The sequence below is a fragment of the Cervus canadensis genome, chromosome 31, assembly GCF_019320065.1.
Source record: "Cervus canadensis isolate Bull #8, Minnesota chromosome 31, ASM1932006v1, whole genome shotgun sequence".
In the NCBI taxonomy this organism is placed as follows: Eukaryota; Metazoa; Chordata; class Mammalia; order Artiodactyla; family Cervidae; genus Cervus; species Cervus canadensis.
This window is the reverse complement of record NC_057416.1, coordinates 35,971,847-37,125,279: the sequence shown is the minus strand read 5'-3', so window position 1 is coordinate 37,125,279 and position 1,153,433 is coordinate 35,971,847. Positions and strand designations below refer to the sequence as shown.

General features: G+C 44.7%; 5 protein-coding genes, 2 long non-coding RNA genes and 2 other non-coding genes across 54 annotated transcripts in view; 6 read left to right on the top strand and 3 right to left on the bottom strand.

Annotated features, from left to right (window-relative positions):
- The first annotated feature begins 55,638 nt into the window (after positions 1-55,638).
- Positions 55,639-152,361, top strand: LRRC3B (leucine rich repeat containing 3B). Of its 8 annotated transcripts, none has more exons than XM_043454618.1 (2): positions 55,639-55,654; positions 151,093-152,361. In XM_043454618.1, the coding sequence occupies exon 2, from the start codon at positions 151,257-151,259 to the stop codon at positions 152,034-152,036; it is 780 nt and encodes a 259-aa protein (XP_043310553.1). In that variant the 5' UTR covers positions 55,639-55,654; positions 151,093-151,256; the 3' UTR covers positions 152,037-152,361. The 8 variants fall into 8 exon arrangements, with proteins under 8 accessions (XP_043310553.1, XP_043310546.1, XP_043310547.1 ...); XM_043454611.1 differs by lacking the exon at positions 55,639-55,654 and adding an exon at positions 56,528-57,066; XM_043454612.1 differs by lacking the exon at positions 55,639-55,654 and adding an exon at positions 57,506-57,744.
- A 74,500-nt stretch (positions 152,362-226,861) lies between these two features.
- On the bottom strand, positions 226,862-226,933 carry TRNAF-GAA. Its single transcript has one exon. It is a non-coding gene; the product is annotated as a tRNA-Phe (tRNA).
- A 169,899-nt stretch (positions 226,934-396,832) lies between these two features.
- On the top strand, positions 396,833-404,733 carry LOC122432509 (arylamine N-acetyltransferase 1). 2 transcript variants are annotated; one of them, XM_043454488.1, is made up of 4 exons: positions 396,833-396,895; positions 398,124-398,207; positions 401,394-401,474; positions 403,760-404,733. In XM_043454488.1, exon 4 carries the CDS (start codon positions 403,765-403,767, stop codon positions 404,635-404,637), a length of 873 nt encoding a protein of 290 aa, XP_043310423.1. In that variant the 5' UTR covers positions 396,833-396,895; positions 398,124-398,207; positions 401,394-401,474; positions 403,760-403,764; the 3' UTR covers positions 404,638-404,733. The 2 variants fall into 2 exon arrangements, with proteins under 2 accessions (XP_043310423.1, XP_043310422.1); XM_043454487.1 differs by having other exon boundaries at positions 396,834-396,895; positions 397,961-398,207.
- Positions 404,734-454,781: 50,048 nt separating this feature from the next.
- Positions 454,782-1,028,661, bottom strand: PSD3 (pleckstrin and Sec7 domain containing 3). 16 transcript variants are annotated; one of them, XM_043454541.1, is made up of 18 exons: positions 1,028,475-1,028,661; positions 973,849-973,894; positions 926,646-927,495; positions 797,061-797,169; positions 759,997-761,011; positions 756,086-756,481; positions 686,748-686,942; positions 686,550-686,630; positions 684,758-684,870; positions 682,198-682,256; positions 665,281-665,370; positions 576,569-576,612; positions 552,889-553,082; positions 524,891-524,961; positions 499,129-499,286; positions 496,507-496,651; positions 483,748-483,891; positions 454,782-462,662 (listed from the first exon to the last, which is right to left on the bottom strand). In XM_043454541.1, the coding sequence occupies exons 1-18, from the start codon at positions 1,028,620-1,028,622 to the stop codon at positions 462,447-462,449; spliced, it is 4,074 nt and encodes a 1,357-aa protein (XP_043310476.1). In that variant the 5' UTR covers positions 1,028,623-1,028,661; the 3' UTR covers positions 454,782-462,446. The 16 variants fall into 16 exon arrangements, with proteins under 16 accessions (XP_043310476.1, XP_043310480.1, XP_043310483.1 ...); XM_043454545.1 differs by lacking the exon at positions 1,028,475-1,028,661 and adding an exon at positions 1,028,107-1,028,194; XM_043454548.1 differs by lacking the exon at positions 1,028,475-1,028,661 and adding an exon at positions 1,020,589-1,020,686.
- On the top strand, positions 729,967-733,668 carry LOC122432546. Its single transcript, XR_006266867.1, has 3 exons — positions 729,967-730,098; positions 731,614-731,666; positions 733,532-733,668. It is a non-coding gene; the product is annotated as an uncharacterized LOC122432546 (long non-coding RNA).
- Positions 776,050-783,231, top strand: LOC122432545. Its single transcript, XR_006266866.1, has 3 exons — positions 776,050-776,178; positions 777,149-777,304; positions 783,112-783,231. It is a non-coding gene; the product is annotated as an uncharacterized LOC122432545 (long non-coding RNA).
- Positions 849,616-849,686, top strand: TRNAG-GCC. Its single transcript has one exon. It is a non-coding gene; the product is annotated as a tRNA-Gly (tRNA).
- Positions 1,028,662-1,074,915: 46,254 nt separating the features above from the next.
- SH2D4A (SH2 domain containing 4A) lies at positions 1,074,916-1,137,374 on the top strand. Of its 3 annotated transcripts, none has more exons than XM_043454596.1 (10): positions 1,074,916-1,075,250; positions 1,080,875-1,081,248; positions 1,092,511-1,092,670; positions 1,093,950-1,094,106; positions 1,110,954-1,111,034; positions 1,117,357-1,117,468; positions 1,119,000-1,119,201; positions 1,121,868-1,121,998; positions 1,135,446-1,135,666; positions 1,136,545-1,137,374. In XM_043454596.1, the coding sequence occupies exons 2-10, from the start codon at positions 1,081,068-1,081,070 to the stop codon at positions 1,136,635-1,136,637; spliced, it is 1,338 nt and encodes a 445-aa protein (XP_043310531.1). In that variant the 5' UTR covers positions 1,074,916-1,075,250; positions 1,080,875-1,081,067; the 3' UTR covers positions 1,136,638-1,137,374. The 3 variants fall into 3 exon arrangements, with proteins under 3 accessions (XP_043310531.1, XP_043310533.1, XP_043310532.1); XM_043454597.1 differs by lacking the exon at positions 1,074,916-1,075,250 and adding an exon at positions 1,075,406-1,075,550; XM_043454598.1 differs by lacking the exon at positions 1,110,954-1,111,034.
- Positions 1,137,375-1,147,999: 10,625 nt separating this feature from the next.
- CSGALNACT1 (chondroitin sulfate N-acetylgalactosaminyltransferase 1) overlaps positions 1,148,000-1,153,433 on the bottom strand; it is a 329,577-nt gene continuing 324,143 nt past the window's right edge. For 20 of the 21 annotated variants that reach the window (XM_043454678.1, XM_043454691.1, XM_043454684.1 and 17 more), the window contains 2 exons: positions 1,151,777-1,151,858; positions 1,148,000-1,149,655 (listed from right to left, as the gene is read on the bottom strand). In XM_043454678.1, coding sequence (XP_043310613.1) covers positions 1,149,250-1,149,655; positions 1,151,777-1,151,858 — 488 coding nt within the window. In that variant the 3' untranslated portion in view covers positions 1,148,000-1,149,249. The other variant, XM_043454694.1, reaches the window with a different exon arrangement.

The following is a 1,153,433-nucleotide window of genomic DNA, read 5'->3' as shown; positions in this document are numbered from 1 at the left end:
TTTTCTAAATCTAGCTAGAACATCTGGAAGTTCACAGTTCACATACTGTTGAAGTCTGGTTTGGAGAATTTTGAGCATTACTTTACTAGCGTGTGAGATGAGTGCAATTGTGCAGTAGTTTGAGCATTCTTTGGCATTGCCTCTCTTTAGGATTGGAATGAAAACTGACCTTTTCCAGTCCTGTGTCCATTGCTGAGTTTTCCAAATTTGCTGGCACATTGCATGTAGTACTTTCACAGCATCAGCTTTTAGGATTTGAAATAGCTCTGCTGGAATTCCATCACCTCCACTAGCTTTGTTCGTAATGATGTTTCCTAAGGCCCACTTGACTTTGCATTCCAGGATGTCTGGCTCTAGGTGAGTGATCACACCATCATGACAATCTGGGTCATGAAGATCTGTTTTGTACAGTTCTTTTGTGTATTCTTGCCACCTCTTCTTAATACCTTCTGCTTCTGTAAGGTCCATACCATTTCTGTCCTTTATTGTGCCCATCTTTGCATGAAATTTTCCCTTGATATCTCTAATTTTCTTGAATAGATCCCTAGTCTTTCCCATTTTATTGTTTTCCTCTATTTCTTTGCCTTGATAACTGAGGAAGGCTTTCTTATTTCTCCTTGCTATTCTTTGGAACTCTGCATTCAAATGGCATTAGATTTGAATGCTCTCAGAGTTAGATTTTGGAAAAGTTGAACTCAGGCAAACTAGGTTTCTGTAGTCACAAAAAATTAAAAATTCAACTCAAACAAGTTTAAATAATAAAAACTGTCTATTGGTTCAGATAACTAGATATCCTTGCAGTAGGGAAAGTTTCAATGATCAGTGATGATGTGAAGAACACAGTCTTGTCACGTCTCTCTGTTCTCTGTTATGTTTCATTTTCAAGCTCTTTTCCCTCATGGTGGAAAAGTGGCCGCAGTAGTCCTAGCCTTCACATCCACACATAGTCATCCATAAGAGAAGAGGCAGAATTTTATGAGCATTACTTTGAAAAAGGAAGAATTCTTTTTTTCCAACTTTTCTCCCAGAAAACATCCCCTTGTATCTTTTTTGGCCTAAATTGGGTGATATGCCAAACAATTAAGAGATCCCTGTGGCCCAGGGAATGAACTGATCTGTGTTACCTGAACCAGTCACTACAACAAAGAAATGGGGCTAACTGATTGGGTTGGTCCCACCAGTGTCCACACTCGACTGAGGATGGATCACCTTATCTACAAAACAGACACCTGCATGTCAGCTAGTGCCTTGTTAGAAAGTGGGCATCAGGGCATAGACAAATGGGTGCCCACCATACTCACCTGGGAGTCTAAGAGCTGTGGGAGGATCTTGTCTTAGGAAAGGATAAAAACATTCAGGACTTAACCCCAGAAGAGTACATGGATTCTCAAAGTTCTACCACCTTAAAGTTACCCAGGACCAGTCACCAAAGCTCGGTTTTTCTTCATTCCAAACTTTAAATTCCTCAGACAGCAAATCTGATTGACACAACTTGATCAGATGTCCAATCACCACAGTTCAAAGGGCAGAATTAGCCAGTAAAGGCATTGCTACTACAGTTTCACTCCTCCACACTGACGCCATCCCTAAAAAAAAAGGCAGCTGCTTGGCTGCTGGAGAGGCAACTCCAGTGCCCTTAGGGCCAGAACATTAAGTAGGTTCTGACTGGACTCATCTTCGTCCTCAGGCCTGTGTTCACACTGTTAGAAGCCCTGAGCCCTGGTTACCAAGCCTCCCCAATCACCACGTATAGTTCAAATGAAAACAATTCTAACATGGAAGGAGGGTTGATAAAATTGTGCTATCTGCCATGATCACAGTTTCAATGCTTTTTCTCTTAAAATCTTTTTTAAAAAGTATTGTTACTACCTTAAGCCCCCCTGGGTGTTCTTGAGTGATTTAACATGGATCAATCTCATAAAGTTGAGTGTGGAAATCAGGATCAAAACCAATGAACACAGTGAATAAACAGGGCAGCTGCAGAAGGCAGAGGCTTGGAAAGCAAGAGCGCAGTCTCCAGACTTCCCTGCTAATCCAGCAGTCAATCTGCCTTGCAATGCAGGGGACCCAGGTTCAATCCTTGGTCACGGAGCTAAGATTCCACATGTTGAGCAACTAAGCCTGTGCTTTGCGACTACTGAGCCTGAGCCACAACTAGACAGTCTGTGCGCTGCAAGAAAGATCCCTTGTGTCACAACTAAGACCCAGAACAAATACTTTTTTTAAAAAAAAAAAGAATGCAGTTTCTATGTGGGTATCACTGAAGCTTTCTATAGCCAATGCCCACCCCCAAATCTTGTCAGAGGTCACTATTCCCATGCACCCACAGGCTTCTACTGCCAGTATCAGCAACTCTGGACCTGAAAGCTTTCTTTGGCCAGAGAAATTTACTCAGCCTGAACCATGTCATGTGTAGTTAATTCCCTGGGAGCAATCCTCAGCCACCTAGGAAAGTAATGAGAATAAGTACTGTCCAGGGGGGAAAGCTCCAAGGCAATCCCATTAGGTCTTTGAGAGCCTTCCAAGGGGATTGAAGCTCAGTTGACCACTGAGGCCTCCTCCCTTCTTTGACTTACTCCTCTTCTTCCCTTCTGGTGCTCCTAAGGGTCAACTCCAAAATGAACTAATTGCAGTCAGAACGTTATCTCAGGCTGCCGTGGAAATCCAGCCAAAGACAGACCAAGGGAAGGGCACGGTCTGGCCCCTGCAAAGCCTCCCAGGGTACCATTTTCCAAATGAATTAATAAACACAGACTGGGATTCAACCATAGAGACAGAGAAACTAGACATCTTCAGTTCATTGGCAGGATCAGTGTATAGTGTTAAACATCTTTTACCTACGTACATGTGACTATATTGAATCTGTATACAATACCAAAAATTCAGTGAAAAACTATGGTGCTCCCAGTGAAAGTGAGATTTGTGTCTTGTTGCAGATTTTTACTCCTAGAGAATAACTTTCTTTCCAAGTATTGAGTGAACCCCCCAGACACACACATATGGCCCACATACAATTTTTTAAACTTTTAAAAATATCTCACTTTTCTAAAAATAACTTACGATAACTCACAATAAATAACATAAAATGCCACAAGAGAATGTAAATCAGGAAAAGTGAGGGGAAAGGTAGGTAAATTCTAAGAGAGTACCCCAAAATGAAGCTGGGAATAATGTTAAAATCAATACGGCAGGCCATTTTAACTCTCAGCTTTTTTAATACCGAAAAGGGATGAAAGCGACACATATAAAGCCACCAGTGGGAAGTCCAGTATCCACAGTTTCTGGATCCTGACTGGGCTCTGTCTTGGACACAGGCCTTTTGCTGGTCCACATGGGACCACTTAGGAGCCTCCATCAGCGGAAACGGAGCACAGTTCAAAGGGCTTACAAGCCTTCCTGCGCCTTGGGGTCAAGGCAGCAACGAGGAAAGGCGGAGTTCTCTCTCCTCCCGTCCTCTCCTGCCAGCAAGAAACAGTCACAGAAGCGCCAGGAGAACAAGCAGACCCAGTGCTCTGCAGACAGCTGCCGGAGCTCTCCGCTCTCTGAAAAGAAGCCAGCTGAAAACATGAATGGCTTTGCTGCCGTTCAAACTAACGCAGGCGCTTCCCCCTCCTCCCTTCTCCACTCCTTTCCCCATTTATTTTCCTGGTGACAATTTTCAGAGTTTTTCTCTTTGATTTTCTTATAATGAAATTCATGAAGGGGAGGACAGAGAGGTTTTCGAGGAGAATTATAAGCCTGACAGACGATGGCTATTTAGGCTATTTTAATTAAGTCCTAAATGCTTCAAGAGAACACAGGACATCAACCACCACCACAAAGAAACAAGGGAAGGGTGTCAGCTTTACTGCCAGCAAAACAGATAAAATGGCGTAACGCCATCCTGCCCAACACAAATCTTCCGTCCTTTATTCCTCAGACTGTGCTCATCTTGGATCCGTCCTGTTCTGTTGTTGTTGTCATGTGGTCCAAGGCAGAGCTGTCTAAGAAGCAGCCTCTGATTCTGTTCTCGTCCCTGGGATCTGAGGTCTTTGCAGGCTGATAAGCGTCTCTGGCTTTCCTTTGTTGGAACAGATAACTGCCTTTCTGAGATGCAGAGAAATCTGACTTTGCAGGCCACACTGAAAGCTTCCTGGGCCCATCTGATTACCCCCACAGGGCCTGCCGACAGAGGACTGCTCTTTGACATCAAATTTAACCATCGTTTCATGGAAGAAGCTCTTATTAAAACTATGTTCCCGGGGGGGAGGAGCCAAGATGGCGGAGGAGTAGGACCGGGAAACCACTTTCTCTCCTACAAATTCATCAAAAGAATAACCGAATGCAGAGCAAACTTCACAAAACAACTTCTGATCGCTAGCTGAGGTCATCAGGCGCCCAGAAAAGCAGACCATTGTCTTCGAAAGGAGGTAGGACAAAATATAAAAGATAAAAAGTGAGACAAAAGAGCTAAGGACGGAGACCCGACCCGGGAAGGGAGTCTTAGGCGGCCTTGCTTGGGCTAGGGTCCGGGCCTGAGTGCCCTGAGGACAATCGGGGGGAGCTTCTGTGAGGTGCCAACTTGAACTGTGGGAGACCAAAGGAGAGAGAGAAAATTGACCGGCCGGAACACACTGCCGGCCGTTCGCAGAACAAAGGGACGGGGAAAGTCCCGAAAAGAGCTCGCAGGCTGCGGACCGGCCCAGCCCCGCCGGAGGCAGGAGGCAGGGGGGAGGGGAAGGTCGCGGCGAGACACAGGGCGCAGGCACCCGACCGGCGCGGGGCGGGGACTGGGGCTGGGGACGCGGAGGGCGGAAGGCGCGCGCACCCGCCTGGCGCCAGCGGAAACTGAGACTGGGTCCGCGGAAGGGAGGGGGTGCGCCACACCTGGGGATAGCGCGCCCACCAAGCCCCTGGCTGCCTGGACCGCTCTGACGGGGAAGGCACAGAGAGCAGGCGCAGCTTTTCCTTCCGCGCTTTTGTGTAACACCCGAGGGCTGGAACCTCGCGCAGCGCGGGGCGCGCTCCATATAGAACAGCCGGGAGCCTGAGCAGCGCAGACGGAGAAAGCAGCGTCAGCCCCTTCCGGCAGCGCCAGTCCGCCCCCGCAGCGTCAGCCCCGCCCCCGCAGGGCCAGCCCCTCCCCGCAGCGTCAGCCCCGCCCCCGCAGGGCCAGCCCCTCCCCGCAGCGTCAGCCCCGCCCCGCAGCGCCAGCCCCGCCCCGCAGCGTCAGCCCCTCCCAGCAGCGCAACGGAACTAGCTACCTGAATAAGAGTCCGCCTCCGGCCGCCTGTGTCAGGGCAGAAATGAGCCTCTGAAGAGACCGGCAAACAGAAGCCAAATAAACAAAGGGAACCGCTTCAGAAGGGACTGGTGCAACAGATTAAAATCCCTGAAGAAAACACCGACTTCACCGGAAGGGCCCTGTAGATATCGAGAAGTGCAAGCTGGAACGAGGAGCTATCTGAACCTGAGCCGAACCCACACTGACCGCAACAGCTCCAGAGAAATTCCTAGACATATTTTTACTTTTTTTTTTATTTTTCTGTTTTTTCTAAGTAAGGAAAAAAAAAAAAATTTTTTTCTTTTTATATTTTTCTTTTTTATTTTTTCTCTTTTATTTTCCTTTAAAATTCCCTATTACTCCCCCATTACTCCTTAACTTTCATTTTCATAGATTTTTACGATTTTTTTAATTAGGGGAAAAAAAAATTTTTTTTTTTTTCTTTTTCTTTTTTTTCTTCTCCTTTTTCTTCTTTTTTTTTTCTTTCCTTTTTCTCTTCTATTTTCTATTTTTCTTTTTCTCTTATTTCTTTTAAAGTCCTCTAGTACTCCTCTACTACTCTTCATTTTCATCTTCACTACACTATAACCTTACAAAAAAAAAAAAAAAGAGAAGCCCTATCTTAAAACCGAAGATTATTCCCTCCCAATCTTGACTCTCTGTTTTCTACCTCAGAACACCTCTATTTCCTCTTTTCCCCTTCTCTTCCCCATCCAATTCTGTGAATCCTTGTAGGTGCCTGAGATACGAGAACACTCTGGGAACAGACAGCTGCGTAGATCTGTCTCTCTCCTCTTGAGTCCCCCTTTTTCTCCTCCTACTCATCTCTATCTCCCTCCTCCCTTTTCTCCTGTTCATGTAACTCTGTGAACCTCTCTGGGTGTCCCTAATGGGGGAGAATCTTTTCGCCATTAACCTAGAAGTTTAATTATCAGAGCTGTATAGTTGGAGAAGTCCTGAGACTACAGGAAGAATAAAACTGAAATCCAGAGGCAGGAAACTTAAGCCAAAAACCTGAGAACACCAGAAAACTCCTGACTACATGGAACTTTAAGTGATAAGTGACCGTCCAAAAGCCTCCATACCTACACTGAAACCAACCACCACCCAAGAGCCAATAAGTTTTAGAGCAAGACATACCACGCAAATTCTCCAGCAACACAGGAACATAGCCCCGAATGTCAACATACAGGCTACCCAAGGTCACACCTAACACATAGACCCAACTCAAAACTCATTACTGGGCACTCCATTGCTCTCCAAAGAGAAGAAATCAAGTTCCACGCACCAGTACACTGACGCAAGCTTCCCTAACCAGGAAACCTTGACAAGCCAAACGTCCAACCCCACCCACTGGGTAAATCCTCCACAATAAAAAGGAACCACAGACCTCCAGAATACAGAAAGTCCACTCCAGACACAGCAATCTAAACAAGATGAAAAGGCAAAGAAATACCCAACAGGTAAAGGAACAAGAAAAATGCCCACCAAGTCAAACAAAAGAGGAGGAGATAGGGAATCTACCTGAAAAAGAATTTAGAATAATGATAATAAAAATGACCCAAAATCTTGAAAACAAAATGGAGTTACAGATAAATAGCCTGGAAACAAAGATTGAAAAGATTCAAGAACTGTTTAATAAAGACCTAGAAGGAATAAAAAAGAGTCAATTAAAAATGAATAATGCATGAATGAGATCAACAAAACACTTTGGAGGGAAAAACCAAGAAGTAGAATAACGGAGGCAGAAGATAGGATAAAGTGAGATAGAAGATAAAAATGGTGAAATAAATGAAGCAAGAGAGGAAAAAAGGAATCAAAAGAAAATGAACAACCTCAGGGACCTCTGGGACAATGTGGAAAAACGCCCAAACATTCGAATCAATAGGAGTTTCCAGAAGAAGAAGAACAAAAAGAAAGGCACAGAGAAAATACTCGAGGAAGATATAGCTGAAAAACTTCCTAAAAGGGGAAGAAATAGCCACCAAGTCAAGAAACCCAGAGAGTCCCAAACAGGATAAACCAAGGCGAAACACCCCAAGACACATATTAATCAAATTAACAAAGATCAAACACAAAGAACAAATATTAAAAGCAGCAAGGGAGAAACAACAAATAACACACAAAGGGATTCCCATAAGGATAACAGCTGACCTATCAATAGAAACCCTCCAGGCCAGAAGGGAATGGCAAGACGTCCTGAAAGTAATGAAAGAGAATAACCTACAACCTAGATTACTGTATCCAGCAAGGATCTCATTCAGATATGAAGGAGAACTCAAAAGCTTTGCAGATAAGCAAAAGCTGAGAGAATTCAGCACCACCAAACCAGCTCTTCAACAAATGCTAAAGGATCTTCTCTAGACAGGAAATGCAGAAAGGTTGTATAAACGTGAACCCAAAACAACAAAGTAAATGGCAACGGGACCACACCTATCAATAATTACCTTAAATGTAAATGGGTTGAATGCCCCAACCAAAAGACAAAGATTGGCTGAATGGATACAAAAACAAGACCCCTATATATGCTGTCTACAAGAGACCCACCTCAAAACAAGAGACACATACAGACTAAAAGTGAAGGGCTGGAAAAAAATATTTCATGCAAATGGAGACCAAAAGAAAGCAGGAGTCGCAATACTCATATCAGATAAAATAGACTTTCAAATAAAAGCTGTGAAAAGAGACAAAGAAGGACACTACATAATGATCAAAGGATCAATCCAAGAAGAAGATATAACAATTATAAATATATATGCACCCAACATAGGAGCACCGCAATATGTACGGCAAACCATTAGCAAGACTCATTAAGAAACAAAGAGAGAAGAACCAAATTAACAAAATTAGAAATGAAAATGGAGAGATCACAACAGACAACACTGAAATACAAAGGATCATAAGAGACTACTACCAGCAGCTCTATGCCAATAAAATGGACAACTTGGAAGAAATGGACAAATTCTTAGAAAAGTATAACTTTCCAAAACTGAACCAGGAAGAAATAGAAGATCTTAACAGACCCATCACAGGCAAGGAAATCGAAACTGTAATCAAAAATCTTCCAGCAAACAAAAGCCCAGGACCAGATGGCTTCACAGCTGAATTCTACCAAAAATTTAGAGAAGAGCTAACACCTACCTTACTCAAAGTCTCCCAGAAAATTGCAGAAGAAGGTAAACTTCCAAACTCATTCTATGAGGCCACCATCACCCTAATTCCAAAACCAGACAAAGATGCCACAAAAAAAGAAAACTACAGGCCAATATCACTGATGAACATAGATGCAAAAATCCTTAACAAAATTCTAGCAAACAGAATCCAACAACATATTAAAAAAATCATACACCATGACCAAGTGGGCTTTATCCCAGGAATGCAAGGATTCTTCAATATCCGCAAATCAATCAATGTAATACACCACATTAACAAATTGAAAGATAAAAACCATATGATTATCTCAATAGATGCAGAGAAAGCCTTTGACAAAATTCAACACTCATTTATGATTAAAACTCTCCAAAAAGCAGGAATAGAAGGAACATACCTCAACATTATAAAAGCCATATATGACAAACCCACAGCAAGCATCACCCTCAATGGTGAAAAATTGAAAGCATTCCCCCTGAAATCAGGAACAAGACAAGGGTGCCCACTGTCACCACTACTGTTCAACATAGTGTTGGAAGTTTTGGCCACAGCAATCAGAGCAGAAAAAGAAGTAAAAGGAATCCAGATAGGAAAAGAAGAAGTGAAACTCTCACTGTTTGCAGATGACATGATCCTCTACATAGAAAACCCTAAAGACTCTACCAGAAAATTACTAGAGCTAATCAATGAATATAGTAAAGTTGCAGGATATAAAATTAACACACAGAAATCCCTTGCATTCCTATATACTAACAATGAAAAAAACAGAAAGAGAAATTAAGGAAACAATACCATTCACCATTGCAACAAAAAGAATAAAATACTTAGGAGTATATCTACCTAAAGAAACAAAAGACCTATACATAGAAAACTATAAAACACTGATGAAAGAAATCAAAGAGGACACAAACAGATGGAGAAACATACCGTGTTCATGGATTGGAAGAATCAATATTGTCAAAATGGCTATTCTACCCAAAGCAATCTATAGATTCAATGCAATCCCTATCAAGCTACCAACGGTATTTTTCACAGAACTAGACCAAATAATTTCACAATTTGTATGGAAATACAAAAAACCTCGAATAGCCAAAGTAATCTTGAGAAAGAAGAATGGAACTGGAGGAATCAACCTGCCTGACTTCAGACTCTACTACAAAGCCACAGTCATCAAGACAGTATGGTACTGGCACAAAGACAGAAATATAGATCAATGGAACAGAATAGAAAGCCCAGAGATAAATCCACGAACCTATGGACACCTTATCTTTGACAAAGGAGGCAAGGATATACAATGGAAAAAAGACAACCTCTTTAACAAGTGGTGCTGGGAAAACTGGTCAACCACTTGTAAAAGAATGAAACTAGAACACTTTCTAACACCATACACAAAAATAAACTCAAAATGGATTAAAGATCTAAATGTAAGACCAGAAACTATAAAACTCCTAGAGGAGAACATAGGCAAAACACTCTCCGACATAATCACAGCAAGATCCTCTATGACCCACCTCCCAGAATATTGGAAATAAAGCAAAACTAAACAAATGGGACCTAATGAAACTTAAAAGCTTTTGCACTACAAGGAAACTATAAGTAAGGTGAAAAGACAGCCGTCAGAATTGGGAGAAAATAATAGCAAATGAAGAAACAGACAAAGGATTAATCTCAAAAATATACAAGCAACTCTGAAGCTCAATTCCAGAAAAATAAATGACCCAATCAAAAAATGGGCCAAAGAACTAAACAGACATTTCTCCAAAGAAGACATACAGATGGCTAACAAACACATGAAAAGATGCTCAACATCACTCATTATCAGAGAAATGCAAATCAAAACCACAATGAGGTATCATTACACGCCAGTCAGGATGGCTGCTATCCAAAAGTCTACAAGCAATAAATGCTGGAGAGGGTGTGGAGAAAAGGGAACCCTCTTACACTGTTGGTGGGAATGCAAACTAGTACAGCCACTATGGAAAACAGTGTGGAGATTCCTTAAAAACTGGAAATAGAACTGCCATATGACCCAGCAATCCCACTTTTGGGCATACACACTGAGGAAACCAGATCTGAAAGAGACACGTGCACCCCAATGTTCATTGCAGCACTGTTTATAATAGCCAGGACATGGAAGCAACCTAGATGCCCATCAGCAGATGAATGGATAAGGAAGCTGTGGTACATATACACCATGGAATATTACTCAGCTGTCAAAAAGAATTCATTTGAATCAGTCCTAATGAGATGGATGAAACTGGAGCCCATTATACAGAGTGAAGTAAGCCAGAAAGATAAAGAACATTACAGCATACTAACACATATATATGGAATTTAGAAAGATGGTAATGATAACCCTATATGCAAAACAGAAAAAGAGACACAGAAATACAGAACAGACTTTTGAACTCTGTGGGAGAATGTGAGGGTGGGATGTTTCAAAAGAACAGCATGTATACTATCTATGGTGAAACAGATCACCAGCCCAGGTGGGATGCATGAGACAAGTGCTCGGGCCTGGTGCACTGGGAAGACCCAGAGGAGTCGGGTGAAGGGGGAGGTGGGAGGGGGGATCGGGATGGGGAATAAGTGTAAATCTATGGCTGATTCATATCAATGTATGACAAAACCCACTGAAATGTTGTGAAGTAATTAGCCTCCAACTAATAAAAAAATTAAAAAAAAAAAAAAAAACTATGTTCCCTCTCTGAAACTAAAAAGTAAAAGACGGAAGTGGATTTTATTCTCAGTGACTTGCCACCTCTCTACAATTATGGTTCGGTCAGCACCTACCACAGAAGACTAGTGTGAAAATTAAAAGAGAAAAAACAAAAAAAAAAAAGTAAAGTGCTCTGTGTAGTGTCTGAAACACAGTTAAGTACCAGTAATGGTTAATAACATTTTCTTGGTTTTTATTTATCTATTTTTAGGCCACTCCACGCAGCATGAAAGTGAAAGTTAGTCGTTTGGTGGATCCCACTCTTTGTGACCCCATGGACTGTAGCCCACCAGGCTCCTCTGTCCATGGATTCTCCAGGCAACAGTACTAGAGTAGGTAGCCATTCCCTTCCCAGGGGATCTTGCTGACCCAGGGATGGAACTTGAGTCGCTTGCATTGCAGGCAGATTCTTTAGGGTCTGAGCCACCAGGGAAGCCATGCAGCATGTGGGAGCTTAACTCCCCAACCAGGGATCAAAACCTTTCCCCTGTGCTTTGAAAGCACAGAGTCTTAACCACTGGACTACCATGAAAGTCCCTAACGTTTTCTTGGTTTTTAAATGATCATATGGGCTTCCCTTGTTGCTCAGCTGGTAAAGAATCTGCCTGCAATGCAGGAAAACAAGGGTTCGGACCCTGGATCGGGAAGATGCCCTGGAGAAGAGAATGGCAACCCACTCCACTATTCTTGCCTGGAGAATCCCATGGACTGAGGGACCTGGCAGGCCCCAGTCCATGGGGTCTCAAGAGTCTGACACGACTCGGCGACGAAGCCACCACCAAAGGATCGTATGTTGAGCGCATATTCTGTGTCATGAACTCTAACAGGCACTTTCTTTTGGGACAATTATCTTTTACGCTCACAAGAGCCCTGAAAACTGGGCTTTATGAAATTTGTTTTTTTTTTTTTTTTTCTGTTTATCGTGTTGTAGGAAAAGAGCAAATTAGCCAAGACGGCGGGGTCAGGCTCCCTTGCCCCGCGCTTTGCGAACAATGATGCCGCAGCAGCTGAGCGCGCATATAGCACTGCGCATGCGCCTCACGAGGTACTCGCGTGGCCCGGGCTGCTTCTGCTCAGTTGGTATGTATGGGCGTCGCCCGGAAAAGCCCTGAAGGCTGTGTGCCCTTATGTTGTGTTATGTTATGTCTGCTGCTACGGCTCCTGTGCCAGCCAGCAGAGAATAAACGCGTCTGCAGCTCTTAGCTTCTTAGCTCCTGCCTTGCCCACCATGGGTTCAGGGAACACTGCGCGCCGTGAGATACAGCAAGACAAGGGGTTTTGTGAACAGGGTCAGTGATACAAGTGCAATGCATGCTCTTTGCAGAACACTTTAAAAAAGAAGTGATAGAAGTGACGTATTGTCTCATCACTTAGAATTAATCACAACCTTTTAAGTATTTGTCCTGGTGATTGCCCTTGTGCATAAAATATATGGTACTTTACAAAATTGGACTCCTATTGCAGATAAATGTGGCTTCCTATGTTCACTTAACTCTCTAGCATGAGCCTTTTCCCAGGACCTTTCATATTTTTGAATAACATTGGTTATTGTATATGCCATCTGAAAGATGCATAATAATTTATGATACTTAATATTCTGCCAGGTAGCTATTGCTGTCCCACTTTGCACCTGGGAAAATTGATGACAGGACAGCTGAGCCATGTGCAGACCCAGGCTAATTATTATTTTGTACAATTTCCTGTTGAATGCCATCACACGTAGATGCTCTGCTAACCATTTCTGGATTGCTCCATATTTTACAGCCTAAAATAAAAAGGAGCTATGGAGAAAAACCAGTCCATCCTAAAGGAGATCAGTCCTGGGTGTTCATTGGAAGGACTGATGCTGAAGCTGAAACTCCAATACTTTGGCCACCTCATGTGAAGAGTTGACTCATTGGAAAAGACCCTGATGCTGGGAGGGATTGAGGGCAGCAGGAGACGGGGACGACAGAGGTTGAGATGGCTGGATGGCATCACCGACTAGGTGGACATGAGTTTGAGTAAACTCCGGGAGTTGGTGATGGACAGGGAGGCCTGGTGTGCTGCGATTTATGGGGTCGCAAAGAGTTGGACGCGACTGAGCAACTGAACTGAACTGATGGAGAAAAAATATTAATTGGTCAATTAAAATTAAATAAGATGCTTAAAATCCTTAGAACTACTAAGTTTCAAAGTCTTTCCTGTGAATTGAATGAATTAGTAATACAGTTTGAATAACAATGCATTTAACCTTCTCTGCTAAAAAAGATGAATAAAATATGAAAAATGAAAGGTCACAGTTTTCAAAGGTGTCTCTCCTTGTTATGTATACATTTTCCTTTCTGTCTGACAAAACGTCTGGTTAGAGCTAATTGGTCAACAAGATGGCATTTCATTCTGAATGGAAGATTTTGAACTGATCGCAAGAAGCGGAGTTGCTCTGGGTGAAAGCCTGAGATTTCAATCTCAATAAAACTGTGCAGGAAGCAGCTCACTGTTATCACTCCCTCTGTTGAGGTTGCCCAAGAGCCTGAGGCCCTTGGCTCCTCTTTTCTTGGGTTCTCTGTCTTAGAGAATCCATCACCCCCATCACTATGCTCTTCTTTAGATGTTTTCTTAATCTAAATCTCAAGCTGTCTTTCATTCAGACTCCAGTCTCTTCAACTATCAACTGGGAGTTTTTATTTAGATAGCCTAGAATGGCTTCAATCTCAAGGCTTTAGAAGCAAACGTTGGTGTATCTTTCCAACATCACTGTTTATGTCTATACCCTCCTTTGTCTGGAAATGGTGCACCTTCTCTGACTCATTCTTCTTCATTGTTCTCCATCCTCAAAGACTGATTTTCATTCTTTTTCCCATCCAATCTAGAGATTGTCATACTGAGTGAAGTAAGGCAGACAGAGAAAGACAAATATCATATGATATTGCTTATATATGAAATCTTTTTTAAAAAATGGTACAGATTAATTTATTTACAAAGCAGAAGCAGACTAACAGATCTCTAAATCAAACTTATGGCCACCAAACGGGGATGTGGGGAAAAGTGATAAATTGGGAGGTTGGGATTGACGTATAACACTACTATGTATAAAATTGTTAATTAACAAGGACCTGTTGTATAGCACAGGTAATTCTGCTCAGTACTCTGTAATGACCTATATGGAAAAAAAAAAATCTAGAAAAGAGTGGACATGTGTATATGTGTAGATGATTCACTTTGCCATACACCTGAAACTTAACACAACATTTTGGATCAACTATAATAAATTTTTTTTAAATTAAATTAAAGAAATTTTCCCGTCCAAAATGGGACCTCATTGCCACAAAGTCCTGTAATGATATCTGTTTCAATTATCTCTGCAGCCCTCTCAGCCCTCTCAGCTGGCCTCTTGCTCCGGATACCAACAAGGCATCCCTCTGAACGAACTCCAACAGTGCCTCCCTCTACCAAGTGTAATTTCCTTTGTTGGATTCTCAAAACATTTCTTACTATGTCTCCATTTTGGTCCAACCCTATTCTTTGTTTTTATTCTGCTCTGTGTATTTTCTCTCTTTGTTCAGTGTCCAAAGACCCAGGGGTTTCCTTGGTAGCTCAGACAGTAAAGAAACTGCCTACAATGCAGGAGACGCAGGTTTGATCCCTGGGTTGGGAAAATCCCCTGGAGAAGGGCATGGCAACCCACTCCAGTATTCTTGCCTGGAGAATCCCCATGGACAGAGGAGCCTGGCGGGCCACGGTCTACAGAGTTGCAAAGAGTCGGACACGACTGAGCAATTAAGTACTATCCCCATGGTGCTATCTTGAAATAATGGTTTCCAACCCTGAATGCTCATCAAATTTCTCTAGGGAGCTGTTCTAAAGAAATGTACATGCCTGAGCCCTACTGTGAGCTAAACTCATTAACTGCTATTGCGTGGGCACAGACCTTAGTATCATGGAAAGCACCCCTCCACTTCCCATGACCTTGATAAACAGCCAAGGGGTGGGAACCATGGACTTGGAAACAAAACTCACTTCCAGCACTGACACCCAGCTTCTAAGTGGTCAAATTCAAGCATCACTTGACTCAACTATAAGAGATTTAACTTGTAAAACGAGGCCTCTTGCAGTATTTACATTGCTTTCCTCTTTGTGCATACAACATGAATTTTCCCTTTCTTCTATAGTCAGGAGAAGAGAGCTTGTCTAAGCAAGGATGAGGTTTAGGTTGAGTGAGGAGAGGGGGTTGGAGGCAAGGTTGTCCCCACCAGCCACTCCTTGGAAAGAACAGCAAGCTTCCTGCTCTTCTTCAAGGTCTCCAGCCACAGTCAGATCAGGCCAGATGGGGTGTGAGCAGAGGCTCGGGAGCTAGCCCCTTGGATCCTGCACCAACCCAGGGCAGCCTGGCTTTTGTGCCCACTGGCTGACACACCCTAGACCTGGGCAGCAGTGTATTTTTGCCTGGGGTGTGGGCTACAAGCGACCCTCTCAGCCTATGAGTTCTGAGGCAATGCATCAGATATCATGCTCATAAGAACCAACACAAGAACTCACTGACTATAATTTGTATAAAGTGAAACGTATTCTATGGCCTAGGATATCGGTATGATAGACCTGCTTTTCGGCATCTGCAGTATATACTCCTTTCTCTCAAAACTGAGGATTTAGCATTTAAACTTAATGAGTCAATGAACGATTGTGGAATTTCTACTGCGCTTCACACTATACCAGGCACTTTAGTGGACAGAACATCCGAACTAAACCCCCTGCCTTCAGAGAACACTTGTTTTGTGCACCTGTGTAAGTCCATGAAAAGATTGTGAGTTGAAAGAGCAGTGCTCTCTGGATCTTTGAGAGTGTGTTAGTCACTCAGTCATGTCCGACTCTTTGCGACCCAATGGACCATAGCCCGCCAGGCTCCACCGTCCATGGAATTGTCCTGGCAAGAATACTGGAGTGAGTTGCCATTTCCTCCTCCAGGGGATCTTCCTGACCCAGGGATTGAACCTGGGTCTCCTGCATGGCAGGTGGATTCTTTACCGTCTGAGCCACCTGGGAAGCCCTGCCATGGGGTACATGTGTGTGTAAGCTCCTTTTTGTCTTAGGAGTCTATGATTTGACTGAAAAAAACAAGTTACATGCCAAAGAAGGTAATTCTGAGACAGAAAAACATAACTTGGTGGGGAAAAAAGTGTTCTTTAGCCAGTATCATTAAATAGTATTCTTCCATAGAGTGGACCATAACACAGCTATATGGTTAAGCTACTCTCCTTCAAAAAGTTAAAGGAAGCAGGTCTACTGGTTGACCTACTGGGTTCTGAATAGCTACAGTTTTCAACACCTAATGGCCTTCCATTTCAGAGCTAAGAAGTATGTTAGACCTAATTAGAAACGCTCTGTGCAATCTTTTTAAGTAGGAAAGTTTCAAAATTGAATCAACAAGTAGGAAGTGTTCAAGCAGGAAATTTGTCAACAAGGACAAACTCAAAAGGAAATTGACATATTTTAAACCGAGAGAAAGAGAAACCACTGTTTTCTCAAAATAGTGAACTCCATAAGCCCCCTCTCATTCCTGGAAGGTTTGTCACTGTCTCCTGTTCCCTTTCTTTTTCCTATTCAGATAATATGTTTGGATTTCCATATAAAATGTCAAATTACATCACTAGTCCACTTCTGACAAAGTTACACGAAAATATTTTGCTCTTTCACAGAGCTTGTATTCATTTTTGCCACTATCTGCAGTGTGTGTTCAATGTAAACCATCACCAAATGAGAAGTTTTCTTTCTGATATGGCTGTGATCCTTCTCTGAAATAGGAGAAGGTTTTATCTCAGAACTTAGTTGGCCCTATGGTTGGTCTTGAAAATGCACTGCCTGTGACCCTCTTGGGAGTATCTTATATAGACCACCTCTTAGCCAATCAATGGAACTTGATGCCTTGGTTTCTGTTGATTTAGAGTAGCCTTGCAGAAAGGAGGGCTTCCCAGGTGAGGCTCCTGGTAAAGAACCCTCCTGCCAATGCAGGAAACATAAGAGACACAGGTTTGATCCCTGGGTCTGGAAGATCCCCTGGAGGAGGGCATGGCAACCCACCCCAGTATTCTTTCCTGGAGAATCCCATGGACAGAGGCGCCTGGCGGGCTACAGTTCTTGGGGTCGACCACGACTGAAGCGACTGAGCACACACACACACAGAAAAGAAAAAGATGTATTTTCTGTTTCAAAATAAAGTCCTGTGGATCTGAAACTCTGCATAATATATTCATTTCTTTGGATTAATTTTTTTGCTTCTGCGAGACAGCTAAACCTATTCAAAGCCATTTACACCATGGTGTGAGCTAGTTCATTAGCCACTTTCTGCTGTGGCTGCCAGCTGTGATTTTCATTTGGATCAGAGAGAGTAAGATGGATAGCGTCACTTCTAGGACAGCAAATTGCTGTGAAGACCACCAACCCCTTGGGACGAGGGCAGGGATCCCTCTGTAGCAATTAAAGACTTGTGTCTGAAGCAGCAATGAAGTAGTACACCCTGAGGTCAGGGAAAATGCTCCTCCAGCAGCACTAAGAAACGACCTGAGGCTTTCCCCGATGGCTCCGTGGTAAAGAATCCGAATGCCAGCACAAGGGACATGAGTTTGATCCCTAGTCCAGGAAGATCCCACATGCCGTGGGAGCCACTAAGCCTGTGGATCACAACTTCCGAGCCTGTGCTCCAGAGCCTGGGGGCTGTAAGTACTGAAGCCCGTGCACCCTAGAGCCCATGCTCTGCAACAATGAGAAGCCCGTGAGCCATGACTAGAGAGTAGCCCCCGCTGGCCTCAGCTAGAGACAGCCCGTGCACCGCAGTGAAGCCCCAGCACAGCCAAAAATAAATAAATAATTTTAGAAAGAAAGAAATGATTTGAGATGGAAAGGCGTGCCCTTAGCTTCTCTGTCTACACCCTTTAGCTACCAGCTGGAAAAAGAGAATTGGCGGGCTCCTAAAAGCCCTGCCTGGATTCCTGGGATTCTCTGGATGAGTTGTAAAGGTCCTTTCCTCCCGGGTCGGTTTCCCTCTGGCTGTTCAGTAGCCGTGAAGTGGGGAGAGAGCAGTCCAGTGATGGTGTGGGACCCTCCCGGGCAGGGTGAGGGTGAGGGGTTTCGATCGTGGACTCTTCCCCGGGCTTGTGCGGGCATCATGAAGGTTAGAGAAACCTCAGCATCAGGGGAGGAGCCCAAGAGAGGAGGCCTAGACATGCTCAGAGGAGAGAAGTGGAAACACCCCCTGGAGATATCTGTCTCTGTGGTGCCATTGTTTTTCCTCTTACTCAAGTTGAACCTTTCTTTTTTAATGCTTTGTTTTTTGCCCCTGATGTATGGTATGCAGAATCTTAGTTCCCCAACCAAGGATCAAATCCACACCACCTGCACTGGAATGCGAGTCTAACCATAGGACCACCAGGGAAATCCCCAAGATGAACCTTTGGAAGGCATTTTAGATTCTTTTTTGCAGTCAGTCTCGAATATGATCTGTGTTCCCTGAATATTTCATCAATGATGTCTCTCCTCCATGTCTCCACAGCAGGTCACAGTCAGACCTGCGTCACCCATCACCTGGGCTGTATCACCCATCACCTGGGCAGTGTCACCCATCACCTGGGCTGTGTGACCCGTCACCTGGGCTGTGTCACCCATCACCTGGGCAGTGTCACCTGTCACCTGGGCTGTGTCACCCATCACCTGGGCTGTGTGACCCGTCACCTGGGCTCTGTCACCCGTCACCTGGGCAGTGTCACCTGTCACCTGGGCTGTGTCACCCATCACCTGGGCAGTGTCACCTGTCACCTGGGCTGTGTCACCCATCACCTGGGCAGTGTCACCTGTCACCTGGGCTGTGTCACCCATCACCTGGGCAGTGTCACCTGTCACCTGGGCTGTGTCACCCATCACCTGGGCAGTGTCACCTGTCACCTGGGCTGTGTGACCCGTCACCTGGGCTGTGTGACCCGTCACCTGGGCAGTGTCACCTGTCACCTGGGCTGTGTCACCCATCACCTGGGCTGTGTCACCCGTCACCTGGGCAGCATCACCTGGGCAGTGTCACCCGTCACCTGGGCAGTGTCACCCGTCACCTGGGCTGTGTGACCCGTCACCTGGGCTCTGTCACCCATCACCTGGGCTGTGTCACCCGTCACCTGGGCTGTGGCAGTTTTCTTCTACCTGGTCTCCTGGCCAACAGTCCCAGTCCCCATCAATTTGCCCCTCACAATATAGCCAGAAAGATGTCCTCCAAGGGTAACTTTTCTTCCCCCAAACCTTTAAAAGCTCTTCCTCCCGCTCCTGAAGGGCTCCCCTAATGGGGGCACCCTTACCACTGGCAGCTCTGAGGACCCCTTTGGAGACCTGTGGTGACGGCCTCACTCGCAAGATTCCGCACCACCAGGCCTGTTCCCTTTCCACCTTCACCTCCATCCTCCTAGGTGAGAAGTTTGCCGTATGCGCTCAAAGGCTTTCACACTCTTCAGAAACCTACTGGTTTCCCTTAATAGCCCAGAGACAGTAGGCTCAGAGCCTTTGCAGACAAACGTGTATTGCCATTACGGTTCATTTCTCCCTTTCCTTCACCATCGCATTTTCTTGGTTCCTGGGCTGGATTATGTCCTCCATGTTATGAGAAAAACTGTACAAAATCTGATGGTGAGTCTGTGTCCAGGGAATCTGGAAAAGCAAGCTCTCTATTTCTTTCTGTCTCCTGTCAAAAATGGGTGAGTGATACAAATGAACTTATTTAAAAGACAGAAACAGACTCACAGATTAAAAAAAAAAATTATAGTTACCAAAGGGGAAACGTGGTTGGGAGAGGAATAAGTTAGGAGTCTGAGATGAACAGATACACACCTACTATATATAAGACAGATAATCAACAAGGACCTACTGTATAACACAGGGAATCCAACTCAACATTCTGTAATAAACTATATGGGGAAAAAATCTGAAAAAGAGTGGATATACATTCATGTATAACTGAATTGCTCTGGTGTACACCTGAAACTAACACAACATTATACACCAACTATATTACAAAAAAAACAAAGTAATATAGCTGGAAAGAGATTGAAAGTATTTGAGGGTCAAAAATATGCTGAGTAAAAAAAGAGTCAGGTGGGAAAGAATATACGTTACATGACTCCATCTATTGGTATGTTGCATGTGTGTTAGTCGCTCAGTCGTGTCCAAATCTTTCTGACCCCATGGGCTGTATCCCACCAGGCTCCTCTGTCCATGGGGATTCTCCAGGCAAGAACACTGGAGTGGGTTGCCATGCCCTCCTCCAGGGGATCTTCCTGACTCAAGGATCGAACTTGCAGCTCCGGCACTGCAGGTGGACTCTGAACCATCTGAGTCAGGAAAAGGCAACTCCAGCAACGGAAAGCAGGTCACCCTGGGTTGAGCGCGGGAACAGCACTGACCACAAATGGGTGCTTTTGGAGCTGGGGCAGGCATGGAATTTTCTAAAACTGAACTGTAGCGCCGGTGACAAGACTCCATAAGTGTAATGAACTGCAAAAGAAACATTGAATTATGCATGTAAATGAGTGAGTTTTATGATATGTAAATTATAACTCATCAAGTATCTCAGTAAAAAAACAAAAAAAAGTGTGTGTCCTAAGAAGAGTTAGCTGCCGTCACCGTATCACATGTTACCTGAGGCACTCTGAATGAGGTTAAAAGAGAGAATTTTAGATAGCATGCCTCCTTCCCTGTTTCCTGGAACCACGGGGGCTGTCGGGTCCCTTTCAGGTGCTGACATCAAACGCTGGCGGGTGATGAAGTCCCACAGGCTTCCCCATGGCTCAGCGGTAAAGAATCCCCCTGCAATGCAGGAGACAAGGTGGGAGCATCGGGTTTGATCCCTGGGTGGGGAAGATCCCCGGAAAAAGAAAATGGCAACCCACTCCAGCATTCTTGTCTGGAAAATCCCATGGATAGAGGAGCCTGGTGGGCTGGTAGCCCGCCAGGCTCCTCTATCCATGGGGTCGCAAAGAGTCAGACACGACTTAGCCCAATAAGCAACAATGAAGTTCCACATCCGTGGCTTCCCAAGAGCCCACAGCTGGCCCATGTCCTCATGTTCCACAGGGGCTGATCTCTGAGGCCAATAGCATCTTAACGGAAAAGGTGCCTGTCATGTCTGAGATTCATTCAGACATGCCCTAGAGCTTTCGTCTTGGCCAACTTCTCCCTCAGACGGTTCACTCAGAGGAGCCAGGTGTCAGCGGCCCCGCGGGCAGACCCACGTGTTGAGGCAGTGAAACTCCCACCGGTACCGAGTGAGTGGGCTGGGATCTTCTAATCCAGGGCAGGAGGGGGTGACCGCAGCCCCAGGACACCTCCTGACTGCAACGTCTAGGGAGACCCTGTCCACCAGAACCACCCAGCTGAATCTCCCTGGCTCCTAGCCCTGAGAAAGTGAATGAGATCATCAAGGTTTGGTATCTTAAGCTGCTGAGTTTGGGGGTAATGTTCATGCAGAAATAGTTAACTAGTACAGCTTTGCAGCTAGATTGGGGAGTCGAAAACCCGCACACGGGGGCTGGCGTGGCTCCTCGCTGGCTGTGTGACCTCTGTGGACTTCTTACCTCTCAGAGCCCCAGGTTTCTCCTTTAAAATACCAACTTTATCTCCTAATTGTGACCTGATAGAGATATGGTTAAGTGGGGAAAAAGGTAAGCGGCACACTCAATACTGGGATTGCCTACTGTCAGCGACAGTTCAGGGCTCATTAATTCATAACTAACGTAAAGAAGCACCGGATATTAATTTAAATGTATTTTTTTTAATTTTAAAAATTTAAAGACACGTCCTTAATCTACCTTTGGCATGAAAATAGTCTCTAGATTGGAGAAAACAGATCGACTAGCAAGAATCCAATGAGCAGTACAGATGAGAAGGACAGAAGGCCGGTAAAAATAGTGATTGTGTGGTGACCCAGAAGGGGCCCCCAGGGCCTGATTCATTTATGCAGGAACTATAAATCCCCACGGAGAGATTTTTAGCTTTCCAGCAGGACCTGGAAGGTTTCTTCTGCTTGATGGCCCCTGTCCCGGCGGGAGGTCCAGCTCAGGGAGATGTGAACAACGCCTTTTCCTTAAGGTTGTGGTGTCGGAAATTAAGGAGATTGCTCCTATTTTCCTCTCAAGCAGGCTGTGAGCACCTCTCCCAGGCGACCAGGTACACAGGTGTTAAAAGGCGGGTCCCTGCCTCCAGTTCACCTTCTTGCCCTCTGCTGCTGTGACCTGGTGACATTCAGATGCACCAGGGACACCCGCTCGTGTCCTTGTCTCTTGCTCTCCTCTCGGAGCCCCCGGACGGGCAGTTGCTCCGGGTCCTCGCTCTCTCTCGGCTTCCCTTCTGTTTGGTGGAGTCGGCTCCCCGGTCCTGAGGCAGGAGAGAGATGGGCGCCAGTGTAGACAGTTACAACCAGCCTCCTGATTATACTCTGAAGTAGAAATAACAACAGGAACAGGAGTAAATCACTGGGCTTTGTCTCCTGTGGACACTTTAAGGTAACAGTAAGGGCTGGGACGGGCTTCCCTGGTGGCATAGAACTCACTTGCCAATGCAGGAGACATGAGACATAGGTTGGATCCCTGGGTGGGGAAGATCCCCTGAAGGAGGGCATGGCAACCCACTCCAGTATCCTTGCCTGGAGAACCCCAGGGACAGAGGAACCCGGCGGGCTACGGTCTGTGGGGTCACACCCGAGGAGTCAGGCACGACGTAGTAACTAAACAACATCAACAACAATGGCAAGGACTCTGAGGGGCTAAGCTCTGTGTGGGTGAGAACTTAGAGGTCACGCATTTCCCATCCTTGGGGTCCAGGAGACCTCCACTACACCTGCACAGAAAGGCTCCTTGGGGGTCTGAAAGGGAGCAGATGCCAGATTATAAGTTTTGCCATTATTAACTTCCCAAAGGCCCTTGGACCGAAATCCATCTTGCTAAAGGATACATGTGCACATAGAGGAGGGCCCTGAGTCAAAGAAAAAGTCAGATGGTTGGTCAGAGGGAAACAGAGACGACCCCGTATAAACGACTTAAACTTCCCCAAGGCACACCTGTCCGAGCTCACCCGTGCATCCGTCCACATTCTTTTTCTGATAAACACCTTACTTTCCTGTCTACTTGCTGCCTCCTTGACAATTTTTTTTTTCCCAAGGCAGACAAGAACTGGGGCTGAGACTCTAGACTCTGGCCCTCGTGGTCTAGCGGTTAGGATTTGGTTAGTTCTCCCTGCTGTGACCAGGCTTGATCCCTGGTCAAGGAACTAAGATTGTGCTTCAAGCTGCTGCTCACTGAAGTGAAGTAAAAGCTACTCAGTCGTGTGCAGACCCCATGGACTGTAGCCCGCCAGGCTCCTCTGTCCGTGGGATTCTCCAGGCAAGAATACTGGAGTGGGTCGCCATGCCCTCCTCCAGGGCATCTTCCTGACCCGGGTCTCCGGGACTGCAGGCGGATTCTTTACTGTCTGAGCCTCCAGGGACGCTGCTCACCGGTGCTGGCCCCAAACCCCTCCTTCGTCCCACGTGGCCCCTGCGTGGTGAGCTGTGCCCTCCTCTCTAAGATCCGAGGGTGTAATAAACGTCTCTCTCTTTCTTACAGCTCTTGAGTTATTTTGTGTCTGCACCTAACTGATTAGGAAAAGAACCCATTTTAAGTAACACAGTGATTACTTACAACACAAATGGTTTATCCTCAAGAAGAATTTTCATCAGAGATGAGGATATGATTCCCCAGGGTACAGAGAGAAACTCTGAAGCCTTCTGGCAGGAGGTTTCTGGAGAGACCTGCGTGGGGTGAGAAGCCTGGTCCCGTTCTCATCCTGTGAGTCTCTTATCTCATCTCTGAACCCCAAGGACATACCCCAGGGCAGCTGAGGCCCTTCCAACCTCCTCTTCTTGCTTCAAAAGAAAGCTGAGCGGAGCAATGTGTGCCCAACACTTAGAGGAAAACTCAGGCTGAAGGCTTCACTTGGGACTTCTGCTCAAGACTCTGCCTCTTTTTTTTTAAGTTACACTTTTTTATTTTGTACCAGAGTATAACCGATTAACAATGTTGTGATCATTTCAGGTGAGCAGCAAAGGGACTCAGCCTTACATATACATGCACCCCTTCTCCCCCAGACTCCCCTCCCATCCAGGCTGCCACGAAACATTGGCAAGGCTCTGCTTCCTGATGTCCACGTGCAAAATGCAGCCCAGCAGAGCTCCTGCAGACGAAGGCTCTGCATCCAAGTGACCCTCAGGGGTCCCAGATGCCGTCTGGACCAGCTTCACCATTTGGGGTCTCTACTGACACCCTGAGTCTCCCGTGCTGCTGGGGACACGCTGCCCATCACGCTATGACGCCGTGGGGGGCTACAGAGCTGGCCACAGTTCCAAAGCACTGGGGGCGCTGCCCGCTTTCTCGTGGTCAGCAGGAGCTTGCTGGAAAGCACACGGCTTCCCTGTGCAGACAGTACTAGGGAGGGTCACCAGCTCCACGAGCCCCTCTCCTCTATGTGGTGATCTCAGCCCTAACAGAAGTTCAAGAGTCTTCGAGGGTGGGCAGTCTTTCAGAAGGGGTCTCTCGGGCTGCCAGTTTCATGCCAGGTTTTTCGGTAATTTTCTCAAGTTTCTCAAACTGGGGTTCCAGATACGCAAATGGCTTATGTAAGGGAGATCATTTTCCTCCCTTCTCTTAGGATCCCTGGCTGGGTCTGAAAACTAAACTCACAAAGACAGATTAGGAGAAAGGCATACACATTTGCTTGAATGTCTGCATGTACATGGGAGCCTTCACAGGCAAGGCAGACCTGGAGGAATAACCAGAGCAGGAAGACAAAGAAGCAATAAATTTGTAAAGAACTGCAAGAAGATTCAGGCTGGAACTAGTAAGTGAAGAGGGAACTAGGAGGAAAAGGGTGAGGTTTACGCGGTTTGTTTATACAGACCCCTGTCTCAAAATGCCTGCCTCCTTTCCGGTTCGGGGGCACCTTCCACAGGGCAGATTTATCTCCTGCTTTCCGAGAAGAAGGGCAAGGGGTGGAGTCAGCGTGATATTTTGGCTTCTGCTATTAAAAAAAAAAATCCTTCAGCTGAAGATACTAATATGCTGGAGATATAATATTTGGGGGAGTGGGTCCTGAACCCCAGGCTTCCCAAGTGGCTCAGCAGTAAAAAAATCCACCTGCAATGCAGGAGACCCGAGTTCGATCCCTGGGTTGGGAAGATCCCCTGGAGAAGGACATGGAAACCCACTCCAGTAGTCTTGCCTGGAGAATTCCACAGACAGAGGAGCCTGGCGGGCTACAGTCCATGGGGTTACATGGAGTTGGACACGACTGAAGTGACTTAGCATGCACACACATCCTGAACTGAAGTGAAGTGAAGTCGCTCAGTCGTGTCCGACTCTTTGCGACCCCATGGACTGTAGCCCGCCAGGCTCCTCCGTCCATGGGATTTTCCAGGCAAGGGTACTGGAGTGGGTTGCCATTTCCTTCTCCAACACACATCCTAGACCCCCATAAATTACAATAGCAGTTTCAGAATCAGGGCCAGCTGAGGCCACTTTTTTTTTTCTGCTGATCCAGACTCTGTTTGTTGCCAAGGTGAGCCTGGTTTGTCACCAGTTAGCATTTACCAAAGTGTGTTTCTTGAAACCCCAGACTGCCTGACCACTTTGAGTTATTCCTTCAAGGTCTGAACTCTCATCTCCTAATTTTTACCCAAATGACACCTTCTCAGGGAGGTCTGTACTAGCCACTCTATCTAAAAATGGAACTGGCCCTCCAATACTTCTCTTCCCTTCTTTTCTTTTCCCCTCAGGACTTATCACCTCTAACAAATTAAATTTTTGCTTTTTGTCCATACCAGGACAAAATGTGTGGTAAAAAAATTATTTTATTTACTCCCTGTCATCAGAGCCTAAAACATTGTTTGGCACTTCATATGTACTCCCTGAATATTCGTTACATTAATATTGGTAGAACCTGGGTCTCCTGCAGTGTAGGCAGATTCTTTTGCTCTCTGGGCCACTAGGGAAGCCAGAATTACGAGAAGATATAAACAACATGCTTTGCTTCAGGAGAAGATATAAACAACATGCTTTGCTTCAGGAGAAGATATAAACAACATGCTTTGCAATGTTGCAATTCCCTAGCATCTTAGTATTTGCAACATCTTCTGTAGGTCTTGCCCCATCAGGACCCCACCTTAGGCTGGCATAGCCAGCACTGTTGTAACACAACCCCATTTGGGTCTGCTCACACACATGCAGGGAAGTCAGCCTACTAACATGGGGTGTGAAGAAGGAAAGTGCGGTGTTTACCACAGGAGTCAAGGAAGGAGTATGGGCGGCTTCTCGAGATCCCCTCTCCCGCCCCATGGGTTTCAGGCAAGGTTTTTTACAGGCTGGAGGAGGGAGGAAAGTCACAGGGTATGTGATCAATTCTCTGATTGGTTGATGGTGAGCTTGTAGGGCAGTGTCACAGGGGGCTAAATTATCATCAGCTTCAGGCGCCAGTGGGTCTTCGGGCTATGTGCTCACAGTCCTCATGCAGTCAGCTTCTTCCATCTGGTGTGGGTTTTCGTGTCTGTGAAACAATGCAGGAGTGTGCATCAGACACTGTTATCCATGTCCTTCAGGGAGGAACTAACGATTCTGTGGCTGCTATATGTCTGATCTATAGTTTAAATTGTCATCAATTCCCCTGGCCCAAGTGTTATTTTTTATTACCACTTGATCACTCATTAATTCTTGAGCCAGGCTTTTGTGACTCAGCAGAGGCCTGGGTTACTGCAGCTTTTCTGCAAACAAGAGGCAGGCAGAGGATATGAGGGTCTCTCCTGGGAAGGCTCCATAGGGTCTGCCTCCATTTCACTATTATGACCCTCATTTTGTGAAAAGTCAGGCTCAGAGTGGTGAAGTGGTTTGCCGAAATTCCCACAGCTGAGAAGTGCCGTAACACCCCATGCCAGTGTATTGTGAGTCTCAAGGGCTTCTTAAAGATGTGGTCAGTGATTTCGGGGAGATACAGAGAAGGATGCTGAAGTCCTTTGATGTTTTTCAAAGAAGGCTTTGATGTTTTCTTTAAGCCCAAACCTTACTCTGTCTCCCTGCTTTCTGAAGAACAATAAATTCATCAAACAGCATTTTTGCTGGTAGGATCAAGGATCAGAAACTTTAAAAGCAAAATCGTTCCTTTTTTTCTTGTTAAGGAATTTCACATTTTGAAAAACATCCAGGTGGGAGCACAGACAGGGTTGGGCTACACGGTGGCGTACAGATTTCTCCTGTTCTACCCTATAGCAGCAGGGGATTGCACGGTGGAGTGATGTTGACCACCTCTGAATGGGGCTCCAGGTGACACGGCCAGCCTTGACCCTTCAGAGAACCAGGCTGAATGCATTCAGAGACCTCCAGGGGAATTTTGTTAATTATAGCAGGCAACGTGCAATAGCTACAGACAGACGTGGGTTCTGATCTCCGCCTTGTCGCTTACCATCTGTGTGACCTTTGGCAAGTTAATTAACTTCTCGGAACCTTGATTCCTTGTGTGAAAATTAGCACTGATTCTTGTGCCCAGGCTGTTTGCCTAGAATTCTGGTTCCTCTGTAACCAGGTGGGTGACCAAGCATAAGACAGCTTCTGTCTTGCTTTTCTCCTCTCCGATGTGATAGAGATAATAACACTCAGATCGTAGTGGTACCCTGAGAATAATGTGAGCTCACACACATAAAACCCTAGGAAGAGTAAGTGAGCATTATCATCTCTCAATTACTGGACTCAGCTGTTCCCTGCTGGCATCCAACGAAATGCACACGTGGTCCTGTGCCGGCCTCCCCCAGGAGCAGATCCTGTGGCAAGAATTTGGATGTGGGCTGTGTGTGGTCTCAGGAGGCACTGGCAGGGGTCCAGAGGCTCCAGGATGGGGAAGACAAGGCAGTGCCCAGGTCTGCCCCGAGGTCAGGCAACCGCTGTACACACAGGAGACGAGGATCTGGGGAACCTTTGGGAAACTGGGCCAGATGAGCCTGAACGCGGTGTCTCTGAGGGGTGAAGGGTTCACTTGTCCACTGGCTGCCACCCATGCGGTTGGGAATTGCTTCAGGAACATTCGGTCTGAGCAGGGCTGGAGCCGCCTCACCGCAGGGGTGAGCGCTGCCATGCAGGCAGACAGGGCAAGCGCCAGGCAGAGAACCTGCCTCCTAGAAGACGCCAATAAATGTCTGAAACGCCCCTTCTGCCTCTTAAAAAAGTTTCCGCTGGGACCTCCCTGCTGGTCCATTGATTAAGAATCTGTCTTCCAATGCAGGGGATGTGGGTTCGATCCCTGATATGGGAACTAAGATCCCACATGCCGGTGGGGGCAACGAGAGACCCCAAGTGCCCTGGAGCCTGTGCTCCAGGCAAGAGAAGTCTGAGTTCCACAAAGGAGATGCAGCAAACCCAAAACTTAAAAAAAAAAAAGTTTCCGTGGCTAGATTCGATCCTTCAGCTCTGCAGAGCGAAAGAGATGGAGCTCAGGTGGTTTACTGGAGAGGTGATGGCAGGAAGCAAGGTTGGGGGTGGGGGTGGGGAGAGGAGAGCTGCCCGCAAAGGCTGCGTCATCATCTACGGGGGGCCTGGGCTGACTCCTGGGGCTCAGCCCCCCGGAGAATCTGGAGTACACAGCGCAGAACCATCTCAGCCAGGGCGGCAACGCTGGGTGGGTGTGCCTACAAAGCCCCTGTGTCCCGGGATGACAACCACATTCTGTCTCCAGCAGGAGGAGGGAATGCGGCCCAGGCCTCTCTCCCCCGTCACATTTCAGGGCCTGGTTACTCATGGTCTAAGCACTGGTTTACCCCGGTTAGTAACTAGCTGTTGCTGTGTTGTTCTGTTGCTTCGCCATGTTCATGGACTGCAGCACGCCAGGCTCCTCTGTCCTCCACCGTCTCTCAGAGTTTGCTCAAGTTCACGTCCACTGAGTCCAGTTCCTTTAGGACCAGAGGTTAGTGACTTTCGCCAGCTTCCAGCCACATAGCTTCTGTTGAATCGGGAAGCAGTTGTGAGCAAGTTCTGGGCAAGGACAGTGCCCTTGGGCCCTGACCACCCCGTCCTTGGCCTCCGCATCCTTGTTAAGGCCACTGTGGCCTGGATCCGTCCCTCCGTGGTCTGGAGACAGGATAGCCTGGCCCTGCCTGACCTACGTGACCCAGAGCATCCTCCAGGTTCCCGGGATAAACAGCCTGTCTTGAGTTGGTCTCTTCCACATGCTGTTTGCAAGTTACATCCGTGTGGCAAGCACATCCCAGAGATGGGAATTTCAGTGGCTGATGCCAAACGCATTTTCAGAAATGCTTTGGCATTGAGTCAGGCTGGGAGTGATTTCAGTGAACGAAGCATGGTGCTGACGTTTCTGGTGGCTCAGCTGCTCCAGGCTGGGTTTCCTTTGCTTCACGATGGTGTAAAGATGGGAGGATGCAGGACTGATGAGAGCCAGCTCCGCCAGCTCCAGCTCGGGCTGCTCCCAGGCTGGAGGCTCACTCGGATGCAGGCAGGTAGCCCGCTAGGTCAATTTAACACCATTACCCCCGGGGTAATGGAAAACATGGAACACCTCAAACCACAAGAGACATACTAGGAGCCACAGGACATGGATTGTGTCTAGAGTTCTTCAAGGAGCTGGAAGTCTACCTGAGATGATAAACATCAACAGACAGATACTCAGCAATTCTCCTTAACATGCAATTGTGCCAGAAAAGACGTAAGTAATAAAAATGACCTCAGGATGCAGAGGAGAAAGAGGAGAGAGTCCATCACCTGATCTGACCAAGGTTCATCACCCACCTTATCATGGTGGGGCCCGAGCTGAGCCTTGAAATTTAGGCCCGTGGGACTTAGGTAGGTCGAGAAGAAGCTGCGAAGGAAGATAAAACACATCTACTCAGAAAGCCCCCACTGTCACAGGGCAAAGCCTGGACTTCTCAGTCAGGCATGCAGGGCCTCTCCTATGCGTCTGGCCAGCCGGTCCTGATCTACAGTCGTGCATCTGTTCAACCAGAACCTCTCAGCACTAAGTGTCCCCCCAGCATCCCCAGGGGGTTGGGTCCAGGACCTCCACAGGGTCTAAAATCCTTGGATGTTCAAGTCCCTTATAGTAAACTACACACACCCTCCCGGGCACTTTAAATCATCTCTGTACTACTTATAGCTGCCAACAATACGGTGCAAACCTCTGTAAATAGTTTCCTGCGTGTGGCAAATTCAAGTTATTCTTTTTTGGAACTTCCTGGAATTTTTTTTCTGAATGTTTTTGACGTGTGCTTGGTTGAATCCACGGATGCAGAACTGGTGGATTTGAAGGGATGACTGTACTCTGCATGGGTGGTATCTTGGGGCACTGCAGATACAACAGGCGGGGTGGGGGGGAATCTTGTACCTGGATGGCATAGCAAGTGAGGATCCGTGGACAGGTTAGCCAAGGTGACGTTTGAGACTGTGGTTAGGGGTGGTGTCTTTTGAATAGGTGTGTTGGGAAGAGTGTCTCTGAAAAAGAGTCATTGTGTTGAGTCTTTTTTATATACAACGTCACGTATGTGTTTACTGGTTGACATGTGGTTGTGCTGGGTCTTCCCTGCGGTGTGGGCTTTTCTCTGGGTGCAGCAAGCTGGGGTTGCTCTTTGCTGCCACATGCGGGCTTCTGAGTGTGGTGCCTCTCTTGGTGTGGAGCCCAGGCCCGAGGCCCTCAGGCTTCAGTAGCTGGGGCTCCCGGGCCCTAGAGCACAGGCCCAGGGGTTGTGGTACACGGGCTTAGTTGCCCCTCAGCATGTGGGATCTTCCTGAATCAGGAATCGAACCCATGTCTCCTGCACTGACAGGTAGATTCTTTACCATTGAGCCACCTGGGAAGCCCTGTATTGAGTCCTGAATGGTGAGGAGGGAACCGTCCAAAGAAAGAGGGAAGAAACTGAGCCGGAAGAACAGGAAAGGGAAAGCCCAGTGTGTCGGTTGCTCAGTCCGCTCTGATTCTTTGTGACCCCAGAGACCGTAGCCCACCAGGCTCCTCTGTCCATGGAATCTTCCAGGCAAGAATACTGGAGTGGATTGCCATTCCCTTCTCGAGGGGATCTTCCTGAACCAGGGACTGAACCCAGGTCTCCTGCATTGTAGGCAGGTTCTTTTCTTCTGAGCCACCAGAGAAGTTCAATGTTGTCTACAGCCAGAAATAAAGCCCAGAGGAGGGGACAACCTTCTCCTGTTCCAGGGACGTGGTCATAGGGCTGGGACAGGAGATGTGGTTAGGGCAGGTGTGTTACAGTGAAGGCAAGATGGAGGGAAGTTGTGCAGGCCAGGGAAAGGGGTTTAAGTTTATTATAAGAGCAATGAGGGAAGAGAGAGCATGATTTCTACTTTGACCAACACACAGAAAAGCATGTGAGCTGGGTGCTAAGGGCAAAAGCAGAAGCAGGAAGGGTCCCCAAGAAGCCTTTGCAGTGTTCCATGGGAGCGACGTGTCCTGGGCTGGATGGTGGATGTGGAGACAAATGAATGGATATGAACTTTCTTTTAAAGTACAGTGGACAGGACCCTAGACTGCTCAACCCTCACCAACCCATCAATAATCCAGGTCTCACCCCAACTCCTCACTCCCCTACACATGTTTCACCGCAACAGACAAAGCTCTCTTCCTTCAGCCACATCCAACCCCCACATGGCTCTAAAATAGACCTTTTCATCATTACTGCCTCTCAAGGCATCTCCCATTCTGCAGGGACCAGTCAAATCTGATCTTCTCTCCAAAGACCTCCCAAATCCTCTGTTAGACTTTTCCTTTTAAATACTCCTTTTGCACTTTATTCATAGCCATCCTGACAATCACTTTAAAGTGAAGGTATTAATGTAATATTTTGTTAGCTTCGGATGTACCACTCAGGTTTCACTGAGATCTCCCTTGATACTGCTTTGGGTGGGTGCCGTAGGCCCTCAAAGAGTGTTACATTGCATTGAATTAAGGTGAGTGACATGAAGAGTCCAAGTCCAGTGCTTCAGTGTGGGGAAACTCCCCAGCAATGACGATGTCCTGATGAGGGCCGTAATGATGATGATGAAGATGCTATTGACAACTGTAATGATGACCTTGATCCGAACAACCATTCGCTGAGCACCTGCAATATGGACACTTGGCGAAGTGGACATCTGGCGAAGCACTTTAGACGTTTTCTTCTCATCACAATCCTATGACATAAGATGTATTCTCATTCCTGTTTTCTAGGTGAGGAAGCTGAGGGCTAGACAGTTTAGGTAAGTTACCCAAGTTCATACAGACAGGGGAGACAGTGCCTTCAATCTCAGAAATTCCTGCTCTAAGGAAGATCCCCATGACACAGAAGGTGAGACGTAGGGAGATGGGAACCAAGGCAGGAAAGGTGGGAGACTCTGGTGAGAGTCCTGGCAGGAGGTGGTGAGCAGGCACGTGAGCTGTCCCCACAGTGAAGAGAGGGTGACTCCGAGGCCCAGCAACTGATGATTAATTCGCTACAGCATGTGAGAGGAAGGAGCTGGAGATCCTCTCAAGGCTGTTGTTGAGGCAGTTGAGTAGCTGTTGGTGGCAACAACAGACTCTATGGAGGACGCAAGACTTTGCAAAGAAAAATAGTTGGACATTCTATGCTGTGATGTGTTGACACTGCGACATCTGTGAGGCGTCAGTTCTGCTCTGACACTTATTTTGAAACTTGAGTTGTTTCCAGTGTTATCAATACATTAAGGAACAGTTTGAGCATAGCAGGAATTTTGTGTTTGTGCATGTGTGATTTCATCCACAAGAAGTGTTAAGTAGATGCTGAAAATGGCGCCTGGCTGGACCAAGTCATGCAGGAATATCAGAATTCACACACACACATACACACACGCTTCACACATGTACCAGCCGCCTCAGGTCACATGTATTCTGAGCCACACCCATCACATCTAGTGCTGCACATTTCTTCTTCTTTTTTTTTTTTTCTGTTAAGCCTTTGACTATATATACGGAGGCTACTCTCCAACACTTTGAATTTTCACCAATGCAGTGACAATTATTATTAATAATCATACAATTTGGTGTAACTGCAAGTTCAGAAGTATTTCCCAACTTATCAGTGACAAAATGACCTGATATTTATTCATTAAAAATTCACTAGTAAATCTATTTATTGGTTTTCAAATCTTTTGAAAATGGGTATATATGAAATTATTTAATTAATTAGAATATAATTAAATGTAATAAACACATTCGGGACACGATTTTATCCCACCATATTATACAGCGAAGTGTTAGATATAAATAGAAGCAAGTACTAGGGCTAATGTTTTGTATCTACAATTTGTACCTAGTTAACTGGAAATTGCAACATAATACTCTGCTTCATGCCCTATTAATGCAGTAGATATCTGACTGTGATAGAGTCAGTTTCTCTGAATGTTCATGGGAAAATCACATCCAGCAAATCTGTCATTTATGTATGGGTGAGACCACGATGAGTGATAATGTTCTGTGTGCTATATTAGTCGCTCAGTCATGTCCAACTCTTTACGACCCCATGGACTGTAACCCACCAGGCTCCTCTGTCCATGGAATTCTTCAGGCAAGAGTACTGGATTGGGTAGCCATTCCCTCCTCCCGGGGGTGGTGGGGTGGGGGTTGTGTGCTACACCTTTCTGAACGACCTCACAAAAACCCTCTTTCTACCACTTTACAGTAACTCACAAAGTATTATGATTCCCAAGCACATTTCTTCAGGCAAACTCCAGGTTTCGTTCAAGGTAAAGTGCTGCTATTTATTGTAGTCCTGTGAACTTCTTAACCATTTAAAATGTGTAAATCGAGAAAAAAAAAAATGTGTAAATCACTTCCCAAGTGGCTCAGTGGTAAAGAATCTGCCTGCCAACACAACGTGGGAGATGTGGGTGTGAGCCCTGGCGTGAGAAGATCCTCTGGAGAAGGAAATGGCACCCCACTCTAGTATTCTCATCTGGGAAATCCCATGAACAGAGGAGCCTGGTGGGCTACAGTCCGTGGTCACAAAGAGATGTGACTGAGCATGCATAAGCTCTTAACTCAAGGAAGAACTGCGCCTTCGGGACTGGACTTCACAGGCAGGCCAACAAAAGGCTGTCAACTCTTTGTGGCTGTTTCTCTTAGGGTATTTCTCTTCCCAAGCCACCAACTGTCTTCTTAGAAACTGACCTGACTCTCCTACTTTCCAATACCATAGACTGCTTCAGTGAAAATTCCAGCCCCATCATTTTCTGCTATTTTGGGGAAATTAGTTAACCACTCTCTGCTTCCGAATCTATACATTGAATCTATACATTGAGGATAGATGGTCAATAATCTGTATAAAGTTCTTAGAACAGTGTCTGATGCAAGTTTTAAGTGTTCAGAAAATGTTATTTTAAAAGCCTATTTAACTTTCCAACATACTTTCCCCAGAGGATATTTAGTAAAAAGCCTTTTGAAAGGGGAGAAGAGTGACATCTTTTCCAATTAGAAGCCACTAGTTTTTTCTCTATCATTCTTAGATCTTTGACGTTAAATTGTGCTTCCCATCCTAATTGGCATTAAATGGTCCTTCGATCACTCCTTTACCCATAAGAATGCTTTTGGAAATACTTTAGTCCAGAAGGAAAACCAGAGTGGTCACCCATATGGGTGGACGTGCCAGGTTCTCTACTTAAATCATTGCAACTGTTCTGTAAGAGGTGTGCTATCATCACTTCACACATGATTAAGCCAAGGTTTAGAATCACTTGTTAACTTGCTCAAGACGCAGAGGTAGCCACTGGTCCTACCAGGACTCCAAAGGACATCTGGGTTTTTTCATCCTTATTGATGGTTCTCATCCAGGAGCAGTTTTGCCGTCTAGGGGACATTTGGCCACGTGAGGGGATGGAGCTGGGGCAAGGGTGCCACTAACCTCTAACAGGCAGAGGGAAGGGATGCTGGGAAACATCCTACAATGCCCAGAACATTATCTGTCCTCCAGTTATCCATCCTCCAGTTATCTGTCCCAAATGTAAATGGTGCTAAGGTTGAGAATCCTGGGCAAGATCGTGTTGCTTTAGAAATATTTTTGTTTTGTTTAAAGAAAATAAGTGAAAAGAACAGACACCACCAAAGGGGTGAACAGACCACCTAAGCCTCCCCTCCAACCCAACCCTTGGACATACACTTACCCTCTCACCATGTGAGGAACCAGCTCCCCACCTCAGGGCAGCAAGCAAGGAAACCTCTCTCTTGTTCTCACTCCCACTGTGTGTAGCAGGGGCCCCAGTAAAGCTTTGCCTGAATTTCTTACCTGGCCTCTGATCAATTTCTAGTGATTGGGCAATGGCAAGGGCCCTCGTTGGTAGCAATAATATTTCTAAAGAACTTTCTGAGATGGTTTCAATTGATTATTATTCAAAGTTGCTGATGAAATGGGACTCTTTTTTAAAAAAATCTTTAAGTTAGATGATTTAACATCTATCTTTATAACCTCTTCCACTGCTGAGACTTGTTAATATGGCTTTTCTGGAAGATGTGTGGAGCATTTCAAGGAGAGAAGGAGATGTTATTCAACATTGCAAATACCACGTGGACACTGCCCTACATCAGCAGAATAACCTGAGAAGAAACTCAAGGGACCCGACATGATTCTTAGGGCCACTGTGAATAGCGCTGTGGTCAGCAGGGATGCTTAGAGGAATGGCTCTGGGGAATTCTTTTAAAAGCTCTGATTCATGTCCCTCTGGGACTCAGGCAGACAAGAAGCAAACGCTGCTCGTGCCTCGTCCCAGTCCGCTCACAGGACGGCACATCCAGCTTCTGTGATCAGTGGCTGCTGGGGGGTCACGTCTGACCCCACGGAGGTCATGTTCCATCTTGCTGAGCAGAGACCCAAGATAGACTGGTTACCGACCAGGGTCCTTGGTCTTCCCCAATCACTAGAAGCTAGAGGCCAGCCAAGAGATGCAGACAAGGCGTTGCTGGGGTCTCTGCTGCAGCAAGACGGGGGAGCACAAGTAACAGGGGCCCTTGCTCACTCCCTGAGGGGGAGGGCTGGGAGTGTCCTATATGAGGCGTGGGTAAGGGTGGGTGACCGGTGGGTGAGGGTGGCTTAGGTGGCCTGCCCACCCCTTCGGTGGTATTGAGTGCAGGGGGCGTGTGCAGTACTCTGCCTTTGCTCCTGGCTCTTCACAACTGGCAGTTGTGGTTTTCTTTTTGTATCTTGTTTTTCATAATCTGGCCCAACTGCAGCAAGCTGGCAGTTACTTTTAGTCCCTTAGGGTTTCTTAGTATTTTGTTGCTGGAGGCGATGTCTGTGCAGTTGCAGGCCCTGCAGCAATGGGTCCCAGGTCCCAGCCTGGCTCTGACTGACAGAGGGCCATGAGAGGATGGTGCCCTTGCCTGAAGGAAGACCACCCTGGGGGCGCACTCCAGAGATCCCCCCCTGAAATCTGCGGAGGCCGGACTCCAGCTCCGATTCCTGCCCCTGTATCCTGAGTGCAGGCCCCAATACTCCACGTTCACAAAAGGACCTGCTGGGGCTCTGGGGCAATAGTACCTGGCCCCAAATCACGTGGGGTCAGCAAATCCAAGGGATGAGGGGTGCGCCAGGGCGTCCTACTCCGCAATACACTCTCCCCTCTCCGCTAAGGCCCTGAGGCTCCTCCGCCCCGGGCCGGAAGCAGGTGTGGGGGCCGGAAGTTGGTGTAAGCGGCCATTTGTAGCTCAGGCAGTGTGGCGGGAGAGGATGCCAGGCTCTACCTGGACAGCAAAGGCCTGTTGGAAGGCTGTCTCTCCAAACTCATACTTTTTCCTGAGAGAGCAGTTTGTCTCTTTGGCCTGAAACCAGGCCCAAGGCAATCAGAACTTTGCCAGACACCCAGGTCCTATCCAAGTTAATGGGGAGGATTTTTTTCTTACTTTTCCTATTCGGTTTACTCATTTAGGATTATCCACACAAAATGGTCCATGAGACTGCATCCCTTAACAATACTAGTAGTCATATCTTACCCAAATAGATCTAACTGAATGCTATTCTTTTCTTCCATGATCCCTGAAGTTCTAGAGAAATAGAATAGAGAAATTGAGAATCAGCTTTGAGTTATTAATACTACTCTGTTCACAAAGACAGGTTATGGTCACCAAATAATTAAAATAGCAATTAGGACTATTTTGTAATAATAATTCTGCAAACAGTCCTTGGTGGATGAAGTTTTTTTTTTTTTCTTTAAGCTATGTCGTGTTTTTAGCATACACAGCCATTCAAGTGCAAAGGAAATTTATGCTTTTTTCCTCTTTATTCTTACCAACATCCACTGGATCATCGAGAAAACAAGAGAGTTCCAGAAAAAACATCTATTTCTGCTTTATTGACCATGCCATAGCCTTTGACTGTGTGGATCACAACAAACTGTGGAAAATTCTGAAAGAGATGGGAATACCAGACCATCTGACCTGCCTCTTGAGAAACCTGTGTGCAGGTCAGGAAGCAACAGTTAGAATTGGACATGGAACAACAGACTGGTTCCAAATAGGAAAAGGAGTACGTCAAGGCTGTATATTGACACGCTGCTTATTTAACTTATATGTAGAGTACATCATGAGAAATGCTGGGCTGCATGAAGCACAAGCTGGAATCAAGATTGTTGGGAGAAATATCAATAACCTCAGATATGCAGATGACATCACCCTTATGGCAGAAAGTGAAGAAGAACTAAAGAACATCTTGAGGAAAGTGAAAGAAGAGAGTGAAAAAGTTGGCTTAAACCTCAACATTCAGAAAACTAAGATCATGGCATCCAGTCCCATCACTTCATGGCAAATATATGGGGAAACAGTGGAAACAGTGGCTGACTTTATTTTTCTGGGCTCCAAAATCACTGCAGATGGTGATTGCAGCAATGAAATTAAAAGATGCTTACCCCTTGGAAGGAACGTTATGACGAACCTAGATAGCATATTAAAAAGCAGAGATATTACTTTGTCAATAAAGATCTGTCTAGTCAAGGCTATGGTTTTTCCAGTAGTCATGTATGGATATGAGAGTTGGTCTATAAAGAAATCTGAGCACTGAAGAATTGATGTTTTTGAACTGTGGTGCTGGAGAAAACTCTTGAGAGTCTCTTGGACTGCAGGAGATCCAACCAGTCCGTCCTAAGAGAGGTCAGTCCTGGGTGTTCATTGGAAGGACTGATTTTGAAACTGAAACTCTAATACTTTGGCCATCTGATGCGAAGAGCTGACTCATTTGAAAAGTCCCTGATGCTGGGAAAGATTGAGGGCGGGAGGAGAAGGGGACGACAGAGGATGAGATGGTTGGATGGCATCACCGACTCAATGGACACGAGTTTGGGTAGGCTCCAGGAGTTGGTAATGGACAGGGAGGCCTGGCGTGCTGCGGTTCAGGGGGTCGCAAAGAGTCAGACAGGACCGAGCGATAGAACTGAACTGATCCTTACCACACTCACATTTCTGGATGGATTTTTTTTTCTAAGTGAACACATGCCACACATGTATTTATCTATTTCTCACCGGTCGGTGGGCCAGGCACTGTTCTAAGTACTGAAGATACAGAGGTGAGTAAAGCAGACAAAATCCTGCCCTCTGGGAGCCCAGTTTCTAGTGGGGAGACAGGAGACACTATAAACTGATAAATATGTATTTTACTGTGGTATAGATGTCGATAAAGGAAAAGGAGAAATATTTAGCAAAACAACATCTCACCTGAACAAAGGGGATGGTAATTTAGATAAGACTGTGACACTGTTTCTCATCAGATGACAAATTAGCTGAAACCTGGATGAAGGGAGAGAGGGAGGCTTATCGGTTTTGGGGGAAGAGCTGTGAGGTCAGGAATGATTGGTGCCAAACCCTTGAGATGCCAATAAGATCGGCAGATTCAAGGAGGATCAGTGGTGCTGACTGCAGCACAGGCGGCCGGATGGAGAGTGGGCTTGATAGGGAGGCCACTGTGTTTCACCAGAGATGATTAAGAGTATGGGCAAGTCTGTTCTTTTTAAAAATTATTTCTATTTTATTATTTTTATCGAAGTATAGTTGATTTACAATGTTGTCTTATCACTGCTGCACTGCAAAGTGATTCAGTTATACATCCCCATATATTCTTTTTTATATTCTTTTCCACTATAGTTTATCATAGGATATGGCACATAGTTCTCCGTGTGGACCTTGTTTATCCATCCTATATCCATCCTTTATCTAACATCTGCTGACCCCAACCTCCCACTCCAATCAAGTCAATTCTTCATAATCCCTCCTATTAGAGAACATTCGACTTCCTCTGTCCCCACTACTAAAGGCTAGCAGTGCCTCACTTGTCATGACTATCACAAATATGCCCACTCATTTCCAAAGGCACACTGGGATGTGGGATTAGTCCCTGTGGAGACTGAGCTTTCCAGCAAGCAAGTGACATGATCAGTCTCACATGATTAAGGTCACTGTGCATAGGAAAGATATTGAACAGCTGGAGAGTTGAAGAAGAGAAACCTTTAGGTGGTTATTGCAATGGTCTGGGTGGAAGACAATGATGGCCAGGCTAGGAGGTATCAGTGGAGCTGGTGAGAAGCAGCCCGTTTGGGAGCAGAATTTGAAAGGGAAGCTAGGAGGATATGATGATGTTGGGAGTGAAATGAGTGAGAGAGAAAAGCCATGGAAAGCATCAGGGTGGGCTGTTGCTATGACCATTCTTGTTTTGCTCATCATGTTAAAATTAATGCAGATGGCTATTTTATTCTCTTCTGAATGCTGTGTGTGTGTGTGTGTGTGTGTGTGTGTGTGTGTGTGCAAGCCTTTGCACTTGAATATCACGTCTATCCCTGGGTTCCTAATCTCAACCCTACCAGGTTGGAGAGCTGTTCTGTGAATTGTAGGCTGTTTGACAACATCCCCGGCCTTTACACACTAAATGCAAGAAGGCAGTGTGTGCATGGAGTACCTTCCTCCTAGCTTGACAATCAAAAATGTCTTCAGACACTGTGCAATTTTTCTTAGCAAAACGGCCACCAGTAGAGAATCACTGCTCTAAGCAAATTCTCACTGAGGCTGTGACCCTGGTTATACCTCTAATGGGGTGACCTTGGGCAAGTCACCCCACCTTTTAGGGCTCTGTATGTTCATCATAAGTGTGAGTTAGACATTAGCCCAGGTTGGAAACCATATACTATAGTGAACCAACTCTGTCTTTCTGAAAAATAAACTTTCACTGAATTTCAGATGCACAGTGTCTCAAAAATATCTTAGTAAAAACATAACATTAGTTTTTCTTCTGGGAGTGAACAAAATGCCCCCACCAATTATAGCACTGATTTTCTCAATGTAGGCCAAAATTTGAGCAGGCAAAATTTGCTAATAGGCATTTCCAGAGTCTGAAAAATCATCTGCAATTTCCTTGTTTGCAAAGGACAATTGAGGACTTGTAACCTCAGCTGTCCATATGTGGTTTCTTGTGATTCTTACTGGGTAATTTGGTCCAACAAAGTTAAGCTTTCAGCTGACAATATTGAATTATGGCAGGTGCTGCTGGGGGTTCTTTTGCTACATCATGTCTATTTCTTTGCCCAATTAGAGCTCTAGGTAATGATTATATATTTTCCCTTATCCACCCTGAAATTTGTGGCTGAGAGGTGTTCATCATCAAAAGGATGGTACTCATTCGAATAAATTGAGACTGAGATGGGCTTGTGTCTCCCTCCAAGCAGTAAGGAGATGGAACCTCAGGCTGGCTCTCTTCCTCCGAGGTCTGGGCCTTGCTCAGCCCACCTGCAGGCTCTGCTCTTTCTCCAGATGTTGAGGAAGCAGGTCAGCACACAGGTTCATTGCAGGTTCTGAAGGTGTATTTGCAAAACCGTGGTTCCAACAAGAAGTCAAATCACCTTATTATATATTTGTGTATGTGTTGTAAGAAGGAGGGCGGTTAGTTCGTATGTGTATGTGTGTGTGTGTGTGTTCTCTATTTGGATGACCTATATGCAGGGTTTCTGCTTTATGAAATCTATGGATGCTTTTTATTAGATGAAAAAGAGAAATCAATTTTCTATATTTAATCCCTGCATTTGAGCTTCTCCCAGCTTGGCCACTGCCAGAAACTTTTAAGGAAAGCAAAGTCAGCTGAATGTGCCTGCCCTTTTTGGCTTTTCCTGAATTCTACATGGCCAGGGATTTCCTTCCTGGCTGTAGTTGGTGGTCAAGGCTTGATGCTAAATGGTGGATTGATTTTTGGCATTGATTACTTTTGATTAAGCAGCATATGTACAGAGTGGTCCCAAGAGGACTGAATCTGGTGACTTTGACAGGGGTAACCTTGAGATGACTTTCATTATTCCAACAACTAAACTCTGCAGAGATGGCAGTGATGCAGTCCAACATGAGGAAGACCCAATATTTGAGCATCTGGAACCCTGAAGAGTTCTGTCAATCAGAGCTTTTCTACCTGGAAAAGTGGTTGCCTAAGAAAACCAAGTACATTATGGCCCAAGGCAGGTCATCAGCATACCTGAGAAGCCACTCAGTCTACTTGTTGGAGGTTCTAAAATTTTTTATTGGCTAGAGGAATTTCAAAGAAATGATTACTTCCTTTATTCTTTCCTTCAACAAATACTTGAACATTCACGGAGCTTAACACTAGGCAAAGACGAAGGTCAGTAGGACACAGGGCCTTCTGTGGAGGAGTTCATGAAGTTGTATGGATCAGACCGTCATGGATAGTTCTAAGTGGATTACATACACGTGACAAAATGAAATGCATGCTGTGAGAGAGGGATGAGCACATACGTAGAATAACAGGAAATAAAAGTGCGATGGATTATGATTATGAAAGGAGCTGTATTTAGTATCTTAATTTAGATTCTTCAACCGCATGTAACAGAACACAGTTTGCAATTAAAAGTGACTTAAACTGGTGCTGGGCATCTTGTTAACATGCAGATTCTGATTCAGCATTTCTGGGGTATTGCCCAAGATTCTGCTGTTTTAACACATTCTGGATTTTGTGGATATGGTTGGTCCACTGGCCACCCTTTGAGCCGAAAGAACTTTCAAAACAAGATTTTCTATTATCTCATATAACAAAAGTTTGAAGGTAATTAGGTGATGACAGGGCTGATTCAAAAGCTCAAACAACATCAGGGTGGAGCCAGGCACTTTCCAACCTATTCTCAGCCTTCTGGCTTTGTCTTCAGGCTTCTCCCTCAAGGTCTCAAAGTGGCTGCTGGGATTCCAGGCATCACACACAGGCATGAAAAAGTACATGAGAAGTAGAAGACAAATGTATCCCTCTTTTTATTCTTTTCATACAAAGAAAGGCTTTTACTCAAACAATTCTTGGCAACAAGCATCCACTTAGTTTCCATTGACTGAAATAATGTCTGATGTCATCCTTCACTGCAAAGCCTTCTGGGAAAGCAAGTATTCAGCCTCTACAGTGAGATGTAGGCTCTGTTAGAAGAATGGTGGAAAGGAGAATGATCATTTTGTTGGACAGCCAACCACATTCGTCAGTGGGGTTAGTTCTTTAGGCCAAGGGAATCTTGCAGGGCTAGGAACTCCCTGCTGAGTTGGCACAGGGCAGGGAAATCGGAAACCATCTTGTCAAGGGTCACTCAGGTGATGTCAGAGCCATCTTCCTCTCCAGCTGCACACCTCACCCCCTTCCATGGTCTGGATTCAGAGCCTAACATTTCTCACCCAGAGGATTCAACAGGGTCTTAAATGATCTCACTACCCCATCCCTCCATTTACTCCTCTCATCCGCTCTGCATAGAGAGTCAGAGACTTCTAGCCTGCAAATGTGACTGTGATATACCCTGTTCAAAAATTTTTAAAGGTTCCTCATATCATTCATGATAGATATTAATATCAAAATGTTAACTCCATAGTATCATACAGTCTTCAAATCTCATTATAATTTCCTCTCTACCACTTATCCTGTCTCCCTTCCCAACACTCCCCATTAAAAATCCATGTCTTCAGGGAGTTCCCTGCTGTCCTAATGGTTAGGATTCTGGGCTTTTACTGCCATGGCCTGGGCTCAATCCCTGGTCAGGGAACTGAGATCCCACAAGCTGTACAGGGTGGCCAAAAAAAAAAAAAGTCAACATCTTCGATGTTAAAGAGAATACTAATTTTGCTAGAACCAACTCTGGGTATAAAATCATCTACTTAAGAATTTCTTTCAATATCTCTCCAGATCATGAAAAGTGATTACTGGGATTCCTCTGATTTGGAACATCGGCATTTTTCTGATCTACTCTGTATGCTAGATGCTTAATTATCAAGGTCATCTTCAAATGTGCCAGGAGGCTTTAAGGTCAGGACTCCAGGGCCTTTTCACTCCCCGAGGGAGTCAAAGTCATTTGGAGTGCATGGAGTATGCATGTGTGCTCAGGTGTGTCTTTGGACTGTATCCTGCCAGGTTCCTCTGACCATGGGATTCTCCAGCAAGAATACTGGAGTGGGTTGCCATTTCCTCCTCCAGGGAGGATGTTTCCAACTCAGGCATCGAACCCACGTCTCCTGCATTGCAGGCAGATCCTTACCTGCTGAGCCATCCTGAAAGCCTTGGAGCCAACATTCTTCTTTAACACTCCCCTTAATATGTTCTCCGTTTCATGAGTAAGTGCTGCCCAAGACTGGAGGACTTTCCTGCTTACTGACTTCTCACTAGGCATAGTTTTTCATTATTGATGTCTCTGCCCATCCTCTGATCACTGTTTTTATTCTGTCAGGTGTGGGTCATAGACTGCTTTCTCCCCTTCCTGTCCCTCACTGCCCTCCCCACTGCACCAAACCCAGTATGGAGCCGGTTACCTCTTTGGTGCCTAGCAAAAGCTCTTTTTGTTTTCTTTTTCTTTTTTTCCCCCCCAAGCTCAAAATTTAATTTAAAAACATTCAATGGGGAATACATGTAACTCCATGGCTGATTCATGTCAATGTATGACAAAACCCACTGCAATGTTGTGAACTAATTAGCCTCCAACTAATAAAAATAAATGAAAAAAAATAAAAAAATAAAAACATACAATGGGAATTACTCTGTTTTCCTGTACATATACATTTTACTGAATTGTGTGTGTGTGTGTGTGTATGTGTGTGATTTTATCCTGTTAAAATAATAAACAACCACACACCATGGTCACACTTTATCAACAGTGAAATAACGTACTTACTAGACAGAACAAGGGAGATCAGTCCTGGGTGTTCACTGGAAGGACTGATGTTGAAGCTGAAACTCCAATATTTTGGCCACCTGATGCAAAGAGCTGTCTCATTGGAAAAGACCCTGATGCTGGGAAAGATTAGAGGCAGGAGAAGAAGGAGACGACAGAGGATGAGATGGTTGGATGGCATCACTGACTCAATGGACATGACTTTGGGTGAACTCCAGGAGTTGGTGATGGACAGGGAGGCCTGGCATGCTGCAGTCCATGGGGTCGCAAAGAGTTGGACACGACTGAGCGACTGAACTGAACTGAGACAGAACAAAGTTTACATAAAATAGTACTGTAATTCAATAGTCATAAAACTTTTCTTTAGTAAGCTAATTTCCTAATAAAAGAAGCAGAGAGCTTTAATTTACCTTTTTTACTAATCCCTGCCTTATTTGCATGGACACCTCTTATCTGTTTGATGCCAGGGACTTAAACATCTGACACACGGCTCCAGCCTTGAGATGATCATGTGCGTGCTCTCCATGACCATGCTGGTTTGATGATGGCCACCTTGAAAGAGTTTCCATGGAATACTGACAATGGTGGGGGGGGTGGGGGAGAGAGGCGGAAATAGCCCTTAGGTCTTCCAGTGAGTTAGGAAAGACAATCTGGGAAGGGTGTTGGTGACAGAAAACCTACAAGCAAGGAGAACCTGGCTATAGAGGTGGCGATGCTGGGCAGGACCTCATTGAGGGGCACCAGCGGGTGGGGAATTTGACAGAACTATGCGCAGCTAAGTGTGACCGAACCAGAAGAAGGGGGTGAGACTAATGACATAGGCAGCAGAAATGATAATGAACTTGGAGGCTGCACAGGGAAGTCAAGATTTTTATCCTGAACCACGGAAGAATTCTGAGCACGTATGTCACATTTGCAGGTTCGAGGGTCATTCCAGCTGCCGTACCAAGAAGAGAGGAATCTGGGAATGAGCCTTTCAGCAGGAAGGTCAGGGTTCAGGCGAGAAATGACCATGTTCCGAAATCAAGCCAGCAGTGGAGGGGGCCTGATAGTGTGGTGGGGGCCATCGGAGAGCCATAGAGAGGTACACTTGGTTCAATCAGGTGATTCATATGCAAGAGAAGAATATGCCTTTCAGGTTCTTTCATTTTGAAAAGATCTCCCTCGCTGGAATTGCTGCCCGGCCTCTCGGGTACAAAGGTGTGTGCCAGGCATACCCCGCAGCCCGCAGCTGTAACTCAGGCTTGATTGCTGGTCAAACTCCCTAGCAAATGCCTCTCCTCATTTGACTCTTAAGGAATTGAATACCATCGCTCACAGAAGCAGAACATTGGCCACGTGTGAATATTGCACTTTTCCTCCTGGGTATGATCTCTATTTTTATTGAACAACTGTCAGTAGACCATGCAGCATTGCCAACAACACACTGAAAATAGAATGAAGGCAATTACCTCAGCAAAGATTAACGCAGAAAGTAAAATTGCACTTATGTAACGCTCATCTTCCAGGCACGGAGACCGGCCCGCCTCTGGTTTCTCCGTGTCTGTCTCAGCATCGTAACCGAACGGCACCACCCCTGACGACACTGGGAGGACCAAGTGTCTCCGCCATTCCCTCTTCCCGTGCCCGCTAAGCCTTTTCTCAGAGCGGACAGCAGAATACCGGGCTGCTCCTGGGGATGTTCCCCTCAAGACGCCGCCGGCAGAGGAGAGAGACCATCAGCTAACACCATTTCAGCACTCCTGCTGCGTGGCAATTACTCGTCAGTGAACTTCAGGAAAATACTTGTGTTTTGGAGGTCAGGTCGGAGAGGAACTTTGCAGATGACTTAGGCCAATCCTCTCAAGGTTCAGAGGAAAACACTGAAGCCTCGGGGATTAAGTGACTTGACGGTGACTTCCTGTGTTGCTTAAGTTTAGAAGAGAGGCCTGAAACCCGAGCTGCGCTCCAACAAGGGCATTTCCCCTACGCCCTTGGCTTCTTGCAAAGAAACAGCAGGGACAGTTGGAAAAGCTTCCTTGTCAAATCCCCAACACCCCCCAGTGGGTGGAGGAGACTTGAATACAAAAGAAGAAAATCAACCCCATAATTAGATACAGCACTGACTCCAGACCAACTAGCGGAAATATTGTGTTGGCTTCCACAAAAACTGCAGAAGGAAGAAAACAAAGCCTGCATAAGCATCTTGAGACCCACGTGTAGGTCTGACGGAATGATACCATTTTCCTCAAACCCAAATATGACAAAAATAGCTCTTACGGGATTCAAGAGAAACAAGAACAACTAATTTCTAAGGATGGCTACTTGTCAATGTCACCCTGCTTCCCCCCGCCCCCTAAATCTCTGACATTGCAGACTGAGCTGGCTCCTGGCATCTATTGAATTGTAGTCATATTATAAAAACATTAACCTCAACTTCCCTGGTGGTCCAGCAGCTAAGACTCTGTGCTCTCAATGCAGGGGGCCTGGGTTTGATCTTGGGTTAGGAAACTAGATCTCAAATAATGCAACTAAAAATCCTATGCACTGCAACTCAGACTTGGCACAGACAAATAAATAAATAAATTGCTAAAGAAATATTAACCTCACCGTTGGAACTCTGACCACATCCTGTCAGGCCAAACCTTATATCAGAAAATTAACAAGGGGCCATGGAGGATAATGGAAATCTTGGGAAGAAATGGGGTACCTGAGACACAATGGTGATTCTATCCTATGCACCCAGGTCTCTATTATTTCTCTGAGAGAGAGGCTATTTGCCAAATACATCGATGTCATATACACTGTCTCAATGAACTCCTACAGCCACCGGATGAGATGACTGTTAGAATATTGTTGCTCCTTATAAGTAGAAAAGGCTTCCCTGGTGGTCAGCTGGTAAAGAATCCGCCTGCAATGCGGGAGACCTGGGTTCGATCCCTGGGTGGGGAAGATGCCCTGGAGAAGGGAAAGGCTACCCACTCCAGTATTCTGGCCTGGAGAATTCCATGGACTGTGTAGTCCACGGGGTTGCAAAGAGGACATGACTGCGCAACTTTCACTTCACTTCACTTCATAAGTAGAAAAACTGAGTCAGAAAGGTTTTGAACCTTCTCAGGTTTGGACCTTCTCAAAGTTTGTGTGTATGTGTGCTCAATTGCCCAGTTGTGTCCAATTCTCTGTGACCTGATGGACTGTTGCCCACCAGGCTCCTCTGCTCATGGGATTCTCCAGCTAGGAATACTGGAATAGGTTGCCATTTCCTCCTCCACGGGATCTTCCCAACCCAGGGATCAAACCCATGTCTCCTGTGTTGGCATGCAAATTATTTACCACTGAGCCAACTGGGAAGCCCTCTTCTCAAACTTAGACCCACTTAAAAAAATATTTTGTAATAGTTTCACCTTTATACAAGAGTTGCCAGTTTAGTACAGAGTATTCTCATAGACCTTTTACCAGCTTCCCCTAATCTTAGCATTTAGCATCACCAGGTAGTCCTAACTTTGACAGGTTTCTTGAGATGTGATTCACATACCATATAATTCACCTCCTCAAAGTGTACTTTCAATGGTATATGAGCACATATGGGCGACCAGAGCTTCCCTGGTGGCCAAGACAGTGAAGAATCCACCTGCAATGCAGGAGACCTGGGTTCGATCACTGTGTTGGGAAGACCCCCCGAAGGAGGGCATGGCAATCCACTCCTGTATTGTTGCTTGGAGAATACCCGTGGACAGAGGAGCCTATGGGCTATATAGTCCATGGGGTCACAAAGAGTAGGACATGCCTGAGCGACTAAGCATAGCACACACATGGGCAACCAACACTCTAGTTAACTAGGACATTTTCAGGACCTCAAATAGAAACCCCATACTCTTTACCCACCACTTCCTCTTCCCCTCCTCCATCCTAAAGAATCTGCCTGCAATGCAGGAGACCTGGGTTCGATCCCTGGGTTGGGAAGATCCCCTAGAGAAGGGAAAAGCTACCCACTCCAGTATTCTGGCCTGGAGAATTCCATGAACCGTATAGTCCGTGGGGTCACAAAGAGCTGGACACGACTGAGTGACTTTCACTTTTCCCTATCCTAACCTTAAGAAACCATCTATTTTATGTCTCCATAGCTCTCCTGGACATTGCATATGAATGTGATCGTATAATATGCCATCTTCTGTGACTGGATCCTTTCACTTACCGTAAGTTTTTCAAGGTCCCTGCCTGTTGTAGCATGTATTACTGCTTCATCTCTTTTAATGGCCAAATAATATTTCATTGCATGGATATAATATATTTGCTGTATTTTTCACTTGATGTATATTTGGGTTGCTTCCACCTTTTGGCTTTTATGAATCAGGTGGACCTGTTCTAGACAGAATCCAAATGTCCACTATATTGTTAGCAAAACTGATTGGAGCACATGGTTTTAGATTTGTAAGGACCTAGAGGGTGTCCTCATCCATCACTCTTGAATTAAACTGACTGATCCATCCAGTTGTTAATTAAAGACCTTCCCTTGGGGGCAAGACCTCAAACATGGCAGGAGGCAAGACAAATACGCACAGCCTATGGACTTGCCATCACCAAAAGAGAGGAGGTAAAGGGTAATGATCAGTTTCTTCCTTTAAATTCATCAGTCAGGTCATTTGCCCCTCTCCTTTAGGGACTTATTGTCCCAGAATTAGTCTTGAGGTAGAGATGAGAGCTCAGTTTCTCTGGAAAGTTTTATTAGAGGTCTGGGAAAGCGAAACAAGGAAGCCAGTAAAAGCTTTCCTTTTGAGCGAGCTAGTGCTGTCAGTAATTGGGCACAGTGATGTTGAGGGCCTCTGGGGGATGGTGTGGGACAGGCCTTAGCGTCACATCAGCAGAGGAGCCATGTAGACTGTCTACCCATCACCCAGCAGGAGTCACTGGGGGAGGGGCAGTCGGGCCCCAGCACTCCCAGGCTGCCCCCCACGGACCAGGCACAGAGCAGCAGGTGCTTGCAGTTGGGAGATGTGGGGTTGAGGATGTGGATGCCACCGGAAGTGGTGGAGGGCCAACGATGACCAGGGTCTGCGAATCTTCTGACATCCCCTCATGGAAAAGCAGGGGGAGGAAGGGGAGGGCTTCCATCCTGATGATGAGCCTTTCCACGGAGACATTGATTAGTGGCTATGGGAGGCAGGATCTCAGACCTGCGTTAACTGGTCTGTAGAATGAGGACTCATTCTGTGGTCACTACCCCCTTGATGATTAGGGCTGAAATCATATATGAAGCAATATTTCAGTCCAATATTCATACCCTCTTTCAGTCTACCGCAGATGTTTCTGCCTATAGATAAATAGGTTGATACATGATTATGGGATGGTAGAGACAGCATACGTTTCAGAGATCGATGCTCCTGGGTTCAGATCTTGACCCCAACACATATCATCTGTGTGTAAACTGAGCAAACAATTTAATCTCTGGGCATGAGAGACCTCAGTATGATGTTGCCCCCCACCCCCACGCCAAAGCCGGGTAACAAATTATATCAGACATCTGATTACACTTAGCCCCATGGCTGGTTTATAAAGTTAAGTTCAACATGTGGTCATTTTTCTCATTTCTTCCTGGGAGCCAGGAAGAAATACAACAGAGAAATACATTGTCACTCAACAAATATTTATTAAATCCCTACGTATGTGCAGAATTCTATTTTCATCACTGCGAAAAATGGCAAAGAATCCAAACCTCTGCCCTCATGAAGCCACCATTCTAATAAATCACAGACACTCGGATCCCATTTCTACATGTCAGGTCCTATCTTTATTACCTACAAAAATAGGGTTTCAATTTATGTTACTCACCGGGCTTTTAACGTCTCAAAACAGAAGCTTCATATCAAAGTATCCCCAACTGTTCGCTCTCCAACTTTAATCAAGTGTGTTTTGGGAAGCATTTCTCAGATCTCTCTTTGATGTTGCATTGTTTGGAATCCTTTTTGGTCCCAAGTGACAGAAACCAAATTTGAGCTCGTTGAAGCCAAGAGGCACATTTATTGAAGACAGGATGAATAAAAAGCTGTGGCTGGACCTCCGAACAGCTGGAACCAGGAACTCAATTGCTCTTCCTCTCAAACCTGTCCCTGGGTGGCAGCTTTATGTCACGCGGAAGTGTGACTGTCTCCACGTGGCAGACAGCATTCCCGCCCATGGCTTCTAGATTCACTAACCCAATCCTCGCAGTTTTCCTGTCCAACATTCTGATAATTCCAGCTTGGAACAGGGATTCCCTACTGGGTCACTGAGCTTTGTAGTCACATGACATTTCCCATGGTAATTGCATGGCGGGGGGACTAAGAGGGCATGTCACTCACACGTGGAATCTCATTGTAAAGTGTGATACAAATGAACTGATTTACAAAACAGAAGCAAGTTTACAGATATTGAAAACTTACGGTTACCTAAGAGAAAAGGGGAACGATGGGGGCGGGAAGGATAAATCAGGAGCTTGGGATAATCAAACACACACTCTACATAAGATATTGAATGGATAAATAAGGGTCTACTGTATAGCACAGTGAACTCTGCCCAACCTTCTGAGATAATATATATATATATATGAGAAAAGATTCTGAAAAAGAATGGATGCATATATAACTGAATCACTTCATTGCACACCTGATACCCAACACTAGTTGGGTCTGTTGTATTGATCGTAAATCACTAGTTGTAGTAAATCATCTACACTCCAAGACAACTTTTTTAAAAAGAGGGCACTCCTAGAACTCCATAGGTGCCCACACTACCTGTCAAGACATAGAATCCCCAGCAGGCTGGTTCTGACATCACAGTCACCTCCCTGGCAGGAAGTATGTATAAACAGCAACTCTGAAAGCTGGAGAAATGAACCAACAACAAAGCTAGAAGAAGCCACAACTTATTCAGTCCACACAAGACGTCCATCAATAGAAGTGAACCAACAGTCCATTACCACCTGTAAATTTATCTAGTATGTTCAAAACAAACCCATTAAAAAGGGATTACTCACTATTTATGTGTCAGGGACGTAATAATAACATCTTTATTGCAGATATTAGTGTTCTTGAGTGCTTCCAAAGTGTTGTGGAACTTGAAAACATTTTTCAGTTTCAGAGAATTAATTAGCCCCTCTGTGGAGCAACTCACGAGCAGTACTGCCATGCTGGAGATAGACTAATTGAATCAGAAAGGGGAGCGACACTGAATTATTCATCTCTGCAATAAGTGTACATCAAGCATCTACACCATGTGTGGCTCTGGGCTGAGGGCTGTGAGCATGTAAATGGATTGAAATAAAGTCCTTACTCTCAATGAACTTGCAGCCTAGTTGCTGGGTGGGGGCGAGTTGGGGGGAGGGTAGTGAATTCGTCAACAGCTGGCTCTAATCAAAACAAAGGGCCCAGATAAGAAGGATAAACACTGAGATGCTAGAGGAGGCTATGAAATAGTATGTAAGATAGGTCTGGGAAGAAAGTTAAATTGCAGAGGCTTATGAAAACCATGATCAGGAATTTGGTCTTTTACTATATGGAGCCATTATTAATGATTCTGTATATATAATTACATATATATTTGTTGTTTTTCAGTCACCAAGTCATGTCTGACTCTTTGCAACCCCATGGACTGCAGCACTTCAGACTTCCCTGTCCTTCACCTTCTCCCAGAGTTTGCTCAAACTCATGTTCATTGAGTTGGTGATGCCATCCAAGCATCTCATCCTCTGTTGTCCCCTTCTCCTCCCGCCTTCAATCTTTCCCAGCATCAGGGTCTTTTCCAATGAGTCAGCTCTTTGCATCAGGTGGCCAAATTATCAGAGCTTCAGCTGTAGCCTCAGTCCTTCTGATAAATATTCAGGATTGATTTCCTTTAGGATTGACTGGCTTGATCTCCTTGCTATCTAAGGGACTCTCAAGAGTGTGTGTGTGTGTGTGTGTGTGTATATATACATACATATATATATATAATTACTTTGAATTCATTTAAATGGATAATCTTAAAATTATTGTTATTTTTTTTGGTGTGAAACAATAAACTCATTTCTCCCACCCATCAACCCCTACCTTTGGCAAGCACCAATCTCTTCTCTGTATCTATGAGTCTTGTTTGGTTTTGTGGATTCCACAAACATTGAACTCATACAGTGTTTGTCCTTAACTTATTTCACTTAGCATAATACTCTCAAGATACTCCATGTTGTCACAAATGGCAGGATTTTTTCTTTTTCATGGCTGAGTACTATTCCATCACACATATATACTCTACGTTTACTTTATTCTTCTATCTGTTGATTAACACAGGTTGTTTCCATATCCTGGCTATTGCAAATAATGTTGCAATGAACATGGGGGTATAAATATCTTTCCAAGAGAGTGATTTTTGTTTCCTTCAAATAAAACACCCAGAAGTGGGTCATATGGGAGTTCCCTTTTGAATTTTTTTGAGAAACCTCCATACTTTTTTCCATAGTGGCTGCACCAGTTTACATTCCTAGCTTGTCCTCCAATTCTTAATGAAAAATCGCCATACATGGAAGGAAATTCGATCCACTTGCCTGAATTATTCAAATGATTATCTTTTTCAATAGTTTGCCTGGTGAGTTTCGGATCAAAATGTGTAATATTGTGTGAAGACAGGATTGTTTGTAGAATGGGCAATATTTAGTTTAGATTTCCCACATTCACAGAAGATCTGATTTCTATTGACGTTCCTTTTTTTGTGAATCAGACTGCCATGAGATGAGGAAATCTGTGAGAAGCTGTGGAGAGGTACACACGGAGAGGTGAACGTGGAAGGAGAGTGAGGACCCCGCCCTCAGCTCCTGGTGACGGCTGAGAGCCTGTGGCTTTCCAGGCAGGGGGTGAGCCATCCCGGAGGCAGAGAAAGTGTCTGTTCTGAGTGCAGAGGCCCTGAGTTCACACAGTGCAGGCTAGGACTCAGCCTTCCTCCCTCAGCCTTGTCCAGGTTTCAGATTCAGCACGAGGAAGGATTGTTATTTTAAGCCAAGAAGTTCTAGGGTGGTTCATTATCAACAGCAGTTAACCGGCACACCTTCCACAAAGAATTCGTGACAGTAACATCTTTTCGCCTTCATTCCTTTCATTCCTTAGACACCAGAGTTTTAGACACCTCAACTCTTCAGATTTCAGAAATTCAACTCAAGGGCTCAGAGAAATGCATTTCTCTTTCTTGTTGAGAGTTTCAAAGGGAGACAATTCAAAATTCAAAGAATTTCCTTTACATGCAAAATTACTGAAATATATTCCTTTTAAAACAATTGACCCCTATTTTTTAAAAAAAAGTTGCACGAAGAACACCAGTAAATATTGTTGGCCTTCACATTTCTGTAACATTTGTAATATACTCAGACAAGTTTTACAAAAGCTTTACCTCCAACCCATAGGGACCACCACTGTACATGTGAAGGTCCCAGACACTCATGGCCCTTCAGTGTCAGGCTTTCTTCCCCAATTCACTAATCAAAAGTTACAAATATAACTTCTCTCTCCTCTTCCTTTTTTGTGTTGGCTCTTAAGACAAGGCGGGAACAGCAACCAGTCAGCTCTTCGTATTAAAAACGCAGCATATTTTGCTGAGCTGGACTTGACTCCTCGTTGCTACAAAACAAATCCAAGTTTATATGGAAGGTGACAAACTCCATGCCCTGTCATTCATCCTTTTTATAGCCTGGGTGACACCAACAGTCGGCAAGTCTTGTTGATTATGTGAATCGACTAGAGCAGAAAGCATCCTAGTCTAGAGATTTCCTGCATCGACAGTTAGAAATTGTTTGTTTTAATTAAGAGAAACTAATTCCACTGCTTTTGGTTACTACATAAATTTTTAAAAAGAAACCCATAATCCCAGTATTAAGAGGGATAAACAATGCGTATTGTTTAAACTGCATGTTTAACCACCAGTCTAAATGCATATATATATGCAACAAAACATGTATTAAACTCATCTTTAACAGTTAATAATGGCCAAAAGGAAAACATATTGAGATTTTACTATGCCTTAGGCATTGCACTGTTTTTCATAAATACTATTTAATTTAAAGCACAAACACACTATGAGGTAAATAACATCAATCCAATCATACAACCAAGGTATTAGAGAGGATTAGCACAGCTAGCAAGTAAAAATGTCTGACTCCAAACCGAGATCTGTCTGTTTCATATTTTAATTTTCACTATTTTCTCATCTTCTGCCATCTGATTTTTTCAACTAAAATGGTACTATAACCATCATTCCTGACCATATTCATCTATCCACTTACAACAACAGTTTAATGTCTGACTGATAATTGAAATAGTTTTTCAAACTACTTCACCATTTCTTTCTTGTGAGATACGAGTTTGGTTTTGATTTTCTACTAGTAAAAGCATCACAGCAATAAACATCCTTGCAGATAAATCTTGTTGTACATCCTCAATTATTTCCTGAGGATGAATTTCTAGAGATAGAGTCATCAGGACAATGACATGCAAATACTTTATGTTTTCAATAGTAATGCCAAATTTCCCTTCAGAAAAAAAAAAAAAAAACTATACCAAATTACACACCTGCCATCCATATTTACCTGTGACTTTATCTAAACAACAAAACAAAATAAATAAACAAAACTTCAAACTACAACTTTCCAATCACAGTATCATCTTAGAAAATATCTTAGGAGTCATTTTTTTTCCCCCCAATCTCCTACACATTTATGGACCCTTTTCATAGTGCAGCCCTGATCTGGGGTATCTGTCCTATAGTTGATAGAAAGTGAGGACAGAAGATAAAGGATTATTTAATAGATCCCTAAGCCACAAGGCACAAACTCTGTCGGCAATGAAATACTGCTCAAACAGTTTGAAAATGCATCCAGAATAAGACAGCCACACTGGAAAGGAGGGAATCTTGGCAGGCTTCCAACAGACCTGACCCGGGTCATGAAATGATAAAAATGGTCTGGTCCTTCTCACCTGGAATGGGTTTGCTTCAGGAGTTAGCGATGGCTATGTACTTTTCACCCTACGCAGTTGCGCAACAGTTTGGTTTTCTTTGCCTTTGGGAATTCTGCAGACAGAGGTGGGGTGGTCAGTGAGAGATTGTTTAGAAACAAGAATGAAGTACACAGTTTTATGTTTCTAGCTCACAGAGGTGTGAGTGTAACTGTCTGTGTCTTCTGTTCCACCCAAACTCTTACAGATTTCTTCACTGAGTCCTTGTGATTCTAGAGACACTGGGATTTGGCTGCTTGAAGGAGAAATCGACCTTCCACTGGTTAAGCTTTCCTTGAGAACCCTACCGCTTAGATACAACACATTGCTGGATGTTGCAGTGGAGAAAAAAAATTAACAATACTCACAGGTGAGTGAAGCAATAGAAATCTATAAACAAATCTATAAATATGTAAATCCTGCAAGTGACTGGCAAATACAACTGTGACAGCAAAGAGAAGGGAAGATTAATTCTGCCTGGGGTGAGAGAGAGGATGGGCTATAAAAGAAGGTGATATCTGTAGACCCTGGGGAGGCCAGGTCCTCTGGCCCAATTTTTAATTTTTTCCTTTTGGTATAGATCTGATAAATTTACATCATGAAACAATACCATTATGAAAACCAGTAATTTGCTTTAATCTTACACACACTTTCTTAACGGACTTAAAGACTCCATTTCGGCTGCACATACATGCACAGTCCTCCCCGGGAGAGGACGGAAAAAATTAATTTTCTAACACCTTCTGCTTTGGGAAACTGATTGGACTGGCTGGGGGAGCGGGGGGAAGAGGGCTCTGAGCCCAAAACTTTGGGCTTCAGGAGCTGCAGGGGGCTTTTCCAGGGTCTGATCTTGGAGTCTTGGGGCGGGGGCGAGGGTGGTATCCCACTTAGTCATCCTCGGGCAAAATAGCCGAGCGCGATACTGGGCACCCAGTGGACCATCGTCTGTCGAAAGGATTTCAAGCATCCTCCTTTCTTCACATTTAGAGGTTCATCCACCCATATCCCCACGTTGTGCTGCTCCGGCCAGCTAAATTCGGTTCTGATCTCGAGAGTTAGAAAAAACAGGAGAAAGGGTCGGGCCGTAGCATGCTGCGAGTGGAGCTATGCCAGGAGGTGTGAGCGAGGGGGGCGAGGGCGGCGCGCCGAGCGAGCGCTCGCGCCCCAGCTCCGCGGCTCCTGCGGCGATCGCTCAGCCCCCGCCCCCGCGCTCCCTCGCGGACCCCCGCCCGGGAGGCGGGAGGGCAGCGCCCGCGCCGCCGAGGCTGGGCTCGGGCTGTCGCGCTCGTCCCCTGCCGCTCTTGCCGTCCCCAGCCGCCGCCTCCTCCTCCTCCTCCCTCCTCCCCGGCCCGGCTTTGGAGGCGATTCTCCTCTAGCGACCAAGCCGATCGCTTCTGGGCGGGCGGCGCTTTGTCTGCTCCCTCCAGCGAGGCTCCGGGCCCGGCGCCGGGTCTGCAGCGGCCGCCGCTGCAGCGGGAGCCCGGCGGCGCCTCCTCGCGCCCCCGGGGGCCGCGCCCTCTCCCCGCCGAGGCGCCTGGGGACGGCGGCCCAGCCACTCACCGCCCGCGTCCCGCGCACCAACGCCGCCGCCGCCGCCGCCACCGCGGGAGAACCGGCCCACCCGGCCGGCCCGGTCCGAGGCAGGCAGCCCGGCGGGCAGTCGGGCGGGGACGGCGGCTGCTGCGGGTCTGGCAGCGCGCACGCCGCCCCGCAGACGCACCCAACGCCTCCTCCGTGCGCTGGGAGGATGGAGCAGCCGCCCCGGCCGCGGACTGGCGCAAGGTAAGGTGCAGCCGCCTGTTGCTTTTCGCCCAGCGCCGCGTCGGCCCCTCTGCCCGGGTACCTAGGCCGTCCCTCCCCGGAACCCGTAGAGAAGAACCATCACCCCATTTCTGAGCCTTGTCCAACCCCCAGGCTCCCTGGCGCAGATCCTCGGAGGGACCCCCTCCTGGCGAGTGGCGGGAGAGGTGGTGCTGGGTGGGGGGCGGGGAGGGGGTTGTCGACCCTCTTTGCTCGCGTGCCGCTGGCTGCAGCGCCACAGTCTGCAAACTTTTGTGCCCCCTCACTGCGCGGCGCTCAGCCGGTGCGTGCAAGTTGCACGTCTAGTTCTCGCTTGCGCCCTTCCCCCCATCCTCCCCCCCCCGCCCCCCTCCCCGCCTCGCCGGAGGCATCTGTCTATTTCTCTGTGTTCTTGCCAGTCGACTTTTCGCTCCCTGCGGAGGGGCGAGGGTCTGGGACCCAGCGGTGCTCATCCTGCCTGTAGGGGTTGAGTAGGAGCCAAGAGGGTGAAACAGAATTGGTGGGACGCGGGGGGGAGGCTGCCCCCCTCCCCCCCGCCCCGGGGCTCCGTCCGGCGCGGCGGGAGTCGGTCGGTTCTCCCGTGTGCCACCCCCAACTCGGTCATGAAACCCTCGGAGTGGTTTGCGGCTGTGCGCCGTGGGAAGGCAAGTGCAGATCCGGGTGGGTGAAGTAAGTGGTTTGGGGTGGGCAAAGGTGGCCGGCGGGGTGTTGGGGGGTGGGGGTGGGAGGAAGCTGAAGGTGGAGACGGATAGGGTTGAGGGGAGACCCAAAAGCTCGGTTCAAGTGGACGAGAGGCCGGCTCCCCAAGCCGTCTTCTGGGAATCCGAGTGTGGAGGGCACCGACCGGGTGTGTAAATACGGCTGGGGGAGGAGGCGGGTACGCGGGGAAGCGCCGTGGGACCGACCCCAGCAGCCGAATGCCGGGCCCGGGGGTGGGGGGCGTGGGAAGGCCGGCTTCTGATGCCTGGACTGGGGCTATCTCCGTCTCCGGATGGAACAGACCGTGTCCGTTGGCGTCTTGGGCGGTGGCTGAGTGGTCTGGGGGCGCTTTCCCAGCTCCAGGAGGACCCCGCGTCCCCTTCCCCTGCGCCCGCGGCTGTACCTTTCCCCTTCCGCAGCCCGGCCGGCCGGCCCACGCCCACCCTCCCAGCCCGGCGCCTAGGAGTTCGGGGTGTTTCCGCAGCCGCGGGGTGGGAAGGGGATTCCGGGATTCGGGGGGAGGCTGTGTGCTGCTTGGGGAGTGTCCCCGGCGCCTGGGCGTGGAGACCCGGGTCCCAGGCGGTGGGAGGACGGCGCAGGGGCCGCGGCTGCAGCGCCAGCCCCCTCCCCCGCCTCCCGCGCCTCCCGCCCTGGGCGGAGCGAGCGACCCGGGGAGCCCCGAGCCCCCCGGCGGCTCCGGAGCGCTGATCCGGGAGGGGATGCGGCGAAAGGCGGGGCGCGGGGCGCGGGGGTGCGGGCCTCGGGGGAGGGGAGGCCTGGCTCCCAGATCCGGGGCCCCGGGCAGAGGGGACTCGGTCCACCTCTCAGCCCCCAGGTAGACCCTCTGGGCTGTTCCAGGCGTCTTGGCGGATGCAGGAAGGCCAGCCCCTTTCCTCCTTGGCACCCCAGCAGTCTGGTGGGGAAGGCCATTGGGAGGGGGGGTCCCTAGAGTGCTGTGGAGAAGAAAAGGGAGCCCCCCTTGCCCCGCGGAGGCCGGCGGGGAACTCGCTAGGCTCTCAAAGGCCTGGCAGCTCCGGGTTTAACCCTTCCTCTCTCTGAGGAGGTGCACGCCCCTCTCAAAGTGGCGCCTTCGGCTGAGACTCCGTTCCCGGGTCGCTTCCTCCCGGCTTCAGAGAAGAGGGGTTTGAACGTTGCCTGGGTCTGGAGCGCCCTAAACCCTCGGGTGGTCCCTGCACAACTCTTCCACGTGCAGGCGCGGAGGGGGACCCCCCCGTTTCGTCCCTGCGGTTCCCCGGCAGACATCTCCGGATCCGAGCTGGGAGAAAGCAGAACTCCGCGTAGACCCCTCTGTTGGACCCCAGGCTTGGGCCAGACCCTTCTGGAAGAGACTTCGACTGGTCCGGACTCAGGGAGGGGTCCTGAGTTGGGTCATTCACCTCCATCCAGGGTCCCCCTGCGGCCGCGCGCGCCCTGCCTCCCGAAGGCAAGCTCCAGAGCCCCAAGCGGCTGTCGGGGGTGCCCTGGGACGAGGCTGGGGTGCAGCTTCTGAGCGCCAAGGCCACACCCCACAGGCCAGCTTTGGTCTATTCCGAATTCCCTGGCTCTTGAGGTAGGATCCTCGAATTAAGTCCCTCGCTCAAGCTCACCATTGAGATTTTGACGCCCAGGACCTGCTTCTCTCTTATGGCCTGCTTGTGTTCTGCTCACTTGCTTTGCTTGCAGAAAGAGACGGAACGTGTCCTTTGGCAACTCTTTGAAAATCATTTGTTTGGTTCCGCTGGTCTTGCCGCGGGCAGGCTTTTTCTAGTTGCGGGAGAGTGGGGCTACCCTCCCTAGGAGAGTGGGGCTACCCTCCCTAGGTGCCCGGGCTCTAGAGCCCTCAGGCTTCAGTAGCTGTGACATCGGGCTCAGTTGTTCCCTGGCATGTGGAATCCTCCCGGACCAGGGAGAGAACCGGTGTCCCCTACGTTGGCAGCCAGATTGTCAACCCCTGGACCACCAAGAAAGTCCCCTTGGCAGCTGCTGAAGGAGGACTTAACATCCGCACCAAGGTGCTTGTGCAGGTTGCTGGGGAGATCTTCTGAGGGGCCAGGTAGCAGGGACGATCGTCCCCACTGGCCTTTACCCTGTGCCAGTCTCTGATGGTTTCCTGGGCACAACCCTCCTCACAACCCAGGAGGAGAGTTATTCTGAAAACTAAGCCGTGGAGGAAGTAATCAGTTTGCTTGTTGTTGCCCAGCCTGTAAGTGGCGGGGCGGGTTAGTCTTGGGTGGAGGACAGCTCGTCTGTCCCTGCTTTGAAGCCCACTTGCTCCCACAGACCCTCTGACCACAGGAGGTGGGGGAGGCCCTAGTCTTCTGCTCCAACCCGGGGCCGTGTTGGCAGCGCCATGCTGGCCTGTGAGGCTTCTGGGGCTGTGACACTGATCGGTCCCTTGGGGCGCACCTCGGGAGGGTGGGATCCTGGCTCTGGAAGCAGATTTAGGCAATTGGCTGCCGGCACTGGACTTCTTTTCTGATTCTTTTGGAGAGTGTGCATGGTAAGTCATTTCAGTCATGTGTGACTCTGTGCGACCCCATGGACTGTTATAGCCCGTCAGGCTCCTCTGCCCATGGGGTTCTCCAGGCAAGCATACTGGAGTGGGTGGCCATGCCCTCCTCCAGGGATCTTCTAGACCCAGGAATCGAACCCGTGTCTCTTAGGGTCTTTACCACTAGCGCCACCTGGGATGCCCCTTTGTAAAAGTGATGAGATATGTAAGGAGGATATGAGTGTGATCAGGGTCCGCTCCAGAGATACAAATTATAGACACTGGATTCTGCAAGAGTCTATTTATCGTGACTGAATCCCAGAATATCAGAGCGAGGGACTTCTCAGATCTGTCCCTCCCAGCCCAGAGGCGGGAAGGAGATTCCCTGATGAAGGTCATTTTTGTGTGTTCCTAGCACCACTAGTACTAGAACCACTGTCTTCTGACCCTTGGTTGAAGTAGCCCATGTTGATGCACACAGGCATTGCGTTCACTGCAGTGGTTTTTCAGCTTCTTAATATTAATCTGTGAAAAATGGATTAGGGAAAAACTTTATTAAAAAAGGAGAGCTCTTTGCTAATTTGGCATAAATGCCTCCATCTGCATAACCAGAAAAAAGCCACAATCGTAGAATGGTTAAACCACCACAAATATATGTGTTTTGCCAAAAACTGCAGTAGACCATTTGTAAGTCTTCTGATAAAAGACTAACTGTGCAGCCTTTTCCATAATTCTAAAGAAAATTAAAGGCATGCTCAGCCATTTTAGCCTCATCCTTCTGTCCAGTGGAATGGCTCTGTCTTCCCCCACCTGCAGGTGTTTGTGAAAATAAGAGAAAATGTGGGACCTCAGAGGGAAAAATCCTTTTGTGTCCAATGAAGTGATTTGGTGTTATTTCTCCTGGATTTCTGACCATTGGTTTCTGATTTCTGATCCTAAACTTTAGGCTGCTGTCAACTTGAGGCAAAACCACATCTTTCTGCTGGACATACTTGGGACTCAGAAACAGACATACTTGAGGCTCAGAAACGGGGAAATTATTCTTTGCCGCGTCTCACTCACTGAGCCCCTTTAACAAAGGGGACTTTCCCTAGTAGTTTGGGCATTCCGTATGCCCCTGGGCGTTCCTGTAGGACAGAATTCCTATTCCTAAGAACATCCCCTGTCTTCTCCCCTGCAGCTACAGTATCAAGATGCTCTTCCCCTGGAGCTGAATCAACAAAAAGTAAACAGAGAGGAAATTGGGAAAGCCTGTTTCTCAGTCACACTGAGGCGGGGGAGGTAAGAGTTGCAGGCAGATGGTGGAGATTTGGTGCCTTTTATGTCCCCAGGAACAAGCTTTTCACCCCTGTTGCTGTGACAAGCCAGGATGGAGGCCTTTAGGCAGCAAGGACACCTGTGTGGGGGTGAGGCAGCGGTGGGGGGAGATGGAAGGAGGCTTGGGTGACAGAGGGCTTTGGTGTGCCCTGCGGGATGCTGGCCTTCCCGCCTCCCCTCCTGCCCACCTCCTCAGGGCTGACTGATCTTGGTTATCTCAAGGGAAGCATTCGCTTTCTAGAGAGTTCATTAGAAACGCATGTTGTTTTTACTATAAGGAGGGAAAAGTATGTACCGATGCCCCAGTCCGCAGGGAGAGCCCTGAACCTCAAATCATCCTAGAAGGGTGATCGTCTGAAGGAGGGCTTGCTGCTTTAGCTGGATTCCCACAGTGTTGGAGCAGAAACCACGTGGCATTGAAATCAGGCATGACAGTCTCTCAGAGAAGGGGTCCCTCTCTTAGGAACCACAGGAGGAAGACTCTGTTCGCCCCTGGGCCGACATCCTGGTTTCCAGTTCCGAGCTTTATCAGAGGTGCCAGGGGCGTTCCTTGTCTCCGTGTCCCGTGAGTGTGGCCCACATCCCTTGTGCCAACTCGCGCACTCACTGCCTGCGGCCCACACAGCGCTCCTACGGGGACAATTCTTTGGGGGTATATTTATCTTAAACCATATAAGCACAAATTTGTTGACAGAATAACAATTATTATCGAGCAACATGTGCTGGGAAAAGGTTATGAAACACATAAAACCTTTTTATTCAGAACACAGTGAATAACTAGTTTTATACAATACATAGTAAGAATTAAAATTCTCAGTTTTGGTGAGATAGCTAAAAATAAGAGAATCAAGAACCAGAGCATCTGAATTTGACCTGTTTTTATTAACAAGAGAATCCGAATAATAAGGATATGTGGGATTTGAAGGTGATGACAGGGGGAAGATAAGGAAAAGAAAATATAGCCAGGTAGAACCTGAGAAGCTATTTCTTCATTGGCTTTATTTTAAATAAAAACATAATACCTTAATCTAGATTTGAATAATCCACAGGATTTGTCTTCAGATTGTGGGTATAATGAGCTTTATTCTACAAGTGGTTGGGAACCATAATGGCAGCTCTTAGATCTGACATACTGGTATATACCTATCTGTGCTTTGTAAAAACTTGGTGAATTAATACATCACAACATGACGTATGAAATAGCCATTTGAGGCAAGAATGAAGTCTGCAACCTTCTCAAGACCTGACAAGTTTGGACCATATTTTCCCAAAGTGAGTAAGTTAAGAGTAAGGACTGTATAATATTTAAAATTTTTTTTAAAAATCTGAATTAAGTATTGAAAAGGGCTTCCCAGGTGGTGCCAGTGTTAAAGAACCCGCCTGCCAATGCAGGAGACTTAAGAGATGCAGGTTCAATCCCTGGGTTGGGAAGATCCCCTGGAGGAGGGCATGGCAGCCCACTCCAGTATTCTTGCCTGGAGAATCCCATGGACAGAAGAGCCTGGTGGGCTACAGTCCATGGGGTCGCACAGACTTGGACACAACTGAAGTGACTTAGCATGCATGCACGCATGTACTGAAAAAGAACCACTCAGATAAAGACTTTTTTCTTTTGGAGGATAAATTAACAGATATTATAAAATTTATGGTTTCAATTTCTCCTACACTCTCTGAGCTGCTTTTTATGTTAATACTTGTCCAGGGACAGGTTTTGAAAAAAGGATTTGAGACAGTGTTTGAAAAAGGATTTGTGCCTTTTAGTGGAAGTAAAATGGGAACAAATATAAAAAATAAAAAAATATAATATTGTGAGTCACTCTTAAGCATGGAGTAACACAAATTTAGATTGGTTCCTTCTTTCTTTCTTTCTTTTTTCCTGCTTCTTTCCCTCTTCTTCTTTTCTTTAGACCATTGATAGACTTTTCAGTCTGCATATAAGTAATCAGTCCCTTGCTGGGGGAGATGGCTGTTTCAGGACACAAATTTTCCCCTGGTGGGAGGAGGGAGAAGGCACAGGCTGCTTTGTCCACAGCTAAAGCACAGAGGTCCTTAAGTCCCACTGACTTCTCCTCGAGGCTGCCCTCGATTCTGATCTAGACAAGCAGTGCTTGTGGAGGCCTGCATACAGAGGGCTCACCTGGCAGCAGTGACTAAGCAGGATCCTTTCCTTGGCTACTGGGAAGTGATGCTCGGCGAGGAATCCTGGCCCCAGCTAGCTGACCTTCCCTAGACATCTGGTCATGAGGGATTATCAAGCAGGAATGCTTGCCATCCTTTCTACAGATTACATTTAAGCTTGGGTTGTCAGAATTATAGCATCTCCTGCCGTGGAGTGTTTCGGAGTCATTTATTTGGGTGGGCAGTCTGTTTTTTAGTTGCTTCTCAAAAACACTTCCTATCAACATAGTGAATATCCTGCTCCAATGAAAGATAGTATGCAGACCCTTGGTGCGCGAAGCCCTTGCTACAAAACCTATGAAAAAAGGATGGATGAGAGCCCGCCGGGTCAGGAGGCCCAGGAGAGAGGTCCCGGAGAAGCAGTGGAGGCAGGAGTAGGAGAAAAAGGGGGTGGGAGGAGGCAAGCATCAGGGGAAATGGACCACCCAAAGGAAGAGGGCCCAGCGATCAGCAGAGGAAGACGAACAGACACTTGGTTTAAGCCAAACCCGAAGGATAAAGAAAGGCATAAAAATAAGATGAAGAAAGCTAATGGGAATGATAGAGGCCTGGAGAAGAGGTGCACGCACTGTCAGTGCCCCTGCATAATTCCTCAAGGTCGGGATCAACTCAGGGGCAGGCTGAGACCTCACCCAGAGGGCAGGATTTCTTTCCCACGTCCTCTGTCCTTGGCGAAGGTGGTTTCTGCAACACCAGGCCAAAGCCTCTTAATCTTATTTATGCCATGGTACCTTTTGGTGGTCTGACAAGTTTAGGGACCCTAGAACGATGTGTTTCAATGTACTCCTTGCAGCACGTAAGATTATAACACAAATCTTATTGAGACCATTTCACATGCTACATAAACCACTGTGACCTACTAGCGTCAGTGTAACAAGATCGGATGTAGACCAATAATTGGATGAGTGTGATGCCGCCTTGGGTAACTGCAGGCCTGAACCACGAAAGGAAAGCATCCCATTTGTGTGTTTGGGTGACAGCGTCACTGGTACGCGTACTCCGTCTGAAGTTCGTGGCCTGTGTTTATAATAGAATGAGACGCTAAATTGTAGCTCATTGTCGGGAAGCACATCCGTGACTATTGTCACATTCAAGTTCATGGATTCCTGGAATTCTGTTGATAGACGCCTTGGAGAGGACTGTGGCTAGGGTGACCACAGATGATCGGGGTACTTTTGAGAAGGAAAGGGGGCCTAGTTGTTGCTGTACAAAGTGGGTGTGAATTGGGATGGGCCTGGACAAATGGTAACATAAGGTCCCTCCTCTGCGATCCACCCTGGTGGCTCAGATGGTAAAGCGCGTGCCTGCAATGTGGGAGACCCGGGTTCAATCCCTGGGTCGGGAAGATCCCCTGGAGAAGGAAATGGTAACCCACTCCAGTGTTCTTGCCTGGAAAATCACATGAACGGAGGAGCCTGGAGGACTACAGTCCATGGGGTCACAAAGAACCAGACACGGCTGAGCGACTTCACTTTCTTTCTTTTCTCTTTCAGCTGCTATCACCTCCCCAGGGGTCTCTCTCCCCAGATCAGTTTTCACTTCTCTGGCCCAAGGGATTGTCATTATCTGCCCTGTTCCCAGGGGTCATGGTGGTGGCCACTGAAGGGCGTTGGGAAGTGGAGAACGAGTCTAGCTGAAAGAAGCCACATGGCAGGTCACAGCCACGCTGGAGGAAGCCTCTGTAAGGACTGGACAATGGGCTTCCTTGGAATAGCTGCAGCCTCTGGGTCCTGGCTGGGTGGACGCTGGCCCGCATTCCAGTTCCTGATTGCTGCCTTGGCCAGATGTCCTGACGCCTCGGCCAATTTCACCTGAAGCGAGGCTGAATTATTAGACTACGGTGCATTTCAGCTGGAAGTTTCACCTTCTGCAGCAATCTTTTTTTTTTTTTTTCCCAAAGCAGAGCTGCCACAATGGCTTTGCAAGTTTCACTTCCTGTCCCTGCCCATCCTACTTACCAGGAAATGGCCTCAGTGCAGGCAGATGGAGGGAGGCCCCATGGGAAGAGGCCAGGACCTGGAGAGTTCTTAGACTGGATCATAAGACCTCGAGTGAGGGAGGTGGACCGAGGTCACAGCGTGTTCCCTGAGCAGATGGCTCGTGTTGTCCTGTGCTGGGGGAAATGACAGCAGGATCCTGCTTCTGGAGATTGCCTTGTGTCTGTCTGTTCCAGCTGGTGAAGTGGAACCAGCTTGGTAGAAAAAATAAAGACTCTTCTAAGAAAGCCTTTGGCTCTGCAGGGGGTACACAGCATCTCAGAAATATAGTCTTTATGTGCATGTAGAGTATTTGACCGGGAGCCGGGCAGCCTGGTTCTCAGTCCAGCTTTGGACCTTACCAGCTCGGGGTCTTTGGGCTGGCTAAGACGATTGCCTTCTGCTCTCCTTCCTCGGTGAGAGGGTATTTGGAAGCCAGCTGGTTTCCAAAGCCCCTTCCAGCGCTGTGGTCTGCGGCGGCGTTGTTTCGTTTATACTCCTGAGACGGGGCTTCCTCTGTAAGATGGTTCCGGCTCACTGCTTTGCACCGCCTTCCTTAGGCAGCACAGATCCAACGTCGACAGGTGGAGACCCCCCACCACCCCGAGGGGCTGCGACTCGAGTGAGGGGATGGAGGAGAGGATGCCGGCAGGCACAGAGATGGAGTCGGGAAGGAGTGGGACGGTTGATAACCTTCCCCGAAACAAGAGTCATCGCTCAGGAGAGACAGAGGAGGAGCTCCTGAAGTGTGGACTGAGTGCGCATCTGTGTCTAACCCTTTATAACCATGGAGTCGTGTCCCTCCCTGCTGAAAACGGCTCAGGTACTCCTGGTCACCTCTGGAAGTAGATCTTTATGATGCTTCAGTAGGTCTTTCCTCACCTGCCTGTGTCTTCAGCTGGCATTTTCCTTGGTGCATCTGCGTCCCGAGGCATTCAAGCTGGCGTGCTCGTACTAGTTAGTATGGACAAGTCTTCACACCTCTCAAACTCTGCACTGGGTGGGGTCATACGGTAGCTTGACATCAGCTGTGGTGGGCCATCTACACCCCAGAAACTGACTGACGTTCTAAAGCAGAGCAGTCTTCCCGGAGAGTCTGCTATTAAAAATGACTAGTCCACACCAGAGCCCCTGCCCGCCCCCCACCCAAGATTGCAGTTCCTGCCACAAAACCGCCTCCATCTGCTGTTACCAGCTCCCGACAGCTCATCTGTCTCTCTTTCCGTCTCACTTGCTTTCCCTTCTTCTCTCCCTCCCTTTCTTCTGTCTAAGTGTCCATCCAATCCACCTTCTCATCCAGAGGTCGCCAGACCCCATTCCCATGCCTCTTCTGCCACTTAATGGTTGGATCAGGGAATCTGGGAGGCTGTCTTAGCTTTTAACATTTAACACGCCTCAATTTTCTCTACATCAAATGGGTATGATAACCGGTCGTTGTGAGGCTGACGTGAGTTAGTATGCATAAAGCACTTTGAATAGTCTCTGATGCATGGTAAGTCTTTGATTTTAGGATTGAGCACCACATTGGGGATTGCTTACTCTGTACCCAGGACTGAATAGCACATGTATGGTCCAATAAAGCAAGCACAAGAGAATGTCGAAGAGACTTAAACAAAGCCTGGTTAGCTCTTCCAGGCATGTCAGAATGGACTTTATGGAGCCAGGGGCATTTGAAGCGAATCCAAAAAAGACTGGTGATAAAAGCCCGTGTAACTGGCAAGACAGGTGGCAGCCTCTCAGGAGAAGGAGGGTCCCATGACCAGAGGCATTGAAGAGAAGAAGAGCACGGAGTGTGAAGGCTTTGTGCGGCTGAGTGTGAGCCGGTGGAGGGAGTGGGGCTTTGATCACATCTGGGTTATGGGCGAAGGGCCCCGCGGTCTCCTCTTCACCCTGCCTTCCTGTTGCCCGCAGCAGCACAGGTCTAAGCTTTGGATTTTCAAAAAAAAAAAAAATAGACATCTGGATTCACATGTAAAAGCTCCTGATGTTTAATGGTAGAACTAATTCAATTTAAAAAATAAGCAAAATAAACAAAGCAAAGCATATCCAGAGGTTGTATCCAATCTCCTGTAAGAGACGGGGACTCCAGACCCCCAAACTGTGTCCCCATAAGGTTGCAGTTGAACACTGGACCCAGTTTTGAATGTGGTTCTGACACTCTCATCCCTGGTGGCTCAGATGGTAAAGAGACTGCCATCAATGCAGGAGACCCGGGTTCGATCCTTGGGTCGGGAACATCCCCTGGAGAAGGGAATGGCGATTCACTCCAGTTTTCATGTCTGGAAAGTTCCAGGGACAGAGGACCCTGGAGGGCTACAGTCCATGGGGTCGCAAGGAGTCTGACACGACTGAGTGGCTAACACGCTGTGTGGCTACAGGTGAGATTCCCTCAAGGTCTCGGAGCTTTAGTTTTCTGCCACGTGGCTCTGCTGCTTCTTGTCCTACTGGCCTTGCAGTGAGGAACCTTTTGGACTATGGAGATAAAAGCCCTTGCAAAGTACCAGACACGGGTTAGAATTGTGCCCAGGGCCCAGTGTGCTATGGGCAGAGCCCTGCGCTCAGAGCAGCCCAAGCCTGGTCTCATCTCATTCATCCAGAGCTTCCTGGGTATCCTCACCTGCCTTTTTAATTTTAACGATCGATGGGGGAAGAGAAATGTAGGAGTGTTTTTTCTCCTTCATTCTGTTAAAAACATTGCAAGGAGCTTGACATGCCATTTTGAAAGGCTGGATGTCACAGATCCAGCTGAGAGCTATTCATTGCTTTTGCTTGGATTCGAGATTGTGGGGAAGAGGGGGCAAGCTGCCTCCACGCCGTGTGTGGTGACTGTTCCTTAGAGGTACAGTCAGCCCTGCGAGGTGTTAGTTGGGGTCATGTCAGGATCTGCACTTAGATTTGTGCAGTTTCCCCTCTTTCGAGTCCTTTCCATTCCAGGTTGGCTTTGATCACATAGGCTTTTATGGAAATGATCATACCTTAAGAGGAGAGTAGAATTATTTCTAGCTGAGGGAGCTTGGTGGATGCTGGCTTCAGTACAGTAGAGAGGTGGACAGGCCCCCAGCCTACTTCATCACGCCTGGCGAAACGTTCTCTGTCATTGCAGCTTTGTGACAACTGGCTTCCCTGGTGGTCCCAGATGGTAAAGAATCTGCCTGCAATGCAGAAGCCCCAGGTTTGATCCCTGGGTCAGGAAGATCCCCTGGAGAAGGGAATGGCAGCCCACTCCAGTATTCTTGCCTGGAGAATTCCATGGACAGAGGAGCCTGGAGGGCTACAGTCCATGGGGTTGCAAAGAGTCGGACACGACTGAGCGACTAACACTTTCTTTTCAGGCTGATTATAATGCCTTGAATCCTGTTGTTACTCTGATTTTGTGTTATCTGTGTTCATTTTTTGGTATTTCCTAATTGAACGTGATCAGGAGACACTTCATAGTTGCAGGTGGGCCTTGAAGTCAGAACAGCTGTCTTTGAAAATCGCATCAGAGCTAGATTCTGGCCCCACTGCAGAACACTGCCACCTCTGCTCCAGGAGCTGACCTGAGCCTTGGTCTGCCTCAGTCTGCTCCAAGATCTAAGCCACCTGGGCCCTCAGGGCTGAGGTGTCTGGTGCTACTGTGGCTGTCACCCCCGTCAGTGAGAGGTTTCCTCACCAACCTCTGCGGGAGCCAAACTGCAGAGAAGCCAAGGGCTTACTCTTCTGAGGTGGATGTGAAACACTTGCATGCTAAGTCGCTTCAGTGTGTCTGACTCTTTGTGACCCCATGGACTGTAGCCCTGCCAGGCTCCTCTGTCCATGGGATTTTCCAGGCAGGAATATTGGAGTGGGTTGCCATTTCTTCCTCCAGGGGATCTTCCCCACCCAGGGGTCGAACCCTCATCACTTACATCTCCTGCATGGGCAAGCAGGTTCTTTACCACTAGCGCCACCTGGGAAGCCCTATGAAACACTTCAGTTCAGTTTGGTCGCTCAGTAGTGTCCGACTCTTTGCGACCCCATGAATCCCAGCACGCCAGGCCTCCCGGTCCATCACCAACTCCCGGAGTTTACTCAAACTCATGTCCATCGAGTTGGTGATGCCATCCAGCCATCTCATCCTCTGTCATCCCCTTCTCCTCCTGACCCCAATCCCTCCCAGCATCAGGGTCTTTTCCAATGAGTCAGCTCTTCCCATGAGGTGGCCAAAGTATTGGAGTTTCAGCTTCAGCATCAGTCCTTCCAATGAACACCTAGGACCGATCTCCTTTAGGATGGACTGGTTGGATCTCCTTGCAGTCCAAGGGACTCTCAAGAGTCTTCTCCAACACCACAGTTCAAAAGCATCAATTTTTTGGTGCTCAGCTTTCTTCACAGTCCAACTCTCACATCCATACATGACCACTGGAAAAACCACAGCCTTGACTAGATTGTTGGCAAAGTAATGTCTCTGCTTTTTAATATGCTATCTAGGTTGGTTATAACTTTCCTTCCAAGGAGTAAGTGTCTTTTAATTTCATGGCTTCAGTCACCATCTGCAGTGATTTTGGAGCCCAAAAAAATAAAGTCTGACACTGTTTCCGCTGTTTCCCCATCTATTTCCCATGAGGTGATGGGACCAGATGCCATGATCTTAGTTTTCTGAATGTTGAGCTTTAAGCCAACTTTTTCACTCTCCTCTTTCACTTTCATCAAGAGGCTTTTTAGTTCCTCTTCACTTTCTGCCATAAGGGTGGTGTCATCTGCATATCTGAGGTTATTGATATTTCTCCCGGCAATCTTAATTCCAGCTTGTGCTTCTCAGCCCAGCATTTCTCATGATGTACTCTGCATATAAGTTAAATAAGCAGGGTGACAGTATACAGCCTTGATGTACTCCTTTTCCTATTTGGAACCAGTCTGTTGTTCCATGTCCAGTTCTAACTGTTGCTTCCTGACCTGCATACAGGTTTCTTAAGAGGCAGGTCAGGTGGTTTGGTATTCCCATCTCTTTCAGAATTTTCCACAGTTTATTTTGATCCACACAGTCAAGGGCTTTGGCATAGTCAATAAAGCAGAAATAGATGTTTTTCTGGAACTCTCTTGCTTTTTCGATGATCCAGTGGATGTTGGCAATTTGATCTCTGGTTCCTCTGCCTTTTCTAAAACCAGCTTGAATATCTGGAAGTTCACAGTTCATGTATTGCTGAAGCCTGGCTTGGAGAATTTTAAGCATTACTTTACTAGCATGTGAGATGAGTACAATTGTACGGTAGTTTGAGCATTCTTTGGGATTGCCTTTCTTAGGGATTGGAATGAAAACTAACCTTTTCCAGTCCTGTGGCCACTGCTGAGTTTTCCAAATTTGCTGGCATACAGTTAGGTCTATAGAAATTACCATTACGGGTCAAATAGCATATTTACTGTGAAGGAGGTGTTGGAGCCGCAACCCCTAATGTGATGTTGTTTGGAGATGGGACCTCCAGGCGGTGATTAAGGTTGTGAGAGGTCAGGAGGATGGGGCCAGACAGTGAGAGTTTCCTTCCTCTCTTTCCACGGACACACACCCAGGAAGGGCCACGCGAGGATACAGGAAGAGCAGGGTCTTCTGTGACCCAAGGAGAGGGCCCTCACCAGACACTGCCCATGCTGCACCTGATCTTGGACTTCTAGTCGCTAAAACTGGGAGAAACAAAATTCCTGCTGCACCCAGGCTATGGTATTCTGTTATGGCAGCCTGAGATGACTAATACAGGCGCTTACTGTAGATTAACCTGGTACCTAGCCACCTTGTGTAACATCTCTGGGAAAAGATGTGCCTTTTTCGTAGCATGATATCTGATGCTCACTGCCAGCTGGGCGCTTAGTAGGCACTCAGTAACTTCTTGTCAAATGAAAGAATGAACACTAATGAATGAAGTGGGAAACGTTCAGCTGATAAACGAACATTTGGAAAACAGTTCATTTGAGTATTGGAAATTTCCTGCAATTATGGTTTTGGAGATGAAGGAAAAATAACTCTTGTAGAGAAGAAGCTGTGAGTAGTCTGAGTTTTTTCCTCAATCACCCCACATAAGGTCTCCTGGACTGATTCTCCATAAGAAAATGCTGAGTTAAGCTGCTGACCTACCAAAATATCATTACCTTTAGTTTAGTCAAGTAACAAAGAAAAATCATTTCTTTATAGGAGAATCTTAGGACCTCAAAATTGGAAAGGACTTCCAAGGTCCTTTTTCACTTTAACTACCCAGTGGGCAGGTTGTCATAGAAGGATGTGAATTTTTTCTGACAACATGGTGGCTCTCGGGGTCTTTCTTGTTCCTCCAAGAGATTCCCTCAGACGCTAAGAGGACTTTGCTCCATGGCTTTTTGCCATTTGAGAATGGAGATGCTATTTCCTCAAGATGCTCTTCATCTTTATTCATATCTGGGTGCAGATGAGTTCACAATATGTGGGTGTGGGATTTGAAGAGTCTGACATGCTTAGGTAACAGTTGGCGTGTCAGGTGTGTAATGAAGAATATGTATTGACAATGTTACATAGTGGGCTGAATCTTGTTTTTGGTGCTTTTTTTTTTAAAAAAAAAAAAAAAAGGAATAAAATTTCTAAAAGCAACAACATTGTTTTTAAGCCAGGGGTGTTTCTAAATGTTGGGACAACAGCACTGAGAAATGTGGGCTTCCAACATGCATCACTGTCTTCTGCCCAGCCTGGTTTTACCGTGGAAGCCCCACTTAACTTTCTTTTTAATTGGAAGGTGCTGTACTGTTTCTAAATATACATTCATGTTGTACTCAACCACTGAAGGGAAGTAGCTTCAGAAATAACAGGTAAAATTTTAATTCACTTTTCATATTGAGGGTGGAAGAGCCAGCTGGTTTCTAAGAAAAATTAATGGCATTTTACTGAATTACTAGGAAGTTACTGTTTGCTCCGCAGGCTCCAAAATCTCTCGGTCCTCAACAGCTTCCAGGGCTTCTCGGGTGAAGCTGCACCAGCACTTCTGTAAACAGCCGCGTTCCTTTCTCTCCCTTTGCTGTGTGCTTGCAAAAATAGAGGCAGAAATACAGAGAGACTTCCTGCGACTCATTTGCGGGCGGAGAAGGCAGTGTGCGGGTGACCCTGATTGGCGCTAGGTAACACTGTGGATTCTACTAGCAGCAGGTGCCCTCAGTTAAAAGCACATGGGTATTCGGAGTCCTGTAAGGCTTGGGTAAGGGGTTTTTAACTTTTTATCGGGCTGTGTGTTATTTTGGCAGTCTAGTGAAATCTATGTATCACTTACTATTTTTTTTTACATTTTATTTTGTTTAAATAAAATTGATTAATAACTATTCATGTTAAAATGAATATTTTTATTTGTTTAAATAAAATGTAAAAAAAAAGTTAAAATGTAGAAGGTATGTAGAATTACAAGGAACAAAAAAAATACAGAAACCCTGATTTTCACAGCACGTGCAACCTTATACATGGCCTGTTTCACTGCCCAATCTGTCACCATATTTTAAAAGTTACTTTAAATAACACACTTTAATAGTTAGCTTAACCATCAGATGTGTTTGAATTTGGCTGGTAAAGACTTGTGGCTGACTCACCTATCATATTTCGAAAAACAATGCTAACTTATAAAGAGTGACAAATTCTCATTTTTGCAAAACTCTAACAAATAATTTAAATAGCTGATATCTTCCCATGTATCCATGAAGGACAAGCAAGTGTAGACAGGTGAGACCATAAAGCATGTTCCGTGTCTGGATCGCCAGGTGGAGAATGCGCCTTGCCCACAATGACCAGATTAGAAATTGACCAAGAGTTGCCTCTGTGTAATGAGGTGCCATGCATGTGTGCGTGCTGAGTTACTTCAGTTGCGTCCGACTCTTTGTAGCCCTGTAGAGTGTTGCCCGCCAGGCTCCTCTGTCCATGACATTCTCCAGGCGAGAAAACTGGAGTGTGTTATCATGCTCTTCTCCAGGGCATCTTTCCGACCCAGGGATCTAACCCACATCTCTTAAGTCTCCTTCACTGGCAAGTGGGTTCTTTACCACTAGCGCCACCTGGGAAGCCCATGAGGTGCTATAGTCAGGAAGAATTAACTACCATAATGTTATGATGTACGTAAATGATATTTCAGGATTTCTGAAATAATTGTGTTGTTATGAGAAAAAAATTGTGATTTTTTATTGCTGATATCATAGGTCCTGATAATAGTAATGTAGTTTGTTGCTTGCCTTGAAATTTGAAGTGAAGTGAAGTGAAAGTCACTCAGTTGTGTCCGACTTTTCGTGACCCGTGGACTGTACAGTCCATGGAATTCTCCAGGCCAGAATACTGGAGTGGGTTGCCTTTCCCTTCCCTAGGGATCTTCCCAACCCAGGGGTAGAACCCAGGTCTCCCACATTGCAGGTAGATTATTTACCAGGTGAGCTATTAGGGAAGCCCTGAAATCTGAAGGACATGCTAAATTTCAGCTGGAAATCATTGGAGAAAAAAAAAGAAATCAGAAAAGACCTCCCATGATTGTGGATCCCTTTTATCCTAGCCACGGCTGTAATATTGAGGAGCAGTGGATGGACCCTGAGTGAAATACCCCTGTCTCAAGGTGTGAGTAAACACCTGATAACAAACAAAGGAGTTTTCGGATGGATGAGACCTGTTAGAAGGAATTTTTAAAAGAATGTCATTTTCTGTTTGGCAGTTTATTTAGCAAACATGCCAGAATTTAACCTAAGGAGCGGTTGGCTTCGTAACTGGAGAGAGATGCCATTGATGTTATTTAAAACAGTGTTGGGTCTTCTTTGAGAGCTAGTAGTATAAGATTTTGAATATTCTTATCAATGCTAGTTCTTGAATGGTTTGGGCTGGTTTGAAATAAGCCAAAGTCATTTGAAAGGAATGCTGCTGGAGGTAGAGGGTGCTCAAGGCGTGTAGACACCAGACCGGGAGTTGAAAATCCCAAGGCTTCTTTTCAGAAGGGACTTGTCAGCTACCTTGAAGGCTACTCCATCACGGGTAGAGGTGGGGTAGGGGTGACATCCAGAAAAGATTGAGCTTCCAAAATGGGAGCATCTTTGGATGTCAGTCTGTGGTCCTCTGGAATGACAGCTTCATACATGCATTTCTCTCTATAGAGTAACGTTCCAAGATGGTTTAAAAATATTCAGTGACAACATTCGGGGTCACGGTTTACACAATCTTGACTGCACTGAAGTGTCCAGTAGGAACATAATGCTAGCTACTTACTTAATTTCAGCTTTTCAGTAGCTACACTCCACATGTAAAAAGAGAAAGATGGAATTAGTTTTAACAATATATTTTACTTAACCCAATATCTCCAAATTATCATTTAAGCATAAAACCAATTTAAAATTTATTAAATGTTTTTCACCCCGAGTCTTTGAAATTTCATGTGTATTTTATACCCCGCAGCCCATTGCATTTTGGACACTGAATTTTCATCAGAATTATTTGACCTATATTTACATTTCATAAAATGTACTGTTGAAAATCAGATTTGCATATCCAAGTTCTTTCAAATATACCTAAACATCTTCCAGTAACTGAATGAGTATTAGTTTTTGAGTTTTAGATAAATCACAATTAAAATTCAGCCTTTAGCTTCTCGGTCTTGCCATTTCAAGTGCTGGAAGCTGGTTACTATACTAGATGGTGTAGGTCCAGATTATATGGGGCACCGTTGGAGAGGGGTCCCTAGACACAGAGCCCACGGGGAAATCTCAGTGGGAAAATTACAGAGAGAGGCTTGTCCTTCCAATTCTTTGTTCTTTCCGTGAATCCGTTCTATTCGTCTTTTTCTTAATCCAGTATTTTTCCAAAAGCTCCTGATCTTTTTTCCAGGATCTCTCTAGTAACTAAGGGAGACTACTGGTCACCTACATCCAGGGCAACTGGTACCTGTACCCTCTGCTTCCTGGGAGGAAGGTTCAGGGGTGGGGTGGGGGCCAGGAAGCTCACACCTCTGCCCCAGGGTCTCAAGACTGAGTCTAGTTCCTGACTCTACTCCCCGATGCCCATGTCTGTCGAGGTACCTCTGATTCTGATTCTGAGAAATTGGGTGGAGCCCAGGAAACTGCATTTTTATCAAGTCTTCCTCACTCTCCCTACCTTGGCCCACCAAGTGATTCAGAATAGCTTCGTCTAAGAACTGCCGACCTCAGCATCCTCCCCCGCACTGTATTCTTTTTGCTGGTGGTTCATAGGTGTATTCTGAGGACCCTCTTCCTCAGGAGCCCTTGTGTCTCCTTAAACTGAAGAGTTATAGGCCCTGCTCCAAACCAGCTAAATCAGAATATCTGAAAGTGTGGCACTAGGAATCTGCATTTTGAACAAGCTCCCTAAGTCATCTTTATGCCTACGAAAGCTTACAGACCCTCCTGCTTAGAAATATGGAATTCTTCAATTCCAGCTTTTCTCATTCAGCCTTCCCTCTCATGTCTGACCTTTAGAAACACATATGCCATTTTTATTCCACCTCCCCTGTGTTAGGGTTATTTCATGAATATGCATTTGTTCCAAGGGCTGAGGAAAGAAAAATACAGACCGTGAGATCCTGTCTGACTGTAGAGAGCTTGCAGACACGGAGGGGAGAGACAGATCTATGGAAAACTGAGGTCTCAGAGAATTGCAGGTTGAGCGCTACCTAAATGAGCTGGACGCTAGGAGGACACCAGGGAGAAAAGAGTCATGCATATGCACCTGGGCTGATGAGGATGGCTTCCAAAGGGCTTCAGAGACCCGTTACCAACCAGGGTTCTTGGCCTCCTCAATCAGTAAAAACTGATCAGCGGCCAGACAGGAAATTCAGACAAGGCTTTATGGGGCCCCTGCTGCATAGAGGGGAGTGGAAACACGTAACAGGTTTGTTTGCTCACTCCCTGACGAGGGTGAGCTGGTTCCTTATACAGGGTGAGAGCAGGGGTGGGCCCAAGGGTCGGGCTGGAGGGGTGACTTAGGTGGTTTGACCATCCTTCTGGTGGTGTTGAGTGCAGGGGGCAATGCGCAGTACTCTGCTTTCACTCCTGTCCCCAGCTCTTCACAAGTGGCGCTTGGGTTCTTAGTCTCTGTGTATCTTGTTGTCCATAATTTGCCCCAGCTGCTCATGCAGGCGGTTGTTTCAGTCCCTGATGGTTCCTTTGTATTTTGTTGCTGGAGGAGACGTTTGTCCAGGTGCAAGCACTGCAGCAAAGGGTCCCAGGTCCCAGGTCCCAGCCTGGCTCAGACTCAGAGTTAACTGAGGAAGGTTACCGCTGGGGGGTTTCCATCAGACAGAGCAGGGGGGCACCCTGAAGACTTGGTATGAATTAGAAAGTGGGAAGGGGAGCAGGACCATCACAAATGACGCAGCTTTGGATTCATTGAAGGAATCAGACCTCATGGGATCCTGGGAGACGCTCAGGATGCAGATGTCCACAAGGGCACAGGAAGGGAGCAGAGAAAAACCGCTGCGCAGGGCCCAGGGAGGAAGCCGGCGAGAGCTCCAGAAAATACAGTATCTCCTGGTGATGGGCCCGAGGTTGCTCTAGGTCAGCAGGGCTCGGAGAGGGAACCGTGAGGTGAGGGAAGCAAGGGCCACTGAAGCCTGGGAGAATGAACTGGAGCCCCTGCCCATGGGAGAAGCTGGAGGAGCTGAACACACACACTCAGAACCATGGGCCACCTCCACACTCAGCACCGGGGGAGCCACCGCCTGGGAGCGGCCACGGGGCCGTCCAGTCTGATGCCGCCAGAAAAAAATTAGGGTTAGGATTAGGGTTAGGCTCCACTTCTGCTGCCAGAGTTCACACGGATTTCTGCTGTGGCCAGTCTTCACTTGCATCCCCCAGGCTAAGGAACTCTCGAAAACACGGGCAAATGAAGCAAAGTCAACCCAACACAAAACCACTGCAGCTGGCTTGGGACACCTGTGTGGGGGTGGCTCCATGGAGGAAGGGAGTGGGCAGTGGGTGGGATGACCAGCCTCAGTCAGTTCAGTCACTCAGCTGTGTCTGCCTCTTTGCGGCCCCATGAACCACAGCACGCCAGGCCTCCCTGTCCATCACCAACTCCCGGAGTCCACCAAACCCATGTCCATCGAGTCGGTGATGCCATCCAACTATCTCATTTGCTGTCGTCCCCTTCTCTTCCAGCCTTCAATCTTTCCCAGCATCAGAGTCTTTTCCACTGAGTCACTTCTTTGCATCAGGTGGCCAAAGTATTGGAGTTTCAGCTTCAGCATCAGTCCTTCCAATGAACACCCAGCACTGATCTCCTTTAGGATGGACTGGCTGGATCTCCTTGCAGTCCAAGGGACTCTCAAGAGTCTTCTCCAACACCACAGTTCAAAAGCATCAATTCTTTGGTGCTCAGCTTTCTTTAGAGTTCAACTGTCACATCCATACATGACTACTGGAAAAACCATAGCTTTGACTAGACGGGCCTTTGTTGGCAAAGTAATCTCTCTGCTTTTTAAGATACTGTCTAGGTTGGTCATAGCTTTTCTTCCAAGGAGCAAGTGTCTATTAATTTCAGGCCTTAGTCACCATCTGCAGTGATTTCAGAGCCCAGGAAAATAAAGTCTGTCACTGTTTCCATTGTTTCCCCATCTATTTGCCATGAAGTGATGGGACTGAAACTATGATCTTACTTTTCAAGGCCCTGCTAAATTCATAAGGACTTTACCTCTGGGTAGCAATGGCTTATATGTTGCAGGAATAGCATGATAAACAAATGTTCTTTAAGAAAACAGCTCAAGTAGTGGTTGGCAAACTTCCTGGCATCAGAAACCTTTTGGACTCTCAACCCTGAAGGAGGATCTCAAAGAGGTTTTGTTTACATGGATTATGTTGTCCGTATTTACTGAATACTGTAAATTAGTAATTAAAACCGAGAAATTTTAGAAGTGGTTTCTAATGCATTAAAACTGACAACAATAAGCACATGATATATTAGCGTAAAAACAATTTTTTATTAGAAAGAATTTATTTTGCAAAACAAAAATTCAGCGAGGAGAGTGGTGTCATTGTAGGTTTCTGCACACCATGTGAATATCTGATTCCCGCACCTGCTCCTGGCTCACTGCTGTGAGAGCCCGTGGCAGAGAGCCTTGGGAAAAGCCCACAATCCACTTGTGACAGATGAAGAGGAGAAAAGATGGATCATGTCTGTAGTGTCCCGTCTGTGGCATTATGGAAACAGTCTCCATCGTATCTACAGCCAGGTGATGTCTGCAGTAGCATGGAGAATCTCATCCCCTTTCACCCCTGGGAAGGGTCCTGGGGGCCCCACGGGCCATCAGCCACTGGTGAGCGGCAGTGTGACCAGATCCTACGAGGGAGACCTTGTAACAGTGTGTAGGGAAGTGAGGGCCTGCCTCAAGGGGTATCAGCGGGGGTGAGAAGAGGGGAGGTGGGGAGAGAGGCTAAGGAGACAGATGCCACAGAATGAAACAGCTGACGTGGGGATGAAGGAGGGGAGAGGCCCTGAGGGTGTCCTGGATCAGTGGAGATCCACCAGCCGCTGGTAGCCAGCCCTGAGCCAGCCAGGCCTCTAGTTCACAGGGTCATAGATGAGGGGAGAGAGAAAGAGGCAGACCCAGCCCTGTTGTCTGCAGGTCTAAAGCTGCCTTCTGTAGTTTGATCGGGGCTTCCCTGGGGCTCAGTGGTAAAGAATCCTCCTACCTATGCAGCAGATGTGGTTTTGAGCCCTGGCTCGGGAAGATCCCCCTGAGAGGAAATGGCAACCCACTCCAGTATTCTTGCCTGGAGAATCCCATGGACAGAGGAGCCTGGCGGGCTACGGTCCATGGGGTCACAAGAGTCGGACATGACTTAACGAGTTAACAACAAATATTAATAGTATACTTATACACTGGCAGGAATATTAGATGGGCAGAGATCCTGAAAGTGTTCCAGGTTGGTTGTGTGTTTCAGGGAAACAGGGTTACAGGGAGAGATGGTTGTTTGGTGAGTAGTAAACACAGTGGGGAGGAGGGGAGGTTTGGAGAATGTCCTTCTCTCTGGGACACATTTGTGGTGAAAGAGTGTTCAGAAGGCATGCAGGAAGCAGGGACGTGGTTCTACATAATGTGAGTATGCATGTGTGCATGTGTATATGTGTGTTGTATACATGCATATAGATATGGTTTTATGTGTGTATGTGGTGTGTGTAGGTAGTTTTACATGTAAAGAGCCATGTAGGCTTAGCATGGGGAACTCCAGACGGGTGGGATGGACTGACCCGGGCATCTGAGGTTGTGGGTGAAGGTTCTGATTCACCAGCAACCCTCAGTGTGGCCCTGGACAGCCCACCAAGCACGTCTGGGTCTCCGTCTGCTTGTCTGGGAACGGTAGAGGGTGAAACGGCAAAAGTCTTGTGATCCAGTCCAGGTATTTTACAGGCCACGAAGAGTCATCTCCTGGAGGACACAGCAGCTCCATCAGTGTCAGCGTTTGCGAGAGCAGCGTTGTCCCAGCCCCGGTTTCAGCCTTGCCTACCGAGGGGCTGGGAAATGAATGGAGAGGCAATCCACCCGGTGTCCAGGGACGGCAGCTGTGTCTCAGCAGTGGCAGGTCTTGTTGTGTTTGAATGGGACCCCCGGCTTGGCCTGGCAACCTTGGCGTCTTATTTCCTTGGTACTTGAAAGAGCTTTTTGTGCTGTGTCCACACATGCCCACGAGTGCACACAGAGCTGTCTGACCCCACTCTGGTCAGTATTTCCCCAATGGTCAGCATTTCTACAATGGAAGTTGTAGATGTGTGTTAGACGTGCACATTTTTTTTAAATTTTTGGTATTTATGTATACTTCGATAGTATAGAAAAATAGAGTAAGAATGGCAAAACTATTTATATCGGTATCATTTCTTAGGATAAGAAAGAGTTTAAATAAATAGACTGGATTTTTTAAGAGATGGAATAAATGCTAGTACAGGTAAAACTGGATGTATTAGTAGCAAAATTCTTGATGATACGATGAGAGTGACTAATATGTGGGGAGCACTAAATTGTCTTAATGAGCCTTTTAACAAATTCAGACAAGGAGACAGTCTTATCAGGGGATCCTTGACTCTGATACTTATGTTGGAAGTGTTATTCATCATAGGTTTGGTATTTCAGCCTAAAAATTCCTTTTGGGACCTCATTTTTTTTTTTGGCCATCCTACAGATCCTGTGGGATCTTAGTTTCCTGACCGAGGATTGAACCCAGGCACTCGGAGTAAGAGCTTGGAGTCCTCACCACTGAACAGGCAGGGAATTCCTCTGGGGACCTGAGTTTTTATATCTACTTTATACTGGTCATGTTAGGTACTTAAAACATTAGACTTTAACCTGGATTTAACTAGAAGAGAAAAATCAGGCAACTTAAAATGAAGGGAAGTTTTATAAAACAACTGGCCCTGTAGTGTACAAAAATGTCTTGTCATAAAACACCAGCTCCCCCCAAAAAACACACCCCCCCCCAAAAAAAAAGCATGGCTGGGTAGCCATTCTAGAGTAGGGAGACTAAAGAGGTATGACAACTAAATATAACGTGTGATTCTTGGTTGGACCCTGAATCAAAAATGAGACGTTATAAAGAACGTTAGGACACTTGGGGAAATTTGAAAACCAATTGTTTACTAGACAATAATAGAGTTATCAATTTTAAATTTCCTGAGTGCGATAATCATCATATAGGGGACTATTCTTGGTCTTGGGAGATTCATGCTAAAGTATTGAGGGATGAAGTACATTAATAATTAACTCCCAAACAGCTCAAGCCAAAATATACATACATTCACGTATACTCACTTGCACACATAATGCCCATATACACACACACACACAGATACATACACGTAAAAAACACATGCAGCACACATAGATGTAGATCTGCACACATACATGCCCAGATATACACACGGACACAGAAACACAAACACACACATATGCACATACATGCACATAGACATATACACACATATGCCTGTATGCACACAGATACATATGCACATAGACATTGGCATGTACACATACTTGTCCATATGTAGACACACATGCATACCTTCACACATACACACTCACGTACAAGGAGAGGGAAAGCAAACGTGACAGAAAATTGTCAGTTCATCCAGAATGCCCAGGGTAGCAATTCTTGTCCTCCTTGGTAGATTTAGACTTAAATATTTTTCGAAATACAAAGTTGGAGACACTGTTAGACTTTGTGAAGTAGGGAAATCTCGGCGATAAGCTACGTCTTTCACAAAGCAGATCATACAGTAAGTGTTGATAATTTGGATAACATTTTCTCAGTCTTATTAATGTTACCAAACCAGACGTGCATGCACTCCCCCCGACACAGGAAAGTTGGTCTACTGCAATGATAGTGCAGGTGAAGGAAAGTGCAGCCTTTATTGCAGGGCACTCACAAGGAGATTGGGCAGCTCACACTCAGAAGCCCTGAATTCCCTGATGACTCTCAGGGAAGGGGTTTTAAAGGCAGTGTGAGAGAGGTGTTGCAGGGTGGGCCGCCAGCTCAAGCATGGTTCTCAGACTAGATGGCTTTAAGGTGAAGTTTCAAGCATCATCAACCTTCTGGTTTCAACCGAGTCTAGGGTCAGTGTTCTTGTGGTCAGCAGTTCTCATCTGGAGGGAATCTGCTTCCTGTAAAAACAACTTAAGGACCCGTGTCAGACCTTTTTCTGTATCTTACAGGGAACTGGGAGTGGTGAATTTTCCATCTGCCGTGTGGCAGATTTATAGTCCAAACTGTAGCCAGTTCCCTAGCCCAACAAGTATTCTTGGTTTCTACCTGTTTGCACTTCCCAATCATTAACTCTTGAGTCAGCTTTTTACTTGAAAAGACAGGGACACGGGGTCCTATACACAGTTTCAGTGAGGAGTGGACTTACATTGTGCAGAAAACTGCAGCTGCTCCACGGCTAAGATTCCTTCCTCCAAGTAACCATTAGTCATAGTCGGTCTCTGGTCAGCAGAGCCAAGGATGGTTCATGATGACAGCCCAGATTCTAGTTTGCACATGCTTTGCTATGACAGCTGATCAAACAGTGCTGTTAATACAGAATAGCCTCTGGTATAATAAGAATTTTGTGAATTCAAAAGTCCTTCAGTAAACATTCACTGAGGGCCTGCATGCTCTGGGCATCGTTCCTAGGGGCTCATGGAAGACTGTGGAATCCTGCTCCTCGTGGAGGTTGTGCTCTTGGTGGGGAAACAGAAGTATCTAGATAAGGAATGAGAGGAACTGAGTAATTTTTAAAAATTGCTAAGTCTGGGGGAGAAAAAGAAAATCACAAGGACACATGACAGAGAGTGAGGAGGCTCGTGAGACAGGACACTGGTGCCCTGAAGGCTTCTCTGAGGAGGTGACCCATCGCTAAGATCACTGGGAAGAATATTCCATTTTACACGTCTCCGTGGTGGATTCCTTGATTCCTCATTCTCCCAGCCTTCGAGTTTGCCCCTGATGTCAAGGTCAAGGATCTTCTGAAACCTGCATGTCTGCTGGGCTGCATGGGGTCTGCCTCCTGGTTCATCCGCGCCCAGTGACTGCAGGGTGGGACCAACACCGGGTGTGCCCGGGTCCTCGTTCTTGTGTGGATGAAGGCAGATGTTCTCTGTGCACCTTTCATCTTTATGATGGACTTTTAAGAAAGTTAAATCTAAAAACCACAGAAAGCCCATCATTTGCTCACACTGACACTTGGTGATCAAAGTGAGTTATTGTCCCCGAATAATGCTGCAGGAAGCCTTCCAACCAGCAATGTTCAGTAACACCACACTGGCACCCCTCTGAATTACTATCTGCTTTTGCTAATTCACTGTGACAGGTTTCTAAAGCAATTTGAGTTCATGTAAAAGCAGTGACAGGGAGATTATTCAAACTTGCGTAAAGGAGGGTGGGGGACAGAATTGATATCATATTCTCCTTGTAGCACCGAGCAGGAGCTATTCGGTTTCATTTCATGGAGGCATTAAATCTGTTTTCCTTTTTTTTTTTTCAGTCATCTTTTCATTTCATCTGATAATTATATTCTATCTGCAGTGCTTGAATTTATCCCAGAGCATAGAACCAGTCAGCTGATTCTCCAGCCCAGAGGCCGCCAAGGACAGGAAGTGAAGACGATATTCCTTAGTGTTAGAGAAATGCCGATGTTTAAAATCCAGGCCCAAATGATGTCCTCCGTGTGAAATCACTCCGGGGATAGGCCAGCAGGTAGAAACATGGATATTCAAAATATCCATGTTCCTGTATGTGCCCTGTTTCCACCTGGGTGAGCTGAAACTGGCCTTCCAGATGGCCGAGTGTGGGCTGGGCAGGATGGCATGGTCTGGAGCCCTGGGCCGGGGCACAGCCTCCCCACTCACAACCGTGAACTTGGCTCAAGGCCTGGCTCAGAGTGAACGCCCAACAGACACAGGCGCTGGTCTCCTCCCCTCCCCCGTCTGGCTTCCTTACGCATGGCGGCTCACGCTCCAGCTCACCTCTCACCATCCTCCTGCTCAGCCCGGTTAGTCTGCTGGCTTTAGTCCTGTTTGCAGAAGACGCCGCCGGGCGGTCCCTGCTTCAAAGCTGCCGAGCCTGCACTTGCTGCGGCCCCATGTCCCTCCCTCGGGTCCCCGCTGGCTCCTCCTCATGATCGGCTCTGAGCTCAAGCATCACCACTCCGAGCAGCTCCCATCCCTGGTCGCTGCAACGTGGTACCCTGATGGGCTTTCTTCACGTCTTCTCTCCCTCTCCTGAGTCATCTTGACGCTTCCTTTGCTGGTTTTGATGCCCTGAACCTGGTGGGAACAGCAGCCTTGACTCCCTTGATTGCCCAGTGCCTGGTTGTGTACAGGTGGCTCGCTAAATATTAATTGCACAGAAGTTATGGGGGACTCCGCTAGAGATGGAAGAGCCTTGCAGAACCGGTCTGCAGATCAGATGGTATGAGGTTTCCTTCCTTGAAATTTTTATTTATGGATTTATTTTTGGCTGTACTGTGTCTTTGTTGCTCTGGGGGTTTTTCCCCAGTTGCAGCAAGCGGGGGGCTACTCTCTAGTTCTCCATGCGGTGGCGTCTCTTGTTGCAGAGAACAGGCTCTAGAGCGTGGGCTTCAGTACTTGGGGTTCCTGGGCTCTAGAGCTGCAGCCTCAGTGGTTGTGGCGCACAGGGGCTTAGTTGCTCCGTGGCACGTGGGATCTTCCCGGACCAGGGATCAAACCCGTGTCTCCTGCATTGGCAGGCAGATTCTTAACCACTGAGCCACTGAGGAAGCCCGGGTAAGGGGTTTCTGAGAGGGCTTTAGAAGCTGTAAAACTCCATGCAAATAACGTGTCGGTCAGTCTTCCCTCCCATGGGAGCACCCCGTCCCCGGTGGGGAGCACTCCTTCCCCAGTGGGAAGCGCCCAAACCAAGGCACCCTCTTCGTGTTCTCGCAGCACTTTCTGTAAAGATCCCGGCAGTTCTGACACCAGCCTTAACCCCCGATACATCTCATTAGCACTCGTTTCCAATGAAACTCGGAGGAATTTGAAGCAAGAAGAAAAAATCCTCTGGCTTGGAAATTGGTCGTCAGCAGGCCTGTTCCCAGGTGTAGCCGGAGCGCAGGGGACCACGCAGAGCCTGCGCCATTTCGATCGTGGCCAGCACAGCTTCCACGCCACAGTTCGCTTCAAGAAACGAGTGTCCTGCCCCTGGTCTGGGAGGTGGAGACAGACACAGAGGGGTCAGCTCGGAGGCGAGTGCAGCCCTGGTCCCCTGCGCTCCTTCAGGACGGGCGTGTGGTGGTCCTCAAGGGCGGTGCTGACCAGGAATCTCTGGGCACGAACCCCTCGGTTCAGTGTAAGCATTTTTTCTTTTTTTCCCCATCTACCTACCTTTGTGGAAAATTTTCAGCCTTTATTACTGATAACCTTTTCAGGCTTCCATCAAGATGTAGTATGCTGACTTTGAAAGAGCTGGATTTAGACTGCGGAGGGAGAAGAGGGGCTTTCAAGAATCACAATCTCTGGTTCATGGCTAGAAAGGTGTGTGTGTGGTTTTGTGTTTTTTTTTTTCTTGGAAGTGTAACGATCATCCCGAGAGAGGCTGCTTAGCCAGATTTCAGACGGCCAGAGCCCTGCCTTGCGGCCCCCTTGCTGTGGACACAGCATGCAAGGGTCCTGTGCCCTTTCCCCTCCCCATGCTGTTTTCCCAGGAAATGAACAAGGGCTCAGGTTTCTGGGGAAATAAATATCCAGTTTAGGAAAATGAAAATAAATCTTGAATTTGGGGGGGGAAAAATGACTTAACCTGTGGCTCTCAGAATCAATGGTCTCCCTCTGTATTGAAATGTAAAGATTTCGGCAAACTGAGTCAGAAAAGGAAATTGCACGTTGCATCTGTTTCTCTCCCCTCTCCAGAAAACCGGGTCCTGCCCTCTTCCTAGGACGTGTTTCTTTGTCAAACTCAAAAGAGAATCTCTCATGTAAAGGCACCCGCCTACCAAAAAAGAAGTATATAGCACAAGGATTTTGAAGCTTGATGCAAAAATATTTTCATTATATTCTTTTTAATTTTTAATTTGAATGACTTGAAGAATGAACAGTTGCAACACCCAGTTTTTTTTTTAAGCAAAAATTTCCCTATATCTCTATAAAGCTATATCTGACCTATAACACTGTGTAAGTTTAAGGTGTACAATGTAATGATTCAATATATGTACATATTGTAAAATGATTATCTCAGTAAGATTAGTTAACCCATTCACACACAGTTAAAAAAATTTTTTGAGAACTTTTAAGATCTACTCTCTTAATGACTTTTAAATAGACAATACAGTATTAACTATCGTCACCAGCTGCACATTACCTCCCCAAGATATTTTCCTCTTACAACTGGATGGTCATACCCTTTGAATACATTCACCGATTTTCCCCAGACAATGAGTAAACTTGAAGAATGCACCGTATCTGTTTTTATAAAGTTCTTATGATTGAACATTGCTTCAACTACAGCATCCTGATTCTAAGCTGTCCTACTAAATAACTGAGCATAGGAGAATTGATTACATTTATTATCAGTATCCTACTAAGTGGAGACTTAGATATTACAGCTTACAGATTTTCTCTTATGAACATTATACCATTAGACAGACTGTTGGTGTGCATAAGAAGCCAAGAGAATCCAGGGGTATTGCAAGTCATGGCCGTGGAAACACCAAATTTCTAACATGGACTCTGACTTAAAATCAGCAAAGTATCTGTAATAAATATACTGACTCTACAGCCTCTCTTAAGGGCTTTGCTGGTGGCTCAGTGGTAAAGAATCTGCCTGCAATAGTGGAGACCAGGGTTCAATACTTGGACCAGGAAGATTCCCTGGAGAAGGGATAGGCTACCCACTTCAGTATTCTTGCCTGGGAAATCCTGTCAGGCTATAGTCTGTGGAGTCACAAAAGAGTCAGACACGACTTAGCTACTAAACAACAACAAAATTCTCTTAAACTTTCATTCCTCCCTTAAGTCAACTCATAAAGAAGAATAGGGCACTTTTCTCTTCTGGAAAATTTTAAGGGTTCTTGAAGGGAGCTTTAAAGAGGAGAGGTGATTCATTCCCCAGCATTTCCACCAAAAGAAAAGAAAGAAATAAATAAATAAAAGAGGAGAGGTGAATTAATTAGCATGGGAGAAATCACAAATTAATCACAGCTCTGAAATACCACTCATTCAGACCAAGGATTAAAGCATACCTCTTTTTTCAATTGAAGTTACTTATGTTTTCAGGGAACCTTCCCAGGCGGTGCAGTGGTAAAGAATCTGCCTGCCAGAGCAGGTGATGCAAGAGACGTGGGTTCGATCCCTGGGCTGGGAAGATCCCCTGGAGGAGGAAATGGCCACCCGCTCTAGTATTCCTGCCTGGAAAATCCCATGGGCAGAGGAGCCTGGCAGGCTACAGTCCATGGGGTCACAAGGAGTCGGACAGGACCGAGGGACTGAGCGCACACACGTTTTTCAAGGAAAGAAATAGAAATAGAAGGTAGATGCTAAGTTCCTAAGCGGCCCAGGGTTTCCTATGACATCATCTAAGCCAAGACCAGTTGTCTTGGGTGGGGCCAGCCAGCAGACAGAATGTTCTTGAACACCATGCGAGTGATTCTTCTGGGGGTTTTCTTCTTTTGGAGGATGGGAAGCTTTTAGTGGCTTTTGTAGAAAAACTGAACATTTGAGCTCTAACATTCAAAGGGAATCCTTTGTTCCTCTGGCCTCTCTGTGCCGCTTCTTCGGGAACATTTATGTCAGAACATTTCATCTTCAGTTCAGAATCTGACATCCACAAACTGAAGAGAAATTTCCTAGATGACACTTGTGGGACTGTTTTCCCCCACACCCTTGTCTTCATATTCTCCAAATTAAAAATAAATGCAAACCCTATGAGTTTTAATTTTGTAGTGTTTGATCCCTGGTCTAATATCACATGTGTGTGCATGTGTACTAACTCACTACAGTCGTGTCCGACTCTTTGTGACCCTATGGACTCTAGCCCACCAGGTTCCTCTATCCACGGGATTCTCCAGGCAAGAATACTGGAGTGGGTAGCCATGCCCTTCTCCAGGGAATTTTCTGGATCCAGGATGGAACCCTTGTCTCAAGCATCTCCTGCCTTGGCAGGCGGGTTCCTCCACCACTAACGCCACCTGGGAAGCCCCTAAAGTCATACATTTCCGTTCAGTTTGGAGGAGAATCGCTTCAGTTCGGGCCTTGATCGCTTTTCACCTTATGCATCCAAATTTGCACCTACTTCAGCCTCTTCCTCCAGCTCAGTTCTTACTTTATATTTCCACCAGATTCATGTCTCAAAAACACCACTTTGAGTTGGTTACTAACTTGCTTAAAACGGTTGGCGTCCCTTGGTTGTCCTACTCAGGGGTCAGGAAGATCCCCTGGAGGAGGGCATGGCAACCCACTCCAGTATTCTTGGGCTTTCCTGGTGGCTTAGCTGGTAAAGAATCCACCTGCAATGCAGGAGACTTGGGTTTGATCCCTGGGTTGGGAAGATCCCCTGGAGAAGGGAATGGCAACCCGCTGCAGTATTCTTGCCTGGAGACTCCCATGGACAGAGGAGACTGGCAGGCTACAGTCCCCGGGGTTTCAAAGAGTCAGACACGACTGAGCGACTAAGCATCGCACAGCACAGTTGTCTATAAAGTCAACGGCCCCACGCTGCTCCCCTGGATGTATTTCAGGGTACATCTCGGCATTCATGCTGGACCATCGTCCACACTGCTTGACTCTGACACACTCCACATTTTCTCTCTCCTCTTCCTCTTTTCTTAGGCAAAGCCATTGCATCCTTTTCAGAGCTCGATCAAGTATGAATGCAGTTTTCCTTCACCACCGCTCATTAAAGTGATCTCTCTTTTTTGGTAAACTTCTGTCTCTTGAATTTGTTTGCTCTGTGTTTCTTTTGCCTTTATAAGCTGTGTCCAAGACCATATGTCCTAAGGCCCCAGACCAAGTCTCCTAACTTGTGTGGCCCCGTTCACCGCCTGGCTTGCCAACTTACACATGATAGTATTCTTATTGTGAGATACCTGTCACCTGCTCTCAGAGATGAGCTGATGTGTTTCTAATCAACAGGAAGGCTGGGTGGCTCCCGTTTCCAAGGATCAGATGAGCTTTTCCGCTGATGAGCTTTTCCTCAGCAAATGCGTCTGACCACCTGACTTTCAGGATACGGGTGGTGATTCCAGGTTCTGAAAGAGTCATGAAGGAAAGTGTGAAACGTATTTGGGAGAAGGGATCCGCTAGATCTGGAAATGAGGGAGAGGAACCCATCTCAGCCCATCGGTGGCATGTCTGCAGGGTGGGGGGTGCAGGCAGTGGGAGTAGTGGGCAGGCAGAGAGTTTAAAACTGTTGTGGATGGGCTTAAAACTGTTGTGGACTGGTTCTGTTTCTCATCATCACCAACACCAGCATTTCTAAATAATGTTAGTGATAAAATACTCTTTCCTCCACAAAATATGCATTGCTGTGACTACCATTCAACTTTAATAATACATGTGAGCTCCAGATTAGCAGATTATTCTTTTAAAAACTTATTTATTTGGGGCTGTGCTGGGACTTTGTTGCTGCCTGCAGACTACTCTCTAGTTGCGGTGTCTGGGCTTCTCACTGTGGTGGGTTCTCTCGTCGTGGAGCACGGGCTCTGGAGCACACTGGCTTCAGTGATCGCAGCTCCTGGGCACGAAGGTGCGGGCCCCATGGTTGTAATGCACGGGCTGAGGTGCTCCCCTGCATGTGAAATCGTCCCAGGATTGGGATCAAACCTGTGTCTCCTGCATTGGCAGGTGGATTCTTCACCACTGGATCACCAGGGAAGTCCCAGCACATTCTTCTTATTATGTAATAAAGGCTGTATTCTACATGGAAGTTGATTCCAAGGGAGAAGTCCCAGTTATGCAGACGGCTCACATGATCTCAACCATCCAGTCAACAAGGACACGGTTGTTCCAGGACCCTTCTCCTGCTTCATGCACAGATCAGGTCTCCGGCACCTCTGATAGTCTTGCGTATATTTATTAAACTTTTTGGCCACATCACGGCATGCAGGGATCTGAGTTCTCTGACCAGGGACTGAACCCACACCCCCTGTAGTGGAAGCATGGAGTCAATCACTGGACCACCAGGGAAGTCCCTATTCTCGCACTGAATCTGTAGCTTTGGAATAAACCACAAGAACACAGTGATTGTAAAAAGGAATAGACTTTGAGTTGCGTGAATTCTGTCGTTCCCTGAGACCATTTGTGGCTTTTATTTGTGTTGAACATTTGGCTCCTTCATGTGCGTGATTTCACCTGGTGAGGGCACATTTCATCATGATCACTGAAAATCACTTTTTCAGATAGAGGAGGGGTATGTTGAAAATGAATTACTTTGCGAGTCATATAGACTAAGAATTTCTGTGCATCAGTTGGGTCCGTCCTACTGAAGAACGGTTTCCCAGGAGGTGTTCAGAGAAGACTCCACACAGATGTCAGAGGGTTTTGTTCTGTGAGATGTGAGATCTCACATCACCTGTGAGATGTGATCACTCTGTACCCTCTCATACCCCGCTCTAGAATCCTTACCCCGTGCGTTTTCTCCATATACTCATCACCTGCTGATACATTATACGTGAGCATGTGTGTGTGTGTTCCCTTACTAGTTAGTATTTGTCATTTCTTCTAGTCTTGAGTTCCATGGGATCAATAAATTTGTTTTATTGAAACTGTATCCCAGGCACCTATCAGACAGTCCAGCCTATGGTTTTTTTTTCCAGCCTATGGTTGATGCTCAGTATGTATTTTGTTGAGTGCATGAATAAGTGAATGGATGAAAGAAGTGTCAGAACAAATTCCACAGAGACCTTTTATTCATTTTCTTCTCTCTGAAGCCCCTCTGAAATGGGGAGAATGAACAGGCTTTCAAATGAGTTACAAAAGTACCTTTTGCCAATCTTAAAGAATATAGTTTTCTTTTTTTCTATAAGTGAAAGTGAAAGTTGCTCAGTCCTGTCCGACTCTTTGTGATCCCATGGACTGTGTCCATGGAATTCTCCAGGCCAGAATACTGGAGTGGGTAGCCTTTTCCTTCTCCAGGGGATCTTCCCCACCCAGGGATCGAACCCAGGTCTCCCGCATTGCAGGCAGATTATTTACCAGCTGAACCACGGGGGAACTCAAGAATATTGGTGTAGGTAGCCTATCCCTTCTCCAGCAAATCTTCCCAACCCTGGAATCGAACTGGGGTCTCCCGCATTGCAGGCGGATTCTTTATCAACTGAGCTATCAGGCAAGCCCTTTCTATAAATACTTCAAACAAACGTTAAAATTAATTTTTTATAGTTGCTTTACAATGTTGTGTTAAGAACGTGGTTGTCCTGAAGTAGATGGAAAATTACTCCAACTTGCCCTCCCCATCCATGGAACCTGTAAACCTAACTCAGAAGGTGCTGGTCTAAAAGAAAAAAAGACCACATACTGATAATTTACTGTAGTTAGGCCCTTCTGTCCTCGATGGGTTCTCAGGAAGCCATCGTATAGATGAGAACAGGATGCCACCAGTGTGATCACCTCGACTGGCCGGGTCCCTGGGCGGGAAGAGCGGCGGCCTGCAGGGCGGAGCCGGCCCTTGGCGTCCCCAGCGGCTCTCTCGGTCCCGTCTGCCTGCCCAGCATATGTTGCCGCCACGTGGTAGGTGTCACCGGCCAGCCGGCAGGTGGGGCGGAGGAGGGAAGCTGAAGGAAGAGCATGGTGGAGCCCGGCAGACTAACACAAGGCCTCAGAGAGGTTGAGAGCCAGGTCAGCTCCAGGTCCGCAAGAAAATGAGCACCGCCTCGGGGAAGGACGCGCCGGAAGCCTTCAGTCCAGAGACTGCGTTGTGCTCCGGAAGGACCCCCGTTTCAAACCCCGGCGCACTAAGCCCTCCTCCGCCAAGGCGCTCATTACTGTCTGCCTCACTCTTTGAATTACTCACTCTATGAGCCCACTTTTTAAAAGGCAATCTGCAGATATTTTAGAGATAAGTCACTTTTTTCTTGGGCTCCTAAATCACTGCAGAAGGTGAAATGAAAAGATGCTTCTCCTTGGACGGAAAGCTATGACAAACCTAGACAGCATATTAAAAGCAGAGACATCACTTTGCCAACAAAGGTCCATCCACATAGTCAAAGCTATGGTTTTCCCTGTAGTCTTGTACGGATGTGAGAGTTGGCCCATACAGAAGGTTGAGCGCCGAAGAACAGATGCTTTTGAATTGTGTTGGAGAAGACTCTTGAGAGTCCCTTGGACTGCAAGGAGATCCAATCAGTCCATTGTAAAGGAGATCAGTCCTGAATATTCATTGGAAGGACGGTTGCTGAAGCTGAAGCTCCAATACTTTGGCCACCTGATGCGAAGAACTGACTCATTGGAAAAGACCCTGATGCTGGAAAGGATTGAAGACAAAAGGAGAAAGGGACGACAGAGGAGGAGATGGTTGGATGGCATCACTGACTCAATGGACATGAGTTTGAGCAAACTCCAGGGGATAGTGGAGGACAGAGGAGCTGGGCATGCTGCAGTCCATGGGGTCACAAAGAGTCAGACATGACTTCGTGACTAAACAACACTTTTTTAAAATGTCATGTTTTTTTATTCAAAAGTTTAAAATTCAATTAACAAAAGAATAACAACACTAGCGAAAGTAAAACAAAGCATCTCCCTAAATTTCATGGCCCTACAAAATATTTTCAATTTTTTCTTTGTTCTCTCCTTTCCAGTCCTGGTGCTTATGCGTGCCCATTTTTATTACAGTGTACACCTGTATCTTTAATGTGCTTCCAGATGGAGTTGTTTCCACTACCACCAGTGTGGGCAAGACATTGCCAGGGCCAAGGAGGAGGTGAGGGGGTGACAGCATCCCCAGTAGGTTCACATTTAGGGAGGAGTCACCCCAAAACCAAAGGTTGAGCTCATGAGATAAAAGAATGGAGGAGACAGCAGAGAAGATCCCGAGAAAGAGAGAACAAAAAATGCCTAAAACACTAGATAAAAAGCATAGACCATAGTGGGGGACAGAGAATAATGAGGGGTAGAGAAAACATTAGTGGGGATTAATGAAAGGAAAATGAGGTGCGTCTCCCTAACATTTAGCTCGCCTGCAAGCCTCTGTCTGGACAGCCTCTCCAGGAAATCTGGAATGCTTGTCATTTTTCTACAGGCAGAGTAACAAGATGGCAAAAGAACTGATGGAAAATATCCTCAGAGATGGGCTTGGATACACATGTAAGTTCAGATGTGGTGGACACTGCTCTGCCATTAATAATGTTTTAGGAGAAGCTGACATTTCTCATTGACATGTCATTTCTCACTGATTTCGGAACCTGAGAGGCTGAGAGGGATGGTGAATAACACAAAACATTTCAGAAGAACTCAGAGAGTAGAGAGATCACAGTGTCTTTTAAACAACAGTAAGATAACCTGGAGATAGACAGAAGAGCCTGGTAGGCTACAGTCCAAGGGGTCGCAAAGAGTCAGACATGACTTATCAACTGAACAACAAGATACCCTAAAACCTAGCAGAGATTCTGAGAGCCCTTGTTTGTGGTGAGTATTCTAGGCTCTTAAATCATACCTCCAATTACAGCTCATGGCCAAGTGTTAAATTTTGCTTTGAATTATAATAACATGCTCAGATGGTAAAGAATCTGCCTGCAATATGGGAGACCTGGGTTCCATCCCTGAGTCGGAAAGATCCTCTGGAGAAGGAAATGGCAACCCACTCCAGTATTCTTGCCTGGAGAACTCCATGGATAGAGGAGGCTGGTGGGCTGCAGTTCATGGGGCTGCAGAGAGTCGGCCATGAGTAAGGAACTAATGCTTTCACTTTTTTCTTTCATAATAACATGCATGCTCAGTTGCTTAGTTGTGTTTGCAACCCCATGGACTGTAGCCCACCAGGCTCCTTGTGTGTTTCTCTAGGCAAGAATACTGGAGTAGGTTGCCATTTCCTCCTCCAGGGGATCTTCCTGACTCAGATCGAATCCATGTCTCCTGCATTGCAGGTGGATCTTTACACTTGAGCCATCCCGGAAGTAATGGCAGGCATTTATTTATTTATTTTTTTCATTTATTTTTATTAGTTGGAGGCTAATTACTTTATAATATTGTAGTGGTTTTTGCCATACATTGACATGAATCAGCCATGGATTGACATGTGTTCCCCATCCTGAACCCCCCTCCCACCTCCCTCTCCATCCCATCCCTCTGGGTCTTCCCAATGCACCAGCCCTGAGCATTTGTCTCGTGCATCCAACCCAGACTGGCAATCTGTTTCACCCTTGATAATATACATGTTTCGATGCTGTTCTTTCAGATCATCCCACCCTCGCCTTCTCCCATAGAGTCCAAAAGTCTGTTCTATACATCTGTGTCTCTTTTTCTGTCTTGCATATAGGGTTATCGTTACCATCTTTCTAAATTCCATATATATGCGTTAGTATACTGTATTGGTCTTTATCTTTCTGGCTTACTTCACTCTGTATAATGGGCTCCAGTTTCATCCATCTCATCAGAACTGTTTCAAATGTATTGTTTTTAATGGCTGAGTAATATTCCATGGTGTATATGAACCACAGCTTCCTTATCCATTCATCTGCTGATGGGCATCTAGGTTGCTTCCATGTCCTGGCTATTATAAACAGTGCTGCGATGAACATTGGGGTGCACGTGTCTCTTTCAGATCTGGTTTCCTCAGTGTGTATGCCCAGAAGTGGGATTGCTGGGTCATATGGCAGTTCTATTTCCAGTTTTTTAAGAAATCTCCACACTGTTCTCCATAGCGGCTGTACTAGTTTGCATTCCCACCAACAGTGTAAGAGGGTTCCCTTTTCTCCACACCCTCTCCAGCATTTATTGCTTGTAGACTTTTGGATAGCAGCCATCCTGACTGGCGTGTAATGGTACCTCATTGAAGTTTTGATTTGCATTTCTCTAATAATGAGTGATGTTGAGCATCTTTTCATGTGTTTGTTAGCCATCTGTATGTCTTCTTTGGAGAAATGTCTGTTTAGATCTTTGGCCCATTTTTTGATTGGGTCATTTACTTTTCTGGAATTGAGCTGCAGGAGTTGCTTGTATATTTTTGAGATTAATCCTTTGTCTGTTTCTTCATTTGCTATTATTTTCTCCCAATCTGAGGGCTGTCTTTTCACCTTACTTATAGTTTCCTTTGTAGTGCAAAAGCTTTTAAGTTTCATTAGGTCCCATTTGTTTATTTTTTCTTTTATTTCCAATATTCTGGGAGGTGGGTCATAGAGGATCTTGCTGTGATTTATGTCGGAGAGTGTTTTGCCTATGTTCTCCTCTAGGAGTTTTATAGTTTCTGGTCTTACCTTTAGATCTTTAATCCATTTTGAGCTTATTTTTGTGTATGGTGTTAGAAAGTGTTCTAGTTTCATTCTTTTACAAGTGGTAGACCAGTTTTTCCAGCACCACTTGTTAAAGAGGTTGTCTTTTTTCCATTGTATATTCTTGCCTCCTTTATCGAAGATAAGGTGTCCATAGGTACATGGGTATATCTCTGGGCTTTCTATTTTGTTCCATTGATCTATATTTCTGTCTTTGTGCCAGTACCATACTGTCTTGATGACTGTGGCTTTGTAGTAGAGCCTGAAGTCAGGCAGGTTGATTCCTCCAGTTCCATTCTTCTTTGTCAAGATTACTTTGGCTATTCGAGGTTTTTTGTATTTCCATACAAATTGTGAAATTATTTGTTCTAGTTCTGTGAAGAATACCGTTGGTAGCTTGATAGGGATTGCATTGAATCTATAGATTGCTTTGGGTAATGGCAGGCATTTAAACTCACTCTGAACTGTGTCTTCTGGAACACAGTGCCATAGAGTAGCCAGGCACAGCAATGCTGAAAGACACCAGACTGAGAACAATGGCTCCTCTAATTGATAGAATTTAGTTTATAGAGTTGAATTATATCATGTGGATATTGGAGGAAAAGTTTTTAGTGTCCCTACTGGGTGGCACCGGATGGCTATTTCTTTCCACGTTTAATTAGCAACCTAAAATGGCCTGCGTGATGTTTTTCCTAGATGTGGAAGCAGTCCAGTGCCTGGCTGAATCATTGTCATGCCTTCCTGTTCCTGGTGGTCTATTTCTAATAACCTGTGCAACTTTGTAATAGCGTCATGACTAAAAAGTCAACAGAGATTTGGGTGTCTTAGTCAGCCTAGGCCCAGATGGATTCAGACACTGAAATGGATTCTTGAGGCTTTCTAGGCCATTCGATCTATGCCAAGGTAAGCAAACATAGAGACTGATCTTTTGGTAGCAGGGGCATGGAGGAGATCCCAAGTGTCTACAGCAGAGGTTCTCAGACTTTGCTGCAGCCTGGAGTCTGCCACATAGCTTCTACGATCCTCTGAGGCCTGGGTTGTCCTCTGCACACAGCAAACCAGAATTTCTAAGGCTGGGGCTAAGGCATTGGTCTTCCCAGGTGGCAAAGTGGTAAAGAATCCCCACGCCAATGCAGAAGACTCAAGAGACACAAGTTCAAACCCTGGGTCTGGAATATCCTCTGGGGTAGGACATGTAACCCTCTCCAGTGTTCTTGCCTGGAAAATCCCATAGACAAAGGAGCATGGCAGACTATAGTCCATGGGGTCACAAGAAGAGTCAGACACAACTGAGCATGCATGCATGTAATGCAAGGTGTCAGCAATTTGAAAAATCTCCCAGGTGGTTCTGATACATGGCTATAAAATAAGGTAAGTATAATCATGCTCATGAGACGTGCAGATTGCTCTCAGAGTCCTTCACAGAAAAGAAAAATAGCAGACTTCTTTGGCAGGGAGTAAGGAGGGTGCTAGGTGGACAGAACTACCTAGACAAAAGACAAAAATAAGAAAGTGGGTAGTGGCCCAGTGCAGAGTTCTTTTTGGCTAGAACGTACGTGGCAGCATAAAGGAAGAGCGGAAGAGAAAGCCAGCGAGTGTTAGAACGTGCTAGAAAGAAGGGGCTAGGTTGCCAGGCTTAGTGGAAAACTGGTATCAATTTTCATAAATAGAAGTTTAACCTTAGGAACCAGTGCCATAAAAATAACACAAAGTTGTTTCTTCTTAGATACCCTCCCCTGCCAGTGATTTTTCTTTAACACCTTTAACTCTTTGCACAAGAGAAGATTTTCAAGGGCTGTTACAGACAGAGTAACGCTGAGCGCCGAGCGGAGTGGAGTGGTGGAGATGGAGGGGAGGGACTGGGGTGGACAGCTCAGGGACAGACACCAGCAGCCTTTGGCCCGTGGCCCTTGTGGCCTCTGCGTAGGGTGATGGGCATTTCGTCAGTGTTGTCCCCGAGGATGCAGTCAGAGTCTGCCGTGTGCCAGCTTGGATGCGAAAATACCTGCACGGGGTTGGCTGAGAAACATAGTTAAAATCACACCAGCGTATCTTTGAAAGTGCTTTTAGATCTGATCCTCCCTTATATTCTGCCTACAGAAAAGGCAGCTCCTGGTGGTTTGATAATCCTAGGAAGAAGGTGTTTGTTCTCACTGTGAATGAACTGAACTGGCAGCATATAATTTCACTAAACATACCTGGATTTAGATAATGTCATTTTAAAAAATGCAGTATTGAATAACAGGAGAATTTGAAATGTCATGGAGTTTCAAAATAATGTACCGCATGGCTATAGTTTTATAGGGGTGCATTTTATTTTGGTGATCGTTGAATGAGGTTTGAAGCAATGGAAAAATTGTGGCCTCCCTATGTGTGTGTGTTTCCCTGGTAGCTCAGTTGATAAAGAATCCGCCTGCAATGCAGGAGACCCCAGTTCAATTCTTGAGTTGGGAACATCTGCTGGAGAAGGGATAGGCTACCCACCCCAGCATTCTTGGGCTTCCCTTGTGGCTCAGTTAGTAAAGAATCCGCCTGCAATATGGGAGACCTGGGTTCGCTCCCTGGGTTGGGAAGATTCCCTGGAGAAGGGAAAGGCTACCCACTCCAGTATTCTGGCCTGGAGAATTCCATGGACTGTATAGTCCTTGGGGTCACAAAGAGTTGGACATGACTGAGCGACTTTCACTTTCACTTTGTGTGGGTGTGTGTTGTTCACAAAGCACTAGGATAAATGGGAACTTTCCAAAGTAAAGCTCTGAAATTACTAGGCAAAGAAAGTAATGAAAGAAGTAAGCCTGAAGTTATAGAACAAATATTATGACCCTATCTTTAAAAGTCTGTGGCCAACGGATAAAGAAATGTAATTTTCTCTAACACTCTGATGTTCTCTTAAGGACAATGAGAGGCGTAATAATGTCTGTATTTGGGTTACATGCTGCTTTGATTATGTAGACTATTAGTGAAATCCAATCCACAGCCTCCTACGAGATCGCATGACTAAGGCATTTTGCTGATGAGTAGATCTTACTTTACAGGTTGACCTAGGATTATTAGTGAAGCCAGAAGTACTGCAGACAGATATGCTTCTGCTCTAGTCACTAACTCATCGGCCCATTTATGTCAACAGCACTTAAACCTTTATCTTTTTAATTGTCTTAACTGTCTTTCCTAGCAGTGTCCTCTTTAGAATAACAGATGGAGAGCTTCGGTCTCTACTTCTCCATTATTAAGCACCCATATCACCCCCAACTACAACATAGTTTGTGTTGTGGTGATGGAAAGCTCAGCAGTGTATCACCTGAAGATGAAAAATGCCTACTGGTGACCAAATATCCTTCACGCCCTGGTGTGTGCCAAGCATGTCACCTAAGTCGTGATATAGCTTAAAATTGACCATAACATTATTGCTGTTTATTATCACCATGATCATGCATGTATTATGCAGAGTACATCATGAGAAATGCACAAGTGGGAACCAAGATTGCCAGGAGAAATATCAGTAACATCATTTATGCAGATGATACAACCCTTATGGCAGAAAGCGAAGAAGAACTAAAGAGCCTCTTGATGAAAGTGAAAGAGGAGAGTGAAAAAGTTGGCTTAAAGCTCAACATTCAGAAAACTAAGAGCATGGCATCCAGTCCCATCACTTCATTGCAAATAGATGGGGAAACAGTGACAGTCTTTATTTTGGGGGGCTCCAAAATCACTGCAGATGGTGACTGCAGCCATGAAATTAAAAGACGCTTGCTCCTTGGAAGAAAAGTTATGACCAACCTAGACAGCATATTAAAAAGCAGAGACATTACTTTGCCAACAAAGGTCCATCAAGTCAAGGCTATTGTTTTTCCAGTAGTCATGTTTGGATGTGAGAGTAGGACTCTCTTCGACTGAGTGCTGAAGAATTGATGCTTTTGAACTGTGGTGTTGGAGAAGACTCTTGAGAGTCCCTTGGACTGCAAGAAGATCCAACCAGTCCATCCTAAAGGAAGTCAGTCCTGAATATTCATTGGAAGGACTGATGTTGAAGCTGAAGCTCCAATACTTTGACCACCTGATGCGAAGAACTGACTCATTTGAAAAGACCCTGATGCTGAGAAAGACTGAAGGTGGGAGGAGAAGGGGACGACAGAGGATGAGATGGTTGGATGGCATCACTGACTCAATGGACATGAGTTTGAGTAAACTCTGGGAGTTGGTGATGGCCAGGGAGGCCTGGAGTGCTGCAGTCCATGGGGTCGCAAAGAGTCGGACACGACTGAGCGACTGAACTGAACTGAACTGATTACCATTTTACACATGAGGAAACCAAGACTCAGAGGTGCTCAGGGACCAGCCAGAGTTTGCATAGCTCATAAATGATAGAGCGGGACTTCGGACTGAGGTGTGTTCACACAGCCTGGTCTCATCTGCTCCTCTGCACTGCCTCCAATGGCTCCGCCTGCTGGCCTGGTTCCCCTACTGCCCTGGGAACCACTGCGGAGATGGATTTGATGGTCTGTGCGAAGTAGAGCCAGAGACAGGGTGCTGCCCCAGGCGAGCTGGCGTGCGGGACAGCTTGTGTATCACAGCCAAGAAAACCCACCAAATGACCCGCCCAAATGTGACATGACTCAGTACAATGAAAGTTTATTTCTTAACCATGTGATTGTCCAACCTGAGGGCGGTTGATGTCAGTGGTGATGAGGTGGGAAGCAGACTTTGCTCCACACAGTCATTCAGGGACCCAGGCTGACTGTGGCTCTGTTATTGTGTTATTGTGCCATCAGTACGTGGTTTCCAAGTATGTCATTGTCATCTCCATTCCAGCCCAGCCAGGAGCAGAGCAGGCTTAGAGGTGTGTGCCTAGGAGACTTTGTGGTCCAAGTCTTAGAAGAGGCATGCATGTCTTGCATTCCTGTTTCATTGGCTAGAAATCATAGCATGACTATGGCTAATTGCAAGGAGCGCTGTGAAAGGTAGTCAAACTGGGTGTCCAAGAAGAAGAGGGGATAGATGTTAGAGAGTATTCATACAGGAAAACAGAGGAAAGGTCCCTAGGCTTAAAATCCAAAGACTGAGGTTTTGGTCTGATGACCCATTGTAGGGCCACTTGACAAGTTTCTTGTCTGAAAATCAGAATCACCATCACCTACTGATTTCTGCTCTGTGTGTGTATGTGCATGTGTACTCAGTTGTGTCTGACTTTTTGTGACCCCATGGACTGTAGCCCACCAGGATCCTCTGCCCACGGAATTTTCCAGGCAAGAATACTGGAGTAAGCTTCAATTTCCTACCCCAGGGAATCTTCCCAACCCAGGGATCGAACCATGTCTCTTGTGTCTCCTGCATGGGTACATGGATTCTTTACCACCATGCCATCTGGGAAGCCCTTTCTACTCCACAGGATAATTTAAGATCAAAATTAGAATTAAATAAGGTATCTGGGCATGCAATTTAGGGTTAGCTTGGGAGAGTAGGAAGAATTCTAGATTAAGACATGGAGTTCAAATTCTTTGCTCTAGTTCTTTCTGGCTGTGCAAACATGTCTCCCTCATCCAGACTTTCTGAGCTGGGAAGCTTTTCTATTAATTTAGAAGGAAAATCACTTGCCTTGTCTTCTTTATAGGGATCCAGAACATGTACAAATCAGTAACCTATGTGAAAATATCTGAAAGCCACTAATGTCAAATTTCCATTTGGGGTGTCCCTGGGAACTATTTTACCTGGAGACTTCTTTCTTTTAAAAACAATAATTAATTTCTGTGTATTGTTATTATCCTTTGGTTCTGCTGGGTCTTTGTTGCCGTGAGGGGTTTTCTCCAGCTGTGGCTCCCAGGCTCGAGCTTGGGCTCAGTAGTTGTGGTTCATAGGCTTAGTTGCTCCTTGGCATGTGGGATTTTCCTGGACCTGAGATGAAACCTATGTCGCCTGCATTGACGGGCAGGTTCTTTACCACTGAGCCACCAGGGGAGTCTTAGAGACTTCTTTCTGAGCCCAAACTCCCTGCTTTGTCCCTTCATCCTGGCTAAATGAAGTAGAGTATTTATGCACAAAAGAATTTTTTTTTTCAAAAAATTGTAATAGATGTCTCAGTACACATCATGAGTGACTATAAACTCCTGAGGAAACAGCCTGAGTCATCTCCATGTTTGAAATTCATACTCACTGAATTGCATTCAAGTTTCTTTCTGTTTTCTTTTTTTTTTTTTAATGTATAAACAAGTCAAATGGAGATAGTGGGGTTTTTTTCTTTTTAGAGTATAGTTGATTTGTAATGTTGTGTTAGTTTCGGGTATACGGCGAAATGATTCCATTATATATACATGCATATCTGTTCTCTTTCAAATTCTTTTCCCATTTAGGTTATTACAGAATATTGAGTAGAATTCCCTGTGCTATACAGTAGGTCCTCATTGGTTGTCATTTTATATATATCAGTGAGAATAACAAAATACTGAGTTGGCAAAAAAAGTTCACTTGGGTTTTTTTCCATCTTATGGGATATGAATGAACTTTTTGGCAAGCCCAATCTTAAAAATGATACAAATGAACTTATTTACAAAACAGACTCACAGACTTAGAAAACAAATTATGCTTACCAAAGGGGAGAGTTGGGGGGAGAACAGTGGATAGACGGGGAGTTTGGGATTGATACACTGACGTTTCAAAGAGACTGTCTGGCTAAAGGCAAGGAAACGACGTGGCTGGCACAGCAATGGTTAGTGACTCCGGTCCACAGCGTGGAGCTCTCCTCACTGTTTGTTCTGGCTTTGACCTGAGGGTTTATCCTAACTGATCACATTCCCACTTGCTGATTTGCAAAGTCGCTTCACTGAATTGTTGGTGTTAGTCACTCAAACAGACTCACCGTTTCTTTCTTCATTCAGTTCCACAATTAGAGTGCTTCATTAGGCTGTCTTCCTTTCTCTCTTATTTTTCCTGTTGTCTCCCAAAACTTCTTAATTCCAGCCAAGATGCTGATTCCCTTCCAGATTGTCTTTGAGGCCGAGTTGTGCAGAAGGGGGATCGTCTGTCTGACCTGGCTCTTCATTCATTTCTGGGCTCAGGCTATGAACTGACGGGCTTGCTCTGCTAATCGCGGTGTGGGATGAGTCACTCTTCCATTTTTATGGCTCCTTGCAGGTGAGGTTGCATCTGCTTTTTCGAACTTTAATAAGTAATAAGAGACGGTAGAGAAAATCTGGGAGGAACTGGCTTGGCTTTCCTTCTAGAATGGTTGCCAGAGTGTAGCACCAACTATCCAATTCAGGCTAATCTCGACTTTTTCCACCCGCTGAACAGCTCGCAGCATGTCCTTCTTTAAACAGCTCCTCCAAGGAAAGAGACACTGTAAGTGAAGCCCTTGCAGGGCGGCCCCTCTGCTTCTCAAACCTTCACCTGCGCATGGACCCCCTGGGATCTTCTTGCCACGAAGATTCTGACACGTTCGATCGGAAGTGAGACCCAGGATTTGGCATCCCAACAAGCTCCCCAGGGACACTGCTGGTCCAGTGACCATACTTGAGGAGGGGGAGGAGTTGTTGAGGTGGGCCTGTTCTTACCGAGGTCTCCTTCTTCACACTCATTTTCAGATGATGGGTTTTCTGGAATAAGGAGAAATACCCAGGATGCACTTGTCAAAATAGATAAGAAATTGTAACCAGGAGGCAAGTGGGATCCTTGATGTCTTTTCAGTTGTGAATTTGCGTAAGTTGAACAGCTCCGATTCTATTTGCATTTACATTGACAATGAGCAGGAGGGTGGCAGATCCCATTCCGTTTGAGGGATGGCATGGCTGTCACTACCACCAATTAATTACCCTTGCTCTAGTAATTAAGAGCAAGGGTGTGTCAGGATCACAGGAAATGAGGATCTGGGCTGTAATCAGAGGCTAACTTGCTAATGATTTTGTACAGAACATTGGGGCTTGGGGATATCCAAATATAAATATTGGGAACATGACTTGATAAATATATTTGTATGTTTTAAAGGGGAGGTAGAATCAGTTAGCTGTGCTTATGTTAATAACAGACTCATGTATGGTGCCTACTGGGTGCCGAGCACTTTACAAGTATCAACTCATTTTATTCTGACAACAACCTTAGGAAGTAGGTACTATTATTGTCTCTACTTTTATGGATAAATTGAGTTACAGGAAGGTGACATTCTCCAAAGCAGCAGTGTTCGGGTTTTGAATCTGGGTGAGCTGGCTATTGGACTTCCCTGGTGGCTTAGCTGTAAAGAATCCATCGGCCAATTCAGGAGACACGGGTTGATCCCTGGGTGGGGAAGATCCCCTGGAGGAGGGCATGGCAACCCACTCCAGTATTCTTGCCTGGAGAATCCCATGGACAGAGGAGCCTGATGGGCTACAGTCTGTGGGGTCACAAAGAGTCGGACAGGACTTAGCGATTGAGCACATGCATGAGGATGGCTATTTCTGGGCTTTTCCTGGACTCATGTACAGCAAGGACACACAAATTCAAGGTCAGATTCTGCCATTTGCACTTGCCCTTGATTAGATCTTCTGGCCTCTCTGTCTTCATGATGCCCTGGGAACCTCTCAAAATTGTTGGGAAATTGAAATAAGATAATGCACGTGAAACTTAATAAATTATATGCCACTGTACAGACAGATTCAAAAATTAGATGGATGCATTTGATTACTATTGTTGTATTTTGAATAGTATTGTGTAAATAGCCAAATTCTGTTTCTTTTGTCTCTATGTTCATATTTCTGCTGCTTCCTCAGGAAGAACTCGTTTTGCCTGAAATCCTGAAATGAAAAACAAGAACATCTTTTTGGATTTGTTTTCTTAGGTTTTCTGAAAATAGGATATTTTGTAGAGGCTAAACACCAGTAGATGGCCAATCCGCTGATTTCATCCGTTCCTATTTTGTGATATCGTGCCCTGGAGGTTCTTCTCGGCAGAGTTAGCCCATCTGAATTGAAATGATTTTCCAATGCCTCTTGCATTTTGCTATTCATTTGGTAAAGTGTCTTATGATGAAATCAATTTCATCTTAGAACTCTGTGCTCGGATGTAAACCATGATGTTTCTTATTACCTTGCCTCATCGTGGCATAGTTATCCTTCTTTGAAAGCCCTCACTTTTCTTAGAGTTTTAATATTGCATCTGCACACGTTTTTCCCCCTCTGAATTTTAGCAGGAGTTAATGTAAGATTTTTCCCCCCATCATTACATTATTACATTCCTCTTCAGCCAGAGAATTCAGGAGACTCGAGATCATGGAATTATGATAAAGGAGGATTATAGGGGTTCAGCTTGAGTTGCTGGGGCCAGGATATCTATGTCTCTGGTTCCTGGTTGCAGGTGATGGAAGTGCCTCCTAATTATTTAATTATGAAAATTATGATTAGAGATTAATTTCATTTTCTTTTCGTCAGAAATCCAAGGAAGTAAAGCAAGGAAATGTTATTTATTTAAAATTTTTATTTTATGCTGGAGTAGAGTTGATTTACAGCGTTGTGTTGGTTTTGGGTGTACAGTAACGTGGTCCAGTTGTGCATATACATACAGTCATTCCTCTTCAAATTCTTTTCCTATGTAGTTTATTACAGAATACCAAGCAGAGTTCCCCGTGCTATATAGTAAATCCTACTTGGTTATCTATCTTAAATACAGTAGTGTGAATATGTCAGTCCCAAACTCCCAGTTTACCCCTCCCCCAGAAAGCAAGTCAGTTTTAAACCAGAACTTAATTCTTTTTCATTTAGTTTAGCCAGATCAGAATCCGTTTCCTTTTCAGCAATAGATCATGGTAAGTCTTTCAGAGTAAATGTTAGAGCTGGATACAGTTATTAGCTCTTACCTAAGTCAAGTGGCAAACTCAAACCAGACCAGAGATGCAGTGAATTTTACATGTGCAAACAGGTGACATTGTAAAGCTGATTTAATCAAAGGCAAACCGCAGAAAATGGCATCACCGTTTTCTTTTAACTGCGGCTTCTAAGAGAGGGTTCATTTAGGTTTCTGGAGTGGCTGGGATACTCCCGTAGTTGCTACGTCTGTGTCTTCCAGAACATTGCTTGCCTTCTCTGGTATTGTTCTAGAGCAAATGTGGATAAGAAAAGGATGGTCAGTGAGGACCACTTAATTCCAAGATATCTGGGTGTGTATTTCTGGTGTCAAAATGGGCAGACAGTACAGAGTAGCGGTCTCAGAGTCAGAGCTGAGGTCGGAGAATCTGCAGCTCCATTTCTTAGCTGTGTGACCCTGAGTGAGTTACTTAGTCTTGCCTCAGCACTTCTTTCTTCATCTGTCCAACTGGGATGATACCAGAGCCGACCTCAGGCCTCTGTGCTGTGTGGCTTATCATTTCTTAAAAATACATATAGTTCTTAAGAAGCGTTAATCTCGGAAAAAATCTAAAGAGTGAATGATATATGAACATGTATAACTGATTTTGAGCAAACTCCTGGAGATGGTAAAGGACAGGGAAGCCTGGCGTGCTGCAGTTCTTGGGACTGCAAAGAGTCCAACACGACTGAATGACTTAACAACAAATATATAACTGAAGCACTTTGTTGTACACCTGAAACCAATGCAATGTTGTAAATCAACTAAAATCAAATTTTAAGAAGTGCTTCTTACCCCAGGGAGCCTGTTCTCCCACATAAAAAAGTTAATTTTGATATAATTTTATCCTTGACCTACCATTAATCCAAGTGAAATCCCAACAGCTCCAATAAATCTTTGTAGACCTTTGAACAATTTCAAAGACACCCTGAATGGATGATTAAGTATCTTACGGTGGTTCCAGTTCCAGTTCAGTCACTCAGTCGTGTCCGACCCACTGCGACCCCATGAATTGCAGCATGCCAGGCCTCCCTGTCCATCGCCAACTCCCGGAGTCCACCCAACCCATGTCCGTCGAGTCGGTGATGCCATCCAGCCATCTCATCCTCTACCATCCCCTTCTCTTCCTGCCCCCAATCCTTCCCAGCATTAGGGTCTTTTCCAATGGTGGTGGTGGTCATTTAGTCACTAAGTCACGTTCAACTCTTGTGACCCCATAGACTGTAGCCCGCCAGGCTCCTCTGTCCGTAGGATTTTCCAGGCAAGAATATGGAGTGGGTTGCCATTTCCTTCTCCAGGGGATCTTCTTGACCCAGGAATTGAGCCTGGGTCTCCTGCACTGCAGGCAGGCTCTTTACTGACTGAGCTACTAGGGAAGCCCAAGTGGCTTATGAGTGTCTTTCAAATTATCCCATAGAAATGCTGACCCCAGAGCTTTGTGCATCTTTTAACTGAAATCCCCTGACTACTACAACACACACAGACACAGACACACACACACACAGACACACAGACACAGACACACACAGATACACACACACACACACACACACACACACACACACACACATGCATGCATTGGCCTTTGGTGTGGGAAGGTCTTGTGCAAAGAACATGTAAAGATGTAAAGTGTCATAGCTTTGAATATGCAGCCAAAAGGGTAATTCCTCTCTGAAGACCACACTTACTAACTACAGAATAAGAGGAAGTACCTACACTTCATCCAAAGCAGACTCCTGCTTTCAATTCGTTATTGCATGGTTATTTAAAGTAAACTGAGAAAATACTCATAGATAAGAGGAGGAAGAAATGATACTCAAAATCTCAATCCTCACCACCAAATACTGTTATTATAATATTTTGGTGATTTTTATGACTTTAGGTAGTTTTTGTTGTTAGTTGTGATCATGCTATACAGGTAATTTTATCTCCTCCCTTTTACATATGTACATATGTATATATATTTTTATGGCTATGTGATATCACACTGAAAGGATGTGCTGTTGATTGTCTGCTCACATTTGTAGAGTAAACATTGATGCTTTCCCCATTCCTGGCTGTCACATACACTGCTGCCTTGAACCTCTGCTTGTACTGATGCTGTGGCATTTATGGCAGTGACCTGCCCCCTCCCCCCAGCCCTGCATGCGCCAAACCTGTGAAAGTTGTCAGAGTTGGAACTCATGAAACTGAATCTGGGCCTTTGCACCCCAGTTCAGTTCAGTTCAGTCACTTAGTCATGTCTGACTCTTTGCGACCCCATGGACTGCAGCACGCCAGGCTTCCCTGTCCATCATCAACTCCTGGAACTTACTCAAACTCATGTCCATAGAGTCAATGATGCCATCCAACCATCTTATTCTCTGTCACCCCCTTCTCTTCCTGCCTTCAATCTTTCCCAGCATCAGCATCTTTTCTAATGAGTCAGTTCTTTGCATCAGGTGGCGAAAGTATTGGAGCTTCAGCTTCAGCCTCAGTCCTTCCAATGAATATTCAGGACTAATTTCCTTTAAGATGGACTGATTGGATCTCTTTGCCATCCAAGGGACTCTCAAGAGTCTTCTCCAACACCACAGTTTGAAAGCATCAATTCTTCTGCGCTCAGTTTTCTTTATAGTCCAACTCTCACATCCATAGATGACTACTGGAAAAACCATAGCTTAGAGTAGACAGACCTTCGTCAGCAAAGTAATGTCTCTGCACCCCAACACCGAATTAAATCTGAGACAGAGTTTTGGATGGAGTATAGCTTTGCCAGGCAAAGAAGGCCACAGCAGGTTCATGCCCTCAAACCTGTGTCCCCAATATGGGAGGATTTGATATGTTTTATAGTAATAGTTCAAAGAGGGTGTGATAAGCTTGTGTACATTCTTCTGATTGGTTGATGGTGAGTTATTCGGGAGTCAGCATCATCAACCTTCTTGTTCCAACCAGTTTGGAGTCTACATGCTTGTGGGCAGCAAACAGTTAAGTTCTCCTACCTGGTAGGGATTTCAGTATCTGCAACACAGCTCAAAGATATAGTTATGTCAAAGATATAGTTGCTCTCTGACATTTTGCTGGTTCTGAAAGGCTGGAAGGTCAGGAAAGTGCAGAAAGTTTGAGAATGTAGAGGGGATCCTCATCCTGCTGATAGCTGTGATCCTGGCTGGGGTTACAAGTCACATCTCTGGGACCCCTCAGGAACTTCTACTAATTATCTGAGGATCTGGAGTCTCCTTTGAGAAATGCTATTGTCCTTAGTGTATCTCCTGAGCATTCTCTTATCTGTCCCAGAAAACCAGTCACATTCACCTCACCGTGAAAGAAAGAAACATCTCAGGTCATTTCATGAAATCCTTCCTTTATCCATCTCTTGAATTAGATAATTAAGTTCTTTCTTCTAGCTATTAAAGCTAGCCTGTTCTAACTTTTTTGAAACATCATTATTGCCAGTTTAATTCATTACTCTTGGACTCTCTACCATGCCCTACTCGTGCTCAATACTCTGGGATTTGTGGAGTTTAACACGAGAAAAATAGTCTTATTTTCTAGGACTGATAGCCATCTGATAGGTATGGCACCAGCCATTCAAATATGTAAACCCATTAGTACTGATTAATAACTTCTGCCCCTGAGTCCCTTTGAAGGGCCCCCATTGACCCTTTAGCCTCTCCCTGGCAGTCCAGCCCCTCCTCTAAAGTTTCTCTACCATCCAGTTCTTCAACTCTATGGTAGCTATGACATTGTCCAAGCTGATTGGCTTCTGTTTGTGTCTAAAGATAAACAGGCATGTGTGTGTTTGTTAACACCACACTTTGCTTTATTCTAATTGGAATCAGAGTCTATAATTGCAAAGTTCTTGGAGAGAATGTACCTACTTTGGTAGTCATGCCACTGCTTGATTCCTACCACAGCCCGATGCTCTTAATGGGGCTGTTAGTGGAAGCCTGAGGTTGATGCTAGGATGATGAAGCCAGTTGGCGTCTCCATTACTTTCAGGAGAGCCTGAAATTGGTTGTTTCTGTTGCCATTTCCCTCATTTTGGATCCTGAGTAGTTGAAGTCAGATAGAGCAGAAAGGAGGAAAGGTGTGCACCCTTGTTACTCAAGGAGCCTTTCTAAGAATGAAGAGATGGAACACTTGGGCAGATGGGGAACTGAGTTCTCACACTGGCTCTGCCGGTCTGTCCCTTTTGCTCCCAGTACCTGAGGTATACGAGGAAGGGGCTGGATTGGATTGGACCGCAGCCCCCCCAGACACAGCGACATCAGTGAATGACCTCTTCCAAGCCATTTCCCCAAGTTTCTCCCTTTCGGCAGGCAGCTTCTGGCTTGATCAGGTTCTGTCTCTGACAAAGGGGCACGTTTAATGGTTAGTCTTTATGAACCACAAGGTCGGGTTAGGGCTGGGGCTGTGCTTTGCTTCTGTCCAAATAGTAATCTATGGGTCTCATTTTGCAGTTTGCTTGTTGACAGATCACACTGATTATGTTTTTGCTCCCTGAACACTACTGTTCCATTTTACCATTTCTTCTCCAAGTAAACGTCTGCATGTCTCTCCGTCTACTTTTATCAAGACTTTGAATTTTATTAATTACTTAAATACTGGAGCCTTTCATAAACTTCCCATTTAAAGTAATCATGCCTAAATTGTGTTGAACTGAAAGGACTTGCGTATTAATTGTGCCTGGTGTTCTTGTTGATTAGGCAATTCTGTACCAGCGCCAATCAGCTGCCTTGTGTCTTTCAGCACTGATGAAGTTTTAAATTGATGCGTTAATTTAAAATGTTAGTCATATTTAACTTTCCCAAGGTTTGGAACAGGCTTCCCTGGTGGCTCAGACAGTAAAGGATCTGCCTACAGTACAGGAGACCCGGGTTCAGTCATTGGGTCAGGAAGATCTCCTGGAGAAGGGAAGGGCAACCCACTCCAGTATCCTTGCCTGGAGAATCCCATGGAGAGAGGAGCCTGGTGGGCTACAGTCCCTGGGGTCACAAAGAGTTGGACACAACTGCATTACTAACACACACACACAAGATTAGGCGCAACTCTCAGCATGATTCTTTTCATCCGGACTCTGAAGTGCCAAGATGGACATGACTATGGCTCTATGTTAATTGCATCACTCAAGCCAGAAACCTGGATTTGTCTTCACCACACCTTCCCTCTCACTCACAACTGCATCTATTCAGTGGAAGTCTTACCAATTTCACCTGCTATATCCTTCCTGGGTTCCACATTATCCTCAAGTTCGGGCCTTTATTATATCTTGCCTAGACTGTCGCTGTAGTCATTGACTCGGTCCCCTTGCTGATAGAATTGCCTACGTAATTCAGCCAGGTGAATCCTCATGCCGAAAATCCATCATCCCGTGCCCATAACCCACAGAATGAAGGCCGCACTACTTAGCGAGACCTAGAAGTCTTTCTGTGCTTTAGAACATCTCCATTTTTTCAAGTTCATCACCTACCCCTCTTCAGTCTGAATTTAATACCAGAGGGATGCCAAGTTATGCGGCGTTTTCTGTGTTCCTCACCTCCATGTTTTGGTCCCTGACTTTGGCTGGAATATTTTGTTCGCATTCCATATCCTGACACACTAAACCCCAACTACACTTCAGCGTTAGCTTGGCCAATTGCCTAGTGTGGGAATTTTAGGGGAAATGTTTTCCCAGCACTGTTGAGAATTTCAGCTTTGTTGTATCGACAAGACCCATTCACAGGTCTGCTCCCCACCATGATTCTGCTAGCCCCCCGTGCCCTGAGGTCACAGGGAGTCCTGACCTTGTTATCAACAGATGCTAGTTAGTATCTAGATTCTAGAAACTAGAATCTAAATAATGTGACGCCAGGCTGCTGGGTTATCACCAGTGAAGCTGAAGTTTTCACAGAAGGAGATAGTTTTGGCTTGGTTCTCTAGAAGCAGACTCTAAGCTGAGGATTCGGTGAGATTGATTGATTAGGAAGCGGTCCTAGGATAAACTGTGGGGGTGGGAAGGTGAGGTGGGAGGTGAAAGGAAGGAGGCTAAGTGTGTTTTCAGAGGAGTCCCGCAGAGGGTAAGTGTGGCTGATTTCTATAGGGGTTTCTGGAAACAGTGAGGTTCCCACCTGCAGTGAGGCAGGGGGAGGTGTTGAAACACTCACTGGGTCGGCATTGGCTCAGGGCTGCCTCTTCCCAAAGTACAAACTCCAAGTCACTCAGCTGTCTACATGGAGAGGTGAGTAGGTCAGCATTGAGCATGTGTCAGAACAGCCTAGGGGGCCTATTCAAATACAGATGCAGAACCTGCTCCTAGAGTTTCTGATTCAGCAGGTCAGGGTGGGACCCAAGTCTGCATTTCTAACAAATTCCCGCGAGATGCTGCTGCTGCTGTCCTAACCCTAACCCTAACTGTGGCTCATGAAGACTAACCGTGCTAAAGACTAACCAACGGAGGCTGCTGGTCTGTGGCTCACACCTTGAGGAGCACTGATTTAAGCAAAAGCGTTTACTGATTTAAACAAAAGCCCAGGGGTCATCCTACGATAAAGGCATGGCCCTTACTAGTGTCCAAGAAAACCTGAGCCCCGCTGCTGAACCCATTTCTAATCCAAGGCAGGTTGCAGTTTGCAGGACTGACTTAGCTGAGTATCCAACTTCAAACCAAGCTTCTCTTTGCTGTGATTGAAAATCATACTAAGCTATTTCTTCTTAACATCTTTGGCTGGCATCTTCTCTTCCTCATTCAGCTCTGCTCAAAGTATTTCCTGGAAGCACCATTGCTATGTCTTATTGACGTGCTTCTCTTCCCAGCTGACCCTTTGTGCATTCTGTTATTATTATCGACCAAAATTTCAAAAAGTTGTTATTAGTCAAGAGTAGAAGTCAGTCCCAATAGTTTAGAAAAGAGAGCTGAGGCAATAAATCATAAAAATATGTACAGTGAAAGAGATAAATAACCAGATAGCAAAATGGCTAGATGAGCAAGAAAGAACCTAGATGGAAAAAAAATGTTGATTTGCCAGACATTCTTTGGAAATAGGGAGAATTTTTTGGCAGCTGTGGGAATTATAGTCTAAACCTTAAGATATGTTTTTATTTTGCTAAGAGTTTCCTTCCTTGGTTGATTGAAGGAGTTCACACAACTCCCAGAAGCACGTAATGTTCACAAGAGGAGCTTGTGTACTAGAAAACCTGTCTAACCGGGTGCTTTGAAATACATATGAAAGAGCTGAAAGTTTAGTGTCATAATGAAACCTGGCATCAGGCTGGAAGGCTTGCGAAGTTAATAAATCATTCAAAAATCATGAAACGGTCCTTTCACTGTACATGGTGTTCAGTGATTTAAATCAAGTTTGCAGAGACCTGCTGAGGACCTCCTCTGTGTAAAAACCATTCTGTTGTCCCTGGAATGCGGCCAAAACCTCATGGTCCAGAAGCAGGGAGACCCAAGAGGAGTCGGACGGAGCCCCATGGAGTAAAGGGGAGCTCTGTCCTGAGGGAACATCCTGTGGGATGCACTTCTTATGACGTGGTTCCTGAATCTAGTCATAGGTATGGACGTTTGAAAGTCTACAGAGAGAAGCCTTCAAGAAGCGTGTGAGGAAAAGCTGACGACACATACCTCAGTCATGGTGGAGAAGGAAAGGGCAGGAAATCATACAGCCATCTTCATTCACAAAAGTTTATGACAAGAGGGTAAGTTACTCAGCCGAGACAGAAGTACATGTCAAAGAATACCTTTTGATCCCACCTATAGGAGGTCACTTGGAGAAGGAAATGGCGACCCACTCCAGCATGCTTGCCTGGAGAATCCCATGAACTGAGGAGCCTGGCGAGCCTAGTCTATGGGGTCACAAAGAGTTGGACACGACTGAAGTGACTTAGCATGTAGCACTCACATGAGATACCTGGAATAGTCAAATTCATCGGGTCAGAAAGTACTTTGGTAGATGCTGGGGCCAAGGGTTGGGGGTTGGGGAGTGGAGTGGGGAGTTAGCATTTAATGGGGACCAAGTTTCCGTTGAGAAAGATGACAAATTCGGGAGATGGGAGAGTGAGAGATACAAAACCATGTGAGTGTCCTTAGTGCCCCGAACTGTAGAGCTCAGGATGATGAAAAGAGTATGTTTTATATGATGTGACTTTTACCACAATAAAAAACATCAAAACAATTTAAAAAGAAGTGCACGTCAAAGAACATATCTGAAAAGTTCAGCTCAGTAATGAAATAAGTTGTTCATCTTGCATCAGTCAGATTCACTTACTTTACAACTCACCCAATATTCTCCCACTGAGGGAAACAAATGAAGTTCCTTCCGTGGGATTGGGGGGAGGGGGCGGTGAGGACCGACAGGCTTTGTCTCAGGGAGGTTGTTGGGTGATTGTCCCCTGGGCTGGGAGGAAGTTAAGTGGTTCTGAGTCTTACCACGAGCCAGGAGTGGAGCTAAGGAAAATGTTCAAGTCAGTATGCATGTGTGCGTAATTTCATGTACTGCTGGACAGATAATGGACTATTAGTCCCATTTGGTCACGCGTGTGTGCATGTATGTGTGTTCAATCGTGTCTGACTCTTTGTGACCCCATAGACTGTAGCCCAGCGGGCTCCTCTGTCTATGCGATTTCTCAGGCAAGGATCCTGGAGTGGGTTGCCATTTCCTTCTCCAGGGGATCTTCCCGACCCAGGGATCGAACCCCGGTCTCCTGCAGTCGTAGGTGGATTCTTTAAAACTGAGCCCCCTGGGAAGCCCCATTTAGTCATAGTAAACCGTATACTTCAATGGCACATGAGAAAGATAACTATTTCCATTTTGGAAATAACACCTCAAACTAACTTATTTTAACACAAAAAGTTTGGTTTGAGGGAGCGCAAGACTATCTTGGGAGCATATGCTCTTTTACTAAAACAGACCCAGTTTAAAAAAAAAAAAAAAGGACTTATAACAAAAGTGATGGTGGGATTTTAAGGGTTTACTTGAGAGGAAGCACATGAACACTCACTGGATTCCTTCTGCAAGCTTTTACACCGATTATTTCAATTGATCCTTCTGACTACTTAGCAATACATAAAGAAATATTTTAATCTAAAAATTTTAATTTTTTTTCGACATACACAAAGCTGTAGAGGTAGAACAGAGAGTTTCTGTTTAGCATCACCCAGTTTCCCTTCTTACTCACATCTGATGTCAGTTTCTCTGTCACAATTAGAAATATTGGTGCATCGCTGTCAACCACATTCCAGACTTTATTTGGGGGCTGCCTGTTTTCCACTCCTGTGCTTTTCTTTTTCAGAGTCTAATCTGGGATCCAGCTTACCTTTCACCATCCTGCCTCCTCCTCTCTGATCTGGGGCAATATCTCAGTTCTTCCTTCCTTTTCGTGACCTTGACAGTTTTGAGGATTACGATGAGCTATATCATCAGGTGAAAATTATACAGAGTGAAGTAAGTCAGAAAGAGAAAAGTATCATATATTAGCGCATATATGTGGACTCTAGAAAAATAATACAGATGAACCTATTTGCAGAGCAGGAATAAAGACACAGACATAGAGAATAGACTTGTGGACATGGAGTGGGGGGAACTGGAAGGGAGATGAACTGAGAGAGTGGTGCTGACATGTATCCACTGCCGTGTGTAAAACAGCGAGTGGGAACTTGCCGTATGGCCCAGGAGCTCAGCTCAGGGTTCTGTGATGGCCTAGAGGGGTGGCAGGGGCAGTGGGGGGCTAAAGAGAGAGGGGATATATGTACATTTATGGATGATTCACCTGTTGTGCAGCAGAAGCCAACACAGCATTGTAGAGCAATTCAGTTCAGTTCAGTTCAGTTCAGTCGCTCAGTCGTGTCCGACTCTTTGTGATCCCCTGTATCGCAGCACGCCAGGCCTCCCTGTCCATCACCAACTCCAAGAGTTTACTCAAACTCATGTCCATTGAGTCAGTGATGCCATCCAGCCATCTCATCCTCTGTCGTCCCCTTCTCCTCCTGCCCCCAATCCTCCCTCCCAGCATCAGGGTCTTTTCCAATGAGTCAGCTCTTCACATCAGGTGGCCAAAGTATTGGAGTTTCAGCTTTAGCATCAGTCCTTCCAATGAACACCCAGGACTGATCTCCTTTAGGATGGACTGGTTGGATCTCCTTGCAATCCAAGGGACTCTCAAGAGTCTTCTCCAACACCACAGTTCAAAAGCATCAATTTTTTGGTGCTCAGCTTTCTTCACAGTCCAACTCTCACATCCATACATGACCACTGGAAAAACCATAGCCTTGACCAGACGGACCTTTGTTGGCAAAGTAATGTCTCTGCTTTTTAATATGCTATCTAGGTTGGTCATAACTTTCCTTCCAAGGAGTAAGCGTCTTAATTTCATGGCTGCAATCACCATCTGCATTGATTTTGGAGCCCCCCAAAATAAAATATGACACTGTTTCCACTGTCTCCCCATCTATTTCTCATGAGGTGATGGGACCGGATGCCATGATCTTAGTTTTCTGAATGTTGAACTTTAAGCCAACTTTTTCACTCTCCTCTTTCACTTTCATCAAGAGGCTTTTTAGTTCCTCTTCACTTTCTGCATATCTGAGGGTGGTGTCATCTGCATATTTGAGGTTATTGATATTTCTCCCAGCAATCTTGATTCCAGCTTGTGCTTCTCCCAGCCCGTGTTTCTCATGATGTACTCTGCATATAAGTTAAATAAGCAGGAGGACAATATACAGCCTTGACGTACTCCTTTTCATATTTGGAACCAGTCTGTTGTTCCATGTCCAGTTCTAACTGTTGCTTCCTGACCTGCATATAGGTTTCTCAAGAGGTATTTTTTAAATACGACTGTAACATTTTCATCAAAGATAGGAATTTCAGCTGAAAAGAGGTATCATTGTGGTGGAGAGAAAATGACAAGGTAGTTGTTCTTGCCCGAAACTGTTTTTGTGGAATATGTTGTCATGGGAGAATGAATATTTAGTTTTCTGTAATTTCCGATGACACTTTGTGGGAATGGGCCTCCAGGACGGACTGGGAGCAAATATTAGGGACATTTTCCAAGAATCTGAAGTCTTTTTTTTTTTTTAACAAAAATGTATTGCAGTATAGTTGACTTACAATCTCCTATTAGTTTCAGGTGTACGGCAAAGTGAATCAGTTATACGCGAAGTGAAAGTTGCTCAGTTGTCTCCGACTCTTTGCGACCCCATGGACTACACAGTCCATGGAATTCTGCTGGCCAGAATACTGGAGTGGGTACCCTTTCCCTTCTCCAGGGGATCTTCCCAACCCAGGGATGGAACCCAGGTCTCCCGAATTGCAAGCGGATTCTTTCCCATCTGAGCCACCAGTTATACATATGCATGTATTAGTCTCTATGCCTTTTTAGATCCTTTTCCCTTATACGTCATGAGAGAGTACTCACTAGAGTTCCCTGTGCCGCCCAGAAGGTCCTTATTGTCATCTGTTTGGCACACAGTCGTGTGTACACGTCAATCCCAATCTCCCGGTTTTCCTTCCCCCACTCTTCCCTTGGTTAACCCTAACTTTGTTTTCTACATCCGTGTCTCTATTTCTGTTTTAAGTTTGCAGACAAGTGCTGGGGCCTTCCTGATGAAGTGGCATGGAGACCTTTTGTTAGGTTTCTTTTTGTTTGTTTGTTTGTTTTTACTACAACAGGGATGAATACTTTTTGCTGAGAATTTGGAAAATACAGAAAAGCAAATAAACCTCCCTAAGCTGTTCTAGTCGGCAGTGAATACTGTTCATTTCAGTGTGTGATACTCTGGTTCTTTATCAATGCATATAGGCTGCAAACTTTTGCAGGATAACAGGCTGAAATGCCTTCCAGTGTCTATTTTTAGACCATGGAGTCTTTAGCAGAAGAGAAGGGGTTCAGTAGTTCCCATCTGGCGGCTGAAGAATCCCAGGGAGCCATGGATTACTTACAAGGGTCTTCAAATCTACATGTTTATCAAACGTTGTCTGTAGACTGAACAACTTACTATGTCACACACACACACATTTCACCTTTGGGTAAACATACAAATATGCTCTTCATTGAGATTAATACATGCAAATGCATTCAAAAGCCCTACTGAATTTAGAGTAGCTTGCTGCCATTAGTTACTTTTTTCAGTCAATGAATATTAAATAAGTTCAGCTCTTTAATGGAAGGTCCACAGATGTGCTGATGTTCAGAGGGCTCTCGCGCTTGTGAAGGTGAAAACAAAAATGTGATGAGGAGATGAGTGACTGACAGAAGGCTTGCTGTTTCTACCACATCACTCTTCAGCCCAAGTCGGTCACACGTGTCTGGAACATCTCTTTTGCTTTTAGTTTTACAATTTATCTCCTTTCATAAAAAGTGAGCAACTCACATCGAGTGGTCCTTCTTCCAACTCTGGATTAACCTTTAACTGACTTAGCTAAATCCAGAAAATGAAAGACTTGATTATCAAAACAAAAATATCATGTCAACATGCTAGTATTTGTAAAGTATGGAGATGGTGAATTTTACCTTTTTACCCCGTGGCAACCCCAAGAGTCCTATAGCTGAACCCCAACCTTTTCTACTTGCTTGAAACTTTTTCTTTAAAATTTAGTCTCTTTGTAAAATCTGTCCTATTGGAAGAGAACAAAGCAGTGACTTGGAAAATATTTAAAATATTCACCATTCTAAAGAAAAAACTATTTCACACTTCATTACTTTTCTTGCCCCAGAGTTGAATCTTACTTAAAGTCATATGGTTGCTGATGAAAGATGATTTCTTGGCTTTTCCATAAGCAGGATGAGTTCAAAGATACCCCTTCCCAGCCAATTATCTTAGCTTGTTTTAGTTTGCTTTGGTTCAGTCTGTTACTTTGGGGTGGAAACTGGCTCCCAGGTGAAAGATCAAACCCTTCTCTTCCATGCCAGGAAATTCCAACTTTAAGCCCGTTCTTTGAGCGTAATAAAATTCCCTTTCCCCCCTACACACCCTGATTGGCTTTCTCTTTGTAAGTGACTTGACTTACTCTTCCCATCCCTCCCTGTGCCTGATGGAGTTTGCTAACAGTTTAGTGCCTTATTCTGATCATTTCTCTCCATCCCACTTACTTTTATCCTGTGTGCTGTTCACTACTTTCATCCCAGGAGCCGTGAGGGTGGTTTAGCAAAGGATGGACACTTCCTATTAGGATGCTCAACTCTGAGGAGAAGACATCCCATCTCTTTCCCTTTCAGGGATGAAACACAGGGAAGCAGTCTCCTAGAATGTGGAGACGCAGGCGTGTGTTTCCCAAAATAGCTAACAGGGCTTAGTTTTGATGCCCATCCCCTTCTTCCTATTTGCCAGAAGGAGATGGTGGGCCATAGGAGGCAATGTTCTCTGAGTGATTATTCTGAAAGTGTGAATTCTTCTTCACTCTGACACTAGATCCTTGGGCCAATTGTTTTTTGTTTCTCAACTTTTTAACCTATGAAATGGAGTTGAGGCTATTTCCAGGTCGTTAGGGTCATGGAGTATCACATATGCTATGAAAATATCAGGAATTATTACTGCATCAAAGACTTTATGAACAAGTTGAAGGCAGAAGCCATTTATTTCTTTTATTTTTTGAGTGGTTTTTGAATTTTTTATTTTATGTTGGACAGTAGTTGATTGACAATGCTGTGTTAGCTTCAGGCATGCCACAGAATGGTTCAGTTATACGTAAACATGTATAACTGAATTTTCAAATTCTTCTGAAAATTATAATTCTCAAGTTCTTTTCCCACTGAGGTTATTATAGAATATTGAGCAGAGTTCTCTGTTATACAGTAGGTCCTTGTGGGTCATCTACAGTAGTGTCCACATGTCAATCCCAAACTTCCAATTTATCCCCCCTGTTTCCCCTTCAGTAACCATAAGTTTATTTTCTAAGGCTGTGAGTCTGTTGCTGTTTGGTAAATAAGGTCATTCATATTTCTTTCTTTTTTTTAGATTCACATATAAGCATGTCATATGCTTATATCATGTGATACAAGCATCATACCATATGATATTTGTCTTTCTCTGACAGTTCACTTGGTATGATCATCTCCACGTACATCCATGTTCCTGCACATGGTATTATTTCATTCCTTTTTACGGGTGAGTAATACTCCATGGTATACCTGAACCACATCTTCTTTGCCCAATTCATCATGGACATTTAGGCTGCTTCCGTGTCTTGGCTTTTGTAAACAGTGCTGCAGCGAACATTGGGGTGATGTAGCCTTTTGAACCATAGTTTTCTCCAGATATACCCGCCGGGAATGGGATTGCTGAATCATATGGTACCCTGTTCTTAGTTTTTTCTTTTATGTTCTTAGTTTCTTTACTGTAGAAGGAGGTCATGAGTCCAGGTATGGATTCCCCATCCTACTAGCTAACTCTGCTTCCTTGGGCAAGTTATTTGACCTCTGTGTCTCAGTTTCTCCAGGCATAAAATAGAGATTATCCTAGTAACTGTTTCATCAGGGGAGTGGTAAGCAACATCTCCACGAAGAGTTCAGTGTTGGGAGCGCAGCAGGCCGCACGTGGGATGCAGTGAGGCGACGGTGCTGCGTGGGAGGCGGGCCAGCGAAACTCACTGCGCAACAGTTCTGCTCACCCAGGCTCACAGCACTTGGGGGTCCACTTCTAGCCTCAGCATCTGTCAAGGTTTCCATGTGAAATAGACCTTACCGACCACTCCTGAGCTGTCCAGACAAAGGTCTGTTGTAGTGCTGAGCCATCTTTTTGTACAAATGTCAAGTCAAAAGAAAAAAAAACAATCAGTGTTCATAGGTTGCCTTCATTTCTTCCTAGAAATCATAACTTTAAAAAAAAACAACAGACCATGAAGTGTCTAAAACCGAGCTGATACCTTCTTTTATTTCTCTTAGGCCAAGGCTTTCATTTCAAGCAGTACCTGCAGTGCTGTGTCTTTAGATGTACCCTGTGTGAGATGAAAGACCACCTAAGTGGAAGGGGGTATTGCTGGAATTTGTAGATGGGGAGAAAAACTTGGTCCTGGAGTTGAGCCACAATGCAATGAAAATGCCCTTCTGTTAAGGTTTTCTCAGCTTCCGGGGGCAGTTTTGAGGGGCAGGCTTAGGAAACGGGGCTGCCCCATGAGGTGGAGTGGATGCACCAACCTACTCGTGAGTATTTGCCGGGCAGGATGTAACTCAGCAGTGAAGAACCCGGGGGTCCCAGCCCCCTGGTGATGGGGCAGACACCGGAAGCAGTGCCTCTCTCTCCTTCCTGGCTTGTGTCTCTCTGGCTGCTCTTCCTTCTGTGGGGTCACAGGCCTGTGAGGTCCCGGTCACCTTTTCATTGAGAATGTCCCCGTCCCTGCTTCAGTCCTGGGACAACATCCTTCTCAACCTTCCCAGTGAAGAGTCACCCAGCCTGACACCGGTCCAGTCAACCTAGACCAAGTCCTACCCATGGTTCCTCCCGACTACTCATTAGAGAGAATACGCCTCAGTACAATCCAAGATGGATTCAGAGTAGTTCATATTGGCTTCAGTGTTGATGTCCCATGACTTGCCTTGAGATCCTTGGAAACGCCCTGGGACTTCCCAGCAGAAAGAACAAGAATCCTCCTCTCATCATTCTCTAGACTGGATGTGTGTTTTCTGTGTGCGTGGGATGCCTTCCTTAAGGACTGCTTACCCACCTGATTTCAGACGTGAAGTCTGGACGAGATCTGCCGGCTGTAAGTGCACTTTCTAAATGCAGCCGCTTGACTTGGGGAGTGACACTTACCCTTCTCCACTTTGCTGTTTTGAATTCCTCGTTTGTGGGTTGTACACTGCATTAAGAGCTAGACAGGCTGCAGGAGACCCCGTCTCATCTCCTGGCCTAGTGTAGATGGTGTGTGTGTGTGTGTGTGTGCACGCACGCGTGATCCGTCACTTCAGTCATATCCAAAGCTTTGTGACCCTGTGGGCGTAGCCCACCAGGCTCCTCTGTCCATAACAAGTAATAATAAATAACAAACCAAAAGATCTGCTGATGAGAAGGTTTTTGAACTAAGTTTACTCTGTGATTAGAGAGAAAGGCATTTAAGCCACTTGAATTTTTTAGAGCGAGCATACTCTGCATTTTACAGGAGAAGGTATGTTGAGTTAGACTTTGGATTGATGGAGCAACACCACCAGAAATGTGGCTGTGAGCTTTACCATCTCCCAAGGTTAACAGAGATTTCTCTGAGTCAGTGCGGAAACTGTCTCCAATTCAGCAGGTTAATTACTCATATTTGGTCAATATATTTTGTCATGCTGTCACGGGCCAAGAGCAAACAAACTAACAGATGAATGAAAACTCTTAAGATGAAATTAAACGGACGAAAATAAAATGTAAGCTCTTGACTAACGTAGCCAGATGAACAGAAGAAAAGTAAAATATGGGATTATGCAAATTACAGCACTTGGCTTCTATTTCTGTTTTCTCATAAGAAAGAGTGAAGGATGCGCTTTAAAATTTCCAAATGAATCATATATTTTAAAACAAGCTTTCTCAGAGAATAAAAGCGCTCTATCAGGTACCTCAGAAATTATTGCTGTGAAGATCCAGGTTCATGGCGGAAGCAAACCCATGTTCTCTCTTACCCATAACACCTCCCACAGAGTCTGACATTCAGGTGATGTCTGTAAATAAATATTTTTAGATAAGTAAGTGGATTTATAAATACATACCTGACATCACAACCCGCAAGTCCCACGAGTACTTCAAACTGAGAACATATAAAAATGAGCTCAAATCCGCCCCTTTCTTATCTGCTCCTCCCATATTTCCTCTCTCACTGAAGAGTCACCAGGTTTGACCTGAGTGTCAGCCTGGACTAAGGCCTCTCCATTGGCCCTTCTGACTGTTTCTCCAATAGCATGTGCTTAACTATAATATCGAATGTATTCAAAGTCGTTTATATCAACTGTTTTGTTGATGTTCCATGACTTGACTAGAAATAGCTGGAAATACCCTCAGGTACCTACCATAAATAAGCAGAAAGGACAGGAATCCTTTTCTTTAATGATGTTTCATGGGTATTTTCCGTGCACTGTGGGAGAAAATCTTCTCTCCAGGGTTCTTCCCTGACTTTTATTGCAGATAAGTAGATGTCCATATAGGTTGGTAGGTACCGTTTGGGTAATTTTTTTTTTTTTAATAAATGGAGACTTGCAGATATAGTGTGGAAAAAAAGCCAGTGATGCTCACTGTCAGGTCTGCAGTGTGACGCTCTGGTCCAGAACTTGGAGCTGAGCTACCCACCACCTCCCTGGCACTCCAGAGAGAGACAGCTTAGGGGCATGAAAGCAATTAATCCTCCACTTTTCTGTTTTCCCAGAATATTCCAAGCCAGGAGAAGAAGTGAGTGTTGCTTCCATATTTGCCAAACAGAAATAAAACTGGAGGTTTGATAACAATGTGGATAAAAGTGAGGTTAATTGGAATGACTATGTTTTTCTTACATTGTTGAATAAATATGTATATGTGTGTGTGTATATATATATGTACACAATCAGATGTAGGAAGATTGACAAACTTGTGTCAATGAATAAAAATGTACAAAGCTTGCAGAAAAGTTATTTTAATTTTTCTGCATGTAAATTCAAAAATATAAAAGAGTGATGTAAAATGCTTTCACGGTTGTTTCCTAGAGAAGACTTAACTCTTAATCACAAGTGTTTCCCATCCTATTTGTATGGTGGACACGTCACTTCTATTAGGATAAAACAGTGGTAGCTGGCAGAACCAGATGTGACAACCCTGTGTTAGTCCTCCTCCTGTTTCATTTTGAAATTGTGCACGGCCGTGAACACGGGGCTGGAAGCCTGGTTTTGGAGGGTGGGGTTCTAGACTGAATGGTAGGCACCGCCCTCGATAGACATGGTTGCCGTTCAGAATCACAGAATAAAGTCGGAGCCCGGTGAGGTGTCAGAGGTGGACTAGGAATGCCACCAGCCTGGGAGTCAGAGAACACGGCTGCTCACCCTCCTTCCATCACTGATTAGTCATAGAGATGAGTCGTCAGCCTCCTCGCCTGCAACATGGAGACATGGACCACATCCCCTTTACTCACAGGGATGCTGAACAATCCAAAAAGATAATGTGAGGGAAGCGCTTTGAAAGCCGCATGGGACTGCACAAAAATAAAGTATTAATCATACAAGGAGGCCATGTTTTCCTCTGGGGAAGTGGGAACGTGTGTGGGTTGTTATCGAAAATATTTACCCACCCGTGCCATGCGCTGCAGAGACTGCGTTCCCCTTGTCGTCCACACGGGGCGAAGCTGAGGGAGGCTCTGCCAGGCTGGTGGCTGTCTTGGAGGTCAGGGCAGGTTCCTCCACCTCCTCTGGAGGGACTGGCGGTCTTGTGTGTGCAGAGGGGTAGCTTGCGTGAGTCAAAGTACATTGGCCAGTTGGTTGAGGGACCCTGGGAGAACGCTTGGGCCAACGCCATGGATCCTTGAAGGCTATTCAGGGTGTTACCAAGACCATAATTCCATAACTTCAAAGAAACACACCATACACTTGAAGCATATTCTCGTTGTTAGCCAACATTGACTGCCAGCATGATGAGCAGCCAATTAGCATTTTAAAATTGGTTTAGGTACATATGAAAGCTCCAGAGTGGCCTTCCTGATGAAACTCAGATCATCCGGCGAAGCAGTGGGGTTGCTGGCTAGTGCTGGCAGCTGAGGAATCAGACTTTGCCCCCGGGATCCTGGAGACCCTCGTGGTAATGACAAGGGTGATGCTGGTTCCTGACTGTTCCTCTGGAAGAAGGGTTGGGAAAGCACCACAGTTGGAGGACGTAAAATTATAGATTCCTAAAGCCAGAGATCAAAATGACTTTGGAGGTCATCTAATACCCAGATTACATTCTGCTGAAGCTCGGCATGAAAACCTTTGAGAGTTACGAGGAAAGAAGAGCTTTCTGGGAGGAAGGGTATTTAATTTCTTAAATTCTAACTATGAGGGAAAAAATGTATATTTTTCTGATCTCCCATTGGAAACTAAGTAAAAACTAGAATTCCTCTTCCATAAATATTTGGGTGGACTTTCTGTTGAAAACATGTCTTATGTTTTCATAAGACTTATAATTTATATAAGTTATATAAGTTATATAAGTTATATAACTTATAACAAGTCCAGATAGATTCAATGAGAAAGGATTGGAATGAGTATGGGCTAGCATAAGAGTCTTTGCCTTGAGCAGCCAGAACATGGACAACCAGAACCTTTCATTGACATATTCATTCAGTTATTCATTCAGCCCTCAAAGATTTGAACAGGAAGACACGAAGTCCTCAAGGATGGACATTCTGTGATAGATATTGTAGGCATTTGTAGGAGAGCTGACAGCAGGTGGTGGCCTTCTTGCAATCACAACAGCCAGAGTGATTTTTCTAATGTATAAATCAGATCATCTTGCTTCTCTGCTTACAATCCTCCAGGGGCTTGTCATGCTTAAATAAACTCAAGCCCCTACCATGTTCTTTGAGGACCTCCCTAAACATTTCTCCACCATTCCTCCCTGCCCATGTGTCTTCAGCCACACTGGGCTTCTCACTGTTCCTCAAAGAAGTGTCTCAAGGTTTTGACACATGCCTTTCCTTCTGCCTGGAACACTGTTCCCCCCACTAGCTTTATAAATCATTTTTCTGCTCAAAAGATACCTCCTTGGGTAGGCTTCTACCAACTAAGCATCATCACACCCCAGGACACTTCTTTTATTCTGCTTTATTATTTTATGGAAGAAAGGTCAAATATGCTTAAATAGCCCATTCATTTTTCATGGAAAGGCATTTTATTTTAAATATAGCAATGTATACAGGTCAGTCCCAAACTCCTAATCTCTCCCTTGCTCCACTCTTCACCACTGGTAACCATGAGTTTGTTCTCTAAGTCTGTGCGTCTGTTTCTGTTTTGTAAATAAGTTCATTTGAATCATTTTTAAAGATTCTGCATATAAGTGATATCATACGATGTTTATCTTTCTCTGTCTGATTTACTTCATTTAGAATAAGCATCATCTCCAGGTCTATCCATGTTGCTGTAAATGGCATTATTTCATTCTTTTCAATGGCTGAATAGTATTCCATTGTATACATGTACCACATCTTCTTTATCCGTTCCTCGGTCTGTTCCTCTGCTGATGGGCGTTTATGTTGCTTCCATGTCTTGGTGATTGTAAACAGCGCTGCAGTAGACACTGGGGTCCTTGTATCCTTTCAGACTATGTTTTTCTCTGAATATACACCCAAGAGTGGGATTGCTGGATCACGTGGTAGTTCTATTTTTAGCTTTTCTTGAAACCTCCATACTCTTCCCCACAGTGGCTGCACCAATTTAGATTCCCACCAACAGTGTAGGAGGGTTCCCTTTTCTCCACACCCTCCACAGCATTTACTGTTGGTAGATATTTTTTATGATGGCCATTCTGACTGATGTGAAGTGATACCTCATCATAGTTTTTATTTTAAGTGGCCCATTTCTTTTTAATTGAGAGAGGAATGCACAGAGCTTTAGTGTTAACTGAAATTTGTGGGAGAACCTCAGGACATTTCCATAAGAACGTGAATCTCGTGGTTCTTGCCCATGTCAAGATTTTTTTCTTCTTATACATATCCAAAGGTATCAATAAATTGTGATTATTGTCCCAGAGTTTCAAGAGCTTTCTCAGTAAATATATTCTCAGAGGGAGAAAAAATGGCATGCACACATGCTCTTTTTATTAAAGTTTCTGTGTTTAGGAATCTTACTAAATTGCATTTTGACATATTCGTCTCCTTAATCTATTTAGGGATTGACTATTTCTTTATTTTACAAATGAAGTTCTGATGGTATTTCTTCTGGATGAGGTCTAATGCCACTGGCAGAGACTGTAAATTTCCCAATGAGCTTGAGAACTAGGACTTGACATTTTATCCATTTGCTGGAAGGCTATCCCAGAAATGTCACACATAGGGTACTTCTGTAGTTTCCTGAAGCCTCTCTGTCACCCCAGCTCACAAATGTGCAGTTTCTACTCCTCAAGCCAGAGTTGATCAAGCAATTGATGTTTTACACCTTCAAAAAGAATCCTACCAAAAGCCCGTGGGCAATATGCAAACATTGTTTGGGCTTTGCGTCTGCCAGAGGAAACTATAGCTGGCTTCTCCCTCTTGGTCTCCAAGACTTTTCATTTCATTGTGATCAAAAGAATCAAAGGATCTTCCAGCCCACAGAGAGAACCTGTTTTGGCATCTCTTAAAACATAGATTTCCAAATATTTCAGACAGTATCCTAATCCAGAAAGAGAACTTTATCTTTCCTATTTCATTATTAATCATAGAGTTTTCTTTTGGAAACTAAAACCCAAAGGTAACATTAGACAGAGAAGAGAAAACCTGTTGTTCTGTTCTCTCCAAAATGTGTTTTTGTCACTCACATGCTGCACCAGATAATTTAAATACTGTGGTCTGGATCAGTTCAGTTCAGTCATTCAGTCGTGTCTGACTCTGCTACCCCATGGACAGCAGCACGCCAGGCCTCTCTGTCCATCGTCAACTCCTGGAGCTTGCTCAAACTCATGTCCATCGAGTCGGTGATGCCAGCCATTCATCTCATCCTCTGTTGTCCCCTTCCCCTCCTGTTTAAAAAAAATAGCTTTTAAGGGAGTGAGAAAGAAGTAGGCAACGATTGGAGAGTGAGATATTAATATAAAGTTTCTCTTCTCATTGCCGTTTACTTGTTCTTTTGTGTTTATGGAAGTTCTTTTCCACAGGTAACCTGAGATGACAGCAAATTGTGTAAACGAACTTAATTATAAGTGTTGATTTTATGGTTAAAAAAACATGTAATATTGAATATGTAGTTGTAACAGGGAAAGCGCTTTGAAAACAAAGGCTGAATTAAACGTATTTATGGGAACATACAGGGCTTCCCAGGTGGTGCTAGTGGTAAAGAACCCACCTGCCAATGCGGGAGATGCAAGAGACTCTGGTTTGAATCCTGCGTTGGGAAGATCCCCTGGAGGAGGGCACGGCAACCCACTGCAGTATTCTTGCTGGAGAATCCCACGGACAGAGGAGCCTGGCGGGCTACAGTCCATGGGGTCGCAAGGAGTCTGCCACGACTGAAGCGACTCTGCATGCACACACACACAACAGGAACATACAGGTGGCACGTGAAACCTCCCTTCCCCACAGTCTCATAGGCAAGAATAAAGCTAAGCCCCATTAGTTCCACCAGCAAGAGATGGTATTCCGTAATGCTGATGGACTCGAGATTTTGCACTGGCAGACTTAGGTCAGTCTGTGCCACGGACTGAAGCAAGGTTTCCTGAGCTCTCGTACTTTCATCTGTGAAAGGGAAGACCGTGGTTCGCACCTCTCTGGGCAGCTCTGAGGGTGGGATAGGATGATGCGATATGTACAGAGCATCTGGTCCAAGGGAAGGGCTACGTAACTCTCAGCCACCACAATTATAGTCATCCTTCTCATCACTAGATTATCATGAATGTCAATCACTGCCTGGTGCAAGGGTAACAACCAGATGGCTGACGAACCTGCTATAAACAAAAGTATTTCTGAAGTGGGCCAAGGCTCTTGAATTGAAAATGTAAACAAAATGATTCATTTAATAACCCGGTCGATGCAAGGTGTTTACCAGACTGAGCAGTGTTTAACCAGACCCATTTGACACCATAGCCAAGTTACGCCATTAACCCGCAATGAGACTGCAGTAACCAAGTCTCACTCGGGACTTGGCAAGAGCTGGGTTTAGAGTTTTTGGCTTTTTTGCCCTGCTGGGTCTTCACTGCTGCGCATGGGCGTTTTCGTCGTTGCAGACAGCGGGAGCTACGCCTGGCTGCATTGCCCAGGCTTCCCATTGCGGGGGCTCCTCTTGTCTAGGGCAGAGGCTTCAGTAGTTGCAACACACGGGCTCCCACGTGGGATCTTAGTTCTCCGACCGGGGACTGAACCCGTGTCCCCTGCATGGGCAGGCGGATCCCTAGCCCCTGGACCACCAGGGAAGCCCATTGGCAAGAGTTTTGTAGTCACTCCTTCTTCTTTACCCAACACGTATATTTCATGCTCATTTTGTTTCTCACGTGCTGCCTAGAATTTAGACCCCTCTGGACGTTAACTGTGTCTGGTCATCGCCCCCCTTTCCCCCGCAGACCCTCTTTCTCCTTTGCTCTCCCCTCCCCAGGAGCACACGCGTGTCACCTGCAGGAGAGGACGTCTTTGGTTGCTCTCTCATCATCCGCTTGACTGCGTGACTACATTTCGTTTTGCTTCTGTTCCTGGTGGGAAGAGCTATTTACTTTCCCCCAGGAAGCCCTGTCGTTGAGATGGGAAAATACTCTTCTTGGCCGAGCGCCTCCAGAAAGACCGTCCCCAGCCTGGAGAAAAACCAGACGCTCCCTTTGGTGGGGTGTTGTTTGCTCCCTGGGCCCCTGCAACACCCCGCCTTGGGGTGCTCATACCAGGAGCGTCACTGTCCCCCGTGGGTGGGTCTGCTCCTTTCCACTGCAGTTGCACGTGGTGTCCACCCACAGAACATCAGCGTCAAAAGATTATTATTTTTCCTCCTTCTACGTCAATTATTTCCTATTTCACTTTGCCTTTGTGCTCACCCCAAACGATGCAAGATCTCAGGTTACCTAATTGGCACGCTGCGTTTCTCTACACGAGCATTCTGCCGCATGCATTAAAAATGGCAGACTAAAACAATTCCGGTTGCATTTTATATATATATACACACACACACAGATATATATATGTGTGTGTGTATATATATACACCATACCAGTTAAACCTGGACAGGCAATTCTGAGATCTTTTATATTCTAGTCATGCTGAGTTCCAAGGTGTGCTGAGGAGTCAGCTGCCCCTTTGGAGAACGGGGGGAGGTTCAGAAAGGTCAAGATCTGGGAGAGGGAAACTCATGAGGTTATGAGGTTTCCCTCGACCCATACATGAAGGGGACAGCAGGTCAGGTCGCACCTATAATAGGGGCATGGCAAACACTGGCTTTCCACATCAGGGGGCCAAAGTTTTGGAGCTTCAGGATCAGGCCTTCCAATGAATATTCAGGACTGATTTCCTTTAGAACTGACTGGTTAGATCTCCTCACAGTCCAAGGGACTCGCTGGAAAGATTCCTGGTTGCTTCTACCACCCTGTCCAGCCCAGTGGTCATCAGTTCTTCTGGGCCAAGAGAGAAGTCACTCAGGATTCCTTTGGTGCTTCTGCTGCTGTTTAGCCTCTAAGTCGTGTCCGACTCTTTTGTAGCCCCATGGACTGTAGCCCAGGCTACAGTCTGTCTGTGGGACAGACCAGGCTCCTCTGTCCATGGGATTCTCCAGGCAAGAATACTGGAATGGGTTGCCACTTCCTTCTCCAGGGGATCTTCCCGAACCCAGGGATTGAACCCACATCTCCTGTCTGACAGGCAGTTTCTTTCCCACTTTCCTGCTTATTTTACAGAGCTGGGATGCTCTGTAAAATGCTTTTCCTGAAATACCTGCAAACAGAATTCCTGAGGAATAAACCTGTTCTTACCTTCAGGACAGCTTGCCAGACACGTCTCGGCGCGGGCTTTTTGGGGTCTCAGTCGTGGTGAAGTCTGATGGAGGCTGGTCCTCCGACCACACGGCTCCAACCTCTCAGTGTTTCCTCAGGCTCCTTCTAGCTGGCGCATCTCATCCCACTTCTGCTGGTGAATCAGCCAGGTTAGACAGTTTGCCTCACTTATTCAGTAGGATCATGGATGAACAATTCCTTTGGAAGCCTCCCTCTTCCCACCCTTTAAAAAATAAAGTTTTGATACATGTATACCTGTGGCTGATTCATGTTGAGGTTTAACAGAAAACAACAGATTTCTGTAAAGCAATTATCCTTCAATTAAAAAATAGAAAAGTTCCAGCCCTCTCTGTGAAGCTTTGCATTTTGTGATAGTGGCCAAGGAGCCAAAGGTGAAAGCAGATTGCATGGAACTGGTCAGTCGAGCTGGTTGCCATGGCATCAAGTCAGAGAGTCAACCTACACGGCATTTAAAGGACCAGCCAAGGTCAGAAATTGGGCCTTGCTGGTGGAAAATCTTGATGCTGTCTTGGCCTTGAGCTTGACATGAGCTGTGTCTCTGTTTACACTTCTGTGTCTCTTTTCTGACAATTTCCAGTCCTTTGCTCCATCTTTCTTACTGACCTTCTGTAAACATATTTAATAGTCCAGAGTGAACTTGATAGTCCTGTGGAATTCAGAACCCAGATTTTGCCCAGTCGGCATCAATCCATTCCACCCACACACACTGGAATATTTGCAGTGCTCCAGCGTTCCCTCTGGCCTTCTTGACTTTGCTGGGGTTCGTGTGTGTGTGTGTGTGTGTGTGTGTGTGTGTGTGTGTGGTGTTCGCTTCCTAAAACGATCTCGCTCCTCAATTGCTGCTTGTCAGAGGGCTTCCCATCTCACTACTGTGTGTCCATGGACAAATCATGAAACCTCTCTGAACCTTAGTTTCTTTATCTGTGAATGGTGAAGATGGGCTTGGTAATGCTGCAGTAATAAGTGATCCCTAGATCTCAGTGGCTTCAAAGTACAAAAGTTGGGGAGTTGCCTGGCAGTCCAGTTAGTTAGGACTCCAAGCTTTCACTGCCGAGAGTGTGGGCTCAACCCCCGGTTAATTCTCATTCCTGCTGTGCGTCCAGTGTGTTAGTGACGCGATCTGCATTTTCTGACTTACTTACAGACCCAGGAAGACGGAGGAGGAGATTAAAAGGGTCCTTAAAACTGACCTAAGTTCTGCTCAGAATTCATCAGCCAAAGTGATCACGTGGCTACAGCTAACTTTAAAGTGGATGGGTGGGGGGGGGGAAGTACAGCCCTCCCCCTTCGCCAAGGAGCACTGAAGATTTTCTGAGGCACCGTAATGACAACCACACCTCCGTCGAGGCACCTGCTAAACCCGAGGCTCTCAGACAGACGTAGGTGGTGTCACTGTACTTCCTCTTTGCAGGGCCGGCTGCAGGGTGGTGGCGAGGGAGACAGAGCTCGCGCACACACGCGTGCACACACCCCCCCAGATATTAAGAGAGAGGGAAGGAGGGAGAGAAAGACGTGACCTGCAGGGTTTCTGCACCAGTTCAAATCCTCCCTTAGCTAGTTACTGACTCTGTGACCTTCGGCAGATTAATGAACATCTCTGGGTCTCGATTTCTTCACCTGGAAAATGGCGATGCAATTGGCAGTTGTAAATTCCTCCAGAGGTATTTATGCATTTTAAACGTGAGTGATGATAAGATTATCAGATGTAGTAAATGATGCCACAGATGTATTTGCTTACTGCATGAATTAGACAACTGGCTCTTTTCTTCTAATATTAAGATGTGGTAGACTTTATAAATATATTTGTGTGTGTGTATTGTTTGTGTGTTTATGAAAGTCACTCAATCATGTCTGACTCTATGTGACCCCACGGACTATACAGTCCATGGAATTCTCCAGGCCAGAATACTGAAGTGGGTAGCCTTTCCCTTCTCCAGGGGATCTTCCCAACCCAGGGATCAAACCCAAGTCTTCCGCAGTGCAGTTGGATTCTTTACCAGATGAGTCACAAGGGAAGCCCATGTGTGTGTGTGTGTGTGTGTGTGTATTGGTGAATGTTTGTGTGTATTCTTGTTTTTTAAAATAGCTACATACTATCTATTTTTTGCCGTATGGTAATTGCAGTTCAAGTGCTTAATGCCTCCTATGGTAGAATTCAAGGAGACCTTGGTTTCATGAGTCTCCATTCATCGAGCTGTTTCCCGCTTTATTGCCCTCAGACCTGGGGTCTAAAGGCTCTGTCTGATGCCATTTGGTGGCAAGGATAATTTAGTCCAGTCTCTGTGTTATGACACCTTTTTCTGGTGGCAAACATTCTCTTCAGATTGTGTTGCCAAAAGCTCCCCCAAGTAGAAAGCATCCGCTTCTTAGATTTAGCCCCAGATGGTCACTTGCCCACTAGTGGACTCAGCTGTGGTATAGGAGTCATCCGAACCCCACCCCTTACCTCCCCAACGGAGCCCCACTCTGGACCCCTTCGCTGCCCGCCTCCTGCAAGCTTGGGCCTGATCTGGATGCCATAATGTTTGCTAAGTGATGCGCTTCTGGCTTCTTGGTGTTCCCTATTCCTTAGGGTCCCTTCCGCTGCTTCTCTTAATGTTCAGTTTGAAGCCCAGTCTCGTTATCTTATTCCCGCTCAGCTCACACACAGCCTTTTTGTCTCTTGCATCTCCCACCTCCTCAGCTTACGTTTCTTCTTGGATGAGTTTCATAGCTTCTCTTGTATATACCAATATCATAACCAAGAGTGAATCTTTAGCTCAGAAAAAAAAAAAAAATGATCAACTGTACACCCCAGGCAGGATGATCCCTTGTCAAGCTTTCAGGGGAGAAGACCGGGACTGGGACTCTGCAAACAAGAGGTTTATTCAGAAGTAGTACACTTGGGATCGGCATTGGTGGATGGGACGGGATGGACTGGAGAGAGGAAGAAGTTACGCTGTGATGCAGAGCCTTGAGATGGCCTCAGCCCACCCCGCGGCAGCTCAGAGCTGTCCCAGAATGGTCCAGTGTGGCCAGGACTTTCTCCCCTTCCCTAGTCAGTCATTGGGTGTAGCTTCTTCCTGGGAGGCAAAGTGATTCTGCTTTGGAGAAAGTCCCTGAAAGGGGTTCTCCCCGCCAGCATCCCCGTAGCTGGAACAAGCCCTGCCTATTACGTAAGCTCTGCCTTGCAGGGCCTTGTGGGTGGCACATTGCAGAGTCCGCTCCAGAGCAGGACAAGACACTGGGAACCAGTCCCTTCCCCTCACACGAGCTCGGAGAGACGAGGACACGCCCGCCACTCCAGCTCCCCGCCCTCTCCTGCAGCCCACCTGTGTCAGTGATGTTGGGTCAGAGATGCTCCTGTGTTTGTTCCCCTTTCCTTCTTCTTTCAGGTTTTCATACCGTCCCTCCTTGTGTCTGTTTTTGCCGTCCTCGGCATACTCTTTGCAGAATACTTTCTTTTTGTTGCTATGACAATCAGGGCATCTTCTGCATGATAATTGCTGTCAGTATGGTCTTTGCATCCCTTTCCCTCTGCTTCTGAGGGAATAAGATGAGTCCAAACATGAGCTTGTTTAATAAAACTCAGGCTACTCTGTGTGACATCCTTTCCCTTTCCTTTGAAGAAGTTGCTGCCGGAGTGAGCTTCCCCCCCGCCTCCCTGCTTCTGTCCCACAGCTCATTTGCATCCAGCCCCCTCAATATTGCCTGGCAGCAAGGGGCACAGGAATAACTCAGAGACTCGGAACCCACAGAAGAGCAGCCGCCGCCTCCCCACTGTACGCTCGCGAGCTGAACTGCGAACAAGTGGCAGGATTGATTCATTTGAATTTCATCTCCCTTCATTTCCTCCACCTTCCTTCTGGTCCTGGTGATAATGAGCGGTGAAAATGACCCGGGACCCAGGAGGCGGATGAAAGAGAGAGAGAGAGAACCCAGGGGTTGGAAGAATCCAGAGTCTGACTCATCAGACATTAGCCCGAGGCTCCTCCACCTCCTGAAGCAGCTGCAGCAGCGTTGCCTGTGGCCAAGGGGCAGAGCCTCCAAACAAGGAGACATCCCCACGGTGGCCTCAAGGAACACTGTCTGTGAGCGCTTCCTTTGTTGACATTATAAACATGCCTTTCTGAAGCTTCCACCTTGGTCATCTCAGAAAAAGGCTCAGGAACCTCACGTGCGCCTGGGAAGACTTAACATGGAAGTTTTATGATAAATTAAGAGAAAAGAGACCTTTATGAACATGTCCACAGCCAGACACCCAGGCGACTACCCTTCTCAGGTCAGCAGATAACAGATGAGCTCCCCTGTGGAGGATAACAGACATACATTTAATGTGTTTTATTTTTTTTTATTGAAGCATAGTAGACTTACAACGTGTTAACTTCTGCTGTACAGTAAAGTGATTCAGTTATTCTTTTCCATTATGGTGTATCCTAGGATATTGCATATAGTTCTCGGTGCTATATAGTAGGACCTTGTTGTTTATCCATTCTCTATATGTAACAGCTAACATGTGCTAACCCCAACCTCCCACTCCATGCCTCCTCCAACTCCCTTCCCCCTCGGCGACCACCAGACTGTTCTCTGTGTCCATGATTCTGTTTCTGTTCCACAGATAGTTTCCTTTGTGTCCTACTTTAGAGTCTACATATAAGTGATATGATATGATTGTCTTTCTCTATCTGACTTATTTCACTTAATATGATCATCTCTAGGTTCATCCATGTTGCTGCAAATGGCATTATTTCATTCTTTTTGATGGCTGATTAGTATTCCACTGTATATACATACCACATATTCTGGTATCCATTCTTCTACCGATGGACATTTGGGTCATTTCCACAGACATATCTTGTAAATAAAGGGCCAGAGAGGGAGGGGTGCTTGCTGTTTTTTTGTTCAGGTGGAAAGTCCCGCCTCGTCAGGGCATATTTGCCGGCACCAGAAGAGAATAATGACCTTTTCCAAACCATCCCCATCATCCCTGCTTAGAGCAGACTTTCAACCACTCTCTCCTAGTTCTGCCTACAGAAAGGCAAGCACGGTCCCAATCATAGATAATTGTTAATCAGTTGGAACAGACCAACCTGGATGCCCAAAGAGATGAGAGTCTACTACCTGGATAATAGAAGAGCCAGCTCTTCATGTGGTCAAGGCCTCGGCTTCCCTGTCACGAGATGAGTGCCATCTGTTTCCTCCACTGAAGAGCCCTCGGTATTGGAGTCCTGCCAGGACAGCCTCACCTCCAGAGAGCTCCCTGCAGGGAGCACCAGGGAGGCCTTATAGACTCATAGACGCTCCCTCTCCCTGAGGGTCGATGATGAGCTGAGACAGAGGACAGGCAGAGAGGGAAATGCTGCACAAGTAAAGTGAAAAGTCCACTTGGTGCAGGTTCAGTCTATCTCTGCCACTTGTAGTGTTGCTGTTGAGTCGCTAAGTCGTGTCTGACTCTTTTGGGACCTCTTGGACTGTAGCCCACCAGGCTCCTCTGCCCATGGGATTTTCGAGGCAAGAACACTGGAGTAGGTTGCCATTTCCTTCTCCAAGGGATCTTCCTGACCCAGGGGTCAAAAACCCAAATCTCCTGCATTGGCAGGTGGATTCTTTACCACCCAGCCACCAGAGAGGCCCCTCTCTGCTTCTAAAAGTGAAGTGAAGTTGCTCAGTTGTGTCTGACTCTTTTCAACCCCATGGACTGTAGCCTGCCAGGCTCCTTCCTCCATGGAATTTTCCAGGCAAGGAAACTGGCGTGGGTTCCCCATAAATATTTTACCTTCATGTTTTGACTGTGTGTTTCTGCATCTCATAGGCCAGGCCAATGTCACTGGCTTGATGACACAGTGTCTGAGAGACTGGGACCCATCTCGGCGTGTTAAACACGGTGAGCCCACCTGGCCATGCCCGGGCATCATCCTACTGATCCTGCTAGATGTTGGTTTTCTTGAACTGAATGCTGCCTTCTTCATTTTCTCAATGTGAAAGGCTCCCTGCGTTGATCTGGGTCCTGACTGCGTGAGAGGCAGGTCACCATTAGTGATGCTCTCTCTTCTTGGTTTCTCGGCTACCATCTAGATGAAAGAGAGGGGGCACGCCTGCACCCTGTCAGGCTCTTTGGCTCTTGAGAAACGTCTGCTTTGTTTTCAGCCATTCAGCCCTGCATTGAGCAAGAAGGTCCTGAGCACCTTCTGGGTCCCTGACCCCGAGTCAGCCCTGGGGCTGCTCACGACCACCCTGTCCACCCCTCCTACCTGTTACTTTAGGAACTGCTGAGGTGGAAAGAAGTGCATGGGATGTGGGTCGTGGCGGGGCAGCAGGGAGAATGATGTCCTCATACTTAAATCAAGTGTCCCTACATCAGGGAGCCGGGAGCCCAGCCCAGACCCATGTTTCTCCCTTTCTCACATCCTGAGATGACGCAAAATACCAAGGTGGTGTAAAAATAACGCACTTTCTCCTGACCAGTGGTTACTGGAGCTGACTGTGTATAAGACTTGCTTTAATACACAGGCAACTTGGTCACAGGCGAAAGGGGCGGCTCTAGAAGATGAAATGGTTAGACAGCGTCATCGACTCAATGGGCATGAGTTTGAGCAAACTCTGGGAGATGGTGAAGGACAGAGGGGTCTGGTGTGCTGCAGTTCATGGGGTCACAGTCACACAGGACTGAGCGACTGAACAATAATTTGTTCACAGCTTCTGAAACTGTCCAGTGGGCAATCAAGCTTGTGACTACTTCTTAATATTCTGATGATTTATGTTTTAAAAACTGAGCAAGCCTTCAGAGGAGACAGAAATGGGAATTTGTTATCTTTTTCTGGGAGTGGCTCTCTCCTCTGCCTGACTTTCTTATCTTCACCTGGACCGATTCTTACTGTTTTTTACTTATCTTACCTGGCTGGTTTCTTCCCCAAGAGAGAGTACATGCTGGAATGGAGAATACACATTCAGTTTTATTTCAATTGGCATCTTATGGCTGAGCGAGGCGTTGAGGAAGTCTTACTGCATCCTGCAGACAATTAAGTGAGTTTGGAAAGTTTTATTTGGTTGGTTGTTGACAAAAGCTAAGTCCCTGGATACCTGTTAATTTTTCCGGGTGATTCCCAGAGGAAAGTCAAGCCAGCACAGGGCCCCACAGTTCCCTATGGACTTCCAGTGAACTACGTAGTATGGAAACCTCAGTTCTGATTTCCTTTTTTTGTTTTGTTGAGTTTCCTTACGTAAAAGGAAGTTTTGGGGGAAGAAGCCTATGTTTCACTGAGAAGATAAAGAACTCGGGTGGAGAACAGGAAGAGGTGAGAACAACTCTAGACTAGACCCAAGCCATTAATCTAAAAGCACAGCCTCCTTCACCCAAGGGCATAATTTCATGAACAGGAGACTGCCTGTCTGAGGATCCTTCGGCTTGAAATAAATTGTCATCAGTAGTATCCAAGCAAGCTTTCTGTGTGGCTTTATAATTCTGCAGATATTGCTTGTCTTTCCATCTTATCTTCTTCTCTAAGGAAGACTTAAGTATGGTTTTTTTAAAAATGTATATTAGCATATTTGTTTATTAGCATACTTAATTAGTACATATTAGCATGCTAGCATATTTATTTAATTTTTTAAAATGGGAGTGTAGTATCACTTACAATGTTGTGTCAATTTCCGGGGCACAGCAAAGTGATTCAGCTATTCACATACATGTATCCATTCTTTTTCAGACACCTTTCCCATATAGCTTATTACAGAGTATTGAGCAGTGTTCCCTGTGCTATACAGTGGAGGACACAGCGTTTTGAAAAACATGTATCACAGGATAAACTCAGTGAGGAAAAGTTTGATCTTACATGATCCCCCATGTAATTTCACCGAGAAGATGAAATTTGACAGTGTACGTTAGGGTCCTTAGTGGAATGAAGAATCAGTCTGAAATTGAAGGCAAATCACATAAGGGTTCAGGATAATTCACCCACTGCTTGTTTCCTGCTAGCAGGTTGGAGGGGTAGCAGTTCCACTTGGTTTGACACACAGGCATTCTGGAAAGGAAAAATCATGAGATTCTAGAAGGAAGGATAATTTGGATGCAAATGAAATCAGGGTCCAGATGTCAGCCTCAGGTTATCAGCCTGGATTACTCGGCAACACTTTGTGTGAAGTCACAGGTCCGGGCAGGCATGCTGGTGGGTGAGTGGCCGAAATGAAATTGGAGAAAAGCTTCCCTCAGGGTTCTACCTTTAGGTCTCTGCAATGGAGAGCAGGTTTCATTTGATGGACACCTTTTGCAGACAAAACCACAGGTGAGGACCTCAGAGTAACTGCATGCTGGCCATAGCACCTGAATTAATAAAATACTGTTTATTTCAGTTCTGTTTCATCACAGTTGCTAAGACGTGACCTTTAAATTCTTCCCTGAGATTGGGATTGACATATATACATTACTGTGTATAAAATAGCTAATGAGAACCTATTGCATAGCACCGGGGGGAAAAAGGAGGCACGCTCTGTTTGTAGGACATATATTAAGTTAACTTAAACATGCATTCCAATATACATTAGGTACAGACAGGTACTGTTTGTTTCCACTTATACGAGGTACCTAGAATAGTCAAATTCAGAGTCAGAATGTCCGTTGGTAGATTCCAGGGACTGGGTGGGGAGTTGCTGTTTAATGAGGACAGAGTTTCAGTTTAGAAAGGTGAAAAATTCAGGAGATGGATGATGGGGAGAATTGCACAACAATGTGAATGTACCTAGTGCCACTGAACTGTACGGTTAAATATAGTTAAAATCGTGTGTTTTATATTGTGTGACTTTTACCACAATAAAAATATTAAAAAAATAAAAATGATAGATTGAAAGATTATGTAATAACGTGGGAAACTATTGGTAAAGTGAAAAATTCAGCCAATGATATGCATATAGTATGAGTTTCATATCTGTATGTGACACTCTTAATATATGTTTTTTAAGTTCTTCAAAACTTATTTGGAAATAATTTCAAATGTTTAAAAAGTTGCAAAAATAAAGGTAGTACAAGGAACACTCAGAAAAACATTCTTCACTGAATCTCTAGAAACTTGGTTTTCCCTGTAGTTGTCTCTTTGATATTTGTCTGTTTGGATGATGGCTTCCGAAGCCCTGTCTCCAAGAGTATGCGTCAAACAGAAATTGCTCAACAAACAGAAATAACTAACATTTACTGGCTTAGTGCCACATACTGTTTCAAGTGCTGCACCTAAATGATCTCTTTTAATCCTCACTACAAATGGAAGAGGGTTTCCCAGGTGGCTCGGTGGTAAAAAAAATCTGCCTGCCAATGCGGGAGATCCGGGTTCGACCCCTGGGTTGGGAAGATCCTCTGGAGAAGGGCCTGGTAACCCACTGCAGTATTCTTGCCTGGAGAATCCCATGGACAGAGGATCCTGGTGGACTATAGGCCATGGGGTCACAGAGTCGGATGTGACTGAAGACTTAGCACACACCCACAAATAGAAGAAGTATAGCTTCTGCTGTGATCTTTGTTTATACAGGAGGAGACTGAGGCAAGCCAAGGTCATGGATGGAGCTGGGACTCAGTGTCAGACACAGTCTGACCCCCGAGCACCTGCTCCTGGCTGCACAGACGGAGCTCTGACCCCACTCTGGACACTGAGCCATAGGCACCAGGGATATGGAAGCAAACAGTATTTAAAATGTATTATCCAGATTTGATCTTGGTCTTGAATGAATGTCTTTCATCTACATATTGGCTTTCCTGATCTACTTGGGGGATGCCATAGCAGTTTGGAACATTATTGACACTCATGGTCAGTAGATAGAGTTAAATGGTTTGGTTTCTACTGATAATGTAACTGCTAATGCCCTTCAGCATTGAGCCATTACAACCTTCTTGAATGAGGTTTCTATCAGACTTTAAGAAGCATTTTTTCTAATAGCTGTTGGTGTGAATCTATTAAGTATCAATCAGGCCTTGTGGTTATTAACATAAATATATTAACTTTTTAAACTGTTAAATGGTTATGTGTATCAGCTAGCTTTTTTGAAGTAATAGTGTCCCCAAACCTGGTGGCATTGTGTACAAGTTCATGAGTAACTGGGTGGTCCTCTGCTAAGGTGGGCTCACTCATGAGTCTGTGGTCACCCGCGGCTCCGATAGTTGGCTCTGATGCTCTGGTTTGGGTTTTCCACATGTCAGGAGTGTGGCTGGGTCTAGGCTGGGACAGTAGGCCTTCCCTTCATAGGATCACTCACTACCCAGCGTGCTGGCCATGGTGGCTGGGGAGATTCCAAGAGCAAAGGCAAGAGCACGTGCCGACTCTTGAAAAGGCTGAGGTTTAGAATAGGCAAAATATAACTTCTGCTTCATCTGCAATCAAAGCAAATCCTAAGGCCACTTCTTTTCTTATCCCCAGGAGCTCAGATTTATTCATTTTAAATAATAAAAATACAACTTTCCAAGAATTGGATGCAATTATAAGAAATTACTCTGAAAATTCAGTTTCCCTAATTTAAAAAGTTCCAATTTAATTACAGCTTCCAGTAGAAATATGCATAAAGTTGTCACTTTGTGTCAGTAAGTTGCATGAGAAAGAGGATATAAATTTTGAGAAGGCAAATGAAATGTACCATTTATAACAACTTTTCTTAAAACCATAGTCTAAATATTCTAGTTCTCATATTCACATTTCTTAAAATCCAATCCTGTTGAGATATGGGTTAATAAGAGTTGTAACTGTATATGTTTAATAACTATTTGCCACTCCATTATCCTTGCCTGGAGAATCCCATGGACAGAGGAGGCTGGCAGGCTACAGCCAATAGGGTCACAAAGAGTCGGACACGACTAAAGTGACTTAGCACACATGCAAGTGATTGAATGTCAAAGTTAGAAGTTTCTGTTCAGTTCAGTTCAGTTCAGTTCAATCGCTAAGTCGTGTCCGACTCTTTGCAACCCCATGAATCGCAGCACGCCAGGCCTCCCTGTCCATCACCAATTCCCAGAGTTTACTCAAACTCATTGAGTAATGATGCCATTGAGTCGGTGATGCCATCCAGCCATCTCATCTTCTGTCATCCCCTTCTCCTCCTGCCCCCAATCCCTCCCAGCATCAGGGTCTTTTCCAGTGAGTCAACTCTTCGCATGATGTGGCCAAAGTATTGGAGTTTCAGCTTCAGCATCAGTCCTTCCAATGAACACCCAGGACTGATCTCCTTTAGGATGGACTGGTTGGATCTCCTTGCAGTCCAAGGGACTCTCAAGGGTCTTCTCCAACACCATAGTTCAAAAGCATCAATTTTTCGGTGCTCAGCTTTCTTCATAGCCCAACTCTCACATCCATACATGACCACTGGAAAAACCATAGCCTTGATGAGATGGACCTTTGTTGGCAAAGGAATGTCTCTGCTTTTTAATATGCTATCTAGGTTGGTCATAACTTTCCTTCCAAGGAGCAAGCGTCTTTAGAAGCTTAGATAGGGCTAACTCCAAAGCCTTCTCTTGGAGTTACCACTCTCTAAGGTTTTCAAGGGTCTTCCCAGCTGACACTAGTGGTAAATAACCTGCCTGCTGACGCAGGAGACGCAGGTTCCATCCTTGCGTTGGGAAGCTCTCCTGGAGAAGGCAATGTCTACCCACTGCAGTATGCTTACCTGGGGAATCTCATGGACAGAGGAGCCTGACAGGCTACAGTCCATGGGGTCACACAGAGTCGGACACAGCTGAGCACACATGCGCAAGGTCTTCAAAGCCCTTAAGGATCATGTTATTAATGATTCTTTCAGAAATAAAAGTGGTGCCTGAGGCAGGATGAGGAAATCGGAGAGCCTAAAATTGAAACATAGTAATATCCCATTTGTTGCAATTTATTTATGGGCATGTAAGTTTTAATTGAGATATTTCCTTCATTAAACAAACTGATCCTTTGTGATAACTATAGATTAGTCATTTTTTCATCTCTACCTGCAATGAATGTTATTAATAGTTGGTGGTGATTATTTCTGTATGGTAATATTATTTGGCCTGAGAAGGATCAAGTGGCAAATTGAATTCTCATTTGCAAAGCATGTCACCTCGTTTTCCTTCAGAATATTTGGATGAAGTAAGAGGAGAAATAGTAGAGATAATATTAAATGTTCTTTAGTTAGATCTGAATTTACCAAGTATCATATTCCGTGGGTGGTTATTCTATAAAAATTACAGGGCACCAGAGGCCTTTGGCAGGGGGGCCAAGTATGTTTGGATAATTGTGAGTTAATAGGTTCCTTTGCTGTCATTTCTCAGAACCTTAAATAGGCTGATGACCATTATAACTCTCAAAGAGGGCGTTTCTCAGACTTCTGTGACTGCAACTTGCAGACGGTATTCCACAGAACGCTTGGGAAATCTGAACTTGACTATGATGCCTTTGAAGGTGTGTTCAGGGTCAGTAACATTTTGTCAGGCATCTGCTATGCTGCTGCTGCTGCTAAGTCACTTCAGTTGTGTCTGACTCTGTGCGACCCCATAGACGCAGCCCACCAGGCTCCCCCGTCCCTGGGATTCTCCAGGCAAGAGCACTGGAGTGGGGTGCCATTTCCTTCTCCAGTGCATGAGAGTGAAAAGTGAAAGTGAGGTCGCTCAGTCGTGTCTGACTCAGTGACCCCATGGACCACAGCCTACCAGGCTCCTCCGTCCATGGGATTTTCCAGGCAAGAGTACTGGAGTGGGGTGCCATTGCCTTCTCCGGCATCTGCTATGAGAGTGGCACAATTACACCCATACATGAAGCCTGTGAAATAGGTGTTATTCTTATATATGGCTGAGAAACCTTAGCCTCCAAACAGTTGCTTCGTTTTCCCAAGATCCCCCAGCTGGTACCCAAACTGAGAGTTGACCCTGGTTTTATCTAACCTCAAGCTTATGGTGTGCTGTACCCTCATCTAAGAAAGTTTAAGCGACTTTTTAGGGTGACTCAACAGGTCAGGAGACACCATGTCTTGCATACTTTTGTACTTTCTGTAACTCCTAACAGAAAATAGCTTGTCAATCAGTACCTACAGACCAACCCCTTTTTTCTTACCTAGTTAATCCTACGATTGTGCTCATGGCAAAAATTGTGATAGTAGAGATTATAAGATAAAAGGTCCAAATTCTCCATACCATCTGCTCTGGAACCATGCTTTAAAGATAAGACTATTATCCATTTTTTATATGCTCTTCCATAACGTTTTAATTACACAAATGTGTGTGTGTGTCTCTGTGTGTGTGTGTCTGTGTAGATTGTTCTCTTTTGTTTTACATAGAGGGGATCATATATATACATTTTCACTTAATATTTATTTGACATCTTTTATTAAATGTAATTATATACAATGGTATATTAGTTTCAATTATACAACATTGATTCAATATTTGTATATATTGCAAAAAAATTGCTACAATAAGTCTAGTTAACTTCCATCATCACTTATAGTTACATTTAGTTGATTTGCTGTGTTATATTAGTTTCAGGTGTACACTGTAATGATTCTGTACTTTTATAGATTATATTCCATTTAAAGTTATAAAACATTGGCTGCCTTCCCTGTGCTGTGCATTTCATCCTTACATCTTGTTTTTTTAATACTTAGTAGTTTGTTACCTCTTAATCCTCTTTCCCTATTTTCCTCTTTTCCCATGCCTCTTCCCTCTGTTAACCACTAGTTTATCTTCTGTATCTGTGACACTGTTTCTGTTTTATTGTACACATTTGCTTGTTTCTACATATTTTGGATTCCACACATAGGTGAAAATATACAGTATTTGTCTTTCTCTGACTTACTTCACTAAGCATAATATCTTCCAGGTCCATCTATGTTGCTGGAAAAGGCAAGATTTCTTTTTTTCTTATGGCTGATAGTGTTTCATTGTCTACACATATGCCACATTTTCTTTATCCATTCTTTATTCAAGTGTTAATGGACATTTAGGTTGTTTGCATATCTTGGCTATTGTAAATAAGGTGGCAAACACTGAGGTACTGTGTCTATTGAAATTAGTGTTTTCATTTCCTTGAGTTTAGATCTGAATCCTGTACTTTCCCCACCAAGTCATTGACTATGATAAGTTTTTTTTTTTTTTTTTAGTGGTTACAGTCATCCATCCCAGTCAGGAATGCAACTGAATTCGGCATGGATAATGCTTTCTAAAAGCAGTTTTCAAGTTGCCTCTGGACCTTGGCATGTCTTTGGGAGCCTACATTTGTGTAGATTGTGTGTTAAGAGTTTGCAAAGCTCTCGCTGTTGTCAATGCCTTAGGCACTTAGTGGGAAATAATGATAACAGAGAAGCAGAAAGAATATGAGATGGATGGATCCCCACTCAGCCTTCCTATAACCTTGCAGCATGATGAATAATGAATACAGATGTCAGGGAAGACATAACCTTATCTTTATTTAGCACCCAGAGAGAGAGATGCTGGGTTCAAAAAACAAAGTGTTGTTTATTTGTTAGTGCTGCCTGGAAACAAACAAACAATCTAAAAGTTTCCAGATAAGCTTTGTTCCGGGACCTTACTGAGGACGATAGCCCGAGAGAGACAGCCTCTCAGTAGCTCCAAGGAAGTGCTCTGGAGAGGAAATGGAGGGGCCAGAATATACAGTAAGTCCCTTGCAAATGAACAAGTTCCTTTCCAAGAGCGTGTTCCTAAGTCCAGTTTGTTCATGAGTCCATCAAAGTTAGCCTACGTACCCGACTAACACAATCAACTATATAATACTATTCTGTAATGGGCTTATAATACTTTTTGCACAAATAATACATAAAAAAATTAAAAAAATAAGCATTTCTAATCTTACAGGACAGCACCTTGTAAAGTACACTAGTACCAGCTACATCACCACTGCTTTTTCACTTGCTTCGTAACATTCTGGACTTGAAATAAAGATACTACACTAATGTATTATATACAGTAAAGTACACAAAAGCCCAACCACTTACAGAGGGTCCACACATATAACAATGTACACCAGACATGTGTTTGGACGTTAGACTGAGCGACAACTTAGTTGACAGAAAATTTGAGCAAATAAAGAAATCAGTATGTAATTTCCTAACCACTGGACCACCAGAGAAGTCCCCTATTATGCCAGAATTTTAGACAAAGAATTTAAATGCACAGAAAGGTTTGACCAAGGTTACAAATACGTGATAGTCTGTATTTAAACTTAGATAATTAAGTTACACCAAAGCAGAGCTATATTTTTGTCTAAGTTGGGGCGCTTCAGGGAGTTAAAGAAAAGGGAAAGTAAACTGGTCATGTCTAGGTTATACAGTCCCCTGTTTTTTTGTTTGTTTGTTTTTTGGGTTTTTTTAGGTCTTTATTTTATATTGGGGTTTAGCCGATTAACAATATTGTGGTAGTTCCAGGTGAGCAGCAAAGAGACTCAGCCATCCACATACCTGCATCCATTCTCCCCCAAACTCCCCTCCCATCCAGGCTGCCATACTGGGGTATAGCCAATTAACAATACTATGATAGCTGCAGATGAACAGTGGAGGGACTCAGCCATCCACATACCTGCATCCACTCTCCCCCAAACTCCCCTCCCATCCAGGCTGCCGTATTGGGGTATAGCCAATTAACAATACTATGATAGCTGCAGATGAACAGTGGAGGGACTCAGCCATCCACACACCTGCATCCACTCTCCCCCAAGCTCCCCCCTCATCCAGGCTGCCACATGACACTGAGCAGAGTTCCCTGTCTATACAGCAGGTCCTTGTTGGTTCTCCGCCTTAAATATAGCAGCGTGTATTTTCCATCCCAAACTCCCTAATTACCCCTTTCCCCCATCCTTTTCCCCAGCAACCATAAGTTCCTTCTCTGTCTGTGAGTCTGTTTCTGTTTGGTAAATAAGTTCACTTGTATCATTTCTTTTCAGATTCCACACATAAGGGATGTCTCCTTCTCTGACTTAACTCCACCCAGTATGTCAATCTTTAAGTCCATCCATATTGCTGCAAGTGGCATTATCTCATTCTTTTCAATGGCTAGTTAATATACCGTTATAGGGGCTTCCCTGGTAGCTCAGTCAGTAGAGAATCCACCTGCAATGCAGGAGCCCCAGGTTCAATCCCTAGGTCAGGAAGACCCCTTGGAGACAGAAATGGCGAACCATTCCACTATCCTTGCCTGGAAAATCCCATGGACAGAGGAGCCTGGTGGGGTGCAGTCCACGGGGTCAAAGAGCTGGACACGACTGAACAGCTAACACTAAAAACACTAATATTCCATTTTATGTATGTGCCACATCCTTATCTATGCCTCTGTCGATGGACACTTAGGTTGCTTCCATGCAAGACAGAGTGTTTAATCAGCCACTGAAAGAACTGCCTTCTCACTTACTAGGCTGCTGATTCCTTTTTTCCTTTTCTTTCTGGAAGCAGTATTTGAGGATTGCCACCCGATTCCAGCATTAATCACTGCAGCTCAGAAACTTGTGTGACAGGGGACTTCCCTGACTGTCCAGTGGTTAAGACTGCACTCCCACTGCAGGGGGCACAGATTCGAGCCCTGGTCGGGGGAGTTCTGCAAGCCCAGAGGTGCGGCCAGAGGGGAGGAAAGGAGACTTGTGTGACAGGGACATGGGAGCAAGGCTCGGGTCTAGGGGTAAAACGGTCCTCTTTGGGGGCGCAGCTCAGACCTGACAGCACACCCAGAAATCCTGTAGCTTCCTCGTGGCCCCAGACATATTGGAAGGGAGTGAGGGGGTGAGGATAGGGCAGAAGTAATGAGTTGAGAAATGCGAAGGGAAATTTAGGAGGTAGAAGCGATGCTGTTTCATCTGGGCTGTCCCCTTGCTGGGTCGTCTTCCTTCTCGAGAAAGCAGGTGGGCTGCCGCTGTGCCCTGTCACCCCACCAAGGTGACCCCAGGGCTCCTTTATGTTCCACTCGCTCATTCTGAAGTTAGCAAGGAGGCATTTCCCCTCCTCTCCCCCTCACAGAAGGATGGCTTGTTAGCTACTCTGAGTTTGTGGTTAGACCTCTCTGGGTCAGAACAGGAGGGCATTTAGGCGCCTCCTTAGCTCTGCCCTCTGGCGGAGAAGCCCCGGTGTCTGCAGAATGCCCGGTTTTTACTCTGAGAGACACAGCTCCCCACGGCTTCCCTTCCCGGGAATCGCTGTTTAGCTAACCAGTACTTGCAGGCGATGCCAAGCTGATAATCCCTTTGGAAAACAGTCAATCAGCACGACAGAGCGGAGAGACAGTTCTTCTGTCCTCCCTGCTGGAGGTAACCTTGATGCGGTGTCTTTGGACGTCTCTACATTCTGCGTCTGTTGTCACTTCAAAGTCCTGGGTGAGGGTGACGGCTCTAGAGGCTGTTGCAGCAACACAATTTAGCCAACCCCAGAAGATTCCATCCCCTTTTTGTGAATCACAGAGAGAAAATGAAATAGTTTTGAGTCCAACCTCTTTGAATGCAAGGAATATGCAGGATTTAGACTTCCAACAGGCATTCCATCCTGTGTGTAGGTGGACCATTTAGGGCATGAAGGATTTCATCTCAAGACAAACCACACTCTGATATTGAGATTTGTCCTAACCATCTCTTGTCTGTGACTGTGACCATTGGACTGACCATTCTAGAGAAATAATGACTAAGTTTAGAGATGTGTGCTGAGAAAAAGTTCTATTCTTCAAGGAGGAATCTACGCTTGTGATTTTGCCACTAACAGAGGCTACTGTTTTGACATGTAAAACCAACAGACATTTGACTAGCCGATGTTTATGTGTCAAAATAATGAAAATAATTACCGTAGGGAAGAAAAAGCACAGCTAGATTGCTGAATATTTCAGATTCATTCATACAATGATAGATATTTATGTAGCACTATGCTAGGAGTTGGAAATGCTCCTGGAATAATAGTAATAATAACTATAGCTAATAAGTGTTGAGCACTTGCTCCCTACTATGCATTGTGCTAAATGCTTGGCGTGGATTATCTAATACAATTCTCATGTCAACATTGTCATCAGATGCTTTTATAATCTCTGTGAGAAGGGGAGTGAGATTTGGAGAGGTTGATAACTTGCCCACGAGCACAGTGCTCATAAGGATGAAAGCTGAAATATGAACTCAGTACACTGTTTACTTCTTAATTGCTTGTTATTATGTCTACATGAGGCGAAAACAAGTCCCAGCCCTCACAGGGCTTAGAGTCGAAATTGTTGTTGTTTAGTTACTGAAGTCGTGTCTGGCTCTTTTGCAGTCACATGGACTGTAACCCAGGCAAGAATATTGGAGCGGGTTGCCATTTCCTTCTCCAGGAGATCTTCCCGAGCCGGGGATCAAAACCGAGTCTCCTGCCTTGGCAGGCGGGTTCTTTACCGCCACCTGGGAAGCCCATGGTCTGAATTAGAGAACACTTTTTTCCAGATGGACTCGGTCTCTGGAGAGATGTGAGTGTCCTCCAGAGGAGGCTTTGCACCGTTTCACAGGATTTAGGCAGGTGGAGGTGGCACGGATTCAATTGGTGGAAGTTGCTTGAGGACAGGAAACTCTCATTTCCGTGTTCACGCTCATTTCTCCAGCTCCTCTCCTCCGTCCAGCAGCCTGTGCCTTGTCCTCTGCCACTGCCTCCTTCTCTGATGTTGCCTCCAGTACCTTCCTTCTATGTCTTTTCTCCCCCATCTAAGCAATTGCTACAGTCCCCAAATGCCCCGCGATGAAGGTTTGCAGGAAGGAAAACATGGGAGGGAGGTGGACCCACACTGCAGATGAAACAAGCTGTTGACGGATGGCTTAGTCAGCCTCGGGGTTCAGCTCCAGCCTCTCTGGCATTTGAGGGACTCGAGATTCCAAAAGCACATTCATTTCATTCTGCTGTTGCTAATCTGATTTTTTTTTTCCATGATGAACAACCCAGTTCGTTATGTTTTCAGCTCACATTAATCTTCTTTTCTGTGAGTTTGGTAACATTTGGAGTCATTTTCCTCTCTATTTATCCATCTGGGATCTTTAGAAAAGACAAGTTTGCAGAATCTTTTGTTGCTCACGGCTGTAAGAGGGATGAACCTTCTCCTGGTTCCTTAGATCCTGAGAGAGAATCCTCTGAAGTCAGGCACGGGTTCCCTCCACAGGGCAGGGAGCCCCCTCCCTGGGGCTCATGGAGTCCTCTGCGTGGGACTGAGCCGCCGCGTAACAGCATCAGATGCCGCAGCAGTCCCTGGATTTTGTTTGTCCCCATGGAGCAGATGGAATCGGGAAAGAGCTGTAGGGGTAGTGAGAGGAACTGTGAGACTCACCAGTCAGAACAAAGGCTTTGGCTTGACCGCCGTCTGTACCACTTATGAGCTCTGTGACTGTGGGTAAGGTACAGAGTCTGCCTGAGGGCCACTTCCCCCGTCTGCGAGAGTGCCTGTCCTCTTTACACGGGAGAGCGGTTTCAAGTGTAAACTTATTCACATCTCTATGTTGGCGTAAGTTCATAACCTTGCTCATATCACTAAAGCTTTGCAATTTCTTAGGCCTTTTTCCAACCACAGCTCAATAGGAAATATATGTATGTATGTATATATATATATGTGAAAGGTGAAAGGCACTCAGTCATGTCCGACTCTTTGCAACCCCATGGACTATACAGTCTACAGAATTCTCTAGGCCAGAATACTGGAGAGGGTAGCCTTTCCCTTCTCCAGGGGATATGTACATGTATTATATACATATATATATATATATATATATAATTCTTCCCCAGTAGCTCAGCAGTGAAGAATCTGCCTGCCAGTGCAGGAGACCTGGGTTCAATCCCTGGGTCAGAGAGATCCCCTCTAGAAGGAAATGGCAACCCACTCCAGTATTCTTCCCGGAAAAATCCCATGGACAGAGCAGCCTGGTGGGCTACAGTCCATGGGGTCGCAAAGAGTTGGACATGACTGAGGGACAAAGCAAATAAATATGATTTTATATATATAAATGCTCATATATATATCCACACACACACACAAGAAAAGAATAGGGTATTGAGGAAGACTTAGAGGCTAGTATTTCTTTTTGGGGGGGACGTTACATTTTTGTTTTATTTTAGAACATTTCCCTAGAATAGATTACTTGAAAGAAAATTACAATATCAAAAGATATATATATATATACACACACACATATATATGTAAAATTTAATGTTCTCAATAGATATTGCCAAATTTCTTTCCAAAACATATTCTCAAAATATGTGTTAATGAGGATGCTGTATTATTCTGTTCTTATGAGCATACAGATGGTATTTTTAAAAATTATATTGATAGAAGAAAAATATTCATAGCTCATTTTACAGTTGCATTTTTTTGGCTGCTAATTATGTCAGTCCCCACCCCCCACCCCCAGCTTTACTGACATAATTTTATACAGCACTGTATAAGTTTAAGGTGCACAGCTTAATGATTTGACTTACATATAAGAGGCTAGTATTTCTTAAAACTCTTTTTATACTAAAAAAAAAAAAAGACTTGGAGCTGTGTGTCATATTCAAAGATCTATTGGAGACGGGCTACATTGTTTAGAAAACAAAGAGAATCCTTTGGAAATTCAGGTAAGGACATCCTTCCAGGTGGGGTGTAGTCCCCGGAGGTCCTGAGGGAGGCAGCTCCTTTGGCGATTCCAGGCTTAAGGTCCCTGGAAACACTGTGCTGGGAAGGTTGGGATGTACCCATTCATCCCATTCATAATTCAAGTAAGGGGTTTCTTTAGGGAAAATACGCCAAATTGGACAGCCATTCAAAAGCCACGAAAGCGGTTGTTATCTACCATCATCAACTATACAGTATCAGGGTGATTTCTCGTTGCCGCCCACGGGAAGAGCTCGGTCACATTGATGCCTCTTGCAGGAGGAGGGAGAGGGGTGACTCCGTCTGGTTGCTGTCGACTTTAGGAAGGGTGCAGGATGGGGCGAAGGCCAGTGGACAGGAGAGGAATCTGGACCGTCTGCTCAGCTTCCGCACCAGGAACCAAGGCGACGTCACTTGGAAATGTCGTTTGTTGACCTTCCGCTCCCCCAGCACCTGGGATTTGAGCAGAGACTCCGATTACGCAGATAACTCCCAGGGGTGCTGATGGAAATTACCTGCGTAACAAGCTCTCCTGCCCACATAAAATACCAGATGCCTGTTTCATTGCGATGCACCCCCCCACCCCACCCCCCGCGTTTGCAAAAGAGCTCATTGCATCTGCTTTCTTCCCTTTAGGTGCCCACGCAAGGACCGGCATGATGAAGAGATGCGTGTGTGAGTAGCAACCCTTTGGACCACGCCGGACGGAGACCAACAGTGTGGGCAGGGCCGGGACCGTGAGCACACGTGCGTGTCGGAGTAGATGAGGCTTGGGCTTGTGATTATGCTGACATTCCAGCATGAATCTGGTGGACCTGTGGTTAACGCGCTCCCTCTCCATGTGTCTCCTCCTCCAAAGTTTTGTTCTTATGATACTGTGCTTCCATTCCGCCAGTATGTGTCCCAAGGGCTGTCTCTGTTCTTCCTCTGGGGGTCTAAATGTCACCTGTAGCAATGCGAATCTCAAGGAAATACCTAGAGATCTTCCGCCTGAAACGGTCCTCTTGTACCTGGACTCCAATCAGATCACATCCATCCCCAATGAGATTTTTAAGGACCTCCATCAGCTAAGAGTCCTCAACCTGTCCAAAAATGGCATCGAGTTTATCGACGAGCACGCCTTCAAGGGAGTCGCGGAAACTCTGCAGACTCTGGACTTGTCTGACAACCGGATCCAGAGCGTGCACAAAAACGCCTTCAATAACCTGAAGGCCAGGGCCAGGATTGCCAACAACCCCTGGCACTGTGACTGTACGCTCCAGCAGGTCCTGCGCAGTATGGTCTCCAACCACGAGACGGCCCACAGCGTGATCTGCAAGACCTCCGTGCTGGACGAGCACGCGGGGAGGCCGTTCCTCAACGCTGCCAATGACGCCGACCTTTGTAACCTCCCCAAAAAAACGACTGATTACGCCATGCTGGTCACCATGTTCGGCTGGTTCACCATGGTGATCTCCTACGTGGTGTACTACGTGAGGCAGAATCAGGAGGACGCGCGGAGACACCTCGAATACTTGAAGTCCCTGCCGAGCAGGCAGAAGAAAGCCGACGAACCCGACGACGTCAGCACCGTGGTGTAGTGTCCGAGCTGCCTGGCATCGGACGGGAAACCCGTTTGGGATTGCAGTAGAATAAGCTGGTTTACTTCTCTCATCCATTGTAAACATTTGAAACTTTGTATCTCCGTCTCCTTTGAATTATGCCACTGTCGAACTTTGAACAAACATGACAACCTAACAACTCATTTTCGTTTTAGGCAATCCACCCCTGAATTGTACCCCTGGCGGTATATTCCTGAGTCGGCTACTTCTCTGAACCTCAGTTAGATCCATCTCACTATTTAATAATGAAATTTATTTTTTTAATTTGAAACCAAATAAAAGCCTAACTTTGAATCATGAAAAAGAGAGTGACTTATTGGCCCAGAAAACTCTACGGTCATTCCATTGCTTTAAAGAGAAAAACAGACAACCCATGTGAACCTAAAGAGCTATCCCAAGGAGAGATGTGTTATTAAGTTCTACTGTACACTGGGGAGCCATAGCTGAGTTATCAGCCAAGTAAAGTGTCTGTCAGACTTCAAAAGAGGCAGGCTTAGCAAACCCGGGTGATAGTACATAGCATGACATCCTGCAGAGCCTTACGTTCTGATGCTTCTAAATGTTTGGTACCTAAAAGTCAGTGTGTTTAGCTAAACACACCCATGTCTACTCTCTGCTAGACACATGGGAAAGAAAAAGCCCACACATATTCTGTCCTCAAGAGTACCTTGTGGTGAACAGAGGTCTCTGACCAGCATAGAAATGCCTGTGCCAAAAATGAAGGTCCCAGTAATCATGTAAACATCAACTTGCAAGCCTGGTGCCAAGCATTTGCCTCCCGTTACTATGGTTCTAGGGCTTCCCTGGTGGCTTAGAGGTGAAGAATCCACCTGTAATACAGGAGACCCAGGAGATGAGGGTTTGATCCCTGGGTGGGGAAGATCCACCGGAGGAGGGCATGGCAACCCACTTCAGTACTCTTGCCTGGAGAATCCCATGGACAGAGGAGCCCGGCAGGTTACAGTCCATGGGGTTGCAAAGAGTTGGACACGGCTGAGCAGAGGAGCATGCATGTACACTACACCTCTAAACCCTCACTCCTAGAGGAGAAAGTGACAGCCACCCCATCTGCAGAGGAGGAAGCTGTGTGTGAGACAGCCCCAGTGTCCTGCCAAGGAGAAAGTATCAGAGCTTGAGCCAAGCCTCCCTGTCCCCAGAGACTGGGGTCTTCTCATTATGTTCTGACTGGGTTGGTTGATAGAGGTACAACTTAGTGTTAAGAAAAAAATGCACCTGTGTTAAGCATCCAGTTCCACACATTTGACAGACACACACACACACCTCTGCATCAAGACGTTGTGTCCCTGATACTGTTCAGAGATAGGAGAAACCTCGTCTGGTTCTTAGAGGAGGGAATTGTGTATCTACGGTTTCAGCTGCAGTTAAACGTCAGAGACCTGGGTGAGATCTCGGATGGTGTGGCAGGTGAGGAAGCAGAGGGAAGACTGGGATAAGTGTGTAGGGGGGTGGGCTGGATGAAAGGGTCTGTGTAGGGGGAAGCGAGAGACCTACTGAGGTCACATCATGAGGACTGGACCCAGACTCTGGAATAAAAGCAACTAATAGTGTTTATGGGACCCTTCCTGCACACCAGCCACTTCCTCTGGGTTGTCCTGGTTAATCCTCCCATAGCCCTGGGATGTAGTCTTTTGTCAATGAGGAATCAGAGATGCGGGAGTTTAACTAATTAATTCAGGATCCCAGAGCCTGTCATCATTGCAGATGTTGACACCCGGTCACCTGTGGACCTCAAAGCCGTCCTGCTGTATGCTTTGCAGTCGTTGACTTGACTACTTCAAGTTGCTGGCTCCCAAGGCCTAGAGGTTTGCAGACTCCCAAGCAATGGTTTAATTAAGAAAGAACAGCAAAAATAGCCCTTTGTGGGTTTAAGTAGGAAGGAGGGATCCTTTGCTGTTTTGACTCACATGGCCTTCTCCAACTCATATGAGAGTATTTGGGGGCCTTCAAGAATCACATCTCTGCGCATGGAAAGCCCTATGGGTCCTGTCCTGTCCATATAGCTCCTGAGATGTGAAATTCAGGGTATGGGACCTAGAAGGCCTGCCTCCCAGAGAGAAGGAAGCCAGATTGTCTGCCTGTCTGTGCTAACTGGATTCGAATGACTTTCAGCAGCACTGGGGCTTTGCTGAAGACTTAACACCCCCTGGAGGACAACCTTATAATATATCTCTGTAAGTATTACCACGGAAAGATGCCTAACTGAATACACTACCTTCCCCTGAAGAATAAGATCATTGCTAAGATCACCTTTTAAAATACCCAATTAATTCATTGTATTTATTTGTGTGTGTGTCACATTCATTTTAGAGAAGTTTTCACAAGTCACGTAATCCATTTCAGGTTGCTTTTTCCAGATAATCTTTTGTTCCTGTCATTGTTCCTATTGGTGATGTTCAGTTGCTAAGTCGTGTCCGACTCTTTGCAACCCCATAGACTGCAGCATGCCAGGCTCCTCTGTCCTCCATTGTCTCTCAGGATTTGCTCAAATTCATGTCCATTGAGCCAGTGATGCCATCTAACCATCTCATTCTCTGTTGCCCCTTCTTTTGCCTTCAATCTTTCCAGCACCAGAGTCTTTTCCAATGAGTTGGCTCTTCACCTCAGGTGGCCAAAGTATTGGAGCTTCAGCATCAGTCCTTCCGATGAATATTCAGGGTTGATTTCCTTTCGGATGGGCTGGTTTGATCTCCTTGAAGTCCAAGGGACTCTCAAGAGTCTCCTCCAGCACCACAGTTTGAAAGCATCAATTATAAAAGAATATAAAGAACTGCCATAAGTGGTGTAAAGAATTGATAAAATTTAATCATTAGCTTCTTACAAATAGGAGCCTGTTTTCCTGCTGAGCAATTACATTAATCTAGTGAAAGCACCTCACCAGGCAAAATGTCTGCAGAGTCTTGACATGCAGTCCTGGTCTCGTCCAGATGTGGCCAAGTTTGATCTCCACATTTTAGTATGTAATTCTCCTTGTACATGGAATTAAGAGAGCATCCTAGGTGAATCCCATTCGCTGCCTGTACATTTCCAGTGAACATTGTAAGTGCAAGTGCTTAAAAAAAAAAAAAAATCACCTTTTAAAATTGTCATGGGTTGGAGGATATAAGCCATTGGAGGAGAAAATTAATTCTTTTTTTTTCAAACAATAACAGGCTCCTGGCTCCTTTGGGGCCAGAATGGAAAAGAAATACCCTTCCCATCAGCTTATAGGGATGTTTGACCCACTGGCCCGACAGGGCGTGATGCCAGGGAGTGGAAAGAGCTGCCTGAAGCTCACAGCTGGCTGTTCAGAAAAAGGCCCCAGTGCACACTCAGGGTTGAGCCCAGCAAGCTCCATAATTTCTGAACCCTCACACACGTCTACATGTATGGAGAGCAACCCATTTTAGGGCTGGACGGTTTGGGAAATGAGCTGTTATCTGAGGCACATCCCACCTTCCCTTCTGAATGTTCTATCTAAACAACTTCTTTGCTCAGTCACTCTTCTAACCTCCACCTTTATTGATTTGATTTTTTAATTCTTATTTCATACTGGGATGTGGCTGATTGACTGAGTTGTGTTAGTTTCTGGTGTACCGCGGAGTGACTCAGTTATACATATATAAGCATCCGTCATTTTTCAAAGTCTGTACCCATAGGGGTCATTCGAGAATCCTGAGTAGAGTTCCCTGTGCTATCCAGTAGGTTCTCATTAGTTATGTTTTATACTTAGTAGTGTTATATAGGTCAACCCCAGTCTCCTAATTTGTCCGTCCTTAACCACAACCTTTTCAATGAGAAAAACACCTGAGAACTTGAGTCGTTTGCAAAGCGCTTATCTCTGAAGCAAGGCAAATCATAAAACATGCCAATGCGACTGGAACATTTTTAAGAAAGGGATAGAAAGTTATGTAACGGAAGGTTTAACTTTCAGGCGCACGTTGGCAAATTGTAAGGCTCTGATATACAAAGTGTGCTATGTACACTTTGTTCTTTTCGGTGTCCTTCCCTGACTGCCCACAGTAACTCTTGCTCTGACATCCTCCAGCGGAAGGCCGTCCGGGGTAGGTTTTCTTATTGACTCACACTGAGTCCTCTCATCTGTCTGGCACAGTTGGCAAGTGGAAAATTCTGCTTAATTAAATGTTCAGGCTACTAGAGATACGTGAACTCAGAGAATGTCAGGAATGGAAATGCCCGAGAGCGGAGCTCGCTTATTGAGTCTCAGGTGTTGAAATCCTTGCAGGCTTGGGGACTCGCACTCACATCTCCATGTAACCATGTGTCCCTAATAGAACATCAGTAAACTTCTGATAAACTGGCCCCCGTCTTCAAAGAAACAGAGCAACATAAACATCACCCCCCGTGAAAGCATCCGTGGCTCTAGGCAAGTTTCTCTGAGGACTCGGAAGGCACTTATGGTTCCTGCACTGCCGCAGAGTGGTAATCAAGAATACCCGTGATTCGAAAAATTCGAATCAACACGTGACGAGGGGACCCATTTCCCCTTCGCAAATGGGCTCTGGATAGCGTGCTCTGTGCTGTGTGTGACCTGGCTTCCCGGTGGAGAGACGGAGACAGTGATGTCAATGCACCTTCCTGGGTCGGGAAAGGTGATCGGTACTTGTTTCTTCGAGGGGCAGCATAAACACAGGGTGGTCAAGGACCACCCTGCAGGCAAGAGGTGGGTGGACACCTCTACAGGATGTTCTGCTCTGGCCACCCACTCCAGTATTCTCTCCTGGAGAGTTCCATGGACAGAGGAGCCTGGTTGGCTCCAGTCCACAGGATTGCAAAGAGTCAGACACAACTGAGCAGCTAACACACACACACACACACACACACACACACACAAAGAGTCAGACACGACTGAGCAGCTAACACACACACACACACACACACACACACACACACACACTGGTCTGTTTTCAGAGCTCTTGTCAGCTTGGCATCCCAAAGTGGCATCAATGATGGATCAAGCCGGCTGGGTCAGACCCAAAGTGACCTAGAGGCAAACTCATTCACTGCATATTTGCAAAGGCCTTCCCTGACCCTTTGCAGAATTCAAGCAAATGAGTCAGAGTCTAGGGAAACGGGAGACTTGAGTTCTATATCTCACATTGGCCCAAATTCATTTTGTGGATGGTCCCAAAGGCACCAAATGAATTAGTGGGTCACAGAGGCCCAGCAGGGGCCACTCCTCAAGGTCCAAGACCTTCTCCTTCCAACCCAGGGAAACTATGATCTTGAGGACAGAAGACCTGAAGGAGTCCTCATGGGGCCACTTAGAGCCCTGTGTTTCATAGGTTTCATGGCTGAGCGACAATGAAAGGAAACCTATTGTCTTCATGACTCTGACGTCTTCAGCTTGAAAAGGACCAGAAGCTAGTGTGAATCACTTAAGAAGTGTGTGTGTGTATCTACGTGCACACTGGGGTAACATGGAGAGCTGGGTCCCAAAAGCACCAGGAGACAAGATCATGGGAATAATGAAAACAAAATCGTCAGTCATTTGGTCTAGAGAGAGCGCGGGTTTGGGTTTTCCAGGGAAATGATTAGATGTATTTTCAAGACTGTCCCCAAGTTCACTGAAAAACATTTACACTTGTCACTAATGGCAACTGAGTCGATCAAGTTTGTGAACTGTGCTCTTTCTTTGGCTGACGGATCTGCACTTTGCTCACTATTTTCAAAAAAGAATCGGCTCATTTGCTATATTTGCCTGTGGCCATATGAGTGTTCAACTGATGAGAAGTTTCCAGATATGACTTTGAAAACTAAGCCTGAAATGAATACATCGTGGGTTTCTCTGGGGTTGAGACCAAAAATCTATTTCTTTTTATATTTTATTTATTGTTTTTCTCTCAGAGGAGTGTTTGCAAAATGAAAGGCAATCTAAAGTCTGGTTGTTGGTCTAAAGAAGAACAAGCCAGCTATTGAGCTAATGATATCGCTTGTTGAATAGATGCTAAAATAAAGTGGCTCATGCCTCATCGATCAGTCATGTCCAACTCTTTTCAACCCCATGGACTGTAACCCTCCAGGCTCCTCTGTCCATGGGATTTTTTCCAGGCAAGAATACTGCAGTGGGTTGCCATTTCCTCCTCCATGGAAAATGGCTCATAGATAACCAACAAGGACTTACTGCATAGCACAGGAAACTCTACTCAGAGGTCTGTGATGACCTATTTGGGAAAGAATCTGAAAATTAATGGTGGATGCACATGTATAACTGATTCACTTTGATGTATCTGAAACTAACACAGCACTGTGAACCAACCATGTTGTTGTTTAGTCCCTAAGTCATGCCTGACTCTTTTGTGACCCCATGGACTCTAGCCCACCAGGCTCCTTTGTCCATGGGATCTCCCAGGCAAGAATACTGGAGTGGGTTGCCATTTCCTTCTCCAGGGGATCTTCCCAACCCAGGGATCGAATCTTCATGCCCTGCAAGTCTCCAGCATTGCAGGTGGATCCCTCAACACTGAACCACCAGGGAAGCCCAACTATACTAAACCAACTATAACCAAGTATATATAAATCAACTATGCCCATATAAAATTAAAAAAATAAAGCAGCTCATAGGGAGGAGAATGGTGCTAATTTATACAAATCCAGCTTCCTTAGGGTTGTCCCCATTTCTTCTGGAGGAGAGATACAGGGAAGACATTAGTCTGCTCTCAGAGTTTTTCATCCTCACTGACAGTCGTCCTGATTCTCTGACTCTCTGGGGAGCAAGCCGCAGTGACAAGAAGAGAATGACATGTGAAGGAAATCTCGGGAAAGTGCTGTCTGGAAGCGAAGCTTTGAGGGGGACAAACAGGACTGACGGAAACTGACATTGACAAAGACTTTCATCATATTAAAACATAGGCTGAGGAATCCCTGTGTACAAGTCACAGATAAAGAAACTTACATAAAATAGAAGACCCTCCCAGCAAACAATTTCACCTTTCCCCCACTACAGTTATCATGTACTTGGCATAGGAAGCGGTTCTATTGGCATCTTACTTCTCACAGCAGCCCTGCCGAGAAGATATCATTGTTCCTCTGATACCAAGGAGGAGACTGAGGATCAGAGTGACCCAGGCTCCCTCAGCTGATGTACCATAGAGAGCCCAGGTCTCTCCACCTGCAAAGCCACATGTTTATTTATCCTGTACCCTTTCATTCTGTGAAGTTGCACATTAAGGCTCATGAGAATAAATGGAGTAGAATAGGGCAAGATATTTTTTCTTAGGCACAAGGGAGAAATGAAGTTCAAAAGGAAAGAAGCAAGCATTTTCATTCAGCCAGCGAGCAGAGCCTGTGCCCGGGCACCGTGTCAAGTCAACCCCACTGCACACCCATCTCTCTGTGCCCAGTCCTGACGTCCCGTGAACACAGAAAATAAACCCTGCTCCTGTCAAGACACATGTGTGTGTAGCTCTCAGTCCTGGGAATGATGATGATGCTTGGTTCCCCAGGTCCTGCTCGGGGGATGCTGAGGGTGGTGCTCAAGACGCTGCCTTGTAGAGTCATGTCTCCGTGAGTCCTGCCATCACCATCTACGCTGGGCAGGTTCCCCTGGCAGCTCCTGCAGACACTCACCAGAGGGTTTTCTGTGGCTTCCACAGCACACTTGGCACTTACACCGAAGGTTGGGGTGCCAGGGAGCTGCCACCTGCGAGTCACCTGTAAGCAAGGGCTCCCGGGGACTTGGTGGGGAAACACCAGGCCCCTCACTCACTGGCAAGTGGGACCCACCCTGGGTCCTCAGAGTCTGTGCTTAGCAAGACTTTGCTGCCACAAAGAGGGAACCACTCCCCCCTCCTGCAGAGTGAGTGTCATACAAGCCCAATGTAAAGTTCTTTGGCCTCCTATGCCAGGAAATTAGGAGAAAAAAATCCATGCTTCCAATTTAGTGACTGTATATGATCTTATAATGCATCTAGCGGCAGTTTAATTTTCTTTACTTTTGACCTGCTGTTACATGTAGGTTGTTGATTACTCTGGTTTTCATTTATTCTATTTGCATGATTCTAAGAACCTCCTTAAGACCCCTCCTACCCTTGCTGTAATTAAACAGGGAAGGCTTTTATGTTTATGTGCTGCTTGTCACGTTTCCCTAAAATGAAATGTATAGATTGTTGTAGATTCATTCCTCTTTTTAAAATTGAAGCACAGTTGACTTACAATGTTGTATCAATCACCACTGTACTACAAAGTGATTCAGATACATACATATATATATATATATATATACACACACACACACACACATTCTTTTTAAAAATATTATTTTCCATTATGGCTTATCATGGGATACTGAATATATTTCCCTGTTCTCTACAGTAAGACCTTGTTGTTTACCCATTCTCTATATAATAGCTTGCATCCGCTAACCCCAAGTTCCCATTCCATTCATCCCCCACCTTTGCAAGGAGAAGGGCAATGATCTGTTTCAAGAGAACATTTGGCTTTTGGGAGTTTTTGAAAAGAAGTCCGTGTTCATTTCTGCTCAAAGTTGACAGACCATATTTTCATTGTTAGGATATTCTAGGGCAAGCAATATTTTAGTACTTACTGCGTTTTCCCTCTGCTCTTTCCAGTTGATATGTTTTCGGCTGAGTGGTGTCCCCTTCTAGTGTTATATGTTTAAGTCCTAGCCCCCAGTACAGTCACTGTGGCATCTCAGATTGAAACTGCATTTTGGGTTTTTGGTTTTTCCTTTTGGTTCTTTTGGCTGTGCTCCTTGGCTTGCAGGATCTTCGTTCTCCGCTCAGGGACTGAACTGGGGCCCTGCCAGTGAGAGTCTGTGGAGTCCTACCCACTGGACCGCCAGGGGGTTCCCTGAATGCAAGTGCGTTTGGAGATGGACCCTTAAACAGAGAAATAAGTTGAAACGAGGTCTTTGGGGGGGCCCTCGTCCAGTCTGAGGCTTGTCCTTATAAGAAGAGATCAGGGCACCGTGAGCCAGGACGCTCCTGCAGAGAAAGGCCATGTGAAGGCGCAGAGAAAGGCGCCGTCTGCAGCCAAGGAGACAAACCTCAAAGAAACCGACCCGCCGACACCTTCCTCCTGGACATGCAGAACTGTGAGAAAACACGTTTCTGTTAAGTCACCCAGCCCGCGGTATGTTGTTATGGCAGCTCTAACAAACTGATACATCATGTTAACCCTTACTTTCCAGGGTTAACAGTTTTGGAAGGTTTTCTTGAGAATCAGTTATGAGAAATTTCAGGAAATGCAGTCCATCAGTGAATGCTGTTGCATATCTGGATCTTGCTGTTTTCCTCCTAGTTCGCAGGGAGAATTTTGTTTTTGAAATAAATCTATCTCTGTCCTCTTGAAACGCCTCAGGGCTGGATAGTAAGTATAACAGCTCTAAGAAATGAGGACTTCTGTGTAAAATTACAGGAGCAAGAGACAGAGTGACTATGTGATCAGGTTGTGCTGGCTTCCTTTCCAGAAAGCAAAGGCAATTTTTAAAGGGGAAAATGGCCATAGGTAATAAAACAGTCTAATTGGAAAAATGATCTGTGTGTCCCATATCTAACCACATCCGAATTCCTACTACACCTCCTGTCCCAGCTTCAGTAGAGTGTTTCCCCAGAGCTAAAAATCCCAACTATTTAAATATTTGTCCTTAAGAGCAGTAGCTCAACAGTGGAAAGTTCTTTGGATAAACAACAAGGTCCTACTATATACATAGCACAGGGAACTGTGTTCAATATCCTATGATAAACCATAATGAAAAAGAACAGTAAAAAGAATGTATATACGTGCATCATTTTGCCTATTTATATTCCGTTTATGGGGTTCTCATGGCAAGTATACTGGAGTGGTTTGCCATTCGCTCCTCCAGTGGATCACGTTTTGTTGAAAGTCTCCACTATGACCCGTCCATCTTGGGTGGCTCTGCCTGGCATGGCTCACAGCTTCATTGAGTTATTCAAGCCACTTCACCACGACAAGGCAGTGATCACGAAGGGGTAGCCTGGCGTGCTGCAGTCCATGGGGTCACAAAGAGTCGGACATGACGTGGTGACTGAACAACAACAAATACATGTGTGTAAATAACTGAATCACTTTCCTGTCTAGCAGTAATTAACACAACATTGTAAGTCAACTGTACTTCAATGTTAAAAATTGATCAACATTTTAAAAAATCATAAAAAATTGAAAGTTTTTTTGATCAGTTCCTTTCCAACAATTTTCAGTTTCCAACAATCGGCTCAGATTACAACTTCAACAATCACTTCTTCCAGCAGTATACACAATGACCCCCACCTTTCACAGAGCAATACAGACACTGTTACCCCAATTGATTTACGTTTGGTCGATGGTGCACACAGCTGGCTCTAGTTAGCTCAAACTCTTTTCTTCAGGCAAGACACTCAAAAGCCAGAGACCGTGGGAAGCCCATTAGAAAACAGTTAATTGTGCCACAAACGCAGGTACTGTGGAGGCATCAAGTGCAGAGACGCCCAATTAACCGCGTGTTTTCATTTGCCTTGTGGCGTGGCAAAAAGCACACAGGATTTATTTTGCTCACAAAGTAAAAATAACTTGTGTTTAAACATCTGAGAGACAGGATCATGCAGAAAATGAGAGTACTTTAAAGAACATGAAGAAAAAAGTATAAAGTAGTCCAAGTTCCACCACTTAGAACTTCTGTTGATATTTTCCTCTTTCTTCTGGACTTTTGGTCTCTCTCTTCCCCTCAACAATGCCAAGATGCTAACATGGCCCTTCCTGACCAACTCTGTCCAGATTTTCAGAACGATCTCTTGCTTCTATCCCCCAAACCCACTAGGCTTCTGCTTCTCTCATCCTGAGGTTCCTGAAACTCCCGCTGCCTCTCATGAGTTCTTTGGAGAGTCCCAAGCCCAGATGAACACGTGATCAGCTTTGTGTTTCTCAAAGGTAACTGGCAGAAGCATCAGAATGAATTATCAGGAGTGGGAATGACGGGGGATGTGGAACTCGGGTGTTTATTGCACTAAAGTCAGGTAGAAAAGGCTGGGCAGAGATGTGGCCGTGGAGATGGAGCTTCAGTGACTTGCAGAGACTTTTCAGGAGATGCGATCAGATACGCGGTCTGTACTATCGCATCCTCGCCATCATCATGGTCACCACTGTTGTCATAGCTGTTACTGTTGTGAATGTGCTCCAAGATAAGTCAAATAAGAGATTACACCAGAAATCAAATCAAAATTTGACTATACATGAAAAGAATGGGATCGATGAAGAGGCTCGTAAAACCAGCCTAATTATTCTAGCCAGGCTACATGACTTCACTGTCAAGTTCAACCTGATGTAGCCAAAAATAAGTTTGATTTCCACTGCATCGCAGATTATATGGTCTTGCATTTTCCCTTCTGGTTGTCATAAAAGGATGAAGTTCATTTCATCTGAAGACCTCTTTTAATGAAGGTTTTAAATCGAAAACTGTAGCTGCTTGTCACCGTGCAGGCTGGTTTATTAAATTCCTTGTGTGACACTTGACCTGAGAGCTGAAATCAGCTGGAATTTGTCCTTTTAGCTCCTCCCACGTCTCCACACACATGGGGACCTGCTTCTTGGGAGACCTGAGCAACCTCTATATTTTCATTCAGGAGATTAGGGTTGAGACGCCTGGGTCTTAAGCTCACAAAAGGAGGTGTTCCCTTACCACTCGAATGCCATCTCATGGAGTCTAAAAGCCCAATCCAAAATATTCTATTATAAAAGTAATAATAGTTGCCAAAAATTAAGTGCAATATTTTTAAGATTCAATATTATAAAATGCCCTCTGGGGCCCTTTTGTGTTGCAGAAATTTAACATCTACCATAAGATGATGAACATAATCACTGTCAGCTGATAACATTTATTAAGCAGTGACTATGTGCTAGGTATCATGCTGGCCTTCCTCAGTTACTCTTCAGGAGTACCTTCAGAAGGAGATCCTATTACAGTTCGCAGTTTACAGATGAGGGAACTGCAGCTTGAAGAGGTCACACCTTCTCCAAGGTACAGCAAGGATTTCAGGTCCCTGAGCTGACTCCAGCAGCAGCCTCAGGACGATGCTCCGTGTCAGGAGAACACGTCTCCACATTTCTCATCATCATGATAACTCACACTTGGGTTAATTCATTTACACCTGAATGTGTCATGATTGTCCTCTTTCTCTACCTAAGGGTCTATACCCCAAAACCCCTAGTGGATCACCAGGTCTCCCAAGTTAGGTAGGAAAAATGGGGGTCTCAACCCCAGTCTTCTGATACACAGGGGGCTGTGTTGGTTCCTCTTCTGTCAATCTATATCATTCCAAGCCAACCTGTCATGGGGACGCCTTAGCTGGACATTTTGTGAATTCAGGGACATTGGATTTTGTCCAAGTTAAAAATTTGCATGTCCTAACTGAGCTGCTATGATTTAATAACTCTTGCTCATCATAAGGAACAGACTACACAATTTAATAACTACAGGAATATTTGATTTTCACCATGTTACAGTATGGCTTCCCTGGTGGGTCAGATGGTAAAGAATCTGTCTGCAAGGCAGGAGACCCGTGTTCGATCCCTGGGTTGGGAAGATCTCCTGGAGAAGGGAATGGCAACTCACTCCAGTATTCTTGCCTGAAGAATCCCACAGACGGAGGAGCCTGGTGGGCTACAGTCTATGGGGTTGCAAGAGTCGGACGTGACTGAGTGACTAACACTCACTCACATGTCACAGTGTACTGCTATTCCTGAGAAAGTACCAACCATTTTGAGTTGACAACTATAGTTAAGGAAAGAGGTCTTAAGACAATAAATTAATCATGTAATAAGGATATTACCTTATGGGTGCATGCTGAATCCCAATTTATTAATGTTCCCATTGCTCTTCTCCATGACAAGTTGGGTGCTGTTAACCATAACACATACTCTTTTCTTTGGGAAAGTATGTGGTAAACTTAGTTTCTGACTTTTTGTGAACAAGAGAGAGATCATCAAAACATAACTTTGTGATTCATCTAGAGAAAAATCAAAAGTAAGAAAAATAAGCAGTTTGGGAGATGAAGTACTCCCTGTGTGATTTTAGTCTTCCTTTTTCTAGAGTTTTATTCTTTTTAAAAAATTTTTATTGGAGTATAGTTGATTTACAGTGTTGTGTTAGTATTGGGTGTACAGCCAGTGAATCAGTTATACATATACATAGACCCACTGTTCTGTTTTTTAAATTCTTTTCCCATATAGGCCACTGCAGAGCCTTGAGTAGTGTTCCCTGTGTTCCATAGCATGTTCTTAATAGTTATCTATTTTGTCTGTCAGTTCAGTTCAGTCACTCAGATGTGTCTGATTCTTTGCAGCCCCATGGACTGCAGCACACCAGGCTTGCCTGTCCATCACCAACTCCTGGAGCTTGCTCAAACTCATGTCTATCAAGTCGGTGATGCCACCCAGCCATCTCATCCTCTGTCGTCCCCTTCTCCTCCTGCCTTCAATCTTTCCCAGCATCAGGGTCTTTTCCAATGAGTCAGCTCTTCCCATCAGGTGGCCAAAGCATTGAAGCTTCAGCTTCAGCATCAGTCCTTCCAATGAATATTCAGGATTGATTTCTTCAGTATTGACTGGTTTGATCTCCTTGCAGTCCAAGGGACTCTTAAGAGTCTTTTCCAACACCACAGTTCAAAAGCATCAGTGTTTCGATGCTCAGCTTTCTTTATGGTCCAACTCTCACATCTGTACATGACTACTGGAAAGACCATAGCTTTAACTACACGGACTTTTGTCGGAAAAGTAATGTCTCTGCTTTTTAAAGTGCTATCTAGGTTTGTCATAGCTTTTCTTCCAAGGAGCAACCATCTTTTTAATTTCATGGCTGCAGTCACCATCTGCGGTGATTGTATATAGTAGTGTGTATATGTCCATCCTAATCTCCCAATTTATTCCTCTCCCTACCTTATCCCCCGGTAACTATAAGTTTGCTTTCTACATTCATGAGTCTACTTCTGTTTTGTAAATAAGTCATCTCAATCATTTCTTAGATTTCACATGGAAGAGATATCATGTGGTATTTGTGTTTCTCTGTCTGACTTCCCTCAGTATGACAATCTCTAGGTCTATCCATGTTGCTGCAAATAGTGTTATTTTGTTCTTTTTCTTATGGCTTAGTGACATTCCATTGTATATATTTACCACATCTACGGTTTTAGCCTTGCCTAAACCAAATGCCATTTTGAAATGATCTTTCATATATATGTTATTGGGTGCTAAGTTGCTTCAGTCACGTCTGACTCTTTGCGATCCTATGGACTGTAGCCCTCCAGGCTCCTCTGTCCGTGGGATTCTCCAGGCAGGAATACTGGAGCGGGTTGTCCAGCCCTCCTCTAGAGGATCTTCCCAACCCAGGGATCGAACCTGTGTCTCTTATGTCTCCTGCATTGGCAGGTAGGTTCTTTACCAATAGCACCACTTGGGAAGTCCCATGAAGGCACAATTTGAAAAAGTCAATCAGGGGAAAATAAATACTCCTGTGGTACATTGGACCAGGCTACCATCACGTCTTACCCAGGGCCATATGACCAGCACCACATCTTTCTGGAAAGAAGTAACAATGTGCCGATTTAGAGTCTAAGCCTTAAAAGGCATCGGGCGTTTGCACTCACTCTGCTGAGCTCCTGCTATTCATCATGAGAACACAGACCTCAGGTAGCCACTGGTCCAGGGGAGATGCGAGACCCTGAAGCAGACATCCTCAGCTCCCTGAAACAGATCAGCCACTAGCTGGAGGCAGAGTCTGCTGACTGTCAGAACTGGGAGCAAGAGAAGTAAATGTTTCTTCCTTGTCTTCCTCTGTCCAGGCTGCTATAACAGAGCACCATGCATAGGTTGCCTTAAACAACAGTTTGTTGTTTCCACCGTTCTGGAGTCTGGAAAGTCCAGGATCAAGGTGCTGGCGGAGTCAGTGTTTGGTGGGAGCACATGTCTTGGTCCGTAGATGACCATCCTCTCGTGGTCAGAGAGCAGAGGGCAGCAGGGTCTTTCAGGATTCCCACAACAGCACTATGCCCATTCATGAGGGCTGGGCCCTTGTGACCTCATCTGATCTTAATTATGTCCCAAAGAACCTTCCTCCTAATGCCATCACATTGGGGGTTAGGGTTTCTACATATGGATTTTAAGGGTACACAGTTCAGTCTGTAACACTCCTCTAAGGCACTGAGATTGTTAGGTTGTTTGCTGTGTGGTATTATGGCACAACAGCTGACTACTGCAATCCATGAGAAATAATACTAAAAGTGTACCAATGGGGATGAGCAAAAAGGTGCCCTCAAGGACTCTGCCCATTGCCATCAGTGAGTGGTTCCCCAAGATTAATGGGGAGAACTAGATCAGGGCTAATGCATTCCCAGCCTGAAGGGCACACTTTATTTCAAGGGGAAATAATTTATGTGTGTGTTGTGCGTAGAGACAAGACACACCTCTACTTGGTAAAATTCTGTGGGCAAACCTTTCATCAATACCAAAATGCCAGTCTCCTGTGTTCAACCTGATTCTCACGGAAAGGCAAATGACTGTAGGTGCAGATAAGATGACGGGAAATGTTTAGCTCGTTTCCAAAACGCTCCATAGATGAGGTTGGTTAGAACCATGCCAAGCCATATGTTTGCATTTTAGTCTGAAGCCTCTTCCTAAGATTGGCCTGAAAACTTCTTAAAACTCAAAGGACACAGAACCCAGGGGAATGGAAGGAAGGTTTTTACAAGATAATTAGCACCTTGTACTGTGACTGTTCTGCACTGAACTTTGCATATTTCTGGGAAGAGGTGAATTTGTCAGAGGAAAACATATTCCATAGTTCATGGGAAAAATAGTTGTCTGTAGTATTGATGTAATGGCACTTTCTCATATGATCATGGTTTAAAGGATTATATTGGTTAGATGTGTAAGTGCTCATATTATTAGCACACATTAAATGATTTTATACATAGTTTCCAGGGGTGGGTTAAGAGTAGCTTGTGAAGCAACTGGAAGCAAATGTTGGCACAGAGACTCTCCAGGGAAGACTTGGTGATAAGGGTCTCTCATAAAGAGAGTGAGGGAGAGAGACTGTGTAACAGTTATTGTTATAGATTCACTGCATGGAAAAATATTTTCCAGAATTATGAATTAACAGCCTAGAATTCTTTTTTTCATGCTTATGAACTATATAATGAAGGACTACAATGCATTTTGCATAGCTTTCATTTCTTTAAAATTGCTACTTTCTAAAATTCTCTTGGGCTCACATTTTGTTGGGGAACCCAACTACTAATCGTAGAGTTTCACCCAGGAAATATCAATAGTTGGACATTTCTGAATTTTTCCGTATTGCTTTTTTCTTCTTGTTATATTTATACTTGATTTTGAAGGATTGCTTATGTTTGTGTCACTACAAGCAATCAGTACCCAGTCATTGTGAAACACATGATGATACTGTACAGCAAAGCCTGAGTTTTTATGAACTGGAAACCCCTAGAGTTAAGTGTCTCCCTCCTAATCCATTCATCTATACCATGGCCTTTTCTCTTCACACTCAGCAGATTCATAAGCTTATTTGCCCTTAGTGATTTCACTTTCTTACAGTATGAAATGATGAAGGCTGATAAAAAGAGAGATTACATTTTAAAAAATAATAAAGAGCAGGAAAGCAAAGCTAAAAGAAACAGCAGCTGTAATATATTTCTCTGTGAGAGTCTCAGGGCTCCTTAAATGTTTTCCTGTTTCAGCTCTTCAAATCCAGCCGAAGCTAAAATGAAGAGGTATGGTAGATGCTGTTACACACACACACAGATCCCAAAGACTCCAGTAGAGAAGGGAATGGCAACCCACTCCAGTATTCTTGCCTGGAGAATCCCAGGGACAGAGGAGCCTGGTGGGCTACAGTCCATGGAGTCGCAAAGAGTCAGACACAGAGAGTGAAATTGAACAACTTTCGCTCACTCACACTCTCTTCGGGACCAAGGTATGCACTGTACCCAAAGGCTTCCCATCAGTGGGGCCGTAGTTCCCAATGTAGGTGGCAGAAGTATCAGCAATCTCCCCTTCACCTTCTCATTCACATCATGGTGTCAAAGTGCATTGTTTGTTAGTTGGAAACATGGCCTGGAATTATTTGCAGAGAATCCCTCAAAGCTGTTCACTGCAGAGATCACAGCTGTGGTGTGATATCCGCCTTTGAATCTTGGATTTTTCCATTGTTCCTAAGAAGTCACCCGAGATGACTGCGAACTTCAGTTCTTTACTGTGAAGTAACAAATAATAATGACTGCAGGGGTGGTTATGAATGTTAAATAAGATACTATGTGTCAACTGCGTGCTATAATACTTAGATATAAGACCTAAGTCCAAGTACGGTTCCGTGCTATGTGCCACTTTGATGGCTCATGAAATCGGGAAGGGCATGAGTGGCTTGCCTACTTTTCCCCTCTCTACCCCTCTGCTCCCAAGAACAAGTTCCCTGGACCAAACAAGCCTCCTTATCACGGGAACCAGTCACAGCCCCTGCTTACCCCCAAATAGCAGGCTCCAGTTTCCTGCCAGTCCACAGAATTATTCCAACAAGCCCATCACTTTCTCCTGTGGGAAGCGGGGGTACCGCACCTTCTTGGTGTTACCAGCCAGGATTTTTGGCCTTCCCCGATCAATAGAAATTGATCAGAGGCCAGACAAGAAATTCAGGCAAGGCTTTATTGGGGCTCCTACTGCCCCAGAGGGGAGCAAGAGCAAGGAACAGTTTCCCTTGCTCATCTGCTCCCCATGGTGGGGGCGAGCTGGTTCCTTACGTAAAGTGAGGGCATGGGGGGCCCGGGGGTTGGGCTGGAGGGGTGCCCACCCCTTCGGTGGTGCTAAACGCCGGGGGCATGCACAGTGCCCTGCTGTTGCTCCTGACCGCCTAGTCTTGCTCCTGGCTCCTCAGAAGTGGTGACTGGGTTTTTGGTCTTTGTGTATCTTGTTGTCCAGAATTTGCCCCAACTGCACATGCACACAGTTATTTTTGTCCCTTATAGATTCTTTGTATTTTGTCGCTGGAGGAGACATTTGTCCAGGTGCAAGCTCTGCAGCAGAGGGTCCCAGGTCCCAGCCTGTCTCACTGGTACTACGACGCCTGCCCCCACTGCCCGCTCACTCTGCTCTTCAGCACAACCCCCCTGCAACTCTGCAGGAGCCTCCTCCCCGGGACTGTGAGTACACGTGACTAGTAGCAATGTCCATCCACCTGATCCGCCGGGTGTCGGGTGTCTTCTGCTTGGCCATCCATTCAAGGTAGGAATGTCCCTGCACAGTGTGGTAGGGAGGAGACAGCAAAAACAAATAGCTGGCACATTGCAAATAATAAGTGGTAGATGATGTCATAATTTTCAAGAAAAAGAAACCCCTAACTGCTCTCAGCCTCTTAGAAAGCCCTTCAATAAACTTGTCTCTCCCTAAGGCATGGAGACGCTTGTCTTCCATCTTCTGTTACTCAGAGCTGACATGTGAATACTGGGACCAGGGGCGGGGAGTGAGGACACAGCTGGGCAGGAGCCAAGGGGCCTGTGCAATTGATTCCTCCCTCCCCGTGACCCAGAGTGTGAAGGGAGTAGGAGGGGAAGTCGGATTCCACAGCCACTGCAACTATCTCAGTATTCCCAGGGTGTCCTGTCCCACGGAGACCTGATGCGGCCGCCCCAGGCACACGCCACGCTCTGTCTGCATCCCAGGCGTTTCCTGGTGCGTGAGCGTGGACTTACACCCCCAGCGAAGCTTGGTTGTGAAGAGTTCTTGCAGGACAGAAGCAGAGACGGCGCGTCCTCTGTCACTGACCACTGCTGCTCCCTAAGGGGTGCTTCTTCCTGGAGTTTCAGTCACGCTACTAAGTGAGGTACAGTGACCCTGCCATCTCCTGTTGCCTTCACTGTGCTTGGAGGAATGCCTCATTTTCAGAGGACTCTCCACAGACACGTGTTGAATGAGTTATTGATTGAAAGATCGATCATTCAACTCAAAAGTCAGCTGAACTTACCACGCGCCTAACACACTGTAAGCGTGTAAGAATCTTGAGACAAGATCCCTAAACTTCAGGAGACTGCAGTCTGTTTTGAAGAGACGGTAACTGGGAAGGAAGAGTTGGTGATGGCTCCTTAAAGAGGGTGGAGGACTTGACTGAGTCTGAAAGGAGAAGAGGAGGAACGTGAGGAGTCAGCCGGAGTGGGCAGGGTGAACCCATGCCCGTGAGGCCATTGGAGGCTGACCTCCATGCTTCTTGCCTCCTATTTCCAGAAGAAGGGAGCAAAAGTGAGGCTGAATGGGCCTACACTGTGGGGCAGGAAATGCTGGTGCACCTTTAAAACAAATCGTCACTCTCAGAACATGCAAATTAAATCAAAGGATTTCTTGTGAAAAGGAGACAGCAATTTTGCCCCATTTTGCTTTCTTTTGAACGGCAATATTATCAGTTTTGATTATTCTCATCTGTGAAATTCACTGTAGCCGGTGTACTACTAAAGTATTACTCACACGATGTAAATGAATTCCAACCTCAGGATAAACCCATGGAAAGTGTCAGTTTTCCTTTGATTTTTTTTTTTCCATTGTGTACAGAATAAAATGGGAGCTACAGTGTAACCGAGACTTGAAAAAGCAGTGTTGTTGTGACAAATATCTGAAACAAATATATGTGACATGAAATATGACCACTAAAGGGAAATAATGGTACCTTTCAAATCCCCCTGCCCAAATCCCATTATAGAAATAGGAAGCCAGGAGCTATGCTTTTAAGAAAAGATGTGAAGCCAATTTCTTTCTCTCCTTCTCTAGAAGGTGTGGTTCTACGTCAAAATATTAGAATTAGAAATTGAAATAGAGTCTTAAAAGCCTGGATTAATGGACAAAATTATATTACCAGCCTGATAAAATCTAGTACTCTTCAAAAGAAAATAGTTATATTTAGTGATATTATCCCAAATCCATTGTAAATAGGAAAGATATAGGCCATTTACTGATGTTTTTAGAATGTTTTTTGGCTGATGTAAATAGCTTCTGAGTATCAACATGCACATATATACACACACAGAGTTCCTCAGTTACTATTTTGGAACAGAGATTTCATTTTTAAGCCAAACGGACCATGTTTTCTGTTCACATCTGATGCATTTATGACTTGATATCTCACAATTTCCAAATAATCTAATTCCCTCCTTTAGTTAGAAACTCTAGATGATTAACATTTTGAGGTGTTGACTGAGCATTTTCCAGGGCTTAGGCATTTGTGATTTGGGTTTAGAGAGTTTCATTGTCATGGTAATGTGGGATGCTTTTCAATAGAACTCAGGGAAAGCGGTGAATGGTTTCTTAGTCATTATAAGGCTAAGTTATTAGTTCATAAGAAAGAAAGTCAAATTAATATGAGGAACAGGGTTTTCTTTTTCAAGTTATTCAGATTTGAGAGTCCAGGAAGGACATTAAACTTTGCGGTAGTGTGATGTGTTTGAAATTAGATATTCCTAGAAGAGGAGGATGTGTGAAGATGGATTCAGGTAAATGACTTGGGATCTGACTGGGCCTCTTTCCTTGCAGCCAGCCACGTGACTAAAGATGCACACTGGTTCTGGAAAACCAGACACGCTGCCTTAGCCCGGACCCTGGGACCACCGGCTGGGCCTTGTGTCCATGAGGAGGTAGCCAAGGCCAACCGGCTTCCCTGTGCTCCTTCCAGGGCATGGACTGTGGCCGGTGGCAGGGATCCCCTCCTTTAGCTACTCACAGACTTGGTGACTCAACCACAGAGCCAGGGCTGATAACTAGAGCACCCAGGCCCCGTGCTGCTCCAGAGTGGACAGTAGTTGGTGCTGGCCTGGCTGGGAAAGAAGAATCAAGTTTTCTCATGTTTCTAAAAGAATAGCACCTTTGAACAGATTCTACACTTTAACAGCCTTTGTGTTATTTTCACACCTCACTCATTCTGTACAAGAAAAACTCAGGCTGAATTTCCTGTTCCACTTTGTGCCGATGCGCTCAGCCGTGGCCCACTCTTTGTGACCCCATGGACTGCAGCCCACCAGGCTCCTCCATCCATGGGATTCTCCAGGCAAGAATACTGGAGTGGGTTGTCATTTCCTTCTCCAGGGGATCTTCCTGACCCAGGGATTGAACCTGAGTCTCCTGTGTCTCCTGCATTGCAGGCAGATTCTTTACCCCTGTGCCACCTAGGAAGCCAAAAGTGAAAGTGAAAGTAACTCAGTCGTGTCCGACTCTTTGTGATCCCGCAGACCATACAGTCCATGGAATTCTCCAGTCCAGAATACTGGCGTGGGTAGCCTTTCCCTTCTCCAGGGCATCTTCCCAACCCAGGGATCGAACCCGGGTCTCCTGCTTTGCAGGCGGATTCTTTACGACTGTGCCACCTGGGAAGCCAAGGAGAGATGTAGATCGCCCTCCCTTGGGCTGTCCACCAACTCCTGCCACGGTGTCGTCCACAGATGGAGAGGGGCTGGCTGGCAGAGTCAGAGCAGAGCAGGCAGCTCCGGTGTCTACAGGAAATTCAGTTTTACTTGCCACACCAAGAGTGAATCAGGACTCCGTTGAGGTAATGAGAGTGGATCAAATGGCATCTATAGCCAGGCAGGCACTCAGGCCCCCTCAGGCAGTGTGTGGGCTCTCTCATCCAACTTCCTCCCAAAGAACTGGGGCTGGTCGGGGTCGCACCTTGGGTGTCCCCCAGAAGGGTATTCAGGACATTCAGTTCTCATTATTGTTACGTGCACATCTCTGGTGATGCTGTAAAGAATCTGCAAAAAGTCCTTGAAAGCTATTCTGGAAACAGTACTGTTTTCACTAGAATTAAGAACGAACCCCTCACCCAACTCATCAAGCCTTTAAAAAGTTTTCTTTTTCTTTTTTTAAAGTATGTGTATATATACATATGTGTAGCTTTTTCCTAAATCAGAGGATAAGTGCTTTGCAATATTGTGTTGGTTTCTGTAATACGACAGCGTGAATCAGCCATAAGTATGTACATGTCCCCTCCCTCTTGAGCTTCCCTCCCTTCTAACCCACCCCCATCCCACCTCTCTAGGTATCAGAGAGCGTTGAGCTGAGCTCCCTACACCATGCAACAGCTTCGCATTAGCTATCATTTTACACATGGAAGTGTACATATGTCAATGCTACTGTTTCACACAGAGGAATTGAGAGTAGCACTCTTTTAAAATTCTTACTGGAGCCCAGTTTTGAGTCCCACTCATTGAATCCTTCTCTTTAAATCAGTAGTCAACAAACTTTATTTGAACATTCTAGGACTGGGGCTTAAATATTAGGTTTAACAAAAAAAAACACAATCAGGATGAAATAAGAAGCCCTTCCTTGGCTCAGCGAGTTGATCTGGATAATCCAATTGCAAATCCTTCTGTTAGGAACAGATTTGCAAAACCTCAATCAACACAAAGGGGACCTTTCATAAAAGCTTTTCTCTGTCACAATGTTTCGCCACCTTATTCTCAAAAAAAGGATACCTTCTGTGAAGATGCCTAACACACTACATGATTTAAAGTATTTTTTAACCTATTTAAAACATTGTCTCATTAAAAAATAAGGTCAAGGAATACTAGGTGTCATGTTAATAACAGGTACTTATAATACAATTTGAAAAATTTTGCCTTATCCCTGTAATTACCAATTCACCCCATTACTTCCCTTCTTTATGCTCATCATTATCTTTTAATTTTTTAGTTCTTATTCTTTGCCCTCTGTTTCATCAGCCTGTCCTTTCTTCACGCCTTTTGCTTCCCAGAGCAGAGCCACCCTAGCATATATTCTGTATGAAATTTCTAGAGGAATAGATTTTTCATGAATTTTCAAAAAAACAGATTCTTTTTCCACAGTCATACCTCGTTTGCAACAGGATGTGCGTTGGGGTTATAGAACACCTCTAGACTTCTCAGCCTCTTTGGAACTGGAGATGAAGAGGGAGAAAAGTTCTCTATTTTTATCTGTGAAACTTGCCCTTGACAGCTCTGCTCGTGGATGACTTTTTTTTATCCCTTTAAAAGTTTAAGGAGGACAAAAACTGATCCATCTCTTTTCTAAAGAAAAAAAAATCTCCAGCCATTGTGATAATCTTGTAGAAATAATGATCTCTCCAGGACAAACTGATTTTATTTGAAAGGTTTCTGGAATGATAGAGCATTTTCGGGAAGAATGAGCAGATGTCCGTAGGATGGAGATTGTTATAACTTGATGAGTGTTCATCTACCCGGAAAGATAAGTGATCAGCTCTGGAAAGATCCATCATGTTGGAACTTGGCATTTGTCCTCAGTTTAGCCAAGGGCTGTGGCTCAATTCAGGGTCAAGATATAGCCAATACTAGTGCATTCCTGATAATTCTACAATCTGTACTTTTATTCTTATTTCTCCAGTGCTGAACTTAGAGCCTGGCTCAATCTAGACTCTGAATAAATATTTGTTTTTTTTTTTTTTAAGTGACAAATACGTTTTTGAGGGAAGGCTTATGGGGACTCTTTTCACTGTGAAGGAATAAAGGGAAAACCATTCATATAAATCCAAACTCAAGTGGTTCCCCACGGCAGTGACACCAGCAATGCCGGTCTTGGGTCCATCTCACAAGCAACTCTGTGAAGACACCCAGAGCCTTGTAAAGTGGGAGCCCCAGGACCCTGTAAACCCTGTCACCAGCACAGATTTCCACGGTCACCTTCAGGGACTGAGCAGTCACTTTTTGATGGCTCTTTCTTTTTTTTAATTGGAATGTAATTGCTTTACAATGTTGTGTTGGTTTCTGCTGTAAAACAAAGGGAATTCACTATGTGCATACACACACCCCCTCCCTCTGAGTCTCCCTCCCTCCCTCCATCCCACCCTTCTAAGGCAACACAGGGCTCCAGGCTAGGCTCCCCGTGACGCAGCTCCTTCCCGCTAGCTGTCTGCTTTACACAGGTCACTGCTACCCTCAGCCCATCTCACTCTCCCTGCCCGTGTCCACATGTCTGTTCTCTACCTCTGCTCCTCTATTTCTGCCCTGCAAATAAGTCCATCGGTACTCTTTTTGCTAGGTTCTATATATGTGTGTGTTTTCCTTTAATTTTCTTTATTCTTGGCTGGGCTGGTCTTCATTTCTGGAGGCGTTTCCTTAGTTGCAGCGGGCGGCTCCTCTTCGCGGTGCGCGGGCTTCTCACTGCCGGCGCATCCCGAGCTGCGGGGCGCGGATCTGGGAAGCGTGGGCTTCAGTGGGGCGCGGATCTGGGAAGCGTGGGCTTCAGCGGCTGCGGGCATGGACCAATGCCCCGTTAGCTGCTCTGTGGCAGGCGGGATCTTCCGGGACCAGGGAGTAGACCTGTGTCCCCTGTACTAAGCCACCAGGGAAGCCCTATATGTGTTTTAAAGTAGAAAGTTACTTAAAATTTGAATTGTATAAAGCACCTGAAGGGTTTTAAATACCAAGGAAAAAAACCTTTTTTTTTTTTTTTTGCATCCAGAAGTGGGGATAAAATGCCAGTACTGAAGGGGTTAAAGCTCTCAAACCATATTGAGATAAAAATACACAATGACCCAAGTTAGACAAAAATATTAATTAGGATACATGTTGAGACTGACTTCTCTATATTGAGCATACTTATCATTCATGTCACGGTGTTTTTGGAAGTGGGGAGAAAAAAGACAGTAGAAAAAAAAAACAAATATATGTGACCAGACCAAGATGGTACAAGAGAAGGGTGCTGAGCTCCCTCTGCCCACAAACTCATCAAAAATACTATGCACGTGGGACAGTCCTCATTGAAAACAGTTTAGAGACTGGCAGAAAGTCTCCTGTACCACTAAGACCATCAAGAAAGATCCACGTGGGCTCGGAGGGGAGGGAAGAACCTGATCCGGCCAGAACGTACACAGAAGAGGTGATCCTCCCTGGAGGGTGATGGGTTTCAATGGAGTATAATTTATAAAAATATTGAACCATCACTATGTTGGACACTTGAAACTAATGTAATATTTAAAGCTTCTCTACCTCAATACAAATAAACAAACAAAATTCCTGAAAGAAAACTGACCTCACTTTTAAAAGATCTCTTAAGTAATACATTGAATATTTAATTACAAATCCATGTGGTAGATAAAGGTGGAAGGATGAAGTGGTAATTTTTTGGCTTTATGTCATTTATTCATTCTTTTATTCATTTGTAACATCTGTCATTTCCTAAATGATTTTAAGGAAGCTTGAAAACATCTGAACAGTACCAAAGGTAATGTTTTATAATATATATAATATATAATAATATACGTAATGATATATTATATATAATAATATGTTATCTAATGTTTACTAATTTACTCTTGGGGTGAATGACTGGGCAGAAATAACTGAGAGAGGTTACTAACAGTCACCAAATGGGGGTCTTTCCTGAAAAGAGGTAGGAGAAACAGGGTAAATGCTGTACATCAAATAAAATGAATGTGCCTCCTTTACTGAAGAGGAAATTTCTTTGACTTTCTTTCGTCCTCTCCATGGGTTCTCTTGTCTCCTAGGAAGGGCAGCTCGTTGGAAACAAGATGGTAGATGGCGTGAGTGGAGGTGGCACGGCCATCAGAAGAGGAGGTCACGAGAGGGTGAGTGTGGAATGGGTCCTCCTCCTCCTGTGATCCTGCAAAGCTCTAACAAATGTAAGCCGGCTTTCTTGAGGAGTTGTCAGGATGGGCAGAAGGTTGAGTTCAGCAACAAAGCTAGAAGTAAACAGGGTCTAAATTGAACATCAAAAATGCAGGGTCGGCATGGAGGGTGTTTGACTGGAAGTCTTCAGAGATCTCAGGAGAGTCACATTTTTCAAAATCTCTGATGAAGTAAGGGCCCAGATGACGGTTTCCATCTGGCTGCAGAGCAACAGCAAGCCACCCTCTGCTTGCCTTCCCTCCCTTTCATCACGGCCCCATTCATTCTATCATTCTCACATCTTTGGGCTGCTGATAGGTCTTCTGAAAGATTACTATGGGATCCTTTCCCTCTGGACTTCGTTCAGGGTCTTCCTACACTGGATTCACTGAAGCGAAAACCTACTTAAGACCCAATGTATACATCAGAATTCTTCTATTGCTTTAAAAAGTCATTGATTCTTCTCTTGCAAGAGAGGAAAATTTTAACTGTGTTACGTTGTGTTAACTGGATGCTTGTGTCTCATGGCTGTTTCTCAGTTTTGCCCAGAAGGTCTCAGGTTGGGACTTCACTAAGTTCTATTTTTAATTCACTCTCTTTGAAGGAGATGCACCGCTGGATGGGGTGACCCATGGGGCCAGAGCCCTGGGGGAGCTGGAAGGAACTGACATTCTACGGGCACAGAAATCTCCCTTCAAACCTGCTCCCAGAACTTCCTTGGGAGTTACGTGGTGGTCCAGTGGTTAGGCCTCTGCACTTCCTCTGCAGGGGGCATGGGTTCCACCCCTGGACAGGGAGCTGTATGCTGTGAGGTGTGGCAGAACACACACACAGGTATAACATGGGTATTTTTAAAAGTTGCCAGGTGTTGAAGCTACTATGCATCATAGACTATAATTGTTACTAACTTTTGGGAAAATCATAATAAATCATTTTTAAAAGTTTAACAAAATGCACAGTGGCCAGATAAAAGCCAGTCTGCTTAAAGCCTTGTAGTGAAGTGGCTCAGTCGTGTCCTACTCTTTGCAACCCTATGGACTGTAGCCAGTCAGGCTCCTCCATCCATGGGATATTCCAGGCAAGAACACTGGAGTGGGTTGCCATTCCTTCTCCAGGGGATCTTCCCAACCCAGGGGTCGAACCCGGGTCTCCTGCAGGCAGACTCTCTACCGTCTGAGCCACCCGGGAAGCCCTTATTGTGTGAATACTGCTGTGCATTTTAGACATTCAGTTTAGATTCTGCTTACTTCTAACTTTGTTGCTGAACTCTATACCCTCTGCCCATCCTGACCGCTTCTCAAGAAATCCCGCTTATGCATATCAGAGTTTCATAGAATCAAGGAGAAAAAGAGAGCCCATTTCACTCTCCCCCAACTCATGACCTTCTCTTCTGAGAATAAATAAAATTAAAAAGAGCTACTCTTTCACCAAAAACACAGCATCTCTTTTCTAAGGAGCATGCTTCTCTAGTACAGAGCAGTGTATTGATAGTCATGACAGGCGGCACCACCAAACTGGCCGTATTCGTCCGGGTCACCTCCAGCCCAGGCCAGCACACTGCCCCCAAACAGTCCTCGGAGGCAGAGGGACGGGACGAGTTTCCGGTGGCTCTGTGTGTGGTGAGAGTCCCTTCCTGACTCACTCACGTGCTATTCCATATGCTGGCCGTAGTCCTTGTTTGTTTTGATAGAACACAGAAAGCCAATAAAGGAAACAGACCCTGGCAGTGAGGAGCCAAGGTCTGGCTTTGTTGAGGACACATCGCCCCTCATTGTAGTTCTAGCTTCAGCCCATCAGGCCTTTGGGAAAAATGTGAAGGATACAGGACAAGGAAGCCCGGGAACCGGACGCCGCAGGTCCTACTCGCTAGCTGGGTGGCCTCAGACAGACCATTGGCTTGTCTGCCAAGTGGCCCCTCCATGAAACAAAGACTCGGGCAAAGTCATTCTGGGGCCTCCTCCCTTAGCAGAGGCCATGGAGACTTTGTTCACAAGCCCCATCTTCTTTCTGCGGTTTATAAAACAGAGTCAGAGGTATTAGCTTGGCTTTACAAGCCATCCTTATACTCAAGCTCCTTCCTCCACGCACACCCAACGCACTATCCATTCTAAAGAAGCTGAGAACTGTGGTTGTCCCTGGATATATGCCTGTGGGTGGGACTGCTGGACCGTGTGGTGGCTGAGTTTTTAAATGAACCCCCATACTGTTCTTGCTAGTGGCTGCACCCATTTACATTCCCACCAACAGTACAGCCTCCACACCCTCTCCAGCATTTATTGTTTGTATGTTTTGTGATGATATACTCCAAAACAGGTTTTTTTTTTTTTTTTAAGAAAGGGGAGAGATGAGTGTGGTCATCTTTTGTGATGACCATCACAGGTTCACAAATCCTGTGACATCTGTTGACCCCAACCCCAAGTCCCTCTTGGGAGGTGAGCCTTTCCCCCCGCCTTCACTGGGTGCCCAAGCTAGCCCAGAGCTTGGCACTTTCTAAGTGCTCAATAAATACTTGTAAAATGAGAGAATTCAATATGTTGCTTTTCCCAAGGTCGTTTATCAAGTGGAGATGCACAAAGGCTAAAATTGCTGTAAAATTTCCAAATACCAGTAACTAGCAGGCAGTTTTCGGTAAAATAGGGATGTCTACTGATAGGATGTCTACTGATACCCTTGAAGGCTCATATCCTGGGTGCCTGTATACCCTATGTATAAAGATTCTTCCTTTATTCTCAGTTCTTTTTGATTTTCATGCATTTCTGGGTCTACTTCTCTCTGTCTCTCTTTTTCCCAAGCCCTGTACCATCCCTGAAGACTTCTCAATCTCCAGGCCTGTATGTCTTTCCTCTCCTAAAGTCATACATTGCTACCATCCAGGATTTATTTATTAATATTTAAACACTTCATAGGGAAAAGCACAGACATCAGGAGACTCAGATTCCTATCCTAAGCCAGTACTATCTAGCTCTGAAATTATGAACAAGTGTCTTTACTTCCCTGAATTAACGACGGGGTTAGATGAACCTGGCCCCCAAAGAAGTTTCAACTTTTGTGCTTCATGATTGATAAGATCCATCTGGAGCAGGGTTCTGTACAGATTTTTAATATGGTCCTTGGGATTAGTGGGAAAGACTTTAGTTTGCAACTTTCGCTGTGGCCAGAGGAGGAATCGCATCTGAGCACTAGACCCAGGGCTAAACTTCAGGAGTATCTGGGCAAGGGTCATCTTTCTTGTGAGCACTAACATTTTCTTTGCCTTGTTTTTCTCTGAAAGGACTCTTCTCTGATAAGGGCTCTTCTCTGACAAGGGCTCTCCGGCAGGCGTTTGCTCTGTATCCCACACTTAGGAGCTACTCTATTAAGATATTTTGAATGAATAAAAGTGTCACTGATCTGCACAGTTAACCATAGATAAAACAGTATGTTCTGTACTATATGACTTTTAAACATTTAAAAAAGACTTAAATTTTGAAAATTTCTGAAGACAGTCATTTAAATGAAATCAATGTACATTGAAAGAAATACACAAATTTATTTTTCCACAGTGATTTTTTTCAAGGGTTTATTTTCACTTCAGTCTCCAAGACTTACATGTGGGTTTCTCTAAAAAGAACTCTGTATATCCAATGTGACGATGAAAAGCTCTTAAATGCTACCAGAAAGTTATAGCCACATGCTTGATGAATCCTGTATGATTAAGTGACTGAGACTGGATGTTTTTGCATGCAGCATTTATTTTTAATTTTTTAAATAACAGCTTTATTGAGACATAATCACATACCATAAAGTTTATCCTTTTAAAGGGTAGAATGCAGCAGCTTTTAATATACTCACAGAATTGCATATTTATCATCACTGTCTAATTCCAGAGCATTTATACCACCCCCCAAATAAGCTCCATATCCACGTGCAGTTAGCCTGCATTGTGTGTCTCCCTAAGCTCAGCAACTCCTTAACTGCATTCTGTCTCTGTGGGTTTGCCTGCTTTGGACGTTTCACGGTAATAGCATCACACACCACATGACCTTTTGTGTCTGGCTGCTTTCACATGTTTTTAGGTCTCACCCATTTGTACCGTGCGTCAGCGCTCTCACTGCTTTTTACGACTGAATGGCATTCCATCCTGTGGATGGACGTTTGTTTGTCCATCAGTTGATGGGCGTTTCAGTTGTTTCCACTTTTTGGCTATTTTGAACAATAGCCAAATTGCTGCTGTGAACATCTTTAGGTTTTGTGTAGTGGAGGGTGGGGGCGGGAATTGGGTCAGATGGTTAATTTTTAACTTAGTGAGTGACTCCCCAAAACTGAGATATTGGGGGACTATTAGCCATATTTTAATGATGCTGCTCCCAGATGATAAGTTCTGGCTTATCCCTCCACTCTTACAACCAAGCAGCTTAGTGACGCAGTTGATCGGTAGCAGGACCCTGAGGGGAGCCCTGGGCCTGAGCTGTGAGCAGAATGATGTAGAGTGATGGGGAAGCCTCACCATCACTGGTCCCCACTCACCTTGAGATAATGATGTCAGTGGGGCAGGAAATTTCAGCGAAGGCAGGAGTCATCTAGGAGTCCTCTTCGAGGGACTGGGTCCTGAGTCTGACATACATCATGTTCCCACTCCCCCTCTCCACCCCGTCCATCTCCACCGTCCCCAGAATTTATCACCTGCACGATGCGGTTCTGAACCTGTGTCCTTACCCGTAATAACACCTCCCCCAGGGAACTGTTAGGAAGAAATGTGGGATAACAAATGAAAGTGTGTGGGACAGGGTCCAGCCCACAGAACAAACAGTATTTCAGGTTCTAACCCTTCTCTTCAATATAATGCAAATATGAGTGGTCCGAAGAGTGGTGCGCTTGTAATTAGAAGATAGGGGTTTGAGTTTTAGGTTAGCTTTTTGTTAGTTTTATGAAGTTGGACAACTCAGTGTGAGCTGAAGTTCCTCTGCCTTTAAAATGAAGATAATCATGCCTCCTGCCTTGCAACTACTTGACTTCCAAGACTTTTAAGACTGTATGAAGAAGTGCTTTGTGAAGGTATGAGTGTTCAATGAATATGGATTAATACAATTTTTGGCCTCCATTCCTCCTGGCAGCTTTCATGCTTGATTCATGCCCTCATTGGCCACAAGAAATAACAGGGAAAAAAGATCACACCCAGCCTCCAAGTGTGCACTGCCAGGGGCTGCCATAATCAATCACCATATGACACGTGCATCTGTTAAGTCACTTTAGTCGGGTCCGACTCTGTGTGACCCCATGGACTGCAGCCCGCCAGGCTCCTCTGTCCACAGGATTCTCCAGGCCAGAATACTGGAGTGGGTGGCCATGCCCTCCTGCAAGGGATATTCCTGACCCAGGGATCAAACCCACGTCTTTTACATCTCCTGCATTGGCAGGCAGATTCTTTGCCACTTGTGCCACCTGGGACACACCTATGACACCCATCCTATGACACATAGATTCTGTAACATTTGGGGTCAAAACGCCTCTTCTCCTGATTTCTGAAACTCAGGCCTGAGATAAGCATAATACTGCACTGAACTGAACGTAGAATCATCCAGCCTGGAGCAGCAGTAAGTCTCTAAGTCTTCACCGTCTAGGATCACTGAGCCTGGGTACCCAGGGTCCATGTAATTGTTAATACTGACCTTCTCTCTTAGCAAAAGTACGCAGTGCTGCATGCTGCATGCATGCCCCTACATTTCTATGTAGGGGGAAAAACTCCAAAGAAGAAAGTCTAATGCGTATGGTAGATACTATAGTTGCTTGACTCAACAGATTCTCGCTTGCCTTCCAGAGCCATAGATACTGTCACACTAAAAATTATACTTTGAAATTATTGAGGAATTCCCTGGTGGTCCAGTGGTTAGGTCTCTGCACTTTCACTGGGCTCCTGCATTTGCTCCCCAGTCAGGGAACTAAGATCCTGCACATCTCGTGGTGCTGCCAAAAACAGAACTCTTACAAAGGTAGAAATCTTCAAGGAAACAGAATTGCATGCATAGACACTGTCCTGCATATCTCGGGGGGAAGGGAAAACACTGAAGCAGAGCCCAACATTGAGAAGATCCAGTTTTTGGCAATCACGGGTACGGTTATTCTGGACCACAGGGAATGTTCTAAGGTCTAGGCATATGGCATGTACAAAAGGGTAGCTCTGCCCTGGCATCTGGTAGGCAGTGTCAGCAGTGATGTTTCTAGTGGAGAGCTTCATTCCATCTGGCTGCATTGTTCTTCGCTGAGCAGCATCTAGGACTGAATCCCCATGAACTTCTTGTACCAAATCACATCTTTGTCTGATTAATAGCTATAGTGGATTCTGTTGTCAGTGACTAACAACCTCAACCAAGACTACTCCATCATAACACCCTAATGAGAATGAAAGAGAACCATGGAATTCAGATTTGAAAAAACATATTTGGAAAAGGTGAAAAAGAGGTTTTATTTTTTTAAATCAGTTTTATGTAATATCTCTAATATTATGAAGTTGAGTGAGAACTAGAGTTCTTTTTTCTGTGATTGTAATCAATTTTGTGCTATGTATGTGACGTTTTTACAGTCATAAAGTCTGTTGTTGTTTTTGATAAAGTCCATTTTTGTTTAATACTTCCAAACTTTTCTTCTAAATGTGCTTTCTTCAAGTTAAAAACAGCAGTTTCATGCCGAAAGTTAATAAAAATATTTGAGTTAATGTTTGTAAAGTTTCCTAATTTGCAAATACAAATATTTTAAAATTATGATTTATGAAATTAGCACAGTATTAACCATATTTTACCTTTCTGGGGACCTTCTGCTGAGGACTTTTAGCTTTTCAGGCTAGGATCTTAAGGCTCTAGATATAAATCATTGTTTGAGTCTTAGAAGAAATTTTAGAGGCAGAGACATCTTATTTTAGATAAGAGAGTCAGGCAAAGGTTATTCTAGCAACTGGCTACTGCCTTATTCTTGCACACACAAAAAAAAGGAAGAAGGAAAGAAGGAATTAAAGAAAGAAAGTTTCATATTACCTTCTACTTTTAGGAGCTGGGCATTTGTCCCATTTCTTCTAAATTGGAACCCTATTTTATTTTTGTTTGAATTCTCCAGACTGTAGCTCTTTAAATCTTAATCATTTTGCTGGGGAGCTGTATTCTGTAGAATACTCTATTGAAGAAAGTCAAAGACGGTCTCCCTTCCTACCCAGTGTAAACTGTGTCCTCTTTTTATAGTTAATTAATTCATTCATTTTCCATGTATTCACCACAAACTGTTTCCCTTTTGTGATTGAAAGAATAAGCCCCCTAAAGACGCCCAAGATGTCTATATCCTAATTCCTAGAACCTGTGAATATGTGAGCTTGCATAGAAAAAGAGGGGAAATCTCCAGATGGAATTAAGTCATTGAGAGGGGAAGATTATCTTACATTATCTGCGCCGGCAAATGTAATCACAAATGTCCATATGTGATAAAAGCAGTAGGTTCAGAGTAAGAGAAGGTGATGCCAGGAGCTGAGATCAGAGGGAGCAACAGAGGTTGGAGATGCTCTCCCGCCGACTTTGAAAATGAAGGAAGCGCAGCCTGCAAGTCAACCTCCCACCACAGCCTTTACCGAGTCTCCCTTCTCCCTCGGAATTTTAAACGTGAGGAAGTTTCTACACGGAAAAATAAAAGTCCATGCAGGTGTGAGCAGCTCCCTAGCCTTCTGCCTTCCCCTCTGGGCCCCCCACAGCAGTGTCAGAGGGCACATGGCTTCCTTGGGATTGCCCCGGAGGAGAAGCCAAATTTTGCTTTTGAGTGACTACACTGGGTGATTAACTCAGCTCTTGCCTTTGACCCAAAGGGAACTGGATGCAATTTTGTGATGCTCAGGGTAGAACTGCAGAGAAGGGGGCGCATTTTCTTCCCCAGAACAGTTCCCCGCCGGGAAGCCTTCAGCAGAGATCCCTGTAGCTACCACTTGTCTCTGACGGCTCTCGGGTCTCGCTGTGTCTGCCAGGTCTTCAGCCCCACTGGGCAGGCAGGACCAGGCTGCCTAGGAGTGATTTATATTCGGGCTCACTGTATACAGTAGCTCCTGGTACGTAAAGGTAGTGGTATTTCCCACTTCCCCCTCTATAACTACCGTCTATACTGACTATACTGTATGGTCAGTGCAGTGAGAAAAGCAAGAAAAAATGTCCAGTTTAAAAGCTGATACAGAGAAGGGGGCCAAGGCAGAAGAGCAAAAGGAGAAAGCCTGTCCTGTTTAGAAAAGCTCTGTGAAAAGGGGAGCAAAAGTTTTCCAAGTGATTTACCAAAAGGGTTCCCTCTGTGGGAAAGAAGGGTTGTTTTGAGACTCAATAAATTTATTTTTTCTGGAAGTGTTCCAAACATTAACCAAAGGATTAAGCTGAAAAATAGAAACCCAGAAAAAAAAATTATATTATTATTATTCTTACCATTATATCTGAGGTTCTTTAATACATTTTTAATGCTTTTAACTATATACGTTTCTATTGCCTTCTCATATGACAAAGATCTTGTAATTTATCTCTAGAGAAATTAGAAAGTTATTTCGAAATTTCCTCTGGCATAAATACATGAAATTTGCTTTTCAACTATTGAAAAAAATGTTCTATCCAAGCCTCTAATGCTACTGATAGACAGGATACCCTTACTCAGACAATCAAGCATACTCACTCTGATTCTGGCCATAAATATGAGCTTTTCTTTAAAATTATTCAATCTCAGTCAGAACAATGAGCTACATTTCAATAGAAAGTTGTAACTTCCCGATTGGTACATGGATCCTTCCTGAGTTATAGGATGGATTTATATGGCTAACACCAGGGTATGGTTAAGTTTAAAGACCCCGCTATGTTGGGAAAAATTAAATTGCACTATCCCAGGTAGAGTTAGTGGTAAAGAATTGGCCTACCAATGCAGGAGATGCAAGAGACACAGGTTCGATCCCTAGGTCAGGAAGATCCCTTGGAGGAGGAAATGGCAACTCACTCCAGTATTCTTGCCTGGAGAATCCCATGGAAAGAGGAGCCTGGCAGTCTACAGTACATGGGGTTGCAAAGAGTCAGACATGACTGAGAACAGCATCCAGAAAAAATAATGAGTCTAATAACACTAGAAAATTGGCCTGGGTGCCTTATGAAAAACGCCAATATCTCATTTCCCTTAAAGATAGAGATTGGTATGGAACAAATTGGGTCAGGCAACCAGAAATATACAGGGTCACACCTAATGAAACTCAATATCTCTGAATCACCTATCTACAGCCGTGGCTTCCACCAGGATGGATAGGAATGTGTACTTTAGGATTCCCTGTTCTCAAGGCCACTTGAGTGCTAATTTAGATGTGACTAGCAAATTTGCCATTAACACAAGCCTGATGGACTCAGAGATCTGTGTTCCACTGGTATGACCACTTAGCAGCTATTTTTGTGACTTCAATAGAATTAGAAGATGTAATTGCCGACATTGAAGCCTTAACTGAAACAAACCCTTAAATGATAGTAACCAAGCTATTTGCCTACTGAATTCTGAAGTCTCTTTGATGAAGTTGCCTTACAAAGTCACATGGCTCTCCATAACCTTACAGCATCTCAAGGAGGCACTCGAATTTGAATTAAAATTCAAACTGAATGCTGCATTTTCACACCAGAAGAATCCTCTAATAGTACACATTTAATGACACATGAAAAATTAGATTTCTGCCTTAAGCATTTCACTTTCTAGTCTTGGTGATCATTTTGGGAGTTGAGTTGGTTCCGAAGCTCATGGCTTAAATCCCTCTGAAAGCTTTACTAATGTTACTAGCTGTATTACTTACATACTATTTCATGAGATAGCTCTCTCTTACATTACCTGATGGGTAACCAGGCCTCCGATAAAGTGAGCAATTGTTAAACGTCTTGAGGCAGTTGATCATATATACATATATATGAAGTGAAGTGAAAGTCGCTCATTTGTGTCCAACTCTTTGCAACCCCATGGACTGACTATACAGTCCATGGAATTCTCCAGGCCAGAATACTGGAGTGGGTAGCCTTTCCCTTCTCCAGGGGATCTTCCCAACCCAGGGATCCACCCCAGGTCTCCCACATTGCAGGCAGATTCTTCATCAGCTGAGCCACAAGGGAAGCCCATATATATATATATAGATCATATGAAACTCTAATACTTTGGCCACTTGATGGGAAGAACTGACTCTTTAGAAAAGACCCTGATGCTGGGCAAGGCTGAAGGCAGGAGGAGAAGGGGACAATAGAGGATGGTTGGACGGCATCACCGATTCGATGGACATGAGTTTGAGCAAACTCTGGGAGATAGCGAAGGACAGGGAAGCTTGGCATGCTGCAACCCATGGGGTTGCCAAGAGTCAGACACAACTGAGCGACTGAACTGAACTGAACTGATATATACATCTACATATATATATATATATGTAGATAATTGTATAGTACAACTCTACATATGGGAAAAAGCAGCAGGGGGAACATTTCCTGGATCATAATGGACTAGTAAAACAGGCAATCCAGAGAACTTTAGATTATCAACAAAGCCTACTAAAAAAATTAGTGCATTGAGTGGCCTATCAACAGAATCCTTGTCTGATGAGCCTTTTTTTTTTTTCCCTCAGCTGACATACATCCTAATCCATCAGGAGAACAATTAGAATAATTTGATCTGGAGCACAGAAAAGAGCCCTGGCCACGTGAATGATGAGGAAAGGAGTGACTTATCCTCACTTACTTCGTCTTCTCTAAGACTTGATTTAGTTCATTTGATTCTAAGTCTTCACCTTCCAGCTATTTCCATGGCACCCTTTGTACCCATCTGTGTATTGTCAGATTTGACTCCCTACTTCCTAAACTGAATTTAAAATCTCATGTCACCTAGCCATTTCACTGAAATGTGTGAATATTTACTGCCAGCAATTAATTGCCCAAGACATTAAAATAACCATCAAAATGCCAAGCTTGGCAGACACAGCCTATTGTCTGCAAATGACATTTTCACCAGTTACTTTAAAGGGCTGAGTAGCTATCATCCCCTGGGCAAGAACTGGCATATTGTTTTGCAAAATATCAACTTCTCTCAAAATAGAAACACATTCTGCTGACTATTAGTGCTTCTCTTTGAAAAAGTAATTACAGTACTTTACTCTTAGATGGTTCTTCATACCTTACAAACCATTCTATTATCGCATCTTTTTTTTTTTTTTAAAGCAATCACTGTTTATTAACTGATCAGATGGCAAAAATAATCACGGTAGATACCTCAGTTCATCCTTCAGATAAGCCTGTTGATCTGCTCTTCCCTGTTTCCAGCGTCTCCACCTTCTACAAAGTGGGTGGTCTTTTCTCCATTCCACTTCACGGAGAAGACAATTTAAGGGACCACAGGAAGCTGTTTGCTTCTTTGAACTGCTTCCCAGCAACATAGATCTCATGAGTCAGATCCTCCATGCAGATAATGCCATATTTCCCATGAGACTGAACAGTCAACCTGTTAACTGTCAGGACAATTGACTTCTTTTAGTTTTGCCATAACCACGCTTGTAGATCAATTCATTTTCAGACTTCAGATTTGGGTACCCTTGATGGCAGAAAAGACTCTTGAGAGTCCCTTGGACTGCAAGGAGATCCAACCAGTCTGTCCTAAAGGAGATCAGTCCTGGGTGTTCACTGGAAGGACTGATGCTGAAGCTGAAACTCCAGTACTTTGGCCACCTCATGCGAAGAGTTGACTCATTGGAAAAGACCCTGATGCTGGGAGGGATTGGGGGCAGGAGGAGAAGGGGACAACAGAAGATGAGATGGCTGGATGGCATCACCGACTCGATGGACATGAGTTTGCGTACACTCTGGGAGTTGGTGATGGACAGGGAGGCCTGGCGTGCTGCGATTCATGGGGTCGCAAAAAGTCGGACACAACTGAGCGACTGAACTGAACTGAACTGAATGGCAGAAAGCGAAGAAGAACTAAAGAGCCTCTTGATGAAGGTGAAAGAGAGTGAAAAAGCTGGTTTAAAGCTCAACATTAAAAAAACTAAGATCATGGCATCCAGTCCCATCACTTCGTGGCAAATAGATGGGGAAAAAATGGAAATAGTGACAGACTTAATTTTCTTGGGTTCCAAAATCACTGCAGGTGGTGACTGCAGCCGTGAAATTAAAAGACGCTTGCTCCTTGGAAGAAAAGCTATGACAAACCTAGACAGCATATTAAAAAGGAGAGATACTACTTTTCTGACAAAGGTCTGTATAGTGAAAGCTATGGTTTTTCCAGTAGTCATGTACAGATGTGACAGTTTGACTATCATGAGGCCTGAGCATCAAAGAATTGATGCCTTCAAACTGTAGTGTCGGAGAAGACTCTTGAGAGTCCCTTTGACAGCAAGGAGATCAAACCAGTCAATCCTAAAGGAAATCAACCCTGACTACTCATTGGAAGGACTGATTCTGAAGCTGAAGCTCCAATACTTTGGCTACCTGATGTGAAGTGCCGACTCATTAGAAAAGCCCCTGATGCTGGGAAAGATTGAAGGCAGAAGGAGAAAGGGACTACAGAGGATGAGATGGTTGGATGACATCATCGACTCAATGGACATGAGTTTGAGCAAACTCTGGGAGATAGCGAAAGACAGGGAAACTTGGCATGCTGCAACCCATGGGTTTGCCAAGAGTCAGACACGACTGAGTGACTGAATAACAACAGACAATGTATGGTTCCACAATTCTCAGTGTGTTAACTGAAGCCTTGTTGAGCTTCACAGCTTCAGCTTCACGAAGGTGCCTTGTTGGCAATTCACAAAGATGGCATTGAAGATCTGATGGAGGCAAAGAAGTTGAAACACATTTCAAACCTTTGGGCTCACACAGCTGATACCTATGATCCTGATGACAAATGCCAATTTGGGTTCTGCAGTTCTGCAGGTAGATAGAAGTTGCTGACTTCTCGTGTCATCCTAGTCATTTGAATTTCAGTTCTGTACATCTATCTGCCTGTATTCCTTGTGAAAGTGCTCAGCTTTTTCATAGATAAGCTTTATCTTTGCCTTATCTTTGAAGCATCTTTTGGGCAAACTTATTTTTCAGGTGCTGGACCTGAAGCTCTCTGAAATTCTTTTGCTTTTTCTTAATGGTTTCTGGCATAGCAGCAAACCTTCTTTTTCTTCTCTTCTGCATCCTCCATGGTTCCAGTTGGGAAGGAGGTACACTTCTCAAAATTAATGCTTATTCCCATTTTATGCAAAAGGAAATCATGATAGTCAAATATTTAAATCCCTCCCCCTTGTATGTTGCTCATCGCTATTGATGTTGGGGTTGGTCATGTGACTTGCTTTGGCCAATGGAATTCTCAGTGTTCATGATGTAACCAAAGGCATGGACCTGGCTTGTGATGTTGCACATGTCTTCTTCTGCCTATTCCAATGTGAAGAGCTTCCCCTAGATGGCCTAGTGCCTTCATTATAGACCCCAGAATCGACCATGTAAAGAAATTCTGAGTTAAACCCACAATGAGGAGGCGATCCTGGCTCACCCACCACTTGAAACAGAGCCTCTCCAAATCAGCCAACCTGCGGTGGACCTACAAACTATGAACACAGGAATAAATGCCCATTGTTGTAACTGAGTTTTGTTATAAGGCTTTATTGTAGATACAGAACCTGAAGCTTACAGAGGTAAAAAAAATTTCCCAGCATGACGCAACTGATAAGTGCTTACAGTGAGATTCACACCCTGATCTGTTACACTCTCCGTAGATTGCTTTCCCTCCTGTGTAACTCAGTGGGGTGTGAGCAAGAGAAAACACTGTTTATGCACTTATTCTCTTCACTGCCCTTTACAGGCACCCGTCCGTAGCTCAACCAGTTGAATGGCTTTGCGGAGGCATTGCAAAGAAGTATATTTCTCTCTTATGGTTCTACATGTTAGAGCAGATTCTAAACGAGACAGGGCGTCATTTCCCTCTGGTCTTGTTAATGTCTTTCGAGTTAATGGAAGACTTGAAATAGAAACCTCAGAGGTCTAGAGATTAAGCAAGGGGTCTATCATTGTGATCAAGAGCACTGACTTTGGAATCAGACAGACTTAGGCTTCAATACATATTCAACACTGTGTGTGTGTGTGCGTGTGTGTGTGTGTTAGCTGTTCAGTCATGTCCAACTCTCTGCAACCCCATGGACTATAACTGCCAGGCTCCTCTTTCCATGGAATTCTCCAGGCAAGAGTACTGGAGTGGGTTGCCATTCCCTTAGGCACTATATATGTGTGTCTAAATATAGATGTGTATATATATACATATTGGATACATTAATTTTCCTAAGCTTTAGTTTCCTCACATGAGTGCAGTAATATGAACCTTACAGAATTATCCTGAAGATAAATGGGATGATATAAAAATAGGGTCCTTATTAAGAATATGGATTCTGTAATTAAGCTAATTAGTCTGTGTGAAACTTCATTTAATGTGAACTTAGGTAAACTCATAAATTCTCTGTTCACTAGATTCCTTTCACATAGAATGGGGACATGATTGCATTTATAGGATTATTTCACAGATTAAATATGATAATAAAGGATCTGACATACATATGTACTCAATACATATTAGTATTATTTTTCTTCCTTAAAAGTACAGAGTAAAGAGTAGCTTCACAAAAAATTCATTATGATTATTCTATACTCTGATGCTATAGGGGATTGGAAAATCCTTATAGAATCTAAACCTCTTTGCAGGGAGACTTTTTGAGTATAAATCTAGTGCTAAACATGAAAATAAAACTTCCAAAGGACAATTTGATAAAAGCGTAGACTTTTAAAACAAGAACCTTGTTCAAAATGTTATGTGAGCATTCTTATTTTGTAGAATGTTATAGCGCAACCAAAGACCACATAGACCTAGTCCTCACAATTGGCGGGGAAGGGGGGGAAGGGTGGTGTGTGTGTGTGTGTGTGTGTGTGTGTGTGTGTGTGTGTGTGCAGGAGACACAAGGCTTTCAAAAACCAGGCAAGGCACCATAAATGCATATGGAATAAGAAAACAGTGAGTTGTGGGCACAGGTGAAAACATAAAAACTAAGCCCTGCTTTAAGAAATCTGGTTTCCCAATTCTGAACACATTATGTCGATAGAACAAGGCACATCTACAAGCTACAGTCCGCGGTGGGTCACCAGCTGATGCCTCTCTTCGGGAGGCAGGGGAGGGCATTTGTTTCACAGTCCTTATTAGCAGTGGGGGTTAGGGAGCATTTCGGTGTCTGTTGATGCATTGAGGGTGTCAAATGACCTGGAGCATCTCTTTGCATGGACTGGTTTCTACTCAGAAGAGGCCGTTCTAAAGGCGATGTGTGTACCAGTACCAGGGGGCAGACCCTGGAAAGGAGAGGGGAGCTTGCTGTCCATCGGGCCTGGGCAGGAGCATTAGGCAGAGGCGGGCGGGTTGACGTGTGAATGGCACCCCTAGGACTGTGTATTAACTCACACGTGTGTGCATTGGCCTTGCAGCAACAGGGACCACGGATCTATGTCAGAGCCTTGCGTAGGGCTGACTGTTTTCTGAGAAGCTCTGCGATCCAAGCAGCACTATATGAGGCGCTGTCTAACAGCCTGTAATCAGTTCAGTTCAGTTCAGTCTCTCAGTCGTGTTTGACTCTTTGCGACCCCATGGACGGCAGCACATCAGGCCTCCCTGTCCATCACCAACTCCTGGAGTTTACCCAAACTCATGTCCATTGAGTCGGTGATGCCATCCAACCATCTCATCCTCTGTCATCCCCTTCTCCTCCCGCCTTCAATCTTTCCCAGCCTCCGGGTCTCTTCCAGTGAGTCAGTATACCAAAGAACAAACACGTCTTCCCCTCCTGCCGTAGAACAGACAGGCTGATTGCTTTGTTGTTGTTCTGTTTTTAGTTTATTTTTTATTTTATATTGGAGTATAGTTGATTTGCTCTCCTCATGACCCAGTGGTAAAGAATTCATGGGCAATGCAGGAGACTCGGGTTCAATCCCTGGGTTGGGAAGATCCCCTGGAGGAGGAAATGGCAACCCTCTCCAGTATTCTTGCCTGGGAAATCCAAGGAGAGAGGAGCCTGGTGGGCTATAGTCTATAGGGTCACAAAGAGTTGGACACGACTTAGAGACTAAACTAGCACTGCCATAGTTGGTTTACAGTATTGTATTAGTTTCGGGTGTGCAGCAAAGTGAACCAGTTATACATACACATACATCCATTCTTTATCAGATTCTTTTCCAATATAGTTATTACAGAAAATTGAGTAGCATTCCCTGGGCTACACAGTAGGTCCTTGTTTTTTATTTTGTCATTTTGTGTACAACAGTATGTATATGTTAATCCCAAAGTCCTAATTTATCCTCTGCCCCACCTTTTTCCCTTTGGCAACCAAACTTAGTTTTCGAAATCTGTTTCTGTCTTGTGAATAAGATTATTCGTATCATCATTTTAGATTCCACATATAAGTGATATCATTTGCCGTCTGATGAGGGGGGTGATTCTAACCAGAGGCAGCGTCACCCCTCGGGGGAGCATAGCAGATGAGAAAAGAAGTGTCATTTTGTAAAACTACATTCCAAAATGATTTGGCTGGTTATTTTTCACTGATTCAAGTGACTTCGATGGGAAGTGCAATATTATTTTTACCCACGCATTAGAGAAAGCTTGAGATCTATCATGTCCTGTCAGCCAAGTCTTGCCAAGCACTCCTGAGCCTGGTATACATGGCAGATGCCCGAGAATGCCCTGGGGGCTGCAGGCTTCTTCCAGAGATTGCGGCCTCCCCAGACCTCCCGGAGGGCTGAGAACTCTGCACTCCTCAGGGCCTGAGAGAAAGCGGCAAGAGCTCAAGGAATTCGAGTTTGAATGTCCCGGCTACTTTCCTCTCTGCAGCCACAGGCTGGAAAGTTCTGAGAGTACAGGGAGATGAGGCCCAGGTTTTGAATAAATGCCGATGAATGTGGTACAGTTTTACTATAAGCTGCATGCGTGCTAAGTCGCTTTGGTCGTGTCTGACTCTTTGAGACCTCATGGACTGGAGCTCGCCAGGCTCCTCGGTCCATGGGATTCTCCAGGCAAGATTACTGGAGAGGGTTGCGTGCACTCCTCCGCGGGATCTGCCCCACCCAGGGATCAAACCCACATCTCCCGTGTCTCCTGCACTGGCAAGCGAGTTCTTTACCACTGAGCCACCTGGGAAGCCCACTTTTTACTGCTTATCCCTGTGGATTATCAGTAATCTCCTCAGCCTTCTGGTTCCTGATCTGTGTGCACAGCATTTCTGAAACAGCCCATTAAATCTGGCATTGAATATGCTTCACCAAGGCTCACGGTCCATGGAGAGCTGAGTCATCACCGGCCCAGTGAAGTGGTGCTTGGGGCAATGGGATCATCCACTCCCCCTTCATCTACATCTTCTTCATTTACATCTGCATCTGAGATGATTGTAAGTAGGAAGAAAACTCTTGCCCTGACTTCTCAAGTAAGAAACAGATTCATGTATGTACATATTTATCTTTGCAAGGAGCATTTTACCCTTCACACCTCAGAGGGACAGAAACGTGCTGCATCTTTTTAACTGAAGCGAGGACTCCGTTTCCTTTTAACTGTGGGTCGATGTTTTGCCTCATGCTTTTTAGATTCTTTTTAAAAATACAATTTTATTAAGGTAAATTGACATCTGGGCTTCCCTAGTGGCTCAGACAGTAAAGAATCTGCTCCACATATTTAGTGCATACAGTTTGATGTTAATGTATATTGATATTATTGTACACAGTTTGGACATAAACATACACCCAGTTGTGGGAGCATGACCGCAATCAAGGTAATAGGCGTAACCATTCCCTCCAAAGTTTCCTGTGTCGCTTTGTTTTTTTGCTTTGCGTGTGTAGGGGGAGGTAAGAAAACTTGACACAAGGTGTACCCTCTTCCATTTTCAAGTGCACAATATAGTATTAGCTACAGGCGCTATCTGTATAGCAGATCTCTAGAACTTATTCGTCTTTGTAACTAAAGCTTCATCCCCAGTGAAACAAGGACTTCTCCATATGTTGGCCTTTGCAGACGATCCCATTTGGCACAGAATAATGACTTAGTGAGTCTGTTATGATGCTAAGGGCCTGTTTGTTGAGAAAGAAATTCCGCAGGGCGCATTTTGTATTCCCCATGCATCCTTGATTCCCAGATAAAGATGGAAAACATATGTAGAATTATCATCTGAGTCTAATATTTAAAAGTACATTACCAAGAGCTGACTGTATGCGAAAAAAAAAAAAAGTTTGCCTTTAAAAGTTTCCCAGAAGGGAAAGACTGTGCAAGGGAAACAGAGTGGGAGAAAATGACTGATTTCGTTGCAGTACATCATTGAAAGAACAGAGAGCAAGGTGGGTGGGTGTAAACCATGGCTCTGGTGCCTTTCAGTTCTGATCCACCGGTCAGTACAATGCAGAGGCTCGTGTTTCAGGAGCAAGGGCCCTGAGTGATGGTTTCAGTGTCCCAGAGAGTAGATTAATGAGAAATATCCCACCTCATGGTAGACGTGTGTCTAAGCACAGGAGTCTTTTTTTTTTTTTTAAAAAGAAGGAATTATTTTTTAAAAATTATTTATTTGTTTTGCATTCCTCCACTCAGAAGCAGAAAATCCTGGAGTGGAGCCCTTAGCTACAGTTGGCTTGAATGCCAATTTCCATTGTTTTAAAATGAACCTTTCAATGAATACTAATGTTCTCGAAAGAGAGCTGCCAGAGGTCAGAAAAACTATGTTGGTGACTTCAGGATGATAAAATGAAGGAAGCACTAAAATAAAAGTGTATGAACCTAATTTCTAACCCCAGTTCTGCTTTGCACCAACTCTGTGACTAGACAACTCACTTTCCCTCTCTCTCGGCATTGGCTTTCTCCCCTAGAAAGAAACTAAAGACTTCTAAGTCATCCAATACGACAGGCCATAAGGTGGTGCTAGTGGAAAAGAACCCACCTGCCAAAGGAGACATAAAGGAAGTGGGTTCGATCCCTGGGTTGGGAAGATACCCTGGAGGAGGGCGTGGTAACCCACTCCAGTATTCTTTCCTGGAGAATCCCATGGACAGAGGAGCCTGGTGACCTATAGTCCATGGGGTTGCCAAGAGTCGGTCGGACACAGCTGAAGCAATTTAACACAACACAACACACAAAGTGTGTGTAGATCAAATTAAAATTCCCTTTCTCAGTAACACTGCTGCTGCTGCTGCTGCTAAGTCACTTCAGTCGTGTCCAACTCTGTGCGACCCCATGGACTGCAGCCTACCAGGCTCCTCCGTCCATGGGATTTTCCAGGCAAGAACACTGGAGTGGGGTGCCATTGCCTACTCCGCTCAGTAACACTAGTTGACTTTAAAGTGGCACATGTGGTTAGTGGCTACAGTATTGATAGCACAGATTGTAAAGCATTTTCATCCTTACAGAAAGTTCTTTCGAATAGTTCTAGTAGTGATGATGTGTCTATTCTATTCTGGCTCAGAACTTTGGAATCCATTCCCACATGCCATCTGTGGAAATCAGGACGATAAAGCATGGACTCCTGGCCCTGGAACAGTAGCCGTTGTCTGCTAAACATGATAATCAGGGTGGCATTTGTCACAGGGTTGGAAAGTATTGGCTGGGATCACTGTTCACCCACCAAGCAGATGCAACATGAAACACAATGGAAAACCCACCAAAGGGGAATGGAAGACAGAGGGGCTGGCAGATAGCACACCAGGGTTCCCATCCCCAAACCTCCTTCGTGATCAAACCTCCAAAAGAGACAGAAATATTAGACCCAGCCCTCAGAGAACAAGGGTTTTTCTTGTATGCGTGTGTGTGCGTGCTAAGTCACTTCAGTTGTGTCCAGCTCTTTGCGACCCCATGGACTGTAGCCCACCAGGCTCCTCTGTCCATGGGAGTCTCCAGGCAAGAATACTAGAGTGGGTCGCCATGCCCTCCTCCAGGGGATCTTCCCAACCCAGGGATCGATCCAGCCTCTCTTATATCTCTTGGGTTGGCAGCAGGTTTTTTGCCACTAACGCCACCTGGGAAGCCCCTTTTCCTTGTCTACCTACCCTTAACCAGCTGATGCTGGATAATTCACCATTTAGAACCTGGTTAATGCTATCAGAACTAATGTCCAAAGGAGCCTGGGTGCCCAGAAGCTAGTATCATAGACTCAACTTTGCAGCAAACTAGGAAGAAAATGCAGCCTTGTACTATCCCTGTGGGCTCAGAACCTGGCTCTCAGAGAACCAAGTCACGTCATTTCTGACCACTCAGCTCCTGTCCTCTGGCCACTCGGCTCCTATCCCCCCCCTTGGCCCCAGCTGACTTTTGGTCGCTCCAGGGGTTTGCTGGGGTTTTACTTTTTCGAGTCAGGAGAGCTCTGAGCATAGGAAAGGGGCACTGTTAGAAGGATGTGGGGATTCAGGCCAAATGCAAATAATCCGTGCACATTTTTCATCCCAATGGAGTGCAGCTGAAGCCACGGCCGACTCTCATTTAATCACGGCCTCGGGGTCTGGAGAGTGGGGCCAATGGAAAATCCACTGCATTGCCCTTTTAGCCCAAAGTTTACATTCTCAACTCAACTCATTTCAGCCCTTGCTCTAATAAAACAAGAATGATCACAAACATTCGTCTAGCACAAGCTATGCCATTGGAATGCTTCCAAAGGCTCTAAATAGATTTGCTCATTTAATCATCACAGTCAACTCAAGAGGTGGGTATTATGAGATGTTTCCATCTGACTGTGTAACGAAGATACAGAGTTGAGATCCTGTAGTTCCAGAATGTCTAGTTTAATCATGATACTATATAGCTTTTCTAAATAAAATAGATTTCAGCTGAAAATCACCTTGTAAACAGCAGAACTTTTATAGTTCTGAGGTAGTTTCAAGGTTGACATATTAGAAAAGGAGACAGAGCAGATTGACCGGACAGGTGCAGGGGAGAGGCTCGTTGACCCCGTTTAAACCAAATCAGTGACCACACCAGTCATAAAAATTAAAACTCAAAGACATTCTAAGAACAGAGGTTCTTAGCTAATACAGTGCTAATGGATTAGACTTTCACCTTCGTCACCTCACTGGGAAAGTGCAACAAACGGCGAAGTAGTCAGAAGGAAAGACATTACAAGGTCGATACAGTCATAAAGAGAGACATAAAAAAGAAAGAAGTTGAAAGTACAAATTTGAAATGTAAGGGAGGAGCCTACTTGGGACTAGGCTCAGATTGATGGTGTTTGTCATGTTTTCAGAGCATTTACTCTACCAAGTAGGGCAGCAAAGGGCAAGGTACTTTCCTGCAATCCAGGTGGGTGCTACCCCATGGTTAGAGAATTTCCTGCGATTGTAGTCAAGTGTTCGGCTGTTTCCAGACACACGGATCTGAGAACAGTCTAAGAGGTTAATGCACAGTCATATACCGAATCCAATTTGTCAATAGAATAACCCTCTCCTCTGAAGCAATAATATGAAACAGTTTAATGCTTTCCCTAAGACATTGAGGATCATGAGTAGCAACTTTAGAAAATTAGCTTATCTCAGTGCTGTCTACCTCTTTCATACTCACTTTGTGTTGATCTTTGGTGGTAAACATTTTTAAATTCCTTTCAGAGACAGAGGCCTGCTTTAAAGAAGCTTTTTTCATTGTGCCCAGTCCTCCCATCTCCAACATCCTCGTTTCAGCACACACGCGCTCACACACACACACACACACACACACTTCAGTCTGAATCTCAGCCTCAAGTTCTATAAGCACTTAGCATTTCAATTTCCTGGCTCTGTTATTTCTATTTTTCTTTTTCTTTTATTTATTGTTGGGGTATAATTGCATTATTATACTGTGTTAGTTTCTGCTGTATGATTCAACACAGTGAATCGGCCAAGTGCAAATAATGTAAGTACATATATTTTCCCTCCCTCTTGGACCTCTGCTGCCGTCCCACCCCTCTACGTCATCAAAAGCGCTGGGCTGGGCTCCCTGTCTATACAGCAGCTTCCTACTAGCTGTTTTACGCACGGTAAAGCATACACGTCAACACGGCTCTCGGTTAGTCCCACCCTTCCCTCCCCACTGTGCCCACAGGGCCGTTCTCTACATCCGTGTCTCTGTTCCTGCCCTGCAAAAAGGTTCATCTGTGCCATTATTTCTCTTCATTTCCTTTTGCTCCTCCACTCCCCTTCCCTAAATAAGATGAACTCTTGCTCTGGAGGCAAAGTCTGTACATTTTAGATTCAGCCATTACTAAGTTTGTAATTGGTTTGGGCCACTTACTAACTGTGCCCATGTGGAAAATGGAGATTTTTTTTTATACCCCCCGAGCCTTATTTTCCTCATCTGTAAAGTACAACCGATGCTTTCGACTTCACAGGGTTGTTGGGTACAGACCAAATGTCTGGGGCTTAATAGATGTTTAAAGGATCAGTCCCTTTCACCAATTTCTTTCTTTCTTAGCTCTAGAGGGTGGACAATGGTAGATATTCATGAGATAACTGAATGTTTGTATGAATGAAGGAGGATGGATTTTCAGTGTATAGCAATGGTTCTGAGCTTGACACAGTAAAGACATCTCCTGAGTACACTAGGTAACTAGATTTGATCCCTTACTTTCCTAATTTCTTTCCTCTGTCTTTTTACTGAATGCACATATGATTTCCTTTTGTTCATGACAGTATAATGGCATGCCTGGCTCTATAGACATGTGGACTGACTATGAGCTGTGTGGATCTAATAGCTAGGAAGATGATGAAAATAATTCAGAATAAAACCAAGCAGTTGAATCCAATCAAGGTTAAGATAGCATGGACTGCAAATTTCCTTGAATAGACAAAAGAATAAGATATCAATTGGACTCCCACTCGAGATGGTAGGCACTCTGCCTTGTTAAACTTTTAAAGTCTCTGTCACAGAGATCATAAAAAGTCTGCAAATAAATTTTAATCCTAGACAGTATCTCTAGTTACTTAGTAACCTTCACTACTTCACTAGTTACTTCATTAGTAGCCTTCACTAGTTGATACGGTAACTCTTGTTATCAAATAGGAATCTCTTAGCGTTGAGAAAATTTGGAAATAAATGTAGACATGCTTAAGAGAATTATGGTTTAGCATTTTGTATTAACTATGTGCTTGATATTTAAGGATCTGCAATATTTAAAATAAGTTTAGAGTAACAGATCAGCTTTATGATTCTAGTGTGAAATGTGTGATAGCAATAGATTTGAATGTGTGATCTGAGTTTGAAATCTCACTGTGTATATATACCATGTGAGGCTTGTGTTGTACTGGTCACTCAGTCGTGTCCGACTCTTTGTGACCCCATAGACTGTGTGTAGCCCGCCAGGCTCCTCTGTCCATGGGATTCTCCAAGCAGGAATATTGGAGTGGGTAGCCATTTCCTTCTCCAAGGGATCTTCTTGACTCAGGGATTGAACCTGCGTCTCCTTCATTGCAGGTAGATTCCTTACTGTCTGAGCCGCCAAGTTTAAAATTTCTGTTTTTACAAGTTTAATTTCTAGATTTGAAAGTGATTTAGGTGCTTGAGAAGGCTTTTCACATGGTATTTAACGTTCTTTAAAAAGAAATTTAATGTGCTAAATTTATAAATGGAGTTTAAAAGATTCAAAAGAGTTAAAAATTTCAAGTTTTAAATAGGACAGAATATGAGTTGAAGTCCTTTTAAAACTGAGTGTTATATTTTGCTAAATTTGCAAATAAAAAGATTTGCAAGTAGAACTTAAAACAAGAAAAAACTAGAGTATTTAATTAATTTTAATAAATCATACATTATTATTAAATGATATTTGGATTATCTTTTCTGTTAATGTCTTCCTGCTCATGCATGCATGCTTAGTCACTCAGTTGTATCCTACTTTTTGTGACCCTTGGACTGTAACCCACTGGGCTCCTCTGTCCATGAGATTTTCCAGGGAAGAATGTCTTCCTAGGAAATCCCAAGTCTTACCCTAACAGTTTACTAAGCCTAGTTTTTTCATTCTTTTTTTTTTTTTTTTGGTGACTGTCCCAGCAATGAATTGGGAGTTGAATGTCAGTCACCAGAGGGGTCATGTTATGGGGTTCTAAACCAGTCTGAAGTTAACCAGGAAAATGACTTTAGGTAGGTAGGTTTCCACATACAATGTTGTCTATAATGGGCAAAGAGTAAATATAGTCTCCTTTCTCAGAAATGCCCACCATCTTAGGGGAAAACTGAAGTTAGCCAGTTGGAAAAGTAGAGTCTGAGGTTGGGTACTTTCAAGCAGAAAGCAGAGCATAATGGAAGGTGTCCTTCCAGCGTGATGAGGAGTGATTGATCCTAACAGCTAGAGGTCAAGCCATTTCATACGCATTACAAAAAAGAAAAGTGGAGTGAAGACAGGTACTGCAGAAAAATGGCAAGCATTTAACCTGCAAGAAAATATTTCAGAAGGTATTTTGCTGCTTTATGCATGTAAGTTGTGTCTGTCTATAGTGAGTAAAAATGAACATCTGTAATAATTTACAAATACCAGAATATTCTGACATCAAAGTTAATTTCAAATAAAGCATAGCCTTGTATTATATTACATATAATAGAAGTCTTATTCTGAATGTATAGAGTGGGGTATACAGTTTTCTTCATGGGCACTTAGCCCTTGACTAATAAACGTTCCACAAAAATAAAGAATGTCAGCTTGAATTCTGTGCCGAGTGTGGCCTATTGGGGGCCCACGTGTCTAGCCCTCTTATTTATCCCAGGGTTAAATCCAGGAAGTTATGCTATAGGAAAATGCATGCGTGCTAAGCCGCTTCAGCCCTGTCCTACTCTTTGAGACTCTAGGACTGTAGCCCGCCAGGCCCCTCTGTCCATGGGATTCTCCAAGCAAGAATTCTTGGGTGGGTTGCCATGTCCCCCTCCAGGGGATCTTCCCAACCCAGGGGTTGAACCCTGGTCTCCTGCGTCCCCTGCACTGGCAGGAGGGTTCTTTACCACTAGAGCCTGCTACAGGAAAATACCCGACAGAAAAGTCTGACACTATGTGCATGTACTAGAGACTCTGTTTCCCCAAACAAAATGAAGGCTCTGCTTAGTCTGGCGTCACTGTGATGCCAGAAACACCCTGCTGTAACACCCTTCTTTTCTAGGTAATCTCTCTTTGGTGTTTGAGCTAGTGTTTAATAATCTAATTTGCTACTAAAGATTACACGGCTTTCCGTTTTCTTCCAACAGACTTTTGTTTTAAATAAAGGGAAGGCTCAGAATTTTTCAAGGTGTTTTAGCATTTCCATTTTCTGAAACTTTAAAATATATTTTGATTTGGGTAGAATACAATCATTTGAAAACAGAATTTTTTTTTTCATTTTTATTTTTATAAATTTTGAAAGTATGAAAACACATTTACAGAAGACTTGGAAAATACAAAATAAGGTTAAAATAGTTGTCCTTTATATTACAATTATTTTTTAAGTAGATAAATTAAAATTTTTAGTTGGAGTTTCAATATCAACTCTCAAAAATTAATAGAATAAATATACAGAGAAGTAGAAGGACATAGTAGGCCTGAAAAGCGCTATGAACCAATTCAACACAGTTAAGATTTATACAATTTTCACACAACATTAGGGTACAAATTCTATTCAAATTCCCTTAGACTGTAAACTAGAAGACACTGGAACATATTCAGGGACATGAAACAATGTGGGAAAATTTCACAGTCTAAAGGTTTTGAAATCATACAGAGTCTGTTCTCTTATCACTGTGGAATTAGGCTAAAAATCAATATCAAAAGATATTTGAAAATAACCCATATATTTTCAAGTGCAATGTGACATTTACAAACAGAGATCTTCAACTTAGCCATTGAAAGCCTCCATAATGTTAGACTGAAAAAAATGCAGAGGTTGATTGCAGATAAGAAAGCATTTAAATGAGAAATTAATATTAAAGATACTTTAAACAAAATCCCATGTGTTTGGAAATTGAATGTCCATTTTTGAATGATGGGTGTATCTAATGGCTCAGACACTAAAGAGTCTGCCTGCAATGGGGGATACTGGGGTTCAGTCCCTGGGTTGGGAAGACACCCTGGAGAAGGAAATGACAACCCACTCCAGAATTCTTGCCTGGAGAATCCCACGGATGGAGGAGCCTGGCGGGCTACACAGTCACGGGGTTGCAAAGAGTTGGACACAACTGGGAGACTAACACAAGAAGTCATAACAGGAAAATTAGAAAGTATTTGTAATAGAATAAAAATGAAAAGAGAATTCACCAGAATTTGTCACATGCAGCTGAAGCTGCTTAATGCAGCTAAAAAACAATGTGGAGTCTTGAATAAGGTATGAAAACAGATAATGGGCACTAGCATAAAATGTTGTGAAATTTGAACAAAGTCTGTACTTTAGTTAATAATATAGCACACTTTAACAGCCTTCTTGTCCAACCCAGTTAAGACAGTGCATCTGAAGAACAAATAATTTACATTTACTGAATTCCTTGTTGGCAGGTGCCAAACAAGCTTGAGTCATAGCTCTTGTTCAGTTCAGTCACTCAGCCATGTCTGACTCTTTTTGACCCCATGGATTGCAGCACACCAGGCTTCCCTGTCCATCACAAAGTCACAGCCCTTGAGAGATGCAGTTTTGTCATCTCTCTACTTTTGGAAACTGGACTAAGTCATGCCTGGGAAGAGTTTCTTGAAATACACCAATTTACTGACCTAAAGGGTTCACCTGTTTTAAAGGTCCAACTCTTGATACAAAGACGTGAGCACTGTAACAGAAGCCTTCACAAAGTGCTTGGAAATAAAGCAGGGGAAATGACGACTTCTCCTAGAGATGGGGAGACCGTTGGTGGCTCAGATGGTAAAGAATCTGCCTGCAGAGTAGGAGGTGAGTGTTTGGTCTGTTGGTCTGGAAGATCCCCTGGAGAAGGGACTGGCAACCCAATCCAGTATTCTTGCCTGCAGAATCCCACTGACAGAGGAGCCTGGTGGGCTTCAGTCCATGGGGTCTCAAAGAGTTGGACACAACTGAGGAAATAACACACACACAGAGATGGGAGGTGTGGGTTAGCTATAAATCTAGGGACTTCAACTACAGTTGGATCAAATTTTAAGAAACTTCTATAGCACCAGGAATTTTCTTATTTTTGATAGGTGAAAGTGTTAGTTGCTCAGTCATATCCAGCTCTTTGTGACCCCATGGACTGTAGCCTCTGTCCATGGAATCCTCCAGCAAGAATACTGGGGTGGGTTGCCATTCCCTTTTTCAGGGGATCTTCCCAACTTGGGGATCGAACCCAGGTCTCCGGCATTGCAGGCAGTTTCTTTACTGTCTGAGTCACCAACAATCTCAGCTTGTTGTTTTTTGATAGGTAAGAAGTGGGTTTCTTTAGATACACATTCCATAGACAGAATGCAGACTGCCTCCAAAGGCAAGCACAGCCCTGGGAGAAACACACTCAATGGACAGTGTGGGCAAAAGTTATTAAGAAATTTCAGGGGAGATTCCTACTTGAATGGTATGGTTTCATTTATAAATTCAGGGGAAAGAAGTTGAAATGTGTTAGGATGGAAAATGTGAAATAGAAAGGCAAGAATCAGAGAGTAGAGTAGGCACTCTGATAGTACTGGGTCATGGCAGATTACATCCACCAAGTGACATAGCTCTAAAAAATCAGCTAAGACTAAGGTACACCATACATTTATGCCAGGTGTGTGTGTGTGTGTGTGTGTGTGTGTGTGTGTGTGTGTGGTGCGTCTGTCTGAAAGTCAACTGTTTATTCTGACATTCTGATTGCTGGAAGTGGTGTCAGGAAATGACGCAGGAGATTCCTTCTTCGAGGATAAGAGATCATCTCTGGCAAATCATTGCCACGATTTTATGAGACACTATCACATTCTTTAAAAAAAAAAAAGAAACAATAATCATTTAGCCATATTTCTCCTCAGACTACAGTTTTCTGGTCATACATACTGAATAATAGCTTCAGTTAATATTTGCTTGACTAATTATCATAAATCCTCTTACCTAGTCCATGTCTCAACACCAAGGAAGCTTTCAGGAAATGTCAATGCTGTTGAATTTTTGCTGAGAAAATTAAACCAGACAGAGATGTTTCCTCTTAGTAACTAGAAGAAAAACCCTATTGTTTCTTCAGACCTGAGATATTACTGATTTAAGCTGATGAAGTATCACATTTGTTAGTTTGTTAAGTTTATAAAAAACATATGTATCAAATAAATGAACCATGCAAATTCCACATTCTATATTTCAAAGCTCTGTTCATTATCCTGCTTCCCCGGTGGTTCAGCACTAAAGAATCCTCCTGCCAATGCAGGAGATGAGGGTTCAATCCCTGGGTTGGGAAGATCCCCTGTGGAAGGAAATGGCAACCCACTCCAGTGTTCTTGCTTGAGAAATCCTATGGACAGAGGAGGCTGGAATACAGTTCATGAGGTTGCAAAAGAATTGGACATGACTTAGCAAGGGAACAACAACAACAAATTCACTATCTGATTGTAAAGTGTTGTAAGACACATATAAAATATGTTTAAGGCCCTTCTGAGGACTATAAAAATGACAGTGACCATCTAATACTCAAATCCAAGATACTAGGCCTAGTCCAGTTTCCGGAACTTGCAGAGAATTTAATGAAAATTTCCTGAATGATGAATTGTTGCTACAATCTATTCGCTGAGAGGAAAAATAAATAGATCAACCAATTTGTGTCAACTAGCTAAAATGACAAATTAGCATCATTTTATTTTACCTCTGGCCAGGCAGGAAAAGGACTGCCTATAGGACTCAAGAACCTACACTCCTTTCTGAATGGCTGGCTGGTGAATCAAGAGTCCTTATGACCTAATAATGGAGAGAAAGAGGATGAAGAACATGTTCTCAGCCACTGAGTTTCCTATTAGTTCATGTTGAAACAGGAAAGCATTCAGAGTTTATTTTTCTTAAGAGCAGTTAAGCTTTGTAAGAAAGCAGGCCACACACACACACAAAAAAGGCACTTAATATTCTACTATGTGTGTAGAATGGTGATCTTGCAAGGAAGAGAAAAGATTACAATGCCTGCTGTCAGAGCATCTTGCTTTTGTATCCTGTACCCCAAATCCTTATAGAAAGAGGTGAAAGAAGGCTCATGACCCCAGCCTTCTCATCCATCCCTTCTCATCTTTGTTTGGCCATCCTGGGCTGTGTACATATCAGCTAGACACAGACTGCCCCAAAATGTAATCTCCAGCCCAAATGACTTGACTGAACTCTGCTTTTGGGTCCCCAGGTGCTTACAGACAAGGTCCACCCAAGGACTGTGTAGATGTCTCAGATTTAGCGCATGTAAAACTGTCTCTTCTTTTTAGCCAGCCTACCCTCCTCCATAGTGAATAGCATGACCATCCACACAGTCACCAAGCCCAGAAACTCAGACCTCACAGTGAACGCCTCGCTCCCTCCCCCTCACACCTGAGATCTACTCATGATCTGTACTCGGATGATCCATGTATCAGTGAGACCTGTTCATCGCACATGTGCAATATATCCTAAATCCACATAGTCTTCTCCCTCCCCTGTGCTACTACTAATTGTAAAGTTGCCTTTCAATTTAAAAATTTGATTCAATTAAATTAATTTTAATTAAAAGCTTTCTTTTAAATTAGAATTTGGGGGATGCAAATAAAATTCTTATAAGGCCTCTTTACAAAGAAAAACAAAAAGACATAGCAGTATACATAATAAAGTCCCTTACATTTCCCCACCTCACTCTCATCTCCAGAAGTAACAATTATTAACATATTAATTAGTGTCTTCCCAGATCTTTTGGTATGCATTTAAGGAAACATGCACTTATGCCCATAATCATAGATATTCAAAGATAAATGGAATTATAGTGTCTTGATTTATGATATTGTGTTAACCATGAAAGTGAAAGTCGCTCAGTTGAGTCCAACTCTTTGTGACCCCATGAACTATACAGTCCATGGAATTCTCCAGGCCAGAATACTGGAGTGGGTAGCCTTTCCCTTCTCCAGGGGATCTTCCCAACACAAGGATCAAACCAAGGTCTCCCACATTGCAGGTGGAGTTTTTACCAGCTGAGCCACAAGCAAAGCCCAAGAATACTGGAGTGGGTAGCCTATCTCTTCTCCAGTGGATCTTCCCAACCCAGGAATTGAACCAGGGTCTCCTGCACTGCGGCTGGATTCTTTACCAATGGAGCTATCAGGGAAGCCCAGATCTTGGGGACTATTTTGTATTAGTACATATAATAATATCTAACATCTGGTAATTATTATCTGCTAAAAATGATTCTAAGTGTTTGATATGTACTATCTCACCTAATGATCACATTTATGTGTGATTAGTGTTATAGATAATGTCCCTATGTCACACATCAGAAAACAGATATAGAAGTCAACTAACTACAGATAAAATAGACAAAACAATTTAGCTAGATTGTAGAAAATAAATTTAAATTTTTGTACACCAGCAACAAGCTGAACGCACCAATATTAAAATATACACTAGCATAAGAAATCAAGTAACTAAGAATAAATAGACCATGTTGCAGACTAAAAGTTATTAGCTGTAAGTGTGTGAACTTCAAAATTACCTAAATAAACAGTGAGATGGTGTTCATGGAAGATTCTCCACAAATTGGTCTTAAAAGCAATATAATTAAAACCCCACAGACGTATGTGTGTATAAATTGACAAGCTGATTCTAAAGTTCACATGCAAATGGAAAGGGACAAGAATACCCAAAACATTACTGAAGAAGGCCAATGAGGGAAAACAATCAGGGCCAAGCACCAAATTTACTTTAATGGAATGGGAATTAAGATGGTACAGACAGGGACTTCCCAGGTGGTCCAGTGGCCAAGACTCTGTGCTCCCAATGCAGGTGGCCTTGGTTCAAATCCTAGTCGGGGAACTTGATCCCACGTGCAACATGGGGGGCATGGGTCTTAGTCGTCACATGTGGGATCAAGGTCCCTGACTAGGGTTTGAACCAAGGCCTGTGTGTGTGTGTGTGTGTGTGTGTGTGTGTGTATTTGAGGAAGGGAATGGCAAACCACTTCGGCATTCTTGCCTTGAGAACCCCATGAACAGTATAAAAAGGCAAAAAGATATGACACTGAAAGATGAGCTCCCCAGGTCAGTAGGTGCCCAATATGCTACTGGAGAAGAGAGGATAAATAACTCCAGAAAGAATGAAGAGACAGAGCCAAAGCAAAAACAACACCCAGCTGTGTATGTGACTGGTGATGGAAGTAAAGACTGATGCTATAAAGAGCAATATTGCATAGAAACCTGGCATGTTAGGTCCATGAATCAAGGTAAATTGGAAGTGGTCAAACAGGAGATGGTAAGACTGAACATCAATATTTTAGGAATCAGTGAACTAAAATGGACTGGAATGGACAAATTTAACTCAGATGACCATTATATCTACTACTGTGGGCAAGAATCCTTTAGAAGAAATGAAGTACCCTCATCATCAACAAGAGTCCGAAATGCAGTACTTGGGAGCAATTTCACAAATGACAGAATGATTTCTGTTCATTTCCAAGGCAAACCATCCAATATCATAGTAATCCAAGTCTATGCTCCAACCAGTAATGCTGAAGAAGCTGAAACTGAATGGTTTTATGAAGACCTACAAGACATTCTAGAACTAACACTCAAAAAGATGTCCTTTCATTATAGGGGACTGGAATGCAAAAGTAAGAAGAAGACATACCAGAGTAACAGACAAATTTGGCCTTGGAGTACAGAATGAAGCAGGGCAAAGGCTAACAGAGTTTTGCCAAGAGAATGCACTGGTCATAGCAAACACCCTCTTTCAACAACATAAGCGATGATTCTACACATGAACATCACCAGATGTTCAATACCGAAATCAGATTGATTATATTCTTTGTAGCCAAGGATGGAGAAGCTCTATATAGTTAGCAAAAACAAGACTGGGAGCTGACTGTGGCTCAGATCATGAGCTCCTTATTGCAAAATTCAGACTTAAATTGAAGAAAGTAGGGAAAACCACTAGATCACCCAGGTGTGTCCTAAATCAAATCCCTTATGCTTATATAGTGGAAGTGACAAATACATTAAAGGGATTAGATCTGATAGAGTGCTTGAAGAACTATGGACAGAGGTTCATGACTTTGTACAGAAGACAGAGAGCAAGACTATTCCCAAGAAAAAGAAATGCAAAAAAGCAAAATGGCTGTCTGAGGAGCCCTTACAAATAGCTGAGAGAAGAAGAGAAGCTGAAGGCAAAGGAGAAAAGGAAATCTATATTCATCTGAATGCAGAGTTCCAAAGAATAGCAAGGAGAGATAAGAAAGCCTTCCTCAGTGATCAATGCAAAGAAATAGAGGAAAACAATAGAATGGGAAAGACTAGAGATCTCTTCAAGAAAATTAGAGATATCAAGGGAACTTTTCATGCAAAGATGGGCACAATAAAAGACAAATGGTATGGACCTAACATAAGCAAAAGATAATAAGAAGAGGTGGCAAGACTACACGGAAGAACTATACACAACAGATCTTCATGACCCAGATAATCACGATGGTGTGATCACTCACCTAGAGCCAGACATACTGGAACATGAAGTTAAGTAGGCCTTAGGAAGCATCACTATGAACAAAGCTAGTGGAGGTGACGGAGATCCAGCTGAGCTATTTCAAATCCTAAAAGATGATGCTGTGAAAGTGCTGCACTCAATATGCCAGCAAATTCGGAAAACTCAACAGTGGCCACAGGACTGGAAAAGGCCAGCTTTCATTCCAATCCCAAAGAAAGGCAATGCCAAAGAATGTTCTAACTACTGCACAATTACACTCACCTCACATGCTAGCAAAGTAATGCTCAAAATTCTCCAAGCCAGGCTTGAACAATATGTGAACCATGAACTTCCAGATGTTCAAGATGGATTTAGAAAAAGCAGAGGAACAAGAGATCAAACTGCCAACATCTGTTGGATCATTGAAAAAGCAAGAAATTTCCAGAAAAACATCTGCTTTATTGACTACGCCAAATCCTTTGACTCTATGGATTACAACAGACTATGGAAAATTTTTAAAGAGATGGAAATAACAGGCCACCTGACCTGCCTCCTGAGAAACCTGTATGCCGGTCAAGAAGCAAGAGTTAGGCCTGGACATGAAACAACAGACTGGTTCCAAATAGGAAAAGGAGTACGTCAAGGCTGTATACTGTCACCCTGCTTATTTAACTTATATGCAGAGTACATCATGAGAAATGCTGGGCTGGAAGAAGCACAAGCTGGAATCAAGATTTCTGGGAGGAATATCAGTAACCTCAGATATGCAGATGACACCACCCTTATGGCAGAAAGTGAAGAACTAAAGAGCTGCTTGATGAAAGTGAAAGAGAAGAGTGAAAAAGTTGGCTTAAAACTCAACATTCAGAAAACTAAGACCATGGCATCTGGTCCCATCACTTCATGGAAAATCGATGGGGAAACAGTGGCAGACTTTATTTTTTTGGGCTCCAAAATCGCTGCAGATGGTGATTGCAGCCATGAAATTAAAAGATGCTTGCTCCTCGGAAGAAAAGCTATGACCAGCCTAGACATCATGTTGGAAAGCAGAGACATTACTTTGCCAACAAAGGTCCATCTGGTCAAAGCTATGGTTTTCCCAGTAGTCATGTATGGATGTGAGAGTTGGACTATAAAGAAAGTTGAGTGCCAAAGAATTGATGCTTTTGAGCTGTGGTGTTGGAGAAGACTCTTGAGAGTCCCTTGGACTGCAAGGAGATCCGACCAGTCCATCCTAAAGAAAATTAGTCCTGAATATTCATTAGAAGGACTGATGCTGAATTTGAAACTCCAATCCTTTGGCCACCTGATGTGAAAAATTGACTCATTTGAAAAGACCCTGATTCTGGGAAAGATTGAAAGCAGGAGGAGAAGGGGACAACAGAGGAGGGGATGGTTAGATGGCATCACCGACTCAATGGACACGAGTTTAAGTAAGCTCTGGGAGTTGGTGATGGACAGGGAGGCCTGGCGTGCTGCAGTCCATGGGGTCACAAAGAGTCGGGTGTGACTGAGCACCTGAACTGAATATATATTTTTAAGATGCTGCACACAGTAAAACATATGTCACAGAAAATGAGTTCAGTAACAGACCCGTCCTTATACAGATACTTGATTTATGAAAGGGCACCATTGCAAAGAAAGTGGGGAATGATTGTCTTTTCAATAAATGGTGCCAGAACAATTGAATACCCCATAAGAAAATGAAAATGAAATCTTGACAATATCTTATCACACACACACAATTCTGCATGAATTACATAGATAAGAAAAGTAGAACATCAATTTTCTAAAAGAAAACATGCAAGGATGTCTTTGAAACCCTGTGTAAGGTAAAGACATTTTAAGCAAATCACAAGCATAGCAAAAACCATAAAGGAAAAAATGCAATGATAAATTGGCCTAAATTAAAACAAAGAAGAAATTCTATTCCTCCAAAGTGAAAGGCAAGACCTCAAGTGGACAAAGTTATTTGTCCTGTATATATGGAATGAAAGATTTGCATCTAGAATATACATTTTTTAGAACTGAATATGAAGAAAAGCACGTGAACTAAAGGAAACATATTATAAAAGACATCCAAATGACCCAAACATACATAAATGTAAAGGGCTCAATATCATTATTCATAAATAAATGAAAACACAATGAAGAACTATTATATACCACCAGAATGGCTATAATGAGAAAAACTAAGAATATCAAATGTTGGCAAGAACATATCACGACTATGCTGATGAGAGTTTAAATGGTACCCCACTTTAGAAAAACATTTAAACACGCTCATACATTGTGATCCAGAAATTCCATTCCAAAAGGCCTGTATAAGAACAGCCAGGAGCAGTTTATAGAAAATAGAAACTGTGGGTTCGTTAAAGTCTGGTGGAACTTGCTCCTCAAATTATCTGAACCCTAATTCCTATTTAGGGGTATTCAACTCCTTTTCAATTTTACTTAAATAGACAAAACTGGAAGCCACTCATGTATCCCTCAAAAATAGCATGAATACATACATTTGTGGAGTATTCACACAATAGCAAAATGACCTACACCTGTCTGCTGACTGTTACAGGTCTTTAACAATAAGTGCACACTGATGTGTGAATGTGAAGTCAAAAAATGAGAAGTACTAGGAATTATTGGAAGAACTCTAAACTGAAGCTGCCACTCAGATTAATCAGGTTTTCCATGCCTAGGTCATAATAGATATTTAGACCACACTCATACGGTCAATTCTTACCTCATTAGTTGGCACAATGTAGGCTTTAAGTGTGTGTGTGTTAAATTGAAATTCTGGCTTGGAAACTAGGATAAGAGAACATTTCATCCTTTCTTACAGTGACCAGTGGATTTTGGAAAATGTCTAAGATGATGGAATAAACAGATGACCTATCAGTTTACAATCCCTTAGAGTTGTTGGTTTCCTGCTGCAAGCATGCCACAGACTTCCAATAGGCTGGTGGAGTAACTCTAGATCCAGGCAATATGCTCTCATCATCATGTCAAGCTCCAAGAAGGAGAAACGTATCTGGGTGAGGGGATGCTAAATAGAGAGGCTTATAATTAAAGATCAAGGGTTCTTTCAAAGAGTAGATGTAGAAAGGAAATTCAGCTTGCAGCCTCTCTCTCTACCAGAAATATCCTTAGGGTGCCTTCTGCCCTCTGTTCTAGTCAGCGTGAATATTCATGGGTCCATTCACTTCTCTAGCTAATTTCAAACATTGTAGGATGTAATTAACCATTAAATCAGGCACAGAAGTATGATATAAAGTGTATTTGTAGTTCATTCTTGGGTTTTTCCAGAGACAATGTCATGGGAAATGATTCTCTAAATTTGGGCTCTTTTTATACTTTCAAGAACTCAGCATTTTTAGCTGTATAACCCAGGGATCCCCACCCGGCACTCTGTGATGACCTACGGGGGTGGAACGGGTGGGTGGAGGGAAGCTCAAAATGGAGGATAAGTGTGTGTGTGTGTGTGTGTGTGTGTGTGTGTGTGTATGTATATAGGCTTCCCAGGTGATGCTAGTCGTAAAGAAACTGTATAACTGATTCTTTTTGATATGTGGTAGAGATCACCACAACATGGTAAAGCAATTATTCTCCAATTAAAAAAAAATAACATAGCCTTTTTATCATGTGACCTTCAGGGCACACAGGTGTCTTCCTTTGTTTTAGCCTCCACTTTGGATGTTAATAGTAAATGATTCTCTGCTTTTCCCCAAAAGATTTATGGGCTAACCTATCTGCGAAGTTGAAACCAACAATTTGATGTCTGTTCTCCCCTCAAAGATGTTGAGTTATCTGTAGAAGGCTTCACTTGATACCCAATGCGTTCATGTGTAGTCTATTTCTACAAGAAGAATCATCTCCACTTTGCCCTTACTGCTACCTAGAAGTGGAGTAAAAATTGGGAGTTTGGGGTTGACAGGTACATACAGCTATGTATAAAACAGACAAACAACAAGGACCTACCGTATAGTACAGGGAACTCTGCTCACTATTCTGTAATTACCCAAATGGGAAAAGAACTTGAAAAAGAGTTGATATATGTATATGTATAATTGAATCACTTTGCTGTACATCTGAAATGAACACGATATTATAAACCAACTATAGTCCAATATAAAATAAAAATTTAGAGAAAAACAAAAATGAAGTACAAAACAAAACAAAAATACTAAAGAGGCAGCTGTTGATAGAAAAGAAAGTTGCTTTTAACCAGAAAGTTGGCAATCTGGGGAGAAGGCAGACTTGTGTCCCCCTAAAACTGACTCTGAAGGCTTCACTCAGTCATGAAGTTTTTTAAAGAGAAAAGTGGAAGTCCTCTCAGTTAATCGTGGAGGAGGGAGTCAGACTCCTAGCCACCTCCACTGTATGCAGGCTTGTCAGCTCTTCATGATCTTTCTTTAGAGGCGACCTTGTTTATACAGTTTGCTTGCGAGATTACTGAAGAGGAAGCTGGGGAAGAGATCTGGTCATCCACTAATTACTAATTCTTAATTTCTACTTCTTTGATCTAAGAAAAGAACCAACTTGTTGGGCAAGGTATCATGTGAGCAAAATATTTGACAGATGTGCTTGGGCCAGAGACAAGTAGGGCATGTGGCTGCCTGGATAAAAGTTAGTTACAGTGTAGCTGAGCTAAGATGACAAGAAAAAAGAGTTTTCTGCTGAACGCAGTTTCCTGCAAAGAGCTCCCTACAGCCAGTTCCCCATCAGATATCATTCCATTTCTATTGGACAGGGGTGAAGGTCCATCTCCAGTAACTGCTTCATGCTGAGAAAGGGTATTGAGATCTTAGAATAAAAAAAAATACCGTCATAAGTTTGATGCATCTCTTTGCTGACAGTTTTAGTTGCCCATTTGCATATACAGGCAGTACAAGTCACAATTATTTTGATGCCCACAAAGTCATAGATTATTGTGAGCAATAGGGTTAATCTCCTTCTTTTAAGGCCAGTTCTTGGAATTGGTGAAGCCTCAGATTCATGCTGCTCGAGATTGAGCATCTGATATCATGACTACAGTCTGGTCATCATGCACTTAGCTTTTTCCCTCTGGTGGCAGTAATAGAATCTATAAAATGATTCAGGGATGTGCATCAGATTCTGAATCTGTGACTCTATTGTCCTGATCATAAACTGCTTAAGCCTGCTCTTCTGTGACTCGGGGAGGCCTGAGAGGTTTTAGCTTTCCTGCAGCAAGGGCAAAGAGAAGTCTTTGTACTTGGAGATGGGCGGCTGCAGAATCCTGCTTGGTTCCAAACAGAGACAGAAATGTGTAAGAGATTATTAAAGGCGTGGTTAGACAATAAGATGATGACATTTCGTTCGAAGATATGGAACAGCTTCAGTGAAAAATCATAGCAGATCAAGGACCAATAAGTAGCTTGTGACATGCAGTGACAATAATTTTCAGTAAGTGCAAGACTGGCTTAACCTAATGTCTACGTTCTGGTAAATGGATCATGATTGAAAGTAGAATATTTTTCAACTGATTTGTCAATCACTGGAATATATCAGCAAGTTGATAAATGTTAGCTAAGCATAAAAGACTCTTGAGAGTCCCTTGGACTGCAAGGAGATCCCACCAGTCCATCCTAAAGGAGATCAGTCCTGGGTGTTCATTGGAAGGACTGATGCTGAAGCTTAAACTCCAATACTTTGGCCACCTCATGTGAGGAGTTGACTCATTGGAAAAGACCCTGATGCTGGGAGTGACTGGGAGCAGGAGGAGAAGGGGACAACAGAGGATGAGATGGCTGGATGGCATCACCGACTCGATGGGCATGAGTTTGAGTAAACGCCAGGAGTTTGTGATGGACAGGGAGACCTGCATGCTGCGATTCATGGGGTTGCAAAGAGTCAGACATGACTGAGCAACTGAACTGAACTGAACTGAACTGAACTGAAGCATAAAAGAAAATAGATAGATAGCAGTAGACAGCAGATCATTGTTAGCAAATCCCACTGTGAATGTCTAAACTGATATCAACATACAGTTTTTTTTAAAAAAACTATATTTTAAAACTGTTGGAAACGTCTACTTCCAAAGAGAGTAAGGAAAATCACATGTAAACATTGCTCTCTTCTGACAAAACACAAGCTAGATAAGCTATAAAATCAGTTTTTAAAAATACGTCAACTAACACAACATTGTAAAGCAACTATCAGTTCAGTTCAGTCACTCAGTCGTGTCCGACTCTTTGCGACCCCATGAATCGCAGCATGCCAGGCTTCCCTGTCCATCATCAACTCCCGAGTTTACTCAAACTCATGTCCATTGAGTCGGTGATGCCATCTAACCATCTCCTCTGTTGTCCCCTTCTCCTCCTGCCTACAGTCTTTCCCAGCATCAGGGTCTTTTCAAATGAGTCAGTTCTTCGCATCAGGTGGCCAAAGGATTGGAGTTTCAAATTCAGCATCAGTCCTTCGAATGAACACCCAGGACTCATCTCCATTAGGATGGACTGGTTGGATCTCCTTTCAGTCCACGGGACTCTCAAGAGTCTTCTCCAACACCACAGTTCAAAGCATCAATTCTTCGGCGCTCAGCTTTCCTGATAGGCCAACTCTCACATCCATACATTACTACTGGAAAAACCATAGCTTTGACCAGATGGACCTTTGTCAGCAAAGTAATGTCTCTGTTTTTAATACGCTGTCTAGGTTAGTCATAACTTTTCTTCCAGGAAGCAAGTGTCTTTTAATTTCATGGCTGCAATCACCATCTGCAGTGAATTTGGAGCCCAGAAAAATAAAGTCTGCCACTGTTTCCCCATCTATTTTCCATGAAGTGATGGGACCAGATGCCATGGTCTTAGTTTTCTGAATGTTGAGTTTTAAACCAGCTTTTTCACTCTTCTCTTTCATCAGGAGGCTTTTTAGTTCTTCTTTTCTTTCTGCCATAAAGGTGGTGTCATCTGCATATCTGAGGTTATTGATATTTCTCCCGGCAATCTTGATTCCAGCTTGTGCTTCCTCCAGCCCAGCGTTTCTCATGATGTAATCTGCATATAAGTTAAATAAGCAGGGTGACAGTATACAGCCTTGACATACTCCTTTCCCTATTTGGAACTATACCCTAATAAAAATTAATTTAAAAGATATATCAGAGACCTGATGATGCAAAGAAAACTAAATCAAGAATTTCCAGAACGTGACAATTCTTTACAGCAGTAGATCACTTTCAGGACTTGCAAAGCAGTGAAAGAAGCAAGAATCTACCTTAACGATAAAAAGAAACAAAAAAATTTAGTGAACTCTTTAAGTCATCTGTCAAATGTTATGATAAACTGGAATCCTGAGCAGCCTCAGCTACAGTGCAGTCTGAACTCACCTCCTAAATATTCCTTTCCAACCTTTGATAAGTGCAGGGGTAGTAGGCTGAAGTCTGGGTCCAAGTTGGAGAGCTAGAAAATACCCCTCCCTCTCCCAGAAAACTTCGGGACTTCACCAAATGCATTGTGACTGCATACATTCTGAGGCTGGAGGTGGAGCAGCAGAATACATTTTTCTAAGAGCAGAAAGGCAGTGGTGAGAATGGGGAATGAAGAAAATTCTTTAGCAACCCAGGGAGCAGATGACAAAGAACTAAACTGTAATCCAAAGTAATATGATGGCAGCAGGGCTGTAAAGCTTATAAAGGTTCCTAAAATCTCGAAGATGCTCAGATCCTAAGCCCTGCTAAAGAGAAACTGTGTCTATTCTATTCTGAAAATATGCTGAGGCAGAGACGAGCTGAATCTAACAAAAATGACATGAATCTCAGCCTTTTCCTCAATTGCAGAACAGGTTATCCAAACTCCCCAAACAGCAGCCCTACAGAAGAGCCCTTTTTGGAGAAACATATTTATTGCTCTACACACACAAGATTCAGCATTAAAACACATTATGAGAAACGTAAAGAATCAGGAAAATGTGACCGTGGAAAAGCAAAGATATTCTCAATGGAAATAGCCTCAGAAATGGGCCAGATGTTGGAATGACCAGAATTCTGTAAAAGAATGTATTAAAACATAAACTCTAAAAAGTAAACAACATGGGATGAGAACAGACAATGGAAAATTTGAGCAGACATGTGGAAACTACAACATTAACCAAATGGAAATGTTAGTAATGAAAATACAATATCAAAAAGGAAGAATCCATTTAATGAAATGAACAGAAGATTAGACATTGCAGAAAAAAAAAGAGTCATACACCTGAATGTAGGTCAATAGTTTATTCAAACTGGAAAACGCAAAGAGGAAAAAAAAAAAAAAAACAGAGAAAACATAACAGATCAATATCTGTGGGAAAATATCAGGTAATGTATATACAAACAATTGGAGACGCAAGAGAGCAGAGAGAAAATGAATAGCAAAAGAAATATTTGAAGGGATAACAACTGAGGATTTCTCAAACATTATCAAAGAAATTGACTCAGAGATCCAAGAAATAATCTCAAGTAAACCTCAATCAAGAAAAATTAAAAGTAAATTATGCTGAACTGTATCATAGTCAAACCACAGAAAGTCAAAGATAAAGAGAATATTATAAAAATAACCAGAGAAAAATGTCAGGCATTCACAAGGGCACAACAGTAAGAGTGATGTTCTACTTCCAATGAGAAGCAGAATGGTCCAGAAAGAACATCACCTGAGGTGCTCACAGGAAAAAATGTTAACCCCCAAATTCTACGTTCAGTGAAAACACTAGTGCTAAAGAAGGAAGATGAAATAAAGACATTTAAAAATACATATGTTATTATTATTTAGTTGCTGAGTCGTGTCCGACTCTTTGTGACCCCATGGAGCTGCCAGGGATTTCCCAGGCAAGAAGACTGGAGTGGGTTGCCACTTGCTGCTCCAGGGGATCTTCTGGACCCAGGGACTGAACCCACGTCTCCCGCACTGCAAGCAGACCCTGTACTCCTGGGCCACCAGGAAAGCCCCCAAAACACATATACACTGCTATATATGAAATAGACAACTAAAAAGGACCTACTGTGTAGCACAGGGAACTCTAAGCAATGCTCTATAATGGCCTACCTGGAGAAAGAATCTAAAAATGGGTGGATATGTGAAACTGATTCACTTTGTGCATCTGAAACTAACGCAACATTGTAAGTCAAAGTGAAAGTGAAAGTTGCTCAGTCTCATCACACGCTTTACGACCCTCATGGACTATACAGTCCATGGAATTCTCCAGGCCAGAATACTGGAGTGGGCAGCCTTTCCCTTCTCCGGGGGATCTTCCCAACCCAGGGATTGAAACCAGATCTCCTGCGTTGCAGGCAGATTCTTTACCAACTGAGCTATCAGGAAAGCCCATTATAAGTCAACTTGACTCCAGTGAAAATTAAAACAAAACAAAACAAAACAAAGTCCTACTGTAGAGTGCAGAGAACAATATCCGGTATTCTATGATAAACCGTAATGGAAAAGAATATTTTTAAAAGAACATATATAATTGAATCACTTTACTGTACATCAGAAATTATCACAACATTGTAAATCAACTACATTTCAATAATAAAAAGAATAGGGAATTTGTCAACAATGAATGGACACTACAAGAAATATTCAATTGATTTCTTCAGGCTGAAGGGAAATGAAAACAGATGGACAGGCTTTTTTGTTTGTTTGTTTATTTTAGAGATACTCTTCCATAGAATATGAAGTTAGATGAAAGAAATTTTTTAAAAGCATGATTCTTCAGCTTAAAAAGTACCTAGAATGTGCTGGAAAAAAGTTGCCTTTTTTTGGGGGGGGGCGGTAATAATTCCCCACTGCAAAACAGACATGTAAACTCAGCAAACGGAAAAGCTTATGTAACAGCCTTTCAGTTAGGAAGATGTGAATAATTCCAAACATTTGTAACACTTCCAAGAATTTCATGAAATAATGCTTTAACATCCTGACTCAAAAGATAGTAGCAAAAGACACCAAACACCAACTAAGCCAAATGATAAATTTCATTTTGAGAAATATGGAAAATCACATGGCCATAATGAAAAATAATGACTTAATCAGACACTGTCTTGAAAAGATTCAGAGAAAGAATTCTACGGGAAAAATGTTTTGGGAGAAAAAATTAATCTGAAGACACATGCAGGCTGCTCCTTACTCCTAAAATAGATCTCAATTTCAAGAAGAAAATAGCCTATTTTTCTAGTGTTGTATCTAAGATATTCAGGGCACACAATAGAAGGCTGAAAATATGAGAAAAGAATGTGTCTGGTAACCTTTTATACTTTCCCCAGGAAATGTTTTTTTTTTTCTGCTGGCAGAAAACAAAAATAAAAGCCATTTGTATACCAAGGATGCAATCAACGACAAGAAATAAATGTGTGCATATGTGCTGAAAACGGTATCACTCTCAACTAAAAATTAGGTATGTCTTCAGTTCAGTTCAGTTCAGTTGCTCAGTTGTGAAAAATTAGGTATGTCTTACATATGTGTGGGCTTCCCTCATAGTTCAGTTGGTAAAGAATCTGCCTGCAATGCAGGAGACCCTGGTTTGATTTCTGGGTCAGGAAGATTCGCTAGAGAAGGGATAGGCTACCCACTCCAGTATCCTCAGGCTTCCCTTGTAGCTCAGCTAGTAAAGCACCTGCCTGCAATATGGGAGACCTGGGTTTGGTTCCCAGGTTGGGAAGATCCCCTGGAGAAGGGATAGGGCTACCCACTCCAGTGTTCTGGCCTGGAGAATTCCAGGGACTATACAGTCCATGGACATGACTAAGCCACTATCAGTTTCACTTTCACATACCTAAGTATGTGTGGACCATAAGAAGTTGGTCTTTTTTTCCGGGTAGGTTGTTTGTCTCAGAGCCTCAAAAGCAGCAAAGATTTCTAACTAATTCTCCTTCTGTGTATTTAAGGGCCCAATATATATTCCTTCCTCCTCGAGTTTTATTTGCCTCTATTGATAGTCATTTCCAAGGTTTTCTTTTGAAAATGAATTCAATGTTAGGAGCAGCAGCATATTTGATCTTAAAGATTGTTTTTCTGGAAATAATGATGGGATCCAGTTAAGAGAAGAGAACGTTTAACGTTGGGTTCTTTAAAATATACTATCAAATATCCTTGCATAAAGCCTCATGGAAAATAATTGAAATCAGTCTCTTTCATGACACTTGAGTAGATTCATTAAGATTCATTAGGATTCCTACGCAAAGAGCATCTATTTGTCTAAAAAACCAAACAAGACAAAGAAGTCAGCTGTATGTTGTTAAGCTCTTTAGCCAGATGTAGTGTCCGAGTGTGTCATCATCCATGCAGCAGATTTAAGGAAATCAGTAATTCATTGTGGGTCGTAGCTGATACTGGTGCCCCATGCAAATTCCCTGGCACTTTCCACTCAGTGCACACCTGTTAGACTTCCAGCTGCATTCCCGCTTTACTGAAGCCTTTCCTCTTGGATCTTGGAGCTCACTTCACTGTCTTCATGACAAGACGGAAGTGCCAAGGGGTACGTGCTCCCTTGGACCAGCTTCCATCATGCTAGGTTGAAGCTGTTGTGTGACTATCCCAGCTCGCTCCCACCTTAGGAGGGATCACTCTCTGGCGTGGTCCACGTTGGTTCCTATGGTTTGCTTGAAAGATACTAAACCCTTTACTGGCTGCCTCCTCCTCTGTCTCATTGCCTCACTCCTCTCCTAGCCATCTCTGAAATCACCACCTACATAGGCTTTCTGTTCTCTAGTCCTGTGTCTCAGGATTTCTTCCAGGGGACCCAAACAAAGACATTCTGGAGCCATTGCTCATCTACTCTGCAATTGTTCAGAGGTTCAATTTTCTCTAGTGGAATGAATCAGCACTTCTCGACTTCAGTTATAAAACTGACACTTTCAGTGGCTGAGTCAAAAAAGCCTTAACCAATGAGGTTCTATTACAAAATCATATTATCAATAACAGAGCAGGTTTTACATAATTTTGCTATCAAAGGTGGGGGTCCAGCTGCTCGACACTCAAAAGCCAGTAAAGAGGCAAGATTGGTGGAAAGGAAAGCCTTCTTTTTCTTGGTGGCCTGCAACTGGGATGGGAGGCATGTGGACTCCTGTTCAGTGGTCAGCTCCCCCCACTGACAATCAGTGGGCAAGAGCTTTTATAGGTGGAGGAAGTGCCCACATGTAGAGACAGCACAGTCACCTCTCACAGTCATCCTGAAGTTAGTCATGCAGTGGTCTAATCAGTATCATCCTGATTGTTTTAGGAATCGTTAGTCATTTCTCTGAGGCCGGTTGTCATGATTGTGGCAGCTCACGTCATCATGCAGTTAACTTCTTCCATCTTTGGGAGTTCCAGTCTCTGTAAGACAGCTCACAGGATATGGCTCAGGATATCATCCATAGTCCTGAGAAAGAACTAAAGGTCCTTGACTTTGCTTAATGATTAAAACTATTATTATTTGGTCTCTTTTGATAGTTTTCCTTTGCTTCTGCATTTTCTCACTTGTTGGTTAAACTGATTGTTTGGCTAAAGTTTTTCCACAAACAAAAGGTAGGCTGAGGACATGGGAGACCAGGACTCGGTTTCAATTTCAGCCTGCCATATGAGACAACCCTTTCGCTATGGCATTCCAAAGGTCACTATCTACAAGGCTTTCCTGGGTGACCCATTATTTCCTAGACAAGAATTCTCTCATCTCCTCTTCAGGGAATTATAAGACTTGATGCTGGCATTCTGAGGACAAGACAGAAATGTTGTTGAGAGTTTCTACTTGAGGCAGTCTCCCTGCTTTTATTTTGGTTTGCAACCTTTAACTTTACCCAGGTTGTACATCTCAGAGCCTCAAGACTCTGTTTCCTTTTTCCTTGGCAATAAATATCCACTTTTTCTCCCAGGTGGGGAGAGATAGTTGCAGAAGGTGAGAATAGTAAACACCTCATGCATCGATTTAACTGAAATCCTTTTTTTCAGCCCCAGGCTTTCACCCACATTCTGCTGGTTCTCCAATTCCTGGGACTTTCCAGGGAGGAGAAGGGGAGACTGGTTTCTCCTTAGTATCTGTCTTATGTGGTCTCAGGTTTCTCTGCTGCCTTAGTTATTGCTCCTCTAACTGAGACCATGTTTCCCCTTCTGCTGTTCTGCTCCCAGTTCTCTCTGTCCTTGTAGCCTTATTCCTTTTAAGTAATTTTAATGAGATTTCAGTATGAAAAGAGGAAACATTGAGATTAAAACCACAAGGTTCCACAGAAGCTATAAATTGGGTTTTTTGTTGCAAAGAAATGTCAACAAAGGTTATCATTGCCATCATGAGTCCCACAATCCTTCCAGTTTTGCAAAGTGCATGATCCGAGCATGTGCTGTGAGTCCTGTTCAGCTTCTCTACATAGAAGTTTCTTTTTTATAATGGGGAAGAATCAGGACCTGCAGGAAAGTATCCAATTTCTCTGCTGCAGCATTGTGTTCAAGACATAAAAGCCCTTCACATATCTGTGGACGCTGTGCTGTTTTTGAGCCAGTAGCATAAAGTTTCATTTAATCTGCATGAATCGAGCATATTTGGTGCCAAATGGCTTTTTTTTTTTTCATTAAAGGAGAAATAAAAACATTAAGAGCCTGACTGTCTACTCACACAGTGGCCTCTGTGACAGTCACAGGGTCAGTCTATGGTGGTAGATCAATGCTGTGGCTGTTTGCTGTTTAGTCACTCAGTCGTGTCCGTCTGTTTGCGATCACGTGGACTGTAGCCTCCAGGCTCCTCTGCCCATGGCATTTCCCAGGCAAGATTACTGGAGTGGGTTGCCATTTACTACAGCAGCAGATCTTCCCAACCCAGGGATTGAATCCACGTCTCTTGCATCTCTCCTGCACTGGGAGGCAGAAACTTTTATCTAACAGTAGGTAATGTGTTATAAAAATAAAAACCTATTGAATGTGGCTCAGTCTTGATGTGCTTATTTTCTTTTTGATTTCTAATTTCTTTCAGGTTTTAAACTACTTGTAGAGTACGATGGAGGTGATAAAATACGGTAGGCATTGTACATATAAAGGCTCCAAATGGTACATTCTTCATGTTTCATCAACAACACAGTTAAAATATGCAAGAAAAATATTAGGATTGGCTTCCTCTAGCTTCTCTGTCATATTGCTCCTGCTAGAACTGCAAAATTATAGGAGCAAAAGGAGGGTGCTGTGTCATACATTTTATATTTAGAGAGTCTTACAATAAGAACAAATGTCAATTACTTTCTGCAATATTTAGTTAAAGAGTAAAATGAAGCATTTAATACCCGTGAAAAGATAGATTAAGAAATAGGTATATAGGGGTCCCATCACTTCATGGCAAATAGATGGGGAGACAGTGGAAACAGTGGCAGACATTATTTTCTTGGGCTCCAAAGCCTCTGTAGATGGTGATTGCAGCCATGAAATTAAAAGACACTTGCTCCTTGGACGAAAAGCTATAAACAAACCTAGAGAGCATATTAAAAAGCAGAGGCATTACTTTGCCAACAAAGGTCAAAGTAATATATAGTCAAAGCTATGATTTTTCCAGTAGTCATGTATGGGTGGGAGAGCTGGACAATAAAAAAGGCTGAGTGCCAAATTAATGCCTTTGAACCGTGGTGCTGGAGAAGACTCTTGAGAGTCTGTTGGACAGCAAGGAGATCAAACCAGTTACCTCAAAAGGAAATCAGCCCTGAATATTCATTGGAAGGACTGATGCTGAAGCTGAAGCTCCAATACTTTGGCCACCTGATGTGAAGAACTGACTCATTGGAAAAGACCCTGATGCTAGCAAAGATTGAAGGTGGGAGGAGAAGGGGACGACAGAGGATGAGATGGCTGGATGGCACCACTGACTCAATGGACATCAGTTTGAGCAAATTCTGGGAAATGTTGAAGGACAGGGAAGCCTGGTATGCTGCAGTCCATGGGGTCACAAAGAGTCGGACATGACTGACGGACTGAACGACATATAGGGGAGTGAGGGAGAGAGAGAGAGAATGCCTTTTGCACTTTATAAATAAATGCTATTAATAAATCTGGAATTTAATCAGAGAATTTGTTTAGGGAAAATGTGAGCAAGAGCAGGCTCCTGTTGTGCCAAATTTGCCTAATCATTTAAAAATAAATGTTCAGTTCGGCCTAGGATTTAGTAATACGTTTTATTTTTTTTTCATTTATTTTTATTAGTTGGAGGCTAATTATTTTACAATATTGTAGTGGTTTTTGTCATACATTGACATGAATCAGCCATGGATTTACATGTATTCCCCATCCCGATCCCCCCTCCCACCTCCCTCTCCACCCATCAAGTAATATGTTTTAAAAATATTGAAGTAGAGTTTATATACAACATTCTAATCAACTCCAAGTGTACAGTACAGGGATTTATAATTTTTAAAAGCTATATTCCCTTTATAGTTATTATAAAATATAGGCTTAGGATTCAGTAACTTTAAATGATAGAGTTTTATTAAGAAGTTTAGTGTAAGTGATAAGGGTCTTTGAACTCTTTCATGAGCTTTTCTTTAAACAGTGAGAGTTAACAACTATGGATAAGTGTCACCTCGTGCTTAAACAAGGCAAATGGTCACACGCCGAGGGAAGGCCATGACCATCACCGTCACCTGCTAGGAGCTGAGTTCACTCTGATAAGGCCATGTGGCAATATCAAGGGTCATATGCAGCAGATGTGGGTACGCTATGTAGACTTAAGTCTTTCCCTACGACAGACTTTGAAGTTTAGTCCTTAGGTACAATAATTTCATACCACAAACACCAAACAACAGCTAAAACCTATGGCAGGGAAGAAATTTAGCCATTTAAACTTAGCAAATGTAGCAGATTCATGAGCTTAAATACATAAATAAGCAATTATTTTAAGCCACTATATTTTGGGCTGATTAGTCATAAGGCAATAGATACTATAGCAGATACTAATGATCAGTCCATAACAATCAATTAGTTTAATATGCAGTGGTGTGAGATAAGAACTTGGGATCAGAAACTTATCTTTGAGAATTATTGAAAATATGTCAGAAGATAACCATAGACTTACATCTCCATAAGTCATCCTTACTCACAACATTGATAACGCCATTGAAATTCCATCTTCAAATCTAACTCTACTGAATTTTCTCGGCAGCTACAATCCTCACACCCGCATTCAAACACACGATCATGTGAACATGACTCTAGGGCCTCAGTGCTGTTCAGCTATGATTCTAAATCTATTTTTCATAAGTCTAGGAATAAACATTTAATAAATTATAAAATCAATGAACATCACTCCATGGACTAATAACCAACTCATTTCATACAGGTCACAGAACAATTGGCCCATTGTAACGATCCTGCATTCTGGATGCTCTGTGCTAAATTTCCTCTCATGAAAGTCAGGAAGAAACTCCAGCTATTTTATCTCAACTTCTTCTCCACCCTGAAGAATGCTAGTTGGCTTAATGAACACAATTAAGACATCGTTTCTTCTCTAAATGTCTATTGCAGCTTTCATTTGTGACCAGTTTTGTCTTTTTCTTATGAGTGAGTGAAGTCGCTCAGTCTTGTCTGACTCTTTGCGACCCCGTAGACTGTAGCCCACCAGGCTCTTCCATCCATGGGATTCTCCAGGCGAGAATACTGGAGTGGGTTGCCATTTCCCTCTCCAGGGGATCTTCCCAACCCAGGGATCGAACCCGGGTCTCCTGCACTTCAGGCAGATGCTTTAACCTCTGAGCCACCAGGGAAGCCCAAATGCTTGCAATAGATACTAACTCAGAAAATTAGAAGTCAAAATTTTTAGGGTCAGTAGGATTTTTTCCAAGATGAGGTAAGATTTTAAGAAATTTTAAAAAATCTGTAGGGTCAGTGCAATTACTTTCAAGATGGAGTCTCTGCAGCCCAAGGTGTCTGAAGGCATGCAACTACTCACCAGTGAACCCAGGTCTTACAGAATGCACCAGAAGTGGAAGGATCTTTTCGCTGATTTATCTGCATAATAGAAGAGCAGTCAGTGGGAAAGTGGCACAGTTGCTTTTTTATCCACTAGTACTTCTGTCTACACCTTATGTAAGTAACGGCTGTAAGTTACAGTGTTATCTGCATAGATGAAATATGAGTTGCAGATACTATCTGTGAAGTCTGGCTGTCTCCTCCAGGCAGAAGATGGTAGGGGAATTTAAAGCTCCCTGTCCCCAGTTCTTATACTAAAAAACCCACAAAAACTGTAAGAAACTCCTGTGACAGAAACCTACAATGACCTTCAGAGACTGCAAAAGTAACCAACCTGTCCTTTAACTTCAAACTTGTGCAAACTTCTTTTACATATAAAAATTCAAGATATTTCAGTTAAAGACCAGACTATATGATATTCATATGTAACCTGCTTTCTTGAAATGCAATTAACATCATATTAGTTTCAAGTGTATAGCATAATAACATTTATTTACTATTACATATACTGTGAGATGATCACAACACTAAATCTAATTAACATCTATGGTCATATAAATCTTTTCTTGTGATGAGAAGTGTTAAGGTTTACCCTTTAAACAATTTTAAAATGTGCAATACAGTATTATTGATTATAGTCTGTACATTCCATTCTCAAGACTTATAACTGGAATTTTGTACCCATTGAGCCCCTTAACACATTTTGCTGACCTGCCTACCCTCTGCCTATGACAGTCACTAACCTGTTCTACCTATGAGTTTGGATTTTTGTTTGTTTGCTTTGTTTTAGAGTCCACGCATAAGTGAGATCAAACAGTACTGTCTTACTCTGTTTGACATTTCACTTAGCACAATCCCCTCAAGGTCCATCCATGTTGCCCTGCAAAATGTATATAAACATCCACCATCATATTAGGCTTTCCCAGGTGGCTCCACAGTAAAGAATCCGCCTGCCAATGCAGGAGATGTGGGTTCGATTTCTGGGTTGGGAAGATTCCCCTGGAGATGGAAGTGTCTATGTGAAGCTATAGGACAGCTCAGTCTAGGTTGTGGAGGCGAAGGGCCTGTGGCCAGAACAAGACTTTTGAGAAAAGTCAAAGTGGCTGGAGGGTGGTGACTGAAGGAGAGGTGGGAGGTGATGAGGTCAGAGAGAGGCAGGAGCCCCATCTGTCCAGGATAAGAAGTTCAGATCTTATCCCTAGTGTAGAAGGATCCATCCGAAGACTTTCCACAGGGAAGGATATCTCAACTGATCTTCAGCTTTTTAGAGTGCTGTGACCTCATTCGTGGAGAAAGACTGCTCTGGTACCCCTAAATTTGGTCTACGTTTCACAACATGCAAAAGAGCAAAAAAAACCTAATCAAATACACAAGGCAAAATATAACTGCAATTATTTGAACATGATTTTGACCAAAAAACTGGGGAAAGAAAGTCACAGAAAAGGACAGCTGCAACCCAGTACCGTTGAAGAATCTAGGAACTTTGAAGAAACTCATTAAAACTCATGGTAAAAACTATATGGTCAAAATCAATTTTGTGAAACTCACAGAAATGAATCTTAATGTGAACATAAATGTGTTCTGTTCTAAATCTAGCTCATTTTCACATTCTTTTCTCTTGACTTTGATCATTTATTCTACATTTATGTGAACTGTCCTTGAGAGAGCAGAGATGCTCTATAAGCCGTTTGCCTCATTCTCTGAGGACCAAAGCTCTAAGCTTCTGGAGAGCCCTTATAGTATGTTACGTACCATCTCACTTACTTAACTACAAAATTATGAGATAGATGTTAGTTTTTTTTCTTTCTATTTTCCAAATAAGAAAGTTGAGACTCAAAATGTTTGGCAAACTGTCCCAGGTCACACAGCCTATAAATATCAGAGTTGAGATTTCAATCCAGGAGAGTAAGGATTCAAAAACCAAAACCTTTTTCTTGGGGTATTCCAAAAAAGACTTTTTCATGCTATAAGAGAAGCTCAGATAGAGTTTTGTCTTGCCTTTAGCAAACCTTGTCATATGCATTAATTATTAGTAATTATTAACCACCTTCCCATCACTAATAGAAATATTCTTACACATTTTTAAAACCTTGAGTGATGAGTAATTAGACACCGATGGTGACCCAAGAAATTGGGACTAGTGTAGCATTGTAATAGCTTTAAAATTATCTTTTATTTTTAAAAAAAAACCTTTTTAAAAGGTTGGGTGTCATGTAATAGCCTCCCCACCACTATTTATTGAAGCAAATTGGGTTTTTTTTTTTTTTTTTTTTGGTAGTAATTTAATGCTCCTCTGAACTGACTCCTATGGTTTCAGAAGCTGGCCTCTCAACAGTCATGCACATTGATACAGACTCTCATGATGAGAAATTCATTTTCTGCTTGAGTTTATAAGTGAAATTACACTCTGACACCATTCTTTTCTGTTGTCACTAAAAGGTACTAATGAAACATGTCACCGGAAATTTATTTGCAAGATTGCCTTCTATTATATCCTTTGGTCTGAAAATACCTTTTTAGATTCTTGTAGCAAGAGAATGGGGAGAAAAGAAAACTGCACATTAGTCCTGGAAATTAGACATATTGTCTGGTCTCCAGATTGAAGGGAAGTCAACATTTTCAGAGAGGTCTTAATGTCATACAAGAGAGCTATTCTCAAATGAAAACTATATCAGTGTTTATATTCTGCCACTGGATCCCATGCCTCAGGTTGTCTTTAAAGAGGATGTCCTACTTATCAAAAAGCCAGAAATCACTGGAAAGCCTATTCCATCCTTCAGAAACGGGAGCTATCTAGACAATGAAACTTGTTGTTCAGAGTTTAGATGTTTAGCATCTAAGCAAGATTTTTAGCATCAAGATGAAGCTTTTTGGAGTGTTTCCCTGTTGCCTGACTCCTTGTTCTCACCACTCAGAGAATAAAAACACTGATACTTAAAGAGCAGCTTGTTCAAATGTTCTAATCCAAAGACAACTCATCCAATACTCTTACAACATCCTGTCCATCTCCTGGCTATTTCACCATGATTTATTCATTACACTTACCTAACCAAGGTCAGCCAGTTTTCATCCACTCTGCACTCAAGGGTCATCTACACATGTCCCTAAGTTATTCTCCAGGGTTTTCTTCTACACCCAACGTAAGCAACTTACACCCGCCTTCCTGTAGAGCTATGTTTACACAATAGAGTTTGGTGTCCTGGGTGACATTGGTTGGCCGCTGAGAATATCCTTCTTGACTTCTGCTATATCCCCAGCAGAAGCACTTAGCACATAGTAGAAAAGCAAAGAATATTTGTTGAGTAGATAAATGAACAAGTAAATCTAGAGAAGTTGTTTGGCTTCCAAAGTTATGCAAACCATGTTACTCTTATAGAATCAAAATTATGAACAGAACCAGACTTAATTTCCATAAAATTTTCTAGGTACTCTCGGGCTTTGAATTAATCTGCTTTTCACTATCCTTGTATGCTTGATTTCGCTATCTGATGGTTGCAGTTTTTGCCACAAATTGTTTACTGCTTTTTTTTAAAACTATCCAAACCTGAATGTGGGCTAATATTTGATTTTTTGTTGATAAAATGCATTTTGATCTTTAATTTTTACCAGTGGCAGCTGATATAGACCAACAGGACTATGATAGTTCATTAAAAATCATTTCTTTTTCTGGAATCTTGGAGGGGTCATTGTTTGCCCAGTAGCTCTAACATTGTTTACCCAGTAGCTCTAATATTTATAAATATAATATATAATATAATGTATTAAAATATATGTTATATTATATGTTATATATTATTATATATGTATATACATTTATAATTATATTATATTCATAATTATAATTATAACCACATATTATATATAATATTTATACATTATATATAATATAACATATATTTATATAATATTTATACATTATATATAATATAACATATATTTATATATTAATTATAATTACACTATAATATATTATATTAATTATATAGTATATATTATAAATTATATATTAATTATGTATATAATTTTCATGTTCTTTTCTATTACAGTTTATCAGAGGATGTTGAATATAGCTCCCTGTTGAAAATACACTAGGATCTTGCCATTTATCCATCTTATGTATGATAGTTTATATCTGCTAATTCTAGACTCCCAGTTCTTTCCGTCTTTACCTCCCTGCCCCTTGGCAATCACATGTCTCTTTTCTATGTGTATGAGTCTGTCTGTGTGTCATAGATTAGTTCATTTGTATTGCACTTTAGATCCCACATATAAGTTATATTGTCTTTCTCTGTCCAACTCTCATCACTGAGCATGATTATGTCTAGGTCCATCCATGCTGCTGTGAACGGCATTATTTCATTCTGTTTGATGGCTGAGTAAGATCCCATTTTATTACATGTATGTGCCACATCCTCTTTATCTGAAGATGGTTATTAAAAACCCCAGGCTCTGGGCTATGTCTGACTGGTGTCTATCAGCATACTTAATGCTCATGACAGTCCAGTGAGATCCAGAGCAAGTCACATTTTGTGCAAATTGGGATCATGCAAAATTTAATTATGCAAATCTGAAATGATTTAATAAAAATTATCAACACATTCTCACTTTATTTACAAAATTTCAAGCATAGCAAATGTCTCCTAATTTGAAAAAGTATGAAGAATTTCCACATTTAAATGATAAACCACAGGAATTTGAAATAATATTTATGCTCTGGTCACATGAGGATGTGCCACGTTTGCTGGAAAAGAATAATTATTAGAATGAAAGTTAATGCTTATTGAACACTACCTAAGTGCTTCATAGGTATCATCTTTATTTTTCATGCAAAAAATTTTATATGGCATAACCACATTTAGCCCCACTCTGCAGATGAGGAAAAGGTAAGTAGCAGTGGAATTTAAATTCGAGGAGCCTGGATTCAGGCTTAATTAATGCCTACCTCATTTTCCAGGATTAGCCTTGAAGTATTGTGCATTTTGTAGTATATAACATTTACGAAACCTCCTCTTAGGTGAAACGCACCTGCATTTTACGTAGTATATTCTCATCTTTAAAGCTTCAAACTGGTAATGTAACACCTCCAAGGCCTCAAAGCCAATAGAAGCCAAACTCCTCTGTCAGAAACATTAGCTATTATGTCTAGATAAAGTCAGACACATCTGGCAGGCCAGTCTGAGACGCAAAGTCCTTCTGTCTCATGCCTTCATAGACTCCTAGATTTTTGCTTAATGTTAGGTAAATTAAGCCCACACAACCTCTTATATTCAATTTTTAAGCCTCTTTTCTTTCCCCAAGGCCATTCAGATATTAACATTGTCCTAAGAAAAATGCACATTCCCCAGATTCCTGACTATTCTGCCATACCCTCCAATTAAATTCCAGACAAAAGAACCCTCTGGGCATTTCTCTAAGTCCCACACTCCTAACAATGTCTGTTCTGCAACTATAACACCATCTTGTCAAATAGCAACTAGAATCAATACGTGTTCTACCAAGCAAGTGTCAGGGGAAGTGGAGGGGGTTAACCACTAATAACCCCACCATACATCCTTATCAAATTCAGATAGGCTTTTGCAGTGCATGTATTCTCTCCAGGTTGGAATCAGAATCAACAAAATCCAGGTTGTAAGTGTGGAAGTTGAAAATTGAGGACATGTCCTTTTACTATTCTCCAAATATAGTGCCACAGTTGTTAAAGCAAAGCTTTTGTTTGAGAAGGAGTCCACAAAGATGTGTTATGCCTGATAACAAGGGGCAACTTTTGCATAGGAAGTGCTGAAGTTTTCTGCCATTGGTACTAGTGAAAGATTTAACCTTAACTCAGGTGTGTGTGTGTGTGTGTCCATGTATGCATATGTGCAAAAGAACATGAAAAAGGAACAGTTTTCTCAACCAAGATAGCCACAGCCTACAGATTGTAAATCCTCTTTGTCACAAGATAAATCCCTTCCCATAAAACAGGAAGACACATAAAATAGGAGAGTCCTTAGCAACTCACAGCGCTGGGTCCTATCTCCTGAGTGGGTGTGTGTGGGCAACAAACATTGATTTGAAAAAGCGTTTGCTTCCAGGCCATCTGATGTAGCTACTGGAATCAATTAAAACAAAGCAAAGCAAAACAAAAAAATCCTTCAAAATAAGTACAGAGCTGAGTTTCTTCTTTCTTATCATCAGCATCAGTACTCAGCATTTAAAACTTTCTGTTATCCATACCTACCTTGTAACAGTCAATTTTTTAATACAGTGAGCTCAAGAGCTCCACTTACAGAGGTTGGAGTTGGAACCCAGAGAGGTTAAGTAGCTTGTCCAAGGTCACACGGTGATGGGTCTAAACCCAGAGAGGTTAAGTAGCTTGTCCAAGGTCACACGGTGATGGGTCTAAACCCAGAGAGGTTAAGTAGCTTGTCCAAGGCCACATGGTGATGGCTCTAAGGGGAGACCCTGGGGCTCACTGGTTGCTCTGTCACCTCTACGGCGTTTCTTCCTTGACTGAACATCTAACACACCAAGGGAGTTCCTGACGTTTCCTAATCTCTGCTTCCAAGAAATCATTGTCTCTCTAGGTGGGCACTTTTCAGAAGAGGGGCCCGAGGTCCCTTGCTCAGAGAAGCCCTTGAAGAATAAAGAAATGAAGACTGTTATAGCCACGCTTTCCGGGAAACAGACTCACTCAGGACAATGCAGATAGTGGAGTGCAGTTTATTACGCCGGCGGGCCCAAGGCAGAGTCTCCTCTTAGCCAAGGACCCCGTTCCGCATTTGTGAAAATCTTTTATACCCCATGCGTACGTGTCGAAACCCACCACCTGCCCCATGTGTACGTGTCTAAACCCACCACCTACCCCATGTGTACGTGTCTAAACAGTCAATAGTCAATAAGCCCGCAGTTACATTCCAACCAGTTAATAATCGATAAGCCTGTGATTACATCTTGACAGATACGAAAAAAAGTTTATGACCTGTCCGGAGACAGGTGTGATTACGGTATGCTTCCTCTTAGGCAATGAGTAGCCTGGATGTGATCTTCAAGATTCCTCTGTCTGGAGGGGGTCTTATCCTTCCATTGTCGTCCTCACAGGCACTAAGCAGAGAGTTCAGACTCCACTGGAGAGGCAGTCGAGCACAGCCAGCACGGACAGGCCTGAGATGGAGTTCAGGCCCTATGAATTCCTTCTTCAAGACAAGTGGGGTCAGCCAGCAGGGGTGAAGGGGGCCGAGCAGCCAGACCCCCCTGCACCCTCAGTCTGCTTGAGTCTGCAGGGAACAGAGGTCTTTGAAGAAATGCCGAGGAAACGAGGTACTTGTTAAAGGTCAAGGCTGAATCGTTTCAGTTTAGTGTAAAGAACAGTCGTTGCAGTTACATGAGGACAAAAGGAGGGTGGAGAGTGAAGCTAGGAAATGCCGAGGCGCTGGAGCACCTCTGAAGACAGGAGAGCAAGACCTCGACTAGGACCTCCGGGCAGAGAGATCAGGGATCCACAGCTGGAACTAGCGGGAAACCCCGCCACAGAAACGCTCTGGTTTTCTCGCAAGGGACCCTCTCACTGGCCTGGTTTAGGTAATGTGTGGAAGCAAGGTCTGGCTTCCTGCTTAAATACGTATCTGTGTGTGCATGCTCAGTCGTGTGTGACTCTTTGTGACCCTGTGGACTGCAGCCCACCAACCTCCTCTGTCCAAGGGATTCTCTAGGCAAGAATACTGGAGTGGGTCGCCATGTCCTCCTCCAGGGGCTCTTCTGAACCCAGGGATCAAAGCTGCGTCTCCTGTGTCTCCTGCATTGCAGGCAGGTTCTGTACCGCTGAGCCACTTGGGAACTCCTGTCATGCTTACGGTTCCAAGAAAAAAATAGATGGTAGGTAGTTAAAAGAAACAGATAGCCACCTCAGCATGTTTTAAAAATATCCGAGTTTCCACACACATCTTCAAATAAGATATGTATTACATTTTAAAAGACTGGGTGCCCTGTAGGCTCAGCAGTAAAGAATCTGCCTGCCATGCAGGAGACGTGGGTTTGATTCCTGAGTTGGGAAGATCCCCTGGAGGAGGAAATGGCAACCCACTCCAGTATTCTTGCCTGAGAAATCCCATGGACAGAGGAACCTGGCGGGCTACAGTCCATGGGGTCACAAAGATTTGGACATCACTGAGCACGCACTCATTAACTACATTTTAAAATGTATTTTCAAAGTATTTTCAAAGTTTTTATTTTGTTTGATTCTGACAAAGAAACTCACAGTCAAAGAACAAGTAGATATTGCTATTCTCATTTTTAAGGTGAGAAGAGGAAAGTTCAGAGATGCTAAGAGATGGACATAAAACCATGTGCTAGAAGGTGGTGTTGTCTGCAGTTAAAGTCAAACTCTTGGTGTTCTGTATTAGGTGTACCCTGCCCCCCAGCTCCATGATGTCATATTGATGATGGTTGATCATATCAGAGGAACAAAAATGGAATAAGATCACACTCAGATCAACTAGCAAAAGCCTCTAGGGGAATAACCCAGGTATCTGTATTTTTTCAAATGCTTCAGGTAATTTAAAAATGCAAAAGGAGTGGAAAACCACTGTTGTAAAAAAATATCATTTGAATGTCAGAGGACCAGAGGCAAAATAAAGTTCTTGAGACTTGAAATGTTAAAGGTGTGCCTACACTTTTGCAGTGCTTTCCATTTAAATGCTGTCCTATTCCAATATGAACTTGGATTTATAACTGCCAACTCTGCAAAAGACAATGATTTGAGAGGAAGTTGAGGTTGTCTGGGCCATGCAAATTACCAAGGGATCCAGCAGAGTGGTAGCAGTGGGTTCAGCATCAGCCCACGGTGAGACTGCTCTGTAGGAGGGCACACTCTCTTTGCTTCTTTAAGCAGAAATTAGAACATTATTCCTTTTCCACTGAAAAAAGAGCATTTCACTCTTTGCCAGAAGATGCTTTCATTGGTGACACTGGTTTTGTATGTATGGGAGAAGTAGAGACTCTAAATAGAAAAAGATGGAACCACAATCCTCTCTTCTTGGAACGATTTGCTTTCTATACTCTCTCCCTCTTTTACGAAGGATTTTGGAGACAGACTGCCAAAGGCAGACATGCCTATCCACTTCCTGCTCTCCATTGGCCAAAAATAAAATGAAACAAACAAACAAAAAAAACCCCAAGAATACTCAAACAAAGGGACACAGAACTTCTAGTACCAAACAGGATTTTGAGTGTTGCCATAGTCAAGCTCATTTCGGATTTGATGCAGATTTGGGACTGAGGCAATAAAGAGTGAGTTTTCCTCTTTTTGCATGTATTCCCTAGTTGTGGTAGCACCTTGGTATCTTCCGAGCTCGTCAAAGTCAGGATGCTAGCTGTGTATTTACCCACCACGCAGTTTGTATGGGCTTCCCAGGTGGTGCAGCGGTAAAGAATCCACCTGCCAATGCAGGAGACTCAGGAGACGCAGGTTCGATCCGTGGGTCAGGAAGATCCCCTGGAGAAGGAACTGGCAACCCTCTCCAGTATTCTTGCCTGAAAAGTTCCATAGACAGAGGAGCCTGGTGAGCCACAGTCCATGGGGTGGCAGAGTCAAACACGACTGACCACACAAATGGGGCAATTTATATATGTTGCTAGAGACCTGGCCCATTTACTACCAAAGCAAAATGGTTCCGTACAATTGATGCCCAGTGACTGTTAGGGGTTATTTTGAGAGGAAAGAAAAATCAGCTGGGTGTGTATCATGGCAGAAAATAGAATTATCGTATATGGTAACTACAAGGTACCACAGTGCTAGCTGATTTGAAATCAAATCTCATTTAATCCTGTAACTATAATCCTGTCTCATTGATGTCTCAGTAACTGATGAACTAAATGTCATCATCTGCAAGTTAATTATCACTCTCGTTTATCAGATTGGATGAAAATTCAAAAGTGTATGACTTGTATGAAGTTATAATTTAATATCTTCATGAACTTAGCCAGCAGTGTCTGTTTTATGTGAAAAATTCAGTCAAGATTTACTTTGCCCATATGCTCTTTCTCAACAGTTCTTCCAATGGGTTCCTCAAGGTATAGAGGAAACAGCTAATTAATACAGTAAACGCTTATTCCTGTAATTTGTTATCATGGTGTTACATACACCAGCAATGCCTGAGACACACAGACAATAAATATGCAATTGTTATTAACAATTGCATAGATAGAATATATATATGGATAGAATATATATAGAATACATAGAATATATATCTATATATATAGATAGAATGGATAGAATATGTATCTATAAACTGTTGTCTGGATTTGTCTGATAAATCACAAAGAATTCTCCCACATATAAAATAGTTTTATGATTCCTGGGTTGTATATGCATTCTTCACCTGAAAAACATAGACTATTTCTCTGGTATATGAAAGCTGAGATACTTCAAAATTTGTCAATAACTTTGAAAGAAGTGAATAAATACTCTTGAGTTAGACTTTTTAGATAATGAGATAACAGGATTTTTTTTTTCTTCACAGGTATTTTATTTTTAGTTTTCTTTTCGTCAATGTTTTAAATTTTTTCCTTATGGTTTTTTTCATCTTAAAATGCATTTATCTTTGGGGCTGTCTCAAGAGAGGAATAATCAGGTTGATGGACCTTGAATGGATAGACAGTGAGAGATCATTCTCCATGGGGGAGACATTTTGGGACCTACCTTCTTTCCTTGAATTCCTTCTTGTTTTTATATAAATTGTAGTTGTTGGCCACAATGCAGGATGAGGTAGATACACACTGAGATGCTCAATGACACTGAATTCAATTCAGGGTAAAAACAAGATGCTATAGACGACCCTGAAATACAAGGCAGACAGCCTGAAGAATATGAAAATATTTCAGTATGTACTGGTCAATCTTTCATGTTACATTTTTCTCTTTGCCAATTAATAATGTCCAATTATACTTGTTTTTGTATTCCACAAGTTTACACGACTCTTTCATATGTGATTACCAGACCAGATCCTTAAGGCATCTAGCGATACTTGGAATATATTAATTATTCCCATTTTATAAACAAAGTTCTTCAAATGTGTCTGACTCTTTGCAACCCATGGACTCTTCTGTCCCAAGGATTCTCAAGGCAGGAATACCAGTGTGGGTTGCCATTTCCTTCTCCAGGGGATAAACAAAGGTACTAAGAGTCAAACATGTGAATGATCCGCCAAAGACTACCAGGGTCAGTAAGATCTGAAGCCGGGGCTCAACGCTAGGTCCTTCTAGTCTGATGATCTGTTCAGGAGAGCAAAAGCCAAGCATGGTTCTCATGCCAGAGATCTTGGCTCCTGTCTCCAGAGGCAGCAAACTCGAGTGTTGACAACAAGAAGCACACAAAGGCAATGCTCATTCATTAAACATGTGCATACAATGCAAGATCCACGTCTAAGGGAACTGACTCAAAGTAAATGGGAAAATGTGGCATGTACTCTTAAGATACTCATCAACAAAACAGAGTAATTCTAATGGAAAATCTCTCCTCATGCCCAGTAACTTCAGCAAGCCCCAAAGAGACAGTCACCAATCACTTTTAAGGCTCCTGATTCCTACAGTGAGTGGTCAGGCCTTCCAGGACTCAGCTATTCAGATAGAGAACACCCATTAATCCTAAAAAGCATTCCTAAAAGACAGCCACACTCATATTTCAACTGGCATTTATGTCTAAGTCTTAGCTATTACATTATAACTAATTTCCATTAACCTGTTTTTTCTTTCACATTTATTTTATTTTTAATTTTTCTTCTATATGGGAGCATAGCTGGAGATGGGGGTGGCAGAGGATGAGATGGTCAGATAGCATCACCAATTCAATGGACATGAATTTGAGCAAACTTCAGGAGATAGTGAAGGATGAGGAAGCCTGGCAAGCTGCAGTCCATGGGATCACAAAGAGTCGGACACAACTTAGCGACTGAACAACAACAAAATAGTTGATTAACAATGTTGTGTTCATTTCAGGGGTACAGCAAAGTGATTCAGCTCAACACACACATGTAACTATTTTTTTCAAATTCTTTTCCCATTTAGGTTACTACGGAGTATTGCACAGCGTTCCCTGTTGCATACAGGAGGTCCTTGTTGGTTATCTACTTTAAATATAGCAGGGGTGTATGTGTCAATCGCGGACTCCCAATTTCAGGACAACAGAGGGATTTTCTGGTCACCAAAGGGAGAAAAGCATATTGCAAAGTGATGCACCCGAAATGAATGGCCCTGAAAAGCAGATCAGAGTGCCCTAGGAAAGCCTGGGGAGATGAGCATCGGAGGGAAGCATTGGTTATGCCCATCCAAGCTCTTTTATGAGGATGACAGTCTTGAGAAAGGCTAAGGCAGCGGGGATATGCAAAGAACAGAGCACACAAAAATAATTTTAATATTGGTTTAAGCAAAACAAAAACAAGAAGATACATTTTTAGTCTAAATGGAAAGGAAATTAATGTTTACCAAGCGCTACTCTGTTAAACACTTTATATAAACCTCCCTGAATACCATTTGCCTTGGTTCACCACAAATAGTGAGAACTCTTTTGCATTAATAATTACTTATAGTTTTCAGTAGTTAAACTCTAGTTTATTTATTTATTGAACTGAATTTAATGTATTCATTATGTTATGGGGAAAAGGTAAACGCAGAGTTGCCTTGAAAATTGATCAGAAAGAAGAAACTAAAATCTGTACACAAAAGCTATTCATTCACTGCAGCATATTCCTGTAGTCTTAGGTATTTGTGACAAACAATGACTGTTTTTCTATCATAAGTAATGAGAATTGTTTTTCATATATTCCTTTAAGCATTAAGGTGCTACTTACATTCTTAAAAGTTAGTCACACTCATATTTGAAATGGCATTTATAGCTGTTGCAGATAGATCTTAAAGATATTAGTGTAGCCCATCAGATTTCTATCTCCCCTTTTCCACTGAATAAAGAGAAGAAACTCTCCACAGGCTCACAGATGATCCCAAGCTTTTTCTCTTCCGGTCTCTGCTGCAAAGCCAGGAGGAGACTATTAATTCAACAAACACAGTTACCTCCTTCATACTTCGTGGTTGGGATTCTGAGGGATTCTGACACTGTAGAAAAATTTCCCCTGTGGGATTTCCCAGAGATAAAAAGAGCTAGCCTGAAAGATGAGGGTCATCTTAGATTTCATTTTGGCTATCCAGAGATGGTCTATAGCAGTCAGAGTCCAATAAGGAAAAGAGAAATGACTAAATATTTTAAGCAGAGACATTTAATTCATATTTGGTGGCATAAGAAAGAGAACAGCTGTGAGAAAATAAGAGATGATGAGAAAATTGGAGGTCAGGAAAATCAGGATGCCATAAGCACCATTAGGATAGCGTTGGGATGGGTGGGGGGTGGTGGTGGTAACACCAGAACCCAAGGACTGGGTCACTCAAGGCAACTGGGCCTATAGTGGGCTTGTCCAGCCTGAGCTGGAGCCATGGAGAAAGTAAAGCCTCAGGCAGAGAAGGTGGAAAATGTCTCTGTCTTCTTCCTCTCCCCACACTGTGGTCTCTGGGAAACTCAGGAAGAGACCAGCAAAAGGACTGTGTCATCATCATAGAGGTCACATCTTACCCAGCAGCAGGGAGATGCATGAAAGGCACCCTGAAGTGCAATGCCAGCTCACAAGCCCAGGCCACCCCCTTCTGTAGGATGAGAAGCAGCTATACAGGCATGAAGTGAAAATGCCCATGAGGATTGTTTCTGAGCTCATGTTTGACACCTGCAGTGTCCCCCTTTCGATGCGGACTCCAGAAATATCTGAGTGAGGTAGGGAAGAGGGAGAGGTGGAGAAAAGGGAGGGCCCGAGGGCCCCCCAATACTCAGAGAGCAGAAGTCAGTGAAACGTCAATCATTCCCATAAGAAAGAAGACCTAGCATTACCTCTAGACTTCCAATACCTGGGAAATTTCACATTATTCGTGCAGATAACTAAAACACACACATCAAAATGTCAGCAGTAAGCATCAAGTCTATATTTTCTGAAATTTATGCAATGAGTGTAATTTACTTTTATTACTTCTAAGGTTTCTAAAAATAAGGTAGCATAACCCATTTTATTTAGAATACTTGCTGCTTTCTGCTTTCCTGGCTGGACCTTGACTCACAAAAACCCTTTCTGGGTGGCTAGCATCTGATTATCCATCTTGAGGCAATTCAGCAAGGACCCATCTCCCAGGGTGCTGCTTGCTGTGAGCAGATTTAATTGGCCTGACTTGTCAAAACCAAGCATTCCGCTGTGATTCTTGATCTCTGAAAACCTCTGACCGAGGCAGCTTTAATGCTCCTGTTAGCATGACTGAACTTTGGGCAACTTTCTTCCTGATTAGAGGCCCCTGTCTCCCTTATTTTAGACAATTTGCTTTAGAAAACTAGTATTTGCAATTTTTTTCTCTGTCTCCTTTGAAAAATATATTTAAATCTCCTTAGAAGCCCCTCAGGCTTCCCTTGTAGCTCAGCTAATGAAGACTCCGCCTGCAATGAAGGAGACCCTGGTTCATTTCCTGGGTCAGGAAGATCCCCTGGAGAAGGGAACAGCTACCCACTCCAGCACTCTTGCCTGGAGAATCCCATGGGCAGAGGAGCCTGGTGGGCTACAGTCCAGGGGGTCACAAAGAGTTGCACAAGACCAAATGACTGAGCATGCACACAAGGAGACAGCTCCCCACCTTCCAGTCTCTGGGGGAGGATAGGAGCCCGACTTCCGCAGCTGACTCACTCCATGTTGTAAAACCACCTCCTGTCATGAAGATAGGAGAAAGTTCACTTCTCCTTTGGGTAAAGTCAGTTAGCAAACACAGACGGCTATGGTGTCCCCATCCAAGTTCTTATACCCTCCAGAGAAAACCCTGAACTCATGTTCAACACCAGCGACACCCCTCTCTCCAGCTGGATAGTCCCTCTCCCCTATTGCAACAGTCTTGCATAAAGTTGTCCTTTCCTGTTTAACTTTTTCCAATGCAGTCCTTAGTTTGACACTTCCTTCCTCCCTCCTGGGCTCATCCTATATTTATGAATCATTAATATTTTTTAACAAAGATAAATATGATTCTTGATTTACTCTTTCATCTCCTTGGGAAGCTGAGGAAGATGAATTAGGCTCCTGCTCAAAAAGGGCTTGCCTAAAGCAAGTTGTGATCTGTAAAACAAGCTTCTTTTATTTCCAAAAGGCTTCTAATTGAGAAAACAGTGTTAGATTTCATTCTCGTCTCTCTCCTCTTTTTTCTCTCTTCTTTCTCTCCCAACACACTATGCCCCCCGCCCCCCACACACACACTTCCTTCTATCTTATTTGAAAGAAGTACTTACTCTTCTCATTAATTTAGGAAAGAAACTCCGAGCCAGGTGTGTGGGACAACAACCAGACCTTCCTGCATGAAGGACTATCACCCAGCAGCTGGAGGGCAGTTGGTGGAAGCCCTTCAGTTGCCATTTCCTTCAGCAGTTGCCTCACTCATTTGCAGAGAGTGCCCATGCCTAAGATCCCTTGCCCATCAGAAAGTACCCTCACTCAGGGATGGGCAGACCCAGCCCTCTTGGCTCAACTCAGGACAAATCTTCAGCATCCCCTTCCAGCTCCAAGAGTGCCCATGGAATCTTCCAAAACTGCCGTAGGGCAGGCATTACACTTCAGCTTCTCCCTCTGCCTCATGTTGCTTTCTTCTCCCTCTTCCCTGGGTGTTAATCTCAAGAATACTTCACAATAAATATGCTAACCACCAAACCATCACAGAATCTGATTCCCAGCAAATGCAACCTGCAATAGGATTGCTATGAGAACCAAGTCAAATGTACATGAAATTCCTGCAGAATCTCTGAAACGGAACCAACAGAAAGGTATAAATAATGATGACCACTGATTGAGTACTGTGGTAGGCACTTTAATAAGCCTTTTATAATTCTCACCAAAACTGCAAGATAGATATTTTCTCCTTATTTTCAAGTGAGAAAACTGATCTAACAGAGGTCCACATTTTGGCTCAGGTCACCCAGCTAAGTGTCCATAACCAGGACTGGCCCTGGGGTCTTTGGGGCTACACTTCATTCTCCTGCCTCATCACCTATGACAACCTCATCTTGATTGAGAGAGCTTCTTGACTGCATGTCATCTATGAACTTGTGAGCCATGACTTTAAGAGACAAGAGTATTAAGATGGGACATAAAAGTTGCCTCCAACTGGGGGTGGGGGAGCCGTGCATTTGATAACATCCAATGGAAAGTTCAGCTTCTGCCTCCTAGCTGTGCCAGGAAGTGCTTCCTGCTAAGAACAGAGAAAGGTTATCAAGTCTATTAACCTCAGTGACTAAATGGGGACCCAGATGCTCTCCTTGAAAATAAAATCCTCCCCAACAGATGGTCAGGTTTAACAAGTCAGTATTGAGACTGAAGCTTCCAAGCAGCTCATCTGTACAAAAGCAGAACCAAAGAGAACCAAAAAACTGCAGCCAGCCCAGTTGGGGCTTAGATATGGATACCGGGAGTGGCCTGCAACTAAAAGGGGCACCTTTCACCAATGCCAGGGTCTGTGAGGTAGACCAGATGGCTTTATTACCTGACCAAAGGAGCCCTGACTTGGTGACCAGAGACTGTCTCATGTGAGACAATCCTGCAGGAAGACATAATTCACTGTTTTTTTAAAATTTTTCATTGCAGCTTAGTTGCTTTACTGTGCTGTGACAGTTTATAACGCACAGCCAAGTCAATCAGCTGCATGTACACGCATATCCCCTCTCTTTTGGATTTCCTTCCCAATTAGGTCATCACGGAAAATGGAGTAGAGTTCTCTGTGCTGTACAGTAGGTTCTCCTCGGTTATCTATTTTTATAGAGTATCAACGGGTCGGTGGTAAAGCAGGAGACACAGGAGACGCAGATTTGATCCCTGGGTTGGAAGGATCCCCTGGAGGAGGAAATGGCAACCCACTCCAGCATTCTTGCCTGGACAATCCCATGGACAGAGGAGCCTGGTGGGCTACAGTCCATGGCATCGCAAAGAATCGAATATGACTGAGTGAGTGAGAATAGCATCTTGGTTTGCAGGAAATACTTTCAGTTCTCTTTCGTACCTGCCAGAGGAATGCATCAACTATTCATAGGTCTTCATAGATCTGTCAAAACTCATCTTGCCCAGGCTTAGAGACTGACTCCCTTACGGATGGTCTTGGTCAGTCAGAGGCGAAAGCCATCACAGCATCGATGCAGCTAGGAGCGGCAACAGGGAAAGGCCACAGTCCCAGTCTCAGACGGTCCTGGACTAGAGCCCCGTGGCCTCTGAACCGCCTCCCAGAGGTCAGTAGTCTCTGAACCTCCTCCCATGTTTTAACATGGGTTGAAATATCCGCAGATGTTGAATAATGATGGCTATGTCAGAAGTTAAATTCACAAAGTATATGTCACACTTATCAGTTCTGAATGTTGGGTGGTTTTAAACTTTCAGCCTCAAGAACATGATACTCAAAGTCAAGGGTAGGAAGAATGGCCATAGGTCCCTTTACCCATCTGACAAAGGGTGGGGGGTGGAGGGGTCAGCATCACTTGGTAGTCTCAGAAACTCTCTCCATAATGAGGAACAATTTTCAGCCTGAAATAGAAAGATGGAGGTATGGATTTGAGCGATATAAACTTGGTTGGAATCCCAGCTCCCTTATTTGCCAGTTTTATGGCTTTGGGTTAAGTCACTTAATCTTTCTGACATCACAGTCTTTATCAGTAAAGTGGGGTCCCTTCATATTTGCTTTGCAGAAAAAAATAATAATGGATTTCATGCCATACATTACACACCAGGCAATTCACTGCACAGAGCATTCCTCACTCAGTGGCAGCTTTGAGCACTGCAGTGCTTGATTTATAGCACAAGCGTGCATGCATGCCCAGTCACTTCAGTCATGTCCAACTCTTTGTAATCCTATGGATTGTAGCTCCCCCCAGGCTCCTCTGTCCATGGGATTCTCCAGGCAAGAATACTGGAGTGGGTTGCCATGCCCTCCTCCAGGGGATCATCCCAACCCAGCAATTGAACCTGAGTCTCTAGGGTCTTCCTGCATTGGCCAGTGGATTCTTTACCCACTGAGCTACCTGGGAATAATACTATTAATACTATCTTCCAAGCTAAGCACTTTACTCATATTATGTTTTTCTTTCAAGAGCTCTAAAAAGAAATTCTGTTAATAGATGAGAAAACTCAGGCTTACAGGATATAGTAGCTTAGCAAATGTTGCAGAAATGAGAATGAATATATTCAGGCAGATTTTTCTGCTGAGTACTTAAAACAGTGCTTGTCAAACACTAACGTGCACATGAATTGAATCACCTGAAGACTGCATTCAATGCTCATTCTGGCTCAGTAGGCCTGGGTGGGATGAAAGGTCTACCTGTCCAGGTAGGACCAGGTGGTGCTAATGTGCCTGGGCTGCGGCAGCAGGAGTGTAAAAAGCGGTCCTGGTGTTGCTGAAGCTCAGCCTCTGTACTCGGGTGCCAGGTTAAATCTTGGAGACAGAGTTTGGGGTGAAGTAAAAAAGAATAGCTTTATTGCTTTGCCAGGCAAAGGAGGACACAGTCGGCTAATGCCCTCAAGATTGTATGTCTCACGCTGGAGCTGGTAGGGAGCAATCATAAGCAGGTTCAAGAAGCAGGGCATGGTCAAATCATGGATGTTCTTCTGATTGGTTGGTGGGGAGGTGACTGGGAGTCAGCATCTTCAACCTTCTGGTTCCAACCCATCTGGCGGGGAGGAGGTCTATGCGCTTGTGAGCAGCATACAGTTAAAGTCTCCTCCTGGTGGGGGTTTTGGTATCTGCAAAACAACTCAAAGGAGAAAGCTCAGAGTATCATCTATAGTCCTTGAGGAAGGGTTACAGGTCCTTGACTTTGTTTAATGGCTCAAGTATTATTATTTTATCTTGTTTGACTGTTTTCCTTTCTTTCTGCATTTTCTCACTTCTCTGATTAAACCTAATCTTTGACTAAAGTATTTCTACATCCAAAAGGCAGGTGGAGGACAGGAGTGGGGAGGTCTATTCTGGGAAGGTCTTATAGGGTCGTGCTCAGTACAGTGGTGACTGTCGAGAAGTAGGGATTCCCAGGTGACTCAGCAGTAAAAATCCGCCTGCCAGTGCAAGAGGCAAAGGAGACTTGGGTTCAATCCTCGGGTCCAGAAGATCCCCTGGAGAAGGAAATGGCAATCCACTCCAGTATTCTTGCCTGGGAAATCCCATGGACAGAGAAACCTGGCAAACTATAGTTCATGGGGTTGCAAAAGTATCAGACACGACTTAGCAGCTGAGCATACATACATAAGTAAGAAATAATTGTTTTTCGCTGCCCCGCAATTGGCCTTAGAGGGAATGAAGTTGACTTGAGCAAATAAACAGTCTCATAGCTGCTCAAATTAACTAGCCAGTTCACTGCCACGTTTTTAACAATGCCAAAAAAATGCCAACATTTGGAACTTCAGTGAAATAATGAGGATTCATACTCCCAACTGGTAAAAATAAGTAAAGGCTGCAAGTTTTTATGACCTTGCATGCAAGCGTGCTCAGCCAGTCAGTCTTTTCCAACTCTTTACAACCCCATGGACTGTAGCCCACCAGGCTCCTCTGTCCATGGAATTCTCCAGGCAAGAACACTGGAGTGGGTTGCCATTTCCCTCTCCAGGGGATCTTCCTGACCCGGGGATTGAACCTGTGTCTTCTGTGGCTCCTGCATTGGTTGGTGGATTCCTTACCACTGAGCTACCTGCAAAGCCACTTTCATGAACTTACATGCTTGTAACTTCTCAATATAACTCCCAGAGACTGAGCTGACTGATCAATTTACTTTCAACTAGTTGAAAGTACACATACCTCCCTCAGAAGCTACAGTGATCCTCACTTCTTTTTACAAGTTCGATTTTGTATTATTGAAATCTCAAAGATTCTTAACTTCCTCAGCAGAGACCCTGTGGCCCCAGAGAGTACAAAAGTGTTCCCCTGAGTCCCAGAAAGCCCTAGAAAACCCCCCAAGCAACTTGAAATTCTGCCAGCTATTTCAGACAGTAATAAAACTTGGTGCTGCAGAGCAGCAATGGAAACGCAGATATAGAGAACAGATTTATGGACGAGGGCAAGGGAAAGGAGGGAGAGGGGAGACGGATGGAGAGATAGCTGTAAGCATATACACTAACATATATAAACAGACAGCCAGTGGACATTTGCTCTATGACTCAGGGAACTCAAAGCGGGGCTCTGTGACAACCTAGAGGGGTGGGAAAGGGCCGGAAGTGGGATGGAGATTTAAGAGGGAGGGGACATATGTACACCTACGGTTAATTCACGTTGATGTATGACGGTGGCTCAGATGGTAAAGAATCTACCCTCAGTACAGGAGAGCGGGGTTCAATTCCTGGGTCGGGAAGTTACCCTGGAGAAGGAAATGGCAACCCACTCCAGCATTCTTGCCTGGTGAATCCCATGGACAGAACAGCCTGGCGGGCTACAGTCCATGGGGTCACAGAGAATCGGACACGACTGAGCAACTTCCACGTGACAAAAATCAAACCAATATTTTAAAACTATCATCAAAAAAAAAAAAAAAAAAAGAGTGATGAAAACCAGGAAAAGGTTTTTAAAACATTAGCTTTGATAGGGATGTCCTTCTGCACTGAAACATAAAAAACCATTTATGGTTTTCCCCACCATATGGTTCTTTCCCAGCATTTCCCACCCCACCCCCAGATGCATTTCTGTGGTTTCAGTTTTAATAACGTTATTAGGGCAAGTTCATGGGCCTGCGACACAGTTGAGGTCACACTACCCAGCCAAACAAACCAAAGCTTGGAGTTTGGAGCAGAGAAAGGATTATTGCAGGGCCATACAAGAAGAATGGCTTCTGACCCCCTCCCCCTCAAATCCTGAAATCTCAAAGGTGTTCTGCAAAGAATTTTTAACACATTATTAACCAGGGGGTTTTGGCAGAAACTAATGCCACAGCCGGTGATTTGTTATGAAGTGAATGTTGTTGCTTGACAGCAATAAACCTTCCTCTGCTCCAAACTCCAAGTTTTGGTTTGTTTGGCTAGGTAGTTTGGCCTCAACTATGTATCAGGCACTTGAACTTGCAGTAACAACATTATCAAAACTGAAACTACAGAAATGCATCTCCGGGTAGGGAGCGCTCCAAAGAGCTTGGGTAACAAAGGATGAATTAACACATCTCTGGTCAATAATGTGTTAGAAAGGCCAAGTGAGGGAAGGAGACTGCAGGGTGTGCGATCAGCTCGTGTACAGATCCCTGATCGGCTGATGGTGAGGGAACAGGGCCCTGTCACAGGGGTTAACATCATCAGTCCTGAGGCTCCAGGGGGCCACATGCTCCTGGTCATCATGCAGTTAACATTTTCCACCTGGTGGGGGCTTTAGCATCTGTAAAACAACTCAGGAAGTGTGCATGAGATGCTGTTCTCCAGGTTCTTTGGAGAGGAGCTGCAGCAGAGGATAAGGGGGAGGAGTCTGTCCTGCTTGGTTACAATTAGATGCCCCTGTGACTTTCATGGCTCTGAATTCAGAAATGTCTTAGGTTGAGAGGGGACAGAGGCAGGCAAAGCATCGGTTTTGCTGATACAGATCTAACGGGCCAGGCTTGGCTCTGGACTGTTAGCAGCTCCTCACCTCTGGATTTCAGCTGAGGCTGAAACAGTGAGGAGCTGAGCAGACTGGTACTGCCTCCTGATTTCCAGATCCCAGCGGAGGCACCTGACGTACCACAGCAGGCACCTCCTGCGGACTCAGCTCTTTGCTGTTGGCCAGGAATCAATCCTGGGGACCTGGCTTCTCAGACTGACAATGACTTTGTTGACACTAGATTCTCTGTGTTAAATCCCCCCTTTTAAGATGCCAGAATAGCTTCTGTTATCTTCAACTAAGCAATGATCCAAGTGAGGGTCCAGAGAAGGAGCCATAAATAAGCGACTAGGATCTCATGTTGCATACTAAACACTTAGGAGTAGTTCTCACTTTTAAGCAATAATTCAGACTGCATTTTTTTTAATAGAATGTATTCTTGGCCTATCTTTAGTTTGTTCTTTGTAATAGACACATCATAGAACTATTTCTGTACTAAGAATATGAAGAACTATGAAACTAGGCAAACAAAGCTACAGAAATGTGTTTCAGGGGGCTCCAAGAAGCTCCAGTTCTTTACATCTTAGCACAGAAAGAATTCAGTATGGAATTGGCAGAGGAAGTATGGAATTTGGAAGAGGCAAAGTGATGGATAAGAAGGGATTTATTAAAAATAGGACTCTTGTGAGGTTTATGAGCAGGCAGGCAGGAAGGTGATACTCTGAGAACTTGGTGGGCTGCAGTTTTATATTCAAAGGAAAAGTAGGGAGGGAAGGAAGACTACCTTCTTCCTCATGCTTGAATGGATGTCACGCTTCCATCATCAGCTCGTCCTCCATGTCAGGCAGGAAAGTTGTCTTGCCCCTGTATAGTCAAACTGGGATTGTCATGGTTCCACAAAAATGAGCAAAAAGGCGGTATATGCACTAAAGTATGGTAAATCATCTCAGGTTTCAGCTTAATGTCACCCTTTTCCTTATACTTTTGTTTTTCATGTTCACAGAGGAATGTGTCCTAGGAATCGTGAACTTGCTGAGCTCATTGGGCAGGTTGTGGGTTTCATCCCACCTTTGTTTTATTGTTTGAGGACTTGTCCCGTGGTTCTTCTGTTGCATGACCTTGTTGCTAAGCGAGTCTGCTTGGCTTTGTAGTTAAGCAAACCTGCTTTCTTGAGTGATCATTAACTTACAGGGTCTCCCATACTTCTTCCTTTGCTTATGATCCCTTCTGGGATTAGCTATTTAATCACCTACTTTTCCCCTTTACTCTGCCCCTATCACTAACATGGTGCTAACTGGCACCTAACAATTGGCCACCGCTTGGGGCACGTGTGAGGCCTTATGTAGACTGTGGGAAAGTCACAATAGAACCTTGAGATGAGATGCTGTGATGCCTGAGGGTAGGGGTAGCCAAGGAGGAAGAGGGCAAGTCAGCTAGGAAGTTGTGTCCCGTGAAGAATAACATCCTTGTAGCACTGGTGTGTTTCCATGTGCGTGGTAGGTCACTCCCGTCTCACAGGTAAGGGTGGCATTGCATTGCATGAGACAATGAAGCAGAATTCATAAACTGATGTCCTACAGGCTAGACCAGCCTCTCGGAATCATTTAGTTTGGCCAAAATTGTGTTTTAAGAAACTTGAACCCACGCTGGAAAATGAGAGTACATTTTAGAATATGGATCTCTAGTTTTGCTTGACAATAGGAAAGTCCGACAACGCTGTGGGACTCCAGGGCACAAAAGCTTTTCTGTGTCCCTCATTTCTTTATTACAGGAAATAGGCTTCACTCAGTCTCCATAAGTTCCAAAGGGCAGGTTCGAGCCACTGTTAATCAGGGACGAAAGGGGTGCAGAGACAAGGCAGGCACAGCCAAGAAACAGTAGTGCTGCCCTGTTTGCCCTCAAAGGAGGCACATAACAATATCCGTGAGCTGTTTCGCAGGTACTGAAACCCCCATTAGGTAAGAGAAGTTAATCGTCTGCTGCCCACAAGTACTAGGCCCCAGACCAGTTGGAAGCAGATCTTTGATGATGCTGACTCCTAATTACTTCCCCACCAACCCAACAGAAAAATGTCCATGAGCTGTCCACACCCTCCTCTTTGAACCATTATTGTAAAACTCCTCACTTCCCCCTCCGGGTTGGGACACAGTTTTGAGGGCATTAGTCAACTGTGGCCACCTTTTCTTGGCAAAGCAACAAAGATATTCTTTTATACTTCACCCAAAACTCTGTCTCTGAGATTTAATTTGGTGTCAGGGTACAGAGGCCAGATTCGAGTAGAATACCTTCCCATGTGGCAGTGAGCAACTGGAGCTGAATCCAAGGAGTTCCCTCTCTTGACCCCTTAGTCACCCCAGCCACAAAAATCACACTGAATCGTGCTCATCTCTGTGTTCGCCTATCTTTCCACTGGACTGTGAGGTGAGGCTGGTTTGTTTTTTTTTTAACACCTGTGTTCCTCCCACCCTGATTTACACATCATCTACCAATTAAAACATTAATATGTTTTTATGGAGTGAATGAATAAGTATAGGGAGTCATGTTATCTACTTTTACTTATGTTAAATAACATTTATTGAATTCCTGCTCTACCCCAGGCACTAGGAGCTTTTCAGACACCAGTCAATCAGGCAGTGAACCCACTATAGCCATGGTCCAGAGTAGTCAGGGAAACTAGAGGAAGCTAAGGTGATATGATGAGTCTCCTTCATAAATGATATGAGATTTCAGTGCCGGGGAAACAGACACTTAAATGAAGATTTATGAGCAGAAAGTTCATTTGTGTTGGGGGAGGTGTCCTCTGCATCGGTGCCCATAGGAAAGAGAAGTTGAACTTCAGTGTACTTAAAACAAAGGCCTCAGTGGATTCTGGAGATATGATGGATCTATAGAGTCCAGATTTCAGCTGGTTTTTAAAAGAAGGGTAAGATTTCAATAGATAAGATTCTAGAAAGAATATAACCCTGGTTCAAGACACGTCTGAAGAATGAAGATCAGACCATTTTCTGTAACAGCCCGAAGGAGATGAAGCTAGAAAGGAAAATAAGGGGTACCTGCTAGAATAAATAAAGACCTGAATCAAAGCTTCAGATCTGATTCCATACACACTGGGTGCCATTTATGTAGATATAATCAAAGACAGAGTGGAAAGATTTAACGAAGCATAATTTGTAGAAAACATTATGGCTGGAAAAACTGTAACTTGTAAAAGCAGGCAGCTTTCAAGACATGTACACATGTCAAAATTCATCAAGTTTTACACTTGAAGCGAGTGTGATGTTGTATTTCAATTAGACATCATCAGGAAACCTGAGCAGAAAGGAGGTGGGCCTTCATAAATGCCTAATTTACATTCTCAAAGGCAGCAACATTGCAGGGACAGAAATGAGCTAACGTTTATTAAATCTTACTAAGGGAAAAGCAGAGTGCTAGAGATTTTTATCCAAGCTACCTCAATTAGTCAGACAGCAGCCCAGCGTGCAAGAGAGACGATATCATCTCCATTTACAGAAACTGAAGCTCAAAGATCAGCTCTGATGCTGAAATTCAGCCTCTGTGCACTGGTGCCGGATTAAATCTCAGAGATAGAGTTTGGGGTGAGTTAGAAAGAAACAGCTTTATTACTTTGCCAGGCAAAGGGGACCACACCCAGTTAATGCCTGCAAGATTGTGTGTCCCACCCTGGGAGGGATAGCGAGGACTCTTCCAGTGTTAAGGAGCAGGGCGTGGTCAACTCGTGGACATTCTTCTGATTGGTTGATAGTGAGGGAGCCAGCATCGCCAACCTACTGGCTCTAACCCGTCTAGTGTCTACGTGCGGTGGGCAGCATATAGTTAACTTCTCCATCTGATCGGGGTTTCAGTATCTGCAAAACAGCTCAAAAGACATGGCTCAGAATATTACTTACAGTCCTCGAGGAAGAGCTAAAAATCCTTGAATCTGTTTAATGACTAAATTATTATTATTTTGTCTTGTTTGAATGTGTTTTTTCTGCATTTTCTAACTTCCCTGATTAAATTTATTCTTTGACTAAGGTTTTTGTTTTTTGTTTTTACAGACAAAAGGCAGGCAGAGGACGTGGGTTCGGTTATATTCTTGAAAGGCCTTGTGGGCTCCTACTGGTTACAGCTCCAAAGGTCACAGAGTTAGTAAGCAATAGAGTTAAGATTTGAACTCAGCTCTATTTCTTCTCAAAGCCCGCGTATTCTAAGTGGTGTCACTCATGGTGGCTACTAATGTAGAATCAAGAATTCATTCTCCTCTCTGGTGTCAAGTACCCAGGTAAGTGGGTGGGAGCATATACCTGATCTGATTAAAGATTTTGATCACTGTCCCTCAGGAGTACTGGCCTATAATTTTCTCTTCTTGTGGTGAAGTTCTTGTCTGGCTCTGGTATCAGGGTTGTGCTGGCCTTGTAAAAATGAGTTTGGAAGTGTTTGCTCTTGTTCAATTTTTGGAAGAGTTTGAGAAGAATTGGCATTAATTCCTTAAATATTTGAAAACATTAACTGATGAAACCACCTGGCCCTGATCTTTTGATTCAGGGAAATTTTTGATGACTCCTTCAATCTCTATACTCCCTGTTGGTCTGCTCAGATTTTTCTATTTCTTCATGTTCAACCTTTTTTAATTGAATGGATAAAATTTTGTTTTTATGATTCAGTCTTGGTAGGCGCTAGGAGGATGGATGAATGGGGAGATATTGGTCAAAGGGTACAAAGTTTCAGTTATGTAGGATGAGTTCTGGAGATCTAATATACAGAATAATATTATGGTTCACAATATTTTATTATATATTTGAAACTTCCTAGGAAAGTAGATCTTAAATGTTCTCACCACAAAAACCAATACTGTAACTATTGATGAGGTGTCAGATATATTATTTGATTGTGGCAATCATTTCATAGAATATATATCACATTGTATACCTTAAACATATATAATTTATTATTTATTTATTTATTTTAATTTTATATATATATAAATTATTTATTATTTCAAAATATTATTTTGAATAAATTTGTCACATTTTAAAACATTCTTAAACTGGCTGGAAATGCAGTGAAAAAGAGAAGACAGAGAAGAGAGAAAAAGGGAGGGAGGGAGGAAGCAAGGGACAAAGTAAAAAGCATACAGGCAGATGAAGATTACATTTGTACAATATACACTTTCTGTTAAATAACCGTCTTAGCCACCCTAAACCACCTATCCTGAACACCACCAACTTCACCTATGAAAGCTCATCCATTATGCCAGTTAGTAAGCCAGTCATATCACCAATAAACCCATATTGTTAGGTAACAATGCCTCTTGTGTTGATCAGAAATAAAGACAGAGAAGTCCTGAGTGTGAACTTTTTGAGAACCTTCTGCTCACCCGGTCTTGAGCAGAATTCCTCTTTCAGGACCTGACAGCCGTGATGATGTAACTAAAGCACATACATGACATTTGGCTCAACCTGAAGTATTTTAAAACAATCGAAATGTTCAGTAAAATTTTTGGTTTAACTTACAAGGTGTTAAATAAAAAGCGTAAAACACAGTAAACAACTCTAAGTATCAATGTATCATCTTTGAGTTACGGAAAATTTAGGCACAAAGTTGTTTTAATCATACTACCATGATGATCCAAAACCTAGATTCCGTTCGCTGTCATTTCTGAATTTTAGAAAACGTTTTCATTTATTCTACTTCATTTGCCCTCAGATGGCTTATTGTTGTTCATTTGCCCATGAACTTTTTGAGTGTTTGGGGGAATTTTCGTTGATTTTCAATTTGGCATTATCCTCCTAGACTTTTTCTCTACTAAGCTTCAACTTCACTGGAACCCTTGTGGCTTCCCTGGTGGTCAGCTGGTAAAGAATCCGCCTGCAGTGCAGGAGACCTGGGTTCGATCCCTGGGTTGGGAAGATCCCCTGGAGAAGGGAAAGGCTACCCACTCCAGTATTCTGGCCTGGAGAATTCCATGGACTGGATAGTCCATGGGGTCTCACAGAGTCAGACACAACTGAGAGACTTTCACTTTCATTGATGAGAAATGTGTAGTAGTGTTGAAAATACCTCTCAATCTGGCTATTCTCTTGCTATCATTAATCAAATTTATGTGCTTCAAAAATCATTGTTTATTCCTCAGTTATCTCTTTTAAATCAGTATGAATTTTTTCCTGTAGTAGAGAAGAATGTCACTGCTGCCTTAGTCACTGTATTAAGTGACTCTATTCCCCCACTGAAAATGGAGAAATGAACATTTTGCTCTAGTCTAGAATGTCACATCAGGTGTGTGGTTTAGTCAAACAGTAGGGCAAAGACTGCAAATATCCTCTTAGTAATTTTAGTACATGTAATGGTAGAATCTTCTTCACTGTCCCCCACATTTAATGCTCTCCTGTACTTAAGTGTCGAGGAAGTGTGTCAGAAAAGATTAAGATAATTAATATCAAAGAATATCACATCTAATCCATGAGCTATAGAACTTTTTTTGAGGGAAGGATACAAACTACAAAATTGTAGAGACAAGAAGTGGTGGGTTTCTTGTTATGACTCTCACTCTAAAAACCATGCCTGTCACATGATTCTTAAACACAGGGGAAATGAAAATGTAACAACTTTTCAAACTTCCACTTTATGGTTCACGGTGACTCTATTTCAGGGGCCCAAGGTGACCAAAAGATTGCAAAGACTTTGCATGCTTTCCTCTAAGTTAGCATCTTTTCAAAGAAAGAAGACATATTGGTTTCCATTGTCATCATCAGAAATGAGATACTGAGAGTGAAGATGAGTGGTGTGAGAGCTGATAAAAGGGTTGAATGATGGTCTAATTCTGAAAGTGCTAAATAATTTATTGAGGTATGTCCTTATTAGAAGCCAGTGTCAAAAATAGATTCCAGAAATGGGATGAGAATATTGTTGGAATTGAATTAATTTCCCAAAGAGAAAAGAACCCTATTTTGTCAATGTACAGTAATTCTATCTTCTCATAAAAATTTTACCTCAGTAAAAGCATGTGTATCATTGCTAATGTTCAACTTTTGCCCAAGAGCTAAATGGATATTTTCCATTTTATGCAGTATTTCCTCTGCAGGATGCCCTGGGCAGCTTGTCAATGTGCTGAAAATTTCCCTTCCTCTACATTTTACCACCGTATAAATTATGTATTTTATGGCTAATGTTCACTATTTGAGAACTACAGAAGTATTTCCCCAATTATGCAATTGTTCCATTTTAGAAGATTACTTGTAACTCAAATTTTACAAGATCAAAAATATATATACTTTATGCATTCAAGGTACATAATGAGATTAAGGTGCAAAGTGGATGCTAAAAGTTAAGGGAATGGGGGTAAATTCTTCAGAGACCTTGCGAAGCAGAAAATCTCATGGAGGAGACTGTGATGGCCTGATCACCCCAGGGTTCCTTTAACAAGGAGGTTTTCTTTTTTCTTTTTCAAGAACATGAAAGAAGCCATGGGATTTGTATGCTAGCTATCCTATGTAGGTTAGGGCTTCCCCGATGGTGCTAGTGGTAAAGAACCCATCTGTCAATGTAGGAGCCATGGGTTTGATCCCTGGGTCAGGAAGATCACCTGGAGTAGGAAATGGCAACTCACTCCAGTATCCTTGCCTGGAAAATTCCATGGACAAAGGAGCCTGGCAGGCTACAGTCCCCGGGGTCAAAAGAGTCAGACATGACTGAGCACACACACGCACTCCTTAAATTACTCTTGACTTCTCTCCTAACAAGCAGTGTACCATCTCCACAGCCATATGTTACAAAAATCATCAAGGATTGGAACTGGAATGCCTGCTTGTGTTACCTGGTTCTCAACCTGCCATCTCACTTTAAGGCCTTAATTCAAGTACCTGACAACTTTGATATTCTATAGTACAAAACACAGTATTGTCTGTCTCCAAAGAATAACAAGCCTTATGGAATAAACTGTGCAAGACTTAATTCCTCCTTGTCAAGCAATTCACGACTGATAGAGCACCCGTTTAGCTTCCAGAGTGATACACAATAGCTCAACACACACACAAACATACGTATAGTTCAACACACACACTTTGCAATGTGACATATGAGCCCATTTTCAGTTTTAGATTTGTGCCTGATAGAATTTTATACGCAAAGTCCCCTACGTATGAGCCTTCAAGTTGCAAACTTTCAAAGATGTGAACCCTCCAGGACAACTTCATTGACCTCTTCTCTGTGCAATGCGAGGAGCTTACTAATGAAGCCCTGAGGGAATTGGAGGCCCAGAGAAAGAGCTAAGAGAGACAGAGGAAGCAGACGGAACTGAAGAACAGGAGAGATCACAATGCAGGAGATGGCCAGGGGGTTTTCTTTATTTGAGGAGGCACTGTTAGTTTTTGAGACGCAGGACCTGAACCTAGAATGGTACACGAAGGTTGCAGCAGCTGTCCAGAATGCAATCCAACGCTATCGTGTCATCTATGACGAGGGAAAAAGAGCTACTACCCAGATGTCATGGGATCGTTTATTCAAGGGAGAAGATAGAATTGAAACCAGCAGGGAACCAGAAACTGTGCCGTCGGCATCAGGCATGAGTGACGTTGCAGCAGGCCCTCCATCTACTATTGCTGACGACCCTTCAGCGGTACCATCACCCTCCTCCCCTCCCTCCTCCACATAGAGTAATTCTTCTTGCCTGTTCACTCGATGCCAGCCCCTGGATGCCAACTGTTGTACTGTACTACTGTACTTTTCAAGGTACTGCACATAATATTAAAAATACTTTCTTTCATTTTGTTCATGTTTGCTTTTTATGTATTATTTGTGTGAAAAGTACTTTAAACTTATCAGAGTACAGTACTATACAGCCAATTGTATTGGGTACCTAGGCTAACTTTGTTGGGCTTACAAACAAATTGGACTTATGAACACAGTCTTGGAATGGAAACTCATTCGTATGTAGTGGACTTACCATTATTTGGTGAATTTTTAAATCCATCTGTGGAAAACATGAAAAGGAGAACCTATTTTGAAAACTCTGTTGAGCGTTAGAAATGTTGAATTTTATCATGTGATTATATTATCATAATATTTAGAAACCAGCAAATATTTATCTAGAAAATAGCTGTTGAATGATAGACCAACTAAAATTAGATTTATTCAAACGATTTTTACTTGCCAAGTTAATCAAGAAAGATATAGTCAATGAATTAAACATATGTTCTTGTCTCAATTAGGCATTCTACTTTCTTTTCAAAAGAAAAATATCCATGTCTTTCTAACTGTATTCCTATTACTGAAAATATAGCAATAACTGATAGCAAAAACCTTTCACTGTACTTCTAGATCTCTACATTGAGGATATACATCTATCAAAATTTGGTACCACTGACCACACATATGTGGATTAATGATCAAAACCAGAATTGTTCACCTGCCATGTGTGTGAATCAGCATGTCCCTGTTCATATCCGGGCATGTAATTTTTCTGAGGCAACACTGGTACATATGCATCTCCACTCTCCTAAACAGGTTTAGAAATGAGACTGAGAAAAGTGAACTCAGGATGAACACCTAGACCAACTTTAGTTCCAGATTTAATACCGAGGCTGACTCCTAGTGCCAGTATTTATTGCACGTTGGGCAACTAGGTGTACTGACTACACGGAGAACCTCCTCCTCTGTGGTGGAAATAGCTCTTGTTTATTTCATTTTTCAGATGAAGAAACAAAAGTAAAGAGACCACCTTCCCATAATCAGTGGGAGTGGAAGCTCATTTCGAATCCATATTTGTTAGACAAAACTAAGCAATCTGTCAGTTGTCATTTTCCACTACATACTACTGTAAATATCACTATTTTCATTTTAACACGTTTCCTGAAATTCTTGCTTCTTCTTGCAGCGCACTCTCCTTATATCAAGGATTTGTAGTTTAAAATAGTTCTGCCTTAAAAAAAGAAACGCCCACAATGTTTCATTATATCCTGTAAATGTTTGCTGGATTATACTCACTGTGCTCATTTCCTGGTCTTTCATTCAAGATTTTCTTTTTGTCACTTGGCCACCTTACTATCCGCTCTTTGTCAGTCGCTGACTGTCATAATTCTGGTCGTCCTCCTCATTGGCTTGACCACAGTCCACCTTTAAATCATTACTGAAGCTCATTCCACTTATGGCTTATCAAAAATACTGTTGCTATTACTTTTTGCCCTGACCAGAACTATGCTGGGTTTGATTCCTAAGAGATCTCTAACATTGTTTTAAGAAAACTTCTGCCTGAATGTTGTTATAATCTCTTCCCTCTTTCAGGGAGAAAATTCACTCACTAACCAGGTAATTAAACGTTTGGGAAAGGATGAATCAGGAGCTTGGGATGAACACACACTACTGTATACAAGATGGATAACCAACAAGGGCCTACTGTATCGCACAGGGAACTCTACTCAATATTCTGGGATAATCTACATGAGAAAAGAATCTGAAAAAGAATGAATATATGTGTATGTATAACTGAGTCCCTTTGCTGTACCCCTGAAATGAACACAACATTGTACACCAAGTATACTCCAATAAAATCAAAATTAAGAAAAAGTTTAGTCATGACCTGCTTGCAAATCCTATTTCTGGGGACACTCTCCGATGTCATGGGTCCTTTGGCCTCCCCATCCCTGGATGTTTTTTCGGAATGGCCAACTGCCATATGTTCAGTCTTAGAATTAGCTAGTGTCTTTAACTAGTAATGACTAAACAACACAGAAGGCTGCAAATAAGAAAAGAATTTATTTGGGGGCTTAGGAATTGCAATTTGGGAGGCACAATAGTTTCTATAAAATCCAGAGTGTTACAGGCAAGTGAAGGAGTTAGGGGCTTATAAGGGCAAAAGCCAAAAGGTTAATAAAGTTGTCTGGCAAGAGTTATTATTGGCTCTACTGCAAGAAAGGCAATATTTGTCCTTAAGGGATAAGTTCTCACAAGTTATTGAGGGCAAGTGTCCAATAAGTAGCTAGGCTGTCATGAGCTATTTGAGAGGAAGGGTCTGATGAGTGTCCTGAGTTTCTGGAACTTGGCAGAGGTTCTGGATGTCTGTGTAAAGACAGTAAGTGTCAAAGTTCAGATTCCATCCAGGCTATGCCCAAGTCATGCTTCCTCAATGTCTTCCTGGCTCCATTTTAGAGAGCTCTCTTGGCAATACTGACTTTATTCTGATCTTAAACTAGAGACAAACCTAAAAGACCACTAGTAGCCTCCTTTTACCTAGAAGGTAGAATCTGGAAAGAGCTGACAACTTTCCTTATTCTCAGGCCACCTGGAGGTAAACAGATATGAATGTCCTTCACAGATGTCCCTTCCAACATTCCCTTTTCCCAGGACACAGCCACTTGATTTTCCAGTAATTTCCATCCCCTCTCAGTGCAGAAATGATCTTTCTCTGCAAACACACTCCCTTTTTCATTTTCGTCCTTTTGCTAAATGTGTTCCCACACTCCTAGACTCACATGGAAGTCTTTAATTCACCCCCTCCATGGCTGGTGCTTAACTGAGTAACAGTTCCTCAAGGACAATAAGCATTTCTTGAGCACCTACTGTATACTCAGAACCTCCTATCACACAAGGCTTCCTTTTAGAAGATTGAGGTCACTTTTATCCACTCAGGAGACATCATTCAGTCCCTTTCATGACCCCTTGCATTCTTCAAACATATATTTGTTTCCTCGGGGGCATCCTGTTGTACATGTGCATGAACACACACACACACACACACACAGAGGAGTGGACACAAATAGGTATCATCAGTGAGAAATCCTGCAAGTGGGGACATCAGCATCCCCTGACAGTCCTCAAGTGAGCCCAGGTGAGCCCGGGGGTGCAGAGTGGAAAGAACCTTTCCTGTGACATCAATCCTGGGTCAAGAGCAAGAGTGGCCACACACAAGCTGCTCGTGACGGGGGCGCTGAGACATGGGGTCCCGGGCGGCTGACCACGTGGAGGCTCAGGCTCAGCCGCCTGGTCTCTGACCCTCATCCCTCTGTCCCTTTATAATCCTCCCTCTCCTCACATTATTACTGAGCCCAAAAGCTACAAATTAAACTGGCGGCTCAGATGTTAAATCTAGCCAGCAGATGGCCAGAAGGGCGTAATCATAGGTTTTGGGTTAGTTGCTAAAAAGAGGAGGATTAAATACGAAACTGAAATTGCAGATTCCCTCCCAGCCCTGGGGTGCATGGGACCTTGAAACCTCAATGTCAGACCAGGCTGCTGCTTAAAGATTATTTTATGTACCTTCCTTCTGGATATTGGGAATCCTTAAACAAACACCAATCCCGGCAATCCTCTTGTTGGCAGAGCCTCCCTCCAGCTGCCAACTCCCCACAAAACATTTATCACACACGATCCCCCACTTCCCTCACGTCACATAGATCCAGCTGGCCCTTTTGTGTGAACAGGACAAAGAGAATGGGAGGCAGGCACCCAGCTTTTACAGAAAGCAGGAGCCAGAGGGAGCCAGGTCCACTCGCTCCAAACTGCTTCATTAAATTATTCATTTGACAACTTCTGCCAAGACCTTGTTGCTGCTTAATTACTTGCTTTCTTCTTTCTCTTTTCAACTTGCTTTTAATTGAAAATCCAAGCCAGCCCTGTCACAGCCTGGGAAGTTGGATCACTTGGAGGCATCTTCTGATTCTGTCTCATTAGGTGTTCAGCCACTGAAAAATGCATGATGGTCGGAGAAAAGGATGTAGGAGCAAACAAATGCAAAAAAGCAGATTTACCAAGAACCTCTAATGAGGAAAACAATGCTTTGAAACACAACCCAGTTTTCTGTTTAACAAGCAAAGCGTTAAACTGCAGTCACACAAATGAACCAGGAGTCTAAGAGTGACTTCTAGTAGATGATGGTTGGAGTCACGGATAGAGAAAACAAACAGCAGAGATGCACACAGCCAGTACCCCATTGTGGTCTTAAAGGGATTTTAGACCAAATGAGGGATCTAAAATCCAGACCTGAGAACAGGAAAATAGAGCCCATCTGAGCCATCAAACAGACATAAGAACTCAGTGCTTCGTCGTGGAAAGAAGACTGCAATTTACCTGAGCTTGTGAATTTCAGGCTGGGTTCTCAAGATGCTCAGAGCTGGTGGGAGGGCCAGAAAAGGCCAGACACATATACTTTAGATACACAATAGATCCTGCTTTCCATACCAACTGACAGAAAAGATTCTCTTCAAAATGTTTCATTTAAATCAACAGCATCTTATTATTAATAAATGTTAAATACTAGTACTTAAAAATTATATTTTACTACTGTTTATATATAAAATATTTTTTCTAAAGGTAACCAGGATAAAAATATTACTGAACTATTCTACATTCTTTATTTTGTACTAAGTCTTCAAAATCTGGTATATAATTAATAATTTCAGCACTTTGGACTAGCCACATGGAGTTAGTGGCTACCATATGTGAAAATACAGGCCTAGAGCAGGTACTTTTTCTTTCAGATTTGCTCTCTATCACAGCAGAGCACCTCAATTTTATCTTCTGACTCTCTTCCTGGATGTTTTATTTCTGCTGTCACTTAGAACTTATCAGAATGTTTTATTTTCTCTTATCATTTTAAGTGAAGAAAATAGCTATCTGTAAGAGACTATCCAGTTCTTAATAAATCCAATATTTTCTCACATCTGTGTGCCCTAGTAGATTTTATTGTACTGTTTTGCTTTCAGTTCAGTTCAGTTCAGTCGCTCAGTCGTATCCGACTCGTTGCGACCCCATGAACCGCAGCATGCTAGGCCTCCCTGTCCATCACCAACTCCCGGAGTTTACTCAAACTCATGTCCATTGAGTCGGTGATACCATCCAGCATCTCATCCTCTGTTGTCCCCTTCTCCTCCTGCCCCCAACCCCTCCCAGCATCAGGGTCTTTTCCAATGAGTCAACTCTTCGCATGAAGTGGCCAAAGTACTGGAGTTTCAGCTTCAGCATCAGTCCTTCCAGTGAACACCCAGGACTGATCTCCTTCAGGATGGACTGGTTGGATCTCCTTGCAGTCCAAGGGACTCTCGAGAGTCTTCTCCAGCACCACAGTTCAAAAGCATCAATTTTTCAGCACTCAACTTTCTTCACAGTCCAACTCTCACATCCATACATGACCACTGGAAAAACCATAGCCTTGACCAGATGGACCTTTGTTGGCAAAGTAATGTCTTTTTAATATGCTGTCTAGGTTGGTCATAACTTTCCTTCCAAGGAGTAAGCGTCTTTTAATTTCATGGCTGCAATCACCATCCGCAGTGATTTTAGAGCCCCCAAAAATAAAGTCTGACACTGTTTCCACTGTCTCCCCATCTATTTGCCGTGAAGTGATGGGACCGGATGCCATAGTCTTAGTTTTCTGAATGTTGTCCCTTCTATTCCAGGTCTCTTTCCTCTGCAGTCACTTTCTGCCTTTGCTTACTTTGGCCTTCCTAGGCCTGGTCATTTCTGTATGTGTGCATGCGTGCTCAGTTTTGTCCGACTCTGCAACCCCATAGACTGTAGCCCTTCTGCTCCGCCCATGGGACTGTAGCTGCTTTGTCTATGGGATTCTCTAGGCAAGAATATGGGAGTGGGCTGCCATTTCCTCCTCCAAGGGATCTTCCCGACCCAGGGATCAAACTCAAATCTCCTGGGTCTCCTGCATTGGCAGGCAGATTCATTACCACTGAGACACTTGGGAAGCCCCGATCTCTGTATAATCCTATGTAAAAGTCAAGAACTCTGTTGATGAACCGAGGGAGGGGATGTGCTTTCTTCTCTTTGGCACAAGTAGGCATGGGGCTGGCTGTGAGGCTAAGGAACAAGGGAGAATTTAAAGGTGAACCTAGTTTCCCACGGGATTTTTAGTTTGTCTAGAGATGAGTCCTGTGGGTTTTGGCCAGGGCAAAATGCTATATTGCTGAACTCTGTGATGGAGAATATGTGTCTGGGAAGCTTCCCTAAGTTAAGATTTTCTAGTAACTCCTCTTCCCCATCATCATTTGTTCTTGACCGATGAGCAAAATGAGACTCAAGAAGCATCTTGCTCAAATCTGTGGCGTGTAATAGGACTGGGATCATTCCCCTTCCCCTATTTGATGCTGTACCATCAGCCTCTCTGAAATGAGCACCTGCCTTGACTCAGTAACAAGCGTATGAGCTCCTCTATTCCCATAGAGGAGAAGCTGTCTTTCCGACCAAGGAATTGTACCTCTCCGTGATCCCACTTTAGTTTAAAAGGAACACAGGAAAGAATGCTCATCCTAGGTCACACAGAGTTCATTTACTTAGAAATCTTTCCCTGAGTTGTCTAATCAATCTTATGAATCATCCATATTACAACATTTCAAATTCTGAAACATAAAGTATCTTGCTTAGAGTAACCAGGTAGTGAACACTGGAGCTAGCATTTAAATCCCAGTCTTTCTAATCATAGACAGATGCTGCTCACTATCAATCAAGAAGATACCAATTCAAAAGCCTGAAAACCACCCTCAGTATCTGATGGGTCTAAAGAAGTCCAGATATGACACCAAAGTCAATCAGTTCATTAATTTTTTTTTAATTTCAAGCTTTGTATTTGACAGAATAATGCCTAATCACAAGCATTGAAATCCAAGCAGTTAAATGATTCATATTTGTAAGTAGGTTACTGTTCTTGGAAGTTATCTAGCAAAACAGAAAGAAATTCAGCAACTGTCATCTATTTTCCAGGGAACTGACAATGGGGGTTGAAGTAAGATTTTCTGTTTACTTTCTGCATTCATTGTCCTATTAATAAGCACAATTTATCTGTCCCACAGTGCTTCACTCTGAGGCATGTAGATCAGTCCATCAGTCATTACCATTGATCTCCCATCCAACTTGGAAAGATCATCACCAGTAGATGATGATATTGTTTCTAATATAGTCTTATTTGGGGCACATCTCTGATAAAATATTCTCCTCTGGGAATTACCTGAGTAGGTGGTTACCCAAATCTTCTTACTTGTCCCCTGTTTCCAAATAAATTCAATGAGAAAAAAAAAAATGAACAAACAAAACCTTTGCGTCTTTCCCAGACTTTAGACATGGAGTTATTTCAGAATGTGTCAATGACACTTTTCTCAAGTCCTCCATACAGTCTTCATGATTAATATTTTTGTGGCAGAATCAGGTCTCTAAGTGATTTTTAAATCCCAGAAGATAAGAGACTCCTGAAATCAAATCATAGTTCCTGGGTTTTAGTAGACCAGAATACTTTTTCCAAAGAATAGCATCAAACATGATAAAGTGATATCCCTCAGTGTATCCCAGTGATGATACCCAGAGAAGAGCAAAGACTGACTCAAATCTGTTGCAGCGCAAATGCAATTTGATCTAATTGAGAGATTACAAGTTTCTGTAAGCAGGGAGTTCAGAAATTGGTATGGGCTCCACATTTCTGTAGCAGAACACAGGAGTGATTGAACTAATAGGTGTTTGGGGGTTTCTGGAGGATCCTGTTGTCATTTTCTTTCATAAAAAAGTTCTAGGAAAACACATAAGTATTGCTAGTAAGTTTTCTGAGGGGAAAAGCCATCAAAGACATAGTGTATTAGAACAGACAACATAATCACAAGAAGCTGTTCACATAAACCCCCTGCCACTTTCTGCAAGGACTTTTTCTACAGACATATACACTTGGTCGATTAAAGAGTAAGACCCAGCTAATAATAAGAGTAGTGATAATTGAAAGCATCCTGTACAAAACTATTGGGTTTGAGTAGACATTCTTCGAACTCTGTAGTAGCAATGCTGGCTTGTGTGTGGGTAACAAATCACTGGGCCACCCGTTCTCATATCTTGATTACTAGGTGTGTTGGAAGAAAAACACAGACTAGATTTGATGAAACAAGTTATCAGCTACCATATTTTTCATTTTGGATTCACTGCTATTCCAGAATACAAACTCAGATTGTCTTTATCAGCGTGAAACATTGAGCACAAAAATCTATTTAGAGGAATTAAGTTTTATCACATAACAGGTTTTGATTCTGGAAAATCAGTCACAGAGGAGGATAAAACTCACTTATAAATTCTCATTTGGGCATAATGATTTAGGAAAGAGTGCTGAATGGACACCTGGTCTTAGCAATATCTAAAGTATGTTCCCCGTCAACATAGAAGAGGATACTTTGATTGTAAGATGTGGGTTTTATGTGTGTGAATATGAATGATGTTATCAATAACTGAAATTGCTTCTTCAATGAAATTTCTCAGTATATTGCAAGACCAAATCAAACCAGATTTTCAGAAAAGCAAAGCCTTACTTAGTGATTTTGGCCACTAGAATGTTACAGGTTTGTTTATTTTGTTCGCTTGTAGGAGGAGAGTTTTCTTCCCTTTTCAAGAATAACTTATTGCATTTATTCCTGAATCAAAATCTTGCTAGACTGAATATAATAGCTTCTACTTTATAAAAAAAAAACCCCAATATTGGTACCATGCAATGACTGAACTGCCAGTTCCAGGAAATCCTTGAACCTGGTAGTTAAGGCTATTAGCTAGCTCAACAGCTAACACATCTGAATGGATGACTTGTTCATTGAGACATTTCAAGACCTCCATCCCACTGTTACCACCAATCTAAAACAACTGCATCATAAACTCTGCTCAGCCCCAAACAGCTACGACCTGCAAGACCCATGTTAAAGTCACCCTCTCAGACCCTAAACCCTGGTCCCCCAGGACTCTCTCAAGTCATGTTCTCCTAAGATGCAATCCATGTCCTCGAAAAATACAAAAACTCCAGAATTCTTCAACATGTCCTATTTTATTGTCATGAGTTTTCGTTCTATTAACAGCTTAACCTTCATGAGATATTGTATTACTGCTATAAATAAATAGCCAATATTTACTTTTATTCACCCATATATTTAACCTTATCAGGAGTCATTCATCCCTGAAATTTTGATCTGTACCACCTGCAATAATTTTTCTTTTTGAAAATTTCCTTTATTTTGCCTTAATTTGAAAAAAAAAAAAATGCTTCTTGCCATACAGTTTAAGGCTAGCAGCTATGTTCTTTTATCAATTTGAAAACATTGTTTCATTGCTTTATTTTATCTCTGTAGAGAAGTCAGCAGAAATCAAAAGTCAGACTTACTTTTGCTATTTTGGAGAAAGTCTGTCCTTTCCCTCCAGCTATCATCTCTATTTTTATTTTTAAAATTTATTTATTTTAATTGGAGGCTAATTACTTTACAATATTGTGGTGGTTTTTGCCATACCTTGACATGAGTCAGACACGGGTGTACACGTGTCCGCCATCCTGAACCCCCTCCCACCTCCCTCCCCATCCCATCCCTCAGGGTCATCCCAGTGCACCAGCCCTGAGTGCCCTGTCTCATCCATCGAACCTAGACTGGTGATCCATTTCACATATGGTAATATACATGTTTCAATGCTATTCTCTCAAATCATCCCACCCTTGCCTTCTCCCACAGCTATTTTTTAAATACTTCCTCTTTGTCTTTGATTCCCAGCAGTTTTATTATGATGTCCTTAGTTGTGGTTTACTTTCCATTTCTTTTGCTTGGAGTTTGCTGTTCCTCTTGAATATGAGGCTCAATTTTTTTTTTTTTTTTGCCTTGGGAACATTTTGACCATTATCTCTTCGGTTATGGCTTCTGACCTACCTCTCTCCACTACTGTTTCCAACTACATGCCCATGAGTCTCAGGTACAGCTCTCTATACTTTCTGTCACTTCGTTTCTCTGTGAAGAGAGGCAGACACGGGCCGCTGGGGTTCAGCTGAAGAACACTGCCATGGAGAAGCCCGCGGGACATCAGCAGAGCACAGACAGACGTGCTCCACGTCCTCAGACAGTAATTCCCCCCTTCCTTGGCTTTGGGTGTTTGCAGACTTTCCAGAGTCTTGTCTGAACTGGAAAAGGAACTCTCTAGCTAAAGGGCAACTCAAGGACAACTCCATGGTAATAAGCACCTCTTCAGGGGACTCCACACACATGTTCCCTAATGACGTCCATGGAGTTGGTTCAGTGCCAAGGCTTTGTGCCCAGGGGAAAGATGAAATGAAGAGGCAGACCCCCAAATAGTAGCTATTACACAGGGGGTCCTTGGTCTTCCCAGGCAGTGCTAGTGGTAAAGAACCCACCTTCCAATGCAGGAGACATAAGAGAAGTCAGTTCAGTCCTTGGGTTGGAAAGATCCCCTGGAGGAAGACATGGCAACCCACTCCAGTTTTCTTGCCCAGAGAATCCCATGGACAGAGGAGCCTGACAGGTTATGGTCCATGGGATCACAGAGAGTCAGAAACAACGGAAGTGACTTAGCAGGCATGCACATGGGGTCCTTACCATGAGTCAAGCATTGGGTTCATTGCTGGATATGCGTTATTACCCTTTAACAATACCACAATTTAGGCACTTCTATTTCCATCTCAAAACAAGGAAACTAAGACTTAGACAGGTTTAGTGAGTGGCAGAACTGGGACTTGAATCCCGTTAGATACACTTCAGAGAAAACACGCTTCACCCCCCGTGTTTGGTTGGGCTGTGTTGGAAGCAATGAGTTTAGACCTCTCATTTCAGTGTTGTTCACCTCCTATGTCACTGGTCAGAATTACATGCTGCCCTCCAGGGGCTGCCGGTGCTGGGAAGACAGAAGCCTGAAAACTTGGCTCAGTAGAGAGCCCTAGAGCAGAAAGAGGTGAATGAACACCAGGCTTCCTTCCAACAGGAGAGAGACACCCGCCTCCCCAAGAAGGGGGCCTTTCTGCTCCACCCGGCCCCTCCTGTGAACCCTGGCTCCTGCAGCTTCACCATCGTGAGAACCGCAGGAGCTTGGAACACCCCTCTGTAGGCATGGGGATGGGGGGAGCGGGGAGGAGGGGTCCGGGGGAGGGGACCACTTAAGGTCTCATTCCTCTCCCTTCACTTTCCCCCTTGGCACACCCCTTTAGTGTGTGCACGCGTGCTCAACTGACCAGTCATGTCCAGCTATTTGCAACCCCTTGGACTGCAGTCCAGCAGGCTCCTCCGTCCATGGACATCTCCAGGCAAGAATACTGGAGTGGGTTGCCATGTCCTCCTCCAGGGAATCTTCCCCACCGAGAAATCGCACCTGTGTCTCTTATGTCTCCTGCATTGGCAGGCAGGTTCTTTACCACCAGGGCCCCTGGGACGCTTTCCTGAAGCACTCTGTAGCTCGGCCTGTGTGCCCAGCCTGTGAGCATCGCCCGGACCGCAACTCCTTCCAGCAGCCCAGGAGGCACGTGGGCTTTCAGACAAGGCACATGGGCTGTCTCTGACAGTGAAGCTTGAGTTTTTGAAGTTTTTCTAAGATGCCTCACACAATCCCCACTCAGTAAGGCCGTGAATACAGCTCCTGGGACCTCTCCCACTGGCCAGAGAAGGGCTCTCTGACTTTTAGAGAAGGGAAGTGAGATCCGCTATCCCAGGTAAAAATATAAACTTTATAAAGCCCTTCTGAGGATGCAAGTAGATGAGAGAATGGAGTCCTGGGGCTGAAAATGTTGAGGTTAATTGCTTTGATTTCAGGTAGACACGTTTAGGTCATTTCATCTGCATGCCTCCCTGGGAGGGAGCACGTGCTTAGATTATTAATGAATTCTGGGTTACACTGGAGCAGCATCTAATTCCCTTCAGCATTTGCAGGGGGATGACAGTAGCAAAGAGGAACCTGGGGAGATGTGTGCTCCATGTGGAGTCCTAAATGTTCTTTGTTGTGAGCCTAGGATTTAAAGAGAAAGTGGGGGCACTCCTTGTTCCCCAGAAGAGCCTGCCTCCTTGAAGGATCAGTGTGAAGACTCTTGCGTTCTGTGGAGGCAGGAAGGGCAGTCTGATCCAGACCACGGCTCACAGCAGTGACTCCCCCACAACAACCGAAATACTGGCTGCAAATCCATACCCCCTTGAGGGTTCAGCGCCACCTGACAGTAAAACGGAAAAGGGTCCCCTTTCCGCTTCCTGACCTTTATTTCCAAATAGAAGTATGTAAGACTCTTTTGTTGCCTCGCATGGTACCGGCTGTATAATTAATGTCCCAATAATGGATGTATGGATGTCCAGATGGATTCGTGAATAAATGGAAATATGAGTAAATGGATGAAAAACTAACCTCTCTTCATCAAGTCATACATAAGGCACAGTCAGATACCTGGTCCTAGAGTCTAGCCTCTGAGCAGCTCAGAAAGGCTTCTGGAATATTTTAGTTGACTTGAACAAACTCAGAATGGCAATGCTTGTCATGCTTCAAGCAGCAGCTTGAAACTTGATTAAACAGCCTGAGCTACCAAGGCAAATGTCAGTCCACATAGGAGGAAGGTCTTAGATGTTTGCTTATGACTTTCCAAATGTGAAGCAATTGATTGTGGTCGCTCTGCCATTTTCCCTAACTCATGTGCCCATCTATATCCCTTTGAACAAGTCCAGGGACTCCTACTGGTAAGGAGTTCGCATGCTGATCAGTTTAGATAACCATCAAATTCATAAGTAATTCTATTTAGAGACTGACTGTCCAAGTTCATGCCCATCTTCCACAAACCCATTAAACCATGGCCATATAGGCTCAGGTTACAGGCTGCCATTCGTACCCTTCTATGCCTTGGAAACTAAAAGGTTCATTGATCCAGATCCCATAGAGGGTAAGATTTTCTCCATGTAATCAGTCGTACTAGGAACAGAAAAAAATATTCTATTGATCCCGGCTTTTATTTCATAGTATGTTTGAGCCAGAAGAGAAATTAGAGATGACCCAATCATTTAGATTGGTGCTGGTTCTGAGAGTTTAAATATGGAAACTTAATATGTTCTGCTTTCTTCATTTTCTTTGAAGGATGGAGTGGTCAGTTTTCCCCACACCTCCAACGAAGTTTTGGAAATTAAGCCTGCCCTACCATATGAGCGACTTCACTTCACTTTCACCATATGAAAACAAAGCAACAATTTGTTCTGTTTTCATGGTTACATAAGTTACTAAATTAAGTTGTTGCTCAGTCACTCAGTCTTGTCCAACTCTGCAACCCATGGACTGCAGCACACCAGGCTTCCCTGTCCTTCACTATCTCTCAAACTCATGAGCATTGAGTCAGTGACGCCACCCAACCATTTCATCCTCTGTCACCCCCTTCTCCTCCTGCCCTCAATCTCTCCCAGCATCTGGGTCTTTTCCGATGAATCAGATCTTCACATCAGGTGGCCAAAGTATTAGAGTTTCAACTTCAGCTTCCATCCTTCCAATGAAGAGTCAGGATCGATTTCCTTTAGGATGGACTGGTTTGATTACCTTGCTGTCCAAGGGTATCAAGTTAACTAGTCAAGCTTTATTGAGAGAAGGGAGAAGATCCTATGTTTCCATAGCAGGACAGGCCAACCACATAGTAAGAGCTGGGTGAGTGAAACTTCCCAAGTTCCCTGCAGGAGTTGGGTGTCTGGGAGAAACATGAGAGCTGATCTGACACCACCAACTGCCAAGTCTTCACCTGGGGGTGAACATCTCACCACCCAGGGTGGGTGTCTTTACCAACTGTGCCTCCCATGGGTGCCCAGTGAGAACAGAACTTCGTCAGTGTGCATCATCACCCCGAGGACTGCCCACCAAGAGTGACATTTGATCATGAGATACAGTCCACCTCTAATTACTCCCTGGGCATAGTCCCTGCAGCGCAGCAGGAACCTGGGGACTCAGAAGGAGAGGCTAGAACCCTATCACTGGAAGGGGCTGAAGTCAAGATCTCAAGGACACTTGAGCTGTGTGACAAAGGTCACTTCAATAGTGTTTTCCTTTTTCTTTTTTTCCCCCAATACTGTTTTATTTTACCTATGAAAAACAAGGATTCAGAGAGGATCTTAGGATTTGCTTGAGTCACAGAATATGGTCAACACCAAGACAGACTTGGGATCCAAGCTGCCTAAGTCCATGGACTTCAAGGTTTCTTTTGTTGAACAAAAGTAATATGCACATAATGGCCATAACTGGTAGAATTCATCCTAAAACATTTTTTTAATAAACAGGAAAGGAACCTAGAGAGCTCAGGGTAGGAACTCCCAAAGTCCCAGTGACTTATTGCTGGAAAGACTCTGGGAACATTTGACTCTGCCCCACAGGAAGCCCTGAGTGAATTCTCGCTAATTTTTTGGATCACTTGGTCTCTTATCTTACACCCTGCCCACAGATTAAATAAGCTTCGCCTAACAGTGACCTCTCTGAGCTGACACCTGCTATTTGTAAATTTTAAATTAGGGCCTGCATTTTTACTGCTCAAGTTAAAATGCTCCAACAGGAAGAAACTTCTCCTCTGAGTCACTTTCAAATATTTTTTCAATTTTTTAATTGGAGGATAATTGCTTTACAATGTTGTGTTGGTTTCTGCCATACCACATCAGGAATCAGTTGTAACTATACATATGTCCTCTTGAGCCATCCCACCCCTCTAGATTGTCACAAAGCCACTTGTGTTTTGTAATGTCTGTTCCTTTCCTGCCCCTTTTCTGGTTGTCTGAACTCTTGTCTCTGATTTCTTCTCCAAGTTGCCTCATTCCTGGGCTTTACAGAGACACGTTCCTTTTTGCATCCTTTGTCATTGATTTTCCACTTGGAGTTTGGCAGCTCTCTCCTTTACTGATTACCAATAATTATATTCAATAATTATATTCATTAAAGAGTTTCTTGTTGCAAAAAAAAAAAAAAAGGCAGAGAAAAGCCTTGCAGAGTCAGAGGTCAAACTAGCTCCTTTTTCTGGCTCTGGCGGGTAATGCAACCCAACTCCACTGGGAGAGAAGCTTCTGTCATAGGGACCTCGCCCCACATATCTCTTCATCTGGCTGTTCTTCTGTATCTTTTATCTTATCTTTAATAATCTGTAAGCATTTCCCGGAGTTCGTGAACTGCTGCAGCAAATTAATCGAACCTGAAGATCATAGGAACCTCTGACTTGTAGCCAAACTGGATAGAGGTTGATGAAGTTACCAGTTTAAGAAGAACCATTATATCCTCTTAATCTCCTCCCACCAACTTCCACCGCCACTGGAATCCCAAAAAACAGCTAGAGAGGGAAACGGGGAAGCACAGGGCCAAGAAGTAGAGACAGTACGAACACACCTCACTTCCTCATCACAGACTGGCCGCCAGAAGCCAGCCAACGCCAGGCCGGGAAGGGGGAGCCCCCATCACAACCAGTTCAGGGTTCTGAGTAGTATCTTTGCACACCCTAATTACTCAAACAAACAAACTGTATTTTTACTAGCCTAATAGTGAACAGAAAAGCCACAAACCTGCCAGAGTTTTCACTTGGAAAATAGCATGATCTCCCTTGAATAAATTTAAAAGAGATGGTGGAAAATGAAAATAAATTTATGTTTTGATTTGTGAACTTGAGCTTCAGAAGTTCTGCATATTCCAAACAACAAGGTCCTACTGTAGAGCACAGACCATATTCAATATTCTATGGTAAGCCATCATGGAAAATAGTATTTTTAAAAAGAATAAACATATGTTCATCAAAGCTGTATATTGTCACCCTGCTTATTTAACTTATATGCAGAGTACATCATGAGAAACACTGGGCTGGAAGAAGGACAAGCTGGAATCAAGATTGCTGGGAGAAATATCAACAATCTCGGATATGCAGATGACACCACCTTTATGGCAGAAAGTGAAGAAGAACTAAAGAGCCTCTTGATGAAAGTGAAAGAGGAGAGTGAAAAAGCTGGCTTAAAACTCAACATTCAAAAAACTAAGATCATGGCATTTGGTCCCTTCACTTCATGGCAAATAGATGGGGAAACAATGGAAACAGTGAAAGACTATTTTCTTGGGCTCCAAAATCACTGCAGATGGTGACTGGCCATGAAATTAAAAGATGCTTGCTCCTTGGAAGAAAAGCTATGACAAACCTAGACAGCATATTAAAAAGCAGAGACATCACTTTGCCAACAAAGGTCTGCCTAGTCAAAGCTATGGTTTTCTAGTAGTCATGTACAGATGTGAGACTTGGACCACAGAGAAGGCTGAACATCAGAGTTGATGCTTTCAAACTGTGGTGTTGGAGGAAACTCTTGAGAGTCCCTTGGACGGCAAGGAGATCAATCCAGTCAATCCTAAAGGAAATCAGTCCTGAATATTCATTGGAAGGACTGATGCTAAAGCTGAAACTCCAATACTTTGGCCACCTGATTCAAAGAATCGACTCATTGGAAAAGACCCTAATGCTGGGAAAGATTGAAGGCAGGAGGAGAAAGGGACAACAGAGGATGAGATGGTTGGATGGCATCACTGACTCAATAGACATGAGTTTGAGTAAACTCTGGGAGACAGTGAAGGACAGGGAAGCCTGGCATGCTGCAATCCATGGGGTGGCAAAGAGTCAGACACGACTCAGCAACTGACCAACAACAGCAACTATATATACATATATATATGTATATGTGTGTATATATATATATATATATAACTGAATCACTTCTCTGTACAACAGTGATTACCACAACGTTGTAAATCAACTACACTTCAATTAAACAATAATAATAAAAAGAAGTTCTCTGTATACCATAAACCAGTTCCATTACTCTCAGAACCACTAGAGTAATATAATTCAGAGTCAGGGTAGATTGTAGAAAAATTGGTTTTCCAGAAAATAGAAATCCAAAGGTGGAAATATCATCCAGTCCCACTTGGCCTGATTATAATTTCTCTTTCTGGATGAAGAGCTAGTCTTTATAGTACTGAGCATGTTTCAGAAGCCCAATATTTCCGAACATCCTCTTCAATGAGGATGTTTAAAATTTTATTGTAGGACAATGGCTCTCAAACTGTGATCTTTAGACTGACTGTTGTCAGCGTCACCTGGGAACTGGTTAGAAACACAAATTCTTACGCCCCATTCCAGGATCACTGAATCAGATGCATGGAGTGAGCCTGGCAGTCCTCATTTAACAAGCCTTCCAGGTGGTGTTGACACAGTGTGAGAACCACAGGTGAAGGATATTTCAGAATATTGACACAAGTCCTCATATCAAAAGGCAGCAAATGAACAAAATCACAGCTTTGAAAAAGAAGATTCAGGCAGTGGGCAGGACAGGATCTGAACTAGGAGAAGCTTGGACCAAATACAGACAGGGGGCATCTAGACACAGTCGACTAGCAGGAAATGATACCAGCCTCTTTTGGCATGTATTTTACATGCCCATAAGATGCCAGGTGAAAAGAAAACCAAGTACAAAAATGTGTTTATTCACACAGGTCACATAAATATCATGACCATGACTACTATGCATGTGCAGTTGATTTTAAAAATTACTTAGATTCTTCACAGGACACCTGAGAATCCAGGGAAAGAGTTTTCTACATACGAGCTATTGTTGTTGTTGTTTGGTTGTTAAGTTCTGTCTGACTCTTTGCAACCCCATGGACGGTAGCCCACCAGGCTCCTCTGTCCATGGGATTTCCCAGGCAAGAATAATGGGGTGGGTTGCCATTTCCTTCTCCAGGGGGTCTTCCCGAACCAGGGATCCAACCTGTGTTTTGTGTGTTGGCAGGCAGATGCTATACCACTGAGCCATTTCGGAAGCCATACAGTTGCACTATTTATTATATGAGCTGGAAGCCTGTGGTTTGTTACATGAAAAAGTAGCTAAATGTTAATGTTTCTCTCTCCCATGCACTGCACACAACACACACCTCTGTTTATTAAAACTTGTACAAGAAGCGGGGGAGGGAAGGACTGGGCTTAGCATATACAAACTGTTATACAGAGAATGGATAAACAACAAGGTCCTATGTATAGTGCAGAGAACTATACTCAATATCCTGTGATGAACCATGATGGAAAAGAATATGAAAAAGAATATGTATGTGTATAACTGAATCACTTTGCTGCACAGCAGAACTTAACACAACATTGTACATCAACTGTATTTCAGTAAAATAATTTTCTTTTAATCCTGCATCACTGTATAAGCAAGTGCAAAGCTACAGTGAGGATCCAGCTGAAGGGGATGACACAGGTCAAGTGTCCCAGATTTCTGAAAGAACAGGCCTGCCCAATAGACCTCATCTATTCACCTTGCATTTAGCTCAGTTGGTAAAGGATCCCCCTGCAATGCAGGAGACTCCAGTTCGATTCCTGGGTCGGGAAGATCCACTGGAAAAGGGATAGGCTACCCACTCCAGTATTCTTGGGCTTCCCCTATGGCTCAGCTGGTAGAGAATCCGCCTGCAATGCAGGAGACCTGGGTTCAATCCCTGGGTTGGGAAAATGCCCTGGAGAAGGGAACGGCTACCCACTCCAGTATTCTGGCCTGGAAAATTCCACGTACTATATAGTCCATTGGGGTTGCAAAGAGTCGGACACGACTGAGTGACTTTCACTTAACTACTTGTACCAGCATCATTACAACACTAATATATTGAATAGTTAATGTGTCATATACCTTCTTACAAATCAGCCATATCATACTTAAAGGGATTTTTCTCATTTAAACCTCAAGGTAATTTATCATGGAAATACCATTATTATTCCCATTTCAAAGAGGAAACTGACTTTAATAAACACCCCAAGTTGCCTATCTGGAAAGTGGTAGAAGCAAGTTTTCAACCTAGGCAGTGTATGTATTATCTGATCTCTTAAGCGTGACACTGTATTTTTCCCTACAAAACTGGTAATGTTTTATATTTTAGTCTATAATAACAAATAATCTCTGCTTGTTGCACACAGATTGCCGGTTTTCTGCCTAACATGTATCTGACATTTTAGGCAGATAAGCCTTGGATCTGCCATCTATTATTTGTGAGAATGAGGGCACGGTACCTAATGTGACTCAGCCAAAGTTTTCTCTTCTAGTTTATAAGGCTGCTATGAAAATGATATGAAGTGTCTGCAGCACTTGGAACATAGAAGGTTAATAAAACTCCAAGAAATACTATGCAGAACAAGGGCCCCACCACCAGCGCTATCCGGTCTTTACTCCACCAGCAGAGCTGAAAGTACACGTCAGGGAGGGTCCTGCTGCAGATTTCCAACTTGGAAACGGATCGCCCTAATGGTGTCTCCTCCTGTGAAAAATGCAACTTTGTGTACATTAATACAATCAAAAGATAAAGTCTGTCCACATGTAGCCAATCAAATGAAGGTGCACGCCAGGGCCAGAGTCACCAGCTACCAGGGACCACTTCAGGAAGTCACTTAGGCCAAACAACAGGGACCTATTTACATTGTCTTGCTTCATCCTCATGAAGTTAAGGTAGCATCGTCCTCATCACATTCTGGAGGAGAAAATTAAACCACGGACAACAGCTTATCCATGTCATACATCAGAAGAGCTGGGATTCCAACCCAGGCCAGTCTGAGTTTAAAAGTCCAAACTATTACCTCTAAATGATGCTGACTCCCCAGTGTAATGACACATGTGGATTGTGTATCATTTGAAAACCAGACAACCTCTGTTCTTCACCATGAGTGTGACTGATTAGGTAAATGACTAATATCACCTTGAGTTTCCTCTGTAGGATGTGCTGGCATGAGAATTGAACGTCCTGACTGGTCAGTGGACCTCTCGTATGTCTGGGACTAGATTAAGGCTTTCCAGTCCTCACACACTTGCCTGACACCAGCTTGACTGTTGCTATTTCCAAGTGACACTTGCAAGGGATCACCGCTATTACCTACCACAGGCAGAAGGCAGTCATAGAAACAGACATGATGAAAACTAAACAGTCATGTTACACGCTATCTATCTCATGTGTCCTGTCTTTATGTGGAAACAAATTAAAAACATGAGAAAAGTGGTGAACACTTTACCATCAACCTGAAACTTTTTATTGTACTTAATCAGAACAATATTATAGTATTGAAAAGGGAACACCATTCAGTAGGTGATCTAGTATCATTCAATGCCTTGTCCAGCTGCCAACTCAAATCATCTCACATGTTCATATGTCACCAGAGTGCATTTGTTGAGGCCCCGGTGGTAAGCCTGGCATGCTGTGGTCATGGGGTTGTGAAGAGTCAGATACAACTTGGCAATTGAACAACAATAACCATGGTAAGTACCACACTTTGGGGGATAGTGAAACTAACAGATTGTCAGGGCTCCTTCTGATTCTTTGATTTTATGGAAAATATTCCTACTTATGCCTTGGCAATCCACCTATTAAGATACCTAAAGCAATGTACATTTAAGCAGTGCTCAGCAATGTGTGTGCGTGTGTGATAAATATTATTGTTTTGTTGTTGTTTAGTCGCTAGGTTACATCTGACTCTTTTTCAACCCCATGGACTATAGCCCACCAGGCTTCTCTGTTCATGGGATTTCCCAAGCAAGAATACTGGAGTGGGGTTCCATTTCCTCCTGCAAAAGGATCTTCCTAACCCAGGGATCAAACCTGCATCTGCTGCATTGGCAGGCGGAGGCTTTACCACTGAGCCTCCAAGGAAGCCCATGATAAATACTGATAATGGGTAAGTAATACAATCCTCACCCACTCAAAGGCTCACTAACAGCCAGAGAACATAAGAAAACATGGCATATGATTCACCTGCAATGTTAACAGTTCCCTGAAGCTGAGAATGTACCCCATGACTAGGATCAAACTCTGGGGGAAAAGATCTGCCTATCAACACAACACAGCTCAAAGCAGTGCGAGGAGATTGTGCTGACTCTTCTCCACCAAGTAGGGAGCACCATCGAGTCACATCTGGAGTTCATCTGTAATGAAGAATTGCCTTCCAAACGTTCCTTTCTGCCTCTCCAAAATATTTCATTTGTGTATAAGAGAAAAGATGGACAATTCCTAGGAAGAGGAAGAAGCAGAAAGAGAAAGCATCTACCTGTGTGGTCCCTGCTGGCTTCCCCCAAACTGTAAACATTAAAACAGTGAACAATGTATTAGGGAAATAATAATTGAATACAAATAAGACTACCTGATAAGAGATGGTTCTCTGTTGACTGGCCTCACTGTAGTCAGGCAGATGCTCCTAGACATGCAAATACTGGTGGTTTTCAAACAAAAATGTTTCTTCCATTTATAACTACCCTCCCGGGAAATTTCTTTAGAAAATTCATTAGATACAGCTATCACCTCCATAAATTTTGCTGTCCCTTTCACAGACTTGAAAGTTGACAGAGAGCAAGTAGAAATGATTCAGTAAGCCAAGTGACGGACGTTATGCTTCATTTTAAGCTATATCCAAAAGACACCATGCCAAGTAACCAGAAGATGCTAACAGAACAGTCAGGGAGAAAAACCTTGCAAGGAAGTCCCTCACATCTACTGTGATTATATTTGTATCATCCAAGCAGTGATGGATTTTTAATGAAGAAGGAATGGATTGGTTAAATATTACTATGTTACAAACCACCCCAGAACTCACTGGCTTAAAAGAACTATTGTTTATTATTTCTCTTGAATCTTAAATTGGCTAGGGGCTGACTGATCTAAGCTGGGTTTGACTGGGAGTCACTGTTCCAGAGACTGGATCCAGCTGGCTGGTCTGGGCATGTCCTTATGTCAATAGCAGAAATTATCTTAATGGTCTTTCTTCTTTTTGTTAAGAAGCATATTTTATTTAAGTGTTTTTTTTATGTAGACCATTTATAAAGTCTTTATGGAATTTGTTACAGCATTACTTCTGTTTAACCTTTTGGTTTTTGGCCACAAGGCATGTGAGATGGCTATTAGCTCCCCGACCAGGGATTGAACCCACACCTCCTGCATTAGAAGGCAAAGTCTCAACCACTGGACTGTCAGGGAAGTTCCCTTAATGGTCTTTCTACATGGTCTGTCTGAGCATTCATGCTTAAGTGTAGCCAGGCTTCTTACACGGCAATTGAAGGCTCCAACGCAAGTGTCCAGGGAGAGCTCGACAATACCGATAATATTAACACCTCCTGTAATCTGGCTTTTGAAGTCACCCACTATTCCTTTTTACTATGTCCTATTTGTTAATGAAGTTACACAGTCCCTCCGGTTTTAAGAGGAAAGATAGACTACTGCCTTTCAATGGGGGTCTGGCAAGGTTCTAAAAGAGCATGCGAGAGAAGAAACATTTTTGTGCTTATTTTTGGAAAGTACAGTTTGCTAGAAAGGAATAACGTCATGCGTGTCTCTTCACTTTGTCGGCTGCTCTCTCCTCTCCCTTTCCTGTCCTGGAGTTTGCTGCCTTCTTCCCTTGTGCTGTTAGAGCTCCAAGTCTTTCTCCCTCCGCTATGCAGAAGAGCTCAAGTCTCTCCCAGATCCTGTGTCCTTTGCTAGTCAGAACAAAGGCACCTGATTCCCCAGGAACCTTAACTTCTACCTTCTTTAGAAAGGAATTTTGTCTCCTGCCTTAGATTTAGAAGTAAATGATACTTGGGCCCATTCTCTGCAGACTACAGAGAACAGTGTGGGAAAAAAAATCAAGAGAATGTCAGAAGGTAGGATGTTCTTTATGATCACCACATCCTTTGACAAAGAATTCTCCTTGAAAAGACCAAAGAGAAGGGAGTCTCACATATTTCAAGAAATAGGACACATTCTTAATAATAATTCAAGGGAGAAACACATGTGGACAAGACTCCTGAGGCTTAGACACCGTTGTTTGATGGACTTTGTGAAGATGGAGGCATTCTATTGCGTCAGCATGGAGTAACTGATTAGTCAATGAGATAAAAATGTCAGATACACAAAAGGCCTCAGAAAGAGAAACAAAACTTCCTGTAACTGCTAGAGCAATATCAAAACCCTCCTGGGAGAGTCCTGCTTCATACTTTCATTTCATCTCGGGTGTGTATTTTGCAAGTGGAAGAAAATCATTATGATAATTTCTCTGAAGATGCTTACTGCATAAAAATTGTTCTGATGCAAAGAAAATTTCATTTTCCTTGAGAAAACATGCTTGAGATGTACCAGTCTAGATTACATTCTATAGCATGTAAGCACATATTTGATTAATAATGACAAATAATTAAGGTTTTTTTTTTCTTATGTAAAAAGAAGTCCAGTGGTTACCAGAACAGTCAAGCGAATAATTTTATGATTTCATCAAGGATTCAATTTTCTTCTATATTTTCCAACTCTAGCAAGTTTACTGTGTGGCTTTTATCCATGTGGTTGCAAGATAGCTGCTGCTGCTTCAGGCATCACATCCACATCCAGGTCAGAAAAAAATGGAAGGCATCAAAAGCCTTCTCCTTGAGAGGATTTGTCTTTGTATGACAAAAAGAAAACTCTTCTAAAGGACTTCTGTCTACATTATATTAAGCTTTTACACATGGTTATAACAAATCAAAGTGATATTTTTAGCTTTCCAGTAAAGCTAGGCAAAATATAAGATGGAAGTTATAAACGACATTTGGTTACAAAAGGACAGTGTCTGCCATAGTAGTGAACCAGGAGTCAAGCAACCCGTGGTGGTGTCTATCTAATCCTTTAACCTAACAAAGTATCTAATCATGGAAAAGCCTTTTAACCTCCATGACCCCAGTTTTCCCATTAAAAAATGAAGTGATGATTTTAAATAGAAGATCTCTGATACTCTATGACTATCTATAACCAGGATAGCTTAAAGGCAGGATTGTTGGGGCAGACACTGTCCACTGACCCAACAACTATTTCCTTCTTGTCCTCCTTATTGGCAGAGGTCAGGTTCCACTGAAAAACCTGGTGAGGTTTCTAAACTTATTTCCCAGCTAGAGCATGATCCTGTGACCAAACCTTGGTCAAGGACACCCAAGGAGAAGTGTATGCCATGACATTTGGGAAAGATTTTCCACCAGACTATATGATGAATGTGTAAGGATTAGTCTTCTGGCTCCCTCTTCCATCTCTCCCCATCCAATTACTTGTCTTTGGACTCAGCTGCATGAACTCTAGCAGCCATTCTGTAGCAATGAGGAAGCAAACACACTGAAAATGATGGAGTGGAAGGATGATAAAGAATCTTAGTCACTGATGAAATCAGTTGTGGGTCCACCATTTTCTGACTTTATGTTATGGGAAACAATGAGGACCCATTTTATTTATGTTATTTTTGTTTGATGCTCCTACTTGCAGCCTAAAACATCCTATATAAAACAGTGACCTAAAAACTTTACTCCACAATTGCAGATTCTGAGCTAGCACACAGCTGTCTTACACTTCATGTGCACATGAATCCCCAGAGTAGCTTGTTAAAATGTGGATTATTATTATTATTATTTATTTATTTTTTTTGGCTACAATGGGTCTCACTTGCAGCACTTGGCATCTTAGTTGTGGCATGTGGAATCTAGTTCCCTGACCAGTGATTGAACATGGGCCCCCTGCATTGGGAGCATGGAGCCTTAACTACTGGACCACCAGGGACGTCCCAATGCAGATTCCTGATTCAGCGGGCCTGGGATGGGGATTAAAATTCTGCATTTCTATCAGAATTTCTAGCAGATGGTATTGGGGCTTCTGCTCTGCAGATGATCCATATTCCACTTTGAATGGCACGATGCTAAACCATCTGTGACTATTATATTATACAGCACTGAGCAAGTCACGGCGCTTCCCTGGCCTCAGTTTTCTCACAGTATCCTACATCTATGGTTCTAAGTGCTATCAGAAGAAAATATAGTAATTTACTCCACAAATGGAGATACACATGAAAAGTGACATGAAGAAGCATAAACGCTGAGATTTATTTTAATCCCTGTGCTGAATGCTCACTCATCTCACTCTCTCATACAAACTGCATCCAGGACGAGGGGCCCAGGCCGTTCCCACGACTGTTTGCCTGACCCCCACCCCGTCTCCCCGTGGGAAGTACCATGGGGACGGAATGTTAATCTGAGCGATATTTGCAGTTGCTCTTTGGGACCTCAGTAGGGATAATGTGTGTGCTCATCAGAAATTCAGTAAAGATTTGCAAAGATTTGGAGCAGTCCGTCCTCTTCTCCACCCCTCTTTCAATGAGAATGAAGAACGACTGTGGTTATTTTGATAACAGAGAAAGCCATCTGCCTGCAGAGGTGAAGGCCTCTCGGTTTCCTCTGTCCCAGGTGCTCCTGGGAGCTCACAGACATCTCGGCCGAGATGCTCCAACACTGAAATCTGCTGGCTTTCCGATCTGAGTGCTCTCTCCCTCCTGCCATTGCTGCACTTCGGTTATGCAACTGGTGGAAAACAACCCACTCGCCCCAGGACATTTCAAACCAAATTCTTGGACGTCTGTCTACTGTATCCTGAAGTGTGGCAGCGGCCAGGAAGGGATGGGACCGAGAGCTCTGTGACACCATGAGTGGAAAGATGGGAGATAGTCTTTATTTTTTCTTTTGCATATTTTAATGAACCTTATTTTTTAGAACTGGTTTATTTATGTATATATTTTTAGTTCTCATTGTACTATTTTTTTCAGCTTTTTTGTGACATAATTGGCCAGTAAAATTGTAACATATTTGAAGCATACATCATAATTCTGTTTTATATGTGTGTAATATATATAAGCCTCTTGATGAAAGTGAAAGAGGAGAGTGAAAAAGTTGGCTTAAAGCTCAACATTCAGAAAACTAAGATCATGGCATCTGGTCCCATCACCTCATGGGAAATAGATGGGGAGACAGTAGAAACAGTGTCAGACTTCATTTTTTTGGGCTCCAAAATCACTGCAGATGGTGACTGCAGCCATGAAATTAAAAGATGCTTACTCCTTGGAAGGAAAGTTATGACCAACCTATATAGTATATTAAAAAGCAGAGACATTACTTTGCCAACAAAGTTCCATCTGGTTAAGACTATGGTTTTTCCAGTGGTCATGTATGGATGTGAGAGTTGGACTATAAAGAAAGCTGAGCGCTGAAGAATTGATGCTTTTGAACTGTGGTGCTGGAGAAGACTCTCGAGAGTCCCTTGGACTACAAGGAGATCCAACCAGTCCATCCTGAAGGAGATCAGTCCTGGGTGTTCATTGGAAGGTCTGATGTTGAAGCTGAAACTCCAGTACTTTGGCCACCTCATGGGAAGAGTTGACTCATTAGAAAAGACCCTGATGCTGGGAGGGATTGGGGGCAGGAGGAGAAGGGGATGACAGAGGATGAGATGGCTGGATGGCATCACCAACTTGATGGGCATGAGTTTGAGTAAACTTGGGGAGCTGGTGATGGACAGGGAGGCCTGGTGTGCTGCGATTCATGGGGTCGCAAAGAGTCGGACACGACTGAGTGACTGAATTGAACTGAACTGAATATATATAAGCATATATAATATGAATTATTTAATGGGAAAATATTTATTCTCTTAAACATTTTAATTATACAACATAGCATATCAACTCTACTAGCCATGTTACACATTAGATCCTCAGACTTTATTCATCATACAGCTGAAAAAAAAATAGCAGTTGGTCTGGAAGAACTGGTCTAGATTTTCAGAAAAATTAAGACAGCACAGTGTTTTCATTTAGCTGACATTGGTGTCCCCTATTATCAGCGTCTTATAATAGTATGACACATTTATTGCAAATAATGAACCAATAGTGATACATTATTAACTGAAGCTCATAGTTATTTAAATTCCCTTTTTTTTTTTTTTTTTTGGTTTTTCTTTTTTTGTTGTTTTTCTGTTTTCTCATTCTTACATAGTGGTCATTTTCTCTTCCAGGATTCCACAGGACATTGATGTTATGTTCCTTTAGGCACCTCTTGGCTGTGGTTATTTCTGACTGTTTAGATGATCCTGAGAGTTTTAAGGAGAAGCGGTCTAATGTTTTATAGGATGCCCCACTGTCTAAATTTGTCTAATGTTTTTATCTTGATGATACTGGGCTTATGGGTTATTAGAAAGAAGGCCAGAGAAATGAAGTGCCATTTTCACCCCATTCTATCAATCGTACATACTGTAATGTGATTTGCAACCACTGATGTTGGCCTTGACCGCCTGGCTGAGACAGGGTTCTTTAGGTTTTTTAACTGTAAAGTTACTTTTATTTACTCTTCCCATGTTCTACATTCTGAAACAAATTCACTATGGGAAACCTATATCTAAAGGGTGAGGGTTTATGCTCCAGTTCTGGGGCGATATAGATCTGCATAAAATATTGGGAATCCTTCTGTGTGGGAGGTTTGTCAATTCCCCCCCATCATTAATCTGTTCAATAACTTATTTATGCCAATGCAGAATTGTGTATATTTATTTTGGGATTCCCTGGTGGCTCAGTGGTTAAGAATCTGCTTGCAATGCAGGAGACATGGGTTCAATCCCTGGGTCGGGAAGATCCTCTGGAGAAGGAAATGGCAACCACTCCAGTGTTCTTGCTTGGAGAATTCCATGGACAGAGGAGCCTGGCAGGCTACAGTCCATGGAGTCACGAGAGTCAGACACAAGTTAGCGACTAAACCACCAACCACATATTTATTTTACACTTTGAGTGAAAATCTGATATTGATTGATTGAGTGAGTGCGTGCTCAAATTTTCATGGCCATTGGGAACTGTTTTAGTTGACTCCTATTTCCCTGTAGCAAACTCCCATCACTCTTTATGTGTAGGGAGTGTGTCCTTTTTTCCTTCTTTTCTTTCTTTTTTTCTTGGATTGCTTTCTAACTTTCTGGTGCTACAAGAAGATAAGACTCATCCTGTATATTTCCTCTTCCAGTTATAGAATCAGTCATCTTTCCAAATAACAGTTGTTTTTTTTTTTTTTTTCCTAAAAACTGAAGAATGGTATTAGAAACCAAGATCTGGGGTCTAGGTGTGTGCATTGCTATTGGAGTGTCATTTCTTTTAGGCCCTCTCAGCTAGTAGAGAAAAATAGGATGTGTTTATACTAATTAGTCTATATACAGAAAACTATGAACATTCCTATGTATAAACACTGTCTATACAACACTAATTGGAGTTCACACTGATGTCTCCAGTTCTAATTCACTGCTTTTTGTGGCTCATGCTAGCTTCCTCTCCTAGCTTATCTGGAACCTCCCACTCCAACAGTGAGAAAACTCGGCTCTCATCATCTGCCATCCATTTAATGAATTCTTGCATCCCAGTACGCGTGGCAGTACCAGAATTAACCTGTACCCCCACAGGAGACAACTTTAACAACAAGGGTACAGGTCTTCATGTGCAGTTCCTTTTGCCTTTAGTTTTATGAACTCAACTCATTTCCAAAGATGCTTAAGTCAGCACTGTGAATGGAAGTTAGACATCCACAGGCCCCCAGTGTTGCATGAGACGGGGATTCTGGGCAGGACCAAAGGCCATGAGAGGCAAGCTTCATACCTGCTTTGAGGCAGCTCTTAGCCAAAAGAGAGAAACTTGATCTTGGGGTTCAAAGTCACAGGACCCCAAAGATCTTTCCAAAGCAGTGACTACTGGCTTCACAGAGATATGAAGAGGGTGACAGATAGAAGTTAGACTAGGTTCAGATGAAAAAAATGAAAAAAGAATCACCTTATATTATTGATATTAGACAGAATGATGGAAGAGGCTCATAATTGAAATAGCTTCAGAAAAGCAAAAAAAGAAAAAAAAGTAACATAGAATGTCCAAGAATGTCTACAGAATCATATAGCGACAAATGCAAATCTGGCCACTTCTGCTCACTAACTAGATGACTTTGGACATGTTAATTGCACTTCCCTATCCTAACTCTCAATCCTTGTAAAATCAGAATAACGATACTCATCTGGCAAGTTTGTTATGAGGGTGAAAAGAGAAAAAAAAATCTAGGTAAAACAACACAGCACGTTAATGATAGAAAAAATCAACAATCACCAAAATTTATTAAGTATTTATTATTTGCTAAACATTAAACTAAATGTGTTGCCTGTAGTTCTTATTGTTAGTATATAATTGACCTATAAGTAATATCAGAAGGTTACAGATTTTCCTTCTTACAAAGTCCTCAAATCTGAATAGTTTTCTTCTACTTTGGAGACTTTGTGTGAAGCAACCTAAAAGCAAGAGAATAGGAAATGATTCTCCCCCAAGTCTTTGGTGGTGGCAGAATCCATGATACAGTGAGAAGTCCAGGGCAATGCTGGATACAAAATAGGATGCAAAGAATGCTAGTGGCATTTGTATAATAGCCCAATCTTCGAAAATATAGTCTTCAATATCTAGCGCCTTTTGTTAGGCCAGAGAACTGTTTTATGAACTCCTTTCTTCTCAGACTCAGGAATCTGCTGATTGCATCTCTTTAGAATAAGGGCTACATTTCTCAGTAACTGGTAACAATTTCTCTCAATGAAGAGGAAAGCAAATTTTCACTTAACGAAAAAAAACCCTGCACAAATTGCAGGAGTGGTAATTACTCTTGCCCTTAGGCTCCTGGGGACTCCTGCTGTCTTACTGTGGTGATTACCATGATTACATGCTATTTAATTGTGTATTTAGATCTCTACAGAAACTGCAGACATGTTTCAGCTTTGCTAGAGGAGTTTTCAATAAGTATTCCTTATGAGAATAAGAACTACTCTTCCTTATTCTAGGTTAAACATCGTAACTCACATTCACCTTAGATATATGATCATATCCTTGGGATTTTTCATGCGGAATATTGGACACACTCCCAGTCATCACTGTCACCATCTGTCACCATCACAAAACCTTGTGGGATCAGTTGGTCTAGGGCCTGACCTTTAGGACTAGGCTAGTCCAGTGAGGAAACAGAGGCCAGGCTAAATCCTTCTTCCTTACTGGGCGGAAAGAATTTGAAGTTAATGCCAGTTTCCCAGTAGGTCCATGTTATCTTTGTCTAATACAGCACAGTAAGACTTTCCTGGCCAGCTAAAGTGACAGATAATTCCTGACTAGTCTGGGAGCCAGGGGAGTCTGTGCCTAGGGCTTTGGCGACCTTCTGTCCCTTCAAAATGAAGATGGAAATCGCTGAGACCTGGTGAGGACAGAGGAATAGGGTGAGTTCCTGGTTCTGTAAGGGTCTTTCCATTCTCTGAATGGAACTTTACTCCCCAAACTAAAAAATTCTTAGGGCTGAATGACAAGTGTCTATTGAGTGAATGGCAAGGGAAGATGAAGAACTCATTTAAGAACATCATGACCAAACCTAGGAAAAGGCCTTATCCACTAGTCACCTACATCAGGGCCAATCAGCCCATAAGTTGCCCTTTTAGATTATTGGTATCTTGCCAGAAGAACTCAACCACTCAGGTACATAACAGAGAGAGCTTGACCTGGTTTTGGTCAAATCTACCAACAATTTCAGGACTTTCGCCTTAAAAGCCTCTCGTTACAAATTAGACAACCTCCACAATGTACCATATATTTGTTCAATGCTTATCTTCCCTGGTGGCTCAGACGGTAAAGCGTCTGCCTACAATGCAGGAGACCTACGTTCAATCCCTGGGTCGGGAAGATCCCCTGGAGAAGGCAATGGCAACCCTCCAGTACTCTTGCCTGGAAAATCCCATGAACAGAGGAGCCTGGTAGCCTGCAGTCTATGGGGTCGCGAAGAGTCGGACACAACTGAGCAACCTCACTTTCTTTCAGGATGACCTGACAATAGCTCGGAGACCTGGATCTAACCCTGGCTCTGTCATTAACAATGCATCTGCTTCAAGAAGATGTGATCTTCCTGGAGTTCAAGTCCCTCATCTATGAAATAAAGTAATTAGACTAGATCAGTATTTTTCAACATTGGGCATATTTGAATCACTTGGGAGGATTTTTTAAAAAAAATATGATGGTCATGCATTATCCTGGACTAATTAAATCAGACTCTCTGGGGCTAACACTATGCATTTCAAGTTCCTTGGGTGATTCTGACTTCAGCCAGGGCTGAAACTGGTAAGGCCGTATTATTCCTGAGTTTACACTGTGTAAATATTTTGTCACTTTGAGCTTTCCATCACGTTGGAACTTTCCAACATCTCTGAACTTTCTCTTCTGTGGAGGGAAGAATTCTAAGATGATTCTCAATGATTTATGCCCTTTGATCAACTCCCTTTGTGTGCAGGTGGAAACTGTGCCTTGTGTCTGGCCAAGGTGATGAGATAATTATCTCTGTGATTAGGTCACATTACAGACAGCAGATGGAACAGTGAGCGTCTCCCTCAGGCATTGAAGGAAACTGTCATGTTGTGAGAAGGTCTCTGATACAGGCTGAATGTTTGCCTCCCCCCAGCCCCCCAGTCATAAACCGACATCCAGCCCCCAGCGTGATGGAACATGGAGACGGGGCCTTTGCTAAAATGTCAATACTGTCATGCACACATGTATGTATGTAATCTATAAACTGTAGCAATATTTTCCTGAACCTAGCTCCTAATATAAAGGAAATATGGGCAAAAATAAATAAATGGGACATAATCAAACTTTAAAAGCATTTGCACAGCAAAGAAAGTGAAAAGACAACCTACTGAATGGAAGACAATATTTGCAAATGATATTGTTAAAATGTCAATACTACCAAGAGCCATCTATAGATCTAATGAAATCCCTATCAAGATTCCACTGGCAATTTTTATATAAGTAGAAAACCACTCCTAAAATTTATATGAAACCACAAAAACCCCAAAGAGTCAAATAAATTCTGAGAAAGAAGAACAAAGCAGGAGGCATCACACTTCCTAATTTCAAGCTAAATCAGTATGGTACTGGCATAAAAATAGATAAACAGACCAGTGGAACAGAATTGAGAGTTCAGAAATAAACCCAATCACAACATGGTCAACTTAAATTTGATGACAGCCGAGAATACTCAGAAAAGACTATCTCTTCAATAAATGGTGCTGGGATAATTGGATATCTACAAATAAAACAATAAAACTGTCCCCGAGCCTGGCAGGCTATAGTCCACAGTGTCACAAAAGAGTCGGACATGACTTAGTGATTAAACAACAATAACAAAAATATCTTATTCCACACACAAAAATAGCAAAATGAAGGAAAAATAATATTAATACCTGTAACCATGGAACTTTCAGAAAGAAAACATAGCAATAAAACTCCTTGACATAGGCGGTGGTGATGGTTTTTTGAATATGACACCTAAAGCACAAGCAACAAAATAAAAAATAAACGAGTGAGACTACACCAAACTATAAACTTCTTCACAGCACAAGAAGCCATCAGCAAAGTAAGAAGACAACCTAAGGAATGGAAAAAAACTGCAAACCATATATCTGATAAGCGGGTTAATGTCTAAGATATATATAGAACTCATACTACTCAATAGAAAATAAAACCAAGTAACCTAATAAAAATGGACAAAGGACCTGTATAGACATTACTACAAAGATAATGCAAAAGGCCAACAGGTACTTGAAAATACACTCAACATCAATAGTTATTAGGAAAACGAAAATTGACATCACAATGAGATGCCACTTCATGCCTTTTAAAATGGCCAACGTCCAAAAGCCAAGAGTTGGTGTGAATGTGAAGGAAAGGGAACCCTTGAAAATTGTTGTAGGCACTGTAAATTGATGCAATAATTATGGAAAATAATATGGAGGATCCTCAGAGAATTAAAAATACAGCTAGCATATTATCTAGTAGTTTCACTTCTGGGAACACATCCAAAGGAAACAAGAACACTAACTCAGAAAGATATCTGTACCTTCACGGTCATAGTGGCATTATTTACAATAATGGCCAAGCCACAGGGTCCTTTGATGGATGAATGGATAAAGAAGTAGTGTGTGTGTGTGTGTGTGTGTAATGGAATATTATTCAGCAGTAAAAAACTGAGCAAATCCTACCATTTGTGACACCATGGATGAATTGACTTTGAAGGCATTACGCTAAGTGAAATAAGTCACACAGAGAAAGACAAATACCATATAATATCATTTATATACAGAATATAAAAACAAACAAACTGAACTCAGAGAAAAAGAGATCAGACTTCCAGTTACCAGAGGTAGAGTGTGATGGAAGGGAGAAATTGGAAGAAGATAATCAAAAGATACAGATTTCTAGTTAAAAGGTAAGTAAGTACTAAGGTGTAATGTGGGGCTTCTCTGATGGTTCAAATGATCAAAAAAATCTGCTTACAATCCAAAAGATCCAGATTCGATCCCTGGGTGAGGAAGATCCCTTGGAGAGAGGGAATGGCAACCCACTCCAGTATTCTTGCCTGGAGAATCCCATGGGCAGAGGAGCCTGGTGGGCAACAGTCCATGAGGTCGCAAGGTCAGACATGACTGAGTGACTGAGCGACACCACAGTACAATGACTCAAAAATGGCAGCAGTGGTCGTTGTTGCTCTTGTTATGAGCTCTTGGCTGGAGTGCATTAGGGACAATTTATTTTCAGCACCTATCATGACCCTTCCGAGATGATTCAGAAAGCCTGAGAGGTTTACGGAGCACATTTTCAAATGTGAAGTTGAGAGGAGAGTGCAGTAGTGGAACCACGTCTGCAGAGGTAGGAATGTCCTCCTCTCCTTGTCCCCGATCATCATCGCTTCAACAGCAAGAGGGTCGATGCCAAGAGGATGGACACTTGAGGGATGAACACTACATTCATAATTTCTTATCTGGGTTAAAGAACAAAAACATGACTTTTGTCCATTCAACTTGTCCCTAATATATTCTGTCCTTTTCACTATTAAAGCTAGTCTTTCTCGGACTCTGTTCTGAATAACTTCCAGAGACTAGATGTCATTCTTTTGAAGTCATAGGATAGGAGGCTGCTTGCCAGCCTTAGAAGTCTTTAAAAAATTATTGTGTTTGAGCTGCTTCATCCAGGGGGAGCACAGCCAAAATGCATCCTCTTGGCTCAAGCAGAGCTGTAAAAAAAATTAAGTTCCAAAGTTTGCTTTTCAGAGTCTCACACTCGATGTGGAAAGTTAAAAAGCTTGACCCCAGAAAGACTTTCTCTTTGGCTGACAAGAACTTTCAAGAAAGTTGCCCAACAACCCTCAGAACTGCCATTTATTTGGCAAAGAGGGTACTGCTTTTCGAAAGAGAATGAGGCTGTGCGTGCTCAGTCATGTCCAACTGTGGACTTGTATCCTGCCAGTCTCCTCTGTCCAGGGAATTTCCCAGGCAAGAATATTGGAGCAGGTTGCCATTTCCTCCTCCAGGGGATCTTCCCAACCCAGGGATCGAGCCCATGTCTCTTCTGTCTCATTCATTGGCAGGCAGATTCTTTACCACTGTGCCACCTGAGATGCCCTAGAGAAGTCACTAAAATAAAAGGCAACTTCCCTTCCATGAAAAAAAAAATTGAAGAAATGAAAGAAGTATTTAGAGGACAAGTAAAGGAAATAGTAAATTATACTGAAAAATGAAAGTAAGAACTTAACAAATTCATTACCAGAAATTTGGCTTGAATTAAAACAAAGAAGCTCAGAAAAATTCTTGGATAGGAGACCCATAGGAATCATCAACCTCAGAGGTCTTTTAAATGTTCACAAAATCTGAAATACATGTTAGGGACATCAAACGCACCCTCCCACAAAAGGTCCTTTGGTGACACTGTCAGAAAAGCAATCAACACAGATTGATCCCCGTACTGCATTCATAGTTTCTTGGACACACAAAAGAATAAGAGAGGGAAAAAAAGACAGATTCTTGATGTTTTATGTAAAGGATAATTGCTTTCAATATCATGGTGTTTATCTGAGGGGTTATCTGAATGAAATTTGCCTTTGTTCAGGCTCTGTGATCACTGCAAGCTTTATGATTAAAATCAGAAGCAAGCGAAGCGTGAGAATCATATTGTGATGTACAGTTGGTACTTGCTCAGAAAAAGTAGGACATGACTGCTGGCCTTCAGGGATCTTCTCTGGTTCACTCTGCAGATGAAAAGCTGAAAACAGAGCTGTCTAGAAGACTTAAGGCGCAGACTTATAGTTACCAAAGGGAACGTGGGGGGAGGAATAAATTAGGAGCTTGGGATTAACATATACACACTAGTCTATATCGGACTTCCCTGATAGCTCAGTTGGTAAAGAATCCACCTGCAATGCAGGAGACCCTGGTTCGATCCCTGGGTCGGGAAGATCCACTGGAGAAGGGCTAGGCTACCCACTCCAGTATTTTTGGGCTTCCCTTGTGGCTCAGCTGGTTAAGAATCTGCCTGCAAAGCGGGAGACCTGAGTTCGATCCCTGGATTGGGAAGATCTCCTGGAGAAGGGAAAGGCTACCCAGTCCAGTATTCTGACCTGGAGAATTCAGGCCACGGGGTTGCAAAGAGTCGGACATGACTGAGCAACTTGGACTCACACTCTACTCTACACTGAAACTAACACCACCTTGTAAATCAGCTATACGCCAATATAAAATAAAAGCTAAATTTTAAAAGGCCAGAGGGAAAAAAAAAGGAGGTGGAGATTAAAAGGAGGAAAGAAAGAAGAAAACAATTAGGAAATTATGCTCAGGATAGCCTCCTGTCAACTCCTGCTGTGGAGAGATCTTGGAAAATGCATCTTCCCTAGTAGCTCAGTTCAGAATCTGCCTGCAATGCAGAAGACCTGGGTTCGGTCCCTGAGTTGGGAAGATCCCCTGGAGGAGGACATGGCAACCAACTCCAGTGCTCTTGCCTGGAGAATCCCAGGGACAGAGGAGCCTGGCAGGCTACAGTTCCTGGGATCACAAAGAGTTGGATTTGACTGCAACTAACTTTCACTTTCACTTTCACTTTCATAGACACTACAAGTCCACTTAGAATGACCTCTCCACATTGGAACCAAACGACTGAACCATGCGACTCCACGGGTAGCAGGTTATGGAAAGGATGTCCCAACTGCTCTGAATGGTCTCATGGAAACTCTCCTTCAGCAGTTTCCCAGGTCTGGCACTTCTCCAGGTAATTAGGAAATCATTTATTGGACCCTGATCATGTCTTGCATCAAAACTGAGTTTAAAAGAACAGCATCATTGTCTTTATGGATGACAGAGGACTTGAGAGTGGAAACTGGGGCTTATTTGCATTGAATTCCCATCATGTAACCAAATGTCTTTGACAAATGTAGTTTATCCTCCTCTTTCAACCACATGAGATGAAAGTAGTCCATAATTTCCTCCACAGTTCACAAAACTGGCAGCTAATTAGATGTTTTGTGGATCCATGATGATACGCAGGACTTTTAAAATATTTACAAATATTTTATGAATTATCAAGTTGCAGAGTAAGAAGCAACATGACCAACTCACATATGAAAATTACTGAACCTCATTTATAATCAGAGAAATAAAAATGAAGACATTAGGAAAGCATCCTTTCCATTTAATTGGTAAAATTGGTGAAGACCATGGACAAAAGTCATATGCATATACTGCTGATGACAGTGAAGAATGGTTCATATCTTCTGTGGGGGGGAAGAGGATTGGCAAAATTATCAAATGCTTTAAAAATTCACATGCCCCTTAAATCCAAAATTCCACTGCTTTGAATGTACTCTAACAAAATAATGGGTGTGCATAAGCAGTCAACTTCAAGAATGTTAAGCACAATAACTTTTGTGACAATGAAAAAGCAGAACCTACAATTTTTAAATTATGTCAGGTGAGATATTGTCTCTCTGTATCATGGAATGCCATTTTGCCGCTGAAAATGACATTGAAGATTTTCTTTCTTGTTTCAAAGACATACTTGTAGCATATTTTGGTTTAAAAGATAGTTGCAAAAATTATCACTTTATTTTCAATAAAAGCAAAGTGTTAAAAGGTGAAAAGGTGGATAGGTTCTGATGACATTAATTGGGTCAGGAAACTCAACAATGGCTGGCTGCCAAACTTCCTTGTCACTTGCAATTTTCCCAAAGAAGAAAAATGCAAGGAACAAATCCAAATAGTACACAAAGCAGCAGCTTATTAGCTGAGTCAGCCCATGAGTTTTCTTGGGTGAATGGAGGACCTGTGTGGGGTTTTTGTCTCCCCAGCACAGCCAAAAGAAGACACTGTCCTTAGGCAGACACACAGAGACAGGAAGGAAAGTCAGGTTTAAGTTACGGATCTCCCTGCATAGAATGAGGAGAGACAATGACAGGACTACCTGGGCACCACCTTTTCATCAGTCACCCGCTCATTAGTAAACACAGCCAGTGAATGCCATGGAATCCCATAAATAACAGTGGCTTCCTTCCTTCCCTCTGGTCCTGGGGGGAGGGGAGTAAGCTTGCAGGTGGACTGAAGCATCGGGACCCACAAGGTTCAGGCCACACTATACTGTTGCAATAATCTGCTGCTGCAAAACATACCACTCCAAAACCCAGCTGTTTACAATAGCGCTATTTCTCCTGATTCTGTGGGTTGGTTAGGCTCCGACACGCTGCTCCACCCTGTGTGGTATAGCTGAGCTGACTCCTGCAGCCGCATTCAGCTGGGTGCCTGGCTGGGGCTAGAACCTCTCAGCCGGCATCTTACACTCCGGCGTCTCACTCCTCATTCGGCTGTGGTTCAGTCGCCAAGTCACGTCTGACTCTTTGCAACCCCTTGAACGGCGGCACACCAGGCTTCCCTGTCCTTCACTATCTCCTGGAATTTGCTGAAACTCATGTCCATTGAGTCGATGATACCATCCAACCATCTCATCCTCTGTCATCTTCTTCTCCTTCCGCCTTCAATCTTTCCCAGCATCACGGTCTTTTCCAATGAGTCAGTTCTTCCCATCAGGTGGCCAGAGTACTGGAGCTTCAGCTTCAGCATCAGTCCTTCCAATGAATATTCAGGACTGATTTCTTTTAGGATGGACTGGTTGGATCTCCTTGCAGTCCAAGGGACTCTCAAGAGTCTTCTCCAACACCACAGTTCAAAGCATCAATTCTTTGGTGCTCAGTCTTTTTTAGGGTCCAACTCTCATGTCCATACATGACTCCTAGAAAAACTATAGCTTTGACTAGATGGGTCTTTGTCAGCAAAGTAATGGAGAGCAAGTGTCTGGGGAAGGAGGCAGCTCTCGCTCCTTATGAGGAAGCCCCAAGCCGCTCGGGGATAGGTGTACACCCTCTGTGAAGGGGACCACCGTTACTTACTATAGCTACTCTAGCTTGTTCCACAGGGTGATCTTTAACATCTCACATGAGTGCCTCTGACCCCCAGCACAGAGTCAAAATATGCCCTCTAAACAGAAAATAGACATCAAGTGGTATATTCTGATGAATGAATGTTAAGTATAAGAAACTCAGAATTTCTCTTTTATGTATAAACTATGAATCTTTTATGACTTCGGGGAGTGGGGTTCCAGGGAGCACACCAGGATATTATAGATAAAACATCACACTTTCCTCTTTGAAAGGCTCTGTGACTCTGATGATAAGGCAGATTTTGCTAAACTGCCCCCTCCCACCTCAGTTTCCTTCCTCTGGGCTGAAATCATGCATGAGAAATTCCAAAGAGGATCATATTTTTCCTAAAGGTTACAGGCTTAAATTATAAACTCAAGTCAATAAGTTAGATGTCCAAAAATTCTAAAAATAGGGTTGGATAATAAGAGTGCTTTCTCAACCAAAACCACAAACGGCCCTCTGTTGCGCTCAGAAAAAGCAGCAGAAACTAATCTTTCTCCCCAAGTGGAAAACTGGGGAATAGAAATCTCCCAGATGCCTTGCATTGTGTGCACTGACAATGTATTTCCATCAATCTCATCTATTGTTGTCTGAAGTCTTATTTTCAGGCCATTACATTCAAATACTGAATCGGACCATATCCGCCAAGATCCTCTGGGAAGAGGAAACGCTTCTTACTAGAGGCAGGCTTGTTCTCTGGTTTTTACCATCAGTGATAACATGTTTCCTCTGAAGGATGTTCACAGAATCTTAAGTAAGCAATTTTGTGTCTTGGGGGTGGATCTCAGTTCCCCAAGCAGAGATCTAACCTGCACCCTCTACAGTGGAAGCTCGAAGTCTTAACTCCTGGACTCCTAGGGAAGTCCCTTAAGTAAGAAATTTGATAGAGGTTCTTGGAAACATGGATGAATCCGGAAGTCTCTACTAGGTGAGTTGTGAGATGAACAGAGAATGACCTTGCCAGAATGGCTCCAGCTTCACTAAATGGAGGGATAGGCCATTAAAAAAAAAAGAGAGAGAGAGAGAGAGACAAAATGTTCCAGCTCTGCTATGGTCCAAGTGAGATGGAATGTGAATTCAAACGACTGCCCACCTAGCTTCCCAAATCCCACCTGCCTTCAACAACTAACCTATGTGACCAGCCAGAAAGAAAATAATTGAAGCCAGAAAGAAAAAAAAAAAAATTGAGGGAGGAGTAGATACAGCAAGCTAGGAAGACAGCCAAAACGGTAATCCAAAAGTACAACAATCTTTCTAAATCATTGTTCAACCACTGATTAAATATAATTTTATTCTTTTCAACATAGGTAGTAAGTTTTACAGTGTTTCCCAGGTGGCTCAGTGGTAAAGAATCTGCCTGCCAATGCGGGAGACACAGGTTTGACCCCTGAGTCAAGGAGGAAATGGCAACCCACTCCAGTATTCTTGCCTGGAGAATCCCAGGGACAGAGGAGCCTGGCTGGCTACAGTCCAGGGGGTCACATAAGAATCAGACAAGACTTAGTGACTAAACAACAACAATAAGTTTTATACATACTTAGAATTTTTTCAGAGTCACAAAGACACAGAAAACAAATAAGTAGACCTTTTTACACATGATGTTTCTTTTTTAAAAAATAGTTTCGTTTATTTATTTTTGGCTGCGCTGGGTCCTCACTGCTGCATGGGCTTTTCTCTAGTTGTCATGAGCAGGGGCTACTCTTCATTGGTGAGTGGGCTTCCCACTGCGGTGGCCTCTCTTGTTGCGGAGCACAGGCTTTAGGGTTCATGGGCTTCAGCAGTTGAGGCTCCCGAGCTCTAGAGCACAGGTTCAATAACTGGGGTGCACGGGCTTAGTTGCTCCGCAGCATGTGGGGTCTTCCCAGACCAGGGATCGAATCCGTGTCCCCTGCATTGGCAGGTGGATTCTTTACCACTGAGCCACCAGGGAAGCTCCACAAGATGTTTCTTGTGAATGGACAGTTCTGCTGTCTTCATTTTCCTCACGGAAGACTTGCTTTGAGGCATACATTTAGCAAACTAGCTTTCTGTTTCCACACTTCCAATCCCAGCTCTTTGTCAGTTTCTCCCCTCTCTCTCCCTCTCCTGTTCTTTTTCTTTCTTCCCCTCCTGCCTTCCATCCTCATCTCCAGTCCAGGAAAGCATTTGGCAGGTCTATTCCCCCCCTTCTCCCAGGGGTTCACTGTGGGCGTCTGGTCGTGTGATCTCTGGTCCCTATTCCAGGAGACTCTGTAGAATAGCAACCGTCCTCTGAAGACACCCGTGGCTCTTCCTGTTCCTGGGGAGTTGAAGGAGATAGCAGCATATGCTGACGCCTCATCCCACCAGGAAGCTGGCCTTGGGAGGGGAGTACGCAGCAGGGCCCCTCCAGTGCTCGCCTGCACGTGACCCCACGTGGCGGGGGTCGAGGAAGGAAGCACAGTCAGAGTCCTGGGGGGTCCTCCCTTGGGTGCTGCCTGGCTTCCTGCCGCTGGAAGCCGGGCAGCACCCGGCAGCTGCCAGTGGATGGGCTGAAGAAACAGTACAGATTCTACTCCCAAACCAGAAGCTTCAAGCTAGTTCTAGTTACTTCACTTGGACTCTATCAGGCAAAGAAGAAAAAGAAGTTAGTTGCTCAGTCATGTCCAACTCTGTGCAACCTTATGGACTGTAGCCCGCCAGGTTTCTCGTCCATTGGATTCTCCAGACAAGAATACTGGAGCAGGTTGACAGTCCTTTCTCCAATATTAGGTGAAACCCCATGAAATTGCCAATATTTGACTGCCTTAAGTTAAAAGAAATGGTCAAACCCAATCTCCTGTGTGTCAACCTAATATGTCCTGCATTTTGTCTCCAAATGACAGTGAAATTGTGCCAGTAAATGAAAACCTCCATTCATCATGTTGACTGCATCACTCCCATGCTCAAAAATATCCAGTGGAATCCCCTTTAATGTCACCATCAAGTTCACCTCCATCACAGTGGCAAGCAAAGACCTCTTCAAAGGTCCAGCCTACCGATCAATAGTACCCATTCCCGCTTCCCCGTACCCACTCAAATCTGCCTTTGCAAACTTTCCAGACCTTTCTCTTCCTCCATCTCTTGAAGTTCAGTGTATGTCGTTAGTGTTTGCAAAGCTTCCAACCTGTCTCCATTTCTTTTACACAGTCAATGTAACCTGTCTTCCAAAAAGCAAAAGATAACTATAATCAAAGATTATAAGTTAAAGTGATGAAGAAATTTACCTTCTTTTCTAGAACCTGAATATTTATTTGAAATTGACCTCACAAATTCAAAAGACAGTTCTGAGTTCCTGTTCAAATAGTCATAACTTACTTGATCTTTAACCCACAGAAGGAGGGATATGACAGGATAAGCCTCAGTCCACGGGACTCTTCCATAGGGTTGAGGAATCTGACAATGGTCCCTCTCCCAGGGCAGTACCACCTGGAATCCCTTTGAGGAAAAACTGTTTTCCCAGCAGCTTAGGTGGGGACGCTCATGTTGGGGCTTCCTCTAGTTCCTCAGGCAGTTGGTTTCACAGAAAATCGGCCTTTCAGGCACCATACTCTTCCACAGTAGTGATGGATGGCCTGAATCCTGAGAAGCCAGAGGCCAAAGCACCCTCTTGCTAATGAACGCTCACCCTAGGAGGTCACCGGGGCTGGTTAGGGACTGCAAATGTGTGCTTCCCGGAGATTCCACAGACCGTATTTCCTGGGTCGTACTCTGACTCTGACAACGAGCATGCGGTTCGTCTTCTGGGACACCGCTAACGAGAGCCATGTTCTATCACCACGTTTACCCCCTCCTCCTGACACCTATGTCTTCTCCTACTTTTCTCTAGGAAGCACTCCCCCCACCCCCCGATTGTCTCTAACTTTCAGATAGGTTGAATCAGGGTGGATGAAAGCATAGTTTAGTTTGGGTTCCCAGAGCCACTGTTCATGCCCCCCAAGACATGGATTCTGTGAAAAGTAGTTTTTATGGAAGACAATTCCAACAAATACATATAGCGGAGTGGGAAAGGGAGATAAGTAAGGACAGGAGACAGTACAAGGTTCAGGGTCGGGCAAGTCGTCTCTGAGTGCGAGGAGAGTTTAAATAGCTGAGGATCTCTGGGAGCCAGTATAGGACACTTGCTTCAGAATTTCCTCAGGGAAACAGCGTGTGTGTGAGTGTGTATACTTACCCGCCCCCACACCCAGTCATGGGGGAGAGCTGCTGAGGAGTAGGGGTGTGGTGAATTCCACAAATGTTTGGTCATCTGACAGGTGTGCAAACTGAGTTTGTATTACAGAGAGCTGTCAGGCTAAATACATGCTGGAAATTTGTTTTCCCCAAGGTGGGGAAAAGTGTTGACAGTGTCTACTCCGAAACTAAAACTCAATTAAAGCAGAAAAGAAGCAAAGGCATCGGGAAAGACAAAGTGAGAAAGATGCTAATCAGAAAAGAAATTCTGTAGCTGGTAGGCTGTTAGGAGGGGCCAGGTCTTCACGCCAAAATGAGGCTCTCAGGGAGAGCTCACGCCCACCGATTTCCTCTGGTCCCTCGGCCACCTGAGTCCTTGTCCCCACAGTGTCCTTGTCCACACAGTGTCCTTGCCCCCACAGAGAGCCAAAGCTGCCTCCACCTCCCCAGGAGACCCCCTAGATCAGCAGACAGGTCTGACTCAGGCTCCAGTGGAGTCACTGCTGTTGCTGGGTCCCAGCGCACATGGAACTTTGTGTGCCTGCCAAGAATGGAACTTGTTCCCCCCAGTCCTGTGGTGCTCCTGCACTTAAGCCCTGCTGGCCCTCAAAGCCAGATGCTCTGGGGGGCTCCTTCTCCCAACCCCAGACCCCCAGGCTGGGGAACCTGACATGGGGCTCAGGACTCTCACTCCTATGAGTGAAACCATGTATGGGCGAAAAAAATCTGGAAAAAAAAAAAAGAAGAAACCATGTATGGGCGGAAAAAATCTGGATAATTGAATCACTATGCTATACACCCATGGCAACCCACTCCAGTACTCTTGCCCAGAGAATCCCCATGGACAAAGGAGCCTGGCAGGCTACAATCTATGGGGTCACAAAGAGTCGGACAAGGCTGAGCAACTAAGCGCATACGTATATATAATGCACACCTAAAAGTAATACAACCTTGTAAATCAACTACACACCAGTGAAATTTAAAAAGAAAAAACAGCTCTGTTATAGAATCTCAGAAGGGTACTTAATCCATTCTTAATTTCCAGCAAAAGCCATCCATAAATTACACCGACATGTTAATTGTGGAAAACGAGGCTCCATCCTCCAAGTTCCCCAGATGAATAATTGAGGCTTCCTCCCGACCGTTGCACAGCTTTGGTTCCCGTCCCTTTCCGGCTCCTGCCTCTTTTCTTCAGTCGGACGCGTCCCCTTCCTGCCCAGCGTGCTCAGGCCAGGCTCACTGTGACTGCCGGCCGCACAGCCTGGCTGCGAGCCCCTCCGCCTCCTGCGAACTTCCCACCTTTGAGCCCTGACTTGCACCTCCTCTGTTCAGCGAGCTCTCAGCTTCGCTGGCGGCTCCCTCTCGATAGACCTGTCCTTGCCAGTCCCCTTGGTGGGCAGAACAATGGCCCCAGAGAAGCCCGTCCTGATTCCTGAAATCTGTGACTCTCACTGGAAAGAAGGGACTTTGCGAGTGTGATTAAGTTAACAGTTTTCAGATGGGAAGATTACTTCCAATGATCCAAGTAGGCCCAACCTCATTCAAAGGGGCCTTAATAGATGAAAGAAGAGTCACAGCCAAAGAGACACCCCGAGAGTGTGACCCTGTTTGGAAACAAGGTCATGGACCCCACGTTTCGTACAACTGGTGTCCTTATAAGAAGAGGAGGGATGCACAGAGAGAATGCCATTTGGTAATGGAGGCAGAGACTGGAATGGTGCATCTAAAAACTAAAGCATGACAAGGATTGTACAAACACTGGAAGCTAAGAGAAAGGGATGAAACAGACTGTCTCCCAGAACTTTCAGGGGAAGTATGGCCTTCCCGGGGCTTCCCAGGTGATGCTACCGGAAAAGGACTCACCTGCCAATACAGGAGACGTGAGAGACAAGGGTTCGATCCCTGGGTCGGGAAGATCCCCTGGAGGAGGAAATGGCAACCCACTGCAGTATTCTTGCCTGGAAAATCCCATGGGCAGAGGAGCCTGGCGGGCTACAGTTCATGGGGTCGCAACAGAGTCAGACACGACTGAGCTCTGAACACATACTATGGCCTTACCAACACCTTAATTTGGGTTCTTAGCCTGCAGAATTATTAGACACTAACTTTTCTACTGTTTTAAGCCACTCAGCTTGTATTACGTTGCTAACAGAAGCCCTAGAAACCAAGCCACTGTTATAGGATTGGTGCGAAGGTTAAATTTAATAGTACATGAAAATTCTTAGGCATATGGGAAGTTTTAAATGAATGTTAGCTATTATTATTGCTTCATAAGTATTAGACTTTTCAGTAATAAGTATTGGACTTATCATTAATTTTTTATATTTCCCTTGGACATTTTAATATTTTTATGGAGGTATAGTTGATTTACGGTATTGTGTTAGTTTCAGGCATACAGCAAAGTGATTCACTTACACATTTACATATATCTTCAGGTTTTCTATTACTGGGTATGTCATTAATTTTTAAAATACCAGTAGAGGGACTATAGGCATTATTCTTTAAGTACCTCATGTGTAGAGATGACTTCTCATACCTCCTCACTAAAAACAAACCTTTTAAAAATTCAGTTTTAAGTTCTAATATGATAGACATCGCTATATCTCACATAAACAAAAGCTCTCGAGGGTCCTTGATAATTTTGTAAAGTATAAAGGCATCTTGAGGCCAAAATGCTTGAGAAATTCTGGAATAAAAGCTTTAAAGTAGAGGTCTTCTTTATTTTTTATGCTGAGGTGTCAGGTCTTCCCTCGATAAATAGTTTTCAAGCATAGTTGATGGAGTCAACCTTCTGTGGGGTTGAACTTGGACAGTGAGATTGCAGAAAATCATTTTATGCTTCTTTAATACTGGCTGGGGTAAGAGGATACATATACTTAAGTGTGGGCTTCCCAGGTGGCGCAAGTGGTGAAAAATAAGAACCCACCTGGCAATGCAGGAGACAAAAGGGACGCAGGTTCGATCCCTGGGTCGAAAGATCCCCTGCAGGAGGGCCTGGCCACCCACTCCAGCTTTCTTGCCCGGAGAATCACATGGACAGAGGAGCCTGGTGGGCTACAGTCCATGGGGTCACAAAGCGTCGGACACAACTGAAGCGACTTAGCAGACATGCACGCACATGTAAGTGTGTGCCTGTGGATTTCTGTGTATATTTGCATACAGGAATTCCACCATTTAGTGAACACCTCCCAGTTGAAACTTACGGAATGAGCAAGAAGAAAAAAAGAAGAATCCAATTAGGATACAAATGGGAGACAAGTCTAGTTGCAGGAAATAAACACAAGTTACGAGAAATGATATTGTCTACAAAACCACGATTCCCACATATAAGTAAATAGAGAGATTTACTTTGAGATTCTCTCATTTCTCTCCCTCTTTTTTGTTATTTTTGGAAGCCATCAAAATTACTCTTAACACTGTGTACAATCCCGGAATCCAGTCCAAACTATCCAGACAAATATGTCACGGCTTAGACCGAGGCAGGCTTTCCTTTTCCACCTAAAAGGCTCAGAGAAGAAGCCAGAAAATCTAGATACGGCATCTGAATCCAGTATTTCTCAGCAAGAGAGTCATCTCCATAGTTTTAAAAGGGACTGAAGTGCTCATCTCTCACATCCACCCTGAGTCTTCAGGAACCCCAAATGGAGCTCAGTCAGCCATACCCAGCCTGCTTAGGAGGAAACTTCCAAATGCTGACCCAGATTTGCTCAGTCTATCTGCATCGCTGCAAGAGTCAGTAGACCCTTGTCACTGACCTAGGGCAACCGGGAGCACATAAGCTTGAGACTGGGGATCTGGGTGCCTAGAAATTTGCTGATGTTGAAGTTGGGCAAGGATTATACCAGGATGGGTGAACAGACTTGTTTGACATCCCCTGTTAAGTTCCTCCAGTGGTGATCGAGCCTACCTTCCCCTTCCATATAATTGATTTATAGCAGGAAATGACAACTTTCTCCAGTATTCTCGCCTGGAAAATTCCATGGACAGAGGAGTCTGGTGGGCTCCTGGGTTTGCAAAGAATTGGACGTACCTGAAGCCACTTAGCACACACACACATGGTCTGTCTACATCAAGTCCAGAGCACCAGTTATAAACCTGAAATGTATCAGCAATCCCTCAATCATATCACAGTAACTCCCTTCAGCTACCACAAGTGCTCACAGGATGTGACCTGAAAGACTGTGTGCTTCTATTCCAACACAGGTAGAAACATGGAGGCCCAACTTTCCAGCTGAATCCCTGATGAAACTGCCCACCACAGCCGTGGAAGTCCTGGTGAATTCCCCAGGCCTTGCATGTCAGTGAGACAACAAGGGAACCTCACAGGCCTCAGCCTCCTCCTCTGTAAGATGAAGGGGTTGGGTCAGATGGCCTCTGCAATCACTGATTCTTTGATTTTCAGAGTCCTAGTCAAGTCCTAGACTCAGCTCCAACAGAAATCTTTCACTTTTATTTATTCCTGTCTCCAAGACTAAAATCTGTGAATCTAATTGGCAATCACCAAAAAAACTTGATAAAAAGAAGAAACACTTAATCTCATGAAATGAGAGGTATGGCTTACAACATAAATGAGGCAACCACACCATCTGAGCTCACCAGCGTTTTATAGCCTGAAAGTCTCTTTCAGGTGGTGACATCATAAACATGTCCCCTCTGAGTAAGGGACATTATGGAGGGTTGCCTTCTCCTGCTCACTAAGAGTGTTTTGTCCACCTGTAATGTTAATGGAGTTGGCATCACTGCAGGAAGGCGGCATGGTCCTCCTGAGTCTCTCCATTCATACTCCAATAACAGTTAGGAACTAATAAGTGATAATCCAGGAAATTTTAGAACTGCCACAGAAAAGGAATACAATGATCTTCTTGACCATAAATTGTTTTTGTAAGGCTGCTTGATTGTGGTGTTGTCTGTTAGGCCAGGTTGAATCTGGCAAGTATTGGTCAGGAATATTTATTCAATTTAAGTGAAAGTAGATCTAGATTATGGAAAAGGAGTGAGGATAGCAGCCAGTCAAAATAAGCCAAGGTTTCCGCTAAAGGGAGAAAAGATCCCTAGGTCCTGAGATTACACAAGGTCTTTCCAAGAACATGTCTGATACTGGATGATCACAAACGTCCACAATCATCTTTATTTACAAAGACTAGAGTCAGGACACATCCTTGAATTATGCACACACTAATTTATCAAAGAAGTTGTAAACCATAGGCATCTCCAGATACCGCAGGATACCGCAAACATCTGATGTCTCAAACCAGCCTGCCAACTGTACCCTGTTGCCTTGGCAACAGTATGCAAGCAGGCATGGAAAAATCCTGTTGCCTCAGCAACAGGATCTCAAAAAAAGAGGGTGGAGGCTTTAAGCTGTGACTTTGGCAAAGGCTGTAGGTTCAAGCCAATAGGTGAGATTTTAGTCCAATTACAGTGAGAAACAGAGCATTTATGCTGTAACAATCATTTATCTATTAATTGACAAATATTTGTGGACTGGCCTCTAGGTGTAATACACCATACCCTGAGGAATGCAAAGATGGACTATAGTCTGGTTTGTGCCAACACACAGGAATAAATATTAATTGACGAATCAAGGGATGTTCTTAAGAAGATCATAATACAGTGACCAAAACTTACTAGGTCCTGAGTGTATGTGATAAAGAGAGTGAAGCCCCTGTGTATATTATCAAATTCCTCTATATAGGACAATTTATTTCCAAGTTGAAATAAAATTCTATGACATTGAGTTAGAACCATCAACATATATATATCAACTGAGTAAGAGTGTAAAACCTATACAGAAACTGGTAAAGGCTAAGCCCATTTATAATTTTTTCCCAGCAAGTGGTAATGCAGGCAGAGGATTCTAGATCACTTAGATCACTGAAGATGACTAAAATTGGAAATTTCAAAGGAAGTAATAATTATTGAATTTTAATTGCTTTTTTCTTAACATATTAACTCAGATTTTGGCTAACTCTGTCAATATGCACAAAACATCAAACATTAACAATAAGAATATATATATCATATGATTATTTCAAAGTAGATATTTTGTGGGTTTGACTATGAGAAGTGAATTCAACTTTCGCTCTTCTTACGATTTTTGTACATATCAAAATAAAAGACGGTCTCCACAAACACTTCAATCCGTCTTAATACACACATGGAATTCAAATCTCTCAAACTGTGAAGGTAAGAGGTACAATTTCTCTAGGAAACAGTTTGTTGGTTTCTTCAAATTTAGTTAGACACCTACTGTGTGATCCAGACATTTCACTTCTAGGCATTTACCCCAAAGAGGAAAAAAAGTATGTGTCCATACAGACATGCATGTTCATCACAGCTTTATTTGCAGTAGCCAAAATACTGGAACTCAAATGTTCATTAACAGATGAATGGGTTAACAATCTGTGGTATATCCATACAGTGGAAAGCTCCTTAACAATATAAAGGAATGAACTATGATACACTAACATAGACAGATCTTGAAATAATTACACAGACAGAAAGAAGTCAGGGAAATGAGAATATGTATTGAATACTCTGTTAGTCCCGTTTATATTAAATTCTAAAATGCAAACTAATCTACAGCACAGCAAGCAGATCATCGATCGTCTGGGGTGAGGGGTGAGGAGCACCAGGACACTTTTAGATAGATATGTTCACTACCTTAATTGTGATTTCACAGAAATACAGAGATTCAGAAACACAAATTTCACACTTTGAAAGAATTCAATTTACTTTCTATGGATTATACCTCATTGACTCTATTAAAATAACTTCTTACACTCTTAAGAAAAATTACTCAAATAGAACATCATATGATCTGTGTACATTCATTGAAAGAAATATATAAAAAAGACCCCATGAGGTTAACTTCCATCTGCCTTTTGTTACTTACTAGATGGAACTTAAACATAAGTCAGATTTAGCTGTCTATTGAAGAGAACACACAGGTGAATGAACATTTTATTATTCTTTGTCTAGTCCTCTACTGGCTGCTCAAAGTCTTACTGGTTTTGTGACTTGAAATTGTTCATTCCTGCTTCTTGGGTCCACTCTGGTCTGTTAACTTAGAATCTGAAATGGGAAATGCTTTGGATACCCTTTGGCAGAGCAAAATGTATGCTGCTCAGAAATTTGTCCAATGCTCTTCTAAGGGGCTTCCAATGCCAGCCTCCTTTCTGTTCATCCCCAGCCCTGTTACAAGCCTAGGAGCACCTTCTGAGGCTCAAAACTTTCCTGCCAGACTCACTCTACCTTTTTCATACGCTCCTCCTTTTCCTGTCCCAAACCACAGGTCCTTCTTCCTTAAATCATCCTCAACTGAGATTATTAGAAATTCACCTAAAAATAAACATTGAACTCGAGAAAAAGCAACTAGCTTAAGATTACAGAGGTAGCTCATAGGTGTCAGAGGCAGGATGTGTTGACAGGTCTATCTACTACCAATGTACATCCTGTACTTTGAAAAACACAACTCCTCTATTTAAACAAATTTCCATCTCCCCTTGGTGATTCAATAGAAATTTCAGAAATATAATTGTAAAATAAATCCTTGTGGGTTATTTCAGCTCATCATAATGTTTCTAGAATGTGATGCATTACTATATTTAAGGAATACAACTGGCTTTCTACCTTAAGACATCTGGAATTTTTAAAAAATTTAAATCTGAAGGAAAATAAGCATGAAACTTAACAATTTCTCCTCCTGTGACCTTTTTTAAAAATTCTTCTAATTAGAGAGTTGAAGCTATTATGATGTTTGCAAAAGTTGCCTCCAGCAAATCCACAAACTTATTAAATGGAGTTAGTGGGGGAAATGTGCGTACTTGAACGATGGAGTTTGGCTGCTGTCATCATTTTTACTTCCCGACTACTTAAGATTTTTCTAGGAATAAGAGAAGGAGTTAACGAGCATCTGCATCCACTGAGAGGATGGACACATTCTGGGTATCAATATAGCAGCAAGGAGAAGGCAATGTAAATCAGATAAGAAAATTATCACTGATGTGGAAATCATCACCATTACAGGATGTCACAGAGCTGTCACAGCGCTGGCACGGTTATGTTTAGCGCAGTTTTACTCATTATAATGCCATTTTTTTTTAATGTGTGCAGCAGATCATAATACATTTTCAGTTAATAGTAATTCTAATGGTAACAGACTGACACTGCCCGAATTAACTGAGGCAGTAGGGGAAGAATGGAAAGAGCCTACTTTACTAAGACTAGTGCAATGTTTTAAATCGCCTAGAATGTTAGTTTTATCAGAAGAGAGAGAAAGAAGACCAAGAAGTAAATTAAAAGTATAATAGTTATACCTTGTGGAAGCTTTACTTTGGAACCACACACAATGCACTATTTCTTTTGTGTTCTGAGATATTCGTATTCTATTTCAGGTACACCTTTACTGAGTTTCTTCCATTTGCTTAGTTAATAACCATGACCTTAAATACGTACATTTAGGGATCTCTAGTGTGGGATGGAAGTTCACCTCACAGAGTGGATCTCTTCTCAGTGGCAAACCACATTCCATGCTTTTCATGAATGATAACACAAAGAAAATTCAAAACAGGAGACAGATCCCTGTCTGCATAGTATTGTACATAAACCCAATCCCTAAATTTCAAGGTACTAAAAATACCAGCCATGTGATCAGATGCTTAAAGGGACCACGTTGGGAAACTGGTTTTGCCACCACCGACCAGTGGGCAGATGAAGCAAGCCTGGGGCAGGGTTCTTCACTGTAGTGGATGGAAATCTGCTAGCTCCAATTTCTGAATCATTTCATTGCCTAATTTTATTTATGAAACCCTAAAGCACGCTTCTTCTTCTGTGCCCTACTTACCAAGCAGAGAAGCAATATGTTCACATTAAACCAGAAAAATTGATGTCTGGAGCCCTGAAAATGGCTAAATCCATAAATATTTATAATAAAGGAAAATGTCCTCTTCAAATTCAGCTATTAAGAATTACTTTATTTTGAACTTAAAAATAATTATACAAATCTAGTTATTTTGCTTTAGTATAATTAAATGTATATGATTATGATCTTGCTATTATGATAGCACTTTCTTAGTTAGAACTTCTTAAAAGCACAAGAACATACTAATGAACTGCCACCGAATTAAATAAATTAGGGAATGCATTAATTATTACAATTAGATCTAAAATTTGAGTATCAAATTTACAGTACTTGATAATGTTTCAGGGTCATCTCATAATTAATGTAGTGTCCACAGTGGGTTCTCTATTATTACTAATTCAAAGGCAGGTTTTCAAGAAGTAATGATACTAACAAAGATGAGAACGGTGTCATAATCTGAAAGTATCATATTAAAAATACAGAAGATATGGTCTGTTACTAGTTACTGATCACCATTTTGTTTGAAGTCTGCACATAAAAAAAGGGGAAATAACTGAATGTGTGTGTTAATGTTTCTAAGAGCATTTCAAGAGGCCAGAATCAGGTAATTCCTCTCAACGTACAGAGGAAACAATATGCAGAGAATCATCAAGTGCTCAAGTTTTAAGATATTCTAATTCGGACTGCTCAAACACAAGAAATGCCACTGGAAACCAGCAGTGCTTACTTAAGGCATTAACTAGCCTGCAATTAGACATGAACATTGAAAAGGAACTCCACACTTACTGTTTCATTTTAAACACAGAATTGCATGAGATCTAGATCTTGTTACACTGCACACGTAGTACATGATGTATAAACATGTGTCAGTGGAGAAAGAATTAAAAATTATGGAAAAATTTAAAAATTACTATCATCTTTTGCCTGGTCCAGTGCAATCTTCTCTTAACCATTGTCACTACTTCCACTCTTGGCTTTCTGCCATCTAAACAGCAGCTGCTGCTGCTGCTGCTAAGTCACTTCAGTCGTGTCCAACACTGTGCGACCCCATAGACGGCAGCCCACCAGGTTACTCCGTCCCTGGGATTCTCCAGGCAAGAACACTGGAGTGGGTTGCCATTTCCTTCTCTAATGCATGAAAGTGAAAAGTGAAAGTGAAGTTGCTGAGTTGTGTCCCACTCTTAGCGACCCCATGGACTGCAGCCTACCAAGCTCCTCCGTCCCTGGGATTCTCCAGGCAAGAGTCCTGGAGTGGGGTGCCATTTCCTTCTCCAATGGATGAAAGTGAAAAGCGAAAGTGAAGTTGCTGAGTTGTGTCCCACTCTTAGCGACCCCATGGGCTGCAGCCCACCAGGCTCCTCCGTCCCTGGGATTCTCCAGGCGAGAGGACTGGAGTGGGGTGCCACTCCAGTAGGTGCACCTTTTAAAATGTCATGTCACCCCCTTTCTCTAAGCTCATATCCCTTGTCTACACCGTGACCCCTCAGGATCTGCCATCAATGTTGAGCATCTGGATATTTGCATGACTGCCCCTTTGATATATTCAGGTTTCTGCTCAAATGTCACATAGTTAGAGACTTTTCCATTCCATTTTGACTTTTTTTTGTAAAATAGCCTGTCTCTCCATGTCTACCAATTGCTTTCTAGTTCTGTTCAGTCACTAAGTTGTGTCTGACTCTTTGTGACCCCATGAACTGCAGCTTGCCAGGCTTCCCTATCCTTCACTATCTCCCAGAGTTGGCTCAGGCTCATATCCATTGAGTCAGTAATGCCATCCAATCATCTCATGTTCTGTTACCTTATCTTTTAAAATATTTTTGTCCATAACACTTTAAATACATGTTATGTTTCTGTTATGTGTCTCACCTCACTATGAAGGTAGGGGGTCTTCTAACTATTTTGTTCGTTGTTATAGCATGAAACTAGAATAGTCCCCAGAAGAGAATAGGTGCTCAATAAATTATGCTGAATAAAGGAAATAAGAGACTGGCTTTTTAAAGTGTTGCAAAATAGTGTCCGTGTTAAAACAAAAGATAGAAATCAAAATCATAGCATGATTTTTTTTAAAGAAGTTGTCAAGTTGATTCTAAGATTAATAAGGAGCAACAATAGACCTCAAAGAGCTAAATCAAACCTGACAAAGAAAAACAACATTGGAGAACTTACAGATTCTAATTTCAAAGCGTATTACAAAGCTATGATAATCCAGACAGTGTGGAATTGGCCTAAAAACAGTCATGCAGATCAATGGAACAGAATAGAGTTTAGAAATATATCCACATACACAGTCAACAAAGATGACTAGTAAAATCAATGTAAAAAGATTAGACATTTTAAGAAATGATGCTGGAAAACCTTGATACCCACATGAATACTCTCTTTATTATTCTATGTACAGAATTAAACCAAAATGGGTCATAAACATAAAAACAATAGCCAAAAAGAACTTATTTATGGAAAAGAGCCTATTTTTGCAACTATTGATATAGGCAACAATTTCTTTAACATGGTGCAAAAAGCAGTAATGACAACAAAAATAAATAAATTGGACTTTAACAAAATTCAAAATCTCTGCTCATAAAAATAAATGTCATTAGTAAAATAAATAACCAAGTCATAGACTGGGAAAAATATTTTCAATACATATGTTTGACAACAAATTCATATCTGGGACATTTAAAGTACTCCTCAGTTCAGTTCAGTCTCTCAGTCGTGTCCCACTCTTTGCAAGCCCATGGTCTGCAGCACGCCAGGCCTTCCCGTCCATCACCAACTCCCAGAGTTTACTCAAACTCATGTCCATTGAGTCGGTGATGCCATCCAACCATCTCATCCTCTGTCATCCCCTTCTCCTCCCGCCTTCAATCTTTCCCAGCATCAGGGTCTTTTCCAATGAGTTGGTTCTTCGGTACTCCTACATATCAACAAAAACAGACAAATAATTAATTAAAAATAATGGGGGAAATAGTTGAACAGAGACTTCTTTCACACACAAATAGATACATAAATGGCCAATAAACACAAATAGAGGTGTTCCACATCTATGGTTATCAGGAAAATATAAACATAACTCACAAAGAAATACCCTTTTACACCCACTACAAAGTCTAAAATAAAAAAGACTGGCAATTCCAAATGTTGACCAGAATGTGAAACAATTGGAACTCTCATATACTGTTCTTGAAGGTTTTAAACAGTATATTTTTAGAGAACTGTTTCGTAGTTTCTTTTAAATTTACAATACCTTATGACCCTGAAATTCTATTCCTAGGCATTTATCTAAGAAAAATGAAAATATAGCCATAAGGAACTTATGGAAGAAAATTCAAAGCAATCTTACTGATTATAAAACCCCCAATCTGGAAACAACATACTGTTCATCAACGGGAAAATAAACAATTTGAGATACAGTCATGTGAGTAATACTACCTAGCAGTATAAACAAATTACTGATATTTACAACAATGCCATAAAGGAATCTCAGACATGTTATGTGATGTAGAAGCCAGATGCTGAAGAGTACAGGCTGTTGGATTTACACGAAGTCAAACAATATATGAAATTAATCTATAGTGACAGAAATATTAGCAGTCTGTCAGTGGCTGACTTTATTTTTCTGGGCTGCAAAATCACTGCAGATGGTGATTGCAGCCATGAAATTAAAAGATGCTAACTCCTTGGAAGGAAAGTTGTGACCAACCTAGACAGCATAGTAAAAAGCAGAGACATTACTTTGTCAACAAAGGTCTGTCTAGTCAAGGCTATGGTTTTTCCAGTGGTCATGTATGGATATGAGAGTTGGACAGTGAAGAAAGCTGAGAGCCGAAGAATTGATGCTTTTGAACTGTGGTGTTGGAGAAGACTCTCGAGAGTCCCTTGAACTGCAAGGAGACCCAACCAGTCCATCCTAAAGGAGATCAGTCCTGGGTGTTCATTGGAAGGACTGATGCTAAAGCTGAAACTCCAATACTTTGGCCACCTCATGCAAAGAGGTGACATTTGAAAAAAGACCTTGATGCTGCGAAAGATTGAGGGCAGGAGGAGAAGGGGACGACAGAGGATGAGATGGTTGGATGGCATCACCTACTCAATGAACACGGGTTTGGGTGGAGTCTGGGACTTGGTGATGGACCGGGAGGCCTGGCGTGCTGCGGTTCATGAGGTCGCAAAGTGTCGGACACGACTGAGCAACTGAACTGAACTGAAGGACTGTGGATTTTATGGGAAGGGGCAGGAGGGAATTTTCTGAGATCATGCAAATGTTCTGAATCCTGTTTTGGGTAGAAGTTATAAATGTACCAAAAGTTATTGAACTAAAATTTAAATCTGTGGATTTTGTGTGCTGTGCTTAGTCACTCAGCCGTTCCAACTCCTCAACCCCAAGGACTGCAGCCCACCAGGCTCCTCTGTCCATGGGATTCTCCAGGCAAGAACACCAGAGTGGGTTGCCTTTCCCTTCTCCAGGGAATCTTCCCAACCCAGGGATCGAATCCAGGTCTCCTGCATTGCAGCTGAATTCTTTACCATCTGAGCCGCCAGGGAAGCCACTGTGTACATTTTACTGTACTTAAATTATATCTCAAAAAAAGGGAGTGTAGCATGGATGTGAGAATTGTATGTATAGCTGTGTGGGAGCCTATAAAGCATGGTTTTATTTTTCTACAACAGAACAAGTACAGAACATTTCTAAAACAGATCATGATTTTTCTTGATACTTCTTTGCATCATTGCTTGTTGCATTTTCACAGCCTTGGGGAAAATTCAGCCAACAATTAACCAGACAATAAAAACAAAGCTGTTCACAAAAATATTGTCCTTTTAAAATATATCATTCTCTACATGGCTTACTTTAATCTCTTAGGAGAGAATTGTGGATACAAGCCTTTAGTAGGATTCTCAGCAATTTTAAATGACATATAGCATAATAATCAATCTGATTTCGGTGTTGACCATCTGGTGATGTCCATGTGTAGAGTCTTCTCTTGTGTTGTTGGAAGAGGGTGTTTGTTATGACCAGTGCATTCTCTTGGCAAAACTCTATTAGCCTTTGCCCTGCTCATTCCGTACTCCAAGGCCAAATTTGCCTGTTACTCCAGGTGTTTCTTGACTTCCTACTTTTGCATTCCAGTCCCCTATAAAGAAAAGGACATCCTTTTTTGGTGTTAGTTCTAAAAGGTCTTGTAGGTCTTCATAGAACTGTTGAACTTCAACTTCTTCAGCATTACTGGTTGGAGCATAGACTTGGATTACCGTGATACTGAATGGTTTGCCTTGGAAACAAACAGAGATTATTCTGTCGTTTTTGAGATTGCATCCAAGTACTGCATTTCGGACTCTTTTGTTGGCCATGATGGCTACTCCATTTCTTCTAAGGGATTCCTGCCCACAGTAGTAGATATAATGGTCATCTGAGTTAAATTCACCCATTCCAGTCCATTTCAGTTCACTGATTCCTAGAATCTCGACATTCACTCTTGCCATCTCCTGTTTGACCACTTCCAATTTGCCTTGATTTATGGACCTAACATTCCAGACTTCTATGCAATATTGCTCTTTACAGCATCGGACCTTGGTTCTATCACCAGTCACATCCACAACTGGGTATTGTTTTTGCTCTGGCTCCATCCCTTCATTCTTTCTGGAGTTATTTCTCCACTGATTTCCAGTAGCATATTGGGCACCTACCGACCTGGGGAATTCATCTCTCAGTGTCCTATCTTTTTGCCTTTTCATACTGTTCATGGGGTTCTCAAGGCAAGAATACTGAAGTGGTTTGCCATTCCCTTCTCCAGTGGACCACATTCTGTCAGACCTCTCCCCCAAGACCCATCCATCTTGGGTGGCCCCACACGGCATGGCTTAGTTCCATTGAGTTAGACAAGGCTGTGGTCCTGTGATCAGATTAGCTAGTTTTCTGTGATTATGGTTTCAGTCTGTCTGCCCTCTGATGCCCTCTCGCAACACCTACTGTCTTACTTGGGTTTCTCTTACCTTGGACGAGGGGTGTCTCCTCATGGCCGCCTCTTCTGACCTTAAACTTAGAGTAGCTTCTCTTGGCCCTCCTGCAACCACACAGCAGCTGCTCCCTGGGACAGGGGGTTGCTCCTCTCAGCCGCTGCCCCGACCTCGGACATGGGGTATCTCGTCTCAGCAATACATGAACCATGAACTTCCAGGTGTTCAAGCTGGCTTTAGAAAAGGCAGAGGAACCAGGGATCAAACTGCCAACATTTGCTGGATCATCGAAAAAGCAAGAGAGTTCCAGGAAAACATTTATTTCTGCTTTATTGACTACACCTAAGCCTTTGACTGTGTGGATCACAACAAGCTGTGGAAAATTCTGAAAGAGATGGGAATACCAGACCACCTGACCTGCCTCTTGAGAAATCTGTATGCAGGTCAGGAAGCAACAGTTAGAACTGGACATGGAACAACAGACTGGTTCCAAATAGGAAAAGGAGTACATGAAGGCTGTATATCGTCACCCTGCTTATTTAACTTATGTGCAGAGTACATCATGAGAAACACTGGGCTGGAAGAAGCACAAGCTGGAATCAAGATTGCCGGGAGAAATATCAATAACCTCAGATATGCAGAGGACACCACCCTTATGGCAGAAAGTGAAGATGAACTAAAAAGCCTCTTGATGAAAGTGAAAGAGGAGAGTGAAGAAGTTGGCTTAAAGCTCAACATTCAGAAAACTAAGAACATGGTATCTGGTCCCATCACTTCATGGGAAATAGATGGGGAAACAGTGGAAACAGTACCAGACTTTATTTTGGGCTCCAAAATCACTGCAGATGGTGATTGCAGACATGAAATTAAGAGACACTTACTCCTTGGAAGGAAAGTTATGACCAACCTAGATAGCATATTAAAAAGCAGACACATTACTTTGCCAAAAAACGTCCATCTAGTCAAGGCTATGGTTTTTCCAGTGGTCATGTATGGATGTGAGAATTGGACTGTGAAGAAAGCCGAGCGCTGAGGAATTGATGCTTTGAGCTGTGGTGTTGGAGAAGACTCTCGAGAGTCCCTTGGATTGCAAGGAGATCCAACCAGTCCATCCTAAAGGAGATCAGTCCTGGGTGTTCATTGGAAGGACTGATGCTGAAGCTGAAACTTCAATACTTGGGCCACCTGATGCAAAGAGTTGACTCATTGGAAAAGAACCTGATGCTGGGAGGGATTGGGGGCAGGAGGAGAAGGGGATGACAGAGGATGAGATGGTTGGATGGCATCACCAATTTGATGGACATGAGTTTGAGTAATCTCCAGGAGTTGGTGATGGACCAGAGGGCCTGGAGTGCTGCAATTCATGGGGTCACAAAGAGTTGGACACGACTGAATGACTGAACTGAACTGATAGCATAATAAAAATAAAGCAATGCAGATAAAACATTTTTAAAAAATTTGCACTAAGAGGGACTTCCCTGGTGGTCCAGTAGCTAAGACGCCATGCTCCCAGGGCAGGGGGCCTGGGTTTGATCCCTGGTCAGGGGACTAGATCCCACAGGCAGCAACTGAGAGTTCACATGCCACAACTAAAGATCCTGCATGCTGCAAAGAAGGCTTGGCACCGCCAAATAAAAACTATGTATTTTTAAAAAATTGCTCTAAGAAAATGAGAATCGGGTGTTTACATATATGCTCAATTCTTAATTGGCCATCTTTAGGATATTTGACAATTTAAGGAAAAAATATCAACTGCTTGTGAATAAAGTTTTCTAAGAACATATATAAATTGGATTATAACACTACAGTCAGAATTTCAAAATGTTTTAAAAGTTATGAAATTATTATGAAGGGCTTGCAAATTTAGAAAATAATCTTTGATGATAAGTATTCTATTAGTTGCCTTGGCCCCCAAATCTGATGGAATTTACGATGATCATTATTTTTATTATTTTCAAATAGTGTGACAATATCAGATTATCATAAAAATCTTTTTTTTTTAACTCAATGAAACCTTAGAGTAAATATCTAGGACTCACTATATGAACATTCAATTTATCCAGATAGGATGCAATTTTTTAAAAGATGATATTGGTAGGCACATAAAGAGGAAAGATGATTCTAAATAACTGAGAGGAATGGATTCAATCATTTGAAAGTTCCTGAAAGCAGAATTGAGGCTTCTCTTAGATGGAAAGAAATTATATCCATGGACAGCCATTTCAGCCTGTCCCCAAAGTTCTAGCCTTCCCTAGGGATTTTGGACTTGCCAAGCTAGCCCCAACTATCATATAAGCCAGTTCCTTGCAATGAATTTCTTAATATGCATCTCCTACTGATTTGCTTTACAAATTTCATGTAGGATTGTCCTACACGATGTAGGTGTAATAGGTGTAATATTAGCATCCATGGCTGCTGCTCCTTAAGTATCAGTACCATTCAAAGTCCTTGTGATAAGCAAAATGACACCTGTCAATATGTACACCCACTTCCTATCAACCCCTCTTGGATAGTACAGAAGGGCTACCCTGAATCCTTGCTACGGATGAGGAAGAGACTCCAAGCAAAGTAGACTTTGTAATGACCTAAGATGAGACGTGAGAATGAGAACTGAAAGGATAAGATGGATTTTCAGACATTTCAAAGACAGAATTGGTACAAAGCTTGCTAGTGAGATGGATGGAGGATTTGCGGGAGGGTGAATTGAAGAAGATGTCAATGTTCTAGTTAAGGCGGTGGGGTATAGACCTTGACTAGGTTAAGAGAAGCCACCCACTGCGGGAGCTGCTGAGGATGGGGCACCGACAAGCAGGTAAACATCCAAAATTCAGGTCCGGCCCACAGGGGAGGTTGAGATCAGACAGGTAGCTTTGGAAGTCTTCAGAATGTGAGGACGGAAGTTATTGGTAAAACACATCCCAATGTATTTTCTTTTCTTAGAAAATGTTGTATACTTCTCTTCCCAGAGCCTTTATCTTATGAGACCATGCCAAGAGGCTGAGGTTTATAAACTAAAGAGTAAAGAACACCCAGGGAGAGAGAAGGACTTGACAGGGGAATTTCTGGCAGAGGGGACAGGGAACTAGGGAGTCTTCATGAAACGCAAAGAAGACACCAGATGGGAGGGAGATGAGAAGGCAGGTACAAGGCGTCTTGCTTTTCCTCCATACACCTGCCACTGCAGGGCTGAGCCCCAGTTGGTAGAAACACTCAGAGGATTTGAAGAGGGCAATCCAGGTGCATCCAGAGAAGGCTGGAAGCTTCAGAGAAGCTCTGTGATCGCCAGGCCACTGTGTACTCTGTGGTCAGTAGGAGTGCTGAACACAAAGCCTATGAGGGTAGACTGCTTTCTGCTTTCTTCTCTGTGGCTCAGCACACAGACTCATGCCCAACATCTAGAGGGTGTTCACTCAGTAATTATTAAGTGGGTAACTGAATGGCACAAGGAACAGAAGGGTTGGAAAATAGAAAAAAGGTACCTGGGCTAGAAGTGCCCCTGACGGCCAGTTGGTTCCCCACGGGCTGTGGGTGGATGGATGGGAATCCAAACCTCCCCTGTGCCTTGGGGGGTACATAGAAGACGGCTGTGGTGCCAGCCAGCAAGCTCACCAGGCCACTGTTGCGTGGGGGGCCACAGAGAAGACAGCTCAACCCACGAATGCCAAGGTAGGCGCTCCACAGCTGCAGAGATGGGTTCACCCCACCTAAGGTCAATAGAAGCCAACAGAGGGAGGACGTGCAGAACCCCTGGCCCTCTTCCAGCCGTGGGGGCATGCTGTCAGGGAAGTTAAATAAAAGCAGTCTTGTTCAGGCTCCAGAGGCAAAAAAGCAGAGCAGGCCTCTGACCTGGCCAGACACTGCCCTGACCACACACCAGTAAGCCAGGAGCTCTGGGAGTTGGTGATGGACAGGGAGGCCTGGCGTGCTGCAGTCCGTGGGGTCGCAAAGAGTCAGACACGACTGAGTGACTGAACGGAACTGACTGAAGCCAGGAGCGCTATAGATAAGGTAGTGGGTGGATCTTAGAATTGTTGAGCCCCAAGAGGGGGTCTGGCCCAGGGCTTAACAACATTCCAAGACACATGAGACAAAACAAACAGCATTGTAAAAAAGATCTAACAAAATCAGAGCTGCAATTTGCTGGCAAACTGATTATACAACCTGGGATTATAAGCGGGGAACTCCCGAAAGTGCAATTTCCAAACTGTACCCGTGGAGCAGATGACTGCCCATGACCTTTTCCCAGTCGGGACTCCAGCCAGACTGTTTGAGTCTGGATGCTGTCAGCCCAATTAAGTGATGTATGTGTCCACCTGATGTGAAGAGCTGACTCATTAGAAAAGGTCCTGATGCTGGGAAAGATCGAAGGCAGGAGGAGAAGGGTCAACAGAGGACGAGATGGTTGGATGGCATCACCGACTCAAAGGACATGAGTTTGAGCAAGCTCTGGGAGATGGTGAAGGACAGGGAAGCCTGGTGTGCTGCAGTCCATGGGGTCACAAAGAGTTGGACACAAGTTGAGCGACTGAACAATAAATGTGGGTTACTCTCCTCTACTATTTCTCTCTTTTCTTTTAATGATTGCATATTGAAGGTAAGCTAGATAATTCTCTATTAAATATTGAAATTATTTATTTGTATATAACGAGTGGTTTCTTTTGTTAACAAATCCTTAGAACCTGAAGCAAAAGCTAAAACTGTTGGCAAGAGCTTCCTTCCTCTTGCACCAGCTGCCATCTAGGGAGGAAGAGAAGAGGGACATTCTTGAAATGGGAAAGAGACTTTTAGGCCAAAAGAGACTAGTAGTATTAGTCACTCAGTCGTGTCCGACTCTTTGCGACCCCATGGACTGTAGCCCGCAGGCTCTTCTGTCCATGGGATCTTCCAGGCAAGAATACCAGGGTGGATTGCCATGCCCTCCTCCAGGGGATCTTCCCAATGCAGGGATTGAACCCTTCCTGTATTACAGGCAGATTCTTTGCTATCTGAGCCACTAGGGAAGCCCAGAGAGACTAATACAAGTGATTACATGATGATGACTCCATTCATCATTTTCTGCCATCAGCAGGAAGGTGAGTTCAAAACAAAATGATATATGATCAGAAAAATAAAAGTTCCCATTTTTTGCACAACTGATTTTTACCTAAATTCATACAAAATGAAAAACCACTGGACTGAATGAAGCTCATCAAGGGAAGAATAGGAAGAGAGACAAACATCTAAATTTAAGAAGCCAAGGCTGAAAGAAAAAATAAGAACATATTCAGAAAGGTGAGATGGAAACCAGGATAGAGGAGTATAGTGGGAACCATACCAAAAAATAAAAATAAAAGCTCAGGAAGGTGCATGAAGGACGAATTAGCTTTCAGTTCGACAATGTGGGGGCTTCCCCGATAGCTCGGTTGGTAGAGAATCCACCTGCAATGCAAGAGACCTCGGTTCAATTCCTGAGTCAGGAAGATCCCCTGGAGAAGGGATAGGCTACCCACTCCAGTATTCTGGCCTGGAGAATTCCAAGGACTATGTAGTCAATGGGGTTGCAAAGAGTGGGACATGACAGAGCGACTTTCACTTTCACTTGATAACATAGTTAGTTTGTCAGTATTTTGGAGAAATTCAAGGTTTTAGTCCATAGTGCCCAGGATTTAATCCAAACACCTTAATTTAGACATTCACAAATGTCTGCCATCTAGTACCAGCCTGCTATTACATTATATATATATGTACATATATATATATGTAATGCACTGTAAGTAAAAATATGCATTGTGAATCAGGAGACCCTACTTTCAGCCCTAGGTCTGTCACTAACTAGTATTAGCTCGGTGACCTTGAGAAAATCTCTCAGCATCATTGGAAGAGAAGTGGTTAATCCTACAAATCTCACACAGGGAAACATGCTTCTCTCAGAATCACTCTCCAGTATCCTTGGAACATTCAAGTCTGCTGCATTTGTACACATAGAAATATGCTGGGTGTTTTTTTTAACACCCATCCTTGCATTTGCTGGTGAAGGTCTAAGTAACACACTTACTTTTTTTTAACTTTTTATTTCGTATTGGAGTATAGCAGACTAATGATGTTGTGATAGTTTCCTGTGGACAGCAGAAGGATTCAGCCACATATATACATGTATCCGTTCCCCGCCAAACTCCCCTCCCATTCAGGCTTCCACATGACATTGACCAGAGTTCCATGTAGCACACTCTTTAGAAATGTCTGTAACCAATTACACTGCCTGGGATGTAAGACAATACCCAAAAGAAAAGTATGTTTAACACGCTGTGTACAATGCCAAAACACCAGTCATGATTTTGATTCTACAATGTCACAGGACCATCTCTATTACAATAACCTTTTATCATTAGACATTTAAGTAAAAAGTGTACCTCACTTTTCTCTGCTCTATTCTTTTCAGTTTTGACTCTGTGTTCTCCTTATTATTTCTCATTTTGAATTATAAAAATTAGAAAGCTTAACATTCTTCAAAATAAAAGTCATTTCACTTGTGTAGAGGGTAAATCACAGTATACAGGTGTGAAGTTTATTAATGAAAATTTCTCTGTCCTGTTGAGATATAAATAAATTTTATTTTTTTACTAGTCTGTTATGTAAATTGCTATTATTAAGAGTAAAATAACATGTAAAAATAAATAGCATACATTCTATGAGACAGGAGCCTTTAAAATTTCTTATGAATTTCTCGCTTACCCACTAAAGGATCTCCTTATCAGTGCTGGGAATTTATAAAGTTCCACTGAATCCACTAACTTCCCTTTCTTTTGTCTAGTATTTATCATTGGATTATGTAATTGTACTATTGATATGAACTGCTCTGGGAGAACATTTCACTCTATATGAAATGAAACAATCATAATACCATAACATCGCTGAAGAAAAAAGAAACGTCAAATCTGATACCTGTAACTTTTCTGCCATCAACGGTGTAGATAAAAGTTTTAAAATAATAATTGGTACCTAGTTGAAACAATGCCGATTAACTACATGCTGTCTTCTCGTACAATGTAATCATACTTTCTTCTCAATTCTTTAATAAATCTGCACTTTTCCTTTTAGAAAACATTTGATTAATCTCGAAATGAAAACGTATCAGTATACCTAATATAGTGCAAGAGAAGAAGGTATTTTACCACTCCTTTGAACAGGGGTACAAATTTTTCTCTGAGGCAAAGTTGTCCTCTAGGGTCCCTGTAAGACAGAACACTCCATGAGGCATTCATGCAGGCCAGTGGCTGGTGCTCAAGAAATCTTTTTAAACCACACACACAGATGTAGTACTAATGGTCCAGTTAGCACTAGTTATAACAAGTTGCATCCACAAACTATTCTGGGGTTTCCCTGGTGGTCGGTGGTGGAGAATCCACCTGCCAACGCAGGGAACACAGGTTCGATCCCTGCTCCAGAAAGAATTCACATGCCGCACGGCAACTAAGCCTGAGCGCAACTCCGGAAGCCCACGTGTCCTAGCGCCTGTGCTCTGCAACAAGAGAAGCCCCCGCAGGGAGAAGCCTGCGTGCCGCAGCTAGAGAGGAGCCCCGGCCGGCTGCAACTCGAGAAAGCCCACACACAACAAGGAAGACCCAGCGCTGCCAAACCAACGTGTGCGTGTGTTAGCTGCTCAGTCCTGTCCGACTCTTTGCGACCCTCTGGACGGCAGCCCACCAGGCTCCTCCGTCCATGGAATTCTCCAGGCAAGACTACTGCAGTGGGTTGCCATTCCCATCTCCAAGGGACCTTCCTGACCCAGGGATGTCTCCCGCATTGCAGGCAGATTCTTTACCATCTGAGCCACCAGGGGAGCCCTAGCACAGCCAAATAAATAAATATTTTTAAAAAGTTATTTTTCTAACATGCATTGATCATTTTATACATTGATGTTATCTTACAGTTTATGTCATTTTAAAATTTTCACAGTATATTTAAACACATTAACTTACTAAATTCTAGTGCCCTTTGCAATAGACAATATTTTCCCCTCAGTTTAAAGATGAATACAAAGCCTCTAGAACTTCAAAAAATCCTGTCATGACTGTAGATCTAGTCCTGGGGGCTAGATTTCTGCAGTTAAAATGTCCCTGAAAATACATATTGGAATATTGATGGATGAGATGGTATGGATGAAACAAATCTTGCAATTGTTTCAAAATAATCTAGGGATGGCAATGATAAACAAATGGTCCAGAGTAGCAATTTTTGGAGCTGGAGGGTGGGTACACAAAGCATTTCTCTTTACTTCTGTAAATGTATGAAACTTTTCACAACACAAGAGTATTTTAAAAAGCTGAGACCAATAAATAAATACAGAAGTCCTTCTCAAGGTGTTTTGCTAAAGATAAGAGGGTTTCTGCTGTTCGATTTTAGATTAACTCTACCCATTCCCACATCAGCTACATGAATCTTATATAAATCTCCTTTTTTATATCCAACTGAAAATTTGCTAAGTAGGTCTGCAGTGCAGAGTTGAATAGAAGGCCCCAAATACTTAAGATATAGAAATATCTAAGTCTCCTGCTTTTGGGGTTTACTAGAAATTCTATACTCTGAATGCAACATGACATCCAGAGAATGATGTGCCTCTCATTGTTGCCCAGTTTTTACAAAGTCTGGGAGTAAAATAAAAAGCAATGTTCCCTTGGACTCCCCTTGTCTAATACTTAACTGAGCTCTGCAAGAGCTAAAACTCCAAGTTATCTGCTCCTAACACAAACCTGGGTCTTAGATAATCATCATGGACTGTTCAGTGAAATTACAGCTGGGATCAGCATTTAAGACAATGAAGATAAAAGAGTTTGCCCCCCAAACAAAACTATATGAAGCTTCAATTTCTGGATTCTGAGTATGCCAAGACAAACCCACAGAACAGTAGTGCTTTCCATATTAAAAAAAAAATGGAGTTTTCTATTCAATACATTAGAATGGCTCTTCTTTGAGATCAAATTCTTATATAATTTTCACAGCTGAGGCAGAACAAGTCCTTAGGATCTTGAAAAGGAATCTAATGACCAGGTAACCCTGATCAAGAATGGCACTAACCCTATTGCCTTGGGCCCCACCCTCAGGAGGGAAGAAAAGAATGTATGCAGACTGAAAGGCCCTTTATAAGATCCTTGCTCTGGGAAAGCCCAGGGCTGACTAAAGAAGGAGTCATGGGTCATGATCCACCAAGGACACAGAGGAAGGAAGATTAGCAACAAGAGCCAGCACCACTGCTTGCACACATGGGAAGGTGCAGCTTTGACATTCCTTTCTCCAGCAGATCTTCCTGACCCAGGAATCGAACCAAGGTCTCCTGCATTGCAGGCAGATTCTTTAGCAACTGAGCTATCAGGGAAGCCCCTTCCTTTCCTAAATTTACCTAAAAATAACATTAAGTATCAAAATAATAAAGAGGTTACTGGCAATAAAAACATATATTCTGATTGGAAACATCGTAACATTACTGCTGCCACAGATAGTAATGAAAGCAATTACACTAACAAAAACATTTTAAGGCAAATATTATTTCCTTCTCTTCTAAATTAGCATACAGTATTTTCATCTGTATTTTGATACTCAGACTGCTGAAGAAATTAAATATAAGCATTCACAAGCTATTTATGCAAAGATCATATTACAAACAAAGAATTTCTAAGAGATCTTTTTGATACCTCTGGTTTTGTTATACACAACAAATTACGGGTTAGATCTTTGGAGCATCACTTACATTGACTTAATTTTAATTATAAGATATCAAAATGGATGCAAATATGCAGCTATAAAATAGCAAAATATTACATGTAGCAAAGAATATTTTTTTTCTAACTTAGGGTGTGTTTTCCTTAAGACAAACATGAACAACTTCAGACTGCCTATCAGAATACATCTTGAAGAGACTGAAATGTTCCCACTTACATGAGATGGCATAACTGGCTGGCGCTGACATGTGACTGCGTCCCTGTTGGCTTCCATATAATACCTCCGTATGCGCACCTCTGTTCCCGTTCCAGCTTCTTCTCCAAAGACGGCTGTGATATGAATGAACTACATACACTTCATCATGACATCCAACACCATGGAGCTGACTTCTACAATATCTGAGCAGGCTTCTGCTTCAGGAGTGAAGCACCTAAGAGGAGATAAGTTCATTACAACCCTCTGGTCAAAGCCCAGACCATTCCACAGGGTGCAAGGGCCAAGGTTAAATTCTGCTGTGTGTCCACCAAGGTGTCTGCACCCAAAAGAATCTGAGGAAAGATGGACATCAAGCCTAGTTTCGAGTGCAGGACTTCTCAAAAGGCATTTGGGAAGTTTGGGAAGGAGAGGGAGCAGCACTTTTCTCTTTGTAGTTAGGCTGGTGGGCAAGGGTTACAGGCTGCTCCCAGTCTCAGGATGGGTGCGAGGGTCTGCGTCTCCCTGGACAGCAAAACAGAGAGGGATCTCATTAACACAGGTCCTGATGGTCACGCCTGATGCACCAAAAGGAAGGAAGGATTCTCGGGGAGCAGGGAGTGTAACTTACTGGCCTTTTCCAGCTGTATGGGAGAAAGGTCAACACAACTTGATCAGTGAGTCTTATAAAACATGAAGTCATAAAAATAAAACTCAATCCAGTTACTAGAGGTTTAAGATGTGTATAGTAATTTTTTAAAGTAGCTAATTTGACACATTCAGTTCAGTTCAGTCACTCAGTCGTGCCCGACTCTTTGTGACCCCATGGACTGCAGCACGCCAGGCCTCACTGTCCATCACCAACTCCTGGGGTTTACTTAAACTCATGTCCATTGAGTCGGTGATGCCATCCAACCATCTCATCCTCTGTCGTCCCCTTCTCCTCCTGCCTTCAATCTTTCCCAGCATCAGGGTCTTTTCAAATGAGTCAGCTCATCGCATCAAGTGGCCAGAGTATTGGAGTTTCAGCTTCAGCATCAGTCCTTCCAATGAACACCCGGGACTGTTCTCCTTTAGGATGGACTGGTTGGATCTCCTTGCAGTCCAAGGGACTCTCAAGAGTCTTCTCCAATATCACAGTTCAAAAGCATCAGTTCTTTGCACTCAGCTTTCTTTATAGTCCAACTCTCACATCCATACATGACTACTGGAAAAACCATAGCCTTGACTAGACAGACCACATTACATGCTATCTAATAACATTCTCTGTGATTTTGGAGGCAGACAATACCAGTCAGTCTACTAAGGGAGTATTGTTCCTGTCACAGCTAAACCCTAGTAGAAGCCTATGCCAAATGCCTGTAGAACCAATTATCAAGACCACTGGTTATCATGCTTTAAATACTTTGGGCACTTGCTGTAATATTTTGTCTATTTTTTTTAATTCAAATTCTCTAACTTCTAACTGAAGTCATGTGTACTTCTTAATAAAATTTAACACATTTGGACTTTGAGAAAAAGATCTAATTTTCACATCTTTCATTTCACAACCCATAGTTAATACAACTTTCACCTGTACTGATGTCTCTAGGCAAGATTTAAGAATTATTACACACAATTACTCTTCATAACAGAAGTCAAAATAGGACTCTAACTTGTTAATTTCCTAATTGTTCTTTTTCAAGTTTACTAACCATAAGTAAAATGTACACATCATAATCAGATTTTCAGTCATTATTTTAACATTTCATGCTTTATCTATATGCTGTTTCCTTTTAAGTTCTAAAGCAGTAGGCTTATATGTGGTTATGACACGCACTTCTACTTTTGCTGAATTCATATTTAACAAAGTTCAGTCTATGCATTTATTACATACAAAGTAAGGCAAGAGGTAATGGAAACAGAGTCAGCTACAACATTTGTGGGGTGTCCCATGCAAAATAAAAATGTGGAGCCCCAGCAGGATATGGTGAAGATAGTCTCCCCTTCCCACAGTCCAGCATCCCAACTTGCAGTAAATGAGGGACCTCCCCCCGCCCACCACCAAGAGATTGCAACCTCCTTGCCTGCAGGACATGGGCAAGAAGCCACCACTGAATTGTTCACCATATGGGCCAGGGTGCTGCCAGCTTGTTCGGGGATGGCCGCTTTGCCCAGTCCCAAGATGTCACAGCCCAGGACGCACGCTCCACCTTGACTTTCTCTGCTCCAGCACTGCTAATCTACAGGTGGAGGAGGGTAAGGCGAAACACAGGCCTCCCCTGCTGACCCACCCCATCACCACACCAGGTGGAGGGCGGCTGCGGTAATCAGACAGGGATGGGGAGATGGAGCTGGAGGCCAGAAGAGGCCCCGGGGGCTGGGAGCCATCTGCTGAGCATCTAAGCCAGGGAGAGAAGACCCTGGAGGGACCACACATGGGCTAGGGTCCAACTCCCCTAGGTACATACTCCCTGACCCATCACACTCCACTTCCAAACCATAGACTCCAGGGTTAAATTACCAAGAATTTCATGAGCTCAAAGGCAAAACCCTAAAACCTCAAGCACAGGGCCATTCTGAGAACAGAGTCCCTGCGCTTTGTTCATAGCATGCGAATCCGTCTTGGGTGACAATGACCTATCTGTGTTAAAGTTTCTTCCTTTGGATCATAGTCACAAAAGAAGCTGAGTGTTGAATTGCATCATCTAATTAAACCAGGTTCTTTACCTTCACTTCATTAGCAAAAGGGATAAAGCTGATAAAAAAAACATGCTTGTCTAATCAAGTATTGGTCATGACTACCACGTAAGCATCCAATCAGACCACCGCAGGACCAGTTTCGAGATGACTCCCAGAGCTGACTGTGCCGTTTCTGCATGTAGCCCCTTCCTCCATCTATAAGAGCTCCCCCCACCCCCCGATTGTCAGTGGGGGGAGTTGGCCTTTGGACAGGAGCTCCCCTCCTCTGGTTGCTGGCCTCTGAAATAAAGCAAACATCCCTTTCCACCAACCTTGCCTCTTTATCGGCTTCAAAACAAGAGGCAGCCGGACTTCCCCTTTCCATTGCAGATTTTTGTGCCCAACGTGAGGTTGCTGTGCTCTCACAGTATTGCCTCCTGGGTTTCCCCTCTTCCAGCAAAGCCACGACCATGATGCTGGGCTGGCTGGGATGACTGTGAGGAGCCCGCCGCAGGTGGCTCGCTGGCCCTGAGAGCTGGGGTTTAGGGGAATGTTCCTAGCAGCTGCCAAAGCCACTTGTTTCAGGGATCTCCCTCTGTTTCTTCCCTGCTCGGCACTGGCTGCCAACCATGCTTTTCCTTGGTGGAATAGAAACATACATCTGGACAAGCCGATGAAGCTCCAAGACCAAGTAAGTCCTCCGGCGCGCACGCAGCAAACTTCTCTCGTGAGCAGGGAATGATGTTTGGGCATTTTGCCAATTGGTTGAGATGTGTGTCTGCCACTGAGGACCGTTGGTGAGGGCTGAGTGTCATTGGGGCATGTTGCTAGTTGGTTCTGATGGGCATCCGACGTTGCGGACCCGTTGTGTTGGGAAGTGGTTGTTTGGGACTCCTTATTACTCATCCTCTCGGCAGGTTCTCTGTCTTCCAGTATGTGGGTGCATATTTCATTCGTGTGATTGGTATCTTTGTTGTTTTTTGTAAAATGGGAAATTCAGATTCAATTCATTAGAAAAATTGTGATTAAAGAAAAAGAAAGATTTTTTTTAAACAATGGATGGTGACAGTATTCTTTAGACTCCAGAGAAAATGGGTTAAAATGAAACTCTTTTAAAGCACCCCCCCCAACTGATTCTTTCACATGTGCAGCTGAAGAAATACTTGATAAAATACTGTTTTCAGAATTCTGACCCTGAGAGAACAAAAATATACCTAAGAGAAAGCTTGAAGTTAACTCTTCTCATGTCCTTGAAATATAAACACAGAACACTTTGCCTGAGACTTCAGCTTTGGGTTAATTAGTAGGACTTTACAAGATGTTTGAGTTCACTAAACATGCATCTTGTACCACATTAAAGAGAAACTGTGCTATGAGAAAAATGTATGTTTTTAGAGGTTATGGAGAGTGTTCTTAAGTTGGCCAGTTAAAAAATGCTGGTGTAACAATGCAATTACTTGTTTCTTGGTTTTGTTAAGATCTTTTAAAGGTAGGAAATTGTAATATATAATTAGAGCTACTAGAATAATAAAGGAAACATTTCAGTTTGTAAAGCAAGTAGGATACATATTGTTGGCGAGAGAAGGTATAAAGACTGGAGATATTTTTGCTGAGGAAGAAAAGGAGAAGAATTTTGTCCTACAGCTGTTTGTTTATGTGGGGGCGGGGAAATAAGGGCCAAATTAATATGGATCAAGAAAGTGATAAAAGAAAAGTGATAAAAGGTTTATCAAAAAGGAACTTTGAGGAAAGAATTGTATATGTTGTCAGCACTGATTAAGATTAGATTGAATTTAATTAAATAAATGAATTTTGTTATTAATAATTAGCTGGTACAAGACTGGAATTTGGTTTCTCTCTGAAGAGAACAGTTTTCCTGGAAAATTAAACAGCTCTTTAAAAAAAAAAAAGTCTTTCACTTATTTCTTTGGATGCTCCAGGTCTTAGTTGCAGTATGTAGGATTTTCAGTTTGTGACGTGTGGGATTTTTAGCCGTGAGCTCTAAGTTTCAGTATCTGGGATCTAATTCCCTGACCAGTGGTGGATCCCTGGGCCCCCTGCATTGGGAATGCAGAATCTTAGCCACTAGATCACCAGGAAAGTCCCTGCACTGCTTCTGATAACAGGTTGTAAGTTTCTTCTCTAGCTAACTTAGAGCATTCCAGAAGGCCCCTGAGGCATCTCAGAAGAAATATTAAAGTAACTAAGATTACCTGGTACAGTGAATCACAAGGAAAACTTTGTTAAATGATAATACTAAACATTGTTAGGTTATACTATATGGGTACATGTCCTTAATAGAAATGTTCTAAAAGTTATTAAACACAGGTTTTTGATAAATTTCAGATCATACTACTAAACCAAGCAAAAAAATTTTAAACATTCCAGTGGAAACTTATTACCTAGATTTTTATTCATATTTTTAATGCAAATATTCAGGATGAAAAAATTGTCTAGTGAAGTTGTCACAGAGTATAACTACTCATAGTACATATCCACTGGCTTTAATATTTTTGTGATAGTTGGGTATAAGTGATAAAATGCATAGCCTATAAAATATTTCCACATCAGCATACTTCTGTACTTCTTTGTTATGTCTGATTAGTTTTTCCTTCCATGTGGATAACTGCTGCTGCTGCTAACTAGGTTAATATATAAACAAAAACCTCTATTCAAGGGACATGAATGGACTCAGAGCAGGCAACTGAGCCACTCTGGCATGATTAGAAAAATGTATTGATTATCAACGTCTCCTGTTGAAAGATTTGCCAATATAATGGGAAAGTGATGGAAGAAATTTTCACATATTGAGGTGTGTGAAAGTCATTCTGGCTTATACACAGTTTAATTTGAACTTTAGGCTAACCAAGAAAGCCTATTTGTGGCCTCTTAAACATATATTGTAAACTGCTTTATCCATGAAGGGAAAAAATACATTTGAGAATAGTACAAAGATGCATTTTGATTATTATCCTCATTGCAATATGACCACTGATTTTCAAATGTCCAGGTACTATGATAAAGTAATCAAAGAGAGAAGTAATGTTTTCATAATACAAAATATTGATGCTAAGCCTGGAACCTGAGATTGTTCTCAACTCTCTATTCATTCCCCAAATTAGGCAGGACTGTGCCCCCACTTCAGCAGGAAGTAGCCAGGGTGATCATCACCCCCATTCCCTCAAAGAGTTGGGGAAAATTGGAACAGAAATGGAAATAAAACCAAGCTCCTCTGCCAAGTTTGATTAACTTCTCTAATAAAAACCTTATTCCCTTTCTCGTTCTGTACCTGTCCCTCCTCAAGATTGAGGAGCATCAAAGAAAAGTAGGATTGAAACTGTGTAGGACCCTGTGGCCCTCCCCTCCCCCCAATGTCCTCACCCCAACTTTTGCTTGTGGAAAAACTTCAGCCAAACAGAAAGTTTAATAGAGAAGTGAGAAAATGTAGAAACAAAGGAAAACAGTCAAATAAAACCAAATAATGATAGTTTAGGCATTGAGCAAAGTCAAAGACTTTTAGTTCCTCCTCAAAAGCTATAAGTAATATTCTGAGCCATATCCTGTGAGTTGTCTTATAGATATTAATATCCCCACCAAGTGGAAGAAGTTAATTACATGATGACCAGACTATAACCATGACATGAGCTGCCACAATTCTGAGAACTGGCCTCAGAGAAATGGGAACAAACTGGCCCTGGAACTGCAGAGTAACTGTCCTGAAAGCAATCAAGATGACGCTGATCAGACCTCCACATGACTAACTTCAAGATGATTCTTAGAGCTGACTGTGCTGTTTCTACATGGAACCCCCTCCATCCATCTATAAAAGCCCTTGTCCACTGATTGTCAGTGGGAGGAGTCAGCCTTTGGACAGGAGTCCACCCTCCACCTGTCCACAGGAGCTAGTCTCCTAAATAAAGCAAACTTTCCTTTCCACCAACCTTGCCTGTTTATTGGCTTCTGAGTGGCAGGTAGCCAGACCCCCACTTCCAGTAATAATAGTATCTACCACATTAAGCTTGTTTGGTGATTAAATGAAGCCATGACTGTAAAGTGCTGGCATGTTGTAAAAGTTTAATAAATTAAAAAGAAAATTCACAATTGTGTTTCTCTTCCACACCCTCCATCATGTCAAATAACACCAAGCGTTGTGGCTTCTACCTCCTAAATATTTCTTGAATCTATATCCTTCCCCTCTAATGCCTTGGCTATTGGTCTATTTCATAAGCACTTGCTTAGACCATTGAAATAGTGTCCTAGATAACAGGCGTGTCTTTTGTTTATCTCTCATCCATTCTGTAAACTGCTACCAGCAAAATATTCCAAAGCTGACAACATCACTTCTATGCTCAGAATTCCTCAATAGCCCCTCATGGCCCAAAAGTCAGTGTTAGCTGTTCAGTCATGTCTGACCTTTGCCACACCAGGGACTGTACCCTGCAAGGCTCCTCTGTCCACAGTTTATCCCCGGGCAAGAATGCTGGAGTGGATTGCCATTCCCATCTCCAGGGGATCTTCATGACCCAGGGATCAAACCCAGGTCTCTCGAATTGCAGGCAGATTCTTTACCACCTGAGTCAGCAGGGAAGCCCCATGGCCCAAGAAGACAAAATTAAAGCTCTCAGCACGCCACACAACTCTTCCAGAACTAGCCCTTACCTCCCTCCATAGCCTCACCTTCCCTCCTATTCCCCACCAGCAACACACCAAATGCTCCTACTTGTTCTTTCCCCAACAGTCCATGGCTCTCCTTGCCCCCATTTCTTGGTCATTTTATTCCCTCTGCTTGATTTGGCTTGGGCTGATTTTATCTACCTTTCCCAAACAATATCCCTTATTTGCTTACCACCCTTTTCCAAGTCTCCACTAAGAAGACTTCTTGAGCCTTGGATATACTTACTCTCTCCCTTTTATATATTCTCATCACACTGTCTACGTTCAAGTACTTAAAATTACTATAATCTCTGTAGTGCAATGATCTCTTTCATCATTAGAAACTGGAAACTTCTTGAGGAACCTGGGTCTCCTTCACCATAATCCCCCCAGCATGTAAAATGGAATCTAAGTCCTGTCGGGCACTCAGTGAATGAATGAATGAATGAATGAAAGCCTAACACCTAAGAATTAATTGTTCATTAGTTCACTTCAATCGCTCAGCCATGTCCGACTCTTTGTGACCCCATGGACTGCAGCACACCAGACCTCCCTGTCCATCGCAAACTCCCAGAGCTTGCTCAAACTCATGTCCATCGAGTAGATGATGGCATCCAACCATCTCATTCTCTGTCATCCCCTTCTCCTCCCACCTTCAATCTTTCCCAGCATCAGGGCCTTTTCTAAGGAGTGAGTTCTTCATGTCAGTTGGCCAAAGTATTGGAGTTTCAGCTTCAGCATCAGACCTTCCAATGAATATTCAGGACTGATTTCCTTTAGGATGGACTGGTTGGATCTCCTTGCAGTCCAAGGGACTCTTAAGAGTCTTCTCCAACACCACAGTTCAAAAGCATCAATTTTTTGACTCTCAACTTTCTTTATGGTTCAGCTCTCACAGCCATACATGACTACTGAAAAAACCATAGCCTTGACTAGATGGAACTTTGTCGGCAAAGTAATGTCTCTGCTTTTTAACAAGCTGTCAAAGTTGGTCATAGCTTTTCTTCCAAGGAGCAAGCATCTTTTAATTTCATGGCTGTAGTCACCATCTGCAGTGATTTTGGAGCCAATATAGTCTCTCACTGTTTCTATTGTTTCCCCATCTATTTGCCATGAAGATATGGGACTGGATTCCATGATTTTAGTTTTTTGAATGTTGAGTTTTAAGCCAGCTTTTTCATTCTACTCTTTCACTTTAATCAAAAGGCTCCTCGATTCCTCTTCGTTTTCTGCCGTAAGTGTGGTGTCATCTACATATCTGAGGTTATCAATATTTCTCCCTGCAATCTAGATTCCAGCTTGTGCTTCATCCAGACAGGCATTTCGCATGATGTACTCTGCATATAAGTTAAATAAGCAAGGTGGCAAAATACAGATTTGATGTACTTCTTTCCCAATTTGGAACCAGTCTGGTTTTTTTTTTTTTTATGTCTGGTTTTAGTTGTTGCTTCCTGACCTGCATACAGATTTCTCAGGGGTGCAAATCAGGTGGTCTGGTATTTCCATCTCTTGAAGAATTTTCCAGTTTGTTGTAATCCACACAGTCAAAGGTTTTGGCATAGTCAATAAAGCAGAAGTAGATGTTTTTCTGGAACTCTCTTGCTTTTTTGATGATCCATCGGGTGTTGCCAATTTGATCTCTGGTTCCTTTGCCTTTTTTAAATCCAGCTTGAACATCTGGATGTTCTCAGTTCACGTACTGTTGAAGCCTGGCTTGGAGAATTTTGAGTACTACTCTGCTAGCGTGAGAAATGAGTGCAATTGTGCAGTAGTTTGAGCATTCTTTGGCATTGCCTTTCTTTGGGATTGGAATGAAAACTGACCTTTTCCAGTCCTGTGGCCACTACTGAGTTTTCCAAACTTGCTGGCATATTGAGTGCAGCACTTTCACAGCATCATCTTTTAGGACTTGAAATAGTTCAACTGGAGTTCTATCACCTCCTTTAGCTTTGTTCCTAGTGATGCTTCCTAAGGCCCACTTGACCTCGGACTCCAGGATGTCTGGTTCTAGGTGAGTGATCACACCATCGTGGTTATCTGGGTCATGAAGATCTGTTTTGTACAGTTCTTCCATGTATTCTTGCCACCTTTTCTTAATATCTTCTCTTTCTGTTAGATCCATACTGTTTCCACCCTTTATTGTGCCCATCTTTGCATGAAATGTTCCCTTGGTATCTCTAATTTTCTTGAAGAGATCTCTAGTCTTTCCCATTCTATTGTTTCCCTCTATTTCTTTGCACTGATCACTGAGGAAGGCTTTCTTAGCTCTCCTTGCTATTCTTTGGAACTCTGCATTCAGATAGGTGTAGCTTTCCTTTTCCCCTTTGCCTTTAGCTTCTCTTCTTTCCTTAGCTATTTGTAAGGCCTCCTCAGACAACCAGTTTGCCTGTTTGCATTTCTTTTTCTTGGGGATGGTCTTGATCACTGCCTCCTGTACAATGTCACGAACCTCCATCCATAGTTCTTCAGGCATCCTGTCTATCAGATCTAACCCCTTGAATCTATTTGTCACTTCCACTATATAATTGTAAGGGATTTGATTTAGGTCATCCCTGAATGGTCTAGTGGTTTTCTGTACTTTCTTCAGTTTAAGTCTTGGCAAGACTTCAGTTTAAGTTTGGCAAGAAGGAGTTCATGATCTGAGCCACAGTCAGCTCCTGATCTTGTTTTTGCTGACTATACAGACCTTCTGCATCTTCAGCTGCAAAGAATATAATCAATCTGATTTCGGTGTTGACCATCTGGTGGCATCCATTTGTAGAGTCTTCCCTTGTGTTGCTGAAAGAGGGTGTTTCTATGACCAGTGTGTTCTCTTGTCAAAACTCTTATTAGCCTTTGCCCCGCTTCATTTTCTACTTCATTTTGAAAGAATTAGAGCAACACAATGTTCAACTGCATAAGAAACAAAGAGTCAAAGGTAGGGTGAAAAATGTAAAGCTCTCCTTGTCCTTGGAGCTCGCTGAAAGCATTAACTTTGCTAGTCATTACGACTGCCTCGGAAGCAAAGTGCCCGACAGCTTATGCAGCTAGGCACAGAGACAAAAAATTAGGCAACAGGAATATTTTGTGCATGAAGGGAACTGTTCTTTCTTTTTAAAAAGTCAACAGACAAGACTCTCTTAACAGTGTACTGGAAGGTAAAAATAGTGATGCTGGTGTGAGGCTGAGCAACAAAATCTATATTTTTTCTGCCCCAAACTCTTCAGGGTTACTAAGTTATTCTCCCAATTTAAAAGCCAGCTAGGAAAGAAAAGTTCCAATGACAATGCACTTGTACACCACACGAAAGGAAAAAGGAAAAATGATGCATATTAGAAAATCAAACTGTGTGAGCTCTACTTGACAAGGATATGAAAAATAAATGAAAAGATAGTAAGGCAGAAGGAGAAAGAAGATATGGAAGACTGAATATAATACTTAGTTTAAAATTAATAATAAAAAAAATTAAATTAAATTAAATTAATAATAAGTCTAGTGAACCTCTCTATCATTGGTTGCCTTATATTTCAAAGGCTACAACATGACCAGTTGATTGGCTCTGATCCTGATTTGCTGAGTCATATCTGATTCTTAAGACCACTTTTGCCTTCAGGTGTTCCTTGCCCCAATTTCCTGAAGAAGATGGGAAACAAAGAAAACAGGAAATTAAATTTGCTCTCTAATTCTTTTGGAACTTTAATTTGTAAAGTCTAAAAATTCAAAGCAAATTAAATGTGTAATTGTATGCAACTCATGAATGATTTTTTTTTTTTGTCAAATGTTCTAAAAATAAAACTTTATTTATGATATGGACCCAGACAATGAGTCTTGAATAATTTAAAATGAAAACTACATCTTGGTAGACTGCACACTACAATCTTCATTTTTAGTCATTTATAAAATTAAATTGCCAGTTCTTACTTCTCATGACATCTTAGTATTTTGCGTTAAAAATGTACTCAAAAATATCTTCTGGAGTCCCCTAATAGAGATCACTCATTCTTTTAAGCACTCAGGTGATAGGAGATTGATCACCCATCCAGTAGCCAGCTCTGCTGTGTATACCTCTAATGCAGACACACACTTCCTAGTGGTGAATTGACCTTGCCCCCACCTCCAGAACTTCCACTCCACAATCTTGGTTCCATTTGCTGAAGTTCCACATAATACATTCAATTGCTTTGTATTTTTAATGCCATTAAACGTTCCCAGTTGACGGAAGTTATTTTTAACCCTCTGATGATTGTACTCCAAAACCTGGCTCAGCTTCCCACTCACAACGGAAACAACTCTACTTCTCTCCATCGACACCACCGGTCCAGTCAAACCCGTATTCATCTCTCAGTGGGCAGTCGGACCTGCTCTTCCCTCCCACTCTCATTCCCTCCAGTCTTTCCCAGACATCAGCCAGCATGATTTTTGCTAAAGGAGAAATATTCACTATGTCTCCACTTGTTAATAACCCTCAGTACTCTCCTCAGTACTGGAGATAAGTTCAAAACTATAATCTTTCATTGCTTCTTTTACCATCTTTCATCAAATCTACCATAATTTTTAATATACTTAATCCCATAAATAATAATATTATTACTAACAATCCCTAATTTATCGAGGGCTTACTACACACTGGGTACCATGCTAAGAGCATCAGAAGCATTATCTTAGTTAGACTTCAAAGCAAGCCCATTACTATCACTACCCATACATCACAGATGAGGAAAGCAGGCCTTGGGAAAGTTAAGGTAAGGGGAAGAGTGGAGATTAGAATCAACTCAGTTCTAGAACCAATTGATGTTCTAACCTTGTCGTGATGATGCTGATATCTGACATTTTCACTAACCTCCTAGCCTCAGAGTTGTAGAGACCAGTTGCCAAGGGAACTGTCAGAAGCAAATTGTGTTCCTGTTTGCCCAACACCACAAAATCAGAATAATGGCTCATATTTTTTCTCTGAACTACTGTCCCTTGTTCTTCATGGCTCTCAAATACCCCACCACCCTAAAACAAGAGAAAGTAAGTGAGTAAATCTGGCACCCTTATCTTGACATCTATTGAGCCTTCTTGAATTTTTAAGGCACTTTCCAGAAAAGAAATAGCAGAGAATAGGAACATATCATGGGCTTCCCTGGTGACTCAGATGGTAAAGAATCTGCCTGAAATACAGGAGATCTGGGTTGGAAAATCCCTGGGTTGGAAAGATCTCCTGGAGGAGGGCATGGCAACCCACTCCGATATTCTTGCCTGGACAATCCCCATGGACAGAGGAACCCAGCGGGCTACAATCCGTGGGGTCGCAAAGAGTCACACATGACTGAGCGACTAAGTAAAGGAACATATCATGGAGAAGAGCCGTTTAATTACATTTATCTGGATTCATTAGCAACAGGGAGGATCCAGCAAACAGAATCTAGAATGACAGGGAAGATGTAGAATGACTTCTGCTCAAAGATGGTGTGCAAATGCGCAAAGCCTTCCACATTTTAGAGGCAGTAACAGGACAGGCAGGAGGTGAGGGCTAGACTCTGGTTAACTGCAGGATCCTGTGGTGGCTCTATTTTCAGGTTTTTAAGGAACCTCTACACTGTTCTCTGTAGTAACTGTACCAATTTACATTCCTACCAACAGTGTAGGAGTTTCCTGTTCACCACACCACCTTCAGCACTTATTATTCATAGACTTTTTGATAATGGCCATTCTGACCAGTGTGAGGTGACACCTCATTGTAGTTTTAATTTGTATTTCTCTAATGATTAGTGATGTTTAGCATTTTTCATGTTGCCTTTTAGCCATCTGCATGTCCTTCTTTGGGGGAAATGTCTATTTAGATCTTCTGCCCATTTTTTGATGGGGCTGATTTTAATATTGAGCTGTATAAGCTGTTTGTATTTTTAGGAAATTAATCCCTTGTCAGTCACATCATCTGAAAATATTTTCTCCCATTCTATATGTTGTCTTTTAGCTTTATTTATGCGTTCCCATGCTTTGCAAAAGTTTTTAAGTTTAATTAGATTCTATTCATTTATTTTTGTTTTTATTTCCCCTTAGTCTAGAAGATGAATCCAAAAAGCTATTAAAGAACATTTTCTAATACCATACACAAAAATAAACTCAAAATGGATTAAAGAGCTAAATGTAAGACTGGATACTATAAAACTCCTAGAGGAAAACATAGGCAGAACACTCTTTGATATACTCTAGTTAATAAAATTGTTTCCCTTAGGGGTAAAGACTAACAGCTTTGATACTGCTACGTATATATACCAGAATTGAACAATTAAGTAAATGGATGGCAGAAGGCAAAAGCCAGGTTTCTCTCCATTAAAATAGAAAATTACAGATACTCAAGAAAAGGAGTAGTACTCAAGAAAACTCTTATATTACCCTATAAGAGGGTAATAAAAATTAGGGTTGGAGACAACAGTATAAACTCATGTTTAGCTTAATATTGATATAGGTGGTTATAGAAATATTTATGAATATGTGTATACGCACAGGTTAGTATGCACATATGTCTCCTTGTTCTGTCAGATGAAAAGGCTGAGAAATGGTGACATCCTGGTAGCAATGAGCACACTTAGCAATAGAGTTTGGTTTTTGGTTTTGTTTTTTAATTTTTTATTGGAGGATAATTGCTTTACAATAGTGTGTTGGTTTCTGCCATCCATCAACATGAATCAGCCACAGGTATACACATGTCCCTCCCTCTGAGGCCTCCCTCCCACCGCTCGAGTTTGTCACAGAGCACTGGGTTGAGCTCCCTGTGTCACGCAGCAAATCCCCACTGGCCGTCTGTTTCACAAATGGGGGTGTATGTGCTTCCATGTTACCCTCTCAACTCGTCCCACCCTCTCCCTCCCCCACTGTGTCCACAAATCTGCTCTCTATGCCCGTGTCTCCATCGCTGCCCTGCAAATAGGAGAACGGTATGGAGATTCCTTCAAACACTAGGAATAGAACTACTATACAACCCAGCAATCCCACTACTAGCCCCGAGAAAACCATAATTGAAAGAGACATCTGTACCCCACTGTCGTTTGCAGCACTTTTTACGATAGGAAGGACAGGGAAGCAACCTAGATGTCCATCGACAGATGAATGGATGCAGAAACTGTGGTACATATACACAATGGAATTTACTCAGCTATAAACAAAGAACACATTTGAGTCAGTCCTGATGAAGTGGAGTTTGGCCTTTAATACCACTGTCCAATAAAAAGAAACAGGACCTTGGGAGAAACCACCGATTCTAGGGCTGGGGCTTGAAACACTCTAAATGAGCCTGCAGCGCCTTGTAGTTCCAGAAAGTTAGTATTCAAAACAAAGCTTGTAGTGAGAACTGTGTGTCAGAAGGATACAGAAGACAACTTAAAGGGCTTCCGGTGGCCAAATGTAGACCAGTTTGAGCAACAAAATGAAACAGTGTATTAGTCAGTTTGTGCTGCTATAACAAAACAATACAAATTTGCATGGCTTGAGCATAAATAAACAGTAATTTGCTTCTTACAATTCTGGAAGCTTGGAAGTCCAAGATCAAGGCTTGGCTGATTCTGTTCCCCGGTGAGAGCCCTCTTCCTGGCCTGCAGATGGTCGCTCTGCCCTCGTGGGGCAGCGGGGGGAGGAGACGGCGAGAGGCCGAGAGGCTGAGCAAGCTCTCGGTGTCTCTGCTTATGAGACCACCCACCCCATCATGAGGGCCCCACCTTTGTGACCTCACCTAAACCTGATTCATTCCCAAAGGCTTATCTCCAAATACCATTCCATTGTCATTTAGGGCTTTAACATATGAATGGGGGGGACACAATTTGGTCCATAGAAAGTATTGTTAGTTTACAACTCAGAGTATAAAATAAATATGTATTAGTCAATGCTAATATAAATAATGGCTTCCCTGAATAGCTCAGTTGGTAAAGAATCCATCTGCAATGCAATATAAATAAATGACTGAATAAGTAAGTAAATTGGGAATGAATAGACAAATATATTGAAAAATGCAAAAAAAATGTAGCTGTCCCACCTTAAGGAGATACGCTGTAACTTCCCGTAAGTTTGGGGTACATGTAGGTGCTTTGTTTCAAAGAGAAGCTTATAGAAAGAAAGGGAGGAAAGAGTAAATTTATAGAGGAGAAAAATGACAAACACTGTCTCCAGGCAGGTCATCAAGATTAACATCAGCAGGGATAAGCCATACTGATAGTTGTACCTGTGATACGTTGTAATGAGAATAGCACTTTACATCTGTGATCTTCCTCCCCAAAACACATTCCGGTCTTATCATTAGAAAAATACCAAGCAAATCCCAATTGAGGAAAGTATAAAATACCTAACCAGTGAGCCTCAAAACTGTCAAGTTACTAAAAATAAGGGCAATCTGAGAAATGGTCACAGCCAAGAGGAGCCTAAGGAGACAAGTCTACTGAGTGTAATACGGTCTCCTCAGTGGTATCCTGGAACGTAAAAACGGGTGCACAGAAAAGGGGACCCTCGTATCCTGCTGGTAGGAGGGGAAATTGTTGCAGCCACGATGGAGAACAGTATGGGACATCCTCAAAACACTCAAAACAGACGCACCACATGATCTAGCAATCCCACTCCTAGATGTATATCCAGAAATCATAAAAACTCTAAATTAAAAAGATACATGCACCCCAATATTCATAGCTATTTACAATAGCCAAGACAGGGATGCAACCCAAATGTCCATCATTGATGACTGGCTTAAGAAGATGGGGTGCATATTTTCAATGGAATATTAACCATTAAAAAAAAAAAGAATGAAATATTACCATTTGCAGCAACAAGGATGGACCTAAGGAATATTATACTTAGTGAAGTAAGTCAGATGGAGAAAGATTATATGATATCACTTACATGGGGAATCTGAAAAAAAAAAGTTAATCTATATGCAAATAGAAATAAACTCACAGACAGAAAACAAATGTATGGTTTCCATAGGAGAAAGGAGGCAAGGATAAATTACAAGCATGGGATCAACAGATACACACAACTATACTCAAAATAGAAAGCAACAAAGATTTACTTATGACACAGGAACCATCTTCAATATCTTTTAATAACCTATAATGAAAAGCGGTCTGAAAAAAATATACGTAGCTGAATCTCTATGCTGCAAACCTGAAACTAACAGAATATTGTAAATCAACCTGACTCAAATTAAAAATAGATAAGACTAACCAAGATATAAGCTTGCCAACACCTCAGAAAATCCCCTGCATGACCAATTATATCCTCTTCTCATCAATCTCTACCCCAGGAATGATCCTTTATCAGCATAGATGAAATCATACAGTATGGAGAAGGAGGCGGGGAGGGAAAGGAGGATGACAACTAACACCAGTCCTTCACAAACTGTTTTAAGAAACAGAATAAGACTTTTATCTTATTGCCTGAGATCAGATGTATGCAAGCATGCTATGTCACTTCAGTCTTGTCTGATTCTTTGTGACCCTATGGGCTGTAGCCCACCAGGCTCCTCTGTCCATGGGATTCTCCAGGCAAGAATACTAGAGTCGGTTGCCATTTCCTTCTCCAGGGGATCTTCCCAACTCAGGGATCGAACCTGCCTCTCCTGAGACTCCTGCATTGCAGGCAGATCCTTTACCACTGAGCCACTGGGGAAGCGCCTGAGATAAGATACCATGATATCAAAGCCAGACAAAGACATAATAAAAAAACTGCAGACCAATATTCTTTATGAAGGTAACCATAAAAATTCTCGACAAAATACTAGCAAACTGAACTAAGCCACATCTAAAAGGATTATACGCAGTGACAAGGTGGGATTTATCTCAGGGACACAAGATTGGTTCAAACCATAAAGCAATAACTATAATATACCAGATGAAGAGGATGAAAGAAATCATTTGAATAGATGGAGAAAAACATTTGACAAAACCCAACTGTCTTTTGTGATGAAGTTCAGTTCGTTCATTCACTCAGTTGTGTCTGACTCTTTGCAACCCCATGGACTGCAGCATACCAGGCTTCCCTGTCCATCACTAACTCCCAGCGCTTGCTCAAACTCATGTCCATCAAGTCAGTGATGCCATCCAACCATCTCATCCTCTGTTGTCCCTTTCTCCTCCTGCCTTCAATCTTTCCCAGCATCAGGGTCTTTTCTAAGGAGTCAGTTCTTCACATCAGGTGGCCAAAGTATTGGAGTTTCAGCTTCAGCTTCAGTCCTTCTGATGTATATTCAGGACTGATTTCCTTAAGATTGACTGGTTGAATCTCCTTGCAGTCCAAGGGACTCTCAAGAGTCTTCTCCAACACCACAGTTGGAGAAGCATCAATTCTTCAGCACTCAGCTTTCTTTATGGTCCAACTCTCACATCCATAGATGACTACTGGAAAAACCATAGTTTTGACTAGACGGACGTTTGTTGGTAAGGTAATGTCCCTGCTTTTTAGTATGGTGTCTAGATTTGACATAGATTTTCTTCCAAGGAGCAAGCATCTTTTAATTTCGTGGCCAGTCACCATCTGCAGTGATTTTGGAGTCCAAGAAAATAAAGTCTGTCACTATTTCCATTGTTTCCCCATCTATTTGCCATGAAGTGATGGGACCAGATGCCATGATCTTAGTTTTATGAATGCTGAGTTTTAAACCAATTTTTTCACTCTCTTCTTTCACTTTCATCAAGAGGCTCTTTAGAGCACTCAGCAAACAAGGACTAAGGGAACTTCCTCAACCTGATAAAACATCTCTGCACAATCCTAAAGCAGCCTCATACTTAGCAAGACTGAAAATACCCCCATATGGGTAAGTAACACAAGTCTAAATAAACAGATTGAATTTTCCCTGGTGCAGGACAGGGAAAAGACTTTCCAATACCCTCCTCCATCTTTCTTAGTGCATTTACCTTAGAAGACTTGCAATTATGAATATGTTCTAAACCCTTTTAAGATTATGTAAATCTTTTTAAAACCTAAATAAGCACCTCAACATATTTGCAACCTAGAAATCTCTTCTTAAAGACTCAGGAGACATCTCTTTGAATGTGATCATCAAAGAATACAGTACACCTACCTACCTCGCAGTTTTCACAGCAGTATAAGAGCCAAACTTTGGCTGGCACCTGGTTCCAAGTTATAAACCTACTCCCTGTCATAAAGATATGAGAAATTTGTGAGGTCTCTTTAGAATAAAGGTAATTAGCCAACACAAGTGACTACCCTAATTACCGAGTGAATATAGGATGAACTATTTGTGATGAATGGTGGTTATTTCCTCTTACTAGTTATTTATCTTGAAAGCATGTGTGTAATTGGCTGCATCTGCTGAGCTGTAAGAAATCATAAAACTTTCTTTCTGTCTTTGCAATCACTTTCGTGGATTATCTGTGGTGAAGACCACATTCTGATTTAATGTTTATTCTGTAATAAAATTGTTTTCTTTCTCTTCTGCTTTTTTGAGAGTTTGTCTAGGTTTGCAGCATATTTTGTTTTTAATCCAAATTTTCCTAACAGCCCCCGAGAAAAGGAACAGGACAAGGATATCTGACCTCACTATTTCTATTCAACACTGTAGTGAAGTTTCTAGGGCAGTTAGGAAAGAGTAATAACAGGCATTTGTATTGGGGAAGAAAGAAAGCAAAAGCTATTTCTATTCACAGATGAATTTAAAAGTTCTAAGAAACCCACAAAAAAATTTACCAATAATATTCAAGTTCAACAAGGTTGAGAGGCATAAGATCAATATACAAAAATCAATTATATTTTATATACTAGCAACAAACAATCCAAGATTAAATTAAGAAAACCATTTTATTTAAAATAGCATCAAAAATAATAAAACCTAGAAATAAATGTAGCAAAAGAAGTACACAACTTTACACTGAAAACCAGAAAACAGTGTTGAAAGAAAGAGGACCTAAATAAAGAAAACGTCATCTTGTGTTTAAGTATTGAAAGAAGTAATACTGTTAAGAGAGCTGGGTTAGTTTTTCCTCTTGTTGCTGTAACAAATTATCACAAACAGTAGCTTAAAACACAAATTCATTATCTTACAGTTCTGGATGGTTCAAAAATGTTTCTTTGTAGGCTAAAATCTAAACTTTAGTAGGGCACATTCTTTCCTGAGACTCTAGAGGAGAACCCATTTCTTTGATTTTCCTTTTCCAGCTTGTACAAACTGTACACATCCCTTGATTTATGGTCCTTTCTGTCTTTAAAGCCAACAGTGGCCATCTGAGTCTTTATCACAGTATATCACTCTGACACTGCACTGATTCCCTTTCATATTTGAAAACATTTATTGTATGTTGGGATTAGCAGTCTCAAATCCGTATGCTACCTTAAGTTCAGTTCAGTTGCTCAGTCGTGTCCGACTCTGCAACCCCATGAACCGCAGCACGCCAGACCTCCCTGTCCATCACCAACTCCAAGAGTCCACCCAAACCCATGTCGACTGAGTTGGTGATGCCATCCAACCATCTCATCCTCTGACGTCCCCTTCTGCCCTCAATCTCTCCCAGCATCAGGGTCTTTTCCAATGAGTCAACTCTTCACATGAGGTGGCCAAAGTATTGGAGTTTCAGCTTCAACATCAGTCCTTCCAATGAACACCCAGGACTGATCTCCTTCAGGATGGACTGGTTGGATCTCCTTGCAGTCCAAGGGACTCTCAAGAGTCTTCTCCAACACCACAGTTCAAAAGCATCAATTCTTCAGTGCTCAGCTTTCTTTACAGTCCAACTCTCACATCCATACATGACCACTGGAAAAACCATAGCCTTGACGAGATGGACCTTTGTTGACAAAGTAATGTCTCTGCTTTTTAATATGCTGTCTAAGTTGGTCATAACATTCCTTCCAAGGAGTAAGTGTCTTTTAATTTCATGTCTGCAATCACCGTCTGCAGTGATTTTGGAGCCCAGAAAAATGAAGTCAGCCACTGTTTCCACTGTTTCCCCATCTACTTGCCATGAAGTGATGGGATCGGATGCCATGATCTTAATTTTCTGAATGTTGAGCTTTAAGCCAACGTTTTCACTCTCCTCTTTCACTTTAATCAAGAGGCTCTTTAGTTCTTCTTCACTTTCTGCCATAATGGTGGTGTCATCTGCATGTCTGAGGTTATTGATATTTCTCGCGGCAATCTTGATTCCAGCTTGTGCGTCCTCCAGCCCAGCATTTCTCATGATGTACTCTGCATGTAAGTTATGCTACCTTAATTTTCCTTTATCTTATAATATATTCACAAGTTCCAGAGCTTGTTTTAGAATAGTCTTTTCAATAAATAGTGCCCTGACAACTGGACACCCACGTGCAAAAGATTGAATTTAACCTCTACTTTACATCACATACAAAAATTAACTCTAAGTGGATCCTGGACCAAAACATAAGAATTAAAACTACAAAACATAGGTATGTCTTTGTGACTTTGGATTTGGCAATTATTTCTTAAATATGACACTTAAGCACAGCATCCAAATTGAGCTTAAAAACTTTTGCACTTCAAAGACCCCTATCAAGAAAGTGAGAAAAGAATCCACAGTGTGGGAGAAAATGTTTGAAAAACATGTATCTGATAAGGGTCTGGTATCAGAATAAGCGGGCTTCCCAGGTGGCCCCGTGGTAAAGAATCTGCCTACCAATTCAGGAGATGCAGGAGACATGGGTTTGATCCCTGGGTCAGGAAGACCCCCTGGAGGAGGAAATGGCAACCCGCTCTAGTATTCTTGCCTGGAAAACCCCATGGACAGAGGAGCCTGGTGGGCTACAGTCCATGGAGGAGTTCACAAAGAGTTGGACACGATTTAGTGATTGAGCATGCACACAGGCATGCAGACTATGTAAGAATTCTTGCAATTCAATAACAATAACACAAATAATCCGGTTGTAAATGGGCAAAGAAAAAGTTGTTCAACATCATTAGTCACAAGGAAATGCCAATCAAGACCACAGTAAGATATAATGTTGCATCCACTGGGATGGTTAGTGTCGAAAAGACAGATAATAACAAGTGTTGGTAAACATGGGGAGAGGTTGGGCTTTTCAAATATTGCTGCTGAGAAGGAAAAACGGTGCAGCCACTTTAGAAGACAGCTCCTAAAATGTTAAACATAGAGTTACCATACTGAGAGGTAAAGCTCCTCAAGGCCAAAATCCTCTGTGTGGTTTTCCGGGTCCAGCCACAGCCTTTGCCTGGCAGACCTCCTAGGAAGAGGCTGCCCTCCCACACCAGCCTTGGTGCCCTGCCATTGCGTTACAGTTCCTAGAGAGAGCTGCGGTAAAGAGCTCGGCTTGCCTGCCAACCCCAATCAGCCACGCTCACATGCCTAGCTTCATTCCCGCCCTTGCCAGGAGCCCCAGCGGAGACCATCTTGAGAGAAGCCTTGACTGAGGAGGGATGTTCTACTGCTGGTGACTCTGCGCAGTCTTAGTGAATAGCTACACATTGTAAAAGTATAAAAACATAGAGCGGCATGATATACACCAACCTCCCAATAGTGGTTACCTCCGGGAAGGAAGGAAAAATAGAATGGGGAGGGGCCTTCAATTCAACACTCAAGATAGTTCTTTAAAAAAAATTTAAGTAACTATCACAAAGCTATTATTGTATCAAAGCCAGTGAGCATAAACAGATGTTTGTTAACTTTTGAAACATTTCACAATAATAATGAATTTAAGATATGGAAATACTGGTTAGTGCTAGATGGTAGAATTAAATGTGATTATAACTTTTTTCTTCCAACCATCATAATCTTATTTATAATGATGAAGAATACATGTGTTTTTCAAAAGTCTGTCATGACCAATGAATCTACTTAAACAAAGGGCTTTAAAAAAAAGTTAAACCACTATTAAAAATCTCATTTCAGTGTTAAATCTTCACAGGTGTTTTTAATGGCTCAGCTGGTTTTTAAATGCAAGCCAATATTTAAAGGTAAAATTTACATATATCCAAATTTTCAGTGCTAGTCAGGAACTGAAATGAAATCATTAAAGCTATAATAGTTATTCCTGTAGTTAAGGTCCTTTTGAAAACATGGCCTTAAATAAACCAAGATTGTCTGAATGAGTTCATTCAAGCTATTACCATAAATTACCCTGCGTAGAGCTATAGGTAATAATAGACTTGCTTTTAGAGCTGAAACATCTAATTCAATAGTTTTCAAAGATGTTTCAGAACTCTCTTCATATTAAATAATGTGTAAAAACCCACTGTATAGAGGAGATCCAAACGAAGGCATTTGTTTAAAGTAGGAGGCTTGAGTTCCGAGTTCTTTACCCCAACAGACGAAGCTCTCTCTCACCTCTGACTTCTCCTCTGAACACTCACCTGCTCACCCTCCCGATTTCTAGCCATGCCTCTCCCGCTCACATCCTTCCACGGCACAGTTCTCTGGACTCGCAGTTGCTGTAGTTCTGTCTGTCCTGGCTTGTCACCTCCCCTCCCCTCCAAAGTGTTGCCTCAGCCCCTGCTGTTCCCCCCAAACTACTCTTGATATGCCTATCTGCAAATCCAAGGGATATTCATCCGTCCTTTCCAGGGAGCCACGAAATCATCCTACGAAAATGAAAATTCTCATTAAGTCTTTCTGCTGCACAGGGTGCTGCTGACCTAAAAAAAAAAAAAAAGGCATTGTGTTTCTTCTCAAAAAAGTTCTCATGTCTTGTCTGACACCGTTTTCTCTTTTTTTCTTCTTTTACCTCCTCTTTGCTGACTCCCTTCAAGTCTCCCCCAGGGTTTCCTCTCTCTCTGTCTGCCCCTTAAATGCCGTGGCCGCTCAGGTTCTGGTTCAGCGCTTGTCTATTTCACAGCCAGCCCCACCTAGCTACTTATGACTCTATGTTCCCCCACCAGCCAGAAACTCCTAAACTTATCTGGATTGCTTACTGGGCATGACAGCATTACTGCTTCGTGCTAAGTCGCTTCAGTCAGGTCTGGCTCTTTGCGACCCTATGGAGTGTGGCCTGCCAGGTTATGACTGTCTATGGGATGCTCCAGACAAGAAAACAAGAGTGGGTTGCCATGCCCTCCTCCAGGGGATCTTCCCCATCCAGGGACTGAACCTGTGTCTCTTAGGTCTCCTGCACGGGCGGGCGGGTTCTTTACCACTAGCGCCACCTGGGAAGGTGACAGTGAAAGGGAAGTCACTCAGTCATATCTGACTCTTTGTGACCCCCATCGACTGTAGCCCACCAGGCTTCTCTATCCATGGGGTTTTCCAGGCAAGAATACTGGAGCGGGTTGCCATTTCCTTCTCCAGGCAACTCAAATTCAACATACTCAAAACTAGATTATTCCCTTCCCCTTCTTTGCCAATCCTTCCCTGTGTCTTCCCTAATTACATAGCGTCTGCTGTCAGTTGAATTGTGTCCCCCAAAAGATATGTTGAAATTCTAACTCCTGGGGTTACCAAGGATGGACAAGCATAGAAGCAAACATCATGGTACCATATTTTGAGGGGGGAAATAAAAAGCTTTATTGACAGGTTGACAGCAAGGAGACAGCAGGCGAAGATCTAAAGTATACCAGATTTGGGGTTTGGCCAAACCTTTATGAGTCAGCAGTTGGAATGCAAAAGAGCTGATGCAGCAGGTTTCTACTGGAGAGCTTTGGAGCTTGGCCATTAATGGTAAAATACAGTCAAGGGAGCTTTGCCAGATCTTCCTGGACAAGGGACCCTTCACTTCTGAACATGCATCAGTAGTTGGAAATCTTAGATTACCTGGCAAACAAGTATCTGTAATGCCAAGATAATAAGGGTTTGGGACTTCCCTGGTAGTCCGCTGGTTACAAGTCTGCCTCCCAATGCAGGGGACGCCGGTTTGATCCTTGGTCCAGGAGGATTCCACGTGCCTCGGGGACACTGGGGCTGTGCACCACAACTGCTGAGCCCACACGCCTAGAGCCCGTGCTCCGCAACGGAAGAGGCCCCCACAGTGAGATGCCCACGTGCACCAGCTGGGGAGTGCCCCCCTTGCTGCAACCAGAGAAAGCCCAGGAGCAGGACATAGCGCAGCCATAAATAGATATGTTTTCAGAAAACAGGGATTTTATTCTTAGAAGGAAAAGATATATAAAAGATGAAAATACTTGAAGCAAACAAATTATTCTATCAGGTACATCCATCCATTGCACCACAAATTAATCTTATCCTCAAACACAGAATTCTAAAATTATGGGTTATTCCCTCTCCTATAATTCTCCTATATTCCCTCTCCTATGTTACAACATATATAGTTTCAGTTCAGTTCAGTTCAGTCGTTCAGTCGTGTCCAACTCTTTGAGACCCAACTGACTGCAGCACGCCAGGCCTCCCTGTCCATCACCAACTCCCAGAGTTTACTCAAACTCATGTCCATCAAGTCGGTGATGCCATCCAACCATCTCATCCTCTGTCGTCCCTTTCTCCTCCTGCCTTCAATCTTTTCCAGCATCAGAATCTTTTCCAATGAATTGGCTCTTCACATCAGGTGGCCAAAGTATTGGAGTTTCAGCTTCAGCATCAGTCCTTCCAATGAACAGCCAGGACTGATCTCCTTTAGGATGGACTGGTTGGATCTCCTTGCAGTCCAAGGGACTCTGAAGAGTCTTCTCCAACACCACAGGTCAAAAGCATCAATTCTTCTGTGCATCAGCTTTCTTTACGGTCCAACTCTCACATCCAAATATAGTTTATACGTGAACAATGCAGGAATTGGGAGCCCGACCCTCTACAAAGTTGAAAATCCTCACATAACTTATAATTGGTCCTCCATATACTTGATTCCTCCACATACACAATTCTACATCTGCAGATTCAACCAACTTTGGACTGTGTAGTAATATAATACTTTCTGTTGAAAAAAAATCCACCCTTTCATGGACCCTTTCATTTCAAACCCATGTAGTTCAGGGTCAGCTGTATATAAAATAAGTCACCATGGATTTAAAATTTTTCCTGCTGAGTTTATATCCCACCTCTCCCTTTTTAAAAGACTGTTTTTAGATCACTTTTAGTTTATCACAAATTAGAAGGAAGTCATCGGGATTTCCCACACAGCCAGGCCCCCAGGCTTCCTTTCTCTTTTGTTCTCATTAACAGCAGGCTTAAATCAGCCCTCTCCTGGGTCATCACAAAAGCCTAACTCCTTTTAGTATTTCATTTGTTCGTTCACTGAGCAATTGTCTACTAAGCACCTCCTATGCGCCAAGTCCTTTCATAATGTTATTACAAACGAGCAGAGAAAAGTGGGTCAGTAGCTGGAAGAGAGAGAGAAGAATATGAGTTTGTTTGTTTAAAAAAGAAAACATGACGGTGTGCGTGTGGGTTAGCAGGAATGAGTCAGTGTGGGTGGAGAAATTAGCAACGCAGAATTGAGAGGGGGGCCTGGAGGAAACGGAGACCCAGGAGGAGGGCTGGTCCCCGCAGGCCTGGGGAGTGCGGAGCACCTGGGGGGAGCGCTGAGCACGCACGGGGAGCACTGAGCACCCAGGGGGAGCACTGAGCACCCAAGGGGAGCACGGAGCACCCAAGGGGAGCACGGAGCACCCCGGAGCACCATGCAGGCGCCTGGGATGGCATGGCCCAAAGCTCAAGGAAGTTCTCCTCTGATAGCTCCCAGTTTCTCAGTGAAGCAGGGAGCAGAGTCACTAGCGCAAAGGATAAAACTGAAACTCCTCCCTCTTGCTGTGAGTCCAAACCTTCCTCAGTCAAACATCTCCACCCCTCAAGCCTCCGCAACACGTTTCCCATTTCACTAACCTCTTGAAGCCCCTTCAAGCACTCCTGTTCTTCACCAGGATTGTTCTTCCTTACCCCGTCAACATGGCAGAGAGTGGGTGGTGATAAACACTGGATTCCATTAAAACACAGATTATTTGCCATTGATTCATTAATACAAAACTTGAAAATACATATCACTAGGTAGGTGATACCCATAACTAAGAAAACATAATTTTATTCATATGACAAGAGGACAGAGGATAATTAAAATCTTTTGTTAATTGTATCTGAACAGTTTAGGGGTAGTTCAGTTCAGTTCAGTTCAGTCGCTCAGTCGTGTCCGACTCTTTGAGACCCCATGAATCGCAGCACGCCAGGCCTCCCTGTCCATCACCAACTCCCGGAGTTTACTCAAACTCATGTCCATCAAATTGGTGATGCCATCCAGCCATCTCATCCTCTGTCGTCCCCTTCTCCTCCTGCCCCCAATCTCTCCCAGCATCAGGGTCTTTTCCAATGAGTCAACTCTTCCCATGAGATGGCCAAAGTATTGGAGTTTCAGCTTCAACATCAGTCCTTCCAATGAACAGCCAGGACTGATCTCCTTTAGGATGGACTGGTTGGATCTCCTTGCAGTCCAAGGGACTCTCAAGGGCCTTCTCTAACACCATAGTTCAAAAGCGTCAATTTTTCAGCACTCAGCTTTCCTCACAGTCCAACTCTCACATCCATACATGACCACTGGAAAAACCATAGCCTTGACCAGATGGACCTTTGTTGGCAAAGCAATGTCTCTGCTTTTTAATATACTATATAGGTTGGTCATAACTTTCCTTCCAAGGAGTAAGCGTCTTCTAATTTCATGTCTGCAATCACCACCTGCAGTGATTTTGGAGCCCCCCAAAATAAAGTCTGACACTGTTTCCACTGTTTCCCCATCTATTTCCCATGAAGTGATGGGACCCTATGCCATGATCTTAGTTTTCTGAATGTTGAGCTTTAAGCCAACGTTTTCACTCTCCTCTTTCACTTTCATCAAGAGGCTTTTTAGTTCATCTTCACTTAATGCCATAAGGGTGGTGTCATCTGCATACTGAGGTTATTGATGTTTCTCCCGGCAATCTTGATTCCAGCTTGTGCTTCTTCCAGCCCAGCATTTCTCATGATGTACTCTGCATGTAAGTTAAATAAGCAGGGTGACAATATACAGCCTTGACGTACTCCTTTTCCTGTCTGGAACCAACCTGTTGGTCCATGTCCAGTTGTAACCGTTGCTTCCTGACCTGCATACAGGTTTCTCAAGAGGCAGGTCAGGTGGTCTGGTATGCCCATCTCTTTTAGAATTTTCCACAGTTTATTGTTATCCACACAGTCAAAGGCTTTGGCATAGTCTATAAAGCAGAAATAAATGTTTTTCTGGAACTCTCTTGCTTTTTCTATGATCTGACGGATGTTGCCAATTTGATCTCTGGTTCCTCTGCCTTTTCTAAAACCAGCTTGAACATCTGGAAGTTCACGATTCACATATTGCTGAAGCCTGGCTTGAAGAATTTTGAGCATTACTTTACTATCGTGTGAGATGAGTGCAATTGTGTGGTAGTTTGAGCATTCTTTGGCATTGCCTTTCTTAGGGATTGGAATGAAAACTGACCTTTTCCAGTCCTGTGGCCACTGCTGAGTTTTCCAAATTTGCTGGCATATTGAGTGCAGCACTTTCACAACATCATCTTTCAGGATTTGAAAAAACTCAGATGGAATTCCATCACCTTCACTAGCTTTGTTGGTAGTGATGCTTTCTAAGGCCCACCTGACTTCACATTCCAGGATGTCTGGCTCTGGGTGAGTGATCACACCATCATGATTATCTGGGTCATGAAGATCTTTTTTATACAGTTCTTCTGTGTATTCTTGCCACCTCTTCTCAATATCTTCTGCTTCTGTTAGGTCCATATCAGTTTCTGTCCTTATATCAAACCCATCTTTGCATGAAATGTTCCCTTGGTATTTCTAATATTCTTGAAGAGATCTCTAGTCTTTTCCCATTCTATTGTTTTCCTCTATTTCTTTGCACTGATCACTGAGGAAGGCTTTCTTATCTCTCCTTGCTATTCTTTGGAACTCTGCATTCAAATGGGAATATCTTTCCTTTTCTCCTTTGCTTTTCACTTCTCTTCTTTTCACAGTTATTTGTAAGGCCTTCTCAGACAACCATTTTGCCTTTTTGCATTTCTTTTCCATGGGGATGGTCTTGATCCTTGTCTCCTGTACAATGTCACGAACCTCCATAGTTCCATCATGGTCAATAGTTCCATAGTTCATCAGGTTCTCGGTCTATCAGATCTAGTCCCTTAAATCTATTTCCCACTTCCACTGTATAGTAATAAGGGATTTGATTTAGGTCATCCCTGAATGGTCTAGTGGTTTTCCCTACTTTCTTCAGTTTAAGTCTGAATTTGGCAATAAGGAGTTCATGATCTGAGCCACAGTCAGCTCCCGGTCTTGATTTTGCTGACTGTATAAAGCTTCTCCATATTTGGCTGCAAAGAATATAACCAATCTGATTTCAGTGTCGACCATCTGGTGATGTCCATGTGTAGAGTCTTCTCTTGTGTTGTTGGAAGAAGGTGTTTGCTATGACCAGTGCGTTCTCTTGGCAAAACTCTATTAGCCTTTGCCCTGCTTCATTCTGTACTCCAAGGCCAAATTTGCCTGTTACTCCAGGTGTTTCTTGACTTCCTACTTTTGCATTCCAGTCCCCTATAATGAGAAGGACATCTTTTTTGGGTGTTAGTTCTAAAAGGTCTTGTAGGTCTTCATAGAACCATTCAACTTCAGCTTCTTCAGCGTTCCTGGTTGGGGCATAGGCTTGGATTACCGTGATACTGAGTGGTTTGCCTTGGAAATGAACAGAGATCATTCTGTCGTTTTTGAGATTGCACCCAAGTTTTGCATTTCGGACTCTTTTGTTGACCATGATGGCTACTCCATTTCTTCTAAGGGATTCCTGCCCACAGTAGTAGATATAATGGTCATCTGAGTTAAATTCACCCATTCCAGGCCATTTAGTTCGCTGATTCCTAGGGGTAGAGACCTTGTTAATTGGAGAGGTGTCACAGGGATGGCTACTTTGCCAGTAGCTAAGAATTTGGTCAAAACTACTTAGACAAAAAGCATTCAAGTTAAGACTGACCTAGTTTAAACTCTGACTGATACATATAAATATATAGGATACATTTAAATGATACATACAAAAATATAGAAACTTTGAGCTAGCTGTTTTTAATTCAATAGTCAAGAAAAAACTCTGGTAAAAATAAAAATTTCTTTAAGAAAATATGAAACTGATCACCAATTAATATTCACAACCTTTGGATTTTCCACATATTGCTAATTATTTTGCTGAAAAAAATACTTTTGCCTTTTTAGTTATAATTTATTTCTAGCCAATCACACATATCTTATGTTATATGAATTATGGAGAAGCTAGAAATAATTTGAATATCTTTAAAATGAAGACTGGCTGAATAATTCTGATGTGTACAAAAATTTTAATACAGCTTAATTATAGCTTAATACAGATATTAAAACAAAAGACACAAGAAAGCACTTATTAACATCTATGTGTGTGGGTGTATGCATAGAAAAGGATTTGAAATTAGGGACACCAAGTTGTTTCCATGAGTTTTCTCCATGCTCTGGGTTAGTAGGATTGTGAGTCCTCTTAACTGAAACTTTTTCTTATTTTTGGCAATGAGAGTTATAAAAGTTAATAAACATAAACCTCAATTAAATAGAGTCAGGACTTTATTAAAAGCTCTCAAGTGATAGTAATGTGTTGCTTATTTTGCAAAAAAAAAAAAAAAGCCATTGAGCTAGCCAATTGCATCCTTTTATTAAGAATCACAAACATATCAATTTTCCCAATTTTATAAGAAACTGCACTGATACCTCATTTTGACAATCAATTGTGTTTATTATTGTAATAAGGAAATCAAACATGTCAGTCCTAAAGGAAATCAACCCTTAATATTCATTGAAAGGACTAATGCTAAAGCTGAAGCTCCAATACTCTGGTTACCTGATGTGAAGAGCTGACTCACTGGAAAAGATTCTGATGCTGGGAAAGATTGAGGGCAGGAAGAGAAGGGGATGATAGAGGATGAGATGGCTGGATGGCATCACTGACTCAATGGACATGAGTTTGAGCAAGCTCCAGGAGATGGTGAAGTGTCAGGAAGCCTTTAACAGGAGGCTTCCTGTGTGCTGTTTTGGATCTGTCAGGAATCCTCTGGTCCTTATTAATTCTTAATATTCAGGGGCTGAGGAATCCAGGCATTTCCTTCGTTAGTTTCTCAATATGGTGATAAGTACCCTCTTCCTTTTTATGAACCATACAGTAAAAAGTGATTGTTTACAACTCTTTCTCTTTGATACGGATCACATTATGTTTTGTAAGTCTGGAATTTTAATCTTTATCTTTGCTGAGAATAACTACCTTGTAAGACAGTATGTATGCCCACACCATGTTGACTAAAACACCTTTGCTCCATCAGAGCTTTGGTCCCCGTGTCTTTCTTTCTTTCTCTCTCTCTCTCTCTCTTTATCATTGACTCTGGATCACCAGGTTCCAGTCCATCAAAGGACCAACAGTGAAGGACAGGGAAGTCTTGCATGCTGCAGTCCATGGGGTTGCAAAGAGTCAGACATCACGACTGAATAGCAATTGTTATTTATTCTCATTATAGACTCGAGTCCCTGTAGATTAGGCTACCCAAGATGAGACCTCAAATAGGAATTTAATTTATCTGGCCTCAGTTATCTTTAGTAATAAAATGAATGTGTAGACTAAATAAATAATAAAAATTTTAAAATAGAGTCAGAAGACCAGAAGGGGGCGCACTCACACCCTTCATCAATAGTGGAACCCAACAAGAAGAAGAAAGATTCCTCTTCTGGCCTGGCCAGGTCTCAGCCCAGGAAAAGCCGTGGACTCTTTGTCTACCATAGCCCTCTTCACTTCCTGTCCCCACCCCACGCTGCTATAAAACTGTTCTCCTTCCCTTGCTGTGCCGGGACTTATATGTGGCTCAACATTGTTGCACACCCTGAATTACAATTCTCTGCTGATGCTAAATAAACCTATCTTTGCTGGGAAAACATATGGTAGTCTGTTTCAGGTCAATGACATGTACCGCTTCTATAAGAAAGAAACAATGAAAGAAATTTTAATTGCAAGTTTTGAAATTTTCTGTGATATAGGGGTTTTGTTGAGGCTTTCCAGTTTGTTTTGTTTATCTATCATCCTTTAGTTTTAATTTAACATTTTGCCCATGAAGCCTCATGGGAAAAACAGAACATTTGAAAATAGAAATATTTTCAGATAATTCTGCTTTTAATAGGATCATAATTTATATACCACCAGTAATTTATCTTTTCACTTAATAACATACTGCTGATATGTTTCTAGATCCACAAACACAGGAATATATGACCCCTTACCATTATTTATCTAATCAGCCACAGTAGTTGAAAATGAATTAAATAAAATGTTAAGTACACAGAGGAACAAAAGGAAAATTTTAATATAAGTAAAAAAAGATTGTGTCCAAAAATAATGTAAAAATTTCTGCAAATTACCAATAAATTTTAGAAATCAATGATAAAAATGTTATTTATAGTAATTTCCTTATTTTGATTACATTATCACCACAACCAATTTATTTTTAACCACATTTCTTTCCAAATTGCCTGAAGCTCAACTGCTGTAGGGAAAGTCGAGGATCTGCAGTGACAGGGCACAAATTAAATGGTCTTTTTCAGGTTTCTCTAATCCTGCTGCTTTATAGTCTCTATTAAGAGGCCTATAATGGGAACCAATTAACTGTAAATACAGTGAGGAGTCTGGGCAATTAAACAAATGGATTACATTTACCCAGTGATTACACTCTAGCCTTCATGATTATCAGGCACTGCCCACTTTGAGTCACAAATACAAATTAAATTTAGATCCAACAGCCTTGAAATTTCTCATTGTACATCAACTTCCATTTGCTTATCTCTAACAATGCATTAAAAAATAGCTGGCATATAGATTGACGTCACTCATTTTGTATCTGTATTCAAACTGAGTATCATCAGCTTTTAAAATTCAAGTACATAACTAAATAATTATGTTGATTTACAAAGAAGGATAATATAATCTCTCAATTACAATACATCAGTATACAACTGTCTTTCTCTAAAAATAAAGTCACATAAAAATGCGAATTCTGGTTCCTTAATAAAACACTGAATTTTTTTTTAAAGAAGTCAGGCAACTTCCAAGTAAACCATGGATATTCTTTATATGAGCAGAGGCTGTCACAGAGGGAAGGTTCTTATCTGCCAGTGATTTACAGTTATTACTCTCACATCTATTTTTAAATGACCATTATATCATCAGGCTCATATTGCCATCTTATTTGCAAAGTCAGTGCCCACAGCGGCAGCCCAGAGCTATAGGAGGCAGAAAATTTCTCTGGATGAGACTTTGAAAAAAAAAAAGTTCTCAACTCCATCTATCTGTGAGGGAGTTCTAAAAAGAATTGTCAGGGACTTCTTTAATGACTTCCAATTATCAACATGGAAGACTATGTCCAGATGGACTTGGCATAGTTTAGATTTGTTTAGAGAACTGAAGAGGATGAGACAAACAGCTTTTGCTTGGTTCACACAGAGGCTGTGAGGTCATGTTGTAAGAACGTCTGAAATGCACCAGCTCAGAGCTTTTTAGCTGGTCAGTCCAAGCAGGTAGATATCCTGCCCACATCCCCTACCCTCACAGCTTCAGAGCACACTGGCCTGATGGCCAGTCAGTAGCAGTATTGTCTGAGGATTTTCTCTCTCTGGACCTTCTCTGTCTACAGCTTGACAAACCTGAAGATGTTAGTTGGTCAAGTGGTGTCCAACTGTTTGCAACCCTTTGGACTGTAGCCCACCAGGCTCCTCTGTCCATGGGATTCTCAGGCAAGAATACTGGAGTGGGTAGCCACTCCCTTCTCCAGGGCGTCTTCCCCATCCAAGGATCAAACCCTGGTTTCTTGCATTGCAGATGGATTCTTTAGCATTTGAGCCACCAAGGAAGCCCTCGGCAGGCCTGAGATGCTGGTGAATTCATGCAGCCTTAAAATGGCCCTTGCCCAGTGAGGGGAGTGAGTTGTTGTACAACCACCCTCTCTCCTTTTAGGTGGGTCCCTGAGTTATGCATTTAAACTGGCTCCAGCAGGTTTGAGCTCACAGTCGTAGCTTGCCCCAGGAAATTCCTTATTGACTGCCTTCCCTTCCCTGTCTCGGGTCCCACTCCCCTATCATTGTTTTCTAGGAGCCCACCCACTTGCACTTGAATCTTTGAATGTGCCGTGTGGGGGCAACCTGAACTAAGAGACAAGTGAGAGGAGCCCAGCAAGGTCAGCCAAATAAAGAAACTTATCAAGAGGCTTCTGCCAGTACAGGAAGAGGAAAGCTGCAGCTGGGTCTTGAGGGGAGGAGGATGGAATCTAGGGCAGCACGTGGTCTCACTCCCTCTCTTCTTCTCCCCGAATGCTGGCCTCCTTATCTCAGGCTGACCTCCTCCATGGCTACAAACATGGCCCCCAAACAGCCCTGGGGGCCTTATAACCTCCGGCTTCATTTTTTCACTAACTCCTGCTAAATGCATTCTCGGGAAAGTATTCTAATTAGATCTGCTTGAATGAAGGAAATACCCCTAACATTTCTGGCAACAAGGGCAGAAATGCTAGAGCCGGCCAGCCTGGGGACAAGTGTGAACCTGGGCAAAGCAGATATGGCCCAAGAGGCAAGGTCTCTGAAGCATGGGACTCACTTGGTATGGAGCAGGAGAAGAGCTTTTCTCCTAAAGAATGAGGCTGTTGCTCCCAACATAATAGCAGTTAATCTTTATTGAATCCCTGTTATACTCCAGTGCTATTGCTATCTACTTCTATCTTTTATCTTTCCATGTATCTCTATTATCTATCTCTCCATCTATCTTTTTAATCCTCATAACAACCCTATGAGGTAGGAACTATCATTATCACCCCCAAGTCCCCTGTTTCAAGTAGGAACAGGGAGGCTTATAAATATTAAGTTATTCAAATCCAGACAGGAAGATAGAATCCGGATTACACCAAGGCTGTCCAGTTCTACAGTCTGTACTATGTTATATTGGTTCCTAAGATAGAGGGACAGCCATGCAGGCAAACCCGTTGTGATCTCATTGCTCGTTTCATTGCTGCTGTTCATGGCACTATTTACTAAGCTTATGTAAGAAATACAAAGGATTATCAAGACAACTATGAACAATTTCACACCAATAAAATGGACAAGCTAGAAGATATATTAATAGATAAGTTCCTAGAAACACACCATGTCCCAGAACTGAAACAGGGAAAAATAGGATAATAATAGGCCAGTTACTAGTCATAAAATTGAATCAGTAACAATAATAGTAATAGTGCTTCATAACAAACAAAAGTCCAGGAATGGATGGCTTCATAGATGAATTCTACAAAACATTTAAAGAGGAGATAAAAACCTATACTTCTCAAATTATTCCAAAACAATGATGAGAAAGAAGTGTTTCTGAACTCATTCTACAAGGCCAACATCATACTGATACTAAAACCAGACAAAGATATCACACACAAAAAAGAAAATTACAGGCCAATGTAAGGGATGAGTGTAAGTGAAAAGGTCATCAAAAAATTAGCAGACTAAATTCAACAATATATTAAAAGGATCATAAATCATAAATAAGTGGGATTTATCTCAGGGACGTAAGGATGGTTCAATATCCCTAAATCAATCAGCACGATACACACATTAACAAATTCAGGAATAAAAATCATATGATCATCTCAAAATATGCAAAACGAGTTATTGACAAAGTTTAACATCTATTTGTAATAAAAACTCTCAAAAAATGGGTATAGAGGAAACATACCAAAACATAATAAATGCCATATGTGGCAAACCTACATCCAACCTCATCCTCAGTGATGAGAAGCTGAAAGCATTTCCTCTAAATTTAGTTAATAGACCTGGATGCCCACTCTCATCACTTTCATACAACATGGTATTGGAAGTCATAGCTACTGTAATGAGATAAGAAAAAGAAATAAAAGGCATCCAAGTTGGAAAAGAAGAAGCAAAATTGTTACTCATTTCAGATGTGAAAGTTGCTCAGTGGTGTCCGACTCTTTGCGATCCCATGGACTATATAGTCCATGGAATTCTCCAGGCCAGAATACTGGAGTGGGTAGCCTATCCCTTCTCCAGCGGATCTTCCCAACCCAGGAACCAAACTGGGTTCTCCTGCATTGCAGGCTCTTTACCAACTGAGCTATCAGGGAAGATGCAATCAAAAATTAATAGAACTAAAAAAATGAATTCAGCAACATCACAAGATACAAATTAATATATGAAATTGGTTTTATTTATACAGTAATAATAAACTATCAGAGAAATAAATTAAGAACATAATCCATTTACATATGCATTAAAAAGAATAAAATACCTAGGAATAAATCTCACTAAAAAAGTGAAAGATTTGTACTTTGAAAATTGTAAGACATTGATGAAAGAAAATGAAGACAGCACAAACAAATGAAAAGATATACCATGCTCATGAATTGAAAGAATCAATTAACATACTATCCAAGTATGTTATTATTAATAATCATACCAAAGGCAATCTACAGATTCAATGCAATTCCTATACACACTATAAGCATTTTTCACAAAACTAGAACAAATACTTCTAAAACTTGTTTGGAACCACAGAAGATCCCAAATAGTCAAAGCATCTTAAGAAACAAGAATATGGAAGCATCATGTCCCTTGATTTCAAACTATTCTACAAAACTACAGTTATCAAAGCAGTCTGCTACTTGCACAAAAACAAACAGTAGGTCAAAGGAACAGACTAGAGATCCTACAAGTAAGCCTCTGGTTACATGGACAATTAATCTATGACAAATGAGGCAAGAATACACAATGGAAACAAGACAGCCTCTTCAATAAATAGTGTTGGGAAAATTTGACAATGACATGCAAAAAATCGACCTGACTGCTTTCACACATCATATATAGATATCAACTCCAAATGGATTCAAGATTTAAATGCAAGACCTGAAAGCATAAAACTTATAGATGAAAACTTAAGCAGGACACTCTGAGTCTGGTCTTAGAAATATATTTTTACATGTCTCCTCAGGCAAAAGGGCTGGCCAGGTGGTACTAGTGGTAAAGAATGCACCAAAAAGTGCAGGAGACATAAGAGATGCAGGTTCGATCCCTCGGTCAGGAAGATCCCCTGGAGGAGAGCATGGCAACCCACAGCAGTATTCTTGCCTAGAGAGTCCCATGGACGGAGAAGCCTGGCCAGCTACAGTCCATAGCATCACAAGGAGCTGGACACAACAGAACTGACTCAGCACAGCACATCAGGCAACGGAAATAAAAGCAAAAATAAACAAGCAAGGCTACATCAAACTAAAAAGATTTTACAAAGCAAAGGAAACTATCGACAAAACATAAATTCCATGGACTAAATAGGAAAATATATTTGCAAACAATATATCTCATAACCTGGAGGAAGGCATGGCAACCCATTCCACTATTCTTACTTGGAGAATCCCCATGGACAGAGGAACCTGGCGGGCTACAGCCCATGGGGTCACAAAGACTCAGACACAACTGAGCGACTAAGCAAACAATATCTCATAAAGAGTTAATATCCAAAACATACAAATAACTCAGGCAACTCAACATCAAAAAACAAGCAACCCCATTAAAATATGAGCTGAAGACCTGAATAGACGTTTTTCCAAAGAAGACATACAGATGGCCAACAGGCACATGAAAATACGTTCAACATCAACAGTCATCAGGGAAATGTAAATTGAAACCATAAAAGACATTATTTCATACCTTCCAGGATAAGAAGCATTAACGAGAATCTGGAGAAAAGGGAAACCATGTGCGTTTTTGGCAGGATTGTGAATTGGTGCATCTACTACAGAAATAGTATGGCGGTCCCTCAAAAAAATTAAAAATTAAACTGCCATGCAATCCAGCAGCTTTAATTCTGGTTATTTCCTTATGAAGGTGGGCAGACTGATCAGACAATCAGATGTGTAGTGCCATACATTGTTGAATTAGTCTCTGTAAAAATAGACACTCACACCTACTCACCATGCTGCTTCAAAGAACACACTTTGGGAAAATTCACAGAATGAAAAAATATATATATTGGGTCCAGAACACATCAGATTCTACTCCCTACTTTAAAAAGTTCTCAGAGGACTAAACCATATCCCAATATGCCCATATGAAAACACACACTGAAATAATCTCTGCTCTATTATCCATCATTTTCAGTGTTTTTATATGGCCACATATACCCAAAAGCTTTTATAACCCAAACATTGGGAAGTTTTTATTTCCAAACTTTTCCTGAGCTTATGAAAATTTGGTACCTTCAATTCTGTCTCTCAGTCCACTGGCTCACCAGGCAAACCTGTCGATCAATTAGCCCGGGGTCAGGAACCTACCCTGCTCTGACTTTCTCTCCACTATTGTCCTCATCTTTTCCTTGAAGCAAGAGCTATTCAAATTTCAGAGTGACCCACTCACAGTGTGAGAACATTACACAAAAGTTTTAGAAGTTGGATTTGACTGAATTCGCTTCAGCATTTCCTCCTTTTTTATGACCCAATGGTAATATAAGGAAACTTGCTCTTTTTAGTAACAGGAAAGCAATATGAGAGAAATTCCAAAAATGCTGTGGCTGCCCTTGCAACAACAGATGCTCTGAGGGTATGCAAAATAAGTGACTCAATATTCTGTATTATTCTGAGAGCACTCACAGTTCTGTGTCAGCTCGAACTCAAGTAGACACTGAATTTGGTTAATAGGAAGTAAACCACAGAACAGGTTCAAAGCAAGGTAGGTCAAGAGACCCACAAAAAGCACAGCTGAAGTCATCATATACATATTTACCAGAATATTTTTTACAGGCCTGTAGATAATATCCATATAAAGACTCTGCGTTCCCTATCAGAAGAGCAGAACTAATTCCTTTCTCCTGTGAGGACACAGATTTCTGAGCAGCAGTGGAGCCAATCAACAACAATTCAAATTCTCTAATCCTCTAGAAACCATTAAAATGCCACGGATTCTGGCGATACAAGAAAGGGCTAATTTCTCAAACGTTGGAGGTATTCAAGGAAGTAACATCTTTCATTTAAACACCTTTGTGTTACGCTGTCTGCTGACATGACAGTGGGACCTGCATGCATCTTTCTCCATTTATGGACCTGATTTCCACATTTACCCTCAATTCCTCTTGCACTAAAGCGCCCGCTTCAGGCAATCTTGGCTATTACTGTTGTTGTTCAGTTGCTAATTCGTGTCCAACTGTTGAGACCCCACAGACTCCCACCATGCCCCTCTGTCCATGGGATTCTCCAGGCAAGAACACTAGAGAGGATTGCCATTTCCTTCTCCAGGAGATCTTCCTGACCCAGGGATCGAACCCATGTCTCCTGCACTGGCAGGAGCATTCATTATCACTGTGCCACCTGGGAAGCCCCTTGGCTATCAACATTAAGACCTTAAACTTCATTCATTCATTTACTCATTCATTCTTCTATTTATTTATTGAATAAATATTTGTTAAGTGTGATAAAGAACCTGCTAGCAAGGCAGGAGACCCAGGTTTGATCCCTGGGTAGGAAGACCCCCTGGAGAAGGGAAGGTAACCGACTCCAGTATTCTTGCCTGGAGAATTCAATGGGCAGAGGAGCCTGGCGGGCTAAAGTCCATGGACTTGCAAAGAGTTGGACACGACTGAGCGACTTTCACTTCACTTCTTCAGAGGGACCATCAAATTAGACCTGTCTTATAGTGCCAGAATCCTTGGCATTTTGTTTCTATAGGGTTTAGAGAATTTGAATTGCTGTTGTTTGGCTCAACTGCTGCTGAAAAATCTATGTCCTCACAGGAGAGTGTCAAGGAAGTTGATTTTCCTTACTTCAAGGAGGGGATGGTAATAAACCAATGTCTTCTGTGCTGTGAGCAAGGCAAGCCCAGTGTACGAAGGGAGCACAGACTCAGAACCCACTGGACGGGGATGTCGAAGATGCCATCTGAAGGACTGGTATTAGAGAGGAGCAGCAGGGCCTTCTGGACAGAAAGCAACAGGTTGGAAGCCACAGAGGAATACAACCACAGCCTGGTCTGTTCAGGAAACAGCCATCTGTTCCACAAATCCAGAGCAAAGGTAAGATCAGGAAGAAAGGGCCTTCAGTGCCCTATGGACTCTAAACCCTCTCTTAAACATCAAGGGGAGCTATCACGGCGTGAAGAGCTTTAACCAGGAATGGATAAAATGAGATTTCTAAATCAGTATGTCTATAATCCCACACCTTAAATTTCCTCTCCCAATTCTCTGCCAAAAATATCACAATCTCACAAACTCAGACTCTTTCCTTCTCAACTGTTCTCACACTTCATTAACTGGCCAGCAAGTCTTCTTAATTCTGGGTCCCCAAAAAAGAAACTGCTGAATCTAGTCCTCCTGCCTTATCCTCTTGTCCTGATGCCATAGGTAAAACCTACACTGTGTCTTTATGGACAATGGTAAGAGCTGCTAGTGGCAAATACCACACGCTAACTCTCCAAGAGCCGCTGGCCACCCTCACCTCCCTTTCTCATCTCCAGCTGCAGAGGCTGGGAGGTCACCTGCAGAGCCTCCATCCATCTGGGGTGGTCACATGACTTGGCTTTGGCCAGCAGAATGTAAGAAGTCTCACAGGAACCTCTGTAAAAGATTTTTTTTTCCATGATAAAAGGAATAGCTGGTCAAAGCACAGAACCTTTTCTTCTTTCTAACTGCCTCCCTGCTTCCTGTCTCTTAATTTGGTAATGATACCTGGAGATCTGGCCAACATGCAGAGAAAAATGTAGAGAAATGATTTAAAAAAAAACACCTCGATTGTGGCTGACCTCCTTGAGCTGCTGAGCCAGTCCTGGCACCAGCCACCCTCCGTCCTCTCGTTATGAGATATCTACGTGTTCTCAAGGATGAAATCATTGGTATTCTGGCTTTTTGCACATCCAAACACATCCTAACTGATACATCTCCTGAGTTGGAGGTCTGTCTCCGGTCGTTCCCCACCTGCCATACAACGATCTCTCCTTCCCAAACCTGACCACATAATTTCCAGTCTGAAATCCTGAAGCTACGTCTTGGAACAGAGGCCAGGGTCCCACCTCTCACCCGCCAAGCCTCTGCGGAGGATCTTGAGGGTCCCTAGGCACCCTGTGCCGCTCCGGGGCTCGAATCCTCTGCGTCCGCTGTACCGATGCCTGAAACGCTGTGACCCATCCTGCCCAGCTCCACACCAGAAGGCCCCCGCAGGCAGAGGTAGTCACATCTATCCCTCTGTGTAATAGTCGCAGGAGACATCTAACTGCTCACTCACGTTCTCTCTGAAGAAGGAACACAGCCTCACCCTGGGAAACTCAGCCTGCTTTGACCACTGAGCCCTGAGCAGAAGTAGCATGTGACGTTCTGGGGACAGAGCTTTAAGAGCCAAGGGATGCTTTTCCAGACCCTCTCCTCCCTGCCTCTGATGTGGAAGCAGGTACGCGGGGCTTCAGCCAGCCTAGTCTCTGAACAAAGCTCCCTCAAACTGACCTACAGTGTGTTGTGAACAAGATTATACTGTTCATAACTGCTGTTTTAAGCCATCGTGGACAGACTTTTTCTGTAAAGGGGCAGATGATAAATACTTAAGCTTTGGGGGCCACATATGGTCACTGTCACATATTCGTTGTTTTAACACCTTTAAAAATATAAAGCCCTTCTTAACTCATAGGACATAAGAAGACAGGCCACAGCTGGATCTGACCCACAGGCTGTAGTTTGTCACTGTTTTAAGCTGCTGAGACTTCCAAGTTACTTGTTACTACAGCATGACATGGCCCATCCTGTCCAATGTAACAGTATTTTGCATAGACAATACTCTATCTAGCCTTTATCACCCTGGGATACAACTGTAAGCTCCTTGAAGACAGTGATCATGTCTGGCACACTTGTCTTGTTCACCGTAAGATGTGCGGCAGCTCAGAAAATAATTTCTTAGTGAAGAATTGAATGTCTTTCCCATAAGACTCAGAGAACAGAGACCGCATTTTTCATTTTACATGCACCTCCGTATGCCTGGCATACGAGAGCATCTGACGAGCATTTGAGCCTTTGATAAATGTTCCATCGACTTGAGTATGCCCCTGTTGTGATGACCAGGAGCAGCAGCCATGTGTCATTGGAGTAACATCTAGAAATATGCACGACCTGTTTGGTGGCAGGATAAACGCGTGACCTCTGGAGTCGTGCACTGAAGCGTATGTGTGGAGTCTATTATCTGCAGTTGAATTAGCTTTGTTTTTTCCTGTTTCTTTTTTATCTGGGAGCAGGGGAGAAAGGAAGCACGCAAGTTTTACATTAACACGTGTATTTGAGAAGATCAGGAATGTAAATCGGTGGGTTCAGAGGCAAGCCCACTGTCAGCAGAGTCCCTCCTTCAGAGCGACTCCCCTGTGGTGGGGCGCAGGGTGGCTCTGACTGGGCGGGTGGGAGCGCTGGGGAGAACCCTCTGCTCTGCCCAGCGTGCCAGTGATCTCAGCGCCACAGTCAGGATCCATTCCTTTTTATGGACTCCCAGGCTGCAGGGAAATTCAGGGCAAGCTTCACAGCACAAGTCATTAAAAGAAACCGTCTTCTAAAGGAAAATATATTTGGACATTAAGTTAGATACCCTATCTGTAAATCCACACATCCACAAAGATGTTATGACCTTCTACTCTGCTGCCTGAGGTCAAACTCCAGCCAGTACACTTACTATGTAAATAATTGCAAAACTAACCTTATTCTTAAAAGATCTACTTTACCCACACCGAGAAAAAAGAACAAGGAAATTTTAGTTTTTTTAAAACTATTTTTTTCGGGTCACATTTTCAATACATTTTGTCTCATGCAGATAAAACATCACTTGGCAATTATGTACTTCTTTTCTGGGAATAAGGAAATCTTCTAGCCCAGGGAAAAAGAAAAATAAAATATAACAAGGCTGCCCCTTTGTGGAGATAGGCGTTTGTGCCCATGTGCACACACACACACACCATGGCCTATTTTTACAGTGTCTATAAATGTAAGCTTTATTTAAACCTCCCCTCAAATCTGGGAATCTTAAATATTTTGTTTCAAATCACTGCTGTAAGATTTTAATTTAACCATAACTCCTCTGAAAGTTAAGAGTCTATGATGTCCACAGTGATAGTGGACGCTGTCAATAGTGATAGACACTGAAAAACATATTTCATCACTATTTTATTTAAAATCTTGTAAAAATAATGATGTCAGACTTCTGTGGATTATCTTCTTGTTTTATACTCATTGAAAGTAATAGTAGTTCATCAATGCCCCGTCCACATAATCGCTTTAGTGGAGAGAAACTGGACCAGGATAAGATTCTGTTCTGAGATTTATTACAGCTTCTTTATTTGAAACTAAAAAAATACTGCTGCACTTAAAGCTATCAAGTCTTGAAAACTGAAAATAAATTTTAAGTGAGTAATCCCTAAGTATAAAATAATAATAAAAATAAATAGTAATAAGAATAAGTTTAGGCAGAATAGCAATGAGAGGCAAGGCAAAATAAAAGTCTGCTTTTCCATGTAAAATAAAGTAACTTTTTATAAAAAGTTCTTACAATTTGAGTACAAATAAAATATACGTTTTTATTAATGTTTTAGAGTAAGCATGAAAGTGGGACATTTTGTTGAGTTTAACATGTAGACTTAACAATGTAACTTACCTGCCCATTTGGGTTAAAGAGTAGTTTGACTATATGCATTTATCTCATCTTGTTCTCAAAACCTTGCTAAAATGCAGGAAAAGAAATTTTCATTGAAAAGTCACCCAGAGGGACCATGAGAATATTCTTAGTGACAACAGAGGATGAGATATTCCAATGAATTTTTGGAAGATGGGAAACAGATGAAGAGCAGAATTCCCAACTCATGTGTCTGAGAATGGGTCAAAAGCAGCCCAGTTAGAGCCCAGGGTGTTTCCCAAAGAAGTAAAAAGGGGAAAACATGAAGTTAAGATCAGGTCCTCAGTTCTTTCGAAACCCACACATGGCGCTACCAGTAGACCCAGTTCCCTTTGTCATTAAGAGAAAAACAGAGATTTATTTTCTTAAAAAAAAAAAAAAAGGACCAGAAAGACACCAAGCAGAGTGAGGCTCAATTCGTGGAAATTCAGTAAAAATCTATCAGCTGGACGTGGCTCCTTGAGACCCCTCATCCACACCGAATGATAGCCGACACGTGGACATCATCTCAGGCAAGATATCATCGTTCGGTCGCTGTCATGTCTGACTTTTGCAACCCCATGGATGGCAGCAAGCCAGGCTTCTCTGTCCTTCACCATCTCCCAGAGTTTGCTCAAACTCACGTCCGTCAAGTCGGTGATGTTATCTGCCATCCCCTTCTCCTCTTGCCCTCTATCTTTTCCAGCATCAGGGTCTTCAGGCAAGATATTGGGGGTGCATTATCTGGAAAAAGTTTAAGTCATGATTGGGTCTCCAAAGGAAAATTTCCACTGTACTCTAATGAAGTCCACCAGGTAATAGCCTCAACTGGAACACACGAGCCTTCAACAGCCTTTTCAGGGTCCTTATAAGTATTAAGGGCCAGCTTAGATCAATGGATATTTGAGGAAAACCTTCAATAAAAAATACAGAGCAAATGAAACAGGGGCGGGCAGAAAGATGGACCAGAAGATAAAGACACAACGCAGTATGCTAAAGGGAAAAGTTGATACTATCCTGGGAGAGAATAAACGTGGAATTCCATGGGTACGGAATAAAGAACAGAAACTGGGGGAATTCAAAATATGATTATCCAAGTTAAAGACTCATACAATCACTAGAAGATAAAGTTGCAATAATAACTCTGAAGTACTAAGAAGTGAAAACTAAGAGAACTATTTTAAAAATCAGATTATTTGGAATACACCACACCTAAGACTATCAGAAATTTTAGAAGCAGAAACACAGAGCAAAGAAAACCAGTGAAGATGCAACGCAGGAAAAATTCCCAGGACTGAGGTTTTAAGTCTTCAGATGGAAGAGTGCATCTAGTTCCAGACACTTCGAAAGAAAAGAGCAAAACCAGTCAACTGAGTTCCCTTTGCCATTAAGAGAGAAAGAGAGATTTATTTTACCCAAAGCAATGGGCAAGGGGAACACCCTAAAACACACTAAAAGTTTTCACAACATAAACAGCTCACGCATCAAGCAATGGAAACAGGAGCAGTCCTGGATTTCTAAAGAGCAAAACTGGATACTAGAAGACTAAAGTGAAGCCTTCAAATTTGGAAGGACCGTGACATTAACCTAAGGATAGTATACCTAGCCAAGCTACGAACCAGATATGAGGTGTAACAAAAATATTTTGACACGCAAGCATCTAAAAATTATAATTTCAAATGGTGTTGAGAAAACTGGACAGCCCCAAGGAAAAGTCTGAAACTCTACCTTACCCCATAAACAAAAATGAATTCAAAATGTATTGAAGACTGGAATGTAAGGCCTGAAACTGTAAAACTCCAAGAAAACATAGACTCCTTGACACTGGTTTTGGGAATAAATGTTCGAATTGAAACCAAAAACAAAGCAACAAAACCAAAAAACAAGTGGGACATCATCAAACTAAAGAGCTTCTACACAGGAAAGAAAACCATCAACAAAATTGAAAAAAAAGAAAAGCCCGCCTACTGAATGGGAGAAAGTGTTTGCAAATCATATACCCGATAAGGGGTTAAGGTCAAAATATGCAAAGAACTCACACAGCTCAACAACAAAAAGCTAACAGTCCAACTGAATAATGGGCAGATCTGAACAGACCTTTATTTCCGGTTACATTTTCAATACATTTCGTCTCAGGCAGCTTAAACATCACTTGGCAATTCTGTGCTCCTTTTCCGGGAGTAAAAAAACCCAGCACAAGAAAAGAGAGAAATAAACTATGAGAAAGCTGCCCCCTGGTGGTAATATGCTTGCACATGTGTGTGTTTGCCTGAGCACAAACAGACACACCACAGCCTATTATTACAGGCTCAATGAATTGCAGCTTCGTTTAAAACCTTCACAAGTAAACCATGAGAGTAACTTGCGTATCGGTAAGTGAAGAAGGGCAGGAGAAAGCTAATACATCTTTCTAAACTAAGAAGTTTATTTATGACTGAGAATTAGACAACCGTTGGGGGAGTGGGGGAAGAAAGCTAGTTTTCTCATTTGTAAAAGTTTATATAACATCAAGACTGACTGCTACAGTTGAAAGTCAGTTCAGTTCAGTTGCTCAGTCGTGTCCAACTCTTTGCGACCCCATGGACTGCAGCACGCCAGGCTTCCTTGTTCATCACCAATTCCCAGAGTATGCTCAAACTCATGTCCATCATGTCGGTGATGCCATCCAACCACCTCATCCTCTGTCGTCCCCTTCTCCTCCCGCCTTCAATCTTTCCCAGCATCAGGGTCTTTTCCAGTGAGTCAGTTCTTCGCATCAGGTGGCCAAAGTATTGGAGTTTCAGCTTCAGCATCAGTCCTTCCAGTGAATATGCAGGACTGATTTCCTTTAGGATAGACTGGTGAGGAATAGGACGGGAAGACCACTTTCTCCCCCACAAAGTCATCAAAAGATCATTTGAATGCTGAGCAACTTCCACAAAACAACTTCTGAACGCTGGCGGAGGCCACCAGGCACCCAGAAAGGCAGTCCATTCTCTTCGAAAGGAGGTAGGACAGTTGAAAATATTGTGATAAAAACTGAATGTTGATGGATACAAATGGCTGGGTTTCTCACAGCCCTGGATATGTACATTTGTCATCCAGATGTCACAGACAATACTAAAATGTTCTACCATGTGCTCATGTGGTGGTCAGAGAAGCCTTTGTCCATGCAGTAATACTCTACAGAAAGGAAAAAACCACCATGTCCTGGGGTAGATCCTTTTGGGTTCATCTTTTGGGGGGGCCCTCTGTGCTTCCTATACCTGTGTATCTGTTTTCTTCTCTGGGTTTGGGAAGTTTTCAGCCATAATTTCTTCAAACACATTTTTGATCCCTTTTCTCATCCTTCTCCTTCTGGGATCTCTGTTATACATTGATTAGCAAGCTTTATATTACCCCATAGGTCTCTTATATTGCAATCTTTTAAAAAAATATCAGCTTTCTGGCTACTACTCTGATAGGCGGATTTCCATTATCCTGTCTTCCGGATAACTCGTTTGCTCTTCTACATCATTCATTATGCTGTTTATTGCCATGATTCTGCTATCTATTGCTCAGCTTTTGTCTCGGTGAATGAGTTTTCCAATTTTTCTTATTTTCTCTTTATGGTTTCCAGTTGCTTTTTTACAGTACTCTGCACTTCGATAAACAGCCCTTCTTAATTCCTTCAGTATTCTCATTATCTCCTTTCTGAACTCACTGTCTGTTAGATTGAAGAGGTCTGTTTCATCATTTGTTCTTTTGGAACAATCCTCTTGATCTTCCAATCGGGAGTGGTTCCTCTGCTTTATTTTACCTCTCTCTCTCTTACTCTGAGTTTAGGAGAACCAATGAGCTACTGTGGTCTTGTCTTGGAGGGCTGTTTTTACGTGGGAACGTCCAGGTGTAGACTGCATGGATTTATAATTTTGGGGTGAGGGCTGTTTGGCACGGATGCCTGCTGCTTTTTCTCCTGTCTGTGGCCGGTGTCCTGCTGATCAGCGCCTGGACTGGACAGAGTGGCTCCTCTCTGCTCTGCGGTCCTCCCTGCCGTGTTGGAGGCGGGGGCTGCTCCATCTGGGGGAGTCGAAGCCCCCAGATCTGTTTCTGAACTGCCCTGTGACACGGGTGGGACTAGAGCCCTCCGTCTGTGAGGCTCATCGTTAGGGTCACGTCATCTACAGTCAGGGACACTGTTACCTTTTCCTGGGCCACCAAATTCCTTCCAACTCTTTCTTTCACCTAATTAATATGGCTAGGACTTCGTAGACTTGGGCTTCCATGGTGGCTCAGCTGGTAAAGAATCCGCCTGCAATGTGGGAGACCTGGGTTCGATCTAGGTTGGGAAGATCCCCTGGAGAAGGGAAAGGCTACCCACTCCAGCATTCTCGCCTGGAGAGTTCCATGGACTGGATAGTCCATGGGGGTCGCAAAGCACAACTGAGCGACTTCCACTTCACTTCACTTCATAGATCAGGTCAAACGAAAGTGGCAGAGCAGTCGTGGTTAAAGTAAGTTTAAATATTATTGGCCCTCTTTCCTTTACTCCCTTCTCCAACGCTTCTTTTTTAATTTAATTTTTACTTTATGTTGGAGCAGATTTTATTTCAGATGTTGTGTTTTAGGTGTATAGGAACTTGATTCAGTTATACATAGATGTCTGAATATTCTTTTTATGGCTTTTTTAAGCATATAGGTTATTACAGTGTGTTCAGTAGGTCCTTTTTGATTATCTATTTGATATAAGGAAATGGCAACCCACTCCAGTATTCTTGCCTGGGAAATCCCACGGAAAGAGAAGCCTGGCGGGCTATAGTCCATGGGCCACAAAGAGTTGGGCACGACTGAGTGACTGAACAGACAGACAGAGTGTGTCTATATTAATCCCATAATTACAAACTCTTAAATTATCTCTCCCCACAATTTCTTTCTCTTTTCTTGGACAATCATAAGCTACTTTTCCAAGTCTGTGAGTATGCTTCTGTTTTGTTAAATGAGTTCACGTGTATGAATTTCTAGATTCCACCTGGAAGTGATATCTTATGAAATTTACCTTTCTGACTTACTTCACTTAGTATGATAATCTCTCAGTCCATCCATACTGCTGCCATAGACATTATTTCATTCTCTTTCCTGGCTGATTAGTATTCCGATGTATAGATGTACCAGTTAGTCTTCATTTTTCAGCCACTGGACATTTTGGTTGATTGTATGTCTTGGCTATTATAAACAGGGCTGCCCTGAAAACATGGGGGACACATGTCATTCCAATTATTAGTTTCTCTGAATCTCAGCCCAGAAGTGGAATTGCTGGGTCATATGGTTTCTCGGTGTTTAGGTGATTAGGATCCTCCGTTGTCCATAGTGGCTGCACCTATTTACACCCCCACCCAGCATGTAGGAGGGTTCCCTTTGCCCTGCACCCTCTGCAGCGTTTTTCTTTGGAGATCTTTGTGATGATCGCCATTCCGACCAGTGAGACGTGATTCCTCATTGTAGGTTTGATTTGCATTGATCCCAGGTGGCTCAGTGGGTAAAGAATCACCTGCAATGCAGGAGACGCAGAAGACTCAAGTTTAACCCCTGGGTCCGAAAGATCCCCTGGAGAAGGGCATGGCAACCCACTCCAGCATCCTTGCCTGGAGAATGCCATGGACAGAGGAGCCTGGCGGGGTACAGTCTGTAGCGTCGCAAAGACGACTGTTGAAGTGACTGAGAACATAACATTGAGTTAGGTGGAGTCACTTTCCAGGGGACTTTCCGATGCCGTACAGTGAGTAAAATATGCCTCTTGAAATTGGCCTCTTGAAAGTCGGCTGTTTTGCATTCTTTTCGGATGTTACCCCAGGCATTAATTAAGGGCAGGTGTTTTGTACTCACAGCCTCACAGTCCTTGTGAATATTAAGAGCCCATGAGTGCTAGTTTTAAAGTTGTTGTTACAGGAAATGGTCACATGGCGACAGCCTTTCTTCAGGCCCAGTCTGGTTCCCCTGGCAATCAGAGCCTGGGGGAAAGCCTGTTCCTGGATTGCCGACAGGAATGGAATGTGCCCAAAGCAACACCCAAGGCTTGTGTCTCATTCCTTCTTCCCCCTTACCCTTTATTCCTGCAACACGATCCATATGTGGGGTGACCCTAAGGAAGGAGGCTGGAGGTGGGAACCCCACCATCAGGAGCCAGAGAGCTTTGGGGACTTTTCAAAGCTCTTCCAGCCCACAGGCTCCACCATGGGGAGCAGTAAGTCCCCTTTCACTGCAGGCGTGCCCGCCTGGATCGGGATGTCATGGACCCATGCGGAGGGCAGCGGATACTCCAGGCCCACGGGGGTGGGGAGACACGTTGGCGGGCACCCTCCCCAGCCCCACAACACTCCAGCCTCGGGACCCAAGCCTGCTCAGGCTCCAGGGGTGTGACACCAGCCCAGGACACGAAGGCCTGAGGGGAATAGAGTAAGGATTTCCTGACCTCTTTTTTTGTTGTTGTTTACTAGTATAATCTTATTTTTTCTTTCTTATTGATGTAGAGCAACTTGATTCACGTATACATAGACATATACATGTTCTTTCCCCTGTATATGCTATTACAATGTGTTGAATAGGTATTCTGGTTCTATTCGGTGTTTCCTTGAGGATGACTTCTTAAACAGTGAAAGTGTGTTAATCGCCCCGTCACGTCCTACTCTTTGTGACCCCATGGGCTGTAGCCCACCAGGCTCCTCTGTCCATGGAATTCTCCAGATAAGAATAGTGGAGTGGGTTGTTGTTCAGTCGCTCAGTCGTGTCCGACTCTACGACCCCATGGACTGCAGCACGCCAGGCCTCCCTGTCCATCACCAACTCCCAGAGTTTACTCAAACTGTCCATTAAGTCAGTGATGCCATCCAACCATCGCATCCTCTGTCGTCCCCTTCTCCTCCTGCCTTCAATCTCTCCCAGCATCAGGGTCTTTTCCAGTGTGTCAGTTCTTTGCATCAGGTGGCCAAAGGATTGGAGCTTCAGCTTCAGCATCAGTCCCTCCAATGAACACCCAGGACTGATCTCCTTTAAGATGGACTGGTTGGAGCTCCTTGCAATCCAAGGGACTCTCAAGAGTCTTCTCCAACACCACAGTTCAAAAGCATCTATTCTTTGGCACTCAGCTTTCTTTATAGTCCAACTCTCACATCCATACGTGACTACTGGAAAAACCATAGCCTTGACTAGACAGACCTTTGTTGGCAAAGTAATGTCTCTGCTTTCTAATATGCTGTCTAGGTTGGTCATAGCTTTTCTTCCAAGCAGCTTTAGGTTGGGGATTACTGTGAGTTGCTGAGCTGCTGATCAGAGTGAGGTTTGTTTTGCTTCTGTCTGCAGTGTTGTTGCCCTGTGAAATGGGGTCTGAGGCCACCTGGTGACCTCGGCGATGTATGATACCTACTGCAGTTGGCATGTTAGCTGCTTTTAAAAGTTGGAGTATAAGTGGGATGTTAGTTATGGGAGAGCCTTTAGTAGATAGGAGCCCTCGCTCCTTCTGTCGGGGGAGTTTGTAATTTCCTTGGTTCTGTGTCAATGCAACAGAAATGTGAAGTGACAGACGGACCAGTGTTACAACCCCGTGTAATTTCCTTGGATGGACCAGTGTTACAGCTCTATGTTACAGCTCAGTTTTATTTAGAAAGTAGAGGAAAACACATCCTCAAGGCATGAGGGTGGGCTAACCCAAAAGACTCGAAGAGAAGGGAGCCCCCAGATCAATTTTGGCCCTTCTTTTTATATGTTTTTTTTCCGCTCCCCCTGAGTCTGTGCTATGTAAATTGGGCTAGCCAGGAGGGCTGTTTGTTTTACCTGAGGTCCTCACTCCGGTCCTGGGACCTTGGTTTGTCCTATATTCATGGGCTTTTCCCTTTTTTTGTCTTTTAGCCACTGCCGTTCTGGACTCCTTTTTCCTATTCTAAATACCTAACACTTCCAAATGGCAGCATGTGAGTGTATGATGTGGAAAGTATATTTAAAATCAGTGTATATGTTTGCTCTCTTGTTAGCTGCAAGGATAAGGGTCTAGTTAGTGCAATAAGTTCTGCCTTTGGGGAAGAGGTTCCTGAGGGGAGAGGCTGGGATTCTATAATTTCCGTGACAGAGACAATTGCACATCCAGCTACTTTTTTTCCTTCTGATGTCGTAGAGGAGCTGCCATCAATATACCAAGTAAAGTCAGGGTTATTTAAAGGGGTTGAGGAAATGTGGGAGAAATGGGGCATTAGGTCTTCTAGTGCCTCTTTGCATGTATGGATGTGGGGCTCGGAAGAATTAGGGATAAGGGTGGCAGGGTTGAGAGTAGAACAGCGTTCAAAGGAGAACTCGGGAGATTCGAGAAGGGTGACATGAATTAGTTGGATGTGTGAAGGAGCTAGAAGGGTCATGGATTTGTGAGAAAGTAAGTCCTTAAAGTCACGCAGGGAACGAATGACAGTGGGTGCTCCAAAAGTGAGTTTTTTACTTTCCTGAGCAAGGTGCGCCCCTGCTGCCAGAGCACATGGGCAGGCTGGCCGTCCTCGAATTATGGAAGCTAGTTGCTGTGAGAGATAAGCGACAGGGGTGAAGGAAGGGCCCAGATTTTGTCCCAAAACTCCTAGGGCAATTTTGTGTCTCACAGTAGTGCAGAGTATAGAGGGGTGAGAAAGGTCAGGATGAGAGCTGGGGCTGAGAGAAGGGCTTGCTTAAGGGTGGTAAAGGCTGAACGGACATTTGACTTTAGCTCTAGAGGATCTAAAAGACCTCCTTGGGTGGCTTGATATAGGGGTTATGCCAAGACAGTGAAATTAGGAATCCAGAGGTGTAGATATCCAGCTAACCCCCAGAAGGACAGGAACTCTGTTCTTGATGTAGGAAGTGGTAGGGTGGATATAAGGGACTTTCTATCACTAGTAATACACCTTTTTGTTGGTGTTAAAAGGACTCTGAGATAGGTGACTCTAGGAAGAGAGAGCTGAACCTTGGTGGAGATACTCGATAGCCTCGATCAGCTAGAAAATTGAGGAGTTTTATAATGTGTTGATGAGATTGTGTAAGCGAAGGACTACAAAGGAGAAGATCATCCACATGTTGGAGGACAGTACTGGGAGTAAGGTCAAGAGAGGTTAGGTCTGATGCTAGAGCTTGACCAAAGAAATGAGGGCTTTCACGAGAGCCTTGTGGGAGAACTGTCCATGTCAGCCATTGGGAGTGATGATTATCTGGATCAGTCCAGGTAAAGGCAAAGAGGTCTTGAGAGTCTAGGTGTAAAGGGATGGTAAAGAAGGCATCTTTGAAGTCAGTGAAGAGAGAATGAGAGAGAGAATATAGGGATTTGGAACTACTGGGTGTGTGGGGAAAACAGCCACATTAATAAGTCTCAGGTCCTGGACCAGGTGATAGGAGCCATTTGGCTTTTTGACGGGTAGGATAGGGATGTTATAGGGAGAGTGAGTTGGGCAAAAGAGGCCCTGATGTAGGAGTTAGTGACGATAGGCTTTAACCCTTGTTGATGTTTTTGGGAGATGGGGTATCGTGGTTGATTGGGGAGTTTAGAGGGGTCTTTGAGATGGATATGAATTGGAGCATGGTGAGAGGCAACAGATGAGTTGTCTGTATCCCAGACTATGGTGTTTATGGAAGAGGAGGACAGTGGGGTGGGGAAGAGGAGGTGGGATTGAGGAGCAGTAGCCAGGCTAGCTCAGAGGGTGGGCTTGGGATAGTAACAGAGGCTTTGAATTTTGAGAGAAGGTCTCTCCTAAGAATAGGAGTGGGGCACTTGGGGAGTATGAGAAAAGAATGGGAAAATGGGGTATCTTGAAGTGTGCAAGGCAGAGGCTCGGTTATTCATGGTATAGATATTAAACCATCAACCCCCATAGCAGAGACTTGGGAGACCTTGGTTTTTCCGGAGCAGGCAGGCATAGCAGAGTAAGTGGCCCCGTGTCAATGAGAAAGGAGATCGGCTTACCTGCCCCCGTGAGAGTTACCCTGGGCTCTGTAGAGGTGATGAGAGTCGGGGCCAGGGGCCCTGGGCACCTTCAGCCTTCAGCGGCGACTCTGAGGAGACTGGGCAGAGCCGGGTCAGAGGACTCCTGCTCGGGACCAGGAGGAGATATCCGGATCCCTGGAGGGGGCTTTGGGCAGTGGATCTTCCCATGTCCCTTTATGCCAGAGCTGGGACACAGGCCTGGAGGCGGCCTCGGCATTAGGCATGAGCAGGCCCAAGGGCCTTCTTTGCCACCTTTGAAGCAGGGCCCAGGGGCCTTCCTGTCTGTGTTGGTTGATGGGAGGTTTGTAGCCATGTAGCTGCTGCTGCTGCTGCGTCGCTTCAGTCATGTCCGACTCTGTGTGACCCCATAGACGGCAGCCCACCAGGCTCCCCCGTCCCTGGGATTCTCCAGGCAAGAACACTGGAGTGGGTTGCCATTTCCTTCTCCAATGCATGAGAGTGAAAAGTGAAAGTGAAGTCGCTCAGTCATGTCCCACTGTTCGCAACCCCACGGACTGCAGCCCACCAGGCTCCTCCGTCCATGGGATTTTCCAGGCAAGAGCACTGGAGTGGGTTGCCATTGCCTTCTCCATGGGCAGCGGCTTAAAGGTGGTATTTGGCTTGATCTTATTGGGCCTTCTCTAGCTTTGCCTTCTCTTCCCGGTTATTGAAAATCTTAAAGGCTAAATTTGAAAGGTCTTGTTGGGGTTTGAAGGCTTTCTTCTGCCTTTTTTACTTTCTTTTGGATGTCTGGGGATGATTGGGAGATAAAATGGGTGTTAAGGACAATGGTGCCCTCTGCTGAAGTGGGGTCTAATGTATATTTTTGTAGGGCTTCCGTTAACCTGGCTAGAAATCGTGCCGGGTTTTTGTCTAGTACTTAAGTTATTAGCCGGAGCTTATCAAAGTCGACGGCTGTGTGTGCTGCCTTTTGAAGGCCCACAATGAGGCAAGTGACCAGATGAGGAATCTGGGCTGCCCATCCCAGTCTCCCTGCCTGAAAATCCCAGCTGGGATCATCTCGGGGGATAGCGTGGCCCCGACAGGCTCAGTATAGTGGGTCCTGTGTATCTCATCAGCGTGCGGCCGAGAGGGTTGCCATACTCATTCCTTCTCTTCTGGGAGAGGAGTGGAGGAAAGGATGATGTAACTATCATGCCAGGTTAAGTCCCAAGACTGGGTAAGACACTTGAATTCTTTTAGATATCTATCAGGGTCCGAGGAGAAGGAACCAAGATGCTTTTCAATCTGAGATGGACCAGTGAGGGAGAATGGGACTTGACCCGAATGATGCCTTCTGTTCCCTAAAGGGAGGAGGGGAGCTGGGAAAGGAAGGGGTCCTGCGGTGAAGTTTCCTGCTTTAAAGTTGTTCAGACTGGGCACAGGGAAGGGATCTAGGGAGGTCAGGGTAAAGCCTTGGGACCCTTGGGGTAGAGGGTGGGGCTGAGGTCTCAGAGCTTGCCTCCGGAACAGGCAGGGATGGGGGTTGGGAGCTGGGAGAGAGGGATACGGGAGGGTTCAGTTCAGTTCAGTCGCTCAGTCGTGTCCAACTCTTTGCAAGCCCATGGACTGCAGCACGCCAGGCTTCCATGTCCATCACCAACTCCCATGACTGGCCCTTAAGGAGAGCCAGCGTCCTCCCTTTCTGATGGGGTCTTTCTTATACCCCGCCAATGAAAAGTTCTCTGAAGGCATGGTTAATTTTTAGCCTGTGGCTGAGTCCTGAAGTCAGGTAGCCGGAGGTTTGGAATCCAATGGTCACCTTGAGAAAGTAGGCACCAGCTGGAAGACAGAAGGTTGTTTGGGCAATCTGGTCAGTCTCAAGGGTCACTGTGATTTTATTCCTTGTTTGCAAGGCCAGCGTCATGAGCCATTTCAACCATGAGCCCCCACGGAGGCCCTATCAACAATAATCTTTGTTCAGACGGCCTGCCCCCCTTTGCTACCAACTTCTATATACCCTGACCCATTTCCCACCAGCTTGGAGCAGTTTCTCAGGGCCATCTGAGACGCTGCCCCCCGGGCCTGAATTCCTGAACATTCCCACAGAAAATAGACATTTTTTCTATTCTATTCTTATTCTATTCTATTTCTAATTTCAGGTTGTGACTGTTGTGGGGTTTTTTTTTTTCTTTTTTTAGCCAAATTAGGTTATTACAGAGAGTTGAGTAGGGTTCCTTGTGCTATACAGTGGATCCTTGTGGATGATTTTATAAATTGTAGTTTGTATATGTTAATCTGGACTTCCCTGGTGGCTCAGATGATAAAGAATCCGCCTGCAATGTGGGAGACCTGGGTTCGATCCCTTGGTTGGGAAGATCCCCTGGAGAAGCGAATGGCTACGCCTCCAGTATTCTTGCCTGGAGAATCCCATGGACAGAGGAGCCTGGTGGTCCCTAGTCTGTGGGGTCACAAAGAGTCGGGCACGACTGAGCGACTTTTACCTTTTTTATGTTAACCTAAACAGCTAATTTCTCCCTGCCCCCATCCTTTCCTCTTGGGAATTATAAATTTCTAAATCTGTGAGGCTGTTCCTCTTTGGTAAAGAAGTTCATTTGTATCCACTTTTTTATATTCCACCTAGAAGTGGGCTTCCGCTGTGACTTAACTGGTAAAGAATCTACCTGCAATGTGGGAGACCTGGGTTGGGAAGATCCCTGGAGAAGGGAAAGGCTACCCACTCCAGTATTCTAACCAGAATTCCATGGACTGTCCAGTCCATGGGGTCGCAAAGAGTTGGACACAACTGAGCAACTTTCACTAGAAGTGATATCATATGATTCTTGTCTTTTTCTGTCCACCTGGAAATGGCATTACTCGATCCTTGTTGCTGTTTAAAGGGCCACAGCAAGTCTTCTATCTCCCCACTTATCACTATTGTAACTGGAGTCTTACCGTTAGCCCTAGTTCCTGGTTGTAAATTAGAGTGGATTGTGAGAGCAGAAGCCAAAAACGCTTGTCTCTTTAATACTTGTTTTCTTTTAATTAATGCGTACTTTTTATTAGAGTAAGCTTGACTTACAATGCTGTGCCTCCCCAAGAAGTTCAGAATCTTGCTCACGTTTACCCATGCCCATGTCTATTCATGTTTGGTTTCTTTCTCATATAGGTTATTAGAGTGGTTTGTACCCACCATTGGCAATGTAGGTCATGTCGATTACGTATTTTATACGTATTGTCAGTATGGAGTGTCCCAGGTGGCCCTAGTGATACAAAACCCTCCTGCCAATACAAGAGACATAAGAGACGTGGGTTCCATCCCTGGGTCGGGAAGATCCCCTGGAGGAGGGCATGGCAACCCACTCCAGTATTCTTGCCTGGAGAATCCAATGGAGAGAGGAGCCTGGCGGGCTGCAGTCCATGGGATTGCAAAGAGTCGGATGCGACTTAGCAAGCATGCGGATACTAGAACAGACAACCAAAGGCTGTGTCGCCTTCCCACTTTTTTAAAACTAAGTATAACTTTATTTCTCATTGTAGTAAGCTTGATATACAAGTTGATATAGGTTGCAGATGTGCAAAATGTTTTCTTCTTTTAATTTTAAAAATACATATATGTATCCACATTTGGATTTTTTTCTAAGTTATTACACAGTGTTGATGGAATATTCCCTTGGTATACCTAATTCCTTGTGGATTATCTATTTTATGTGGAATGATTATATTAGTTACATCTAAATTTTTGAGTTTATATCTTACCCTCTACATTTTCCTTTTTTAAGCATATCTCTTATGTCTCTGAGTCTTACGTTTTCCTGAACTAATTCATTGGTGTGTAAGTTCAGGTTCCACCTATAAGTGATACGATCATTTTTTTTTCTCATTCTGGCTTTTACTTAGCTTGATCATCCTGAGTTTTGTCTGTGTTCCTGAAAACTGAGTTATTTCATTCTTATTTCTGGCTGAGTCACGCTGCACTGTGTACATGCATCATTTCTTCTTTATGCATTTATCTCTCCATAAACATTTTGTATGGTTCCATTTGTTATATACTATGAAGTGTGGTCCATAGCGCACTTGGCTGCATGAGCCTTTTAGAAATCTCGTTTCCTCTTCAGACGCCCGTTTGGAGTGGTTCTGCAGGCATCTATGGGACATCTACTTTCTTCTCCTAAGCGCAGGTCCATACTTCTCTCTAGCAACTCATCCTTTACACGCCACCAGCACCAGGACACGGTCCCCTTTCCTTCATGCCTTTTCTACCATTTCCTTCTTTTAAATTTATCATCATGGCCTCTCACATTGGTGCAGAATGCTCTCCTGTTGTGATTTTGATTTTATGTCTGGCATAATTCATAGTGTTAGGCAGATTTCCATGGGCTGTTTTTTTTAAGCACTGTGAGTAGAATTTATGGTAGAAAAATTTCTTCCTGATAGCCTGTCCTGTTTTTTATTATTGTCGATTTGTTTCCCAAGAAGATTTAAGTGCAGGTATCGTTTAGAGCCCAGCATTTTGTGAATATGAAGTGCTCATGAGCAATAGTTTTAAGTTTGCTCTTTTGGAAAGGGCCACAGAGTGGCAGAATTACTTCATGATGTCCTCTTGTTACTATGGTAACCGGAGCCTTGGGTAAGTCCTGGCTTCTCATTGTAAACCGGAGTGGAATGTGAGAGTAGAATCCACCAAACCTTGGGTCTCATTACTTCTTTGTCTTTTATTTAGTAATATGTATTCTTTATTGCAGTAAACTTGACTTACAATATTGTGTTTCCCTAGTGGTATGGAGCCTTTTTCACTTATATTCCTGTAGGTTTGTATTTTTGTTTTTCCCAACGAGGTTATTAGAGTATTTAGTAAAACACCTTTGGAAAGGTGGATCCATGTTGATAATTTATATATCTCATTGTTACAACTTAATCCCAACCTCTTAATCCTTCCACCCACCATTGTGCTAAGTTGCTTCAGTCATGTCCAGCTCTTTGTGACCCCATGGGCTGTAGCCCACCAGGCTCCTCTAGGCAAGAATACTGGACTGGGTTACCATGCCCTCCTCCAGGGGACCTTCCCGACGCAGGGGTGGAGCCCACATCTTTTTATGTCTCCTGCACTGGCAGGCGGGCTCTTTACTGCTAGCGTTACCGAGTAGTGGGAGACCTCCACCCGTCCTGTGTGTGTGTATTAGTCACTCAGTTGTGTCTGACTCTTCGCGACCCCTTGAACTGTGGCCCGCCAGGCTTCTCTGCCCATGGGTTTTCCCAGGCAAGGATACTGGAGTGGGTAGCTGTATCCTTCTCCAGGGGATCTTCCTGACCCAAGGATCAAACCCAGGTCTCCTGCATTGCAGGCAGATCCTTTACTGTCTGAGCCAGCAAGGAAGCCACCTGCCCCGACCTGGTAAGTTTGTTTCCTAAGACTGTCTGGTTATTTCACATGTAAATGAGTTCTTCGGGAAGAATTTCTAATTCCCACCTACAAGTGATATCATATGATATTTCTTTTTCTCGCTCTGACTTCGCTTACTGTGATTATCTCTAGGTTAATCTCTATGATTGCAAATGACATCAGTTCATTTTGTCCTGGCAGAGTTATTATTCCATTGTGTACATGTATGACTTGGTCTTTATCCACTCCTCTCTTCATGTACATTTTGATTCCTTTCTTGCCTTGACAAGTGGATATCCTGTGAGTGTACTTTTGGGGGCATAACTTATTCGAATTCTGATATCTCTGCCTATATTCATAAAGATGGGACTGCCAGATCATGAGGCAGCTCTAGTTTTACCTTTAAAAGTTGGTTTTTATAATGGCTGTTACCAACTGCATCCCACCAGGTTCATAAACATGTCCTCTTTTCTCAAACCGACTCCAGAGTTTCTTGAATGTAGATGTTTTTGATATTGGTCTTTGTGATCTTCTTTTGATATTGATCTTCTCGTTGTCTTGATTTTCTCTAATAATTTGCCTCCCTGAGTAAGTTTTCATGTGCTCTTTATTTTTAAAAAATGTTGTAAATTTATTTACCTTTTGATATTTTGTTCTGATAGTTTGCCATATTTTGCATTCTTTTAATAGTTACCCCTGTTTTTTTTTTTTTTTTTAATGCAATTATCCTTTAGAGCCCAGCAAATTTTGTCAACAAGAGCCTTAGTGAAAGGACGACATTGGGGTTGTATTAATAGAGTGGAGTCTATCAGAACAAACACCCAAAAGTTGTGTCCTTTTTTCAATTTTTTAAAATAAATATACTTTAAATTCTCACTGTAATTTTCATTAAATATATTTAAATACTCATTCTATAATGTAAGGTGCTGTGAGTTATAGGTTTTCAAAATGTTTTTTTACTTTAAATATACATATATCTATTCACATTCAGACTTTTCCTCATATTGGTTATTATAAATTGTCCATAGAACTCTATTGATAGGTCCTTGTTGAGTATTGATTTTATATGGAATGGTCATATTTGTTACATATACGGTTTTGACTTTATTCCTTGCCCAATTCTTCCTCCTTTAGAAAGCATGAGCTTGTTTTTTAAGTCTCTGAACCTGCTTTTGTTTTCTCAGTTAGTTCACTGGTGTGCGTTTTTAGGTTCTAACTATGTAATATGACATTTGTCTTTTTCTGATTCTGACCTCACTTTGATTATCCCTAGTTTTGTCTGTGCCTGAAAATTTCATTATTTCATTCTTTTTTGTGGCTGAATCGTATTACATTACATGTGTCACGTCTTCTTTATCCATTCACCGCTCCAAGAGTATTTTGTGTGCCTCCGTTGGTTGGATATTGTGAATTCACACTTGGCTGCATGTGCCTCTTCCAAGTCCTGCTTTCTCCTCAAACACTCTTCAGTGTGGTTCTGCAGGATTTTTACGTGGGTCTGTTTTTATCACCTGAAGGCAGTTCCACACTTCTCTCCAGTGGCCTTCACCTCTTCCATGTCACAGACACCATCACAGGATTCCTTTGCGGACATTTATTCTTTGTAGGTTCTTCATGACGGCCTTTCACAGTGGTGCCAAGTCATGCTTCCTGGAAGGTGTGACTTGCATGTCTGTCATAATTCATAAAGTTTACAACTTTTCATGGACTCTTTTTTTAAAAATAGCATGAGTTGAATTACTTTAGAAATTTTCTTTTGGATTGTCAGCCCAGTTTTTTATGCTTTTCAATTTATTTCCCTTAAAATTTGTTGAGGCACAGGTATCATTTAGAGCCCAGCGGTCCTTGGAATATGACGTCACCGTGAACAATGGTTTTGATGTTGCTTTTTCGGGGATGGGCCCAGGGCGACAGAAGGTCTCCATGCTCTCGTTACTCTGGTGTCTGGGGCTTGAGGGGCGGTGCTACTGGTTGTAAACTAGAGTGAACTGTGTGAGCAGAAGCCACCCAACGCTTTCATACTTTTTTCCTCCAAAGTAATGAGTATTTTTTATTAAAATAAAAGACTTACAAGGTTGTTTTTTTTTTGTAGGTAGCCAAATCTTATTCAGTTTTATTTATATTTTTATTGATGCTTGGAGTTTTTTCATATGTAGGTGAAAAAATAGAATGTTTAGTACACCCCTTTCCAAAGTAGGTCCATATTGATTATTTTTTATGTATTTGTGGGTATGAGTTAATTTCTTCTTCCTAATCTACCCCCCTTTCTCTCCACCACCTACCTTTGGTGACCAAAAGTCTGTTGCCTTAGACTGTGTATTTATTTCACATAAAAATAAGCTTCAAATAATGAATACCTCTTTCCCACCTGTACATGACATTGCACAATATTTTCTCTCAGTCTGACTGACTTTACATTTTCCTGGCGGCTCAGATGGTAAAGAATTGGCCTGCAATGCAGGAGACCTGGGTTCAGCCTCTGGGTCAGGAGGATCCCCTGGAGAAGGGAATGGCAACCCACTCCAGTATACTCACCGGGAGAATCCCACGGACAGAGAAGCCTGGTGGGCTACAGTCCATGGGGTCTCAAAGGGTTGGCTAAGCAGCTAACACTTTCACTTTTTCCTTCATTTATTTAAGTCCCTGCAAATGGCATGACTTCATTTTTTTAGTCAGTCATATTTTGCTGTACACACATATTACTTTCTCTTCATCCATTCATCAGTCCAAGTACACTGTGCTTACTTGGTCCACGTCTTGGCTACTGTTTACGCACGGCTGTAGTGCATGCTTGGGTGCATACGTTTTTGAAAATCTGGTTTCCTCTACATATCCTCTCATGAGTGGGAAACTGTTTAACAATAACCAGCACCTGAAGTGTCTTTTTCCTTCACCTTACTAGCATTTTTTACTAGCATGTTCGTAAATTTTTTGAGAGTGATGTTTTTGGCTTCTCTATGGTGATATATATCATTTTGTCATTTTGATTTTCCTATGTCTAATTCTTCAGGTAGTGTCATTTAGAGCTCAACGATTTTTCAGAATATGAAGTACTGATGAGCAAAAAGCTTTATGGTTGCTGTTTTAGGGTGTGGCCACAGGGTGGCAGGATTTCCTCATGCCCAAAGCGGTTAGCAAACGGCCTTCGGAATCAAGAGAGTCTGATGGCTGAAAAGGTTTAAATGTCAATGTATGACAAAACCCACTGAAATGTTGTGAAGTAATTAGCCTCCAACTAATTAAAAAAAAATAAAATAAAATAAAATAAAATAATTAAAAGATCCCATCAAGTATCCAGCATCAAGTATCTAGAATCAGGAGAATTTGACCTGCACTCTACGGGAACATTTTAAGATCCAGTAGTTTGTTTTAAAAGATGCCTTTTGTTCCTTGGAAGGAAAGCTATGACAAATCTACACAATGTATTAAAAAGCAGAGACATCACTTTGCCCACAAAGGTCCATCTAGTCAAAGCTATGGTTTTTCCAGTAGTCATGTATGGATGTGAGAGTTGGACCATAAAGAAGACTGAGTGCCCAAGAAGATTCTGGAGAGTCCCTTGGACTGCAAGGAGATCCAACTAGTCAATCCTAGAGGAAATTAACCTGGACTATATATTGCAAGGTCCATTGTTCAAGCTGAAGCTTTGATAAACTTTGGCCACCTGATGTTAAGAGCCAACTCATTGTAAAAGCCCCTGATGCTGAGAAAGATTGAGCCCAGGGGGAGAAACAGGAGGCAAAGGATGGCGTGGTTCGATAGCATCACTGACTCAGTGGACACGAGTAACTCCGGGAGACAGTGGACGGCAGAGGAGTCCGGTGTGCTGCAGTCCATGAGGCTGCAAAGAGCCAGACACGACTGAGCAACTGAACAGCCACAGTTTGTGTTCCGCTTGTGAGAAGCTAGGTAAAGTAGTTTCCAGGCAATCAAACCCAACTTTACAAAATCTGTGTGTCCAGCCAGGGTCACTGGACAAATTCCTTTAAGGCTAGTCCCAGGCAGACTTCTGTAAAACCCTAAAAGCATTTTATGTGCTCAATTGCTGAGTGTCCAGCTCTTTGCAACCCATGGACTCTGTAGGCCAGGCTCCTCTATCCGTGGAATTTTCCAGGTAAGAATACTGGAGTGGGCTGCCATTTCCTCCTCCAGGGGATCTTTCCCACCCAGGGATCAAACTTGCATCTCTTGCATCTCCTAAGCTACCTGGGAAGCCCAAAAGTATTTTATTACTGAATAATTTGGATCTACAGAGAGGCAAAGTCTCTTTCTGTTGTTATTTGTAAATACTTCTTTATACAGCCCGAGTTAAATGGCTTTGTGCTCTTCTAAAATGACTCTCTGATGACAATGGCCTCACTTCATGAACTTATGCACCAAACTATTTTGTTTTCTAGGGCTTCCCTGGTGTCTCAGTGGTAGAGTCCGCCTGCCAATGCAGGAGACACTGGCTCAGTCCCCGGATTTGGGAAGATCCCCTGAAGGAGGAAACAGCAACCCACTCCAGTGTTCTTGCCTGGAGAATCCTGGGTACAGAGAGGAGCCTGGTGGGCTACAGTCTATTTAGACACAACTAAATAGCAGCAATTTCGTCTTCTGCCCAAGTGTGGTTTGCTGCTGTTGGCTGTTTAGTCACTAAGTCGTGTCTGGTTTAAAAAGCAAGCAGACCAGCCAGCCAGCCAGTGAACTGTTTTTCAAACAGGCTGAAGGTGCCATCTACTGCCCCACCTGTAGAAAACGCCCAGGGAATGTAGCCGGCCTCATTGACTGACAGCCAGAGGAACCAGGGTATTATGGCAAGTTAGACCCTAATTGTCTTCACATCTAATTATCTTCCGAGTTATAGTCTGTCTATAATGAGTTATGTACTTGTATTTTATGCTCTCTCCCTGGCATTCTTCAATCTCTGGTTACAGAATAAGACACTGAAAATTATTTAAAATTATAAGACAGTATCAGGTTAACGTGCTGTCCATTAGACCCTGATTACCCAATGCCAAAATGCCTTCAGGGTTCTGGAGCAAAAATGCTCTTTGCCACTTCAACTCCTAGTAATGTCCGAAGCCCGAAGCACGTGGAGCACCAGCTCCTACTGCGGACTTGACTGTATTTATTTTGCAGCCTGTTGAACAGTGACAGAAAAAGAGGAAGCTCTGAAATAGTGGAAGCTTTCAGGTATGCAAAAACTGTTTCATTTTTTTTATATGGTTTTAGTGTTTTGTTTTTCATGGAACATCCCTGATAGAACAGGCCCAGACCGATTTTTGAGAATAAAATGCACATTTTCTTCTCCTGAGAGAATACTGTCAGCCAAGTTGATTAAAACATGTCTTTTCTATGAGTTTGGCATAAATTATGACTTGCTTTGGACAGATTGATTTCCAGACTGGCTTAAACCCAGAGAGCGCTCAAGGAATGATCTAGTGACTGGAGTAGACTACAGTGTGCAGATAGGGTTTCATCATTCGTGGGGCATGTGTGTTTGTCTTTAATCCTTAAATGGAGATCTGCTCTTCTCTCCCACATAACTTACCATTTGTTTGACTCTGAAATATACTGTTTAGTCTTTATGATGAGCTGGTTCTGTGCCATCTATATGGAAAGTGATTTTTTAAATACAAACAACATACGCTCCTGATCAAGTTCATGCTGCATTAAAAGTACGCAAAAAACTGGATAATTTAGAGTGAAAGGAAAGTTTTTCTTTCACACCCATCACGTTATGTGGTTCATTATTCCTCCAACTTTTTAAAAAACATTCTCACATACACATTTATTTACACACAGTTTCATATTTAGCTTCTATTAAATGATAGTATGACTTTGAGGTGTCACTGTGTCCTGTGTGAGGGGTGGTTTTCCACTGCTATTTGATAATAGTATATAAAAAGCTTTCTTTAGAACCTCCTGATTCTGCATAACCATATCCAGGTTCATATTTCATTTCTACCTTACGTTCCTCAATCACTTATGTATAATTTAAAAGCTTCTATTTTCTCAGAGATAAATTTTCTTTAAAGTGGATGTGTAAAGCCCAGTCCATCAAGCACTTTTTGTGGTTTCTTAATATATTCTATAAGCCTGTCTCAAATTCCTTAAAACTTCAAGCAATAGTTATGTCTGACTTCCTGCAACCCCATACGACTGTAGCCCCTGGGCTCCTCTTCCGCCCATGGGATTTTCCAGGCAAGAATCCTGGAATAGGTTGCCATTTCCTCCTACAAGGGGATCTTCCCCACCCAGGAATGAACCATGTCTCCTGCATTGACAGGCAGATCTTTACCACTGAGCCACCTGGAAAGCCCACATGAACATCATTACAGGCTAACTAAACACATCAGTCAGAGCTGATGAACATTAGAGATTGTTGTTCAGTTGCTAAGTCAGGTCCAACTCTATGACCATGGACTGCAGCACACCAGGCTTCTCTGTCCTTCACCATCTCCCGGATGGAGCTTGCTCAAACTCATGTCCATCAAGTCAGTGATGCTATCCAACCCCTCTTGTCCTCTGTCACTCCCTTCTCCTCCTGCTTCCAACCTTTCCCAGAATCAGGGTCTTTTCCAATGAGTCAATTCTTCGCATCAGGTGGCCAAAGTATTGGAGTTTCAGCTTCAGCATTAGCCCTTCCAAGGAACACTCAGGAGTGATTTCCTTTAGGATGGACTGGTTGGATCTCCTTGCAGTCCAGACCTTCTCCAAATCCTGAGGAAGTATCGGCATCTTGGGATTATCACAGAGCCAGGCCCCTTCTACCACCTTTCAATCATCCATTCAATAGTGACTGGAAACCAACTTAGCACTTGGTACTAGGAAAGAACCATGAGCCCGACACCAACCCTGCTTTCATGAAGTGTTCAGTCCATCAGAGAAATCAAATAGGAACTGATAATCTGATAAATGTTGTTGTTCAGTTGCTGAGTCACGTCGACTCTCTTGCAACCCCACAGACTGTAGCCTGCCACACCCCTCTATCCCTGGGTTCTCCAGACAAGAATACGGAGTGGATGGCCTTCCCTTCTCCAGAGGATTGAAACCCACCTCTCCTGCAGGGGCAGACAGACTTTTCACTGCTGAGCCGCCTAGGAAGCCTGATGAATGTGAAGAGCGTGAATTACAGAGGTGCTCTGGGAGCTGATGGTGAGAGGGTAACGGGCAGGAAGGCCAGAGGTCCCCAGGTGGCAGGAGGAAATAAATAGCAAGTGGCGGACGTTTTATTTCCTTCTCTGTTGATGAAACTGGTTCTGCCTAAGACTAAACTTTTTTCTTTTCTCAAACCTTGGTCTGATAATGGCTCAACAAACCAGTATTCATGTCAATTGTTTACGGCTGGGGGACATCTTGTGCCATCCTAGCTCAAAAATGCATTTTGTGGGAGAGGGCCAGGTGAAATTCCCTCAGCTTTGCAGTCTCTCTCATCGGAATAGCAGCTCACCAACAGACATAAAATGCCTTGCTAAAAACTAGAAGCGGACACGCTTTCTCTCCCCTTCTGATGCCTATGTCAGCCTCACCTCTGACCCCAGATCTAACTCCTCTCTTGTGGAGGTCACGAATCCCAGCGGAACACACGGCTCGCAGCAGCAACCTTTCAAGGGGAAAGGTCAGTGAAGCCTCCCCTGAAGAAAGGGTATTATTGAACTTGAAGAAATATGGGGAGGCGGCTGAATGAGGGATAGGGAGATGAGCTCTACAGGCAGGAGCATATGCAAAGCCCTGGGATCCGGGGAAAACACATACTGGCAAGGAGCTAAAAAAAAAAAAAAAAGCCCTGGATGGCTGGGAGGTGAGTGAGGAGATGCAAACAGATTTATGGAAGGACAGGAACCTTGAGCCTGATAGTAAGGAGAAACTAAGGGTGAGGTTTTCATTTATAAAAGTAACATTTTCTATGGTCGGAAAGTTAGATTAGGAGGGGGACACAGAGAGAGCAACTTTGGGGGGTGGGCAGAGGTGGAAGATGAGACATTGTCATCCAGGTCAGGGATTCGACAAGTGAGACAATAGAGATCAATCCTGAAAACTTGATTCCTGACCAAGGAATCTTGTCCGGAGGACAAAGACAGGAGGAGGAGAGATGCTTCAGCTGAGCCTGGCCTGGATGAGCTGGCCTGCAGATGCACAAATCCAGCCAAATCCGGTTTAGATCAGCCAACTTCAGTCAACAGTTAGACCTACATTGCGCATGCATTCTAAGTCCCTTCAGTGGTGTCTGAACTCTTTGCAACCCCGTGGACTGTATGTAGCCCACTCCTCCATCCTTGGGATTCTCCAGGCAAGAACACCAGACTGAGTTGTCATTTCCTCCTCCGGCGCATCTTCCCTGACCCAGGGATTGAACCTGCATCTTTAATGTCTCCTCCATTGGTAGGCAGCTTCTTTACCACTAGAGCATCTTGGGAAGGCCCAGACCTGTGGCTAAGTTACGGAAATGGCCAATGAATACAAAAGCATCTTATCTAGTAAGGTGTTTGCTTTTTCAAGGTCACAGAGCAAACCAAAGCTGGGGGTGAAGGAACTTAATCAAAACTTTGGTCTCCTGCCTGGCACCATTTCCACAAACATCATCTATGCTTTTGATAACAAGCGCTGTAAGAAAAGGCAGTGCCCAGAATAGGGTCAACATTGGAGACAGGAGTGTGAGATAAGGCGGGAGGGGAGCATGAGAGAGAAGGAAGGAGGAGAAGGGGCTTCAGGACAACAAACCCAGAAGGCAAACTGTCTGGGTGAATGGACGGGACACATCAATAGGACTCAGTGTTTGGACGTGAGGAGTCTGGGCGGGGTCGTCCAGGAGGAGTCTCAGGTATGAGCTGTGGGACCTGAGTGACAGTAGGTCCCACCAGTCTGCAACTTTCTCCTCCTGCTAGATTCAAACCAGCTGAAATTCAAACAGAAAGACTAAGTATATGAATTTATAGTTCCAAAGGTTGAAACACTATTTTCGTCATTCATTTTATGGAAAAAAAAAACAAAAAACCCAGCACAATAAAGCAATTTTAAAAAGCTTTAATCTGTGACAAAATGTTGGGCTTCCCTGGTGGTTGAGATGGTAAAGAATCTTGCCTGCAGTGGCGGGAGACCCAGGTTTGATCCCTGGGTCAGGAAGATCCTCTGGAGAAAGAAATTCCAATCCCCTTCCTATATTTGCCAGGCGAATCCCATTGGCAAGAGGAGCCTGGTGGGCTACAGTCCATGGGGTTGCAAACAGACACTACTGAGCTACTGACACAACAGAATTTTTTACCCACAACTCTCTGTAAAATGAACGCCCTAGCCCTATTTCTGTGTGTTTATTGGGAGAGGAGGAAACAGTGGCGAGGGGAGGATTTTTAAATTAAAACTATGTAAGGAAGACTGACCTACAAACTGTCCGCCTGGTTCAAAGACTACAACTAAAAACCACTGTAAAATGACAATTATACAGGAAAAAAATGTTGCATTTTTAACAAAAGGAACAGATTCTTTATTTTATGCACTTCGTGCAAACTATTACTGTTGTCTAAAAGGATTCCTCCCACACTGCACCCAGGCTGGACATATAGCAGCAGCTGAAGACAGGGCTGTTCAAGCAGAAGGTGAAAAGCGTTGGCTACACAGAAGATAATGTTCCCTTTGGGTTGGTAACTGCCTGGGCCTACCCCACAGGCAAGGACACCTTGACAAGAAAGCATGGTCTGAACCCCAGTGGGTCCAACCTTGACTGAAGACAAACCACGTGGGCTGTTACACAACATTTTAAAATTCACCTTGTTGACCTGGGCCAGTGGTTTTATCACAGCGGATTTAGAGGCCAAACAACCTGTGTCAATGGGAGGACACAGCTGGTTAGATCAATGCAGGTGACGTCAGCCAGGCTCACTTTGGATGTTCGTGATAAATAACACCAGCCCATGGGAACTTGTCTCCACACATCACCAGGGTGGGTAACATCACTCATCACTCTAGTATTGAGGTTGTTAAAATAAGATCTACAGGAACATCGGAAGTTGGTTTTAAGAGAAGGAAAAAACTACAATGATTTAGGTAGGAGACAGCTGCTTATCCCCAGCCCAATAATTTTTCCTATAGACCGCAACAGCTCACCTCCCACCTCTAAAAACAGAAGAATTTTTAGTTCTCAAATTTTCCTGAGGCCCGTGTGTCAGGGTCAGGAAATTGAATTCACATTGACTCCCTTTAGGGTGTAGGACAGGATGCTCTTGATTAACATTAGGTTAGTGTTAGTTGCTCAGTCATGTCTGACTCTTTGCCACCCCTTTATGGCCCACCAGTCTCCTCCATCCATGGTTCTCCAGGCAAGAATAGTGGAGTGGATTACCGTTCCCTCCTCCAGGGGATCTTCCCAACATCCAGGGATCGAACCCAGGTCTCCTGCATTGCAGGCAAACTCTTTATCATTTGAGCTACAGGGAAGACCTAAATATTAGGTTCAAAGACCCTAAAGAGAGAATCCAGAAGTACTCTCAGAGCAGACACAGGTTAGATGAGAGAAGACATGTGTTTAGATGAAATGAATCACAGAGAAACAGTTACCCAAGAGACGCGGATACCATAATAGCAATCAGCAAGCAGCAGTGTCATTGTCTTAAAATTAGACCCCAGTCACTTGGTTGACACCAATAGAGCTGGGATGTGCCCTTTAAGTCTTTCTGAACCAGCTGTTTGCAAACTCAGCCTAGCTGTGGTGACCATAATGTGGCTTATGGTGGTTCATGAAACATTTTGGTTGCACGTTTTCAAAGGGCGCTTTCAAGGATCCACTGACTTACCAAGAAAATAAGGAAAATGGCTTCCTAGAAATAATCCAGTACATCATGAGAAACGCTGGGCTGGAGGAAACATAAGCTGGAATCAAGATTTCCAGGAGAAATATCAATAACCTCAGATATGCAGATAACACCACACTTATGGCAGAAAGCGAAGAAGAACTCAAGAGCCTCTTGATGAAAGTGAAAGAGGAGAGTGAAAAAGTTGGCTTAAAACTCAACATTCAGAAAACTAAGATCATGGTGTCTGGTTCCATCACTTCATGGCAAATAGATGGGGAAACAGTGGAAACACTGACAGACTTTATTTTGGGGGGGTTCCAAAATCACTGCAGATGGTGACTGCAGCCATGAAATTAAAAGACACTTGCTCCTTGGAAGAAAAGTTATGACCAACCTAGACAACATATTAAAAAGCAGAGACATCACTTTGCCAATGAAGGTCCATCTAGTCAAAGCTATGCTTTTTCCAGTAGTCATATATGGATGTGAAATTTGGACTATAAAGAAAGCTGAGCATCAGAGAATTGATGCTTTCAAACTGTGGTGTTGGAGAAGACTCTTGAGAGTCCCTTGGACTGCAAGGAGATCCAATCAGTCAATCCTAAAGGAAATCAGTCCTGAATAGTCATTGGAAGGACTGATGCTGAAGCTGAAACTCTATTCCCTTGGCCACCTGATGCAAAGAGTTGACTCATTTGAAAAGACCCTGATGCTGGGAAAGATTGAAGGCCGGAGGAGAAGGGGACGACAGAGGATGAGGAGGTTGGCTGTCATCACTAATTCAATGGACATGAGTTTGAGCAAGCTCTGGGAGCTGGTGATGGACAGGGAGGCCTGGCATGTTGCAGTCCATGGGGTCATGAAGAGTCGGACAAGACTGAGCAACTGAACTGAACTGAATTGAATGAAGGATGAAACAATCTGAGGACTCTTGTCAAAGTGCGACCTGAGTTTCAATAAAAGGGTAATTGGTTAAACATAGATCATGGATATGAAAGAGTTTGAAACATAAAGAAGACCTAAAACTTAATCAGAAAGCTATGACCACTGAGGGGCTACAGGATAGACCATCTATGTGAATTAGCAAAGCAACACTGTGAATATAAACTAACATGGGGAGATTTCAAATGAAGACCGTCACTGAAGGAGCTGCCTAGAATTCACGTGTAGAGAAATGACTGAATGAATACCATGTGAGTGATTTTTCAAAGGTCTCTTCTTCCTTGTCAATAACAAGGACTGTGTACTGGAGAAAAGCCCATTGAACATAATGAATACAAGGAATTTCACTTATAACAATTTTGACTCCACATGTGTTAACTCACACAGGACAGAAGCGGCATACTCTCAGCTCTACTAGTAGAGACTGACAGAGAAGGCAATGGCACCCCACTCCAGTACTCTTGCCTGGAAAATCCCATGGGCAGAGGAGCCTGGTGGGCTGCAGTCCATGGGGTCTCGAAGAGTCGGAAACGACTGAGCGACTTCACTTTCACTTTTCACGTTCGTGCATTGGAGAAGGAAATGGCAGCCCACTCCAGTGTTCTTGCCTGGAGAATCCCAGGGATGGTGGAGCCTGGTAGGCTGCCATCTAAGGGGTTGCACAGAGTCGAACACAACTGAAGTGACTTAGCAGCAGCAGCAGCAGCAGTAGAGACTGAAGCCATTATTCATCATGGAATTAAGGTAAGCTAATTATACTGGGGGAAATAAAAAACAGATCTTAGAAGGTGGAAGGTCTTCAGTCAACCCTCCAACCTTTTATATGTTCCAAAGAATTCAAGATGTATTTTTTTTTTACACTTAATCTGGATTGAACTTGAACGTTAGAACATCTTAAAGGGAAACCACAAAAGTATATCGGTGTGCACCGGCTTCAGCTTGTGAGCTTGTTAAAACTGCAGATCCAGTTCTAGCTCACCAGCTGTAAGTGATTACTGCTTACCTACGCTTGTAACAGGAACCCTAGGTGATAATGATGCGGGTGAGTCTGCGACACTTTGAGCAACACAAGCTGAGAATTCAGGAGATTCTGCTCTGGATAAAATAAATCATTTTAATCACAGTGTTTTGTCAGTAACAAACACATTCAAGCTACTACTTTTTCTTTTTCTTTTTTTAACTACTATACTTGATGCATATGCTCCATGGATATGAGGTATCCAAAAGTAATGGGGTTTGCCCTCATATACTATAGATATTGAAGAAGGAAATGGCAACCTACTCCAGTGTTCTTGCCTGGAGAATCCCATGGACAGACGAGCCTGGTGGGCTACAGTCCACGGGGTCACAAAGAGCCAGACACGACTGAGCAACTAACACACACACACTCTGGATACAGTATCCGTGCAGTCGTCTTAGAGCAGTGGAAATATTGGTGCCAGGCCCCCTGTTTATGCTTAGAAACGAATGCTCCCACTCCCACTTCTGGGCCAAGTGGTGTTCCAGGGCCGTTAGTTGCAGGCCAATCTGACCTGTCCAAGCAGAGGCCAAGAGAAAGCCTTCAGGCAGAGAGTCCCAAGTTCATGCTGAGTCCTACCAGAGGCACGGACTAGAACTGTCAGTGTTTGAGGGAGCAGAAGCAACACGTGTGTCATGAAGATAGTCACAGAAATAAAGCGCAGAGGGAAATGAAGCTTCCTGGGGGGCTCAGTGCTAAAGAATCCGCCAGCCAATGGAGGAGATGCAGGTTCGATCCCTGGATCGAGAAGATCCCCCGGAGAAGGAAATGGCAACCCACTCCAGTAGTCTTGCCTCGGAAATCCCACGGCTGGAGGAGCCTGGCAGGTTACAAGTCCACGGGGTCTCAAAAGAGTCAGATATAACTTATCAACTAAGCAACAACAACATAGAGAGAAATGCATTAGAGAGAGCAAGAGTGATAGGCTAATATTGTTAACATAAATTAGAAAAACAGAAACAAAAGCATATTACATACGTCACTCATAACTTCTTTGTGGGCAAATTTAGACCACATTACACAGTGCCTCTTGGGGATGAGGAATAGAAAGTTAGAGGCTTCCTGGAAATTGATGAGGAAATGCTGTCAAAACCAGGAGGAGTGATTTAAAACATCCATGTCCTCCTGCTTCTCTGGGCTAATGAATCTGCTCTTCCTGGAGCCTCTCAAAACCCTAACCTCCCACAGCACACACAGGACATCCATATTCAGGCTCTCCAAGAGTAAGAACTGTGTGCCCTACAAGGTCCCTCCCCTTTTAACCCCGGGGCCTTGGCTCACCAGGGTACATTGGAACGGGAGGGGCAAGGGTCAACCCAAGTCCCCACGACTACATTTCCCAGAGCTCCGGGGTGCCGGTGACTGGACTCGGGGGCGGAGCACTTTGCAGACTGGAGGGAGGGCTCTTCCCGGGCTGGGCCAGGAAGTGGGAGGGTGGCCGTCGCCCTGGTTCCTGGTCGTGGGCCCCAGAGAGCTCGGTGAGTGACCTGTTTATGCTTGGAAACTGGGCTTTGATCCTACTTCAAATGTGAGTCCAGGAGACTGGAGACTACACAAGCCTGAATTTCAGGTCCCAGGACAGTTCAGGACGTTTGCCTGACACGTGCTTAGGCTGTGATTGCCGTGCAGGATAGCGGAGGGGTCACAGACCCCCACTGCACCTGGCAGGGTTAGCGTCATCGCCACCCGACACCCCAGCTGTGAGGATTCGGCAGGACAGAGAAGCATCTCTAAACGTCAGTTCATCCCTCAGAACGCTGGAGCTAATAAGAGAGCTTACTTAGAAAGTCTGTTGTGAGGAGTAAAGGAATGTATGAAAGATAGCTAATGTGTACAACACGTGTTTCAGAGGACAGGGTTCTCCTCTCGGATAACTGCAACAGTGATGTCCACCTTCTCTGAACCTAACTGGGCGTGTCCCCAAGAGCTCAGTCAGTCCTGCAGACAGCAAGTTCAGGACCACCCCTGCTCCTCCGGCATTAAGGGATCAGAAATTCTCTACTGGTCCCAAGACATCCAGGGAGGCTGGGTTGCGTTGTCTGCATGTGTAAGAGAATTCGTGGGGAGGTTTTCTCTGGATAGAAGGAGGGCCCCAAGGGTCTCCAGGGGCACACATGCCAGGAACAACTCTCTCACTGTCAGGCAGGCTGACAACAGCATTCCCTGGGCACTGATGAGCTGAGGTCCGCAGGAGAGAGGAGCCTGTGGAGGTGGACGGCCCGGAAGCCGGGGGCCCTGGGAGCTCCCTGCCCTGGACTTTGCTCCCCTGCCCTGCCCTGCACCCACAAAAACCACACTCCCGCTTGCTCTCTGATCACTGAACTTCCCCTTCCCTTGAGTCACTGTTTAGTTCTCAACCACACAATAGCTGACCCCACCCTCTTGCAACCAGAAGGAAGTTGTTACCTGCCAACTATATATATAGTTCCATCCCACCCAGAGACTTATTTTGTTTGGCCTTTACAGGTTTCAATAGTTCAGAGCCGCTTGTAAAAACAGGCAGATTACACCCACAAATCTGACTCTCTATTTCTCCTCGAAAGGGAATAAAAGGCGAAACAAACATTCAGACCTTTCTGCTGACAGAGTCTGACCTTTGGCTGTTTTCCTTGGACGGGAGGCTCTGCCGGCCTTCTGTGCCCTCAGCATCGTGAAGAGGGTCTGTGGGCTTGGCTTGCCAGGCAACCTCTCTTTTTTTTCATCCAGAAGATCACTGGGCTGGCCACTTGCCCCCTAGGACTGGGCCGGTTCACAGGTCCTTGCAGTAGGCTTCGACACCAAAAAAAACAGGTAAGAAAAGGGAAAGGAGGGCTCACCTGGTGGCTCATGGCAAAGAATCTGCCTGCGATGCAGGAGCCACAGTTTCGATTCCTGGGTCAGGAAGATCCCCTGAAGAAGGCAACCCACTCCAGTATTATTGCCTGGAGAATCCCATGGCAGAGAAGTGTGGTGGGGTACAGTCCACAGGGTCGTAGAGTCGGACGTGACTGAGTGACTGAACACCAAAGGGAAGGGATGGGAAGGAGAGGAAGAGAAATTCAGAGCCCAGGGAAAGAAAAGCCGCTGAGAAGCATCTCTAGATCCTATTCTTCAGCCGAGCAGCTCTACTCTAAGCATATACCCAGTGAATTGAAATCAGATACAGGAAAAAGCACTTGGGCACAAATTCTGTCTGCAGCAGTGTTCACAGCGGCTGAAGCGGGAAGCACTCAGACAGGAAGGAGCCTGGTGGGTGCAGAGGCGGGAGGGGCTGGGGAGTCACTGCTCACGAGTCTGGCGTCTCATGGGGGGAAGGAGAGTTCGGAACTAAACAGAAGGGTGTCTGCGCCAAGTTGTGAAGGTGCCAAAGGACTGAACTGTTCACTTTGAATGGTTTAGTCAGGTCGTGGGATGGTCACACCAATTTTTAATAATCTGTTGAGTCATGACGGGCTTCCCTGGTGGCTCAGACGGTTAAGAATCTGCCTGCAATTCAGGAGACAGGGATTCGATCCCTGGGTCCAGAAGCTCCCCTGGAGAAGGGCATGGCAACCCACTCCAAGTATTCTTGCCTGGAGAATCTCATGGACAGAGGAGCCTGGCAGGCTACAGTCCATGGTGTCCAAAGAGTCGGACACGACTGAGTGACTCACACTTTCAGTCAGGGCAGAAAGGCTGGTGGGAGATACTGACCCTGCTTGTGGCCCAGAGTGTGACTTCGTTGCATCACTCCCTGCCCCTAGGACCTCACTTTAGTTCCTCCTCCATTCCTTCCCTCAAAAGGAGGGTTGTTTTTTTAAATCATCAACTCCCTCGTACTTCTGTCCCGGAGTCTGGCTTTGTTCGGCTTCTGCCATCCAGACCGGCTCTGGGCGCCTGCTCGGCGGTCCCCACAGTACCTGCCTGACTCTGTGGCTCCAGCTCGGAGCCTGGCGGAGCCGCCGGCCTTCGGTGCGTTAAGGCGGGGTGTCCGACAGCCTCTGAGCAGGGCTGGCCTCTGAGCAGGGCTGGCCTCGCAGTTCCCTTCCATCCCAGAGTCAGGCCAACGCCTCTCTGCCCTGGGGTCGGGAGTGAGTCTTAGTGTCAATCCAATGGGATGCCATCACTGAGACAGAGAAAAGGAAACAGACAGGATGTGAAACACACACAGAAAGAAAATCCACTCGCTCCGTCTCAGCCTCTTCCAGGCGTTCGCGCCTGAAGAGCGGGCAGTTGGGATGGAAGACGCCATCTCCGTCCATGACCACCCCGGCGGCTTGCACCCCTGAGCCGCAAGGGCAGCATCTCAGGGCCGGACTGCCTCTGGACCAACCTGTTTTCAATTATTCTATTTTAGACTTTGGCTTACAATTTTGTTTGGGGAAACGATCAGGACTTCTGTAGCTCAAAAATAACATATAAGATAAAGTAAAATAAAATTTAAAAAATTGAAACCACCGCTGGACATGAAGGATGTAGACACCCCCAGACTGGGAGCTGAACTAGGAGGTCTTCATCTCAACCCACTCTCCGGGGCTACATCAGAGAGGTGATTGGTAACTGAAGAACCGCGTCACTGAGGGACACATCACGGCAGCCAGGTTGGACTGTTGGACTTTGTCCATTCGGCAAAACAACAGGCATTCGTTCGGTGACAGAAGAAGTCTCTCTGGCCTGACTTTCAGGGCCCTCTAGAAGTCGCCTCATCCTGTTCACCTTAGCTTTCTCCCACAGCGCTCTCCCCGGTGACCGCTGACGTGACTTGTCTGGTTCCCCAGGTTCGGACACTGAGTCCGGCCCGTGAGCAAGCGCCTCACGAGGGAAGGGCGCCTGGGCAAGCCCCAGTGCCGGCCCAGGTGGGACTCACAACGCCAGAGTCTTTTCTCGATTCAAGGCAAGGCGGCGACGTGTCCAGAACAGCGGGCCAGTAAGTCCCCAGGCGGGGCGGCCCTGACGGGACACGGAGCCCCCAACATGGCTGACTCTCGCACGGGCGGGCCGAGCCGCTCCAGGAGCCCCCAGGAGGTCTGCCGGAGTCCGCGCGCCGGTCCTGAAGCCAGGCCGGTCAGGGGGACCCGAGGGGACCCGGGTGGCCGACACACCGCGTCCCCCCACGCCAGCCTCGGTCCCGAGTCCTCCGCAGTGCCCCGAGCCCGGGCAGGGCGCTCCGAGCAGGCCGTTCTTTACCCTCCACACCCGAGGCGGAGGCCAACAGGTCTAACGCCTTTCACTTCAGTCACCTTTAAAACATGTTTTAAAAGTACTTCAGCCACAATGCTTGCAAGTTTTCTACTCCGTCCTATAATAAAAGGAGTCAATTCTGCCTCAGTCTTCCTCAGTTCTTCATTTTGACTTACATCTCCACAGGCGACGGGGAGAGTAAACTCCGGGGGTTGGTGATGGACAGGGAGGCCTGGCTGCTGCAGTCCGAGGGGTCGCAGAGTCGGACACCCCTGAGTGGCTGAACTGAGCAGACTGTATCCCGCCAGGCTCCTCTGTCCACGGGATTCTCCAGGCAAGAATACTGGAGTGGGTTGCCATTTCCTCCTCCAGGGGATCTTCCTGATCCAGGCATCGAGCCTGGGTCTTCTGAGTGCCCTGCGCTGGCAGGCAGAATCTTCACCACCGCACCCCTGGGAAGCCATCAATTATACTTTATAGCTAAAGGAAGGTGCTACCTTACACGCTGGTCTTTGATGTGTTTGGTAAAACTTGTAGTATCGATCGGGGGCCTGGCACAGGGTTCACCCATCCTTGTTGATTGCCTGGCCCATTGCGCTCGGGTCCTCCTGTGACTTAAACCCCAGGAAGTGGGCTCAGAGCAACCCATGCTGCTACCGTTGCCTGTGACTGTACGCCCAGCTCTATCCCCTGTGCAATGCAGATGGCCATTTGACTCTCTTTCCTTCTGTTTTGTGATTTTAAAACATTCTTCCTAGTCATGTCCCAACCGAACTACTGCTCTTGTTTTCAAGGAAGAATATGATATATTTAAAACTATTTTTCTATTATTTCTAGACTGTGAACCAGGAAGAAGAAACATTCCTAGTCTTTTGAATTAAAACTGAGAATCCATCTACATCGAACTTCCATAGAAAGGTTTGCTTTTCTGAGACATCTCAGCTGACTCCCTAAGTGTGTTCTTTCTGCCTCCTTTTATTCTTTTCTTGTATTTATGATCAAGTGAAATGAATCAATGTATCAGCGCACATCTAAGTTACAAGTCAATGTATAAATGTTGCAGTGTTGTCACCCAGTTTTATCCTGACAGCTACTTTCTAGTGTCTCCATATTTCACCTTCTTTCATAACTTCAGTAGTACACCATCCTTATATTTAGTTGTGGAATATACAGGTATAATTTGGTCATAACATGGTGCTTGCATTCAGGTTCCAATACTGGGTTCTTCTCAATGGACTTGAGGTTACTAAATTCTAAGTTAGCATCATACCTTTAAAAAAAGAAGGAACAAAGGGAAAAAAATTTTTAAATCAAAATATAACTTAAAAAAGTATACATTGATTTCCAAATAAAACGAGGGGAATTAACCCACCCAGAAATGAAATGGTTAGGCAGGTCCAAATCATGTTTCTTTGGTTCTACATCACCTGCCCTCCTAACTTACCCAATACTGATTGGATATAGAAGCGGAAGAGGGTCTGTGGTGGTCTGGTTCAGTACCAGTTCTCTCCGTGTCTGATGTAGAGTTTTTGGCTTCTACAGATGTTGAGAAAGGATACTGATGGATGTAAAGCTGAGAAGAAATGAAATAAGCTTAAGAGATTAGGAGATCAGTTTACAGATACCAAAAATAAAGTTGAAACACTAGCAAAATGGGAAAAATAACAGATTAAAAAAGAGAATAGGCGAATCTGAAAGAAAAGACAATAGAAATGCATAGCTTATCACCATTAACCTAGGGCAGGCCCTTTTAAGCCTCTCACCTCAGGCCATGTCATCTTACCAAAGGTAATACACCACTGTTACAATCAGTGATTAATGGACAGAAACCTTTTTGACATGGGATTTTACAAAATAAGAATTTTTTTTTGACTCACCATAAAAAACAAGATATATCTTAAGACTTGATTGATGTCTTTTCTCATCTTTCTTTCTCCTGCTTTTCATTCCTCAACTCGTTAAATTCTTAGTAGGTGCCATTCTCCAGCAAGACTAGCTTTGGGCAAATATCCTATCAGCTTCTGGCCCCACAAGAAAAGCACCTGCTTAGGTTTCAGTGGAAGCCCCGAGGCAGAATCTTAGAGTGCTGACTCGGGCCACACGCCATCCGTTGGCAAAGCACTGGTTCTGGAGCAAAGGCACTTTGAGGTGCTCCTGGCTGGGCCACGTGTCTCTTCTTTCAGCTCCGTGTGTGCGGGTCCCTGCCCATATGCATCAACCGGACGATGGTGCCCTTTGCCCAAACTGCAGGCTTCCCCTTGCCCTTCTCACACTGACTCCTCATCTCAGAGGAAGAGCCCGAAGGCCGGGCCACATCGTGTTCCACGCTTCCTCTCTGTCCCTCTGCTCCCCTCCTCCTGGCTTCCTTGAATGTTCTTCATACGCTCTAGGCAGGTTCTGGCTTAAGACTTCTTAAAAATTCTCTGGTCCTTCCTGAGTGATCCTCCCACACATATGGACGTGGCTCCTTCTCTCCCATCCTTAAAATTATAGTGAAGCTTTCTCTGCCCGCCTTACTGGAAACTGAAGCTCTTTCTGCGTGTCTTATCTTCCTTCTTTGCTTTATTTTCTCCAGGGCACTGATCACAATCTAAGAAATTGCATGTGTTTTTTAATTCATTCATTTCATTATCTGTGTCATACCAGCCCCCATAAAATATAAGATTTTTTTAAGACAAGCAACCACTAGGGCAGTAATGTATACATAATAAAATTTCAGCAAGCTATTTATTGAATAAGTGAATAAATCAGTTTGTGAACAAACTGACTCATTGAGTAGGAAAATATCTGTAAAGTTCAGCTAAAGAGGAAACAGAGTGGGTCAAGTACCTTATTATATCATTCTCCTGTTTACATTAGAAATTTGTTTGTAAACTCTATTTTAATTGATGCCAATTTGTACCTCTCCTTACTCATCATCAAGAAAACCACATGTAAGCTCTCTATCATTTTACTCATCACTTCATCTGGACTTCCAACTTCTCATACTCAAAACGTGGAAGAAGTAATACTTTTCTTCACCATTTGTGAACTTGTACATGCAAAAGGCATTAAAACAGCAAAAGCACACACAAAAGGCTTATAATTATAGATATTTGTAACCATTGTATTTACATATTTAAAATACATTTGCTATAATCAAGCTAATCAAAGAAATCCAAGTACAAAAGTAATATATTTGCTTTTGTTTTCCTTGCCTTAAGGAATCATGAACATCGAAGCATATTTTGAAAGAATTGGTTATAAGAACTCGAGGGACAAATTGGACTTGGAAACATTAACCGACATTCTTCAGCACCAGATCCGAGCCATTCCCTTTGAGAACCTTAACATCCACTGTGGGGACGCCATGGAATTGGACTTAGAGGCCATTTTTGATCAAATTGTGAGGAGGAACCGGGGTGGGTGGTGTCTCCAAGTCAACCACCTCCTGTACTGGGCTCTGACCACGATGGGTTTTGAGACCACCATATTGGGAGGGTATGTTTTCAACACGTTCACTGACAAATACAGCAATGCCATGATTCACCTCCTGCTGAAGGTGACCATCGACGGCCGGGACTACATAGCCGATGCTGGATTTGGACGGTCTTATCAGATGTGGCAGCCTCTAGAGCTAATCTCTGGGAAGCACCAGCCCCAGACACCTTGCATCTTCCGCTTGACCGAAGACAGAGGAACCTGGTACCTGGACCAAATCAGAAGAGAGCAATACATCCCAAACCAAGAATTTCAGGATTCCGACCTCTTGGAAAAGAATGAGCATCGGAAAATCTACTCGTTTACTCTTGAACCTCGAACAATTAAAGACTTTGAGTCTGTGAACACATACCTTCAAGAATCTCCGGCATCTGTGTTTACAAGCAAGTCATTTTGCTCCTTGCAGACCCCAGAAGGTGTTCATTGCTTAGTGGGTTTTACCCTCACCTACAGGAGATTCAATTATAAGGACAATACAGATTTGGTAGAGTTTAAGACACTGAATGAGAAAGAAATAGAAGAAAATCTAAAAAACATATTTAATATTTCCTTGGAGAAAAAGCTTGTCCCCAAACATGGTGATAAATTTTTTACCATTTAGAGGAAGCAGTAAAAATGGTCTCATGATTACTGCTGGTGCTGTGACTTTTTAATCACAAAAAATTTAAATGTCAATAAAAGTTGTTTTGTTATTGTTTTTGCTTTGTCGCTGTCTTGTCTGACTCTTTTGCAACTCCATGGATTGTAGCCTGTCAGGATCCTCTGTCCATGGGATTTCTGAGACAAGAATACTGGAGTAGGTTGCCATTTCCTTCTCCAGGGGATCTTCCTGGCCCAGGGATCAAACCCGTTTCTCCTACATTACAGATGGATTCTTTATCACTAAGCCTCCAGGGAAGCCTGTCTATAAAAGTAGAGAGAATGAAATAATAAATCTCCACTTATTTATCACTCAGTCCATCAACTAGGAACTAGAGGCCTATCTATCATATTTTCTCAACACGCCCATATTTTATTGAAGAAAATCATAGACGTCAGATCATTTCACCCTTTAATAATGTCAGCATGCATCATTAGACAACATTTTTAAAAAATTTTTGAGAGTTGGACTATAAAGAAAGTTGAGCACCAAAGAATTGATGCTTTTGAACTGTGGTGTTGGAGAAGATTCTTGAGAGTCCTTTGGACTGCAAGGAGATCCAACCAGTCCATCCTAAAGGAAATCAGTCCTGAATATTCATTAGAAGGACTGATGCTGAAGTTGAAACTCCAATACTTTGGCTGCCTGATGCAAAGAACAGACTCATTGGAAAAGACCCTGATGCTGGGAAAGATTGAAGGCAGGAGGAGAAGGAGACAACAGAGGATGGGATGGTTGGATGGCATTATCAGTGCGATGGATATGAGTTTGAGTAGGCTCATATGAGCCTACTCATATGGATATGAGTTTGAGTTGGTGATGGACAGGGAAGCCAGGAGTGCTACAGTCTATGGGGTCACAAAGAGTCGGACAGGACTGAGTGGCTGAACTGAACTGAGCCTTTTCCAAATTTGTAATAGCAAAGATTTAAAACATTTAATGATGGCCTATGGTTTTCTTGAGGAAAAAGTGATATATGCTAGAAAACTTCGCATGTTGGTTGAATGTTGAATTCATAGAACATGTTTAACCATCATTCAGTAACTAGAACATAGAGGAAATCATTTTTATTAAATTCTTCCAGTGTATATCCAATGTCAAATTTGAGCAGAAATACCACATGTATAATGGGATTATAATTCAACCAAGAAAAATGAGAAATGATATTGCTTCCAAATAACCTAATAGTTCTCAAGACAAAGCATAAACCAATACTTGTTAACATAAGTACCAAGAGACTGACACAGCCAATAATTTCTTACATGGCTCTTTTTTGCAACCACAGTTCTTCATGTACCTTTTTTCTTTAATTAATTTCTTAAAATTAATACTTTCTTTTTTCTTCAAGTAAGCTTTCTTCATGTACTTTTTTTTTTCTTAATACCTTTTTTCAAACACTGATATTTGGAATTTTCAAATTTTGGAACTAGGTATTTTTGTCTAGTACTAAAAGTCTAAAAATATGTATTATCTGTAAAATCTTGATGTTGAAAAATAAATTAAAATGTTACTGGCCAAGATAATATCAGTCTCAAAGGCTTTTTTTTTTTGAAAAATTAGGTTATTATTATTATTTTTTTTTTTTGCAGTAGAGTCTTCATTGAATCCTCTTTCTTGTCTCCCAGTTCTATTCTTTTACTTCCCTTTACTCTTTGTGGTAAGAGAAAGACTATGTGCGTCAAAGTATGTAGTTCTGAGTTCAATCCTGTGGACACCGGGTGAATCTCTTGATGAACCTGCGGCTCCCATTCCTTGGGGTAAAGCGGGGACACTGCCTGGATAAATACGTGTCAGACCTAGAGCACCATCTTCCCTCCCTCCCCATGGGCCTTGTTCAACTCCCGCTTTATCTTGCAGCAGGGCCAGTCATGCCTGGTACCCTTGGGCGGAAAGGGTTTTCTCACATTCTGAAAAGACCATGCCAAGGGAGGAGATGTGGCAAGTTACATTACCCAGATCAAACTGTGGCTCAAGAAAAAAGATGCAGTTTTGTACAAATGAGTCAAAGTCATATTGTATGAGTATCCTGAAACCCAGGCTTCCCAGGTGGCTCAGTGGTAAGGAACCGGCCTGCCAAAGCAGGAGACACAAGAGACGCAGGTTCGATCCCTGGGTCAGGAAGATCCCCTGGAGGATAAAACGGCAAACCACTCCAGTATTTTTGCCCTGAGAACCCCATGAACAGAGGAGCTACAGTCCATGGGATCACAAAGAGTCGGACACGATCTAACATATCCACACAACCAGAAACCCATTTGCTTTTCCTTGCATACCTCGATGACATGGCAGGGGGGTGTGGGGGTGACAAAATAGTTGAAAGATACTTAGGGATATAAAATTTAGCTTCCAGATAGAACAGGTGTGCCTTTCTCTCTGTGCAATGTTAACATCTCTCCAGTGGAAATTTAAATGAGTGTTCTCTGTGGATTAATGATTATTGATCCTGTTACTACTGCTGCTTAACAAATTGCCCTGAAGCTTAGTGGTTTCAATTATTTTAGTTTGCTCACAGATCCTGTGAGTCTGTACTTTAGGAAGGGCACAGAGGAATGGTTCTTTTCTGCTCTCCAATATCCCGTCTCAGCTGAGAGAACTCCAGTGGCTCATGGTTATTGGATGGTCACATGCTAGAACCATGTAGAAGCACCTTCTCTGGCACTGTGTTGCTGAGCTGGGCCCACAAAGGGTCAAGCTGCATGTGGCCTCTGCAAGTGGTCTGGGCGTCCTCGCAGCATGGGAGGCTCAGGGCAGTCATAGTTCTCAACCAGGGACTTGGAATGCTAGGTATGAGGGTTCTAGCTTATATGGTAGAAATTAAAGCACCTTTAAAAAAGAATGATTGTTTTCAGGTGAAGGGAAATTTCTCTACAGTCGCAATGTTGGGCAAACACCACCTTCATCTAAGTTCACAATATTTTCATTCCCCCCAAATAAAACCCCACACACGTTGAGCAGTTTAAATCCCCTGTCATGACCTAGCATCAAAGTCACATAGCATCTTTTATTGCCACATTTTGTTGGTTATAAGTAAGACACAAGACCGTCCGGATTCAAGGGACAAGATCTAGACTTCACTTTCTTTTCTTTTCCTAAAGATCTTTTTGACAAGGACCTTTTTTTTTTTTCCCTTCAGTTCTCTTATGCATTTATTTTTGACTGTGCTGGGTCTTCCTTGCTACTCAGGATTTTCTCTGGTTGTGACGAGCGGGGGCCTACCCTCTAGTTGCGGTCCACAGATTTCTCATTGCAGTGGCTTCTCTCGTGGAGCACGGGCCCCAGTCCTGAGGGCTTCAGTAGTTGGGGTTCCCGAGCTCAAGAGCACAGATTCAACTGTCGTGGCACACAAGCTTAGTTGGTCCATGGCTTGTGGGATCTTCCCGGACCAGGGATCGAACTTGTGTCTCCTACGTTGGCAGGCAGATTCTTTACCACTGAGTCACCAGGGAAGCCCAGAGACTTCACTTCTTGATGCAGAAATGGCAAGTTTCAAAGATATTCTCACAGGCATCTTTAGAAAATATAATCTGACAGTCAACCCTCTGGCGGCAAAAAATGTACGTTCACGTCTCCTCCCATCCTGGCATCAGGCTCAGCCTCGAAGTCCAGGATCAGGTCATCAGGGTAGACGCAGACGAGGCTTCTCAGCCGCAGTTTTGTGAGTACAGCTCTTTGAGTTCTGTTCTTCTTGATGACAGTCCTTGTAAACCATTGTGACAAATTACCTTTCCCGATACACTCCACAGGCAACAGTGAAACAAGTGACAAATTATCACTGTGGACAGGTCCATTCCCTATGGGATGAGCACACAGCACGCCTTGGTCCGTCGTAGGTCTGAAATCCGGTGGGGCCCCTGTGGCCAGGTCCCTGGGGAGGCCTCAGTCCTATCTCGTGGGCGTTGTTTCCATGGTTCTTGCCTTTATTCTCTGGGCTTTTTGATTCACCACATGCCTCTGCTGTGATTTTCATAATGGTTAAAACTGACAAAAAAAAAATCCAACCTTATTTTCTTATAAGGAGACTACAGCCCCATGGGAGCTAACAAATCTTTATCTAAGGATTTTCCTTCAGGGAGAGGGTAGTTTTGTCCAGAGGCCTCCCAAAATATACCCAAACACCCTAGACTCAAGTACAGTGTGCTGACTTGAAGGATGAGTGTGAGTTTACACAACTTAATATGCAGGCGTTCATTACTATGTTGGGACGATGTTTCTGAGAAGTGGAGTCCTCAGTTTGGGTCCCCTGAAAATAGACCTGTCTTCAACTCACGGCCATAACAGCGAGGTCAAGTTATAAGGAGGACCTAAAATGGAAGAATGTTAGGTAAGAAAAGAATGTTAGGTATTCAGGGGCAGGGGGTTAGATGGAGCAGTTTACAATGAGAGACTTGTTCATTTGGGAAGTGATATCAGTAAACAGAAGAGGAAATGGGTAAGTGAGGCCATGATTGAAAAGTCAGCACGAGGCCTCGCTAAGATGGCTGCTGTGGGCAACAGGAGCTCACGCCACTAGGATTCACAAAAGAGTATGTGTGAAGGCCCTGCCGCCCTCCTTCCAGAATTTTCCACCACAGAACAAGAGGTAGGTGCCTTTGTCCACTGGTTCTTATCTCCCATTGGTTGGGAATTCCCCCAGAGGTGTTTCCTCCTGCATATCCAGGCTCCACATGAGAGCGGGTTTCTGCAGACAGCCATTGGAGAAGCCCTGCGGCAAGAAGCAATGGTACCTGGTATACGTGTGGGTACAGATGGTGGTGTGTGTCTCTGGCAGCTGAGCTGGTAAAGAATCTGCCTGCAATGCAGGAGTCCGGGGTTCCATCCCTGGGTCAGGAAGGTCCCCTGGAGAAGGAAACAGCCACCCACCCCAGTGTTCTTGCCTGGGAAATCCCATGGACAGAGGAGCCTGGAAGACTACAGTTCCAGGATTCGCAAGAGTGGGACACGACTCAGCAACTAAACTACCAGAGGCGGTAGTGTCGGGTGGAGGGATAAAGACAGGCTGGGCGTGGAGGCAGGGCCCCTCAGATAACCCCAGACTGTCAGAGCAGCCAAGCTGGGATTGGTATTCAGGCTTGGCTGTGCTGTGCTGGGCCTGGTCGCTCAGTCGTGTCCGACTCTTTGCGGCCCCATGCACTGTAGCCCTGGAGAAGGCAATGGCACCCCACTCCAGTACTCTCGCCTGGAAAATCCCAGGGATGGAGGAGCCTGGTGGGCTGCAGTCCATGGGGTCACAAAGAGTCAGACACAACTGAGCGACTTCACTTTCACTTTTCACTTTCATGCATTGGAGAAGGACATGGCAACCGCCTCCAGTGTTCTTGCCTGGAGAATCCCAGGGACGGCTGCCGTCTATGGGGTCGCACAGAGTCGGACACAACTGAAGCAGCACTGCAGCCCACCAGGCTCCTCCATCCATGGGATTTTCCAGGTAAGGATACTGGAGTGGGGTGCCATTGCCTTCTCCAGGGGATCTCCCAACCCAGGGGTTGAACCTGGGTCTGCCACACTGCAGGCAGACTCTTCACCATCTGAGACACCAGGGAAGCCACTCAGCCTTGGAACAAATGTTTCACCTTTTTTGTTGTTGTTTCATGATGTGTAAACACTAGACATAAACGTGCATAAGAAATAAATGAATACACAGAGAACCTATGGAACCAAAACTGTCCCTTCTGACAGCAGAAAGGTGAACTGCCAAACAGGAACCTAGAAGGAACCTCTTCTATTTTTCAGGGCTTTAACAAACAGTGAGCCAAATGCTGTTTTGGTAATGCTAACAATACCCAGCTGCTTTCACTGTCAATAATTGTCGGGATTTTTTTCTGGATGTGTTTCAGAATAATTACGGTGATTACACTTTAATCATCAGCAGTAAACATTCACTCTATTAAGCTGCTGAAGTTCAGGGTTGGTTGTTATGGCAGCACAAGCTAGCCCATCCTGACAAATGCTTTAAAATAAGTCAGCACTACTTGGACCTGCAATAAAGGGGTGTGTGGGTCCTTGAACAAGTTACCAAGTGTGGTTTTTTGCTTTCTTTTTTTTTTGGTCTCTCCTTCCTTGACAAATGGTCTAACTCCTTTACCTTATTTTATTATTTTCTTGGATATTAGTCATCTTCTATGACTGGCACCACATGTATGGCCAAACTACATGAACAGCTATTTTAAGCACAAAAATTTGGGAAGATGATAAAATGCCTAAAGACTCATTTTTACACAATAGGTATGAGGAACTTGTGAGGTCAGAATCAGGTTGCATGGTGAGAAAAGGTGGCTTTCCAGGAGGTTCAGGAAGTACACACGGGTCCACATGTGTGGTTCACGGGAAGTACAACTTGAGAACTGTGAAGAGGGGAGACTATAAGTAGGAAAGGAGCTTCCCTCCTGATGGAAGTTCAAACTGGGTTCACAGCCGGCTGGGACTCTGCCATCTTCACTTACCAAGTAGGTGTCGAGTAAATACTTGTTGAATAAGTGCATGAATAGCCTCAGCTTCTGTCTAGGACAACACTTGACAAATTCTTGTTCAGTCACTAAGTCATATCCAACTCACTGAGAGCCCACGGACTACATGCAGCACACCAGGCTTCCCTGTCCTTCATTATCTCCCAGAGTTTCTTCAAACTCATGTCCATTGAGTCAGTGATGCCATCCAACCATCTCATCCTCTGTCACCACCCACTCTCCCGCCCTCAATCTTTCCCAGTATCAGGGTCTTTTCCAATGAGTCAGTTCTTTGCCTCAGGTGGCCAAAGTATTGGAGTTTCAGCTTCAGCATCAGTCAATCCTTCCAATGAATATTCAGGACTGATCTCCTTTAGGATGGACTGGTTGGCTCTCCTTGCAGTCCAAAGGACTCTCAAGAATCTTCTCCAACACTACAGTTTAAAAGCATCAGTTCTTTGGCGCTCAGCCTTCTTTATGGTCCAACTCTCACATTCATACACGACTACTGGAAAAACCATAGCTTTGATTATACGGACCTTTGTCGGCAAAGTGATGTCTCTGCTTTTTAATAGGTTGGCTAGTTTTGTCATAACTTTCCTTCCAAAGAGCAAGAGTCTTTTAATTTCATGGCTGCAGTCACCATCTGCAGTGATATTGGAGCCCAAGAAAATAAAATCTGCCACTGCTTCCACGTTTTCCTCTTCCATTTGCCATGAAGTGATGGGACCAGATACCATGACCTTAGCTTTTTGAATGCTGAGTTTTAAGGCAGCTTTTTCACTCTCTTCTTTCACCCTCATCAAGAATCTCTTTAGTTCTTCACTTTCTACCATTAGAGTGGTATCATCTGCATAGCTCAGGTTTTTGATATTTCTCCTGGCAATCTTGATACCAGCTTGTGTTCCATCCAGCCCTGCATTTTGCATAAGGTACTCTGAGTAGAAGTTAAATAGGCAGGGTGACAATATACAGACTTGTCATACTCCTTTCCCAATTTTGAACAAGTCTGTTGTTCCATGTCTGTTTTGAACTATTGCTTCTTGACCTGAATACAGGTTCTTCAAGAGATGAGAATACCAGACCACAGGAAAGGTGAATTTCCCAGTTTGTTGTGATCCACAGAGTTGAATGCTTTTGTAGGCAATGATGCAGAAGTAGATGTTTTTCTGGAATTCCCTTGCTTTCTCTATGATCCAATGAATGTTGGCAATTTGATCTCTGATTCCTCTGCCTATTCTAAACCCAGCTTGTATATCTAAAAGTTCTCAGTTCACATACCGCTGAAGCTTAGCTTGAAGAATTTTGAACATAACCTTACTAGCATGCGAAGACTGTATTCATTAGCGAGATTGTACAGAAGTTTGAACATTCTTTGGCATTACTCTTCTTCGGGATTGGAATGAAAGCTGAACTTTTCTAGTCTTGTGGCCACTGCTGACTTTTCCAAATTTGCTGACATATTAAGTATAGCACTTACAGGAGCATCCTTCAGGATTTTAAACAGCAAAGCTGGAATTCCAGGACCTCCACTAGCTTTTTTCATAGTAATGCTTCCTGAGGCCCACTTGACTTCACATTCCAGGATGTCAGGCTCTGAAGTAAGTGACCACACTGTCATGGTTATTTGGGTCATTAAGACCTCTCTTATATAGTTCTTCTGTGTATTTTTGCCACCTCTTTTTAATCTCCTCTGCTTCTGTTAGGCACTTTCCATTTCTGTCCTTTATGGTGCCCATCCTTGCACAAAATGTTCCTTTGACATCTCCAATTTTCTTGCAGAGATCTCTAGTCTTTCCTATTCTAACATTTCCTCTCTTTCTTTGCACTGTTCATTTAAGGCCTTCTTATCTCTCCTTGCTATTCTCTGAACTCTCCCTTCAGTTGGGTATATCGTTCCCTTTCTCCCTTGCCTTTCACTTCTCTTCTTTCCTCAGCTATTGTGAGGCCTCCTCAGACAACCCCTTTGCCTTCTTGCATGTCTTTATCTCTGGGGTGGTTTTGGTCACTTCCTCCTGTACAGTGTTACAAACCATAGTTCCTCAGGCACTCTGTCTATCAGATCTAATCCCTTGAATCTGTTTGTCACTTCCACAGTATTATCATAAGGGATTTGCTTTAGTTTATACCTGAATGGCCTAGTGGTTTTCCCTACTTTCTTTAAGTCTGAATTTTGCAACAAAGAGTTGATGATAGGAACACTGGATTATTTCAGTTTACATTCCCTTGATCTCAGCCATTTTCCCACGAAGCACTATCACTGTTAGAAAAGGGAGGTTCTCAGGCGATTTCAGTGTCAGCCACGCGTGGACCCAAACCATTCCTCCTCCAGGAGCCCAGGCCTTCAGCGTGCGTCTGGATCACCAACCCAGACTCCCCTTTCTTTTGTTTGGGGTCTTCAGCGTCCTTTTCTACCTTCAGTGTCTTGGCTAACACCATGTCACCTAAGAAGTTGGCTTTCACTGACTTCAAATCGCTGGGTTTGGGTTCTACATCCCACCATCTCAGAAGAGCCCCAGGTATTAGGTGAATTGACCAGCTGAATTCTCAGACTTCCTTTGCCTACTAAGAGATTTTATTTCAAACAGTATTTATCAAGACAATTACATAACCATTACATCTTTTCCCAAGGCCTACTTGCCTGACATTTGCATTTCTAAGAAGGGCAATGCAAATGATTCTTCCCAGAACAAAGACCCATTTAAGCAGATTTTTCTCTTCTTTCTTATCTAAAGCAGCTTGAAGCTTCTTTCCTTAAAAAAAAAGAAAAGAAAAAAAATATCCTCTGCCATACCATATCTGTTATTCCCACCAGATGACCCACGTTGTGTGGGAGCCCACCACTACAAGAAGATTATAACTCCACCACAAGACTATAACTCCAAAAATCACCCAGTATCCTGAGCACCCAACACTGTATCTGTCATGTGAATGTTCATTAATGAATAAACAACAACAAAAAAACCCAGTTTCTCGAAAGCTGCAAGTACTTTCAATACACTCACTGTTGTTTCAAGATACTGCCCCAAGAAATAAACCCCTTAAGGATAACAACTATCTCTTTTGATTTCTCTGTCTAATATAGGAGTATTTAATGAAGAACTAAAGATGCAAAAGGTATTCAAGATGTTAAATATTTATGACTTTTCTACCTACCGAACTGTAAATTGATTGGTGGCAAGAACTAGATCATATTTATGATGGTATTCATGTCTCATTCTTACACCATCACATTCTCCATCTCAATTTTCCTCTGCAAGTCTTCTTCTCTTGAACTAGCTGTAATTTTTTTTAAATGATCAATCCATTCATTGCTTTAGTCCACATTTTGTACCTATTTGTGTGTCAAAGAAACAATTTTCTTCTCACAGGGGGAATGAGTTGGGAAGATAGGATGAAGGTCAATAACTAAGAAACTTTTACTTAGGAATGTTATCCAGGGGGGAAGGGGAACAGAACAACACACACGATCATAGAAACTAAGGCAAGAAACTGAGAAGCAGCACTTTATTGGTTAAATGTGAAATCTTGAAAAGTTACAAAATAATCCTAACAGACATTTAGAGCTAGTTTCACTTTCACAAGCCTGTGTCCATTGGACCTGTTAGGGGAAGCACAATGAATGAAACTGTCCACTGGCCAGGCACCATGGCAACCATTGCATGGGTTATTTTATGACAGGAGGTCCTAGTAAGGAGCGTGGAACTAATAAGCCACCACCAACCAGAAGAGTTCAGGGAAGGTCAAAAAGAAACACCAGGTACTCCTCGCTGGCATCAGTCTTGGCTGAGCAAGGCGTGAGCCGCCAGGAAGGACCCTGAGTCAGAGTGATCGGCAAAAGAAAACCTGGAAACCAGTCCCATCACCATAAAACCCAAGACTGTGAGCCACAGGGCAGAGCGTCCTCCTGGGTTCCCTGAGCTGAATTTTCTCTGCTCTGGCACCCTTTCCCAGTAAAGAGTCTTGCTTTATCAGAATGTGTCTCTGCAGACAATTCAATTCAGAGTGTTACCCAAGAGCCCACTCTCAGACCCTGGAAGGGGTCCCCCTTCCTGCAACAGACCTTTCCAGATAAAGACGCAGTGATGGGTTTTCTTTCAGTAGACCAGGCTCTTTTCCTAATTAAAAGGACTCAGAAGGAAACCACAGAAATAAACCAGGAAGAAGCTGGGACATCATACTTAGACCTGTTAGTTACTGTGGCCTTGAGCAATGCATTCAAACCCTCTCTGCCTCAGTTTCCTATCTCTGTAAAAAGAATGATGGGAGAAGAGGCAGTTAGCTACAGAAATATTGTCAAGGTAAAATGAGATGATGTGTCTGAATGTGTTTTGTGGAGTATCAAGTACCTCTCTTTAAGACCCACTGTACTAAGCACTTTGTAAGTCCATCTATTCCTCAAAATTATCCTGGGAGGTATTATTACACCTACTGTACAATTGAGAAAGCTGAGGTTCAGAGGACTCATTACCTTAATTTTAAAATTACCTGGTGTGGTGCTGTGATTAATAGTAAGATATGCATATTAGGTATTTGTCGCTGCTTCTGACACAGAGGTCCTAAAATGCCTAGAATTTCCTAAGTGATGAGAACAAAAAAGGTGTCTCAATATTCATAATAAACCCTTTTCAATGACCTTTGAGTTTATGTATATTAGATGAATTTTGGAAAACACTAAGGAAGGGGGCTGGTTGCCAGGAGAACCAACCATGTGATTAGAGGGTGGGAACATTCAGTCCACTCTCCTGACCTCCATGGAGGAGAGCAAGGCTGAAGGTTGACTCAGTCGCCAATGGCCAGTGATTTAGTCAATTGTGTGATGAAGCCTCCATATAAACCTCCCAAGAACCTGGATTTGGAGAGCTTCCAGGCTGGTGAATCAGAATGTGTCCACGTGCCACCATGCTGGACCATGCTCCATGAGGACAAAAGTTCTTCTCTTCTGGACCTCATCCCATGTAACTCTTCATCAGGCTGCTGCTTTGTATATTTCAATCCTTTGTAATAAATCTTCAATTTAGTAAATAAATGGATTTCCTGAGTTCTGTGAACCACTCCAGTAAATTAACCAAACCCAGAGGGGGTCAAGGGATCTTCTGATTTATAGTCAATGGTCAGAAGTACAAGTGACAACCTGGATTTGCAGCCGACGTTTGAAATGGAGGGCAGCCTTCACCTACCAAGTCTGATGCTATTTCCAGTTAGGTCATGTCAGAATTGTGTTGAACTGTAGGGTACCCAGCTGATGTCAGAGACTTGCCTGATGGCGTGGGGGAAACTACCATAGGTGGAATTGGGTGCAAAGTTGGAATTGGTGAACTGAATCTGTACCTGATTAGTAAGCTGTAGAGCAAAAATTTGAACTGATTGCAAATGCCATCATCCATCTGTTATCCATGAGATCCCATCACTGTAAAAAGCAAAATGCTTTTTCAAACTCACTAAAATATCTTCTCTAAGAAGGTACTTGCTCACTAACAGAAAAGAAATGCACTTATAGACAAGTAATGCATCCTTTTTCTTTAAAAGAGTAAGAGACAGGTGAATGGCTGAACACAAGTGATCTAGGTTAAGACACAGTTGAAAAAAATAGTTGATTTTGGAAAGAATTTGAGGCAAGGCAATTAAGGCAGGGAAAAAAAGGCTGTAGAACCCTCAGGTAATTTGTTGGCTCTTAGCTCCTTCTTAAGATCTAACAGAACACGTAACTCTTTACCCAAAATGAATTTCTTGTGGTTTCAGTCATTTTTTGATTCTACTCATCTATTTCTCTAACAAACGCAAAGCAATAGGGGTGGGAATGATTTTCAAGTTTTATATTTTCCCCTTTCTATTTCCCCCAAATAAGCCTAAATAAAAAAGCATTTTAGTCCAATAGGTATTCCTCCCACAAAGGAGCAGCGTTCAAAAGACAGAATGTTCCAGGCATTGGCTTATATTCATCTAAATTTAAATTTCAGGTAGAGTTAATATTATTAAAATGGAAATTGTGCAAGACTGTATGCTTTGGTAACTTGTTTTGTGAAATTAAATAGATTTCCAGAAACAGTCAAGCACTGGAGATATGCAGTTATTGTTTAAATCTGAGATAAAACGACGCCCACTTTCAAAAAGGAAAGAACTGTGAAAAAAAACCTTGTATCTTGAAAGATGAATATGAATCACAGGAATATGAATCTTACCCTTGAGGGGGAGGAAAGGGCTTTTCCTCTGGGGGCTGGAGATGAAGCACTTAAAAATAATTCAAAGCTCCAATTCTCTCGAAAGGCTTTGTGACTCAGAATTGCACTTATTGGACTTACAAATTGGCTTTCACAGATGTCTTGATTTGTAAACCAAATATACTGTTTGACTGATAACCTCACAGCGGCCGCAAATCGCATGGAAATGCCTGAGAGGAACTTCCGCTGTGTGTGTTTATACAGGTGACAGAGGACCCAGGTGATGCAGTCAATCACAAACATGATCCTTATCCATAAGGTTGGGGCTGGACTGTCTCTGATGCCTTACGCCTGGGACTTCCTTACTGAACCGCACCTCCTGTTCTCTCCAAACCAAAAGGAAGGAGGAAAAGGAACACGCAGCAAGACATGATAGAGACTGCGTGATGGAGTTTAAGCCGGGACTGGAAGCCGGAACTGGAAACCTGGATTTATTGGCTCTATAATTCTGGAGCTACCACATCTCTGATGTTTCCCTTTCCCATGAGGTAGAAAAGTGGATAAGTGCCCTTCTGAAGTTCTGAAGTCAGACATATCTGACTTGAATCCTGTCTCTGCCACAAACTGTCTGTCCTCTCTGAGCCTTGGTTTCCATATCTGTGAAATCTGGATAATAATATTACCTCACTGTATTAGAGTTCTCCAGTGAAACAGAATGAACAGGCTGTGTGTGTGTGTGGGGGGGGGGGGGTGCAGGAGAGAGAGAGAGAATGGAATTATAAGGAATTAACTTCTGTGATTGTGGAGCCTGACAAGTCCAAAATCTGGCAGGCTGGAGAGCCAGCAGAGCCAATGCTCATGCTGCAGGTGAAGTCTGAAGGCAGGCTGGTGGAGAATTCCTTTTTGCTCAGGGGAGGAGAGCAAGAAGGAATTCTTTTTCTATTCAGCCTTCAACTGACTAAATGAAGCCCACCCACATTTATGGAGAACAATCTGTTTCATGCAAAAACCACCAATTTAAATGTTAATCTCATCTAATACATCCTTACAGAAATATTCAGAATAAAGTCTGAGCAAATATTTGGGCACCCAATGGCCAACTCAGTTTTACACATAAAATTAACCACCACATTCATGCCATCCTCACAATATTCCTATGAAATGAGTACTATCTGTGAAGCTCATCTCCCAAGCTCAAACAAATAGTCATGTGTCAAAGAGGGACAAAGTCAGGCTCCCTTTGTTCTCAAGATGTTTAAAAACTGTTTCTCCTCAATATCTCCTCCATATATATATATATATTTAATCATGGCTTCTTGATAAGGCATCTAAACGTATTCAACCAAGGAAATTTATAGTGCCTGCTCATTTCACTTTCTGACAGTTCCACCATGATTTCACCACTGAGGTATATGAAATTGAAAAGTGGTTACCTAATCCCCTGCTCTCAAGAATCATTCTACTTTAATGATTAAATCTTCTTATTTATTCCCTCCTTTGAAAGATCCTTCTCTGATTCCTAGAATGATAAAAGGGAGGAGAGAATAAAGTGAGGAGGAGAGAAGGGAGGAAGGAAGGAATCACAGGAAAACATAACAGATACGTAACTAAGATAACCACATCAAGAAAACAGGCAGACAAGACCATTAGCTTCCCCTGGATTAACCCTAAAATCTGTAAATGAGGGGTCTGGGGCCCTGGAGAGCAATTGTAAAAATCTGTTTTGAACACCCAGGCAAATTAACTTGCTTAGGTCGTAGAAAGAACAGATATTTGTACATCAGAAGAAGAGCTATCCACAGTTAAACCCTCTGGTCACTGTGGAAACCGTAGTGTTAGGGGAAGCACACTGACTGAAACCGCCCACCCTGGCCAGGCACCATAGTAACCATTTGCATGCATGGTTTTAAGACAGGAGGTTCTGGTAAGCAACACGGAACTAATAAGCCTCCACCCACTGGAAGAGTTCGGGAAAGGTCAAAAGGAGACACCACATGCCCGACCACCTCCCAGAATCCTTCTCTCTGGCGTCCGTCTTGGCTGAACAAGGCGTGCACCACCAGGAAGGACTCTGAGTCAGAATGATTGGCTAAAGACAACCCAGAAACTAATGCCATCACCATAAAACCCGAGACTGCAAGCCATGTGACAGAGCAGTCCTCCTGGGTCCCCTTCTCCTATGGCTTTCCGCCTGGACGCCATTTTCCACTAAAATCTCTTGCTTTCTCAGCACATGTGTCTCCTCAGACAATTCCTTTCCAAGTGTTAGACAAGAGCCCACTTCCGGGCCCTGGAAAGGGTCCCCCTTCCTGCAACAATAGCAAGCCTTGTCTTTCATACCCACACAACGCCCTGCAGCTTGGGACTCTCAGCCCTGCCAGCTTGCTCCAACCCATGAAGGCCAAGAATAGTGACTGTCCACAGCCTTTCTGAGGACCATGGGACTGCTCTCCAGGATTCTTGACTGTCATCGTGCCATTTTCACATATTCTTTCTTCCCCAGCTTGAAGCCATTTGAGATCAAATTGCGATCTGTGACTACATTTCCACATTCCTTCTCATCTGAGGAAAAAAATCTGTGGTCTTGGTGAAATATACTTATAATGCAGTTTCAATTGGATTCAACCAGATTTATAATCCAGTTTCAATACATGGCTTTCATTGACTCAATACTGGAAGAGATCTCAAAGGTCTACGGTCCAACTTTCTGCTTAGTGTGTTACATATATATGTTGGTAGTGGTGGTGATGGATCACTCAGTTGTATCTGAATCTTTGTGACCCCACGGACTGGAGCCCAAGCTCCTCTGCCCCTGGGATTTTCTAGGCAAGAATCTTCCCAACCCAGGGATCAAACCTGTGTCACAGGTGAAATCTTTACTACGGAACCACTGGGGAAGCCACACATACGCACACAAACACACACACACATATATATACACATACACATAATGGAATATTACTCAGCTGTAAAAATTACTGAAATTCTGCCATTTTGGCCACATAGATAGACCTAGAGAATATTATGCTTAGTGAGATAAGTCAGAGAGAAACAAATATAGCCGTCAGTGAATTATCATTAGAGATTCTTAGGCATTAGGAGAGGTCATGCGTGCTCTAGGAATCTCACACACAAGTATCAATTCAGATGACATTTTACTATCCACCTCACTTATATGTGGAATCTAAAAATAAAACAAATGAATGTAGGTAGCAAAACAGGAGACTCACAGATACAGAAAACAAACTAGTGGTTATCAAAAGGAGAGGGAAACAGAGGGGGAGATTAGGGGTATGGAATTAAGAGATACAAATTACCATGTATAAAATAGATAAGCAGTAAAGATACAATATATAGCACAGGGAATTGTAGTTCTTATCTTATAATAACTTTTAATGAAGTATAATCTGTAAAAATCACTATGTTGTATACCTAAAAGTAATATAGTATTGCAAATCAGCTATATTTTAATTTTAAAGAATTACTACAAATTCCCAGTCAGGTTGTTGTTTAATCCATTTTTCCTTTTGCAATCTGGCCAAGCCAAGTAGGCCACATCCACTTAACTGTAGTGATTAGACCTGCTAGTCATCTCAAAATGAAAAACTAGAGTGAAAGACTCAGGGGTGTAATCAAAACATTCCCTTCATGCATATGAGGTGATGGTCATTAAGAACTCTAGATTTCCTAGTATTGGAAAGATTCATGGAAAAAATAAAAACTTTGAAACTTTAGAATCTTGACTGACTTAGGAAAATGTGTTCATTTTTAAAAAAGAAACGGAGTTCTAGATCCATAGGATTTATCTGAATTTTGCAAACAGTGGGACTCTATAAATTCTTCTTTGTCATACTCTGCTGAGCAGACATTAAGTGGAGATCTAAAAGACTGTTCTGTCTCATCTAAACTGGAGAACTTCGACTCAGTCACGAAGTATCAGAAGGAAACAGTCACAAAGATAGGATGTGGGAGGTGCAGGGAAGAGGAAATCACAGCAACACTCCATCACTGTCACAGAGCTGATTCCAAACCATTCTCTAATAGGCCTTGTTTGCTAAGGATCCAGCATGATAGGTGGGACACTTAATGAAAAAAATAAAAACTTAGTATACAACAAAATGAAAGTAAAGGTTGTCACAATCAAGCTCATTCAAAACAAAACCTTCAGTGTGCTTCGATCTCCAGATTTAAAAAGTAAAAGTCTTCTAGTTACAAAGGTTTGTTTTTAATGCTTTTGCCATGACATTAGAAAGTCCATTGTCCCAGTATGCTGATATTCTTTTTCATTACCTAAATGTAGGGAGTCTTGGGACAGACAAAAAAAGAATTATTGCTAAGAGATTCTTAGACATTAGAAGACATCATGCGTGCTCCGAGAATCTCTAACACAAGTTTCAATTCAGATAATTTTTTACAGACAATATTTTAGACTTGTTTTTATCCAGTGTAAATATAAGGTCCACAAACGCTGAATGTTTTCAGCTACCAACTATGCCATAGGGCCAGATTTAAAGAGGAAAATTTGGGGGAAAATGCTGCTTTTGACTTAATTTTGACAAAAAAAATAAAGAAGCAATGCACTCACTATATTGAGAAACTGAAGAGAAAGGGGGCACTCTTGTTTTTTAATCTCATGCTCAATTAATTGTACTTAGTTCATGAATTTCACCTTTGGTCTGGACGTGGGAGCAAGATAGCAGAGTAGGAGGATGCAAAGCTCACATGCCCTCAGCAAAACTACAATGACATGTAGAATGACTCTCATGCAAATTGGCCTGAAGGCTCATAAAATGACTCTTCTAAAATCACAGCTGTAAAGAAAAATCCACACAGAGTCTGGTAGGAAGAGAAGAGAAGTGATCTGGTTGGGACTCACACATCTAGTGCGTGACCCAGACAAGCAGGGGTATCGCAGGCTCATGGAGTCTCCCTGAGGATTAAGGGATCTGAACCACATATTAGGCAACTCAGCCTTGGAGCCAGACATCCAGTAAAGCCCATCAACCCCGTGTGAAAACCAGGGGGGTGTACTGGAGGGCTGTAAGAAACTAAGAACCACTTGCTGCAAGTCACAGCGTGAAAGCGGCCAATTGCAAACTGCCTGCTGCTCCGGCCAGCTGGTCAGGACCACCCCAGCACCGGGCTTCTGCTCCGGACCCTCTTACGCTGGTGCTGCTCCACGCCAAGGCAGAGTGCGTTGCAACAGCACCTCCACACATGCTTAGGCAGAATGGAATCTGACCAGGGAGGAGCCAGCCAAGGCCAGTGCAGGCTTCCACGTGCACACACAGCAGAGAGCAAAACCAGCTTAACAGTGCAGCTCCAAGACCTTCAGACCTGACCAAGCCTCTGGCCAAGGTGCTCACATCAAAACAAAAGGTGAAACTAGCAGGAAAGTGCAGCCGCAGGCCCCTGGGGTGTGGCCACAAGCCCGACCATGACAGCATGCGTGCGTGTGTGCTCAGTCGTGTCTGGCTCTTTGTGACCCCATGGACATAGCCCACCAGGCTCCTCTGTCCATGGGATTCTCTGGGCAAGAAGACTGGGGTGGGGTGTCATTTCCTATTCCAGGGGATCCTCCGATGCCCCAAGGACTGGACTGCGCCTCCTGCCTTGGCAGGAGGATTCTTCACCACCAAGCCACCGCAGAAGCCCCACAGTTATTCTTTACAAATCTATCACGCTATCCTTCGGGAAATCTTTCTCTCTCTTGGGCAAGATTCCCGAAAACCAGGATACTCGTGTGCTCACTTCCTTTGATTGTTGTAACAAATTACTGCGAGCTTGGTAGCTTCAAACAAAAACACGCCTTTGCCCTTACAGTATGGAGGCTGGTGGTCTGGCATCAGCGTCACAGGCCCACACTCACTCCAGAGTCTCCGGGGAAGAATGGCTTCCTTGCCTTTTCCGATTTCTTACAGATTCCAGTCCTTGTGTTCTGCAGCTCGTGGTCCCTTCAGAGCCGTGTTGCATGCGTGGTCACTTTGCCACCTTCTGTCTAATTAAATGTGCCTCTATCTTCCTTTTGGAAGGACACATCCAATTGTATTCAGGGCCAATATTCCAATATGACTTCCCCAATTGCAAGACCCTTGACTCGATCCCATATGCAAACTCTTTTACTACATAAGGTAACGTGTGTAGGCTCCAGAGATTCACAACTAACCATCCAGCCACTGCATCCTGAGCCTTGTGTTGGCCCCCCAAGTTGTCCACAGCACTCCAGAGTGTCTGGAAACACTGCAGGAAACAGCTACAAATGGCAACATGCCTCCCTCTGAATTCCATGCCTGGGTGCAATGGTGGTCCCCTCAGATGAGATTGTTTATGTTCTAAGAAAGGAGATCAGGTAGGAAGCTTGAATCCCACACACTCATTTTGACGTGGGAGAGTGAGCTTGAGAGATGACTGCAACACAAGAAGAATCTCATTCTCTACGTCCAGCGGACAAAACTGCCCCCCAACTTTCTACACCCGGGCCCGGTCTATCTGTGCCCACTGTCATCTCACTTATGCCAAAGAGATTTCATTGTTTTTTTTTTTTTTTTTGCTGCACTATGTCACTTGCAGGATCTCAGTCCCCCCACCAGGGATTGAACCCCGGCCACACCAGTGAAAGCCTGGAGTCCTAACCACTAGGCCACCAGAGATCTCCTGAGACTCATTGAAAGAAAAAAGCAAAAGGGTTAGTCGCTCAATCATGCTCGACTCTTTGCAACCCCAGGGACTATGGCCCGCCAGGCTCCTCTGTCCATGGAGTTCTCCAGGCAAGAATACTGGAGTGGGTTACCATCTCCTTCTCCAGGGGATCTTCCCAACCCAGGGATCAAACCCAGGTCACCTGCACTGTAGGCGAATTCTTTACTGTCTGGGCCACCAGGGAAGACCCTGAGATTCATTAACTTTAACAGAAATATTTTTATACTTCTACGTTTCATCCCACTTGACCTTTCCTTATGAAACTAGTGATTTTCTGGGTCAAAGCAGGCCCTCGACCAGCATTAGCACAGAGTGCTTCTAAACTAGTTCGGTTTCTCTTGCATGTCATGGTGCCCTTACAGTTACCCAGCTCAGTTCTGCCCATGTTCATCAAGGGGCATTATGACAGTGCAGCGTGGACTCAAAGCAGTAGGAAAAAATCCTTCTGGCCTACGAAGGACTCGGAGTGAAAATAATATTGATTTAGGAACCCTGACATCCATCTATAAAAGTCTGCTTTCTGTTGAATGTTTTTGTAGCAGGGAGGACTGGAGAATCACCAGAACTGGAATTTCTTCCCAATGTTCCCATTCCTAGATACAGTAGACCCCCATATCTTGAGTTTATATTCAAAATTTTAAATGGAATAATCAAAGAGCATTAATCAAAAAAGTCACTTTCACATCTCAATAAATTGGCTTCCAAAAATTATGAATGACATATGCTTATGTTTTACATAAATATAAGCCTGCATTTTCACACATATGAGAGTCAAAGAAGCCAGGAAGCCTGGATTCCAGGCTGATTCTAGCCTGGTCCTAGCACTAGCCTCCATCATTTGATAAACATATTGTCCCCATCAAGACCTCAATTTCTGCAGCTGAAAAGTGAGTTGCACTAACTGATCTCAACGACTTTCTCTCATAGCCCACTATTTTGTGATTTTACCCACAAATCAAAAGGCAATAGATTAAGGACAATTACTTAAGAGCCTAAATAATTTTTAGCTGGGTTTATCACATAAAAGGTATCTATCACTCAGCTACATCTACACAGACACTGGATTCATACTTTTTATTTACATTAGTCAAGTTGAGCAAAATAATCTTCTTATGTCTCTGAAGCCATAGCCAAAGTGAATTACAAGCCCTTTTATAGTGACAGCCTCTAAATCTTTGCTACCTATCTTTTGAAAAATACTTACATGTTTAAGACAAGGCAACATACCTATTAAAATAAAGGCACTGTTGTCTTGATAAAAGGAATTTCACCTCATTAGAAGTTTCAAATTTACCTTGAAGACCTTGGCAAAGAAGTACACATAATATATTTAGCCTTGAAAAAAATGTGTTCTAGGATTTCGTCAAAAAAGGCTATTTAAACATTTAAATTATTATAGGGCTTGCAAATTTTGTCAAAGATTAGGAAATTGTTCAAATCAGAGGTTGGAAACTACAGGTCAGATCTGCCTGCAGATGTTTTAGTTTGGCTCAGACAGAATCCTAAAAATTCCAAAAATTATTTAAAAAATTGAATTTGGGTTGGTCTTGAAGAATGAGAAGAAGGGGCCTGGCTGGCCCCGGTTCTACAGCCCCCAAGGCCCGCCCACCCCCGTCATCCCACCTCGGGCCCTTCTCTCCTTCACAGACTTCCTGCTGCTGTAGGAATTCAGCATGTTCCCCATGTCGTGAACAAATGAACAAGGCACCAAAAATAATACTTAATGTTTATGAACATGATCTGGAGGAGAGAGCACAGGAATTTCTTCTCTCTCATCATTTATGGCTAGCTCTTTTAAGTTAGCGAAGTGATGAGTTGACAGGGACAAAGGCAGCAAGACCTCTCAGGAGCTGCTTTGGTTATTTGGGGTTTTTTGTGCTTCCATACAAACTTTAGAATGATCTCTCCTCTATTTCTTTGGAAAATGCCATTGGAATCTTGATAAGAACTGCACTGAAGCTGTATATTGCTTTGGGAACCTTCTTTTCACTTGTTTACGGCCACATTCATTCTGCATTGCTGCACGCGGGTCTTCCCTAGTTGCGGTGAGTGTTTCTCTAGAGACACACTCTCTGGTCTCGGTGTGCGGGCTGCTCACCGTGGAGGCTTCTCTTGTTTTGCAGCACCAACTCTGGGCACATGGGCGTCAGCAGTTGTGGTGCCAGGACTTAGTTGCTCCAGGGCGTGTGGTATTCTCCTGGACCAGGGGTTAAACCCCAGCCCCCTGCATCAGCAGACAGATTCTTAACCACTGAGCCACTAGGGAAGCCCCAAGAATATCTTTTTTTTTTTTTTTAAAGACTAGTAATTCCTTGCAATAAATCTAGGAATTCATCCAAGATGCCTAAATCAAGAGTTACCTAAAACTGGAGAATTAAGAACAGCTCAAAAAGCTTTGCAGTGAAAAGGATATGACTGTCAAGATCTTACCTTCAAAAGGAAACACAAGAATGGCTCCAGTTACATTGATTTGAGCATGTGACTGCATATCTAGCTTAATAATTGACAAAGTATAAAGTATGAACGAAAATTTTCTCATCCACAAGTAATCCTCAAGAAGATGAAAAACAGTGGCTCTCGTGTCTGTTCATAACACCCCTGGAAAAGAATGGATCTTCACAAAAGTTAGAAGATGAAGGTTTCTCAGAGAAATGCTGCCTCCAAGTTAAATCTGGTTAAAAGCAAAGCACAGTGCTACTGCGCTGGCGCTAAGGGAATGAGAGAGATGGGCACGTTATGTTTTCTGCCCTCAAAGAACTTTTAGCTTAAAGGGAAGAGGGACATACACACGACTAATTAATAAATCAGAGAGGGTGACGAGGGCAAAGCCCTGGTGGGTCGAGCGTTTCCGGGGACACTGCACGGGAGAGGCTGGCCTCTGAGCAGGCATCTAGAACGAAGGATCTATCTAGTCTTTGTCCTGGGTTTCCACACGGAGTTTCTAAACCCCTTGGGATTTCCTAAGCTATTTATGATTAAATTAAACTATTAAATTAAACCCTTGGATTACTCCTGCGTTTGTGCTAAAGAGATGACTCAAGATGGGGTGGTCAGGAGAAGGACCAACCGTACGATCAGAGGAACGGGGCTCTGAGCCGCGGCATGCCAAGCCAGCCTCCAGGGAGGCGGGCCCGGGGCCGGAGCCGAGGCCTGCTGCCCGGGGCTCCGTCACGCCGGTGTCACGAGGCAGCGCTGAAGCGTCAGGACGCCGAAGCTCGGGGGGCCTCTTCGCTGCTAAGCACTCGATGCCCTGGAGGGCGACAAGCACTGAGAAAGGATGTGGAAGCTCCATGGCCGGGACCCTCTTCACTCGCCCAGTTCTGATTTATACCCTTAAAAAGAAACCTGCAGTCCTGAGTACACTGCTCGCCTGAATTCTGAGTCATTCCAGCAAACTATCAAACCCGTGGGAACCTCAGACTGTAGAGCCCAGTTGGTCAGAAATGCGGTGGCCTGGGAACTCCTTCAGTGTGGCTGGTGTCTGATACAAGGCAGTCTTGTTGGGGAGCGCACACTTTATCTTCTGGGGTCCATACTAACTAGTGGTTAGTGCCAGAACTGTATTACTATGCAGGAGACGCAAGAGACGCGGGTTTGATCCCTGGGTGGGGAAGAGCCCCTGGAGGAGGAAATGGCAGCCCACTCCAGTATTCTTGCCCACTCCAGTCCAGAAAATTCCATGGACAGAGGAGCCTGACAGGCTACAACCCATGGGATTGCAAAGAGTCAGACACGACTGAGCATGCGTGCACGCAGAACAGTTGGTGTCAGGATAGCTGGGTACTAACAGGAGGACATTTCCTAAACAGGCAGAGATGGGAAGGACAGGCGCTTTAGAAACAAATGCCATTAAGAGTCTGCCACCGAGGCTGATTTTAGGAGTGGTGCGTGGCTCAGTTTATCACCAGTGTGGACAGCGGAGAAGTTAGTAGTAGGAAAAGACGCTTCAGAGTCACTGGGAAAGTTTGGAGAGAATGTTAAGATGATGAGATTTTCTTTTGAAGGCAAGAGAGAATCATTCACCATTATTTCATACTACTTATTCTTATTTTAAAACATATGTTTAGTGTTGAAATTAAACATCCATAATGTTACCATCCTGAGAAAACCACTGTAAACATTTGATGATTTTTAAGTCAATTTCCTAAATAAGGACATGTCTGTACATACTTGTGTGTATGTATGTGTGTGTGTGGATCCAATTGTAAACAGCTTCCTAATATGCTTTCCCTAAATAATTTATCATCTACTTGTTTATTTTGAGGTAAAATTGGTGTGTGGAATTAGTTTCAGGTGTACAACATAATAATTTGATATTTGTACATGCTACACAGTGATCACAAGTCTAGTTAATGTCCCACCACCATACAATTGACCCCCTTAAATCCTTTTGCCCCTCAGAGCTCCTTCCCCTCTGAGAAGCAGATAATCTATTCTCTGTATCTTTGAGTTTTGTCTTCTTTCCTTTCATTTATTCTTGGTTTTGTTTTCAAGATTCTACAAATAAGGAAATCACACAGTGTTAGTCCTTTTCTGACTGACTTATTTTACTTGGTATAATACCCTTAAGTTCCTTCCATCCATATGTTGTCACAAATGGCAAGATGTCCTTTATTATGACTGATTAATAACACTCCCACCAATAGTGCAGAAGGATTCCCTTTTTCCCACAATGTCTCCAACACTTGTCTTTTTAAATTATAGCTATTCTGATGGTTGTGAGGTAATATCTTATTAGGACTTTGATTTGCATTTCAATAGTGATTAGTGATGTTGAACATCTTTTCATGTACCTGTTGGCCATCTGTATGTCTTCTTCGGAAAAAAAAATCTCTACTCAGGAATTCTGTTCATTTTTTAATCAGACTGGCTTTTTGTTACTAAGTTGTATGAGTTCTTTATATATTTTGAATATTAGTCCCTTCGCATATACATGATTTGCAAATATTTCCCCTCCATTCAAGAGGTTGCATCTTGATTTTGTTTGTGGTTCCCTTCACTATGTAGAAGCTTTTTAGTTTGATGTGGTTCCATTTATTTATTTTTGCTTTCATTACCATTGCCGAGATTTCATTACATTCCCAAGTCGAGATTTAAAAAAAAAATCACCTAGACCCACAACCCCCTTCATGGATCACAACCTTGTCATGGCAAATGGCTTGTATAACTCTATGAAGCCATGAGTCATGCTGTGCAGGGCCACCCAAGATGGATGGGTCATAGTGGAGAGTTCCAGAAAAATGTGGTCCACTGGAGAAGGAAATGGCAACCTACTCCATTATTCTTGCCTGGAGAACTCCAAGAACAGTATGAATAGGTAATGTGGCACCAGAATATGAGCCCCCCAGGTCGGAAGATGACCAATATGCTACTGGGAAAGAGTGGAGGGCAATTACTAATCCCCAGGAGAAATATCAGCAACCTCAGAAACGCAGATGATATCACAACAATGGCAGAAAGGGAAGAGGAACTAAAGAGTTTCTTGATGAGGGTGAAAGAGAAGAGTGAAAAAACTGGCTTGAAACTCAACATTAAATTCTTAGCATCCAGTCCCATCACTTCATGGCAAATAGAGGCAGATAAAGTGGAAGTAGTAACAGATTTTATTTTCTTGGGTTCCAAGATCACTGCAGATAGCAACTGCAGCCATGAAATTAAAAGTCACTTGCTCCTTAGAAGGAAAGCTATGACAAATCTAGACAGTGTATTCAAAAGAAGAGACATTACTTTGCCAACAAAGGTCCATATAGTTAAAGCTATGGTTTTTCTAGTAGGCATGTATGGATGTGTGAGTTGGATCAAACAGAAAGCTGAGCACCAAAGAATTGATGCTTTTGAACTGTGGTGCTGGACAAGACTCCTGAAACTTGGACTACAGGGAGATCAGACCAGTCAGTCCTAAAGGAAATCAACCCTGAATATTCATTGGAAGGACTGATGCTGAAGCTGAAGCTCCAATACTTTGGCCTCTTGATGCGAAGAGCCAACACATTGGAAAAGACCCTGATGCTGGGAAAGATTGAAGGCAAAAGGAGAAGGGGGCGACAGAGGATGAGATGGTTAGAAGGAATCACTGACTCAGTGGACACGAATTTGAGCAAACTCAGGGAGATAGTGAAGGACAGAGGAGCCTGGTGGGCCATAGTCCATGGGGTCAAAAATAGTTGGACACGACTGAACGACAACAATCACAGACTGACATTGAGGAGATTAACACTTAGGCTTTCTTCTAGGACATCAAGGGTTCTGGTGTGTCCTGGGTGTGGCAGTCTTTCCACTTGTTCCAGTCCCAGAGGGTCCAGAAGCACAAGCCCCTCTGACCAGCCAAGTCAGGAGACCACATGCGGTTCCCTGTGTGGACTGTGACTGCCCACTGGCTTTAGCAAGGCTGCTGGTGGGGAGGGGGCATCGGGGGAATGAGGCTTTAGCAAGGCCTGCAAAGAGCTTTATTATTGGGCAAATACTAGAGTGGGTTGCCATTTCCTCCTCCAGGGGATCTTCCTGACCCAGATTTCAAACCCAAGTCTTCTGTGGCTCCTGCACTGGTAGGCAGATTCTATTACCACCAAGCATTTGGGAATCCCTATAGCTAGCCATTAACACTTGCTTAAAAGCCAATCTGCAAGTTAGAAGAGACAGAATGCAAAGTCAGGGGGTTAGGAGAAGACACAAACTCCAGGAAGTCAAAGAAAAAAAGCTAACTAAGTACAGCGTGGAGTGCTTCAGACAGGATGAGTAAGGCCTGAGAGAGAACCGCTGCCTCAGTGATGACTCAGAGGTTGTCTGGCGGCTCTGAGGGAGCGATTTCCCTAGAGAGGTGTGGCGTCGTTAACAAGAATCCGGGAGTCTGCGTGGTAGCAAGAGTGTACTCTTCTGCTTCGGCAAAAAGGAAAGAACAGGGACAGAGGGTAGCTTTAAGAGAAGCCCGAGGAGGGAACGTGCTTCTTGTCTGGGAGAGGACGGCCACGCGGTCAGGTGGAACACGTCTTCCGTGGGGTAAGTCCGGGAGAGAGTGGAAGGGCTCTCTTCAGACCCTCGTTCTCAACCCTGGTTGCCACAGAATCACACGGCAAAGCTGTAGATCTCCAACCTCCACTCCAGGCCGTGTGATCAGCGTCTGTGGGCTCTGACTCGGGCCCTGGGATGGTCTCCTGTGCAGCCAGGGGTAAGGACCACGTCCTTAGACAAATGCACTGTTCCCCGGATCACTGGAATGGATGAGGTTTGGGACATTTAGAAACAGGGCGATGTCAAGACAGATGGCATCGATCCCTTCAAGAAAGAAGAAGACAAGGTCATCTGTGAAGAACAAGTGGGCTAATGGCCAGTTTGGAGCCAAAAAGAAAGTACAAAAGGTTTAGAGTAGCCAGCGGGTTAAAGACAAATGTCCAAGAAAACAAATGTCTTCGTAGTGCTTGTGCTTATGTGCGATTAGATCATGTAATGACTAGAGCCCGAAATGAAATACAGCTACTGCAGCTGAAAAACAACTCAATAACTCATCATGTTTGCAAAATTTAAAACTTAAAAGCAAGGAAAGTAAAATGGCTAAGTCAATTTTGGAAAATAAATTACACAGAGGGTGACATTAGCTGTAACAATTAAACAGTAGGAGCATGGAATGTCTTCTCAAGGATTAAAATTTAAATTAAAATATAGTTTTCTTTTAAGGAGTACTCTGAATGAAATTATATTTCTGTGTTACATCCTGTTGAAAGGGCTTTAATGATTTCTCTTTCCACTTGCAAAGAGACTTGGGAGTGGGTAGACAGATACAAAAAATATTAGTTAATTTTGCCAGGCTCTAAAGAATGAAATACATAATTCTATAAATTAAATTCAAAAATTTTCAGGGATTAAAAAGGAAAAGAAAAAGAAGACATAGCACTTGACCACAAAAGGTATTTAAAATATCAGAGAGTTTAAAAGGTAACTGAAGCAGAGAGGGAGGTGGGGAGAGACAAATTAGGAGAACCTAATTAACAGATACAAACTACTACACATAACATAGATAAGCAACAAGGATCTGCTTTCTAGCACTGGGAATTATTTCATTATTTTGTCATAATATATAATGGAATATAATAAAATAATCATATAATCAGAATAAACAATAAACATGTGCCTTACACCTGAAACTCATGCAAATGGAGCAAATCAACTATACTTCAATTAAAAATAATAAAAAATAAAATATAACTGTAGAACATGATGAAAGCCATGAAACAGGTACCAAGTGCTATGAAACCATAAAGACAAACCCTTTGAAAGACATTACTTGCACCTACCCAGTTTATCAGAAGCTGTTTAATGTGTGCCTTTCCCAATTTGGAACCAGTCCATTGTCCCATGTCTGGTTCTAACTTGCTTCTTGACGATGAACTGGTTCCAAATTGGGAAAGAGTACGTCAAGGCTGTATACTGTCACTCTGCTTACTTAACTTATATGCAGAATACATCATGCGAAGTGTCAGACTGGATGAAGCACAAGCTGGAATCAAGATTGCCGGGAGAAATATTAATAACCTCAGATCAATAACCTGCCACCTTTATGGCAGAAAGTGAAGAGGAACTAAAGAGCCTCTTGATAAAAGTCAAAGAGGAGAGTGAAAAAGCTGGCTTAAAGCTCAACATTCAAAAAACTATGATTATGACATCCCGTCCCATCACTTCATGGCAAATAGATAGGGATACAATGGAAACAGTGAGAGACTTGGGCTCCAAGATGGTGACTGCAGCCATGAAATTAAAAGACGCTTGCTCCTTGGAAGAAAAGTTATGACCAACCTAGACAACATATTAAAAAGCAGAGACACTACTTTGCTGACAAAGGTCCGTCTAGTCAAAGCTATGGTTTTCCCAATAGTCATGTATGGATGTGAGAGTTGGACCATAAAGAACGCTGAGTGCCGAAGAATTGATGCTTTTGAACTGTGGTGTTGGAGAAGACTCTTGAGAGTCCCTTGGACTGCAAGGAGATCCAACCATCCATCCTAAAGCAAATCAGTCCTAAATATTCATTGGAAGGACTGATGCTGAAGCTGAAACTCCAATACTTTGGCCACCTGATGCAAAGAGCTGACTCATTGGAAAAGACCCTGATGCTGGGAAAGATTGAGGGCAGGAGGAGAAGAGGATGGCAGAGGATGAGATGGTTGGATGGCATCACTGACTCAGTGGATGTGAGTTTGAGCAAGCTCTGGGAGATGGTGATGGACAGGGAAGCCTGGCGTGCTGCAGTCCACGGGGTCTCAAAGAGTTGGACACCACTGAGTGACTGAACTGAACTGTTTCATGTGGATGATAAAGCTTCAGCTGGGCCTTGCACCGTGGGTACACTCATGACAAGGTGTTAGGGGTCCCTGGAGTGTGAAGGGGGAAGGAGCTGAGTACATCACTGTGGGGTCAGCGTGAGGAGGGCCTAGTTGGCCACACCCAGGACCCTGAGCAACGGGGGTGCCTGAAGGCAGATGAGCAGTGAAACCCTGAGGTGAGAATTGTGCTTCTCAAAGATGACACCTGCAGGCGTGCTAATAGGGAAGCCAGTGTGACATTTGGGTAAGAGATGAAGAAAATGGAGAGCTTTTTCTAGGCATATTTGGTTTTCACTCTTTGGCTTCTTTATTGAAGTATAGCTATAAATTAAAGTGCACAAATGCCAAGTGTAGAACTCAATGAACACAACCTGTACCTACCATCGAGTGTAAGAAAGAAAATATTAACAGTATTTGGAGCTCCCCCCAACCCTCCCACGACACCCTCCTCCTCCAAGGCGACTCCTACCCCTGCTGACTTGAACTCTGGTCTTCTGATTTTATGTGAACGGAATCAGTCTATCATTATGTCTTATGTCTTTGGCATCCCTCACCCAATAGTATCAACACAATAACTTACAAGTGAAAGTGTCAGCCACAGAGTATCTGCATTTTCATCTTCTGTAAATACTAGCTGTTTCCACACTCTCAGCAGGACAGGAGCGCTCTGTGATTCCACACGCTTCTCAGGCGGGAGACTTTCACCGAGGTCGTCTTCAGTTGCTGCTGCACTGGTGAATCTGGCGTGGTATTCACTGTGGTTCTAATTTCCATTTCCTTTGTTACTAATGAAGGAGAGCATTTTTTCATGTATGTATTGGTCATTTGGTTATTTTCTTGTGAACTGCCTAGTTCACCTTTCTTGACCAGTTTTGCATTAGGTAATTTCCTACTTATTAATTTGAAATAAATCTCTGTATATTCTGGACATGTGCCCATTGTCACAAATAACTATTAGTGTTGTAAAAAATCTCCCCCCACTCTGTGACTTGTCTTTTAATTCCTTTCATGGTGTTTTTCAAAGAAAACAGGTTCTTGATTTTAAATGTTGTCCAGTGTATTGATCATTTCCTTTATGTTAAGCACTCTTTGGGGCTTAAGAAATGTTGGCCTATCCAAGGTTCAATTAACCTGTTGTGGAAAACTCTGATACTGCAAAAAACCCAATCGTTAATCTTTCTGATTAGTGATTCCTCTAGCAAAACATCTCAAGCTTGCAGGTTTAGTTTTAAGCACAAGCTGGGAAGACTGCCCTACTGTCATCATTTAGCATTTAATGTTTCAAATAGTAATCAAATATGAGGGGGAAATTCCAACTGAATGCAGTGATCAAGAAAGAAATTTACTTCTAGTAAGAAAGCAGAGATGGCCAAACAAAAAACAATCAATCAAAGAAAATCCCGAAAGAATTACTGCAGGAGAATTCACCCTGACAACACGGTCCACTAAGTTTTTATTTGAACTAAAGAAGAGACGACCATGAGTCTTTTATATGTGCTTTCCTGTTCTTGAGCTAATTTTGAACTATTCCTTAAGTGGTGTGTCTCCATGCAATTTTTGTTTTTCTTTTTTTTCTTGGTATATATTCTTACGCTCATTTCTTTAAATTTCTTTTGTAATTGGAGGAAAACTGCTTTATGTTTAAAATAAAAGATGCTTTCATGTCCATCTTTTAATTGCCTTTACATATCACATGACTAAGGAATAAATTCTCAGATAAGTATCATTTCTTCTGAAACTATTAATTACTATAATTTTTTCAGGTGCTAAATGTTCTAAAGATGTCTGAAACTAGTCTGATTTTGATCATATATTATAAAATGATTTTTCCTGCCTAAATGCTTACAGAATTTTTTGTTTGACATTACATTGGAAAGATTTCACCACAGTGTGACCACATGTGGGACATTCTCTGCTGATTTTCACTTGGAACATAGTGAACACTTTTGGTCTATGAACTATCAATACTGAGGGAAAAAGAGGCCACGATGAGAGCTATGAATTTCAGTTTTACTGGGGGCTGAATGAGGATGACGGTGCAGGCGATGGCCTCTCAGAAAGCCCTGGGAACTGCTGTCAGGGGATAAAAGGGGAGATCAGCATATACATGACTTTGTGGAAGAGGGTATGTAGGCCAACCCTGATTCCTCAGACTGAGGCGGGGAGGCAGGTCTGGGGGTGGGGAGTGGCTTTTAATTTAAACTCAAGTATGTAAACTTATTCAAACTGTTATTTATAAGCTAGTGAGTTTTATATTGTAACACCCACTTCATGACTAAATTTCAAACTTAAACCTGTGAGACCTCTGTCTGTGTCTACATGGATGTATCCATGCCCACACTGAAGCCTTAACAGAATTCACCCAAAAGATCTCAAACGATAGTAACCAGGTTATTAGCCTACTGGACTCTGAGGTCTCTTTGATGAAGAAAGCTGCATTACAAAGTCACATGGCCCTCCATACCCTGACAGCATCTCAAGGAGGCACCTGTATTATAATTCAGACTGAATGCTGCATTTTCATACCAGAAGAATCCTCTAATGTTGCACATTTAATGACACATTAAAAAAAAAATCAGATTTCTACTTTAAATGTTTCATTTCTTAACCTTGGCGATCACTTTGGGAGTTGGTTTGGCTCCAGAAGCACATGAGTTAAATCTCTTTTAAGGCTTTATTTACCAAACCAGTCAGTCCCAAAGGAAATCAACCCCGAATATTCATTGGAAGAACTGATGCTGAAGCTCCAGTATGTTGGGCACCTGGTGTGAAGAGCCAACTTTTTGGGAAAGGCCCTCATGCTGGGAAAGATTGAGGGCAGGAGTAGAAAGGGGAGACAGAGGATAAGATGGTTGTATGGCATCACCGACTCAATGGACGTGAGTTTGAGCAAACTCCAGGAGATAGTGAAGGACAGGGAGGTCTGGAGTTCTGCAGTCCATACGGTCTCAAAGAGTCAGACACATAGAGACTGAAAAATAACAACAAATGTAAACAATCAGGCCAAGATTCTTGAAGCCAGACTTACTTGCAAGCAAATTAGTCTTAATTTGGTGATATTTGGTAAAAATCAGGGCAATTTTAGAGATAAAAAATTGTGTTTCAGCAATATATCTTTGTATATATTAAATTCTAGTGTTTTTTGTCTTAGAGCCACTTCTTAGCTGGCTCCTTGCTGCTGTTACATCACTAAAGTTTGAGTTATTAAAAGACACTGTAAGATTGTTTCTTAAGCTTATCACAGTAATCTGTGGATGAAGATTAGATGTCCCATGGCCAAAAACCAGGATAGTGAAAAAGACATCATTTAAAGACTATCTCCAAACTACATGGAAGGACCCTGACCAGGTACTATTAACTAGCTTATGCACAATAAAACTGAAGTGGGTTGACTCTTGGACGCATATTTCCTCTTGAGAAAGCTAGATCGCACTAGACTGCTATCTAGAAAGGACTGTGGACCTCAAAATTACCTTAAAATAATGCTGAAACAGAAGAGAAACCGCACACACACACCAGAGCAAGAAGACAGCATCAAGAGTAGAGAGCAATCCAAGAAGCCGGACTTGACCTGCGTGATAGTTTATAGTGTTTTCTTTATTTCTTGAACTTTTGCATATGAATCTAATATTTTTTCTATCATGAGCACAATCCCATGTAGAGTATAGAAATTAATCCAACTGTTGGGTTTATGATCAAGTATCTACTTCCACTACTTCTGGGTTACCTTAGTGGATTTCTCCTCTCCAAGGCTCTAATTGGATGGCCCTTACAAAATTTATTTTGGAAGAAATAAGTTATAGTTCTGCTTGGGTCACTATTGGGAGTACTAGATGGGACTCCCTCATTTGGCTAATTAATCATAGTTGCTCTGACTGTGGCCATAAATGTGAATTTTGTTTTAAAATTACTCAAGCTCAATCAGAGCAATGTGTTAAATTTTAGTCAAAGAATATAACCTCTCTCAGTCATGGGATGAAATTATATGGTTAACACCAGGCTACAGTCATTTCAATTTAATCTCACCCTCCTTATGTTGGGAATGATTAAACCATACTAAGGATAATCAGCCTACTAAAACCAGGAAATAGGACTGGCTTTCTTATGAACAATGCCTATATATCCTTTCCCATAAAGGCAGGGATTGGTATGGGACAGACTGGGGCAGATGACCTGGTAACATACCGGGCCACACCTAATAGAAACTCTTGGCTTAAAATCCTACTAATTCTTACCTTACTAATGCTACTAACTGTATAACTTGTATACTGTTTTACGAGATTGCTCTTTCTTACATTACCAAATATATGACTGATTCTGTGATAAGATGATGAGTAGGCAACATCTGGTTCTATATAAAATCAATGATTATAATTGCATTACTCCAGCTATGGGGAAAAACGAGGGAACTATTTCCCACCTTCAGTTGGGTCCTGACACCATACAGGCTGACCCTGGGGTGTGCAACAGGCCGCAGCGCTGCCCGGGGAGCCACCCTGAGGCTGGTTCATCACCAGAAGGCGCCAGTTCTACCTGGAATGTTTTAATGCGGGGGACGGCTAAATTACTGAGCAGTTAAAACAGTGTTCACCTCAGGGGCTACAGGTAAAATGTCAGACAGAGGTGCTGTTGCTAAACTCTGGCATCACATACCCTAGGAGTCTTGGGGTCAGAGTCCAGCTCACCTCATAAGCTTAGCTCCCCTTATTGACATCAAGGAGCCTCTGAGATGCTCCGGACCTCCGAGACACGTCGGGCTAATCCTGACGGTCACGTTGGCTGAGATCACTGCGGCGCCCGGGCCTTCCAGCAGCTCCCCCGCACAGGGGCCCGTTTCTCAGCACTTTCTGAGCCCCGCGCTTGCCCAGGTGACTGCCTGCCTCCCGTCAAGGCCGGAGGCTGAGCCCCACCCCGTGGGTCTGACTTGCTCTGCGGAATGTGGAAAAGTGACAGGCTGCCAGGCCGCTCTGAGCCCGGACTTAAGGGCCGTGCCACTCATACTTGCTCCTCAAGAAATGCGCTTCAGCACCCCCACCCCGCCTGCCCCCCAGGCTCTCACTGTGGACTTTCAGGCGCTCCGCGCATGTGAGACTGGAATCCAGGTCACAGCTCACTGGACGTCGCTGCCCTGGAATTTTCCCCCTTTCATTTGGCCAGCACATGTAGAACAGTTACAAAGCAAGTGGCAGGAAGGTCACATCAACCAAATCCAGCCATTCGGGCTCAGCCAGAAACGGGCGATTCATGTCGGATGAGCAAAGACCAGCCCGGCTCGAGCACCCTTCCCTGGGGGGCCCTTCAGACCCCACATTACGCCCTGGCCACAGGGAAGGGACCCAGAGCCCCACGCGGGTGACACTCGGGGACAGCAAGGCACTCGTGGCAGGCTAACTCCCACCGTGTTCCCTCCTCGCATGCGGGGAGGCAGTTTGACCTAACTCGCCTTAGGTTCGTGCCCACCCTGAAGTCACACCCAGCACTAAACTGTTTGCTTCCCAAAGCGCCCAACTCTGCCAGGCGTTTACGGAGCCCCACCCTCCGTATCTGACTACCCTCATCTCTGACCACCCCGACTTCTGGCCAGAATCCCCGCACCCCACCCCGCCACTGCCCATCTCTCCAGGGTGTCTGGTCACATAGAAACCAGCAGAGCAGTTAGTTTTGGAGGTGAGGGGAGAGAGGTTGGAAAGGAGTGTGAGGGGGCGTCAGGCACCAGCAAGAGTGTGTCTCTCAATCCAGGTGCTGCTTACATGGGAAGGGGCATCACTTATGATGTCTGTATGCTCTGTACATAGCTTACTCAGTGTGTGTGAGTGTGGAGTCACTCAGTCGTGTCTGACTCTTTGTGACCCCATGGACTGCAGCCACCAGGCCCCTCTCTCCATGGGATTCTCCAGGCAAGAATACTGGAGTGGGTGGCCATGCCCTCCTCTAGAGGATCTTCCCGACCCCGGGAACAAACCCAGGTCTCTCGCACTGCAGGCGAATTCTTTACCATCTGAGCCACCAGGGAAGCCCAGGAATACTGGAGTGGGTATCCCATCCCTTCTCCAGGGGATCTTCCTGACCCAGGAATGAATCCAGGGTCTCCTGTATTGCAGGTGGTTTCTTTACCAGCTGAGCCATCAGGGAAGCCCAGATTGCACATTAGGGGGTGTGAAGACAAACATCTGAGGAATGGGTAGGGACGATGGTTTGGCAGGCACCAGAGGGAAGGCAAGAGCTGAGGGGCCCAGATATGCCAAAGTCAGCGCAGCCTGTGGGCAAAGCGGAGCCCCCTGCCCCCTGCAGGCGTGGACTGTGAAGACAGGCGGTCCAGCCCCGTCCCAGGCCGACACGTCACCTGCACCAACAGCTCCCCCGTGAGAGGCACAGCTCAGATTACCTGGATGAGGCTGCACCAGCAGGTGAGGGATGGTTCTGGGGGCACTGCAAAGCCAAACAGGGGCTTTAGACTTCACCAAGAGGGAGGGGAGTGCTTCCAGAAACCCAATCTGGGGACGATAAGAGGGAACCAGACAGCACTTCCTTGATGGCTCAGTGCTGGAGACACAGGTTCCATCCCCGATCTGGGAAGACCCCATGCGCCAAGGAGCAGTGAAGCCTGTGTGCCACAACCGCCGAGCCTGTGTTCCAGAGCTGGGGGGATGCAACTCCCGAGCCCACATGGGGCAACAACCAAAGCGCTCACACCCTAGATCCCTGCAAGAAGCTCTGCAACAAGAGAAGCCACTGCAGGGAGAAGCCCCCACTCGCCACAACTAGGGGAAAGCCTGTGCAGCAACCAAGACTCAGCACGGCCAAATAGAAAAAGTTTTTAAAAAGACTATTAAAGATGGAAGCAGACCAGTCAGTCGCTATCAGCTGAATGACCTCCCAAAGTGGTTTGCTTGCTGGGAGGTTATTAAAAAGCCACCACCACACATATTAGGTTTGCTAGCTTTCTAAATACATTCCCAAACACCCCAGCTGCTGACTTCAAACCATAGGACAAACATTTCTAAACTTGATGGAGAAAGCCTTCATGTTTCAAAGATATTATATTATTTGAAGGGAAAATAGAGCTTTTTATAAACCAAGCCATAAAATAGGCTTTTGAAATAAGCTTTGAAAAGGCTGGCAGGATTAGGAAAAAAAAGAGAGGCCAGATCCCCCATAGGTCAGGGCAACAGAAATCTGTGACGAGGTTCCAAGTTCCCGAGGTGAGCTTGCTACATTCAAGCCTCCAGGAAAAGCTTCCAGTGGAGACTCTGTAAATTGTGTTTATTTATAAATGTACGCTTGCTGGGTGCGCACACTCACGGAAGCAGCCAGCACAGAGTGTGATAACGGCGATGGAGGGCGCTGATGGTGGGACTCTGATGACCACATGGACGTGGGGGTCCCAGGGGAGAAGACGCCCCCCTGGTTACAGGGAGAGGCAGGCAAACGACGTCTCTGGGGGTGCTTCCCCGGACACCAGGAACGGCAGTCGTGCTCATCTTGGCCTGGACTCAGATCCCAGGTCTGACCTCTGCACTACACCTCCCCCCAACCTGGTCAGCGAAGCAGCATCTTAATCTGGGAGAACCCTGCCCGGGGGGTGGGGTGGTGACAGGGAGAGTGAGGCCCCTAGCAGCCTGACAACCAGCACAGCCCGGGTTTCCATCTGCTGTTTCCAGGGAATTCCTAAAGGCAGCCCCCTTTTATTTTCAAAGTTTTAAGATGTGAATTATACCAAGAGATACCTGCAAAAACCCCCACCCTTCCAGGTCCGCCCCTGTCCTCTCCAGGGCGACTTTGCAGCTTCTCCACAGAACGAGGAACCTACTTCCCCTTCTCCGGTCTGGACTCCATACAACCCGGCTTTGGCCTCTAAGCTGCAGTGGGAGTGAAGTGAAGTGAAGCCACTCAGTCGTGGCAGACTCTTGGCGACCCTATGGACTGTAGCCTACCATGCTCCTCCGTCCATGGAATTTTCCAGGCAAGAGTACTGGAGTGGTATGCCATTTCCTTCTCCAGGGAATCTTCCTGACCCAGGGATCGAACCCAGGTCTCCTGCATTGCGGGCAGACGCTTTACGGTCTGAACCACCAGGGAAGCCCCCTTCCTGTGGGGGTGGCGTGTGCATTCCAAGCCCAGGCCTCAACCCACCTAGAGTATTTTCAGAGCTTCTCTTGGGGCCCCGCCCAGCTGCCCTGAGGACGGTCTGACGGAGGCTGAAGGGGCAGGTGGCACAGAGGGGACCCCTCCCAGCCCACCAACCCCTCACCTGGTGGGCTGGGAAACTCTGGTTCAGTCCAACCAACACCAGAGGTCCCACCCAGGTGAGGCAGCTATGGTTGCTGAGTAGGGTTGTTAGCTGAACAAAGGCTCATTGTTCTAAAGCAGTAAGTTCAGGGTTATAGGTTATGCATCAGAAGCCAACAGACATATATGGTCACCCTAGTTCTAATTGGCACTTTGCCTGTAACCATCCCTGTGAACTTGGGCGAGTCCCTTAACTACTGGGGTGAAATGTTAAGTGTAGAGTAAATACATTTTGTTAAGAGAATTAGCACTGATGGTATTAGTTTTTTTTTTTTTAATTGTCACTGCAATGAATCAGCAAAAATTCAGTGGCTTTGAAGAACACAGATGCATCCCTTACAGATCTGAGGTTGGGAGGTCTGGAAGGTCCCAAACCAGTCTCTCTGGGCTAAACTGCAGATGGTGACTGCAGCTATGAAATTAAAAGATGCTTACTCCTTGGAAGAAAAGTTATGACCAACCTAGACAGCATATTAAAAAGCAGAGACATTACTTTGCCAACAAAGGTCCGTCTAGTCAAAGCTATGGTTTTTCCAGTAGTCTTGTATGGATGTGAGAGTTGGACTTAAAAGTGAGTGCCAAAGAATTGATGTTTTTGAACTGTGGTGTTGGAGAAGACTCTTGAGAGTCCCTTGGACTGCAAGGAGATCCAACCAGTCCATCCTGAAGGAGATCAGTCCGGGGTGTTCATTGGGAGGACTGATGTTGAAGCTGAAACTCCAATACTTTGGCCACCTGATGCGAAGAGCTGGCTCATTTGAAAAGACCCTGATGCTGTGAAAGAATGAAGGCAGGAGGATGAGATGGTTGGATGGCATCACCGACTCAATGGACAGGAGCTTGAGTAAACTCTGGGAGTTAGTGATGGACAGGGAGGCCCGTTGTTGCTGCAGTCCATGGGGTGACGACTGAGCGACTGGACTGAACTGAACTGAGGGTTGGTTCCTTCCAGAAACCCTTGGGAAGAACCAGTCTCCTTGCTTTTCTGGCTTCTGGAGGCCACTCACTCCTTTGCTGTGACCGTTTCCTCCTGCTTCTGTTCACAACCCCCTTCCGGTCTCAGCGCCACACCCCTCCCCTGGCCCCGTCCCCTGCACCTGATCAGGCCCCCGCGTTGCACAAGTGCCAGGGTAATCTCGTCTCCAGACTCCTAATCACACCTGCAGTTACCTCCTCTGACATGTAAGACGACAGCCACAGGTCCCAGGACTAGGACGGGGCATCTCGGAGGCCCTGACTCAGCTCCCACGTTTCCAGGGACTCAGGTCATGTGCCCCCTGCCCTGATCCCAGGGAAAGAGCGACGCTCCCGCTCTGAAGTCAGCAGGTTGACCGGAGCGATTTCCATGGATTCCTGCGCTGTGACAACTGGGTATTCTTGACTTCTGTGCGGCCACAGCGGCTCCTGACCTATCGCGGGTCACGGCCTGAGGGGCGATGCGAGAATCAACGCTGCGGCTCCTTCAGGGCTTGCGTCCAGGGCCAGCGTTTCCCGGGGGCCACCCGGAGCCGGGCCTTTGGCCGGCAGGTGGCACGTGTCCTACAGAGCGCACCTGGGGTTTAGCAAAGGCCGCGGGAAAGCGAGGCGGAAACCGAGCGAGAGGGGCCACGTGAACTCCAGTCTGGGAGGAGGGATGTTCTAAATATAAGCTGTTCACGCAGGTGATGCGCTGCAGAGCAGCCCCCTGTGTGGGGGAGGGAGCAAGATGGGGAGAGAAGGGGAGAGAAGGGGAGGGACAGAAAGGAAGGGGCAGGGACGGAGGCAAGGGGAAGACCGAGAAACTGCTCAGTTTGGAAAAGAGAATCTTACAAAACCACGTACAGGCGGCTCAGGCCGACGAGGGCCCCCCACCCAGCCCACTGGCGCTTGTGTCCATCACCACCCCTCTGCTTTTCCCGTTAACTGCTTTTGGAGAAGCCTTTAGCCTCACGAGAAAAAATATCAGAATATTTTTTTAAAAAATGCATTTCTAGAAATGGTAGCTGTTTGCCAAGCTCAAATTGAATCAGGAAGGAAAACAAGAACTAGTAAGGGAGAATCAGGAACTAAAACTCAGACTTTCCTTCTTCCGGGATCCTTGACACATGAGGGTCCTGAGAAAGCATCCTTCCTGGGGACGACTCCCGTGGTGAATCAGAATGATAACAACAACAAAGATAATAGCAAGGAAAACAAGCTGAGCACTTCACGCGCTGTGTACTAGGCTAGGAACACTGTCTCTTCCATTACCTCGTTTGACCCTGAAATAACCCTGAGAGTTAAGCTCTGAGCATCCTTGCCTTAAGATAAAGGATAAGGAAGAGAGTCTTCCTGGTTCTCATGGGATAATGTCAGCCGTCCAGATAAGATTATATCCACACATCCTACAAGACCATTCAAACAACAAGGGAGTTCAAGTGAAAGTACCCTTAAAAACACTATACAGCATGTTGTCCTTGAAAGCAGAAGAGCGTCCTGAGACTTTAAATTGCACATTGAGTAGGAAAAGAAGTATCAGAAACAAATGTGAGACAGCTCTAGAAGTCCTGCGGAAGGGGAGGATCAGAAACGGCACAGGAAACGGAGGAGAGGAGCTGGGTACAGGCTACTTGTGGGAACACAGGAAAAACCAGCGCCAGACAGAGGGGCCCAGCTGGCGGAGGAAATGCTGAGAACCGCTCCGAGACCTGGTGGAGCTGAGCACTGGCTCAGAGGGACAGGAAAGCAAGGACGTGAAAGTGTCCAGAATTTGCGACGGAAATGTGGGGAGAGCACTTTCTAGAAGAGGGGGAGGAACTTGGCTATGATGGGGGAGGATGAAGCAAGAGGTAGAAATGAAGGATCCCATGGAAACAAAGCTTTCTATTAAGGGATCTTTCTGTTAAAGGATTTTTCTATATGAAGGATCCTATAGAAACAAAAGCTAGGGAAGTGGCTCAGATGGTAAAGAATCTGCCTGCAGTGCAGGAGACCTGGGTTCGATCCCTGGGTCAGGAAGATCCCCTGGAGAAGGGAATGGCTACCCAGTCCCATATTTTTGCCCGGAAAAATCCCATGAACAGAGGCACCTGGTGGGTTGTAGTCCATGGGGTTGCAAAGAGTCAGACACGGCTGAGAGACTCAGCACAGGCGTATAAAAACGATGCAGCCTCCGTAGAAACTGTTGATTCCTCAAAAAGCTGAACACAGAATTACCATAGTAGTTAGCAGTGTAATCACTTAAACAACCGAAACAGATATTCACACGCAAATGTTCATGCCAGTGAATCACAGCCCGGAAGTGGAAAAAACCTGTGTCCATCAAGAAATGAATGATAAACAAAACATGGTGCATATATACAATGGAACAGTATTCAGCCATAAAATGGAATGGAGTTCGGACACAGACTACAGCAGGGTGAAGCCTGACGTCATCGTGCTGAGTGAGATAAATACAGAGGACGGACACCGTGTGAGTCACTCACACGAGTGCTCAGATGGGCACGGTCACGGAGACGGAGGCAGCGCAGAGGGTAACGGGCGCTGGGGCAGAGGGGAGAGCGGAGCCGCTGCTTCCAGGCCAGAGAGCGTTCGTCTGGGGCTTCAGGAAACTTCAGAGATAGTGGGGAGGGCTGCATAACGCTGGTAGCGATTAATGCTACTGACCTGCACACCTGAAGCCATTCCAGTGGAACTCTTCTGCTGAAATGAATGTTACCAGGCGCTCACAGAAGCAACTTAAAATCCAGATGGAAACTGGGTTGGAGGCTGCCAGGGACTCAAGGGAGAGCAGGATGGGGAGTCAGCGCTTGGTTGAGCTCAGGCTTCCTTCGGGGAGGAAGCTCCTGGGACTGGGCAGAGGTGGTGGTACTAAATGCCACCCGGCCGTCACTTTCCAGTGGCTGAGCTTATGTTATGTGAGTCTTACCTCAATTTTTAAAAGCACTTGTAAAGTAAATGCTAAAATGATCAGAGAAACAGATCACATCGAAACAGTAAATACATAATATCATACACACAAAAAGTATAACCTAAAATTATATGACAGATTTAACACCAAAGTTATTAGTCACATCAACTAATATAAATGGAATGGGCTCATCTGTTAAAAGAAAGAGGGTTTCCAAGTGGCTTACAACACAAACCCAATGGTACGATATGCACAAGGGACACGGTTATCAGTAACTATACATCAATAAAATAGCAGCTACCTACACAAAGCAGAAACTACACTGATCGGTGATTTTAATATGCTACTCACAGTCCAAGACAGAGCGTGAATGGAAAACATTTAAAAATTCAGAAGAACTGAAACAAAACAAGCCACAATCAATCAGGTAGAAGGCACAGCTATATATCAAAATTTACACCCTAATACAAAACTAAAAATAGCATATGTTCATGGCAGCACTATTTACAATAGTCAAGACACGGAAGCAACCTAAGTGTACATTGTTGGAGGAATGGATAGAGAAGGTGTGATACATACATACAATGGAATATTACTTGGCCATAAGAAAGAATGAAATAATACCATTTGCAGCAACATGGATGGGCCTAGAGATCATTATACTAAGTGAAGGAAGTCTGACAAAGAAACACAGATACCATATGATATCACTCTTATGTGTAATCTAAAATACAACACAAATGAACATATCAATGAAGCAGAAACAGACTTACAGGTAAGGAGTAAAGACATGTGGTTAACAAAGGGGGGAGGAGGGGAAGGAATAAATTGTAAGAACAGGATTAGCAGATACTAACTGCTATATATGAACTAGATAAGCAACAAGGACCCACTGGATAGCACAGACAGCTCTATTCAATATCTTGTAATAAAACCTATGATGGAAAAGAATCTGAAAAAACACATACAAAACTGAACTGCATTGTTGGACACCTGAAATGAACTTAAGTTTGCAAATCAACAGTATTCGAATTAAAATATTTTTTGAAAAATTTATACCCTAAAATAGAGAAAAATCACTTCTTCTCAGGAGCACATGGAATCACCATGGAGGCTGCTCCCATGGTCACAGGGGTTTCAACAGGCAGAAGCAGGACACTGATACCAAACATTTCACAGTCACTCAACAGGCTCTTCAACCATTAAAAATACCTGTGGTAAATAAGTCTTTGGTTAGAGCAGAAATGGAAATTTTAACTGCAAAATGTCTTTTAAATTATGATAATGGAAATGCTATATATCACTGTATTTCCTACTTTAAATAGTGATAGGAAGAAAAAGTAATAACATTAAATACTTAATAAATAAGGGCAAATACTTGTGAATAAAAGTAATTAGATTTCCAGCTCAAATGGTAGAAAACGAAAAATTCACCAATCTAAAAATGCATAAGAAAGATGGCAATAAAAAATTAAAGAAGAAATAAACAGAAAAACATACATCAAGTCACAAATTCTTTGAAAAGAGCAATGAAATATAAAAACCAGTATCTAACCTAATCAAGCGAGACCTGGGAAAATGCGCAAATAAAGTAAGTGTTAAAGGGGGAAAAGCCATTAAAGACAGTAAACAAAAACTGTAAGAACTTAATTTGTACAATTTTATGCAAATAAAATTTTCAATGCAGACAGAATATATAATTTCCTAGGAATACGCAATTTAAAAACATTGACCCCAACACTGTATATAACCAGTGTCCTTAAAGGAAATAGAGGAATTTGTTATAGATCTATTCCACAAGAAGTACTGAATCAAATAGTTCTATCAGGAATTTTTCAAAGTCCAGATAATTCTAATACTCTAAAATATTTTTAAAAAGGAATTTTCAAATTATTTTTGTGAACCAAGAATAACACTAATGAATAAACACAGAAAGTCAAACCAATTTCACTTACAAACATTGATAAAACTTTTTTTTTAATTAGCAGATAGAAACTAACAATTTATTTAAAAAGGATGAATGGTGACCAAGTTATCTAGGTTTGACCTAGAAATACAAAATGGTTACAAATTAGGAAATCTGTCTACATAATACAACATGTAAATAAAGTTAAGGAAGAAAATTCTATGATTATCTCCATGGTTACACAAAAGGCTTTACAACAAAATTTCTTGCTGATAAGAAGACTTAATAGGAACTGCAAAAACTTTAACATGATAGAAAACACACACCTTGGTACTGAAGTCAAAGTCTGAGTTATTGTAGGAACGTTTGTGAGGGGAAAGTCGAAGGTGCCCAAGGACAGCATTACTGTGTTCTAGGAAGCAGAGCTGCCAGATAAAACACCAGACACCCACTTCAATTAGAATTCTCCAAATGTTGCATGGGACATGCTCACACTGAGAAACTATCTGCTACTTGAAATTTAATTATGCATCCTATATTTTTCTCTGCTCAGTCTTGGCAACCGTAGGTATTAACCAATGAAATAAGGCAAGAGAAAACGATTAGAAGCATAAAAACTGGAGAAGAAATGATAGGGGTTCACTGTATTAATTTTTCAAATTTTCCAAAGATAGAAGTTTTCATAGCAAAAAAAAAAAAAAAAACCATGTTGGGAGAAATAAAGACTCTGAAGCAATAGGAAAGCGCTCTGTCCAGGGTCATAGAGCGGGTACAGAGAACAGTGGAGGCGGCATTTGGCCGGGGTCTCTCGGGCTCCGAGCTCGAGCTATTGACCCCCACGCCACGTCACTCCCCTGCTCTCGGTGGAGATGGTCTGTGACCCAGCAGTGCGGGAGTCGTCCGCACATGGTCTTCAGTTCGGAATGCACCTTCACTGCCCGCTCTCTGAAGCAGCTTTCTTGCCAGGTGGCGTGAAGCTTCGTCCGTGGAGGCGCTGGAGGAAGATGACAGAGAACCCTTTCTGGATCCACGAGCTTGTTCTGCAGGCCGGGCCACGTGCTGGCCCAGCGCCCGCCTCCTAGGGCCTGAATCCCCGGCAGCTCCTGGTTCCCGCGGGAGCCTGGCTCCGGGGGTGGATGCATCGGCTCCTGCGGGACGGGTGGATCATCAGTGTCCGCTCCTACAGCCCACGGTGGTCACAGCACGCAGTGGGCAGCCCCTTCTTCGAGAATCCCCTTGGGCCGTTTGCCCCATGAGACGCTCTCCCTGGCTCGTCCAAAGAACAGCTGTCCAGCACGTTCTAGAGACGCAAGTCCAGGAGTTTCCATGGGCACAGAGCAGACCGCTGTATCTCCCCAAGGCCTGCATTTAAACCCGGGGGGAGAGAAGGACTCCTCCCTGGATGCCTGGCCTCAGCCTTAGGGTAGTGGCTGCACCTTACATCTGCTCCTTCTAATTTCTTCTGAGCGTTCCTTACCTTTTCCGTGTTATTCCAACCTTCTGTTACAGTTAGTCATTTTTAAATCTACATTCTCCCTGATGGACTTACTATGTGGTTTCTCTCCTGATTGAACCCTGACTGATACAGTAATCAGCCTTGTGGCTCTGGGCATGGACCTTTAGGTTCACAGCCTGGCTCTATCACTTAAGTGTGGCCTGGGGCAAGTCATTTGTCGAGGTTAAATGAAATAATGCATCTGAATGTTTGGCACAGATTGTTTCCAACAAACACTAGTTTTCACCATTGTTAACTGGCACCATTATTTTATCCAACAAGCTTACTGAGCCTCAGAAGTCGAGACTGAAAGCCCCTGTTAGGTAAATGGGCATCCAGGCAGATACAACTGTCTAGTTCCAGAATTGAGTAGGGCTTTGGGGAGAATATGCTGCCTGGAAAGTGGGCTGTGGATGCGTTCAGTTCAGTTCAGTCACTCAGTTGTGGACTCTGCGACTCCATGGGACTGCAGCATGCCAGGCTGTGCTTTCAAGGAGAACCAAAATTCCCAGACTGAGCTTTCATCCACCCCTGAGCGTGTGTGTGTGTGTGTGTGTGTGTGGTTAGTCGCTCAGGCAGGTCTGTCTCTTTGTGACCCCATGGACTGTTGCCTGTCAGGCAGGAATACTGGAGTGGGTTGCCATTTCCTCCTCCAGGGGGTCATCCCAACCCAGGGATCGAACCAGAGTCTACCGTGTCTCCTGCATTGCAGGTGGATTCTTTACCACTGAGCCACAAGGGAAACCTCCTGTCCATGGGCATGTCCCTTATTATGGGGGTAGAACCTGTTTGGAAGTCTTGGGGTCATCTACAGGTTGTCATTAGCCAGCTACAGATGGCCCAGCAGCCAATCTCTCCATGGGGTAAACTCTAAATCAGGGCTGCAGGGTGCAATCTTGTTTCCAGGTCTCCCTGGGGACAAAAAGGAAGGAGACCCAGGTTGTCATCCTATCACCTTGCTTTTAACAGCTCTAGAGGAGCTAGGAGAGGAATTAAGATCCTGATTTCAAAGGAAGAAGCCAAAACAAAAATTCAGCACAGACTTGCTCTTTGGGTTGAACCATACACTCTTTTCATTAAGTCTTAACTTTCAGTTAGCTCCCTGTCATACTTTTAATTATTTTTATTGGAATTTTTCTCTGAAGCTATTCAGTAGTACTGTCTTAAATGTACAGGTTGAAGTAATACTTGGCTGTACTGTTTGTGGGTATTATTGGCAGTGAAAGTCGCTCAGTCGTGTCCGACTCTTTGCGACCCCATGGACTATACAGTCCATGGAATTCTCCAGGCTAGAATACTGGAGTGGGTGGCCTTTCCCTTCTCCAGGGGATCTTCCCAACCCAGGGATCGAACCCACGTCTCCCGCAGTGCAGGAGGATTCTCTACCAGCTGAGCCGCCAGGGAAGCCCTGTTACTGTCAGAAGAAAAAATATTTATTGGGTAAATGAATCATTTCTGGGTGGTTGGTGTGCTGGAGACTTGACCTGTAAATGAGTTTTCATTGATCTGCTATCATGTGCTGTGTGAATGTGTGGAAAACTCTCTACTTAATATGAGTCTAGAGCAGTGCTGTCCAACAGATGACGGAAATGTTGAGACGTGTGTGTCACGCAGCTAAGAAACAGGATTTCTCGTTGCATTTAACTTGAGTTTAAACGGTCACGTGTGATTAGTGGCCACCGCATCAGTAGCCACTCTTCTAAAGGACAGAGACATAATATAGGTGAGCTAAATGACCCTGCTGACCTCCACATGCAGGTGGGGGGCTGTCTGAGCGGCCCTCTCTGAGATCCTTCTAAGAGTTACAAGACAAAATTAGCACCCAGTGGAGGAACTGAAATATATGCTAAAACGTAACTGTTCCTAGGCCAGTTTCTCAAGGTCACACATCCAGTGAGGGGCAGAGTAGGGCATTCAAGGGACTTCGCAGGCGGCTCAGTGCTAAAGAATCTGCCTGCAATGCAAGAGATGTGGATTCGATCCCTGGGTCAGGAAGATCCCCTGGAGAAGGAAATGGCAACCCACTCCAGTATTCTTGCCAGGAGAATCCCATGGACAGAGGAGCCTGGTGGGCTACAGTCCACGGGGTTGCAAAAGTCAGATATGACTTAATGACTAAACAACAACAACAACCAAGCGAGTTAAAGCCCCTCTGGACCTCAGAATCCCCGTTCGTATCCGTTTAAGAGCAGGGGTCTGTGAGGCCATGTACAGTGAGCACTGCCCAGGGTAGCATCCACCTCAGACCCTGTGGTTCTGCTGGCAAGATGCCCCCTCGGTGGGGAGAAGTGCTGAAAATGACCTGGGCCGGAGCTCATGGCTGAGAGCACCTAATGGCACTCACTGCCTCTCTCTCTCTGTCCATCTGACATGTAGTTACTCATTAAACAGCTGCTCGGGTGCCAGGTTCGTGGCCAGCACCTGGCAGGCAGCTGAGCAAGCTCCCTGCCCCTGAGGAGCAAAGTGCAGTGAGGGTTATAATCCGGCTCCACAGCAGATCCGCCAGTGAGGAAGCCCTGTCTCCACTCCAGCGACATTGCCGGCCATGGGATTCATCTTCATTCACGCAGTGCATGAGCACTCGGCTTTACGCTTCTGAGCTTCATGAGCTTGGTCGGTGTGGATGAGTTTCCACAAGTCTGATTAACTCAAAGATATTGGCAAGATCCTGCTTTGGGCCAAGAAAGGGTAAATTCCATGAGGAAATGCTACCCAGAGGGACGCCCTGGATAGGGGTTGCCAGATAAAAAACAGGATGCTCAGGTGGATTTGTTGTCGTTCACTGGCTGTTGTGTCCGACTCTCTGTGAGCCCATGGACTGCAGCACGCCAGGCTCCTGTCTCCTGGAGTTTGCTCAAATTCATGTCCACCGAGTTACGGATGCCATCCGACATCTCATTCTCTGCCCCCGCCCCCTTCTCCATTTGCCCTCAGTCTTTCCCAGCATCAAGGTCTTTTCCAATTTCAATTTCTGGTAAACAGTCAAAACATTTTACGGCTTAAGTATGTCCCAAATACTGCATGGGACATGCGTACACCCCAAAAGTATGTTTATTCATCTGCAAGTAGGATATAATTGGGAATTCTCTATTCTATCTGGCAACCGCACCCCGGGGGGCTAAAGGGTCCCCCGAAGACGCCCTCTTCCAGGCCACACGCCTCCCAAGGATGCTGGTGGCGCGGCCAGAACCCCGTCCTGGCTGGGGAGGAGGTAACTCTAGTCGATGCAGAAGGGGCCGGTGGTCCTGACGGAGGGACAGGGAGGCCCGGCTCAGGTCTGAGGCCGCCAGCGCTGAGACGGGCCCTCGTCCACCTCCAAAGGCCCCCCCCACCAGCTGCTGGCACACCTTTCCCTTCACAAGGGTGCAGCCCGGAGGCCTCCCTTCTCGGGGTGGGGGGACGGGAAGGGGGTGCGCTGACCAGGCCGCGTTCCACCGAGCAGGCCGCGGCCGACCTCTGGCCCGGGGGAGTGGGGCCTGTGCGGCCTAGCGGGTGACCGCGGCGGCAGTCCTCAGGCTGGGCCTCCGCGCGGCGTCGTCCTGGGCCTGGCTTCCGGCCCGGCCGGGCGCTGAGCTCCGGGGCGGCCTCGGGGCTGGCAGGCCCCAGCGGGCGCTGAGCCCGGGGACCCCCGGGCCTGGAGGGTCGGCGGCCGGGCTCGTCCGTGCGGCTGGGCCGGCGAGGCGCTTCTCATGCCAGCCGCGCGGCACCGTCGGGGCGCCTGGGGGCTCGCGGTGGCGGAGCTGGGCCCCAGGTGGGCCCTCGTCCAGACGGCGGCGCTCGGCCCCCCAGCCCGGGGGGCACGGAAGGAGGGCGGGCGCCGGCGTCTGAGCGTGGGGATTCGGAGCAACGGTGTCACCTCTCTGGTCCTACGGCCCGGCCTCTGCCGGCCGTTCTCTCGGGCCCCCGTGCCCCCCGCGCCCCCCAGCCCACCTCCCCACTCACCTGAGGCCGGAGGAGCAGACCATCGAGGCAGCTGTGGGTGGAAGGCTCTCTCTGGACGCGCTGTTGCGTCTCCTCCCGGAGGCTCACTCACCAGCCCTGGACTCCGCTCTCCTTAGGTTGCTAGAGCCTGGTTCCCTTTCTCTCCTAAGCGCGACTCATTGAAACCAGCAGCTGGTCTGCCGGCCGGCCGCCCCCAGCTCATCCGCGCCCCGGCTCCTCTTGCTTCACTGTTCATGTTTCTGCCCTCCCGCCTGCTGCATTTACACCCTTTTCTTCTGCTGCGTCCGCTCCCAAGTCTCAGGGCCGTTTCTGCCGCATGGCCTCCCGGTTAGGGCAGCGTCTTAGCAACCAGGGTGTCTCCGCACAGGGTGCCCGGGAGACGGGACCCCCAGACCCCCAGACCCCAGCCCTGGCACCCAGTTTGCCGGGACAGAGGCCGCAAGCTTTCTTTCCCCTGGTGAAACACCAGGGTCTGTCTTGACCTTGTACAATTTTTTTTTTAATAACTGCTGTGTAAGATCTTACAATCTTACATTTCATATAGTTCATCTGCTCCATTTCCCTGCCTGATGAGATTTTTTAAAAATTCTGTCATTTAGTATAATCATTCTCTCCCAGCCTTAGGACACACACATTTTTAATAAACTTGCCTTTTGTAGCTTTAGTCAAGTTATTCATTAAAAGCTGAACAGATGGGGCCAAAAGGCAAGCGTTGCAGCAGGATCCGCTAGGAGCTCTTGTGCCTTTAATTAGCACCATCCAAGTGGCGACAGCCCTCCAGCTGTACTCAGGTCCTGATCAGACTCCTCCATCTTGCCCAGACATATTTCACTAAAGACCCTGTTAAATTTTGTTAGGGCTCAGATAGCCTGCCTACTGTATTCTTTTAATCTGCCTAATCTTAATAATACAAAATCCAAAATCAATGTGTCTGAAGTGGTTTGTTCTCGGCATCCAAGAACTGCTGCTTCCTTATGCCTCTGAAGCCGTGGCCGGAGTTAAAGGCAAGCCCGATGCATGGGGCTCGTGAGCTCGGCAGGAGGCGGGTCTGGGCCTGCCTCCCAGACTTCCTGCTGCTCACAGGTGCCCAATAAAGGCTGACTCAGCAGTCTCTCTGGCCACGCCCACAGTGTGGAAGAGACTTAATCCAGAGATGTTTTTAGAGTTGTTGCTGTTTTCATTATAATATCTTAATTGGCCCTGCATTTTTGTTTCGTCTCATATACTTTCATCTTTCAAAAATGATCTCTTTAGTTCCTTTGGTTCTAATATTAATTGTGCAATAACCAGAGTATGACAAGATACACAAAACCCCTACCTCCAGAAGACACCCAACTGGGCAATGAGGATTCTTGCCTTGTTTCTGAATTTTTAAAATCAAGATATCATCAACATATAACGCGTTAACTTTCATGTGTATGATATGACTCCATATTTGTGCATGAGGATTCACATTTGGAGGAATTTTGGTGGCAGCCAAGGCCCTCCCCCGCCCCCAGCCATCCGTCCCTGTGAGATTCACTCTTCCTAGATCTCTAATATTCAGAAGTTAAATGATTGGGGTGGAATTTTATTTTTCTCGTTTTCCAAGTCAACAGATGTTATGTTGGGCGTTGAGTTGGGTTCCCAGGACCTGCATGCACGTCTGAGCCTCTTGCCTGGGAAGGCGACAGTCACCTCTCCACCCCTCGGTGAGCGAAGACATTCGCATTCTTGAAATTACTTCAAACAGCTTCATCCTTCCATCCCCAGAGCCCCCATGAAAGCGGCAGGCTTCTCAGCACACTTTCACAGAGCGCAGCGCGGGTGTGGCAGGGTTAACATTAACAGTCTGAGTTTCTCACCCCTCCGGCCAGCCACCCAGGCCAAAGCTCTCGCGGTGGGGTTGTGGTTGGCTTTTCATGTGACGGGATGTGTCATGTTGTGTTGGTTGTTAAGAGTTATTATTCTAGCCGCTTACTAAATAAGCAAATAACGTTCCTCCAAAATGACGGAAATCGGTTGGATTTATTTCTTTCTAAAGTTTGTACATTTACATATATCATATACATATTTTAAATCCTTCGCTACTTTGCATGATTTCTATTACATAAAAACCATTTAAATGCAATAAATTCTGTTGTTGTAAAACAACAAATTATCTCCAACTTATAAAAACACAGGAACAGTTATATTCATGAACATTTACACAGGAGAGAAATGTACTCTATACATCACAGCTTCTATACACATCAGGTGACTCACTGGTCTGCATGGTTTAGCTTTACCTCAACAACAGTGAAATAGGGCAATATTTATATACAACTATTTTAATAAAAAATAAAGCGATTGTAAAATGTAAACTTAATTTTCAAAATATTCTTCCAACACTTTAACAACATCCACAGAAATGACTGTTCCCCTCAAAAGGTGACCACCACCAACGCCGCGCTTCTCGGGGAGACGGCGCGTCTCGAGGCTGGTGGGTGACCAGGAACAGGTTTCCTAAAGGGGTCGGTACCACGAGCTCGCCCGAGTCTGCCAGGGTGACAGTCTGGCCGCTGAAATGGAGTAGGCTGCGATTTGGTCACCACTTTTCACAATGTGCAGGGACCTATGGCATCAGGACCGCAACGAAGCTGAAGGGACTGGGGAGGAAACCCTGAAGGCAAAGGCAGGATCTGAGCCCCAGTAAACATAACCCGATTCATAGGCTGGCAAAGTTCAAGGCTCGTTTTAAGTGGTAAAGGCTGCACACCACCGCCCTTCCGCCTGCCCTGCAGGAAGCAGGGCTGCGGTGCCAGCTCTCCGCTTTTGTCAATTCCGCTCTGGAAACAGCCTCCGAGAACCCCGGGCGAAGAGAACGCGGGAGGACCGTGCTGGGGCCTTTGCCCGGCAGCTCTCACAGGGTCCCAGCGGGACCTGCCACAGAGGGCTGCCTCCCTTGACCCCTCCACGGAAATGAAAGCTTATCCGCTTCCAGAAACCCGGGTGCAAAGGCAAAGATATCATCCATCCCCTGGTTACAGGCCAAAGTGCCACCTTGCTTCTCGCCAAGACAAAGGACACGGTCTTGGCTTCGGTCATGTGTCACCGCGGGGACTCGGGCACCCTCAGCGGGGTCGGCTGGGAGGACAGCTGGGTCCCTGCAGCCTGGGAAGGTGCCCGTGGACCAGCCCTGGGCTCCCAGGAGCCCCTCTTTGCAGAGAGTCACCTGCCAGCCTCCACGGGGTCCGAGCAGGAGCCAGGCCCCAGTGGGACCTGAACCGAGCTTGTGCCAGGGGCTCCCGGAGGGCAATTCCAGAATTCTCCCTGGTAACCAGCATTTTCCAGGAATTGACACTAAAGTGCTTTTTCTTTTATAACACTGTTGGTGAAAGCTGAGCCTCTAGCCTGCAAAGAGAAAGCTGTCACAGCCAGGCTCCTCCCGCATCCAGCCCCTCTGCCCAGCTCAGGGGCCGCAGAGGGCTGTGTTCCTCCCCGTGAGCCCCTCACAAAGGAACCAGCTACCGAGCAGCCGCCCCGCCACCCAGGACGCTGGGGAGCAGAGGGCCCCCACCTGCCAGCCAGCCCCTCCCCACACAGCGTCTCTCCAAGTCCTGCCAGCCCTGGGGGGCCTGCAGGCCACGGCCACTTCGGTCCATACCCGAAGCACCGCTCCGGGACTCTCATCTCAAGTTTACATGACTCGGGACACTCACTGTGTACACATGTGCACGCGTGTGTACACATGCCGGAGGCCCCCGTGTACCAGAGCCCTCGGGGCAGAGGACAGGCCACAGCGGGTCTCCCCCCGGCAGAGGCCCGCGGCTCACACCTTCCCCTTTCACTCTTGTTCCTACAACTTAGAAAAGTATCCTAAGGGCATTACAGTCAATGTGCATACTTACTCTCCACACAGGAGATATTATTATCCAGGCCAAAGGGTTACTTGACTTTACATTAAAAGTCCCAACAGTTCAAATGACTAAGACCCCCCCATTAAAATTTTAAAGTTTGCTACTCCTTTTTGTATATGGTTTCTGAATCAAAGGGATGCTTCTGCAAATCACTGGTTCTCAGGAGGAAACACACTCTAGTGGAACAGACCCCGCAGGGACGCAGGGCCAGTGCCCCGCACGTCAAGGACAGATGAGGAAATAGGGTACAACTGCAAAAATAGTTTGAGACTACAGAGTTAACTAAGAAAAGGACTCAAGTGTAACCACCACCACTGAAGTCTGGGGCCGGGGCAGACCTTTCAGCCCACGGCCCCCACGCTCTGACTCGGACCCGCAGGACGACAGGCAAGCGTGTGTAGACAAATGCACTGCACTCAACCACTCACTCACACACACTCAGTTTTGCTTTAAATTACACCAACATGCTGGTTAATGAAGTTTTACTCTCTAGTGATCTATTTATATACCATTAAGATAAGCAGTAAGCTCAGACAACTAAGGCCAGCGGCTCTTCTTTGGGGAGAGGCGGGAAAAGAGACCTAAGTATAAAAATATTAAAGTTTTAACCTGGTCCACAGTCTGTCCTGACATTCTTTTACCTGTGACTTGACACTTAGCTGGTGCAGCCGTAGACCCGGAGGGCAGTCCTGGGTCTCAGGAAGCCTGGCTTACTGCAGGAGTTGGTGATGTTCTTCAAGGTGAAGAGGGTGGGGATGCAGGGGCGGGAGGGTGGTGTGAGCTGCTGTAAAATAGTCACAGGTACGTAAAGGACACGCCGGGCACTTAGCTGATTCTTCTGAAAGCTCTATTTTTCTGGACTAATTACAACAATAAAGAACGTGTGCTCTAAAGCATCACATTTTGTAATAAGCCCCAAATTGTCAGTTTGACTTTAAGTGCTCTTAATACTGAAGTTGCTAAGACTGCACAGTTTGCCTGCGGTTTTTTTGTTTTTTTTTTTCTTTCTTTCTGTATATTTCAAATTATAATGAGCTACCCCCCACCCCAGTATTGTACACAGTACACTGAAATAGTTTAACAAAGTTAGTTCAGAGTCCTTTTTGCTCTGGTGAGTCAAAGCTCAAAGATGAAATTTTCTAGCATAAAATCTTATTATTAAAAAAAATTAATCAAAATATCATTTGAATTTAAGTTTAATAAAACAGTACCACTATATAGACTCTCAAAAAACTGCATTAGATATTCAATCCTATGAGGTTTTTACTTGCTTTTCATATCACACTGGTTAAGGACAAAAATAAATTTGATGTACATACACTGTATACTGATGTACAATCTACACATTGATACATATAGGTACATACAACTATAAATACCCACAATTACGACACGGGCAGGTGACAGGACGCATACTTGTTGATGTCTGACATACTATTAAGATAAACATTCTCCAAGAGCCAGCAACGCTACAGATGTGCACGTAAATCTCAGAGGATGAGCCAGAGACCCAAGAAACCTCCCGTATATACAACTACTTGATCTGTGGTATTGCCGGCCATCGCAGTCAAGCCCACAGACCGCCCTGAAGCGCCACGTCTTTCCTGCCTCTCTCCCTCTGAGGACGCCCTCCCTGCAGGCACTGGCTGCTTGCAGTCCCAGGCGGAGGCGGCCCCCTGGGGCTGTGGGTGCTCTGGGCCCCGGAGGAAAATGGCAACGGCTCTGGACCTCAGTCCTCTGAGAGTGAGACACGGGGGAGAGCAGAGACGGGGCAGAGGCCCCTCATGGCGCCTCCCCCATGAGGCCGTGGGGTTATTCCACAGTGTGAGCCGCTCATCTCTGAGGTCCTCCAGGGGTGACTGCCCGGGGCCGGCTGCTGGCCCGGGAGACAGCCAGCCAGAGAGCTTTGGGACCGGGAATGCGCGGAGGCCCGGCTCCTCACAACGCGGCCTTATCTGTCAGAGGAACTCAGACGCTCCGCGGAGAACCCTCGCCATTAGCCAGGCTAGATGCTAAGCCAGTTCTCGCTGACACTCTGGTTCCCGCCTAACGGTGCTGAGGCAACGACTGCAAAGACTCTGTCGGGTGGAAAGCGAGCGGACCAGGGGCTGACCGCTGGTGCGGCGAGGAAGCTGGCCCCCAGACCGCCCAGCCCCGGCCGGGTCCCCGAGAAGCGCCACTGTGGAGCGCCGGACCCTCAGGACTGAGAAACGCCCTGTAAATTCAGGCTTAGAAAAGCTTAACTGGTGACCACAAGGAAAATCACCAAAAGAATCCAATTCCAGGGACCTAGTAACTAAACCCAAGGACGGGTTCTAAGTAAGACCATGGAGAAGCTTCTCGAAGGTCAACTTTTCCCCAGCTGCCTCTGGTTAGGGGTGAAGGCAGAGAGGAGGTGCAGTGCGCGGCCAAAGCCAGGCCACCGGACGTGAGCGTGGCTCCCTCCTCTCTGTGGCCGGAGCGGGCAGGCCAGGGCCAGCAGGAGGCGCCTTCCCTGCTGGGCAGGTCCCCCCGCTCCAGGCTTGGGGGTCCGGCTTCGGCCACAGGGTGAAACACACCCTCCGGAGGCCGACCCTCAGTTGGCCTTGGGGAGCCGGCTGGATTCTCTCTCCCAGAATCAACTCCTTCACCTCCCTTCAGACTAGGAAACACGCCTCGTGTTCGGAGCGAGGGTCGCAGCTGGAGAAGTACAGAGGGCCCTTCATGGTCGCCAGTCCTCTTTAGCTGAGAGCAACAGAAAAGGTCCGCAGGGCTGCAGTCCCCCAGACGCCTCTCCACATGCTGGTTTCACTGAGGTTAATCAGACGCACAGAGGTGTTGCTTGGTCTAATCAGGCATTACTAAGAGTCAGCAGATGACAGTTTAAAAAAAAAAGCATACTTCAAATGATGTCTGTGGCTGGCAGTAAAATAAGGACTCTGCACCCTAGTAACTAAGTCTTGATTGCTAAAGAGAATTCCTGGCCCTTCCCTGGAAATGTCCACACACGAGGTGGGGGTCCAGCCCGAGACAGCCGCTTCTAAAATAGGCAATTCTGCCACATGACTGTCACCAAGGTATTCTGGTGACTCTCCAGGTTTTCTAGACTAAAAGCTGATGTGAGGTGTATTTCTGTAAAGAGGACCTATTAGATGGAAGGTGACCTCAAGGCTCTGGTGCTAAGGGATGGGTGAGGGGATGGGTGAAGGCTGGGGGCAGGACCTTCAGGAGGAAGCCGGGCCCCCTGTACCGTGATCGGGGAAGCCGGGAAGGGGAAGGATTTCCGCGTCCCCTAACTAGACACCCCAGGGAAGCAGGGGTCACAGAGGAGTCACGGCTGGCTAGGGGCGAGCCTCGCAGCGTCCAGTCACTGGAGAGGCCCTGCCTCCCACAGGACAAGCTCCTGGCCTGCGAGGGGCGCTGCGCCAGCAGTCCAGAGGCCTCGGGGCGGGCGGGGGGTGGCTCTCAGCTCTTGACCTAGCGACGGCAGTCTGGGATCCTGGCCCACAACGTGACCTCTGCGGCTGTTTCCCGGGACAAACTGTGGGAACACGGCACATACGGCAGCTTGCGGAGCGCCCCTCTCAGCGTCTCTCCATCAGCACGTCCAGGAGCTCTGGAGACGGCATCAGCGAGTTATGCAGTGAGTTGCCGATGCTGACCAGGATTTCAGAGCCGTGATGCTGCCTAGACGCCGCAGCAAGTACCATTCCATGTCTGGGACAGACTCTAGGGGACACACACGGAGACACGCGACACACACAGACACACAGACTGGGAGCACACACATTCAAGCCAGCCAAGGATGCTTCTTTCTCTTTAGTGACTGAAGAGATGACGTGGCCTCGGTACCCCGCCCCCTCTGCTTAGGATAAAGATCCAGGCAGAAAACACACACACTGAGGATTCCGATTCTAGGTAGAAAGACTATTTCCTTGTAGAAACCGTGGGTTCAGTCAGAAGCACTACAAAGACAGAACCAGGTACACGGGACATGTTGGTAACTGCCCTGTGTGTTTCTGGGTTTCTTGAAACAAATTCAGTTACTGCCTTTACCTAAACAAGACAAGAGGGTTAGAGGGAGCTCTTCAAAGACGTGGCAAAAATGCCACAAAGCAAGCAGCTATAACCTCAGAGAGGGGCTTCTCTCCTGGGCACCAGCAAACACGGGCGTTTCTGCGGCCGACGGAAGTGCTAATAAATAGTCCTGTGTAAACGCTGGTGCCTCGGGACAAGATACCACCTGAAACTGCAGGGTTCAAAAGCGGGCTTTCTCTGATTCCCTGGAACTGAGCTATCCGCGCAGAGTCCCTGAATCTTTGGTCATAGTACCTTAACCAGTAAACTGAGTGCAACCAGGGCAAATGTCTGTGGGAGAGAAGAATACTCAGTGATTCTATCAGTTCCAAAGTTGTGGAGCTTCTAGGTCTAAGGATCACCAAGTTTTCAAGTTTCAAAATCAGAAACTTCTAACTCAGAGTGGGCTCACTTTTCATCCCTCTCTCCTCCTCAGTAACATACTGTTCTGCTTATCGCCCTGATCTTCAAAGGGACTGTCCCTCGAACAAGCTTATGACTGTTCTGAGCGGAGGCGAAGAAATGCTTTAGAATCAAGGATTTACTCTGGGGACAGTTCAGGGCAGGGGGCAAAGCGGTGGTCACAGAGGCGGAGGCAAGACCAGACCAGGGGACGCTGCGTTCGCCACCGGGAGACAGTCCTCGGCTCTGCAACCGAAATTCCTTCAGATTTTATTCCTTTCAGACTTAACTACGGAGAATCAACATCCTATTGCCAAGGAACTCTAGGGAAAAACTGCGTCTCCCTTTCTTATTTTGCTTTCAGGAGAGAAGGGCTCCATTTTGATATTATTTTGTTGGGAAGACCCCAAATTCTTATAACCAGTCATGCTCATGTATGTAAAAGATTCTAATTCCTGGCTGGCAGGCTGTCCATCGCAGACGGCTCTGGATCCCTCGTCTGGACCCTGCGGGGGTGAGGTAACAATTTCCTGCTGTGGCGGCCCCCAGAGTCCGTTGTCGCCGCTGAGACTCTGTGTTTGGAAAACACAGTGGACCTGCGGCCGTCTTGCCTCAGCCTCTGAGACCCCACTTCCCTCCTCCTTGCTGGGCTGAGACGGAATCCACACTTCCAGTGAGCTAGCGCGCTTCCTGCATTCCCCACCCTGAGGTCCTCGCCCCCCGCACCCCACCCCGTAGGGCCAGACTCAACACCAAGTGCTCAGAGGCCCCGGGGGTCACAGGGCGACGGCGCCTCCCTCGACGGTAACTCTTAAGCGGACTTCTGAGCGTGATTCTGCCTCGGTGACTGGGCAAGGTTTCACAAGAAAAGGCTCTTACCAGCTCTGGCTAGAATTTTCTAAACTACAAAGGTTTGTCCAGTTAAGTGTTTCACAATGGATTCAATGTTTTTTTTTTTTTTTTTTTAAAAAAAAGTGTAACAGCTGATTTGAGAATACACAAAACAAGTGAGCAGAGTGCAAAGGAGAGAAACCGGAGGAGAAGTAACACAATCCATCTGAAATCGTGCTCCCCCTGCCCCCCCACAAAAGGTGCATTAGTCATCAGGTAGCAAAAGTCATCAAAGCAAAGAAATCAAGAGCAAAGAGATGACCTGTACAGAAACTAACAAAAGTATACAATGGGAAAGGTCACTAATGCACCATTTTAGTCACAGACATTATTTTTTTTTTTTAATATATTCACGGATTTACCAGAAAGATCTTGAAAACCTCTTGTTTTGCTTCACGACCAGCACTTCCTGGCCACAGATGGATCCTAAGTGACTTTCTGCTTAATGCTCGGCGTTCCAGGCCGGTGGTCTTTCCTCTCCGACACGTTGCGCTTGACCTTGGCGGTGACCGGAGACGTGTCTGGGTTCAGCGAGGGGCTGGAGTGCGACTTCTTCAGGCCCGCGGGGCCCCCCCCGCCGCCGCTCAGGAGTTCCAGGCCCCCCTCTTTCAGGAGGCGGACGTACATCTCGTAGCGGGTTTTCTGCGGGGAGTCAGAGAAGACAGAGGGGTCAGGACACTGTCACAGTGCAAGGCACCAGCCAGCCCGCGGCCCAGGGAAGGCCTGGCTCTCGGGAGACTGACCGAGGAGCTCACGGATTCACGGAGAGAACGCGGGCTCTCCTCTGTTCGCGTTTTTGCGGGAATGGTGTGCAGAGGGAGAAAGCGTGCTTCCCGAATGCTCAGCACCAGACAATGTGGGCTCTGGTTTTGGGGACCAGCAGGTGCTCAGGCCTTCAGCCACTGGGGCCACCTCGCAGGCCGTGGCCGAGGCCCCCCCTGAACCTGGGGAGGGGGGTGCTCCGTTCCCCACTCCCAGCTTGAGGAAGCAGTTGGTGATGGACTTACACTCCTGGCCCGACAGGACCACCCACACTTCCTGGAAGCGGCCCTGGTTTCCTGTGACTGCATTTCTAGGATTACCAGCTTCTAAGAGTTGCCTTCTTGTGAAACCTCAAATTATTTCCTAATGCTTTTCTTCATTCTGCACATTTTTTTTTTCATCAATTGTTTGTTGAGTGTCTACTATGTTTTAAATGACTCCTTGATTTTCCTGTCTCCCAGTATCTTTTTCTAAGAATAACTGAGAAGAACACTGTAGAGATTTTTTTTCTCTAACCCTGCTTCTTTTTTTTTTTTAAGTTTGTATCCAAATTACTATACAGAGCTATTTTATTTTTATATATACGCTGCAAATTGTAGAAGGGTCTTGGATTCTCAGTTTGATAGACTGTAGTCCAAATAAGTCTCCCATCACAGTGATTCAACACAGGAAGGATTTGTAGAGGTCTAAAGTATTTTCTTTCTAAACAAAAGAACACACCAGTTATAAATCGTCTCAACAAAGGCAGGCAAAGTCTGTTACAACAAGAAATCTTTCAGAGGTTTGTCAGGTAAGATTGAGATTTGGTATATATATCTCAGTTTTAAGTTAATGATTATGAAGCTGAAGCTACTGGAAGCTACTTTTACAAACTGTTTTGCTCAAAAGTAGGGAAAAGCCACTAGCCTTTAAGCTTGCTCTGGGTTTGGTCAGAGTCCATGTTGGGGTGCCAAGCTTTGGTTGGTGAAGATGACATTTATAATGTGCCCACACGTTAACTGCAGATTATTAATACAAGAATCATATGCAACTGGTACATTATTATCCCTGTTTTATAGTAAAGGAAAGAGAGGCAGCGATAAGTCCAGGAGATAAAGAAGTGAAGCCAGGATCTGGACTCAGGACCCTGACTTTAAAACCCACACTCTGAAGCTGTATCTCCTCCCTGGATATGAAACTACGTGCGTGAGTGTGTACTTTAGGATGACTGCTCGGACACACACGAAGGTCTGGCCAGTCAAAAGCCACTTTCAAACCCCTCCTCTCTTACGTCCCGCCCACTACAAAGGTTGATAAAACCAAACACTTACTCTCCCGGACTCTCTTGCAGCTAAGATGGTCTGTGTGACGCTTTGGCCACGGAGATGTAAGGAGAACGTTCCTGGGGAAGCAACTTGCTTTCTGATAAAGAGGGGCTTTGAGGAGAATCACTGGTGTCAGCCCTTCCCTTGTATTCCTAAAGCTGCAACCCATGACACGGGCAGCAGGCATGATGCAGAGGGGCGGCATCCAAGGCCTGAGGGGAGGCAAAGACAGCGCGAGCCCAGGCTCTTGAGCACAAAGTGGCTGGGCCTAGCTCTCACTGTCCCCGCTACCTCTGACTGTCTTGTTAAGCATGAATCATACATTCCACGATTCATCAGGTAATGGTTTCTTCCCCCCATTTTTTTCTTCCAGTCTCTCAGAGATATAATTGACACATAGCACTGTGTAAGTTCCAGGTGAACATTGTAGTGATATGATGTCTATACATCATGCAAGAGTGATCACAGGAAGTTTGGTGAACATCCATTGTCTCACACAGACACAAAACTAAAGGAGGAGAAGAAAAAAAGATTTTCCTTGAGATGAGCACTCTTAGGATTTACCCTCCTAACAGCTTCAATATACAACATAGAGCAGTGCTATTTTATTTATCATGTGCTTCATTCTATCCTAGCACTTCCTTACTTTGTCACTGGGAGTCTGTACCTTTTGACTGCCTTCATCCCATTTCCCCTCCCCCAACTGATCTCCAGAAAGCTGATCTCTTTTGTTATGAGTTTGTTTATTCATTTGTTTGTTTTCTATGTAGAAATTACCTATAACACGGTTAGCTCCTGTTATACAAACGCAGTGATTCAACATCTCTGTGCATTTCAAAATGATCACCGTGATAAGTCTAGCTACCATCTGTTACTGTGTAAAGATATGACATAATTATTGATGCATTTATTTTGCGGGAAGTCTGTGTCTCTCGATCCCCTCTCCGATTTCTCTCCTTACCCCAGCCCTCTCTCCTCTGTTCTCTGTATCTAAGGCTCTGTTTCTGTGGGTCTGTCCATTCATTGGTTTTGTTTTTTTTTTAGATTCCACTTGTAAGTGAAATCATGTAGTACTTGTCTTTCTGACTTATTTCTCTAAGCATATCATCCTCTTGGTCCATTCATATTGTCAGAAATGGCAGGATTTCACTCTTTTTTATCACTGAGTGGTCTTCCACTGTACATAGACCACATCTGCCTTGTCCATTCATCTGGTGGTGGACTGATGTTGTTTCCATTATCTTGGCAGTTGTAAATAATCCTGCTATGAACAGTGGAGTGTGCTATCTTTTTGAGTTAGTGTTTTCACTTTCTTTGGATATACACCCAGAAGTGGGAGTTGGATCACGTGGTAGTTTCTATTTTAAGTTTTTTGAGGACTGCCCTACGTTTTCCACAGTGGCTGCATTCATTGTTTTTAATGGAAGTATAGTTGATTTACAATCTTGTGTGTATTTAAGGTCAATAGCAAAGTGATTCCGTTTCATATAAATATTTTATATAAACCTTTATATGAGTGAAGGTCGCTCAGTCGTGTCTGACTCTTTGTGACCCCATAGACTATACAGTCCATGGAATTCTCCAGGCCAGAATACTGGAGTGGGCAGCCTTTTCCTTCTCCAGGGGATCTTCCCAACCCAGGGATGGAACCCTGGTCTCCCACATTGCAGGTGGATTCTTTACCAGCTGAGCCACCAGGGAAGTCCAAGAATACTGGAGAGGGTAGCTTATGCCTTCTCCAGTGGATCTTCCCAACCCAGGAATCAAACTGGATCTCCTGCATTGCAGGCAGATTTTTTACCAACTGAGCTATGATTATATAAGTTTTACCAAAATATCTATATATATTTATCTAAATATCTATACTTACCTAAATATATTTATATAAACATCTTTTTCTTTATAGGTAATTGCAAGATACTGAATACAGTTCCCTGTGCTATGCAATAGGTCCTTACTGTTTGTCCATTTTACATCCAGTAGTGTGTGCCTGTTAGACCCAAACTCCTACTTTATGCCTCCCCGCTGGCTGCACCAGTGTATAATCCCACTAACAGCGTAGGAGGGTTCCCTTTGCTCCACATCCTTGCCAACACGTGTTATCTATGTTCTTTTTGATGATGGCCATTCTGACAGGTATGAGGTGTGTCTCACTGTGGTTTCGATTTGCCTTTGCCTGATGATTAGTGATGCTGAGCACCTTTTCAAGTGCATCAGGTACTGCTAATTGCTGATGAAAGCATCACTAATTGATATGTATTCCAATTTTAGTAAAGAAGTAACAAAGGAACAAAATACTACTCTTTCCTCAGAAAGCTACATAAGGGTTTAATAAGGGCATTTGCTAATAAAAATACATCATCAGTACTACACAGTAGTCTATCATCAGTGAAACCTGAATCTATTCATTCCTGGAATTTAGAGAGTTAATCTGTCTCCATGAACTGCTTTGGTGGCAAGATTAAAATGCAAGAAAGAACTACTCCCGATATGAACAAGGTTTAATAAAATGACCTAAAGACAGTTTAAAAATAGATTCAGAAAATCAATGGAAGGCATACTATTTCACAAAGCTAGGGCAATTATACAATCAAAGGGGTATGAAGGACAATTTTCTGAGATGACTTGAAAGGGGACAAAAGGAGAAAAGGTGACTAGGCTATTTTCTACTAGTTTTTAAAGACACTGACACTATTGGGGAAATTCACCTAAAAATACATGAAGAAAAGCCATTTCATCCACTCATTTTACAGCTCCAGCTGCAAAACTCTTGTCCCCAGTAAACTGGACTTCCCTGGTGCCTCAGATGGTAAAGAACCTGCCTGCAAGGCAAGAGATCCAGGTTTGATCCCTGGGTCAGGAAGATCCTCTAGGAAGGGAATGGCTACCCACTCCAGTATTCTTGCCTGGAGAAACCCATGGACAGAGGAGCCTGACGGGCTACAGTCCATGGGGTCGCAAAGAGTCAGGCACGACTGAGCTATTGATATTTTCCTTTCCTTCCAGTAAATTACATAAGTGGGTCAATCAGCAAACAAAAGGCGGAGCACAGAGGGGGGGCACTGCAGCATCACCAGATGAGAAGGGGAGAGAAAGCAGAGGGGAGCGTGAGAGGGGCCGGGAGCAGGACTGCGCGACGCCGGGAGGAATGAGAAGAAACACCGTGGGTTTGTTTAGGCACCTCCAGCGGCCGTGCGCCGTGTCTGAGGTAAGCGGGCTCACAGGAGAGAGGCTGCTAAACGCAGTAGCACGGCTTTGCTTTCTACCAGTATCTGCGGCCAAGTCAAATGCTCTTCAAAGTATTTTAGGAAAACTTACCTTTAATCTCAGGACTCTCCAGGACTACTCAAAGGACTGTAACCCACATTCTCCCGGGATTACAGACTCACCGAATTTGAGAACCTCTATTCAGAGGCTTTGGGGCCACAGAGAGATTGCCTCTGAGCCAAGACGGGGAGCTGAAGGCAGGCCAGGCACGGAGGGGCAGGGCCGCCCTTGAAGCCCTGCTCCACGCCTGCTCCCGGCTTCTCCCTCTGGGCGGGAAACGCAGATGTCTTCCCGACAATGCAGCCACGTGGCATCTCTGGGAGGGTTGATGTCCTTTCTTCCTTTCAGAGAAGATGTGACTCCTTTTCCTGAGACCAATCCTGACATTTTTTCAGGTTGGAGCTGGTGTGTAGGGAAAAGCAGCAGGAAGTGTGTTTGTCAACCACTCTTCAACCTGCTGCGCCGGCTCAGAGATTGAAAACTCGAGGGGTCACTTTCCAGGGGTCAGTCTCGGCCAGAGGAGCTGCTAGAGGATGGCACAGCCTCCTCCTTCAGCCAACAGGGCTGCGCTTCTCCCTGAGGGCCTGGAGTTCTAGCCTAGCCCCAGGACAGGAATCGTGGTCTAACCCGGACAGTTAGACCCAACTCTAACTAACCCAACTCTCACCCACCTGACGGTCAGCCTTGCAGCCCCGTGCCGAGACCCGGCCAATGACACACAAGGGGAGTGGGCGAGGGTGCTTCTGCGGAGGCAGCTTTTGGGGCTCTGATAAAGGTCGGAGACGACACGTTCAGAGCTACAGCAGGCACTTTGAAACCACGAAACGATAAGCATGAAAACAAAAAGTCAGTGTGCTAAGGAAAGCAAATCAGGAGTTTAGAAAGGTCAAACATTTTGGTGGCAACTCTCAAGCAGCCAGTGACCATCCACTTCCGGTTTTCTTAAGTGAGATAAAAAGAATGTTTAGACTGTTTAAATAATCAGTCAAGTTTTCTATTATTTACTGACAAATAAAATGGTCAACACTCAGCTTGGACTCACTCATAGAAACAATATCCCATTTGACTGACAAGGGCTTAATTTCCAAAACAGACAAATAGTTCATACAACTCAATAATAATAATAAAAAAACAACCCAACCAAACAATAGGCAGAAGACCTAAACAGACATTTCACCAAAGATGACATATGGATGGCCAACAAGCATATGAAAAGATGACCAAAACTGCTAATTATTAGAGAAATGCAAATCAAAACTACGATGACGCATCACCTCACACTGGTAAACATGGCCACCATTAAAAGTCTACAAATAATAAATGCTGGAGAGCGTGTGGAGACAAAGGAGCACTCCTACACTGCTGGTGGGAAGGTAAGCTGGCACAGCCACAGTGGAGAAGAGTATGGAGCTTCCTTAAAAAATTAAAAACTGAGTCACTATATGGTCCAGTGATCCTACTCCTGGGCATATATCCAGGCAAAACTTGAACTGAAAAAGATGCATGCACCCCAGTGCATCACTATTTACAACAGCTAAGGCAAGGAAGCAACTTAAGTGTGCCTCAATAGATGAACGGATAAAAAAGATATGGGGACACACACTGCAGTATTACTCAGCCGAACAAAAGAATGAAATAATGCTATTACATGATATCAGATATATATGGTATCTAAAGTATGATACAAATGAACTTAGTTATAAATCAGAAACAGACTCACAGAAATAGAAACCAAATTTATAGTTACCAAATTGGGAGGCTATATTAGGATGCTGGGATTATCAGATACTATATATATAATAGATAAACAACAAGGACCTATTGCATAGCACAGGGAACTATATTCAATACCCTATGATAAACCATAATGGAAAAGAATATGAAAAAGAAAGTATATATATTTATAACTGAATCACTTTGCTATATACCAGAAATGGATACATTGCACATCAACTGTACTTCAATATAAAACAATATCCCAGATGAGCTGTGTATACACTTCCTGTCATAATTTTATTTAGGAAAAGATACACTTAATTAATAGGCTTTGGTATAATGTAGTTTTGTTGGGTTTCCTCTGAATGTTCAACAAATTATTGATGGATGTTAGTCCACTCTAAGCCATACTGTGGTCACATAATAAGTACTAAGCCATTGACTATTTTATTATTTCAGTGAATAGTTTTATACCAGTGGCTTACTCTCCATGGTGCTGAAGCAGGGGTCTCTAGGTCTTCCGCTATAGCGTGGAGGATATCGATACTATAAGAGTTAACTGACCAGCACTTATACTAGAGCAGTTTCTGGGTCTGGGTAATGGTTAGTTAGTACCCCAGTGATGACCAGGGGAGCGGCGTAGAGATGGGTCTACAGCCCGAGGAAGGAAGCTTGACAATAAAAACTCTGCTCCTTGATTCCGCTTTCTCCAGTGGCTCTCCTGTCCCCCTGTCTTCAGGATAAATTCAGAATCGCACCATTTCTCTGCTTCCACCACTTCCAGTCTGGACCAAGCACCACCATCTCGTGCCTGGGGTGCTGCGACAGCCGTCTCTCTGCCCCTGCCCCTCTCTGCCCCCCCCCCCCAACCCCCGGCAAACTCTTCTCGAAAGCCAGTCATGGGCTAAACTGTAGGCTAGAATGTGTCCTCTCTGCTCAAAATTCTCCAATGGCTTCTCATCCTTAAAAATGCTTCCGACCCCCAAACTCTCACACTGGCCTAGAAGACCTCCACCAGTGCCGACCCCCCGCCCCTCCATCCGTCTGGGGTCTTGTGCCCTCCTCCCCAGGAACACAGTGCACAGATCACCCGCCTCCTGACTGTCCTTGAACACAGCAGACACACTCCTGCTCCAGGCCTCTGGTACCTTCTTCTGCCCGAGAAGCACGGCCCCCAGGAGCCCACAGGGCATAGTCCCTGGCCTCCTCACCCCCTTCCACTTTACTCAAACGTCTCCTTTACATGGGGGCCTTCCCTGGCCACCCAGACCGAAAACGGCCCCATCTGCTCTGATCACCAGTCACTGAATTATTCTTCTCCTTGGCCTTCTCATCATGAGCCTCAGAGTTTGCTTATGAAACGACCTTGTCTCTCTCTCCCCTGCCAATCCTAGAAGGCAGTCACACGGGGGCAAGGACTTGGCTTTTGTCTGTTAATGCATCCGCAGCACAGAGAACAAACACATGGGACACATGGAGTACACGCCTGGTGAGTGGACACGTGGAAAGAAGGAACAAAGGGGAAAAGAACACTTCTCACATCCAACGAAAACATCCTCAACTCTCAGTGTGGCAAACTCCAGAAAAACAAAACCATGGATACAGACGCCAGATGAGCCCTGTGTCGGCTGCCTCTGGGGTCACTCTCTCAGCTCCAGGGTTCCCCACTCCCATATTTTCTGTCAACATGCTCTGGTCTGGCCCTGAGTGAGACCACTCAGCAAAGATCCGTCTGTGCCCTCATCCACGCGTGTCAGCCACCGCTGTCAGGGCGTCCCCCACGCAAAACTGCAGGGTGGGCTGAGGCTGCTCCTTAAGGCTGGGGCTCGCTCTCTACAGACAAAGAAAAGCCGCTTACACCACACCGCTGGTGGCTCAGCGGTCAAGAATCCACCTGCAACACAGGAGACGTGGATTCAGTCCCGAGTCCAGGAAGATCGCAGCTGCTGAGGGACAGCGCAGCCCGTGTGCCTGCCCCAATTACTGAGCCCGTGCTCCAGAGCCCGGGGGCCACGACCACGGAGCTCACGGGCCGGAGAGCCTGGGCTCCGCGGTGAGAGGCCGCCGTGATGGGAAGCCCGCGCTCTGCACCAGGGAGCAGCCCCCGCTCGCGGCACCCGGAGAAAACCCTGTGGGCAATTAAGACCCGGCACAGCCAAGCTTTTTTAAAGAAGCGTTGTCCTTGGCCAAAAAGAAAAAACAAACAGAAACTGGACCAGTGTCTGCAGAGCGTGGTGGTGGTTCTTCATCTGGTGGTTACCAGTTCTCATTCTGATAGCCTCTCCATTTACCTTCTAACAAAAGCACCCATTAAAAAGACAAGCGTCTGTCAGTGGTCATTTGTGTGTGAATTCCTTTGCCCGAGGACCCCTGCCTGTGACTTACAGGATCACTTTCACCCTCGGGTAAACCCTTCAACTCTCACCCAAGACTCGGAGCTCTGTGGGTCAGAGCAGCAGTCTCACCAATATTATCATGGGAACGAATCTGCTTCTCAGTTGTGTCCAACTCTTTGTGACCCCACGGACTGTACAGTCCATGGAATTCTCCAGGCCAGAATACTGCAGTGGGTAGCCTTTCCGCCTTCTCCAGGGGACCTTCCCAACCCAGGGATCGAACCCAGGTCTCCCGCATTGCAGGTGGATTCTTTACCTGCTGAACCACCAGAGAAGCTGGCGAAGAATACTGGAGTGGGTAGCCTAGCCCTTCTCCAGGGGATCTTCCTGGTCTAGGAATTGAACCAGGGTCTCCTGCGTTGCAGGCGGATTCTTTAACAGCTTGGCTACAGGGAAGCCCTGGGTTCGATCCCTGGGTTGGGAAGATCCCCTGGAGAAGGGAAAGGCTACCCACTCCAGTATTCTGGCCTGGAGAATTCCATGGACTGTATAGTCCATGGGGTCACAAAGAGTCAGACACGACTAAGCGACTTTCACTTTCAATCTGCTGCTGATCATAAACAAATAAAACGAATAAAGTAATAACACTCCGGAGGCATTACACCTTTGCTCTGACGAAAGTGTTCATAACCAGATGGTAAAAAGGGAAGAAGAGACAACAAAAAATTCATTAACTAAAAATGAATGTTTAATTAATACAGTTTCACATCTCAGAGTATCCACTGTGCAAGAGTGGACACAGCTCCAGATGAACCCGGAGACGGGCTGCAGAGAGCAGGTCTGTGGGAAGCGAGCAGGCAGTGACAGGAGCTGTCTCGGGGTCAGGATGGCACGGATCCACTTCCCCAAACCCTTGCTCGGGCTCATTACATGGCTCTTCTGGGGCATGTCGTTCATGGAAGTACAGAGGGAGTCTGGGAATGCCAGGTGTCTCGGGGACAACTGCTGCCTTTGGTCACCTTCTTAAAGGTTTTGCTGTGGTCTCTGTGGATTCCTTCTCAGATCAGTTCTTAAAAATCTAGGAGCTATGTGCTTCAGCTTCCTTGCTCAGGCGTCTCCAACAGTCTGAGCGGATTTCTAGCAGGATAGCTATGTGAGCTGGTCCCACTATCAGAAAACTTGAGATGTGACTTGACCAAATCCAAGTTCAGTGGCTACTCTCTTCAGAGAAGCACCTGAACACTTTCTGAGGCCTTGTCCATTCAGCAAGCTCTTGCCCTTAATTTCCTTCTTAAGATTTGCTCTTTCCTTGAAGCTTTCCCTGATCACCAAGAGCCAAAGACAATTCAAATGCTAAACAGCTTCTTTCTTTCTTAAAATCAAGTTCTTTCTTCACTCGGAACCTCCTTACTACATTTTGTGCAATGTGAATTTATTAAGTTGGTCTTCAATCACCTGTAAGAATACTTCTCAAACAGGTAGGAAACATATCCTTTTCACTAGCAGCAATGCCTACTAGAGGGGAATGAAAAATACAGTGTCTAAGGCCACACAAGTTATGGCTTAGGTTAAATGTTAAGTGTCAAATATATATATATATATGTGTGTGTGTGTGTGTGTGTGTGTGTATGTGTGTAACATTATTATTTGAAAAGAAGTTTAACCACATCTACATATAAACGTACATGCATCTGATTGAGCAGTTTCTTTTCTTCTGAACTGTGCATATCATTTTTCATTTCATTTAATATAACACTATCTCCTTTTGACCTCTGGTATGTGAATACAATAGTAACAGGCTAAATGAAAACTGTGATGGCAATCCTAACTTAGGCACTGCCATCAGTATTCAGACCTCGCTCCAGCAATCAAACCCTGAATACATTTCCTCCTGACATTTCCCTTTCTCATGAAGGCAGGATGAAAGGCCAGCTTAAGATGAAATGAGAGGAACAGCGATAATGTCATGTACACACAGCAAAACAGTTTCTGCTCCTAGAGCTCCACACTGGAAAACAAAGAAACCAAAGCAATTAAAACAAGCCAAGAGAACAGGGAGCTGCTGAAGGAACTGATTATTCAAATAAAGGCTCTGCATTTTATAGGACAACGCAGAATGGATTTGCAGACTCTCTCCCTAACTTGCTGGCTCACCTTCTACTACCTACTAATTTAAGGAAGCAATACATTCAAAGCAGAGCTTTCTTATAAGTTCTTACCTGAAAGCTCCATAAATAAGTAGGCAGGTATTAATAGACAGGTATTAGTAGGCTCACCTTCTACTACCTACTAATTTAAGGAAGCAATACATTCAAAGCAGAGCTTTCTCATAAGTTCTTACCCGAAAGCTCCGTAAATTAGTAGGCAGGTACTAGTAGACAGGTATTAGTAGGCTCACCTCCTACTACCTATTAATTTAAGGAAGCAATACATTCAAAACAGAGCTTTCTCATAAGTTCTTGCCTGAAAGTTATGCTAGGGCTTATATTTTTAAAAGAAAATTTCAACGTTTTCCCCTCTGCCATTCCCCTATCAAGCTTCTGCATGCAGTGGTAACCCACTGCCAAGACACAGCAAATAGACACATTTTTAGGTTGTATAGCTTGTATTCATGGCTTTCTGGGAAAATGCGAGGCTTTGTGAATTCTACTGTTTCATTTCAGTCTGCCTTCTGGCTTGACTGTTCTGTAAATGGACTTTCTGACTTCAATTAAAAACAAAACTAAAATAAAAAGCTTACTTCTAATAATAATATAAGCCAAAGAGGTAAAAAACAAACAAAAAAAACCCCTAATACAGACAAAAAGCACCGGGACTGTAGAGAGCGTTTGGGGAGTGTCCTGGTCTCCATTCTAAGGCACCTGCTCTCTGCCAGGTGACAGGTGAGACCCAGGCCACTGCCCCCAGAGCTCCTGCAGGCCCTTCAGAGGAGGGGCAACGAGGCCTCAATGGCCACCCTCGTCCTGCCTCCCCCAGCCAAGACCCCTCCCCAGCTGGAAGGCCCAGGCAGGGCACGCAGTCTCCCTGCAGCGCTTCACCTCTGCAGCATCCCCGTCCTGAGAAGACAGGACTCGGGCGGCAAGCTAACCTGTGAGATGCTGCTGCCTTCTCACTCTTCAAACTTGGTTTGTCAAGCTCTCAAAACCCTTTCTATAAACCCAGTCTGTATCAGTACTCAGATTTTCCTCTCTTCTTAGAAATTAAACCCCAAATTCTCAATTTAAAAGTCCACAGAGCTCACTTAGTAAAGAGAACACAGTTTGCTCTCTTGGAGGAAAATTTAAGAATCTTCCATTTCCCACCCAGCCGTGGTTCAGTCCTACAGACCGGCGTGCACAGGGCTTCTGCCCATGGGGCCCCGCCCGGCGTGGCCCTGTGTGCGGGCTTTTACAACAGCCGAGTGTGAAATTAACTGGAAGAAGAAAATTTACTCTGCATCCATGGGATTAACAAATTTGCTGCTCAGCAAAATGGGAAAAAAAAAAAAATCTGTCCTTTGAAGCACAGAGATGTGAAGTCGAGTTTCTACAAACCTAAGATAGGTAATTTGAGCTGGAGAAACACTACTTATCTGGATTAGAGGCTAAATTTCATTCCCACGGGATAAAAGTGTGTCTCTAAGTTCTTCCCTCGGGACCTCACATCTAACACAAAGTTTTAGTCTGTTATGACAGCATTCCTGCAAAGGCTCCGCTCCTCATTCTCGGCTTCTGTCTTGTGTTTCTGCCTGCCCCGGGATTCCCTAACGTTGCCCACGGTTTCCCTCAGAAGCAGGCTTGTGGGACTCATCGCAGTAGCCGGCCTGTCACACCACGACTCCCAAAATGCCAACGCCAGCCAAGGGGACAGGCCGGTCTTTCTAGGAAATTTTTAAAGTAGGATCTGAGGAAGTTCGAAGGTAAACCACCTTCCCCATCGACTTCCCAGGACACGTCATCCCTAAATACATTGATGGCTTTTGAGCTTACAGCCGTTTTGCACCTTCTACAGGCCCGGTTCAAATGTCCTCCTAGCATCTCTCTGGCTCCGTGGCCAATTGGCGAGCCTGTCGTCGTGGTAAAGCATCTTCGTCCCGGGCAGTCGGAGGACCCCAGGAAGAGTGACCAAGCCTCGGCAGGCCCCTGACTCCCTCCAGCCTCCGGTCCACGCGGGGAGCGAGCGGCTGCAGGAAACCTCCCGGGCCTCCCCGAGGGGGGCGTCGTGACTCACGGAGGACACAGAACCGCCCCGGGGAGCGGAAGCTCAGGGAAACCAGGCGTGGTGACCCGGCACACGGCCGTCCAAGGCCGGGCCTGGGGAGGGCGGGCACGTCCCGAGCGAGGCCCATGCGTCCGTCCTGAGCGTGGGGCTGAGCCCCCGGGACCGCCCCGGCGGACAGGTGCTCCCGCAACAAGCCCGTGCAGGGGGAATGGCCCCCAGCCTTCCAGGGAGGGCTGGGCCGGCAGTCCTGGGATAAACAGGCTTTTTTTTGCATCTGAGTTTTCTCTAATATTTTCAGAAAAACATTTCTGAAAACATTAGTTTCCATTATAAGTCTACTGAGTAATTCTGAACTTAGATCCACCGCAAGGACTGAAGAAGCCTGCTCCCTCCGAGAAGCCCCTGAATCAGATCGGGGACCCAAGCAAACGAGTTTTTAAAACTCTTACATCAAAAGCATACAGATTCTTATAGGCAACAGTAGGAAGAAGTCTAATGTAGTTAGACAGAGATAAAGCATTCTGGGTAGAAAAAAAAAAAAAAAAAAAAAAGCAGAGTTCACACAGGAAATGGCTCCTGGCACCAGGACTCAGCAAAAAGTGACGGACGCGAGGGTCACCTACCAAGGGGTCTAAGGGGACCCGGAAGCCGGCCGCTCACACTGTTCCCGTGAGAACTGCTTTGTGGGGAGATGGACGGTGGTTTCTATTCTCCCAGGTCACTTGGTGAATGCGCTCACACCAGATCCCCACCCAGAAATAACGATCGAAACAGCAAGCAAGGCACGGCCAGAGCAGGGCGGACACGGAGTCTGACGTGAGCCCGACAGCCAGGCCTCTCCGATTATGCGAGAAACCCGCACCCCGCGATCCCGGGAGCGCGCCTCCGTTCCGGGTTGGCTCTTAGACAGACCGACCCGTGCGGGAGCCAGAGAACACGCTCCGCGTGGCTCCCTGAGCCCCGAGTGTCCAGAGACACTACAGTCTGAAGGCTTATGGAGAAAAAAAAGTGTCAGATATTGTAAAATTTTATATTGATTACACATGGAAATGATAATACTTGGGACATACTGTGTTAAATTGAAAAATCTTATTACAATGAATTCTACCTGTTTCTTTTTACATGTGGCTACTAAATACATAAAATTACATGTGTGGTTTGCATTATATCTCTATCGGACAGAGCTGGTCTAGATCATCTGATATCCCCAAACTGAAATAAATATTCTTGTTTTATGTTTAATAACACTCTTAGAGATATCGTGAGAGTGAGTTAACCTAATACATTAATTGATGTTAGCACATTGTTCAGTTGCTCAGTTGTGTCTGACTCTTTGTGACCCCGTGGACTGCAGCACGCCAGGCTTCCTTGTCCCTCATCTCTGGGAGTTTGCTCACACTCATGTTTACTGAGTTGGTGATGCCATCCAACCATCTTGTCCTCTGTTGCCCCCTTCTCCTCCTGCCCTCATTCTTCCCCAGCGTCAGGGTCAGTATGCTACTCAAAGCAAAAATACACAGGTAGAAGGGGCCTCATAGGTCAGCTCACCCAATTCCGTCTCATCTTCATAGCCAGAAACTGAAGTCCAGAGAAGGATGAGACTAAAGTGGCCTAACTTCCAGGCCATCCCTTTCCCTCATTTCATTGTTTTATAACTGTAAGCTTTTGTGCCCTTTTCTTGCAGACAGTACCTTCACCCCAAGCAGTGATGCTCCTCAGAGCAGACATTTCAGGCGTGAGGACAGATTTAAGGACAGTCACTGCAGGGCCCATGACTGACTCTCTGTTCTGCTTCTCAATCATCTGTTTAAAATGTGATTCAAAGCCTCCCTGTTGCTAAGCTTCTCCTCCCTTCAAAAGCATGCGTCATCTTTTACAGATGAAAACCCAGAGCTCTGCAGCCCTCTCGCTCACTGTGCCGAACAAAATGCAATTCCAAACGGCAGCGCAAAACCCCTGATGTGAACTGGACTTGTATGTCTGGGCAGCTGCTGGACTTGGGTCTCTAGCTTCGGACTCTAACACTTAGTCTTCTACAAGAAAAAGAAAATCCCTCAACTTCCGCAAGAAGTCAATTAACCTGCCACATCTTAGCTTCTCAGATCCACACATAATCACCTTTGTGCTGTTTTCTATAAAGGAGATGCCACTGGATTTAGACTCTGTTCCTGAGACAGACTGGCTGCTAACCTCCTAGGAAGGTGGGAAAATTTCCCTTACTTTCACTCCGGAGGAAGCAAGTGATCATGGCTATCTTTGTATGTTTACAACCAAGTCCACTCACAAATTAGCAGCAAGATCATCTTGTTTCAGTGGCAGATTTGCCCGGTGACAGCTGGCAGTGCCCTGAGATATGTCCTTGCACTCACTGCTCCTATGAGAGGAGAAGTGGTCCATAATGTGAAAATTACTTATGTGATGTTGACAGATAAAAACTGTGCCATCTGAAGAGACAGAGCTAAGATCACAGTCAGAGAATCTGCTCAAAAAGAAATACATCAAACCGCCCACCCACCCACCATGCCAACAAATAACCCCACAGTAAAACTGAGGGCCTACAACCATAAATGCATATTATGTGCACTTCTCTGTACGAGCTGTCTTGAGTCTCCTTAATGGCACTATATGGAATGTGCTCTTGTTCTCAAGTACATCAGTTTCAGAAGGAACCATGTCATTTTACATGCTACCAAAAATTAGATATTCAGAAAAAGATGCAGCATGCCTCAAGAATGTCCTAGATTTTTTTTCGATTTAAAATTTAGAGAGATTTACATGTCTTGTTAGAATGGACATTTGCTGTTGCTAAAATTGCACTTCCAGCCATGTGGTTGGTGTGGGTCCTGCCTGCCTTAATCCATAAGCACTTTCTGCTCCAGGCTGAAATTCAGGAGTGAGCACGTGGCTGAATTCCAGCCCATTCAGCAAGGGGCCTTTGTTCTGCACTTGAGCAGAACAGAGCTGAGCCACCAGGGACATGGACTTCTCTTCCTGCTGGACTGGAACCTGAGAACACACGTACCTGGAAGTGTCCACTTTCTGACCATGAAGAGACAGTTGATTCAAAGCCCATATTCACAGCTCTAAGGCACAAACCACATCCAAGCGTCTGCAGCATCTATACAGGAACGGCCTAGGCAGTGCGCTCAGGAGCCAGGCTGCCACACAAACGTGGACCCTGCCAGGCTGGGTGTACCAGGGGGGTGGAAGGAGGGCCCTGCCGATCTCCCCTGATCGCATTCAAATCTCAGCACCAACCAATCCAGCACTGCGAGGGTGAGAGAAAATGCCCCGACCTCAGGTCTGCTGGCCGTGAAGTGCCCTGTGCTGCCTGCCAGGTCTCCGTGGTGCCGCAGTGGACCCGGGAGCTGCTGGGCGCCTGCCCTCTGCACTCCCTCCTCAGCCAGCCTCTGACAGCCCAGCTGCCCGGTTTGAACTGCCAGCGTTGCCCCTTCCCTACTCACGTCTAAGAATTATTAATAACTTATGCCACGGAAAACGTCTTAGATATCACTTGAAAAACATCCTGGAGCAAACATCATCTTCACTTCAACTGTGAAGAAACAAAAAGCCAAATTTCTGGGGCCACGTTCAGTGATAGCGAGGGAGCTCCTGCAACAGGGCCATTCCTCTGAGGGCCGAGGGGCATTGGGCAGAGCCCAGGCTCCTGTGCTTCGAGCGGCTGGAGCTTTGTAAGTTTTCATGTGACGAACACCACGCACCTGTGTCCCCCATCCTGATAAATTTCCAAATGCACCAGAAATGTGGAGATCGATTCAACATTTTTAAGTGAAAAGGGAGCTGAATAGAGTAGAAGTAAGTGAAGTCAAAAGGAAGTGGAGCTATTTCTGATATTTATTTTTTGAAAACTGGGAAATGATGGTGAGTTTCTTATACAGACTTGTGACGCCTAACAACTCTTGCAAAGCTGAGATTAGACTCCACGTGAACCCTTGTAAACAATCAATAGCCACGACTTTGGGGAACCAATTCAATCAAGAACAAAGCAATGTCCCACTGCCCACCCCAGCCTCTCGCTGCACAGGCAGAAAAGAGAGAGGCACGGACCTGGTGAACTACAATCATTCTGAGCGGAGTTTGCTGCCGTCAGTAATAGCGCGCCGTCTTCTTACAGGCTCAGGCTGAAGTTGATGTGAGTCTCCTTGTTCTCTGCAGACTTTTTATAGACTTCAAAAATAAACAAGGCTTCCCTGGTGGCTCAGTGGGAAAGAAGCCACCTGCCAATGCAGGAGACTTGGGTTCGATCCCCGATCCAGGGAGATCCTACATGCCGAGGAGCAGCTAAGCATGCGTGCCACATCTCCTCAGCCCGTGCTCAGGGCCCGGGAGGCACGACTCCTGAGCCAAGGTGGCACCAGTACTGAAGCCCGCGTGCCCTGGAGCCCACGCTTCAGCGTGGGAGGCCCCTGTAATGAGAGGACCACGCACCGAAACTAGAGAGGAGCCCCGGGTCGCTGCAACTGGAGGAAAAGCCTGTGCATTGCAATGAAGACCCAGAATAGCCAAAAATAAACAAACAATGTAATTCGGTAAAGTTCAACTTAAACAAAAACCACCCCTGAATCTCCTTATTTACCAGAGTTTCTAATTATTTACTGTCAGTCGGGGTTAAGAGAATTTCTAAGTGCTGCAAATTTGGCCCACCTGAAGAACTGTTTGTTGTACTCAGAGCAACCTGGGATATAAACAACTGAAATGCATCCAGTTAGAAACAACCGTGTTACTACCAAGGACTTAATATTCTAACAAAATGAAGGTGCTTCTCTTACCAAGATGTGAAAATTACAAGAGCTGCTCTGAAACCGCAGGGAGTCCCTACCACCGGAGCAGGTGAGAGAGCAGGCCGGCGGCTCCTCCCCCGAGACAGGGACGTGGGTGGGACTGAAGATGCCCCTCCGGTCCCTGCCCATCTGAGGTCACAGGGAACTGCAGACCCTGCTGTCTGCTTAATACTTTTGTTTTCAGGGGAGCTACTAAGCTTTCCTCTGATGTTGCCTTATTCCATTTATTTACTCAAATACGTATGAGTCTCAGTCCATCTTCCAGAAGCTGAGGAAAGAACAATGAACGAGTATACTGGAGGGTCCTTGAAGTTCAGACACCTTCGCCCCTACCCCTCGGGGCTGGTCCATCAGGCTCAGACCCCCATCCGGGGAACAGCCTTAGAAAGCTGGATGCTCTGAGGGCATCGCTGCAGGTACATGCACAGGACAGAGCCTGGTGGCTGAAATAACAGCGGAGTGGACCCCACAGATACACTACTTCAACTTTCAGTTACTGAAAAGTAACGGTTCTCTTAAAAAAAGAGACTACTTCACAAAAACCTTGTTAGATAACCTCTAAGGGCGAGGGGACCATCCGCCTTTCTGGTACACAGGTCAGTGAGGTTCGACAGACACTCCAACATGCCCGATGTGTTACCATATGGGAAGATATTAATGAGCCAAAGTCCTGGAATGCAACCTTCGCGCTCCTTGATGTGACGATTTGATGAAAGCAAGACTTACCCACACAAAGGCTGGTCTAAAGTTCATGTCAGGAAACGGAAATGCTGGCTTTGGCTGGGTTACATTTCCAGAAAAAGGGCTCCAACAGGAGGTTCAAAGTGGGGGGAGCGTCTAGCGGGGGTGACCCTTCCTTGGTCCTGCGGCCACCCCTGCCTCCTGGGTGCAGACTCACAGCCTTGGAGCCAAGGGCTCAGAGCGAGGTGTTGCGGGCTAGCAGCAGGGGCCTGAGGAGCTGGGAAATTAATCAGCACGTGTGAAACTAACAGGCTGGCAGCTGAAAGCCACTCCAGACGTGTGAAGAACTGTGATAGATTTCTGAGGACTCCTATTTCCCAAGACCGAACAGGTGTGGACAGAGATGAGCCGCTTAGTAATTCTGTTTTTTAAAAAGTATTTTTTCAAGAAGTCTTTGACTGGGAAGGCTTCCAAAGTTTTAGCTAATAAAGCTTCATCTTTAATAAAATGAAGATTTTTCTTCATCTGCACAGAGCAAGGACTTGCTTAGCCATGAAGAAAACTGGTACATACATCTTCATGGCACCAAATGCCACATTTTATAACTCTGAAATCTAAGACTTCTAAAAGCTTCCATGAAACCCTGTCCAATTCAACGAGCAAGCACAGGGCAGAGATGGGAAAGGGACCCGAGGCCCCTGCTCTCGAGGGCTCACAGTCTCGGGCGGCAGACACTCTGGGACCGACCGCAGATGCAAAGACCCTGAAACCACCCCAACAGGAGCCCCCAGGCAGGACGGGGGCCAGAGGCTGAGAGCAGGCTTTTCACAGGAGGGGCCTGGGCTGCACCCTGAAAGATGAACAGGACTCTCAGAAATGAAAGGAGCAAAGAGCAGCTGGGGCAGAAGGTAAAGAATCTGCCTGCAATGCAGGAGACTGGGGATCAATCCCTGGGTCAGGAAGATCCCCTGGAGAAGGAAATGGAAACCCACTTCAGTATTCTTGTCTGGAGAATCCCATGGACAGAGGAGCCTGGCGGGCTACAGACCATGGGGTTGCAAAGAGTAGGACGTAACTGAGTAGCTAACTTTCTTTTTTTCTTTTCAAAGTAGATGAACAAAGGCATAACAGCGTGTTTGGAGAGGGTAAAGTAGCAGAAAAATGACCGATCTACATGGAGGTCATGGTGGGAAGACCTGTGCTGTGGACAGACAGAAGGAACCCAAATCCTCTCAGATTAAGGACTGGACTTTATCTGAAGGTAAATTGTTGGGGGAGGTGAAGGGGAAAACCCAGGGCAGCTGTTGACAGAAGCATGCCTTTGAACACTCTCAGGAGTGTGTAGGATGAGCTGAAGACAGAAGCGCTGCCGGGTTCAGGAGACAGGTGAAAAAACCTGGGTCCTGGGCAGAGGGGGCCTAAAGGCAGAGCTGGGGGCGAGCAGGGTCAGGAGAGGCAGCAGAGAGGGTGCTGGGCTCTGGGGTCTGGGGTCTGATTAGGTCTGGGGGCGGTGGGTCAGGGTGAGGGTGCTCGGATGATGCTGTGATTTAAGCCCAAGGAAGAAACAGGATTGTAAGATGGGAAAGAAGGTGAATAAGAATGGACCAGATCTACAAAACAGAAGAATAGCTAAAGACAGATTCAACACACTCCACAGAAAAAAAATTATATAAAAATTAAAAGATAATTGTTCTTTAGTTTGGACTAAGCCCATGTACTTAAAATCAAGGATCCTTTCAGTGTCTTCAAGTGGCAGCTGATGCGGTAGTCACAGTTAAAACACAACCCTGACACTCACTGGGGAGACAATGTATCTGAAGGTGCGTACATGCTAAGTCACTTCCGTCATGTCTGTGTGATCCCGTGGACTAAAGCCCGCCAGGCTCCTCTATCCATGGGGATGCTCCAGGCAAGAATACTGGAGTGGGTTGCCATGCCCTCCTCCAGGGGATCTTCCCTACTCAGGGATTGAAACTGTGTCTCTTATGTCTCCTGCATGGGCAGGCGGGTTCTTTACCACTAGCGCTGCCTGGGAAGCCCCTTAGGCAAAGGTAACATTTACTGTTCACAGCACTTTCAACTCGCGTTTAGATTTTCTGTCTTTCCAGATTGTACGGATCCTCCCCATTCCGTTTAGTGGCCACACGTGCTAGAGTACTGGATGTGCCGGACTTGGTTTACCAGCCTCCGTGTGAAGGGCAGGAGAGGCAGAGGAGAGCTGTCTCTGTTGCCTAGCAGCCAGAGCGCCTGCGGGAGACGCGCCTCGGCACCCTGCAGCTCGTTTCCTCCGCGGTACTTTTTCTGACTCAGACTCTGCTGGAAGAGATGCAGAAATAGAGAAAGCGGCTGCCCACCCCGGCATGTCCATCAACTGTTGCTTTTTGGTCTCGCAGCCAGCACATGCTATTCCAACCAGCAGGCGATTTGCTTTTAAGCATAAATACTGACAGTTATTCTTTGATGCTTAAATAGAACCATGAGCATGAGGGGCCACTGTGACTGAGACCCCGCCCGGAGCCCCAGGAGAGGGAGGGTCAAGGTGCGCTGCCCACAGATAAGGCAGCTATAAAAAAACAACAACAACAACAAAAACCTGCCTCCTGGAAACATCCTAAGATAGCTCAGGTAACAGGCATTGTGACATTTAGGTTCAACACACCTCAAACTCCAGATAGTGGTCTTTGAGCTTGTACTCATCCACCTCCTTGGCTTTAACCTTCTTGTCCGGCGGGTAGGATCGGTGCTCCGCCAGCTCCGTGGTGATCTGCCTCAGCTTGGTCTCGTGGGATTTCAGCTGCTCCTCCTGCAGGGGAGCATTATGCCATTGAGCATCGAGAAAATGAAATCAGTAAATAGCTGCAGTGCAATTTTAAAAGCCCCCTCATCATGAATGACTTCCACTCATCCAGCATCCCACCAGCTTTCTCAGCCAGGGTCCACGTGCACCTTCTTCCACTGAAAAAGATAGTCACAACCTAAAAGTTGAGAGTTACCTTTCATTCGGTGAGAATTTTTAGGACTCCGCGCTCAAGAGACAGGATCTCAAGTGACCCTCAGAGAACTGCTCTGAGGAGGTGAGGGGAGGAGTCAGGTCATAAAGAAGTTTTGCAACAAAGGGCAGGTAGTCTTAGCATCAAAAGATTACTGTTAAAGGAAACCAGATACCCCAAGTTGAGGAATTTAGGGCTTTTCTAGGTATGGGAAGATGCCACCGAGCGTCTCCACTCCCTGACATCATTTCTTTCATATGCATCTCAGCTATCCTGGGCCAGGATCCTGTGCTTTTCACATCCTGAGCTAACCTTGGGCTCCCCGTAGGGAGTGGCTGTAGCCTGATGGCTGTTAGGTTGCCGCTAGTCTTCTCTTTCCCGAGTATCCTGAGGCTCACCTTGGAGGGCTGATGACTGTGACATCCTTGTTTAATGACAGGGTAGGAAGTATTTCATTTCTTACTTTGAAAAATGGTATCCAAGGGCCAAGGCCAGCTTCCCCAGCCAGGCCCCTGCTCTCCTGAGAGAGACTCCCAACAGGCAAGGCACCCAGCACCCGTGCTAAGGGCGGTGCGATTGGACTTCTCCAAGCCATGACCTCCGCAGGGCCATCCTGTCTGTCCCTGTGGGTGAAGGCCTACCCAAATATTTTTCTCCTTTCTGAGACAAGCAGTGCCATCAAGAATAACTTTCTGAAAGCTGTTATTCTGAAAACTGTAGTAACCTAGGCTTTTCCCTCCCAAACAGTACAGGTTCTGACGTCCCTCGACTACAAATTTTACTGAAGCACATTTAACTTGTTTTCCAGTTTCTCTGGGTTGTTATAAATAATGCTACATCCTTATAGATGTTGCCCAGTGAATATGAGCAAGGTTTGCCTATAGCATACAGGCACATCTCGCTTTATTGTACTTCGCAGGTCATGTTTTTTTTCAAGCTGAAGGTTTGTGGAAACCCTGGGTGGAGCAAGTCTAATGATGCCGTCTCTCTAACACTGCTCACTGTGGGTCACTCTGCCACATTTGGTACCTCTCAAGATATTTCAGACCTGTTCACTATAATTACTTCGTTACCGTGGTCTGAGATCAGTGATCCTTGCTGATACCACTACAACTTCATGGAAGGCTCGGATGATGATGGTTAACACTGAGCAATAAAACATTTCTTCATTAAGGTAGATACATTGTTTTTCTAGACACAATACTGCTACACACTTCGTAGGCTGGGGTATAGTGTAACATAACCATTATATGCACCGAGAAACCAAAAAAGTGTGTGGCCTGCTTTATTGAGATATTTATTTTATTGCAATGGTCTGAAACCAAATCAACAGTGTCTCTGAAATCTGTGATCACCAAGAGGTGAAGTTTCTGGGTTTTAGAAAATGCACATCTTTAATATAACGCTAAATTTTTTCAAGTGTTTCCATCAGCTTACATTTCCACAGTAGGCTTGAAGATTCCCATTGTTCTACACCCTTGCCAAAACTTGATGTGACATCAAACTTGCAAATTGTTGCTAATTTCATGGGTATAAAATGATTTGAATTTACGTTTTCCTGATTACAAGTAAGGACGCACACTTTCATATGTTTACAGGACTTCCTCTTCTGTGATTTGGCTGCTGAAATATTGGACCCATTTTTCTACTGAGTCCAGATTTGTGAAGTATGGTGATTTATAGTTTATAGCTTACAGTGTATGGTTTGGGTGGTGGTGGTGGTCTAGTTGCTAAGTCAAGTCCGACTCTTTGCGACCCCCTGGCTCCTCTGCCCATGGGATTCTCCAGGCAAGAATACTGGTTTGCCATGGGTTGCCATTTCCTACTCCAGGGGATCTTCCCAACCTAAGAATTGAACCCGGGTCTCCGGTATTACACACAGATTCTTTACTGACTGAGCTACAAGGGAAGCTGTGTATAATTTATTTCCAGTCAAAAAAATGTCAAAATTCAATGTGCAGTGCTTTATTCCAACCTCACTGACTTCATGAAGAATCAAGGAAATAATCTCAAAATAAAAATATTTTAAAAATCACATTTCTTGCCAATGATGCAAAACCTAGATAGAATCAAGAGGAACTATCAGTCAAACCCGTATTGAGACATTCTATAAAATAAATGGCCTGTAATCTTTAAAAATGTCAAGGTCATTAAAGTCAAGGGAAGAGCAGAAAAGAAAACCATACTTCTTAAATCTATTTTGACTAATGAAATAAAAATTCCAAGCGCCTCTTATGGGCTTAGATCGGTACAGACTATGCAAATTACCCCAAGGTTAGAATCCTACAACAGAGGAGTCACACAGATTTTCCTGATAAAAACGGATGTAAAACCAGAGAAGTGGGAAGGTAACAGCACAAGATGCAGTGTGTCCCCGGCCCCACGTGGACGGTTATATCTGTAACATCCACAGGGAAGACGCACCAGCAGGGACCTCCCTGTCTTCCCCCTTTTAACTTTGTCCTCACAATCCATCAGGGGAGCGGGCAGCCCACTCTCATAGGACAACACGAGTGAAAGGGGTTTCACAGACGGTAGAAATGCACCAGACAAGGTTCAACGAAAAGGAACAGACAGCAAAAGGCAGGTACCTGCTGAAACTGTTCATATTAGGAAGTCACAACTTAAATATCGGCAGTAAATACAGGATGCAGGAAAAACTGCTGTTATCTGTCAACAGACGTACATTGGTAGTACCTTTGATTGCACATACAATGAAATTTTATCCAAAAGGCAAGTTTCAAACGATGTCATTTAATATTGAATTTTTCCCTACTTATATAGTATTTTGACTCTGAAGAAAATTTCATATTTTCCTTTAAAACACCAAACTCTAATCTCGTGAAGAGCATTTCTTAGTTGATGAGGCAATGGGCACAGATGAGCTAGCTGCTCACGACCTTGCAGTGAGTCCAGGGCTGAGGCAGGGCCAAAGCCTCCCCTTCGAGGCTCAGCTGGACGGTTCTGCCGCCAGCCAGGCCCAAGTCAGCTCCGCATCCTTTTATACCAAGCACAAGGCTCAGGGAGGGAGGGACGATTGAGGTGGACACAGCTGTCCCCCTGCACACCTACTAGGCGACAGGCACTGTGTTTGTGCGTGCACACGCGTGTGCATGCACATGCGCTCAGTCCTATCTGATTCAGTGACCCCATAAACTGTAGCCTGCCAGACTCCTGTCCATGGGCTTCTCCAGGCAAGGATACGGGAGTGGGTTGCCATGCCCTCCTCCAGGGGATCTTCCCGACCCAGGAATCGAATCTGCATCTCTTGCGTCTCCTGCATTGTACTCAGTACTTTTCTCACTATGGAATACACAATCCCAGGAATTCAACAGTGAAAGAGACCCTGGCCTTCATCACCCTTCTAACCTCCTCCTCTTGGAGGCCATGGAGATCCAAAAAGATAGTCTTGCTGGAGGCCCCAGAAGTAAATGCAGAGGAGCAGCAGCCCCTTCTCCCAACTCTGAGCCTCCAGACAGCTGTTAAAAACCCAGAGAGCTGCTGAAACCATGAGCTTCAAAACCGTCTGCTCCCTCCTGGATCAGCGCTGACCTCAGCCGTCAAGGCTGTTGGTAAACTCATCCGTCCTCGTCTGCCTTCTCTCCTGCGGCTCCCAGACACCCAGGTGTTAACCCAGATCCTCTCTCCAACTTCCATTCAAAGCCAGGATCCCCAGATGTCACAGCCTCTCCCACTTCTGTATCCATAGCATTTAAATGTCCATGTGTGTGCGTGCTAAGTCCCTTCAGTCATGTCCAACTCTTTGTGACCCCACAGACTGTGACCTGCCAGGCTCCTCCGTCCATAGATATTCCCCAGGCAAGAATACTGCAGTGGGTTGCCATGCCCTCCTCCAGGGGATCTTCCTGACCCAGGGATCGAACCTGTGTCTCCTATGGGTCCTGCATTGCAGGCAGAGTCTTTACCACTGAACCACTGGAGAAGCCCTAAACGTCCACACCACATGCTTATTAACAAAATATACCCGAATCTCTATAAATTTTATCTTCCTTACTGATTATAAGCTCTCTGAATGCAGAGCGAGCTCATTTCCCCTTCTCTCAGCTCGTGGGGGTCTAGTATGGTGCTGGGCAGGGGGACAGCAAGAGGCATGGTTCTGGCTTGTAGAAGTCACCTGACCAACATCCAGCACCTAGGAGCCAAAGATGAGTCTTAGCTCTTTTTACAATGTCCACACACCTTGCATGGCACCTGACATTTGGACCCCTTAGGAAGCAGGAGCTGAATAAGTGGACTTTTTTTTTTTTTTTTTTTTTACGGGGGAAGGTAGAGAGGGAGACGTCAGACCGTTTGCTTGTACTGTTTTAAAGTAGACATGATTTAGGAGATAATGGCATTTCCAGAAATCTGCCTGGCAATTAACGATTCAAATCGCTAAATACCGCAGCTTCAGCAAACCTGAGCTGCAGGAATCAAGACTGAACACCTGCCTTCACAGCCGCAGGGGCTGCTGCTGAAAGCCCCATGGAAAGATTTTGTTTCACTGTTTCATTTTTAGACAGTTTTAAAGACCTTAAGGAGTGTTTACTGAGCTTCAGCATAATAACCTAATTGTCTGATTGAGCACTTAGTATATGTTACACTGTTGCTGTTTTAGTCCTTAAGTTGTATCAGACTTTGGGAACCCATGGACTGTACCCTGCCAGGCTCCTCTAACCACGGCATTTCCAGGCAAGAATACTGGAATGGGTTGCCATCTCCTACTCTAGGGGATCTTTCTGACACAGGGATCAAAACTGCACCTCCTGGCAGGTGGATTCTTTACTACTGAGTCACAAGGGAAGCCCACCCATATGTTACGTACAACTCTCTAATAAATGAATATGAAAGCTGCCTACTCTGAAAAGGTGTGGACCACTGTAGTCCAAGTTCATGCCAAGGAGTCTAGACTGTGTCTTGTTGGTGATAGTGAGCCAGTTGTGGTTACATGACGCTGAAGGAATCCTATTTTAGCTAGCAGTGTGCAGGATGGGTTGGAGAGAAACAAGAGTTGGACAAGAAGGACCTCATCTGGTTCTAGGAACAGGCTGCCAGAGCTCTCCAAAGCCGGGTGTCTGTGCCCCAGGCAAGGTGACCCACTGGGGAGAAAGCTTTAAAATCAGCATTGAGGCATAATTCACATTTTACCACACAAATCTCCCATTTGAAATGTACAATTTAGAGCTCTTAAATATATTCCCAGGGCTGTGAAACCATCACATTTAATTTTATGATATTTTAGTTCCCCTAAAAGGAACCTTTTGGAATGGAATCATGTGACACGCTCTTTTTGTGACTGGCTTTTCACGTAGCAAGGTTCCCAAGGCTCATCACACTGGGGAGTGTCAGGGTTTCATTCTTTAACGGCTGAATCAAGCCCTGTTGTGTGACTATGTAACATCTCATTAATCCAAGCATCAGCTGGTGACCATGTCCACCTTAGGTTGTTATGAATAATACTACTGTGAACAGTTGTGTAAAAGTTTTTATGTGAGTCCACGTTTTCATTCTCCTGTTAACAAAGTAGGAGTGAAATTGCTGCTAAACACGTCGTTAACTCTATATTTAATCATTTGATAAACCACCAAAATGTTTTACGTTCCTAGCAGCAATATATGAGAGTTGCAATTTCTCTGTAACCTCACCACTACATTACTTTTCATACAAAATTTTAAAAATGTATAGCCATCCTAATGGCATCTCATGATTCTGATTTGTATTCCCCTAATGACTAATGATGTTCAGCACTTCTTATGTTATATTGACAATATATTTTATTAAAAGGATTCAATACATATATTGAAGGATACCTACTCAAATATTTAGTGCTGACAAGGCAAAGGATCCAAAAAATCAGGACACCAGAGGTTGAGATGAGCAGAGTCTGGACTGAGGGACATGGGCTGGACAGAAAGATGGTTAGGAAGAACGAGTGGCTGGCTGAGAGCGTGACCCCGAGTGGCTGGGCAGGCGGGCTCTGGCCAGCAAGGGACCCGCCTGGAGAAGGATGCTGTCCTTGGGGGTCCCTGCTTCTCATGACTGATGTGCAGGAGGTCCCTGGAGCTGCGGCTGGGCCACTGGGGACTCCTCACCCAGCCCCCGACCTCGGGATGTGCCTCCTCCTCGCCTTCCCCACGCTAGGAGCTGCCCCGGGGTGTGGCCTTGAGACAGCAGGTGGTGCTGGGACCATCTGGATAAATGACTGAATCCAGTCAAGGCTCCTCATAAACTTCAGCATTCTGGAGGCAGGTGTAGGATCGGCCTGTCTATCGGCCACTGCAGGCTGGTCAGTAAGCTCCCCTGCACATTAAACCCGCCCCGAGCAGCCCGCCATGGCTGCCCCTGTCTTTGGCCTCCCCTGGCTGTCCTCACGCAGGCCAGTCTGTGAACCAGCACCACCCCCTCCCCCGGGCCTCGGCACGGCTGCCCCGCGGTCAGACCACAGGCTAACACGAGGCTGGAAGCAAACACAGCACTCTCCTATCTGTGATCTGTGCTAACGCAAGGCCTGGCCCGTGGAGGAGCGCTCGGTGGTCATCCAGAGTCAGCCTCCGACTGGACCATGGCTGGGAGCCAGAGGGAAACAGGACGAGGCGGTGGAGGAGATGACCCCTGCAGGAGGCAGGAGAGAGTGGGAGGCAGGATCTCTGATCTGCAGGGCAGGTGGCTGGACCACGGTGGGTCTTAGAAACACACACATTCCTGGGGACCCCGCTCCAGAGCTGATCGCTGGAGGAGTGGGTGGAGATGAGAAAGGCGCCTTTTAGAGAAGTCCCCAGGTAAATTCTTATGCGCATTAATGTTTGAAAATGACTACTTGATGAGTAGAAATGGGCACCTGATAGATCCTAAAGATGGCCAGCCACGAAGTCCTAAGTCTGGAGTGCTACACAGAAGGATAAGCAAAACTTAAAACCTTTTCACACCAGTCTCTCCACCTGCGACAGGAAGAGAAATGGGCTCTGGCACCACGGCCGCAAAAGCAACGACAAGAAGGCGACTCCTCCCACACAGCGTAGCTGCTCCGAAAGAGCCACGCCGCACTGACAGTCATCAATTTCAGGAACGGTGGCTAATATGCTTTGGAGAGGAGACAAGAATAAATTAAAGAGAAGCTTGCAAATGACAGTGTGATGAACAGTGTCTTCAAAAGCACCAAACAATCTTCTGATTGAATAGTTCGTTTTTCCCTAACACTGGTTAACTTTTTTTTTTCCAGCAGGGCTCTTACCGTGGTATATGTCTGTTTTGTAAACTGAAATTATCCAAGTGGTCTGGCGTGTCCGGGAGGGGCAGCAGGCTGTGGAGGAGGGGAAGACGGCCTGGCCGAAGTGGAGGCTGCAGACGGCTGGGGCCGCGGCCCCGCAGGGCGCCGGGCAGTGCTCAGAACCAGTCCTGGTTGTCACAAAGCGGGGTGATGCTGGCATCGAGTGGGCAGAGGAGGCTGTGAATATTGCTCAGACCCTGCGATCCACAACAACGCACCACTCAGGGCCCAGGGCGGCAGGGCTGAGACCGAGAACCCGCCCGGGGTGAAGGGGGAGCCCCGCCTTGAAGGCGCGGAGGCCTGCGGGGCATCCAGACAGGCCCCCCGGGTTTGCCGAGGGTGACGGTGATTCAGCAAAGCCGAAGGGGCCCAGGCACCTGGAGCAGACGGTCTGCACACCAGGCCCTCCCCCTCTCTAACCTGCTCTTTATCACGAGCTGGCTTCCACACATTTGTTTCCAATTCTCCTATTACTCTCAGGGCAAGGCACATTTTCCATAGGTAATAAACAAACACGATGACCTGGGCAAAGAATATACAGAGCTAGTGATAGAAAGAATCTTAAAAAACATTCTAGACAATCTCCTCATTTTCCAGAAGGAAAACTGAGGCCCACAAAGTCTCAGTAACTCACTTGTCTGGGTGGTGGTGGGGGAAGAGGGGGGCGGCATAATCGTATTTTTTTTTTTTTAACAAAGAAATTAAACTGCTGAAAGGATTTGGTCATCTTATGTGACACAGAGGATGCTTCTTGCTGGATGGTCACTACTTGCTTGTTTAAAATTGTGAACTCGCCATTTTGATCACATTACATATGCATTTTTTTACACTTCTGTGTTCAAAATGAGGAAAAATATCAAAAATGTTATGCATTTCATTTTAAATTCCAATGTAGGGCATTTGTTTAAAATGATAGACTCTGCCATGACAAAGGTGGTGGGGTCTTGTGGTAAAAATACACAAATAAACACACTCATTTTCACATGTAAGTGACTTGTCAGTGTATGTACATACATAGTCACTTTAGTTGTGTCGGATTCTTTGAGACGCCATGGACTGTAGCCCACTAGGCTCCTCTGTCCATGGGATTCTCCAGGCAAGGACACTGGAGTGGGTTGCCATGCCCTCCGTGGAAACTTCCTGACCCAGGGATGGAACCTGCGTCTCTTGTGTCTCCTGCACTGGCAGGCGGGTTCTTTACCACTAGAGCCGCCTGGGAATCCCCACCAATGTATAGCCCATACACAAATAGGGCAGAAGCACATTTCCCCCTGGTGCTCAGAGGGTAAAGAATCCACCTGCAATGTGGGAGAACTAGGTGTGATCTCTGGGTTGGGAAGGTCCCCTGGAGAAGGGAACAGGCACCCACTCCAGTATTCTTGCCTGGGGAATCTCCATGGATAGAGGAGCCTGGTGAGCTACAGTCCATGGGGTGGCAAAGAGTCAGACATGACTGACCGACTTTCACTCACTCGCTCACTCACTCACTCACTCACATTTTTCCAAGTAGAAAATAAATAGAAACGTCGGCTCCACAGTGAGGAAAGAGCAAGGAAAAGCTCTCATGTTGCTCTAAAGTTACTAATGTTCCTCTTTAACTTCAGATCACCTTTTACCCCAGATCTTTCATAGGAGTAATGGCGAGAAAGACCAACTGGAAAACTCCTAGTGAAATTAATAAAATAAAACTCAAGTTTTGAAAGTATTTTTGCCTCAGGTTGTTCAGCTGTTTTTCTCTCTTCTTACCTTGTGTAATATAATAATATAAAGAAAACTGAGTGCCAAAGAATTGATGCTTTTGAACTGTGGTGTTGGAAAAGACTCTTGAGAGTCCCTTGGACTGCAAGGAGATCCAACCAGTCCATCCTAAAGGAAATCAGTCTTGAATATTCATTGGAAGGACTGATGCTGAAGCTTGAACTCCAATACTTTGGCCACCTGATGTGAAGAACTGACTGATTTGAAAAGACCCTGATGCTGGGAAAGATTGAAGGCAGGAGAAGGGGACGACAGGACGAGATTGTTGGATGGCATCACTGACTCAATAGACATGAGTTTGAGTAAGCTCCGGGAGTAGGTGATAGACATGGAGGCCTGGCGTGCTGCAGTCCATGGGGTGGCAAAGAATCGGACATGACTGAGCGACTGAACTGAACTGAACTGAACCTTGTGTAATGTGGCTTACTGTTTATATTAAGTAGCCAAAATTAAAGTGGGGAAATGCATTTGGTTTGAGAGCTCGTATTTTAGTTGGGTGGATGAAGAAGTTTGGCCAATAAGCAGTAAAGCCTTCCTTTTCTCTTAGAGTATTTATTATCCTTGAAAATTAAATGCCATTTTGCCTTGTAAAGTGAGCTGTTTGGTCCTTCCTATTTCTAACAGTCTTTTTGGTAGTTAGTCCATGAGCTAGACAGCAATAGCAGTGCTTACGTGGGGAGCATCAACCAAACCATGTCAATAAACATGACGAATTTACAGAAACAAGAGTCTCTCCTGACACTACGTCTCCTCTGCTCCCTCGCCAGCCTGTCTCCATGCACTTGGGCAGGACCCCACACATCCCTCCTCCACATCCTCACTACCTTCATCCCCCCGAGGGTGCCCACCGTGGCCGCTCCAACCAGCACCCCTGATGCTGCTCTCACCGCAGGAGCCAGGCACCTCCTGCCACGTCACCGGAGATCTTTTTTGTCTTGTTTGTACCTGATCTTTTCCCCCTTCTCTTGGCCTAACCTTCTCCCTGTGTTTTCCTTGACTAACTTAAAAACTATTTTTCCTCAAGTATCTGTTTGGCTTTGCTTCTCAGCACTCCTTGCAACATCTGGAGGAAAAAACAGAGAAAGGACACAGGAAAGGACTCTGGAAAGAAGCATCAAGAGAGAAGCAGGAGATGAGGGGTTGCCCAAAACTAGAGGGGACACCACAGTACCCAGAGCCCACGCCCAAGGACAGCCCTGTTCCTCACTTCACGGAGCAAACGGGACCCTCAGGAGGTCCCAAACCCTCCCACTTCTGTCCATCTCCTCTTTAACTCACTCATTTTTCCTCTTTCTATTGAAAGCGCCTCTTGCTTATAGTAGTTTCCTCCTCTGATACTTCCTTCCTATTGTAAAAAAAAAAAAAAAAATTTGGAAGCACAGATTTGATCATGTTAATTCCCTGCTTAGACTACTTTCCTAAGGATGCTGGGGACTGGTGAGGCATCCAAAATCCTCCACGTGACAAAATGAGACCATTCATCATTTGGCCTTTGCGCAGCACCAGATGCAGAGGCTTCCCTGGTGTCTCAGCAGGTAGAAGAATCTGCCTACAGTGCAGGAGACGCAAGAGGTGGGGGTTTACACAGAGTGAAGTAAGTCAGAAAGAAAAACACCAATACAGTACATAAACGCATGTATATGGAATTTAGAAAGATAGTAACGATGACCCTATATGAGAGACAGCAAAAGAGACACAGATGTATAGAACAGACTTTGGACTCCATGGGAGAAGGCGAGGGCGGGATGATTTGAGAGAATAGCATTGAAACATGTATATTATCATATGTGAAACAGATCTCCAGTCCAGGTTGGATGCATGAGACAGGGTGCTCGGGGCTGGTGCACTGGGATGACCCAGCGGGATGGGATGGGGAGAGAGGAGGGAGGGGGGATCAGGATGCGGAACACACGTACACCCATGGCTGATTCATGTCAATGTATGGCAAAAACCACCACAATATTGTAAAGTAATTAGCCTCCAGTTAAAATAATTAATTTAAAAAAAAAAGAGGTGGGGGTTTGATCCCTGGGTCGGGAAGATCCCCTGGAGGAGGGCATGGCAACCCACTCCAGTGTTCTCGCCTGGAGACCACCATGGACAGAGGAGCCTGGCGGGCTGCAGTCCATGGTGCTGCAGAGTCAGACACACGGCTGAAGCGACTTAGCGTGTGCACTCACACACAGCTCCACAGAGGGACGTTTCCCGCCTTTCACAACACCATGTACTCGAGTCGCACCCGATGAGGTATGCGTGGCTCCGACATCAGCGCCGCCTCCTCTCCCTCCTGGCCTCACTCTGCTGGGCGGCCCCCTTTCCCACACCCCTCCTGCCGCCCAGCCTGTGAGCGTCTCCCTCACCCCCAAGGCCAGGCCCTGTCCGGAGCCTGCACGGTCCTCTGGGCTTAGCCTACATGTGCCTCTGATCAAATTGTGTTACAATTCCTTGCTTGTTTATATTTACCAATTGGATTCTGGAGACTGCCTGGGTTTCATTTGTCTTTCTATTTCCAGAGCCAAAAATAGTCTCTGAGGTACAACAGGCACATGATATGTACTTATTAATAAACGTTCTGTTGATAACCACAATATCGGCTGTGTAGAGGAGCGAGTTAATATCAAGACCTGGTTGATCATAGCCAGATGAAACTCTATTATTGCACCGATACGAAATTCACAAAGCCGTCAGAGTAGCTTCCAAAACCCTTAACGAGTCAGTGGGAACAGCGGCCCTGCGGATAGGCTTAAAACTGGTAGACACGGCTTGCATGCAGTGTCCTTAGAACAGAGTCGGAAGCAGGAAAGGAGCGCCGTAAAATGTGACCTGCAGAAACATCGACCTGGTAAGAGGAGAGCAGCTCAAGTGAACACCCCCAAAGAGAGTTCTCGCAGGCTCTGTCTGCGTTCTCTAGGAAAACCACCCGGGTCCACTCAGGTCCTCCCAAGGGTGGGGAGGGTCCTGCCTCACCGCACTGTCAAAGTGGGCCCCTGAGAATGCTTCCAGCATCACACAATGAAAAGTTCAATGAATGAATGAATAAAAAGCTGGTTTCCAAGGCAGGACATCTACCATTAGCCAGGTATTTAAAAAATATGAACTGTTAGGAAAAACAAAACAAAACAAAAAACCAAAAATAAAAGTGAGGCTGGTGTAACTGAGTAGTGAACTAATTTTAGAAACGAATTCAAAATTGTGTGTCCACCCCATCTCAAGTCCGTCATGTCTGCTCCCCACACAAAGTGTAGAGGCCACGGGCATGCTGCATTCTGCCCCCTTGACAACAAGGCCCTTCGGGGCGAGGTCGCATCCTTGCCCCCAGAATATGGGGCATTATTCAAATACAAACAGTAAGACTACTTTACAAAGTGTGAGATGACAAAGTGTAAAGACCAAAATGCCCTACCTGAGACAATTTTGTTGTGGTGGCAGGCAGCAGTGGGCGACTAAACTTCTTCTGAGACCCAATGGCTGCTGGAAACGGTGGTGCCGAAAACACAGCGGCGACACAGTTAATCTTGTTTATCCATCCCTGCATTTCCTCCGGACTCCTAGGAGACACAGGAACATTTATGTCAGGGTATTTCCACACCTAAGTGCATGACATCCCGCCCATTTCTCACTATTGATCTAAAATGACATATAAAATCATTCATTCTTCTTGGGACGAATAATCCCTGGCAAAACTTCACTGGAGAGGAACATTTTCCACAGCACTCGCCATGGCAACGAAAGGCCCTGGAACCTATGATCATCACAGAGTAGGACTGTGACTGCCCCCCGAGGATATAGAGGAAACAAAGCAAAATCACCCCACAGTAAGTATTCATTAAACCCCTGACTTTCTATTTGATGCTGATACTAGGCTAGTCCGAAATTAATTTTAAAATTAACTCATCTGTTCTAATCACGTAATTTGATTTTAAAATGCAACTGAGGGATAAACTGATAGAGGGAATATAAAGAGGTATACACACCCACTTTGGAAAGTAATATGGACAATTTCTTGCAAAATTAACTCTAAATTTATCAGCAATTCTACTCCTAGGTATATACTTACTCAAGAGAAATAAAAACACATAGGCACTAAGAGATTTGTATGTGCATATTCACAGGAGCATTATTTCTAAGCATCAAAAAGGAGAAACACTCTAAATGTCCACCACCTAGTGAAGGAATGAACACAGTGAAGCCTGTATCCTTACGAGCATCATCTCCCAGCAGCAGAGGTGTGGAGAGCAGAGACAGGCCACGGTCTGGACAACCCCAGACCTTTATGCGGAGTAACAGAAAAGCCCACATACTCTACGCCTGCAGGTATATGGAAAAATCCAGAAAAGGGCGTACAAGAGGAGACCAGTGGTGTCCGGGCCAGGGGTAAGAACGGTACAGGGGCTCAGTCTCTGTAGGGTGATGGAAGTGTTCTCAAGCTGGACAGGGTTGCCCGATTCTGCAAATTCACTAACCGTCACTGTGAACTTAGAAGTTGTGAGGTGCAGCGCGATAGGACACAAACATATCCACCTGAGAGGGTGTGGAAATCTCCTGAGGTCAGCGTCACACCGTGAACTTGTACGTCATGTTTGTGGAGCCCGGCGCTGACAGCGCTTGTGAACTCGGGAACGAATGGAAGAAACAGATCCGAACTAGGTGAGATACCCGCCAGCTATACAATCAATACAAAGATGGACAAAAAGTCAGCCCATCTAAAAACCCCTTTCTGCACGATTCCCTGAAACAATCACGCTGAGCTGACAGCACACCGGGGGTCTCCCTCACTGTGACCCACACGCTTCTCTTTCATCGGACTCAGTTCTGCATCAGTTATATTTGGAGTAACCGGATCTCCTGAGTTATCATATCCGGCACTTTGAGACATTTAAAAACAATAATGCTGGGGAACAGAATAATTTGAAGGACTTTCATGACTAATAGCCGTAATTATGCATCTGGCAGTGGTTCCCTTGGGTGTTAACTGTCTTACTCCCACACTAAAAATATCCTGTGTAACTGGGGTTTCCTCACAACTTCCTCCTCACCGGATGTCAGCAGTTTTACACCTTTGCAAGCTCAGCATCCACAGACTGCCAGAGAACCTGTTCTTGCTCTCATTCCCCTTTCTCATCTTCCACTGTTTTCATCAACAAGCACGCAGACACCCATGTTTACTATCTTGACGTCAAACGTCATGCCAGTGCCAAATGCGGTCACCTGGCAGGGCTGGGTTGAGAGTGGTTCTGAAGTCAAGCTCAGGCTGTCAAAGGCACGCCGTGAGTAATTAACAGCGCCTGCCATGGAAACCGATGCGATGTCTGCGACTAAACTGCCTGTTTTAGAGGCTCAGTTCTAAAAATCCAAAGCTTCTCACATCACAAATCCAGAATTCTCCACGTGAAGTGTTCCAGCCCTCATCTGAAGGCTGTCATGGACTCCTTACTACATAGGCAACCCACCCTGCTTCCATGCCCACAGTATGATTTTATCTTTTCCTTCTAGTTTAATCACACACTCTTAGAGCTCAGAAGGAGTGAGGAGAGAGAGAAAAGGAAATGAAATCCACACTTATTGCAAGGCCTCTGTGCGCCAGGCACTGTGTCGAGGCTCTGGGCATACCTGATCTCATGTGCCTGTCACAGCACCCTGTGAGACGTGTGCTAGGGACACGCTGAGGCTCACAGAGGTTAAACCGCGGGCCATGACAACGGGTTAGGCGACGGTCGGGACCTGAGCCCCGGCCTCCTCACTCACTGTGTGACGGGACTTGCACTAAACCCCTGGTCTTCTTTATGAGGATGTTACATTCCGGAGCTGGTAAGGGGCTGGTCACAGGGCGGCTCCAAGGAAACAGAAAGCTTGCCCCAGGGTTTCCATTTCTTAGTCTAGTTTCCTTAGATCGTTGTCTCTCTATTGTAGCCAGTTAATGACTTTGACTCAGCAAGTGTGCCCTGTAGATCCCGATTCTCTTTCTTGGTGTAAAGTGGTGCTCTGCAAACTAAAACTGCAAACCAAACCAACCAATGAAACCTACTGGGCTTGAAAAAGCAAGACCCTCCAGTCAGCCGTCTTCAGCTTGAGCACGTTGGGCTTCTTCTCATAGTCGGTGGCCTGGGACGCCAGCGCGTGGTGCACGCTCACGGCGTTTTTCAGGTCCTCCTCTGACAGGGCCTTCTCTGGCTTATATTCGTCCTGTAGGCAGACATGAAGAAAGCAAAGACATGTTCAGACTTCATCTTCTCTTCTCTTTTTAAAACCGATTAACTGCAAGAAAAAGTTTGGAAAGTCCATGAAGGTGCATGAAAAAACTGAAGTGAATGGCAGGTAAAAACAACTCCATGCTACTTCATTAATGTCACCAAACATCCCGTGCTTTGAAAAGCATTCTCAGAATGAGAAAATACACATTATACCAAAGGCTCACTTTTGCAAAAGCTGATATATAATAATTAAAGAGCTAAGGAAGGTCAATGATAAAATATCTATCATACATGTTTTACAGTGATTTGAAATGAAGCGAGGTCTCATAGGGCGATTTTGTTTCAGAGACAAATGGACACCCATCAGAAGTGAACTGACGGTGAAAACCGGGCCACTGTCTGCTCTAAAGACTCCACGTTTTCCTTCTACTTTCTTTTGAGGCTAATAATATGAAGGAAAAAATGAACAGTAAAATGAAATAATTTCTCCAGCTGTACTCTGAAAGAAAAAAGGAAAAATCAGCTTAATCTTAAGTCAGGAGAAAGATTAGTTCTATTGTCATAAATTTGAAAAATGAGTAAAATTACATTAAAAAGGAGGGTGTCATGGATAGATCCAATTTTATCTTCGAGCATGATCCAGACACAATTCATAGAACTTACAAAGGTTCTTTTTGTATAGCTTCCCCCTAAACATAACTTAAAAAAAAAAAAAAATCCCAACTAGTAGGAAAATGTGATATTATTATTGTTCTATTATTATTATATCGAGTCATTTCCATGGGTTCATAAGAATAAAAAAGACCTGAAAACCAATGGAAGTATAGTAGACATTACAAACCTTTATAGGAGACAGTTTTTACTATTAAATTCCTCTCTCCTCTTCCCATATTTTATAATATCAAACAAGATGCTATAAACGTGCACTTCTTCTATAAAGAACACATACTCCTCACCTTCTAATTAGTAGCAAAAGCCTTTTAGTAGCAAAAGGAAGACTTGGTCTATTCTATTATCACAGTTTCATTTTACAAATTTTCAAAAAAACCGTTATCCTCTCCCACATCTCCTCCTCCCTTCCCCGTGGCCCCAGCACAAACCAAGCATCCAGAGGTACTCTTGCCATCAGTTCAAAGCGAGTCAGAGAGAGACGGCTGCTGATGTCCCTGAGAGCGCTGAGGCCACGGGGAAGAGCCTAAGACACTCAGTTCATACCAACAGGAAAATCACACAGCTTATAACACCAAGTGACAAAATCACTACTCTAAGATCGCCACAACGCTATTTTATTAAGCCTCGGAGATTAAGAACTGACGTCAACAGTAACCACACCCAGTGCCCACAGCCAAGGCTTTTCCGTCCACGGTAACCTCTCTGCTCCGCTCTGCCCAAGGTCCCCCTCTTCTCTTCAGGACGCCTGTCCCACCACACCGGAGGTTAAGAGCACAGGTAGGTGCCTGGAGCTGGACCCACTTCTTCAACGTTTCCATGATCTTAGATTAATTAATTCACTCATTAAGTTTCATTTTCTTTGAGAAGGAGCGATATCTTCTTCATAGAGCTGTAGGATGAAATTCCATGAGATCTTGTTTTTAAACTTTAATAATGTTCAAAGTGGATAGTAAGCACTTAGATGTTACTTGATATAGCTCCTAATAATAATTTTTAGTAGCATATAGCTTGAACTTGTATTTTATAAGGACAAACTTGTGAGTATCAAACTTTCTGCTTACATACCCTGTAAACGCACATTTGTAACCACCTTTATTGTCTTTCCTCTTTACACAGAGGAGTCACGCTTAGGGTTGATCCGTACTCCAGATCAACCTCCACCAAACCCCTCCTAGGATCTTATTTCCCTGGTTATTATCTTTCCACTATATATATATTTTTTTTATTTTTTTTTCCAGTGGGTTTTGTCATACATTGATATGAATCAGCCATGGATTTACATGTATTCCCAATCACGATCCCCCCTCCCACCTCCCTCTCCACCCGATTCCTCTGGGTCTTCCCAGTGCACCAGGCCGGAGCACTTGTCTCATGCATCCCACCTGGGCTGGTGATCTGTTTCACCATAGATAGTATACATGCTATTCTTTTTAAATATCCCACCCTCACATTCTCCCACAAAGTTCAAAAGTCTGTTCTGTATTTCTGTGTCTCTTTTTCTGTTTTGCATATAGGGTTATCGTTATCACCTTTCTAAATTCCATATATATGTGTTAGTATGCTGTAATGTTCTTTATCTTTCTGGCTTACTTCACTCTGTATAATGGGCTCCAGCTTCATCCATCTCATTAGGACTGGTTCAAATGAATTCCACTATATTTTAAATCCTTGTTTGTCTATGGGCTTCCTCCCCACAGCCTATAAACACCCTCAGGGTCTCTCTTATATTTGTAAGATAATAGTCCCTCCTGAATATCACTTCCTCCTCTAGCCATCACCTCTCTTTTTCCTTTATATACAACTAGTCAGGAGTCCACATGAACTATTTTTATACATTAATTTCCAGTTTACGCTTTAACCCACTGGAGCCTGGAGTCCATTTCCACACTTCCCTGAATCTGCTCTAGCAAAGGTCAGCAATGACCTCCTGACTGCAAAATTTAATAGAGTCTTTACAGCTTTCAACTCACAGCAACCAAGGAAGTCAGCAGTTCTCCTGAAATTCTTCACGGCTTCCCCTCCCACTTCTCTCCGGTACCTCTCCCCCTCTCTGACCATGGCTCCGGCACCTCCTCGCCGGCATGTCCACCAAGCATCCGCTCCGCCGCTGGCCTTTGTCCTTTCTCGTCCTGGAGGCGCCCCCTGGAATGACCACAACTGCAGGCGACCCTGGAACGTTGCGTAGCAGGGGGAGCGGAAAATCCACACAGGACTTATCATCTGCCTCCCGTTTATGCAGGTCCTTCCCATCTTCCGCCCCTCTGTGTCCATGGTTCTGTGTTAGCGAATTCAGTCTCCCATGAATCACGCAGTACGTACTGCTCCTGGCTGAAAAATCCGCCAACAACGGAAACTGCACAGCTCAAACTTGCGGTCTTCAGGGTTAAACTCCACTCTTGGCAGCGCAGGTCCTATCTATATCACAATGCCTGACATACTGCTGCGGATGAATAGGAAAAGAACGACCAACCCTCAGCCATTAGCACTGGGTGACTTGGACCTTTGGAGCAACTATACATATTCCTGGAGCATATTCTCTCTGACCTCATTCTTCAAGCTTAAAACCAAGCTTAAAGGATGATGTTCCTGGAACACTCTAAAAGTGCTAAGAGTTTTAAATGAACATTTATTACCGCTGTAATTAGAAGCGAACAGTAATTATCAACTTGGGAGAACCACACCATGGTTTCTGAAGAGGAGCCTATTCTCAGGCAGTTTCCTAAACCCTAAGGTCTCTAATACTGGAAGGAAAATACTGTACAGGACAGAAACGGAAGATAAGCTCTATTTAATGAGGATGAAACCAAAGTCTAGGAATTTTAAGTCTAACATGGGCTTCCACTCTTTTAGTTAATGGTAATATCATTTTATCATTTAAAAAAAAGCACAAAATACAAACAAAATACATTTGGCATTCTGAATTCCTACTAGAGAATGTAGCTCCAAGTCCATACAAAATGAAAATGCAGGGTAGACTGGAAAAGTTAGAGCTGACAACTGAATAAAAAGAAGAGACTTTATTCTGCAGAGCTCATTCTGACATCTTTACTTTTCACGGCTTAAAGTTGAAGATGGTGTTTAATGATGGTATTGGGAAAGAAGAAATAAAGGAAAAATTATCATAATCAAACCATTTCAAACCTAAGACTCTTGGCTATGCAAACTAAATGAGAAAAGAGAGCAAGATAAATTCAATCAAGAAATTTTCTATAAAAAAGGAAAATGCTCTATGACACCTAATAATTACTAGCTATTTTCTCAAACAAATGAAGGGTGGAAATGATGCCCCAGAACACATTACTCTCCCCTGTGTTCACTGCAATCCACGTCTTTTATCCAGGATGACTCACTGGAGCTCTCTACCACCCTGATGAGCACCAAGCATGTGATTTCACAATGCTGTTTATTTAAAATGCATTTAAAGCATGAAACGAAAAGCTTTATCCTTTCTCTTAAGAAGCTTGTTAATTAAATGTCATGTGAAGTTGGATCATAACACACTAACGCAAAGAGCATCTACATGTGTACAAACAATAGGCTGGCGTCAAGTCTGAAAATCTGTACCCTCAGGTGAGTATAAAGTCCAACTTGGAAAGTGACCAAACGTCAACTGCTACTCACCAATGTGAATTTAAAAATGCTCAGATTCCAGTTTACAGAGGATAAGGCACAAGTGTACTACCTCATTAAAACAATTTAAAATAAAGGTGAAATAGCCTTGATTTCCACTGAGAGAATACAGTTGTGAGAGAAGTGAAGACATTCTTGAGAGCCTATGAGGATTTAATAAAAACGTCAGTAATTAAACTGGATCCTAAGCTGTGTATTAATTCTTAATTTTTAAAAAGGCATTACAAACATTTTTCATAATTTGATGATTATCTTTAAAAAAATTCTGTATATTCCTGGTTAGATGTCATTCTAAAAATTATTCAGCTTCATTTTTCTTTTACCATGGAGCACGCTGTGTTCCCACAAATCTGGAAGGAAGGCGTAACGGGAAATCAAACGAAGGCATGTTTCAGCCCATCACTCTAACCAGATATCTGAAAGTCACTTCTTCATAGAATGTTAAGACTGAAAGGAGCTTCAAGGATCATTTCAACTAATTTTCTCATGTTAGATAAGCGATTTTAAAGTCAGAAAAGTGTCTTCTATTTCTGTAAGAAGAATTAGGAAATAAGCAACTGAAAGTCAAAGGACTGTATTTGTTCATGTTGGTTTGCTCGGTTCGGCGGACACTGCACCGTCTCCACGTTGCGCCGATGAGGACATGTGGGCCCCAGCAGAGGACTGGACCTGTCCGCAGGGGACACAAGGAGGGCTGCTCACAGACACGGTGGGGCTGGAAGCACTTGGGATGCTCTCTCAGTCAGGTCTCTGACTTCAGGGACACACAGGACATTTCTAGGACAAACCAGGTGAGTGAACCAGGAAGTGAGGATCTGCCTGTTAATGATCACACAACTGAGGCTGGGAGAGAATTAGAGCAGACAGCTACGACTAGCCCTTTGAAAGGGCTTTCCAAGTGGCTCAGAGGTTACGAATCAGCCCGCAATGCAGGAGATGCAGGTTTGATCCCTGGGTCAGGAAGATTCCCTGGAGAAAAAAATGGCAACACACTCTGGGATTCTTGCCTGGGAAACCCCTTGGACAGAGGAGCGTGGTGGGCTACAGTCCACGGGGTCGCAGAAGACTTGGATGAGACTTGGCGACTAAACAACAATACAGCCCTTTGGAAAAGCATACAGGATTCTCTGACTCAGTATCTGAAGAAACTTAAAAGGTTTTAACATTTTTAAAAAGAAGAAACATCTCAGCACCTTCCTTACTCCTTGAAGGTGAAAGCTGCTCAGTCATGTCTGACTCTGTGACCCCACGGACTATACAGTCTGTGGAATTCTCCAGGCCAGAATGCTGGAGTGGGTAGCCATTCCCTTCTCCAGGGGAATCTGTCCCAACCCAGTGACTGAACCCAGGTCTCCGCATTCCAGGCAGGTTCTTTACCAGCTGAGCCACCAGGGAAACCCAAGAATGCTGGAGTGGGTAGCCTATCCCTTCTCCAGGGGATCTTCCTGACCCAGGGATCGAACTGGGGTGTCCTGCATTGCAGGCGAATTCTTTACCAGTTGAGTTACCAGGGAAGTCCATCCTTACTCCTTGAATATTTCTAACTAACACAGTGACCAGGGTTTCCTCTTGGTTCCCGCACTTGGCACTGTCTATGACGGTGTGATGTGTGCCCATCATCACCCACCCACCAACGCTGAGTGCAGAGCCCTAGAGACCAAGTCAGTGTCGAATACGTGTTTCCTGCCCTGACTTTCACATGACTGGTGTGGGTATAATATTTACTGCAAGGAAGGGAGGGAGGAGGGGAGGGAGACAGGGAGAGAAAGGCACCGCCTAGGCGCCCAGGGAGCAAACGAGAGGAGAGGTTTGCGTTCTGGACCCGTCTCACACTCGAGTGGCTTGGGAAAGGGCACAGAACACTGCAGCTCCTCTTCGTGTGGGCATGAGCCAACTGATAGGATAAACTAGCTTCTGTTTGCCAGACTCTCCGAACGTGCTTTTAAACAAGCCTTCGGAGCACAGCCTGTGTGTCTTGAACTCCAGATTCCAATTGCAATGTCTTTTTATGACTAGACAGTCCTAAAACATTCTGATTACGTTTGAAATATGCCTTATATAGTGGCCACATTGCTTGGCTGAAATGGGTCATTCATCTGACTCATAACTAACAAAAACTCAGATATGATCACGTAACGCCGCAAAACCTAGTTAACTTCTGTTTCACGCACTTTCCATTGTTTCAGAGAATGAGAGAGGGGTCCAGATGGCCCTGCAGGGTGTGACAGGGCACAGAGCCAGCAGTTCCACCATAAAATAAATAAATAAATAACTAAATGAATGTGCCCTGGGCACCCAGGACAGCTCTTTGCTATCGGGGTCCCGGTCAGAGTCGGCCAGCTCCTAGCACCTGCTATCAGTCTGGGGGCCTGGTCTTCAAAGCTTCCTTCTGCCTGGCCCAGGCTCACTCTGCACTTGCCATCTGTACTTCAAACACTGCAACAAACAACTCCCTTCCCAATCCAAAATGCTTACATGCAAGTGAAACGAATCTCTCTCTCTCAAGAAATCCAAGGAAACCATGGAAGATTTTGCATCAAGAACCAAGAGTTCCCAGTATACCAAGACAGGAAACTAAATTTTTAGCTAACTGAAATTGTTTTTACATTTGAAAGAGATGCCAAAGGCAAATATATTCTGGTCTGAATATCTGTTTTCTAGACTCTAGAGATAAAAGACATCAGAATATTCTCTAGGGACTTTCCTGGTGGTCCAGAGGTTAACAATCTGCCTTGCAATAAAAGAAGACACACAGGTTCAATCCTTGGCTGGGGAACTAAGATCCCACATGTCACAGAGCAACTAAGTCCACGAGTCACAAGTACTGAGTCTGGGCACTGAAAAGAGAGTCCAAGCACCGCAACAAAAGATCCCACACGAGGCAACGAAGACCCCACGGGCCACCGCCAAGACCCGAGGCCGCCAAAGAAAGAAACACTTTTTCTTTTTTAAAAAAGAGCATTCTTCAGAGCCTGCTGGAGAGGATACCATGGTCAAGAATTTCAGAGCCACGCACTCACCAGCCACCCACACCCCTCTCTCTTCACCATTCCATCAATCACCTGATGATTTATTTTAAGGAAAACATAGTTCACTTTTGTCACAACCAGACCGGTAACAAAAATACCATCATAAAGCTTACCAAAAAAGACTTGCAAGAAAAGGACAGACCTAGGGGGGTCAGACACAGAGCCCTTGACTGAAACCCACAGAGACCTTCTGAAGCTGTGTGACAGCAAAGACGCATCTCAGCATGTGACCGGCAGATGACTCAGTCCTGGATAACAGGGCGGCAGAAAGCTGATACCTGTATGTTGACAAGCGATGGATCTTCCCCACCCAAAATTTCATCATTTTGTCATCAATCCACAGCAATTTTAAAATTTCAAAGCATATATGAGCTGTTATATTAAAATGATATTAGACTCCTCTGCTGTGAACACTTCATATTTCAATAAAAATAAATAGCTCTCCATCGGGTAATACACTTCCCAAGCCTGGTCTCAGGGGCACTGTGAGCACCATAACCAAACACGGACAGGAGTGCGTTTCTGCTCAGCTGGAAAACAGACAGGACCACTTGCTTCACCACAGACGCTGCACTGGGCTCTGCCGAAGAGAAGTTCTAGAAACCGCAGTCCGTTATGCACACAGCTTTTCCCCTTTTCCCCCGATGTTTTCTCCAGCTCACCCATACACTGGGTTGTTCCTGTGTCCCTTGCCATTCATTGCATAAAACCTCTATCACTGTAAGGCCAAGCTCTTTTGGGGGGTGGACACCAAGTTGGTTTCTCAATCCTCCCAATATGATGTTTTGTAAACGGTTCTGATGACACTACTGCAATTTTCTGTGGGTTTCCTTTTTGCTCGAAAGTCAGAGGCAAACATGATGAGTAGGGGGAGGGGAGGGGCCAGAAAGGGAAGGAGGCGGTCATGAGGCTGGCAGGTCGTGTGTAAGCTGGAGAAACAAGACAAGGGCTCGGGACCACGTCAGGAGCTGTCTAGGGGAAAGAAGGAAAGAAACGGATCTATTTAACTTGCAAGAGAAGAGACCCTGGGGATCCAGGATGTGCAGGTCACAGGAAGGGGGGTATCATGGGGGCATGGAGGGGTGATCAGGGAAGACCCTCCTAGAAGCAGCTGTCTGCATGCTCTCCACCCGTGTCCTCACTCACCCCCTCTGGCTTCCAAGCCCGCCACTCCACTGGAACTTCCTCGTCCCTGGATTCCAGAATGACTTTCCAATCCCTACCTTAGGTTACCTCTTTCCAGCCCGGAGTGCCACTCCAGGCCCTGAGGTCTGGGCAGCCCTCCCCCGCCCCCCATCCCGTCTCTCTCTCCTCCCGCCGCCCCCCACTGTCCCCTCGGGTCCGGTCACACTGCCTGGCCCCTCTCACAGTCCCCCTCTTGCAGGCACACACGAAAGGTCTGTGTCCCACTGTTCTCCCCACTTTCCATGCTCTGAGTGACATCACCTCCCTCACGTGAATTTTTCTGGAGGACTCTCCAGACCCCCTCCCAGCTCCTGATCTGCACATCCATAACTGTGTCAGACCGCTGATTTCAGCACCAGGAACTGAACAGCCCAGTCTGTGCTTCCCCCTTCCCGCGACTCCTACCATAGTTCACGCTACTCTGGTCTCTATGACTCCGACACTGCCCCCAACCCACACCCCATCCTAGAACCAGACTGATCGTTCTAAAATGTACATCTGATTGTGTCACACCCCATTAAAAACCCCTGGATACTCCCACACTGCTCCAAGAGAAAAGCTCAACTCCCAAGCATGGCCTCTGGGGCACCTGCAGCTCCCCGGATGCGCCGTGGTCTCTGACATCTGGGCATCCATACACGTTCCTCCCTGCCTGAATCCTTCACGCCACTAACCTCTACGTGTCTTTTCGGTGAAGGGCTAGACATCACTTCCTTTGTGAATGTTTCCATGATCTCTGCTCTTCCTGAGGCCCAGTGAACTGTTCTTCCACGGCACATCGCCTTCTTTGTAGCACATATAGAATTGCACTGAAGTGGCTTCTTTTTTGCCCACTCTTACTTCTTTTATTCATTTTTTGGGATTTTTTTTTTTTATTGGAGGATAAGTGCTTTACAATGTTGTGATGGCTTCTGCCATACATCAACACCAAGCAGCCACAGGTAAACACACATCCCCTCCCTTCTGAACCCCCTTTCCACCTCCCAGCCCATCCCACCCGTAGTTGTCACAGAGTACCAGGCTGAGCTTCCTGTCACATAGCAAATTCCCACTCACTATCTGTTTACATAGGGTAATATATATGTTTCTATACCATTCTCTTTGCAGCACTGTTTACAATGGATAGGACATGGAAGCAACCTAGACGTCCATCAACAGAAGACTGGATCCAGAAACTGTGGTATATACAATGGAATATCACTCAGCTACATCTGAGTCAGCCCTAATGAGGTGGATGGACCTAGAGCCTAGTTTAGTGAAAGAAGTCAGAAAGAGAAAGACAAATATCATATACTAACGCGTATATATGGAATCTAGAAAGATGAGAGTGATGGACTCATCTGCAGGGCGGAGGTGGAGACGCAGACAGAGAGAACAGACTTGTGGACACAGTGCGGGGAGGAGGTGGGGGACGAACTGAGAGAAGAGCATGAAATGGCTTTTTATTTGTTGACCTTTTCAGACAGAGCGTAAGCTCCTCTAGAGGCTATAATTTGCTCTCAGGCATACGTGCAGTGCACAGAGTTCTAGAAAACCACTGCGGTCCTGACCTAAAGATGCACGCACTACTGGTTTGCTTCCTGTGAGGGTCTGAGTCAAGGTGACAGTTTGTCAACCTAAGGTCAGCTGATAATAGACGCTTGACTTTTAAGTGCCAACCTGGGAATCATGAAATGATTGAAATGCTGACATTTCTATGATTGTTCATGTTTCCTGGTAACAAAAAGGAAGACTGTCTGAAAGTGGGTCTGAATTAGCAAATCTTAAAAGGTTAGTTACACAAAGTACAGATGATAATTAGAGATAGTCTCGCATTCCAACACAGGGGAGGTGGCATCAGGCAAGGGCCATGACGGACAGAGGAGAATCACCGATCCTGACCAGAGCAGGAAGCTGCGTTCAGGAAGCAGCTCCCGCGTACTTGCTGTGTGTTAGCCAAAAGTTAGGGGTTCCCTGATGGCTCAAGTGGGAAGGAATCGGCCTGCCAATGCAGGAAATGTAGGTTTGATCCCTTGTTGGGAAAGATCCCCTAGAGGATGAAATGGCACACCATTCCAGTATTCTTGCCTGGAGGATTCCATGGACAGAGAAGCCTGGAGGATTACTGTCCGTGGGGTCACAGAGAGTCAGACAAGACTGAGCACACACATGAACACTGGGGTGCCTGTGAGATCGGAGTTCAATTGTCAATAAACTGTGGAAGAAAATGAAAATGACAGAAACCCAGTTTACTTGCTAAATATTTGGATTTCTGGATCTAGCCCATGAAGTCACAAAGAGTCATATATGTCTTAGCAACTAAACAATAACGAGCAGCCAGAAGTTAGTGGAATCTGGTTGATGTGGTAAACGGTAAGAAAAAGTTCTCCAGAATCATTTGTTTTAAACTTCCAGTAGTTGGAAAAGACATACAATAGAGCTATGTGTTTATATAAGAATTGCTCGTTGTTCAGTTGCCAAGTTGTGTGACTCTTTGCAGCTTCATGGACTGCAACATGCCAGGCCTCTCTGTCACCCACCATCTCTCAGCGTTTGCCCAAGTTCATGTCCATTAAATTGGTGATGCCATCCAACCATCTCATCCTCTGTCACCCTCTTCTCCTTCTGTCTTCAATCTTTCCCAGCATCAGGGTCTTTTCCAATGAGTCAGCTTATACAAGAATAATCTAATGGAAAAAACACTAGCATGGTTCCGACCACCCTGCAGAAGCCTGAGGAGGCAAACCAACCTCTGAGCCTCAGCTTCTTAATTTAAAAAATGGAGACAATATCCTCCTGTAAAGTTGTAGGGCTCAAATATAAAAAGTACCCCCAAAACTACATCATACTAACAAACCCATGTTATTTCTGGCTGAATGATCACTACAGTAAGTGGGCTCAATAAGTCTGCCAGTCCCTTCTTGCCTCAATGAGGCAGGATGCTCAGATTTGGGATGACTGTTCCCTTAGATACTATATACAAAGCAATGCCCTGTAAAGATGTGTGTGTATGTGTGTGTGTGTGTGTCTTTGTGTGTTCAGGGGGCATGCAACAGAGAGAGTTGTAAGCAAACAGGCAGGGATATGCACCTTAGAGGCATGAGACCTTTGTGAAGCCTTAGGTTTCCTAAGGAGTCACTGAAAGCCTTCGTGCGGAGCCTGTTTGTGCTGGGACGGGAGGAGGGGAAGCCTGGCCGAGTGGGGGTGGAGAGGCTCGGAGCATCTGCCTGGTGTAGGCTCAGCTATGCCTGGTTTTCCTTCTGGTGACTGTGGGGTTTTTTTGGGTGGTGGTGGTTTTTACTACTATTCTCACTTTTAATGAGGAAATACTAATTGGGTAAAAATCATTGGGTCATTTCTTTTTTTTCTTTTTTACATATTTATTTATTTATCTTTGGCTGTGTAGGGCCCCAGCTGCAGCATGCGGGATCTTTTGGTGGGCTCAGTTGCCCCCGCCAGCATGTGGGATCTTAGTTCTCCGACCAGGGATTGAACCCGCTTCCCCTGCCTTGGGAGGCAGATTCTTAACCACTGGACCATCAGGGAGGTCCCTAGGCTATTTCTTAGCTGAGAAATCTTGATGACAAGTTTTAAGTAACTGATGAGCAATCGATAATGGAATGGGGCCCCAAGCCAACCGCCCTGCAGTGGCAGAGGCGACGTGTGTCTGTGTGTGGCGTGTATGTCTCAGAGTGAAAGCAGGGTGGGTTTCGATGTCTTCAGGAGACTTATTTGGTTCCTTTAGTTAGGGGAGCAGAGGCCCTGCTTCCTTCGGTCTCACAGCGCTGCCCCCCTCTTTTAGGAGCCACGGTCTGGCAGCCACGGTGGGCGGGGTCGAGGTGCGGGACCTGCCCACCTGGGAGAACACGGGGGTGGGGGGAGGAGTCCCTGGGAAGCTCTGATGCTGAGAAACTGATCTCAGCAAGCTGCTAGGTGCTAAGTCACTTCAGTCGTGTCCGACTCTGTGCGACCCCATCCCTGGGATTCTCCAGGCAAGAACACTGGAGTGGGTGGCCATTTTCTTTTCCAATGCATAAAAGTGAAAAGTGAAAGTGAAGTCGCTCAGTCATGTCTGACTCTTCGCAACCCCATGGGCTGCAGCCTACCAGGCTCCTCCGCCCATGGGATTTTCCAGGCAAGAGCACTGGAGTGGGGTGCCACTCCACTAGGTGTGGAAAAAGATGATGGCGGTAGAATGTGTGTGCTGGCGAGACCCTGGAGAACACGCCCCATCCGATTATCTTCACCCCACCCACCTGGCATGGCCTGACCCCGACCCAGGCTGAGCAAGACTCTGCCACGCTGAACCAAACCAGTCTGGGGCTAGAGGAAAAGTATGCCTCTTTTTCATTATCCTTCATCCAGATAACAGAGAAGTGGCTACAGGCTGTAAGGAGAGGAAAGGGTGAGCTGTCTTCTCAGCTGTACTTGAATCCCAGGAGGTTACGTGGACGAGCACCATGCCCTCCCGGGAGCACAGTCACCCAGCGGGGACGAGCTGGCACACAGCGGGACGCTGTCTGGATCCTCTGGGGGCCTGGGGGTGGGGGAGGGCAGCACCCAGCTCACCCTCAAAGGGTCTGACATTCTTCTGGGGGAGAAAACTTCTTCCTTGGTAAAATAGACAGTTCATAAACTGAACTGTGACACCGTTTCTTTCACATTCATGATTCACTAGCTACTTGAAACATAAGTTTTCATCATATTTCTACTCCTGGCTACCCTCTGTCCAGCCTGTAAAACAAAAGTCAAAAGCTGTTTGGGACTACCCTGCTGGTCCAGTGGTTAAGACTCTGCCTACCAATGCAGGGGCTGGAGGTTTGGTTCCTGGTGGGCAAGCTAAGATACTACACACCTTGAGGCCAAAGAACCAAAACATAAAGCAGAAGTAATACTGAAACAAATTCAATAAAGACTTTAAAATGGTCTATGTTAAAAAAAGACATCTTTAAAAAGCTGTTTTTGCCATTCTCTGACCACACCAATTCTCCCAAAACTGTTATTTCCCTTTCACTGGTTAAAAATGCACTGCACCCCCCACCCCTCCACCTTTTTCTTTAACCTTGCCTGCCTGGCAAATGCCTGATCATCCTTCAGGTATGGTGGGTTCAAGGTGTGTTAACTCCTCAGGGAGGCACTCTCTGACCTTCGCAAGAGTGGTCAGGGGCCTTATTCAGTGAGACTCTGCATTCCTCCATTAGTTTATACACTGTTTGGTGAAGGGTTAATTTCCCTGTTCCTTGTCTTGCTCTGTGGGTTCTGTGTGGCAGAGACTGTATCTTCATCATCACTGGAAGCCCAGCATTTAGCAGAATACCAAGCTCTAAACGGCTGTGTGAAGACACAACCCCCAAACTGTATAAACCCCCAATTACAATATAATTGTATCATTTATATCATTGCAATCATATAACTTTCTTTCTGGGCAGCATCTGCCACCACGTGCTAGCAGGTCAGGACTCCACAAGGTTAAGGATTAGCCAGCGGTGGGACGTGAGGAGCCCTTTGCAGGACACATGCTGAATCAGTGCGGAGCCTCCGATACACTCTATACTCTGGAGGTAATTTAAAGAGGAAGAGGTCTAGGAGCTGGCGCCTGCTGATGCTGGCAGGCAGCTCAGTGTCCGGGGGGGTACCCCTGGGGCAGTGGGCAGCAGACAGCTCCCAGTTAGCCTTACAGTGCTTGGCATTTTCAGATGTAGAGGTCCACGGGGTCTTCACATTTGCATAGCCTCTCCTTTTGCTTTTTTTTAAAAAATCTTACAAGTTAGGAAGAAACTAATAAAACACCAGAGCAGATATATCCATCCAAGAACCTGGCCTACTATGATGACGCTTCTACTGGTTGATGAGCTAGGCTCTAGGATCTGTGCAAAGTTCTGAATAGATATTAGATGACTGCTATGCTGAGACTTTAAACACGTCACATTTTTCCAGCCCCTCCTTTTCTTTCAAAGAGCACTCACAACAGTAAGAAGGGAGTTTGGCCTGGACACAGAACAGGGTGCCCCTTCTCAGGCTACGCTCCATCCGAACACAAAGTAGCAGCCCAAGAGATAACCACAGTGCTACCCGCATGCTCCTGAACAAATGCATCATTTCCTGTGGGTCCCATTTTTCACTTTACGAAAGGAATCTCACCCAGTTTTCCCCAAGTGCCCGTCTGCCACACTCTAGAGGTACCATAAATATGAAGGTGCAACCTAATTTTGTAGCTTTAATCCAACTGATGGTGACACTTCAGAATTGACAAAGTCAGTCCCTTGTCAACATACAGTCCTTTCTCTTTGATGTCTGAACGAGTCAAACAACTCATTCCCTTATCCGAGGGAGAGCACAATGAGAAAGGCAGAGCTGTTGACTTGGAAACAGCCTCTCTCTGTGCATCACCTCTGTCAAAGGCTGAATGCAAGAATGTTTTTCTCTCTTCCCAGGCTCACCCTGGGATGGAGTGGGCGGAAATCCTGTGACTAGGTATTCAATGAAATGATTTTGCCAAAGACAACTCGGCCCCTCATAGAGGTTTTAAAGAAAATGACAAAGTAAGCCAAGAGAATAGGATTGATGCTGGGGAAACAGCTGTGATACGTGAAATTTAATTTCAAAGGGCCATTCCCTGCAGAGGCAAATCTAGCTGAAAGGACCAATGTGGGCCCAGCACGTATAGACATGGTGCTTTGGCAAAGGCCAAAGCAGCTGACTTATGAATTAGAAGCTGTGCTGGCTCCACAAGGAGACAAAGACAATACAAGATACCCGGCCACCTACGAACATGAATAATCACCTAACATCAGAGTCTCTATTTCTCCAGTTGTTTGATCCCTCAAAGTAAAGTGTGCATTTTAGAAGGACGTCCCAGATCACTTTCTTTACAATCTTTGGATTTCAGCTGTCCCCATACCTATCTCTGCAAGGGAACTTAACCATGAAAGGAGCTCTAGTCCAAGGTGAAGTATCCCATAGTCTAACATCCCTTACCTAATCTATCCCAAAAGGAAGAAAACAAGAGGTTTTGTTAACATTAGACATAGTTCTCAATCTAGACATTGGAAAAAAGTGCCTGTAGAAGAGAATTATAATAGTGCTCCTTACAAAGCTGCTCTGGTAGTATGTAAAAGGTTGATATAGGACAGCCAAGGTCCTTTTAAATATTGATCTGGGCGACTCCTAAGAAACAGTGGTCTGAAAAAAGAATAATGCTTTCAATTTTATTATATAGGTCATTACGATAACATTTTGAAATGATTAAAATGAAAATAAATCACATATGTCCCTCCCCAACACTTCTGCTTCCATCCCAAACAGTTTATTATCTCAGTGGTGCAAATGTGGATGCCCTCCCAGGCTGCCGCCCAATTCAGTATTGCCGTTATTTCAAGTGTATTTTCTTCCCCAGTGAAACACAAGTGTGGAAAGGCAGCTTTGGAGTGTGGCAAGTGTGCAAGGGCATGTGTTTGTGCACCAAAAACAAAAACCTAAAAAAATGAGGCCTTTACGTTTAAATACCCAAATGCTAATAATTACTGCAGTGAGGAAAGGCTGTGGTGGGACAGATATTGTCATAAATTACTTTGAGAGACAAGGCTGTTCAGTATTCCTTGAAGTTAATTTAGCAATAGATTTCAATAATCTCAAACAGTTCCCATTCTGTCCCTGTGACCAATGATACTTCCGAGAATCTATTCTCAAGAAATAGAGATGTGCACAGTATATCATTATTTATAACTGTAAAAAGCTGAAATGAGGGTATGTTTGAAAATAGGAAAAATTAAATTATGATAAAGCTATTTAATGGAAAATATTGTGAGCAATCAAAAATGAACGTTTTTGCAAATTCTGTAAAGAGGAAAAAGTAAAACCATTTGACTTTTAATTTCATAGTTATCAGATACTAGACTGACCAAAAAATAAGCTTCTGAAGAACTTTTAATTTTAAAATGTTTCTGTTAACAAGTAGAGTAAAAGAAAAAGTAAATCATTGTCCAAGGATTGTCAAAATGTCCAATCATTTGGACATTGTCCATTCATTGTCCAGGCCCAATCAAAGGAATAAAATAAATCTCCAGAAACTGACCATAAAAAAGAAAGGTATATAATGTATGTGATAAAGCATTAAAAATAACCATCATAAAGAGTCTCAACTGGCTCAAGAAAATGATGCATGAACAAAAAAATGAGAATATCAACAAAGAAAAAATTTAAAAATCTAAAACAGAGATTTTGAGACTAACGCATACAATGACACATTCACTAGAATCATCATCAGCAGACTTACACACGGAGGAAGGAAGCAGTGACCGAGGACAGAAGCACTGGAATTACGCAGTCAGAGGAACAAATGGGAAAAAAAACAGAAGAGTGAAAGCAGCCTAAGAGATTTACAGGACACTATCAACTGGACAAGATGCCTATTAGCCCCCCAGAAGGAGAAGAGAAAAACTAACAGGCAGAGAGCTTACTGAAAGAAACAGTGGCCAGATACTTAACAAACCTGAGGAGGAAGATGGACATCCAGATCCAAGAAGCCCAATAGTCTCAAATTAAGATACCCTCACCCACAGATCTACACAAAGACACATTACAATCAAACTGTCAAGGAAAAAGTGAAGACAGAATTTCCAAATCAGCAATTAAAGAGAGGCTTGTCATATTCAAGGGAATTTCTTAAGATGTTGGCAGGACTGCTCAGCAGAAACCCTGCAGATTAGAAGAGGAGAGCAGGATGACAGATTGAGAACGCTGGTGGGTGGAGGGGGAAAGCCTGTAAACCAAGAACACTGTACCCCGCAAATGACTCCTTTAAAAGCGAAAGAGAGATGAAGAATTTCCCAGGTAAGCAAAAACTGAGGGAATGTGTCACTGCTAGATCTGACTTACAGAAAGTGTAATGAAAACAAAAGACTTTGAAATGAAAGGAAATGAAACAGCAGCACTGGGAATATAAGAGAAAGAAGATGAAATATAAATCTCACTGGTAAAGGTAAATACATAGAAAAATACAGGATAATGAAACACTCTAGTAGCAGTGAGCAAATCACAGCTAACTGTAGCACAAAAGTTAAAACAGGAAAGTATAGGAGCAACTATAAATACAAAACTTGCTAGTAGATACACAATATAAAAAGAAATAAATCCTCACATCAAGACAAATCATGTGTGAGGAGGGAAAAGAAAAAGTGCAGAGTTCTTATATGTGATTAAAGTTAAGTTGTTATCAGCTTAAAAAGGACGACTTAGAACTATAACATGTGCTATGTGAGACTCATGGTAACCACAAAGACAATACCAATGGATGACACATGAAAGGTGAGAAGGCAATCAAATTATGCTTTTATAAAATATCAACAAAACACAAGGGAGAGAATAACAAAGAAAAAGTGTCAAAAAAGCCACGAAAGAGAAAACAATTTACAAAATGCAAATAGTAAGTACTTCTGCATCAATAATTCTCTAACTGTAAATGAACTAAATTCCCCAATCAATACAGAGTCTCTGAATGGATAAAAAAAAAAAAAAAAGACCTAACTATATGTTGTCTGTAAGACTCACTTTATGCATAAAGGTACATATAGGCTGAAAATTAAGAAATGGAAAAGGATATTCATGCACAATGTAACCAAAAGAGAGTCATACTTATTAGAGACAAAACTGCAAAAAAAGACAAAGAAGGCTATTATATAATGATAAAAGGATCAAATTACCAGGAAGCTGTAATAGTTAAAAGTACATATATACCTAATACCAGAACACACAAACATATGAAGCATATACAGACAGAACTGAAGGGAGAAACTGATAGCAATACAATAATATTGGGGAATTTCAATACAATCCTCTCAATAATAGCAGAAAATCCAGACATAAGATGAAGGAAACAAAGAATAAGATAAACACTGTAGACACAATGGACCTCAAAGACATATGAAGAACACTCCATCCAGGAGTAGAATACATGTTCTTCCAAAGTGCACACAGAGCATTCTCCTGGACAGATTACATGTTACCTTATAAAACAAGTCTCAACAAGTTTAAGACACCTGACATCATACCAAGTGTGTTCTAATCACAACAGGATGAAACTAGAAATTAATAGTTGAAAGAAAATGGCACAATTACAAGTATGTGGAAATTAAACAACATATTCCTGAATAATCAATGGGTCAAAAAAGAAATCAGAAGAGAAATCAGAAAATATCTTGAGACAAAGGTAAATGAAAATACAACATAAAAAAATTTATGAGATTACAGTACAAGCAACTTTATAGATTAAAAAAACAAAACAACCTAACTTTACATGTCAAGAAATTTAAAAAAAAAACAAACTAAGCCCAAATTAGTAAAAGGAAGGAAACATTAAGATTAGGGCAAAAAATCAGGCCACCCAGGTCCCACAGCCAGCCACCCTGAGATCCAGCCCCACCACCAGAGGCTGACGTTATCCCTAGGACCACCTCCAAGCCCTCCAGCCAGCTGTGCCGGGACCTGGCCACACAAACCAGTAGTTAGGCAGCCGCCACAGAAGGCAGGGCTGGCCGCCAACCAGGCCAGGGGTAGCCTGCCTTCCAGTCTGCCCGCAGACTCTGCGACTGAAGAAGGGCCCAACAGCTCATAGAGCTCTCGCGACGAGAGGAGTATGCTGCTGGGTCCTGAAGGACATCTCCTAAATAAGGCCCTTCTCCAAGGTTAAGAAGTGTAACCAACCTACCTAAACACATCAAGAAACATCATAATTAAAATGGCAAGGATGAAAGATAGAGGGAGATTCTTAAAATCAGAGAGAGACAAGCCGCCAGTTATGTATCAGGGAATTCCCATAAGACTATCAGCTGATTTTACATCAGAAACTTTGCAGGCCAGAAGGAAGTGGCATGATATGATTAAAGTAATGGAAGGGGAAAAGAAAACACCCTACAACCAAGAAAAGAAACACCCTACAACCAAGAATATCTTAGGCTGTCATTTAGATTTGAAGGAGGGATAAAGTGTTTTACAGATGAGTAAACAGTTTGTCACCACTTAACTGGCTTTACAAGAAATCGTAGAGAGATTTTTCTAAGTGAAAAAAGAAAATACTATAACTAGAAATATGAGACTTATGAAAGAAAAATTCTCATTGGTAAAAGCAAACAGATAGTAAAGGCAGTAGATCAGACAGTTATAAAGCTAGTAGGAACGCTAAAAGAAAAAGTAGTGAAATCATCTCTATCCACAGTAAGTAGTTAAGGGATTCACACACGAAAAGATGTAAAATGATGTCTAAAACATTAAATGTGGTGAGAGGTGACTAAAACTGCAGGGTTGTTGGAATGTATTCAAACTTAAGTGATCATTAACTTAAAATAAACATACACACACACACAAATACACATGTTTTATATGACCTTCATGGTAACTACAAGGCAGAAATCTGTAACAGATATATGCACACAAAAAAGAAATGACTCTAAACATAACACAAAGGTAGCCATCAAATCACAAGGGAAGAAAGCAAAAGAAGAAAAAGGAACAAAAAAGAACTACAAGAGATCTCTGAAGCAACAGTATCTGATAAGGAGTTAATATCCTAAATATATAAAGATTCCATATAATCCAACATCAAAACAAAATAAAACAACAAACTGAATTATGGGCAGAAGATTTAAAAAGATATTTTCCAAAGAAGATATACAGATGGCCAACAGATGGATGAAAAGATGCTCAACATCGCTCATCATCAAGGAAATGCAAATCAAGACCACAATGAGATATTACCTCATACCTGTCAGAATGGCTGTAATCCAAAAGACAACAAATATGTGTTGGCAAGGGTGTGGAGATGGGAATCCTTGGGCACTGGTAGTGGGAATGTAAACTGGTGCAGCCACATGAAAAACAGTTTAGACATTCCTTAAAATTTAAAAATTAGAACTATCATAAGATCCAGCAATTCCATTTCTGGGTAATTTTCTGAAGAAAACAAAAAGGCCATTTTAAAATGATTCGTACACTTCCAGGTTCACTGCAGCATTATTTACGATAGCCAAGATATGAAAGCAACCTGAATGTTCACTGACAGATGAATGTGGCGTGTAGGAAAACATACATGACAGAATATTACTAAGCAACAGAAGAGGGTGAAATCTTGCCATCTGTGGTAACATGGGTGGAGCTAGAGGCTATGATGCTAACTGAAATATTTCAGAAAAAGACAAACTATTTCACTTGCATGTACAATCCAAAAAACAAACCCAATGTAACAAAGCAGAAGGAGAGTCACGGATACAGAGGACAAACCAGTGGCTGCCAGAGGGGAGAAGGGTGGAGGGATGCGTGAATCAGGTGAGCGAGATTAAGAGGGTAACACTTTCGTTCCCAAATAAAGGAGTCACGCAGATCAAATGTACAGCATGGGGAATACAGTCAATAAAATATAGTAACTTGATATGGTAACAGAAACTTGACTTATTGTGGTGCTCATTTTGTAATGTATAGAAAGTATCAACTCACTATGTTGAATCTTAGAAACTAACATAGTGTTGTAGGTCAACTATACTTAAATAAAACAAACAAACAAAAGAAAAACAGTAAGTGGGAGAACGGCAAAGAATATCAGGATAGCAACCGATATTTGTCAAAGTTGCTCAGAGCCCTGTCTACAAAATGTTGGTGCCAAATGCTATGACACAGATACAATCATTAGGGAGTTTACATGGCTTCACTGTAGCCCTTGTTAGCAAGTGGACTTTATATACACAAAGGATTCATCTCAATGTAACATTAAAAAAAAATAATAAACACCTTGCACCACAGAATGAAATTCTGAAGACATAATAAGTTTGGATACTGATCATTGGGCTAATTTTTGCTACATATTTCAAGTTTGGTATAAAGTAGAACTATATTTTTATTTTTTTTATTTTTTATTTATTTATTTATTTATTTTTTTTAGAACTATATTTTTAAAACATGCATTTGAGATAACTTGTCTTAAAAACAAAAACCTATCTTTATGTGCTAAAATAAAAACAATTAAATAGTGGTAATTTTTACTGATTTACAAATACTGTCTTAGATGTGAAATCACTAAGTTTAGTATCATACCTCAAGTGTGTCCATCTTAATGAAGTTGTCTTAAAAACATTTTTGCAAACGAAGAGTAAATCTTCAAAATACCAACAGCTAAATACAATTCATTTCCCTCAAAAAAGAGATTATTACAGAAATAAATGAAATAGAGACTATAAAACAGAGGGGAAAAATCAATGAAATAGTTTTTTTTTTTAAATAACAATAAAAATGATAATCCTTTAGCTAGACTACTAAGAAAGAGAGAAGACGCGAATAAAATAAGAAATGAAAAATGAGACATTACAACTAGTATCAGAGAAACAAAAACGTAAGAAACAGCTATGAACAATTACATACTAACAAACCGGATAATCCAGAAGAAATGGATAAATCCCTAGAAACACATGATTTGCCAAAACTGAATCATGAATAAATAAAAATCAGAGTGGACCTATAACTAGCATGTAGATTTAATCAGTAATCAAAAACCTGCCAACAAAGAAAAGTCTAGGACCATTCAGCTTCACAATAAATTCTATCCAACTTCTAAAATGGGACCAATTTAAATTAAAACCAATCTTCTTCAAATTCTTAAAAAATATTTAAGCAGAGAGAAACTTCTAAAATCATTTCATGAGGCCAGTATTAGCCTGATATAAAAAACAGAAAAAGATACTATAAGAAAAGAAAACTAGAGATCAATATCCCTAGTGAATATAGATGCAAAAATTCTCAACAAAATACCAGCAAACCAAATCCAACATCATATTATGAAAGAGGAATACATCATGACCAAGTGGGATTTACCCCAGGAATGCAAGGATGCTTCAACTTATGAAAATCAATTAGTGTGGTAAATCACATTGACATAATAAATGTTCAAATCACATGATCATCTCCATAGATATAGAAAAAGCATTTAGTAAAAATTCAACAACCTTTCACGTGATAAAAAGCATTCAACAAACTAGGAATAAAAAGATATTACTTCAATATGATAAAGGCCATATATAAAAAGCCCACAGCTAACATCATATGTGAAATGGCAAAAAACTGAAGGCTTTTACTTCTAATAAAAGAAAAAGACAAAAATGCCCACTCTTGGCACTTCTATTTAATACAGCCATAGCCATCAGAGAAGAAAAAAAACTTAAAGGCATCCAAATTGGAAAGGAAAAAGTAAAATTATCTTTGTTTACAGATTCCATGACTTTAAATACAGAAAACTCTAAAGATTCCACAAAAGAACTGTTAGAAATAAGAAATAAATTCAACGAAGTTGTAGGATACAAAAATCAATTGTACTTCTGTAAACTGACAATGAACAATGTGAGAAGGAAGTTAAGAAAACAATCCCATTTATAACAGCATCAATAACAATAAAATACTTTAGGAATAAACTTAATGAAGGAAGTGAAAAACTTATATAATAAAAGATACAAAACATTGTTGAGAGAATATAAAGACAAAAATAAAGAGAAAGGCATCCCATGTTCATGGATTAGAAGACTGAATATTGTCAAAATGCTTATACTATCCAAAGTCATCTACAGATTCAATGCAATCCTTATCAAAATTCCAAAGGAAGTTTTGAAGAAACTGCAAAATTTACATTAACATTGATATGGAGTTATAAAGGATCCTAAATATGCTGTCTTGAGAAAGAATAACAAATTTAGAACCCTCATACTTCCTGACTTCAAAACATATTACAAAGCTATAATAACAAAAAAATTACGGTAGTGGTATAAAGATATACATGTAGATCACTGCAACAGAATAGAGAGCCCAGAAACAATGCCAAAAACTGATCTTCCAAGGGTCCCAAAAGCACACCAAGGAGAAAAGAGTCTATTCAACAAACGATACAGGAAAACTGGGTATCCACGTGAAAAAGAATGCAAGTTCATCCTCAACATACACCACACATAACAGGGAACTCGTCGTGAACTTAAGTGCTTAATACCTTACAAAACTCCTGGAAGACAACACAGAGGAAAAGCTTCTTGGCATTGATACTGGCAATGATTTCTGGTATATGAGACCAAAACAACAGGCAACAAAAGCAAAAATAGAGAAAAGAAACTAAGCCTAAAACCCTTATGCACAACTAACCCTAACTCTAACCCAACTAACACTAACCCTAACCCAACAAACCCTAACCCTAACTGTAACCCTTCTAAACTAACCCTAACCCTAAACCTAAAACCCTTCTGCACAACTAACCCTAACCCTAACCCTAACCCTAACCCTAAACCTAAAACCCTTCTGCACAACTAACCCTAACCCAACTAACCTTAACCCTAACCCTAACCCCACTAACCTTAACCCTAACCCTAACCCCAACCCTAACCCTAATTAGGGAGACAATCGAGAGTGAAAAGGTCACCTATGGAATGGGAGAAATCGCCTGAAAACGATATATATGATAAGGAATTAATGTTCAAAATATGTAAGGAATTCCTACAACTCAAAAACAAAAAACGAAATAACCTGATTAAAAAATGGTCAAAGGATCTGAACAAACAACACATATATGGTCAACATATGAAAAAAAATGCTCAACCCCCCTAATCATTAGGATTAGTATAAATCACAATGAAGTATCATTGCACACTTGTCAGGATAGCCCCTGTTAAACAAAATTTTCTAAAAATAACACATGTTGAAATGCATGTGGAAAAACTGCAACTCCTGGCCATCGTTGGTGTAAATTTAAAATGATTCAACTGCTGTGAAAAACAGTAGAGAGGTTCCTAGAAAAATTTAAAGTAGGACTACCATATGATCCAGAAATTCCACTTCTGGGAACTGAAATCAGGATCTCAAAGAAATATCTGTACACCATTTTCTCTGAAGCATTGCTCACAATAACCAAGAGGTGGAAAGAACACAAATGTCCATGGACGAAGTTACAGAAAAAGAAGATGAAGTAAACCATGGAACACTGTTCAGTCATAAAAAAGAGGAAAATCCTGTCACATGCTGGATGGACATTTAGGACGTAACTTTAAGGGAAATCAGCCCGTCATGGATGAACACAGCTTGGTGCTACTTTGTGTAGAGCATCTGAGAGAGGCAAATTTACAGAAATGGAGAGTAGAAGGAGGCTGCCAGAGGACGCTCATTGGTATTGTCATGCAAGATGGGAAATGTCTAGAGATTTACTGCCCAACATGGTGCTTATAAAGTTAATAACACTGCACTATTAACTTAGAATTTTATTGAGGGAGATCTCATGTTATGTTTTTTAAAATCACATTAAAAAGAAAAAATATTTCCTAACAGTCACCACCAAGGGCAGTGTTGTTACAATTCCAAGCCTCCCTTCACTGTGGAGTTAGAGTCCCGTTGGGCCCTGGGAGGGGGTGCACCTTCTCCTGATCAAGACTCGACTTCCCCACCTCCACACACAGAACTAGGGAGGAGGGGATCCAGGAACTACCCTGCAGAGGCCAGAACATGCCAACTGGATACCAAACTAACTTCCAGATTTGGGGACTAGAAGAAAGAATCCTGCCAGGAAACGGTCTTGTCAGACACTTACCCAGCTAACTGGAATACACTTGCATTGTTAAATATCAGGGCTTGAATGAAAATGTGTTTCTAGATTTAGGTAGGATCCAAACAAAGATAAATAACTAAATACACGAGGGGTGTAACTTCACATTATAAATATCCATTGAAAACAAGTGTTACCACAATCTGTACCTGAACAGACAATATGAAGTCTAACGTATCAACTTATATTCAACATTTCTAATTGAATGTAATTAGAACACAGCTCATCCATTCCCTCTGATCACACACACTTATATATACATGTATATAATCTTTTATATTTGTAAAATGTAATATATACACATATATAAATAATTTCCAAAACAACTTTTTTCATCAGAAACAAAAAAAAATCTAAAAAAGAGTTTAGAGATCACTTAAACAATCTCTCTGCTTGATGTGGCCTCTTTGTACAAAGTGAATATTTTCTAGGTAACTTGTCTATCACTCCATAAAGTTTTGTGAGCTTCCTTTCTTACGTATCTACGTTTACCTTTTGCAAGTAAAGCACTGTTCCCTTTAGTACAGCATAAAAGGTCTTCCATCCTCGCTTGCCTCTTGGAGCTAGAAAAGGAAAACAAATGGAAAAGTTTAATTTGACAGAAATTTGCATTTTAGAATGAGAACCTGAAAGGTCAATGTGGTAACTGTTCTCCAATGCTCCTGGTTTATTTGCTACTGAGACCAACATGGCTCAGTGGTGAAGAATTCGCCTGCAATGCAGGAGCCGCAGGAGACTCAGGTTCGATCCCTGGGTTGGGAAGATCCCCTGGAGGAGGGCATGGCAACCCACTCCAGTATTCTTGCCTAGAAAATTCCATGGACAGAGGAGCCTGTCAGGCTACAGTCCATAGGGTCCCAAAGAGCCAAACACACTGAAGTGACTTAGCGTCCCCACAGGAAACTAATAATAACTAAAATTTTCTTGAGCCTTACTATGTAACAGGAAGTATTGTCTCATTTAATCCTCACAATAGCCCTGAGAGGTAGGTACTATTGCTCTTGTCTTTCTATAACACTGAAGCACAGAGACGTAACCTGCTCATGATCACATGAGTAGGAAGAGAAATAGGAATCTGAACCCAGGCGGTAAGGCTGTGTGGTTCGTGCTCCGGTAGACATAACTTAACTACTGGAAAAGCAAGTGGCATGTTGGAAGTACATGTTAATCCAAGGGCTCATGAACAGCACCTTCATGGCTTCCTCAGAGTTTCCGAGAGACCTAAGAAAAAAGTCTCAGAATACAAAAGGACCCCTCTTGGCCTTTCTCCCACCCATCCACCAGCGGGACTGTAACTTTAATTATTACTCCTGTGGTAACCTGTAAGACCTCTGCAGCAGGTGCTGCCACACTGTAACATGGTTTTTTCTTTCTTTTTTTGTCTAAATGTCTCTTTAAGTAGGCTGTGAATAACCTGAGAACAAGCATCTTTCATCTTCAAAATTCACAGAACCTAGTATAATGCAAGGCAGACACTAGGCACCTTTACAAAAATTCTCCAAGTGAATTTTCTTCCAGAAGTCCTTACAATCCCCATCTTTGTATTTTCCTGGAGTATAAAGCAGAATTTCTATATTGACTTACGTAAAACTTTACAGATTATCTTAAAGTAAAAGCACAGATTAGCAAAACAGCTTACTATTTACTCTTAATCTTAATAAAGTTAAAATCTTGTAACCAGAAAACGTTATTACCTGAACACCATTTCTCTAAACATGTCTACTCAACATGTAGGAAGGGCATTTATTCTCTCTGTTATCAAATATTTGACTGCCTTTAACCTGGACGCCTGAATAAATTAGAAAGCGCATTATTTTCAACCACATCTTTTAAATGTCCTTTGACTGAAGAAACCTTAAGCTTGGAAACTAGGTGAACAGCCACCTACACAATACAGGTGCTCCTGCCAATACCATACTGAGATATCCACCTGGCAAGTTAAAAAAAAAAAAAAAAAAGGCCTCAAAACATCCGCTCTGCAGGTTTCCAGGCGAAATTAAAAAAAAACAAAAAAAAAAAAACAAACCATCCCATATGTCTCCACCATGTAAGGTTTAAAAATGTGCACTCAAAAATAAATGATCAAAAAATGTATACCATAACCTTCTTTATAAAGGAAAAAGAGTGGCTACTATAAAGAAAGTCACAGATCACTCTACACACACATGAAGTAAAGGCTGAGCGCTCTGTTAACAGGCGTCAGACTCCGACCCGGGCCGTGAGAGCGCGGTGTACCCAGCAGCGGCCGCCGGCTGCAGGAGCTGCCGCGGCAGAGGACAGGGGCAGCTGGTGTGCTGGGCCGTCGGCTGGAAGGCCGACCAGCTGGTCCACGGTCCTCTCACCCACCAGCCCTCACTCGGTCACTCCTGACCAGTCCCCTAGCCTCTCAGGACCTCAGCCACTTCATTTTAAAATATGGATAACTCATTTAAGTTAAGATAAAACACTGGCTTAATGCTGGGAAAGAACTCAGAGGAACCCTTCTGTTTTCCATAGGAAGAATGCAGGGCCTGGATTTGAAAGGCTGTTCCCAAAGCCCTAAAACTAATTTAGTGGCACTTTGAGATTCTTTAAGTGCAAAGATTTACACATCAATTTTTCTGCTTTTCATGTAGAAATCTATTAATCTGTTACTAAGGCTGTTGCCCCAGACTCATACCTCTGCCCCTCCCTCAAATGGAAACCAACTCCTCTCATCCAAGTTTCAGGAGGAGGCTCCAAAGAGAAAAACAAGAACTGGTTAGAACCAAGTAAACCCAAGATGGCGGAAGACGACTTCTAGTGACTTTGAGCCATATTAGTTAAATGACACATTTATTGGCACCAGGACAGTTGACAATCGCCATGACAACAACTGCAATTAGAAAAGACCCTGATGCTGGGAAAGATTGAAGGCAGGAGGAAAAGGGGACAACAGAGGATAAGAGGGTTGGATGGCATCACCGACTCAATGGACGTGAGTTTGAGCAAGCTCCAGGAGATGGTGAAGGACAGGGAAGCCTGGCGTGCTACGGTCCATGGGGTCGCAAAGAACTGGACACGACTGAAAGACTTAATAACAACAACCACTGCAAAGCCCTGACAAGGACAGAAGAGGAGGGCGGCATCAGGTTCGGATCCAAACCACACCCCTGTTTGTGAATACCCCTCCCTCTCTTTCCAGTCTTATCTTTAAGCTCGACTCTCCGACATACATCGTGTCTCTGCCTGAATGGGGTTGAGAAGTTGGTTTGCTAACCAAGTTCTGGCTTCTTTCCATTCTTTGGTCATTGAATAAAGCCTGTGCCATCCCAATGGCCATCCCAACGTCCTAATGGGTGTGTGAATCCTAGCAGATAAAGAACCTCCTTGATGGAGACAAGGAGTCTCCATCTGGGTTAGGACCCAGTGTGGGTCTAGTGCACCAGTTTGGTAACAAATTCATGTACGTGTTCATGAAAACTTTTAACAGGTCTTCATCATTACCACAGTAAGTCGATTAGAAATGGATCCCAGCTGAACTGTGATCTAAAGTCACCTGAGGGTGACAGATGCTAAGTCAGGGAGCATTAACCCTGTATTCCATGCTCTACTTTTCCGATTCCCACAGAGGTTTAAAACTTAATCCTGTTTTTGGTCAGTTATAACTTACTTGGTTCAATCCACACCACAGTGCTGAGAATAAGACACTATTATTATTATTTCCATTTTACAGTTGGACCAGTATGGGTGCAAACGAGTGGAATTCAGGGAAGAAAGGGACCACGGTGCACGGGAACAGGCTGGAAAGGCTTAGAAGCAGCCTCAGTGGCCCTGACTGTAAAGTCATTACACACGCACACACATACACACACATACAGTGAGGCTATGGCTTCGCATCCTCACAAGGAGCACTGTTCCTCATGATGACAACTGCAGAAGAGTGAAATCTGATGTCACAACACACACACCATTAAGTACAGAAGGCTGGGGAAAGAGTGGTAACCCATTTCGGAATGAACATGGTGGGAGGAATGAGTGAGGTTACTGACTGGGCCCTGGATGAACCCTGCTGGTAGACTCTAACACTAGGACAGTCGGCAGACGCATTTTAACAAATAGTTGGGTGCCTGCTGTGAAAAGGTGTGTGCTGAACTTGATCAATAGATCCTGCTTTGTGCACTAGTCTATGCTTTCAAGGCTATTTTTAACACGCATACTCAGATTGCAAAGACCACTTTCCTTCTTGAAAATAAAAGGATCATGGCGTACTTTAACTCTCATCAACTGCCTCCAGCCTAACATGAAAACAGTGTCTATTACTTTTGTTTAAGCTTACTTTAATAGACATTTTCTATAAATGGCCACTGTCTCTTTAGATTTCCCTTCATATTTACTGCTACCTTAACTTGTTATTTTTGTATCTCAGGTTGGTCTTCGGGGTCATTTTCAACTACCTCTTGAAATCTATACTTAGAAGTTCTTTTAGTGAGAGTCTTTTGGTGGTAAATACTTTTTATTTTTCTTCATATAAAAATGTCTTTCATTCATTAAATATTCTAGGTGGACAATTAACTTTTTCCTATGAAGGTATTATTTAATGTCACATTTAGGTACAGCTTGCTTGGCTTCCCGTTTATCATCTCCAAACACTTGCAATCATCATATGTTGAACACTGTCTCCGCATTGTCTCCTCTATTGAAACCTGCTACACTGACTTCTCTGTCTATGCCATCGGCATCTTCCCACTCGCAATTCTTCTGTCCTCTGTGCTGCAAGCTGCTGGTTTTATCTTCAGTCCTCTTGGGGCACCCAGATCCATGGATGCCTTGAGGGCTCAGCCGCCCCAGGGGTAGCTCACCTGCTAAATTTGTGTTTATTTCTGCCTCGCTATTACTGGCTCATCTACTGGTTTAAAAGGTGTTTAAAAATATTTTAATCACTTTTAGATGTTTTATAATGTATACGAGTTTTGGAATTCTTAAGCCATCATATTAGCAAAAGGACTTTCTAGTTCTTCATTTAATTTATTCACAAATTTTATAATCTAGAATTCATTTGTAGCAGGATAAGAAGATAAGAGGTGCAGACCAGATGAGCGAAACTAGAACAAGGAACACCAGTGAGGAGGCTACTATAACCACCCCACGAGAGAGAAAGCCCACAGTGTGGACAGAGGTGCACAGTCAAGATGAAGAACTGGAGAAGGAGGGGGGCAGCGATAACTCGGCACCCACACCACGTGCCCTGAGCCCTGGGCGAGCGCTATAAACGCCCTTTGATCCAAACAATCCTTTCAGTTGGGTTTCCCTGCCTCTATTTTGAGATTTCCATCATTAACTATATTTGCAGTTCTGAGAGGTGGAGGAAGCTACTGAGGGGGCTACCTTTGTTTGGATTTCAAACCAACCAATTAGCACAGTTTAGACAAGGAAGCCTGTTCTATGGATACATTCAGGGGAAACTCCAGGTGACAATCCTTTGCAAGGTCAGGCTTGCTACTCCAGTAAAATAAACACAGTGGGCAGGGAAGAAGATAGGACGGAGGTGGGGGGTGGAGGGGTGCAAGTCAGGTGTGTTATCTGATCTCACTGACGCCTTCAGAGGCATCTAGGCTCACCACAATGACGCTCGGACCGGAGGCAGGACCCTGCGTCTGCCCTCTGGACGCTGCTCACCCAGCTCTCCGCAGAGCAGTAATAACTGCCGCAGCCATGAGAACAGCGGCTGACACTGCTGAGAACACCGTCCAAAACTGAAGCCCACGGCTCCGTGAGGAGCCACTTCTATCTTCTTCACTCCGCAGACCGCAGACATGGGCTCTGAGACTTCACTAACCTGGAGCACGCGGTGCCCCAGCGCGCCGGTCACTTTTACTCTGGTTTGTCTGTAGGGAAACACCGGTCAAACCAGACTCAGCAACAGTGACTTGATTAACTCTGAGACACAGGGGTGATATTCAAATTAAAACAAGAAACAAAAAAAAGTCAACAGGCCTCTGATTATTCTACATCTCTCTCTTTCTCTCTCTCTCTCACACACACACACACACACACGCACACTACACATTTCTGCAAAAGAGAAACTGGCAGTTGTTTCAAACCTAAGTGGTAGTGGAACTATCATTAAATCTTCAACATTATAAACCAGTTCTTCTTAATGTTCTGATCTCATCTTTATTACACATTTGAAGAAGTCTTCTTGGAAATACAAAGTACAGTTATTACCACCGGTCTTTAAAAAATATTTAATGTATTTAATCACTGAGAATGTAAGCACAGCTGTCCCCCTTTCTGCATGAAGAGGAAGGTATGAAACACTCCCAAGCAGTGATTATTCCCAAGGTGTAAATACTCCCAAGCAATGAAATATTCAGTAATGATTAGTGATGGTAGGTAAACTTAATTGTTATTCATGTATTTTTATATTATGTATTATTTGTGTATTTTTATTGTTTTGTTTTATTAATTCACCAAAAGGTATAAGCTTCACGCAGAGGTTTTATCTGCATGCTGTTCTCTAAGTTCTTCTGAACTCCACTGGGAGCAGATTGCGCTTAAGATCTTACTGTTCCAATGTTTCTATTTTCATCAAAATCTTGGCCTGTTTTTGACCACTCCTCACTGCGGGTTCCCTGACTATCTACTTTTTTCTTTTCTTCAAGTTTAATATCAGACAGACGTAAGAAGCATAGAAAGACATAGTAGGTACAGTTCTTTTCTTTTAATACATTTAACCTTTCTTTCCTGTCTGTTGGCTTGAAAAACATTCTTCCACTGCCCTAGTAAAATGACAAAAATATCATTTTTCCCCCCAAATGGTAGAGGAGGTCAGTAAGCCATATCCACATTGATGAGAAAGAATTCCTTAAGTTATGGCTTCAAGGATGACAATGCAGGCCCTGCCAGGCTAGGACACAAGGGAAATTTAAGGACATAACAGTTCCATGCAAAATATTTTTAATTTCTGTATGGCAATAGACAAACACATTTAAAATATAGGGAGGGAGGGGATGTATGTACAATCATGGCTGATTTGCATTGTTGAGTTTCCGGGTGGCTCAGTGGCAAAGAACACACCTGCAATGCAGGAGACGCAGGAGACTCAAGTTCAACCCCTGGACAGGGAAGATCCCCTGGAGGAGGGCGTGGCAACCCACTCCAGTGTCCTTGCCTGGGAAATCCCATGGACAGAGGGGCCTGGTGGGCTATAGTCCAAGCAGTCAAAAAGAGTCGGACACAGCTGGACTGACTGAGCACATAGCAGAAACCAAGACAACAGTCTAAAAATTAAAAAGAAAGTTTATATATGTATTTATATACACACATACATATATAATGCCATACCAATGAGGCCCTTCCAAAATAAATCCAGTACCTTGATGCACTTGGAAACAAAGACATGCTCAGTAAACGCCTTTCTACACCATGCAACTGGGACACATCTGTGTGAGATTTGTAAGAGGTACAAGACATTTCCTAAGTGCCATTCCCTGGTGACTGTCTGAAAACGGGGCAGAATTCTTAGAGTAACTCTCTTAGAGGATGAAGACACATACTACCTTGGCAGGAAGCAAGCTGACACAGAGTTCTGATCTATGTCACTGAGGCAGCTGGAGGTCCACCTAGGGGGTGGGGTGGCGGGGAGGTTTGCTTTCCATGATGTGTGTGCAAAGGATTTAGATAAATTCACGGATGACAGCCCTCCCTACAAACCATTATGTGAAGTTAAGGGTAATCCTTTTATATTAATCCCTAATTTCCCTTCATAAAATATCCTCAGGCACCACCATAAGAAGTACTGCTTATGTGTTCAGTCAGTTACTTTAATTGCTCGGTCATGTCTGACTATTTGCAACCCCATGGACTGCAGCATGCAAGACTTCCCTGTCCATCACCAACTCCTGGAGCTTGCTCAAACTCACGTCCATCAAGTCAGTGATGCCATCCAGCCATCTCATCCTCTGCCGTCCCCTTCTCCTCCCACCTTCAATCTTTCCCAGCATCAGGGTCTTTTCCAATGAATCAGTCCTTCCCATCAGGTGGCCAAAGTATTGGAGCTTCAGCTTCAGCATCAGTCCTTCCAGTGAATATTCAGGACTGATTTCCTTTAGGATGGACTGGTTGGATCTCCTTGCAGTCCAAGGGACTCTCAAGAGTCTTCTCCAACACCACAGTTCAAAACCATCAATTCTTCAGTGCTCAGCTGGGCTTCCCTGATAGCTTAGTTGGTGAAGAATCGGCCAGCAATTCAGGAGCCCCCAGTTCGATTCCTAGGTTGGGAAGATCCGCTGGAGAAGGGATAGGCTACCCACTCCAGTATTCTTGGGCTTCCCTGGTGGCTCAGCTAGTAAAGAATCTGCCTGCAATGCAGGAGACCTGGGTTTGATCCCTGGGTTGGGAAGATCCCCTGGAGAAGGGAAAGGCTACCCACTCCAGTATTCTGGCCTGAAAAATTCCATGGACTGTATAGTCCCTGGGGTCACAAAGAGACAGACACGACTGAGTGACTTTCACATCACTTCAGCTCTCTTTATGGTCCAACTTTCACACCCATACACGACCACTGGAAAAACCATAGCTTTGACTAGATGGACCTTTGTCGGCAAAGTAATGTCTCTGCTTTTTAATATGCTGTCTAGGTTTATCATAGCTTTGCTTCCAAGGAGAAAGCATATTTTAATTTCATGGCTGCAGTCACCATCTGCGGTGATTTTGGAGCCCAAGAAAATAAAGTCTGTCACTTTATTTTCTGAATGTATGTTAGTTGCTCAGTCCTGTCCGGCTTTTGCAACCCCATGGACTGTAGACCATCAGGCTCCTCTGTCCATGGGATTCTCCAGGCAAGAATACTGGAGTGGGTTGCCATTTCCTTCTCCAGGGGATCTTTCCAACCCAGGGATCGAGCCATGTCTCCTTTTCATAACAGAAACAGGTTTATGTTATTGGTAGAGAACAGAACCTGAAACATGAGAACTGGAAGAACAGACTCCCAGGATGCCCCTGGCAGGCTGAAGTTGACTCTGGATGTTATTCTATTCCTTTAGGAAGTCAAGACTCTTACCCTAAATCGATCTTTCTAGAATGGCAGTAAGTACTTTGGACCGAGAGCCTGGAAACCCGGATTTTGTTCACACATTCTTATGTCTACTGTTTCTCTGATTTTCAACAAGTTGCCTAACATCTCTGGTTATAAAATCCAAAATGACACTATACCACACCATAATTACAATGTTGTTCATTAAGGTTATTAAGGACACAAGCCCTACCCCTAAAAAGTTCACATTATCAGTGGAACTTAATACAACATGATAAGCCATATAAGCCAAACGGTAGCATGGCACTAACCCGGAATAACCACAACAGGGGTTTGCAGCAGGTAGAGAGGAGGGAGTCACTAACGCTACAAATCAGTAGAATTTAGAAGTCAGAGAAGGCTTTAAATGAGGATTTAGCTTTTAGTAAGACTTCGAAGGGGAAAAATGAGTTTTCTTTTGACCTCCACCTTCTCTACAGTACATCTGGACTAAGACACTGAATCAAAGCATAGATCTCAATTACATAAGTCTCATAACACTGCTCACCACCATCCTTTATCAGGATGACCTCTGGACAAAAGCCAGCACAGTAATTTTCACAGAGGGCACATGGTTGAAATTTTGATTTCACCTGAGTGATTGTGGGCAGGTCAAGGTCAGTCTCTCCATGTGTCACTTACTGCCTCGTTAAAATAATAATAAAATGATACCTCCTTCATAAGAGTATTCTGAAAGTTGGATGAGTTAATGTATGTGAATCTTTTTAAAGTATTTTTTTTATTGTTAGGGATAATGTCTGCTAAAAGAAAATGCACCCAATTTCCATGCTAAAACACAAAGACTTAATTTTTTAAAATGTCATTCATGTATTCAGAAATTTTTCTTTGTTAGAGTCAGTCCTTTGAGAGGAAATCCTCTGCCCCAGACACTATTGACACATTCTTAAGAGAGCAGGGTAACCTTTCACCCTTAATTTATTGGGGGAGGATGGAGTGCAGCATATTCATTAACATAGTTCTGGTTTCTGTTCTGTCCCAGGTCCTGTCCTGTCTTGACACTGGAGACATCAAACCTGAATGCCAACAGTGAAAGCGAACGACAGGAGGAGGAACAAAAGCTGACGGAGAAACTTTACCCACGTGTTGATAAAAAGCTGTAAAAATGCACAAACCCCACTTACAAACAAATCCTTCCCCACTTGGGTGGGGGATGGCTTTCCTGACCCCTAGAGGCAGAAGGAGGATGTGAGGGCCTGGGGCTGCTGAGGGTGGAGAAGAGGGCGGGACTCACAAGCGCATCCTCAGGAGCTGAGTTACAGGGAAGGGTGCAGGCAGCAGAGACAGGAAGGCCTCGGGACACGGCTGCTTCCAGGACACACACACACCAGACTCACACACGCTGATTCAGGACTTTGACGGATGAACGACACCTCCCGCTCCCTCCAGCTGCTCCGGGTACCAGCCCCTTCACCTCAGCCGTCTCTGCTCAGACACCACCTTCCCAGAGCCTACAGATGCACGCTGCAGTTCGCGGCTGCCCGCCTCCTCCACTGTCTCCCCACCGTGGGTTTACTGTCCTCTCGGCCACTCAGCAGTCGCCTGAAATGCCACTATCGATGTTTATCACGGAGCTCCCCTATACTACCTGCAAGCAAGCACCTGAGTGGGACCAAGCAGGTGGGATCTCCAAGCGAGTGCTTTGATTTGTTACTGTGTCCAGAGAGAAGATTAAAAACTCCAAAAGATGAAGAAAAGAATCAGATGTCCAAAAAAAAAAGAAAAAAAAAAAAAAGAATCAGATGTCCTAAACAGGCATGTAGGTGATACGACTCAGCAAAAATTAATGATAATATATGATTTTCAGGTATACAATATAATGATTCAATATCTGTCCAAATTGCAAAATGACTACTATAAGGGTACTTATCACTTATCACCATACACTGCTGTTTTTTCTTGGGATGAAGAACTTTTAAGATCTACCCTCTTAGTAACTTTCAAATATGTAATACAATGCTATTAACTAAAGTAACCATGCTCATAATTCTTATAAACTGGAGGAAGATGCTGGAGAACTTGCTATTTTTAATAAATAGCTGGCCATCTTAAAAAGTTGGCCAATAGCAAAATGTTACTGAAGTTCAACAACTTCATTATATGTGAAAGGTATGAACACCGAACTCTAAGAAATATCAAGCATACTATGTTTTTTTTTACAATTTCATGCACAATTTACAGAACTCATTTATCAAACTTATTTAAACCAATGTACTAAAATAAAATGTATCTTAAAAGCAAGGAATAAAACTTCCATATGACCCAGCAATCCCACTTTGGGGCATATACCCTGAGAAAACCATAAAGAAGACATGGTTACTCCAAAGTTTATAGCAGCAGTCTTTATAGTTAGGACATGGAAGCAACCTAGATGTCCACTGACAGATGAATGGATAAAGAACCTGTGGTATATGTTATACAATGGAATATCACTCAGCCATGAGAAGGAATGAATGTGAGTCAGCTGAACTGAGGCGGATGAACCCAGAGCCTGTTATATAGAGCAAAGTAAGTCAGAAAGAGGAAACAGATACCAGACATTAACATGTATATAAGGAATCTAGGAAAACGGTACTGATGAGCCTAATCTGCAGGACAGGACTAGAGAGGCAGATACAGAACAGACCTGTGGACACAGCGAGGGAAGGAGAGGGTGGGATGCACCGAGAGAGCAGCGCTGAAATATATACGTCACCGTAAGTAAAACAGAGAGTGGGAAGCTGCTATACGACACAGGGGGCTCAACCTGGAGCCCCGAGACAACCTCGAGGGACAGGAAGCGGGTGGGAGGGAGACTCAAGAGAAGGGATGTGTTATATGTGCAGTTGATTTGCATTGATGTATGATAGAAACTAACACGACACTGTAAAGCAATTATCCAACAAAAAATAAATTTTAAAAAATGATAAAAAGATAAAATAAAATGTAAGGGTAAATTATTACCATCCATCTGAGGAGCACAGGTAACTGCTGAATCAGACAAGCTTGAATCTGGCTCATCAGGTGACACCAAATCAAGTTTCTTCAACTTCACAAGCACCTTCTGACCAAGGAACTTCAGAGTCAAAGACTCTGCTGAGAGTGCATTTCTATGAGTAGAATTAAAATAGGCTCCTGTAATGGTAACACAGCCCAAGTGCCCTTGAAAGCGCCCCTGGGCCAAAGCTAGTGCAGGTAAACAAAAAGAATTCCCAGTGGCAAGGAAGAGCAGCCAGGAGTCTGTTCTCGGGGAGACAGCAGTCTGACTCTTTCTCCCCACGTGAGAGCCTCAGGAGGTCCTGCCGGCTCCTCTCTCTGAAACGCAGCTCCTGACCCTCCCTGAAGACTGTGACAGACGTCAGCAAACAGCCTCCGCTGCGGGCTGCGTCTGCAGTGAGGCTGCCATCAGCTTAGCTCTCAGCTCCTCCCCGTCAGGCCAGCCTCTTCCATCCGATTAGACGGCCAGTGCTCGGACGGGAGTCCCCGGTTCCCACCGTACTCTATGAGGGCAACAGGACTGCATTCCGCCAAGGACCGCAACAAGCAGCGGAAGCGCTGCCAAAACAGCGTGCAACAACACTGATCAACTAACTCCACCCGCAACTTACTCACGGTAAGAGGTTTTAAAGGGAGGTTTAGTACCCACCACCTTATCATAAGTGATCTTTAAAAAGAGACAGCAGGCCCCAAATGGAGTCACTTGTGCTCGGCCCACCTCACCAGACCAAGGCTAAATACAACCTCCCCCAAGGAATGGTCTTCGCCAACTAGTCTGGACGCTTCTTGTCAGCACCAGCAGGAAATCTGCTACAGAGGCCCTGTCCACCCCTCAGAGGAACATGAGGTGTCCCCTCGGCCCTTCCCTCCTGCCTAGAAAAGCCTTCCGTTTTGTATAGCTCCTCCGTGCTCCTCTCTGCTGGCAAGGTGGAATGCTGCCCAGCTGACCAATGGTTTAATAAAGCCAATTATGCCTTTACATTTGTTTCATTGTATTTTTGTTATTTATCAGTCACTGTTTTTTTTTTTTTTACTGATAATCATTCTATGTGTTTGTTGTACCTTTTCCAATTTGTCTTTGTCTGGCAAACATTTTTCTGTATTTGAGACATCAGTATATTTCATTAAGCTTCTAAATTTTCTATTGTATTAGTGTTTATATTTTAAGTAACAAATGTTTCACATAAAATGTCAATTATTCCTGATAACATAAGTTATATTTGTCTAGTGTCAATAACAAAAAAAATTTTGTTGGTTATCTATTTTACTTTCTTTCAGTTATACATATATTAATACTTGTATCTATTCTTTTTCAAATTCTTTTCCCATTTAGGTTATTACAGAATATGGAGCAGTGTTCCCTGTGCCATACAGTAGGTCCTTCTTGGTTATCTGTTTTAAATATAGCCTTGTGTGCATGTCTGTCCCAAACCCCAATCTATCTTTTCCCACTAGCCTGCTCCACTGGTACTCCTAAGCTCATTCTCTAAGACTTGGAGTCTGTTTCTGCTCTGTAAATAAGTTCATTTATATGATACCGCTTATATGCAGAATCCCCCATTGCCATTCTAATTCAACACATTCTCATTAATGGCAAAAAAATTTTAAGAAAATAAGAAAATAAGGAAAATAACAGGAAAACACACACATACACACAGAAAAAATATATATAAAATCCCTAAAACAGTTTACGTAAGCTGTTGGTATATAAGCTTCTAATCATTTTACTATGTACACATTTGCCACAAAACTGTGGTATCATCCTTGTTCCCTTTAAACACCACTCCTTATACAATCACGTCATTTAGAAACGGGTTGCCAGACTGGCACTGTATAGCTCCTGGTGGCCATTAAGCTGTTTCCCAGATACTGACGGTGCTGCTGCCGCCAACATCCTGCCCCTAAAATAAGAATTAAGCTGCTAGGGACTTCCCTGGTGGTCCAGTGGTTAAGAATCCAACCGCCAAGGCAGTGGACATGGGTTCGATCCCTGGTCCAGGAAGATCCCACACGGCGCAGAGCAACTAAGTCCGCGCGCCACAACTGCTGGGCCCGAACTCTAGGGTCCACAGGCTGTGGCCTCTGAAGCCCGTGCGCCCGGAGCCCAGGCTCTGCACTGGGAAGCCTGCGGGCAGCAACGAAGACCCAGCACAGCCTCAATAAATATGCAAAATTTTAAAATTAAGTTCTTAAATAACACTCAGGTTCATTCTGTGTGCCAGACATTGTACTAATGAGCATCTGTAAGGTGGCCGTTCTCGCTGTGGGGCTTCTGCACAACCCACTTCCCTCCCTGGAATATTCCTACACAAGCTCTCTGTGTCCAAAGACGTTATGGACTTCCTTTTCCCATTAGCTGAATGACACCTGCTCAGATATACCCCCTTCCTCTCCATAAATTATTCCCCATCAAGAGTGAACGGACTGGCACACAGCTGGTGCACGAAAGAATGTCTGAAATGAATCAAGGATCTACCTAGTTTCAAAGCTCAAATTCTTAATTCTGTACTACCTAGTGATAAAATTTTTGTACATAAATTTCTATCACCATAATTACTTCCTTGAGGAAATCAGTATTGCACCTTTAATTCCAAATATTCATCAGGCTGCTGAGGAATTTAATAAACTACAATATATAAACACAGAGACTCCAAGATTATTTTCTTCTTTCTCCTAAATGTCAACTATACTGAAAATATAAACAGAATGAGTCAACAGTACACACAAAATAATTTCTAAAAATCAGATGTAAAGAAAACTGCATTCTTTCAGAAAGAAACATGCAGATTCAGAACAGATTTTTTTCGTTGCCAAAAGATTATAGTTTCTATTACACAGTCCTTGTCAAAAGTACTGTTTTTGAGAATGGTGGGTAATCTGTTTTAATCAACTTCATTGCAGGAAAGGGTGGATTGTAAATGAAGGCCAAGACCCATGAAATGGAGCTTAAAAACCTAAACCTTGTTCTTTTAGTCTAAATGTAGAACTGTGAAGAGGCACTCCTTGTTGAAAACTGATCAAACGTCCCCGGAACTAGACTGCTGCCAAACTCCTGTGAGGACGCGGACGGCTGCCTTCACGGCGCTGCTGTGTCCCCGTGCCAAAGCGCATCACGGGACAGCCCTGCCGCACAGCCAGGCGGCGAGGGCGGGGGGCCTCAGCCTGGTTTTAAAATAACTGCTTTGCTCTGTCTCCACTTCAAGAGTCTATCTCTAACAGGAGGAGACACTGTCTTCTGGGGGAAAAAAAAATCCCACTTTTATTAGCTCTTAATTATAGTGTCGCTGTTCCCAATGTTACACAATAGCAAAGATCTCTGCCTGTATTGCCATCATCAACTCTATTTTCAGTATGGGTGACTCAGAATAATATCTGCTTCCTCAAATTTGACATGCGGGGCTGAATTTTCGAAACCTTTGCTGATAGGCAAACTATAAGCCCCTCTAAAGTGAGTGGAACCCCCTAACCTTCTCAAGACACTTCCCAGCATTCCTTACATCCAAAGTGTTTAAAACGAGATTTAAAAAATGTGAAACAAATATGGCTCCCACACTCTTAAAAAGCAACGAACATTTCCATGTTTCAAATAGAAACAAATCTCAGGTGGGTAAAATCACTGAAGAATCTATATTGGAAATGTGATTAAAATATTTCAAAATTGTTAAAGTGATATGTCCACATAATTAGCCTCTTTTAATTCACTTCTCCCAACTCTTCCAATCCCATTTTCCAAAAGGAACCACTTTTTAACATTTACTGTGTCGCAGGGTACAATGTGGGAGATGCAGGTTCTATCCCTGGATCGGGAAGATCCTCTAGAGGAGGAAATGGCAACCCACTCCAGTATTCTTGTCTGGAGAATCCCATGGACAGAGGAGCCTGGTGGGCCACAGTTCATGGGGTCGAAAACAGCCGGACACGACTGAGCGACTAACACAGGGTAGTCAGTTTGCATCACACCCTTAAACAATGTGCTGTGATAACAGATTGCAAAAATTCTCTATTGATTTTCTACTGAGAGAGATGAGGCTTCAGCATATGTGACTGCTCCATCCCACCTGCCCAGTACATCTTATGGTTTTTATTTGTATCACTATGTGCTGCCCCTTACAGAAGGAAATGGCAACCCACTTCAGTATTCTTGCCCAGAGAATCCTATGGACAGAGTAGCCTGGTAGGCTGCAGTCTATGTGGTCGGAAGAGTCGGACATGACTTAGCGACTAAACCAGCATGTGTCGCCCCAGCAGTTTCAAGCACATGCATCATTTCCTGTGTCCTGGGTATTAGGCAGCCTGTTTCTACTTCTAAGAGCAGCATGATGTATAGAATTGTGTGTATAACTATATCATACACTTAACTATATATATATATATGCAGTCATGTATAGAATCTATTTCTGTAAATATGACTTTCTCCGCTTGATCTGTTATAGGCTCAGATAAATGAATAAAACTATTTGATTATGCTAAAAGAATAGGAGCAGCATGATGGTTCTCTTCCTGTGTCCCTTGGATTCTCTGATTTCTGCTTTCCTATCCCAAATTCTTTCATCTGCATCTCACAGGGTTAAGGCGAACAATGTTCACTTCCCATTGTATAAAGGCTCTTCCAACTTTATTACTGCCAACTGTCTTTCAAAGCGGGGAGACCACTGACACTCACATTGCTCTAAAATGCTTGCCAACACTTGGTATTGTTACTCTTTCAAATTCTGGCCAATGTGACTTATGTGAAAGGATTTCTCACTGATATAATTAAATCTTTTACATTTCTAAATGTGAAAAACTAACACAATCTTACTATTGTGTTGAAGATTTAAAGTATTACACTGGTGAATACTAATTTAGGGGTTTGGGTTTTATAATTGTTATTTTTCTTGAACAAATTTCAAGAAAAATATCAACTGTTTCTCAACTTTCCATTCAATCAGATATGCTATAAAGTTTTAAAAATTTTATGATGAAACATTAAGAGGTCAGAAGGTTGTCAACAGCAATAAACACACGTGTCCCAAACGTTGAATAGTCATCACTACAGCTGAACTGCTGTGTACTCCTCGTTGGCTGCACGTTCTTCCCCTTTTTTGCCAGAACAGATTTCCGTACGTAAATGCAGTCCCATTAAAAACAGCGCTGTGTTGCATGCTTCAGGATGTTACCATATGTGCACATTTCTCTGCAAGTTAAGTTTTTCATTAAACATTACCTTTTGTGAGAGTCATTCATGTTAAAAATTGTAACTCTAGTTATTTGCTTTTCACAGTTACATAGTTTTCTATTACATAAATATATGAAACCCTTCCAATGTCTTATTCTGAGCTATTGTGAGGTTGCTTAAACAACCCCTTTCACGTAAAACAGCAAGAATTTTTGTAGATACACACTTAGGACTGGATTAACTGAGACACGGGTGTAAATTCTTCCAACTTCATTTATGATTGTCAATTGTCTTCCAAAGTGAGGAGGTCACCAACACTCACATTGCTCTAAAATTCTTGCTAACATTTGGTATTATTACTCTTCCAAATTCTGGCCAATGTGACGTGAGATAATATCTCACTGTGTGTTTAATCTGAGGATCCTTGGTAATCTGAGGATTATTGGTAAGGCTGAGGATCTCTTCATATATTTATGTATGCCATGCTAAGCCACTAAAGTCATGTCTGACTCTCTGTGACCCCATGGATTGTGGCCCACCAGGCTTCTCTGTCCATGGAATTCTCTAGGCAAGAATACTAGAGTGCGTTGCCATTTCCCTCTCCAGGGGATCTTCCCAACCCAGGGACTGAACCTGGGTCTCCTGCACTGCACGTGGATTCCTTACCGTCTGAGCCACTGTAACAATATATCCTTTCACTGTTTTTGTCTCTCTAAATCTTAAGAGAGCTTTCTCAGAACCCTCCTACATGGTAAGTGGGAATGTAAATTGGTACAGTCACTATGGAGAACAGTATGCTGCTGCTGCTAAGTCACTTCAGTCGTGTCCAACTCTGTGCGACCCCATAGACGGCAGCCCACCAGGCTCCACTGTCCCTGGGATTCTCCAGGCAAGAACACTGGAGTGGGTTGCCATGTCCTTCTCCAATGCATGAAAGTGAAAAGTGAAAGTGAAGTCGCTCAGTCGTGTCCGACTCTTCGCGACCCCACAGACTGCAGCCCACCAGGCTCCTCCATCCATGGGATTTTCCAAGCAAGAGTACTGGAGTGGGGTGCCATTGCCTTCTCCGGGAGAACAGTATGGAGGTTCCTTAAAAACTAAAAACAGAGCTACCTTATGACCCTGCAATCCCACTCCTGTCATATACCCGGAGAAAAACATGATCTGAAAGGATACGTGCACCCCAGTGTTCACTGCAGATCTGTTTACAATAGCCAGGACATAGAAGCATCCTAAATGTCCATCAACAGATCCATGGATTAAGAAGATGTGGTCCATATACACTGCAATATTACTCAGCCATTAAGAGAGCATTCTTTACCCAAAGGTCATTAAGATGTTTCACATTTTGCTCTAAACATTTTAGATTTTGTCTCTCAAATTTTTACCTTTAATCTCCCTGAAACTGATTTTTATGGTTGGGCTGAGGCCCAGAAACACATATATCCCAGAGCCCCCATCCACACCCACCTGCATTCCATATGTACACACTCACCATACACACCTCATCCCTTCCACACACAACCACATACCCCCACACCACACACATCACCCACTCACCTACCACACATAAACACACCCTCAGCACCATTTACTGAAACACTTCTGTAGTCTTTAAATGATCTCAGTCACTGCCTCCGTTTCATGACCACGTTACCATAAACTAACACGGCTACTTCCAGACCCTCCTATCTGCTTCACTGTCCTCTGGGGATCTAGTCATCTGGGAGACATCAGCACGGCCCAGCTGTACTTCTCAATTCTGAACATCTTATGCGGTATCTTAGCTAACAATATACGTTTTTAACAATTTGTGCTGTGGACTCTAGATTGTAATTATGTGTCTGGTGTGTATCGTATACCGAAAGGTAAGCGCCTAAGCGGAGAGAGGCTATATTTAAGATAGTCTTTGGGCATGTATATAGTTTTAGGTGCTTGAGGAGTGTTTAATTCATGGAGGAAAAAAAAATTCATTTCTTGCACCTCAACTGACGTACAGTGTGCTAATAAAATGAGCGGAGCGCTTCATTTCTTGCCACGCTGACACTGAAGTAGGACCACGGCGCTAGGCAGGGCCTGGTGCCCCTCTTCTGCCCTGTCCCCACAGGCGGCGGCGTCTATATGGGAGGTGGGGGTCAGGAGACGTGGTCCACAATGTCGGAAGACCCTGGGGCCAGAGAAGCAGCGGTTTTGTGTGAGGAGGCCTGGCACGATGAGATGGGGAGTTGTGGAAAGGATGGTCAGAAAATGCAGATAAATTCACACAATCCAATTTACAAAAGAGTGCTGGGATGGCCAAGTAAAGGACATGCTTACACCTTGCTGACCCCAGGCTGAGACCTCTAGTCATCTAAATACATGCCACAGTCCTGATGGAACAGACGTGGCGAACTTGAAAGTTTTCTAAGCATATGTTCTCACAGGCACTGCTTTTTAATAATGTGCCATAGTTAGCTTGGTATAATCAGATTTTAGTTCCGCCAGATTTCCTGATATTCTATATTATAGCTTTGGCTAATAAATTTAAGATGAATTTCCTCCTTAGCAAAATGGGGATAATAGTAGTAATATCTGCTTCCTAGGGTGAAGATTAAATGAAGTGATGCATGAAGTGCTTAGGAAAAAGCACTAATATTGAGTAATCACTTGATTATCTTTCTTATTCATCATCATTAGCACATTCATATTTAGAGTACCTTGTTTTCAACTTTTTTGATTTTTACAAATATCTTGCATTGGTTAATAAAACTAAGAGCATGTATTGAACTTTATTTTTCATTCTGCCTGACAAAATCCAGAAGATACACTTTGTTTTCTAAATCTGATTGTTCAAAGCTTGCCCTTAATGTCAGATTTAATGGGTCTGGTGAACACATATACTTCTATGAGACAGAACATTTGCTTTTAATCATGATTTGTTTCCTGGACAAATTTCTGAGCTGAGCATATCTTTAAAAGGCTAAATAAATAAATAAGAGGAAAGAAAATCTCCAAGTTAAAAAAAAAAGTTTATATGAAGAATTGAAATACTCTGACAAATTTAGTACGTTAGAGTAAATTTAAAAAATGAAAGATATAAATCTTGAGTTGGACAGGTAGTCCGTTATAGACAAGTTTACCAAGGTTTTAATCTTTCCCCAGACTTTTGACCCAAACTGTCACTTATGAAAAACTTTCACCAGAGCACCCACCACGTGTACACATACTTACAAATGCAATAGAGGCCTGAGGCAGACGGGCACCCCTCAGCATAAAGCAATTGGACATTCATTCCCTATTGACCAACCAAAATGAGAACAGCAGGACAATTAAGGGAGGAGGCTGTGCCCTGCCCAGACCACATATTTCTCATTCCTGAAGTCAGGAGATCTCCTCAACCACATGTGTGCAGAAAAGCTCCTCGGAGGTCAAAGGGAGTGAGGGCAACCAACGCTAAGCTACGTGCACTCCCCTGCGGCAGAGACCCCTTGGCCAAGGGACGCACGTTCACACAGGGAAGGATCCGGAGATACCCCAAACATGGACCGTGAACCGGGCAAATCAGAGTGACTGGCCAAAGGAAAACCGCAAGAGACGCCTGTGTAAGTGATTTAAACTGCTATGAGGGTGCCACTCGGGGACTCTCGCTCTGAGGCTGCCCGTGTGTCCCTCCACACATACTGGACTCTCTCCTCTTAATAACTTTACTTCACTTGCTTCACTACTTCCTGTCTTCATGGAAATTCTTTTGCGCAAAGCCGAAGGGCCAGAGCCCTTGTCACTGACCACTGGTCTAGTGGCTAGGATCTGGCGCTTTCACTGCCACGACCTGGCCTCTGACTCTGGGTGGGAACCGAAGCCCTGCTCCAAGGACGTACAGGCCGCCTGAGATGGCTAGAGAGAATATGATGAATCCAAATAAGTTTCTACAGACTTGGCAGAATAAGGTGCCCAAGGGGTATCATTACACAGACTTCTCAAAAATTATTTGGATTTTCCATTTCAGGAAAGCTCCACTACTGCTTTTTCACTCTTCTAAGATATTAGAAATGAAAAGTGATATGCTTTAAAACACATTAGGCAAGAGTAATATAAAGCATATTTTAAATCTGCTTATGGTGACCAGCTCTCAAAACAGAAGGATGCGTTTAGAAGCGTGTCGGGTGATGTTGCAGGAGCCATCCAGCAGCGAGATTAACCAGTTAAAGCAGATATGACTGGAAGTCCAACAAAAGGGATGGGGGGAGTATGGAAGAGATTAGCTGGGAAAAAGACAAATGGAATAAAATCCAACATTCTTTAAAGGAATAGAACCAAATCCACCCCGAAAAATGTCACAATGTCTGGCATCCAAATAAAAATTGCTAGGAATGCAAAGAATGTAACAGTCCCAGAAAAGACAGAATGAATTTGAAGAGAAGGACCTTAAAACAGCTATTGTAAACATGAAAAATCTGCTCAAGGATATTAAGAAAGATACAAACTTGATAAGGAGAGAAACAGAGGATGAAAAATTTCACTTTGCAGTTTCTAAGATAAAAATACTCTATGTGGGATAAAAATACTGTGGTAAACTTGAAGAAAAAGCAATAAAAATTATTAAAATAAATAAAGTACTGAAGAAACAAACAAAAGAGTTGGAAAACAATGTAATATGGTGCAATATATAGGGAACTACAGTCCCAGAAAGAGGGGTGGGTACTATAAAAATGACGACTGAAAAACTTCTAGAATTGGTGAAAAACATAAAGCGATGAATCCAAGAACTTAAAAATAATCACCAGGCAAGGAAAACATAAAGTAAAACACCTCACAACAAAACTACTTAAAATCAAAGATAAAGAGAGACATTTTCAGAGTGGCCAGAGGGGTAGGAACCCACACTACATACACAGGAACAAAAAATGATGGCAGACCTTTGTCTAAACCACACAGGGCAGAGAACAACAGAACAACATATTAAAATTTTAAACAGAAATGAAAGCACTGTCAAGGAATTATACACCAGTGAATATAAATTCCTAAAGTTAAGGTGCAGCACAAATTATTTTAAAAGCCAATAAAACATGAGAACATTTCTCACCAGCAGTTTACTATCAGATATATTGAAAGAAATTGTTTAGGCAGGAAAAAAAAAAAGCTACTAAACAGAAATGTGAAATTACAAAAAGGAACCCAGTACACCAGCAGTGGTCAGTATGTGAGTAAAAGTAAAGAATACATTTCTTTCTAAAGCAAAAATAATAACAATGTAGCATGAGTTTAATAAACATAATTAAAATGTATGATAATAGCACATTCCTAGTAAAGAGAAAGGGGAAACCTGTTATAAAGGTTTCAAAGTACACACAAAGTGGTAACATTTGAAGGCAGACTGACAAGCTAAAGATTATACTGTAAACCTTCCAGCAATCATTAAACTTATTAAATAAAGATGTACAACTAATATGCCAACAAGTGAAGAAAGACTGAACCACACACATCCACACACAGTCCCAAAAAAGGCAGAGAAAGAGGAAAAAATAAAAATCAAAGAGCAAGATGGCAGAATTAAAGTCAACGATATCCGTAATTACTATAAATGTAAACACTCCAATTAAAAGACAGTGGGTTAAAAAGACCCACCAGTACATTGTATAAAACAATTTTAAAGACAAGACCGTGGAGTAAGACAACAAAGCTAGAAAAAATTTCTGTATATTATGCAAAAATTGAAAAGAAAGCTAGAGTCACTATATTAATATTACATAAAGTAGATTTCAAACTAAGGAATGTGACCAGGAATAAGGAAGGTCTTTTCACAACAAAGGGATCATTTTATCAAGAGGACATAAAATGCACCGTTTTCAGGAATGCAAAACAGTACAGTTTAGAAGTTTATTACAAGGTTAAATGTATACTTAGCATATATCCCAGCAGGCTCACTCCCTCACCCTAAGATCCCTTCTGAAAAGAGATGAAAACATTTCTATATGCATAGACTTGTTTGAGACTATCCAAAGCAAGTTTATTTATAAAGCCCCAAACTGAAAACACAAAAGCCCAGCTGGTACATGTGTAAACTGTGGGATATCCCAGCAATGGAATGAATCTGCAAAGAACACGACCAAGCAAAAGAAGCCAAGCCCAAAAATGTATGCAGGATTCCACTCACTGAAATTATAGGAAAGAGAAAGCTCAGAGCCCAAGGACAAATAAGGGTTGCCATTGGGAGTAAAGTGGAAGGAATTAACTATAAGAACTTTGTCAGCTAATGGAAATGCTATATGTCTTGGTTGTGATGGTAGTCACACAACTGTATACATTTTGAGAACTCAGACGATGTACTTGAAGTTGATAAACTTTCAGTTCAGTTCAGTTCAATTCAGTCACTCAGTCGTGTCCAACTCTTTGTGACCCCATGGACTGCAGCACCCCAGGCCTCCCTGTCCATCACCAACTCCCGGAGTTTACTCAAACTCACGTCCATCGAGTCAGTGATGCCATCCAACCATCTCATCCTCTGCCGTCCCCTTCTCCCCCTGCCTTCAATCATTCCCGGCATCAGGGTCTCTTCCATTGAGTCAGTTCTTCACATCAGGTGGCCAAAGTATTGGAGCTTCAGCTTCAGCATCAGTCCTTCCAGTGAATATTCAGGACTGATTCCCTTTAGGATGGACTGGTTTGATCTCCTTGCAGTCCAAGGGACTCTCAAGAGTCTTCTCCAACACCATAGTTCAAAAGCATCAATTCTTCAGTGCTCAGCTTTCTTTATAGTCCAACTCTCACATCCATACATGACTACTGGAAAAACCATAGCCTTGACTAGATGGACCTTTGTTGGTAAAGTAATGTCTCTGCTTTTTAATATGCTGTCTAGGTTGGTCATAACTTTTCTTCCAAAGAGCAAGTGTCTTTTAATTTTATGGCTGTAGTCACCATCTGCAGTGATTTTGGAGCCCAGAAAAATAGTCTCTCACCGCTTCCATTGTTTCCCCATCTACTTGCCATGAAGTGATGAGACCAGATGCCATGATCTTAGTTTTCTGAATGCTGAGTTTTAACCCAACTTTTTCAGGCTCCTCTTTCACTTTCATCAAGAGGCTCTTGAGTTCTTCTTTGCTTTCTGCCATAAGGGTGGTGTCATCTGCATATCTGAGGTTATTGATATTTTCTCCGGCAATCTTGATTCCAGCTTGTGCTTCCTCCAGCCCAGCGTTTCTCATGATGTACTCTGAATATAAGTTAAATAAACAGGGTGACAATATACAGCCTTGACATACTCCTTTTCCGATTTGGAACCAGTCTGTTGTTCCATGTCCAGTTCCAACTGTTGCTTCTTGATAAACTTTAGTATATATAAATTATCACTGGGCTTTCCTGGTGGCTCAGCTGGTAAAAGAGTCTGCCTGCAACATAGGAGACCTGGGCTCAATCCCTACGTTGGGTAGATTCCCTGGAGAAAGGAATGGCTACCTGCTCCAGTATTTTTGCTTAGAGAATTCCATGGACAGAGGAGCCTGGGGTTGCAAAGAATCGGACACAACTGATTATCTAATTATCATTAGAAATTATGCACTTTCCTGTACTGAAAAAGTTGAATTATCTTGTCCATACTAATGTGATCTTAAAATCCATGAAAAATTGAATTAGGAATATCTAGGAAGAGCTTGAGGATTAAAGCCTCAAACTTCAAGGCTCCTCCCGCAACCCCCGTCTCAAAGGCAGAAGTGAGGAGCCCTGGGTGATAACACAAGCGTAGGAGGGAAGTCTGGAGACTGGGCCCAGTTGGCCCCATCTTACCTGAGTCATCTGTTTCCCCACCTATTTTGGGCTCTGAGGCAGGATCAGAAACAGAGACTGAAGCAGAGGCAGGTAACAGGCAGAGCTTCTTATGTTGCTAAAAAGAAAAAGCCTGTGACATTTAAAACTGCCCTAACCAACCAGAAGTTCGCAAAGGAGATACCTAAGGCTTTGAAGCAGTCATTTGAAAGGATCCAGGGTCAGACCCACCTGCTGATGTCAGAGAGGCTGGGGCAGCTGCAGCCCTGGTGGGACACACGGGAGCCAGCCACTGTGGATGCCCGCTCTACCTCGGGACACCGGGGCTGGCAAGCGCCCCGTCGGTCCTCCCCTTGACTTGTAAGCCTTGGGACCCAGCCGCACCTCCACCCGCCAACCTGAAGGAACCAGGAACTCAGGCCATGCAGCTAACTAGGTGGGGACACAGTCCCGCCCACCAGAAGGCTGCCTCAAGGCCTCCCTGAGCCCACAGCTGGCCCTGAACACGCCCTGTCCACCAGAGGGTCCGGGACCTGGCTGCACACACCAGCGCACAGGGCCCAGACCTGGGAGCCCCAGGGCCCTGCAGCCATCGACCCCAGGACCCAGCTCCACAGAGTGAACAGGCACCAGCCTCAGAATCTCCTGGGCCTTGGCCCCACTCCCCAGTGAGCCTGCTCTAGCCTTGGGACCAGCATCAGCCACCAGCAGGCAGAGACACGCCCAAGGAAAACTGCAGCCTTGGAGCCTGCAGACTGAGCCCGCCCACGAGCTGGGCCCTAAACTGCCTACCTCCAGGCCAACACCAGCTCTGAGAGACACTGGGTCCCTTAGCCAGCTGCCCCAGGATCCAGTTCCACGCAACAGAGCTACAATTCCAGTTCTGGCACCCCTGGATCCTGCAGTTAGACCCCAGGACCTGGCTCTGCCTGTCACTGAGCCAGCATAAACCCTGGGCTCACCAGGAGTGAGGCAGCCAGCCACCTGGTGACTCAGGCGCACCAACCAGTGACCAGCAAGCTCTGCACAAGGAGGGCCTGGCAAGCAACCAGACCGGGGGCCAGCCACGCCTGCGAGATCACCCATTGTAGTCAGCCCACCACGAGGGGAGGACCCACAGAGTCATCTTAGGATGAGGCACCCCTAGAGCACAGAGCTCTGGTGAGTGCTGCTGGGCTACAGAGGAAATCCCCTACCAAAGGTCGTTCTCCAAGGGCAGGAAATGTTACCAAGTTATCAGATACACAGAAATGAAACCAGCAAATAAGGCACAGTGAGATGACATGAGAATGTGCTCCAAATATAGGAACAAGAAGAAACCCTAGAAGAAGAACTAAGTGGAGATACACGATTTAATTGAGAAAGAGTTCAAGGTACCAATTGTAAAGATGACCAAAGAACTCGGGAGAAGAATGACTAAACAGAGGGAGAAGTTAGGACTTTTTAACAAAGAGTTAGAAAATACAAACAACAACTAAACAGATGAAGAATACAACTGAAATAGAAAAATACACTACAAGGAATTGGCAGTAGATGAAATGATACAGAGGAATGGATCAGTGAACTGGAAGACGGAGTAGTGGAAATCACTGCCGCTGAGCAGAAAAAAGAATAAAAGAAATGAGAATAGTTTAAGAGATTGCTGGGGGCAACATCAAGTGCACCAACATTCTCAGTTAGGGGCACCAGAAGGAGAAGAGAGAAGGTGGAAGACAACATTCTTGAATACATAGTAGCTGAAAACTTCCTTAACCTGGGAAAGGAAACGGACTTCTTGGTTGAAAATCCACAGTCTGAAACAGGATCAACCCAAAGGGGACTACACTGACACTGTAATTAAAATGGCAAAAATTAAAAAATAAAGACAGCATATGAAAAGCATCAAGGTAAAAGCAATGAGTTACTTACAAAGGAGCTCCTCTAAGGCTATCAGCTAACTTTTCCAGCCAAGATATGGAAGCAATTTAAGTGTCCATCAACTGATAAATGAATAAAGAAGATGTGAGATACACATACCGCCCCCCCCCACACACACACAATGGCATCTCAGACATGAAAAAGAATGAAATTCTGTCATTTGCAACAATGTGAATGGATCTGGAGGGTATCAAGGCTAGTGAAAAAAGGCAGACAGAGAAAGACAAATACTGTGTTTCACCACTTATTCCTGGAATCTAAAAAACAAATGAGTGAATATTCCAAAAAAGAAACAGACTCACAGATATGTAGATCCAGCTAGGGTTTACCTTGGGGAGCAGGATGGGGGAGGAGCAATATGGGGTGGGAGATTAAGGGATAAAAACTACTACGTATAAAATAAATAAGCTACAAGGATACATTGTACACACAGGAAATTACAGCTGATATTTTATAATAACTATAACTGGAGTATAACCTAGACAATTTTTGAATCACTATGTTATACACCTGAAGATAATATTATAAATCAATTATACCTCAATAAGAAAAGAACACATATGATATGCAAAATAATAAAGAGAAAGAAATGCAGGAAACGCCCTGGAGACAGTTCTTCATCTTCAGGTGTTTCCCTGCTCCTTCTTCCTAAGCTGTTAGACGTAACTTTCACCTGTCACTGGTGTACAGACAGAACATTGTTAGAGAACGAAGCAGCCTCGCGGGCTAGTGCACAGGGTGCCTAGAAAAGGTGGTGGGGACACTCCTACAGAACTTGGGAAGCAGCACGGGCCAGCGTCAAAGCTACTCTATCGCAACGTTTCTCTTGACGGCACCCCAGCAGAACATGCTAGAATACGCTAACACCTGAAGGAAACAGTGTAGACGGGAGCAGCAGGACTGTGCACCCCAGCGCCGCACGCCTGTGTCTGGAGGAGCAGCCTGACGCTGAGCATACGCAGCGGCTACCTCCGTCTGTCCACTGTCCTGTCTGCTGTGACTGCCATTTCACCCTCTGCAAAGGCCATCCCAGACACACACACGCTCCATTCCGCCTGGACCTCCGCCATCACGCGTCAGCGGACAAGCCTGTCACATGGGCCTGCTTCCGTTTTCCAGGGCGAAACATACATGTTGCCTACACACACCTGTCCCTCCTCCACAGACGTGCACGCTCCGTGTGTGCCTGGATCACAAGTCTGCCCCTCCTTGCTCTGTCTCCAAGGCCTCACACTATTTATTATCCTACGCGTTATAAGTTGAACATTCCCTTCAACCACCAGAAACGGAAACTCCATGAAGACAGGACCTCTGTCCTTTCTAAGCACTACTATACTTTTGATGCCTAGCGCACGGCAGGCACTCAAAGGTATTTGTTGAAGGCAGCTATAAATAGATGAATAAGAGGTTAGAAAATAATAATCTTTGAGTCTTCTGGTTCTGAAGTTCTAAAATTCTATTTGTAGAAGATCAAGTACATAAGGGATTTATGATTTAGGGTTAGAGGTTTTATCAAATTTCAATACTATTTTTCTAAATAAATATCATTTTTCTTTACTCCTTTGCTTCTGATAAATTCACTTTAATTTTGAGCTTATATTAAAGATGAAATAAACGAAACAGGAAATGTCAACAAATGGCGCTTACTCTTCTTTCCATCCATATCTGCATGGATCTTCCGAGCCAAGAACCCGCTTTTGTACACAGCAGCATTGGGGTCGTGAGGAATGTCCAGGAATGGGTTGGTGGTGCTCCCAATACGGCTGATGGTCTTTGGGTGTGTTCCATTAGCCTTCTCATCAGTACCTTCGGACACAGACTTTTTTTTCTCTTCATCATCTCTGAAAGGATAAAACAAAGATGGAACACAAAGGCTGAGTTACACAGTACTCCCTGAACAGAGTCATCCGGCGTAAGAAACGGTCATACTTCTAATGGCCTGTCAGTCCCGATGACAGGGCCACGGTAAGCGCAGCTGCGGTTCCCGAGCAACACTCCGTGTGTCGGGCACTAGTGACCACGGCAGTCTTGGAAGACTGACATTAGTGTTCTACACCACAGGTCAGGAAACAGACTCAGAACTTAGATAAACACGCCAAAGCACAGTCCTAGGAAAAGAGGAAGAAGCGGAGAGGCTATGGCTGCAGAGGCTCGGAAGCCTCTGGCCTTTCCATCTCCTACAGAACCCTCAGGTTTGTCTGCTTTCAAAACAAGTGGAACCTCGGGCAGAGACCGTGATTTTGATCTCTGCACGCCCTAGCATGGTGCCAAGCATACAGAATACGACAGGTAGAGATGAAGTCAGTGAACAGTATTAGACTATGTCTGCCAGATAAGCAGGTAATCTCTACTGATAACACCTCGGGTACGGCTGTCAGCGGGTTCGGGCACCACGCACGGTGCTTCGGCAGCTCACAGCTTTGGCTTTCCCACGCGCCCCTTCACCAACTGAGGAAGCCCCTAGTTGCCCAGCCCTGCCTCTGAGCCCCCGTTCCTTCAAGCAGGGAAAGTTTAACTCTGACATTACAACGCACGTTAAGTATGGAGGAGGCGGTCAGAATCACTTGAAGCGGGGGAAGAGGAGAAGAAAGCTAATAGGCTCCGATATACTGCTGGAAAACATATAACCAGAATAAGAGTATTTGTCTTACTTCACCTGTTTCAATGTCCTGAATCACCTCTGGTTTCATTGCTATTAAACTTTGAATACTGATTTTTTTTATTCAAAATTTCTATGAAAATATGGAATCTAGAAAAATGGTACTGATAAACCTCCTCACAGGGCAGGGGTAGAGCGCGGACTTGTGGAGAGCAGGGGGAGGAGAGGGTGGGATGCACTGACATACGCACTCGTGGGAGGCCGCCGCAGAGCCCAGGGAGCTCAGCGCAGGGCTCCGTGACAACCTGCAGGGGTGGGATGGGCTGGTGGGAGGGAGGCTCGCGAAGGAACGCATCGATGTATAGCTGATTCACGCTGCTATACGGCAGAAATTAACACAATATGGTAAGGAACGATCCTCCAATGAAAAATAAAAACTAATAATAAAAAATTCAACCAAAATAGCCACCGCCAAAATATATTTAAAATAAACCACAAGCTGAATAATCACCAAAATTGCTTGTTTGGTTATCAAAGAAAAATAGCGGGTTTTTCTATTGGTTATTTTATAAATAATTGTGACATAAATGAAAATAACACTGGACTCAGGTAACTGTATTTTACTTTTAATTTAACTTTTATTAATAGATAGCTTTGGGTTTGCAAAGATAGTACAGAATTCCCTTATGCTCATCACCCAGTTTCCGCAGTGTTAATACTTTTTTTTTTTTGCTTTGGTCACACCACACAGCAGCGGGGATCTTAGGTCCCTCACCAGGGGCGGAACCCAGGCCCTCTGCAGTGGGAGCACGGAGTCCTAACCACTGGACCCTCATGGAATTCTCTGCAATGTTAACACCTTACATAACCCAAATAAAACTGTCAGAATTAAGAAGCTAATGATGCAATACTAAAAAGTAAACTTCAGACTTCATTCAGATTTCACCTTTTTTTTCACTAATGTTTTTTCCGTTTCCAGGATCCTATCCGTGACCCCACAGTGCACTTGGCTGTCATGACTCCTTGGTCGCCTCCAGACAGTGACAGTTCCTAGGCTTCCCCTTGTCCTTCATGACCTAGTACTAGTCATGAAGAGTACTAGTAGAGTACTAGTCAGTGGTTCTGCAGGGTTGAGGTCTTCTCATGATTAGACTGGGGCTATACATTCTTGAGAAGGATATCATGGGTGACACCCTCTCAGCATACCACGCCAGGAGGTGCAAGTTTCATTATTAGGGATGAACCTGGATTACTTGCTTAAGGTGGTTTGCGGCAAGTTTCTATACGGTGAAGTTACTATTTTCCTTTTTATGTGATTTGGGGGCGATACCTTGTGACTACGAAAATATCCTGTTTCTCCTTAAGCTTCTGACCACTAATTTTAGCATTCATCTGTGGATCTTGCTTATGACAATAATGTTGTGATGATCTAATGGTGATTTTCTTTATTTCCCTAATTTCTTCTTCACTACTAACTGGAATTCTTCTCTGAGTATGGACACGTAGATATTTATTTTATTCTTTGGATTATAATCAAACACCACAATTACTCTTTTGTTCAGATTTTTCCAGCTTTGGTCACTGGATGACCTACGAAGTAGGCTTCCATGTCTTAGCAACATGTCTCATCGTTTTTCCTTTCTGTTTTGTAAGTACATCCTTTCTTTCCGATACCACAAGATGCTACCTTCAAGCTCATCTTGTATTTTCCCTGTCTCAGTCCTGGAAGAAACCACTCTCCAAGGAGTCCAGTCCTGTTTACTGGAGAATGGTATTTAGAAACCAAATCTAGGTGCTAGGTGCTCACTGCCTCTAGGGCCTCTCAACAGAAACACCTAGGGAAATGTGTGTGTAATATATATATATGTATGCATATATATAAATGTATAAAACATACATATATACATATAAAAATATATGAAACATATATATATATATGCAATTATCCAGCTATCTATCCCTACCTCCCTCCCTTTCATGAGTTCATATGAATACATAGTGATATCTCCAACCCAAGCCAGCAAGACAAAATTCATTCCAGCCTTTGCCCTTTGCTTGTTTGTATTTCTTCAACACTGAGAAACCTGGCTGTCTTATCTACAATATACTTATTTATTTATATGTTCAACCCTAATAAATATATATAACAATGGTTACACAAGTCACTTGGAAAACTAATTTGGTGTGGTCTGAACGATATCTTGCATTCCCCATACTGTGGCCGATATTTAAGAAATGAACAGACACAAAATCTACTGCTCCTTGAGATGCACAGTTCGGGGGGGAATGCGCAACGCGTCATGTATCCACCATCACAACACCAAACGGAACAGCTCGACCACCCCCAAATTCCCGCTGTTACCTTCTTTCAGTCAATTCCTCTCCCTGACCAGTTCCTGGGAACCACCAGTCTCTCTTCCTTTCCAATAGTTTTGGCATTCTTAAAATGTCACATAAATGGTTTATTGTACTTGGCAAAACATATTTAAGATTCATCCATACTGTTGCGAGAATCAGCAGTTTGTTCCCATTTATTGCGGAGTACTGTTTTGTTTTCTAGACATAGTTTATTTATGCATTTACTTTCCCCTACCTGACCTCCAGCTTGACCGAGGTAAAACTGATTTATTTACTTATTTTTACATTTTATTTTGCTTCTGGCTGACTGGGTCTTTGTTCCGCACGGGGGCTTTCTTTGGTTGTGGGGAGCGGGGCTGCTCAGCAGCTGTGATGCGCGGGCTCCTCACTGCCGGGTCTCTCTTGTCGCGGAGCGCGTGCTCCGGGGCGCACGGGCTTCAGCAGCTGTGATGCGCGGGCTCCTCACTGCCGGGCGCACGGGCTTCAGCAGCTGTGATGCGCGGGCTCCTCACTGCCGGGCGCACGGGCTTCAGCAGCTGTGATGCGCGGGCTCCTCACTGCCGGGTCTCTCTTGTCGCGGAGCGCGTGCTCCGGGGCGCACGGGCTTCAGCAGCTGCAGCACGCAGGCTCAGTGCCCCACAGCGGGTGGGAATCCTTCCGGGCCAGGGATCGAACTGGTGTGCCTTGCATTGCGAGGCAGATTCTTAATCACTGTAACACCAGCGAAGCACCTAGTTTACGAAGGTATTTTAAGTATACAACCTAATCATTTGATATACACATACATGGTGAAAGGTTCCCCAATACCGCTAACAAATTCAATACCTCACATATTTACGGATGTATTTATTTTTGTATATCTCTCAGTAAATCTCTCAGTATCTCTCTCAGTAAATTTCAGTTACACAATGCACTGTTACCAGCTGGAGTCACCGTGCTTCATATTATTTCCTCAGAATTTACTAACCTTTCTGCATCAAGTTTGTACCCTCTGAACAGTTTCTCCTTATTCCCCTACCCCTTAGCCCTGGAAATCACCTTTCTACTCTGTTCCTGTTTACTTGCCAAGTTGTGTCCGAATCTTGTGACCCCATGGACTGTAGCCCACCAGGCTCCTCTGTCCATGGGATTCTCCAGGCAAGAATACTGGAGTGGGTTGCCATTTCCTTCTCCAGGGAATCTTCCCAACCAGGAACTGAACCTGGGTTTCCTGCATTGCAGGCAGATTCTTTACCGACTGAACTATGAGGGAAATCCTCTGTTTCTGTAGGTTAAACTTTAAAACTAAACTTTAAACTTAACTTTAAAACTTTTAACTAAACTTTAAAACTAAAGAGCCTCTTCATGAAATTGAAAGAGGAGAGTGAAAAAGTTGGCTAAAAGCTCAACATTCAGAAAACTAAGATTGTGGCATTTGGTCCCATCACTTCATGGCAAATAGATGGGGAAATAGTGGAAACAGTGATAGACTTTATTTTGGGGGTCTCTAAAATCACTGCAGATGGTGACACAGCCATGAAATTAAAAGACACTTGCTCCTTGGAAGAAAAGTTATGACCAACCTAGACAGCATATTAAAAAGCAGAGATATTACTTTGCCAACAAAGGTCCATCTAGTCAAAGCTATGCTTTTTCCAATAGTCACGTATAGATGTGAGAGTTGGACTATAAAGGAGGCTGAGCGCAGAAGAATTGATGCTTTTGAACTGTGGTGTTGGAGAAGACTCTTGAGAGTCCCTTGGACTGCAAGGAGATCCAACCAGTGCATCCTAAAGGAGATCAGTCCTGGGTGTTCATTGGAAGGACTGATGCTGAGGCTGAAACTCCAATCCTTTGGCCACTTGATGCAAAGAGCTGACTCATTGGAAATGACCCTGATGCTGGGAAAGATTGAAGGCAGGAGGAGAAGGGGACGACAGAAGATGAGATGGTTGATGGCATCACTGACTGAATGGACATGAGTTTGAGTTAAATTCTGGGAGCTGGTGATGGACAGGGAGGCCTGGCGTGCTGCAGTCCATGGGGTCGCAGAGTCGGACACGACTGAGTGACTAAACTGAACTGAACTGAAACTTTAAAAACAATTCTTGATATAAGTGAGTCCCTATGGTATTTAACCTTATTTGATTTATTTCACTTAGCATAATGCTCTCCAGTTCATCCAGTTTGTCAAAAACGACAGAACTTCTTTCCTGCTTTAGGACTGCATAGTATACCTCTCTCTCTCTCTGTGTGATATCTTTACCCATTCATTCATTCATAGATGGACACGGTTGTCTTCGTATCTGGCTATTGTAAATAATGCCGCTCTAATCATGGGAGTACAGAAACCTCTGAAATAATCTCTTTACTTTGGCTATATCTCTAAAAGTAGGATTGCTGGAACATACGGTAGTTCTGTTTTTAATTTTTTGAGGAACAGCTGTAATCTTTTCCATAGTGGTTGTACCAGTTTACATTGCCACCAATAGTGCTTTTGTGGGTTCTCTTTCTGTAACATACTTGCCAGCATTTGTTACCTCTTCTCTTTTTGATAACAGACATCCTAACAGGCGATGTATCTCATGTGGTTTTGATGCATTTCCATGATAAGGGATGTTGAACACCTTTACGTATACCTGTCAACTTCTTTCATGCCTCTTTGGAAAAGAATGTCTACTTAGGTCCTTTCCAAACTTTTTGAGTTATTTGATTTTATGCTAACGAATTATAGAAAGTCATTGTATAGTTTGGAATAATTAACCAATTGTCAGATATAAGATTTGCAAAAAACGTTCTCTTATTCCGTAGGCTGCCTTTTCATTTTGTCGATGGTTTCATGCTATGCAGAGCTTTTTAGTTGACACAGCCCCACTTGCTTATTTTTGCTAGCTGCCAAATTAAAAAAAAAAAAATCGGTCAAAATCAATGTCAAGGAGTTTAACGGTTTCAGGTCTTATAGTCAAGGCTTTCGGCCATTTTGAGTTGAATTTTGTGTTTGGTGTAAGATGAAGTCCAGTTTCATTCTTTTGCATGTAGATACCCATTTTCCTAACACTACTGACGGGACACTCCTTTCTCCATGCACATCCTTGACTGCCTTGTGAGCCAATCTCTGGGTTACTGGGCTCCACTGACCTGTCGTGTCTGTTTCCATGTCAGTACCATACTGTTTTGATTGCTTTACACTTTGAAACCAGGAATCTGTGATGCATCCAACTTTGTTCCTCTTTCTTCAAGACTGCTTTGGCTATTCAGGGGTCTTCTGTGGTTCCATACAAATTTTAGCATTGTTCTATTCCTGTGAAAAACGCCATTGGAATTTTGATGAGGATTGCACTGAATCTTTAGATTGTTTTGGGTATTATGAACACTTAACAATGTTAATTATTCAAATCCATTAGCACAGGATATTTTTCATTTGTGTCCTCTTCAGTTTCTTCTATCAATGCCTTATACATTTCAGTGTATACTCCTTTAACTTCCTGGGTCAAATTTATCCCTAAGCATTTCATTGCTTTTGATGCCACTGTAAAAATGACTGTTTTCTTAATATCTATTTCTGATTGTTTACTGTTGGTATATAAAATATAACTAATTTTTGTATATTGGTTTTATATTATTCACTTAATTTATTAACTCTAATAGTTTTTGGTAGACTCTTTAGGGCTTTCTGTATATATTACCCTGTATATTTTACTCTTTCCTTTTCAATTTGAATGCCTTTTATTTTTCTCATCTAATTGCCATGGTATGCTTATCTTCTTCCTGATTTTAGAAGAAATATTTTCCAAGGTTGAGTATGATGTTTACTGTGGGCTGGTCACATATGGCCTTTATTATGTTATGTACGTTCCCTCTATACTCAGTTTTTTGAGAGTCTTTATTAGAAATGGCTTTCTTGGTGGTTCAGACAGTGAAGAATCTGCGTGCAATGAAGGAGACCCAGGTTCCCCTGGATTGGGAAGATCCCCTGGAGAAGGAAATGGCTACCCCCACTCCAGTACTCTTGCCTGGAGAATTGCATGAACAGAGGAGACTGGCAGACTACAGCCCATGGGATTGCAAACAGTCGGACATGACTGAGCGACTGATACATACATACACATTAGAAATGGATGATGAATTCTGTTAAATGCTTTTTCAGCATCTGTTGAGATTACAAGATTTGTATCCTCTGTTTTATTAATGTGATGAGTCACATCTATAGATTTACAGATTTGACCCATCCTTGCATCTCTGGAATAAATCCTACTTATCTTGACGTATGTTGCTTGTATTGTTGAACTCAGTTTCCTAATATTTTGTTGAGGATTGTTCGCATCTGTGTTCCTCAGGAACACTAATCTGTGATCTTCTTTTCTGAAGCGTCCTTGTCTGGTTCTGGTCTCAGGGTGAAGATGGCCTCATAAATGAGTCTGATTGAGATACTCCTGTTCATTTTTTCCTATAGCTTAAGGACTGGCACTACTTCTTCTTCGAATGTTTGGCAGGATTCACCAGTGAAGTCATCGGGTCTTGGACTTTTATTTGCTGTTTTGTTTATTTGATCAGTAATCAAATATCTGTCCAAGTAATTACTAGTAACTGGTCCATTCAGTTTTATGTTTTGGTTTTTCATGATTCACTCTTGGTACGTTGTACATTTCTAGGAATTCACCCTTTTCTTCTACTTTGTCCAATTTGTTTATAAAATAGTCTCTTATGATTCTTTGCATTTCCGTGGAATCAGTTATAATCTCTATTTCATTTCTAGTTTATTTGAGTCCTCTTTATTTCAGTCCAAATACAGTCTTGTTTAATATATTCCATGGAGGTTTTGGGAGAAGGAAGTGGCAACCCACTCCAGTATTCTTGCCTGGAGAATCCCATGGACAGAGGAGCCTGGCAGGCTACAGTCCAGCAGGGGTCACAAAGAATTGAATATGATTAAAGTGACTTAGCACATACACAGTGAGGTTTTTGGATGAAATTATCATTTTCCCCCATATAAACATCAGCCAAAAGAAGTAGTTACACAAGTACGGGAGCCATTGGCTACACATGGCTACTTAGAACTTAAAGTGTGGGTAGTCCAAATTGAGATGTACAGTAAGTAAAAAAAAAAAAAAAAAAAGAAAATACACCATATTTCAAGAAGACTTAGTACAAAAAAGGAAAACATTTCAACAGTTCTTATACCTATTACATATTGACATGATAATATTCTAGATACACTGGGCTAAATGCAAAATAATTTATAAAATTAGTTTTACCAATTTTGTTTTATAATATAACTACTGAAATTTTTTAAATTACTTATGTAGCATGCACCTCATTTCCTCTGGAAAGGCTGTTGTTAGAGAGGCCTGTATATCCTAAGACATATTAAAACCAAAAACAAAAACAGGAGAACGATAATTGAGAAATGTGAACACAATACTGCTGAGTACCACCCTGACAGCAAAATGAGGGCCGAAAGTACTCAATCCTGCAAAACAGGGATGCTTCGTATTACAAACGTTAATGAAAAGACCAAGTCACCTTACAGTTACATTTGCTTTATTCCTTATTGAGTCACTGCAGGGTTTTATTGCTTTCACAGATACCGTAAATCTCAGTGTTTTCCCATAAGGGAGGCTGTTTCCACTGTATATGGGAGCAGATATAAATTAATCCAATTTACTGATAAAAGAATTCTATAAATTTATCTGCTATCAGCAGAAGTCCTGGACTTCGACCACCCAATGACTCATACATGATTACACAGAGGACAGGATGAAGAATGTGTTGGGAAAGTGAACTCATTTCTACAGAAAATAGCCCACCTAATAGGACTTCTCTGTGTTCACTGAACCACTAAAACATACAAGTAATTTTGTTAAATTAAGAAGAGACATAGCTGGGCTCTCTATCTTACTTGTGAGGAGAATGATTCATATCATATATTTTGTACATTTAAAGACCTAGAGTATATTCTACTGAGATTCCAGACATCTCAACACCTTACAACCTACCAAATTCCCGAACACATTCTGCATTCTGTCCTCCATGTAATCATGTATGAGCCACTGGGTGGTCTAAGTTCAGGACTTAAGATGCAGTTTATTTTGAGAACAACAAAAGTTCTGTTGCTGAGAGCAGATAAATCTGTTTCTCTGTTCTTTCTAAGATCGACTGTAAATCACAAATTTACTGTATCCTATATTACGTGTGACTTTTATTTTTAAACAAAAAAGATAGATAAGGAATCATACTAGTCCATTCAAGTCTTATATTTCACTGGAACAACTGCTTCTTAAAATTGGCAAGAGCTGAGCATCATTACACTGACCCAGCCACTGAACAGATTTTGAACTACCCCATTTTGGCAAGTCTTAGCATAGTGGTGTTTCAGCTGTGTCAAAGCTGTTACGCTAGCACCAAACTCAAAAAGCAAGCTATCTTGAAGGGACTCAGTTATATGAAATCTAAATTTTTAATTTAAATATAAATTGGTGGAACTTTCATGTATGTGTGTGTATGTTTGTGTCTGGGGAAGGGAGGGAGTAATAGCTGAAAGGAAAACAAAAACCTTCTCCAGAGCAGAACTGGAATATTTACTTAACTTGAATTCATTCAGAAACAATCATGAAGACTATGACAATGGAGCTGGACAATAAAGGTAAGCTCTGGAAATTTTCACCATTCAAACTGAAATTCTAAAATTACTAAATTAGCAACTTCTCATCCCCCCTACCCCAAACCCTGGCAGCCACTACTTCACTTTCTGTCTCTATGAATTGGATGACTCTAAGTATACTGCATATCGGTGGAAAGCATTTGTCTTTCTGTGGCAGGCTTATTTCACTTAGTATAATGTCTTCTAGGTCCACTTATGTTAGCACAAATGACAGGATTTTCCCATTTTTTTCTGGCTGCATAACATCCCATTATATATACTCCACAACTTGATCCATTTATCCATGATGGATACTTAAGTTGTTTCCATGTCTTGACGATCATAAATAGCGCCGCTTCAAACATGGGAGTGCAAATAGCTTTCTGAAGTTACTATTTTCATTTCCTTTGGATATATTTGCAGCAGTAAAATTGCTGGGTCGTATGGTAGCTTTGTTTTTAATTTTTTGAGAGACCTTCATACTATTTTCCATAGTGGCTATTCCAGTTTACAATCCCATTAACAGGGCAGAAGGGCTTCCTTTTTTCCACAGTCTTGTCAGCATCTATTGTCTCTTGCCTTTCAGATGATGGGCATCCCTAATAAGCATGAGGTGCTATCTCAAGTGGTTTTGCATTTCCCTCATGATTAGTGATATTGAGCATCTCCTTGTGTACCAGCTGGCCTTTTAAGTACAACTTCTTTGGGAAAATGTCTAGTCAAGTCCTATGCCCATTTGTTAATTGGAATATTTGGTTTTTTGCTATTGGATTGCATGAGTTCTTTATATATTTTGGATATTACCCCTTATCAGAAAATATACAGTATTTCCTCTCTCACAGGTTGCTTTTTTCTTTTTTTTGGTTTACTTTATTTTACTTCTATCTCTTCAGAACAAGTTACTAAATAAAGTGGCTGAATCTCTGTTCTTCACTCTAGCATCTTTGACTTTTAAAGTTTATTTTTAATTGAAGTATATAGCTGATTTACCTTATTATATTTGCTTTTTCACTTTGTTGGTTTTTTCTTTGATGTATTCCCACTTGTTTTTGATTTTGTGACTTGTCTTTTAGGTGTCATATCTAAAAAATTATTGCCAAAACCCACATCAAGATTTTTTTTCTCATGTTTTCTTCTAGGAATTTCATGGTTTCAGGTCTTACATTCAAGTCTTTAACCCACTTTGACTTAATTTTTGCTAGTGGTTTAAGATAGGTATCTAGTTTTATTCCTTTACATGTTAATATCCAATTTCCCCAGCAACACAGATAAAGAGAGTTTTCCCCATTGAGTACTCTTGGGTCCTTCGTAAGATATCAGTTGACCGTATATGCTTGGCTTACGCTGGGATCTCAGTCCTGGTCCATTGATCTATTTGTTTTTATGCTATTATCACACTGTTTTCATTACATTACCTTTATAGTATAGCTTGAAATTAGGGAGTGTGATGCTGCCTGCCTGGATGGGACCCAGGGTCTGCAAGGCTCACGGTTTGGGACCCTGAATCAGTCAAGAGTGTGCCCTGAACATCCTAGTTAGGTGAACTTACTGGTTTTGCCTTGCAGGTGGAGGAAGCCCGGGGTTGTGCTCCGTGTTCAGAACCACTGTAAACAGGGCTCCTCATGGGCAGCTCAGCTTCCTGGGTGCTCTGGTGAGGTTCCCCGGCTGGGGGGGTGCAAGCTGCAGGTGGCAAACAGTGGGGCTATGAATTAAGTCCCCCTTCCTGAACTCAGCCAGAAGAGTAGCTCCAAGTCCACTGATGCTCTGTGTGTGGTCCTGACTCCAGCTGACCTGTGGCTCAAGTTCCCTGGCCAGACAGCTTTGGCTCTAGGGGACGAGAGGCTCTGCTTCCCCTCCTCTCGGCTTGAGCATTGCTGGGTGATGCAACTTCCAGGAGTCCACAGCAGCCCTTCCTGTCAGATGGGGTTGGGGCCACACTCAGCAACAGGTATGCTGTGACTCCGCTCTTCTGCCTGGGCTGGAGTCAAGCAGGCTCCAGGGCTGCAGAAATTCCTCATCGAGGACCTCGTTTAGGCAGACCTACACGCTGCTCAATTGCCCTGGTCAGCCTGGGCCACTGACTTGGGGCAGCAGATGAGCACAGCTGCTGGTTGGGTTAATAATCGGCCCTGCAGGTAGGAACGTGGTCTGCAAGCCCCTCTTCCTCCCCTGTCTCAATCAGAGGCCCAGGACCGAGCCCCAAGGCTCCCAGGTGATTCCCATGGGCGCGATCAGAGCAGGGACTCCTACAAAGACACGCGCAGTGCTGAGTGCAGTGTGGGGGGCGGTTCTGGTTGGCGGCCGGTTCACCCTTCTCACGGGGTGACCACAGGCTCAAGGGAGACCCCTGTGCACGGTGGGCGGGGGGTGGGGGGGGCGCTGGCCTGGGGAAGGGGCCGTGCAGTCAGCATGCAACTCTCCTCCTGCCCTTCTGGTGACGGCTGCTTTGTCTCTGGGGTACAGGGGCGCCCCCAACTCCTCTCTGTGTTCCAGGAATCTCTCAGGGGTGTCTTTTTTGGTTACTTGTTGTTCTCAGGAGGCGGAGTAAAGTCGGGAACAACCTGTGCTTCCATCTGGATGACGTCCTTACTTCTTCTTCATTGACGTATAGTTAATGTATAACATTATATAACTTACAGGTGTACGACATAGTGATTCACGATTTGAAAGGTTACACTCCATATATAGTTATAAAATACTGGTTATACTCCCCACGCTATACCGGTTTCCTTGTAGCTGCTTTTATACAGAGTAGTTTGTACCTCTAACCTTCTACGTCTGTTGCCCCTCCCTGCTTCTCTCTGCACTGGTGAATGCAAGCTGGTTCTCTTTGTGACTGTTTTTTTTTTTTTTTTTAATTTTGGTGGTTGTTGTTATATTGACTAGCTTGCTTTATTTTTTAGATTCCACATATAAGTGATATCACATAGTATTTTCCTTTCTCTGTATGACTCATTTTACTAAGCATAGTACCCTCTCCAAGTCCTTTCAGGTTGTTGCCGATGGCAAAAGTTCCTTCTTTTCATGACTGAGTACTATTCCAGTGTGCACGTCTGTGCGTGTGTGTGTATGTGTGTATCACATCTTTATCTGTTCACCTGTGGATGTTCACTTAGGCTGTGTCCGTATCTTGACTACTGTGAACAGCGCTGCTACCCACACTGGGCAGCATGCACCTTTTTGAGTGAGTGATTTTTCAGAACACAGAATTTTAGGTTGGTGAGGTTTGTCTCTCAACACTTTAAATGTCTCACTATACTCTCTGCTTACATAGTCTGAGTCAGAAGTTCTTGGGTTTGTTCCTTCAAAGGTAAGGTGCTTTTCTCATCCAGCTTCTTTCAAGGCTTCTTTCCTTATCTTTGATTTTCTGCAGAATGTAAATGAAATGCCTGGCTGTACTTTTTCTTTTTTCACAGCTGTAGTTTTTTTCCTGCTTGGTTTTCTCGGTCTCCTGGATTGACAGCTTGGTGTCTGACCTTAACTTGGGGAGATTCTCAGTCACTGTTGCTCCAAGTATCTCCTGGTCCCTCTTCCCCAGGCCTTGTGGGCGTGTCTCTTTTTCTCTCTTTTCTCTTTCTGGCCCTCATTATGTGCATGTTCTTAATCTTTTGAAGTTGTCCCAGAGTTCTTGGATATTTTGTTCCTTCTCCTCTTCCAAGTGTTTTTTCTTTTTGCTTTTCTGTTTTTGAAGTTTTTATTGACATATTCTTAAGCTCACAGAGATTCTTTTCTCAGATGTGACCAGTCTACTAATGAGCTCATCAAAAGCATTCTTTACTTCTGTTACAGTGTTTTTGATCCCCGGCATTTCTTTTTGATTCTTCCTAGATTTCCATTTCTTTGCTCACACTGTCCATCTGTTCTGCATGCTGTCTACTGTATTCATTAGAGACCATGGCATAGTAATCACTGTTGTTTTAAGTTCCTGGTCTGACGATTCCAAATTTCAAGCCATGTCTGAGTCTGCTTTTGATGATGGCTATGTCTTTCCAAACCATGCATCTTTTAGTATGGCTTGTAATTTTCTCTTGAGAGTCAGAATCAGTGTACTGAGTAAAAGCAACCGCTACAAACGGGGCTCTCGTGGGGAAGGGAAGCATTGCATAGCTCTCGGATTTGGTCTCAGTCTTTAATCAGCCTGTGCCTCTGAACTGTGAACTTCACTGTGCTTCTCAGCACCCACCCCATCGGCAAACCATCCCTCAGCAAATCCCGAGGGTCAGGGTTGCCTCTGCTCCTTTAGTTCTGGTTTCTCAGTCTGTATCCAAGTTACGGGGTGCTGAGCCTAGCACGTCCGGCAGTCACTCAGATCCCCACTGCCTTCTCCAATCTAACTTTCTGGGGGGCCTTGAACTTGGGGTTATAAAGTGGATGACTCACTGCACTTGACTCAGTATTTTGTGTACACACTTCTCTTGCCAGAACATTAAAAACAGGAGTGGGGTATGAATTAGGTCCTCCACCTTGAGCATCTAGTCATTACCATGAACATCATCCTAACTTAATTTCTTAATTCCACAACCGCCCAAAATAGATAGAGGTTATCAACGCAGTGAAAAATCAAGGTTCAGACAGGTCAGCCTCTCATGGGCAGGTAACGGGGGGCCTCCCTGATTAGAAAGATTTGAAAGTCACCATCTACAGGGACGCCTGTGGAGCACAGAAGGCAGCGAGCAGCCAAGCCCTTGCTTGTCTCCAGGAGGGAGTCACTGCAGCTCAGAAATGATTACAAGGAGGCTTCAGCTGCCAGGCAGTGTGCGAGGCAGTGAGAAGATCAAAACGATTAAGGCCCTTTGAAGGACTCATAGTCCAGCAGGGGGAAAAATACAAATGACAATGCGTAGTGTGTTTTTATAAAAAGGAGTATTATAATACACACTTCGATAGAGTTGAGCACAAACCAGTGTAGGACCAGCGAGAAGGGAAGAGTTCATATCAAACACGCTGAATAATAAGCAAAAGGAATCTGTATGGAGTCTAGTGGGGTGATGGACTGTGGTGATTATCATACAGCTCCGTGAATTTATAAAAAACCATGAAATTGGACACTTAAATGGATGAATTTTATGGTATATAAGTTATACGGGAGCTCAAACCAGTCAATCCTAAAGGAAATCAACCCTGAATATTCATTAGAAGGACTGATGCTGAAGCTGAAGCTCCAATGCTTTGGCCACCTGATGTGAAGAGCTGACTCATTGGAAAAGACCCTGATGCTAGGAGAGATTGAAGGCAGGAGGAGGAGACGACAGAGGATGAGATGGTTGGATGGCATCACCAACACAATGGACATGAGTTTGAGCAAGCTGAGATGGTGAAGGACAGGAAAGCCTGGTGTGCTGTAGTCCATGGGGTCACAGAGTCAAACGTGACTGAGCGACTATGAACAACAAAGTTACACCTCAGTAAATCCATTCCTAGAAAATGAATATTGTGGTTGAGGGCAGGCACAGAACATTACGTTGAATATAAACCCAATACTGTGATCAAGTGATTGCTGGAAAATAAAGTGAAGAATAATATTATAAAAAATGTGCTGACTTGTCATGGGGCTTCCAATTTACATCATGTGGCATAGGCAGGTTGACTTTAAATTGGACCTGTCTTTGTCACTGACCAAAAAAAAAAGAAGTTCAATTTTAAAGTTCTGATGGAAACAGGAAATAGGTTTTATTTTCTAAAATTACCTTATTCTGACACAGATATCTTACCTGTAAAAAGGAGAATATGCTTTTATTAAAAATGTCAAGCTCCATCATTAGCCCTTTAACACTAACAAGAATGCTGCCAGACGGGAGGGGGAGGTAGGTTTTCTGAAATAAAGGACCTGACTACATGTACAATTACTATAGCATGCTTTCCAAACTGAAAAAAATAAACTGCAGATATTAATACAGTTAAAAAAAAAACAAAAACATTGTTCAAAGTATTCTGGGGTCAAGACTGATGTTAGATGTTTTCAAAAGAGGTACTATGAAAATTTTAATGGGCAACTAAAAATAACTTCCTCATTACTGATCAGGCTAAATTTTTCACCTAGGAAAATGTAGGTTTTGTGTGTATATTACCATGCACACATACAAAATGCTCAGTGGAATCCAAACAACTATGGTCTAAAATGTCCCAGGTAATATGTTAGCCATTGTGTGCGTATTCATGTAGAAATTATATTTATTGTATTTTCTTCTAAGCAAAGGCTTAGCAATTGATATAGATGATATAAAATTCTAAATTGTCAGCATATTAGGAAAAAACTTTCCTTATAGCCCAGCCTCTATAACTGTTTGTATCTCAGGGGTTTAAAGTTGCTTTGGGAGGAGTGGGCTACTGACATTACAGCCACATTCCATTTGCTCTCCAATCTGTTTGCTCAGCATATTCTACAGTTAAAGATAATATTTGTAAATTATATCGCTTTCATCATTGTTTTTCTGGATATTAAAGCTGTTATAGCAATAAAATTCTTAAAAATTCTAGGTATCCATCTCAATCTCACCATTGAGATGCCACTTACACAGAGAGCTGACATCTTTTTTTTTTTAACTTGCCCTTAATTTTAAAGCTAGAAGTTGGGTGACAAATGTGTCCAGTTTCCTATCTACCTGAGTTCAACATATTTGAGATGGCTGAGAAAAATAGCTACTTATAGATTAAATGCTAAGCGTGAGCTATGATTCAGATTCTTCATAAAATTTTACTTCAAAAAGTTAAGTGAGAAAACTTCCCCTAATTCTACACCCTGAAATCTTCCTTTAAATACCAAAATCCAGGATTCACATTCAGTATCATTTTTAGCCAACAAATTTTTAAGCAAAATCAACTCTTCAGCTCAAAATCTAATTCAATAATCACTTTTTTATAACTAAGACATCGCTGCTCTTTGTTCCTTATCTTATACTCAAAGCATTTTCACTGAACTTCTAAACAGAACAATCAAACCAATAACATCCCTTATACTTTTACCTAATGTTCACATAGATTATCTTCTAAATTTGTGAGTTCCACCTAATATTAACATTAGAATTATTATTAAGATTCCAGCATGATTAGTATTCTTCAGTTAGGCATGTAAGTAAGTAAATAAGTGTTAGTTGCTCAGTCGTGCCCGACTCATGTAAGGGTGACCAAACTGAGTGATGATGGTAGAGCCCAAGAAAAGAAAATCTGTCACTGCTTAATCTTTTTCCTCTTCTGATTGCCATGGAGTGATGGGACCGGATGCCATGATCTTAGATTTTGGATGTTGAATTTCAAGCCAGTTTTTTCACTCTCCTCTTTCACCTTCATCAAGAGGCTCTTTAGTTCCTCTCCACTTTCTTCCATTAAAGTAGTATCATCTGCATACCTGAGGTTGCTGGTTTTCTCACAGCAATCTAGATTCTAGCTTGTGATTCATCTAGCCCAGCATTTCTCATGATGTACTCTGCATATAAGTTAAATAAGCAGGGTGACAATATACAGCCTTGATGTACTCCTTTCCCAATTTTGAACCAGTTGGTTGTTCCATGTCCGGTTCTAACTGTTGCTTCTTGATCTGCAGACAGGCTTCTCAGGAGACAGTAATGGTAGTCTGGTACTCCCATCTTTTTTTTTTAATCTTTTTAAGAATTTTCCAGTTTGTTGTGATCCACACAGTCAAAGGCTTTATTGTAGTCAATGAAGCAGATGTTTTTCTGGAAGTCCCTTGTTTTCTCCATAATCTAGCAAATATTGGCAATTTGGTCTCTGGTTCCTCGGCCTCTTTGAAACACCACTTGTACATGTGAAAGTTCTCAGTTCACCTACTGCTGAAGCCTAGCTTGAAGGATTTTGAGCATAATCTCACTAGCATGTGTAATGAGCACAATTGTACAGTAGTTTGAACATTCTTTGGCACTTGCCTTCTTTTGGGACTATAATGAAAACTGATCTTTTCTAGTCCTATGGCCACTGCTGCATTTTCCAAATTTGCTGGCATGTTGAATGCAGCACTTTAACAGCATCATCTTTTAGGATCTGAAATAGCTCAGCTGGAATTCTATCACCTCCACTAGCCTTGTTTGTAGTGATGCTTCCTAAGGCCCATTTGCCTTCACACTCCAGGATGTCAGGCTCTAGGTGAGTGACCACACTATTGTTATCCAGGTCACTAAGACCTTTCTTGTATAGTTCTTCTGTGTATTCTTGCCACCTCTTCTTAATCTTTTCTGCTTTGGTTAGGTCCTTACTATTTCTGTCTTATCATGCCCACCCTCGCATGAAATACTCCCTGGATATCTCCAGTTTTCCTGAAGAGATCTCTGATCTGTCCCATTCTATTGTTAACCTCTATTCCTTTGCATTGCTCTTTTAAAAGCCCCTTATCTTTCCTTGGCATTCTCTGGAACTCTGCATTCAGTTGGGTATATGTTTGCCTTTCTCCCTTGCCTTTTGCTTCACTTCTTTCCCCAGTTATTTGGAAAGCCCCCTCAGACAACCACTCTGCCTTCTTGCACTTCTTCTCCTTTGGGATGGTTTTGGTCACTGCCTCCTGTACGATGTCACGAACCTCCATTCACAGTTCTTCAGGCACTCTGTCAGCTCTAATTCCTTGAATCTATTCATCACTTCCACTGTATAATCATAAGGGATTTGATTTAGGTCATACCCAAATGGCCTAGTGGTTTTCCCTACGTTATTCAATTTGAGCCTGAATTTTGCACTAAGGAGCTCATGATCTGAGCCACAGTCAGCTCCAGGTCTTGTTTTTGCTGACTCTATAGAGCTTCTCCATCTTTGGCTGCAAAGAATATGATCAATCTGATTTTAGTATTGACCATCTGGTGATGTCCATATGTCAAGCCATCTCTTGTGTTGTTGGAAAAGGGTGCTTTCTATGACCAATGTGTTCACTTGACAATATTGTTAGCCTTTGTCCTGCTTCATTTTACACTCAAGGTCAAACTTGCCTATTATTCCAGGTATGTCTTGAGTTCCTACATTTTCATTCCAATCCCCTATGATGAAAAGGACATCTGCTGCTGCTGTTAGTTCTAGAAGGTCTTCATGTAACCATTCAACTTCAGCTTCAGTGGCATCAGTGGCTGGGGCACAGACTTGGATTACTGTGATGTTGAATGGTTTGCCTTAGAATGAACCGAGATCACTCTGTAGTTTTGAGGTTTTACCCCCGAGTCCTGCACTTTGGACTCTTCTGTTGACTCTGAGGGTTACTACATTTCCTCTCAGGGATTTTTGTTCCCAGGAGTAGACATAGTGGTCATCTGAATTAAACTTTCCCATTCCCATCCATTTTAGTTCACTGATTCCTAAAGACGTCGATGTTCAATCTTGCCATTTCCTGCTTGACCACATCCAATTTAGCTTGATTCATGAACCTAACATTCCAGGTTCCTTTGCAATATTGCTCTTTACAGCACTGGATTTTACCTTCACCACCAGATACACCCACAACCGATTCCCTCTTTGGCTCAGCCACTTCATTCTTATTGGTGTGTGGGTGCTAAGTCGCTTCAGTTATATCCGTCTCTTTGTGATGCTATGAACTATAGCCCCCCAGACTCCTCTACGCATGGGGATTCTCCAGGCAAGAATACTAGAGTGGGCTGCCATTTCCTTCTCCAGTGGCCCGTGTTTCATCAGAACTCTAAAGGATGACCAGTCCAACTTGGTGGCTCTGCACAGCATGGCTCAGGGCTTCATGGAGTTACACAGCCCCTCTGCCAGGACAAGGCTGGGATGCCTGAAGAGAACACCAGCCAAACTAACGTTCATTTACAAAATGATAAAGAGCCCAAACAATGGCCTGATGCTGCTGCTGCTGCTAAGTCACTTCAGTCGTGTCCGACTCTGTGGGACCCCGTAGATGGCAGCCCACCAGGCTTCCCCGTTGCTGGGATTCTCCAGGCAAGAACACTGGAGTGGGTTGCCATTTCCTTCTCCAATGCATGAAAGTGAAAAGTGAAAGTGAAGTCACTCAGTCGTGTCTGACTCTTAGCGACCCCATGGACTGCAGCCTACCAGGCTCCTCCATCCATGGGATTCTCCAGGCAAGAGTCCTGGAGTGGGGTGCCATTGCCTTCTCCAAACAATGGCCTATTGGTATTTAAAACCGCACTTCTGAAAGCTGAAGGCTTCTATAACACAGGATCCAACAGACAAAAAGGTCCATGTGCCAGGACATCACGTGTCAGCCAGGACAATCCGATATAGGAGGGTAGACAGAAAACAATTTAATATATAAGCAAAAACAAAGGCATTGAACTATTCTGGTAAATTGAGTTATAGAGTAACATAAAATAGCATAGATTATCCATGATACAAGGTTGTAAAAAAGCTTATTCAGAGTTAAAGAACAGCTATACATAATGAAAGCAAGGTCAATGCTGCTGCAACCCAGACATGCGGGGGAAGCAGGAGAGTGGAGGGCCCAAAAGTATATTATTTACATTTAATTCCGCTGTGTGTTTTAAGAACGAAGCTGGCTATGTGAATTTTTAATGCTTCTTACAATTAAACATTGTATTTAATCCTAAATACAATAACAGCAGTACACATGAAGGCCCAAAACAGAAGAAGACCATTAACTTTCCTTCTGAATGAGACTGCACTTATTTTATTTTCCCTTTTCTATTAATTGCTATAGTCTCTGAAGGTCCACTGGTAGCTAAATTTTAAGCAATTCTAACTCAAGTTATAAGTGCCTCTTATCCACTTCAACTCACCTTACCATCCCATCCCAATCAGAAAGAGTAACCCCCCCTTATTTAAAAAAAATAGTAAGTAAATAAAAATAAATACATGTTTGTCTATTAGACTGTAAGATTTCTTAAGGACAAGGAAAATATCTTAATGCCTTTTCTTTTCTGTAAATTTTCAGCATACTGCCTAGTACAAAGGAGCTTTATGAATAAAGAACAACCTAACAAAGGAAGTGGGGAAGAAATGGTGGCTGACCCGCAGGAGGGAGCCAGCCTTCCACAGGCGCCTAGCTGACTGCACCCCTCACTGCTGCTTTTACGTGTTTGTCCAGGTACAGTCCACCCCCTCCAGTTGTTCCCACATTATGTTCTTATTAGGTAGAGAACCTCGGTCTTTTTCAAATGCGTATCTAGGTTTTACCACAGGGCCAGGCACAGAAAGAGCTGCTTCAAAGGTTGTTTGTGGAATAGATGAATGACCAGTAATTCTAGAAGCATTTCATGAGACTATAAATTTAACATAAATCTCTCTTAATATACATTCAGACGTGATCCCTGCCGAGCAAAGACTTGCTAAGAGTATGTGGCTACAGACACAGAAAGAAACACATTTCAGTCAGTTCTAATGAGGTGGATGAACCTAGAGCCTATTAAATACAGTGAAGTAAGTCAGAAAGAGAAAAACGAATGTCGTGTATTAATGCATATATATGGAATCTAGAAAGATGGTACTGATGAGCCTGTCTGCAGGGCGGCAGTGGAGATGCAGAGAGAACAGACCTGTGGACACAGTCGGGGAAGGAGAGGGTGGGACGAGTTGAGGGAGCAGCACTGAAGCATATGCATCATTATATGTAAAACAGCTGGCCAGTGGGAACTCGCTGCATGACGCAGGGAGCTCAGACTGGTGCTCTGTGGCAGTCCAGAGGGGTGGGATGGGGTGGGATGGGGTGGGATGGGGGGCGGTCCAGGAGGGAGGAGACACACACGTGTGCTGCGCTGGGCTGAGTCGCTCAGTCGTGGATTGCAGCCCACCAGGCTCCTCTGTCCACGGGATTCTCCAGGCAAGGGCACTGGAGTGGGTAGCCATGCCCTCCTCCAGAGGATCTTCCCAACACAGGGATCAGACTCAGGTCTCCCACCTTGCAGGTGGATTCTTTACCATCTGAGCCACCAGGGAAGCCCCTCAATACTGGAGAGGGTAGCCTATCCCTTCTCCAGGGGATCTTTCCAACGCAGGAATTGAACCGGGGTCTTCTTCATTGCAGGCAGATTCTTTACCAGCTGAGCTACCAGGGAAGCCCAGACGTATGTATACCTATGGCTGATTCATGTTGATGTATGGCAGAAAACAATACAGCATTATAAAACAATTATCTTTCAATTAAAAAATAAATGATAAAAAAAATAAATGATAATAATAAAAAAGAGTGTGCGGCTACAGAGAAGTGAGGCAGCATGGTACTGCCAAGGGGAGCCAGGATTGCTAGAAAAGCAAATTCTAGCTTTGTCTCTACACTAGTTCTGTGACTCTGGATTTGCTAATAAATGCTTCTTGGCTTCATTTACCTAATACATGAAATGGGAATACTGGACTGTACTTTTCAAAAAATTTTTCTTCAGTACAGATTACTTGAGAAAAGTAATATTCGATAGAACTCTATGTATTTTAAAAAGATAAAGATTAGGGTACTTTGGCTGTTTGAAGTAGGTGTGATGCTTGTGGGCGGTAGAACGGGGTCCCTGTCATACTTCCCTTTCGCCTCACTGACATCACCTAGGGAGGTGCCCAAACATCTCCCTGAATCCTTGGGCTCCATGGAACCCAGTTAGGACAACCAATGAACTCTAAGTTCCCTCCAGCTAGAGCATTCCAAAATTCTAAGATTTGATTTCTTCTAAGGCTCTAAAATCAACATCAAATCCCAAGAAGCAATCTAAGTGTCTATCAACCAACAAATGGATAAAGAAGATGTGATGTATAAACACAATGGAATACTACTCAGCCATATACAGAATGAAATTTCCCATTTGCAGCAACATGGATGGGCCTCGAGGGCAGTATGCTAAGTGACAAGTCAGAGAGAAAGACAAACACTGTGTGATCCCACTTAAATGTGGAATCTAAAACATACAGCAGATGACTAACTGCAGCAAGAAGGAAGCAGATTCACAGATGTAGAAAACAAACCGGTGGGGAGAGGGAAGGTGGGAGGGACAATACAAGGGGAGAAGATGCAAAGGTACAAACTGCTAGGTACGGAATAAGCTACATGGATATATTGTGCAACATGGGGGATACAGCCAGAACTTAATAGCTGTGAATGGAATATACCCTTTAAAAACTGTGAATCACTATGTTGTGTACTTGTAATTTATGTAATATTGGACTCATCACGCATACTTTAATAAAAATAAAATAAAAGAGCATCAGGGTTCCTCCTATGCAGGTGAATATCATCCTACAAATTTTGCAGCCGCACCTTTCCTATAGCTATTGTCTAAACTTACACAACTGTGCAAAATCTTAGGAAATGCTGCTTCTTGCACTGCTGCTGCTATTCTTTCTATGGACTTTTCATGTGGACTTCATTACATGCAAGTACCATACTCCTCAAAGCTTATCTGTCAATATTCTGGTATAATTAGTGTCATAGGAAATAGGGTTAGAAAATCTTGATCTATTAAGATAAGAAGGAGATAATTAGAATAAGTGTATGGTACCCACAGCATGTGTATTAGATTTTGGAAAAAATTTTGGAATTTTTTACCTACTTTACTCGTATTTTCTTTCTGAATGCCATTTTTTTTTTTTTAATAAAAAGATAATTAACTGTACATAGGCAGAGCAAACAGTTTAAAATAAGAATAGGAGCATGCTGGTACCAAGAAAAAGACGTGGAATACTCAGGGTTTACGTGTCTCACACAGAGAAGGTAAGACGCTGGCGGTGTGAAATGAGAACTGGCGGTGCATCTAACCCTTCTCCAGATCCCTGATAAGGCACAAAGACAGACAGTCAGAAAAGAGCACGCTGTCCGCTTACTGCCAGGCCAGCAAGAGCATACTCACACTGCCCATTCGAGCTTCTCGTTCTTGATCGAGTTGTACAGAGCCTGGAAAGACAGAAAACAAGATGGAATTACTCTCTTCATCCTGTTCGACATTTGTAATTCATCAAATGGCAAAAGCCGAAAGCCTTGACTGAGCCAGCCAGCGGCTCCCAGGGCCCCCGCAGGTCATCCTGTTGGTGCTGCGGAAATGAGGAAGACACGGGTGAGCTATAGACAGGCAGGCAGCACTCAGAGATACGCAGAGACGTCCCATGAAGCAGGAAACGCCTTTCCTAGCTACGACACACAACGCCGGGCTACGTTCTGCCACAGAAAAACACAGGACCAACTAAAATTACATCACGCAGTCTGTTTTTCTTATCCGAAATATGGTCATATAGCTTCACTACTTTGGAAATTGCAACTTTCAAACTGCCTTTGGAATGCTCGGTTACAGGTTTTACGTTACTTAAGATGCAATTCATACCTTTTCATTAATGGACTAGATATAACAGTTTTCATAACAATGTAATGAGCAAGAGAAACGGAAGGGAGACTGAAGCCCAATTATGGAAAACTATGTCAGAGTAATTTCAGAGTTTCTGTATCCATGACTTAGGCAGCCTGTATTGGTCTCACCTCATAATTCTGTCTTACAGTTAGTGAGTGTTACTCTGATGTGTGTGAGGTGGTAGAGGGGGAGACAGAAAGTTCTCTTAGAGCCTTGACAATAACAATGTCACAGACAAGAGAGCATATAAGACGGCCTCACCAGGCTCCCAGCTCCGGTATCTCACATAAACTTTTGTAATCAAGTTGTTCCACTAGGACAACTAACCTAAGAAAAAACTACCTCACACCTCTAGCTTCTTAATTCTGAGTAAGATGTTTATGATGTAAGAAAACACAAGTGCATCTCTAAGACATAAAACCAAAACTGCAAACTGCACTGCAGAAGGGATGACCATGTGCAAAATAACAGTATGATGGAGTTGGAACTTTTTTTTTAAAAGAGAGATTTGGACTTATTAGACTCATCTCATTTACTTTAAGATGGGAAAAGGGGGATGAGACGCTATCAAATGACTCATCTTCCAAATGAGGAAATGGCAGGGTCAGAATGTTCCCCGGGCAGCAGAGCAGAGCAGAGCAGATCTGCCTCGTAGACTATTTTCTGCCTTTTAACACGTCTGGCCCGAGTGGGAGAGGCAGTCTACAGGTGTGTAATCAGAAAGACTGCACACAGGTAGTGAATCCCCTTTCTAGCAAAACTCGCTGCAATTCAGGACAAAGATGCTTGGTTACAGATTTTACGTTACTTAAGATGCAATACGTGCATCTTTAGCCACGTCTTGACGGACTCCACGGGATTTCTTCAGTGTGGCTATAGTAGTCAGTTTAACTACTGGCTAGCTAATAAAATGTAGGACATATTTCATTATTATCAGGACATCAAATACAGAAATTATCATGTCATCAAGTATAGAAATGGTAAAATAGCAAAAGAAAATAAGGGGTAAATCAAGGCACAGAGACCGTATTGTAAATTGAATGCTCTTTTCAAAGAACTCTAATTTACTGAAGAAGTAGGACAACCTATTATATAGTTAATGTCTCTTGAGGCTGCACGTACAGAAGTTCAGGGTCAATGTCTGGCTCAAGCCTCAGGAGACTCTTGCTCTAAGTGTCCTTAAGTAGATTCTATTACTTGTAAGAGCCGCCTTGAACCCACAGGTAATAGTAGGTTTTTGAGAAGAGACAGATCATTAATGGTTCTTTATATTCTAACACACACAATACTAACCAGAGAAATTTAACAATTGTTAGAGATAAAAAACTATCTATTCATAGAAGTAGAAAATGATATCTAGGCAACTAGAAAATGTCAAATAGATTCAATTCTGCCCTAGATCAACTTTTCCAAATGTTTTGCTCTTGAGAATATTTTGCTTGAAGAGATAACTCAGTTTCAAATTGGAATATTCTTGTTACTCTGTCAGCTGTACATCACACACAAAAAATTTATTACAGACGATCTTGTAAAATTCAACAAACCTGTTATACCAGAAGCCAAAGTCCTCTTTGTATGTGAGTATGTGTATATACATATATACACATATATATAACATAACAAATCTAATCCTTATTCTTTTCAATGACAAAATTACAAAGGGATTTTCCTGAATCTTTTTAATGCTTTATGATAATTGATTACTAAAGGAAAACTTGTTTTGAAAATGAATCCAACACTCACATACCCTGATCAAACTTTATTATCACCAAAAGGAGGGGGAATGCAGCCAAAGATAATACTAAACATGCACACCTCCTGCAAGATTTGGTGAGCAGCTCTGGAGGTGTGCTAAACCAAACCTGAAAGTGAATGAAGATGAAACTTCTAATTATCATTTATGCTGACACAATACTCCAAACCCTTACATACATACACAAATACACACACACATGTATTTTTTTTTCATTCATTCTGAGGGTAGAATTGGTCAATAAGGTGTCATGATTATTTACACAGAGCACATTCCTCCTAAAATGTCTTTTCTACACCTTAAGATTACCTTCCACTTGGCTCTCTGCTGTGTCTTTTTATTTTCTTAAATTTAACTGTTATTTTCTCTTGGAATATAGTTAGTGCACAATATTGTTAGCTTCAGGTGTATAGCAAAGTGTTTCAATTATATATATGGCTGCTGTGTCTTAAGGAAGGTTGAATAACATTATTCAAAGTATAAATGTATTTAAATACAAAATAGCCACTAAGTTCCATTTTTTAAAATTGAGGCATAATTGCCAAACCTAGACAGCGTATTAAAAAGCAGAGACATCACTCTGCTGACAAAGGTCTGCACAGTCAAAGCTATGGTTTTTCTGGTAGTCATGTACAGATGTGAGAGATGGACCATAAGGAAGGCTGAGTGCTGAGGAACTGATGCTTTTGAATTGTGGTGTTGGAGAAGACTCTTGAGAGTCTGCTGGACTGCAAGGAGACAAAATCAGTCCATCCTAAAGGAAATCAGTCCTGAATATTCATTGGAAGGACTGATGCTGAAGCTAAAGCTGCAGTACTTTGGCCAACTGATGTGAAGAGTCAACTCACTGGAAAAGACCCTGATGCTGGGAAAGACTGAAGGCAAAAGGATAAGGGGGCAGCAGAGGATGAGATGGTCAGATAGCATCACCATCTCAACAGACATAAATCTGAGCAAACTCTGGAAGACGATGGAGAAGAGAGGAGTCTGGCATGCTACAGTCCATGGGGTCATAGAGTCGGACATGACAGTGATTGAACAACAATATAATTGACATATAACATTAGGTTCAAGTATACAACATAATGATTTATTATTTGTACTAAACTCCCTGGTGAGCAAAAACTTAAGTAGAAATAATTTCCCCCTGTTAATACTGTAAACATATCCCTCAACAAAAAACAGCCATATATGACAATCCCACAGCTAATACCCATAGTGGTTGCAACAATTTACATTAGAAAACTGAAAGCTTTTGTTCTAATATCAGGAACAAGACAAGGATGTCCACTCTTACTGTTTTATTCAACATCATATTGGAATTCCTGGCCAGAGAAATTAGCCAAGAGAAGGAAATAAAAGGAATTTAAACTGGAAAAGATGTAAAACTATCACTACTTGGAGATAACATGATATTATATATAGAAAAACTTAGACTCTCAAAAAAAAAAACCTAGTTAAGTTTTTTGAACTAGCTTAAAAATTCAACAAAGTTGCAGGATATGAAATCAATATACAAAAATTTGTTTATTTCTAAACACTAATAATGAACTATCAGAAAGAAAAATGAAGAAAGTGATCCCATTTGTAATTTAAGAATAAAATATTGAGGAATACATTTAATGAAGGAAGTGAAAAACCTGTACTATATGAAACTCATGAAAAAAATTGAAGATGACCAAATAAATTGAAAGATTGTATCCATGGATTAGAAGGATGAATATCATTAAAATGTGCTATAATACCCAAAGCAATCTATAGATTCAATGCACTACCTATCAAAATTCCAGTGGCATTTTTCACAGAAATAGAATAAACAATCCTAGACTTTGTGTGGAACTGCAAAAGACCCCAAGTAGCAAAAGCAATTTTGAGAAAGGACAAAAACGCTAGAGTCATTACACCCCCTGATTTCAAAGTATATTACAAAGCTACAGTAATCAAAATGGTACGACAGAGACACAAAACACAGACATCCCGATCGATGGCGCAGGACAGACAGCCAGAACAAGCCCACCCAGATGGTCAACTGGCCTGTGACAAAGGAGCCTTGACCATACAGTGGGGCCAGGGCGGTCTCTTCAACAAATGGTGTTAGGGCAACTGGACAGCCACGTGCAGAAGAGTGGAACTGGACAATTGTCTACACCAGATGCAGAATTTAACTCATACTGGATTAAAGAGCTGAATGTAAGACCTAAAACCATAACACTCCTAGAAGAAAACATAGGCAGTGACTCCTTGATGTTGGTCTTGGTGATGAATTTTTAGATTTGACACAAAAAGTAAAGGCAACAAAAGCAAATCAGGGAGATTGCTCAAACTAAAAGTGCTTCTGCACAGCAAAGGAAGTCATTAAAATGAAAAAGCAATGTACTGAAGGGGAGAAAATATTTGCCAACCATATGTCCGATAAGGAGTCAATATCTAAAATATACCATGAATTCACACAACTCGATCCCAAAGAAACAAAGAATTCAGTTAAAATATGGGCAGGGGATCTGAATAGACATTTTTTTTTTTCCAAAGAAAACAGAGATGACCAACAGGCAAATGAAAATTTAAAAAATGAAAATATACTCAGTATCATTAATCATCAAGGAAATGCAAATCAGAACCAGAGTGAGACATCACTTCAGATGTGTTAGAATGGCTGTTATCAAAAGAAAAGAAATAACAAGAGAAAGGGGAACCCTTGTGCACTGCTGGTGGGAATGTAAACTGAGGCAGCCACTATGGAAAACAGTATGGAGCTTCTGAGAAAAATTAAAACTAGAACTGTCAGATGATCCTGCAATTCCATGTCTGGGTTATTTATTGAAGGAAACAAAAACACTAATTATAACATATATTGAAAAGATGTACGGACCCCTACGTGTACTGCAGCATTATTTATATAATATTTATAATATTGAGATATAGAAACAATGTACATGCCCATGAATGGATAGAAACTACTCTCTCTCTCTTTCCCTGTATGTGTGTGTGTGTGCGCGCGCACGCGTGTGCTCTGCCATGTCTGACTCTTTATGACCCCATGGACTGCAGTCCACCAGGCTCCTCTGTCCATGGAATTCTCCAGGCAAGAACACTGGAGTGGGTTGCCATTTCCTCCTCCAGGGGATCTTTCTAACCCAGGGATTGAACCCATGTCTCCTGCGTCTCCTGTGGTGGCAAATGGCTTCTTTACCACTGAGTCACTGGAAAACCATACACACACACACACACACACACACACACACACACACACACACACACACCAGAAAATAATTCATCCATAAAAAATGAAATCTCACCGTGTGCAACAAGATGGATGAACTTTCTATTATTCTAAGTGAAACGAGTCAGAAGGATGAATACCACGTGATAGTATACACGTGGAAACTAAAACGAAACCAAACCACACAAAACCCGCAGGTTCACGCAGAGGGAAGACGGGTAGGGTTGGCCAGAGGGTGGGTGGGGATGGCGGACTGGGAGAAATGAGCAGAGTGGGTTAAAAGGTGCCACCTTCCGGTCATAACACAAACGTCATGAGGATGTATGTGCAGCATGGTGACTAGAGTTAATAATACTGCATTGCATATTCAAAAACTTATTAACAGAGTAGATTTTAAAAGTCCTCATCACAAGAAAAAAAAAATTTTGCTAACTAAGGTGATGGGTTTTAAACTAGAGTTATAATAGTGATCATTTCACGATGCATATAAAGGTCAAATCATTATGTTGCAGTTCTTAAACTAACGTAACATGATATGTCAGTCACACCTCAATTTAACAAAAAACCTGTGAACATATCCTAATAAGTTAATTTGAATATCAAGTCTAAATGCTGGTCTAATACCAAAACCTGACTAAACCTCATCAGTAAGCAGGTCACATGGATGAGTGCAGGAGCCAGGGAGAGAGACCCCGAGGGGCAGGGGACTCCAAGCTGTAGCCCGGCTTCACCCAGGTGGGCATGTGGGTTCACTGTGGCTGGCTCTGGTTATTTTTGAGAAGTAGCTAGAAGTATAAATTATACAAGGCTCACGAATTTTCAAGTGTGACAACAAAAAGAGCAAAACAACAACACCCCACTGTGGGGCGGGTTAAACGTGTGTTATCCAGCAGGCCATCGGGGCTGAGGCCCACTGTGGGCCAGGCTAAACATGTGTCCCCCAGCAGGCCATCGGGGCTGAGGCCCACTGTGGGCCGGGCTAAACATGTGTCCCCCAGCAGGCCATCGGGGCTGAGGCCCACTCTGGGCCGGGCTAAACATGTGCCCCCCCGGCAGGCCATCGGGGAGGCCCACTGTGGGCTGGGCTAAACATGTGTTATTCAGCAGGCCATCGGGGCTGAGGCCCACTCTGGGCCGGGCTAAACATGTGTCCCCCAGCAGGCCATCGGGGCTGAGGTCCACTCTGGGCCGGGCTAAACATGTGTCCCCCAGCAGGCCATCGGGGCTGAGGCCCACTGTGGGCCGGGCTAAACATGTGCCCCCCGGCAGGCCATCGGGGCTGAGGCCCACTCTGGGCCGGGCTAAACATGTGTCCCCCAGCAGGCCATCGGGGCTGAGGCCCACTCTGGGCCGGGCTAAACATGTGTCCCCCAGCAGGCCATCAGGGCTGAGGCCCACTGTGGGCCGGGCTAAACATGTGTTATCCAGCAGGCCATCGGGGCTGAGGCCCACTGTGGGCCGGGCTAAACGTGTGTCATCCAGCAGGCCATCGGGGCTGAAGCCCACTGTGGGCCCGGCTAAACATGTGTTATCCAGCAGGCCATCGGGGCTGAGGCCCACTCTGGGCCGGGCTAAACATGTGTTATCCAGCAGGCCATTGGGGCTGAGGCCCACTCTGGGCCGGGCTAAACATGTGTTATCCAACAGGACATCGGGGCTGAAGCCCACTGTGGGCCCGGCTAAACATGTGTTATCCAGCAGGCCATCTGGGCTGAGGCCCACTCTGGGCCGGGCTAAACATGTGTTATCCAGCAGGCCATCTGGGCTGAGGCCCACTCTGGGCCGGGCTAAACATGTGTCATCCAGCAGGCCATCGGGGCTGAGGCTCACTCTGGGCCCGGCTAAACATGTGTCATCCAGCAGGCCATCGGGGCTGAGGCCCACTCTGGGCCGGGCTAAACATGTGTTATCCAACAGGACATCGGGGCTGAAGCCCACTGTGGGCCCGGCTAAACATGTGTTATCCAGCAGGTCATTGGGGCTGAGGCCCACTCTGGGCCGGGCTAAACATGTGTTATCCAGCAGGCCATCTGGGCTGAGGCCCACTCTGGGCCGGGCTAAACATGTGTCATCCAGCAGGCCATCGGGGCTGAGGCTCACTCTGGGTCCGGCTAAACATGTGTCATCCAGCAGGCCATCGGGGCTGAGGCCCACTGTGGGCCGGGCTAAACATGTGTCATCCAGCAGGCCATCAGGGCTGAGGCCCACTCTGGGCCGGGCTAAACATGTGTCATCCAGCAGGCCATCGGGGCTGAAGCCCACTGTGGGCAGACTAAACGTGTGTCATCCAACAGGACATCGGGGCTGAAATTAGGATAGCAATGAAATTATTAGAAAACTGCAGGGAAGGAACAATGGGAGTCCTAGACAGAGAACAGATACAGCAAAACGCCCTGGTTTGTGACTGGAAACTGACATATGTGATCCTTCACTTGGTGAGATTTCTGTACCTCTGTGATAATGTTCAAGCCATTTCTCAGTACCGATGCCCCTGTGATGATAATAACACAGCTGTCTATGAGGCCGTGTTTCGGGAGGCACCGAGCTAAGAGAGCTGCTTCCATCTAATCTCACAGCAACTGTATTAATGCGGTATTATTATCCCTACTTTTTGAAATGACACACCTAGCACTCTTAACAGTTAAGTAATCCTGTCACAGATCACACAGCAGAGCTGGGGTCTGAAGCCAGTCTGTGCTTGTACCCGCCCCAATCACATTGCAATACTGACAGATACACGCACATTACAGCGTAGAATATAGGCAGTATACATGGAATGCTTTAGGTGAATATAAATTGACTGAGAAATATGTTTTACAACTTTGATAAATGCTTTGCTGTTAAAAACTTACTAGATGTTAGAGTTTACCAACTTAAAAACAATGCTATTCACATTCTTTCGTTCCATAGCCTTTTACTTTCAGTTATATTAGCTCAGGACTTGGTATTCAGTTCATTTAAAAGTGATGTTTTCACCAGGAAAGATATCCATGAGCCTACGTTCTTAGCTGAGAAAACTTAGTTTGGAGCACACCTGTGCTGACGGTCAGCCCTCCCACCTCCTCTGGCCCGCCTTGCGTCTGTCATCTGTGTCGTCACCTGCCCGGGGACATGCCTGCTTGACCTGTACTTACCGTAGGGCTCCAGGGTACAGTAACCACGACAAACGTTTTATCCTAACAAGTGCTGGTAGGTCAGCGGAAAGTATTTTTTTAATAACTGCTAGACAATGATAAGGTTGCATTTTTTTCTATAATAGTGTTGTATATACACTATATTTAGTGTATGTACTATAGGGACTTACAGAGAATTGTACTTTTTATAACTATTAGAAGACCAGTTCTTGTTTGCCACATGAGTAGTAGAATATAGCATAACAGTTGTAACACTAGTAATGATCTTGTATAAATAAATCTCTTAAAACTATTCACTTGGGACTTCCTGGCAATCTGATGGTTAAGAATCCACGCTTCCAATGCAGAGGGCTCAGATTTGATCCCTGGCTGGGAACTAAGATCCCACATGCCTTGTGGTACAGTCAGAAAGTTTTGAAAAAACAAATAAAACAGATATGCAACCAGGATTTTTTTTTGTAAAGGCGCATTCATCTTGAAAAAGAAAAAAAGTTATGTACTCATTCACTCGTATATTCAAGTCAGCTGAGTCTCTACTACCTGTCAGGTGGTCAGGTCATCAGATATTAACACAGGTACTGAAAGCCTAGTGTGAAGAACGCAGGCATAGAACTTAGATTCGGTGAGGGTAGAAACAGAGAAGAATATGAAAACAAAAAGATAAAAAATGATTCTCTCATTTTCTGGGAGGTTGCCAGATAATTATAAGGTAATTACAATAAGGTAACTCAAAAAGTAGCTTTAGAGGAGATAGCTAAGAAAGCCTCCCTGCAAGGAGACTGAGGGTGTGAGACACAGGGCCGCCGCGGGGAGACGCAGGGAGGGCGCTCTGGCGTCGCTGAGCCGGGGGGCCTGGGGGCCAAGGACGCCCGCGTGGCCAGGGCATCGTGCCAGCCGGGGGTAGTGCTGTGGGCAAAGAGGTGTCAGGTCGCACACGGCTTTCGGCCAGAAAACAAGGGTCATTTCTGCGTGTGCTGGGCAACCACTGGAGGATTTTAGCAGGAGGCTGACTGCTCTAATTCACGCACTTAAAGGTCACGCCGGGCACGGAATGGGGGAAGGACTGAACAGAGCGACAGGAGCGGCAGTGAGGCTGGGCTGCCTGGTGAGGCTGCTGGTGTCGGGCCTGGGGGGCCGGTAGGCAGACTGGGGGTGCTTCCGACCGTCTCCCTAAATTGCGAGAGTAGCATGGCCCGTTTTCACACACCTCAAGCACAAATAACAAACTGGGTGAGACAGTTTCAACAGGGGCAACAGAGAGAGACTGCTATCCATCAGTATTTAAGTCGTTAAAGCTAAAAATAGGGTAGGTATATTAGAATATATTGTTAAAGGAAAAAAAATAGTCTGTTTGCTATGCTCCCAGTTTGTGGAAAAAATGTATACATATTTGCTCTCACAGGGTTTCTGAAAAGATACAGAAGAAACCATTGCCTGTGACCTCCTCTGTAGAAGAAAACTGGGGGAACAAGGCGGGAGAGAGAATTTTCAGTGAATAAGCTGCCGTGCTATTTGAATATTTACCACACCACGAATGCTTTACTTCTTCAACAAAAACCTAGTTGTTGCTCAGTTGCTACGTCATGTCTGACTCTTTGCAACCCCATGGACTGCAGCATGCCAAGATCCTCTGTCCTCCATTATTTCCCAGAATTTGCTCAAATTCATGTCCACTGAGTCAGTGATGCCATCCAACCGTCTCATCCTCTGTCGCCCCCTTCTGCTCCTGCCCTCAATCTTTCCCAGCCTCAGGGTCTTTTCCAATGAGTTAGCATCAGGTGGTCAAGGTATTGGAGCTTTGGCTTTAGCATCAGATTATGAGGGCTATTCCATTCTTGCCCACAGTAGTAGATGATAATGGTCATCTGAATTAAATTCACCCATTCCTGTCCATTTTAGTTCACTTAGATGTTGATGTTCAATCTTGCCATCTCCTGTGTTTGACCACGTCCAATTTACCTTGATTCATGGACCTAACATTTCAGGTTCCTATGCAATACCGTTCTTTACGGCATCGGACTTTACTTCCACCACCAGACACACCCACAGCTGAGCACTGATGCCGCTTCGGCCCAGCCGCTTCGTTCTTACTGGAGCCACTAGTAAGTGCCCTCTGCTCTTCCCCAGTAGCATACTGGACAGCTTCCAACCTGGGGGACTCCTCTTCCGGTGTTGGGTCTTTCTGCCTTTTCATACTGTCCATGGGATTCTCCAGGCAAGAATGCCGGAGTGGGTTGCCATTTCCTTCTCCAGTGGACCACGTTTTGTTAGAACTCTTCACTATGACCCGTCCGACTTGGGTGGGCCTGCATGGCATGGCTCATGTCTTCACTGTGTTATGCAAGCCCCTTCGCCACAACAAGACTCTGATACATGAAGAGGAAAAATCTAGATGATACTGTATTTTGTACTCCTTGCACATGTGGTCAAGCCTCTGCCTCTCTTTAGTCCCCGAAAGGCCTCATGGACTGTCTTGACCACAGCGTGTGTTTGAAGAACAGGTGTTGAGACGACAAGAGCTCAGTGGTGATGACCCTGATGCCGTGATTCTGATGGGAGGCTAAGCGCAGAGCAAGGGACAATGGACCAGAACCGGGGCACTGCATTAAACCGGCCCTTCCATCAGCTGTGTGACTTGAGGGCTTTGGTTGCTTCATCTGTGAAGACAGCGACAATCTACTTCACAGAATCACGAGGACGAAATGAAACCATGAGCGTGAAAACAACTGCACTTCGTAAAGTGACACGTAAGTGAAAGGGACGTGGCTACACGCAGCTGGTGCCTGTCCGACTCAGCTTCACAGAACAGAGTAAGGACCTGGAATCCATCGGTCCACGTCCCACCCCGGACACGCGGGGCCTGGGGAGATCACTTACTTTGACCAAATCGGCAAGTTGATATCACAGATATGCCAAAAACTAACGTTTAACTGAGCGGTTACCAAGGGCTTGGACCTGTGCACTGCATTACACTGTTCACTCTTCACTACCACCCAGGGGCATTATTCCCACTTTACAGATGCGGGGGGAGGTGGGGGTGGGCAGAGAGGGTAAAGACAGTGTTGTTAGGTGGGAGGTTGTAAAGTCTTTTAATTTTTTCCAAAATATAATTCCAAAGCCTTTAAAATTTTGTCCTTGACCTTTTTTTTCCCCTGAAAAACCTAGGCTTTCATTTCCTGTCTCCACTTCAGGGCAGAGGAACTAGCCTCAGTTACATAATTCTTTTTCCAAAACCTAGAGCAACAGGGGTACACATCTCTGACCACTCAGGCTAGAAGACTCTCTTCCCAAGAGAACTCCAGTCTGGATGGCGAACACTGCTTTGCAGTGCCAGTGCCGCTTCAGACGTGCCAGGCTGGGTGTCTGACAAGCGAGAGGACACCATCCAGACAGATGACATTTATTGAGCTGTGACATGCTGAGCACTTACGTTACTATTTAACTCCCTGCAACCTGTGAAAAGTCTGATTCACTCCATTTCAGCAATATCAACGCTCTAGAGTGGGCGCACTGCCACCAGCTGCAGGTTGCCAGATCAAACGCAGGATGCCAGTTACACGTGAACTTCAGATAAACAACGACTTACTTTCTTCAAGCCTAAGTCTGTCCCCACACTTTGCATGAGACATCCCAGGTGGCGCTAGTGGTCAAGAATCCGCCTGCCAATGCAGGAGACATAGGAGACGCAAGTTCAATCCATGGGTCAGGCAGATCCCCTGGAGTAGAAAATGCAACCCACTCCAGTATTCTTGGCTTGGAAAATTCCAAGGACAGAGGAGCCTGGTGGACTAGAGTCTATGGAGTTATGGAGAGTCAGACACAACTGAGCATATACAGCATATATACGTGTGTGTGTGTGTGTGTGTGTGTGTATGCATATATACATATATATGCATCTGTGGAGAAGGCAATGGCAACCCACTCCAGTGCTCTTGCCTGGAAAATCCCATGGATGGAGGAGCCTGGTAGGCTGCAGTCCATGGGGTCACTAAGAGTTGGACATGACTGAGCGACTTCACTTTCATTTTTCACTTTCATGCATTGGAGAAGGAAATGGCAACCCACTCCAGTGTTCTTGCCTGGAGAATCTCAGGGACGGGGGAGCCTGGTGGGCTGCCGTCTATGGGGTCGCACAGAGTCGGACACGACTGAAGCGACTTAGCAGCAGCAGCAGCAGCACATGCGTCTGTGTGTGTATACACACACACATATACTAAACATTACTTATTACTTATCTGAAATTCAAGTTTAATTGAGCATTTCATATTTTCTATTTGCTGACTATTTTCTATTTGCTGACTCTGGCAATTCTCCACAGTGAAAGAGTTCTGGCGGTAAAGTGGGAACTCACACGGAGGATTATCTGCCTCCAGAGCCCAAGTTTTTATTCACAGCTTTACACTCGTGTCCTTCCCAAGATGGACTTGCTGTGACTACATCCAAACCCTGCTGGGAAGAGGACCTGTATCACAAGCAGAGTTCATTGAAGTCCAAATGGAAAGATTATACTATATATTCTGAATAGATCCTCATCTTCAAACCAATGTGGGCATTAAAAACTAGTGTTCTTTCTCCCCCAGACTCCCCTCCCCTCCAAGCTGCCACATAACACTGATCAGAGTTCCAGGTGCTATACTATAGGTCCTTGTTGTGTCTCCATTTAAAACATAGCAGTACATACATGTCCTTCCCAACCCCCCTAACTATCCCTTCCCCCAATGTACTGCTGAATCCCTTCACTATTCACCTGAAAGTATCACAACATTGTTAATCAGCTATATCCCAATACAAAATAAAAAGTTAAAAAACCATAAAAACTAATGTCCAGAAACATTATGTAGGTGTGATTTAATGTAGCAATCCTTAAAGCCTGATAGCTTGCAAAGAGTCAATGTAATGATAGTCTTAGTAAATCACTACCTTCTTCCATAAGAGTTTAGGTTAATATCTGAAGTATTCTTCAGCATGTATAACTATACTCTGATCTGTTTAAGTACCATGATTGACAAATTCATTGCCTTCACAGCCATCTCCTGATTTTGCTTTAATTCTTATATTCTAACTGGGCTGGAAGAAGCACAAGCTGGAATCAAGATTGCTGGGAGAAATATCAATAACCTCAGATACGCAGATGACACCACCCTTATGGCAGAAAGTGAAGAACTAAAAAGCCTCTTGATGAAAGTGAAAGGGGAGAGTGAAAAAGTTGGCTTAAAGCTCAACATTCAGAAAACTAAGATCATGGCATCCGGTCCCATCACTTTATGGCAAATAGAAGGGGAAACAGTGGAAACAGTGAGAGACTTTATTTTTCTGGGCTCCAAAATCACTGCAGATGGTAATTGCAGCCATGAAATTAAAAAACACTTACTCCTTGGAAAGAAAGTCATGACCAACCAAGACAGCATATTAAAAAGCAAAGACATTACTTTGTCAACAAAGGTCTAGTCAAGGCTGTGGTTTTTCCAGTAGTCATGTATGGATGTGAGAGCTGGACTATAAAGAAAGCTGAGCACTGAAGAATTGATGCTTTTGAACTGTGGTGTTGGAGAAGACTCTTGAGAGTCCCTTGGACTGCAAGGAGATCCAACCAGTCCATCCAAAAGGAGATGAGTCCTGGGTGCTCACTGGAAGGACTGATACTGAAGCTGAAACTCCAATACTTTAGCCACCTGATGCGAAGAGCTGACTCATTTGAAAAGACTCTGATGCTGGGAGGGATTGGGAGCAGGAGGAGAAGGGGACAACAGAGGATAAGATGGCTGGATGGCATCACCGACTCAATGGACATGGGTTTGGGTAGACTCCAGGAGTTGGTGATGGACAGGGAGGCCTGGCGTGCTGCATTTTATGGGGTTGCAAAGAGTTGGACATGACTGACTGAACTGAACTGAACTGAACTAATCCTCTGATTCACTTCTCAAAAACTTGTCTGAATTTTGGATAGCCAAGCCATGCTTTTGAAAAAATGTAATAACGAATATTTTCAAAGAGGGTTCTGAATGGTACTGGCCAGATCTGCTGTTGGACCCTCCTGCTGGTGAGCCTTGCTTTTTGGCAAGTGGCAGGCACACACCATAGTGCAGGAAGCTTCATCATTTTCAAACATAAAGAAAATATAAATTCTAAGTGACCTCGTGTATTACATGCAGTATGTTTTTAAACACTTGAGAAAATGATCAATTATATTTAATGATTATAGACATGATGATAAAGTTAATGTATGCAGTTTAAAAACTGCTGAGTAACATGGAGAGTTCTTTTTATAACTGGCTTGTAAAAATGATCCCTAGGGGACTGTGACATTTAGATAGAATCCCAGGCATGGCATTTGTTCTCTGTCATTTCCATGCATTAGACAAAGTAATGAAGACAAACGAAATGGAAATAGATTTCATCCAAAACAATCAATACAGGCAAATTAAATAATCTAATGTACTGGCTACCAGGCTTTGGGATTTCATGAAGAGGAAAATTTTCAAAAGAGGAATGGAAACCCACCTAGAACTGCAGGATTTTCATTAGAACAAAACACATCTTCTATGGAAATTATTCCATAAAAATAAGTAACAAGGACAACCTCAAGACAATGCACTGTTTCCCAAGAAAGGACTGTATTTTAACATTTCCACTATAGAGTGAACACTCTGGCAGCAACCAGCAGAACATGGTCCAGTCCTATAACTGCTAGAATATAGTTTCTAGGGAAAGATGTTATTTTTCAAAAAACGAAGTCCCTGTTATTTGGTATTTGCTTAAGACAAAGGTAAGATACATAAATCATTTTAGTCAATGAGAACCATTCCAGTCTCATGTGTACTTACATATGCTGTCCATTTCACTTGTTCATTTTCAAACTTTTATCATTTTCATAATCAAAATTACCAAAAGGCATGCAATGAATGTAATCAGTCCATCTTAAAGGAAATCAACCCTGAATATTCATTGGAAGGACTGCTGCTGAAGCTGATGTGAAGAGCTGACTCATTGGAAAAGACTCTGATGCTGGAAAAGCTTGAAGGCAAAAGGAGAAGAGGGCGGCAGAGGATGAGATGGTTGGATGGCATCACCAATTCAACGGACGTGAACTTGGGCAAACTCCAGGAGATAGTGAAGGACAGGGAGTACTGCCATGCTTCAGCTCATGGGGTCACAAAGCGTTGGGCATGACTTAGTGACTGAACAACAGCATGTAATGAATAAAAATCCTTTGATTCATTTACTTTAGATTTTTGTTACCCAGGGCTAACCTGTTTCAACTCCTTTTTTTGTTTTTCTGTTTTCAATATGAACTACTGACTTTCAACGGTGGAACTCTGGAAAAGAGCATTTAGCTCTCTGCTCTCTGTCTCACTCACACACTCTTTCACAGTACATTCTTCCTCCCCACTCCATCCCCAATCCTCCCACTAACATAATACCACAATCACAATTTAGAGGTATAACGATTTTCAGAGCCCACCTTGCTATGACCATGCAGATGCAATTCACTCTGGAGCTACGCATGCACTCGGCTCCAGTTGCTTCTTTGTGAACTGCTTGGTTTTCCTGAAGTTAATGATCACCTACCTCACTTTGCTGTTGTGGCTGACTTCATTTTCTAAGAGCCTAGAGGAATCTCCTTCCCAGGCAGCTCTAGTACAACAGCTCTGCAGGAGACAGAAACCCACCAGTTTAGACTGGAGCGGCCCTGCTGGGAGTGTCCTGGGGCCCCTCCAGTCTGCATTCCAGGCTCACCTGGAGGCTGTCTGTCTCCTGCACAGCGGCTGCTCTAGGCTTCCCTTACTGTCACCCAGGGGTCCCCTCTGTCTCTCTGCCACTACATTTCCTGAGTGCTCGTTACCATGCCTTCTCTTCTTCAAATAACAGGGGTGGAGAAGGAAGACACTGCACTTTGTGAAATGTGTGTACTTTTCACTTAACCCTCCTACTTTCAGCGTGGGAATCCCACGACTGGCCTCAGTTCAGTTCAGTCGCTCAGTCGTGTCCGGCTCTTTGCAACCCCGTGGACCACCGCACGCCAGGCCTCCCGTCCATCACCAACTCCCGGAGCCTGCTCAAACTCACGTCCATCGAGCCAGTGATGCCATCCAACCAACTCATCCTCTGTCGTCCCCTTTGACTCCCACCTGCAATCTTTCCCAGCATCAGGATCTTTTCCAGTGAGTCAGTTCTTTACATCAGGTGGCCAAAGTATTGGAGTTTCAGCTTCAGCATCAGTCCTTCCAATGAATATCCAGGACTGATCTCCTTTAGGATGGACTGGTTGGATCTCCTTGCAGTCCAAGGGACTCTCAAGAGTCTTCTCCAACACCACAGTTCAAAAGCATCAATTCTTCAGTGCTCAGCTTTCTTTATGGTCCAACTCTCACAGCTATACACGACTACTGGAAAAAACATAGCTTTGACTAGACAGTCCTTTTTTGGCAAAGTAATGTCTCTGCTTTTTAATATGCTGTCTAGATTTTTAATATGCTATCTAGGTGGATCATAGCTTTTCTTCGAAGGAGCAAGTGTCTTTTAATTTCATGGCTGCAGTCACCATCTGCAGTGATTCTAGAGCCCAACTGAGCCCAATTTCCTAAGCCCAGAGTCTCAGAGAAGAGCCTCAGAAGATGGGGGATATGGTCATTAGGCTCTCTAAAGATGCAGGAGGTGTCTAGAGGGTCTAGTTACTAATTTTGGATGATTTAAAGGGATCCTTCTATTTGAACCACTGCCCTCAGAAGTGACTCTGATCCCTATGCCTTCCTTGTGTCCTATGGGGCTTCCAGGTCTGCAGGCCTCGAGTGAGTTTCAGTTCTCACTGCAGTTAACAAATCTATCTGCTCCACATCCTTTGAATTTTGTTGACTCTTGAGAGAATCTGCTTTGTTCCTGTGGCCGTGAAGATTTACCAGTTCTACTGTCATTTCAGTAGGGTTTATGTAGACACAGAGATAAAAGCACATGCTATCTTAAATTTTAAGAGTTATGCTTTTGCAGCATATAAATACCATTTAATCACAATCTCAGAGATCATAGCAGGGGGTTGATGAGGCATACAAAACCCCCCTCAAAGCACTGCCCAATCACAATAAAAGCATTCTGCAGAGCCTTTCTATTTCACCTGCTTTTTAGAAAGCGTTCTGAGGAAGAGAGCTGTCATAAATCAGAACAAAGCTGGCACTTTATCAGTGCCTCTAAGCGGCAGAAAAGAGCTGCTTCTCTCAAAGCACATCCCTTGTCTGTCTAATAGGTCTAGCTAGTTAGCTAGACCTCAACCCTCCTGGTTTACTTATGTGGCGATGTCTTAGGAGAAAACACTAATAAAAGCTCAACAGGCAGAACTCTCCTGTCACGGCTGTTGGGGTGGCAGGTCTGCAGGGGGCTCTGCTGCCTGCCATCAGCCCCTTGACCCCCACCTTGGCCCCGCAGCTGTGGAGCTGAAGCTGACACCACACCGCACCTGGATGCAAGGAGGAGATCGTTGACCGTGCTTGGGAGGGCTATAGAATCTTACCTGATTTACCAGACTCAAACAAAACCTTGGCTTGCCAGATTAGAACATAGGAGATAATGCTAAAGTCTTCAACTGCCTTGGGTGCATCACATTCTAACACTTAACTGCCAGCCACAACCAGTGTCATGTTGGGATGAGCCAAGCTGTGAAGAGGGCCTTGTCCAGTTACTTCCCTAAAAATTGTGACATGAAGCATTTGGGGTAATCTACCTAGAAAAACAAATCCCACTGAAATCCGATGATCTGTGTGCGAACTTAAAGGTTGTACCATCAGAACACGGCAGATCAGATTTTTTCAAAAAGTGAACTGCTTGAAGGATAAGATAAGGCTCAAAAACTTTAACTAAAAGTCCAAGTCCAAGACAGAAGAGAAACTCCGATAATAAGTTACTGAGGAGGAGCTATCTTGCTGGCTGCTCATGTTTTCTGTATCACTATGGATGAGTAAATAAAAAACATTCTCCAAAACTTCCCCATTAGTCCTTAAGCTGAATGCAACCCCTGACATCTAAAGCAGGCCACGATCTAACAGCAGGTTTCAATAAAGGAAGGCGTGGTCCTGGACATCAGTTGCCATGCACGTTCCCACACAGGAGATCCGGATGGTTAACCTCAGGTTATCACCAAGCTGCTAACCTCTGTGCATTTTCAGCAAAGACTGTCTTAAAAATGCAAGCATTTTTGTCTCCCTTAACCCCCATCTTCACACTATATCATAGATTTTTCTTCTTTCCTTCCCCTTCATTCTGACAGGAGTGTTACACTAGCTTGCCAGGAATGACGGCACGGACCAGCATCTCATTTACAATGTTCAGATACTGCCTGGAAGTTCTGAAACACTTGCTGAGTACACCATCCCTGGGAGAATGTGTTCAAACAGAAAGGCACAAACGCAGCACAGCAAGAATGCGGTGTTACACTGGGATTATTCTAACGAAGCGCAAACCAAGTCCAAACCACCGGCACCTTGAACAAGTGAAATCTGGGAAACAGGAGAATAGTGAAGATCTGCTTTTAATTTCATTCAAGGGTCAACAAGTGTTCCCCCATCATGAGCACAGTTTGCTTAACATCCTAATTAACCATCCTTTAAAAATATATTAATTTACATGGAAGTACTGGCAGGATCAGAGGAATTCAGAAACAACTTGGGCTTATGGAAGGGGGAGGTAGGGGCTGGAAGAAAACCCAAAAAGCAAACCCAACAACGAAAACCAATATCACTGCGCTAGCTTTATAATTTAAAATAAAACTAAAGGTGGTGAAAATTTCTATTTGGGGGCAAGGCTGACTCAAGTCTTTAAAAGGTTAAACAGCTATTGATAATTATGTAGTCTGCAGAACTACCTTCCAGAAGGCGCTGGGTATTTTAAGCCCTCCTTTGAGTAAAGATCACATTAAAACGTCAAAGGGTATTAGTTTGGCAGAATCACACCTGAGGGAAAAGCAGAACTTCTTGGATCACAAGAAGTGACTCTGGCAATGAAGATCGTAGAGCCAATATAAGAAAAAGAGAGTCTGGAGACAAAGGTGTTTTTATTTCTGGACAACCAGACTGACTTTGCAAAAGACATGTCCTCTCAGACTCCCTCAAGTGCCAAGGTGCTAACTAGTAATGGGGGATGTTACTCATATTCTGACACTAATTCTGACAGTTTAGATCTACTGTCCTTCTGAAAGGATCCAACTGAAGGATGCATCTACAAGGTCAAAAGATGTGCTACTTTCATATAAGAATAAAAAAATATAAAAAGACATTTACAGGAAATTTTTCAAATTGACTAAGGATTTTCCCCGTATTATATGAGAACTGCATGTTTGAACAGACAGATATAAATGACCCATTTAACCAGAATCTCCTTCCCAAGGCTCTAAGCCTTAGTCTAAAGAACAAGAAAAGAGCGGGTAAAGAATGAGAACAATCCACAAGCCTCTCAAGAAAAACTTCAGGTCACGAAGGGGCACTGTAATGACTTTTTTACAGGTTCCTTTGGGCACAGATTTGATTCCCAGAGGGAGCAGTGATGAACGTTTACATCTACCTAACGACGCTAGAGCCAAGGTCCTGCAGAATGGAGAGGAGAGGACGGACAGTGCCTTTCACGCCACTGAAGGGCGTTTCACAAAGCCATGAGTTAGGCGCTTCCATTTTCCTCTCATGCCTTTATGGTTAACTCCTAGCACAGGGAGAAGTGTATTCAAAATACATACTAACCCACTTTCCCTGCATCTAACTCAGTCTTTAGGTTCCTTGTTCAGAGGAAGAACCCTCAGCAATGCCCACGAGGTGCAAAAGTTACCACGGCTCAGCACTAGGGCATCATTTCATCAACCCCTGCTCCTCACGGGCATGTGCTGCGGGAGAGAAGTGACCTTTCCAGGGGTGCCCTGCTAACTAGGGAGCAAAACCCCGGCCAGCCCCTGGGACACTGCCCCCAGCACAGGCAAATGCCCCCGTTTTCAGTTGGCACCGCCCAGAGGACTAGGGGCTTTATCTGCAGTTTCACTCTTGGAGACATTTATTTATTTGCCGTGCTACTGAATAGCTTTAAACAGTTTGTTTGAATCCAGGCGATAATCAACCAGAGAACTCCTGGTTTAATCTCCAGCCTCATACCATTTCTCAAAGAATGCCTCAGGAGCTCAACCTTGCATGTCACATTCACTCACAACCACGGTGATATATGGTGTGGTTTGGCAAGAGACGTGGAAGGAAAAAAAGTGATATTATTAGCATGAACTTTTACAGATTTCTGTTTTAAGCCTAGGGTTGACTTGCTCGAGTTACAGACTAAGCAATAGTGAAATAATTTCCATTTGAGGTCTAACTGGATCCAGGGAGAAATGCGGAAATAACTGGCAGAGCGGACGCTTCATCAGCATCATCTTTCACGGCACACACCAAATTCTGCAGTATTTGCCTTTAAGAAATTAATTCCAAAACATTACTTCTGTCAGAAGCGGAGCAACCAGCTGGGCCGACAGCTGGGAGGCCTGCACTGCCTCCTCGCGGCCTGGAGCCTCGCGAGTACCCCCCAATAGCAGGCCCTTCCTGGAGAAACAGGCTTCAAGCTGGACTTTGCTAGGACACTTAATGAATGCGTTCTCCACACAATGCATACATATTTTTCTGAAGCTTTCGACAAATATGTTAGAGCTCCAACTCTCTGACCAGGGACGACAATGATGCACCGATTCCAGAAATAGCCCGAGCCCCAGAGACACAAAGGTAAACCCCAGGAGCACAGCACAGGCGCATGGTGCCTCACGGGCTGCTTTTCAGGGGGTGGCGGTGTTTCTTCTGATTATTAGATTAGACATCTTGCCTTCTGCGTGACAACATCAAAATAATGAAAAGGTGCTATTTACATGATTAGCAGGAAGAAACACTGATTTGATTTTAAATGCTTAAAAAAAAAAAGTAAGGTGGGTGAGAATTCTGATTATTAAGCCCTGGAGTACACTATGGACAGAAATTCACGTTGATATGTATTTACACACATCTGTAATGTAGTCTGGTTCAGTATATTTAGGGTATCTGCCTATAGTGTTGTTCAGCTTGCTTCATGTAGGGAACAAAACATGGCTAGAGAAAGATTAAGTTTCATCTGTCTAATTTCCCATTCTAATGACTTTCCAACCACCTACTTCTGGAACTCAATTTTAAAAGACTACATAATCATAATGCTATAAAAATATCTCTTGTGAGATAGTGGGAACATTCTTGAATGCACGCTCCAGAACTTCATATGCCTCAAAAAACATAATTTAAACAAATCTGACTGTAATCTCCAAAGTACCATGCGCTGGTGTACAATCTTACCAGATCTCTCTTATACTCTTCACTTCTTGAAATGCTTGCAATACCCACCCCCTCAAAAAAAATAATGCTTGGCTTTCTCTTGCCTAGAATCAAAATCCAACAGGAGAACCTGTGCTGTGTGATACACGGAGACGACAGCACGTCCTTCCACTTGGCATGTGTGCCAGACTCCAACACGGCAGCACACAGCCATGGCTCTGGGCAAACTGACTAATATCTCCATGCTTACATTATCACCGGGACTGGTGGCAGATGACCATGTCTGATACTGTGGGTAATGTCCACAGTAAAACAAAACCTAAAGGTGCTTCTTAACACTCTCAATTAGAAGTCAGTCTTAGAGCCTTGTTACGAATCACATAACTGCCCACAGACATTAAGTTACTTAACAACAGAATAAGCCGTCCAGGTCTGTCTCAGCAGGAAACAGGAGTCATCACACCACAAGGGGTCTCCTAACAGCTCCAGTGGAAACCAATACATCCCCCGTGCAGGTCACATTAACATCCCCCATGCAGGTCACATTAACACAACGGTGAAGACACATTGCTACCTGAAGCTAGAGCTTTAAAAAGATACGGAGGAGGAGAGAGCTACAGTTGAAGACATTCTAACTAGAAAACCTCCTGATGATAGATGGGGTTAGAGCCCACTGTGCCACAGTCTAAGCAGGGGGGCGTTAAGAAGCCAACATGTTTTTTAAAGTTGCATGAGGTATTCCACCCCCTCCCTCCACCCTGGCCATATGTGGAGGGGAACCTGTTACTGTTAAAGTCCTTCAGAAGGTAAATGTCACAGACGGAGGCTGGCAGGCACTGTGAGGGGGCCGAGGGGCACTGAGCTCTGCCCTGAAGCGTCCCCTGCACACCTCAAGCCTCCGAGTCCCCAGCAGAACCATCTACAGCTCCAGCCAGAGTTCTGAAATCGCATGATTCCATGATTCCATTTTTAAACCTGTGGAGTGGGAGTGTTTCTGCGTACCCTGCTCACACAGATGGTGGTGGGAAGACTCTCAAGAATATACTGCATGTAGTAAAAGCCCATCTCACTACGTAAGCAGCCCCTTCATATCTCAGCCGAGCAGCGATGATGTTATCTTACAGACAGTCACAAAAAGACAAGTGATCCATGGGAGCCCAGCATAGGCACACATGTGTGTGAAGAACATGGGAGACGACAGTCCTCCCCATGACACACACCTGAGGCCCCAGGATGCAGCGTTAAGAGGACCAGGTCTACCCCCCACATGCTCGGGGGGAGCTGGGGCAGGGAGGGCAGGAGGACCTGTCTGAACGATGAAATCACACACGCTGTCTCTGTCTTCCCGATGCTCTAAAAATACCCTGCACTGAAGTGTCATTTGTCAAGGCAACCTTTCTGAGACTAAACCACGATCGATCTGCCGACCAGCACTTCCCCACTCTCGTTTATATTTTGAGCCCTGCTTCGCCCTCGTCTTCCACCAACTGGCTCTTTACCAAACTGACCCACGCCCCCGTCTCCAGGCCAGACACCTGCCCCCTCACCTGGCCCCACCTGATCGTTCTAGAACCATTTTAGGTACCTTACTTTCTCAGTCTGTCACGGCACATTAGACACTGGCAAAGACCGAAGCAGCTTTCCTTATCCTAACATGCGACCGTCCGCACGCTTGAACGCGGGTGTCTTTACCTTGGTCTCCTTGGCGGAAAACTCTGAGGAGTTGGAAATTTTCATGGACTTTGAGCGGTGTGATTGCCGCCGGATGGAATCCTCGCGGGAATACTTCACAGAGCCCGAGGTCCTCACCCGCACCTTGCTGGCACTCTGAACGCTGTTCACGCCAATCATGCCGAAGGCTGCCCGGGGAAGGGGTCTGGAGAAATACCAAGGCACTTTCCAGCTGCTGCACGGCTCTCAAATCTGGAGGAGCTCCGCAGGGTCGTGCCTGAGCAGCTCGGAGCGCCGAGATCGCCTCAGCCTAAGAAACACCAGGCTGCCTCCCCCAGCATCTTCAACTACCCTGTTTGCAGCAGGTCTGATTGTTCCAGGCACAGCTCACGTCACTGGCAGCGAACAGGAAAAAAAAAAATGCAGTCCCAGCCTCGCTACTCGTCTCTCCCCGTTACACACACTCACACACACACACATTCACATTCACACACTAGAACAAATGGCAATTGGCCAGGCGAGCAATTCATTAACATTCCAAATAGCAACACTCTTTCCCTGTGATTGTGCAGCAAGCTCATTAATGTCAGCAACAAAATAGAGAGACCACAAATCAAAGTCTCGAGTAATGTGAGGCACGGTGTGGGGTGGTAACAGAGATGAATTTCCAGAAAGAAAGAAAGAAATACGCTGGGCATGAAGCGGCTCAGTCAGTCAGTTCCAGGCGAGGACAAGGACGACAGCCACAAAGCCATCCCAGCAAACGCTGCTTTTCCTCTCTTCCCTCTTTCAAACCACGCACTGCTTAGCAGTAACTCAAACTGCACGGCTTTCTGAAGAATTAAACGTCTCTTACAGGCTCAGGCTACTACTACAGCCAGACATTTAACCAGGAATGTGGTCAGCCCGTACGAGAAAGCCAGAATAAAGACGGTATGCCACCTCCCTCTCAGACTGGAAAGTTTAAAAAAAGAAAAAAAATCAATCGGTTCGCACAGGTTAGCTTTAAATATGGCTTAGGGTGAGACAGATAAAGCCAACTCTGATCAATAAGAAGCAAGAGGCCTTCCCAAGAGCTAGAAATGCTGTTGGCACAGGAATGCATGCAGCCCTCCCCGAGTGAGAGACCCCCGAAGCTAAGAGAAGAGCAGAGAATGTTAATTCCTGACACGTGAAGTTTTGAGTATAACACTCAGGACTGCAACACCTCACTTATCTGACATCCCAGGGGTACAGAGGGTCGGCTACAGAAGCCTCCAGATAAAGGAGGTCTCCGTGCTAAATTAGTATAGATGCCATTTTAATACGGTCTGTAAAATGCCAATCTGGAAAGACAGTGCTGCCTCAACCGATCCCCCTCCTCAAGTCTGATCTTTCCTTTGATGACTCAGGACACAAATTCCGTCCAGTATGTGGTGGAGCCCCAGGCGGCTGAGCAGTGTTCATGCCGGGGGCTGCCGCCTCCCCCGGCAGTGGGCCTGGCAGGCGCTGTCTGGACCCACAGCGCTCCCTGCCGCCCCCTCCAGCCTCCTCACTCCCCGTCTCCTAACCCTGAAGCATGTGATGCTTTGACTCTGCTACACGCAAAACAAAGACATCAGAGAATCTTGCTAGAATCTGGTCTAAAATAAGGTAACAGATTTTGGAAGATCGTGGAGCTCTCCTCTCCTTCAGGGATATACCAAGTTAGAGTCTATGACATCATTTTTTGGCTACTTTAGGGTAAACTTTCCTCTCTTCCCAGGTAATCTGAAGCTACTGAATCCTTTAAATTAAAAACATCCTGCAGTGACTTTATACTTTATGAAGCGTGTTCCCAAGATATAAAAAGTGATGATAAAGTCGCTTGTTTAGAATATGCAAAATTCTAACTTAAGCATATGATTCTACAGACCAATGTCTCCGATTAACACAAAAAAGCCTGAGGTGGAACCCATGGAGGAACGAGCAGCAGAGCCAAAATAAAAAGTCTAAAAGTACTGGTGGAAGACACAAGACCCTGCTTCAACGCGTCAGAAACGCGAACACAGAGCAGGATGCAGAAGCAGCACATGCTCTGGGTGTCTGCCAGGCGGCATAATAAGGAGTTAGAACATGCCTCCTCCTGATGAACTTAATTTTCTTTGCTCCACTGGAAAGGTTACATAAAAACAATGAAAACCATGTGCTAGCATGGACAGGAATGGAATCTGTGATAATACAACCTGATGTCTGGGAAGTTTGGCAGAAATATCCTATCTCAGCCCAAATATGTCATCTTTATCCAAAGATGGCCCAGCTGGGATTATGACTCCTGTAATCTCATTCCTAGTAACCACCCTCCCCTGTTGAACACCTCCTGCTTTAAGGGGCAGTGTTACCTCGTTTTGGTTCTTGACCACTCCATGAGGGGCCGGGTTAGTGGGGACTCTGGAACCCCCGCCTCACAGCCGGGAGAAGTCAGCTTGGGAGGTGACAGCAGACCCCCGACCACGACCACACCCTTCCCTCACTCTGGGGCTGCAGTTCAGACCTAGCAGGCCCTTTCCGTGGGAAGATCCCCTGGAGCATCCTGGGGACAGAGGAGCCTGGCGGGCGCTTTCACTGAGTCTGGGGAGAACAGCCTTCCTCTGCCCTCCCTGCACCCCCAGTACATCCACCAGTGCCCTCGCGGACAGGGTCAGAGCACAGAGGCCCGCCTCCGCAGCCTCAGGGCAGCACACAAGGGGGGCGTTGCGTAAGCTGGCGGGAGCCCTGCCCTCAGCCCCACCCGGGGCCCCACCGCGCTCCGGCCCAGCGCCACGAAGCCCTTCAGTCAGGCTGGGTCCTCATCCCTGCAGACGGCGGCCTCCGGGACCCGCACGCGCAGCACACGCGTGCCCGCCGGCTGGGGCTCCTCTGAACGGTCCCCACAGGGGTCCTCCTGCCGCATGCTCTTGCTGCACCCCGATCCCAGCTCTCACCATTTGGGGTTCAGCTCAAGCGTTACCTTTTCCAAGGGACTTTCTCTGGCCCTCCTAACACAGCCCGCCCTCCACCCCGGTCACGGCCCATCGTGACTGCCGTCTCCTGTCGGCAGGGCATCCCGGGCATCACAGGGTCTACAGCAGCATCTGCAGAGGCAGGCGCTCCATGGCCACTTGTCGAACAAACTCCTTAAATACACAGAAGTTTCCCTTCTCCATTGTATTTCATGTCATTTTAAGAAAATTCAGCATGATTTTTTTTTTTCTGAAAAATGAATACAGCTGATGCAAAATAGATTTCTTGCCTAAAGGTAAAATACAGCAGGCAGTGAAATTTAAGTTTCCTTCCCACACTAGCTCCCCGTCCCTCTGCCCAGAAGCAAGCAATGTTGCCGATTTCAGATGCATCTTCTCAGAGATAATTCATCCACGTACACTGTGCGTGTGGAATGTGTGTCTGCATCCTCTTCCTTCTTATGGGCTATAGATATCGATGAAAGCACAATACATGTTGTTTTTTGTCTTTTCTGGTCATCAGAAAACATTCTACTTTAGCACACATAAACCTACCTCATCCTGATTCAGAGCTACGTAGTATTCCAGCATACAGATGCATCAGACTGGGCATGTTGTTCGAAGTCTTTGCTCCATAAATAAGGACACAGTGAACACCTAATGTAGCACATCTTGAATACCATTTAAACAATGTGGTTTTCCAATTGTTTTCTGAACAAGTCTACTTTTCCTCCCCTCACAGTTACATCACCCACAGTTGTGGTGCTGGGCACACACACGGGGTTCACAACTAGATTCGGTATTTAACTCTGGCCTTGTCCTGACCATCCTGCTCTGAGAAGGCTTGACTGTTTTTAGACATCAGCCAGCCTCTCAGAGGAGCCTGCCTGCCATGAAATAGAGGCAGGCCTCCTGGAGAGCAGCAGCTGTTTATAAAGTACAAAAGAGCTTTTCATAAAAGCTTTGGCAGAAAATAAAGGTGACTTTCACACCAAATAGAAATTGTAGGAGAAATTTAATTATGCCCATTAACTGGAAGGCTGGGAATCTTCTGAGGTTTTCTCTGACCAAAGACACCGTTTGGTACGTAAGTCCTAACAGGCTTCTAAAAAGTGTCTCAGTTAATGGTTAACAGAAAAACTCTAAACCTTGTAAAAGGCACAGCCCCAGAGAATTTAACTCCATTTAATACATTGCTCAGGTTTTCCAGGTGGCTCAGTGGTAAAGAATCTGTCTGCAGTGCAGGAGATGTGGGTTCAATCCCTGGATCGGGAAGATCCCCTGGAGGAGGAAATGGCAACCCACTCCAGTATCCTTGCTTGGGAAATCCCATCCACAGAGGAGCCTGTCAGGCTACAGTCCATGGGAGTCTCAAAGAGTCGGACAGGACTGAAGCAACTAAACAACGACAACAATCATCCATCGCTCACCTGTGCCTACTGGGTACCAGGCACCGGGGTACAGACAGCACCCATCCTACCAGGCCCCAGCATACAGCTTGCACACAGCTGGGGGTGCGAGGGAGGGCCAGTGGGAAATTCTACTACCACAAGCACAACGGTGAGCACCTTCAGGGTGTCAGTGAGCCGAGGGCTTACAGACCTCCGATGAGACAGACAGGACGACACTGGCATCAGGCCGATGCGCCTTCCTCTTTATGAAAACATTAGTGGAAAAGGCTGCAGGCTGACTTATGCACTCTGGAGAGAAGCCAAAGTGGCCAAGAATTCTACATCCCAATTGTCCTCAACCCAGAAGGGCTGGGGGAGGGAAGAGAGGCGGGAGGTACAAAAGGAAACCGGCTTGGGCTTGTTTTCTGAACAGGGTGATGGATGTGAAAGGGTCTCTGGGCTCTCCCGGGTCCTTCAGATCACACTGGCCTGTTCGGAACAGAGTAAAGTGTAGAACGCCCATCTGGGAGTCAGGGTCCCAGGGTCCAACACCTTCAAGAGGCTGGTGCTACCGTCACGAAGGTGCCGATAAATGATTTCTTTTCTGGGCCATTCATGTGCACTTCATGTCCCTGGGAGAGCTGGAAGGAACCTTAGAAATGATCCCCTTCAGTCTCTACATTTTATAGATGGAGATTCCTGAGACCCAGGAAACATCAAGTTGGCTGTCTGGGGCGTCATAACTAACAGAACTGAGACTTCTGTCCAACACGAGCTGCTTTTTTCCTGTGCCATCTGCTTCTTGATACTAAACATTCCACAACCACACATCTTTTCACACTGCCATAAGGCTTAAAACGGTCACCTTGAAATGGGAAATCCAGTATGAGGAGACTGACTCTAGAAGTGAGCGGAGGTCAGCCCACTCGTGGAAAAAGTACAGAGGAGGCTTGAAAAACCAACTCTCCCAGAGCTCAGGAGGCCGCCCTGGCTCTGGAATACATGTGGAAGCTTCCTGCCCCTTACGTGGCAGGAGCGAGGCATCCTCCCATCCTCGGGTCCTATTGCTTCCCATTCAGCAACACGACCACCAAGCTAGGGAACCCTGCGGAGAACAGTATCTATTTCACCCTAGCCACTGAGAGTACCTGCCCACAACAAATGGTTTCCAACAGTAAACAGAAATAGATTAGATAAAACTTTACTCCCTGCTTTACTTCTCCCGTCTTCTTCCAGGCTTTCCAGCTGATCCTCCTCCAGTCTGAGGACCAATTCTGAACCCAGCAGAGGAGGCAGCCTTCTAGCGCTCCGAGGCAGGATCGGAGGCTGAAGCCCACGGTCTGGCCACAGGCGGCCTCGGGCAGGCTCCCTGTCCCCCACCGGGCTGAGCCTGAGCCCGGGCCCCGCTGCCACGAGTCACCAGTCTCCACCTCAGCAGATCAGACACACCTCACGGACTGGCCCCCGGACAGAACAGACCACGTCCCTCCGAACACACGGCGGACCTGCCCTCGGGCCCTCCGTCCTGCAATCCCAGCCCGAGGAGCTGGCTTCACAGCCCCTTCCTTTTGTCCACCAACTCTTGTCATAGAGATGTGCTGGCTGCTTACCTTTCCCCATTTCAGGTGGACACAGAAATGAAAAGTTCTGTCCAGCAGTGGGGCTAGAGATTTCCTTCATTCAGAAGTCATTTTCTGGAATGTAAACTACGCCCGAACTTAATGAACAATTGCTGTCTTTGGGGATGGGCAGCCAGAGGTACCTCTGACTTGTTGACCCTCAAGGACAGCTGCCTCCTTCCAGCGGCCCTCAGCCTGGCCTGTATATTCACAGGCTTTAGTTTCATCCGTTCTGTGAACATATAAAGCAACTGGAAGGGGAAAAGTCTCTAAATAGAAACTTCTTACATTTAAAATTAAATAGCATTCTTGCCAGGGGGGAAAGAAAACACCCTGTAAGCATTAAATAGTTCCAACCTTGAAAAAAAAAATTATTTATCCCTCATAAACCAAAGCCAGTCACGTAAGACATTTAGACAAGAGTCATCTATTACACTTTCTATTTAGAAGCCCAGGAAAACAAAGATGGAAAGCTGCATCCTTGTGTCCATAAGACTTAATTCTGTGTAGCTGAAGCTGCCACATTCAGCTCAGACCTTTTCAAACTATCACAGGGAAAAGAAATACAGCACTTTGTCTTAAAGCCACTAGACCTTTGGCGGGGGGCGGGGCAGAAATCTATTGTGTGTAACTAACACACTAAATCTTTGGAATGGAGGTCTTTATTCCAACTCAAAGTACATATGAAATGCAGGTACAGAAGTGGTATCAGTTCAGAGCCCCCAGAGCTGTTCTTCTAGTTGCTGGAGGAGGTCATCAAAAGCACACGTCCACTGGCTGACCCTGGGGCTGGACCCGGGCGATCAGCGGCTCCTCACCCAGCCCCGGTCCTTGGAATGAGCCTTCCACTTGCCTTTCCCATGCTAGGAGCTGCCCCAGGACGCGGCCGTGAGACAGGTGGTGTTGGGACCATCTGGACGGCCTGCCTGATGAACTCAGGTAAGTCTCCTTATAAACTTGAAGATCCTGGAGGCAGGTGCAGAGATCGGCTTGTCTCTCGGCCACTCAAGACAAGCCTGGTAAGTCCCCTTGCATATTAAAGCGGCCGCTACCAGCCTGCCCGGCCGCCTCTTCCTTCAGTCTCTCCTCGTTCTCCTCATATGGGGCCAGTCTGCGAACCAACACTAGAGGGTAAACCAATCGATGCGATGGTCAGTGCTGAGAAAATATGCTGTTCCAGAAGCCAATCCAATAAACCTGCCCATAATAATCTCTTAATAACATTTAGTGTCAATTCAACAAATATCCCCTAAGTGCCTAAGGCAGGCCAGGCACAGTGTCCAGAAGGAAATAAAAGGTCAGACATCGTTGCCCTTGTGGAGCTTCACACCATGGCAAATTGTTCTCTAAGTAAGAAACAAAGCCAATCATAGTACATAACTCTACTTGCATTTTTTCCAAAAAAACCCCAAAATGATTGGGGACAGAGAGAGCATCAGTTTTTGCTGCCCCACTCTCATTTATCAGCAAGTCCTGCAAACCCACAGATTTTCATTTTCCATTTCTTTGATTAGTTCACTTAGTAGTCTGAGTCACTTATCAGTGTCTATCAGTCTTTAATAATTTCAAATCACATTTAATTTCACCAAAAATCGTCACCGCTTGGTGTTACACAGGAGTAACTATAAGCTCTATAGCGCAAAAGACAAAACACCAGTTTAAGTCCATTCACCACTATGATTTCCCTCATTTCTGATGTCAGGCACTAGCAATACAATGTTAAACCAAACCAGAAAGATCCCTTCTCCCACTGGGCTTACACCGAGATAGACATCAACCAAAGAATCAGTCATCAAAAATAATCAGATAATCACACGAGCAAATGTAAAACAGTAATGTGCCGCCATGACGAACTCTGCGTCTCCACAGGTTCAGACCTGGTGGTCAGGAGCGGAGGGAGGCTTCCCTGAGCACTGCGGGCAGCACAGAGGGATGCAGCCTGCAGGGTGCTCGGGAGGGGCCGGCGCACCAGCACACGCAGCCCCGGGGCGGCCGCGGAGGGGGTGCGGGGCACAGGCGGGGCGGGCTCCTTCGGAGGCGTCTTTACTGGTGTTTCCAAACTCACCGCTGCCTTTCATTCTCAAGAGAACAGTACACCAAACTGCCCATACCACATGAATATTATTTTAAACTTCTCGATCAGCAAGGTCTTTCTGGAATTACAATCAAAGGGGAAAAAAAGTAACACAGAAAGGAATCATGTAAATCCCTGTAAGACCAGAGCTGTGCTCCAAGGCTTCAGAAGGTCATTTCCAGGGACAGAAGGTCTGGGGAGGAGTTTGGAGTGACCGCAGCTTACCCTCAAGTGAACTCCTGAAGGATTTAGAAAAATCTTGGAGCACATTTAGGAATCTGGTCCATTCTAAAATAGGAACAGGCTGGACTATCCACACCACAGTGTATCAAGTGATTTGCAGAGTCAGACTTTTTGATGTTGGGAAGATACAGGGCTGTTTCAAACATGTTTCCCCCAAACTGCTGGTTATATTATTGCCACACCCCCAAAAGAGTCCTTAGTAACATCTGCACGGTTTCTATGGAACCAGATCAGCTGGAAATGTACAACCTTTAAAAACAAACAAACAAACAAACTAAACAAACCAACCCAGTAGATTCCTACTTAACACTCCCTGCCTCCTCCAAATTGCAGGGTGGCCGAGACCACAGTGGTGGCTTCTCCGAGGTTAACAGCGCTAAAGTGGCAGCAAAGAGCAGCGGTTCTGGGCCGAGCAGACTGTGTTCACATCTTGGCTTTGTCCCTGACTGAACACGCGCCTCTGGGTAAGTTATTTAAATTTTCCAGATCTCAAGGAAAAATGGGGAAAACATGACTCAATGGCCATCTGTTGATTTCAGGTTACTTACCAAAAACAACTTCCTATTTAAGGGGGAAATCCCACCGTGTGCCCGAGAAGGGACCAATCGTCCCGGTCCCTGTAAGTTTGCATCAGGGGCCGTGGGACCTGAGCTCGGCCACTTGATGCTCAGTGACAGACACAGGGTCAGGGCATCCATGCTGCGGAAGTGGCGGCTGCCCTCCCCTTTCCCACGGAAGCCACCTGGCATTTCCTCTGCACGCAGCCTTCCTGGGTGGGACCCTGCCGTCCCGCTATGCTCTCAAATAGCCTCCCCCCCGTCCAGTTTGTGAGCTACCTGATGACTTCCCAGGACACTCCTCTTAGCGTTCAGCTAGCCAGTGTCAGTTTCCATTTATTCTGTAGCTAAGAATCCCGGCTGTAAGGAATGACATCATCGGTGATGGTGGAGAAGAAACAGAGATGGAGCGCTCAGCGCGGCATCTGACCTATCAGTGGCATATTTGTGATAATTGGGGAGTAAAGCTAGATCCAGAGTGCTAAGACACTTGGTAATTTTGAGATCTGAAATACTCCTGCCCAAGTTTCACCAAATGAACAATAAAATAGCTCAACTGGAGCTTCGCTTCAGTAACAAAGATTAAGAAGATCCTGGTTCCTATTTAAGCCAGAGTCACCAAATAGTAAATGGTCACCAATAAAACATTCATGTTTCCTGTGCCTTAAACGTCTCTCTGCTGTTCCCAAGCCACCTCCACTTCCCACATCTGCTCTGTCCCCACCACCATACTGCCCCCCAAGTCTCTGGAGGAAACATTCTACAGAACTCTAAACAGTGAGGTCCCTCCTCTAGATGAAATCTTTTATTTCTTAGATAATAAATTAAAATTATTCTGATAAATGAAATGGTTTTCAATGTAGCCATGCTCATTCAGGGGATCTTCAGTGCTGGTCAAGTACGTGCTAGAAATTTATAGCATCCCCCCATAAAAATGCTACTAACTCTGGGATGTTAAAAACAGTCCAGTACACATTTTTATGTCAGAGGAACCAATAAATGGAAATGTAACAGAATCTTAAGACAAACAGCATTCAAAAGGGATCAGAGCTAGGCTGTGCAATTCTCAAATTCTCCAAGGACAAAACCACCCCAAGAAGACTAAAAATCTCTAGCAGAAGGAAGACACCTCCTTACAAAGAAGAGCAGCAACTAGAGGCTGAAGAGAGTCAGTGTGACAGTGGGACCGAGATCCCAACCTGGGCTGAGAATCTAAAGTAAAGCTAATGTCTCTCAGAGGAAGTGCAGACACACAGTGTTGGTATCTGACAGCCCCAGGAAAGTGCAGGTCTGAGGTGACAAAGAAAGAGGTGAACAGCATCTTTCATGACTCCCGTCCTAATAGCTTAGAAACACAACTGGGTAAGACGCCAAGTAACTTAAAAACACATTCTTAGTCCTCTTTCACATACTTTAGGAAAAAACCCTGAGGGATTTCTCAGACCTAGTGGGCAACTTCTGTCTATTCTCTCCTAAGGGGTATTTTTACTAAGTACTAATTGATGTACAAAATAATACAAAAGCAATGTTTATGCATAATATTAAACTAATAATAAGAAAAACTAAACATCTTTCAAATCGCCATCCCTGATACATAAAACAGAATGTAACAGGGCCATTAAAACTTCCTGGGGTCCCATTTCCCCTGCTCTGCTCTCCCTCCATCTAAATGCCCTGAAAGACAATCTGACATTATCTTGCAGGGTAGAATTTGTCACCGTGTGACCTGGCAGTTCTCTTGTATGTATATATATATGCTCCAGGAGATGAGTTCGAAATCTGCCATTGCTTGTAACAGGAGAGCACGGGAAACCACTCAAATGGCTAAATTAATTATGATAACATTGTATAGCACAACAGCATATCTTCCTATTGTGAGGGAAAGGGCAAACAGCCCAGGTGGACGCTGTGCTGGACCGTCCCGCTGGCCCCTCAGGAAGGAAGGACATGTCGGCCTTGGCGGTCGGCCCCTCTGAAAGCTGCCCAGAGCTGAGGAGAGCCGCCTGCTGTCCGCAGGGCCACTTCTCCACTTCAGGCCTCCGCGAAGGTCAAGAGAGGCCTCCACAGCGATTGCATCAGAGCCCAGCTTCTTTCCCTCTCTCTTCCACAGTGCTGCCTACCCCTCCCTGGCATGATCTGCAGGTTACTCCCCACTAAACCTCCCACGAGTTAATATTTGACTCAGAGTTTGCTGCCCAGGGATCCTGACCTGGGCCCTCACTTCACTTCTACCATCGTGTATAATCCTTAGGATAAGTCCTATTAGATAGATACTGTCTATCTCACTGTAGAGATGGGTTTCAGAGAGGTTAGCTGAATTGCCTAAAGTCATTCAGCTGAAATCAGGAATTGAAGTCACGGCTGAATCTACTGAGTTTCCTAGAAATTATGTTTTTATCATTACTCTGTGTGTCCTGAGCTTAGCTTGTATTTTTATACATTCCTAGAAGCAAAGAGATGTGTGTTTCTTTTGAAGCATTCTTTGAGTCAAGTCCTAACTGTAATCCCCCCCCAGAATCACCAAGGTTTTACTATATTACAGTAACACAGATCACACTCACTCACCAAGTCATAGTGAGTCTACTGGTTTTGAGTGTAAGATTAAATAAGAAATATTTTATTTTTGTTGAGCGAGTTCTGAAAAATCTGGCTGTGCCACTTTTACTCATTCTGATCGGGATAAAGGGGAGCTGTTCAGTCTAAAGTCACACCATCATTAGTTACATGGGAAAGTTCAGGGCCGTCCTGTTCAATAGAAATACAATGAAAGGCACATAATATAATTTACCATTTTCTAGTAACATTATTAAAATGCATAAAAAGAAAACAGGTGAAATTAACTTTAATAATATATTTTACTTAACGTGACATTATCTAAAATATCATCATTTTAACATATAATCGATGACAAAATTTGTAATAAATTAAAATCCTCTTTGTGTACCAAGTCTCTGAAATCTGGCAGCATTTCAGCATTCCAATTATGTGGGAGCACTCAGCCTCGCCACATACTGAGCGCTCAGCACAAACAAAGGGGGAAGGGCAGGGAACACAGGGCTGACGACGAGAGGCGAGCGCGTCCAGTGTTTCTGTAACACCATCCACTCCTTTCCAGGCCGCAATAAAAGTGCCTGATGGGAAGACTCATCATGAAAACTCTTCTCTCGAATATGAAGCCTGCAGCCTGTCTCCTTGTTGATCTATTTAAACAAGGGAGATATTTCTTTTATTTACATTATTGAGGTGTGGCGTCCGTGATAAACTAAGACATCATGTCTTTGCCATCAGTAGACTTGGGAATGCTTTGTCATCTGAGTATTAGTATTATTTAAAAAAAAAAAAAAAAAAAACTTCTTAAATGGCATTTCAAGTTTCAAGATAGAAACAAGGTCCCTTCTCTCTTCCTTTATATTAAAATACTCAGAATATCCCAAAGCTCTGCTTCTGAGATCTGAATAATCTTCAGCAAGTCTTCATTCTTTAGGGACCTGCAATCCTCACCTATGAGGGATGGGTGTTAAGTGAGAAATCTCTACTGTTCCTTCCAGAATCAACATTTTGTGACTAGCTGCCAGAGTCTGATGAGTAAGCTGTCTTCTGAAAAGCAACCCAAAATTCATTTCTTTGTTGTCCTGCTTCTTCCTGAGAAAAAGTTGCACGTTATTTATCTATTAGTGTTAAACTAAATATTGGTCTCCAAAGTTCCCATCCTAATCCCTGGATTAGAAGATGTTCATTTACGCTGTAAATACATTAGCTTACACAGCAAAAGGGACTTTGAACGTGTGATTACATTAAGGATCTTGAGGTGGGGAGACTGGCCTGGATTATCCTGGTAGGCACAGACAAGCGTTCTTACATGAGAGATGTAGGAGGTCAGAGTCAGAGGACACGTAACGACAGAAGCGGAGTTTACATCTGTGTTGTCTTAAGACACTGGAATTAGGATAATTTGTTACAACGCAGCACGAGACTAATACCTCTATATACCATAAAAGCATCATCCCAGATGGCATACCATGTGCCTTCTTTATCAGAAGTGGATGTACTGATTTCTAACTCACCTTCCTGTTTCATTAGAGTTGAAAGGTTTTATATAGATTCTTATATGTGAGAACAAGAACAGTATATAAGTTTTAATAAAAAAAAATAGCACTTTCTCTTTCTGGAAAATATGCAGAAATACTGAAATTTTAAATTACCATTAATGAAGACAGCAAGTCTATATTAAAGCCAAGGCATCTGTGAGCTTCTGAAGATCCCCATGCCCACCACCCTTCCCCGCCAAAAACCTCACTCAAACAGGCTCATCAGGAAATGGATAAAAAGATTATCGGGAACAGCAAAGACATCCTTTCATCAACCCAAGCCCCTCTTCTTCCCCAGGGACAGGGTTGCTGTTGGGAAGACATCTTGCAAAGACTGTTCCCAGCCCCACCTGGCATCAAAGTGTGAGTGGCGGAACCCGTGCCACCTGCGGGTCCTTCAGAACCCCTGCCCTCCTTTCACAAGCAAGACACACAACAACGAAGACGTCTCTGGAGATGAGGAAGGCTGGAATGGACAGCCTTCCTGCAGAGAAGGAAGCAACCTGCTCACCGGGCATGTCTGCCTCCACAACTGGACAGGCAAGAAATCCACCTCACCCGTGTTTGAGCCACGATACAACGTGGGATCATTTACTACAGCAACTGCAGCCCGCTCAGACTGACAAGCGTATTTACCATCAAGAAAGACGACCCAACACTTGGTTCTTGAGCTTACTTCCCTGGTGACAATTCACAGTATGTGGTAAAAATCGTAGCTTTGTAGGTAGTAAACTGACTAAATCTTCTACTTACTGGGTCAATTACTCTATATGAATCAGAGTTTCCTCAGAAAATGTTGAGATGTTTGTAATTCCTGGTAAAGATTTCAGGTAGTGTCAAGACTACTGCTCAACATATGATGATAGGAGAAAAATGAAAGGAATTCAAATGGTGTAAAAGGTAAATTAATTATAAATTTTTGGGTAAGCATACTGAGATACAGAGTGGGTGTATAGTAAGACGGGGAAAAAGCAATATGTGTCACTTTATATTATTTCCATTATTTAAATCAAAGTTCTTCCCAGTACTACAGATTGAACAAAATTATAAGACCTTAAAAATCAAGCTATAGATTTTGCTTTAATTCTTTCCTTTCTTTGCTAAGTCCACTGGCAAATGGTTAACTTTTCAGACTTCTTCCCAAGAATAAAATTTTCCCTGCAGGCAGTTAATTAACAACCAAATTTCTGGAAACTTGTAATATTGTGAAGCTTCTTGATGGAATCTTGCTTGAGTCAAATTTGCCTCATTTTCCTAGGCCAAGAATTAGAGAAATGGGACCTGAAATCAACCACCATCTTTCTGGGCTTCCTATTAACATTAAACATAATATAGCTTCTTAAAAAAAAAGATACAATGCAGCAACTATCCGTCTTTCCCTTTGGAAACCGTTTTCTTAATTTAAGCATTTAATTAGATATAAAAGGCACCTAAAATCCAAGAATTCATTATACGCTGTTAGAAGTATGCCTATTTTATATTCTCATGAATGAGGCATCAAAAGAGTATACATTTATATTAATAATAGGAAACATGGAGTAGTTTCTAGAGGATGGTGTTTTATTTCGCATCAAGACTTTAAAGATAGAAAACACCACATAAACAGTGTGAACACTGCCTAGAGGCTATATGCCACATGCGTCATCTTAAACCTTTCTGCAACACTTGAGAAAATCAGCAATGTGCTCTGGGAGCCAACCAGCAGCAGAAGTACAGCGTGGTCACTCAGTCCCCTGAGTCCTGCCGGACGGAATAAGAGCCTCCAGGCCTGTAATTTTATCATCAGCCATAGTTACCTGTTCACAAATTACTTGAACACTGGAGCATAAAGACTTAAAGAAGCTTCATTTCATAAAACAAGAATGGTTGAAGTCTCATTTCCTCACCAAAAAACAAACACAAAAACAGACTAGATACATAATACGATGCAGAAGCAGCAGTTTCATTTTTATTTAAGAGGAAAACAGGCCAAAAGTTAAATAATTATATCACAACACCAAAACAAGGACATAAACAGGAAAGAAGCCAAGCACACTATACACTACCAAATAAGCCCAGGGCATTTGAAGAAAATGCACCTTGACAGATTGATGTGTATATCATTTTAAACATATTGGAATTTACTTGCTGTAAATTCTATTTGCAAGCCATTTTTTTGTGTTTTTCTACAACAAGGGAATTATTCACCAACTGTAAGACCTTTTATAATAGCATAGCCAACAGCTTTCCCAAGGGTGTAAAAAAATCTACTTACAAAGTAGAAACTTATAAATGATATTTCACCTCAATCTTTTTTTATCTGGCCAAAAAACCACCACGAAAACGTCTTTGATGTGAAATACAATGTTCATAGGACCGTTTATGGTGTGTGAGACTTTTTTGCCTACAAGTTGTATGAAAATTATATGAAAGAGCTGAAAATAAAAGCAAAAACAAACAAACTCTTTAAGATCCCGTTAGGTTTAGCATTTTATTCCCCGAGGCAGGGGGTTTCCCGGAGTTCTGAGGCTGACCTTCAGTACCCTTCGCGGCGCGCACCTCTACCAGGCACCGCGCTATCTGTCACTCATCCATCTGCAGGGGATGCTGAGACAACCAGCCTGTAACCAATCGCTTTTTCTACCTGGTGACAATCATCCGGAAAAAGATGGAACTGCTAGTAAGTCTCCTTCTCTGATCCATATTCTCCCCAGTAATTTCCAAACGTGACCTAGAGAGTTCAATAAACTATCCTGAGGCCAGAGTACAGCAGTGATGAAAGATGGAGAGGGGTCGTGCCACCTACTGTCTGGGGGAACCTCCGGCTACTTAGACCATCTAAGCTTCAGTTTTCAATTCTACAAAATAGAGAAATTTTATGTGCACATGTATGGATATGCATGCAACCTACGTATGGGTTGTTCTCAGACTTACAAGATGGAAATCACGTAAAATGTTAAGGTGTACACCTACACCTTAGGCGGGACTCTTTACAAGAGGCCCTTTAGTGTTTCATGCACTGCTTGCCAGGGCAATCTTCATGTTCTCGGAAAATGTCTTTCTTTTCTGAGATTGTCTTGATTTTGGTGTTTTTCTGAGGATAGGAAGTAGGAGAAATCCTAGCTGGAGAAACTCTAGCATTTGCCAGTGTCAAGAGCTGGGTGAAGTGTCCTTTAATTCTCTGCTGCTAGGACGGCACCAATCAGAAGACAATGCCACCACAGGGCTTGAGCACCCTCACGGTTCCCCTGGTTACAGGGTCTCTCCCTTGAAGAATGGACCAAGGCAGAGATTGCTCTGTGCACATTCTGCGGCCTGGCAGAGAGAGCGATGCTCCCTGACCAGCATGTGAAGGACCCTGCGGTTACACAGACCACTGGCGGGGAAGGTGCTTCATCAGACTTTCAAGAGACTGAAATCAAAACTGTTTTCCTGCAATTCTTCATTATCACTAGAATATCTGAACTCAGAGGGGATCAAACACATACACTTCAAGGAAAAGTTTAAAGCAAACCTCTAATAATACAATTTATGTGCCATTTTTGTTGGTGGAAATAGTCACCCACAGAAAATAGACTCCCACGTAGAGAATTCCCTTGGAAGCAGAATTCTTGGTTAAAATAAACAACATGCAGTGACTTCCAGAGAAGGTCAGGTGACTACAGTACAATGGCTGCTGCTTCTAAAAGGTCAGTTGCTAATCTTCAGGGGTCTTTTAAATATAAAAAGTAAACCAACAGAGTGTGTTTCTAATAAGAATATATAACACTAAGCCTAAAAATTAGTAAGTGAACCTTGCGCATTTGAAAACTACATGAATGGAAAAGAATTCAACTGAATCAAAGCAATCATTTTCAGAATTTGGCCTGAAGGATATTGACAATGAATTTCATATTAATTAAAGTGCTTTTAACCCTGAAAACACTGCAACATCACTGGTCTGTTCTTAAAACTGTGGCAATGACTTCAAAAAGCAGCTGATTCACCAAAAAGGAACTTCCTGGCAGATAAGATCTAAAATAAAGATGCCAAAACGGTGAAAAAGCAAAAAGCAAAGCATCATGTACCAAAATGCTGCTTCCCAGCTGAAAACAGATACATTCCTGTCTTCTCTTCAAACACTGACTTTACTGCCACTGAAACAAAGATTGCTTGCTTTATTTAAAAAAAAAAAAATTATTTCTTTTACTGCACTGGGTCTTAGTTATGGCATGTGGGATCTTGTTTCCTGACCAGAAATTGAACCCACACACCCTGCCCTGGGAACTCAGAGTTTTAGCCACTGGACCGTCAGGGAAGTCCTGATGTTTGCTTTATTCTGATCATTTTTTTTTCTCTTCCTAGGCTGTAAATGCAGAATTACTCTTTATGAGAGGATCAGTTACAGGAAGATGAACTTCAGCAGTGGGAAACCTTAATATGAAGTGTAAAGGAAAATCAGAGCATCTCATCATGCTTCCCTGCTCTCTCTGAGGTTCCACCTCCATTCTGCTGCTTCCATTATTTCCTCTGTACCCTATTCTACTTTTGTACAGTATATCATTCATCATATCTCTGTCTGGCTTAATATTTAACAGCTGAAATTTTTAAAAAATAATACATATAAAGTTAAAAGGCAAGCTAGAAAAATACAAGCAGTATATATGACAGACAAGAATAAAACTATCCTTAAAGTACAAATTTTAGACATTAATTAGAAAGAAAGGTAAAAATCCCAACTTATAAGTTAAATGACTTATAGCATATATAATGAAGTACAGTGCAAGCTTTAACATCCGATTGAAATATATATTGACATGTGAAGATTTACCATATGACCCAGAAAATTCCACTCCTGGGCAGCTGCCTGGAGAAAAACATAACTCAAAAAAGACACATGCTCTCAATGCTCACAGCAGCGCTGTTCACAACAGCCAGGACCTGAGTGTCCATCACCAGAGGGACAGGTAAAGAAGTTATGGCACATATATATGATGGACTATTACTCAGCCATAAAAAGGAACAAACTTGTGGCATTTGCAAAGATGTGGGCAGACCTAGAGACTGTCACAAAAGTGAAGTCAGTCAGAAAGAGAAAAAGGTAATATTGCTTATATGCGGAGTCCAGAAAAATGGTACAGATGAATGTATTTTCAGAGCAGAAAGAAAGTCACAGATACAGAGGACAAATGTATGGACACCAAGGGAGACAGGAGGTTGGGGGGGTGGATTGGGCAGTTGGGATCGACACCACTGTGGATACAGTATACACACCACCATGTCCACAACAGGAGACCAGCGAGAACCTGCTGCACAGCACAGGGGACTGGGCTCAGCTCTGCGGTGACGTAAACGGGAAGGAAATCCAAGGAAAGAGGGGATATATTATCCGTAAAGCATTCCCTCTGTCGTACAGCAGAAACGACCAGAGCGTCGTGCGGCAACGATCCTCCACTGTGGTTCAAGTTCTACGATTTCATAAAATCATTCAATACATTTCACCTTAAACACTGAACTAAAAAGAGATTTAGGTCAGAGGACATGGCATAGATCTTGAGTTGGCATAAATAATTTCAATAACACAACAAGGTTCCTTCAGCTTCCTATAAATTTTAAATCCACGTACAGTAATCTATTTTAGTAAGCCCCGATGTGAGGACCACAGTGAAAACCTAGCATATCGCAAAGAACCTCTACACAGGACAAAAGAGAATCATAATGATTATCAGTAGAGTACAGCTGATCACTGATATTGCTGTCCAGTTAATCGAATATATGTGCACTAATGTCATCACCATGAGAGTGAAGTCCTTTGTTGTAGAAAGATGCCAAAAAAAAAAAAGTCTTCCAAATAGAGCACAATAAATTCTGAGGCATTTAAAAGTATATACACATCAGTTTGTCAAGGTGCATTTTCTTCAAATGCAGTGGGTTTATTTGTAATGTTTAGTGTTTTTCACTGGAGAAAGCAATGGAGTGGCAACCCACTCCAGTACTCTTGCCTGGAAAATCCCATGGATGGAGGAGCCTGGTAGGCTGCAGTCCATGGGGTCTCGAAGAGTTGGACACAACTGAGTGACTTCACTTTCACTTTTCACTCTCATGCATTGGAGAAGGACATGGCAACCCACTCCAGTGTTCTTGCCTGGAGAATCCCAGGGACGGGGAAGCCTGGTGGACTGCCGTCTATGGACGAGTCGGACACAACTAAAGCGACTTAGCAGTAGCAGCAGCAGTGTTTTTCATTAAGTAAATATTTTCTCTTAGAGTGGACTACAGGGGTGCCTGACATGGTTTCAGGCATTGGCTCTAGGCCCAGGGTTATAAAAAACAATACATTAGGTCTCTCCACAGACAAAATTCTAACTTTCAGCCTTAGCAGCACTACTGGGTAGAGACATGACTAGTGAGTTGCAGATCATCCAGTTGTGTCTCTATGTTTTTCAAGTTTTTACTCCAATCTTCAGCAAGAAATAACATTTTCACCAAGATCCAGTACATTTAAGATACACACAAGTATCTAAAGGGTTTCCCTTGTGACTCAGCTGGTAAATAATCTGCCTGCAATGTCGGAGACCGGGGTTCAATCCCTGGATTGGGAAGACCCCCTGGAGAAGGGAAAGGCTACCCACTCCAGTCTGGCCTGGAGAATTCCATGTACTATATAGTCCATGGGGTCACAAAGAATCAGACATGACTGAGCGACTTTTACTTCACTTTCCATGTATCTAAAAATGAAAGTTTCAGGAAATACTACCTACCTGTCCTATGTAGAGTACAGCTTTTTCTATTTTACTTTAATAAAATAAATGCTAGCCACAAAGCACTAGATCAATTTAATGAATTATTAATAATGGATATTGACCTGTCACTTGGAAAGCACTGGTTTAATCAGATCTAAAAAACTCAATTTAAGACATTTATTTTATTAATGTATTCATATATGTGTTTACCGTCCATCTACAAATTCTAACACTTTAAGGAAAAATAATAATTTGTTATTCTTTGAATCACTCTAATTCATATTGTTCAAGAAAGGTAAAGTGAAAGTGAAAGTGAAGTCGCTCAGTCATGTCCAACTCTTTGCGACCCCATGGACTGAAGCCCACCAGGCTCCTCCGTCCATGGAATTTTCCAGGCAAGAATACTGGAGTGGGTTGCCATTTCCTTTTCCATGGGATCTTCCTGACCCAGGGATCAAACCCAGTTCTCCTGCATTGCAGGCAGACGCTTTTTAAGCATGCTATAAATTCTCAATTACCTAACTTGTAAAATGACAGTAATTTTAAAATGCCACTTATTTCTAGAGACTATTTAGCCTTAGTCTTAGATGTTAAATATAACAAAATGTTTAAAAGGAAAACCACTCGGAAGTGTTTCTGGACACAGGCGTCAATGCCCTGCCTCAGTGCTTACAGTCGGCCTGGCTGCTCTCCACAGCACGTGACAAGTACCGCTTCCTGATGGCCCCGTTCTTCCACTGGACCCCAGGCAGTCAGTCTTCAGCGTCCATCTCATTTCTCTAGGCAGCTACCCTTAAGCTTGAGCAGGGCATAAGCTCATTCTATGAATATGTACTAAGACCCTACTAGGTACAGGCACTGTTCTAGGTCTGACAGGGCACGGCCGTAAAAATACAAAGCATCTACTCCCAGAGAACCTCAACTTTAGTGAAGCAAACAGCCCACAAGAGAATGAGCAAGAACATTCACCACTTTGGGTTGTTATGTTGTTTGGGTCGTTTGATGTGTTATGAAGAACTACAGCAGGGAGACGGCAGGGGGTGGGGTGAGGGGGTGGGGAAGGGCTGGCTAGGAGGGGAGACAGGGCACCAATGCGGGTCAGAGTATCAGCAGGGAGAACCCGACCTGCTTAACCAGTTCAAAACTGATTTATCAGACAGTTAAATAGTTTACAGATTGCCAAAGGCTGCTGGAAAAGTCTCCCAAGGCTGTAGTGCAGAAGTGGATGGCTGCAGGAGCCACCGGCCCCCCACGACTAGGATGGGGAGCCCACGGCCAGGATGCGGAGGCCTCCAGAAGCACCTGGCCTCTAACACAACCTGCACGCCCGCACCCTGCCTCGGAAATGCACACGGACGTCTGTCACGGAAGCCACAGAGAAATGGGACCCCAGCAGAGACAACAGTCGGCCCAAATGGACGCGGCCTCTATGTGGCCCAAGGACACGTGGTAGCTTTCAACTGTGTGTCTGACGGCGTGGCGGAAGGGGTGCGGGAAGTGGCTTTCAACTTTCCAGGCACTGCTGTGGCGCAGATGCCGGGCACGACGGGGGCAGCCCTGGACTACAGAGGAGGAGAGCGAAAGGAGAACGGCCCAGGCGTGGCACCAAGGGGCAGCAAGAGCCGGAGCTGGGGTGTTCACCACCAATGACAGGGCTGGGACCCTGCCTGGGCACCGAGGGAAAAGCTGGCAGGGGACAAGCAGGGCAGGACGCGGGGGCCAGACCTTGGGAGCCTCGTAGGCCTTGATGAAGAGTTTACACTTACTGTCTATGTGTTGAGGCAAGTCATAGGCTGATGGGTTTAACCAGAGGAGTGGCATGATCAGATGAACCTTTCTAACAAACCATTCTAGTTATAGCAACTATTCTTCATCCGATTTGAGTCAATGGCTTAAAAACACATAGTTTTAAAACAGCTACTGTGATCTTGTACAGAATGAGAACTGTAGAAATCAAAAGAAAGGCCCTCAGGTAACATCTCTTGCTTCTGAGTTGGGTGCAGACAGTGTGTAAACACAACCATCTTCACCTTCCCCAGGACGCGGCTGGGGGGCCAGCCCCAGGCACACATCTCCCTCCAGACTCCAAACCGATGAGGCCAAACAAAGATGCACCTTCTGCTAACAACAAAATTCAGAGACTTCCATGGTGGTCCAGTGGTTAAGATTGTGCTTCTACTGCAGGGGGCACGGGTCTGATCCCTGATCCAAGAACTGATCTCACATGCTGTGAGGTATGGCCAAAAAATAAATTTAAAAAAATTTTAAGTAAATAAATTCAGACCTCTGGACCTAGAAAATCTGAGGGTCTTCAAATGTGAACAAAATGCTGTTAGTTAGAAAAGAAAATGAAAGTTAGCCAATAGCACTGAAATCAGGCATTTTTAAAAAGGAGTCCTAAGATCTAGGATTTTTTTTTTTCTTAATTCATCTCCAATAATGAATTTAAAACCATAACAATAGAAAGTGAAAGCCGCTCAGTCATATCCGACTCTTTGCGACCCCAAGGACTATACAGTCCATGGAATTCTCCAGGCTGGAATACTGGAGTGGGTAACCTTTCCCTTCTCCAGGGGATCTTCCCAACCCAGGAATCAAACCAGGGTCTCCTGTATTGCAGACAGATTCTTTACCAACTGAGCTACAAGTCACCAAAGGAAACATTTTCTCCCTACTATTCTTCAGAGAGTAAGCATTTCACCCCATGTTGTCCATTTACAACAGACTTACCTTTTATAAGGAGACATTAAAAAAAAAAAAAATCTTTAAAAACACTCCAGAACAGGAGTAAGGGGAACTTGTGATAAGAACATAGAACCTAGTTTAGCAACTGCCAGACTGAGGGTCGCACATCACAACTGTGGCCTCAACATTCTGACTGTGCTTTTATTTTCACAGTAATGATGTTTTGCGCTTTTGAGCCAAACATATTTTACTCCAATTTAAAAAAAAAAACAAAGCAGAATTACAGAAAGGAAGCCAGCATTAAATATACTTGATCTATTATCTACTTTAAGTCTTTGTATATTAGTTATTTATATACTTTCTTTTACCTTTTTCTCTGAAGCAGCCACAAACTGGATTTAATGAATTCTTACCGTTAGGACTAGGCTTTCCTGGTGGTTCAGTGGTAAAGAATCTCCCTGAAATGCAGGAGACATGGGCTCGATCCCTGGGTTGGAAAGATCCCCTGGAGAAGGAAATGGCAACCCATTCCAGTATTCTTGCCTGGAGAATCCCATGGACAGAGGAGCCTGGTGGGCTACAGTCCATGGGGTCGCAAAAGAGTTGGACACAACAGTGACTAAACAACAACAACCATTGTGACTGAATTTAAAAGATTTTTTAAAATTAATTCTTTTGCTTTCTTTTCATATGGATTGCCTTGACGATTTTTTTACACATAAATAAAAGCAGAACAAATTCTTCTCTTTCCATTTCACAAACTTTTACCTGTTTCAGATCCAGTAAATAAAAGAACACCAAGTAATATTCCATAGGGGTGGATTAAACGCCAGAGATGGCTCAGAGGGGTGAGTGGCAGTCAGCTTCCAAGAGGCACCCCGGAAGCCTGCCATGGGGACTCCATCCTTGAACGTCCCTCCCCGCTGCTGCAGCAGGTTTAACAGACAGACTCTGTGTAAGTGGATCTGGCAGAAGGGAGATCTGCTTCACATCTTTTCCAGCGGTTCTGACTTGTCTTCCGCTGTGGGCTGGTCTGGGCCATTTCCTGTTACCTGCAGGGGCCCACACCGCCACCTCTGTCTCCTAACAGAGCACCTCCCAGGGTATTGTGCAGGTAACACCCTTCCCCCCTCACTCTATTTCATCGGCTCCTCCGTTCACGCGTGTCCACTTCTCCAGAATCACAGAGCAGTGTTTACTTGGGTCCCCTGTCGTCTGCTCCACACTCACAGTCCCCTGCTCCCCACCAGGAATTACAGAAGATCTTTAGTTTCAGCATACTGTTTACGTGCGCTTTGCTTCTGCTTTTGTAGGAAGCAGGCAGGGACAGGGATTACAGAGGTCAGATCATTTAGCTTCATGGACAGATAAAAAGGACTAGAAGAAAATATTCAAAAATATTAATTACCTCCGGGATACAGGAATCCTGAAACCATTCTTAAAACTTTAAAGAATTTCTTTATCGAACATTTAATAAATTTCATAATCAGAAAAAATATTAACAGAAAGACAGTATGGCTATGGCATGCATTGACATCTTAGCCTTGGCCTTGGGTGCAAGTTCTTCCAGGACTTGAAACATTATTCCATCTGAATAAAAATCCCTAAAAGCCCTGAGGAGATAAAACATGATGGTGAGAGGAAAACAGGAAATGACAGGACAAGAAAATACCAAGTCAGAGAAAATTTCTCATTTAGAGATATAATGAGCTTTAAAGTAAAGGGGTTTGATGAAAAAAAAAAAAAAACCTAAAATGGGAAAAGCAGTTAAAGAAAAAAGGCCAAGTGAGGAGAGCAGAGTTTAGCACAAATCCTCAGACAATGTGCAAAAACAGATATCACAGAACTTCAGAATCCACCCAACTGCCACAGACATCTGTAAAACTGTCAGGCAGCTGACGTGAAGATCCTTGAGCATAAAGGATGAAGGAGTGTGAGTGATAACAGAGTTATTCTAGGTCAGGAGGAGCAGGCGACGAAGGAAGAATGAAGACAGAGACTGCAAGTTAACAGCCTGCTTCACACCCGCCGCCCTGTTCTCCCTGGTCAACCAGCTTCCGGAAGGACTCGGTGAGGAATACGAGTGGGCTCCAAGGAGACTGTCAAAGTGATAAGTTCGAGGGGTAGCACTTCTAAAGTTCCTCTGAACCAGACCATATTGGGTATCAGACAAAGTCTGAAAGACAATTTCTTTGAAAGACAAATTATGAAAAATTTAAAAATATGAAATCAAGTGTCTGGCCTGAAGAAATGACCAAATGCAGGCCTTTATGTTATTCGTTTTTAAGAGTCCCTGGTGGCACAGTGGTAAAGAATCTGTCTGCCAAGGCAGGAGATGCATTTCCCTGGAGAAGGAAATGGCAACCCACTCCGGTATTCTTCCCTAGAAAATCCCGTGGGCAGAGGAGCCTGGCAGGCTACAGTACAAGGGGTTGCAAAGAGTCAAACATGACTTAGTGACTAAACAACAATGACAAAGATAAAGCACTTTCTCAAGCCACATAAGCAACATGGGCAGAAGCAGAAGACATCTTCAAAGGCATTGCCTTTATTACATGCTACTGGTCATCCTGCTTTAAAACAACATTCTTATCTGTGCTAAACCATAACAAAATACATATCACAGAAGCTCGCCTGAACAAGACTATAAAAGTCATTTAGTCCAAATATTCTTTTAGCTGAACCCCTTGTTCAATATCCAGACTAACTGCCCAGTTACTGCTTGAACACCTGCAGGCCAAGGAATCACGTCTCATCTACGGACACCTCCAGCTCTAGAAAGACTGACTTTCTTATTCCAAGATGTTTTATGTTCATTCCTAAAACTGCCTACATCCACAATTTTGTGGTCAAGTAGTTCCATTTTAACCAAATAGCCTTTTAGGCATCTAGCACATGTGTACAGCAAAACTCCATATTTTATATTTGTTTTGCCAAAGACTTTTAAGGTAATAGCTAAGAAAGTATTTTATATACCATAAACTGTATACTCACAGGATTTAAAAGTACAAATCATATTTCTTTACTTCATAATGATATACGTAGTACATTAGTCTCACTGAAATATAGAAGAGCAAAGCTATATAAGTTTTCTTGTCCTCAATGCCCGAAAGTGTAAAATAGAAACCTACCAATGATTATGACTGTACACTGTTACATGTCCATTAAGGACTACTGCTATGCCCACAGAGCAGAAAAAACCTGCAGAGATGGGCCTGTGTGCCTGAGAACCCCAGGGAGCTCCAAGTTCTGGGTGTGGGATAAAAACAAAACCATGCTTCATTGGACCAGGCATCGAACACCCAGGCACACACTCCTTCCTACCTGAGATACCAGGTGTTTACTGAATCACACAATTGGGCACAAAGGCATTCTACGACCTCCTAAGAGGACTCTGAATTTCCAGGTGTTTAATAAAATTTCTGGGGGGAAAAACAGTTTTACTGAGCAAAGGACAAGCGATGCTGGAAGCAAATCTTAAAAAGAAAAAGAAAAAAAAAAAACTATATCCACGTCCTCAAACTACCTAGAACTATGCATGTTTACAGCTATTTACGACTGACAAAAAGTAGCCAGACTCAGCAGCTCTTGATTGGGATAGAAATATAAAACATCCTATGCAACCTGATCAAAAGAAGAAATGAACAGTGAAAGACTCTTGAGGAAGTACAAATTAAACCTGTTAGGAAAACTGACGGAAGAATCCAGCCTCGAGTACAGAACCCCCCTTCCACCTGACCACCCACCCAGTGCTCTCAGGTCAGTCGCTCAGTCGTGACGGAGCGACCCCATGGACTGCGGCAGGCCAGGCCTCCCTGTCCATCACCAACTCCTGGAGCTTACTCAAACTCATGTCCATCACGTCGGTGATGCCATCCAACCATCCCATCCTCTGTCATCCCCTTCTCTTCTTGCCTTCAATCTTTCCCAGCTTCAGGGTCTTTTCCAAAGAGTTGGTTCTTCTCATCAGGTGGCCAGAGTATTGGAGTTCTCTGCAGATGGCTTACAACCCCTTGCAGGGGTGCAGACACATGCATGTAGTGAACTCTCACACACATGATTACTACCTACACAAGTTCTTCTGGTGAAGGAAGCCCTTGCTCACTCCCCATGACCCTCTGAGAGCAAAGCCCTCCCGGCCCAAGAGTCCCAGCAAATCATATTGCTGCCACCCGCCAGCAAGCGCCCTCTCAGAACACTCACTCTGGTAAAACAAGGTAGACACAATTTCTGATATGCTTTTCAAGTAAACTTAATGTGTTTCTTTTCAGGATCAATTATTTATGAATCAAATCTGCCAAAGTTCTACAGGGCTCCGAAGGGGTTGGGGGAAGCAACAGTGCTATTTGATACAAGATTCATTTTGAGATATGCCTACAAAGGTCTACCTGGATGAATCAACAGTGCCCTAGGTAACCAGGAGAACAAGGACCACTGTATTTATCCTTTTATATTCCTCCAAGTTCTGTAGCATAGCTAGGACCATAAAAACCTTAGAAGTTAAAAAAATATGAATTTAGTAAGATGATAATGCAATGTCTCATTTTATACCAGGAAAGTGAAGCTGTGTGTGACTTGCAGGAGGCCACGGAACACTGCATCAGCATGGTCAACACAGGGCCTGGGTTTCTTGACTCCTGCCCCAGGAATCATTCTGCATAAACAGATGATCCCTCTGGACAATGGGGCCTAGCTTAAGGACAGATCCTAGGGAGGAGCTACTTAATTACTATGGTAACTATTTACTAAGTGGTTCCCTTGGACTAAGACTTACTCCATGTCCTCACCCAATAACATCCAGCCCATAGAAAATTATAGCAATGTGCATTTAGCCTCTTGGTTGCAATTAAAAGACAGCTTCAAAAAAAGGCCTACAAGTCAACCCAGGGCTGCACACTTATTGTTCCCACTGCAGGGACAACCATTTTAAGTAGGTCACAAATAGTAACGCCATGTAATTTAAAGCATGATGACTAACAACACCTTCTAAAACGGAAGCCACTTTATTGTTATAATTTCTAAACCAGTGCAGACATACAGACTGTGATTTTTGAGGCTTTTTTTTTTTTACAGTAGAAATTATATTTCAACCTCCCTTTCTCCAAGCTGCAGTATTGAACTTAAATGTCTACTAGATCAGTGGGTGGAAGATCAAAGAACATTTTTAAAAATTTAACTTTACTACCCACAAGGATGTGGGAGTAATATGTCAGGGGGACTTAGATGTATGTGGCAGTGTCTTAGAGATGCTCTAACTCGACAAGGAGCGGGCTGTTCCCTCTTTTAAAGAAGCCCCGCTCACTCCTCTTTTGCTTGGTCGACTTTATAGAGCTGGCAAGTACAATTAAAAAGTTAATCTGAATTTTAAAATGTACACGTTCTCATATGTTCTCTTTCCAGCACAGTAAAAACACTAGTCACAGCTGATAACCTGAGATTTCTCTCCTCTAGATGGCCTTTAAAAGGCTTCCCCTCAGTTGGCTAAGAATGGAGCTACACTAAGAATAAACCTGATCTTTAAGAAATGGACAAATGTTAACTCTTTCCCTCCCTCCCCTCCCCCTCCAACTTCCTTACGGCCCGCCCCCAGAGGGCGTACAGATGTGAATAAATGTATCTAAAAATCATGAGACAGTGCTCAGTCTCACTCACCAAGGAGGAAGCAGCAGCAGCGGTACCCAGGGCAGGACCACATTAGTCTCCTCGCCCCAGGGTCCCCAGGCTCCCCACCATATCCCCTGGGTGGCCGCAGGGAGCTCCCAGCTCCCCACCCCGCTCTTCTCTTCCGTCCTGGCCACAGGCAGCCTTTCCCTCTGTCTAAACCCGGCTACCCACAGGGCCCGGTCCAGACGAACGCCCTTCACGGAGCCCCCCGGAGTGGGGCACACCCACCACGCTCTCCTTTCCTGAGCTCTTAGGCACTGCTATGCAAATCCCATAATTCCCACCAGTTACAGAATGTCTTGTGTCCTTTGCTAGTTGCTGTATATATGTTAGCAGTTTTGTTTTCCCACTCAAACTGTAAGATTAAGGGCATACACCAGAACTCATACTTTCAAAATGTTTTCCGACAAATAGGCCCTCGGGGGAAAAAAGTCCTGCTGCGTCTAATCCACACAGAGCCCTGCGTCTCAGAACTGACCCACAAGATCGCTTCCTTTGTGCGCGATCTCAGGTGTGAGTGGAAGGTATACGACTATAAATGACTTCTGTGCTCCAGCCCCTTGGGGAAGACGAGATGTAGTCATCAACATGACTGTGGCTGTTGTTCATCTTCAGAGAAAGCTGAGTGCCAACGGGAACACTTAGGCATGAGCCGTCAGGCACATTCCTCAGATGCCTTTGTGCGTATCTGGAGGTAATGTTTCTTTCTTTCCTGGATTTCATCATCCAGGGCACTTTCTCATTTTACAGGTTGTTAAGAGGATCCTTTGGTCAGCTGTTTCAGTGTAATACAAGTTAGCTCCACAGGCATTTCTGTATTGAAGATCTATTCAGTGTCCAACCAAGCCACATCCTGAAAGGTATACACGACACACAGCAGAGAAGCACAAACACATGCACCTAAACACACGCGTGTGCACACACACACACACTCACACACAGAGTTCTCGAGGAAAGGAACAAAGTCCCTTCCTTCTGCACGTCCAACACCATCCCCTCTGGTACCGCAGGTACAGTAATAGCTCACAGTGTTTTAGGGGCACTGTTTTGTTTACGAAATAATGAAATTTCTAGGCATAAACACTGCAAGCACAGGAGCCCTTTATAAACAAACAATCATATGAAAGCCAAGTACATAAAAATAAATTAATATATTTTAAGAACAAGTTTTTTTCTTCTGACTTAATTTCTGGAGAAGAGTTGATTCTCCCACACACTGTCACTGGAAAACCATTTATTGGTTTTTAAAATCTCCTCTCATGTTCCCTAAAGCAGGAATTAATCTGAAAGGCAACTTCTGTGTCTACATACCAGAACACCTCTGGATGCTCGTGGTTCCCACAACCACATTAACACAGGTAAAGGACTGTAAACATACATGTAAAGAAAGTTACACAGAAAATCATCCTTTTGACATGTAAAAGTTTGGTATGAAAGCTAATAATAATAGGCATAAAAAGGATAATGTGAGAAAGATAAATACTGCTTGACAAGCGTCTCTAGAACAAATGAACTTAGGGATGAATGGAGACAGGAATGAATGAATACATGGATAAAATGAGAAGTGAGGGGACAACTGGCTAGTATGAGCTCCTGAGAAAAAGGGGAGTAAATAGAAGACTGCCACCCTGATCAGCAGACAGGAACAGTGTAGTACCCGGAGGGGGCAGGTGGGCTTGGGCAAAGGTACCAGCTTGGGGTGGAGGAAACATATTAAAAAATCATAGGAGACACAAAGTGAACGGAATTCTTCCATGCAGGATATCATCAAGCAAAACCTAATTTCCTACTTCTTTTCTGCCAAATAACCTTTCATTAAGCTTTCAAGATACAAAACATGCTCTACTTATTGGCTCCCAATCATGTTATTTCTTCTGTAACCATGTCTGGCAGAAGCCTCCGCCCTACCCCAATTCTATCTGTCCTTTAAGGCCTAACTCAACACAAGCCCCAATAACTCTTTCTTCTTTAGGAAACCCAGAAAACAGTCAGCTTTGAAAAGACACACTACAAACAGACAAGGGACAGAAATAGATGAAGGAGAAGATGGAAGGAGGTTCAGAGCTTGGAAGAAACTAACAGTACAGATTTCCTTGGTTGTGATCTGAAGAAAGATGAAAACCAGGTCTCTCAATCACAGGCTGCCCTAAGGGGGTAAAAGGCTTTATACTTCCTTCAAGGAGGCTGGCTTTTGATTTCTGGAATCACTGGAGGCAATGGGGTGGGCATTCTTTTCTCCACCCTCCTACCTTAGGTTCCAATACCACTTCTCTTGGCGACTGGGGCACCTGGTGCATATTCATTTAGGATATGTTCAAAAGTAGGGTCCAGTGAGAGGGGCTTCTTTTTTTAAATGAATTTCTCTAGCATTCAGCCTATAAGATGGGACAGGTTATAGCTTGAGAACACTGCCACTGCCACAGTTCCAAAGAAAATATCATGCTGAGACTCTGGGCTACTCCTGGTGAAACGACGGTGGAGGGGAAAGTAAAATTAGTGCCACCAGTGGCGATGACGCAGAGAGGAAGAAACAAGGAAGAAATGCCAAGCGGTAGCCAGGCAATGCGATGCAAACCATTGCTTCACGGCCCACCCACTTCCACACCCACTGAAAGTGCTGTTCTTGGGGACGAAAAAAAACAGCTTGAGATGGCAACAGAGGAGCTGATGCCAAATCATCCTTACCTCTGAGCCAAGACGCTAACCTCGCAGTTCACAACTGCTGCTGAGACCGGGACCATCGGAGAAGCTTCGACTCAGTCTCCCCTGACTCCAGCACCACCTCCCTGAACCCACAGAGGCTCTTCCAGGCTAAACCTGCTTAAAAAAGCATCTCAATTGCTGGCCTCTGTTCCCTTCATGCATTTGTTGGAGACCAGCCTAAACTGACATCGATGAGTTAGTGAGATGTTGCCAAGTAATAAGCAGGCAGAAACATTAAGTTACTGAACTTTAATAAAATGACAGCTTAGAATTTAAAGACAAAGAAATCAGCTTTTTCTACCACAGGCAGAAAAGGAATATAGCTGGTTAAAAGACCCACAGCACCTCCCTGATCTTCTCTTACCTCTTTATTTTGCTATCAACTGCTATATAATGGATGACAGTGACCGCAGGATTATACCAAACTCTAGATACAACAACTGACACATACAGGATTAACTGCTACACAGTCCCAACCACCCCCCACCCCAATCATTCCCATGACTTCAAATTTTGCTCTCACAGAAGATTTCCCAACTCTGACCTGCTAGCCCATCTCCTCGTCTGGGTGCCCATTAGAACATAAACTTTGTGACAGTAGGGACTTCGTCTGTCTAGTGTCTTTCCGATTCCAGAGCTTAAGACAGAGCTCCCAGGAGCTTAGTAAGCATCAACTGAATGAATGTACTCCGATGAAATCTCAGATGCAACTTACACAAAATATCTTAATTCCATCCCAAACTACTGCCCCTGTCTTTCTTGGTGTTGCTGCTGCTCTTCTGGGCTCTAAAGAATCTGTGTTTATGTCTCCTTCATCACCTCTATCCAGTCAATCCAGCATCTAGGAAGTTTTCTTTAGAAACTATATTGTTGAATTTAAAAGAAATACACACACACACACACCCCCAAGTCCTCTTCACCTGTGCCACTGCCCTGTTCCAAGCTGGATATCATTTCCCCTGTTTTGGCAATCTTGTGTAAGCTGGTCTTCGTGCTTTCAGTTTTTGCATACTAATTAGAGACTAAAAGTCTCCTTTGCTCAAAGCTATATATACTTTTCCATTACGCACCTACTTTCCAAAGTAAAATTATGCTCTTATGGGGAACCATTCAAAGTCTGACTTTGCAACCTACCTTACCCACCAAGCTGGCCTCCTCACTGCCCTACCAGCTAATGTCTGTATTCACCTTTAACCCACTTTTATCCATCTAGTCCACTTACAGTGTAGATTCCACAAGGGCAGGGACTTGTCACTGCTTTATCTTTAGCACTGAGAATAAGGCTGAAACGTATCAGAAAGTATTTGCTGGATGAATGAATTAGTTATTGTAAGAAAAGAGAAACAGAAGGGAAGAGGTAACGTGCCTATTGAAATCCCCCCGTGAAGATGTTCACCACTCAGGTCAGTCCCCACTTTCCTGGGTCATTTCTCCCCTCACTGGTTTCCATGGTCACACAGTTCAGCACAACTCAACACTCATTCCAAGGGCCCAGTGAGGAGCCGGGGCCAGGTGTGTGCCAGGCACTGGTGGTTGGTGACCCCATCAGACAGGGCCTCTGCCTAAGCCGATCTTCAGCAACAGGGAAGGCTTCTCAGAGGAGGGGCCAGCTCAGGGAGGGTGTGCAGGGCAAGTGTGAGTCGGGTAACAGCAGGGAGGAGTTTGGAAGCAGAGGGAACAGGCGGGTGAAGGGCCGGAAGGAGAGGGAACAGGCGGGTGAAGGGCCGGAAGCAGAGGGAACAGGCGGGTGAAGGGCCGGAAGCAGAGGGAACGGGCGGGTGAAGGGCCGGAAGGAGAGGGAACGGGCGGGTGAAGGGCCAGAAGGAGAGGGAATAGGCGGGTGAAGGGCCTGAGGAAAGTGGTACGTTCTGCGGACCAGAGTGTGATGGGGCCAGCCATCACCTCTGGGTGACCCTTTCCCAGGCGAAGAAGAAAAGCAGAAGCCATCAAAACAGATAGGAAAAGGAAGCTGGGAAGGGATGCAGGAAAGGGCCTATGTGTCCATTCTGTCTCTCATGTAGAGACTAAACTCCTTATTAGAAAGGCAGAGGATACACTCCTTACGTCTCTTTGCTGAAAAGACGCAGTGTTCAAAAAGTTGACTGAAAACTCTTGATTCTCCCCCCCTCCCATCCCAAAGGAAAGGAAAACAGTAATTTTAAAATGTAGCCATTAAACAGAGATCATAAACAATTTTAAGTGCGGATTTAGTCAACCACACGAACCTTAAGATTTATTTTTCCGTTTCAGACTCTTAACTTCCTTTGCTAAACTGCCAAGATTTCTGAACTGGACTCCCCTAGGAATCCATGATCCTGTAAGTTCTTAAAATTACAAGGCAATTTGTAAAGTTTAAGGAATGAACTAAAGAAATAGTTCAAACTGGTTTTGATTTCCCTTCCTTTTTTGCTTCAAATTAATTAGTTTCTAAGTATGGCTTAGAAAAGGCATGGATTTTAACCAGACGCTTTTTTGCTGTTGTTCAGTCATTAAGTTGTGTCCAACTTTGCAACTCCATGGACTGCAGCATGCCAGCCTTCTCCGTCCACCACTATCTTTCAAACTCATGTCCACCGAATTGGTGATGCCATCCAACCATCTCATCCTCTGTCGTCCCCTTCTCCTCCTGCCTTCATTCTTTCCCAGCATCAAGGTCTTTTTCCAGTGAGTCAGCTCTTCACGTCAGGTGGCCAAAGTATCGGACCTTCAGCTTCAGCATCAGTCCTTCCAATGAATATTCAGGTGATTTTTTAGTAAAGTGCATTAAGAAGAGCCACCCAGCGTGGTCTCATACATTACCTTTAAACACTGCCCTTCCTTCAAACAATCAGCATTCACTCTGGGCCATGAACAAGAAGAGAGCACTAAGAAAAACCACAAATGCCATTCTGGGGAGAAATTCTTCATACCCTGTCTCCAGCCTGCTACACAGGAGAGGGAAATGAAACCCTGCTAACCTCTCCTTGTGAGGATGGTGCTAATGCAGTTTTTCTGAGTAATGTTACTACCTTGCATTAAATGATGTTCCCCCCCCCCCCCCCAGTGAAAACAACTCTCATTATTAATCTCACTTATTACTCATTTCCTCTTTCATAAAATAGCAAAACCTGAATTCCATGGGGACTAGAAAAGAAAGCATCATAAAGCACAGAAGCTCCCCTTTTCCTAAATTAGGGGCCTCATCTGGAATCTCAGCTCTTGACTTTGGAAAAGTAAGAAATACAATAAAGGGCTGTTTTTTTTCTAATTACAAGTAGTACACTGTGTTTTTTTCCCCAAATGTACCACTTCTTTTGAGATGTTCTTAATATGGGATGTTACTCTGTAACAACTCTTTGAAAACCACATTAATTCCACAACCACAGGACCACAAAACAAGGCCCTGACATTTTGGGGTGGCGTGATCACCAACCTCACCGTGCTCCTTGTCTGTTAGTGAGTCTCTCTCTCAGGCTCATAAGGGGCAAGTATTCTCCAACATAAACACGACACTCCACAACACAACTAAAAACGCATCCAGCTTTGATCTCTGTCATTGTTTGGAAGAAACGCAAAGACCTTGTATGCATGCATGTTAACAAGACTGCCGTAGTTCATATCTGAACTAGCATTTTGATGCTTAACAAAGCCCACTCTCAGTTCACAGAAGGAAGAGAAAGAAACACCCCACATTCACGGTCAGATTCACTGGCCTCTCTCCACCCATTCACAGACACGTACTGATCACCCCCTGTGTGGGGTTGGACATTACACGGTACCGAAGGCTGAGCAGCACGTGACCCCCAACACATACCTAGTTATGGTTGAAGATAATATTTGTTTTTAAGTGAAACTAAAGGAGATCAGTCCTGGGTGTTCATTGGAAGGACTGATGCTGAAGCTGAAACTCCAATACTTTGGCCACCTCATGCGAAGAGTTGACTCATTAGAAAAGACCCTGATGCTGGGAGGGATTGGGGGCAGGAGGAGAAGGGGACAACAAAGGATGAGATGGCTGGATGGCATCACTGACTCGATGGACATGAGTCTGAGTAAACTCCAGGAGTTGGTGATGGACAGGGAGGCCTGGCATGCTGCGATTCATGGGGTTGCAAAGTGTCAGACACAACTGAGCGACTGAACTGAACTGAACTGAAGGGAAGATAATTTGCTCCTAAAAACCACTCCCCTCTGTCCTACCTAGAAAATGCTCTCTTCCCCTCAACCCCTCAAAAACCGTCTTCATTACACAGCAAAACATGTGTTCTAAGGACTGACTACTGACTTCAGGAATCAGTGCCACTAATAATGATAAAAGCCTGGAAACAGTAAACAGGACTTTAAGATGGGCTTCATGTGGTCCTGTGAAGAAAAGCAACTAGATCCTCTAAAGCCAGCGTCTTCTACCCGTCCGATACTTAAACTTCACATCAAACATCATCCTAAGGACTTCTTTATTCAACTGAGTTTGAGGAAAGGAATTGTTAGGTAGAAAGACAAACAGGAAAGATTATAAACCTTTAATTAAAGTATAAAAAACTAACAACAAAATGAGAAAGATACTACCTTGAGCTTTCAAAGGAAACTGCATATAGAGGTTGATACAGGGCCTCAGAACAAGCATTCATCCTACCAGGAAATTAAAAGTTGTACGTTTAAAAATAATGGTTTCAGATCCTACCAGAAATTTAAAATAAAACTGAATAATAGAATTTGATCAGAAAACATACACTGGATCTTGGCCTTTGCTCTAGTTTTTTAACCTCAGATCCTTCTGTTTTGCTGCTTGTCCACCAGCTACACGTAGAGTCTGAGAATTGAGAACGCTCTATTCTGGCAGCAGGAAATTTACTCTTCAGAGAACAAGAGTCAGATTATTTTTCATTGTTTCTCTTTTGCAAGAGAGGAGTAATTTTTTGCCTCCTGTAAACACCTACTAGAAAGCATTGTCACTGCGTGCCCCAGAGAAGTGACCTCCAGAGGCTTTTCAGGAGACAAAGAATCTGCTCCAAGTAAGGACAAATACAAAGCTGGTGAAAACAAAATGAGAAATGGCTGATGAAGAGTGTTTAACAAATTTTTACCATAACAAAAAATCCCAATCAGCTAGGAGGTCCCAGACAAGGTCTCTGGTCTACCTGGACAGACACCAGACATAAGGAAAGGAGGAAGACTTGGAAGATATGAAAGTCTGGTCTCCCTCACCTACTGCTCTGCAACAAGCTGCCCGAAAGTCAGTGGCTTACACTGAGTACTACCGTGTCTGCCTATGACTCTGGGGGGCATGCTCAAGAGACACTGCCACAGTGCTGGTGGGACTCCGGTGGAGCTGGAGGCTCCCGGGCCTTGCTCCCCCATCGGGGAATGGTGCTGGCTACAGAACCTCGGTGCTCCCACGACGCTTCACCCTACAGCAGAAGAGCCTGCATTTCCTTCCTAACATGGAGGCTCAGAACTGTCCCTTCTTAAGGTCTGTAATTGTTACGACGTCACCTTGGCCTCATTCTGTCACAGAGGCCAGCCCTGCCTTCGTGGGGTGGGGCAGGGATAATCCCATCTTCTTGATGGGTGTGACAGCATGTACACACAGGGATGGTAGAACTACAGGTGACTATCTCTGCAGACAGTCTCCCACAAACCCCAGGCCTGGAAACCACAACAACACAGAAGAAGTCAAGAGAAAGAAAAGAAAAGGTGATCAGGATTAAGTGCCTTTACTTGCCAGTACACTCCATTCTCCTGACCTTGACTCTTCAACCAACGAAAAATAGAAAAGAAAGAACAAAATGGAAGATGCAGTGACGCCTGTGCCTTCTTAGAGAGCAGCCTGCATCACAACATCTCATTAGGATTTTTTTTTTAATATATAGAGAGAGAACAAAAGGATGAAGTAATCTCTTCATGAACTGAATCTCTTAGTACCTTTAGCTACATGTATACTTTACAGAGAATGATAAAAGAATTCGGTATCAGGTAAAGAATATATATATATATTTATATGTACATCTATACACACACACACACACACACACACACATATATAGCTAGGAAAAAGAAAAGTCCCTGTTAAAAATGGAAAGTTCCATTTCTTAGGTGTCATAATTTTTAAAGGTCAAAGTTTCTAACATATCTTTCCAGAAAAATAATAAACACTGGAATACCCACAGTTGAAAAATGAAATAAGAACAAAGCTGGAGGTATCACATGCCCTGATTTTGAACTAAACTACAAAGTTGTCATGATCAGGACAGTATGGTACAGGCACAGAAACAGACACACAGGTCAGTGGAACAGAATTAGGAATTTAGAAATAAACCCACACACATGGACAATTAGTTTAAAACAAAGAAGCAAAGAATACACACTGGAGAAAGGAAGACCTTAATCTCTCAATCCATTCCGCTCTGTTCCCATCTTGGTGTCCATATGTTTGTTCTTGACTTCAGTGTCTCTATTTCTCTATTTCCAAACATGTTCATCAGTACCATTTTTCTAGAGTCCACATATGTGAATTAGCACAGGATACTTGTTTTCCTCTTTCTGAATTACTTCACTCTGTATGACATACTAGGTCTTCGAGATTGTCAACTAAGTTTTCATATCATTCCATTTCAGGGCTATCCACTAAAAATTTAGCAGGAAAACTTTGAAGTCTGCAAATCATTTAGGACCACAATGAGCAAATCATAGTCCAATTTTGGGAAAATAAGAGAAAGATAAGGGAGCAGAAACACCCCTCAAACAAGACCACACAGGGGCCAAGGCTGATCACCACAGCGAAAGAAAGTGGGAAGTGATGCTTCCTCTGTTGCCATTCAAATGCAGACCTCCATGCTAAGCCAGCACTCACTTAAATCCTCCAGGCATCAAAGTCTGCAACATGTAAGGCATTAAGCTAAACCAGTGTTAAACTATGGGCCTGGATAATTCCTTATATTGACAAACATCAATCCCCACATAAAAGGCAAAAGTAGAAAGATCATTGAAGTTGGAGGCAGAAAAAAACAGATTTAAATCCTGGTTTTGACTCTGAGTAACTCCTGGTAAATAATTCTTTCAAAGCCCAAGTTCCTTCATCTATAAAAAACATGGATTAAAAATATCTTTAGTCACTAAGTTGTGGACTATGTGGGTTCAGTAAATACTTTATATGACTGAAAACAGTACCTAATAAATATAAATTGTATATGTGGTCATCTTTTACAGATTAAAGCCCCCAAATAATTAAAATTCCCAAGTAAACATCTTTTCTTTTTCTTTTTTTTTTTTAAATCACGGGAAAGGCACGAAGTTTGTAGTCAGCAGATAAAGTTTTGGGGTCAGATTTTGCTGGCTGGACGATCCTGGATTAGCCTTTATCTTCCCCAAGTCCTAGGCTCTTCAGAGCTTGGTGATCCTGACTGGGTACCTGCTGGGAACACAGCAGCAACCAAGGTAGAGCAAGTCCCTGCCCTCACAGAGCTTTCCCAATCCTGGGGGGATGTAAAAGAGACAAACACAGTGCTGGGCAGTGACACCTACAGAATGAGGGGGCTGGGGTAGATATCCTCAAACCCTCCTCCCAAGTGTATGAAGTCTATGACTGTAACGGTCAAAGTCAACCGAAAGAAACGATGGTTATAATGTCTCATTCTGAAGTTTTGTAAGATGTTAAATCATTCTTCCTAAAACTAAAAATCAAAGACTTCCAAAGAAGAGCAGTGTCATTACAAAGTCTGTTTGTACTACGAAAACAACAGTCCTCATTCGAGATAAAAACCTAAAATTCTGCTGTTAAAGGGAAAACTTATTGTTGTTAAAGGGAAAATCTGATCTTCATATTAAAGACTCTGCTATTCTTTAAACTCATAAAACCAGTAATTTAGAGAGTAATACTGACCACCAAGCCTCAGCGTACACAATCACAGCTGATGGCTGAGCTGCTCACAACATGGGCTCAGAGCCGAGCTGGCAAACAGACCATGGACGAGCCTGGGCAGACACACCACCCTCCAGGCTAAGATTCACAGAGGGCAGACATGGTTCATTTGCAGCCTGTATACTTTACATTCTGTTATCAGTCATACAAATATATCTGAAGCTAAAAGCAATCGGATGGAAAGTAGGGTCTACCAGGTCAATTCTTCTCTGAAATGTTCCCTACAGCATGGTTTTCACTGGCAACCTTGAGTGTAGAAGTCTTACACAGAAAGACTGACCTTTCAGAAAGAACCAGACAAGGACTAAGAAATAATATTCATAAAGAGTTAGAATCAATACGTATTTTTTCAGGCTGGTCAAACTGTGAGAACACAAAGGATTATTGGATATCAACAAGGGTTCTTCAAATGATTTTTCAATGATATAGTCAGACACTTTCTGTTTGAGTCAATTTAAGAAACACCCATCTGAATAATAAAATTATGCTTTAGGAAATTTATTTGGCAAATTAAATAAAATTGTCTAGCAGAATTCATTAAAAAAATCTACTTTAAAGAATAAATAACAATAACAAAATTAGCATATAAATTGTTTTTATAGAAAGTAGCCTCTATAATACTCTTAGGTTTCTTAAAACAGCATGTAATTATAACAAATTTGAGCACATCTCCTACAATCTAGTTTACCTATTTAAGCATAAGCATAATAAACCTTATTCCTCCAAATAATCTCTCCAACCCCCAACTTCCACTCATATGCACCAACGGTGACTGACTTCACAAGTCACAAGGCTTAAACGCTGGAGTTCTAGAATTCTATGAAATATATCAATATTCAAACCAGACTCTCAGACTTTGAAATGACAGATGAATGAACAGAACCTAAATCCTGTTATTTTACGTCTGTACGCATGTATGTAACACTATGAAATAAAAAGACTATTTTCCTGTGAAAATTCACTCAGTAGTCTTTGTGATTTAGAATAAAATACATGAGAAGCTCCTGGCTTTGTTACTTCAGAAACAGGCCTAAGAGGCTGAACGCTGTTTTATGTGGATATAGTACATTAAAGTGACTGGTATAAACACACTATTACTGGAATATTTATACAGGCTCATAAGGACCTGGAGGAGGCAAGGAACGTAAAAACGAACGTTGTTACACCGCAGATGAGGAGGCGTCTTCTGCAGTAGGACACTTCACGTCATTCACACGCTAGCCCTCCACTCACTGGGAAACCAGAGGCAAGAGACCCACCTGCCCTGCTCCTTGGCATGTTTCTTCTTTTTGCCCTAAAATAAAGACAGTAATGGTATCTAGATCATGGGATTACTGTAAGAATCAAGTGTGTTATACATTTAAACACTAGAACCATGCTTGGTACATAATAAGAATTCAAAAATGCTAAGAACTATGTCATCTAGTGTATTTATCAGTGGATGCAGCTACAGACCAGTGACTGCAGGACATAAGTAGCTGTTTACCAAAACTAAGGGCTCAGTCAGAGCTAGACTGACCACAGGACAATCACCAAAGCCCCCTGGGCTCCGCAACTCTGATTATCAAGGGACTGCGTTCACTTCTGGGAACACACTTCATAGAGACGATGGCAACCCAGTTTATCCCCAGAGCAAGATAAGCGGGCTGCTGGAATATGGAAATAATGTCACATAAACAGAAATCAGAAGTTGGGGGTATTTTGCCTTAAAAAACTTGGCTGAATCATAAAATAATTCTTCAAATATCAGAAAGGTCATCAAATATATAAGGGACCAGATTTATTATCTGTTTCTCCAAGGACAAATTTGGCTGGAGAATAAACTTTTAAAGAATATAAGATTTCTGAAAACAATGAGTAGTCTTTCAACATGAATGTTGACATAAAAAAAGAGGCTGCCTTTCAAATAACCAGAGATGGTTATGCTGAGTGAGCTATTGGGCCAAATGACATTAAAACTTCTCAACATTGCAGAATATTAGATCTTTAAAGGGACTTCAAAGTTATCTGGCCTAGTGGCTCACAGCCCATCAGAATAATCTGGGGAGTTTTAAGAACAACCCCAATGCCAACCCAGATCGAGTAGAACCAGGTCTTTCTGCAGTGAGCTGGCACTACTTCGTTAGTTTGCTTTGCGTTCTGTTTATAATTCCCCCAGATGCAACCATGCAGCCACAGTTGAGAAACACTGTATTAGCTCCCAAATGAGAAAATTAGGGCTCACTGTTAGAAAATGATGGAGCCCTCATTATCGAGATCAACAGGGCTGGTCTGGCACGTTTTACTGCCTACAGCTGCTTCTTCTGGGGACACAAGCCACCAGGTGATATATCTGAATCCGTATAGTGTTCTGTACTATAAAGGGTATCTGCCACATATACTGCAAATTAAATTTTGAAAACTTGAATTCCGTCACAGATTAAACAGTAACATGAATAGGTGTGGATGATAAAATGGCACCTTTTCTCACAGCTCCCAAATGAAGACTTACGTTAGACGCTAGGAGGAGGGCTCCATGAGATAGGAATGTGGCACGGTTAGGGTTAGCCTTTGGTGATCTAGTCATTTCCCGGAAATGGTTTTCTTGGATTGCTAAAAAGCAGACAATATTAAGCTCTACTCAAAACAAGAACTCTGACCATCCCCTTACCCCTGCCAAAAACAAAAAAAGTGTTCTATGAGAAATGCTAGTCATTTTTGCTAAAATTGTGTCTTTTCATGTATTTGAAAGATGAAAGCTGAGGTTCCCAGGTGGCTCAATGGTAAAGAATCACCTGCCAACGGAGGAGATGCAGGTTTGATCGTGGGTGGGGAAGTTCCCTTGGAGAAGAAAATGGCAACCCACTCCAGTAATTTTGCCTGGGAAATCCCATGGACAGAGGAACCTGGTGGGCTACGGTCCATGGTGTCACAAATAGTCAGACACGACTGAGCAACTAAGCATGCACACAAGGTGAAAACTACCCTGAGAATGAATATTTTTTTTCCTTTTAAGAAGGTCCTTAGATACATAGATATCATAGATTATTGAGAACAGCTCAATCTAAATGCTGGTTTTATCTGGTGGTTTAATTAATAAATTCAATTTTCAAAAATCATTTTGCAAGGCATATATGGAAAACTAAGAAAAATTCAAACGGATGAAAATTTAGTGATAAATATCTTTAAGAAAATATTAAGCAATTGAAAAATTCATTTAAATTGAAAACTATGTTCAGTTATAAACAGTAACAAAGAGGCACATGATTCTCCAGCAGAAATAAAAGCTTTAGGCAATAAACAAATCTGTGTAGAAGAAAGAAGACAAAGATATAAAAGGAAAAAATGGGTGTTCCTATGCTTAATTATTAGTTATAGGCTCACTGTTGAAATACCATGAGTATTTAAAGAAACAAAGGGTTGGGCTAACCTGGAAAACATCAAATGTAAATATAGTGCATTTGTTTGAACTCTATGGAACCATAAAGTTTGAACTCTATGGAACACATAAAAACATCTGTGCTTTATTATAGGGTTGGAAATGAAGAAGAGGATTATATACTTTGAAATGTATTTATTTTTAAAAAATATTTCTTTATTTTTGGCTGTGCTGGATCTTAGTTGCAGTGCATGGGCTTCTCCCTAGTTGCAGGGCGTGGGTTCTCAAGCACGTTGTGATCTCTGTAGCTAGGGCATGTGGGATCTTAGTTCCCTGACCAGGGATTGAACCCATGTCTCCTACGTTGGAAGGTGGATTCTTAACCACTGGATTGCCAGGGAAGACTCTGAAATTCATTTTTTAAACTTTCATTTTTCATATATCTAATGACCTACAGATAAAAGGTCCATTTTACAAATACAGTATCTTGCACTATTAATAAACATGGTCACAGAACTCTTAAGTTATTCCATTTTTATTAGTAAAAATATAAACGAAGTACTTTTAAACAACATTAAGAGATGAGATGAAGTCAATGCTATCAGTTAATTTTAGAACACAGGTTCCTTCCAAAAGAAATTTCAAGACACCACTCAGGATATAACATCAAATCTGGGGTAATAGACTGCTTGGTAACTTTCTTCTTCATGAAAAAACTCAGAGAAACTAAAGGGCAAGGTGTAAGCTATGAGTCAAAGAAGGAAGTGTCAGGAAGGCGGCCAGCTCGAGGTCCTCAGGCCACGCCCAGCTGTGGTCCAGGCCGTTCTCTGGACCAACTCCTGACTCATCTGCACAGCGGGCCCCTGCTGGCCTGTCTTTTGCTCCCACCTCTGATCTCTGACGGCTCCTGCTGTGTTAACTTGGCCTGGGTCCCCTACACGGCTGCTACGAGGACCGGGTTCTGGCACCCACTCACTATCTCCTCAGAATCTGACCTCAGCTGTAGCCTTTTCTTCCACTTCACTATTCCCCTCAATTCTGACAGCTTGCAGTGACCTTCTCCTGCTACCGAGACAGAGATGCCTTGCCGTTTCACCTGTGAAATTCTCAAGTAGAGTGCAGCACACCTTGACTCCTATTTTTCAGGGTCTCTTTTAGCAATCAAATCACTGAACTCCTATTAAAGCAGGGAGAATCCAACAGAGTGACCCTGAACAAGCTTCAGTTCTTTTTTGAGCCAATCCTTAAGAGTTCTTCAGCTTTCTCATCTAAAAATGCAGGAATATGAGACTAGACCACCTTTTAACATTAGAAAGTCAAGTCACTCAGTCATGTCCAACTCTTTGCAACCCCATGCACTGTAGCCCACAAGGATTCTCCAGGCAAGAATACTGGAGTGGATTGCCATTTCCTTCTCCAGCTGATCTTCCTGACCCAGGGCTTGAACTCAGGTCTCCCACGCTGCAGGCAGACTCTACCATCTGAGCCACAGGGAAGTTTCTTTTTAACATTACCTCCAGCTCTAATACAAGGGCTCTGTATTCCCAGTGGCTCAGTGGTAAAGAATCTGTCTGCCAATGCAAAAGATGTGGGTTCAATCCCTGGTCCAGGAAGATTTCCTGGAGAAGGAAATGGCAACCCACTCCAGTATTTTTGTCTGGGAAATCCCAAGGACAGAGGAGCCTGGCAGGCTACAGCCCATGGGGTTGCAAAGAGCCGGGCATGATTGAGCAACTAAGCAATAACAACAATTACTGACTTCAGAGAAATGGCCCCACCAGACACCTAAGTCCCAGGAGTCACCCAGAAACCCTCTCACTCATGTAGCCCCAAAACCAATGAACAAATTACTCTCCTCCATCCTTGCTATTCTGCCTCTGACTCCTCCTGATTCTGCTCAGTCGTCACTTCCACCTCCCCTGTGAAGCTGGTCATAAACGCACTCACAGCTTTGGGCGCCCGTGGGGTCCAGCTCTCCTGCTTGCCAGCCCCCCTGCCCCCCCCACAGTGTCTCCTGAATGTGAACGAAAGCTGAGGTGTGTCCTCAGAGCAGAGGCCTGACTCCACCCTCTAGAAGGATGTTCTGCACAGTGAACGAATACAGGAATGAAAGGAAGAGTAAAAGCTCATAAAAAGGTTCAGACTCAAACACATGAGAGAATGTGTTCTGCTGTCTGTTAAATCTTAGAAGACACTGGCAAAAAGTAAATTAGAACAAGTCAGGAAAGGGGAAAGACTTACAGGTACTAGTGATAAGCCAGAGGATGTGCTAAACACTTTGACATATGCAATCTAACTTAATCCTTGTAACAACTGTTCAAAGGAGGTAATGTCATCTCCATACTGCAGTTGGCGATAGGAGCCTCAGATTATGCTTCATTAACCTGTCCAACAAGTGGCAGGGTCAGAGTCTACTGCTCTTTCCCCAGGGCTAGTTACTGTCGTGATCCACCTTCAGAACAGTGCTCACTGCAGCTTGCCAATTTTATCTGATATTAAAATCCTTGAATTTGAGAAACTAAGATATCCGGAAAAACTCCACAAATCCTGGAACTGTGCTGCTCAATGTACAGACTCTACACTTACATGTTGGCACTTGCTATATATAGCGGTACCTTTAAAATAAAATATCCTAAAATTCAGTCTTGTGCTAAAATTATCTAGCAGCATTAGTAGCACAATAAATGTTGGAATGCCCCCTCTCATCTACTTTAAGTTCTCCGGAGATTACAGTATAACAATATGGGCTTCAATGCCTTGCATCTAACTTAATCATAAAAGGCAAATGTTCTGACCTCCAGTTACCAACGATGAAACAGTGAAGATTGCAAACAGAAGAAAAGAGCAGGTGGAGTCCCAAAGGAAAATGTGAAATTTAAATGAAATCTAAATGATTTTTAAAAAATAGGTCAACCAGGATTATATATTTAAACAAAAGTGTTATGGGAAAAAAGGATAAATAATGTGTAAAAACATTATCAAGAGTCAAGTGAGGAAAATGTGCTTTCAACATTATCACTTTTTTCCTTGGAAAGCTTTGGTGATTCAACTTTGAGCAGCCTATTAATAGGGAAGATATGAAAGAGAATTACAAATGCAAGACAACAGAAGAGTTTTTCACCTCTTATCCTCATTCTTGGAATGGTCTTCCTATATCACAAGCACATACTTACTTTTGACATTGCATCCCTATTAGAAACCCCGTACTGCTCAAAATCACACGGACAGATGGGCCTGAAATCCACGGCAGGGAGCTGTGTGTGCTGTGCTTAGCCACATCCGACTCTTTGAGACCCCATGGACTGTAGCCTGAGAGGCTCCTCCGTCCATGGGGATTCTCCAGGCAAGAATACTGGAGTGGGTTTCCATGCCCTCCTCCAGGGGATCTTCCCAACCCAGGGATCGAACCCAGGTCCTCCGCATTGCAGGTGGATTCTTTATTGTCTGAGCCACCACCTCAACACACTTAAATCAGGATGGTCAGGCTTAGAGTTCCAGCACTACAAAGAACCACAGGGACTGTGCAAGCATGAGAAAAACAAAACAAGCCTTTATAATCATCAAGTAACTGATGTCATAACCAAATTAAGAATATAGGCATATCTCTGAAAATATGCAGTCATGTACATATACATTTCTACGTATTCTATATTATGCTATACCTAAATATAGATGGCTTTTGTTAAGGTATTAGTGAATTCTGGCTCCCATCATATCTAAGGTGGGCCACCATTACCCAGGGGTCAAGAAGCATTTGATCTCTCTCCTATTTATGACTACAAGCCTGAAGAGCACATCAAGTTGGTACCCTGCTCCAGGGTTTAATTCTTCTAATGAAAATTGTCAGACTTAATTGCTTCTGACTAATCTACAATTTAGGCCTTTTGGTTTATCTCCCATGAAGACAAAGAGCTTGTTATACCCATTCTCACAATAACCTTTCACAGCCTAGAATTATAAGCTAGTCATTAAGTTCGTCATTCTCCAAATATGTTCCAGGGGATTAAAGATGCTTCCAAGAGCAGAGCCAGGCCCTGTACTTTCCCCTAAGTCATATGATCTTGGACACTCTTTTAGGATAACCATCCAATTCTGTCAGCCTTAGAGATACCATTTTATTTCTCAATAATTTCTATCGAATAGCAGGCCTCTTCTAAAAAGAAGCCATATATACTTCTCTGTGTATTCTATGGAAAATAAATCTTTAAATATTTAACTCAGAAAGTGAAGTTCTCTAATCTGCTGCCCCCCAACAGTACCATCATTAAACACATTATTATCTAATCTCTAAGATTCAAAATTTGTATCTCTAAGATACAAAATTTAACAGAAATGGCATCATTTGTTATTTCATGCTATATTGGGAGTTTTCCCCATTCGTTCCTAGAAGATAATAAAGTATTAATATTTTATCAATATTATATGCTAAGTATTATCCCAAGTGCTTTATATGGGCTTTCGCATTTAATCTTCATAGCCAGTCCATAAGTTGACACTATTATTATTCCCAACTTACAAATGAGGAAACTGATGAACAGAGAAAGGAGGAATAATTCTTTCCCAGGGTCACAGAATTCACATGAAATGTTGGAGATGGGATGAGAGTCCAGGCAGCCCAAGTGGGGTCACACTGTGCACCCCTTTCATCACTGTGAAAACTGTATCAAGTACATACATGTCATGTTATGCAGTTCTTTTTAATAACTCTTAATTATATGAATATAAGATAACTAATCTCTGAGGGATGGACATCTGTGTTATTTTTAATTTCTTGCTTTTGCAAACAATGCTGCAATTAGTGTCCTTGCATATATATCTCTATACATTTAAGTATCCAGCATCCTTTTTATTTTGAAATATTTTAGACCTACAAAAAAGTTGTACAAATGGTACAGAGCTCCTGTATACCCTTCACCCAGCCTTCCCTTAATGTTAACATCTTATATAACTGTACTATAATTATCAAAACCAGGAAATTAACATTGGTACTGTATTATTAACTAAACTACAGATCCTATTTGAATTTCACTGTTTTTTCATAACTGCCCTCTTCTATTCCAAGATCCTATGGTCTATTTAGCAGCTGTGTTTTCTTGGCCTCCTCCAGGCTGTGATAGCTGGCCAGTCTTTTATGGCCATGACACTCCAAGGAGGGCTGGTCGGCTAATATTCCTCAGTAGGAGTTCGGTCAGTGTTTCCTGCGTGCTCACTGAGCTCGGGCCTTGGGGAAGGACAGCACAGATGTGACGCTGTAACCTTCTCAGTACGGCACATCACAGGCCTTGTGGTCCACGTCTTACCACTGGCACGATTAACCCTGATCACTCGGTCAAAGTGCTACATGCTGGTGTCTATACTGCAAAGTTCCTATTTTGCCCTTTGTAGTTAATACCTGGGAGAGACAATTTGAGACTATGTCAAGATCCTGTTTCTCCTCAAACTTTCACCCACAAACTTGAGCATCCATCAATGATCCTCATGTGCAACAATCATGGTGGTATTTGCCTAATGATGATATTCAGTTTTCCTCTTTGCTGTTATAGGCATTAACTGAAATTTTTCTGTAAGCAAAAGCTGCCTCTTCTGCACCATTTAAATACCATTTAAAGGTGGACATTACTTTTGCTCTATGGGGCATAATCTGAGACTACCACTTCTTGCTCTGACTGCCCAGGGCTGGCCACTCAGAGCCCCTCTAGCCGGCTGGAGTGCCCTTTTGACAGGCCACCCCCTTTCCGGCACCACAAGATGTTCTGTGACTCTTGTATTTTCCCTGCTCCAGATGGAGAGTCAAACACTTCTCCAAAGAGACCTGGTCCTTTTATTGGTAAACGGTATTTTAAAACCAAGGTTTAGCTGCAAGAGTAGTCATGGCTACTGCGGGTCACCGCTTCTAGAACCCCTTAGCAGGCAGAGCTAGAAAATCTCTAACTCATTTCTACATGCCAGTTGCCTCTCTGCATCTGTCTATACATTAAAAACTATAGTAGTCAGGTACAGATGTGAGAGCTGGACCATAATAAAGGCTGAGCGCTGAAGAACTGATGCTTTTCAATTGTGATGCTGGAGAACACTCTTGAGAGTCCCTTGGACTGCAAGGAGATCAAAGCAGTCAATCCTAAAGGAAATCAACCTTGAATAGTCATTGGAAGCACTGATACTGAAGCTGAAGCTCCAATACTTTGGCTACTTGATGCAAAGAGCCAACTCATTGGAAAAAACCCTGATGCTGAGAAAGATTGAAAGCAAAAAGAGAAGGAGGTAGACATAAATTTGAGCAAACTCCATGAGATAGTGAAGGACAGGGAAGCCTGGTGTGCTGCAGTCTATGGGGTTGCAAAGAGTTGAACACAATTTGGTGACTGAATATATAGATACCTGGCTCTTATCATATGCACTTTATTTGCTTACGTGTTAATCTTAGTATATGCTGAGAGTTATAGTCTCAATTGCCAGCTCTTAGCCTCCGTTGCTCACAGAAAATAATGTAAAATTTTATTGACTTTTTAAGATTGGGAATTTCTCCTCAAATGCAAATATTGCCAAAAAATTCTCTACTTTTTAATAATAACATAAAAACACCATAAATCTGAGTTTGGCCATTTCATACAAATATAGGTGGGTACCCTTAGGAGTACTAACACCACTTAATAGAAGGATCTTTAAATTAAGCTTTTAACTCAGTACTACAAACAAGGAAAATATAAGAACCTCAATAATCTGTGTAGGGGAGTTTCCAAAGGTTTGGTTTGACATGTTTTTAATTGAGTTTTTCCTAAAGAAAAACATGAAACTGATGTGGTGGAGGAAAAAAAAAGAAAAAGAACAAAAAAAAAAAATATATATATATATATATATATCCTCAAAGCCAGTAGCACTGTGAAAACATGAAGAGGAAGAAATCAGTGAAGCAGTGGCAATCTCTTAGAGCTATCAGAAAATATACTTAAGCATATTAAAGCGGAAAATGAATGTAAAAAGATGAAATCAGAAGCAGTTCCGGGGAATCTTTTAAGTACTAAAGTGTAAAGCTTTAATCAGAGCACCGGGGTCAGGATCTCGGCGGATAGAAGTGCGGTCAGGAAGCAGGGCTTTGTGCGCAGGCGCAGACGGTTCCTCAGCCGCCGCTGAGTTACCTCTCCGCTGGGTCACGTCTCCGCTGGGTCACCTCCCCGCGGGGTCACCTCCCCGCGGGGTCACGTCCCCGCTGGGTCACCTCCCCGCGGGGTCACCTCCCCGCGGGGTCACCTCCCCGCTGCACAGTCAGGACACACGGAGCAACTCCCAGAAAGGACCGGCCTCCCCTAGCGAACCTCTGATCATCACGACCAACACTTCGGGTGTGGGTCTAAGACCGGAAGAGAAGGAAAGAAGCCAGTGCTGGCAAAGGACAGGAAGACAGGTTTGAAAAGACCCTGGAAGGCTCTGTGGCCCCGGAAGTTTAAAGAGCAAACTGCGAATCACCGGAGAAAGCCATAATTTGTAGATCCCCATGAAATGACCGCTTGGTTTTTTGTCACCAGGGCTTCCCCTTTGCATTCTATTTCTCGTATCCAGTTTTGGGGAAAAAAAATACCAGCTAGCTTGCTGGTTTCGGTATGTGGGCCCTTATGTACACATGCTTTCGAAGGGTGAATACAAATGACCACAGGCAGTTATAACCTTTGTATTTTTAAAAGGCTGGCAGGAAGTATTGTTAAGACGTTCTGTAGAGATGCTATGCCTTCCTTTCACAATAAAAACACAATCCTTTCTAAAACAGCCTGTTTGCAGGGCAGGAACAGAGACTCGAAGGTAGAGAATGAACTTGTGGACCCAACGCGGAAAGGGGACGGTGAGATGAACTGGGAGAGAATCACTGACATGTATACACTCCGAGGTGTAAACAGATGCTAACCGGGAGCTGCTTCAGAGCGCAAGCAGCTCAGTCAGTGTGGTGCTCCATGATGACCTAAAGGCCTGGAATGGGGCTGGCCGGGGAGGCCCAGGAGGGCCGGGATCTATGTAGCTGATTCACTTCCTTGTACAGCAGAAGCCAATCCAACATTGCAAAACAATTTGAGGTCACTGTCCACCCAAGCAGAATACAAAGTCCACTGAAAATGGTCCACTGCGGTGTCATACAAAGGAAGGCCACACCCCCTGGTTTTCATCAGTTAGATTTGAAGTTGTAAAAAAATTTAGAAATACTTAAAATAATTTTTTAGGCTTTCACATGTAATTCTACTTATGATAGCCAGACAGAAGGTGATACAAAAATCACACTACAAAATTGCCCCAGGCCTTTTAAAAATATTTATATACATTAAGTGTGTAACCTTTTGACATGCCTCCTATTTCTCTACTTTGATCTAAAAATATCTCCTGTTAATCTGACAGTGGCCTGAATGACTCAGCATAGACAATAACTAATACACATGGAGCGAGGTTCTGGGATGAAGGCTGCACCAAGGGCGTGACAGGTGGTCATGCTTCCTGCCTCCACTCCAGCACTTAAACCATTACTACCCCCACCACCCCCTCTCCAGTTTTCTCTTTTATTCTGGCTCCACAGCATCCATTAGAACTGCCTTGAATGACAGCTAAGGGCTCCCTCCTCGAAAGAGGCTTCTTGGATGCTCTCCTGTTGGAAGTCTTTTTCCTTTGTTCTGAAAACCCACAGCATTTTCCATGTAACTCTCTACTACGGGCAGAATTCGAAAGAAGACGCTGGCCCCCAAGATTCTCATTCCTTGGATACTTAGCTAAACGCTCAATTAGGTGCTACTGGGATGGAACTCTGCAGGTAGAATTAAGGCTGCTGATTAGCTGACCTTAATACTGGAAGGTTATTTTGGATTACATTGGGGCGGGGAGGGGCTCATGCATCAGTTTTTAAGCAAGCTCTTCAAAGCAAAGAGGAAGGCAGAACCATCACTTAGGAGATGTGTCAAAAGAAGAGAACAGGAAAAATGGGGCCAAAGAGGCAGCGAGAGACACGAAGAGTGAGAAGCACGTGACCTGTCGTTGCTGGGTCTGAAGACGGACGACAAGGACTGTGCATGGCCTCCAGAGGCTGAAGTGACTGACCTCTGGTCAACAGCCAGCAAGGAAACTGGGACCTCAGTCCTACAGCCATAAGGAACTGATTTCTGTCAACAACCTGAATAAACTTATAAGTAGATCCACCCTCAGAGTTTACAGAAAGCAACACGGGCCTCCCTGCACTTGATTTTGTTCTTGTGAAACCCAGAATACAGGCCAACCCAAACCTCTGACCTACAAAATGGTTAAGATATTCAAGCTGTGTTGTTTACATTTGTGGAAATGTATTAACAACATAAATAGAAAACTAAAATGCTTTCTTCTGTACTTTATCCAATTTGCCAGTTGAAATTTCAGTGGACATCAGATCAGAATCATCTGAGAAGCTTTTAAAATGCACATAATCTATTCCCAGATAAAATTTCTGAGGAAGATGAGGCCAGGAAAGGGAGAAAACATCAAATTTTTAATTAGTCGCTCTCTGACATTTTCCCTAACATTTTTTAATACTAGCATCACTTCATAAAGTTCCTGCAAGCCCCTCTCCAGGTAATTCCCATCCTCACATCCCCCGAGCTAACCACAGTCCTGATTTCGGTTTTCCACTGAAGGTTAGTTTTGCCTAAACTAGGACTCTCCATAACAGACCCAAGCATTGCATGTTCTGGTGTAAGCTTTCCTTCTCCATGCTGTTGGGTATACAGGCACTCCACTCCTTTTATTGAGAATCACACATTGTAACACTACACTATAGCTTATCCATTCCCGGTTGATGGACACTTGGGTGGTTCACAGTTTTGGCTATTACGAATAAAGCTGCTATGAATATTTTGGTGACGTGCTTTCATTTCCCTTGAACTGCTGGATCATAGGGTAAATGTATGTGTAATTAAAGATCATTCTCTGAAGTGTCTATGACATTTTAAGGGTTTCTACATGACTGAGAGTATATCGGCCCACTTTTTCTCCCGTCTCAAATGATCTGAATGTGTGGCAGGATTTGAGAACCACTAGATTAGATTAAGAATTCCTCCAGAGCTGGATGCACATCTTACTCATCCTAGCTTTCCTCAATATATTTAGCATAGTCTTTAGCAAAGCAGGAACTCATGAATCCTATCAGATTTCATCTTGATCCAGCTTCTGACTTTTGCCATATATGGCAAATTTATTAAGTCTTCCATCAGTTCAGTTCAGTTCAGGCACTCAGTCATGTCTGACTCTTTGTGACCCCATGGACTGCAGCACGCCAGACTTCACTGTACAAAACCAACTCCCAGAGCTTGTTCAAACTCATGTCCATCAAGTCAGTGATGCCATCCAACCATTTCATCCTCTGTCATCCCCTTCTCCTCCTGCCTTCAATCTTTCCCAGCATAAGGGTCTTTTCCAATGAGTCAGCTCTTCGCATCAGGTGGCCAAAGTATTGGAGTTTCAGCTTCAGCATCACTCCTTCCAATGAATATTCAGGACTGATTTCCTTTAGGATGGCCTGGTTGGATCTCCTTGCAGTCCCTGGGACTCTCAAGAGTCTTCTCCAATACCGCAGTTCAAAAGCATCAGTTCTTCAGTGCTCAGCTTTCTTTATCGTCCAACTCTTACATCCATGCATCACTACTGCAAAAACCATAGCTTTGACTAAATGGACCTTTGTTGACAAAGTAATGTCTCTGCTTTTTAATGTGCTATCTAGGTTGGTCATAGCTTTTCTTCTAAGGAGCAAGTGTCTTTTAAATTCATGGCTGCAGTCACCATCTGCCGTGATTTTGGAGCCCAAGAAAATAAAATCTGTTCACTGTTCCATTGTTCCCCCATCTATTTGCCAGGAAGTGATGGGACTGGATGCCATGATCTTAGTTTTTTGAATGTTGAGTTTTAGGCCAACATTTTTAAGTCTCCCATAACTAAACACAAGTAGTGTGATTTTGAGTAAAGTATTTCCTTATCTGAATAATCATGGGTCCAATACTTGTTTTCTCTATCAAATGTCGAGCTTCAGGAGGGTATGGCCCGTGTCTGTCTTATTAAGGGCTGTACACATGAATCCAGCACAGAGATGCGTATCAGGGCCTCTATGAATGAATGAAGTGCACAGGGGAAAGAAAAAACCCTTTCCTCTGAGTTTTTTATTTTAATTAAAATAAGCTACAAGTTTCCACTCTGGAAGAGTCCTAGGTCTACAGCTCTCAATATCAGGGGGAAATAAAGATCCTTCTGAAAATGATTAAAACTATGGATTTCCCCCCCTCCAAAAAACAAAAAAACAGACCAAAAAAGATAGATATATGCATACATCCACACACATTCACAATTCTGTACATATCAAGTTGGTCACATAGTGCTCACATGATCAGAAGTCATAGCACGGGGTTTTATATAAAACCGCAATCAGTTCTTTCACCAATGTTTGTTGAATATCCGATTTGTCCTGGAACAACACTATGTAAAATGGCAAGAGTTTCTGCTGAAGAATAGGGGTGGGGGTGGGGGGGTGGTCACATACCAGTGACCAGCAATAGCATCTAATCCAAAATCAGACAACTCTTTTTAAAGATGACTTATTTGCCCAAGTCTACAACACATGACCAACAAACCGAAACACAGATAACCCTTCAAGGTAATACTTTGGGGATAAGAGATTTACCTTTGAATTGCATTTCTGGAAGTGAAAGAAAAACAGGGAAAGAAGAGTAACCATCTATCCATGCTGCATTCTCAAGGAATAAATGCTTCTAGCATTAAGGGACCTCGTGGTGAAATGACCTGCCCCGGGAGACGGGACTACCATCTGTGGCGGCTTCCTCAAATGGCAGTGTGTCTGAGACACAAAAATGACGCTGCTGTCTGTGGGAAGTGTGAAGACAAGGGTAAATGTTAAAACAGCTAAAGCAAACAAAAACTTTAAAACAGCAACAATAAAAACCCAACAGTGACAGAGAATGGAGCTCAAGAATGTCTTCTGCTAGAGAAATGAATTATTCTATATTAATGGATTTTCTGATTGAAGTTAATTTCTTCAAATGGCAAAATCTTTATAAAACAAGTTGCTGGCAATCTTCCCAAATCCATTTCGCACTCCTGGTCTCCTTAATCAAACTAAGTAAACATGATGTAATGTTTCAGATGACTCACTCAGCCCATCCTATACTCCACCACGCTACAGTACACTCTGAGAAGTTGGTGACTACCCACCTGGGCCTGCCCCTCACCAAAACAACTCCAGCCACTCCAGGCAGAGACCCAGGGCTTTGGGGGTTTCCTCTTTCTCTTTGCTTCATTATAAAGTCACTACCTGGCAAGGTCCATTTACCTGACTGATAGCACTCTGCAAGTCATCCTTCTAGCTCCTGGCTAACCTGGGAAAACAACTGTTTCTTAAAATCATATCAATGTATGACAAAACCCACTGAAATGTTGTGAAGTAATTAGCCTCCAACTAATTAAAAAAAAAAAATAAAGATAAGGTTAAAAAAAAAAAGTTCAATTTAAAATTTAAATAGCAACCTGAATATTTCTGTTTTATGAACTTTGTTTCAGGAAAGGTGAGCTAGTTTGGAGATGAACAGTGGGAGGTGCCCAGGTCCAGACCCCTAGTTTTAGGCAGCTATCTGTAAAAAGGCATCCACATGGCCACTGGCTTGGAAAAGTCAGGGAGGAAGATGAGGCCAAAATTTTAAAGTAACAATTCTGGTTATTATTAAAATAGACCATAAATGAGGGTCTCAGTAAAATTTGCAATACTTGTTACACAGACTCCATAACACCCATTTATTCTGGCTGTTCAGAATTATTTTAAATTTTTTGCATTTTCAACTTTTGGGTTTTTTTCAGACAACAGACATTTACATAAGTGAAGCATTAATACAACCACAAGCCAAATTGTTTTCCTTTATGATTTACTTTTTATTGTACAGCTACAAATGCCTTTAAATTAAAATCCGTGTCTCTTATGTCAAGGATGGACCATCCGCTGTGATACTTGATTAGCCACTAAGCTGCAGGCTTGTTAAAAGAAGTCCATCACTGCCATCCCTGACTGGTACATCATAAGCAAAGGGGGATAGTTTAAATTCACAATGTGACCCCCGACAGTCATGTCAGTACCGCAGGCCCATGCCCACTTAGGTGACAGAGGCACCTACCCTGGTGGACTGGATCATGAAATTTAAAAACCTCCCAAACCTATGGACATTCTAACCTCCGTGGATGCATCTGAATATGAAATTCTGTAGCACTTCTTCATGATCAAATTAAAATGAACTCTATCTGGGAATCATTACTATTCCATTATAGGACCCATAATGATTACTACCTCCCCTCTCTCCTACTCAAACTCTTCTCTTTTTTTTTTTTTTGATTAAAAATCTGTTTGTACTCTTTTTTTTTTTTTTTTTTTTTTGTTTGTACTCTTTAAGCAGCATCTGTTCTGTCAAAATGTTCTAACAGACTTCTTTCTGATATATTTTTTTTTTCCCCTAAAGCATGAACATGACATGTAGACCTTCAGCTATTTCCAAGTATTCCCTTTCTCATCGTCACCATTTTCACTCAAGGTCGGAACAAGACCAAAAGCGGCAGCTTTGTCTGTGCAGGCCAGCACCTGACCGGAAGCAAGAGCCTGCACCCGGACCTCCCCGGGGAAAGCGGAGCAGAAACGCATCACGAACCTTGTATCACAACTCAGCTTGGTGCATTTTACTGAACAAAGCTGCATCCCATATTTTAAGCCAAAACCTTTCAAGCTTCTCTCTTTAAAAGCTTGCTAAGGCAGCTTTTCTCTTGAAAGGCTCGCCTGCTTCTCCCAGGATAAGCACTTGAGCCGGTTTCCTCCATAGAGACTGTCGCTACCAGGCCTCCAGGACCTTCCCTTGAAGAGAGCTCACCTACTCCAGGCGACAGTTGATGCTCTTTTTTTAGCTACACTTAAATACCACCCCTCAGTTCCTATTTTCAACTGCAGACTCCAAATATAACTCCAATCAAGTATTTTTGAGAATTCACTTCAGGCTTTTCATTTATAAAAAATGCCGACTTTTTTCAGACTGTGGCCAGTTTCTTCCTCTCACATAATTCTTTAGGAGTAATCCTTTGAGGACACCCACAAAACAGAGGCTAATTTTCCTTGGATTTAAATCTGAACTTTCACTACTAAGCACACACTTCTTTGTCTAAACCAATAAATACATCAGAAAAGTTAAAACTTGAGAGATGCAATTTGAGTTTACAAAGAAAAAAAAAATGATATTAAGAACACTCCTAATACTTAGGCTGAAAGGATCCGTAAAGACCATGTATAGTTTTTATCCAGCTTATTCTTTGCCACAAAATATTCTGCTCAAAAGAAATTGCACATGAGTTAGTTTGAGCCCAATAGAAAAAACAGAGGAAGTAGCTCTGGTCCTGGTAGAGAGTGAGGGACATGGCAAGGGGGGACCAGATACTGTCAGCTTTAGGAGCCTGAACTGAAAACCTGAAGATTATGGGCATGGTCCACATATCTCATTTTACAAACCAAGAAACCATAACTGAGGCACTGTCCCTTGTCATCAGCAGCGAGAGGACGGGCGTGGAACCCGGGCCCGCCAACACTGGGATGCACTCCCCAGTCCTCATGGTCACTTGGAGGAAGGTGTTACTACCCACGATTCACACGTGGCCGGCACCGCGGCGCACAGACACCAAGACCGAGCCTTAACTTGGAAGAAGCCGTCAGGGTGTTCCTACTTTTTAGCACTCTTCCATTTCATGCAGTTCAGAACCCAGGTGATATAGGAAGGGACAGTGGGGCAATTTGGAAAATAATTTAGCAGCAGAAAAGCTAGTATCTCAAAGCAGCCTGAAACCACCCCGGGATTGCCTGTCCCAGCCGCGCCCAGCCGCCCTCCCTCCTTGGGCGCACAGCTGCCACCTCTTCTCCACCGTCTCGTCTCCACTAGCACTTCCTTCCAGAAACTTCTCCACAGACCCCAGAGCAATAATAGTAACCTTTTTAAATGGACTCACGTGACTCTCTAGCTTTCCAGCTCTTTAAAATAATTCCCATTGCCTTTTTCTTAAAACCACCGTTTTCACCGCTGCTATGTGTTTGCAGCTGAGCTTAACAATCATGATATTCGCTGCCGTTTGAAAGAGTATGAAAACTTCATTAAACTCATTACTACATGATGCTTAAATCTCTGGCTGAATGCAGAGAATGGAACTTCCTTTTCACTGGAAGTTTTAGTGAAATAATTGTAGATTCACATGCAGTGGCTAAGACAGTAAAGGATCTTCCTACAATGCGGGGAGTCCCAGGTTTGATCCCTGTGTTGGGAAGATACCCTGAAGAAGGAAATGGTAACCCACTGCAGTATTCTTGCCTGGGGAATCTCATTCGCAGAGGAGCATGGTGGGCTATAGTCCAGCAAAGAGCTGGACATGACTGAGCGACTAACACTTAACACATGCAGTTAAAATAAACAAGAGATTTTTTTAATACATTTTACCAAGGTTCTTCCAATGGTAACATTTGCAAAACTACCATATATCATAGTATTTTACAACCACAACACTGACTTTGAAAACCCTCACCAGATTTCTCCATTTATACTTGTCCTCATTTGATAATACTGGAAGCAAGGAGGAAAGAAGAGAGAGCAAAATGGGGGAGAAATGTTTTTTAAGGTCAGCCTTTTGGTAGAAAGAAAAGAAGAGCAACTGTCAGCGTTAAATTTTTAATCTCCTCCCTGGTTGAAAGGGTCAAATTAGATAGGTCAGTGGAACCCTGAAAGCTGAGCTGGCTTTGCTCTCTTTTTAAGAAAAAGCCTACAACTCTTGTTGTCACTTTGCGCAAACAGGCACTTTTTGGAGTTCAAGTTTTTAACAAATTGCTTAAATCTTTAATGGCTGGGTTGTGGTGTTTTGTTTTTGGTTTTTTATTGTTGGTTTTTTTTTTTTTTTTTGCTTACCCCTATATACAACTGTGATTGATTAAAAACCTAATGGTTATACATCTGGAAATATATAGGAAAATATATAGGAAATATATATATATATATTTCCTAATTATCATTTCTTCCTTTTTACAAGCTACATTAATCTTTATTTAAAATGTGTTTTTCTGTTGTAAATCTTTTGGATTTGTTTACTTAAACGTTACCCTCCTGGCTAACTTCTCCATCAGTTTCACAGGTTACTGTTGCCTAAGAATACCAAATAAGAAAATTATGTTTGAAATAAAACATACAATGTTTTCAGCCAACTACATGTGTTAAGCAATAGATGCAGGTAATATGCATTTTCAGTAACTTCTTTAAATTCTAAAATCTGGTTCACATCTAAATTCTGGTTTTGGGGAAAGCAAGGGAAAACACACACATCTGAATAAGAACATTCATTGGGGTTCGACTTAATAGATTATGTAACTATTTTTTTCATTTCTAAAAAAATTTTTATCCAATTTTTGAGGTCACTTTCCATTTACAGCTATCACCAAATACTGGCTATATCCCCTGTGCTATATGAAACAGCCTTGAGTCTTTCTTAGACCCAACCATCTGTGCCTCCCATTTTCCCCCACCTACACTGTGGCCCCCCGCCCCCAACAAGCAACCATTTGTTGTCTGAATCGGTGAATCTCCTTCTTTCCTGCTTTTTCACTACTTTGTTGTATTTTATTTTTAGATTCTACATGTAAGTGACATCACACAGTGTTTGGATTTGCCTCTGTCTGATTTTATTCACTTAAAGTCCCTTTCTGTTGCTGCAAATGGCAAAATTTCATTCTTTCTATGGCTGAGTAGTATTCCATCGCATTCTTTATCCAGTCATCTGTTGATGGACACTTAAGTTGCTTCCCTATCTTGGCCATTGTAAATATTGCTTCTATGAACAATGAAGTACACATATCTTTTCAAATCAGTTTTTTGTTTTTTGGATTGTATATTCAGGAGTGAATGTACTAGGTCATACGGTTCTAATTTTTATTTTTTGAGAAACCTCCGTACTGGTTTCCACAGTGGCTGCACCAATTTACATTCCCACCAACAGTGCACAGATTTCCTTTTTCTCCACATAATTGCCAAAATTTGTTATTTTTGATGACAGCCATTCTGACAGGTGTGAGGTGATAGCTCATTGTGGTTTTGATTTGCACTTCCCTGATGATTTATGATATTGAGCATCTTTTCACGTGCCTATTGGCCATCTGCATATCCTCTTTAGAAAAATGTCTATTCAGGTCTTCCAGCCATTTCCTAATCAAGTTGTTAGTTTTTTTTATGTTGAGTTGTATTAGCTGTCTATAAAGGTTGGGTATCAACCTCTTATTGGTTATATCATTTGCAAATATTTTCTCCCATTTAGTAGACTATCTTTTCATTTTCTCAATGGTTTTCTTTGCTATGCAAAAGTTTGTAAAGGTTTCATTTGTTTATTTTTACTTTCCTTTAGGAGATAGATCCAAAAAAAATATATATTGCTATGATTTACGTAGAATAGTGTTCTGTCCAGGTTTTCCTCTAGGAGTTTTACAGTATCCAGTCTTACATTTAAGCCTTTAATCCATTTTATTTTTGTGTATGGTGTTAGAGAATGTTCTGATTTCATTCTTTTACACATAGCTGTCCAGTTTTCTGGACAAGGATTTTTCAGTTATTTACAAATCAATCAATGTGATATACCACATTAACACACTAATGAATAAAATACCATATGATCATCACAACAGATGCAGAAAAAGATTCTGATAAAATTCAATGTCCGTTTCTGATAAAAACTCTTCAGAAAGTGGGCATAGTGGGAATATATCTCAACATAATAAAGATCATACCACATATGACAAATCCACAGCTAACATCATACACACGAGTGAAAAGCTGAAAGCATTTCCTCTAAGATCAGGAAAAAGACAAAAGATGCACACTCTCACCACTTTTATTCAACAGTTTTGGAAGTCCCAGACATAGCAGTTAGACAAGAAAAAAACAAATAAAAGGAATTCAAATAGGAAAAGAAGAGGTAAAACTGTCACTCTTTGCAGATGACATGATGCTATACATAGAAAAGACATCACCACCACCTAAAGACAACATCAGAAAACTACCAGAGCTCACCAATGAAATAAGTAAAGTTGCAGGATAATACATAGAAATCTGCTGCATTTCTACATACTAACAACAAAATATCAGAAACAGAAATTACGGAAACAATCCCCTGGAGAAGAAAGTGGCAACCTACTCCAGTCTTCTGTGTGGAAGAGATTCATTCCCAGCATAACAGTCTAGAATCTACAAAAGCTGACCGATAAACCCATGTGCCTTCTGACCCAGAGCTCTCCATTTGGAGAACACATAGAGTAGGGAGACACCCAGCAATACTTCTTCTTTCCCAGAGTTTGTAGTCACTTCAAATAATTCACATCTCCATTAATATTCCAGGATTTTCTTGGGATCTTTAAAGAGGACCAGAACGAAGTTGCTTCCTCAGAGGTTCTTCATGATCTCAGGACCAGTTTAAGACCAAAGTATTCTTAGTCCCTGCACTTTTGCAGCATCAAAGACCCAAACCAAAGATAAGGTATAAAACTGCAGCAAGATGGAGAGGAGGCACTGTTGCCTAACAAGGTTAAAAAGTCAGGAAACACAGGATTAACCAAGGCTCACTGTCAGGTGCCTATACAATTGTCGAGACAGGCAACACTGCACAAATGCCTCCCGTGAAGGATTTCCACGGCCATTCTTTGGAACCAGCAAGTCTTTAGAAAGAAATGAAGCCACAGATGATGACGATTAACAATCTTACCACAATAGGAGAAAATGCTCAAGGTCAAAGTCACAGATGGTTCCTTCTAAGAACAAAATGATGGGTGTGTTTAGGCAGAAAAGGAAAGGGAGACAGAAGTCCTGTCTACTGACACTAATCCCACTCAGCCCCAGAAAGGGGAAGATGCCTTGGGTCCAAATACTCGCAGGAAGGGGTGGAGTCCTTGTCCAGTCCACTCTGAGGTAGGTAAAGAATAAAACAATACTAAAAAGTTATAGTGACTTCCCTGGTGGCTCAGACGGTAAAGCGTCTGCCTACAGTGTGGGAGATCCGGGTTCAATCCCTGGGTCGGGAAGATCCTCTGGAAGAAGGAAATGGCAACCCACTCTGGTACTCTTGCCTGGAAAATCCCATGGACAGAGGAGCCTGGTGGGAGATAGTCCATGGGGTCGCAAAAAGTCGGACATGACTGAGCGACTTCACTTTAACTTTAAAAAGTTATAATAGCTAGCACATACTAGAACTCTGAAGTCTTTAGATATATTAACTTATTAAAACAACTAGATGAGGTAGGTGTTAATAAAGCCTCCCATCTCATAGATGAGGAAACCAAGAGACAATGTTTAAGTGAATTTGCTCATAACCCCAGCTAGTCAGACAGGGGAGTTGAGATTGGAACACAGTCAGTAGAGTTCCCAAGACCACAGTCATAATCCTCATGTATCATGTCTCTCAGGAACTTCATCCTCCAACTGAGAGCTGGCCTGCATTTCACATTCTCATCTTCTTCTATTTAAGTCCTGAGAGATTTATTACTTATTAGAATCTTAGGGATGTCCTATTAAATCATCAGAACTAAAAGCAGACCTTCCCTCTTCCCCTTTCTTCCACCTCACCCCAATGACGCCTGAAGGCAAACCACATCCAAGCACTGGGATTGGCACGCCCAGTGGAGCCATGGACACATCAGATGCTCTGGCAGAGTTTGGTCCTGATTTGGTGAGAAAATGGGCAGGAGGGAGAGAGAGAAGGAAAGAAACAAGGAAAGAGAGAAAGAGAGAAGGAAAGAGAGAGAGAGAAAGAGAGAGGGAGGGAAGAAGGAAGGCGGAAAGAGCATTAATGTTTACGGAGGAGAATGGGGATGGGAGCTGAAGTGGGGTATTAACCTAAATCAAAGTCACAATCAGTCTCCTACTAAAACTGTACCTATATTTCAAATGGAGGCTTATCTCAAACATCACGTCCTCCCAGCCAGATTTCAAGTTTAAAGAACCTAAATAATATTCTATCACTGGTAGTCTTTTGGTACCCAGCGTCTTCCATTTTATACCCTAGATATCTGTTACTTATAATCATTTAAGCAACTTATTGGGGAAAACTCTCATTTGCACAAAGCACTCATACACTCATGTATCTGTTTAGGTCATTTGAGTAAACAGCAGGGAAAGAGCAATAAATTGTAAGGTGTGAAAAAGGGCTCAATATACCACTATCTATCCTTTTCATGTAAAAAAATGTAAATTTTCAGGCAGATTTACAGCTAAATATTAACTCAAGTGTCTGAATTAAAGGTTTAAAACAAGTCCCTCATGGTGTATACCTTTAAGTATGTTAAGGCCTATTTTTTATTAGCATTTCTACTAACAAGCAGAATTCATTTTGTATTTTTATTTTAATATGGAATAACTGTCTATTTAAGGGAGAAAGGACCCTCCATCTTTTTTAATAGTTTGCGGTCTCTGAGAACAGGGGTCTATTTGGTTCTGATATGTTCTTCAGGTCTACACCTGAACATACTGTGGGTCTTCAGTAAATATTCCTGACTATGCAACTACCCTGAACAACAGATGCAGGTCAGAATGTTACTTCTGGTCCAAAAAGAAAAACCAAATGCTACTCTGATCCAAAGAAATCTTAAAGTAATAAGGTCAACGTGTAGCAAAAACTGTTTATCAGTTCCGTCCATATAAACAGCTCACCTCATAAACTAAACTGAATGGAGTATATGCCTGTAATTTTTAACTCGGGAAAGGGGTGGCAGAAGGGAGAAAGGAGTTATCTAGAACCTGTAAGATGATACCAAATGTGTGTGTGTTTATCCGGATATATGTATCTGTCTGAGTGGCATGTGTGTAACACTGCCCCCTTAAAGGCCAATTCATATCCCACCCAATAATTTATCTCAACAGGGAATGAAGAGATAGCTATCGAGAGAGAGAGAAAGAGAAAGAGTGTGTGTTTTGGTGGGAGGGGAGGAGAAAAAGAAAGATAAGAAAGAGACGAGACTAAGAAAGCAAAAGAGAAAGTCAGAGGCAGAATTAACGAGAAACTGAGGCAGAGGGAGAGAGGAAGGAGGAGAAGCAGTTAAGAGGGCTGGCCACAGAGAGGAGTGAATGAAATGAACGGTTTGAAGAAAATCTCTCCTTGCTGGAATCTGCAGTAAAATCCAGATTCCTGCTGAAACAGAAAACCCTCCTCTGGGGTGGGTGAGTGGCTGAGGTTTGTCATAAAAGGAAATCAATATTTTACTTGACAATTTCCATGTAAATGCCACCGTCATTTTCGGTATCATTTCATTGTCAACTTCCCACAGTAAATAAAAAACAGTGTAACATATATTTTCCCCCCTGAGATTTTTAAGCATGATCTCAATTGTACGACTGCAACCAATCATCCAGCAAATTCTTGGCAGAGCAAATCAAAGAACACATGCTTACCCAAGGTGGACGGCAGCCACTGGACTGTACATTAATTGCGTTTGGTTCGGAAAGCTCCCTCAAACAGGCTCTAAATCTGCCCACTAATGAACCCACAGTCATGCATGTTACCACAGCCTGCCACAAAAGTCTAAAAGCTTACTATAAAAATTCTACCTGTCAACTTTCATTTCTGGCATAAGTTGATAAAAACCTCACAAATCCTCTCCTAGAAAGACTGTTAACATTCCATGCTAACACCACTAGAATGAGAAAAGGCCTGTTTACATGTGTCTACTGCTTAACTTGGAGAAGGAAATGGCAACCCACTCCAGTACCCTTGCCCGGAAAATCCCATGGACGGGGGAGCCCAGTAGGCTACAGTCCATGGGGTCACAAAGAGTCAGACACGACTAAGCAACTTCACTTCACTGTCTAACTTCCATGGATGCACAGAATATATCAAGTCCCAATCCACCATCTTTTACTTTCCATTTCCATTTGGAACTGTAGCATCAGAAATGGCAGCATTTGTTCCATAGAGAAAGGACTTAAAAAACACCTTCCTTATATAGTAAGCTGAAGATATATTTCCTCTTGCTTTTTTCATAATATAATTTTTTAATGAGCTGCAATTAAAGCCAGTAAGACTCAGAATCTTGTAATACCATTTTTACACCTTTTTTCATTTTTCAGAGTATATATGTCTTTCCAAATCTGGCAGAACTCAATTCTATATATTATGTAGTTTAAAAGTCATAGAAAACATAAGGACTTATCTTTCTACTCATACATTTTCATATTATACCACAATTCAAATGCGCTGCCCTTCTTAGCAAATTCAGTCAAAGGAACTGATGTCAAAAGAAATATACATGTGTACCAAGTTTTTAAAAAGAAAGTTAGAATCAAACAGAAATCTGTAAAGATCATATTCTTAACACACACATCTTATCCTGAACTTCAAAAATATCCACATCCATTATCAATCTCTATTTTGTATTTGAATCAAATGCACATCTCATGTATGCTGCTGCAGGATGTTATGAGTCCCAAAGTTGATTAGAGGGAAAACATGCTAATTGTTGTCAATAATAAAGCTCAGCGCAAGTAATTCAGGCATTCCACAATTACTCAGATTTTAATTTAATCTCTTTGCAGAGATGACCTGAGTGGATTTCTGAGGACTGAATAGTCAGAACTGCTTCCTTTATTGTCTAATAAACGCACATTTGTTTCCATAGTGAATATACCATTAAAAAAAACTGCCCACTATTTGTATCATGAATTATTCAAAATTTACTGATTATCTCAGTATTATAAGTTATAATGTGGACTTCTAGAAATTATTAATTGAAGGGTACTTTGCAGTCTAACATGTCAAGGACAAGGTCCAACAGAAACCTCACCAGAAAAACTAAAAAAAAAACAACAAAAGACTTAGTGATCTTAGCTTATTTTACATTAAAAGGTAAGTAGAAAATATAAACATATTTTAAATACCAGTATTTCAGGGTGGGCCATTAAGAGGTACAAACTACTAAGTATAAAAAAATAAGTTACAAGAATATATTGTACAGCAAAGAGAATATAGTCAATATTTTATAATAACTTCAAATGAAGTATAATCTATAAAAATACTGAATTATTATGTTATATACCTGAAACTAACATAATATTTTAAATCAACTCTACTTCAGTAAGTAAATACATAAATACCGGTATTTCAATGCTTACTTTCAGTAGATCCTTGGAGAAATCACCACCTTTATCTACCCCTTGGAGGTTTGCGATGAACTCTTGGCAAGTCATCTTCTTTCCAATATTCTGGAACAGAGGCAAATAATACATCACAATGACATAGGTGGAATTAAGATTATTTCTTGAAACTGTGATTAAACAAAATAAGATTGATTTGGTTTTTCAAAACCAAACACAAACACCCCAATATATGTGTGTATATATATACAAGTTTATATGCATATGAAAAAAACAGATGGCTTATTATGCTTTGAAAACTGTCATTAAATATGAATAGCAAAATTATGTCAAAGTTTTATTTTAGCCTAAGAAAAAATCTGAAAAACCTTTGCTACATTTATGAAAAGAATATATAATGTAGCTTTTACAGGAAAAACATGTATAAAATGACATTTCTTAGCTGAACTCTGATGGCTATTTATTTGCTTCTTTATTTGTATTTCCTACCTATTGCCAAGAATGATGAAGGACCTGAGATTTCAGGCTGCTACTTCAAGCTAAGAACTTAGCCTATCACAGGCGGCTGAATGCAGTCAGAAGCAGGACCGCAGGAATTTATCACAACAGAAGGGGCCGGAACCCCAGCGCTTTCTTGCTCCACTTCCCTGAGTCCCAATACTCAGAGCACCTTGAATGGGGCCAGCTGACACCTGCACACACAGGAGGAGCTCTGAGGTTTAGGGACCTGAATCTTCGCAACGGGACAGTTAAGCGTATCTACCCCTTGGCTGTAAAGAGAGAAACCAGCTTGTGTTTTTCAAGGCCATACACAAATCTAACCACTGCTCTGGGAATCACTAAGTCAATTTTCCAATGCTGCTCACTATAGAAATAATATTGAAGAGACAGACCAGAACAAAGACAACCAAACTTCAGTTCACAAAATGGAAGAAAAGCAAGAGATCTTTGGAGAACTGTTTCCAAACTCATTTCCAACTTGACTGAAGGATAATAAGTTTAACCAAAGAAGACCTCATTAATAAACAAAAATCAGAAAATGTGAGAGCTTCCCTTGTGGCTCAGACGGTAAAGAATCCATCTGCAATGCAGGAGACCTGGGCTCAATCTCTGCATGAGGAAGATCACCCTGGAGGAGGGCATGGCGACCCACTCCAGTGTCCTTGCCTGGAGAATCCCCATGGACACAGGAGCCTGGCGGGCTGCAGTCCATGGGGTCGCAAAGAGTTGGACACGACTGAGTGACTAAACACACAGAAAATGTGAACTGCAAAAAAGAGAATAAATGCAAATATGCTAAGAAAACTAATAAAATTGCTATGACACAGAATTGACTCCAATGGCAGCTCCAACTGGCTAATAAAAGTTGCCAGTTGTGAAGGATTCTGAGGTTGAGACTGGACTCCCACAGAAACCCATCCGGTGAGCAGGGGATGCAGAACAAAAGTGCAGAGGTTGGGGCTCTCTGGCAAATGTGGACCAAGTGAACACGAAGTGTACCAACACAGTGCAGCCCTGCACACAATATGTGGGCAAATACAATGCATGCTCTACAAGGCTATTTCATTCAGAGAAGACTAAGAGTAGGGTAGAACAGTAGTCTGCAAGTTGGTGCAGAATGTTCTGGAGACAAAGACTTTAAAAGGAATGCAAAACCATAGACAGTTTCAAGGGAGTATTTATACAGAACTTAAAAAATATACATCTGCCTGAGAATAGATTCACCTGTGTGTCTTCAGAGTCACCGCTTCCCATTTCCTTTTCCACAACTGCCTTTCTGCCTTAAAACATGAAACAATCCGTCCAGTGCTTGCTAATTAATTACAACTTTTGTTAAAAACCTTGCCTCTTCCATCAGGAAAGACAGCATAGATAGTCACACTTAGAGGAAAGACTGCATACATGTTTTAACAATGAGAACTGGCTTTGCCAATTAATGTATTTGGTAGATATTTCCTATAACTTGAATAAATTGCAGCTGCAGTCTCAAGTTTTGGTGTATTTAAAGCACAGAAAGGAACCTTAATGGAAAATACTGTTTCCTAATATTATATTGAAAAAGACAATAGCTCAATTTTCTCTTATCAAGTATATCAGATCAAACAGGGTGCCACCCAGGCTAAAAACTAGCAGGTATGATCAATAGTCATTTTGATATGACTTGGCAAGGCTTTTCTGGGATATGCTTCAAGGATTTGAGAAAATGAATGAATAATGACTAGGTAAAAATTTCTTTTCCAAGTTAGGTGGTTCCAATTCTTTGCTTTTAACAAAATTAAAAGAGGACATAATTTAATCATCACTTAAGAACAAAAATGTTTTTTTAATATGTGATTTGATAACACTGGGGCACTCTTTCTGCCCCCTTCTGATGTCTGTGTCAGAAGCTTTCTCTATCTCTTTTACACTTTAATAGAACTTTATTACACAAAAGCTGTGAGCGATCAAGCCTCGTCACAGGCCCCGGATTGAATTCTTCTCCTCTGGAGGCCAAGAATCCCGGCGTCTTTTGTGGTTCAGCAGCAACCTTTCATCTGGGGGGCTCGTCCGGGATTCTTCAGGACAAGGTAAGGACGCTTGGAGCTCTAGTTCCTTCTTCTCCCAGCGAGCACGTTTTCTGCTGTCCTCTGCTAACTCTACGGTGTGCTGTGTGAATGAATGACACGCCCTGTGTGGAGCAAGCGAGGAGCCCTGCTCTGCAGTTCCGCGGTGACCTCACACGGCTCACGGCAGAAACCTGTCGGGGGGTCATACCAACCTGTCAGTGGACTTCCCTGGAGGCTCAGATGGTAAAGCGTCTGCCTACAATGTGGGAGACCCGGATTCAATCCCTGGGTAGGGAAGATCTCCTGCAGAAGGAAAGGGCACCCCACTCCAGTACTCTTGCCTGGAAAATCCCACAGACGGAGGAGCCTGGTAGGCTACAGTCCATGGGGCTGCGAAGAGTCAGACACGACTGAGCAACTTCACTTTCACTTGATTATCTGTTTTTAATGCTTGCAATGTTAATAATAATAAAACTTGTCTTAGAATGATTTATACTGAAACACCTGAGTCTTTCGGTAATAAGAAACTGAAACTTTCATCTCAATTTACATAATTTGTGTTAAAATAAGTATCAAAACAATATCAAGACTCCCAAATATAAAAACATGTTATACAAACAAAAATAAAACTATGGAAAAGCAGACAAATTACAAATACCAGGAGCAAAAAAAGATTTTTTAAAATATGATGGAGTGTCAATTACTATAACTTTTTAAAAAACACCAGCTTTATCGAAATATAATTCATATAACATTCACTCTTGTGAACTTTACAGTTCAATAATTCTTAGTATATTGTTAAAGCAGTATGGCCATCACCAGTCTAAACTAAGAACATTTTTATCACCCCAAAAAGCCGCTCCATATCCATTGGCCGTCACTCTTAGGCCTCTCTTCCATCCTCATTACCCATTCTCTTGAACACCAATGAGAAACTTATTTACTAAGCCCTGTGGAGCTGCCTATGCAGGACATTTCACATAAATGGAATCATACAAATACGGTCTATTATGACTGGCTTCTTTCATTTAGCAGAGCGTTTTCAAGGTTCACCCGTATTGTAGCATTAACCAGTATCTAACTTCTTTTGATTGCCAAACCACATTCCATTATATGAACATACTAAATTCTGTTTATCCATTCAGAAATTGGTGGCTACTTGGACTGCTTCCACATTGTGGTTACTGCAATGTAGCTAAAAATATTCGTGTACAAGTTTTCGTGCGGACTTGTCTTCATTCCTCCTGTGTGTAAACCCTGGAGAGGGATTGCTGGGTCATAGGGTAACTCCGTGTTGAATCATTTGAGGAACTGCTGGCCCCAGCTCACACACCCACTAGAAGCGTGTGAGAGTTTCTTTCTCTGCCTCCTCCCCAACACTTATCTGTCCTTTTTATCTAAGCCAAACTAGTGCGTGTACACTGGTGTCCTGTGCTTCTGATTTGGATTTCCCTACTGACTGGTGATGTTCAGCATACATTCATGCCTTACTGGCCACATGTACATGTTCTCTGGAGAAAGGCCGATTCGAATTTTTGTCCTCTTATGATTGTCTTTTATTCTTGAGTTGTGTTCTTTATATATTCTTGATACAAGCTCCTTATCATATATGTACTTTGCAGATACTGTCTCCTATTACGTGAGTTTTCTCATTTAATGGTGTTCTTTGAAGCAGAGAAAGTTTTTAAGCTAGATGGTATTTTAATTTACTTATTTTTTCTTTTGTTGTTTGTGCTTTTGGTGTCATACATAACAAATTCATGTCAAATCAAATCCAAAGTCACAAAGATTTACTCCTATGTTTTCTAAGAGATTTTATACTGTTAGCTCTTAGATTTAGATATTTGATCCATTTTGCATTAATTTTTGTACAGAGTAGCAAAGAAAAATCTAACTTCATTCTTTTGCATATGGCTATCCAGCTGTCCCAGAACTATATGCATTCTTTCTGCAATGAGTGGCCTTGGCATCCTTGTCAAAAATCAACAGACTGGAATGTAAGGGTTTACTCCTTAACTCTTAAACTCTATTGAACAGATCTAGATGTTTGGTTTGATGCCAGTGTAACACTCTCTTGACTTTCATAGCTTTGTAGAAAGTTGTTTCCACCTCTGCATTCTTTTTGTTATGGTTAAAAAATACATACAATTTACTATCTTAATGATTTTTATGTGCACAGTTCAGTAGGGTTATGTATTTTCACATTGTGGAGAAACAGATTTCCACAACTACTTCATCTTGCAAATCTTAAACTATATAACTTCCTATCCACCTCCCCTCCACCTTCTGGAAATTATCATTCGACCTTCTGTTCTAATGACTCTGAATATTTAGGTAACTCATGAAAGTGAAATCATGGTGTTCTCAAAGTTTGTCCATCTTGCAGCATATGTCAGAGGTTCCTCCTTTTTAAGGCTGAGGATTTCATTAGATGTGTACCACAATTCTGTTCAACAGTTTATCCATTGATGGACATTTGGGGTGTTCCACTTCTGGGCTTTGTGAAGTACTGCTATGAACACGGGTATGCAAATATCTCCTTGAGATCTTGCTTGCAAATCTTTTAGATATATAGTGAGAAACAGGATAGAGGTATCATGTGCTATTTCTAATTTTTTAAGGAACTGTCATGTTACTTTCCATAGGGGTGCACCATTTTACAATCCCACCAACAGCATACAAGGATTCCAATTTCTCCCTATACTTGCCACCTTTTGTTATTTTGCTTTTTTAAAAAAATAGTAGCCATCCTCATAGGTATGAGGTAGTTTTGATTGGCATTTCTCTGACAATTAGTGAAAGTTGAGAATTTTTTCATATGCTTCTTTGTTATTTGTATAATATCTTCAGATAAATGTCTAATTCAAATCCTTTCCCCTCTTTTTAATTGGGATAATTAATTTTACTATTGTAGAGTTGTAGGAGTTCGTTGCATATTCTGGATATTAATGACTCATCAGATATATGATTTGCAAATATTTTCTCCCTTTCTGTAGGTTGTCATTTCACTTTGTAGTATCTTTTTGTATACAAAAGTTTACAACTTTGATGTAAGCCCATTTGTCTATTTTTAGTTTTGCTACCTGTGGTTTGGGAGTCAGATCCAAGAAATCACTGCCAAGTCCAACATTATGAAGCTTTTTTCTATGCTTTATTCTCATAGTTTCGTCATTTTAGGCTTTTAATCTACGTTGAGTTAATCTTTTATTTGGTATAAGGGTACAACTTCACTTTCTGCTTTGGATGTCCTTTATTCCCAGCACCATTTGTTGAAGAGACTGTCCTTTCCCCATTGAGTAGTCTTGGCACCCTCGCTGAAGATCATTAAAAAGTATATATACAAGAGCTTGTTTGGGGCTCTGTATTCTATTCCATTTGTGTATTGGCCTGTCTTTACACCAGTATCACACTCTTTAGATTACTGAAGATGTGTAATATGTTTTGAAATCAGGAGGTGTGAGTTCTCCAGTTTTGCTGTTTTTCACATCTGTTTAGGCTCTTCACAGTCCCTTGAGATTCCATGTGAATTTTAGGATGAATTTTTCTTTTCTGCAAAAAATGCCATTGGGACTTGGATAGAAATTGTAATTGAATTTCAGTAGCAGCTTATCAAATTTCTGTGGGGGAAAAAAAAGGTCAGCTGGCATTCTGAGGATGACTGTGTTGAATCTGAAGATCACTTTGGAGGGCATGGCACTTTAACACTAAGGGCTCCAATCCAATACCATGAAATCACTTTCCACCTACTTGGTTTCTTTCAACAATGTTTTGTAGTTTTGAAAGTCAATGCATTCATCTTATTTTGTTAAGTTTATTCTTAAGTATCTTAGTATTTCTGTTGATACTATAAATGAAACATTTCATTTTCATATTGTTCATTGCTAGTATCAGCAATGCAAATGATCTTTGTATATTCAACTTTTATTCTACAGCCTTACTGAACCATTTTTTAGATTCTAATCATTTTTTTTTCCTTTTGTAGATTCCTTAGGATTTTCTATAAAAAAGATCAAGTCTTCTGCAAACAGAGAAAATTTTACTTATTTCTTTCTAATCGTGACATGTTTTATTTTTTTTCCTTGCCTACTCACACTGGATAAATCTTCAATATGTAACAAAGTGGCAAGGGTAGACACCTTTGCCTTGTTTCTGATAAGGGGCACAAAAAGTCTTCCCACTTTTCCAGAAAATATGATGTTAGCTACGAGTTTTTCATAAATGCTCATTTTCAGGAATTAACAAAATTCCTTTTTATTCCGGGTATATTAGATACTTTCCTTTTAGTTATAAAATGGTGTTGGATTTTGGCAATGCTTATGTGTTTACTGAGATAATCATGGCTTTTCTCTTTTATCCCATTAATAAGGAGATTAGATTGATTTTCATAACCAATCTTACATTCCTATAGTAAATCTCAAATGGTTAGAATATACAGTCCTTTTTATATACTGCTAGACTATGTTTCCCTTTTTCTAAGGATTTTGAGTCTATATTCACAGGGCTATTCATAAAGGATATTAGTTTTCTTGGGATAGTTTTGTCTGCTTTTGGTATCAGGGTAGTATAGTCGTCATAGAATGCTTTGAAAAGTAATCACTCCCCTTTTATTTTTTTCCTGAAGATTTTGTGAAGGATTTATATCAAAACCTCTACAAATTCACAAATAAAGCCATCTGGTCTTGGGCTTTTCTTTGAGCAAAGTTTTATTTATTATTAATTAAATCTCTTTATTTGCTATAGGTCTATTCAGATTTTCTACTTCTCCTTGATTCAGTTTCAACAGTATTTATCATTCTAGGAACCTGTCCCCTTCACCTGTGTGATCTTTTGTTAACATACAATTATTGATAATATTCTCTTACAATCCTCTATTTCTTTAAGCTAACCTCCTGAATGGTCAAGGCTGTAACTTACTGTAAATAAATCTGTAACTTACTGTCCTCCTCTGACTCACTAGTAATTCTTCCCGGTGAGGTCTAGCAGCAAAAGCAAAGGGTCAGATCAGTCCACTTGCGTCTTGCTGACATGTATGTTTAAACACTCCCCAAGTCTTTATGCTATTTTTATCAGGGAGTCAAAGGAAAATGAAGTCTTTGTCATCAAGAAACAGTCCTTATGTGTACTTATGAGACCTTGTTATACCAAATTGTATCAATTAATTTGAAAAACTATTATTCAAACAAATACTGTCAAAGCTTACTCTAATCACTGACTTTGTATCTCAACAGTTCATAGGCATCATGGTTCTACTCTGTTTTCAAGTTGAATCATGACTTTGGGAAAAAGGAGGCCTGCTCTGAAACAAATGCTGGCAGTTGCATGCCAAAGCAGCACTTTCACAGAACTTTCTGATATTTTGAATTCTTTCCCCTTAAATGAATAAAGCATAGAGATTTGAAAAGGCCTCCTATGCACTAAAAGACACAAAAATTATTCTTTGAAATCAATACAGTATTTCCAATCAAATCTGAGATGTTCAAAGAATATAAATCTGGAGATCATGTCTTTAAAATCAGGAGACATTTTAAATCAAACTTAAAACGGAGAAGCCACAAAAAAGAATTCTATCTGAAATCCCAAAATACCAGTCAGGCCCAAATCTTGACAATTTAGCCAATTAAGGTACTATCCTTAATGAGAGAAAATATTAGTCAAAAAGTTAAAAAAAACCAGACTGGGGGTTCACACTCCCAGACAAACTTAAGGTTATTCTCTCAAAATGACTATATAGTCATTTAAAAATATATTTTCTCAAAAATAAAGAGCTGTTTTCTCCATTTGTTTCCTTTTAGAGATAAAGTATTTGATGAATTTATCATGTCTGAAAAATGTAACTTGGATGTAAACACGTTTCTCATTTAGAATGTTAGGTAAAAGGATCCTCCTCAGTCTTACCTACTATGTTTAAGAAGGAAGTAGAAGGTTTCATAGACCAGGGCAAGAGTCTGGGAGAGACAAGTTTTGTAAATTTGTCAGGGTTCAGATAAGAAATACTTTAGGTTTCACAGACCGTAAGATCCCAGTTACAACGACTCAATACTGTCATTTTAGTTTGCAAATGTGGGTGACCGTGCTCAGGAGAACCCGCTGGACTGTGGGGCATAGTTTGCAGGCCCTCAGTCAACAAGAAGGGCTTCCCCAGTGGGCCAGTGGTAAAAGAATCTGCTTGCCATGCAGGAGACACAGGTTCAATCCCTGGGTTGGGAAGACTCCCGGGAGGAGGGCATGGCAACTCACTCCAGCAGTCTCGCCTGGGGAATCTCACCGCAGAGGAGCCTGGCGCACTAAGCTGCACGGCGCTGCAAAGAGTTGCACACGACTGAAGCGACGGAGCTGGAGCACAAGCCTACAGGAAAACGCAGGGAGGCGGCCCCAGTCCTGCGGACGCGTCACGGGGGAGCATCCGAAACACTCTGGTTCAACTTCGGGTTTACCCCCTGCTAAAGTGGTGGCATTTTTTTCCCCACCCCAGCAGATAATCAGCTCCGGACTTCAGAGGTAACAGAGAGTGAAGGAGGAAAGGCAAGACGGACAGTTTCTTTCTTAGCAACGTCTTAGACACCACACAAGCCACAGTCCAAAACTGAGCCTGAGTGTGAGCACGGCTTTGCTCTGAGCCCGCTTCCCTGACACTCGGAGAACGGAGCTCAGGCCTGAGGGTGAGCTGCTGATCCGGTGGCCTCTCAACTCTGCACTCACCAGGAAGCAGCCCACAGTCGGCACTCTGGCCGAAAGGTTGAAGAATGAGCAAAACAACCCTCAGATGTTTCATTTTTAATAGTGTCAAGTCCGGAAGCTTTGTGGAAAACATGCTTTCGGAGAAACCGAAGGCTCTCTTGATCCATTGGCAAAATCTGGCTTCATAAATCTTGAGATATTAAGACACAGCAGGCATACCCTCCCACATGGCAACTCCGCCTCCTCCAACATGTCTCTGGAGCCTGCTGGAAGCTCCCACCGTGCTTTGGTTTCGTGTGTGTCTCCATCAAGCAAGTGCTGAGAGCGCACACTGCTGCCTTGGTAACTGTCCGGCTCTGGAGCCTGCTGGAAGCTCCCACCGCGCTTTGGTTTCGTGTGTGTCTCCATCGAGCAAGTGCTGAGAGCGCACACTGCTGCCTTGGTAACTGTCCGGCTCTGGAGCCTGCTGAAAGCTCCCACTGCGCTTTGGTTTCGTGTGTGTCTCCATCGAGCAAGCTTGATTGTGTTCTGCTGCCCTCAGGTGTCCAGACTTTAACACACATGATTAGCTGGCAAAACAGGATCCTCTGTAAATTTACAAACCAAGAAGCTATAACTGTGATGTTCAAAGTACTCTTTCATAAACCCCAAACACAAAGCTAGCGTGCTAAAAGTTCAACCTTTAGAGATATCTGAAATATTACTGGGATTTCCCCCAGCACTTCTATAATACATTGCCATCGAAAAAGGAGCCAGAAATAGCATGAAGAAAAGAATATATATGGCAACTGAAAATAATATTGTAACACAGTGATTCTCAAAGTACGGTTCAGGGATTCTCTTCAGGGTATCCATGAAGTCAAACCTATTTTCATAATAACAATAAAAACATTTTTCAGTCTCTCTCTCGTAAGTTACTGTGGAGTATTCTAGAAGCTACCTGACTTGTGATATAGCGTGAGAGACAAAACATGGAAGCAGAGAATCTAGCAGTCTACTCTTAAACCAAACATGAAAGAGATTTGCAAACAATTTTAAATGCTAATTTTTTCACTAAATTTTATTTAATTATTACTCATCAGTTCAGTTCAGTCACTCAGTCATGTCTGACTCTTTGAGACCCCATGGACTGCAGCTCGCAAGGCTTCTCTGTCCATCACCAACTCCCGGAGTTTACTCAGACTCATGTCCATTGAGTCGGTGATGCCATCCAACCATCTCATCCTCTGTCGCCCCCTTCTCCTCTTGCCTTCCATCTTTCCCAGCATCAGGGTCTTTTCCAATGAGTCACTTCTTCACATCAGGTGGCCAAAGTATTGGAGCTTCAGCATCAGTCCTTCCAATGAATATTCAGGATTGATTTCCTTTAGAATTGACTGATTGGATCTCCTTGCTACCCAAGGGACTCTTAAGAATCTTCTCCAACACCACAGTTCAAAAGCATCAATTCTTCTGCTCTCATCTTTCTTTATAGTCCAACTCTCACATCCATACATGACCACTGGAAAAACCATAGCCTTGACTAGATGCACCTTTGTTGGCAAAGTGATGTCTCTGCTTTTTAATATGCTGTCTAGGTTGGTCATAGCTTTTCTTCCAAGGAGCAAGGGTCTTTTAATTTCATGGCTGCAGTCACCATCTGCAGTGATTTTGGAGCTCCAAAAAATAGCCTGTCACTGTTTCCACTGTTTCCCCAACTATTTGCCATGAAGTGATGGGACTGGATGCCATGATCTTAGTTTTCTGAATGTTGAACTTTAAGCCATCTTTTTCACTCTCCTCTTTCACTTTCATCTAGAGGCTCTTTAGTTCTTCTTCGCTTTTTGTCGCAAGGGTGGTGTCATCTGCATAACTGAGGTTATTGATATTTCTCCCAGCGATCCTGATTCCAGATTGTGATTCATCCAGTCCAGCATTTCTTATGATGTACTCTGCATATAAGTTAAATAAGCAGGGTGAGAATATACAGCCTTGACATACTCCTTTCCCAATTCGGAACCAGTCTGTTGTTCCATGTCCATTTCTAACTATTGCTTCTTGACCTGCATACAGATGTCTCAGGAGGCAGGTCAGGTGGTCTGGTAGAAGTATATTATTCATTTAATTAGTTTATTAATGCTATTTTTAAGTGATTTAATAAATTTTCTAAATCACCCACTTTAGTTTTTAATATGGTAAATATTAACAGATATAAGTAAAAGTTTTTTGGTGGCCCTCAAAATATAAGAGTATAAAGGGATCCTGAGAACAAAAAGCTTGAGAATTATTTAGTAGCAGGGTCTATTACTGCTTCATAAAAAGTCGTTCCTCTAAAATTTGTGAAGATAAAGAAAAAGACTGTTCTCATTATTAAATGACAAAGACTGATCTCTGCTTGTAACATGACTGTCTAGAAAGACAGGCATTAAAGTAAAGAAGAGGGTCAGAGGTCAGAGGTTCCTGTCCCCTTCCTCATCCTCATTCCCCCTCTTCCCCAAACTATCTGCGGGAGGAAAGAGCCAACCCTGCCTTAATAAGAGTTTTGTCTATTTTCCTTTATCACTTTGTACTAATGATCTGTGAAAATGTGAAAAACTCATCATGGTAAGAAAGAGGAGGGTGAAATGGCTGAATAATGTATCAGTGAGAGGATCTGAGGTCCCTGAATGAGCCGCAGTGACTCAACTGGAAAGCTATAGCTGCTGTATTTTATAAGTATGACCCGATTCTAAGAAAAGTAGAACTACCAAAAAGAAAGAGAAGAGGGTAGGGACAGGGAGGAAGGAATGCAGGGAAGGAAAATGGAAAGGGAGGCTGTCATCTTGAGGAGTGATGACAGCCAGGAAGACCCACCCACGCATGACTGATTCCGGCGCTTAAGCGAGGATTCCCACTAAAACTCTAGGCAGCTGCCACTCTGACAGTGATGAGAGCCTGGAGGAGTCACTGTGGCTGCAAAGTCCAACCGTGAAAGGAAGGACGCAGCACCAGGGGCGTGTAAGAGAGGACTCCAAGGGGAGGAGGCTTAGCAGAAATAAGTCTCACCCATGGCTGGAAGTCCACAGAGGACAGGGGTCAGACAGAAAAAGAAACTGCAGCCAGGGCTGGCTCTCCTGGAAGAGGGACAGGTGACACGGGGCGGCAGGGACACCAAGAGGGGTCCCCAGAGACCACAGCGCCGCAGGAGGGGGCAGACGTCAGTTACCAGGACGACAACCGCAGGCGCCCACAGAGGCTTCCTGAGGTGTTAAAGGACTACCTAGCAACCTCACGGAGATCCGCGCTGCTCCTGAGGGTGGAGAGACGAGACGAGACGGCACGGCGTGAAAAGGAAAAGCATTAAAATTCTTCAATCGCAAGTCTTCCAACAGCCATTTTCCACTTCTGATAATAACCAAATATTTAACCCAGCCTTCAAAATTTCAGTGTCCTAGAGAGTCCATCCTTGAATTATCACAATTATCCATGCAGTTTACAAATAGAAAAATAATGAGCTCCTAAGATCTATCTTTTTAACATCATCCTGTTACAAACGCTGTACTGTGTTCCTTGACTTCTTTCCTTCCTCTGCCAGCACAGTGTCCTTGCTGTGGTCTGACCCCTTATCCAACCTGTAACCCAACCCCCCAAAAACCAGTAAGGCCCTGCCTCGTGCAACACACCCGAACACGCTGAGCAGCAGGCCGAGCACCCGCAGGCGCCAGCCCGGACAGGCAGCCACGCCCCAGAGGACCACACGCCCCCCCCACCCCCGTGCACGGCGGGGGCGGCCTGGCTCTGCCCGAAAGCACAGACAGCTTCAGGTAAAACTGCCGCTCAAAACCCCGAGCCTCCGCGTTAAAGGGCAGATTTTGTCACAAAATCCTGATTTACAACAAAGCCCTGGCTACTGCCTCTGACCACGGCCTGACCTGCGCAGTACTGCCTTGTGGGTGGCTTCCAACTTTTAGCTGTGAAACCGGCCAACTCCTATGCTTCCACCTACCCCACTCTCGACTGCAACTCAGCTCCATTTCTAAAACTTCCTCCCTTTCAGGGTCCAGTTCTGAGACGCTCCTGACCACTGTCCCGGCCCTGCTGCCTGTCTTCACTCTTGGATTCAAGAGGCTGCATTTTGAATATGACTGGAGCACAAGAGAGATACTTGAAGTTAATACAGCACACCTGCAGATTAGCCCAGAAAAGGAAAAGGTATGAATTTATTCTAACATGATAAATCATTTTATTCATACTATTTCCAATAAAATGCAAGGCTTTAAAAAATAGTTTCAACTCTCTGCTTGTTGATAGTAACAACACCTAATACAACTTAGTTCCAACAGAGCAAGAGAAAAATAAATCTGTTTATTGTTTTGATAGAAATTGATCTGTATGTACAAGTCTAACTTACATACGGACTTCATAGAAGAAGGGGCATTTTAAAAATAAAAGAGATTACTTAGCAAATGTGACCACAATTATAAAATACTTATTTAATGAAGGTTAGTAAACCACTTGCAGATAAGTAAATTCGTATTATTGCTATAATAATGGTAAAAGTCATTCATATTTTTTAAAGTAGGTACAGAAGGGAATCACCATTCTTTAGTTCCAATGATATGACTATAACATCTGAGTGAATATCTCCCAAAATACTGTATATATTGCAGACTGCTTTTTTGCGGCCCACTTAGTGAAACGTATATCATTAAGAGACCGTCCCCCCACTGCCTCTCTGCCGCAGCACCTCAGTCACCTCTCACCACCTCCGTAGGGAACCAGCTGAGGGTGGTGAGCCGACCAACACCACTCCATCTGGCTTCTGATCCTTACCCAGATGGCAGTGAACTTGGAGTGGAGCATAAGCACTAAAGTGTTTGTTTAATGATAGAATGAACTAGAAAAGGGGGAGCTAGAAAGGCATTCCAACATACGACACTGTGTTAGACTTCCTATGTTAGTATACCTTCTACCATTTTATTAGTAAGATTAGCAGCAAGAACCAAGGCCCATGCCAATGCATTTTCAACACACCATTCCATAGCACAGGAAGATGCTCAAAGACCAGTCCTAAGAAGAAACCCTTCCCGGTTACACCTTCCCCACCGAGAGCGTGAGGGCAAGCTCTCTCAGCACTGCTTAGAAAGGTCATGCTGTTACACTGCTATTAGGACACCATGGCAGGGAGAAAAGGGAAGTGGCTCATTAGTTCATTTCCCAGGAGGATTACTCTGGCTCTGGACTAAGTGATGAGAGGTGAGGCCTAGGCAGTACAGCATAAGGAGAGGGTGAAAGGGGAAGAGATTAGAAATAATTCACTTTATGTTCTTTGTGAATGATTCACTTTCATAGGAGCCATGCTAGTAAATCAGACACTTTACCATAATTCAGGCAATCATGATGCAAGAGAAGCTACATCCAAAATTATGGATTAAAAACTTACCACCTAGAAGGAAAATTTATTTTTAAAAAGAATCCAGAGGAGGAAAAGAAGAGAAACACATTTTCACATGGTTAGTTTTTATGACAGCTGCTATATATTCAACAGTCTTGTAAGAGCATGCATTGTACACAAGAATAAAAAAGTCTAATATACAAAACTTAGACAACAATCTCCAGTATGTAGCACACACTTTTAAAAACAAAGCTGAGAACTAATAATCACTGAAAACATGATTTTGAAGATACAGAGAAATTTGTATTTATAATTTTCTCCCTGATATGTAATTTTGCCACTATAATCAGTTGTTAATTATGTATGATTGGCATAAATCAAGATAATACTAACCATTCACTTATATAAACTCTCTCTTATAGTCCAGTTGCCAAAAAGAAGTGTAGTATATCACTCAGTCACTTAGTTCAATTCCTCAAACATTGAAGACGAGCGAATCCAAGACCTAGGGTTCTGACCCATGCACAGAACACCCCAGGGCGTCTTGTTTGTATATCAAGCGTGTGGAGTTATCTGAATAAATAACAAACCTCACACCTTTATTTAATGCTATGTTTCAAATTACTGTGATTAACAAGACACATGTTTATTTGAAAGTACTATTAAAACGATTAGCTTTTTAAAAAGCAATCCAGTTTTTAACAGAAATGGTGGTGGTAGTTTAATCGCTAAGTCGTGTCCGACTCTTGCGACCCCATGGACTGTACAGCCTGCCAGGCTCCTCTGTCCGTGGGATTCTCCAGGCAAGACTACTGAAACAAGTTGCCATTTCTTTCTCCAGGGGGTCGTCCCCAGCCAGGGACTGAACCCACATCTGCACTGGCAGGCGGATTCTTCACCACTGAACCACCAGGGAGGCCTCCTTAATAGAAACAGATGCCTGCAAATCTAGCTACTTCTACAGGAGTTCTATGACGTGTTCAACCTTTAAAGAAGGATCCAACTGTTACTAGATTCTTTTCTTCATTCTTACACATTTTCTCAGTCAGAACAGAGTCAATACACAACTATGGTATGTGGCTAGGACCGTAAGATAGCCGACGTGAAGAAGGTCCCCCACGCTGGGACCCACTGGCTTGGGTCAATGTTACGTGTGGACAAACAAAATGAAAAGTGTCTCCTTCAGCTGATAGTCAGATTAGGAAACTGAGTAAGAGGCGACGAAGGGAACAGAGTCGCAGCTGTTATCACAGGACCAACAGGGGACAGCAGTGGAAACCTGCTTCATCAGTAACAGGAAAACAGGTTAGGACGGTACGCTGACTGGCCAGCCCCACGTCAAGCTGAATTAATGTTGGACTCTGACACTCACTCCAAGGCTCACACCGTGGGAATCCCAGTACTTCTCTCCACAAGACATTTTACCACCCTGTTAAACTGAGGCTTTTCCCCTCAGTCCATCTCAATGACCCCATACAGCTCCGTTTGCCTTTCTTAAAGGGGAGAACAAGAAAAGGAGTTATCCTTTTTCTTGTTTAAAATAAGGTGTGACCTTTTGGAACAGAAAAACAAACGAGGGCCATTATCTAAGTTTTAGTTCTTTTAATGTGATTTCTTAATTGTAGGGTCAAAACCATATGGAAAGTCAAGGGATGATATAGACTACTTATAAGCAATGTGATTTTCTCTTCAAAATAAATGGATGTGGGACTAGGAAATAATTTTTGTGCTATGTACATGTTGATCTGTGTTTATCTAAAACATTTCTTATTGTCTCTAATATGAACAGTTTAAGTAAGAGCTAAAATTCCACCTCTGTGAAAGGTGAAACTTTAGTTATAATTATAAATTTAAGAAGTTCATGCTATACTTTATGTAGATTATATTGATATTTCAACAAGCAAAAGACCAGGTAAGCTGAGGGGTGTTTAAAAAACTTATCTCTTAACACTTGCTACTATATTTAGTGAAAACATAGTCAACACTTTCAGATCGAACTTAACATCCTTTTTCTGCTATCCTGTATCAACCCTCATAGCTAACCAAAAAACAAAACCAAAACCAAAAGTAAAAGCTCAGTCTCTGCCATCTAGTGGACAAAGAAGATAACAGACCACGCGCATTATAGCTAGAACAACTCCAGACAAGTAGACAATACAGTACTTCCTTAAAATTATGCTCAGTGCTAGCATGTAAGAAAGCTATTTCTTTTTCCAAAGGTTTATGTTTACCTACCTGCCATGTAGAGAATGAGATAAAAGAAGGCAGAGGGTAAACATGTATGAACACAAAAGCAAAGATAAGCCCAGGAAATTCTGGAGCTCTCTCTGTAAGACAGCTCCACACCCCTACACTTACATGGCCGTGGAGATCTGTGTTAAGAAGCATCATTGCACAGGTGAGGCAATGGACTCCATCTAATGGAAGAGACAAGGACAGAAAGCATTAATTCACTAGTTCCTGTTGGACCACTCAATATTATTAAAACAGCATACCTATGCTTAATTAAGAACCTATGAAAACACAATCCTGTGGCTAGGCACAATTAATCATATTCATTTGGGGAAACAGAAAATAGATAAGAAAACGTTATTAAAAGAATCTCAGTGCACAGACTTGAACTCTACTGGTGATGAAGTCAATTGGTCCTAACTCTGAAGGACAATTTGACAGTAAATGTCTCAAGCTTTGAAACAGTGTCCTTTGACACAGCAAATCCACTTCGGAGACTTCATATTAATACTAATGAAATAAAAGAGCTACCCGAAATACAAGCTACCCAAAATACAAGCAAGCTAAAGGAAGCTTGCTGACAATGGGAGTGAGTGAATATGACCCACCTAAAACACAATTCTGTTATGTTGAAGTCATTAAAAATGCTGTCCAAGTACACACGTTGAAATGGAAAGATATTTCACAATAATTATATCCAGTATGATTCTATTTAAATATAATACATCTAGAATGATCTATAACATAGTATTAAAAGATATTATTATCTATGGATAATAAAATTATAATTTTACTCTTTTTACTTATAGTTTCTCAATTTTCTATAAGATATGGAAAAGAAAATAAATTATTTAATGCTGTTATTTTTAAAATTTTATTTTCTAGAATGAAAGTGAATTAGGAAAGAAGCAAAAGTTAAAGAAAACCAATATGTGCATCTTCCACTGTTTACTCTTTGAGTATTAGTTCTCTGGCTAAAAATATATAGACAGGAATAGTTATCCTTCCACTTGCCACTCCTTTAAGGCAACATTTAGGTTGACTGGCCCAGGATACAACTGATCAGACAAAAGTGAAATACTGAAATAATCACTGAAGATTTAAAAATTAACTACCTAAAGGAAATGCGTTACCCAAACCAGCAAGATCATTTCACACTTACATGGAAACATCACTTTCTCTTCTTATTTTACAAAGGGAAAGAAAAAGCTCTATTCTCTCCCTGCAATTCTCAATCCAAGTACAGTGCAGCAGTTGCAGATGGGAGAAAAATCTTATTAATTTATACTAAATGTACAAAAAGGTTTGTCCAACTGCTGAATTCATGAATTAAAGATGCCTCATTTTCCAAAATATGCCTTTGAGTTCAGTAGGTGATTTCTCTAAGTAGAATATCTCTAAGCAGATGCTGCTGAATGCCTAAAAGTTCACTTATTCCAGTATTCTAAATACATATAAAAACAGGTTCTTCAAAGTATTTATAAAACTCTGCAGCCAACTCTCAAATATCTTCATCAACAGCCAACTGAATACACGAATCCACAGTCCCTGCTTCACTTAGGAATGTCAGGGTCTTCTCAGATTTGAAGAACGTTCTAACAAAAACAATTCACCTCTATACCTTTCATTTTCTTGTCAAGACCAACAGTGATACAGTGAATAAATGGTCTTAGCAGAGTCAAAAGAATAAAGAAAGACAGTTCCCATTTTACAGATGAGAACATGACTTTAACAATCAGACAATTTAGCTACAGCCTGCAGGGCAGAGGCAGGAGGAACAACCGCTTTCGTCAATATAAAGAACACCGACACAATGTTAACTGGCCATACAGAAGTTAAGAGACAATTATAATTCCTAGTGCATCTAGTCTCAGTGACCTAGTCTAGAATTCTTAGGTTTATGAAAGATACTCCAATTGGAAGTGAATATTTTTTTATATTAAACCCTGAAAGCTTGGCCTTATTATAAGAATTGAAATGGAGAAATGATCTCTCTTCATAGAGTATATAAAAAATTAAATAGCTTAAAGTTGCTTTTTAAAATAGTAAACACAAATATAGGTCATTAAAATCATAAACCTGAGTCAGTGGTCAGTGTTGGAAAAATGAATGCCCAAAAAAAGCATTGGAGATACAACCATACGCCCCAGTGAGATTTGCAAATGTTTCTGGAACTAACCATAAAACTACACATGCACTTCATCAGGAAGCTTAGAAAATCAGGTGTATGGGAAGAAGAAAGTGGAGAGCTAGCTTTTCATTTATTACAGGGTGCATGGACACTAAAATCTCAGTGACAAACCACAAGCGATTTAAAGAAAGTACACTGTCATACTACGGATGTGGAAAATAAAGTGAAACTGCCGGAGTGACGAGCATCGAGCAGCCACTAAAGACCGGTTTCAAAGAGCATCTGACGACAGGAGGGGTGCTCACCAGGCAAGGGAAGGGCAGTAGGAGACAGAGTTCTGTAATGATTCCAACCTGACATAAAGTATTGTACAAATAGACTAAAAGGAAGTAAATCAAACTGCCAACAGTTATTTCTAGGCAAGTAGACATAACTCGATGATTTTCATTTTCTTCTACATAATTTTCTATATTTCCCACAATAAAATGTAACCTTTATATTGAGAAAAATAGCCCTTGTTATAAAGAAGAAATTTAAGCATTTCCATCAGATTACCTTGTGAAGCAATGGTATCTGGGTTACAGTAAAAATATCTATTGGAGAAGTGTACTAAAACTCTCTCTCGTTCTTGGGTTTCTCCCACAAGAGAAAATGCTTTAAAGAAATACCTAAAAAAGAGTTAAAAGGGAAAAGGTGAATTTTTAGAAAATGTGACTATACTGTTTGACTGTTAAACTTAATTCATATAAACATAAGAAACTAATAATACAAGGTAAGATATTTTAGTTATTCTTTAAAAATCACTAGATGGTTATTCAACATAAATCTATATTGACACTATTATTATAGGAAATGTCTATAAAAAAGATGACAGAGCAACAGCATGGTGGCCAATACATCAAAAAACAGGCTTGGGAAGGTGGGTGATTTCCACATATGATGTCAAGAAGCCATTTTTAAAGATGAGTCAGAAAAAACTAAGGAACACTGAGGTCTGGATGCATAACCACATGATCTATGTCTTAAAACTTGACAAAGATCACAGTGTTTCTTTGTCATTTTGTTACTTGACGGTAATGACCCACTATTAAAATTACAATTATACAGTCTTGTGCACAGTAGATTTCTGTTCATTTTATTTTGCCTATTATTACCACAGTCTATCTTTAACTTGCTACGTGAGAAAGAGACTGGAAAATAAAACCCTAATTTATTTTTTGAATTAGGAATGCCAATCTAGATCAGAGTCACTGAGAGTACCATCTATTAGAGATGTATCCAGGACTCTCACTCTACAAAGTAATGCATTGCCCTAAACGTGAGACGAGAAAGAAAAAAACTATTTAAAATGTCCTAAGAAAACCTGCTTTTGAGAGAAACATATCATAAACCATATTTGATGATGAAAATGTTGCTGACTTCCTTACTTGCAGTTAATCTAAATTATATTGACCTAACTTTAATTTCTCTTGATTTTTTTTTTTATAAACCACATGAGAAAGCAAAGCAAAAATATAGATCTTTCCCCCACCTTTCCCTGTTTTCATCAGAAAACCTCTAAGTACCCCTGATTCATGCAAAGAGCCAGAGACTAACTCACTGCCTGATTCATGCAAAGAGCCAGAGACTAACTCACTGCTGTGAATTCTAACTGAACATCTTCACTTTACCTCGCAGGCTTCAGTTTCCTGATCTGTAAAACTAGAGTGTTACACAAGATGATCTCAGAGCTCCTCCAGGCTCTGAGTTTATAAGATTAAATGCTGGCTGGGTTTTACCTTCAGCTGCGCTTAGAAATTGACAGTACAGTATGGTGTGAGACGTGAGGGTCAGGGTGTTTCCAAACCCATCTGAACAGATCAGCAACAAGTAATACTGACTAAAATGGTTTTACAGATACTTTCTGCTGATTATCCTGATATTGATTTTTATCCTGTTCATTAGGTAATTTCAAAGTACTCTTTGAAAAAGCTATTAGGCTATTGTAAACAAATAATTAGAGAAAAAAGTCTTTAATTCTGCAGTCTATAAACTGTGCCTTTTTAAAAAAATTGATCATTCAAAAACCAAATTCCCACAGATTCCATTTCTCCAAGCCTTACTTTGCCAGCTATTCTTTACTCTGTCATATACTTCGTGCAGAATATGGGTTCATGTGTAATTTCACAAAGACAATACATTTTCCCCACTTTCCACAATGTTTACTCTCCATGATACACTCTGAGCTAAGGTCACAAAATAACTGTGGGTCTAAAAAAGTAAAAATCAGACTTTACCTTCAGCACATCATTTTCTATTCTCAGAATTAAAAATTTAGAAGCAAAGAACAGGTAATGTTTAATCATACCTGAGAGATTGATCCAGTGTCATTCCTGTAAAATCAAAAAACTTCAAATATTCTTCCGCAACTAGTTTGCTAAATTCATTGCTGTAAGAAAATAAAATAGACTTGGTTATTAAAACTGAAGCCACCAGAACACACACACACACACACGCGCACGCGTGTAAGGATGCACTCTGACACCAGCCCTGGGACGGGACGTACTTCTTGCCTAGGTGCTTTGCCACATCCGACCGTTTGAACCTGTCGAGTTGATAAAGGCGCTTGGCCAGCCTTTTGGCTGCTTCTATGTTGCTGCTGGTACCGTTACTGAGACTTCCTGAGGCCTCCTTTTCCAGAATTTCAGTGCTCCCCATTTCAGAATGAGCCTCTAGCAGAGATGTTTTCACCCCAGCATTGCTGTAAGAATTGATAAAGAAGGAAACAAAAGAATAGAAAAGATTGTTTTTGTGTGGCAAAAAGGAAAATAGCTAAGGAAATCATCATAATATTGTAGAACAAATGAAAAACTATTTTAAATGATATATCTTATGCTTAATTATTAATAAAAATATTCTCAGTTACTCTATTTTGACATACTAGAGAAGTGATTGCTTAAACCCTAGATGAGCAGTTCTCAAAACTTTTGGTCTCAAACGTTGATATTCTTAGAAGTATAGAAGACTTCAAAGACCTTTGTGTATGTGGGTTATGTCTACTGATATTCACTGCATGAGTAATTAAAATGGAAAAATTCAAATATTCACTTAATAATAAAAAATCCATTTCACAAATATAGATAACATATTTAATTAAAAACAGCTATATTTTCTAAAACAATAGCATAAATTGTAAAGAGACAAGCAAGAGCGATTTATGTCTTTTATAAATTTCTTTAATGTCTGGTGAAACTAGAAGACAGCTGGACTTCACAGTCACTTCTACATTAGATCATCAACAATACATCATTGTGGCTGAAAATATCAAGAAAATCTGGCCTCCACAGAAATAGAAAACTAGGGAGCACTTTAATATCCTTAATTGTGGATATTGCTTTTTGATATGATGCCAAAATAAAACAAGTGGTAGTTTCTTAAAAGTTAGTTGTAATATACTGATAGAATCTAAACTTCTATCAATGAGTTTTTTGTACTCTTACATTAAAAATGTCCCACACTTTGAAAGCATCTTACCCAGGCATGATTCTGCAACATAAATTGGTCAATTGAAGAATATTTGCTGACACATTTCATTATTTAAAAAAGAAATTTACTAACATTACCACTAACATCCTCAGAAAAGTTGCTAAGTACTGGAAAGCTGCTAAACTTGCTGGTAGATACAAGTTTTCCAAAATTCTAATTTTTGATTGAAACTTAAGTTTTATCACAGCTACAAAAAAAACACAACGGTTGTTTCCCTTAAATAGGCTCACTCCATTAGTTTTCAAGAAAATGTTTGCCAAAGCCAGTTTATCAGTTAGACTTTGAAAGAAAATGGCATTTCCATGAAAAAAGTGACCAGCGTAAAGCTCACAACTCAAACTACATGCGTGCTTTTGCTAGAGTGCTTCAAGTACAGTTTGCATTTCACTGCACGTGAAATAAAATGGCAGGCGGCCAAGGGCTGAAAGGTAATTAATTGGCACTGCTTGATCAAGGACATCATGAGGTGAAACCGGCCTTCATTCCTCTTTTGAACGCACAGCAGAGAAGAATAAAGCGCGCTGGACCAGCGTGGAGCCACTGCCTTGACTGGCACTGGGGCTTCCATCACTGCTTTTGTACAGTTAGCGTGTATCAGCTTTGCTATCAACAGGGTGACAGAGGAAAACAGGGCTGCACTGTTATTACAAAATAATTTTGGCCTCACAAACCCACTGAAAGGGTCCCAGGAAGCCACAGAATCCCACGTGAGAAGCTCGGCTCTAGCTGGGTGCCGCAGCACACGCCTCTAGCACCAGCACCGAGAACGCTGTGACTCCCAGGCCTTCATTTCGACTTCTGACAACGCAGGGCTATGCCCAAGGCAAACAGCTGTGCTTGGGGAGCCTTCCAGCACACTCACTGTGGACTCTAAAGCAAAGATTTTTTTTTTTTGCTGTGATGAACCAGAGAGTAACTATTTCAGGCTTGCAGGCCACATAAGCTCGCTGTCACACATGCTTTTTTTGATTTTGTTGTTTTTTCACAACCTTTCAATAATGTAAACGCCAGGAATCCTAGTCTGCATTCCCTTGCCCTACTCCACAGCTCTTTAACTTGTCCTGAATTATAAGCAGAGAATCATTGACTGTCCAAACCAGGACAGTCTGAGAAGGAAACACAGATGGTAAAATCATTAAATATGTGGTTACAATGGGAGGAAAAAATTACCAAAAAAAAAAAAAACCTAGCTGTAAACTTACAAAAAATCCTTATAGCAAAGGGAAGACATTTTCAAGCAGAACTGCTCAAGCTCTACCTTGGCACCTATCTACCTAAGTCACGACGTCCGATGTCGCTCTGACCCGCCATCTGAGCGGCAGCTTCTGTCTGCACAGCCAGCTGGTGACCAAGGATCGCCTGGGGCTGCAGGGTCCCGGCGCCCCCAGCCACTGCCGGGCGTGAAGGGTCACTGTCCCTCGAAGCCTCTCGCCAAGCCCACTTATCAGCAAGCACTGCACAAGTCTTTTACACCCAAACCATGTGAAATTTCTGTTCAACACATCAGCTCACACACTCCAGACGTGACTGTGGAGAAGCTGGAGGTTCAAAGTGGAGGTGTGCAAACCTGGGCTGACTTCTTTTACTGTAACCATTGATAATAATGCTTCATTTTTCTAAAGTCGAAGTCAAATGCTAAACCATAGTCCATGACAAGACAACAGACACAAACGGGAATCCACCCAGGCAAACCAAGACATTTGGTAACCCTCCCTAAACAATCAGCCACCTTAAACAACTTTCCAATAGAAAGACCCACCAATTAAAATAAATTGCCTTATTGCAATAAAATCTTCACGTAAATACATTTAAATATTGTTTTCATTGTAAACCTTCCTTTATAAAGTTCACATTACCAAATGGTTTTGTGAAATTTGTCCTATCAGACAATTGAATTCTTTAATTATTATATACAGCAAACCTGTAAGCAAATTCATAGAAAATTATTTCTTTTAAAGGTCACCTCACCCTTTGTGTTTTCCCAAGTAAATGGTGGAAGTATAAAACATTTATTCTAAGAACTCTTTTATTTACAGTCAAATAGGCTTTATAATTATGAAAAGAAAACCCGTGGAGTGGTGCCCCCATACATTCTCTTACTCTGCATGTTAGTGATTCTGTAGGAAAAAAAACAATGTCAAAGAAAGGATTTTTCTTCTCAAATAAACTTCTACTTATTATTGCTTACTTCTCAGGGCAAACTCATGGCATGCATTTAGTCACTCCATGAAAACAGCGTAATTATACTACATACACAGTACTGAAATGATGCCGTTCAAATACAAGAGGATTATCGTAACAAATATATTCATTAGAGGTACTTAAAAATACAAGAAATTTTAAAATGCAGTATTGATTCCTATCCCTTACGTTTCCCATTTCTCGTGTTTACTGCCTCTCCGCCTGTCCTGGCCAGTCTATTTCACCTCATTTTCCTCACATTCCCCAGGAGGAGGTAATTTAAAAATCTGTACCAATCAGACTTTTCTGACTCTTCTTGAAAAAACTTCAGAGAAGAGGGAAGTAAGGAATAAAATGAAGATAAGCATTTGCAATCCTAGATGGCTTCATTCCACCCCATTACAAGCAGAGAGGCTGTGCTTTCGGACTCAGAAAGCCTGGAAGTGTGATGGCAGCAGGGACTCACCAGCAGTATGACCGACACCAAGAGGCCATCCTGGAGCCGACGGGGCACCGAGGCCATCCTTCCTCTCAGCAGCCCCTCCCCAGGACTCGCCACCCCCCCCCCCAACCCCAACCAGTGCCACTGTCTGCTGGTTCACAGGACTTCCAAGGACCTGGCTGGCTCCCTATGAGGTCATATTACTATGACCTCACACTCTTGGAAGTGTTTACTGTTGGGGGGTTGTAATGCTTTTACAGTCCTAATAAAAACAGAAGCCAGAACACAGGGGCCACTGTACATCAACGGCATAAACAACAGTGGCAGCTCAGCCTTGTTCACACGAAGCAACTGATGACCCCTCGGCGGGGGTGACACCCCCGTTTGTTTCCTGGAATACACAAGACATTGTCCGTCTAGTCTGCTGAGTGTTAGATGCTTTCAGGAGTCTGAATTTTCCCTTCTTTATAGCTCCCTTTTTCTTCTCGATCAAGTAACTTTAAATCTTCTAAGGTAAAATCCTTACCAGTCACTTAAATATAGAAAAGACTCCCCAAAGGTCTATATCTCCCTGGGATATATATAAATGCACACCTCGAAACAAATATGGTTATACCCTATCGTCAGTATCATCAAGAGAAGGACCAGATCACTGAGTCTGACCACCAAGCCTTTTCACAACCTTTTTAGCATACTAGGATTAAAGCACTTCCCAAATAAAATTAATAGCACACCCAGTTAAATCAGAATTTCAAATAAACATAAAATAGTTTTTATTGAAAGTATGTCTTGATAATTTTATGGGACATATGGACACTAAAAAAAAAAAAAACTTCATTATTCACTTGAAATTCAAATTTAACTGGGCATCCTGATTTTACCTGATAACCCTATCTCATGAATGCCTGTTCTAAATCATATTCCTTCCAGGTCTGTTTGACTGGCTTTTGTGATTTAATTTTTATTCCTACTATTTTTCTATTGTTTTGTCGTCTCTCCGTTGACTGTGATCTGCTGATTCCTCCCTAATGTCCCCCAAATACAAAAGGAAAACCCTCTTTCTCTGCACTGTGACTCTTCTTCCCCAGCCTGCACACTGCCACCACGCGTGTCATAAAATAAAATCCCCCCTTGACAAATATCCTGCACAAGATGAAAGCCCACATCCTGTGGCAGGTCGGTAAGGCCCTTCCCGAGCCGACCCCGAATGCCCGTTTACACTGGTCACCTCCACTGCCTTTGTGTTTGGGCCACATGGAGACGTCAGCTGGGCTCACACCTCTTCCCCCTGTCCTTCCCATCGTCACTCCCGTCACCCCTACCCCCAAAGTCCTGGAGTGCACAAATTCTGCAAACTCATGATCCTACAAGAGCCCAAGGGAAATAACAGCTATTCTAAGAATCTTACTCCAACTCCCTGGCTGCATTCTCAGAGCAAACCTAGTTATTTCCTTATTACAGCTCTGCATTTTCAAAGTCCTACCTCTCTCACCTACCACTATCTTAAACTTCACTTTGTACCCACAAGAGTGGGCTGAGATTAGTCAACAGCCATCTTTTAAAAGAACGCAGAACTGAGCAACTGTGTCCATGCCTTTTGATGTCTTCTGTGCTCCGACAGGAACAACATGGGGCACTAACTTTCTATCGTGTTCAGTTGCCAAATCGTGACCGACTTTTGCGACCCCCGTGGACTGTGGCAGGCCAGGCCTCCCTGTGCCTCACCATTTCTTGGAGTTTGCCCAAGTTCATGTCCATTGAATCAGTGATGCCATCCAAACATCTCATCCTCTGTCGCCCTCTTTTCCTTCTGCCTTCAATCTTTCCCAGCACCAGGGTCTCTTACAGTGAATCAGCTCTTCACATCAGGTCGCCAAAGTACTGGAGTTTCATTAGGTTGGTACAAAAGTAACTGCGGTTTTGGACTATGAATTTTAAATCACTATAACTAAGCTCAAACACATCATTATTAATCAAAACAGGAATCACCACAATCAACACACTTTTGCCAACAGGAAATAAAGCAAAAAAAAAAAAAAAAAATCCATGCTTCACGATCTGATGAACTCTGGGAAAGCGTTTTCTGCCTCCTAATGGTTGTGGAAGCATTTTCCCTGCAGAAAGTTTTCAAGATGCCTGAAGAAGTGGTAGTCAGTTGGCAATATGTCAGGCGAAATGGCGGGTGAGATGAAACTTTGTAGCACAGTTCATTCAACTTCTGAAGCATTGATTCTGAAACGTGTGGTCAGGACTTGTCATGGACTAGAATTGGGCCCAATCTGTTGACCAATACCAGACCAATTTCAGTGCATCTCATCAATTTGCTGAGCCTGCTTCTCAGATGTAATGGTTTCCCCAGGATTCAGAAAGCTGTAGTGGATCAGACGGGCAGCAGACCACCAAAGTGACCATGACCCTTTTCTGGTGCAAGTTTGACTTTGGAAAGTGCTCTGGAGTTTCTTCTCGGTCCAACCACTAAGCTCGTCATCACTGGCTGTCATATAAAACCCACTTTTTAGTTACATGTAATAATCTGATTGAGAAATGGTTTGTTGTTGTGTACAGTAAGAGAAGACAACACTTCAAAATGATTTTTTTTTAAATTTTCGGTCAGCTCATGAGGCACCCACTTATCAAAATTTTTCACCTTCCCAATTTGCTTCAAATGCTAATGACCATAGAATGGCTGACACTGAGTTCTTCGGCAACTTCTTGTGTAGCTGTAAGAGGATCAGATTTGATAATGCTCCCAGTTGGTTGTTGTCAACTTCCATGGGCCAGCCACAACATTCCTCATCTTCAAGGCTCTCTTCTCTTTTGCAAAACTTCTTGAACCACCCCTACACTGCATGTTCATTAGCAGTTGCTGGGCCAAATGCATTGTTGATGTTGCAACTTGTCTCTGTTGCTTTATGACCCATTTTGAACTCGAATAAACATATTGCTCAAATTTGCTTTTTGTCTAGCATCATTTCTATAGTCTAAAATAAGTATAAAATAAACAGCAAGTAATAAGTCGTTAGCAAAAAAACAGAAAGCAAGAAATGCACATTAAAATGATGTATAACATAACTACATTTAAGAACATATTCTAATATCAAACGGCAAAGTTTACCAACATAAAAAAAAAAAAAAACGCAATTACTTTTGCACCAACCTAATAGTTCAGTATAACTGAACCTGAAAAGTTCCAAGGGGACTGATATCAGCAGAGGGTACCAGATACACTATCTCATTTCATACTTACTTTAAGTTTTTTAAGTGTCTTTAAATGTTTATATAATTGTGATAATAAAACTAGGATAAAAAAATTAAGAAGGCTAAGGTACACCTCCTGCATTTAGAAAACAACAATGAACAGTCACCTACCTCAGTTGCATACATAAGCTAGTCAGAGGCAAGTCAGAAGAACCCCAAGGAGTAAGAGGAAATGACTCCAGTCACAAGGGGAATAAAAGGCCAAAGGGAGTGTTGTGACCATGTAGACTGATGATGCAGTCATGGAGGCCCGAAGTTAGCAGACTCAGGGGAGTCAGAATGAAGGTAGTCAAGAAGGGTTCTCAGGGCAATAGCATGAGTGAGAGACACTTAAAATGCAGAAGCATAAACATCCACTGAGAAAGGAAAGGAAGTCTTCTTGGCTTCCATTATCTATGGTATTTATTTCTCAGGAAGAGCAGAGATAGCAACTAATCTTTAAAAAAAAAAAACTCTTTATCAAAAAAATTTAATTACTTTTTTATTGAAGTATAATTGACTTATACTGATTAGTTTCAGGTAACAAAGAGATTCAGTAATACATACATATATATCTATATTCTTTTTCAGACTTTTTTCTCTCATAGGTTATTATAAAATATTGAGTATAATTCCCTGTGCTAAACAGTAGGTCCCTGTTGTTTATTTTATATATAGTAGTACATATATGTTAACCCCAAACTCCTGATTTATGCCTCTCTGCTTTTTCCTCTTTGGTAAACAAAGGTTTGTTTCGTATGTCTGTCAGTCTATTTCTGTTTTATATTTTAAGTTCATTTGCATCACTTTTATATTTTTAGATTCCACATATAAGGGATATTATATATGTCTTTGGCTTACTTCTTAGTATGGTAATCTCTAGGTCCATCCATATTGGTGCAAATAGCATTATTTCATTCAGTTTATGGCTGAGAAATATTCCATTGTATGTACGTACCACATCTTCTTTATCTACCTCTCTGTCAATTGACTCTTAGATTGTTTCTGAGTCTTGACTATTGTAAGTAGTGCTGTAATTAACATTGAGACGCCTGTATCTTTCTGAACTGTGGTTTTCTCTGGATATTTGCCTCTGAGTGGGACTGCAGGATCATGTGGTAGTTCTATTTTTGGTTTTTTAAGGAACCTCCATATTGTTCTCCATAGTGGCTGTATCAATTTACATTCCTACCAACAATGTAGGACAGTTCCCTTTTCTCCACATTCTCTCCAGCATTTATTATTTGTAGACTTTTTGATAATGGCCATTCTGATCACTGTGGAGGTGATACCTCACTGGACTTTTAATTGGCATTTACCTAGTGATCACCAATGCTGAGCATCTTTTGATGTGCCTGTTGTCCATTTGCAAGTCTTTTTTAAGTAGAAGAGAGACAAGATGGCAGAGGAGTAGGTCAAAGTGGAGTACATCTGTCTTCACAGAGGCATCAGGAATGTATCTGCAGGTTCAGAGGCTCTCACAGAGGACCAGCTGAGTACTAACAGGAGTCCCCGACCACCAGGAAGGAATATACAGTTCCACTCAGAACTCACTAGGATGCAGAAGGAAGAGAAAAAAGGAGAGTGAGCAGGACCTGACCTGCACCAGGAAGTGCGGGGGGTGAAGCAAGGGTGAGACCCCAGGCGGTTGGCTGAGACAGAAGGGAAGCGTTTGAGGCCACCAGAGTAAAAGCAGCTCATCAACGACAGGCTGAAGGGAGCGAGAACCACACGGACAATCCGTGCTGCGGGCCTACATACCCCGGACAAGGACTCAAGTCCACCTGAACGCGCGGCGGCCGGGAGCTGGAGCATGGGAGCGGAGAGCAGTCCCAGGGCCAGGACTGCTGTTAACTGAGGGCGGACGACGGCCCCAGGGGCCAGGAGGGAGGAAACCTGCACGGAATGCCTTTGAAGGAACGCTGGGCAGCCAAGGAGGCAGGGCGCTGCCGCTGAGTCACAGGCAGCGGGTGGAGCCATCACTGTGGCCGCTCTCTCCACATGCAGGCGCAGGCAGCTGACCAACAGAGAAAGACCCCAGAGAGGGCAGCCCTTTGAGCACCTGACCGGTGGAGCAACAGAGAAGGACCCCAGTCAGGGGCGGGGCAACAGAGAAGGACCCCAGTCAGGGGCGGAGCAACAGAGAAGGACCCCAGTCAGGGGCGGGGCAACAGAGAAGGACCCCAGTCAGGGGCGGAGCGGGGCAACAGAGAAGGACCCCAGTCAGGGGCGGAGCAACAGAGAAGGACCCCAGTCAGGGGCGGAGCAACAGAGAAGGACCCCAGTCAGGGGCGGGGCGGAGCAACAGAGAAGGACCCCAGTCAGGGGCAGAGCAACAGAGAAGGACCCCAGTCAGGGGCAGAGCAACAGAGAAGGACCCCAGTCAGGGGCAGGGCGAAGCAACAGAGAAGGACCCCAGTCAGGGGCGGAGCAACAGAGAAGGACCCCAGTCAGGGGCGGAGCAACAGAGAAGGACCCCAGTCAGGGGCGGAGCAACAGAGAGGGACCCCAGTCAGGGGCGCCCTGAGTACCTCCTATGCCAAGCAATAGAGAAGGACCAGCCAGGAAGGCCCTTTGGGTGTCAGCTGCCAGAGGACAGAAGAGAATTCTGATAGGGCCATATCTTCTACACCTATGATCACTGCCTTCCCTATGCACCTGGCGCTGCCGGGGCCCTGCGATCCAAGCAAGAGTGCCACCGCCACACTCGCTCCTCACGGGGCAGAGCCGACAGAGGCAAGAAAAGAATATTTACAGCATCATGTCTCCTGCAACTGTGTGCACCAGGCACCACGGGCGTCTGCATGATCCAAGCGGCCATGCACCTCCACGCTGGGTCCTCACTGGGGCCGAGCTGCCGGAGACGAGAAAAGAATCCTTACAGCACCGTGCATGCAGTGCCTGTGTGCGCTTCCCTGTATATCTGCTTCAGCCGGGGGCCCCATGATCCGAGCAGCTGCACCACCTCCAGGCCCAGTCCTCACCGGGGCAGACCCAAGCCCTCCAGGGCAGCCTCAGGGCCAAACTCCTAGGGATGATCCTCATGCCGAGGTGGGGATAAAACCACAGGTGAGGTCCACAGGCAGAGTGATTGAGGAAAAGGATCAGAATCCTTCTCCCTAGCTGTACAAGCTGCAGATTAAATCCACAAATCAGCTGGGTGGACTCTGTGTTTATGGAATATATAACAGGACAGCGAGTGTTCTCACAAAAGAAAACGCCCTAGCTCTGACAGCTGTGGACATTGGAGGTGAGGACATGCAGGAGTAGCACCAACTTAGGGTCTGAGCCATCCCTACAGCAAGTCCTGAGACCAGACACCTCAGTGCTGGAGGGTTTCCTAGGGAAGCAGAAGTGGGCTGTGGCTCAAAGTGGGGGAAAGGACGCTGATAGCTGAGACCCAAGAAAAACATTTATTATTCTTCTTATATTTTGATTCATTCTGTAGTTGGTTCTGGATTTTCTTTTCCTCTTTTTTTGCTCTGTTGCTGTGGTTGCTGCTTTCATTATGATTATTATCTGTATTTTGGCTTTTGAGAACTTTATTTTAAATTATTTTTTTAATCACACTTTTTTATTTCCTTTATATATTTCTACTTTGGCTTCCTGCAGTTTTGTGTATTTTTTTCTTTTTTTGTTCTATTCCTGTGGCTATTCTTTATAATAAATATAGATCTTTTTATGAAGTTCTGTTTAACTTTGCTTTCCTATTTCTTCTTTCTTCCACCATATTTGGTTGTTTTGTTCTCTTCGCTTTCCTCCTCAGTTGGCATTATATTTTGGTCTTGTTTTCTGTTTTGTGTTGTCATCAGTTTTGTTTTTAACTGGCTGGTATCATTTTTGGTTTCCTATGCCGGCTGGGCCACTCTCCTGTACCTTATTTACTTTGGTCTGTTCGAGGTTTACGTGGGTGTATATTCCTTTCTTTTTGTTCCTATTTGCCTGATTTTTGCTTTTACCATTTGCCTGGGCTTTATTTTTTGTCTCTTGAGTTTTCTGTTTATTTCTCACTTTATTAGTTATGTGGCTTTCTGCGTTTTGTTTCTTTTACTCCCCTTTATCGACATAACAAACAGCTTGTGGGGTCTTGGTTCCCAACCAGAAGTCAGACGTGAGCTTTTGGGGTGGGAACGCTGAGTCCAGGACACCAGACTGCCGGAGAACCCCTGAGCTCAGGGAGTACTAACCAATGAGAACGCCCACAGAGGCCTCCAGCTGCGCCCAAGACCCTGAATGCAACTTGCAGCAGCACCCACACAGGATGCCTCATGCGAACAACAAGACAACACAAGCGCATCAGCAGCAGACAGGCTTCCCACAGACACTGCAACACACACCGCCTCACACAGTCCTGCCCATCAGAGGGGGAAAAACTCGCTTCCTTCCACCAGAATGCAGGCACAAGTCCCTCCCAACACGAAGGCCACACAAGCCACTGGACCAATGTTACCAACCAAGAGCACAGATCAAAAGCAAGAGACACTATGACCCTATAGCCTGGGGAAAGGAGACCTCAAACACAGTAAGTTAGACAAAATGAAAAGACAGAAATAATGTGCAAATGAAGGAATAAGGTAAAAACCCACAAGACAAAATAAATGAAAAGGAAATAGGCAAACTACCTGAAAAAGATTTCAGAGTCATTACAGTAATGATGTTGCAAAATCTCAAAAATAGAATGGAAAAAAATGCAAGAATCATTTAACACATTTAACAAGGACCTAAAAGAAATAAAGAAAAAAACAGTGACAACACAATTACTGAAATTAAAAATATTCTGCTGCTGCTACTGCTAAGTCACTTCAGTCATGTCCGACTTTGTGTGACCCCATAGACGGCAGCCCACCAGGCTACCCTGTCCCTGGGATACTCCAGGCAAGAATACTGGAGTGGGTTGCCATTTCCTTCTCAAAAATAATAATAATAATAATAATAATATTCTAGAAGGAATCAATAGCAGAATGAGGCAGAAAGGATAAGTGAGGTGGAAGACAGAATGGGGGAAATAACTGCTAAGAGGAGAATAAAGAAAAAAGAATGAAAAGAATTGAGGGTAGTCTCAGAGACCTCCGGGACAATATTAAATCCACCAACATTCGAATTATAGGGGTCCTAGAAATTAGAGATATCAAGGGAACATTTCAGGCAAAGATGGGTTCGATAAAAGACTGAAATGGTATAGACCTAACAGAAGCAGAAGATATTAAGAAGAGGTGGCAAGAATACACAGAAGAACTGTACAAAAAAGATCTTCACAACCCAGATAATCACAATGGTGTAATCACTGACCTAGAGCCAGACATCCTGGAATGTGAAGTCAAGTGGGCCTTAGAAAGCATCACTATGAACAAAGCTAGTGGATATGATGGAATTCCAGTTGAGCTATTTCAAATCCTGAAAGATGATGCTGTTAAAGTGCATCACTCAATATGCCAGCAAATTTGGAAAACTCAGTAGTGGCCACAGAACTGGAAAAGGTCAGTTTTCATTCCAATCCCTAAGAAAGGCAATCCCAAAGAATGCTCGAACTACCGCACAATTGCACTCATCTCACACGCTAGTAAAGTAATGCTCAAAATTCTCCAAGCCAGGCTTCAGCAATACGTGAACCGAGAACTTCCAGATGTTCAAGTTGGTTTTAGAAAAGGCCGAGGAACCAGAGATCAAATTGCCAATATCCACTGGATCATCGAAAAAGCAACAGAGTTCCAGAAAAACATCTATTTCTGCTTTATTGACTATGCGAAAGCCTTCGACTGTGTGGATCACAATAAACTGTGGAAAATTCTGAAAGAGATGGGAATACCAGACCACCTGACCTGCCTCTTGAGAAACCTATATGCAGGTCAGGAAGCAACAGTTAGAACTGGACATGGAACAACAGACTGGTTCCAAATAGTAAAAGGAGTACGTCAAGGCTGTATATTGTCACCCTGCTTATTTAACTTCTATGCAGAGTACATCATGAGAAACGCTGGGCTAGAAGAAGCACAGGCTGGAATCAAGATTTCAGGGAGAAATATTAGTAACCTCAGATATGCAGATGACACCACCCTTATGGCAGAGAGTGAAGAGGAACTAAAAAGCCTCTTGATGAAAGTGAAAGAGGAGAGTGAAAAAGTTGGCTTAAAGCTCAACATTCAGAAAACTAAGATCATGGCATCTGGTCCCATCACCTCATGGGAAATAGATGGGGAGACAGTGGAAACAGTGTCAGACTTCATTTTTGGGGGCTCCAAAATCACTGTGGATGGTGACTGCAGCCATGAAATTAAAAGACACTTACTCCTTGGAAGGAAAGTTATGACCAACCTAGATAGCATATTAAAAAGCAGAGACATTACTTTGCCAACAAAGGTCCGTCTGGTCAAGGCTATGGTTTTTCCAGTGGTCATGTGTGGATGTGAGAGTTGGACTGTGAAGAAAGCTGAGCACCGAAAAATTGATGCTTTTGAACTGTGGTGTTGGAGAAGACTCTTGAGAGTCCCTTGGACTGCAAGGAGATCCAACCAGTTCATCCTAAAGGAGATCAGTCCTGGGTGTTCACTGGAAGGACTGATGCTAAAGCTGAAACTCCAGTACTTTGGCCACCTCATGCGAAGAGTTGACTCATTGGAAAAGACCCTGATGCTGGGAGGGATTGGGGGCAGGAGGAGAAGGGGGTGACAGAGGATGAGATGGCTGGATGGCATCACTGACTCGATGGGCATGAGTTTGAGTAAACTCTGGGAGTTGGTGATGGACAGGGAGGCCTGGCGTGCTGCGATTCATGGGGTTGCAAAGAGTCGGACACGACTGAGTGACTGAACTGAACTGAACTGAACTGAGAAGAAAAAGAGAAAAATAAAGGGTCTGAGAAATTTTTTGAAGAGATTATAGCCAAAAGCTTACCTAAAATGAGAAAGGAAGAGTCAATCAGGTCCAACGAGTGCAGAGAGTTCCATACAAGATAAACCCAAGGAGAAACATGCCGAGACACACATTAATCAAACTAAAAAAAATTAAACACAAAGAAAAAATATTGAAGGTAGCAAGAGAAAAGCAACAAGTAACATACAAGGAAAACCCCATAAGGTTAACAGCTGATCTATCAGCAGAAAGATCTCTGCACAAGGATATATTTAAAATAATGAAAGGCAAAGATCTACAACCAAGATTACTCTATCCAGCAAGGGTCTCATTCAGATTCAGAGAAATCAAAAGCTTTACAGATAGTCAAAAGTTAAGAAAATTCAGCACTACAAAAGCAGCTTTACAATAAATGCTAAAGGAAGTTCCCCACACAGGAAACAAGAAAAGGCCTACAAAAAGAAACCCAAAACAATAAAGTAAATGTTAATAGGATCATACATATCAATAATTACTTTAAATGTAAATGGATTAAATGCTCCAAAGACTGGTTGAATGGATACAAAAACAAGACTCAAATATATGCTGTCTATATTAGACTCACTTCAGAACCAGAAACAAATACAAACTGAAAGTGAGAGGATGGAAAAATATTTCATGCAAACAGAAATCAGAAGAAAACTGGAGTAGCAATTCTCATATCAGACAAAATAGATCTTAAAGATTATAAGAGATAAGGAAGGACACTACATAATGATCAAGGGATCGACCAAGCAAGACACAACAACTATAAATATTTACACATCCAACAAAGAAACACCGGGATACATAAGGCAAACACTAGCAGACATAAAACGGTAATTGACAGTAACACAATAATAATAGCAGGCTTTAATAAGCCACTTACACCAATGAACAGATCATGCAAACAGAAAATTAATAAGGAAACACAAGCCTTAAATGACAGTTAGACCAGATGGACCTAATGACCTCTTCAGGACATTTCATCCAAATGCAGCAGAATACACTTTCTTCTCAAGTTCACATGGAACATTCTCCAGGATAGATCACATATTGGACCACAAATCAAGCCTCAGTAAATGTAAGAAAACTTAAATCATATCAGGCATCTTTTCTGACTACAATGCTATGAGTTTGTGTGTGTGCACACTCAGTGGTGTCCGACTCTTTGCGACCCCAAGGACTGTAGCCCACCAGGCTCCTCTGTCCATGGAATTTTCCAGGCAAGAATGGAAGTGGGTTGCCATTTCCTACCCCAGGGCATCTTCTTGACCCAGGGTTTGAACCCATGTCTCTTGCATTCCCTGTGCTGGCAGGTGGGTTCTTTACCAGCTGAGCCACCTATGAGATTAGATATCAAAGACAGGGGGGAAAGGTATAAGAAACAGAAACACATGAAAATTAACTATAGGCTTCTAAATAACCAACAAGTCATTAAAGGGAAGTCAAAAAATACACAGAAACAAATGATAATGAAAATATGACAACTCGAAAACCTATGGGATGCAGCAAAAGTAGTTCTAAGAGGGAAGTTTATAGCAATACAATTCTACCTCAAGAAACAAGAAAAACATCAAATTGACAACCTAACCTTACACCTAAAGAAACTGGAAAAAGAAGAACAGAAAAACCCCAAGGTAGTAAAAGGAAAAAATCATAGAAGATCAGAGCAGAAATAAGTGAAAAATAAATGAAGGGAACAACAGCAATGATCAATAAAACTAAAAGTTGGTTCTTTGAGAAGATAAAATTGGCAAACCATTAGCAAGATTTATCAAGAAAAAAAGTGTGAAGACTCAAATCAGTAAAATTAGAGATGCAAATGGAGAGATTAAAACAGTCAATGCAGATACACAAAGGATTATAATAGACGATTAAGAGCAACTATATGCCAATATAATGGACAACCTGGAAGAAATGGAAAGGTTTGTAGAGAAGATCAACCTCCTAAGACTGAACTAGGAAGAAATAGAAATTATGAACAAGTAAATCACAGGTAATGAAATTGAAAATGTGATTAAAAAAAAAAAAAATCTCTCAAAAAACAAAAGTCCAGGGCCAGATGGCTTCACAGATAAATTCTATCAAACATTCAGAGATGAGCTACATCTATCCTTCTCAAACTCTCTCAAAAAGTTGGAGAGGAAGGAACAATTTCAAACTCATTCTACAAGGCCACCATCACTCTGATACCAAAACTAGAAAAAGACATCATAAAAAAAGAAAATTACAGGCCAATATCACTAATAAACATAGATGCAAAAATCCTCAACAAAATTCTAGCAAACGAATCCAACAACACATTAAAAGGATCATATGCCAGGATCAAGTTGGGTTTATCCCAGGGATGCAAGGATGCTTCCATATATCCAAGTCAGTCAATGTGATACACCATATCAACAAGTTAAAAGACAAACATCATATGATACTCTCAACAGACGCAGAAAAAGCTTTCAACAAAGTTCAGCAACCATTTATGATTTAAAAAAAAAAAAACTTCAGAAAATGGGCATTGAAGGAACCTGTGTGTGTGCTATGCTCAGTGATGTCAATGGGGTCCAACTGTGTGTGACCCTGTGGACCGTTGCCTGACAGGCTCCCCTGTCCATGGGGTTCTCCAGGCAAGAATACTAGAGTGGGTTGTTGTGCCTTCCTCCAGGGGATCTTTCCAATGCAGGAACTGAACCCACATCTCTTACATCCCCTGCACTGGCAGGTGGGTTCTTGACCACTAGCATCACCTGGTAACTCAACATTATAAAGGCCATAGATGATAAACCCACAGCTAATGCTTTCTCAATGGTGAAAAGCTGAAAGCATCTCCTCTAAGATCAGGAACAAGACAAGGGTGCCCACTCTCACCACTATTATTCAACATAGTTTTGGAAGCCCTAGACATGGATATTAGAGAAGAAATAGAAACAAAAGGAATCCAGACTGGAAAAGAAGAAGTAAAACTCTCACTGTTTGTAGACAATATGATATTACACATGGAAAACCCTAAAGATACTACCATAAAATTAATAGAGCTAGTTAGCGAATTTGGCAAAGTTGCAGGATCACAAAGTCAATACACAGAAACCCCTTGCTTTCCTATACACTAGCAATGAAAAATCAGGATGAGAAAGTAAGGAATCAGTCCCATTTACCACTGCAGTGAAAGGAGACAAAAGACCTATATACAGAAAACTATAAGACACTGAGGAAAGAAATCAAAGACAACATAAACAGATAAAGAGATACAAAATGTTCTTAGATTGGAAGAATCAACAGTGTGAAAATGACTATACTACCCAAAGCAATCTACAAATTCAGTGCAATCCTTATCAAGTTACCAATGGCATTTTCCACAGAACAAAGAAAAAAATTTTTACAATTTGTATGGAAACAAAGAATATCCCAAATTGTTAAAGCAATCTTGAGAAAGGAAAATGGAGTTGGAGGAATCAACCTTCCTGACTTCATATTATCCTACAAAGCTACAGTCATTAAGACAGAATGGTACTGGAAGAAAGACAGAAATATAGACCAACAGAACAAGAAAGAAAGCCAAGAGATAAACCCACACACCTATGGGCACCTTATCTTTAACAAAGGAGGCAAGAATACACAATGGAGAAAAGACAGTCTCTTCAATAAATGTGGCTGGGAAAACTGGATAGCTACATGTAAAAGAATTAAATTAAAACACTCCCTAACATCTTGCCCCCAAGTAAACTCAAAATAGATTAAAGACCTGAATGCAAGACCAGAAACTATAAAACTCCTAGAAGAAAACATAGGCAGAACACTCTTTGATATAAATCACAGCAAGATCCTTTATGACCCACCTCCTAGAGTAATGAAAATAAAAACAAAAATAAAGAAGACCTAATTAAACCGAAAAGCTTTTGCACAGCAAAGAAAACCATAAACAAGATAAAAAGACAACTCTCAGAATGGGAGAAAATAACTGCAAATGAAGCAACTGACAAAGGATTAATGTTCAAAGTACACAATCAGCTTATGCAGGTCAATATCAGAATAACAAAAAACCCCAATCATAAAGTGGGCAGAAGACCTAAACAGACATTTCTCCAAAGAAGACAAACTGATGACTAATAAACACATGAAAAGATGCTCAACATCACTTATTATTAGACTAATGCAAATCAAAACTAGAATGATGTATCACCTAACACTGGTCAGAACACCCATTATCAAAAAATCTACCAACAACAAATGCTGGAGAGGATTTGGAGAAAAGGGAACCCTCCTGTACTATTGGTGAGAATGTAAATTGATACAGCCACTATGAAGAACAGTGTGGAGACTTATTTAAAAATTAGGAATAAAATTACCATACGGCCCAGCCATCTCATTACTGGGCATATACCCTAAGAAAACCAGAATTCTAAAAAACACACGTACCCCAATGTTCGTTACAGCACTATTCACAATAGTCAGGACATGGAAACAACATGAATGTCCATCGACAGATGAGTGAATAAAGAAGTTGTGGTACATACATACAATGGACTATTACTCAGACATAAAAATGACTGAATTTGAGTGAATTCTAGCGAGGTGGATGAACCCAGAGCCTGCTACAGAGAGTGAAGTAAGTCATAAAGACAAATATCATGTATTAGCACATATATCTATGGAAGCTAGAAAAATGTTACTGATGGACCTATCTGGGGGGCCACAGTAGAGATGCAAACATAGAGAACATACTTGTGGACACAGCAGGGACAGGAGAGGGTGGGGAAATTGAGAGACTAGCACTGAAACATACACGCTGCCATATGTAAAAACAGATGGCCAGTGGGAACCTGCTGTAGGACACGGGGACCTTGACCCAGTGCTCTGTGACAACCTGGAGAGGAGGACGGGGTGGGGGGTAGGAATGAGGTAGGAAGGATGTTTGTGAGGGAGGGGACATGTGTACACCCATGAGGGACCCATGTTGAAGCATGGCAGAAACCAGCACGACATTGTAAAGCAATTGTACTCCAACTAATAATAAAAACTTTTTAAAAAAGAAATGTGTGTTTAGATCTTCTGCCCATTTTTAATTGGGTTGTTTGTTCTATTGATTTTGGGCACATAATCTGTTTGTATATTTTAGAGTTTAATCCTGTGTTGGTCAACATCATTTGCAAACATTTTCTCCCATTCTGAAGGTTGTCTTTTTGTTAACAGTTTCCTTTGATGTGCAAAAGCTTTTGAGTTTAAGTAGATCCCATTGTCTTATTTTTTTTGTTTGTTTTTATATTTGTTACTCTAGGAGACAGATCCAAAAACATATTGCTGCAATTTGTGTCAAAGAATCTTCCGCCTTGGTTTTCCTCTAGGAATTTTATAGCATCCAGTCTTACATTTAGGTCTCTAATCCATGCTGAGCTTATTTTTTTCTGTATGGTGTTAAAGAATGTTCTAATTTCATTCTTTAACATATAGTTGTCAAGTTTTCCCAGCACCACTTACTAAAGAGACAGTCTTTTCTCCATTGCATATTCTTGCCTCCTATGTCATAGTAATCAAAACTATGTGTGTGGGTGTATTTTTGGGCTTTCCACCCTGGTTCCTCTGATCTATATTTCTGTTTTGGGGCCAATGCCATACTGTTTTGATTACGACAGCTTTTCAGTATAGTCTGAAGTCAGGGATCCAGATTCTCTCAACTCCATTTTTCTTTCTTACAACTGCTTTGGCTCTTTGGGGTCTTTTGCTTTTTCATACACAATTTGTAAGGCTTTTTCTTCTAGTTCTGTGAAAAATGCCACTGGTAGTTTGATAGGCATTGCATTGAATTTATAGATTGCCTTGTGTAGTCTAGTCATTTTGACAAGATTAATTCTTCCAGTCTAAGAACACACTTCCATCTGTTAGTATCATCTTTGATTTCTTTCATCAGCATTTTATAGTTTTTGGAGTACAGGTCTTTTACTTCCTTCAGTTCCATTCAGTCACTCAGTCGTGTCCAACTCTCTCTGACACCATGGACTGCAGCATGCCAGGCCTCCCTGTCCATCACAACTCCTGGAGCTTTCTCAAACTCATGTCCATCGAGCCGGTGATGCCATCCAATCATCTCATCCTCTGTTGTCTCTTTCTCCTTCTGCCTTCAATCTTTCCCAGCATCAGGATCTTTTCCAAGGAGTCAGTTTTTCACATCAGGTGGCCATAGTATTGGAGTTTCAGCTTCAGCATCAGTCCTTTCAATGAATATTCAGGACTGATTTCCTTTAGGACTGACTGGTTGGATCTCCTCCCAGTCCAAGGACTCACAAGAGTCTTCTCCAACACCACAGTTCAAAAGCATCAATTCTTCAGCACTCAGCTTTCTTTATGGTCCAACTCTCACATCCATCCATACATGACTACTGGAAAAACCATAGCTTTGATTAGATAGGCTATTGTTGGCAGAGTAATCTCTCTGCTTTTTAATACACTGTCTAGGTTTGTCACAGCTTTTCTTCCAAGGAGAAAGCATCTTTTAATTTCATGGCTGCAGCCACCATCTGCAGTTATTTTGGGCCCAAGAAAGTCTGTAACTGTTTCCATTGTTTCTCCATCTATTTGCCAAGAAGTCATTGGACCAGATGCCATGATCTTAGTTTTCTGAACGTTGAGTTTTACCTCCTTAGGTAGATTTATTCCTAGGTATTTTATTCTTTTTGATGTGAAAGCAAATGAGATTATTTCCTTAATTTATCTTTCTGATCTTTCATTGTTAATGTATAGAAATGCAGAGATTTCTATTAATTCTGTATCCTGCAATTTTACTAAATTCATTGCTGAGCTCTAGGAGATTTCTCAGTCAGTCAGTTCAGTCGCTCAGTCGTGTCCAACTCTTTGCGACCCCATGAATTGCAGCATGCCAGGCCTCCCTGTCCATCACCAACTCCCGGAGTTTACTCAAACTAATGCCCATCGAGTTGGTGATGCCATCCAGCCATCTCATCCTCTGTCGTCCCCTTCTCCTCCTGCCCCCAATGCCTCCCAGCATCAGGGTCTTTTCCAGTGAGTCAACTCCTCGCATGAGGTGGCCAAAGTATTGTAGTTTCAGCTTCAGCATCAGTCCTTCCAATGAACACCCCAGGACTGATCTCCTTTAGGATGAACTGGTTGGATCTCCTTGCAGTCCAAGGGACTCTCAAGAGTCTTCTCCAACACCACAGTTCAAAAGCATCAATTTTTTGGCACTCAGCTTTCTACACCTAATCTAATCTCAAGGGAAACATCAGTGAGATTATTCAGAACAGCTACAGCATCTCCAATGGTACCATTTCCTACTAGCATCTAATTCTGGCTGAGCCCAGAAGCAGCGCTTCCCAGAGACTGTCTCAGGCCAACTGTGGGCCTGAGACAGGCCTTAGCACTCTTCTTCCCTCGGAAGGGCTTCTCCCCTCAGGAATAAGGAGGAATGCATGCTAGGGGGAGGGGAAGGAGAGAGGGCAAGGAGAGGAAGAAGCAGGGAAGGGAGTGGTGGGAAGGATAAGAAGGGAGGGGGAGTGAGAAAGGGAGAGAGCGAGCAGAGAGTGCGTAAGCCTATGGAGAAAAGCAGGAGACAGAGGAGAACAGATCCTGAGTTTGCCTCAGAGACTTGAAGACGTGTTAAGTGTCATGTGCCCACAGCATATCCAGGCAGCGCTACTATGGGAACTCGGCACAGGCACACAGTCACCCATATGACCAAGGAACCTTGATATGTGCCAACATTTAAAAAAAAGAAGAGGCCTAGCAGAGTACTCATCTGAATACAATGCCATTGCAGTGAAAGATTAGGAGGTTCCACTAATTTATTAATGAGATTCTCCGTGCACGCACTCAGTTTACCAGCAGGGAACAACTCGTTTAGAAGACCTTAAAAGCATCTGCTGCAAAGCTCCCGCAGGACTGTGCTGTGTGTGTGCGGTGCTGAGTTGCCTCACGCGTGTCCAGCTCTTTGTGACCCTGCGGACAGCAGCTCACCAGGCCTCTCTGTCCATGGGATTCTCCAGGCAAGAACACTGGAGTGGTTCAAACACAGGGTCCATCAATCGCCAGTTTTGGTCAAGTTCGTTATTCTCCATAAGACTCGAGTTTGGTCATCTGTACAGTGAAGAGAGTGAGGGGTTATGAAGATTAAATGAGATTTGTGTAAATGGGCAGTGCAGGGTCTGATGCACAGTGAATAATAAATGTCAGCTGCCATCATCAGACCCATTTTCATCACTACAACACCCTCTCCCCACATCATTAAGATTACTACATGACATAATTACATTTGACAGTACTTTATTAAATGTAAAGCGCTATTTGTAATCATATATAAATGTTGGCTCTCAGTAGAAATACTTGATTTTTCTAAAGAAAATTGCTTCAAATGAACCCATTTTTGACATTTATATAGAACATAATTCTCTAAATGCAAATCAAAACCACAATGAGGTACCATTACACGCCAGTCAGGATGGCTGCTATCCAAAAGTCTACAAGCAATAAATGCTGGAGAGGGTGTGGAGAAAAGGGAACCCCTCTTACACTGTTGGTGGGAATGCAAACTAGTACAGCCGCTATGGAAAACAGTGTGGAGATTTCTTAAAAAACTGGAAATAGAACTGCCATATGACCCAGCAATCCCACTCCTGGGCATACACACCAAGGAAACCAGATCTGAAAGAGACACGTGCATCCCAATGTTCATCGCAGCACTGTTTATAATAGCCAGGACATGGAAGCAACCTAGATGCCCATCAGCAGACGAATGGATAAGGAAGCTGTGGTACATATACACCATGGAATATTACTCAGCCATTAAAAAGAATTCATTTGAATCAGTTCTAATGAGATGGATGAAACTGGAGCCCATTATACAGAGTGAAGTAAGCCAGAAAGATAAAGACCATTACAGTATACTAACACATATATATGGAATTTAGAAAGATGGTAATGATAACCCTATATGCAAAACAGAAAAAGAGACACAGATGTACAGAACAGAGTTTTGGACTCTGTGGGAGAAGGCGAGGGTGGGATGTTTCAAGAGAACAGCATCGAAACATGTATATTATCTAGGGTGAAACAGATCACCAGCCCAGGTTGGATGCATGAGACAAGTGCTCGGGGCTGGTGCACTGGGATGACCCAGAGGGATGGGGTGGGGAGGGAGGTGGGAGGGGGGATCGGGATGGGGAACACATGTAAATCCATGGCTAATTCAAGTCAATGTATGACAAAAACCACTACAATATTGTAAAGTAATTAGCCTCCAACTAATAAAAATAAATGAAAAAAAAAAAGAATATAATTCTCTAGATGGAACTACCTCTTACCTACTAATATAAATGATTTAGGGGCCTTTATAAGAGAACCATAAACAGAACCTAATAATCAAAACTCCATAATACTATTTCTCTCTTCAGCACAAAGGCCAAAGTTAAGTCTTTACCGATGAAGAATTCTAGTGTCACCGAGCGATTTTGCCTCCTCAGAATTTACCCATTTCACTTTCCTCAGTCGTGCGCTCAGTACTCCAGAAGAGGGCATCAGTGTGCAAGGCGGCATTCAGAGTCTGACCCTGCTCACGGAGAGTGTGAATCTGCCTTAGTAACACGAATTTCAGTAAGTAACTGGACTCTTCATCCTTCTACAGACTCAGACACATCTAGGGGCATGATCCAGAAGATATGGGTTTCCACAGTTTGCTTTTTTGGGGTTCTTTGTTTCATTTTTGCTTTTCTATATTAAACTGCAGCTTTCCTGGGCCAGCCAGCTCTCAACTGAGCATGAAGTATCTGTAATATTATCAAGTCAACTTTAATATAGCCATATTATAAAAATTTGGGATGAATCATTTGTAAAGCAACTATTTCTAGATGTTGAGCTTGATGACTAAGCTAGAGAAAAAATACAAAAGCATTTACACATTCACTATTTGTACAGGAGATTCTTTGTACAAAGTGGGATCAATGAATCTCAATCCAAGGGGACATGAAAGGAAGACTAAATCACTTGCAGAGAGACTAACTGTTTTCCTGGAATACTGCTGAAATGTAATTGGAATTCTAAGTTTACAACGCTCATAAAAAACAGCTTTTGGCTATGTTACTTCACGGCCTTGATATGGCATTAAAATTTCTAATGACACCATGTCACTTTCCACCCTGACAAAAGAAAATAAAGGGGCAATTACATTTCATTTCCTTGTAAATTAATAAGCAGATGGTCTGAAGTTGATTATATCATTTAATAATGTGATTAAAATACACTACATACTCTGCAGGAAACAAAACAGTCTGAATTTAGACAACACAGAAAAACACTTGTTTATCCAAGCCAAGATATTGCATCCCTTCCTGTGTCTTCCAATTCAAATCATGATTTTAAAATATCTTCTTTAAAGGAAGGTATTATTTATTATCCATAAATAAATAAATAAGCCAGTCAATCAAGAAATCAAAGATTCACCGAAAACCTCCCTCCTCCAAATAAGAAGGAAGAAAGGAGGTGCTACTGGGCCTCACAACACAAGAAAAAAGGAATGCAAGAGGTCCAACTGCCCCTCGCTGCCTAATTCAATACAACTATTATCAAGACAGCTTAATACCCTCAGGCAGAATACTCACTGTAACACAGAATGAGATCAAATTTAACTCCCAAAGAAAATTTATAGAAAGAAATGTCAAATTTTTAAAAATTTATTTTATTGACGTATAGTTGATTTATAATGTTGTGTTAGTTCCTACTATACAGCAAACTGGTTCAATTACACACACACATATACACACACACACACGTGTACACATATACATTCTTTTTCACTATGGTTTATCACAGGTTTTTAAAGTAAAAAAAAATGCCTAGGCTAGCTCCTCTTTTTCTCTCTGAAATCCTTAACAAATAAAAAGAGGAATATACAGACAAATAATGGTCACATACAATTCCTATATAAGAAAATACTGACAATGGTTTTTTGCTGTAACACTTATAACAACACTATTCATTAAAGCTTCCCAGTTTAATCTATCATTTAAAAAGTCACCCAAGAACAATAAATTCCCAAACAGCCATTTGAAAGTTCAATATATGCATTATTATTGGTTAAATCCTAATAATCTAAAATTTTCTGGTTAAGATTTTTTTCATATGTGACTATCTGATACTTGAAATAATCAGTTTTTTTAATCACTATGGTTATATTATTGAGAGAAAGTTATGACTAAACAATAATGGTTTTAAAGTACCATATTCTGGACCTTCCTACCCCAAGGGGATTAAAAATACTCCATTTTAATTAAAAAAATAAGAAGCACTGAATTACCTTCCATCAGATCTCAAAATATCTTCTAATTATTAATATTTGCACTTAGTGGATGTTCAACACATTTTAGAATGCAATGAATAATTTTTATGCAAAAATTTCTTTTCTGTCCACATTTTTGCTGAGTTGAATTAGTATTAGTATATATTCACTGGGCACCAGAGCTGGGCAACAGAAGGTGGTCCAGGATTGGCCAATGAGGGGATGTCTGAACCAACATAACTGGCAACAGATACTCCACAAAGCAGATAATGCTTTCATGGCTAATGACTACAACAGTAATACCATGAACGATTTGTTAGATAGTGTCATATCTGGTATACCTGTCCATCCTGTGAATCCCTGTTTCCTTCTGAACACACAGGTCATAGTCCAGAGATAAACGGCCTCTCCTACCTTGCAAGCAGTAGTCCAAGAGTTAGAAGCACACCCTAATTCAAGCTGAGAGCATTTTGTTGTTTTGGTTTTTAAATCAATTCCTGCCTAGAAGTCTCAACTTAGAACTTATGTCTTTTCATTTAATTTGTCTGAGAACAGCAGTCATTGGGCTTTGCTGGTAGCTCAGCTGGTAAAGAATTCTGGATTGCAGGAAACCCCAGCTCGATTCCTGGGTTGGAAAGATTCAACTGGAAAAAGGATAGGCTACCCACTCTAGTACTCACGGGTTTCCCTGGTGGCTCAGATGGTAAAGAACCCGCCCGCAAGGCGGGAGACCTGGATTTGAACCTTAGGTTGGAATGATCCCCTGCAGGAGGGCATAGCAACCCACTCAGTATTCTTGCCTGGAGAATCCTCACAGACAGAAGAGCCTGGTGGGCTACAGTCCAAGGGGTCGCAAAGAGTCAGACACGACTGAGCAACTACGCACAGCACAGCAATCATCAGGGGTAAACAAGTAAAAATTAGCTCATTAACGTAAGTATTCTATCCTTAAACTAAATATTACAAGTGCTTAGAAGTATACTTGTAAGCATGAAGTTAGCTTGATCACATGCACATCAAGCTCTAAGTAACATTTTCCAGCCAGAGAATCATGTGGGTTCTGCTCTCCTCTAGTTCACTTTCTCTTCTAACTCTTCCATCTTGTGAAGGACAAGATGCTTTACAGATACTTTCTGTGGTTAGATACTCTCCAGTTTTCACCATCTCTATTAATGCTTTCTGCCCGCTCTTCAAATCCTTACAAACACCCATTCCCACTGTTCCATCAGTGCCGGGCTTGGCGGCACCTCCCCGGCGTGCTCAGAACCACATATCTGCCCCCAGGTCTCTCTCCTGCCAGCACACCCACCGCATGGCTAGTAGCAAAATAAGGATGGCACAAGATTCTTTGCTTTCGATTCCCTCTGTTTTGGACAAGACTAGAGTTTTGTTTTTGTTTTTTTAATCCTGGTTTTTACATTCAATTCTAGAAGTGTATGGCCAACTCCTCAAACATCACCATTCAAAAGATCACAGACACACTCTCTAATCAACACCTTTTATAATACTACTTTTAAGTTTACCTAATATTTTTAAAGCTTTGCTAAATAATCCCAATGCACCAAGAAAACATTTAAGATAATTAGTATTAAAATTTCGCTTCTCCAAACAGACATAGAGAACAGACTTATGGATACAGGGAGAAGGGAGGGCAGGGTGAGATGTATGAAGAGAGTAACGTGGAAACTCACATTACCATATGCAAAATAGATAGCCAATGGGGATTTGCTCCATGACTCAGGGAACTCAAACAGGGGTCTGCATCAACCTAGAGGGGTGGGGTGGGGAGGAAGGTGGGAGCGACATTGGAGAGGGAGGGGATATATGTACACCTGTGGCTGATTCATGTTGATGTTTGACAGAAAACAACAAAATTCTGTAAAGCAATTATCCTTCAATTAAAAAAAAAATAAATAAATTTCGCTTCTTCAATTTCAAGAAAACATAATCATGCCAAGTCCCAAATGCTAAACTTTAAGATTATAGGTAAATATTCCTTATGAGAAAAATAACAAACTAAAGAGAGCTTATGTGAATTTAAGATCTGTATGTACAGTCAATAACTAACAAAATCAAATAAAAACGCTTGATTTTTCATTAACAAAACTGAATGTTAATCTGGAGGGTTGCATGTGAATCAATTAAGTTAGAACACTCCCTCACGCCATACACAAAACGTAACTCAAAATGGTCTAAAGCGTAAGATATGACACTATAAAACTCCTGGATGAGAACATTCTCTGACAAAAATCATACCAACGCTTTCTTAGGTCAGCCTTTCAACACAAAATAAATAAAAGCAAAAATAAACAAATAGAGCCTAATCAGATTTATAAGCTTTTGCACAGCAAAGAAAACCAAAAACAAAACATAAAAATAATCTACTGAACGGGAATAAATATTTGCAAATGATGTGACCAATAAGGCTTAATTTTCAAAAGAGACAAATAGCTCAATATCAAAAAGAAAGCAAAACAAAAAAAGCAACCAACTCAACGAAAACATGGGCAGATGATCTAAATAGACATTTCTCCAAAGACATACAGATGGCCAACAGGCACATGAAAAGATACTAAACATTGCTAATTATCAGAGAAACGCAGATAAAAAAAAGAATTAAGTATCATCTCTCATCAATAAGAATGGCCATCATCAAAGCATCTACTAATAAATGCTGGAGAGGGTATGGAGAAAAGAGACATCCCCGACATTGTTAGGATGAACGCAAATTGGAGCAGCTACTATGGAGAAGAGTATGGAGGTTCCTTAAAAAACTAACAATTGAGTCACCATATGATCCAGCAATCCCAGTCCTAGGTATATATATGCAGATGAAAACTCTAATTTGAAAAGATACATGCACTTCAATGTCCACGGCAACACTACTCACCACAGCCAAGATATGGAGGCAACCTGAGGGTCCACAGACAGAGGAGTGGATAAAGAAGATATGATGTAGATGTGAGTGTGTGCGTGTGTACACACAACGGAATATCGTTCAGCCATAAGAAAGAATGAAAAAGCCACCGCAGCAACATGGATGGACCTAGAGATTATCATATGAAGTAAAGTAAGTCAGAGAAAGACAAACATCACAAGATATCACTTAGATGTGGAATCTGAAAAAGTGATATAAATGAACCTAATTACAAAACAGAAATAGACTCACAGACACAGAAAACATACCTACAGTTACCAGAGGGGAAAGAGGAGGAGAGATAACTTAGGAGTTTGGGTTTAAAAGATTCATAGTAGGACTTCCCTGGTGGTCCAATGTTTAAGAAACCGCCTGCCAATGCAGGGGACATGGGTGAGATTCCTGGTCCGGGAAGATCCCACATGCCGCGAAGCAGCTAAGCCTGTGAGTCACAGCTACTGAGCCCAAATGCCTAGAGCCCATACTCTGCAAGAAAAGAAGCCCCCACTATGAGCAGACTGCACACTGCAATGAAGAGAAGCCCCCACAAGTAGAGACAGCCCACGCCGCAACGAAGACCCAGCACAGACAAGAATAAAGAAATCGAATTTATTTAAAGGCCCCCCAAAAAACAGACTCACACTACTATATATAAAATAGATAGAAGGTCCTCCTGTATAGCAAAGGGAGATGTGTTCAATATCTTGTAATAACCTATAACAGAAAATAATCTGAAAAAATAAATAACTGAATATAACTGAATCACTCTGCTGTACATCAGAAACTAACACACTGTAAGCCAATTATAACTCAATTTTAAAACAACTGAATGTTAATAATTTCTCTCACTCATTGACCAGTTTCTGTGGTAATGAAGAATATTTCCCCAGGTAATTCAAACTTTGCTCGAGATATTAAATATTTACACTGCTTTAATAGAAAAAATTTGGACTTCTACACACATATACAGAAACAAATACCTCTACTACACACACATACAAATAAAGCTATAACTCCATACAGCTTATGAACTTCCATACCCATGGCCTCAAATATTTTATTGAACCATAATCTATTCCATTACTTCAAATGTTTGTTTCAAGGAAGGAATAGCAGAAAAGAAAATTCCTCTCAAGGACAAATACACTTCATACTATAAAAATAGGAATGGCAAGTAAGCTAAGCATTCTAAACTTCTAAACCCACCCTTCGTAGCTTCACAATGCAGGTGAGTACTCTGAATACTAAAGACTTAGAAGTTCTTCAGAAAGAGCTTTACTTCGTTTAATCTTATTAGAATGACTTTTGTTGTTTTGTTTACAATAAAGCTTTTACTTTCTATCCTACATGGGACACACATTCTATGAAACATGCACTCAAACTTCCACGAAGCTATTAGATTTACAAATTAAGGTGCTTTCATAGCAGAGAAGCTTTGGTTCAGGAGGGGCCACGAGAGGGTCTTCGGTGGCCTGAATCCACCAGGAGGCCCAGACTGAATGAGGATTAGACTTCAAAGGAGAAAAGCTAACAGAAGGAGATGATCGGGTCATATATACACCTCCTAAAAGAAACACCAAGCAGAGCCGAGACAGCACCTGTCTACCCAGCCCAGTTCCTCCAAGGGCACCATTGAGGGGAGGGGGCAAATGCCATAGCCCATCCCCCAGAGTGTGTTCCTACTGCTCTTTCACACCAACCCAGGTTGGACCTACAGGCTCTTAAAAGCAACACCCCATGCCACAGTGTAGGAAAAAAGGCAGAAACGTCCTCAAATTCAACTTGTAAAATAGCGAGAGGGAATGACTTAGCTGTGATGTCCTGGGCCAACATCCCCCAGCAACAGTCCCACTGCTCCCTCACCCAAGACCAGAAGGTGCAGGTGTGACGCACGCTGCAATTTCCAACTCTGTGCTGCAAGAAGCTGCACATCAGAGATGAACCCGGAAGCAGCAGGCACTTACGTTTTGTGACTTTCAGAGAACACAGCCATTTCAGGATGAAATTCACCGTAGAAATATAATATATACAGTCCTCCCTAGTACATTGACTCTGTAAAGATCTCGTCTTTTTCTAAAATAAAAAACACATGTCAGATGACCAAGTTCAGATATTTTGAAGTTTACAGAACAAGAACGTGTGGTCATCCACCCTTCTCCTGAGTCCTGGCACCTCTTGGCTCCTATCTCAGCATATACACTCACTCAGAGATGGTCATTCAACCCAGTCACTCAGCTTATGAAGTTTTATTTACGCTTTATTCTTTAGTTTTATTTCTGAGGGATATGATAAGTAATATTACTCTGGTTTTATAAAGCAGTAAAAAAAAAAAAAAAAAAAAAAACGAGGCCCGAAAGAGGGAAGGGAAGGTGAAAGGAGGGAGGGGAGGAGGACAAAGAAAAGAAAGACTAAGCCAACAGCCAGAAAAAATTCCCAAGAAGCCTAAAAGGAAAAACAAACCAACCAACCTACCAGCCTGGGGCATCCCTCTGGGCGATACACTCCTTCCGTTGGGGTCCGCAGAGAAGAGAACGCCCTTTGGCACCACTCTTACAATTCATTTTAAAATTCGTCTTTCGACTGTAGCCAAATCACCTGGGCGGTTTTACTTTCACATTTTGAATTCTTATCCTTAAAACTAGGGCTGATAAAATAAAACCTAAATATACTTTCAGTCAGTCTCGCCAGTCCTCTCAAAAGATCTTTACCCCACCATTTAAAAAAAGAAAATGCCAGTCAGGTAGCAGTCACAGCAAAGGTGTGACCGCTCCCCTCCCGTCACCACCAGAGGTGTTAAAGGTCCTGCCCTGCTGGAGATCAGCCTGGCTTTCTGGTCCTGCCCCCATGGGGGTTCCTAAACCCTGACATTTGCTGCGATGTCCCAGCTCCAAGTCACCCCAGAGCTGCCACCCTGCTGGGGATCAGCCTGGCTTTCTGGTCCTGCCCCCACGGGGGTTCCTAAACCCTGCGATCTGCTGCGATGTCCCAGCTCCAAGTCACCCCAGAGCTGACGCTTCTGCACCTTGTCACAGTGCTGTCACATGCTACTCACTTCAGAGCAACCAAAAGATTTGCAGAAGTAATTCCTATTGATATCACTTAAAACATGCCAAAGTTTGGGGAAGGCTCATTATTACAAATGAGGATACCTGCCCTCTCCCTCAACAACTACAGATGGTGCTTTATACTACACACCCATGTTCAAAATGTCTCCTAATATCTGAGGATAAGCCTGGGAAACCACTACATAACAATTTTATAAAGGGGGAAAAAAAGTGAGGCTAAGAGACTAAATGACTTTCCCAAAGACACAAAGATACTTATATGTAAAACTGGAATTGAACCAAGACCTGTCTTCAATCCTAAAGTACTTTCCACAGTAAACAATCTATTGTACCAATATAAACCTTAAATAAAACTGAAAGGCAAAGTCATTGAGGAAAACAATTATGGGTCTGAAGACTCAAAAAGACCTAGACTCAGGTCTCAGCCCCAGCGAGGTGTTCACCTCTGTCAGCCTCTGTTTCCACATCTGCAAATAATGAAGATCATAATACCTGCCTTAGAAATCAGGCACTCAAAAATAGCATTTACTATTAAATTTTTTAAAAGATTTCAGGGGTTTCTCTTTTCCAGAATCCTTAACTTTACAAAATAGGAAAAAAGTTCCCCACAATTCCCCAGAATAAATCTAGAGTCCAAGTACCAATGCCTAAAAGCACACACTTCATTATCCATGATAAATGTGCCAAAGAAAGCTGCAGTGTTTGAAGGAAGCAGTTCGTAAAAAAAGAACCAGGTGGTTTTGTTCACCACATACCTGACTGTGAATACGGACACCTGAAAGACACAAACCAACACCAGTCCGAGCAGCAGTAACACACAGTGCGCCCTTGGGTACACCAGTCCAACACCACCTCTTTAACCAAGGCTTGCAACAAACAAGGACCAAGAGTCACCCTCTTTCCATATGAGTATGCTAGAGTATCGAACTGAATCTGACAATACATTAAAAAAAAAACATACGTCCCCCATGGTCAAGTTGGAGTCATTCATTCTAGGGTCACAAGGATGGTTCAACATATACAGATCATTCAATGTGATACACTGCATCAACCACATCAACAAAAAAAGACAAAAATCACATGATCATCTCAACAGATGCCAAAAAAGCACTTGATAAAATTCAACATACATTCATGATAAAAACTCTTGCCAAAATGGGTATATATCTCAGCATTATAAAAAGCTATTTATAACAAACCCACAACCAACACAATAATCAATGCTGAAGAGTTTCCCACTAAAATATGGAAGAAAACAAGGATGCCTACTCTACCCATTTTCTTTCAACATAGTATTAGAAGTCCTAGCCACAGCAATCAGACAAGAAAAAGAAATAGAAGTATCCAAATTGGAAGGGAAGAAGTAAAATTGTCATTATATGCAGATGACAATACAGTTCGTGGGTGCTCAGTCATGTCCAAATCTTTGCAACCCATGGACTTTAGCCTGCCAGGCTCTTCTGTCCATGGAATTTTCCAGGCAAGAATACTGGAGTGGGTTGCCATTTCCTATTCCAGGGGATCTTCCCAACCCAGGGATTGAACCTATGTCTCTTGCTTTTCCTGCCTTGACAGGCATGATACTGCATATAGAAAACCCTAAAGACTTCACACAAAAACTACTAAAACTGATTTTTAAAATTCAGTAAGGTAGCAGGATATAAGAATAACATACAGAAATCTATTGTATTTCTTTACACTAATACTGAAATGTCAGGAGAAAGTAAAACAATCTGTTTTAAAATTGCATCAGAAAAATAAAGTACTTTGGAATAACCCTTACCAAGGAGGTGAAAGACTTATATGCTGAGAACTATAAAATACTAATAAAAGAAATTAACAATTATTCAAAGAAACAGAAAGATAACCCATGCTCTTGGATTGGAAGAATATTGTTAAAATGGCCACACTACTGAAAGCAATCTATGGATTTAATATGATCCCTATCAAATTAACCATGATATTTTCCACAGAACTGGAACAAGAAATCCTAAAATTTATATGGGACCATAAAAGTCCCAGAATTTCCAAAGCAAATCTGAGGAAAAAAACAACTCTGGAGGCATAACCCTCCTAGACTTCAGACAACATTACAGAGCTACAGTAATCAGAGCACTGTGGTACTGGGCTTCCCTGGTGCCTCAGGGGTAAAGAACCTGCCTGCCAACGCAGGAGACATGGGTTCCATCCCTGGGTCAGGAAGTTCCCCTGCAGAAGGAAATGGCAACCCGCTCCAGTACTCTTGCCTGGGAAATCCCAAGGACAGAGGGAGCCCGGCAGGCCATAGCCCACGGGGTCACAAAAGAGTCAGACACAGCTTAGGGACTAAATAACAATTGTCACTGACAGTGGATCAATGGAACCACAGAGAAAGTACAGAAATAAACCCATATGCCCATGACCAGCTAGCTAATTGTCAACAAAGGAGGCCAGAACATTCAATACAGAGAAGAGAAGCCTCTTCGGCAAGTGGTGCTGCAGAGGCTGGACAACTCATGTAAATCAATGAAATTAGAACACTCCCTCACACCAGGCACCATGACAATAAACTTAAACTGGCTTAAAGACTTAAATATGAGACATGACACCATAAAATGCCCAGAAGAGGACATAGGCAAAACATTCTCTGACATAAATCATACCAATGTTCTCTTCGGTTAGTCTCCCAACACAAAGAAATAAAAACAAAAATAAATAGCACCTAATCAGGCCTACACGCTTTTGCACAGCAAAGGAAAGCATCAACAAATTGAAAAGAATCTACATGATGGAGAAAATATTTGCAAATTATGTAACCAACAAGGGATTAATCTCCAAAATATATAAACATATCATAACAGCTCAATATCAAAAAAGCAACCCAATAAAAAAAATGGGCAGAAGATCTAAATAGACATTTCTCCAAAGAAGACATACAGATGGCCAACAGGCACATTAAAAGATGGTCAACATTGCTAATTACTAGAGAAATGCAAATCAAAACTACAATGAAGTATCACCTCACACCAGTCAGAATGGCCATCATCAAAAAGGCTACAAAGAACAAATGCTATAGGGGATGTGGAGAAATGGGAAGCCTCCAACATGGTTGGTGCAAATGCAAACTGGTGTAGCCACTACAGAGAACAGTAAAGAGATACCTAAATAAATAAATAAATAAATAAAAAACTGAGTTACCATATGATTCAGCAATCTTTCTCCTGGGCACATTTTTAGAGAAAACTATAATGCAAAAATGTACATGCAGCCCAATGTTCATAGTAGCTCTATTCACAACAAGCAAGACATGGAAGCACCTAAACGTGCATCAATAGAAGAATGGGTAAAGAAGATGTGGTACATGTGTACAATGGAATATTACTCAGCCATAAGGAAGAATGAAATAATGCCATCTGCAGCCACATGGATGGACCTAGAGGTTAATTATGCTAAGTGAAGTCAGTCGGAAAAAGACACATCATATATCAGCTACGTGTGGAATCTAAAAACTGACACAAATGAACTTATTTACAGAACAGAAATAGACTCACAGACCTAGAGAACCAAAGGGAAAGGTGGGAGGGATAAATTAGGAGTTTGGGGCTAGCAGATACACACTGCTATGTATAAAATAAACAATAAGGGCCAGTGTATAGCACAGGGAACTACATTCAATATCTTGTAGTAACCTATAACGGAAAATAATCTGAGAAAGAATATATATGCATATATGTAAAATGGAATCACTTTGCTGTACACCAGTAGCTAACACAACACTGTCAACCAACTATACGTCAATCAAGCAAATAAATAAAGAGCAGAGGCTTAAGAGGACAAAGATGCCTAACCACCTACAAAGCTCCCTTCCTGAGATCAATTACTGAGCACCCAGACTTCACAGCAGGTAAAATGTATATAAAGACGAATAAGGAGCAAAACACAGCTTCCAAGGTCAAGGGTTTTAAAGTCTAGGTTAGTGCAGACAAACTCTATGGAGACAGCTACAAACAAGACAGAATTCACAGAGCACTCAGTGCTCCAAGAGCTAACGGATTACGTCCTGCACAATCCTAAACCAAAAGGCGGCGTAGGCCAGGCAGGCAGGATGACAGAAAGGCTCTCCCAGCAGAGGGGACCCACGGCAAGTTGCAGGGGTGTAAGAGACCAAGGTTTGTGAGGCCAGTGTCACATTTCAGGGAGCAAGGAAAATGGCAGGAGTGTGAGTACTTGGGCAGGGGGCAGAGGAAGACTTCAAGTGGATGAAAAATGGCCAGATTGCTCTAAACATAAACACAGTATCGGCACAACCCAATCTGCCAAAATTAGCACCTCAACCTTCTTAATTTATTGGTCACGTAGTAATTTCATGTAAAATCAGGTCAACTGCCACTACTGTTTTATTAAAAACAGATTTGTTTTTAATACTCCAAGTATTAACACCCAAAGTTTAACCCTCATTTCAACATTACGTCAAGGAGCAGTTTTCCTCAGAAATACATAGTATGAATAAATGAGATAAAATAATAATAAAAGTGTATTTGGTCTCCTCTCTACATTCAGCTGTGAGTTCACAGTTCATAATTTATAACAGAATGGTAATATAAAAATAAAAGTACAGGAATGCAAGTGTAGTCTAACTTGACAAACAATGAAACTGTATGATAATTCTTTATTTACTAATGGAAATATTTTTATACACTGGTAGTATCCAGGCTCACAAAAGCAAACTTTCTTTTGCCATTGGAAAAGCACCCAGTACTGTTTTTTTTTGGTACAGACTCCTGTTTTTTCCTCCTACTGCCTCTTTTCACTGTAGCTTTTTAAATATGGTCTTTATTGTAGGTGGGGTTGTAAATTTTACAAGCCAGTATGCCAGTTTAGATGCTGTAAAAATTTCCTAGTGGCTCTACTACTTCAACCCTGAAAGCAAAGAAATTAAAGGGTAAAAGCATAAAGTATAGGCTTGTATTTTTCTCTGTGTCCAAGGGTACACAGAGTTCACCCATGTATGAAACTGCCTTTCAAATCCCTCAGAACTCTGTTCAAGCTCAGTACCAGAAGGCAGGCCTTCCTTTCAGTTCTGTGCAGGTTCAGATCCAGGTTAAACTAAGCGTTTCTGGCGCAGGCATACACCGTGCACCCTCCCCTCCAGCTCCCCAGACTCCCTCCTTCCGCTCATCAAGGCAGCTCCCTGCAGTCTCACTGTCCTCGCTCACTGTCCTCCCTTCCCCTGTGCATCATTAATTTCAGAAGCATTTACTGAGCGACTACTTAGGGGTCAGACACAACGATCAGTAAGGGAGACATGCTCTCTGGCACTGCAATTTGAGGTTATAGTTGAATAGCTGTAACAATTTTTGAGAGAGATTACTTTTAAAAGCAATGATAATAATGTCATTTTAAAGAAAATACAGGGTACATCCAGAGCACGCGACAGGACCATAAGCTCCTAAGGAAACCAGCCTCCTGGAGAAAGTGATGCTTAAGTTGACCCTGAGGACGAGGACTCTAAGTGTGGGGGGTAAGAACAAGAGAGTCCAGATAAGAGAGTAAAACACCTGGAAGAAAACAAGCGAAGCTCATGGAGGCTGAGTTTATGGGGCACAAGGGGGAGCGGCACAGACACAGAGCAAAGAACGATGAAGCGCCAAGGAGGCACCCGCTAGCTACAAAGGCTCATGCGGCCATCATCACCTAAACGCTCTCTATCCCATCTGTGTAAGGTCTGGTTCTCGTTTTCCATAACAGTAGACTAGTATGTATCAGTTACCAGAAAATCAGAGAACCACATGGATGATATGCTATATTAGCAAGTTTAATGTGTTAATGCAGGGATCACATGGGCATTTTAATAGGAAATTTCTGGAGGCAATGGTTTGGTCAGAAAGGAAGTAACAAGTGAAACATTTAGGCTCCAAGACGAACCAGTGGAGATAACATTTTGGGTAAAGACCAGTGTTCCACTAGTTCCATTTACCTCTATGTTCCCAAATATTCTGACTATCTAATCAGAACAATTATTCCTAACAATAACAACAGTACGAGATATGCCCTGCATTCCATTATAATCACCATCTTCCTCTTTCTAAAAGATCCACCACAATAAAACAAGAAAAAAATGAAGAGACAGAAAAAAGCAAAATTAATTCTTTGTAGCTGTTCTGTCTACATACAAGGCTCAAAAGTATTAAATAAAAAAGTTATTAGAACTGGTAAGGTGGCCAGTAACAAAATAAAAATACAAAAACAACAGCTTTAATAAGCCATGAAGGAAAAGTTAGACAGCATATTGAGAAAAATTCTACTCAAAATAAGAATAAAACTTATAAAGTATCTAGGCATAAACTTAAGAAAAGTTCAGAACTAGAATAAAGCAAACTATAAAACTATTGCTGAAAGAAGTTAATACTAAATAAACACTATCCTCCTAGAATGAATTAGGCAAAGATGCCATTTCTCTCTCAAATTCCCTTAAAATTTAATGTAATTCAAGGGGCACATAAAAAATAAAACCAAACTAGGAGAAAGTATAGCTGAAAATATAGCTTCCCCATAGAGAAGGTATTTCTAAACTTTACAGGAGCAAAAAATCATGATTTAAATGACTGGTTTAATTAATCACATGGCAAAAATATCAAGCAAAATTAAAATGGTAACTGGAGAGAAAAACGCCCGCGAGACAAAAGACAACACTAGTCCTCGTATGTAATGGGCTTCTGTGCCCTCAGAGAAAGATGAGCACATCATATGAAAAAACGGCCAAAAGACATGTTACTGAACATTCGAGTCACTGCATCCTTCCTAGAAAAGCTGCTTCGTGCCCGTCCCCTGGACAGAGCAGTCAACCTCCCATCCTAATCTCAGCTGGATGGACCAGAAGTGACCACCCAGTGAAGCAGAGCCAACCGCCGGCTCACTCCTGGAAACCGGGGTCTCAGGTGCCCCTGGCACCTGGATGGCGATGGGCATCTGAACTGAGGGACACGGTCAACCAGAGCCAGGTGGGACACACGGATACGGGAGGGCAGAGGCCTCGAGAAGAGGGAAACCCCACGGGCAAGGAAAAGCAGGAGAGCGGACATGCCAGGAAGCAGACCCTCCCGTTCCTGTCTCGGAGGCCTGCCTGTCCTTGGATGTGAACTTGAGCGCCGTGATATCCATTCAATAAAACCAGCGCATGTAGGTTTTCAATCCCCTGCAATCAGAGCGAGCCCAAACAGACAAGAGTAAGCAAGTCACAACAAAGGATAAAAAGATCAAAATTAAACGAGTGGGGAAATGCTTATACATAGAAGATAACAATGAAGAGCAAGTTCCCGCACTCAGCTCCTTCAGCTATCAAACTGGCCAAGATAAAAAGGCGCTGAGATGATGCACAGCATGGTCAGCAAGAAATACAGGCACTTACAGGTTGGAGACGGGTGTAAACTGGTAAGATTTCTGGCTTCAGTAAGTCTCAAAATTACAGAGATCCTAAGAAGCAGCAGATAAACTTTTAACCACTGATTGTAAGGAAATAAACACAAATATATACAAGAAAGTTACTAAAGGATATTTACTGCAGCGCTATTTATAATAAAACAAAATAAACAGACTCAAAAACTATTTAAATCTGTGTTTCCCAAACATTATTCATTCATCACGTTCACGACTTTTGCACATCCCTTACTAAAGGTACTGATTTACTCAATATTACTCATTAAATCAGCCCATTACCTGTATTTCAGGGCTTCCTAGGTGGTGCCAGTGGTAAAGGACCCACCTGCCAATGCAGGAGATGTAAGAAAAGGGGGTTCGATCCCTGGGTCTGGAGGATTTCAGCTATTCTTTTAACAAGTTTTTATTGAGTGCCTACTATATGCCTAGGAGCCATTCTAGGTGCTATAGATTCAGTCATGATTAAAAAAAAAAAAAAAAAACCCTGGCCTGGTAGAGCTTATATTTTAGTAAGGAGATATTAATAAGATAACCATATTAATGACATGGTTAGGGAGAAAAATAAAACAGGCAAAAGGAACCTGTGGTTTTGTGAGGGAAGGAGTTAGAATCCTGAAGAAGGTAAACACTAGAAGCTCCAATACTTTGGCCACCTGATGGGAAGAGCCAACTCATTGGAAAAGACCAGATGTGGGGAAAGATTGAAGGCATGAGGAGAAGGGGATGACAGAGGATGAGATGGTTGAACGGTATCACCAACACAATGGACATGAGTTTGAACATGCTCTGGGAGATGGTGAAGGACAGGGAAGCCTGGCAGGCGGCAGTCCAATTCAGTTCATTTGCTCAGTCGTGTCTGACTCTTTGCAACCCCATGAATCGCAGCACGCCAGGCCTCCCTGTCCATCACCAACTCCCGGAGTTTACTCAAACTCATGTCCATTGAGTCGGTGATGCCATCCAACCATCTCGTCCTCTTGTCATCCCCTTCTCCTCCTGCCTTCAATCTTTCCCAGCATCAGGGCCTTTTCCAATGAGTCACTTCTTTGCATCAGGTGGCCGAAGTCCACTGGGTCACAAAGAGCAGGCACAACTGAGTTACCGAACAACAGCAAGGAAACGCTGGAAAGGCACCTCTGCAGACCTGAAGCTGGGAGCTGGCAGCGGCAGGGCCTGGGGATGAGCAGCCAGGGAGATAGAACAGCAGGGGCAAAGCGTTCCAGGTGGGAGCAGGCGCGGCGTGTCCAAAGATGGGCAGAGGCCAGCCTGCCAGAGCAGGAGGGCAAGAAGGGTCGGGGGCGGTGGGGGTGGTGGTGGGGGGTTGCTGAAATCACTGGGGCGGGCAGAGACAAGGCAGGTGGTACAGGGGCTTTCCGGCCAGGTAAGGACTCGGGCTTTTACTCTGAGATGGAAACCAACAGACTGACAGGAGACTGAACTGGGACACTGGTTAGAAGCACATAAACCACGGTAACCTGGATCACTGGAATCCTGGTGGCTTTTGGAGTGGGGAAGAGGTGAATTATGAACATATTTTGAAGGCAGAGCTGACCAGTTTGCTGATGTGCTGGATACCAAAGACCCAGTAAAATCAGCTAATGAATGAGGTGTTTTCCTGAAGAAGGGCTGAGGATCCCAAACTTCTGGAGGTCGTCCAGAGGCACTGTTACCATAAAACCATAGGTCTGATGTGTTGTTATAATTTTATAATACATATTACAATATAGAACCATTACCAAAACATGCTCATTCACATATTTCCTAAACTATTTCATGTACCACCAGCAGTGTCTGCACCAGCCTTTGGGAAGAGCTCCTTTAAACAAACCTGATACATTCTGTGTCTGTGCCTGACGCTTTCTCTCTCACACACACACAGGCTGAAAATGCAGATACCAAAACGGCAACAGTAACTGATGTCTGGGTGATTGTTCCTAGATTATTTCCTTTTTTGTGCTTTTCAAATTGTCTTTAATGAATATGTATTTTCATTCTATAATCAGACTCCTCTTTAAGTGGATGGGAGTTTTCTAATATACAGTTGACCCTTGAACAAGATGAAGGTTAGGCGTGCCAACCCTCCAAGCAGTCAAAAGTCCACATATAGCCTTTATAGTCAGCCCCACGTATCTGTGGTTCCACATTCGGGGATTCAACCAACTGCGGGACATCTAGTACATATTTAGTGGGAAAAAACCATTGCTATTCAAGGGTCAATTCCAGTTCTTGGTTTCAAATCAAGTTCTTAGTTTCTGGTTTGATCTGAGTTAAGGCTTTTAACAACACATGCAGAAAGACAGAAAGGTAGAGAATAGAGACCTACAGGCAGGAATGAAGAAAGATGCTCAGAAACCAAAAACAGAGTCCCAGACAGCACAGAAAGCAGTGACACAGATAGTACATAAAATCTTAAAAGCCCAGTGGCTAGCATGCAACACATGAAAATCAAGATCCAGAAAGCAGGAGCTAGAAATTGTGAGATGCTCTTGAATCAGCCATGAGCAAGTTCTTGGGCCCTCACTGGACCAGGGACCAGCGCTCCAGTGAGACACCTCTGCTCTGTGGTAGACAAGTTGTCTTGGAACATCTTAACACCACGATAGCATATTTCAATAAACTGCTCAAATGTTTCTACATAAATGTCATCTAAGACATTACCCAGGTGAAATAAATGTAACTATGCATACACAGACCTCAAGAGGAATAGAGCAATTTCAATAAAAATCAGAAAGGGCTCTAAAAGAAACTGAATATGTCTTCCATCTCTGACCCAACGGTGTAGTTTCATAGGTAACTAGGATTCAGTGAAGGTTTTTAGGTCACACACACCACTTAGTTGGATTACCAAAGTGTCACTGTTCCTGACTCTTATTCTTAACTCGCAAAAGACCACAAACGAACACAGTCAATGAGATTAAAAGGGCTCTGGTAAGCTCTGAGGTTTTCCAGTAACCCTCCACGTTGCTTAAGAGCAGCGATGACTCTTCTCTGTCCTAATCAGATCCACAACTGGCTCGTCTGCAGACACTGAGCTGCACCCGGGCAGACAGGTGGCTGCTGGGGTGGGAGAGGCATGAGAGAGGACTGTTTTCGGTGCCTGTCGTGTTTAGACACAGCTCTCCCGTCTGTCTGTCTGATAAGGAGCACAATTATGAATGGGTTTAAGTTGGCTCGTGTATCAGATGAATCATAGAGCCCAGCTAGTTAATCCTGTAATGCCATCTGACAGAGCTCACACCTGGAATCGCCTTGCAGCCCTGAGCAGGGCTTTCATTTCTCAAACAATCTTTTGCAAATAACATTAGGGCTTTAGTTCTGATGTCACGTAGAGCTATGACTTCATGGTATGACGGAGAAACATTAAGTGTGAAAAATGAACTAAAGGTCTGCATTGTCCAACCATTCTGACCAAGTGAGAGAATGTGGGTTTCCTGGAAAGGAAATGGTCTGGCCCTCCCTTCCTCAGTTCCTATGTTCTCCAATAAGCACTTCTGGATATTAAGTCTAAACATCATTATTCCATAAACGTGCACTGGGCTCTTTAAAAAAAAAAAAAAAACACTAAAGACTTGGGGAAACTTTATGTGTAAGCCTAAATTTAACTTTTTTTTTTAATAATAATGTTCAATAAAACAAATTTAAGCTTTCAGTGGCTGACAACCTATTTCAGTTAACTGCATTTCAAAAATATTTTGACTGAAGGCCCTGTTTATTTTTCAGCAATTTCAATCTGTCTCTGAATATTCTACAAATGACCCAGAGGAAATGGCCTTATCATAGAAATGGAAAACTGAAAACCCACTTTAAAACAAACAGAAGGGAGAGGTCCTTGAAAAGGGAACTAAATCTCAAAACACCACTTCCTGCGCTCAGCTCTCTCAACAACCTTCTCACCAGGAGAAGAAACACAAACCCCGAAGGTTAATCCATCAGTTTCTGACACTGTTATTTTATAGGAGCATAAACAGAAAAGACACCCCAAGTCCAAATACTTTCTCTCCATTGAACTTTTATACACAAGTCTAACTGTACTTTTAAGGGAAAATATTTTCCCTTAAAAAAAAGACTGAAAACAGTAGAGCAGAGGTTTCCTTTTTAAAGAGCCTCTGTCAAAAGGCAAAGTCCCCTGGCCTCTCTCAGAGAATCACCTCTCCGCCTCACTCCCCGAGCCTGCTTTTCCTCACACAACTCCGGGCCCTTAAAGGTGGCGCCTCCGCTTGGCACGGAAAGGCAAGGAGGGTGTCAGGCTACGGCCAACCCCGGAGGAGGCCGCCGTGAGGAGGCTCGCTTCTGCAAATGGAGCGGGAACCAGGGCGACTCACCCAGAGGGAAAAACCGCTTCCTGAGGAGGTTCTGCAGCTCCGGTGGTTCTGGAACACATCAACTTTCAGAGGCGGCACCCACGGCAAAGCGACTCAACGCTGAGCCCCAAGTACCACCGGGCTTGTCCCCGAGGACCTTACTCAAGGCGAGACTGGCGCCCGGGGGACCTCACCGGTGACACAGCGGGGACATCACCCGGCCGCCCACACGGCCTGTGGCGGGGGACTGGCAGACCTGCTGGTTATTAGCAATGCTCTGTGGTTATCTCACCCCCATGTCATTCACACAGACAGACAATGCAGGGCCATCGTTCCATAAAACTTCTCTCTCTCTCCGCCCACACGCTCTTAAACCCCACACCATAATTTACATTATTACACTGAGGAACAAAACACGGGCTGGAGCTCAGCAGAAACCAGTCACCCCATGGACCCTGAAGAAACCTACTGGGGTCTCCTCATCCTCCAGGTCACGAACAAACCAGCCTGCACTATTTCAGAGGAATGTGACCACCAAGGGAATGGACCAGAAGAACTTGGTGAGGACTACCTTCTGCCTGAAGATGTCCCAGTATCATGTTAACAGCGAATCCACAGGCTCCCCAATCGCTCCTGAGTAACAGGCTGGAAGAAATTTGCTGGAGGGCAGGTAAGCCAAAATGTCTCAGGACGCTTGTGACAGACACAAGGGCTCCCAGAGCTGACCTGGGCAGCCGGGGCACATTTTGCCGCTAAATGAACCAAATGATCCCCCACTGGTCTGCCAGGCTGAGCTACACATTTCTGTGTTTAGGCCACAACGGCCTCTGCGTAATTCCTCTCCACGGCCATTCAAATCATTCAGACCAAAACGACAGTCAGTATGTATCCCACTGAAAGTGTTCCAGGCACAGTTCTGAGACGTTTACAGGCCTCGGTGCATTTGATCTTCATAGCAGCCCTACAAAGCAGGTATCATTAATACGTCCCCTTGTCAGACGGGGTGGCTGGGACGAGGGTGAGCAGGATGGCAGAGCTGGGATGTGTCTCCAGGCGACCTGGCTCCATACGCCACCCTGTGGACCACACTGCCCCATCCCCCTGGGGGTACCTGTGGTCCAGTGCACTATTGCACACACACTCACCAACAGTGGTCAGATGCGAGAAGCACAGATATGTATGGAAGCCAAGACCGGTGAGATCTTGTTTCGATCTCATCATTAACTGTGAGGCTTGGGGCAAGTATCTCTCACTTCCTTGGCTTCAGTATATTCATTCATTTGCACAACTCTGCAGGGGCCGGGGAGGGGAAGATGAATATCCCTTCTACCTCTAAAATTCCACAGCAGTCTACTAGACCTGATAGTTACTAGATTAATGTGTGACATTTGAAAGCAATAGTCAAGACCCTACGAAGGGAACAGAAAGTAAAATAAGTCTCGTGATTGCTCTTGGATAAAAATCAAGTTTACTACCTAAAGGGCCTGGTGAACCCCTGGCCATGCCCAAGGCAGCCAGGTAGGACGCACACTAGCTGGATGTCCTACCTGTTGGTACTGTGTGTGGGCTCGGGAATGGGGTGTTCTTAGTGAGGACAATCCACTAGAGCAGCCCCTTGGGAGTGCTGGGACACCCACAGGAGAGCTCCTGTCACCCCCAGTCAAGCTTCTGACAAAGCAGGTCTAGTTTCAACCATGTGATGAAAACAGAGTTCTTCGTAATCTCTTAGTTTAGAAAAAAAAAGTCTATGTACACACACACACACACACACACACACATCTTAACACCCACCAGCATGGAGAAACTGTCCTTATCTGCCATAAAGAGAAAGAGTTGCCTGGATCCCAGGTGTGAGGAAGACAGGCAGTACAGGTGTCGTCTGAACTGGGTGGGGGGAAGGATGCTGGTGAATGGGTGGATTCTTCTGGGTTTCATCCAGCCAGCTGGTATCAATCAGTCATGCCTGGATGACTCAACTATGAAGAAGGCCACAATTCTTTGAGGTTTTTGAGAGACCCTTGTCGGCTGCTCTTCTCAGGAAGTCTCAGAAAGAGCAGGGCAGGCCATCTACCAAAATGAACCACAGCACCAGGAGGAAAGCCCTGCCTGACTCAGCATAGGAGGGTAAAGAATGAATCTAAAAGCTTAAAATGAGCGGTACCTGTCCTTTCTTTTGTTTAATCAGAACCTACTCTGTTTGTGAGCAGAGGACCCAAGACCAATACAGGGGCAGAAGAGGTAAGTCTGATAAAGAAACCTAATACTAGTCACAGGAGCAGACGGGCAGCACAGGGATCCTCCCCTGCTCTTTCCAACAACCTGACAGACTTCACCTTCCTTCTCCCAGTTTAGCCAGAACTTAAAATTGAGAGGATAGTGTTGAAACATGTATATTACTTACTCCTTGGAAGGAAAGTTATGCTCCTACCAGGGCCTTAAGTGGAAACCTAGACAGCATATTAAAAAGCAGAGACATTACTTTGTCAACAAAGGTCCATCTAGTCAAGGCTATGGTTTTTCCAGTGGTCATGTATGGATGTGAGAGTTGGACTATAAAGAAAGCTGAGCACCAAAGAATTGATGCTTTTGAATTGTGGTGTTGGAGAAGACACTTGAGAGTCCCTTGGACGGTAAGGAGATTCAACCAGTCCATCCTAAAGGAGATGAGTCCTGAATATTCATTGGAAGGACTGAAGCTGAAGTTGAAACTCCAATACTTTGGCCACTGATGCAAAGAGCTGACTCATTGGAAAAGACCCTGATGCTGGGAGGGATTGGGGGCAGGAGGAGAAGGGAACGACAGAGGATGAGATGGCTGGATGGCATCACTGACTCAATGGACATGAGTTTAGGTAAACTCCGGGAGTTGGTGATGGATAGGGAGGCCTGGCATGCTGTAGTTCATGGGGTCGCAAAGAGTCGGACACGACTGAGCGACTGAACTGAACTGAACTGATGCATATTTACCATGTGTGAAATAGATGACCAGTCCAAGTTCAATGCATGAAACAGGGCACTCAAAGCTGGTGCATTGGGACCAGAGGGATGGGATGGGGAGGGAGGAGGGAGGGGGGGTTCGGGACACAGGTACACCCGTGGCTGATTCATGTCAATGTATGGCAAAAACCACCACAATATTGTAAAGTAATTAGTCTCCAATTAAAATTAATTTTAAAAAAATTCTTAGACTCTAAAAAGGGGGAAGTACCTGGAATCCACTGCTGACATACAAGGAGTCTTGAGCCGGCGACTAAGGATCACCCAGCTAGTGTTTAGCCCACAACCAGGGCTCCCTGGACCTAAACCACGGCTACCCTCTGCAGCATCACTGTGTGAATCCCCATGAACCCAACCCGCTCCAGGCCATGTGCTTCCAAAGGCACAGACCTTTCTGTAATCCCTCTGGGCTGCAGAGACTGCTTAGAGGCCATCTAGCAGAGGTAGTTTATTTTTGACATAAAAATGCTCCCACCAGGGACTTAAGTGGAAAAAAAACTTTGTTGGTACTTTTTCATAGCCATCTGGGTTTTTCATTTAGTTTCCTTTAAAAATGAAGTTGGTGATTCAGTCGCTAAGTTGTGTCCCACTCTTGCAACCCCATGGACTGTAGCCTGTCCAAGGGATTCTCCAGGCAAGAATATTGGAGTGGGTTGCCATTTCCTTCTCCAGGGAAGCTTTCCAACCCAGGAATTGAACCCTGGTCTCCTGCATTACAGGCAGATTCTTTACCAACTGAGCTACGAGAAAAGCCTGGATTACATTTTGTGTGTGTGTGTGTGTGTGTGCATTTAAATGAAAGGTTTGACTTTACATCAGTTTAGAAATTCATTCAAAGCCAAAGATGTACATGTGTGGACACATACACGTTTGTATGTATACACATGTGTAAGCATGTAGTTTGTTAGGTTATATACAGAATTTCTGATTTTTTAAATAGACAAACAATATGAGGTTGAAGTATTTATCTGATTTGATTAAAATCTTGTATGTCACCAAATTTTTAAAGTAACAGTCAAATGCTAAGTCATTCATTTGGCTAAGATGAGGTTGGATCTCACAAAAATGGTACAGTTTACTTATACACAGACTGTGTTACTCTTCAGTCAATGAGCGCTCTGAGCGCTCTTCAGCAGTGCTTTCAGATACAGCACATGTCAGAGGAGAGACCATGGCGCTGAAGAAAGGCTGGTACGGAGTGAAGGCACAGAAGCCTTCCTCTACGGACCCCTTTTGCCAGGACGTGTGGGACCAGGCACAGACTGCACTTGAGCAGAGACCTGTAAATCTTCCCGTTAGTCTAACTTTCATCAGGAGATACTGTTTGCATGCTGGATTTCCCACTGTCGATGCGTCTCTCTAGAAGACTCTGTCTCCGCTACAGTTGTTAATAAAATGTAAAATCATCAGAGGGATTATGCTCGTGCCTGTGCTCAGCCGTGTCCGACTCTGTGACCCCACGGACTGTAGCCCGCCAGCCTCCTCCGTCCATGGGATTCTCCAGGCAAGAACACTGGAGTGGGTTGCCATTTCCTTCTCCAGGGGATCTTCCTGACCCAGGGATCGAACCCACATCTCCTGCGTCTCCTACATTGGTGGGCAGATTCTTTACCACTGTGCCACAAGGTAAGTCCCAGAGGAACCCATTATTAAAAGTTAGTTTTCTATAAGCCAGCTTTCAGGATGAAGAATCAGAATCACCATACGGAAAAATCTGAGGAAGAGACTCAGACATTCTTCGAATTTCTTTTTTCTTCTCTTCGTACAATAAAGAGGCATTTTTAACTTTCTTCGTCCTGGAAGGATACTGCAGAGATTCTGTATTCGGGATCTGCAGTTCTTTTTCCTCTTCTAATAATAGCTTTAAAATATAACCTCAGTGCTCACCTAGCACTCCTGACAGAAAGTGTTAGTCACTCAGTCGTGTCTGAGTCTTTGTGACCCCATGGACTGTAGCCCACCAGGCTCCTCCGCCCATGGGGCGTCTCCAGGCAAGAATACTGGAGTGGGTTGCCATTTCCTTCTCCAGGGGATCTTCTTGACCCAGGGATTGAACCCGGGTCTCCCGCATTGCAGGAGGATGCTTTTACTGTCTGAGCCAGCAGACAGAAGGGCACCAAAGAGGGCAGAAGGCACAGAAGAGCAGAAAGGGGGCGGGCATGGAAGCCTGCCCCGTGTTGCTGAGCCGAGCTCTGGGCTTGATGGGGTTAATGTGAAAGGCGTGGTGCAGCAGAGGCATGCGCACTCTGTGGGAGGACCTGGCAGGGAGGTGACAGCAGAGTTGCTGACCACGGCTGACATCTCTTGCACACTTCCTAGCTCCGGGCACTATGTCAAGCACTTCAAAACATCATCTCAACTGATCCTGGTAATGCCTCTAGGAAGTTAGTATTGTGGTGACCTCTGCATAAAGGACAGAAAGGAGGGCTTTTTGCCCAAGGTAACACTGTCAGCAAATGGCCAGGCCAGGCTCTGAAGACAAGTCCACAGGTAAAGAACCAGGCTTTTAACTCTATACACAATGCTACCCACCACAGACGTAGTTCTGGCCCTAAAAGAGGTCCAGTAGCTAGTTTGATGGGATTACAAATATTAGCATAATCACAGTAAGACTTGCACTGTGTCAGTCACTCAGTCGTGTCCAATTCTTTGCAACCCCATGGACCGTAACCCGCCAGGCTCCTCTGTCCATGGGATTTTCTAGGCAAGAATACTGGAGTGGGTAGCCATTTCCCTCTCCAGGGGACCTTCCCGACCCAGGGATCGAACCTGGGTCTCCTGCATTGCAGGCAGAGTTTTTACCATCTGAGCCACCAGGGAAGCCCTAAGACTTGCATTGAAAGTGAAAGCGAAATCGTTCAGTTGTGTCTGACTCTTTGCGACCCCATGGACTATAGCACACCAGGCTCCCCCTTCCATGGGATTCTCCAGGCAAGAATGCTGGAGTGGGTAGCCATTTCCTTCTCCAGGGGATCTTCCCAACCCAGGGATCGAACTCTGGTCTCCCGCATTGCAGGCAGACGCTTTAACCTCTAAGCCACCAGAGAAGTCACAAGTCTCAAGACCTGCATTAATACCCTTTAAATCATATAGATTATCTATAATCACCTAAGAGCTAAGCTAATCTGCACAGGGAAAAACTATATAAATAATTATTCTTGAAATCTGGTGATGTCATAGGAAGAAAGGAAAGGAACGGCCCTACATCCGGCCTGTGACGCTTCTAGGGTGTGTGGAATTTCCTACATGTCCATCTCTCCACTCTTCTTTTTCATGCACACACAAAACAATTTAAAGTGGATACACTTCTCTCTTCCCTCAGAAACTTGAAAACTCTACTAAAGATTCCCTGGGGCTCTAGCACTTTTTCTCTCTATGCTTCAGGGCCTTGCATGTAAACAACTTAAAGTATACTTTATCTTGGCTGAAGTCAGTAACGATCGAGACTGGATCACTTCCACTGAAAAGACACTCTGAAGTCAGAAAATCAAAACAGAACGCTGGATGTGTTTGCAATTTCAACCACAACCCCTGCTCCACCTTAAATAGCATGGGCTGCTTTCTCATGGAAAAATAAGATTTATTACTAGAAAAGTTAGAGGCACAAAAACAGTAACTTATAAGGGAAACTAGTGGAGCTCCTTTGCAACAGAAGATTTTAATCAGGAGAAAAATAGAGCAGCTGAATTCCAAAATAATCTAGCCTGAACAGCATTTACTTCGGGTATAAAGAAAATGACGTCGTTACAGAGTCCAGATCCAAAACAACTGTTTCATACAGAACCAGATACAATGCCCAGTTCATTCCAAATTGGTGGGGAAAACTTTGCACTCAAATCTAAGAATGTACAGCCACGGGAGGCTCAAAGCGTGTCATGAGAGTTCACAACCTAGCCTAGATTTTCTAAAACCTTGTTGTTTAAATAAAGTTTTAACTTGTGGGTAAGTTTGTCCAAAGGGAAAAAAAAAAGCACAAGATAAAAATACGGTATTTAGTAAATTAGCACGTTTCCTCAACAGTAAATGGCATACCCCACTAATACCATTCTGACTGGAGGTTATAGTACTTGTGGAAGCTTGGCACCTCTTGATGTTGTTGCAGTGGCTAAGTCATGTCTGACTCTGCGACCCCATGAACTGCAGCACACCAGGCTTCCCTGTCCTTCACGATCTCCCAGAGCTTGCTCAGACTCATGTCCACTGAGTCGGTGATGCCGTCCACCTACAGGCAGACACTACCCTGACGAGGATGGGAGAGGAGAGGCCAAAGGTGGGAATGGGCCAGGACTGTCCCATCTCCTCGGGCAGACACACCACTGACGCGGTCCTGGTTGTGGTCCCACAGGCAGTGACGGGAGCAGGGTGGCCGCTCCCTGCTCAGCCATCACTTCCGGGGTCACAGGACAGGGCTGCAGGGATGGGCAGGCCACGCTGGCAGGCGCGGGAATCCCCGCAGCGGCTCCCTGCCCGCTGGGTCCGCGGGCGGGCCGGGGGCTCCTCTCCCCGGACTCCCTGGACACCCTCCCTGCTTTTCCCACAGGTGCAAGTTCCGAGGTCTCATCGCTACACCAGCCAGGAAATGTCGGAAGACAGGAACTCAGGTGAAATCAAACTATCTCCTTGTCTAAAACTGTGACAGGAGGAAATACTGAAACTATTGTTTTGAATGAGATGAATGTATATAAAGAAATCCTTTATATCTCTGTTGCCCAATAGCACAGATAACTAAAAGCAGCTGTAACCCTTTCACTGAAGTCAGTGGGATGAGCCTCAATAAAAGCCTCTCCAGGATGGGAAGACCTGGATCCCTCACCAAGCTGGGATGTATTTTAAACAGGGCAATTCAGCATCCCTAAGGCTGCCCTGCAGGACTGAATGGATATGGAAGGGAAAAGGAGATTTTTCAGATCCCCTGTGAGCAGAAAATATTCTCAATAAGCCATTCAATGCATGCACTGGGGCTTACAGATCCAATACAAATGTTCCGGCACTACCATTAAAACGAGAAGGCGAAGGCAGCCGATCCCCTGGAGGAGCGCAGATGTTCATGCTAAACCTCCCCTCAAGGCTCAAAGGCACTAGCGGGTCTTCAACCTGAATGTGAACAGGCAGTTAACGTGGGCTGGGCGGTGAGAGTCCCTGAGGCTTCTGTTGCAGGAAAAACAAGGAAACAGAAAGAGAGGGATGCACAGAAACAGCTCTGCCACCCTTGGACGGAGACACTCCTTATGAAGGGACAGAGTTCGAAAGCGCCACGGCCAAGAGAGAACCACTCAGGCTGGGAGGCCTCTCCCGTTCCTGGGCGGCCCGCTCCTAACAGGGCGCCTCAGGCTACGAAGCCTCGATAAATAGATGCCCGGCCCAGCCCAGTGGCCAGGGGCCCCGTCCACTCTACAGCGCCCTGGGGGCCGGGACTCCGTGCTGCACAGACGTCGGGGGACAGCCCCTGCCCGCTTGGGTTCCAGGCTGGACGTGGGGCGTTTGTCTGCACGGGCTGGCTGCTCCCTCCTGCCCCGCCCGGCCGCCCCCCTCCCACGTCCTGCAGATCAAGAGGGGCATCTCAAGTTCCTGGCACACACTGGCTCTGGAACAAGCCCTGAATACTGCCCTGCTAGCCCAACCCCCTCATTTGAAACACGAGGTCAGCTCAGAAAGGAATGAGGGACAGGCCCAGGGTCACAGAGCGAATCAGAGGCACCAGAAAGCCCAGGTTCGGGACAGCCCCCTGCACGCCGCTTCAGCTCCAAAGGGCGGGAACGTGCCCCTGAGTACACGCCTGCAACACACACACACACACACACACACACACACACACGCGCGCGCCGGATGCTGAGAATCAGGAGAGGGTCCCATGGACGGGGACCTCCTCCACCCTGGTTTCACTTCAGCTGCTGGGGCTCCCACTTCTGCTTTCAGGTGAGAAACAAGGACCCTCTGATGAGGGCTGGAGGAGACGCAACCTTCAGTTACTTACTGCAGCCGAGAGGAGAGAATTATAGTCTGCTGCCCTCTCTGCATTCGCCTTCCTGGAAGAGGTGCATTTGGGTTTCAAAATAAGGGCTTCTTCTCAATCAGTTCAGGCTGAGGAAGGGTAACCAGTGGTTATCGCCTCCACAGAATTACAGGGCAGAATGTCAGGCTGTGGAAACAGCCCAAGGCAGACAGTGGGAGAATGAGACCGGTTCTCTCAAGCCATCTGCATCCATCCAGCCTCCATCCGGCCAGCGGCACCCATGGCTGTCAACCCGGGAGCTCTTCTACCTGCTTCAACTCGAGTCTCCTAACTGCTTTTCAACCTGTTCTTGTATAGAAGATCCTAACTGGTCACAGAGAGCTAACCTAAGGAGCCAGAATTAGTATGATTTCATAGAGCCAAGGCTTCCCTGGTGGCTCAGATGGTAAAGAATCTGCCTGTAACGCAGGAGACTGGGTTCAATCCCTGGATCGGGAAGATCCCCTGGAGAAGGAAATGGCAACCTACTCCAGTGTTCTTGCCTGGAGAATCCCATGGACACAGGCGCCCATGGGGCTGCAAAGAGTCAGACACGACTTAGCGACTAACACTTTAACATAGAGTCAAGTGATGAATTTTGGAAATTGAAAATACACTTCGTGAGTTACTTTAATCTCATTTTCCCGAAGAGGAAATAAAGGCCTCGGAATGAGCTTAAGACTCCGTAAACAGAACTAGGGCCAGAGCCCGCATCGCCCGCCTCCCAGCACGATGCTGGTCCTACGGCCCCGGCATCACCGGCAGACGTGGGACAACTGCAGAGGCCTCCCTCCACGGACAGGTCAGGAGGCCTCCCCGGGCGGGTCAGAATCACGCTGGCCTTACACACACAACAGCCATGGCAACTCAGCCACTCAAAGGCCCCGTCCCTCCGTTGCTCAGCAAGACGGAACAGGGGCTGGAGAAATGTGCGGGGGAGGGAAAAGGTCCGTGACGAGCGGAGCAGCCCCAAAGGCAGAGGGAGAGGCTAGACATGAGAAGAATGGCCTCGAAGCGCAGGAGGGCCCCTCCCGGTCACGTGACACGTAGTACTGCGGGAAAAAGACCCCCGAGTCCCGGGCATTCCTGCACAGCGCCGCTCATCTTTACCCAGGCTGGGGTAACTTGGTTACACGGCAGAGACTGCTGTGTCCTCCGCTGTTTTCCTAAAGCTGACTGCCACACAAGATAAACACTGCTTCCACCACAGCCAGCCCTGGGTGGGTCCGGATCCTTACCACACCCTGGGCAACTCGGGCAGACGGACCTCAGGGCATCTGAGAAGAGCCGGGGCCACAGGCAGGGCTCCACTGACCGGGACAGGGATGGGGCGGGAGAGCTCCCAGGAGGAGCAGCCGGGCGCACGGCAGCGTGCGTGTGTGCATGTGTGTGTGCGTGTGGTGTGCGTGTGTGTGTGTGTGTGCGTGTTGTACAAATTTCAATCTACATTTCCCAGTGAAACAGTTAGTTAGCAAAAACGTCGCTTTCCTTTGCAAAGAAGAGGTGACTTTCCCAGCACTGGGTTGGGAAGCCCACACTGCTCACCCCACGGAGCCCGAGAGGACAGAAGCCCACAGCGCAGCCGGGGCTGCGGACTCGGCAGTTTGCCGCTACGGTAAGTGCAGCAACAGGCATGCTCTGGTTGTGTTCCAGGTGGAGACTTTTGAGTTCCTTCATTTTCAAGCTTTGGAAAATGCTCAGCTCTGTAATTTCCATGGTGACCTCAAAGTCGCAGCCAAGGATGGGACCGCACCCTGGACTGCTTGCTTACCACACCCTGGACCTTGACCTGGCTCCTCAAGGTCAAGAAGCCAGAAAATCCAAGGCAAAGCCCACCTTCTGCCCACTTCCCCCTCCGGTTGACTCCCCATTACCGGCTACACCTGTGGGCCACGGGCCCACCTGGGATCCTGAAGCGGCCCTGAATCATCTGACACTTGGACAGACACTGACCTCCTGTCACAGAGCTGATGCCGGGTCAGCATCTGAGACCCCACCCTGCGGGATCCGGAAAGCAGGGTCAGGCCTTGAGCGACAGGATCCTTCCTCATATCGCACCTGGAAGGGTCCAGAGCCAGTTCCTCCATCACGGTCACACACTCAGGTCTCTGCACCAATCACACCAAATCTGTGCTCCTCGGCTCAACCACTGCCTTGGGAGCCAGGAGAGCTGGAATCCTCTGGGTGACATGTTTCAACCAGAAGGACATCTCACGAGCCTCTAAGAGCCGGCTCATTTGAGGAGTCCCCCAAGGGGACTGGCTAGAGACACGCGTTCCAGGGGTCAGCGACCATCTCCACTGCCCGGCCAGGCCTGAGGCTTCTGATTTGTAAGCTGCAGAGACAGTTTTTAATTGTCTTTTCTGTTTACCTTTTAAGCAGCGAAATACCAAAGAAATACAAATGTTTCCCTGTCATTCCGTCACCCGGAACCGCAGACTTGTCCTGGGAAAGCCAGACTAAAATGTCCACACGTGGCAGCTATGCTCCTCTCTTTGGCAATATTCAGAAAAAGAACTTAGGAAACCAGGAGGGATGAACGGCAAGAAGAACTAAACCACAGGATGCGAATGTCTCCCACACAGCCTGGCCACGGGCCCCTCCCGGCCCCTCCCCGCCCCTCCGCGATGACCCTCCAGCCCCAAGAACATTCTCTCCAGGTCTTCTCGGGGGGTGGGGGGGATGTCCGTTTCAGCTGCCAGGCATCCTTTTTCTCACCCCTTCAGGTACTCACAGCTCCCATAACAACACGCCTGAGACAGGGAAGCCATAAGTAAAGGTGACCAGGCTGGATGAATACCAAATAAACCAATGTCAAGGTCAGCGGCTGGGGGCGGGGCAATTTGATGCTTACCCTGAACACTCGGTCACCCTTTCCTCACTTAGGACTCAGAAGTCAACACATCATCCCTCAGCTGGGTGTTCAGCCTCATTACTTACTTACCTTCTTGAAGATAACTGTCTTAAGTTGTTTAAAAGAGGAAGCAGAAATTGTTCAGGGGATGGTGGATACAGCAAGGTGGAGAAATGACAGAGAAAGGAGGAGAGTCATCATTTCCACGTCAAATACAAATGTCTTACAGATGAGGAAACGGACCAGCAAGAGAGGAAGCCACTGGGTCTCGGGACCATCGCAGGGCTGGGCCGGCAGAGGTGCTCTGGGCCTTAGTCCCAGCTCCCCCGGCCAACACGCAGGGCCTCCATGGAGCACCAGCTGAATCAACAAAAGGGAGCGGCTGGTGGAAGCACCTTCTGAGCATGGACACTGTGGCCCGCCCTGCATCTGAAGACAGGCTGCAGGCACGCCGGGACCTCAGAGGAGCGGGGGGGGACACACGGTGCTCACAGAGAGGATGGGGGGGGGGCTGGTCAAGGGCACCCACCAGACACGGGAGGGGCGTAAATCACCCACGGAGCGACCTGCAGTCCCCCTGGCACTTTCTCCTGCGTTGCTTTCCTTCACCCCTGCAATGGTCTCATTTTCCAACTAAAGAATCGGGGGCCCACAGCTGGTGAGCAGCCGCCATGGCAGCGGAGCCCACACCTTCCTCTCCTACGCCCCCTCCACCCGACGTCACTAACGACAAAAGGCCAAACGCCGCGGTAGAGCAGAGGGGGCACTGGACCACACCCTCAGGCCAGCTGCAGAGTCACGAACATTCCCGCTGGACCGCGGACATCCCCGCTGGAACCCAGCACAGGCTCTGCCTACCCTAGAGCTTCAGGACGGGGCGCTTCTGGAGCGCAGTCAGCCCGGCCGCTGCTGAGAGCGCCCTCGTGGCTCGCTCACCAGCAGGGACTCTGACCTGAGGGCAGGAATCATGGTGTGGCCAGGGCCGGCCGTCGCTTGACAACTCTGGGCAGGTGGGTGCCCTTCAAGCGGCTTCCCAACCTGCCAGGGCTGAGCGGCAGAGCTGGAGACAGGACGTGTGCCTCGGGGAGCTGGCGAATCCCACAGAATTTTCCGTCCTTTGTCCTTTCACGCTGCAAGGCAGCTTAAAACCGGTCCCCACAGAGCTGCACAGACCACGTCTTGCAAGAATCCACTCAGAACCATCAGGAGGTCCCCTCAGCAAAATGGGACCAAAGGGACTTCAGTGTAAATTACTGCCATCGGCACATATATCTTTTATATTTTTGAAAACGAGTTCAACATGAAGTTTAAAAGCTGTAAGGATAGCAGACGGCACTGGAAAATCATGGAGGCAAATGGAAACTGACACTTTTATATTACTAAAGCTTTAGAAAAAGTAATCTAGACATGAAATCTTCATAAGAGCAAAACAGGGAAAAGAGACTCATTTACAAATTTTAAGAATTTTTCACCTCACTGTAACAGAAAAAAAAAAAAGAGTAACTCTTAAAGGAGCCAAAAAGTTGCTAGGCATTTTCACATATTTTATCTCATTTAATCTCTTCAATGACCATGGAGAAAAAAGATATCATCCACAAGTTACAGCCCAGGAAATGCAAGCTAAGCAGCTTCACACAACTGCACAGCTACTAACTCCTGGGGCATAGAGACAGAACTGGTCAACCCGGGAACAAAGGAGGACCCTGAAAGAGCAGGCGGAGCTGCAGGCCATGCACGACCTGACAGGTGGAAAGAGCCAGAAGGAGCGCCCAGGCCCCAACGATGTCTCAGCTGCACCCCAGGCGTGGGGCACGGGCCCCTGGTGCAGCTCTGTTCTCCACGTCCTAACACGACGAAACACACACTCGCTGCAAGGCCGTGAGCACGAAGATGTGTTCCCCAGGCGCTGATGGTTTGGGGCTCACTGCCCATCTTCCCCCCTCAGCCATCCTTCCACCAGAGGCTTCACGGGAGGTGTCTGCCGGGAGCGCGCCGGGACAGGCAGGGGCCGGCGCTGCAGAGGAGCTGCCTGGAGGCCCACCGGGGGGTCCTGACATGCTTCCTGTGTGAGCAAACCACCACCCCATGCACGACCACCAGTCTGCGAGGCCAAGTCCTCGCGTGCTGATGTCGGGAAGAGTAACTTCCACATAGTAACAGCCACGCTTTACTCACACTCGCTGAGATTTCATTAATGCAGGAGAGACGCTGCTCAATGCTCCCACACACCGCACCTCCGTTAGCAGTCACAGCCACCCCCCCACCGCGTTCAAAGTCCGGTCATCATCCCTACCACACGCATGACGAGAGTGAGGTTCAAACGCGGCTACGCGATTCACTAGCGCTCAACCTGTAAGAAAAGGAGGTAGAACTTAAACCTAAGTCCAGGCTCATAACCACTGAGCCTGTATGCCTTCCACAAAACACGCTTCACGTCCTTTTTTTCAAGCATTCTCTTTCTCCTTTATTATTAAAGTTATGAAACCAAATGTCCACTTGGGGAAACCCAAGAATACTGGAGTGGGTGGCCCAACACTTCTCCAGGGGAACTTCCTGACCCAGGAAAAGAACCAGGGTCTTCTGCATTGCAGGTGGATTCTTTAGCAGCTGAGCTACCAGGGAAGCCCCAAATATCCACTTAGAAAGAGGCAAAATTTCTATGCTGATAGGCTATGTAAGATAAATGACACGATAATATGTTGGAAATATGAGCTTAAAATTTAAAACTTATCTGTACTCAAGGCAAGAAATACCAACTTACGCAATATACACTCACCAACACACCTGTCATACTCAGCTGATTACTCCAGACATCCAAGCACTGGGGTTCTCACCGGCTTTGGGGGTGTCCATGAACCCTTCAACTCCAAGCACCTCAAAAATGGAAATCACGTCCACACCCTGACTTCGGCCTTTGTCCACCCTCTGACCCTACAGGCGTCCTGCACGTGCCCTGGCCTGAACCTACACAGGGGCTTAGTTGTTTAGTCGTGTCTGACTCTGCGACCCCATAGACGGCAGCCCACCAGGCTCCCCCGTCCCTGGGATTCTCCAGGCAAGAACACTGGAGTGGGTTGCCATGCCCTCCTCCAGGGGATCTTCCTGACCCAGGGATGGAACCCGGGTCTCAGGGAAGACTGGTAACTCTTTACTGTCTGAGCTACCAGGGAAGCCCCTAACGTGAACAGAGACCTTCCCAGAGAGAACTGTGGCGCTGGAGTTCCCTCAGCTCCAGAAAAAAAGAAAAACTGCCTTTACACTTTCTTCTATAGATAACTGACTGGCCTTGGAAGTTTCAAAACCAACCCCGCCGAATTCTCAGACAGATCGTGTTTCTACACTAACAGCACAGCCAACTTCCCTTCGGAGCACTGATACCCCAGAAATAAGTGTGGCCGTCTGAACGACAAAAGCTCAAGCTGCTGACCTCCGGGCTCCTGAAGTTAAGAAGGGGGCGGCTGGCAGCACAATGCCTGTGGCCCCAAAGGGCAGCAGAGCCCATCAGGGGAGCCCCTCACTGCCCAAGCGCCAGAGCCCCGCAGGAACACACCCTGGGCGCTTCAGTCGTCCTCGTTTACAAAACAACATCCAGGGATTCTCATTTCCCTAAGTTTCTAAGACTTCTTACGATGTTTTCCGCTTGAAATGAAACAGTTGAAAATCCAAGGAGTCTTCTGTTAAGCACAGTCAGACACTGACCGAGCGAGGGAGCTGACCCGAACAGCCGCACCTAAGCCAGCACTGCCTGGGACCAAACAAAGAACATGAAGTGGACTCCGGTTACCTCCTCCGCCAGCACACAGCCTGCCCGCAGCGCTGTCAGGGACTCGAGGGGCATTCTCCGCCCGTCTGTTCAGCAGACCCTCATCGAGGGCCAGGGCTCTCCAGGGCCCGCCTCCAGCTGCTTCCTCTCCCCCCGACTCTGCGGAGACATGCTCCCAGGAGGATGCTGCTCCCTCAGGGCTGCGCTGGGAACCTGGAGAAGCCGCAGGAGTCACTTCCCCTCGCCCGGCCTCCCCTCTCCCTCCAAGACCACTTCAAAAGTCCGGAGTCAGTGAAGTCACTCGTGACCTCACAGAGCTCCAGCTTAACTCTTCGGAAGCCAGACGGCCCGCGGCCAGCGGAGGGAGAAAGGACAGCCGCGCTGCCTTACCCAGAGTGGTCGCTGCTTCTGTGAGAGAGTCTGCCCGACCTCATTTGCGAAATAAAAGAAGAAAAAAGTGCTCATCTCAGCATTGTTTATCCTAAATAGCACTACGGGTTTCTGAGATACTGTTTTGCAAGACCATCATTTCCTACAGCAAACATTCTGGCTATCAAGGAATCACTGAAATAGGCAGTAAATAGATCTGATTCATTTATGTTATGTAAAACAGCTGTGTTAATAAATCTCATTAAATTCATGCTTGATTTTATGCGACTTGCGTTTTCCTATTTTCCAGTTTTACTTCTGTCTTTCTGCTCTCGTGAAATGAAAATACTCTTTTGTCCTTGTGTTCAAACCCTGCTTCAGACTGCCAGAAGTGGACAGGTAACACTCGCAGCTGTCAGATGCAGGCAGCAACTGACACCAAGGCATCTGAGAAGTTGGGACCTACAGGACTCTCGGGGACAGACAGAATGGACTGGCACCAGACCTAACTAGTGGATGACAGAGCGCGCATCCCAGCTCCTGAAGAGAAAGCAGACTGGTTTTGCTGCATTTCATTTCCCATGTTTTTTTATTTGGGCTCTTGATATTTTTGTTGGGATTTGGGAGTTATAAGGATCAGGAAGTAAAACAACTAAAAGTTATTTTATAAATGGAAGTAGATAAAATTACAGACTCTCAAAGAAAATGCAATATGCCCTTTCAAGAATTCTTTGGTTCACCCAGAAAATGATTATCACTTACTGTCCAGTAATTTCATTCCTAAATATATACCTAAAGAAACGCTCCACGTGTGCACAAGAAGCCACGAATTAGAATGCCACGCCATTTAAACAACAAAAACACAAGACAGCCAAAATGTTCATACTATGCAAATGGGAAAATTAGTTACAGTGAACATTCACGCAATGAATACTAAGTAGCAAATAATTAATATACTAGGGCCTTATGAATCAGTAAGAAAGAATCTCAAATATTGAACAAATAAGTGAGTCACAAAAGGAAACAAGATGGCACTTATATAAAGCTTGAAAGCATGTGAATGAACACGATATCGTTTATGGGCTCACACCTATGAAGGCCGGATACACACCCACAGGCCGTGGTCCTCTTTAGGAGGAGACAGCGAGAGGGCTGGGGCCACAGAGAGAGGCACGCGCTGCAGCGCTTTATTTCTCAGACTGGCTGCTGAGATCAGGTGCTTGTTAACACTTCTGGGTGCGCCTTGGACGTGCAGAGGTGTGAAAGTCAAGTGCATAACTGCCTTACAAGTGTATCCAGTAGGCTGTCTCGAAAGCTAACACACCAGGAGGAGAGAGATTAATAAGCCCCTCAACTCCCAAGTCCCCAGGCCCGAGCAGCTGTTCCTAATTGTGCCTCCACCCGGCAAGTCTCCCTGCCCACCACCACATCCACACACCCACCGGGTCCGCCAGAGCCCAGACTGGGAGCCCGGGCCTGGGAGCCCTGCTGTCCGGCTCACGCAGAGTTCCGAGTCAAGCTGTCTGCCTCCTCTTTGGGAGGCATCTAGTACCCAGTGTAGAAAAACTAATGAAGTTCTTCATCTGACAGAACTGGTCACCCAGGATGTGCTGGACTCTTTCAGAGGTTCCGAGTCTTAGATCTAAAGACCTGCCAACTTCACTGACAGGAGGGACAGGTCTATGCTGAGTATAACATCATATGATGAACCGTAACACGGGTGCTAAGTGAATGGACTGTGAATAATGAACATTTGTAATTTTGTTTCACGATAGTAACTATTCTATACCTCTTAATTTCTCTGCACTAAAGACTTCATATTACTACTCTTGACTGGAAAATGTTACCTTCTTTTCGAGGCAGGGCTGCTAGATAGGGTAATTATACAGACAATGAACTATCATTAAAGCTCCTCCCCTTCAAGTAATCGAAGGCTCTTAGAATTATTATTACAGATAAACAGCATCCTACATTGATCTGATTGTGGCACACTCACAGCAGGTGACTCTGAGGAAGTTTTAAAGACAACAGTTCGAGCACTGTTATTACTGTTAATCATAACCAACGTTGTGTGAGTAGCCATTAAGGGGTAGTAAATTATTACCCCTTTTCACAAATGAGTAAGCTGAGGTTTAGTAGTGATAATTCACAAAATGTGAGTCAAGGCAGCCTGACGTAACCCGCACTCTTCACCAGGAAACCACACTGCTTCCCAGCAGGAAAGTGGGTCAAGCTCTGTATTTCTAGAGCAGGGACGGGCACCTTGAGGTCACGACACCAAAGGGGACACAAGAAATCGTTTCCAGGTTCACAGCCAGGGCCGCTCACGTGTATGAACCTCTGTTAAGAGATTTCTCCCTGCCAGCAGCAGTGATCTACAGCAGGCCTGTCCCCTTGAGAACAGGGACTGTCTCACCCGGGTCTGCATTCTGCCGTTAATAATTTCTCACGCTTCTCAAACTGTAGAGTGCTTACAGGAGTTGGTTAAAATACACACTTCGATTGAGTAGCTCAGAGGTGAGGTCTGCATACTCATTTCTAACAAGCTCCAAGATGAGAGGCTGACAACTTAGGCTGAACATCAGAATCACCAGGCTTTTTTTTTTTTTTTCCTCTCTCTCTCTTTTTAAAAATTGTCCTCTGTTTTTTTAAATTTTAGACCAACAATCTTGTGTTGGTCTAAGCTAGCATTGCCTGGGTGCCACCCTAAACCAACAGAATCGGAATCTGGGGAGGTAAAGCGTGGGGAGTTGGCGCCCTAAAAAGTTCCTGCCTTCCATCATTCTAGATTCGGAGAAAAGTACCTGGGGACGGAGGCTCATGCACAGGCACATGAAGCACCAAGTGAGGTGTGGGGATTACGAAGTCGAAGCATTTCTCTAACATTCAGGGGTTAGATGGTTGAGATGGGGTTTACATCAATCCTCACTAGCACTCAAGAGAAAGATGGCACTCACCTCACCTGGCCACTCAGGAACTGAACAGTGGGGCTCTGCTGGGAGCCTGTGCCAGTTTAGCAAAGACTCTGTACTGCAGCTTACAGACGGTTTCTAAGATCCAGGGGAGAAAACAAAAAACAAGATTAAAGCACTGGAAACACCCATGAGGGGCTCTGAGAAGTGGATATTTGTATGCAAAATGCTTTCCAAGAACTTTATTTGGGAAAGGTTTCTGTCTTTTCTCTTCTCCATTGGATCAATGGATAAAATTTCTCATCCAATGTTGCATATCTTGGGTTAAGTGAGGTCTGCTGAGAGAAAATGTTACTGTTTCCTTTAAAAGTGAAATAGTGCACTGATATAGGAATAGATTTGCTGGATCAACCTGACCAGATAAACTAGCTGCCAATCAGTTTTCATTTCGAGCCACGATTCTCCGTGTAATAACATGTAACCCCAATGCCCTTTGTCATTTGAAGTCTTTCAGTACAGTCTGTGATAAAAGGTCATCCACTCAGCCAGCACCCCCAGCACTCTTCACACCAACACCCAGAACTTTACTTTGGTTTAAACTATGGTTTAAACTACAGACTTAGAACACTTCTGGGAAACCCTATGTCAAATCCAGGACCAGTTCCTAAAGTCATCACCGATGTACACAGGAGGCCCCAGCAAGCAGGAAGACCAGGCCCCCAGGCCTGCCGAGAGGACGACCACGCCGGCTCCCTGACAACCAGGCCCTGCAGGGGACGCAGGCGGGCATACGCTCTGCCCAGGGGGCATCAGAAAGCCGCATGGGCAGCACCAGGGCTCCTGTGAGCCCCTCTCCAGTCCAGCCTCCCCGCCCTCGCCCTCCTGAGCTCAGGCGACCCTCCCTCTAGATGAGACTCCAAGTCCACACACAAGGGTCCTCCCTCTTCTCAAACAATCTGTGTGATGGACCCCACTGCCAGGAGCCCTCCTACAAACCCTGCTGCTCTCCCCGACTCCTGCCACCTCCAGACTTCGTAAGTCGTCCACACTGGTTCAGTTCAGTCGCTCAGCCATGTCTGACTCTTTGCAACACCATGGGCTGCAGCACGCCAGGCTTCCCTGTCCATCACCAACTCCTGGAGCTTGCTCAAACTCATGTCCATCGAGTCGGTGATGCCATCCGACCATCTCATCCACAAAGGAAATGTCACAATCACTTTGACACAGCCCACACATCCTAGATTCAAACATTCACCAGATCCTCGTGTCTTTTCCTTATTTTTCAGGCTTTTGCTATTTTCTTATATTCGTTAGACTACTACCGAGACTGCTGCAAGACTCATGATATTTAAAATGAAAACCCACAAACCACAGCTTAGCAAATCGTCACAGGAGAACTGTAACTTGGGCAGCAACGTTGTTTCCATTTTACCGATAAGGAATGGGAGGTTCATCGAAGTGACACAACCTGCCCGGGGCCAAGCAGCCAGCAGAGGGGATGACTTGACCTCCTGTCTTCCGGTCCCAAATCCCCGTAGTTACACCAGCCCACCACTGTACACCGAATTTTATGAGAGAAAGTGAAGTTTCAGGACTCTCATTAACAGGTGCTTCAGATAGCTCAGAGGCGGTGGGCTGGCGTGACAGCTCTTCTCTGGGTTATTACTGTTAACAGTACTGCTATTCTACATTTATATCCTACTATATGCCAGCCATTGTGAAGCCACCTAATTATCTTTCTTGACTTTCTTTTCCCACTTAACGTCCTTTGCTTCTAAACAGGTGTTACTCATTCCATCTTATAGTCGGAACGGTTCCCTGACGCTCTGTAACTTACTCAAGGTCACACCCCTAGTAAGTATCTGAGGCGGGATCTGAACCCAGATATGACTGGCTCTGAAACCCTGGAAAGCCTCCACCCTCAGCACCGAGCAGGGACTCCTTTGGAGTTTAAAAAAAAAAAAAAAAACTCACCATCATAACTCCTTCAGGAGGCTCAAAGAGAAAATGAAAACCGACTTTCTACAGAACAACTTTTAAAACATGAGAGGAAAGTCTGAAGACATCACTAGAGCAGGGGTAATGAACCAGCGAGGCAGGGATTCCCCACTGGATCTCCCAAAACAAGTTCACGAGACCAAGACCTTTTCCTGTTACCAGCTTAGCTAGCGTCACGTGACTTTAATATTTCACATTATATTAAAATACCCCCAGGGAAGTCCCTGGCAGGCCAGTGGGAGGACTGAGCACTTTCACTGCCAGGCTCGGCGAGCCGCTCAGCCGTGTCCGCCTCTGTGACCCCACGGACTGCAGCCCGCCAGGCTCCTCTGTCCATAGGACTCTCCAGGCTAGAATACTGGGGTGGGTGGCCATTTCCTTCTCCAGGGGATCTTCCCGACACAGGGATCAAACCTGGGTCTCCTGCATTGCAGGTGGTTTCTTCACCGACGGAGCCACCAGGGAAGCCCTCCGCTGCCAGGACCCAGGCTCCATCCCTGGCTGGGGAACTGAGACACCACAGGCAGCATGGCATGGCCAAAAATAATATTAATTAATCAGTTAAATGCCTGCAGGCTTTACGTTTGAATGTCAAAAAAATATTTGAAATTTACTTCAACAAATTTCTCTAAGCACGGTTTCATGTGACATTTTCCTAGACAGAAAGACACTAAAGAAAAAGAAAAACAGAGGAAGAAAAAAGCACTTCCAATGTCACCATCTCATTTGAGAAAGGGGAGAAAAGAGGCAGGCAGAAAATCCACAGCTCCAGCTGGAGTGGACGGAGCACTCCCCAGGCATAACAGCTGCACACAGATGACATCCACCCCCCTGCTGGGCTCCTGGGGACCCTGAGCGCCAACTGAAAGAACAACTGGGAAGCCAGACATCCAATGTACCTGTTACACCGGAAAGGTAATTTTAAAGGGCAGCTCTGTTGTGTATTTCAGAGAACCAAAAGAGAAGTGCCTGCCATATGGCTGTATTTGCTGTCCCTCTTTTCCTGTCTGTCTGGACCCAAGCTCAACATAAATAAACAACACTCAGCCCCGTGCATGCTCACAGCGGCCACACATGTGCCCTGCAGGCCTCGGATCAGGACTCACCTACGGGAGCCGCAGTCCTCAGGGGATGGGCCGGCGAAGGAGCAGCACCCAGACACAAAGGAACCCATCGGACACGAGTGACTGAAAGTCTGTAACTGCCCTTTCTAATTTGGGAGCCGTGTGACTGGACTCCACACAGCACCGCGACCCCGTCAGCCGGGTGCTCCTTTGCTGGACCACAAGGGGAGGGGATGCTTCGCTTTGCTCCTTCACCAAAATATCGTGTTCCATTCACAGGGTGAGCTCTTTCCTGATAGGCATGCGGCTCTCTGGTCAACATCAGTGTTCAAGCGCCTGAGAGGATTTAACTATTCCTGCCAGAGTGATTCCAGGATCTTAAGTGGCCTTCTCGGATCTATCTGATAACATAAAGGTGCATAATCCTTTAAAAGACAAAGAGTCACCACACACACTCCTTCCTAACCTGGTTCTGGAGGATTACAGCTTTGAAGTGAGTGGAGCTCAGTCCCCCTCTGGCCACAAAGCCTGGCTAACTCCAGGCCTGGGCGGCGATCCAGAGAGGGCATGGAGCTGGGCTGGAGTGCCGCGCGTGCTGGCCACCCTCCCCAACCACACCACCTCCTACAGGCAGCAGCGTCATCCGACGTTCAGGAGAAATCAGTCAGAAACCACTGCTGAAATCATCTTGACCGACAGAGTAAAAGCACACGCTGATACAGAAAAGTATTTAAAAATACACCTAGGCAAGGTCAAGCAAAAATACTTTTGTTTTGAGACCAAAAATAAATGGTCTCTGGAGCCTGACGGCCTGGGTGGAAATCCTGGGCGTGGCACCGACCATTCCTGTGACTGAGCAAGTTACCCAACTGCTCTGCGCCTTAGTTTCCTTCTGCGGAAAATCAGAACACTAACGCTCCTTTCTCTTAGCTTAGTATGAGGATTAAGAACCTTCCTTTACTAAAGAAATAAAACCTATGGCATACATACGATGCACAGCACACAAGATGGGGTTTAGAGACTACCTAAAGTGAGCGACTGAACGGAACTGAACTGAAAATCATCTTGTGATATTCTCTGACACTTTATATATCAAAATCAATACCTCAGCAGGAATGGGCTTCATTCTTTTGGTTCAGGTCCAGCTGGAATCAAAGCAGTGTTATCAGCGTAGCTTAGTCTTATCAGGCCCTCTCCTTCCTGACTTCTTCAGAGTTCACTTTATCCAACAGAGCCAGATCCCCCAGTCCGCTCCCAAGGAAACAGGAGAGGCCAGTGAGTAGAGATGGAAAGTCAGGCACACACACTTGCTTTATTTATCACTTTTGCTGTGCTGTCTTGTCACAACACTTCTGAATAAACTTTGAATGTTTTTCTCCTTGAAACCCTGACTAAGGAAAGTCAACTGGGGTGACAGCTGTGTTGTCGGCATCCTGGTCCGGATTTCCTTAACAGGCTCAAGGCCTCTGTCTGCGCCTTACCTCTGCGGCGGGATGTTTAATGCAGGAGAAATTTTTAAAAGCCTCATCATTGATTACCTTAAAAATTTATGGAGACACATTTATTAACGACCTGGAAAAATTTTTTTCTGAAATTGAACATACACACCCACCAACCACCACCACCACGTCTATAATTACCAACTCAGACTTCTGGCTCCATTAACATACAGCATGAGAGAATTAGGGAAATCAGAAAGAATACAGACATGAAACCAGGCAGCCTAGAACAGTGAATGCACCGGGACTAGGACTCAGGCGATTTGAATTCTGGTACAAGAGCTGTCACCAGCTAATGGTACCCCACCCGACTCAGACTCAGATTCTTCACTGTAAAACAGGGCTAGCTAAGGCCCCCTTCAAGCTGGAAAATGTTATAACTCTTCAACCCATGATTCCTCTGGTGCTACAACTTCTCCAAAGCACCAAGAAGGTAGAGAAGGTAAAGAAACTTAGGCAAGTTATTCCAGACTCCCTAACACTTCTTAGAATCATTGAGTCCGTCATACTTTTTAACCCTGAATCACAAAAATAAAAACAGCCTCCTGCCAACCTGGTCTGTCCACATTGCTAGCCCTGCTCAAGGAAGTCTAGACAGTGCCAGAGCTCATCTCTAACATGCTTCTCATTCAGTATTGGAATCGGATTTCATCGCTGGGCAAGGTTTCATAGTCTGACAATCCAGGTGATGCGGCTGAAACTTCATCTCGAGTTCGCCTAAAGAACAGTCCTGCCTAAATCTGGGGCACTGAAATAATATAACTGACCCCAGGAACTCTTTCGTAACCACCCAGCTCTGCTGTACTAGTGGCCGGCACCCACGCTGGTGCCAGTGATGGCTATCACAGGTCTCTGCAAACCACTGCCTTGCTGAGTTTGTGCTGTGCTGTGTTTAGTCACTCAGTCATGTCCGACTCTTTGCAACCCCATGGACTGTAGCTCTCCAGGCTCCTCTGTCCATCAGGATTCTCCAGGCAAGAATACTGGAGTGGGTTGCCATGCCCTCCTCCAGGGGATCTTCCGAAACCAGGGATCAAACCAAGGTCTCCCACATTGCAGGTGAATTCTTTACCATCTGAGCCACCAGGGAAGCCCAAGAATACTGGAGTGGGTAGCCTAACCCTTCTCCAGGGGATTGTCCCGACTCAGGAATCAAACCAGGGTCTCCTGCATTGCAGGTGGATTCTTTATCAGCTGAGCTACTAGGGAAACCCTTGCTGAGTTTCAGTTCAGTTCAGTTGCTCAGTCATGTCCGACTCTTTGCAACCTCATAGACTGCATCACGCCAGGCCTCCCTGTCCATCACCAACTCCCGGAGTTTACTCAAACTCATGTCCATTGAGTCGGTGATGCCATCCAACCATCTCATACTCTGTCATCCCCTTCTCCTCTTGCCTTCAATCTTCCCAGCATCAGGGTCTTTTCCAAGGAGTCAGTTCTCCGAATCAGGTGGTCAAAGTATTTTCAACATCAATCCTTCCAATCAATATTCAGGACTGATTTCCTTTAGGATGGACTGGTTGGATCTCCTTGCAGAGTTTACCCTCCCTGTGGCTTCTGCAGCAAAGCCTCTCAGCCCAAAATACCTCAGGTCCAACCTATTTCAGACCTGTAATATCAACAACTCCAGAAAGCTGGATTGGAATTTCAATGAAATTATCTGCATTTTATCACAACTTATAGTTACCAGAGACCATGGTGAAACTAAGGGACTAAAGTGGCACCATCCACCCAAGGACACACTCCTCTCAAGGAGGTCCCCTTAGAGACACTCCTCTCTCGGGCCCCTTCTAGAAACATCCCCCTCAGAGATGTGCTCTTCCCTCAGGGACGTCCCCTCTTATAGATCCAGGAAGTGTAAATGTGGCTCCATCAGCCAGTTCTAATTCACGCATTTGCTCCGGCTCCACTCTGTACCAGGTATGATGCTAGTGTTTTAATCCATATTAACTCTTTAAATCCCATGGCCACACAGCATACTAAATATCATTGGCCCCGCTATGCAAATAGACAAAAGGGGTTTCAGAGAGAATAAGAGGCTTATCCAAGAAATTCAGACCACGGTCTTCTGCCTCTGAGACTGTGTCACCCAAGAAGACAATGAACACCCATGGTCTATTTCACATGGCAATGCAGAGCTGCGGGGTTACCATGCGCCAGGCTTGAATGTGCTCATCCAGTGAACTATAAACCTATAAACTGCTAATAGGAAATGCTTAACACAGGACAGACTGATCATCAAAACAGGCTCAGTAGAAACCTGCAATATGAATACTGACTTCTAAAAAAAGCATTGACATTTTTTCATACAACTTTAAAAGTTTATCCCCGTTTACCCTCCCCTTCACCTCCCCAGTCAGGAAAAACATAGTAAAACTAAATTCATAAAATCATTAGGAAGTTTAGCATTCTCTGCCCACTTATGGAGATGTTGAAGGACAGGTAAATGACCCCAGAGTGATGAACAAGAAGAGGTGAAATGCTGGATAATCCATAAAAAGACAGGGAATCACTAGAGGATAGCACGACACATAAATCCTATGTAACTTCTCATTTTGTGTTCCAAGCAGGCTTAAAACATAAAGTAAAGAGAGAAAATAAATATGGCACTGACCAAGGGATCAAACCTATCAAGCCTCCTTATCAGCAGACCCCCTCGCACTGTCTCAGGAGGACATCCCAGCAGAATGGAACCTCAAAGAGCCAAGGGCCGAAAGAGACTGTAGTCACTGTCTAAACCGACAGCCTCAACTGACAATCAAGGAATCTCTGGCCTAATCAGAGACCCACCCCAAGTCATCAAGCAATGCCAGAGGCAGAAGGCAAGCCGAGCTCTCCCGACACCCCTTTCAGCACCGGGCCGGGCCGTGGCCACAAAAGCTGCATCCTGGGCACTAACGGGTGTTAGTGCTCACCACCCACAGAATCTGCGTGGGACCCTGTAGGAATTTTTACCTGTAGGAGTTTACCTGTAGGAATACAAGATACACAGCCAAACAGAATGTCCAGAGGTTGCCAATTTGGCAAACCACTAAACTGTACTCTACCTGCCCCGAAAACCCAAATTGCTTTTCACTCATGCCATTCACTTATATCCATGGAAACCGGCCCAATGCTCTCCAAATAGGTTCCACACTCAGATTTCCCAAAGGGGGAAAAAAAATGCTACAGAAACCACCAGCACGAAATTAAGAGATCAGGACCAGTACCTTCCCCAGAAAGCGATCTCTGGGGTGCCTTTCGAGTAGATGGAGTTACTGGAGCCACTCAGCCCGTTGGTGACCCCACTAGAATAGCCCATCACTATCCCGCCATCCGCCGAGATGCTCAGGACGTCCTGCTGTCCTCCCACCGACGTCCTCTCCAGGAACTGCCCGCCTTCCTTAATGCGCTGCTGTATCATTGGAGTGAGGGGCATTTCAAAGCTGAAGTAGCTATCAGGCTCTGAATACAAAGTCTCCAAGGACTCAGCACTGTAGTATAAAGAGGTGTTGTCCAAAATGGTCTCGAACTGGGAGCTGTACACGTCAGTGGAGTCTTCTGCGTATCCAGACCCAAGGATGTCATCATCTCCACCCCGCAAGTGCTCCGCTTGCTCGAGAATCCTGGAAAGCACATCGAAGTGAAGAATTTCAATATTAGGTTAATTTTTTCATTTTACTTTCTCCTCTCCAACCATATGAAAAAGGTAGCAGTCTGTAGAGCTAGCACCTGTATTCATTTGGCTTATGTCAATATATTTAACCTATAGGTGGAGTACATCATGCGAAATGCCAGATGAATCACAAGCTGGAATCAAGATTGCTGGGAGAAATATCAATAACCTCAGATATGCAGGTGACATCACCCTTATGGCAGAGAGTGAGAAACTGAAGAACCTTTTGATGAAAGTGAAAGAGGAGAGTGGAAAAGCTGGCTTAAAACTCAACATTCAAAAAACGAAGATCACAGCATCCGGTCCCATCACTTCATGGCAAATAGATGGGGAGACAATGGAAACAGTGACAGACTTTATTTTGGGGGCTCCAAAATCAATATGGATGGTGACTGCAGCCATGAAATTAAAAGACGCTTGCTCCTTGGAAGAATAGCTAGGACCAACCTAACAGTGTATTGAAAATCAGAGGCATCACTTTGCTGACAAACGTCTATATAGTCAAAGCTATGGCTTTTCCAGTAGTCATGTACAGACGTGAGAGCTGGACTATAAAGAAAGCTGAACACCAAGGAATTGATGCTTTTGAACTGTGGTGTTGGAGAAGACTCTCGAGAGTCCCTTGGACTGCAAGGAGATCCAACCAGTCAATCCTAAAGGAAATCAGTCCTGAATATTCATTGGAAGGACTGATGCTGAAGCTCCAATACTTTGGCCACCTGATGCGAAGAGCTGACTCACTGGAAAAGACTCTAACGCTGGGAAAGATTGAAGATAGGAGGAGAAGGCAACAGAGGATGAGATGGTTGGATGGCACCACTGACTCGATGGACATGAGTTTGAGTGAGCTCTGGGGGATGGTGAAGGACAGAGAAGTCTAGCGTGCTGCAGTCCATGAGCTCTCAAATAGTCAGACACAACTTAGTGAATGAATAACAACAACAACAACAACAAAATGTCAATACATTTGGGAAGGAAGATATCATAGAAAGATGTTTCAGGTTGAAAACTCTTAGCACACATATGCTGGGCTATCCTCTATACAATTTAATATACTTTCAAGCTAGCTCCTAGTATGTGAACACACTAAGTCCAACAAACATGTGAATAAAATGTTAAATTCTCATTTAGCCAATTGAACTCCACAAATTTAAATTACAGCTACTATCAGTCCTAATATCAATAGAAGATGATAAATATATTGTGTAAATTTGGCAGACTAAAAATACACTTGTGCTTGTCTGACTCTTTGCGACCCCATGGACTGCAGCCCACCAGGCTCCTCTGTCCATGGGGATTCTCCAGGCAAGAATACTGGAGTGGGTTGTCATGCCCTCCTCCAGGGGATCTTCCCAACCCAGGGATCGAACCCAGGTCTCCCATGTGGCCGGTGGATTCTTTACCGTCTGAGCCACCAGGGAAGCCCAACAAATACACTAAGCTTTCATAAGTCCTGTTAATATTTTCTGATTAAATAAGACCAATAGCCCTCAAGAACTCAAGGGCTGCCCCCTGGTGACAAGAAGACAAGACTGCAGAGCGAGTTAGGTTGAGAAACAGCCAGTGAAAGACTCTTTGTGACCCTGTGGACTGTAGCCTGCCAGGCTCCTCTGTCCACAGAATTTTTCAGGCAAGTATACTCAAGTGGGTAGCCATTCCCTTCTCCAGGGGATCTTCCAGACCCATGGATCAAATCTGGGTCTCCCACCTTGCAGGCAGATTCTTTATCATCTGAGCCGCCAGGGAAGCCAAATTACTGGTCCACCCCAAACCAAATAGCATTCTGGGTCCCAAGCCTTCATGGCTCCTCAGGGGGCTGGCAGTGAAGCGGGAAGCTCAGGGAGGAAGCCCTCACCCAACCCTGCTCACTCACCCCCCACCCGCCCCCAGCTGCGAGGGTCCAGCCACACGGGTGGAGTGTTACACCTTAAAAGGAGCCTGGAGGCCTCCGCGTCGCAAGTTCCAGGAAGCACACTCCCTTAGCGACAGCAGCCGTCCTTTACCAGCCCATGTGGCTCCCTCCGCCTAGACTATTCTCCCCATTCTCTGCCCCGCAAACTCCTACTGAATCCTCAAGTCTCAGCCTAATTACCACTTACACAGAGAGGCCTTCCCCAAGCCATCAATTGAATCAGCCTCTCTCCTGCATTCAAGGTGTCCCTTCTTTTCCTTGATAGAACCCAACACAGTTGGAGGCCCCATCATTATTAGTATGTCGACCCTCCTCGGCAAACCTCATGAGGTCAGGGACCAGAGGTCATGTCTATTCGCCACGTTTTTGTTTTTTTTTTTTCTTTCCTGGCCACGCCATAGAGCTTGTGGGATCTGAGTTTCCAACCAGAGAAGGAATGCACGCCCCCTGCAGAGGAGGCACAGAGGCCTAATCACGGGACCATCAGGGACTCCCCAGGGCCATGTCCATTTTGAACATTCCTTTCACGCCCAGCATCTCTAGCCATATCAAGGACACAGCAGACAACGGAAAACCATTTGTGGAAGGACAGGAAGGAAAGGAGGAATGAACGAATAAACCTGCAGAAGCACAGACCCCAGTGGGAGGGTAATTACGGAGCCACGTGCCACATAGAAGGGCGCCTTCTGAGGGAAGTCTGGAGGCTCTCTGTGAAGGGGTGGGGAGGGCAGGGAGAGGAGTCCTAAGAGCAGATCTGTGAGCCAACCACGGAGCAAGAGGCATCTCCTTACAACAGACAAGCAAAACCCTTCAGGCGCAACACACGTTCTCCTGTGAACTACCAAAGGTGGAGGGCTGATGGGAGACGAGATGGCACACATTTGAAATGACTTTGCCGAAAGGAGCTCTCTACGGTCAGACCACTAGCTCAGGAAGTGCAGACGGACGCGCACGGCTTCCATCTCTCCAGACTCTCAGCTGGTATGGATGCCAGAAATGTAGAGAAAGTCCAGGAAATACCATATGATGCCAGGTTTTGTCATCAAGGCCATAATTCAAACAAGCTGCTTGCGAGAAGGGAGTCCCATGTCAGTGCCATGGAACAACTGGACTCTGACCTCCTGATGGCCTCTCTAAGCCTAGAAAACTGAGGCAGCCCACGCCAGAGCCTCTGCGTTCCTACGTGTACAGGGGCTGTTTGCAGACAACGGGGCTGTAGCCAGAAGAAGTGCCTGAGCTAGGGCTGCAATGACTAGAGGATGTGTCAAAAGAGTCCAGACCTTTCCACAATTATCTTTCCTTATGAAAGATAACTGTGGGGTGTTTAGTTATGGTGATGCTAGAGAACTTGAAACCTGTCAAATACCAAAAAAAAAAAAAAAGCAGAAATGGGTCCGTCGGCCCAGTTTGGGGTTCACGGTCTCCCCACGTGGACAACGTTAGAAGCAACGCAGCACGCGGTCACTTCTCCTCCCGTCTGCGGAGGACGTCGTGAACCTCGCTGTGGAGCACACCCTGCAGACATCCCAGGCAGCAGGACCCCGGGGACTCACCTTTCCCCGTCCCCCTCCGGTTCAGGCCTCCTCTCCACGTGGTCCTTGTCCTCCCTCAGGAAGACTTCATCCTCTACCGTCTCAAGCAGCGGCGCGGGAGGACCCGGCCTCTCGGGAGGTGCGGAGTCACGCAGAGCGGCAGACGAGACCAGGGGGCTGGGCACTTGGGAAAACTCTCTGCTTTCAGGAGGGGCTGTCCTTCCCGGGGACGTCTGAACGTCCGCAGGGTGCCGGGCCTCCCTCTCCTCCCCTCCGGCCCACAGTGTTTCCACTCCTTGAAACGCCACATGCTTGCCCGGGCCTGGGCGTCCCCGAGCACACTGGTCAGACCTCCTCTCTCTCAACAAACCAGCGCCGCCCGCTGAGCTGTGGGTGGCGGGGCTGCCCACCGAGGACGCTGGACCAGCTGGCTCTGGCACGTGGACAGCCCCCTTTCGTCCATTTCTAGCTCTTAGGCATGGCTCTGCTTGAGTCTCTCCAGTTAATAGTGCAGTCAGATCCTCCCGGATGCTCAAATAAAAATGCTCCTCAGTTGGAACTTTGGCTGAAAGAGGTATATCGGGCGACTTCTCACGGCCAGCAGGGAACAGCGCGTGGGCTTTCGCTGCTTTCTGACTGGCGGTGTCTGGCTCCTGTCCCCCCTGCTGAGCGGAAACACTAGAGACCGCAGCTCCATCCAGTACCTTTGTAGCCTGCAACGTTCCTGAAGCTATTCTGGCTTCTGTGGCTTTCAGAGCTGAAATCAGAGAGTCGATGGGTTGTAAACTCGGCTCCTTGAAGTGACTTTGAGAAGGGAGCCCTCTGACATCTTTTGGTCCTCCGGCAACACTGACAGGCCCGGAGTGACAGCCAGCAAGGGGCTGGGCCCCCTGCGGCGCCCCCGGGCAACGCAGCAGAGACTCGGCATCAAACTCCAGAGAGGCTCTCAGGCCTTCTCCACTTCCCTCCATGGTCCCATACTCCGGAAACTCATTCGTGACGTTCGGGGGGAGTAAAGTGCTTCCTCCATGATCACCTACAAAGAGAAGAGAAGAGACACGTGACTCGTTCTGAACGGCACATTCCCATGTATGTGAATCAATTCCCACACCTATCGGGCACTCGGTCATCCTCAGGTGGCCCTTTCACTGGCGCCTCCCCTCCCCCCCCCCCACCGCAACACAAGCTGCTCAACACCCTGCCAGGGCATCCCCGCCACTGGGCTTACACACGAGAACCCACAGAGGTTCTGGCATAGACAGAGGCAATCCAATTTAATCCAGCTTCTTTCCCACACATGCAACTCGATTGCTGCATATGCAAAAACAGATTAAAATAAGGATATGTATCCCTTTCCAAATATCGCTCATGAAATAGCAACTAAAATATTTATACTGGGCACAACAACAAATTGCCTTATGACTGAACTAACAGGATCGCTGCAGTGCAATCTCTGAGATGGAGCCCCAGGAAAAAAGATATGAACTATTTAAAGTCAGTAAATATTTTTTTCAGCTGGAAACTTCCCCTGCACTGTTGGATTTCTGTGGGGGGAAAAGATGCTTTCAGAACATCTCTGGGGAATGAGAGTGAAGTCAAAATGGAATAGGAAATTTAATATATAAAGATTTCCAGGATCCTAGCTGCATGAAATTTAAGCAGCATCTTATGCATAACCCCAATATACGAAGCAGTAAAAACAACAGTATGTATTTACTATATAGGATGCAATTAACAACCTTCTCTTATTACTATGGCAGTCACTGAGAACAAGGAAGACATTCTGACAAATACAACTTTAAATTGAGGATTTCTGGGTAACAGTTACCGTCCTGTCACCCCAGGACCCAATTTCCTTCTGAACTTGGTTTTGGTTACCTCGTACAGAGAATATTCTCATGTGCACTGGGAATGTAGTGTCCTCGCCTAGACAGTTTTATGACAGACGACACCTGTTGCTTTTGTCACTGCTTTTCAAGCACTGCAAGCGACAGTGAAACATTTGACAGCTGCCTGAATATATATACAATGAAATGACATCAAAGACTGGATTCCAAGGCATATACGCAAAACAACGTAACTTGGAAACGTGAGTTAACATTTGGTATACACAGTACAGAAAAACTGATAAATAGTAAGACATCTTAGAGTGTGTTCTGTTTCATATCATTTTAATAATTTGAAATATATTTTTAAATTAAATTTGAATCAACCTTGATGGGATCCAAGCAGCACTTCTCTGTGATGCTATAACAACTGTGATGTTATAACAACTTCACAAGACAGATCTTAGAGGCTGTGGCTTGCTGAAATCTGAGGAGGGAGGAACTTTCAAACTATGATTTTGAAAAGGAATGGAGTTAAAAGCAATAAAGGTTTCTCTTCCTGTGGTATAATGACAGTTTAGATATTTCAATAAAGAATGTGATAGGACTTTTAATTTTTCCCCTTTTAAGATTCAGTTACCTTTAATATATCATAAAATTGTGCAACCATCACCACTATTTAACTCTAGAACATTTTCATCACCTCCCAGCACCACCAAAAAACCTCTATCTATTAACCGTCACTCTTCAAGCCCTGGTAAATACCATCCTATCTTCTGTCTCTATAGATCTGTGTGTTCTACTTCCTATCAACAGAATTACACAATATGAGACACTGTCTTTTTTTTTACATAGCACGGTGGCTTCAAGGTTCATCCTTGTACCTTCTTCCCACTCATCTGCTGATGGGCATTGGTGTTTTTTCCACACTTTGGCTACTATGAATAATGAACATTTGTGTACGAGTTTTTGTGTCTACATTTATTTCCAGTTCTCTTGGATATATACCTATGAGTGGATTCTGGGTCACATGGTAACTCTGTGTTTAATGTTTGGAGAAACCGCCAGCTTTCCAAAGCAACTGCACCATTTTACATTCCTACCAGCAAAGTCTGAGGGTTCTAATACTGCCCATATTTTTTATCACAGCTGTCACAGTGGGTGTGAAATAACACCTCACTGGGGTTTTGATTTGCACTTCCCTAGTGAGAAGGGAGGAGAAGGAAATGGCACCCCACCCCAGTACTCTTGCCTGGAGAATCCCATGGACAGAGGAGCCTGGTAGGCTGCAGTCCATGGGGTCGCTAAGGGTCGGACACGACTGAGTGACTTCACTTTCACTTTTCACTTTCATGCCTTGGAGAAGGAAATGGCAACCCACTCCAGTGTTCTCGCCAGGAGAAACCCAGGGACCGGGGTACCTGGTGGGCTGCCATCTGTGGGGTCGTACAGAGCTGGACATGACTGAAGCGACTTAGCAGCAGCAGCAGCAGCAGTGAGAAGGGAATGGTAACCCACTTCAGTGTTCTTGCCTGAAGAACCCTATGTACAGAGGATCCTGGTGGTCTACAGCTCACAGGGTCGAACACAGTCGGACACGACTGAAGAGACTTAACACATACATGCACAGTGGTTGATGGTGTTGAGAACCTTGTCACACGCTTGTTGACCATCTGTGTGGGTTCTTCAGAGAAACAGCCATCCACATCCTTTGCCCACTTTATAACTGGGTGACTTCGCTTTTCGCTGTTGAGTGTAAGGCTCCTTTACACATTCGGAACAGAAGCTCCTCCTCAGACATGCACTTCGCAGACATTTTCTTCCGTCCTGTGCGTTGTCTTCGCAGTTAGTGGATGGTGCCTTTTTGAAGCACAATTCTTTTTTAAATTTTGATAAAATCCAACTTATCTATTTTTTTATTTTGTTGCTTATGTTTCTGGTGTCATAAGTAACAGTTCAGTTCAGTCACTCAGTCGTATCCGACTCTTTGCAACCCCATGGACGGCAGCACACCAGGCTTCCCTGTCCATCACCAGCTCCCAGAGTCCACCCAAACCCATGTCCATTGAGTCAGTGACGCCATCCAACCATCTCATCCTCTGTCGTCCCCTTCTCCTCCTGCCCTCAATCTTTCCCAGCATCAGGAACAAATTATTGTCTAATCCAAGGTCACAAAGATTTATTCTTTTTTTAAGAGTTTTACAGTGTTAGCTACTACATGCAGACCTTCGATCCATTCTGAGCTAACTTTTTACAAGGTATGGAGATATAACTTTACTCTGTCGCATGTGGCTATCCACTTGTCCGAGCACTGCTGTTGAAAAACCTATTACTTCCCCCACTGAACTGCATAATACCCTTGAAGAAAATCAACTGACCATAAATGTGAAGGTTTATGTCTGGACTCTGAATTCTACTCCATTGAGCCTGAAGCCAGTGTAACGCCATCTTGATCACCGTGGCTGCGCAGAAGTAAAATCAGTAAGTGTGCGTCCTCCTGCTTTGTTCTTCCTTCTCCTGGTTGTGGTGGCTACTCTGGGCCCCTGGCATTTCCAGTATGAATTTTAGGATCAGCTGCTAGACAGCTCAAACTGTCACAGAGGCTGGGATGAATCTGTGGAGCACTGCCTCCTAACAATATTACTATCAGGTCTTTTGATCCACGACTATACGATGTCTCTCCATTTAATTTTCTTTCATTTCTTTTAACATCTTTTTGTTTAAAACTTACAAGTTTGACACTACTTTTGTTAAACTTACTCCCCTAAGTATTTTCTTTTTGATGCTATTATAAGTAGAATTTTTTCCATTTCAGATCCTTCACTGCTAGCATATAGAAATACAGCTGGTTGCCGAACTTACAAGTTCTAATGGTTTCTTTGTGGATTCCTTCAGTTCAGTTCAGTTCAGTTCAGTCACTCAGTCATGCTCGACTCTTTGCGACCCCATGAATCGCAGCACGACGTGGATTCCTTAGGCTTTCCTACATACGAGATCATGTTATCTGTGAACAGAGGAAGTTTTACTTTTTTTCTTTCTTATCTAGATGCCTTTTATTTCTTTTTCTTGCCTAACAGCACTGGCCAGAACCTCCAGTACAATGCTCCACAGAAGTGGTAAGAGGTAGACGTCTGTGCGTCATTTTGTATCTTACGAGAAAGCTTTCAGTATGAAGTATGATGTTAGCTGTGGGGTTTTCACAAATGCCCTATATCAGAATAAGGAAGATCCCTTTTATTTCTAGTTTATCAAGTGTTTCTATCATGAAAAGGTACCGAATTTTGTCAAATGTCTTTTTCTCTGTCAGTTGAGATTCCCATGTGGATTCTGTCTTTTATTCTAGTCAGAAGTCACCAACAGACTTCTATGTACTGAGCCAACCTTGCAATCTTGGAACAAATGCCACTTGGTCATGCTGTAGAATCCTTTTTTACATGATGCTAGATTCAGCTTTCTAGTGTTTCTGCACCTATATTCATAAACGGTGCTGGGCTATAATTGTCTTGTGCTATCTAGTGTGGGCAGTAACTGGCGTCATAAAATAATTTGAGAAGTACTGGCATTTGTTTACATCTTTTTACACGTTTTTAAAAACATTTTTCATGTTTTACACTTTTTAGGCTTTTAACAGTTTTTTTCTTCCTTAATCATATGGGGGACTTAAAATTCTTCCGGTAGTTTAAAAGCTATAAATGTATTGCTAAAATACAAAGAAAGAAAAAGTATACAATCCAAAAGCCTGGGCTTTTTTAACATAGTAAAATAGCTTTAAATTATTAGAAAAGTACTTAGTTCACAGGTGGAAATATTTCCTATAGATGTTTTATATAAGTGAGAGTATGTCTTTACAAGGGGCTTCACAGATAGTTCAAAGGTAAAGAATCTGCCTGCCAATGCAGGAGACCCAGGTTCGATCCCTGAGTCAGGAAGATCCCCTGGAGAAAGAAATGGCAACCCAGTCCAGTATTCTTGCCTGGAGAATCCCATGGACATATCAGCCTGGCAGGCTACAGTCCATGGAGTCACAAAAGAGTCAGACACGACTTAGCGACCAAACAATAACACATGCCTTTACAAAAACTTGAAGATCATATAATATAAAATGGCAAAAGTCAGAGGAATCAAATTAATTCAGTTACCTTACATAATTAGCAAGAAAACAGGCCCATCAGAATAATGGACTTGCAAACATGACATAACAAAAACCAGAGCTTATCTAATCTACTTCTGCTAAGCTTTACATCTCCCTCTTCCATCTTTATTGGAAGTGAGCTGACCTAGTGTGCATCTTCAGTCTTTTCCCTGAAATTTAAAAACACCTTCTGAAATGATTATCCAAAGTCCAGCCTCATCTCCCACTTCATCTTATATACAATAATCTTCCTAAAGCAAAAACTTCAGTTGCTTTCAGTAATTCTTCGCCGCCTACAGAATAAAGTCTAAAATTCAAACTCCTTCATCCAGGAGTTGAGATCCATAATCCAGCCCCAGTCCATCTTTCTCATCTACTCTCTCCTCTCCCTCAACAACCCTGTGGATACCTCTGCTTCTCTGAGGGTGCCGCAGCACATGAACACTCCTGGAAGGTCCTCTCTAACATACGCCAGAAATCAAGCTGACACTCAGCTTTTTATTCCCTTGGCTTCACTCCATCTCTTCTCTGCATATGACACACTTTTCCTTCTCGCTTCTATACGATCAGAGTATTTTCATCTTTCAAGATCTAACTTAAATCTGCTCTCTTAACTAAGTGTTCCCTTAATCACCAGCCCTTGCAAGAATTCACCTGCTTACAAATGTCAAGGGAACTTTATATCTGGTATACACACATAAAATAAATTATCAGGATATTAGTTCAAATTTTAAAGCTTCAAAGGGCTACAATTTTTAACCTATCATGAAGTGTTCTATGAAAGCTGTCCATATTTAACCCAAATTTAGTAAGCTGAATCTAGCAAAGTATCAAAAAGGATTATACACCATGATCAAGTGGCATTTATTCCTGAAGTCAAAGGTGTATTTAACATCAAAACATACTATCATGAAATCCATTCAACAGAAGGAAGAAAAGTTAAATTTCATCAGTTAAGAACCCACTTAGTTCCTAACAGTTTAAATTGCCATTTATAAAACGACCGCTAATGTAAACATAGGCACACTGGGTCAAAGAAAAGTTAATACAGATTTTTTAAAAAAGGGGGGGACATCAAAGAAATTAAGTAATTTCTCCACCCCATTCTAACACTTTTCACTGAGATGGACTGGCATTAATTGTAGGCAAATGCCTGTGATGTCTCTGTACATTTTATTTTTGGCTGCACTGGGTCTCTGATGACGCATGCGGACTCTCTGTAGTTTAGTGGGTGGCATTTTCACCACGGAGGTTTCTCTTGTGGAGCACAGTCTCCAGGTTGAAGGGCTCAGCAGTTGTGGTGCAGGGGCTTAGTCATCCCGAGGCATGAGGAATCTTCCCAGACTAGGGATCAAACCCACGTCCCCTGCACTGGCAGGCGGATTCTTTAACCACTGAGCCTGTGATGTCTTGATAAGCAGCTTGGCATCTGGTCAAACACAGGGAGGAAAGGGAGAATGCAAAGCGCGCCCCGAGTGGCAGGCGGCTTTACTACTCCAACCAGCCGTCCGGCCCTGCATTACAGAACTAGTCTGTCTAATCAGCTTTGTTCACTTGTCACCTAGATAAGGACTAGTACAGACCAGGGGAAGTAAATGTTCTGAGAGGCTAAGTGACATGACCAAGGTAAATGAACCGATGTTCAATAAGGTATTTTACAAGAATTAAAAGTCAGAACTAGATTCCTGGTCTTTTATCTCTCAGGAGTAAATTCCTAAGGAAAACTAAGAGGTATCTGAATTGTCAGACTGTCATTTCTAATAGCATACAAAAATAAAAAGCAAAAAATCTTCTAGTTGCGGGTTCTGGGTAGAAATAGCCTTAAATGTCAGGTGGCTCTTGATCCTAGCATTTGTTACAGAACTCAGCATAACATCAAATCTTTCCTTTCACCTAAGGCACCTCTATGTTAGCATGCACAGTGGTTTAATTTTGCTGTTTGCATTTCTTCTCACCACTTGAACTGTCTTTAACAACAACCGAAGCTTCATAATATATTAACCTTGACCTTCTTATTTAGAATTTCTGATGTCTTCCTTATGTTTAAAAAATAGAGCTATTTATGCTAGGGGGATTTAAAGAAAGGCCAAATTCTTCTTTTACCCTAAGACTTTTTTTCTGTTCCCTTTTAAAACCAGGCCATGGATACTTGCCATTAAATGACCACCGTTTCCAAAATCCATTCAGCAAACATTCATTAATTCCCGGCTAGGTCCTGAACACAGGGCATTCAGAACTAAACGCTGCTGGCGTGTGACTAGTCTCTTTCGCGTGTTTAAAAGCTCACGCTGGCCATGTGTGAAGGATGTGCAGGGTAAAGTACGGGCACAAACAGAGCCAACCCCGGGTGACAGCCCGGGCAAGATGGAGCGGCCTGCGGCCAGGACAGAGGCCCCCACCTCCCCAGCCTCCGTCCCCCTCTCTCCGTCCCCCTCTCTGCTGTCAGCCTGCTGCCCAGAGGCCGTGCCCAGCCTGTGCCGCTGCTGTGGGCTCCAGGCCTCACTCGTGAGAGCTCCTGCCTTCTGTCAGTCTGCATCTACTACTGAAGCAAGAATTTAGCTGAAAAGCGAAATAGCTGCTTCTCCTCTAGAAAATCTCGCTGAATTAGGCCTGCCCAAATTTGGTCTCATATCTGTGACAATGGGATTTGCTAAGTACCGAAAAAAAAAAAAGAGAAGAAGATTTTAGCACTTACCTAAATATAAACCACACACTAGTAGAATTTGAATTAATAAGAGTTTTTATAGCTTTTCTGCATTTATTTTCCTCCCTCAAAGAAATTAAAATGTAGTGTAAAGTGCGTAGGAGGGAAGGGAAGGGAGAGAGAAGAGCCTGTCACACTCATGTGAAATACATATACTTTGGGGAGGGGTATCTATTTATACTCCCCTTTCTATGGAGTCGTATCTGCTGCTTTGTGTATTTGGTCAGATTCCTAACAAATTATTTTCTGTTATTTCCTGATGCTTTTCCTGTGATGCACAAAATCCACTTGTTTAAAAAAGTTTTTTTGTTTTAATTTAATATAGAGAAAAATGGGATACTTTTGAAAGTTAACAAGAACAATTTCAGGAGTGCTTTGGGTTGTATATTACATAGCCATCCATTTCTGGAACACAGATACAGAACTGTAATAAAATGCAATGTGATTTAAAACAAGTTCTTCTACATCAAACGAAAAAGTTTCTGTACAAAGGAAACCATCAAGAAAATGAGAAGGCAATCTACTGAATGGGAATAAATATTTGCAAATCATATATCTGATAAGGAGTTCACATCCAAAATATATAAAGAGGGCTTCCCTGGTGGTGCAGTGGATAAGAACCTGCCTGCCAAGGCAGCAGACACGGGTTCGATGCCTGGTCCGGGAAGATGCCACATGTTGCAGAGCAACTAAACCACGGGCGGCAACCACTGAGCCTGAGCTCCAGAGTCTGCATACCGCGCCCACTGAGCCCGCGCGCCTAGAGCCAGGGGCCGGCGACAAGAGAAGCCACGACAGTGAGGAGCCGCCCATCGCAAGGAAGAGAAGCCCCCGCTCTCCACAACCAGCAGAAGTCCACACAAAGCAACGAAGACTCAGCACAAAGATAAGAGAAATAAATAAAAATTTAAATATATGTATAAAGAACTCTATTTAAATGTACATTTATTTATATTCCCTGTTTATACTCCCTTACATAACTTATTAGCAAAAAAAATCTGATCTAAAGATGAGGAGGAAAAAAATTAAATAAATTAAAATGAGCAGATCTGAATGGGTATTTTTCCAAAGAAGACATACTATGACCAACAGCTACATGCAAAGATGCTCAACATGACTAATCCTCAGGGAAATGCAAATTAAAACCACAATAATCATGATTTGAACCAATTCTAGAGAACCTTGTGGTCCCAGTTGTCCCATGTTTTCCTGTCACAAATGATTCTTGTTTTCCCTGGCTTAATCCAAGTCTCTGCTTTTTATTATACCTGATATAAAAGAATAAAGAGCACCACAAAAAGCCAAAAAGTAAAAATAAAACCACAATAAGGTATATCACTCACACCTGTTAGAATGACTATAACCAGAACGGTAAGAATAAAAAGTGTTGGTGAGGATGTGAAGAAAAGGGAGCCCTAGTACACTGCTGGTGGGACGAAAGTTAGTGCAGCCTCCTATGGAGACTCCTTGACAGATTAAAAACAGAACCACATATGATACAGCAAGTCCACTTACGGGGATTTACCTGAAGGAAACAAAAACACTCATTGGAAAAGACATCGGCACCCTTACGTTCACATTTTTTACAACAGCCAAGAAATGGAAATAATCTAAGTGACCATTAATGGATGAAAAGATAAAGAAACTGTGTGTATATTAATACATAGTAATATGTCTATATAATATTAACATATTAATATATTAAATTAGCCACAAAAATGGATATTACTGGATATTATTATGGAATAATACGGATCTTATTCAGCCATAAAAAACAATAAATCTTGCCATTTGCAACACATGATTGGACCTTGAGGTGGTGATGTAGTCACTAAGTCGTGTCTGACTCTTGCGACTCCATGGACAGTAGCCCTCCAGGCTCCTCTGTCCGTGGGGTTTCCCAGGCAAGAATACTGGAGTGGGTTGCCATTTCTTCTCCAGGGGATCATCCCCAACCAGGGATTGAACCCGGGTTTCCTGCATTGGTGGGTGGATTCTCTACTGACTGAACCACCAAGGAAGCTCAGAAAGTGTTAAGTCACTCAGTTGTGTTCAGTTGTGTCCGACTCTTTGGGATCCCATGGACTGCAGCCTGCCAGGCTCCTCTGTCCCTGATATTTTACAGTTCTCTAAGAAGACTGGAGAGGGTTGTCATTCCCTTCTTCAGGGGATCCTCCCAACTCAGGGATCAAACCCAGGTCTCTTGCATTGCAGGCGGATTCTTTACCATCTGAGCCATGAGGGGACCTTGAGGGCATTACACTAAATGAATTAAGTCAGAGGAAGACAAGTACTATATGACCACTCTTATTTGTGAAATCTTAAAAAGAAAGAGCAAAACAAGATCATAGATACAAAGGACAAATTAGAAGTTGCCAGAAGGGTTGGGGTGAGGAGTAGGTGAAATGGGTGAAGTGGTTCAAAAAGTACACGCTTTCAATTACAAAATAATCAAGTGAATGCAATATATAGCATGGGGATCATGGTTAATAACACTGTATTGCATATTTGAAAGTGGGTAAAAGAGTAAATCTTAAAAGTCCTCATCACAAGAAAAAAACCTTTTATAAGTATGGAAGGTGATGGACATATTGTGATCACTTCACAATATGTAACATTATACAATATGTAATATTACGCTGTATGTCTGAAACTAGTTTAATGGTGTATGTCAATTATAACTCAAAAAAGTTCTCAGGATCATGGGGAAACAAGCCTGCTCCAAAAGAGGAGCTTCAGAAAAGCCCTGGCCCTTCTAAGAATGATCCTGTCTGAGGATCAGCAGATGAAATGGATTTCTTTCTACTCTGGGTAACAAACTCCTTCAAAGAAAAGGGCTGAAATGGGGGAGGTGGGGAGGAAGAAAAAAGAAAAAGAACGATTTGGCAAGCCTGCTGCAGCCTTGGTCACAGTTTCACAGTAGAAATGTGAAGTAAAGGCGTTTATCATGAAGGATTCTGAAGAACTGGATGTAGGCTTCCCAAAAGACTATGATGGCCATGTCCGTGAAACACCAGTTACAAATCACACATTCCCTAGGAACTGGGCCCAGTCATTTTGAGGAAAAGGATCTACCTTTGTTCTGTCTTGTTGCATTGCCACTAGAACATAAACTTCAAAACAATTCTGTCTGATACCTTTACCATTATTATATCCCCAGAGCCCAGAATAACAGTAGCAAGCAAAATGGATATATTTGTTGAATCAATGAATGAATGAATAATATCCTATAACCAACAGAATACCGTTTAATAGAATTTCAAAACAGAAACAGAAAGATGCTTCCCAAAACATAAGCAAAATACTACATGCCAATGCCACTCAAATTCTGTCCCCTGCTCCCAAGGACAGGCTGAACGGAATGCTGGAAACACTGTGGGGGGCGGGGAGGTCCTGCCTAACTTTGGAACTACCTAATTCTTCCACTTCATCAGCCAACATTTATTGTGCACCAAGAATATGCTGAGCACTGGAAAACAGAGCCACAAGCAAGGCCATCAAGGAGTTTGCAGCCCAGCAACTCCATCTGCACGTACTGTCTACTGCAGACAAAGCTTAAGCAGCGGTCAAGTTAAGCGGGGACAACTTGGCCATAGTTTCAGAATGCACCATAATCCTCCGTGGACGATTACCACTAAACTTAAATTTCTCAACTGATTATCTTACTCTCCAAATGCTATGCTGTTCCATATGGCAGTCACAGTCACATAAAACTACTTAAATTTAAATTAATTAAAATTAAATAAAATTGAAAACCCAGTGCTCCATATGTAGCTGGCTCCAACACTGCAGCAGGCACAGAGAAGACTTTCTCCTGCTCATGAGAAGCCTGTTTGAAAGCACTGCCCTAGAACCTTTCTACTCAAAGTGTGGCCACGGAGCAGCAGCAGCATCACCCGAGTGTTTGTTCAAAACGCAGACTCAGATGTCAGGTCAGACCTTCCTAATCAGAATCCGTACCTCCAAAAAGAACCCCGGGTGATCTGCATACATCTAAAATACGGAAGCACTCCTCCAGACAACCACCACAATATCTATGAATTGTGCTGACTACATTTATGTAGCAGGTTTTTACTCTAAAAGATAATCTCAAGAGTTCCTGCCTCCTGACTGAAAGGTCCAAGGGTTCAATTAAGTAAACAAGTAAAGAAAAGAGGCAGTCTTTCCTTCCTGCCCAGAGAAAGGCTGTGCCTTCTGGCCTGGGTTTGCCTTCCAGCTGATCCAGCATCCTTTCAGCAGAGGAAGAGAACCACCTAGACTGTGATGGGACCCTGTCTTTAGTTTATAGCTCACAGAAAATTTTCTCTCACAATGAATGATGGTCAGCGACTCTACCCTTACACAGAAGATCATAAAGTCCTTAAAAAAAAAAAAAAGACTACAAATGTAAATCTGAGCATTAGTAAACGCCCATACATTAACATCTGTACGTAGCCTTAGAGAAATTACACTGGAGCTTAAAGGAAAGGAGCTGAGGGAAAGGTAACGTTTTTCTATTTTTAAAAACTGGGATATTTTCCCAGACTTTCAATGGTCATGTCATTGGATAGATCACCTGTAAAATAAAAATGGACGGGCAAATTCACTTTTGTACTGCACTTTCAAGAGAACACTGTTTTTTGTGAGCACGGTTCAGCAGATTTTCAGTCCTTTCTAAATCACGGCTAACCTAGCCACTGGAAGTCCGTTTCTCTCCTTTCCCTGTAGGTTGTTCATAAATGCAATAACATCATGGTGCTCTCTGTTCCCTAATGAATATCAGTTAGTAAACATCTTTAAACTTCCAAAATCAGTTAGCATGATAAAAGAGCTATAAACTCTTAAGTCATTTCAACATTGGAAAATTGATAGAACTTTCAGGCTTAAAGACACAACTGCCCCTGGCCTGTCAAGGAAGAATTCAATCCCATAGACAGAGGGTGACTGATTTTTCCCCTTTAGTCTGAAATTTCATAAATCAATAAAAAAAATTGAAGACAGAGGTCTAATTTACAAAGCAACATAATAAGCCTTGCAGAGTAAAATATCTCAAACACATTTTACCTACAAGTAATCATAGTCCTTGGACTTCCCTGGACTTTACCTTTTACTTTACTCTTTACCTTTCAGTGGTAAAGAATTCACCTGCCAATGCAGGAGATGAAGTTTCCATCGCTGATCTGGAAAGATCCCCTGAAGAAGGAAATGGCAACCCACTCCAGGATTCCTGCCTGGAGAACCCCATGGACAGAGGAGTCAAGCAGGTCCAAGGGGTCACAAAGAGTCAGATACAACTTAGCAACTAAACAACAAGAAATTATAATCCATAACTGTGAATAATAGTGATCAATGCTTTTGTGTCTAATAATCAATAAATCCCTCCAGTAATACAGAGATGCATTTAGGATTTCGATTTGCAACGCAATAGAAAAACTTGTATTTAAAAAAGAAAACAGAAGAATAATCTATTTTTACTAAGCAACAGAAAACATATTCAGTATGATAAAAATGACACAAAATGAGTATGAGTAATGATAATTTGCTAAGTGAGTAATCTAAGTACATTATATTTTGGTACACACTCTTCACTAATAAAAGTCACACTTTGGAGAAGGCTGTACTTGAGGGTGCTGGCTATTATCGGGTCACTAGCAACTCTCTAAAAAGCACAGATATAGAAGGTATTTCTGTACTACAAGACCCAGGAAAAGGTCTGCCAACCACTACACAAACTATTAGTATGTGCACACAAGTAGAGGCTGCTCCATTAATTGGACACTTCTCCCCAAGTGATTAATAGTTACAGCTGTGCTCACCACAAACTCAATTTTACATGCTAATGAATCAGAGCCCAATTTTTCTCCTTCGATTCTAATCCCCGGGGAAATGAGACTAGCTTCCCATTCCGGTCAACTGCAGAGGAGCTCTGCGAGCTGGGAATGGCAGCTCACAGCACCCGGAAGGGAAAAACGTGAGATAAGGAGCGGCCGCAATCCTAACCCCAGGTCTCCGCCCGTGTGCAGAGCACTGGCGCTCACCCCGGAGCCGAAATTCTAAGCTGCAGGAACTGAATTCAGGTCTGTCTGAAAATCACGGTTTCTAAAGCTGGTCTGCTCTTCTCAGGCAGTGGGCTTCTCCACCTTGATCCACCACCCACTCTCATCTGTGTCTTCTGTCTGCCCTGTGCTTCCCCTACCAGACTTGCCGCTTCTGATCACCGCTGCCCTTCTGACTGCAAGCATCCTAGCTTTTCCTACTTCTTCCTGCTAGGAATTCAAACTTTCAAAAACCCAATTTCATGTTTTCATTCTTCCAGCTTCACGGATGTAGCTGGTACAGGGCACTGGGGAGGTTAGGGAGCACAGCTGCCGGTCTGAGACACCAGATTGAAAGCTGATCGCCATGACGGCTTGAGATAACACCTCGGTCACAGCACAGCAATACCACTTCTCTTTTGTGGCGAAAACATTCAAGATCGACTCTCTTAGCCGCTTCGAAGTATATCATACAATATTACTAACTGTAATCACGACGATGTACATTAGAGCCCCAGAACTCACTCACCTTCTAACTGAACCTTTGCACCCTTGGGCCAACTTCTCATTTTCCCTACCCGACAGCCCCTGGTCACCACTATTCTACCCTCTGGAAACCCAATTTTTAAATTTCTCTGACCTTCATTGTTTGTTTTTAAATTTTATTCCTAAAAGCAAATAAAGTTTAAACTTTTACAGAACTCCACAGTCTTATTTATAGCAGGCTCTCTTCTGCTAAAGTCAACACAGATATGGTATGGTAGTACTAATATAAATCCTTACATAGTTTATTAAATATTTTAATATTGAAACTGATACTAAAGAAATTTAATACTTAAGACATTGACATTTTAAGTACTAATTCTTTTTTAAAATCAGAAACGCTAGCAGCTGGACTGCCCAGCAGTGATGAGCTGCTGCAGCCGTGGACTTCCCTAAAGTGCTGGGTGTCAAGACAGACGCCAGGTGCAGTGGAAAACAACAGCTCCAGTCTGCCTCCCGCCTGTCACAAGCCCCAGCAGGTCCTGATTCGCATTAAGTAGTTCTCATGCTCAGTAAGAGCATCCCACAGTTGTGCTAAGGATTCAGGCTGCAAGTCAACATGAGCAATGGTTCCAAGTATCTCTGAAAATGCAAATTGCAGCACAGTCAACTTCCCTGATGAGAGAGAAATAAACCTTGAAATACTCTTAAGGTGACACTCTCAACAGATTAGAAGAACACACCCCAGTGTATAAACTGAGGAAAAATAAACCCCCAGCAGAGACCACCTCAGCCCCGGTGCCCTGCAAGCCAGCGTCTGTCCCGGCACCCAGGCGGAACGGGAGGAGAGCAGTCTGGGCTCTTTAAGAGAAGCTCCGCCCCTACTCCCATCCAAAGCCTCCACATCAGGTCTCCAAAACTACAGGGGTAGCCGGTTCCTCTTTCTTTCTACATAATACGTCCAAAAATGGGGAGAAACAGGGTGATGGAATTCTGAGTTCCCAAGGAAGGGGGGAAAAACAATGAAAGGAAATAAAATTACAGGTAAGCATAATATTCTGCTTTCTACCTAAAAATAAATAATTTGAAAAATCCAATGTCAGATGCTAAAATAAACATTCCAGGTGAAAGCCAGGGGAGGGACTGGGCGATGGCGCTCGGAGGGCAGGTGGTGTCTTTCGGGCGCTGGGGAATTAAAGAACAGCTGGCGTGGGCAGCCCGGAATAAATGCGGAATGTGCTTCTCTGGTCGGGATTCAGCAGAACCTCATCCAGCCCCAGCAGTCTAGCACTGGGATGGTCGAAAGACAAGACTAGCAAGCAAAAGCAGTCAACCATACAGATGGATCATTTTACAGCAGCATTTTACAAGAGAGCGATATATAAAATCAATTTGCCTGCAGAGACCTACAAATAGAGGTTACTCACAGAGATTACTGTAGCTCCAGCAGTTACCCATTGATCATAGAAAATGCCCCGTTCATCAGCTTAACGCTCGAGAAAAGTTAGCTAGAAGAGAAGCTGGCTAATTCAAAATCTGCCGTTCTAGTCAACTGGAAGCAAGTGAGTTTCAAAGGTCCTGGCAGCCCGGGGCCCCGCGCCGCGCGGGGTGGTGTCCACGGGCGCTCGGAGCTCAGGCGCCCGGCTGAGCCCGCGGCCGCCGCTCCCTTCACAAAGGCACGCAGCCTGCCCTCTCGCTCTCCCGGCCGGCCTCTGCGCTCTCTCTACCTTGGTAGCTTACCGAAAACAAGCACCGTAGGGCTTTTCTATATTTGTGAAAAACTACTTCCGAGGAGATAATGGAGCTGACGGGAGTGAGCTTTAATGTAACCATTTCCTCGGTGCTAGCAGCACGAAGCCCAGCAAAGGCTGAAAGGACTGTACCATCCCGGGTGACATCAGAGGTGGGGCTGTCATCAGGATCACGCAGCATTTTCTCGGATGCGAGGATGACACGTGGAAGGGGATGGATGGGCTCCCTCTGAAAGGGTTTAATTCTTGTGTTACTTCAACAGAAAAGGCAAAAGCCAATCTCATGTGGGACGACTGCCATGGGAGGATTTCTATCCTGCTTTCCTGCTCCTCGGCTCATGGCTAAATGACGCTGCCAACTAAAGTCATTTTATTGACGACTGTATCACCATTCCTGCAATTAAATTCATATTTGACGGGTAATTGGTATCAGTTGGAAAATGTGACATGATAAAATTCGAGGACATTAACATCTAATCTTAAATATGATGACATAAACTTTTACATCACTAATGGTACCTTAGATAGACGCAGTCCCTTTCAATCTCAATAAAAATACTAAATGTAAAAACTAATAGTTCTGTAGCTGAGAAAAGCAAGGTGAAAATCAGCACAAGATACATAGCATAATGTAATAATACTGGTCCTTGGTCTTTGTAATGGAGGATAACACAAACATTAAAAATATCTCATCTTCTATAACCTTAATATTCCAACCAGTTTGAGAAAGCAAAGGCCAATAATACAAAGCAATTGATGGTTATTTTCATTCATTCCATATACATTTACTGAGTACCTAACAAGTGTGAGATAATGTGCTGAGTTTAATTCAGAGTATATATTTCTGATAAATAATATAACCAGAATAGAAAATATTTATCAAATGCTTCCTAGTGCCAGGCACCGCACTAAGCAGCTTTCCTGTACTGACTCCTCTGTTCTGACCAGCAGCCCTGTGGGACAGCCACCATCACTAACCCCTGCACAGATGAGGCTACTGAGACACAGGGTGAGCCTGCGTGAGGTCACGCAGCTAACGGCACGGGCAGGATGCAGACGCGGACACTGAGGCTGCAAAGTCCGCTCTTGCAGGTCCTAAAGCAGCACTGGCCCCTGACAGCGTCCTTGTCAAGTAAAAGAATTCCAAAGGAAGAATACAGTTTTCAGGACAGGGCACCACAGCAAGTCAAAAACTCCAAGAAGCCTGGCTCCACTATGAGAGAACAAAGGCAGAGGGGACACCCGGAGAAAGCCTAGGAAGACAGTGAAGATGACAGCCAGGAGAGGAATTTCAGTGTTCACTGCGCCAGTGACCTTGGGCCCACGGCTCTAAACCTTTCAGCTTTAGCTTCCTCGCTTCTTCTTTAAGTTGTAAAAGCACAGTTAGAGCATACAATCTAAACTTGTGGTCTGGGCTCCATCACTTTCCAATTACGTCCTTTTAGCAGTTTATTTAACTACTCTGAGGGAATTCAATTTCCTCATCCAAACAATAAATAAAACAGTGAGGTTGTCCTGAAGATTAACTATTCATATAAATATATAAAGCACCCATAATAGTAACTAGCATACAATAAAAGCTCAAGGTTAATTATCATTATTGTTACTATAAATCATTACTTTTAGCATTATTATCCCATTTTTAAACTACAACTGGCAGCTTCCTCCCTTTTCAAAAACTTCCCTAAGAAGGGCTGCAATTTTTCCAGAGTTGGTAGGAAAAGCAAGAAAGGAAACCTTTGCTGGTTTTATACAAACCTTAACCCATCCATGAATCACCATCCCCCTGTGAGACAGAAGCTGAAGCTGCTGAGTGCGCTTTCCAAGAAAGCTCCTTACAAGGGGAAGAAACTCAGGTATATGAATGAGGGTGCTTAATAAAGTTACTGTGATCATATAGGGCAACATAACCAAGATGATCCCCTTGAATGGGAATACCAGTGACCATGAGGAAAGGACAACTATCTCAACCACAGGAAGGCCTCATTTCCAAGTGTCCAGCATTTCACGTGAGGCTTTAATGAACAATATCTTTGACTGAGATCCTAAAACCCTAAACTTAGTAAAAATAGTGAAGTCCGAAAATAAACGTGTTACATGGTCTCTAGTCTCTCGTGTACACTATCTTTAAAAAGTATCCGTGTGGAAATAGCACCTGAGTCTACAACTGGGCTGGCAGTGCCGACCACAGAGAGCGGAAGGGCAGCAGGGTTCAGTGGGAGGCAGCGTCAGGGCAGAGAGAGAGGATGCTGAAGTCCTCGACGGTCTGGTTTTGATCTGTTTCTGAAACGCAATTTAATAAAGCTGCCATTACCCTTGACAGACAGATAGTATCAACAATATTCAGACCAACAGGACCATTAAAAAATTTATAGAAAAAATAAGAACTATACAGGCTTTCTAAAAAAAAAAAAAAAAAGTTTATCAACCAATATTCTGTTTAAATCTCTTCTATAAAAGATAGCAACTTATTTTTCTAGAAACATCACTGACAAAATCAAGAAAGCTAGATTTATAAAATGTACTTTTTCATTAAATAAAAGTATATAACAGCCAACCACAACCAAATGTTTTTTAACGAAGAATGAAATGTAAATCATGAGAGTATTTTGAGTGCTAACATAAAGCTTATACTGACTCTATCTTATGTTCTATACTGATGCTGTGGCACTCTGGGCTCTGGTCTTGGGAGGCAGCCTCCCAGGGTAGCTACTTCCTGGAGACAGGGAAGGACTCCCCTGGGAGTAAGAGCACTTCTGATGCACAAGCCGACCAACCCAGAGCCACAGCCCAAGCGTCTCCTCCCCCAGCCTCTCCTTCACGAGTCACTCCCTGCTCTAAATCACCCCAGGGCCTGGAGCTGGACAACTAGGAAGCACCCCTATAGACCTTAACCCTTGAAATCACACGTGTCCGTGTGACTTACCATACCTAACTTCAAAGAAATCCTAAGTACAAATCCTATAAGGAAGTTTTAGGAGAAATGAATAATCAATTATGCTTGAGTAACAAAATTTCAAGTAAGTTCAATGTATTTCTAGACTTTATTGTCACTAGTGCTGACAAGCTCTAGGCAATAAATTTCTATTTGATATAATGTGTTATTTCTCAAAAATTTCTAACAAAGTATATACACACAGACAAGCAAACTAATTGTTATCCAATTTACTCCAAGATTTTAGAAGTAAAAATTCTTACAAATTAAGACGTAAAAAATTGTATAATGCCAATTTTATCACCACAACATATGAAATTTTATTATTTGCTTCTATTAATTACTAAATCCATGAGGAGTCAACAAGATTAGCAGAAGAACTGGTAACAATAGTTCCTTATTTGAAATCACTTTCTTTTATTGAGCAAATTTCAATAAATAAGAAGTCAGTTTTCCTACCTCAAGTTATTTATCTTTTAATTCTGGTTGTTAGATGTTACAAAAAATACTCATGACAATTTCAGGATTAAAAAAATTTAGTTTTTACCTATTAGTCTATTGTTCCTACTATGTGCTCAGCCGCTCAATTGCGTCCGACTCTTTGCAGCCCCATGGACGTTAGCCAACCAGGCTCCTCTGCCCATGGAATTCTCCAGGCAGCAACACTGGAGTGGGGTGCCATTTCCTACTCCAAGGGATCTTCCTGACTCAGGGATCTAACTAGTGCCTCTTCCATCTCTGGCAGTGGCAGGCAGATTCTTTACCACTGCGCCACCTGGGGAGCCCTTTACTACAAAGCAGACACCCACTTAATTGATTCATTTAATCCTTAATATCCGCTAAGAAGTAGAGATCAGGTATACCTAAATATAAGGCCATCCAAAGGACAAAAAGTTGTTGGCTACACTGAATATATACACTTCAGGGATGTAGATTAAATAACCAAGTAGCTTCTCATAATATTTTATGTTAATAGTATACCTATACAAAACCAAATACTACATAAAACAATAAAAACACCTGCTTTTACTCACTTATGTTTCACAGAATTATCTTAGTAAAGCTTTTCACATGCAATTTTTCAACAGAATTTTTGTTGCAGGATCATTGAGTTATATTACATCTTGGGTTCTGCCTTAAATTGATACACAGCAATTTTTAAATCTGTGTGATGATACAGCTGGAAATTCTATCCTAACGCACAGAATCCACTCACTAAGAGTGCTACACTCACTGTCTGGCCTGTAAAAGTCACTTTTAAAAGACAGTTTACAGTGATATCCAATAAATACAACTCCAGGATTATTTCTTCAGGTATAACTACTAATTGTGTGTTAAGTTTGCTTTCTCCTCTTTTTTTAAACCTATTTTAGTGATCTCTCTAAGCATCCCAATGAGAATTATCCGTAATTATTTCAAGCTAATACGTATTCTCCAAAAGTTCTGTTACTCAAAAACAATCAGAACATCCCTGATTTAGAAATGGTAAAAAATTGAATATAAAGTCACTCCTTTTCTCATAAGTTTTTAAGGAAAACATCCTTACCCTAGTGTGGGGATATACAGAATCTTTTTTTAAATTTTATTGAAGCTCAGCTGATTTACAATGTTGTGTTTAATTTCTGCTCTAATATCCTCTTTTTACATTCTTTTCCATTACGGTTTATCAGACCCTATTGGATATAGTTCCCTGTGCTATACAGTAGGACCTTGTTGTTTAAACATCCTACGCATTAATATAACAGTTTGCATCTGCTAATCTCAACCTCCCAGTCATTCCTTCCCCTTCCCCCACTTCCCCCTTGGCAACCACAAGTCTGCTCTCCATATTTGTAAGGATGGTTTTGTTTCACAGATGTGTTCGTTTGTGTCATTCAGATTCCATATATAAGTGATATCATACAGTATTTGTCTTTATCTTTCTGACGTACTTTGTTTAGTATGGTAATCTCTAGGTTTATCCATGCTGCTGCAAATTGCATCATTGCCTTCTTTTTTATAGCTGAGTAACATTCCATTGCATACATGTACCACATCTTTATTCACTCATCTGCTGAGGGACATCTGGGTTATTCCATGTCTTAGCTACTGGAAATATTGCTGCTGTGAACACGTGAATACACGTATCTTTACAAACTACAGTTTTGTCTGGGTAAATGCCCAGGGGTGGGACTGCTGCATTACATGGTAGCCCTATTTTTAGTTTTTGGGGACATCCATATTGTTTTCCACAGTGGCTGCACCAATTTATAGTTCCAGCTACAGTGTAAGAGGGTTCTCTGGATAGAGGGGATATTAAGTCCCTTTTACAGATAAGAGCACAGAGGGAGTTTAAGCCTCCAGCCAACACACAATCAGAAGGTAAAAGAAGGATAAGAAATACCCCTCAGACCAAAATTTAACAAAAAAAAAAAGAAGGAAAAGGAATTTAGTTGGAGCCCAAACATGAGTATGCAGAAGAGCAGAAGGAATCAGCTTCCACTTCACACTGGGCTGTACCTTATTCCTGTCTGTTATTCTACCACGTGGTGCAAATGTAAGCATTTTTCTCTTGTTGCTCCCATGAGTTTATTTACAATAATACTTACCTTGTCTTTTATTACATAAACCATGTAAACATCATTTATAACGAACATCCAACATGCCATTTATAAATAGTAATATAATTCAGTTATTGTTGACTAGTCTGATTATTCCCACTATTATCTTAGGTAGATTCTTACATGAACACCGGCTAATCAATATTACTCAGAATATAATCAAAATATAAGCCTCACTGACCCAAAGGCAACTTACACAAAGTGATTTGTGTCTGTCTTGTTCACTTCTGTACTCCCATGTAATCGAGACATCTAGGAAGTATAAATGTCAGATTGCAAAGTCAGGTCATGATGGCAAAACACTCAAGGGAATTTTTCTATGTGGTGGACAAGGAGAATTTCTACGGTCAGTCGGGAAACTGCCTTCCTCGTGTTTGGGGCTGGGATGGAAACAGGACCCAAGGTGCCAGGACAGCATGGGGCAGAAGGAATGTTTCGGAGTCAGGCTAAAGGGGTGACCACACCAAAGATAGAACTTGAAAGCAAATTCTCGGAGGAACTGAATCTTCCCCAAAGTAGAAAGCCAATAATTATCCAAATAGTATTTAAGTGAGTAACTAAAGTAGTCAGAAGGGCCCTAGGATCTGCACTCATCAAGCAGGCTCCTGGCTAGCCTTTAGTCAAATTAGGAGTGTATTTCTCTCTCCTGGAAACTCCTTTACATGTTTCCTATTTCTTTTCTTTCTTTCAGTAAGAGATACTGTTCATAAACACTCACCGTGTTTGGACAAGGAATTCTGCTTTCCTGAGCCTCAGTTTTCACCTGTTACTTTAAAATATCTCGTTAAAAGTCAAGTTTTCCAGCCTTTTGTACTCAATAAAATATAAATTTGCAATTAGTTTTGAACATGATTTGAACAATTAATTACTGTAGACAAACAAGATGTTTACTGCAAGAGGTGCTGTAAGATTGAACTGAGAAGGCTGCCTGGAAAAGTTAAGTGAAAACTACAAGATGGTGTCCAGATCTGACATCTACCCAAGAGCCCAGTCTATCTCACACTTCCGCTGAGTGGAAATGCTCGTCATGTGGGGACTACCAGACAGGAAAAGCGGGCTTCCCAGGCTGTGCAGCGGTAAAGAATCCGCCTGCCAACACAGGAGATGCAGGAGGCCTGGGTTTGATCTCTGGGTGGGGAAGATCCCCTGGAGAAGGAAATGGCAACTCACTCCAGTATTTTTGCCTGGAAAATCCCATGGACAGAGGAGCCTGGCGGGCGACAGTCCATGGGGTCGCAAAGTGTCGGACACAACTGAGCACACATGTACACATACGGGAAAAGGGAAAGAATGTCAAGAACTTAGAAGAAAATGCCATCAGCCAAACCAGACCACTGAGGCAAAGGGCTAGAGCTGGACTGGGATGATAGAACAAGGAGAAAAAACAACGTAACTCTAGACCAGTTTGTATTCTTTAACTACAGCGTGGAGAAAGCCGAACAAAGTAAATCTTACCAAGTAAAAGGTGTCGACGAGGCTACATTCCCATTTGTGTTGGCAAAAAGACCACCCACCTTATGATAATGAAAACATAATGAGAAAAACGGGCCACGTAAACCACAGCTAGAAGCAGCCCCACGGTCTAAGTGGCTCACTCAGTGGAGCTCTCAGAAGTCCAGAAGGGATGGGAGTCTCAGGCTGAGAGCGGGAGGGAAGACTCAGAGTTCTGCCCAACAGGCTCCAGAGAGCCCACGGGAACTGCCCCGCTCTTCTCCACGGACAGGGTCAAGTCCTGGCCATTCACAAGCCACGCGCTACACACCCACACCACCTCACCCGCCGCCGTCACTCCTGGAAGGCACTACCTGGACTAAGCAAACAGATTCTTTCTCAGGAACCTGCAAGGGGTGTGAGCAGTCAAGGGCAGCCGACTCTCTCAACTGGGCCTGCCATTATCGGGAAAGTAGGTCTGTCCAAAGAAGCAGAAAAATGCGGAGTTGATAACTTCTAACTACCTGACGGATGTCCCATTTACGTCCCATTTATACACCCGGCATACCAAAACCAGTGAACGTCCCTATAAACCTAGCTCCAGGGAGAGAATTCCTTTTTCTCTCCTTGTTCACCATTTCCCCTCCAGTCACTTTAGTGCCGTACTTCAGATCCTCATATATTCCCTCCTCTCTCCCATATCTTTCATCCCCAAGACTATTATTTTCTTACAGTCTCATGCAACTATCCCTCCCTTTACATTCTTATTACTACCGCTTCCTCCAACAGATACCATCTCTTCTCCAGAGTGCTTCAGGAATTAACTACTGATCCTAAACCTACCCACCTCAACATGAATTCATACCCTCTAAGGCACTCTAAGCAACTTCACAGGATTAATCTTTCTAACACACTTTCCTATGGCACTGTTGTTACTACTGTCCCCTATATACCTAATCCTTCCCCCAAACAAAACAAATTTTAAATAGATCCCCAATGCAACTAAACTAAAGCTGTAATTCTTTAACTCAGGAATCGGTAGACTTTTTCTGTAAAGGACCAAACAGCAAATATTTTTAGCTCCATGGGCCATAGAGTCTCGATGCAAATACTCAATTCTGCCATTATAGCAAAAACAGAGATGATCATAAATTAACCCATGGTTGTGTCCCAGTAAAACATCTTCTATTAATACAAAGATAAGAGATGAGCAGGATTTGGCCCAAGGGCCATAGCTCACCAACTCCTGCTTTATAAACCCTGTCACTCAAGACCTTTAGCAACCTGGCCACTAACTGCCCTCATCTTATTCCCATACCGCCATCTTGATGGCTCTGGGTATCAGATTTTTCTTTTAAAATAAACACATTGCTGTTGTTGTTGTTTAGTCACTAAGTTGTGTCCAACTCTTTGCAACCCCATGGACTGTAGCCTGCTAGGCTCCTCTGTCCATGGGATTTCCCAGGCAAGAATACTTGAGTGGGTTGCCATTTCCCTCTCCAGGGGATCTTTCCAACCCAGGGATCAAGCCCATGTCTCCTCATTGCAGGCGGATTACCTCTGAGCCACTAGGGAAGACCCATAACAAACACACAGCAAGTAAAATTAAGAATACTATGAGAAAAGTACAGTTTTACAAATTAAAACACTGAGAAGAGAGTGGTGAAGCTGCTTCCAGCCAGGACCAGAAGCCAGGAAAAGAGCCTCGACCTATTGCTGCCTCTCCGTTGGTCAACTCAGTGTTCCCACAAAGGGCAAAATCACAGCAGACTTTGTTTCAACCAGTTATTCCCTACTCCCCAGACTCTCTCTGACCATGTTATGTCCCCACTCAAATCCCCCTTCTCACTGAAGTCCTCCAGGCTTGACCCAACTCACAGTGACCACTCCCTCTCATCTATTCTTAAAGCATGTATTACTTCTTTTCTTTGGGTCCTCATATGTTGACGCTTTCAAACTGTGGTGCTGGAGAAGACTCTTGAGAGTCCCTTGGACAGCAAGGAGATCAAACCAGTCAATCTTAAGGGAAGTCAACCCTGAATATTCATTGGAAGGACTGATGATGAAGCTGAAGCTCCAGTACTTTGGCCACCTGATGGGAAGAGTCAACTCATTGGAAAAGACCCTGATGCTGGGAAAGACTGAAGGCAGGAGGAGAAGGGGACGATAGAGGATGAGATGGTTGGATGGCATCACCAACTCAATGGACATGAGTTTAAGCAAACTCCAGGAGATAGAGAAGGATAGGAAGGCCTGGCGTGCTGCAGTCCATGGGGTCACAATCAGACATGACTCAGTGACTGAACAACAACAAAACATTCATGATTTCATACTGTCTTCCCCATCTACTTATGTTGCATTTTCAAAGACTAGGTAAGTACTGTAGTGTTTAGAAGTTAAAAGATATTCACTCACTCTTTACCAGGATGATGATGTTTATTTACAAGGCAATCCATGGATATATGGACCTAAAATAATTTTCATTAAACCCCACATTTATAAAGATTATACCAGGCGGTCGCTGTATAGTAAATATATCAATTTAATGGAGAAAGAAACTAAAAGCATAAGTCGATCCCTTTGACTTTTCCAGTATGAAGTACTTCTTGCAAAAATAATAATGACTATAAATTCACTAATTCAAGTACTTAAAAGAGTTTATTTTACAAGAAACATCCCCTTAATCTTATTGATTTAGGATAATAGTTGAATCTGTAGGACTAGGAAAATATAATCCTCAGAGAAGTGGTTCTTAACTTTTTTGGCATTATGGATCTCTTTGAGAAAGGTCCCCCAATAAAACATCCAGATAAACAGTTATACAAACTTTGCATTAAATGTCTGGGGGCTCACAGACCCTCTTAAGTTAAGAAACCCCCTTCATTTTAGGCACTCACAGACCTCACTCACCTAAGAAACTTTCCTTTTAATTCAAGTTATTCAAATTTCAATGCACGGTCAGGACCTGGCACCAATTTTTCCCCCACTTTTATGGAACTCTCACACCCAAATCAGAAGACGTCAGAGGGGAGAGGGGAACTGACATCAATGACAGAGATTCCACTTCACTTCACTGCCTGCAAGGAAAGCGTGGTGATTAGACACACATCACTCAGGAGAAGCAATACACGTTACCACAAGACCCTGCAGAGCAGAAGCAGCAATTCCACCTCCTAAAACACCCATGCTGAGAAAATCAGCAGGAGCAACTAATTATAAAATGTCTCTTTAAAATTCAAATTCGTCAATAAAAATGAGTTCTTAAACACCAATGGAGTAACACACACATACACACTGTAAACAATATTGATACATACATAGCTGCTGAACTGTAATTCCCTTTTAAGTAAGGCTAATCTGTTAAATGCTTTGCTAAATAGGATTTAATTTTTACATGTTTTGCACTAAGCACATGACAATGAGAGCAAGATGTCACAAAAATCTAAATTTTAAGACTTAATATAAAATAGCTGGGGCTTCTCAGGTGGCTCAGTGGTAAAGAATCTGCTTGCCAGTGCAGGAGGCATAGGAGATGCAGGTTCCATCCCTGGGTCGGGAAGAGCCTCTGGAGAAGGAAATGGCAACCTAATACAGGATTCTAGCCTGGAGAATCCCATGAACAGAGGAGCCTGGCGGGATACTGTCCATGGGGTCACAAAGGGTCGGACATGACTGAGCAGCATGTATACATAAGTGTTACCTGATAAGGGGCGGGTGGGGGGGCGGTGGGGGGGCGTGGGGAAGTTAAAGACACAAAGCAAAGGCAGTTCTTAGGTCTACACTCAGCCACGCCCTATTGATGCAGGGAGGAAGGCAATTCAATTCTCACTCCATGCTGGAAACTGTTTCTTCAACTTGCTTTTGGCTGCTTTTATTATTATAATTATACTTAATGCCTTGCCTGGAGGATCCAGCCCCTCTGCTTGACTGTAAACTAAAGTTTTAGCCTTTGTTCAGCTCAGAGATACCTTGTCCCTACCAACCCGTGAATAGAAGAGATTAACACCCCCTTTTCAAAGGCAGGCCATTCTCTTGGAGATGTTTTGCAAGACTGAAAGCCCTTTCACTTTACCTCCCCACTGCCTCTCCCTCTCTATTCTGCCTTCCGACTTTAATTCCTCATTGCTTCTTTCCCTCTGATCTATAAAACAACCTGAATGACATCCAGACCCCAATAAGATGGTTATTTTGAGGCGCTAGCCTGCCATCTTCTCGGTCAGCTGCTCTCTGGTTAAAGTCTCTTCTTTGCCTCAACACCTCCTCTCTACTGGCCTGTTGTGCAGCGAGCGGAGCGAGCTTGGACTCAGTAACACCATTACTATTACACTAAAAATGGTTAAAATCAAACTGTCTGTAGAGGTAATAACCCACTCTGAATAGGTAAATTTATGAATTTGGAATTGCCAAAACAACCAGATTCCAATCAAGGTAACTCGATTACCAGGTATGATCTCAGTAACATTTAGTGAAAGAAAAACCTGTACATAAACTTGAGCCTTTCAGAATCACTGGTTCAATGACAGAGACAGACTGTAAGGTACAGTGGGGACCCCCCACCAAAGAAAGAGGTCATCAGTCAAGTTGATAAGGGTTATATAAAGCTTCTCAAGATATACACTTTCAATGGCGGTGACTTGCTTAACTTATTTAAGGCCTTCCACGATCACAGCTCCGCCTGCAATGCAGGAGAGCCGGATTCGATTACTGGGTCGGGAAGATCCGCTGGAGAAGGGATAGGCTACCCTTTCCAGTATTCTGGGGCTTCCCTTGTGGCTCAGCTGGTAAAGAATCCGCCTGCAATGCTGGAGACCTGGGATCCATCCCTGGGTTGGGAAGATCCCCTGGAGGAGGGAAAGGCTACCCACTCCAGTATTCTGGCCTGGAAAATTCCATGGGCTGTATAATCTGTGGGGTCATAAAGAGCCGGACATGAATGAGTGAGTTTCACTTTAACGATCACCGCTTAATCCACTTTATCAGAGCCCCTTTCCACCGTCCTCCACAACTTCACTCTAATCTCCTCCCAGAACAGAACATCCTCCCCATTCTTTCCATATATTCAAACACTGCCTAGCCTGCAAGCAACAGATAAACTAGCGTCCCTCCCAGAAGCCTCTGCGTGCGCCCTCACCAAGGCACAGAATGAACAAGGGTCCCTCCCAGAAGCCTCTGCGCACAGCACACCCTCACCAAGGCACAGAATGAACAAGGGTCCCTCCCAGAAGCCTCTGCGCACAGCACACCCTCACCAAGGCACAGAACGAATGAGCCTCCCTCCCAGAAGCCTCTGCGCGCACAGTCACCAAGGCAAAGAATGAAGGACCATCCTTCCCAGGAGCCTCTGTGCGCGCCGTCACCAAGGCACAGAAAGAACAAGCGTCCCTCCCAGAAGCCTCTGCGCGCGCCCTCACCAAGGCACAGAAAAAACAAGCGTCCCTCCCAGAAGCCTCTGCGCACGCCGTCACCAGGGCACAGAACGAACAAACGTCGCTCCCAGAAGCCTCTGCGCGCACCGTCCCGACCTGCCGCGCTCTCCCTCTGCTGTACACAGTAGGAGGACCAAACACCCCTGACCTCCCAGGCTGCTCTTGCCTTCAACAGTCTGCCCCCTGATAAGAGCCTATGTCTGTCTCCATGCAGGATCATTAGCGTGGAGTTGGTCACTGGTTCATGAGATTCACACCAACTATCTGGCACTCAGTCACACATCATCTTCTATTTAATGGCTCCAAGTATGAATGTTATCTTGCCCGTAAAGTTCATTAGCTTTTCATAATCAGCGATTAGCAGTGTCGAGTACATATCAAATACTCAGTAACTATTTGCAGAAATTAACCAAATGTATTAAACAAGAAAAAAAATCATTTCCTGACCCTTCTCTTCTCCCCCACTATATCTAGATAAAAGAACCAAGCCTATACAAACCTCAGCTCCCAAAGAATTCTGGGGAACTTCCCACCACAACAAAGTCGCTAATCATTTTTTTTAACCAGAAAATGAAAACAGGATCTCAATCTCAATTGCATTCATTTTGACAGGACTAACTCAGAGTTCACCACACAGCTGTTCCGGGGACAGCTGAGGGGCCATACTTAAGATGTTTAACAATCCATCATTGGAAGGAGTAGCTCTCTAAACTGCTCTTCCCGGTTCAGCTGGGCTATGGGCTGAGTGGTCCCTACTCCCCTTTTAACCAATAGAAACATTTTTTAAAGTAGTTTGCAATGTTCCTGATGCATGGAAATAAAAATTTAAGAGTTGACCCTGGCCTCAAGGACACCACTGTCTTATCAGTGAACCAAGCCTGATGGCAAACTGCAATATATGAAGAACATAAGGAAAAGAAATGTTTGGGGGAGGCACAGACAAGGCAGCCATGGAAAAGGGTGTTGGGTCTTGCTCACTGTTACCCTGCATCTTGCCAAGAAACCTTCTCTAATTCTACAATGTTGAATGCAAATAGCGATTTTAATTTATGTTTCAGTGTTTTATGTATTTTTTACTTCTGTCATCTTCCTCGCACTTTAATTTCCCTCTGCTGAAATGTGGGAAGTGGGTTGTTGAAAATTACACTGCAAAGAAAGGAGGCAGGCTGGGTGCTCTGATTACAGTGGGTAAAAAATGTAGATATTTCAGTACCCTGCTCATCTAGAGTCTGCTTTCCTCCAACTTCATTGTCCTAATGCTGCCAAGCGAAAGGAGCAGGTACTAAGCAATCCAGTGCTTCAGGCCACGCCTGCTTTCCCTGCCAGAGGAAAACTACAAGGAGCTGTTGTGGTGATTGACATCCCTAAGGAAAGAATGAGCGGGAAATCCTATCAACCAATAGCTACATTTTTTTAAGCAGAAAAACTGTGCCTTCAAAATGATGTCACCATAGAAGCCCAATATGTAAAACAGGCAAAACAGGGGGGCTGGCCTTCCCTGTGGTCCGGTGATTTGAGAATCCATGAGCCAGTGCAGGGGATGTGAGTTCTATCCCTGGTTTTGGGAAGATTCCATATGCTGTGGGGCAACTAAGCCGGTGCGCCACAATTACTGAAGCCTGCACTCTATAGAGTCCGTGCTCCGCAATAAGAGAAGCCACGGCAATGAGAAGCCCAAGAGCTGCAACTAGAGAGCAGCCCCCTTCACTGCAACCAGAGAGAGCCTTCGCACAGCAACGAAGACCCAGCGCAGTCAAAAATAAACAAACATTTTTTGAAAAAGAGGAGGTGCCTTTGGTTAACTGGAGTAGGGCAGGGATTCATACCACCATCACCTCATTTCCCAATGCTCAGGGAAACACAAAGACCATGGTTTAAAGATTTTTTAAACAGTGAAGCCAGAAGAGTCAGTTACTCAATATCATATTACTGATTAATGACAAAGTCAGAATCACAGTCCACTTTCATCTGAAGTCACTAGGCTAGCAGCTGGGGTACAGGGACATCACACTCTGATTCTTTGTGATGCTATAGGATGGGGTGAGAAGACATGGGCTCTGAAGTTATGCTCAAACAGACATGCCAGTTCCCTGACTTACGTGTTTCCTGAGGTTAAATTGTTTAAACCTCACTGAGCCTCATCTGTGAAATAAAGGGGGTTGGAGAACTAGCATCAGAGGACTCTTCTGAGGATTAAAGAACAACCAATATAAAATTTCCTAGCAGAGTATCTTTTACATAATAGGCATTTGTTCCCAGGTGGTTCAGTGGTAAAGAATCCACCTGCCAACGTGGGAGATGCAGGTTCGATCCCTGGGTCAGTAAGATCCCCTGGAGAAGGAAATGGCAACCCACTCCAGTATTCTTGCCTGGGAAATCTCATGGAAAGAGGAGCATGGCTACAGCCCATGAGATCACAAATAGTCAGACACAAATGAGTGACTGAGCACACACACAACATACACATATAAAACACAGAACTCAAAACTGAACCAAAAAAATAAGAAAAATATCCCATTCACTTTGTCAGTCATTATTTAACACAAGACGAAACAAGGCAACACTTAAAAAGTTATCAGAAACAGCCAATTTAGGATCTTCTATATTAGTCTTTCAATTATGACAATAGTACTGAGTTCTTCAAAAGTTTTTGCAAAATTTATACATGAGGGAAAAAGACCAGACTAGCTTTCATATATTATTTAATGCATCTTATATTCAAGCATTATTATTATCAGAGCGTGTCCATCTGAGAATATAGCTGGTTAATATCTCTATTTCAAAAACATGAATGTTTTTACCATGAAAATGCCAAATCTCTAATTTTGTAACATCATAATGAGCTTAAAATACCACATATTTAAGGTATATTTGTACACCGTTGGACTTTTTATAAACCTTCAGATTAGATTAAGCAGAAAGAACAAAGGCATACTAACTGACCTCCAGAACAAATCTGAAAGAAATCTGCAGCAGGAAAAGCAAACAGCACTTGACAACTTGAGAACTGCTACTAAAATGTGTTACACACTCTACCCAGCAGAGGGAGGTGTTGTTTAACTATTAACAGAACTCAGACATACCAGTTTTGTACTTGAACTTCTTTCCAAGCTTTCAGGAAAATATATATAAACTAATGGAAGAAAAACCTAGAAATCTGCCATGAGGTATCTATAATTAGGATAAAACGATATCAAAATTGGTCCACCTTTCAAGATCTTCAAGGGCTTCCCTTGTGGCTCAGCTGGTAAAGAATCCACCTGCAATGTGGGAGACCTAGGTTTGATTCCTGGGTCGGGAAGATCCCCTGGAGAAGGGATAGGCTACCCACTCCAGTATTGTTGGGCTTCCCTGATGACTCAGCTGGTAAAGAATCTGCCTGCAATGTGGGAGACCTGGGTTCGATCCCTGGGTTGGGAAGACCCCCTGAAGAAGGGAAAGGCTACCCACTCCAGTATTCTGACCTGGAGAATTCCATGGACTGTATAGTCCGTGGGGTCACAAAGAGTCGGACACGACTGAGTGACTTTCAAGATCACTTGTGCCAGAGAACCTGTCGCACCCTTGGGTGCAGGACAGCCCAAGAAGGAACAAAGGGGAGCCAGGTCCAGCTCCAGCTGGCCAGGCCTGCTGCCGTCCCGAGCAGCCTCCCAGCCTCACTCATGCCTAATGCTGGAGTCCAAAGAAGCAGGTGAACAGTGGCAGCTGGATCCCTGATTTCATCACATTCTGTGTGTGTGTGTGTGTGTGTGTGTGTGTGTTAGTCACTCAGTCACGTCCAACTCTGTGCGAGCCCATGGACTGCAGCCCGCCAGGCTCCTCTATCCATGGGATTTTCTAGGCAAGGATATTGGAGTGGGTTGCCATTCCTTTCTCCAGGGGATCTTCCTGACAGAGGGACTGAACCCAGGTCTTGCGCATTACAGGCAGATTGTTTACCGTTTGAGCTACCTGGGAAGCCCTCACATTTTTTAAACCATACCTTGTTGCTCAAGGCATGCTAGTCCTTGAATTAAATACCTCCCCCCACTGCCCATAAAAACATCCTCACTTAACAGTAAATACATACTGAATTTTAGCTTGAGAGACCCAGTTACTGTCCCATTATAGTGACAAAAGTCCCAAGTGGGTGCCAGGCGGGGAGGGACACAGGGCAGGCAAAGCCCACAAGAAGAGGTCAACGGCCGTCTACCCCGAGTGACTTCAACAGTCATGATCATTTCAGATCGTGCTGTTGACCTAAACATCTTTATACACACACACACGCCATATCTGACACCCGCAGACAGAGATATCGAAACGCGCACACATCTATGTTTCTATTTGACTGCATTCGGTCCCCTCCTAACTGCTGGACGCTTCCGCTCTCAGCGTCTCACAGGCCCCTCGCTTCCTCATACGCTTCCATGAGTCACCTGTCCTCCCCCAGGCCGACAGCAGTCTCACTTTTCTTCAGAGACCTTCTCAAGCACTTCCTCCCTCTGGTTTTCCCCCAAAAGACTGACCAACCTCAGCCCTTTGAAACCGCTTCAGGAACACTTCAAAGAACGCACTTCCCAAAATGAAGCCCCTCCTGTCAGAGTGGACCCCGTGTGGCCGGCTGAGAGAAGCCCCCGCGTCCAGTAAGAGAAGACGAGCGACGCCGGGGAAGCCTGGGGGGCGCAGGAGGCGCGGGAGGTGCCGCCTCTTTCTTCTCTCCTTGCAGCTCAGTGCAGCTCCACAAACATCCCAACAGCTGATGGGAATAGAAGCAGGGGAACCTCTGGTGACCCCCCAACCCCTCATTAAGCCACAGCACAAAGGATGTCACGTGCAATCATCAGCCTCTCAGCAATCATCAACTCTGGACTCGCCCTTGAAAAGCTCGTGAAGTTGCGACAGCTCCCAGAAAGCAGCAGGGAACAGACACCAGAGAAGCAAGATCAACTCTCTTCTTCACTATACTGATAAACAGATCACAGAATCCAGATCTTAATTCTCGGCCAGGGGACTCCTCCCACTGGTCACACGTTCTCCCATACCCCATCCAGCACCCTAAACTCTTGTCACAGATTCAAAACCTCTGCAATAAGCAACACTGTGCAAAGCATCTTAAACTGTCTTCTCTGGACCCTCCCACCCACAGCCCACGTGAGCTCCCGGCTGAGTGACAAAGCCTCAGCCTCCTGTCCCTAGAGCAGGGACACTTCCCTTGGGCCTCACCGGGGTCCTGAACCAACGGACCGCCCCTGACCTGGCTGCATCACTGCCAGCGACCACCTGACTGATACGGGAGATGCATTCAGCAGGCACTGTCAGTGTTTCCATTTCCCCAGCAGGCTGCTTCTGCAGCACTTAGACAGTTTCAGCCACTTATTTAATCCACTTGGAAAAACAAAAACAAGAGGGAAAAGGTATGCCTATCAACCAAATTCAAATAAAATCACTGTCTTATTCTGTCTACTACTTTTCCCTATGGTCTTTTAAATATTTTTTTTTAATTTATTTATGGCTGCTCTGGGTTGTCACTGCTGCAAGCAGGGGTTACTCTCTAGCTGTGGTGCACAGCCTTCTTACTGCAGTGGCTTCTCTCGTTGCAGAGCTTGGGCTCTAAGGTGCATGGGCTTCAGTAGCTGTTGCAGCATGTTAAGTTCAGTTGTGGTACACGGGCTTAGCAGCTCTGCAGCATGTGGGATCTTCCCAGACCAGAGATGAAATCCATGCCCCATGCATTGGCAGGTAGAGTCTCAACCACTGGACCACCAGGGAAGGCCCCCTATGTTCTTTTGAGTTTGGGCCATGTTTTGATGATAGATGAATGGTCAATATAAAGAAACTTTGAGAGTATTCTTGAAGTGATAAAAAGGCACCATTTCTTTCTTAAGATTTCTAAAAGTACTTGTCAAAAGTCAACATAAACTTGCATCTTACACCCCTGTTACAATTTCTGCAACAATTTCTGCTGCCGCTTCCAATTTCCAGATCAATCATCTGGATTTATCTCTCTAAAACAGTAGCTGGCATTTTGTCTCTGCATACCAAAATGAAATGCAAACTCTTCACTCTCCATGATTCTGCCCCTCTCTAAATGGTTATTTTTCTAAATCTCTCTTTCACTGATAAGCTTTGCAAACCAACCTGACCAGTTTCCTCCCTGTTTCGCAAAGAATCTGTATTTTCTGCCAGCACACCCTCACTCACATCATTCCCCCAGTCTGAAGTGCCCTCCCCCAAACCTCAATTAACCAGAACACTATTCATTCTTGGAGAACAGTGCAGCTTCCACCTATTCCATGAAGCCATCACCAGCACAGCTGAAGTGATCACTGCCTCGCTCTGGTCAAAGAATTAGCCCCCAGGAGGCAAGGACTGTCTTCTATTTCTCTGCACCCTGATAGTGCCCAGCACAGGTGACTAGCACAAAAGGAGTGTTCATGACATAGATTTGTTTAATAAATGCATGCACACTAACACCCCTGCAAAATAACACCACACTAGAAACTAACAGTACCAACCATTTTTACCACGGCAAATAAGGAACAGAAGGTTTAAAATGTCATTTTGATTCACCAGTGGTAAACTGGGAAAACTACTCAAAACTTATGAGTAAGGAAGACCCAAACTCACCCACCAATAAGTCAAAGGACTATGCAGAGCTCTGACATTACCTCTATATAGTGAGGTAAAAATCATGTTTTATCAAAGTTAAAAAGAGAAAAAGCTTAGTCAGCACAAAATCACAAAGTTAAGGCTACACCAAAAAGGAGTTTTAAACAGTCTTGGGGTGATCACAATCAGTATTTCCCATCTGAGAAATAATGAATAAATGATTAAGTATCCCAAACCTCAAGCCTAGAATAGTAGTATTTATGCTACATAATAAAAGCAGAATGATTTTTTAAAATAATTTAGCTGTTTAAGACTTCATTAAGAGTCTCCAACTACTGAAATATCTAAGAAATATTTGTTATTAAGGTAAAAGGAATTATTAATATACACTGCATTCTTGCTATCCCCAGATATTAAGGAGCCCATTATATTATCTTACCTAACACATGAGTCAAAATGAATAGCTATCATTTGACTTCTTCAACTGAACAACAGCTACATTAGGTCAGATTCCCTGTCTACCCAAAACAGAAATCAGTGTCAGACAGTGATGGAGCTGAGGAAAGTAAGGAATGTAGTTTCTTCAGAAAAAGTTTAGACATCAGCTTCAAAGGTCAGGAATATGGTGATGATCACAATAAATAATAATGGCAGCAAACACTTGTAAAGTGTTTATTACATGCCAAGCACAGTTCTGAGATCTTCCCATACATCAATCTACTTCATCCTCAGAAGGATTCTAAGATATGTGTCACTATAATCCCATTTGACAGTTGAGAAAACTGAGGCAAAAAGAGTTTAGACAACTCACTCAGGACCATGCATCTCATAAGCTACAGGCTAGGTTCACACTGAAGAAGTCGCGCTAAAGAGCCCGGGGTCTTAACTGCATGCAGTACCCCTTCCCTGCCTCGCTCCCAGAACTAATGCCTCTCCATCAGCGACTGAGTAAGCACTTCTCCATCTGCACCACTGCCTTCCTGCCTCTGTGAAACCTGTTTGCTTTCATTATTCATCAAATAATTCTACATCTTTAGAAGTGTAGAATTCAGAAATACAGGATGTCATTCTAGTAGCCTGTGGTAGGTAATTTCAAGTCACTTCTTTGTTTGAAGAATTCTCAGCTTCTGAGATTTGAAATTTTAATATCTCTTCCTATCTGTTACCTGAAAGAGGAAGGCAGGGAGACACTTACTAGTATCTGGAGTTTTCTCTTCAGATCTGCCAAATAAAAATTCGTATTTGGCCTTGGCAACACTCTGGGAATGTGCTGACGCATTGTTAACCCAAACAAATGTCTCTGCCTGCAAAATTAGAGCAAAACAAAGACATCATTAAAAATACATCATAAAAAAATACATTGTAAAGCAAATCAACCAAAGAGAGAATGGTTATGACAGATCCACTGGATAGAATACTATATGGCCATTAAAAATGAAACATGAAAAACATAACGGGACATAAATCAGGATACAAGCAAGGTTACAACCATATAAAAAGAGAAACACATAAACATCTATAGGGGAACAAGAGAAACTTGAAAACTCTGGGCTTGATTGGGAGGGCACAATTATGGTAGAATTTTTTTAAATTAAGTATGTTATTAATAACTTTTTTACAATGAGAAAACTATATTTTATTTTTAGACACATCATTTTCCAAATGATTATCATCACCCACAGCCCATAACAGGAATGCCCATAGCAGGAATATTTCTGTGAATGGGTTCTGCTAAAGTATGTCAACAAAAGGTAGCCTTTCCCCAAAAGAGACATTTGGGTCTTATCCTAAATTTAAACATCTGTCCCAGTGTTCTCTGGAATCCTAAATGTCCCTTATTTGAAAGAAAAACTACAAGGTGGCTGAAGTGGTTCACATCATGACTCTCAGTTCCCACCACTCTCTTCCTGGCTGCTTTATGCATGCATGCATGGGTGCAAAGTCGCTTCAGTCGTGTCTGACTCTGTGCGACCCCATGGACAGCAGCCCACCCGGCCCCTCTGTCCACAGGATTCTCCAGGCAAGAATACTGGAGTGGGTTGCCATTTCCTTCTCCCCTGACTGCTTTAAGCAGCTGCCAAAACTCAGGAGTGCCTCCTTTCTCTGGTCTAGAATTAATAAAAAATAAGTAATAAGGTAGCAATTTCAAAACACAAAGAAATGAGACTGAGGCCAATCAGGGAGTCATCTTTCTGCCTCTTCACTCTGAACTCAAAAATTAACCAAGATACAGATATTATCACACTTGACCTCCGTCTTCTAATTCTGAGACATCTTCCTTCTCATGTCCGAGCAGCAATTGAACTTTCACTTTAGGAGAGAGGAGCATGAAGAGTTTTATCAGAAACCAGGAAGCTTCTTCAAAGAGGGGAGTTTTATGATGTCCATTTTATCTTTTGGAGCAGAAATGATTGACAGCAGTGAGGAGGCCCATGGCTAGGTTATGAATACCTCCTCATCCTCTGCAGGAAGATCCCCTGGAGGAGGAAATGGCACCCCCTCCAGTATTCTTGCCCAGAGAATCCCATGGACAAAGGAGCCTGGCGGGCTACAGTCCAAGAGGTCGAAAAGAGTCGGACACAACTGAGTGACTTAGCATGCACCTTCGCCCTCTGCAGACAGGTTCAGTGGGCAGCCTTCTTTGTCCTTGAATACCAATATCAAAGACCTTCTTGAACAGTTTCAAGATAGCAGTTTCTTAAAATAGCTCTATAATCACTTAATGTTCACAACATGTAAAATTATTCTTTCTGGAAAAGCTGCGCACTCCTCTTGGAGTTGCATGTTTTATAACCACAGGCTGTTAATTATCCTTGTCCCCTATGGACAGGCAATATTAACTTTTTGATGTGTTCAGGGAGCTTCAGGCTGATAAAGGAGGAACCTGATGGCCTAATTTAGGCGTCTGCTGCTGCTAAGTCGCTTCAGTCGTGTCCGACTTTGTGCGACCCCATGGACTGCAGCCCACCAGGCTCCTCTGTCCATGGGATTTTCCAGGCAAGAGTCCTGGAGCGGGGTGCCATTGCCTTCTCCAAATTTAGGCTCCCTGAGGAACCAATACCTGCAGACACGAGAAGGATGAGCGCTGGGAAAGAAGAGAAACATACATGAAGGCAGAAGGAGGGTCACACGCAGTGGCCTCTGAGCATGACAGCCCCAGGTCACCCCGACTGAGGAGAACAGTGCAGTCACAGAGCAGCGGACCTGGGAACAGAACAGGAGGAGCCAACACTGAAGAGCAGGCAGGGGCCAAACCACAGGATGTGCAGGCCAAGGTTTCAAACCCATGGGGGTTCGTTAACATTTTCAAAAGGTCATTCATTTACACTTTTAAAAAATTATATGGCTGTTATAAGGGAAATTTTTCCATCACTTTACCAACAAAGGTTCGTATAGTCAAAGCTATGGCTTTTCTAGTAGTCATGTACGGATATGAGAGTTGGACCATAAAGGAGGCTGAGTGCCAAAGAATTGATGCTTTTGAACTGTGGTGCTAGAGAACACTCTTGAGAGTTCCCTGGACAGCAGAGAGCTCAAACCAGTCCATCCTAAAGGAAATCAACTCTGAATATTCATTGGAAGGACTGATGCTGAAGCTGAAGCTCCAATACTTTGGCACCTGATGCGAAGAGTCAACTCATTGGAAAAGACCCTGATGCTGGGAAATATTGAGGGCAGGAGGAAAAGGGGGTGACAGAGGATGAGATGGTTGGAGTAGATCACCGACTCAGTGGACATGAGTTTGAGCAAGCTCTAGGAGATAGTGAAGGACAGGGAAGCCTGGCGTGCTGCAGTCCATGAGGTCACAAAGAGCTGGATATGACTGAACGACTGAACAACAAATAAGGGAAATAGATTGGAGTAAGTCAAGAGGAATCAGAGACACCAGTTGGAAGTATAAACTAGAATTTATGAAAGCTTCAAGCCAGATGATGGCAATGGAAACAGGAGTAGATAAATGTGAAACATATTTTGTAGGAAGAACCTATGTAAACGTTCTGATAAGTTGGGTTTAAAGGATAAGGGAAAGGAAGAAACCAGCATAACCGTAGGGCTAACACTGACTAACCACTTACTCCAGGCCAGGCTGTTCCGATGCGGAACACGAGGTATCTCGTGTAACACTCACGTCGGTCCTGTGGGGTGGGCACACTGCCATCCCAGACTCACAGGCACAGAAAGGGAAGCCACGAGTGGACGAGTCATGTGTCCACGGTGACACAGCTAGTAAACTATGGATCCCATATTCAGATCCTGGATCTAGAACCCATGGCCCAGAGAATGACACCTCGGAATCTGGCTTGAGCAGCTGGGTGGTGTGTTGGAACGGGGGAGACTAGAGAAGAAACATTATCAATAGCTTAGATTTGGGCCTAGGTAACCTCAGGAAAACAACAGAGAATAAGATTTTTTAAACTCCATTACGTAGGAAAAGAATCTGTAAAAGAATGGATATGTGGGGAATTCCCTGGGGGACCAGTGGCTGGGACTCTGCTTTCACTGTCCAGGGCCCGGGTTTAATTCCTGGTCAGGGAACTAAGATCCCACCAGCTGTGCATTGCAGCCAAAAATAAAAGAAAAATGGATATGTGTATAAGTGAATCACTTTGCTGGACACCTGAAACTCAAACAACATTATAAATCAACCATATTCTAACATAAAATTATAATTAAATTTAAAAATTTTTTTCAATTAAATCAAATCTTAAAATGCTGATTTCTGCATCAGGGAAATGCACCTCAAAACCACAATGAGGTATCACCTCACACCTGTCAGAACGGCCTTCATCATCAAAAAGAATACAAATAATAAATGTTGGTAAGGATGTGGAGAAAAGGGAAACCGCCTACCCTGATAAGGAAAAAAAGAAATAAAACAGAACTCCATTACTGTGGTGCTAGAAAATAGGAAGAGATGCCTTAACACTGATGAAGCACCAGTGTTAAGAAATTCCAGGAAGGTAAGTTTCTGACACTCATTCTCAACTAAAAGCCTGGGAACTATTCTCCAAAGAGAGGTTGCTCTAGCTCAACATGCTTAACCTCAGTTCCAGTGTTTTTCATTCTTTACGGTATACATGAACTGCCTGGGAATCTTGTTAAAACAGAGATCACGCAGGTCTGGGATGGGGCCCGAGACTGCACCCCTAGAAAGTTCCCAGGGAATGCTGACACTGGTCCGCAGAGCACACTTGTGCTAAGGCCCGGAGGTGAAGTGGTGTCCATGGCACACTCAGACTCTCCCAGACGAGAAACACCTGTTAAAACGATGCCCTACCCGGGCTGCCCCCTAACTAAGCACAACATACTCTGACCATTGTGGGGAGCCCCGGAACCCAGCAATCCCCTGACCTGCCCATTGAAACAAAACGTACTCGGCTTATGGGAGCTATTCTTAAAGCTGGGTGCCCCACTGACATACCCTGCTCCCACATCAAGGTCACAAATCTTTACCCACCTACCTCCACAACAACTTCTGCAGGCCAAAGAAGTTTAAGGACTCAGCACTACTTTTTCTTCTGTTTTACTAACTGAACAATATACATTCCTTATCACAGCCATTTTAGAAACATAAATGTCCTTAAGCAGGATAGGATATGAAAAAACATTAAGCAAATGGAAGGTCAGCTGATCCAGGCTTGAATCCCAAGTGAGACTTCTACTCAATCACATTAACATTTAGTCTTGGACTTCGACTCCCCTATTTGATAAAGAGAGTTATTCAAATTCACCTCTAAGGCCCCTTCTAATTCTGAAGCACAACAATTCTTCACATTTCTGGGCCACCTTTACAGATATTTCATTAAGAGGAATAACACAAACCTTTGCCTTGTGATCCAGTTACAACGATGTGGTCACCAAAACATGTCCTACCTACATTTAAAGTTAGCTGCTGCTGCTGCTAAGTCGCTTCAGCCATGTCCGACTGTGCGACCCCATAGACGGCAGCCCAACAGGCTCCCCCATCCCTGGGATTCTCCAGGCAAGAACACTGGAGTGGGTTGCCATTTCCTTCTCCAATTCATGAAAGTGAAAAGTGAAAGTGAAGTCGCTCGGTCATGTCCGCCTCTTCATGACCCCATGGACTGCAGCCTACCAGGCTCCTCTGTCCATGGGATTTTCCAGGCAAGAGTCCTGGAGTGGGGTGCCATTGCCTTCTCCATTAAAGTTAGCAGTCCACCTTTAATTGGACAGGACAAAAAAAAAAATATATATATATATATATATATATCAACTTTATGTTTTACACAGTTTTTCAAATTTACAAACAATTTTCACTGAATATCATACAAGTCTCAAGATGTTGCTGATGATAATTACCAGTTTCAGATACAACAGAAACACTGCGCTGGGCTTAGTTGCTCAGTCACTTCCGACTCTTCTCGATCCCACGAACTGTAGCCCACCAGGCCCCTCTGTCCAGGCTAGAATACTGGAGTGGGTGGCCATTTCCTCCTCCAGGGGATCTTCCCGACCCAAGGACCAAACTTGCACACTGGCAAGAAGATTCTTTACCACTGAGCCCCCTGGGAAGCCCATGTTTATTTCTATATCTAATTAAAAAACCATGAGTTCACACTGACATGTTTACCATAAGTATATCTCTGATGCTTTCACTTACAAATGAGTTACTAATGAAATAATCAAAGACTTACTGAGTCATTGTTGTTCCACCTATACTATCCTCTGTTAAAGGGAAGTTCACTCAAACATACTTTGCTCTTCCACTAAAATTAAGAAAGTTGTATAGCTGAAAGACATACAAGCAAAATCATCCATTCCTTCAGCCTGCCAGGCTATACAGTGAGAGATTCGAATCCTGTCGTGTGCAGCATTTTTCCCTTTAAAAATATATTTGACATATGCCTATACAAAAGCAAGCGGAAAAAACACCAGTGTTTGAGGGGAAGTAAATGCCCAAGTAATTTGCAATTCCCTACAACCAGCTCCTCCTCCCTTGATAAGCTAATCAGATAAATATTCCAAAAGCCGGGAAAGGTAACCAAAAAAAAGTGGGACTGGCAGACTCTCAAGAGCAGAAAGAGGCCAGAAACAGCCAAGAAACAACTGGGACAACAGAACCTTCTAAAGGTTAGACCGCAAGGAGATCCAACCAGTCAGTCCTAAGGAAATCAGTCCTGAATGTTCATTGGAAGGACTGATGTTGAAGCTGAAACTCCAATACTCCAATGCGAAGAGCTGACTCATTGGAAAAGACCCTGTTGCTGGGAAGATTGAAGGTGGGAGAAGGGGACAACAGAGGATGAGATGGTTGGATGGCATCACCGACTCAATGGACGTGAGTTTGAGTAAACTCTGGGAGTTGGTGATGGACAGAGAGGCCTGGTGTGCTGCAGTCCATGGGGTCACAAAGAGTCGGACACAAGTGAGTGACTGAACTGAACTGAACTGAAAGGTTAGAAAGGGCATCCAAACCAGAAGCCAAAGTAGGCATGGACCACCAGGCTAAGAAGCAGACGGAGGGGGTTCGGGGAGCAGGACTCACCTCGTCACCAGGCAGACCTGCTGTCAGCCAGCTTTAACTGTGTGAGCGCAGAGGGAAAAGCTGAATCCATAGCCTGTCTAAAAGCCCCTGGAGGCCCATTCTCATTTTCCCACCACCTGCTACCCACCTACTCAGCTGTCTTCCTGAAAGCACACTCCCCTGGGAAGGGCAGGGCTGGGGGAGAGGAGGCTCCAGCACAGAGACGCAGAGTCCCCACCCCGCCTGCCACTAAAACTAAAGGCCGAGGGAAGGGTGTGTGAGCAAGGCGTTGGCCAACGCCAAGGACTCTTCCCTTGATCATCTGCATCTTGGGCGCCATCTTATAGTTGTCTTCTAACCAAATGGAAAGACTACATGCCCCTTCTAGGAACTGAGCCTGCCCTGGCTTATTCACAATATATCATGATTTATTACAAATGGGAACAGTGCCTTTTTTTTTTTTTAATGTGATGTAGAAAGTCAGGGGCTAAGAAACTAGGATGGCAAAGCTTCATTTGTAACACAGCCTCCATAAAACTAAAAGAAGACACAGGGATCAGGTTTTCTTGACTGCTTCTTCACGAAGGCACCAAGTAACTGAGGTGTTTGGAGAACTTCAAAGGAAGAATTTAAAAGAAAACCAGCAATCAAACATTACATGTTCACAGCACACCCTCTGCCTTTCCCACTCACAGAGGGTGAGACCCTTGATGGCAAGTGTGCAGACCCAGGGACCTAAGTCTACCTTCTGCCTTTCTCATCGCCCTGCTGACCACCACCTGCCTTCCTCAGGCTCTGGATCTGTGTGCTCCTGATAGTCTTTAAAACTAATACACAAAATGGACGACATAAAGGTCCAGGTTTTAAAAAGAAAAACACATGCTAATCCTCAGAACACACGTTCTTACTTGCTACAGGTCTCACCTTCCACAGGCTGACAGCAAGTCAGGATTCAGGCTGGGTAAGCAAAGGGAAAGCTGGAAAGCCACTGAGAACTTTGAAAGTCAGCATGGCAAAAAACAACCACAATATTGTAAAGTAATTAGCCTCCAATTAAAATTTAAATAATAATAATAATAATAAAGAAAGTCAGCCCAGCATAATCGGGACCCCTGGGAGGAAATCAACCAGACTCTGCATAACAGCAGTCACAAATGCTCCTCTGTGGACTCAAGAACCCCCCGTGGAGGAAGGCTAGGTACTGAGAGTAATCACAGGGGGTAGCAAAGCAGGCAGAGACTACAGGCTCACAGCGAGTGTTCATAAATATTTTTGCTGAGTCCTTATAAACTCAGCAACCTCAAAAAAGCCCTGAAACCTCTGCAGAAATAACCACAAATTACATAAATGAAAACTAAGTATCAGCCTCATCACCAAAACTAAGCTTCACAAACATGGGGGTATCTTCAGTTATTTCAAACTTTCCACTAACTTCTGAAATGAAATTAAATTAGCTCTGATTTTTAAAAAACATGTCATTTGGCACTTTGACAAGATGGAAAAATAGGTGCTAACTGTGAATTCAGGGTGGGAATCATGAAAAAGTAAGTATCTTCTCACCCAGTTTGCTATAGCTTTATTTCCCTTAAGTAGAAAGTCACCCCTGGATGGTGGCTATGTATTTTAGGGGAAAATGTAATACCTAGAACTGGGTCTTGCAATAAGCATGCTAAAGACTGTTCTTGATTAAGGTAAGAAAACCAGCCATAACTTTCTTCTGGAGAGCGATTTTTCAGTGTCCTGACAAGGAATTTGCCTAATTTTCCAGATTGCTCAGCATCCCAGATTCAGGCAAGTCTGATGGATAGTCAACAGGTAAAAGGCACAAACTGACAGGGGGACCTGGATTTTTATTTCAGAAGATCTCCACTCTTTAAACTTAAACATTGTCAGGATACCCACACTATCTGTAACACTAACTAAAATGTGCTCATCTGACTTTTTCTTTTAGTTAGTTTTTACAAAGATAAACTGTTCATCATAAGTGAACATGAGTAAACTTCTCGCAAACAATCGCTTACATAAACGTGACAAAGTAAACAGTTTCTTCCAGGACTTTAGGACTTTTAGGCCCCATTAGGTCAATTACCTCTTCAGGGACATGGAGCTGTAGGCAGTAACCTGACAGAGTCGATCAGAGTGATAGCTCGCTCACAGGAGCCAGGGGTGTGAGAACCGTCTAGTCTGATTCACACTCGAGAGAGAGAACACGGAGGAGGACACGCTCTGGAGCAGCGTTTCTGCAGGGCCAGGGGGGCCTGCAACACGGGCCCCGGGGTGCGTGTGGATGCACCGCAGGCTGCGGAACTCCTCAGGCCTCTGGTCACTCTCCTGAAGCGGTGCAGCGGAAGCTGACTTTGTACCTAATGCCCCAGCGGATGCTCAGGCGTGCGGAAGTGTGACAGCTACTGTTCCGGAGCTCTGTGGGGTATACAAGTGAACCCGCAAAAAGACCAAGGAACGGCAGGACAGCCGACAGCAAGGAACGGAGCCCATTCCTCTCAGGCCACCTCCACCACCCCTACGACACACACCACAAGCACAGAATACCTGGGGAAATGCACTCGGACGCTTCCTGGCTTGTTGTGGGCATTTTACAACTAATGTTAAAGCTGCTGGTTTGACAGTGGTTTTAAACTTGTGCAGTGGCTGAGAACAATAAAGTCATAACACTGCTTCCGGACCCGAGTAATGCAAGGAATACACGGTGGGGAAATTCTCCTGCTACACTCAACAGGTCAAGTCATCCTCACAAACATTGGATGTTCAACAGACAGCGCGTGAGCTAAAGAATAATGAGTGAATGCAAATTACCTTTGTTCCTATTCTTAGGTACAGAACACTGGAGAATAAATGATTCACCAGAGGTTTCTGCACTTTGTAGTTTTAAAGACATTCACCCTACTCCCCACCCACCCACCCACGTACCCCACAGTCTGATCACCAGAGCTTCTGAAGATTAGAGGCTTGTTCTATTTTTACACCTATAATTGGAATATAAAATTAATGTGATAAGCGGTATTTTTGTGCTGAGTTCAAATAATGTTTAGTGCTTTATTATTATGAAGAGTTAGTTTTAAGAATGCTTGTTTGGGCTTCCTGGAAACCTAGGAACTGACTTGTTTCTGTGGAAAAATAAAAGCAGAGTTCCAAATAATTACAAGCTTTTGAAATTCACAAATAAAAGTCAGAGATTACCTATATATTCTATTTACCGACACATTTATCTGAGGCTGATAGCTCACATCAATTAATGAACAAAGATTACTGATGTGACTGATTACAGATCCCTAATTTTGCTGAGAATAATCATTTTCTGTATAAGAACAAATGTTTAAATTAAAAACATGAGGAGTGATCATATTAACACTTCCTTTATTTGGAACACCATAATCCAGCAAACACATATTCAGAAGACAGAAAGTAGATTTTTCAGAATGGTCAAAGACAAACAGGAAAACAGGCAGAAGACAAAAACAGCCTTTTTAAGAAATACACATTTAAAAATGATCAATATATATTAAACGATGTTGAACAAACCTTCCTATAATCAATTTTTAAATACCAATTTTTGGTATTTGAAATTATTGGTATTTGAAATACCAATTTTTAAAATGTTACCAAACTTTACCCATCATAATGGTAAAGATTAAAATATATGAAAATAAGATAATTTCCTCACGTAGAATCAACAGTAGTTTATCTTTTGAAAAGATAAAGGCAGATAACAGGTGAAGCACTTAGAAATGTCTGGAACACTTTAAGTGTCCAAGAGATGTCAGTTGCCACTGTTAACATTATCATCATTACTATATTGCTACATTATTTCTGTACTACTTGATTTACATCTCTCTTACTTGTTCAACTATAAGGCCATGGAGCATAGGAATTAAGTGTGTTTTTTTTAATAACATAATTGTTATTCAAGGATATTGTTGGTATATTCTCATTTCAGTAATATGTCCTACCATCTTGAATGTGCAAGAGTATATCATATGATGATAACAAAATTTATTAATTTATCAATTTCTTACTATTATACATAATATTGTAGTGATAACTTTCTACCCATTTCTTCACATTCTTTTCTGACAGTCAGTTCAGGGAAATCTCCTAGAAGTGGAATTGGGGGTCAAAGGAGCTGTCTTCCAGGGAGCCTGTACAAACAGCGTAGGGTCTATGTGTCCAGTCATGTCTGAAACTCAAACCAGTTCTCGGCACATTTAGACACCTAGCCAATCAGATGAATGGAAGTAAAGAGAGGAAGTTGAGAAAAAGGACTTTTCTGGGAAAACGTTAGTATTTGAAGAAAGGCAGGCCACTGGGGAAGCGCAGAACATGTTCAGCTAGCCTGACTGCGGGACGAAAAGGGAGATTAAGGAGAATGAGGCAGATCAGAGATTCTCCCCCTGCAGTGGTCTCCCACACACGTGCGGATCTTGCTGCAAGTCTAGTGTTGATTCCATGATCCAAGTAGGAGCTGAGAGTCTGCATTTCTAACAAGTTCCCAGGTGATGCCGATGCTGCTGGCCCCTGGATTGTACTTCAGTAGGAAAGAAGCAGATGACACTGACGAGGAAGATTAGCACTCAAGAGTTTCAAATGTCAAGCTAAGCAGTTTGGACTTTTGTATTCAATTATTTGATAGTCAGTTTAAGTGGGGGGATATATTAGAAGATTCTGAGCAAGAGATCACCGGAGGAAAATCAAGTATGAGAAATCCTGATGCCAGTTACCTACCAAGTCTTTCTGCGGAGATGGCTTGTTCTGTTCTGTCGCTTTAATCTTTTCTCAACTTTGGTTAATATTGTATACAAACTTGAGGTGATTTTGGCCAAGTATCAGTGCTTCACATACATCCCTCTCTAGACTATTTTTTAACAATGGAAGAGACAATCAACAAATAAAAACCAAAGGATGAGGGGCTTGCTCTTCCCTGACCTCCCCACCCCTACCTTCTCTGGCCCATTCAGCAGAGGACATACCTCTAAAGCTACTGACCACTGCTTTGTCACTGTTTCTGGTGGCACAAGGGGTCCTGTTTATATAAATGACACAGGAGTGACCGACAGCCAAGTCTCCCCCACCGCGCCCCCACCCGCAGACCATGAGTACAACTCCAGCCACTTCAGATACAGCAAGAGAGGAGTGTCGCTCGGTAAGAAACCCTACGGAGCGCGCATCATCACCTCAGCATGCCTAGTCCTCCGAGGAAATGACTCAGGAAAGGAGGGTGGCTGGCTGCGCACAAAGGAGAAACGGCTCTAACTTAGGGAAACACGAAGGTAAGAAGAGCCTCCACGCAGTCCAAACCCCCGAGAGCTCCTGCCACGCCAGCCCACCCATCTCTGCCCTCTCCACCATCACGAGCACTGGGCCAGAAGCCAGCTCTTGCAGAATTTCTTTCCACTCCCCCATTACGGCCTGGGAGCAGAGCGGGGTGAGGGCGGGGGGCTGTAAAGGAGAGGTGGATTTGGGGAAGTAGGCTGAACTCAATGTGGATCTCAGCCGCTGAGGGGGACAGCCTCTCATCCTCACAGCAGTCCTTCAGAACACCCAGCAGTTTTCAAGGCTCCCATGAGGCTCTCCAGCAGGAAATCCCTGCCTGCCGAAGCTCGTGAGATCACACAGTTAATAATGAATGCGCTGGCACGTGGGCACAGAGTAGGTACAGCCAGCATGATTGAGAAACCCAGGGACCTATGCACTGGCAAAGAAGTCTTAGGTCATGACCCTGGAGGGAAACTGCAGGCGTGCAGATGTGATTTGGAAAAGGTTCTTCAGATATCAAAGTAATCATAAAATAAAGGAAATCATAAAATAATGGAAAGCTGTCCAATACAGAACAACTAACCTGAATAAAGACAAATCATGAACACAGATCAGGAAATGCACATACCCACTACAGATCACCGTTGATCACTAGCTGACAATAAAATGCTGCTTCCGTGACGCTGCTAATATAACAGGGCTCTTACAAATGGAGGGTGCTAAGTCATTGTTATACTCGACGTGTGTAACTAATAGATCCCAGTTAGATCCATATTAGAGTTCCAAGCCTAGTTGAAAAGAATAATGAAGATGATTTAAGAAGCTGAAAGTGACACTTCTGGAGGGAATAAAAGGACTTAGCAAATGTAAACAAATTCTGAGTGGTAATCACACTCCTAAAGACTAGAAATTGGATAGAATATAGTAAACAGATATCTTACAACTCCACTCAAAAACGGAAAAATTCAGCAACAAAGGAACTTCAGCTAAATATGAAGGAGGAACTCTCTAAGGGTAAGCTTTGTTAATGAAGCAGTGATAGAAACTATCCTTTTTTTTTTTTTTGCAATTTTATTTATTTATTTTTTATTTTGAATTTTCTGCTGGTTTTTTTTTTCATTTATTTTTATTAGTTGGAGGCTAGTTACTTTACAATACTGTAGTGGTTTTTGCCATACATTGACATGAATCAGCCATGGATTTACATGTGTTCCCCATCCTGAAGGGGTGGGAGGGGGGTTCGGGATGGGGAACACTATCCTTTTTAATTAGTCAACTCCTTTACATGGTGGTCACCACAATGGAACAACAACATGAGATAGAGAAGGTTACAATTTAAAATATCTAAAGACAAAAACACAACAACAGAAGAGTCCTAAAAATTATATATATACAGATGGTATCTGTAGATATAAACAGTCCTTTGGAGAGGTCTTTAAAATTGCCAGAAAGGTGTTTTAATTGTCCTGAGTCAAACAGCATGATAAACCAGGTATCTGCCTCACAAAACTGTTTCTAAGCCCTAGTCAATGGCGTACGGCCCCTCCACCGCCCTGAGTTCACACCTTCAAGGCACTCGCATGGCCTGCTTCCATAAGGCAACCATGTAAAATTGACGACACTGAATTTCATTTCGCAGACACTTTATATTAGCTTCAAATTGAAGATAGGTCAACTATGATCCTTAAAACACCACCATACCTATCCGGAATTCCCTTTTAAAAACCCTCCAAGATTAAAAAACTTAGAAATCTTGAGTTTGCTTTCAAACTGGGAATCTATGACAACATGAGACATATAACAAAAGGGATGGGGGGGGTGGAATGAGGGTGAGGAATAGTGTTTTCATGGGGAAAAGTGGCAAGTCATATTGCTTAATAGATCCCCGATGTCTTTTTTTTTTTTTCAACTGGGTGATGTAGTTAATCCAGTCTATCAAGTTGGTACTTGAACTGCTCCACAGCATTCTGAAGTTCAAACACCTCTAAATGCTAAAGAACTTACTAGCTTAGACAGCTTTTATTGGTTAAAAAAATTTTTTTAATTTATCTATGACTGCAAGCTATGAGCCAGGCACTGTTGAATAACTTTAAATGTCTTTATCATCTTAACCCTCACAAACTCTTGAGTTCTATTGTTACTCCTGTCTCAAAGACAAGAAGACATAAAACGGTTAAAGGCCACAGCAGGCAACAAATGGAGCCAAGACCTGCATGATCTTTGAAAGAGCTATGCTTAGGCACTGTTATGTTTTCCCGTACATTATAAACCACAGAGACTTTGACCCCCAAAATTCTGCGTCTGAAACGAAAAATTTCCTTCAAAGCTTTTCTTAGGAATATAACATGTTGTCTATGGGTTCCCAGTTTATGAACCTTAGTTGTGTTTCCTTCTTCTTTTATACATCCCTGACCAGCAGCAAACAAAGCGCAAAGCATCAACAAGACAAACTCAATTATCTTTTTTTCAAAATTACTCAGAAAGGTAATTAAAGGCCATGAACACATTTAAAAATCAGAATCAGTGACTAGTTCCTTACATTTATCTTGCCCAGGAATTTATAAGAAATAGGGGACAAGCAAAACAAACAGGCAGTAGCAATGTTCCAGGCGTAAATAATTTATTAACAGCACTCCAAATTTAATGGGATAGCAGTCGTTTTAAGGCTTTGCTTATAGCTAAGACATAAAGGCCGCATGACTGTGATACGAAGTGCACGTGTCACGGGAAAGAGCAGGAGAGGTCAAGCTGCCCCATCAGAGCGGCCCCTCGGCCCAGGTACTCCACACCTGTACTGTCTGCCTGCTGTCTCTGTGTGGATGCTGGGGCCTGCTTCGGGCATAATAGCCCCATTAAGCAGGCCTTCTTCATGTACAGAGGAAAGAAAGTTACAAAAAATATGGAACTTACACATTTCAGTACTTTCTACCAAAAAGAAGAATACCTCATTGAGCAGATGGCACATAGATGCACAGCTTATACCTTATCTGCCTCTATTTGAGGCAAAATAACTCAAAATGAATGTATTTTTTTTCCTCACCTTAAAAAAATTTCCACTAGGAGGACAATGGCTTTAATGTGTTGGTTTCTGCCACACATCGGCACGCATCAGCCACAGGTAAGCATGTGTCCCCTCCTTCTCGAGCCTTCCTCCCACCCTGTCACTCCCCTCTAGATTGTCACAGAGCACCAGATATGAGCCCCCTGTGTTACACAGCGAATCCCCACTGCGCATCTATTTTACATACGGTAATTTACATGCTTCCATCCTACTCTCTCAACTCATCCCACTCTCTCCTTCCCCCACTGTGTCCCCAAGTCTGTCCCCTATGTCTGCATCTCCTGTTCGCATGTGTGTGTGCACACCCGTGCACACACACACACTTAGTCACTCAGTCATGTCTGACATTTTTGTGACTCTTTGGACTATAGCCTACTAGGCTCCTTTGTCCATAGCATTTTCCAGGCCAGAATACTGGGGTGGGTTGCCATGCCCTCCTCCAGGGGATCTTCCCAACCCTGGGATCCAAGCCCCATCTGCTGTGTCTCCTGCAGTGCAGGCAGATTCTTTACCCACTGAGCCATCTCCAGTGCTGCCTTGCATATAGGTTCATCAGTACTATTTTCTAGATTCTATATATATATAGAAGTGTGTCCTCTTTATATATCATGACTCTTCATATACATAAAGAGTCATGTCCAACTCTTTGCCACCCCATGGACTGTAGCAGGCCAGGCTTCTCTGTCCATCACCAACTCCCAGAGCTTGCTCAAACTCATGTCCATTGAGTCATTGATGCCATCCAACCATCTCTAACTCTGTCATCCCCTTCTCCTCCTGCCCTCAATCTTTCCCAGCATCAGGGTCTTTTTCCAATGAGTCTATTCTTCGCATTACGTGGCCAAAGTATTGGAGCTTCAGTTTAGCATCAGTCCTTCCAATGAACACCCAGGACTGATTTCCTTTAGGATGGACTGGTTGGATCTCCTTGCAGTCCAAGGGACTCTCAAGAGTCTTCTCCAACACCACAGTTCAAAAGCATCAATTCTTCGGCACTCAGCTTTCTTTATAGTCCAACTCTCACATCCATACAAGACTACTGGAAAAACCATAGCTTTGACTAGATGGACCTTTATATGTGTTAATATAAGATATTTATTTTTCTCTTTCTGACTTACTTGTAAGAAACATTATTTTCTAATTCTAATTAATAACTCCTTTACACTGAACAAAACAGTGCTTTACTCCTTAAAAACCGAAGTGCTTACTTTCTACTTCAAGGAATGGGTTGCCTCAGATCCAAGTCATAACACAGGCTTCTCCTTAAAGCTACCTCATGAGCAACAAACTACTCTTAACTTCTCTAAGCAAGGAGTCCCTTCATCTCTAAAGCTGCCCAAGTGCTGACTGGCTCGGAATTGGCTGTTTTTTTCCACAGGCACAAAAGACTCCTGTGTCTATGATACTCTCAACTCCCTCAACGCCAGAGGTCTCCATTTTACATCCAGGCCACCCTTTTGCTTATTTTGAAAAGCAAAGAAAACATAACATTACAAAATGATGCATATTTCTTCATTGGGCTACATAACTATTATTATAATTAATGTTGCTTGTAGATCAGACTTTTTGCTTCAAAATATTTCTTTTAAATCCCAGCCCTAAAACATTTAAAGCAGACCACTAAAAAGCAATTTGCATGGCCAACTTATTCATCATTGAAGTCAGCTCATAAAAAGGTTCATTCATGTTAAAAAGCTATTTTTAAATGCACTTAATTCACTGCTTAGAGTCCACTGACAATTAAGCATTATATTTCAGTGGACTTTTAAATGTTTAAAATTATATTTCTCCCATCTCATTTCCACCTCCCCCGATTCTGCCATCCTGAGTATCAACATTATTTTAAACTTTGCTGTTTTCTGCTACAGTAGCTTCATTCATTGGTCCTTCAGAAATACTGTCTTTCAGAACACTCTGGCATCTGACTTTAAAACTCAGTTATGACAGTCAGGATTTACTTACCACATCCTGCCAAAGCCCAAGGGCAGCTTTTCCAACTGAAATCAGGCAACATCTACCTCTGAGGAGGTGACCACACCCTTCAGGAACCACCATCCCTACCGGACCCTACTGACAGAGGGTCCACAAGCTTTACTGGCAAGGCTGGGTCCTCTCCCGCTCTGCAGTGACAGCAAGCGGCATACCCCCTGATGAGAATGACCCTCACACTGTCCGAATGACCACTTATCACCTAAGGAGGGCACAGGAATAAACTACAGTTTAAAAAATTGTGACCACCTATATAGCTACTGAGGGGCTTCCCAGGTGGTGCTAGTGGTAAAGAGCCCAACTGCCAGAGCAGGTAGACCTAAGAGACGTGGGTCCGGCTCCTGAATCTGGAAGATCCCCTGGAGAAGGGAAGGGCAACCCACTCCAGTATTCTTGCCTGGAGAATCCCATGGACAGAGGAGCCTGACGGGCTGCAGTCCATAGGGTCGCACAATCAGACACGACTGAAAGCAACTTAGCACGCACACACATAGTTACTTAAGAAACTGAATTCCCACAGACATGAAGCTGTAAAATGCAGTAAGAGGTCTACAGGGAAAGTGTCCAGTCCAGCACGCAGCAGTCAAGCTTGCAGGACGCTGGGTGGCAAGTTAAAACATGCAAAGCTGAAAGGCCTACTCTGCGTTTTGACACACGGATATTTGTGGCCTATAGACGGCCCTCAAGCTTAAGATAGCCCTGTGCTGTGAAGGGCAGCAGGAGAACAGAACAAATGGAAGCTTGATGGCCACGGCTGGTTAAACTCCTGGTGACTGAACCCTTGGTGTTCTCCAGGCCCGATTCTCTCAAAGAGGTGAATGCACCCTACCAGCATGATCTCATTAATCCTTATACCACCTGACGAGGGGAGGAGGCAGCAAGTATTTTAATCTTCCTTGTTAAAATGAGAAAAAGAAGAAAAATATACCGTGTGACTCTTCCCAGGACGACAGCCGGCACACAGTCCCACAGCCCGGGGAACCGCTGACGTGACTATCCGCGGCGGCTGGAGTACCCTGGGTTACTTCAGAGGGCATGCCTCTCGCTAAGAGGAGACAGGTTTCCTAATCAGGCAGCGATAGCCTATACATTTTCCAGACCACGGCCACTCCACTTCTCACAAGGTGTTTACACTCTCCTGGACTCTCAAACAAAGCAGTTTTTAAACAGGCGCACGTCCTCAGGCGGCTCCGCTTGCAACAAGGCCCTAAACCGTCCTTCTCCTCAGGGAGTCCTCAGACCCTCAGGGTTACTCAGCGGCGTGCCAAGGGGGACGCGACGCCTCGACCAACAGGCACGTTTTCTTGGAGCTTCGTCTGAACGGATGGTCACTTAAAACCTGATTTTTATATTAAAATTGTTCTATTTTTGGAAATAGAATACCAGATTGGCAAGAATGTCTTAAATGAGTCGAACAAGACATGCTGCCCTTAGGAACACTGCTTCAGGGCTTCTCGGCAAGCAGGGCTGGGGGCGGGGTGGGAGGATGCACTGGTATCTTGCGAATAGGGACAGTTCAGGAGGAATGTTTGAGAAACTCTGAAAAACAGAACTAAGAGACTTCAAAAAAAAACTATTCCAAATCTACCTGCCTGGCCTAAACATGCCAGGTGGATGGGAAGACATCTTTCCACAAAGGCTTTACTTGGCTTTCTTTTCACAGAGACTCTAAGACCTTCGGAAGGGAATTCCACCTCAGCCCTTCATAAAAGTATGTTAAGACTACCAGTGACGTGTGTTTACCCGCATTAAACCCAGACATTACAAGCCACTTATTTGGTTCATTTAACTATTTTTAAAATGCCTAACGTACGCCAGGTTCACCTGCCAAGACCTTTGACTTCCAATACCATGTTCTATTTCAAGTGGGAAGTTAGTAAATAAAGGAAAAGCAAATGCCCACATACGCTGGTAGCAGTTAATTCCTTCACACCGACTTTAAATATCCACTAACTGCCCAACAGTCACACACACCATCAGGTTAGTAACCAAAGATGAAGGCACGTGAAAGGAACCTGAAAACGCAGAGTCAGGATTAGGTCTCAGAGGCCCACTCAAAAATTCCCTGAAGCTCTGGGGGAAGCTGCTTCTCACATCCAAGAAGTTCAGCAGGAAGCTAGTGGACAATCTAAGTCTGAATCGCCCAGAGTAAACTGAAAACCCCTTTGAGGAACTAGTTGAGCAAGTGTAACCTCAGGAGACATTCATCTGGGCTCCTTAGCTAAAACAGATCTAGATTTATGAAAGAACCAGGAAGCAGAAACACACGTCTATGTTTCTGAAACTGAAGGAAGAAGACCGACGTCCTCAACTTTGTTCTCAGCGCCCAGGTCCCTTAGAGAAAGTGGCAGACACACAGTCCCTTTCTCAGGGGCCAGGAAAGGGGGCACACCTCCCACAGTCCTCAGCTAAAATCAGATTCTCCATCCCAACTCAGAAAAACCACGCCCAGTCCAGTTCTGACCAATGAGGGTACGCAGACCTGAAGGAAGATTTCACAAGAAGACAATAAAGTAAAGAAGTTGAGTTTTAAAAACCAAACTGCTTATGTCTAAATGAACTGTCCTCATTCAAACAGTCACCCTAGGGAAACCACACAAGGAACCTGGAGCAAGTCATTTAGAAATCCTACCCCGAAATAACTTCCAAAACCAGTTTTCACATCATATGAGACAAGAAGTTTCTTAATAGACACACCTCATGTCTCACTGAAGAAAAACTTTTCCCAGCTTGCTATCACATGGCTTACAGAGCAAGTTTCAAAAGTTATGGCTTGACTCAAAAATAAAATCCACCCACAAAAAATTAAAGGTCTGTCACCACTGAGGATAAGTCTTTAAAATGTAATGGAGGATATAAATGCAATTCCAAAGGGAAAAAATCAATAACACGTTGAGCTACTACCACATCAGAAAAATAAGTACACAGTCTCCCAAAGTGCCTACTCTGGAAAGGATAACATTCATTTAAATCTTTAAGTTCCAATATAAAATTTATTTAGCTTATAAACTTGGGGGTGCAATGCCTTCCAGAATGGCTTGTTACTGGATCCATTTATTAACAGATCTAAGTTTTTAAGTTACATCACAGCTATACAATCTTTTAAAAATCCCTTCCCCATAAATATTCTTTGTTCAAGTGTTCCATGAAGTACACTATCTTACTTACATCCTGAAACTAAACAGCTAAATTTAGATGCAACAGGCAGTCAGTTAAAAAAAAAAAAAAAGACTACATTATTATCTTCAACTGCATAGAAATCCAGAGTACAATGTAAATTTGTGGGATGTCCACAAAACATTACCAATTCCTCGCACAGGCAGACTCAGTAATGAAATACAAACTATCCATGTTTGTTTTAGGCCTTGTTTAAAATTTATTTTATACCAATGGTATCTTATTAGTGGCCTTTTCTAAAGAAAGATCACACTATATTTGTTCAGTGTGTGATATCCACAGAAATAGACTAGTAAGCAAGAAAAATTCCTGCTAAGATTTTTAGCAATATAGTGAAAAACCACGTTAATCAAATGACTTTGATATTCTGAATGTTCATCTTTAAAGAAAATTCAAAATCCAAATTGCTTTAAGGACTCTCTAATTACTCCTAGTCTTGGCTATAATACTCCATGGGCTTCCCTTGGGGCTCAGCTGGTAAAGAATTCGCCTGCAATGTGGGAGACCTGGGTTCGATCCCTGGGTTGGGAAGATCCCCTGGAGAAGGGAAAGGCTACTATCTTCCAGTACTAACATACTATGAAGAGCTACAAAAAAGATTTAATGCTTATTACACTAACCAGAGAAGAAAGCTATGATTCATGCTGATACAAATAATAAACGATGAAAAGCCTGTTTCCTCAATCTGTTTTCATAGAGAATAGTCTAATCAAAACTACTCACTAAAACAAATGAAATACAATATTCCTCTGTCAATGAGGCTCCTCCTTTATTTATGTATTTATTAGATTAATTTATCTACCTAACTTAGGCATGTGAAAACCAAGTGCATTGATTTTCCCCCAATGATACCAAGTCAAATATCGTTATAATATTTAGAGCAAACACCAGGAGAGAAGGGGAGAATCTATAAGAAACTATCATGTGCAAGCAGAACAGACATTTTCTGATAAGAGAACAAAATGTGGAATCAAAAGACAGAAGCTGCACAGTTAGAGTTTGACTCAACATTCATAATTCCTCCAAATACGTGAAGGAACCCAACGACAGAATGAGTAAGTTCCATAGCAAAGCAGCAAGCTCACAACCCCCGGAAGCAGAGAAGCAGATCAGGCAGCTACTGTCAGGAATACAATGCGGTATGTCGTGTCCTCCCCAAGTCTCCAGTGGGATGGTATTAGGAGGTGAGGCCTTTGGGAGGTCATTAGGCCATGAGAGTAGAGCCCTCAAGAATGGAATCAGTGCCCTTATAAGAAGAGGCCAGAGAGCTGGGGAGCTCCCTTCCCGCCACATGAAGCCACAGCAAGAGAAACAGCCCCTGTGAACCAGTTAAAGAGCCCTCACTGGAATCTGACCACACAAGCACCTTGATCTGGGACTCCCAACCTCCAGGAAGGTGAGAAATAAATGTTTATTGTTTAAGCCACCCGGCAGGTATTCGGTATAGCAGACCAAAATGACTGAAACAGCATGAAAACTGCCAGCACTAAGCAGGCAGGCTAATTGGTTCAGACTTCTAAAGTCCTATCCAACTTGGGTTCTAAAAAATGATCTCTATAATCTCGGGGGTGGGGTGGGATTAACAAGATAAAATTCTGAATTTGTACTAAATAGACCAAATACAGGGTGGGGCTTCCCTAGTGGCTCAGACAGTAAAGAGTCTGCCTGCAACTTGGAGACTTGGGTTAGGAAGATCTCCTGGAGAAGGGAATGGCAATCCACTCCAGTATTCTAGCCTGGAGAATCCCATGGACAGAGGGGCCTGGCAGACTACAGTCCATGGGGTTGCAAAGAGCTGGACTCAACTGAGTGACTAACACAGGATGGGGCAGATGTTGAGCATTAAAGGCTTGCTCAGGTGACGACCTAACCCAATCTTAGATTCCATTAGAAAGATAGAGTCCCCACAGAGACTGAACCTGGGTCTCCTGCACTGCAGGTGGATTCTTTACCATCTGAGCTACAAGGGAAGCCCTAAATGTTCAGACATACTATTAAAAATGTTTTATTTAGCTAGTCTTTTTAATACAGCATCTACGAGATTGTGGGGTAGGTAATGATAAGTAGAAATTACTTCTCTGAACTTTAGAAATATTTGCATGTATGATATTAAGTGGTGTGTTTAATAGCATCTAATCTATTCACAAGGATCTTTATTGAGAAAATATTTTGATATGGTAGAAGATTTGCCACTTACACCTGAAAAAAAATAAATACACACATATATTTAAAAGTATGGATAAAGGCAAAAAAAAAAAAAGATAGAGTCCAGTACATGGGAGTCCTGAGTTCATCATGGTGCTGCCCATTTTAAAAAGATATGTGCACACATGAAAGTGTCTAGACAGTAGTGACCAGGATGGTAAGATGTAAAAACTGTCACAGGAGGAGATCCAAGAGAAGATAAGGATGACGATGTAAGAAAAGAAAAAGGATGTGTGTGAGTCCGCTCAGGCTGCTGTAACAAGATATCAGACTAGGGGCTTAAGGACCAGGTTTCAGAATTTTCTGCTAGTTCTGGAGGCTGGAAGTCCAAAACCAGGGTGCAATCAGGGTTGGTTTCTAGTGAAGCCTCCATTCCTGGCTTGCAGTTAATCACCTTCTCGCTTTTGTCCTCATAAGGCCCCTGCAGACAGAGAGAGGTCTCTGATGCTCTTCCTCTTCTTTGAGAACACCAGTCTTACAGGATTAGGGCCCACCCTTATGACCTCATTCAACCTTGATCACCTCCCTAAAGGCTCTGGATCCAAATCCAGTCACGTAAGGAGTCAGGGCTTCAACATATGAATTTGGTGGGGGACCACATTCAGTCCAACCTCAAGTATATGAGGGGCTAACGGAAAAGGACACTGATTTAGTCTTTACTACTCTATAAGGCAAAATTAGAAACAGGGGAAGACTACTAGAGTTGGACTAGATGAAGTCTAAGTTTCTTTCAACTCTAACAACTATGACAACTATCATTATTTACAGGATAAGTTATCAGGCACTTCCGATGGGCCAAACCCTGTGCTAAGCACCCTCTCACTGAGCCTTCACACCCGCTCTGAGGTACGTGCTACTATTACGGCCATCTCTTGTTCTTTGTAAATTAGGCTCTCTCTTGCCTGGTGTCCCAGTGCTGGCAAGGGGCAGAAGGAGCCCCGGGTCCCAGGCCATCCAATGCCAAAGTCACCCACTCGGCTTTGAATGTTAAACTGAAGAGCTCCCCTAAATTAGTAAAAGATAGTAAGTACAACTGAGGAGATCACTCCAATGATCACCAGAAAATCACTCAGAAGAGAACTAAACACAAGCAACCACGTCAGCACCAGTGCTCATTTTCTTCCTAGAGGCCAGCTGTTTCCTTACAGGGTCAGAGTTCATCTCACCACACACCAAGGAGGCAGGTGGTATTAAGCCTTCCTCATACTTGTACCGGGACTAAGAACATCTGGGGTCAGAATTCAAACCAAAGCCTAGGCTAATGCACATGCAAATCACTTACGTCAAGTATAATTCACTCCTACCGCGCGCTCACTCGGCTCAGGCTCTGAGACCTGGGGTTGGACCACAAGTCACAGGGAGGGCCGGGTATCAGCCAAACCTGCCTTCAAGGCCAAGAGAGCCAAGGAGAGCAAGTCCTAGGAAACAAAGTCAGGCTTTCCCCCACCAGGTCCTGCGGCCCATTTGACAAAAACTAACAGAGCCGCTGCTCTGCTCCCAGGGAACATGCAGAGAGCAGAGTAAATGCCACTCACTGAGACCCTCACTCTGGTGGGAAAAGACTAAACAAACTGACGCGCAGCAGGCCCGCGAGCTGTTACGCCCAGCAGGTCCTGTCGTCCTGACTACAGCTCAGAACTTCCCTGCTTTTCACTGGAGGAAGGGGTGGACCACAGTGCTAACTGCGGGGTCAAAGAGAAAGAAAAGTGTGAAGCCTTTCTCCTTAAAGGCAAGGAAAGGCGTTATCCATGTCCTGTTGCCATGGCGCTGGGGAAACAGAGAGGGCAGGCGTTCCACCACCAGAGCTTAGACAGAAACACCGCAGCAAGAGAGGAGGCACAGAGGTTTCAGTCCGCGGGTGGGCGGCGGGCCGAAAGGAAGGCTTTGAAAAGTCACAGGAGCTGGAACTGTGGGGACGGGGGAGAGGGCAGAACTACTAAGGAAAAGGTCTCAGCCTAATCCCTGCTCATTGTCCACACTCCTGGTAGACCAGAGTTCTTCATGGAAGAGTCAGCAGAAAAGTCAAAATAAAAACACACCACCTGCGGCTAACTCATGCTGATGTATCGCAGGGGCCAACACAAGGTTGGACAGCAATTATTCTCCGATTAAAAAAAAAAACAACACCAAATTTCTGAAGTATTCTATATCACATTAGAATATTTCTACTTAGATATTTTCTGAAAGCTCTGTGTTTGGTCAAAACGCACCTTAGGTTTCAACCAGCTAACTTTCCACCGAAAGTAAGCATATCTTCTTAGACGAGGAAGGCCCCGGAGCGGGAGAAACCTGCGCTGTGAGGTCAGGTAGAACACATCCTCTTTCTGCCATGGACAACTGGGGGAGCCTGGATGAGTTACTTGGCCTATCCAAGCCTGTTCTTTATCTGAAAGATTAAAACAGAAAGAAGAAACAGACCTAAAGGCTGACTTTTAATTTTAAGTTTATAAATACTCATTCCCCAGCCTTAAACATTTCCAATATCTGTAATGTCTCCTCTAACACCATCAGAGATAGGAAGGGAAGGCAGCTCGCACCACTGGTAGATACAGAATTGAAAAAATCACACAAGGTCAAAATCTTCCTTAAGGCGTGAAGAGGCAATTCACAGAAGAAGAAATAATAATAATGATCCTCATAATCATACAAAAAATAACCACACCTTTAACTCATAATCAAAGGAGTATATTTTAGCCACGTTTTTTAAATCACACCAAGTACTGCCATCAGTTATTGGGACACAGCACTCGATATTCTGCCATCAATGTACACACGATCTGTCTAGACAGAAACAGAACAATGTGAATCAAAGCCTTAAAAATGTGGATTCCCCTTCATCCACCACTTTCAAGTTTAGGAAATTTCCTAAGAAACTACTAAGTGAATATTCTTGACAGAACTGTAATGAAAAACTGGAAGCCACAGGCCCAGTATTCAGGTAAGTCACAGTATTTCCATACAATGGAAAATACACAGTCCATATAAGGAAAATACACAGTCACTAAAAATGCTTATGTTGGAAAAATATTTGCAAAGCATAGGAAAGCTGAAGGGCTAATACTCTTATTTTATGAAGAGCTCATAAAAATCATTAAGGAAAAAAAACTATCCATGAAATCAGATCCTTATCTTACACCATACACAAAAACAAACTCAAAATAGATTGAAAAAGTCTGGGCTGTATGAACTGAAAGCATAAAAATCCTAGAAAAATACATAGAGGGTAAGCCTCCTGACATCAGTTTTAGTGATGATTTTTTCGATTTGACAACAAAAGCAAAGACAACAAAAGCAAAAATTAACAATTAGGACTACATCAAATTAAAAATCTTCCATACAGGAAAGGAAACCATTCATGAAAAGGCAACCTATGGAATGGCAGAAACTATTTGCAAATCATATATCAACTAACAGGTTAGTATCCAAAAGATATAAAGAACTCATATAACCCAAAAGCAATAAAACAATCTAATCTAAAGCTGCAAAGGAACCAAGTAGACATTTTTCTATAAAAGACATAAAAGCGGCAACGGGTGTGTGAAAAGATGCTCAGCATCACTAGTATTCAGAGACCTGCAAACCAAAGCCTCACAACGGTCAGAATGGCTACCATGAAAAGGACAAGGAAAACAAGTGCTGGAGAGCTTGTGGAGGTAAGGGAACCCTCGCGCTCTGCTGGTGGGAATGTAAACTGGTGCACTCACTATGGAAAACAACATGGAAGCTCCTCAAAAGATTTAAAATAGAACTACCATATGCTCCAGCAATTCCACTTCTGCATACTTACCCAAATAAAATGAAACACTAATTCAAAGATACATGCATCCCTGTTCACTGCAGCATTACTTACCATAGCCAAGATTTGGAAGCAAACTAAGTACCCATCAATAGATGAAGATGTGGTGCATGCACACGTGCAGACACACACACATACACACAACAGAATATTACTCAGCCATAAATAATGAAAAAATAAAGAAATCTTGCCATTTGCAACAACATGGATGGACCTAGAAGGCATTATGCTAAGTGAAATAAGCCAGAGAGAAAGACAAATATCATATGATTTCACTTAAAGGTGGAATCTAAAAAATAAAACAAATGAACAAACATAACAAAACAGAAACAGAGTCAGAGATACAAAGAACCAACATCTGACTGCCACATGGGAGGGAGAAGGATGAGTAAAACAGAAGAGGAGATTAGAGATATTAATTTCAGTTACAAAATAAATGAGTGAGGGGGATGAAATGTACAGTTGGAGAATATAGTAAATAATTATGTAATATCCTTGTATGGTGACAGATGGTAACTAGACCTATCACAGTGATCATTTTGTAATCTATAGAAATATCAAATCACTATGTTGTGGTGGTGGTGTTGTTTAGTCGCTAAGTCATGTCTGACTCCTTGGAAACAATGGAAACAGTGACAGACTTTATTTTCTTGGGCTTCAAAATCACTGCAGATGGTGACTGCAGCCATGAAATTAAAAGATGCTTGCTCCTTGGAAGAAAATCTATGACCAACCGAGACAGCATATTAAAAAGCACAGACATGACTTTGCTGACAAAGGTCTATCTAGTCAAGGCTATGGTTTTTCCAGTAGTCATGTAGGGATGTGAGAGTTGGACTATAATGAAAGCTGAGCATCGAAGAATTGATGCTTTCGAACTGTGGTGTTGGAGAAGACTCTTGAGAGTCCCTTGGACAGCAAGAAGATCAAACCAGTCCATCCTAAAGGAAATCAGTCCTGAATATTCATTGGAAGGACTGAGAGTGAAGCTTCAATACTTTGGCCACCTGATGTGAAAAGCTGACTCATTAGAAAAGACCCTGATGCTGGGAAATATTGAAGGCAGGAGGAGAAGGGGATGACAGAGGATGAGATGGTTGGATGGCATCACCGACTCAATGGACATGCATTTGAGCAAACCCTGGGAGTTGGTGATGGACAGGGAAGCCTGATGTGCTTCAGTCCATGGGATCGCAGAGAGTCGGACATGACTGAGCAACTGAACTGAACTGAACCAGAGATGGACTTTAGAGTAAAAATAAGTGAACAGAACATGTCTTCCTGAGGACCTGTGAGTCAGATACCATGTTAATGCCAGAGAACACAACTGATACCTAGTAGCTGGTACTGGTAACCACCATCGGGCCAGGAGGCTCCCACCTGACTTCAGCAATGTATGGTGGCATTCAAGAGCCTGAATCCGGCCCCAGGGAAATGCACAGGCTTGCTGAAAGTCCACGGGGCACTGTGGGCCACACACCACACACTGGGGCCTCAACACTTGTTTCACACCAGCAAACCCTTAACAGACACTGAGTGAACTGGGCACACTCAAAACACCTTTTGAAAAATCACTTTGCATTTCGATTTCTCTTAGAAAGTCCAACTCCAACTAACTGAGCAAGAGGATTTTGCTCAGGCTTAAAAGTAGAAAGGGAAATGTGAGCGTAAACCCCTTTAGCTAAGAAAAACCTGAAAACTGACAAATCATCCACCACACAAATTTCAATTTTCCTCTTCTCTCCCTAAGATCTCTAGGTAACCTGAGACAGCTGCCTCCAGGGGCTGTACTGAGGTACCACCAACAAGCCTGCAGACATAGGAGGTCAGGGTGGTGTTTATCCTGCAGATAAAGGATGTTCCTGGGTCCCAGGATGGCCAGCCTTCCCTCAACGCATCATGCAACAGACACGGCTTCAGACCACTGCTTTTACTGGGGCCACTTCTGAGGAAGGAGCAAAGCAGGCATACTTCTCTCCACAGCGCCTCTGTCTCTCCTTCTCTCAATCCCTCGTCTCGCTCACTGAAGTTGACTCTCTACCTGCCTCACTCCTTCCAGAGTTAGCTGCACGACCTCCATCTAGTCCCTTCACCCCGGAGGGCCTATTTTCTCCTGTGGAGGATGAGACGGTGAGAAGAGATTTCTGAGATCCTTTCCTGCCTTCAAAATTCTGTGATTCCACCACAAACTCACTAAGATCACGAAACAGGAGCACCAACCAGGGAAGAGCATACAGCATCTTTGTTACTGTTCAGCCACCAAGTCGTGTCTGACTCTTAGCGACCCCGTGGACTGCAGCACGCCAGGCTTCCCTGGCCTTCACCATCTCCCGGAGTTTGCCCTAGTTCATGCCCAGTGAATCGGTGATGCCATCCAACCATCTCATTGCCTGTCGCCCCCTTCTCCTCCTGCCCTAGATCTTTCCCAGCATCAGGCTCTTTTCCAGTGAGTCGGTTCTTCACATCAGGTGGCCAAAGTATTGGAGCTTCATCTTCAGCATTAGTCCTTTCAAGAGTATTCAGGGTTGATTTCTTTTGATTGGTTTGATCTCCTTGCTTTTCAGGGGACTCCCAATAGTCTTCTCGAGCACCACAGTTTGAAAGCATCTTTATTTCTCACTAAATGTTTCCAAAATGCCTACTGCAAAGAAGTATATCCATTTAGACCCTGGCTCCATGTTCTAATTTCTACACACTATAAATAAAAACAGAATTCTGTCATTCTTCCTATTCATAATGAGAACCTCTTAGGTGAGGTCAACAGAGTCAGCAGCATATTCTTCCTCAACAAGAGAAGTTCAGGCGTTTGGACTAACAGAATCAAGAATGTCTTTCACTCCAAAAAAAAGAAACTACTGTTTTGATATGCTCTGTCCAATTTTTCTTCCAAGAAAAATATTTGTATTATTTTACTACTAATATTTTTATGAGTTTTTTATGAGTAAAGCATTTCTTTGATATTAAATAAATCATGCTTTTCAAAGTTCAAAAGAACTCTCTTCTACCTTATAAAATGCATCTATGAAGAAAGTAGATCATTATGTCCTTAACGGTGTAAAAAATTTTTTTCTCTGCTATGAAAACAAATCTCCAAAGCACTGAGAGGTAGAATAGTATCCTTATGTAGACATCAGATTTAGCCCTGATTCAACTAATTAAACAAGAAATATGTATTATTTATTCATATATGGTTTAGCAGATACTAGGGAAAAGTCAAAAGTATAACAGGTTCCCTGCCTGCAAGGAGTTCACAGTCTCACAGGAAAATCAATGTATACACAAAATAAAGTCTAGGTTAGGTACTTATACTTATGTTTGCCAAACACTACATAATTGACTAGGGATGTGAGCAAGACTCCACCTCTGCCGTCAACACTCTCACAAGCTGGTGGGGCACCAGGACCGCGTGACCCAGGCACATCTAGCCTGCCAGCTCTCAGTACAACCTCCACTGCGCTGACAGGGGCAAGCCCAGTGCCCTCTGGGAAGGGGGTGGCGTCAGGATAAAGGAAGAGGTAAGAAGATGGGGCATATTATCTCACGGTCAGCTCTGGTCATTTCCTGTATTGTGGTATTTGCTGTCAAGTAAAAGCAGGGCCTTGTTGATTTGTTTGCTTGGTTTTTATTAGTCTGAAAATCTTCTCTTTTTTTTTTTTCCTTTGGTGAATGTAATCCATACACATTTAAAGTAATTACAAACGCAATGGGTTTATATCTATCAACTTAGGTTGTGCTATCTGCCCAACTATTTTATTTTAATCTCCTTTCTGGCCTCCTGTTGAAGTGATTTATTATCCCACCTGACTCAGAGAGCCAACTCATTAGAAAAGACCCTGATGCTGGGAAAGACTGAAGGCAGGAGGAGAAGGGGACGACAGGGGATGAGATGGCTAGACGGCATCATTCACTCGATGGACATGAACTTGAGCAAACTCCAGGAGACAGTGAAGGGCAGGGAAGCCTGGCGTGCTGCAGTCCATGGGGTGGCAAAGAGTAGGACATGACTTAGCGACTGAACAACCAGGCAAATTTTCCCATGTCCCCACAAGTTTGAAAGCTATACACTTGGTTTCTATCCTTTTATCATCAGAAATTACAATAAAGTTCATCAATCCTTTCTTTCTTCCCTCTGATCTTAGAACACTTATAACACTCCTCACACATTCTTCATCACTCCATTTCCAACTCGAACGCTGGAATTCGGCCATAGTGGATTTGCCTGCAGTTCCCTGAAGAGCCTACACAGCCTCTCTGGCCTCTGCACTCCGCTGCTCCCTCTACGTGGAATGCCCCCCTTCCCCCCCACCCCAATTCTCCCCACACCTGTTCCCTGTCTGGCTTCACCCTGCTTACCTCCTGGGTCCTTGTCTCTCAGTAACACAGTCGCTTCACCCTGTTCCACCCGCCCGCCCTCCTAGACATTAAGGTACAACACCAGGACGGCTGGGCACCAGGGCCCAGCAGACCGGGGCCGCCCGGCGCACTGCGCACCACAAGACGGGTACTCAGTAAATATTTGCTGAGTGAACAAATCAGTGAACAAAAGTATCAAACATACAAAAATCAGGATGAAAGCAAAACAGGCCATAGATGAAGAACAGTCCATTCACTGCAGAACAAAAAGACTACCACGGTGATAAGGAGGCAGGCTCTGGTGCCAGACAGAGAGAATTCAAATTCTGACTCTCTGCTTACTAGTAGGTGACCTTCCACAAGTATGTAACTTCCCTGTGACTTTGGAAAAGGAAGATAACAACAAACAGCCTCATTAGTTTAGTATAAGGAATAAATAAGCTAATACTTGAGAAGCACTTAAAACACTTTTTGTTAAGATTCTGTCTGCATGTTTACAATAGAGGTTGAATGTCTACTTGTTAAGCAGCATAATTTAACTAAAACCGTTATTAGATTCTTATTTAAAACCTGGTTACTCATACATTAATTTACCATAATGCCTTGACACGATGAAGTACAGACCTACAGCCCATGAGGAAAATATCACTGTATTTCAGTACTGGAAAACAATCAATATAGATCATTTAAAAAGTTAAGCAATATTAAGTACATGCATTAAAAATACAGAAAAAGGGAGTAATAATTTATCTTTTAAAGAATTCCATCAAAATATGATCTAAAGGAATCATTTGAACTTTTGAAGGAAGATGTTTCAATTTTTTTATTGAGGTGATAATATGTTTGTGAATTCTGTAGTCTTATTGAATTTTATTGTAATTCCAAATTGTAGCTAGAAAAAGTGTTATGCTATGTGCTATGCTCAGTTGCTCAGTCATGTCTGACTCTTTGTGACCCCATGGACTATAGCCAGCCAGGCTCCTCTGTCCATGGGATTCTCCAGGCGAGAATACCAGAGTGGGAGATCTTCCCAACCCAGGGATGGAACCCAGATCTCCTGCATTGCAGGCGGATTCTTTACCATCTGAGCCACCAAGGAAGCCCATAAAAAATGTTAAGTGTTTTAAAATTTCTAGGTTATTCAAAAATATTATCCAAATAGTGAAATTACTCATTATTATCCCATAAGACAGATGACAAATGAAAACCACTCAGTCGTGTCTGACTCTTTGTGACCCCATGGACTACACAGCCCATGGAATTCTCCAGGCCAGAATACTGAAGTGGGTAGCCTTTTCCTTCTCCAGGGGATCTTCCCCACCCAGGGACTGAACCCAGGTCTGCCACATTGTGGGTGGATTCTTTACCAGCTGGGCCACAAGGGAAGCCCAAGAATACTGGAGCGGGTAGTCTATCCCTTCTCCAGCAGATCTTCCTGACTCAGGAATCGAAGCAGATGACAAATTAAAGAATTATTCTGGAGTTTTCTCTCTAAAATAATAAGATATTAGCATGATGTGTTTCAGTAGCATGTAAAGGTCTCAGAAACAATTCTATTTCTCTGTTCCTGAATTTGGATGACAATTCACTCTATTACATCTTCTATTTTTCCTAATTAAATATTTAATTAAATATTTCCTAATTAGTTTGATTTAATGAATATCTTATGACTCTGAATTAATGACCATATTTTATCAAGCTTTAGTTCTTGATAATCTACTTCATTTTATTACCCAAAGTTCTCTTTTAAAGATGAAGAAATTCCAGTTGCGTCTTAATATCCTAACCCATGATATGCAGGGCAGGTGCAGCAATAGGTCTTTAAAATATTCAACTTGTAATAATGTAATAAAGGCTAATTAACTGTGAAAAGTCACACAGAATCAGGGAGTTTTTATTTTAAAAAGAAAATTATTTTGATCCTTCCATACACATAAACTAGTTGAAATTAGGTTCACAGTAGAGGTCCTTGCAGAAACTGCATTAATAAATAGATAAAAGTTATTGTAATTAAAATTTTAACTACGACATATACAAATGCACCTGGAAATCATTTTATTTTTCCCTTTGGTATTTAGATTCTCTTCTTATTTTTGTCTTATTTTGTTTCTGCTATCAGATACTCAGTGCCAATGGTAGCATGGTAGTACTATGCTTACATGGATTACCTCATTTAACATTCAGAACATTTCAGCAAGGTTGGTATTATTACCCCATTATACATTATAAAATACACTCAGGGATGAAAATGTTCAGAAAGGCCTGTCTGGTTCTTTACCTCACAATACACTTTTATCAGGCCCATCAGCTCTTATCTGAGGTAAAAAGGGTAGTGAAATCATCACAGAATAGTCAACACTTTAAAAAGTCTCAAAAGTCATCTTTAAATATTGTTTATCTGATTAGTGTGTGCGTGTGTGTGTGCACACACACACAGACATAATGCTCTTTTGAAGAGTTAGACGCTTTACTTACTGCTGGGTGCCTGCTTTAAAGGATTCCTTAACCCCGGTGGGCCTGATCCAGCCATCTGGGAGCTGGTGCAGAGGAGGCTGTCCCTTGAAGGGAAGATAACAGGGCCGGCAGTGAGAAGAAGAGGGGCTGCACTGTCAGCATCCTGTACTGGCTGCGGACACTTGAGGACACCAGCTAACTCTCCTGAAGCCACACGGCGTGTCCACCACACGAGCGCCCCGGCAGGGATGGTAATGCTCACCCTGCCTACCTCAGAGCTGACGGCAGGATCAAACATCACAGCATGTGTAAAAGTACTTGGGAGACTACACTCAGCACCGTATTAAAATCTGGCAAAACATTTTCACTTCACATTTTTATTTTGAAGGATCTATATAGCATTCCTGCCATTATGAAGTATTTTTAGAAGCAAATTCTTTGAAGAGATTTAGTTTACATTTTTAAACTACAAGGAAATGGGATTAAGTTTACAGGATGTTTTCTTTAAAAAAAAAATCTGTTTTGCAAAATGAGCTACCATTGCATGAGCTAAATCTGAGCATACAAACAAAACCCTCTCATTCTTTCAAATATTATTTACATAGTACCTACCATGCATCAAGCAGCTGGGGCAGTAACACTGAATAAACAAAAGTCTTTAACTGCTAGATATCTCTGTACCGTTTGCAGGAACAGTGCCTGACACACAGCAGGCAATAAGGAATGTTCGATAGACAGACCTGACTAAAGGTGCTCTGTTAACCCTGCTCCACTAGAAGAGTGTATGAAACAAAAGCAGAGGAGCGCTGTCCCAAAACTCCCAGGTCAGCCTGCCTGTTATCAGAGGAATGAAATGGAAACACGAAAATCAGGCACACACACACAAAAATCTGTAATTTAAAAAATAAACCCCCAAGTGTAAAGCCTGCTTTTCACCAATCAAATAAATCAGGGGAGGCAGCATTTCTAGGCCATTACCCTTGGGCTGACACGGCATTTACAAAATGGCTTAACTAATTAGTCTAATCACCACTTCTGCTCCACATGGTTGTAGCCGCCTAATTACCCAAGTCAAGAATGTTCACCCAGCCCCCATAGGCCAAGCCCCTCCACAGCTCTAGTTCCTTCAACAGTTCTGTCACAGGAACATTTAATGACACGACCACATATTAAACGCAAGGACTGATGTAAAAGTAACCCTGAAGTGTGGGGAAGGAACAGACTAACAGTTAATAGGCCTCCTGCTGCTGCTGCTACTGCTAAGTCACTTCAGTCGTGTCCGACTCTGTGGCAGCCCACCAGGCTCCCCCGTCCCTGGGATTCTCCAGGCAAGAACACTGGAGTGGGTTGCCATTTCCTTCTCCAATGCATGAAAATGAAACGTGAAAGTGAAGTCACTCAGTCATGTCCGACTCTTAGCGACCCCATGGACTGCAGCCCACCAGGCTCCTCCGTCCATGGGATTTTCCAGGCAAGAGTCCTGGAGCGGGGTGCCATTGCCTTCTCCAATAGGCCTCCAGAAGCATGCAAATTAGAGTATGGAAAATAACCCTGGTTTCTGATAATCTTTTTTTTTTTTTAATTTTATTTGGGGAAAATTGCTTTACAATGTTGTGCTAGTCTCTGTTGTACAACAGCGCAAATCAACCGTAATTACACACGTATCGCCTCCCTCTTGAGCCTCCTCCCTCCCCTCACTCCACGCCTTTAGGTCGTCACAGGGCGCCAGGCTGGGCCCCTGTGTTACACGCGACTTCCTGCCAGCCATCTGCTTTACACACGGCAGTGTGTATGTGTCAGAGCTACTTTCTCTCTGCGTCCCACTCTCTCCTTTCCCCACTGTGTCCACAAGTCCATTCTCTGTATCTGAGTCTCCATTCCTTCCCTGCAAATAGGGTCATCAATACCATTTTTCTAGATTCCATATGCATGTGTTAATGTGTTAATATATATTTGTTTTTCTCTTTCTGCTTGCTTCACTCTCTATAACAGGCTCGAGTGTCATCTACCTCACTCGAACAGACTCAAGTTTGTTCTTTTTTATGGCTGAGAAATATTCCATTGTATATATGTACCACATCTTTTTTTTTTTTTCATTTATTTTTATTAGTTGGAAGCTAATTACAATATTGTCGTGGTTTTTGCCATACATTGACATGAATCCGCCATGGATTTACATGTGTTCCCCATCCCGATCCCCCCTCCCACCTCCCTCCCCATCCCATCCCTCTGGGTCTTCCCAGTGCACCAGCCCTGAGCACTTGTCTCATGCACCCAACCTGGGCTGGCGATCTGTTTCACACTTGATAATATACATGTTTCAATGCTATTCTCTCAGATCATCCCACCCTCGCCTTCTCCCACAGAGTCCAAATGAAACTGGAGCCCATTATACAGAGTGAAGTAAGCCAGAAAGATAAACACCAACACAGTATACTAACGCATATATATGGAATTTAGAAAGATGGTAATGATAACCCTATACGCAGGACAGGAAAAGAGACACAGATGTATACAGCAGACTTGGTTTTTGAGAATCTTTTCATCGTCGTTTTTAAAATCCGTAGTAAACAGAGAAACGAGAGAACAAAACGCACGTTGTAGTCAGGCGGTCAGGACGTGCTGGGGCGGAGCCGCCGTTCGGCCTGCGGAGCCACCTGCCAGGCCGGACCGCGCAAACACTGCTGCGAGTGCGGTGAGAGAGGCCGGGACCGCCGGGCGCCTCTGAGCCCAGCGAGGCACTGGGCTTCCAGGCCAGGAGCACATTCTGCGAAGAGGCTTGCTTTGCCCTGTAACCTCAGAGAGCTGGGCCACTGGGCTGATTTCTTCCAGTTTGGGCCTCCTTTCAGAAGCACTTCAGAATAAGACTTTTAGTAAAGGAGAAACAGAGAGACCAAAGAACCCAGAAAGGCAGCAGCACCAAAGGTGCAGAGACACCAGAAGAGACGCCGCGGCTACTTATCTGATATTTTGTTGCAGTTTTGCTATTTGGAATAAATAACATCAAAGAAAAAAGAAACAGTTTAGGCAGAAAAAAATTACCTGGAAGAACAAAAATAGGGTGGCTGATTTAATGAGAATACCAGGGATTAGCACCACAGTTTGAAAGCATCAAACTGATGCTTTTGAATTATAGTGCTGGAGAAGACTCTTAAGAGTCTTTGGACTGGAAGGTGATCAAACCAGTCAATCCTAAAGGAAATCAACCCTGATTATTCATTGGAAGGACTGATGCTGAAGCTGAAGCTCCAATACTTTGGCCACCTGATGCGAAGAGTTGACTCATTGGAAAAGACCCTGATGCTGGGGAAAACTGAAGGCAAGAAGAGAAGGGGACCACAGAGGATGAGATGGTTGGATGGCATCACTGACTTGATGGACATGAGTTTGAATAAACTCTGGGAGACAGTAAGGACAGGGAAGACTGGCATGCTGCAGTCCATGGGGTCACAAAGAGTCGGACGTGACTGAACAACAACAACAGCCGGGGATTAGAAAATGTTAAACCTCTATCAAAAAATTATCGAGGGTGTGTACTTCCCTGGAGGTGCAGTGAATAAGGATCCACCTGCCAATGCAGGAGAAAACGGGCTGGATCCCTGGTCTGGGACACGTCCACAGACAACTAAGCCTGTGTGCCACAATGAGAGAAGCCACAACAATCAGAAGCCCCTGTACCACGACACAGAGTAGCCCCTGTTCTCCGCAACCAGACAAAGCCCTCGAGCAGCAATGAAGACCCAGTGCAACCAGAAATAAATGAACTAATTAAAAAATAAAGTGAAAAGAAGGATAAAGTTTAAAAAAATTTACCTAGGACAGATTTCTTTATTTTCTATGAAATGCCATTTACGGTACCTTCTTCCCACATAATTTATATCATTTTAAACAAGTTTAAAAACCATCAACAAAAAATATCCTAACAAATGGGATCTGTTACTCTTGTAAGCCTCCTCTTGAGGCCCACCCTGGGAGTGGGGTTTAGGCTCAGCTCCCCCTAATCTATTAATATGTTCAACCAGTGCCTATTATACATGCCAGGACTATAAGAAGAAAAAGGAGACAGATCTCATTCTTGTTCTCAAGAAGTTTACAGGCTGGGTGGGAGGAACCGAGTAACACCAAGCAGTATGCAATGGGAGAGCTGGATCTCAATTCCAGGAGCTCTATCCGCAGGGCTAAGGAAGCCGGAAATCTGTCCTTCCTCCTCACCTTACATCCCACCACCCAGCAGGTTGTGTTGACCTACACAGACCGTGGCTCACTCACTTTTCCACATTTGTATTCCCACCCAAACAACTTCCATGTCTCTCCCACAAATGCCTCCTCAGTGTTCTCCCTCTTCCTTCCTGCCTTGGAGAAAGGAGAGGCGCACAATCTTTTTAAAAGGCTAAACTACTTCCCAGGTGGCACAGTGGTAAAGAACCCGCCTGCCAAAGTAGGGGACTTGGGTTCTATCCCTGGGTCAGTCGGGATGATCCCTCAGAGCGGGAAATGGCAACCCACTCCAGTATTCTTGCCTGGGAAATCCCATGGACAGAGGAGCCTGGTGGGCTAGCATCCATGGGGTCGCCAAGAATTGGACATGACTGAGTGACTAGGCAGGCACACAGGCACAAACTGTTTAAACCCCTGCAATGACCTTGACTAACCGTGTTTGTAGGACAAAATCCAAGCAGCCTACTTCACTGCAGGATCTGGCTTCAGCTCACCTTTCCAATTCCCCTCCCTCCCTCCCTCCCTCCCTCCCCCCCTCCTCTCTTGGCTGGGCTGCAGGCCTCTATGGTTTTTCCTGTGCTCAGCTCTTGCCTGCCCCTCGCCTGTACACTGCCAACCCTCCACATGGCATACGCTTCCTCTGGCCAGCCCCATTTCATCAGCCTCGGACAGCTGTTGTTTCTGCCGGCCCAGCACTTTCTTCTCAGAACAGAACACCTCTTTTCTTCTTTAAATAATCTCTCCTCCATTCTCACTCCATGTGTTAGGCTTAAATTGACATCTTCCCCTCATCTCCACGCAGGGCCAAGCATCTGGGCGGGTGACGCAGACTTGGCCAAGGCACATAACTCAAGCCAGGCCAATCAAAACAAAGCCCAGAGATTTGGGGGAGATACAGGGAAGAGGCACGTGCTGGGCCAGACGGTGGGTAACAAATGGGACCATACACCCAGCAGAGGCTATCCTGCAGCGAAACAGTGTTTGGTGACAGGCTCTATTCCCCTCTAATTCAGTCCTGGGGGCCAACTATCTCTGGTGCATCAGGATGAAGATAAAAAAGCAAAGACGCAGGACAGGAGTCAAAGTCTGTAACCCTGCTCAGCCAATTACCAACCACATGAACTTGGGGAAATCAATCAGTTAACTACTGCAGTCTCTCCTCTGTTTCTTTGCATTGATCGCTGAGGAAGGCTTTCTTACCTCTCCTGGCTATTCTTTGGAACTCTGCATTCAAATGGGAATATCTTTCCTTTTCTCCTTTGCTTTTCACTTCTCTTCTTTTCACAGTTATTTGTAAGGCCTCCTCAGACAGCCATTTTGCCTTTTTGCATTTCTTTTCCATGGGGACGGTCTTGACCCCTGTCTCCTGTACAATGTCACAAACCTCCGTCCATAGTTCATCAGGCTCTGTCTATCAGATCTAGTCCCTTAAATCTATTTCTCACTTCCACTGTATAGTCATATGGGATTTGATTTAGGTCATACCTGAATGGTCTAGTGGTTTTCCCTACTTTCTTCAGTTTAAGTCTGAATTTGGCAATAAGGAGTTCATGATCTGAGCCACAGTCAGCTCCCGGTCTTGTTTTTGCTGACTGTATAGAGCTTCTCCATCTTTGGCTGCAAAGAATATAATCAATCTGATTTCGGTGTCAACCATGTGGTGATGTCCATGTGTAGAGTCTTCTCTTGTGTTGTTGGAAAAGGGTGTTTGCTATGACCAGTGCATTCTCTTGGCAAAACTCTATTAGCCTTTGCCCTGCTTCATTCCGTACTCCAAGGCCAAATTTGCCTGTTACTCCAGGTGTTTCTTGACTTCCTACTTTTGCATTACAGTCCCCTATAATGAAAAGGACATCTTTTTTGGGTGTTAGTTATAAAAGTTGGCTTAAAGCTTAACATTCAGAAAACTAAGATCATGACATCCGGTCCCATCACTTCATGGGAAATAGATGGGGAGACAGTGGAAACAGTGTCAGACTTTATTTTTTGGGCTCCAAAATCACTACAGATGGTGATTGCAGCCATGAAATTAAAAGACGCTTACTCCTTGGAAGGAAAGTGATGAACAACCTAGATAGCATATTAAAAAGCAGAGACATTACTTTGCCAACAAAGGTCCGTCTGGTCAAGGCTATGGTTTTTCCAGTGGTCATGTAAGGATATGACAGTTGGACTGTGAAGAAAGCTGAGCACCGAAAAATTGATGCTTTTGAACTGTGGTGTTGGAGAAGACTCTTGAGAGTCCCTTGGACTGCAAGGAGATCCAACCAGTCCATCCTAAAAGAGATCAGTCCTGGCTGTTCACTGGAAGGACTGATGCTGAAGCTGAAACTCCAGTACTTTGGCCACCTGATGCGAAGAGTTGACTCATTGGAAAAGACCCTGATGCTGGGAGGGATTGAGGGCAGGAGGAGAAGGGGATGACAGAGGATGAGATGGTTGGATGGCATCACTGACTCGATGGACATGGGTTTGAGTGGACTCCGGAAGTTGGTGATGGACAGGGAGGCCTGGCGTGCTGCGATTCATAGGGTTGCAAACAGTCAGACGCGAGTGAGCGACTGAACTGAACTGAAGTCTCATTTTCCTCATCAGCAAAATATCAAACTAGGATTCGGTCTGTACTAGATTTAGATAAGATTTCAGCTCGGTAGTTCCACAACCTCTTTTGAAAGATGTGAACTTAGATAATGGCTACAACAAAGCCAGTCCTAACCTATATCACTTAAAAACCACAAAAGTCTCTTTCTGAGGCTATACTGTGGTGGGTAAAATGTAAATATAAATGGTGCCACCTTTACAGAAAGAAATACAGATATGGAGGGCTTTAAAAGTTCACACCTAAGGCTCTCAAACTCCTCTTACAGGAAAAAATTATATGGAAACAATCAGAAATACAGACGAAAGTTTGTATATGAAGAGTGTGTGTGTTTGTATGTGTGTGTGCATGCATGTGTTTAATATACATATATGTAGAAATAAAACCACAGTGAAATCCTGGAAATACCCTAGGTAGCCAACAATAGGGAACTGGCTAAATAAGTTATGAAGAGCACTAACATTAAATACTAGATGGCCATTTAAAAAGCATATTTGCAGTTTTAGGAACATTGGTAAATGTCCATAATACAATATTAAGCAAAGTAAAAACAACATGTAAAACTACATATACTGTACGAATACAAACAAAACACACATGCTCAGAATAAGAGAAGAAACAGAGATGCCTCACAAAAAGGTAACTGTGTTTTATCTCTGAGAGGAATTATAGATGACTTTTGTTTTCTTCTTTAGATATTTCTCTATATCTCAATTTGTTTACAGTTACCAGGTCATTTTTCATAATCAGAAAAACATTTCAAATTTTATATTTTAAGAGGGATTTTAAAAAATTAATTACACAGTCCAAGACAGAAAGCCGCACCCGCCCACGTCTCCACCAGAGGCCTGCCCTTTGCACGATCTAGAATTCTCCTAATGTTCACACTCACTCGTGGGCCAAGTGAAAACAATGCTGAAATATCACATTATCAGAGTGGCCTTATTTTGCCAGAGTACTTTCAAATAATTGAGGAGAGGGAAATAAAATACCGCTTCCACAGACAGTTAAAATATCCACATTCCTCTCCAAATAACCTGGATGTATTCAAATCAGCTAGGTGACACCTAAAGCCCCAGGAAAATGCGATGCAGAAATGAGCAGGCCACCACCCAAGAAAAGTAGGGCACCATAAAGACAACTTTTAGGGAGGTCCAATCCAGTTACACATAGGACTGTCTCCTGGTATCACTTGAAGACTGGCGAATCAACTTTGTAATGCTTTTAACCAGACACCACTATAGATATGATGCTGAACTAAATAAAAATCATACTGAATTTCCAAGTGTAAAAATATGCAAACAAAAAACATCAGAGGTGAACTTGTCTACAGAATCAAAAGGTGCTATGTTCACACTCTGGAAGGACAAAGATTCTGGGTAACAGCGTACACACAACACACACACACACAACACACATACACACACACACACACACACCACACAAACAAGCATGCCTCTAAAACTCAGGGAGGCTTCACAGTGAACCATTTCATGGGTGTCCTTGGGTGACCCACAGACAGGAACCTCTCCATCTGTTTTAATCAACTGTCAAATTTCCAGAATTGTCCAAAACTGATAATGCCTGTGGAATGGGAAGAGAGTTCGAGAATGTGTCAAACCGTGAGAGTACAAAAGCAGCCAGTGACATTTACAAGAATTAATTCATACACACGTAAAACAAACAGTGCTGAGACAGAGGCATTACTTTAAGTACTGTTTCAATGTCAGGACTTTTAGACAAAGGCATTTAAGACATTTAGTCTAAACTAAACATAAATTAAAGCTGAGTTAGCACCCTAAATCTATCTTTAAAATAACTTACCCACTCTTAAAATCCCCTTTTCTAAACTATCATAGTAATCGCTGTGCTTTTATTGAATGTTTACAACATGCCATGATTGAGCTGAGCATTTCACAAGCATGGTCTCCTTTTAATCCTTTCATCATCAAAAAAGTCCCACACACACACACACACAAGAAACCAGTTTTAACACCATTTTACCAATGACGAAACTGAAGCTCAGAATTAATACATCTGTTCAAAACCGGAGCACCCCTGAGAGCTGGGTCTCAAAGCCGGGACTGTCTGACCCCGTCATGAAGTTGTGATGCTTCCCAAATCAGTACACGGCAGAATGACTTGCTTATATAACTAACAAGGATCAAAGCTGTAACTGCAGTAATTCCGCTGTGTGCCAACTGGACAAAAGGTGTGTGTTTCCTAAATCAAAGCAGACTACAGCTGGCTGAAACTCCCAGAGAATCCTTTTAGGTTGTTAGTGATACTTTTTGAAAAAGAACGACAGATTTCCTCTTCCACTGTTCCACACTATCTGATGACTTCCCAGCTCAGAGTAAAACCCTACAATTGTGTTTAGGGAAGCATGTGGCACACAGGAGGCCTTCAGTAAACATGTGTCTAAGGAATGATGAATTATCAGAGCCACTGTATGCTTCCTTTCCGCCTTCAAAGTGAAAGATGCTTATGTTTTCAGGGAAATAAAACACCGTGGCATCAAATAAGTTGAAGAAACAGAAAGCTTGTCTGCAGGAAAATCACTGAGCTTCAAGTTCAGATGAGATAACAAAAAAAGGACTCAAATGTGCCCCAATTAGAACAAAATGAACTTAAGGCTGCTTCATTCTATTAGCACTAGAGAAGATTTAAAAGAACCTTTTAAAATGTGCTATAGGTCATTCAGTCTATTCCACCTACACATTAGTAATATAGTAAGAAAAAAGAAAAAAAAAACAGTGTAGCTGAAATTAATACAAGCTGAGTACTTGTCTAACTGGGTCTTTATTTTCTCTAATTTTCTCAGTATCCTCATTTGCAAAATGAGGTTAGACCACAAGATTTCTAAAGGCCTTCTTAGCTCTGACATTCTATTAGTAAATCACAATCTCCAACTTAATTTCCAAAACAACTGAGTTAGTGATTATTTACATTGCAAAAAGTCTGATTTTAGAACACAGTTTAAAACAAATTCCAAACCCCAAATACTGGGAAGAACCTAAAGGGTCTCTCCTTTGACCAATTGGACAACTCACCCAATAGCCAATTCCTATATTCCGAATCTTCCAAATGTAAGCATTTAATCTAAATATCCAGGTCTCTGTCCAAACACGTGTAAACAGAAAGGAGCTTAGCTTTTCAAACAGCTCTGGGGAAAAGTTCTTTATCATTTTGAGGTAAAAATCTGCTTTTCTGTAAACTTCTCTAATTCTTTGGAGAAAGATGGAATAAGTGTATATATTCCTTTTCAGTAGTCAGGTTTCTCTTTAGACCACAATCCTTGCTCCTAATACTTAAAAACAATTATTCTGTCCATTAAATCTTCTTTCCTTAAACTAAAGACTAGAGTTTCTACATCTCTCCTAATATCACATGATTTTCTGACCATTCATCCACCACTCAGATACTTAGGTGTCCATTCATTGCTAATGTCTCTTTTAAAAAGTGACAGCCAGAATTGAATACACTGTCTGTTTCAGATAAAATGGCAATGCTTTTGGCACTTATTTATCAAGGAAGATAAAACCAACCCTACAGCATCATTTTAATGATTAAAAAAGATCATGAGCGCAAAGTCTTAGCACAACGCTTAGCATATAATAATCACTCAATAAATGACTGCTGCTGAGACTGCAGTTAACAATAAGTTACAATAATCTTTTATTAGTATGTTAGAACCAAATGCCCCCAATCAAGCTGTAAGCTCTAGTTCTCTCCTACATGGGAGGTTTACCTTACATATCATTAGCTGCTTTCCCTCCAAGCCAGGGTTCAGCAGAGAAATAAAGTGTTGAGGCTCAACTCAAATTGAAGATCAGTCAGAAGCCAAGATAAAGCAATTCTGAAATTAAGACAAATTAATGGCAAAGGATTTATTTAAACAGTTAATTTATACTCAAGTTTTCAGAACACAAGGATTTCATAAATCAAACAGTCCCCACTCTTTACCCATGAATCACACCATTTAAGGAGGCATCACTGAGACGCGCTAAGGAAACCGTCTGGCACAGACTTGAAAAAAGTTAAGCTCTGGTCTCAGACTATCTAGAGTTCAAATCCTAGATCCACAATTTAGCTACCGGGTGTCCTGGGGCAAATTACTACACCTTTCTGGTCTCAGGTTCCCCATCCGTAAAATGGGAGTTGCCACAATACATACCTATCTACCTCAGAGGGATTTGTGGGAACCAAATGAAAATGGCGATGAAGTATGTTCAGAATGGAGCTTTTCACCTTCAAAACTCTTCCTGATGTTGCTGTTATAACTACTTCTCAGAAGTTATCTGAAGAAGCAAATTATCCTAAATAATTTTGCTTAAATGTATTATCTGAAAGTCTCAGCCATTTTTAACTGATGGAGAGCCTCACCTCTGCTGTTCAGTCACTAAGTCGTGTCCGACTCTTGTCACTCCATGGACTGTGGCCCGCCAGGCGCCTCTGCTCAAGGGCTTCCCAGGCGGCGCAGCAGTAAAGCATCCTGCCTGCCAACGCAGGAGGCACAGGAGGTGTGGGTTCGATCCCTGGGTGGGGAAGATCCCCTGGGGGAGAAAATGGCAACCCACGCCAGTGTTCTTGCCTGGAGAATCCCATGGACAGAGGAGCCGGGTGGGCTACAGTCCACGGGGTCTCAGAGAGTCGGACACGACTGAGACACAAGTCAGTCAGCAGGTCAGCATTTCTTGCATATTTATAATTTTCTCTTTTCCAAACATCATTTATCTAGGCATTTTAGGGTAAATTTTTTTAATTAATATAAAAAAATCCCATCCTAACTTCAACATTTAGCTAGCCACAAATGCTATCACTATAGCAAACAGTATGCTGATATTCACAGAGAATGATGAAATGAAGGTACAAACAAAACTGTACTTATTACACCAGCAACTGCTCTGTATACTAGCGCTGTCCAACACAGCAGCACGTGGAGCCGTTTGGCACCTGAAACACGGCGGGTGTGTTATGAATATAAAATACATGTCTGATTTCTAAGGCTTAGGGTAGAAAGAAGAAGAAAACAGATAATCTCCTCAATAATTTTCATATTTATTACATATTGAAATGACAATATTTTGGATAACTGGGTTAAATAAAATATATTCTTTAAATTCATTTCACCTGTTTATTTCTACTTTTTTAAGGTGGCTACTAGAAAATTTTAAATTATATACATAAGACTCACATCGTATTTCTCCTGGGCAGCACTGATATAGATGATCCTAAGAATATGCCTCATGAAAATTAAATTCAGGACAAGATTTTTGATCTAAATTACAGCATAAACTAAATGTAGAACTTAAATTTTCAGTTTATATATAATTAATTTCAAACTCTTCCCCAACTTCCCTCACAAATTGCCTTTGATTAGTGACTCTTCACTTCTAGAGCCATCTGAGAAGCCTTTTTGTCAGCATGTGCTGAATTTAAAAGATTTCCTTTATTTTCCACAAGCTGACAAAATCTACCTCTATAGCACACTTGGCAACTAACCTTCATCAGGAGAGCTAGAAGAAGCAGGGAAGTGTCCAGAGCATCAGAGAGCAGACCGTGCGTGACCACACTTGCACTGGCCATTGGGCGCCAGTGCTGGACCCAGCCTCTGGGCCTCTAAAGCACAAAAGCTGATGCTCACAGGCCCAGGAGCAAAGGGCCTCACAGTTTACATTAGACTGGGAGCCTGGTCTTCCACAGATAAAACAAATGACACTTGCCTCATTACTACCTAATTACTAAACACACACCCAGAAGCCAGTAGCCTCTCTGCAGAGATCAATAAAAATGCAAAGCCAGAAGGCAGAAGATGTATTCTGAGAATTCCCACTAGAGAGGAAGAAGAGAACAAAAACCTAAGGAAAAAAATTAAGTTCAGACGCAGCGCATCTGATATTTTTCTACTCAAAATGAGATGCACTAGCACCATGGTCATTGCCTGGGAGTTTAATCAGAAATGCAGGATCCCAGGCCCCACCCCAAACCTAAAGAGTCAAAATCTGTCTTTCGACAGCGTCCATGCTGATCGGCACAGCACACACAGAAGCCACTACCAACCCACACAAGAGCCGGAGACCTTGTCTCCTTAAATTCTTACTGTTTATCACCCATCTGTGGCCCTGTGGTTGTTATCTGTAAACATAGGGCCATTGTGTATGCAATGACTATTTTGTTGACTAAATATATTCTTGGAAAACCCAGGGGATTCCATACCTGCTCAAAGGATGCAGGGAAACCTGTGTCTGAGATAAAATCGGGAGAGCAGTGAGACATCACTACTCACTTATCTGAATGGCCAAAATCCAGAACACTGACAACACCAAATGCGGATGAGGCTATGGAGCAACAGGAACTCTTGTTCACTGCCGACGGAATGCAGAGCGTCACTTCAGAAGACAGTTTGGCAGTTTTCTTACAAAACTAAACATAACCAAACAATCCAGCAATCCACACAATGCTCCTTGGTATTCACATCCACACAAAAACCTACACAGGGATGTTTACAGCAGCTTTGTCCATAAATGCTGGAAACAACCATAGTGTCCTGGGTGAACGGATACATCAATTTGGGTACATTGGACAATGGCATATTATTCAGCGCTGAAAAGAAATGAGCACTCAAACCATGAAAAGACATGTGAAGTGAAAGTGCAAGTCACTCAGTCGTGTCCAACTCTTTGCTGCCCCATGGACTATACAGTTCATGGAATTCTCCAGGCCAGAATACTGGAGTGGGTCGCGATTCCCTTCTCCAGGGGATCTTTCCCACCCAGGGATAGGACCCTGGTCTCCCGCATTGCAGGCGGATTCTTTACCAGCTGAGCCACAAGGGAAGCCCAAAGGAACCTTAAATGTATATCACGAAGTGAAAGAAAGCAATCTGAAGAAGGCAGACACTGCATGATTCCAACAAAAGACATTCTGGAAAAGGCCAGACCATGGAGATGGTAAAAAGATCAGTGGTTGCCAGAGGCTGGGGTAATGGGAGGGATGAAGAGGTGGAACAGCGGGCTCTTTAGGGCAGTGAAAACATTCTGCTGTTATGGAGGGTACATGTCATTACACATTTTCCAAACCCAAGAATGCACGACGCCAGGAGTGAGCCCGAATGTTAACTGTGGACTTGGGGTGATCGTGCGTCAGTGTGGGTTCATCACTTGTGACAAGTGTGCCCCAGGATGGGGATGTTGGTAATGAGGAGGCCATGCATGTGTGGGGGCTGGAAGCACGTGGGAAATCTCTGTGCCTTCCTCTCAGTTTTCCTGTGAACCTAAAACTGCTCTTTAAAAAAATGAAGTCTAAAAAAAATGTCAGCAGTTACTGAAGTCTGTGGGCAGAGTGTACCTCAAGCCCACGCTCACTGGTGCACAACTAGGAACTCCCTGAGGCTGAAAAAGAAGAACAGACACTATCCATACAAAAAACAAAAAATGTATTTAAGGAATAGAAAAAGGTTTGATTTTTGATGGAGATGGGAAGATAACTTTGTATGTTGAAAATACAGACTATATTAACAAACATTGGTGTTTACAATAGTAAGCCAAATGATTTTAGCCATTCTAAATTAAACCACAGTTAATTTTTGCTCCTTGGAAGAAAAGCCTGCTCCTTGGAAGAAAAGCTATGACAAACCTAGACAGCATATTTAAAAGCAGAGATATTACTTTGCCAACAAAGGTCCATTTAGCCAAAGCAATGGTTTTTACAGTAGTCATGTGTGGATGTAAGAGTTGGACTATAAAGAAAAGAATTGATGCTTTTGGACTGTGGTGTTGGAGGAGACTCTTGAGAGTCCCCTGGACTGCAAGGAGATCAAACCAGTCCATCCTAAAAGAAATCAGTCCTGAATATTCATTGGAAGGACTGATGCTGAAACCATAAAACTGGCCACCTGATGTGAAGAACTGACTCACTGGAAAAGACCCTGATGCTGGGAAAGATTGAAGGTGGAAGGAGAAGGGGACAACAGAGGATGAGATGGTTGGATGGATGGCATCACCGATTCGATGGACATGAGTTTGAGCAATCTGGGAGTTAATGATGGACAGGGAAGCTTGGAGTGCTGCAGTCTATGGGGTCGCAAACAGTCGGACATGACTAAGCAACTGAACTGACTGATTTTGGATAAGAATTATGCTACTACATGAAAGATCACTCCTTTCTTCCTCTTCACTGTTTTTGCTATCAGCAAATATGCTGCTACTTTCCCCATTTTAAAACCTTTCTTGGCCTCATTTTTCCCTTCAGCTGTGTTTAATCACCTTCCCTTTACAAGAATCTTGAAACATTTGTCACAGTTGATGTTTCCATTTCCTACTCCTGTTGTCTCCTGATTCCTCACCATCAGTTGTAGGTCCCCAGGACTCCACCACAACTGCCTCTGTCAAACTTACCGACGACCTCCCATTACTAAATCCTCAAGTCAATTCTTGACCTCGACTGACACTGTGCTCCCCTCTTCCGTATCTGACTCATCCTCCTTGAAACAGCTTCTTCACTTGGCTCCCAAGACATGGTTCTCCTCTGATCCCATCAGCAGCTTTTTCTCGTTCCCCTTTACTGGTTCCATCTCATCTCCCCAGCCTCAGTGCAGAAGTAGCCCAGGTTCTTGGTCCTGAACCCCTTTTCTATCTACACTCACTCCCTTATGGGTTTCAACCAGTTTCATCCATTTCATACATTCTGAGCTCTCCCAAATGTTTATCTCCAGCCCAGACCTCTCCTCTGAAATCCAGACTAGCATCACTGCTGCCCACTGGCCGTCTCCAAAACTGAGCTCCTGGTCTTTCCCTCCAAATCAGCTTCTCCCTACCCTAGTTAATCTAACTCCATGCTTCAAGCTGCAGAGGCCAAAATGTTGCAAATCATCACTGACTCCTCTCACTCACATCTCATATCCAGTCAATCAGGAAATCTTTCACACTCTATCTTCAAAACAAATCATGCTGGTCCAAGCCGTCACCATCGCTCACCTAGATTATTACAGCAGCCTAACTGCTTTGCCTGTTTCTGCCCTTCTCCACTTAGATCTAATCTCATGAGACACAATAGCAGCACATCCTCTTAAAAGATAAGCCAGATCCTGTCGCGTCTTTCTGTGAAATCCTCCACCAGCTCCTCTGCTCACTGTAACAAGCCATAGCCCTTGCAACAGCCGACAGGACCAGGGGCCTTACAGGAATTGACATCTGCTCTCCTCCCTGCCTATTTCACTCCTGCCACTCTAGTTTTGCAAGTTCCCAGAAGGTGGGAAACATGCCTAGGCTTCAAGACTAGCACCTGCTGGCCTCTCCTCCCCCAAGACAGTCACATGACTCCCTTCACCTTTTTCAGGCCTTCATCCCAAGTCACGACAGGGAGGCCATTCTTGACCATCCTACTTAAAAATTCAACTTCCTCCCAAGTCCTAACCTCCCTCTGCTTTATTTTTCCCCAAATTACCACACACACATACACACACGATCTGTCTCACCCTGCAAGAATATGAATTTTTGGTCTATTCTGTTGACCACAGTATCCTCAGAAACGAAAATAATGCGTGGCAATAGGAAGCACCCAATATTTGTTCAATGAATATGTGAATGAATGAAACACAGCAGTAACAGAGAGCCGCATATGATCTAGGGTGGTATATCTTGTAGCCTCTTATAAAAGGGCTTTTTTTTCCCCCATTTATTTTTATTAGTTGCAGGCTAATTACTTTCCAATATTATAATAGTTTTTGCCACACATTGACATGAATCAGCCATGGATTTACATGTGTTCCCCATCCTGAACCCCCCTCCCAAACAGGGCTTTATTTTAATAGGGCATTTTGTATGTATATACATATTCAGATACTGTAGAAAAAACAAAGCTGCTGAGACTTGATAATTAAATTAACCTCATACAAAACCCGAATAACTGTAAAGAAACAGCTCTCTAAACCGAGAGGTAGTCTAAAACACTCTCATATACAAACTCTACCTCTTGCCTCACCAGAACACACTGGAAGATGGGTCTCAACATGTACACCCTTCCTGAAGCAGGTGAAAGTCACCAGGCGAATGCAGTGGACTTTGATTTCTTTAAGTGAGAGAGAAACCATGACACAAAGTACAAAGCACTTCATGTTTTAATGATGTATAAAATCTGGGTGTAACCTGTTTTCAGTGAACCTCTGCACTTGGGTATGAGACAGAAAAAAGTTTTGCTGTTATTATATTGTACTTTAGTAATGTGTTAATTGCTCAGTCGGGTCTGACTCTTTGCAACCTCATGAATTGTAGCCTGCCAAGCTCCTCTGTCCGTGGGATTTCCCAGGCAGGAATGCTGGAGTAGGTTGCCATTTCCTTCTCCAGGGAATCTTCCCGACCCAGGGATCAAACTCATATCTCCCATATTGCAGGCGGACTTTTTACTCTATGAGCCATGGGGGAAGCCCATACTTTATGCGTCACTTAATAGATAGATGCTGGTGGGTCATATTTTTATAAACCACAGTTTAAAAGTACTTAAAAGTTTCTTCCAGGTAAAAGGAAAAAAATAATTTCAAAAAAATTTAGATGCAGAAATAAATTATTCATGAGTTTAGTAAGTCTGTATACAAATAGAAGTGGTATGAGGCTGATAAAAGCCAAAAATGAGTCTAAAACAAAATGGAGAGTGTCCTAATTTCTCTCCCTAATCAATTCTCACATCCTCCATCATGTCTGCCTTTGTTTCTAAACTTACATATACAGCTGAGGCTCTCTCCACCCTTCACTTAGCCAACTCAGATGCCTAGGCACCTGTAAAACATCCCCAATGAAACCCGTTACAACTCGGTGCTCATGGTTAGTGACTGAGGCTTTGGCAAGCTTCTGAAATTCTGCTCCCATCACTGAGCTGATGGTTACCAAGAATCAACCATGTTTGTTTCCAAACTGATTTGGAAGCTGTTTGTTTCCAAACTGATTTGGAAGCATATTAAAAAGCAGAGACATTACTTTGCTGACAAAGGTCCATCTAGTCAAAGTTATGGTTTTTCCAGTAGTCATGTATGGATGTGAGAGTTAGACCATAAAGAAAGCTGAGCACCAAAGAATTGATGCTTTTGAACTGTGGTGTTGAAGAAGACTCTTGAGAGTCCCTTGGAGATCAAACCAGTCAATCGTAAAGGAAATCACTCCCGAATATTCATTGGAAGGACTGAAGCTGAAGCTCCAATACTTTGGCCACCTGATGAAAAGAACTGACTCCTTAGAAAAGACCTTGATGCTGGGAAAGATTGAAGGCAGGAGGAGAAGGGGACAACAAAGGATGAGATAGTTGGATGGCATCACTAACTCGATGGACATGAGTTTGAATAAGCTCCAGGAGTTGGTGATGGACAAGGAAGCCTGGTGTGCTGCAGTCCATGGGGTCACAAAGAGTCAGACATGACTAAGCAACTGAACTGAATTGAACCAAATTGATTTATGCCAATATTGTGTAATCTAATTAAATAGTATGTAAAGCAATTATATATGTGTATAACAAGAAAGAGTTGTTTCCACAAAAGCTAAATTTCTAAAAAGCTGTAGAAATAAGACATTCAATGACCATAAGAGAATTCTACCAAAAAATGGTTTATTTTTAAATTACTTTTACTAAATAGAGGAATAGGGCTTCCCAGGTGGTGCTAGTGGTAAAGAACCAGCCGGCCAATGCAGGAGACATAAGAGACACGGGGTCGATCCCTGGGTTGGAAGGATCCCCTGGAGAAGGGCATGGCAGCCCACTCCAATATTCTTACCTGGAGAATCCCACGGACAGAGAAACCTGGGAGGCTACAGTCCATAGTGTTACACAGAATCGGACACGACTGAAGCCACTTAGCAAGCATGCATACCAAGAAATTATTGCCATTATCCTTTTAATCCTCCTGTGAACTCTTCTGATATATAATTATATTATAAATTAAAACATTTTTTAACTAATCACAGATATATTTATTTTAGTAGAGTTTCTAAAATATTGACCTTAACTACTCTGAAGCTATCAAGTTCTTTTAAATATATAAATATCTTTGTATAAAGTAAAATTAAATTAAAAATATATAAGTATTTTTAAAGTAAATATATCTTTACTTAAGCTCCAGCTTTAGAATATTATGCTGTATTTTATTAGATTTCTTTTCCCCAAATAGAACTCATCAATACAGAAGACAGTCAACTGATATATAAGCCACACAAGGAAGGTAGAAAAGAAATGAGTCAAGAATGAAAAACAAATATGATGAAATCAAAAGAATGAATGAATCAGGTCCCTGAGACCGTTAATAATCACACCACACAGACCGAGTCCACGCCTTTAATCTACTTCTATCAAACGTGTCTGCCAAAAGGGAAAGACCTGTGTGAGGAAACTCATTTACACACTGCTCTCATTTTCTGTGCCCTAGGCTGTTATTTGCAAGAAACTGTCATAAAAGTCACACCTGGAGCTCTAAATGCAGCCCATGAACACTGTCAGCAAAGTGGGAAAAATTCCATCTACCCAAAGTAGGAGATGCAACAAGACCACACAGCGAAGCAAACAATGATCAGGTCAGAAACCTGCCAACTCCGGAAATTCTACTCCACCACGTGACCAGGGTCAGTATCAGAGCACCTCTTCTATCCATACATTCCTGAAAGGTTCTTAGGCTTAGCAATTCAATCTCCTGTGGTGTTTAACTCATTCATTGAACAAACATTTATCGAGTGACTACCATGGGCCAAAGCACCATTCAAAGTGCCAGAATTTTTCTCTTGGCTGCCACGCTGCATTATCTACAGGCAATCACAATATAGGGAACAAGAAAGACCAGTTTTACCATTTAACACCTGTGTGATTTTAAGAACAAAGATAATTCCACCTCGCAGCCAGGTAAGGACAATATGACATACCATCCAGGTCACATCTATTGTCCACTTACTGCTTTTCCACAGGCACTAAGCTCTGCTCAAGCATTACTAAGGCCACAGTCTAACCACACCCTGCCTCTCACTAGGTGACTAGGCATGGGAGTCTCCCCAGCCCCCGGATAAATACAGCCAGCCCAACCTCACAGTCATCAAATCCTTTAGGAGACCCTGACCACCCATGCAAAATAAGCGAAGTGTAATGATTATGTAAAATTCGATCTAGGGCTTCCCAGGTGGCTCAGTGGTAAAGAATCTGCCTGCCAAGCAGGAGACACAGGTTCAATCCCTGGGTTGGGAAGGTCCCATGGAGGAGGGCATGGCAACCCACTCCAGTATTCTTGCCTGGAGAACCCCATGGACAGAGGAGCCTAGCGGACTACAATCCATGGGGTCACAAAAGAGTTGGACACGAGTTAGCGACTAAACAACAACAAACTTTGATCTATTTTTCTTTCCATGACTTTTTCTCCCCTCTGGGTTTTATGGAGATCTGTATGGCTGTGGGAGGCCGCTAGGGATTCAGCAGTGGTAAGGAAATGGGAACACATCTTAAAGGGGAGGAAAAGGGGAGGGTGGTTGCAACCCTGTGACTTGAAAGTATCTGTGAAGCTAGTTTAAATTTTGATAATGGAACCATCTCTACTCTGAGAGAGGAAGGGAAGAGAATGTGGCTTGCGCTGGATCAAGATCAGTAAGCAAAGCAGTCAGACAGGCTGGATCAGCTCTTCCAGAATCACCCTCAGTGAGGGATGTTTGCCACCGGGGACCACACCCGCTGAAGAGTCTAATTAAGTTCTAGGGGCAACCACTAAAAGGTCCTGATTATCACCAGCTTCAATCAGAGTTTCTCAAGTGTCCTGACCTTAATCGCCTGGGGTGATTATGAAAAGGGACGCCTCAGAACTAAGGAACCAGACCTGCAGGCAGCCCTAGGAATCTAAAACCGGGTGACTCTTGTGATAGATGAGTTTGGGAACCACTATTCAGACCATAAAATGACAGGACCTAAAGAGACCCAGAGCAGTCTTCTAGGCAGGGTGTCCTTTTCCTTTCAAGCAATTCTCTAATCAAAGAGGAAAGCACCATTTTCTGTACATAAAAGACTCCAAAGAAACAACTTCCAAAATTTCCTTTCAATATACATAAAGGTCTCAAATCCTGAGCTTTACTTTTCCCTTAAGTAGCTTAGACAAAAGTTAAATCCATCCCTTTTTTCCAACCAGAAACCCCAGAAGAATGATATTCGTTACACAAATCACTTTACAAATTAGTGTGCTGACGGACTGCAGCAAATATGTGAGGACCTAAAGTGTGTTAGGCCTACCCAAGCTTAAGATAAAGAACTCACTTACTTCAAAGGACAGGAACAAGAAAATAAAAAGACAGCCCACAGAAGGGGGAAGATATTTGCAAAGCATATACCTGACAAGAGACTTGCATCCAGAATATATGAAGAACTTTTTTACAATAACAAAAAAAGACAAACCGATTTTTAAAAGGGCAAAGGATCAGAATAGACATTTTTTCAAAGAAAGATACACAAATGGCCAAAAAGCATACGAAAAGATGCTCAACAACATTAGTGAAATAAAACATGAGGACATACCACTTAAAACCCACTAAGATGGCTAAAGTCAGAAAGACAGGAAATAACACGTGTGGAGAAAGGGGGATTCTAGGAGTCTGCTGATAGAAATGTAAAGTGGTGCAGCCCCCATGAAAAACAGTTCGGTGATTCCTCCAAGGGTCAAACACAGAGTCACAATACGACCCAGCAATTGCACTCCTAGCTACAGAGCCCGGAGAAATGGAAGCATACATCCCCACAAAAACTTGTATGTGAACGTTCACAGCAACATTATTCCTAAAAGCCAAAGGAAGGGAGGGACCACTATCTGATAAATAAACAAAACATGTTCTGGCTATTTATTTGAATATCACTCAGCAATAAAAAGGAAAGAAGTGCTGATACATGCTACAGCATGACTGAGCACTGAAAACATTTTCCTAAATGAAAGAAGCCAGTCACAAACAGCCAAATAGTGTGTGGTTCCGTGTGTATGATATGTGCACAAGAGGCAGATCTATTCAGACAGAAAATAGGACAGTGGTCCCTGGGTCAGGGGATGGGGGCACCAGGGAGATTACGGGGCAACAGCTAATGGATCCCAAGTTTGTTTGGGGTGATTACTATACTCTAAAGTTGACTAAGAGGATGAATGCACAACTCCTGTGAAGGTACTGAAAATCAATGAACATATACTTTAGATAGGTGAGTTGTGTGGCATGTGAATTTTATCTCAATACGATTGTTTTAAAAAGAGAATCCCATTTAACCTCCATGAGCCTCAAACACATCCTCTGAAAATGGGGATACTACCTAGCTTACCATATTGTAAATATATAAGAAGATGTAAATTCACATACACAGACACACAAACACACCCCCCACAGTGTCTGGCACAATGCATGTTATTCTTTCACCTCCTCCTATCCCCACATTTTTGCAGTGTTACACCTTTTTATCACTGTGTTTTCACCACAAGTTAGAAAACTCAAAATAATCATGTATTCCAACAGAAGCCTAACCTTGAGAATCCTCTCATGATTTCACACCTGCTGTTATACTCAAGGCTACCTCCCACATGCCTGACCCTGGAGAAACCCCAGCATCTATAAATGTGGCTATCTACCTCCTAGACTGAAAAGTATTTGGGGATCAAAAAGTAGGATTTTTTTTCTTTTTCTCTAGCCTACGGTCTGAAATACCTCTACTCACAATGCAGTTTTAAAGCTAGGCACACTCCTTGCATGCTATACAAGAATCTCTCCTACTCAGCTTTATCTACTTTGAAAATCTACTGGACCTCCAAGATAGCTTTGGGTCCCAGGAAAGACCTTAGCCACTTGGATATTCAGCACTACCCACCCAGAGATGGACTGTGATGCTACGCAGGTTCAAAGGGGGCTGGGAGCTATGCAACTATCCACAGCTTGCAACAAAGAGGTCAATGGCAGTGCTCTCAGTATCTCTGTTCCGTTCTCAAACAACTCACAACCAGCTCTTGAATGTATATAATAGTGAATCTCAGTTCGGCACTCATTTTTCTATTTGATCAAAACCCTTTCCTCCATCTTGCTGAGGACCGTCAACTGCACGCTACCTGTTACACAATTTGTTCTTTTTTTTAAAGAATAGTTCCTACTGTTGAATACATTTTTCTTCTCACTTCCGGTGCTTCTGTCTTCACTTTCATTTCCATTAAAATCCCATGCCTCAGTACATTCTCCCTGCTTTGGAATCCATCAGACACGATGGGGTAAACAGGCACAGAAGTAAAAGCTTAGCAAAGCGCAGTCAGGAAACATACCGTAAGCAACCAGACGGTCAAGTGGGAGATGCCTGCCCAGGACAACACGGCCACCGCGTAAAGCATTTCTGCTCTACAGCTGCCGTCCGAATTCATTAGCCAGGAGTCACAGGAGGCTACTGAAGTTCACGGAAATTAAATAAATTTTAAAATGCAGTTCCTAAATCTCACTAGCCAAATTTCAAATGCTCTCGGTGGCAACAGGCAGCTACTGACTGCCGTATGAGACAGCACGGATATAAACGAGTATTTCCGTCACAGCAGAAAGTCGTGTTGAACAATACTGATTTGGAGGAAACTCACTGATTCTAAGAGAGGATTCTATGAAAGAGTTCTTAAATACAGTCGTTTCAATATTTACAGGCTGTGAGGTTTGACACTCAGATATATGGCCCTGGTAACCGCTAAATGTTCTTGGCACGTTTTCTTTTTTTTGGCACGTTTTCTTAGTGGTCAGTAGACAAGGCTTTTTGGGGCCCAACAAAGAGCTTGGCACATGGTAAGTATCAATACTTAATATCTGCTGCATGAATGAATGAATGAACAGCATATTAATATCTATACTTCAGTTTCTGCCATGCTATACCTACAGACGCTCGTGGAAAACAATGGGATTTTTTTTTTTTCTCCATGGAAGACTTTTATGGGGGAGAAATAAGCATCAGGAGATGAGGTAGCAGCTCATGGACCCTTTGGAGCCAACAGAAATGAAGCTGAGGGATGACCCTGGTGGTCCTCTGACTAAGGCTTAGCCTTCCGATGCAAGGGGTATGGATTCGATCCCTGATCAAGGAGCTGAGATCCCACACGCCTCGTGGTCAAAAAAAACCAAACATTAAAAAGAAGAAGAAGCAAAGAAATGAAGCTGAAAAGCATAAACATCTGTCCAAAGGGAACTTTGATATTCAAGTGAAAAGTTTCAGACCCAAGGACACATCTTGCTTCTTCAAACACTCACTACTTGTGGCTTTTAGAGGCACGAAGGTCCATTTGGAGACCAAGCTCTGGAAGATCACAAAAACTGCTGCCCTTTCTCAGTATTTTCCCAATATAATTTTGCGAGAAAATAATATAATCACAAAGGCAGCAATCATCCAATTACATTGTCTGTGCCGCTGACTGTTAGGCCCAGATTTCCCCTTCCATCAGAGTCCTGTGACTCAATCCATGCTACTGTGCTTATCAAATAACTTCTTGAAAAATAAGAATTGTTGAAAAATGAAATTCAAAACAGCCTGTAAGTTATCATACGCAGAGAAAAGCAGTTCCACTGGTCCTTAACTAATAATCACGTGAAGGCCAAACAAAAGAAACCACAGCTCCGTCTATTTAAACGTTTCCACTTTCATTGTCCACAGACTGAAGAGCCATAGGAAGAGCCGACCCGCTTCATTTCTCTAAGTCGCGTTTTCTCAGCAAAGGTCTGGGAGCAGAAGGCAGGAGAAACGGGGGGCAGCTGCCCTCGGCTCAGCCCCCCACCCTCCTCCTATTGTTTCAGACCCCTCTCTCAACAGCCTAATCCCAGCTCACTAGAAGAAAAAAACAAGGGAAAGCAGACTGATACTCACACGTACAGAAAAGTCTAGGTCACGTCTATCACGTGACGAACTGTAAGTTAAAATGGGTGAGGTTTACATTCAATTTTAAACGGTGAATCTGCTTTATTTGAATTCCAATTAAGTACTTATAACTATATGGAATTCCTTACATAATTCCTAACATAATAATCCCTTTAGTATCCTTTTAGACACTGTATGTGTTTTTGAAGGAAAAATACACAATTTCCATCTCTTGAGCCAAACAACAATCCTGCTCCCACTATTTAAGCCAATAGACATATAAAATAATGCTTGCTGACAAATTAGTCATCCAATTTCAGATTCCAAGACCCAGAGAATCTAAATACGAGAGCCAAAATCCTGCAACACACAATGCTAACTTTGAGGACATAGCAGCAGAGTGGTGGTTAAGAACACTGCCAAGTTTAAATCTCAGCTCTGCCGCTTATTTAACTGTGTTACTTAACTTCTCCAGACTTCAGACTGGAGGTAATGACAGTACTGACCACATGGGGCTGTCATGGGGACTAGAGGTAACCTGTGTTAAAACAGGCAACCAGATCTCAATAAACATTAGCTGTGATTGTAACAATGCATCATGCTTGAAAATATCACATAAAATAAGCATTTTCCCAAAAGTCAGGCCATCATTTGAAACTTAAAGGCAAATGCTGCTTCTCAGACAACCCACATGAAACTACTATGTAAGAAAAGAGCCTCCAGCTCAGGTCAAAGTGTTCATTTTCCCACTTACCCTAACCTCAAAGATAAACTTTTCATACTGTCCATCAACATGCACAAACTACTCTGACTTATCTACTGGTCTGTGACCAGAGAAAAGCGAGTTTCAAACTATTAATAATAGATGGCTGTTCCCAGTTAAACGAGCCAGGAAAAATGAGCGGTCAGCCACGGCCAGAGCCTGGTGCTCCCATGGAGGCAGGGGAGAGAAGCTGGCGACTCCCTTCCTTACGTCACAGGTGTCCCCAAGAGAGAAAGTGCCCCGCCACCTCTGTGTCCTGGAGTGTCAACAAAATCCTGTCCACTGGCACTAACAGGGCCCAGTTAGTTGACCTTGTAGGCACAGTGGAAAACAAGGACTGCGGGGACATGTGCTGTTTTATACAAATAAGATAGCAGAAGCAAAGATTCATTATTAGCATTGGGAGTTAACACCTTATTTTCAAATGAGGCATGGGAATCCAGTAAATGAGCTTAAGAATAACTTCACTACATGCTGGAAGTATCTTGCCTCTCTTCCTCTCCACACCACTCCACTCTGCAAAGTGCGACAGCAGTTCACATTATCACTGGAACCACTACATCCAACACTATTTAAACTGGAGTGTGTGAAAAATATCTTTGGAAGATGGACATATAACTCAGGAACACGGAGAGGTACAACGGGACACACCCTCACAAAAAAATAATGCTACTGCTAAAATTCTTGCCAGCAAATCTCTGAAACTGCAAGAAAGAAAGTGAAGTCGCTCAGTTGTGTCTGACTCTTTGCGACCCCATGGACTGTAGCCTACCAGGCTCCTCCCTCCATGGGATTCTCCAGGCAAGAGTACTGGAGTGGGTTGCCATTTCCTTCTCCAGGGGATCTTCCCAACTCAGGGATCAAACCGGGGTCTCCCATATTCCAGGCAGACGTTTTAACCTCTGAGCCACCAGGGAAGCCCCTGAAACTGCAAAGAACATCACAAAACACACAAGCTGCCCAGGCAGGGACGCCAGGAACAAACGCTTTGGGCCATTTCACCTGGATCGATCGTGCATCACCCGACACCAAGGTTCGGCTGATTTAACTGTGAAAGAACTCCAGAAGAGCTGAGGGGCAGTACTCAACGCGGAAACGCCTCCACTTTTGGCAAAGGGCAGCCAAGGACCCCTCTGCCTGATCACAACCGCACGGTGCGAGCGTGCTAAGTCACGTCAGTTGTGTCCGATTCTTTGCGATGCTACAGACTGTAGCCCACCAGACTGCTCTGTCCGTGGGATTCCCCAGGCAAGAATCCTCGAGTGGGTTTCCACGACTGCACAGGGGGAATCACAGAACCCCTGAGAACCACAGAAGCAGCAGTGACGGGAGGTGCGACTGGACCCCAAGGTCTATGAGCCTGAATCACATGTTCAGGTGAGGGGGCTTTGGTCACCACCTGATCACTAGATTATTTCTCAGACTGTCTAAACTTCAGTCATATCTGAATTCATTTCTAAAAATTGAGAAGGATCACCATCCATTACTCACCTACTAACCCAACCCAAATCCAAAGAAATAATCTTTTCAGAATTGCCAAATGACAACATCACCTCAGATAAACCTCAAACAAACCAGTCTGGAGGCCAAAGTACATACATATTTTAACATTCACATGGTTTTTGCCTCGGCACTTCTTAACCAAAACTGGGATTAATCCATTACCACACTGGAGTCTAAGTTTATGAATGATGTCAGATGACTCCAGAATTTCCAAAGGCAGGAGGGGGGAAATCAACTCTAAAAGGAGTAATGCCTTGGACACTTTTTTTAATATAATGCCAGGCTAAATCCCACTCATATTTTCCATCACGGACAGCAAACAGATAAATACCAAGGTTTTAGAAAGTGAATAGAGCCATTGATGGAAAGTTTCTCTTAATTTTTCTCTTTCAATGAGCTAATTTACTGTCTTATATTATTTTTATTTCCAAATTCCCAAGGTATCTCACTTTTATAAGGGCTGGTATTTAATTAAAAGCAAAATTTAACCTTTTAATACAACATAGATAGCAAAGCATGTATTATTCTTTGGTCATTAATGAAATGAACAGTGTCAACAAAACTTTCTATAAAGCCAGCAGTCACTCAGATTTGCATATAAAGCTTCTTACACTTGCATTTTTAAAACAACGTTCAACTGTGGAATTTCGCCTTAAAATATCTCCCCCATTTAATGACCAGGATGAGTGTTGATTTGTTCACAGAACTGAGAGATGTTCAGAGGTGAAGCTGAGAGTACATCATTGAATAAGGAATGCATGTACATGTTTAGGCATGAAACCATAAAATGCTGGGGCTGGAAGGCTCTGAGAAAGCATCTATCTACCCAATCCTCTTATCCTACACACGAGGAAATTTCAGCTCCAGAGGTTAAACGATGTGCCCTAGACAGAGGCTGAAACTCGCCATGTTAGTGACAAAATCTACCAGCCAGGTGTCTAAGTAATTTTCACCATACCTACTCTGCTTCATTTAGCACGAAGTGTATATTAATGAAGTATCTGACAAACAATCTCATAGATTTGTGATATGATTAGTGAGTGGATATAGAAAGATCTAGAAGGACAGAGCTTCTAAAAATTGTCTGGGAAGGTGTTCCATTTGTTTTGCTTTACTGTGTTGTTTCTGTTGAGCATGCTGCGCTAAGTGGCGAGGACGAAATCAACGACTTTTTAAAAGAATATCCCTTGATATTCCCTTGTGAATACTCTAAGGAAGGGTGGTCAAGTATTTCTTGGAAGAAGCCAGAGAGCGCATCTGCTCCCCTCCTGCGAGGAGCATCCTTTCGCCCCCACCCGACCCGACCCTTCAAGGCCCACCCAGAGCTGCTAGCAGAGGCCATCCAGGCCCTCGGCTCCTAGAACCAAGCCTTCCTCCGGTTTCCTCCACATCTCCGCCCAAGCCTCCCGTCCTAGAAAGCAAGCTCCCTGGCAGCAGAGAGCCAGTCGCGCTCACTCGGCTACCAGGCTCTGCAAAATCCTTTGCAGATATCCAGGTACAGCTCTTGAATGGAAGCGTGTGCTGCCAGCATCCGTCCCACGGAGGGGCATTTTTCAGACCTCCTCTTCCCTACACCAGTGCCTGGACCCCCTCAGGAGTGAGTCCGGCGTGGAAACCCCCGTGCCCGTGGAAGGCGGACCGACAGACCACACATTTACCCCCAAGGGCCCCCGACAGTACTCTAAACCCACGTCCTCCGAGCGGCGCCTGGATTTCTCACGTCTCGCAGCATCATCTGCCGGAGCTCCCGGCACGAACCCGCAGGCAAAGTTAAAAGCCGGGGAAATCGGAGGGCCGCGACGCCTTCCGAGGCTCGGAACCCGCCCCCGTCCCGCGCCGACCGCGGCTGGGCTCCCCGCAACCCAGGCGAGCCAGAGCGCCCGCGCTCCGCCGACCGGCTCCTCCCGCTTCCCGTGCCGCCCCGACCCCGCGGCTGGAGAGCGGGGCTCGGCGTGAAGCCCCCGAGCCGCCACCCCACAAGCGAGCCTCCCGGCCCCTCACAAAGAGGGGCAGAAAGGAAGCCGCTCCGGGGACCCAGCAGCCACGAAGCACCGCCGGCCCGACGGCCGCCCGCCACCCGCCGCCCGCCCGCCGGATCGAGCCTCACCGCGGCGTCTCTTGCTTCCATCTCCCATTGCCCGCCAGCCGCCGGAGCCGCGGGCGCCACGGCGAGAGGTCCGGAGACCAGCGCTCTTTGTCGCGCTCCCGGGACGCCGGCGGGCGGCGGGCGGCGGGCGGCGGGCGAGGAGCGCGCTCCCTGGCGGAGGCTGCGGCCCGTCAGCTGCCGTGGAACGGCGGGGGAGGGGCGGGGGAGGGGAGGGGGCGGGGCCCGGTGGGGAGGGGCGGGGCCCTGGGGGAGGAGAGGGGGAGGGGAGGGAGAGTGGGACGGGGGCGGGGCCGGGGGAGGGGGAGGGCCGGGGGAGGGAGAGACGGGGCCCTACGGGAGGAGAGGGAGGGGACGAGCGGGGAGGGGGCGGGGCCCCGGAGAGGAGAGGGAGGAGAGATAGTGGGGAGGGGGCGAGCGGGAAGGGGTGGGGCCGACGGTGGGAGGGGCGCGGGTGGTGGGGGCGGGCCCCACAAGGACGCGGGAAGGGGAGGGGCAGCCGGGGGCGGGGAAGTGCGGGGGAGGGGCAGGCCCGGGGGGCAGGACAGCAAGGGACAGGGGGGTGGGCGGGGCCCGGGGAGGGGCAGGCCCGGCGGGAGGCGGGAAGGGATTGGAGGTTCGCGGAGGCTGGTGTCCGGAGAGAAGGGGAGAGAAGGGAAGAGAAGGGGGGAAGGGGGGGAAAGCGGGTGCGGGAAGACAGGGGGCCGGGCCGGGCCCCGCGCGGCGCTCGCGGTCGCCGGCCTCAAGCGGAAGCCTGCCTGTTGCTTCGCCGTCTCCCTGAGGAAAGCGAGCGACGCTTCCGACGGAGCTTCCTGTCAGGAGGCGCCGTGAGGGGAGCCGCGAAGGGGGCGGCGTCTCGCGCGGTCCGGTGGCTAGCGCCGACACACCCCCGCGCCCCCCTGGGTCGGAGCCGCCGGGCGGGGGCCCTCGGGGGTCCGTGTAGGGCGTTGCTCGCCGACGACCCGCCGACCCTTTCCGAGTCCGGTCCCTCGAAGCGGATCCCGCGCACGGGCCACGGAGGTCGGGTCTCAGGCCGTGCCGCCCCGAATGGGAGCCTGCCGGGGCATCCCGGCCTAAACTGCAGCTTCCTACCCGAGTGCCGCAGGCCGAGGCCCTTTTTCCTCTTCCCCTCAAGCCTTGAGCGGCAGAGACCCGGGCTGGGAAAGAGGAGTGCGGACCTAAACCCCTCTGCGAGGTCTGTTACCTGCAAAGACCGCGCTCAGCTCCTGAATAGAACCCCGCGCGGTCGGCGGCTCCGTGCTCCCTATCAGTCTTAGGGCTTTAAAGTCTGGCTTCAGCGGTGGTAGATGCGCAAAGAAAGGGAAGTGACTAAGGTGGCCAAGCTGTGAGTGGGACACGGAGGATCAGGTTCTTTGGTGGCCCGAGGAGCCCGCCCACCAGGTCAGGGTGCAGGCGGCCCCTGCGTCCCCTACTTTGCCTCGCCCCTTCCACAGTGGCACCCACCAGCGGAACCAGAATGAGGAGATGCATGCATTTATACAGATCCATTACAGCGTCTGAAAATGATCTTAGTCCAGGCTCCCCTGCCAGGGCAGAAGTTTGATCAGATGTGTAGGTTCCGCCTGCAATGCGGGAGACCTGGGTTCGATCCCTGGGTTGGTAAGATCCCCAGGAGAAGGGAACGGCTATCAACTCCAGTATTCTGGCCTGGAGAATTCCATGGACTGTATAGTCCATGGGGTCCCAGAGTCGGACACGACTGGGGACTTCGCTTTCACTTCACTTCAGTTCAGTCCAGTCGCTCAGTTGTGTCCGACTCTTTGCGACCCCATGAATCGCAGCTAGCCAGGCCTCCCTGTCCATCACCAACTCCGAGAGTTTACTCAAACTCATGTCCATCGAATCGATGATGCCATCCAGCCATCTCATCCTCTGTCGTCCCCCTCTCCTCCTGCCCCTTATCCCTCCCAGCATCAGGGTCTTTTCCAATGAGTCAACTCTTCACATGGGGGGCCAAAGTATCTTACCTGGGCATATTTCTCCCTTATGGGTCCTCCCCTCTTACAGAATGACACAAGACAGTATCTGTGTGCCTTTTCTCAATAAACTCCCACCTTCCTTGAACCTTGAGGGCTGACGATTTTGTTGGCAAAGAATCAGGTGTAAAACCAGGTAAGAAATGCAGTTGCTACCTGGGACATGAGCGCTGACCTGGTGGCCTTTACCTGGAAAATCAGCCAGCACTCATAAATGGAAGAAGGTCAGGATTTTGAGCTTGAATGTAAAACCATGCTAACTATACACGGACATAACTTCATAGAAAAGGCGGAGTAGACATAATTTTGCAGGAATTTACTAGTTAAGGGAACTGGGGGTAGACACACATAATCAGAGACTGTTTCCTCAATTATAGAAAGAGGGTAATAATAACGAAGAATTGTTATTAGCATGACAAGTTATGTAAAGTTCCTGGTCCATGGTAAATGTTAAATAAAGAGGCATTTCAGGGCATCCCTGCTGGCTCAGTGGTAAAGAATCCACCTGCCAATGCAGGAGATGCGGGTTTGACTGATCCAGGAAGAGCCCATGTGCTGCAGAACAACTAAGCCCATGGGCCTCAGCCACTGAGTCTGTGCTCTAAAGCTGGGGAGCCACAACTACTGAGCCCACGCTCCACAACTACTGACGCCCGTGCGCCCTGGAGACTGTGCTCCGCAACGGCAGGAGGCACCATGATGAGAAGCCCGCACACCACAACTAGAGAATAGGTCCCCCCCACCCTGCAACTAGAGAAAAGCCCATGCAGCGGTGAAGCCCTAGTAGAGCCTTTTAAAAATTATTTTTTAAAAGAGGCATTTCCAAAGTTAAGCAACAGAAACATTGTCATCACAAAGGAAACTTTTTTTCTCCCTGAATCCAGCAGGTTTTAAGATCTTACGTACAAAGTTGATCACATCTATTAAAATAATCATTCATTTCTCCCACCTTAAATGATCAAAGACATAATGGTTGGAGATTCTGATCAGCAGAAATTAGCCAGTGTTGCCACTTCTGAGTTGATAAAAGTCCAAAGCAAATCAAATGAAGGTTGACATCTCATTTTGCCAGACTATATTTTGTGTGTAAATGTTTTGTTATGCTTCTTGAAAGACTGGAAATAAAGTATGAATTCCCATTTCCACTACTCTAGCCCCGAGAGATCCCAGGCACCCAGCTCAAAGTCTCACAATTGTACTCAAGTTCATTGTCAGAATACACAAACATCCACCTTGTAAAAGTAGGAGGCACCGGGCCAGGGAGCAGCAGGAAAGAGGCGTGGGCTGCTCTGTCGTTACCCCACGTTGTATTCCTCCACCAACTCTGCCCGCGAGCCCCACAGTGTATTGTGCAAAGAGAAAGATAACAGGCCAGGCATGAGGTACTGGAGGCCAAAAGAAGAAATGAAAAGGAAATTGAAATTCTCTCATGCATGATTCATGCATACAGTTAATCCCCACTATTTCTGAAGGCCAGTTTGAAGTATTGCATTGTAGAATACTTTTCTTTCTTTTTTCTTGGTATAAGAATGAAGACCTGTTTAGGATGGAAAAAAACTTCAATACAAATTTCTAAAATTTGACAAGTTCCACACACACCACCTAATCCAGAAAAATCACATATTTTTATTAATTAACTTCCTAATACCTTTGCTCCGGGAGTTGGTGATGGACAGGGAGGCCTGGCATGCTGCGATTCATGGGGTCGCAAAGAGTCGGACACGACTGAGCAACTGAACTGAACTGAAAGTACCTTTGCAGTACTTTTCCCCCATGTGTTTTGGCTGCACACTCTTGATTATTTCTTTGGAATGACTTTTTTTTTAGCAGTTTCATTGAGATATAACTCATACACCTCACCCACCTAAACCGTACAATTCAATGTGTTTTAGTATATTCACAGAGTTGTGCAGTTTTATAAAAATTTTATCACCCCAAAAAGAATGCTATATGTTCAGCAGTCACTGCTCTTTTCTGTTAATCCCCTCAGCCCCACACAACCACTAGGCTGCTTTCTATCTGTATGGACTTGCATCTTTCTGGACTTTCCATGTAAACAGAATCATGCAATACATGGTCTTTTCGTGAGTGATTTCTTTCACTTAGCATAACATTTTCAGTGCTCATCCATGATCAGCATATAGCAGAACCTCACTCCTTTTCTTGCTAAATAATATTTCACCGTAAGGCTAGGCCACATTTTATTTATCCATCCATCAGCTGATGAACATTTGTGTTGTTCTACTTTTTGGCTTTCATGAACACTGCTGCTATAAACACTCCTGTGCAAGTTTTTGTACGGATGTTATATTCTCATTTCTCTTGCATAGAATTCATAGGTTATATGTAACTCTGTTTAATTTTAGTGCCAAACTGTGCATCACAGTGGCTGCACCATCTCGTATTCCCATGTATGACGGTTCCAAGTCCTCCGCATCCTAAGCCAACACTGATTATTGTCTGTATTTTGATTATAGCCATTCTAGTGGGTGTGAAGTAGTAGAATAATCCTATAACAACATTTTCGATAGGTAAAATAACAAGTATTTTCTCCAGCACAGTTGATCAAACATTGTTGGGTTTTTTTCTTTTACGTTTTAAAAGTTCCTGTCTCACATTCATTATTGAAAATAACATGCACGATTTTAGTGTGTTGTCAAATTTAAGAAAACATTTCACATTTATTTCATATATGAACTATAGGATTTGGGGACATTTCAAGTTTTTTAGGCAAAGATTAAGTGCTCTTAAGTCCATTTTTATTAATATTATTGTGTTTTTTTCATTTCATAGATGTCAGTTATTTCATGTCAAAAGAAAATTTTTCATTGTGATCTATGGTTCACTCCTCTTTATTACTTGAATTCTCAAACAAGCAAAGAGTCTTAAAACACGCATTTTTTTTTTGTTTTTATTTGAAATATAGAAACAACTCTAATCTCTACAATATTTTCAACTAAAAGACATCTTACACATTAATGATATATCAGTTGTATACATATAATGGATATTTTAGATTGAAGAACATTACCTTGTTTACTGTCAAATTCCTAGTTCCTAGCACTGTGTCTGGTCCATGGTAAAGGCTCAGTGAATAACTGTTGAGTTGAAATTTGCCATTATCCAAGATAGAATATCCAGTTATTTATGTACTATTCAATTACACATATAAAACAAATATTCATCTCAAATACACAACCTAAAATCATGTTGTCCTTGAATTTTAGTAGCCCAAGATGAAACTAAGAGAGTATGTCTAGGACAAATTTCACCGAGCATTTGACTCTAATGAATACTGAATGGGTGCTGGATGGATAAGAGGATCGGCAGACAAGAAGCAAAGAACAAAACTGCAGTCTGTCTGCTTTGGTGATTTCAGAGAGCAGAGAATCTGAGGACAGTCAAGGAGGAAGTGACATGGACCCCCTGTGGTGCATGGCCAGAAATGTTAGCTCACAGGCTGGCCCCAGTTCACCTTGTCCCCAGGATCCAAATACATCAGCTATATCTGATAAGAAGAAGAAGAAGAAACACAAATAACAAAGATTTCAGCTTATTTTTTATTCTCTTTCTCACGGATAGCTATTCTTTCATTCATTCATATGACCAGTATTTCTGGAACATTTACTATGTACTGTTCACACACTGGAGAAGGAAATGGCAACCCACTCCAGTGTTCTTGCCTGGAGAATCCCAGGGACGGGGGAGCCTGGTGGGCTGCCGTCTATGGGATCACACAGAGTCGGACACGACTGAAGCGACTTAGCAGCAGCAGCAGCCATACTAGGTATATAGTTCATGGACTTTAGCAGTAAATGAAACATTCCTGTCCTCATGGAGCTTACAGTCTCATGAGTTTGAGAAGACAGAAAATAAGCAAGGTAAGTTCATATTTATAGGACGTTACATGACAATAAGCATTTTCAGTTCAGTTCAGTTCAGTCACTCAGTCATGTCCAACTCTTTGCGACCCCATGAATCTCAGCACGCCAGGCCTCCCTGTCCATCACCAAATCCCAGAGTTTACTCAAACTCATGCCCATTGAGTCGGTGATGCTATCCAGCCATCTCATCCTCTGTCGCCCCCTTCTCCTCCTGCCCCCAATCCCTCCCAACATCAGGGTCTTTTCCAGTGAGTCAACTCTTTGCATAAGGTGGCCAAAGTACTGGAGTTTCAGCTTCAGCATCAGTCTTTCCAATGAACACCCAGGACTGATCTCCTTTAGGACAGACTGGTTGGATCTCCTTGCAGTCCAAGGGACTCTCAAGAGTCTTCTCCAACACCGTAGTTCAAAAGCATCAATTTTTTGGCACTCAACTTTCTTCACAGTCCAACTCTCACATCCATACATGACCACTGAAAAAACCATAGCCTTGACTAGATGGACCTTTGTTGGCAAAGTAATGTCTCTGTTTTTTAATATGCTATCTAGGGTGGTCATAACCTTCCTTCCAAGGAGTAAGTGTCTTTTAATTTCATGGTTGCAATCACCATCTGCAGTGATTCTGGAGCCCAAAAAAATAAAGTCTGACACTGTTTCCACTGTTTCCCCATCTATTTCCCATGAAGTGATGGGACCAGACGCCATGATCTTAGTTTTCTGAAGGTTGAGCTTTAAGCCAACTTTTTCACTCTCCTCTTTCACTTTCATCAAGAGGCTTTTTAGTTCCTCTTCACTTTCTGCCATAAGGGTGGTGTCATGTACATATCTGAGGTTATTGATATTTCTCCCGGCAATCTTGATTCCAGCTGTGCTTCATCCAGCCCAGCGTTTCTCATGATGTACTATGCATATAAGTTAAATAAGCAGGGTGACAATACATAGCCTTGACGTACTCCTTTTCCTATTTAGAACCAGTCTGTTGTTCCATGTCCAGTTCTAACTGTTGCTTCCTGACCTGCATACAGGTTATAAGCATTTTAGAGAATAAAAAAAGGAAGAGCAACGAGGGGTAAGGAGCGTGGGTGTGGGGAGTGGATGGTTGCAAAAGGTGTTTGGGGAAGGCTGTCTATGCTGAGAAAGGGAAGTCTGAGTGAGCACCAAAAGGAGGCGAGCGTGCCAGCCTTGCAGATGGGGGACAAACTGCCCGTGCAGAGACCACCGCAACGATGTCAGGGTGCCAAGAGCTGTGTGAGTGACAGGTGGTGGCGGGGGGTGTGATGTGTGCGGTCTCACAGGCCACTGTGAGGGTCGGGCTTTTAACTGACTTTGGAAGTGTTTGAGCAGAAGAGTAGTGAGATCTGTGTTTTACCAGGATTACCAAACCAAGACAGCGTTTTAAAAAGCAGAAACATCACTTTGCTGACAAAGGTCCATATAGTCAAAGCTATGGTTTTTCCAGTAGTCACATCGAGACGTGAGAGTTGGACTATAAAGAAAGTTGAGCGCTGAAGAATTGATGCTTTCGAACTGTGGTGTTGAAGAAGATTCTTGAGAGTCCGTTGGACTGCAAGGAGATCAAACTAGTCCATCCTAAAGGAGATCAACTCTGAATATTCACTAGAAGGACTCATGCCTGCCGAAGCTGAAGCTCCAGTACTTTTACCGCCTGATGCAAAGAGCCGACTCATTGGTAAATACCCTGATGCTGGGAAAGATTGAAGGCAGGAGGAGAAGGAGCAACAGAGGATGAGATGGCTGGATGGCATCATCAAGTCAACGTACATGAATCTGAGCAAACTCCGGGAGATAGTGAGGGACAGGGAAGCCTGGCATGCTGCAGTCCACGGGGTCGCAAGGGGTCGCAAAGGGTCAGAGTCGACTTAGCAACTGAACAACAACAAGGATTATTTATATGGGGCATTGGAAACAGGGAAGAGAATTAGGAGGCTAATGCAACAATCCAAGCAGGTGAGGGTGGCAGAGGCCAGGGTGGAAGTAGAGGAGGTGATAAGAAATGTTCAGATTCTGTCATCTTTCAAAGGCTGGGCTGAAGGATTGGCTGATAGATGGAGGGTGGAAGAGAAAGAGAGTCAAGGATGATGACAAGGATTTAGGAGAGAGCTGCTCAAAAGATGAATTTGGTGAAGTGAGCTGGGAAGACTATAGGGGGAGCAGGACTGGGCAGGGGAGGTCAGCCCTCAGCTTTGGACAGGGTGAGTTACAGGCACCTTTTAGACTGACATCCAGCGGTAGTGCTGCAGAAACAGCTGGAGATCAGAATTCAGGGAAGAGGTTGGTGCTGGAGCTATTTGGAAGTTAGAGTAGAAATGGCATCTACATCCATGAAATGGGAAGAGATTGCCAAAGGAGTGGATTGGTAGAGAGAAAAGAGGAGAGTCCAATGCAAAGCCAAGAAATTAGAGAGATGAGTAAGAACCAGCAGAAGAGGCTGACAAAGTTGGAGGAAAGCAAATAGATGTTCTTCAAGCGAATATTTTCAGGTAATTTTTACATGAAACTTTTTCCTCTCTCAAGTTTTCAATGAGCAGTTTCTCTGTCCTCACTCTCTGCACCCTGCAATCATCACTTCTCTTTTCATCACCATGCCCATTCCATCATTTTCAAGAAAAATGGAAGAGAGTGTTTATACCTACAGTTCTAGCAGTTTCTCACCTTGTCTCAAGCTAATGTGTTATACCTGACCTAGTTAATTAATATTTGCTATTTTTGTACAAAAATAATTACTTCTAGAATTCACTAAAAAGATACTTGATTCATACAGAGGTTTCCAGGCTGATAGAAATTAATTATTAGTTACTTTGTAATTAATTTGTTTATTTTTTGTTACAAAAGAAAAGAACTGCCAACCACAACTTCTAGGAATTATAACAAGGAAAAGCTAATGGAATCAATATTCACATTAAAACCAGGTTGCTGAATAAGTTCCATTCTGGTGTGACCAGAACTGTCCTCCACAATTGTTTCATTCGGTGGGAGACACTCTTCTCTTCCATTAAATGAAAACTTGGCAGGCCCAGAAATAATCCAGCTCACTCTAGACACGGGGTCGATTCAGTAATTAAAGTGTCAGGTCTGGGAGTGCCCAGACTTCGCCTGGCACCAGCTCTTCTTCGCTGCTTAGCTGCAAGCGAGCTCTGGAAGGAGACGGTGGGTGACAAGCTCTGCTCCTGTTCTTCAGCTCTGGGTACCTCCAGGACACCTCCTCTTCTTCCTGAGATCCTCCAGCCCACCCCACTGGAGAGACCCCAAGAAAGTTGACCCCAGGCTAGCTCTCTCACACGTGGACCACGTCTGGTCCAAGAGAACACTCGTGGCCCCTGCTCAGCAGTTCTGCAAGCTCAAGCTGACCCCGGCCACAGAGCAGGGGGTCTCACGCCCTGCCCCTAGAGCACTCAGCTCTCCCTCACACCGAGTTTCCCGGGGGGCAACAGTCTCCATGAGCTTTCTGGTCTGAGTGAGACGACCAGCCTCAGCGCTTTCCAGCTACAGGGGACAATTTCAAATTTCTCCAGTGGGTCTCTTTGAAGCCCCTTCACTAGACTTGGGGTCAGAGAGTAGAACCTTCCACCTTCCGCTAATGGGGAGTAGAACCAGGAGACAGCTCTAGTCACCATCTCCTCCCAGTCTCTTCATAGTGTTACTGTTAATGGCTCAATCGTTCCAACTCTGTGACCCAAGGACTATAGCCCGCCAGGCTCCTCCGTCCATGGGATTCTCCAGGCATGAATACTGGAGAGGGTAGCCATTCCCTTCTCCAGGGGATCTTTCCAACCCCGGGATCGAACCTGGGTATCTTGCATGGCAGGCGGATTCTTTACCATCTGAGCCACCAGGAAAGCCCAATCTCCTCACACTCGCTTCCTTTTATAGCTGTGATCTGACTGTGGGATCCAAGATTGTGGGGCAGGATCCCAGAACCATCTTCTTAGAACTCTGCACATGGGGTGGAGGTCTGTTTCACATCCACTTGGATCCACTTTCATTATCTAATGTGTTCACACCTCAGTATAGAACCTGAGACAGAAAGAGCCCCATACCTATCATCTCCTTGTACTTCTTGACTTGGAAGAGGCAAAGCCTTTTTTTCTTGATATAAATACATGAGTACATATATATACATGGACATTTAAGTATATATGTTACATATCATATCTCTGGATATAGCTTTCAATCACCTCCATCGCAGGTTCATATGTTTCAAGGCAATGATTCTGAAAGATTGGGTCCCTTGTGGACAGAAATCCCTGAAAAACTCCTCCATCCACACCTAGCCCAACCTACCACAACTTCACTGTGAATACTGTGACATTTCATATGACCTGTTCCTCATTCCTGTCCTGTCCAATATGATAAATACTAGCCACATGTAGCCATTTTTTTTTTCATTTATTTTTATTAGTTGGAGGCTAATTACTTTACAATATTGTAGTGGGTTTTGTCATACATTGACATGAATTAGCCATGGATTTACATGTATTCCCCATCCCGATCCCCACTCCCACCTCCCTCTCTACCCGATCCCTCTGGGTCTTCCCAGTGCACCAGGCCCGAGCACTTGTCTCATGCATCCAACCTGGACTGGTGATCTGTTTCACCATAGATAATATACATGTTTCAATGCTGTTCTCTCGAAACATCCTACCCTCACCTTCTCCCACAGAGTCCAAAAGTCTGTTCTGTACATCTGTGTCTCTTTTTCTGTTTTGCATATAGGGTTATCATTACCATCGTTCTAAATTCCATATATATGTGTTAGTATGCTGTAATGTTCTTTATCTTTCTGGTTTACTTCACTCTGTATAATGGGCTCCAGTTTCATCCATCTCATTAGGACTGATTCAAATGAATTCTTTTTAATGGCTGAGTAATATTCACATGTAGCCATTTAAATGCAAAAGGAATTCAACTAAATTAAAAGCCAGTTTCTGAGCCTGACCACTATAGTTAGACAGCAGACACAGAACATTTTCATCATCTCAGAGTTCTGTTGGACAGCGCTGCCTCACACGGGGTTTGGCATCTAGGAGGCATTTAATCAATGACAAGCCAAAGTTGGGTCCAAAGATGCTGTTACTGGAAGGGGGATCCAGGAATGAGCTCTTGTTTAATGCCACAAATGAACTGTCCGAGGAGAAACACACAGTGACAAAGCAAAAGATCGTATTGGAAAGGGGTGCCCAGGCAGAAACCAGCAGGGTCCCGGGGTCATTAGCTTTTGGGGTTGCCTCTGGCCAGTCATCTTGCTTGTGCCCATATCTGGTCTGACTCAGGGTCCTTCCTGCTGGCACATGCATCTCTCAGACAAGATGGTTTCCAGCATGAGGGTTTCTGGGAAATTGATGGGACATATTATGGGCTGGCATCTCCTCACTCCTTTCAGCCCCTCCCAAATCCTCCTCGTTAGTTTTAGGTGGGAGCACTGTGTTCCCTTATCAAGACCTCCTTTTGTGAGATAACTCATGCAAGTGGTTATTATCATGCCTGGCCAAGGAGGGTGGTTTCAGTCAACAGTCCCCTAACAATACCATATGATTGCCCTGGTTTAATTTCCTGAAAATATAAAGCTTTTTAGTATAGTACCAGGTACTGACTCACCCATCAAGAACAAAAACTAAGGTACATAGGTATGACTGCTTTTCTATTTCACACTTGCAAACCTATTTGCATCCTCCTACTCCACTAGCAAATGCTTTACCATCCAAATAATTACTGAAAATGTTCAGGAAAAAAGTCCCCACTTCCCTCAAAAAACAAACTATTTCTTCAGAATTATTCCGGTGAAAAGGCATTGTTGCAAAAGCAATGTTTTTATTGAAGGGGGATTCCACATAAAAACTACTTTGCTGAAATAAGCACTTCACATGTAGTATTTTTCCAGAGTAGAAATGATGACCTATGGAAATCACCGAGGCCTGCGTGTGTTCACATTTGTAAAAGTGCCCTGGTGAGCTTCCCTGGTGGTCCAGTGGGCGAGAATCCACGTGCCCACACAGCGGACGCGGGTTTGACCCCCGGTCCAGAAAGATCACACATGTCACACGCCGGGAGCCACTAAGCCTGTGCACCACCGCTGCTGAAGCCGACGCACCCTGAGCGCGTGCTCCTCACCAAGAGAGAGTCTGCACACGGCGAAGAAGACTCGGCACAGTCAAAAATAAGGACGACAAAACCACCCTGGCGTTCAAAAGCAGTCTCCATTGTCCAGTTCTCACAATCTTTCCATCAGGCTTTTAGTGATAATGGCAGACCCTAAAAGCGGGATCTGTAAATGTCCTGAACTGTGACCCCAAGAAACTCAGGCCAGACTACCCCCTAGGGGCAGAGAGCACACCTTCTTTATTGGCTTCCTTTTTGCCTCCTGCCCAGGGCACGTTGCCCAGAATAGAGGAGGCGCCCGTCAAATGTTCCCTGAATGCACGGATGAATGAATTCTCTCTCCTCATCCTGCGAGGGACTAGCCTGTGGTTTAGGGAGTCCTTTGACTTCAGTGGCTCTACAGAGGGAAGTGTTGGCGAACACTGTCAACAAAGCAGGTAGGAGGACTTCTGATAGAGCTGTCATCACAAAACCCCAGCTTTATGCATTCCGACTTTTGAAAATTTCCGGAACTGTGTTTAAGAAAGGTGAGAAATCTACCTGTTCTATTTCCTACTAAAGATTCTCATTCTGGACATACCTGCCTAATTACCTGCAAGAGGTGACAAGTTCTTAGGGGTGAATTCTGACAGTGGCTCTTTTTAAATCACTTCATTTCTGAGTCCTGCGGGCAGAGCTATTTTGGTCTAGTTATTCGTATAAATTCACAGTCAGTAATCCTGGAGAAAAGGGGTTTTCTTTTTTCCTTCAAAATCAGCTTTATTGATGTGTATTTTGTTGTTCAATTGCTAAGTCGTGTCCGACTCTTTATGACCCATGGACTGCAGCATGCCAGGCTTCCCTGACCTTCACCTTCTCCCAAGCTTGCTCAAACTCATGTCCATTGAGTCAGTGATGCTATCCAACCACCTTGCCTTCAGTCATCCCCTTCTCCTCCTGCGTTTTATCTTTCCCAACATCAGGGTCTTTTCTAATGAGTCAGTTCTTCACATCAGGTGACCAAAGTATTGGAGCTTTAGTATCAGTTCTTCCAATGAATATTCAGGGTTGATTGCCTGTAAGATTGACTGGTTTGATCTCCTTGCAGTCCAAGAGACTTTCAAGGGTCTTCTCCAACACCACAGCTCAAAAGCATCAATTCTTCAGCGCTCAGCCTTCTTTATGATCCAACTCTCACATCCATATATGATTACTGGACAAACCATGGCTTTGACTATACAGACTTTTGTCAGCAATGTTTCTTTTGAAATACCTACTAGGATTTCAATTGGGATTGTATTGAATCTATAGGTAAGTTTGGAGAGAACTGACAATCTCAACAACATCTAGTCTTCTGAAACATAAACATGTGGCTTACATCCCTTTATTTAGTCTCTTTTGATTTTTTTCAGCAAAGTTATGCTGTTTACAGTGTATAGAATTTGCACATATTTTATTAAGTTCTATACAGAAGTGTTTCATGCTTTTTTATATTATTCTAAATGTTATTATTTTCTTATACTTTCAAATTTCTTAATATAAAGAAATAAATTTTACTTTTGTGTATTGATCTTGAATCCTATGACCTTGCCAATTCTCACTGTGACCTCATTTATTCTACTAGTTCTTAAACAAATTTCTTTTGACTTTCGACATAGCTGATCATGTCATTTGTGAATAAAGACAGTTTTACTTATTGCTTTATTGCACTGGTCAGAATTTTAGTATTGTATTGAATAGAACTGATAAAGACAGATATCCTTGCCTAGTTTCTGGTCCCAGGGAGAAGCATCTTGTCATTCCCTATTAAGTATGGAAGTTAACTGTAAGTTTTTGGTAGATGCCTTTTATCAGGTTGAGAAAAGTTCCCTTCTATTCCTAGTATGTAGAGAGGCTTTTTTTTTGTTTGTTTGTTTGTTTTTTGTTTTGTTTTATAAGGAATGAGTGTTGAATTTTGTCAAATGCTTCTTCTGCATCTATTAAGATATTCATATAATTTTTCTTTCTTATGCTGTAATTTTAGTAAATTACATTGGTTGATTTTCAAATGTTAAACCAATTTTACATTCCTGAGGTAAACCTCATTTGATCATGATATATTATTGTATTAGCCTGCTAAAGCAGCCATAACAGAATACTACAGACTTTGAAGCTTAAAAAAACAGAAATTTATTTTCTCTCAGTTCTGGAGGCTAGAAGTACAAGAACGTGGTCCCAGCAGGGATGCTTTCCGATGAGACCTCTCCTCCTGGACTGCAGATAGTTATTCCCTCTGTGACCTCACATGGCCTTTCCTCTGCCTGCACACATCTCTGGTATCTCTTCCTCTATAAGAACACCAGTCCCCCTGGATTAGACCCCACCCCGATGACCTCACTTAACCTTAATCACCTCCGTGAAGTCCCCATCTCCAAATCCAATCACACTGCCAGATTAGGAGTGAATGAAAGTCACTCAGTCATGTCCGACTCTTTGCGACCCCACGGACTATACAGTCCATGGAATTCTCCAGGCCAGAATACTGGAGCGGGTACCCTTTCCCTTGGTAAAGGGATTCTTTACCAACTGAGCTCTCAGTGAAGCCCAAAGCCTCGTGTGCTGCAGTCTATGGGGTCACAAAGAGTCAGACACGACTGAGCTGAACGGAACTGAATTGAAGAATTAGGGCTCCAACATATGATTTGAGGGGTGGGGGACATAATTCAGTTCATAACAATTATTCCTTTTACATGTTGCTGGATTCAATTTGGTAATTATTTTTACTATGTTCGTACCTATGCTTATGTCTATGGCTTCTTTCCTCGTGATGTATCTTTCTAGTTTGAATATTAAAGTAATGCTGACCTCATAAAATGAGCTGGGAAACTTTTCTCCTCTCTTACTTCCTAAAAGAGTTTGTGTAGAATCAGTACTGTTTCTTCCTTAACTGTTTGGTATAATTTACCCTTGATGTCCTTTGGACTTGCTTTTTTCTTGTGGGAAGGTTTTTAATTACAAATTCAATTTCTTAAAAAATACATATATAAGTATATGCAATAATAAGACATAAAATATACACATATATGCAATTATTCAGGTTATCTATTTCTGCTTGAGTGAGCTTCTGAAGAATTCATTCATTTCATCTATGTTGTCAAAATTATTGGGATAAAGCCTTCCATAGTATTTCATTATTATCCTTCAATGTCTTTATGATCTCTAGTGATGCACTTGCTTTTGTTCTTGATGCTGGTAATTTGTGTCTTCTCTGGTTTTTCGTCATCAGTTTAGCTAGAGACTTGTCAATTTCACCGATCTTCTCAAAGAATCAACTTTTTGTTTCATGGATTGTCTATATTGTTTTCCTGTTTTCTATTTTATTGATATCTGTTCTTATATTATTTCTATATTTCTGCTTCCTTTGGATTACTTTGATTTTCTGCTTCTAGCTCCTTAAGGTTGTAGCCTAGAAAGAGCTTAAGATTAAGCTAATGGCAAAGAAGATAGGGTAGATTATAAGCAACTCTAGACTATGGAAAAGATGTGGTACATCCAGAAAAGATGTGGAGCCTGGCAGATAATACCTCCAGATTCTATAAATACTCCAACACACACACACACGTTGAAGAATAACGCACCTTCTCCCGACTCAGCGTTCTTCTTCTCCACGGCCATAACAACTTAGTTTCTAATCTTCTACCACTCTTTCATTTCTGAACCACTTAAACAGAAGAAACTCAACATGGTGACTGTCACAATCCCTGAGGACAGTTCTAGTGTCTGTTAGGAGAATGCACCTGGATGGGCTGCTTCTCCCTCCGGTCTCTCTTCCACTCCCTGCTAAGCGTGGCTCATCACCATAGAATGAATATATGGCAGAAGCATTTCTATGCGTTTGCCAGACCATTTTGATCTCCTCCTGGGCACAGCAGGTAGACTGCATTTCCCAGTAGGTGGGGTGCATTACTAGTTGGGTAAATGGAATGCCCATTTCCAGGCCCAGCACCTAAAGTCTCCAGAACACTTTCCATGTTCTTCTTCCTGTTTTCTGGAGAGTCACCAATGCTCATAGCAACTGGAACTTTCATCAACACACATTCTGTGAAGTAAGTGAGGAATCAACTTGTATCTTGTTAAGCTATTGAAATGTATGGATTATTCTGTTACAGTAGGAACATCACTTACGCCTACCTCAGACTACACACAATCAAGTACCAATAATAGGCATGTTATTTTAAAACCTGGAAGAGAATTCTGCTGTTCAAAGATATGTGAATCATGTATTGCCAAAACAGCAATCAACTTAGTCACGTTTTGGTACTACTTTCTGAAGAAAAAGCACCGCAGCAAACAGAATAATAATACAACAAATTTCAAGTCATTCTTTTATACTCTGCTGAACTGATCTTTGCTTTTTGACATAGAAAAGTTAAGAACAAGCTTAAAAAGAACTGGATTTCTCTGATGGTCCAGTGCATGAGAACCTGCCTACCAATGCAGGGACGCGGATTTGATCCCTGATCTGGGAAGATCCCACGGCCGAGGAGCACCTAAGCCCGCGTGCCACAACCACTGAGCCTGTGTGCCTAGAGCCGGTGCGGTCCGACAAGAGAGTAACTCCCACTCACCACACCTGGAGAAAGCACTCGTGTAGCAACAAAGGCCCAGCACAGCCAAATAGATAAATTTTTAAAAAGAACCAGCTGACCAGGTACCAGACACCTATGTGGGTGGGGGTATCCTCTGCTGACAGGCAAATGGGCTGAAAAGCTCTCCAATATGGAGACTTGGGATGAAAGTTTCTTAACAGCAAGTATATTAGACTTACCATAGTGCAGTTGGATGCTACCTCCGAGGAATGTGGGTAGCACTCTGATGACAGATTTGTTTTCTGCATGTTAACTAAATAGGGGTAGAAATAAAACCATGAGCAGAAGTCTTGGCTTTACAGATGGGACCTGGAGAGACACTAGAAATGGTCTAAGCCAACCTCTTTACCTTACAGATGAGAAAATCCTTCATAGACTCTTGGCACAGGTTGCGAGACACTTGCTTGAGGACAGTCGTCATAGTATTTTACTCTACAAATGTCCTAGGTGGACACAGCCCACGATCTGCTCTATTTTGGAGCAGTGGTCACCTTCTAGGGGGCCTTCCTGCCACTCAGCATGACTTGGGGATGGACGCTTAGGCCACCAGACCCCTGGAGGAGGGGACCGCTGGAGGAGGCCAACCTGGGGCCAGTGGGTCCCGTCTGGGCCTTTCACTCCAGCCACTGTCTTCACTTGTCAAATGAGTTACAAATAAAATGCTTTCCAGATTTGTAGAGCAATTGGACATTCTTTAAAAAATAAAAATAAAAAATTAACATTTCATCCTCTTACACTAACCCCAAAGCCACACACAAAGAAATGAGAATATGGCTTTACCTATCCTTATGTTTATTTGTTAAACATAATATTTAGAAACGAAATTGAAAGCCAAGCTGATTTCTTTTGTAATATAAGTTACATTAACCTGCTATTGATTTTTCAGCTGAAAAATATTTCCAGAAAAAGTATTAGTAATTTGTAACTGATGGCTATTCAACATTAATGTCAGACTGTAGAACTCGCTTCTCATTTTGCTGTGAATATAAGTTGAATATGCACATATTCTAGTTAAAGAACTTCTGAAACTTTTAACATTAAGAAGGAGCACGATTTTAGTGCTCTAAAATTTGTCATTTGGTAAAAATGTCATGCTGATGTCACATACAGAACAGGACTTATCTTCAAATCCATTTTGTTCAGATAAGAAGACTTTTTATGTGATTTTTAAAAGTTATTTAATAGCCAGAGATACACAATCATCATATTTTTGGATATGAGATAGTTTTCTTGTTGAATTTTTTTCCTCCCTTGTGTTTTATTGGGACTTCCCTGGTGGTCCAGTGGCTAGGACTCCACGCTCCCAATGCTGGGGGCCTGGGTTCAATCCCTGGTCAGGGAACTAGATCCCACATGCCTCAACAAAACATCCCACGTACTGCAACAAAGATCGAAGATCCAGCTGCAACTAAGACCTGGTGCAGCCAAATAAAGAAAGAAATAACTTTTTAAAAAAGAAAGCTCCCACACTAGTTTACACTGCTGATGCTACTACAGTGCCTCTACAATAAACAATGGATTCTAGAATGGCTAGCTATAAAAGAATGTTTTTCTTTTCTCTTTTCGAATACATTTCATTTTTCAAAGCTTAATTTCTATTTCCTGTAAGGAGTGGTGTCTCTGTTTCATTTGAAGGATCTGTGTAGATGCAGGGCTTAAAAGTGAGAACCGGGACAGATCTTAAATCTCCTCTTTCTTGCTCTCCTCCTTCCGTCTCCTTTCTCCCCCTGTACTGCTCACACCCAGCCCTGCACCTCGCCTTGGCGACTTCCCCAGGAGTCATTTTCTCTTTCCTTTTCCATAGTCTCTCTGCAGCCTCACTCTAAGGCTCTCAGTCTATCCCCCGCCTTCTCAGCCTGTCGTCACAGTCACACTCCCAGGAGCAGCAGTCTCTGAGAGGTCCAGATGGCCCTGACACCGGGTCCCACAAACCAGCCTGTGACTGTGCGGATTTCAGCAGCTCTCCGCACACATTTAGCAACTGGGCTGGAGCTGTCACCATACCGGGTTGTTAGAGAGAAAGAAAGAAAAACGAGAAAGAAGGCCACTCTGGTGAAAACTAGACTGGTTCACTGCCTGCTCACTGACGAGGCGTCAAAGGACAAGGTGACGATAGACATAAATATTTACAGAAATCTGACTATAGACAGACAACGATCTGCATAAGGAAATAACGCAACGTTAGAACACATGAGCCAAAGGCATAAGGAAACCGGTTTAAAAAAAAAAAATCTCCATTTGAAAAGGACCTAAGAGGTCCCAAAGGAAAACTTGGCTGAGACTAGACAGTCAAAATTAGTGACTGTTTTTTCCTGGAATTAAGGCCAACTCAGGGCAAAAGTCTGAGAGAGGGGGTTGCTCCATGTGATGCCATTTTTACCACTAATATTGATGACTGTGTCGCAAACAGAGGTCCCCCAGATGTCCCATCATGGCGAGAATCCAGCACAGCAAAGGTTGAAGGATGAAAATCAAAGTCCTTCCTCCTTCCCCTCCTCCCCAGATTCATAGCATCATGGACCTGGAAATCATCTATTTCAACCTCACCCTCAAGGCAGGAAGCCCTTACACAACAGCTTTCACAGGTGGTCATCCAGTTTCTGCTTCATTACTTCCGCAGACAGAAAAGTGAGTCACGGCTTCACAAAGCAGCCCTTTCTATTTTTAACCACTCTTTAGACAAAAGTCCTCCATTAATACAGAGTAAACGCTCACACTCCGCTTACTCTGTGCCAGGCAGAGGCCTCTGTGCAGTAGCTGGGCATCCCCAGATGACCCGGTGCAGGCCCTCCCATGCTCAGAGCAGGTACCCCACCACAGCAGGGATGAGGTCTGGGTGTAGGTCCCATCCGACCCCAGAGCATTCGATGCCACCCCTGTGCCGTGGGGCCCCAGGTCACGCCGGCTCCCTGAAGCCACCACCACTCACTCTGGTCCGGACCCCAGCGGACATCCACCAGTCCCCTTCCACCCCAACAGCCTTAGACACGTGGAGGTGGAGACGGTCCTCTCCCCGCCCTCCCTCATCAGTCTGCGCCTCACTATTATTCAACAGCAAAGTTGTTGGAAGCCTCTTTCATCCAGAGGACCATCTTCTCAGGATGGGCACCAAGGAACAGACACAGTAGATCAGGTATAAACAGAGCAATAATTACAGATGAAATTCTCATGCTTGGCTCTCAGATTCAGTAAAGGAAAAGATTTTAGAGGTGACAAACACAAAAATTGTCTTTATGGATATTTGCTATTGCACATATTTATGTGTACATGCAAATCTTTTCATTACTAACTTAGCAATTATCTTTCAAAACACACGATAGTGCCACATAATGATTACTAACTGCCCCAACTGAATTATATTTCAGGAACTAAGAGTACATTTGATGGATACAACCATTTCTGTGCATCTCCACTACCATGGCAACCAACTAAAATAGGTTTGCTTAATTAATTAGTTGTTGGTAAAGCACCGGGGAGATGAAAATTGCTATTAATAGATGCACAGTGCTTGGTATTAATGCCAGTGTGATAAACATCAAAGCAAAGTGCTTATGGCTGGAGTAGACAATTCATTTTCCTTTAACCGCCATAATTTCATCATTGAATTCTATCACCTTCTTATTTTTAACAAATTGTTTAGTCTCTTTCTTATGCTTCTCTTGGCCAAATCCTAACCAACTCACATTACTCAGGCAGAAGAGAAAATTGATGCAGTAATGATAACCACAGTTTTCTGATGAAAATGAAATATCTTCTGATGGCGGTGACAAAGCCCAAATGCCACTGCTGAGCCTTTCAGTTTCCCATAGCTAAGTGCAGGGCGGAGCTCACCCCGAGTGGGAGCGGGAGGAATGGTCACATCACCTGCCAGGACTATTTCCCAAAATGGCACAAGTGGTTGTTTGCAGACAGTTTGTGAGCCTCCCCTATCTCCCCTTGATGTTTATGCCATTGAAGTAAAAGCAGCCACTTGCCATGCAGATGGAGCTATTATACACGACAAGCTCTCCAGACTGTCAAACCGCCAAGCAGATGGGCCCTGATCTGCTCTAGATTCAAATTCTGGAGCTGCCATTGTTCCTCTCCTACCTGCCTCCTGCCATGACCTCTCCTGCAGCTGAGCCACGACCATGGGATTTAGAAATGAGAAGACCTGCCAAGGCCCTCTACTTCAGCTCCCTGCATCCTAACAGGTAAGATAATTCACAGGTGAGGAAATACAAGGCCCAGAGTTAGCTGAACTCCCAAGGTGCTGGGCTGGGCTCTGTCTGGATCAAGGTCAGGTTATGTGGCTGGGTTGAAGTCTTCTCAAGGTAGACTAAGAACACGTTCAGCTATCCTAGCTTAAACCTGATCCACGAACCTCTTGACCTGATTTGTTCAGTGGCTCAGGCGTGCCCGACTCTTTCTGACCCCATGGACTTCAGCCCACCAGGATCCCCTGTCCGGAATTTTCCACACAGGAATGCTGGAGTGGGTTTCCATTTCCTACTCCAGGGGACCTTCCAGACCCAGGGACGGAACCCACATCTCTTGTGTCTCCTGCATTGGCAGGCAGATTCTTTACCACTGAGCCACCTGGCCATCTGGCCCCACTCTGGCTGGGTCTACCTAAATGGGTTCAGTAGACCACTTCATTGCCAGTAATTGAAATGTCCTCTTTTACATGAGGGCAAGGAGTGAATGCGTAGGGTCTGGGCTCCCCTAAAGAAGAGCTCACCCCAGTGTCTACCCGCAGTCAGAATAAGACAAAGGATGAACCTGACTTCAACACTTTACTTCCTCTGAAATTTCTGTGCTTGCATGTTGCCTTTTTTTTTTAGCAGTGTCTCACGATCTCTAACATCCCCAGATGCTAAGCATCCTCCCATGTTCCCATCTGCTGCCCTCCCACCACACATTCGATTTGCCCCTCCTGGGAGTCATTGTCCGCGACTGACAAGGGACTCTTAACAGCAAAGGCATCACCAGGGTCTCCATATCCAGGTTATGTATTTGCGGTTTAAAAAAAATCCTTCAGTCCCTTAAGCCTAAGGGGTGATTTAAAATGGGAATTTCAAGTCTACGGCAGATCAGTAGGAGAACTTCCTGTGCTGGAGAATCTAACCTGAGAAAGAAAGGTCTGGCTTGCAACATACCAAACGGGATGCTGTTCAAATGCAGCTTATATGTAACTGCCCGCTGGGATACCATGGAGGGAATTCAGGTGACCTTGGGCCAGGTGGCCTTTCAGATGCCTCCAGCCCTGAGATTCTTGAAGACTGTGTTGAGTGAAAGGCAGCTTGATTCATGATCGGGCACTGGTCACTGGGAGAGGCTTTCTTACGGTGTCTGCAGAGTGCCGTCCTGAGCCTGGCAGTGCTTATTGAACTGTGGACATGCAGGAAGTTGGAATCATCAGCCCCAGGTGGTGGTGTGTGAAAGAGGCACCCACAAGCTCTCAACTCGCTGGGGCCATGGACCAATCCAAGAAGGTGACAGCGGCAGACCTTCTGTTTATCCAAACACCCGTCTCTCGTCTCATCACTACCACCCATGTTCTGCTCCTATCTCAGCGTCTATCTCCTCTTCCCTAACACTAGGTCCTGTGTCTAAATTTACGATTCTTTTTCCTTTTGCTACAGGATTTTGTTCACTTAAGAGGTCTCCCCGAACTCAGTTAATCCTCTTTTATAGTCTAAACTCATACCAAAATAAATAATATCTAAATTTATTGAGCAGTTGCTCTGTATCAGGAATGGGGTTAGACAATTTATGGTGGATTATTTCATTTATTTCTTATAATATTTTCATATGATAGATAATTTTATCCCTATTTAATATATGAGGCAATAAGGCTTAGACAGATTAAAAATCTTGCCTGAGGGCCTTCAGTTAATGCTGAAGCCTGGGTGCCAACCCAGGCAGTTTAACTCCAGTGCTCTTAACCACTAAGGCCTCATCCTCAGGACCTCTGACCTTTGACCCCATACTGCTGAAACTGCCCCTCCTCCTGCTTCAGCCTCGTCCTTCTGACCTTCCTGCTGTTGACCTTCTTTCTTCCTTCACTTATGAGACCAGGTGGTCCCTTTTTTCCTCTGCAAACTTCTTCCATATGCATAGGCTCTGACCTTTGCTACCTTTTCTTTCCTTCTCTCCCTTTTCTGATTTTTTGCTCCTTACCTACCTTGGCAATCTCATCGTTTCCCATAAGTTTCAATTACAAAATCAACCAGCTATCTGAGCTCATTTCTGAGTTTCAGTTAGTACTTCTAACAGCTGGAAGTTTCAGGAATACTTCAAGCTCAGCATATTCAAAGCCGAATTCATCATCTTTCCTTCATCTGCACCCCAACCTCACTTCCTGCTGATGAGATGGTGCCATGTCCTGAAAAGAACACAAGGCGGGGAAATGAGAGGACATGGATTCCACCCCGGACACACCGGCTGTGAACTTGAGGTCATCATCCAACCAAATCTCCAAAGTGGGTGGGGTGGTGACGTCACATTCCATCCACCCTGTATTCCTTCCGTTTCGCGCATCCCACGTCCATCACTCTTCCAGGCACCCGGGGATGGAAACTTAGTGTCAACTTTCACCCCCACATAAATTCAGTCTTGAAATGGAAAGGAGATTTTTCTAATAACTAATTAATTTTAAGCTCATTAATTTTACAGAATACCTGCTGGGTGACAACACTGGGAAACACAGTGGAGGATGAACAAGACAGAGTCCTGACCACACAAAGAATAACTGGGCCTGATGACACTTTAAAAGATCGCCTGCTGCTATGTGGAAAATGGAGTTTGGGGCAGGACCAGAGTGAAAATGGCAGGAAGACCCGTAAGATTTAGTTGTCAAGTAAGAGGGTCTCATGGCTTGGACCAGAATATCCACGCAGGTGATGAGCTTGCTAAAAAAGCTACCTGTATGGGGCTGTGTCCCTTATTACTAGAGGTATCCTAGAAAGGCGGGGAATCAGGGGTGGTGTCCATGAGTCAGGCTTGGACAACACGGTAGGGAAGCTTTCATTAATATCAACAATCTACAGGCTATGAGACATGACACCATTTTTTCTTACTTTTTTATTTTCTTATTTCTTATTTTTTTATCGACTCTTTTATGGCCCCATACACCCTGTAAGTCAGAAGCCCAAAGGGACCGGCATTAACGCAGAGGTCAGAGCTACCTGGAGCTGGTCAGCAAGTTATCCTACCTTTATTCAGCTCATGGGTCCTGGTGTAGTAGGAAATGTCGCCATAGCGAATGGGCCTCTTCGCAGGACACATATTTTAGTTATTTACATGGAGTCAGAATCCCCTGAGCCCTAGATTCATGGTTAAAGGGGTATAAATTATGAAGGTTAAATGAGAGAATAAAATAAAATAAAACATAAGCTTCTATAAAGCTTATAGAAATCTAAGTTACTAAAAAGTATAGTTTTATAGAAACCTAAGTTACTATCCTTATTTAAATGAAATTAAGTACAAAGGGTATAATGAGATGTTTGATAATGTGCTCTGTCACTTTGCAAAGCTGTAACTTCTGGAAATGCTACAACTCTTGAACTTGCTGGGCCAGACCCAAAGACAGCTTTGTATACAAAGTCAGTATGTGTCAGATAAATCACTGGACTACGCGCCCAGGCAACTTTTCAGTACTGAGACGAGAGTAAGAGTAAGTAAGAAGTAAGGGTGTCCCAACACGCTCGGAACAACCAGTATTCCTCTGTTTGGATGTCATCAGCACAATTTTTCTGCCATTTTATCTTCTCTCATGAGAAAGAAACCAAAAACCGTGATTACTAATATTATTTCAAAGTCGGGCTTTTCCTATGTGGGTTTATAGAGAGTAAAAAGAATGAAGAAACATATTTGAAAAGGGGAGACAAAAGACAATCAAAACTGCCTTCTGTTCTAATTCTCTTTTGAATTCTTTCGCTGGCACATTTTCATAATTGAGAGCTTTACATGAATTTCATCATCAAAGAAACTTTAAGGGAAAAAGAGAATTTCTCTTTTCATGAAAATGGCTCTGTTTTGTGTGTATGTGTTTATACGGGAACAAAACAAATCTGATGAGAAACAGCTGGAGGAACATGTGGCTTCAAAACAGTTACATAATCAAAGAGGAAAAGATTGAGATTCCCACAGTGCACCTAACATATAGTTTTCCATCCCTGTAGCACTCCCCACCCCTCCTTTTAAAGGGTATCAGATTCTAAAGTGATTTCACAGATGACCCAGCTTCTAGGATTACATTCTACGAACGTACTTTACTCCACACACTTCTTGAAAAGTGAGGGGGGAGTGATGAGTGAAGCCCCATTATGTTCTTCTCCAAGCAAACCCAGGTGTATAGTTCAAAATCAAAATGTCAGGCATGATAAATCTAGGTCTATAATATATAAAGTGAAGAAAATCATATGTCACATCAGAATATCAATGATTGAAACATCAAAAACCTTCTATTCAATGTCAGCAAAGTAGGCTGTCTATAAGTTGACCACATCCAGACACCAGTAGAATTTCTACAGTTTTCTTTAAGAGAGTCTGGGACATTAAAGCACCTCCTGAAAGTGTTTTTTTCATGGGTCACTGAAACTCAGAATCACTGCATTTATGAAGAGTTCAAAGGAGAACCATAAATCCACGTAATAGGCTTGAGCACTGGCTTGGGTGTTTTAATTTCGTTTATAATACTTGATGTTGCTGCCAAAAGTTCGATCTTCTCTCTCTTTTTAATTGAATGAAATGCCTATAAAGGAATCATACTTCCTAAAAAGAAAGCACAACTTTACAAGAGAAGAATGATGAAGTTCATCTCCAGTTAAATACAACTTCCATCTTGGTAAAATTGAATAAAGGAATTTTCTTCCTGCCAGCAAGATGTCCAGGAATGCAGGCAGGAGGGAGGGAGTTACAGAAAGATGGGTCCTTACTTATCCTACAGCCTCTTCCCAGGATGTGTAAACAGCTTTGACCTTATAGAAAATAGATGGGACAATAAAGAGGAGGAAAAAAAAAGAGTAAAGACCCAAGACTTGAAGCACATTAACCAGGAGGCCAATTCTATGTCCAGCATCAGACAGCACGTTTTGTCAAATTTCATAGGCTGGCAAACAGCATATTTGGCCCAAACAGCTGTGCTAAGAATTCACATGTGTGGAATCATGCTACATAAACAAGATTTCAAAGCAGTTTTAGTGGAGGCTCAAGGTCAGAAACCTTTCCATATACTGTGATATTCGGCTGAACAGAGCTCACACACAGCCTTGTGATCTGGTTATGTCTTTGTGGGACAGTACCTCCCGGCCAGGAGGAAAATGGGGGATCCAACCTATTACTCTGGCAGGCCACCTTTAGGTTCATAGTTGGTGGTGGTGGAGGGGGGGACCACAATGACCACTTATGTCAGGGCTCAACACTCATGCAGGCATAAAGCACGTTATGGTTTTTCTGCAGGACCTGAGTCTTTTTCATCTCCTGCTCCACGCACTGCTAGCCAGGCACCCACTCAGGGCCCAGAGCAGCTGCATCTGGGCATCTGTGCCAAGGAATATGCCTGGCCCCGACTGCAGACCCCACTTTCCCCCCAACCCCGACAACCACATTCAGACAGGTAAGATGCTCTGCTCTGCTTGGCTCCTCCTTGTCAATAACCCATATTGATTGCTTTCTGTTTATTGCTCTCACCCAGGCCCTCATGATGTCCCCATTGAATTATTCTACTCCTCTCCTAGCTGCCTTCCCTTGCCTCTCAAATCCATGCTGCCCAGTAATGCCAGCCGATTGCTTCAATGGTAGCATTTCCCTTCTCAGAGCCAGACTGGTGTAAGGCAAACAACCTGGGCTTTGGAGCGACAGATGAGATTCAAATCTAGGCTCCATGCTTAATTAAGTCTCTAACCAAGTCACTCTATCCTTAAACCCATTTACTAATCTGTAAGTGTGTAAATCCCCACATGGTAATCAAATAGGTTAAATATTATTATATCAAGTATATCCTTGAAAGCATCTAGCACCCAGTTTATAGCAGATATTTGTTGCTGTTGCTTAGTCTGTAAGTCATGTCCAACTTTTTTGCAACCCTACAGACAGTAGCCTGCCAGGCTCCTCTGTCCATGGGATTCTCCAGGCAAGAATACTGGAGAGCGTTGCCATTTCTTTCTCCAGGAGATCTTTCCAACCCAGGGGTTGAACCTGGGTCTCCTGCATTGCAGGCAGATTCTTTACCATCTGAGCCACCAGGGAAGCCCATAGCAGATATTAGACAAATGTAAATTATCATCTTTTTTTTCCCACTATATTTACTGTCTTTTGTCAACTCATTCCATGATCTTTAATCTAGTCACCAACACCAAGTCTTGGTCTCTAGGAGTTTGCAATCTGGTGCAAACAGTTTTAAAAAAAAAAGGAGGTGGGTATATCTGCCCTCTTTTTCACCAAATTCAAGACAACATTTATTCAACAAACATGGAGTTAGTGTCAACTGGATAGTAGATATCGTACAAGCCCACTATATCAACATGAAATACAATAAAACATGAAATATGCTACAAGAGAAAAAGAATTTTGGACGTTCCATGAGAACCTTGCTCTGTGGTTCACAAAGCTTCACAGAAGAGGTTCTCCAGGGACCAGCAGGAGTTTGGTGGAGAGATGGGGAGACTGAACAGGAAAATTGGAGGCTTCGGTGTGTCCCCAGGAGAGAGCGAGATGAGACTTCTGAGGAAGTCAAGGCCCCAACTGTGAAAACCCTTAAATGCCGTTATAAAGCTACTGGACCCTGTTTCCTACAGGCAATCAGGAGAACATTTTAAGCAGAGAATGATATGAAAATAAGAGATTCACGGAAAGCAAGAGTTTCATGGAAAAAGTTCACCAAAGGGTGTGGATATCTCTCTTCTATATCTTTTATTTTGAATATATTGGAAATGTTAAGTGAGTTGAGACTGACAGTAGCCAACCTCCCTTGAACACAGCCAAGTACCTTTCCTGGAAAAATAATAAGCATTTCTAAGCAACAGTACAAAGCTCTTGAAATTAGTAGCTCCCAGAAGCTGTTTTCTTGGACCGATTCAACAAAAGTTCACGCAAGTGATTAGAAAATTCTCCACTCTTGCAAAGGTGAGGTCTCTTTATAGAACAAGAGAAAGGTAATGATCCCTTACCTCAGTAACATTTCTCCATTAAGAGGGGAAGGAAATCCTAGAAATGGAAGACAGAAAAGAAACCAGTCATCTGATTCGGCCCCAAATCAACTAAGGTGTGTGGGGGGGGGGGGGGTAAGGAGCCTTGAGAGACGCGGCTAGCAACTGTTGGGCACCTCTTAGGTGTCAGCACTGTGCCAGATGCTTTATTACACACGATCTCATCTAATTCTCACAATAACCTGCCATGTAGGCATTTTTTATTCCCAGTTGAATTCAGGACTATCAGCCTAATAACTAGTTTCTCAACTACTTTCCTTTAACCCTCTTTTTTGTCCATAACCATCATCCTTTACATTCTGTTCAAGTCTGGTTTGGGTGCAAACTTTTACTGGAATTATCCAACAGGAAACGAGAAAATTACTGAAGAACGAGGATGAAATAACTAGATCTTCCACTTTCGAACGTGGTAGGGACTCTGATTTTTAGCATTGTATCAATTTCCTTTCTTGGGATATCGCTTAGTCACTCAGCAAATATGAGCTAAGTCCCTGGCACCATACACCTGGCTGAGGTCAGGCTTAGCAAAGGGCCGTGCCTGCCCTTTCTCCCTCAGTCCTGGCACTGTACCCCTTGTCATTTAAGTCACCCAAGTGTAACCTTGCCTTGAATTTGCAAGGCAAGCTAAACCTTCTTTTTCTTCCAAGTTTGAACAGTACTGGATTACCCAAGTAAAACACCAGGATGCTAATCGTTTTAGCAAGATCTGGTGGGGTTTTGTTAAAGCTGACAAAAGAAGTTTCAAAGAAATACTGCTGACACTGCTAAAGAGTATTTAATAGTGAAGCTCACTATCGTTCAAGTCTTGGAAGTGAAATGGTTAGTTAGTTGGGCAATAGAAGAAAAGGCATTAAACTGTATAGGAATGGAGACCAGTTCCTCTGGTGAGCATCCTCTCTGCCCATCCTCAACTCACATAGCACCTGGAGAGTTAGGGGTTAAATCCTAGGGCTGGCAGCCCAGGGACCAACAGCTGCCAGCAATTACATTTGTCAGCATATCCTCTGCAACCCCACTACCTCTCTGGGGCTCACTGCCAGCAGGCTTCTTATTGCCCTGTATGTGGGGACATAAATCTGCAGGAAGCAGGAACTAAGCTAGGTGCTTGAGTGGATAAAGTACTTAAGAGCCTCAGCAGAGCAGCGCAGTGCCACTCAGCTGTTTATTTGCTAATGACAAAATGCATTGCTGATTTGCAAGCCTGGAGGTCTCTCTCTAACTCTGCAGTTCTTGGTCCTCTGGGGTAGCCCCCATGTGCCTCCAGGCTACGGCAGTAACATGCATTGTGAGGATTTCATTGCAAGCAAGGGATTCAGGATCCTGTCATTGGAGAGGCCACAAGACGGTCATTTACGGTAAAATATCTCCTAGCCAGATGATATAATCCTGCCGTTAGGGATTCCTGCCCTGAGATAAGCATCCTTTTTGTGGCTTCTCCCTCCCATGCAGGCCTCCGGGATTTGGAGGGTTCAGGGGACGGGTGAAAGGGCAAAGAGAGGGAAACACGGAGTGTGGTGGGGGGAAGGAAACACAGGCTCTGCTGCGCGCACAACCTCGCTGCTGAGCCCAAGGGGCAGGGAGCACGTCTATCAGCTACTCCCCCGCATTTACCTGGCACTAGGGAGGTATTCAGTAGGCATGGGCTGAATAATGTGACTTAACAGCCCTCTCCTGCCTAAGAACAGGAGCCCCCCAGAACAAGGATCCCACGGTGCCCATGCTCCGGGCAGAAGCTTCCCTGGGGCCGACGCTGTGACCCAGCGGGCCCCCTGCTCTGCAGTTCCTGTTTCAGGTGACATCTACCCACAGCCTGGTGTCACTGGGGGCCTGCGGTTTGATTTTTCTTTCAATGACGCTTCATGCCAATTCGCCTTCTATCCTTGCTGATGCGACCTCTCCTCTGCAGGACCCAGCAGCACCCTTGGCTGCCCCAAACTAGAGACAGGGAGCATGAGCACATGCAGAGGCCCCGCAGAAGAGGGCAGACGGCCTCCAACTCATTCCCCAAAGCCTCGCCAGAAGTGGCAGCCAGGATGAGGCCACCCCTGATGGCCGCCCACCCCACCCCAGGACTGAAATGGACCCAAGTCAACACCGGCGGGCCAGGTGGGACGACGGAGCCGCCCTCTCGGCTCTTCAAAGCGAAGTGGCCCCAGCCTCTCCCACGGGCAGAGTCCTGGCAGACCTGTCACACTGGAGAAGTTTTTTTTTTAATGGGATCTTTTATGAGGGCAGAGTGTACTTTCTCCCCACCTCAAGCCCACACCTTTGAAAGTCAGGTTCCTGGAGAAATGGTTTATAGCCCTGAGCCTGTGAAAACCATTTAGCATACAGAGATAAATGGATAACATAGTGAAAGGTGCTCAGCTGCTGAATTAATACTTTATGTACTCCAGGCAATTTAGCTGCCAGGATGCTCTCTGTTCTCATATATCCTCGTGGAGAAGGGAGGAGACGTTGCCTCGTCCACGCGGTGGGTAAACGTGAGGCCTGTGAGACGCTGGGCTGGGATGGGCTTGTGAGCCTGCAAGCAGCCTCCTTCACAACATAGAGAAATTACACGGTGACAGTCAGGTCTACACGGGCAGAGTCTACATGAGCTGGGAAGCACAGAAACAGCCAGGTTTTCCCACTTTTCACAGGTTCAGCAGAGCCGTCTTAGGCTCTGTACCAGTTAGGGCTGCCATGAGGAAGCACTCACATCACAGACGGGTCTGGTCTCACAGTCCTGGGGGCTGCAAGCCCCAGATGAAGGTCTCAGAGGGTTGGTTACTTCGGAGGAGTCTCCCCGTGGTTTGGAGATGGCCACCTTCTCCCCGTGTCCTCTTAAGATCACCCCTCATTTCCATGTTGTCTGTGTCCTAACCTCTTCCTCTAAGGACACCAGTTGGATTAGGTCTGCCCATATCATCTCATTTTATCTGAACCACCACTTTAAAGCCCTGTGTCCAGATAGAGTCACATTCTCAGGCACTGGGAGTTAGGGTTTCACCGTGTGAACGTGGGGGGGTGGGGGGTGGGGAAACATACTTCCGGTCCTAAAATCAGGGGACACTCTCTGAGGAGAAGGGAGAACACCCCCATCACTGTAGCAGGAACCTCTTACACCTAAATCTTAGTAGGTGATGGTCCACTGGTGCTTCAAGGCCTTCCTGTGACTCTGGAATCTCTGAGAGAAGATAGCGTCAAAGGCGGCTTTATTTCCTCATCTAATTAAAAGGTGGAAACCTTCGTGCTTTCAATAGTGGGACAGCAGGGTGTCCTGGCAAAACCAAAGGTGTGAAGCCAGACTGCCCACTTTTGAATCCCATCCCTGATACCCAACCCGTTCAGTAAGAACAGTGAGGACCAGGGAGGGATGGAACAACTAACACCCCCAGCTCCAGCCAGCACCAAGCCGAGAGTCGAAACTCTCCATCTGTGCCAGGACTCTGAACACATATCGGTGTAGCTCACAGGAGCCAGCCAATGTATGATGGAGACCGCAATAATTCTTGGATCAAGAGCTCATTACTTACAATGCAGGTCAAGGAGGCCATGTCAGCTCAGTCTTTGAGGTCAGCAATTTGCAAATGAGAAAAAAGAAAGTGATCTAATTTTAAGTGACCCCGCCACCCCTAGGCCTGTGAGATGAGCCTGGATGTGCTCTTTGAACCAGACACAGAAATGCGCCCTTTACCTACATCCCCTCCTGGCAGATGAACAATGACTCTGAGGCTTAGGAAACACTGGACAAGGCAGAGGATTAAACCTATGGGCTGAAGGCCTCCTGTAAGCCAGGACCTAGGCCTACACCTCCTCTCTCAACCATTTCACTGTCCAGAGGATGCAACCGAGCCTCGGGACAAAAGAGTCTGCCCAAGGCCATCAACCCTGAATATTCATTGGAAGGACTGACGCTGAAGCTGAAGCTTCAATATTTTGGCCACCTGAGGTGAAGAGCTGATTTGTTGGAAAAGACCCTGATGCTGAGAATGACTGAGGGCAAGAGGAAAAGGGGGTGACAGGGGATGAGATGGCTGGATGACATCACCAACTCAATGGACATGAGTCTGAGCAAACTCTGGGAGATAGTGAAGGACAGGGAAACCTGGTGTGCTGCAGTCAATGGGGTCACAAAGAGTGGGACATGACTTAGGATCTAAATAAACAACAACATTGGCTAATAAGATTTGGATACAACCTGTGACACCCAACTCCAAGCCCAGTGCTCTTCCAATTTCACCAGAGTTGACCCCAAGCCCTCACCCTCTACCCACCGGCAGCTGGAGCACTCATTGATACCCACATCCGATCAAGCCTCCTCTTCGCTTCAAGCCCTGCAGCGACTCCACGGCTCTTAGAGTAAACACACAGTTTCTTGTCCTGACCACGAGGTCCCCCTACACGGCATCTCTCACCTTCCATGCCTGCACCCCCTGTCTTCTCTGCCACCCCTCTGCTCGCTGGCCTCCTCCCAGGCCTCAGGCCTGTGGAACCCCCTTCCTAAACCCCCTTCCTGCACAAGAGTTCTGTGCAAGCCAGCCCTCTGGCCTCCCACTTTGCCTCGACGACCAGCACTCATCGTTCAGGTCTTGATTCTGTTGTCCCAGGCCCAGGGCCGACTTCTCTGCTTCCTGGGATTAAACCACACCTGTTACCGAAAGGTGTATGGGGTCTGGCTGCGCGCCACCCAAAAGCCAATAAAGAGGCCAGGTTGGTGGAAAGGAAGGTTTGCTCTATTTCAGATGCCGGCAACTGGTATGGGGGGAGGATGGCCATCTGTCCAAAGGCTGACTCCCACCCCACCCCCCAGCGCAGACAAAAGTGGGGCAAGAGCTTTTATAGACAGAAGAAGGGGGCTACATGCAGAAACAGCTCAGTCAGCTTTGACAGCCATCTTCAAACTGGTCATCGGCAGTCTGACCAGCGTCATCTTAATTGTTTTAAGTACAATTAACCTTCAGTTCCAGGGTCAGCCTGTTCCCATTTCCTTGAGGCCAGTTCTTGGAATTGTGGCAGCACATGTCGTGGGTACAGTCTGGCCCTCATGGAGTTAACTTCTTCACCCTGGGGTTTCAGCATCCATGAGACAGCTCACAAGACGTGGCTCAGAATATTATCTACAGCCCTCGAGAAAGAACTAAAGGCCCCTGACCATGCTTAATGACCACATTATTATCATTTGGTCTCCTCTGATTTCCCTTTGTTTCTGCATTTCTCATTTCTCTCATTAAACTTATTCTTTGACTAAACTTAAAACTAAAGTGTTAAGCCTTCTTTGACTAAAGACAAAGCAGGCAAAGGACTTGGGGGGTTGGGGGAGGGATGGACTCTACAGTCTCACTCCATTTCACACCCTTTATTATGCTGCTCCTTTCCAGCACTTTCCACAGCTCATACGCATATGTGTGATTAATACTAGTCTTCTCTGATTGTCTATGAACTCCACGAGTGCAGGGACCCTGTTTGTATTCACTCATCAGGGGGCCTCCAGCACCCCACTGCTGCTGATGCACGGGAGGCACTTATTAGATATTTTCCAAATGGATTAATGAGTGCATTTGTGTGCATTTTTCTCCTTTTCTATTTATTCTGCTGCTGGGATAGGGAGACCGGCTCTGGAGTAGTTGAAGGGCTTGAGGAAATTAAAATCCCCCATCGGAATAATTGCTCCTTCCCGGGAACGCCTGCGCTATCTGCCATTCTGTCACGCTGACTTACGGTCGGAATAGAACATTACCATCTTGCCCTACTTGATGGGGGGCAGGGGCCATATTTTACCCTCTATTAGAATGCACTGCACAGTGCGGGCACACACACATTTGTTGAAGGAGGAAAAACACAAAGAGCTGACTGAAAATGGCAGCTACACGAGGTGCTGGAAAGAAATGGCGTGATACAGGAGTAAGGCCTCTCAGCTCAGATGTCGCGAAACTTCGAGCACAGGTCGCTGGATGAACTCCAGGGAGGAACAGGAAAAGTCTCTTCCTCTGATCCCGCAACGGAGGAAGAGAGAACAAATGCAGAAATAAAAGGAAACGCAATGGGGCACGGGGTGTTTGCTCCAGGCATCCACTTTGCCTCATTCCAGCCTCTCCTTGGCGAGACCCTCAAGTAGGAGTGAGGTTGGATGGGGAGAGACAGAGGCTTGAAGAGAGCAGAGACCATCTGGGAAAGCTACAGTAAGAAAGCCAGAAAGTTCATAAAAAAAATATAGGAAGTTGTGAAAGCAAGTGTCAGGAGCTGAGAATTGGTTTGCCATATGTGTACAGTTTCTTGGGATTTCTTGAGCTGTGTTTCAATTCAGAGCTTGATGAGCAGGGAGGAGCCTCGGGGTTAATAAGCTCATCAAGGGATCCAAGCTGGGGAAGAGGTCCAGTGACTCCAGGAGGGCAGAGATGGTCCGTGGGAAGTGGGAGGAGTCCATCCAGGCATATGCACACATGTACATACACACACACACACACACACACACACACACAGTCCTCTCCTCCAACAGAGAGAACAAAGAGAACATGAGGTCCTCATGGGACAGAATCCTGGGACAGACTTATTTAAAGAAAGGCAAGTTTGACCCTGGTTTCATGAAGGATAAGCTGATGAAATATTAGACTATCTTCCCCTTAAAAATGTACTAACTTAGAATATAAAAGCTACGGTAAAAAAATAAAGATTTGCCAGACTCTAAAAAAAAAAAAAAAGAAAGAAAGGCAAGTTTCTTATAAGATTAAGAGATGAAGTAAGGATAGAAAGAGATACACAGTGAAATGGGACTTCCCTGCTGGTCCAGTGGCTAAGACTCCAAGCCCACACTGCAGGGGACTGGGGTTCAATCCCTGGTCAGGGAACTAGATCTCACATACCACAACTAAACATTCCGCATATAAAGATCAAAGATTCTGTATGCTACAACTAAGACCTGGCACAACCAAACAAATTAAGCTTTTTTAAAAAATATATATGGTAAAATGAAAACCACCCAAAGCATAATCAGCGAGAACATACCCCATGCTGAAACCATGTTACTAATAAGCAGCTTGAACCAAGATCTTCTTGGCTGATCCTAGTCTAGTCTACTTGTCTGGAGCTGGAGCTGGTAAGTTGAGGTCAGCCCACAAATTTACCTCGGTCACCTGACTTGTGCGTCTGATATCCCAGGCTCAAGGAGAACGGTTATGTGATAGAGATGGGGAGCTAGACTCGCTTTGGTGATACAAGAGTTAACCTCCAGTCAAGGTGACTCTGGTGGTCTGGCACCTGCCGAAAGATAGATTTTCTAAGAACAGCCTGGTGATGTGAACCCAAGCATGTGCGTGGCTCCTCTTAAAGTCACAGAGGTTTGAATTGGTTGAATCCCTTTGAAAATAATAAAATTAATGGGGTCTCTTGCATTAGAAGAGTTATAGAAGCCCTGACTTTGCCAACAAAGGTCCGTCTAGTCAAGGCTATGGTTTTTCCAGTGGTCATGTATGGATGTGAGAGTTGGACTATAAAGAAAGCTGAGCACTGAAGAATTGATGCTTTTGAAGTGTGGTGTTGGAGAAGACTCTTGAGAGTCCCTTGGACTGCAAGGAGCCATTTGAGCGGGTTATATGACTGACAATGGCCTCCCCCTGCCCTGCATGTATAGTCTGGATTACACACGAATTAAAAGTAAATGTTACTGAGATTGAGTCACTAGGATTTGGGGGTCTATCTGGTAAGCACCCAGTGTTACCCTAACTCATCCAGGAACGATGATTACTTTGTGAGTGTCTCCTTGATGCCTGGCAGACTTCGGGCATGTGGCAGAGACTGAATAACATCTGTTGAAGGAAGGAAGGAAAGGAGAAAAGGAGGGAGAGAGCGAGCGAGGAAACTGTATTTCCAGAGCCCTGTGACCATCTCGCATGGATCTAGCTTTTCTGCCTCCTATGTGTCTGTTGGCTTCCCCCCACTTCTCCTTATGCTGAAAAAAACAGTGAAATCTGCACCTGGGACCGAGTCAAATGCAGTCCAAGAATTCATATTTTTGGTATATTTAGTTTTAATAATACCTGTGAGCTAATTAAATGTCTCTAAAGCTTTTTTTATAAAAATAGGATCTTAAAAAGGCCTATTCTCAAACATGAATCACGACAGTAAAATTTTCCCCTTAATAGCATCTAATAATGCAAACAATTTTTAATCCTGATATACCTGCAGTTCTAGGCTTGAGGTACTTTGGAACTAAATAATTTAGAAAGCAAGAATATTACATACATTATACATTGTAGACATATGTGGTATTATATACATTGTACATTACAGATGCATGTGATATGATATATATTATAGAGATATGTGATATTAGACACGCTGTGAACTTCTCAGGTGGCCCAGTGGTAAAGACTCCACCTACCAACACAGGAGACACAAGAGATGCGGGTTCAACGCCTGAGTCAGGAAGATTCCCTGGAGTAGGAAGTGGCAACCCACTCTAGTATTCTTGCCTGGGAGGCTCCATGGGCAGAGGAGCCTGGCGGGTTGAATCAGACACGAGAAGCTGAGTACAGAGACACTGTACACTGTAGATGTATGTGATACATACATTTTACATTGAAGGTGAATGTAACAGTATAGATATACATGATATTACAAACGCCATACATGGTGGATATATACAATATTACATACCTTATATATGACAGATATATGTGATATTATACACACAGTACACGATAGCTGTACGATATTGTGTACCTTGTCCATGATAGATGTATGTGATATTACACACATCGTGCATGGTAGATGCAAGTGACACATTGCCAGCCGAGGAATATTTACGTTGTAAGCTTCTCTACTCTGTTCCATCTTCCTTCCTGGGCACGTGGAAGACCCCCATGCAGCTCCTTGGTGGGGAGGCAGTTCCGGGTGACAAGCCCCAGGTCACGTGGGCGGAAGAGCTGTGTGTCCCTCCCGGGTGTGTGTCAGTGAAAAGCCCCTGCCTGGCCTCTTGATCCCTCTTCTCTTTGCCTACTGGATTCTGCGTGAGCAAGAAGTAAACCTCGGGTGTGTGGATCCGCTGAGATTCAGGGGTTGCTGCGTTGCCAAGGAACGGCTTAGCCTGGCCTAACTAATGCAACAGCTGAAGACAGAGTTCACACATAACCCAGGACGTGTATTTACATCCGAGGTCAGTGATCTCCAACCCTTTTGGCAACAGGGACTGGTTTCACAGAACACAATTCTCCCACAGATGGCCCCGGGGCTGTGGCGGAGGGGACAGTTTTTCGGACGATTCAAGTGCATTCCATGTATTTATTTGTTTGTGTTTGGCTGTGCTGGGTCTTCACTGCGGCCTGGGGTTTTCTCCAGCTGTGGTGATTGGCGACTGCTCTCGAGCTGTGGTGCACGGGCTTCTCATCGCAGTGGCTTCTCTTGCTGCGGAGCTCTAGGGTGTGGGCTCAGGATTTCATGGTGAGGGGCTCAGTAGCTCTGCCGCATGTGGGATCTTCCTGGACCAGGGATCGAACCCACGTCTCCTGCACTGGCAGGCGGATTCCTTACTGCTGGGCCACCAGGGAAGCCCCTCAAGCGCATTACATAGACTGTGCACTTTACTTCTATTATCATTACATCAGCACCTCCTCGGATCACCAGGCACTAGATCCCGGAAGATGGGGACCCCAGTCCTGGATGACTTACAGCCTTGTCCACTGACCTACAGCCCTCGCCCTGGGCTGCAGGCACCAAGCTCTGTATTTCAATCCCGAGATAGCAAACAAAGGCAAGGGTTCAGAAAGGGTTAAGTGGAGTTGGTGCTCAGGGTAAAGGGTGTTGACAGGGCAAAGCTACACAATTAGGAATCCACATCCCATTCTGTGACCTGTGGGCATGGAGGTTTAATCTTCTCAATGGTCCCTGTTCTGTGTTCGATTACACTGAACAGGACCGGAAAGCCGTTCCCCCAAATAAAGGCAGGCACAGAACGCAACACAATTCAACTTCAGTCTCCGCGGCAAGAGAATACACTGCTTCCCTAAATCATCTGCTCTCATAAACAGGCTGCTACACGCCTTATTGTTTTCGCCTTATTGTTTTATTAAAGAAACAGTCTATGAAAGGCAGTTCTATTATCTTGAAAAATCTGTGTTTCTTGGGCTGATTTTTTTTTTCTTCCTTGACGTTAAATACTGTACTTCTTGTGACTATACTTTGAGTTTTAATCTCATTCAAATGTGATCCTTTACAGCAACTTTCTCATGGGATAACTTCCTTCCCTTTCATCTTTTTCAAATGCAGGCCAACAAAAGATGTTATTTCAAGGCAAAATCTAAAGCTCAGGAGCCACAAAGGAAACCTTTTCCAGTCTCTGGGTAGTTTGCTACATTACAGCTTTGCAAAGAAAGAAAGAAAGAAACATGACCCTCATCTGCCATCATTAATCAGACGAGGCAGAATCTGCATGTCTGTGTTACTGGGAATATTTGTATTGAAAGTAAAACGTGTCTTGGAACTGCTCCTCTCAGTAGAAGAGAAGTTACCCAGCGTTTTGACTCATTGTACAAATACAAGGTAAAGAGAAAACTCTTGATGCAAAGACTGGACAGATTCCATGTATGTAATCCAGGGGGCACAGAGAAAGGCATGAGCAGACCAAGCTACGGCAAAGTGGAGTCCAGATTAGCAAGGCACTTGCTTATCATTTTCAAATTTCAACAGGCAGCAAGCATTGCCTTCAGACTCCAAAATTACATTGTGTCTGGGTGTTTTTGCCATTGTCAGTCATGTTTTCCCACTACGATTGCACCCTATGAGCACAGTTCGGAGATTTAATGGGTTAGCGAATCAGTGTTCTGCATCTCGGCTGAGACCAACGCCCAGGAAAGCACGACAGCTGCAGATGGAGTGACTGGAGAGAGAACTGTCGCTGTGACCGCGTCCAGGTGTAACGTGGGCACCGGCGGAGGGAGCTGGACACCCGCAGGGTGGATGGACGGAACACCTTCAGGAAACAGCTACGCAGATGCGACTGTCGGAGGTTTGAAAAGTAAGTCTGCTGGTGCGTTCCCAAATCGGGGGAGAGATTACAGGGAATCCTAATGTTTTCAGCATTTAGAATTGAATGATTTTCGGATTCTTGTTAAACTATTCTTCAGAGAAACAATGGGAAGTTAGATATTCATCTAATAAGAAAACTCACACTTGCAGCAAGGTTCAAGGAAAATCATGGTTTGTTTCTATAAACCAGCATCTACAGGAAAGGAAAACTCCACATTTTCACTGGTGTTTTAGTTGCTTAACTTTCACATATATTTCATTGTATTTTACTTGCTTAGCTTTCACACATAAGTACAAAATTCACATTTTGCTTGTTTATACATTTTATGTAGATTGTAATCTAATCGCTTAAAATTTGTCTTTTTATCTCTCATTGCACATATATTTGAAATATCAGAGATAGATCTCATCCTACAAAAATGATTAATATCTTTCTGATTAACGCTGTGTGATGATGATTTCAAGTGCCTGCATGACACTATTTATTGGTTCAGTTCAGTTAAGTAGCTCAGTCGTGTTTGACTCTTTGTGATCCATGGACTGCAGCACACCAGGCTTCCCTGTCCATCACCACCTCCTGGGGCTTGCTCAAATTCATGTCCATCAAGTCGGTAATGCCATCCAACCATCTCATTCTCTGTCGTCCCCTTCCACACCTGCCTTCAATATTTCCCAGCATCAGGGTCTTTTCCACTATGTTTAAGCTACACTTCTAAGTGCTGCCCATACATTATCTCATCTAAACATTGTAGCAACTCTAATTACTATTATCCCCACTTTATAGGAGAAAGCTGAGGTATGAAGAGTTTGTAGACCAAGTAATTTTTTTTTCTTCCAGTTGGATCTAGTGTTTTTTTAATTTTGATTCAACATAATGATGCCTTATTAACAATACTTCTTCAAAACAAAATTGGTTGGGTTAAACAAAAAATTATGTCATGCAAAAAAAAATTGCCAGAGGTTCTGGTTCCAGGTGTGATGGAGTAAAAGCACATGCCACTCTTTCTCTCACTGAATGCAGCTATTAAACCTAGACAGATTGCCTGACTCAGATCTTTGAAGACCTTGCAAAGGAAGTATATACTAGCAGGCAGAACAGGCGAAAATGCTAGAATTCAAACTAGTGCCTGGGTTTGATCTCTGGGGTGGGAAGATCCCCCGGAGGAGGGCATGGCAACCCACTCCAGTATTCTTGCCTGGAGAATCCCACGGACAGAGGAGCCTGGCGGGCTGCAGTCCGTGGAGTCGCACCCAGCTGAGCGACTAAGCGCTGCACAGTTAAATTGAGGGTGAACTTGGTTTCTTCTCCCCTCAGCATCCCCCACCCCCAACCCTTAACTTGAGTTAGCTGGACTGTGCATGTGCAGATGGGAAGATCAGGAGACGCACTCTACGTCAGGCTTGAGAAGAACTTCAAGACTTAAAGGGAGAGGAAGCTTTCTGTTCATGGGGTGGTGGGTCTACGTGCTCTGGCTCAGTTGCTCAGTTGCGTCTGATTCTTTTCGACCCAACAGACTGTAGCCCGCCAGGCTCCTCTGTCCATGGGACTTTTCACCCAAGAATACTGCAGTGGGATCTTTCAGACCCAGGGACTGAGCCTGAGTCTCCTGCATTGGCAGGTGGATTCCTCACTACTGAGCCCCCTCTTAGAGGTAGAACCAAATCCAGGGCTCCCCTGACCCCCCACTCCCCCTGCCACCTGGCCCCAGATGTGGTAAAGCTGTGGGACTGGAGAGCTTCTGGCTAGGGGACCAAAAGAGGAGACGAGTGACCTGGAAAATATCAGACAGACAGTGAAGAGGGAACATCTTAGGAAACTGACCTAAGTTTGTTTACAAATGCGCAGACTCAGCCTGACATGCCTGTGTACAGGTTTGGTGTCAATTAGCACATCAAAGACTTGGAGAACTGACTTCAAGGATAGACTTTACCCAGATCCCACACTGATTCCAGTGCTGCACAGTCGGACAAATTCAATCAGCATCGCTGCAAAGGCTTTGAAAACTAACCTGACGTGGCAACCACAGACACAAAAAGAGGAATTGCAGACTGAACTTTACTAGGTTGGTTATCTGTTAAAACAAAACTAATGTTCCTCATATGATTTAAACAAACCCAAGTGTCATCAAGCAATATTCAAAATGCCCATGATATAACCCCAAATTACCTGATCTCCAAAGAACCAAGGAAATCTTAACTTGTAATCAACAAATGACAACAATAAGATGACGTCGACCTTGGAATATTTGACAAAAGACTTTAAGCAGCTATTATAAAAGTGCTCAAATTAGTAACTGCCAATATTCTCAAAAAGAATATTAAATCGAACATATCAGAAAATATAAAGTAGAATCAAGTAGGAATTTAAAAAATGAAAGTAAAACAATCTAAATTTTAAAACTCAATGGATAGAAAGGAATCAGTGAAACTATCTTTCTTTGTATGTTGCATGATTATCTATGTAGAAAATCCCAAAAAATCTATAATAAAACTCTCAGAACTAATTAGGGAATTTAGGAAGATCACAAGATACAAAGTATACACACACAAGTCATATTTCCATATTGTATAACTTAAAGTGTTACATAAAATGTATGATATGTAAAACTGAACTATTAAATACAATACCATTTATTTGGGGCTAATTAAAAAGTTCCAGAAATAGAGAGGGCTAAGTGTTTTATAACATCATAAATGTACTTGATGCACACTTTAAAGTGGTTAAAATAAAATAGTGGGTTAACGATGAAATCAGAGGAAATTTTAAAATATCTTGAGAAAACTGACAATGAAAACACAACCATACAAAATCTATTGAATGCAGCAAAAGCAGTCCTAAGAGGAATGTTCATAGCGATACAGTCCTTCTTAAAAAAAAAAAAAAAAAAGGTAAGTACCAAATAAAAAACCTAACATACCACCTAAAAGAATTAGAAAAAGAACAAACAAAACCTAAACTCAACAGAAGGAAGAAGATAACAAAGATCAAAGAGGAAACAAATAAAGCAGAGTCTAAACAAAACAATAGAAAAAACAGCCAAGAGCTGGGGTTTTTTTTTTTTTTGGAAGGATAAACAAAATTGACAAACCTCTGGTGAGGCTCCCCAAGAAGAAAAGAGGACTTGAATAAACAAGACAAGAAATGAAAGAAAAGAAATAACAACCGAACTGCAGAAATACAAAAAACCGTAAGAGAATACTAAACTGGACAACCTAGAAGTGGACAAGTTGGGTGGAAGAAGCAAGTCTCAGAAGGTGACATGCTTTATGACGTTCTTGGAGAGACAAAAATATTCTATTGAAGAACAGATAAATGGTTTCCAGGGGCTAAGGGTGGAGAAAGGTGTAAGTATACAGGGACATCATGTGCTTTTTTGAGTGTTTGCATAATTATTTGTGTGTGTGTGTGTGTTATGTATGTTCTGTTGTTTAGTCACTAAGTCGTGTCGGACTTTTGCAACCCCATGGACTATAGCATGCCAGGCTCCTCTGTCCATGGGGTTTTCCAGACGGTTTTCCAGGAGTGGGTTGCCATTTTCTTCTCCAGGGGATCATCCTAGACCAGCGATCAAACTCACATCTCTTGCACTGGCAGGAAGATTCTTTACCACTGAGCCATTGTGGAAGCCCTTATGTATACAAGTATGTCAAAATTCATAGAACTGTACACACACACACACACACACACGCACATGGGCTAATTTTACTTTATGATAATTTTTTTTAAATGTAGCCTACTCCAGTAGTGAGGACCAACTAAAATACCACCAGTACCCCCTTCCTTTTCCCTGAATTGAGGTGTTAAGCACATTGTTATAAAATGTCTCTAAAAGTTTAGAGATGTTTCTGGAAATTAAGGAATGGTGCCGGCTCCTTACCTACATATTTTTGACGGCGAGTGACTGATCAGTACCTCAACCAGGAGGGTGACTGGGGAACACAGCGTGGAGCACACTTGGGAAAGGCAGAGTGAGGACGTGGCCAGCCCAGTTCGCCATGGCTCTGGGGATCGAGGCAAAAATCCCAGCTAGTTTCTATGACCCGAGCGAGGTTGACTGAGGGATGGGAGCCAACAGCTCGCCCGCATGATCACTTTGCAAAGCAGAGTTGCCAGCCTGAAAGGATACGGCGTGTCCTGCTGGCGGGAGCCGCAGGGAAGTTTGACTGCCCTCCAAGGGTCTTCAGGTTTCACTGCATCCGAGTTGAATGCCGACGCTGAAAACCTTGTGTGCCACCGACACTGAAATCTCCACTTTAGCGGAGGCCATTAAAAGCAGAATGAGGGCGGTCTAAGTCACGGGCACATCCCTCCACCCAGGCGGTACCCAGCTGCGGCTGAGTCTGCACGCCCTGCCGAGAACCAGACCAGGGAATGTGGCCCCTGAGCAGGGCCAGCGGAGGAGCAGCCACCCAGGCTGCTGGACTCTGTAGGAAGGTGGTCCAGCTCAATCGCTGCTTCTGCAGGCGGTGCTGCTCAAAGGAAAAATAGGAAAGCAGGGCGTGCCAGGCTCTGAGACTATCCACACAGAGCAGCAGCTGCTCCAGAACAGAGAACTAGTCTGAACGGCACGGAGAGAGACTGAAGCTTTCAGAAAAGTCCAGGATTTAAACCAGGATCAGAAGAGACGGAAGTCCTTTATTCAATGAGATCAAACAGACCCCCCCTCCCTGCCTGCCCCAGACCTAGCGAGATTACAAGAACGAGTTTATGATCAGGTATTCAAAACCACTAAAAATGTTCTAGGCTTATGCAGTGTGCTGTGTTGAGATCTTCAATCACTCCCACGACAGAAAGAAGAAATGTTAGGAAAGAGATTCTGGAGAAAAGAAAAAGCAAGAGACTGGAAAGAAAGGACCAGTCATGGCAAGCGCCCGGTTTTCCTTTCCCTTGGATCATTCCCCTTGTTTCCAGCCTGCTCAAGTCCCTGGCAGCCCTCCATGGCTGGCCTTCCAACCAGGGCACCCACCCGGCTGGCTTCTGTCTCCTGTAACCATGGAAACTTCTGGCCTTGCTCTGTGCCCAGCGCCATATCCCGAGCCACTGCCCTGAGACCGGATGGGCGAATGAGCATGCATGGGCTGCGTCCCACCTGTGCTTGACCTGAGTGCCATCAACCAGAGAAGTCCTCCATGTCGCTGACGTCGGGTGACAACCTCTGCATTCTAGGTGATGCGTGGAGGGCCCTGATTTCCTGCAACCTCAGGTTTTGTGGAGATGGGGTTTGTCTTCCACTTTCTGAATAATGATGGCCTAATAATGGTGAATAATGGTGGCTGAAGGAAGTGCCCGAGTTTTGATGTTTGAAGATTTAAAGAATACATGTTTCAGGTGAATACCAGAAAACCTTTTTTTAAAAAAAGGTTTAAAATTGGAGTTTCCAAGAGGTGTAGGTGCATCTACATAATTTGCTGTCGTGTGTGCAAGCTCAGTTGCTCAGTTGTGTCTGACTCTTGGTGACCCCGTGGACTGAGGCCCGCCGGGCTCCTCTGTCCATGGGATTCTCCAGGCAACTCTGGAGTGAGTAGCCAGTCCCTTCTCCAGGGGATCTTCCCAATCCAGGGATCGAACCCAGGACTCTCACATTGCAATTGGATTCTTTACGGCTGAACCACTGGGGAAGCAGGATTTTGCTGTCACTATCTCTTTTTCATTAATATGTGGAAAACTACAGCCTCACGTGTAGGATTACTGATTCCTCATGTCTGTCACCACGGAGGCCTGGATTTTTATGTGCAGCTCAACATCAGCTATTAATACGACCAGCAGAGCTTGTCACTGTCACATGTGTGTCCATATTGAAGCCCACTGACCGTCGTCTCATCTGACTCCTATTTTTCACTTCTAGGATGGGATTCTCTGTTACGACTCCTCAACTATAAAGCCAACTACTGGAGGAAAGAGGGACAGGACAGGTGATGCACAGAAGCAGCAGGCCTCCTGCAAAGACCGAAGGCTGAGGAACAGCAGGTGGCTCAGAGGCGCCCACCCTGGCGACTAGATGTCTTTTGGCAAGGCGACAACTGCCCCTTGCTGCAGGCGCCTGTCTTGTACCTGCTCCGACTGGCACTTTCTTTGGTCCCTTTCAATCAGCTGCGAAGCACAGTAGGCAACTTTCATCGGCCTGGGCTTTCTCCACGGCCTTGGCAGGCTTCCCAGGCATCAGCCAGGTGCCTGCCCCCACCAGGCATCTGCTCAGCCCCTTTGTCCTCACCCGCTTCCCAGTTTCCATCACAGCATAGAACTTCCTAAAAAAAAAGTGAAATCATAGCTGGCAGTCTTTATAAATAAACACACACACAACCACACCACACTTATAAAACAAACAAGCCAAAAAGACAGAGTAATCTAGTTGGTCAAGAGCCACATAGATACAGAATATTTAGAGGGAAAAAAAAAGAAAATGGCCAACAATTTACTTAAGACAAAATTAACAAAATAACTCAATAAGTATATTAGATCACATACTTATTGGTTGAATCATCACCTCATGGCAAATAGATGGGGAAAAAGTGGAAGCAGTGACAGATTTTATCTTCTTGGGCTCCAAAATCACTTCAAAGGATGACTCAGCCATGAAATTAGCAGATGCTCCTTGGAAGGAAAGTTATAACAAACCTAGACAGCATATTAAAAAGCAGAGACATCACTTTGCCATCAAAGTCCATATAGCCAAAGCTATGATTTTTCCAGTAGTCATGTACAGATGTGAGAGTTGGACCATAAAGAAAGCTAAGCGCCAAAGAACTGATGCTTTCGAATGGTGATGCTGGAGAAAACTCTTGAGAGTCCCTTGGCCTGCAAGGAGATCAAACCAGTCCATCCTAAAGGAAATGAGTCCTGAATATTCATTGGAAGGACTGATGCTGAAGATAAAACTCTAGTACTTTGGCCATCTGATGCAAAGAGCCAACTCACTGGAAAAGACCATGACATTGGGAAAGACTGAAGGCAAAAGGAGAAGGGGGTGGCAGAGGATGAGATGGTTAGGTAGCATCACCAACTCAATGGACATGAATCTGATCAAACTCCAGGAGATGCTGAAGGACAGGGAAGCCTGGAGTGCTGCAGTCCGTGGGGTTGAAAAGAGTCAGACATGATGTAGAGACTGAACAAAACAATGTTAGATCACAAACATTGGGCTTCAATCAGGAAGAGACAGATATTACTATTGTGCTTGTCGGCTGGTGAGTTTGTTAGATATGCATTAAAAATATCACTTTGCAGACTTTACTCACCATGCTCACGAAAGTTGGAATGTTCTCCCACCCCTTATTTTATTTTTATTTATTTTTATTTTTGGTTGTGCTGGGTCTTCTTTTCTGTGCTTGGGCTTTCTCTAGTTGTGGCAAGCGGGGGCTTCTCTTGTTGCGGAGCACGATCTCTAGGTGCAAGGGCTTAGTTGCTCTGTGCCCTGTGAAATCTTCCCAGACCAGGGATCAAAGCCCTGTCCCCTGCATTGGCAGGTGAATTCTTAACCACCAACCACCAGAGAAGTCATCTTATCTTATTTTAAACACCTCTTCATTCAAAGTCATGTCCCATCTCCTCCCCAAACTTGCCAATAACATAACTTCTCCCCCATCCCGGGTAAGATTCACTGCATCCAGTGGTGTAGGCTGACCTACATGCCCAACTTGCCCTCCAACGTGTCTTCCCGAGAGACCCGCAAACTCCGTGGGGACAGTCACCGTTCCTGACACTTCCCCGGTTTCCTTCATTGCACCTCGCACATCCAGGGCACAAACAAACTCAATCATTTGTTAAATCTTCAAGCTTGTGACTGTGCCATGTATCTCTCTGAGTAGACAACCAAAAAGAAAATGGAAGGGCTGATGGCCCTAGACACAGGGGTCCCTCGAACGGCAGAAGGGGAGGGGCCAGTTCACGTGCTGAATCTCACAGTCCCGCCTCGAGCTGCGCTGCGGTGGTCCTCACTCTGCGCTGGTGGGTGGGAGGGGGAGACGGGTAGAAGGTGGTCCCTTTCCTCAGGATGCAGCAACGGACCAGCAATGAACTGCTGTTTCCCCAGCTTTACCCCCTTTCACACCATCTGCCCAGTTTTTGTTGCATATGAATAACATCTGTTCAATTCCTAACACTTTTTAAGGGAAATGGTTTTAAAGGGAATTTTTAGAATTACTATCAATAAATGGCAAACCAGTATCATTTTCTGGAAATAGAAGGTATATACTAATATTCTGTAAAATAGTAATATGTAACTTTTAAAATGAAAATAATAAAGTTGTGTTACTACCTAAGGTCCACACTTTTGGAAAACATCATACTACATCAAAATCCACACTGACCAATAAGATAGATTAGCCTGTATTTCACATGGATGTTACTATATACCTATGTGGGGACCCACATTTGAAAAATCAATCTTTTTGAAGAAGTCATATTTATCTGATTTGATCTGCTTTGCCTCAAATGTCAGAGAAAAGAATATTTTCTACCATTCAAAAATTAGTCAAGAAAAAAGTCTATTAGCCCTACAAAATAAGGCTAATAGGTATTCAGTGAAAACCAACAACAACAGTTTCTGAATACAGGAAAAATGAAGTCTTTATTAATCTGAACAGTATTTTCTAAATTGGGCATTCTAGTTAGCTGACTTTAGTTATAGCTTACCAAGGGTTACCAGACAATAGTTTAATTTTAATGGTGACTGGTAAAAATACTTTTGAAAATATGAAGTAATAATTTGTTATGTTTCTCTGATGATCTGTGATACCGTGGGGGCCCAGGCTAAACCATTTCAATGATCTCCATTTCCTGAGCACCTGTTCCAAGTGGCCCTCAGCTTTACTGCCGGGATTCCATTCTGCAATCCCCACATTACAGCGAGATAGGTACTGTCATCCTCTTTATGCAGATGGACGAATTGAGCCATCAAGAAATGCAATAACTCGGCTGGAGACAAATAGTGACAGGGACTCTCAGCCACACCCATCTGATTTCAAAATTCATGTCTTAATCCCAAGGGTAGCGGAACGGGCTTGCCCAGCACCCAGCCTGAGGTGCACTGCCAACGTGACACTCCTTGTCTTAAAATGACTGAGTTGGGTTTTATTTGTCTTTTAACACTTTGTAATCTGCCAATTTCCCTTAAGCCTCAGATACAATATAAAAAGTAATTCAAGTTCATTGAGAACTCCAGGTGACTGAACTCTAGCTAATTAAGCTTTAAGAGTATGTAATTCCTAATAATTAAAGATGCTTTTATGTGCGCTCAGAAAAAGTAATATTGGACATGGTCGTGCTTAAATTGCTTCTTTTGAAGTTAAGGTGGAAACGTTTTAATAACACTGGAGGAATCTAAACGTGGCCCAGCAGACCCTTCTCCTGAATGTTTTGAAGTCTTCCTGAGTCAAGAAATGTCCAGGTTAACCATGTACAACTGCTCATGTGTCAGGACGAAAAGTCCACCTCCCCACCATTACAGTATTTCCTCCTAAATTTCCTCCCACATTTCTCCTAAATATGTGATTCCTAGAACTGAGGGGAAAGAACTTGCTATAATCCATGCCTCTGTGACTTTGGCTAGAATTATTCTATTATTAAAACAGCGAACATCTACTCTTATTGCCACCCAGCTGACACCAGGTGGAATTGCATTAAAATCGTTACAGAGTTTTCTTACTTGAGGCTTATTAGAAAATTAGGTTACACAACCCATCCCACTTCTGAGAAAATTTGACTTGAAGGTGATTTTATTTCTCATAAATCTCAGTAACCTCTGACTGTACAACCACTCCTGAATCAGAAAGCAGTTTTTCTTTCACAAACACGTTACCATCTTTGGGACAGAGGGACAGCACAGCACTGGAGCGTCCTTGCAGCGTCAGCTCATGAGGCCTGTGAGCCGGCCCGGGCCCACCTCCCACCTTTGTCCCCAGCTCATTCTGGCTCCTTCCTACGGACTCAACCGAGACTGGGGTACAGCTTCCTGCGCCCACATCTGGGGCTTCTCCAACTAGCTGGGAGTGCGTGGCTGTCACCTCTTGTGCCTTGATGTCTTTTGTCTGTAAGCAGAGCGACCCACTCCACTTTTCTTGCCTGGGAAATCCAGTGGACGGAGGAGCCTGGCAGGCTGCAGTCCATGGGGTCGCAGAGTCATACACGACTCAGTGACTGAGCACATATGCACAGAAAGTATAAAAGATCCTGTTTGATGGCGTTCTTGTGAAGACGAAATGAAACAATCCACATAACACCTGTGCATATATAATGACATATATGATGACACATAATACATGCTCAGTACATGTTAGCTCTTATTACTAACCTGGAGAGCCCTCCGGGCAAGAGGTTTTTCCCACCCACTCAGACCAGGTCGGGTACCCCCACTACACATGTCTACAGCATCTTGACCATCCTAGTAACACATATCATGCTTTTAACGACCCATACAATGCCTGTCTTTTCAGCTAGATTTTATACACTGCAGAGGTAGGCCTGTCTTTTTTTTTTTTTTTTTTTAATCCCTAGCATCTGGCACAGAGCCTACAACTGAAAATTTGTTAAGTGAGTGAAAGTTGATTGCAGAAGCTGTGAGATGGATGAGTTCTTTGGGCAGACATTCAATTGTCAGTTTTAAAAACTGGTCAAGTTGCAGGAGCCATGAATTGAGAGGAATTTGCAGGGTGCCACACCTCAGTTTGTGACATAATTTGAAAAAAAAAATCAATAACAGTAGTGGTACCTAAGTTTTCCATACCCGCTCTGCTTTATAGTATATTCACACCTATTACTCCACCTCAGAGGCTCACAGAATACGAAAACTGGAAGACACGCCAGAGACATCTCATCCAAAGCTTCACGTGAGAGATAAGGAAACAGAAGGCCATCGCTTCACCCAGAGTCACCGCATCCTCCAAAAGCCTCCCACAGCAGGGCACCGGGGAAGCCCTTGGACTCTCTCCACGTGTTCTACGATTCGAAAACTTGAGTCACAACTTGCGCGGGGATAACTACACGTGTATGCTCAGTCCTGTCCAGCTCTCTTCATGATTACAGGGACTGTAACCCACCAGGCTCCTCTGTCCGTGGGGTTTTCCAGGCATACTGGAGTGGGTTGCCATGCCCTCCTCCAGGGGATCTTCTCAACCCAGGGATCAAACCTGCGTCTCCTGCGTTGTAGGCAGACTCTTTATAGCTCAGCCACTGGGGAAGCCTAGAGAGGATGAGAAATTGCACAAAAACGGGCAGATGGAGCTAGAAGGGGGAACAACAGTTTGATGTTCCAGACAAGTGGCAATGCTCCAGGCTTGGGGTGAGAGCTTTGTCTTATGCTGAAGTGAACCACAGCCTCCAGGGCCTTGCAGGCAAGAGCTGCCCTCTAGGGACCCACAGCAGTTGCCAGCGGGCAACTCATCTCCCCCGTCTGAGCCAATGGGTGCCTGCTGGGCCCACCGCCTTGGCCCGCTGTGTATTGTCCATCCAGCTTGGAGAAGCATGCCCAGCAATCTATCCCTTCTGCCCACTGCAGACACCTCCCTTTAGCTTCCGAACAGGGAACACCCGGGTCTGAAGGAAAATCCCTCCATCTGTTGGCACACAGGAAACGCCTTCTGAAAATCACGTGGAAGAGAAAGAGCCTCCCCAAGCTTGAATGTTGGGTGCACCCGTTCATAACTCAGGCCACGCGCTGGGGACACAGGTGCCCCAGTTTTGGCTCCTCCAAGGCCTCAGATGGTGGACACCTATCTGGCAGAGCCCCCAGAACACCTGAGCAGAGTGGGTGGCCCCCAGGGATGCTTAGTATCAATAACAGCAGAGTTGAAATGGGTGCCGCCAAGCTCAGGGACTCTTTAAAGTCAGACTCAGAAGAGTCTTTAACTCTCACTTTAGTCCTGGACTCCTTGGAAAAGACCCTGATGCTGGGAAAGATTGAAGGCAGGAGGAGAAGGGGATGACAGAGGATGAGATGGTTGGACGGCATCACCAACTCAATGGACATGAGTTTGAGCAAACTCCAGGAGTTGGTGATGGACAGGGAGGCCTGGGGTGCTGTGATCCACGGGGTTGCAGAGAGTCAGACACGACTGAGTGACTGAACTTAGTCTTGGACAGCAAGTGGAAGGCGGTCCAAGTGCCTCAGTGCAGCCACACACAGACCTCCTGGGGCCGGCTCACTGTAACCACGAGGACGGGGTGGCCTCTCTCCTCTCTGGCCCCTCTGCTTCCTCTGAGGGCTGCTCTGGACCCCTGAGCCTTCCAGGAAGTCTCTCCCACCTTCCATATTGCTGTCCTGGGTCCCCTGCCCCCAGTCCTGGATATGCTTCATCACTGTGTAGAAATGTCCAATTTTCCATCACACTAAGCCCACAGCTCCCAGGGGCACATGTCACACACCCTGAATTAACACCAAGCTAATGTTGGGCAAGTTGTTCTGAACGGCCTAAACTCAGCAAAAAGAATAGCTACCGGCATCATAATTACTTTCAGCAGCTTGAATGCAAATGTCGTTAAATCTTTACTACAGTTGTAGTCAATGCCATTCATTTTCATCTGTAGTTTCAAAGAATTACACAGGGGAGCTTTACAATTTCATATGAATGATACATCGTATACATGCTGTGGGACCTACCGGCTTGTGAAAACCGTGTGAAGCAGTTTCCACAAGGGCTTAGCCTGCTTGAAAAAACTTAAGAACAAAGCTTCATTCTTCCTAAAGGGGAAGGAAAGGGGACTAAGAGATTAGGAAGAGAGGGCAGCCAAGGAGCCAGCCAGACTCAATGGAAGTGCTTGAGCAGAAGCTGGACTTATGCAAAATGCAACAAATTATGCACACATTAAGAGCAAGGCTGTGCAAACGTGGATCCCACCTTCAAGTACAGGAGGTAAGATTCGCACATAAATACTTGAATCTGAGTTGCAAGTCTCAGGGCAGTCTATCATAATACCTGTAATCTAGACCTGTATCTCCTTTGGGCGGGAACCATGCTGACTGCTGATATCCACTCTAAGAAGACACCATAAAAAGAAAATTCACAACAACGGAGGGCGCAAAGAAAGTAAGGTCAGAAGAGCTAAGTCATTTGCCCAAGGTCACTCAGCTAGTGGACTTCAACACCAGCCCCAACTCCAAACAAGGGCTGCGGGGTAAAACACAGTATACCACTTAAGATTGAATTTCAGATAAAGTGAAAGTCGCTCAGTCGAGTCCAACTCTTTGCGACCCCTTGGACTGCAGCCTGCCAGGCTCCTCTGTCCATAGGATTCTCCAGGCAAGAATACTGGAGTGCGTTGTCATTCTCTTGTCCAGGGGATCTTCCCCCACCCAGGGATCAAACCCAGGTCTCCCTCATTGCAGGCGGATTCTTTCACATCTGAGCTACCAGGGAAGTCCTTTTACAGCTCTTTTAGAGAAACAGCAAGTATTTATACTAAAAAGTGTTAAGTATGTCTAAAATATTGCGATTTTTATTTGCTAAATTTGGCAACCCTTCTCCAAATCTCATCCTTGAAAGCTTACTGTTACGTACAAAGGATTTCTGGTTAGGAGTGATATGGCCTATTGCCAACATGTGAGATTGTGATCGAAATATATCTTCGATCTTGCCAACTGTTTCTGGCCCAGAGTGCCTAATACCCTTGGAATTTCCTAAGGGAGGTGATCCAAGGAGGCACCCTTTGTTATGTAAATGAGATGACTCAGGGGACGTTCCTAAGGAGGGGGGCTGGTGTCAGAGGAACCAACTGATCCAAGTTGAAACTTTCAGTCCCTCCCCCACCCTACCTAGGGAGAGAAAGGGGTTGAAGTCTGAGTTCAATCAATGATTTAATCAATTGCACTTTGCCACCAAAAGGCTGGGTTCAGAGAGCTTCCCAGTTGGTCAACACTTGGAGGTCTGGAGGAGTGGCACCTCCAGAGGTCATGGAAGCCCCACGCCCTCTCCCCGGACCTTGCCCTCTGCACCTCTTCCACCTGGCTGATCCTGAGTTATGTCCTTCATCATAAACCAATGATCTAGCAAGTGGATGTTTCTCTAAGTTCTGTGAGCCGCTTGAGCACGTTAACTGAACCTGAGGCAGGGGCCCACTGGAACCTCCCACCTATATAGCTGGTGGATCAAGGGCACCAGTGACAGTCTAGGCCTGTGAGGTATGTCTGAGGGAGGGCAGGGGCAGTCTTACAGGACCCACCCCTTAACCTGTGGGATCTGATGCCATCTCCACGCAGGCAGCATCAGAACTGAATTGTAGGCTCCCAGCTGGTGTCTGAGAATTGCTCAGTTTTCATAGGCCGGTAGGTCCCATGGCATGTACAAGATGTATCATTCATATTAAATTGAAAACCCTCCCCACGGTGGAATTTGGAGCAGAAAAAGACTTTGTTATTAAATAAAATAGGTGCACCAGGCCTGTTTTAGATGAATCATAGTGGCTACAAGAGGCATAGACAAAACTGTCATGTAAAAGATTATTTGTTTTTAATATTTGTTCTGTTAAACACAAGGCAAGGGGCCCCAAATGGAATCACTTAGGCTGAGCCTCCCATCACCAAACCCAGACTTGACTGCAGCTTCAGCCTCTCCCAGGGATGGAGTCTTAAACTAGTCCATCGGGATCACCTGGTCAGCACTAGTGAGGTCATCTGCCTGAGGGACCCCTGCACCCACTTCAGGACTGACCGCGACACACGCAGCCCACGGTTTACTGGTCTAACTTCCTCCTTCCCACCCCCTTGTGCCTGTAAAGTCTTTCATCTTCTGCAGCTCCTTGGAGACCCTGTCCATCTGCTTAGACGGGATGCTGCCTGATTCATGAAATCGTTGAATGAAACACTAAGATTTTTACAATTGACTAAATTGAATCTTGTTTTTTGATGGTTCTGAAGGTGGTAAGCCTTGTAATGTTTAAATCTTTCTCCTCAACACCATCAGCAAAGTCATTTGAGCATCCGTTCCCCAAATATACATATTTGTACATGATTGATGTGTTAATTCACTCATATTAATGTACCTTGCACATTTTGAAACACAAAATAAAAATTTTTAAGGTAAGATATAAAAATACAGAAGGAGTACCACCTCCTTCTTTCTATACCCAATAGATTGTCCTGCCCACCCACTTTGGACACTGCTGCTACGCTGTGCTTAGTTGTGTCCCACTCTTTGTGACCCAAGGGCTGTAGCCCACCAGGCTCCTCTGTCCATGGGATTCTCCAGGCAAGAATACTGGGGTGGGTTGCCATGCCTTCCTCCAGGGGATCTTCCCAACCCAGGGATCGAACCCAGGTCTCCTGCATTGCAGGTGGAGTCTTCTTTTTTTTTTTTTTTAATTTTTAAATTGAAGGATAATCGCTTTACAGAATTTTGTGCTTTTCTGTCATACATCAATGAGAATCAGGCCTACTGTAAGGTAAGCCCTGGACACCGCTAGACACGCTCAAGACTCGTAATAACTAAGATTTAGTGAACATCTACATGCAGTTTTCTCCTGGGGTCCTTGCACCAGTTCACCAGCCCCTATTTGCCTTTGGTGAACACCGGGGTGAGGGGCTACTTCAGAGGTTCGGGGACCCCTTGTGTCCTACCCTGATCCGCTGAGACCTGCAGAGCCACGTTCTCATGGCCAGGCTGCCTATGAGGTATTGTGGGGGAAGGAGAGGAGGGGGGCAGGGGTACTGCTGCTGGAGGCGGGGGTGTTGCACCCCCACTTTATTGAAGAAACTATGGGTGACATTTGCCTGCAGCCACACAGTCAATATGCTGGCGTTGGAATCCGAGCCCTGATCACAGGATATGCGCTTCTTCCTGTTTCACCATATAGTCTAAGATACCTCTGAACTGGAACCCAAGTATAAATTTAAAAAAATAAAATAAAAACGACACTGGAACGAACTAAGCAGACTTGAACCCAGAGTACCAACAGAGTTTTATCCAATGCATTTGTGTAAAATCCAAATTTTCTTTCACTCTTTTTTTTTTCAACTCTAGGTAGACGCGGCCTAAGTGTTTTTTGAGTATGTGGTCTAACAATGAAAACCTCTTCAAAACATTCTTGAGGGGCAGGATCCTTAAATAACAGGGACTTGTGCACGGGAGTTTTCTGTGCTGGGAACGCAGGTCCTGTCAGGACTTTCCCATCCGTCAGACACACTGGGGAGCGGTCCTGGGTGTCTGGGGAGCCGGCAGGGAAGAAGGGAACGCGGTGTCTCCCCAAGGCTGTCGAGGGGCAGCCCTGGGCAGAGGGAGGGGGAGGGGAGTTTTAATTCGGGGGGAGGTGGGGGAGGGGAATAAAGGGGCGGGGACGAAGCGGAGGCGGCTGTGTTTCTGAAATGTCAGGAAACTAGACTGTTGGCCAGGATATTACAGGCTTTTCTGTTCTGCCCGCCCCTTCCCAGCCTTTTCTCTAGGATCCTGAGGCCCCTGACGTCACTCTTCCACCTACAGAGAGCGCTCCTGTTTCCTACATTTCTAAGCTGAAATAATTTTCTGTTTCTCCAGGTCCCATCGGTTCTGGAGCATGAGTGATGAAATCACAAGGAATTCAGATGTTGAGTGTATATATAACAGAAATTATGATTAAACAAAGAACACATAACCCCTGTCTTTCTAGGCATAGATGGGGGGAGGGTATTCGGGCTACAGAGAGAGGGAAGCCCCCATTCCCCTCCGTGGGAGGGAGTGACTTCTGGGGCGTCACTCTTCCAGAAGCAGAGAGTCCAGTCCCCCTAGCCTGGGGCACAGAAAAAGCAGAGGGCGTGGCTGGCACTGCTGGGGAAGATGCAGTTTGGAGAAGGTTCTGGAAGACACAGAACTAATCCAAGAGGGGGGTCCCCCCCGAGTGTCTGCAAAGTCCATGCCACGTATGCTCCCAAGTACTTTAAATGCTCGCGGTCACTTAATCCTCATTTTCTATCAGGCAGGTCCTCATTTAACCTCTGTTTGGGGATTCTCTTGTGCTCAGCTGGTAAAGCATCTGCCTGCAATGGGGGAGACCTGGGTTCGATCCCTGGGTTGGGAAGATCCCCTGGAGGAGGGAAAGGCTACCCACTCCAGGATTCTGGCCAGGAAACGGAGGCACCAAGAGACTAAGTAAGTAACTCACCAAGGCCACCCGGGGGAAGGCGCAGGCCGTATCCCCCTCTCACCAGAGTCTGGCTCCTGGGGCAGCTCTTCGCAGAGCCCCGAGAACCACTGAGGGCCAGAAGCACGGGGGTTTGCAGCCGGCCTTTAGTGTGATTTTAACAACAGAATGAAATGGCTCTCGCTCTGAGCACGCTGATGGATTTTGATGCCTGCTACAGTCAGGAATAACTTATTTTGTTCTTTTCCTGCTGCTAACAGACTAGGAGCCTGTTTTTTCATCAGGCGAAGACTGTTTCACCAGCAGCACAGACAGGCCCAGGGACACTGCGGGGGCAGCAGAATGGTTCTCCGGTGGTCTCGGGACTAAGAGGCCTGAGGGGTCTTAATCACCATGAGGATTCTGTCTGGGAGGGAAAGAGGCGGGAAAGCCAGTCTGCAGGTGACCGTTGTGAAGGACGTGTTCGTGTCCCAAATTTCTAAACGTCATTGTTGTTCGGGAGCCACAGAGGGACTGCTCCCAGCGCAGACCACCTGCAGCCACAGCCCCCCCACCAGCCCGCCCCCGACACTGGTCCATTCACAGAACCTTCCCAGAGGCACCTGCTTCCCTACTAGAAAGAGCTTCACTGATTGGTCCAGCACGCTCCCTTCCTGCGTCTCTGCGTCTCTTAGCAACGCCTCCCAAAGCGGCCCTGTTCAGTTGCCTTCGAGCCTGCCTCCCGGGAAAAAGAACTAGCCAGGTCCGGTTAGGATCCCTCTATCGCACAGACAGGGCACTCTGTGTCCAGACTTTCTGGTTTTGCTTTCAGATTCCCCAAGCTCGCACTAAATGATGCCTACTTTTTTTTTTTTTTTCTTTGATGCTGGAATATGTGCTTCTGTCACGGATATTTTATTCTTTTCAGTAAATAGAGTTGACTGTTTTAAATTTATTTTTTATACTTTCAAATAGAAGATATAAACTAACAAGCCAGAAATCTTAATTTTTCAGTTTGGAAAACATTTGCGCTCTCTCTATATATATGGCCACGTAATTGTTATGTTCCTTCATAATGAATCATAAAATTCACTCCGGACTCAGGAGAAACCACAAACTCAAACCCTCTCTAAGTTCTACGAATCCAACAAGTCTTCCTCCCTTCACTCAGATGGCCCATCTCCATCAAGAATCTTCTCCCGACTAAATGGAACAGAGATGATGACTTTTCTCCTCAAATTATGATGTGCAAATAGTAACTTGCACAGCTTGCCTATTCAGCTGTTACCCTACTGTTGACCTACGCTGAGTATGACACAAAATAGTAAGCCTTTATTCTGACGTTTCTTGCATATGTATATGTCTAAAAACGCCTCTTTGCAAATATATCTGTCTGCCTCAAACATTAAGCTTAAAGTAGGAAAAGAAACTTCCGCCTCTGTTTCGTGTTTTATAAAGGACCTATGAAAACATTTAGTAAATTCTTTTAATGATGCTTAAAGTAGGTTACACGTAGTCAACAGTGTAAGTCCTGCCATTACTTGTAATTGTATTTGCGTGGCGCTTTTTTCTCAAAGGGCTCTAGAGGCTATGAACGAGTTGACACAATAAACAAAGGCAGCCGATCCTCAGTGGCTCACAAAAACAGCCCAGAGTTGGCTGGAGAGCAGTTTGCAGAGAACTGTAAGGAAAAGCTCACTTATTAAAACAGACTGAGGATGAGAAGGGAAGATGTTGCCATGAGCTTTCTAAAATGGCCTGAAAAGTAGACTGACTTATTTAAGTTGAAAATACTAGAGGTTATTTAAAGCATGGAGTAAACCTAGTTCTCGAGGAGAACAGTTACTGCTATTGGCTGGGGCGTGGGGGGGGGGGGCATTCATTATTCACAAAATAGATTCAGAAAACTAGGTCACCAAGCTCAGCCAGAAATATTACTGTAATTCTTTGGCTATGGGCCCACCCAAGAACTCCTTAAATATTAGTCCAAGTCACAAGATAAATACATTTTCATAAAAACACCACTATGCTAAATTTATGACCCCGAGATACTTTGAAATTTTATTCTACTCTGGGTTGACTCCAACACTGACAACTACCCCTTGCTTGCTGAGTCATTGGCATGGACGCCTCACAGTTCACTGCCTGCAAATGTGAACAGGAAGGATGAGAGCACGTAAGGAAAGAATAGAAAGAACTGGTCAAAGAGAAGCTCGCTTGGTGTGGTTCTGTCATAATTTCAAAGTTGAGAAACGTTTAGGGAGCACCTACTATGTGCAACACATGTAATATTCAAAAAAGGGGAGTATCTATCTAAATCATAAACACTATGCACTAGAACAAGTTTAACTTTTTGAGGTTACAAACATGGAAAAGATCTGCTCTACTGTCTGTCATTAGAATGCAGGTTCCTTTGAGGAAATCTCAAATCCTTGAGTAACTGGACCTTCCTCCCAGGACCTCGTCAAATCTCTATAGTTGGAACTAAAGGACTTTGAAAAAAAAAATAAAGAGCCCCCAGTGTTCAGAGGGAGTTAAGCTGTGTGCCCTCAAGTCTTCTTTGACAAGATTAGGAAGTGGGAAACAGGGGTATTCAATCTGATAACCCGCAGAGTAACTGTAGGGAGGTCGCTTCATAAACACACAGAGGCTTCCCTTAATTTCTGTGTTTCTCCTCTACTTAAAACTCACCAAAATCTCCCACTGTACTTAGAATAAAATTCAAACTCCTTATTGAAAAGTTAGAGACCCTGTGTGCTCTGGCCCTGCCTACCTATGGCTCTGAGTAAGTTCCCCAGCAACTTATGCCCCTGATGGCCCAAAGGTACAGAGGGTCTGTCCTAAGTCGCTTCAGTCATGTCCAGCTCTTTATGACCCCATGGACTGTAGCCCGCCAGGCTCCTCTGTCCACGGGGATTCTCCAGGCAGGAATATTGGAGTGGGTTGCCATGCCCTCCTCCAGGAGATCTTCCCAACCCAGGGGTTGAACCCAGGTCTCCCGCACTGCAGGCGGATTCTTCACCATCTGAGCCACCAGGGAAGTCCAAGAATACTGGAGTGGGTAACCTAACTCTTATCCAAGAGATCTTCCCAACCCAGGAATCAAACCGGGGTCACCTGCATTGCAGGCGGATTCTTTACCAGCTGGGGTATCAGGGAAGCCCTATATTAGAGGCAGACGCTAATAGCAGCAAGAGGGAATAGGCCTGCATGGAACAAACTGAAACATTACTAAAAAGCAAAGAGAACCCAGCCAGCAGATCTGAGGCATCAGGTATAGAAGCAAATGACCTCACAGATTTGAAGTTGCCAGCAAGCAAACCTGCTGTCACAGTGACTGCCCAAGTTATCAAGGCAATTAATGACGTTGTACACACGTACATGTGTCTAAGGAGACAGGAAATGTTAAGTGATCTTCAGAAAAATTTTTCTCCAAAGTGCTATTTTAAAGGCCAGGCAAAATTCGGTTTTCTAAGAGAACTGATTTCTGTGGAACATGTTAGAGGACCTCTTCCTCCCCCTTCCCTCCCCCAACCCTTCCCACAGTTATAACTGTGTAGCTAACCATGTCTCCTTTAGTTTGAGCGTCTAGAAAGCGCAGGGCCAAATGTGACTTTCAAACATGGCTCTCTCTCTGCCACTGTGGCATGTTCTTTTGGGTTCCTTTCCTGATCTCGACCTGATCTTTTCTTCATCTTGACACTTACTTATATTTTCCTAGAACTGATTCTTTGTCACTAATTTACCTTCACCATCATTTTCATTGTGCGCTCTAACTGTGGAAGTGAAAGTGATAGTCGCTCAGTCGTGTCTGACTCTTTGCAACCCCATGGACTGTAGCCCTCCAGGCTCCTCTATCCATGGGATTCTCCAGGCAAGAACACTGGAGTAGGTTGCCATTCCCTTCATGGGATATTTCAGACCCAGAGATCGAATCTGGGTCTCCTTCATTGTAGGCAGATTCTTCACCATGCTCTGGTCGTAGGGCGCTGTAAATCCTTTATGGACAAAGATTAAGTCAGATCTCTCTGCTTATGGCATGGGATGGATGGGGTGACATTTTAATTGTTACTTTGTCATACAGTCAGATTGAGAACTCAGTGAAGGGTGACCAAGCTCCCTGCAGATAAAATGGAATTTTCAAATGGCAGAACAAGGTAAGTGCTTGAGTGGGGCCCTGGGGCTTTTTAGCTCATAATCTGCTGGAACTGGTAATTGAAAGGTTAATGCAAAATCACACATCCTGAAAATTGAAAGTTAGATTCCGAAAAGTTAAAATCGACTAAAAAATAATCACAGGAAATGTGCACAACGCGAAGGGCAGCCAGAAGGGAGCCGCAGCTGCTGATTCCTTTGGAACCAAGGGAAGCGGCCTTCCTCACCCGGTAGGCCTCGGCGGCCCGGTGCGGGGACCCTGTGGAGCCAGGGCTCTTCAGACACAGTTCAGCTCAAGGAACCATACTCTCCCCACTGTCCTCGCTTCTCAGGTCCTGTGGGCATCCAGGAGTTGCTGCAACGTTGAATCACACATGGAACCTGAAGGGCTAAGGAACCCTGCTAACATCACCTAAGGAGGTTTCACCTAAGGACTTAGGTTTGTGTGAATCTCGTAGCATCTTACAATCTCTAAAAACCCACAAGGAGGACTTCGCTGGTGGTCCAGCGATTAAGAAGCTGCCTGCCGATCCTGGGGACACGGGTTCAATTTCCTGTCCAGGAAGATTCCACGTGCCGCGGAGCAACTACGCTTGTGAGCGACCACTACTGAGCCCGCACACCAGGGGCCTGCGCTCCACCACTAAAGAAGCCACCTCCCTGGGACCCAATGCAGCCATCAATGAGTGCGCGATTCTTTTAAAAAAGTCTTTGGATTAAAAAAAAAATCCAAAGGAAAAGGAAAAAAAAAGCCTTTGAAAGAGAAAACTTGCCATATTATGCCCAGTAGCATATATTTATAGGTTTATAAACAGATTTATAAGTTTATAAATCTGTTTATAAACCACATCAGGCAGTAATCTGAATCTAATATATTGCTTGTTCAGGGACTCTTTTGCTTCTCAAGTGGCACAGTGGTAAAAAAAAAAAACCCACCTGCCAAGGCAGGATCTCCTGCAGGAGACTCAGGTTTGATCCCTGGGTTGGGAAGATCCCCTGGAGGAGGTCATGGCAACCCACTCCAGTATTCTTGCCTGGAGAATTCCACGGACAGAGAAGCCTGGCGGGCTACAGTCCATGGGGCTGCAAAAGAGTTGGACAGGACTGAGCAACTAACACTTTCACTCCACACTTTCACTTCAGGGATTCTTTTAAAACCTCTAAAACCTCTCTAAAAGCTACAAAAACTGGCCTCCCTAAAATCTGAGAGGGCTCAAGTAGGACATTTATACAAAGCAGCGACTTTATAAGCTGTAGGTGAGACTCCCTGAGAGTGTCTCTGTCACCTACAGGGTTGGCTGACCCCAGCGGTCCCCTTCTCTGCAGGTCAGTTTCTAGAACCTTCCCTCCCACAGGTTCACGGGGCTGTAACAGACGCAGGCTCTCGGTAGACCTGACCTCACCATGGGCACTGCCTCGGGCCCTGCCCCCACATAGCAGGCTGGGTGGACACCCCCGCCCCCAACCTGCACTGGACGGAGATGCCTCTTCACGGACAGGGAGGCAGGCCCGAGGACCCCAGTCTCCGATGAGAGGAGATGGAAACCTGGGAATGGGGGGCGACTGTGTTCCTCCCGGGGAGTAGGGAGGAGAGGGAGCAGACGTGCAGAAGGAGAAAGAACCAGTCCGAGAAGGGCAGGTGGGGAGGGAACAGGGCAGCCGGCGGGATGAAATGACACCTGGAGCCTCTGGAGCCCTCGGCTGAGGGCTCTGAGACCCAGCTGCACCTCCACGCGGGCCCACCCGCCCAACACTTGCAGGCAAGGATGCTTCTGCTCGTGAATTCCCCTCTCGGGCGTGAAGTGGCCTTGAGGGTTTCTATCACACACAACCAAGGATCCTAGCTAATCTCCTTGCAACAGAGCACTTCTGTTCAAGGGCACAAATCGGGCCAGTTAAAGTGAAGCAATGGCTGGAACGGATTCCAACTGGCTGAGTGAGGACCAGCCTCTTTGTCGTTTTGGGTCTCAATTTTGGAATCCATTTCCAGTATCCCCTTCACTGAGTAATTGACTGTTGGGACTAAAAACACCAATACCTTTCAGCAAATGTATTTCCGTTAAACATGGGAGGAAAACTAAACACAACTCCTGCTTCCCTGGGGGCTCAGACGGTAAAGCGTCTGCCTGCCATGCGGGAGACTGGGGTTCAATCCCTGGGTCAGGAAGATCCCCTGGAGAAGGAAATGGCAACCCGCTCCAATACTCTTGCCTAGAAAATTCCATGGATGGAGGAGCCTGGTGGGCTATAGTCCATGCGGACACGACCGAGTGACCTCACTTTGATTAAAAAAAAAAAAAAAACTCAATTTAATATTTTCTCCAAATACTCTCAGGCCAAACCTAATACTTGACAAGTGCTATCAATATTTTGTAAAAAAAAAAAAAAAAAACAAAACAAAAATTAGCACTTGAGATTGGAAAACAGGCTATATGTTGGTGTACAATGTTTTAAAATGAGTTTTTAGCTCCTCTTTATGCTCTGGATACTGGAGAGGAATCTAATTTAACCAACAAAGGAATTTCCCAACAGTAGGGACTTCTAAACATGATAGACTTTTAGGGATTTGTCATCAAAAGCTGTCCTTTGGTGGATTTGTCACAAACCCGAGTGCAAATGGATTGGCAAGAATTTAGAATCCTGAGCTAGAGAGTAGGAAACTAGAGTCTGATCTCTTCATGTTGCAGGAATTTAGACCCAGACTGAAAGAGAACACCTTTACTCAGCTCATGTGAACCAAATTACTTAGCTAACTTGAACCAGACCCTGGGTCCCAGCTCCCACGGCAAATCTTCCCTCCACTTCTTGGGGGGAACCACGTCAAGCAGTCCACGTGCTCTCTGCCCTCTTCTCCCACCAGAGTGCAGAAGAGGGTGTGGTTCCATGAGGGTGGCCCCCACATACTGACCACAGGACGTCTGTGCGAACGTCAAAGGGAGGGGTAAGGACAGAGAAAGAGTGAGAGAAGGTTGTCATGGGAACGCGGAGGCAAACCACAAGATGAAACAGAGCTGAAGCCCATTCTGCTACCTCAGGCTTTGTTTATCCAAGTAAGACATCAAGACATCTATGTCAACAGCCACGCAGGGTAAAATAGACTAAAGATAAGCTTTTGATTCCAATCAGTACAGTCTTCTGAACAGTAAAATCCCGCTTTAAAAGGGCCACTGCACATTTATCTACATCGCTGTTCAAATTACTATATGGCATTTGTGTAAGCTCTCTCTTTGTTCTAGCTTCTTTTAAAAAAAATTCTACATAGCTCCCCAAGAATGATGACTATAAAGACAGGATTATCTAGAATTGTATCATTCTGTGCGCGGAACAGTTTCTAAACTGACAACAGGCCAGAAAAGTCAAACAGGCTTGAGGAATTAAACATTAACTCCAGATGAGATCAATGATTCCTCCTGGGAGAGAGGTATATACCTCTCTGGGGGTCAGTATTCAACTTCAGAGAGGAGTTGAATGAAAGGAGTTTCATTCAACTTGGCATCCAGTCAGAGAAAGAAACATTAGCCTTTAGCTGAGAGGCAGCAGACAACTGTGACCCTAAATGTTGTGGGCGATCTGTGTTAATGCCCAAAGAAGGCTCTGACTCTATCACTGGGTGTTAACCCCGCTCCCAGGGTTCATTCATTCAGCCAATTGTGAAGTGCGGATCCCGTAGAGAGTGTCCCCTGGCTGAAATTCCACATTGCCTGAGACGTACAAGTCCACTGCATGTAGCTTCCCTGCCGTGAGGCCCTTTGACAAAATAATCTTTAGAGACGAGATGAAATTAGATAAGTTTCATCCTTTTACTTCATTCCCTTTCTGGATCTGACGATTCATACTTATCCTAGAAGGTCAGAGCTGGAAAGGCCTCAGGGGTCAGACGGGGTAGCCTCGCTTTCCTCAGTGAGTCGTCAGGGCGCTTAGCTAGTTGGCTGGCAGAACCAGAGCTTCATTTCACTCCCCGAACCTCAGTGCCAGGGACCTTTGCTCTAAATAAGAACTCTCGATCAAAAATGTAACATACTTCACAGACATATTTCGGACCCCGGTTTTGTTTCAAGGCGAGACACAGAGGTTGTTAAAGCTATTCTTTCCGATCTGCCATGTATACATGGACCCCTCCCCCTTGCCCTCAGCACCTCAGGGAATGACTGTCCCCCACTTTCCCCAGGGCCTGACCTCCAGCCCCGGGGGAGACCCTGTCCGTCCTGCTCACTCTCACCCTTCTAAACCCTGAACACTCCTAGCGGCTGGCGAGGAAAACTCAAAAAAGTGATTGTTTGTGAGAGGGGAGAGGAAGAGAGAGAGGAAAATCAAAATAAAGAGGTAAATTTGCTGGAAAATTTAAAGCTACAGGTGGGGTTTGTAGGCTTGGGGCTTGACATCTGGGGGCAAATTTTTAATATTACTTACTGCTAATTTTCTAATGTCATCTACACACCAAAAGTCATTGTTATTTCAAAGCATAAAATACATAAGATAGGAAGACTTAGTAAAACACAACAACAACAGCATGGAAAATCCCCAAAATGATTGTAGAGGAAGGTTTTTTTCCCCTTTTCATTTGAATTGTGTCTGTTTTCTGCGTCTTTATATCGTTAGCCCCAGACTTGAGCCACACATCACCAAGGCCAGGTCACTAGACCTGAGGATCCCGAGGCCCCTTCTCCCAAGCCCCAGACCCCCCAGTCCCAGGGCCGGTGGGCTGCCTGCCAAGGAAGGCAAGGAGAGCGGGGCTCCAGCCTCCACAGGGACCCTAGGAACTCTGTCCCCATCACTGCTGTGTCCTGGCCTTCGGTCACTGACCACGCTCCAGCCTCTGTCTCCACATCCACGAAGTGGGCCCAGTGATACAGTGCAGCCTCACAGCGTTGAGAGGTTCTGATCAAAGGGGGCCATGTTCCGGAAGCCCCCACGGGGCACAGAGGGCTGCAGTCATGGTCACTGAAGCCCAGTCACGGTTTGAACGAGGGACTAAGGGATTTGTATGCACACACTTGGAAAGATGGAAGTCAGCAGGGATGCGAGGATGGGAGTCCCTCACTCTGGACTCCATCTGTTTCAACAGTGAAAGAATGCGTGCTAACTCACTTCAGTCGTGTCCAGCTCTTTGCAACCCTATGGACAATAGCATGCCAGGCTCATCTGTCCATGGGATTCCCCAGGCAAGAATACTGGAGTGGGTTGCCATGCCCTCCTCCAGGGATCTTCCTAATCCAGGCACCGAACCCGCATGTTTCCTGCATTGGCAGGCAGGTTCTTTATCACTAGCGCCACCTGGGAAGAATAGACTTGGCTATTTAAAGTGCAATGAAGAAGAAATTTGACACTTAGGATCTAGACTTGTCTGCTTGATACCAGGACCTCCATCCTATGATACACAAGTAGGAAAATATTTTTGCTTCCATATAAGCAATACTTCAGTTTAATAAATGTAGTAAATCTTTTTTTTTTTTGACTGTGTCATGCAGCATACAGGAATATTAGTTCCCCGACCAGGGATCGAACCTATATCCCCTGCACCGGTGGTACAGAGTCCTAACCACTGGACCACCAGGGAATTCCCAATAAATGGAGTAATTGATCACATTTCTATGCGTGTATCCAGTGAAAGGCCTCTCAACTGATGGCTCACAAGAAATCTGCTGCCGCTTTGCTGTGACCCGAACAGCTAAATTCCAACGCAAATTCAGATTGGGCAGTGCTCAGGCACTAATCTGTCAGACCCAAGGGCGTGTCACGTGCCCAGGGCGGGGCAGGTGGAAACCTCACTCTGCTGACTTTTCCCTTCTCTAACACCCAAGACAGGCAGAGTCACTTGGCTGGTAACAGCCCCAAACATCTGAAGGACTTGTAGTTCTGAAGGCTGACTTCCATTTGCTTCCCTGGTGGTTCAGATGATAAATAATCTGCCTGTAATGCGGCAGATCCGGGTGTGATCCCTGGGTTGGGAAGATTCCCCTGGAGGAGAAAATGGCAACCCACTCCAGTATTCGGGTCTGGAGAATCCCAGGGACAGAGGAGCCTGGCGGGCTACAGCCCATGAGGTCACAAAGAGTCAGACGCGACTGAGCAGCTCACACTTCACTTCTTCCCTGGGGCAGAGAGCATCACACCATGTGACCGGCTCAGTCGAGGCTAAGTTTAGCCCTGCTTTGTCCCCTGACCCTGGAGTCCCTCGCTGACCCCTCTGACTCCATGGTTCCCGGTCCTACCTGGTCTCAGGGACCCTGCTTCTCTTCTCTCCCCTAAGACAGGGCAACCGAGAGACCCTCGCTGGCCCCACAGCAACTGCCGGGCAGGTGGGTCCACAGTGTTTTTGGTGGGAAAACTGAGAGCTCTGGCGGTTTGCTCAAGGTTAGGACTTGAACCTGGGGTTTCCACCTTTAGCCAGGAACCTTGCCATCCTGGCTTTAGACGGACCAGATGTCTGGGGGCCCGTTAGCACACGTGGCTAAAGGGGGCAGACAAGGCAGAACCTGACCCATCTGGACCAGCTCCCCCAGTGCCTCTCCCGAGAGAACTGGCAACAGCTCTGGGGCTTTCTTATCACCCAGAAGATGGAGGAGAAAGGAGGGGAGGAGGAGCTCTCAAGTCATCAGAGCGGCCTCGAAGTACACAAACAACTCCCCGTGACCCCGGATTCGGAGCCTGGGCTCTGACGCAGGGATGTGCCGTTCCTCTTAAATCCCTGTAGGAAATGCGTGATACAAGCACTAGGATGGAATGTAAACTGTTTCCTAAGGAAGCACACTCGCATCTCTCTTCTTCCCAGAGTTTCGCTCCAAGGAGAACTTGAACTCATCCTCTCTCCCTGATTCTCCACCATGACTCTACCGGCTGCCTGTTAAGAGGAAAGGGGCAAGGAGAAGCCCCTAAAAGCCCACGGGAGAGAGACAGGGGCTCCAGATGAAGCCCATGCCTTGGGAGAGGTTCCCTCCTGATGTGAATTCCATCCATTTCTCTGGTGACTTCCCGGGGAGCTCCCCTCCACGGGGACCAACCACACATTCCAACAGGAGGGCCCCTCCTCCACCCCTTCCCACCACCCCTTCCCCTGACACGCTTCTTCAGCCTCACCCTCACTGCCTGTGTGCAAAGTATAGCAGGTCGTCCACGCTATCAGGAAAGGAAACGCAAAAGCATACCTGTCAGTTCTGTCCACCCATTCTGGGATCGGGACACCTGAGCTGGGTGGAGCCGGGAAGATGGGCTCAGACACCAGCTTGGTGAGGAGGCTGAGTGGAGATGCAGAGAATAAAATGCTAATAGCAAACAGGAGGCTTGGCCAGGAAGGAGCTGGCAGAGATGCTGGAAACCACCTGGGGCTACCCTTTCCCTCCTGATGGGAAGGAAAGTGGGGGCTGGAGGCTGACGCCCAGGGTGAACATCCACCTGCCGGCAGGGATGGAAGGTGGTCCCGTAGGTGCAGAGGGTGCTGGGCACCTCCACCATCCCCCTGAAGCCTCCCCAAGGCTCCATGCCCATTCTGGAGAATAGGTTTTGCTTCTGTCTTTTCCCTTTTGGAAGGGAAGAGGAGGATTTTTGCCCAGCCACTTCCCAATTTCTTCATCTCAAGTTGGGGATAGCAGCCTGCATTTTCCCAGGAGGTTATGCAGCTAAGTGGGATATAGGCAAAAACGCCCAGCATAAGGCTGGCACGGCCCAGGCCTCAACAAGTGTCTCTGTGCCTCCTCCATCCTTTCTCTTGGTTCCCCATAAAAGTTGCACATCCCTACCCAACTCTCCTGCTCTCATCCCTGGCAGAATCTTGGGAAGCACTATTCACTCTCCCCTTCCACACAATAAGCTCATGGTGCAGGCGGAGCAAAGAAGAAAGAGCCAGGCACGCACAGCGAACAGGAGACCCCAGCGCGAGGAGCTGGGGGTCCTGAGGGCCACCTGGCACCCGGTCCACTCTTGTCTTCTCTGACAAGAGCGCGGGTCTCGGGTCTCGGGGATTCGGCCGCACACACTTTCTTACCTTGAGAGGCAGGGCGGCAGGCGGGGCGGCGCAGCTCCTGCTGGTCTGGAGGGGCGCACGGTGCCTGCAGAGCCTGGCGCGGCTGGCCCGCGCGGGGGTGCCCGCACCCTGAGCGCTCGGTGGGCGCGCGGGGCTGCGGGCCGGCGCCTCGGTTCCGCCCCGGGACCCCTGGCTCTGAGCGCCCTCGGCAGCCTGGGCCTGCGGAAGGGAGCACTCCGAGGCGTCCTGAGCCTGCGGGTCGGTGCTCCACACGTCCCGGCGGGCAGGACCGTCCGGCCAGGGAGTCCAGCCCACCGAGGGGCTGCGGCCGCCGTCGCCCATGCCGGGAGCCGGGCTAGGGGGTCTGCATGGCCGGGGCTGCCGCCGTCCACGCGCGCCGGAGGCGAGGGCCGGGGAGCGCCTGCGACCGGGGGGTCCGCGAGCGCGCCCCCTCCGCGCATCCAGGGCCCGGGTTTTCTCCTCTCCCTTCGCGGGAGCCGAGTAACAGGGGGCGGCTGGCGCCGCGGTCCCACGGCCCGGCCTCGGCGGGGGAGGGCCAGCTCGGGGAGGGGGCCCGAGGGCCCCGCCCGCCGAGGAGCCGGCCCCGGGACCCGGGAAAGGGCGGCCCTCCTCCGGGCCCCCCGCGGCGGCGGGCCGGGCTGGAGCCGGGGCGGGGCGCACGCGCGCAGGGGGCGCCCGAAGCTGCACGAAGAGGAAGGACGTTTTCATCTGCTGATGCCGCTCGGCCATGGCCTCCGGGGGCTCGGCTGGGTCCCGCCGGGCCGGCTTCAGACCTCGGGGCCCAGGGATGCGAAGGTCGGCAGCGGTGGGCGGGCGTGACCTGGCCTCATGGCTCCACGACGGCCTGACCCTGAGGAAGCAAAGGACACACCTTCAGCCCCCGAGGGGTCTTCAGGGAGTGGGGAGGGGGCTGACCCAGCCGCGGGTCTGGGCTCTGCACTCAGGTCCCAGCATCGCAGGAACAGACGGGGCTGGGGGCAGCCGGGCTGGCAGGGGGACTGGGCTGCCCTCTGCCTGGGGGGTCTGAGGAGTTCTGACCTGTGATCCGGCCCCCTTTTGAAATGAAGACACTTAAAGTTACTACTTTCCTTGTCTATCCCAACCTCCATTTTTAGCGACATCTCTTGCTTGACGTCTGACCCTGAGACCGGTGTGATGGAAAGATGAGCCTCCAGGACACTTAAAAGCTCACTTTCAATCCACCTCTCTTGCATCGGTGACACACAGTTGTAAACAACTTTAATGTCTTCATCAACTTCCTCTTTAAATCCTGTGGTTTTTCAGGAATTCCCCGGGGTAGCCCCAGAGTCCCATGGCAAAATACTAGGCATCCTAGGAACACAAAAATAGTTAAAATAAAGATGAAAAAGAGAAAAGAAGAAAGAAATAAAAAAGAGAAAAAGATGAAGTAAGAAAATCTGTCCAGGTGACAAATCAGGCAGGAGGGTTGTTATTTTTGAAAATTCCTTTAGTTTTCTTACATTCTGGGAACAATAGGAAATCACCTGAAAATTCATCCAGTAATTCCGGTTAAGAGGGTTAACACAGGGAAGCCTGGCTGCGGCAGTCCATAGGGTCGCAAAGAGTCTGACACTGAACGGGCTCAGTATCCCTCACAAAGGAAAGGCGCACTGGCCTTGACCCTGGGAAGAGGACTGCAGTGGGTGGAAAAGATCTTTTCTTTATCAGTTTGAGCTCGACTGGAAGGGAATCGGGAAGCCATCCTCCGAGACGAACTGGCAGGGGCCTGGAGAGCTGGCAGTGCCCGGGGCTGAGCCGCAGCCCCCTGCCCCCCAGCCTGACATCACACGGGCAGCACGCCTGCAGTGGCCAGGGGCCCCCGCCCTGGCTGACCACCGCTGCCTGGGCGAGGCGGCTTGGAAACTCTCAGAGGAGGTGGTGGGGCGTTCGTTCCCCTCCTTAAACGTCTTTGCACAGCTTTTCCTCCCAAGTTTATGGAGGCTTCTCCTTGTTTCCAGACAAGCTGACAAATGACTCAGTCTATGTGTGTCCAGAGCGGTCTGGGCCAGGCTGTGGACTCTGTAGCCCCTTTGTAACAGACACTGTGACAGAGAGAATTTCAGCCAAAGATGCATCCGTGTCTCAGATTCATCCATTGAAAGAATGATGTGTTGATCTGATTACACTTAATTTCAACAAAAATCCTGTGTGAGTAATGTCTGTGTAACTCGCTCACTATCCTTTAAAAGAGCTTGCTTGGACACTGCAATCACTCAGCAAGTGCTAGTTGGTTAACTGATGCCCTGATGGTAAGGGGGAGGAGCTTTGTCTTCCTACAGAACAGAGACCTGGGAAGAAGGACCACTGTCTTGTTTTAGTTTTCAGCGGTGTGGGCATCACAGCAGGTGCTCTGCACTCCTCGCTACTCACAGTTCAACACAGTCCACTGTGCGGTGAGGAGGTGGAGCGCAGAGAAGGGAATGAAAGTGTCAGCCGCTCAGGCATGTCTGGCTCTTTGTGACCCCATGGACTGTAGCCCCCAGGGTCCTCTGTCCGTGGGGTTCTCCAGGCAAGAATATTGGACTGGGTTGCCACTTCCTTCTCTAGGGGATCTTCTGGCCCCAGGGATCAAACCCTGGTCTCTTGCGGTGCAGGCAGATTCTTTACCGCCACCAGGGAAGGGAAATAATTGCCTTTTTAACACAACTGCCCCGGATGGGCAGGGGCTTCAGGAACCATCAGATGAGAAGTCTCACTTCAACTCCAACCTGCAAATAGAACAATGTCCCAAAGGACTGTGGTGGAGGTGATGACTTCAGGCCACTTCTCTCTTCTGACTTTCTATTTGCAAGCTTTGCCACAGAGATGATTACTGCCAACGTTTCATCCCTAGGTAGTAGGGACTAGACTAGGAGGAGAGTAAACAAAGGCAAACAAATGGCAAACAAAAAAAGGGAGGAGAGTAAACAAGAGTAAACTCTCAATGAAAGTGAAAGAGGAGAGTGAAAAAGCTGGCTTAAAACTCAACATTCAAAAAACAAAGATCATGGCATCTGGTCCCATCACTTCATGGAAAATAGATGGGGAAACAGTGGAAACAGGGACAGACTTTCTTTTCTTGGGCTCCAAAATCACTGCAGATGGTGACTGCAGCCATGAAATTAAAAGACACTCCTTGGAAGGAGAAGGCAAGAGCAACCCACTCCAGTACTCTTGCCTGGAAAATCCCATGGACGGAGGAGCCTGGTGGGCTGCCATCTCTGTGGTCACACAGAGTCGGACACGACTGAAGCAACTTAGCAGCAGCAGCAGCACTCCTTGGAAGAAACGCTATGACCAAGCTAGACAGCATATTAAAAAGCAGAGACATTACTTGGCCAACAAAGGTCTGTTTAGTCAAAGCTACGGTTTTTCCAGTAGTCATGTATGGATGTGAGAGTTGAACTATCAAGAAAGCTGAGTGCTGAAGAACTGATGCTTTTGAACTGTGGTGTTGGAGAAGACTCTTGAGAGTCCCTTGGACTGCAAGGAGATCCAACCAGTCCATCCTAAAGAAAATCAGTCCTGAATATTCATTGGAAAGACTGATGCTGAAGCTGAAACTCCAATACTTTGGCCACCTGATGCGAAGAACTGACTCTTAGGCAAAGACCCTGATGCTGGGAAAGATTGAAGGCAGGAGGAGAAGGGGACGACAGAGGACGAGATGGTTGGATGGCATCACCGACTCGATGGACATGAGTTTGAGCGAGCTTCAGGAGTTGGTGATGGACAGGGAGGCCTGGCGTGCTGCAGTCCATGGGGTCGTGAAAAGTCGGACACGACTGAGCAATGGAACTTATTGAAACAAAAGGCAGGGCTGCCACTGGGCAAATGACAAGAGAGCTGAGGGATTGACCTGAGGACATGTATAAGTCACTTCCTTAGTACTGGGGGTCCTCTAGGGAGCTGGGGTTGTGTGAGAAATAGGGGCAGATGCCAGAAAAACATGGGTGTGTGCTCTGATGTAAAATAGCACCGGCACTGAGAACATGAGCTTTGGTGCCACGCAGACATTTCTCTGAGCCCATGGTGTGGCTGTGTGACCTTAAGCAAGTTACGTAACCTCTCTGATAATGTGTCCTCTTCTCTAAGATGAGTTAACTATACCCACTTCATAGAGTTGTCGAGAGGATTAAGTGGAAGTATCTGTCAACACCATATTTAGCATACTATCTTACATGGAAAGGTTCCTTGGTAAATGCTAGCAACTCTTAGAATTTATACACACACACTTTTGAGGTCTAAAAAAAAAAAAACCAGGTTGACCCAGTGGAACAATTTGAGCAGTTGCGTGATATCTTTTTTTTAACCTACAATGGCAATCACATACATGTTTGTATGCTTCCTATCTGATGGGTAACAACTGAAGAAGTCACTGGGATGAGAGAAGAGTCGGCGGTGAATCTGGGGTCTGGAGCCCTGATGTGGTCATTTACTAGGTGTGACTCACAGCAAGTTTCTGACCCTCGGTGAACTTACCTGAGCAAAATTAAGTTCTGCCCTTCCTGCATGACAAAACTGTTTTTCAGGTCAAGTGGGATTATCTCTGTAAATGTACTCTGTAAACTCAAAATTAATACTTATTAAGTCTTTAAGTCAGGAAGTGCTATGCTTCGTCGCTCAGTTGTGTCCGACTCTTTGCGACCCCACGGATGACAGCCTGCTTGTTATAACACAGTAGCCTGAATGACAACTCTAAACCACTGTCCCTGATTTCCGTGAAAACTCAGGACTTTTGTCTGAAAGGCTTCTAAGTTGACTTCATATTTCTCCGCCACCACTGACCTTCAAGATTCATAAGGTGTGAATGCAATAACGGATAGTTTAAACTGTACTCTGTTTCGGCTGATGACCTCTTCTCATCACCTCTAGAGAGAAAGAAGATTCCAGAACCTTAGTACAGGCGGAGAGGGGAGTGGGCACTGGGGAGCAATGTCAGGACATCTCTTGCTCCAATCTTGTGATGGCCTTGTGGGGTCGGCAGCTGAGCCCCCTTCCGGAGATGCAGAAAGAGACAGGGGAGGTGGGGCGACTTGCTGAGAGCAAGTTTGGGGCTCAGGAGCAGCAGGAGGTTTCATCTGAGCCCGGCTCCCTAGAGGCTCTAGAGGCTCTCCCCTCTAGACCAGTGGTCAGTCACACAGCGGGCCCAGCCCCTCTGCTCCTCTCTCCAGACCTGGGCTCCTGGAGAGACCCTCTGCCCACGTGTGCTGCCTTTGCTGACCAGAGTCAGAGTGGAACTGAGCAGAGCTCCGTGGGGTCCCCAAGTAGAAAGCCCCCCCACATCGCCTGCCTCTTGTTTGAAGATCTCAAGCCTCCTATATCCCCCTGAGTCACTAGGGAGCAGGCTCAAGCAGCTAACGGGGGCTTCCGAGGTGGCACCAGGGGTGAAGAACCTACGTGCCAACGCAGGAGAGGCAAAAGACACACGTTCAGTGCCTGGGTCGGGAAGACCCCCTGGAGGAGGGCATGGCAACCCACTCCAGTGTTCTTTTCTGGGGAGTCCTATGGACAGAGTAGCCTGGCGGGCTATGGTCCATAAGGTTGCAAAAAGCTGGACATGACTGAAGCGACTTAGCGCACATGCAAGTGGTTGGTGATTAGGACAAGAGAGTCACAGACCTGTGTGTGTGTGTTGCACACTCCTGAGTTGTTTTACACATACTGTAACTGCCGCCAGAAGGAAAAAGCTGGCTCCATGGTGACCAGACCACACCCAGGACACCTGCTGCTCCGTCTTAAACAGTACTGAGTCTGTGACCAGCACAGTTCCGAGAACTGGCCTCAAGAGAATGGGATTAACACTGTTGCTCGTGATCATCTATATTTCTGTGGGCATCAAAGTAACTGTAGCTTGCTCTGCTCATATACATAAGCAGGAGACTAAAATTGTCAGCAAAGAGATGCCACAGACCCATGTTGAAATCTTCCACTCTAAGACCCCAATACCCTTTCTCAGCACGAAGAAGTTACAGACGATGCACCTTTGTCCCTAATCCCTTTGAAATGAAACCATATCTAACAGGGGATTTGTAAGCAGCTTTTTGCAGGAACCTGCCCTCAGCAGGAAACCCCCTTTCTTGTCATTTTAGCAAAGCTTCATTGTAGCTAACTTTCAACCAGGTGCCCCCCATGCTCTGCTCCTCGCCAGTCCAAGCACACTTTCCACATCTTCTGATCACACGATACTTTGCCTAACTTGTTGGTCCTTTCTGTAGATCAAAGAAGTAGAAGTGAAGAATAAGTAATTAACAGGTGGCCAGGTTTCTTGCCTAGCTTCCCCTTCAGTAATCTCGTGAACAGACTGTGTGAACAAGGTGGTGCCTAAGGAAAATCACAAGAAGTGGACAAGCCCGCACCCAGTGTGGGATGGTGACAAAGCTGACCCCCCATCTCAGTGATTAACTGAGATCATGCCCCCCTTTTCCCCTTTAAACACTGTCATGGCTGAGCAGAATCTTCAGAGTTGGTCTTGGGACATGAGTCCACCTTCTCTCCCCAGATTGCTGGCTTTTCTGATTAAAGCATTTTTCCTTTCTACCAGCAACTGCCTCTGGGGTATTGATTTTTGACCTGTGAGCCACCAGACCGGAAGCGATGCCGGGAATCTGCACCGAGCCTTCCTGCTCCGGCCACACAAATAAGGCTTTAGGACTTTCCAGGACATTCTGTCTACTGGTTAGAAACACACCTCACTGTCATAGCTTGCTGTCCTCCATTAGTGTAAAGACGCTTGCCTAAAAGTGAGCTTGATGGTGGTGACAGTGAGAGTTACCGTTTAAGGAATGTCTCTTATATGTCTGACGTGGCCGAGGGCGATTTATATATGCGACTTCACATCCTTGGAATAAGGCAAATATTAGACTCTGTCTCAAAGATAGGGACATGAAATCTGCAGAAGTTAAATGACTTTCCCAAAGCAACACAGCAACGGTGGACCTAGGTCTTTCCGGCCCATGCCTGTTTCAAGATGCCACCCTGCCTTCCAACTGGTATATTTAGAGGACAACGTTGTCTTCCACTTTACAGACAAAGACTTGCGATTTGGAGAGGTAAAAAAAGAAAACTTTTCTCATCTCCTCCCTGAGTTCCAGGACACATGGTCCGCTCAACTTCTCCACCCCTTACTTCCTCCAAACCCTCTCCGGAGCCTGTGACTATTTTTTTTTTTCCTCTCCTCCAGAAGCAAGCCAAGCTCTTTTATTTTTTTCTTTTTCAGGAGATGACACCATGTCAGAGTCCCCTTGTGATGACTATTTCTGGAGGAACCAGATGGGACACTTGGGAAATGCTCCGATTAGAAAGAGTTCTTCATTCCAGCCTGCTTCTGTTTCCTTCACTGCCTGCCACCAGGCCCCAGACACACATGGGGTGTGTGTGCTGTGCGGTTCTTTGTATGTTAAGTTGCTGTGTGTCTACCCTGGCATCTGATCACACAGGCTGATGCTTTTGAAGTGAAGGAAAAAGGTCCCGAACAGATCAGAGCCCCGGCCTGAGAAACTTGACCTCTCGGCCCTGTGTTAAGCCCAGACAGCCGTCTGCTCCTTCGTGGTCCTGAGGCTCTTTCTGCCACGGAGTGCTGGGCTGTTAGAGGGGGCCCTTGCAGGGGGCAGAGCCTCTCCCCCGAGGGGCTGGGCAGCGTGGGAGGGGAAGCGAGGCGGAGGAGTGGGTTTGGGGTCTGTGCTCTCTGGGGCCCAGGTCGGAGCCCGAGGCTGGACAGACTTCACCCGGTCTCTCTGACGGTCCCTCGGGGAGGCCGTCCTCACTGGGAGCAGCCTTCACAGAAGCTTGACCCGCTGAGCAGGGATGGCGTCAAGCGCACATTTTGTAAGATCCCGTCGATCCTGGGGCCCCGGGTGCCCAGGGCCTCCCATCTGCTGTCCTGTTTACCCCTCGGGGTGCAGAGCTCAGGCCCAGGGAGACGGGTCACCTTGTCTGCTGTCGCCGGCCAGAGGCAAAGCCGGCCCTCAGCCCTTCAGTCCTAACTGCACTCAGGGCCCCGAGGTACCGGGTGCCTCCCAGACACACCCAGGCTGCACTCCCAGCCACCCCATTGCGTCCTGGTGGTGCCGACCCCGTCCCAGTCAGCTGAGTGTGTACCGGCACCCTGCCCTGTCTCCTAAGACCCCAGGTCTGCACGCTGATGACGTGTGATTGCTGGTGTCTCCAATATCACGTCGATGCCACAGCCAGTGGTTTGCCTGCACCATCCTTGCTTTTCCAGAGTTTCCTCCTGCTGCTCCCCTGTGGGGTCCCCTCAGGCAGGACAAGCTCCCCAAGCCCACCCTGCAAAGCCTCCCCCTGGACCCTGGCCAAGCCCTCCCTTCCCTCTCCTCCCCACCTGTGCAAACCCATCGGCTCCTGGAGTCCCAGCTGGATCCCTCCATCTCTCTGACATCCTGGCCAGACACTGTGACCATCAGGAACCTTCCCCTTTCTAGCACTTTCAGCCAATTACATGCATTCTAACGCCAGTGGTGGAAGTAAGAAAGAAAAAGACAGGAAAGAAAGACATTTTCAAAAGGCTTTAGAAAACAATTTCTTTTTTCTAACTCCTGACACAGTCTCCAAAGTCATTCAAAATATTTTAATGTTGCCATTCTTCTCCCATAAGTAAAGTAGTAGGCTCAGTTGTAAACTCAGATCAGAACTACATATTGGTCATTTTTTAATGGACACAGGCTGTCAAATGTATTGAGATGCTACCAAAATATGACTAATTCAGCAGTGAGTCTGGAAAGCTGTGTGTCTGCTATATTTGCACAGTGAGGCACCGTTTACTTAGAAGTGAAGGAGGCTTTCTCAGGTCTTAAAAGGAACAATTACATCCGTATGATGAGCACCCTCTTTTTACCCTCCAGTAAGAGACGGGGGAGCCTGGTGGGCTGTCTATGGGGTCACACAGAGTCGGACACGACTGAAGTGACTTAGCAGCAGCAGCAGCAGCAATGGCCCTGCATGAAGGCTTTGAAGGGAAAACACAGTGATCCTCCAGTCCCTAGTTCCTTTTCGAAAGGGTAGGATGATCCAGAAGTCAAGGACCAGGGACCTGGATCAGTGTTAAACAGAACCTCTGCTCCACAAAAGGGCAGCAAGTGATCAGTCAATGACTTAGGGAGAAGTTTAGAATCTAGTGAGGCTGGATAATACTGGGGATCTTTATTTATTCAGAACAGATCCCCTGCCTAGTCTCAGGATTTCCCAGCTTCTGCTGTACTTCTTGATGAGAGCTTCAGGCTGAAGGAAAGACCCCACCCTCACCGGATGCAGGCCAAGGCTCTGGTTTGGAGACAGCGATGACAGGAAAAGGCCGTATACCAGTCTGCTATGCTTGCCTGACTCTTTACCAGGAGCATGGCTGTGAGGATTTAACTCCCGCATGTAAAAATTTACAATGTTTTATATTTCTAGATGTTTAACTTCAGAACATTACTGAACATATTTTACTGTCGGGTGTTACTAAATAATTACCGTGTTAGGACCACGGAGGAGAACTCGAATCCTGATGCTTTCTTTCAAGGTAATAAGACAGATCGATTGAACAACTGCTGTGTCTAACATCAGTGGCACACACGTCGATGCCAGGAAGTGGCGTAAGATCCCCGTTTTAACAGATGCTACCGCGCATCTGTCTCCTGCGTGCCAGGGACCACAAAGATGAGTCTGCACCATCAATGCCCAAAGCAGCTTAGACCCCCGTGGGGTTCGAGCTACCCAGGCAAGTAAGCGTCCTTAGAGGTGGAGAAGCCGAAAGGCCCCAGGGCTCAGGAGAAGGCACTTCACATCAGAGCAGGGAGACTCAATGGAAGATGGCCTTTGGGGACTGAATGTTTGTGTCTCGCCAAGATTCACGTGGGAACCTCGGCCCAGTGGGATGGGGTTTGGAGGTGGGAATTTGGGAGGTGATCAGGTCACAAGGGTGGAGCCCCTTTGGTGGGATCAGTGTCCTCACGAGAAGAGGTCACAGGGCAGTTCACCAAGTTGGCTGCACCTTGAGCTTGCGTTTCCCAGCCTCCAGAGCTCCGAGAGACACTTTACTGTTGTCAGTAAGCCACCCAGTTTACAGTACTTGGTGACAGGAGCCTGAGCGGAGGCGAAATGGGATGTTACTACAACAAATACCTGAAAATGTGGAAGCAGCTTTGAAGCTGGGCAATAAAGGAACTTCTAAAGGCAATTCTGGTGAGGGTTCAGGGGGGAAAGGAGAGCTTAGAGAAAGCTTCCAGCTCCTTTAGTGTTGTCCAGTCACCGAGTCGTGTCCAATTCTGCGACCCCACGAACTGCAGCACGCCAGGCCTCCCTGTCCATCACTGTCTCCTGGAGTTGGGAGATATTGCTCAAACTCATGTCCATTGAGTCGGTGAAGCCATCCCACAATCTCATCCTCTGTTGCTCCCTTCTCCTCCCGTATCTGCTTCTGAATATGCTGTCTAGGTTTGTCATAGATTTTCTTCCAAGGAGCAAATGTCTTTTAATTTCATTGGTACCATCATTGTCCACAGTGATGTTCCATGTTCCATGTTTTCCCCGTCTATTTGCCATGAAGTGATGGACTAGATGCCATAAAGTTTTCTGAATGTTGAGTTTTAAGCCAGCTTTTTCACTCTCCTCTTTCACCCTTATCAAGAGGCTCTTTAGTTCCTCTTCACTTTCTGCCATTAGAGTGGTATCATCTGCATATCTGAGGTTGTTGATATTTCTGCCCACAATCTTGATTCCAGCTTGAGCTTCATCCAGCCCCGCATTTCTCATGATGTACTCTGCATATAAGTTAAATAAGCAGGGTGACTATATACAGCCTTGATGTACTCCTTTCCCAATTTGGAACCAGTTCATTGTTCCACATCCATCTCCTTAGAGTTTACATAAATAATCGTATATATGTATGACATCAGCAGAAATATGGATGGAACAGGCCATTCTGGCAAGGTCTCAGAGGCAAATGGAAAGGGTTATTGGACAATGGAGACTAGGCAATCTTTGTTACAAGTTGACAAAGAAGTTAGTTGAATTGTGTTATTGCCCTAGTGTTTTCTGGGAAGTAGGACATGTGAGTGATGATATTGGATATTTAGCTGAGGAGGTTTCTAAGTGAATTGTTGCAGGAGCAACTTGGCTCCTTCTGACTTTTTATAGTAAAATGGGAGTGAGAAGAGAAAAATGGCTTGAAGATAGAATTACTAAGCATAAAGGAACTAGAATTCAAAGATTAACAGTGCCAACAGTATTCTGGAATCTACCTATTATAATCTTTTAAATTTCATTAAGTTTCTGCAAGCGTGAAGAGAGGTAGTGCAATGCTAGGAACAAGGAGTTCTAAGCAAAGGCCGATACTCTGTTATTCAGAAGATTTCAAGGGCATTTATGACAGCATCAAACATCTTAACAGTTGACAGACAACTGGATGGATGCTTATGGGATAGAAGAGCAAACAGTTCTTTTGAAGCTTCTTTATGGGCTGCTGCTCCACACAGCTTGTGCGTTCCTAGTTCCCCCCCATGATCCGGGATCAAACCCATGCCTGCCACAGTGGAAGCTCAGAGCCCTGTCCACTGGACCGCCAGGGAATCCCCTAGTTTCCTATTTTAATAAATATTTTATAAACCAAAAAAAGAGAAAAAAAATCTCATATTACAAAAAAAAATGAGAGAGTGTTTGGAAGAGAACACAGGCTGTGGCCAGGCAGTTGTTTGGTAAGTGGGTTAGTGAGAGTGTGAACTGCATGTCAGAAGCAAAACAGTGAACCTGAACAGACACGTCCCCAAAGAGGGCACACAGATGCCCGACAGGTTCATGGAAAGATGCTCCACATCACCAATCATCAGAAAAACGCAAATCAGAACCACAGTGAGACGTCACCTCGCACCTGCCGGAGTAGTTACCCTCAAAGAGTCTACAAATAACAAATGCTGGCAGGGATGCGGAGAAAACAGGGAGCCCTCCCGCACAGCCGGTGGGAACATGAATTGGTGCAGCCGCTATGGCAGACAGTCTGGAGATTTCTCAAACATTAAAACCAGAGCTACTCAATGATCCCGTCATTCCACTTTGGGGTACACAAGCAAGGAAAATGAGAGCACTTATTTGAAAAGATACACACACCCCAATGTTCATAACAGCGCTATTTACAACGAGCAAGATACGGAAGCAACCTGTGTCCATTGACAGATGAATGGAAAAAGAAGATGTGGTGTATACACACACACACACACACACAATGGGCTGTTACTCAGCCATAAAAAAGAATGAAAATTTCCCATTTGCAACCACATGGATAGACGTAGAGAGCATTATGCTTAGTGAAATAAATCAGAGGAAGACATGACTGTATGTGGAATCTAAAAAATAGAACACATGGATGTATGTAACAAAAGAGAAACAGACTCACAGACTTCCAGAACAAACTAGTGGTTACCAGTGGGAGGAGATGGGGGTAAGGGACCAAGAGACACAAACAACGGAGTATAAAATAGCTAAGATAAGAGCCAGCGAGGAACCCCAGGGTGTGGAGGGCACACAGCCCTGCCAAGCGGGCAGGTGTGGACGATGCGGGCCTGCAGGTCTGCTTTGCCTTCGTCTGGAGGACCAGGCAGAATCAGCAGCCTCGACTGCGTACATGTGGATTTGCTTCTCACACACGCTCTCTGCCTTTCAGGAGGAGTTCTTGCAACAGCAGAAAAAAGGCCTGATTTATCTTGAGAGGCCACATCAAGTACGAGAAGAGTGAGGGGTAGAGAGCAGAAAGAAGCAGTTAAAAGTGTAACTGTCTGGAAACAGAATGCTTTTCATTAGGTTGGTGCAGCTGCCCAAATAATGGAATGTTTATTCCATTTAACACACATAGGCATTAAGACCCTTTCAAAACTTTGCTTCACTTACCTCCCTCTGGTCACTGGGGGAGAGGAAAAGGTCCCTGCATAGGAAGCAACTTGGAAGACGCCAGGAAGGCCTAATTGGCCTGATAGTTATACTTGTCAGAGTGACAAAGACCCCAGAGAGGTACCCACATGGATTCATTTCTCTGGGTTAGTCGTCGCCTTGGGGTGGGGGGTGGGGGTATCTTCTCCATTAAAACACGAATCACTCTGGGAGGGACAAACACTCCATCCCCTGGTGTCTCAGGCGCGAGAGGCTTTCTTAAGCTGCATCCATGGGACGGTCCATGGGTACCAGCTGGGGCGGGGGGGCAAGCTCTCTGCCAGGGAGCTCCGGGCAAGCCAAGGACACGGGCAGCTGAGAGAGAGGTTTCATGAGCTCCGTGATTCCAGCTGCAGTTGGAGGCTCTTCCCTTCGTCACTTTCTTCTTTTAAAATAGTGAATATGATGTAAAAAAAAAAAAAAAAAAGATGTTTCATCCTTTCCAGCTCTCTGTTATTACAAACATTTGCTTCTAAAAGAAACACGTTCATGTGTGCACTCACATGACTGCACTTTTTGTTTGTATTTCATTTAGCGAGAAGGGGGAAGAAAAGCCATTTAAGACTAAAATATTCCAGCCAAGGGGAAAATTGGGAACAGCAGCTGCTGTGAGAAGGACGTGCGCACCGGATACAAAGGAGCTTCCCTCCATCGGAAGACTCTGTCCTCTGTCTTCCACGTCAGCAGAGCCGCCGCGGTGCTGGCAGGGCCGCGTTGGGAGAGGAGCTTCCTGAGTTGTGATGGAAGCGGCTCCTGGGGTCCGAGGGTTTCCAGCCCAGGGAGCCACCCCACTGCAATAGGAACCCCCCACCACCACCACCGCCCTGACGAGGGATCCTGGGCGAGCCCCTGGGTTTTGTGATCCCGGTTTTCTCATCTGTAAAATGATGGCAGGAGAGATGTCTCCGGTGCAGAACAGAAGCAAGGACTAAGTGAGATGCTATGTCAGGAAGCTGTGGGTAGGGGGGATCGTGCTGGGGACCGAGGTGTAGACGGCTCCACTCGAGGTCACAGCACAGCCCTGGCAGCCATCTCGCCAGCGTGAGTCTCACACCAGCCTTAACGCAGAAGAGGAGGGCCAGCAATGGTCTTTGCCGTCAGCAAAACACACCCCCAGAAACCCTGAGGCCGGCGGTGTGCAGCGCAAGGGCTGTGTGCAGTCAGGGCGGAGATGAGCCGCAGGGGGCTGGGCTCCCTGGTGAGGCGGCAGAGGGGGTTGACCCTGCAGGGTTTCACATGCCCGTTGGGGAGCTTGGGTTTTTATTCCCTAGCTCAACCTTTTATCTATTGTGTTCAGTGTAATGTTAACAAACCCATGGTTTAAAGTTTTGAACGTAGGTTTTAAAGCTTCGATTGTCCAGCCAGTTCAAAATGAAAGAGGAAATCCTGTTTCTTTGCTGCAGGACTTGTCAGAGCCTTTACTACGCGAGGGCTTCCCTCGGAGTTCAGTCAGTAAAGAATCGGCCTGCACTGCCTGAGACCTGGGTTCGATCCCTGGGTCAGGGAAGATCCCCTGGAGAGAGAAATGGCAACCCACTCCAGTATTCTTGCTTGGGAAATCTCATGGACAGAGGAGGCTGGTGGGCGGCAGTCCAGGGGGTCGCAAAGAGTCGGGCACAACTGAGTGACTAACACTTGCTATATGAAGGTGCTTCGTGAATCTTCAGTAAGGGCTGGCACTCTGCCGTATGTCTTCATCCTCTGACCCTGCCCTCCCTGGAAAGTCCACTGTCCAGGGTTTCCATTTTCTAGCTCCACGCACTGGGAGATGCGGCCACCTTTGGAAAGCTGGCACTGGGTTCTCTGCATGTCTGTGCTTATAATCGTTACTGGGCTTTGCCAGCTTTTCCTGGCCCTCTGTTCGCTGACTGCCGTCCAAACTTTCCCTTCTCGTGGGCCCCGCTTCTTAGTGAACGAGCGTCCAAAAGGACGAGGTCAGGCCGGGCCGGCCTTCAGCTGCGTCCTGACACGTCCACGCCTGCAGACTCCTTCCTAGTTAGTCCTAGGGAGGTCGTTCCTCTTTCCTCTCTTGGTCCAGCTGGTAAAGAATCCCCCTGCAATGCAGGAGACCCCGGTCCGATTCCTGGGTCAGGAAGATCCCACACCAGTATTCTTGGGCTTCCCTTGTGGCTCAGCTGGTCAAGAATCTGCCTGCAATGTGGGAGACCTGGGTTCGATCCCTGGGTTGGGAAGATCCCCTGGAGAAGGGAAAGGCCCCCACTCCAGTCTTCTGGCCTGGAGAATTCCACGGACTTTAGCCCATGGGGTTACAAAGAGTCGGACACGACTGAGCGACTTTCACATTCCTCTTTCCTAGGGCAGGGGCAACACAGCAGTCTCAGGAGAGGAAAGAACCTTTGCAGGATGGAAGTTGCCCATCCCGGGTCATGGAGTCAGAGGGGGCAGAGGTCTTGCTCAAACCCGCTGCCACCCAGACGCCCCAGAAGGTGGTCCTAGGCCGAGTGCCTGGCAGAGGCGTGTCCTCGTACAGTGTTTAGACCCGCACAGAATCACCCAGACTTATCGTGAAATCGTGAATATGTGTTGGTAGAGATCAGTCATGTTTCTTTTACTAGAACTCCTTTGTTCCTTTTCTCTTCACTACCGTTCCTTCACAGAAACCACTCCAGTCCTAGAACTACCAGGGATTCATACAATGCCTTCTCTCCTAACAAAACAAAAGCTAATTTATTCAGCTGTCTTTCACAAGAGCTCCATCACTTTTGTTCTTTCTCCAGCACTTTCTCCGGTTCATGCCATGCTGGGAATGCCCGGGAAATGAGGAGAGGACCCGCTCCGTCTCACCCTGGAGGTGGGCTCCTGACGCCCCCCTTGCGGCAGGCCACAAGCCCTTCTGCGGGCACCTCGTCCTGCACCATGCCACGTAGAACCGCACCCTCCGGGCGCATTGGCTTCTCTGCACCTTTTTGGATTTAGAGACAACTCAGGAATAAAATAGCCATCGAAAGCCCTTTGCCAGAGGCGGCCTCTTGGCTTTGATTCAGCTCAACTGTCCACTGCTTATTTCTCTTGTATTTAGAGTAACGCTGTTCCTGGCCTCTTTCTTTTTCCAGGTACTTTGGGTAGAATTAGTTTCTGTTTATTTGTTTTTAAGTACATCTTTAAAATCTGTATGGCTGTTTTTGACATTTTCAAAACTCATAGCTGCTTTAATCACTTTTTCCGGGCACTATTTCAATCCAGATACTTTGAAGGAACTGGAGTGTAGAGCTGGTACACACATGTCCTGAATAAGAGCCCTTGTTTTCCAAGTTTAAAGCGATCTGATTTGGAAGGAGTGAGAGGTTGTCTGTGTTTAAAAATAGCCAGCCGAATATGGGAGGCTTTTTCCAATTACTGTGGAAAGATACTTTCAGGCCCCATTAGCCCCCAGACCACAGGCTACATATGTTTTACAGCTTGTGGGCATAAATATATTCTGAGATAATTTGGGACAGTTGTTCAAAGACTAATCATTTGAACATGACAAATCCATGGCTGAACTATTTGATCAAGCCAAATACTGTTAATTCTTAATGATGAATATAGTTAATTACTATATATGTTAGTTCAACCATCTATTTGCATAGTCCATTTACATTTTTAAAGAATATTTGCGTAAATGTGATTGTTCAGTCTCTAAGTCATGTCTGACTCTTTGCAACCCCATGGATTGCAGCACACTAGGCTTCCCTGTTCTTCATTATCTCCCAGAGTTTGCTCAAACTCAAGTCCACTGAGTCGGTGATGCCATCCAACCATCTCATCCTCTGTTACCCTCTTCTCCTCCTGCCTTCAATCCTTCCCAGCATCAGGGTCTTTTCCAATGAGTTGGCTGTTCACATCAGGTGGCCAAAGTTTTGGAGCTTTAGCACCAGTCCTTCCAATGAATACCTAGGATTGATTTCCTTTAGGGTTGACTGGTTTGAGCTCCTTGCAGTCCTAGGGACTCTCAAGAATCTTCTCCAACACCAGAAAATTCTTCAGCACTCAGCCTTCCTTGGGCTTCCCAGGTGGCGCTAGTGGTAAAGAACCCACCTGTCAATGCAGAAAACACAAGAGACACAGGTTCTATCCTTGGGTTGGGAAGATGCCCTGGAGGAGGAAATGGCAACTCACTTCAGTATTCTTCCCCAGAGAATCCCGTGGACAGAGGAGCCTGGTGGTCTATAACCCATAGCGTCACAAAGAGTCAGACACGACTAAAGCAATTTAGCACACACACACAGCCTTCTTTATGGTCCAGCTCTCACATCCGTACATGACTCCTGGAAAAACCACAGCTTTGACTATATGGATCTTTGTTGGCAAAGTGATGTCTCTGCTTTTTAAAACGCTGTCTAGTTTTGTTATAGCTTTTCTTCCAAGGAGCAAGTGTCTTTTCATTTCGTGGCTGCAGTCACCATCTGCAAGGATTTTGGAGCCCAGGAAAATAAAATCTGTCACTATTTCCGTTTTTTCCCCATCTATTTGTCATGAAGTGATATGTGTGTGTATATATACACATATTTTTTTTTTTCAAAGAATATGCTTCCCTGATGGCTCAGATGGGAAAGAATCCACCTTCACTGCAGGAGACCCAGGTTCGATTCCTGTGTTGGGAACTTCCCCTGGAGAAGGGAATGGCTACCTACTCCAGTATTCTTACCTAATAATCCCACGGACAGAGGAGCCTGGGAGGCTACAGCTCACAGGGTTGCAAAGAGTCAGACACATCTGAGCGACTAACAGATTCAGTCTCATTCAAAGAATGTATGTGTATATAAATAGACAATATATAACCTATGAGTATGTATTTACATCTTTATCTGAGTTACTTTTCCTTGCCAGCAGCTGTCCCGCAGTCCCTTTCTAATTTAACCCACCCCTTCCACTGCTGCTGGGGATCCCTGCCCACGGCCCATGCGTGGAGCTGTGACAGAGGGGCTCCCGCACAGGTAAACGGGGACCAGAACAGTGGAGTATGAGGCTGACTCCAAGCAGGAAGCGAGAGACTCATGAGGCTATCCACGGACAGGGAGGAAGTGGGGATCAGTGACGCGTGAGTCCTGATAAGACCGGATGCCCTCTAGGAGGGATGCTTGAACTGCACAGCTCGAAGGACGGGGATGGTCTGGGGGCTGAAGGCTGGCCCTTGAGCTTTCGAGGGGGTGCAGCATCTGGGGCACAGCTGTTGGGAGTGAGGGGGCTGCAGGAGAAGAAAGAAAATATCATTTGAGACATGGACGTGAAGACAATGAGGTGCCGGGGAACCTAGACGGCCTCCCAGGAGATATCAAAGCCATAGAGAGGATGGAGTTTGGAGTGGAAGGAAGCCCAGGACTGAGAGATGATGGAACAGGGTGGGGGGTGGGGGTGCAAGTCACAGGAACAGTGGGGTCAGACCGGAAAATGGGCACAGCGGTGCGGACATGGCAAACCAGGCCAAGGCCCAGCCCTGACCCCCAGCAGCCCTGATTAGGAGGGATGCCGAGGAAAAGGAGACCTTGGGTGCTAGGGGCGGGGTGTCTCAGAGAACCTCCCGGTCTCAGGGGAGAGGCCGAAGCAGACGGCAGGGACTTGGCAGGGACTGTAGAGACAGCTGTGGGTGATGCTCACGGGAAGGGGGACGGGACACGGGCCCGGGCACACGGGCACAGCCACGAGCTGCTGGCCGCTTCGAGGATGGGCTTCAGACCCGACAGCCCGAGGCCCCAGGGGCTCCAGCACGCTCCAGCTGCCCCGGGCCCTCCACCTCCGCCCGCCGCCCCCAGCGCCCCGACGCGAGAGGCCCTGCTTCAGGCCCATCAACGCCTGGCGCAAAAGCCGCTGTTCCTGCAGAATCCTGCAAGACGCTTCCGATCAGAAGAAGCTGCTCCGGCTTCTGGCTTTATGTCAGGGGAAGGAGATGCGGAATTCGAAATGGAGTGTTTCAAAACAATTTCCCCTGCTTAGCAGAAAAGCGCTTTTTTCTCCCCCGTGCACTTCTCTGCAGATCTTCAAGGGGACCCTGCGCTTCTCAGGCCCACCGCACTTCCCTTCCAGGGAAGGAAATGTGTTTTCTGTTGCCCAGGATGGGGGTTCCAGGCTGAGGGAGCGCTGGGCCCCCTCGAGGCTTTGGTGAAGGAGAGCTGAGGACTTATGAGGGGAACAGGGCGGGTGGGCCGTAGGGGGAACCCGGGGAAAGGATGGGGGTCTGCTCAGAGAGCTCAGACCCCTGCATCCACCCTGCGGCCTGGAGCCGCTCTCAGAGAACATGGGGATTAGGATGGGCAGGGCCCTCCTGAGGGGCATCAACCGTCTGGACCGGAGCCGGCACCTGTCCAACAGGATGCAGGTGCTGGGACCACCCCGTCTGTGGTCCCCAGGAGGGGCCTGGCACGTGTGTGGCAGGGGCTCGTGTAGGTTTCCCCGAATGAAGGAAACATCCGGTGAGGCATGGGGGCCGGGGGGTAGGTCTCATCCTCGGCCCCCTACTCCTGAAGATTCTGCGGCATAACAAGGTTAGGCTGGTAGCCATGTGTTTACTTAAACGGTAACTGACTAGGGACAAACTCCAGGCTCTGCCTCCGCAGGGCCCAGCGTCACTGCACCTGTTTTCACTCAGCTCCGCGGGCTTCCCCGAACAAAGAGGCTGAGGTTAGGTCAGAAAAGAAAGGCAGAATTTTATGATTAAAGGAAAATGATCTGTATTAAAATGATCCTTTCTGTAAAGAGCCCATTTTCTGTTAAGCATCCGTTTTGGTTGCTTAAACAAAAGGCCTCTGAAAGACTGTCTCCTCGTGTGAACCCTGCGGGAACCACAGGGTAAGACGTGGTGGGCGCGAGTGTGGACAGGACCCAGAGGAGGTCTGCAGATGAACGTGTTTGCAGAGGCAGGTTGGGATTATGAGTAACCAACCACCGCCCCCCTGCCCCTGACTTTTTTTCAGTATTTAATTTATTATTTTTATGTTGCCTTTTCGATAGATGCCTAGGAAAATCTCAACTGTACAGTGAGACGACAACTAATAGCGTTTGTTGAACTGCTATTAAAAAGAGTCACAAGTATCTGTTCCTCTGTCGATGGACTTCTAGGTTGCTGCCGTGTCCTGGCTAGTGTAAACAGTGGTAGAACGGTGGTGGGGGGCCTCAAGAGGGAGGGGATACAAATTATGACTGATTTGCGCTGATGTGCGGCAGAGACCATCACAACATCGTAAAGCAATTATGCGTGCACGCAAGCTAAGTCGCTCAGTCGTGTCCAACTCTGTGTGACCCCATGGACTGTAGCCCACCAGGCTCCTCTGTCCATGGGATTCTCCAGGCAAGAATACTGGAGTCGGTTGCCATGCCCTCCTCAAAGCAGTTATCCTCCAATTTATAAAAAAGAAGAAAAAAAAAAAAAAAGAATCACAGGTAAACAATCTTTTCTTGTCTCTATTCCCAGAAGACAGGGAGATAGTTCTTAAGGTAGGAGCAGCATCGGAGGGCCTTCCCCCCAACACTGGAGGCATTCCCCTGGGGATGCAAAGCCCTGGGTGTCAGCTGGGGACTCTAGAAGTTCAACGCCACTGTGGCAGGTGGCTTTTGTGACTTTGTTCGTGGGTGTGCAATGGTGTGGGAGGCCGAGAGGCGAGTGAGGAGCAGGGCTGGAGGCGGGAGGGGACCGCGTTACACATGACGTTAGCTCCACGTCCTCCTCATCAAACTAGAGCCGTCACCAGCCCCTCCCTGCCCAGCTCTCATCATCTGTCACCCCGACACCTCCAGCTGGCAGTCCCGGAGCGCCTCCTGATGAAGGCAGGTGACGACATCCACATCTTTCAGAGCAGGGACTCAATTAGACTTGCTGCCGTAGGCGGGGGCCCCAAGTCAGAGTGAGCCCCGAGTCCTCACGTGTGGGAAGGTGAGTGAAGGGAAGCCTGACCGAATTCACAGCGGCTCTTGGGAGGTGGGACAGTGGTTCCCTTTGGGCTGCATGGGGAGCACCTGGGAGGGGCCAGAAGGACTTCTGAGGGTCACAGGCAGGCTCTCCTGCCTGGCCTGGGTGTTCCCTGGGCAGGTCCAGCTTGTGGGAATACCCCGAGCTATAAAGCTCTTCTGATGTGTCCACTCTTGTGTGTAGATCATCAGTCAATAAAGCAGAAGGAAAGAAGAGAGGGAGGGAGGAGAGAAGAGAGGAAGGGAGGAAAGAAGGGAGGGAGAAAGGGAGAGCAATTTAAACCAAGCGGGTGCTTCGACTTAGTCAGCAGGCAGCCATGGGGATGCCAGCAGCTCTGCTGGGACAGGACAGGACAGTAGCCTTCCTGTAGCAAGGCTGATGGCGGAGGGCAGGTGAGCTGGGATGAGGCTGAAGCCAGAAATCGGGGGAAGGGTTACAGGCTGGGGCTGTGGCTTAGGTTAGATGGGTGGGGATAGGAAGAGGGTGGGGGGCCCGTGTCAAGGTAAGCCGTACATTCCTGAACCCAGGTGCAGCACATGCTGTGGGCTGCTTTCATAAGCCAGCATTGCACATCGCGTTGCACAACGTTCAAACGCGCTTGCTTTAAATAGTCCTCATGATGCTTGCCGTTATCAGCTGCGCAGGGCCCAGGACAGCCCACTCAGGCGAGCCCATCCGTGGCTGAGCTCCAGAGCTCTGGCCTGGCCAGCCTCTGTTCTCAGATGTATTCCTTTATCAGGAGGGCCGGAGGGACTCTAGCAGGGCCCAGCAGTGTGATTGGCAGCCTGAACCTAGTTTTTTCTTGCTGTTGTTCTGCTTTGATCCGGTTTGGTTTTCATTATCTCATGATAACGTTGTTGTCAAATGATTACCCTGCCAGACAAAACTATCAAGACCAGTTCACAAGATTGATTTAATGGCGGCATACTTGAGATTGAAGAGAATATTGCTTTCCAGAGTATATAATGAAGGTTTTAAAGACTGAAGAGATCAAGCTTGTTCTATGGAAAAATAATATGAAGGAGGTTTAGCCAGGGTCCTTAGTAGAATTTAGATTTATGCAAATCTTCAGTGTCCCATAATCCAAAATTAACAAACTCAGAATGACACAAATTTGTCAAAATGTAATGCAAACTAAACATCTTAATGCATCTTTCTAGAATTCAACAGACTGTTGACATCTAAATTCACATTATGCACCGCGTTTAATTTCTGCATGATGAACCGATAGGCAGGAATAGATGAGTTGCTGACACTGACTTTTTTCCAACTCCCAGGAAGAAAACAAAGGTTTGCAGTCAGAGATAAGGGGGGAGTTCAGCTGGTCCATTAGCTTTTGTAAATCCATAATTATACACACAAGTGATTTGTATGTGTTGCACTAACTGTATTATCATTATTTAGCTTTGCTGCAATGCCAGTCATTGAAACATAACCTAATTTTATTAAGTTCCTCAAAGCCTGGGAGGACCTTAGTTAACAAGCCAGTCTTCTACTCATTAGCATCAACTATGTTTATTTATTTGGATATTTCTTGGCCTCCTGCCCCCAAGTTAACACCCCTTCGTTTCATAATCCATACTGTCATCCTGCCCTCTTGACCCAGAAGAGAGGCAGATGAATGGGAGCATTGATGCCAGCCTGACGGCGTCTGCAAACAGACAGGAGGCCTGAATGCCTAGTCGGCTGGCTCTGATTTCTTGGGACACAAAGAAGAGAGGAGGAGAAAGGACTCACGCAAGCGTTCAAGGCGAGTGTGGACTCACACTGAGCAGTGCTCGCTGAAGTGATAAAACGGCGCTTGGCGCACCAGCAGGCCCGCACAGAGGACGCTCACTGTTGTCTCTTGTGCTGGTATTTTGAGCTCCTCTGCTTCAGTCTCTACACCGTTTTGAGACTCTGTCCAAAGGCCTGGTGCTGTTCAGTCGCTCAGTCGTGTCCACCTCTTTGTGACCCCATGGACTGCAGCACGCCAGGCCTCCCTGTCTTTCACCATCTCCCAGAGCTTGCTCAGACTCATGTCCATCGAGTCGGTGATGCCATCCAACCATCTCGTCCTCTGTCGCCCCTTTCTCCTCCTGCCCTCAGTCTTTCCCAGCATCAGGTTCTTTTCCTGTGAGTCCAAAAGGCCTGGTATCCCCTCTCTAACTTCCAACCAGCTGAGCAGCATTTTTCCCGCTTCAAAAAGAACAGGAAGAGTCAGATAAGATGATGGTGCTCACCGAGGATGCCGAAAAGAAGGCAGGGCTTCAGCCTGCATGAGGGACCACAAGATCTGAGCGGCCTGGGCAAGAGGAACATGGGTTCCCCAAATCTAGACATGTTCACCAGACACATGGATTCTGAAGTCGTTGTTGTTGTTTTTTAATCGTTATTTATTTGGATACCTCGTGTCTTCACTGGATCATGTGAGATCTTTCACTCGTGGCCCCCCCACCCCGAGTGCACAGGCTTAGTTGCTTCGGGGCGTGCGAGATCTTAGCTCCCCTACCAGGGATCAAACCCACATCCACTGCATCGGAAGACAGATTCTTAACCACTGCTCCACCAGGGAAGTCTCAATTCTGAAGTTTAATGATCAAGCAACAAATAAATTGAATTTTTACTTCCCCGAGTTGGTTTCTTACTTATAAAGTTAACTACTAGAAAGGCCGTGCAGGAAATGTAATTGAATTATAAAAAGGTCAAAATAGTTATGAAATTATATTATACAAACTACATAAAACCTCAGGAAATTATGGTGGTGTAATTTTAAAAAGAAAAAAACAGAATTAAAATTAAATGCATATCACAAATACAGTAATATAAAAATATAGGAGCTTGGGATGAAAGATAGAGTCATAAAACTGAAAATAATTGTGGTTAAGATTTTGGGTAGTGTTTTTTTGTTTATTCAAAAAATTATTGAATATTGTATTGCTTTAAATTAGAGTTTATCTGTTATATCCTTGTCTATTCTTATACATCATCTTTTCAGTGTTCTTGCGTTTTAGGCTAGGCATGTCTCATACATAACATATACTTGGAATTTTTCCTCTTCCCCTGTCTTTGGTTTACTTTGGTTTTAACTTGTAGGATGATAGCATTTATATTCATTGTGATTATTGATATATTTAGACTTGTTAATACCATCTTATGTTGTTATTTTGGTCTTACTTTTTCTATGCCTCACTTTCCCCATTCCTTGCCTTTTAAAAAAGACTAACAAAACTTTTATTTATTTGTCTTTGTTATCCTCTTTTTTTCTTCTTCTGGTTTGGAAGCTAAATATTCTATTACTGTTTTTGTCAATGATCTTTCTTGAGTAAACAGACTCACTGTAGTCAATATCTTACTCTCACCCTGCAAATATAAGAATTTTGGAGTGCTTTATTCCACAATTTTTATTAAAAATTGCATGTTTTCTAATTTATTTTCCTGCCATTCTTTCCTGTGTCTCCGATTCTCCTTCTGGGATCACTTTCCTTGATCTTGGAGTAGATTCTTTAGAAGTTTCTTTTGTAAAGATCTGCTCCTGGGAACACTGGACCTTTATTTCAAGGGCTGTTATTTCACTCTTAGTCTTAAAACAGTTCTTCTATGTTTTTTTTTCAGCAAGTGGTGATATCACCCCACGTTCTGGCTTCCCTTTTGCGTGTTGAAGCCTCTTCTCTACGCTTAGCTGTCATTCCTCTCTGAGAGCCTGCCTCTTCTCTTTAGCTGCTTATCAGGTCTCCTCTTTGTTTAGATATTTTATAGTTCGCTATGGCGTGCCCAAATAATTTTGATTTTATTTGTCCTGTTCGGTAAGTCTTCTCTTATTAGAACCCCCTTTCTTCCCAGTCATCACCTCTTTCTGTTCTCTCCCCCGGGACTCTGCCTGTCCTCTTTCTGCCCTCCACAACCTCTGTCTCTTTCCCACGGTTTTCTTGTTTTCAATCAAATATGCTCCTTCCAACTACTGTTCACACACTGTGTAATCTGTCTATTGAGTTTTCAATTTCAACAATTATAGTTTTCACTTTTTAAAAGTTCTATTACAAACCAATGCCACATTGAGATACCACCTCACACTGGTCAGAACGGCCATCATCAAAAAGGCTCCAAACAATAAATGTTAGAGAGGATGTGGTGGAAAGGGAACCCTCCTACCCTGTTGGTGCGGATGTAAATTGGTGCAGCCACCATGGAGAACATCCAGAAAAACATCTACTTCTGCTTCATTGACTACGCTAAAGACTTTGTGTGGATCACAACAAACTATGGAAAATTCTTAAAAAGATAGGACTACCAGACCACCTTTCCTATCTTCTGAGAAAACTGTATGCAGGTCAAGAAGCAACAGTTAGAATTGGACATGAAACAACGGACTGGTTCCAAATCAGGAAAGGAGTATGTCAAGGCTGTATATAGTCACCCTGCTTATTTAACTTATACGCAGAGATGCAAAATGCTGGACTGGATAAATCACAAGCTGGAATCAAGACTGCCAGGAAAATATCAATAACCTCAGATATGCAGATGACACCACCCTTATGGCAGAAAGTGAAGAGGAACTGAAGAGTTTCTTGATGAAGATGAAAAAGGAGAGTGAAAAAGCTGGCCTAAAACTTAACATTCAAAAAACGAATATCATGGCATCTGGTCCCATCACTTCATGGCAAATAGATGGGGAAACAATGGAAATGGTGACAGACTTTATTTTCTTGGGCTCCAAAATCACTGCAGGTGGTGACTGCAGCCATGAAATTAAAAGACACTTGCTCCTTGAAAGAAAAGCAATGACAAACCTAGACATCAAATTAAAAAGCAGAGACATTATTTTGCTGACAAAAGTCCATGTAGTCAAAGCTGTGGTTTTTCCAGTAGTCTTGCGTTAATGTGAGAGTTGGACCATAAAGAAGGCTGAGCACCAAGGAATTGATGCTTTTGAACTGTAGTGTTGGAGAAGACTTGAGAATCTCTCGGACTGCAAGGAGATCCAACCAGTCCATCCTAAAGGAAATCAGCCCTTAATATCCAATGGCAGGACTGATGCTGAAGCTGAAGCTTTGATACTTTAGCCACCTGATGTGAAGAGATGACTCATCAGAAAAGACCCTGATGCTGGGAAAGATTGAAGGCAGGAGGAGAAGCGGACGACAGAGGATGAGATGGTTGGATGGCATCATCAACTCGATGAACTTGAGTTTGAATAAACTCTGGGAGTTGGTGATGGACAGGGAAGCCTGGCATGTTGCGATTCATGGGGCTGCAAAGAGTTGGACACGACTGAGTGACTGAACAACTATGGAGAAAAATATGGAGGCTTAAACTGAAAAAAGAGCTACTATATGATCAAGCAATCCCACTCCTGGGCATATTACTTGGAAAAGGCAAAAACTCTCATTCAGAAAGATACATGCACCCCAATGTTCATAGCAGGACTATTAACAATAGCCAAGACATGGAAGCAACCTAAGTGTCCATCAATAGATGAATGGATAAAAAGATGACATATATATATATGTGTGTGTATATACCATACAATATTATCATCCATAAAAAGAATGAAATAATGCTATCTGCAGCAACAAGAATGGACCTAGACATTATCATACTAAGTCAGATAAAGACAAATATCACACAATATCACTTATATGTGGAATCTTAAAAAAAAATTGATACAAATGAATTCATTTACAAAACAGAAACAAACTCAGAGACATAGAAAATTTATGGTTACTAAAGGGGAAAGGTAGAAGGAGGGATAAATTAGGAAATTATGAGTAGCAGATACATACTACTATATGTAAAACAGATAAACAGGGACCTATTGTATAGCACAGGAAATTATATTTAATACCTTGTAATAACATAATGAAAAAGAATCTGAAAAAGTATACTATATATATATATATATATTTATATATAGGTGTGCATGCATGCTAAGTAGCTTCAGTTGTTTCTGCCTCTTTACAAGCCTATGGACCGTAACCCGACAGGCTCCTCTGTCCATGGGGATTCTCCAGGCAAGAATACTGGGGTGGGTTGTCATGCCCTCCTCCAGGGGATCTTCCAGACCAGGGACTGAACCCACATCTCTTACATCTCCGGAATTGGCAGGCAGGTTCTTTACCACTAGCAACACCTGGGAAGCCCACTTATATAACTAAGCCTCTTTTCTGTACACCTAAAGTTAACACAACACTGTAAATAACTAAAAAGAGAAAAAAAGTTCCACTTGATGGCTTTGTAAATTTATCCATCATTTTGCTTCTTGATCAAATTTATGATCCTATCCTTTATTTCCATAGATACGTCATACGTAAGAATTATGTATTCTTCATCTGATAATTTAAAAATATGAACTCCTTTGGGGTCTAAATCTGTTTGTCTCCGTCTATGATGTTTGTTTATGTTTTTGGTGAGCTTTTTGAACTCGTGTTTGCCTGAGAGCAAATTTCTTCCGAGAGAACTTGCGCCTGCCTTTGCTACCTCTGAAACTGGCCCTGTCTCCGTGAGGGCCCTCCGAAGACCCCAGCTGATGTCAGTCACCCTCTGGAGCTCCCGTCAGCAGGACGGCTCTCGCCTTTGCTCGGGGGAACCCCGCGCTTCTCATTCACTTGCTGCTCCCAGCTCCCGACTGCTTTCAGCTCACTCTGCGTGTAGGAGCCTCAGTGGGGGCTCTGGCCCGCGGGCTGTGGAGTCCTGGAGAGGTCCTTCACTTCTCATAAGTCCATCAATGAAGGCACAGCCACGCTCTGTCTCAAAAGAGATGTCTTCTTTAGCCCAGACTTCCTCGGCATCCAGCACAGAGCGTGGCCCTGTATTTAAGGAGTGGATAGGACTTCCCTGGTGGTCCAGTGGCAAAGAGTCTGCCTGCTAAATGCAGGGGATACGGGCTCGATGCCAGGTTGGGGAAGACCCCCCATGCCACGGAGCCGCTAAGCCCATGCATCGCAACTATTGAGCCTGTGCTCTGGAGCCCAGGAGCCGTAACCACTGAAGCCAGTGTGCCTAGAGCCCACGCTCGGCAACAAGAGAAGACCCTGCACTGAGAAACCCACGCATCGCAACAAAGAGTAGCCGAAAAGAGTTTTTAAATAAAATAAAAGGCGTAGATAAGTAATAAAAATGCTACAAACAACAGCACAGCCACATTGATTGTGCCAGCCTCTATGTCACTTTTAGAAAATGGTATCCTATGTAATCTTCCGAATAACTTTACAAGGTCAATATGTATTATTATTTGTATATTTTACAAATAGTAAATGGCAGCTATAACCCTAGCCCAAGTATATTTTGCACATAAGTCTATGCACATAATTGCTATATGTCTTGTTTCAGCATAAACAAATGAATATTGAATAAAAATCAGTCATTTGTTCAATTCATAAATATTTATTTAAAATTTACTAAGATACAAACATTGTTCTGTGGAGAAGGAAATGGCAACCCACTCCAGTATGCATGCCTGGAGAATCCCATGGACAGAGGCGCCTAGCTGGCTACAGTCCATATGGTCGCAGAGGGTCAGACACGAAGGAAGCAACTTAGCACACACACGCAAACTTTGTTCTGAGGTACTGGCAATAGAGCAGTGAACAAAACAGAAAAAAGTCTTGCTGTGTGCAGCCTATATCATAAGGGTGGAGAGAGACAGTGCAAACATATAAGTAAATTTATAATAAAAAGTTTATGTACAAATATATAATGTATATATTTATAATAGGGAATCTATATGTATAAACTTATAATTAAGGAAGGCTGAGATTACCAATGACTGGGTGTTTGTTACTATTTTACCTGAAGTGATCAGGGAAAGTCTCACTGAGAGCTGATATTTGAACAGAAGAAATGAATGAATGAGTTTAAACTTTAGCTGTATTGGTACAACATGAGACAAACTACATATAATTTAAATGTAAAACAAAATAGGATTCCCTCTAACAAAGGTCATTTTCATTAATAGAGTTATTTCTGAATATAGCAGTATCTTAAATAGCAGTATCTTAAATAGAAATGAAGTATCATTTCTGTTTAAGATACTGCTATTTTATCTTATTTTCACCTCATAAATCCAGTAGGTTAGAGAATAATGATTAATAACATGAGTTTGAATTCTAACTCATTTCTCCTCAGCTGTGTGATCTTACAGAAGTTACTTTACATTTTTCATCTCAGTTTTTTTATCTTTCAAGTGGGAATAAAACAGTGTCTTCTTTATACAATTATTGTGAGTATTAAACAAATCAGTGCATATCATACACCAAGAACAATGCCTGTAACAAACACTGGATACCATTCTCATTTTATAGTGGTGAAAGTCTAGATGCAACTGGTTATTCTAAAACAAGGTTGCAAAATTGAAATTCCCCTGGCTCCAGAGGGGAAGAAGCCCAAATACCTAAACACTGCTTGAATGTTACTTTGGAACCATTGCAACACTTATTTACCATGTTCATGTTTGCTTTCCTCATGGTGGTTTACTGTTGCTATCAGCAGAAGTTCAGGGTTAAAGTCAATAGAAATACCTGGTTCTGCAAATTTCTTTGCAAAAAAAAAAAAATCAATGGGCAAACTTTTCCATTGCACCGTTTCCTCCAGTTTGGGATTCAAACTGTGACTTCTGCTCAGTCAAGCAGTGACACGTGATTTACAGTCTGCAGCCTGTGTGTTTCATTAGTTTACTGGAAGTACTAAGAATTATTTTCACTGGTTGTCAGTCTTTGTTTTTGTCTGTGATACATAGTAGGATAAATGTGAAAGGAAGTCAAAGTAGGAGCCATTCTTTCCCCAGGAGATCACAAACTGCTGAGAGGTTGGGTGCCAGCCCTGTCTTTTAAACTTTCACACCCCCGGCCCAGTAGCAAAAGGTCATATGCCGCTACTGAACACTTGAAATGCAGCTGGGACAATCGAGGTGGTCTTTAGGTAAAAAATACAAGACTTCAAATATTTCGTGTGAAAAAAAGAATGTAAAAAATTTCATTGTTAATTTTTATGTTGATTACATCCCTGACAATTAACGTTCTGGATTGTTTACTTAGTCATGTCCAACTCTTTTGTGACCCCATGGACTGTAGCCCACCAGGCTCCTCTGTCCATGGAATTCTTCAGGCAAGAATACTGGAGTGGGTTGCCATGCCCTCCTCCAGGGGATCTTCCTGACCCAGGGATCGAACCTGGGTCTCCTGCCTTGCAGGCAGATTATTTACCACTGGGCCACCAGGGATTAGCTTAAATAAAATATATTATTAAAGCTCATTTCACTTTCTTTTTTCTTTACATTTTTAATTCAGCTACTAGAACCTTTTAAGTGGCAAGTGTAGCTCACATTATGTTTCCTTTATTAGTTCCCTTCACTGAGTAGATCTGAAGACCAAGAAAATGGCATTTTCCCTTCCTAAACTGGCCAGTTAACTGGTCAGTTCAAACTTAAAAACTGGTTCACGACAAAAAGATGACCTTAATTCATACTGACTACGTCTGTTAAGCTTGAAAATAAACTGCTAGTTATCTCAATACCCCAAATAAGGTATTTCAGAATCTGCTCTACTTTTAACCTCATTTAACTCAGGTTGGGGGCAGAGGGCTTGGAGGGGAGACAAAGGCAGCAGACAGAAGAACAGACAGGATCTTCAGCAAGCTAAGTTCACTAGGATATAAAGATTTTTTTTTTCCAGCTGCACCACATGGCTTGCAAGAAAGGCAAGAGTCTTAACCACTGGAACACTGGGGAATTCCCGAAACTAAGATGTTTTTAACATCAGACTATCTTACACTGTGTAGACAAATGATACACTTAATTTAGGTAAAAGTGAGCGATAGAGTGAAAGATTCCCAAGATTACTTACAAACAATTTATTTATAAATAAATTATAAATAACATACACTCACATGCACCAGATCCAGCAAATACAACATCCTCCTCTTGGGGGGTAACTAACACGGATCTGGGCATTGACTAAAGGTAACGTGACTGTCTTACAAGGCCCATGATGGTCCAGCCCTGGTCACAGAGGGGACTGTGTCTCTTGCTAAAGCTCTGCTTGAAGCTCAAGAGGGACAGAACACAGGAGCCGCTGGAGAGGACTTTCCACCCGGAGCTCAGAGGGGATTTCCCTCCATGCAGAGGAAGAGGACACAGGCTCCTAGTTGAATTACAGGTTCACCGTCTTTTGGGCTTCCCAGTCGGCACTCAGAGTAAAGAACCTGCCCGCCATGCAGGAGACTCGGGTTCAATCTCTGGGTCGGAAAGATCCCCTAGAGAAGGAAATGGCAACCCACTCCAGTATTCTTGCCTGGAGAATCCCATGGACAGAGGAGCCTGGTGGGCTACAGTCCAAGGGGTCACAGAGAGCCATACACGACCGAAACGACGTAGCACACACACACGCATGCACGCACAGTATTTCACCCACAATCTCAAGGAAATTCCAGAAAGCCAAAAGGTTTTCAGAGTTCATTTGAAGGTGAAAGCTGATCTGAACCGACGTGAGGCTGTTCTCCTGCTTTTTATCTCAGTTACCGTGGTGGACATACAGAAACCCCACGTGTGCTGACGTGTTGGGCCGTGAGCGCTACCCCAGCCTCCTTGGGCTGTTTCCCTGCATGTCGCAGCACATCTGAAATAGATTACCTTTGTGAAGCCCCAGATGTTTGGAATTTGGAAACACATCTGACCCCTCGAATTTCAGAGAAGGGACTGTGAGCAAGCCCCGGAGCGATCCCTACCTGAGTTTTCTCCAGACCCGGGCACTTACCCCGGGGTTACTTTTCCTTTCTGGGCTTTAGTTAATCCTGTCCAACTCAAAGGACACTTGGTGGATAACCATGATGGCCAGATATGCTTCAGACACCCCGGGGTAATGTGCGTGTTCTCTTTCTGATGGGACCCAGTCTTTGCACGCCTACATGAAATTACAGTAAATGAAATTTACCTTCTCTAAACTTACTAAGACAGAGAAAAGACATAGAGGATCTTTTTTAGTATAAATTCAAAGAGAAAAAGCTTCCTGTGAGTTAGGAGAAGAGACTGGTGTGTGACATGTTGTGTTCTTGTTAAGATTATATATCACTCTCAGAAACTATGCAGCATTCTTATCTATTGAGAGAGCTTGATTGTTCTCAAATTTCCTATGAAGAATTATGGTTTTAATTCATTTTCATAAAAGATTTTAAGGATTGGAATGAACATTGGCAACAAAAATATAATCAAATCTGCTTTACCTTAACCAGAGATTTTTTCCCCCCTTAATCCTACACTGTTTCTTTAACAACATTTCTAATTATCGGGCTTTGGTGAAAGCATTTATGGTTTCTTTCTTGGAAACATTTCCTTAGGGACTATTCATATCCCACCCCAGATGGAAGTTGCATATTTGTTACTGTTTACTGCCTTTGGACCTAAATTTCATTTTGCATGAAGACAGAACATGAGAAAACCAATCAAAAAATTATACTTTTCTTGTTTTTTTTTTTTTATGAAATCATTCCATTTCTTTCTCCCTGGAAGTGTAAATATGTAAATCTATATATAGCTTGCACTATGCAATGATTGTAGTCATATATCTGTCAAACTACTATTTGTTTGCTCTTGAGTATCGCTGCTTTAGTATAAACTCAGAAGTCTGGGATCGTCAGCCTAGGTAACACACAAGACGCGACATGCCTCTCAAACCCTGTGTCCCTCGCGGAAGTCCTACACGCCAGCCTATTGCGTTTCCTCCACCTTCCCACCTGCATGGATCATCTTAGCTGTGCCGTGAAAATCCAGACAAGGGTACCTAGTGATGGGGGCACTCTGCACCCCCAGGAAGTCAGCACCTGAATGCAGCTCTACGGACAGCAGAACGGTCCCTCAGCAGGGGTGTTGGCACCCACCCTCACGCTCCTTTTCGGGAAGCCCCTCTGTCTTTGGACAGATTGGTCTCTGTTGCCCGGTGGAGCTACCGCGGGAACAGGAGTCTTGCTCTGCTTCTCCATCTCCCAGTTTTTACACCAGCCGCAGATTTGAGCATGGTGTCAGGAAAAAGTTCACCTGCCCATTGCCTCCTAGACATACAGCATCTCACACCAGCCCGTGTGTGCCCCTTCTGGCTCAGCACCACACCCTTGATGTCTTGGAGTTGCTCAATAAATATTTATTACATTGATCATTGAAGAAAAGTACTTTAAGCCACAAGGCTGAGTAGTTAATCCTTCCTCTTTTTCCTTTGTGCTTATTATCCAATCACCAAATTATGTCCCCCAAATCCACTGAACATCTCTCAAAACCATCCTTCCTCCTAAGGACTGCAGTGTCAGTCTCCTGACTTAGTGCTTAGCTGGGGAGGAACATCCCAGCATCTCTAGCATCCTAAACTGCCTGGTGCCATGCATCTTGGGCACACTTCTTGTGTGTGTCTTCTCTTAGACTACACTCCACAAAGGAGGAACGAACTGCGTCTGGGGGCTGCCGCCTGCTCTGCCTGGCATCGAGATCAGCACGTGCTAAATATTCAGATGTGTTACCACTTATTATCTTAGAGTCGTGACAGTGATCATTTATTAAAACCCTTGTCATTCCAGTGAGAGATGCCTACCAATTAGAATTTGAGTGAAATACAGTCTTACCAGTGACGTTCATGTCATGACTTACGCAACAGCTGTAACTCTGGTTTGACAATGGATTTGGAATTTGGTAAAAACCAACAAGAAGTTTTCTGTATCACTTAGCTATATGGATTTGATAATAAAGAGCATTTTATATTTTACTATATTCAAAATGTGTGTTAAATATTCTTTTTTTATCAGCTGTAAACATATATTTACATACACATACCTATAAACACCTAGACAGCATATTAAAAAGCAGAGATATTACTTTGTCAACAAAGGTCCGTCTAGTCAAGGCTATGGTTTTTCCAGTGGTCATGTATGGATGTGAGAGTTGGACTGTGAAGAAAGCTGAGCACCAAAAAATTGATGCTTTTGAACTGTGGTGTTGGAGAAGACTCTTGAGAGTCCCTTGGACTGCAAGGAGATCCAACCAGTCCATCCTAAAGGAAATCAGTCCTGGGTGTTCATTGGAAGGACTGACGCTGAAGCTGAAACTCCAATACTTTGGCCACCCCATGCGAAGAGCTGACTCACTGGAAAAGACCCTGATGCTGGGAGGGGTTGGGGGCAGGAGGAGAAGGAGTGACAGAGGATGACAAAGTTGGATGGCATCACCAACTCAACGGACATGAATTTGAGTAAACTCCAGGAGTTGGTGGTGGACAGGGAGGTCTGGCGTGCTGCGGTTCATGGGGCCGCAAAGAGTCGGACATGACTGGGCAACTGAACTGACTGACTGAACCTTTTTAGAAAGGCAGCTTTGTACAGAACCTGGATTTCTGTCTCTTCTTGGCAGCCCTGGACTGACATTCCCGGGAGCAGGAGCATCAGGGCAGCCCACCTGCCGTGGATACCGGCTGACAGCTGCCCCTTACCACCGGGCCGCCTCTTGTCTTTTATTCCATTGGAATGTTTCTTGTAATAGAGTGAAGAGATAGTGAAGCATTTCTTAGGTTAATGTCTTCATCAAAAGCTAGAAAAAGACAGACTGAGAGGGTTGCAAGGCTCAGAAAAAATGAGAAGCACATTTCTTTGCAGAAGCTTATGTTTACATGTTTTCTATGCAAACAAGTCTATCTGTATTCAAAGCATGTCCTAAGATGCCTTTATGAAACAAGACCAGCCTGAATATCGTGACTCGACTCCACATGTCAGACAGTCATAGCGATACTATGTCAGCATCTCCTCATCTATTATTTCTGCTGCCCTCTCTACTTAGCAGGATAGGAATTGCTTTTGCAATCATTGCATCCTTTTGTAACCCTGAAGCCCTTTATCACAACATTTTGTAGTGTTATATAATCAGTTTCAAGGTAGTTGCTCAGTCGTGTCTGACTCTTTGCGACCCCATGGATTATATTGTAGCTCACCAGGCTCCCATGTCCATGGGATTCTCCAGGCAAGAATACTGGAGTAAGTTGCCACTCTGGTCTCCAGGGGATCTTCCCAACCCAGGGATAGAACTGGAGTTTTCTCCATTGGCAGACAGATTCTTTACTGTCTGAGCCACCTAGCATAGTGGTATATAAGTTCCAAGTTTCTCCAATTTAAGTATGAATGCCTTACTTTTTTTTCTTTTAGCTTTTTTTTTTTTTTTTTAATTATTTTGGCCTCACCGCACAGCATGAGGGATCTTAGCTCTCTAACCAGCGCCCCCCTGAAGTAGAAGCGTGGAGTCCTCACCATGGACCAGCAGGGAATTTCCTGAACTGCTTATTTTTAATCTCGCCACATTTCCAGCCTTAGGTTCCGGTTCATATTAGGGAATATGAATTTAATGACCCAAAGGACAGACAGATGTCCACCATCTGCCATAGGAAGTCACTCATGCAAGATGTAAAAATTGATTCAGAGTGTGAGATCAATTATACAGTCCAGAGGCCAGTCAGCCCGCATTTCCTCCTAATTAGCCTTGAGCACCTTCCTTGCAGGTCACGCGTTCTACCTTTATTTAATGGCATTTAAACACAGTCCCAAACACCCAGGCTAGAAATGTGGCTATCTTGGGTCCTCTTTCTGCTGCCCCTTCCACATTAATTTAGCTACTACATGCCATAAATTCTCCTCTGAAATGTCTCTGGAGTCTGTCACATTTTCCATCCTCACTGTCAAATATCATTGCAGTGATTTTTAAACTTTTCTTTTTCCTGCCTTTCCCCTGTTTCCAGGTATTTTTGTGGTAAGACTCCTTGCTGCAAGCAGTTTTGCTGTACAATTGGCCATAAGACAAATTTGACGCGAAAAAGAAGGCCATCATAAAAAAGATTAAAAGGCCACAATGAAACATGAAAAATTATTAATAAAATTTTTAAAGATTTTATTATGAAAATATAAAATTATGAAAAACATTTGAATACATTTAAAACGCATAGATTCAAGGTTATCGTTGAATTCGGGGGTATATCTTGGAGAAAGCAATGATTCTTTCTCAAAGTTGATCACTAAGGATTCAGGATCTAGTATTAGACATAATTTCTTTACCATATAAAAAAATCTGTTGCAAGTCTCTCCAGATTTCCCTGGAAGTAAAACAAACAGGGACATTGCCATTTCTCATCAGTATATGGAACATATATAACTGCTAGAATGTATCTGGGCTACACTGAAATGTTTCATCACCTACGCAGTCCATGTCGTTGTTGTTTAGTCACTAAGTCATGTCCAACTCTTTTGCGACCCCATGGACTGTCCATGGGATGGAAGCTCCTCCATCCATGGGATTTTCCAGGCAAGAATACTGGAGTGGGTTACCATGCCCTCCTCCAGGGGAATCTTCCCGACCCAGGATTTGAACCCGCATCTTCTGCATTGGCAGGCAGATTCTTTACCACTGGGCCACCTGGGAAGCCCTGTGTCACTAAATCATCTACATCACATTCTGTGCCAAATACCAAAATTCCATCTATATCACACTCTACATTATCAAATAGCAAAAAAAGTTCATATTTTCCAGAAATTTACACTCATTGGGAATCACATAACCCTCTTTCTTCTGAGTGAGGAGGAGGACCTTGGTTCTTCTTTTGCCTCCAACTTCTAACATTGTTACTATTGGTAAATGTTGTAAAAAGCAGAGGAGAGAACAGGCAGGTCTATCTAAATTGGCCACAGACTCAATCAGTCTTGACCATTGTGAATTACTAGTCAAATCCTTTATATTGTCTTTTACGGCACTGAAACCAAACTGTGAACCAGTTGCTTTATCTTTTAGAGCAAAATTGCCCTTCAGCCAACGCAGTGACACCACCTGCAGCAGAGATGCTTATGGTGAAAATATCAGACGTGCTTTCCCCCACCCCACTGCATTCTTTATGTTGAATATGTATTTACATACAGTCAAATGGTATAAACATCTCTCTTCTTCCTGTGATCTCCTATTGCCTGATCAAGTTCAAAGCTCTTACCACAGCACCTTCAAGAGCTGGGCCCTTGTTTATTCCTTCAACCTCAATTTTTATATTGCATGTGCGCGTGCTCAGTCATGTCCAACTCTTTGCAACACCGTGGACTGTAGCCTGCCAAGCTCCTCTGTCCATGGGACAGAGTACTCTTCCCAGACAACAGTAACTGGAGTGGGTTGCCATTTCCTTCTCCAGGGGATCTTCCCAGCCCAGGGACAGAACCCATGTCTCCTGCATTGGCAAGCGAATTTTGATGCTATCATACTCTGTTCAGACCCCGCTCATTCATTCATGATTTTCACAAATTTTTATTGAACATCTATGATATGCTGAATGTTACCGTGGATTCTGAAGACACAGCAGTGAACACAACAAACAAAAACGTCTAGTCTTTTGGAGCATCTATTCTGGGGATGGGTCGCAGGAGGCAGATAATAAACTAAATGGGTAGAATATAGAATGCTTGAAAGTTATATGTGATATGAGAAAATAAAAAATAAGAGGATGGGGTGTAAGAGGAGAGATGGCAGCTTCGCGTAAGAGGATTAGGGTCACTAAAAACTGGGGGGAGAGAAGTGTGCCGGGTGGGGTGGGGGTGGGAGGCTGGAGGGGAGTGGGCCGGGGGGGAGGTCGAGGCAGGGAGGAGGGATGGCGGAGAGTGTCAGAGCATGCAGGGTCTCGGGCAGCCACACGAGGACTGCAGCGTTTACCCAGTGAAATGAGGGTCACCGGGGTGGTTTGAGCTGTCTCAGCATGACCCGTCTTAGCATATACACAGGTCGATCATTCAGTTAACTTGGCTGAGAACAGATGGAGGGCTCTGCTGCAGTCCATGGGTCACAAGGAGTCAGATACAACTTTGCAACTGAACAACAACAATGAAATCTGCAGTAGATGATGGTGACTTGGATGAGGCTGGAAGCAACACAGCTGGTGAGACGTGATAGGGTTCTATCCATGATCCTTTCAGTGGAGTCAAGAGGATTTGCTGAGACTGGAGATGGGGTACAGAGGAGACTCAGTAGAGACACCGAGATATGTCCATGGGGTCACAAAGAGTTGGACACGACTGAGTAACAAACACAAAAAAACAGGAGATCAGTCCTGGGTGTTCATTGAAAGGACTGATGTTGAAGCTGAAGCTCCAGTACTTTGGCCACCTGATGCAAAGAGCTGACTCATTGGAAAAGACCCTGATGCTGGGAAAGATTGAGGGCAGGAGGAGAAAGGGATGGCAGACGATGAGATGGCTGGATGGTGTCACGGACTCAATGGGCATGAGTTGGGTAAACTCCAGCAGTTGGTGATGGACAGGGAGGCCTGGCGTGCTGCGGTTCATGGGGTCGCAAAGAGTCGGACACGACTGAGCGACTGAACTGAGACACTCCCTGGTGGGCAAGTTGAAGAGGCAGCTCGAGGTGTGCCCCCTTCACACTGGAATAGTGCCGTTCTCACCTCCTGACCTCATTCTTTCATGTCCACATGGATTCTGCACGTCTTTAAACGCACTTTCTTTCTGGCCTCCACTGTACCTCTTATTGCACTGCATTTATTGTTATCTCTTCCTTTCATCTCGCTATCCTGCTACTCATCCTCAGCACAATGCCTGATACAAAATAAATAATCAGGAAAAGTCCATTGAATAACTCCAGTCTCTCAGGGCCACAGTCTCCTACGTTCAGTTGTTAGATTTCTTGATACACGCTACTATTTTTTCTCTCCCACAAAAAGAGCTGTTTGGCACACATCGATTTAATCTATGTGAATTAAATTCTACGTTTGTTGGTGTGCTTTTTTCATATTCCCTTGGGCATGCGGTGTATCAAGCATGAGTAATATCTGGCACACAGAATCTCTACTAGCTTCCTCTTTTTTATTAGATCAATGATCGAATTCTTGAGAAGGGGACTATTTGGAAAGAGAAAGCCCCAATTCCTTGAAAATGGTGGGGAAGAAAAGACAAGGGAGTATAAACGATGAGCAATGCATTTGATTTGGGGGCCCTTGAAGCCTTATTCATGGAAAATTGGACCCATTTTGTAGCATCCTTTAGCAGCCAGTGAGTTAGTAATGATAGCTTGGCCTCTAAATATTGGATGCATTTATTATGTCCTTCTTTAGTGTTTGGCATATTTTGAAAGGAACGTAAAGTAAAAAACTCATTTTAACAAATTCTACCCCACACCTCTCCACTTTTACCAGCCCATCAGCCCTTCTCTGCATTTCCTGTTTTTTCAGAGCTTAGCCTAAACATATGTTTATGTCTATCCTTCTTCTTTTTTTTTTTTTTCTTTTTTACATAAATGGGCCCCTGCTGCGTTATTTTTTCTGTCACATGGGTCAGGAAGATCTGCTGGAGAAGGCATAGGCTACCCATTTCCGTATTCTTGGGTTTCCCTGGTGGCTCAGCTGGTAAAGAATCCGACTGCAATGCGGGAGAACTGGGTTCAATCCCTGTGTTGGGAAGATCCCCTGGAGAAGGGAAAGGCTACCCACTCTAGTAGTCTGGCCTGGAGAATTCTATGGACTGTATAGTCCGTGGGGTCTCAAAGAGTCAGACACAACTGAGTGACTTTCACTTCACTGCATTATTTTTTCTGTCACATAGTTTTATTTAATTTAATGTATCTTAAGCTTGTTTAAAAAGTTACAGCACGTAACAATAACATACAATTATAGCCAATACAAACCAGTATACTTTTTTCTCGTTAGCACTTCCATAACATCCCACTGTAATATACATGGGCGACAATCTAAGACATTCTACTGTTGAGTATTCATAGTTGGACAGTTGCCATAAAAGAATGCGACAGTGAATAACTTGGTAAATGTATACACACACACATATATATATACACCTACGTATACATATACATTATCGTTAAGTACAGTATGTATTTGTATACACACATATTACTCTATGCATTTGCATGTATATGTATATATAGGTATATATGTGTATATATACACAAAGCTGTTCATATATAGGCTCCATGCTAATTATCTGTAGGATACTTTTTAAAAGGGAATTTGCCGTTATGATTTTTGATGTGTAATTGACAAGTCTGAGGAACCCAGCAGGATACACCGGTGTCCACAAACACAGGCTGTGCAAAATTTAATCAAGTCCCAGTTTCCATTATCAAAGTCTCATTAGCCAACCCATCCGTGTTCATTTTGCAATTGCTGGCTGGCCAAAAAGCAAGTAGCAGATGTCGACCTTGCAGAGGTTCACTAAATAGAGCTGAGCTTGATTCAGATTCAACTGCTGCTCCCCGGTCGTCAGGGGGGCCGGGAGGATCGCAGAGGTGACATCACATGCACACCGCCAGCTCCACGCTCAGGCCTGACTCACACCTTTGCCCTGAAAGGCTCTGCGGTGGGTTTGCTCCAGGGTGGAGCGGGGATGTGACTCACCCACTGAATCAGCCCCCACTGCCCCCCCCCAGACCCGCTGATGGAACTTCCATGTGAGGAGTTAACTCTGTCCCACCCTGCTCGCCAGCAAGTTGGTGAAGAGTCTCAGCCTAGGATGGCCTTTCACCAGGCAGAAGGCAGCTCATCCCTGCGAGTCTCCATCCCTGCCTCCCCCCAACCCCACTACCCAGCTCCCTAATGGCACTTTAAATGCAGAGGGGTCATTTAAGTATAATCCATCAAGCCTGGATGCGTAATATTGTGACTGCAGATTTCGGTTTAGTTCTGTGTGCTTAATTGTGTGTGCTGTGTGTGCTAGGTCGAGTCACTCGTGTCTAACTCTGAGACTTCATGGACTGTAGCCCGCCTGGCTCCTCTGTCCATGGGATTCTCCAGGCAAGAAGACTGCAGAGGGTTGCCATGCCCTCCTCCAGGGGATCTTCCTGACCCAGGGATCGAACCTGAGTCTGTTATGTCTCCTGCATTGGCAGGTGTCTTCTTTACCACTAGCACCACCTGGAAGCCCCACGTACTTAATTACAGGGATATGATTTATCTGTAGATAAATCCACCAGCGTGAGTACAGTTTGAGCCTCTTTGCTTCTTAGCAGGAAAATAATAGCTTCCCACGGCCTGGGGTAGAGCGGACTTCAGGTTTGGGGTGGGTTCTTTGTCCTCTGCTGAATCCCCACATTCTCCTTGTCCATCCAGGGTCACTTTGTGTGCTCTGGATGACAGGGTTATGAACAGTACGAGATAAATTCTGTGCTGCCAAAGGTTGGTCCTTTGGATTCTTTTGTTTTCTCCCTTCTTTCAGGAGATGCTGCTGTTTCTCCCCAGATTGTCCTTTTCTCCTCATGTTCCTTGTAGAGTCGGCACCTGCATTAAATCAGTGTCTGGTCTGTGTTTGTTCAGACCTTTCTGTCTTGCCAGAGACTTTTCTGGGACTGGCTCTTTTTGTGGTGGGAGAGGCTACTTCGCTGCCATTCAGGAAGCTTTATTAGGAGTTCAGGAAAGACCAGCTTTTAGGTGCAGTCATCAGGGAGCGTTTTCCCTACACACCCATGCCCACACACACACACACACACTCAGGAAACATCATTAGTAGGCTAGGAAAGACCAGCTTTTAGTTGCAATCATCAGAGAGTGTTTTCCCTACACACCCACACCCACACTGAAACGGGCTCTCTCTATGTCAAATACCATTTCTGCAATTTAAAAGCCATGTGAGACTGGCCGGAGGGTCCCCTCAGCACCTTCCCTTCTGAATCTGGTGCTGCATCCTGGCCTGTGGTTTGGGGTATTAGCAGAAGGGAGCCGACATGCTTGAGGAGCAGTGAAACAGGAGGAAGCATGTTTCTTTCATCATCTGGGTAGCATGTTGTTGCAGGTGGGGCTGGAAGAAGACGGCTCTGATCCTCTCCCTTGGGTAATGCTCCTTCTAAGCCATGGCTTTAATTTTCCTTTTCTAAATTCTTCCAAGTTGGCCAGTGAAAAGCACAATATACCATTCACAGGGATCATTTTTTTATTTCATCCCCACTTCTTCAATCCATCCTTTGAAAGTGCAGCTTGTCAAGGAGAACCAAGGGCACAGCTGTGCCGTATCCCAACACACATTAACACTGGCTGCCATGTGGAATCTCAGTTTAGGGGAAGAAGGTCTGAGTAGGAGCCTGGATCCTAGGAGGTGACCCAACTGCAGCCTTGAGGAGGTGAGTTAGCCTCTCCTGCCCACCACCCCGGCCCCCCAGGCACGCCTTGAAATGGAGCAGTACCCTGCGGTCCTTGCCCCTCATGTTTTCCACCTGCCTTTTGCCTGTGGAAACACGGTAGCCAAAGAATGCGTTTAATCAGAGAAGTGAGAACAGGCAAAAACAAAGGAAAACAGTCAAAGGAGACCAAACAATAAGTTTAGTCATTAAGCAAAGTCAAGGACATTTTGTTCCTTCTCAAGGACCACAGATAATATTCTGAGCCACATCCTGTGAGCTGTCATAGGTGCTGAATATACGGAAGAAGTTAGCTGCATGATGACCACACTGTAGCCGTGACATCAGCTGCCACAACTCCAAGAATTGGCCTCAAGGAAAAGGGAACAAACTGGCCCTGGAACTGAAGATTAACTGCACTTAAGACCATTAAGATGACGCCAATCAAACCACTGGTGACCAGTTTCAAGATGACTGGCAGAGCTGACCATGCTGTTTCGGCATGCAGCCCCTCCCTCCGTCTATAAAACCTCTTGTTCATGGATCGTCAGTGGGGGGAGTCAGCCTTTGAACAGGCATCCGTCCTACTCCCCACCCTGGTTGCTAGCATCCAAAATAAAGCAAAAGTTCCTTCCCACCAATCTGGCCTCTTTAATGGCTTTTGAGTGGTGAGCAGCTGGACCCCACTTTCAGTTACTTCTGAAGGCAGAAGGCCAGCTTGGGCCTTCTCCCAGCCCCTTCTATCCTACGATCCAAACACTTAGTTAAGCTGTGATTACACTCATCCTCCCGAGAAAAAGAAAGAAGCACAAATAAGTGATTACCCAAGTCCCAAGAGCTGCAGAAGATTGCACTAATGGAAAATCTGTTCTAAGTCAATGATGTAACCAGACCAGATGACCATCCAAGCCCAGGGATTCCTGGAGTACACGACTCTCACTCAGAAACGACGGCCCGAGAGAGGGAGTGTGAGCGCGTGTGCTCAGCACAGCGCCGGGGACACAGGCTCCGAGAGGCGAGAGCTGCTAACAGAAGTAACACTTGTGTTGTTCACTGTCTGTAGAAAATCCATGATGTGGTGTCATAGTCATGTACGTCATCTGTCTGTGTGGTTTGCACAGAGCAAACAGGAGCATACTTTGAATTTAATGTTATATCTTTCCATGAAAGATGTCTCATTTGAGCTCCTAGATCATGGTCTGATTTTACTACAAATAAAAAGTTTAGGGTCATGCTTACTCGGGAGAACAGGACAGTCTAGTAAGAAGAGTATGGACTTCATTCCGGTCTGCCTGGAGCTCTTTCTGACTGCAGGAAGTCAGGACCTCGTAGTTAGACGGTGCCACCTTGGAAGCAGAGATGTGTTCCAGAATCCTGGAATGTTACCTGGCATGCAAAGCTCCATTTGTGCTCCTGCCTGAGACATCTGACCAGATCCACCAGTGCCCCTTGACCAGGTGGCTGCTCTGCAACCTCAGAGGATGTGAAAGGCTTGGCTTGGGTGGTGCCTCGATCCAACGGTGTAGAGCCGTGAATCTGATCCTAACTCTTCCGAAGCAGGGTTCTTTCCGTCTTGTTGGTGACTCCCCGTCGGCCCAGCACTGCCTCGCTGCCGCCTCCCTGCCAGGGTGACCTGCCAACCTCAGGCTCAGTCCTGCGAGGATGCAAGCCTAGCAGCATCCCAGCTGGCTGTCCACTCGGAGCTCCACACTCAAGCAAGTGGGCTCTGGAGCCAGTGTGCTGCCCTGGGTCCTCGGCGGGGGCTGCACGAGGCAGAGCCGATGCTTCCAGAATGCTTGTGGAGTGAGGGCTGGGGGCCCCCTGCTTCAGTCCTCACGCAGGGTGAGTCCGTCTGTCCTGCTTTGTCCTGGGGGTCAGTTCAGCTACCTGAGCCCCTCACCTCTCACCTGATACCTGCTAGTCTCTTCCTCCAAGGTGGGTACCATTCCGGTGAGAGCTCCTACCTCCCCGGTGTCTGCCCTTTACCCCCAAGGCTGGTCCTTGAACCAACCCTGATTCTGAAAACCCTGGCTTCCTCGTGGTCCCAGCAGCTCCCCGAGGCAGACCCCATTCTGGATCAAACTGCTGGCCTTGTGCGTCAGGCCTGCCCGACAGCTCTTCGTGGTCTGGCTCCAGCATCTCCCGGCCCTCTGCCCTCACTCCAGTTCCTCCGGCCTTCCTCCTCGTCCCACGGGGACCTATTAACCTCAACCCCGCTTCTGGTCCTCCGCAGGAGCTGAGCCTCTGCGCTTGTGCTCTCCCCTCTAATTTCACCCGCATTGCTCCTTCTTATCAAGCACATCACAGCTCACATGTCACTTTTTCAAAGAGACCTTCCCTGATGACCCCAGTCTCTGTCTCATCCTTTTCTTCAAGATCTCTCCAGAGTATTTACCACTCAAAGACATGCTCATATTCATCTTCATTATCCTGTGTGTCTTTGTCTGTCTCTGGCCCTACAATTTAAGCTCCATGAGAGCAGGACCTCGCCTGCTCAACCTCTGCTGCATTTCAGCACCTGGGACATCTCTTGGCCTGTGGAGCCGCTCAGCGAACGCTTAGGCAGTGAGTGAGTAGTAGCCCCACGCTGGACGAGGGGGTGGGGGGCAGAGACCCTCCCGCTGCTCATTCCCCACCTTGGTCCCCACGTGGTCACCCCAGCTCACAGCCCCTGCTCCCCTGGGCCTGCCTAACACCTGCAGGGGTAGGTTACACAGTGCAAAATCATTATCTTGCATTTTGTCCCCCAAACACCACTGTTCTCCTTTTTAAAACAAAATCCAAGTATAGCAATAAAAGAATACGACTTTTACTATATACTCACTTCTTCCACACATGGTTAAAATTCTCCCTTCTCACTTTTAAAACTTGATTTATCATGAATAAAGCAAAATCACTTTCCAAGGCATTCTCCACACTCTCTCTTTCCGCCCTCTCCCCCATCTTTCCCTTGGCTGAGCCCTAGGCTCCGCGTTCAGGCCAGAACTGGGACAGAGACCTGGGCAGGGGAGCTGGGCAGTCAGGCGGAGGCACTGCTGGACCAGTGGGTGGGGCTCCAAGCTGTGTGCCAGGCTGGGTGCAAAATGCTGGGAAACTGAGTCCTACCCGCTGTGAGGGCAGTAATGGGTGACAAGCTGGGTTGGTTTGAACAGTGAGAGAAAGAAGCTCCATGGCCCCACCAGAATGAGTCTTAGCTGAAAAGTGTTTGCAAGAGGGTTAGAAAGCCAGGCTGCCCTTAGGAAGTAGTGGCTCTGAGAAGAGACCCTCTCAGGGGGGTCCGATCTCACACAGATGCTCCAAACACACGGCCCACACACCCAGGACCATGGTGACCATCGGCCCACATGCCTAGGACCGTAGTGAGCATCAGCCCACACACCCAGGACCATAGTGACCATCAGTTCACATGCCCAGGACCATAGTGACCATCAGTCACACACCCAGGACCATAGTGACCATCAGTCACACACCCAGGACCATAGTGACCGTCAGCCCACACGCCCAGGACCGTAGTGACTGTCAGCCCACACGCCCAGGACTGTCGTGACCATCAGCCCACACGCCCAGGACCGTCGTGACCATCAGCCCACACGCCCAGGACCGTAGTGACCCTGGTCTGGAGTAGAGAGTAAAGTGTAGACAGTGCACAGAGAGTGTCAAGGAAACCAGAAACTAGATTCAGGAGCCATCAGGTGAAATCTAATGCGTCTCCTATTCAATATAAGTCTGACCCCTAACAGTGATACAAACTTTGCATCCTCTGGGACATTTACTCGACATTACCTTGCTTGATCCTTGTAGCAACCTCATATAAGAAACAGAGCAAATAATATCATCCTCACTGTTGAGTAAATGAAAACTCCGAGTGGTTACGAAATTGACCACAGTGTCATCCGTGTCATCAGATTCTCTTATAGGCTCAGTAGGTACAACTGAATCTGAGTAACTGCTCTCTCTAAGTTTTTACTTTGAGTAACTTATATTAACCCCAATTCCTTTCCATAAAGTTATAATTATTAAAGAATCTTAATCTATCAAAAGAATATGATATGACTTATTTAAATGGCAAACTCCTTTCAAGGTACACTAAAATAGCTTAAAATATCTTTCCTGATGTATGTCCACTGGTACATTTAAATGATCAGATTTATTGTATGAATTAAATAGGCAAACTGGAATCTGTAAGGAATTCCCAGAAATCAACAAGAACAGGCAAACAAAATAAAAACTGACCAGACCTTTTACTAGCTGAGTCATGGAAAAGGAAGCCCAGAAGCCAAGCAAGAAGAAGAAAAGAGAGAAGAAAAGTTGGTCCCCCTCTCCACATCCTCCTGGACTCACGGCTGCCCACAGGGACCATGGTTCCCTGGCCGTGCCGTCTAAGGATGCGCCGAGATTTTGCCAGCGGAACATTAGCAGAAGGAGTCTGTGCAGTTTCTGCCTTGTTTGCCAATAAGAAAATTGCTTTCCCAGAAATTCTCTAATTTCTTTCCAAAAGTTAGTATGTGGCAACCTCCCAACTTCAGCCTTTGGGACGAGGAAGGTGACCTAAGCAATGGCAACATGACAACGGGGAGGACCCCTGACTGAGCAGGGGGCAGGGCACCCACCCCACCAGCCTGACCGCCAACCCAAGGTGGTGACGCAGGAGAGAACTGGACCCGGGCCTCTTTGTTCCATCAGCTTAGCTTCACCCTGAATAACACAAAGTGCGACCCAACTAGTTGTCCGGGAAATTCAGATTAAAAGGAGATGCCATCTCACACCCTACAGTTAGCAACATTTTAAAAGTCTGATGATACTAAAAATTGGCGAGACTCTGGGAAATAGGAAACCCACATATAGTTCTGCCAGGAGCATAAATTGGTACAACCATTCAGAGCACAATTTGTCAATATTATTGATGTGGAAAATGAACACCTCTACAGCCTTCATTTCCCTTCTAGGGACAGTAAACTTACATATGGAGACCATCTGTGCGGCGGTTCCAACCTCACTTTCATTAGCAAAATTGTAAAGAGTCTGAAAGTCCAGGAATAAGGGGATACGTAAGTTGTGATACTTTCACACAATTGAGCACAATCGACTTTTAAAATGGATACACTGCACCTACGTGAGTCAGCATGAATAAATTTCAAAAACACAGAATACCGAAGAGAAAAAAAGTTGAAGAATATGTACAATATGATAGCACTTGGTAAAACTAAGAGTATGCAAAACATAACAGTGTATTTCTTTGACTACATATTTGTGGTAAGAATATAAAAGTGTAATGGAAGAATACTTACCAGATGCTTAATGCGTTTGTCTCTGGAGCAGGAAGGTAAGATGCATCTGTGGAGAGAAACAAGGAGGTTTCAACATTCTTCACAGTGTTTTATTTCTTGTGTGAAAAGATGTCATGCAAAAATAACTTTTGAACTTTTAAATAACATAAAAATTAAATTTCTACATCTAATTTTCAGGATTATGCTTTCTGCACAAAGCATCCTACTTATGTGTCTTCCTGGTGATGAAAAAATAGAGCATCTCTCAGGAACAGCCACCCAGAGGTCAGCGTTTATTTGGCTTTTGAGAACACCTGGTTCATTTGGGCTGGGAGAAAACTCTGGGCCTTCTGCTTAGCACATCACTCAGCAGCTAGTGTCCTCAAATCATACATGATGTTCGCTGTACAATAAGAGGGCTCCCTGGGTCGCTCAGCTGGTGGAGAATTCACCTACAATGCAGGAGACCCTGGTTTGATTCCTGGGACGGGAAGATCCCCTGGAGAAGGGATAGGCTACCCACTCCAGTATTCCTGGGCTTCCCTAGTGGTCATGTTTGGATGTGAAATTTGGACCATAAAGAAAGCTGAGCACCGAAGAACTGATGCTTTTGAACTGTGGTGTTGGAGAAGACTCTTGAGAGTCCCTTGGACTGCAAGGAGATCCAACCAGTCCATCCTAAAGGAGATCAGTCCTGGGTGTTCATTGGAAGGACTGATGCTGAAGCTGAAACTCCAATATTTTGGCCACCTCATGCGAAGACCTGACTCATTGGAAAAGATCCTGATGCTGGGAGGGATTGGGGGCAGGAGGAGAAGGGGATGACAGAGGATGAGATGGCTGGATGGCATCATCGACTCAATGGACATGAGTTTGAGTAAACTCCAGGAGTTGGTGATGGACAGGGAGGCCTGGTGTGCTGTGATTCATGGGGTCACAAAGAGTCAGACACGACTGAACAACTGAACTGAACTGAACTGAAAGGGTTTACGATGCAGCCTTGAGGCTCCCTGTGGTTTGAGCGCCCATAACCCCCAGGAAATGGGAATCACATCCTCTGACCTACACTGGAACATGAGATGTGCAGTGGGGAGGGTGTTTGCCTTCCATTCTGTCATTAATATTTTGGGCTTTTGATCTTCTAACCGTAATACGAGGTGACAAAGGAGACTTATTTCTCGTTAATCACACACAAATCAATCCTTGGAATGATTATTGTCAAATAATTTTCCTTTTTTGTTATAAAAGGTAAAACATATTACTGCAGAAAAGAAGATAAAATCATCCATTCATAATTTCATGACCATTAATACCTTGGTGAATAACTTTTCAGATTATTTTTTCTAAAATAATATTAAGCTATATATACACCAGTTTAGCCTTTTTCACTTAAGATTCTATCATTAACTTATTTCCATGTCATTACATTTTCTTCACAGGTGCATTTTTATGGTCATATAACATTATACAGGGCTTCCCCAGTGGTTTAGAGGTAAAGAAGCAGCTGGCAGTGCAGGAGATGTGGGTTTCATCCCTGGGTTGGGAAGATCCTCTGGAGGAGGGCATGGCAACCCATTCCAGTATTCTTGCCTGGAGAATCCCATGGACAGAGGAGCCTGGCGGGCTACAGTCCATAGGATTGCAAAGAGTTGGACATGACAGAAGCAACTTGGTATACACACGTGCACAGCTTTATAACTTTTCCTGAATATCAGTTTATTTCAGGAATAATAAACAACCTGTGGGCTGAACTCTGCTCAGGGTCTGTTTCCTAGAGAACCCAACCTGTGAAGCTGGTATCAGAAGTGGGCTAACAAAGAGAACGTGGGGTTTTGGAACTGATTCACCTGCTACCTGGCTAGCAAAGACCGTCCCCTCGTTGGTGGTAAATTAAGCACCAACAGCCCCTGCCACAAAGTGGCTCTCGATAGTGAACTGAATAGTGTCTCCAAAGATTCGTGTCTACCTAGAACTTCAGAACAGGACCTTGTTTAAAAATAGTGCCTTTGCAGATGGAATTAGCTAAGGACCTCAAAATAAGATTTAGGATTGGCCTTAAATCCAGTGATTAGAATCCTTGCCAAGGGGGAGAGGGGGAACACAACGACAGAGAGACGTAAGGAAGAAGGCATGTGAGATGGAGGCAGAGGCTGGAGCCGTGTAGCCAGAGGCAGGGGTGCCAGGAGCCATGAGAAGCCGGAAGAGGTGAGGGAGGGTCCTCCCGAGCCCTTGGCGGAAGCACGCTCTGCTGACATTTTGATTTCAGACTTCTGGCCTCCAGTACCGTAAGATAATGCACATTTGTTGTGTAAGCCTCCCAGTTTGTCATCGCTGCCCAGGGAAAGTAAATCTTGTTGCGGAAATTTTGCCAGCGATGATGGAGACACTGGAAGGTGCCAGATGTGTGACAAGTCTGAGGGCAGCAGCAACTACAATAGTGGAATTCAATAGCTGAGCTCAGCTGACCCTCTAGAAAAGGTCATGAAAACCTGCGAGCAATCCACAATGATTGAGAGTCAGAGAAGCCAGAGGACATCTTCACAGCAACAATGAGGGTCCCGCCTCCCAGAGGGAGAAGGCAGAGGAGGACGACCTCCAGGCTCAGGACCCAACCGCCAGAACAGCAGAGTCCAAGAAGGGGGAACCTCCCGCCAAGGACAGCTGGGCTGATTTCAGCTCCCCCTTCAGCCTTGAAACTCTGGTGCCCCAGACCCTCTGGGCCTGCAGAAGCAAGCCCCCCCAGTGAAGAGCTGCACCCCACCCCACCCCACCCTGCTTGCAGGGCGTGCAGAGACCTCCACCCACAAGACATCAGACCTCACCGCCCCCTCCTGACCCCTCATCCTATAACTGCTCAGCCCCGAGGACACAGCGTGAACCTGCAGCACTCCCCATCCTGTGTTCTCACGGGACCACGGCTCCCGGGAGCTGCCCCTGAGGGACTCCCTACAAAGCCTCCCTCCGGGGGCGCGGTCTCCATCTGGGAAACCCTACCTAAGACAGTGAGTACTGGTCCATGGGGTCTGGGTACTCGCATACCTCTTCACACTTGTAAGCAAGTTTCCGTGTGTTAAAAAGGGAAACTGGGCGATGAGCGTGGTGAAACTCACACCTGTGATCTGTCTGGCAGATGGACAGTTCCGAGGGCCCCATAGCCAACACCCGCACCCTCTGTGCTGCAGGTCAGTTCATCAGTGACCTGAAGAACAGCTGACCCGGAAGAGGTCTGTGCGCCCTTACAATTTGCTGATTGAAAGCCTGCACTCGGGCCTGCTAAGTCGCTCAGTCTGGTCCGACTCTTTGCAACCCTATGGACTGTAGCCCGCCAGGCTCCTCTGTCCTTGGAATTCTCTAGGCAAGAATACTGGAGTGGGTTGCCATGCCCTCCTCCAGGGGATCTTCCCAACTCAGGAACTGAACCTGCATCTCCTGCAACTCCTGGATTGCAGGCAGATTCTTTACCACTGAGCCACAGGGGAAACCTGTTTGAAAGCCTGCTTGACACTAAAAGCAGGCTTTGCACACCAGGGCTCTCTCACATGTTGGAAACAAAGGGCTCTCAGGAGAGTTCAGGTTTACAAAGGCACATTCATGCTTGGAGATTTACGGGTTTAGCTGTTTCAATTAGGTCGTCTCTCATCTCTAGGTTGTAGATCAGGAGCACTGAGAACATGCAGGTGAGGTCATGGAACATTTATCAGGATGATGACAATTTCTGGGGTCCCCAGGAACCACTCCGAGGGAGGCCCTGGATTTAGAGTCCATTCGATGAGTGTCTTCCCTGTGAGATGATCTGGGGCTGGAGGGAGAGTTAAATCATTCCTTAACACAACAGAAAACAAATTCTCACAGTGCTGTGACCCTGGGGAGAACTAGCAGTGAGACTTCTATTTCAAGCTGAAAGGCTCTGGCAATGCTGGAGTCCAGTTAAGAAAGTTCAGAGGTGTTGGCATGAAAGAAGCTTAAGACCTGAGGCAAACTGATTTCATTCTGTAAAACCACCATGAAGGTGAAAAAACAACCCAAAGGATGGGAGAAAATAATTCCAAATCCCTTATCTGATGAGGGACTGGTATTCAGAATACACAAAGAACTCTTGGAACTCAATAATAAAGAAATAAATAACCTAATTAAAATGAGTCTTTGAATAGATAATTCTCCAAAGGAGTTATACAAACAATACCAATAAACTCATGGAAAGATGTTCAACATCCTTTGCCTCTAAGAAAATGTAGATCAAGACCATTAGGATGCCAAGTCCAGGAAAGATAATTATGAGTGTCCCTGAGGATAGGAGAAATTAGGAACCCTGTACACCACCGCCAAAAACGTAAGTTAGTGCGGTTGTTCAGGGAAACAGTTTGCAGTTCTTCAAAAGTTTAAACATAGAGCTACCATACGACCCAGCAACCCCTCCTTGGTATGTAATCAAGAGAAATGACAGCATCTGTCCACACAAAAATTTACACACAGTGTTCACAGTAGCCCACAAAGTGAAACCAACTTAAGCATCTATCAACCAATGAATGGATAAACAACATGTGGTCCATCCATACAGTGGAATATTATTTAGCCACAAAAAATGTGAGGTGCTGACATATGCTACAGCATGCATGAGCCTTGATGAAAGAAGGCAGAAGCAAAACATAACATATCATAGGATTCCATTTCTAGGAAACGTCCAGAATCTAATGAGACCGAAAGCGGATGTGTGGTTGCCATGAGTTGAGAGATGATTTATGTGAGAGATGGCTAATGAGTAGGGGGTTCTTTCTGAACTGATGGAAAAATGGTCTAAATTTATACTGTGATGATGGTTGCACAATTCTTACAATATATTAAAGCCACTGAATTGAATTCTACACTTTAAATGGGGTGAATTTATGGTATGTGAATTATATCAATAAAAATGCTTAAAAATTTTAATGGGCTTCGTTTCATCTATTTCTTCTCTTGGGTGGGAAGGAGCTACTCAATCTTAGTCCTGGGAAAACCTGCGTGTCATTCTACAGCTGAGTGATCTTTTATGTCCTCGGCGTAAATTTTCCATTCAGCCTTGAGCTGCATGTGTATGACAACTGGCCAGCCAGAAGATTCACAGGAATGGGAAGTTAATGGGAAAAAGCCTTGTCAGGGCTGTCTGGGTGGTAGCTCTGCTGCAGCTGGAACTTCTCCTGTGGATCTGCCTCTTTCCCGTTCTATGTTTCTGGTGTCTTTGTGGCAGGTCACATTATTTTTCAGCAGATACCCCGCTTGCCTCCAAGTCTGTCCTACCTCGCTCCTGCCCCACGCCAGGAGAAGTGCCTAGGAAGGGAACTGGGTTTGGCTGGCTGGCTCACTGCGGCTAACTGAGTGAGGGAAGCAGCGGCTCCTGCTCATCCCAAGTGGATGTTTGAAGAATCATGGGGATTTCCCGCTGGCCCTCTGACAACTACACCTTCCAGGCACTGTCTCCCTCAGCCCGAGTCCATCAGATGGAGGTTGTGGGGCAGGACGGAAGCCAACAGCAGCCTAAGCAGAGCTACCTGACTGCCCGTGACCCCAAGGGAGAAATAAGTGCCATAAGTTGCCGACGTTTTCCTTACACAGAGTTACCACAGTGAAACCTGACTGATACAATCATTACTTTATTCACTCAGAAAACATATTTAGAGCACTGCCATGCATTGGATTCTGTGGTTATTCTTTTAATGAATAAGACCATCTTTTCTTTTTGCATCTAAAAGGTAAAATGGAAAAAGACACCAGCAAAATACAAAATATGTGGTCAGTGATACAAGAAATACAAAATACAACGGCTGCAGCGCAGAAAGAGATCATTTCTAACTCAGAGGAATCACAGAACGTCTAGAAGGAACAAACATTTCCATAATCAGTTATTTCAGGAGACGAAAGCCCAGTCGTATACAAATTGTGCTCCTCCCTGGATGCTACTGCAGATGAAGCGCAGCTGGAATTCTCAAGACTTCCCCAGATGTGCCCTTTGCCCCGGCTGCGAGGTGGACAAGCCTCTGGCGCTGACATCATTCTCAGAGCAGCAGGAAGTGGGCAGGGAGATCCTGAAATGACTGGAGCAACCCTGCGGTGATAGCTTTAGTTGACACTGAGTAAATTTTCTAGATTTGGGGAGAAAGGGGGGCTCAGACAGACTTGAGTTTTAATTATAGGAAAATATAGGCAGTTGGGTTTCTGGGCCCTGCGTGTCACACGGCACACAGGAAGGGAAGAGCTCCGCCAAACAAGCCTATCTCTGGGAGCCAGGGGCTTGGGTTCCTGGCCAGATGCCTTGCCCCCTTAGATAACTATTCCATTTTATTCCATTTGCTAAAAAAAGGCCGACAAGTTTTCCATATGCAGTGCGATGACAAAGTGCCAAAAAGAAACATCAAACCTCAAAGAAAAATCAACACCCTTGCTTTTTTCTATATCAAAGCCTTGCTTTGGAAATGAGGAGTTTCTTCCCAAACATTTCTACGAAAACCTCTCTACCCTCTCTACCCACACTCCACTTTTCGAAAAAAAGTGCATTTGAAATAGAAAACCTGAATGCATCTTTACCACAAGATGCTGAAACAGACCACACACACCCGGTGAAATTACACAGACGTTTTTGACAGTCTGAATTTTAACTTTGACTTCAAAACACTTTCATGAAATCAAAATAATAGGACAGCATGCTCTCCAATTTCTTTCCGTCGATTTTAGGAGAATCTCTTGGTCCCCAGGAGGTTTCAGGACAACCCTGCATTAACGGGTTTAGGAGATCAATTTTGGCGTCTGCAGCAGCTCCCGTGGGAGCCCTGGGTGGCCCTGGGTCTGCTCTGGGCTGTCCCAGGACTTCCCTGGGGCTCCGGCCCGTCCCCTCCTGCCTCTCAATTCCTCATCTTTAAAATGTGTGGGCTCTGGGTGACCTTAACTCTTTCCAGCCGCCACATCCTTTGATTCCACTTTTTCTTTTTTCCATAAAATTTTTAGATTCATAGCTGGACAACTGAATTCTGCAGACTGAAAACTACTTTTCTCCTAATAATGTATGTTTTGATCAAAGTCCAGTGGAGCTAATTTCATTCATCTTCCTACAGGTTGATTCAGAACTTATCTTTATAGTTGAACACACACAAACGGGGTGTTAATGCTGAAGGAATCATGGCAAACTTGCCTCTTGGATCAGTTAACTCCACCTCGTAGGTTACGGGTGACTATAGGGCACCCAGTAAGGAAAAGTCTTACCCTGTGAGAAGAGAGAGTTAGCAAAATCTTCCATCAGGAAGAGAAAGCGAAAGTGAAAGTCGATCAGTGATGTCTGACTCTTTGTGACCCCGTGGACTATACAGTCCATGGAATTCTCCAGGCCAGAATCCTGGAGTGGGTAGCCTTTCCCTTCTCCAGGAGATTCTTCCTAATCCAGGGATTGAACCCAGGCCTCCCGCATTGCAGGCAGATTCTTTACCAGTTGAGCCACAAGGAAGTACATGGGGTCAGGAAGAGAAGCAATAACATTTCAGAAGAGACTGAAGTACAGACTACTACCTAATCCTTTTATTTCCACAGAGCTTTACAGCAGATTCAAAAGTAGGGTTGAGTTTGGGGCAGCTGACAGTATTGGTGGCTTTCCCTGGTGGCCCAGTGGTAAAGAACTCACTTGCCAATGCAGGAGACACTGGTTCCGGAAGATCCCCTGGAGAAGGAAATGGCAACCCACTCCAGTATTCTTGCCTGGGAAATCCCAAGGATAGAGGAGCCTGGTGGGCTGCAGTCAATGGGGTTGCAAAGACTAGGATGTGACTTAGTGATTAAAAAACAACAACAGTATTGGTAATTTGCATTCGGGCACAATTTTCTTGAACATTTACTGTGTGCCAGACACTGTCCTGAAAACTTCCCATGAATCAATTAATCCTCAAAATAACCCCACAAAGTAATATTCTTACAGATGAAAACACAGACAGGAGAGGTAAGTTGTCTCAGATCCCAGGGTAAATGGCAGGGCTGGGATTGAAATCTCAACAGAGCCCAGCCCAATGAACAGGAAAGTCTGTCCCTGGAGCTCAAGCGTGAATTTGGAGACAAACTCAAACCACCAAACCCCGGGGTGGGGCTGATGTTTGGAATTATAGGGGGCAGGGTGGGGCGGCTGTATTTAACCTTCTTCCTTCATTTGCCTCGAGGGAATTTAAATTGCTGCAACACAAATGTCAAAGGGAAAAGAAAAGACTAATATTTAAATGCTAACTTTCCAAGTAGGATATTTCAATTACAAGACAGACTGATAGGATATGAGGGGAAGGAAGCTGGATTCGCACCTGGCTGGCATCCAGCCCAGAGTCCACCTAGGGGCAGGGATCATCAGGAAGAAACAAGAACAACCCCCTGACTTCTCCCGAGTGAGGCGGGGATGACACGGCCAACAGTGTTTTACATTAAAAAGTTTAAAAAATTCATGTGGTTAAATCTGTACATTTTCTGTTATGATTTCTGCATCTGTCTACATGTCTAACAAAGTTCTTTCTATCCTAGTTCAGAAGAGAAGCCATTATATATATATATATATATTATGTCTGCTTCCTGGCTCCCTTACAGCTTAAACGTAAAGAGCCAGGTTCTGAGTCCGGGGAAGATACAATAGAATCCCGGTTCTGCCCATCACCGGCTGTAAGGATTTCCCTTCCTCTGTTTCCTCAGGTATAAGCCAGGCACTGCAATGAGAGGAGTATGCTCCCATTATACAGATGGGAAAACTGATATTCAGAGGGGAAACTGCTTGTGCAGAGGCGCCCAGTAAATGGAGCTGGGATTGGACACCAGTTCTCCTGTGGTCTTACCAATTACACTTATGCTGATTTATAATACATGGAACACCATGGTTTTATTTTTGTTATATCTTTGAAGATGTTTTGCCAGCCTTCTATCTGAGATGTTGCAGCTATCCTCAAAAGTGAGGCTGTGGCGCAGTTTTCTTTGCGGACACGTCTCCTAACCCTGGTGTTTGAACAACACCTAGGTCCTGGCAGCGTCCCCCGAGGCCTTAGTTATCATGTTTGATCGGCCAGCTTCAAACAGTCTCGGTACACAGACCCTCTCGGGAGACCTACAAAGGACAGGGGGCCAGACAGCGATTAGAGCAGATCTTCTGTTTAGTTAAGGGCTCTAAGTATGTTCTTCTCTGCGTCAGGAATGAAATAAATGCATGTAAACAGGTGATAAGAAGATTTCACTCCCCCAGGATTGCCTGAAGCAAGACCTGTTTGGAGACGATATGGAGCCTGTTTCCAAGTTTTCATTTAATTTGATTAGAAACAGCTGGAAGACCAGAAAGGCTGCATAACCTCTCCAGTGATGCAGAGGGAAAGAATGTTCAAGTGACAGAACCGCAAGTCACCAGCCTGGCTTGACTCACACAGGGAAAAACTGCATTAACTGAGTTACGAACCCAACTCTCATCCACTCTCAGCTTTCATGTTCAGTTGTGTCTGACTCTTTGCAACCCTGTGGACCGTAGTCCGCCAGGCTCCTCTGTCCATGGGATTCTCCAGGCAAGAATACTGGAGTGGGTTGTCATTTCCTCCTCCAGAGGATCTTCCCCACCCAGGGATTGAACCCACATTTCCTGGGTCTCCTGCATTGGCAGGCAGATTCTTTACCACTGTGCCATGGGGAAACACTTCTCAGCTTTACATCTGTTCAAGTTAATATTGCTCCACATGGCCAACTCCTGCAATGGTGCTAATTGCTACATGACTAACATCCTTTTTGTCTTTACAAAAGGGTTTTTAAAGTATTCATATCAATGTGAAGTTTTTAACAGGCAGAAACAAGGACTTTCATTATTCAGTCATGAGCAGAGGGGAGGGGCTTTTCTCCACACAAGAGAGGGCTTGGTGTCTTGACCCAGTTCTGAGAAACGGGCTCGTGGTGATGGGGAAGGGAGAGGCTAGTTCTGCCACTGAAGGTTCAAGCCACATCGTCACCGCAGTCAGTGACCTGCAAATTCCATACTGAGGCCAGGCTCCAGCCCCTTCCCGGAGACCCCCCACCCAGGCAGTGGTGCAAACTGTCCTCAGCTCCTTGCTCAGATCTACTACTTGACTCACAGAGAAGCTGAGAATTCTTTGCTAACCTTTTCTAATCTTCACTTGCATAGTGTAAACAATTGAATCAAAATGCTGAGACTGTCAACCTCACAAGCCGTTGTCAGAATAAACAGGAAAACTTCTATGTAGTGTTTTAAGACTCTTTGACATCCCGTGGACTGCAGCACGCCGCGCCCCACTGTCTATGGGATTCTCCAGGCAAGAATACTGGAGGGGGTTGCCATTCCCTCCTCCAGGGTATCTTCCCAACCCAGGGATCAAACCCAGGTCTCTTGCATTTCAGGCAGATTAATTACCATCTGAGCCACTAGGGAAGCCCTTGAAATAAATCAAGTTACCTTTAAATGATGAAAACATTCAAAAGTGCCTAACATGTAAAAATACAGAAAAGGAAGGCAGTTACAGAGACATAAAAGGTGACCCGTAATCTCACCACCTCCAGACGACCACTATCAACATGCTGTTTTTTCCCCAATGTAATTATTTCATCCTTTCTCCCGATTTCTCCTCTCTGTCCCTTTCTTTCCCTCTCTCATCCAGAGTTTGTCCCGTTCACCTTCCCTCATAGATGAGACGGGGGTAAACAGGAAAACAAGTACCATGGGATCCACACGCCTGGCCTCGGAGCTCCACACACCACATGCTCCTGGCCCCAGGGACCTAGAATCTTGATCGGCTTCCTTGTCAATTTCCCACAACTATCTCAGTAGAGGTTAGAGGACACCCCTCTGTGAGCACGGATGGAAAAGACCCTGATGCTGGGAAAGATTGAAGGTGGGAGGAGAAGGGGACGACAGAGGATGAGATGATTGGATGGCATCACCAATGTGATGGATGTGAGTTTGAGTAAGCTCCGGGAGTTGGACAGGCTTCCCTGTTCATGCAGTTCATGGGGTCACAGAGTCGGGCATGACTGAGCGACTGAACTGGGCTGAACACGTAGATGCAGAGGGGCTGACTTTTCCACGTCTGCTTGGCCCCAGCTGAGCTCGGCAAGTCCTCAGTGTTACCCCCAGTCCCCAACTCTTATGCTGCCCTATCCAGGCAGGTTTAAATTTCCCTTTAAACTGTCGTTGGTGGGGCAGAGACAGGCAGGGTCACCAAGGATTCTGCTTGCTCATCAGTAATCCCAACTCTCCTGCAGTTAAGCAAGGCTGTGTTCCCTCTTTTCTCTCGGACAAGGAGGCATTGTGTTCCATCCAGACGGTGCAGCTACGAGACAGAATCTGAGGGATTACGTGTCGCAGAACTCTTGGTGATTCATGGGAGGCACGTCACGTGACAGAGAGGACTGAACGTTTGTTTAAGCCTTTAAAATCTGGGGCTTATTACTGCAGCACAATCCAGCATATTCCGACTAATACAGTTGGAGGGATTCTCTCAGCTGGCACCATACTTTGATCTTTTTGTATCTTTAAAAACGAAGACTTGATCATAGTATTTCCTTGTTTAAAAATTATTAGGAGCTAGCCTCACCTAAATGGTGAGGTCCAAATGCTTTACCCCAGGAGCCTATCTGGTTCAGTTTATCCTCGTGGGCTCATCTCCTGGTGTTCTGTCCCCCAACCTAGAGCCTAAATTGCAGCCCCACTGACTCCTAAGTCTTTCCCCGAGTTTCCATTTCCTAAATGGGGTTTAGTCTCTAAGTCACGTCTGACTCTTTGCAACCCCATGGACTGCAGCCCGCCAGGCCCCTCTGTCCATGGGAGTCTCCAGGCAAGAATACTGGAGTGGGTTGCCATGCCCTTCTCCAGGGGATCTTCCCAACCCAGGGACAGAACCAGCATCTCTCACATCTCCTGGATTGGCAGGGTTCTTAATCACCTGAGCTACCAGGGAAGCCATACCTTTCCAGCACATCACAGTCCTTTAAATGTTATCAGGCCTTTGTTCACGCTGTTTCCTTTGCTTGGTTGACACTGCGTTTCTCACTTAGCATATTGTTACATATCCAATAAGACTCAATTCAAATATGACATCTGTGATGTTGAAGCCAGCTTCAAAACGTTGTCAGCTCCCTTGCCAAGTTGCCACAGTTCTGGGTAAGTTCTTTTCGTCAGAAAATCTCCTACCGCTTGATTTATTTGTAGGTCCACTTTGGGTTCTTAAAGGTGGTGTTATCCCTTATTCTTTCCTAGCACAAGGGTAGTTCATAGGTGTGCAGATACATTCTCTATAGAACCTAGTGTTGTGGCCACAGCAGCACTTGAGGAGCGGAATTTATGGTTTTTGTCAGTCTACGCTGCCTCGCCTTTGGTGTGTAAAGCTGGTGTTTCTCAAGCAGAATGTTTTGTAAAGCAGCTTAAGGTAAGTCCTCTGGGAGGGGCCTGAGACAGTGTCATGGGAGACTGCAAGTTCACCTCCTCCCTTGGACACGTGGAATCCGCACTACACCTCCACACAGACCTCAGGCCTAAAGACACACGCAGACTGAAAGTGAAGGGAAGGAAGGAAAAAGATAGTTCATGCAAAGAGGAAAGCAAAGAAAACAATACTCCTATAAGACAAAAATAGACTTTTAGAAGTCAATCCAGGATGACGGTGCCTCACCAGGGGCTCTCCTAAGGCTCGGGAGTTGTCACATCCACTCAGGACCCAGGACCCCGGGGCCCCATCACTGGTGACCAGGAAGGTTAAGTCAGCTGCTCCCCAGAAGCCCAGCATCTCCTCCCGGCCTGGTTACTTGTCAATGCCCTGGGCGCCCTCTCAGAGCCTGTAGCTCAGACTGCTGGGGTCGCCAGCTCTCCCTAGGCCCCCTGGCTGCCCCTGCCCCTGGCTGCTCCCCCAAGGACCCCACTGAGCTGCGCTTTTCCATTGGCTTCACTGGAGGTGGGGGGTGCCGTCCAGACCCGAGAGTCAGCTGCCGGCTCTGCCTGCAGGGCATGCAGCTTGCTGGTACCTTGCACCCCGGTTGCAAAGTGTGTGTTGAGAAAACAGTTTCATTGCATTTAAACCCTTTAAAGAAAAATCCGAGATGTCATTTGTGCTTAGAACACGACACCCCTTATACGGGTGCTCTTTCCTGGGCAGCCGCTAACCTCACAGGCTGTGAACACTTGAAACGGGGCTGGTCAGAACTGAGAGTGCTGTGGCATAAAATACATCTCAGATTTCAAAGACTCAGTACCGAAAAAAAAAAATTAGAATTTAAAATGTTCGTGGACTTCCCTGGTGACTTCGCGGTTAAGAATTTGCCTTGCAATACAGGGTACATGGGTTCGATCCCCGGTCCAGGAAGATCCCACATGACTGGAGCAACTAAGATCCAGTACCACAACTACTGAAGCACTAGCACCTACAGCCCCTTCAAGAGAAGCCTCTGCCGGGAGAAGCCTCCACAGGGCAGCTAGAGAGTAACCTCTGCTCGCTGCAGCTAGAGAAAGCCCGCTTGCAGCCATGAAGACCCAGCAAAGCCAAAAATAGCTAACTAAATAAAAGTACTTTTAAAAATTAAAAAAAATAAAACGTTCAAATATATTTTTATTGGTTACATGTTAAGGTTCATAGGTGAAACAAAACGTATCGTTGAAAAACTTGAGCTGTTTTTTTTCTTTTTTTCACTTGTTTTCATGGCAACGTTTTACTGTAGCTCATGTGACATTTTCAGTGGTTCACATTGCACCAGACAAACCCGCGTAGCACGGAGCTTTACTGTTAGAAGATGCCGCCATCATTAGGAACTCATTATCCTGTGGGAGCAGCCTTCTCTCTGAAGAGATCAGGGAGCCAGCTGTGTGCATCACGGGCACTGGGTGTACATGAAGTCATTTCAGTCGTGTCCGACTCTTTACAGCCCTATAGAGTGTAGCCCGCCAGGCTCCTCTGTCCATGGGATTCTCCAGGCAAGAATACTGGAGTGGGTTGCCATACCCTCCTCTGGGGGATCTTTCCAACCCAGGGATCAAACCCACGTCTCCTGCATCACAGCCAGATTCTTTACCGCTGAGCCACCGGGGAAGCCTCACTATTTTGAAGCAGTGTTTGTAGTCGTTGCATTCTTTCTGTGTGTTGTCTGCCCATTTCTTTTACTTTATCAAATAAAGTCACAGATAAGTGATTTTCTATTGGCAAAAAAAAAAAAAGTTAAAAAATCATGGATAGGGTTTTCTATTACAAGAGTAACATATCAACTGATAAAAGCTTCTGTCAACTCCTATGGAGAACCTACAATAACGGAGTCCATTTGTTTTCTGGCTTATTTATTTGATTGTCTTAACTCTTTTTTTAATATACATTTCAAGTTATTTTTGTTCCTATTATATAAGCTATTTTGGATGAGCAAGTCACTTTTTAAAATTTTTACTGCCAATTGCTCATACAAAAGTCAATCAAATTCAGTAATTAGCTCAATTTCCATGAAAGTTCCATTATTTGAGGAAAGCCACTTTTCATTGCAACATCAGAAAAACAAACTTTTCATGAAAAAATAATAAACACAACTGTTTCAAGCAGCCAAAGTAATACTGTGTTTCTTTGTTCTTTGAGACGTAGAATATTTTTATTTGATTAATGTGTAATTCGAGTAAACACAGCCTTCTAGTGCTTTATAGAATCTTTATGACTTTTGAAGGTGCTTAATATATCCATCTAGTCTAAAAACTGATCTTACATAAGGAATATCTGCCTCTCTGAAAGGAACTTAGAAATAAAATGACAAAGGCAGTCTTGGAATAGCCAACCAGAATCTTGTGCCAGTTTTGATTATTTAAAATTTTGGGGACTTCCCTGGTGGTACAGTATTAAGAATCTGCCTTGCAATGCAGGAGTCTTGGTTCAACCCCTGGTCAGAGTCCTAAGATTCCACATGCTTCAGAGAAACTAAGACCTCACACCACAAACACAGTCTGCAGGCAATGAAAATCCCGCATGCTGCAAAGACTGGAGGCAGCCAAATAAACAAATCAATAATAAATGGAGAAAATAATTGAAAAATATCCTCTAAAGTACTAAACCTTAAAAACATTTTTCCCCCAGAATATCTGTTTTCAAAATATCTTTGTGTGTGTGTGCTCATGCGTGCTGTTTGGTTTTCTGTAAATATTATCGGGATAACAATTTGGGTTTGGGGAGAAACAACAATGTTTTCATTAAATGGCATCCAAAATTATTGCTCAGTGTAACAAGCTGAGATCATAGAATTTATCACAGTCAAGGATTCCTCAAAATGAAGCAGCTGTTGGCCTTTATGTACTGTTTGTACAAATTGTTTCATTTTGTTCTTATTTTCATCTTCCTTCTGCTTTTTTTCTTTCCCATTTAAGTGTTCTGACCTTTTTTATCTTTAAACATTCTTCTGTGTCATTTTCATTATCTTTATTTTCTTGTCTTTATTAACATATCCTTATCTCCAGAAGTTTTAACTATTAAAGTTTTGGAAGTTTTTTAGTTTCCAAAGAACTGTATTGGAGAGTTTTTTCCTTCACAGTGATCACCATTTATTCCAAAATTACCAGGTGTGCCAGAAAACAATTTCACACAAGCCAAGAAAAATCATAGATGTAAATCCATAGGTCACCAATACTGTAATGATTAGAATACATTTTAAAATCTGATTAATATGTTTAAGAAAATCTATGGGACAAATGGAGAATTTCGTCAGAGAATTGAAATCTAAAGTAAAAAAATAATTTGGAAATTCCAGAACTGAAATATAAGACAGCTGAAATGAATGAATGACATTTTAAACTCCATCTGTCTTTCTGGCTTTCTTTCTTACAATGTGGGCTTCCACTGGGTTCCTTCTTTCTTACTGTATTTGCATTTCAGTGTGAACAATAAATCTGAAGAAATGTGCCTGATTTATTTGACGTCAAGGCATACACTAGAGCAATGCAAAGGCAGTTTTAAATGGTTATGATGCTGCTTTGTTACACTGAACCGTGTAACTGTTTAATCAAATCACTCTTCTGCCAAAGACACCCACTGACTGATGGCTGAGCTCAGGAGTTCTGTCACTGGACCACTTGTGTCCATGACTACTAGGCACATGGTTTCCTCTGGCATCACCAGACTCTGCTAGGGCAGGACCTAGGAAGATGCTGCACATGGGGTGTGGTTTGTTGCAATGCATGAGCACTAGCCTTCACACACAGACACTTCCCCGAGGGTGGGTTGTGTCCTCACACTCAAGAAGTCTGATCAATGCATCCCACTGGTTGCTATCAACAGAGAAAAATACTGCCCAGGGATGTTCTCATTTTATACACTGAATTATTGTGTCTACTCCCGAGAGAAGAACATTCTCTTCAGACCAGGTGCTATTGCAAGTGGAATCCTCTACCATCTTACATGTCTGATAATTGGGAGCTTTTCCAAGGACCAGTTTCTGTCTCCATGTGTTTAAACCCTAGTTTCTGCTCCGGTGTCTGGCTGTACCAGTGTGGGCCCACGGGACACGCCCTTGTCACAGCCTGACCCTGGCCCCGCACCCTCACATTGAAGCAGGCAAGTCAGGGTGGAAGCAGGGGACCCCACATGAGACGGCTCCTGGTCACTTAACCCGGCACAAATGCGATCGTGAGCCTCGTAAACATATCCCATGACCCCAGCTGCACGCCTCCCCACTTCAACTTCCCCTTTCACGGAGCCTCCAGACTCCATGCGTGCTCGTCACACCCTGGACACGAGAGAAAGCACAGAAGCACCCTGGGAGAGGATTGAGACAGAGGGCTGGACCACCGGTGCTTACAACAGCTGATTTTCCCTATTGGAGGCATGTTTTACAAGAACATCTGACCACGTGGGTACATTGCTGGGGCCCCTCCTGGGTGGGGTCTTGGAAGAGCCCCACGCAGTGAGGGTCCCTGACACATAAGATTTACTAGCTTTGCAGTGAGTCAGCCCCCCACTCTGAGGTCAGCCCCAGCCAGTTCCAGGACAGGCCCAGACACCTCAATGTCCCCCTGGCTCAGGGCGTCCCACGCCAGTCACTGTGCTCTTTACCCAGACGTAGGCAACTTTTGTCTTCCTCACGTGCGGGAGCATTAACCAGAGAGGAGAAGATTATTAAAAAGCCCCAGGCATTCTCAGCGTCCCCCCCGGTGATCTGCTGCATCTTCACACAAGCACATCTCCTCCTGGCCTGTTCTCATAACCCGCGCTCCCTCGGTCCTTGCTCTGAGTTATGGAAGAAACTAACATGAAGAGAAGAATATGAAAAGTTAAACAAGGTTTTCCAGGCAAAGTTCAAAGGACCGACGCAAACTTTTTATGTTGACGAAGAGACAAGAACGTACCCGACTTTCTTTACATGACGTGATGTATCCTAATGTAGATACATTGCAAGCGATTCTGGAAAGAGCTGCAAACATCAGTGCAGATGATGTGATGCAAACCTCGAAGAATCTGTAACCCAGTTGTGACATTTGAGACGGATGTCATAGCTGCCTTCCAATAACTGCTGTCTACTCGCAGGAAAGGGAGGAATAACTTAGCTTGGTGCCAAGCAATCTAAATTAAATCAAACGAATTAAATTAAGTGAGAGATAATTAGGGCCAAATGTTGTGAAGCTCCATTAGGTTATGGAAATCTCCCAAAGGAGATGCAAATAACACCATTACTCAGAACTGAAAAAACAATATTATCACTGCATGTGTTATGAGTAACTGCACCATGCTTCTGCCAGGGGGCTAAAGGGACATCCAAACACATATTTACTCCTTCTTTTTCCACAAGCCATGATTCCGTGGGAACTGCATCTTTGTTTGCCCAGCACTATATTATGAGAACAAATTTCTTCACTAATATCATACTTAAATGCAAAGACTGTTGCCTAAGGAGTTTAATTACTGAAAGCCCTAATTAAAGCCTGGTCCTCCCATACAAGAGCTGAATTTTCCTCAAGCCGGTTCATTTGATGCCATCCAATGAAAATGTCAGGCTGGGAAGAAAAAGATGAGAGCAGGGACGACAAGTCGGTTTCAGCGAGCAAGCCTACACCAGTTTAGTAGTCAAGTCTGCTTGGAGCTCTAGGTTGCGAAGGGTTAGAGGAAGATAACACCACAATCCATCAGAGACATCTACCAAGGTTTAGAACAAGTCAGGGGCAGTCTGTCTGCCATTTTTAAAGCTCCTGACCACAGCTGCTGGTCAGAATCCAACACTCCCCAAGCAGTGCAGACATCCCATTCCAGGGTTTTGGGCTGAGACTTTCAGCTCAGGTCCCCTGGAAGAGGGCATAGCAACCCACTCCAGTATTCTGGAGAATCCCATGAACAGAGGAACCTGGTAGGCTACATTCCATAGGGTTGCAAAAAGTTGGACAATTTTTCCACGGAACAGGGAAGGGGTGGTTTGGGATTTTTCCATATAAGAAGCATGCAGCCAAGATCCCTCACTAGCACAGTTCCCAGAAGGGGTCATGCTCCTACAGGAATCTAATGCCACCAGTGATCCAACCAGAGCCGGAGCTCAGGCAGTGATGCCAGCCATGGGGAGCCTCTGTAAACACAGATGAAGCTTCAGTCACTTGCCCACCACTCACCTCCCGCTGCGTGACCCGCTTCCCAACAGACCACTGACCAATACTGTCCATGGCCTGGGGGCTGGGGACCCCTGATTTATAGGATGTTAACTGACAGAGTCCTGGTTCCAGCAACTAAAATAGGCATTTGAACTAAAATGGGCCCATCCCACCTGCAAATGGGTTTCCCTGGCAGCTCAGCTGGTAAAGAATCTGTCTGCAATGTGGGAGACCTGGGTTTGATCCCTAGGTTGGGAAGATCCCCTGCAGAAGGGAAAGGCTACCCACTCCAGTATTCTGGCCTGGACAATTCCATGGGCTGTATAGTCCATGGGGTCGCAAAGAGTTGGGACACGACTGAGTGACTTTCACTTCACTTCACTTCTCCACCTACAAATACATAAAATATAACTAAGAATGTAAACACATAGCCAATATTGGGGGGGGGGGGGCGGGGATTTTTGTGAGTTATCAACAAAAGCAGAAAAGTCTTGGCAGGGTGAGAGGATTACAAGTTGCCTCTAGTGGCCCCTGAGACATAGACCCAAATAAAGGTCCAAAAGAGATTTTAATACTCCAGGAGGGGCATTATGATGTGGTCTTAAGCTCTGCCAAGGAGGGAGCTGAAACTTGGAAATACCTTATACAGCTAAGGCCTAGGAAAGAAGTTCTACAAAAACTCTATTATTGGCTTGTTTCTTGAAAAGGCTCTGACTTTAAAATAAAAATCTAATAAATGAACCCCCCAAAAATTCTGTGATAATACAAATCCAGTCCTGAAGCCCTTACAAAGTGTAGAGTCCTCATTTATGGGCTCATAAACTGTATAATTAACACAAAAATGGTTCCCACGTTAGTAAAACCCATGGAGCACTTGGCAAAAGAAAATGCAAAAATGTAGGGACATTTTCCTACAGGGTTCATGGGACACCCACAAAGGAAAACAACCTCGGTTAAGGATGAGCTCACAGTGAAAAGCTACAAACCACAGAAGAAAATGAATTATCAGAAGGAAACTATGTGTGTGTTCCCCACCAAACTGAAATATTAGAAGGAGACTATGTAATAACTGTATTTAAATTATTAAAAAGTTAAAAAGAGGGAACATATGAAAGATTGGGAACTAAATATAGGAGAATCTAAACTGAACTAAAAATGAAATATGTAGTTACCAAAGTTAAAAACTCAAAATATCAGTTAAATAACAAATCAGATACAATCAAAGAGAAAAAAGACCGGAGGAAATACCGCGGAATTGAGAGAGACAAAGATGCTAAGAGGTAAATGAAAGGAGCCTAACAGCATATTCAACATTATGCTTAGGTTATTAGCACAGCACTTGCTTCCCACAGGCACTGTACCCTGCTCTCTATAAATACCGCCTCACTTCATCTTTGTAACAGTCCTATGATCAAGCTTCAATTATCATCAACTTCAGTTATTATCAGCTTATGGCTGTCCCCAGTTCATCTTTAGCTAACCCCACTTGCCCCATTGGTTGAGGGCTTTGGTACCAACAGATCTACAAACACTCTTGGATCTAGAACCGCATAGAAATGCTACTGGGGAAGGGCAGGAGCTGTCTTCCGCAGGAGGCGGATGGAACAGCAGAGACCGCGAGGTCAGGAAAGTCCCTCCGTCCATGCAGTCACATTCCCTGGGGGCTGAGCTGGTAAAGAGTCCGCCTGCAACGCGGGGAGACCTGGGTTCAAACTCTGGGTTGGGAAGATCCCCTGGAGAAGGGAGAGGCTACCCACTCCAGTATTCTGGCCTGGAGAATTCCATGGATTGTGTGGTCCATGGGGTCTCAGGCTCGGACACGACTGAGCAACTTTCACTTCACTTCACACAGTCGTTTAGCGACAAATTCGGGACTCACATGGCTTCTTGACTTGGCTTGTGACTCATGTCACTGTTAACATTATTCTAAAGCGGGGACTCTGTAAATCCCACAGTGATGCGGTCTCCCGGAGTTTCCTCTTTCTTTCCTGTCTGTGCCGCCATCTTCACCCAAACAGGCCAAGATCTCTGAGATCCTGAGGTCAATAAAGAGACAAGGAGGCCTTCCCTAGGGGCTCAGGGGTATAGAATCCGCCTGCCGATGCAGGAGAGACGGGTTCGATCCTCGATCCGGGAGGATCCCACACGCCACGGAGCAACTAAACTTGCGCACCATAACTACTGATCTTCTGCTCCAAAGCCCGGGAACCGCAACAGCTGAGATCGCGCACCCTAGAGCCTGAGCGCTGCAGAAAGAGAAGGCTCCGCAGTGAGGAGCCCCATCACCGCAGCTAGAGAGGGGCCGCCACCCCGCGAAACTGGAGAAACAAGCGCAAGCTGCAACGAAGACGCAGCACAGCTAGATAAATAAATAAATAAAATGCCAGGAAATACCACCCTCTTTGGATCCCCAGCAGCCCACATGCCACCTTCTGGGTGAAGGCCGCCCACCCATCCCCACTCCACCCCACCCCACCCCGCATCTCTCCCTTTCCAGGGAAGACCCATCATCCCCCCCGCCCTCCACGCCCTGACATCTTTCCCATGGGAATTTACTGGAAGTTTTCACTTCATGTAGAGTTAACTGTTACAGGTCTGTCTCTTTGGCTAGAATGAGTTCCTTGATGGTGGCTCTGTATCTTCTTCTGTTAGGGCCCTGAACCCTCAAAGTAATAACTCTGGAGCAAGTTTAACAAAGGGACTATTTACAAAGACGGGAGCAGGATCTAAGAAAAAGAAGGAAATCGCACAGTAGCCGCCCTCCAGCCCCACCCCCTGCATCCATCCCCGCAGACCTGACCCCTTACTGGGGCTCTTCTGGAGCAGAGGAAGCCCAGGGCAGCCGACCCCAGCGGAAGCCAGGAGGCCAGGGTCGGTCTCCCGGGGCAGAGCCGGGCAGGCAGACGGAGAGGGACAGACGGAGGATGTGCCCACATCCGTGCATCCCCCGCGCATAGCCGGTGGACAGAAATACTTCTGATGGAATCGCTGTGTCCTAGATATTCCTCACTGATACCCCCTCGAACCCTGTAGAGAACATTTTTAGCATTGCTACAGCATATGATCACAGTTCAAACCAGAGAAATACCATACCATTGAAATGTAAAGTGTCATGTTAAAAAAATAAAAACTCAAGTATTATGTTGTCACAATAAACTTAGATTTCTAAACCAAAATCTAAACTCATTGTCCTCTTGAAGAATATTCTAGCCAGCATACACGGTGCTGTATGAACATGAAGTTTCAATCCTTCCCCACTAAGTGGATTCCAATAAGGACTCTGCATACTCCTTAGTATTAGAAAAATACATTTTTGTTCTACTTTTCTCACCCAAATGCTAGCTCCTCAGGCTGTTGATAATTAAAACACTGCGAGACTTAGACAGAATGGAAGATGCCGCCACGAATGACAAACACCCATAAGTGCCTCAGCTTCACCACGTCTGTGGACAGCAAAGAACTTCCCAGAAGCGGTCCAGAACTTCCCAGCCAGGCACTGCAGGACCTCTGGTTTCCAAAGGTCTTTCCCCAGCAGTCAGAATCTCTGCTTTTGTAACCCTGTCCACGTGATTTTTGCAACAAGAGACCCTTACTTTAAAGGTCACTCAGTATGCATTTCTCTAATTGGCTGTTTTAACAAAAACACCCTGAAAGTTTGCATCGCACCCTCAAACTCCTTGAACATCTGTAATTAATAAACCGATTTGTGGCTCCGGCTGCAAACTCACCAGCGGCTACTAATTTGCTGAAAATGAAGATCTTAAGCCATTAATCATGCAGGGCAGTTGGTCCAGGACTTGTCCAGTGAGGTCACTAGTCGTGGCCCCAGAAGTGTTCTGACTGGTCCCTAAGCTATATGGTGGCCCCAGTTAAGACCATCAAGAAGGCTGTGTGGCAAAGAATCGATGCTTTGAATTGTGGTGATGGAGAAGACGAGAGTCGACGCCTCTCTTCCTTTTTAAGAGCCAGCGTAGCTCTTGTGTGTGCAGCCTTCTCTAGTAATGAGTGCACAAAATCTGCTCTTTCCTTTCCACCGTCATTTCTCAGCATCACAGTCTCCATCTCCCTGAAATAAACACAGAATGTAAATGTTTTGGAGGGTTAACTTTCTTCAGTACCTTCCCAGTCCCTCACTGATCATCAGCCTGCCTCACAGTCTCTCCCTACCCTAGAGCCCAGAAAAAAAAAAAAAACTTTCTACCTTTCCCTTTTTGGCCATCAAACCAATGGACCCCAGATTTTTTTCTTGATTGACAAGGTACCTTTAAATCAATGGATGAGTCATATTGGTTGCTCAACTGCCGGGAGCCGTTATGGGGGGTCCCGCCCGTGACGAGGTCATAGGCCGTCCGGGACCCCATCCATGACGAGGTCACGAGGAAATACCTGACAGGCAAGGCCGTCTAGGATAAGGGACCCTCCAGGTTGGCCTTGGCCTCTGCCCCACCCTGTATCCTCCCCCCTTTTCTGCTGTTGTTCTTGTTTGCCCTGCTGCGGATTCTTGTGTTGCCTGCCGAGAGCTCTCCTGCTCCTCTTTCACTGAATGAAGACCAACTTAAAACCCTAATTAATAAATCTCCTGGACGCTGGTACCCTATGAAGGGGCCAGGGATGAAGGAAATGCTTCAGTTCAAACCCTTTTGCTGGCATTCTGGCTTGTTCGATAAATGTGTGCTCTCATTGCACAAAATGCTCATGATTGTTCTAAACATCCTAAGCACAGTACGCTAACAAAAGAAACTATTAAGCATAGGTCCCTCGGCGGGGTGAGAAAAGCCCCACAAATATTATAGCCACAAATGTGCCTAATAGAAAATAGTTTAGATAGAGATTAGCTGGTGACTTCGTGCAGGTTATTAACTTTTGGACTAAGAGCCTGTTTTGTGCCATATCTGCTGTTTTTGCAATCCTTTGCATTTCTGTTCTGTGAAAATGTAATCCTATCTAGTTCCCATAGAGATGACGCTTATTAGAAAGAAAATAGATTAATTATAAGAAAGACAGGGTCGGCTCCTGAAGTTGCTTAAAGTTGCACCAGGTGCAAACCATAAATTGTCAACAGGCCTGAAAGCCAAAAGATATTATACATAGAGATTAACCATTAAAAAGGCCCTAATAGGCACAGAGCCCTTTGCAGGGTGAGGAAGCCCTACTAAAAAATACAAAAAATATTGTTTTAAAAGTGGTTATTAGATCAACGTTTGATTGATGTTAATGTGCTGAGGTTGTGCAGTGGAAACTATTGTTAATACAGTTGGAGATCTAGTAAAATAAGAGTTTAGCCCTAGTGTAAAAACAATAAGATAATTATTAATTTTAACCAAGAGCGCTAAACAGGGGCTGCCTCACCAGAGCCACAGAGTCTTTGTGTGTTAAACATTTTAGATAAATTTAGCTGAGAATTTCTGCAAAAAGACTGACTTTTATGTTAACAGGATTGTATGTCTATTATGTTACAACTTGCTGTACCATAAGACTGCCAATTTTCTGTTTTCTGCTAACCTCAAGGCCAGAAGATAATGTACAAAAAATCTATGGGAAAAGACTCTCATAAACAAAAATATACAGAGCACACCTGGTTTTGTGAAGGACAAGCTGATATAATGTTAAACTAAGTCTGTATGCTTATCTGCCCCTTAGAAATGTACCAACTTAGGGTATAAAGGCTATGGTAAAAAATAAAGCAACTGCCAGACTCTGCCGCACCTTCCTGGTCTGGTCTCTTTCTCTCTCTCTCTCTCCCCCAGCAAACTTGGCCCTATCAAGGCCGGTCCTACGTGTCTCTCTCTCGCCGACGCCGTTCATCCTGAGGGTTCCCCTGGATCCTGCTGGGGCTGGACCCCGGCACTCAGCAACTCGGATTCAAATCCCCAACAGTGCAGGTCTAATCCCCAACAAATCAGGACCTCACGCCCATCTCATGAGATGTCTCTTCCTACTGGAAACATGTATTGATGCATCACACCACGGCGTCTCATTCTGACAAGTCACACTCAAACTTATAAAGGTCACAAACCACCACCCTGACAGGCTGACAGGACCGGCAGTGTCTTCCACGTGCAGCTGGCAGGATCCGAGCTAGCTTGGCCCCAAAGACCACAGCCCCTGGTCCTCACCTGGAGCCCTTCTCCAAAACATCGCTTCTGGAAAAATCCCAGGCTGTCTGACACTGTCCTCCTTCACCTCGGGGAGTTCTTAAGGCTTAGGGATCTTTCCCTAGAGAGTCTTGGTCTGCATCTCTGAGCCTAACTCAGATCCCCTTTTCCATGAGGGTGCAAGGGTGGTATTTCTCGAGCGTGGGGTGGGGTGGGGGTACCATGCACAGCTAAGCAGCCCAGGGAGGCCCCCTGGCACCCAGGGAGCCTCAGGAGCGACCTTTCGCTGCCCAGGGTTTTCGCAGCTTCCTTGTCAGGACAAGCTAGAGCTTCATGCTGGGTCTCCATCTGGAGCAATCACTCCTTCAAGGTCACTATTTGGGTGTGAAGTCAAGTCAGAACAAGGTTGTAAACTGTGTGGAGGTAAATGGAATTTGTTACGGGATATTTATGTGGTTACAAATGTGAATGCTTAAGAAAGAAAGAGAACTTCCTGACTTGACTTTTTTTAAACCTCAAGCCCAAATATATGAGTCTAGTGGTATTAGCTATTCATTAACAGAGTGCTAATAGATTGAATTCGTGTTATTTCTGTTTTAATCTTGATTCACTTACTGGTCTTTAGTTTTAGCACTCTCAAATGACATTGCTTTTAAATAACTAAAAACTATAGTTTCTGGAGCTTGTAAATAAAATATTTTATCCTTTTGTCATGCTCAAGAAATTTTGTTATATATTTAAACTGTTCATACAACTCAACATCAAAAAGAAACAAAAACAAAGAATCCAATTAAAATATGGGCAAAGGACCTAAAGAGACATTTCTCCAAAGAGGATAGGCAGATGGTCAACAGGCATGTGAAAAGATGTTCAACATTGTTAATCGTTAGAGAAATACAAATTAAAACTGCAATGAGACATCACCTCACCCCTGTCAGAATGACCATGATCTAAAAGAACACTAATAGGGACTTCCCTGAAGGTCCAGTGTTTAAGAACCCGCCTGCCAAAAAAAAAAGAACCCACCTGCCAACGCAGGAGACATGAGATGTGGGTTCGATCCCTGGGTCAGGAAGATCCCCAGAGGAGGGCATGGCAACCCACTGCAGTATTCTTGCCTGGAGAATCCCATGGACAGAGGAGCCATGCAGAAATCCAGGGGGTCACAAAGAGTCAGACCCAACTGAAGCGACTTAGCACAACGCACCACAGCTCCCAAGCCCTTGCACCTAGAGTCCTGTGTCCACAACAAGAGAAGTCACCGCAGCTCGAGAGGAGCCCCCAGTCCCCCACCTAGAGAAAGCCCACACACAGCAGCGAAGGCCCAGAACAGCCATAAATAAGTGAATTCAATATATATACTTTTTAAAAGAGCACAATAAACATTGGCGAGGATGTGAGGGTAGGGAACCCTCATACACTAGGGGTGGGACTGTAAATTGGTGCAAAAACAGTATTTCTCAAAATATTAAAAATATTAATAGAACTATGACCTGACTCGGCAATTCCACCACTTGGGTATATATCTGAAAAAAATGAAAACACTCATTCAAAAAGATACATGCAACCCAATGTTCATAGCAGTGTTATTTATGATAGCCAAGATATGAAGGCAACCTAAGTACTCAACAGATGAATGGATAAAGAAGGTGTGAGATAGAGTTAAATATACACACACACTCACAATGGAATAATATTCAGCTAGCCATAAAAAGCAATAAAATGTTGCCATTTGCAACAACATGGACAGACTTGGAAGGCTTTATGCTAAGTGAGATAAGTCAGATAGAGGAAGAAAAATACTGTATGGTAACACCTATATGTGGAATCAAAAAAATAAAACAAACTAGTAAATATCATTAAAAAAAGAAACCAGATCACAGATATAGAGAACAGACTAGTGGTTACCAGTGGGGGGAGGGAAGGGGGGTGATATAGGTAGAGGTAGAGGGTTAAGAGGCATAAACTATTACATATAAAATAAATAAGTTACAGGGATATAGTGCACAACACAGGAAGTATTTTATAATAGCTATAAATTGAGTGGGCTTCCCTTATGGCTCAGACATTAAAAGAATCCTCCTTCAATGCAGGAGACCCAGGTTCAGTTCCTCGGTTGGGAAGATCCTACTGAGAAGGGAATGGCAACCCACTCCAGTATTCTTGCCTGGAGCATCCCATGGACAGAGGAGCCTGACGGACTACTGTCCATGGGGTCACAGAGAGTCGAACATGACTGAGTGACTAACAATCTTTTAAAATTGTGAATCACTATATTGTACCCTTGTAACTTATTTAAATCGTACATCAACTATACTTCAATTTTTAAAATTTGTTTTTAACTGAAAAAAAGTCTTTTTTGGGTAAAAAAGATAAATGAGTCACCAACTGAGTGTTCTCTAATGTTAATTGCAGTACCAGCACTGGTTTACTTGGAATCTTCATATAATAATCCTAGGCTTTGATGTAGACTAAAGTATGAATGTGCTGTAATGTAAACATAAATTACATTTGTATCAGAGAATTCCCTGCACAGCTACTCTGAAGTTAATGAATCCGTGCAATACATTTAAAATTTAAAAAAAAAAAGAAATTTTGTTGCAATAAAGTGAAAGTGTTGGTCACTCAGTCATGTCCAACTCTTCGCGACCCCGTGAACTGTAGCCCACCAGGCTCCTCTGTCCATGGAATTCTCCAGGCAAGAATATTGGAGTGAGGAGCCATTCCCTTCTCTAGGGGATCTTCCTGAACCAGGAATTGAACCTGGGTCTCCTGCATTGCAGGTGGATTCTTTACCGTCTGAGCCACCAGGGAATGGTTTACCAAATAAAACACTGGGTTGAGGACAAATAAAGTACACTCATAATCTTTAAGTTTCTGTATCATTAAACTAGTAAGACAGAGAGACAATCAATAATTTAGTGCCTACTAAAAATGAGGCAATATCTACTATTATTGTAGAGATCAGTCACTCATAAGCTAAAATCACAGATAATATTAAAAGTCATATATATGTATATATTGGCTTTTGCATAAAATGCTTGCTGGTCATTTATTTTATAAGTTCTATTTTGGAGAGGCTAGTATTGAGCTACATTATTTGAGCAATAAAGTTGGGCAATAAAGAAAGTGACCCGAGTGTCTGCTGGGAACCAGAGGAGACTTTGTTTTGAGACCAAGGAAACAGAGTAAAGAAAAAAAATGAAACCAAACAAATAACCTCTGAGGATGAATAACGTGGACAACATAACTGAGCATAGGTCTATTCTAGTCGGAATTCCCAGGTGGCACTAGGGATAAAGAACCTGCCAATGCAGGAGACATAAGAGACGTGGGTTTGATCCCTGTGTTGGGAAGATCCCCTGGCAGCGGGCAGGGCAGCCCACTCTAGTATTCTTGCTGAAGAATCCCATGGATGGAGGAGCCTGGTGGGCTACGGTCCATGGGGTCACAAAGAGTCGGACACCACTGAAGCGACTTAGCATGCACGCACACGATTCTAAGTCACGTGCAGCTGGGATAATTGGTGTAAAATTGGTGGCCACTTGATCTGCTGGAAGAGGAAGAGTTAGGGGAGAGAACAAGAGCCCAGTGTGGAGAGCCTGTGACCGGGCGACATCCTCTGCCTTCTCCGCTCCTTCTGGCGGCAGTCGCTCCCTGTCCACTCAGCTCCCCTGGCAGGGGAGGGGACGTGGGTCTAGAAAGAACACCCCTGAATATCAGAACCGAACAGAATGTTGCTGATTCGCTGCCCAAAGACGACTCTGCTAACACAGACCCAGGTCCACCAGGAGGGCTGCAGCTCCTCTTAACTCAGGACACAGGACCCCATGTACTCAGAAAGGAAAGGACTCGGGCGCATTGGCGGCTGTTTCCGCTGTGTGCATGGACACTCAGCCCCTCTCATCCTCCTCCCAGCCCCTGCGGACTCAGGGTCCCCTGGAGCATGGTGCCCAGACCTGCCCTCGTCCTCCCGCTCCCGGAGGGCACCCACAGCCCCAGCGCTCAGCTGTGGGGTCTTGGTTCACTTCCTTTAGTGTCTGGGCTGGGCTTGAACAGCTCTACCATCTCCTACCGCTTTTGACACTCGGCTTTAAAAAGTTAAACCACGTGGAGGTTGTTAAAAGCAAAAACTGATGCTGTGAGGAGTCTACAAAGGCCACATGTAACTAAAACTAAAAAAAAAAAAGTAAGCCTAAACTAAGAAAAGTCCATCCTGGGTTCTCTGGTACCATTTCCTTGAATGGTGATGCCGGGAATCTGAGTTGGATTTGAATTCCCAAGGTGGAATTTCCAGAGAACAACATGTAATACCCTCTCCTTTGGCTGCAAGAGGAGGTAGTGATTTAATCTTGTGAGGCGGTGGAAGACAGTTAATTAAATACCGTCATGTCAAATAGGTCTACAGCACTGCTGATTGGACAGGTTTTCTATGTAAGTGGATCCAGCCTTAATGGTAACGATCTGACACCAAATCTTTCCGTCTGTTTGCAAAGGCAAAACCAGAGAGAGGCGACCCATAGCAGCAAACTGCTGAGAAGAAGATTTGGCTTCTTTGTCCCAGGCGTTCTGTATGTGCTGTGTTACACTTCTGAGGTCACAGGAGATAGCAGGCTTTTAAAAATATAACTTTTCAGACTTCCCTGGTGGTCCAGTGGTTAGGAATCCACCCGCCAGGGCAGGGGCCACAGGTTCGATCCCTGGTCAGGGACGATCCCACGTGCCTCGAGGCAACTGAACCCCGGCTGCAACTACTGAGCCCACGCTTCAGAGCCTGTGCTCCCCAGGAAGAGAAGCCACGCAAGGAGAACCTCGAGCCCTAGAGGGCAGCCCCCACTTGCCACAACTAGAGAAAGCCCACGTGATGCAAAGAAGGCCCAGCAGAGCCAAAAATAAGTCAATACATGACTTTTAAAAATAAAATGTAAAACCTTTCTTAATCGGTGTTCCTCCTCAAAAATTTAAGTCCACAGTAATGTTTCCATTTTTCTTGCATGTGTGTGTGTTTGTGCTCAGTCGTAACTGACTCTTTGTGACCCCATGGACTGTAGCTCTCCAGGCTCCTCTGTCCATGGGATCCTCCAGGCAAGAGTGCTGGAGCGGGTTGCCATTTCCTCTTCCAGGGGATCTTCCTCACCCAAGGATTGAACCCCCGTCTCCTGCATCTCCTGCATTGGCAGGCGGATACTTTACCACTGCACCATGGGGGAAGCCCTTTGCTTGCATACGCAGAGTGAGATAAAGCAGATTTCAATGCCTCTGCGTAATTATCGCACTGTTAACACGGCATTTCAAGCAGTGGTTCTCAAAGCACAGTCCCCCTACAAGCAGCATCAGTACCACCCGGGAACTGGAACAAGTTAGGAACGCAGATTCTCGGGAGTCCCCAGAACCCCTGACTCAGACGCCCTGGAGGTGCAGCCCACCATCTGTATGCAAGCCCTGCAGCAGATCCTGACAGAAGGCAGAGTTTAAGGAAAACCTGGTCACTGTTTGTTACAGACTACCGTGACACCATTATAAACTAGGCAAAGGGCAACCACGGAATCGCACGTTTTGGGGTGTGTTCTCATACCAGCTATTCAGCAAGAGAGACAGTTTTGGGATTATCTGTGTGCACTTGTGTCTAAAACATAAATCCTGGACTCACTCCTCTGAACGTGGAATTCTAAAACCATGGATTTCCTGCGGTTTGCCCTTCAGCTTCTGCAGAGATGTTAGATTCCCCCCAAAACACTTGCAGCCGAGTTGCCGATGTTGTGGATTGTCCTAAAGGATGGGGGTCCTGAGGTTTCAGATGCTGGACAGCGCTTCATTGTCCCGAGCGGTGACTGGTGAGGGCTCTGACTCCAAAAAGAAACGTGAAGCGAAACTCAACACAGGAACAAACCCAAGGTTTTTGTTTTTGTTCTGGCGGGCTTCATGGCTTGTGGAACCTCGGTTCCCTGACCACGGATCACACTCAGGCCCTTTCCAGTGAAGGCACCAAGTTCTAACCGCGGTGGTGGTGGTGGTTGTTTAATTGCTCAGTTGCGTCCGATTTTTTGTGATCCCACAGATTATAGCAGCCCAGGCTTCTCTGTCCTTCACTGTCTCCCAGAGCTTGCTCAAACTCATATCCATTGAGTTGGTGATGCCATCCAACCATCTCACCCTCTATTGCCCCCTTCTCCTCTTGCCCTCAATCTTTCCCAACATCAGGGTCTTTTCTAATGTGTTGGCTCTTTCACATCAGGTGGCCAAAGTATTGGACCTTCAGCAGTAGTCCTTCCAATGAATATTCAGGGTTGATTTCCTTTAGGATGGACTGGTTTGATCTCCTTGCTGTCCAAGGGACACTCCAGAGTCTTCTACAGCACCACAGTTTGAAAGCATCTGTTCTTCAGTCCTAACCAGTGGACTGCCAAGGAATTCCGCAGTTTTTTGTTTGGATAAAAATGGTTGGGATATTTGGGAGACTGCAAGAAGAATAACAATGTAATATATCATCAGCCTCTTCCCCTCCAGGTCACCTCCATTTTGAACTAAAGCCATGTTTTATTCCAGGGTAAACCTTTGACTAGAATATGCAAAAGTGGAAAATAAGGTAAAGAAAAGGAGGAGTCTTCTGATAAACGTTTCCAACCTCACAGTGTGACGGTGGATAAGCTCGCCTAGGAAAATTATCCGGTGTTCACATTCTTCTAAAAATTAATTCTAAAAGAAAAGAAACCCAAAGGACTGTTTGAAAGTGAAAGTGTCACTCAGTCGTGTCCAACTCTGTGCAACCCAGTGGACTGTATTCCGCCAGGCTCCTCTGTCCTTGGGATTCTCCAGGCAAGAATACTGGAGTGGGTTGCCATTTCCTTCTCCAGGGGATCTTTCCAACCCAGGGACTGAATCCAGGTCTGTTGCATTGCAGGCAGATTCTTTAGCATCTGAGCCATCACGGAAGGTAGTATGAAGATAAAGGACTGTTTGGAGATGGATAAAATCTGTATTTTTACTTCCTTCAAACACAAGTACATTGGGGTTTTAACAAGTGCTGGAAATAAACTTTACTAAGACGTGGGGTCAGCGCCACATGAGTGAGTTTTGAGGCTCTGAAACTTTCGGCCACCTCCCTGGGGGCGAGGTGTTCTGTCTCCGGTTACCTGGAAACATCAAGGCAGGAAGGGCCTTGGGGTCCCAGTGCGTCCCTGAGAGCTTCTCTGCTTTCTTCTTCCTCAGGGAAAGCGCAAAGCCCACATCTCACTTGGGCTTCTTTGCTACTTTTACTTCAGCATTTGCACAACTGTGTCCTCTGTTCTTCAGAAGAGAGATGAGAAATGCAATTTTTTAGGGGTTATTTGCATTTTCCAATAAAATAGCCCATGAGCAAGAAGGAAGTAAGGGCAGAAGTGGAGGCGGGGGGGAGTAGAAGAGGAAGGAAGGTTTTGCTGAAATGAAAAATGAGCAAGTAACGACAGCTTCCACGCAGGACCCACAGCATGAACGGCCCGACTCTGCAGCCTTGGCCTTCAGAGACCATCCCCAGGCCCACGGAAGGGCTGCAGCAGGAGACCCTCTGGACGGTTCTCAGAGCCGTGTGAAGGGGTGTCCTGTGCCTCGTAGCAAGGACCACTGTTCCCAAATAAAAATATGCACTCGTGCCTCAAAACTGTTTTATGCAGGAAGGAGTGTGGACCTCAGCCCCACGGGAGCCGGGATGCACCCAAGCAGGTGGACACGGCGGTACTGTGTGTTCATTTCCAGAAACCTAAGGGCCAGAAGCAAGAGCCGACCTGGTTTTTAACACACCCTCATAAAACAGCCTTTTGTTCTGACTCTTGTCAATAGCCAGTGCAGGGCAGAGATCGACCCAGGCCTTTCTCACTAATAGCGGCTTCCTTCCTTCACGAGGGCAAGGCAGGCCGGGACACAGAAGTGGCAGCTTCTGAATGTGAGTGTCAGCTGTTCGGAAGGCTTCTCGGGTCTGCTATCCCCTAGGGAGGAAGAGAGAAATAGAACCAAAGGACGACCAGGCCTGGATGTGTTACTGTAGGGAACACAGCGGGAGCCTGTGACCCAGTCCATCGCCCCAGCCCTGATGAGAACAGACCCAGCAAAGAACCATGGTAACGCCTGGTTGGGAGCAGAGAGGTAGGAGATCAAAGAACCCCGGGATGGGGTGGGGGGAGGTTGGAGGAGGGAGGGCTGTCGAGGGGCCCAGGAAGGTGACCGCTTAGGAGGACATTGGATTTGAGGTCACAGATGGCCTCTGCTGTGACAGTTCAATCATGTGGTGAGGACAGAAACCAGAATTCCAGCGGTCAGGAAGCATAGCCGAGGAGAGGGGGCAGCGATGGGAGGGACCCCCTCGGTGAAACAAGGGGGACATGCGGGAAGGAAGCAACCGAAAGCGTGACGTGGGGAGGGCTTGTACACGTTTATAGGCGTGGGGGTGGAGAGGAATAAATGGAAGACATAAACAGAGCAGGGAGCTGCTGCAACAAGTCCCCAGGGAAGGTGGGAGACGGGAGAGACCGTTAGCAAGAACGGGAACAGGCGGCTTTGGAGGGACGTGAAGAATTCCTTCTCCTCTAAAGTAGGAGGGAGACTGAGATGGACTTGAGGCGTGGACAAGAGGGACCTGGAGGCACACAGAGGCCCCCCAGCTTCTGCAAAAAGAAATGTCCATGAGTTGAGAGGTGGGGATTCACTCTGGCTTGTCCATGAGTTACCGCGACTGTTGTGCGACCTAAGACGGCCTGTGTGTGGCCTGGCAGATGTACACTGTACCCCTGTTTTAATTATTAGAGAAAAGGGCACATGAGCAGAAGCGAAGAATGCCCTCGTTAAAAACGAAAATTAAACGTGCCTTTTCCTGGGATACCAGGGCTGCTCCTCCTCGGGGGACAAGGCTCCCTTCCCAGGTGCCGAGGCCACGCCGACTCCCTGTGATGTGCTGGTCGGTGTGGGGTGTTTTTGTTTTTTTGTTTTTTGCTTGCTTTTGTCTTGTTTTTACCTTGAAGAACTGTATCCCTATCTTGTTTAATGTTCTTTGTTCTGACAAGATATAAAACTGAGCAGCCGTGGGAAGTGGGCTTCTGGGCTAGTCCTCAGTTTGGCTCAAGTGAAACTCTTTTCTGGTCCTATTCTTGATTGTTTATTGATTATTTTCATCGATAACTTCTTTTCTGAGTAGCCCAGGGAGCAGGTTTCTCATGCTCCTGGGGGCAGGAACAGGAGGAAACTGAGTTTACCCAACACGCCCCAGAGATGCTATGCAAGCTGATTCTTAGAGACCAAAATTTAGAAAAGAAAAGGTTTATCTAACGCTATCTATCTCACGCTTCTTCCTTCAATCACCGCATTTCCTGGTAAAATGGGGCTTAAAGCAAGAAGGGCAGGCAGTGGCAGAGTGATATTCACAAGCACCACTTTTCTGGAGGAGAAACACAGCTGACTGTGGCCTTAGGCCCGAACACAGGGCGTGTTTGTCTCAGCCGCTCTCACAGGGACGAAGGGACATCCCCCAGGCGAGGTGATGATTGTCTTCCTTCTTGGACTTTTTCAGGAGGAACTGCCGGGGAGGAACCTCATCACAGCCTCACCCCAGGTGTCCCTGGCCTGCGGGCTCAACTCGGAAGGTGGGGGCCACAGTTCCAGCTCCTTCGAGGTGCTGGTCCCTGGCTTCTGCCCAGGCAAGAGGAAAACACCGCCAAGCTCAATCTCGAGCCCCTGGAAAGAGTGTCAGCAGAGCCTCTGGTAACAGGTAACAGCTTTCTGGTACTTTACACCCCACGCAGAAAACAGCAAGCTCCCAGCAGCTAGGGCTTTATTAGAAATAGGAAATATCCAGGGACTTCCTGGGTGGTCCAGTGAATTAAGAATCCACCTTCCACTGCAGGGGATGTGGGTTCGATCCCTGGTCCGGGAACTAAGATCCCGCACGTCACACAGCTACTAAGCCCCACAACCAGAGAGAAGCCGGCAAGCTGCAAGGAAAGAGACCACGTGCTGCAACTGAGACCTACAGCCAAACAAATCTTTTTTTAAAAAAGAAAGGAAATATTCAGCTGACCATGTAGACACTGACACAACATGTGTGACTATCCTCTATAAAATGTTAAGCCTAAAATGTACATTATCCCAGAAGAATTGAGTACACCAATAGTAGCCTAGAACACTGCTTATGTTTCCATCAGGCAAAGAGTGGTGTTTAAGTTTGGGTCCACAGGTGAGCTGGGTTTACTTCTTAGCTAAGTAATACACTCAATTACAAGTCAGCCAATTCTTCTTTACCAAAAAATATACTGAGAGAGGAAAAACTGTTTACTAACTCAGGCATAACCAACATAAGCTGATACAGAGCAAGATTTTAAGAAACTTGAATATCTCGAATATCCAGGTATATTTTTGTAGTAAGTGAACTAGAATTCAAGTTCAACACTTCTGATGTTAGGATAAGACTCAGCCTTTTCTTAAAGTCAGAAATTACCTAAGACACATTATACATACGGAACAACCTCACTTGACAAGAAAGCTTATTGTTTTAGCTGTCATGCTTTTAATTACTTCCTTATTCTAATTGTGAGGACAGTATCTGTTTCCTAACTATCCCAGGAATCTAAATTCTGGGAGACAGTTATTTTTCTTCCTGAGTGTTCTCTTCCTTATAGCTAGCCATGATTTTTTCTTTCTTTCTTTCTTTTCTTCTGCTAGCCATAAGGAAGAAAGCACTTCCCTATGTCTCCCTTTTGTTCTGTCATAAAAGAGTTGCCCTGGCAATCAAGTTACTAACTTCTTTTGAATGTCTTGCTTTCTTATTTCCAAATTGTATGTTGCATTGAATAATTCCCTATTCCCTTCCTTAATCTTCCGACTTTTAGTCCAAAGACCCTAAGAGACTTCTTTTTAACTTTTGCAGTTTCATTGAGATGTAATTGACATACCACATACATTTAATGGGCTGCCCATGAGGCGTTAGTGGTAAAGAATCCGCCTGCCAATGCAGGAGAGAGAAGAGACCTGGGTCTGATCCCTGAGTCAGGAAGATCCCCTGGAGGAGGGCACGGTAATCCACTCCAGGATTGCCTCGAGCCTTAGAGGGCCTTCAGGTTTGCCATCTTCTCCTACACAGATCTCTCAGATCTGTATTGCCAGCTTTGGCGGCTGTTTCAGCCCAAAGAACCGGGTGAGTCCACGTCACTCACGAGCCCACTTGAAGAACACGCGGCACACGCCGCGCAACTGTGTGGGTCACGGTCTTTTGTGACTGATGCAAAATACGAAGTTTGTAAAAAAGAAATATGAGACGCTGCAGCATCTTCCCTTACTGAACCAGATCACAGGATTCAGGGAGCAGGCGGGGAAGCCTGCCTGGAGTGGGCCTTTCAGAGTTTAGTGCAAAAGTCCACGTTCCAGTCAGACCACAGGCTTCCCAGGAGCATGTGCAGGAAGAAACCGGACCGCTTACAGAGGCCAGAAGGTGCGGTCTGTCACCACAACGGGGTGTGCGTGTTGGTTTTTTCCCTATGAAGATCTGCTGCCTACACTCAGGTGTTTTAAGAGAAGCCAACTAAAGACCTCACGTAACCAACACGGACCTACTGTATTGCACGGGGAACCCTGCTCGTGTTAGGGGGCAGCCTGGATGGGAGGGGAGTTTGGGAGAGAACAGATACACGTGTGTGTAGGGCTGAGTCCTTTTGCTATCCACCTGAAACTATCAAAACATTGCGGATCAATGCTCCAATCAACTACTCCAATACAAAATAAAAAGGTTTTTTTTTTTTTTTAAAGACCTCATATGAATCTCATAGCAATTCAGTTTATAAGGGAAAAATACAAAATAACCTAATCACTTTGCAAATGAAGACCAAATGATACAGGACCTTACCTAAAAATAAAAATATCTAAAATGCCTTTAGAAAGGCAGAAAGGATGAAGGAAAAGACAACGGAGACAGAAGAGGGTGAACAAAAAAGAGAAAAGAAAAGGTACAGCATCAGAAAAGGAAGCGAAAACTTGAGGAAAAGTTGTGACAGAGACAAAGCAATATAGGAGCATGATTAGAAGAGCTCCTTCTGCATTAAGGAAAAATACGACAATGATTTCCTATACCTATTTTCAAATTCACAGTCTGATCAAATTCTATAGTTTCTTTACTGCACTGAGTCACAATTGTACTTAAAATCATAAAATGTGGATCACAGATGATAGCATTTAGGGTAAATTTTTTAAATGTGTTTCATTTTTATTGGGCTTTGCTTTGGCATAAGTATAAATATGATTCTTATAACAAAAATCAGTGTGATCTGATTAAAGGAATCAAAGTAACATAGGTGGTTCCCTTTGAGTTGGACATAGATCTCCTGAATTGACAAACATTCATAAACGTATAATTAAGGAAATTCTCAAACATACACAAAGGTGGAGAGAACAGTAAAATAACTTCACAGACTCACGGCCTGCCTTCAACAGTGATCTCACTGCAGCCCTCGCCCGCTAACACATGCACATACACACTCACACACACACTCTCACACACTCACACACACACACCTAGCCTCACAGGGACAGCCAGGATGAGCAGCTGATGTGATTGTGTGTGTAGATACAGAGTTCCTGGTGGGGAGACCTACACTGTAGCTGAACCGAAGTGTTTTACAATGTTGCTACAAGAAAAATGAGCCTAAAGCCCAACAATGCCAGCTTATTCCGCACTCTGGTGGAAATGCAGTCTTCCACTCCAGACCCACTGGCTCAGTCTTTGTGGTGAGAGTCAGTATTCTGTGTTCCCCACGTTCTCCAGGTGACTCGGATGCACTCACGCTCTGAGAAGCAATCACGCCCCACGCTCAGTCGCTCACTTGTGTCCAACTCTGTGTGACCCCATGGACGGTAGCCTCCCAGGCCATTCTGTCCATGGGATTCTCCAGGCAAGAATACTGGAGTGGGTTGCCACTCCCTTCTCCAGGGTATTTTCTGGACCCAGAGAGTGAACCCTAGTATTCTGCATTAACAGGCGAATCCTTTACCACTGAGCCACCTGAGAAGCCCTTGAGAAGCTATGTTTGCAAGCGAATCCCACACATTAGGTCGTGTCACCTGTAAACACTTTGATATGCATTTCCAAGTGATATCACTGCACCTAACAGAAATAAGAGTGATTCCTGAGAGCATCCAACCATGACTAGGCTAGTCATGGGTCCTGATGGGCCCAGGTCAGTCCAGTTTACACCTGTTGTCTGGAAATAATTATTAAAATCACCCTTTTTCACCCTCAAAGTGCCCCATTCAGGATGACACAGTTTATACTCACTGTACTCACCCTCAGTCTAAACTTCACAAACTTGCTATACCATTCTTAGGTTCATCTGCTTCCTTTTGTATTGTTTCAAAGGTGCTTTTTAAATTTTAAAATTATGTAAAACATTGCATGTTTCCAAAGTAAAGATTCATTTTAGTTCCTTCCACCCTAATCCCCCTCTCCCCAAAGGTAAGCATTTTTTTATTAGTTTTATTTATACTTCACTTGTTTCTTTTTGAAACTCTAGGTGAATCCATAAACTGTTTTACCGGGTCTCTCTCTTCAACACTGTTCCATAGCTCAGGGTTCTGGGTACCATTCCTCCAGGGGGATGTGTACAGACCATTCGCACCCCTTTTGCAGCTACGGGGTGACGCTTTGTGTGCAAGGAACAGCAACCAACTCCTACTGACAGACATCTGGATTTTTTACCATCTCTTGCTATTTCAAATCAGGCAGCAGTAAGCAGCCATGTGCATGCTGTCATTCTGTAATGATGCCAGCATATCTTTGACATCCATTCCTAGAGATGGAGTTGCCAGATCAAAGCAAGAAGGCATACCTAATTTTTCCAGACATTGTGAAACACCCCTGGGCGTGTTGGCAGTTGGCAGCTCCACCAGCACTGGATAAGCAGGCCTGTTTCCCCACTGCCTTCTCTATGGGACATATTGTCTGTCTTCGGGATGTTTGCCTATTTTTAAGTGAAATATAGTATTTCCATGCAGTTTGCTTGTTATCCTGTTTACGTATAATGTATATACAGAAGGTGTACCTATCAGAAACGCGGAGATGGTGAATTTTCACAAAATGAGCACACCCTAATGACTAGCACACTGATGAAGAAATAGAAAACATGACTAGCACTGTGGAAGCCCCCTCCTGCTGACTTATTGAATTGCAATCTGCATCTCTCTTACTTTGAGCAAGGGTAAGCTTTCTTTCACATATTTGAAAGCCATCTGTATTTTTTTTTCTGTGAAATATTCTGTTTAAATATCTTACTACTTTCCTACCAAACAGACCTCAGTATGATTCATAGGAAACCCACAAAGCTTTCAAGAAAAGTGTGGCAGCAGAAGATAACATCAACGGGGACAGAAAAGGGTAGAAACATTATAAAGTAAAGAGACCTCTGGACCCACAAGCAAGAAGCAGGATGGGAAAACCACTCAGCTGCAAACACGGACTACATTTTAATCCCAGGGAGGAATTACGGGCTGAGAGGGCAGAATAAAGAGCTGTCAGGAATTGTTTCTAGAGACACGGGCCTGAGACCTAATCAAGGACCCAGCGCCATGTGCAGGGCTGGGTTTTAGCATGGCTGCACATCTCCTCTGACCCCCTTTTGAGTGGGAGCATCTACAGAGGTTATCCCTGCTGTCTCATGAGGGTGAGCTGCACAGGCAGAGGGCAGGTAAGTTCTGTCTGGTTTGCAAGATTGAGAGGAACATTACACAAGGAACTGTATGTGAAGAAATGCACTTGAGAAGTCTCGGCTGTGCCTAAGCTTGATTTATGTATTTTTAAATACTTATTTATTTGTTTGGCTCTGCTGGGTCTTAGTGGCAGCATGCAGGACCTTTGATCTTCGTTGCACCAAGCAGGATCTTTAGTTGCAGCATGAAACCTTTGAGTTTCAGCATGGGGGATCTCGTTCTCTGACCAGAGCTCCCCTGTATCGGGAGCTCAGAGTCTTAGCCACTGGACCACCAGGGAAGTCCCAGGCTTGATTTAAATAACTTGATCCTGAGCCTCAAGCCTGAGCCTGATACTTTAATGCACAAGATTTGGGGGGTCTTCTGAGGGGCGGGGGCTGAATGCATTTTGCATACGGAGGGGATATGGATGACAGCAACCAGAGGACAAATTGTAGCATATTGTATTTTCCAAAAATGGCCACGATGACACTCCTGACCCTCACATGCCCTTGCAGAACTTTTTAGCTCTCCCAGTCAAGAGATGGAGTCTAGGTCTCCTCCCCTTGAGCCCAAATGGGACTTGATGATTGTCTCAGTGAATGGCAGACACGACACAGGATGACTTCCAAGGCAAAGTCATTATAGACAATATCATTTCCTCCTGTCTCTCCCTCTCAGGTCACTGGCTTTAGGGGCCCTGTGCCACCTGGTAGAAGTCTGAGGCAGCCATGCTGTGAGGAAACACAAGCTTCCTTAGTCAAAAGCAGAGATGGCATGACAGGAAAAATGCCTGACCAGCAACCAGACGTTCCACACACTGCTGACCCCACCAGACACTGTCGCCAGAGCTACTCAGCTGAGCCACTCCAAGTTCCTGATTCACAAAACCCACGAGAAATGCTACTCAAGAGCCTTTGTTTTGAGATGCTAAGTTTCAGAGTTAATTATTACCCAGCACTAGAAAGCTGGAGAAGAACTGACTCATTGGAAAAGACCCTGACTGGGAAAGATTGAAGGCAGGAGGAGAAGGGGACGACAGAGGATGAGATGGTTGGATGGCATCACCGACTCGATGGACGTGAGTTTGAGTAAACTCCGGGAGTTGGTGATGGACAGGGAGGCCTGGTGTGCTGCAGTCCATGGGGTCGCAAAGAATCGGACACGACTGAGTGACTGAACTGACTGACTGAGACAGCTGGAAGAGATTTTGATCCCTGTTCAAAAAGTAAGAAAAAAATCGAATCCTCTACTACATTTAAACTAAACTAAATCAAAATGAAACAGCCTCAGGAATGATGGCTGAAAAACACCTCAAGTTTTAGAAATGTATTCTGGAACACAAGAGATGTTAGCTGACTTAATACACATCATCTGTAATTTAAAGTTACCTGACTGCCTCACACTCCAATTTACAACTGTGAGACAAAATGCCTGAATTTTCTAGTCAGCATTTATTTAACTGATATGAGATTTTAATTGTTCCCATAAAATTAAGCTAGGCTTTAAAAAAAAAGTCAAATTACGATGACCAATAATGAGAACAACCTCTAACCACAAGGAGCCCTTGGTGAGTTTGGGCGGCAGAGCGGTGGGACCTACCTTGAGCTTCACAGCGGCCGCCCAGGCTGCCGTGTGGAAAATACGTGGGGAGGGGGCTTGTGAGGGGGCAGAGGGCAACCTCCCACATGCAGGGGTCCAGGCGGGAAACCCCCGCACTTGGACCAACGGGTCAGATCCTGGCAGAGCTGACTAGACTTCCTGGAAAATGGTATGCAGGGTGGAGAGAAAAAGAAGCACCAAGAAGGACGCAGAGGCTTCTGGAAGCATGGAGAAGGGCTGTAGAAGGAGAAGATTCCAGGGGAGAGCTTGGAGCCTGTGGTGTGAGAGTTGTTAAAGGTGAGGAGGGCGCTGAGCTGCATCTCTCGAGCTATTAATGAGATGGAGCCCATTTCCCAGGACCCTTCCCCAGGCTCCCGGGTGGGTCACAGACGATCCGCGCGGAGTCTGGAGGTGGAGGTGAGGCAGCATCTGGGGTCTGGACGGGCCCTGATGCACCAGGGCACCGGGCGGCCAGGCAGGAGGCAGCCCCTCCGCACCCCACCGCCCTCCCCTCCCCTCCCCGCTCTGCCAACCGGCTGAGGTGCCTGCAGCTCTTCAGCAGGCCCTCCCGTGGTCCAGGTCAGAGGCCCTGAGAGGCAGATGTGGCCGCAGTTTGTCCAGCTCCCTCCCACTCCAGGTTCCGCTCTTCTTCCCAAGCGCAGGTTCAGCCGACCCACAGCATCCAGGGCCGGATGCCCCCTGGGGGCAAAGCCAGCAGCTCTTCAGACCCTTCAACAGCTCCCACGGCTGCAGAAATTCTAACTGCTGCATCACTCATAGTGGTTCTGCCCTTCTGATGGGACTCTGATACAGCATCCAAGGGAGATACCGAGTAGGCGCTGGCTGTGAGTCTCAAGTTCAAGGGAAATGGTCCCAAATGGGTGTTAAATTGGGGAATCGTTGCCACATGACTGGTATTTAAAGCCACGAGCCTGGGTTAGATCACCCAAAGAGAGCTTTCAAGGAGGTCCAACACCCTGGGAGCTCCATGGTAAAGAGGTGGAGGCAGGAGGGAACAGCCAAGGAGACCGAGAGCTACCAGTGAGACAGAAGGAATCCCAGACGACATTCGTGGTTCAAGGCGAAGGAGGAGCGTCAGGAGGAGGCTGAGCTCGACCGTGTCAGCTGAGATGAGTTTGGAGACGGGACTGCCATGCCTGAAGGTATCATTGTTGACATTGTCCAGAGGGGTTTGCTGAAGTGGATGGGTGAAGTCTGATCACAGCAGATTCAAGAAAAATGGGGCAAGAGAAAGTGGAGAAAACTGTTGAGAAATTTCTTCGTGAAGGAGGGCAGAAAAATAATGAGGGAAAAAATAACATCGATTAAAAAGTTGTGTTTTTCTTTTTTTTTTTTTAAGATGGGAGAAACAAAGCCTGCTTGCTTTCCGGTGGGAATGTCCCAGGAGAGAAGGGACTTGACTGCTGGAGGTGGGTCTTGAGATGTGATGGTGAGGCTGACGGGGCTGGTTCCCGGGGAGGCCGCTGGTCCCAGGAGCCTGGACAGCTGGAGAAGGGGCAGGAACACAGGGTCAGGGGCTTCCTGACCGGATGTGCGCGGGGTCTGGATGGTCCCTTCGGATGACCTGCTTTCTCAGTGAGCAGACACAAAGCCATCAACTGAGAGTGAACATGGGGGGAAGATGCCGGGGGTTTCCAGAGAGGAAAGGACATGGAAGATCTCTGTAGGCAGAAGGAGAGCACACAGACCCCAGGGAAATGCAGGACGTTCTCAAGGCCCACCCAGGGATGCTGGGCGTGAACGTGGAGTGAGAGGGTGTGATGTGAGTGTGTGGGGGCCATGCTCAGCTGTGCAGTCAGTTGTGGAACAGAGAAAATGAGGGCAGGGAGGGTGGGAGGGGGCAGACCTGTGGCTTTGTTGACTGAGAAGGATGAAGAAGAGACGCCTGGGTGAGGACCAGGGTGTCCCCAAGACTGTGACTGTACTAATTGGTGGCAGAACTTTAACTGGGCAAAGAGGGAAGACAGGGCTTGGAGGTGGAGAACAGGTGACAGGGTCTGTGGAGTGAAGGTCCCATTGGGATCAAAGGATTGTTGGGCTCAAGGTGCTGGGCAGGTCAATGGGGATGGAGGTGGGATGTGGGAGGCAGGAGATGAAGGCCAGGGGAGGTGAGGACGTGGAGGTGAGCGGCTGGCCCCCCACTGCTGGGGGAGGGGGGGGCCCTGCTGCACAGGGTGGGACCCAGGACCCTTGGCGGGGCCAGAGGAGAGGGTGGTTTACAAGCCACACGCCCTCACAGCTGGGAGGAGGGTGCTGTGTGCACACGCGGTCACACGTGGGCTGCTGTCCAGATGGCAGATGGCAGTGAACCTGCAAAGCCTCTGTAGGGCGCAGGCTCTGTAGGGGCAGGAGGGCGCAGGAGGGGCCGGCTGGCTTGTCGGGGTAATTTTGCAGGGAAGTAACCTTGTCAGGCTGAGGACCCGTCGGAGCACGCCTGATCTAGGTGACTGGGGCCAGTGTGCAGGAGGCCTTTCCTCCTGGCTGGGAGCACATCCAGCGAGAGCGGGGCCATGCATGATTAGGTCTTTGGTGCCCGCGAGGCTCCAAGAGGTCAAGGCAGCTTGAAGTTTCTTAGACCTTACGCTTGGCCCGAGGTGATGACTCTGACACTGAGAGGGAGTGGGTGGCAGAGTCTGATGGCGCGGGGGTCAGAGCTGGGAGGTGACAGGACGGGGGGAAGGCTGTGGAAAGGAGTAATGGGGCTTAGAGAGGACACTCCCCACTCCCCTCACCTGGGGAGCTGCAGGGTCCTCCGAGGAGACTGGGGTTCAGTCAGGCAGTGGAGGGACTGCCCAGAAAGAAAAGCTGAGGGATACGGAGACATGAGCTGACGACAGCGGTGAGTTCCAGGGGCGTCCTGGGAGGTTCCAGGAGCTGGGGAGGACTGACAGGCAGGCGGGAAGAAGGGACTGCAGAACTTCAAGGCAAACAGAAGTCAGGGACGGCTGGGGTCCCCGGGGCTGGGGCTCCCCGGGGTGACAGGTACGAACAAGGGACAAGGAACAGAGGCGAGTCTCGACAGCCTCGAGGCACAGGCTGACCGTCTGTGGGCGGGAGGAGGAGGCAGGTTCTGGAGGGGCTCTGCCATGACTGCTTATGGACTCTGGATTCGTCTCTGGGCTCCACTCACATGAGGGAAAAGAGGGAGATGGAATAGAAGGTTTCCCAGGGTGACCTTTAGTCCATAATATAAGGTTCTGTGGGCCTCCCAGGCGGCGCTAGAGGTAAAGAACCCACCTACTGCCAATGCAGTAGATATAGGAGACACAGGTTCAATCCTTGGGTTGGGAAGATCCCCTGGAGGAGGGCATGGCAACCCACTACAGTACTCTCACCTGGAAAATCCCCATGGACAGAGGAGCCTGGCGGACTGCAGTCCATGGGGTTGCAAAGAATCCGACATGACTGAAGCCATTTAGCATGCGGGCACGCATGAGGTTCTATCCCGTTTGCCTGAGTGCCACAGAGCCTTCAGGTCACCATAGCCATGCCCAGCTCACCCAGGCCCCGGACACACAATATGAGCAGACACCGGTGCAGAGTCATTCCCCACGTCTCCTTCCTTCCCACCAGCCCCTTCCGTCAGAACTCGTCACCAGCTTTACTTCTCCGCTCGCCTTGATCCTCAGAGCCACGCACCTCTCGTCCCTACTGGGGTCTTAACACTCTAGAAGGGCTTCCCTTGTGACTCAGCTGGTAAAGAATTTGCCTGCAATGCGGGAAACCTGGGTTCGATCTCTGGGTGGGGAAGATCCTCTGAAGGAGGGCTTGGCAACCCAGTCCAGTATTCTTGCCTGGAGAATCCCCATGGACAGAGGAGCCTGGCGGGCTACAATCCATGGAGTCGCAAAGAGGAGGACACGACTGAGTGACTAAGCATAGCTCGGCAACACTCTAGAATCCGGTTCCCTGCCTGCGTCCCCATCTCCATCTCAGCCCTCCAGGATCAAGGTCAGGGCTACCTCCAAAAGCCTCACGTCTCCCATGGTCTGGACCCTCTCTACCTTTCTACCACTGCCTGGGCAAGACTAACCCAGTCACAGGTGTCACATGTCTCTGCTTGCACGGGGAAAGAAGCATTTTCTGCCCTCTCTCTACACAGATACCCCCCCCACACACACACACACACAGTGCCACACACACACACCCCACCCTCCCCCACACACACAAAGTGCAAGGGTCTTGGGCGGGGCTGGCTCTTCTCCTAAATATCCTGAGATACCTAGCATGGTGCTGGGGCAGCCCGAGCCCAGCTCTCAAGGCGGCGTCTCTCCTCCACCACGCGTGTCCTTTCCCTCAAATCTGCTCCTCGTGCAAAGCACTGCTTCTTCAGCCAGCAATTCTACAGCAAGTTGCAAGAGGGTCATGGGCCTTCTCTGGTCCAGCTGAGGACGGACCTCTTAAGGGATTCCATGGACCCTCTTAGGGTTTCCTAACTTGTCCAGGATCCTTTCCATGGGAATTTTCTTTCTTCCTTTCCAAAGACAAGGAGAGAGCTTTCAGAAAGCAGACGCAACACACCATCTGCCTTCATTTCAGGGAAGAGAAATCCCCAGGACAGAGAAGGGGAAAGTCCCATCTCATGACAAAGAGTTCTTCCTGGGACACTTGTCTTTTCAGTTCATATCCACATAGCCCCAGAGCCTTCCCCTTCTCCAAGACGTGTCCCCGGAATTCCACCGCTCTGCTCTGCTCGTATCCTGCCCGTGTCTAACTGAGACTGTGGAATTAGGCTGCAAGTGGATGGTCTCAGTTTCCATCTCAATCACATGGAATCATTGTTACTACCAACACATTCTAATACTTACTCTTCTCAGGAACATATAGGTTAACACAAGTGGCATGCTTTCTAATCTTTTTTTTTTTTCCTAATTATTTACGGGCTATGCGTTTTGTGTAGTCATCGGCCGTCTCTAGAGGGAATGCTGACATTTCCCGTGGCTGGCAACTGCTCCGCACAGCAGCTGGTTATCTGATCTGTCTGCTCAACAGGTTCCTCTTTGACATTTAATAAACTGCAGTGATTTCACATTTAGTTATTCCCCCCATGTGCTCAATGAGGGCAAAGCACCATATAAAGGCCATCTTAGATGAAAATTACAGAGGCAATTTTTTATGGATAAGCACAAAGTAAAAAGTTATCTTTTTTACTTGGCTTCTTCTTTTTTTTTTTGAAATTTACATCTTCAACTTTTTTTTGGAAATACATGATCTTATTCTAACATTTTTGCTGTTTACAGATTTTCTTCATAATGTATTTGTCATCAGCTGCTTTGGTTATGGTTTTATCTCTTTAATGATAAAGATGTTGTTAAACAAAAGGCAAAAAGCAAAGTTTTCTTGCTTTCTTTTTTATGGAACTAGAGCTCCTTAAATCAGAATAGACTTGAGTTTTCCAATAAACCCTTCCCTCAGTGAGTGTTCATGGGAGCGCTACACATTCAATCAGTCAACATTTCAGAACATACTGAAAGAAGAGCGTAATTCAAGGTCATCAGTTTGCCTAGATCCTCAAACACCAGGTCTCTGGCAATTTGATTTTATGCTAGAAGAGATTTAGACAGACAAGACAAGCATGTCTTTCTGACTATTCTTCCACCAAAGGAAAACATACCCCAAAGCAGCCCAGCAAAACATCCCAAATAACAGGCCCCACCACGTGAGAATTCTTAGTTTTCCACAGTCACAGTTATAGAAAGGATAAAACTTTTCAAAGGCTCAAACGTTTCTTCCTAACGCATATTCTCACTGGTGTTTTGCTTCACAAGAAAGTTTCAATCCTAAGAACTGACTTACCAGGCTTGCATCTGGCCAGCTCCTTGGAGAGGCTCCACTTTGTTTTGAGGTTGTGTCTGACACTTAATACATAAAATTCAGCCAGTTCCGCTGCCTGGTGTTATGACTCGGTTTACCCCCGTGACTCCATGACAGGACAGAACCCCAATCCCTTCTTTCTGCAAAGTCTTCAGATGACTTTCTCCCTCATTCTCCTCTTCTTCGCTGCAGGCCACGATGAAAACCACACAATTCCGAATTACTTGGGCAGGAAACGCTGTCAAACGTACATGTGTCAAGCAAAGTAGGCGTCATCAATCACAAAAGGAAGTAGAAGCTTCCTCAAGGAGCTGTGGTAACCCCGCAGCTCTCTGCCTGTGAGTATTTGTCAAAGGAGTGAGTTTTTTCAAAACGAGAATGAGACGCAAGTGCGGGCAGGGGCAGCCGAGAGAAAACAGCCGGAGGGTAACCAGACCCGGCGGCTCTGACAATTAATCCAGCGACAGGAAGTGCACTGGTTTGGCTAACGCTGGAGAAACAGTGGCCTCTGATGGAGCCCAGATGTCATACTGATTACACATGGTGTGGAAACTGGGAGCTTATTCTGACGGTCACTCAAGGGAACAGACGGAACGAGAGGCCCCAACTGGAAAGCCATCTCAGGCCTAACTACTTCACTTTTATCAAGTCCAAAAGCTCCACTCTGTTCTTATCCTCTGTCTTCCCTTCCCTTCAGTGTTACCTTTGTCCTCGCAGACACTTTAACGTTGTAAACGTACTCTAATGAGGTTTACCTTTGAAACAATCAGTGTTGACACGTGAATTTTTGTTTACCTAATGTTCTGACATTCTCTACAGTGATATCATAAGCAAAAGATAGGACAGTGTTTATTTTGACAACCTCTATCTGAAAAATATGTTACAACTGGGGAAAAAAAAAAATCTCCCATCTCTCCCCAGAGCAGTTTTGCCCACTTGCCACATAAAATATAGGCAGATGGTGAGCGGTAGTGAGACGTTCAGGTTCTTCCAATCCTTACTATGTTTGTTTATTTTCTTTTATGCCATTTTTACAAATGTGAGCACAGCCAGGAAATTAGTAACAAGCTGATCCAAAAGAAAACCAGACAGACAGGCTGCTGCCCCCAACCCTTTCAGACCTGGCATTTCCTGGGGCTTGGGGAACTTTGTATTTAGAGGACTCTGACCCTCCACCAGGCAGACCCCAGCGTGTCACTTGTGATAAGGTCGCGTGAAATCCACAACAGACGCTGAGGGGGACAAAGCCAAGGTAAGAGGAGGCAGGAGAAGAAATATTTGAGGAGAGTTCCCTGAACTTTGCGTAGCATGCCTTTGGTGGAAAACAACACACAGGTAAATGTAAAATAAAATTTAAAGATAAGCCAAAAGGAAGACTCCACTTGTTGGGAACTTACCTGTTAAAGATGATTCCTGCGGTTTTCTATTTAAGTGCTAGTACAAGGTCACATCGGACTTCCCTGGTGGCACAGAGGTTAAAGCATCTGCCTGCAATGTGGGAGACCCCGGTTCAATCCCTGGGTCGGGAAGACCCCCCGGAGGAGGAAATGGCAACCCACTCCAATATTCTTGCCTGGAAAATCCCATGGACTGAAGGTAGCACATTTAGCAGAAGACTTGGCATCAATGACAGTTTTACCCCCTGTGTGGCCTCCAGTCAGCAGCCCTGGCACGGTACATTCTGTGTGTGTGTGTGTGTGTGTGTGTGTGTGTGTGTGAGTGTGTGTGAGTGTGTGTGCACACTCAGTCGCTTCCGTTGTGTCTGACTCTTTGCAACCCAGTGGACTGTAGCCCGCCAGGCTCCTCTGTCCACGGGATTCTCCGGGCAAGAATACTGGAGTAGCTTGCCATGTCCTTCTCCAGGGAATCTTCCCCACCCAACGATCAAACCTGATTCTCATCTCCTGCATTGGCAAGAAGGTTCTTTACCATGAGCACCAGTGGTAAAGCCTCGTTATCTCTTTACTAAGGACAAAGCCAGGAATCTTCATGGATCAATATCAAGATTCTAAGATAATTATCCTATTGGTTTTCAATTATTATTTTCCTCAGGGCATGTTTATGGTCTAACTTCCTAAGAGTACTTTAGTTACATGAAAATTCATAAAACATTCTCAACACATAAATGTTTCATGATGTCACTGGATGGTCAGTTCTTATTTATGCCTGAATGCAGGTTGTTCATTGAAAACATTTTGCAGGCCTGGTGGGAGACCAAGAGGAATTTTGGCAAATGTCTCCTGGAGGTTTGAAACCTACTGAAATACTGTACAATGAAGCATTGTTTGCAATTGTGACTTAACTACATTCTTATCTGCTTTTGTATTTATCGGAGCTGTGAACAGCTTCCAAAGTTCAGACTACCTCACAGAGAGGAACTCTGATTTCCTCTCTGTGAAGGCATGCATCCCCTGTTCTGCTTCTGTTTCTGCAGTATTTTCTCTTCTCCAGCTTTCTATTCCCTTTTTCTTATGAAGGTCACCTCTCCCTCTCTGCCATGTCTCAGGATTTATTCCACTCACTGATATTTTCTAAGTCAGATAGAGAAGGATGCCACTTCTTGCCCCTTCTCTACTTATTCTATGCTATTTTCTTTTGGAGCAGTTATAAGGGAAACAACACCCTAAAGATTTTAAACAGTAGTGAAGCAGGAGGGAAGGGGCAGGGTGCAACCTTTAAGAGAATGACATAGCCATAAGACATGGCCCAACGGGCTAGAACCATCTAGGTCCAAGATGGTGGAAGAGTTGCCTTCCACTAGAGCTTGAGCCTCACTCGTTAGCATCGTTGTAATACGTTAGCATAAGCTAAGGGGCACCCAACAGCGCCATCAAAGTCCCGAAGCCATCAAAGATCTCCCCCCAAAGAGCTGGGATAACCCTCCTGCTCATTAGCCTATGAAATTACTCTGTCCATAGACTAGTCAGCCCACATTTCAGACCTCTTACCTTTTGAGCTGGTCCACACTCTGTCTATGGAGTGTGTTTCTCTCTAAACAAATCTACTTCTTATCTGTCACTTTGTGCCTCACTGAGTTTTTTCTGTGATGAGACATCAAAGACCTGAGCCTCGTTAAGCCCTAAGACCAGTTGTGTGAGATCTCAGTTAAAAGACCATGGGTTCAAGTCTCAGTCCGAGTTTCATGGATTCAGTAGTAGTTGAACTCGTTTATTGTTCTTCTTGCCTAAATATTTTTTCTCTTTATAAAAGTAATAAGGCTCACTGAGGACTTCCCTGGTGCTCCAGTGGCTAAGACTCTGCACTCCCAATGCAGGGGGCCCAGGTTTCATCCCTGGTCGGGGAACTGGATCCCACATGCTACAATGAAGACCTGGTGCAGCCTAATCAATAAATTAATTAAAAGACTACCTTCTAAAGAAAAAAAAAGTAATAAGACTCATTGTACAAAACTTGGATATTGCAGAAAGTCCAAAGTACAAAACTTGATCATGCAAATCAACCACATGCCCATCACCCAGAGATAATCACTCTCAGTGTTTTCTCCCAGGCCTTTTTCTCTACATGTATTTACTCTTCATAAGATTCAGAGAGTGTTGCGTCCTCCTTTCTCCCCCTACCTTTATATTTTTAAGTATTTACATCCCCACATTCTTCAAATGTGGTTTTAATTTCAACACAGTTCTCATAGTGTATTTACTTCTGCCCCATGGGAGTCACTTACAATAGTCCCAGCTTTTTGTTATTTTAAATGATCTTGTTGAGAATGTCTTTCTAGACATTTTAAAATCGTCCCCTCTTCATCTTCGTCAAAACAACCAATTGGGACTTCCCTGGTGGTCTAGTGGCTAAGATATTGCATACCCAATGCAGGGGGCCCAGGTTCCATCCCTGGTCAGGGAACTAGATCCCACGTGCTGCAACTAAAGATACCTCGGGCCCCACCTTGCAAAATAAATAAATAAACTGGCCAAATAAATAAATATTAAAAACAAGAGCAACAACAAAAAGCCATCAAGCCAGTCCTTCCCTGTTCATACATGCCCCAGTCCCCTGTGAGGTGAGAGCTGCCTTCACACTTCCTTCAGCTGCGGGGCCCAGACAGATTCTATCACTTGCCAGAGGCCACATAACTAGTTGTCTGAAATGCAGACTCTGATTTTTTTTCACTTTCTCCATATCTCATGCTGTAACAGTAAAGCTGTCCTTTTGAACTGTCTTTTTTAAAACCCATTTGTTTTCATTCTATACCAGCACTTGCCACCCAGTTCCAACCGCTTCCTTGTAGCTACACCCCAAAGTCCCCTAGATGGGCCTCTTGCCCCTGGACGCCATTGTTCTGAACCCCCCACCACACACACACCACTGCCACTCACCCAACAAGCCTGTGAAGCCCTACATGAAACAAGAACACTGCCCACCTCTCAAAGCTCACTTTCCCTTCCAGTTTTCCTCATTCACTGCCCACTTCCTTATCTGCTCACCACCCCACTCCTGGCTTCCTGCCACCTCCTTGTACTCTGTACCCTAAGCAGAATATTCTTCTCTTCAAATTCTACTAGGTCTTCTAAGGCCCAGCTCAGGTCTCATTTACTCCATGAAATAGAGTGAGCATCCCATTGGATTTGAAGTTGGCCAACTTGAGTTCAAAGCTTTGCTCTGCTAATTTTGCTGGGAGATTTGGGGCAGGGGGAGTCAACTTTTCTGAGTCACTTCTGCATATGTAAAGGTAAATTGTTATACTAATACCTGCCTTTCATCAGTCTCCCAGAGTCCTAAGAAGGAGGAATGTGAGTCATAAAGGTTTAGTGAGCAACTATGTGCTATGCAAATGGGAAACGGAAGCTTCAATACTTTGGCCACCTGATGCAAACAGATGACTCATTGGAAAATGCCCTGATGCTGGGAAAGACTGAAGGCAGAAGAAGAAGAGGGTGACAGAGGATGAGATGGCTGGATGGCATCACCGATGCAATGGACACGAACTTGGGCAAAGTCTGGGAGATGGGGAAGGACAGGGAAGGAAGCCTGGCATGCTGCAGTCTGTGGGGTCACAAGAGTTGGACACAAATTAGCGACTAAACAACCACCACCACCATCCACTCTCTGAACCAGTTCAGTATCCAGGTCTGCACCGGGCAGTCTAGCAGTGACTACACCCTGTCCCGTCAGACTCTCCCTGTTTCCTGCACGGTGACCGCTTTCCCTCAGCGTGGCTATAAGGGGTCTGAACTCCATGCGGTCCCTTGCCTCACCTCCATAACCCCCAGAGTCCAACACAGCATGTCCTTGTCAGACTGCTGGCCTAATCCTCGAGTTCCACTTGGATTCGAATCACATGGGCCTTAGATTCCCAGCCTTCTGTCAGTCTTTTGGAGTAGGAAAGCCTTACACTTTGGGGAGGAGTCCTAGAAGACGCGGGTCAAGGGTAGCATCCACCTTTGTGAGTCTGGAAATGTATTCTCATTTGGATCTTGCCTCCCAGAGACTTTCACTGCATTTTCACAGTAACCCTTATTTAGTAAAGCACTTAGTGAAATCAAAGAGCAGAGGCAAGGAAGTCCTGTGGACATCCAGGAACCAGACCCAGACCGTGGATATGTTTATCAGAAAAGTCAGGGAACCTAATCATGAAAGATGGTTCACTAATGATCTGCTTGTAAATTACTCATTTAGTCTGAAATTCATTCCTCAGCTTTGATTATCTAGTTTCTAGAGACCTAAGCACAGTTTCCTCCAATAGGTCCACCCCTAAAAAAGCCAGGTCTAAAGTAAAGGTTAGGGTTAGTGACAAGAAATGGGGTTTAGGTTAGAGTTAAGGGTTAGCACTGCATTTGGGTTTAGGGTTCAGGTTACGACCGGGGTGTGATTAGCATCAGAGTGAAAGTTCTGCTTTGGGTGAGGACTCGGTTTAGATGCGCAGATGCAGAATCATGCAGAGTTAGTGTTAGTGTGACAGGCAGGTTGGGGGTTGAACTAGGCTTAGGGTTAGGGAAACAGGTTAGGGTTGGAGTTAAGCTAGATTCCTGGATATAAAGGACGATTTTAGTACAAGTTGTGCTTTAAAATTCTACTTTGTATGGTTAAGGACACATTTTCACCAACTTCTCAGGAACTAGCACAGCACCTTTAGAAAGAACCTTCACGCTACAGCACTGCAAGATCAAATGCAATATACAGCTTCCCCTAGTTCATCAGAGTGTTTTTTAAATCTCTAATCCTGAAAATTAAAAAAAAAAAAAAACAACTCTGGTGAACTATGGAAAACTGTATATTGCATTTGATTTTGGAATGCTGTAGAGTGAAGATTAAATCTCTAATTCTAAAAGGGCTTTCCTGGTGGCTCAGATGGTAAAGAATCTGCCAACAATGTGGGAGACTTGGGTTCGATCCCGGGGTCGGGAAGATCCTCTGGAGAAGGGAATCACAACCCACTCCAGTCTTCTTGCCTGGAGAATTCAGGAACAGAAAAGCCTGGCAGACTGCAGCCCATGGGGTTGCACGACTGAGCAACTACAATCCTGAAAAGGCAAGTACCACTTTTAACGTCATCGTTAACACCCTGAAGTTCATTTAGTAGGCTGTGTCCAGTTTGTACTGCCCTCTTCTCCTCCTGATATGCTGAACCCCTACCAGAAAAGCTGACACCATTAAAGAAAAAAGCTGTGATCTGGAATCCACTTACATTTTTCCCACAACTACATTTTAAAATAAACACCATATACTGTTGAAGTGCTGGTCATTTGTCAAGCACCACAAACAGAAAACACAGTCTGTTCTCACTAGAATCACTGTGGCTCACATCTGCATTTCCAGCCCAAACTTCTTTCTCAAACTGCAAAGCTGGATTTCTAGTCAAATTGCAACTGGTTGGAAAGTGAGCCCATCTCCACTGCCCTCACTCGGCATACCTGCTTCTCTTTCTCTTCCATTCTTTGATTTGGCAACACTGTTCATCGAGGACCCGAAACAAAAGCCTCCTCAAACTCCTCTTCACCTCCCACCATCCCCTCCTGTTGTAGAAATTCTCAGATCTCCACGGCATCCCCTCTATCTTCAATTAGGCCCTTATCATTGCTTGCTTAAATCATTGCAACAGCCTCTTAAATAGCTCTCGATTAACGTTCGTACGTTCAGGCTCTTCCCCTCACATTGTCAGCACACGGGACATCTTTGCCACGTGACCACCAGGCTTCCCTGCTGGCTCAGCGGTAAAGAATCCGCCTGCCATGCAGGAGAGCCGGGGTTCAGTCCTTGCGTCAGGAAGATCCCCTGGAGAAGGAAATGGCAACCCACGGCGGTATTCTTGCCTCGGAAATCCCACGGACAGAGGAGCCTGGCGGGCTCCAGTCCATAGGGTCACAGGAGTTGGAAATGACTGACTACAAAAACCACTACCACCCGCAGCTGAAATGTTGCTAAATCCCCTACCAGAGCCTCTGCCGTGGGGGCTCCCTCAGTTCGCTTCCTGGGAGTTTCCAGCCCTGCTCTGCACCCAGCACACCTTGCACATGTACCACACTTCACTGCACTCACACTTACGCGCGTCTCGCAGGAGTGGACGTCAAGCTTCTGGAAGCTGAGACAGTCTCATTCACGGCTGCACCACTGGTATCCTGAACCATGCCTGGCACCCAAGGGAGTGCCCACAAAATTTTGCTGAAAGAAAATAGCCCACGGGGCTAAATAACTCCCGGAGATCCTCTTTATATATTAGCACATCCAGTCCCAAAATAAAACTTATGCTGCGCAAGGCTTCTTTAAAAAGCACACCCTGCATCTTAACAGGAAGTTACAGATGAATAAACAGCTGACAGAACAAACTAAAGAGCATCCAGTGAATCAGCAGTTGACCGTTCAGTCGCTGTTAACTAAACACAGGGGGTGAGCAGATGGGGACAGAAACTCACTTTCACTGCTAGCGGGCTTCACAAGATGCTCCAAAGCTCCGAGCAGAAGGCCATCCGCACATCTCACCCCTGGGGAAAACTCGGGCACAGAAGCAGACCATAGCAAACGTGACACTGGCAGGCTTGCTGAACACAGAATCTGATTCATACCAAACTGGAGGCCACAGAACGTCCACCACACCCTGTCTTGTCCAACTCGTGGAGCAGGGAGCCTGGTGTGCAGTTTTTAGTTGACGTTTGTGAGAAGATGATGACTCTGTGGGCAGTACACATTTCTGTAACCTCTGGGTGTCTGCACTGCAACAGAACTAAAGAGGGGGTAGGCTGCTGTGTTCATAATTCTAAAATCTGAGAGTTCAGCTGCCATGTGCATTACAGAGCTGAAGGCCCAGGAGACATAGCCCTGGGCACACGCCTACAGCCTGAAGCTTTCTCTCTTAGGAAAATGCTGGCCCTTATTTAGAATGCGTGTGAGCTAAGTCGCTTCAGCCATGTCCAACTCTTTGCGACCCTATGGACCATAGCCCTCCAGGCTCATCTGTCCATGAAATTCTCCAGGCAAGAACACTGGGTGGGTTGCCATGCCCCCCTCCAGGGGATCCTCTCAATCCATGAATGGAGCCCCAGTCTCTTTTATTTCTGTGTTGGCCTGTGGGTTCTTAACCGCCAGCGCCACCTGGGAAGTCCTTTATTTAGTACAGGGGGGCTTACTGAGAACTTCCACTGACAGCTTCCACTTGGGAAGCTGTGTGTGCCTGTCTGTGGTCAGAAGAAGCAGAAGCGGAGGAGAGGTGGGAGCCAGTATACAAAGGGACCCTGGCCAGACTATGTGAATATAGAACTCTGACCACAAAGGTCCGTCTATTCAAAGCTATGGTTTTTCCAGAAGTCATGTATGGATGTGAGAATTGGACCGTAAAGAAAGCTGAGTGCCGAAGAATGGATGCTTTTGAACTGTGGTGTTGGATACGACTCTTGAGAGTCCCTTGGACAGCAAGGAGATCCAACCAGTCCATCCTAAAGGAAATCAGTCCTGAATATTCATTGGAAGGACTGATGCTGAAGCTGAAACTCTGATACTTTGGCCACCTGAGGCAAAGAACTGACTCCTCGGAAAAGACCCTGATGCTGGGAAAGGTTGCAGGCGGGAGAAGGGGACGACAGAGGATGAGATGGTTGGATGGCATCACGGATTCAATGGACATGAGTTTGAGTGGACTCCAGGAGTTGGTGATGGACAGGGAGGCCTGGCATGCTGCAGTCCATGACGACTGAGCGATTGAACCGAACTGAACTGACCCACAATCCTTTCAGCAACCAGGCCCGCTCCATGGGGAGGATGTGGCTCCATGGATGCAAGCTTCCTTAAGGTCAGGGGTGGGCGCCCCTCCCGCGCCACCGCCAGCTCTGCGTGTTCTCACGTGGTGGTACCAGTGGGGGCGTCTCCGTGGATTTCACGCCGGGGTGACTCTGGAGCTTCCCCCCTGCTTACTGCGATGGAAGCAGGATGCGGCAGGGCGGGGAGCGGGGGTGGGATCTAGAACTGGAAGGGGGCCCTTCCATTTGGGTAGGAGTCGTTGGGGTGCAGGTAAAAGCCTGGGGGCCGCGGGAGAAAAGGGGAAGGAGATTAGGAACGCGCCCCGCGGGCAATGGTGCGGGCGCCGGGCGAAGGAGACGGCGGTGATGGCAACGGTGATGGCCAAGGCCGCAGCGAGGGGGGCGGTGGCCGGCGGAAGCTAACCCGCCGCCACCGGGGCGCCTCGCCGGGAGTCCTGCCGGGAACCCGGCCCCAGCGCGCGCCGCGGGACCCGCCGCTCGTCCTCACGAAGGTGGCCGCGTGCGGAGGGCCTTGGGGCGCGGGGAGCCGGCGCGCCGGGAGGGCCGGAGCGCGGAGACTGAGCCCGAAGCTGATCGGAGAGGCGCGGGGGAGGGTGGGGAAGAGAAAAGGGGACGGAGGCGGCGAGGGTGGGGAGGGGATGGAGGCAGGGTGGGGAGGGGATGGAGGCGGGGCGGGGAGGGAGAAAAGGGGATGGGGGCGCGGGGAGGAGAGGAGAGGGGATGGGATGGAGGGGTGATGGGCACGGGGAGGAGAGGAGAGGGGATGGGATGGAGGGGTGATGGGCACGGGGAGGGAAGGGGAGGGGAAGGGACGGAAGGGGCGGAGGAGGGAAGGTAGGAGAAGGGATGGGGGTGATGGGGTTGGGGAGGGGAGATGGGGAGGAGATGGGATGGGGGTGATGGGGGCCGGGAGGGGGGAGGGGATGGGGTGATGGGGTTGGGGAGGGGAGATGGGGAGGAGATGGGATGGGGGTGATGGGGGGTGATGAGGGTGGGGGAGGGGAGGAGACGAGGTGAGGTGCGGGCTTGGGGCTCCTCGGGCCTCCTGACCACCTGAGAACCACCGGGTGGGGAGGAGGCGCTGACCCCCACCGTCTCATTCTGCCTCAGGTTTTCCCTTCTTCCTCCAAACCGCCCGGGCGCTGGTCACCAGCCCTCCGGAGCCCAACGTTAGCCGGTTAGTCCGTCACCCTTCGGCTCACTGTCTGTGTCCCCCCCACCAATCCCCGACCCCACCACCCCGCCCACAGGAATCAAATCCCGGGGGCCCCGCAATAACTCCAAGAAACCAGTTCCAAGGCACCTCAGCGGATGAAGAGAAGGCCTCCCCGACAGCCGGGCCTGTGGCCCTTGCAGTGGGACACCCCTGCCGTCCTTCAGGGCTGGGTGACTTGACTTTCGCCTTCCTCCGGAGCGGCCTCTCCTCTCCCTCGGCATTGCCCCAGGAGATGATTTCATCAGCTACAGTCCATTTGAGGGAGGCACTCCTTTACAAGCCTGTCCACTGCCCTGGCCCGTGACTGACGCCCTCCAACCTCCAGAGGCAGATCTGTGACGCCACGGGGGAAAGAATTACATCACTTTAGTTCACTCGAGCCAAGACCCTGCGGGTAAGTTTAGCGCAACAACAAAGGGAACCCCAGAACCACCATGAGGAACTCCTGGACAAGAAGGGCTATAGATCTTTTTCCTGGCGATCCCACCCCACCCCGTGAGTAACCAGATAGGCTCACCCGTTGTTAGATTAGTCTTCATTAGAAAACTGCGTTTTCCTACCAGGGTTTCAAAGGCCATCTGTGGATCTTGCTTCCTGAAATGTTAAATGGAAATGTTGATACGGATAGAATAGGATAGTTATACAGGCATCTGGGCTTCCCTGGTGGCTCAGAGGTAAAGAATCTGCCTGCAGCACAGGAGATCTGGGTTCTATCCCTGGGTGGGAAAGATTCCCTGGAGAAGGGAATGGCAACCCACTCCAGTATTCTTGCCTGGAGACCTCTGTGGACAGAGGAGCCTGGTGGGTTACAGTAGCAACCTCCAGGAGGTTGCAAAGAGTCGGACGTGACTGAACCACTAGCTGTAGAAGTCCCAGGAGGGGACTGTAGATAGAGAAGGAAACCTGGGAAACTTTGGGAGACCACTCTAAGTTAATGATCGCTCAAGAAGGCTATCAGGATGTCATGGAAGGAAGCAGGCTTGCTTAACTATAAAACCATAAATAAAAGCAGGCATGAGATATGCCCCAGATCATTAGGTGGGAGAAACTGTCCCACCCTTCCACTGATTTGAGTAAGTGCTATCATAATCCTAGTTTGACTTCAGAGGGTCAGACACTCTCCTGCGAGGTATGAAGGAGGAACTAGTGATATAAGCCCCACGTCTCCTCAAAGAAGGTGGTCTTTTCTTCTCGCCACTTTCCTTTGACTATAAAGTTGTAGCTCACTTTAGTCTCAGGGCTGAGCCCCCACCTGCCCGCTTGCCTATCTCACAAGCATCCTGTATTAATAAATCTATTTCTTGCCTATCTCTGTGCCTCTCACTGAATTTCTTCTGTGCTGAGACCCAAAGATCCTGAGCCTCAGAAAGTCCAGACACCAAGTGAGTGAATGAATTGAAAGATTAGGGGTTTGAGTCCCAATCTGAGGTTTGACCTGGAGAAGAGCAGGTTTGAGTCCTGGCCATATGGGTTCAAGGCCCATTCTGCGTTGCATGATTTCAATGTGACTTGGTTTTTAAAGCCTTCCAAAATCTGTTCCTATAGTGGCTCTCTAAATTCATCTCCTAATCCTCTACAATCCTGAATCAGAGTCTGATTTCAATCTAAATCATTTCTACAAATATTTATTGAACACCCCAGGCACTACAGTATGTATTACAAATAAATAAGACAAAGTCCTTAACCTAAAGGAGCTTAGGACACATCAGGAGAGTCAAACACATAAGTAACTATAACATAATCACAGCAAAAATAATCAGTAACTTTACTGAGTGTTTCATATAGTCCAGACACCATTCTAAGCATTTCATATCCATTCCTTTAATTCTTACAATACACCTACCAGGTAGGTATCATCAGTGAAACAGGAGGGAAGGGGGCAGGGAACAACCCTTCAAAAAGAATAATATAGCTCAAGGACATTACATAAATTGTTGAGAACCAAATAATTCCAGGGCTTCCCTTGTAGCTCAGTTGGTAAAGAATCTGCCTGCAGTGCAGGAGACCCGGGTTTGATCCCTGAGTTGGGAAGATCCCTTGGAGAAGGAAATGGCAACCCACTCTAGTATCCTTGCCTGGAAAATCTCATGGACAGAGGAGCCTGGTGGGCTTCAGTTCATGGGGTCACAAAGAGTTGGGCACAACTGAGTGACTAACACTTACTTTAAATAATTCCAAAATGGTGGACACACGAATGAGTTGACTTCCACTAGACCTTGAGTCTCAATATACACTCATACATACAGTGTGTTTGTGCTCAGTCGTGTTTGATTCTTTGTGACCCCAAGGACCGTAGCATGCCAGGCTCCTCTCTCCATGGAATTTTCCAGGCAAGAATACTGGAGTGGGCTGTCATTTCCTCCTCCAGGAGATCTTCCTGACCCAGGAATCAAACCCAAGCCTCCTGGATCTCCTGCATTGGCGGGCAGATTATTTATCACTGTGCCCCCCTGGGAAGCCTCATTATAGCACATCAACACACTAAATAACACACCCAGAGGTGCCATGACCGTTCCAAGGCCAACCATAAAGGTAAAAAAGCAGGCAGTGGCCTCATTCCTGGAAATTCCCACCCCTTCCCCAAAGCTGTGAAATATTCCTCCCACTTACTAGCCTATGAAATTACCCACTCCTATAAAAACTGACAACCCCACACCCTAGGGCCATTCTCACCTTCTCCGACAGCCCACACTCCGTGGAGTGTGTTTCTCTCTAAAGAAATCCACTTCTTACCTATCACTTTGTCTCTCACTGAACTCTTTCTGAAATGAGACAGCAAGAACCTGAGCCTTATTAAGTCCTGAGACCAGGTGTGATCTCAGTTAAAACACTGTCAGTTCAAGTCCCAGTCTGGGTGTTGGCCAAATTTGAGGCCAGTCCACCTGGGCTCAAGACCCAATCTGCATTGCATGGGGTCCACATGATCCTCATTCCACAGCTAAACCCCAGAGGTGGTTTTCCAAGATCACATAGTTTGGTGGACCCAGTAAATGAACCATCGGCACATCCTTAACTACAGTATTTGATAATGTGAAGAGAGCTGTGCTCGATGAGAACAAAGTCTTCTGGGAGCATAAAGGACACCGTCGATCAGCCTGGAGCCAGCGACATCACTGAGACAGTGTCGCTCTATTCTTTCTGTCTGTCCCACCCTCCTTCCAAAAGAGGTGGGGCCAGCTGACACCAACAATGAATACATTAATGCAGTGATAAAACACAAATGGTAGATCAGGACCAAGGAAACTGTAAATATCATACAGAAATCAAAACCAGAGGAAAAATAAATTTAGTCCCCAAGGAACAGTTTAATTCCACCATACGTTGATATCTGACTTTGAGCTCTCTGGTAGTCAGAGAGAAGACAGAGTCGTGGGCAATCACATAATGTTTGTTGTTATAACCAGTTCATCGAGGGGAAAATAAGCACTTCTTCAAGCTATGTTCTAAAATAAACGTTTCAAGTAAGAGTTTTATGAGTGCCACTGAGAACCATAATAGAAAAAAATGCCCCCTGTAATGCTAGCATACCAAATGTAATAGGAGATTTTATATGACAATTTCTCCTCCAATTCACTGATAAAAGCCAAGGACATGGCATAAATACTACTCAGCAAAGATGACTCCATTAATGCTACTGTTGTCTGAACTCAGAACCTTCTGGTGTCTAGATTTCAAACTGAGTCCAGAAAAACAGGGGTTTTTCTAGGCTGAGAAGCAGGATAAAGGCACGGAGGGAGGAGAAACGACTTGGTCTAGCCTGTGCCATGATTTCTCCTGTCTGTTTGAGGAGGGAGAGATGCAGGAAAGTCAGCAGTGAATACACCATTGTCACCTGCTGGGAGTCTGCCCTGTCCAGGATCCGGGTCACAGCAGCGGGGCAGGACAAAATTCCTGTTCCCCAGGAGCTTATGCGCCAGAGGGTGGGCGTGGGGAGGGGCAGGGAAACAGCAGAGAACTGGCCGTGGGCTTTGGAGCAGTGCAGGTCCTTCTGGGTGTTAGAGGTGAGGTGTTAGAGGTGAGGTGGGAATGGAGACCCAGGTGGTGTGGATGGCGGTGGGAACAGGAGTCGAAGAGTGGAACGTGAGGATCACAACTCTTTTAGGAGGTTTCTTGTGGAGGGGGTGGAGGGATATGGTGCTGGAGGGGGACAGGAATAGAGGAAAGCATCTTCTTCAAAAATAGCGGTTGATATTAAGACATGTGTGTGCGTGTGTGTGTGTGTGTATCAGAATAACCCAGTAAATAGAAACTGCTGACGTAAGAGGGAAACAATCCATGTAGAAGCACAGTCCTGGGAAAGGAAGAGAGGAGGGAACACAGAATCCCTAAGGAGATGCTGGCCTTGGAGAGGAGAAAGGGCGTTCCTTGTAACGGACGGGAAAGCAGAGTGACCAGGCTAAGCCATAAGTTAGGTTATGGGGTTGATGACAGCAAAATGCGCGTTTCCTCCTCATCTATTTTTTCTTTGACATGTGAAGTGAGGTCACTCCCTAAGTATGATGGAGAGGTGACTATCTGCTGCTTGGCGTTTGTGAATTTCAATCAGAAGCCCCTGAGGTGTTGGGCAGGGCTCTCCGAGCCTCCCTCCTCACCACAGTAACTAGCTTCCTAAACTAGGGTGCTACACCCTCCACAGTGACTCCATCCATAAACTATAAACTCCAGCATCAGGCTCCCTGATCTGGTAGCCAGCTTTCCAATTTCCACCCGCTTGTCCTTACAGCGCCACAGCCCTACTGACGTCCCAGGGGCTTCAACAATTTCTCTGGTCTGCTGGGTCCCATTCAGGTTTCTTTTCCTAGCATCAGGGTCCTTTCCAATGAGTCGGCTCTTCTCATCAAGTGGCCAAAGTACTGGAGCATCAGCTTCAGCATCAGTCCTTCCAATGAACATTCAGGACTGATTGCCTTTAGGATGGACTGGTTGGATCTCCTTGCAGTCCAAGGGATGCTCAAGAATCTTCTCCAACACCACAGTTCAAAAGCATCAATTCTTTGGTGCTCAGCCTTGTTTTTTGTCCAGCTCTCACATCTGTGCATGACTACCGGAAAAGCTATAGCTTTGACTATGCGGACTTTTGTCGGCAAAGTAGTATCTCTGCTTTTTAGTATGCTATCTAGGTTTGTCATAGCTTTTCTTCCAAGGAGTAAGCATCTTTTAATTTCATGGCTGCAGTCACCATCTGCAGTGATTTTGGAGCCCAAGAAAATAAAGTCTGTCACTGTTTCCATTGTTTCCCCATCTATTTGCCATGAAGTGATGGGACCAGATGCCATGATCTTTGTTTTTTTTAAGTGTTGGGTTTTAAGCCAGGTTTTTCACTCTCCTCTTTCACCTTCATTAAAAGGCTTTTTAGTTCCTCTTTGTTTTCTGCCAGTAGGGTGGTGTCATCTGCATATCTGAGGTTACTGATTTGGTTCCGGCAGTCTTGACTCCAGCTTGTGAATCATCCAGCCTGGCATTTCACATGATGTACTCTGCATATAAGTTAAATAAGCAGGGTGACAATAGACAGCCTTTCCCAATTCTGAACCAGTCTGTTGTTCCATTCTGATGGAACTCTTTTATGAGGTTCCAATTCTGGACTGTTGCTTCTTGTCCTTCATACAGGTTTCTCAGGAGACAGGTAAGGTGCTCTGGTATTCCTATTTCTTCAGGAATTTTTCTCAGTTTGTTGTGATCCACACAGTCAAAGACTTTAGTGCAGTCAATGAAGCAGAAGATGTTTTCCTGGAGCTCTCTTGCTTTTTCTATGATCCAATAGTGGAAAGTGAAAGTCACTCAGTCGTGTCCGACCCTCTGTGACCCCACGGACTATACTGTCCATGGAATTCTCCAGGCCAAAATACTGGAATGGGTAGCCTTTCTCTTTTCCAGGGGAATCTTCCCAACCCAGGAATCAAACCCAGGTGTCCCACATTGCAGGTGGATTCTTTACCAGCTGAGCCATAAGGGAAGCCCATGGATGCTGGCAATTTGATCTCTGGTTCTTCTGCCTTTTCTATATCCAGCTTGTACAACTGGAAGTTCTCAGTTCATGTAATGTTGAAGCCTAGCTTGAGGAATTTTGAGCATTACCTTGCTACCATGTGAGATGAGTGTAACTGTGTGGTAGTTTGAACATTCTTTGGCACTGCCTTTTTTTGGGATTGAAATGAAAACTGACCTTTTCCAGTCTGGTGACCAATGCTGAGTTTTCCAAATTTCCTGGCATATTGAGTGCAGCACTTCAACAGCTTCATCTTTCAGGATTTTAGTTGCTTAGCTGAAATTCCATCAACTCCACTACCTTTGTTGGTAGTAGTGCTTCCTAAGGCCCACTTGACTTCACACTCCAGGATGTCTGGCTCTAGGTGAGTGATCACACCATCGTGGTTATCTGGATCATTAAGATCTCTTTTTGTACAGTTCTTCTGTGTATTCTCACCACCTCGTCTTAACATCTTCTGCTTCTGTTAGTTTCTTGCCATTTCTGTCCTTCATTGTGCTCAGCTTTGCATGAGATGGTCCCTTGGTATCTCCAATTTTCTTCAAGAGATCTCTAGTCTTTCCCATTCTATTCTTTTCCTCTCTTTGCGTTGTTCACTTAAGAAGGCTTTCTTATCTCTCCTTGCTATTCTGTGAAACTCTGCACTCAGTTGGGTGTATATTTCCCTTTCCCCTTGCTTCTCTTCTTTTCTCAGCTCTTTGTAAGGCTTCCTCAGACAACCACTTTGCCTTCTTGAATTTCTTTTTCTTGGGGATGGTTTTGGTCACCACCTCCTGTACAATGTTAGGAACTTCCATCCATAGTTCTTCAGGCTTTCTGTCTACCGGATCTAATCCCTTGAATTAATTAATCACCTCTACTGTATAATTATAAGGGATTTGATATAGGTCATACCTGGTCTTCCCTACTTTCTTCAATTTAAGTCTGAATTGTGCAATAAGGAGGTCACAATCTGAGCCACAGTCATATTCAGGTCTTGTTTTTGCTGACTGTATAGAGCTTCTCCATCTTTGGCTGCAAAGAATATAACCAATCTAATTTCAGTTTTGACCATCTGGTGATGTCAATGTGTAGAGTCATCTCTTGTGTTGGAGGAGGGCGTTTGCTATGACCAGGGTGTTCTCTTAGCAAAACTCTGTTAGCCTTTGTCCTGCTTCATTTTGTACTCCAAGGCCAAACTTGCCTGTTACTATCTCTTGACTTCCTACTTTTGCATTCCCATCCCCTATGATGAAAAGGACACCTTTTTTTTTTTTTTTGGTGTTAGTTCTAGAAGGTCTTGTAGGTCTTCACAGAACCTTTCAACTTCAGCTTCTTCAGCATTACTGGTCGGGGCATAGACTTGGATTGCTGTGATGTTGAAAGGTTTGCCTTGGATACGAACCGAGATTATTCCGTCATTTTTGAGACTGTTCCTATGTTTCGTGCACATATATTAATCAGTTTGTTTCCTTGATGAATTGTTCCCTTTATCGTTATGCACTGTCTCTGTCCCTTGTTAACTCTTTTTGGCTGAAGCCTATCTCGTCTGCTGGGACAGGAGGTGCTGCTACAGCGACTTTGTTTAGGCTGCCCTGTGCCCAGTGTCACCTTCCATCCGTCCACTGTGAGCCTGTGTTTGTCTTTAGAGCTGGGATCAGTCTCCTAGAGGCAGCATATATTGGGAGACTGTTTTCATCCAGCCAGCCACTCTGTGTCTTTTGATTGGTAAATTAAATCCAGCCTGCCCTGGTGGCTCAGATGGTAAAGAATCTGCCTAAAGTGCAGGAGACCCAGGTTCAATTCCTGGAGGAAGATCCCCTGGAGAAGGGAATGGCAGCCCACTCCAGTATTCTTGCCTGGAAAATCCCATGGGCAGAGGAGCCTGGCAGGATACGGTCCATGGGTCGCAAAGACACAGTCCATAGGGTCGCAAAGAGTCAGACACGACTGAACAACTAACACTTAACATTTAGGGTGATTACTCATAAATGAAGATTTAGTACTCCCATTTAATCATTTGTTTTCTAGTTGGTTTGGTGGCTTTGTATATTATTTTTCTCAGTTTCCTCTTTTGTATACTTTTTGTCTCTGTTCTAGTTTTATGTGTTTTAGTTTGGTTGGTTGGTTAACACGAGCTTTGTATAAACTATAGCATAGATAAAATAGTCCTTTTTAAAGAAATATCTATTTATTTATTTTGCTGCATCAGGTCTTAGCGGCAGGCTCAGCAGTTGTGGTGCATGGGCTTAGCTGCCCTGCTGCATGGAGGACCTTAGTTCCCCAGCCGGGGATTGAACCCACGTCCCCTGCGTTATAAGGCAGATTCTTAAACATTGGACCACCAAGGAGGTCCCCAAATAGTCCTTTTTATGGCTAATGGTATCTTATCTTCATTTTCCTATACGGGTTCATCCTTTTTTTCTTCCCATTTTACATTTTTGGTTCCTCAAATTATCCCTTTTTATGTTGTGAATTTGTTACCAAATTGAAATAGCTATAGTTATTTCTCCTACTTTTTTGTCTTTAATTTTTATGCTATAAAAATTAGGTGTTTAAAAACCTATTCTAATGTGGAGTTGCAATTTTCTGATTCTATTTATCATCTTTCTCAAAGGTTTATGTATTTTGATTGTTTTGTTTCTGGTAGTAGAGCTTTCAACATATCTTATAAGGAAGGTGAGTGTTGATTAATTCCTCCACCTTTTGTTTATCTGGGAAAGTCTTTATATCTGAATGACAGCTTCACTGGATAGAGTATTATTGGGTGATAATTTTTATCCTTTAGTATTTTGAGAATGTTATTCCACTCGCTTCTGGCCTGCAGGGTTTCTGCTGAGAAAACTGCTGATAACCTAATGGGGGTTCCTTTGTAAGTTACCATCATTTTCCTCCTGTTGCCTTTAAATTCTTTTTTTTTTTTTTGCCCTCAACTTTTGACAATATTAATATAACATGTCTTGGAACAGATTTTTTTGCAATGAGATAATCAGTTATTCTCTTAAATTTATGGACCTATATATCAGTTCCTTCCCCAGGTTTGGGAAGTTCTCAGCTACAGTTTCTTTATATAAATTCTCTGCCCTCTTCTCTCTTCTCATTTGGGATACCCATTATTATAATGTTGCACTTCCCTAAAGTGTCAGGTAGCTGTCATAGAATTTCCTAATTTTTTACTTTAGATCTTAATTCTCTTTCCTCTTCTCTCTGTACCACTTGTAGTTTTCTATCTTCAAACTCAGTAATTCTATCTTCCATATGATCTGCTCTGTTTCTAAAGCATTCTAATACATTCTTCATCTTGCTTATTGAGTTCTTTAGGCCCAGTATTTCTGTTTGGTTCTTTTTTAGATTTTCATTCTCTTAGGTAAAGTTTTTCTTCTATTAATAAGTTTTATTCCTGAGCTCATTGAACTGCCTTTCTGAGTTTCCTTATAGCTCACTGAGTTTCTTCATAACAGCTATTTTGTATTCCCTAACCATTACATTGCAATATCCCATGACTTTAGTTTCTGGAAAATTGTCATTTTGCTTTTGTTATAGAGTATTACTGCGATTTTTCATGGTGCTTGATGCATTGTTCTTCTGCTGGTGCATTTGACATTGCAAACACCTTTTATTCTTTAGGTAAAGCGATTGTTTTTCCTTGATTCTCAGATACAACAGGTTAGAAGCCAGAGGCCTCTCATTTGTTTCCAGAAGGTGGCACTCTAGCACACCAGGGCTGATGGAGGGCCTCAGTTCAGTTCAGTCACTCACGCGTGTCCGACTCCTCCTGCGGTTGTGCAAGTCTGGTACACCTCTCATCTTCGGTCCGCACAGTACTGCTCCATCTCTCAAGGTGACCAACCAGCCATTTGATGGCAAACAGTTACAGTGGACAATTTTCCCTCCTTAATTTACTCAGCGTCAGTGATATGTTTTTCATGTATAAGTTCTGTTGCCTGGAGTAAGTCATACTCTCTAAGAAAAGAAGTTAAGCCTTGGAAGTAAGAGCAAAACTGGGACAGATCAGCGTCTTGGCCAGGCCACTGAGGTCTCAGAGAGTATCTGATTTAACGAAATTTAGTGTAATAGGTTCCACTTGACATTGCCTCAGACCCAGGGGCCGATTTTATGGCAAATGAGTTGTTTCAATGTATATGTGACTGTGGAATCCACTGGACTTATCATTCATCACTGTACACAGAAGATGCCGGCTTGAAAGAATGTTAGAATGTCTCTGAAACACGCAGCTAAGGCATCAGGTTGGGGGTGGGGAGCTGCTCTCCCAGATGAGGCATGTGTTTTGAGGTGAAGGCCATTCTAAGGTGCTGTTCCGTAGCAGTGAGCTAGAATGCATGGGTCTGAGAGCCAAGAGGAGGAAGTGGGCACACCCGCTCTCGCCATCACTCCTGGTTTCCAGTTCGGGGAAATGATGCACCTGTCCATAAACCTCTTGCCTGTGTTGGGCTAGAGATCCTTGAAGAAGAACGGAAAGTGGTTGCCAGACAGGCCAGGTTGGAGCACCAGGATCAGATTGTTGAAGGAGTTCAGGAGGATGGGAAGGAGGAGGAGCCGGGAAAGGGCGGCCAGGAGGATGGCCCGGAGCCGGGAGGCTGATCCCTGCCGAGGGAGACATCGGATCAGAAACGCACGTCAGGGCACCTTCCCCGCAGAGGGCCACAACCCCAGGCGGTAAACTGGAAAACGCAAGGTACAGTCCTGGCCACAGCTACAGCAAGAGTAGGAATGCTTGCCTGGGCTCTGAGCAGGAGGAGAAGACAAACAGAAAACGTTTCTGCTCTCAGAATCCCAAACCACAGCAGCTCACAGTGGGTCTGGGGCCAGAAGCTGCTGTGTCACAGAGGAGAAAAGTCAAAATTTAGTCTAAAGACGTCTCAATGTGACAGATGCCCATCAGAAACAAGCTCTGAAGGACAACGCGTTGTCAAATCCTGGTCTTTTACAAGTCTCGCAAATAAATTTCTAAGGCGCTTGAACGTAAAATCAAAAATCACAAAACACGCAAGGGAATAAACCACCTTGAACCATGTCATCAGCAGAAAGCAAAATTACAGCCTCAAAAGCCGTAGGCATAGGAGTAGCATGCCTACTGATATGGCACGCGCCAAAATGTTTTACCAAGCCTCGGTGTTTCCCTACACCCTACTGCAACCTTGATAAACCATCATTTCCTTAATCTGTTCTCTATTATCAAACTTGAGTGTATCATCTGTTTTCTGCTGGGACCCTGTTTGAATAAGTTGATTAGTTCCTGGACCCTTTACCCATCTTTGTTAATATGTGAATGCCACTTCATTTTTATTATATCTTTCTGGTTCTGTATCAGTGGTGTGAAGAATCTAGTTCTTATTTCTGGTGTCTACTGGTGTTTGCTTTTGCTGAACTCTCTTATCAGTTCTATTAATTTGTATGTTGGATTCTGTGGGTTTTCACTGGGTAAATGGATGATCATACAATCTCTGAATAGTAAAAATTTATCTGTCTTTTTCTTTCAGGTTTATACTTCCTCTTTTCTCCTTTGAGTATGGCCAGAACTATACTGGGGATTGTGGACTTTATCTTGAAGGGACTTTTTTTCCCAAAGTTTTTCCACTAAGTATAATTATTGTTGTATGTTTTGGGTTCAACCTTGACTAAGGTAAAGAAATTCTATTGTATTCAAAACTTACTGTAAAAAAAAACAACTAATAAATAGATACCTTTATGAAATAAATTGAACTTACAAACATTTTTAAATTTAGCTCTCCATTAAGAAAATGAAAAAGAAAATCACAGACTGAGGGAGAATATATGTATACAAAGGACCCGAATACTCATAAGTCAAGAATATAAAGAAAACAACACAAATTTAAAACATGGGAAAAGGACTTAAAGTAACTTTACATAGAAGGATCTATGGATGGCAAATGCACACGTGAAAAGATGCTAAATATCATTAGTCACCAGGGAATGCAGAGTATAGCCACAATTATGTACCACTTCATACCCTTGGTAGTGGGCAGAATTTTAAAAACTAACAATACCAAATGTTTTATGAAGTTAAAGAACCACAAATCTCTGCTACTTTACTGGCTGAAGCAAAATGGTTTCCCCACTTTAGAAAACTGATAGTTTTGGCAATTTCTTATAAAGTTAAATAGACACCTCCCACGTCCATCAGTAATTCAACTCCTAGGAATTTATCCAGGAGGAGTGAAAACACAGGTCTGCACAAAGACTTGCCCAAGAACGGTTATTGCAGCTCTGCACGTCAGGATCAGAATATGAAAACAATGCAGATGTGTGTCCGAGGCAGTTGGATAAACAAATTGTTTTGGAATGTAGTAGTAAAAAACAGTGAACTCAATGAGGTACCTTTACACGCCAGTCAGGATGGCTGCTATCCAAAAGTCTACAAGCAATAAATGCTGGAGAGGGTGTGGAGAAAAGGGAACCCTCTTACACTGTTGGTGGGAATGCAAACTAGTACAGCCGCTATGGAAAACAGTGTGGAGATTCCTTAAAAAGCTGGAAATAGAACTGCCATATGACCCAGCAATCCCACTCCTGGGCATACACACTGAGGAAACCAGATCTGAAAGAGACACGTGCACCCCAATGTTCATCGCAGCACTATTTATAATAGCCAGGACATGGAAGCAACCTAGATGCCCATCAGCAGATGAATGGATAAGGAAGCTGTGGTACATCTACACAGTGGAATATTACTCAGCCATTAAAAAGAATTCATTTGAATCAGTTCTAATGAGATGGATGAAACTGGAGCCCATCATACAGAGTGAAGTAAGCCAGAAAGATAAAGAACATTACAGTATACTAACACATATATATGGAATTTGGAAAGATGGTAATGATAACCCTATATGCAAAACAGAAAAAGAGACACAGATGTACAGAACAGACTTTTGGACTCTGTGGGAGAAGGCGAGGGTGGGATGTTTTGAGAGAACAGCATCAAAACATGTATATTATCTATGGTGAAACAGATCACCAGCCCAGCTTGGATGCATGAGACAAGTGCTCGGGCCTGGTGCACTGGGAAGACCCAGAGGGATTGGGTAGAGAGGGAGGTGGGAGAGGGGATCGGGACGGGGAATACATGTAACTCCATGGCTGATTCATGTCAATGTATGGCAAAACCCACTACAATATTGTAAAGTAATTAGCCTCCAACTAATAAAAATAAATGAAAAAAAAAGTGAAGGAAAAAAACAGTGAACTACTTATACATGAAACAACATGTTTTAATCTTTTCTTGTTTGGAGTCTTATTATTATTTCCTTCTCTATTTTTTGAAACAACTTTTACAAGACAGGAAACTAGTGCTTACTGAACGTTAGTGGAACTTACCAGTAAAACCAGTCGGGTGTGTTTTCTGTGTGTATGTGACGTCTCCCCATGGGACAGTCTACCCCAGGACCTGGTGACTTCAAACCACACGCAGTAGTTACTGCACAGTTTTGCAGCGCAGTTGCCTCTCACCCAGGTCTCTCCCAGGTAGTGACCGACTGCCTCCTGGGTCGGGGCTCTGCCCAGGGAGGACCTGCGTTGCATCTCATCCGCGTGGGTCTTGGCCAGCCTGGGAAATCCATGTCCCAGCCCAGCCGCACGCTGTTTACAAGCCACCGGTTCACACAGTCTGCTGGCGGGAGACTCAGTCCCCGTCTCCGGCGTCTCCTTCAGGGAACCCCTGACAAGGCTCCTGGCTTCCCCAGAGCAGGGTTGGGAAGGAAAGGAGGAGGAGGGCAGGGTGGGGGTGATGGTCTCCACGTGGGCAGTCGCCTAGCGACACCCAACCACTCTGCCACATCTGATTCCTTAAAGAGAGTTGCTGGATCTGGTCTACGCTCAGAGGCACCAATCCCAGGAGACAGGCCACTGGGAACCACTTCAGAGGCTGACCTTCAGAGTGTGTGTGTGTGTGTGTGTACGCGTGCATGCACTTGGGCATGCGCCTTGAAAGGGACAGTTGGCTAATTCTGTTTGAAAACCTTGCATACGTAGTGGTCTATTTAATTTTTAAATTTCTCATGCCAATTTTTACATGTTTTACATCTCTAGGAATTTATCTGACACAGTAGTTTTTCAAATTCATTTGTATGTGTTCTTTCCTAATCACCTTTTAAATTTTTTCAGGTGTCTGTGGTTATCTCCCCTTTCATTACATGTTTTGCATGCTTGCATCTTCTCCCCTGTCCCCTTCAGATACCTTTCTTATTCATCTTTTTCACAAACCAGATGCTGTTTCTGTTCATCTCTGCTGGTATTTTTTCCTTTTCTAGCTCATTCATTTTTGTTCTTATTTTTATTTTCTTTCATGATGTTTCTTTGTATTTATTCCATTGCTCCTTTTCCAAACTCTTAACTTGGACAATTAGCTTGTAATTGTTAACCTTTTAAAATTTTCTACTAAACATATTTAAGGTTATAATTTCACTTAAAAGCACTTCTTTAGCATGTCCACACATTTTAACATGTGTTTTCATTATCCTTTGATTATCAACATTATTCATTTCCCTTATTTTCTCTTAACCAAGATTTACTTAGTGATGGGTTACTAGATTTCCACACATACAGGATTTTTTTAAAACATAACTTTGCTATTAATTTCTAATTTTACTGAATAAATTATAATTTCTACTTGAGTAAATCATGGGTGGCAAGTTCGCAGGGAGATGTTCCTCTTCCTGAGTGGGTTCAGCCCTGCCAGGCCTGCCTGTGTGGGGGGCTCACCCAGATCTCTGCTTGCTGTGGGGCCAGAAGCATCACCTCCCCCCGACTCTGGCCAACGCCCCCAGGGCAGCAAGGCACAGGCAAAGTCATTTGGTTTTCAGCTCCCAAGCTTCCCTTTCTCTTCTGCACATTCAGCTCTGTGTTGAAAGGACCATTTGCAACAGGCAGTACCGTCCAGTGAAGTATTTGAAGTGGAGGATTTCAGGTAACCTAACTTCTGCGTTGCTTATAACTGGAACAGATTCAAACAAGACAGAAGGAAAGGGTGTGACGGGGATCTCGGTCTCCAGAGCTGACTGCTGCGGGCCCCCGGGTCTCTTTCCCTCAGGCCGTTCCTCTAAGCCCATAGAGCCCTGCGGGGCTGGGGGAGTGGAGCCCCAGCGCCCCGGTTCCCAGGCCCCCCTCTGTCATAGTTGTTCAACCTTGAGAACAATCACCCACTTCTGTCAATCTGGCTTTCCCGTTTGGGAGATGAAAGTGCCAAATAGACACCAAGATACAACATTAATAAGCTTTCTTTTTTTTCTCTAACTTTTTATTTAGGCTATCCTTTTTTTGGTCTCTGTCGTTTTTTTATTTTTTTTAATTAATAAAGTATGATAACACATTTATAGGCATATTAGAAAATACAGAACAAGGTTACATATAGTTCCACTATACATTACAATTATTTTTTAAGTAAATAAATTAAATTTTTTTAGTTGGAGTTTCAGTATCAAACTCTCAAAAATTAATAGAATACCTATACAGAGAAGTAGATGAATATAGTAGACCAGAAAAGCACTATGAACCAATCCAACATAATTAAGATGTATACAATTTTCACACAACAGTAGGATACAGATTCTATTTAAGCTCCCATAGACTAGGAGACACTGGAACATATCCAGGGACATAAAACAAGGTGCAAAAACTTCAGTCTAGAGGTATTGAAATCACACAGAGTGCTCTCTTATCACTGTGGAATTATGTTGAAAATCAATATCAAAAGATATTTGAAACTAACCCACATGTTTTAAAGTGCCATGTGACATTTACCAAGAGAGATCTTCAATTAGCCATCAAAGCCTCAATAAAGATAGGCTGAAAAAAATAGAGGGTGATTGCAGAGAAGAAAGCATTTAAATGAGAAATTAGTATCACAGTGAGAATTTAATATTAAAGGTACTTTAAAGAAAATCCCATGTATTTGGAAATTAAATGTCTAGTTTTAAAACGGAAGAGGCTCCCTTTTCCTAATACTTTCCAGCCTCGAAGAAAGGCCCAAGCTCATCCTGCTGACATCATTATATTATGATTGTCACTGGGGAAGGCACGGCTCTCATCAGCAATGACATGCCTTTTCACTAGGTCCCCCAGCTTCTTTGGGGGAATGGAGGTAGGGGGTAGGGGGAGCAACACCAGGAGCTCTGGGCCCTCCTTGTAGCTCAAGTCTGGTCTCTGGGCTTGAGCAACTAGCCCTTCTCTGCCACTTGGCCCATTTTACAGATGAGGAAACTGACTCGGAAGAGTGGAAGCTCACTAGCTGTGATCTGTCTCCCGCACTAACTGAGGGCCAAGGATGACACCACGGGGGTACCTTTGCAGAGCTGCCAGGAGCCCTCGGCGGATCGCCCTGGAGGCTGAGGACACAGACTCCGCAGCTCACCCGGACCGCCCCCCAGCGCGCAGGGGCTCGGGCCAGGGATGCTAATTTTGCTCCCAGGGTGACTCTGAAGCGAACCTCTGATCAAGAACCACGGCATCTCCAGGGGCTCCGCTCGCACTGAAGCTGTTTGGATTACCCGGCTCCTCTGTCGTTCCCCGGTTAGCGCAGTTTCTGCCCACGCAGCATCTCTGGAGTCCCGGCGATTCTCCTCTGGGCACCAGAGGAGGGAAGGGTTCACTGCCCTTCCCGCCCCAGGACGGCAGCCCCAAGAGGGCCGCGGGCACCCGTCCCCGCGGGGCCCTTACTGAGTGCACTGTCTGTAGAAGGATGACACGTCTGCCTGCTGGGTCCCAGGATAAACCCCCGGGCAGCGACCCCGTCCTTGAACAAACCCGGAGATTGCTTTCGCGACTGCAGGACGCGCCGCTGGTCCCGGAGGCCTACAGCGCGGCCTGCTGGAGCAGCCGGTTACTCCCTGCTGCCGCTGGGTCCCCGCGCAGGGGCTGAAGGCGGGTGTTGACCTCCGCATCCACACCCGGCCCTGCTCCAGTTAGCCTTTTCAGTAGCACGGATTTCCTAAGGACAGCGACAATAACAAAATCTCCCCCAAACGCAGGGCTGGGAACGCGTGAGAACAGTGGGTTGGGGAGGGAAAGTGTTGGAGTTCTTTCAAACAAAGGATCTTTGGCTCTCAAAGGCACATTTGGGAAATCTAAGGTCCTTCCACGGTTACTGAAAGTTTCCTCAGAGGCTGAGATTCCTGTGAAGTCCCCGTGTTCTCAATACCTTCCCCTGCCTCCCAGACTACTACACCACTTCATTTCTCCAGAAGGATCGGGAACCTCCCTCAGGTTCCATGGCATTACTTAATGAGATGTGTCCAAGATGAATGGATAAAGATGTAGTGTGTGTGTGTGTGTGTGTGTGTGTGTGTGTGTGTGTGTGTGTGTGTGTGTGTGTGTATACATACACCAGCTTTCCTGGTGACTCAGTGGTAAAGAATCCTACTAATGCAGGAGACACAGGTTCCATCTCTGGTCCAGGAAGATCCCCTGGAGAAGAAAATGGCAACCCACTCCAGTGTTCTTGCCTGGGAAATTCCATGGACAGAGGAGCCTGGCGGGCTACAGTCCATGGGGTCGTCAAAGAGTCAGACATGACTTAATGATTAAACAACTATATATATATAATTAAATATTAATATAGTTTATTAATAATATATAAATATAAAATAGGATTTAAATTATATTTTATATAAATAAAATAAATTATAATATATAAAATATAATAGTATATATTAAATACATAGGATTAAACAACTATATATATATAGTACATATATATTTAGACACAGTGAGTAAATAACAACTATACACATACACAATAGAATAATACTCAACCATAAAAAAAGAATGAAATAATGCCATTTGTGGTAACATGGATGGGTCTAGAGATGATCAAACTCAGTAAGTCAGACAAACACATATTTTTACAAATATTAGGTAAATCAAACTTATGGTTAAGAAAGGAGAAGGAGGGGTGGATAAATTATAAGCTTGAGATTAACAGATACACACTGCTATATATAAAATAAACGGCAAGGACTCACCGTATAGCACGGGGATCTATATATCTTGTGATACCCTATAATGGAAAAGAATCTGAAAAAGAATAGATATATACATAAACTTATAACCGAGTCACTTTGCTATATACCTGAAACTAACACAACACTGTAAATTAACTATAATTCAATTTTTTCAATGGTAAAGAAAAAAATAGAGTAAGTCCTATTTCCAGTGGCTGGGTAATCTCAGCCTTGAAAGAAAAGGCAAGGACAGACCACCGAAAGTAACTTTAAAGGTTGGATTCCATATAACTCTGCTCCTTTTCTTCCTCTGTCCCTCTAGCCTGAGCGGGTCTAAATGTCAGCCTGGGGTAATGTAAAGGACGTGAGCTTTGAAGTCAGGGAGTTCTTGTTGCTCAGTCACTCAGTTGTGTCCGACTCTTTGTGACCCCATGGAGTGCCGCACGTCAGACCTCCCTGTCCTTCACCATCTCCCGGAGTTTACCCAAACTCATGTCCATCGAGTCGGTGATGCCATTCAACCATCTCATCCTCTGTCGTCCCCTTCTCCTCCCACCTTCAGTCTTTCCCAGTATCAGAGTCTCTTCCAATGAGTCAGTTCTTCACATCAAGTGGCCAAAGTATGGGAGTTTCAGCTTCAGCATCAGTCCTTCCAATGAATATTCAGGATTGATTTCCTTTAGGATGGACTGTTTGGATCTCCTTGCAGTCCAAGGGACTCTCAAGAGTCTTTTCCAGCACCACAGTTGAAAAGCATCAATTCTTCGGCATTCAGCCTTCTTTATGGTCTAACTCTCACATCCATATATGACCACTGGAAAAACCATAGCTTTGACTAGATGGACCTTTGTTGGTAAAATAATGTCTCTGCTTTTTAACATGCTGTCTAGGTTGGTCATAGCTTTTCTTCCAAGGAAAGTCAGGAAGATTTGGGTTCAAATCCCAGTTCTGACATTTAACAGCTGGATACAGGCAAAACTAGTTGATCTTTCTGAACATGATCATTCCTCAGCTGGGGACATCAGTGAGAAAGGAAGTGACATGTGGAGCTTGGCACCAGGCTCTCGGAAGGGGGTGGGATCTGTCCTGAGGGTACAAGGTCAGCCAAAGACAGCGGGTGGAAATTGGCAGTGCTCTTCTCTTGATTTTCTGGGTGAAATGGCCAAGGAAGCAGGAAAGGTCCAGAGACGCGCTGGGGCCTGAGGACCTACCCCAGCCAGAGCGCCACTGGCCCTGGAAGGCACCCGGGCCCACACGGTGCCCTCCATTCAGCCCCGAGCCTCCTCCAGGTGCCTCCCTGGAGGCAGCAGCTCTCGCCTTGCCCCAATGTCTGGCCTCTACCCCCATGGGCTTACTGGGCCAGCAGCTGAAGAGGAGGAGGGGAAGACAAATTCAAAAAGTGAAAGGTCTGGAGGGTCCCGGACGAGGATAAAGGATGGGGTCTTTATCCTTTAGCCGGCAGCCAGCACTGGACCCCCAGCTTCCTCTCGTCCTTTCGGGCACCTCACACGCAGCACGGGACATGGTAAATGGAGTCTCCTGTCCAGGGCACAGGGCTGAGCAGTGAGAGCCAGGCCCAGGGCAGTTCCTCCGGCCGCTCAGGACGGGACTCAGAGGGGCAACCGCCCAGCTGCTGACTCTGGGCAGATCACTTACCCCTCCGAGGCCAGGGTGCTTGTCTGTGAAGTGAGAATAATGATTTCACAGAGTGGTTGGCAGGATTAAGTTAGGTGATATATTTTCAACACAGCACATTATATGGTAAAAACCAAATGAGCACCAGCATTTTGGCTGTTATCTTCATTATCATAAGATGGTTTCTCTGATTTTTCTGGCTTCATGTTGCTTGTGTTGTTCTCCCAGGGGCTCCTCCAACCTCAGGGTGCCCCCAAGCTTAATAACCAGCGCTCCTGGGGGTAGAAACATTTTGCATCACTCCCTGCTCAAAGTTTCCTGCATCACCCGGAGGCCCTGCAAACCAGGGAAGAAGCCTGTGGTCGGAGAGCGCCCCCTTCAGATCTAGGTAATGACTTCCTCTCCCCAACGCAGTGTTTGGTCCAGAGCAGACAGCAGAGCCCGGTTTAGCACTTGACTCGAGGAAGCACGTTCACCTTCATCCGTCCACAAGCACCTGTGGGTCATGAACACACATCATGGAGACCCAGATCCTCGTCAGGTCTATGGGACGCCTCCCTGAGGACACGCCATAAGTTTGCAACGGCCAGCTAATGCTGCGAATCTGACATCCCCTCCCATCTGATTCCAGCCGGGTGTGACCTAAAGGAGACGCGCGTGTGCGCCAGTCAATCAGCCCCTAGCAACCCCACCTCTGCCGCTGGGTTACTGTGTTTTATTTGTTGCCGGGGAGGGCGTACTTGGTGGAGACAGCAGGAGGACAGTCAGGGAACACAAAGAAGGCAAGGAGATGGGAGGGGCGCGTGGCCCCAGGGACTCTCTGACGCGAGCATCCGGTCATATGTAAGCCGGGGAAGGAGAGCGAGGGCCCCGGGGCAGGGGTTCCCAGGGATGGACAAGACTGCACTGTCCCCCTGAGAGCTGCCCCTGAGTCTGGGACAGGCCGGGAGAGGCCAGCTGGCAGGCAGGGGCTCCTGGACACCGCACTGCCAGGGTCCAGCCTGCTCCAGAGATGCCCATTCACCCAGACGTGTATCTCATGATATCAGGGAACCTGCGATGCCCACAGGACTACGGATGGCACGGGAGTTCCTGGGGAGGCCGGAGCCCAGAATGGTCCCTGGCAGGGCCAGGAGAGGTCATCAGGAGGCCCTCTGCAGGCTCCATTTCAGAAGCCTGTGCCGGGCTCTGGCACCGGAAGACGCCCCCTGGGCAGGGCCGACTCCTGTCCACACAGGCCTGCGGTGCACGGTGCCCGAGGGCAGGCTGTGAGTCAGCACAGGCACCTCCTGGAGTCGGAGTCCACAGCTCGGACTTACGGGGACGGGCCAGGCCAGAGGTGGGGACCGCTGGGGTCTCTCGGCAATGCCGCACGCTCCAGGGTCCTCCATGCTCCAAAACAGCAGTACCGGAGCCACCGATGCCAGATCTCGGGGGACCTCTGGGGAGTGATTCGAGGAAGCCCTTCAGTGAGAGCTACCTGGGAGACCTGCCAGGTAACGGCTCCGACCCGATCGCCCTCCCCACGCTGCGCTGGGTTCCCGGGTGTGACCTGCTGGGCTGGCTCGGTTCCTGTGTGCACAGCCAAGAGGTTCCCACCTTGATTCCCGAGGTGGGAGGCGCGGGGGACAGACCTGTACCTGCACCCCTCCCCTCCAGCATGGGTGGCCAGGCTCCTGGGGGGACACTCTGGACACTCGTGCTCCAAAGCAGAGTCTTCTTTACTATATCCGGTTGTACGTAGATACTTATATACCACTGATGCATATATATATACACAAAGAAAGAAAGAAAAGAAAGAAAAACTGCACAGCAACCAACATAGCAATAGACAGACTACTTCATCACCAGTCTGAATTTAGTAATATTTTCCCCCATTGTTAATTTACAGATTTAATGCGATTTCAGAGTTGGCAGGAAGCTATACGGTTGACTACCTCCTCTATTAATGGTGGCTTTGAAAAGTTGTCCAATCCTTTGGAAAGTTACTTGGCACTATCTACAACGAATCATAAAAATATTAAAGCCCTTTGGCCCGTAATCTTACCTCTGGGAATCTATCTTAAGGAAATAATCCAAACTATAAGAAAAACCGGATGCTCACAGTTGCTCACTGCAGTATCTATAATGATGAAAGACTGGAAGCAATTTGAGTGCTAACTAATAGAGTGATCATGGTACATTATGGAAAGAATATTATGCAGATATTAGAATTACTGCATAATAACTTCAACGAACAAAGCACAGTTCAAGTCTCTATTGTTACCACAGGTAAAAATCTCAGAAGCTGAAAGTTCAAAAAAGTATACTTAACAAGTTGGGATAGCAGGTGGCTATCTCCTTTCTGAATGTGCTCCGCTTTTTCTGCCATAATAAGAGAAATTAAAACCAGGGCAAAGTTGAATTAGAAAAGTGTACTTTGATCTTTGCGACTTAAGTAACTACATCAAAATGAAAGGCAAGAAGGTTTGGCCTGCCAGCTATCACTATTCACTTCCTTAATTGCAGACACAGTTCTGAAGAAGAAGAAAAATTCTTGAACATTTTTGGAACATCTTGGAAACCAAACTGAATAAATGATAGTGAGCATTCTATCTCAAAGCAGCCACTGCAGAGAGCGGCCGGGGCTGCACGCATAAGGGGCTTAGGTCAAGCATCAGGGGGCGTGGGGTGGGCTGCCTTCCCACCAACGGTGGATTCAGGGAGGGCAGGGCTCAGGCCGATCGGAGGCTGGATCATGGGAGGACGCTCGTGGAAGAGTCCTACTCGGGATAAAGACCCATGTTTCTAATTTGCCTCCACAATGGCCCCATCAAAAGCATCCTGCTGAACTCTGCGTTTCTATGTTGCTGTTTAGTTACTCAGTCGTGTCTGACTCTGCGACCCCAGGGACTGTAGCCCGCCAGTCTCCTCCATCCATGGAATTTCCCAGGCAAGAAAACTGGAGAGAGTTGCCATTTCCTTCTCCAGGGGATCTTCCTGACCCAGGGATCGAGCCTGCATCGTCTGCGTTGGCAGGCAGATTAACCACTTAGCCACCGGGGAGCCCTTTATATATTTCTATAAGTCATCTCAAATTCCCACTGAACAAGATGATTACCTATAAGTAATACATCTAGATTTAAACAACAGCAAGAACTTACTGTATGCCCAGCACTATCAAAGGTGTGTGTAGACTCGTCAACAAGGTGCCTGCCCTCACATCTGTCTGGGAGACTGCAGATGAAGGGATAAATGTAAACCAGGATACGAATGAACGGAGACCAGAGTTCTACTAGACAAAGGAGGAGAAGGAGATGAGAAGAGAGGGCACATGAAGAGACACCCACATAAAAAAAAAAGACATCCTGGGAAGACAGGGAGTCCCTGGACCACAGAACCCCCAGAGACAGAAGAGCATCACTGGAAACTAGATTGAGCTTTGGTTTGGCTTCATGGTCCTGCTTTGTGTTTGGGGAACTAGGAAGCCTCGTTTTGATTCAAGGGCAAACACTTCCTGTTCCTTTTGGTTTATGGGAGAAATTTCAATCACGTCCTTAGGACAGTGCAACACTCAGGCTGTCATTCCTTTGAAAGATACAGGGGACAGGTGAGCAGCGAGTCAGGGCCCTCTGCCCGCCGCACACCCGCGGCCCTGCCAGCTCCGAGCCCATCAATCTCGGGCGGCTGACACAGTCAGCTTCTACTGTCAGGCTGCTGAATATGGCTTTGGCCCTGGGTCAAAGATTACTTGAAAGCTTAAACGGACGCTAAAATTATTCTGGTCTTCTTTTATTGCTTGAATGATGAACTAAGATATCATTCCTGAAGGATACGGTCTGGATTTTTATTACTGTGCAGATAAGTGGCTCCTGCTATCAAATTAAAAAGCTGTGCTATCTTTTCCAAGAGTTCATGACACTGGGACAGGGACATCATTGAGTGTTTTTTTTAAGTGAATTTAAGACCACATGGGAATTTCTGCATCCATCAGTCAGCATCCCCAGGGTATCAACTTGAAGTGATGCACTATGCTGGCAAAGCAGGTTAATACACACATGTGCATTATGTTAATACACCTACAGATATTACACATACACACACACACACACACACACGTCAGGAGTCCAGCTCCCAGAGTGCTCTGAGCGAGCCTCTTAGGTCAGAGGGAACTCAAAGTAAAGAAGGGAATCCAGTCCTGCCTGTGAGGGTGGGTGAATCAGAGCTGACACATGGCAACGCCACGAGCACCAGTTCACAGAGAGGCTGGGCGATCTTCCACCTGCCTCCCCCGACGGCTCTGACCTCGTCCACCCAGCCTCTCACCTGCCCTCATCATTCTGACACCCTCCCCCCTTCCCCAGAGAGTCAGGACACCCCCGCCAGGGCCCCGTCAAGCTCCCCCACTGTCGTAGACATCTCTGTGACTGTTCCTTCATGTTCCTTTGGCTTTCCCCTGACTCCACAGTTGGAGGAAGGCTTTCCTTGGCCACCCCATCTCTATATAAAAGCACCCCCCTCCTTGGATCTCTGTTCCTGACATTATTTTTGCCCTCAGCACTTACTGCTGTCTATCAGAGCATATAGTATATTTATCTATACGGCTACCACCCTTCTCCCCTGCGCAAGCCCCATGAGGGCAGGACATGTCGTCTGTTTAGCTCCGGCTCCATCCCTGGAGCCTCGAACAAGCCCAGAACGTGGCAGGCGTCACGGACGGTCACCAGGTGTCATCAGGTGAATGTGCGCAAAGGCGCTTCTGTGTTCCCTGGCCTGCCAGGGGCTTCGCGTAAGTCACGTGTCGGAACCCTCTCAGCAGTTCCGCGGGGCAGATGCTATTTTAGGAATTTAAATGTTTGTCCTTAAGCCCACGTGACGTTTTGGAGTCCTTCTCAGGGGAGTTTCCCAACAGCTTTCACAGGGCCATGCCCGTCACTTAGTAAATTTTCCCTGGCCCGGGGACTGCATAGACACTCAGCCAGGCGTTTCAAACTGCGGATACGTTCATTCCCAGCGGGAGGGAAAACCGCCCCGCAGTAGGAAGGGACATGGGCAAACCTACGGCTGATTCATGTTGATATCTGGTGGAAACCAGCACAGCACTGCCAGGCAATTATCCTTCAGTTAAAAACAAATTTTTTAAAAGATTCAAGAAAAAAAAGCTGCCCCACGAACAGGCATGAGAACCACAGGCCGTGGACGGTCTTTCCTCTGTAGACAGACCCCTGTGGAAACCACACCATCGGCAGCATGGCTACAGCCCTCCGGCATCCTTCTCGGCGTCAGGACCCCCACCTGAAGCCTGGAACACGCGGGGCCAGGTCCGATCGCCTCGGCCGCAGGCAGCGCTGGAGGGAGTGCTGGCCCCTCTCCTGGCCCCCAGTTTCCCTTCTCCTGCTTCTCTGCCCCGCTCTGATCCCGAGCCTGCCTGGACCTCCAGGCTCTCATGCCTGCAGGCTTCCAGTTGGATGCCAGCCAGAGGCACTGGCAAGACAGATGAAGGACAGGAAGAGTCCAGTGTTTCCTCCAACTGCCCACGTCAAGGCCATCATGAATCCAGCAGCGGCTATGGGGCCCAAAGACGTCCTCTCCTCACGGGCCTCCCTGCAGAAGTGTGGTGCGAGTTTCCCGCTGTCCGAAAGCTCTGGATGCTTCACCTGGGTCAAGCATCTTGGGTCAGTGTAGATCTATCTTTGTCAATAATCTGCTTACTGAAGTCTCTTCCATTAACCCTTCAAGGGCCATCTGACTTCTCCCAGGACCCAGAGAGACGCAGCCTCGCGGCCAGCATTTAACTTGAGACTCCACCGCCTGCAGATCCGCCAGCCGACCAGCTCTTGGACGGGTTCACGGAGGCCTTTCCAGCTCAGCGCTGACCATCAGAGCCTTCTCTGATGATGGAAGCGCCCTTGATCTGCCCTGTCTAAAGTAATGGCCACGGGCCACGTGGTCTCTCAAACACTTGAAATGGGACAAGTGAAACCGGGAACCGAATTTTTTATTTTGTCTTTTGATTAATGTTGACTTAAACCACCACATGTGGCCACCATATTGGACAGCCCAGGGCTGGCTGCTTACTCAGTCAACTTACTGCCAGCCTGGTAGTTCTTTGTCTTTCAGATGATGTATCTGTGTCATCTCTCCCATCCAATTACTAATCAGGCCCGACCCTGCTTAGCTTCTGAGATGAGACGAGATCAGGCGCGTTCAGGGTGGTATGGCCATAGACTGTGTCTCGTCTCTTGCAGAAGCAGTTTTCCTAATTTCCAAGTTTTCGGTGGGAAACTCGCCTCAGTGCCCCCAGGACCTACACCACCATTATCCAAAAGGTCAGACAGCCTGGCGAAGGGGGCTGTGCCGTAGTGGACATGAGAGCTCCGAGCCCAGAGGACCACTGGCCCTCCTGCAGGCGGGACACGTGGAGCCGTGTGACACAGGACTGCTTCCTGGGTCCCCATCTCTGCCCCGCTTCTGTTGGGGAAGTGCGACAAGACTCCCCGTTTACCCAAATAGGAAGGAATTCAGTAAATAAATAATAATGGAACAGTGGGGAGTGCGTTCGGGATTCCCTGGTGGCTCAAATGGTAAAGAATCCACGTGCAATGTGGGAGAAGACCTGGGTTCGATCCCTGGGTCAGGAAGATGCCCAGAGGAGGGCATGGCAACTCACTCCAGTGTTCTTTCCTGGAGAATCCTCATGGGCAGAGGAGCCTGGCGGGCTACAGTCCATAGGGTCGAAAAGAGTTGGAAACAACTGAATGACCAAGCGCAGCTCAGGCAGTATGTTCAGAGGGGAGGAGTGATTGCTGACGGGGAAGTGGGGGTGCGGGGGGCGGGGGAAGGCGCAGGGCACCCCCAGGCCTGGCTCTGCCCCCTGTCTGGAGCCTGCTGTCCGCAGGAAGCACTCGCTCTGACCTCTTCTCCACCAGGGGACCTCCCGGGGCAGGCCAGCAGGTGCCATGCTTCTGAAAGGGAAACCAGTCTCTGAAAACCCGGAGCCCACGGGCCACAGCTACTGAAGCCCGCGTGCCCTAGAGCCGGGGCTCCCCAAGAGAAGCCACTGCAACCCGGCAACTACAGAGCAGCCTGTTTGTCACGACTCGAGAAAAGCCCACGCAGCGATGAAGACCCGGGACAGCCGAAAATAAATAAAATCATAAAAGCAAAAAGGTCTCTTTTTACAATAACTACTCCATTATATTCACAATCTTGGTCATCTAGATGGGTCATTTAGAATTAGATGGGTCATCTAGTTCTAACTGTAAAACAAATAGAAAAGGAGATCTGTGGTCCCTTGGGCAGTGAAAGAGAATATTTGTTTTTAAAATTAATTCTGCAATTTATAAAAATTGAGGCCTTGATTTTTAGTACCTAATGATTAGTTAGTACCTATATATTTTCTGTTCAGTTTTGCAATAATATTTATTAGGTATTACACATACTACATCCCCAGCCGTCTTGATGTATCCTTAAAGAGTTTAAAATCTAGATGTAGCAACAAGGCAGATGCACCTAAAACGATCAAATAAAAACCCAAGACAGATAGATGTGCTTCCCAAGGAGGTCAAGAAGCAGGAGATTTTTATGTAAATCTGCTTATGATTTTCAGACACTGGCTTCCCTTTAAAAAGCATGATGTTGTTGTTTAATTGCTAAGTTTTGCCCAACTCTTGGAAACCCCGTGGATTTGTAGCCCTCCAGGCTCCTCTGTCCATGGGATTTCCCAGGCAAGAACATTGGAGCGGGTTGCCATTTCCTTCTCCATTAAAAGCATGATACTGATGGACTATCCCATAATCCAAATCATGAAGTGCACTTTTCAAAGGCAACAGATTGTGCAATGATTCTAGAAACTGACCTGGCTTCATTCGTGACGTCTTAAAGGATTTAAATCAAAGAATAATTTTCAAAACATGTTTCATAACCACTGAAATAACACTGTTATTCAAGGAAGCTAAGAAAAGTACAGAGACACCTTAAAAATCGCTTGCCTGTACAAGGTCAGTGGATAAGCCGGTTGGACAACTTCGCTTGCAGACTCACAGGCCTGGAAGGTGCACGCTACACCAGATGCTCACACCGTGACTGGCTCACGGTCATGCATGTTGACTCAAGACCACTGCTGCAGCTCCATTGGTTCCTGTGGATGCCAAGCATACTTCAGTTGGCCGGGTGGTTGACACAGATTCAAGAGGAGTGAGACAAAGAGGACGCCCAATCCTTTTTCATCCCAGGACGCCAGAACCTGTAATGGTTAAGGACACAGACTTAGGAGTCCGTGGTGAATCAGTTTCCTGGCTCTTCCACTGTTCAGCCGTGTGATCCTGGGTAAGCAACCTCTCTCTGGCTCAGCTTCATCATCTGTAACATGGAGACCGCAGAGAGTTTAGCTATGAGATGTATGGGGCCTGGCACACAGTACACATGCTATCTGAAGGCTACCTGAATTGTTTCTTAAAGAACACACCAGTTCATGGACTTTCCTGGTGGTCCATTTAAGACTTCACCTTCCAATGTGGGGGATGGTGGAGGGTGAGAGTCGGACCCCTGGTTGGAGAGCTAAGATCCCACATGTGCCTCGAAGCCAAAACACCGAAATATAAAACAGAAGGTATGTTGCAACAAATTCAATAAAGACTTTAAAAAATATCTGCATCAACAACAATAAAAAAAATGATCTTAAAAAAAAACCACAAAAGAATACATCAAAAAACACAAAAGAATACATGGGACAGTGGTCTCGGAACCCTTTTCCTCAAGACACATCCAGTTGAATGAATCAGCTGGAGAAAAGAAAAGGTGAGGGGTGACAGTCTGGTATCTGCTACATCCCCGGACACGCCACTTCTGTCCACACGCGTTTATGATCTGTTCTCTTCCTGCCCTGCATGACCCAGAGCCCAGACCCAGACCCTCAAGGCAGACAGCCTCCGGGATGGAGGGCACAGACCGCAGTCACCGGGTCGGGATTCTCCATCTGAGTCTCCGTGCACAGAGGGCAACGGGAGAGCCAGGGGGAGGGAGGAAGGGGCCCGGGGCCTGAGGGAGACAAAGAGAAACGCCGCCTCCCCCGGGCGTTGCATTCCTGAATCAACCCTGGGATGTTTCTGCGGCTACTGGGCCTTTCAGGAGAGCAGCTGCTGAGCGGGACCCTTAAAGCCTGAGCGATGGGCTCCCCTGGTCGCTCAGTGGTCCAGAATCCGCCTGCCGGTGCAGGAGACACGGGTTCAATCCCTGGTCCGGGAAGATCCCCCGTGCTGCGGGGCAACTGAGTCCGTGAGCCACAACTACCGAGCCTGTGCTCTGGAGCCCGAGAGTCACAACGGTTAAGCCCACGAGTGCCGCTGCTGAAGCCCGCGCACCCTACAGACTGTGTTCTGCAACAAGAGAACAATGAGAAGCCCCCGTCCTGCAACAGAGAGCAGCCCCCACTCTCTACACCTAGAGAAAAGCCTGCTCAACAGGGAAGACCCAGCACAACCATAAATCTATCAAATCAATAAATGTTTTAAAAAAACAACCTTGAGTGATGAATGAACAAGTCTTCCTGTTGACACAGGGAACTCTGCTCAATGATGTGTGGCAGCCTGGATGGGAGGGGAGTCTGAGGGAGAATGGATCCATGCATGTGTATGGCTGAGTCCCTCTGCTGTCCTCCTGAAACTATCACACCATTGTTAATCAGCTATACTCTGATATAAAATTTTTTTAAAAAAATTTAAAAACCTGAGTTATGTTTTTACCCCAATAATCCTGGTCGTTTGCTACAGGAGCCTCATGGAAATCTACTTGGAATCTTTGTCGTGTTCAGCTGGGGAACAATATCCTCCCCACTGCTCTGAAAACCCGAGGGCAGAAGCCTGTCTTCTTGATTTTTAACCTATCCCCCTACCTGGCACCGTGCTTAGGACAGGCTAGCACTTGGCACATAGGTTCTGACTGCTGGATCAGATCCTGGCAACCTGTAACAGAACCATTCAAATAGTTCAGTGGCACACGGGTGCGGTGCATTTGCAGCTCTCCCCTGGGAAGGGTTAGGGGATGTGTTGGGGACAGGCAGTGGCTGTGCGAAGGCTCTTCAAGCGTCAAAAACCCATCAGGGGATCTGGTCCCTGAAGCCTCACCATCACCTGCCTCTTGCTCATCACTGCTGTGCCTTGGGGCCTGGATCCGGCATCACTGACTTTGGCAGACATCAGAGGAGCTCTGAAATTCATCCAGGTGCCTCCTCACAAGAAACTGCAGAAGGACTTTAGATCTGCCCAGACCCTTGTGCATGCTAAGTCGAATCAGTCATATCTGACTCTTTGTGACTCCATGGACTGTAGCCCACCAGGTTCCTCTGTCCATGGGATTCTCCAAGCAAGAATACTGGAGTGGGTTGCCATGCCCTCCTCCAGGGGATCTTCCAGACCCAGGAATTGAACCCATGTCTTCTGTGGCTCCTGCATTGCAAGCAGATTCTCTACTGCTGAGCCACTGGGAAAGTCCCACCCTTGTTCGTAGGCTCCAGCAAACTACTGTTGCTGATAAGTGACTGCTTATTTGAAACATCACTGCTCACTATAACTGGCCTGGCTTTGGATTTCAGATTGATCTTTAAGAAGGAAAAAAATGTTAAGTGATTATAGGAACACAGCACTGGTCCGACTGACACAACCGGTATTTCCAGTCTTGAATCATTCACACTTGAACCTCAAACCATCAGGTGTCTGATTTATGAAAAGAAAAAGAACTAGATTAACAACTGGATAAACTCTGTCATGGGCTGGACAAACCAGGTAATCGGTATCTTCAGATTCTTCCCCATGTATTCTTCTTACATAAATCTTATAAATCTTTCTTGTAAATCTGTGGAGATGTTTGTTGGAACTTGCAGATTCGTTGCATATGTCCTTAATCACATTTAACTCAGATTTTCAGGCTAGTTAGTTGTCTACCTCTCAAGTTTAATGGCTCTATAGAATCGTGGACTCTTGGGCTCCATAGGTAAGGGCGGGCTGGAGAGAGGAACGCCGGGCCCTCAGCCCCGTTTTCTCTGTTACAGCCAAGATGAGCCTTCGTGGGGTCCCACGCCTCCCTCCACCTGCCAGTCTTTATTCTGCTGCCAACTGTCACCCCTCTTGCAATCATGGGCCACTTCTCAAGAGAAGAGCGTTCAGCCTGCCAGCAGTCATTCCCGGAAACGTAGGTATTCTAGTTAATGACTAGCTCACTACTTCCAGAAAGGGGGGGACAGTGCCTTGTGTCCTCTGATGAACTCAGTTCCCTGCCAAAGACACAGCCACACGAGATGCCAGCCCCAGGGGCGCCTCTATCACCTGGGACCAACCACTGGGAGAAGGGGGACTCCGAGCCACGGGGAATAAGCTGCCATCATGCCAGGTGGAGGGCAGTCCCTGGTGGCGGTGCAGGAGGGTGGGAATGGTGGCCTCCAAGAGCTGGTGTGTCCCCAGGGAGGGGGAGAAAGTGGCTCGACTGATTTCCCCGTGAGTTTAACAAAACAGTAAGAACCTGTGTCGTTCCACAGGCTGAGATCAAAAGATCCTGAAGTCGTGGGCGGATGGTCGCAGCTCTTCTCAAGAGCAGCCAGTTAATCTCTTAAGTTCTCACCTGCTCTAATTTCAGCCCAAGGATTGCAACACATCAGATACTTGCCTCTCACTTGGCGAGGCTTCTTTCTTACTCTGCCTGACAACCTCAGACATCCTCTGAACATCCGCTGTGCCCACAGCTCAGTGTGAGGTCTGCTTTGTGATTTCAGACAAAGAGTGGCGTTCATTCTGCCATGCTATGATGCTGACGGGGCACTCGTGTGAACTTAGCTTTTAAAGTACCTTCAGAGGAGTGTTTAGGTAGCATGGTAAATCTCAACCGTAGATGGTCAAGTGTAGAGCCATTTTCCATATGCTATCAGGGCGGTGATGGGGAACGTGAGAATGTTAGCAACTCAGCACCAAAACTCTAGGGTGTGTAAAGGTGATCCAATAGATCACTGATTTCTCAGACATTAATGAAGTGCCTACTAGCTGTCAGGTACTTTACCCGGGCTCTGCGGGTACAACAAAGAGTGAGACCAATATTTCCCTTAAGAAAGTTACAGTCATATTCTAGCCTGATGGTGTAAAACATTGAGTGTTTTGAGAAGCATACACGGGCGTTATGCGAGCAGGCAAAGAGGACCTAACTCTGCAGTGGAGGAGGAGAGGCCCGAAAGGCTTTGTGGAGGCGCAGATGCTGAGCTGAGCGTGAAAGGATAGGGAAGACTTCAGCAATGGTCTTTGGTGTGGGGAGGGGGGGCAGGGGGCGGCGAAGTGGCAGTGAGAGAGGACAAAGGACAGAACATTCCGGACAGAAGAGATGGTGTATACAAAGACGGAAAAGCCAAAATTGGCATGAAAAGGCAAAAGTTGAAAGTGTTATTCTCTCAGTGCGGACCACTGTAGCCCGCCAGGCTCCTCTGTCCGTGGGATTTCCCAGGCAAGAATACTGGACGGGCTTGCCATTCCCTCCTCCAGGGGGTCTTCCTGACCCAGGGATTGAACCTGGGTCTCCTGCATTGCAGGCAGATTCTTTACCATTTGAGCCACCAGGGGGGCGAGAAATACTAGGTAAATCATCAGCGCTGTTGAGGCCAAAATGATGGGCACATAGTGTGAGGGATGCAGCTGGAGAGGCAGGAAGTGCCCTGGGGGTCAGCGATGGGTTTCGAGGTGTAGCAGCACTGTTAGTATATCCTTTCCTGTGGCTACATAGAGGATGGATTTAGAGATGATAAGATGGGAAGAAAGGAGACCAGTTAGAAGTTCAGAAAGAGATGATGAGACCTTTGACCAATGACAGCCAGCTGGACAGGCTGTGATGAACTTGAGAGCTACTTGGGCATTAGAACTGGCATGACCTGATCAGGATTAAAATAGGATGGGGGGGAAGTAAAGGAGGGGGAAATGGCAAGAATAACTCAAGGGACTGGCTGGAATCAGCAACTAAAAGAGGTTAGGATGAAAGAGAAATGTTAACCTTGTGTGTACGCTGAGAGCTCACATCTTATGTTCAAGTGACAGGCATCGGGCATTTTACTGTCAGAGTCCAAATTGCAGGGAACAGGTTTGGACTAGCAGTACAGACTAGGGGACATCCACATACATGTGGGTTCAAAAGATGCACGTAGCTGAGATTACCCAAGCAGAATCCATGAGAGCTGTTAGAACCAGGGGACTCAGAGACTTAGGAACCCCAACATTTAAATAGAAGGTGGAAGATGAACAGCCCATGAAGAAGCAGAGAAGGACGGATTAAAAAGATAAGGAAGAACAGGAAAGCAGGTCATTCAAAGGTGCTAATGGAGTAGGAGGTCTCCAGAAGGAGGAGGCGTCTCCTGGGTCAAAAGCAGCAGCTTGGCACTGTGAAATGGGGATTAATATGTGTTCGTTTGGGCTTAAACTGGTGGATATTTGTTCACCATAATAAGAGCGGTTTCGGCAAAGGCAGGGTTGGAGGCATCCAGGAGTGGATCAGAGCCTGATGGCAATAGGGTGAAGGGAATAGTTGATGGAAATGATTGATTTATTATCTCAAGAACTTAGCTCAACAAGTAGGGGAGAGCAAGTTGAGGGAGTCTGGGGTGGATGTGGGGATGGAAGAAGCTTGAATATATGCATTGATTTTGGGTGATTTTCATCAAGGCAGATTCAGAACATAGAAAGGAGAGGGTATAATAGATAGAGGACACGGAAAAAGGAGAAAGGGTTGCAGTTAGGTGTAGAAATAAAGAAGGTGACCTTCAAAACCAGAGGCACCCCAGCGCTATACCACCCTGAATGCATTTGATTGCATCTGATCTTGGAAGCTAAGGAGGGTCGGGCCTGTTAGTACTTGGGTGGGAGATGACCTGAAAATATTGGGCGTAATAGGCTTAGTGATTGGAAGAAGGAAGAGATGAATGGATCTGGAGGTAGATAAATTTCAGGTAGGTGGGTAAGAAGGTGAAAGAGATCACAGGAGCCATTTATCATATCGGTGGCTGCCAAGTGTCTTTTCTGATCATTCCTCTTGTGTTTGGGGAACTCCCCGCATGATGAATCTTGCCTCCACAAGGTAGAAACCAGAACTCATTCTCCTGGGACCCCTTGCTGCTAAGATACATGCTTGTGAATCTAGCTCCCATCAGTCAGATACTTCTACACGAGATGTTGACTCAGAGGGGAGCGGCATGAGGTAGGTACATGCGGATTCCATATTCTGACACATGAAAGAGAGGAGTGTCTATCTCTTCAAACACAACAGGACCAGAACTTCTGACTCCCGGTTGTGAGCATCATTAGTACATGGGGTGTGCTAAGATTCGGATCCCAACATCAGTGTTTACTATCACAGCCCACGTGGCCTTGTTGGAACCGAGATTCCAAGGGCCCTCAGGTCCTTCCAAAGATCCTCTGAACTGCAAAATAACTTCTAACACACATGGCATTCAACAGGAGATTGGATTCCGTTGTTTGTAACAAAGACCTCTGACTGATACAGCCATCGTGTCTAAAAGCATGAACTTTTTCAGAAGAGGAGACATGTCATCTGCTGAGACTCAGAAGTGGGGGCTTGAGGCATGTGATAATGGTTTGGAGCAGCTGATGGGAACAACGGGAGAAGCTGCCCCAAGACCAGGGGAAGAACTGATGGGAACTGCGAGGGCCCCGCTGAGTTGCACCCATGACTCTGGGTAGCCCTCATCTTCGTCACTGTGTGATTTTCCTTCTCCAGCCGAACACGGCAGGGAGCAAGGGAATGGAAGGGGTCCTTCAGCAAAGAAGGATGGCTGGGGAGAAAAGGAAGGAGCAGATGGCGGCCGATAGCCAAGCCAATGAAAGGAACCAGGGAATGAAAGTTTCTTTGAGCTAAAAGAGCAAGATACCTTGAGCTCATTAGAACATTGAGAGAACAGCAAGCAAGCTGGGGGCCAGAAGTTGCAATGTTCCAATATTAGACCTAAGAGGTAGAGAAAATTTAGGCCATGGACAGAGTCAGAGGAGGGGAGGCTGAGCTATGCCGTGGGCTGGATCCTCCATCGAGGTGGATGGTGAGATGTTCCAGGTCGCTGGCAGGAATGGGAGTGGAGGGGAAGACCTTGGTATCGGGTCTCAAGGTCTGTGAGTGGGGGCAGCGCCTGGGAGCTGTGGTGGTGAGGGCAGTGAAAAGAATGGGACAGCTTAACGTGATGATCTGACACGGTGGACTTAGCTTTAACACAGGAAACGTAACAGACCAGAAACAGCAGCGGTGGGTGAATGTGTTTAGAAAGGATACACAGTCAGAACCGACCTTCAGGAAACCCAGTGTAGCAGCCACAAATAAGAAAATGTCCTGTCCCAGGACAGGATGAAGGCGGCAGTCAGTTTCCACTGTCCTTCAACTGGTAAGTGACGATTACCAGCAGAGATGAGATGTCCTACGCGGTAACTGACCTCAGATTTCAAATGCCCTAATCTGTCCAAGGACCTCCAGGATGTGAGGTTCCTTCAGACACTTGAGGATGTTCCCATATAACCCCAAGCCTTCCCTGGTTCAGGCTAATCACTCCCAGTTCCTTTAACTGTACTTCAGTCAATCTGTCCCTTCTTCCCTGGAAAAACTTGGTTGTGACTGACGTCACGGTAAACCATGGGACTCAGATTCAAGCGGAATTTCCCAAAGGCAATCTGACTAAAGGAGGCACTGGTGAAACTGTCCACGTGTCCTTCCAGGAGCCTGAAGCTGAGCCAAAAGAATGACCCTGACCTCACTTCCCGTGACCCCCCGTCTTCTCTCCACACCCTTCACTCGCCCTTGTGCCCCGAACAGAAATGCGCTGCTGATGACAAGTGAGGAGAACGACGTGAATGTTGACAAGGGGGTGATGACGAAGCTCACAGCGACCCCCCAGGAGCGGCACTCCCAGAACCACGATGGGTCTGGTTTCGTCCGTTTGCTCAACCTGCACCTGTTACACGCAGAACACAGAACATGTGACTCGCTCCGGGACCTGCTATCCTAATCCCAGTTACTTCCCGCTGGGAGTCGGGAGCACAGGAAGCTGGGAGCATCACTGTGCCTCCCGGCGATGCCCACCCACCCCTGCACAGTGGCTGGCAGCCTGGGCACTGTGACACAGAGAAAAGCCACATGCCAAGAAGCACCCAGCATCCCGTTCGGCGCCCTGCTGCTTGTTACCTTAAACCCTCAGGCTTCACGAGGAAGAAAACCCGTAAGAAATGTGCTCTGAATTCACTTACAAGTTACAAGCTAAGGTGTGTTTGATATGGAATCTCACCTCTTTTCTGAAAAACAAGCCAAGTTATCAAATATCAGACCATAATCACATGGTCAGGCTACCAGCTAAAGCAAAGTAAATCAAAGTTAATGATAAACAGGAGGAAACATAGTTTGGGGAATGTAAGGTTCAGGACTGCAGGATCTGGTTTGGGTCATTCCTAGGCAGTGTCCCTACTAGTTAATGTTAAACACGGTAAAAATGAAATTAATGCAAGAATGTGAGATGATGTGGAGGACTGATAACATGGAAAAGCAGAGGAAATAGCCAATGAATTAATTATAGACATTGAAAAGCACATGAAATATTAGGCAAGAAGTCTTCAAATGTTACAAAGCAAATAAAAATAGAGACAACATATCCCATAGGAGCTGGAGAGGGAGGGAGGTGGTTTATGCAAAGATCATTAAACTGAGATCTGAATTCTAGTCTTTAACACTCCCTAAGTTAGTGTGGGCAAGGAAGGAAGGGACAGAGAGGAAGGGCAGGGGGAAGAGAGGAAGGAAGGAAGGAAAGAAGGAGAGAAGAACGGAGGGAGAGAGGGAAGGGTCCTTGGAGGAAGGGTCACCAGCGGTTTATCCCAGTCTAGGGGTTGTCCAGACACTCCACAGGAGACATCGGCAGGAGCAAGCCAATGCAGGGACACAGTGGAACAAGCTCCTGTGCAACACTTTCCTGGGCAAGCTGTCCGTGTTATGGAGAGTTCTGTGCCGGACTGTGAGGTGCCCTGTGACAGCAATGGTCCCGGTGAGTCACCCTTCCCACAGTCTGTGCAGGGCAGCCCCTCCTATATTGACTCTGGACGTGCCCTTGGGTTTGCCCCAGCCAGCAGGCCACCAGCGCATGGGCTGTGACACCCTGGAACGTGTCCTCTTGAAACGCTGCTGCTGCCGGCGGAGAAGTTCACTGGACCCCATGAGACTCAGAGGCCGCACGCCTGCCCCAGGGTCCGGCTGCCCCAAAGTGTGAGCCGGTGCCAGACCAGCAGAGTAACCCTCCCGCCCAGGGACCCACAGACCTGTGCAGAATGCTAAAAGTTATTGTTTGAAGTCACTACATGCTTGGTGTTTGTTACGCAGCAAGAGATATCTGATACAATCTGGAAAGATCACAAACCAGAAGACTAAAACTTTCTCAATAAGAAAATTTCCTAAAATCCTAGAGCCGTGAAATCCTAGTATGTGTTCAGCCTCACTGACAACCCGGACTGCCGCTGTGACTGGCCCATGAATTTCCCCCTCAACCACCAAAAAGTTATAGGCAGGAGGAGAGGTGGAAGATGAGTTCTCTGATAACCATCGGAGTTTCGAGATGCCCCAGCTTGTAATCTATCTTCTCCTGAATGCTCACAACTTTGTCCCTGTGACCTCTGTAGTATGTATATGTTCAACCTCTTTCTTAAAATTATTTTAACTGTTTTTGTTTGTGATGGCTCCCCCTCTTAGGTATCTGCTCATTTGTCATCAGGGACTGTTCCATTACTCCCCACCCCCAATGACACAGGTTTACCAAATGTTTGACAAACCAGCAGATGCAACCATTTACCTCCCCTTCACTTTGGCAATGGAAACTCAGAGCTGTAGGTTCTAACGTGTTATCTGAAAAGGAAGAGAGGAAAAAGCAGAAAGAGAAGGGGGACCACGTGTGGGGTTTCTTCTTAATGCAAATATCCTAAAAGAGTTCCCTCCATTCTGTCAAAATTTTTTGCCCTACCGACAAAAAGTTTCATTATAAAAATATGTAACTCTTAGGAAATACTATGAGTTTAATAAAACAGAATTCCATTCCAACGACAGTATTAAATTGGATCAACATGAAAACTGAAAAAAAAAAAAAACCAAAAGCATTCTCTCTCGAGAGCTGTCAGACTACAATAAGAGCTCCATCAAGGGAACCTACGTTGTTTGCCTTGATTTGTGTACCCAGAAATCTGTCTTTGTGAGTCAATTCTTCATTGGGTGTGAGGGAAATAAAATACACAGAATGCACAAGTCTATCTGAAGGAATTTATAATCTAGTTGGAGAACCAACATCAATGAAACAGTTGAATAATAATTCAAGATGGTGCATTCCTAAAATTGCAAAACTGATTATGTAAATACTAATCCTTCTGGGTCAGGAAATGCTAAGTATTTCAAAACAATAGTTACTCACAAGTGTGTCACTCACATTGTAGGGATAAAAGATTTACGTCATTCATTGCATGTAATGAATAATAATTTGAAAAATAATACAATGTTAAGGGAAAATAAAATCAAGGCAAATGACTCTGTGGCGGGATAATAATATAATCACCCTGACCTTATCCCTTCCTTTTCATACGAACAGCATCTCAAGTCAGAACATTCAAACTACTGAGCCATTCCTGGCGTTAAGATAATCCCTCAAAACATACTGATGAGTTCTTAGGCTGCAAAGCTACTTAACCTTAATTTCCAAAAATAAGCTTACCAGACTGTTCAGGGAGGTACTGATTCTCTGTGGGCAGGCCCCAATTCAGATTCATTCAGCTCTTAAACACACATGGATTAAATATCGACTCTGCCTCACAGCCTGGGCTAGGCTCTGGGAGTGCAAAAATAATGAGACAAAACGCCAGCCACGCCAATGCACACAGGTGGAAGGGCAGGGTGACAAAGGCAGCAGGTGTGGGGAAGGGGGCCTTGGACGGGGCTGGGAAGACCCGGGTCCCAGCCCTGGTCCACCACCACCCACTCTGCTGCGTAAACCGGGCAGACCATTTGATGATGCTGTTCAGTCGCTAAGTCATATCTGACTGTTTGCAACCTCATGGACTGCAGCACGCCAGGCTTCCCGGTCCTTCGCTAACTCCCGGAAAAGTGAAAGTGAAATTGCTCAGTTGTGTCTGACTCTTTGCGACCCCATGGACTGTAGCCCACCAGGCTCCTCTCTCCATGCAATTTTTCCAGGCAAGAATACTGGAGTGGGTTGCCATTTCCTTCTCCAGGGGATCTTCCCGACCCAGGAATTGAACCGGGTCTCCCGCATTGTAGGCAGACACTTTACCGTCTGAGCCACCAGGGAAGCCGCTAACTCCCCCAGTTTTGCTCAAATTCATTTCCATTGAGTCTGTGATGCTATCTAACCATCTCATTTCTGCCGCCCTCCTTCTCCTCCTGCCTTCAATCTTTCCCTTCATTAGGGTCTTTTCCAATGAGTCGGCTCTTTGCATCAGCTGGCCAAAGTATTGGAGCTTCAGCTTCAGCATCAGTCCTTCCAATGAATATTCAGAGTTGATTTCCTTTAGGATTGACTGGTTTGATCTGCTTGCAGTCCAAGGGACTCTCAAGAGTCTTCTTCAATACCACAGTTTGAAGGCATCAATTCTTCAGCACTCAGCCTACTTTATAGTCCAACGCTCACATTCGTACATGACTTTTGGAAAAACCATAGGACTTCTGTTGGCAAAGTGACATCTCTGCTTTTTAATATGCTGTCTAGGTCTGTCATAGCTTTCCTTCTAAAGAGCAAGCGTCTTTGAGTTTCATGGCTGCAGTCACTGTGCGCAGTGATTTTGGAGCCCAAGAAAATAAAATCTGTCACTACTTCCACTTTTTCTCCTTCATGGATCACAGCCTTGTCGTGGTGAAGGGGCTTGCATGACTCAATGAAGCTATGAATGACGCTGCTCAGGGCCACCCAAGACAGGTCATAGTGAAGAGTTCTGACAAAATGCTGTCCATTGGAGGAGGAAATGGCAACCCACTCCAGCATTCTTGCCTAGAGAATCCCATGAACAGTATGAAAAGGCAAGCCACGGAATTGCCCTGAACCCAAGTGTCCCCATTTGTGAGTTAAGGTAGAAAGGCCTAGCTCACAAAACACGTTGGGAGGACTGAATAAAATAATAGCTTGAAAATACTCTGAAATGTTGATCTGTACGGATACATGGGGTCACAATGACTTAGAGTACATTCAGTTGAGTTCAGTTCAGTTCAGTCGCTCAGTCGTGTCCTACTCTTTGCGACCCCATGAACCATAGCACTCCAGGCCTCCTTGTCCATCACCAACTCCCAGAGTTTATCCAAACTCATGTCCGTTGCGTCGGTAATGCCATCTAACCATCTCATCCTCTGTCATCCCCTTCTCTTCCTGCCTTCAATCTTTCCCAACATCAGGGTCTTTTCAAATGAGTCAGATCTTCGCAGCAGGTGGCCAAAATATTGGAGTTTCAGCTTCAACATCAGTCCTTCCAATGAACACCCAGGACTGATCTCCTTTAGGATGGACTGGTTGGATCTCCTTGCAGTCCAAGGGACTCTCAAGAGTCTTCTCCAACACCACAGTTCAAAAGCATCAATTCTTTGGTGCTCAGCTTTCTTTATAGAGTACATTCAGAGGGCTAGAAGCCATTTCTATCTGACCATTAAGTGCCATCTTTTTAGTGACATATGTTATTTCCTTGGAGTCTCACTAGGAAATAGTATTTAAAGAATAAAACAATAGGAGTCGAGTCTTTTGTTCCCAGGCATTTGATTAGACTTTTTTTTTTTTTGGCTCTGCTGGGTCTCAGTTGCAGCATCTGGGATCTTTTGGGGTGGTGCAGTGCTCGGGCTGTCGTGCTTCTCGAACTTAGCTGATCCACAGTATGCAAGATCTTAGTTCCCTGACCAGGGATCGAACCTGTGTCCCTTGCATTGCAAAGCACATTCTAAACCACTGGACCACCAGGGAAGTTCCTGATTAGACTTTTTATTCAGCTGGTGGAGGAGGGCTGCTCACCACACAGCAAAACTAGCAAATCAAACTCATGCTTGCAAGCCCAGTATTGACCAGAAATCCCTCCTTTTCAATTAAAAACTCAGAGTAATTTCTGGACGTCAGATGCATTTCCCCCCCTCTTGTCTGTGAACCCCTCCCCTACTCGGAAGGAGTGCAGACTTGAGGCTCCACAGGAAGCACCAGAAGGAAGAAAGCTCACTTAAGAACTCAAAAAAAATCACCTCTGTTCTCTATTCTTTTGATTTGATTCCTTTGCTTCATGTCCTCCTGCCTCCTCCCCTGTGCAGAATTTGACCCAAGGAAACACTGAGAATTGACTGGCTGCTCCATCAGTACCTGCTTATTGCAGTGAAGAAGGTCAGGGCCCCAGGTTTGCTTTCTCCAGAGGGGCTGGGAAGCTTGCAGCACCTGCTGGGAGGTGCTGGGAGCACTGGGAGCGGCCAGCAGAGCCGGGATGGGGGCCTGTGCGCACCGCTGGCTGCAAGGCGTGCAGTCCAGAAGGCGGCTTCCGTCTGCTCTTCATCAACAGACAGAGGTGCTTATGTTGGAAGAGAAACATAGGTGATGGTTTCCTTCATTCTCAATCCTGAACTCAGTAAGGTAAATGATCTGGTTAACACAGTATGATAACTCTGTAAAGACCATGAGTCAGAAACTCTGTTTTCACCACTAAAGCTCTGTGGTGGGGAACCTCGCTTTTCCCCCATTTTTTTCAGCTGCAAAATGATGTCCAGGTAACGTCCAAATTCTTTCCAACCCTAAAAACTGTGTAATGCGCTGTTTTAATGAGGACAGAGGTGTAGCATTTACTCCCAGGGAGGGTTCCTGGGGTGGCTATATAAACTCTATGCATACAGATTCTTTTCTCCAAAGGGAGCCTGTCCATGTTCATATTTCCCTATTTATAAGGCATGATCTGTCATTTATTGGCCATAACCTTCCATTATACTGGATGCTATAAGAGTGTCCTTGTTAAAATACTGACATGCCAATAAAACTCACTCTCTGTCTCAAACAACAGCACTCACGTTGAGGCCACAAGCTGGCTCTTATTTAAACATACACTTAGAGGAAGAGGTGAAGTGTCTTATTTTACCCCAGGGTAGAGTCAAGACTGCTTCCAGTTAAAGAAGAGTCTTCAGGCAAACAGAGTGTAATGAGTGAGATGGCTCTCCGGCAGAGCTGAAAGACTGCCTCCAGGAAAGGCAAGGAAGTGACGGGGAATGCCTGGAGCCTGGGTATGCGTTTGGGGTTGGGGGAGTGGTGATTTCAAAGAGCAAAGCTCTGGCCTCAACTAAAACGCCAGAGGGGACATCTGGGTTTCACAAACACAAACAGGGAATGGAAGGAAAGGTGGTGATAAGCCAGACCCCTGGGTCTCACACCCTGCATTTATGAAATGAGAGGCTGTCCATCCCCACACACAGCTTCAGGATCAGAACCAAGGTGAACATCGGCTCCATGTTTATTTCAGTAAAGTCAGGGGGCTGTGTTTGGGCTTCCCAGTAGCTCAATGGTAAAGAATTTGCCTGCCAATTCAGGAGACACAAGAGATGAGGGTTGATCCCTCGGTTGGGAAGATTCCCTGGAGGAGGTCATGGCAACCCACTCCAGTATTCTTGCCAGGAGAATTCCATGGAAAGAGGAGCCTGGCAGGCTACAGTCCTTGGGGTCACAAAGAGTCAGACGTGACTTGGCAACTGAGCACGCACACCACACAGGGCCTGTAGTATAACTCTTCAAAATCTCCCATATCAACCTCCCACATATTTTAGTGGTTTCACCTTTGGCCACATTAGGACCTGCTAGCATGCTTTGGTGGAGAAGGAAATGGCAACCCACTCCAGTGTTCTTGCCTGGAGAATCCCAGGGACGGGGGAGCCTGGTGGGTTGCCAGCTATGGGGTCACACAGAGTCGGACATGACTGAAGTGACTTAGCAGCAGCAGCATGCTTTGGGGAAATGTCTGTGCTCCATCTCAATCTCAACAAAATAACTCCTGAGGAGGGGGGGATCAAAGGGGTAAACTTGAAACCTCCCTCAGGTTATTGTAAGTTGTGCTTAAGAACGACTTCTGGGATCACCAGCAGTAAACTTTTTATAAAACTAAAATGAAATCGTGTACTTTTTGAAAAGATGGCACGAAATACAGAAGTTAGGAAATACCTGATTTTGAATCTAGTCCAAACAAGAGATGAGACTTTGGTTTCATTTGCACTAGGAGACCTAGTCCAAGCTGCCTGGGAAGATCTGAGGACACCGGGATGCTGGTAAGGGCTTTTAACAGAACTTCAAGAGCAAGACAGCTGGTGATACACCTCATAGGTGTCCCTGACTTGCCAGTGGCCAGCAGGAGAGGCTCAGCACCGTCCCCCGGCAAGGTGTGGTCGCCCAGACCTCACACTCGAAAGGCACGTGAAGGCGGGTAACCCTCTGACAACACATCCTGGATCACTGGGTGGGGAGATGTTTCCCACCGGGAGCGTGGCCCAAAGGCAGACATTAGAAGTGATGAGAGACTCATAGTTAAGTCACAGAGTCACTGATGTGGGATCAGTCCTGGCAAGTTCATGATTGCAAGGAGGCAGAAATATACCCGAGGCTACTGTACAAGGCAGTGCTGCCTCCAATGGGGTTGGCTGTCTGCTCTCTGCATGTCTGGCTTCACCACGACCAGCCTGGTACCCAGCAAGCGCTCATTAAATGCCTCTGGGGACTGTGTTAAACTGACTTCGTAGTTCTTCAACTGCTTCACCGGGGAGTGTTAGGGTTCCCTCTGAGCCGGCGCCAGCAGCCGGCCAGGTTAAATGACACTCCAGCCAGAAACACCCTACAGGCCATTCAGTTAATAAGCACTGGGAACCAAACCCAACCAGAAATTCTGCCCTAATGGGATCCTTAGAATAGCTCTCAAATAGCTACTCAGAAGGCCTGACTTCCGCCCCCAGGTTCTACCTCTCCGGTATCTTCTGAGGTCCGGAGAGGCTAGAAATGGAGAGATTTCATTTTTCAAAGGAGCAAGTGAGGTAGGCTGTGTAGACAGGTCTATACTGGCTATTTGCCTCATCTCTCCCTGACACCTGCGACCAGGTTGGGGTAGGGGGATGGTCACGACAGCAGGCTCCTTGCTCCACACATTCTGAACGGTTCTCTGAATGCAAAATACCCTCCGACGAGTCCACTCTGCCTCCAATGAGCTGTCCTCCCAGATTTCCTTCTCTGGCCGCGGCTCCTCCCCCCGGGCGCCACCCAGACCTGTGCTGTCCCCGCGCGCAGTTCACCGCCTGCCTTCACCCTCTTGCCTTCTCCCCTTCTCCGCACTTCTTTCATTTTCTCTGCCCCCCAGAGCGACCGTCTCCAGGTCTCCATCTTCGCAGCCTTTCTCCTCCGGGTCCTGGCCTCCTACGAAGCCACACCCTTGCGGACCAGCGCCCTGGAGGAGTTTGATAATTGACTTAAGATCAACAAAAGAAAAAAAGTGAGCTCGGAGACGCTGGAGCACAGGCTCGTCCGGCGGAGCTGAGAAGGGCTCCCGGCCCCGGGCCCCACCTGCCGGGACGCCCGGCCGGACCCCTGCCCGGCCCGCGGGGCGCACGGAGGGACGCGCCGGCGGCCGCAGGTGCGGGCGGGCTGGGGGGTGGCAGCGGGCCGGGGGAAGGCCCTCGGCCCGCGTCTCGGCCGCGCGTCTGTGCAGCGGGCCGCGCCCTCCCGGCCCCTGGCGCCCGGCGGCCCGGGCGGCCCGGCCCCGCGAGGGCGGGAGGCGGGAGGGGCGGCCAGCGCGGGGTCTCCCCGCGGGTGGCGGTCCCGCGCTCCTCCGCCCGGCGGGCTCAGCTGCGGGCGGCAGGGTGTCCGGTGTCGGGTGTCCGGTGTCGCCGCGCCGGCAGGAGAGCGGCGGCGCAGAGAGCGGGCCGTGGTCGCGGTGAGGGGCGCGCGGGGCCGCGGGGCGCGGGGGCAGCTCCGGGCCGGGACCCTCGGGGGGCGCCCGGGGCTGCCGGGGAGGGAGCGCCTGGGGGTAGCGGGCAGGAAAGGCGGCGCGCCAGGCGCTCCGGGCGCCCGGGGGGCGGTCCCCGATCCCGTGGGCTCAGGGTGCGCTGGGGGGCCGCGCGGGGCCGCGGTGGGCGCGCCGCCCCTGGAAGGCGGGCCCCGACGGTGGCCGCAGGCGGTCGCGCAGTGACCTTCCCCCGCCCTAGGGTTCGCAAGGGCGCCCTTGGGGTGGCGCCGGTCGCATCGGGGAGTCACTGTGCAGGTTCGCTCAGAGTGCCTTTGTCTCCCCAAGAGTCAAAAGAAAGAGGCGACAGAGCGCCCCTTTCTTTCTAAACTTAAGAGTCTGCTCAACCCTAAAAGCTTGGTTGCATGCCTGCTTAAGAGAAACAATGACTTGGATACAGGTTTTTTGTTTTTGTTTTTGTTTTCCAGTGAAGAAGTAAGTGGAGTCAATGAAAGCATAGATCTGGCATGAGTGAAATCTCTAGATAAACCTGTGTGCAGAGATTTCAAATTTCTGAAGAGTGGTACAAAATCTTTAAAGAATTTACCAAATTGATGTCGCCCCTTCCAATTTATTTTATCCTGAGATAACCTTTGTGCGGATAGGTTAATAACGCAAAGTTGAATAACTGGAAGTCTGAAAACAGTTGGCTGTTTGAAAAGAATTAAATTCAAATGATATTCTTACCATTAAAGTTATGGTGTCCATATCAGAATATTTATATGATTAATTAGGCTGGGTTTTTTTTTTTTTTTTTTGGTTTTCAGTCGTGTCAGACTCTTTGTGACCCCATGGACTGTATGGACCCCCTAGGTGTGACCCCATGGACCCCCTAAGCTTCTCTATCCAGGGAATTTTCTAGAAAAGGATACTGGAGTGGGTTGCCATTTCCTTCTCCAGGGGATCTTCCGGACCCAGGGATCAAACCTGGCTCTCTTGCATTTCCTGCATTGGCAGGCAGATTCTTTACCACTGCACCACCCTTTGGGGTAAGGTCTCAGAGTCGTTAAAAATACGAAAAGTCCTCTTAAAAAAAAAAAAATCATTGTTCAGAGGACAGTGGCCCTAAACCCTGGTAAACTATGAGAAAATAGGAGAGCCAGGCCACACCTATGGGAGTCCTGGAAGACAACTGTGACCCATTAGAAATTTATTTTTGGAAAAAGTAGCAGACGTGGACATGTTGCTTGTCATTTTTGTCTTTTAAGAAAAGTATTGCACAAAAGTACTGAGTTAGCCCAGCTTTCCTTTTTCCTGGATCTTGAATGGGGGGAGCAGTCTGCACTCTGTACCGGACCCAGTGGCAGCGCTGATTGTCAGGGGGTACAATAGGGGAAATCCTGACCAGTCGATTTCCTCCTTTCTGCTTCCTCCACCCTGGCTCCACTTGCCTCGGTAAGTCCCCGCTAGATGGTGTGGCCCAGACCTCAGGTTACAGAGTCACAGTTGAGGCTCCTTTCACAGTGAGGAAAGCCAGCGCGGGTATGTGAAGTGACACCCAGCCCGGCCCAGGCAGGGCCGGCCTCCCGGGCGCGCCGGCGCTGTGTTTGAGGATGGAGCTAGTTCATACCTGCGCAGCCGCAGCCTCAGCGTGGCATGCAGCGCTTGTGTTTCAGCAGCCTCACTCCTCAAGATTCTTGTCAGCTGGGTCCCCAAGTTTTCTTTGAGGACAGGGGGAAGCAGGTGTCTTTCCCTGAAGGTCCACTAATGACCTTTAATGCAAAAAAAAAAAAGCATGTTTGGGGGGAACCGCACAAGACTGAAGCTGTGAGAGCCTGGACCTGTGGTCCCTGCGGTGCAGAGCCACCCTTTCCCCCTGGTCCGTCCCCGCTGCTCCCAGGGGCTGTGGATGGAGCTGCGGGTGGATGCTGTGTAGACTAAGTGATCCGTGTGAACGCTGTGAGCCCCGCGTGTCGGTCACTTCCCGCTGTCCTTCCTGGGGTGGGGGCTTTTCCGTACCTGCCCTCCCCTAAGGCCACCTGCACTTGCAGAGATGAGGTGTCTGCCCCCGACCCCCGACCCCGAGAGGGTCGACCCTGCCTCACGCACTTTGGGTTCAGCATTTCTGCTGCTGCCAGAACTTGCTTCTGAAACATCACCTGTGGTTCCCCATCCCAGTGATGCTCTGATTCTGAAAGGTGAAAGTTAAAATTGCTCAGTTCGTGTCCAGCTCTTTGCAACCCCATGGACTATACAGTCCATGGCTTTCTCCAGGCCAGAATACTGGAGTGAGTAAACTTCCCCTTCTCCAGGGGATCTTCCCAACTCAGGGATCAAACCCAGGTCTCCTGCATTGCAGGCGAAGTCTTTACCAACTGAGCCAAAGGGTAAGCCCAGGAATACTGGAGTGGGTAGCCTATCCCTTCTTCAGGGGATCTTCCCGACCCAGGGATCGAACCGGGGTCTCGTGCATTGCAGGAGGAGTCTTTACCCACTGAGCTACCAGGAAAGCCTGGAGTTTGCTGGAAAGCCAGCAAACTCCACGCCCCTGACTTGGAGCCAGACCTCCAGGCACAGCCCCTCCATCGTCTTGTAGAAAATGGGGATGGTGAGGGACTGAACTCCAAGGTTGTGATGAAGATTCGTTAGTTACTGCCTTCACTGCTCAAGGTCGTGGCTGGGGTCAGCATCCGAGACCAGGACTGTGCCAGGTGGAGAGAGGAGAGTGGATTCAGCCCTTTCAGGGTTTTCCTGTTTAGTCCCTGCCTGCCTTGTCCCTGTTGCTGGGAGTCGCCCAATTCCAGACTGGGGAATAGAGCAGAAGCCTCCAGCTTCCCTGGGCAGCTCCTCTCCCCCGTGTTTTATTTCTGTGAAAGTCAACCCTTGGTTAAGAAATGTCCCAGCATAAGGACCTTTACCGGAATGTCATATATAGCTTTTACTATGTTGAGGTATGTTCCTTCGGAATGTCAAGGACTCATTCACTTTGGTTTCTTAGCACTTGATCTAAGCGCTGGAGTCCAGTGAGCTGAGGACTTACCTTCTTGCTGCGGTTCTGACACCTACAGACAAGAGCTCAGCCTCTGGAAACCCCCCTCGAGTGTAGATTTAGTTGAGCCCCTCTCCTGGAGACCCCAGAGTCAGGAAAGCATCACAGGACATCAGTGGTCTGACCGTTAGAGCCTTTGAGGGTCGCCTCAAAGCAAAATACAAAGCTAGCCAGAAAGCCTGGGGCGGGTGAGGCTGACTGAGTTAGAGTCGGATGGTGCCTTTAATTCTTTTAAAAATTTCTCTTAACACTGGGTTCATTTGAGCCCTGGGATTTGAATGCTACAGATGGTAGGATGCAGATAGCGGGGGTCATGGTAGCCTCAGTAAAGGTCCCTGCTACACCAGGATTCAAGAGTAAATGGAACTATGTGTTCTTTATACGCAAACCACCCTGGGTACCCTGGCTGTTGGGCTGTTGCTCCTGCTTCTCTGAAAAAGCTGGTGTAAATGGAGAAACCGCTGCACAAGGAGGCGGAGCAGGAGTGAAGCTGCAGGGGCCTCCCAGGGCGTGAGAGGAGCAAGACAGCCTGCCTGGGAGTGACCGGGAGACGGGCCGGGACTGACCGGCCATGGGCCTAGGAGGGCCGCTGTGTGGCTGAGTGACCGGTCTGAGGCTTAAGAGCCTTTGAACTTAGTTTGGAGAAAGAAGATATTTGAGAGGGCACGGTCAGATGGTGGGATTGTTAGTCCGTTTCTTAGAACATACATAATCCTAAAGAGTTGAAATAAATAAGCTTTTTGTGCATATCTTATTGTATTGGAACAAAATAAACATCCCCCCCCCCCCCGAATGGAAATGTGTACATAATTTCCTTCTAATGACAAAAATATGAAGGTTTGCTACATTTTTGAGAAAGACCAGATGGAAAGGCGTGAAGTAGAGCACACCTGCTGTGGAGTAGGTACCCCCGTGAGCCCGCCTGCGTGCTCGGGCCCAAGGCTCCTCCCTCTGAGAAACTGTCTTACGGAGCGAGGACCCTTTGTGATGGGCCTGGTCACCTCTTCAGTTCAGTTCAGTTCAGTTGCTCAGTCATGTCCGACTCTTTGCGACCCCATGAACCACAGCACGCCAGGCTTCCCTGTCCATCACCAAGTCCTGGAGCTTGCTCAAACTCATGTCCATTGAGTGGATGATGCCATCCAACCATCTCATCCTCTGTTGTCCCCTTCTCCTCCCGCCCTCAATCTTTCCCAGCATCAGGGTCTTTTCCAAGGAGTCAGTTATTCGCATCAGGTGGCCAAAGTATTGGAGTTTCAGCTTCAGCATCAATCCGTCCAGTGAATATTCAGGACTGGTTTCCTTTAGGATGGACTGGTTGGATCTCCTTGCAGTCCAAGGGACTCTCAAGAGTCGTATCCAACACCACAGTTCAAAAGCATCTATTCTTTGGCACTCAGCTTATTTTAGAGTCCAACTCTCACATCCATACATGACTACTGGAAAAACCATAGCTTTGACTCGATGGACCTTTGTTGGCAAAGTAACGTCTCTGCTTTTTAATATGCTGTCTAGCTTGGTCATAGCTTTTCTTCCGAGGTGCAAGTGTCTTTTAATTTCATGACTCCCCCAGCTTATCTGGTCTGTAATTTTAGATCCTGTGAAATTAGGTTACCTGGAAGAGGTATACCTAAAACCTGGTGACCTTCCAAAACGTACGTGAGTGTTCTCTCCTGCCTCTGCACTGTTTTCATGGTTTAGTGAGTTGTCTGAACACTGCACTGTCCTTTTGTGAAGATGACAGCACAGAATTGTATTAACTGCCACTTTTAAGGGAAAATGGGGAAATTGCATTATGGTCTAATTTTTATCTCTTGTTTATTTCTTCCTTAAGCCTGGCTTGGGTTTGGGTGGGTAATTCTCTGAAATCTCAAAAACAGTGTTTTCTTTTGAAATATGTTGTTTGGAGAGAGGCTTTTAATTTCATCCCTGCCTTTGTCTCTTTAACTGTTTTTAGCTGTGGACGTGGTGGTTTATTGAGCTCAGAGGTAATCGCATGTTTGCTTAGTTGGGAGAATGCCAAACCTCTGTTAATTTTTTGTTTCCCTGAGATTGACCGGTAAAAAGTTAGGGTTTATTTTGTTTTGTGTGGTTTTTTTTTTTGTTAAAGTATCTTTGGAAATTACGGGATACAGGTTACACAGAGCTCTTAACAAAGCTTGCCTGAAATAAAAGCGGATCTGAGTTTCTGCCAAGCTTACTCCTAAGCCTGTCCTGGCCTTTGCACCTTTTGACACGGTTGCGTCTTGGCTGTTGCTCTTTGCAGGTTCATGAGTGGCGTTTTGGACAGGGAGCCTGGTGTGGGAGCCCAGAGGCAGTTTGCTGAACTGCCGTCGTCCCAGCCCCACGAGCGTCCGGGAAGGTCTGTGGGTGCCGCCCCGTGCCAGCCCAGGGGAGGCAGCCCTGGAAGCCGTTCTCAAGAACTTTTGCCCCAGGTGTAAGACTCCAGCCCCGCAAAGATGCTGAAACAGATCCTGTCGGAGATGTACATAGATCCTGATCTGCTGGCAGAGCTGAACGAGGAACAGAAACAGATCCTGTTCTTCAAGATGAGGGAGGAGCAGATCCGCCGCTGGAAAGAAAGAGAAGCAGCGATGGAAAAACAGGAGTCCTTGCCAGTGAAACCCAGACCAAAGAAAGGTAAGCGGAGCTCGCTTCTCCCGGGAGCCCACGCGGCGGGCTGCCTCCCCGCTCATTTTCACGTTTCACACTGGTCAGCCGCTAGCTGGGTTCGAAATCCGGTTTGGCAGCTGGACCCTGAGTGTTACTGAGCTTTTCATGGTGCAACTGATCAACCTGAAGTGTCCATGCTTGTGCAAGTACACGTGCACACACATGCACAAGTACACAGACACACACACGAGCGGCAATACTCTGGAGTGATGAGGCTGGGAGCAGATGTCTTTCTCGAAACCGGACTGACCTTAAGCTGCAGTAAAAAGTCACATGGAGGTGGACTCGAGGGGCATGCAGGAAGGGTCCACCTCCTCTTGTCCCAGATGCCTGGTGTTCTGCTGTGCTGGGCTTAGTCGCCCAGTCGTGTACAACAGTTTGCAAGCCCGCCAGGTTCCTCTGTCCATGGGGATTCTCCACTGGAGTGAGTAGCCTATCCCTTCTCCAGGGGAGCTCCCGACCCAGGAATCCAACCAAGGTCTCCTGCATTGCAGGTGAATTCTTTACCAATTGAGCTACCAGGGAAGCCCCTGGTATTCGGCTACCAGTATGCAAAGTCTTTACATCAGCCTCTCTCTAGAAATGCTGTTTCCATTCCGTAGACTCTGAGAGATGTTTGAGTTTTCTGTTTTTAGGGACATTCACTTTCAAGATGCAAATACTACTAAAAGGAAAAAAGTCATAATGCTAATTTTTTTAGTGTGAGTTCACCTTTCAGATGTACTACCTCTTCCTGGCCCAAGGAATCCCTGGTAGCTTGGCCGCGTCTTTGGGACCATGGATGAGAAGGAATTCCTTATACATCAGGGTTAAAGGGTATACACAAAGACACATGGGAAAGCATGTGTTAGCGCACACACACACCCCTCCACACACTTTCTGTTATGGACGAATACCTATGTTGTTGGGAAAAAAAAAAAAACAGTTTTCAAGGTCACTTACAGAGCGGCATTCAAAGATCAATTTCTCTTCGTTTTTTATTAAGCCCGGAAAAATAAATTTGATAAAACCATTCAGGGTTTCAAAGATTGAGAAAATTAATCTCCCTTGTATGCTACAGACTCAAAAAGGAAGTCAGTTGAGTGACCTTTTCCTTGCACTGTCTTTTATTAAAACCTTTTTCCAATTAAGGTTTTACAGTGATATGGAAATAAATGTGAGTACTTCATTTATTATTATTATTATCGCCAATAGCAGCTATTTATTAAACCCCTCTTTTGTCAGACACCATGCAAGGCACTTTTACATACATTACATGTCATCTTCATGGTATTTCTCCAAAACAGGTATCAGTGGTCCTGTTTTACACGTGGAGAAGTGCAGTAATAAATGCAAGGTCACACCCCAGTTGGTATTCAGGTCTACTGGGCTTCACAGTACTCTGCACTCTCCAAGGACATCCTTGGTTTTCCTTCTAGCGGTAACATGTCCAAACTGAAGCATGAGCCTGTATCTTTCCGATCTGGCTTCTCCATTTCCTTGCATCCTTTGGTCTGAGTTAACCAAGTATAATGGGGCCTCCTGGCACCGTGTTAGCTGTGAACGTGACATGCAGACGTGGTGGGTGACTGTGAAGACTGGGGCCGCAGAAGGGCTCTGTCCCCTGGAATCAGTGGCCTGGAGCTCTTTGGGAGACTTTGGGTTTCTCACGTTTGCTGAGTTGGTCTCCTCCTGGTGATGTAAGATGAAGTTCTTTGCTCAAATTCTTCCTTTGAGGGCTGTAGGTTTTCCCCTTTCATCTCTTTAAATGTATCGTGCGACTCCCTTCTGTCCTTCAGAAGAATCAGCTGCTGGCCTTATGGGACTTCCCTCGTCTGTTATTTGTTACTTCTCCCATGCTGTGTGTTCAGTCGCTCAGTCGTGTCCGGCTCTTTGCGACCCCATGGGCTGTAGCTCACCAGGCTCCTCTGTCCCTGGGATTCTCCAGGCCAGAATACCGGAGTAGGTTGCCATGCCCTCCTCCAGGATATCTTCCCCACCCAGGGATCAAACCCATGTCTCTCTTGCGTCTCCTGCATTGGCAAGTGGGTTCTTTAATATATCACCACCTGGGAAGCTTTTCCCTTGCTGCTTTTAATATTCTCCCTTTATTTTTTGTGATTTTAATTACAGTGAGTCTTGGTATGTTCCTCTTTGGGTTCATCCTGTATGGCAGTGGTCCCCAACCTTTTTGGAAGCAGCGACTGGTTGTAGGGAAGACAGTTTTTCTGCGGATGGGGATGGTGGGGGGTGGTAATGTGAGTGGTGGGGAGCAATTACAGCCTGGGAGTTGGGGACCCCTGCTGTTTGGAACTATGTGCATTTCCTGGGCTGGGGTGACTATTTCCTTTCTCAGGCTAGGGAAGTTTTCAGTTATTATGGCCTGAAATTCTCAGGCTCATTCTCTGTCTCTTTTTCTTCTGGGCCCCTATAATGCTAATATTAGCGCCTTGATGTTGTCCTCAAGGTCTCTTGACCTGTCCTCATTTCTTTTCATCCTTTTTTCTGCTCAGCAGCAGTGATTTCCATGCCTCCATCTTCCAGCTCACTGATGCACTCTTCTGTATCATTTAGTCTACTACTGATTCCTTCTGGTGTATTTTTCATTTTAGTTATTGTATTCTCCTTCTCTATGTGTTCTTTATATTTTCTAACTCTTTGTTTAAAAATTCCAACTTCTTGCTCTGTGCATACCTGCTGTCCTCCTGAGTTCTTTCATCATCTTTACAAGCACTGCCCTGAGCTCTTTCTTGGGTAGAAAGCTTATCTCCACTTCATTTAGTTCTTCTGGGGTTTTGTCATCTTCTTTCATCTGGAACGTGTTCCTCTGCTGCCTCATTTTTTTTTTTTAATTTTTTTTCTAAGTTGTTATTTGTATTTTTCTGTATGTGGTAGGTTAGCTACATTTCTTGACCTTAAAGAAGGGGCCCCTCTGAAGATGTTCTCTGTGTCTTAGCAGCCCTCACCCCTCTAGATGCTTAAGCCGTACGCTCTCCAGATTTTCCCTAAGAGGTCTGCATGGGCCCTTCCGTTGTGGGAGGCTGAGCCCGTGGGCCATCAGCTGGCTTGGTTGGCTCCTACATCGGTTGATTCTCAGGCTCTGCCTTGTCTGAAGGCCGCTGGCTGTTGGTTAGATGGATCTGGTCACAAAGTGACTGGTTGAGGAATCCTAGGGGGTCCAGGGGCTAGTTGTGGTAGCTCACCAGTAGGTGGAATCAGGGTCCCAAGGACTCCGGGGAGGTTGCCCTACCCATGGACAGGTGAACTGAGGTCCTGGGGGTAGCGCTGGATTATTGGCAGGCAGAGTCGGGTCATGGAGTCTGGCCACAGGGCCCAGGATCCCAGAACTCATTTCAAATCGTTGGGCGGGGGTGGGGTGGAGGGTGGGGGGCTGGTTCTCGACACAGTTGGGTTTGGCGTCTGGGGTATCCTGAAGCTTGTGTTAGCCTCTAGTGGGCAGGGGCCGGGACCTGGCTGGTCCCTGGGTAGGGCCTGCCCTGCTGTGGGTGGCCTGGATCTGTAGCTCTCTTGCCTTTGGTGTCTGCCCCTGGTTGGTGAGGCTGGTCTGGAGACCAGTGCCGGCTTCCTGGAGGGAAGGGCCAGTGTCTGCCCGCTGGTGTGTGGGGTTAGGTCTTGGCCCTCTGGTGGGCTTGGCAAAGTCCAGAGGCGTGTCTGCAGTCAGCTGTGGGCTCAGGAAGTCCTTAGGGCCTGCTCATGGCTGGAGCTGCGTTCCTGCCCAGTTAGTCGTTTGGCCCGAGGCCTCTCAGCACGGGTGGCCTGCAGGCTGTTGGGTGGGGCCAGGTCTTGGCACTAATGAGCCAAGATGGCAGCTGCCAACAGCCGTGTCCTCACGATAGAAGGTCCCCAAATATGTTTACCTCCAGGATTCACGGTCTCAGGGTGACCCATAGTCATCCCCGCCTCCCTGGGAGACGCTCCAAAGCCGACAGGTAGGTCTTGCCCAGACTCCTGTCAAATGACTGCTTTTCACTCTGGGTCCTGGTGTGTGTGAGATTTTGTGTGCGCCCTTTTAAGAGTAAGTCTCTATTTCCCCCACTCCTGTGGGACTCCCAAAATTAAACCCCGCTGGCCTGAAGGCAATGGCACCCCACTCCAGTACTCTTGCCTGGAAAATCCCATGGACAGAGGAGTCTGGTAGGCTGCGGTCCATGGGGTCGCTAAGAGTCGGACACGACTGAGCGACTTCACTTTCACTTTTCACTTTCAGGCATTGGAGGAGGAAATGGCAACCCACTCCAGTGTTCTTGCCTAGAGAATCCCAGGGACGGCGGAGTCTGGTGGGCTGCCGTCTGTGGGGTCACACAGAGTCGGACATGACTGAAGCGACTTAGCAGCAGCAGCAGGCCTTCAAAGCCAAATGTTCTGGGGGCTCATCTTCCCAGATGAGTAGGACCCCCGGGCTGGGGAGCCTGACCTGGGGCTCAGAACTCTCACTCCGGTGGGAGAAGCTCCAGTCTGTGGGTCGCCCACCTTGGGGTATCTGTCTCACTGTGGTGTCTGTCTCATTGTAGTTCCTTTTCTATGTTTTTGGTTGGAGAAGATCTTTTCTTGTAGGTTCTGGTCTTTATCATGGATGGTTTTTCTGCAGATAGTTGCGATTTTGGTGTGCTCAGGAGACAAGGTGAGCTCAGGGCCTTTCTGCCCTGTCATCTTGCCCAGTCTCCTGTTGATTTTTTAATAGGACGACTAGAAAATGCATAATTACAGGCGGCGCTCCCATTGGACAGCACTGCCCTAGACTTTGTAAACGTGGCCCCAAGCAGTGCCGATTGAGCTGCTGGCGTGTCAGACCCTGAACTCTTAGGTCTATCATCTCATGAAATCATCACAGCCAAGCCTGGAGCTGAGTCACTTTCACATTTCACAGGTGAGGAAAGGGAGACGGAGGGACCTTAACTGACTTGCCCAGGGCAGCAGGACCCTGAGCCTGACTCTCCCGTAGCTGGCACTGTTAACAAACGTTGCCCCTCGTTCAGCCTGCCTGGCGCTTCGAGCTGACCTGGAGCTTGGTAGCAGTTGCCGTTGCCTGCAGGAGCCCTGCACACGACTGAACATGTGCTTGTGTGGGTGTCTTCCCGTGGAGCCTTTATTCCGTAAGTTTTTTTTTCTGGTCATGCACACAGAGGAGGTCTTTACTTGGTAGAGGCTGCCCAGCAATAGACACCTCTCCAGCTGGGGGAACTTCTCGTAAGAAGCCAGGCTATGGTCACTATGGGGGGTGACAGATGCTCCGTGTGCACCCTTGGAACAGGCTGGGGCTTGTGAAATTTCCCTTGTGGATTCTCAGACGAGCTCCTTTATGCAGAGCCTCCCCTTTTCAATGAAATGATGGCAGAGCCCTGGTGTGTCCCATCTGCCGTGTCTGCTTCCTCCCCGCCCTTCCCTCCTGACCCAGCACAGTGACCTCTGCTGCTGGATTCAGTTCTCAGCTCGGTTGATTCCTCAGCCAGGTCTCACCCTGTGAGTTGCCTCTCAGAGTCTCTTCGTGTCGTGGTCTCTTGCTGACTCCGTGACTGTCTTCTTTCACGTCTCTGCCTGACCCGGAATACCTGTGTTCCCCAGGGGAGCCTCACTCTGCCCTGGTGGTTGGCAAGCTTCAGGTGGGACTGAGGGTCCCTTAGACTCCGTGGGAAACTTACTGAAAGCTTGGACCAGGAGAATCTACACCGGGGACACTTGCTGCAGTTTCCCAATGTTGACAGATTCCCTGAGCCTCATTCACACACTCCCCGACTAGGTTAGGGTCAGGGTCTCTGTACTCCCTCCCTGGGGCACCTCTTCTCTTTATGGAATCTCACAGCTGTATTTCGAAACCAGACCTCTTATCTGAGCATTGGTCTCATGTCAGTTACCCAACGAGCATCTCCGCTCAGAAGACCCTTGGGCCCTTGATGCAAAGCCAGGTTCTTCGGCATCATCCCAGCTCTCCTCCCCGCCCCCCAGGCCTGTTCCTGCCTCTGTCTCCACCATGATCTGTGGCCCACTTTCCTTTGAGTCACCAAAGCCGGAAGCCTGGGAGTCCCCTGGTTACTCCCAGTCTCAGCACACTTGCATTGCTCCATCCCACGGAGGTTCTCCCTACCACCCTGCGGGTCTGTTAGCAAGTGCCAGGCAGAAACCTTGTGTTGATGCCATTTCATTTAATCTTTGTAAGAATCCAGGGAGGTGAACATGGCCCGCCGCCTGAGTCTTACAAGTAAGGAAACAGAGAAAGTGACGTGGGCAGGTCACCAGTGGAGTCCGGGTTTGAACGGCAGATCTGAGTCTGCTCTGAGCCGCCGATCCCAGCCCGCTCTGGGCTCACTCTGGGCTGGATAGTGTGACGGCCTTGGTCTCACGTGTTGAGTGCTGGACTCGGATGCCCACTCGGACGCTCCCTCTCACCCCCTGGAGCAGTGGGCCAGCCGGCCTCCCCCCGAGTCACCTACTGGCTTGTCTGTGCCACCACCTGCTGCCCGGGATGGTGGCGCTCTGTGGGTTCCCCAGCTCCCTTTCTGTCCCTTCTGTCTCTAGAATAAATATTTTCAAAGTTTTAAAACACAGGCTCGCAGAATTATTACCCGCACTACCTTCGGGGAAGTCCTCGTAGGACTGGGCCTCACTGTGCTAAATTCCTTCAGTCACATCCCGATTCTTTTGCGACCCCATGGACTGTAGCCCTCCAGGCTCCTCTGTCCATGGGGATTCTCCAGGCACTGGAGTGGGTTGCCATGCCCTCCTCCAGGGGATCGTCCCGACCCAGGGATGGAACCTGCGTCTCCTGCGGCTCCTGTATTGCAGGCAGATTCTTCACTGCGGAGACACCAGGGAAGCCCAGGACTGGGCCTTGGTCTTCATGGAACCACACGTGGGGCTGCCGCTGTCCTGCCCTGCAGGGCTGAGACGGCGACCCCATGCCCAGCTCGCTCAGCAGAGCCCTGCAAACATTCGTTTCCTGCCATTCTTGAGGGTGGATTTCCTGTTTTTGCTCTCAAAGGTATTTCAGTCTGGACAGTGCATCAGAGGTGGCTCTAAACACAGGTTTTACTGCCTCACCAGCAGGTAAGGAATTCTGGTCCCACACTACCAGCTCTACAATCCCAGACAAGGAACTTACCTTCCCGGAGCCTCGATTTCCTCATGGCCGAGTAGGGTTACTAACAGCCTTGGTGATGCTCTATGTATTTCAAGGCAGACCTGGCACGGGCATCAGTCAGAAGGAACAAGGCCGTAACACCCAAATCCCAGAGGCCCTACCAGCTAGGCATTTGCCCTCTGGTTTCTGGGTCAGAGGTGGATGACTGTGAGGAGCGGCCAGAGCGGTGGGCAGTTCCTGGGGCGTTGTGAGTTCAGGCAGCATGTGGACGCTGCAGCCCAGGGTCAGTGGACATCCCCTGTGTGCCCAGGAGTAGGGTTTCTGGGTCATATGGTAGCTTTAGTTTTTTAAGGAACCTCCATACTGTTTTCCATAGTGGTTGCACCAACTTTGGTTTCCACCAACAGTGTAGGCGGGTTTCCCTTTCTCCACACCCTCTCACCATTTATTATTTGTAATCTTTTTGATGATGGCTGTTCTGACCAGTGTGAGGTGATACCTTATTGTAGTTCTGATTTGCCTTTCTGTAATAATTAGTGATGTTGAGCATCTCTTCATGTGCCTGTTGGCCATGTGGGTATCTTCTTTGGAAAAACATCTGTTTAGGTTCTCTGCTCACATTTTGATTGGGTGGTATTTTGTTTTGTTTTGTTTTTGGTATTGAGCTGTTCATTTATTTTGGAAATTAAGCCTCTTTGGTCACACTGTCTGCAAATATTTTCTCCCAATCCATAGGTTGTCTTTTCATTTTGTTGATGGTTTTCCTTTGCTGTGCAAAAGCGTCTCAGTTTGATTAGGTCCTATTTGTTTATTTTTGCTTTTATTTCTTTTGCCCTGGGAGACCGAGCTAGGAAAATAGTTATGATTTATGTCAGAGAATGTTTTGCCTGTGTTCACTTCTGGGAGTTTTGTGGCGTCCTGTCTGACAATTGTGGACTCTTGGTTGGTCCGTCAGACCAAGAACATGGAATTAATCCTTTTTGAGCACTTGTGTGTGAGTTCAGACTCACCCCCTCTGTTTTATCAAAGAGGAAACTCGGACTGGAGAAATAAAGCGCCGTGAACACTGGGATTTTGGTACAGCTTTCTGGAGTTACGCAACACAGGCCCTCCATGTAAACCCCGTCACCGGGCGTCCGGGGCCTGGGCAGGCGGGCTCCCGCTCCCCATGTGACCTCAGCCCACAGCCAGGCGGCTTCTCAAGCCTCGCCAGCTCTGGCGGAGACCCCGGTTCCACGTGGCCCCTCACCGGTTCCTGTTCCTGGGCTTCGGTCATGCTGTTCCTCATGTCCAGCACCAAAGCCACTCTGTTCTCTGTCTAAATTCCATACCCATCCTCCCCAGCTGAACACCAGGAACTTATTTACTCTCTGTTCTTTTGAAGCCCCCTGCCTTCTCTGAATCCTCGTTGGACGTAATCTCTCCTGGTCACAGAGTATGTCCCCCTGCCCACCCGCCCCCATCTCTAGAAATTTAACACCCCTCCCTCAGCCAGGTGGCTCAGACTATAAAAAATCCACCTGCAAGGCAGGAAACCCAGGTTTGATCCCTGGCTTGGGAAGATCCCCTGGAGAAGGGAATGGCAACCCACTCCAGTATTCTTGCCTGGAAAATCCCATGGACAGAGGAGCCTGGCAGGCTACAGTCCATGGGGTTGCAAAGAGTCAGACACGACTGAGTGACTAATGTCATTGTCTCAGTCCTGCTACTTTCGTAATTAACTAGTGGTTCAGCTCCTGCCTCCTTTAGCTGGAACGTGAGTCCCTGGAAGCCAGGACTGGTCTGTCTTGTTTGCAAGTGTCTGCAGCGCATCCACCTCAGGGCCTGGCACGAAATAGACAGGTGGCGAAGTTCATCAAGTCAGTGACCTGCCGCCCTGCCCTCCTCTCCCAGGCCCTGGTGACCTGCAGGAGGGTGTCTCACCCCGTGCACCCTGCAGCACCCAGCTCTGCACCCCGCCAGCCTTAGGGACGCTGCGGGAATGTCGTGGGAGACAGCCCTCCCTGTCTTGGCATGAAGCCGAGGGCGTCAGGGCAACCCCCCTCCCCGGGTTCAGGGAGCTGTGTGGACCCCCCGAGGACCCCAGGGTCTTTGCCCCGAAGGAGAGACGCCGTTAGAGCAGAGACTCCCATCAGGGACGCTATCTGACACATCCAATAACCCCCTTCCTTCTTGCCCCAAAGCCGCCGTCTCTTACGCCTCCCCCACCCCCTCAGAGGTATGGGGGCTCTGTCCTCCCCTTGGCTGCCACTCCCCTTTGCTTCTCAGACCCTCCTGTGTTCGTAGGGTTTCTGGATTCCTCACCCCCAGAACAGGGCCTCCCCCGACAGTAGTCATGCACCCGAGTGCCCTGCGTTATGCTCTGGGACACAGTTTGGGGGGATTGTGTGTTGCTGTCCCGAGAGGGGCTGCAGGGACCCCTGGGCCCCTCCCGCCTCCCTTGGCTCTCAGCCACGCCATCTCCGACCACCTTCCTCCTGCTGCCGGAACGTTGGTAGGGGGATGTCAGGTGAAGACCGAGAGGTGGACACAGTGGGAACATTCTTAGCTGCCCCAGAGCAGGCAGTACAGGGGCTTTGTGAGGGACGCCAGCATCCCACAGTGAAGGAACCTGTGGGCATCTCAATGAGCCAGAGCTGACCCGGCCTCCCCACCCAGGGCCCACCTGAGACTGACCTGCCCTCATACCTGCGTCCACCTCTGAGCACAAACTGTTTGACTCCTCCTCCCTGCCCCCCCAATATCCTATTTATTGTTAATAATTTCATTTATTTACCTTTTGACTGTGCGGGGTCTTCATTGCTGCACGGGCTTTTCCCTAGTTGCAGTGTGTGTTCTCATTGCAGCAGCTTCTCTAGTTGTGGTTCCCGGGTGCAAAGCCGCAGACTCAAGACCTGTGGGGCACGGGCTTGGTTGCTCTGCGGCATGGGGGGGTCTTCCTGGCCCCGGGATTGAACCCGTGTCTCCTGCATTGGCAGGTAGATTCTTTACCCCTGAGCCCCCAGGGACGCCATGACTGTCATACTGAGAACCTTGTCCCCAGAGCATCCCTGCAGCCCTGAGGATAGAAGGCGCCCAGAGGAAGAGCTAGGCTGGCCCCGAGTGGCCGCGTCCTGAGTCCACAGCAGGACGCTGGTCCTCCGTCTGCTGGACGGAGACTCTTCCATGGGAAGCTGGCCTCTGCTTCCCGCGACCCTTCCCCGGCCTGGCCTGCATTCCGGCAGCAGCCCCCCGCCACACACTCGGCAGGGCTGGTGAGCATGTGTCCTCGGGCTCAGGCTTCTGGACGAGGATGAGCTGAGGACCCTCACAGCCCTGGTGAGTCCCCTCCGGGACCTTCACACTTAGGACTGCCCCCCTCCAACTTCTCCGGGGGATGGCCCACCGTCCCGGGTGTCAGGGAGCCTGATGTGCCTGTCGGAGGAGCAGGAATTAGAAAGTAAACACAGCGACCAGCAGGGAACGGGGCTATTCTAGGAGCTTCCCCACGTCTCCTACTCCGGGCGCGTCGTCTCTCACGGCTGATGGGAGTCTCTCAGCTGCCACGTCTGTCAACAGCACAGAGGAGCAATTGCACCCGCCTCTGCTGAGCGCCGTCGTGTGTCAGACACCCGGGGACCTGCCCCCACGGCTGCCTCCCCCCACGGCTGTCCTCCTGAGCGGACGTTAGCGTTCCTGTTATGTGGACAAGAAACTGAGGCTTAGGGAGATTAAATGATTTGTCCAAGTTGTACGGCTGAGTGGCAGGGCTAGGGTTTAAAGCAAAGCTGGTGTGACTCTAAAACGCACGCCTTGGACCCAGCAGTGAATCCTAGGAAGATGGTGGACACGCCGTGCCCAAGAGCAGCTGGGTTGCAGGGAGATTCTTAGGCTTCAGAGGTTCACGTGTCTGATGTTGGCTCCGTTACCCTAGAGATAACACAGACAGTGGTCTTCCCATCTCGGGTCTTCACTTATAAAAAGGGCATGTGCAGAACCCACACTCATCATGATTTAAAACGGACAGTCCAGCCACCGCCCTGGAAGGGGCTGCTTGCTCAGAGCACGTCGGACGTGCTTCGCTTCATCTGATCTTTAAATACTTGAACGGTGGAAAACCTCCTAACCCACGGCCGAAGATACTTGTTCAAACCAGATTCTTGTTTTGCTTGCAGACAACAGCAAATCCGTTCACTGGAAACTGGGAGCCGACAAGGAGGTCTGGGTCTGGGTGATGGGTGAACACCACCTGGACAAACCCTACGATGTGATCTGTGATGAGATCCTCGCGGAGAGGGCGAGGCTGAAGGCCGAGCAGGAGACGGCGGAGCTCAGGTGTGGACCCGCGGGCCGGGAGGGCCAGCCAGGCCAGAGGGGCCGCTGTGCTTCTTGGCTGGTAGAGCCTGCAGGAGGGCCAGGCGGGACTCGAGGGCATGTGGTGGCATCCAGTTTCTGGAAAGTTCTCCCTTCTGACCTTGGGGGACCCCTTTCACTCACGATGCCACCACGTCGGCTGTCCTGCATCCCCATTGGGACATTGTGGATGAGGTTCCCCGTGACCCTGGGCTTCCCTAACATTGAGCAAGAGCAGCATAGTTGCGGGAGTGAGTGAGGCTCCAGGACCCCCTCAGGCTTCAGGCTCCAGAGCTGCTGCTGAGGAGAGCAGGCCCGAGGGGGGTCTGTCTATGCCGGGCTCTCAGGGACGGACTGGGAGCTTGCAGTCCAGGAGGAGAAACGGGTGGCCACGCGGGCTGTGTGTGCGCTGTGACTCAGGCCAGGCAGGGGCTCCCAGATCCCAGGGGGAGAACCTGGAAAGGTAAGTAGTTTTCCAGCTTGCAGGAGGTCAGGTGGGAAAAGGCAGGCAGGAGGTCATCAGGACTCCTCAATAGAGGGTATTTGATATGTGGGATGATGGTGAATCGTTCTGCGTGTTTGGGGTGCACGTGGGTGATGGGGGTCGGGATGTCATGTGCCTCGAAGGCCAGATTTAGGACTCTGGATCTTATTCTGTAGACAGTGAAGAGGTGCTGGGTGAGACCAACTGCAGACACAGGAAGGTCACGTGGGTGGCAGACTCGGGGCAGGGCGTGGGTCCCCTCTGCCGGGTGCTAGGGTGGCTTCTGGGCACCCCGCCCCGAGTGTGGGCAGCCCTGCATGAGAGGAGACACAGGAGCAGACAGGGGGCCTCTGTCCCACGCCCCAGGGCTGTGACTTCACAGCCATAGGTGGGCACACAGGATAAAAAAGGGACTCTGTGCTGCTGAGGACGCGAAGGCTGCATGCTCTGTTCCACTCTGTTCTGTTCACGAACAGAAGGAAGGCTGTTCAACCTCTGATTCGGGAGCCGGGCAGACCTGGATTCCAATCCTGGCCGCTGCCGGGCCTTGGATGCGGGATAACGGTTATCCTGAGCCTCTTTTAGCAAAGCCAGGATGACCTCACCGTCCCCGCAGGGCTGCTGTGAGGACTTGGTTCACGTCTTCAAGTGCCTCGCAAGGGCTCAGCCTGCCGTCAGCGCCGTTCGCATCGTTTGAACGTAGACATCCACTTGGGGGAACGCTTGTCTTTTTACTGCAGGATGTGTTTTGATAATTCCACGTTTGTTTCTCTCCAGAAAAGCTCAGCCCGGAGAGCTCAGCAGCAGCTCGAAACCAAAGCCTCCATCCTCCGAGGGGCGGGCGCCCGGGAACGTGGGGGAGAAGGCGGCGGAGGCGGGGACGCCGGGCCGAGGCTGCGGGCCAGCTGCGCCGCTGGCAGAGCAGAAAGCGCCCGTGAGTCTTTCACGTCCGTAAAGTGTGCGGAACTTCACGTCGGGGAGACAGAGGTGTCGGGGCCCCGGGGCGTCAGGATCCTCATTGGGCTTTTCTGGGGAAGGTTCCTCCAGCTTGAAGGCCCTGTGGTTGTTCCTTAGGGGGATGGACTCACCTGCTTCTTCAGAAACAACATAGAGCCCCCTCTGCATGAGAGAAGGTGTGAGGAGAGAACTCTAAATAGAAAACTGTGCATCGTTAAGACATCCCCAGGGTTATTTTTTCCTGTTACATTTTTCTGTAACGGGTCTGCAGGGTCTTTCTCGAAGGGCCAGCTGGTGGACGGCGGATCTCCTGGTCCCGTGGCCTCCGGGACTGGCGTGGACAGACTGCAGCCAGCTCTCCTCACCAGGGCGGGCAGGGCCGGGTCTGCCGCTTAAGGCTGTGGTTTGCTGGGCCTGGAACACCGGCTCCTCTGGGATCTAGACTGTGTCCTCATGAGTAACCCCCGCTTCACCCCAATGATGGAGTGAAGGGTGGATGGAGCCGGACAGGGAGTGTCTTGGGGGCGACCTGTTGTGCAAGAACGGTCGACAGTTGTCAATGATTTTTGAGCAAGGGGCTGCCCTGACCCCTTTCGTTGAGGACGAAGCGTCAGGGCCCGTTGGTTTCATGGGGTTTGCCTGGTTTGTGGGATGGCTGTTGTCCTCCACACAACAAGAGTTCTGTCCTCGGAGCTAGAATGAATTCTCTGAGGTGTCAGATGGTTTACAAGAGCTCAAACGCAATTTGCTTCTGGGATTGTGCTTTGGAAGAATAATAAAACTAGATGATGAGGTTATTTCTTCTGCCAAGAACTTAATTACCCGGAGGGCTAGCAGGGGATTTGCAGCAGCCTGGCTTCTGCGAGGGCTCCGGCCTTCTGGCGCTGTATGTGCTCTCTACTTCTTGGAGAGTGTTGAGCAGGGATGGGGGGGTACATGGAGGAGAAGACCCCAAGATGGATTGATTTACTCGTTCAGTGAACAAGTACCGTTATGTCCCAGGACTGAGATCACACTGCAGGAGTGAAAATAGGAATCACTGCTGTTGTGGACTTCATAACTGAGGAAGCAAGAGAGACTTCACATAAAGTGTCATTTCAAGCGGAAGCAGTGGTCCAAGGACTGGGGTGTGTTTCTGTGCTCTTAGCCCAGGGACGTGAGCATCACCACGGCGGGCAGAACGGCTCTGCAGGGGACTCGGAGCTGGAGGTGACCACACAGGGTGCCTGGGGCTGGAGGTTCCAGCAGAGAGACCACTGGGCAGGGCTGTGTGGCTGGGGTGGCTGGCGTGCAGAGGCAGTGATGGAGTGAAGGGTGGATGGGGCCAGATGGGGAGGGTCTTGGGGGCAACCTGTTGTGCAAGAACGGTTGCCAGTGGTCAATGATTTCTGAGCAAGGGGCTGACCTGAGCAGATTCTTTTCAGAGGAACTGACCATTCTTGCATCAGAGTAGGTCTTGCATTCTTGCATCAGATCAAGGTCTTTAGCACAGGTTTCCAAGCTTGGACGCCTAGGGGCATGAGAGTGTCATCAGCATAAACAGGAACCAAATGCTGAAGGAGTTGCTGTTTGTTTGTTTTTTTAATGAAGGATAATTGCTTTACCAGATTGTGTCGGTTTCTGCCCTGCATCAGCATGCATCAGCCATAAAGACTAGTCTGAGTCTGGTTTAGAAACATCAGGGATTTCTCATGCTCATTGAGGTGGAGTTGTAAGTTGATTTTATATGTGCGCTTAGTTGCCAAGTCATGTCCAACTCTTTGGGACCTGTGGACTGTAAGCCCATCAGGCTCCTCTGTCCATGGGATTCTCCAAGCAGGAATACTGGAGTGGGTTGCCATTTCTTTCTCCAGGGTATCTTCCCCACCCAGGGATTGAACCCAGATCTGCACTGCAGGCAGATTCCTTACCATCTGAGCCGCCAGGGAAGCTGATTTTATATAAAAGAATAAAATACACACATTTTGATTTAGAGTTTGCAAAGCTTTTTCTTATGGAATTATTTCATTTTATGACATGAGTGTGATTTCTGTGTGGCACATGCATAAACTAACACCCGAAGAGACTAATCTGCCCCTGAATCTCTGAAAGTCCTTGTTTTCATATACCTGCTTTAACGCCCACTCCCGTCATAATTCCAATGTACAGATTTGTTGTCTTCTCCAGATCTGCTCCTTGGGAAAGAACTCTGGTGAGAGACCAAGACAATGCGTGTTTCCAAAATGCAGTCCAGACTTGCACTGTAAAGATTTCTGTGTTGCGGCCGTAACTTAACCATTGTTGTTCAGTTGCTAAGTTGTGTCTGACTCTTTGTGATCCCATGGACTGCATCACACCAGGCTTCCTCCTTCACTATCTCCCAGAGTTCTCTCAGATTGATGTCCATTGAGTGAGTGTTGCTATTTAACCATCTCATCCTCTGCCACCCTCTTCTCCTTTTGCCTTCAATCTTTTCCAGCATCAGGATCTTTTCCAATGAGTTGGCTCTTTGCATCAGATGGCCAAATTATTGGAGCTTCAGCATCAGTCCTTCCAGTGAATATTCAGGGTTGATTTCCTTTAGGATTGACTTATTTGATCTTGCAGTCTAAGAGACTCTCAAGAGTCTTCTCCAGAACCACAATTTGAAAGCATCAGTTCTTTGGTGCTCAGCCTTTTTTGTGGTTCAGCTTTCACATCTGTATATGACTCCTGGAAAAACCCTAGCTCTGACTATAGGAACCTTTGTTGGCAAAGTGATGTCTCTGCTTTTTAATTCACTGTCTAGATTTGTCATAGCTTTTCTCCTAAGGAACAATCGTCTTTTAATTTCATGGCTGCAGTCCCTGTCTGCAGTGATTTTGGAACCCAAGAAAAAATATAAATTCAACCATAGTATCTGTTAATAAAAAGATATTGTCATGTCTTTAAAATTTCATTGTCTACACAAGGCCTAAAATGTATTATGAAAAGAAAAACTATCAAGCATTTTTATTGAAGTCTGTGATCATAATGCTTATCTGAATAACCATGGGAGGATTTAAAGAACAGTCAATTTTCCAGAATCATAAAAAGATCCAATCTTTGGCCACCTGGGTGAGAAGAGCTGACTCACTGGAAAAGACCCTCATGCTGGGAAAGACTGAGGACAGCAGGAAAAGGGGACGACAGAGGATGAGATGGTTGGATGGCATCACCAACTCAATGGACAAGAATCTGAGCAAACTCCGGGAGACAGTGGAGGACAGGGAAGCCTGATCTGCTGCAGTCCATGAAGTCACAAAGAGTCGGACACAACTTAGCGGCTGAACAACAGGAGTGGACTGGGCCCCTGCATTTGTACCCGCCAGTGTCTTTTCAGCTCTGCCCTGATTGTCTTGTGAAAGTATGGAGGTGGCAGATATGGTGGGAGACATGTAGTCTGCGGCCCCTTTGGGCCTGTGTAGGACTCAGGGCAAATCCCACTGTTAATCCTTCATTATCCACTCTCTTTGAAAATGAAAGTGTTAGTCGCTCAGTTGTGTCCAGCTCTTTGCGACCCCATGGACTGTAGCCCGCCAGGCTCCTCTGTCCATGGGATTCTTGCAGCAAGAATACTGGAGTGGACTGCTATTTCCTCCTCCAGGGGAATCTTCCCAACCCAGGGATTGAACCTGGGTCTCCTGCATTGCAGGTGGATTCTTTACCTTCTAAGCCACCAGAAAAGCCCCATCTGCTCTCTTTACCCACTAATATTTTGAATAAGACAAAATTACTTTAAGAGGATGCCAAGAGGCGGAAACAGCACATCCTAAGGGTGTAGCCAGGAGCCCGGGATATTCTTTGGTGAAAAGGCAGGTTTGCTTTTGTGCGGGTAGCTGGGGCTATCCTGGCTGGGGTGAGGAATTTGACCCTTTACGTGAAGGTATCCCTGGACCAGCTGCCGGAGGACTTGGCTTCAGGATCCCACTCCATCCTCAGAGCCACAGTCTGGGATCTGAAACCCGATGTGTTCTCGGAGTGGAGGGGGCAGGCCCGTGGCTGGGCGGGGCCTGTGTTAGAGGCGGGGCCTGTGTTAGAGGCGGGGCTCCGCCCTCTTCTGCTGGGGACAAACCGGCTGCACCCTCACCATCACACCCTGGGGATTCGAGGTTTTGCTTTTTTTCCTCCTAGAGCAGGAATGCTTTAGATCCAGATGTTGTTGGCTTTCAAATTAAACAGTAGACTTTCTTCTGTAAGAAAACAGGGAGAAAGAGAAAGGGGAGGGAGTGAGCAGGGAGTGGAGGGAAGATCCAGGCGGCATCCTCACAGCTGACAACCCAGCCCTGCCGCTGCCTCGGCAGTCGGCCAGACCGCGCGCGTGGTGTCTACCTGCGCCTGGCAGCGCTGCGTCTGTGAGACCCGGCTTCTCCCGAGGGCCGGCAGACAAATCTCAGAACCTGTTGGAGCCTCCGTCTTCTCCTCCATAAAAACTGGAGATTAAAAATTGTGGTTGTTCAGTCGCTAAGTTGTGACCGACTCTTTGGCGACCCCATGGACTGTAGCCCGCCAGGCTCCTTCGTCCATGGGCTTCTGGGCAAAAATACTGGAGTGGGTTGCCATTCCCTTCTCCAAGGGATCTTCCTGACCCAGGGATCGAACTCACGTCTCCTGCATTGGCAGACGGATTCTTTACCACTGAGCCACCATGGAAGCCCCAGGAATTAAAAATACCTGCCTTTTTTTTGAGCCCCAGAAATTAAAAGCATACCTTTCCGTCCCTGGTGACTCAGCTGGTAAAGAATCCACCTTCAGTATGGGAGACCTGGGTTTGATCCCTGGGTTGGGAAGATCCCCTGGAGGAGGGAAAGGCTACCCACTCCAATATTCTGGCCTGGAGAATTTCACGGGCTGTATAGTCCGTGGGGTCGCAAAGAGTCGGACATGACTGAGCAACTTTGACTTTTACTGCCCACCACACCCTGAAGGCGGAGGGCTCAGCAGTACTGGCCTGCCCTCCGTTATCCAAATCCCTGGGCAAGATGCATTTTAGATTTCTGATTTTTTCAGATTTTATAAGAGAAATGCTGTGTCTATACTGTGTAATATGTGTGTCCCCAGTAGGGCTTAGTTACACTCTAATCAGTGAGGGTAAATACTGTAAATGGCCTCATGGTAGTCCAGGTCACGTTTTCTCCTCAGGATAAGTTGTGTACATTCAGAACTTGTTGGATTTCAGAACTGGTAATAAGGGATTGTGGACTTGGCATAGACTTTTGTGCGATGGTGACATAATGAGAGCAAACATGGTAAATGTACTCAGAAGAACTGAGCTTTCATTCTCACTGTGTCTGCAGGATTTTGTTTTTCCTTATCTGTAAAGTGAGAGGCTTCTTCCGCTGTATTTGAAAAATATAACTTTTTAATGAATATGTATCCAAATCACTGGTGGCTCAGATGGTAAAGCCTCTGCTTGCAGTGCGAGAGACCTGGGTTTGATCCCTAGGTCAGGAAGATCCCCTGGAGAAGGAAATGGCAACCCACTCCAGTGTTCTTGCCTATTAAATTCCATGGACGGAGGAGCCTGGTAGGCTACAGTCCATGGGGTCGAGAAGAGTCGGACATGTAGTATTTATCTTTATTAGCAATAATTTTTTTTTTTTTTTTACTATATGAGCACATGTTAGTCATCCAAAAGCTATCTATCCATCCATCCATCCATCCATCTGAACTGCCTCCCTACTTATCCACCCATCTATTTATATAAACTAATATACATTGTATTGACTAGTTACTTAATAGCATCACATAGTACATTTTATAACGACTGACTAGTCTACTTTGGATATTTTTAGTGTAAATGCAAATGTTTACATTTGGTTTTTTATTAAATCAAGTTCACCCATAACAAATTCCCTTTTAGAAAATTACCTCATGACTACAAATTTAAAGATTACAAGCAAATTTAAAAATTAAGACCCTGAAAAAAATTTTTTAATGCACAAGGATGGATTAGTACAAGACATATTTTTGAAATGCTTTACCTTCTGAGGGATCCTCTGGAGGAGGAGATGGCACCCCACTCCAGTATTCCTGCTTGGAGAATCCCATGGACAGAGGAGCCTGGCGGGCCTCAGTCCATGGGGTGGCCAGGAGTTGGACACGAGTGAGTGAGCACACTCTGAGGGAAACATATGCAGATCCAGTTGAGAGGCGTTTAAATGGTCTGTCGTCACAGAGCACGAGACCGCTCCTACGCCTGCACCTGCACAGACATCACCAATGGATCACAGCTCTCCTCCCCGCAGGCAGGGCCTCCTCCTCCTTGTGCCCTGTCCGCACAGACATCACTAATGGATCGCAGCTCTCCTCCCCACAGCCAGGGCCCCTTCCTCCTTGTGCCCTGTCTGCGCAGACATCACCAATGGATCGCAGCTCTCCTCCCGGCAGCCAGGGCTCCCTCCTCCTAGTGCCCTGTCCTCACAGACATCACTAATGGATCGCAGCTCTCCTCCCCGCAGCCAGGGCCCCCTCCTTCTTGTGCCCTTCCTCACAGACATCACTAATGGATCGCAGCTCTCCTCCCCTGTCCGCAGATGCTCTGTTTGCAGAGAGAAATCCGCACGAGTTTCCTTTCAGCTCTAAATACTCATGACCCTAAACACCACTCGTGCCTGTGTGGCCTGAACGTGACTATTTTCTCAGGTCTCTGCCGCTGTTAAAGACGGTGTCTGTGCAGTTTCACTGGGTAAATCATGTCCCCGGGACCGGACGTTGACATCTGAGCGGGAATTGGGCAGTGGCGTGAGGTCCAAAGCCAGCAGTGCAGTGTGAGGTTAACCCGGCCTCCTCTCTGGAAATAAAGTAGAAATTACGTCCTCCCTAGTCAACTAGCTGTCGTATCCTGAGCTTTTCCCCACAGCCCTCTACCCCCAGGCTCAAACCCGTATCTCTTGGCCTACCTGGGCATAGTTAATCTCCTTACATACAAAAAATGTAGAGACCTGTACCCTTCCTTCCGTGGAACCAGAGCAGTGAACAGCCCAATCTTTAGGTCTGCAGCTGGATCGTTCTGTACCAATGGAACAATGCCTTATTTTATACCTTCATCTGCAGATGGCTTTATCCAAGGAGATGTCTTCTAGAACAATGAAAGATGTGCCTCAGTTCTGAGGGTGGAGACTTTATGCTTTGTCCTTATGAGAAGCAAGTCTAGGGGATTTCAGGAGAGTTGTCTGATCCCTGCTTTAGGATTTAGAAAACTTGGGGTTCAGTATCTTTATCACTCAAGATAATCTTTACAAAATGTTTTTTTAAGAATATATTTATGTTAACTTAAAATTTTCATTTTAATAAATGGATAGCTGAAAGTAAGACTGGCTGGTTAAGTACCAGATTCCTTGAAACCGTAGAGCTGACACAATAGAAGACTGCTGGTCTGGGAATGGGGGTTCCCCCCTTTGAAGCAGCTCTGTCACGCTAGAGGAATCAGTTCCCGCCATAAAATAAGGATTAAATTAGCAATGTTTCTTTACAAAGGAAGCTGAAACAGTATGCAGATGCTTTCCTAGTCTTACCTCATGGAAGCAGCAAGAACTGTCCCCTGAAGTCCTTCAGTTACAAGATGCTGTTCTCACCACGAGCACAGCCGTGGTCCTTGTCATTTTTCAGAGAGGGTGGAGGCAGGTGGAGGCTGTGTGCCTTGCGCAGTTGACAAGGCAGAAAAGATGCCTAGATCAGAGCTGACTGCATGGCATTTATTCTGAAAGCTGTTGCCTTCTGCAGAGTACCTGCCCTGCCCTTGTCCTTGGCAGTGGTGACAGCACTTGGGAGACTCAGAACTGATGGTCTGCTTAACATTTAGTGAGAGCGTTGTGGTTCTCGGTGGAGGACAGCAAACACTCCAGCATTGCTCAGAGTCTGTCGCTGACCGGGAGGTGATGATACATATCAGAACTTAGCTGTCACCCAGCCGGGTTCTGAGACAGGCAGGTTGGGAAGCAGAGGCCGTTCTCAGGCAGAGACAAGTCTGATGGGGACTTAATCGGAGCCCGAGAAAATGGCAGGAGCTGCACCGTGCGAACAGGCGCCCTCCCCGGGGGAGTTCAGGTAGAACCAGGAGCAGAACTGAGCAGAGACCCCTAGGGACCCCCCATGCTGACAGCCTCCCATCCCCCCGAAACAGTCAGTGTTTAACCCCTTCCTGCAGGAGAATGTGGGAGGGAGCAGGTCTGAACGTGGTCGGGAGAGGGGTGGCTGGGGTGCTAATTCAAAGATGAGCCCTTGTGTGTGTCTGCGACGGGTGATTTGTAGGCTGGGGACTGACTCTCCGTCAGTAGACTGACTGTCCTTGCCCCAAAGAGGACCTCGAATAAAACTATCTGCTCACTTTTAGATTTTGTTTCCAGAGAATTACTTGTTTTTACAGAAATGGCCTTCATAGTGGACCATATTACAAAACAGGAGATTGAAAAAAAAAGTTAAAACACAAACATCTGGAATTCAAAGCATTCCAAAAAAAGAGAAAAAGACCTTGAAGCTAGCATATTAAAAAATCCTTGAGCAAGACTCTTTCCTGTTATATGTTGTATCTTCTTTAACCACATGGAGCTGGAGATGAGACCGCTTGCCTTTCCACTCCTACGGTGCACACACACACACACACACACACACACACACACACACCCCTCCCACACTGCCCAAGGCTCTGGTACCTGCTTTTGCACCTGTCATTTCACTAAAGCAACTGATGAAAAAACATGCCACTAAAATGTGCACTTTGACTGTAAAGTTGGCCTTGAAACGGTGTGGTGTCCAGCTGTGTTTTGAGGTGTTACTCTGACTCGCAGGTGATGTTCCCTCCCATTGAGAGCAGTGAAGCAGTACCTGTAAGATGATGTTCAGACGTGATGAAAGCCTTCCTCTCAGGTTTCCCTGCCTCCTTCCCTCCCTCGTCCCTCCCAGAGCAAAGTTGTTAAGCTTGCTGTCTGCTCGGTCACCAGTAATTCTCTGAAGCTGAATTTCGGTTGCTTGTCTTCGTAAAGAGACTCAGAAACAACATGTTGCGATCAGACCACTTGGACAGGATGGAAAAGAAAATGCTTGGTTTTTCCTCTTGGACTCTTGCCCGTCTCGAGGCGCTGCTGTCTGGCACCCAGAGTTTGGGGTTGTCTGTGGCACAGGCTTTCTATTGAGAGTGAAAAGTAGGACTTCTCCGGCTCAGTGGAAAAGGGTCGCCCTGCCAAGCGGGAGACACGGGTTCAATCCCTGATGCGGGAAGATACCACATGCGGAGGAGCATCTGAGCCCACGCACCACACCTCCTGAGCCGGCGCCCCAGCGCCCGGGGCCGCAGCTGCTGACTCCCGCATGCCCTGGGGCCTGTTCTGAAATGAGAGGCCTCCACGGTGAGGAGCCCGCATACTGCACCAGGAGAGTAGCCCCCACTTGCCACAACCAGAGAAAAGCTTGTGCAGCCGCGAAGACCCAGCACAGCCAAAAATAAATAAAATTATAAAAGAAGAGTGAAAAGTAGCGTTAGCATAGCTCCCTCGGTGGCTTAACCTTGGAGGGTAGTATGCGGGTGGAGAGCCCGCCTCCTCCGAGGGGTAGATGCCCTGTGCCGGGGCTTGGTGGAGCCCTCGCGGGGCAGCTGGCTCTAGTCTGCCCCCGGAGGGACTAGTAATGAGGAAACCACTGCAAACAGGAGGGGAGATGTACTCCTGAAATGCAAGTGGAATTTTGAGGGTTGAGTTGGGTGCGAACAAAAAAGAGAGATAAAATCCCAAACAACTAACCATGTCCCTTGATGTCTGTTCCCTCCTAGGCTACATGAAGGAAGCATTTCAGTATTATTTTTTGTGAGAAAGTATTGAGTATTCCAAGTAAAAACAGTTGAGGAATTAAGTGGGACCATTTTAACTCAAGAGTGGAGCCATAATCAGAGTTACACAGTTTCCCAAGCTGATTTTGTGTAACTGTAATAGAATTTCATGGTAGTTTGTAGAATAAAATTTTATATAAGCTACATTCACAGACTCCTAAGCCCTTGAAATTAAAAAGTGAAAATGTTAGTTGCCACGTCATGTCCAACTCTTTGCGACCCCATGGACTGTAGCCAGCCAAGCTCCTTGTCCTTGGGGTTTTCCAGGCAAGAATACTGGAGTGGATTGCCATTCCCTTCTCCAGGGGATCTTCCTGACCCAGGGATCGAACCTGGATCTCCTGCATTGCAGGCAAATTCTTTACCATCTGAGCCACCAGGGAAGCCCCAAAAGCCATTTAAGCTGTTGGAGTTTTAAAAGAAGTATGTTATATGAAGAACTTAATATAAAGTGAATTACAAAAGAGAGGAATAGTTCTGGTGTTGAGAGTTGTACGTTATCATGCTGGGCTGTGCCGGTGATGCTGGCGTTGATTCATTTGTCCGCCTCACTGGGAGAGCGTATGTTGGGGAGGAAGATACAGACCCCGAGTCAGAGGACCTCTCTGGGGCTCAGTTTCCTGGTCTGAAAAATGGAGGTGAAGTAGCTGCAAATCACTGGGTTGGATGTGAGAATCAGATGAAATAGCATACAGAGAGGTGTTTTGTAAAGTACAGATAAACGTCTATACTTTGTCTATTGTCCAGTATTATTATTATTCTTGTCTACTGTCTATTATTATTTTTTAAAAATCATTTTACTCGTTTATTTTAGGCTGTACTGGCCTTGATCGCTGCTCAAGCTTTTCTCTGGTTGCGATGCTTGGGCTCAGGATTTGTGCTCCCAGGCTCTAGGGCACAAGCTCAATAATTATGGCTCATGGACTTAGTTGCTCTGGGGCATGTGGGATCTTCCTGGGTCAGGGATCAAACCCGTGTCTCCTGCGTTGGCAGGCAGATTCTTTACCGCTGAGCCACCAGGGAAGCCCCAAGTTTCTATTATTATTTATTGGTGAGTTCCTATTTTATTTTATGTCAAGACTTCCCAAATGAACCACGTTTTGAAGGCTCTGACTACTCTCTTAATAAACAATTCTTTATTACTATCCTTATGTATATTGTATTTATATTATATATAATAAATACATGAATATTCATGGTAATAGATTTAAATGTAAGAGGGGCCTCTGAGACGCTTTCATATCTGAAACTCGTTGCCCTAATAACACTGACTAGCTCTGATAATGGTGTTTCCGAGGATTTTACTTTCCAGTCCTGCTGTCTGCACATTGCTTGGAAGAGTCGTGGGTGAGGAGTGATGCAGATGGGCAGACCTTCGTGCGGCATGACTGTTCCATGCTCAGCTCTGCTCAAAATAAACTCAGACACTAGAGACGATGGGCTTCCCAAGTGATGCTCATGGTAGAGAACCCGCCTGCCAGTTCAGGAGACGTAAGAGACTCGGGGTCAGTCCCTGGGTCAGGAAGATCCCCTGGAGGAGGGCATGGCAACCCACTCCAGTATTCTTGCCTGGAGAATCCCATGGACAGAGGAGCCTGGCCAGCCACAGTCCGTAGGGTCACACAGAGTCGGACATGACTGAAGCGCCTTAGCGCGCCCAGACAATGGATTATTTAAAGAGGTGCCATAAAATCACACATCAAAACCACTGTATTTTCAAATCAGGCTATCCAGGAGTCTCCATGTATAGATTTTGCTAGAAACAATGTTGGAGAAATGGGGGAAAGATTCTCTAGGGTCTCTGTTGTGCTAATTCATGTTTCGGTGAAATCTCTCCACAGGGACCACACTGTGTTTTCAGCAGTAAAATTGATTGTCCCTTTTTCCTCTTGTTGGTCCAGTTGGCATTTTGAATGTATCTCCACTTTCTCTGTGTTATTATCCTTTGTCACTTTATCAAAGCGCAGTTTTATTATTCTGCCTCTCTCACTATTTTAGAAAGAAAAAAAAAGAAGTTAAACCCCAGTGCACTCAAAAGCTTCCTGTTAAAGTCATCACTGGGAAGTTTCTCTTTTTACTTAAAATGGCTTGGCATAGAAATAGGAATGCGATTATTCCAGTGACCTGGTTAGCAAAGTGGGGAGACAAGCCATCGATTTTTTTGGAGGATTTGAATTCAGTCTCTCTTATTAGTGTTAAAACTAGACTGGGGCTTCCCTGGTGGTCCAGCGGTTAAGAATCTGCCTGCCAACGCAGGGGACCACCTGTGGTCTGGGAAGAGTCCACGTGCCGTCTGTCCATGGGATTCTCCAGGCAAGAGAACTGGGAGTGGGTTGCCATGTCCTTCTCCAGGGGATCTTCCTGGCCCAGGGATCGAACCCAGGTCTCCTGCACTGCAGGGAGATTCTTTACCAACTGAGCTATGAGGGAAGCCCAAAAGAAGTCACTGCAATGAGAAGCCCACACTCCACAACTCAAGACTGGCCCCTGCTCACTGCAACTGGAGAAAGCTGGCACTCGGCAACAAAGACCCAGAACAGCCCCAAGCAAGTAAAATTGAAAAGAAACTAGACAGAATATCTTTTCATGATTGAGAAAGTGCTGGAGAGTTTATAGTGTGTCCACTCTTTCACCAGGTATTTATTGAGACACTACTAAATGCCCAGTCACTCTTCTCTTTGCTGAGGCTCCAGATATCAGTGAGTTAATTAAGTTGACGTGGTCTTTGCCCTCGCAGAATTTATTATGCCAACCATCAGTCTATGAAGGAACACCGTGGATTTAAGAGGTGTACGGACAGGAGGAGCGAATACTTAACCCAGCAGTTTGCTTTCAAATGTAAACTCTTGATTTTAACTCCTGGATTCATCATTTCCTTCTTCACCCTAAAAAAACCAGTGTTGAAAATGTTCTGTCTTCTAGAGCTTCTCGGTTTATTGGGAATGAAGGAACCACTTTTCAAACCAGTTTAAAAAGTGAATATAATTAGAATCATCTTCATGTGACATACAGTCTCTGGAGGAGACACAGTTTGTAACAGTGTAGTAGTAATGTTGCTAGCAGAGTCTTTTGTTAACACATTGCTTATGTTGATTTGAATGGCCATACTTCCGATTTTAACGTAATTTATATGCATTTATAAACTCCTTTGGTCAGTGTGGAGGGGCTCTACTCCCAGATCTTGGTCCACACTGATTGGAGAGGACCATTCTGACTTGGTGTCTGCAGAAAATTAGCTGTCTTCTGAGGTCATTGGCTTCCAAGCTTTCTCCTTATTTTCTGGAACTTTTGCATAAATACTGCGTGGCAGTTTTTGGTTTTAAATAAAGCAAATAAAAAGCGGACACAATTGCTTTCACTCTGCCCAGAGAGTTTCAACAGCTGCAGAAGTCTCTGCGATGCCGAAGATGGGAGGGGACGGTCCAGGCTTCTGCGTGCGAGAGCAGAAGGGTGCTCTCTGGAATGCCCCGCGGAAGAAGCAGGCTGTAGACCTGAGAGGACGTGGGCGTCAGTCCCTGCTTTCCTACCTGTGATCGGGCGGCCTTACCTTCGTGGGAGGGGATAACACTTGCTTTGACACCCTATGGTTTTAGGAAGGTCAAAGGACGTATGGATTTGAAAGTTCTTTGTAAGCAAAATCTATGTCGGGAGGTAGGTGGTTTCCCAGCCTTTCTTGTGTTACAAATTGGAATGTGTGCGTGCATGTTAAGTCACTTCAGTTGTGTCTGACTGTCTGTGACCCCATGGACTGCAGCCTGCCAGGCTCCTCTGTCCATGGGATTCTCCAGGCAAGAATACTGGAGTGGGTTGCCATGCCCTCCAGCAGGGGATTTTCCCGACCCAGGGATTGAACCCAGGTCTCTTACATCTCCTGCATTGGTAGGCAGATTCTTTATCGCTAGCACCACCTGGGAAGGCCCACAAATGGGAATAACAGTCTGTTGCCTGGAACACAGCATCACATGGAAACTTCAGAGAAGCTTCATTCCTCTCCAGGACGCCTCTTCATCCTCAGGTTGGGGGTGCTCAGAGTGCCGTCCTCAGCTTGCCTCCCTCTGCTACCAGCACCGTGAATCGTTGCTTTTGAGCCCTGAATCTGGCTGTTTTTCAGTAAAGGAGATCTCCTGCCTCACACGCCCTCCAGTCCATTCCGTTGTATGTGATGTGTTTCATGCATCTGTAAGCACGGACGTGTATCTGAATGAACATGCTGTATGCAAGACTGGAGTAACTTCTTTACATTATTTTAACGCTTTGGAATAAGAGCGAATCTTGGCTCACCTTTAAAATGAGAATTTTTATAGACGTGGTTCTTAGCACGTATGAACAGTTTTAGAGTTGACAATATGTTCTAGACACATGGAAGGATTTAAACAGAAGTGCCGATCGCTGGGGTGGTTGTTAAATTAATCAATTATTTATGCTAAATCTTGTCTACTCAAGAACCAACTTGTGAGCTCCGAGGTGCTAAAAACAAAACCTCACCCTTCAGACAAGGAAAGAACTGTCAGTTCTGAGCGGCACCAGCAGGTGGCACTGGCGGTCACCAGCGGGCCAGCACCAAGTACTGAAACTGGTTCTGGCCTCTGTGCTTAGATTTGAGTTGTTTTAAGAAGACTGATGAGGCTGTAATATCTGACAACGGCAGAAGCCGCGAGCGTGTTGCTAGTGAGAAGGGAGCACGATGATGAAATTCAGATGGTGATTTCCTAAAAAGCAAGTGGTGAGAAAACACTGGTGTGTGTGTGCGTGAGGCGGGCAGTGCAGTTGAAGAAGCACTTAGGTGCTTGCCCAAGCAGACAACAGTCACTGGCAGGTGCTGCGGGGAAATGCTTGACAATGTGGAGCGCATCCTGTAATGCGTGACTTGGAAGAGCGGTGCTGGATGTGTGTTGAGAGAAGTGAAGTGAAAGTCGCTCAGTCGTGTCTGACTCTTTGCGACCCCGTGGACTGTAGCCCGCCAGGCTCCTCTGTCCATGGGATTCTCCCGGCAAGAATAATGGAGCGGGTGGCTGTGCCCTCCTCCAGGGGATCTTCCCAACCCCAGGAATCGAACTGGGGTCTCCTGCACTGCAGGCAGATTCTTTTTACCAGCTGAGTCACCCGGGAATTAGCCTGACGCTTATTCTGGAAACAACTGCAGGCTTGTCGAGGAGCTGCTCATGGTGGAGACGCTACCGATGAAACCCAGGTCCAGAGCTCTGCATGTAACACAGGCCCGAGTCCCTCTGAAAGCCACGACTGGAGGTCGGAGCTGCGGGACTGTCCACAGTAGCTGTGGAGGTATCAAGGGAGCGTGGGTAGCTGCCGCCTCTTTTTCAGTGTAGAAGAAACTGATCCTTTTTGCAAAATGATGCCCCACAGATCTGATATCACTGAGGGAAGGGAGCATGAACCTGTTTTTAAGGTTCACACTCCTTTTAGTGGAAATGCATTCAAAGACCACAAGTGTGAGCCCTTCAAAGCCATCTCAGGCTTCTGAACAGACTGCCTTCCCCAAAGCCTGCCGGGCGCCTTCTCATTTGTTCATCAGGAGAGGGACTGGCTATTGTCCTGTTGTGCTTTTGGTCCAGGGGGCTGCATCCTTTTTAATAGTATACCCTTGTTAATATAATATCAAAATAAGAGAAAAAGAGAATGTGGCAGATAGAGATTGTGAAACCTATAGGATTCATTCATTTGCCAAGTAATAGGCATAAGGGTCTTCCCAGGTGGCGATAGTGGTAAAAAACCCACTGCCAATGTAGCAGATGTAAGAGATGCGGTTCGATCCCTAGGTTGGGAAGATCCCCAGAGGAGGAAATGGCAACCCACTCCAGTATTCTTGCCTGGAGAATCCCATGGACAGAGGAGCCTGGCGGGCTACAGTCCATGGTGTGGCAAAGAGTCGGACACGACTGAAGCGACTTAGCACTCACGCACGCACACAGAGGTGGCCAATGCCAGTTATCACCCCCGTTATTCTGGAGATGATTATTCACACGGGAATGGCTCGGGCAGCTGGGAAGTGCAGTGTCGCAGGTAGCCACGTGCCCGCTGTGGTGGGGAAGGGCCAGGATTGAGGTGGCCCTGTGGGTTTGCTTTATGGCACAGAAGTGACCCTAAGTCCCCCCGTGCTCCATGCTGAATCTTAGCACCAGTACTGACCTCCGGCTGAAACGTTTGCAATTTCTGACCTGTGCCAGGACCCAGGATGGAGTCCTCAGGCACAAGGCTCAGACGTGGTGGTCCCGTGGGTTGAGGGTGACCGTCTCGGCCAAACGGGTCACGTGGCTGCCAGGCTGGCCGCGGCCTGGACTCCACGCTCAGGCCAGGGAGCAGGCGACGGGGCAGGTGTGACTGACCTGGTCTTAGGAGGTGCCCGGGGTGCTATGCCAACTCAGCCGCAGAGCCTGGGGGTGGGGGTGGCATGGGGCCCACATGGGTGGCCCTGGGGATGCCCGCAGCGGAACTGGGAACCTCATGGGGAGGAGCCATCTCCTGGGAAACCCACGTGGAGTGGCAGAAGCCCAGATTCTGAGCTGGGGCGTGGGGGCAGCAGGGACCCTAGGAGGGGGTGGGCGCCGGGGAGAGGGGGCAGGGCTCCAGGCTCCAAGTGCTCCAGGCGTGTCCCCAGACCTGGTGGTCACAACTAAGGTGCTTCTCTGGTCTGACCTAAAACACAGGGTGAGGCCGATCAGGGACTGAGAAAGAACTGAGATTAAGGAGTAGTGTTGATGTCTTACAGTAATCCCAGGGGTCCCGGGGCCAGCCAGGAGCAAACCACCAGCCCTCAGCTTCTGAGCAGTAGCTCACCGCTTGCCCTACTGAGTGCAGACGCCGGGGTTTCCGATGGAGTTTCATGGAGTCAGGAGCTCACCTGTTGCTGGGAAATGGGTGTGTCCGGTGGCAGGGGTGGGCGCAGTGTTTAGGAATATTGACACAAGGGAGGCATTAACAGATGATCTTCTGAAATTGCATTGCAGCTCTAAATGGCATAAAAATGTGTTTCATTTGATTTTTAGCTGTCCTCCAGCTCCTCAAGAAATATTCACCAAATGTTGGCAGATTCTGTCAGTCGTATAAAGGAATTCGGATTTCACCAGGTAAAAGACTCCCCTTCCATGTCAGGGGCGAAATGCAGAGCCAGTTCCACTGATGTTTCACTAATTGGTTTATTAGCCTCACACAGAAATGAAATTAAGCAGCAGGATGTGAACTCTGAGAAGTTCGTGAACACAGCTCTTCGTCTTTACCTGTTGATCCGGAGTGGGAGAGTCTTGAGCATCACGGAAAGAGCAGGTGCCAGGATGTATCAGCTGGACCCCTCCCTGAAGACCTGATACAGTCAGAGCGGGTGGCGGCCAGCTCTGGGCAGACTGATTTCAGAGATAAAGGCAGCATGAAACGTGGCCGAATGGTGGATTCAGATCAGGTTCCGCAGCCTCCACCCCCCTCTTGAGCCTGCCCCTTTGCGCCGAGTGACCCCTTGTGTCACTGTATCCACAGGGCTCACGGGACCTCCAGGCGCTCAGCTGTCTGCGTCTGTGTGGACGGGGGTCTCCTGGCCCCCTCGTCCTGCTGTCTTGGTCCCAGAGATGCTCTCAGGATAACTGAGGCAGAGACTGGGAACCTTGTAGGACTTGACCACAGAAGATTGGAAAAAGTGGAGTAAGAGATGAGGCTGTGAAAAGAAGGATCTACTGGCCACGGTGGGGTGGTGGGGATGAGGGTGGCCTGGGTCTGGTTCCCATGGACAGTGTGACCCAGGCGCCTTCTCCTCTGCGGGGCCGAGCGTGACCCGCGAGCACGCACGTCGTAGACTTGAGTCACGGGGACCCTTGGAGCTCCGGGCCTGGTATGCAGCTGCTGCTGAAATAGGTGCCTCTTTCCAAAAACAGCAGCCATAGTCGCTAAAGGAACCTCCCAGGGGCACTGCCCTGACCATGATGTCATTTTACACGCGGGCAGGTGGGGAAGAAAGGTCAGAAGGTCTGCCCTGTTCGTTCAGACCCCTGTGTTGAGGTCCTCCTGAGTGCCGGCCTCTGCTGAACGAAACAGCTCGAGTCCTGCCCTTGGAAAGCTGCTGTTTCTGACGAGGAGACAGATGATAAAGTGATGTGTGAAGTCAGGTCCTAGGAGCTCTGGAGGAAAATAGCTGCAGGATAAGGGAGCTGAGGATGGGCCTGAGAAGGTCGCTGTGTGAAGTGGGTATTGGAGCAGGGGCCTGGAGCCTGAGGCTGGGGCCATGGGGCTGGCTGGGGAAGCCCGTTCCAGGCAGAGGGAACCACACATAGGAGGACACAGAGGCAAGAGCTGTCGGACACAGTGAAGGAAAGACAGGAAAGTCAGTGTGGAGGCAAGAGAGAAATGGGTGGATGAGCTGGAACGAGGGGCTGGGGAGGGAGCCGGCGGGACTGTCTGCATCAGCGGCTGCGATGAGCAGCTTTGTGTTGGGGCCTTTAACAGCCCCTCTGCCCGTCTCCAGCTCCGCGCCGTGGCCCCTGGACGTCTGGACCAGTGTCCAGCCTCAGCCCTGCTGCCCCTCCACTTCCCGGCCTTCATCCTGGACCTCCGGGCTTCGGCAGACAGACAGGTTCCCTGTCTTCAGCGGACAGACAGACATTTCCACTTCCAAAGAGGAGATGAGGGTTTTCTAAATAGAGGAAGTAAAGGTCAACTTGTAAAGCCTTTTCTAAAAGTATATTTTTCTGGAGGAATCCTTAGGGAAACTCCAGACGGGTTCTCGAGTGTTCTAGCCAGGTTGGATGAGCACAGCGGCCAAGGCCAGATCTCACCCGATGTCCTGTGAAACTCACTGATTCTGTCTCCTCCCTCCCTGTGCCCATACGCACTGATGCTGTGGATGAAAAAGGAGTGCGACTTCCTAAACACGGCACTCCCAGACACTGGGGTATCCCCCCAGCAACCGAGCACCGCCCAAGCTATTATTTACTTAATATATTTCCTGAAGGAGACCCACTTTGCAAGCTTCTTGCTTTTTCTGAGCAACAGTATGCATGATATCATAGTTTAGTATTGCAGTTATATTTTTTCCAGTTATTTAAAACCGTTTTTAAAAAGGCAGGTAGCAGACAAAGCTCCACTTTGAAGTTTTTCCTGTTTGAACTTAGAAGTTGCGACCAGCCCTTGGGATTTATCTCAGGCTTGCCAACAGCTTCGTTAAGGCGATGACAAACTTTAATATTCATGCCAAACACCAAAAGCTGTTCTTTGGTTTTTATAATATTGACTAAAGAAAGGGGCTTAGCCCTAGGCAGGAAAAGAGTTTAGAAAGAAGACAAAAGTGAAAACAAGCAAACCACAGAAGTTTCGATATATCTGAGGTGAAGTGCAATTTCTGAATTATCACCATCTTCTGTGCTAACTGCGATTTAATGGTGATTGAAACCAGTTTCACAGCATGTATTTTACTTGTGGTGAAATCATTTAACCACAAGAGAGTCTATTTTTCTATAGGAAAACACAAAAGAGAAAAGCCATCATTTTTGTGGTGCAGAGCCACGCACAGCCAGACCTCCCTGACTTTCTGTTTCTTTCGTGACTCAGCTGACAGGCTGTTTCTTGCTGCATGCAGCGAGTTGTAAATTCAGTTTTCTCGTGAGCACTCAGGAGGCTGTCCTCAAATAAACAAAGGGGTTTCTAAGTGATTTGGTGTGTTAGATTTCTCTCTGGTTAAAAACAAATTCCCTTGAATGCACTTAATGCTTCAGAACGGTAAACGTCAAAATAGTTGATGGTAAACTTCATATTATGCAAATTTTACTGTAATTTTTAAAATGTTATGGTGGTAGTTTTATGTAATAGGTATTTTACCACAGTAAGTAATATCGTGGGTCCACTACGCTTCAATAAAAAGATTTCCAAGTAAGACTCATGTTTCTTAGTGTATATTTTTCCTTCTCAAAAAGGATGTTTTTAAAAGATATTTTTGTATATTTTATTTTTTTTAATTTTATCTATTGAAGTACAGTTAGTATATAGTATTGTGTTAGTTTCAGGTGTACAACACAGTGATTCAGCTAGTTTTTTTCTGATTATATTTCATTATATGTTATTGTAAGATATTGAGTATAATCCCCTGTGCTATACAGTAAGTCCTTGTTTATCTGTTGTATATGGCACTTTGATCCTAACTTATCCCTCCCTCCTTCCTTCTCCCCTTTGGTAATTTCTAGGTCCACTCATGTTTCTGCAAGTGTTTCGTTCTTTTTTATGGCTGAGTAATATTCACCTGTGAATAAATATCGTATCTTCTTAAGCCAGTTATCTGTTGATGGGGACTTGGGTTGTTTCTGTGTCTTGGCTATTGTCAGTGGTGCTGCAATGAACTCTGGGATGCCTGTATCTTTTTGAATCAGAGTTTTCTCCAGATATACATCCAGGAATGGGATCACTGGAACACGTGGTAGCTCTATTTTCAGTGTTTTAAGGAACCTCCATACTGTTTTCCATTGTGGCTGCAGCAATCTACATTCCCTCCAGCAGTGTAGGAGGGTTCCCTTTTCTCCACTCCCTCTTCGGCATTTATTTGTAGACTTTCTAATGATGGCCATTCTGACTGGTGTAAGGTGATAGCACGTTGTAGTTGACTTGACTTCTCAAATAGTTAGCAGTGTTTGGCCTCTTTCCATGTGCCTCTTGGCCATCTGTATGTCTTCTTTAGGAAAATGTCCAGTTAGATTTTCTGCTCCTTTTTTGATTGGGTTGTTTATTTTTTCAATATTGAGTATATGAGCTGTCTATATGTTTTGAATAGTAACCTCTATTGATCGCATCTTTTGCAGATATTTTCTCCCAATCCATAGGTTGTCTTTTCACTTTGTTGATGGTTTCCATTACTGCACAGACGCATATAAGTTTGATTAGGTCCCATTTGTTTATCTTTGTTTTTATTTCTTATGCCTTGGGAGACTCAGTTAAGAAAATATTGCTATGATTTATGTCAGAGAATGTTTTGCCTATGTTCTCTTGTAGGACTTCTGTGGTATTGTGTCTTATATTTGGGCTTCCCAGGTGGCACTAGGTGAAAAAAAAAAAACAAAACTCACCTGCTGATGCAGGAGATGTAAAAGACACAGGTTCAATCCCTGGGTTGGGAAGATTCCCTGGAGGAGGGCATGACAACCCACTCCAGTGTTCTTGCCTGGAGAATCCCATGGACAGAGGAGCCTGGTGGGCTACAGTCTCTGGGGTCACAAAGGCAAGACATGACTGAAGCGACTTAGCATGCACATATATCTTATATTTAGGTCTTTAAACCATTTTGAGTTTATTTTTGTGTGTCGTTTGAGGAAGTTTTCTAACTTCATTGACTTACAGTAGCTGTCCAGCTTTGCCAACACCACTTGGTGAAGAGACTGTCTCTTCTCCGTTGTATAGTCTTGCCTCCTTTGTCATAGATGACTGGAAGTGTGGGTGTTTATTTCTGGGCTCTGTATTCTGTCCCACTGATCTGTATCTCTGTTTGGTGCTATTGTCATGCTATTTTTATTTACTGTAGCTCTGTAGTATAGTGTGAAGTCTGGGAGGTATTTTGCCTCCATCTTTGTCATTTTTCCTCAGGATTGCTTTGGCAATTCTGGGTCTTTTGCAGTTCCATATAAACTTTAGGATTATCTGTTCTAGTTTTGTGCAAAATGTCATGGGTCTTTTGATAGGGATCACATTAAATCTGTAGATTGCTTTGGGTAGTATGGCTATTTTAACAATATTTACCCTTCCAATCCAAGAACATGGGATATTTTTCCATTGTTTTGAATCATTTTCAATTTCCTTTATCAGTGTTTTATAGTTCCCAGTGTAAAGGTCTTATTCCTATGAGTTTTTTGGTTTTGTTTTGTTTTTTTCTTGTTTGACATGATTTTAAAATCACATTTAAATTTCTTTGTTAGTCTAAAGAAATGCAACAGGTTTCTGTATATTAATGTTGTATCCTGCTACCTTGCTGAATTCATTTATTAGTCCTAGTATATTTTGTGTGGAGACTTTAGGGTTCTCTATAGAGAGTATCCAGTCATCTGCAAATAGTGGCAGTTTTACCTCTTCCCTTCCAAGTTTTTCTTTGTCTTTTACTTCTGTTTCTTGTCTGATTGCCATAGTTATGACTTCCAATACTATGTTGAATAGAAGTGGCAAGAGTGGGCATCTTTGCCTTGTTCTGTGGGAAGTTTTCAGCTGTTCACCATTGATGATGATGTTTGGCTGTGGGTTTGTTGTAAATGGCCTTCATTATATTGAGATATGTTCCCTCTAAACACATATTGATGAGAGTTTGGCTCTTTTACATTCTTTTTCTGCATCTGTGGAGATAACCATGTGGCTTTTGTCTTTTCTTTTGTTGATGTAGTGCACCTCATTGATTGATTTCGGTATGTAGAATCATTCTTGGGACCGTGGGATGAATCCAACTTGATCATGGTATAGGATCCTTCTTATGTGTTGTTGGATTCAGTTTACAAATATTTTGTTGAGGAGTTTCGCATCTATATTGTTCAGAGATATTGACCTGTAAATTTCTTTTTCATAGTGTCTTTGCCTGGTTTGGTGTAGGGTGATGTTGGCTTCATAGAATGACTTTAGGAGTGTTCCCTCCTCTTCAGTCTTTCGGAAGAGTTTGAGATGGATTGTTATGAATTCTTCTTTGTGTGTGTGGTAGAATTCCCCAGTAAAGCCATTTGGTCCTGGACTTTCTTTTGCAAGAAGTTGTTTTTGGTTTTGTTTTATTTTTTAATTAGATTCTATTTCACTTCTAGTAACTGGTCTATTCAAATTAACTGTTTCTTCCTGACTCAGCTTTAGCGGACTGTATTCTTCCAGAAATGTGTCCATTTTCTCTGGGTTGTCCACCTTGTTGGCATATAATTGTTCATAGTTTTCTCTTATGATTTTTTTTTATTATTTCTGTGGTATCAGTTGTTATCCTCCCATTTCTAATTTTGTTTACTTGAGTTCTTTCTCTCTTTCTTTTTCGTGAGCCTGGCTAGAGGTTTGTTAAATTTGTTTATCTTTAAAAACAAAACAAAGCAGTTGTTGGTTTTATTGATCTGTTCTATTGTTTTTGAACCCTATTTTATTTATCTCCTCTCTGATCTTTATTATTTCCTTCTTTTTGTTGACTTTGGATTTTGTTTGTCCTTTTTGTAATTCTTTTAGGTGGTAAGTTAGGCTGTTTGAGATTTTTTTCTTGTTTCTTGAGGAAGGCCTGTATTTCTATGAACTTCCCTCTTAGAACTGCTTTTCCTGCATTCCATAGATTATGTAAGTTTGTGTTTTCATTTTGGGGCTTTCTATTCTCTTCCATTCATCTATATGCTCATTTTTGTGCCCACACTGTACGTAGCACCTGCCTCATTGCAGGAAACTCCCAAAGTTCCTCACGAGTGTTTGTTTTTGTTTTTTTAACAGAAGAAAGAATCAGTGAAGAAAACACAAGATGAAGAAATAAAACAAATAGATGAAGAGAGAACCAAGCAGATTTATAAAAACTGGAAAGAAGATTCGGAGTGGCAGGCCTCTTGTAAGTACCCAGAGGCCTCTATAACAGTGACACTAAACCAGCTTGTTCACTTAATAATATAACAATCTGGGAAACACTTAGAATGATTGTTCAGAGTTATTTTTAACACTAAATTATTACTCAAAGGCTATGGGCCACCTTTTGAATTGCAGAAAGGTTCTCAGCTCATCTTTGTACCAGCAACATTATGAGATATCTAAATGATGGAATGGTATTTAGCTATGAAAAATGTTTTGGAAGAGTGTTTAATGTCCTTGGAATATATTTGTATCTTTTTAACTTGGAGAAGAAAAATGATTATAAAAATAGCATGAAAAGCATCCCTATTTTAAAATGTCTAAGTATATGAGGGAAAAGACATGGAAGGTTAACATATTAACATTAGTTTTCTTGGAGAGACAGGATTCAAAGTTACTTGTTGGACTTCTTGTTTTTGTGTATTTTTCTCAGCTTTCAACAGTGAGCACATCTAAACTTTGTAATCAGAAGACAAGGATAGCAGGCAGTCTTGTCCGCATCCTTGCCACACCTGTGGCTGAACCCTGCTTCATTCTGAGTTAGCACTGCCCAGAGATGGTCCTCCTGGGGAGAGGCCAGTGCAGATGAAGGCAGAGCAGAGGGTGTGTGAGGCTGATGCTAGGAGGATTCGGGGGTGAAGCAGGGTTAGGGCTTCCATCTGACTTGTACAAGGAAGCCCTAACTGCCCAGTCATCCGTTGAGGCCAGCAGGAGGAACCAGGGATGGGCATGTTCACAGAATGTTGGGAATTCCTTTACAACGAACACCATTAAAATGACAGTTTTTGTGAAATGAAAATGTTCACCAGATCCCATCACTTCTGTGCAGTGAACTCTTAGTATAGTGGAAGATTTTAGGCATTTCTATGAAGTCAGACGTAACAGATTCTGACCAATAATGCCTGAAATGCAGATAAATACCCATAAGGCTTTTTCTTACATCCTGCATTCAAGTCCTTGATGCTCTGTTCCTGGAATAAAAACCGCCAAACCAACAGCCCCCTGTGTTACAAAGCAACCATAAAAGCTGCTCTGGGATGCTTTCACGCACCCACAGAGGCTGTGACTGATCGTGTAAGAATCATTTCCCTCTTCGGTCTGGGAGACTGAATCACTCGTGGTTCAGCCACGCGGACAATGAGCCTCGCTGCCCACCCTCCCCGTCCTCGGCCACGAGCCACTGAGGGGCCCCTGATGGTTTGGGGGGTGGGGTATCATCCTGAGACCCCGCTGACCCGACCCTCGCTCAGGCTGAGGCTCCTCTCCGCCTTGGCTGCTGCAGGAAGCTCTCGGGCACGGGGCTCCCCTTCCCCCCACCCGCCCCGGCCCCCTCTCCCACCCCCCGGTCTCCCTCTCAGCGAACCCCGCGGAAGGAGAGGGCAGGCGCCGGGCTCTGACCCCTGGGGGCCGTGCCCTGTACCTAGAGCCGCTCTGCCCCGCGTCTGCGGCGCTGGCTCGGCTCACCGTCTCCGAGGGCTGCCGGGGCCTGTCTCGAACCCCGCTGTCTCTCCTAGTGCGAAAATCCAAAGCTGCTGATGAGAAGCGGCGCTCCCTGGCCAAGCAGGCCCGGGAGGACTACAAGCGGCTGTCGCAGCGGGGGAGGAGTGGCAAGGGACAGCAGGGCCCCCCGGGCGGCCCCCAGAAACCCAGGAGGCCCCCGCTCCCGCCCAAGCCTCAGTTCCTGAGCCCAGCAGGACAGCCACACACACCTCTCAGGTGAGACGCCTAAGTAATTAAAGGTAAGTGGCGTGGCCGCTTCGGGGACAGAGGCTGCGGGTGCCATTGAGTCCGGCCCCAGCTCCCAGCCTGCGATGCTGAGACACCGGGGCAGGCCTGCATCCCTCCTCGCCTGTAAAATGCCCACTGTGGGTACCACGCACATGCCCAGTAACTTCGTGAAGATACCTAGAGAGGTTAGCGACTTCGCATGCCCCCAGCGCCTCCCCGGTGACAGCCCGCGAGGGGAGGGGGACCGTTGAGGGGTCGTCACAGTGGAAACCTGGGCTTGCTGGCCTTCACATCACCAGCAGAACTCCCTTTCCCACCGATCAGATTTGATGACAATTTTCATTCCGGGGTGGCCTTTCCTGGTGGCTCCGCGGGTAAAGAATCTGCCTGCCAGTGCAGGAGAGGCAAGAGATGCAGGTTCAATCCCTGGGTCAGAAAGATCCCCTGGAGCAGGAAATGGCAACCCACTCCAGTGTTCTTGTCCGGAATATTCCATGGACAGAGGAGCCTGGAGGGCTACAGTCCTCTGGGTCGCAAAGAGTCAGACACGACTGAACACATGCACTCATTCTGGGATATACGGCTGAGTGCATAGGTTGAGAATTTGGAAATGTTTCTTTTTAAAATGAAGACTTTATTTGATGATGACGATACCCTAGGTTTGGGCGTATTAGGCAGAACAACTTGTTTTGGAAGCCCCTTAATGAAAAATACAGTGGTACCACAGCAGAAACTCCCATACCTTATGTTTTTTTTTTAATTTATTTATTTTAATTGGAGGCTAATTACTTTACAATATTGTGATGGTTTTTGCCATATATTCACATGACCTTATGTTAACTGATTATAAAATTATTTTCTCCCAGTTACTGCTATTCTATGATTTGGTACATAGAAAGATGATGTTTAAAATAACCGAGAGAAATCACACATTGATTTAATGAAATACAACTGTCTAAAGCCTTGTCCTCTCTGACATAAAAACTAAAAACCCTTCTCTGTTAGGAGTATGGAAAAATAAAGAACAAAGCTCTCCCTTTGTATGAGGTCAGTGGTTATCTTCAGGGTTTTTCCTAACGGGAATTATGACCTCAGAGGATGCAGGGGGTGGACGCTTCCTCTACTGTGATTATTTCTTTACTCAGTTGAAAGGTTCCATCTGGGGACTTGCAGGCCAGCACGAAATGACCATGTTCTACAGAATGGCTGTTTGGGGAATGAGTTTTTGCCAATGGATAACAAAACAAGGAAGGCCCACAGTGCTGTGACCAGGCACAGAGCGTGAACTCCTGCCCAGCCCCTCCCGTGCCCGAGCCTGTCACCATCTTGGGCCCGGGTCCCCGCAGGCTGGGTGCTCCTCCAGGCTCCTCCGAGGGTGGGAACATGCCGTCATATGTCTGCACCCAGGGTGTTTTTAGAGCACAGCCCATGTGACTGACGGCAAAGAAGGTGCCCTTTCGCGAGGGTTTTAAGATGATGTTTTAAGCTCAGTTAGCTCATTTTTTCCAACTTAAGCCACTTGCATGGAGTGCTTTTTGTGAGGTGGCCAGACTGGATAGTGTCAGGGCTGGGATTTCAAACATTGATGACCGAGGTCAGCTAGGAGCCAGCCCAGGGCAGAATAGACACAGACTGTCCGTGGAGTTTCCGCTTGATCGCCAAAGATTTCCCAAAGAAAGAACCTAATCTGAAGGTTGGGAGGAGAAATTATCTCATGCGTGCAGTGTCCGCTCCCCCGGAAGGTCAAGTATTATTGGCTGTTTTCTCCAACTGCATGTTCCTCTGTACTTGCATGTACATCACGTGTGTATATGTACAAGCTGACGTGTATATCACATGTAACCCCTGGTAGCATGTGTTACCATAAAGACGTATAAAGAACATAAGTTAATTTACATGATATCCAGTAGCTCATTCAGACTCATCGTTTTTACATTGAATTCTGCTCAGAATTAGTGGACCTGGGACTTGGAAATACATTTATTACTAATACACTGCAGCATTGCTTTTTATGGTGGAAATTGACTTAGGTCCCAGAACTTCAGTTCTGCTACTGATTTTTATTTCAAAACCACGCTGCTGCCCGTATCTTTCTCTTAACCAACTTTCAAACACTCTTCTTTCTTTTACTTTCCATTTCTGAGACTGCTAAAAAGCAGAACTTTTGAAAGTGTGTCAGAGAAGGAAGCAAGTCAGGGAGGTTAGTGGAAACAGGAAGAAGAGGAAATTGAATGATGAAAGTGTTGGGGAAGTTTATTCTATGGCATTTGGTTTCTTCTGCTTGCAAGCACTTGCTCTCCAGGAAAAATATGGGGTGAGGGGGCAGAATATTTCACTTTTTAGTGCTCTTTTCTCAATTTTTAATTGGGAGTTAATGGAGCTTCTCACTCATATCAAAAATGAACTAAATACTGTGGTGTTAACGCATACCCATGAGTAGTCTACAGGACTGGCAGGGCAGATCCATTCCCCACCCTGTTCCCTGACTTGGAGGAGCCCTGTGAGGGCTGTGTGCAGGGCCCCACCCCACAAGCTTAGCCGTGTGATCTTTAGACGTGTGTTGTATTTGTGTGTGTGTGTGCGCGCACGTGAGTTTTGAAAGCATTATTTTCAAATCGAGTGACTCTAACTTGCAAACCTTTTACGAATGTCAGGAATGAGAGAGTGACGAGGCCGGCGTCCAGCCCAGCCCAGGAGGACATCAGGCGCTGGTTCCGGGAGGAGCAGCTTCCTCTGCGGGCCGGCTACCTGGCGGACTCGGACAGCATCGCCCCCTGGTTCCACGGTGAGTGCGCAGCGCCGACCCTGGCGGCGGGTGAACCAGCGGGAGGGCAGGATGAAGGCTCCCTTCTGCTTGAGCCGCCCCAGAGAGGCTCTGATACTGTTCTAAGAAAGTGGATTTTCCCGGCTTTCTCAGGGAGCGGCTGGCTCCCGCCGAGTGGCCCGCCGCCTTGGTGGCTGCCCGTGCAGGTTGGTTGATCACCCCAGATGGACACCATGGGGCGATCGGCAAGGCATTGCCCCCCGGGCACCTGCGCAGGGCACTCGGTTGTGACCCCCGCAGATGGCAGCACCGTCAGCCCACACCCCCCCAACCAGGGAGGGGCCACCAGATGTGGTCGGAAGGGCAGAGGCGGCGTGACCTTCAGCAGATCACATTCTCTCTCGTTGTTGTTTAGTCGCTAAGTTGTATCCGACTCTTTGCGACCCCATGGACTGCAGCACGCCGGCCTCCCTGTCCATCACCATCTCCCGGAGTTTACTCAAACTCATGTCCATCGAGTCAGTGATGCCATCGAACCATCTCATCCTCTGTCGTCCCCTTCTCCTCCTGCCCTCAATCTTTCCCAGCATCAGGGTCTTTTCCAATGAGTCAGTTCTTCGCATCAAGTGACCAAAGTATTGGAGCTTCAGTTTCAGCATCAGTGCTTCCAATGAATATTCAGGGTTGATTTCCTTTAGGCTTTGGTTCTCTGTAGTGAATCCATTTATCTGAGCCTCATTTTCCTCATGCATTAAATGAAGGGGTTGAGCACTGTGACCTTTAATTAAAAGTTCTGTGGTTTTGATCTCTGCAGTTAAGGCTGGGAGGTGGGCTTGTTGGAGGCTAAGCAGAGGTCAGCTCATAAAGCATGTCTTCATTCGATGCTCAAAACAGGGCTCATTCAAACCATCTATTTACCCAGCACCCACCTCACCGACGTCTCAGTTTCTTGGATTTCAAGAACAGGCGGTGACTTTCTGCTTCTGCGAGCTCTGTGCTTAGGTTGGATTATCATTGGCTCTGTGGACAACAAAAGCTTTAAGATAGAAATCACGTCCTCTCACAGAGAACACTTGTCCTAACGGGAGTCTTGGTTTGAGTTGTATTTAAGGCTACTCTGTTTTCAGTAGGATCATCTCACGTAGAAAAAGAGCCACAAAAATAAGTTCCCAAACCCATAGGATGGCAAGCTCCTCTGAAAAAGAACCAAGTTGTCTATGGCAGGCTCTCTGCGAAGGGGCTGCTTTTACAGGTGCAGGAGAACCATCTAGTTTTCCCTGAAAATGCAGGTTCTCTGATGACTGAGGTTTAGTAACTCCATGCCCAGAGGAGCCCCTCTGTCTCCCAGGACGAGGTCATAAGCCTCCTTCCCCTTTCTGCTCTCCTCAGAAGATACTGGGGGAGGGAGTGACAATGGCGTCAAAAGATAAACAGAAAGAACGTGGTCAGTGACGCGTCTGTCGTGCTCACCTCCACCATCTCGCATTGCCTGCTTTTTCCTTTTTAAGATAAAAGCTGTGAGGAAACTGGCCTCTCTGTAGCCTCTATGTCATTGGGCAGAAGATGCTGCTGTCCCTGGTTCCGAGGGTGCTAGCTTTTTTAACTGCAGGGACTGTGAAATTCAAAGTTCTGATGTTATTAAAAATCCTGACACTTTAATAGGCAGTTCTACTTGAAACAGTTGCTGTGAGCTAGGAAGACACAGTTGGGCTAAAAATTTAGTTGAAGCTTTGGTTGAAATATAAGACTCTTGGATTTTACCTGTCATTTATTAATTGCTATTGTTAATGATTTATTTTCATTTATATAATTATTTATCATAGTTGTATCAGTCATGTCCAACTCTTTGTGACCCTATGGACTGTAGCCCACCAGGCTCCTCTGTCCACGGGATTCTCCAGGCAAGAACACTGGAGAGGGTGGCCGTGCCCTCCTCCAGGGGATCTTCCAGGCCCAGGGATTGAACCGCGTCTCTTACATTTCCTGCATTGGCAGGCGGGTTCTTCACCACTAGCTCTGCCTAGGAAGCCTATTGTAAGCAAAGTAAATAATATGATATAGTGATGTAATAGTAAATACACAGCCATGTAGTCAATGTAAATTATTATCTTTGGTTTTAAGAAGAAAAAAATTTGCATTTCTATGATAAAGAGAAGAGGGACCACAGCTTATCTTTTTGAAACATAACTGTTTACTAGGAAACGTGTTTTGAAATAACAGGATGGCAATTCGCTGTTGGTTTGCCATCTTCCTTTCATTGGCTCAACCTCATAAATCACCCTTCAGAAGTTACTGTTTTGGCCACCTAATTTCCCGCTGATGGAGTCTGTATTTCACCTCTTTCTCTATATTAGCTTTGAGTAAGGATGGGGATGGGAAGGCAGGGACCAGGGAAGTGAGGGCAGCTGGGCCTCTGGCTTGTGGGGTGGGCGGGGGCTGCACACCGTTGAGGATGAGGCAGGACCCCAGAGGATGCGGGAACTTAGGGGAGGGGGCAGGGCACTCGTTTGGGGTGTGATGACTTTGAAGGTTCTTTGGGGCCATTGTGTGAAATGGTCCATGGGGCAGCCAGACTAATGGGTCAGAGCTGGAGATGATAGACTGGATCGTCAGCACGTAATTGGAAGCGTGGAGGGTGTGGGATTTTCCAGGGGTGAGCTGGGAGGGTGTGAGAGAGGAAGACAAGCTAAATCCTCACTAGATTGGTGGGCTCCACCCCCACGAAACAGGAGCTGAGGGAGCGCCAGGCGGCACCCAGCAGGGTGGCAGAGAGGAGCAGATGGACAGCTCAGGTCCAGAGACCGCCCGCCGCCAGCAGATTCCGTCTTGCTCAGCGAAGATCAGTCTTTGAAGGCCTTCAACTGATGAGACGAGGCCCACCCACACCGTGGGGGGTCCTTCTCTCCTCGTTTGAACACGGTTTTTCTAATTATGAAATATTTTACACAAAAACAGTACAGGGGAAAACAAACCCAGTGCCAGTGATTTAACAAATATTATAGCTGCTCTCCAGATACAGGGAGTGTTAAAAGCCATATTTACTTTGTATCTATTTTTATTAGGAAATAAACCCTGAAAGACAGAATTAAGGCTCCTTTTTTAACTCTGTTTTGATGCTGTTTCCTCTCTCCTTCCCAAGGGATGAACCACTCTTCTGAAGCTGTCTTTCCCATCCATATTTACATTTTATTACATGTATGCATGTGTGGGTACTTTGGTAAAATATATTTTAAAAATATAAAACACAGGTATGCATATGTTTCTACAAAACAGAATAATGTGTTTAACATTTAACATATAACATGGTATCATGTGATAGACATTCTTCTGAAACATGCATTTTCTCTCAATATTATGTTAAGTGGGTTTTTCCTTGTTTAAAATGTAGACTAATCATTCCTTTTACTTGTAGTATAGTATTTTATGATATATTATTTATATATTTATAATACATATACTATAAAACACATAATCTTTTATTTGTGTTTAATGATGATATATATTTTATTACACACACACATATACACACATGTGTCAAACATCTCTTCTCCTACATTTAGTACAATTTTTTTTGCTATTATAGAAAATGACGTATCTCCTTGAACACACTTGTGATCATTTCTTCAGAGTGTGTATTTTAGAAGTGAAATTGCTGGGAGGTAGGATATGAGCCTCTTTAATTATATTAAGTGTTGCCAGATGTCCTCCAAAGTGATTAAACAAAGTTATACTCCCACCAGCTGTACTTGAGAGTTTGTTTTCCTCATACTTGACAGTTAATTTTACCAGTGGAACCACCTTATTTCAATTTGCATTGATTTGTCGTCAGTTTAGCTTTTCTGGGTTCCTAGATAGGCGGGTGTCTTCTTCTGTTAGTCCTTGTAATCATTTAACCATTCTTTCTGGTCAGTTCAATGCCCCAAGGCAGCACAGAGTTTTCTTAGCTCCTAACTTGGAAAGGTGGCTTTGCCGGTAGCTCAGACGGTAAAGAGTCTGCCTGCAATGCAGGAGACCAGGGTTTGACCCTTGAGTCGGGAAGATCCCTGGGAGAAGGGAATGGCAACCCACTCCAGTATTCTTGCCTGGAGAATTCCATGGACAGAGGAGCCTCGCAGGCTGCAGTCTACGGGGTCACAAAGAGTTGGATGTGACTGAGCGACTAATACACACAGCTTGGAAAGGTAGTGTGATGCAGGCTTAGTACCAGACTCCCAGGACGGATCACTGGGTTTGAATTGTGTTTTCTCCTCTGTGAATGGAGGGAATAATAGTATCTACACCACAGCGTTGTTTCTGAAGTAAGTCAGCTGACAGGTGAGAAGGCTTAGGTCCTGGTGCAGTGTTTCTGTTGTAACCGACCAGCTTAAGAGAAAATTTACCCCTCCAGTCCCCTCTGCCCTTCTCCTCCTCATCAGCCTCACCCCGCCAGAAAGTGTTGTCTTCAGCACCAGCACCACGTACAAGGAAGAGGCAGCACTGCAATAAAATAGATCTCAATTACTGCCTATGCTGTTTCCTCAAGTATTGACTTAGGGCCTGTCCTTGATAATAGCTTCCCTGTTGGCTCAGATGCTAAAGCATCTGCCTGCCATGTGGGAGACCCGGGTTCGATCCCTGGGTTGGGAAGGTCCTCTGGAGAAGGAAATGGCAACCCACTCCAGTACCCTTGCCTGGAAAATCCCATGGATGGAGGAGCCTGGTAAGCTACAGTCCATGAGGTCGCAAAGAGTCGGACACAACTGAGCGACTTCACTTGTCTCTGATAAGTCCAGAACCCAGGAGGTCACCCCAGAAGGCAGCAATAATCTGGAAGGACCAAAGGAGAGCCACCCCGCAAACAGAGAGTGAAGTTGCTTGGAATCATCCCAGGCAGTTACGATTGCGTGTGGGGTCAGCAGGGAGGGTGTGGAGAGACGGCAGTGTGTACAGGGGTTGCTGAACCGTGCGTCTCCTATAGGTTTATAATCTGAGTGTTGTCGTCTGTTTGGTTTTGTTTCCTCAAGGACTGTCTTCTTCTCTGTCTGTCCTCACCCCTTACCTCCTCTCACGCCTCAGCGTTCAGGACTGCCTTGGTCATCAAATACGATTCGTGTTTTATCCATTTCATTCTCCCGAGTAGCCACCCTGTTACAGCAACTTCCAGCCTGGACTGTTTGTGCAGTTGGCGATAAGTGTCGAGGAGCCCTCTCGGCTAACTTAACACCCCGCTGAACACGGTCATTTCACTCATTCTGTCTCTTGCGATGGGTCTCCAAAGTAGGTAGGTATATAATTAACTGTACTCACTTCTTGAAGAAAGGGGCCGGGGAATAAGTAAAACTGAAGTTGGAAGGTCCATCCATCACCCCACAGACCCACTGCTTCACTCCATCCATCAGCATTTTCCTACTTCTGTGAAACATGCATCAGTGTCAGGAGCTTAGGAGCCAGCGGAGGCTGCTAGTGGGAGGATGGGGAAAAGGTGGAAGGAAATGTACAAGCACGTTTCTGATTTGGGAGATCTCTCATTGCTTCTGTTGTTGTTAGAGAATTCACATGCTCGCTTTATGCATCCATAGTTGATCATTATTCCTCTGAAATGTAATTTATACTTCCTTATCCAAATATGGACGTGATTAGACGGTTGATTAAATGTTTCCACCCGATTTATTTCTTTTGAACGTCTTTGCTGTTGTGGCATATGATCGAACCTGCCCTCCAAATGCTTTACATTTTTAATTAGCTTTGTAGTTTAAGCTACTTAAAAAGTAAATCCCGTTAACATCTACAGGATACGAACACAGTTCATACTGCAACTATTTTGATTGCTTCCATTTTTGCTGTGCTGTGCTTATTCGCTCAGTTGAGTCCGACTCTTTGTGATCCTGTGGACTGTAGCCTGCCAGGCTCCTCTGTCCATGGGGATTCTCCAGGCAAGAATACTGGAGTGGGTAGCCATGCCCTCCTCCAGGGGATCTTCCCAACCCAGAGATCGAACCCAGAGTCTCCCGCATTGCAGGCAGATTCTTTACCGACTCAGCCACCAGGGAAGCCCAGGAATACTAGGGTGGGTAGCCTATCCCTTCTCCAGGGGAGCCTCCTGACCCAGGAATCGAACCAAGGTCTCCTGCATTGAAGGTGGATTCTATACCAGCTGAGTGACCCTGGAAGCCCCTCCGTTTTTGCTACACCCTTCAAATTTTCATTCTCCAAGTAGGGGTAAATCCTGTCCATTTCTGTGGAGGCAGTTACTCTGTCTAACTTAGGTTCCCTAGAGAGAACTGTCCAGGGAGAGCCCTGGGTCTTTGTCCTCCCATTGTTACTGAGTCCAAGCTCATACTGCTCGCTGCATGACAAGCCAGTACATTAAGAGATGAAGTGTTGGGACAGGGAATAGTAACTTTCTTTGGAAAGCCAGAAGACTGAGAAGATGGTAGACAAATGTCCCATAGTAGCATCTTCCCTAGGAATTCAGGCTTCTTTTATACTAAAAGGGGAGGGAGGAATGGTTGGCTGATGCAAACTTCTTGGTGTTGGAATCCTTTGTTCTTGCAACTGTCTCTGTAGGTCACGTCATAATGTTCCTGTAAACCTCCAAAGAGGCAATTGTTATTCTCTGTTCTGCAACTTTTTATCTCCATGTGAATGAAAAAAGAGTTATACCCTTAAAAGGTCAGAGCCTGGAGAATGGGCTTCCTGTATATTTCAGGCTATGGGTAACATTCTTTTTAGAAAAGGCGCATAGCCCAGCATGACTCAGCATAGGCCACAGGGCACAAAAGTCAGGAAAAAGAAACCGATGCGATATGGGGTCAGTCTTGCTCTTCCCAGTTACTCGGCCGTGTGCCATCCAGACTCCGTCAGCACGGTCCTCCAGGGCTGAGTGTGTATACCTGAAGGGGTTGCATTGAGAAAGACTCACAGAAGCATCCCAAGATTTCTTTCAGGTTAAAACCTTAATGAACCTGGACCCTGGCACCCTTAAGTGATGATCTGTCCTCCAGTCATTTTCCTGAGGCTTGGAGATTTCTTACTTGTGGGGTCAACAAAATTCTGCCCATCTCTCACAAAGGGATTTTCAAGCTTTGTCTCAACTTTTGCACAAATGACTGACTGGTGTGACTTTAGTCACCCTGATGTACCCACCCTGCCTCCCTCACACCAGTGATTCATCTACTTTGTGGAGCGGGAGAGGCTGTGACTGGCAGCAGGAGGACCTGGGTGCCTGTGTGAGGCTGGGATGGGCACGGGAGGCCCTGACCTTGGGAGGGACCAGCAGAGCCTGAGCCGCGAGCCCGAGGAATCACCTCCGCTCAGCAGCAACGCTTCATCTGCACTGTGGCCTCAGGGCGCTTTGTCCACGTTACTCTCCGCAGTGGTCCTGTGTGCCTGCCTAGTCTTAGCTCGGTTCTGAAATAACTGAAGATGAAGATAAAGACGTGAAAGCTAGCGTACTCCTACAGGTTTGGGAAGTGCGGGCTTCTCTGCTGCGAATGCTACACAATTGCCTGGGAGACCCTGACTTTTTTCAGACACTACCCCGTGCAGCAAACTTGCTGCAAAACTCTTAGTATCTTTTCCCACTGATGTTGAGAGAGGAGTTCATGAACCTCAAAGCCCTCTCTTGGGTTTTTCAGATGCTGCCGTGGGGTCCTCGCCCTGACGCTGCTGGCCATGGGGGTCACTGCCTGCCTGTGCCGGGAGCCCTACGCTCCCCATTTTTGATGCCCGGGGGGCTCCAGGCTTGTGGTTCCTGCCGTGTTTTTGGAGGGGCCTGAGAGGCGAGAGAGAGGGGAGCGGGTGGGTCCCACTAAGGAGAGCGGCTCTGCTTGGGGTTTTACTTGGGATATTTTACATGGATATTAAGTCCATGCTTTTGCTCTCACGCTTTCTTCATTGTCACATGCCTGTGTCCTGGATTTCTGCTGTCGCAGAGCAGCATGGACACTGCTCCTTGACGCTGGTGGGGGGCGGGAGGGGAGCCAGCTCGCTGGTGACAAGTGTGCCCAGGGCCATGCCGCCTGCACCCACCTCCCCGCCCCCCATCAGCCAGCTGCGTGGCCTCAGCAAGTCTCACGACTCCTGCACTGGCCTGTCATCTGTCCGATGCATATAATACATTACCTGCCTCCCAGGCTGGTCGGAAAACTCGGTGAGGTATATAACGTGCAGCGTACTTAGAACCATGTGAGATGGCTCGGTCACAGTTAGTAAGTGGTGGCCATGAAGGTGATGAAGTGAGAACAAATGATGTCATTTTAGTTTTTCAATTACTAGGGAGACATTATGAATAATTATTTTAAGAGCTCTGACCATTTTCCCTCATCCCTAAGGTGCCTGAGAGGGACTTCCCTGGTGGCTCAGCTGGTAAAGAATCTGCCTGCAGTGCAGGAGACCCCAGTTTGATTCCTGGGTCGGGAAGGTCCCCTGGAGGAGGGCACGGCAACCCATTCCAGTGTTCTCGCCTGGAGAATCCCACGGACAGAGGAGCCTGGCGGGCTGCAGTCCATGGGGTCGCAGAGCCAGACACGACTGAGCGACTAACACTTGCACTTCCAAGGTGCCCGAGCGCGCACGGGTACATGTCAGCATCATGGTGCGTCTCCTTCTCTGCAGAGGACCATGGCAGGACCCAGAGCCTCTCTGGACCTGCGTCCTGTACGTGCTGACGGATCAGAGGGCAAGGTAGGGAGAGCTCTCTCCTGAGTGTGACTTGCCAGGGGTGACATGTACACTCTGAGTCTGCAGGGCTCTGCTTGAAAACGCCACTGGCTTTTCTCTCGTCCACCCGTCCCTGGGCAGGTGGCAGTGCGGGGCTCCGAGGTCACCTTGAAGCAGAGCTGCGTTCCATCAGGAGCGTTGACTCGCTGCCACGACCTCCCTGCACCACCGCCTGGGGCAGAGAACAGGAGACAGACGACAGGAGAGGGAGAGGCTGAGTCAGCACCTGGGGCTCCACCGCCCCAGCAGACCCCCCGAGAGATCAGAGAGCCCCAAAGGCGCGGGCTGGGGCTTCTTTGTCCTTGACCACAGTCTCCGAGCTGAGGAGGGTCATAGGGGTCACAGTGCATCGTCCTCACATACAGGGAATGCACTCGGGAATCACTGAAAAACACATCTACTTTAGGCTGCCCAGGTGGGAAATGAACACCTCTTTGTGAAATCAATCTCATTTTAAATCCTCAGCCAAGGCCAGGAAAGTTTCATGAGCCCAGTGGGTTGGGCTAAGCCAAGCCCTAGAGCAGGAGCCTGAAACCACCGCTAACTTGTCTTGAAGCCACAGGTGCCTACCTTTCTTTCTCAGCTTTCCCATCTGTAAAACGGCCCTCGCTTGCTCGCTGGCTTAGTCACTCAGTCGTGTCTGACTCTTTGCAACCTCATAGACTGTAGCCTTCAGGCTCCTCTGTCCATGGGATTCTCCAGGCAAGGATACTGGAGTGGGTTGCCATTTCCTTCTCCAGGGGATCCTCCCAAACCAGGGATCGTACCCAGGTCTCCTGTGTTGCAGGCAGATTCTTTGCCATCTGAGCCACCAGGGAAGCCCCCAGATGACCATGGTTCTGCTTATTCAAAAGCTGTTTGGGGAAGAAACACAGTGAGCAGGAGCCTCTGGAGCCCGACGCGCCTGACAGGGGCAGGTAGTCTGGATGGGCGGGTGCGAGCTTGGCTTCTCTGGTCGGACCTGTGGTTCCGGCCAGCGCTCCAGGCCCAGCTCTGAGACGCGGGCCTTCCCCTCTGGGCTCGGTGGCCCGTGACAGCAGCTCCTCTCCAGGCCTCAGTGAGGCTTAGATGAGGGAAGGCAGTGCTGTTGTCCCTGAGTTCTCGTTCGTTTGGTTATTAAACACGGCTTTTCCAGGTGCCGGAAGCAGGTCACACAGGTGTGCGTGTGACTCAGGCCTGGGGGTTCCTCGGAGAAACACGAGGGCACCCCTGGTCCCTGGTCACAGCTGTCAGCCTGGTGGCAGTGGTTGCTAGAACTGTCCTGGAGAGGGACGTTTCTCACTTGACTGTGAGCGAGGTGTGTGCTAGACCTTTCCCGGGTCTTCCGGGTGGCAGGTCCTGAGGGCGTGAAGATAAACAGACTTTTAGACTCTGTGGGAGAAGGCGAGGGTGGGATGTTCTGAGAGAACAGCATTGAAACAAGTATACTATCAAGGGTGAAACAGATCACCAGTCCAGGTTGGGTGCATGAGACAAGTGCTCAGGGCTGGTGCACTGGGAAGACCCAGAGGGATGGGGTGGGGAGGGAGGCGGGAGGGGGGATCGGGATGGGGAACACATGTAAATCCACGGCTGATTCATGTCAATGTATGGCAAAAACCACTACAATATTATAAAGTAATTAGCCTCCAACGAATAAAAATAAATGGAAAAAAAAAACAACAAGGAACCTGGGTTGCCCTCTCGAGGAGGCAGGGTGGGGAGAGACAGCAGGATGTGCCGGGGGCCCTCCCAGAGCTGTGGACCTGCTGGCCGGGTGGAAGAGGCGCCAGGTGAGCCCTTGGAGAGGCCAGAGGGAGGCAGCCTGGGGGCGTCACGGCCTCAGTGGGGGCTGGAGGAAGGCCACTGTCTGTACTAGAACCAGTTTCTTAGCGTCACGCCCCGGGCAGGAGTCCCCCGGTGATTAGCGTCTGATGCTGGACTTTGGTTTTGCATTCAAGAGCCCCCTTTGCAGGCAGACCAAGCTCGCCGCTTGGCCGTGACCTCAGCTAGACTCCCTGGGAGGCCCCCGCTGCCCTCGATGGCATCGTGAGAAATCGTACATCGCCCTGTGTCCTCAGATGCACCGAGAGCCCGTTCCCGTCAGGAACGCCGACCCTGCGGTGAAGCGTGGTCCCCGCGGCGCTCCCGTCTGCACCTGCCGTGGGCGCCCCCGAGGGGAGAGGGGCCCCGCGCTGGTGTCTCTGGAGCCGAGGCAGAGCCAGGGTTTCTGCACGCTGAGGACAGCTGCAGACTGGGGCGCTCGCGGGCGGTCTGATTTGCAGCTACTCTATGACCTGACTTTAGGAGGAATTTGTCTCATTCAGGGTATAATCTTCCAGGATGGCTTTCGTTCTAGGAGTCGGACTTCATCGTGCTGAAATCCAGACATTATCAATAACAACATCCGTACCGTCTGTTGAAGTCACTTGGAATTTCAGAGTCAGCCTGTCAGGGAGGGAGATAGAAATCTTTCCAGGATGAAGTCACTGAGCAATCCCCCTGGTTTCAGAGAGCGTCAGACCCAGAGTCTGCAGGCCCCGGGCAGGCTGGTCACCGGTGGCCTGGGTTCAGTCTCCGATGCCCGCAGTGGGACCGGGAGTATTTAGAGGGTAGGACGGGCAGGAAGGAGCAGTTGCCGTGGGGACACTCACCTGGGTATTAGTTGGGCGCCTGACGTGGACACCCGCCAGCGACCCCAGCGGCTCCTCAGAGTCACAGCGCCTGCCGTGTCCAGCGCCTGTCTCATTAGGAAAGGGCAGGAAGGTGACTGGACCCGGCAGCCTGCGGGGCAGGGTCCTGGCAGAGCCGGGACGCCAGAGGAGAGGCCGCCGGCTTCTTCCCTCGCAGACGCTTTTCCTGTCCATGAGGGGCTGGCCACAGGCCCTGCCGTCGCCCCGCGTCAGCCTGGGGCTGAGCCCCCAAACCCAGACGTGCGGGTTCGGGCCCTGCAGGGAAGACGGGGCTGGACGGGGCTCGGGGAGTGGGTGATCTCTAATCCTCCCTTTTCAAAGGTCTACTTACAGAAAAGAACACAAATGGTTTCATTTGACGTTTTACTCTGGATCCTTAGGTTTAATTCTCAATTAACTTTACTAACTTTAGTCTTTTCAGACGAAAGAGCTGTGATCATCCATTGCCTTTTCACCAGGAGGCTTTTTGGGTTTTTCCCTAATCATGATACCAAGTGTCAGCACAGAAGAGGCGGGAGGTTCCGTCTGCTGACGTGGGAAACGCTGCTCTCTGGCCAGAGCTCAGAGCAGCCCACCATTGTGCCAGCACCTGTCTGAGCATTTCCTCTCCGTCTTATCACGTCCTGGGCTCACCTGAAAAATTGCAGATGAGGAGGAGCAAGAAGGGAAACCGGGAGCATGGGTCAAACCTCAGGAGTGTGGACTAACTGGGGGGAAAGGCTGGTCTTGAATTACTGTGAATTCATGAGGGTTCCAAACTATGCATATGTATATATGTGTATAGCACATGTGTATGTGTGTGTATATATGTATGAAGAGTGGCATCCTTTTGAATATCTGTGAAGACACAAATAGATAGTATGCATATTTACACGTGGGGCTTCCCTGGTAGTTCAGCTGGTAAAAGGATCTACCTGCAATGCAGGAGACCTTGGCTCAATTCCTGGGTCAGGAAGATCCCCTGGAGAAGGGATAGGCTGCCCACTCCAGTATTCTTGGGTTTCCCTTGTGGTTCAGACAGTAAAGAATCCACCTGCAATGCAGGAGATCTGGGTTCGATCCCTGGGTTGGGAAGATCCCCTGGAGGAGGGCATGGCAGCCCACTCCAGTATTCTTGCCTGGAGAATCCCCATGGACAGAGGAGCCTGGCGGGCTACAGTCCATGGATTTGCAAAGAGTCGGACACGACTGAGCGACTAAGCACAGCACAGATACACATGTACGTGCACGTGCCTGCATCTCTTGCTTCATTCCTTTAGATGAAGCCTCATTTAGGGGTCGTCACAGCAGAGGACACTGCCGCTAACTCGCTGACACCCGGCCAGGGTGCCCGCCTTTGGCACTGGATCACTGTCTGTAGTCAGGCTGTTCTGTGCGCAGTGGGAGGTTTAGCAGCATCCCCGCCTCAACGCACGGGAGGAGACTAGAGCCACCCCACCCCCCAGCCCCAGTGTCTGAGACATTTCCGGTGAGAACTCCTGCTCCAGATCTCGTAGGATCACTCCCAGCATCCCCACAGCGTCCCCAGCAGTCAACTTGGGAGAGCTCACCCTCCCAGGATGACCATCAAGGGTCCTACCACTCAGAGGCCACATGAGGCCCATGCAGTTGTCACTGGAGGTGCACGTGGAAACGTGTTCTGAGGGCGAACGTTCCATGCGTACTGCACGCGTGCCAAGCTGCTTCAGCGGTGTCCAACTCTTTGCGACCCTATAGACTGTAGCCCAGCAGGCTCCCCTGTCCACTGGGGATTCTCCAGGCAAGAGTACTGGAGTGGGTTGCCATGCCCTCCTCCGGGGAATCTTCCCCACCCAGGGATCAAACCCAGGTCTCTTACGCCTCCTGCATTAGCAGGCGAGTTCTTTACCACTAGCACCACCCTGGGAAGCCCTACTTTTGTACTACACATTTGCTTATGGAACCCACCCTGGCCTAGGTACCAAATACCAGATGATGAACCACGCTCCTGCTCCTGGGAAGCCCAACGTGGACTTAGGGTTGCTCGGGTTGTTACTGGCTTTATCCACACGGCTGTGTTTAGCAGAGCGGAGCTTTGGAGATGATGTGGCTGAAACCCCTGCCCTTCTTTCCCGCAGGAATCCTCACGGTAAACAGAGCGAACGAGCTTCTGAGCACCTGCGTGCCGGGTAGCTTTCTGATCCGGGTCAACGAGAAGATCAAGGGCTACGCCCTGTCCTACCAGTCCGAGGACGGCTGCAGACACTTCCTCATAGATGCCTCCTCGGACTCATACGGCTTCCTGGGCGTGGACCAGCAGCAGCACGCCAGCCTGGCCGAGCTGGTGGAGTACCATAAGGTGCGGCCCCGCACTCGTTTCATTCGCTCGGTGACGGGTGTCCTGCAGCTGCTCTGACAGCGAAAGGCAGTTCCACGGAAAATAGCTGAGACGAGCAGGGGGATCAGCCCCCCGCTTTGATAACTCCTGCTGATAATAGTGCTCAAGCTCAGTCGTGTCCGACTCTTTGCAACCCCATGGACTGTAGCCCTCCAGGCTCCTCTGTCCATGGAGTTTCCCAGGCAGCAATACTAGGGTGGGTTGACATTTCCTCTTCCAGGGGATCTTCCAGACCCAGGGAGCAAACCCACATCTCCTGCATCTGCTGCATTAGCAGGCGAATTCTTTTAACCGCTGAGCCATGCGGGAAACCTTCCCGATAACAAGGATTGTTCATTGCATTTCCTTTATCACTGAACCTGGTGATATCACTGAACCTCCTCATATACTCAGGGAGAACCCACTGGGGCAGAGAATACAGGAGATGATGCAAAATCTGTGCACTCCGATCACATCTGAGAACACTTTTTAAGTATAGTTGATTTACAGCCTTGTGCTAATTACTGCCGTGCAACAGAGTAATTCCATATACATGTACACACAGACACATTCTTTTGAAAAATACATTCTTTTCCACATGAGAACACCCTTAAATGAGAGCACAAGCCCGGGAAGGAGGGAGACCACAGGGCAGCTTGTGGACAAGAAATCTCTCTTTCGGGATTGCCTGAGCCAAGAAAGCTTAGTGTAAAGCGAGGGGAGACCAGAAGCTGTGTGCTCCGGCAAGGCAGGAAGGGCTTCTTACGAAAGTGTCTTGTAAATAAGACTCGGGAGCCTGGGCTGATGCCCGTGCCGCTCTCGGGGCGCCACAGCCTGACCTGTTACTGTCTCCCTCCCAGGAGGAGCCCATCACCTCCCTGGGGAAGGAGCGCCTTCTCTACCCGTGCGGTCAGCAGCAAGAGCCGCCCGACTACCTGGAGCTGTTTGAGTGATAGCCCTGCAGCCAGCAGACCCTGCGGCCGTGGACACACGTGAGAAGCCACCGCAAGCCCACCCCGACCAAGTGAAAGGGCCCTTGAGGTTCCCTAAAGATCGCTGCACGCAGGCTGGAGTTTCACGCCAGGAGGGAATCGCCTCCTCCACGTTGTACATGCCCCAGCAGTAAAGGGAGACGAACCCGCACTTCCACAGCTCCTAACGTGAAGGCTGCGACACTCACGACGTGTGAAACAAACCAAGAAACTGGCACCTTGTAGGAATTAAGCGCGAGCGAAATCGCTTCGGTCGTGTCCGACTCTTTGCGACCCCATGGGCTGTAGCCCGCCAGGCTCCTCTGTCCATGGGATTCTCCAGGCGCATACTGGAGTGGGTTGCCATGCCCTTCTCCAGGGGATCTTCCCCACCCAGGAATCAAACCCGCATCTCTTACATCTTCGGCCTCAGCAGGCACGTTCTTTGCCACTAGCGCCACCTGGGAAGCTCATCGGAATCAAGGGACACCTCAAAGCCAGCCTCTCCCGCGGCCTCACGGGAAGGTCTCAGGCTCCAGGGTGTAAGACACAGGGAACATGAGTTGGAGGTCGGGTGAGCTGAATGGGGAGTTTGAAGGTGTCGGAAGAGGGGCTTCAGATGCACAGAAATACCCTGGACGAGGGCAGGAGGCGGGGGGCCGTGTAAGAGGTGGTTTCCCGGCTCTGGGGGAGCGGGCAGGGCTCCAGCCAGGACCACACCGAGAAGGAGAAGCCCTGCGCGTGACTGGTGTTGGCAGACGGACCAGGGCATTTGGGGGAGCGCCCTGGACACCACGTGTCCTGGGATGAGACACCCCCCCTGCATTTGGAAACAGGGTCTTTGAGGCTGAGGTCAGACCAGATGAGGGGGGGCCCAAAGCCGACAGCTGGCATTCTGACAAGGAGAGAGGGCTCTGGAAGCGGAGACACGCCGAGGCAGAGCCCCGAATGAGAAGCTCGGGGACACGGGGGCCCGCAGGTTGGCTGGAGCCCCTCCTCCCCAGGGCCCCGGGGACACCTCAGCTTCAGACTTCCAGCCTCCAGGACTATGACGGAATAAATGTCCTTTTTCTTAGACCACTGAGTTTATGGTAATTTATTACGGGAGAGCCCCAGGAAGCGAATGCAGACATTTATGTCGTCACAGATGCTGAGGGGCACGGTGTACCCGTGGTCACTGTTCAGCCTGCCCGCCTCCTAACGAAGGGAAAGGGGGAGATAACCTCCCCTGGCAATTCTGGCAGATGTACTGGGTCAGGCGTCTCCTGCCCCACCGACCCCACCCCAGCCTCCAGCGGCTCCTAGATGAGCCCCGGCGAGATCGTCCTGGGAGAGGGGGCCCTGACTGGTACTCCAGGCCTGACCCCTGTGGCAGCTGTCCTCCTAAAGGAAGCGTAGGGCTCTAGCGGTCTGTCCGTGAGGGTGTTGGTTGTGCCAAACACACCTTGCCTGTGTAAAGTATAGTCGGAGAAGACGGTGGGGTACCTATATGTGTGTGAGCATGCATGGGTGTATGTGGGCTTTAACGAGAAAGTTTTTAAACAGATTATTAAGTGCTTCTTAAAATGTTCCATGTGGTTTCTGTTGTCCGAGAGATCATGTCTCAGTTATCTAAGACATCGTGTCTCTCAGCTTTCATGTCTAATAGTAGTTTGGCAGTCATGACATTATAGAACTGCAGAGATACACAAGGGCCGGGGATCAGAAACTTCTGTTCCCATCTCTCCCCACCATTAGCTGTATGAGCTTGGACAGGTCCCTCTACCTTTCTGAACCTGTTTTTCACTTCTAACAAAACAAGGTGGGATAACCAGATCATTATTTATTTTTACCCAGCTCTGAAATCTCAGAGTTCTGAAATGAATAAAAAAATATCCTATAGTCACTAGTAATTATGAGGACAGATAAGATGTTGGCATCATCCTCTGCTGACAGTTGTTTTGGAGGAAGTAAGGAAGTCCTATCCAGAACCCACTACCCTGAGTGACATCCTGCTGGAGGAAGACTTGGGAAATAGAGGATGACTGACTGAGCGAACCTGCTGTCAGCAGGGGGAGCAGATTTGAGTTCTTCATAATCTAACCCTGTTGGTTATTGATACTCAGAACAAGAAACCGTCCCCTGTTTGATGATATGATGGCCAAAAGTAACAATTGATATTCTAAGGGGGAACATTTTACATAATTCAGCGATTGTTTACAACTCAGTGGGGTTGCAGAAACCTGAGTTCTCATCCCAGCTCTGCAGTTAGACTCTGTCTCCCAGTGTCTGAGCCCGGTTGTAGCTGAAGGCCAGGATGTCCACTCCAGCCTGGTCTCACCCTCCCGTGGCCTCGGTCCAGCCAGCGCCCACACCTGCCTGCCAAGGCTCCCTGGTCTGGGAGCCTCCCCAGGCGCTGCAACCACCTTCAGAGGGACCGTGCCAAACACCGCTCCCTGACGCGTCACTCAGCCCACCTCCTGGGAGATCCTGGGTCTCCTCCTACCCCAGACCCTCCACTGCGGCTCTCCCTGCCCCTCCCCCCGCCAGCCCCTGCATCCCCACCGAACTTCCAGCAGGCCGAGGAGGCTGCACCAGAGAGTCTCTCTGCCCATCAGCATCGCCAGGAGGCCAAGCGACATGAAGAAGTGTCAACAGGCTCAAACCTCACACCAAGAAGAGGAAAACACAGGGACACAAAAGAATCCAGAGAAAGGAGAGAAAGTGAGACCAGGGCACAGGCAGGCCACGCAGGAGCATTTGTACCCCAAAACTGCCCTTCTGAGCTAACGCTTTGGAATTAACCATCCTGTCAGTGTAGGGTCGTGGCTGCTGGGGCACCAGGTCTGTTTTTAGATTAAGAATAATTTTTGCCTATGTTTTTTGCAATCGCGGCCTCTGCAGAGGCAGTTTCCTTCATGCACACGCATCCTAACGCAGGTCACGGTCTCACACACATGTACCCGGGAACTCCTCCACCTGGAGCACGCAGAGGACACAGGGATGTACGGGGGATGCTCAGACGTGTCTCCAAGGGGCGTCTTTGCTTTCATTTTGTCAAGAACATGGTAAACGTTTTCCTCCCAGACTGCATTGCACAATGTTTTTGTTTCAGAGCCTAGTTCAGTCCAGTTCAATCACTCAGGCATGTCTGACTCTTTGCGACCCCATGGACTGCAGCACGCCAGGAACCTAAATTTTCTACAATTATATCTTTAAACACTTTCGTTTGAATTGCGTGTCCCCAGCGTCGGGAGGAGCTGTGCATCTCACTTTAGATGTCCGTCCCTTGCTTCCATGGTTATAATCTCCTCACTGTTTGCCCCTCTCTAACCCCTTCCTTGTATTTTAGAACTGCCCACTCTTTCCCTTCCACTCACAGACTACACGCTCTGCAGTGTGAATTCCGCTCGTGGGCAGCCTGCAGCCTGGACGTTAGCACTTGGGTTTCCACTCCAGTGGCTGTGCCTCTTTACCCCCTGTTCAGGGAGCTTTAGACGCCCTGCTTGCCCCAGATTGAAAGCCACCAGGAGGCCTCAACGGTAAAGCTGCCCTCTTGTTTGTGTGGGTGGTGAAAACACATTCCTTGGTAACGAGGCAGCCTGATACAGCAGAGAGCCCAGCACGTCTGGGTTTGGATCCTGGCTACTTCTTTAACCAGCAGTGTGGAATCTTCAGCTTCATCTCTGAAACAGCAGTTTCTGAAGTCACACTGGGGGTTCTGAGGCTTAGAAAGAAATGTGTAAGGTGCATGAACCATGTATAATGTGTGAAGTTCTCCACAAATGGCAGTCATCCGGTGGGCCCTGCATCCAGAATCCACCTCCCCCTTTATCAGCTCAGCTCAGACAGTCAGCAGGCTGTGTACCCTAACAGCCCATCTGCTAGGTTTTGGGGTGAATCGAGGGTTGAAAGGAAACTTATGGAGAGGGATCCAGTGAGGAATCACAGAATGTACCAGCCAGTTGACTTGCAGAGAAATGGCTTGGTTAGTTTGGGTTTGAAAGGGAATTCTCTACTGCCTCATTTTTGACATCCCCCAAGTGAGCAGTCACTAGCCTTTACCCCAAAGCTGGCCCTTGACAAGCGGATTCAGTTGTAATATAGTTTGAAATCAGGGAGTGTATGCCTCCAGCTTTGTTCCTCGGTTTCGAGATTGCTTTGGCTATTTGGTGTTTTTTTTGTTTGTTTGTTTGGATTGTTGGTTCTATCTTTCGAAAAATACCATTTAGGATTTTGATACGGATTGCACTGACTCTGTAGATTGCCTTGGGTAATATGGACATTTTAGCAAAATTAATTCTTCTATCCATGGACACAGACTATATTTACATTTATTTATGTCTTCTTCAATTCTTTCATTAATGTCTTATAGTTTCCAATACACACGTATTTCACAGCCTTGGTTAAATTTATTCCTAGGTGTTTTACTCTTTTTGATACAATTGTAAATGGGATTGTTCTCTTAATTTCTCTGATAGTTTCTTAATTTCTCTGATAGTTATTAGTGTATAAAACACAACTGACTTCTATATGTTAACTTTGCACCCCGCAACTTTACTAAATTCATTTATTAGTTCTAACAGTTATTTTGGTGGAATATCTGGGGTTTATATATAGTACTATGTCATCTGAAAATGGCAGTTTTGCTTTTTCCTTTCCAACTTGGGTTCCTTTTCATTCTTTGCCTTATTGCTTTAAGACTTCCAATACTATGCTGTATAAAAGTGGCAAAAGTAGGCATCATTGTCTTTTTCCAGATCTCAGAGGAAATGCTTTCAGCTTTTCATCATTGAGTACGATATTAGCTGTGGGCTTATCATATATGGCCTTTATTATATTGAGGTATAGTCCCTCTATATCCACTTTGCCAATAGTTTTTATCATAAATGGGATGTTGAATTTTGTCAGATGCTTTTTTTTACAGCTATTGAGTTGACTATATGATTTTTATCCTTCTTTTTGTTAATATGGTGTATCACTTTGAATGATTTGCAGATATTGAAGCATCCTTGCATCCCTGGAATAAGTTCCATTTGGTCACAGTGTATGATCTTTTTAATGTATTGTTGCATTTGATTTACCTAATATTTTGTTGAGGATTTTTGCATCTAATGTTCATCAGGCATATTGGCCTGTGTGTGTGTGTGTCCAGTTGCGTCAGTCATGACCACCTCTTTGTGACCCTATGGACTATAGCCCACTAGACTGCTCTGTCCTTGGGATTCTCCAGGCAAGAATACTGGAGTGGGTTGCTATGCCCTCCTCCAGGGGGGTCTTCCCAACCCAGGGATTGAACACGTCTCCCGCTTTTCAGGCAGATTTTTTTATCATCAGGGAAACCATATTGACCTGTAACTTTTATTTTTTTTGTGGCACTTTTGTCTCTCATTGGTATCAGGGTAATGCTGACCTTGTAAAATGTGTTTGGAAGAACTCCCCCTTCTGTTTAAAAAGGATTGGTATTAATTCTTCTTTGGATATTTGGTAGCATTTACCAGTGAATCCATTTGGTCCTGGATTTTTGTTGGGACGTTTTTGATTCCTAACTCAATCTCTTTCTTAATCATCCTGTTCAAATGTTCTGTTTCATCATGAATCAGTTTTGGTAGGTTATATGTTTCTAGGAATTTATTCATTTCTTCTAGATTGCCCAGTTTGTTGGCACATAATTATTCACAGTAGTCTCTTGTGATCCTCTGTATTTTTAACCTATCAGTTGTAATTTCTCCTCTTTCATTTCTGATTTTATCTGAGTCCTCTCTTCTTCCTGGAGAGGCTAGTTACTGGTTTGTCTATTTTGTTGATTTTTCCATAAACCAGCTCTTAATATGATTGACCTTTTCCACTGTCTTTTTTCTTTTGGTCTCTATTTATTTCCATTCTGATCTTTGTTATTTCCTTCCTTCTACTAACCTTAAACTTCATCCTTCTTTTTCTAGTTCCTTGAGGTGTAAAGTGTGGTTGCTATTTTGAGGCTTTTCTTGTTTCTTGAGGTGGGCATTTATTGCTATGAATTTCTTTCTTTGAACCACATTTACTGCATCCCATAAATTTTAGTATATTACACCTCTGCTTTTGTCTCAAAGTATTTTTTAAATCTTTTGATTTCTTCTTTGGCCCAGTGGTTATTCAGTAATACGCTGCTTAATCTCCACATATTTGTGATTTTCCAGTTCTCTTCACATAACTGATTTCTAGTTTCATACTTTTGTCATCAGAAAAGATCCTTGATACGATTTCAACCCTCGTAAATTTATCAAGAAACAGGTTTAGTGGGGTTTGTCTTTAATTTCCATTTATTTTTCTCATTCTTTTCAAATGAGGTTAGCCATCCCAGCCGGAAAGGCGATGTCAGATGTTGCAGATCTGTAAATCCTGGAGTTGGAGGTGGTTTAGGCAGGGGGGTCAGTCATGAGGTTAGAGGCTTTGGGATTCATGACAGAGCCAGGGAGTTGCTGGCAGCGCTGTACTCAGCTGGTTTCAAGCCAACGTGTCTGACCCTCAGGTAGGTGAAGCCCAGCTCACCCAGCATCCCCGCCCCTACTGCCTGCCTGCAGCACCTGCAGGCCATCCGCACAGCCAGCCTCCAGGCTAAAAAGGCAGCCGGTGAGTCTTGGGCAGAGGTCATGAAGGTGGCCCGGCCCTCTCTGAACCTCTGGGTGAACAGAGGCTGAGACAGCCCGAGGCATCACAGCATCACTTGTCTCCACAGCCCCTCCCCTTGGAAGAGCAGCAAGGCAGACACAGCCAGGGGCACGAGGCTGGCTACTCCAGAGGGTGTGTTCAGAGGATCAGTAATGCGGAGATGTTTGAAGGCACCTCAGCTGAAAGAACATTTTCTGTGTTGGAAAAACCACCGCCCAAACCCCCCAGCCAACTGGCACAGGCCTGAGCTTTTGGCAGCAACAGCAAAGCACTAAGTCCTACCAGGAGAAACAGCTTTGAATTCAAGGATAAAGCGAATCAGAATACGGACCACACATATGACACATCCTGCCAACTATTTGATGAGTGTTGGGAGTAAAACACATCCACTCTTTTAAGAACTGCCCAAGGGCTTCCCAGGTGGCGCTAGTGGTAAGGAACCCGCCTGCCAATGCAGCAGACAGACCTGGGTTCGATCCCTGCATCAGAAAGATCCCCTGGAGGAGGAGATGGCAACCCACCCTGGTATTCTTGCCTGGAGAATCCCAGGGACAGAGAAGCCTGGCAGGCTACAGTCCACGGGGTCGACAAGAGCCAGACACGACTGAAGCGGCTTAGCATACAAGGGCACTCTCTCTGATCAGCTATCCTCAGAAACAATGTCAAATCTTTTTCAAAAAGCAAGTATTCCCACCTCCCCTCCCCTCCAACTCAAGGCCAGCTTTAACACCTTGGGGGCCTACTGGACGACCAGCTTCCGAGGCCTCCAACTCATCCAGTGACGGCCCAGAGCTGGAGGCGGCAGTGGCCACCTGCTCAGTGTCCCTGGGCCACCAGTGACCAGTTTCCATCCACTGCCAGGGGAATCCTCCGGTGGGGCTGGAGGCCAGAGAAACAGCAGGAACCTGTGGCACAAGAAGCCAAAGCTCCTGCCCCCGTCCCGGGACCACCAAGACCCTCTGGAGCTGGTCCTAGGAGGAAACACGAGGCCACTCTCTGGCAGGGCCTCCGGGTCAGCTCCCGGCCAATTCTGAGCCTCAGTTTTCTGTTCCTGTAAAACTGAAGTAATGAAACGAGCTGCTTTAGACAGTTGTTGTTTAGACAGGTGCCCAGCTATGCTTTTTACTTTAAAAACCTCTATGCCTCTGAGTTGCCGAGGAGGTCACCAACTCCAAATTACTAAGCACAGAATTTTAGGAAGAAACTATTCATTATATTTTACACTCCTAGTAACCCATCTTCAGATAGACTGAAATGGTTTCCAGAATGACAGAAATAAAGGACAACACTGAATGTGTGATGATTTCATGACGTCTCCTGCGAGACCCCCGGTCTGCTTATACCCAAGAGGGCGCTAGGAAGAACAGCAGACACAGTTGTGAATGTGGAGCTGGTATCAGACATGAATGCCTGCCGCATGCGTGTGTGTGAAAGTTGCTCAGTCGTGTCCGACTCTTTTTCAACCTCAAGGACTGTAGCCCTTCAGGCTCCTCCGTCCATGGGATTCCCCAGGCAAAAATACTGGAGTGGAGTGCCATTTCATGACGTGTCCTAATTCCCCAGGCAGTCCTATGATACAAATGTGATTTCATCCATGATCCTGAGTGAGGAAACTGGGTTGGAGACTGTCAGCTTTAAGATCATACGGGCTGGAAGTGAAAGGCCTGAATTTGAATCCAGGTGCGTGGCTGGAAGGCCTGAGACTAATTTCCATGCTGAACTGAAACACCAAGTATGACGCATCCTACCTAAGCAGCTTACACAAAAGCAGCTCCCGTGGAGACCAGCGGAGGACCGTCCCTGGCTGCCAACGTTAGCTTACGGGGAGAGGAGGGAGGGTGTGTTGGTCATGGTTCTCACGAGGATGGCCCACACATGGCTGATGCACAGGACCCCAGGTTCTACGAGGGGCCCTGCTCTAGCAAGGGGACCGAGGCCACTTCCTGAGCAATTTACATATTAGAGTCAGGACAGGGGGAGGGGGGGAAGGAGGCAGCATTGGGAGGGACCCCAAACAAGCCCAAGCCTCAGCGCTTCCCTGGCAGCATTCTTCCTCCTTAGAAGACACTGGTCATCACTGCCAGCCTTTGCTGTCCAAGGCTGAGTGCTGAGTCCCTGACCATCATGCTCCAGTGGGAGCATCAGCAACCCTGCTTTTATAAATAAGTGTCTTGGGCAGGGAGCTGGGGAAGGTCCTGCTACGGACTGAATGTGCCCACAAGATTCCCAGGTTGAAGCCCCCATGAGATGGTGTTTGGAGGTGGGGACTTTGGGAGGTGCTAGGTCCTGAGGGTGGAGCCTCTTAACGGGATTAGTGTCCTTTTAAGAACAGGAAGGGAAGCCAGCCCTCTGTCTGCCCTCAGACACATGAGGACACATGAGAAGTCCTCACTGGACACCTGATCTGCTGGTGCTTTGACCGTGGACTTTTCAGCCTCCAGAACCTTGGGACATCAACGTTGGGTGACGAAGCCACCCTGTCTGTTGTGTGTGTGACAGCCCCAGCTAAGACAGACCCCTCCTGCATGTGCTTAACGAGGCTTCCTGCCTCTTGATAAAACCCTTTACCTAACTAAGCTTTAAAAAGAAAGTGGAAGTCGCTCAGTCATGTCTGACTCTTTGCAACCCCATGGACTACAGAGTCCATGGATTTTCCAGGCCAAAATACTGGCGTGCGTAGCCTTTCCCTTCTCCAGGGGGTCTTCCCAACCCAGGTATCGAATCGAGGTCTCCCATGTTGCAGGCGGATTTTTTACCAGTTGAGTCATAAGGGAAGCTTTAAAAAGAGGGACATACATATATATATTTATATATATAGTTTGACTTTGCTGTCTCTTAGGGCTTGCCTGGTGGCTCAGATGGCAAAGAATCTGCCAGCAATGTGGGAGACCCATGGAGAATTCCATGGACAGAGAAGCCTGGCAGGCCACAGTCCATGGGATTGCAGAGTTGGGCACAACTGACTGACTAACACGCTCCATCCACCCTCAGCGTCTTCCAAAATCCAATTCTCCACCTCTGCCTCAGGCACCTGTGTGTGCCATTTTAAAAATATAAATGTATTTATTTTAATTGGAGGCTAATTACTTTACAACATTGTAGTGGTTTTGCCGCACACCGACATGAACCCGCCACGGGTGTACATGTGCTCCCCATCCTGAACTGACCCCCCCCCCGCCTCCCTCCCCATCCCATCCCTCTGGGTCGTGCCATTTAAACCTGCACAAATGGCTGGTCACCCATGGAGTTTGGCCTGGAGGCCCATCCCTCTGGGTCGTGCCATTTAAACCTGCACAAATGGCTGGTCACCCATGGAGTTTGGCCTGGAGGCCCCGCCGCGGGATACTCAGACCCCAGGTCACAGGCAGACACACACGCTCCCGCTGCCAGCCTGAACAGCAGCCTCTGGACCTGAAGGAAGACAGGCTGGAGGGGGCAGGGTCAGCCCCACCAAGCCTGAGACCCACTGGGGAGACAGACCCGGGTCTGCGTCTCCTCCAGGAGCACCGTGTGTGTGGAAATAAGAGGGCCCTGGGAAACCACTCCTCAACGTCTCATCAAAAAGGACGAGCAGGGCTTCCCGGTGGCTCGGCGGTGAAGAATCTGCCTGCCAATGCAGGAGACACATCTCCTGATCTGGGCAGATCCCACGTGCCATGGGGCCACTAAGCCCAAGCACCACAATGAGTGAGCCTGCGCTCCAGAGCCCGGGGGCTGCAACTACAGAAGCTCAAGCACCCGAGAGCCCGCGCTCTGCAACGAGACGCTGGCGCGAGGAGAAGCCGGGCATCGCCGCTGGAGAGCAGCCCCTCAGGCCACCCAGAGAAAAGCCCGAGCAGCGCCCAAGACCCAGCACGGCCAAAACTAAACAGAGAAAAAAAAGTTTTTTAAAGGACGAGCAGATTGTATTAACTGCCAGGCTTTCCACCGAGGTTCTCCCCTCCTGCTAGATCAGTGCCCCCTCTCACCTGGAGGTGGAGAACAGTTAGGTGTCCCTCGGGTGAGAGGTGCTCCAGGCGTCGGGGGAGGAGGGCTCAGGACGCTGGGTACACGGGACACCCCCCGTCAGGGAATGACCTCCCCCGAAATGCCGCAGAGCCAAGGGGAGCTGGTCGACACTCAGGAAAGCCCTCTCCAGAAACTAAAGACCTGTTGTTCTGACTTCAAGAAGAAATCGTATCCACAGTTCACATTTTATTAGCTGTCCAATGCCGCCTTCCTGGAGAAGGCAATGGCACCCCACTCCAGTACTCTTGCCTGGAAAATCCCATGGACAGAGGAGCCTGATAGGCTGTAGTCCATGAGGTCGCTAAGAGTCAGACACGACTGAGCGACTTCCCTTTCACTTTTCACTTTCATGCGCTGCAGAAGGAAATGGCAACCCACTCCAGTGTTCTTGCCTGGAGAATCCCAGGGACGGGGGAGCCTGGTGGGCTGCCGTCTATGGGGTCGCACAGAGTCGAACATGACTGAAGTGACTTAGCAGCAGCAACGCCGCCTTCCATTCATGTCCTGGGTTCTAACTGGATTTTATGAACTACCAGTACAAGTCAGTACAATGCATTTTGTCTTTTTTACCCACCAAGAGCTTGACTGCTCTTGGCGCTTTTAAACAATGAGCTGATTGTGGGCAAACAGAAGGCAAGGCACCTGAGGGATAATTAGCTCCTGTATCTGGTGCTGGCTAATAAGGAAATAATTTTCACATAAACAGAGAAACCACTAAATGTTAACTGCATTTATTTTTTTTAAATAGTTGTAAAATGTAATAAAATGAGATTTTCAGAAGCATCTTGGTGACTGAGTAGAACAGCGTAATTGAAAAAACAATGAAGTCCCTGCCCCTTGGCTGGGTTGGAGGAACCCACATCACAATCGTCCATCCCACTGGACGCTGGCAGGTGGAGTGACCTTTCACAAAAGACATTTTCTTGTGTTTCTTCTCGTGGAAGCCAGAAGCCAGGAAGAGCACCCTGCTTAGAAAAAAGAGCGTTTGGTTCATACAGTCTGCTTTGGTTTATTTCAACAGGTAAGAAAGTGGTCCCCAGTTCCCCTGAGGAGAAAACGTGTTTTCTGACTTTTATCACCAGTCTGAATGAGTTTCCTTCTCTGTTAAGGTAAAAAGTACATTTTCCATTCCCTCCAGTGTTCAGTTGCTCCACTTTGGAAATACTCTTCAGATAAGTATCCGTGTGCCCATTCGGCCAGCAGCCCCAGGCCACGCCTTCCCCTTGATGACCATCTGTCGGCCAGTCCCCGCAGGGTCAGCGTCTGCCACGTCCTCAGATGAGGGTCACAATCTGATGCTCTGAACTGCACCAATGCAGCGAAAAGTATCTTCTTAGAAAATATCAAAATGTAGCTAACTTGTGCTCTCTTCATAAGGCTTGCAAGTGGGTAATTAAATAAGCGGAATATAACTCATAAGCCAAAAAAAAAAAAGTGCATTTTTAAATAAAATTAACAGAGATGGCTAAAACTACAACCAAAAAGATGAGCAGATTACTTTTGGTTAATCCTGGGGGAGATGATACAACAGCTACGAGTTTGTTTGTTTTCTCATTTTTAGTCCATTTGGTTTTGCTTACTATATTCACAAAGATCATGATGAGTGTATCTTTGAATTTCACACGGTCTCCTTGCCGGCATCCTGATATCTCAGCTCCCAGACCCCAGAGACCGGCTGATCACCCCTCAGACGGGGAGGCCTGTGCTGGCCTTCCATCCTAATGAACTTTTTACAAAGCTGCTCCTCCTTCATGAATATTTCAATAAGCACAGAACAACAGCCCTCGCTTTGCAGTAAACACGATCACAACCTCCATGCCGTCAGTCTCACACTGAGGCCGTCTCTGTCGGTCGCCGCGGCTTGGTGAGTTTGGGCTGCTCCTGCAGGCCGAGTGGGGGGCGTTTGACGCCTGTTGCATAAGCTACACAGGCAGAGAGAAACCCCCCTCGTCCGTTTTACTAACCGGTCGAATGCTTTCCCTGCCCTTTGAGGGCAATCTTTTTCCTTGTGGCAACTGCAAAAAGGAAAAAGAAAGTAAAGCGTCTGCGCACCCCCGGTTCCCTGCAGGGGGCGTTCATGACTTCTTGCTGCCCGTCTTGTGTCTCTGTCTGCGGAGGTGGGCCTCGATCTCGTGCCTGAAGACCAGCATGCCCAGCTGCCCGTGGGACGCCTCGTTCATGGCCTTGGACTGCATGCACATCCGGTACTGCTCTGGCGCCAGCTCGTCCTCGCAGCGTTTCTCGTGCCACAGGTGGAAGAGGCCCCGCGCGGGCGCGCGGACCACCACCAGGTTGCTGTGCAGATACTTGCGGTAGAGATGCACGTCCTCGCCGCCCCAGCCTCGGATGTCCAGGTCGAAGCCGCCTGCGGGGCAGAAGACACGGCTGAACGCGCCGCCCTCCGCCCCACCGTGGCTCAGCCCCGGCCCCGCCCAGCACCAGCGCGCTCAGCAGAAGCAGCTTGGGGAGGCCTCCCCACCTCTGACCCCCCGAGTCCGGGTGGTGCGCGCCTTTGGGGTCAGAGAACTCAGGAACCCCCTTGGCCCAGCACAAGCTCCTGGAGACGGCAAGACCGGAGCCTCGCCGGCTCCCGGAAGCCTGGGCAGCCGCAGCTGGGCTGTCGTCATAGCAACGCAGCGGTCAGCGATGCCCCGCAGCGCCCCCCAAGTCCCAATCCAAACCTCTGAACGGAAACTCGTGGGACTCTGTTCGAACGTGGGCCCCTCCTGCCCCTGCAGAGAAGGGACCAGGGAGGGCCTGGCAGTGTGAAAAATTCATGTCCCACAAAAGCGCCCTCGCTCCTGCAGACTGAAGGCGTCCCCAGAGCTGTGAGTGGCCCCCGCAAGACAGCGAGAGGAGTCACTTTAACAGGACTGGCCTCACGGTTCTGAAGTTTTACTTAAGACATCTTACTTCACATCACAGTGGCTCCTTCACACCTTTGTGAATGGTGACGTCCCCCTGTCTATTAACTTAAAGCCACACATCCTGGACAGAACCAGGAAGCACTGGCCTCTTGCTTGTCACTGTTCCTTGCTTCCTGAGAGTTCTTGGCCTCTCATAAGAAACAGTGAATCGAAGTTCAGTGGCTTTGTCATTTAGTTGGATTCCCTGCAGCCCCCAGGCCCACTGCTCTGATGGAGCCAGAATCGGGGTCCCTTGACACACCCCTGCCTGCGAGCAGGGCCACTGGGCAGTTGAGGAAACACCCAAGATTCTGGGTCAGGGCCTGAATTTGAGTCTTGGTTGTTACACCAGCAGCCACTGTGCCTCTCTTAAATCCAAATTCGATAAACATACATCATCGCAGAATCACTTTTCCTTGCACACAGAGCAAGGAAACAAGAGTTTCTCAAAATGGAAATTTCCTTCAGGAAAGTTTTTAAATGGGTCATTTTTGAAAATTAGATTTACACATAATAATTTAGGCCATTTATAGAGAAATCAAAGAACACCTGTGGTGACCTGCTGGGAATCTGAGCACACTCACCAGAGACCCTTGTCCTGCGTGTTCTGTTGCTTCTTACAGAAGGCATTCAATGTTGTTGTTTTTTTCTATTTTCTGACTGTGCCACATGCCATGAAGTATCTTAGTTCCCTGACCAGGGATCGAACCTGTGCGCCCTGCAGTGGAAGCTTAGCATCTTAAACACGGGACCTCCAGGAAGTCCCTTGGGCTTTTATTTAATCTTTCTAACTTGGCGATTTTTTTGATGGTCCTGTATTCCCTGCTGTCTACCAAACTTCCAAAAATAGAAACTGGAACTCCTTAGATCGACTCACTGACCTTAAAAGGAGAAGCCCAAGGCCTTGGGCAGGAGGGGAGGCGGCGAGTAGAGAGCAAGACTGGGGACTCCCAGGAGACACAAAGGTGGGGGTCTCCACGTGAGGACAGGCCACCGGGGGACCACCCGAGCCCCGGGGCCCTAGATCACAGCTCTGGCCTATTCACTTGTCCCCTGGTAGTTTACGATCCCCGCTATTCCCTCTAGAGGCTGGAGACTGGGTGCAACCCCGGGGAGTGACGTGGTATCTCCCAGGGGACAGGAGACCCCCGGGGCTCTCTAGCTGTGAGGTCCCTCTGTGTCTCTGAGACTTGGCCTCCAATCTACAACTGGGGGGGCCTTTCCCCTCTGGGTTCTAGGTGTGTGTGTGCATGCATGCACATACATGTAGGCATCTGTGCACACGTACGTGTGCCCGTGTGCACGTGTGCCTGTTGACAGTGACTACACACGGGGGACCTGAAGTGATGTCTAGGATTTTGACAGGTTCAGCACAGAGAAACTGGGACCCTCCCAGCCCTTCTGTCCAGGGGAATCCCCTCCCCGGGGAGGATGCTCTGTGCGGAGGACGCAAGGCCAGGCCCAGCTGCAGGGAGCCCTGAGCGCCGTGGTTAGGAGCCACGTTTATGCAGCAACCTCCTGGGAAGCGGCCTTCCTAGGGACCCACACAGTCTCCATCGGGGAACGGGCTCTGGGCTCACCTATGTTGATGAAGTCGGACCGATACTGGCACGTCATCCCGAACCCGAAATCTCTCCAGAATCCAGTCTCCTTCTTTATGACCTGCAGGGAGAGCGCCATCACTGGACGGAGGGAGATGGGAGTGGACATGGAGGGGGCGTCGCTGACACAGCCAACCCTGGTGGGGGCGCGGACGACCGGGCACAGCAAACCGCCGCCTGTCCTCAACAGGCCCGGTGACATCTGGCACCTCTGGCTGGGGCGTTTCTAGGTGTAGGCTTGCACACACACACACACACACACTCACACTCACACTCAGAGACCAGTGGGGAGGGCCGATTTGGGGCAGCACCATGGAAAAGCTGTCTATGCGTCCGGCCTGGCATTGGGCTGGGGATGTTTGAAAGAAGGAGAGAGAATGACCTGGAACTCAGCCATCCTGGCCCAGGGTGCGAACAGGACACCCTCGAGGGATGAAAAGAAAGCCCGAGTCAGCAGTGCTGGCCCAGGACGAGGACGCGGTGAGGCCAGGTCCTGGGGACACGCTCTGTCCACTCATCCACGGACTGCTTTAGCACCATCTGCTCCCCCAGTCTAAGTAGCTGGGGGGGGGGTGTCCCCTCCGCCTGAAGGCAACTGTGAAAAGCCAGGCCTGGCCCTGCGCATGTCTCACTTCAGAAGTCCATTTCCAACACATTTGCTGGAGCAGCAAGACTTCAAAGGTGTTTTTTGTTACTTATATATGTACGGCTGCAGTAAACCTGGAAACAGATTTGTGACCGTACTGGTTATTTTTCCGGGTTCATTCTGGAAGCTCTCGTAGGTGCTGGGAGGAAAGGAGGCCCCCCAGCAGGGCCCCCTCCTGCCTGCGGTCTCCACCTGGGATGCCGGGCCTGGCTCCCGGCTAACTGGAAATGGCAAGTCCTGACCCACAAGCCCGCCGGCCGGCACGTCTGCCTCAGGCAGGCCCCCCGGTCCCTCTGCTTCCTCTTCTTTAAAGAGGACATTGAGCCGAGTCACCCTGACGGCTCGTCCAGCCCAGCACCCAAACACTCACCCCCTACCGCGCCCACCTTCCTGAGGGCTCACTCTATTCATGGGTGAGTGCAGCGTTGCTTCAAGTCATGTCCAACTCTTTGTGACCCCGTGGACTGTGGCCCACCAGGCTCCTCTGTCCATGGGATTCTCCAGAAGAATACTGGAGTGGGTTGCGATGCCCTCCTCCAGGGGATCTTCCAAGCCCAGGATCAAACACGCGTGTCCTGGGACTCCTGCATTGCAGGCGGATTCTGTACTGTTGAGCCACCAGGGAAACTCCACTCTATCCACTCCACAGGCTAAAACTACACTCAACAAATGGCCTGCAGAAGCGGTGAGGGACCTAACCTTCCCTTTACTCTGCAACCAATGAGACCACCTTATTCCTCTGCAGTTACACACACAGAGGTCATCGGCTCTCCGCCTGGCACGAAGCAGACCAAGGAGAAGACGGGCCAGTAGGGAGCCTGTGTCCTCCTAGCTCAACTCCAGAACAAAGGCCTGCTGCAGGATAAGCCCCCAGCAACAGTTTCATTAGTATCAGCTGGAGCGATTTCACAGGGCAGGAAAGCCTAGGAAAATCTGCACTGAGTCCCTTTTTAGAAATGGCTTCTGCTCCATCCCAGCGGTGGCGGGGAC

Coding starts and splice junctions, on each gene's coding strand:
- LOC122432509 (XM_043454488.1), top strand. CDS start 403,765: ATGAACATCGAAGCATATTTTGAAAGAATTGGTTATAAGAACTCGAGG.
- LRRC3B (XM_043454618.1), top strand. CDS start 151,257: ATGAATCTGGTGGACCTGTGGTTAACGCGCTCCCTCTCCATGTGTCTC.
- PSD3 (XM_043454541.1), bottom strand. CDS start 1,028,622: ATGAATCAGATTCTGTGTTCAGCAAGCCTGCCAGTGTCACGTTTGCTA. Junction 756,482..759,996: donor CCGGAGGGGGACGGGGAAAG/GTGAGTCCCCGG, acceptor TGTGCTTTCCAG/GATTCTCGAGCAAGCGGAGC. Junction 496,652..499,128: donor GTCTTGCTTTTTCAAGCCCA/GTAGGTTTCATT, acceptor TGTGTCTCCTAG/GAGTCCGGAGGAAATGCAGG.
- SH2D4A (XM_043454596.1), top strand. CDS start 1,081,068: ATGCTGAAACAGATCCTGTCGGAGATGTACATAGATCCTGATCTGCTG. Junction 1,092,671..1,093,949: donor CAGGAGACGGCGGAGCTCAG/GTGTGGACCCGC, acceptor GTTTCTCTCCAG/AAAAGCTCAGCCCGGAGAGC. Junction 1,094,107..1,110,953: donor TGGCAGAGCAGAAAGCGCCC/GTGAGTCTTTCA, acceptor TTTGATTTTTAG/CTGTCCTCCAGCTCCTCAAG.